Source organism: Zalophus californianus, chromosome 17 (genome assembly GCF_009762305.2).
Source record: "Zalophus californianus isolate mZalCal1 chromosome 17, mZalCal1.pri.v2, whole genome shotgun sequence".
Taxonomy (NCBI): domain Eukaryota; kingdom Metazoa; phylum Chordata; class Mammalia; order Carnivora; family Otariidae; genus Zalophus; species Zalophus californianus.
In genome coordinates, this window is record NC_045611.1 from 12,833,044 (window position 1) to 13,865,364 (window position 1,032,321).

General features: G+C 45.3%; 19 protein-coding genes, 1 long non-coding RNA gene, 5 other non-coding genes and 3 pseudogenes across 69 annotated transcripts; 15 read left to right on the forward strand and 13 right to left on the reverse strand.

The window, feature by feature from the left end:
- Window positions 1–746: 746 nt before the first annotated feature.
- ST3GAL2 (ST3 beta-galactoside alpha-2,3-sialyltransferase 2) lies at window positions 747–50,524 on the reverse strand. 2 transcript variants are annotated; one of them, XM_027620117.2, is made up of 7 exons: window positions 50,242–50,524; window positions 15,444–16,847; window positions 11,904–12,097; window positions 7,209–7,388; window positions 4,490–4,535; window positions 4,069–4,188; window positions 747–3,256 (listed from the first exon to the last, which is right to left on the reverse strand). In XM_027620117.2, the coding sequence occupies exons 2-7, from the start codon at window positions 15,780–15,782 to the stop codon at window positions 3,083–3,085; spliced, it is 1,053 nt and encodes a 350-aa protein (XP_027475918.1). In that variant the 5' UTR covers window positions 15,783–16,847; window positions 50,242–50,524; the 3' UTR covers window positions 747–3,082. The 2 variants fall into 2 exon arrangements, with proteins under 2 accessions (XP_027475918.1, XP_027475919.1); XM_027620118.2 differs by lacking the exon at window positions 50,242–50,524 and adding an exon at window positions 45,565–45,923.
- A 15,884-nt stretch (window positions 50,525–66,408) lies between these two features.
- Window positions 66,409–83,827, forward strand: FCSK (fucose kinase). Of its 5 annotated transcripts, none has more exons than XM_027620098.2 (24): window positions 66,411–67,012; window positions 67,871–67,975; window positions 68,515–68,666; window positions 69,480–69,530; window positions 71,913–72,038; window positions 72,379–72,451; window positions 73,069–73,166; window positions 73,579–73,659; window positions 74,295–74,414; window positions 74,571–74,742; window positions 75,130–75,242; window positions 75,891–75,992; window positions 76,126–76,296; window positions 76,778–76,842; window positions 77,239–77,609; window positions 78,237–78,441; window positions 78,629–78,795; window positions 78,886–79,107; window positions 79,461–79,604; window positions 79,762–79,881; window positions 81,723–81,910; window positions 81,998–82,097; window positions 82,627–82,850; window positions 83,030–83,827. In XM_027620098.2, exons 1-24 carry the CDS (start codon window positions 66,988–66,990, stop codon window positions 83,114–83,116), a joined length of 3,282 nt encoding a protein of 1,093 aa, XP_027475899.1. In that variant the 5' UTR covers window positions 66,411–66,987; the 3' UTR covers window positions 83,117–83,827. The 5 variants fall into 5 exon arrangements, with proteins under 5 accessions (XP_027475903.1, XP_027475899.1, XP_027475901.1 ...); XM_027620097.2 differs by having other exon boundaries at window positions 66,412–67,012; window positions 78,231–78,441; XM_027620102.1 differs by lacking the exon at window positions 83,030–83,827 and having other exon boundaries at window positions 66,409–67,012; window positions 78,231–78,441; window positions 82,243–82,769.
- On the forward strand, window positions 68,220–68,326 carry LOC113936827. Its single transcript, XR_003524387.1, has one exon. It is a non-coding gene; the product is annotated as a U6 spliceosomal RNA (small nuclear RNA).
- A 283-nt stretch (window positions 83,828–84,110) lies between the features above and the next one.
- COG4 (component of oligomeric golgi complex 4) lies at window positions 84,111–111,169 on the reverse strand. Of its 2 annotated transcripts, XM_027620115.2 has the most exons (19): window positions 110,943–111,169; window positions 109,257–109,339; window positions 108,439–108,553; window positions 105,917–106,091; window positions 104,922–105,115; window positions 103,257–103,362; window positions 102,362–102,519; window positions 101,605–101,663; window positions 98,796–98,929; window positions 95,477–95,595; window positions 94,756–94,922; window positions 93,788–93,953; window positions 89,905–89,967; window positions 86,937–87,053; window positions 86,286–86,378; window positions 85,582–85,665; window positions 85,250–85,351; window positions 84,905–85,033; window positions 84,111–84,679 (listed from the first exon to the last, which is right to left on the reverse strand). In XM_027620115.2, the coding sequence occupies exons 1-19, from the start codon at window positions 111,108–111,110 to the stop codon at window positions 84,545–84,547; spliced, it is 2,367 nt and encodes a 788-aa protein (XP_027475916.1). In that variant the 5' UTR covers window positions 111,111–111,169; the 3' UTR covers window positions 84,111–84,544. The 2 variants fall into 2 exon arrangements, with proteins under 2 accessions (XP_027475916.1, XP_027475917.1); XM_027620116.1 differs by lacking the exon at window positions 84,111–84,679 and having other exon boundaries at window positions 85,010–85,145.
- A 10-nt stretch (window positions 111,170–111,179) lies between these two features.
- SF3B3 (splicing factor 3b subunit 3) lies at window positions 111,180–154,024 on the forward strand. 3 transcript variants are annotated; one of them, XM_035725280.1, is made up of 27 exons: window positions 111,180–111,276; window positions 111,351–111,506; window positions 113,874–114,010; window positions 115,223–115,549; window positions 116,520–116,692; window positions 117,234–117,375; window positions 119,437–119,549; window positions 122,564–122,701; window positions 123,551–123,654; window positions 127,624–127,789; window positions 130,363–130,458; window positions 132,838–132,910; window positions 138,033–138,184; window positions 138,477–138,632; window positions 139,409–139,564; window positions 140,104–140,247; window positions 143,039–143,161; window positions 144,296–144,450; window positions 146,815–146,989; window positions 147,742–147,947; window positions 148,044–148,200; window positions 149,197–149,322; window positions 149,742–149,954; window positions 150,887–150,985; window positions 151,686–151,829; window positions 152,685–152,789; window positions 153,401–154,024. In XM_035725280.1, the coding sequence occupies exons 3-27, from the start codon at window positions 113,941–113,943 to the stop codon at window positions 153,539–153,541; spliced, it is 3,654 nt and encodes a 1,217-aa protein (XP_035581173.1). In that variant the 5' UTR covers window positions 111,180–111,276; window positions 111,351–111,506; window positions 113,874–113,940; the 3' UTR covers window positions 153,542–154,024. The 3 variants fall into 3 exon arrangements, with proteins under 3 accessions (XP_035581173.1, XP_027475896.1, XP_027475897.1); XM_027620095.2 differs by lacking the exon at window positions 111,180–111,276 and having other exon boundaries at window positions 111,349–111,506; XM_027620096.1 differs by lacking the exons at window positions 111,180–111,276; window positions 111,351–111,506 and having other exon boundaries at window positions 113,891–114,010; window positions 115,167–115,549.
- On the forward strand, window positions 115,851–115,930 carry LOC113936791. Its single transcript, XR_003524366.1, has one exon. It is a non-coding gene; the product is annotated as a small nucleolar RNA SNORD111 (small nucleolar RNA).
- On the forward strand, window positions 121,849–121,940 carry LOC113936792. The gene has a single exon (XR_003524367.1). It is a non-coding gene; the product is annotated as a small nucleolar RNA SNORD111 (small nucleolar RNA).
- A 17,932-nt stretch (window positions 154,025–171,956) lies between the features above and the next one.
- On the forward strand, window positions 171,957–172,316 carry LOC113936646 (enhancer of rudimentary homolog). The gene has a single exon (XM_035725281.1). It carries the CDS (start codon window positions 171,990–171,992, stop codon window positions 172,314–172,316), a length of 327 nt encoding a protein of 108 aa, XP_035581174.1. The 5' UTR covers window positions 171,957–171,989.
- A 35,515-nt stretch (window positions 172,317–207,831) lies between these two features.
- LOC113936643 lies at window positions 207,832–209,283 on the forward strand (annotated as a pseudogene).
- Window positions 209,284–212,238: 2,955 nt separating this feature from the next.
- On the forward strand, window positions 212,239–223,232 carry IL34 (interleukin 34). Of its 2 annotated transcripts, none has more exons than XM_027620119.2 (6): window positions 212,239–212,371; window positions 217,634–217,767; window positions 218,771–218,848; window positions 219,136–219,297; window positions 221,415–221,550; window positions 221,779–223,232. In XM_027620119.2, exons 1-6 carry the CDS (start codon window positions 212,344–212,346, stop codon window positions 221,949–221,951), a joined length of 711 nt encoding a protein of 236 aa, XP_027475920.1. In that variant the 5' UTR covers window positions 212,239–212,343; the 3' UTR covers window positions 221,952–223,232. The 2 variants fall into 2 exon arrangements, with proteins under 2 accessions (XP_027475920.1, XP_027475921.1); XM_027620120.2 differs by having other exon boundaries at window positions 219,139–219,297.
- Window positions 222,895–243,794, reverse strand: MTSS2 (MTSS I-BAR domain containing 2). Of its 9 annotated transcripts, XM_027619471.2 has the most exons (15): window positions 243,674–243,794; window positions 238,985–239,046; window positions 238,822–238,895; window positions 237,955–238,039; window positions 237,770–237,861; window positions 237,607–237,681; window positions 237,272–237,280; window positions 236,147–236,304; window positions 235,592–235,699; window positions 234,646–234,743; window positions 232,970–233,186; window positions 226,988–227,062; window positions 226,477–226,653; window positions 226,164–226,329; window positions 222,895–226,087 (listed from the first exon to the last, which is right to left on the reverse strand). In XM_027619471.2, the coding sequence occupies exons 1-15, from the start codon at window positions 243,740–243,742 to the stop codon at window positions 225,327–225,329; spliced, it is 2,226 nt and encodes a 741-aa protein (XP_027475272.1). In that variant the 5' UTR covers window positions 243,743–243,794; the 3' UTR covers window positions 222,895–225,326. The 9 variants fall into 9 exon arrangements, with proteins under 9 accessions (XP_027475272.1, XP_027475274.1, XP_027475273.1 ...); XM_027619473.2 differs by lacking the exon at window positions 237,272–237,280 and having other exon boundaries at window positions 232,970–233,090; XM_027619472.2 differs by lacking the exon at window positions 237,272–237,280.
- Window positions 243,795–245,374: 1,580 nt separating this feature from the next.
- On the reverse strand, window positions 245,375–347,408 carry VAC14 (VAC14 component of PIKFYVE complex). Of its 2 annotated transcripts, XM_027618051.2 has the most exons (20): window positions 347,004–347,408; window positions 335,857–335,958; window positions 335,265–335,415; window positions 334,776–334,943; window positions 333,896–333,958; window positions 333,016–333,123; window positions 332,446–332,555; window positions 332,035–332,141; window positions 330,963–331,097; window positions 330,327–330,479; window positions 323,740–323,803; window positions 316,709–316,853; window positions 316,374–316,439; window positions 298,984–299,140; window positions 284,795–284,927; window positions 255,276–255,450; window positions 253,780–253,898; window positions 252,432–252,511; window positions 250,527–250,677; window positions 245,375–245,994 (listed from the first exon to the last, which is right to left on the reverse strand). In XM_027618051.2, exons 1-20 carry the CDS (start codon window positions 347,105–347,107, stop codon window positions 245,832–245,834), a joined length of 2,454 nt encoding a protein of 817 aa, XP_027473852.1. In that variant the 5' UTR covers window positions 347,108–347,408; the 3' UTR covers window positions 245,375–245,831. The 2 variants fall into 2 exon arrangements, with proteins under 2 accessions (XP_027473852.1, XP_027473853.1); XM_027618052.2 differs by lacking the exon at window positions 335,857–335,958 and having other exon boundaries at window positions 245,832–245,994.
- On the forward strand, window positions 337,666–337,736 carry TRNAG-GCC. The gene has a single exon. It is a non-coding gene; the product is annotated as a tRNA-Gly (tRNA).
- Window positions 347,409–351,481: 4,073 nt separating the features above from the next.
- HYDIN (HYDIN axonemal central pair apparatus protein) lies at window positions 351,482–693,882 on the reverse strand. Of its 2 annotated transcripts, XM_027618048.1 has the most exons (86): window positions 693,795–693,882; window positions 664,021–664,178; window positions 661,170–661,295; window positions 652,798–652,917; window positions 649,104–649,238; window positions 635,662–635,861; window positions 626,357–626,481; window positions 608,478–608,679; window positions 602,235–602,418; window positions 588,444–588,543; window positions 571,845–571,963; window positions 566,780–567,003; window positions 563,380–563,447; window positions 557,561–557,796; window positions 554,784–554,884; window positions 552,466–552,601; window positions 549,704–549,868; window positions 548,246–548,398; window positions 517,701–517,939; window positions 514,443–514,716; window positions 512,513–512,656; window positions 506,249–506,392; window positions 500,540–500,853; window positions 484,950–485,087; window positions 484,251–484,332; window positions 481,601–481,720; window positions 481,113–481,322; window positions 478,632–478,769; window positions 477,106–477,283; window positions 475,256–475,380; window positions 471,700–471,827; window positions 471,131–471,267; window positions 470,770–470,897; window positions 470,428–470,619; window positions 469,940–470,089; window positions 466,749–466,988; window positions 461,813–461,981; window positions 458,943–459,122; window positions 458,306–458,479; window positions 455,559–455,732; window positions 451,408–451,622; window positions 446,700–446,837; window positions 444,526–444,709; window positions 441,952–442,093; window positions 440,839–440,998; window positions 438,158–438,787; window positions 433,881–434,102; window positions 431,603–431,811; window positions 431,224–431,406; window positions 430,030–430,149; window positions 427,283–427,442; window positions 427,008–427,180; window positions 426,210–426,408; window positions 422,645–422,744; window positions 421,075–421,174; window positions 419,193–419,361; window positions 418,491–418,729; window positions 416,610–416,727; window positions 410,419–410,623; window positions 409,472–409,707; window positions 408,067–408,218; window positions 407,789–407,978; window positions 403,352–403,454; window positions 402,849–403,127; window positions 400,793–400,935; window positions 398,143–398,361; window positions 395,487–395,647; window positions 393,068–393,165; window positions 392,096–392,303; window positions 390,695–390,907; window positions 390,088–390,226; window positions 388,877–389,042; window positions 385,548–385,695; window positions 384,910–385,117; window positions 384,132–384,353; window positions 380,090–380,259; window positions 377,843–378,041; window positions 375,919–376,077; window positions 373,904–374,181; window positions 372,436–372,655; window positions 370,592–370,804; window positions 369,299–369,462; window positions 368,302–368,452; window positions 361,042–361,272; window positions 354,825–355,049; window positions 351,482–353,114 (listed from the first exon to the last, which is right to left on the reverse strand). In XM_027618048.1, exons 2-86 carry the CDS (start codon window positions 664,153–664,155, stop codon window positions 352,632–352,634), a joined length of 15,351 nt encoding a protein of 5,116 aa, XP_027473849.1. In that variant the 5' UTR covers window positions 664,156–664,178; window positions 693,795–693,882; the 3' UTR covers window positions 351,482–352,631. The 2 variants fall into 2 exon arrangements, with proteins under 2 accessions (XP_027473849.1, XP_027473850.1); XM_027618049.1 differs by lacking the exons at window positions 351,482–353,114; window positions 354,825–355,049; window positions 361,042–361,272; ... (36 more) ...; window positions 433,881–434,102; window positions 440,839–440,998 and having other exon boundaries at window positions 438,665–438,787; window positions 484,173–484,332.
- Window positions 431,113–431,212, reverse strand: LOC113936828 (annotated as a pseudogene).
- LOC113935702 lies at window positions 545,787–550,332 on the forward strand. The gene is made up of 3 exons (XR_003524096.1): window positions 545,787–545,928; window positions 549,709–549,786; window positions 550,207–550,332. It is a non-coding gene; the product is annotated as an uncharacterized LOC113935702 (long non-coding RNA).
- Window positions 693,883–736,321: 42,439 nt separating the features above from the next.
- On the reverse strand, window positions 736,322–743,548 carry CMTR2 (cap methyltransferase 2). Of its 7 annotated transcripts, none has more exons than XM_027619782.1 (3): window positions 743,345–743,548; window positions 742,541–742,614; window positions 736,322–739,855 (listed from the first exon to the last, which is right to left on the reverse strand). In XM_027619782.1, the coding sequence occupies exon 3, from the start codon at window positions 739,834–739,836 to the stop codon at window positions 737,542–737,544; it is 2,295 nt and encodes a 764-aa protein (XP_027475583.1). In that variant the 5' UTR covers window positions 739,837–739,855; window positions 742,541–742,614; window positions 743,345–743,548; the 3' UTR covers window positions 736,322–737,541. The 7 variants fall into 7 exon arrangements, with proteins under 7 accessions (XP_027475583.1, XP_027475587.1, XP_027475582.1 ...); XM_027619786.1 differs by lacking the exon at window positions 743,345–743,548 and adding an exon at window positions 743,136–743,333; XM_027619781.1 differs by lacking the exon at window positions 743,345–743,548 and adding an exon at window positions 743,120–743,333.
- A 53,645-nt stretch (window positions 743,549–797,193) lies between these two features.
- On the forward strand, window positions 797,194–824,529 carry CALB2 (calbindin 2). The gene is made up of 11 exons (XM_027617087.2): window positions 797,194–797,380; window positions 808,528–808,604; window positions 811,127–811,216; window positions 813,747–813,827; window positions 817,417–817,473; window positions 818,072–818,149; window positions 818,645–818,700; window positions 819,036–819,075; window positions 819,310–819,363; window positions 819,950–820,021; window positions 823,880–824,529. Exons 1-11 carry the CDS (start codon window positions 797,287–797,289, stop codon window positions 823,994–823,996), a joined length of 816 nt encoding a protein of 271 aa, XP_027472888.1. The 5' UTR covers window positions 797,194–797,286; the 3' UTR covers window positions 823,997–824,529.
- Window positions 824,530–845,158: 20,629 nt separating this feature from the next.
- On the forward strand, window positions 845,159–845,231 carry TRNAM-CAU. Its single transcript has one exon. It is a non-coding gene; the product is annotated as a tRNA-Met (tRNA).
- A 4,563-nt stretch (window positions 845,232–849,794) lies between these two features.
- TLE7 (TLE family member 7) lies at window positions 849,795–853,101 on the reverse strand. Its single transcript, XM_035725259.1, is given in 10 exon segments — window positions 849,795–849,899; window positions 850,213–850,285; window positions 850,831–850,988; window positions 851,117–851,258; window positions 851,458–851,699; window positions 851,810–852,022; window positions 852,387–852,417; window positions 852,630–852,652; window positions 852,843–852,944; window positions 852,946–853,101. Coding segments are annotated over 10 exon segments (1,245 nt in total).
- A 10,701-nt stretch (window positions 853,102–863,802) lies between these two features.
- ZNF23 (zinc finger protein 23) lies at window positions 863,803–877,931 on the reverse strand. Of its 16 annotated transcripts, none has more exons than XM_035725268.1 (7): window positions 877,913–877,930; window positions 877,405–877,523; window positions 876,399–876,529; window positions 872,929–872,993; window positions 870,585–870,711; window positions 869,880–869,993; window positions 863,803–866,077 (listed from the first exon to the last, which is right to left on the reverse strand). In XM_035725268.1, exons 4-7 carry the CDS (start codon window positions 872,959–872,961, stop codon window positions 864,285–864,287), a joined length of 2,067 nt encoding a protein of 688 aa, XP_035581161.1. In that variant the 5' UTR covers window positions 872,962–872,993; window positions 876,399–876,529; window positions 877,405–877,523; window positions 877,913–877,930; the 3' UTR covers window positions 863,803–864,284. The 16 variants fall into 16 exon arrangements, with proteins under 16 accessions (XP_035581161.1, XP_027475997.1, XP_027475996.1 ...); XM_027620196.2 differs by lacking the exon at window positions 877,913–877,930 and adding an exon at window positions 872,329–872,377 and having other exon boundaries at window positions 877,405–877,902; XM_027620195.2 differs by lacking the exon at window positions 877,913–877,930 and adding an exon at window positions 872,329–872,377 and having other exon boundaries at window positions 872,860–872,993; window positions 877,405–877,902.
- A 10,795-nt stretch (window positions 877,932–888,726) lies between these two features.
- Window positions 888,727–899,449, reverse strand: ZNF19 (zinc finger protein 19). Of its 2 annotated transcripts, XM_035725195.1 has the most exons (5): window positions 899,319–899,449; window positions 897,019–897,081; window positions 895,117–895,243; window positions 894,462–894,575; window positions 888,727–890,383 (listed from the first exon to the last, which is right to left on the reverse strand). In XM_035725195.1, exons 2-5 carry the CDS (start codon window positions 897,049–897,051, stop codon window positions 889,278–889,280), a joined length of 1,380 nt encoding a protein of 459 aa, XP_035581088.1. In that variant the 5' UTR covers window positions 897,052–897,081; window positions 899,319–899,449; the 3' UTR covers window positions 888,727–889,277. The 2 variants fall into 2 exon arrangements, with proteins under 2 accessions (XP_035581088.1, XP_035581089.1); XM_035725196.1 differs by lacking the exon at window positions 899,319–899,449 and having other exon boundaries at window positions 896,999–897,070.
- Window positions 899,450–905,487: 6,038 nt separating this feature from the next.
- Window positions 905,488–916,340, reverse strand: LOC113935452 (zinc finger protein 19). Its single transcript, XM_035725197.1, is given in 6 exon segments — window positions 905,488–906,121; window positions 906,124–906,282; window positions 910,791–910,904; window positions 911,473–911,599; window positions 914,505–914,569; window positions 916,313–916,340. Coding segments are annotated over 5 exon segments (1,029 nt in total). The 5' UTR covers window positions 914,529–914,569; window positions 916,313–916,340; the 3' UTR covers window positions 905,488–905,516.
- A 14,728-nt stretch (window positions 916,341–931,068) lies between these two features.
- On the forward strand, window positions 931,069–931,887 carry LOC118356450 (annotated as a pseudogene).
- An 8,006-nt stretch (window positions 931,888–939,893) lies between these two features.
- LOC118356449 (ras-related protein Rab-28-like) lies at window positions 939,894–940,653 on the reverse strand. The gene has a single exon (XM_035725198.1). It carries the CDS (start codon window positions 940,651–940,653, stop codon window positions 939,988–939,990), a length of 666 nt encoding a protein of 221 aa, XP_035581091.1. The 3' UTR covers window positions 939,894–939,987.
- An 11,060-nt stretch (window positions 940,654–951,713) lies between these two features.
- Window positions 951,714–962,712, forward strand: CHST4 (carbohydrate sulfotransferase 4). Of its 4 annotated transcripts, XM_027620208.2 has the most exons (3): window positions 951,717–951,963; window positions 955,335–955,515; window positions 960,066–962,712. In XM_027620208.2, the coding sequence occupies exons 2-3, from the start codon at window positions 955,474–955,476 to the stop codon at window positions 961,233–961,235; spliced, it is 1,212 nt and encodes a 403-aa protein (XP_027476009.1). In that variant the 5' UTR covers window positions 951,717–951,963; window positions 955,335–955,473; the 3' UTR covers window positions 961,236–962,712. The 4 variants fall into 4 exon arrangements, with proteins under 4 accessions (XP_027476012.1, XP_027476009.1, XP_027476010.1 ...); XM_027620211.2 differs by lacking the exon at window positions 955,335–955,515 and having other exon boundaries at window positions 951,714–951,781; XM_027620209.2 differs by lacking the exon at window positions 955,335–955,515.
- Window positions 962,713–992,082: 29,370 nt separating this feature from the next.
- On the reverse strand, window positions 992,083–1,004,335 carry TAT (tyrosine aminotransferase). Its single transcript, XM_027620062.1, has 12 exons — window positions 1,004,213–1,004,335; window positions 1,003,360–1,003,606; window positions 1,003,101–1,003,205; window positions 999,755–999,822; window positions 998,292–998,450; window positions 997,749–997,887; window positions 997,278–997,330; window positions 996,174–996,326; window positions 995,436–995,564; window positions 995,013–995,096; window positions 994,176–994,274; window positions 992,083–993,272 (listed from the first exon to the last, which is right to left on the reverse strand). Exons 2-12 carry the CDS (start codon window positions 1,003,592–1,003,594, stop codon window positions 993,132–993,134), a joined length of 1,365 nt encoding a protein of 454 aa, XP_027475863.1. The 5' UTR covers window positions 1,003,595–1,003,606; window positions 1,004,213–1,004,335; the 3' UTR covers window positions 992,083–993,131.
- Window positions 1,004,336–1,017,617: 13,282 nt separating this feature from the next.
- On the forward strand, window positions 1,017,618–1,017,855 carry LOC113935928 (metallothionein-1-like). The gene has a single exon (XM_035725064.1). It carries the CDS (start codon window positions 1,017,653–1,017,655, stop codon window positions 1,017,836–1,017,838), a length of 186 nt encoding a protein of 61 aa, XP_035580957.1. The 5' UTR covers window positions 1,017,618–1,017,652; the 3' UTR covers window positions 1,017,839–1,017,855.
- Window positions 1,017,856–1,032,321: the final 14,466 nt, after the last annotated feature.

The following is a 1,032,321-nucleotide window of genomic DNA, read 5'->3' on the forward strand; positions in this document are numbered from 1 at the left end:
GCCTTAGGACTCCGCCAACCAAAAGCTATTAGAGCGTCTGTGGTAGACAAAGATGTATGGAGTCTCTGAAAACTCCAAATAAGAGAATTATAGCCCAAAGTTCTAGGGTTTTAGAAAAAGACCAATACCCCCCTCCACCAAAAAGTATTCTCCATCTGAAAAGCAACTCCTGGCTTGCTCTTGGGCATTGGCACAAACTGAATTCCAGGACACCAAATGACTTTAGACTCTAAGCTATCCGTTGTGAGATCTGTATTATTTGATCCACTGAACTATAAAACTGGATGTTCAGTGGCATTACATTGCATGATGGAAGTAGGCTGAAGGAGTCCAGACAGTCCAAGGAAAGGGTATGAGGAGGTGCCTCAGATGCCTGTGGCACCGGCTCCTACCATTCTGTCGATTTCCTGCCAATCCACACCTACAGCATCTGCAGAACCTGGAAATGTAGAGGAAAAGCCCCATCCTGGTGCCTGCTGGGTGTACATGCTATGGGGCCCCTGCCCTGCTGATCCACTCAGATGCCCCAAAAGACAGTGGTGAATAACCACCATTTCAGAGGGCACCTCTGGCAGTCCGGGGTTGGGAGGCCTCATGTAGAAGGTGCAGGTGTCTGGGAGTCATTCTCTTCCTCCTTCATACATTCCACCCGATGTTCTTAGTCATTACTCAGTGACAGCCCCCCAGTGACAGATATGCCTTCTTTCCATGATCAGACCCATTTCAGAAGAGACAAGTGACTATATAGTTTTTTTGTTCTTTTTAATTCAGAAAGAGAGAGAAAGGGAAGAAAATAAAAAACATTTGTTTAAATAACTATTGCAGAAAAGGAGATCTGGGCTGGATGCTGGGACCTACCTCTTCCAGAAAGGGGATTTATTAATGTTTTAAACAAAACAAAACAAAAAGAAGAAAAAGGAACAAAAGGAAATAAATTATTCTGCTCAATACTGTTTGGCATAATTGCATTGTTTTTTCATCTTCTAAACACTCCGAACAGCCTCTTCAGGAAGCACTGAGATGAGACTGGCAAGAATGGCTGGTGCCTTGACTTTCTAAAATGGTGGGGGAGGCCCTGAGAGAGGCGTTCCACTATAGGCCCCCCCCAAATCCACCCCCACTCTTTACTCCTACTTTTGGAATTGGGAAGGAACAGACTCAAGCTAAGTTCTCAATATATTAACTTTCGGCATGCCCATTGCCCTGCCCCAATCCTCCTCTAATATACTCCCCTGCGTTACTGTTCCCCCAGCCAGCTGCAGGAACTACACCAATGGCCAGGAGGCTGTTTGGTGGTATCAACTCACTAAGATAAAGGGTGGTATTTGTGTACTTCACTGTTGGGAAGGGGGATCCTATTAGTGGTTTGGAAGCTTCACAGAAGCCCTTTCCCCCTCCGAAACTTCCTCAACCTCAAAGGGTGAGAATACCATCAGCAGCTTCCTCTAGGGACTTAAGCTGGGTTCAGTCATGCAAGTAACTTCTAGTTGTAACCCCTGTTTGTTAGCATCCCTGCCCTTCCAGAGCTGGAAATGGAAAATGGGTTAGAGCAAGGAGGTAGGAAGTGAGCATGGGGGAGGGGATGCATGAGCAGGAGAGGAGGCATGCAGGTGGACAAGTCTACTCCTCCCCAGCTAGGATCCCAGCTATTTGCATGGCCAGCTTAGAATTTTAAAAAGAATCTTTGTTGGTCAGCCATCCCTGGTAACCTCAAGTTAATTAAATTAGGAGACCAAAGCAAATTTCACCCCCAAGCAAGAGGTTTCCTACTCCTCTTTGGGGTGATGGGTGAAGGAAAAAGGTGCATGCACCAGGCAGCTGGGCTCCCCATCTCCAGGCTTCTTTCCCACGTGTTGCTTTCTCTCCCTAGAGCCGGCCAAAGACGCGCGAGTGGGGGTAGGGGGTGGAGAAGCAGCACTGACCCCCCCCCCCCCATCCCAGGGCAAGTTTTGATTTTTTTTTTTTCCAGGACAAATAGGCTGGTGAGGAGGCCCAGGACCAAGGGGGAAACACTAAAAAAGTTGTGCGTGAACAGTAAGGGGCCGAGAGTACACAAGAGTGAGAAGCACCTTACATCTCAAGGGACGGGGCTTCCTTGTCCCCTACCCTGTTCCTTACACCTGTGTTCCAGAGTTAGGCCCTGGGCGAATTCCGCCCCCTAGCAAGGGGGTGAATACAGTTCTAGTTTACTGGTGAGCTGCTCAATGCCCTGGTCAGAAAGGCCATTCCATAGGGTGGCCAAAGGGGGGGATGGGGAGAAGAGAGGATGAGGGGACCCACACGTCACTGCATTTCTTTGGTGGGTTTACACTCACCCATCTGGGCCTGACAGGTAAAAGAAATATGGGGTCCAAAATTCTCTGAGGCCTGAAGAGGTTTGAGAGGGCTCTAGCTTTTCCCCTGGGAAGAAAGCGCGCTCCCTGGAAACCACCTGATCTCCCCTAGACCACCACAAACGAACCGCCAACGCCCCTCCGCCCACCCCGAGGTCACGAGGGACACACACCCTCCCGCCCCGGCAAAGGGAAGCCCAGCCGCCGCTGCCCCGCACCTTCCCCACCGTTTCCTCCTCGGTGCCCCCGGCCGAGTAAGGCCGACAGGAGACTGACGCTCCTCCCGCAGAGCCTGAGGAAAGTACTTCACTGAGGCCGGATACAACCACACTACTCCTTAAAAAGCATGAAATAAAATCCTACCCAAAGCATAGGGGAGTGGGGATTCAGCGGCCGCCGGCCCGCCTCCGAAGGCCATTGATTGGAGGAGACGGGACCCGGCGCCGGAAGTTCTCCTTGAGTCGCATGATTGGTTGGGAGAGTCTCCGCTCCGACTGCAGCGCTGATTGGGTGCCAGGCCCGGACCAGCCCCCAGAGTCTCTTGATTGGCGGGGGACAGCCGGCGCTCGCTGGACTTGCAGCATGATTGGTCCAGACCGCGGCCTGGCGCCGCTCCCAAGGCCTGGAGACGCCCAACCGGGCGCCGCGCCCTCGCCGAGGCCGCCGCCCTCGGGCTGGCCGGGAGTCCCGGCTGGGAGCGCGCGCCGCCGCCTTGCGGCTGGGCCGGAAGGGTCGCGGCGAGGCCGGGCTCAGTTGCCTCGGTAGACCTCGATCTTGCTGGCCTTGGCCAGCATGTCGATGATGTGGGCCTCGAAGTCGGCGTCGTGCACTCCCGTCTTCCGGAACTCGCCCGCGTACCGGTTATTCTCCCAGTAGTGGTGCCAGTTGCCCCGGCTGTCGGCCCCGAACCCGTACACGTTCACCTGCAGGGGAGGGCGGCGCACGTCACCCCGCGTCGGGGACCGGGAGAGCCTCAGGTCGTTGGTGGGCTAGGACAACGGGGCCGCGGCGACCCGACGGCAGCCGGTTCGCAGAGCTCGGGAGGCACCGGGAAGACGGGACACCCAGGCCAGGAGCTGAGGACACTCTCCGCTGAAGACCTACTCCCTTCCGGTTCTTCCGCCCGTCTCCCTGCAGCAGGACGCTTCAGTCTAGGGCTAGGACGGCTCTCAACCCTTGCTAACGTCCCTTTTGGTTTTGGTTTTGTGGCTGCTCTTGTCGTTTTGTAATGGAATACTTTCAGTGTTCCAGGTCCACACAATTTACTGGCAGAAGTGGGTGTGGTGGGCGTGAGCACTGCCCAGCATGGCACAGCCGCCCGGCTTGCTAGTGAGAAGCGGCCCCTTGAACACACACACAGCAGGCTTAGCGCCGCCCACCGCTGTGCGAGAAGACCATCCGCTGGAACTTAACTACATTGTTTCCTTTCTAAATATATTTTTGATTACTTTTTTTTTCTTTATGGCAAGTAATAACCAATTATGGTGGTAGGGGTCTATTTCCTTTTTAAATAAATTTAACTTTTCACTGAAGTGATTTCAGATTTGGTAAAATGAACGTAAGTGACTTTGGGAAATGAAGATGTATACTTTACAGCCTAGAAATGGGGGAAATCAGAGCCACTTGGTTTCTGTCTACAAAAACTCATTCCTCTTGCTCTGCTAAGCCCTAAGAAGGGCTGACTCCCTCTGCTCCATGGGTATCCCTATTTTACCCCTAACACTGGGCTACCCACCTCATCACACACATGCAGGGCAAAGAAGAGCACCAGCATCCCTGTGGAAGGGTACCGCCCGTGATGCTCTGTCCACCGGTCGTGGATGTACTTGAAGAAGGCTGGGTTATAGATCTGAACCTGGGAGGAGAAAAGGGAACAGACACATGAGGGGCTTTGGGGGCCCGGACACTCAGGTCAGTCTCTGAGAAGCTTCTGCCAGTTCCTCCATGCTTGCCAGCAGACCTGTTCGTCCATGTTCCCTGGTTCCTATGGCCTCTGAGGGGGTCAGGCATATCAGCAGATGGGGGAGGGGATACTCTGAAGGTTCTGGAAGGGCACTGGGGGACACCTGAGCCACTGGAACGGGCACACCATGAGTCAAGTCTGCACTGTTTGCAATGACATGGGGATGAAGAAGGGGGAGGAAGAGGGAGCTTACCTTTTCTTTGTCCACTCGAAGGAAGGACTTCACTGGCGCATAGGTGCTTCAAGTAGAAAACAAAACAAAACAAAACAAAACATTTAGATGGCCCCTGGGATCTAGAAAGGCTCAGAGATGGCTTTCTTCCCTCACAGGCCTAAGTGATGACAACCTTACAACAGATCCCCTGCCTCCGAACTGCTTCCATAGCACATCACTGCAGTACCTTGCTCAGAAACCTTCAGAAGCTACTCATGTCCTTCAGGAGAAAATGAGGATGTGTTTTAGACAAACACTGGGGCCTTCCATTATCCAACCCCAACTTTTCTTTCCACAACACTCAGCTGTGAACTCCCCACTTGATTTAGCCAATCATTTCACACCCACTATGTCTGCGTCTTCTGCCCACGATGACCCTTTCAATACTATACTCACATTTGGCACAAATCCCTCCTTCCCTATTAGCCAGCCATGGTACCTATAATCTACACTCTTTTTCTAAGTATTATGGGACTTAAATTCAACAGCGCTTATTTTAGCCCTTATGTCTCCCAAACATAAGATGTCTAAGAAACTGTAACCTATACTTCTGTATTTAAAAAAAGATGTGGTGTGGCGCCTGGGTGGCTCAGTTGGTTGAGTGTCTGACCCTGGCTCTGGTCATGATCTCAGGGTCCTAGGATCCAGCCCCATATCAGGCTCTGTGTTCAGCAGGGAGTCCGCTTGTACGCCCCCGCCCCGATTCCACCACTGCTCATGCTCTGTCTCTCTCAAACAAAATCTTAAAAAAAAAAAAAAAAAGTGATGGCGGGGGCGTCTGGGTGGTGCAGTTGGTTAAGTGTCTGACTCTCAGTTTCAGCTCAGGTTGTGATCTCAGGATCGTGAGATTGAGCCCTGTGTCAGGTTCTCATTCAGCTCAGCGTCTGCTTGAGTTTCTCTTCCTCTCCTTCTGCCCCTCCCACTTGTGCTCTCTCTCGCTAATAAATAAATCTTTTTAAAAAAGATTTAAAAAATGTGGTGACAGCAGGTAAAAGGTGAAACAGCCTAACTGTCCACTGATGGGTGAATGGATAAATAAAATATGATATAGCCATATAATGGAATACTATCCAGCTTTTAAAAGGAATGAAATCCTGTACATGCTACAACATGGATAAACCCTAAAAACATTATGCTAAGTGAAATAAGCCAGACACAAAAAGGACAAACAATATGATTCCACTTACATGAAGTACTTACAACAGTCAGATCATAGAGACAGAAAGACTAGTGGTTATCAGGGGCCTAGGGAGTGGGGGAGATAGGGAATTATTGTTTAATGGGTATAATTTCCATCTGAAATTGTGAAGAAGTTCTGAAGATGGATAGGGTGATGTTTGCACAACAAAGTAAATGTACTTAATGCTATAGAACTGTGTGGTTAAAATACATTTTATGTTATATACAGTTTTTTGGCTTATTTGTAATTTTGGTGGAGTATGTGGACAGTGGCCTGAGAAAGTTAATTTTTACTTATTTTTGCTTTTTTAAGTAACCTCTACATCCAACTTGGAGCTTGAACTCATGACCCCGAGATCAAGAGTCACATGCTCCACTAACTGAGCCAGCCAAGTGCCCCATATGTTATAAACATTTTCACACACACACACACACACACACACACACACACACAGTGAGACAGTGGGTTAGTGGTTGTTGCCTACGGCTGGAGGGTGGGGATGGAGGGAGTGAGGGTGATGGCTAAGGGATACAGAGGTATCTTTATTTTTTTTTATTTATTCATTTGAGACACAGAGATAGAGAGAGAGAGCATGAGCAGGGGGAGAGGCAGAGGGAGAGGGAGAAGCAGGCTCCCTGCTGAGCCAGGAGCCCGATGTGGGGCTCGATCCCAGGACCCTGGGATCATGACTTGAGCCGAAGGCAGATGCTTAACCATCTGAGCCACCCAGGCGCCCCCAGAGGTATCTTTAGATCTTTAATCTTCATCTTTAAGAAGATGAAAGAGTTCTAAAATAATTTCTGATGGTGACACAGCACTGTATTCAATAAAAGCCACTGACTTGTATACTTTAAATGTGTGAATTGTACAGCATGTGAATTATATCTCAATAAAGCTGTTAAAAAAAATACTTGGTGATGAGGGGTGTCTGGGTGGCTCAGATGGTTAAGCGTCTGCCTTTGGCTCAGGTCATGACCCCAGGGTCCTGGGATCGAGTCCCACATCGGGCTCCCTGCTAGGCAGGGAGCCTGCTTCTCCCTCTGCCTCTGCCTCTCTCTCTCTGACTCTCATGAATAAATAAATAAAACATTTAAAAAAAATACTTGGTGATGAAACTAATATGTGAGCCAACTATACTTCAATTAAAAAAAAAAAAGAAAGAAAGAAAAATACTTGGCAATTGAATTTCCCAAGGTTCCTAGCAACTGCCTCTAAAGAAAACTCTCAGAAGCCAGAGGTCCCACAGTCAGGAGCCACCTCCTGGAAAGGAGACCAAAACCTTTCCCCCCTTTCTACCACCAGTATGCTGGCTGTCACTATGCAGGAAGTGACACTGAACAGGCTGTGGCCTCAGCTGGCCCATCATTTTGGGCCCTCCCTACAATGGCCTCCCTCTTCACCAGCCCCTCTTAGTCAAAACATTCTGTTAAAAGAATTTTAAGAGCCACTTCCTGGGAGGAGTCCTCTCAAAATGCTCCTGTCACCCATATTCCCCTCCCAGTCAGCGGAGTGACTTACAATCGGATCTGCCCTGTGGACAAAGCGCTGGCAATCCATAGTAGGTCCAGGGCTTTGAAGGGCACCAACACGAAGCTGACGTTGGCAGGCAGGTTCTTGGCACTCTCTGGGTACATGAAATGGTGGGTGGTTCGGCTGCCAACATCCTGCTCAAAGCCCACGGTTGGCGCCTGATTCATCCTGCAGGGACAAGAGGGGGACATGAGAAGAAGCCACCATGGAAACCGGTGCAAGATTTTTAGAAGACAGTTTGGTGCCAGCCATCAAAAATGTAAATGGGCGTACACTTTGACCTAGCAATTCCATTTCTAGATATCCTACAGAAATGGTTGCCTAAGTCTACAAAGACATGTGCACAAAGATATTCACTGCATTATTTTTTTACAGTTGTGAAAAGGAGAATCAATTTAACAATAAAGAAGTGGTCAGTACATTTTTTGCACACTCACATATGGAATACCACAGAGCCACGAGAATGAATGAAGCAGATTTACATGGGCCGGTAAGAAATAAGCCCAGTGAAAAAATCCAGGTGGTGTGAGGTATCTGTCCCAATGCTTTCCTTTTAATGTATATCTTTTGAATACTGCTATGTGCTGCAGGAGGGAATTAACAAGACACAAAAGGAAAACTTAAAACTACATAGTGTGAATCCATTTTTTTGTAAAAACAGAAAAAGGAGGCAGAGAGAGAAAGGAAGAAGGAAGAAAGGAAAACATACTTTTGTATATGAATATAACAAAATCTGGAAGAGTATTAAAATTGGTAACAAAGTTTACTCTTGGGAAATGGATGGGGAGGGATACTTCATCTTTCAGTGTATACATTTCTGGGGTTTTTTCCCCCCAATAACCAGCACATATTACTCTTAGGCTTTTTTTTTTTTTTTTAAGAAAAGAACAGACTTCTACAACTTCAACCTTATCTGGCTGTTCTGTCCTCTTTCCTAAAAGACCCTGGAAACACGGTAAGAAGCTGAAGCATTCCCTCAGCTCCTGGGCCAGACGGCAGCCTCTACGCCACCAGCCCCAGCCCCTCTGTCCCTGTACTTCAGCTTCTTATCTACCTTTCTGTTCCAAGGCCAAGAGGGATGCTCCAAGTTCTGACAGCACCCACCTCGGCTGTCCCCTGGTGATGTGCAGTGTGGCTCTGTCTCTCCCGTGCTGCCATGGCAGAACTCAGAAACCTAGAGCGGGCTTGCTACCCTCCTGAGCATAACAAGCTGAAAAGCCTTCTACTTCCTTTCAACTGGTGCAAAACGTAGGATCAATAAAATCAAGGCTCCCTCTTTTGGTGAACATCTTTAAAGCAGGTGATCCAGCTTTGAACATAAACGTGTCGGTCTCTTCTGCTGTGACTATTTATGAGAACATTCCTGTCTTGTGTGGACCACCTTGCAGAATCATGACTACCCAGGGAGGTGACCATAACCTTGCCTTCCAATGGGGACAAAGGGACCTCGGAGAGAGGGAGCAAAGTCTCCATGTGTTTTCTCTGCTTTTTATGCCTATTCTGTGAAACCAGTATGAACATTACGTGTCCTTACAGTGGCTGGCACCACTAGCTGGGCTTGGTGAAGACCTCCTGGGGCGCCCATTGATGGCACGACGCAGTGAGAGCATGTTCAGGATGCCCCACCACTACTGGTCATATTGCTGACCTCCTACCTCTCTGCTTCCCTTTCCTTCAGGGACTGGAGACTGTTTGGGGCTGGGAAGCCATAAAGCCTGAGAGTGGCCTGATTTGGAACTAGAGGGTGAATCTTTGTTCTTGGCCACTTCTGTTCTGGTCTGGTTCAAGCAGAAGCCTAGAATCTTCCCTATAGGACCAACTGTCCTCTGGCCTCCATTTCTTTAGGTTAACTGCCCCTTTACCTCCTGTCTGGGTGCCCCTCTGTTCTCCTGGTCTTTAGAGTTCAGAGATACTGTCTCTTAGAAGAGCCTAGAAGTATCTTTTCCCATGTAGTAATAACCATTGGCTGGGGCTTTTATAGCTGTGCACACAGCCTAGTGTGTCCTGAAGTCACCATAGCTACAGTGTGGATCTGTATTCTGCCACATCAGCCCTGGGGTCTTTGAGGAACAGAGCAGTTTGGAGAGAAAGCCTTAACAGGGACAGTGTTTCTCAGCTGCCTGGGGTACGTAAGGGGGTAGCAGGAGGCAGAAGACTTGGGTGGGTGACACTCAAGTTGGCTGGGGCCTGGACTGGGCAGGACTTGGGGTCAAGGTTCACTTTGGTGAGTACCTAAGAAACAAACCTCATGTCACCTTACATGGAGAGGCCAAACTGTTCCCACAGATCAAAGGGCTACAGGTGCCCCAGGTTGGCCCCTGAAGACACCTACCTGTCCCCATCTGCCTTTTCCCCTGCATCTGCAGCCACAGTTCTGACAAAGTCCCTTCTTAGACCTGTCAGGCACAATCACTGCCTCCACCTCCCTCAGGTCCCTACCACTTGCTGGGCAGGCACCAGCTTTCAAAAGTCTGGGAATGAATGGAGAAAGAGGTCCAAAAAGATGTTTCAGAACCTCCAACGTAGAGGGTAGGCACAGGGCATGCTTTTGAGGACAGGATTTTGTGTTGAGGCTCTGATTCATTCTGGAGAAGCCAAGCCCTGAAAGCCAGGGCCAGAGCAGGATGGAGGATGAACTATATCTCCATGATTCAGGAGAAAAGCATTCTAGGATTCTATCTGTTCCTGGTTGCCTCCACCCGCCAAAGAAGCACCTGAGGGCAGAGGCACGGGAGGGGTGGATGTGGATTCGTGCTTCGGGTTTGGTATCTGGTCACCTAGTCTCTTCCATTCATTCATGTATTTACAGTGAGTCTACAATCTGCCAGGTGCTTGTTTTAGGAGTTGTGGATCTATCTGCTGGCTGGCCGAGGCAGGACCAGTCCAACTCCATTTGGAGTTGCCAGCAGGGCTCAGAAAACACATAGGAGGAGGAGGCAGCTGGGGAGTGGCGTAGGGAAATACGGATAGAGCCATCATTTCACTATAACCCAGCTTATATTGGTCCTGCTTCCAGGGAGCAGGGAGGCCTCCCCACTGGATCCAAAACCAAGACACGCCTATCAGCAAAGAATCACCTCCACTGCCATCTAGCTCTTTGTATAGATCAGCAAAAAGCCAATTCAATCTGGGTCAGCCCTTCCACAAAGCAATTCTGGGGTCCACTCCAAAACACACATCTCCGAACCTGGTCCGGGTAAGGGAACCTCTGTAAATTCCTCTCTGCAGCCTGGCCTGACCAGGGACCACCCGGGTGTCATAGGAGCCCAGCCTTTTTGTCTGCTTCCACTCTGGAGCTTCCCAACCAGCACCGACCAACATGCACAATGAAAGCACCCACTTGGTACAGGTGGCAGGGCCAGCAGGAGCTTCAGGCACTCCACAGCACTTCCTTGGGCTTCCCAAATGTCCCAGGGCTGCACAGAATTGATGGACTTCTCATTCCCCACTCACAGCCGCTGTGTCTGGGTGGAGAGAGCTCCCTCGCCAGCAACCAGCTTGCCTCCCTTACATTCAGAGTGCCAGCAATGGGAGGATGGGAAGCAGCTCAGGTGGCTCTGGGTTCCTGGATGAGGCCTAGCCTCCCTCCTCTCTCCCCACCCCCACCATTCTCAACATGAGAAAGGTTTTGCAAGGAACGGTGAAAGCCTCAGAGACATACTGCTGCCTTGGTGTTGCCATGGAAACAGCAACAGTTTCTAAGACAAAGCCCTTCCTTCTGCCTCCTGGGGAACCTGGTCTTTCTGCAATGCTGATCCTAAGAGATGCTTAGTGAAAACTGGGCGTTTTCAGCATCTTCTCTCTTAAGGCCCTTCTCTCTTCACTCTTAAGGCCTTTCTTCCACCAAGGAGTGGGATGGAAGGATCCCCACTGGCATTTCCTGTCCCCAAGTCAGGGAGGAAGTCAGAAAACACTGGTTCAGGAGCAGAATGAGCAGCCCATGTTCAAGTTGTAAGTCTACCATCTAGGGGCACCTGGGTAGTTCAGTCAGTTAAGTGTCCGACTCTTGATCTCAGCTCAGGTCTTAATCTCAGGGTCATAAGTTCAAGCCCTGTGTTGGGGTCCACGCTAGCTATGGAACCTACTTAAAAAAACAAAACAAAACAAAAAACAAGTCCACCATCTAGTCCCTGTTCACCTCCCGGCTCATAGCTCTGTGTCTTTGAAATGAATGCCCCCCCCCCCCCCAACCGCTCTCCTTTCCTCAAGGCTGGACACAGATGTCTGTTTAAGGGACAGCAACCCAGAGCAAGCACTAAGCAAATCCTTTTCCTACCCAGGACCTCTGTCTTCTGTTGAGTCTGCCAGAAGGAATCATCTGTGGCTATTTATCAAGACACTAGTGTAGGGCCCTCACTCTTGGCCCAGCACTGAGGGGATCGGGCAGGTGGAAGGACCTCTGGGGGGAGTTTTCACCAGAAAAGAGCTAGGACTCTACTCTCAGCTCTTTTAGGAGGAGTTCAGAGCTAGAAACTGAGTGCTGGCCTCAAGCAGAGCATAGAATGGGAAATCTGCCTCCCCATCTACCCAACAAACAAGAGAGACCTGAGTCTTTACAGAAGGTTCTGGCATCAGAGACTCATAGCAGCGGACAACTCCTCCGCTGACCAACAAGGCTAAGGAGGCCAGTCCCTCCTTCCGGAGGCCTGTGCTGGGCCCATCCTTGGGCTCTCCGGGGCTCACCTCATGATGAAGTTGTGCCCATCCACATCTGGACCATAGCCAGAGCCCCGCAGGTTGCCTGAGTTCCCCACCACTGCGCAGCGCCGGCACTGGTGGGGGTCCCGGAAACGGTATGGGTTCTCGCCTGGTACTATCTGGAACAGCTTCTCCAGCACCTCGTTGGTGTTGTGTGACTTGAACTGGGGCTGCAGCATCTGTGGACACGAGGGGAGAAGGAAGGAGCGGGGATTATGCAAGCAGGGAGGGATTCTGGCCTGCCTGCCTGCCCTCACCCTCCAGTCTCAGTCAGGGAGAGAAATTCTCTCTCAGCAGCGAGGATGTTCCCCTTCTCCAGCAACAGCAATGTCCCTTTCTGAGACTGGTGCCCTGCTCATCAGGGGCGCTCTAATGCACTGGGACGGTGGGGGGGGGGGGGGCGGTGGGCTCCGGGGCCAAGGGTTACTGCAAAGCAGAGAAACTTCTTGGGCTTGTCATGCCGGCAGAGGCCCCTGCTTTTCAGTCCTCTCAGTGAAGCTATGAGTCCCATGAAGAGTCATTCTGAGGTGTGGTTAATGTGGAAAACCCTGTGAAGTTCAGGGGCTCATTCCTAACCAGCCTACAGAGGGCGCCCCTGGGAATGAGCTGGAGGCCTCAGGGTTACAAAAGCTGCAGATGAGGCAATATCCACGGGATATCGGGAGCCACCCCCTGAGCCCTGGGGAGAAGGAGGGAAGGCAGCAACGATGTATAGGAATTCTTTCAAAGTCAGAATGGCTGGAATGAAACTCGTTCCCTGTGCTTCCCACCACCAGTGACCGCGAAAGACTATGACATGAGGCTGGGGCAGCCTACGCACCAGGCAAGCAAAGATCAGAGTGAGGTGGCAGATGGAGCCCATGGCAAACAGGAGGCCCCAGCAAAAACGAGAGCCATCAGCCAACTGTTGCCATGTGGTATTGTGAGCCTAAAAGGACAAAATTTTCCAGTTTTTTTTTTTGAGAAGCTGAAAATATAGATTTCACGTGAAATGTCCCGACTCCTAAATGTTGGTAATGATTGCAAATATTTTAAAAATATTGAGCAGAACAGGGGTGCCTGGGTGGCTGAGAAGGTTGAGTGGCCGACTTGATTTCAGCTCAGGTCATGATTTCAGGGCCCTGGGATCGAGCCCCATGCCGGGTTCTGTGCTAGACTTAAGATTCTACCCCAGATTCTCTCTCCTCTTCTCCCTCCTCCCTTCCGCCTGCTCGTGCACTTTCTCTCTCTAAATAAATAAATGAAATCTTTTAAAAAAATTTTAGGGTGCCTGGGTGGCTCAGATGGTTAAGCGTCTGCCTTCGGCTCAGGTCATGATCCCAGGGTCCTGGGATCGAGTCCCGCATCGGGCTCCCTGCTCCTTGGGAGCCTGCTTCTCCCTCTGCCTCTCTCTCCCTCTCTCTCTCTCCTCCTCTGTCTCTCATGAATAAATAAATAAATAAATCTTTAAAAAAATTTTTTTTTTAAATTGAACAGAGTGGACTTGGCCCACAGGCCACAAATCAGTAAGGTAGAAACCAGGGCTTTAATATGCTCTGTGGGGGGGGTGCCTGAGTGGCTTAGTTAAGAATCTGGCTCTTGGGGGTGCCTGGGTGGCTCAGTTGGTTGGGCGACTGCCTTCGGTTCAGGTCATGATCCTGGAGACCCAGGATCGAGTCCCACATCGGGCTCCCTGCTCGGCGGGGAGTCTGCTTCTCCCTCTGACCCTCTTCCCTCTTGTGCTCTCTATCTCTCATTCTCTCTCTCTCAAATAAATAAATAAAATCTTTAAAAAAATTAAAAAAAAAAAAGAATCTGGCTCTTGGTTTCCACTCAGGTCATGATCTCAGGGTTGTGAGATTGAGCCCCACGTGGGGCTCTGCGCTGGGCGTGGAGCCTAAGATTCAGTCTCCCTCTGCCCCTCCCCCACCCTCTCTTAAAAGAAAATGCTCTGTGGTCTGAGCCGTAACATGGGGGTTATGACTAAGCAGCAGCGGCTCAGGGTACAGAATAAATGAAAGAGATGGGGTAGGCATGCTTCTCTGCCTCTTCTCCAAGCAAAGAAAAAGCTCCTAAGAACAAGAACACAAACTGAGTGTGGAAGGGAAGCTTGGCTCGGAGACAAGAATTTCTAAGTTCACAGCAAAAGGGGGTGAGTGTGGGGAGCAGGAGAGTGGCTTCTGCTGCGTCTTGGCCAAGGGACATGCTTGGTGCTTAAACTGCCCTGAGTTCTATTCCTAAGGGAAGAAGGAGGCTTGGCATATCCATGGGTCTGCCTCTGCCTAGAGTCCTGTTCTGGCTCTAGATGGCCACCACAGAGACCTATGACCTTCGGCAAACCCTGTGCACTATCTGAACCTTGGTTTTCCCCACAAAATGAAGGATGTGACTATGAGTAACAGGCAGAACCCTTCAAGGGCTCCAGGCTGTCACAGGATTGGCCTGTGGGGCTCCTGGTGACCCTTGCGCTGTAGACCTCCCCATTCTTAGGGACTTGGACAGTGTGGGTCAGGAAGCGGGATCTCTAACTTGTTCTGGTAAGCCTGATCGCGTGAGCTCATCCTTACTGCTTCCCTGAATGTGAGAAAAAGAGGGACTCGTCATCCTCCCCACTTGCCAGCTGGGGAAACCAGGAGCCATGCGCTGCCTCCCAAGTCCCCCAGTAGGGAATGCAGGCAGCCTACGGGCCCCTGGGCTAAGGACTGACACTGTTCCATCTGATACGTGTGGCAACCGGATGGCCCTGGTAGAGCTTGGGGAGTGACACTCCAGAGATGACAGGGATGAAAGGGAATTAAAAGTAGCAGAAAGGTGACAGGATCCAGAAGAGTGGGGAGGCTTCGACACCCCTGTCCCGTCCTCCCCTCCCCTTCATCTCCCTTATCACTCGGAGGAACTGACCATGTTTTCTTATCCCCAGCTCAGAAGAAAGTCTTTGCCAGCAATTGTAAAAAAAAAAAAAAAAAACCAAGGGAGTGGCCCTCCTGGTGTTTAAAATTATTGTGAGCCAACATTTACAAATCAGGGTAGTTAGCAAACAAAACAAAACACAAAAAACAAAAAACGTGGACTTCCAGGTTCTCTTAAAGGGTCAGAAGATGCAGCAGTGATGGGTCACATCCCTGCAAGGGCAGCAGCTGCCGAAACTAAGAGAGGCTGCCTCCTTTATAAAGGGCAGACCCTCTCCCTGCAACGGTCCTGACCTCTCACCATCTTCCTCCTTGGGGCCTGTTTCTCCTATGGGACCTCCCTGGCCAACTAGGCATTTCTGTGCTCTGCTGGGCCCCTTATAGGCACTAGAAAATAGTTGTCCCTCCTTCCAGGCCAAAGCTTGCTCTGCCTTTCAGAATCTGTGTCCCTAGTAGATGGCTCTGGTCAAATGGACCTAATACTTTGTCAAGGCTCTGGGGGCCCGAAGACAGGCAGCCCAAATCCTGGGGCTGGGTGGGATGGGGGTGGGGGGCTTGAAGAGTGACTCCCAAACAGGGGGACAGACCCCTGGAGAGGGGGCAGCAAAGGGGAGGCAGGAGGGGCTGGAGCTCTCACCATCCACCACCTCTGGACATCTGGAGGCAGATCCATGTTCTCTCGGGTCCACACGGGGGAAATGTTGCTGTTGAAGTGGCTATCAAACCAGTCAGAGGCGCCAGCGTCACCCATGCAGCGGCGGCAGGCACAGCTCTTGCTGGTGAGCCCCTCCTTGCTGAGGCGCTGTAGGCCAGCATAGCCAGGCACCAGCTTCACCCGGTGGGTCCCGCCCAGGGCCCCCGAGTCCAGGTAGGGCAAGGTGGCCATGCTGTGGTGGGAGTAGGTGAAGAGCAGTGACATGATGAACACCAGCAGGAAGGCCACGGAGAGGAACCACACCCGCAGGGAACACTTCATGGTTTGGCGCCCCGAGGGGGCTAGACCACCAGCCTGGTGGGCGGGTGGGTGTCACCGTGGCCACTCCTTTCCCAGCCCACGGAAGGGCCAGCCACAGCGTAGCCTGCTTCTTCTGGCACCACGTGCAAAGGGCATAGGGACACGTGCTGAGGAGGGGACAGAGGCAGGGGTCCCTTACCACACCCTCCCTCAACGTAAGGGGGAAGCACAGTAGGCTGCAGTGGCTCCCCTGTCCCTGAGCCACTCAGGTGCCGGCTTATGGCTTCATCGGGTCTCTCTGTCACTAGCTGGGCCACAGAGGCTCTGACTCTCCCACTGCCCTGGCGAGGGGGAGGTCAGTCCATCCCAGCCCTCTAGTCCCTTGGGGTTGCTGGCTGCCAGCTCTGGGGGGCCCCCTCTTTGGCGGCTCGAAATGGTCCAGTCTGGAGCATTCGGGGTCCTTGTGGTTCATGAGCAGACACGGAGGCGGCCCCTCGTCCCCTGCAGTGGGGAAGCCCTCGAACCCCAATCACAGCAGAGAGCACATGGGCTTCAAGTGGCCTGGATTCCATCCGAGAGTCGTCCCCACCTCAGTTGGCCCTCCTGGCCCAACCCCTCCACCACAGGAGGGAACAAGGCCCCAGTCCTGAGAGAAGAGACCCAAGAAGCTCTGTGGGTGTCCGAAAACTCTGCTGCAGAGACCAAGATCCTCCTTGCACTAGGTTCTGCCCTTCCGCTTCCCATTCGAGGTGCTGGTCCCTTCTCCAGACGGTCACAGCCCCAAATGTGGTTGCAGAGGGGTTCGCAGAGCTCCTGCTCCTGCTGTGAGGTCCTCCGGGGCCTGGGCACAGCGGCTGCTCAGCAGGGACCTGCTTCGAATGCCGTCTGGGTCAGCTTAGCGTGTGCCGAGCTCCCTGCCAGGGCCCAGCCCTCCTTGGTGCCACTGGCCCAGCCTCGCAGGCAGGCTGCTCTGCCCATCCCCACTCCCCTGAGGCCTGCTATCCTCCTGCTGGTAGCTCGTGCTCGCAGTAATCCCCTGGCAGGTTCCCCCTCACTCGTCAGGCGCCAGGCTGCCGCAGCATGACCCTGAAATTGCAGAGGAAAAGTAATGTGCAGATAAATTGCACACACACACATGCACACACACACGTTCCCCCCCCCCCCAAGTCCCGCCCCCAAGCCCCAGAGGGGACAAAGCTAGGAGTAGAGGAGACGCCCACTTAACCAAAGGGTGGACAAAAGAAAGGGCTTTCCCCTCTACCCACTCACAGATAGCTCTCAAGGACTGCAGAGAAAGAGATTAGCTTGCTCTCTCACTTATTAGCGAGAAGGTAAACAAGGGCATAAAGTGATTTCCCTGGAGTCCATGGTGACTCACTGGAAGAACCAGGTTTAGAAAGTTCCTTGTCCATCTATGGGGTGCCTGGGTAGCTCAGTCGTTAAGCGTCTGCCTTCGGCTCAGGTCATGATCCCAGGATCCTGGGATCGAGCCCCACATCGGGCTCCCTGCTCGGCAGAAGCCTGCTTCTCCCTCTCCCACTCCCCCTGCTTGTGTTCCCTCTCTCGCTGTGTCTTTCTCTGTCAAATAAATAAAATCTTTAAAAAGAAAAGAAAAGAAAGTTCCTTGTCCATCTATGTGAGGTTAATTTCAGGTGAAACTGAAAACGGCCCAGAGGAAAGATTACAGGAGATTGCATATATGACTCCCCCCTCTACCCTCTGAGTACCTGTGACAAGCTCCTCTGAGCAAGAGACAGGTTGGTGGGGGAGGGCTGGGCCTCTGCCCTGGGATTTGCCCCCTCCTCTCCTGGGTGTGGGCTCTAGATGAGGCATTAGCTCAGTGAACCATTAACAATCCTTCCAACTCTGGCACCAGGGAGAGAACCTGACTGCGTCAGGATGCAGAGGTGCTGGGTTCAGCGCCCCTAACCTACAGCTGTCTGGGCAGCTGCCTTCATCTGTATGTTATGGATGAGATGAATGCCAGGGTCCCTGGGGGCACAGACAATCTGAGGCCTTGTGCTGTCCTGGCGGGCAAGAGCAGGGAGAAAAGGCTGGTAGTCTGGGGATGTACCCTGAGAAAAGGAGACTGAATCCATTCTATGTACAAGGGAGTCTGGGCAAGAGTCAGGGACAAGGCTAAGAGTGGAGGCCCTGGGCCCTGACTCCATGCCACAGGGATCACTTAAATCTGGGCTGCCTGCCGGTCCCCACTAGCTCTTCTCCAAATCTGGCTAGCCCCAGTTCTGACCTGGGCCCAGGGCCTCACAGCTCCTTGCAGAAAGCCCCAGCTCCAGCCAGTTCTGCCAGGGTCCTCCAGCCGCTGCCGGCAGCTTCAGAGAAGGCCTCTCAGACTCTGTGTTCAAGAACCTCAGCTGCCCCCTCCACTCGTGGAAGCTCAAATTTCTGGAGCCAAGCCAAACCACAGAGCCACCAGGGAATGGAACTAGCACATTCCAATAAGGAGAACATTATTCTGGGTGGGGAAATAACGCTCACAGAAGTAGAGGAACTTGCCTAAGGTCACAGTCTTGTGAGTAGAGGTGAGATCTGTGTCCACATCTATCTGGTTCCAAAGCCTGTCACCGGCCAGGGCACAGAAAAGGGCCCGTGAGTCCTTTCAATGACCAAAGCGCTCTGGGACGAGTGACAAGGAGACACGGAAGCTGTTTCCCAGAGTCAAGAGTGAAGCTTCCCTCATATGTCTAACCCGGGGTACCTGGCTCTAATTCCCAGGGGCTCCAGCAGCACCGGCCCCAAGGTGCTTTACTTTGGATGTTTTACTGCACCCATTTGGAAGGCCAGACTCCATGCATGGCCTTTCTCTGATTGTCTGTAAAGAGGAAGCCAGGTCACTGTCTCTTCCCATTCTCCCTTTGCCCCTTTCCACACCAACATCTAAGGAAAAGAACTTGGTTTACAGGTCCTGTGACCTGGGGAGAGCCAACCACAAGGCAAGTGGCCCAAGAAAGCAGTGACTTTCCAAGGGGCCTCTCCACGGAGACCTGGTTTCTGGTGGGCAGTCCACGGTGGCCTCTGAAGGTGGGGACTGGGCAGAAGCTGGCGCGGGCGGCTCCAAAGGAATGTCTCCCCCACTGGGGAAGTCACTAACTCCTTGGGATTTTAACTCAATGAAGGGGGCACCTGAGGTAACCAGCTGCTTCGTGGGGGAGAGGAAAAACCCTCGTTTTGTCAAGGTGTTTGAGAAGAGCAAAGAAGTGGAGTAACCAGCAAAAGCCCTTCCTTTGCGAACCCCATGATCAAGCTGTTCCTTGGAACGTGAATGGCTCAACATGTGTTGAGGGTAGAGACACAGGGAGGAAATGTTGCTGAGACTAAGAAACATCAGAGGCCCCTAGACATGAACCCCGAAATCCCAGAAGTCACCCAGTGCTGACCCTTGTGAAGTGCTTTCATGCACCTTGCTTCCTCCAGTGGAATCCCATGCCCTCCAATTGCCCACGGCATGATTCTGATTTTTCCCTTGCAGCTGCTCTGACCATTCATGTTAAGCCCATGCATACACACACCAATATAAAAAAGCTGGAGGGAGGACACACACTCTGGTACCCACAAAGGGAAGCAGGCCAGTCTTCCGGGCCCATCTGGCTGCTGGGGACTTGTCTGTGCGTTCCACTGATACTTAACGGGCCAGTGCCGGGCCACAGGGTCAGTGTGGGACAGGACACACCCACCCTGTCCTCACAGAGCTTCTGGTCTAGGTGCAGATACAAAGGGAAGTTACAGGGATGCATGAGAGAAAACAAAGCGGGCAAAGAGAACGCGAAGGAAACAAGTCTGACCTGTTAAAATAGAGAACAAGAGGCCCATAAAGCAGAAGAGGGTGGCAAGGGTGGCGGAGGGGAAGGCGCAGAGGGCTGAGCGCCAGCCACAGGGGGCTTTGAAGGGATTAGGATTTATTATGAATCTGACGGCAGGGTTTTGAAGCAGGCTGTGTCATGACCTGATTTACGTCTTAAAGTGGGCTCTGGGAGGAATTTTTTTTTTATTTTAATTCCAGTATAGTCAACATACGGTGTTATATTAGTTTCAGGTGTACAAAATAGTGATTCAACAATTCTCTACATCACCCCGTGTTCATCAGGACAAGTGCACTCCTTAATCCCCATCACCTGTTTCACCCAGCCCCCACCCACCTCCCCTCTGGTAACCATCTGTTTGTTCTCTATGGCTAAGAGTCTGTCTTTGGTTTGTCTCTCCTTTTTTCCTTTGCTAGTTTGTTTTGTTTTTCAAATTCCACATATGAGTGAGAGCATATGGTATTTGTCTTTCTCTGACTGACTTATTTCACTTAGCATTATACTTTCCAGCTGCATCCACATCGTTGCAAATGGCAAGACTGCATTCTTTTCTATGGGTGAATAATATTCCATCGTGTATACACACATCTTTTTTATTTTTTATTTTATTTTTTTTTAAAGATTTTATTTATTTGAGAGAGAGAGAATGACAGATAGAAAGCACGAGAGGGAAGAGGGTCAGAGGGAGAAGCAGACTCCCCGCCGAGCAGGAAGCCCGATGTGGGACTCGATCCCGGGACTCCAGGATCATGACCTGAGCCGAAGGCAGTCGCCCAACCAACTGAGCCACCCAGGCACCCTATTTTTTATTTTTTTTTAAAGATTTTATTTTATTATTTATTTGAGAGAGAATGAGAGATAGAGAGCACGAGAGGGAAGAGGGTCAGAGGGAGAAGCAGACTCCCCGCAGAGCAGGGAGCCTGATGTGGGACTCGATCCCGGGACTCCAGGATCATGACCTGAGCTGAAGGCAGTTGCTTAACCAACTGAGCCACCCAGGCGCCCTACACACATCTTTTTTATCCATTCATCGATCAGTGGACATTTGGGCTGCTTCCATAATTTGGCTATTGTAGACAATACTGCAATAAACATAGGGGTGCATGTATCCCTTTGAATTAGTGTTTTTATATTCTTTGGGTAAATATCTAGTAATGTGATTGCTGGATCATAGGGTAGTTCTACTTTTAATTTTTTGAGGAATCTTCATACTGTTTCCCACAGTGGCTGCACCAGTTTGCATTCCCACCAACAGTGCATGAGGGGTCCTTTTTCCTCACATCCTCGCTAACACTTGTTGTTTCTTGTGTTTTGGGTTGTAGCCATTCTGACAAGTGTGAGGTGGTATTTAATCGTGGTTCTGATTTGCATTTCCCTGATGATGAGTGATGTTGGTAATCTTTTCATGTGTCTGTTGGCCATCTGGATGTCTTCTTTGGAGAAATGTCTGTTCATGTCTTCTGCCCATTATTTATTTTTTGGATTTCGAATTGTGTAAGTTCTTTATATATTTTGGAAACTAACCCTTTATTGGATATGTTATTTGCAAATATCTTCTCCTATTCTTCAGGTTGCCTTTTAGTTTTGTTGATTGTTAACTTTGTTGTGCCGAAGCTTTTTATTGTGATGTAGTCCCTCCCAGTAGTTTATTTTTGCTTTTATTTCCCTTGCCTCAGGAGACATATCTAGAAAAATGTTGCTATGGCCAATGTCATAGACATTAGTGCCTGTAGTCTCTTCTAGGATTTTTATGGGAAAATTAAAAACAAAAACAGAAACAAAACAAACAGTACCAAGAGCTGGGAGAGGATATGGAGTATTAAGAACACTTGCACAGGGCACCTGGGTGGCTCAGTTGGTTAAGCATCTATCTGCCTTTGGCTCAGGTCATAATCCCAGGGTCCTGGGACTGAGCCATACATTGGGCTCCTCGTTCAACAGGGAGTCTGCTTGTCCCTCTGTCCCTCCCCTCCACTGTGCTAATAAATAAATAAAATCTTTTGAAAAAAAAAAGAACACTAACACACCACTGTTGAGACAATAAATTGGTACAATGCTTTGGAAGATAATTTGGCATTACTTAATAAAAACAGACATAAGTATATCCCAGTGGCGTTTTATGTTTTTTTAAAAGAAAAATTAAGAACCATCTTTCTCACAGAAAACATGGTGTGGGAACGGAATGTGAGACTAGAAAGCTCCCCCAGCTGTCCTAGGCTAATTTACTTTATGACTTCCTTTGTGTGGACATCTTCAGAGATTAATCTCTGAAGATATTAATCCTCCTCAGGTTTGGGTGGGAATGAATGGTTTTTCTCTCAGAGGCTGAATATTTAGAATCACTAACAAATCCAGTGAGTTCAGGCTGCTTGTAATTTTAAGCAGATTTAAAGCTTAAGGTGAATCCTGACAACAGGTTAAGTATAGGGTTTCATTTCTCCCCCAAATCTCACCCCCACTTGGGGCAATCTGTTTTTTTCCACTGGGGTTTAATTCACATGTAATAAAATGCAGAGGTCTTTCAATGTAAAGCTTGATCAATTTTGACCTATGTAACCACCCACTAGAAAACACAGAGCATTTTGAACACCACAGAGAGTTAATTCCCTTGTGTTACTTTTTTTTTTTTTTTGCTAATTAAACTCCATAGTTTATTCAGATTTCAGTACCTTTTCCCTAATGCCCCTTTTCTGTCCCAGGATCCCACATTACATTTAACTGTCACATCTCCCTTAGCCTTCTCAGGTTTATGACAGTTTGGTCCTGGTGCTTTCTTTTTTGGGAAGATTTTGATTACTGATTCACTATCTTTACTTGTTATAGGTATGTTCATATTTCCTACAGCATTTTGAGTCAGTTTTGGTAGTTTGTGTGTTTCTAGGAACTTGTGCGTTTCATCTATGTTATCTAATTTGTTGCATACAATTGTTCATTGAATACTTTTATAATTCTTTCAACTTTCTGTATAGTTGGTTGTAATGTCCCACTTCAATTTGTGATTTTAGTGATATGAATCCTCTCTCTGATTTTTCTTTTTTCTTTTTGTCAGTTTAGCCTGAAGCCTTGGCAATTTTGTTGTTTTAAAAGAACCAACTTTTCATCTTGTCAATCCCCTTGTTTTTGTTTTCTCCTTTGCTTGTTTTCACTCTAATCTTTATTATTTCCTTCCTTCTACTAACTTTAGGTTTAGCTTGGTCTTCTTTTCCTAGTTCCTTAGGGTGTAAAGTTTAAGTCGTTGATTTAGGATCTTCTTTTTTTAAATGTAACTATTTACAGCTATAATTTTCCCTCTTTGCATTGTATTTGCTGCATTCCATAAGTTTGGGTAGATATTTTTATTTTCATTTGCCTCAAAGTATTTTCTAATTTCACTTGTAATTTCTCTTTGACCTATTGGTTGTTTGAGTGTGTTGTTTAATTTCCAAGTATTTATGAATTTTCCAGTTTTCCTTTTTTTATAACTTCTAGATTCATTCTACATCTAGTTAGATAAGATACTTTGTATGATTTCAATCATTTAAAATGTATTGAGACTTGTTTTGTGGCCTAACGTATGATCTATTCTGAAAAATGTGTACTTGCGAAGAATGTGTATTCTGCTGTTGTTGAGTGGATGTTCTATATATTTTTCATAGGTTTAGGTGGTTTATAATGTTATTCAAGTCCTCTGTTTCTTTATTGATCTCCTGTCTAGTTGTTCTAGCCATTATTAAAAGTGGAGTATTGAAGTCTCCAAGTATTATTGTAGAACTATCTATTTTTCCCTTCCATTATGTTAGTTTTTGCTTCATATATTTTGAGGGCTCTGTGGTTAGCGCATAAATGCCTATAATTTTTATATCTTCTAAATGGGTCAACCACTTTATTAATATATAATGTTCTTTGTGTCTTGTAACGATTGTTGGTCTTAAAGTCTTTTTTTGTCTAATATTAGTATAGCCTTCCCAGCTCTTATTTTGTAATTATTAGGGTGAAATATCTTTTTTCCATCCTTTTTATTTCAACCTATTTGTGTCTTCTAATTTAAAGTGAGTCTCTTGTGGGGTACCTGGGTGGCTCAGTTGGTTGAGCATCTGATTCTTGATCTTGGCTCAGGCCTTGATTTCAGGGTTGTGAGTTCAAGCCCCATGTTGGGCTCTGTGCTGGGTGTGGAGCCTGTTTCAATTTTTTTCATAGTGATAGGGAAAATCTGTGTCCTAAGATTGCCCACGGAGCCAGCGAGAGAGTCCCAGTCCTTGCCCCGGGGCTCTTCTGGGTTCTTCCCCTTGTGTTACTTTCTTTTTCTTTTCTTTTTTTTTTTTTTTTTAAGATTTTATTTATTTATTTGACAGAGAGAGACACAGCAAGAGAGGGAACACAAGCAGGGGGAGTGGGAGAGGGAGAAGCAGGCTTCCCGCCGAGCAGGGAGCCTGATGCGGGGCTTGATCCCAGGACCCTGGGATCATGACCTGAGCCGAAGGCAGACGCTTAACGACTGAGCCAGCCAGGCGCCCCCTTGTGTTACTTTCTAATCAATACCCAGCAGTCCACCACTCTTCTGAGTTCTCTCACCATACGTTACATTTACTTGCTCTTGAAATTCATATAAACACATATTATGTACTCTTGTGTATCTGGCTTCTTTTGCTCAGTGCAATGTTTTGGAGACTCGTCTGTACTGCACGTGTCTGTAGCCTTCTGCCCATTTGAGTTGCTTCCAATTTGGAGTTGTTATGAATGAAACTGCCCTGAACTTCTTGTATAAGTCTTTTTACGGACACTTACTCTTATTTTTCTTGGGTAAATACCTGGGAGTGGAATTATTGGGTAGGTGTAGGCTAAACTTTACTAGAAATTATCAAATAGTTTTCCAAAGTGGTTGGAGCATTTTACATTTCCACCAGTAATGTACAAGAGTTCCATTTGTTCCATGTCCTTGAAATTTTCTATTTTTAAAATTTTAGGCCTTTCTGATAGGTGTGTAATCAACTCTAGTATTTCTACTACCAGGTACATAGGGACATATGCACCAAGAGACGTAACAAGGATGGTCAAGACACCACTGGGTAAGAGCTGAAAACTGCAAACAGAAAAAAATGAATGAACTCTAGTTTCAGACATCAGTAGGGATGAATGTGTCCGAAAAACTATTATGTTGAGCAAGAAGAGTAAGTCCTGAATGAATGTCAATAGTAGGAGTTCACTAAAAGTTAGAAAGTATGCAAAGCTAAGTGTATGCCTCCATATATAGAAGATAAAACAATACAGAAAATCAAAGAAATGATATAAATTCAGGAAATTCCTCTGGAGGGATAGGAAGGTAGATAAGATCAGGGAGGGGCCTACAGAGGCTTCAGAAGTACTGGGTAATGCATTTCATTACTCCTTAATCTAGTTGGTGGAAACAGTATTTTAAATTTTCATTCTTTAAAGAATATATATGATATAAAATTTCCAGATTAGGCAAATTCATAAAGCAGATAGTGGTTGCCTAGGGTGGGGAGTTGGGGGGAGATAGGGAGTGAATGCTAATGGGTTTGGCACTGCCTTCTAGGTGATGAAATCTTCTAAAATTGTGGTGATGGTTGCGTAACCATGTGAATAGACTAAAACCCACTGAACTGTACACTTGAAATGGGTGAACTGTATGTTATGTGAATTATAACTCAGTAAAGGTGTTACCCAAAAATAAAAGGAATGGGACAAAGTAGAATGGGGAGTTAAGTTGGGAGATACTGCAGAATGTCTGTATGCTGGTAGAGTGAAAGGTTAATGCTGCAGGAAAAAGAGAGGACAGTCAAGAAGCAAAATCCTTGAGTAGTAAGAAGGGATGGAACCCACGCCTACATGGAGAGGGTCTACCTGAGAAAAAGGAGGCAAAGCAGAGCATGGGGCACAGACACAGGGAGTGATTTATTGTTGGGGTTGGACATTGACAGAGAACAGTGTGAAACAGTCCTCTAAAAGACAAGAGAAGTCACATGGAAAATTTAGTAGGTGGCAGAGCAATGCTGGATCTTCTGACTGGTTTGTGGTCACAAATTTAGCAAATTTGGTGAGACCACTCAACAATACATATCCCCTGAATGGCTGGCCGAGCTTGAGACGCTGAGGCGGAACAGAGGAACTGGCGAACATAATCCAGAAGGTCAGGGGCAGCAAGGGCTTTAAATAATGGATGGTCTCCCTCCCCCTAGAGCCTTCTACCAATCAAGGGATGCATGCTTGAGCAACTAATGGAAGCTAAAGGGGGCCTTTAGCTTGCAGATAGAGGAGAGGAAAAGCAGGCATATCGGATCAAGCAGCAAAGAGAACAGGGTCGGGGAGACTGGCTTTTGGAGGGTAGGGCAGTTTTAGAGCCTTTCCCTGGTCAGTTCCCAGGAGACAAACCATCGAATTAACCTAATGAAACACAGGATAGCACAGCCTCAGACCAGTGCAGCTGAACACAATCTTCTTGGCAGGCAGAGAAAAGAAATGTCAAAATAAGGCTCGGAGGATGGGGGGAAGGGGAGGCTTGAATCTGGAAGGGGTGGGGAGAAGGAAAAAAAAAACCCAGCAAGATGCTGACAAAGTACCCTCTTTCCACCCACTGACACACAGCTTGAGGTTGTGTCCCAGAGCCTTAATGTAAAGGCATCAAACCACAGATTACTCATATTGCATGATGTTATATGAGTTTCTGAGCATTCTGGGTCATAGCCTCTCACTTAGTATTCACAGAAACCCCAAGACTAACTGAACGAGGTCGGCCAAGCAGTAAGTGACAGAGCTTTAATGCCACTCCAGGTCTGATGGCTCCAAGGCCAGTGCTCCTGTCACGAGCACCCACTGGCTACCGCAGAGGTTCTTCCCACTAACTGGGGTGTGACAATTGAAGGGTTCTCTATGCCCCCAGATACCTGCCAACCTAGCAACCGAGCAAACCCCCTGCCTCCTGGGTGTGGCAACAGCCTATCCCGGCAGAAGGTGCCCTGGGGGTGCCAGTCATTATCTTGAGGAAGAGGCCTGATACTCGCGCCCTCACACACAACTCAAACCCAGTGAGGCATGCCCTTGACGTGCCTGAGAACGGGTTGCTTCACCTCTGCATGTTTGGCTAAGTCAAGTCATCTCATTCCAACATCTTGGCACCAGCCCCTGGCACAGCCCCATCATAGTTCTCCTAGTGACTCAGACCCTCCTGGAGCCCCAGTGATACACCCTCAGGCAGCCTGTCTCTCCAGTGCCTCCCTTCCTTCACTTCACATCCACTCTGAGCCCTCAGCTCTGGTACTTCTGCAGATGCTGCTCGGGGTTAGCAGTCAGGAAACCAGAGAGCAAAAGTGAACAAATTTCCTAAAGCCTATGGTCATCACTCTGGCTAACTTCCAATTAGGTCCTAGAAAAATAACCCCTCAGTCTTCACTATGAGAGGATCCATGTTGCACCTTAAGAGGTAGGCTCCAAGGGGAGGAATGCCAGGCTCTGAGGGATGGGAGAGGGTGGGGCAGGAGGAGCACCGAGATATGGGGCTCCTTCCGATCGACTCCCTGCTCCACTCTGGCCGAGCCCTGCTCCACACTCAAGGGGTCTCACTTCTTGGTTCTTGTAGGGGAAAAGTCCAGGAGTTCGCCATTCACATCCATGCTAGGGCAGGAAGCAAAGTCTAGAAAAACACCGTTATCCAAATAGCGACGCCGATGAGGCCAGACAGAAACAGCTGGGGAGAGAGGAGGAAAGATGACGCAAGGAACAGAAAGTCATTTAAAGAACAGAACCTGCTGGTGACAATGGCCAGAGCCGTTCCTAGTAAGTCTTTTGACTCTCACTGACAGGTCTCTCCATGCTCCAGAACATTTATTTGCTTTTTATCTGATATGATAGTTTTTTTTTAAGATTTTATTTATTGACAAAGAGAGAGAGAGAGAGAATGAGAGCACAAGCAAGGGGAGTGGCAGACAGAGGGAGAGGGAGAAGCAGGCTCCCCGCTAAGCAGGGAGCCCAATGCAGGGCTCAATCCAGGGACCTCGGGAACACGACCTGGGCCAAAGGCAGATGCTTAACCGACTGAGCCACCCAGGTGCCCCTAGGTTTTTTTTTTAAAACTTGAATGTAATCCACCATATTTATGCATTTGGACTTCTGTTACTACTTCACTTTGTGTTTTCTCTTCACTATTTCTTTAGTTCTTTTTGCTTTCCCTGACTTCTGTTGGATTGATAGGCTATGCAAACCCTGATCCCACCATTATTTTTCCTCCTGGCTTGGAAATTATACTTCTCTTTTTTTAAGTGGTTATCTTACATTGTTAGCATATATACGTTTTTTTAATGAAGTGTGCAAGTGTACATTTAACAATGAAATTCCCTACTTCATTCTAACCTTATTCTTCCCTGACACTGTGGTCAACAATTTGTTTTCCTTTTTTTTCTTTAATTAAAAGACAAATCAGACACTGGATTTTTGTGTGTTTTGCCATCTGTGGCAGGCACTGCTGATTGCCTATCAGCAGCTACTTCCCTTTTTCCTTGCCAACAGAATCCTGATTTTGCTCAGGCAACAAAGGAGCCAGTCCCAGGAGAGGAGGCGAGCCTGCTGGTGCAAGCCAACCACAGTGAACCTGCTCCCTTTCATCTGGAATTGGTCTAAGGATGGACCAGCTTGGGCCAATGAAGACAGAAGGAGACGTCTACTCTACAGGGGCTTTCTTGGGAAGAGTCTCCTTCCTGAAAAAGAGACACATTCAAAAGCTTCCTTTCGGCTAGCATCTCCTTGCCTTCCTGCTTGGGATGTTATGATATGATGCCTGGAGCTGCATCAGTCATCTCAAAACCATGAGGAGAGATATCTTACACCCTGAGGATGGCAGAGCAGGAAGATGGAATGATCCAGGGACCAATGCCCCAACCCTGGAATTCCCTACCTCCATATTTCTCAATATAAATGAATTAACTATTTTTTTTAAGAGTTTAAGTCACTGTGGGTTATTCTGTTACTTATAGCAGAAAGCATCCTGACATACTGTCCTACAGTTAATTAAACTTATCAACATTATGTGTCTGTTTCTGTGCTTATGATGGTGCTAGCAACCTAATTCTTTCCCTGGGCTTTTCTTCTTAATGAAGCATACCTTTAGTAGATCTTTTAGCAAAGGTCTGTAGGGGATAAAACTGCTTTAGTATGTCCAGAAATACCTTTATTTCACCTCATCCTTGAATGATAGTGGGTGGAGAGTTCTAGCTTCCCTAAGATAACCTATCATCTTCTGGCGTCTATCCTTGATGAGATGTACATCAGTCTAATCGTCATTCCTTTGAATTCTTGCTTTCTCTGGTAGTTTTTAATATTTTCTCTTTATTCTTGCCTGCTGTTTCACTATATTATGCCTAGATATCTCTTTATTGTTTGGTATTCATGCTATTTCTTCAGTTCTGGAATTCTCAGCCATTCTCTCTTCAAATATTCTTTGCCGTTTTCTTGAGTCGTATCTGGAAATCCTCTTAGATGCACGCTAAAGCCTCTCAATCTGTCCTCCACGTCCATGATGCCTTCTGGATGGAGTCCCCAATGTCAGCTTCCAATTCATGGATTCTCTGTGTCCAGGATAGAGTTCTATTGTTTCAAATTTGAATGACACTATTTTTCACTGCCAGAATTTTTAGTACTTTCCATACTGACATTTTCCTGTTTCTTTCTCCTTTCATAACTTCACTTTTTCTTTTTTTTAAGTAGGCTCCACACCAGGACAGGGCTTGAACTCACGACCCTGAGATCAAGAGTCACACGTTCTGCTGACTGAGCCAGCCAGGCACCTCTCATAACTTCATTTTCTTTTCTTTAATGGATTTCATGTTTCTTTATCTCTCTGAGGGTCCTTGACCTATTTATATTAAAGACACTTTCTAATTACTCTGTTATTTTCATTTCTTCTGGGGTAAATTTTTCTTTGATTTTTAATGGTTCTTTTTTCTCGTTAGTTTTCCTCACGTTTCTAAATTTTAGTGTATAAATTCATCTTTTCTCTTATATGTTACTTTTGCCTCCCCGTCTAGCACCCCCGCAGGTCCTCTGGCTCTCCCAGGCTAGAATCAAATCTTAGAGCAGTCACTCAGCTTAGGTCCAGGATGCGAGGTTCTTTCTGTCTAGATAAGCATCTTTATAATAAGTTGTAGCCCCAGGACAGGGTTGGAAGCAACTTTTTTTAGCCTACTTTTCCAGCCCCTGGGTTCAAGCAGTGTACAAACTCTAATCCCATGCTTCACGTGGAGAACTTTATAGCTCTGTTGCCCCAGATTTCCAGCTGCTTCTTCCTGCTTCCAGACTCAGAGACCAGCAGCTTCAGCCTTGCTCTCCTCTTTGTGTTCCTGCTCCATTTCTCATTACAGGGATGTTTGTCGTTTCATGTGTGGGGAAGGAGGGGGAGTGTATGACTATGTTTTTAGAATTTTATCTTTTTGTGTATTACTGCTATGTGTTTAGATATAAATTTACAGTGCCATCTTGACTGGATGAGTTGGATTAAACCATCTGTACAAAGGAACTGGGGATCCCTGCCAATACCAGTCTCCTGGGAAGGCATATCAAACCATCTCTAACAAGATTCACAGAACTCCAGCCAGCACTCTGAAGGAAGCCGACTGAGATAGCCAGGGGTAAGCTGATCAAGAGTCCCAATTAAAACTGTTCTCCCATCCCCACCCCATTTTCATTACAGTCTACCGTGGGTGTAGGGATGGGGTGGGTAGACATACAAATAGGATCTTTCAGATGTGGTCTGACCAGGCCTTCACAGGGGAAGGCCGCCCAAGCTGTCAGCTTCTCTTTCATACGACTTGACCACTCTGCAGTCTTTTTTCTGGACAGGGAAAAATGCATATTGGCTGTAAGGACACCCCTGATGAAAGGCCCATCTGACTCTGAGTTCTCAGCCTTCAGTTTCAATTACATCAGAAAAGCAGTGGATTGGGGCACCTGGCTGGCTCAGTTGGAAGAGCAGGCAACTCTTGATCTTGGGGTCATGAGTTCGAGCCTCATGTTGGGTGTAGGGATTACTTAAACAAACAAATAAACAAATGGAGGAGGAGTTGGAGGAGAGTAGTGGATTCAGGAGCCAAATTCTAGTCTAGGCTGTCACCAGGCAGCAAGCCACTTTCTCTTTTCATTTGTTTTCCTGAACAACCAGAAGAAAGCAATCCTACCTTCATCCTCTTCTTCACTGACTATCTCCTGTTTGGTCCTGCTGACACCACTTTGACTTCTAAGTCACTGCAATCTACTTTCTTGACTTGGACACTTCCTTGTTTCTTTCAGCTTGTAATGCATCCCGAAGGTTCTGCCCTCAGCCCCTTCACTTCTTTGCCCCATCCCCTTCCAAATTCATTGCTACCCTTCTACTCTGGGTTTTATTTTTTAAGATATTTGTTTGTTTGTTTGTTTGTTTATTTGTCAGAGAGAGAGAGAGAGTGCACACAAGCAGGGGGAGCAGCAGGCAGAGGGAGAAACTCCCTCAGCAGGGAGCCCGATGCGGGACTGGATTCCAGGACCCTGGGATCAGGACCTGAGCTGAAGGCAGACGCTTAACCGACTGAGCCACCCAAGCGTCCCCTACTCTGAGTTTTAGACCCACATTCTCAACAGCCTCTTTAGCATGCTCATATGGCACTTCAGACTTAACAAACTCATCATCCTCCTGCATCTGAAAGCATGTGAAATGGGGTGCCCATAAGGACCAAGGTCAGGCTCTTTAGCATAGCATTCAGAGACCCCCAAACTAGGCCACCTCCTAAGCTTCATCTCTCACTATACCCAATCCTCTAGGAGTTATGAACTAGTTTGGATCACAGGCCAAATCTGGGCCATATTTATTAAGATCTTATACAGAGCCTAAAAAAGACACGTACATGTTCATCTCCTTCACTCAAAATATAAACTCTGGTTGGGCAGAGACCATGTTATTTAATTCATCATTTCTGTATCACTGTGGGACCTAGCACTGGCCTACATACAACAGGCATCAAAAAATACTTGTCCAGCTGAGTATCATCTCCATATATAACCCCAGGATTAGAAGAATGAGAGGAAGTCATGGTAATGAAGAAATGCTTTGAAATCATTTTATAAATCATTATATAAGGATGCAGATGAAGTGATAATTATATTCTGCCTCCACTCTTCCACTCCTGACATTCTACAAGTGAAAGCTTTCTCCAATTTCTTGTGGACTACCAAGAAACATGTGGCCTCAGGTACAAACCAGACTTAACAAGTCAGAGGCAGTGGGAAAGTTCTGTGTGTAAACAAAGTGCCCCGCTCTTAAATTTCTGTCAGCAGAGACACACCAGGGCTGCTAAAATGGAACTCTCTCTTCAGTCATTCCCCTAGGCACTGCAGGCTATAATTCTTTCCAGCCAGGTCTTGGGAGATCTCCCATCTGTTCACCCCAGCTCAAAGCCCCTTTCCAGTCAAGCCTCCCAGAAGAAGAAAGCACCCAGAAAAATTTCGACTCACATCCTGGCATCACCACTTGTCAGCGATTAACCATTTAACCTCTCCGATCTGCGTCCTTATCTGTAAAATGGGAATACCATCCATCTCTGTAAGGGTTTCTATAAGGATGAAAGGCATAAAGCTTCTAGATCAATGCTTGTGTGCCTGAGTTGGGTAGGTTTAGGGTCACAGTTCGGTCAGCCCCCAGTTTGGGCAACTCTTCTAGGCTGGGGCCCCATGACCTTGGACAGGCATCAAGAGGATAATCCCCACTGCACAGCCCCGGCTCCAATTCCTCAGCACTCCCATCCCCACTCCAGCCTCTCCCGGGCCAGCACCACCAGGGTCTTGCTCGAGAGCTTCCTTTCCTGGCTAACCACAGGTACTGCCCCTTCCCCCCACCTTGTCAAGCAGCAGCTTCCAGGGAGGTGGCGTGGACATGTAGACCTGAGGTCTCATAGTCAGCTCTGCCCCGGCTGACCCTTACCCAGGCTGTGCAGAGAGGAGTGCTAGGTCTATCCTGGGGCAGAGCTTATGTGTCACAGGGCCTGTCACATCTTTCCTGACTGCCACTTCACTAGAGCATACAGAACACAGGCCTGCCCTGAGCTGGTTTTAAACAGCTCCCCAAGGCCCAACCATAGTTGTCTAAGGGCTCTCTAGCCACAGATGGCAGCAAGATTCTAGAAAAGACAAAGTTAATAAGGAGTTTCTCCATAGGACTGAAAACCTCAGACATTAAGAGAGCAGGAGACAGGTGGAAGACCCTGAAGGCAGGAGATTAGACAATAAATCTAAGTTTCCTTGGGGACTTTTAGAGGAAGCAGGAGTGAGATGAAGGAATGGTGGCCCAGGGCAAGCCAGAGAGGAGTATGGAAAGCTGGAAGCTTAGATCTTACTGCCCAACTCTGCCTCCCTGGGACAATTAAACTTTACTGTACCACCTCCCAGGGACAGGGGACTATGGTGCCTATAGTCTGCTCTGATTTTCTTTAGAGATAACGTTCAAAGTGGGGTGGCTTGGCATCACTGCTTATGGTTCAGATCTCAGTCATACCACAGATGTATAACTGAAGAGCTGCAGAAAAGCTGCTGGGGCTTCCTTCTTTCTGCACTTGTCTCGATGTCTATGTTTTGAATCTCAAGAGAAAAGCAGAGGATACGTTCGTTCAACAAATACTTACCACCACCAAGAAGTGGCAGACCCCACAGAAAGGACCCCAGTCCTCTCCATCCTTGGATAGCTGCATCACTGCCCCTTAGCAAAACCCTTCTTTCTATGCCTTGTGGATCTTGCTCTGTCAAAGAGCAGAGAATGGAGTTCATCTGTTTTGAGGCCTCTCCCAGCCCCTCCAGACTGCCTGCCACCCAGGGCTTCTTCATTCTGCCATCCAGGCTTCCCCTGGGAGGGCTGCCCCCTCTCTTCAGTCATTCCCCTAGGCACTGCAGGCATACCCAAGGGTATGCCATGGGGCAGATGACCTCAGAGACCGGCATTCCAAGTCCCAACTGTAGGCCTCTACCTCTAAAAAGGTGGGATCTAGTGATGTGTTTCCATGGTCTATCCCAGAGGCCTTTGGAGGAGTGTATCAGAGCAATACCCACCAGCCAGAGCACCGGGGGAGGACAGAGCTGAGGGTACCAAGAAGGAAGAGATGAGTCAAGCCTCACCTTACAGCCCGCCTTAGGGAAAAGGATCATGATCTGCATCAAACTGGTTTTTTTTTTTTAAGATTTTATTTATTTATTTGACAGAGAGAGAGAGAGCGAGAGCAGGAACATAAGCAGAGGGAGTGGGAGTGGGAGGAGGCTTCCCGCAGAGCAGGGTGCCCAATGCGGGGCTCGATCCCAGGACCCTCGGATCATGATCTGAGCTGAAAACAGATGCTTAACGACTGAGCCACCCAGATGCCCCTGCATCAAACTCATTCTTACCAAAGGGATCCCTCCTTGCTCTTTTCGGAAATGGATTAATCCAATCCTCCTCAACACTGGCTCCCTGCAAATACACACTCCCTCTACCCTGCAGTGGGGGGGAGTGGGTCTAAGAGAAGGTTTAGAAGAGAGTCTTCTTGCACTCCATCCCCCTCACCAGGGGGAGTGAAAGGGAAAAGAAGTAAGTGGTTTCTCCAGGTAACTTTCAACCCTCTTCTCTCCAACCCTGCACCCACGTGGCAGGGAATCACCCAGTGAAAACATGACCCACCATACCTGAACAGGTTCCTGGAACAATTCTAGGCAGGAACCAGCAGACTGAGAAGGAAGCTCCAGGGGCTGGGGGCAAAGGGCAAATGCGCTCCCAAAGGAGTGTGATTCATACAAAATGGTGGAGAGGAGCAGGACATTCCCTCCCTAAATTCCAACCAGCACTCCTTCTCCCAGCCCTTGGAGAGTAAAACCAGAATTCCCGACAGCTTTCTGGCCACTTCTGCCCTCTCTGTGGGGAAAGGAACAGGGCTGGGTGTTTCTGCTTTCTGCCATTGCTCTTTCTTGCCCCTTTCCAAGCCTGGACCATGGCAAGGGGCTCTGGACGGGGTTCACCCACCCCTCTACCTGCACGCACATGAAAGTTGGCCACCTGCAAGAAGGCTGAGGCCTAACTAGACCCCAGCAGGGGATGATGAAGAAGGGATGAGCTAGGGCACATACAAGTCTTGCCAATGCACACCTAGGGAAGGGAGAAGCTATTCTTCTAGAAGCTTCCAGGCCACAGTTGCTGTGGCTCCAAACTCCAGTTAGGCCTTGGCCCAGGCCGAGTTAAAGGACTTTTCTTAAAACTCTAGCATCTATCCCCATATCCTCTGTGAGAGGATAGGGGACAGAATGCCAGGGAAGAGGTCCTAACCCAACTGCCAGCACCGTGAACCTGCAAGAAAGAAGTCCAGGAATCAGGGCGACCGACTGCTTCACTGGCAAGAAAGGCTGTGGGATGGGTCTGTGCAGTCATTGCATACGCACGACCCAACAGGATTCCAGGCCCTCAGCAAACCAGACGGAAGACAACAGTTCTTCCTGCGTGGCATAATGAGATGGGCTCAGCCTAAGGCTCCAACACAGAGGACAAGCTCTGACCTTAAAAATGCTGACAGAGCTTCTGGGACACACGGGTCCAGAAGTGATGCTCTCTCGGAGTGCACCAGCTCTGGTTCCAGAATTCTCCTCTCTCCCAGCCCCGGGGCTGGAAGTCAGGAGCAGCACCCTCACTTGGCGAGGGCTAGTACTATGCGAAGGTACAGGTGAGAGAGGGGCTTTCCATCATCAGCCCCAGTAATGTGCCACACCTCTTCCACTGGGCTGGTACAACCGGTGGCTTAGCTTTTCGGTCCTCGTGGCCTAGCCGAGCCACCCGGGTGGAACGTCTGCCAGGGCCTCTGGGACCAGGCAACACCATGAAGGTAACAGTCTGGGCTGCAGGCTTGAAGGCCCACTCTGCACAGGGCAAATTTCTCTAAAGGGCTCCAACCATAGCAGGGTGGGGCAGCAGGCTGTAACTGATGACAACCTTCCTTTTTCTATCCATCCTGCCCCCACATTTCCTTGTGAGGTGGTGGTTCTTTTGATTTTTTTGTGTCTTCATCTGAACATTTGGTATGAAATGGGAGCATCGTGCATACTGGCAGGCAGCAGCACGGACTGTGGAGACCTGGCTCCTGGGGCCCACTCATGTGCCAGGCAGGACACAGAGGCCATGCTGCAGGCTGGAAACTCAGCTTTGTGGCCAGGCTCTTACCTACTTCCTCCATCAAGACTAGATGACTTCAACGGGGGGGGGTTTGAACACAAGACAATCTTTCCCCCAATCCACCCCAAAAACTCCCATCGAACGGGCCCACTTCTTATCAGCTTCTATTCTTGTAGCCCAGTGGGAGGAAGGAACCAGGTGGGGAGACTTGTACAGTTCCTGACAAGATGCAATGCTGGAGAACCAGCAGCCCTTCAATGGCAGCTGTGGGCTAAGCTGGTGCATGAGCACAGTGTCAAGAGATGTGTCCTATTACAAGGCTTATTTAGAGTAAGATAGGGGCGCCTGGGTGGCTCAGTTGGTTAAGCGACTGCCTTTGGCTCAGGTCATGATCCTGGAGTCCCGGGATCGAGTTCCACATCGGGCTCCCTGCTCAGCAGGGAGTCTGCTTCTCCCTCTGACCCTCTTCCCTCTCGTGCTCTCTCTCATTCTCTCTCTCAAATAAATAATAATAATAAATAAATAAATAAATAAAAATAGAGTAAGACAGAACTCCTATAATGTATAGTTATGTAGGTGCCAATTCTCTGGTCCCCTGGGACCCAGGGACAGAGCCAGTGAGCCCTGGGTAGAGAGAGGGTAGGCCAGGCACTTGATCAGGAGGTAGTCCAGCTTTCTTGGAGAGGATTCATGGTAGCTGGGTTCTAGGGGTTGCCTTACACAGGGAGACAGGTCAGCGCCGGAGGCCAGAGACTCTGGTAGAAGGGCATGCAGAGGTATGCTGGCATGGAGGTAAGTATCTCCAGCAGTGGAGTACTCTGAAAACCCTGAAAACAAACCTGTCGACTGCACTTTATGAGCCAGGCTGCTTTTATCCTCTATCCTTAGCTTTGTTTTGTTCTACCTTTATATTTAGTAATGTCGTCTGGAAAGGTCAGCCTATGGCAGCTATGCTAATGGAAACCCAAAGAAGTTGTTTGCAGCCATGCTTGGACAAGAGATTAAAGGGAAATGATGTCCTCACTCTCTGCTGGGAGTGGAGGTAGAGAAAAGTGGAGTAAAAGGAGGGAGGAGCCCAGAGTCAGGCCCTTTACTTGGTCACTGTGTCCTCGGGATGTTGCCTTTCCAACAGAGACCTTGGAAGTTCCAGTGAGAGGTTCTGAGTCCATGCTCAGCCTGGTGCCTTCGGTAACTTCCAGCACCAATCCCGCAAGGGACTTTGGGAAGCACCCCCCCGCCCCCCCCCCCCCCCCCCCCGTTTTCCCCCATGTTACTCCAGGAGGCAGAGAGCAAGTGGCCAGTAAACTGGAGAGCCCAGCTCTGGGCTGGGTCATGTCCAACCCTTGCTTTCATTTCTCCCTTGCTCTGGGTGAGCAGTCTTCCTCTTTACTGAGGAGTTGATATTATGCTGCGACTGACTCAGGCAGGGTCCCTGAGATAAAGACCATCCTCCAGGTTGCTAGGTAATGCGCTTCACTACCTCTGCAAAGTGGCAGTATCAGCTGCTATGAGAAGGGGCCAAGGGGGCCTTCCCCTTGCACTGCCTCTGACCTCTCCCTCCCACGTGAGGGGTGTCAGGGGTGTGGGAGCAAGGAGCCCTCCGCAGTCCTATTCTCAAGAAGTGACTCATCCCTCTGGATCTGGCTAAGATGATATCCATCATGACACACATTACTGTTGTCAACTTTGGGGGGATGTGGAAGGGAGGAATACACAGGCCAGGGTCCATTACAATGGTCCCCAGGGAGCAGTCTCTGTTGTCTGGCTTACTATGTCTTTTGTGGTCGCATAGGAATGCGCTTGTTTGGGACTGGGGCTATGTAGGCGTGAGTTGGGGGCTATGAAAAGAGGGGCCCAGGGCCTGCTTTCACAAGCCTTTTGCCTTCCCTGGTGAGACTGGGACATCCCCACCCTAACATGTGCCTAGGAGTTAACATTTTACAGGGAACTCTGGACTAAACCCAGAGTACCTCAATTCCAGAACTGGCTCTGCTGTTGGACAGTTTTGTCTTTGGGTAGATCATACCTCTCTGGGCCCCAGGTCCTCTATCTGTAAAATGAACATGATCGTGCCTGCCCCACTTGCCTCACACAGTCCCTGCCAGGATGAAATAAGCGATGACTGTAAGCTGCACTATGGACCTGTGGCAGCCTCATGGAGAGCAGACAGTAGACACTGTGGCTAAGCCAAGGGAACACAGAGGTTGAGCCAGGCTGGGTGAGCACTTAGAACACGGCCCCAGACAGAAACAGGCAGACCAGGGGGCCTCCAGGAGATGAGCATGAGGGGCAGACAGAGCACACCGTCCAGTTTGGGCTAGCAGACAGTTTGGGAGAGAAGAACTAACCGGCTGTCAGCAAATATCTGAAGGGCAAGAGGAAAGACGTATGAGAAGATGGTCAGAATGAAAGAGGAATTCTGTCCCAAACTCCAAAGAGCGCCATCTCACTCTCTTAGCACTGAGGACTTGGTGAGAATTGCCCTCAAGCTCCTAGGACTACCGGCATTTTGTTAATCTATCATTCATGCTTTCAAATACCCAAAGCCCCTCGTGGGGACAGCCTTCCCTTTCTTGATCAGAGGCCATGCAAGGCAAGAAGCCTGTGTCAGATTGAACTTGAAGCCTCCTCTTTCTAAGTCGGAGGCTCGAAGCCCAGAGCTCTTTCTTTTCTTTTCCATTTTCCCCCCAAGATTTTATTTATTCATTTGCCAGAGAGAGAGAGAGAGAGAGCACAAGAAGGGGGAATGGCAGGCAGAAGAAGCAGCAGGCTCCCCGCTGAGCCAGGAGCCCGATGTGGGACTGGATCCCAGGACCCTGGGATCATGACCTGAGCCGAAGGCAGATGCTTAACCGATTGAGCCACCCAGGCGTGCCACTGAAGCCCAGAGCTCTTTCTACAACACCTCATTCCTGGCTCTGCCAAGCTGGGTCTAATCTCTGTTCCCTCACAAGTTGGAGGCAATGGGAAAGGAAGTCAAAATTGTGCTATTTCTCTGCCTGTACCTGAAACTGGCACCGCTGTCTTGGGTAACCTCTTCCAAGGGAGAAGACAGAGGGGCACAACTCTCCCCCACAGGAAATACCCCAACCTATACCAGAAAGTACAACAGCCTCAGAGCTAAATCCTTATCCAGGCTCCACCAGGAAACAATATGGAGGAGGGTGAACGTTGGGAAAGCCAAGAGGACGAAGGCAGCACCAGGGCAGAAGTCTGCCAGAGTTGAGCCAGTGCTTCTTCTGTTTACTGGGACCAGTTTGAAGCCACAGTCAGTGTCTCCCCCATCTCAGACAGACCCCTGCATAACACTATCCACCACGCAGATTGCCCTGGGCCACCACAAAGAAGGGACCTGGGCCACCACGAAGAAGGGACCCTTTGCCATAACCTGCCTGTGTCATCTCTATGACCTGCATCTCTATGACCAAGGGATGAATCACTCCTTGTGGATGGGCAGCTAAAGGGGCTACGAATCACTTTAAAAAAAAAAAAAACCCACTTCACACTGGAAGTGTGAACCCTGCCCACATCAGATGACCTGGGTTCTCTTCTCAGTGCTTCTACCTTCTGATTTGAGGAGAGTGGGCAAATTTCTCAACTTCTACTTCCTGCTCTGTAAATAGAATGACTCAATGATTCTAAGTTCCATCCTACATTTCAGCAGTTAGCTTATAACAAGGTAAATTAATAAATGGCAAGAAATCCTTATCAGTTTGTCTACAGTGGTGTTTCTGATATGTAAGTCAGGCCACAGAACTACTGCAAGATCTCCCTGAGTGCAAGTACACACCGTGCACAGCCTGCTGCCTGTTTTCCTTTGGGAAGCCACCTCTCTTCAAATTTCCATTTCTGTGCCATGTCACCCAGGCCTGGCTAACCAGAGCAGCAAATGTAACTCAGTCACAGTACTGGGTCTAGGGTTGGGTCCTGCCAGTAGGCCACTGGGGACTACCATGTGGGAAGTGAGAGTGGCATCACCGTGAGAGGGATGTGGTTTGAGTCCCCCATCTTCCTGGCGTGCAGCCAGCCATACACTTAGGTATGAGTCAACGGATTCCCTTTTATCAATGGGCACTTCGGGTTGGATTTTTAGCCGTTATAATCGAGTAAGTCCAACTGATACAATCTTGCACACATGTATAGCCAGCTTCCATTTCATTTAAAGGAATTTTTTAAAAGCCACAACAAACTGAAGGTTGCCAGGGTGGAGGGGAATGGGGTAACTGGGGGATAGGCATTAAGGACGGCACTTGACGCAATGAGCACTGGGTGTTCTTTGCAACTGATGAATCATGAAATTATACCCCTGAAACTAATAATACAATATGTTAACTAAATTGAATTTAAATTAAAAAAAATTTTTTTAAAGCCACTTACTGTATAACTTGCCATCTGACATAGAATGACTGCCCTGAACCTTTCCCTAAAATCCCCATCCTTGATAGGTCAACCCAGCTCAGAGGCCACACAAAGAGAAGTGGTCCTGGGATTCCCAGCAGTGGTTCAGTTCTGGCCAGGACCCAAGTCCTTCTCCAGCCAAGGACTCTGCCCAGATTTGCAGACGGTGAGGGAGGCTCTGATATGCATAGTCTTCCTGGGTGGTCTGGGGTCAGCACTGTCCACTGCCAGAGTCCCTCAACCACAGGGAACACTCAGCAGGGGAGTGTATTGTGCTTTTTGCTGCCTGGCCAGGATCCTGAACCAACTGAATCAGCCAGGGAAAGCGAATATGACCCTGACCATGGGATACAATGGGAATTCAGGACCCTAGATTCCATTCCTCGTCTGGCAATAGATTTTGGGGGATCCCCTTCCAAACCTGTTTCTCAATCTGTTAAGAGTCACATCTGGTGTTTCAAATGATGCCAGACATCACCCTGAATCCCAGACCCAACTATTCCATTCATTTCTGGATGCTACCCCTTGATGACATACTTTAGAGGACCCCAAAAAACCTCAAAACTCAACCTGCCCCCAACCAAACTCATGCATGCTCTAAGCTCCCAAACCTCTCCTCTTTCTGTATTCCTATTTTCTGGGAAAGGGACATCATCCATCCAACCCTGACACCTGAAGGCCATCTATGAGCCCCTCCTTCCTCCAGCCTCCCTTGGCCAACCTAGCACCAAGTCCACCTAATTTTTATCACCTAGATCTCTCATCTTTCTACTTTTCTCTGTGTCTATCACCATCACACTATCCAAGATCTGTCATCTTTCACCTACAGTAGGCCCCGGACTGCTAAAGCCCCAGATCTACTAGAGACCTTTCCAATGCCTTCTCCACAGGGAGGCCAAAGTGATCTTTGCAAATGCAAATCCCATCAGATCCCATCAGACCCCAGTCTCTGAATCCTCCCAGCAAAATGGCCAAACCTCCCAATGCTCTGGGGCAAAAGAAGGACTCCCCAAATGCCTCCTGGTCCCAGACCTGGGTGGGTGGGTGGCAAGGTAATCCTGAGACCAAAATGGACCAGGCAGGTCTGGGAGTCACTGTTTAGCCCAGAGCCCTGACCCCAACCTGGGGTGGCTTCCCACCCTGCGATCAGGCTCAGAATTGGCATGGTCTTGCCAGGACTGACCCCTCCCCCAGTGCAGGCCTCATCTGACCACAGATGGGAACAGGAACTGGTGGCCAGGCAAGGGAAACCCAGCTGGCCTGAAGCCAGGGACTGTGTATTTCAGGAAGGGGAGGAGATAGACCAAGAGCAGTGCCACAATATACTGTCAGTATCTGTGGGGCCGGCTGAGAGAAGGCAGCTGTTGAGAGTATAAAACTCAAGGAGTTTATCTCTTCCCTCTTATCAGACTGACCCTTGGCAGCCTCACAGCCAGTGGAGAACAAATAGTCATTAACAACCCCTCCCACACTTCCAGCATGCACAATCCTTCTGTGACCGGCACAGTCCTGCAGGAAAGCCTCTGCCTTCCTGCACCAGAATGGGTCTTGGGGCCCATTTCTCAGCCAGACCCCTCCATCCTGCCCCTCCTTCTTTGGCAATTACCCAACACACCTTATGCTCTGTCCAAACCAGTCTCCCCAAGGTCCCTAGTCATGCCCTGCCCTTTCAGATAAGGCCTTTCATCCTGCTGAGTGTGGCCTTTTCCTCACCACCCTCCTCGCTCTACTATGAAGTCTTCCCCCACCCCCTTCCAGGTGTGTTCTCAACTCCTGGCAGACTTGCCCTGGATCCATGCCACTGATATGCCCCCTCCCGTGATCAGCCTGTGATCTCATCTCCCACCCCGGCTTTGGGGGGGAGAAAAAACAAAACAAAACGAAACCTGGCTAGAGCAGAGCCCAGGGCATAAGCAGGTGGAGGGAACTGGGAACAGAAAGAAACAGGAACCCTATAAACAGTCACCTGGGGGCCTAACCGGTGGCCAGTGTAGGAAGGGAGGAATGTGATGAGAGACCGGATGGGTTTTTCTGCCTGAACTCTGGACAGAATCAGAGCAAAGATTAGGAGGAGGTAAGCATAAGGACAATGGGAGGCCGGGCGGGAGGGGGACACAGATCTCCTGGCTACAAGAGCCCAAATTCTCCAGAGACGCCCGAGCAAGCTGGCTGCTATTTAATGCATCTGAGCAGGTTAGAAGAAAGGTCAGACAGATTCCCATAAACGTCAAGACCACATAGTGGCATCCTGGGCCCCCAGCACCACTGCCTCATTCAGGACATGGTGTTCCTCTGTTGGGTCTACCAGATGGCTTAGGAGCAAGTCCCTGAGAAGGCCTTCCAACTCAATATTCCTGGAGGAGGACTCTGAGGCCTAGAGAGAGGCAGGGATTCGCCCTGGGTCGCAGAGCATCAAACCCCTGTGGGTAGCGAAGGCAGCAAGGGCCCTGTATGCATACAGCCAGACTGGGCCCTGGGCTGTGAAATCATCGAGGGGGGCCCCCCCTCACCAAATAATCTGCTCTCCCTTTTAGAAAAGCCAAATAGCCTTGCCCTGAGGCGCTGGGGTCCTCGGCCAGCCCAGGCCTCCACCTTGGCCTGTGCTGCAACCTGTTTTGCACAGCGTAAAGAGCAGGGTAGGCCCACAGACCCCAGATGGGCAGGAATTACTAGGACAGATGGCTCAGGTGGAAGAAGACACCCTTCAAAATACCTCACCCGGGTTTGAAGGGACGTGGGGTAAGTATCTTCTTGTTATGCATAGAAAATGACACTTGAGAGATTAAAACTCCCATTCATCCTACAAGTTTGCCCACTGCTGCTTTAAGGTCAAGCGTGAATTACTCCTCAGGCACTGAGAAAATTCTTCCATCGAATAGCGCCACTTTGGCCTTTGGCTGAACCTTCTTGATGTAAACTGTTTACCCTGCTCCCCATTTCACAGCATCTTCCTGTCTAAGGAAGACGTGGACTCCGCTCCAATGGAAGAGCCTGAACAGGGTCCCCATCCCTCTCCTCACCCCCTTCATTCTCTCCTATGGTACCTAGGGTCTCTTGCTAAGTGATGCCAGAGGCCTCAGGAAGCCAGAGGCTGAAAAGGCAGTTGCAGGTCTGGGGACACACCAAGCCCTCTGGGAAAGGACAGAACAGAGAGAAGGCCAACCCCTGGAAACTCCCTCACAGCCTGGCAACCCCAGACTTGTATGGCTCCCTAGAGAACCCAAGAAAGAGAGGAACCAGGAGGGGCTCAGGGGCTCTCTCCCTTCCCCTGCCTTGCCCATACAGTCTCATTCCCTTGGGCTGTTTTACTGGCACAAAGGACTCAGCACAGGCCGACAGAGACTTTCATTTCCTCCTGCCTCTGGTTCTAGTTCACCATCAGCATCAAAAGATTGGTATTTTTTTTTTTAAAGATTTTATTTATTTATTTGAGAGAGAGAGAATGAGAGATAGAGAGCACGAGAAGGAAGAGGGTCTGAGGGAGAAGCAGACTTCCCGCTGAGCAGGGAGCCCGATGTGGGACTCGATCCCGGGACTCCAGGATCATGACCTGAGCCGAAGGCAGTCGCTTAACCAACTGAGCCACCCAGGCGCCCCAAAAGATTCGTATTTTGTCTCTAACTGAACTTGGGTGGGAATGAGGGTTGGAGGGAACTCCACTTACAAGTCAGGGGAGATTCAAAGTTCTACTAATGTCCCTTTCAACCCAAAGAAAGCCTGAAAAAAAGGAAGGAGGTAGTGGGGGTGAGGTTGTGGGGGTGATAGGAGTGAGAAGGGGACATCTCCACCCCATCCCCTGTCCCCTCACCTGTGCCTCTTCCTACAGCCACCTCTGATCTTCCCCTCTTCACTACCCCTCCAAATTCCCTTTAGCCATACAAATAAATAACTTGTTGATTTTTCCTCACCAGAGCAGCTCCCCCTAGACCAATTAGCTATTTGCATTTGTTGCTGATTTTCTTCTTCAGAAGGCTACTGATCTGCCGAGGCTGGGAGGTTCTTGCCTACTCGTGGTGCTGGGACTTGACAGCTGAAGGATTCCAAAAAGGGCGGAGCGGGACCAGGACTGCTCTCTGGGGTCCTTAGGTCATGCCACAACAGCTCAGGGTCCCCTGCTCTCTCTCAAGCCCTGCAATGCTGCTCTTTTGGGAGCAGGAAGGGCCTCGCCCCCTAACCACACAGAAGTGGACTACTTTCAGTGTCCCTCTGGTATGTTTCCTACCCTGATCCTGTGGAGGAAGAGAAGGAGAGAAAAGAGACCCTAATGGACAAAGATGATAACCCAGGAAGATGATAACCCCAGAAGAGATGAAAAACAGAGGACTATGGGACAGAGAACAAAGCCCCTCAGGGCTGCAGACTCACAGGCTCTGGCTCTCTTCCCACCTCAGCAGCCAGTAAATTGCTTACCCTCCCTGGGCTTCCTCACTTGCAGAGTCACATGCCCCTGAAGGAAGAAGCTGGGTTGAGGACGTTTTTAACATTCGATATCAAAACTATTCTTTTGTTTTAATATTACTATACACAAATAAAAATTCAGCACTGATATCAAAATTAAAATTACATTTTTCTCAAAATGTCCCTTTTCCTTGGTTCACCTTATTAGACATGGTACTACACACTGCATTTATAGATGGCAAATGACCACATATATTTGAATGCCAATAGCTGGGACTGAGGGACAGTCCTCTTCACTCCAGGAAGATGACTGTCTTTCTGAGAATCTGTGGGAATCAAATACCCTCGGGCACAGCTCCTCCCACCCTGGCCCCAGAGAGGACCCTGATCCCTCCCTCCCATTCCTGTAAGAAAAAATTTCCCTGGTTCTCAGCTAGCAAGTTGGGGTGGCCCAAAGCCCAGCCTATACCCTGGAGCCTTAGAAGGAGATCTGTAATGGCAACAGGAAGTCTCCACTGACAATATGTTGTAATTACAATAATGATTTATAAATCAGCACCAAGAAGTACTCTAGAATGGCCGGGTAGGGACACACGCAGGCATCCCTGGTGAGCACAGCATCACTGGAGGAAAAGCCTGCTCTCCCCAGATAGCAAGTTCAGACCCTCTCCTTCTGAAATGTCACTTGGGAGATGTCTGCCCTAATAGTTAGCAAGGACTTATTGTTAAAAAGCGTTCTGAGCAGAAAGGGAGGAAAACCCGAAAACCCAGGTCCCCAAGAGGCGAGCGAGGCCTGTTAGTTGATAAGGGCTCAGCTTTGCAGGACACAGGGTAGGGAACCTGGGGCATGCAAACGGAGAGTAGGGAAGGGGAAGGACGGAGAAGTCCACCCCAGGCTCATGGGTGGAGAGAGAAGAGATGCAGGCGTGCTCAGCCTCAGCCACAAAGCCCCAGCTACTTTCAGGATGTGCAGGGCTCCTGTGGCTTTGGGGCCCCACCTCCTCAGGGCTGAGGCCCCAAACCTCAGGAAGAGTGGAGTCAGGGGTAATGATCTCACCAAGGCTCCGGATGTGCCGTCAGCATCCTGTGTACAGCTCCTCCAAAGCAGGGCGCATCACCTTCTCCTGCAAACTCTTCCTTTTCCTGACTTCCCCATGTCAGCTAAAGGGACCAACGTCATCACCCATCACCTCATCACTGAAATGTCAAACCCCAGCCAAAAAGTGTCTGTTCTGCAAAATGACAGCTACTTTCGCAATCTCTCTAGAATCAGTCTCTTCTTTTCCATTTCGCTGCCAAATTCCAGCTTTCACTACGTCTCACCTGGATCCTATCTACCTAGTTTTCCGTTTCCTTCCTCCCTTCTTTTCTTGTCCCCTTATGACCAGCTATATATATCCTGCCGCCAGTCTGCTCCTTGCCTGCTCAGGAAGTTGTCAGAACGAAGTGCTCCATCTGCCACCTGCCAATTCAAGTCATCGAATGGCTTTCTGGACTGATCTCTTGCAGTGTCCATTTCCTCTTCTTCTGGGGACTGTAATTTTTCAATACATTCTGGGGGTATTGCCTACCATGCCACCAGCCCTCCCTGCTAGGCTGGGTCAACCAGACATCTCCTCCTTGGGATGTGCACCCCAAGCTGTGGTGACAAAATTACTGAGCATGGCTGCAACAGATTTATCCTGGCGACAGTGGTACCTTGAAGTCGGCTGGCCTTTGGTTCCTTCTGTACCCACTCTGAGACCCTGGAGGGGACATGGGCGTTGAGTCATCTCTCTGATTCTGGGAGTTCCCACAATCTAAGGAAGTCCTTTCCTGCCAAACTCAGCCAAGCTGTTGCTTGTAACCAAAGATTTTCTTAGTACTTTTTGACATACATTTCCTATGTTCCAGCCAAAAGGGAAAACTCCCTAAAAGTGCCATGATGGCCTCCCTCAGCACCCATTGGCACCTCTCCAGTCCACAGGCACTGCTGAAGCTCTGCCTGCCCCTCTTCTGAACCCTCTATGGGGATGGCTTCTGCTTCCTTTAAAACAACAAGCCCGGGGCGCCTGGGTGGCTCAGTTGGTTAGGTGACTGCCTTCGGCTCGGGTCATGATCCTGGAGTCCCGGGATCGAGTCCTGCATCGGGCTCCCTGCTCAGCGGGGAGTCTGCTTCTCCCTCTGACCCTCTTCCCTCTCGTGCTCTCTCTCATTCTCTCTCTTTGAAATAAATGAATAAAATCTTTAAAAAAAATTAAAAAAATAATAAAACAACAAGCCCCTAGCTGCCCCTTCTACCTTCTTCCATTTTAGACACTGGGGTACCTGCCTTAACCCCCTCCTAGAGGACAGTGACTTGGTCTTTATCCCCTCCACAACACCCAGCAACCCAGCATAGTTTCAGGTTCAGTAAAATTGACCAGGCTCTGGGGGCAGACAACCCAAGGGACAATTACAGGTTTACTGGGCAAAACAGTTGGCGAGTGACAAAGAATGTGGAGTGTGCCATCAGAATGACCGGAGTCTGAATTCCAGATACTCCACTTACTAGCTGCTGAGTTTGGGCAAGTCTCTTAAGTTTTGTAAGTCTCAGTACTTCATCTCTGAGGTAGTGACAATAATGCCAATCTCACAATGTGAGGGCATCTAGCCTGGTGCCTGGCTAGCAGTGAGCACACGGTTAACACCAGCCATTATTCCAGCTATCAGAGGCTGGTTTAACAGATGCTCTATCGGAGGGCTGGAATCAGGAGTCCTAGCGCTTGCTGTGTAACCCCACCTGGATCTGGATCTGCCATATAAACCTACTGAAAAACAACAGGTAGAAAATGCTTCACAAAGTAAAAGTACAATGGAAGTGATTCCTCCCACTTTTCTAAATTTCAGAGATTCCCAGGCATCCTGGCCAGGGCACGGCCATGGCAGGACTTCACCTTGCAAATACTCTAGCCTGTTCAGTCTGAGAGACAGAGTCAAGGCAAATGATGGTGTGGTTCCGTATCTGCTTCCCCACGTCCATACAGCCATCCCTTTTCCAAAGCCTTAGTTCCTAAACGTCCTGTTTTCATGGGGCCTTCCTTCAAATAACCATGGGGTACTGTCTGCTATGTGGTTACAGGGGGACTAGGAGCTCAGGCACCGCAAGTCACCCCTACCATTAACCTCATCAACACTGGGCAGCATGAGAATGAAAAGCAAAGGCGGATCCAGTGCAGCTGCCAGACAAGCCTGGGTTGTGGAGCAAGGTAGAAGTCCCTCTTAAGACTTTTATCTGCCTGGATTAATCTCCCAATCCACTGTTAAGAGCCCAAACCAGTGGTTTTCAAAAGGTTCTCTCTGAGGAGCTGAGCAGAATTGCAAATTCTAGGCCCCACCCAGACTGACTGAATCAGAAAAGTCTGGGAGTGGGGCCCAGCAATCTGTGCCTTGAATAGCTCTTGAGGGGATTCTGATGCCTGCTCAAGTATGAGGAACTTTGTCCTTAACCTTTAATGGCATGACCCTCTGCTTTAACTCAAACATTTGCTGAACACTGTGCACCAAGGACCAAGCCAGGTGATGCTTTCCAGAAATGAGGACACATTTGAAGAACTTCCGCAGGCTAATGGGGGCCCAAATCAAGTACACAAATACACTAGGCAGGGTGTGACATAAAAGAAGTTAAAGGAATCACTTTCCACCCCTCTCCCCGGACTCTAACCCTCAGACCTTCTCTTGCCATGACTGGGGAAAAGAGAACATCAGTTCTAGAAACCCATCCCCAATGCTGCTATTTTGGACTCCTCAACCACAGGTTGCTTTCTCAAGAGGAGTGATCCTCACCCAGAGGCATGTCTCAGGTCCAGAGGCTTGACATGTGGGGTATGCTCCCATGAGGCCACACCCAGTGGTTTTTAGGGACTTGGAAATTGGCCCTATCGGGAGTTTGGGCTCATAAAGTTCCTAGAGGGCCATGAACATGCCACAGCACATCACAACAATGCATTCCTGGGCAGGGTCACTCCCACAGGCCCCTGGCAAGCTTGCACACGAGTGTGCAGATACAGATATAAACCCACAGACAGTTGGCTCCCTGGCCTCCCTTACTCTAATCTCAAGTTACAAGGTTAAAGGCATCCTATTCACAGCCAAGGGGGAGGGATCAAAGAGGGGGTGCTGAAGCAGTGAGCCATCTGGTTCAGATCAAGATTGCTCATTCAGGACCCCAGCAAACTCCCAGAGCCTCTTGAGCCTTCCTGATGGCTCACAGACTTCCCTCCCTCCCCCAAATTCCCACAGGGAAACTGAGGACTGGGCTGGAAAGGGGTGACCCAAAGGTAAATTTGCCAAAGGAAGACTAGAAAACAAAAACCTGAATTAGGCAAGTCTGGGCCACCTCTCTGAGCCCTGGTCCCTTCTTCCCCTCAGATCCTGAACAGCATGACTAAACTCGAGACTACCGCCTACAGACACTGTGCCCTCCTCCACAAAGTGCTCAGGGCACCTAGCAGGCATCCTTCCTCGAACCAGCAACCCCTTCCAAAGTTAGCAGCAGAATCAAGATAAGTTTTAGGGGTGTGGTCTCCCAGACTCCTCTTATGCCACCATCTCTACCAAGGAAGGAGTTTCCCTCCATTCTCAGAGGGACTTCAGACCTCACCAGGCATAACAAGAGGAAAGAATGACCAACCGGCGTCTAGACAATTGCCCCAAAGCAAGATGGGAGTGTGAGTTACAGGCTAGGAATGACTGTTTCCCAGAGGCCCCAGAGTGCCTTGAAGCCCCCTCGGAGGCTCTGGCTGGAAGAAGCTGCCACTCCTTTTCTGCCACCAGCACTTCTCTTCCCCCTGTCGCCCCAGTACCTTAGACTCTGTTCTTCAGTGCTTTACGCAGCTGTAAAGCAAGAGACAAGATGGGAGATGGATGCAGTTAGCAAGAAATAGAAATTGAAAGGCCAACTTGAGCAAAGAAGCAATGGGTGGGTGACTCTTTACAGGTAGAGAGGGCCAGAAGTGGGCTATGGGAAGGAGGAGGGGGTTAACAGAAGTGATAGAAAGCTAAAGGGGAACCTAAAGTGAGCTCTGCCCAGAGATGCAGCAGGGGGCTTGGGAAGTTCGGTCCTTTACAGTGGAATGACTGAAGGAAAAAAATGACTTCCATTCCAAGGCATGGGCTCAGACCAGCCCTCAAAGGACTGGGGCATGGCCTTGGCCAAGTTCCTGGTTTATGTCATGCCTCAGTTTCTCCAAGTGGGAAGAAAGTCAAGCTATTAGGTCTTATCAGAGAGAACTGGGCCATCGGGGGTGGCCAAGGGGCAGTGCCAAGTAGGGGAAAGAGGAGAGAGGTGCTGATGGTGCAAAGACAGCCTGTGGCCAAGGGGAGCCGGGCAGGGGTCTCCAGATAGCTCAGAGGCCAAGAGCGCGCAGGGGTTGGAAGTACGAACTAGCCAGTGGACGGTAAGTACAGACTGGGGCCGGGAGCGCTTCCCAGAGCTGGGGCTGGGGGTTGCCACCAAGGAGTGGAACAGTCGCGCCTCAAGGGCTGGGAGCGGCTTGAAGTGCAGAAGGAGAAGGCGGGGATGGAGATTGAGGCCAAGACAGGCGGACCCCCGCCCCCATGAGGGAACCCAGAGCCCCGACCCTGGGGAAGTTGCCGGGGCGGACCGGGCCGGTCTGGGCCGCTGGGCCGAGCCAGCTGCCGGCGCGAAAGGGATTCAGGCAGCAAGGGGCCCGGGGCGCCCCGCATCCCGCCCGCCCTCATCCCGCCCGCGCACCTCAGTCAGCGCCGGGCGCCGCGCGGGCCATGCTCGCCGCTTCTGCCGCCGCCTCCGCCCGTGCAGAAAGCTGCCGCCGCTGGCGGCGTCCGGACCCGTTAGCTCCGCGGCTCCCTCGTCCGCCCGCAGCGGGCCAGTCCCGCCCTTGCCGGCTCTGCCCTCCGGGAGCGAGCCGCCGCCGCCGCCGCCGCCGCCGCCTCAGCCCGGCCCCTCCCCCCACCCAGCCCGGCTAGAAGGAAAGGGTGGGGGAAGGGGGCTACTGCCCCCTCCCCATTCACATCCTCTCCGTCTCTCCCCACCCTCCTCCACCCGCACGCGCGCGGGCATGCTGGGATATGGAGTGCCGCCGGCGCTGGGCTGCTGAGGTGTCCCACACCCAGGACTACAACTCCCGAAAGACAGCGCGCGCGCCCTAGGGATTATGGACTTTGTAGTTCGTTCGGGGCCGGGGGGGTCTACCGCGCAGGAGGTGGGGTGGGGGGGGATGGGAAATCTCCATTCCCAGAAGGCTGGGCTCCCGGCGTTTGAAACAGAGGATGTGGGGGTCTGCGGTGTCCCTGGCTCGGGTTGAATACCTGGACCTCCAGGGAGGTGCGAACTACAGTTCGCACTACAGAGATGTCTCTCAGACGCGGCTGTGGCCAGCTGCGGCCGAGCCCGACCGAAGGGGAAGCCTCCGGGCCCCCGAACAGCGCCTCGAGTACAGTTCCCACTCGCGCTCCCAAAGAGCCATGACCTGAGACCAGCTTGGCTTCGTGCCCAGGCTCTGTAAGGCGGGGGAGCTGTGGTGTGGCCTTTGAGCTCAGGCGAGAGGAGAAGGGGCTCCAGGAGCTGCGTGGGCGTGGGGTTTTCCCCACCCGGGAAAAGGAAGCCGAATGACTGTGGGTTTCCCGCAGCACCTCGTTCCAGTCGCACTCTCTTTTGTCAGATGGTCTTAGCTCCCTCCCTACCGTTTAGGGTAAGGCGCACACGTTTAAAATATTTTTTTCCATGTCTTCTCTCATCAGGGACCTTCCCCAGCTTCCAAACCTAACTCAAACCCTTCGAGAAGCTCTGGATCGACCGCACTTTCACCCTCCAAGCTTCATCTCCTCTGGCAGAGCGGAAGCCTGTAGGTCAGTGGTTCTCAAACTTTGGCGTGTATCAGATTCTGGAAAGCTTGCTCAAATAAAGCTGGCTCCCCACTTGCAGTTTCTGTTTCACTAACTCCAGAGTGTGCCTGGGAATTTGCATTTCTAACAGCATCCCAGGTGAGGCTGCTGGCTGCTGGTCTGGGGAACCGCTTTGAGACCTGCTACTGTTGCTGTTTGTTTGCTAGAGTTCTGGCTTTGTCTTTCAAGGATAGGCCTGCTGTGGAATATTAGCTTCTGAAAAGCCTGGCCATGTAAGGCAGGGTCCTAGTGTAGTTTAGCACAGGAGTGCTCTTTTTAATTGTAATGAATAAACAAATCAGTTCATCCTGTAAAGAAAAATACGATGTGGGCCATCTGACTGAAAGGTGTTCCAGATTTAGCCCTTGGTGTTTTCTCTAAAGCTGGGAAGATTTTCTGGTGCTAACTGCCCCCCCCCCCCAAGCCTTGCCCCCCGCCCCATGGTTGTAAGCCAAGGGGTGTATTCTCAAACCAGGAGTCCAGTGGGCTCAGTAGAACCCACTGCCTCTGGGTGGGTTATGACCTAAAACAGGCTGGGGAGGCACTTGGGTGGCTCAGTTGGTTAAGCATCTGACTTCGGCTTGGTTATGATCTCAGCCCCACGTTGGACTCCCTTCTCAGTGGGGAGTCAGCTTGTTCTCCCCCCTGCTCATTTTCTGTCTCTCAAATAAATAAACTCTTTTTAAAAATTAATTAAATAAATAAAAATAAAACAGCCTGGGGTAGTTAGAGGTGGGAAGGTGGCTTCCTGCCCTCTCAGGTGGACTCTCCTTACCACCTGCTGTCCCGCTGTTCTAGGAACTACAAGCCCCTGAAGATAACACTTGGTGACCGTCACCCTCAGGCACAATCCTAGACTCTTCCAGCTGTAAGGTGATAAAGATTCACTGCTTGACCAAACTTAAGCCAGGCTCCTCTGAGCTCTCTTCTCCAATAGGCCTCAATCTTGGCCTATAAAAACTACACTCCTCAACACAAATGATTTCATTCATCCTCCTTCCGGCACAGTAAAGACTTAAACACAATAACATAGTTTCTAACAGCTCAAAGGCCACATCCCTAGGATGACCCTAGCTCTTCTAAAGTGTTGGCCAGATAAAGCTCAAGGCTGCCAGTTTGCAACGACGTGGATGGAACTGGAGGGTGTTAATGGTGAGCAAAATAAGTCAATCAGAGAAAGACATGTATCATATGACCTCACTGAGATGAGGAATTCTTAATCTCAGGAAACAAACTGAAGGTTGCTGGAGTGGGGGGGGGTGGGAGGGATGGGGTGGCTGGGTGATAGACATTGGGGAGGGTATGTGCTATGGTGAGGGCTGTGAGTTGTGCAAGACTGTTGAATCACAGATCTGTACCTCTGAAACAATGCAATATATGTTAAGAAAAAAGAAGATAGCAGGAGGGGAAGAATGAAGGGGAGTAAGTCGGAGGGGGAGACGAACCATGAGAGACGATGGACTCTGAAAAACAAACAGGGTTCTAGAGAGGAGGGGGGGTGGGGGGATGGGTTAGCCTGGTGATGGGTATTAAAGAGGGCACGTTCTGCATGGAGCACTGGGTGTTACGCACAAACAATGAATCATGGAACACTACATCAAAAACTAATGATGTAATGTATGGTGATTAACATAACAATAAAATTTAAAAAGTTCAAGGCTGCCAAAAGGATTTATTGTTTGTTTTAGCCAACACCCGAAGATAGGTGACTACTCCAACTTACCCGCTTACTACAAAGGGCTTGCAACTGCGACTCCTTCCCCTGTCCCTTTGACATGTATATGTATCTCCTGCAGCTCTGTTGTGCCTTTCCCAAGGACCTGAAAGCCATTCCTTTGAAATGTAATCATCAGAAAGGACAGTGCCTCTGTCTCCCAGTCTCTGTGGGAGGATAGAATCCTAACTTCGATAATTGCTAGCTAACAGACACAGCTGGCCTAAGCATTTACACCGACCAACTCTTTGTCATTTTTCACTTCCCTGACTACCGCGTCCCTCTTACCTCCCTTCATACTCCCTCATTCTCTCTTTAAAATGCCCAGTTACGTCTACAAATTGAAATTGAATTAGGTTCACATTGGACCCTCTTCCTTATTGCAGTAGTATATTCCTGGTTAAAATCTGGCATTACCACTTTAGTGTCTGGCTTTGTTTATCTTTGACAAAGGGGGTTGGGTACACTGAGTCCTCAGGGCCCATATTCTAGTCTTCCGCCCATCCACTGAGGGCCAAAAGGGTGTTATTCCTAGGTCCTTGGGCAAGTAGCCAAGTGGCCACCAGAGGCATTGGACCTTGACTAAGGTTACCTCTGGAATGCTTTTCTGTTTCTTTTGTCCTCACCACAGGCCAGTGGAGGCTAAGTAATCCACATGCAACCCCATGCTCTGCCCATAAAACCAGCTGCCAGGCCCTTCCTACAAGGGCTTAGCCTCTGCACCTGAGTCATGTGCAACATTCCCTCACATGCAGAAGGTACATGGAATTTTTTGAGTTTACATCTATCTCCCAATCTCTGTTGGCGGATGATGCAGGGAGAACTGAGATGTCCTTTCATGGGCAGGACAAAGAGACCCTCTCTCTACCTCAGCTCCAACAGAAACCCTCATCATCACCCTTACCACCTTCCAATTAGATGTCAGATTGGTTCACTCATTTCCCCTTGCTGGTTCTGCCCTCACATCCCCTCCATCAATCCAAAATCTGCCTGATTGTCCGTAGTCTACCTTGAGTTTTCCTTCCTCCAGAAGGTTCTCCCCAACTGCCTCAGTGTAGCATTTGGATTTGAATCATTCATTGAAAAGCCTAGCTTTGCTGGTGAACTGTCCAGTGCAAGAGAGGAAGTGGAACAGGAATTTGGGAGTTGGAAGATGGCAGATGGGAGCATAGGGCTTTGGAGACAGACAGCTACTAAGGAGCAAGGGGCAAAGGGGAGAGGAACTGGCTCCCTTGCACCTCGGGTTTCTGTTTGGGGGACAGAAGCTTAAATGGCAGCTCCCACCCCTAGTCCTGTGTGTGATCCAGAGCAAGTTACACAGGGGGTATAGCTCAGGGGTAGAGCATTTGACTGCAGAGCAAGTTACACAGTTCTTTCATCTGTAAAATGGGAATAATAATAATAAAAGCTCATTTTTTAGAGTTGTTGTAAAGACTGAAAAAATACTATGATCTTAGATAGGAAGACTATCAAAAATAAATCAAGTTAATCTATAAATTTAATGCGATTCCCGTACAAATACGAGCACTTTTTTGTTTGTTTGTTCATTTTTTTGTTCATTTTTGGGAGTTGGGAGAGAGAAGTTGATAAACTGATTTTTAAAAATTATTTGGAAAAATAACAAGCAAGACAAGTGAGGAAATTTTTTTAAAAAACTAACACTAGTAAAGGGTGTTGGCCCTCTCAAATATTAAACATATTATAAAGTCTGCTCTTAAAAGGGTATGATAGATCAATGACACAGACCTGCCAGTCTAGAAGTAAACTTAAATATTCATAGAAATAAGCTTAGATACTAAGGGAAAATTGGTATATAGCAAAGATACATTCTCAAATAAGTGGGAGAAAAGGCGAATTACTCTATAATGATGCAGGGACAATTGGAGAACCAATTGCTAAAACTTGAGCCAACACTGAATAAATTAATGGATCGAGGTAAAAATCACCAATGGCTCTCAGTGTCATGAAAAACAAAGACAACCATCTTCATTTGAAGACAATGGAAGTATGATACTCTGAAAGTAGTGTTGAAGAGAGAAATCACCCCAAAGCTGACAACACCAATGTACAGAATATGCTGGTATCAGAGCACCAGGTTATTTGAAACCATGGAAGATATAATCAACAAATGGCCCAGTTTCTTCAATGAATACCTTGAAAATTAAAAAAAAAAGAGAGAAGAGAATCTGTAAATTTTAAAAGCCCTGTCATCCAATTACAATGCATGGAGTTTATTCATAAAACTGAAAAAAAAGTTGTTTTAGAATAGGGGAAATTTGGGGCGCCTGGGTGGCTCAGTTGGTTGAGCAACTTCCTTTGGCTCAGGTCATGATCCTGGATCGAGTCCCGCATTGGGCTCCCTGCTCGGTGGGGGGTCTGCTTCTCCCTCTGACCCTCTTCCCTCTCGTGCTCTCTATCTCTCATTCTCTCTCTCTCAAATAAATAAATAAAATCTTAAAAAAAAAGAATAGGGGAAATTTGAACACTGACCATTGGGTATTAAGTAATTATTATTAATTTTAAGTGTGCTGATGGTGTTATGGTTAGTTTTTTGTTTAAGAGACCTCATTTAATAATATATCCTGAAATTGTATTTATAGAATGATAAGATATCTGGGGTTTGTTTCAAAATTATCTGGGTTTGGGTGGAGGTATGGATACAATGGGGTTGACTGGATTGGTCATTGTTGGAGTGGGGGGGATGATGGTTACTTGGGGTTCATTATAACATTGTTTTCCACTTTTGCATGTGTTTGGGGTTTTCCATAATAAAATGGTTTAAACATGTTTCAGTCAGATCTCTACCTCATAGCTAGCTAAAAACCACCACCATCAAAAACCAAGTTAATAAAAAATGGGAGACATTTTTGCAATTTATATTAAAAGGTGAAGAGCTAATATAAAGTGCTTTTGTAAATCAGTAAGAGGACCAAGAAACCAATAAGAAATGTGAAAATTATGTAAACAGTTCACAAAAAAAGGAAACACAATGGCTCTGATATGAAAAGATGCAGAGCTTCTGTTTTCTAAAAATTGTAAAATACACATAACATGAATTTTACCATCTGAACTATTTTTAAGTGTACAGTTCAGTGGCTTTAAGTACATTCACAGTGTTGTGCAACCATCACCACCATCCATCCACAGAGCTCTTTTCATCTTGCAAAACTGAAAAGTTCTGTACCCATTAAACAATGTCTCCTCACATTTTTCCTCCCCCACCCCCAGTTCCTGACAACCACCATTCTACCTTCTATCTCTATAAATTCGACTATGAAGTCATATCAGCATGAGGACACTATCCGTCCTTTTGTGTCTGGCTTGTTTCACTTAGCATAATGTCCTCAATGTTCATCCACATTGTAGCATGTGTCAGGACTTCCTTCCTTTTTCAAGCAGAATAATATTCTATTGTCTGTATATTCCACATTTTATCCATTTATTTGTCAATTGACACTTGGGTTGCTTCCATCTTTTGGCTATTGTAAACAAAGCCACTATGAACATGGGTATACAAACCTCTCTTTAAGTCCCCGCTTTCAATTCTTTTATATATATACCCAGCAGTAGAATTGCTGTATCATATGACAGTTCTGTTTTTAATTTTTCAAGGAACCATCATAATATTTTCCATAATGGGTGGACCATTTTACATTCCCACAACAGTGACAAGGGTTTCCGTTTTTCTACATCCTCACCAGCCATTATTTTCTGAGCTTCACTCTTTTTTTTTTTTTTTTTTTTTTAGATTTTATTTATTTATTTGACAGAGAAAGACACAGCGAGAGAGGAAACACAAGCAGGGGGAGTGGGAGAGGGAGAAGCAGACTTCCCGCCGAGCAGGGAGCCAGATGCGGGGCTTGATCCCAGGGCCCTGGGACCAAGACCTGGGCCGAAGGCAGATGCTTAATGACTGAGCCACCCAGGCGCCCCTCTGAGCTTCACTTTTAATAAAATAAATGCAAATTAAAACCACACCGAAATATCATTTCTCACCTATTCAGATTGGCAAAAACCAAAAAGCTTGATAACTATCTTGGCAAGAATGTGGGGAACAGGATTCATATATGCTGTCAGTGTGACTGGAAATTGGTACAGCCTGTAAGAAGAGTAACTTGGTAATATCTTCAAATTACACATGCACACACCATTTGACCTAACAATTTGTAAGAAAGTATCCTATTTACACATTTTCTTAGTTACATACAGAGATGGCTATTTGTTACAACATTGTAAGAGCAAAGATTAAAAGTGATCTGTATGGGGGCGCCTGGGTGGCTCAGTCCTTAAGCGTCTGCCTTTGGCTCAGGCATGATCCCAGGGTCCTGGGTTCGAGCCCTGTGTTGGGCTCCCTGCTCCGCGGGAAGCCTGCTTCTCCCTCTCCCACTCCCCCTGCTTGTGTTCCCTCTTTGGCTGTCTTTCTCTCTGTCAAATAAATAAAATCTTAAAAAAAAAAAAAAAGCGATCTGTATGTTGTGGCAACTGGTGGCTCAATCCCTTAAGCATCCGACTCTTGGTTTCAGCTCAGGTCATGATCTCAGGGCCATGAGATGGAGCCCCAAGTCTGGCTCCATCCTCAGTGGGGAGTTTGTTTGAGATTCTCTCTCCCTCTCCCTCTACCCCCCCACTTTCTCACAAACAAACAAATAAATAAATGTTGATGATCTAAATTAAATATTAAATGAATAGATTGAAGACATTTCAGCTGATGGTGTCTTTTATTATCATTAGCTCAGTGGATAAGAAACTATTAGAGAGCAGGGGACTGGCTTTTGTAGGTCCAAACAGACCTTCAAGAAATATTGATTAAATTAATGAAATTATTTCTTAGTTAGCTCTGGCAGAAGTGAATTGGCAGGCAGCTCAAGGAGGTTATGTGGCTCGTCCAAGGTCATTCATATATAATATGTACTACCTATTGCTTATATGCAAGACACAGTGGAGGGCACTCTGAAATTGAAAAATTGGACCCTACCTTCTAAGAGATTGAGATCTAGCAAAGCACTCTGGCACACATCATTAAAAATGTCAAGGTTTTTTTTTTTAAGACTATTTTAATCTCCACAACTGACGTGGGGCTCAAACTCACAACCCCAAGACCAAGAGTCACACACTCTACTGACTGAACCAGCCAGGCACTACCAAAATAGAAAGTTTTTTTTTTTTTTTTACGGTCCTTTCAGTTATATCAATGGAGACCATTGTTCTGGTGGGTAAATTGAGGTACAGATCAGAGAAGCAGTTTCTCAAAAGCCATACAAAACAGCAGAAGAAAGATGCTGACTAAAATAGAAGTCATCCTTCCATTTGTGCCCCATCCTTAGTGCCCTGGGGGACTCATTTCAAGGGAACCATTTCCTACCAATGTTCCATGCACTGGATCAGCCTTCTCAAAGTTGTGCAGGTCCTGTGAGATGCTCCTCTACAAAAGGATTCCCTAACCTGTGTGTGAAATGCTTTATATGTTAGTGTAAAGTTCTCCATGCGTATAGGTATTTTTTCCCCACCTTTGTCCACCAAGAAGGCCTGAGAATGGTGACACCCCATTAGCAACTGAGCTTGTTGTTTTTTAAATTGAGGTGAAACTCACAGAACATAAAATTAACCGTTTTGGTATTTTGATTTTAATTTTGTTTGGAGGGGGCACCCAGAAATTAACCACTTTATAGCATACAATTCAGTGTATTTAGTACATTCACAATACTTTGTAACCAATACTTCTATCTAGTTCCAAAACATTTTCTTTATCCCAAAAGAAAATCCTGTATCCATTAAGCAACCATGCCTCACGCTCCCTCCCCCTAGCCCCTGGAAACCACTGTGTTCTGTATCTATGGATTCACTCTTCTAAATATTTCATATAAATGGAATCATACAAAATATGGTCGTTCATGTCTGACTTCTTTCACTTAGCATAATGTTTACAAGGCTCACCCATGTTATTGCATGTGTCCGTATTTCATTCTTTTATGACTGAATACCACTCCATTGCATAGAAATACTATACTTTGTTTATCCAGTATATTGGTTTCTTAAATTTGTGAGAAGACAATAAGCCTGTCTACCTTTGTTTAATGGTTCTAAAACCCGTCTGCAGCAACACTTGTTAACATCTTACAGAAGCGCTCTTTGGAAAATACTGCACAAGACATTTGTTAATGGCAATGGTCAGGCTTTGGGGAAGAGGGTCCACTTAATGATGAAGTACACTTAAAATCTCTCCAGACAGGGTTGGTTGTTTATTCTATCAAGTCTCTGTTTTAATTTTTATTTATTTTTTCCTTTTTTTTTTTTTTTAAGTAGGCTCCACACCCTGCATTGAGCCTGATGCAGGGCTTGAACTCAAGACTGTGAGACCTGAGCTGAGATCAAGAATTGGACGTTTTAAAAATTAAAACACTCGGGGTACCTGGGTGGCTCAATTGGTTAAGCGTTGGACTCTTGATTTTGGCTCAGGTCATGATCTCAGTGTTGTGAGATTGAGCCCCTCTGCTGGCCTCACGCTCAGTGGAGAGACTGCTTGAGATTCTCTCTCTCCCTCTGCCTCTGCCACCCCACTTGTGTGCATACTCTCTCAAATAAATAAATAAATCTTTTTTTTTAAAGATTTTATTTATTTATTTGACAGAGAGAGACAGAGAGAGAGAGGGAACACAAGCTGGGGGAGTGGGTGAGGGAGAAGCAGGCTTCCTGCCGAGCAGGGAGCCTGATGCGGGACCCGATCCCAGAACCCTGGGATCATGACCTGAGCCGGAGGCAGACGCTTAACGACTGAGCCACCTAGGTGCCCCTAAATAAATAAATCTTTACAAAATAACTTTTATTTATATATTTGAGAAAGAGAGAGAGAGAGAGTGCACGATCAGAGAGGAGGGGCAGAGGGAGAGGGAGAAGCAGACTCCCCACTGAGCAGGAAGGGCAATGTGGGGCTCAATCCCAGGACCCAGAGATCATGACCTGAGCTGAAGGCAGACATTTAACCAACTGACCCACCCAGGCGCCCCCCCAAAATAATTTTTAACAACCATAACAGCTTTTTTGTTTTCTCCTTGGAAGACCCAGCAGAAGAGTTTAATATCCTCTCTCCATTTTCCTCAGCCAGGTAGTTCCCATGTCTCCTCTACTGTTCCTGTAGTAAATGCTGTGGGTTACACGCTTTTACAGCAATGTTGCACCCATTTTCCACTTTTCTCAGTTGTTGTGTTGGCAGCTAATGACTCACAGTTTCACCCTTCTCTGGAGAATTGTCCTCAGTCCACACGAGCTGTTCATCCAGACATACCTGGGAAATTATGCTCCTCCTTTCCCCATCTCCCAGTGGCCCACAGCCTGTGAATGAGTGATGTGGGATACAAAGCCCAGCTCCCTTGCTTCTGAGAGAGATAAAACTTGTGTTGCATTTTATGCCTCAGAGCTCACTGTAGGATCAGACCGAGGCTAGACATCTTTGCTTGGTTTCTTCCCCTGCCCTATCCTGCTTCCCTCACTGCCCTAATAAATCATTTGCACAAGAATCCCTGTCTCAGGCTCTGCATCTAGGGAACCCAACCTAAGCTATCCCTGTGGGTAGTCCTGGCTCCCAGAGCTATTGCCTGCTACCAGCAGCAGGCATAAATCTCATCTTGGGCCTTGCAGATTGCACCTCCTCCAAGAAGCCAAATCTGGGCCCTCACACTCCGGCAGCATTCAAGGAAATTGGATGCCTAATCTGGCCAGGCACTGTGCTAACCCTTTTGTGTGCATTAGCACATAATCCTCCCAACAAACTGATTAGGCAAATACTCTTGTATTCTTACAGATGAAGAAAATGAGGCTCAGAGAGATTGAGTGTCTTGCTCACACAGTAAGAAAGTAATGGAAATTAAGGAGCATTTGTCTGATTTCACACCTTTGTATTTAACCACCATACTCTGTCCTAGATTATAGCATCAGAACTTTTATTTTTATGGGTCTATCTACCCCAGACAGTGGGACTATATACAGAGCAGAAAGCTACATGTTGTTATGTATATTGCTGACAGATTGTGCTGAGGGCTTCGCCTTATTAAAAATGTTCTTTTTAACAGGATCTCGGCAGGACTGAGCTGGGCCAGTGGCCTCCAGGTTCCCGACAGGGAAGAATGTCGGAGAACTCTGCCAGTGCCCCTGGGTGTCCACTGGCTGGTGGGGGTGTTTGCAGGTATCTTTGCTACTCAGACCAAGGAATACTAGAGTGACTATGGAGCTCCCTACCTCAGTATGCCTATCCTAGGAAGTGGGGTGAACCCCTTTGCCTCTGAGCTCCACGGTTTTCCTTGAGCCTCTGCCAGAGGGGCAGTTGTAGGCATCCCTGCCTTCCACTCCACTGCAGAGCGGGGAGCTGCACTGCTGAGAACAGCAGCAGGGGGAGACAGCTCATCACTTCCCTGGAGGCTTCCTGGGTTCACAGAGGAAAGAGAAGGCACTGAAGTGGGAGGGTCAGACCTGGGCCAAGTGAAGAGGGGTAATGACTCCAGGGGGAGAAGACCAAGGGAAGGAGAGAGATTGGGGGGAGGAGGTGAGGTAGTTGGGGGATGACTAGGGAATCGTTGGTTATTCATTCATTTGACAAATTGTTTTAAGCACCTACAATGTCCTAGGCACTGTTTTGGAGACTGAGGATACAATCATGGACAAACCAAAGACCCTGCTTTAATGAGGCAACAGGCGGAGGGCAACAATAAAAATAATCCTATTAATGGTCAATATTTTTTGAGCATTTACCATGGAGTCAAGAAGTTATCCTCACAACAATCTCAGGCATTTGATACTATTATTAACCTGTTTTACAGGCGGTGACAAGGAGATACAGAGTAGCCAAGTGACCGGCTGTTACACGGAGTATGAGCCGGGTCCCTCATCTTCTTTGAGACTGATGCCAAGGCCTCTCAGGCTCCCTACTGACCACAGTAGATTCAGAAAGTATGTATCTGTAAGAAAAATTCAAACAATAGCGATGAAACTCAAGTTCTCCTTGCCCATCCCCATCCCTAGCAGTCCCCATACTGTTACAATACTACGTGTCCATATACATTATTTTTGACTAGTGGCTTCCTGTATATACGGTTCTACAACTTTTTTCCCCTTAACAAAATATCTTGAGCACTGTTCCCTATTGTACACACAGTTCTACTTCCTTGTTTGTAATTGCTGCATAGTATTCCATGGCATGGATGTACCCTGGAGAAAAGGTGTTTCCAATTTTTCGCTATTACAAACAATGCTGCCATTCACTTTTCCAAAAGCTTCCAGATCCTCTTCCTACTGCAAAGTTGGAAAGTTTCTTCCTGAAGGACCCATGTAATGAAACCCGCAAAAGCACTAGCCAACTGTCAATCCAACAGTAGCCGCTTAGGCTCGGGCAACAGCTGTTGTTATCCAACCCCCCCCCCCACCCCGCCCCAGTGGATTTTATTTTCTTCCGAGATAAGCAGCTGCCCCATGTCCAGGCTAGGGAGCTAAACAGACCCCAAACGCAAAACCTCGAGTCCCAGAAAACGAGCCTGCGTCTCTAAGACGCATTCGTTCCTCTGGGAGTTGTAGTTTTGCTGGGCAACGGAGCCACCTTCTATTCTCACTTCCTTTCCCGATCTGAACTCACATGCCTTTTAGGAAAGCGCTGCCCTCACCAGATCTGCGTACCCGTGCAATAAAGAGCTCGGAGTTAGTTTTTTGGGGAGGACAAGCCAGGACGGACGGAGGGGTGAAACTACATTTCCCAGGGTGCGCTGCGAAGGGGCAAGCAGTCCCGCATTAAAAAGCCCGCGGCGCCGAAAGCCCAGCTGAGGCAGGTACGTCATTCCGTGCGGGTCCCCGCTTCGCGCACTTTAGTCCCCCCACTGTTTTTCGGCCCACGCTCTCGGACTCGTAGGACCGAGCTGGCCAGTGGCCTCCGGGTTTCCGGTAGGGAAGAGTGTTCGAGAACTCTGCCGGCGCCCCTGGGCGTCCCCTGGCTGTAGGGGGAGTTTGCAGGTCTTGCTAACCTTTCGTCTGGGTCTTTTCAGTGGGAGCTCCGGGACCTGGCCAGTGCCAGGCACTTGGGGACGCCTGGGACGCGGGGCGGGGGTGGGGGTGGGGGTGGATATGGGCCCCAGAGGCCCCTCAGCCCTGAGGCAGGCGGGGCGCTGGATGCCAGCACTGCAGACTTTGCTTTGAGGCCCTGTCTCCTGCCTTAGTTTACATCTGGGCTCATCATTATGCACAAATCTCGATTACAGGACGTTTGTATAATTTACAAAGTGATTTTACTCCCAGTCAACTTCTGTGTGCCTTTTTATTTTCCAGAAGGCAAATCAGATCCCTTCATGAGCCTGGTTTTGTTTTTTTTTTTTTTTGTACCTTTAAAGTTTTAAAATGCAAAATCCCTGCCCCCATCACTCTTCCAAAAGCATATATGAAGAGGTTTTATTATTTTTTCTGTCCCTGGCTCCCCTTCCCTATCCAGTTTTGGGATGGGGAAAATTGGCGGAGGACATTAAAACCTGAACTCAGTAGATGAAGTGTTTTTGAAAGTTGGCAGAATATTGGAATAGAGCTCTGTGTTCTTTTCTAAGTTTTCTGTAAATGTCAGGTATGACAGGGCATAGACTGCAGGAGAGATGTCTTGTTCCAACAGGGTGATGAAGAACATGAACTTTGGTGTTGGACACACCTGGCCTGCCTGTACCATCTGTGTACGACTTTGAGCAGACTCTTTTATCTCTTTCAGCTAGTTTCCTTATCTATATCATGTGTGTGATAAGATCCAATTCATACGACCATTGAGTGAGTCATGTGAGCTGATTCTGCACTGCCATTGGTGTTGGTCTCTGAAGAAAGCACTCCCTGAGCTTTAGCCACCAGTATCATTCCACCTTTTGTGTTGTCATAAAATACCCTTTTGGATGATCTGGCAAGTCATACTCCTTCGCCTGGCTTGATTTCCCTAGACCTTCCCTGATTTTTTCGTCTTTGGGGGCATCTTTGACCTGGAGAATATTTCAGAGCCTTTACTCCCACTGGCTTCAGGGTCAAGTTAAACTCTCCTGTTCCCTTTCCCTGTTGGAGAGAACTACCACTCATTGAGCCCCCGCTGTATGCCACATCGTTTCTATTTTACTTAATACTGGCAACAGTCCTGAGAGGTTGGTATCTTTGGCTTGCAGAGGTTAGGTAGCCTGTTCAAAATCACACATGAGGAGGCAGAGATGGGAACAGAGCCCTGCGGGCTGATTCTCAGCCTGGGACTGCTCTTATGCCCTAAGTCTCTAGTAGGGTGCAGTCCACATAGGCCTGCCCTCCTCCCTCTGGTCATAATCTGTCACCTGTCCATGTCTCCCAGTCACTATGCTGAGACCAAGATTGGGCTCAGATTTCCTGGGTCACTGGACCCTCCTTGGGACATTTCTTCCTTGCTCCCTTTCAGCACCTTTGCTTGGGATTAAATATCATTACCACTATCACCTGAATAAGAATTGGAGTGATCCAGCTCCCAGTCATGGCTGCAGCATCCATTAGCTTCTTTAAAGTGGAAATAATAATAGGGATAAGTTGTGGGGATGTTGTGAGGATGAAAAATCATGTCTTAACCGTGGGCCAGAGTGGTGAGCTCAGTCCCAGGGGCTCTTATCATTAACATCCTCATTTCATTATCACCTTGTATTTGTTTAGGCTTTATCATAATGGCTAATATACACTGAGCACTTTCCATATATTTACTCCTTTTGTTCGTTCCTTGTTCCCACAAAGTAGGTTCAGTGTAGTGGTTAAGACAATGAACTCTGGAGAAAAGTGGTTCAAATTTGGCTGTGCTACTTGCTCACTGTGTGACCTTGGGCAAGTTACTTAATCTCTCTGTGCCTCAGTTTCTTAATCTTTGAGGATAAAGATAGTACTTCCCTGACATGAAGTTAAAGGTTCTTACAGTGATTTTTTTTTTTCTTCTTTGAAGGTGCCAAGAGAGGGATGATATTATACTCCCCATTTTGGTTCAGGTCCTTGGAGAAGCAGAGACCAAGATGGGACTAGACTTGCAAGAGATTTATTGGGGAAGGGGGAAAAAGGGGAGGGAGCTAGCGGATACAGGGAGAGCTATCAGGCTGCTGCGTGTGAAGGAGCACCAGAAGGAGGGGGAGGGAGGGAGGGAGGAAGGGAGGAAAGAAGGAAGGGTAGGAAGGATGTTTGACTGCCTTGCAGTTCTTAGACAAATTTCTGTTGGGTTGATGGGAACTCCAGAAGCCAAGGTCGCCTGTCAGAGGATCCCTATCTTGCAGGAATGGGTCTGTGTTCATGTCCCTGCTGCACATGGAGTCATTGATTGGTTGGGAACAGTTGGTGGGAAGCGTGGCCTCCATGTGAATAAGCTGGGGGCATTTGTCAGTTATACTCTCTGCCACAGGAGGCCTGAGAGTGTTAGGGTGCCAGAGATCACAGTGAGTTTGTGGCCAAGCTGGAGTCCCACAAGGCTCCTTTACTGGAAAGTCCAGATGGACATCCTGGGGAATGCCTTTTTCCTCAGGTGGCTGGCCAAGATCTCTAGCTCAGATTTTCCCTCTGGATTTCCCTCCTGGGCTTAGCAGGGAACAGAGCAATTTCTGTTAGTGGTGGAGGCTCTCCCTGAAAGCTGGTGGGAGTATGGGTGTTGCTAAGTAGTGGTGTCTGTCAGCCCTAACCATAGGCTTGATGGCAGCAGAGTCTGCTGTGAGATGCTGTTGCTGTTGGCTCTTGGAGCATGGGCTGACTACTGGACACACACTCTGGGCACCCCATCATCCCTGCCCATGCTGAGCTTTGGAAGTCGGAGGGAAGAAGAGGTGGGGGTGGGCTGCTTTGTGGGATAGCAGCCGGACCCCGGCCAGAGGTGGATGCCAGGGTACTTTCGAGGACTTGTCTACAGATGGTCTTGGGGGCTCTGGAGTCAGATTGATTTCTCATCTGGTAGGAGAGGAATGTTGAGGGGGGTAGGAGAGGGCAAAGCCATAGCTTTGGCCCACTTTCCCCTCACTTGCTCAGAGTGCCCTAGAGGAAGATGGCTGTCGGGTGGGTTGTAGCCCCCTTCTGGCTTGGAGCTTCTGGGAGGGGAGGTCCCCTCTGAGGTCCCTGTAGTGGGCACTGTTGGCACCCTGCCTTATCCTTTTTTTTTTTTTTTAAAGATTTTATTTATTTATTAGAGAGGGAGCGAGAGAGAAACAGCATGAGAGGGGAGAGAGTCAGAGGGAGAAGCAGGCTCCCCACTGAGCTGGGAGCCCGATGTGGGACTCGATCCCAGGACTCCGGGATCATGACCTGAGCCGAAGGCAGTCGCTTAACCAACTGAGCCACCCAGGCGCCCCTCTGCCTTATCCTTTTGAACAGGTTGTGCACCCCTCCCACAGCTGCTCCCTTCTGCAGGGAATTGCCCTTGGCTTCAGGATTAGAACCTCCCTCCCTCCCGTCCCCCTAGCTCACAGCCAGTAACTGAATGAGGAGGGGCAGCCTTTTGCTTTAAGGTGGGACCCACTGTCAACCCCACCTTGCTCCCCTCACTTCCTCTCCTGAGGAAATCACATGCATCCAGATTGAGAAAGTCGAAGATACACTTACATATAACTTAATGATCCCATACCTGGGTATACACTGGCAGAGATGAAGTCTTATGTTCACACTAAGCCTGCACGCAAATGTTTGTAGCAGCTCTAGTCATGATTCCCCAAACCTGGAAACAGCCCAGATGTCTTTCGATGGGTGGACGGAGAAACAGACCATGGATGCCAGTCCATGCAATGGGATACTGCTTGGCGAATAGAGAGAGAACTACTGATATGCACAGTCAACTTGGATGAGTCTCAAAGGCATTATGTTGAGTGAGAGAAGCCAATCTCAAAGGATTGCAGCCCACCTATAGCTATGGAGACCAGTGTGGTTGTCAGGGGTGAGAGATGGATGGTGAGGGATGGGTGGTGACGGATGGGTGGTGAGGGATGGTGTGCCCAAAGGGATAGCATGCAGGAGTTGTTTTGGGCACAGAAAGTGGTGGTAGACACAAGAATCTCTACATTTGGGTTTTGGGTTTTTTGTTTTTTGTTTTTGGGTTTTTTGTTTTTTGTTTTTTTTTTAAAGATTTTATTTATTTATTTGACAGAGAGAGAGACAGCGAGAGCAGGAACACAAGCAGGGGGAGTGGGAGAGGGAGAAGCAGGCTTCCTGCAGAGCAAGGAGCCCGATGTGGGACTCGATCCCAGGACCCTGAGATCATGACCTGAGCCGAAGGCAGACGCTTAACGACTGAGCCACCCAGGCGCCCTTGTTTTTTTTTTTTTGGTCTTTTGAGTTTTGTTAGAGAGGGAGGAGGAGAGGCAGAGGGAGAAGGAGAGAGAGAATCTTGAGCAGGGGCTCCATCTCACAACCCTGAGATCATGACCTGAGCTGAAATCAAGAGTTGGACACTTAACTGACCAAGCCACCCAGGTGCCCCTATACATGTATTAAAATTAATAGAACCAGGGGCGCCTGGGTGGCTCAGTTGTTAAGCGTCTGCCTTCGGCTCAGGTCATGATCCCAAGGTCCTGGGATCAAGCCCCGCATCGGGCTCCCTGCTCCGCGGGAAGCCTGCTTCTCCCTCTCCCACTCCGCCTGCTTGTGTTCCCTCTCTCGCTGTCTCTCTGTCAAATAAATAAAATAAAATCTTTAAAATAAAAAAAAATTAATAGAACTGTGTACCAGAAGGAATCAATTTTAGGGTAAGATAATTTTTTTCAGAAATTCACACACACCTTTATCTCTGCCTCAGGGAGCCCCTCAACTTTGGCCAGAATGGAGCAGCCCAAGGGGGTCGACTGGACAGTCATCATCCTGACATGCCAGTACAAGGATAGTGTCCACGTCTTCCAGAGAGGTAGGGGACCCTCCCTTCCCACTTTGCCTCTGATGTAGATTCCCCATCATAACCTTACAGCCCTACGAGCCAGGAAGACCTGGGTTCAAGCCCAGATTCTGCTTCTTTCTGGCCTTGTGACCCCAAGACACATCATGTCATTTAATTGAGACTCAGTTTTTTTCATCTGTTAAATGGGATTGGTTGTACTTACCTCATAGAGTTGGGTGAAGATCTAACGAGCGACTCAATGAAAAGCTACTAAGTGTTTGCTTTGGCAGCACAAATGCTGAAATTGGAACCACACAGAGAAGGTTAGCATGGCTTCTCTGTGGGGATGGCATGCAAACTTGTGAAGCATTCCCTATTTTTTTTTTAACAAATATTGAATCATGATGTTGTACAGCTGAAACAAATAGAATGTTAGAGGTAATTATACCTCAATGTAAAAGAAGCTCCTGAGTCAAGGGAAAATAGGGACTCTCAGTAGATTTGCTCTAGATGCTTTGGACCAGAGTGGGGAGGCTGGGCGCCCATCCCAGCTTGTGTTCTGACCCCAGAGCTGGAGGTGCGCCAGAAGTGGGAGCAGATCCCTCCCGGGACGCTGTTACTGGCTGTGGAGGACCCTGAGACGCGTGTGGGCAGCGGGGGAGCCACCCTCAATGCCCTGCTGGTGGCTGCCGAACACCTGAGTGCCCGGGCAGGCTTCACGGTGAGTGCTCCCGGAGCGCCCTCCTCCAGCACACGTCCTGGTCAGAACAGCGATGGGGGCTTCCAGCAGATTGTCTCCAAGTCACCAGTTCTTTTGGGGTTCCGTTGCCCGGCCAGTTCAGCATCTGGTATTAATTTCTGTACCTGTAGATTAGGCAGACTCATCAGGGTGGTGGGGTGGGGGTGGAGTGGGCGGGGCAGAAGTCAGGGCCAGACTTTCTAGTGGTCTTAGAACATCGGAGCCAGGATCTCTGAATTAGTCTTTCTGGCTTCTCTTGAAAATTTCCATCTTGCTCTCCTGGCCTCTCCTTCCCCCATGGCAACTGTTGGCTGGAACTGGGATAGAGCTGCCCGCTTTGTGCAGCGCACAGGGGTCAGTGTTCCCACTGGGGCCACGTTCCCCCCCCCCAACAGCCTCTTCACTTGGTCACCTTGCCCTCATGGCTCCCTGGCATAGGGAGTGAGGGTGGTCGCAGGGATGGAGGTGGCACTGGAAGGGGAGGCCACCACTGTGTGGTTCCTGTGGGGCTGACTTACCGTGAGTCACCCAGTTAGCCCCACATTCTTGCCTATAGCTTCCCCTAAAAAATAGGGGCGGAGGGGTGGTCCAGGTGGAGGGCCACTAGGCTCCCTTATCCAGGAGGGGCCAGGGCCGCCCCTTGCCTGCCTGTGGCCATTGGTCCTGACTGTGTCTTTTCTTCCTTTGGTACCCTGAGTGGATTTGTGTTGGGGTCTCTCCCTGGACAAGAGGAGAACATCCTTGGGTGCCATCTGCCCAGGCTTCTGTCCTACAGGGCTCTTCCACATTTGACAGGTGGTGACATCTGATGTCCTGCACTCGGCCCGGATCCTTATCCTGCACATGGTTAGTAGAGGGCCATGCTGAAGGCTGGAACCATCAGTCCTTGGGGTTAGATAGGTGTTCTATCTTTGCGTTTGTGCAAGGTGCTTATTGTGCACATACAGAAGAATCAGAATCAGAATTGATCCAGGTGTCCAGAAGTAGGGAACGGGCTGAATATAAGCAGCAAAATGTTAGACAGTGATTTAAAAGTCTAGCTAGCTGTATGCATTGGCTGGAAAGAGACTTAACAGCTCTGTGACCTTGGACAAGTCACTTGACCCTTTCTTTCTAGGCCTTAGTTTCCTCATCTGTAAAATGAGGATGGCAACAGTTTCTACTTCATGGGGAAGTATTGAGATGATCCACGTAAATGCTAAAACGGGGCCTGGCCTGGCTCACTCTGAGCATTCAGGGAATGTGTTTTCATTGTTTACTGGGAAGAGCTAGCCACACAAGTTTATATAAAATGATCTCAGCTTTTTTTAAAAAAATATTTTATTTATTTATTTGACAGAGACAGACACAGCGAGAGAGGCAACACAAGCAGGGGGAGAGGGAGAGGGAGAAGCAGGCTTCCCGCTGGGCAGGGAGCCCGATGCGGGGCTCGATCCCAGGACCCCGGGATCATGACCCGAGCCGAAGGCAGACGTTCAACCGACTAAGCCACCCAGGCGCACCCCTTGTTTAGATTTTTAAAAAAGTAATCTCTTAACCCAACCTGGGGCTCTAATTTACAATCCCGAGATCAAGAGTCGCAAGCTCTACCAACTGAGCCAGCCAGGTGCCCTTTGTAATTGAAATTTTGATTAAGATGAGTATAGATCCACATGTAAGAAATAATAGAGAGAAGCCTTTGTGAACTTTGCCCAGAGTTCCCCCAGTGCTAATATATTTTTTTTAATTAATTTTTTTTAAAGATTTTTTTTTAAGATTTTATTTATTTATTTGACAGAGAGAGAATGAGAGAGAGAGAGCACGAGAGGGAAGAGGGTCAGAGGGAGAAGCAGACTCCCCGCTGAGCAGGGAGCCCGATGTGGGGCTCAATCCCGGGACTCCAGGATCATGACCTGAGCCGAAGGCAGTTGCTTAACCAACTGAGCCACCCAGGCGCCCCACCCAGTGCTAATATTTTTGAGAACTGTAGTATAACCACAGCTAGGATATATTTAAAAAAATTTTTTTTTAAAAGATTTTATTTATTTGACAGAGCACAAGCAGAGGGAGAGAGAGGGAGAAGCAGGCTTCCTGCTGAGCAAGGAGCCCAATGTGGGACTCGATCCCAGGACCCTGGGATCATGACCCGGGCCGAAGGCAGCCACTTAACCGACTGAGCCACCCAGGCATCCCCCACAGCTAGGATATTGACATTGATATAATTCCCAATCTTTTCCCCTAGTTTTATTGTAGTTGTGTGTGTGTGTGTGTGTGTGTGTGTTAAGTTTTATTGTTTCTACCCTCTCATAATCTCATTAAAAAATTAAAGAAAAATCTGAAAGGATACAGCTCAAAATGAGGGCAATGGCTATTTTCCCTGAGGAATTGTTTTCTTTTTGCAGATCTGCATTTTCTAATTTTTCACCATAATCATGTAATTGAAAACATTGTAAGAAAACACTCCGATGGGGTGGCTGGGTGGCTCAGTCGGTTAAGCATCTGCCTTCCCCTCGGGTCGTGATCCCTGCTCAGTGGGGAGCCTGCTTCTCCCTCTCCCTCTGCTGCTCCCCCTGCTTGTGCTCTCTCTCTCAAATAAAAAAATTAATTAATTAAAAAAAAAACGAAGAAAACACATTTTACTTTAAGATTTTAAGTAATCTCAGGGCCCCTGGGTAGCTCAGTTGGTTGTGCAGCTGCCTTCGGTTCATAGTCCCAGAGTCCGGGGATCGAGCCGCACGTTGGGCTCCCTGCTCTGTGGGGAGCCTGCTTCTCCCTCTCCCTCTGCCTGCCTCTCTGTCTACTTGTGCTCTCTCTCTCTCAAATAAATAAATAAAATCTTAAGAAAAAAAAAGGGGGCGCCTGGGTGGCTCAGTCGTTAGGCGTCAGCCTTTAGCTCAGGTCATGATCCCAGGGTCCTGGGATTGAGCCCCGCATCAGGCTCCCTGCTCAGTGGGAAGCCTGCTTCTCCCTCTCGACTCCCCCTGCTTGTGTTCCCTCTCTCACTGTGTCTCTCTCTGTCAAATAAATAAATAAAATCTTAAAAAAAAAAAAATTTTAAGTAATCTCTACACCCAGTGTGTGGCTTGAACTCACAATCCTGATCAAGAGTCAAACGCTCCACTGATTGAGCCAGCCAGGAGCCTGAGAAAACACGTTTTAAAAGTCTTCTAGCTTGATGGCTTCCTGCCTTGTGTGTCCCCAGGCTCTCTGCCCTGAGGGTTCTTTCTTCTGTCCCTGCTCCCTCCCTAGGGCCGAGATTTTCCTTTTGATGACTGTGGCCGGGCCTTCACCTGCCTCCCTGTGGAAAAACCCCAGGCTCCAGTGGAGGCCGTGGTCTGCAACCTGGACTGCTTGCTGGACATCATGAGCCATCGGGTAAGGCTGGTGGTGACCATGGGGCCTCCTCCCAGAGAGAGACAAAGATCTCCCACTGCACCACGGGCTCTGCAGTCTGTGCTGGTGCAGGCAGGGGATGCCAGGAAGAGCGGCTTCCGGTGTGCCCAGAGTTAGAGCTTCAGGAAGTTAGTCTCGGCCATGCCTGTGGAGAGGTGTGGTCCTCAAAGTAGAGGGAAGGACCAGCCTCGGCACCACAGGTCAGGGGAGGCCCCATTACCTCAGCAGCCGGAGTCCGCCTGGACAGGCCACGACCGCGTTGTGTGGGAGCAGAGGGAGGGCCGGGCCAGGCCACCGGCTACAGGCTCTCTCTCCTCCACAGCTGGGCCCAGGCTCCCCACCAGGTGTGTGGGTTTGCAGCACCGACATGCTGCTATCTATTCCTCCGAACCCAGGTGAGCCTGAGAAGGCCTGGGACTGCCTACCCTAGCCACAGCCAGAAACCTTTCTTTCTTTTTTTTTTTTCTTTAAAGATTTTATTTTTTATTTATTTGAGAGAGAGAGCACATGAGAGGGGGGAGGGTCAGAGGGAGAAGCAGACTCCCCGCCGAGCAGGGAGCCTGATGCGGGACTCGATCCAGGGACTTCAGTATCATGACCTGAGCCGAAGGCAGTCGCCCAACCAACTGAGCCACCCAGGCGCCCCAGAAACCTTTCTTCACTTGGTCTCTGGGTCTGGCCTGCTGCCCTGTTCAGAAGGGAAGCTGTAGGATGTGGAGCATGAAGCCCAGACCCAGAGGTCCGGCTTCCCTTCCCCCATCGGGCTTCTGTCTGCCTGGCTAGAGAATGGAGATACCCCACCTTGCCCCTTCGGCCCTGCAGGGCTCTGTGCAAGAATTTTGGGTGGGCAGGCGTTGTCATTCTCCCAGAGGAATGTCCATTTGGCTTTGGAAACCATATTCCCTTTAGAGGTGTCTGGATGTCCCTGCCCTGAGCTCTTGCCTTCTCCTGGCTAGGGCCCCCTGCCTTGGGTTGGGGCCCCCAGGGAACCTCCTAACTGCGTGACTCACAGGGATCAGCTGGGACAACTTCCGGGGAGCCAGAGTGATTGCCCTTCCAGGGAGCACGGCCTATGCCCGGAACCATGGTGTTTACCTCACTGACTCCCAGGTAGTGCCCCTGGGACAGCAGTGTGGGCAGCCGAACCATCTGGGTTGGCCTCCTGGTGCTATGCTTGGGGAAGCCTCTCATCCTGGACTTTCTGGCATGGTCTGCATTTGGAGCAGTTCCCCTGCAAACAGCCTTTTTGCTCACTTAGTCTTTTGCCGAACACGATCTGGCACTGGCCACTGGCCGCGTGCTAGCTTCTGTGCATGTGCTCGGGGCTGTGAAGACATTCAAAGCCTGTGCTCTGCGGGGGGTGGAGGGGGGTGGGGAGTCTCCGGCTCCCGGGGCCTTGTGAGCATGCTGGGAGATGCCAGACTTCGTCCTAGCTGTTCATTTGGAGAACACCTTGCCCTTCCCTCCTGGCTGATCCTCTCTTGCTCCTTTCCCTAACTCTGTTTTCTCCCCGCTCCAATAGGGCTTCGTGTTGGACATTTACTACCAGGGCACCGAGGCAGAGATACAACGGTGTGCCAGGCCGGACGGGCGGGTGCCGCTGGTACAGCTGCCAGACCCACGCTGGGGGCTTTGGGGGCCTTCTGGGATGAGGAGGGGAGGGTTTGCCTTCCTGCTCAGGGCAGAGCTCCACTCCTTCCAGAAGAGTCTGGGGTGGGCTAGAACCAGAAGCCGAGTAAGGTCTAGAACTGGCATTCAGGGGAGCCGGTAGAGCTAGAAGCTGAAGAAGGTGTGGCCTTGGGATTCAGGATCTTGTCCCAAACCAGAAAAGCTAGAACCAGAATGTGGGGAATTTTGGGAATGCATTTGGGAGGAAGTCTAGAATCTGACTTGGGGGATCCTTCTAGAACGGAAGACAAGGTTAGGACTGTTGGGTAAGGGTTTGGGACTGGATGTTGAGGAAGACAGGGAACTATTTTTTGTTCTCTATCTCTAGTTCAGGAAGGCCTGAAAATTGAGGGGGGTGTCAGAACGTCCCTGTTGAGGGGTCCCTGAGTGGGAGCCACTCCCAGTAAGCCTGGAGCCTGGGTGCTGGAGTGGCCCGGAGACAAAGGACCCTGGTTGGTATGGCAGCCAACCTTGCCTGGCCCGTCTGCACGGGCCTTCTCATGCCCTTCCCAACTCAGGCCCAAGCCTGGCCCAGCATCCCCCTCCCCCACCTGACCCTGACCTCTCCAGGTCTCCGGGGTCACCTTCTTCTCTGTGGAGACTGCCGAGCACCTCCTGGCCACCCATGTGAGCCCGCCCTTGGATGCCTGCACCTACATGGGCTTGGACTCTGGAGCCCGGCCAGTCCAGGTGACCGGGGGCATGGGCTGAGGTCCCCAAGCCTTGGATAGAGGCCCTGACACTGGCAGCCTGGTTGGGTGGCCTTGGGCCAGTGTCTGGGAATGGGACTGCCCCAGCTCAACCTAGGAACCTTCCCAGTAGCTGTGCTTCCTATCCCTGCCCCAGCTGTCTCTCTTTTTCGACATCCTGCTCTGCATGGCCCGGAATGTGAACAGGGAGAACTTCCTGGTGGGGCAGCCCCCGGAGATGGGGCAAGGTGACTCGGACGTCGCGGGTTATCTGCAGGCTGCCCGGGCTGAGCTATGGAGGGAGCTTCGTGATCAGCCCCTCACCATGGGTGGGTACTGCCACTTGGCTTTCTGGGGTGGGGAGACCACAGGAGTGACGACCCCTAGGATGAGGCTGCTGCCTGCCTGGCCCCCGGGCTCCTGGACCAGGCAGACCTAGTGCATGCCAGACAGCGACCCCTCTCCCAGTCCAGAACCCATAACTCTTTTCCCTTCTTCCTTTGTCTCATTCCTGGGCTCCAGTCCCAATCCTTCTACCTTCTAGCTGTGTGATTTGGACAGGTGGCTGAGCCTCCCTGGATCTCAACTTCCCCATAGGCACAGTGGGCTCATTGGCGGGCCTGCCTTCCCAGGGCCTCATTAAGGTGTGTCTTCCAGTGGGAGACATCAGAGCTGTAGCAGGCATGGGGCTGGGGTCAGTCGTTGTATCTTTACAGCTTATGTCCCCGACGGCAGCTACAGCTACATGACCAGCTCGGCCAGTGAGTTCCTGTGCAGCCTCACGTTCCCAGGGGCTCCCAGGGCCCGGGTAGTGCACTCCCAGGTGGAGGTAAGGCCTGCCTGGAGGGAGGGCCGGCAGAGGTGCCTGGGGGTGCCTGTGGACAGGTGGGGTGCGGGCTCCCGGAAAGGGAAGGGATAGCCGGTGCTTGCAACAGACCACCTATGAGTGTAGGCATGATTATTCTCATTGTTCACATGAGGCCCTGGAGGCTCAGAGAGGTTAAGTAGCTTGCTTCAAGCCACAGAGCCAATAGGTGGCCAAGTCGGGATTCTCCCATCGGGGTCTGCCTGACTGAGAAACTAGAGAAGCCGCTGTCTGTGGGCTCTGCTTGGGGAGACAGGCACATTTGAGGCGATGGGCCAGGGTCAGTGCCATGGGCTGAGGAAGCGGGCAGGGAGAGTTCATAGGTGGCTCTCAGGGTGGCAGGGGTGGGGATTCCTGGGAGAGCTGTCATCTGGGGCGGGGGACCTCCGTCACTGAGTGCAGATTTGCTGGGGGAGAACGCAGGCAGAGCGTGCCACTGGGGGAGCAGCATGAGCAAGGTGGGAGGGGAGCTGGCCTGCGGCTGGGGCAGAGGGATCTGGCTGGCCGTCAGGCTCGGGAAGCGGCAGGAATTCTGGTGGGGGCCTTGGATGCGGAGGGGGATTGGGCAGCCCTGGGCCCGGGGCCCTGGCGACCTCCTCCCTGGCTTTGCAGGAGCTGCAGCTCCTGGGCGCTGGGAGCTCTGTGGTCAGCTGCCTGCTGGAGGGCCCTGTCCAGCTGGGTGCTGGGAGTGTCTTGCAGCACTGCCACCTGCAGGTGAGGCCAGAGAGCAGGGTAGAGGGAGGGCAGGGCTCCAGGGGCCAGGGTCCTGAGTGCGCGGCGGGGGGGGGGGGGGGGGGGGGGGAGGCACTAAGGGCTGTGCTAGGATGCCTGCCTTTTCTTCTTCCAGGGCCCTGTTCACATCGGCCCTGGCTGCCTCGTGAGTGGCCTGGACACGGCGCAGTGCGAGGCCCTGCGTGGTTTGGAGCTGCATGACCTCGTCCTGCAGGGACACCATGTGCAGCTACATGGTGCTCCCGGCCGTGTCTTCACCCTCGTTGGCCGTCTGGACAGCTGGGAGGCAGGTGTCCACCCCTCCTCCCTCACTGCCCATCTTAAGGCTTTGGGGAGCCCCAAGGGTCCCAGCCTAGCACCTACACCTACACCACTGCGCGTCTCTTTGAGCACTGGCCTGAGGGACAGGGGGTGAGGAGGGTGTGGCCAGTAGTCTCAGCAGGCCTTTCCCTCCCTCCTTGTCCGCTCTGTGTGGCAGGCTGGCTAGGGATTTTTATGCCCATGTTGTAGGCCAGACACTGAAGTTCAGAGAGGGTGGTGACCCGCCTTGGACTGCAGAGCCAGTTACGGTGGGATGGGCCTGGAAGCAGGGTTCCGCTCCCAGTTCCCGGCACCTGGGCAGGAGCACTGAGGCTCCAGGGCTTGGTGCAGTGTTATAGAATTCGCTGTGTATGTGCCCGTGTCTCTTCCTGTCCTCTCTGGCCTTAGTGTCCCTCACCCCTTCCTGTGGCCCCGGAGGCCCTGACTGCCTCCTCCTCTTCCCGCAGAGACAGGGGACAGGAACATATCTCAACATGTCCTGGAGTGAATTCTTCCAGAAGACAGGCGTTCGGTAAGGTGGATGACCCCAATGGGCCTCCATGGGCCCAGGCGGCCAGGGGGCCTGCTTCTCTGTGGCTCATCCCTGCCATTGCTCCTGCCTCTCAGGGCGGCACCCGGTGCCCCCAACCATCCCGGGGGCCTGGGGTAGTTTTGGGCAGCATCTTCCCGGGCAACTCCAAATTCCTGGCTCTGCTTAAGCTTTGGGATTTGGTTCAGTGGTCTGGGAAAGGAGGCAGGGCAGCTGGGCCTCCCTCTCTGAGTTGTCCCCTTGGGCTGCCTCTGGAGGAGTTTGTCCTGTCCCCATGAATGAGCCAGCTCCCAGCTGACGGGCAGTCAGGGCTTGGTGACCAGGCAGGAGCCCTTGCTGCCCCCCTCCCCCCACTAATGTGCCTTTTCCCCACATCAGAGACTGGGATCTGTGGGATCCAGACACTCCCCCTGCAGAGCGTTGCCTTCTTAGTGCCCGCCTCTTTCCCGTGCTCCACCCCTCGAGGGTCTTGGGGCCCCAGGACTTGCTGTGGATGCTGCACCCCCAGGAGGATGGGGGCAAGGCCCTAAGGGCCTGGCGGGCCTGTTGGCGTCTGTCCTGGGAGCAGCTGCAGCCGTGCCTGGACCGGGCTGCCACACTGGCGTCCCGCCGGGACCTGTTCTTCCGGCAGGCCCTGCGGAAGGTGAGGCATGTGCTGGAGGCCCGGCAGGACCTCAGCCTGCGCCCGCTGATACGGGCTGCTGTCCGAGAGGGCTGTCCTGGGCCCCTGCTGGCCACGCTGGACCACGGTGAGTGTGCTGGAGAGCCAGTCCCACCGTCACCTGCCCTCCCTGCCCTCTGGGTCATCAGTCTGAGGGCACTAGGGAGCCAGGAGACTTTAAAGCAGAGGAGGGATGCAGTGGAGTGTACTTGTAACTTTGTGGGAAGTTTCATCCCTGTCAATGGGGAGTTTGGTGAGAGGCTGGGGCCTGGGGCTGAGCCTTGGGGTCCTGTGAGCATCCGCAAACCCTGCATGTTTTGCAGTGGGTTGGGATGTCGTTGGCTCCATCTTGAGGCCCAGGCACACTGGCTAGGGGCTCAGCCTTAGCCTCATGGGCAGCACCTCATTATCCCCATTTAAGCTGGTTGGTGGTGGGGCTGAGACTAAATCCAGGTAGTTGGACCCTGGAGCCTGAGCTCGTAACCACTGGATATCCCGGGTGAGGGGTGAAGAGGCACATCTGGGGATGGGGCTGATGAGAAGAACTTTTCCGGGCAGAGAAGTGGGGAACATTCATGGGCAAGGACACATCCTGGGCAAAAATGAAGAGGTGTGAGGGACCTCTTTGGGGATTGCCGAGTAGTCTTCTGGGGCAGAGGGTGTTGGGGGCAGGCCCCCTCCCCCACCACACTGACTCCTGGTCTCTTAGTTGCAGCTGGTGCGGGAGACCCTGGTGTGGCAGCCCGGGCCCTGGCCTGTGTCGCCGATGTCCTGGGCTGCATGGCAGAGGGCCAAGGAGGCTTACGGAGCGGGCCAGCTGCCAACCCTGGGTGGATGCGGCCCTTCTCGTACCTGGAGTGTGGAGACCTGGCGGGGGGTGTGCATGCACTTGCCCAGGAGCGGGACAAGTGGCTGAGCAGGTGGGTGCTAATGATGTCAAGGCCTTTGCGAGGTTCCTGGCCATCCTTGTAGGTAGAAACCCATGGAGAGGTAAGGGTGTCCTCCTACCCAGGGTAGGGTTACCCAGGGCAGTCAGGTCCCCAAGCCCAGGCAGTTCACCCCCAGCTTGGGGCTCCATGCCACCATCTCTCCCTTCCCTCTTGGCAGGCCAGCCTTGCTAGTGCGAGCTGCCCGCCACTACGAGGGAGCCGGGCAGATTCTCATCCGCCAGGCTGTGCTATCAGCCCGGCAGTTTGTGTCCACGGAGCCAGCAGAGCAGCCAGCTCCTGGACAGTGGGTGGTGGCTGAGTGCCCGGCTCGGGTGGATTTCTCTGGTGAGCCTTTGGGGGTGAGGGTGAGGGTGGCCATCCCAGAGCTGGGCTGGCAGCCCTTGTGACCCACTTGGTCTTATCCAATTGCTGAAGGTGGCTGGAGCGACACGCCACCCCTTGCCTATGAGCTCGGTGGGGCAGTGCTGGGTCTGGCCGTGCGAGTGGATGGCCGCCGGCCCATCGGGGCCAGGGCACGCCGCATCCCAGAGCCCGAGCTGTGGCTGGCAGTGGGGCCTCGGCAGGACAAGATGGCCCTGAAGATAGTGTGCTGGAGCCTGGATGACCTGCAAGATTACTGCCAGCCCCATGCCCCAGGTCAGGGCACTTTGACATCTCCAGGTGGGGATGGCACTCGTGTCCAGCTGAGGGATGGGGGCAGAACCTTGGAGACCCTGCAGGCCACAGAGGCCTGGCCTGAGGGTGAGCCAGTCTGGTGGAGCAGCCCCGAAGTCATCCTGCCTATGTGCATATAGGCCCAGGAGGTAGGGCTGGCACATTTGCCTCTGCTGGGAGACCAGACGCCCTTTCATGGCTTAGATAGGGGGCCTACAGTACTGTTGGGCTTTTGTCCCCCGGGGAGCCTCATGCTGGGCTGGGCAGTAGTGGAGGTGACTTGGGGTATCTGCTTCTGCCCTTGGAGACCAAATTCCTTGCTGGTCCCTCCACAGGGGCTCTGCTGAAGGCAACCTTCATCTGTGCGGGGATCGTGCATGTCGGCTCCAAGCTTTCGCTGCGAGAGCAGCTGCTGCACGCCTTTGGGGGAGGCTTCGAGCTGCACACCTGGTCGGAGCTGCCCCATGGTTCTGGTCTTGGTGAGCGGGTCCTGTCTCCCTGCTGCCCACCAACAGCATCCCCAACCCCCGGTCTCACCTCTGATCCCCTCCCCAGCCTCTGCCCAGCAGGGGGAGTGGGTGGGGCAGGACTGGGCAGAGCTGTTTCATGGCTGGCACCTTCCTCTGCACCCTGCAGGCACGAGCAGCATCCTGGCAGGCGCAGCCCTGGCTGCCTTGCAGAGGGCCGCGGGCCGGGTGGTGGGCACTGAGGCCCTGATCCATGCGGTGCTGCACCTGGAACAGGTGCTCACCACAGGTATGGGACTGCCCTGGGGCAGGCGGTAGGTCGTGGGCATTTTCCCAAGGCTCTGCAGGGGCTCCCTGGACTTGCAGACAGCCACATAACTGTACTATTCCTTAAAGTGGTTACAGTGTCCTTCTTACCACTCTGACCCTTTCTGCTTGGTTTTCAACTTGAAATGTTTCAACTTCTAAGGGCCTAATGCTTTAGGAGCACCTACTAAGTGCCGTATTCTGTGCTGCAGTTTTCATGTGTCCTATTAGGTACCCGTTATACCAGGTGCTATTCCCCATGATTCTCTCCCCACCTAGGGCTGTCCCTCAGGGTGGGGCTGGGCCAAGGTGGGTTTGGAATAGAGAACAGAACTTTTAGCTTGCCTTCTGGCCACTTGCCCCTCCCTTGTGCTATGGTCATTTGTGCCCCCCACTACTATATAGGGGTTGTGCAGAGGGCCCAGTACATGGCTCTGATCATAACGGAATGTTACTAGCACCCTCCTCCTCCACACCACTGTGGCCCCTTGGAATGCACAAGGGAGGGCAGCTGGAGGTTTGTCTGACCCCAGATCCTATGGAGCTCTGGTCACCTCAGGATGCAGGGCCTCACGTGCATGACGCTGGGAAGGAAGCTGCTGCAAAGACAAATAGATGCCTAACTATGGCATCTCCTCCGGCCACTCTGTAGCCCAGCCTCCTCCTTTCATTGCCATGATTCACAGCCCGGAATGGGTAGTCACTAGCAAGGCGGGGGAAGGAGCTTTTCACTTTCCTTCTGAGGTGTACCATTCAAATCCTTCATTTGGTCACTTGACAACGATTTATTAAGTATCCACTCTGTGTTGGGCCTTGGGGATAAAATGAGCAAATGAGCAAAAACAGGGTCCTTTCCCTCAGAAGTCCTATGGTCTATTGGAGACAGACCTTAACCAATAACCACTCAAAGGAACATATAATTACAAGCTGTGCTGAATGCTCTGAGGGAGAGGGGTGCCGGTAAAGAGTTCTTGACATTCAGGGCCTGAAGCCAACCGCCTTGTCTTGGCTGTAAAATTCCAGATGCTTCCTGCCATTGGCATTTTGTACTTCAAATCCTTGCAGGCCCTTCCCCAGATATGGAAGGCCTATCTCAGAATTATCTCAAATTAGTGTCACTTTTATATCGTTGCAAGAGGAAGAGATCCATACCGTTCATTGCTAAAGTAAGATGTGAACAAGCTCTTTCAAGTTCAATGAGAGACACTGAAAAGCTGATTTCTTATTTATTTATTTTGTTTAAAGATTTTATTTGAGAGAGAGAATGAGATAGAGAGAGAGCATGAGAGGGGGGAGGGTCCGAGGGAGAAGCAGACTCACTGCTGAGCAGGGAGTCCGATGCAGGACTCGATCCCGGGACTCTAGGATCATGACCTGAGCCGAAGGCAGTCGCTTAACCATCTGAGCCACCCAGGCGCCCAAAAAGCTGATTTCTAACATCAACACCTTTTACTAGAAAAGACAGGGTGCAGGGGCCTGTTAGGCTGCAGGGAAAGTCCTATGTCATCTCTCCTGGAGGGGAGAAGTTTACCGTTAGGGCTTACCCTTTGATATGTTTTACCCCAATTCCATTTAGTTAGGTCTGCAACTCAGGCCTTGTGAGTTCCAAGCTTGGCTCCAGAGTGAAACCCTTTCCCCTTGCTGGGCTTGTCCTGTTCCCAGGTCTGGGGGCAGAAGTTGCACAGCTCACCTGGCCCAGCCTGAGTTGGGGGAAGCTATCTTCCCACACTGGTCCCTCCCAGGGGTGCAGGGCTGGGAGCCGGGGCTGGGAGCCAGAAGTTGAGCCAGATAGGCTCCAAAAGTGATGGGACCCTGGGCTTGCAGGAGGTGGCTGGCAGGACCAAGTGGGTGGCCTTATGCCTGGCATCAAGGTGGGGCGCTCCCGGGCTCAGCTGCCACTGAAGGTGGAGGTGGAGGAGATCACTGTGCCTGAGGGCTTTGTCCAGAAGCTCAGTGACCACCTGCTCCTTGTGTACACCGGCAAGACTCGGCTGGCACGGAATCTGCTGCAGGTGAGCCCTGGCCCCAGGACGAGGGAGGGAGGCAGATGGCTCAGCTGGGCCCAGATCCTTACTGCCTCCCTCCCGCCCCATCTGCAGGATGTGCTGAGGAGCTGGTATGCCCGGCTGCCTGCCGTCGTGCAGAACGCCCACAGCCTGGTGCAGCACACCGAGGAATGTGCTAAAGCCTTCCGCCAAGGTGAGGTGCTTCTTGCTGGGTCTCAGGGCACCAGGAGCGAGTACTTCGTCACCTGTGGGTCTGAGGCCAGGACCCTTTGCAGGCTTGCCTCAGGCCCCATGTATGAGGCCCCTGGAGACAGAAGCCTATTGTCTTTCCTCTGTAGGGTCTCACACTTAGGTGGGAGCTATATCTTAGGGTAACACTTGCACCATGAGGAAGGTCTCCAGCCCCACCGACCAGGCAGCAGACTGGGGAGGAGGCTCAGCCCCATTGTTGAGTTCCAGAGTCAGCGGATCAGGGTTCCGTGTGTGTGACCACAGTTGACTGAACACTGTATTGGGCCCCATGCAGCTGCTCCTTGCACTTCAGTCTTCAAACAACCCTGTGTGTTGGGCTTCAGCACTCCTGTTTCCAGCCAGCACTGGAGCTAGGTTTTTAACCATGACACTGGTTAAGTAGTGTCTCTTGGCACCTCATTTGGTCTACAAATGGGTGTTGAAGGAATATCCTGGTTCAGGCAGGCCACTCCCTTCTGCCCCCTCTCCAGGGAGCCTGCCTCTGCTGGGCCAGTGCCTGACCTCATACTGGGAGCAAAAGAAACTCATGGCTCCGGGCTGTGAGCCCCTGGCTGTGCGACGTATGATGGATGTCCTGGCCCCCCACGTGCATGGCCAGAGCCTGGCAGGGGCAGGTGGAGGGGGTTTTCTCTATCTGTTGACCAAGGAGCCGCGGCAAAAGGAGGCTCTGGAGGCTGTCCTGGCCAAGACTGAGGTACCTGATGGTGTTGGGGGTGTGGTAATTGGTGGGGGACAGGAGCCCTCACTGTAGCCCACCACTAACCAGGGGCTACAGCTGCAAGTCCCCCTGACCACCTTGCAGCATGAGGTTTGTGGCCTGAGACTTGCCCAGAGCCTCCTGTCCTCTAAACAGTTCCTGTCCTTTGCTTCTAGGGCCTTGGGAACTACAGTGTCCACCTGGTAGAAGTGGACACTCAGGGCCTGAGCCTGCAGCTGCTGGGGGGTGAGACCTCAACCTGATGCTCCTTCCCAGAAGGCTTGTCTCTCTGTCAGAGGAGAAAACCTGGAGCTACAGCAGCCCCACCTTTCCTTCCCCCATGGGAGTGTTAGCCTTCTACTCTCTACCCACCCCTTTGTGAACCTGCTCCCAAAGGAAGCCAGCCAACGTGAGCTTGGGCCCTGCCCTTTCTGAAGCTTTGTGAAACAGATGGTGCCTGGGAATAGGACTGTGACCTGGTTGACGTCAGTCTAGGCCTAGCCTCTGCTCCATCTGGACACAGGCGAGTCCTAAACTGAGTGTCCCATGTGGCCTTTACAGATCTCTGGCCCGCCTTGGGCCTTGGCCTCCTTACTCTCCATGAGGGCCTGGAAAAAGGATGACCAGCTTTAGGAGATGGCTGCGGTCCTTTAGTAAGGCCAACCCTGAAGAGGCTCTTCGAGGCATTTCCTGTGGCCTTCCTTAGAGGTCAGGCTTTTGCCTCAGAAGAGACTTCCTGTTCAACACTCATTCCTAGGCTGACTTGATGGGGGAGGGGGAACAGGGGTGTGGGTCCCTACTCTTGTTTGTGGCCATGAGCCAGTGTGGTCTTACAGCAAGTCACTGCTAATAGAGGCCTTAACCATTAACACTACAGACTATGCCACATGACCCACTGCCTATGGGCAATCGATTCTCAGGATTGCAACCTTCTTGGAATAAATTTGCTCTGCCCTTCCAGGTTGTTTTCATAAAGTTCTTTTTTGTTCTTGCCAGGGGAAATTCCCACTTGCCTTGGCACTGTGGGAAACTCCCCCTGGGATGATCGAGCTTCTGGTGCTAAGGGCCCAAGGGGGGGATGAGGATCCAGGATTAGATGAGGTTGAGGTGCATGCTTTCATGTGGGTCCTGACAGTGGCTGTGCACCCCTCTGGGTATGGGAGGAGGCTGAGGCTTTAGGCTTTTGCCTTCACACTTCAGTGCAACTGGTGGACCTGTCTTGCCCTATAGCATCCAGCCCGCCCTGGAAACAGCATACTGGCATCTCTCCAAGGAGTGTCTTTATTCAGGGTGATCATAAACATCACAGCCTCTCCTCAGAGTAAACCTAATTGCCCAGGGCCCCAGATATACCCAAGTCCTTTAGGGCTGGCAGGGAGGCAGGCGGTTTGCTGTAGTGTCTGAGGAGAGAATGGCCACCCGTGCAGAAAGCTGGCCTGCCTTGGCTTTCCCACGTAATTAGGCGCCCACGGGGACTCACCTCTCTTGGTGGGGAGACGCTACCTGCAAAGCACCACCCAGACAGGCCTGAGTGCAGACAGCAGAGTGAGTTGAGCCTTATTTCCTGCTGTCTGCAGTGGAACAGTCTGCTCTGTCAGAGCTCCCCAAGCCAGCCTTGCTCAGCCACTTGGCTGTGGCCACTTAGGGAAGGGGCCTGAAGAATGATGGGCCAGGTGGGCGCCCCCTGGCAGCTACAGGCGCAGTCTCTTGATGTCCTCACTGCGGAAGTCCATGCGCAGAGCCAGCACCTGGCGTACTTCGGCAGGGGTGAGGCGCCATGTCAGTGGGCCAGAGTTGGCGCCCCAGTAATCTAGGATCTCCGTGACCTGTGGGGAAGAACATATGACAAGTCAGCAACGAGAGGCTACCCTGACAGAAGGCCTTGGGCTCCACCAGAGGCAGAGCAGGGGTGGTGCCCAGAAAGAAGGTGCTCTGTAGGGCTGGGCTGCTGGTGAACACTTGGCTTTGAGGGAGAGGCAGGGATCCAAATGTTGTTTCTGCCTCTCTTCCCAGTTACCTTTCCCTTGCCAGGTCAAGGGAGCCACACATACCCGCTCCAGATTGAGGATCGTGGCCATCTGGGAGAGCCGGGCAAACTTGTCTCGGATGGTCCAGGTGGTCACTGTGGTAAGGTAGGCGATGAGTGACCTCAGCTCCTTATCGAACTGCAGACCGCCCAGCTGCAAGGGGGCACAGGCTCAGTCAGTGTTCAAGGCCTGGCCCTCATGTGGTGCCTCAGTCAGCTCCAAGGCCTCAGATGCCAGGGCAGGACTGGGGCTAGATATGCAGGGCCTGTGGGCAGCAGACGGAGGGGAGGCAAGTCCTAGGAGGGCTAGGACTTGTCTTCCTCGGAGGAAAAACAACAGAGCTGGGGACCTGTACTCCCTGGACCTTACCCGGTTAAAGGTGGATTTCAGCACCACTCTCTCCAACTCGACAGCAACAAGGCTGGTCATGAGGCCGGTCAGGCTGTCATAGATGACTGGGGACAGGCTGGCCTGCACACAGAGGCTAGACATTAGTGAGAGTCCTACCTAAGCCCCTCTGCCTCCAACAGGAGTCTTCGGGGGGTAGGCACAGTTATAGGAGGTTGTTGGGGGAGTATGTCTACAGGCTGGGGCCTGGAAGAGTTTTGGGGGTTCCCAGTAGGGTGTGATGAGAAGCCAAAGGCTGCTGATTTGGGCAGAGGTGGGTAATTCCATAACCTGGTCTCTAAGTTCCTGCTCACCTTGAACTCCGCCATTTGTTGCTCCAGGTTAAGGATGAACTGTTGTACCCAAGGGTCATTGGCCTCATAGTCGTTGAACTCTTCCTATTGTCAGGAAACAAGCTGGGTCACTGGGGGTGTCTCCAGAAAGTACCATTCACCCTACCCCACTTTCACCCCTCTAAAACAACAGAGGAAGAGGCCTTTCCTCTCTAGCTTCTGACTCATCTAGCTTAAAAGCAGCTTGGATGTCCAAGCTGGCGTATGCCGCTGGTGCTTTTATACCACACTTCCAATCAGGAAATGGTCCTGGGCTGCAGCAGCGGCCCACACAATATGGTAAAGCTCCTGGCCTTTTATTTCCTTTTGCATCTCATGTTCTGCAGGAATGACATCATTAGGCTAGAAAAAAAGCTCCTAAGTCTGATAGGTGGGGCAAAGAGTCTCAATAAAAGAGGATGTGTCAGGTCAGGGCCAACCCCCTACAGGTGTCTTTCAGAGCCCTTCTGTCTGCAGGAACAACCTGTTGCCTGGGAAGAACCTAGTCTTCCACGGGGAGGGACTGAAATTCACATCCATAGAAGTATATTATACTTCCATGGAACTTCCCTCCAGAGAAGCAGGGAAGGGCTGGTCTGTGCAGACAGCTCCACTGCCCTCCAGCGGGGGGGTTGGGAGAATGAGGAGTAATCCTGGGCCTGATGGCTGCCTATGGTCAGGCTGACCTCCTCGATGTTGTGGGAGACAGATAAGAAGGTGTTGATCCAAGGCTGCACCTGCGGCTTGATGGCTGTGCTGTTTAGCTCTGTAAGCCCTTCCTGCGGGACAAGGCAGAAACACATGAGACAAAGACGGGTGTACCTTGCCCTTCCTTCTGCTCCACCCATCCCGTGACTGCCAGGGCATTCTTCCAGTTCTCAGGCTTTCCTGTGGGCCTGTCCAAAGTCTACCAGAAAATGCTAATCGAAGGGGTCAGAAACAACCTGTTCCTTTCCAGATCTGTGCCAATTCAGGTCCAGGCTATGGGGTTGGTTTGGCAGACTCAAAAAAAGAGATTTCTGAGTGCCTGATAGCTTGGCTAAGGCCAAGCAGCAGGTCTGAGTAACCATGTGGTTCCATTCCATCTGAGCACCTTTCTGGGCTCCTGGCACTGGGGGCCAAGTGGAGACTCAAGAGGACCAAAATGCTGGCTTGTCAGCATGATAACTGCTGAAAAACCTTTAATCTTAAAGGGACTCGAGTTCAGTGTCTTGCATGCTACCCCCTCATTTCTCCTTGTTTCCTTATATACACCGATCCTGTAATAAACCAGTAACAATATTCTCAGAGCAACACATAGGCACAGGATTCAGTCAGCAACTGATCCTGGGGCTTACCTGCAAGAGGTCTCGGAATTTGCTGGACACGGCAGCTAAGTCAGAAAGGCAGCTGTCAAACTTGGCCTGGGCCTGCTCCCCTCCAATGCCCTGGCTGAACAACTTGGTGCAGTCACTCTAGGGGAGAGTACCCAGTTATCAGGCTTCCAAGCATGGCTGGGCTGTGTGGGTGCAGGGAGGGTGGGGAGGATACCCACGTGCAACCAGCCATTTCTCCAACTCCAGCTTTCTCTGGGAACAGCTATAGTCCATCCTAGGCAAGAGTCCTTGATAGGTTTCAGAAAACTTGGATACTATCCCAGTGGCTAGCCACTTGGCTCCCTTGTCCCCCTTTGTAAGATGACAGTATTGGTATCAGTGGGGTGTGAATAAGAAACATAAAAACCAGAAGTTTTTTCATACCTTTAGAGTCAGACATTCCTAGCTTCAAATCCTGGCTTAGCTACATATTGGTTGAGTGACCTTGGTCAAGTGATTTAAAGTTTCTGAGCTTCAATTTCCCTGTTTATAAAATGAGAACACAAATTCCTGTCCCCATGGTAGTTGGGAGAGTCGGAGGAGATGATGCACAAAGTGCCTAGTGCAGTTCCTGGCAAGTAGTAGACACTAAGGAGACACTAGCTTTTATTGTTATAGTTTCTCCTTTTTAAATAATTTGGTCCTGGGGCGCCTGGGTGGCTCAGTCAGTTGAGCGTCTGACTCTTGACACCAAGGCACCCCGATAAATAAATCTTTATAAAAAAAATAAAATAATTTGGTTTGGCTGCCCAAGGGAGATCATCATGATCACAGCTAAGTTTTAAGTGCTTACTATAGGTCAGCCTGTTTAAAGCATTTTTACTTAAAGTACCTATCTTGGGGTGCCTGGGTGGCTCAGTAGTTAAGCGTCTGCCTTTGGCTCAGGTCATGATCCCAGGGTCCTGGGATCGAGCCCCGCACTGGGCTCCCTGCTTGGCGGGAAGCCTGCTTCTCCCTCTCCCAATCCCCCTGCTTGTGTTCCCTCTCTCGCTATGTCTCTGTCAAATAAATAAAATCTTAAAAAAAAAAAAATAAAGTACCTATCTTATGAAGTAGGTAATGTTACTATTCCTCTCTATAGGTGAGGAAACCGAGGCACAGAGGAGTTAATAATTTGCCTAACGCCATCCAGCAGTTAAGCTGTAGAGCTGGGATTCAAGCTGGGATTCTGGCTCCAGAGTGCCTGTTCCTAACCCCCACACTATAGCCTAGGTATAGAGGACATCACAAGGGCAGCTGCTTGAAACTCACCATGTTTTGGTTTGCCGGGAGCTCCTTAGAAGTCTGCTGTTTTGGCTCCCGCAGAAGCAGTAGTGTGGAAGAGACAGGCAGAAGCCCTCAGTTCCACAGCAGCTCCAATACGCACCATCTTTACCTAGCCTTTTAACCTCATCACACCACCTGACCTATCTCACAGGTTTGCTGGTGGGGTTCAGAAAGAATACACGTGAAATGCCAATCTAAGGTGGGTGGGATTTATGGGAATGGTTTTTTCAGCTCTTTGCTCTCCTTTTCTTTCACTTGGCTAATTCTCCTGGCTCAGTTCTGAATTTCTAACATTTCCCAAAATACTCCTTTCAAATTCAATATTCTAATGTTAAGGACAAAGTCAGGAATACAGTCTAAGGTGCCGTGACTCAACAATGATGAAGCCACCTTGTTGAACACATACAGTGTGACAGATCCTATGCTTTTGGTACTTTGTAAATATCACTCTTATTTTATTCCATTTTAAGGCCTTTTTGGGGTAAATTCCTAATCTGAATCTCTCATCTGGCTGCTCTGAGCCTCCTTCAGGAATTGCATCACTTACAAGGACTTGGCCCCCCTGTGCTGGCTCCTGGCCCCCTCAGTCTGCCCAGCCCTAAAGCCGGCACTTAACATCAGCCTGTGCGCTGGAGCCCTGTGCCTCTGTAGTAACATATCCTCCTTGGAGGAAGTGTCCGCTGGGGTAGCAGGGCCCTGGCTTTCCTCCTCTCTCAGAGGCAGACTTTCGGATTGGGGGAGAGTTGGGCCCTGCATTTTCTAATATTCAGCAAAATGATTGCTTTGTGCTGTTACGTGTAACTATTAGTACAATTATTAACTACCCCTGCATGCCTCTCACATACCAGGTATTTTATATTATCACATTCAATTTTCATAACTCTGTGAGGCAGAGATCATTTTACCTATTTATACATGAGGACACTGAGGCTCTGGGAGGTTAGAGTACTTGCCCCATGCCACACAACTAGTCAGTGGTCAAGCGGAGATAGGAACTCAGGGGCATCCGACTTCAAGGCCAAGCAATTCCTACCACACTATGCAGTCTTCCTTTAAAATAATGGTAACAGCAACAGATTTGTACAGGGGTTGGTAAACCCTATTTCATCTTAATTTCCTTTTTTTTTTTTTTAAGATTTTATTTATTTGACAGAGAGACACAATGAAAGAGGGAACACAAGCAGGGAGAGTGGGAGAGGGAGAAGCAGGCTTCCCGCTGAGCTCTCGATCTCAGGACCCTGGGATCATGACCTGAGCTGAAGGCAGACACTTAATGACTGAGCCACCCAGGCGCCCCGATCTTAATTTCCTAACATTTTTAGGTGACTTTATCATTTTTTAAAGTGCCTTCAACCCCTTTTTAATTAGGCCCCCCCAATAAACCCAAATGAGGGCAGGAAGGAAATCTGTTTTATAGATGAGAGTGCTGAGGCTCAGGGAGTTAAGGGACTTGCCAGAGGTCATAGGCCAAATATGTGCTTTATGTGCTGGAAGCACTAATTTGAATATCATCTTCCAACTTGTCGGTTGACCGCCAAGTGAATCCCCTCAAGTGCTCTGAAGGAAGACTAGCTCAATGCCAGGGAATGCACAGTCCCCATCAGAACCAGTGCACAGGACTCCTCCATGGGCAGGCCCAGAGAGGCTGCAGCTGCTGAAAACTGACAGGCAATTTTCTCCATACCTCCAGTGTCTTCTTCAGCGTGGAGATGTTCTCACTGCACACTTCCACGTTGTTCAGGGTCACCTGGGAGATGAGGACAGAAGAATGTGACTTCCTGCTCACCGGTGTCTGTACCCACTCCAGTGCAGGCTGGCTGACTGGCTGACAGCTGTACTCCTGAGGCTCAGAGGGGGGCTAAGGAACATGCACAGCAATGTCATCTGGAAGGGTGCTCAGGTCTCAGATTGGGCAGAATGGTGAACCAGGCTTGCCCTTTCTCCTGTGCCTGACACTAAGGCAGCAAAGCCATCTGACCTCAGGGGTAGTGATCCAAGGTTTCAGGTCTTTTTGTTCCACGTTTAGGCACACAGGTCTGGGAGAAGTCCTGGGCTCTAAGCCCAGGTCAGTGAGGCAAAGGCTGACATTTATTTAAGAAATGCTTCCTGGGGCGCCTGGCTGGCTCAGTCGTTTAAGCGTCTGCCTTTGGCTCAGGTCATGATCCCAGGGTCCTGGGATTGAGCCCCATGTCTGGCTCTTTGCTCAGTGGGGAATCTGCTTCTCCCTAAGCCCCTCCCCCTGCTCATGCTCTCTCTCTCAAATAAATAAATAAAATCTTAAAAAAAACATCTACCCTCTCATAGAGTTCACATTCCAGAAGGCAAGTCAGATAAGAAATACCAGGTCATGATAAACACAATGCAGAATAAAGCAGGGTGAGAGGATGGAAAGTTAGTGACAGGCCACACAGCTAGAGCCAGGAAGAGAAATCAGGTCTCCCTAATGTCGTCTCAGCCATGAACTCCTTCTTTCATAACTCTATCGCCTTAGAAGCTCAGTGCCGAAATACCAGTCATAAAAAGCAGCATGTAACAAAAGTAATGATTAAGGCACAAACTGCTATGGCTCTTTAGAAGAAAGAAACATTCCGGTCTAAGGCATTCAAGGAAAGCTCCATGGCAGAGGTGGTAACTGCGATGAACTTAATTCAGCTCAAGAAGGCTAGTGTAGTTCTAACAGTTGAGGGTGAGTACATTTCTCTACCCTAATCAGCCTTTCTCTAGTGCACTGTCAGTCCCTTTGATATTTTCTTAATGGTATTTAGGATTACCCGGTATCATTTTGTTTGCTTCTTGTTTGCCTTTCCTGCTAGAATGAGAGCGCCACGAAGGCAGGGATCTATTGTTTTCTTTAGAACTATGTCTCTAGTAGAACACTGCCCAACAGAACTTTCTTGATGATAGAAATATTCTAAATCTTGTTTAGTACAGTAGCCCTAGCTGTCTGTACATGAGGCTAATGAACATTTGAAATGTGCAAGTACAACTCAGGAACTGGATTTTTGGTTTAAATTTAGCCACCTCTGCCTACTAGCTACTACATCGGGCAGTGCAGTTTCAGAGCCTAGAACAGTGCCTGATACGTAGAAGCGTCAAGAATGAATGAGTAAATGAATATGTTCTGCAGAAGGGATAGCATAAACACTTGCAAAGTAGCAGGAAACCCCAAAAGGTACTTGGGGATCAGCAGAGTCAGTGCACGGATATGTGCAGGAAATGGCAAGAGGTAAAACCGCAGAGGTAAGTGAAGTCAGACTAGAACTGGGGAGCCATGCTCTCCTGTAGACAACGGGGTGGCACCAAGGATTACTACCTCCCTGGTGAATGCTGCATGAGCACAGCTGTGGTTTGGGAATGCTAATCTAGAGGCTGTGAGGAAGTGGAATTAGAGAGTTTGAGAGGATCATACTGTCTCTGAACTGGTGTGCTGGTGGCATGACCATGAAGGCAGGGGTGAGGCAGGGAGGAGCCAATTTTCAAGAGAGGCGTTAGAAGCTTCAGGATTTTGGGGTAAAAGAAGAATCCTAAAACCCCAGGGATTGAGATTAGGATGACCCCCTTGTGTCCCCAAGAGTGCTTCCCTCATCACTGTCCTACAGCCAATATTGAAAGATCATGCTGCTGACAGTGCTGCTAAGGCCACTTTCATGGGGGATGGGTAAGACTTAAAGCCTTTCATTAGCATGCCACACACAAAGCTGCTAACATCACCAGCTTGCAGAGAAATAAGTGCACTGTCATGACAGCTCAAGGATGAAGGCCACAACTTAAATGTTTCCAAGGCATTTAAGGCCATAAGAAAAATCTATCATAAGGGGAAAATGGATTTGAGTTCAGAAGGTATTGATTTCAAAGTTTCCTTTTACTGACAGTCCTTGTAAGCATGGATTCACTGGGCTTATCCCCGGCTCATGGCGACTGATAGGTCAGCACCATGGGGAATTCATCCTGACAGCCAAATGAATCAAGGTGACATAAGAAATAAGTGCTGTGGTGGGAGTGATGACATTTTGAGTACTTGGCGTCAGGAAAACTAGAAACCTGTCACCAAGCATTTAGCATCACCTTTCTTGTTGGCCTTATCTTCTGAGCCCTCAAACAATGAAGCTGTCTGTGTGGCAGCCACTGTAATGGGGACTTGGGGGGCCAAGGGGAGGAGACTAGCACTAGAGTGGCAGGATGGGTGAGACTCCGGAGGCTGTCAACAAACCACCAAGCAAAGAGGCAGAGCTTTGAGGTGGTCAGTAGCTAGGAGGTCGTTTCTGAGTGGAGAAATGAAAGAATAAAAGTAAGTGCTATACAAAATGAAACAAAAGAATGCAAACAAAATGAAAAATTTAAGTCAGTTCATGATCATCTGAAACAGGCTGCCAGACATTTTGGCAAAGTTCTCCAAAGGTGTTGGATTTCAGAAGCTTCTTGGAGCTGATCCTCTTTCTTGGAAACAACCAGGACGTCCCAAATCACTAAAACCCATGCTCAGGGAAAATATTTTCAGTGACAGGAGGAGAGTGGGGCTGCCTAAAGAGCCTCCATACTGAATCTGCCTGATAATATTTAGCAAAATATTAACTGTGGGTTAACTTGCACAGGTGGGTAGATATTAGTATACTTATGCTTCTGTCTCTGAAAACAACAGCTCTTAACTCTTTTGGGGGTCACAGATACCTTTAAGAAGCTGATAAAAGCCAAGGACTCTGCTTCCAGAAAAAAAAAAAAAAGGTACAGATTTGGCATCTAACCCCAGGGTTTTCAGAGACCCCCATTCGTAGGCTACAGATGGAGAGTTCTGCTATCGGATGTTTCCTTCAGGCTCTGAACCGCAGGAGCCAAGAAGACTCAGAACCTGGCCACTGTGGGGGTGGAGCAGAATGACCTCTGACAGCACTGTTACCACTCATGCCAACACAGCACATGCCAGAAAGGGCAGATCACAGGCTCAGGACTCATCTGTATTCTTTTGGCTCATCACAAACTGGCTGTTAACCTTGTATAAACCCTTTCATCCTTCCATGCTTCTTCCTTCCCACCTGTCATACAACCGGTAAGACACTGCTTCATCTCATCCGTCTTCTGGCTAAGTGCTTTAAAAAGGTCTTTTTTCTGAGGAAGTTGAAAGCCTAAGAAGTGTGCTAGGAAAACAGCCCCGCTAGGCCTAAATGATCGGTAACCCCCATGTTGTGAGACTGCCCTCAGAGAAGTGGTCTGGAGCCTTGGCACAGATATTACGGTCGGTTCTGTGGCAGATGCAAGCCAAGCTTGATACTCAGTGGAGCTCCCTGAACAGCTTCATAGTGCTCTTGGGAATAAGCACTTGGGAGAGCTGAGGTGCCCAGCCTTCCAGGCAGGGAACAGTGATGTCCTGGATTGGGTTGCTCAGAAATCGGTCCCTAGATAAGAAGTGGTTTCAGAACCTTCTAGGAGGAGCTTTCCTTAAAGGAGTTTTCCTTCTGTAGAGACACTGGATGAAAAGTTTCTAGTTGAAAACTAATTATACTGTGGCTTAGAGGTCATAATTTAACCTCTTGAAATAAACAGACCAGCTCCCAACCTATGTGGCTACGTACCAGGAAGGACAGCTTGGCCTCGTCAGTGCTCTCAATGCCTTTTGTGTCAAATTTGCCTTGCTGGAGGCTGCTGTGCATGATGTTCACGGCACTCGTCACCCCACGCTGGATGTCCTGTAAGGTGGTGGCCGGGAATCCCATCCGCAGCTTGTTACACAGAACATCCCTGGGAGGGGGAAGCAGAATGGCATATGGAGATTGACAGCACTCAATCTTGCTTCCAGGACAGCAGGACCAGAGGCCCCACAACCCTGACCCAGCAGCATGAGCTGCTCTTTTGGGGGAATAACCAATCCTTGAGACCACTGTAGGAGAACTTGAGCATCCAGGGTATGAGAGACACCAACACCCTTTCAAGGGCACTGATATGACAAGAACATATAGAGGAGATTGGTCCGTTCTTTATTCCCTATGAGGATTTCAGTTATCGCCAGTGAACTCCAACAAACTGAAGAGGAGGCATACAGGTTAGTGAAAGGCAGTACCATGTAAGTGGTGAGAGAACAGGTTTTGTGAGTCAGTTCTGGGCTCTATTCCACATTCCACCACTGATGAGGTGTATGATCTCCCTGAGCCCTAGTTTCCTCATCTGTAAGAGAGCTAAGGGTTCCTACATCATAGGGTTGTTATCAGGACTGAATGAGAGCAGGAAATTAGTATAGTGCCTGGTCTGTAGCAATGCTAACTATGATCACTATATTACAACTACTGCCTTCAACTGAGCTGTCTGTTCTCTTTCCTAGGCCTGAGGGCCAGTAACCCCTCCAATCCAGTCCAGGGAGCATAAGATACCTGGCTGCTGTACAGCTGCCTGGACCCAAGGATGTTGTACCATGGACAGGAGCTTATATCCTATATAGTACTGAACTAGAATCATATGGAAAAAAAGGAAGCAACATGGGCCTCAGGAATCAATCACAACTAGGACCTTTTTGCTTCTTAGAAAGTAGAAAGGGAGTCAACCCTACCTGAAGTCAGACTCCAGCTCTGTGGTAGCAAGGTTGATCATGGCACAGAGACAGTCAATGCTGGAGCTAGACAGAGCCCGCCCAATGCACTTCTTAACAATGTAGAAGACATCATCCACCATGCTGGACGTCAACTGGCCTTTCTCGTAGGTGTCCAGAGCCACAGCCTAACCAAAAGGCAAAGCAGCCAGTGAGGGCTCCAGTTCTGCATGCCACTGTTGTAGATGGTTCTGGAATAGGCTCTGATTCTGCTCCCTTTTGAGCTTGTCCTTGTTTCTCCCAACACGGCTTACTCTGGTCACAGCTTGGTGTGGATTCTCCTTGCCAAAACAGCTCATTCCCCTACTGATGACTATTAGGACATTAAGTATTTAGGGCCTTTGCCCTGGGGTCATCTGTTACCTGGGACATAAGACATCTGGAGAGGCCCTTCTTCCCCGAGGTTCCTCACCCACACACTTCCAGGGAGGCAGGGCACAAGTAGGTTCCCCGAGTTGCTGAGGTGTTCTTTTGTGATTCTTGGGAAAGACATCCTAGCTGGGTCTTTGAAGAGCATGACAACTCTAAAAATGCCTTCTAATCATACAAAGGGGTACCACTCAGTTGCATGCAAGGGTATTCTCAAAGCAGGCCAAGAAATGTGACATGCCTCGGCCATTTCCTTCAGCCTGGCTTCTTGCACAGGAAGCCCCATTTCCAAGGGGTGTGTCCTCTGTCCTACCTTGTTGACAGTCTCCCTCATGAAGTACTCCTCCATGGTGATATAGAAGCCAATTAGCTCTTGCATGGTGCAGCTTAACAGGCAGTTATTGAGGAGCTTGTCCAGGCACTTCTGGTGCTCTAGGGGACAGCCAGCAAAGGGATACTCATTTTTCTTCCCCAAGGGAAAAAGTTCAACTGTTTTCATTTACCTAGGTTCCTTTCTAGTCTTTGTTCCCAATCTGTACATAATTTACATGATTATAATCACAGGACAAAATTTTGTATTCTGCTTTAAAAAATTATATATATGCCTTGGGGCACCTGGATAGCTCAGTAGGTTGAACCTCTGACTTTTTTTTTTTTTTTAAAGATTATTTATTTATTTGAGAGAGAGAATGAGAGATAGCATGAGAGGGAAGAGGGTCAGAGGGAGAAGCAGACTCCCCGCCGAGCAGGGAGCCCGATGTGGGACTCGATCCCGGGACTCCAGGATCATGACCTGAGCCAAAGGCAGTTGCTTAACCAACTGAGCCACCCAGGGGCCCGAACCTCTGACTCTTGATTTTGGCTCAGGTCATCTCAGGGTCGTGAGATCGAGCCCTATATAGGGCTCTGTGCTTAGCGGAGAGAGTCGGCTTGAGGATTCTCTCTCCCTCACCCTCTGCCCCTCCTGCTCGTGTGCTTGTGTGCACATGTGCTCTCTCCCCCTCCCTCTCTTTTTAAAGCAAATAAATCTTTAAAAAAAGTTTATATCATATATGCCTGAAACTAATGTAACACTGTATGTCAACTGGGCGCCTGGGTGGCTCAGATGGTTAGGCGTCTGCCTTCGGCTCAGGTCATGATCCCAGGGTCCTGGGATCGAGTCCCGCATTGGGCTCCCTGCTCCTTGGGAGCCTGCTTTTCCCTCTGCCTCTCTCTCTCTCTCCGTCTCTCATGAATAAATGAATAAAATCTTAAAAAAAAAAAACACTGTAGGGGCACCTGGGTGGCTCAGTCAGTTAAGCGGCTGCCTTTGGCTCAGGTCATAATCCCAGGGTCCTGGGATCGAGCCCCACATCGGGCTCCCTGCTCGGCGGGGAGCCTGCTTCTCCCTCTCCCTCTGCCTGCCTCTCTGCCTACTTGTTCTCTCTCTGTATCTCTCTGCCAAATAAATAAATAAAACCTTTGGAAAAAAAAAAAAACACTGTATGTCAACTATACTCAAATACAAAACTAAAAAACAGATTATATCATAAATATATTTTTTAAATATTTTATTTATTTATTTGACAGAGAGAGTCACAGCAAGAGAGGGAACACAGCAAGGGGAGTGGGAGAGGGAAAAGCAGGCTTCCTGCTGAGCAGGGAGCCTGATGCAGAGCTCGATCCCAGGACCCTGGGATCATGACCTGAGCTGAAGGCAGACACTTAATGACTGAGCCACCCAGGCACCCCTATCATAAATATTTTCAACGTTTGTACACACAGCTTCTTTTATCTTTTTTTTTTTTAGTATATGTGCTGCTGAAGCGAGCTTATCTTTTTTTTTTTAAGCTTACTTATTTTTAATGGCTGTGTGATATTTTATTAGGTAGATAGTCAACAGTTTTTTAAACTCTTATCTTTAGACACCTGGGTTATTTCTAAATGTTTTGTCCTTATTAGAGATAACTAGAAACCACAGTAATTGGAGATTATGGTAATTTTTTTAAAGATTTTATCTTTAGGTAATCTTTGTACTCAACATGGGGCTCAAACTCACAATCCTGAGATCGAGAGTTGCACACTCACTGACTGAGCCAACCAGGCGCCCCATGGTAAATGTTTCTGTACAAAGAACTTTTTACTTCTTTCCCATTAGAATTAATTAGTAAGCCTTAAAATACTTAAGTTTTCAGGGCAAAGACTGAAATATATTGGGTACACTATATTTCATTCTCTAAACCAGTGTTGTCCCACAGAATTTTCTGTGATGATTAAAATGTTCTGTATCTGTGTTGTCTAATACGGTAGCCACTACTGAGCACTTGAAATGTGGCTAATGTTAACTGAGAAACAGAATTCTTAATTTTAGTTAAATGTAAATTTAGACAGTCCCATGGGGCTGGTGGCTACTGTACTGGACACACAGCTCTGAACAGTGACAGTCATTATGAATAGTAATGCACATCAAACTCCAAAAAAGCATACATCCTCCCTTAAACACCAAATCAAAGCAATACCATACTAGGTCATATAAATAATTCCCTTATCATGTATTATTGACACAAGTCATGTAGAATGCCGCAGATGCTGTGTTAATTTCAAGTCTCTAGTTCAGAGAATCCTGCATATAATTAACCAGCAGGAATTAAATGGTCTTCTTAAAAAATCCAGAGAATCAATTTGTAAATGAAACTGGACTGTGGTACACATTTTTTTCCAATGTATTTATCCCTTCAAAACTTGTGACTGGGGGAACTGGGAGACTGAGGGAGGGAGTGAAAGGCTTTCTTTATACTATGTACTCTTTTTAAATACTCTTTAAACTATATACTCTTTTGTCAATATTATAGCTTAGTACTGAAGTGTTATTTTTTTTAAAAGATTTTATTTATTTGAGAGAGAGAACGAGAGTGAGTGTGCACAGCTCGATCCCAGGACCCTGGGATCATGACCTGAGCCAAAGGCAGACGCTTAATCAACTGAGCCACCCAGGCGCCCCTTAAGTGTTATATACCATAAAATTCACACCTTGTATGTGTACATTTCAATATTTTTTTTAAAGTAACTTTATAGAGTTTTGTAACAATAGCCACAATCCAGTTTTAGAAATTCCTATCACTCCCAAAAGTTCCCTTATGGAATTAAGTATATCTTTTTGCTCTATCTACCTATACATCATGTGTGCAAATCACCTATTTTATTTATTTATCATTATTATTTTTAAGGATTTTATTTTTAAGTAATCTCTACACCCAGTGTGGGGCTCAAACTCACAATCCCAACATCAAGAGTCACATGCTCTGCAGACTGAGCCAGCCAGGTGCTCTATATCACCTATTTAAATTAAATGCTAATCCCTAAATCAGAGCTGGTGAGAAAACACGGTGTGGAGAAAAGATCAGAGGAAAATAATTTAACCATTCTGGGCATTAGCTTTCCTCACTTGTAAAATGACTAAATGGCCTCAAAGACCCAGTCCAATTCTAATATTCAGTAAGTCTATCTTTCCTTTTGGGAGTCAGTTTGCCCACAGACCACAGAGGCTAAGAAGCCCTAGTTATTTCCTTGTTACGAGATCTATGGCTTAACCATTAGAAAACAGTGCCAACTCTGTCCTAGCCCTCCCAGAAAGTACGGGCCATGCCTTTTACCTTGCTTTACTTCTTCTGAGGCCATGGAATCCCCCACCTCGAAATCAGAGCTGATCCTCTTCCTGAGGAAGCGTAAGTACAGCTCACTGCGGGCATTCATGAGGGTGACCTCAGTCAGGATAGGGTCCAGTTCCCTGAGATACATGGAGCAGAAGGAATAAGCAGGAGGCCACTGGATTGCCAAATATAAGGGCTACAGGGTAAACAGAGTCTCAAACTCCCTCTCCCACCGGGCCCAGAAGGGTCAGCTCTGCCAGATGGTCATCCTGGCTCTGCTGGATACTCAGAGACAGCTGTCAACCACATATTCCACTTACCTGTTTCACCTGAACCATTCACCCGCTAAAATACCGTCAGGGCTAAATAAGAGACTGGGAGTTGTATTTTTGTTAGTGGTCTGAGTAAAAATTGTCTATGCTTCACATGAAAGGAACCACACCTCTCCAACCTCTTATTTAGCTGTGGTGGGATTTTAGGATACCCCATTAAACTGTGTCCCACACCCATTCATCTACCCAGATGAAGAGCCAAAACAATCTTGAAAAAAATAACAAAGTTGAAGGACTCATACTTCCCAATTTGAAAACTTACTATAAGGCTACAGCAATGAAGACAGTGTGGTACTGGCATAAGGACAGGCATATAGAGTCCAGAAATCTTCACATTTATGGTCAATTGATCTCCAACAAGAGTGCTCAGACAATTCAATAAGAATAGTCTTTTCAACAAATTGGGCTGGGATGATGACTGATATCTACATTAAAAAGAATGAAGTTGGGGGCGCCTGGGTGGCTCAGATGGTTAAGCGTCTGCCTTTGGCTCAGGTCATGATCCCAGGGTCCTGGGATCAAGCCCCACATCGGGCTCCTGGCTCAGCAAGGAGCCTGCTTCTCCCTCTCCCTCTGCCTCTCTCCCTGCTCATGCTTTCTCTTCTCTCTTTATTCAAATGAATAAATAAAATCCTTAAAAAAAAAATTAAAAAAAAAAAAGAATGAAGTTGAACCCCTCCCTCACAGTATACACACAAATTAGTTCATTTTCCACACTGAACTCCAGATCTTTTCAAAACAGATCTGGTCATACTGTAATCATATAATTTCCATAGCGCTTAGGATATAGGACCTGAGTGGCCTGACTCTAATGACCTCTCTGGATTCACCTTATACCAGGCTCTCCCCAACTCTGTACTTCAACTATACTGCGCTTCTTTCAGTTTTTCAAATACACAGTGACTTTGCACATGTTTTCCCTGCTCTACCTGGAAAACTCTTCACCTCTTATTTCTAGTTACTCTTTTTTTTTGTTTTTAAGATTTTATTTATTTATTTATTTGACAGAGACACAGTGAGAGAAGGAACACAAGCAGGGGGAGTGCGAGAGGGAGAAGCAGGCCTCCTGCCGAGCAGGGAGCCCAATGCGGGGCTTGATCCCAGGACCCTGAGATCATGACCTAAGCTGAAGGCAGATGCTTAACGACTGAGCCACCCAGGTGCCCCCCCTTTTTTAAAGATTTTGTTTATTTATTTGACAGAGAGAGAGAGCAAGTTTTGAGCACAAGCAGAGAGAGTCAGAGACAGAGGGAGAAGCCGACTCCCTGCTGAGCGGAGAGCCCAATGTGGGGCTCGATCCCAGGACCCTGAAATCATGACCTGAGCTGAAAGCAGGCACTTAACCGACTGAGCCACCCAGGAGCCCGATTTCTAGTTACTCTTAAGGTCTCAGATCTAAGGTCATTTCCTCAAAGATTTTTCCTTGAACTTTATCAGCTTAGGTTACATCCCTTTATTACATGCTCTCCTGCACTTTCTACTTAGTATATCATAATGATTCACAATATGAACTATAGAGTCTGACTACTTGGATTCTATTCCTGGCTCTGCGATCTTCTAGCTGTATGACCTTGGGCCAGTCACTTAACCTCTTCAGGCTTCAGTCTCCTCCTCTGCAAAAAATGTTTATAGATTAAATCAGTGACCCTCAACTGAAGGTGATTTTACACCCCACCCTCCACTCCCTAGACATTTGGCAGTGTCTGGTGACAACATGCTACCAGCAACTAGTGGGTGGAGGCCAAGAATGCTACTACTAAACATCTTACAATCCACAGCACAGTCCTCCCTAACAAAGAATTATCTAGCCAAAACGACAATAGGACAGAGAATGAGAAACCCGTGAATAAATGACTGAATATTTGTTAAGTGTTTAAAACAATGTATGCCATATAGTAAACACTATATTATTTGTTAGCTATTATTATTATCTACTTTATAGACTACAGATGCCACAAGGAGAGAATTATGTCTGGTTTGCTTACTTTGCTTGCTGCCACATCCCTAGTACCAAAGACCAGCGTTTGACCCATAATGTGTACTAAGCAAAATTTACTGATTGAATGAATACATTTTTATAATGTTTGAATTTTCTTTTAATGAGCATATTTTTAAAATTTTTTATTATTTATTTATTTTTAAGATTTTTATTTATTTACTTGACAGAGAGAGAGAGAGTGAGAGAGGGAATACAAGCAGGGAGAGCAGGAGAGGGAGAAGCAGGCTTCCGGCCAGGCAGGGAGCCTGATGCGGGGCTCCATCCCAGGACCCTGAGATCATGACCTGAGCCGAAGGCAGACACTTAACGACTGAGCCACCCAGACACCCCTAACAAGCATATTTTTATTAGAAAAAAGTAAAAGCTTGAGTCATAGATAAAATATTTCTAAAACACAGACCACCTTATAATAGAGCAGTCTCTGTATGGTACATGATTACCAATTCAAGCTCCTATGGGCTAAAGAAAACAGGATTATTACCTTGGTTCTATTTTTTCTGTTGTAGAATTTCTCATCAAGCTGTTCTGGACATGCCGGAACTGCAATATACCAAAGAAATGAGATTGCTCTTCCCCACCCTCCTTCTATCTTCCTCTTGCTGGTCCCTCCAAACTTCTGACATAAAAGAATGTTTAAGTTAGTTTGCTTAACAGGCAAGCCAAAAGTAGGCTATCAGGATGATGAACCAAAGATTTACTTTTGATTTAGATGCTAATGCTCTCCTTTATTATTGCACTTAAAAGTGATGTTAATGGTGTTCCGATGAACTACTATCTAGTCTCCTAGAGTTCTAGAAATAAAGTTGTATGGGCTACTCCTATTTCTAAATCCTACTCTTCCTCTGCTCAAAGGAAAGGAGAAAAAGTTCACAAAAAAGCAAGTGTTACTGTGAGCACTTAAGAGACTAAGGAGAAATCAGAGACAAGAAGTAAAATTCTCCTTATATCACGAGAAGGCACTACTACAAACTCTGCGGTAGAGAGGTGCTCTAATGTTTCTGTTTTGTGTTTCTTTCAGGAAGCCCTTCCTCCTTCTTTCTCTATCTTGTACTATATCATCAGGACACCTCAAATCCAAAGTAAGCTGGCGACGGGCAAGATGCAGGCAGTTTGCATTTGGTATTTATTTTTCTATCTACCTCTTTTTTCATCCCTTCCCTACCCCACCCCCAATTTATTTTATTCAGTATCCCTGGCTCACACTGTTTCCAAACCCACCTGCAGCTTCTCCTACTCACCTGCTGGTGGTAGTCCCTCTGCTTGATGAACTTGTCCACCACCTTCTCCACTTGTCTGTCACATTCCACCTGCAGGTATTTTATCAGGGTATAAAGTCTCCCTGGCCCATAATAGGTCTCCACTATTGGTTGGTGGGTCTCCACAATGCGGGCAATACCTAGAATGGAGAAAATGAGAGGGCTGGATTCCAAATATTCTTCTCACAAAATAAACTTTCTTTTTTTTTAAATTTTTTTTAAAGATTTTATTTATTTATTCATGAGAGACACAGAGAGAGAGAGAGAGAGAGAGAGAGACAGAGGGAGAAGCAGGCTCCCAAGGAGCAGGGAGTCTGATATGGGACCCGATCCCAGGACTCTGGGATCATGACCTGAGCTGAAGGCAGACGCTTAACCATCTAAGCCACCCAGGCGCCCAAAATAAACTTTCTTCTATCCAGGACTGACCTGGGTCTAACTCAACCCTTTAAGGCTATTTCACCTCCCAAAATGAATACAAATGGTTCTTGCCAATGCTGAGAGTCGCTAAGCAAAATTTGTCGTTTAATATGTACAGTGCTTGGTAAATCAGAAGGCATTTAGTTTATGCTGATAGTGTAATAGGAGCATCTTTGGAAATCAGCATCACTCTCTTCCCAGTAATTTACTTTAGGGTTAAATTTACTCTTAGTATTTGGGTCTTGAAGGCTAGGGAGGAGCAAAACACTTGAGAGACTCTAATTTTTGCTAATTAGATACTGAATTAGAAAGTTTATTCTCCAATGTATCAATCAATACACAGCAAGCTACAGGATTAAACTAAAGGCATCAGGCTAACAGGGAGAGAAGAAAAGCTAGGCTATGGGTGTTAGGTAGAAATGTCTCCAGTCTCTCTGGAGTGGAAAAAGAGACTTACCTTCAAAAAGAAGAGTGAGTGTATCTGCAAAGATGACTGCCGCTCTCCGATCACTCATGTCTGTCCCCAGCACCAACAGCAGATTCTCCTCTGCTTTACTGGCCACCTGAAAAAAGCAGAAAATCCACAGCAGTTCTCAGATCAAAGGCTAGTCTCAGTTTTCCAAAAAGACCTCCCACTGACTTTCTTTTTCCCATGTTTGCTTTGATGCTTGAAAGCTTAGACAGCACAGAGGAACCTCCGTTGGGGACTCTGAGTTGTCTGGGTCTCAGGCAAGACAAAGAACTTGAGCGCAGTAAAAACTCTTCTTCAATGCAAAGACATAAATAATGCTTTCCTTTTCTTTGAAGATATGTATTGCCATTAGCCAAAGGAGAGAGTCCCCACTTCCAATAACCACCTCAAAGGATAACTCAAAGTTATCATTAATGGTGCTTCATTAGGCAGGACAAGGAATCTGGGTACCGCAGAAGGGAATTTTAAGGGATTTAAAGTAGAAGCCATTTCTAGGTCCCAGGTGGCAAAGTACTGATAAAAAAAAACCCTTATATTTTATTTTTAATAAATTTTTTAGAATAGTTAAGACATACACACTTAAATATTCAAAAGGAACAAAGGAGTGTTCAGTGAAAAGCAATTCTTCCTCTTACCTATGTCTCTCAGTCTCCTAAGTCTCTTCTCCAGAGATAACCGTTGTTAACCCTTTGAAAAATACCCTGTGCTTATACAAACATATATTTTTATTGCCACCTCTGTCATTTGAAGCAGAAATGTTGCGTATAGTTGTTTAACTTAACCATACATCAGAGAGTGAAACATGTCAGCACATACGGAACTATCTAATTTTTCTTAATGCAGAACAGTGTTCTATTATAGAGAATTTGGAGGGGAAGTGGCACGATACACTCTGACATATAGTTACAAACAATAACCCTCTGCATACATGCCTGCTGAGATTTGCTTCTTTCCATCTAAGGTCAAGGGGAAGGGGCTGAGACTTTAACTGAAACCTGTTTCTTTTTCAGGATTTAACCTTAAGTGATCTCACCTCACCTCCTTCATCTCAATGTGGCTTATTTTGAGACTCAAGCCTGGTTATGAAGTCTTAAAAAGAGTAACCAACAACTTTGAATGCTCTTAAACGAAGCCAGTTCCTGGCTGACAGCCTAAAAAGGGTGATTCAGCTTGTCAGAGAATTTGCATTTCATTTTATTTTTTTAAAGATTTTATTTATTTATTTGACAGAGAGAGAGACAGTAAGAGAGGGAACACAAGCAGGGAGAGTAGGAGAGGGAGAAGCAGGCCTCCCGCTGAGCAGGGAGCCCGAAGCAGGGTTCGATCCCAGGGCCCTGAGATCATGACCCAAGCCGAAGGCAGTCGCTTAACCGACTGAGCCACCCAGGAACCCTGAGAATTTGCGTTTTAATTTTCCTATGTTTTCACTTGGTCTGTCAGAAATTAATGTACATTAGTAGATGTCTAGACCATACCTAGATAAGTGCTGAATGAATGTGTACGTCCAGTCCTGCTAGGCTACAGTGAGAGCAGGAAAGGGGAGTTAAATCCAGAAGTGACAAAGTATCCACAGAAACTGGATCCATACAGTGCCCCAATCTGCAGGCAGAGAATCATACCACTATCCTACCAAGCAATCAGGGGCCATACCTGCTTGCAAAGGTATTCTGAGAACTTGCTTAATCCCTCCTCATGCAGACCCAGCAGTGGGAAGATCTTGAAGAAGCGCTCCACCTGGGGTAGATCCCCTTCCTTAGTAGCGATGGCAAACTTCTCTGTTACAATGGCTTTGAGACGCTTCTCAGCTTCCTGCAGCAATTTCAGGTTGGCATCAATCATGCTGCCTGCACATTGGGAGGAAAATGGGAATTAATGTAAAGAATGGTACTCTGTCAGGTCTATGCCACTTTGTGCACCATTATTCATTCGAAATATACACAGAAGTTCTAATCAGCAAAAGAAATAAGATCTGTGGCACAAATAACTATAACAAATGTATGATAAGTGTAATAAGAAAAGTGTTCACAAGTCATATTTCTAGTTGAACTAATTAGAGAAGTCTTCCCAGAAATGGTATCCCATCTTTTAAAGATGGGCAGGGTTTTGATACCTGAATAGGAGGAACTTACATTCCAAGCAAAGGGAATGAAATGAACAAAGGAACAGAAATAAAAAGATGAAAAAAAAATTTGTAGAGTATTGCAAGTAATATATACTCTGGTATATAGAGGACTCTATTATATGTGCACATTGAATGGATGCATGAGTGAATAGCATGAAACAAGGTGAGACAGACAGGGTGGGTTGAAATCACAGAAGGCCTAGAAAGCCAGGCTAAGAATTTAATTTTGTAAGTAGGTGATATGGTCAAGTGAAAAGAACCCACTGGCCAGAGGACAGTAGATGTGGATTCAGTTTCCTTCTCCATAAAATGGGAATAACAACACCTGTCCTAGGGTGGCCTATGACCTATATAGGGTTGAGTACCAGACAAAGAAATTGCCTAACAGATGCCCTTTTCTTGGTTGAGTTTGCCTTGCTCAGATAACAGATGCTTGTAACTAAACCAGAAATGATAGGCAATTAAATCAGATTACAGATGCTTGTAACAACCGTAGAAATCAACAGTTTGGGATGGATGTCACCTTCTTTGCCCTGTCGACTGAGCTCAATGACTGACTTGTCCAGGCACAAGTAGCGATGAATGTGGGCCGCAGCCTGCTCATAATCTTCATTCCTCAAAGCAGTCTGAACTCCATCCATGCAGAACTTCAGGTCCAAGATATCATCAGCTCTCTGAATGGCTTGATAGAGGCGGTTCTGTGAAAAGACTTGGTGCTTAGAAACAATGTCCTATTCTTTCAGAATATCTCTTCAGAAGGTAGGGAGATTCAGGGGCAGAATCTGGTTAACCAGAGGCCCTGAACCAAAACCACTACCACTCACAAAACTGTTATTGATGATGATTAATAGCACTGACAGGTATCATACAATTTTATTTGTGACCAGATCACTCATTTTAATGGAAGCAGGAACAGAGACAAGCCATATTTGTATTTGGCTGATGCTGTTAAATTAATAATGGAATCAGAGTGTATTTTACATTTGGAAAGAGGATATTATAAACCAAGTAATAAAATAAGTGAAACATGGAAAATATTTTTCTTTTAGAATAAGCAAGATTTTTTTTTTTTTTAAGTTTTACTTATTTAAGTAATCTCTACATCCAACGTGGAGCTAGAATTCACAACCCTGAGATCAAGAGTCACATGGTCTTCCCACTGAGCCAGTCAGGAGCCCCTAGAATAAGCAAGAATGTTTTAAAGAAATCTTAATAATGTGACTTGGTGGCTGTATCGCTATAGTATTTTGTGGTAAGTTATTTTTGCAGAATCTCAACAGATAGACTGGGAAGAGTTATGCTATTTCACAGGGGAAAACTGAGGCTGGGACTGACTTATTCAAGAGCCCAGATCTTGTGCTATTCACTACAGTAGTCATTAACAATTGGTGGCCACTGAGCATTTGAAATGTGGCTAGTCCAAATTAAGATGTGTAAAACACACACTGGATTTCAAAGACTTAGTACAGAAATAAAGAAGGCAAAATATCTCATTAATACCATTTTAAAGTAATCACATATTTAAATGATATTTTGGATACAATGGGTTAAATAAAACATTTCTAAGATGATTTTCACCTATTTCGGTTTTACTTTTTATTTTTTTAAAAGTAAATATTATTTACTTTTTTAAAATTTTAAAATTATTTAAATATTATTTAAAAATAAATATTATTTATTTATTTGAGAGAGAGAATGAGATAGAGAGAGAGATCATGAGGGTCAGAGGGAGAAGCAGACTCCCTGCTGAGCAGGGAGCCCAATGTGGGACTCGATTCCGGGACTCCAGGATCATGACCTGAGCCGAAGGCAGTCGCTTAACCAACTGAGCCACCCAGACGCCCCTTACTTTTTATTTTTTAAAGATTTTGTTTATTTATTTATTTGACAGAGCAAAAGAGCACAAGCAGGGGAAGCAGCAGAGGGAGAGGGAGAAGCAGTATCCCTGCTAAGCAGGGAGCCTGATGTGGGGCTCGAGCCCAGGACCCTGGGATCATGACCTGAGCCGAAGGCAGATGACTAACCAACTGAGCTACCCAGGTGCCTCTCTGTTTTACTTTTTAAAATAATGGCTACTAGTGAGGCACCTGACTGGCTCAGTCGGTAGAGCATGCAACTCTTGATCTCCAGGTCATGAGTTCAAGACCCATGTTGGGTGCAGAGCCTACTTTAAAAAAGAAAGAGAAAGAAAGAGAAAATAAAACTGAGAAAAATGGCTACTAGAAAAACCTAAAGTTAAATGTATGGTTTATATGCTTTTCCAATTTGGATGATTTTTATTTCATTTTCTTGCCTAAATGTCTGGCTAGAAACTCCAGTACAATGTTGAAGGAAAGAAGCAAGAGCTGACATCCTTGTTTTATTCTTGATCTTAGGGGGAATGCACCCAGTCTTTTACTGGTAAGCATGAAGTTAGCTGTGGGTTTTTTTGTAGATGACCTTTATCGGGTTGAGGAAATTCCCTTTTATTACAAGTTTTTTGAGTTTATGTTTTTTCTGAGTTTATGAGATGATCATGCGGTTTTTGTCCTTTATTCTACTGATATGGTGGATATATTGATTGATTTTCAGATGTTAAAGCAACCCTGCATTCCTGGGATAAATTCCACTTGGTCATCGTATAATCCTTTTTTTTTTTTTTTAATTTATTTTTTGACAGAGACAGTGAGAGAGGGAACAGAAGTGGGGGAATGGGAGAGGGAGAAGCAGGCTTCCTGCTGAGTAGGGAGCCCGATGCAGGGCTCGATCCCAGGACCCTGGGATCATGACCTGAGCTGAAGGCAGACGCTTAACCGACTGAGCCACCCAGGAGCCCCATAGTATAAACCTTTTTATGTGTTGCTAGATTTGGTTTGCTGGTGTTGTTGAGGATTTTTATGTCTTTATTCATAATAGGTACTGGTCTGAAGTTTTCTCTTCTTCTGCCATCTCTGTCAGGTTTCACTATCTTGCATTAGATTTCTACTGAATGGTGCTGCTCTAATTTCTAATGTGGTGGCTTCTCTACTGCCCTCTACCAAAACATCAGAAGTTCAATGGGATTACCTTGGCCAAGTCAAGCTGACGGACTTTGCTGGATACATTCTCAGCTAGGTTGCAGGTAAAGGTGATCATTCCAGCTAGCTGCTTTGCATCTCCTTCAATTAACTGCAGGTTGGGACTGGAGACACATGTCAGCACACACACATCCATAGGGGCAGAAGGTAGGAATATGAGATGGAAAATTTTTTTTGTAAATGGAGACTATGTCTTGTACTGTCTTTGTACTTCCCCACAACTTTTAGCTCAGTTCACTCTACTCACAACTTTTCCTAAAGAGGATTTTACTGAAAACTGAGGTCTATACTAAATAAAAAATTACTTTTTATAACTACTAAATAGACCCCTATATAGGTACTGCTAAAGAACCAGAGAACAGATGCTCCCCACTGCTAAATATAAAATGCACTAACCAACAATCAAAGTGGGTGATGGGATCAAAGAGCAACTTTTATGATTAGCAAATACACAAAGTTTGTAAAAACTGTGGTTCTCAAATTTGAACCATAATCAGGATCTCTTGGTTTGCCTGTTAAAAGCTTGTCAGATTTCTGGGCTCTTACCCCAGAGTTTCTGGTTCAGTGGGTTTTGAGTGGGGCCTCATAGTTTGCATTTCCAACAAGTTTCCCAATGAGTTTGATACTTCCAAGGACACTTTGTGAACCACTTGACTATACCCTTAAGTGTTCACTTAACCTTGAAATAATCCTCCTCTACATTTCAAAGTCAAGTAGCATTTTATAACAGAAAGTTAGGAAAAACAGTAATTTATCCAGTGGTCCTTGTCGGAATTACAATAGCTCTTGCTGAGCTGGGAGACTCACCCCATTCGATGGAGAGTGACCATTTTACTTTCAATGGTGTTTTGCTGTTCCAAAAGAGCATCCAATTCTCTCTCTACCACTTTCTGAAACACAGACAAACATTTTGTCATCAGAATGGTCAGAAGGAACCTTAAGAGTTATCTAACCCAACCACTTAGCTGAAGGGTGAATCCCATTTCAAATGTCTTTCCTTTCACTGAGTTCTCCTAGGACTTTAACCAACAATACTTTATTTTTGCATTTATCACATTGCATGATGACTGTTAGCTTCTGTGTATTTTATTCCATCTAGCAGATGAATAACACAAAGACAGAACTAAACTTTTAATCAGTATAATTAGCACAGTACCTAATGCAGGAAGGCATTTAAAATATAATGGCTAGACAAATGTAACTTTCAAAGTGACAGTTACAAAAAGTCTCTTCATAGTGTACAGTCAGTACCCTGAAGGGATAAATACATAATTCTCTCCGCAAAGTTATTTATGCAACCGACATTAACCTTAAATGCTTGAGTTTCTTCATCTGTAAAATGTAATACCTATCCCATAGGACAGTTGTGAGAGCCAAACAAGATAACAAACATAAAGTGCTTAGCATAGTATGTGAAATATTGTTCATTAACAGCCATCAATATCAACTACACGTTTCTATTAAAATAGTTCAGTAGGATCCAGAGGGGAACTTCCCCTTGACAGTCATCAAATACAAGTACAGAACTAATATTATTGTCTGTAAGATGGACTTAATTTCACCTTAAAAATTGACTGACTCAATGAATGCACGCTTAGGATTGTTAGAGAGTACTAAATTTTATAAAGCACATCTTGCTGAAAAATGTTACCATAAACTGCTTGAGTTGGTGCAAATTAATATTTGAAAATATTCTTAGATATCAATAATCCCCCCTCCCTCCTGCTGAAACTGCCTTTTGTACTCAACCTTAATTAAAAGTTTAGTTTAGAGAACAGCTACTAAACTTTTAGATCAGAGCTTGGATCTCTTTCTTCTGAGTGGCAAGGAACCCAAATGATATTTAAAAATTATTGACAGCATCAGGTTGCCACGGAAAATAAAGGAAGCTGCAAAGAATCCTCAAGAGAATAAATGTAGTCCATGCCTCTATCTGACACAATGCACGGGTCCAAGAGATGAAAGTTACTAGTCCGATTAGACAGTTGTGCCTGTCTTAAAACCTCAAGCTTCTACAAAGCTGCGGACTTACCGAAACGCTAAAATTACACCCCCAAATCATTCCCCACAAAAGTATTAAAACGCTTAAAGTTTATTTGCAATGACTTCCTGCTTAAATGAGAACACGGTGAACGCGTTTCGTAATTTTTAAATTGCTAATTCAATGCAAGAACGCCTTGCTTATTTTGATAAGCAAGCGAGTTGACGTACGCTGTCAGTCTAACTGCTCTAGCCAAGAAACTTAATCTAGATTAAGGGCCAGGGCAATCAAGGGGAGCGAAGCAGATCGCCGAGATAACAGGGAAAACAAGTTTAGGGACACCAGATCAAGTGAACAGAGATGTCACGTCCCCCCAAATACACTCAACTACACTCCTTCAATAAGTGCTTTTTTGTTTCCCTCGGCAGAGGCAGGGAGAGAACTTCCCACAGCCCGGAATTCCCAAGACTGACGGCTCCAAGCCCACTGCCCCTGATTCAGGCCCCTCCCACCTCCTCGCCGCAGAGCCGTTCGTATACAGCCTCTAGCTCCTGCAGCTCGGTCAGAGAGCGAATGAGCTCGGTAGAGATTTCCGAGCAGCGGCCTCCTCCCATCCCCTCGGGCGGAGGAACCCCTGACAGTTTCTGAGGGGAATCGAAATCCGCCATCTCGGTCCCCATTTCGCGCTTCCGGCCCCGCGAGGCCCCCGCCTCGTTTGCGCGCCAGGTCTTTGCGACTGCCCAAGAAAATGCCCGATGGATTTATGGGTAGTTTTTTGTTGTTGTTAAGTACGCTTTAAAAGAGCTATTTGTTTTCTCTTCTCCTGGGAAAAGTGACGGCCATAAGGTATGTTAACTAGTTTTCTGTGTGGAGTCGAAGAAAGACAGAAACATTTAAAAAATTACGTATATATTCTTCAGGCGCCGGTTGGGGACTTTTTATACGTCGCGCGCCCGCCGGAAGGTCCCTGCCTTAGGAGCTAATGGCGGACGCCGGCGGGTTGAAGCTGGCGGTGGCTTAGGCCTTGAAAGAACTCAGCATCTGTCGGATATCTACGCCATCCTTCCTGCTGCAGGGTAAAGAAGCAGCCTCCCAACTTTCCGGGGCCTGGGGAGGCAGAGAGCGGTCATGTAGGAGGGTTGGCCGAGCCTTTGGCCGGGGTCTTTGCAGCAGCCTAGGCCCGTAGGGTCGGGGCAAGGGAGGCGGTGGAGGGGAATGCTTGGGTACGAAAACGGTTTCTAGGAGTCGTCTCCCACTTCCGTCTCCAAGGTGGGAACGAAGCCTGGATCAAAATAAGACTTACAGACATTGCCCAGCTTTTAGGTCCAGGGGTAGGTGAGACAAGGGGCGGGATGGACGTAAACGACACACTAACTGTAAGGTCGAAGACCTAGCGTGTTGAAAGCGTAAATAACGGAAACAGTTTTTGGTGCCAAGACCCTCTTTTGAATTTGTGTTTTGGTACTTGGGCAACTGTTTACTGATTTTCAGTTTATCATTTCTAAAGTGGGGGGACAATAGTATCTATTTTGAAGACTGCGAAGTTTGCGATGATGTTCCTTTGGCACGAGGAGAAGGGATGGAGGCAGCAATTTGTAGTGATCACAGACAGGTAGGAGTAGGGGAATCAAAATTTATCAAGTTTTGGCCGTTAGTGGTTCCTGGTATATAAATCTTATAGTTTTGGACTGATCTGTAATGAATGCCGTCAGTTATAAAAGTACTGGAAAGTAGACGGACTTCTTCAGGAGTTATAAAGAATGAAGAGTAGGCTGGGGAACTTTTCAGGGCTTCTGACGTGGCCTGTGTTTTCCTTTTTTTTTTTTAAATAGCATAGTCCTTTAACATTGATCATATTGACATGATAGGGTTTCATTGTAAGATTTGTTGTTGATAACTGCAGTTTTGAAATTGACATTTTATAGCCTCAGCAAGATGCAAAAGAATAAATTTACTTTTGTTGGAAAATCACATTCACTCTTCTTTTTTCTTTCTTTTTTTTAAACTGTAGTTGATCACATTACTACCTTTTTTTTTTTTTTTAAAGATTTTATTTATCTGAGAGAGAGAGAGAGCACAGATAGGCAGAGTGGCAGGCAGAGGGAGAAGCAGGCTCTCCACTGAGCGGAGAGCGCGATGCAGGGCTCAATCCCAGGGTCCTGGGATCATGATCTGAGCTGAAGGCAAATGCTTAACCGACTGAACCACTCAGGTGCCCCACATTACTACTTTTCAATTGAAAGCAATTAGGACATATTCTTTGCCTAGTTTTCCTCAGACTTTAAGCTGAGAACAGCTTTCCTTGGAACTTGCACAATGTATAAGCTCTTCTGGGGATGTGAGTGGTATGTCTGGGTCTCTGACAGTGCATTTTCTCTATTTTTCTTTTTGTAGGTCATTCCCCACTCCCTCTTTTTTCACCTCAGAGCTTTTCCTTCTTCCCTACCATCTTAGGATAAAGTTAAAGATGTTCCTTAGTTTCAAGAAGGAAAATTTATATCTCTTGGGACCCTTTTCCAGAGTGGAGGATTCGATCTTTTCCTCTTTTAACCATTTCTGGGCTGGGCAAAAGCTGGGTAGCTATTATTTATGAGGTCATTTACTCATAATTCTCTCTTCTCATTTAACAAAATCACATTTTTGTGTTAATTACACAGTGGTTACTCTGGATTTTTCAAGATTTCTAAATAATTGAAAAAACTTTTCTGGCAGTAATTGTATAGTTGTTCTGGGTAATTTTATGGTAAAGGCACATCAATTTGCAGTTCTCAGTCTTATCTAATGAAAAGAATCGTTTACGTGGCTGTATACTTCTTTAGAGAGGTACCTCTTCAAGGTAAAGTAATGAAAAGTAAGTTGCAGGGTAATGTGAGTGAGCGTATAATATATAGTACCCATTAGTTAAAAAAGGGAGAATATCTAGTATTAACATATTTTTGCTTGTACGTGCAGAAACTATCTGGAAGGACATAATATAACTTAGTAAAACTGATTCCCCCAGGGAAGAGAACAGAATGGATGGAAGGAGCTTTTTGCTGTGCTTTTAAAGAATTCTGAGCCATGTGTGTGTATAGCCTGTGCAAATACAAGTACGTGTAGAGCTGCTTAGTTTCTGTGACAGTAAAGGCAAACAGTGTGTTAATGGTACAGATCCCAGTGTTTTTACCACTCGTTATTGATCTCAGGCAGGTGATTTAATTACTCAACCTCAATTTCTTCATCTATATAATTAGAGTAATGAGTTATTTATAGGTTTCTTGAGGGATCAGAGGCAAAGTATACAGCATAGTTCATGGCATATAGGATGCTCTCTAGTTATGAATATGTTATTCATCAATAAGCCTTACTGTATGGGTTCTGCCTTCAGCCAGAAGTTCCTATACAGAAATGTCTGTTAAAGTAAGTTTTCCAGCTGATATTTTTCTGCTTTTATGTGCTCTTAGAGCTTGTTTTGTCTCCTGATAACTGAGGCCTGACTGGAGTTGTGAGTATCTCAGTGTTGCTGCCATCATGTTCCTGTACAACCTGACATTGCAGCGAGCCACAGGCATCAGCTTTGCCATTCATGGCAACTTCTCTGGTAAGATTTCCAGTTACTATCTTTCTGAATTTAACATTTTCGAGATTAGCTAGTTTCATGCCTCAAATTCCTTTATCAGATTCAAGCTTTTTCCCTGAAATAATAGAAAAAATTTTTCTAAATCATTAGACAACATCATTTATATAACGCTTTACATTCTCCAAAGCCATTTAAAGTACTTGGTCTTACCTGACCCCGAGAGGACCTTTGGGAAGTAAGGTGGCCCGATAAATGGTGGCCATGAGCAAATGAGAATGGATTGCGGTGGATAGGAGTGGGATATCCGACAGGTGAGGAAGACGTTTAGGCATTAGATGGTGAAGACCTGTACTAGGAAAGTGGGGACAGATAGAGAAGAATATGAGCCCTGGGTGGTGGAGAAAATAGCAGTAACATTGATAGCAGGTTAGTTGGGATTAGAGAGGGAATGTGGGGAGAAGGAGTTCAGTTATTTTAAACATTCATTTAAAAGTTGATGACAATACATCCAAGTGGAATTACATAGCAGGCAGGGAGAGATGGGAGCAAATCGGCTGTTAAAATGCATTTTGATTTGATAAGGCAGAGGCTTAACCCTTAATGGTTGTGAAAGCAAGTGACCTCTCCCAGGACTGAGTTTAGAAATAAGTGGTATATATTAGCAGCTTTAGAAGTTGTTTGAGATAATCCATCAAACTGCACAAAAAGTTAATAATGATTTTCTAGTATAATAGCATTTAAGATGAGCTACAAAGAGCCTTTGGAAGTACTTGATTTTATGAAGCTAAACGTTATATGTTAATAACCATTTGTAGAGAACTCCCAATTATGCAGATTGGTGGCAAATTTTAGAAAAAAAAAGGTTTTTAAAAGTATGTTGAGCAATTTTTTTTTTAAGATTTTGTTAGAGAGTGCGCGTGCGCGCACACAAGCAGGAGGGACCTAGAGAGGGAGAAGCAGACTCACGGCTGACCAGGGATCCTGACTGGGATCATGACCTGAGCCAAAGGCAGATGCTTAGCAACTGAGCCACCCCGGTGCCCCATGTGACCATTTTTTAAAAGTTTTTCTTTGCTACCACTTTTGTTAAATATCAATTCTAGGAATGAAATAGAATAAAAAAACTTAAAAGTACTGAGCACCCAACTTAAATTGTATTTACCTTTGATCCATCCAGGTTACTTTTTGGACTAGTTCTGATTGTTCGTGATCTTTATTGTTCTGATGATCTAGGAACTAAACAGCAGGAAATTGTTGTTTCCCGTGGGAAGATACTGGAGCTGCTTCGCCCTGACCCCAACACTGGCAAAGTACACACTCTTCTAACTGTGGAAGTATTTGGTGTTATCCGGTCACTCATGGCCTTTAGGCTGACGGGTGGCACCAAAGACTACATTGTGGTTGGCAGTGACTCGGGTCGGATTGTTATCTTGGAATACCAGCCATCTAAGAATATGTTTGAGAAAATTCACCAAGAAACCTTTGGCAAGAGTGGATGCCGCCGCATTGTTCCTGGCCAGTTCTTAGCTGTGGATCCCAAAGGGCGAGCTGTTATGATTAGTAAGTGACTTGCTCAATTAAGTGTACCTCTGAGACTTAAGATTCTCAATTTAGGGTAACAGTGCTGTGCTCTTGGCAGTGTGCCAGTAAGTTTCTTATCTGGGTAAAGTTTGGATCATATTTGGATTAATGCCATGGTTTAAGGTTGTTTTTCCTTTTAAAACAATGGGAATAGCCTTAACATACCTTTTCTATTTCCTGTCAGGTTGGATTAGGTGTTTTTCCTATTTCTACATGTGTAGCAAAAAGCCCACAATGAAATAATTGTACACAATTAGGCAGTGAATATGGTTGCTTTCATCAGCCTGAAGTGATGATTCACGTTCATGTCTCTTCTCTGATAAATGTCATGAAGAAAATTCTGTGTATCTGATCAGGCCTCCAGAAGGCAACTCTTTCTGACAAGTCACAAAATCATTAGATTTAATTCAGAGAATAAAGCTGGCAATTTTATGAATTACCGTTTTATTTCCCAGTATCATTAAATCTAGGGCACGCTAAAAAGTTTTGAAGAGTTAGTGGGATATTAAGATCCCTATTAGAAAGGAGGGGAGTAAAATTCTGTTGACTATTTTACTAATAGCAAAATCTTAAGTTAATCTTCCCGTGGGAAGATACTGGAGCTTGTAGAGTTAATGCTGGCTATTAATGATTTTATTTTATTTTATTTTATTTTATTTTTTAAGATTTTTTTATTTACTTGAGAGAGAGAGAATGAGAGAGAGAGAGCACGAGAGGGAAGAGGGTCAGAGGGAGAAGCAGACTCCCGGCTGAGCAGGGAGCCTGATGCGGGACTCGATCCCGGGACTCCAGGATCATGACCTGAGCCGAAGGCAGTCGCTTAACCAACTGAGCCACCCAGGCGCCCGCTATTAATGATTTTAAAGAAACAATTGTGATGTGAGTCTGGCTGTTCTATAAGCCCTTCTTTTCATTTTCTGGAAATTTTATTTGTCTCCTTTATCTATAGGTGCCATTGAAAAACAGAAATTGGTATATATCTTGAACAGAGATGCTGCAGCCCGGCTTACCATTTCATCTCCCCTAGAGGCCCACAAAGCGAACACTTTAGTATATCATGTGGTCGGAGTAGATGTGGGATTTGAAAATCCAATGTTTGCTTGTCTGGAAATGGATTATGAGGTAATGGGGACTCATTGACTTTTTCCTCTCTTCCTCTCCCTTCTTCCTTCTCCCCCTGCCCCCCACACGATGGTTTCTTTCATTCACCTCAATGCTTTCCTCATTATTTCCTTCATTGTGTATGTCTTACAGCTCTCCTCACAAATCTTTTCTGTTTTCCAAATGTCTTACTAAGATTCTTTGGAATGTTTCACAGCTTAACTAACTGTATAATAGCAGTTTACCCTGATTTGAACAATCTCCCTATAAAGACAGGGTATTTTGGGGGGAAGAGCTGTCTGAAAAAGGAGGTAAAACTGTATGTGGGATTTTTTTTGCAGGGAGGTAGTGAAGGATGGGGCATACCATTTTTTGCCTTGAATGGAAGGCATTAGCCTTCAGTAGAGGGAACCCTGGTCCCAGAAATAGGAGACCCAGGTTCTTGTTCCAGCTCTGCCATTACCTAGTAGTGTGAGTTTTGGTAAACTGTTGGGGACCTTTGCTTCCCCATTTGTAAGATGGAGGGATCCTGATACCGTGTTTGTGCCAATGTCCTCTATAGGAAGCAGACAATGATCCAACAGGGGAAGCAGCAGCTAACACCCAGCAGACTCTTACCTTCTATGAGTTAGACCTTGGTTTAAATCATGTGGTCCGAAAATACAGTGAACCTTTGGAGGAACATGGCAACTTTCTTATTACAGGTACTTTTTTGTTTTTTAAGATTTTGTTCATTTGAGAGGAGGGGAGAGCAAGAGGCAGGGGTGGTGGGTGGGGAGAGAGAGCGGGAGAAGCAGACTCCCCGCTGAGCAGGGAGCCCAACGTGGGGCTTGATCCCAGGACCCCAGGATCATGACCTGAGCTAAAGGCAGAGGCTTAACTGACTGATCCACCCAGGTGCCCCTACAGGTACTTTTTTCTCAGAGCTATTCTGTACCTTTTTGCTTGGCCCATTTTATACGCAAACCTAGGAGAGTTTACTTAATAGAGTTTGGAAACTAATTGATTTGTAGTAAGTCTAAGTATCTTGTCTGTGGTTTGGTGAAGTTAAAAAGTTCATGTAGTGGTTGACTCTTCTGATGGGGGCAGGGAAGAAAGGATGGGGAGAGCACTCGGCTTGGAATACTGACTACTGTTAGGTGCTCTGGTATTTTTTTACTGTAGATGGTCTTTCACTGTCATTAAAAAAAATTAAAACCCAATTCTTTGAAAAGATGAAATGAATTTGAAAGCTTAGGCAAAATATAAACATTTTTGAAAACACTTCGCAAAATTGACCCTTTAAGAAATTAAGAACCTGAATAGACCAGCATTCATTAAAGAAATCGGAGCAGTAGTCAAAAATCCCTCCAAAAGATTTTTTTTTTTTTAAGATTTATTTATTTAAGAGAGCGAGAAAGAGAGAGAGTACATGAGGGGGGGAGGGTCAGAGGGAGAAGCAGGCTCCTCGCCGAGCAGGGAGCCCGATGCGGGACTCGATCCCGGGACTCCAGGATCATGACCTGAGCCGAAGGCAGTCGCTTAACCAGCTGAGCCACCCAGGCGCCCTCCCCCCAAAAGATTTAAGGTCCAGAATTTTCAGGGACCTTAAATTTCTCCAGAGATAGGAAAAATATAAAAGCTATTGTACCACCTTATGAGCCTGGTGTAACTTAAGTATCGAAACTGGGGAAGGTTAGTAACAAAAATCTATATGTTGGTTATGGTTATAAATCCTAAAACCTAAAATTTTAGGAAATTGAAGTCTGCTTTAAATGTATCATAGCTAAGTAAGATTTTTGTAGGTGTTCAGAGATGTTTACGATTAGAAAATCGTCATAAGGAGAGGTCTCTAACCCAGGGAAAGAAAAGGAATATGTTAGAGAAATCTTTCTGGAGAAGAGCTCTATGCTGAGACCTGAGGACTAGTTAGTTATGTATGGGGGGTGGAGGAAGGGGTTTCTTTTGTGGATAAGGAGAACGAGATGCACAAAAGCCCACGTGCAAAGAAAGACCATGGTTTATTCAAAGAACTAGAAACTCAATGTGATTGGATCGATAGAACTAAAAGAGTTGGGGTAGAATTAAAGGGCTGTGGTGGGGAGGTAGCTTCTGAAGGATTTTATTTTATTTTTTGTTGTGATTGAAGGATTTTAAGCAGGGGAATAACAACCTGTTAAAGATGAACATTTTAGAAACATGCTTACATTATGGCTAATTGAATGGAGGATGAGACTATAAGCCAGATTAGGAAGCTGTTTCACAAACCCAAGAGATAAGCAGCATGAGCGCTACTAAGAAGGTAGAATCAGTAGAGCTATGAGGGGAGAGAGAGAGAATTGAATGAGTGACACCCAAGTTTCTGGTTTGGTCTGTTGGTTGATAGTGGTGTTCTCTGAGATGGAGGACTCAGGAGGTGGAACAGATTTGGGGAGGAACTTGAGTTTGTTTATGAATACATGTATTTTTAAGCTGCTTGTGGAATATCCACGTTAGAGTGTCTAGTATGCAGTTGGGTTATAGGGCTAAATATGAGAACTGAGTTTTGGGCTTGGAGCTAAACATTTTAGATGCGTTATCAGATATCTGGACAGGCTAAGGCTACCCAAACTGCATTCCATCCTTGTCTTACGCTAGTGTCAGGGAAAACAAACACTTTGAATGTTTCTCAGTCTCAGGCACTTATACCTTCATCCAAATTGTGCTGAAGGAGAGACGAAATTAAAAGCTAAATCGTAATTCCTGGTCATGTTAAATCATTGCTAAGTTCTGTTTTTTTCTGATAGTTCCCGGAGGGTCAGATGGTCCAAGTGGAGTATTAATCTGCTCTGAAAACTATATCACCTACAAGAACTTTGGTGACCAACCGGATATCCGCTGTCCAATTCCCAGGAGACGGGTAAAAATCTTTGCCATAAGAAAAGATACTGGTGTTTGTGAAGTTAATTTATTTTTTGTAATTACAGTATAGTCCCTTAGTTTATTTGCTGTGAGGTTTTAGTTTCTTTGTAAATGTTGTGTTTAATAAAGCTGGTATTTTAGTGAAAGCAAAACAAATTCTTTGAGAAAGGGAATTAAACAGTTTCCATTTCAGAAGAATCTGTGGACGATCAGTTTGAAATTCCTGCAAGTTTCTAGTTTGAAGAAGCCAGACATATTTATTGGAGATAGATTGTTTTCCATTGTTTGTCTTCCCCCCCCCATACAGGAAATTTTATTTTATTATTATTTTTTTAAAGATTTTATTTATTCATTTGCAAGAGAGAGAACAAGCAGGGGGAGAGGCAGAGGGAGAGGCAGAAGCAGACTCCCTGCTGAGCAAGGAGCCCGATGCGGGACTCAATTCCAGGACCCTGGGATCATGACCTGAGCTGAAGATAGACGCTTAACCATCTGAGCCACCCAGGCGCTCCCAACATACAGGAAATTTTTAAAGAATAGAACAATGAATTCCTGCTGGCCTTTTACATACAGAAAGAAGATTCACCAATTTAATGTTTTACTGCATTTGGGTTTTCCTTTTTAAAGACTTTGTCAGGGGTGGGGGGAGAGAGAGCGAGAGCCCACACAAGCAGAGGGGAGCTGCAGGCAGAGGGAGAGGCAGGCTCCCCGCTGAGCAAGAAGCCTGATGCAGGGCTCCATCCCAGGACTGTGGGATCATGACCTGAGCCGAAGGCAGACACTTAACTGACTAAGCCACCCAGGTGTCCCTTGGGTGTTTTTTCTTATGATATATCTATTAGACAAACCTTTTGAAAATAAGTTGCCGTCATCATGACACTCTAAGAATCTCTTAAGATGTAGCTGCTGAAAAGAAATTTTCATGCTACATAACCACACTACCAGTATCATGCCCAAGAAATGTACTGTTTTGTGTAATACAATTATGTACAGTTCATGTACCAGTTCTCTCATTGTCCCCAAAAGTTCCCTTTTATCTACTTTTACTGCCCTTTAGAATATTTTGTCTCACCTTTGTTTACTTTTGGTCTTTTATTGACTTTTTTTTCAAAGTCTAGGCTAATTTTCTTGGAGTTTGTCCCATCATATTTTTCCATATGATTATATCCATGTTAATATTTTTGATAGAATCATTACATAAGGGGTGACATTTCCCACTATCACATTAGGGGCACAGAATGTTGGTTTGTCTCGTTGGTGATGTTAAATTGATCACTGCCTGTGCTTCTTAATTGTGAAGGTACCTTTTCCTTTTTGTAATTGGTGTGGAAGCAGATGGTGAATTTTGAGGTGGTAAATATTCTTTTCCCTAACATCTTTTCACATAGTGCTTTTCTCCTCAGTTCAGTTACTACATTGGTGGTTGAAAATGGTGTTTTATTGATTTTAATCTTAACAGTTTACTGTGGAAATTATTAAGCATATGCAAAGTAGAATATAATGAACTGTATATCCAGTTTCAGCTATCTTGTTTCATCTCTGCTTCTTCAGTCTCTTCACCCCTGGTTTTATATATTTTTAATATTTTTTTTAATAGACTTGCTTTTTTTTTAATGTTTTATTTATTTATTCATGAGAGTCAGAGAGAGAGAGAGGAAGAGGCAGAGGGGGAAGCAGGCTCCCCGCCTAGCAGGGAGCCCGATGCGGGACTCGATCCTAGGACTCTGGGATCATGACCTGAGCTGAAGGCAGACGTTCAACCATCTGAGCCACCCAGGTGCCCCTATATATTTTTAATATTAATTTATAGGTTCCTGGGGTTGAACTTTTAGGTTTGTCTTAGTTGATCTAATAATATATCTGGGTAAGAGTCCATAAATTTTAGAAAATCTGAGAAGAAATCTGTCAAGTGAAATTCTTGGTAAGGGGTGGGAAGTAAATCACTTTGGTTCGTCAGACATTGATTGATGAATTCCTGTTTGCCTTTTACATACAGAAAGAAGATTCACCAATTTAATGTTTTACGCATTTGGGTTTTTAAAGACTTTGTCAGGGGTAGGGGAGAGAGGGAACGCGCACACAAGCAGAGGGGAGCTACAGGAGCTGTACTTGGCTTTGGGACTACAAAAAAGTATAAAACGTGTTTTGCCCTCGAAGAGCTAAGTCAGTGGGAGAAATACAAAATGTTGGAAATGTAAAAAAAAACAAACCCAAAATTACAGTCCAGGGGCTGCCTTGTAGGAGTTAAGGAAGATGATGTGGGTGATAGTATCATGGACATGTAAGACTTTTATTCATAGTCTGAAATGATGACTCTCTTAAATTTCATAACTTTTCTTTGACATTTTTCTCTGGAGAAAGATTTTTTCTTACTCATTGGATCAGAATGTAGAGTGAAATTGTGGCATTTTTATTTTTATTTACTTGAGAGACAGAGATAGCTAGAGAGAAACGAGCTGCGGGGAGAGGGAGCAGCAGACTCCCTGCTGAGCAGGGAGCCCGATGGCAGGGCTCCATCCCAGGACCCTGGGATCATGACCTGAGCCGAAGGCAGACGCTTAACCGACTGAGCCACCCAGGCGCCCTCTTTTTTTTTTAGAGTCTATTTATTTGAGAAAGTATGCACACAAGGAGGTAGAGTGGCAGGCAGAGGGAGAGGGAGAAGCTGGCTCCCTGCTGAGCAGAGAGCCTGACATGGGGCTTGATCCCAGGACCCTGAGATCATGACCTGAGTCAAAGGCAGACACTTAACCAGCTGAACCACACAGGCACCCTGTGGCTGTTACTTATACACAGGCTTTGTCACATATTTATAGTAGACAAGAATTTTTGGCTATTGCATTTTATTTTTTGGCTGACAGGCTGCTCTGGGTCAAAGCTTATATACAGAGACTGCAGGTACCTCTAGGCCTTGGGTGGGTGACCTGTGTGATCCCTGTTGGTAAGGTGCTACATTCCCTAAATAAGAAGTACTCATTTCTAAGTTGTTGGTTCTGTATTTGACTTTGCTAGAATGACCTGGATGACCCTGAAAGAGGAATGATTTTTGTTTGCTCTGCCACCCATAAGACCAAATCGATGTTCTTCTTTTTGGCCCAAACTGAGCAGGGAGATATCTTCAAGATTACTTTGGAGACAGATGAAGATATGGTAAGCAGACCATGGATGGAGAGGGAACAAATGAAAAAACACAAGGTTTAGTCTCGTTTGATAAAACGTCCTGTGGTATTCTAGTTTGGATGTATTTAAATAATCTTATTTCAAAGACTGATATTTGTGTGTACATTTAAGGTTTACAAACTGGTCTTATAGACCATCTTTTCATTAAAACTCTAAGATAGGACAGTTAATACTTTACAAGTTAATAAAATGGAAATAATATCTTAAAAAGTGGTTCTCTAAGGTGTTACAGCTTTTAAAATTTGCATCTGATACATGAATGTAGGTTTTCTCTGGTTAACAGATTTCTGGTGTGATAATCTAATGTATGAGACTTGAGTAATGCCACTTCTAGTGAGTAATAAGGAAAAACTCTTGATAATGATGTAATGTATGGTGATTAACATAACAGTAAAAAATTAAAAAAAAAAAGAAAAAGCTCTTGATTCTATTGAAAACTGGTAATACACATGATCTGTTACTGTTTTCATCCTATGGAGGCGTTCTGTGAACAACTGAGCAATTTTTTAGATGCCTGTTTAGCTCAGGAGTTGGCAAATTTTTTTGGAAAGGCCCGGTAGTAAACATTTTCAGCTTTTATGGGCCATGTAATCTTTGTCCAACTATACAACTCTGTCATTGTGTCACAGAAGCAGCTATAGGAAGTATGTAAACAGATAGGCTGGTCTTGGGCCTTAGTTTGCTTACCCCGGGTTTAGATAATAAGGACAATATTTTATTTGCTATTCTGCTTCTGTTGTCTTAAAATACTAGGCTACCTTCTATGACCTAGCTTCACTTGCCTACATGGTAGAATCTTTTTTTTTCCCCCCTTTCCAGGTTACTGAGATCCGGCTCAAGTATTTTGATACTGTGCCTGTTGCCGCTGCCATGTGTGTGCTTAAAACAGGCTTCCTTTTTGTAGCATCAGAATTTGGAAACCAGTGAGTAATCCTTTTATTACCCTACTTCACCCTCGTTACTATAAAAGTTGGCAGGAGGGAGATGTGGCTCCAAGGCCACAGAGCTTTCCAAAAGAATGTTCTAGTTTCTTCAAAAGTTTTGCCCTCCTTTCCCCTTTACATTGTTTTTCTTGGTTATTTACCCTACTTCAGTGGCTTTAATCAATATCTTCAGGTAGCTGCAGAAGTAGCTTCAGAAGTGATCTTTTTTTTTCTTTTTTTCCCAGAAGTGATCTTTTCTGAGCTTTTTGCTAGACATTTTATTGACTATGGAACTACTTAAACGTTCTACCAGTACTTGTACAGTTTTAAAGTTGAAGCTTGTCAGTACCCACAGCCACATCACTAACCTTCCCAACCTCAGTATTTCTGTTAATGGCTAATGGGTTGGTTCTAGCATCTTGAGTGTAACATCTCAATTTTTGTGGACAAAAAAACCACTTTCGTTTGAGTGCTAAATTCTCTTTTTACTTGTGTATCCCTTTTTTTGTGGTGATAGTCTAAACTAGTTCACTAGTTTTCTTACTACATTTCATTGTTTTTCCTGTAAAACTTGGCCTTTATAGAATCATCTCATTAAGCAGCCGAGACACAACCTTGATGAAGTCCTTTCCCTTACAATCTTTGATGACGTTTTATTACCAAGTGGATAAAGTCTGAAGTCTAGCCTTAAATTTAAGACAAATATCTAAGCCTCCAAATTACTCAGAGACTTGGTCTTGCCTTTTATTTTTAGTTCAGATCTTGCCAGTATCTGCTAAAGTCTGTGCAGCCACTTAACTAATGCTGTTTCCTTATTAAAATGAAGGTGTGTCTAGGATTCTAGAATTCTTTTCCACTTCTGCCTTTCTCCAACTCTTTTTCCTTTCTTAGGCATACCTGTTACTCATTCTCACTGACTATCAAAATTTCATCCTGCACTTATGAATTTAAACTATGGCTGCATTCAGCCAACACACAAAGATAAACCCACAATATTCACTACAGCACAATTTGTGACAGAAAAAGTACAACCTAAATATCCATCAGTATGGGGTATGGCCATAAAATATGCAGTCACTAAAAATGTTTTCCATATACTAAATGCAATGTATGGATCTTGTTAGATCCTGATCTAAACAAATCAACTTTAAAAATATTGAGATGGACATGACACAGTTGGTTAAGCATCTGACTGTTGGTTTCGGCTCAGGTCATGATCTCAAGGTGGTGAGATCGAGCCCTGCACCGGGCTCCACATGCAGTGCGGAGTCTGCTTAGACTCTCTGTCCTGGGCACCTGGGTGGCTGAGTCGGTTGAATGTCTGCCTTTGGCTTAGCTCATGATCCCAGAGTCCTGGGATCGAGTCCCTCATTGGGCTCCCTCTCCCCTGTTTGTACTCTCTCTCTCTCTCTCTCTCGTTCTCTGTAGCTCGCTTTCTGTCTCAAAACCTTAAAAAAAAAAAAGACGGTCTGTCCCACTCCCTCTGCCCCCCCGTGCACGTGCACACACTCTCAAATCCTTAAAAAGTAATAAAAATATTGAGACAATGGAGAAATTTGAATACCAACTAGCTATTTGAATATATCAGGAAACTAATATTATTTTGGAGAAGTGGGATATAAATATGACTAGCCATGGGTTGACCTTTGTTGAAGCTGAGTGATGGGCACATATAGGTTCATTGATTATACTATTCTATTCTCTCTTACGTACCTGTTTAAAAATTTCCATAACAAATAAAAATTTTGAGTGAAAAATGATATGAAAAATTTTAGGGTACACTGCTTATTTGAAAAAATGTTTTATAGAATGATGCAGTTCTCTAAAAATTACATACGAAAACTAGAAAGTAAAAATAGTGGAAGTAGATAGAACGAAATGTTAATGTGACTATTCTGGGATACTCCTAGGATTATGGGTGATTTTTATTATTTGCTCTCTTACTCATTTTCCAAAACTTTCCGTTTTGAAAATCACCTCTTGGGGCAGAGAGTAGAAAGACTGCAGTATACAGGTGGATACTTGTCAGACTGAGATGGGTTTGAGCTTGTGAGAAATTACCTGTTGCTGCTGAACCTAAAGTCTGGAATACTTAAAAAGTGCTGATTTGGGCCCTCAGAAACATGTGGTATCGGTATTAACTCAATCATAAAGCAACCTTTTGCATTTAGCATTTAGTATTTACTAAATAGCATTTAGTATTTGCTACCACTTAGCATTTAGTATTTACTGTGTTCCAAGCACTGTTCTAAGCACTGCGAATAACATAATATCAATGCATAACGTTCCCAGTGAGACAGTGCCCTTACCCCAAGTACACTTTAGGGACCTGGGTCACATGGAATTTGTGAAAGAAATTTGATCAGGCACCGAAGTCCCAGACCATCTGGTTCCAAAGTTCTGCTCTGAAGCACAACACCATAGTCACAGAAACTGTTTTACCAAGATTTAGCTGACCTTCCCTCTGATGGAGGTAGTGAGCCTGGCATCCTCTGGTTCTTTGGCAGTTCGTAGACACTGAAGGTATTTTTGACAGATGGTCTTCATCTGTGTATACACCTCTTGCCTGAGTAAGGAATTTATACTAATTAATTTTTTGTATGTGTATCATTCTCAGTGCTTTTGTACATTGTTCAAGGATAATTCTTTTTGCTTTTTTTATAATTTAGCATAGAATCTGATGTGTTTACCAAAAGTGTTAAATGCTGAGGTTTATTTGGCAAATATTTCTTGAATAGCTTATGTATTCCAGATACGGATTTAGTCATTTTATCCTGCTTCTAAAAAGCTACACTTAATGTTTAAGGTGCTCTGTATTAAAGGTCCTGGTCTATTACTTAAAGGGTAAACTTGACCAGTGATTTGGTGTTTCTTTTTTATGAGCTTCTTCCCAAAAGTTCAGTGCATACTCAGCTTATGATGGTAAATTGTTCTAGATTATCTACTCTTAAAGTTGCTTTACCTCTTTTTTTTTTTTTTTTTTTTTTTTGGTGACTTGCCTTTGAATCATTTCATTAAGTAGTCTTAGCCAGAGGACAGACAGAAGGACAGGATGATTTGGTTGCTCATTACCTCTGATCCGTTCTTGTTTTGGTTTGGGGATTGATACTGTAATATCTGCATGGGGAATGTTTTGGGGATTGATACTGTAATATCTGCATGCTGTTGCAAAGTGACCACCAGTTCTTGTTTTCTGTTAAACTTGGTTTTGGTTAAAATAGGAAATGAGGTTGTAGATTTTCTTTGGATTTCATTCATGTCATTTTATTTTAGGGGATTTAGGTGTCTTATTTCGTTTCATTTATGTCATTTATTTTAGGGACTTAGGTGTTTGATCAAATTTCTTTCACAAGTTTACAGATTTCACAAATTCTCTGTGACCCAGTTCCCTAAAGTGTAAATGGGATTTTTTTTGGATTTCATTTCATTTTATTTGACAAACACTGTTCTTACTAGTTTCATGCCCTGTTCTACAAACTCACTGAATTCTAGGGAAGGTACTCTTCATTTTTATAAATTGATACAAGTGAGGCACAGAGAGATTAATAATATGCAGGTAGTTAAGGGGCAGAGCTGGGACTCTAGTGGAAGCCAGGTGCTTTTAACCACTGTGGTACTCAGGTCCTTCATTGTACCAATCTGAATTCAGTAGTCCTTTATTTTTTTTTTTTTAAAGTCTGTGCCCAGTGTGGGGCTTAAACTCAAAACCCCAAGATTAGGAGTTGTATCCTGTATTGACTGAGCCAGTCAGATGCCCCCTGAATTCAGTAGTCTTAATTTCTTCATCCCATTCTATTCTAAGAAAGAAAACCCCACTTAAACAGATTTTGAAGTATAGAAGCTGACTCAATAATGCATGTTAGAATTTTGATTAGATCTTTGTAAAGTGCTTTATGAGTGTTATGTTTATGGTAAATATCATCTTTAGACAGAAGGTGTTTAATTAAATTCTTCTGTGCTTCCTCCTAGTTACTTATATCAAATTGCACATCTTGGAGATGATGATGAAGAACCTGAGTTTTCATCTGCCATGCCTCTGGAAGAAGGAGACACATTCTTCTTCCAACCAAGACCACTCAAAAACCTTGTGCTGGTTGATGAATTGGACAGTCTCTCTCCCATTTTGTTTTGCCAGGTGTGGGTCTTTCCAGTCACTTCGACAATGAGCAGTGCCAGCCAAATGTTTTTGAATCTGAACGAGTTTAAAGTTTTAACTGCAGTTAAATTAAGATACAGTCTAAGAATGAGGTTTATCAGCATATCTGTGGAAATCACCAGAGTGTAAAGGTGGAAAGTGGGGAACTAAAAACCATTACATAAATCCTTAGACTTTTTTTTTTAATTCTATAACTCGTGTTTAGTATAAAAATTCTAAACCATACACAAGGTGAATGGTAACATTCCTACCCCCAATCTTATTTTCAACTTTCTATCCACTGAGGATGCTGCTATTAACAACTTCTTGCGTTTGCTTCCAGGCATTTTCCTTGCATCTGTCAGTACGTGTGTGTGTGTGTGTGTGTGTGTTTTAAGAGAGAGAGCGTGGGGGGGGGGAGAGGGAGAGAGAGAATCTCAAGCAGGCTCCTGATGCAGGCTTGATCTCACCATCCCGAGATCATGACCTGAGCTGAAATCAAGAGTCTGACAATTAAACCACTGAGCCAGCCAGGTGCCCCACCCCTTTCTTTTTAATGTAAATAGGCTCATATACTTCATAGTGTTCTGAAATTGACCTTTTAGCAGTTAAAAGTCTATGAATATTTGTAGTTTGAACACCTATATCTATCTTATTTTAACATTTCATTTCTTAAAATACTGCGGAGACATTTGGGGTCAATCAGTAACAACTTTTTAAAAAATATATCCTCAGGGAGGAACGGAAGGTGGCCCAGGATGGGGACTGTGTCCCTGCTGCTGGCACTCAGTTGTAGGAGGAATTTTGCCATGCCTTTGTATCCTGGATTGCTGGGGTTTGAGTGATCATTAGGCACCAGCCTACCCTGTCTAGTTGATCACACTTTTAATAGAGAGAGGTTTGTTTACTTTGTGCTGGGGAAACAAGTCAGGATTAAGGCCCTATTTCTGGTAAAATTAACCATTCTTGAAATGAACTGCTTTTGTTCTTTCTTTTTGAGAAAAGATTAGCCTGGAGGCAGTAGAAAATACCAAGTAATTCCTGAATAGATTATTAGTGATTTTTTCCCCCCCTTTCTTTGGAATTTGAGGAAATAATTGTGTAAATAATTTGTAGATAAAAGATAACAAAGTTCCGGTATCTGTAGCGGGGCTAATCATTTTTTTGTGCCAGATGTCTTTACTAGCCTGGTGAGGCAACTGGATTTCTTCTCTGAATAATGTTTATATATATATTTTTTGTTGTTGTTAAAGATTTCATTTATTTAGAGAAAAAGTAACGCATGTCTGTGTGCATGCACATGTGAGCAGGGGGAGGGGCAGAGGGAGAGAGAGAGACTCTCAAGCAAACTCTGCGCAGTTTGAAGCCTGATGTGGGGCTTGGTCTCATAACCCTGAGATCATGACCTGAGCTGAAGTCAGGAGTCGGACACTTAACCGACTGAGTCACCCAGGTGCTCCCCCTGCCCCCCCCTTTTTTTTAAGATTTTGTCTTTGAATAATTTATTTTTATTTTTTTTAAGATTTTATTTATTTGACAGAGAGAGGGAACACAAGCAGGGGGAGTGGCAGAGGGAGAAGCAGGCTTCCTGCAGAGCAGGGAGCCTGATGTGGGGCTCAGTCCCAGGACCCTGGGATCATGACCTGAGCCGAAGGCAGACGCCCAACGACTGAGCCACCCAGGCGCCCCTGAATATTTTTTAAATGCATGTAGTCATAAAATAGCCAAGATAACAAGGTATTTTTAAGTTATGAAAAAGTAATATATGTGCTTCTTTATCAAGGCTTTAAATAACAAGATGGTGCATTTGAAATAGGTGAGTTAATTTTTTTAAAGAAGAGATCAGTGTGAAGGCTGTATGCATTCAACACACGTTTGTTCATGTTACAGTAAACTGTTTTGCCTTATAGACAGTCAAGAATTTTCACTTGAACTGACCTCTTTGACAAAACTACAGTACAAATGATTGGCCTCATTATATATTGACCAACAGATGTACTGGAAAGCAGCTAGATGTTTGGGCTACCACCATAACACATGGCTTCCCCATCTGGTGGCTGAACAATCCGGTATAGTTACCCAGTGGTTAGTTACATCATTAGGAGTATCTGTAGATAAGGCAACTTTGATAATGTGTAGTCTAGCAGATCTATTGAATGTAACTTTGAAGTAGTGATGAGAGGAATAATTGGAAGTATGTAAGTTTTAATGTTATATGAATAAATGTCATTTTTATTGGTGACAGTCACAGATACTGGTAATATTATAGTTTATATTTTTAGTTGAAAGGAAACACTAAATTTCAGTTCAAGGTTATATAACACTCATTTTACTACCTGTAAAAAAATACTTTGCTAACTGAAGAACTGATACAAGCCTTTTTTGTTAGTAAAACTTGTTGCTTCGAACTGGTTTGCTTTTTGGAACATGAGGGCTTTTTCCCTTAATGATGCCAGGGCTTGTAGCCAATAAATAAGCTTAGTAAACTAAAAAGTACTGTGTCCCCCAAGAAAATCAGGTTTAGTTGTGAAAACTTGGTACAAGTAGACATTTTTTCCTTTTTCTCTGTTCAGATAGCTGATCTGGCCAATGAAGACACACCACAGCTCTATGTGGCCTGTGGTAGGGGACCCCGATCATCTCTGAGAGTCCTAAGGCATGGACTTGAGGTAAGCTGGGTATTTTTAGATCATTTGCAGGGTTTGGGAAGAATCACTGAAAAAGCAGCTTATGGCTTTATTCTGATGAAATCAATGACAAATTTAATGTTTATATGAAAGAAAAAATGTTTTCCTCCTCTTCTTTTTCCATAACAAAGTTTAAATTTCCTGATCTTTAACATGTTAGCACAGTAGACACATTTTTAAAAATTGGCAAATGGGGTTAAAAAGGGGAAAATAACCCCTATTGGCTCCAGGTTCACCAGCTAAAACATGGAGGAAGTCTGCGCGGAGCATTTTATTCCATTTTCTTCTAGTCTTGGTCTGTGTTCAAAGTGTTTAGGTATTTATGTATTTTTAATTATATTAATACTATATATATATTTATATTTTATATTTATATATATATATGTTTATTATATTTCCTAAGTTGTATTCTTTTTAATGTTTTTGCAATATTCCACTATAGTGGATGGATCAGAATTTATTTAATAAATCCTTTATTGCTGGATCTTTTAGGTGACATGGACACTCAAATCCCATATCCTCTTAATTGGTTTTAAGGTTGATGCTTTTCTTAGCAGGTTCCCTGGAGTTGATTTTGTTAAGAGAAAATAAAGCTTCCTATGGCAGTTTGCTTTAGAGTTGCGGGTTGGCAGACTATAAGCTCTCAGTGACCCATTGTGTGTTCTTGTAAATTTTTATTGGAACACAGCCAAGATGACTGACCTTGGTTTTGAATTCTGGCCCTACCATTTAATAGCTGTTACTAAGCTTTAGTTTCTCCTCTTTTATAAAATGAGCTCAGTAATGGTACCTGCTTTAAAGATTGTTGTGTGAATTAAATGAGATAATGCATATGAAGAAGCACTTAGTTCAAGGTCTGGCATACATATAGCTGTTCAATTTATGCTAGCTATTAATACTGCTGTTTCAGGGAATTTGAAAATTTTTTGGCTCTGCCAAAACACTCATCAGGCTAGTAAATTTTTAATGACTTGAACCCAATTTAGACTAACAGTTTTTGATTGCTCATGAGATACTGTTCAGCTTTTGACAAAAACTAACATTCTCCACCAAAAGTGCATACATGCATTAACAGAAAATTTTGTGTACAGTGTAAGAATCCAGTTAAGAATTGTTTTTGAGTCTTCCACCCCCTCCCACTTTTTTCCAGTTCTACAAAAGATCTCTGTTATACAGAAAAATATTTTGAAATTGTTAAACGTTACTTTGTTCCTGTATATCTATTTGTTGAACCTTGTTAAGCTAGATTATGGTCTCATTTGAGCAGGATCACTGTCACATGTTATATTTGGTATAGAATATGGCACTCCAAAACTGATATTTTATTGGTGATGAAGTTTTCCACAATTTTCCTGTTCCATGATCAGGTATTACTATTATTTTATTAAGTAAAAAAAAAAGGGTAAGGCCTTTAATGGATATATGTGAGTACTCTCTGTAAAATGTGGTTACATGGTATGATATTTTAAGCAAATCATTTCTGGGTCATTTAAAAGTAACATTTTTATTTTGGAATGGTTTTATATTTACAGAAAAATTACAGGGGTTTTATAGTGAGTTCAAATGTAACCTACACCTAGTTTTCCCTTCTAGATCATTTAGTTCATCTCAAATATTTCATTTCCTCTCATGTTTGAGAACTATATAGGATATTCAGAGGATTCTTGACTCTAACCTTAAGTAGCATAAAATCTAGTAGGAAGGACAGAATAATTCCTGAAATCACTTTTTAGGTAAATGCCCTAGGAGGTGATAATTTCTGTGAGAGCTTATAGGAGGGAGAGTGGACTGCCTTGCAAGAGGATAAGGGAAGATTTTTCCTAAAGGATGTGGCATTTGAATTGGCCCTTAAGAGAGGGGGTTTGGCCTTAAGGGAGCTAGGGAAGAAATGGGATGCTAACTTAGATGATGCCCTGCTTCATTCTATGTGCTCTCTTTTTGAGGAGCATGCAGGCATGTCATACTGAAAGAAATTGTGTGGTTTTTGCTGCAACAACTATCCTTCTAAATATTCCATCACTTTTTGCTAAACTTTGTTACGGGGATTGCCAATATTGCCAAGCCTTTTTGGTTCTTAGTGTTCTTTTTTTTAATAAAATGATTCCATTCTTTTAAAGATTAAAAAAAAATTTTTATTTTTAAGTAATCTCTGCAATCCAACATGGGGCTTGAAGTTACAACCCCAAGATTAAGAGTCACATGCTCTACCAACTGAGCCACCCAGGTGCCCTGGTTCCATTCTTTTAATCCAACGTGCATTGTGAGCACTGCCTTTTTGGAATCCTGTTATCTAGTGTAGTTGTAAGCAAGGAGCTAAGTTCTATGCTCACTGGATCTGTGGTTTGTCTCTTCTCCTGTCAGGTATCAGAAATGGCTGTCTCTGAGTTACCCGGTAACCCCAATGCTGTCTGGACAGTGCGTCGGCACATTGAAGGTAAGCAGCCCTTTCCCAATAGTCAAAATGCGGGTCTGGGTGACATTGACAATAGAAGGCTTAGGAGTCTGCATTCATAAGATTTCTATATTGCTTTATTTAGCAATATACTAGAAATACTTTCTGGCGTGACACCATGTTTCTCAGACTCTCTGAATCAGGATGCCTCCACTTTTTTGTGCACATATTCACCTTTAGGATACTGGTTCCATCTGTGTAAGAGGTGTGGTGTGAGGGAAAAGTTTTTACTTCCTCATTTTTCTTCAGTGTTTTCTTCTATTGTGCTGAAACCACGGTGAAGTTGAAGGTGTTGTGCTAGGTATTAAGAGGTTTAATTAAGCTTATTACTCCTTCTCAGTGGGTGTAGTTGTGTTTCAGGAAAGTTTAGACTGAGATTGAATGGAATCAGAATTTTAGAGTGGGTGGAAAAGAAGGGATGGAGGAAACAGGAGTCCATGCTCCTGGATAAAAGTAGTCACTTCATCCTAAAATTTTGAAATTTAAGTGAAAATGCATAATAGTACAACAGTAGGAAAGTCTTGAGTCAGTTGAATTTGAGAAATGAAACTTAATCCTCATTTGCCCTTGGATTCTTTGGGGGTATAGGTCATTCCTATTCCTAGACTTCGTCTTCCTCTTGTTCCCTTAGGAATGTCGGCCTGGTGAGTAAGATCACCCTGGCTAGCATACAAAGCTTTTTCAAGAAAACAGCTGGAAATCTTCCTGATATTTTGATGTTCTAATGTTTGATTTTATGGGAGCTGGGAAATGTGTAGGAGGGAAACCTCTTCCTATTAGTAGAATGCTCATTGTGGATTTTGTTTTCATGTGGACATGTGAGCCAAGTCTGAGATGAGTAGAAAGAAAAAGCAAACAGGAGGTTAGTAGGTTCATTTTTGCCGAGAAGATAGTTCTTAGATGATTGATTTTGAAGGATTTCCTCATTTTGTGTAATGTCTTCATAAAGAAACTGGTCGTCATTGATGTTCACCTTTAGCTTTGTGGCTGGTTGATATTACAGCTCTTGATGTAAACATTGCCTACACTTTGAATTTTTTGAGCCTTTGAGATAAAAACTAATATTCCCCCCTCTTGTTTTTTTGTTTCATTTTCTACTTCTTAAACTTGAACATAGGTTTAGATTTACAGGAAGGTTACCTCTCATTTTTATGATGAAGGCAGAAAAATAACACAGGTTGACTGTTCCAAGATAGTGCGTTGAGGTAATAGAGACTGAAGGCACGGACTCTGAACTTCAATCCAGTGTTCATTTGACTAACCCTGTAGTGGGAGTCTGTGGGTCTTGCTGGTTTTTTAGGATAAGTGCTATACTCTTCATCCTGCAGTCTCTCAAGTGTCTTACCTTGTACTGAGTAATTAAGGTGGGACCCTTGGCGTCCCAGGGCACTTGGCGTCTAAAAAAGAAGACAAGTATACAACACTGCTCTGTGTGCTGATGTAATGAAAGGCACAGGCCTGTTGCCAGGGCGGGTTAGAGGACAGGGAATGGGTTTATGTTGGAGAATCAGAATCGGTTGGACAGGGCATGATAAGTCAGTGATAAGTAGTATGTTGCATGATGGAACTTGTAGCTGAAATTTTTTCTTCTCTGAATACCAAAATCTAGGAAAAGACTTAAATCCTGATAAATTTTACTCTTTAGAAACTATAATTTGGGTGATCACCCACAAAAACAGGTCAGGTTCTCTCTGTTTATCCTCTTTCCAGATACTCCAAGTTACTGTTGAGTGAATAGCCCACATGTCCACACATGCTGTAGTCTTCCAGGCAACTACTAACCTTGGCTGGTACGTGGTGATGCACACTACCAATACCAAGCCTTTTTTTCTCTTCCACAGGTGGCTGGTGAAGGTGCTGATCACCACAGGTGTGTACGTACTGCTAGGGTCTACCATGGGGTCTTAGAGTTTACCCAGGGAGAGGGATCTGCACAGAGTAGTAAGACTGCCCTGATGGCATCTCTCAGAGGGTAACTTTGCAGTTGGCTGTCGTGCATTATAGAGATGCATGCCCTTCTGCCTGTATATTACGTGGTCTGAGGCAGGAATCAGCTTCCCTTACTTTTTCCCTTAGTGGAAAATATGACTAATTTTGTCTTTCACTAAGCTGAAAGAACCTACAGCTAGGAAAACCTTAACTCCATACTCTCCTTTGGAGTTTTGTATGTTCCAGTTGTACTGACTCAAGTCCTGGAGAAAGCTGCCTTTTTTGGGAGTATAATCAGGACTGCTGAGGCAAGACAGGCATGAAGTAGTCCGAGTATAAAGTGAGAATGAGATGCTGGAAGCTTAAGTCACTTTACGTTTTAGAGTGAGCTGTTGAGCTTCACATACGAAGGCAGAGGAAAGAATAAAGTATTCCCTCCTCTGTGGGCCGCTTCAGCAGTGCTCAGATAGAAGTCCTATTTAAGTGAGAAAGATGCATTCTCATACCCTAATACATTCTTCACTGAGGTATGAACTAATGTTCTCTTTTTATATATATAAGATTTTTTTTTTTAAGACTTTATTTGAGCAAGAGAGACTGAAATAGAGCACAAGTGGAAGGAGAGGGAGAAGCAGGCTCCCGGCTTGATCCCAGGACACTGGGATCATGACCTGAGCCGAAGCAGAGGCTTAACTGACTGAGCCTCCCAGGCGCCCCTGAACTACTCTTCTTTTATATGAAACTTGTAACTTGTGGAAAAAGGCAAAGTGGATATTTATGGTCATTTACCTTGATTTTGTTCTGAATTCCAACTTTTAACCTATAGCTTCCCTAGGACATGAGCAACTAGCTTGCTATAGGTCCTCCTGGCTGGAGAATGGAGACGGGAGAAGTTACAGTGTGCTTAGTATTCACAGAGTAATAGATGTTATGAGGAAATCTGTGATACAAAGCAGCTCTACTGCTTGTTGACTTGCTCAGGGAATGTAAGACCCTATCTAAGTCCACTGAGCATCTCTTTTATTTTTATATCTGAGCAGTCTGGGGCCTTGGGTCAAAGGGAAGGTAGAGACCCAGGCAGCCCACCTTCCTTTGTCTCCTCGTTCTTTTGCATGTTAAAATTTGCATGGTCTCTTTGCTGGAAGTTTCTCCCTTTCCCCTTGACTGATGGAGGAGACCAGAAATCCTGACCATTAACAGCCCTTTGTTGTTTGGCTTTAATTTGCTCTGGCACAGTTTTTAGGATATTAGGTTTCAGTAATGAGAATGTGGGAAAGGACGTAATATTCATATAGTTAAAATTAAGCAATTTCTGTTATTTTTTAGACGCTATAAATTTCCACTTCAAAAACAGCTGGAGTAAAGCTTCCAAGTTTGGTGTTTGGAGGTTCATTTTGGTTTTGTTGTAAACTATTAAGACATCCATTTCAGGGACAGCCATGTCCTTACTCACAGGATGGTGAACAGTGCTGTCTTACGAAGCCATTTTATAAGGTGTCTCCAAAGCATTTGATAGATCTTAACAGTTGTAACAAAAATAATCTAAAACTAGCTGTTCGCTTCTCCCGTGTTACTCCTTATGATTTGGAACTTGAACGCTTATTCTGGATTTCCTGGTATAGCCATTGGATTATACCCATTGGGAAAGATCTTTGATCTTTGCCTTTTAGCCACCCATTCAGTATATGCATGTATTAAGCACAGGTTTGGAAAACAGTACTCACCCTTACTTACTGGGTGAGTAATTTCATGTGTAAAGCAATTTCATAATTTATATTTATTTCTATATATTTCTATTTAAAAATGCTGATTACAGTCCATCAAGTTGAACATGTCCTGCTCATAGGGCAGAATACTACTCTGGGCTACACCAATGATACATCTTCAGTTGGCCTCTTTTTCTGTGAAGAACACTGATTCTTCTAAACTAATTGAGTAATCTTGGTTCAGCTGAACCATCTTTGCAGCAATCAAAATCCGAATTGTGTCCTTGATGTGAGTGGGGTGGATCAGCCCTGTGGTACTAAGTTCTGACAAGGGTTTAGGCACGAAGGGTCCTCTAGCTACTTCTGCTACAAGTGAGGTAGCCACTTTAATTTAGTACCCCCCCAAAAAAAAACTTAATTTAGTACCTTGCCTATTTGTCATTCTGTCCCTTGTTCACCTGATTTCTTATGAGGGAAGGGGGACGGAAAGGGGAATTGATACAGAAAATTCAAATGTAAAATAGGGAAATCTCAATCCTTTCTGAAAAATATAACTTTCTTTAGCATTTATCAAGCTGTATGCCCAACATTGTGCTGGATGTGGGACACACACAGAAGCTGTTTTATGTGTAGGATGGCATATATGGGAAATAGGTGGCCTTTAACTATGGGATCTGTATGAGAAACTTCTGGGATTGCCTGTATTCAGATCCTCTGACAAACTCATTAGTGTTTGTTTATCCATAACTATGTTTTGTTAAATGAAAAGCAAATACTAATAGGGTTGCTCATGACCACTAGATAGTTGCATTTTTAAATAATGAGAGTAGAGAGGTCAAGGACTGACAATATAAACAGCCCCCCTCCCCCCCCCCCCACTTCCTGGTTAATGCTCTTATCTCATTCCTATTGGGACATCCTGGGATTCTCAGTTATGAACCTGAGAAAGATAGTCTCATTGAAGCTTAAATAATCTGTTTTATTCATTAGGTCTTGTGTTCCCACATAAGCTTCTTTTGGAAGAGGCTGGGGACCTTTCCTGGTTATAAGGATTATCTTTAAGAATGAATTGTGATTTGCATCTGGCACAAATAAGCAAGCTCTAGCTTCGGTTATATATAAATATCGTAGTATTCAGAACTTTGTCCTGCCTGGTTACCCTGCTTTGTCTTCTTGCATTTTTCCGGCAAATGTCTCAAGAAAAATTAGCTTTCGGAGGTATTGGGGTGGGTATATCTACTCTCAATGTATTTAGGCATTTAAGGAAGCAAAGTATATCTGTCAGCTGTTACAACCTTCAGTTATCTTTTGGATCATCCTGTGCTGTTTGCCACATGAGTGTGTGTGTGTGATGGCTACACATAGAAGTGCCTTGGAAGGTTTCTGAAGAGAAAACATAGTATGTCTCAGTTAGCTTTGTAACTAATGAGTTCTTAGCTAACCACTTCCTCTTATCTTCCCTTTTGCAGATGAGTTTGATGCCTACATCATTGTGTCTTTCGTGAATGCCACACTTGTGTTGTCCATCGGAGAGACTGTGGAAGAAGTGACTGACTCTGGGTTCCTGGGCACCACCCCAACCTTGTCCTGCTCGTTGTTAGGAGATGATGCCTTGGTGCAGGTGAGGTTCCCAGAGAGTTACTCACCTTACTTTGTCCTTTCATTGTGGTGTAGGCTGCTATGCTCACATTAATGAGCTTTGAATTCTTTTGAAGTGGACATTGCAAACATGAACTTGTTTTAAGTTGACCTGTCCAGGGCCTAGTAACTCCCTTTTTGTCATTGACCCAAGGATGACTTAAATGCAGTGGCTCCAGTTCTGACAAGAGTGACCGATCTGTTAGGTGTGTGGGTCATGCTGAGCAATGAGTCACATTGCTAAAGTCCAGTTTCCTTCTGGTCACTGACTCTAGGTGTATCCTGATGGCATTCGGCACATACGAGCAGACAAGAGAGTCAATGAGTGGAAGACCCCTGGAAAGAAAACGATTGTGAAATGTGCAGTGAACCAGCGACAGGTGGTGATCGCCCTGACAGGAGGAGAGCTGGTCTATTTTGAGATGGATCCTGTATGTTATTTTATCATTCATTGTAGGACTTAGTATAAGGGTCCAGAGGTAAAGATGAGAGTTGTAGTCTAGTATCTAGATGATACTGACAAGGAGAATTCAAGAGGGAAAGTGTACATAAGCCAGTCTGGCCCGGTGGGGGTGGGGTGGGAAGGGTAAGTTTATGTCTTAAGTCTAACTGGAGTTATGAAATCCCATCCTAGCAGTGAAATACTTGCTTCTCTTGCCCTTCACACTCTACTTTTCCACCAAATATTGACCATAAGTTTTAATTTTTATAATCTGAAGCCATTTCAGAAATTTTCTTTTGCTTTTCTGTATGGAAGCATGTTGGGTATACTTAATTATCATGCTCTTAGTTTCTGGATGTGGCCAACCTGGTAGTCTAACTGTACCTCTGGTTGGGATTTCTTTGTCTTTAAGTTCCATATTTGAACTCTCTCTTACCCAGAGTATTTTCATGAACAGATAAACAGTTCTTTATGTTTCTATTTCCTGAGAACTAGGTTTGCTTTAGAAAATTTGTGGCATGTTGTATTTGTCCAAGACAAGGATAATTGTGTTGTCTCTTGATTGTCTTGTCAGTAATTTTGCTTGCTGTTAGCCTGTAGAGTTCAGTCTTGGGACCTTAAGTAGAGAAATTCTTAGTCATTGCTGATAGTAAGAGAGGTGAGAGGAAGCAAAAAGGAATTGAACAGTACCTCTTCCTTTCCCAGGCCCAGGGTTTAGGGGCAAGTTGGAGTGGTTTGTCACCTTTCTCTTTGTTACTTCTGTAGTCAGGACAGCTGAATGAATACACAGAGCGGAAGGAGATGTCGGCAGATGTGGTATGCATGAGTCTGGCCAACGTGCCTCCTGGAGAGCAGCGGTCTCGCTTCCTGGCTGTGGGGCTGGTGGACAATACTGTCAGAATCATCTCTCTGGATCCCTCAGTGAGTGTTACCCTTGACTTCAAGGATCTTCCCACTGGAACCTGAGCTGCTGGCGCACTCCTGATGGGTGTTTCTGGGATCAGCTGGGCTAGCCCCTGCAGTCAGCACCTGCTGCTTCTGATTATTGTAGCAGCACACCTCAGGAGTTTTCTGCGGTACTTTAAAGATCCTGATCCCAGACTACTAAGTGCTTTCTTGCTTTAAGCCTTGACTCCCTTTTATAGTTAAAAAACAACCCAAGACCGTTTGCAGAAAAGGACTTGGACTGGCTCTGGGATGGCTTTTAAGATTAGGTGCCTTTTGCTTATTTTTACTTCTACCATTATCCACTTCTATGGAAGGGAAAGCATGGTTCTCTCCAGAGTTTATTCTAAGATTTGGTTTAACTAACTAGTAGTAATCCACTTAGAACTTACTCTGTAGGATTCCCCGTCCACGAGAAAGTTAATTTCTCCATTCCTCGAATTAGATTTCTCTGGGTAGATTTTTCCAAAATTGGTCATTTCCTATGTTTTAATTCTTTTCTCTTTCCTCCTTAGGACTGTTTGCAGCCTCTGAGCATGCAGGCTCTCCCAGCCCAGCCTGAGTCCTTGTGTATTGTGGAAATGGGTGGGACTGAGAAGCAAGATGAGTTGGGTGAGAGGGGCTCTATTGGCTTCTTGTACCTGAATATTGGGTTACAGGTAAGAGATCCAAGGCTCACATTGTATCAGCCCTTTAGCTTTTGTGCAGTCCCTGTTCAATACGGACATTTGCTGTGCCTTTTCAGTTTACCACCTTATGAAAAGTGAAGGGTGCTACTGTGTGTTCCATTTCTCTCAGCTCTTATTAGAACAAGTCAGGCCTAGGACAAAGTTTTTGAAGAGTCTTTGATACAGTTGTGTTGTGATCACTGCTCTGGGTCAAAACTAGAGGGGTTCCTCAAGAGTCCTTTGCAGTTCTCACAATATGCAGCTTTTTGAAACTAATATCTCTTGGTTTATAATGGGCTCCTTTAGTCATAAAGGACCCCTGGATGTGCCCTATTGTCAAAGCAGTGGGGCTCTTCATCGCATGAAAAGCAGGAGCCTAAGGATAGCATAGTGTCATCGGTTTTTGACTATATACTTTTCATTTTCCTTAATGATTATTTGTTCAACCCCCTGGGTAAATAATCTAGCCCTGTGGTACTTTTTGCTTTTTAGTTTTACTTCCTAATTTACAAATTTCTCAAACTGCACAGGAGTTAGACTAATGTAACAAACCTCCATGTACCCATCACCAGTTTTAATAGTTACCAACATTCTACTGTTCTTGTATCTATTCCCCCTTTTTTCTTTCTTCTGAAGTATGATAAAGGAAATCCAAGATGATTTATCCTTTCATCTATAAATACTTGAGAATGTAGCTCTAACAGATGTACGGGTTGTTTTCTTTTTAGGCCTCAATTTTATTACCATGCCCAGCACAATAGTTCTTCAGTTATCTGATATCTTGTTCATGTTCTGGCTTTTCTTGGTTTGTTTTGTTTTTGTTTTTCTAAAAATGTTTTTACCTTTGGTTCTACTTAGGATCTGCATAAAGCTATCTGCAGTTTGCTTCATCTACATGACCTATTCTTTTGTTTCTTTTAATAATTCCAACCCCCCCCCCTTTTTTTAAAGAATCCAGATCATTTATTTTGAAGAATTTCCACCTTCTGAATTTGGCAGTCTTTCCTTGTGTGTTTAATGTTTGTCTATCTACTCTGTTTCCTGTTAACTAGTGGGTGGATCTAGACCATGTTGTCCATTAATATAATGCAAGCCACATGTGTAATTTAAATACAACAGTAGCCCAAAAAAGGAACAGATGAAGTTAATTTTAATGTTTTCTTTAACCCAGAATATTTTAAATGTCATTTCAATGTGTAATCAGTATAAAAATTAAGATATTTATGCTCTCTCTTTTTGAAAAGTCTTTGAAATCTGATATTTTGTATTTTATACTTAATGGCACATCACGATTCTGGCTAGCCACGTGTGGTTTGATGATTATAGAACTGGAAAGCACAGATGAAGAGGTTGATTAGATTCAGATTTAATATTTTTGTGGGGGACAATGTTTTATAAGTGGGCTCTTTCTGTTATATCACATCAGGAGGCGCATGTAATGTCTGGTTATCCTACTTTTAGTGGTGTTAGAGTGTTTGTATCTATTTTAAATTATCTGCTCCCTGTCAACCTTTTACCTAGTAGCAGCAGTCGATGCCCATTGCCTAGGTTGATTATGTCATTAGGGATTGAGAAATGATTTTCTGTTTCACTCTTCATTTCGTAAGCTGGAACTTTTCTCTAAAGACAAAATTTGCTTATCCCAAAATACAGTTCATATGGGGAAAGAATAAATACTTTGTTTTTTCCCCTTTGTTCATCTATTTTCACAGTAAGGAGTTGGTGCCACAGCAATCTCAAGTGGGGACTGATGAAATAATTTTTTTTATAACAGTATGAACGTGGAGATTTTTATATATGTGTGCTTCAAACTCTTATGGTCTTTTCATTTTTGGATGCTAAATTGCCTCATTTTAGATGAGTAGGAGTTCCCTTTTGAAGTTAGTTCCTTTGTCCTTTTAACGTACCCTGTTATCTTTGGGTGCTTCCTTCTGATACAACAGAGTGCCCCTGTATACACCTGGAATATTCTTGCCCCAGACCTGAAGTAGCTGTTTTTCTTAAGAGTCTTACTCTCTTTAGGAGAAATGGCATTTAGAGACCACAACAGGCCTTGTTTTTTTAACTATGCATGTATCTTTTTTTTTTTTTATATTTATTTATTTTAGAGTGCATGCATGAGTTGGGGGAGGGGCAGAGGGAAAGAATCTTGCCTCAGGCTCCCCACTGAGCAGGGAGCTTGATGCGGGGCTCCATCCCACGACCCATGAGATCATGACCTGAGCCAAAACTAAGTAGGACGGACGTTCAACTGACTGAACCACCCAGGCACCCCTTAACTATGCATGTATCTTTTCTTTTTTTAAAGATTTTATTTATTTATTTGACAGAGATATAGGGAGAGAGGGAACACAAGCAGAGGAGTGGGAGAGGGAGAAGTAGGCTTCCTGCTGAGCAGGGAGCCCGATGCAGGGATTGATCCCAGAACCCTGGGATCGTGACCTGAGCCGAAGGCAGACGCTTAACAACCGAGCCATCCAGGCGCCCCACTATGCATGTATCTTAAAATTTAAAATTATAAATAAGCGTTTAACATACATGGCAGAAAGAATTTTAATAGATATGTAGTGAAAAGTAAGTGCTTTTCACTTAGTAAATGCTCAGTAACTATTTGAGTTGAGTGATTTAGTGAGAGTGAATGAGTGGCTGGCTGATTATTAGGATATTCTTTAAACCCTCAAGTCATTTCCTTCCACTTGTTCTGAACTTACATATTCTGTGAAGTAGCCAAGGGAGCTACCATTAGGAGTAGGCTTCACCCACTCTTTTTCCTTTTTATTAGAATGGTGTGCTGCTAAGAACTGTCCTGGACCCTGTCACTGGGGATCTTTCTGACACCCGCACTAGGTACCTCGGGTCCCGTCCTGTGAAACTCTTTCGTGTCCGGATGCAAGGCCAGGAGGCAGTAAGTAATGAAGAGGGCAGGCAGCATGTTTGGACATTAGTGGCATCAGCTGAGAAAAGTTCCTTTGGAATAAGCTTTCCTTTCATTAATTCACCCATATATAGTTAGTTTGATAGTAGCTCTCTCTTAATTAGTTTCCTTCCTATGGGAAGTCTTGGGTCCCTTAATCCAGAGCTTTTCATGGCACTGAGCTGTGTTTTGGTATGGGTGGAATAGGATATCAATCTGTTCAGCTCTAGGCTGGGCAAGTGGAGCAGACTGAGAGGTAGCTAGAAATCTTATCTAGGGTACCACTACCCATGAGCAACCTTATATCACTACCAGGGTTTACTGTGTAATGTGAAAGAGGTTGGGAAACATTGTGTTCTTTGTAGCTAAGAATGTTATTGTTGCTGGGTGCTGTGCTAGTTCTTTACTTGTTAACTGCATTTAATTCTTTTTTTTTTAAAGATTTTATTCATTTATTTGAGAGAGAGAATGAGAGATAGCACAAGAGGGAAGAGGGTCAGAGGGAGAAGCAGACTCCCTGCTGAGCAGGGAGCCGGATGTGGGACTCGATCCAAGGACTCCAGGATCATGACCTGAGCTGAAGGCAGTCGCTTAACTAACTGAGCCACCCAGGCGCCCTGCATTTAATTCTTGAAACCCTCCAGTCTTAGTAATAGTATTCCCATTTTACACATATGGAAATTGAGGCTTAGAGAGATTGAGTGATTAGGTCATACAGCTCGTAGCCCATGCTTTTAGCAAATACTAAGCCATACTGCCTCTTCTCCAGTCCTCTTTCCTCTCTCTTTTTTTTAGAGAGGAGGAGAGAGTGTATGCATGCATGAGGGGGAAGGGACAGATGGGGAGGGAGAGAAAATCTCAAGCAGGCTCCACACTCAGTGCGGAGCATGACGTGGGGCTGGAATCACAGCCCTGTGATCGTGACCTGAGCCAAAATCAAGAGTCGGACACTTAACCAGCTGAGCCACCCAGGCGCTCCTGGTTCTTTTTTTTCTTAAGGTAGACTTTTAGGTTTCTAAAATTCCTTGGGATATTGTGCACACTGAAATTTGCAGATAAGGTCTGTGGTTAGCATTCTATGTTTGTTTTTTTCCCAAGCTTATTGGAATGTTTCTCTTTCCTCAGGTGTTGGCCATGTCAAGCCGATCGTGGTTGAGCTATTCCTACCAGTCTCGTTTCCATCTCACCCCCTTGTCTTATGAGACCCTGGAGTTCGCATCTGGCTTCGCCTCTGAACAGTGTCCTGAAGGCATTGTGGCCATCTCCACCAATACCCTGAGGTGAGAGTCCCACGGTTCAAGCCCAGTGGGAATCCTTTCTGCCAATGACTGGGATTGTTGTTTTGTCAGAGTGTTGGAAGAAGTTAACGAAGTGATGGCAGAGAGCCGACTCTTCACCACAGCACTAGAGTGTTGCAACTGAAACAATCATTTGGCTCAGGATTTTAAGTACCTGGTAGCCAAGTTTCGGTGTTTGGAGTTTTAGCTTCTGTTTAGGTTTTCAGGGCCAAGTTTTAATATACTCAGCAGTACAGTTTCCTTGAGATTAAATCGTCTTGTTTTCCAGGGCAGTACTGTTAGATTAGTTTTAGAGCGGGCAGGCATTGGATCACTGATAACTTTTTCTCATTTGGTCCTGTCATTTGCAGTGTTACGTCGTCCAATTTTAACCTGAGTATAAATTATTTAGGCCTTTTGCAAATTGACGGACTGTTATTTATGCTGATTATGTTGGAGTGAGCACTATTATACTGCAAGATGTCTAGTCAGTTTGAAAAATAAGCTATTAGGTTTGACTTTCTCAAGTTTTGGGTTTCATTTTTTTCTTTTTTCATCTTTTAATGCCACCTGTGTACATGTCCTGGTTGTAACTATTGGCTATTCATAAGAGGAACCCTATCAAGAGGAACTATATATATAGCCTCTTGTTAAGTGGATGACTTACCAAGTGAACTCCCAGATTTCTGTGCAGCACCTTTCAGGATCTTTTCAGTCATTGTTCTCTCTCTCTATAACCTTCACACCTTCATGTACCTTCTCTTCCAGCAGAATTGCTCTCGCCTCATGTTTTTTTTTTTCTCTGTACCCTGGCATGCTTCCCACACACATCTCTGCCAGTCAAGACCTTGCCTCATTCATGGACATTCTCATTATTTATGGGTGCTCCTTCTCTTCCGAATTCATATAAATCTAGACACACCCACAGATTTTTTCACTTTGTAGCAGTAGAGCATTTCCTCCCCAGAACAGGGAAGGCCATTGTGTGAAGTAGTTAACAGCAGAACTCTTGGAAACAACAGCGTTTAGAGTACTTACTGTCAGAACTAGTCACTTCCACTTATGAATAATGCTGCTGTGGATATTCATGCACCAGTTTTTGTGGGGGCATATATTTTCATGTTTCATGTTTCATGTTTCTTTGGTATATATCTGAAAGAGTGGAATGGTGTGGTCATGTGCTAACTCTATATTTAACTTTTTGAAGAGTTGCCAGACTGCTTTCTAAAGGGGCTTTAGAAAGCTGTTTTGCTTTTCCACGAGCAAGGTCTGAGAGTTTCAGTTTCTTCACATCCTCACCCACGTGCATTTATTTGACTTTTTGTTTCTACCCGTTCTAGTTAAGTGTGAAGTGGTATCTCATTGTGATTTAGATAGGCGTTTTTTTTGATACCTAATGATGAGCATGTTTTTACTTGCTATTTTCCTTTGGAGTACTGTCTGTTGAGGTCCTTTGCCCATTTTTTAACGGGGTCATTATTTTGTTACTGAATTGTAAGAGTTCTTTATATGTTCTAGTTGTAACCCCCTTATCAGATAAGATTTGCACGTATTTTCTGCTAATTCTCTCCCATTCTGTAGATTGTCATTTCACGTTCTTGATGATGTCCTTTGGCACACAAAGGCTAATTATTTTTTAAGGAATTATATTTTTTAAAGTCCATTTGAAAACTGCCTGAAGTCCTGTTGGGTATCACCAGTGGTGTAAGTTCTACTTAGACAGATGCTGACTAGCCTCATATTTTCTCAGGAGGAGTACAGCATAGGAATATCTGTGCTTCCTCCTATCTTGTGTGTCTTCCTGAGAGCAGGTGTTCTCTCTGCTTAGAATCTGCTTGTTGGCGTGATAGGGTGCCTTTATAAAACAGATCAGTATGTGGGTTGGATTAGAAGAAACAAAACTGAAGGATCACTGGTTTTGGTTTGGTTTTCTTTATGTGATACTTTTTTTCTTGCAGAATGACAACTTTTGATGCTTAAACACTTAATTTCGTCACTCAAATGTTGGTAAAATATTTGATTTAATGTTTCTCTCCAAAGAGAGGAATAATGCTGGGACGCCTGGGTGGCTCAGTTGTTTGGCATCTGACTTCCGCTCAGGTCATGATCTCAGGGTCCTGGGATGGAGCGCCCTGCTCAGCGGGAGGCCTGCTTCTCCCTCTCTCAATCCCCCTGCTTATGTTCCCTCTCTCGCTGTCTCTCTGTCTCTGTCAAATAAATAAATAAAATCTTTAAAAAAGAGGAATAATGCCAACATTAGAGCTTTTAGGGATCGATGCATTTCTGTGACTGATCATGGACTACTTTGATAGGCATTTCTAGATCCTGAGTGAGTGATCTATTAATTTCCTGTCTTTTCCCCCATAGGATTTTAGCGTTGGAGAAGCTAGGTGCTGTCTTCAATCAAGTAGCCTTTCCGCTGCAGTACACACCTAGGAAATTTGTCATTCACCCTGAGAGTAACAACCTTATCATCATTGAGACGGACCACAATGCCTACACTGAGGCAACAAAAGCTCAGAGGAAGCAGCAAATGGCAGAGGTAATGAGACTGACCTTCAGGGTTTAATTAAAAGGCATTCCTGTGAAATTTTGTTGAAAAGTTTAAACTCGTGTAATTGCTGATTACATTCTTTGTTGCTTTAAAAAAGACCCAGGTTCTTGTCAGGCCCTTTAAGCGGAGCCCTTTGCCTCAATCCTTGGTTTTAGAGGTTTTTTTGTGACTCGGGACTAATACACTGACCTGGGTTTATTCAGTACCCAGCTTTTCTTCTGGAACAGAGTTCTTCAGTCCTTGAGCTTCCCAAACAGTCTGTGTATGTGTTTCCTGGATTCAAGCCCAAAGGAGACAGCTTTCAGTTCTTTCCAGAAATCATTTCCCAGCAATAAAAACAAATAGCTTCCACCATGTAAAACTGTGTCTGGCCTGGAAGAGATGAGACAAGGAGTAGTAGTAAGGGAAATCAGAGGGGGTGGGTAGAAAAGTGGTGTTTTCATCTTATGTATCTCAGGCTACGTGCCATGTATTTGCCATAGTCCGATGTTAGGTTTTATGGCATTAAAGAATGGAGTACCTGGTTTCCCCTTTAGTGGTTTCTCTCTTCCCCTTGTCTGTACACTTCTCCCTTTAATCTTCATTTTGGGAACTCTGGTTTTGGCCCGAAGACTTTTCTACTTATATGATAATGAAGTCCACCTGGAGGTGTTGCACTGCTTGTCTGCTTTTCACCCACCACCCACCTCTGAATATACCATCTCTTCCGTTTTTGTGTGTGATTTTGTTTTTTTATTTAGGAAATGGTAGAAGCAGCAGGGGAGGATGAGCGGGAGCTCGCTGCAGAGATGGCAGCAGCGTTCCTCAACGAAAACCTCCCTGAGTCCATTTTCGGAGCTCCTAAGGCTGGCAATGGGCAGTGGGCCTCTGTGATCCGCGTGATGAATCCTATTCAAGGGAACACGCTGGATCTTGTCCAGCTAGAACAGAATGAGGCCGCTTTTAGGTAAGGAGCTCAGGACATCCAGGGTTTTGAGGGCTGGAATGGGAATTCTCTGTGCTGTAACTAGTGCCTGATTCCTGTTTCTTTCTCTGTTTGCAGTGTGGCCGTGTGCAGGTTCTCCAACACTGGTGATGATTGGTATGTGTTGGTGGGCGTGGCCAAAGACCTGATCCTCAACCCCAGGTCTGTAGCAGGGGGCTTTGTCTATACCTACAAGCTCGTGAACAATGGGGAAAAACTGGAGTTTTTGCACAAGGTAGGAACCAGCCATTGGTTCTCTTGGATCTTGGGTCCTACTGGGCTCTCCCACTTCTGGTTAAGTTGTGGGTCAGGTCTTCTGGTGACCATTTTGGGAGCCAGATTGATTATGTTCCATCTGTTGGTGGCACACAGAAAGTGCTGGGGCTTTCATGCTCCAATGAAGCTCTACTGCCTGGGAGTCCCACAGGAGGCCTGCGTGCTAACCAACCACAGTGGTGCCGTAGGTGCATGCAGAATTGGCCCCTGGTGGCCAATTTGTGACCAAAATCCAACAGTTCTTTTTTATTTTTTTATTTTTTTAAAATCCAACAGTTCTAAAGAATTAATATTTTCTGGAGAATTAGCATTTAATGGATACACTTTCCCTTTAGAAAAATGGAAAAGTTCTGGGGCTGGGTGGTGGTGATGGTTGCACAACGTTGAAAATGTTTGATGCCACTGAATTGTACACTTAAAAATGCTTAAAATGGTAAGCTTTGTGTGTATTTTATCACAGTTTTTAAATTAAGGGGGAAAGAAGTCCTGTTCTTGTTCCACATGGATAGCACATGCACATAGCTCCTTCAGCCTTCCACAGGGGAGTGTCCTCTAGGAAGGAATTACTCATTTCTTTGTGCTAAAGTCCTTGTATCTCCCTTACAACTAAGATGTCACTTGTCACTAGCACTCCTTTCCCATCCCTCCACAAGCAGCAGTCACTTCTCCAACATTTAGGCTTTGCTGTTTGTGGCAACAGTTGAATTATCACGGGCTCTGAGACCACATTCATTGGGCGTCAGGGCTTCCTTTCACATGTTGCACTGATCTGTTTGCTGAGTGACGTGCAGTGTGTGGGACCTGTTCATAGAGACTTATATGTGTGGTTTATTTCTCTGACGAGCCAAAGGTGATCACTCATTGTCTGTCTTGTAAAGACATTTTGGGTCAGGAGGGTGGGGCTAGCATTTGGCTGGTGTTCTCATAGCTGCATTGCCTGCTTTTCTTCTTACAGACTCCAGTGGAAGAGGTCCCTGCTGCCATTGCCCCATTCCAGGGGAGGGTGTTGATTGGTGTGGGGAAGCTTCTGCGAGTTTATGACCTGGGGAAGAAGAAGTTACTCCGAAAGTGTGAGAACAAGGTAAATATGCTGGTACAGGGCCTCAGAACTAGCTAGTGAGGAAGGAGGAAACATTGGCGGGATGGTGGACAGTAACTTAAAATCCTATGACTTTTTAGGACCTTGTAGTTCCTCAGTTCCAGCCTTAGAATTAATTAGGCCTTTGAGACTTGAGAAGGACAGAAGTTAGGTGGGTTTCTTGACTTCTTCACACTAAGAACCAGATTTCTGTCCTGTTTGCTACTACAGAGTATTTAACTGTGAGAATTGAGCATACATTTCCACTGTATTAAAACCAGTTAGCTCTTTTTCCATCTTTTAGAAATTTGTTGACTGCCATTCTATAGGTTCTGTATATACATTACAGTCAGGGGAAGCTGGACTTTCTCTGGGTTCTGAATCTCAAGGTTATACCCATTGATGTCCTTGTTTTTCCCCAGCATATTGCCAACTACATCTCTGGGATCCAGACTATTGGACACAGGGTAATTGTGTCTGATGTCCAAGAAAGTTTCATCTGGGTTCGATATAAGCGTAATGAGAACCAGCTTATCATTTTCGCCGATGATACTTACCCACGATGGGTCACTACAGCTAGCCTCCTGGACTATGATACTGTGGCTGGGGCAGACAAGTTTGGTAACATTTGTGTGGTGAGTTGATGTTTACATGGGTTACACTGATGTGTAGGAAAGCTGGCTCTTTTCAGTGGTAAAGTCAAGGACCCAGGACTATGATCTCTAATATGGAAACTGAAAATAGGTATAAAATTCAGTCCTAGTAAGGCCAGTTTTAAAAAGGAAACTTTGTGTTCTTTAAGCCCTCTTTTTTTTTTTTTTTTTTTTTAAGATTTTACTTATTTTTGAGAGAGAGCATGAGCAGGCCGGGGGCGGTGGGGAGGGGCAGAAGGAGAGGGAGAAGCATACTCCCCCATGAGCTGGGAGCCCGATGCGGGACTTGATCCAGGACCCTAAGATCATGACCTGAGCTGAAGTCAGATGTTCAACCAACGGAGCCACCCAGGCGCCCTCTTCAAGCCCTCTTTACTCGTCTTTTATTTATTTTTATTTTTTAAAGATTTTATTATTATTTTTTTTAATATTCTCTACACCCAACATGGGGCTCAAACTCACAACCCTGAGATCAAGAGTCGCATACTCTACTTACTGAGCCAGCCAAGCGCCCCATTCTTATCAGTCTTTTAGAATCCCCTGTCCCCCATCCCTTCACCACCTACTGGTCCACATCCCTCCTTATGGAATATGATTTGATAGTGATGATAGGTTTCACTTGAGCTAAAGAGTAATACTTACTTTTTACTTTTGCAAGAATTTTGGCTTCTCTTTCTAAGCCCAGTTTGACTTCTCTCGTTTTTGTTCTATAGCCTTTGTTTTGTCCTTGCTCATGGGTTGAATCTCTTGAGGTTGTCACTTAGACACCAGGTTGCAGGAGACAGGCTCAGGCCTCTGTTGAAGGTGGTGTCCCAGGCTTGCTTTTGTCAAGGATCTGGGGCAAACATGTTGCTTGGTGATCCAGATGAGTTGGTGCACGACCCAGTCCTGTGACTTGTGTCACTTCCTTGTAGGTGAGGCTCCCACCTAACACCAATGACGAAGTGGATGAGGATCCCACAGGAAACAAAGCCCTGTGGGACCGGGGCTTGCTCAACGGGGCCTCTCAGAAGGTAAGATTGCAGAAGGGACCCTGAAGGAGAGGTGCCAGCCTTCAGGGTACGTTCCCCATGACCCACATTGAGGGAACATTTTTTTAGTCAGCTACCTACAGTGCACATGATTATGCTGAGTACTCTCCTGCACATGGAAATCCTTTTCATAGCCTCTGATGGTTAGATGCTGGGCTTGATGTACAATGACCAAGTCACCATTCCATGTTTATCACTGCAAAATGGAATTTTTCCAAGACATTTTAGCAGTGACTAGAGCGTAGTGTGTTCCTTGGAAAAAATTGTTGCACAGGGTCATTCCTGATTTTAGCCAGCTCTTCTCTGAGGGGTTGTTCTGGGCTCTTTACTTTTCTCCTGTAGGCATATGCTTCTGTAGTAGAGCAACTCTGGACTTTTTTAAAGATTTATTTATTCATTTGTCAGAGCTCACAAGCAGGGGGAGCGGCAGGCAGAGGGAGAAGCAGGCTCCCTGCAGAGCAAGGAGCCCAGTGTGGGACTTACCAGAAATGATCTAACTTCAGCATTGTGAGGACATTAATCTCAAGTAAACGTTAAGAACATTCTAAAGTATTTTTAAATGTTAGTATTGTTTATATTTAAAAGAAGGTGAAATCTGCCCTTTGGAGGCACTGCTTGCTCTTGGGAATCTAGAACAGGTCCGGAGGGCACACACAGTTACTAGTCTGTTTTCAACTTACAGGCAGAGGTGATCATGAACTACCATGTGGGCGAGACAGTGCTGTCATTACAGAAGACCACACTGATCCCTGGAGGCTCAGAATCACTTGTCTATACCACCTTGTCAGGAGGAATTGGAATCCTTGTCCCATTCACATCCCATGAGGTGAAATCTCCCACACTCTTCTGGCCTTTGCCTTCACAGGGTTGTTTCTTGGTGCTAAATCAGCCTAAGAGGGCAAATCTTTTGTCCCCACATGTAGCTAGGCATGTTCTGGAAATTTTATAAGGTGACAGAAGTACCTGGGAAGATAGGAATCCTGATCCCCCCACCCAAGCCATTTGTTTTTATACTGTACGAGGTTTGGTTTAATTCTTTTTTAAAGATTTATTTATTTATTTTAGAGAGCAGGGGAAGGGACAGAGGGAGAGGGAAAGAGAATCCTCAAGCAGACTCTCCACTGAGCACAGGGCCCAACATGGGGCTTGATCCCAGGACCCTGAGGTCATGACCAGAGCTGAAGTCAAGAGTCTGACACTTAAGCGACTTGAGCCACCCAGGCACCCCGGGTCTGGTTCAGTTCTGGTGTGGGTATAGGATTAGTTAGAGGCCAAAGCCCTAGAATCACACCCCACGGACTAGGAATGATGATCACTACAGTGATGTAGACTGTGTACTTCCTGACTCCTTAAGTCAACTCTAGGATTGGCTGAATTGGGTTTATGTCATTCCAGCTAAGGAAGCTGGGGTCAGGAATCTGACTTCACGAATCAGTCTTTACATGTGGTGTTCTCTTGTGTTCTGCAAATACAGGTGGGGTTTCTTTCAGGTTTTAGGTATCTTGTAGCAGGAAAACCTGTGGTTGTCAGAGGAGCAGTTGGATAGTTAACATCTTTTTGGATGGTAAAAAAAAAAAAAAAATCAATGGCTTGTCTGTTCATTGTGCTTCTGGAAACCATAGGCTAGTAGTTGAAATCCCTTTTTTCTTTTAGTGACAAATTTTTTTGTTTCTTCCACCAGGACCATGACTTTTTCCAACATGTAGAAATGCACCTACGGTCTGAGCATCCCCCTCTCTGTGGGCGAGACCACCTCAGCTTTCGTTCCTATTACTTCCCTGTTAAGGTTTGTCTTTGTTGGAAATCTGGGTTGAAAGGGGGCATCCTCACCCTATGTAACTGTCTTTTCTCTGGCCCTCCCTCCCTTAAAAGTTAGAACAGTCCTGAATGAAGGAGCATCAAAGGAGTGGATTGATGGAGGCAGGAATGAGGGGGGAGAGGAATGGCTAGTGATTTTCAGGGACCTCTTCCCCCGGGGCAGACCACAGCCAGAGAAGAGGCTTCACCCAGTTTTGCTACTCTGAACGCGGGACACTAAGGATGAACTTAGAGTAGTGTTCCTGGCTCTGTAAATGGTTCAGATATCTGAGAGAGAATAAAAGCTTTTCTTGCAGCTGCTTTAGCATGTGCCACTTTCTTTAAGCATTTGACCTATTTCTTTTTTTTTTTTTTAAAGGTTTTTATTTATTAGAGAGCGAGCGCGAGAGAGAGAAACAGCATGAGAGGGGAGAGGGTCAGAGGGAGAAGCAGGCTCCCCGCTGAGCTGGGAGCCCGATGTGGGACTCGATCCCGGGACTCTGGGATCATGACCTGAGCTGAAGGCAGTTGCTTAACCAACTGAGCCACCCAGGTGCTCCAGCATTTGACCTATTTCTTCCTCACTTTTCTGTGTCTTAGAATGTGATAGATGGAGATCTCTGTGAGCAGTTCAACTCCATGGAGCCCAACAAACAGAAGAACGTCTCTGAAGAACTGGACCGAACCCCACCTGAGGTGTCCAAGAAGCTTGAGGACATCCGGACCCGCTATGCCTTCTGAACCCTTCCTTTTCCTGTGGGACTTGTGTCAGAGACTCTGTTATGTTTCCCCCACCACGTGACTCTGAACCCATATGGCAGAAGAAGGGTGGCTGGATAATTAAGACTTTGTAATATTAAAGCTAGTAGGTCTTTCCTATCCACTCTTTCCCTGGAGTGACTGGTTCCCCCTAAAATTGGCACTGAAATTTGCTATGCTTCTTTCTGCCTAGTACATAATACATTGATCCCAGGTTCTGGTGTGTAATAAGATGTTCCCTCTTCCCCAAAGCTTTCCCTGCATTGATATTTCTGGCTCTCTTGTCTACTTTTGTATACACCCTTAGTTTTTAACTGGTTTTCCTGTAAATATAGTTTTGTATAATGTTACCTTTGTGGGAGGGAGGGAGGCAAGCTGAGGTGGGGACTAGGTTGAATATAGTATAACTCCTGAGTTCTGGCATTCTGGAATCTAACCAGAAATACAAATCTAGTTTTTACGGTGGCTTGTGTCCATGTGTCTTTTCTGGGGGTGAGAATTTAGGTGGGAAATTTGAGCCTGAGAGCAGGAAGAATGGAGTATCCTTCCTTCCTTCCAGCTACCTGCTTTTTATTTCTGGCACCCTGTGGCCTCACACTCCCAGCTCCAGGGTGGTTTTCTGGCTTCCTCTAGTTCTTTTTGCTATGCAGATGAAGCTTGGGCTCAGTAATCATGTGGTCAGCCACGCTTTTTCCCATTGGATATCGAGGAATGGTGGCTGATTTTTTCTTTCCTGTTTTAGCTTCTTTCTACTTTGAGGTCTTAGAGTGAAGGATTTGGTATGCATTCCAGTTGGGTGGTCTCTTAACAGATGCTCCCTTTACTTCTACAGCTCCTGAAATGATCGTTTGCCATATGACTCCTAGGAAGGATCAGTAAGTACAGAAGAACCCAGATACTAACCTGCCCTTGGGAACAGAGTATATGTGGTCCCTATTTAAAGGCTCATGGGTAACCATTGGGGGGCGGGGCGAGAGGGGGAGTCCTGTCTGCAGTGGACATCTTAGGCGAACTCTGGAGGGCCTTTGGAGTATGAGGAGGCAGCCCTGGTAGCCTGTCAGCTGCAAGTGTCCACACCTGAAAAGGCAGCCTTAATCTTCCAGGCAGTTCCCCAGTTTCATTGAATTTGGAGAGACCTGAGCTCACTGCTGTTCTCAGTCTCTCACAGAGTAAAACATTCTTTCATGTGCATAGGCTCAGCCACTTCCATGAGCAGATTCTCTGTGGCCAGCACTGGGTTAGAATCAGGAATGGAGGTGATTAGACACAGCCTTTGCTCTGAGCAGCCCACAGTCCAGTGTGGAGAGGGTTCCTCATGCTGCGTATCTAAATCGTGACTAGGTTTTGGAGCAGCCAGCAGAGATCCAGGTTTTGCTAGGAATTGAATCTCTAGATAACACTTTCTCAGTTATCTCACTGATCACATAGCAGATGACATTTTTGAATTATATTTTCATGGCCTAATTGCAGGGCTCATTTTTTCTGTGGCCCCTACCTAAACCCCTTCCATTTAGTCTGTCAGGTTGTCTGATGTTGACATGTAGTACTTTGGGAAACTGCATAGATGCTTGAGTAGTGGCCCTTGTGCCTAGGTTTCTCCTGAAATACATCTTCCTGTAGTCATAGGGGGTTTGTGTAAGAAAGGAAAACTTGATCTCTGTATAGAATTAGGATTTTTTTTTTGGATGGCACAGACAGCAGTTTATTATTTACAAAATCATAGCCAAGGGGAAAAGAACACTGCACGCCATGCAAGGCCACATGGGGGTTGCACTTAACAACCAAGTAAACAACTGGGGGCTTTGGGAGGGAGGCAGGCTTTAGAATATCAAGAAGGTGGGGTGCCTCCTGCTTCCTGTGGGAAGATGTGATTGTGATTGGCTTGTTCGAATAAATCCATGGACTGACATGAACTGAAACCTGCTGCCCAGAAATGAGCAAGAATGGTATAGTCTTTTGATAAGGAGGGTTTAGGTTTAAGGTAGGGAACCTTATCCATAAGAGCAGAGTTGGGAGGGAAACTTGTAATTAGGCCATTTGAAGCCTTTTTGATTTTACAGCATATAATATTGAATCTTAATTTTAGATCTTTTACCACAGCTGGGAATGTGTGGTCATCTGAGTATTGCCCCACTGGAGAGCTACAGGTAGGCCAGGCAAAGGTTTCATATTATGAGATTCCTTTCCCATTCCTCTAACCCAAAGCCCAGGAAAAATGATAAACTCTGTGGATTGTCACAGAAATGTGGGTGCATATTGCAAAAGGTTAACTGGTAGATGACAGCAAATCATGAGCTAATAATATTCTATACTAATAATAAGCACAGTAAGAAATTCACTGGGCCTGCTCAGTTGAACAATAGCCTAGTAGGGAGAAAAAGTTTTGACGTGTGAAACAATCAAAATGTGTTAGTAGAAAGAGCTATAGTCAGGCAGTCTGGCTTGGCCAGGTAACAACTGAGTGAATTTGGGAAAGCCATTTAAAATTTATGAGCCTTGGTTCCCCCATCTGTAGAAGGTAAAGGGAGAGATATCATATAAGTTACATGCAAGTCCCTTAATGTGTTGCTCACCCTTACTTGAGACAGCATCATGGTTCCTAAGGGTCCCTACATTTACCAAAAAAGTGACTCTATGTCTTTAGGGAGTACAAATTTTGTTTGTATGTTGTTTTTTTTTCCTCTCAAATTTCCTTAATCATGAAAATCATCCCTTAAGCCACTCAATAGAGATTTCTGAGCACTTTCCCCTAAAGATTCTGAAATGCTAAGTCTGGAATGGGAACTTGCAAACAAGTCTAGACATGAACTCACAGGCCTGAATTCAGTCAAGTCTTTGCCTCTCTGAAGAGATCTGTGACATTGTTAAGGCAGGTTGGCATCACTCTAACATGGAGATAAACAGGGTTGTTGTGAGAATAATTATGAGGGCATATGTCTAAAATACCCAGCATCCAGCTCAGCACATGGTGGGAGCTTATTGAGCCAAACCTGGATTCTTAATGTATTTGAGACTTAGGTCAGGAAGACAGTGAAGTCTTCCATTTTCCTTTAGGAGTCTCCTTCCCTCCCCACCCGGTACACACGTTATGATGTTTTCTTTTCCACTTACACTGCTTTACTTTTGATGTGTCTGTTGACTTTATCACATTCTCTGTTGATGTACCCAAAAGGTTGCTAGATAAGATAGAGTGGTGAGGGAGATACAGATAACATTTCAGCTCTGTTAACTGAGGAGCCTTCTCTGGACTTGATTTCTCTACCAGGATTTTAACAGCTGGAAAGATTTTCTTTCTTTTTTTTCCCTATGCATTTTTTTTCATTATGTTAATCACCATACATTACATCATTAGTTTTTGATGTCGTGTTCCATGATTCATTGTTTGGGTATAACACCCCGTGCTCCATGAAGAACGTGCCCTCTTTAATACCCATCACCAGGCTAACCCATCCCCCCACCCCCCTCCCCTCTAGAACCCTCAGTTTGTTTCTCAGAGTCCATCGTCTCATGGTTCGTCTCCCCCTCCGGTTTTCCCCCCTTTCTTCTTCTCCTGCTCTCTTCTTTTTATCCCCCCAGCTTTGAGTTATAATTGACATAAGTCACTGTATAAGTTTAAAGTGTACAGCACAATGGTTTGGCTTATGTATATATGTTGTGAAATGATTACATTCACCCTCTCATAGATAGAATAAAAAGCAGCAAAAATACTTTTTTTCTCCTTGTGATGAGCACTTAGGATCTACTCTCTGAACAACTTTCATATGCATCACTTGGCAGTGTTACCTATGGTCATGTTATATTACATTTCTAATACTTACTTGAGACCGGAAGTTGTTACCTTTTGACCACCTTGCTCCAGCACTGCTGCCGCCCCTCCATTCCCGACTGCAGATCTCATCTCCTTTTTAGGAGTTTGATGTTTTTTTAGATTCCACAGAGAAGTGATACCATACAGTATTCTTCTCTCTAACTTCACTTAGCATAATGCCCTTAAATTAAGGTCTGCTGGTGTCGCTAATGGCAAGATTTCCTTGTGGTGTGTTTTGTTTTTTTAATGAGTAATACTCCATTGCATATATATACCACAACTTCCTTTATTAAGTTTTTTATTTTCCAGTATAGTTAACATACAGTATTCTATTGTGTTTCAGTATACAGTGTGTTTAGTGTTTCAGGTGTACAGTAATACAGTAATTCCATAATTCTAAGTTAGTGCTCATCGTGATAAGTGTACTTTTAATCCCCATACCTATTTCCCCCACCCCCCCCACCCATCTCCCCTTTGGTAACCATCTGTTTTTGTTCTCTATAGTTAAAGAGTCTATTTCTTGGTTTGTCTCTTTCTTTTCCTTTCCTCATTTGTTTCTTAAATTCCACAGATGAGTGAGGTAATACGGTATTTCTCTTTCTCTCAGACTTAATTTGGCTTAGCATTATACTTTCTAGCTGCATCACTGTCGTTGCAAATGGCAAGATTACATTTTTTTTAATGGCTGAGTGTGTATGTGTGTTCACACGTACCACATCTTTATCCACTCATCTATTGGTGGACACTTGGTTTGCTTCTGTAATTTGGCTATTGTAAATAATGCTGCTATAAACATAGGGGTGCATGTATCCCTTTGGTTAGTGTTTTTGTATTTTTTGGGTGAGAACCTGGTAGTGTGATTTCTGGTTAGTAGGGTAATTCTATTTTTAACTTTATGAGGGACCATCAAACTGTTATGCACAGTGGCTGCGCCAGTTTGCATCCCCACCAGCAGTGCATGAGGGTTCTTTTATCTCCACATCCTCACCAATACTTGTTAACACTTGTTTCTTGTTTTTTGATTTTAGCCATTCTGACAGGTGTGAGGTGATACCTCATTGTGGTTCTGATTTGCATTTCCCTGATGATGAATGATGTTGAGCACCTTTTTGTGTGTCGGCTATCTTTGGAGAAATGTCTGTTCATGTGTTCTGCCCACTCTTTAATTGGATTATATGTTTTTTTGGGGGAATTGAGTTGTATCAGTTCTTTATATTTTGGATACTGATCTTTTATCAAATATGTCATTTGCCAGGTATCTTCTCCCATTCAGTAGGTTGCCTTTTAGTTAATGTTGATTGTTTCCTTTGTTGTGCAAAAGCTTTTTATTTTGTTGTAATCCCAGTAGTTTATTTTTGCTTTTATCTGCCTTGTCTCAGGAGACCTATCTAGAAAAATGTTGGCATGGCCGATGTCAGACATATTACTGCCTGTGCTCTCAGGATTTTTATGGTTTCAGGTCTCACATTTAGGTCTTTCATCCATTTTGAGTTTATTTTTGTTTATGATACAGAAAAGTGGTCTAGTTCTATTCTTTTGCATGTAGCTGTCCAGTTTTCCCAGCACCATTTGTTGAGATACCACAGCTTCTTTAGTCGTTAATCTTTGATTGTTGTTTCCGTGTCTTGGCTGTTGTAAATAACGCTGCTGTGAACTTGTGGGTACAGATACCTTTTTGACTTAGTGTTTTCATTTCCTTTAGATATATTCCCAGAAGTGGAATAGCTAGATCATAGGGCAGATCTATTTTTAATTTTTTGAGGATTCTGTATACTGTATTCCGTAGTGGCTGCACCAGTTTATATTCCCACCAACAGTGCACAAGGGTTCCCTTTCCCCCACATCCTCTCCAGCATTTCTTTTTTTTTTAAAGATTTTATTTATTTGTTTATTTATTTATTTGAGAGAGAGAAACAGCATGAGAGGGGAGACGGTCAGAGGGAGAAGCAGGCTCCCCGTTGAGCTGGGAGCCCAATGTGGAACTCGATCCCAGGACTCCAGGATCATGACCCGAATTGAAGGCAGTCGCTTAACCAACTGAGCCACCCAGGCGTCCTCCAGCATTTCTTATCTTGTCTTTTTGATGATAGCCATTCTGACAGGCTTGAGATGGTGTCTCATTGTGGTTTTGATGTGCATTTCCTAATGACTGGTGACGTTGAGCATCTTTTCATGTGTCTGTTGGCCGTCTTCTGTAATGTATCTACATTGGAAAAATGTCTATTAAGTTCCTTTGCCCATTTTTTTAATTGAAGTATATTTAACAGTGTTAATAGTGTCAGGTGTGCAAAATAATGATTCAGAAATTCTACACATTACTCAGTGCTCATTAAGATAAGTGTACTCTAGGGGCGCCTGGGTGGCTCAGTCCAACTCTTGCTTTTGGCTCAGGTCATGATCTCAGTTGTGAGATCAAGCCCCACATGTTTAAGATTATCTCCCTCTCCCTCCCCCTCTGCCCGAGTGCACGCACGCACTCTCTCTCTTTCTCTCAAATAAATAAATAAAATCTTAAAAGAAAAAAAGTAAGTGTACTCTTGATTCTCTGTTTCACCCCTCCTCACAGTCCCTCCCCTCTGGCAACCATCAGTTTGTATTTAAGAGTCTGGTTTTTTTTTTTTGTCTTTTTTTTTCTTTGTTCATTTGTTTCTTAAATTCTACATATGAATGAAATCATAATGGTATTTGTCTTTCTCTGACTGACTTATTTCACTTAGCATTATACTCTAGCTCTATCCATGTCACTGCATATGGCAAGATTCCGGTCTTGTTTAAAGCTGAGTAATACTCCATAGTATATATACACCACATCTTCTTCATTCATCTATTGATGGACATTTGGGTGGCTTCTGTATCTTGGTTACTGTAAATAATGCTGCAGGAAACATAGGAGTGCATGTATCTTTTTGAATTAGTGTTCCCCTTTGCCCGTTTTTTTATGGGATCAATTGTTCGCTATTGTGTTGTCTGAGTTCTTTGTATATTTTGGATGTTAACCCCTCTATCTAGATACTTGGTTTGCAAATAATTTTTCCCATTCTGTTGGTTGTCTTCTCACTTTGTTGATTTTTCTTTTTGTGCAGAAGCTTTTTAGTTTGATGTAGTCCCACATTTTTTTTGTTTTTGATTTTGTTGCCTCTGCTTTAGATGTCATATCCAGGAATTATCGCCATTGAGCTTCCTTCACCCGTCTGTCCATAAATTTGCTTGTGGTCTGCAAGGACAATTTCTGGAGCATAGGCACAAGGAATTAGGCTTGAATCTGTTGAGCTCAGGAATTTTGTCTAGTTCATAGCTGTTGCCCCAGAAGCTACAAAATGTGTTTAATAAAATTTGATGATAGGATGAGGCTGAGTTACAAATCCTATCTCTGTAGGTTTTAAGGGGGACTAATCAACTCCTTTGGTTTAACTGAACAGCCAGGTAAATGGGAAACTCTTTGTAGCCTGACGACACATCGGAGTCTGCCATGGAACTCAGAAGGGATAATGTCAAGACGCTGAGACATTTGCCCTTAGTTGCTAGGGTTGCTCCCATCCTGCTGCTCTGTTAGGTCCCTGTAACTTGGATCTAAGAAAGGACTGAAAAGTTTTCAGCTGCCTCATCTTTCCCTGACCTCACAGTTAGAAGTTCTGCAGATGTCGTTTCCTTTGGAAGATCTCTTGCCAAGAATAGCATTCCTGGGGTGGGGGGTGCTCAAGTTGGGCTGTGGATGGAATGTTGATTTTCTTGGCTTTTTTTAATGTATTGCTAGCAAGACTGCTGTGGCTGGGAAAGGGTCTTGGAGTTCACGCCTCTTATGGGGGGAGCACTGGTCTTCAGAATGTGTGCTGCTCCTGTGATGCAGCCTCTCTTGAGTTTCTCATTAGTGGGAAGCCAGAAATGTTGGGAACATTCTTCAGATGAGATCAACCTGCCCTCCGATTTAAAAAAAAAAAAATTCCTAAATTTTGTTTCTGTTCAAAAAAGAAATGACACGTGTTTGCTTGAGTCGTCTACTTGCTCACTTGCATATGGAGTATTATATGTGAATATTTTGTTTATTGTACCTTTAAAACACATTCAAGGGCTATATCAAGACCTCAGAAGAACCATCTCTGCTGCTGAAATCAAACCTTGTCCAAAAAAATAACAGTGTGGGGGCCAGATGGCTTACTCATGGGTACGTGGTAGGGAGTCAGTGACCACCTGTGGTGGCTGATGTACTACATTTGAGGATCTGTTAGCCCAATGTATGGGGCTTGTGTGAAGTTGAGCAAACTGAAATCAGCCGATACACACTACACAGCAGTCAGAAGAGTCCCCTTCACCAGTCTGCACCAGCGTAGCCAACTTTCTGTAGAAGCTCGAAGGCCAACATCAGAAGACATAACCAACCCGCTAGAAGATATTTATTCCACCAATATTTACCAAGCACCTACTACGTGCCACCTCCTTGCAGGTCTGCTTTGCAGCCAGAAGTTTTATAACCTAGCAGTTCTGGTGAGTCTGCCAGAGAGCCTGGCAACAAATTTCTGAAGAGCCTAAGTCTCATGTCTCTGATCTCCTCAGATAAAACAGGCACAGCCTTGTGACTTCCGGAAAAAGTCAGAAGATCCCAAATCTGAAAAATGAGGAGGGGGAGGGTGGGCAGTCAAAGATTTTCAGTCCAGAAACAGAAAGAAACCTGTTGCAAAGTGCAGTGGTTTTTAACTCCAGCTGGACATTAGGATCATCTGTTTGTCAGAATAGATTGCTGGATTTTGTCCCCAGATTACTCTTAAACTCTGCTGGTGTCTGGGTATATGTATATTTCACGTTCTGGTGGTCATCAGACTTAGAAATCATTAGGTCAGGTGGGGAATGAGGGAACAGTGTTTCTTACTCAAAATGAAGCCAAATAAATAGACCAAGGTTGTCAATTCCAGTTTGGGGGCAAAAAGCTGGGAGATTCGACTGGAAGTAGCTCAAGGCCTGTCACCACCCAACCCCACCTTCACCTCCCAAATCTAGAAGCCAGTACCCAGTGGGTTTTGTTGTAATCCCAGAGGCAAACCCATCTCAGTTCCCCGCCTCTGCCTTCTAGAGCCTTCACATTTTCATTCACAGCCCTACCAGCAGAACTTAGAACTCGCCTTCTCTGATAGCAAACAAAATCTCAGGGAATGAGAGTTACTTTGAATTAGTTCAGTTGGGGAGGGTTTTCACACATTTAATAATTTGTGGCCATGAATAGATGTGTATAGGCTAGTGACATGATGGTCATGAGAAGCATCAACATTTACTGTGGGTTATTAGGGCCTAGTCTTGTTAAGGCAGGCTGGGGAACCTCTTGCCTTTACCGAGCTGATGCTGCAGCTGGAGAATGGCACTTTACCACGGAAAACAGTCAATCAAAATCCTGTCTGCCAAATGCCAAGCAGGAGTGAGGGCCATAGAAAGAGCCTTGAACACAGAGTCTGATGACCTGGGTTCACCCGTCTCTGAGCGTGGTCTCAGTTTCTTGTCTGTAAAGTAGAATAAAATCAACCTTCAGGGGTCATGGTAACAGCATAGTGCTTTTGCTGAGCCTCCAGGGGATGAGGAGGCACGGTCGCTGAACTTGGATCTGAAACCCTGTCTAGAGCCATCTTCATCTTAAACGCAGTCCTATGTGCAAGGCTTTGAAAGGAAGCGACATTCCAAGTGAGGGGCCCCAGAGAGGGCACAGTGGAGTTTATTCGGACTTATGTGAGGCTCTCATGAGATCCTGTGGCTGTGCCACCATCATCACTCTGTCCGGCCTTCCCAGCAGGCCCCCTGACTGTCTGCCAAGGCCTTGTAGAGGGGAGGGTGTGGCTGGGGTAGTCAGCCTTGGGGAGGAGGGTGGAGAATTAGCCAAGTGCATTCCAGTGTGGGCTTTGTCCTGCTGAAAGTTCAGGGCCAAACCAGGAATCCAGTTTGTCACCCCAACTGAGAAATCATTTCTTGAACAACCACTTGTGCCAGGCGTTGACATTCAGAGTAAGACATGTCAACATCTTCTAGGCTAGCATTTTTCAAACTAGGTGCTATGGAATCCTAGATGTTAATAAGGGGCCCTTAAAAATTCTGTGCTCCCATTCAGAGAAACACTAGAAATTACTGTCTTGAATAGTTTGATGTTTGAACACAGCTCTTCCCTTGTCCTCTGATCCCTCTTGGTTATATCCACTGGTGGAAGAGCTAAAGGATCCTTTGGAGGGTTGGCCCACCCCTAACTCCAAACAACAGGGAGCTCACTGTGAAAACTGGGTGGAGATGGAGCTGTCCTGTGGCGCCCACAGAACTCTGCTGGGCAGAGCCATTTTCAGCATTCCATCTGACCCCAGCAAAGTGAAAGTGTCCTTATTCACGGAGATGAGGCTGGGTAAAGGGCCTCACTGTGTCCTCAGGAACTCCCTGTGCTATGTGTCCTACCATGAGTTACACCAGAAGTCATGTCAGGAAGCCCTGGCTGTGTGATCTTAGGTTAGATACTTAATCTCTCTGGGCTCGTGTTTCTCTCTGTACACTGGGTAATTGATTGGTCCTCAGCAGTGGTGATATTTATCAAAGGCCTTTTCTCAATCTGTCCCTCTATGTACACATGCACTGCAGTCATTTCCACATCATTCAGTTTTATTAAGTTTTGTAAGGAGAGTTTTTTTGCCAGAGTAAATGTGTTAGGGAGAGGAGCTAGGGTAGCCGCTTAAAATGCCCCAACCTGCTTGAGAGCCAAAATCTGGTTCTGGGGACTCTTGCCATTAACTTGCCAGTGCCTCTGAGTCAGGAAACAGTTCCTGGCTGATCGTCTCGGTTTGTGGCCCCCTCCTACCCGCACTCCTAAGGCAGGCTGGGGACACGTGGCCCTGCCCCGCCCTTGCTGGCTTCAGTTTCTGAATCGGGAGCTGCAGTCGCCTGCTTTCCCCGCCCTTCTCATCAGTCGGGAAGCCCAGATTGCGGCTAAGGGAAACCGCAGCCTCTCCCACCTGGTACCCACTGCCCCCAGCTCCTGGGCACCTGCTCCAGTCCTAAAGCCCGTTAAAATCCTCAGCAAAGCACTGGAAGACCACGTCCTCTTGGGTGAACAGGTAAGAAGGCATTTTTTTCTCACATGGTTTCCTTTTCTTGTCTTCACCTCAACTTAGCTGCTGCTTTCTCAGATCACAGCAAGAGGGATTTGAGCAAGACTTGAAAAAGACAGCCCCCCCCCCCCCCCGCCTTCCCGCCAAGCATCTCTGACCTATGTCTCAGAAATGGTGTGAATTCTCTGCGTGGTTCTTCAGCCCTGCAGGGAAAAGGCAGTTCCAAATAACTATAAAGCAAGTTACTTTCCCGTGTTCTCTTGAGTTTTGTAAATCAACAAACCAACATTTTTAAGTGATTGTTGTTGATTCCTGGTGGCTGCCCCACTGCATGTTGCTTTAGGTCTTTAGATCTTTAAGTCCTCTGTGAATTAGCACATGCATGAATTGCCTTACCAAAAATTAATTGATCTTAAGTTCTTTAAAAAGGGGAAAAAGAAAATGGCATAGGTGAGTCTTCCTCATTCAGATTCTGAAATTAAAATGAGTTCTACTTTTACTTTGCATTTATTTTAAATGCACAAAACCCAACTACTATAGATCATACTCAAGGTTTATGTGCTGTCCACCACATTAACAAGTCCATCCCAGCACAGTTGGGAAGCTGGGTTGCTTCCAGGTATTTTGCAATTAGTAATTTGGCTTTTATGGACAACACTGAAAATAACTTTTTCAAAGTTTTTTTAGATTTTTTTCCCCTCCTTGGAGTTTATTCTCCATCCAGAATGAATGAACACTTGGGACAAAGGGCAAGAACATTTTTGTAGCTCAGTTCATGTTATACATGGGGTGAGCTCGCTCAATTATGAGACTAATTTCTAATTTCCAGGACCATGATGGTATGAGGGGGTGGGTAAGGAACTTGTTTTCTCTGAGGATTTTTCAGGAAGGAGGCAATTTGAGTAGTGGTTAAGACTTGACCTTTGAAGGCAGGTGAGCCTGGGTTTGTATGCATAACTGTCTGACCTTGAACTCTCACTTAATAATTGTGCCTCAATTAGTTCACATGCAGAATAGAGATTATAAAAATGATTAGTGATAGAGGATTTGTAAAGCACTTGGCACAATGTCTGGCACTCAAAGCTCTCCTGGTAAGCCTGCAGCTTTTCCTGGGCCATTTTACCAGTTGGGCAGAAGGTCATCTCAAGGGCATCTTCTTGACTCCTTGACTCTTCTTTCCCAGCCCCATTATAACTGGAGTGAAAGGTTTCTCCCCTGTTAGAGGATTTTTTTTTTTTTTTTTTTTTTACTTAGGCCCCTATCTGTACTATGGCCGGAGAGCTGGATGTTGGGAGGACAGCAGGTCTGTCTTAAGATTCCCCAGACTCTTGGCCTTCTGCCTGCCATCTGATCTAGATGTCACCCTTCTATCTTTCAGCCTCCTGTGTCAAAGTGCAGGCTTAAGTGATCCCTGGAGAGAGTGGAGAATTCCCCAGAAATATAGGGGCACACTTGTTAACTCACTCTAGTAGGTTATTGGGAGGGCATCTATAAGGCGCAGTGGAGTGAGCACAGGCTGGTCAGGCTGGGTTCCAATCCTGGCTGTGGGCAGTCATTAGACTGAGCATCAATTTCTTTGTCTGTAAAATGGAAGTTAATGCCTGTGCTGTAGAATCACATGCAATAACATGGGTAAAACATTTGGCACATAGGGGCCCTTTACTGTGGAAGGTCAGGGCCATGCTCCAGAGCCTTTGGGAAGATACCAGAATTAGCCATAAAGGACAGGCTGAAAACTTACATGCTTGTTTTCTTGGTCAACAATCATTTACTGGGCTGGGTGGCCATGGTGCTAGAAACGGGCGAGATGCATAAGACAGATTCCATGCTTTTGATACAGGCACACAGCCCAGGAGCAGAGGAGACAGTGACTGAGCAGCCTGGGGGCTCCAGGACAGCTCCCTGCTTACCAAGGAAGAACAGGCTATTAAGCAGAAGTGGGAGAAAGCAGAGTTTGGGGAAGGGTGGGAAGTTCAGGAGGCTGCAGGGCTGGAAGAATGGGGTATGAGGTGAGAGGAGTCAGTGGAGACCAAATTTTGAAGGACCTTGATAAGTCATGTGAGAGTTTGGACTTCATCTTAAGGATGTGGGGATTTAAGTGGGATTGGGGGTGCCTGTTCTGGCAGCTTTTGGGGATGGTGTTGGAGGCCTGAAATGCACCCAGCTTTCCACCCTATCTCAGGGGCTTTAATGGTACCCCAAATAAATGCTCAGGTTGGGGGAGCCTGGCCTGGAAGTTGGGGTGCTGGGTTCTGGGGTTCTGATCCCAGCTCCACCACCAGAGTGGGTGGGTCTCCTCTTCTGCCTCAGTTGAGGGTTCAGGGCAGGTAGGCTTCCTATAATTCTTTCCTTCTGGGGGTCTGCAAAATGTCTTTGGGAGCTGAAGTTCCCCTCACCCCCCACCCCCCAGGCAATACTGTTTGGTGGCAGTCCCTGACTCAGTCTTGGTAGAGACATTTTGTCTGAAATGGGCAATGTGGTCCTTTAAACGCCGGGAGACTCCATGGAGGTTTGAGAACGGTGGCCTCCAGGCCTGTAGCAACCCCAGGGGATTTCTGTAAGTCTTACACACTTAAATGTGAGGGCCATGTCCCACGAGTAGGGGTTGGTGTTCCCTGGGATCTGAGCTGCATTTAGCCTGGGAACCTACCTCCTGAGCTTCCCAGGGGCTGCCAGGAGAGTTCTGTCTGTGCATCTCAGCCAGGAAGGGCCAATGACCACGCCTGGAGAACTTGCAATTTTTCCACATCCTTACCAACACTTGTTATTGTCTGCCTTTTTGATAGTAACCGTCTTTATGGGTGTGGGGTGATAGTTCATTGTGGTTTTGATTTGCATTTCCCTAGTGACACGTGATGCTGAGCATCTTTTTGTATACCCCTATTGGCCATTTGTATATCTTCTTTGGAGAAATATCTATTTATGTCCTTTGTACATTTTTTTCCCCAGTTAATTTAATTTGTTGAATTGTAGGAGTTTTTATATATCCTGGATATTAACCCATTATATTTGTGGATATTTTCTTCCATTCCATAGGTTGCCTTTTCACTCTGTTGATTGTGTCCTTTGATACACAAAAGTTTTCAGTTTTGATGTAGTCCCATTTATCTATTTTTGCATTTGTTGCTTGTGCTTTTGGTGTCCTATCTAAGAAATAATTGGTAAGTCCACTGTTAAAAAGTTTTTTTACCTGTGTTTTCTCCTATATGAGTTTTGTAGGTTGGGATCCTATGTTTTTTCTTCTTCTTTTTAAGATTTTATTTATTTATTAGAGTGAGCAGGAGGGAGAGGGAGAGAGAATCTGAAGCAGACTCTGCTGCGTATAGAGCCCGATGCTGTGCTTGATCCCACCACCGTGAGATCATGACCTGAGCCAAAACCAAGAGTCAGACACTTAACCAATGGAGCCACCCAGGCACCCGGATCTTATGTCTTTGCAAGCATTTTAATGGCTTTATTGTTTTTACGACATATGTTTATTAGAAAAAATAGTAACAATTCATGGGGCGCCTGGGTGGCTCAGTTGGTTAAGTGTCTGCCTTCAGCTCAGGTCATGATCTCGAGGTCCTGGGATTGAGCCCCGCGTGGAGCCCTGCATTGGGCTCCCTGCTCAGCAGGGAATCTGCTTCTCTCTCTCTTCCTCTGCCCCTCCTCACTGCTCATTCTCTCTCTCTCAAATAAATAAAATCTAAAAAAAAAAACATAATTCAGAAAAGCAGAGGAAGAAAAGAAAATCCTACTCCCACTCCCCCAGAGGTAACCATCCCCTAAGAATATTTTACTGGGAAACTCTCCAGACAATGCCTTACTGTATCACTTCTCAAACTGTAACCTACACACGAATCACCTGAGGATTTTGTTAAATTCTGATTCCAAAGGCCTGAGGTAGGCCCAAGATTCTAGAGTTCTTTTTTTTTTTTCTCCTCTCCCTATAGGCTCCACACCCAGCATGGAGCCCAAGATTCTGTATTTCTAACAAGCTCTTAGGTGATGCTATTGCAACTGATCAGGAAACCATACTTGGAGCATCTGTAGTGTGTATAAACACACATGCAGATCTGTATGTTCTATGGGATCATCTGTATATGACCTACTTAATAACCTGTGTTTTCTCCCCATTCAACATTTATTGCCATGGAAATGCCAATAAATGCCAATAAATACAGAGCTCCAATTTCCTGTATAGTGATCATATACTATCCAATTTCATGGTAGGATGCTAGTTCAACTAGTGCCCATGGATGAAATTCAGGGTGCTACCAAATTATCATTGTTGTAAGTAACGCAGTAGCAAACATCTTTGTGACCATGTCTTTGTTTGTCTGGAGGTATTATGTTACTTTGTATTTTTTTAAGTTTTATTTAATCTCTACACCCAACTTGGAGCTTAAACTCACAACCCAGTGAGATCAAGAGTAGCATGCTCTTTGGACTGAGGCAGCCAGGTGCCCCCTCTTTGTTTTTCTAAGAAGCTGACCAGAACTAATACATTCAAATTGTTACTCCTAAAAGAAGTCAGGTGGGAGGCTGGACCCTTAATCTCAAGGCTCTGCCATCCCCCATTGGTGGAGAGCAGAGCACTGTGGGGTAAAGGTGGGATAGGCCTGGGTGTGGGATGAGGCAGGGGTGCCAGCACAGTCGGCCCCCAGTTTTCAGCCTGGCATTGTGGATCTAGTGATCATTTAGTACCCGCAGTTCTCTGCAAGATTTGACAGTCTTCCTGATTTTACAGATGAAGAAACAGAGGTAGGGAATACCAGCTTGCGCAGGGTCATGCAGGTGGGATGTGGTGGTGCCGGGATGCGCTGACTCTGCATCTGCATGCTATTTGCTTGAGTAACCTCGCAGGCCTGTCCTGGCCCTTCCCCGCAGCCCTACCCCTCCCTCCAGCCACTCTGGTCTGGGCCCCCCTGCACTGGAGAAACCAGAATCCGCGAGCTGCATGGGCGCCTCTCCAGCCCCTCATTCTCTCCCCTCCTGCACTCCCCTCTAGATGCTGCGGAGCCAGCCTGGAACCCCACTCTGTTGTAGCCATACCAGCTGGAGAGGGACGCCCCCTGAAGAGGCCTCCAGGCCAAAGGCTCTGTGGGCTGTGCAGGGTCAGGCCTTTGTTGGATGCTAATTTCAGGATTGCCTGGGTCTGGGAGATCCAGGGGGCTGGGGATGTGAGGATGGGGAGGGGATCACTGCCTCCTCCCTAGCCAGGCCCTGAACGGAGCTCTGAGGACATTGGAGACCCCAGGGTGGTCACTGACCAGTTGGACAGCAAGCATGAGCCAGGCTGGGGACTGTTGAGAGCACCAGACAGTTGCAAACAGCCCTGAGCTTGAATCCCAGCTGTGTAATGTGCTGCCTGTGGGACCTTGGGCAAGTCACAGCACCTCTCCAGTCCCACTTTCCTCTGCTGTGAAGTAGGGATAAAAAATAGGCTCTCCCTATAGGTTGCATATGCTTTAGGATGGCTACTATTAAAAAAATAGAAAAAATAACAAGTGTGGGCAGGGATGCGGAAAAACTGGAAGCCTTGTCCGCTGTTGATCTGATTGTTAGATGGTACAGATGGTATGGAAAACAGTTGGGCAGTTCCTCAAAAAATTAAAAATAAAACTATCATATGTGGGCGCCTGGGTGGCTCAGTTGGTTAAGCAACTGCCTTCGGCTCAGGTCATGATCCTGGAGTCCCGGGATCGAGTCCCGCATCGGGCTTCCTGCTCGGCAGGGAGTCTGCTTCTCCCTCTGACCCTCTTCCTTCTCGTGCTCTCTCTCTCTCATTCTCTCTCTCTCAAATAAATAAATAAAATCTTAAAAAAAAAAAACTATCATATGATGCAGCAATCCCACTCCTGGGTATATACCCAAAATAATTGAAAGCAGGGTCTTGAAAAGATAGTTGCACCCATGTTTATAATAAAGCAGCCTTGTTTACAATAGCCAAAAAGTAGAAGCAACTCAATTGTCCATGAACAGATGAACAGATAAACTAAATGTAGTCTACACATGCAATGGAATATTACTCAACCTTAAAATGGAAGAACATTCTGACAGGCTCCAACCTGGATGAACTTGGAGGATGTTATGCTCAGTGAAATAAGCCAAATAAGATAAATACTGTATGATTCCACTTATGTGAGCTACTTAGTGTTGTCAAGATTATGGAAACAGATAATAGAGTGGTGGTTGCTAGGAATTGGAGGGGTTATTACTTCATGGGTATAAAGTTTCAGTTTTGCAAGATGGAAAGAGTTCTGGAGATGGAGGTTAGTGCTGGCTGCACAATAATGTGAATGTGCTTAATACCAATGCATTGTACACTTAAAAATGGTTAAGGTTTTATGTATTTTACCACATATTTTACCACAATTTCTTAAATTGGGAAAAAAAACAGTATATGCCTCACAGGTGTTTCGTGAGGTAGTGCATGTGAACTTATTACTAGTGTCAGGTCTGAGGACATCCCAGACTTTTGGCCTCGTGGACCCAGGTGTTGGGGTGTGTGTGTGTGTCCTTGTGGGGAGTGCCATTCTGCATGAGGTGCTCAGTGTGGGGTTCGGGGAGACTTCCTGGAGGACTGCCTGGGGCCTTGCTCAGGGTGATCCTAGTGTTTGTGGGATGGGTGGATTCCAGACACTGGAAAGTCCCTGGTGGAAAAATCACTTCCACTGAAGGGCAGTTTGCAGCTCCCCCTAGAGGACTTGTGATCAGAGCCATCCACATGGGGAGCACTCCCTGTTCATGGAGGCGTGGAAGGAGGGACTTGGCCAGCTGCGGAGGAGACTCCTGCATGAGCCAGTGGGGTTGGCAGGGGCTCTCCTAGGCTCTCCGCCTCTCTGATGTGATCTAGTCCAGACAGCTACACTAACAGGCCCACGTTAAAGGTGGGACCCAAGTCAGAGGGGAGGTGGCAGGCAGGTGGGAAGGCTTGCTTCCAGCCCTCTCCTAAATGTCAGTAATAACAGCTGTTGCCATTTACTCTGGGCAAGCACTTTGTTAAATGCAGAACAGGCTTGACCTCAAATCCTTACTACAAAGCTGTGCAGCTGGTGCTCCTATATCCCCATTTTACAGTTGGGAACTGAGGCCAAGGGTTTAAGTAACTCGCTCAAGGTTGCCAGTAGATGGTAGAACTGCGACTTGAACCTAGACAGTCTGCCTCCAGCCCTCCATACTGGGTGGAAATCTCCAAAATCCACCTGCCATAAGTTGGCTGCTTCTTACCCCGCTATGCCTGGACAACAGTTCCTGGGGTCTGACACTCTCATGGGTATGGATTCAGCTGCTGTCACCTCCCCTTCCCAGGTGAATCAGTGCTGTCCCCCTCCCTCTGGCTGGCTTCTTTGTGCAAGCAGGCCCAGTCTGCTTGCGTCCCCAGGGTCCAAAGATAAAACTGCAGACAACATTGGCTTTGATGGGAGCCAGGCTCTTTGCTGCTCAATGCCCCCCTTCTTCCATTAAACGGGACCCTCCTTAAAAACTCTTGTCCGGGCTGTTGGCAGCATTGCGGCTAAGCTCGTGTGTGGCAGTGGTGTCGGCAGCGGCTGCAGCGAGAGAGTTTGGCGCGATGTCTCACACCATTTTGCTGGTACAGCCTACCAAGAGGCCAGAAGGCAGAACTTATGCTGACTATGAATCTGTGAATGAATGCATGGAAGGTGTTTGTAAAATGTATGAAGAACATCTGAAGAGAATGAATCCCAACAGCCCCTCTATCACATATGATATCAGTCAGTTGTTTGATTTTATTGACGATCTGGCAGACCTCAGCTGCCTTGTTTACCGAGCTGATATCCAGACATACCAGCCCTATAACAAAGACTGGATTAAAGAGAAGATCTACTTTGTAGATATTCTGCTCCTTTGTCGGCAGGCCCAACAGGCCGGGAAATAGCTGAGTTAGAAGCAGTGGGGGCTGGGGGTGGGCTTGGAACACAGGTGTGTACAGCCTGCTGCAGTGGCGGCTCTGTATTATAGTAATCCTGTCTCCATCTTGGTGTACTCTAGCCAGGATGGAAGGTATTAGATGAAATGTGAGGATCTTGTTCAATCTGAAACCCCCATTGCCCCCTTCCCCTCCCTTTTTTTTTTTTACTTAAACATTTTTATGATAATTTAGATGGAAGTTGTTTGTCAGTTAATCTTGGTTCCAGTCCTTCAAACTGTTCATATCTACTTTATAACATTTGCTGTACTAACCCTTCAGGTTGGGGTGGGGGGGTAGTGACAGTTTAGTTACATGCTCAAGATAAAGTCTTAGTGAAAAATAAATAAATGTTCTTTAGTTAAAAAAAAAATACTCTTGTCTGGGGCTTAGGGGCTTAAAGTTTTTCCCATAGCTGAGTAGGTTTTGTTGTTTTGCAACAGTGTTTTTTTTTCCAACCTAGCTCTCTGGGTGCCAAGACCTTGTCCACACAATTCAGTTTGTCCAAGTTCCCAGTCTAGTACCTGCAAGGCAATAAATTCTATCCCTAATGGTGACAATGCTGTGGCTTCCTTTGTCCTCAGAGCTGAGCAGGGTTATGGAGGAACCCCTGGCAGGGATGGTGATTTATCTAGAATGACCCAGTTGGCTGGGGTAGCATTCATACCTTATAAAGGCACAGGGAGCTCTCACTAGGGACACCTCTGTGCCAGGCAGGTTGCTAATTCATACAGAAGGTGGGAGATAGAGGAGTGTGTTATTCCCACAGTAGAGACGAGGAGACTGGGGTTTGGAGAAGATAAACCATGTGTTCAGAAGCCGATATTCCCCTGTCTCTGCTGCTGCCCTTGAGGCTTTGTGTCTGTTGCTGGTCTGACAGCAATATTCATTCCACCTACTGCTTGGTAGAATAACTGCCTTTAAGCTTTCTCCCCACTGTCACCCTGGGAGTAGGCCTTGCATGTGCTGTTTTACGGATGAAGAAGGTGATTAGGGGCTTCCCAGCATCCTACCTGGGAAGGGACACACCAGGGCAGGGTGGTGGTCCTTTTGGCCCCCCTTGCTCTCCAGGTACCTTCCCACCTCCACCGCCCTGGACTGTGGTCTGTGTAGCCCTCCTGCTTGCCTCCTTGGAGGAGCTGTCCCAGGCCCCAGTGAAACCGTGATTCACAGAGGCCGGCTGACTAGCTGGCCTGGTGGAGGCTGGGCTGGGGCCAGGTACTTTCCAGTGTCTATCCACAATTGGGAAACCTTCCTTGAGTGACACCTCTGCTGAGGGTGCCTCTTGGTCCTCTCTGCCCTGGTTCCCCTCCTGGCCGTGAAACCACTCCTCTCCTTTTCCCTGGAAATCACATAGGCAATGCACTTTTTTTTTTAAGATTTTATTTATTTATTAGACAGGGAGCACAAGTAGGCAGAGCAGCAGGCAGAGGGAGAGGGAGAAGCAGGCTCCCCACTGAGCAGGGAGCCGATGTGGGGCTCAATCCCAAGATGCTGGGGTCAGGACCTGAGCCAGAGGCAGACGCTTTAACTGACTGAGGCACCCTGGCAACGTACTTTTTGACTGTCATACTGCAGTGACAACTTAATCCTTAACCCAACCCTATAAATCATGACTCTTAACCCCAGAGGAGGAAACTGAGGTTGGTTCAGGATCTGGAACTTAAACTCTGGGCCCGCAAAGTGCATAACATGGGCTGAATACTTTTTATTTTATACCTTTTAAGCTTTCTTAGCTTAAGTTCTACCTTAGGAATGTTTGCTTTCATATATTGTGCTTTGGTTGTATCCAAAAACTCATCATCAAACCCAGGGTCACCAAGATTTTCTCCTATTTTATATTCTAGAAGTTTTATTGTTTTGCATTTCACTTTTCACTAGGATCTGTTTTGAAATCATTTTTGCGAACGGTGTGAGGTCTTTTTTTATTTATTTTTTTGGTCCAGTTGTTCCAGCACCATTGATTGAAAAGACTGTCCTTTCTCTGTTGAATTGCCTTTGCTTCTTTGTCAAACATCAGTTGCTTATATGCATGTAGGTGTATTTCTGGGCTCAGTATTCTCTTCCATTGATCTGTTTGTCTCTTCTTTTGCCAGTACTTCACTATCTTGATGAGCACACCTTTGTACTAAGTCTTGAAATCGGGTAGCATCAGCTCTCCGGGCTTGTTCTTCAGTATTGGGTCTTCTGCCTCTCCACGTGAACTTTAGAATCAGTGTGTAGATATCCACAAAAATAACCTTGTGGGATTTTTTTTTTTTTTTAAGATTCTCTTTATCTGACAGAGAGAAACATGATAGAGATGGTGAGAGAGAGGGAACACAAGCAAGAGGAGTGGGAGAGGGAGAAGCAGGCTTCCCGCGGAGCAGGGAGCCGATGGGGGGCCCGATCCCGGCACTCTGGGATCATGACCCGAGCCGAAGACATCCGCCAAAAAACTGAGCCACCCAGGCGCCCCAACCTTGTGGGATTTTGATTGAGATGGCATCAAATCTATAGCTCCAGCTGGGGAGAACAAATATCTTAAAAATGTCCCTGACATGGAATTTCTCATCATTTATTTAGGTGTTCCTTGGTTTTCATCAGAGTTTTATAGTTTTCCTTATATAGATTTTCTACATGTTTTGATAGATTTATACCAAGGTGTTTCATTGTTTTGGTCCTAATGTAAATGGAATTATGGTTTTAATTTCAAAAAGGTGATACATGGTGCACAGCAAACAACAATAACAACAACAACAAACCCAAGAGATACAGACTGGTTTACAGTGAAAAGTAGCTTCCTTTCTATATCCTATTCCTTGGGCCTCTATTTTCAACTATCCAAAGACATTCACTGATGCTACGTTCTTGTGGGTCCTTCTAGAGATTGTATGTATATACTTGAGCTCCTATTAATAATTATTATTAATTCCACAAACATCCATGAGCATTCGATATGGGCCAGGCAAAAGGAGATGGGGCAGAGAACAAGAGGGAGTCCTGCTCTCACGGAGTGGACATTCACTGTAGTTGGCGCCACCAACTATATCTCCAGTCCTCATGAGGTCTCTGCCTAGCAGGTGGTATTATCCCTGTGGGAGGGCTGAGGGCCAAAAGAGGACTCTCGGGGGCCAACTGAGTTGTCCAAGAGCTTAAGCAGAGAGGCTGGTCCTGCCAAGAGCTAGGGGCAGGGCTGATGCTGCTTAAGGCCAGAGGAAGCAGGTTCTGGAAGGGAGGGCTTCTTGCCAAGGCAAATAGGTACCAATAATGAGGAGGCAGCTTAAGGAGGCTGCTAGCCCAGTCTGGGGCCAGATTCGTATCAGAATAAGACTTAGAAATCCTGTTATTAGGTGGCTGCATTTTAATTCCTTAATTTTGTTTCCTCTCTAGCTTCTTAGACACATTGTTCTGGGGACCAGCCTACCTATGTTTGGCTGATCCTAGGAGAAAATGGATTTATCCATACTGAGATCAACATTGCCACGGGAGTGGCCAGGACGTCCCCAGAGGCATAGAAGGGGTCATGCTCAGGACAGGCTGTGATGAAGAGCCAAAGAGTAGCAGTGGGCTGCTGAGGACTGAGTATCTGAGTGACAAGTCTGAGCCAAGTTGGTTTCCCCACCTGGGTTTCCCTGCCAGGTTGGAGGTAACTTTCCTAGACATGGCACTAGGCTCTCTGGCATCCCGTTTCCCACCTCTGCCTCAGACACTGGGGCCAGTGGATGCCCTACAGCCACCTGTATGCTGCCCTCCACCCATTCCCCCAGCCCTGCTAAGAATATTTGCGTCCAGTTGTTGTCTGTCATATATGTAGTAACAGTAGCTCCTCACTGACCAGGATGAGGGCCAGTGACTGATGATTTCATTCCCATTTTACAGATGAGGAAATGGGCTCTGAAGCAAAATCTTTGCTTGTGATGTAACACTACATTGCCTCTGTAGGGTCCTAGCACCCAGGATAGGGGCGCACACAATAGCAGTCCTTGTCCCCAACTTGGTAGGTTTGTAAGTGCCTCACTTAAGCAGCTCAGATGCTCTGGCTGCGCTGAGACCCTTCCCCTCTGTTTGGCCCTGGGGTGGTTCACTGACTCTCACCTCTCCCAGTGGCACTGCTTTGGGCCATTTCTGACTTGATTATATTCTTAGGGCCCACCCTGTAGAGACGGGGTTATTCCTTCACAGGGTTCAACCGATTTTATGGTTCTTGTTACAAATTGTCACGTAGGGCCCATTCAGAAAGATTGCAGTATTTTATCAATGAACATGTATCAGACATATATACCTCTTACCAAATACATGTCTTTAATTCCTAGAGGCAGAAAGGACTCAACATGATGATTACATTCTGTACAAATGTGAGCACTGTGTCCTGCAGCCTCTGCTTCTGAATGGCACCAATTTGAGTAGAAGATGGTTCTTTTTTTTTTTTTTTTTTGACAGAGACACAGTGAGAGAAGGAACACAAGCAGAGGGAAGTGGGAGAGGGAGAAGCAGGCTTACCGCCGAGCAGGGACCCTGTTGCGGGGCCCGATCCCAGGACCCTGGGACCGTGACCTGAGCCGAAGGCAGATGTTCAACCACTGAGCCACCCAGGCGCCCCGAAGATGGTTCTTTATATAGCTGCACTCCTTGGAATAGACCAGGCCAATGCCTGGGTGGTCAACATCCTGAAGGGACAGTTCTTAAAAGGGCCTGGGACTCCTTTCCATCAGGCATAGCTCAAGGGGCTGAGGGTCCTCTCAGCCCCTCCAGGCACATGAGCCTCTGTTAGACACGCCTTAGAGGTTGTCTTCCTTTATCACGGGGCTTGGAGGGATGGTTGGTATTCTCACCTCTAGCTTTTGCCTCCAACATGTCTTGCACATCAGTATTCCCTAAATTAATCTGCTCATCAGGTCACTCTCCAGCTCAGGAATCTGCACTGGCTCCCTGCTGCATGTCACATCAAGAACTGCCTGGCTTTCAAGGCCATCGGTAGTCTGGCCTTGTCTTGCTTGTTCAGTATAGATTCCCTGATACCCCAACACAGCTTCTTTGCTCCAGGTAAACAACCTTCTCTTTGACGTCCAGAGTATCTGCCACGGGGGCCTCCTCTCCATGCCTTGTTCACTTTATTCCCCACTTCTCCCTTCTAAGGCTTTTTTCATCCCCATTCTCTGTCCTTCATCTTGTAGCCTAATTGTCTACCCTGTTGCCTTGCATGAAGTCTCCTTTGAGCAGCTGGCTAACTCTAGTCCATCCCTTCTCCAAACACTTAATGATATTTATTGTTCACACTATAGAAACTGGCCTTTAACTGTCCTGTAGTTGTGGTTTGGGCCTGCCTCCAAGGTCACCAACTAGACTGTGATTTCCATAAGGAAAGACTACCAGAGTCTAGGATGGTTCTGGGCATATAGTGTCTGCATACTAGCCATTAACAGAGAGGCAATGCACATGGTCTGTAACCCTCAGGCAAGACAACAAATGCACAACAGGGCTCTCAGTGTTACCATATTCCATAGATTGTAAAATATACCTTTCCCCTACTCCCCACATTTTAATGTCTCAAATCAGAATCAATGGCATATCATAATTTAATTGACAGCTCAGCTCCCTCTCTCTGTTTCTTAATGGATTATTATTTTTTTTGTTTTTGTTTTTTTTAAGATTTTATTTACTTGAGAGAGAGAGAATGAGAGATAGGGAGCACGAGAGGGAAGAGGGTCAGAGGGAGAAGCAGACTCCCTGCCGAGCAGGGAGCCCGATGTGAGACTTGATCCCGGGACTCCAGGATCATGACCTGAGCTGAAGGCAGTCGCTTAACCAACTGAGCCACCGAGGCGCCCCTCTTAATGGATTATTAAATATTGGTGCATTTTACAGTCGTGCATTAGACTTGATGAAAAGAACATTAGTTGATGGAAGTGCTGTTACTGGTTGACATGAGAATGTTGAGAGCTGTTTCTGGAATGGACCTGGGAGAATGCATTTGGGAGAAGTGAGGTGATGTGGGAAAGATTTGAGAGAAGTGGGGGATGCTGGGAGGGATGAGGGATGCTTGAAGGAGTGGGGGATTCTGGGAGAGATGAGGGATGCTGGGAGAAGTGGGGTGTGCTGAGAAGGAAGGGGAGGGTGCCCTACTGGGCTCAGAAACTTCCTGAATCACTCTGAATTGATTCAGCTCTTACTCTTTTCCATTCTCCTATCCCCCTGTGTATATGCTGCTTCAGAGGCTGATTCCTTGTTAATTGGAATATCTGTGCCTGTGGGGTGGCAACAGTGGGCCAAGAGGCTGTCTTCCCTCACCTGTGAGGAGCCTTCTCATGGCCTTGGATTCATGGATGCCTCTGACCAGCTGGGTGCCCGGCTGGGAAGACAAAAAAAACTGAGCTCCCAGCCAAGCATAAGCCCAGATGGGGAGGTATGTAGGGAGACGGAAGGGCAAGGGCCACAGACTGTCTAACCTCTGAGGAAGCACAGAAAACCAACCCATCCGTGGTGAGGAGGAATGGCTCCTTTCTAGCTGCCCCAAGCTCTGGCCAGAGTTTCCTGCCCTGACCAGCTGAGGTCATGTATGCAGCCTCTGGGTGGTGACTGAAGTTGTAGGGTGCTCAGGTCACCCCTCCAGCTTCAGATCCTCCTGGACTCCATCCCCTGAGCCAGGGCTCTCTTGGCTGCACAGGCAGGTTCCTCTGACTTTACAAAGCTGCTGAGTGGGGGAATGTGGTCTTTTCCTTTCTCCTGCAGGCTGTCCTCTAACGCAGTTATCAGCAAGGGCTTTGGGGCCAAACATACTTAGATTTAATACCTGCTCTCCCGCTTGGCTACCATGTGACCTTGGGCAAGTTGTCAAACTTTCTGAGTTTTGTTTTCCTCATCTGTTTTTTTTTTTTTTTTTTTGGTTAGTAGGTGGTGATTTTAGTAATAGCAAAGGGAATTTACATATGAAAGCTTGTCCTTTTTTTTTCCACATGTGAATTCTTTTTTGTTTTTAAGTCAGTATGGTTAACAGACAGTGTTCTATCAGTTTCAGGTGTACAGTATAGTGATTCAGCAGTTCCATACTTTACTCAGTGCTCATTGCGAAAGTGTACTCGTAATCCCCTTCACTGTTTCCCCACTCAACTCCTCTCCCAACCATCAGTTTGGTTTCCTCATCTTTAATATGAGGGTGGGAATCCCTGACTCTGGTGTTGGTGTGTATATTTGTGTGTGTGTGTATGTGTGTGTATGTCAGGATTAAGTGACAGAGTGACTAACATTGGCCACTATTATTATCATCATTGTCCCGTTAGCCCTTTATTCCATCGAAGGTAGTCCCTGCTTCATCCTATGGACCCCTGCCAATGTTATAAACACAAGTTTTATGGGCCCCAAACATCCCTGAAGCAGAGGCAGCACCCTCTGTGTGTCCATCCCTCATCCCTCACAGAGAGTTTGGGCTCTTTTCCCTTCATTCTACTGGTTTTCACTGGGTATTTCCTATATGTCCCCTGGGGACTATGCCTGGTGAATGCCAGACCTCTAGTTCCATTGGAGAAATAAGGCGGGAGCCATGCAAAGTTAAGGCTAAAATAACCTAAACAAAGAAAAAGAAATAAAAGGGAGATTCCTTTCCAGCAAGATGGAAGATTTGATAGTTTGTGGGGCAAACTATAAAACATCCAGAAACATAGGATAGAAAACAGCACACTTTTTATGCATAGCTGAGCTGCGTGGAAATAGATAGCCCTTGGGCAAGAGACATAAAAGAAGTTGAGAGCCTTTTTGGGGAGGGAGTGAGGTTGCTTTGCCCGCCCTGACGGCCCTTTGCTGGTCTGGACAATGCAGGGACTTGGGTTTGAATAGCCACAGGGACAGGGACAATGTTTTGATCCTACCTGAAATAGAGAGGTAGAACTGTGACTCCCACATACAGCTGGGACCCTCCATGGTTTAAACTTCCAGTGAAAGGCCAGAAAAAATACACTAACCTTCAAAGGCAGAGGAGAAGGAAGCCTCTTCTAACCTGGCCTGGTTGGGGAAGGCCATTTCTGAGAAATTTATAACTACACTCCTGCCCTCTTTTGAATTTGGGATCCAGTTTACACAACTCGTGATCCTAGAGTGTCTAGGCCAGGAAATGAACATAAAAGCTATTCCTGGCTGGAGAATACATAGAGACAGAAAGTAGAGTGGTGGTTGCCAGGGCATGAGAAAGGGGAAATAGGGAGCTGTTTAAAGGACATAGAGTTTATGTTTTACAAGATGAAGAGTCCTGGAGATTGGTTGCACAACAGTATGAAAGTACTTAACACTACAGAACTGTATGCTTAAAAATGGTGAAGATGGTAAGTTTCATGTTGTGTGTGTTTTGCTACAATAAAAAAAAAAAGCTATTTCTGACTGGTGTCTTTTTGGGACACCTGGCAGAAACAAAAGCAGAACCTCTTCGGAGGGATACACCTTCAGCCCAGCCTGCTCAGGCTGCCTGTAGGACGCTTGTTGAATTTGAGCGAAAAGCCCAAATTACAAAACACACTAGGAGACTAGTGACTAGGAGGGAGTCAGCAGCAAGAATGAAAAAGAAAGCTAGAGGATAAATGTCCCCAGATGTTTACTGTAGAATTATTCATAATGTCAAAAACTAAAACCAAAACAAAACCCACCTGGCCCAAAAAAGCTGGAAATAAAGCAAAAGTCCCATAGCTAGGAAATATTCCATAGCCATTAAAAGATTCGGAAGGATTTCCCTGAGGGATTTTATTATGGAGTGAGAAAAGTAAGGAATGGAGATGGGTGCTAATAGGATCCCATTTTTGCAAAGCAGCCCCACAGAGAGCAATACTTGACTCCACACTTGTAGATGTGTGTGTATTTCTAAATAGATCTATGAGCATGAAAAAGAGAGGGAAGGCTGCCCGGCAGGGTTGCTTGGGTAGGGCTGCAGGAGAAGGAAGGGGGAGGGGAGAAGGGAAAGGAGGAGAAAAAAGATGTCCCAAGACTGCACTGAAAATATCTACAACACTTGGCCCTCAGCATGCCTGCTATAATCCCATTTATGGAGGGTGATCTCTGAATGTGTTTGTGTCTATAGGATAACAAAATTATGATACTGACTTGGAGATTTGCCTACTGTGAAGTGGGACAAGTTCTGTGAATCTGGTTATTTTATTTGATTAATACAAGCGAGCAAACTTCCTCTATATGTGTGTGTTTGTCCATGTGGATTAGTGTGAACAAGGAGAAAGATGTGGAAGGACAGGTGTTGGCACCCGTAATAGGAGAGAAGGAGGGGGAGGAAGTGTTAAAAGAGGAAGAGGGTCAGATCTGGTGTCCTTATAAGAAGAGACACAAATACATCTTTGTATTGTATTGTTTTATTTGTGATAACAAACTTCCATTGATTTGGAACAGGAAAAACGCCCACAAGAAGGACAATTAAAAAAATGAGTGAGGACGCCTGGGTGGCTCAGATGGTTGAGCGTCCAGCCTTCGGCTCAGGTCATGATCCCAGGATCCTGGGATCGAGTCCCACATCGGGCTCCCTGCTCCTTGGGAGCCTGTTTCTCCCTCTGCCTCTCTCTCTCTCTGTCTCTCATGAATAAATAAATAAAATCTTTAAAAAAAAATGAGTGAGCCAATGAAACACTTTCATGCATTTTTTTTGTTTTTAAGATTTTTTATTCATTTGTTTGACACAGAGTGAGAGCGAGAGAGACAGCAAGCACAAGCAGGGGGAGCGGCAGGCAGGGGAGAAGCAGGCTCCCCACTGAGCAGGGAGCCCGATGCGGGGCTCCATCCCAGGACCCTGGAATCATGACCTGAGCTGAAGGCAGCCGCTTAACCGACTGAGCCACCCAGGCACCCCCATACATTGGTTTTAAGAACGTCAAGTGTCTTCTTTCCTTGGAGGGCCCTTTTGCAATAGCTTTCAAGAATGTAAATGTACCCGATGTGCTACTCGTTAACCCAGCGATTCTGCTTCTACTCATGCATTTCCCCAGGGGTACACTGCTGTCAGTACTGAGAGTCATTACAGCATTATCTGTGGAAGTGAAAGATTGGAAACAGCCTAGATGTTCATCAACAGGAGACGGATGAAGTCAGTCATGGTCTATACACAGGGGAATACTTAACAGCTAATAGGAAAAAAGTGAGACTGTCACTGTCTTCTAGATAGGTTGAGTGAGAAGGGCAGAACAGGTTTCTTTGCGTTTCCTAGGGCTGCAGTGGGTGGCTTAAAACAACAGACATGTTTTCTCTCACAGGTGGGAGGCTGAAAGTCTGAGATCAAGGGCCATGCTCCCTCTGAATGCTTGGGAACGAGGGTCCTTCCTGGCTTCTTCCTAGATTCTGGTGGCTCCCAAAAATCCTTGGCATTTTTTGGCTTGTAGCTGCATCACTGCGGTTCTATCTCAGTCTTCATCTGGCCTTCCTGTGTGCGTCTCTCTTAGAAGGACTTCCACTGTTGGATTTAGGGCCCCCCTTCATCCAGCATGACCTCATCTTAACTGATTACATCTGTAAAGACCCCATTTCCAAATAAGGTCACATTCTGAAGTTCCGGGTAGCTGGGGACTTTGGGGGCCATTCTTCCACACACTTTTAAGCACTGCGGTGTACTATGGTTGGATTAAAAAGGAAGAGGGAGAGATAGAGATGCTTGTTCATGTCAACAGTCTGGAATGGGAGGAGAAAGCAGAGGTTGTGGAAGAAAGCATGTGAGGTCCAGAAGGAGAACCGTGTCAGGGAAGGGAGGGAAGAGGATTTCAGTTGGAGTTCCTTCCACTTGTGTTTGGCTTTGAGACCCGCTGGGAGAGTCTGGGGTATTGGGTGAGGAGGAAGGAAGTTGGGGAGGCTGATAGAACCCAAGGTTGCTCACACACTCTATCTCTCTGTTGAGGATAGACAGGCCTGACTGCCAGCCTCTGGGCCCCTGACTCTGGTAATATTTCTGAAAGTTCTGGAACAATCCTCCTTGCCTCGGCTGGGTCCCCTCATGAGGTACATGGAGCTGTTTGTCCTCATTTGTTAGAAGGGTGGTGAAGGCCCCTTCAGGTTCCTGCTCCAAGAAGCCTGTCTTTCGTCCTTTCTGTCCTGCTTACCAAGGCACCTCCTCCCCCCGCCCCCAGCCTGCTATGTGACCAGGCCTCCCCCTCAGTGTCAGCTGCTCCAGGCTGGGGCTTGAAGCTTTTCATCTTTGTGTGCAAAGCCCTGGGAACACGGGAGAGGCTCCATTACAAATGCTGCGTGTAGAACAAAATTTAACCCTGCTGTGGAGGCTTCATGACCTGCCTAAAAGGTTTCCTGTTCTTCGACGAGGAAGTATGGACAGTTATGGAAGTGTGAGTGGGGCCAGTCCTGAGTCAGACTGGGCACGTGTGAGTAGGGGGGAAGGGATGTGGTCTGGCAACTCTTCCCCCTGGCCCCACACCTTCCCTTTCCAAGTGACTCAGAGACAGGGGCTGCATGTCTCATTCTTCCTTAGCTGTGACAGTGATGCATGATAGCAGAAAAAATACCCCAGCCCTTTGCTGCACACCTCCCTGTGTCTCTCATGATACGCATAGCTAGGAATTCAGGGGGGCTTGTGTTCCAGCAGCGGGGAAAGATGTGAAGCTACAGTGAATGATTGTTTAATCACAGGTGCACTGGTTGTTACAAGCACAGATCCACATTGCTTGTGGAAGGTGTAACAAAACAAATCTGACCATGAGCCAGAATGGGTCACCTGTGCGCCAGGGCCTGTGAGGGGCAGGGACACCCTCACTGGCACCCTTGAAAGAGTGAGGCTCGAACCCAAACTCAACAAGTCTGAGGGCAGAGCTCTGCAGGAAAATAGGCCTTGAGTGACCAAGATTCTCCCCATGTGGGGACCTCTGCAAACACTCCCATGTCCCCTCTACCACTCCTCCTTCCACACCCAGCTTGAGAAACAGTTCCCCAAGCTCCATTTTCAGATGAGGAAAGTGAGGTCTAGAGAAAGGAAAGGATTTGTGCTCTGGGTCCCAACTCAGGAAGGGAGTCAGTAAGGAAAAGCAAAGGCTAGGTTTCCTGGCACTCTGCATGGGTCTGCCCAAGTCCCCAGAGTTCGTCCTCCATGAGCCAAAAACTTAGACACAAGCTGCTCTGTTCACCAAGAATTCCATTTTCCCACATTGTTCTCCACTAGGGACATTCCTGAATTGGTAAAAGAGGGACTGGTTCAGCCCACATCCTGGCAGTTGATGGGCTGTGCAGGGTCTAAACTGGAATCTGAATGTTGGAGACAGAAGAAGTTAGACAAAGTTCCAGACTTGAAGGAGCTCCCAGCTCAGAGATGAGACAGACCAAATGCACAGGACACTGTGATCAGGCCAAAGGATAAGGGGCACCAGGGGTCTGGGGGCACAGAGGGACAGCCCCCTTGGAGAGGGGGACATCTGGAACAAGCAGAAGGCTGGCAGCCTTTTGTGGGTCAAGGGTGGCATGTGAGAATCTGGGTGGAGATGTAGGCATGGAGGAGGGAGAAGGTGGGAGGCCTGGTATGTGAAGAGGGAAGGGCATTCTGCTCAAGGAAGAGCAAGTCCAAAGGGACTGAGGCCAGTCAGACATCACGGAGGGAGGCTTGCTGCAGAGTTGGTGGCCTGACCATCCTCTGGTGATCCTGGGTCCATGGAGCAAAGCGTCATGAAGGTCTTGTTCTGTAAGAGGGGAAGGCTGTCTGTCCTATGGGAGGAGGGCTGTTCGAAAACTCTTTGAAGACAGACAGCCCTTAATAGTAGAGAATAGCAGAGAGCCCTTGTCTTTCCCCTCAAATACAAGTGTCTATTTATATGCAATATTTTTGAGTTTTTTTTTTTTTACTTTTTAAAAATTGTGGGAAAATATACACAACATAAAAATGACCAATGTAAGCATTTTTAAAAAGGATATGACTCAGTAACATTGAGTACATTCACAATGTTGTATAACCATCACCATCTATTTCCAGAACTTTTTCATCATCTCAAACAGAAACTACACCCATTAAACAGTAACTCTCCCTTCGCCGCTCTCCCCAGCCCCTGGCAACCACCATTCTACTTTCTGTCTCTATGAGTTTGGCTGTTGTAGGAACCTCAATTTATATGCAATGTAAAGAAAGCATATTGAGGGGGCGCCTGGGTGGCTCAGTCGTTAAGCGTCTGCCTTCTGCTCAGGTCATGATCCCAGGGTCCTGGGATCAAGCCCCCGCATCTGGCTACCTGCTCCGCGGGAAGCCTGCTTCTCCCTCTCCCACTTCCCCTGCTTGTGTTCCCTCTCTCCCTATGTCTCTCTCTGTCAAATAAACAAAATCTTAAAAAAAAGCATATTGAGGTAAAATTAATGTGCAGTAAACTACACAAAAGTGCATGATTTGCTAATTTTGAATATTTATACCAGAACCCAGATAATGACTATATCAATCACTGCCAGGAGTTTCTTTTCACCCTTTGAAATTCATCTCTTCCCCCCAACCCTCCCCACACAGCCACTAGTTTGCTTTCTGTCCCTCTAGATTAGTTTGGATTTTCTAGAGTTTTTGCTGAATTTGTTTCTTGGTCATCTTGTTCCCAATTTTAGGGGGAAAACACTGAGTTTTCACCATTTAGCTGGAAGTTTCTCATAAATGCCCTTTTCAGGTCGAGGAAATTGCCTTCTATTCGTTCGTAATTTGCTGAGAATTTCCACTGGGAGTGGATGTTGGATTTTGTCAAAGGGGCCAAAATCTGCCATCTACTGAAGATGATCATCTGATCTTTCTTTTTTAGCTTGCTAACGGGGAATTTACAGTGATTGGTTTTCAAATGTTAAATCAACTCTTCATTCCTGGTACTGCATGAGACTAAGAGGTTAGAAGTGGGGATCCTAGCTCTTGTCCCCCCAGTGAGACCCAGCTTTGGGCAGTCATCCCCATAGTGGGAGGGAGGGGGCAATGGGCAAGGTTGGGGAGAGAGACCGCTGCCAGACCCAGCAGTCTTGGCTTGCCCAGGGGAGCAGCCCCAGGGGAGCCACCCCAGGGGAGCCTCCCCAGCTAACTGGGGGTGAAAGAGGCTGCCTCACCCCACAGTATGTGTGGGTGAGGCGGCCTCTGCTCTTCCTCTGTCTTGCCTGGGAAGACACCAGAGACTTGCCCTAGGCATGGTGTGCTGCCCTTGAGCTTTCTGGAGCCCCAGGCTCTATATCTGCTGCCAAACCAAGATGGTGGTAGCCGGCTGTGGGTTTTGGCCAATCTGCGCACCTCATGAGGGGGTCCCCTGGTGTAGTGGGCAGTGGCCCACCAGGTCAGGGGCTTGTGGGCAGTTCTCTGTGAATTGAAGGTCATGATCTTTCTTTTCTGGGCTGCTGTATTCAGTGAGCTCATGGCGACAAACCACTTAAATGAGATTAATGCATCCAAGCCCCGGATTTAAATCCAGATGCCCCTACTCACTAGCTGTGTGTTCTTCGGCCAGTGGCTGAATCTCTCTTGTAGTCTCCTCATTTGTAAAACAGATAAGGATACTGCGAGATGTGGGGCACCCATGATAACTCAGTGTCCTGCAGATGAGTGAGCAAGTGTGCATCAAGCAGCTGGTGCGGTGTCTGGCACATGGAAAATGCTGCATAATCTCCTAGGTGACCAGAGCCATTGCAGCTGCAGCAGAGACTGTCCTGGAGCTTGAGGAGCCACAGAGGGGGCCAGGGGAGGGAATGGGGCCTTGCAAGGGGATGGGAATATACCCTGCGCTGGCTTACGTTTGCAGTGGTATGTGTGTGAGCCATGTGCCTCCATTGCTGGCACCCTCAGGAACATGTGATCCTTGTGCCCACTTGGGTACCCGTGGGGAAAGGGGGCTCAGAGCTAGAACTAAAGTTGGAACCCAGATGCCCCTGGTCATTTTGAGAGGTCTGAAAGGGGAAGGATCTCCACAGGGTTGATGTTAACTCTGGCTCCAAATTGAGAGGAAGGAGCTGAGAGAGGGAGCTGGGGAAGGAGAAAGGAATTGGGTAGCCAAGGAAACTCTTGGTGGATTCTCTCCTTCCCCATCCTGCCTGGTTTTCCTTATACTTCTTGGGGTGTGGAGTGTTCAGCTGACCTATTTTTCTGTTGGCATTTCAGCATCCTGCCCAAATGTCCAATTCATTCATTCAGATGTTACTCATCAGATGTTATGGTCTCCTATGTGCGAAGCTTTGTGCTCTGGGGACATAGTGGTGAGACCAGAATAAGGCTCCTCTTCAAGAAAAGACAGATAATGCACAAGTGAACACAGTTAAGATAATGTCAAGAGTGGCCAGTGCTACGCAGAAATGCCGCAGGGGTATGGGACAGGGAATGACCCGGGATGGTCAGAGAAAGTCTTTCTATGCAGGTGATATTTGAGTTGACAAGAAGGAGCCAGCTGGGCAAAAAATCTGGGGTGGAACATTTAGGCAGAGGGAACAGGCAAAGTCCTTAGGGAGGAGTCAGGCTGACGTGTGGCTGGGCAGTCAGTGCGGAGGACAGTGGGTGGAGCTGGGGGAGGGGTCACCTTGTAGCCTGCCGGGAAGTCAGGGGAGCAGTTAGGATTTATTCTGAGCGCAGATTCCAAGATTCTTCTGGAAATGAAAAAAAAAAAATGCTTGTATTCTTCCCTTCTCTCTTTTGTGATTTTGGGGGCCTCTTGTTTAGAAACACATCTGAGGCGCTCTCAGAACAGGAGGCCAGGGTTGGCATCCCCCAGACCCCCTTCACCCACTGTTGTACAAATTTCCCCGCAGCCGTGGGGTGGGAAGGCTGCAACAACAACAGACCAGTGTCCTCCTGCAAGCCACCTTGCCAGAGATGTTTGGGAGGTTACACCTCTCCCCCAGGCAGGGGGACCACTGACTGAACCAGGGCCCAGCCTCCTTGCCTCAGTTGGGAGGACTCTGTGGTGCCATTTAAGAATGCTTCAGAGCCTCTGAGACTGCCCTTCCCTGTCCTGCTTCCATTACTTCCTCACGGGTTCCTCCTGAGAGCACGCCCTCAACAACTCATGTGACACTGAAACCCTGTCACAGGCTCTGCTTCTGGGGAAGCCAACCTCAGGCCATTAGGTGTCATGTATTTTTTGGTTTAGAAATTGGGGTTCTGGGATCAGAGGACCAGGGAACCCCTCAGGATTGTTCCTTGCAGCTCTGAAAGTCTCTAGAAATGCGTGATTTACTCAGTCACATAACAAGTTCATGGCAGAGCCCTCCCACAAACCATTCAGAGCCATGAGGCACCAGGGTAGGGTGGGGCCTGCTGGTGAATGTGGTACAGAGGCCAAGGCAGCAGCTGTGGTTTACCAGCAGCTGTGCTCCCAGATCAAGCTCCATCTCAGGTAAGGCTCCCTCTGCCTTCATTAGTCCAGAGACCTTGGTGTCCTGAATTCTAGCCCTTGCCCTCGGTTTCAGCATGATTCACTCTAAAGCGAGAGAGATTGGCAGCTCAGAGACAATGGTCCTGAAAAGAAGATGCTTGTTAATCCAAGTAAATCTGTAATTTGATGGACTTCTTTTCAGGGTGATAAAGTGAGTTGAAAAAATGCAAACAGCACAAGTCTATAGGTTTTGAGGTCATTCGGGAGTCATATATCAGGAGATTCCTTAGCTTTCCCAGGGATCTGCTTCTCCCCGCCCCTGTCTCCCCAGAATCAGACCACACATGCTGAGAAATGCTCAGTGTTTTCCTCAGGTTCCCACAGCAGGGCCTGTCAGAGGTGTGAGTCACTGGAGGGGAAGGTGCTAAAGCTGAAGAAATAATTTTGCTAAAAGTGCATTTAAAAAAAGAACAGACTGGTGATTGAGCTAAAGTAAGCTCTCTGGTATGTGGCTTATTTCTCAGAAGAGTGGAGGACTTTCTGTGCTTTAATAATTTTTTTTTAAGATTTATTTTTTTTAGGGGGGGAGGGGCAGGGGGAGAGAATTTCAAGCAGACTCCTTGCTAAGCATGGAGCCTGAAGTGGGGCTTGATGCAGGGCTCGATCCCATGACCCTGAGATCGGGACCCATGCCGAAATCAAGAGTCAGATGCCTCACCGACTGAGCCACCCAGGTGGCCCCTGTTTTAGTAAATTTCTACGCCATCTCCTAAAGGGTCGGCATCACTGTTGGTTCTTGCAGCTTTGTAGGGTAGGTCTGGGGATGGTTCAGGGAGGCACTCCTGAAGAGGGGTAGCCACCATGGACTGGGCCTCAGCTGGTCTCTGCCCTGACCCTTCAGGGAACCTGGGGCAAATCCTTTACCTTTTCCCAGACACAGTTTTCTCCCTGTAAAGTGAATGGAGTTGGCCATTCCGTGAACCTTGGTACTCAGTGTGTGGTCTGCAGACCAGTATCACCTGCAACACCTGGGAGCTTGTTTAGAAATGGAGAGTCCCGGCCCCCACTCCAGACCTCTCCGAATCCGAATCTGTATTTTAACAAGATTCCCAGCTGATTTATACACACATCACAGGTCGAGGTGCCTTGCTCTGGACCAGATTACTCAAATGTGTCCTTAAACTATCACCTTGGAGTAGAAGCTCGTTAGAGATACAAGTTCTTGGGCCCTGGACCTAGTGAATCGCATCTCTGAGGGTGGGGCCCGGGAGCCTGTGTTTTCACCACGTCTCCTGGTGCTGCTTAAGCACACTGACCTTTGAGAAGGGCTGAGACTTGGCTGCGGAGTAGCTGTTCTATGCAGACCTTGTTCAGCGCCGCTTTCCTGAAACGCTCATACGCCAGCACTTCACAGCGATTTTGTGATGTTTCTGCCTTATCTTTGCTGTCTTAAAGAGAAGACTTGAAGGAAAGTTTAAGGTAGGTGAAACAAGTTGCTCAAGAACTTCCTTTCCCACACTGTCTTGCAACATTCATGTTTCTGGGAAAGTCGGTGTGCTGTTACAGGGTAATAAAACCCTTGTAAATATTTAACATTACCTGATTATAAATGACAGAGGCTCTTGGAACAGGTGCTGGGGTAGATCTTGGGGGTCCTGATCAAGACCCTCTTCTCTTGTACTTTTTTGATTAGATAATACATTCATATAGTTTAAACATCTTGTTAAAAAGGACTATAGTGAAAGTTTTTCCTTTCCATAAGTACCCAGTACCCTCTTCTTCCAGGCAACTGTTTTTAGTTTATTGGGTCTAATCTAATTAAGGCTGATCCTTGGGAGAGCTAAGGAATCTCCTGATATATGGCTGCCCTCATGACTCCCAAAATCTCTGGACTTGCTGTGTGCGCATTTTTCCAATTTATCACCCCGACAAAAAGTCTATCAAATTACAGATGTATCTATTTATTTATTAACAAGCATCTTCTTTAAAGGATGCACTATTTTTGGGAGGTTCCTTTTTTTTTAAAAAAGATTTTATTTATTTATTTGACAGAGAGAGACATAGCAAGAGAGGGAACACAAGCAGGGGGGAGTGGGAGAGGGAGAAGCAGGCTTCCCGCCAAGCAGGGAGCCCGATGCGGGACTCGATCCCAGGACCCTGGGACTCTGACTTGAGCCTAAGGCAGACGCTTAATTGACTGAACCACCCAGGCGCCCCCATGTGAATTATTCGAATACAGAGTTTCTTCATGCAAATACAAGCATATACAAGTGTATATATTTATATCTAAACAGTTTATATATATATACTTGTATATGCTTATATTTGCATGAAGAAAGTTTTATATATATACCTATACATGTGTATATATATAAAATGCTTTGTTACCTCTGCTGAGCACAATTTACAAAATAAAATACACACTTCTGTGCCTTGCTTGTTTCACTGAATATATCATGCTGTTCTATTGTGTGGTGAACTCTTAGATTGTATTCAGTCTGCTATCATAGATACTGCTTGTACATGTGGTACTTTGCTGGTGCATATTATATATGCAGGATAGATTCCCAGAAATGGGACTCTAGGCATTTGTAATTTCAGGAGCTATTGCCAACTTGCCCTTCATAAGGTTAGTACCCATGTGCACCTCCACCAGCTTCGGATGAGAAGTTACTGTTTTCCCACATCTTTGCCAACACATTAAATTGTCACATCACTGGATTTTTACCAATCTGATAGGTGAGAAAGTGACTCATGGAGTCTTAATTTAAATTTGTTATGAAAAGGTTTTTTTTTTTTAAAAAGATTATTTATTTGAGAGAGAGAGAGAGAGAATGAGCAGGGATAGGGGCAGAGAGAAGCAGACTCCCTGCTGAGCGCAGAGCCTGACTGGGGTCTCGGTCCCAGGACCCTGAGATCATGACCTGAGCCGAAGTCAGACACTCAACCGACTGAGCCGCCCAGGCGCCTGTTAAGAAAAGTTTTAAACTCATGATATGTTTAAGGACCATTTTTATTTCTTTTTCTATAGTTGACTTACTCATATTCTTTTGTTGTTTTTAAAATTAAATTTTTTGTTTTATTGAGATAGAATTGACACACATCATTGAATAAATTTAAGGTGTATAGCATAATGGTTTGACTTACATATATTGTGAAATGATTACAATAATTATTTTTCATTTGTTTTAAAAAATTTAATTCCAGTATAGTTACCATTGTAGTGTTATATTAGTCTCAGGTGTACAAGAGAGTGATTCAGCAGTTCTATACGTTACTCGGTGCTCATAATGTTAAGTGTATTAATCCTCTCCACCTGTTTCCCGCCCCCCACCTCCTCCCCTCTGGTAACCACCAGTTCTCTATAGTTAAGAGTCTGGTTTGTCTCTTTTTTTCTTTGTTCAGTCTTTGCTTATTTTTAAAATTGGATTGTTGCCTTTTTTATATTTCTAGGAGGTGATTATCAGGGAGATTAGCCTTTTGCCTTTGCTATGAGTTGTGTCCAGTTTAGCATTTCTTTTATTTTGTGGATGGTTTGTCTGTTTTGTATGCATGAATTTTTATTTTCATGCAGTCAAATTTATCAGTCTTTTATGGCTTCTGTATGTTGACTTATGGGTGGAAAAGTCTTCCCCACTTCAAGATTACAGGACATGTCCTTTATTATATTATTTTAACATTCAAATGTTGATCCGTTTGGAATTTATCCTGATGCATGCTCTGAGGTATAAATCCAAATCACCCCCCCCATTGCCTATCTTTTCCCTGTTAAAATGAGAAGCTACTTTATCATAAGCTGTTTTCTCATGGTCTGTGAGTCTCTTTCAGAATTTGCTAGTCTTCTCCATTGGTTTCTGTTGATTCATGTTCATTCATGTTCCCAGTGTTTTGCTTACTAAGGTTTATAATATTTAAAAATACATTTTAGTATATGGAAGGGCTGCTCCCCTTATTTTTAGTTCTCTTTCGGGCTGTTCTTGCATATTTGTTTTTCTATTTGAAGTTTAAAATCTAACATCTAATTACACACATGTGTTGGTGTTTTTATTGGAATTGCTTTAGTAAAAACTGAAGTATAACAGGCATACAGGAAAGTGAATAAATTGTAAGTGTACAGCATGATGAGTTATCACAAAGCAAACACGTAGCAAACTCTTACCCAGATCTATAACTAGAGCATAACCAGTGTGCCGAAGCCTCCCCTAGATCCCAGCCTCTTCTGAAAAGTAATCATCATCCTCATTTCTTATGTCATAAATTGGTTTTGTTGCTTTAAAAAAAAAACTTTGTATACATGTATTCTTTTGTATATGGCTTCTTTGCTCAACATTATAACATTTTATCTGTGAGATTTATTTGTTCTCCACTTGATGGACATTTGTTTCCAGGTTTTTTTTTTTTTCTTAGAATTTATTTATTAGGGAGAGAGAAAGAGAGAGTATGCATGTGTGTGAGTAGGGGAAGGGGCAGAGGGAGAGAGAGAATCCCAAGCTGACTCCCTGCTAAACACAGAGCCTAACACAGGACCCCATCCCAGGTCCCTGAGGTCATGACTTGAGCTGAAATCAAGAGTCAGCCACTTAACCAACTGAGCCACCCAGGTGCCCCTGTTTCCAGCTTTTGACTGTCATGAATAAGGCTGCCATGAACAGCTTTTGGTGTAACACAGGGCTTTTGGTGTCCATATATACACATTTCTGTTGGTTATTTACTTACAAGAGGAATGTCTGGGCCATGGGATATGCATGTGTTCAACTTCAGAAAATACTGCCAAACTGTTTTTCAAATAGATGTGTAACAATTTACCCTCCTTCCTATGGTGTCTGAGAATTCCAGTTACTCTATATCCTTGTAAAACCTAGTTTTATTGGTCTTTTAAATTTTATTCTTTCCGGTGTGTGTTGTGGTAATTGTGGTTTTAATTTTCACTTCTCTAATGACCAATGAGTTTGAGCACCTTTAAAAATATATGTGTTGGCCATTTAAATATCTTCTTATGTGAAATGTATTGAGATTGCTTTAAATTTGCACATTACCTTAGAGAACGGATATATATAATATGATGTTGAATCTTTCTATCCAAGAACATGTTACGTCTTTACATAAAATTTTTTTTCTGTGTCCTTCAGTATTTTTTTTAGTTTTTTAGTAAATGCATATTTTTGATAAGTTTATTCCTAGACATTTTATCGTTTTTGTGGAGTCTTTTCTATTGTTTGTGGTAGTTTCTTAGTTCTCTTGGATGAAATTTATACCATATATAAATGGAAACGATTTTACCTCCTATCCAATTCTTACATCTCTAATTTCTTTAGGTTATTTAATTGCATTGATTAGTACCTTCTGTATAACAATAGTTGGTACCTGTGCATGTGCCCTAACTTTAGTGGGAATGCTTCTGGGGTCTTCCAGTTAAGCAAAATGCTGGCTTTTATCTGAGTTTTATATGTTTTATCATGTTAAGGAATTATCCATCGCATCCTACTTTAATGAGGATTTTTTTTTTCTTACCAGAAAATGGGTGTTGAATTTTGTCAAATGTTTATTACATTTATGGATCTCCTAGGATCTATTATTATGTTGTATTCAGAAGTTTCCTAGTATTAAACCGTCCTTGCATTCCTGGAATAAATTCCCTGTGATCTTTTAATATGCTGTGCAGCCCTGCTCTAGAAGCTTTGTTGACAGAGCCACTTGCCATTGTAAACTCCGCTGGAGATGGTCTGTGGACATTAGAGTCAGTACGTGTGGGCTTTTCCTGAGTAAGGTTCCTAAGTAAGGAACCATTAGTTTGATTTTCTTCCCGGAAACCCAGCTCCAGACTCTTCCCTGGTGTAATGGGCCATAGAAACTAGGGTCGGGGTACCTGGCTGGCTCAGTTGGTAGAGCATGCTGCTACTGATCTTGGGGTCATGAGTTCAAGCCCCACACTGGGCATAGAGCTTACAAAAGAAAGAAAGAAAGAAGGATGGGCGCCTGGGTGGCTCAGTCGTTAAGCCTCTGCTTCGGCTCAGGTCATGGTCCCAGGGTCCTGGGATCGAGTCCCACATCGGGCTCCCTGCTCAGCGGGAAGCCTGCTTCTCCCTCTCCCACTCCCCCTGCTTGTGTTCCTGCTCTCGCTGTCTCTGTCAAATAAATAAAATCTTTAAAAAAAAAAAAAGAAAGAAAGAAACCGGGGTTTTCCACCAATTTAGGAAAAACTCCATGATTCTGATCTTAGCCTTTTTCAGTTTAGCTTCGTTGTTTTGATTAATTTCAAAACAAAACATATCAAACCCGCCCCCCCAAAATGTAGCTAAGCAATTTTTATTATACTCCATATTGTTTATGTAACACTTTAGAGGATGTTGCAATAGGCTCTTAAAGCCACTGGGCTATTATAAATATAAACTTGGGACTTGCTGCCCTAATTTTTCTCAGGAAGGGGGAAAAAGTTAAAAGAGTCTGGGTCTGTAACAAAGAAAAACCTTTGGGTTCTTGGTCACTGGAGGGATGCAGTGCCCAATCCATAGAAGAGGCATCCACTTGGCAATGCGGTCCAGTGGTTAAGACAGTAGCTTCTGGGTCAGTTTATCTGGGCTTAAGTCCTTGCTCTTGGGTTTACTACTTGTGTGATCTCAGACAAGTTACTTCACCCTTCTAGTCCTCAGTTTCCTTATCGGAAAGTGAGGATGAGAACAGTTCCTACTTCTAGCCTTGTTATGAGGAGGCAGCAAGTTTAATACATGGCAAACTCCTTGCAGGAAATGTGAGGGAGCCTGAGTGGGTATTAAAGCATCCAGTGGGGATGGGACCAGGTGGTCCCTGCATTCAGTGACCTCCCTGACCCTCACTGACCTCATGCAGATATCTGCAAGGTGTGCTTAGACAAGTGAACAGCAGGTTCTCAAGATCAGGGGCTTCTAAGATGAAGCAAAATAGGAAGAAAAAAAAATCTTTTGTCAGTGTCTGGGCTACAGAAGACAGAGGAATGAAAGATTCCTTAAGGTTGACATTTCAGATAATACATTTGTGAGCTAAGGGAAAAGAGCTGGCCCATTGCTCTTCGCCCCTGACCAGGTTTTTCTGCAGTCTTTAATTCCAAGGTTAGAGCTCCCTTGAGAGTGGGCTGGTTTGCTTTTGAACACAGCGTCTGCACGATGGCTCTCCTAGGTAGTGCTGCCCATTCACACGTATAGTATCGGTTTTTGAGAGGGTGTAGGGGACGTTTTTGCTGCGGGCAGAGGGGCAGCTTCGCATGGGGGATGAGTGTAAAGGGAGTATTCAGGTTCTCCCACCAAACAGCATTGGGCTGGCTCTCCTTTAGGTGTTCTGTCTCAGTGAAGCAGGAACCAGGTTGGAGCCTTCAAAGCACTAGCTTGCTGTTTCTAATTAGCTATTTAATAAGATGTTTTAAATTGGAGTATAATTTACTTAAAATGCTCAGGCCTTAAATGTTCCACCTGATGGTATTTGTTTCCTAGGGCTCCAAGCAAAATACCACAAACCTGGTGGTACAGGTTAAAGGAACAGAAATGTGTTCTGTCACAGGTCTGGAGCCTAGAAATCCAAAATCAGGGTGTCAGCAGGGCCACAATCTCTTTGAAGGCCCCAGGAGAGGACCTTCCATTGCTTCTTCCTGGCTTCTGGGGGTTGCATGCAGTTCCTGGCATTCCTTGGCTTGTGGAGGTATCATTTCATTTTCTGTCTTTATCATCACCTGGCATCCTGCCAGTCTTTTTATAAGAACACATGTGTTTGGATTAGGATCTATCCTAATCTGGTATGACCTTTAACTTAACTAATTACATTTGCAAAGTTACTTGGACCTCTTTCCAAGTAAGGTCACATTCTGAGTTTCCAGGTGGATATGAATTTTGGAGAGAACACTATTCAACATGGATTATTTTATTTTATTTTATTTATTTGACAGAGAGCGAGAGAGGGAAAAAAAGCAGGGGGAGTGGGAGAGGGAGAAGCAGGCTTCCTGCCGAGCAGGGAGCCTGATGTGGGGCTCGAACCCGGGACCCTGGGATCATGACCTGAGCCGAAGGCAGGCGCTTAATGGCCGAGCCACCCAGGCGCCCCCAACATAGATGTTTTTTGACAGTCCTGTATATACCCCTGCGACCACCACCCCAATCAGGAACTGGAACATTTCCATCATGGCCTTTTCCAGTGAATTCCTAGCACCACCACCCACCCCAGACAACCACTGTTCTGATTTCTGTCACCCTGATCAATTTTCTTGCCTGTTCTTGTGTTCACATAAATGAAATTCTATAGCCTGTGCTCTTTTGTGTCTGGCCTCTCTGATTTACAATGTTTTTAAGATTTGGCCATGCTTTTGCACAGACCAGTAGATGGTTCCTTTTTCTTGCTGAGTAGTGTTCCGTTGTGTGATTAGACCACAGTTTTTACGTGCATTCTTCCATGGATGGACATTTGGATGGTCTGCAGTTTTTAGAACTCTCTGTGACTCAGACTAGGAATGTAGTGGCAATGCATGTTCTTGTTCATTTTCTTGTGGACGTATGTTTTGATTTCTCTAGGTTGAACATGAGTGGGATTGCTATGTCACAGGGCAGGTATATGTTTAACTTCATTAGAATTGCCAGGCTTCCAGAATGATTGTACTGGGGTACGCTCCCAAGGGCGACGTGTGAGAGTTCCAGCTACTCTGCATCCTCGTGAACTCAGCTACTTCTTTGGTGCTGGTTGTTTTCTTTGCATAGAGAGGATAACCCTCTGCAGAGGTCTCCATCCACGGTGCTGTCAGGCCAAAGACCCTGCAGTCACTGACTTTGACCTCACTCCTTTTTGCTTTGATTGGTTTTCTTTTTTATCCTGTTGCTCCAAGGACGTTTTCAGATACAGGTCTGCTGGGGTCCCATTGTCCACTCTCCCTGTCTTCCAAAGAACAGCACTCTTGTGGAGCCTCCACACTCTGTTCTGTTCTTCCACTCTTGAGTCTCCTTGCTTGTCGGAGGTCAGAGGTTGGAGGTCAGAGGTCAGAGTCCTTCAGAGGGACAGCAGCAGCTTTCTTAAAGGAGGGGCTGTTTAGATCGTTCAGGGGTCCCATGTGACGAGTTCCACACTGGGTTTCTTTCTTCTTGCACAATCAAGTAAGTGTTTTCCTCACAGATCTCTATTGATGGTGCAAAAGCAACCGCAATAAAGGAAATCATTGAAAAATGAAAGAGGCATAAGTTTTCCAAAACTCATTTTTACTGCTATTTATAATAGTGAATAATAATAATGATAAATACTGAGCTACTCGGAACGCTACACCAGCTCGTGTTCTGAGCTTTACATATATAGAAACTTGGTAAATCCTCACATAACCCTTGGAGGTTGGAAGTTCATATCAAGCCCATTTTACAGATGAGGAGCCTGAGGCAAGAAGAGACTCCTCACCTCTCCCACTGCAAGGTGGGGCCGGAATTTGAACTCGGGTGTTTCTAGCTTCAGAGTCTTTATCTTACTTGGACATTTTTTCCTTAGAGTCATTCACATTTGAGAAACCTAGCCACACTTAAATGGGAGATCCGCATCACCTGCTATAACTAGATAAGCACAAAAATGAATGCTTTGATAACAATTCTAACTTGATCCTGTTACTCCTCCCTCACCCCCATTCTTCTTCATGGTTTGTGCTTCCAGTTTCATATTTGAGAAAATTTTGACCACCTCAAAGCCACAAAGATTTTTTCCTAGATTTTTCGCTTAGAATTAAGCCTATGATCCATTTCAGGTTATTTTTATGCATGGTGTGCGGTAAGGGTTATGCTTAATTTTTTTTTTTTTTTTTTGGTCTAAGGATGTCCAGTAGTTTCTGCAGTATTGGTTGAGAAGACTCGCTTCTGTTTTCTCTGAGTCTGGCTTTTCTCAGTAAATGGGAGGGTTAATTTGCAGAGTTGCCACAGGAGAGAAAGGTAGAATCATTTTGCTACACCTGTTGGCACATGGTATGTGCTCAATGAATAGCAGTTAGCTCTCGGATTATGCTAACTGCTTCCCTGTAGTTTGGCATTAGGTTGTTTCCAGTTTTCTTTCTTCAAGTGTAAATAGCAGTGCAGTGGATATTCCAGGCATACAGCTTGCCTTTTTCTTTAAAATTATTTTAGGGTATATTTGTGGATCTTTATCCCTACTACAGATGAATGTTAAAAGTGGATCCTTGTGCTCTGCTGGAAGCCATGCATTGCTTTTGAACTAGCCCTGCTTCCAACCAGAGGGAGCTTCTTGGGAGGGTTAAGAATTGGAATCATCACCTTCCGTGGGAAACCTCTCCTGCCTCCCTGACCCCCACTCACTGTGGTCCCCTGGTTGGTGGTTCCTCATCTTCCCTTTGGCCGCACACACTTTCCTATGATGCTGTTTTGTACTCCTTTATTTCCCTCTTGCCTCCCCCACCACCCTGTGTGCCTCTTATTGGGATCACCGCTTACTAGTTCCCAGCATGGGGGATGCACAGAGTGGATGCTTAGTACGGGTGACTCTAAGAATGGCATCCAGTACTGCTGCCGGGTGTGTGGGCACCTCTGAAGTGAGCCTTCTGATGACTGTATTCTTCTCACACCAGTGGCTGGTGCTTCCCCTGCATCCATCTGTCTCACCATTTGCAGCTTCCTCTAAGTGAGGGGTTGCAGCCCTGGTTAACATTAGGTGTTGCAGGGTACTTGGCTCTCTTGTTAAATAACATTGGGTCTCAGAAGGAGGAAGTTACTTTTCTGTTCTTTTTCAACCCTTCTGACTTATTCAGGAAGGGTTTCTCAGCCTCAGCACTATTGACCTGTGGGGCCAGAAGATTCTTTGTTGGGAGGGGCTGCCCTGTGCACTGGAGGTGTTGACAGCATCTCTGGCCTGCGTGCACTAGATAGTTGCACTAGCACCCCCACCCCCAGGTGTGACAACCAAAAATACCTCTCAACATTGCCAAATGTCACCTAGGGGACAGAATCCAGCTCCTGGTTGAGAACTGCTCTGGGGAAAAGACTCAGTCTATGCTAAAATGTTTTTTTTCTTTTTTTTTTTTTTTAAAGATTTTATTTAAATTCAAGTTAGTTGCCATATGGTGTATTATTAGTTTCAGGGGTAGAATTACATGATTCATTAATAGCATGTAACACCCAATCCTCATTACATCACATGCCCTCCTTAATGCCCATCCCCCAGTTACCCCATCCTCCCCAAACCCCTCCCCTCCAACATCTCTTAGTTTGTTCCTTACAATTCTCTAACCCTTGCTAGTCTCCCTTTTCCAAAAAGAGCAGATCCGTAGCTCAGAGCCTTCAGTAGGCAAAGCTTTCTCACTAGAATTTAACTACATTTGTTTTGCTTTCTTGAGTCACCTTTTCATTTTGGCACGTGACAACTGTTTTTCTCCCAATGAAAGTGTTATCACATTTTCTTTACAAGTTAATTTGAGTAAAAAGGTGAGTGGCTATAGAGAAATAGGTCTCAATCTATGTAAATATGGCCCCAATAGTGGTGTACTAGGCACCCAACTCCAGGGAGAGGCTGAGGAACACATCTTCCTGTCTCAGCGCTTCAGTCAGCTGTAGATCTGGGCAAGTGTTCTTGTTCTGTTTCACCTAAGACTGTATGCCAGCTTGGAAGGTGCCCGAGGGATCTGGCATGGGTGCCAGGCCTCCCAGATGCTGCTACTAATCATTACATCCATGCAGCATCTGCCAGGAGTGCCCTGCTTGCTGCAAGCTTTTGGTCTATGGACCCTGGAGTGGGTCTTACTTGATAAAATCGTCCAGGTGACTTTGGATCACAAGCTTCAAGGCAGTGCATGTCTTGATCCCATCCAGTTTTGTCTGGGAAACAGGCACTTGAAAACAGATCACACAGGTCTGGAGCCTTTCTGATTTCATGGAGAGGTCAGATGTGGGAGGATAGCACAATATTTCATTCATATCAGACATCTTGGCAGAATTGCCGATCTGCTCCTGCCTCATGGGAAAAGCCTTGATCAGATACCAAAGTAAGTGAGAATATCACACTTAGCGACCCTCAGTGAACTAATAGGTCTAGGCATGAAGTATCAGGGGCCATCAACATTAGAAAAGAATGATTATCAGACATTACAAACCTCCTGTTGAAATAACCCAGTTCCATTTATACTGGTAGCAAAGGGTTTGAGCTTGAGTCTGACCCAACTGCCAGTGTGCAGAAATAGAGGACAAAGGAACATATTGAATTGTACCATGAATGTGCAGTCGATGAAGTCTGGACTGGAGACACTCTACAGAGCAAATATCCTGGGTTCTTCAGATGAATTGTAAGGGAAAGAATGGGATGGAAGGGAAATCCCATAGATGAAAACAGACTTAAAAGACATGAAAAATTTTTTAAAGATTTTATTTATTTGACAGCACAAGTAGGCAGAGCGGCAGGCAGAGGGAGAGGGAGAAGCAGGCTCCTTGCTGAGCAGAGAGCCCAATGTGGAGCTAGATCCCAGGACCCTGGGATCATGACCTGAGCTGAAGGCAGACGCTTAACCGACTGAGCCACCCAGGCACCCCAAAAGATATATGAAATTTGAAAAAAGGATAAAGCTTAAAAACTATAGTGTTTAGGGATTCACACTTGATAGTGTGCTGGATAAAGCTGTAAAGAAACCAGCAAGGTGAATGCTGTCATACGATTATGGTTACCCTTAGCAGGGAGCTGGGATTGGGTCTCATGGAGGGACTTCTAGAGGACCTGGCCAACTTTTCTATTTCTTGATTTGGTGATAGTTCCAAGGCATGATTGTCTTACAATAATTCATTAAACTCTACATTTGTCTTATGTTATTCCCGTGTTTTATTTTAAATATTTTATATTATTATTTTTAAGTAATCTCTACACCCAACATGGGGCTCAAACTCACAACCCCGAGATCGAGTCATATGCTCTACTGACTGAGCCAGCCAGGTGCCCCTATCTGTGTGTTATTTTAAAATAAAAGGTTTTTAGGGGCGCCTGGATTGGCTGAGTCGGTTAAGCATCCGCCTTCGGCTCAGGTCATGATCTCGGGGTCCTGAGATTAAGCTCCGCATCGGGCTCCCTGCTCGGTGAGGATTCTGCTTCTCCCTCTGCCCCTCCCTTTGTCCCTCCCCCAGCTTGTGCACTCTCTCTCTCAAATGAATAGAATCTTAAAAAAAAAAAAATTAAAAAAATAAAAAGCAATATGCTTTAAAAATAATATGCTACCCTTTGTAGGAAAAAGATACAAACTATGAAAAACCTGCTTTTCTATTTTTTTAAAAAGATTTTATTTATTTATTTTAGAGCGGGCACAACTGGGGGGAGGGGCAAAGGGAGAGGGAAAGAGAGAATCCCAAGCAAACTCTGGCTGAGGGTGGACCCTGACCGGGGCTAGATCCCAGGACCCTGAGATCATTACCTGAGTTGAAATCAAGAGTCAGACACTTAACCAAATGAGCTGCCCAGGCACCCCTGCTTCTGTTTTGAAATATAAACAATTCAAGGATAAGCCAAAAAATATAAAATGTTTATCTTCAGGGGGAGGGATATGATGGGGGAAAAAGAGAGGGAGTGGAAGCTAGAACTTTCTGAACATATTTTTATGGTTTTTACTTTGGAATTACATGTTTTATATAATTAAAAATTTTAAAAATCCCTAAAAATAACAAACAGATAGAAATGTATTTTTTTTTTTTTTTTTTTTTTACTGTATATTTCCAGTGGGGAGATAACTAAAGATAGAAAGAACCACAAAGAGGGTGCCTGGGTGGCTCAGTTGGTTAAGCGACTGCCTTCGGCTCAGGTCATGATCCTGGAGTCCCGGGATCGAGTCCCGCATCGGGCTCCCTGCTCGGTAGGGAGTCTGCTTCTCCCTCTGACCTTCCTCCCTCTCATGCTCTCTCTCTACCATTCTCTCTCTCTCTCAATAAATAAATAAAAATCTTTAAAAAAAAAAAAGAACCACAAAGAAATCTTAAACTGCATGGACTTGTTAAGTTATAGCACTGTTACCATTTTGAAACTACTATCTATATAGGACAAAACAAATAATCATCTTAAGTGTCATTAAGAAAAAGATTTTCAGCACAAGATGAAAGAGATGCAAATAATCCAAAGAAGTTAAAAAAAAGTTATAATTCTAATGATTTATCTACAAATTAATGATTTATTTTTCTATTTAAAAATACCAATTTCTGGGGCACCTGGGTGTCTTAGTCGGTTAAGTGTCCAACTCTTCATTTCAGCTCAGGTCATGATCTCAGGGTCATGAGATCAAGTCCTGCACTGGGCTCTGTGCTGAGCGTGGAGCCTTTTGAAGATTTTCTCTCTTCCTCTGCCCACCCCCTCCCCCCCGCCCCACTTGCATGTATGCTCGCTGGGTCTCTCTCTCTCAAAAAAAAGATTAATTTCCTAGGTCTGTCCACCTGAAGAGCCTATGGACACTGACAACCAGGTAGTAATAAGTACCCTGTAGTGCTCAGGCTCTGGTTTCTTGGTATCATTCCCCTCTAAAAGAGCTCTGTGGAAAAGTAGCTCGTTTCTAGTCTGAGGCAGAAAATGTCCAAGATGAGCCTGGAACCTCCACTCGTGCCTGAAAGCAAGGAAGCTATTGAGGACTACTGGAGTCATGTTAGTAGGGACAGGACCCTACTGGAAGGAGCGCCCACTCTCCTAATGATGAAATAATTTGGGTACCAAGAAGAATAACAAACCATTTCACAATATCTTATTGTTAAATCTCCAGCTATCATATGGCCCAGTGACTCACTCCTAGGTATTTCCCTAAGAAAAAGAATATATTTCCACAGAAAGACCATTTGTATGCACATGTATATGGCTTTATTCATACTTGCAAAACCTTGGAAGCAACAAATGTCTGTCGTTTGATAAATGGATAAACAAATTGTGGTATAATGGAATGCTACTCAGTAATAAAAGGAAAAGACCACCGATACACTCAGCAACATGGTGAATCCCCAGCACGTTTGCTAAATGAAAGAAGACAGGACAGAAATGGCAACATACTTTATGATTCTGTTTATATAATGTTTTTTGGGGGAAAACCCTGTTAGGAACAGCAATTAGATAAATGTTTGTCAGAGGTATAGGGTGGGGAAAGGGATTGGCAGCAAAGGGATACAGGAGAAGTTTTTGGGGGTGATAGAAATGTTCCAGATCTTAGAATAATATGTTTGTGTATATTCGTTAAAACTCATCATGCTGTACACTTAAAAGGGTGAACTTCAGTGTATATCAATTTTACCTCAATAAACCTGCCTCAAAAGTAACTTTAATGGATTGAAATATGTAAGTTAAAAGATGAATGAATTCAAAATGATACTGAAGAATCATCATTCATTACCTTTGGAGGATTCTAGGGAAGAACTCATTCTGAAAAGTGGTACATAAGTCAAGGGAAAGAAGCAAACTGTTTTTTGTTTTTGTTTTTTTTTTTAAGATTTTTATTTATTTGTCAGAGAGAGAGCGAGCACAAGCAGGGGGAACAGTAAAGGGAGAGGGAGAAGCAGGCTCCTCACTGACCAAGGAGCCTGATGTGGGACTCGATCCCAGGACCCCGGGATCATGACCTGAGCCGAAGGCAGACGCTTAACGACCGAGCCACCCAGGCGCCCCGAAGCAAACTGTTATCCTGCTTTTTCTCTACAGAACAAACTTTGAGGTAAGAAAACAGATGAGTAGGGAACGGTCTCCTCTCTAGGAGGATCACAGTAATAAACGTAGAAGGAAAGGTAGAAGCAGAAAGTCACCACCTGGATTGACTAATGGAATACTGGATGAGGGCTAGAATCATCAATGTTTGATGAAAGATAAAAGGCTGACGGAGAACTGTATAATAGATGAATCATGGATAAAGAACATGACATTAGCTTACTAAAGGGGGATGAGAAGACATTTTGTGTCTTCTGCTGTAAGGCAGTACCTCCTGTGGAAACCCTACCCAAACCCAGTGAAGCTTTTTGATCTAAATATTAAGAAATGCAGTGATAAATATGTTGAATGGCATTCCAAGGGTGCAATCAACCAAATCCACAATGTGGTAGGTCTATAGGACAAGTGACCCAGTTTCTTCAACAATAACAAAAAGGGAAAGTAAACTTTCATAGATTAAAAAGTCTTATGAGTTCAAAACTTACCACAGATCTACGGAAATTAAGATAGTGGGGTACTGGCATAGAGGTAAACATACAGGTCAATGGAATAGGATTGAGATTCCAGAAGTAAATCCACATCGGTCTATGCGTCTGTGGTCAACTGAGTTTTGGTGAGGGTGCCAGTGCCATCCAATGGAGGAAAAACAGTCTTTTCAAAAAATGGGGCTGGGACAATTGGATAGACCCACACAAAAGAGTGAGGTTGGGCTCTTACCTCACACCATATACAAAAATAACTCCATATGCATCACAGATTTAAATAGAAGAGCTAAAACCATAAAACTCTTAGAATAAAACACATGTAAATCTTTGTGATCTCGGATTAGCCAGCAGTTTCTTAGGACACCAAAAGCACAAACCACCAAAAAAAAAAAAAAAAAGATAAATTGAACTTCATCAGATTTAAAAACTTTTGTGCATCCTGGGATCCTATCAAAAAGGTGAAAAAAACACCCCACAAAATGGGAGAAAATACTTACAAATCATATATCTTTTTTAAAATTTATTTTTTATTATTAACATATAATGTACTATTTATTTCAGGAGCACAGGTCTGTGATTCATCAGTCTTAGACAATACCCAGTGCTCACCACAACACCTATCCTCCCTGATGTCCATCACCCAGCCACCCCATCCCTCCCATCCTCCACCACTCCAGCAACCCTCAGTTTGTTTCTTAAGATTAAGAGTCTCATGATTTGTCTCCCTCTGATTTGTCGTTTCATTTTTTTCCTCTCTTCCCTTACGATCCTCTGCCTTGTTCCTTAAATTCTGCATATCAATGAGATCATAGGATAATTGTCTTTCTCTGATTGACTTATTTCGCTTAGCATAATACTCTCTGTTTCCATCCATGCATTGCACATGGCAAGATTTCGGTTTTTGATGGCTGCGTAATATTCCATTGTGTGTGTGTACACACACACATATATATTCATCTGTCGATGGACATCTGGGCTTTTTCCATAGTTTGGCTATTGTGGACATTGCTGCTATAAACTTTGGGGTGCACGTGCCCCTTTGGATCACTACATTTGTATCTTTGGGGTAAACACCCAGTAGTGCAATGGCTGGGTCATAGGGTAGCTCTGTTTTCAACTTTTTGAGGAACCTCCGTACTGTTTTCCAGAGTGGCTGCACCAGCTTGCATTCCCACCAACATTGTAGGAGGGTTCCCCTTTCTCCGCATCCTTGCCAACATCTGCTGTTTCTTGTTAATTTTAGCCATTCTGACTGGTGTGAGGTGGTATCTCTTTGTGGTTTTAATTTGTATTTCCCCGATGCCAAGTGATGTTGAGCACTTTTTCATGTGTCTGTTGGCCATTTGGATGTCTTCTTTGCAGAAATGTCTATTCATGTCTTCTGCCCATTTCTTGATTATTTATTCTTTGGGTGTTGTGTTTGATAAGTTCTTCATAGATTTTGGATACTAGCCCTTTATCTGATATGTGTCATTTGCAAATATCTTCTCCCATTCTGTCAATTGTCTTTTGGTTTTGTTGACTATTTCCTTTTCTGTGCAAAAGCTTTTTATCTTGATGAAGTCCCAAGAGTTCATTTTTGCTTTTGTTTCCCTTGCCTTTGGAGACGTGTCTAGCAAGAAGTTGCTGCAGCTGAGGTTGAAGAGGTTGCTGCCTGTTTTCCTTAAGGATTTTGATGGATTCCTGTGTCACATTTAGGTCTTTGATCCATTTTGAGTCCATTTTTGTGTATGGAAATGGTCCAGTTTCATTCTTCTGCATGTGGCTGTCCAATTTTCCCAACACCATTTGTTGAAGAGACTGTGTTTTTTCTATAAATCATATATCTAATAAGAGTCTAGTACCCAGAATATTAAGAACTGTTACAACTCGGGGTGCCTGGGTGGCTAAGTTGGTTACGTCTCTGCCTTTGGCTTGGGTCATGATCCCAGGGTCCTGGAATTGAGCTTCGCATCGGGCTCCTTGCTCAGTGGGGGTCTACTTCTCCCTCTCCCTCTGTGCTTGCTCTCTCTCAAGTAAATAAATAAAATACTTAAAAAAAAAAAACTGTTACAACTAAAAAAAAAAAAAAGATGGGGGTGCCTGGCTGGCTCAGTTAGTGGAGCATGGGAAGGACTCTTGATCTCAGGGTTGTGAGTTGAAGCCCCACGTTGGGTGTGAAGATTACTTAAAAACAAAAACTTAGGGTGCCTGGGTGGCTCAGTTATTAACCATCTGCCTTTGGCTCAGGTCATGATCCTAGGGTCCTGGGATTGAGCCCTACATCGGGCTCCCTGCTCGATGGGAAGCCTGCTTCTCCCTCCCCCATTCCCCCTGCTTATGTTCCCTCTTTTGCTCTCTCTTTCTCTGTCAAATAAATAAGATTTTTAAAAAGAAATAAAATCCTGGAGCGCCTGGGTGGCTCAGTCGTTAAGTGTCTGCCTTCAGCTCAGGTCATGATCCCAGGGTCCTGGGATCGAGCCCCACGTCGGGCTCCCTGCTCCGCGGGAAGCCTGCTTCTCCCTCTCCCACTCCCCCTGCTTGTGTTCCCTCTCTCTCTGTGTCTCTCTCTGTCAAATAAATAAAATCTTAAAAAGATAAACTAATTAGAAGATGGGTAAAGGACTTGAATAGACATTTCTCCAAAGAAGATATACAAATGGGCAGTAAGCACATGAAAAGATGCTCAGTATCTCTAGTCATCAGGAAAATGCAAGTAGAAACCACATGAGATACCATTTCACACCCACTGATGGGTATAATAATAATAGAAAATAATAATAAACGTTGACAAGAATGTGGAAAAATCAGAACACTCATTCACTGTGGATGGGATATATAAGTATAAAATGGTGTAGCTGCTTTGGAAAACAGATTGATGGTTCCTCAGAAAGTTAAACATAGATTAACCACATGACCGGGCAGCCCCATTCCTGAGAACATGCCCAAGGAAAAAAACCTATGTCCACACAAAGACTTGTACAGGAGCGTTCATAGCAATATCATTTGTAATAGCCCCCCCCCCCCGTGAAAACAATCCTAATGTCCATCAGCTGATGAATGGCTAGGGAAAATGTGGTGTAGCTGCACAATGGAATATTATTTCACAGTAAAAAAGAAGGAAGTGGTAAGATGGCGGTTGCTGCAGAGCCCCATGTGGTAATGGTGGCGACAGAGCCAGAGCTGCTCCATAGTGAAGAGGGAAGTAAAGTCTTTCAAGGGACAGGGAAATGCAAACTATGCCAAGAAAGATTACAATGAAGCTTGTAACTATTATACAAAAGAACTAGATAATGTGTCCTAAAAGTGCTAGCTGTAGTTAGAATTGAGCAGCCACTTTGATGATGCTCAGAAGGTTCCAGGAAGCTCTTGGAGATGCATAGCAGTGAGGTTGAATGACAGTTTTGTCCTGGGGACATCCATGGGAAGGCAAATGCCCCCTATCTCTAGGGAATGTCATGGCGGCCTGTCACCGTTTCCAGAGAGCCCTAGAACTGGATCACAGAAATGCTCAGGCACAACAGGTTATATGTGAACATGAGAACAGGAACAGATTTTGAGAATCAGGATTTTCGGAAAGTAGTTTTCTGCATGGACTGGGCCCTAGAGTTTGTCCTGCCTGCCATTGCTTCAAAATCTCCACAGCAGAATATTTAGTTATGCTGGGTCATTATCTGGAAGCACGGTCTGCAGCCAGTGCCATTCCACCAATGGCTGTGCTCTGTATGTATGAGGTCTCTGCCGTTATTAGGAAGACCGTATTGAGAAGGTAGTTCAGTTTTTTTTGTATGGACTCTCGAGATGGCCCCTGACCCCAAAAATGCCTCCCTTGCTTGCAGAAATGCCAAAGCACTTAAAGCAGAGAAGAAGGAAATGACAAACTGGTGTATGAACTATACACAGAAGCCCTGGGGACAGACCCCCAACAATATAAAAACAAATGCTGAATTCTACTGTAACTGGGGTACAGATCATTCCAAGCTTAGGAGACTAGATGGTGCAATCGAAGATTGCACAAATGCAGTGAGGCTTGATTCCACTTAATTAAAAGCCTCCTTGGGAAAAGCTCAGTGTTACATGGATACGGAACAGTTTGAAAAAGCAGTACAGGAGTGTGGAAAAGTGTATCAGATGGAGAAAACATAAGAACATGCACAGCTAAAACACTCCACAGCTGGAGCTGAAGAAAAGCAAGGAAAATTTACTACAAGTTTCTGGGAGTGGACATGAATGCCTCTGAGGAGGAGATCAAGAAAACTTATCAGCAACGAGCCTGGAAGCACCACGCAGACGGGCACTGGAGAGCCAGTGCTGAAGTTTAGAAGGAGGAGGAGGAGAAGGTCAAGGAAGTCAGAGACGCTTTTGCAAGCTTTTGCTCTCACTGATCCCGAGAAGAAGACTCGCTCTGACACTGGACACGACCTGGATGAGGAGGGTACAGGTGTGGGTAACTTTGATGTCAACCACGTTTTCTTTGGCATTCTTCGGCAGTGCTGGGGCTTCAGCTTTGAAGCATCTGGTCTGGGGAATTTCCTTTTTCAGTTTGTGTCATGAGAGGAAACCATCCAGAACTCAGAGTGTGGACTTGCTCAGTGTGACCTTGAATGTGGACACAGCTCACCTCCTCTCTTCTCCGCATCTCCGTGTACTTGGAGCACTTTGGCTTTCTCCGTTGGATCCCCTGGGTCTGTGTGAGTGGGTGAAGGAAAGGGGACTGGCGCCAAGACTGCGGGTATGCGAGGGAGGGAGGCGATGGACAGGGAAGCAACTTGTGAATTTTTGTTTTACTCTTTAACTTTATTTTAAAAAGCCCCCCAAAAAAGTGGGGGGCCCTCCTGGCTGGCTCAGTCGGTAGAGTGTGACTCTTGATCTCAGAGTCATGCGTTCAAGCCCCATATTGGGTGTGGAGCCTACTTAAAAAATAATAATAAAATCCTTTTTTTTTTTTAAAGATTTTATTTATTTTTGAGAGAGAGAGAGCAGGGGGAGGAGCAGAAGAAAGAGGGATGAGCAGACTCTACACTAAGCATGGAGCCTGAGGAGGGGTTGATCCCGTGACCCTGAGATTATGACCTGAGCCAAAATCAAGAGTTGGATGCCCAACCACCTGAGCCACCCAGGTGCCCCAGTAAAATCCTCTTGTAAAAGGGCAAAAAATTAAGAGAGTAAAATGTTTGACACTTAAAAAAAAATAAAAGTGAGGGGCTGCTGGCTGGCTCAGTCAGTGGAGCATGTGACTCTTGACCTCGGGGTCATGAGTTCAAGCCCCATGTTGGGTATAGAGGTAACTTAAAAATGAAATCTTAAAAAAATTTTAAAAATTAGGAAAAAAAAAAGGGGAATGAAGTACTGACAGATGCTATGTCCTGGCCTGATTGGGCTGCCATGATAAAATGCCATAGATGGGTAGCTTAAAGAACAGAAATTTATTTGCTCACAGTTCCAGAGGCTGGAGATTGGTCTGAGATCAGGGTACCAGCATGGTTGGTTTCTGGTGTGGACTCTCCCCTTGGATTGCAGGTGGTCCCCTTCTCGTTGTATGTTTACACGACCTCTTGTCTGTGGGGGCACACAGAGAGAGGGAGCAAGCTCGCTCTCTGGTGGCTCTTCTTATAAAGTCACGAATCCCATCACGAGTGCCCCACCCTTCTGATCTCATCTAACCCTGATTACCTCCCAAAAGTCCCATCTCCCATCACAATGGGGGCTAGGGCTTCAACATAGGAACTTAGGGGAACACTAGTTTATTGCATGGTACAAGATGAATGAACCCTGAAAACATTATGCTAAGTGAAAGAAGTCAGTCCTGAAGGACCACATACTGTGTGACTCCATTGATAGAAAACGTCCAAGTGAAGCAAATACATAGAGACGGAAAGCAAATGAGTGGTTGCTTGCCCCAGGGGCTGGGTGGGGGGAGGAAATAGAGACTGTAAATGAATACAGTTTATTTTGAGGGTGATGAAGATGTTCTGGAATTAGATTGTGGGTGATTGTTGCACAACTTTGTGAATCTACTAAAAAAAAAAAAGAATCCCACTGAATTATATACTTTAAAATGGCAAATTTTATGGCATGTGAATTATATCTTAATATTAAAAAAAAAGGAAAGGAAAAAAGATGTAGAGACACATCAATCAATGGACCTTGTTAGGCTCTCAGTTCAAACAATGCAACTTAAAAAAAAAAAGAAATTTTAAAAACAACCGGGGAAAATCGAACATGGATTCTGTATTAGGTGATACAAGGAATTCTTGATTTGGGAATGTGCAATAATAGTAATGTGATTATATATTTTTAAAACACAGTATTCACAACTGAACTATGCAGAACATTCTAGCATCTACTTTCTTGCACACCTGTACCCTGTGTGAGCTTCCTCATGCCTGCTGTCAGCCATGGGGTAGACTAGGGGTGGCATGGGAGAGGCACGTTCTCAGTCTCCTCACCTCCCCCCCCATGAGAGAGGGGAGAGAGAGGAAGAGAGTGGTGCCCTCTTAGTTGTGGGGAAGGCCTCTCTCTGAGGCAGACGGCTGTCAGGCCACTGGTCCGGCCTCATTTGCTGGAAAGGGGCCCTGTTTCCGGGCCTCTGGGAGCAGCCTGGTTTTCTCTGTGCCACCCCAAAGGCTCTAGCTCCTGTGTCACCGGGTCACTCCCACTGGGTGTCTTCCTCAGCTTTCACACATTTCCTCCATTTTGGAGGGGCTCAAGGGCTGGAACCACGGAAGGTGCCCAGCTTCAGGACTGCAGCGTGGCATGAGGGTGACCCTGACCCCATTTCTTACTTTCTTGGCTTCTCCGTCAGGGTCTGGGGGTCTGGGATGTGTGTTGGGCTCAGTATTCAAAGAACTCAGCACTTTCCACAAGATTTGTGCATGAGGAAGCCACCGAGAGAGCTGCTGTTTTAACGTCCTGGCAGCCTGAGTCATTCAGGTACTTGACCTGCATGCAGCCTCACCTCATTTAGGAAGCTTCCTTGATTGAACGAGTTCAGCCATTCATTCCTTGGTCCTGCTTTTGTTGAGGCCTGTGGCTGTCAGCTGGTGTCATCGTAACTCACTTCTGGGCCAGCGCTGTCCTTGGGATGTTCCGAAGTCCTTTCTCGTGTGCAGTCGAGTAGCCAGCCTCCGGTCTTTCCCCAGGGCCCCCTGCCAGGAGTGGGTGCAGCGCGCACACAGACTCTCAGTGCCGGTGGCTGATGGCTGAGTGGCAGCACTACTCTTACATAATCCGTTTCTCTCCTCCTTTCTCCCTCCAGAGCCAGATTTCACATTGAGCAGCTGCAGACGGAGAAATCAGAGAAAGCACAACCCGGCCCCAGATTCCGAGGGGCCTGCTGGGGACTCTGTCCTCCTGCTCGAGAGGGAAGACCCCGAGGCCGGAGTCTCAGGCCTGGTCCTGGCTGCCATGGGAGTTGCAGCTGCCACCCCCCGGCTGCCCTCCACACGGCCAGGCAGATAAGGGCGGGCACTGCCCCAGGAGTACCTGCCGCCCCCTGCCGGGCTGCTGCTCTGTGGCCAGCTCTTCCCCAGCCTTGGGCCACCTTCGCTGACCCGAGGCCATGTAGACCCGACCTGGGCCTTTGTGGATAGACACACGGCCAGGGACACCGCCTCTGCTCTCTGGGGGACACAGCGTACCACCATGCCCCGGGGAATCACCTGGCTGCACTGTGAGTACTTGTGGGGGGCGGGGGGTGGGTGGGTCTGTGGAGACGGCCCTTGGAGGCCTTGGCCCAGAGCCAGGCTCTGCTGTAACCATGGCAGCCGGGCCATTCCTGCTGGTGAGAAGTTGAGATGCTTCCCAGCTTAACAGCCTGAGGACTCCCATGGCCACCCTCTGCCCTGGCCCTAGCCAACCCCAGCTCAGACCCGCATGGGGGGTACGAGTCCTAGGCTGGGTGGGCATGGCCAGTGGGGGGTCAAGGGAATGGGGCAGGCACTGGGGGCAAGGGGCAGCACCACCTTCGCAGGCTCACCAGTGCTGGGGTGCACGGGCAGGGGTGGGGCAAAGGTGGCAGAGAGGATTTCTGGCCTCCCTGGGTGTGGCCAGCCAGGGGTGGGAGCTCGTGAAAGTAGGCCCCAGGACACATGGGAGAAGCGCCGCCAGGTGCTAGAGAAGGCAGCCTGTTTCTCTGCCCCTCCCTCCATGATGGAACAAAATTAAGAGGCAGAAAGAGAACAGTGTTGTTGGTAAAAAGAAAAATAAGTTGAAATGAGGACAGAAAGCGTCTAGAAGCCTCTCAAGTCTGCTGGTGGGAGGCCAGACCAAGATCCCTTCAGACTCCAAGATTCTATTGAATTGACTCAAATTCAGCACATTTTTCTGGTGCCTCCCACATGCCCACTGGAGAATTACTGCCATGGCAACAAGGACTGGGCTAGTTTGTGCCCCTCTCTCCAGTGCCTGGCGCCAAGTTAGGCGCTAAGAACTGTGTGCCTCATGGATGAGGTCTGGGGTTTGATCCTGCAAGGGATCCGGGCTGGCCCTTGTGGAGGGAGACTGCAAAGGATCAGGGCATTCAGAACAGGCAGAAGGACCCAGACCCAGTGTTCTGGATGCTTCCAGGTCACGAGGAGCAAGAGGGGCAACAAGGGTGAGGAGCCACTTGAAATGGTTTTGAAGGTGGACCATGTTCACACAGGTACATGTGGGAAGGTGAGGACAGTGTCCCAGGTAGAGGGAACAGTGTGAGCAAAGGTTCAGCAGTGGGGCTGTGAGAGGCCAGGCTGGAAAGCCAGTTTGGGCTCAGATGGGGGAGGCCGTAAAGGCCAGTTCATGAGAAGCAGGGAGCTCTGGAAGGTTCAAGATCTGGGGATGGGATTGTGACTGGAAGTTACTCTACTTTCGGAAGATCAGTCTGTGCTACTTGCTGGCCATGCTGTCGCAACCATTTGGGCAGGAAGTGATGAGGGTCTGTTCCAGAGATGGATGTGGGAACGGAAGGCATGGTGGAGGCTGACTGCAGGCCCTGGCAAGGATCGGCTGGGGGGAGGGAGGCAGGGAGGGCTGCAGGTCAGGGACTCGTAAAGGGGCTGGGGCCTGGAGAAGGATGGGCTGCCATAACAAATTGCCACAAACTTGGTGACTTAAAATAGCAGAAATTTATTCTGTCCCAGGTCTGGAGGCCAGAAGTCTAAAATTAAGGTGTGGGCAGGGCCACGCCTCCTCCGAAGCTCTAGGGGAGGCTCCTTTCTGCCTCTTCCTGCTTCTGTTGGCACCTGGCAGTCCATGGTTTGTGGTGGCATCACCCCGCTCTGTGTCTGTCTCGTCCTGACACTCTCTGTGTGTCTCTGTGTCTTCGTATGAGGACACCTGGTCACTGGATTTAGGGTGGGCCTTGATGTTATCTGCAAAGATCCCATTTCCAAATAAGGTCACATCTGAAGCTCTGGGCGAACAAGGATTTTCGGGGGGATGCTATTCAAGCCTCTGCACAGGTTTAGATTCGGTCATTGCGGGTGGGGTGGTGGACGAGCCCCATTTGTCCCTGAACAAGGGGGCTGTCCCAAGGAGAGGAACAGCCCCTCTCCCTCCCAGCCGGGGACCCGGGAAGGGAGCTCCTTCCTCACTTGCTCTTTCTTCAGCCTCCTCTTCTGTCTTGGAGATGTCTTATTTCTGGAGGGCGAGGTGGCAGGAGTAGCCCCCTTCCAGGGTCGGGGGTGTACTGCCGTGGGGCTCTCTGGGGTGCAGAGCCACTGTGAGGCTACGGCTGTGCTGGCCCCATGGTCACCGGTTTGCTGGCCTGTTTCTTGAGGTGGAGGCAGCTGAAAAGGGGCTTAAATTTGGAGTTGGTGGTCAGTCTGCAGATCTAAAGGAAGTCTGGGTCTGGGGGAAGGCAGATCACCCACGGACAAGGTTTCTGGCAGAGCCCATGCATGACAGGCTGGCACACGGTGGTTTCTATGACTTGTTCCCTGCTAGGAGCCAAAGTTGTCAGGACAGGGGTGAGGCCAGTGAGGGTAGGACTTCAGGGGTCACGTGGGCAGGCAGGGGTGACTGCCCCATGGGAAGGAAGGCCGAGTGTGGACAGAGATACTGATTTTTGAAGACAAGTTGCAAATTCAGATTTTTATGTGAAATCTCTGTGAACCAGCTGTGGCCCTTGGGACACCAGTTTGCAACTGTCTCTGGAGGTCAGTGGTTCTCAAAGTGTAGTCCCCAGACCACCAGCAGCAGCCCCTGGGAACTTGCTAGAAATACACATTCTCTGGGCCCACCCCAGACTTCCTGAATCAGACACTCTAGGCCTTAACCAGCTTTCCAGAAGATTCAGATGCATGCTCCTGATTCCTTGTTCAAGATGAACCCCCAAAGTGCTCAGTAAACAAGACCATGTTGTGGTTCACTGCATTAGGGACTAACCTACTAGGGGCCAAGTTGTCTGGTCTAGATAATGAGTGAGGTAGACAGATGGTGCTAGAGACAGAGACTGTGGGGGCTGGTTCAGGCAGGGGAGAGCCTGGTGGGGGGTGGTGGAAGGAGTCTTGGTGAGGCCTTGAAAGAGGTCTGCCATGCCGGAGGTTACCCAGGGCCGCGGCAAAGTGTGAGCAAAAACTGTAAACCAGGAATGATCTCGGTCTGCAGGGGTGCCAAGCTGAGGGGCTTAATGACTTAGAGACAAGATAGGAAGCAGGCAGAAACACCGGCTCGGTTTCTGTTTATCTGTTCTTTTGTCCAAATACCGGGGACAAGCGCTTGGGAAGAGACAAGAGAGAGGAAATGCAAGATGGGTTACAAATTTGCAACCTTGAAAAATAGCACTTCTCTGAGAGGAAGGGCTTGTGGGCTGCAGCACGTCCTCCTCCGAACAGGGCTTGAGGCCTCCTAGCGCGCTCCGGGTCAGAGTCCGGATGGCAAAGGCCTGGCGTCAGGGCCGAGGAGAAGGAGAGGTGGCCAGGAGCAGGCCCGGGCCAGTGAGGGAGCGAGAACAGAAGTCTCCCGAAGTTCCAGGGAGGCGAGGGAGAAAGTCAGGTCAGTGACGCCTACTGGGGATGGGGGGCGGGGCAAGGAGCTCATGGCTTGCCTGGCTATTTTTGGGAGGGGGGAAAAAAAAAGCAAAAACAAAGTATTGCTTTTGACTGTGACAGTAATTTGGATATTGTTGTATTGATTGTAGAGTATAAAGTATGTCCTACAAAATACAAAGAACATAAAAATCTCCCACAGAGATTTGGTGCCTTTCCTTTCACCACTTGCACCACGTCTCCCCACACACATGCAGACATGGGTAATTCGCGGCAAGCGGTGCGCCCAGAGGAGAGGTGTGGAGTCATGCTTTTTAAGACTTTACTAAGCATATCATGAGTACTTTTCTTATCACATAAGCATACCATAAGCATTCTTTGACAATGTGGTTTTTATTGGCTCTACATTCATTAATGAACACGTGGGCCATTTACAGGTTGTTATTCATATAAGAGAATTCCTCCACAGGACTTTTTGTCCACGAATCTTTTGGTGAGGGCTCTCTTGTTTTCCTTCAGGCTTATGCCTAGAAATGAGTTCAGTGGATCAAAGAATGTGAAAAATTATTTTTATTATTTTTTTAAACTTTACTTTTTAAAAAAGATTTTACTTATTTATTTGACAGCACAAACAGGGGGAGCGGCAGGGAGAGGGAGACGCAGGCTCCCCGCTGAGCAGGGAGCCCGATGCGGGGCTCGATCCCAGGACCCTGGGATCGTGACCTGAGCCGAAGGCAGATGCTTAACCGACTGAGCCACTCAGGCGCCCCTGTTTATTATTGTTTTTGTAAAGATTATTTGAGAGAGAGAGAGGGGGGGGGGTGGGGAGGGGCAGAGGGAGAGGGAGAGTCCCAAGCGGACTCCCTGATGAGTATGGAGCCTGATGCTGGGCTTGATCTCACAACCCTGAGATCAGGGACTGAGCTGAAACTAAGTGTCAGATGGTTAACCGACTGCGCCACCCAGGTGCTCCAGTAGGTCAAAGGATGTGAAAATTTTCAAGGCTTATTGGGTCAAAGGGTGTGGACATTATTAAGTCCACTAAAATAAAAATTGCCAAATTGCTTTCCAGGATGAGCCTCACTACTTTGCTGGAACCAAGTGTCATGAAAATTAAATTAAAAAATAAAACGCCCAATTTCCATTTTGATAAGTGAAACATGGCATCTGATTATTTTAATAAATATTTACCTTTATTGGTGTTTGATTTTTGTTGGATACATCTCCTGCCCATCTGTGTTTTCCTTCTGCTCTGATGAGTTTGATGCTTGTTCATATTTTTTGCAACTCCTCAGGTATTTTTTGTAAGTGTGTTGAGTTACGGGAAATTACAAAAGCTGTTTTTGAAGTCACAGTGACCCCCAGTGGTGAAGGCTGGTAATGTTCAGAAGGCCGCAGCTTGTTTGCGGGCAGGGAGAAGCGGCAGCCTGAGCTTGGTTGGCTTCCCCAGAGTGAGCGCATTGGAAGGGCTGCAATGATTTGTACGTCTGAGGGGGAAGCCAAGATCAGTTACAGCAGGCAGGAAAATGGCTCCGGTCACTCAAGAGTCATTTGCAGAGTTGGAATGAGCATCCAGACCTCCTGAATCCCCAGATGGAAATGCAGACCCAGGCTTTGAGGACACTCCAGCCCTAAAGGGGGTGGGGGCTGAGGTTGCCCTGGAAAGGAGGTTGTGCCTGCCCCATGGGGCAGGAGTGGGGAGGAGACTGGACACCAACCTCAGGATGGGACTGCGGGGCAGGCTCTGCTGGCTGGGGGCAGGGGTGCACTGGCTGGACTGCTCTTGCTCTCCTGGCCTTGCTGTGTGAGCCTGGACCCTGGTCGGGGGGAAGGCCTCCTTGGGGCTCCGTGCCGCCGCCCCTCCCATGGCTGGGAAAAGGGAGGGCACACGCGCACAGCTTTGCACACCCGGGCAGCGTGGCGGTGGCACAGGGTGCTCATGTGTTGCTGTTGGGTTCGGTCCACAGATCTCGGGATCCTCCTTGGCATGGCCTTGGGGAACGGGGGTTTGGAGATGTGGCCCTTGACCCAGACCGAGGAGTGCGCTGTCACCGGCTTTCTGCGGGACAAGCTGCAGTACAGGAACCGCCTGCAGTACATGGTAACTGTGGGCACCCGCTGTGTCCCCTGCCCAAGCGCCCGGCCTCACAGGGTGTAGGACCCTCGGGCCCCGCCCTGGGTCTGCGTCTGCCCTGAGCCCAGGGCCCCTTTCTCTGCCTGGTCCACACCAACTGTCCCCTGCCAGCCATCGCCAGGGCCCTCCACCCCTACTACTTGATCTGACCTTTGATCCTGCCTCTCCATGGCACTCACCCTGGGACTCAGGAGTGGATTACAGGAAGCCTTGGGGGAACCCCAGGCACTTATTACCAGCTGGGCAGATAAGGACCTAGAAATTGGAATGTGCACCCCTTTGTGTAGAATAGAGAAGCCCATGGGCCACTGTGGCTCTGGAAGTCTTTTTTCTTTTCTTGACAGCTTTACTGAGATGTCCTTCACATATCCTACTATTCACCTGTTTAAGTGTACAACTCCGTGGTTTTCAGTCTATTGGCAGTTGTTTTTTTTTAAGATTTTATTTGACAGAGACACAGCGAGAGCAGGAACACAAGCAGGGGGAGTGGGAGAGGGAGAAGCAGGCTCCCCGCCGAGCAGGGAGCCCGATGCGGGGCTCGATCCCAGGACCCCGGGACCGTGACCTGAGCCGAAGGCAGACGCTCAGCAACTGAGCCACCCAGATGCCCTTATTGGCAGAGTTCTGCAACCAGCACCATAATAAGTTTAGAGTAATCTTACTTAAGGTAGTCTTCCTCGCCTCCAAAGAATATACTACTCTGGGGGTAGCAGGTCCCTCAACCACTTCTTGGCATGAAACTTCTGCCGTCATAGGAACTCCACATTTGGTTTCAGCCTTCCCTGTGCCCCAGAGGAAAGAGAGCTGTTGTTATTCCCGTGGGGAGCCAGGTGCATATGCTCTCTAGAAGGCCACCTCTGGTATCAAAGGGCTGGTCCTTGGCCCTCTCCTACATCAGACTCTCTGGGAGCTGGGGGAGCCTGAGCCATTTCTGACTCTGACCTCATGGCTTCTTCTTGTACTCCCCCAGAAACACTACTTCCCCATCAACTACAGGATCAGTGTGCCTTATGAGGGGGTGCTCAGAATGGCCAACATCACCAGGCTGGTGAGAATCCCCTCCTGGGCTGGGAGACCCCTGCCTCCTGGGACACCCCATGGACCCAGCCTGAGAAGCACATTGGTTTTGGCAGGTTCTGCTGCCAGGGGGCCTTTCCCAGCTCTGTGAGCAAGCCTGCCCTCCACTGAGGCCCAAGGTTGCTCCCTGGCCACCGTGGATGCCCATGCTCTGCTCTCTTTGTGGGGACATGTTGGGTGGGGGTTGGTCAGAGCAGTGGCAGGGAGGGCCCAGAGACCCGTGTCTGTGGGCTTCAGTGATCTCTCCCGTCCCCACAGCAGAAGGCTCGGGTCAGCCAGCAGGAGCTGCGGTACCTGTGGGTCTGGGTGAGCCTCAGCGCTACTGAGTCGGTGCAGGAAGTGCTGCTCGAGGGCCACCCATCCTGGAAGTACCTGGAGGAGGTCCATACACTGCTGCTGGACGTGCAGCAAAGCCTCACGGTGAACTGTGCCCCGCTGCGGGGGGGCGGGGGGGTGTGCTCATGCGTGCGTGGTGGCCAAGGATGGTTGAGGGAGGATTTGAACACATGGAAAGTTTCAGCATGTCCTGAAGGGTGTGGGAGAAATGATTGAGAGGAAGAGATGGCCAGTGCCCAGTGGGTGGCCTGGGCTGGGGGCAGGGGATACTCTGGGCTCTGTCTCTTTTGCTCTGGGATCCCAGGTAAGTCATTGAACCCTGTAGCTTTGTTTCTGGAGGTTTCTTTTTTGGGGGAGAGGGGAGGGAGTATGAATAGGTGGAGGGATGAACACAGGAGGTTTTTAGGGTAATGAAGTGCTTCTCCAGGACACTGTAATATCCTGTGTTTGTCAAAGTCCATAGCATGTACGGCGCAAAGTGAACTATGGACTTTAATAATAATAATAGAGGTTCCTGATCATTGCCTGCCTCATAGGGTTGATCTGAGGCCTCAGGGATATGTCCTTTAAAAAGCCTGCAGAATAAACTCACAGATTAGTGTGAGCCCATGCAGGCCACGGGTGTACTGCGGGACCCCTCCCCACACTCTTCCCCGGGGAGCCCCCCTTGCTGCCCAGCCAGAGCTGGGAGCTGCGGGGGACACTAGGGTTTAGGAGCCCACGGCTGCTGGGAGTTCTGGGGAGGCTCTGGTTGGGGCGGAGGCTAGGAGGCCCAGTGGTCTCCTTGGTGGCTCTTTCGTGTCCATGGGCAATGTGAGTTGGAGCTGACCTGAAGAGACAGTTTTGCATCCTTGGTTTTCCTGGTGAGAGCCTGACTCTGAGCTCTTGGGAGCTGGGGAGGAGGTTGTGGGTGGGCGGAGGCCTGCCTCCCCCGTCTGCCCACGCGCTTCAGATTTAACCAGCTTTAAGTCTTGTCTTCTTTCTCACAGAGTTAATGATCTGTGCCCCGCTCCAAATATGCCCAGCATCTGGTGCGCAGTGGGTTCTCCCTGCCAGGGAGTGGGCCACGGGACAGGCCCCTTCTCCCTCCTGCCACCCTCGCTTCTTTCCAAGCCTTTGTAGACTGGCTTTTTTTGGGTTTTTGTGACAAATGACCACTTACTGGTGGCATAATAGGGAAATTCTCCTGCCACAGACCTGGAGCCGGAAACCCTGCACTGAGGGTATATCCGCAAGGCCACGCTCTCTCTGAAGGTTCTAGGGAGCAGGGACCCTTCCTGTTTCTTCCCCGCTTCTGCTGGCTGCTACTCTTGCTGGCTTGTGGCCACGTCACTCCAACCTCTGCCTCCACCCTCACATGGCCTTTCCCTCTAGCACCCCCTCTTACAAGGACGTGTCATTGGATTTAGGGCACACCCTACATTCAAACTGATCTCATCTGGAGATCCTTAATTACATCTGCAAATGTCTTATTTCCAAATAGGGTCGTGTTCACAGGTCCCAGGGTTGGATGTAGTTTTTTTGGAGGGGGGATTAGGGGACAGACAATTCAACCCAGTACACTGCCTTTGGGAAGGCCTTTGCCTGGCTCAGGCCCCACCTTTCCTTTCTAGGCCATGTCTCCTGCACTAGCTCTGGCCCCCTGCTCCGTCCCCCAAGTGTGCCTGCCTGCTCCCCACACCGTGCCCCCTGTCGTTAAGTACTATGGAGAGAAGCACCCTGAGTTTGGAGCTGGAGACTAGCCCGGCCCGGGGTGCTGGCACCCAGGTGTCCTCATGATACGGCCCTCACAGGGTCCTTTGTCTTGTTCCCTGCAGCCAGTGGAGATCTTTGAATCCTGAAGGACAGTCTCCCGGGCCCAGGACTCCTTGTGTGCAAGTGGTCGGGCCTGGGCTAGAACAGCAAGGATGCCCCCTACAATCATTTTTCCAAAGATGGAAAAAAAGCCTCTGTGATGATGGGCTTGGGTGAGAGTTGTCGAGGGGGACCCTCCCAGGTAACTTGGTGCCTGCAGGAAGGAAGAGAGAATTTACCCATAGGCCCCCCGGTCACAGTTAGTCCCCTGCCTCCATGGTTTGTGCACCTCTGCGCAGGGCAGTTTCCAGGCTTCTCCTGGGATGTGGGCCCTGCCTCTTCACTGGGGTTGGCAGGGGGGTGGGGAGGGGTGGCACCCGTGGTCCTGACAGTCTCCTCCCTTCCAGGATGTGGAGATCAGCCCCAAGGTGGACGCGGTAGTGTCACTTCTGAGTGGCCCGAGGCTAAGCCTGAAGCTGGTGCGACCCAAAGCCCTCCTGGACAACTGCTTCCGGGTCATGGAACTGCTGTACTGTTCTTGCTGTAAGGAACAAGTGGATGGGGCTGGGGGCAGGACACCTGGCTTCAGATGCAGGGTCACTGAGCAGACCAGGACCCCCCGGGGCATTTCCTCCACTCCCCAGGGCTATAGGGCATTTCGGAAAGCCAAGATGGGCCCCAGGTACAGGGACAAGAACAACGGGGCTTGGTCTGGGGCCGAGGGAGGCTGTTGACCACTCCTGCAGTCTTTTTTTTTCCTGTTTCCTGCAGGTAAACAAAGTTCCGTCCTAAATTGGCAGGACTGTGAGGTGCCGAGCCCTCAGCCCCACAGCCCAGAGCCCTCATCACAGTGCGTGGCTACCCAGCTATACCCTCTGTCCCAGAGGCCCTCTATCTCCCTGCCCCACTCCCCAGGATCCAAGCCCGGACCCCCGGCTCAGTGAAGCTGCTGAGGGCACAGGCCGAGACCTCTTGGCCCTAGCAGCCTGTGTGGTGACCTGTGTGGGGCAGCTGGAGGTGCTCCCGCAGTTCGGTTGAGCCTGAGACACGTGTGGGCAGTGGTGAGGAGCACCCCCCCTCCCCGGGGGGGAGAGGAACCCCCAGGAGAGCGTTTTCCCTTTGAGGGGATTCTGTGCCTGAGAAGGGTTCAGCTTCCCGCATTCTGTACCTCACCTGGTCTCACCTGGAGCAGCGGGGGCCTGGGGGCACCTGAAGGTGGACAGAGTTCTCTTCCCCTTCCTGCACCACCTGGGCTGCCTCCCTTGCCTGGAGGCGGCGCTGAGCATCTCCCGTGGCCTGCAGAGGTGAAAACTGTGCCGGATGGGGGGTGAGCATGGGGAGAGGGCAGGAAGCCACACACCATGTCTTGCCACAGTGGATGCTCTTCCAGTTCCTCTTATATTTTCTATTAAACACTTGCTTGTTTTGTTTTGGCTTGGTTTGCATCTGCAAAGGTGAACCCCAGAGGGCAGCGAGCCTCTACGTTCCAGTTCCAGCTGGTCAAGGGTAGGACGCAGGAGTGGGGTGGGCTGGTCGGGCCCTGGGGCTTAGGTCTCAAGGTTGGGATCTGGAATGGATGAAGCCTTACCCTGGCAGCCTGGAAACGGTATTTGAGAGCCTGAGTTTCTTCCAGGCATGCCCTAGCGGTTGGGGCCTCAGCGAGACAGACCGAGGGGCACGGTGTCGGAGAGGTCTTCCTCCGTGTCCCCTGGTCACCCTCCCTGGCTCCACCTGGCCAGGACAGAGTGGAGGTGTTCAAAAGCATAGATCCTGGCACAAGACCCGGCCCCTCCTGCCCCTGCAACACGGACCCCGTGCTCCCCAGGCCGGATCTGGGGTAGGACAGGGCCGGGAGCAGCGGTGGAGGGAGCCAGGCAGAGGCAGGGCTGTTAATTACAGTACAACTTTATTAATACTGGAGTCTTCACAGTGCATTTGTTACTCGTAGCAGTGACTATTTCAATCAAGGGGGGGTGGAGGGGGCAGGGAGGAGAGGAGAATTTATCCAAAAACGGACAGAAAGAAAAGAAACAAAATGGGTCAGATGGGATTGGGGGGCGGGGGGGGGGGAAGAAAGGGTGAGTAGGAACCAGGAGGGGAGACCTGGGTGGGGAAATAAATTAAAAAAAGGAACAAGTTAACAACAGCACCAGAAAAGTTACTTCAGTCAAAAGACGCTTTTGAAAAGAATATTTCTCTGTACAAATGAAAAAAAAAAAAAAAAACCACGAAGAAGTCCCCCAAAGTGTGTGATGCGGGATGGTTGGCTCGGATCCCAAGGGGGTGGGCCTAAGAGGTGGTCACTAAATGGGAGATAGGTGGTCAAGGGGATGGGGGAGTTATGTACAGCCCTGGGGGGGCTTGGAGGGGAGGCGGCTTGAGCCTGGAGGGGGGGTGGCTCTGCCATGCCCACCCCCTCCTTGGGCCTCCCAAGCCACCCCCCCCCACACACCACTCCTTACCCTGCTAACATCACACATCCTGCATCTTACTCCCTCCGCCCACCGGGTCAACGCCAGCACAGCCCTGCAGGGAAGGGGCAGTGTAAACTCCACCCCGGGCCTTCCCCAATGGGCCACCTGCTCTCCCGGCCTTTTCAGGCCCTCTCTCCAGGCACCCTAATCTGGGCTCTCTGGTTGGCTGGAGCGTTCAGCAAGGCTGTTCTCAGACCTAGCAACTTACAGATACCATTCTCCGTCTGCCCTTGGGAGCCGGGGCGGGGGGGTGCTCTCTCCACCCGGGGGCCGCCTTGGTTCCCCAGACCTGCCTGGTCACCTTGCTCGGATCCCGGTTCCCTGCAGAACTACCAGGAGCTCCAGCCTGGCGCTGAGACTCAGACCCAACCCCATCCCATCCAGACCAGGAAAAACCTGCTCTCCTGACTCCGGGAGCGCCCCCCCCCCCCCGCCCCGGCACACCCTGTGGTCCCTCTGCCCTCCGAGCCCGGCCACCCTCTCTGCTGGCCCGCAGGACAACAAGAAGCCCTCCACTAGCCCTAGACGCACCTGCTTCTACCTGCCTCGAGTTGGCGGGCACCCCCACCCCGCACCCACCGCCAGCACAGGACTGGACTCTGAGGGGACTGCACCAGGATGGCATCTCCTCTGGCAACAGAGAGTCAAAGCCAAGCTCCCTGGACCGCACCCCAGCCCCATCCAAGGAGACGTGCTGCCCCCCTGCCCCTGGCCCTCTCCGACCTTATTTTGGCTTTGGGGAAGCCCATGTGGCCCTCCTCCTCCTGCCCTGGGCCCACCGGGCCACTGTGAGGACCCCTGTCCCTCAGGCACTCTCGGACACCCTGTACTGTCCACCCTGCCCCCACACACGGCCCTTGTCCAGTCAGCTCTATTATTATATTCATAAAATAACCCCCCACACCCTCTACAGCCCCAGCCCCTATCCCCAGAGGCGGCTGAAACCACCTTTGGACCAAAGTGCCACCAGAGTTAAATTCTCAACGTGCCCAGGTGAGGACCACACATCTGAAAGCAGCTCCTGGAGGGCTGGCCAGATGCCCCTCGGGCCTCCGGATTCCTTCCCTGCTGCCCTGCCCCTTGCCCCAGCCACGCCTCCCCAGTGAGGGGAAGCTAGGACCTGAAGCCCCTCGGGCTCCACAGCCGCCTCCAAACAGATCCCCAACACTCAACTTGGGGCCCTGGGCCTGTGGGCCTCTTTCCTCCACAGCAGCCTGGGCCTCCCAACCTCAACCTCAACTTCAGCCTCCCCGCCTCCAGTGCCATTCTCTGTAGCTTTTCAGTCAAATCTGACACCTTAGCCGATGGGGCACCTGGCCCCTCAACAGCCCAGCCTGCCTCCCTGATTGAGAGGAACCTGGGAGAGGGGAGAGGAGAGAGAAGAAAGGAGAAGGGACCAGGTAGGGGCAGAAGGGACCGGCATTGAGGGGAAGCCCCAGGCACCACCGACCAGGGAGAAGCGGGGCCGGGTCGCCTGAGCTAGGGCACTGCGGGCCCAGAGCAGGCTCCCAGAGACGGGGGGTGGGGGTGGGGGGGGGAGGGGGGAGGCAGGTCCTGTGGAAGAGGAAGAGGAGCAGCAGAACAGGCAAGAAACATACAAAACAGGCTCCAAACCCAGTTCAAGACCTGCAGGCTCAGAGCTGTGAGCTTTGTTAAAGAAGTCACTTCCCGTTTAAATGCTGAAATCCAAGATGAGTGTCTTTCCATCCCACGTGACTTAAACAAAAATCCGAAAGCTTGCCTGGCTCTGCTGTCTCCTCGCTGTGCCTTGGCTCTGAGCGGCTGCGGGTCACCTGCCAGGCCACCTGCCTCTCGCGGGGGCCACAGGGCGGGAGGATGGCGCAATCACAAGATGCGGGGCGCCGACCTGTCATTGGTGACGGTCCTGCGGAGCCGCACCCCGCGGCGGATGGCCACCAGCATGTCTTCGGCCGGGGGCTCGCCAGAGGCGGCAGGGGGCGGGCTGGGCGTCTCTTCGGTGGGGGCGGCAGCGGCGGCGGCCAGGCCGGACGGGAAAGGGAACTGGCCCTCGCCCAGGGCATGGGCCCCCGCCACCAGCTCCCCAAGCTTCTCCACCAGGCTGTGCCGGTTGGCGGCCAGCTGCCGCTGCTGGTCTTCGTCGTCCGCCGCCAGCCCTGCGTAGCCGGCCGCCTCGGGGGCCGGGCTGGCCCAGGCCGTGTTGGGCAGGCTCAGCCTCTTCGGGGAGGCCTTGGCCAGGTCTGGGGCCAGGGGCGAGGCGGCCTCGTCGCTGTAGAAGACGCACTCCTCACTGCCCGCTCGCGTGGGCCCCGCGTAGCCGGGGGAGTCGGGCACCGTGGGCGTCTTCACGGGCACGATGGGCGGCCGGATGGGGATGGGGCCGGCGCTGGAGAGCGCGCGGCGCACGGCAGGCTTGGTGGACGGCGTGCGGCGGATGGTGGCCACGCCGGGGGGCGCGCCCGAGGCGCTGGGCAGCCCTGCGGTGGAGGCCGGGCGCTTGGTCTGGATCAGGCGGCGGTAGTTCTGGGCGATGTTGCTGTTGCGGGGGATGGTGGAGGACTTGTCGAACTCGGCCGGGCCCTCGCCGTCCGCGTCCCCGTTCACCGAGTAGCAGTCGTAGTCGGAGCCTGGGGGCACGGGATGCAGTGGGCCGGGGCCAGGGCTGTGAAGGCCCGGTGACCCAGCCCCGGCCCCAGGGCCTACCTTGGGAGGGGATGGTGTCCTCAGAGCAGGAGGGCGTGGTGGTCTGCGTGCTGTAGCCGCTGGAGTACTGCAGCGAGTCCCGGCTGCTCTTCTGGTGCTCCAGGCTCAGGCCGCGGGTCAACACCATGGCCAGGTCACTGGCCGCGGGGGATACCTCCTCACCGTGCTGGGGGTGGTAAGACTGCAGGCTGAAGCCTGGCTCCCTGTCCCCCACTCCCCCCGCGCCTGGACCGTAGGTGTCTCCCGCCAGGGGAACCTGGCCTGGCAGCGAAGATGGGGTCCTGGCTGGGCTGCCAGAGGAGCCGGCGCCTACCTTCGCTGCGATGGTGGCAGGGGACATGCGGGGTCGTGGCGCCTCCTCTCCGCTGGGGCCCAGGGTGCCCCCACTGGCCAGGCCTGGCTCCGTGTCTCGGGGGTGCTCCGCTCTGTCCTTCCTCCGCTGTAGGCTGGTGCCCGAGGGCTGTTCATGGGGGCCCGCCTTGGCCCAGTCCTGCAGGGTGTGGCAGATGGGTCAGGGGGCCCTTGGCCCTGCCGTCCTCGGTGAAGGATCCCCTCACTATAGTTGAGGTTCAGGGTTTTCAGGCCCAGAAGGGGGCCTCAGGCTCATATCATGGCCAAGGGCAGAGCGTGGAGGGTGCCATGATTCCTCAGTCCCTCCAGGCCCAGGGGTAGGATGGCCATGTCCCAGGAGGGAAAGATGTGTGTTGGGAGTGGCTGCAGGTGTGCCCAGGTGGCTTTTCCTGTGGCGAGCAGGCACTGTGTGCACCCCCCTCTGGTTGACCCTGGACCCTCCCTGCGTCCCCCTGCAGGTGGGGAGCACTGACCGAGGTGGGGGAGCTGCACTCGCTAACGGACTGGCAGGTTTCCGAGGCCTCTGAGGACGCAGAGCTGGAGGACTTCTGCCATGCAGAGGCGAACAGGCGGGCGGATGGGGCAGGGAGGCCAGGAGGAGAGGAGAGAACAGACCTGGTCACAGCGCCGGCATGCAGCGGGGCGTTCCGGCTCGGTGCCCCACCCCGCCACCCCTGCGAGCGTCTGCGGCAGATCTCAGCACGCTGAGCGCACACTGCGGGCACCGACCGACCCCGCGGCCCAGCCCAAGAGCCAGAGGTTGTGAGAATTAACAACCGGACTCGCTGCCGATGGCCCGGATATGGTGGGCCAGGGAAAGAGAGACACGAGGGAAGGCAGCGGGGTTGACGGTGTCCCTGTCATCTGAGAAGGGCCGGCCTGCGGGAGGCCAGAGTTCCATCCTGCACGTGCAGAGCTCAGCTGCCTGTTAGGTATCTACGCACAGATGTGATGTAGGCAAACGCATTTACAGGTCTGGAGTTTAGAGAGAAGACAAGGGTGGAGCCACCAAGCCATGGCCATGAGACAGAGTAAGGTCACCTCGGCAGTGAGGGCAGTTAGAAGATTCAAGAACCCCAGGCACGCCCACGCTCAGTGGCTGGCAAGAAGAGGAGGGTCCAGCAAAGGAGAGGAACAAGGAGCTGCCAGAGAAGTGGGAAGAAAACCATAAGCAGACGATATCACAGAACTCAGAAGGACCTGCCCTGTGGAGGAGCCGAGGCTGCCAGGGGTCCATCAGATGACGACATGGAGGCATCCCTGGAGACCTTGAGAACTAGGTCACAGAATGGTGGGGGCAGAGGTCCACTTTTGAGCGGACCAAGCGTGCAGGGGAGACACCTGCTCTGGGCAGTTGTGGGGAGTGGGTGGCCTGGGAAGCCCCCAACTCAAAAGAAGACAAGAATTAAGGCAAAGGCAGCCAGGGCAGACACAGGACCATGAGTGCTCCCTGAGGCACACGCTGAGTGCAGTACAGTGGTTGGGAGACTGGGCAAGGGCCAAGGTGGGGGGCTCGCCCTGTGATGGCCCGAATTAAGCCAGGGTACCTGCAAAGGGTCCGTTTTAGTACCACGCCTGCCCTGTCAAATTCTCCATATTCTCCTTAATTTGGACCCCCAGATTTTTTTTTTTTTTTTTACAGTTTATGATGAACCAAGATCACCAAAATAAAAGGAAACAAAGCACCACAGGTGAGGATTCAGATGATACAAGAAACAAATTTAGATTTTTACCAATATAATTGTTAAAGCAAACAAAAACCAATGGAAAAAGCATTTGGAACACTCAATGGAAAAATTCAATGTCTATTCATGAACAAACACTTAAACTAGGGACAGAAAAAACTTCCTTAATTGGATAATAAAAAGTATCTACACAAATATCAATATATTTCCCTCAGAGGGTGGGAAAAAGATAAGAATGCCCATGATCACCATTTCCGCTCAGTACTGGGAGTCCTAGGAGGGCAGTAAGGCAAAAAAAATGTAGCAAAAAGCAAAAAGATAGGAAAGGTAGAAAAAAGCAGTCCTTACTCATAACAGACATGACTGCTGTATATGCAGAATACTCAGAAGAGTCTACAGTTATCAGAACTGATAAGTGATTTTAATAAAATGATGGCACGTAAGATCAATATACCAAAGGAAAAAATCAAATTTTTAAATTTCAGCAGCCAACAAACACAAAACTCCCTAAAAAGGCAATATAATTTAAAATAGCATCAATAGGGGTGCCTGGTTGGCTCAGTTGATTGAACAACTGACTCTTGATTTTGGCTCAGGTCATGCTCTCAGGGTCATGGGGTCCAGCCCCACGTCAGGCTCCACGCTCAGCCTGGAGTCTGCTTGTCCCTCTACCTCTGCTCCTCTCCCTGCTTGCTCTCTTTGCGCTCTCTCAAATAAATAAAATCTTTAAAATAAATAAATAAAATAGCATCAATAAACATTAAATACCCAGGAAAAAAAATCCAACGATGGATGTGCAAGATCTTTACACGCAAACTATAAAACATCACTGAGAGAAGGAAAAGCCAAAAGGAATGGAGAGACATGAGCAATCCCCAGTCAAAACCCCGGGAGTTGCTGTTACTGTTTTTTTGATGGAAACTGACAAGCTAACGTTAAGGAATACAAGGAATTGCAAAGGGCCAGAAATAGACAAGGGGATATTGAAGAATAACAAAATTGGAAGACTTCTGTTACCACGTTATCAAAGTTTTGTATAAAGTCACAATAATTAAGGTGGCACGGTCTTGGTATGAGAACACAAATGAACCAGCAGATAGAATACAAACTCTGAAAACAGTTACAGGTATACAGATAATACCTGACTTATGACAAAGGCAACACTATAGTGCAGCGGGGGGAAACTTTCAAGAAAGACACCAAATGAAGCATGTTTACAGATAAGACAGCCTTTTCAATAAACTGCCAATTAGATATCTGTATGGAAAAATGACCCCTACCTCATATCATATGTGCGCACACACCCACCCACACACGCACACACACACACACACAATCCCTGATGAGCTGCAGATCTAAATGAAAAAGGTCAAAGAAAAAGGCTTATCTCAGGACACAAAAAGCACAATTTAAAAAAATGAATAAATTGGACAAACTGGATATCCGTTAAAATTAAGAATTTTAGGTCATTAAAAGACTCAAGAGAGTAAAAAGGGAATCCACAGAATCAGAGAAGATCTCAGATGAAGGAGTTGTATCCATAATATATAAGAAGTTCTAGGAATCAATAAGAAAAAAAAACACAAAATACCTAGTAGAAAAATGGGCAAAAATGTGAACAGGTCCTTCATAAAAGAGGACAGCCAAGTGGCCTTCTGAAGCATGAAACTTCCCCCCGCCCCGTCCCTCGTCGGGGAAGTAAAATTAAAAGTACAGGGCACACCAGATACAGCCCCCCAGAATGGCCACAATGAAAAAGATGGAAAATCCCAAGGGTTGGTGAGGATGAGGAACAGCAATCCACCACTGGTACGGTATTCTTGCCAGAAATGTGTGACCTTGGTTTAACTCTGGGAAGACACCAGACACATCCAAACTGAGAGATGTTTTACAAAATACCTGACTGGTATCAAAAGTATCAAAGTCATGAAAGAAGGACTGACGGATGACTACATATTGGAGAAGCCGCAAGAGATACAACAGGGTCCTGCACTCCTAGACCAGAGAAAACTGGCAGCGTTTGAGAAAAGACTGTAGGTTAGTTAACAGTATTGTAGCTACATAAGGGGTTAACGTCAGGGGAGGCTTGGGAGGAGTAGGTGAGACCCCTGTACTCTTTTTGCAACTTTTCTACAAGTCTGAAATTATTTCAAAATACCAAGTTAGAAAAAAGCCTCAAAGGAGAGGTTAAATTGCTGTAACGTAGAGAAAATGGAAACTGGAAGACAGACCTGAGTAAATGATCCAGAACATCATACAGAGAAGTGAGGAGAAGGAAAATCTGAGAGTTAAAAGAAGGATACACAGAAGGATAAATGAGAAGGTCTGGCAAGACAATGAATTGTAATCTCAGAAGGAGCGATAGCAAAACAAAAGCAGGAATACAGAAATAATGGCTGAAAATTTCCAGAACGTATGAAAGACACGAATACAAAGATATAGGAATACAAACATATCAAGGGAGGCTAAATAAAAACAAATCTGCAACTAGACACAAACTGAAGAGAAAAGATCTTAAAAGTGACCAGGGAGCAAAGTAAGCTCATGATCTGAGGACTTTTTTTTTTTTTTTTTAAGATTTTATTTATTGATTTGACAGAGAGAGAGAGACACACAACGAGAGAGGGAACACAGGCAGGGGGAGTGGGAGAGGGAGAAGCAGGCTTCCCGCCGAGCAGGGAGCCCGACGCGGGGCTTGATCCCGGGACCCTGGGATCATGACCTGAGCCGAAGGCAGACGCTTAACGACTGGGCCACCCAGGCGCCCTGACGGAGGACCTCTTAACCGATGACGGGAGCCAAAACACAGTGGAAAAATAAAACTTTCAAGAAAGACACCAAATGAAGCATGTTTACAGATAAACAAAAACGAAGAATTTACTGCTACAGACCTAGTCTAAAAGAACTTCTAAAGGACATGCTATACTTCAGAAAGGAAGACTTGAGGTACAAGAAAAAATGATCAACAAAGGAATGTGGAAGCATATGGAGAAATCTAGACAAATACTGTATGTACAAAAGGGTAACGAAAGTAACAAGAAAAATACCATGTTATAAAAAAAAAGTAGAGAATAACATATAATAGCTTGTAAGTTGGGAGGAAGTGGGTGACTAAGTTAAAATATTTATTAAGATCCTTGAATTATTAGGAGGTGAATGGTACGGATGTATGGTAAATTTCACAGTACCCTGTAAAAGAAAAGAAATAGAGTAAAATTTAGAATCTAGTTGGGGGGGGTACAAATGGGAAAAAGAAAAACAAACAAATGGCAAAGGAAGAGACAAAAGCAGCACAGAAAAAGCAGAATGAATAAACAGAAAAAAAAAAAAAAAAAACACCCAGGAGTCCAAATATGTCAGTAATCACAATAAATATAAGTGGACCAAAAATACTGAATAAGGGGCGCCTGGGTGGCTCAGTCGTTAAGCGTCTGTGCCTTCGGCTCGGGTCACGATCCCGGGGTCCCGGGATCAAGCCCCGCATCGGGCTCCCTGCTCGGCGGGAAGCCTGCTTCTCCCTCTCCCACTCCCCCTGCCTGTGTTCCCTCTCTCGCTGTGTCTGTCTGTCAAATAAATAAAATCTTTTAAAAAAAATACTGATTAAAAGATATTGTCAAACTATTATATAAAAGAAAACCTAGACATCTGCTATTTATAAGAGACTCATCTTAAACGCAAAGATAGAGTGAGTTTAAAAGCCAAGAGATGGGAGGTGATGATATAAATCTTGGGCCAAACGCAGCTGAGATAACCATAACAATGTCAAACAAGAGAGACTTTAGGAAAGGAAGCATTGTAAGGAGCAGAGGATCAGCCACATCATGTTAGAAGATTCAATTCACTACGAAGAGTTAACATTTGAAACTTGTATGCACTTAATAGAAGAGTCTCACATACAGCAAACATGCATAGAACCATATGGGAGAAAATAACAAATCTTAAATTTTTCAGTTATACATAGGTGAAGCACACAGAAATGAATGGAAATGAGGATAGAGATGGTCAGTGTAGACAACTCTTTTGAGAAGTTCTGTTGCGAAGGATACTAAGTGGTTGGAGGATAACATGGTGGGGGAAGGGAGGGCTTTTAAAATGCAGGAAGCTGGAGCGTGTTTGTGTACTGACGGGAATGAGCCAGCACAGGGAGAGAGACCGCAAGTGTAGCGGGGACAGCCTTGAGCAAAAAAAACCAGAACATAAAATACTGAGCCCAAATGGAGGCATTAGCCTAGATGGGGAGGAATAGCTGACTGGATCCAAATGCAGTCACTCCTGACACCCCCAGGATAGCCCCCTGGGCAGGTGGCCTGACCTCCTTCTGTCTTCTACTGTGGTCCCTCTGTTTGCCCATCTCACTGAGGCTGCAGGATCTGAGCCTGCATCTTGAGGAGATTCGTGGGCCAGTCTCTGGGTTCCGAGTGAGCTGGCCCAACTGTGTAGAAGCAGGAGGATGTCCTGGGGCTCCTGGGGATGCCTTCTAGGGTCAGCCACCCCATCACAGTAAGCCTATGCAGGGGGAGGGTCACAAGGGATCGGAGCTGTGAAGCAGCCCCCTCGGGGCTCCCATGGCTGGAAGAAGGCAGTCGGTAAGGAATCAGGAAATGGTGAGGAAGTGGGGCCTCAAGAGCCCCCTGCTGACACCGCTGTGGCGGATGCCCGCTGCTCTAACCCTTGTCCACCTCTCCTTAGCCAGGTTGGTCCCCAGTGAGGTGGTCCTGGGGACCTCCAGGCCAGGCCCAAGAGCTGCAGGCCCTGCAGACACCTCCTCACCTGGCTGGTGATGTCGGAAGGCATGGGTGAGGGGGGCTTGGAGTAGGTGGCGTCCTGGGAGACGAAGCCAGAGTCGTGGGAGGAGACACTGGAGAGGCGGGCGGCGGCTGGCTGTGCCAGGCTGCGGTAGCGACAGGTGGAACCGGGTGAGTATGTGTGGGCACCCCCAGGCCACGGGGCTCCGCCACCCTTGGCACTGCTACTGCTGCTGGGGGCACTGGGGGAGTGGGGGGGGGGCAGCGGCCAGACAGGGAGACACAGGGTGCGTGCGGAGGGGTGACAGACAAGGGTGGAGGAGAGAGGTGAGGGGCAAAGGAAGGAGAAGACAAAGTCAGACTACAAGTCCTGAAACCTGGGTACCACAGAAGAGGTGGGTTCTGGGACAGGGGGTGGGGCTGGGGGGTCGGAAGGAGGAGGGCCCGAGCAGGGGACAGCACCCAAGAGCCGTGTTCCAGGGCATGCCCAGGGCCAAGCAGTCACTTTGCTTCCTACTTTGCCATTAAGAACAGTAGACCTTAGGTTGGTGACGGGGAAACTGAGTCACTAAGCATCAAACCTTGTCCCATTCGGGCTAGAACCCAACACGAGTCTACCTCTGGACGGCCTCCTCAAAGTCAGCTCTTTGCCGTCAACCCCTGAGTATCTAGGGCGCGGTGATGGTCTGTGTGGGTCCTGGACCCGCCATCGTCCCTCATCCCTCCCATCCCCTTGAGTGTGTCCAGCCCTCCGCAGCTCACATCCTCTGCGCAACCGTTTCACTCTTGGGCAATGAAGGCTGCCTTCTTTCTCAATGTGATTCTGAAGCTACTCAGCCCCCACCCCGGGTCATGGGTGTCCCTGGCCATCAACCCTCCCTGGACCCCTACCTGGGGTCTAACAGACCCAGGCCCTCCTCCCCCGACAGGAGCTGCTGATGGCCATGTGCGGCTTACCTCCCGTGCCCAGGTGCCCGGCCAGAGGTGGCTCTGGGGAAGGGGAGCCTGGAACAGAGGGGCCTCCCCCACCAGTAACTCATCTGTGCTCACTGCCCTCCCCCATGAGGAACCTTGAATCTTAAATGTCTCCTCCAAACGCTGTCTTAGTGCCAGCCCTGGAGGCGTCCCTGATCCTGAGCCTGCACCGTGAATGAAGGAGCGTCGGGGGCCGGGAACCAGCCCTCGGGAACCAGCCAGGCTGGGGTGTCCCTTACCTTGGGGCCTCCGCACACCTTCCCAGAAGCATCTGTGCCCACCCCCGATCTTAGATTCTTACTGCCCCTCCACCCGCATCGACTCTGCTGGGCTGGGCAGAGGCCAGTCGTGAAATGCCGGGACCCTGTGCCTCAGTCTCCCCTTCTGTGAAATGGAGACACCACCATACCTGATACGGTGGTGTTAGGATTCAGTGAAGAAAACGCATAAAGCATGTAGCACGGTCCCTGGCGCACACAGTGACTGCTCCACAGACGAAGCTTCAGCGCCCCCTCCCCCCCCCGCCGCTACCCCACGCCTGCGCAGGCAGTGGCCTAGAGATGGGGGTACATTCGTCCTCTATGCTTGCATGCCAATTCCTCTGTGACGCACTTGGGTGGATTCTGGGGCCTGGAAGCAGATCTCGATGCAGCTTTGCTGGGAGCTCACCCATCCCCTCCCTGGGGGCCCCTGCCCCTCCCTGCCCCCCGTCAACCCTGCACTGACCTGCACATGCTGGACTTCCGCGAGCCGGAGCCGCTGGGTGAAGATGGGGGCGTCTGGTAGGACCAGCTATAGTCTGAGCCCTTCAGGTCTTTGATCACCTGGACAGGGACAGAGATGGGGATCACCGAGGGCAGCCTTCCTCTGCAGAGAGCCTTAGTGTTGTCTGGGGGCCCCCAGAGAGGACTGGTAGGGACAGAGCCCCCCCCCCACTCTCTTCCCTATTGAGAGCCAAGTCCCAGCAGGAGACCCTCCAGGAGAGTCTGAAAGCAGGGCTGCCAGGGGAGGGAGGGGGCACGGGAGAACCAGGGCTCCCTGGGGACTGTCACTGTCACTGGCAGAGGAGCTGAGAGTGACCATGGGGGACACCATGGGGTTCAAATCCTGGCTCTGCTGTGCCCTTTGGGCAAGTTCCTGGAACCTCACCTATTTTCTCCCGTGAAGAGCAGCCCATGATGACTCCTGTCTTGCAGGGGCCATGGGGCAGGGGGAATTCAACGGGATGGCCGTGGAAAATGCTGGGCAGAGTGCCGGGCACACAGCGGGCGCCGGGCCAGAGCAACGCCATGGGCCTGTCACGTGGGACCGACCCTCATGCGGTGGGAGCGCAGTGGTGCGCCGAGCGGGTGGCAAGTGTGGGCAGGTGTCTGTGTGCCTGGGTCTAGGGGAGGGGACAGGTTCTGGGCGTGGACGACAGGCAGGCGTCACCAGGTCTGGCTTGTTCAGGGGGAGCCTGGGGGCAGACACGGGGCCTCCCCACATCTGCTCTCAGACTGAGGCCCCCACTGGGTCCTGGGCACACCACCCCTGCCCCGGGCAGGTGCTCCTGGGTGTCCCACAGTGCGTGTTGGGACCTGTCTGGTCCTCTGTCCTGTTTTTCCCTCTACTGTCCCCCAACCAACGGCAGGCTACCCCTGCCCCTGCCCCTCTAGCCCCAGGACGGCCGCACCTGCTCACTGGCGGGGGGCAGCTTGTGGGGTTCCGCCGTCAGCACCACCAGGTCGTCGATGATGCCCTGCAGGTGGGTGATCTCTCCCAGCATCGTCAGCTCGCCGTTCTGGGGAAGCAGTGGGTCAGACCCGCCGGCCCTGCCCCTGTCTCCCCGCCCCCCCCCCCCCGGAGGAACGGGCCTCCCCTGCTCCTCCCCTCTCCCCCAACACTGCTCGGGTCTGACCGAGGCTGGAACTGGACACCCTGGGGCTGGCGTGACCATCTGTCCAGACCAAATCAGTGCACCATGAGCTATGAGACCTGTCTTTGGGCTGTGAGCATGCAGCTCTGAAGGCACCCAGCCAGGAATCACTGAGAAGCAGCCTTTCTCGGAGGTCGAGGGGTCAACCCTGGGCCCTGGCCAACCTGCTGGGGCCTCTGAGTCACCCCGAAAAACTCCCACCGGTGGCTCCCAAATCCTGATTCTTGGGATTTCCTCAAATTCATGGAGACCCTTCAACTAGCCCAATGGCGGGGGATGCTGAGAACACCTCTCTGACTCCAAGGGACCCACCACCACGGGCTGCAGGAACGTGATGAAGGTGCAGAAGCGCCCGCGCTCCTCGATCAGGGCCCGGCGCACTGCCTGCTTCTCTGTCTCCTCCAGCAGCAGGTACATGTCGTTGACGTCCTGCAGGGCGCTGTCCAGCTGAGGCTGCAGGTCTCCTTTCCCTGGAGGGGTTGGGAGGAGAGGCCGCGCTGGGGACGCCGGCCCGGCTCGCCGTGTGCATGGCTCAGGCCCCGTGGTGCTGTCCCTGCTGTGGGGCTGGGCACTGCCATGGGGGCCCGGGGACAAGGGAGGGCAGCCAGGACTCTGGGGCTTGTGCCAGGGCCAGTCCCAGAGCAGGCGGAGAAGACACACACACACACACACACACACACACACACACGCAACACACACACACACACGAGACACCAAAGCTGCAAAGCCCCCCCCCAGACCTGGAGTGCGCAGAGCCCACCAGGAGCCACCCTGGGAGCAGGTGTGCTCAGGCGAGTCTAGCAGAGGCCTCCACGGCTGAGACTTCCACCCCCGGGGTACCCTCACTGCCCGTGGGCCAGCACCCACTCACCTCACAGGGCACAGGGAGAGGGTGGGAGCCCGACAAAGTAGAGCCTGGGGGCTCAGCTGTAGGCCAGGCCACTGAGGGTGTGGGGGTCAGGAGAGCTAGGGGCTGGGCCCCGGGGGGGAAGGGAAGGGGGCAGTCTCAGTGTGGGCTCCCACTCAGCTCAGGGAGTGATGCGCAAGGACAGCAACAGCGACACAAAGAAGCAGCGAGAGAGAGACAGAGAGAGGCGAGGGAATGATGTGGAGACGGTGAGCCGGGGCGTGAGAAGGCGGCAGGGGACCGGGCAGGCCCGGTGGGAGCGGGACAGCCAGGGCCTGTGCCCCCCACCCTGCCCGCTCCAACCCCTCTCGGCCTGGCCGACTGACCCAGCAGTGGCCTGGGACTCATCCCTGGCCAGGGGCCCCCAGGGCCCCAGGGGACTGTGCCCCGGGCCCCTCCCTCGCTGGGCCGACCGCCTTCCTCGCTCCTCCTTGGCCTGGAGAGGCTCCTTCCAATGGCCCTGAGCTGGGGGAGACAGACAGGTGGGCCGAGGACGGGAGGAGCAGCTGGAGGACGGACACTTGACTTACCAAGTAGCTCTACAGGATGTGGGGGGAGGAGAGGAGGAGAGACAGAGAAAGAAAGAATGTGTGAAAGACAGCCGGATGGAAAGAGCCTCTCCTGGGGCAGGGGTGTGGGTGCCTGGGCCTGTTGGGCCTCCTGCTGGCTCCCTGAGAGGGGAGGGTCTGGGCCCGGTGTCGGGGGCAGGGAGGCTCCCTCTGTCCCGCCCGGCAGGTTGGAGGGTCCTGTGTCCAGGATAGGGCCCCTCCAGCCCGGATGACGCCCTGGGGCGCTCCCTAGGGTGTGGGGCATACGGAGTGGGGCCCCGTGGGGCTACGCTTCCACGGGCCACTGTGGGCTCTACCTTTGCGTGCTTTCTTCTGCAGCTTCAGCGTGTCTGAAGACTTTTTCTTGATCTCATGCCGGGCTCGTTTGTACTCTGTGCACGGGGTGAGAGAGGAGTGCTATGATGGGGGGGGGCTCTGCACAATGGGGACAGGAAGCCCCGGCCCGAGCCCAGGGCCTACCTTTTGCGTGGTCCTTGTCCAGCTGGTTGGCCGACTTCTTCCAGTCCTCGATGCGCTCCTGCAGCGGGTTGATGAGGCTCTCCAGCAGCGCGCTGCGGGCGGGGCGGGAGGGTCAGAGCCACCAGCGGGGTCTCCCTGGGTCACCCGCACCCGCCGCCCGCCTAACGCCCGCGGCCCCCACTCACTTGGTGAACTGCCGCAGCTTGGTCTCGATGCTGCGGTGGCGCATGCACATGCGCGTGAGCGCCGAACCAATGTCCCGTGTGGCCCCTGGCGAGGCAAGCGCGCAGCGTGGGAAGGGGCCCCGACGGACAGTGCCAGCCTCGGCCACGAGGGGGCGCGCCGGCCCGCGAAGGCCGCCGCTCGCAGCCCGCGCCCCGCCCCCAGCATTGCGCGATCCCGCGATCCGTGCGGGGCGGGGGCGGGGATTTGATCTGTTCGCAGTATTTGCGGCGAGTCTGCTCTGTGCCGGACTAAGGGCCTGCGCGTCCCGGCCGTGCCCGCCCGCTGCACCTGCGGGCGTTCTGGTGGTCAGGCCGGCTCGAGAGACCGTCCAAAGGGCCGGCCCAAATCCCCTCCAGCCCTGACAGTAAGCCCCTCCAGGTGCTCCGAGGCAGGCGTGAGTGCGAACAAGCGCCCGCTACCTTGTTCTCAGGGGCCCCAGTCCTTGCTACTTGAACTAGAAGGCAGAGGAGACGCCAAGGCCAATAGGGGCTTGCCTGCCCCTGCGTGCGCTCAGACGGGCGGAGGAGAGGGGGTGAGAAGCAGCCGCGGTCGGACGCACTGCAGATAAGGCTGGACAACTGTGGCTGAGGGATGGAGCTGGCCGCCCACAGCAAGAACGGAACCCCCGCCGTAACATCCCTGTCACCATTCACCCACTCCGGCTTGCATGCCACTAGCGATAAGAGGCTCACTCTCTCGACCACCAGCCGATTCCATGAGGGAACAGAATTCAGGGTCCCAACTCTGGGCTCACACTCCGCTCAGCCTTTCCAGCCTCCGAGCCCCGCCTGGGGCATACCCAACCTCCAGCCACGCCCCCTCCCCACCTCGGGTGTTGGTGGCCATGTCTGCCACTTTCTGGAAGGCATCCAAGAAGGCCACAGCAGCCAGCACAGTGGTCCTGGGGAGACGGACAGTGGGACGGGCTGTGGGTGGGGTGTCCCCTCCTCTGCCCGCCCCCTCCCCAGCTAGGGCCCTCAGCAGCCTCACCTCAGCTGGGAATGCAGTTTCGTGGCCTTGGAGTTGAAGTCCTCCCAGATGGGGTAGGAGCTCTGCCGAGGAGACGGAGAGGTAATGAGATCCTGGAGGCTGGAAGGCTCCACCTGGGCTGGGCTCCCCACATGCCTCCGTCCAGACTCTGGGCAGTTTCTGAGGGAGTGGCCCTGCCCCCATGGAGAGGGAGGCTCCTGGGCCTTCTGGGACGACAGAGGACCAAGGACAGAGCCATGGGGATTGAAGAAGGCCTGGCCCTGGGAACAGGTGCCTTTGCTCATCCCTCCCTCCCTGACAGTCAGGAAGTCTGGACAACTGTCTACGGTGGCCACCGTTTTGGCCCACATCCTCCCTCAGGGGGGATGGAAACAGTAAATGGCAGGGCTCAGGCAGGCCAGGTCTCAAATTCAGGCCTCTGGGGGTCCCCACCCTGGGCCCCGGAAGCTGTGACCAGCCCGGACACCCATCCATCCCAGGCCAGCAGCAGTGGCTCCCAGGCCCGGGGAGGCTGTGACTGCTGCAGGGCCCAGCCAGCCTGCCTGGGACAGCCAGGCCTCAGGCTGAATGGGGCCTTGTGCGGCCAACAGAGCCACCTTTCTCCACCCCCAGTTCCCCTCCCCTCCTGGGGACACAGTGTGGCCTTTATCCCAGCCTGGCCCAAAGCTCTGAGTTGGGAGGGGGTTTCCCAGTGGGGAGGCTTAGCTCCTGGCGACCAAGCTGTCCAGTCTGATCAAGGGGCTTTTCTGGCTAATGCGCCCTCCCATGGCGGCTGGGTCCTGGAGAAACCTCAGCCCTGGCCTGAGAGCCCTGTGGAGGCCTGGATGCTTGAAGGGGAGCCCAAGGCCAGCAAAGCCCCAGCCCGGAAGGGCTTCTAAACCACCCTTCCATGTAGGCTGGGGTGCTCAGTGCTAGGCAAACAAGGAAGGCAGAGACCCCAGCCCTAATGGCTTCAGAAGGAAGCTCTGCCAGACTGGAACCCAGGGGCAGGTTCGAGATGGCCTCTCCAGCTGAGGACAGTCTGCAGTGGTGGAAAGGAGACAGGACAGCTTCTGACAGCCTTAGAAACTCCCTCCCCTCCCAGCCCAGCCAGTGCCCAGGGAAAGCAAATATTTGAGAAGTCCACACAGGCTGGAGCGGGATGGGGGAGGCTGTGGGTGGGCTGTCTCCATGTGCACACAGTTCAGGCTAAAGGAGCCCGGTAGGTTGTCCCTGGCAATCCCAAGGAGCTGACCTTCACCTTGGCACCCCCAAGAGTCTTCTGAAAGATGGCATGCTCACATCACCTCCACATCCCAGCCCTGAAGCCTTGCTAAGACCTCCAGGGAGAAGAGCCAGTGCTGAGGAGGCAGGGGCCCAGGGGCAGGTGTCCTGACCCCCAGGATACTTCTCAGCCCCTCTGCAGCCTCTGGGCAGTCTCAGAACACAAGGAATTAGGAGAAGCTGGGGACAGATCAGTTCCTACCCCACGAAAGGCCTTAGGCTGAGGCCCACCTCCCCGGCCTTCAGCCAGCCAGGCTCACTCCATTCCAGACCTTCACCCCCTCAGCTTTCCCAGTGGGGAGGGGACAAGACACGGCGTGGGGGGAGGCCTGGCCCCCCCTCAGCAGGGGGGACCTGAGCACCTTGGTCTCTAAGGGCCAGGGCTCCACCCTCACTGGCAGGTAATTCACAGAACCCGGAGATGAAGAGGTGTGTGTGTGTGGGGGGGGAGGGCGGAGCAGCCAGTGTCCCAGGAGAGGGTCTTCAGGGTTCACCTGGGCCCATGCCCTCACCCTGGCTAAGCCCTGGCTGTCAGGCTCTTAAGACTCTGGGTGGCAGTGACCACTGCTGGCCGAGCTCCCGCGGCAGCCAGGCACCGTGGGAAGCCCGTTGCGCTGCATGAGCGCGTCGTCGGGTCCTTAGCACAGCCCCGTGAAATAAATACGACTATCACCCCCATTCTACAGGTCAGGAAACTGAGGCTCAGAGAGATTAACTGACTTGCTCAAGGCCTCCAGACGGCAAGGGCAAGATCTGATCCCATGATTGGTCACTACACCTGCCTCCAGGGTAGAGAGAGAGGATCATCGGGCAGCAAGGGGAGGAGGGGTGGGAACTGCAGGGATGGGAGAAACACCCACTCTGTCCCCAGTGCTTGTCACTAGAGGCGCTCGGGACTCCTGGCCCTCAGAGACTCTGTCTCTGGCGGGGGGTTGTAGTCCTGGCTGTGATCCCAGAGAGAGGGCCTTCTGGGTGACCCCGGACCGGGGCTCCACTCTGGGCCTCAGCTTCCTCATCTGTCGAATCGGGCTGGGAACTGCACTTACGTCACTGGGTCCGTGGGGAGACTTGGAGGCACTGCAAGGGAAGCACTTAGCACCGTGCCCAGTACACAGTAAGCGCTCAGTTAATGCTGGCTAAAAAACGAGGGGACTCAGGATCCCTGCCTCTCTGCTGAGAGCCCCTCCCACCCAGCAGGGCCTGTCTGGGCCACACTCCCCACTCTTGGGAGGATAGGCAAAGTTTATGGGCCCATTTCCTGGATGGGCCAGGGCTGAGGGGAGGCCCCCTTCACTCCACTGTAGGCGCTTTGCTCTGTCCTGCCATCCTGGGCAAGCCTCTGCCCCTGAGCTTCAGTGGGTGGCTTCGCACCCACCCAGTGGGCATCTGAGCTAAGTGAGGCACAGAGGCAGGGAAAGCTCCCGAGCGCCCTCCTCCCGACCCTCCAGCCTCCAGGTGCAGCTTGGTCCCCGGAGGTGTTGTGAGGCTTGTGGACGTGCTGTGGAGAGAGGCCTCATGGGGCAGGCTCAGTCTCCTCAGTTCAGCCCCCTTCCTCTATGGAAGCCCCGCTGCTTCTGTGGCTCAGATCACCAAGGGAAACAGCCAGAAGCTGCTCCCCAAATCCAGGTGATCCAGGTGGCCCAGTCCCCTGCTCTGTCCCTGGCCTGAACACATGTATATGTTCTAGGTACTTAGCATCGCCCCAGGTGAAACCTCCACATGTCAGAAAATGCGGCCTGAATATCTCCCTTTTCCTTCTGATCTCAGAGTTCCTTGCACATATGCCTGCGGAGGGAAGGACAGTGCTGTCCCTCTCCTCTGAGCAGAGAGGCTGCCAGTGGGAGGAGGGGGGCGCAAGGTCCCATTCTCTGCCAGCACTGAGAGTAGCTGGGGGCGGGTGGTCTGGGCTGCCTGGTCCCAGGGAAGGATCCCAGTGCCAGGGCTGTGATGTCCACAGGACAGGAGGGCCTGCTGAGGGCAGAGAGAGGCCAGGACTCCTGAGGGCTGCCAGAGGGGCCCAGAGGGAGAGTTGCAAGGGATGGAAATCTCAGGGGAGCACCCTATGGGGGGGGGCGCATCTATATGCTGCTCACCCTGCAGTCCTAGGTGGGGATGGCCTCAGGCCTTTTGCAGGGGCAGGGATCCGGCAGCTGCCCCTAGGGCTGTTCCCCTGGCAGCACCGGGAGCCTCCGGAAGGGCCTGCCTGGGCACTGTGGGGCCAGCAGCACTGGTGTGTGGTGTTTCCTCCTGGGCCTGTGATGTCACCGTGGAATTCTGTTGTATACTTGGGAGTGTGCGATAGGGTGGGGGCTCTCCGGAGTTCATGGGGAGAGCCCAGTTCTTTCCCCTGCCCCACAATCCTGCCTCAGAGGAGAAAGGTAGGAGCGTTGTTCCCGGCCCCCATCCTGTCACTGGAGCTGGAACTCCTCTCTGCCTAGTCAGCCTGGGCTGGCCCTGCCAAACCCTGGCCTCTCTGGGGAGAGGCTCTCCCTTGCTCCCCAGATGAACAGAGAGGGGTGAGGTCAGGGACAGAGTTGGTCAATCTCCTTAATGACCTTGACCATTCCCAGGCCTCAGTTTCCCCAACTAGTGAGTCAGTGGTGGGCCAAGAGTTGGTGGCTTGCTCCTGTCTGGCCTTGGCCAATCAAGGTGGGGAGGGGGCTGGGGGTTGGTGCTGAAGGCCTAGGGTGGTAGTAGGTTCTCCCTTGGGGCTGCTCCAGAAACCCCAACCCTCTCCCTTCCTTCCTCCAAGGTGAGGACAGAGGGACAGTCAGCCTAGAGGCCTTGGAGTCCTGCAGCTTCCTAGGGCCTGTTTCAGGGAACCTGGGCAGGGGTGGGGGGGTGTGCAGCAGTCGCAGGGTCGAGGCCTCGCAGGGTCGAGCACAGAGGCCGAGGCCGGCGGGGAAGGAGTTAATGCCTCTCCGCTTTATTATTTTCCCCTGCTTTGGCCGTGACAGCATTGTCTGGGCTCCAGGGCCGTGGGGGGTGGGGGGGTGGTAGTTGGGGGGCGCAGGGTGCACGGTGGTGGTAGGGGGCGGAGGCCGGCGAGACCCAGGACCCATCAAATTTAGGGCCGTGGAGCCGACCCCGGAGCCAAACCCCATTCATGATTTGGGGGTCGGGGGCGCAGGGAGCCCGCGTGTAAGCAGGCTCCGGTCGGGACCCCACGGGGGCGCTACGACCTGGCGACCCCGGGCGCCGCACGGACACCCCGACATACGAACACCCACACCCCCCAAGACGGGCACCCCGAGACCCAGGCAACACAGCAGACGCAGGCCGGACGCGTTCGGACAAGGACACACACACACAGCGCGGCGCGCGCACACAGCGGGGCCCCAATGCCCGCCGCCACTCGTCCCCAGAGAGGACCCGCACCCGCACCCGCGCTCCCGCCGGGCAGCCGGCTCCGCCGCACCCCGTTACCTTCATGTCGTTGACGATGGCCTGGAAGAGCCCGCCCAGGGCGCCGCACTCCTTCTCCGCCGTCTCCATGCTCGGGCCGGGCGGCGGCGGCGGCGGCGGCGGCGGCGGCGGCGGCGGCGGGCGCGGGCAGGGGCGCGGGACGCCGGCAGCCGAGGGAGCCGGGCGCGGCGGGCGCTCGCTCCGAGGCCGGGCCGGGCCTCCGCCTCCGGGCGGCGCTCAGCGGCCGGCCGCGCGGCGCTCCGGGGCGGCGGGCCGCGGCGGGGCGGCGCGGGCCATGGCGCGGCGGGGCAGGCGGGCGGGTGGGCGGGCGGCGCGGGCAGCTGGCGGCGCGGCCTCGGCGCGGGGACTGGAGCGGCGGCGGTAATCCGAGCCGCCGCGGCTCGGGCGTCACGTGGGTGCGGCGGAGGGAGGACCGCGGCGGGGGTGGGGGGCGGGGGCTGTGAGGAAGGCCGGCCGGGCGCAGACCCATTCAGCGCCGGAGCCCGGCTTTGAAATCCGAGCCCGGGCGCAGCCAGACTGGCCGGACGAGCGGGGCCGGCGGACTCGGGCGCAGCCGCCGCGGGCCGGGGGCGGTGCTGGGGCGGGGCCCGCTGGGCTGCCTGGCGGGTGGGGACCGGTGGTTGCGTGTCTTATCCCCCGCCCCCGGGAAGGGGGTCGGCACTCCTTCCAGCCTGTGGTCTCGGGCCGGGGTCTTCCCGCGCTTTTAGCGCACGGGCGGCGGGCTGGACTCCTCCGGGGGCGTCCCGCGGGCGCGATACACGACATACAGCGGGCGCGCGGGCTGTCGCCCACCTTGGGACGTTCCATCCCAGGCAAGGACAAGTCTGGACGGCCCCCCAGAAGCTCTTTGGTTGCTTTTCCAAGCGGTGCCGAAGTTACTCGCATTGGGGGTGGGGGTGGGGCCAGGCTGAGCTTTTGGGGTGTCGTGACCAGGTCGGGCAACCCGCTTACTCGGCAGTGGGGGCCGGCGTCTGAGCAGCTGAGCAGAGGTGGGCTGCCGTCCGCAGTCCCCGACGCCTGGGTACACCTGTGTGGGGACGCACGCGTGTTCACGTGGACCACCGGCGAGCACAGCCTGTCGTCCTGGAGACTCCAGGGAGGGAAACGCTCACACGAACTCATTCTCCCCCACTCCCGCGGCCATCATGAGAACCACCTGGGAGCTCATTAGGCCAGTCAGAGGCTTCCCAAAGCCCGCAGTCGGGTGGACTCTGGCCTGCCGGTGTGTTAATGAGGCTTATTTAGCCAAATCAAGGTGGGGCACCTAGGACGCCGCCTCTGTCCCTGCGCTGGTCTGGGCCTTCCCTTCCCTTCCCAGCCGTGTGCAGCCTGCAGTGAGTGCCCTTTCATTCAGAAACTCAAGGCTTGGTTCATCTGTTCAATGGGGACATAGCCCATTACCCTGGGGATATCTGGGTGGAAAAGTCAGATTAGGTGCCTGGGAAGGGAGGGTTCAGGGTTTCAGGCCAGGCCAGTGCTTGGTGGTCTCCAGGAAAGGGTGGGTCCTAGCAGTGAGAGCTGGGACCCAGAACACACCCTTCAGGGGACTGTGCGGGGACCCGCCTCTCCAAGGGCAGCCAGCCCTCCCTGGGGCCGCCACGAGCAGCGCTCCAGGAGGGGCCACAGGGTCCCGGAGCAGCTGTGGGCATTAGGCAGGCAGAGAGCAGGTGCCAGTGGGAAGGAGCAAGCAGGTGCGGCAGAGGGTTTTCCGTCATTTATTGGGGCAGGGGGCGTGTCATTCACGGACTTCCGTGCTGGCCCCTGTCCGCAGACAGGTACGCGCACTCCTGTGTTCGCGCGTCAGCACAGAGCGGAGCTCTGGCGGGCCTGAGAGCGCAAGCTCTTCGACAAGAGGGTATCAGAAAGAGACCGGTTCCAGAGAGTGGGTGCTGTCTGAGGCTTCTCCCCACCCTGGTGGGAAGCCAGCTCTGTCTGAAGGCCAGGGTGCAGCTGACAGCACTGGGGGCCCGGGGCGGGGGGGGGGGGGCTGGGCTACGAGAGGAGCTTGGGCGGATGGCCTCTGTGCCCCCACCCCGCGCTGGTGGCCAGGCCCAGCCCCTGCCCTCGAGGCAGGTCTCTGAGCTCCTCAGGGAGGGGGCCCGAAGGCTCTGACCGCTCCGGGGGGCCACTCCTGGGGCCCTCCTCCACGCCAGGCCTGTCAGAGGACAACCCGCCGGTCCAGGTGATCCCCACGCCCACTCCGCTGGTGCCTCGCTTCCAGGTGCTTCTTCTGGACCTTCTCGAAGTGCTGCAGCAGCTCTGCGTAGTCGATGCTGGGGGAATCTGCTTTCTGTGACTTGGGGGCTGCCGGCGGACTGTCTCTGGGGAAGGAAGGGCTCAGCATCAGTCTCGGCACACACGGGAGGGAGCTGGGGGGCAGGTGGCACCAGGCCTAGGAGGGCAGGGGGTCAGGGCCGGCCCACAGGCTCACGGAGCTCAACCTTGGGGAGTCTGCCTCAGGCCCGGTACCCCTGGGCCCAACGGTCAGCCCCAACGTAGGGGAGCCCCGAGAACATCCCCTCCCCCTCAGTGGCTGGGACCAGTCAACACTGCTGCTTGGACATGGTCTTCAGTCTGTGGGCTGGCGATGGGGCCCACAGGAGGCATCGCATCGGGAAGCATTTCCTGTTTACGACTGGCTCCCTTTGGGGTGAAAGCCAGGGCTAGCAGCCAGCCAGGAAGCCAGCTGGGGCCTGGAACAGGGTCCAGGGAGAAGGGGGAGGAGGCAGCCTGGCCCTTTCTCTGGGGCAGGACTAGGCCTGCAGACAACAGGGATTGTCTACTGCTGAAGAGTCTCTACTGGGCCTTCAGCTTGTCAGGACATTGATTTTTGAGTGTTGGGGTCCAGGTGGGGTCGTTCCCTGTCCCTGGGGAAGGAGAGCTGGTTTCACCACCGGGTATGCCGACGGTTCCCATAATTCCTGTTGTTACCAGAGGAATTGTGGTACCCCCCAGGCTGCTCTGTACGGCTACACAGGTTGTGCAGAGCGGGGCTACAACGTGCCCGATGCTCCCGAGTTGCGCAGGGTGGTAGCCCTGTTCAGCTTGCCCCAGGGACTAGATCCCCTGGGGCCCTGCCCTGTTTCTAACCACCCCTCCAGAGTCTCACGAAAGTCTGCTCCTCTCCCAATTGAACCTCACTGGCTTAGGAAACAGATCTGTGTGGGCTGGAGAAGTATTTGCTTCTAGCCCCTGAGGTCTGGTGGCCCTGGTAAGAGGGTCCCATGAAGACTGTGGGCTGTTCATGAGAATCCTTGGACCCCCTGAGTTCATGGAGCGGCCCCAATATTGGGGCACAACAGCTGAGCACAGGAGCTAGACAAGCGTGGATCCAACCGTAATACGACCACTTCCTAGCCATTTGAGCTTGAACCCGTGGCTCAGTTTCCTTATCTGTAAAGGGGGACCGCCACAGGAGCCACCCCATGGGATGGTTGTGAGGATTCCTTCAGATTCAACACGCCAGAGCTTAGCCTGTGCCCAGCCCCAGCCTGAGGGGCAGCCACAGTGGCTACAACTCTGTCCCTCTGAGGCGACACCAGCCAGGGCCCAGCAGCTCGAGGCCTGCTGTACATCTGCGGCTCAGTCCACTTTGGGGGAAGCGACGGAAACCCTCACCAATGAGCTTGGCCCCTGACAGGCATCTCTGACCATTCACCTGGCTGCTGGGGCAGGACCAGGGGCGGTGGGAACCCTTCTGGTGGTCAGGATGGAGCTGGAGCTCGGAGGTGGCCCCCGGCACCCCTACTTCAGTGTGTTCCCTTCCTGCTAAAGATGCACCACCGGAAGACACCTTGCACGGTGGCTTGGCCATTGCTTTCTGGGGCCAGGAGCCAGGTGGGGCCGGCTCTAGGGGGGCCAGATTGGGGGCAGCATTCTGAACTCTGGCTGCGGTATTCAGCTCCCCTGAGAACGGGGAAGGGGCCTCCCTGTCACAGTAGCTCTGTGGTCCAGGTGTTACCGCCCCGAGAGAGTAACCTGGGCTTCTGGAGACGCCGAGGGACACCCTGCAGCTTAGAGCTCTAGCCAGGGAGTGGCCAGGTGCTGCCCCAGCGCAGCGGGCCGAGATGCGGGAGAGACCTGCGGGCCAGGAAACGCGCGCCCAGACAGGACACTGCAGTATGTCGCTGGGCGTGCATGGGTCTGTATGCTGCTGCCCCCGACACTAATGGCAAGCCAGGCGTTAGGTCCAGAGGTAGGACCAAGATGAGGGGTGTTCGTGGAGATGCCGGCAGTGGCAGCAAACCCGGGTGATGTGCACGAATGTGGCCCGGGGAGCGTGTGGGGAGGGGAGGAGTGGCCATACCTTGCACTCTCTGGGCCTCAGTGGCTCAGCTTCCCCTGGACCCCTCCTGACCTGAGGTCTTGTGAGTGGGGAGGGGCATGCCCCTGCCCCTGAGCACGCAGGCCGGGGTTCCTCGTGCTGCTCCAGCCCTTCATGTTCTGTTTACGACACCCCACAGGCAGTCCGTGGCTGGGGGGACACCCCACCAGCAGTGGAGATGGGATTCCAGAACCTGAAGCTGGCTCTCTCTGCTGCCGCCCCACCCGTGCACCTGTCACCAGCTTTTGCTTCAGAGGTTCCCTCCTGCCTCACAGAGATGGTCTCTGGGGAGTGGCCTGGAAGCCTGAGCAGGGCCAGGGTCTCCGAGGCCTGCTGGCGCCTGAAGCACATGGAATGAGGGATGGGTGAGGGGTGCAGACACCCCCACCCCCAGCTGTTCCCGGCTTCCAGGCCTGTCAGGCAACCCAAAGCTGTCTTCCAGCTGCCCGCCCCTCCCAGGGCTGAGACCGTCCCCATCTCCCTCTCCAGGGCGTGAGCTGTCTCTCTGTGCCCAAGCTTGCAATCTGACCCCTCCCCCAGCTGTTCCTGGGGCCCCATTCCCACCCAATGTCTCCCTGCCTCTATCTGTGACGGCTCTTCCTGAGTCCCTGCAAGGCTGGGCACCCGGGGCCTTGAAGGCTGGGCAGAGCCTCAAGCATCCTTTTAGCCCAAAGGCTCATTTACTAATGAAGAAATCGAGAGCCAAGAGAGGGATCTGAGGTCACAGAGCAAATCCTTAGCTGAGCTTGGACCAGATCCTGGTCCAGGCCTGTGACCTGCTCACGGACCTGAGAACCCAGAGGTCTCAGCCCCTTGGCCCAAGACTCCCTTGACTGACCATGGGAGGCTCAGGGAGAATCCCTTTTCCCCAACTTCCCTCTGCAAACTTGTACCTGGGCCTGGAGCCTGCAGGAGCTTTTACATCCACCACCACCCCCCACCCCCCCCACCCCCCCCCACCAAGGAGATGTCGCGGGCAGAGCTCTGGCAGGGGGATGGCCCTTAGCAGCGCAGGGTCTGTGGCCTGGCCCAGAGGCCTCCTTCAAGAAAGCAGACTGGTTTGGGGTGGGGGTGGGGACCAGAACCAAAGGTCACAGGGAAGCAGCCCTTCCTGCCTCCTCCTCCAGCTGCACCTTCCCTCCTGAGTGCCTGCCAGGGTGACCCTAACACCCACTGGACATTGGAAAGGCTGGTGCAGAGGCCAGGCCAGGGAGGCTACGGTGTGGCTTCAGGGCCTCTGAGTCCCAGAAGCTGGGGGTATTCTGGCTAAGGGAATCCAAGGGCGAACCCAACTCCCTGCTCCCCTGGGGATTACCTGGGCATCACTATGAGCAGCTGGGACAGTGCCTAGCTCTGCCGCCCAGAGCACTGCTGTCTGGGAGAAGGGGTGGAGTAGGCAGGAGCCGAGCTTTGGCCTGGGGGCCACATCTGCTGGGGGCTTCAGCCCCTCCAGCCAGCCTAGGGTAGACAGCCTGTCAGGTGGCCCCCACCCAGCCTCTGGAAAGGCCAAGCCGCATGGGAGGGATGGTGGGAGCCTAAACCCAGTGCTATGGAGGGCACAGGGGCTTGGGTCTGGGGCCTTGAGTGTCAGGCAGGCCTATTTCAAGGCTGCCTGCATCAGTCCCAAGGGCCCAAGCCCGAGGCCCTTCACGGGAGTGAGGTGCCAGGCCTGCCAAGTGGCTCCAGCAGCCTGGGAGGGAATTCTAGACACACAGGGCATCTGATGCAAGCTGGGTGAGCTCCATTCAGCGTAAATCTTCTCAGTGGCTCTGCTTGTTTCCATGGCGACCTGACAAGTGAAATTTTCCATCTCGGATGCCAAATGCCTGTGGATGAGGCAAAGCCTCCAAGGGTTACCAAATATAGACACAGCCCAACAGGCTCTGGGGGCTGGGCCAGCAGTGGGTTTGGGGTGGGAGTCTGGCTGGACACCCCCCCACCCCCACCCCGCCCCGGGGCCGCAGCCCTCCTGCCCGGAGGCTGCCACGCTGGGACTCGTGGTGGAGGTGTGCCTGGGACCTGCTCTTCCCACAGGCAGGACTCAAGCAGGGTAGCCATGGATGCACCCTACCTCTCGCCCAACCCAGGACGGGTTTGGGAAGGTCCCAGTGCGCCTGGGGTCTCTCTGAGGCCCAAGTTGGAGCCTCTGCCATGGACGGAGGGGAGGGCCACCTGAGGCCTGGCTCTTACGCCTCTCTGCGTGGGACTGGGCGCCGTCTCTGACCTAGGACGTGCACTCCTCCTCCACCTCCGCCCGTGGTTTCTCTCCAGGGGTATCCGTCTGGGTGACTGTGGCAATGCCCTCATTTTTGATTAACTCAACCCCGACTGCTTGGAGAAGGCATCGCTAGGCCCTGCCACCTTGTAAACACTCTCAGAAGCCCCCAGCCTGGTGCGCCGCGAGGCCTGAGGGCCAGTGGTGGTGGGTCGGCCCGTGTCCGCAGTGCCAGAGGGACGTGATTCCGAGGTGAGGGAGACCCCTCTGGGCCTGCCGTCTGTGGGCACCCCCCGCCCCCCGGAGGCACTCACCCGGCCTGGAGCAGCTCGGGCTTGGGCACGCACTGCAGCCGGTGTGACAGCAGCTGGAAGGCGCTGCACTGCGGCAGCAGCATGAGCAGGCCATAGAGGGCCTTGATCAGGTATGGGTTGTTCCTCACGTCCAGGAGCTGCAGTCGCAGATCTGTGGCAGGGTGGAGGCCAGAGGGCAGGGGTCAGCACGCTCCCCCCCCGGCAGCCCTGGCCCCGCCAACAGCGCCTCAGCTGTCCCTGCAATGTCAGGCCTCTTTCCTGCTGCCCGTCTGTCCTGAGAGGGCCCTCGGCCTGACACGCGCCAGCCTGCCACTGGGCCCCGAGCCTCCAGGCTCACCGCAGCCTGCTAAGGAGGGGACCCTGGGGCCTGGAGTGTAACAGCCCCCCCCTGGGCTGCTCGGCACGTGCCAGCACGAGACGGCTAGAAACAGGGTGAGCGGGCGGGAAAGACCGGCTCAGGACAGCTTTCGGGGAGCGCAGGATGGAAAAGCACGTGCGCGCGGCTGCACACACGCCAAGCTCAGGAGCGACCGGTAGGTGCTTTCGGAAAGCCACCTCAGGTAACCAGCCCTGTCAGCAGCCCCCTGGATGGGAGAGGCGCCCCTGGACCTGCCCAGCACCTGTCCCAATTCAACAGGAGGCTTCCCTCCTCCAAGCCCCTCCGGGAGAGTCACTAGCTCCTCCCTTCTTGTGTCTCTAAGGCCCGGTCCCGGGCATCCTTTGTGGAGAACATGCCACAAACGTCCGGAGAGGCCATGTGACCCCAGCAGCAGCAGCCGTGCGGGGGTCTGGGCCAAAGCTGGAGCCAGAGCAGCCAGGCGCCCCCTGTCCCCCAAACCCTCTTCTTGCCCCGGTGGCGGGGGGAAGACTGCCAGCAGAGACCTGCGCAGTCCTCCCTGGGCCTGGCCACTCCAGCAAGAGCGTGGGCCTGTTCCAGTCCAGTCCCCACTCTGGACCCCAAGGGGGGGGGCCAGGCAAGCCAGAGTGGGATGGGTGCTGAGCAGGACCGGGGTGAATCTGCTGCGGTCACCCCCACAAAGCCCTGGGCCCGGTCAGAGGGCGCCTGTGGCTTCTCCATGGTCAGGCTGGACCTGACCTCAGGAGAGGGTGGGCCCGGCTGCCCCAGGAGGCCCTTGGGGCAGTGAGATGTCAGGCCAGGGGACCACTTGGGACAGGCTTCGATGCACTCTGCTGGGAACAGGGTCTCCCTCCTGGGCCTCTACCACCTTGGTGCCTGGCTGCGTGGAGAGGCTCGGGCGGGTCAGAGGTGCTACCAGAGAGCAGGGGGCCAGGCCGACCAGCTGGGCAGGAAGGAGGCTACCGGCAGGGCTGCCTCCCTGCTTCCCGACCTTACTGTAAGCGCGGCAGTTTTATTCAGCGGGCTGCCTGCTCTGGAGAGCAAGCACTGTAGGTGCTGAGGCGGCAGGAGGTGTGCTCGCCCCAGCCTGCGGCCACTTCTGCACATTCAGCCTGGACGTCACTATCCAGCAGCTCCTGCCCAGCTGCTCCCAGCAAACGCCAACTCTGCCTTGCAGAGACAGGAGGCCGTGGCTCCCGGGCACAGAGAAGGCCCTGCCTGTGGGCCCGCGGGGCCCCACAGCTTCTGAGAGCCCGGGCTTGCAGGGGGGCTGGAAACAGCTCTGGGCCAGCTCCTCTGGTCCCCCCGGCAGGGATGTTATTCACCTTCGGGGGGGGGGGGTTGGGTTTGCCACCCGCTGGCCTGCGTCCACGAGACCCACCTTCAGGCGTCCGTCCTGATGCCTGGACTGGACCCCTCAGCCCTGTCATCCCCAGCCTTCTGTTCTTGATGTTCTAGGAAACACCCCCGGGGGTGTGTGTGTGTGTATGTGTGCTCCCCGCCCCCTCCCAGAGGCAGCGCAGAGCGGCCGGAAGCAGGGCTCTTACATGTGAAGATGGGGCACTCGATCAGCTGCACAAGTTTGTCCACTTCCGTAAGGAAATCCACCGTGACCTCCAGGTCCCCGCTGGGTGGGTGGTCAAGGAAAGTCTGACCACTGGGCCGGGACAGCCCGTCTCTGTGGGGGGCCTCTGCTGGGGTGGGGGCAACCAGGGAGCTGGGACCCAGGGGCTGGGAACACATGTTCTTTCCCCCAGAGCCCTGGCTTCAGAAGCAGAACCTGCTCTGGCTAGGCACAAAGGTACAGAGGGGACATCAGTCTATCTGCCTCTTCGCCTCTCTGTTCCTCTAAATGAAAAATGGCACAGGTGTCCCCGTGCAGGGGCACTCCGCTTCTGCTCCAGGCCTCTCTCCTCTGCGCCCTCCTGGCTCTGAAAGGCTCTTATCTCAGCCCTGCAGCCTGGGGGGAGGTGTGGAGGGAGGGCGGGGAGCAGGCTGAGCAGGAAAGGTCCTGCCTGGGTGGACGCCTGTCAGCAGGGCCAAGGTCAGGGCTGCGGCAAGTGTGTGGCCTGCACTCTCTGGGCCACACCAATGGCCGAAGAAAGCAAATCTAGGTTGTGGAAGGAGAGCAGGCACCGTCAGGGAGCGAGGCAAGGCCACACTGAGCCTCAGAAGAGGAACCTCAGGGCCCCTCTCTCCTTACCCCCAACTCCTGGTCCCATCAGGAAAGGAGGCCCATTTTGCATCCTAAGTAGCTCTTTGATCCAGGGTCACATGCCAGGCATTCACAGAGGAAGTTGGTTTGCTTCAGTGTTCTAAGGACTGTGACTAATCGGCCCCTGGATGCCTTTCACAGGCCCTGAGGCGTGCTGTGGGTCTTGTCTCTGGCTCAGGCCTCTCACCCAGCCCGCTTCTCCCCTCTGTCACTGCCAACCTGGGCTCCCTCTGGCTCTGTGGCCCCACAAGATCCCTGAGCTCCTCACCAGCAATGCTGCAAACACCAGAGCTCAAGCCCGCAAGTCTTCACACCTAGGTCCACCCGCTGCAGTCCACGCGCCTTCCCCATTCCTGGGGCCTCTCCCTGCCCCCGCCCTGGGGCGCCCTCACCTACACGGCCCCATCAGCACCCCTCAGCCTCGATCCCTGGCTTACAGGGTTCCGCCAGGGCAGCTCCCTGCCCCGAGACCTAGATGACCCTGTCTGCTGCCAGCAGCACCTCTCCAATACACGCCTCTCGGCGCCCTCCAAGGTCCTTAGGGCACACGGCCTGGCGGCCGAGCAGGGGGATGGGGCGGGAGCGTGGCAGTTGGGCCCACCACCTGGGCAGAAAGGGAGCACCTCCCCCCCCCCCCCCCCCCCCCCCGCCGTCCCTCAGCGGCTGCTCGGGAAGGATACAACTTCTGGATGAGGTCGTAGGCGTGCCGGTAGTTCTGGGTGAGGAAGCACAGGGACACCGTTGTGACAGGGTTGTGGCACCAGGAGCGGTACAGGCAGCAGAAGAGGTTCTGGCTCTCCTGAGGGGGAAGACGTGTGAGCAGCTGACACAGCCCCCACTCCTTCCCACGCGGGACCCCACGGGGCCTGAGCTCCAGGGGCCCTTGCGTGGTGTCGGGGGGCCAGCTCAGCACCCGGGGCTGTGTTTGGCGGCCCAGCTGGGCACAAGCCATCACAAAGGAAACGCTGACAGCTCCTCAGACCCTGTCATTACCCCCAGTCCCACGGAGCCACGTGGTGGCGGCTGTGAGGGCCTGCTCAGGCGTAAGCCTGTCCTCGGCAAACAACGGTAATCGTCCTCTTCAGAACGCTGTGCTCCCAGAGCCCGTGGGGCTGGGAGGGCGGGGCTCTGGGCAGGCGGGAGGCTTCCTCAGGGCTTGGGCTCTCCCTGGCCAGCATCCTGTCTCATCCTGAGACGCCACCTCTCCTCTCTCCTCGGCAGCCCACCCGGTACTCAGGAACCTGCCCAGGAGCTGAGCCCACACCCAGGGAGCCCCTGCCCCGAGGAAAATTCTTAAGTCCTCTGCGACTGTCTGGAAAGAACCACAGGAAGAAGGCAGAGGTGTGGCCTGGATCAGTCCGAGCTGCCTGGCCCCAGATGCCCTGAAGCAGCCTTGGATGTCCCTGAGACTCCCTGAGAGAGAGCAGAGGCAGGGTGTGAGCGGGGGAGGGGGATGGGCGGGGAAGACCACAGCCCACACTGGGGAATGAAACCACCAGCACTTCCAGAGGCCCTCGGAAGCCCGGCCCTTGACCGGTGTCCCCCCATAGTAGGATGGCAGAGCAGTGAGCAGCCCCCTGCTCTCTCTGACCAGCCCCGCTGGGTCCTTATCCAGAGCCTGGGCCAGGCAGCACTGTGACACCCTGGCTTAGGACACCCTGGCCTTGTGAGACAGATGTGTTCAACTGACCGAGGGAAGGGCCAGGACTGAGGAGAAGGGTAGGGAGAGCAACAATCCCTGACGTGTGGCAACATTACACCCCAGAAGCCTGACTCACACAGGGCGGCACGGCCCAGCAGGCGTGAGCCACTCGGTCCCAGAAGCCAATCCGCTCGGTGTGTGCGGTGGGGGGTGGGGTGTCAACAAGTGGAAAATGCATGGTCTTCGGCGGCCCAGGGAGGGCATGTGGACCCTGGAGTAGAGTCCAGAGCCTTCTGCGGGCAGAGATCTCCGCAGCGGGTGGCTCCCAGCAAAGCGGCTCTGACTTATTGCCGTGGCTGGCACTGAGCAGCAAGCCGGGGGTGTCCGTAGTTTACACTGGACCCGGAGATCTCAGATTCCATCCCGTCTCCCCCCGGAAGCCTCCTGGGGCGAGGGGCAGCCTAGTGCGGTTGTGTGCCCACGTGTGTGTGCACAGGACCAAACCCGGGGCCCGAGCCCGTGGACGCGGAGTACCAGAGTCTTCAGGTCCTTGAGCTGGTTCCTCAGTTGGAAGAGCTCTGTGGAGGTGAGCAGGATGGTGTTGAGGGTGTGGACCATGGTGGAGGCGAACTTGAGGTCCTCCTCTTGGAGCAGGATGTCTGCCATCGAGTGGAAGATGTTCTCTGCGTTCAACAGGAGGCAGAGTTGCCTGGAAAACAGGCGGAGGGGAGGTTACAGAACCTCTGGGCTTAACCTAGGAAGCCTCTCCCTGGTCTTGCAGCATCCTGACGAAATCCGCTCCTTGCTGGGTTTGGCCTGGGACCCCAGCTCTCAGGCCTGTTGGGGACGGTGGGGTGCTGCTCACAGCGGGCCTGGCCCCAGGCCTCCCAGGACTGCTCACTCTGGCCCAGCAACTCTGGAGCGCCATGGGCTGGACTGACCTCCCTCCCCTGCCCCAGGCCCCACAATGGAATTCTAAAGAAACAGTGGGCCTCTGCCTACCACTGTCGCCACAGAAGCCCCGAGTTACTAACCTTCCAGATCTCCCGCGTGCCACAGCGACGTCCCCCACGTGCCGAGGTACTCCCTACTCCTTCCCGCCTTTACTTTTTTGGATAGAGACAGTCTTCATGTGACAAATAACACATGCACTGGTCACCGATGTACTGGCTCCTGCCCGCCCCCCTGGGCTCAGGAACCTGTGTGTGTTGTTCACGGCTCTACCGCCCGTGCCTGGCCCCCCCAACACCTGGAGCGCATGGTGCCTCCTGGCTACAGGGGCTCGGTAGGTGCTTGTGGGATGGACCGCCCCTCTGACAACCCTGAGTTTTATCTCTGCTGTTCACATAAGGAAGCTCTGGTGCAGTGAGGCAAAGTGAGTTGACCGAGGTCACGGGATGAGTTAGGGCCACTTCTTGCCACCATCTCTCCTCTAGGAAGTCCTGCAGGGATAAGGCTTAGGCTTTGTGGAAAGGAGCCTCCATTCTATAAAAAGGAAAACAGGAAATCCAGAGAATGGAGAAAAGCAGATTTTCCAGGGTCCCTGGGCCAAGATGACGTCAACAGTGAGAGGCAGGTCTCAAGGACAGGCTTGGAGGAAGCCTGTTGACCTGCCTCCTTTGCCATGGCGCCCATGGAGGCCCAACCAACCTTGAGGTGACGAGTGAGCCTTCCTGTCGGGAGTCTAGGGATCCCAAGGCTCCTGCAAACTGAGAAGGGCCAACCAAGGAGTGGGCAGGTGGGGCCTTCCTGTCGGGGTGTGGCCACTGAGCTACTGACGGTGCTCCGCATCCAGCTCTCCAACCTGCCCCGTCTCCCATCCGGGTGCAAGTCTGTCTGCCTGACTCTGCGTCCCTGCTCCTGGGAAGTACACAGACTTGGACATGGGCTTGTGGGCACAAAGGTCTGGGGCCTCAAGGTCTAGTGTGCTGGACAACATGAACCACATCTGGAGCCAAGATGCTGGACATGTAGCTATCCCAGGCCACTGAACTCGTACTAAACTCTGCATTTATCAGGGTCTGGTTTCCTGCTTCCCCAAGCCATGCCTTGGGGCCAGACAGCAGAAGATTCTTCCCCACCCCCGGCTCCAGAAAAATCCCAGAGCATTTGGTAATAGAGTGGCCAAACCACGAAGTGCAAACAGTGGGCAGGCCGTCTCCAGCCCAGGCCCAGCTGGAACCAGCAGCCTCGGGGAGGAATGCGCCAGAGAAGTGGAAACAAGGCTGTTGGGGCGGGGGGTGGGGCTGGACAGTGGCGTGGGATGGGCTCTGCCATCGCCTGGGTGGCACCCGGGCTCACCTGTGCGCACCCAGGGCCTGGATCATCCGACGAGCTGTGTGACCCCAGCGTCTCTGTGCCAACAATTTCTTCACCTCCTGATTGGGGATTATAATCCCCTGCATAATGGGGGCTACTCAGAGGACAGCGGCCACGACTGGGGACAACTCATGGCGGGGTGCACAGTCTATGGCTAACGGGACCCTCCCTGGGTACCCCGGTAGTGCTGTGGGTGGGGTGACGGCCAGTTCATAGGAGGGAGCTTGGCTTTCTGCAGAGCACAGACAGTACTTTCTGTCCCCTCCTGGGCCTCCCATCCCTGGATAAGCCCTGTCTCCAGGGCCGTGGGATAGAAATGTTCCAGAAGGGCAGGCCAGGGAGGAAGGGGAGCATTCTGACAAATGGTCACAAATGCCCGTCGCCTGCAGCTGCTGCCGTCTCCATGACAGAGGCCAACAGCTGAGGCCCTGCCAGGCAGCCCTCTCCAGGGACCATGGGGCACAGGGCCGTGTGGCAGCCAGCGGGCGGGGGCAGCGCTCTCACGTGAGGACAGCTGGGGAAGTGTGGAGGGGTAAGCAAAGGGGGTGGTGCTGGTGAGGACAGGCGGCTGCCAAGGCCTCCTGGTGTCCCTCAGAACCCCGTAACACTGCTGGTGCTACAGAAGGTCAGGGATGGTGGAATTTTCTAGAAATGCTCTTCTCTCGCCACCAGTGACAGCACAGTGTCCTGGCTTTCCCTTCCCTCAGAGACTGCTCCTGCTCTCGTGTTGCGGTGGCCCTGCACACGCGTGCTCTCTGTCTCTCGTCTGCCTCTCTCGGCAGTCGCGCCTGGTGCCATTTTTTCAAGGCCATCTCTAGATCGGCGGCTGCCCGACAGGCACTGCAAATTCGGCAGGGCCACGGCACAGCGCTCCGGCTCCCCGCCTTCCCACCTCAGGAAGCAGTGTCACTGTCCCGGCCACGCAGCTGCTCCACCCAAACCAAGGAAGGAGTCGTCCTCGAACCCGTGGCTTCTCTGTCCAGTGCACCCAACAGCCCGGCAAGTGGTGGCCATCTCTTCTGGTCAATGCCAAGCCGTCTCCTCACTGGTCTCCCTGCTGCTTCTCTCACCCCTACAGTCCACCCTCCCAGTGGACTGCCCACCAGCGCAAGCCCTGGAAAGTGCTCATCAGAACATGCCCCCCACCACCCCCTCCCCGCCCCCCGTGCTTTCCCATGGGATCTAAACAAACTGCAACTCCTCACCATGCCTCTAGGATCTTGCATCTTCTGGTCACTTCTCTCCAACCTCAGCTCTTAGGATTCCTCCTTCACTCACCACATGCTGGCCCCTTGGGCTTTCCTTCTGTTCCTGACCTCTGCCCTGGCGTGAAAAGCTCTACCGAGGGACCCGCACACGGCAGGCCCCCTCTGGCCATGGAGGTGTGAGCTACAACCCTGGGCCCTGGGGACGCCTCTGTCCAGTGCACATCTCCTGCCACCAGCCCTTGCTAAGGAAAGTCCTGTGTCCTTCTGAGCGTTTCTCACTACCTGGATCATCTGGGTGACAGACTTGTCTACTGGGTCCCCACTGTCTCTCCCTCCAGAACGGGGGCTGCAAGGGGCAGGGTCCTGGCTGTGACCCTCATGAGGAGGGCCTGGCACTGGGTAGCTGCTAACTACTGCTGAACGTCACCGCGTGGAGACACTGGACAAAGGCGCAGAGCTACACCTGCGCCCCGCTCTGGCACACCCCCTTCGCTCATCCTGGGCAGCCCCGGCCTGCTGTGCACGCCTGTCTGTGGAGAGCGGCTTCCCAGATGTTAAGTTTCCGCCTTCATCATCCTGGGCCCGGCTGCCCAGCCCAGGGGACGCGGGAGGCCGGCTCAGCTCAGCAGACCCCTGAACGCGTGCTGTGAGGACACAGGCATGACATGTTGCACCGAGGAGCTGCCCCCAAGCTCCACTAATTAAACCACCAAAGAGCGGAAGGGAGAGAAGCCAGGAAAGGGCCCCTCAGAGAGGAGCGGCGGTGGGGGGCGCACACCCTCCAGCTGGCCTCAAGCCCCACTGTGCTCTGGACGTTCGCCTCAGCAGCGCGGTCTTCCCCACCCCAGGAGGCTGCTGGGCAGAGGCTGGAGGGGCTATTCTGCCCCCCACCCCTGTGGCCGGGCCACCCTCGGAGGCAGGGGCTGCACCTCATCTCCTCTTATCCAGCCTCTGCCATCCCATCCCAAGGTCACCCGAACTTTGGGGAGAAGGAAAACAATTCCCAGAGTGCTGGGTCACGAAGCCTCCAGAAGGCAGGAACAATGAAGTATTAGCTAGCTCACTGGCAGCTCTTACCACACGCCAGGCACCGTGCTGAGGGGGTTACATGGGCCCTCGTGGGATGGGCAAGGGCTGACGGAAAGGACAGCAGCTCACGTCTGTGGGCTCACTGGGTCCTGGGCATTTTAGGGGGCAGGGCAAGGTGAATCTGGGTAGGTCAGCCGGGCCGCAGCCTGGAAGGCTCTGAGTACCTGAGCAGGATGCTGATTCCTCTTCCTGAGTAGTAAGGGGGAGGGTGGGGGGGGGGGAGAGGGAGGCACCCACTTTTCACTTCAACCCCGAGCCCATGAAATGGCCTGCACGGGTGGCCTTGAGTCTCCAGAGGCCCAGCCCCAGGGTCCTCCCGGGGCATTTGCTGAGTCCTCACGCCATGCGGGGCAGGGGGTATCACTCCACATGGAGAGGACCATGTTGCCAGGCACACAGCTGATCAGGGGCGGAGGGAGGATCCAGACCCAGAAGAGTCCACTTCCAGAACCTGAGTCCCTGCTCCTACTCTGCCTCCCCGGTGCCCATCCGTGCCCAGCGGGGGCCTGGCAGACGGCTGCCTCGCAGGGCTGCAGCGTCATCACTTCTGCTGAGCCCCGGCCCTGCTTGGGCTGCCTGCCTGGCTCTCAAGCACAGCATCAATAATGAACACAGCTTGCAAGCATTAAACATTTGCCCGTATTTTTTAATACCCGTATTAAAGTACTATTCATCACGAGACAATGGCTTGGAGAATAGGGACAAGGCAGAGAGGTGAGGCAGAGGGAAACCTACAGGGAGTCTGGGAGGCCACAGCCCGCAGGCCCACCTCAGGGCTGGAGGGCAGGGGTCCACACGCATGTGCCCTGCGGTGGCCTCTCACCTGAGGCCGGAGGGCCCCGTGGGTGGTCTCCGCCTCCCCCTCTTCCAGCCGCCTGTTTGGCTGCGCAGCTGGTCCCCCTGCTTCTGGGTCTGGGTTCATGCCAGGGAGGGAACAGTTCTCTCTGGTCCCTTTTAGGGGAGCAACCTGTCTCTGGCCTGACCCGAGAGGGACCCCCACTTTCCCTAGTGGATTGAGAGGACACTGCCTCCCCATAGAGGTGCCTTCCTTGGGGGTAACTTCAAAAGACCAAGGTCTATAGCAGGGCCAGGGGAAGGCACCCTGGAGCATGGCCACACTGCCCTTGCCAGGCTGGTGTGAGTTTTGTGTCACAGTCCCTTCAACCACTAACACCGGCTAAGCATCCTCGTGCACCAGACTCCGGCCCTGAATGGCCACTGGCCTCAGTGGCGGCCAACGGTAGAAGATGTTCTCCAGAGCCCCGGTCTGGCACCCACCCACAGCCCCTGCTTCAGGTGATCTGTGGGCCAGGGCAGGGAGGAGGAGGGGGGTGTCAACTAGCCTTGCAGGTGGCTCGAGACAGGCCAGGCATGCCCTGAGGGCATGTGGCGCAGGCTTGGGCACAGGCTGGCCCCTACTAGGCCGACAGGGAGCCTGGCACTGTCCTGTACCCTGTCCTGGCAGTGGGAAAGGGACCCCAGGCTGCTCTTACTCTAGGGACCTGGACAGGTCACCAACCAGGGCAGGCCAAGACTTGGTTTGGAGGATAAGACCTGCCCAGCGGCTTTGTGCCCCCTTCCCTCATCAGGGCCACGTGCAGAGCAGGAAAGAAGAGGCCATCACCACTGAGGGTGCAAAGTGCGGTTTGCTTCTGCCTCCGGAAGCCTCTCTCCCAACTGGCCAGCCCTGCACCGCCGCCCCCGCCCCAACCCCCCATTCCCGGGCCTGGGTAAGGCATGAAGGATAGGGGTCGGCATTGAGGAAGCCTGTTGGGGTGGTGGGAGTGGTAAAAAGATGAGGGTGAGCAGTTCCTTTCAGGACAGAAGGACCCCAGGGCCTGGGGAAGGGCAAGGCTGGCCCAGGGGAGAGGGGCAGCTGGACAATGGGCTCCTTCCCAGGTCCAGGCCCGTCTGCAGGAGCAGGGGCCCCATACCAGGGTATGGGCCCTGGAGGGCAGAGTCCCAGCATGGACACATACCTTTCTCGGGGAGGAAGCACTCTGGCTCCCTGCCATGCTGCGCTCAGGGGAATCTGAACCCTGCCATGTGGCTTTGGGGAAGATGTAACACTTCTTCCCATGAACCCACTTCCCTGTGCCTTCTGCAAACAAGACCAGCAAAGCTGCCAAGGTCAGGAACTGCCCCCCTTTCATTGTCAGCCGATCCTTCCCAGGTCCCTGGGCCATTTGCAAGACGCTCATGTTGGTTCCCTCCTGGGGCTCTTCTCCGGCTTGCATCCCCAAGTAAGGGCATGCTGATGCCCCCACTACCCCCGCCCCAACTGTTCTGACACTGAGCCCAGAGCTGAGGGCTGGCCGGGGAAGGGAGCTAATCCACACTCGCTGGGGGCTGCCGCCCTCCACTCTCCTACCCTCTCTCCTTCCACAGGCCTGGCTTTTTAAAGAGAGACGAAAGGCAGAAGCAGATGGTGTGTCTGACCCTTGGAGGGGGTGCCTGGGGTGAGCGCTCAGCCTGAAGGGCCCAGGAGCGCCTCCCTCACCTACTGGCCCAACAGTGTTGGCTTTCAGGTGCTGGGGGGCACAGCCCACCCTGCTGGTGACTCGGCCCAAGGCTACTGGACAGGGATGTGGTAAGGGCCCCAGACGGATTCAAGAGAAGTTTAAGGGGAGATGGAGGCCTTTCCATTCTTGACTGTCCCAAGTCGACGTGAAAGCCACCAGCAGAGGACACAGAATAGCTAGCCCAATGGGGAGAGACTCTGGACAACAGCACACTTGAGTGGAAGGAGATGCCAGTGTTGAGAGAGAAGCTGGAGAACGGACCTCCCACCCCCAGCCTCCCCCAGCTGCTATTCATGCTCCCTTCCTGCTTCAACACTGTTGCCCCTCGGGGCCAACTGCCCCTCGATGAAGAGAAGTCAGAATGAGCCTTCAGGGAGTGTGCCCCGGCTCTTTAACGCACCCCCCCCATCTCCTGTGCCATCAAGGGGACGAGGCCTCCAGGGCCGGCCAGACCCAGAGGAACCAAGCCATTAGTATCACATGGGAGGTGGGCCACATGGTTGATTCCATCGGGCACCTCCCGCTGGGCTGGGCCCAGTAAACAGCTTCCCAGAGACACACAGGAAGGTCCGCTTGCGGCTCCTAAACCGCCCGCCCATGCTGCCCTGCCCCACCTCCACTTCCGTGCTCTGGCATCAGGGCCCCCTGGCACCCTGGGTCCTGCCCAGGCAGGTCCAGGCCTCCAGCTGCACTGGGCCTGGCTTGCGGCTCGGCTCTCTGGTGGGTGGCCTGGGGAGGGGATGGTCAGCTCAGGGGTGGTGAACACGGTTCAGCTGGGGTGTGGAGGGCGACTGGGAAGGCAGGCCTGGTTCTAGCTCCCTTGCTGAGGCTAGAACTGGACGCTGCCTTTGAGGAAAGCTCCGGGCGGGGTGGCCCCCACAGCCCTCTGCAAGGTGGCCTCAGGGCCAGGCCCACTGGGGCAAGGAACAAGTTCCAGGCACCACTGGTGCAGGTGTCCTTGGAGGCAGGGCCAAATCATTTCTGCTTAGAGCCCTTCCCTCTCCCTGTAGCTGGGCCTCCTTCCTTCATCTCCATCCCCAGCACCTGTGTCCTGACCAGGCCAACACCACGCACGGAGATACAGGCCCTCACTTCTCTACTCTGGCCACTGGCTGGGGTCTACATCCCCTCAGTGGTCTAAGGCCAAGAGGACGTGGGCTGTCCTGGCAGATGCCTGGAGTCTCACAACCTTAACTCCCAAGTGCAGCCTGATGTCAAGTATAGAAAACACAGGGGCCCAGAGCCACTGCCACCATTCCCACTGAGCCCTACTGGCTTTGGGGAAGATGTAACACTTCTTCCCATGAACCCACTTCCCTGTGCCTTCTGCAAACAAGACCAGCAAAGCTGCCAAGGTCAGAAACTGCCCCCTTCCTCGTCAGCTGATCCTTCCCAGGTCCCTGGGCCATTTGCAAGATGCTCAAGCTGGTTCCCTCCGATCGAGCCCCACCTGCCATTCCCAAGTAAGGGCATGCTGATGCCCCCACTACCCCCGCTTGCCCTCCAGCCTTGGCCTCGGCCCTGCCCCTGCCCGACGGCTGGGATCCTTTAGGAGTTTAAAGAGAAAGCAGCCTTCAGGTCAGAGTAACATTAGAACAGGGAGGTAGGAGTGGCCTCCCATCTGAAGTTCAGAAAGCTCCAGAGCTTCACTGCCCCCACTTCTCCCCCTCCCACCCCGCCCCACACTCCTCTTCCCTTCCAGCTCCCTGCTTCCCAAGTATGAAAACTGTAAATCTGTTTTATTTATTTCAATCACTCCTCAGCAGTGTGCCCCTCAGGGCAGAGGCAGCCATGGTAACCCTGCCAACTCATGCCTTAAAAATTCATCGTGTTTAATGCAGTCGATGTGTCTGATATGTTTTAAAAGTTTCTTTTGGGGGGGGTGGAGGGGGTGGGAGGAGGCACAAGGACTTGTTTTTCTGGGTCTTGCTAGGAGCTGGGGGAAAGGGATGGAGGGAGGGCCACAGCATGATGGGGAAGAGGAAGAAAAGGGCTTTTCATCTACTTAGCTCTCTGTTCCTCTATTAAAGAGCAGCACGGCCAGGCTCCCGGGGGGCACAGACACCTGGGCTGGGCTCATCTGGAGACCTCCAGCGAAGGCCTCATCTGGATGGGAGTGGCTAAGAGAACCAAATGGTCTCAGCTGCCTTGGGGCCAGCCAACCCCTCTCCAGGTTTGGGGCTGTCTCTAGGGACCAAGATGAGAGCAGCGCAGAGCCAGGAGAGGTGACTCCCCGCCTCATACACTGCCAGGGTGGTCAGGTGGCCCTCTCTGCCTGCTCCTCAGGACAGAAGCTGTCTCCTGCACCTGGCCCAGGTGACAGACTCGGCCCCATTTTCCTTGTGCTCTTCTCAATCTGGCCAAGCCTGTTGCCCACTGTGCAACTGTAGGGACCGCGCCAGCCTCCTTCAGGCCTTTGTTCAGTTGTCCCCAAGCAGGACCCCTGGGAGGGTCTGTGACCCCTCTCCTGCCTCACCTGTGCTAGTTCCCCACACTCTCCTTCCTCCAGCTCCGCATGGTCTTCCACCCTCCTGAACTTCACCTCCCGACATCCACTTGGGGTGTGTCTCCTTTCTTTCTTTTTTTTTTTTTAAATATTTTATTTATTTATTCGACAGATAGAGAGACAGCACAAGCAGGCAGAGTGGCAGGCAGAGGGAGAGGGAGAAGCAGGCTCTCTGCCGAGCAGGGAGCCGGACGTGGGGCTCGATCCCAGGACCCCAGGATCATGACCTGAGCCAAAGGCAGCCACTTAACCGACTGAGCCACCCAGGCGCGCCGTGTGTCTCCTTTCTTAACCTATGCTTCCCAAGGCAGAATGTGTCTGAAACCCCATTAGGCCTGGCCCAGGGATGGATACTTATGGAAGAGAGGATGAACTGACAGGAGGAGCAAGGCAGCTTGCATTACTTCCACTATGGAACTTGGCTTGCGTGAGGAACTACAAGGGGCTCAGGTGGGTTTGAACACTGCATGGGGGGTTTTTGTGAAGAGTCTAGCGCTGGCTGAAGCGCTTTCAGACTTTGCCAGGAGAGGCCTCTGAGGAGACTCAGCAGGTGTCTGACTTACAGACAAGGTCCAGGTTTGTGTCCCAGAAAAGAGGCTCCACCTTCTATCCCACGTGGTGGAGATACCCCAAAATATGGCTGGATGCAGGTCAGAGGGCAGGGGCGGGATCCCTGTGCTGGGGGTGCCTGGGACACCACAAGTCACGCAGGGAAGACCCTGGGGGCTGGGCTGAGTTGTGTTGGCGCTGGAGGAAAAGGCGCTTATTAGGAGGCGGGGGAGGTGGTATGAGCTGGAGGCCACCCCTCCAGGCCTGGAACCCTTGGTAGGGAAGCCCACGGTCCCTCAGCATTTCATCTTCTCAACACTTAGAACAAATGAAAACAAAGGGAAGGCTCACCGAAGGAAATCCTGTCTCTAGGACAATCAGTTCCAAGAACCACTGACACACGGCAAGCCCCCGAGAACAGCCGGGTCCCTGTCACGGAGGTTCCTGCCCCGTAACGACCACACACGGCACGTTTGTGACAGCTTTCTCTTCCTCAGGCATGTCACATACCTTGAATCCCTTTACCATGGGTCAGGTGTTATTTCCGCCACCCCTTTGAGCAGAGAATGGAAGTGAGGCACAAACGAGAGCCTTGCCAAACCCTGTCTGGTGGCCCACCCCAGCCCCCACGCTCCGAGCTGCTGCCGGACCCCATACCCAGCCCGTGGGTTTCACGGCCCAGCTGGCTCAGGGGCTCAGATATGGTCTTTCTGGAAGACCGATGGTTTGGGGGTACCTTGGCTGCAGATATCACTGGGCCCTCTGATGGACTGAAGCCCGAGTTTCTCCAGAACCTTCCTGTGACTCGGGAAGTTTATCTGCAAACCGGCTCCTTCCACCTGACTCTCACCCCGGGGCTCCCTTGGTGGGTGGCAGGCAATGACCACACAGGCCACACCTGGCCGGGACAGTGCTGACTGTGCTAATGCTTAGTTCTCATGGCTTTTTCTCCTAGTGGTCGAGTGGGAGCCCAAGTCCGGGCACTGCACCCACAGCTCTGCTATAGCCACAACCCAAACTCAGATCTGGTTGGGGTGGTGGTGGGTGGGGGATGACTCTGTGCAGGTGACTCCATCAGCAGCTTCCCAGAAACCTCTGCTAGGAGCCCTGGCTCCTGAGTGCGGGGCCCAGGCCAGCTGGTGGCTGAGGTCTGAGGGGGGAGGAGGGATTTCAATACAGTGATTGCTGGGGCTCTGAATGCAGGCCCACACGGCCAGGGAAAGAGCAGCTCTGAGGCTCACAGGTCTGAGTCCCTGGATTAACCATCAGAGAATCATGGATGGAAACTTTCTCTCCCTTTGAAGACCTCTGAGCTCCCACCCTTCCAAGCAGGGTTTTTTCCCAAGGACATGCTTAGCCTCCCTGCCCATGAAGTGTCCGCAAACTGCCCTATGTCAACACCCACAGAGCCTGGCAAACTGCTGTCAGGCCCTGGATGTGCCTGCCCATCCACGCCCCTGCCAACTTCCAGCCAGGTACATGGAGGTCCTCAGGGGTCCTGTGCTCACGGGACAGAGGACCGAAGTGAAGCCAAGCACTGCCAGGCCCACGGCGGAGTAGAGCCCCTGACCCGGAGTTCCTGTCCCATTCTGCCAGACCGTCCCATGCAGCGTGTCACCTGCAGGACAGACCCCTCCTCCCCAGTGCAGCTCTTCTTTCCATCTGACTGAGAGCTCCAATTCCTCTCGATGCAAATGTCCAGCACAGGGACACCCTTCACCCCATGGCTTGTGACACATCCACAGGCAGAAGTAGACAGGTAGAGACATAGAATCTGTCTTAGGACGGAAAAGGGAAAGTGCCCCCCCGCATCTCTGCCGTTTCCGCTTCAAACTATGGGGGTGACCTTCTGAGAACTAAGGCAAGCATGTAGGACAAGTGCCAGGAACCAGAGGAGCCCACCCAGGGCTGCTCCCTCGTACCTGGGAATGACCTGGGGACACCCCTTGTCCCGAATGTCTTCCTGTTACCAAGTTGCTCTGGTCAGATTTTCTACTGCTTCATCCCATTATTCCCAAACTAGTGCTTTGTTCCAGGCCAAGGGATTACTCCCCACTGCTGCTTTTACGACCACAAACTTTTCCAGATGGTGAGCATCTCCCTTCCACCATGCTGGGCACTGAGCCCAGACACCGAGGCCTCCCTGTAACTCTGCCCCTCTCACCTCAAAGCCATGTCCCCAACCTGAGCCCAGCAGCCTGCTGGTCACGTAGTCACCACACTGAGGTCAGAATTCCTCCCCCCCCCCCCCCCCCCCGCAAACTCTTCATCAAACGGGCTGGTTGTTCTGGTGGTCGTGAGCCCTGGGTAAGCACTGCGATGTGCCTCTATCTCACGTTCCCATGGTGACTTTCCTCTAAGGGATTTAATGTGCCCTGAATGGCTCCAACCAGGGGCTGCCATTTTGCTTGCTGGTGGCAGCCTCAGTTCTCTGTCCTGCCCCGCCCCCCTAACACTTCTCAGTGGGAGCCACCACCCCTTGGCCCATCAGTGTCCTAGCCCACCCACAAGGTCACGCAATCACTGTTCAGAACCAGGAAGGCCCTCCAAGCCAGGAACAGTGCCTTACCAAGAGACCCCTAAACCTGGCTATATGCTGGAATCGCCTGAAACCATATGGGACACCAAGACCATGCTCAGGCCCACTCCAGGAAGTGGTGATCTGTATTCTTAATGGCCTTCACAGTTGGGACAGAGAACCACTGCCCCCAAACTGCCTCCCCAGAGCTACTGCCATAAGCTCAGTGATGGCACTCTCTGGTAGAAATGGGGAGATCTTACTAGCAGTCCCAAAGGAGCCCTGACCGCTGTCCTCGAGATGTACCCCACCTCCCCAGAGCCCGGGCCTGGTCTTCTTAAGTTTCCACCTGGCCTTTGGCTATTTCCCCACCGGTCTCCACCGTAGGGCTCCCAAGCCCGCTGTGCGCAGCCCCGACTCCCTCTGTTCAAACGGAAGGAAAAGGACGGCAACACTCAGGCCAGAGCCGTGCCTGCCACCCTGGCCTCAGGCTCTGCTTCCTCGGCTGTCACGGATGCTGCTGCGTTGGGCACATGTCGCTCCTGCCTTTCTGCCCTTCAGATCTTTAGCCTCGGGGGTTTTATGAAATTTTATAAACTGAGATTGCTGTCTGTAGCCCTTTACAAGTACCCGCTTACAGGGTATGAAGCTAAGCGTCGGAAACAATGCGAAGTGAAACAGTAATACCCCACTGCTGGTCAGAGAGCAAATATCCAGCAGCCTCACTGCTGAGTCTCTTGGAAAATGGTAAGATCAGAGAGAAAGGGCTGGGAGGAAGGAAGAGCCACGCAGAAGCGACGGGGCAAAGACAGCAAGGAAGGGACTCCCTTGGTCCTTTGTGGCCGAACGAAGGGGGTTTCTCTTATTTGTACCCTCCTTAACCCCGTGCCGGGAAGCTGTGAAAATTCCTCGTGATCAGTCATTTTCAGGGAGTTTCAAGATGCATGAAATGGGCTTTTCATCCGAACGTTCCTTTCCAGCCCAGGAAATCCGCATCGGATTAAATGAATAGAGCGGGAAAGGTGGGAGGTGTTTGTGGAAGTCCCTCTGGGGAAAGTGTCTGCAGGCATCTGGAGTCCCCAGTCTCAATTACAGACCAGGCTCTCCGCGGCAGAGCTGGGCCAGGCAAGCGGCCACCCTGCCCTCCCCCTGCACCCGCCACCACGCCCACAGAGACAAGCGATGGAGTTGAACACGGTGAGGTGGTGGCCTTGATAAGGGAGGGTGACCCGGAGCCACTGTGCTTGGAGCTGAGAGCACAGTGACCAAGTGCACTCGGGATCCTGAGGGAGGTGCGCTTGGCGCGTGCAAATAAGGCAGCCTGAGGAGCCATCCGAGTCCCGGGTCCACTGCTGGAAATGCACAACCACAACCAAAACCAAACTTGGCCATGCTGTGTATTCACAAGCGTAAGACTGAGTTTTGGAAGGAAATACATGGTACCAAAACAGAGGCTACTCCTGGGGGAGGAGGTGGTGTTGATGGGCCTTTTACATTTTAAGCTAGGTCTTCTGCACTGTTTTGGTTTTTTATCTTACGTGGTCTACATTTTTTTCAACAATAGCTAAGAAGGAAGTTCTTTTGGGATCTTCTGGACTCCGTTGTGGAGATTCTCAGAGGAGGCGCGGGGAGCAGGGTGCTGGGAAGGGGGCGTCTCCTCTGAGTGTCCCTGCTCCCGCCCAGATGGCAGAGCTTCTCTCTCCCTGGTGGGGGCTGCTGCAGATTTGCTGATTTAACAATGGAAACATGCATTTTACAAATGAGAGGATCAACAGCCGGGAGATGGTATTTTTAGCTACTGCTCTTTGCTTCAAAGGCGTAGGTTTCATCTAAAACCAGGCAAACCTCCTACAAAGTCTGCCTGTTTGCAAGGAGCGATTAACATAATACGAGCAGGAGAAAAGGCCTGGCTCCACTCGCAGGCAGGAGTGCCTACTACAGGGGAGGCTTTCTCTGGAAATAGAATCACGAAGAGAAAGTCTCAATGGAGACGAAGCCCCTGCCTTCAATCAGAGCAGAGCTGCCCTGCACTGCCTGCCCAGAGAGGCCGAGGATCGTGGGTGCGAGCGGCGCGCAGCGTGAGATGCGTGTCCACGCGTGGCCACGGCTACGCCCGGCAAGGCCACCCCCTGGGCTGCTGTTGATAGCGTCACTAGGGCCCCATGCAATCACATTCTTCCAGTAGAAGTACGGAGGGGCTAAGGGCTGCCTTTCCAGATGCCCCTTCTGAGTGGGAGGGCAGAGGCAAGTCAAGGCTGATGGAGAGGGTGGACTGGGAGATTGTTGGAGGGGCAGTCGGAGCAGGAGGACTCAGATGATGAAACAGGGAGGTGTCCTCCCTGGAGGCTGTGCCAGGGCGCCCAGCCCTTGAGAAGTGGCACAGCTGTGGGTAAGGCTGCACTGTGGGCCCCCCCCCCCATGCCCCTCGGGCACTCAAGCCAGTTGGGGTCTGTCCATCCTGCCTTCCTTTCTCCGGACGTCCCCCTCCTCACCCTCCTGCCCTGCCATCGTGCTGGCTTGGGAAGACTGAACATGTGGAGAGAGCCTTGACATTTTCTCCTGACCCCACAGAAATGCAATGAAAGCTGTGACCTTCCGAGAACCATAATGACAGATTCTCATCCCGGGAGCCGAGCTGGGGGCAGATATCGCCGGGGAAGCCGCTTGGTCACACGAGACCCAGAGCCCCATCCTGGCGAGAGTGTGACCTTGGGCTGCAGCGGGGGATCGGGGCAGAGAGTGGTGGCGCTGCTGCTATGTCGGGTACTAGTGGCCTGAGAGAGAGCAGAGGGACTGCAGGGGTGGGGAGCTGACGGAGCAGCCGGGTCTGCACTGCCCCCTGCCCTCGGGGTCCCCACGGCAGTAAGATCACAGGTCTTCCTGCAGAGGGTCAGGAGACCAGGAAATACTCCCAGACAGGGTGTGCAGCTGAAGATCTAAGAAACCAATTACCACACTACTGGGGGGCTGGGAGAAGCAGAAGGGATGGGGGTGCGCAGCTGCTCTGGCTTCAAGGGCAGGAAGGAAGTGAGGTCACTCTAGGAACTGGCCAACTGTCTGGGCCAGGGGCTACTGACACAGGTGGGCGGGGGGGGGGGTCCTTCAGGAAAGGGGCTCAAAGGAGGGGCTCAGCTCACGTGGGAGAAAGAAAAAAGCGGACTCTTCTCAGGAGAAATGACTGGACAAGGCAAGCTGGCTGAATTCACAGGCACCTGGAATTAAGTGACTGAAGGCAGTGTCCCCTGAAGAGTCAAACAAGTTGGGGCAGGGACGTCTGGGGTGCTGAGAAAGTTTTTAAATTTAGTCCAGATTATCTGCTCAAACTGCTGCTCCCAGCAGCAGTGAATCTTCTAGAAAGATGAAGCAGCCCAATTCCTTGTCAAGCAAGCTTCTTGAGCCACTCCTTAACTAGTCTTTGGTGTTTGGGGAGGCTAATGGTGGGGGAGAGCCTGTAAGGTCACAAGGTAACACACACTTGAGTACCCCCTGCACCCTGTGGGCCCACTTCCCTTGCATTCACTGGATGTTACGGAAGCATGGCAGGGCACTGGGCTGTGGGGGGCCAGCCACCTCAGTGTGGCCTCATGCAGACTTGCAGTCGTTCCTTGGCTGGGGGAGATAGAGGCTTGCTCAGTGCCATCCTGAAGACTCTAGGGGTGGCCACCTATCAGTGGTTTCTCCTCTCAGGGTCTTGTGCATGCTTATAGCAGGTGGAAAGAGTTTTCTGAACCTGCTCAGGCCCTTAAGTGGTTCACTGGGTACCTCAGGGCTGCTCAAGAAATAGTCAGGGGCCTGGTCACAGCTGCACCCCCAGCTCCCTGGGGTGCCAGGGCACAAGCCCCCAGGCCCACAGCAGGCTTCTGAGCAGACTGCTGGCTTCATCAGAAACACCTTCTCCTCCCCAACCCCACCCAGTCCCTACTTATCTTTCATGGCTAAGTTAGACAGCATCTCTTTCCTGAAACTTTCCTGGACCCTTCCATGGGGACTGGGCATTACCCCCACCTCATCTGCTCCCAAAGACCACCACTGCTGCTGGTGTTTGTGACTGACCCCGGGAGCGTAGGGACCAGCTCTGTCCACTGCGGTGTTCCCGCCAGTGGGCACTAAGACAGGTCTGCTCAATGACAAATGGCATTTCCTGGCCAGCCCCTGGGGAGGTGGGGGCAGTGCTAGGGAAGAGACTCTTATCTGTCCTCACAGGGGAGGGGCCGAGTGCTTGCTCCAGGCATTTCCATTCTCAGAGAGAGGACTCTTGCCTGGCCTGACAGCTGTGGCCTAATTTCCAGGGCTATACCCAGGCTCCTTATTTTAACCCACTTGGTATTTTTCATTCCTGAAGCATGGGGGGCGGGGGGGGGGGATGGAGCGGGATTGGGGAATGGGGGAGGTGTGGACAAATGGAAGAGATGAGCTCAGTGGGGCTGGAGCACTCAGGCATTCTGGGGAGGGAATGTGCCAAGAGGAAAAAGGGATGGGGTGAGGAGGGCCAAATTGATTTTTTTTTTAATTTTAAAAAGGAAAAAAATCCCAAACCCTACCCCCTTGGTTTTCCTCAGTAAGCATTTTCAACAAGGTCACAAACGCAGTGGCTCTATAGATTTTTGGCTGCAGACCACATTTCAGGCAGCCTTTAAAAGCCAATTCTTGGCGTAGCTTCAGCTGAGCCTGAGGAGAGGGAAAATTAGGGCACTTTTATGCTCCGAGAAAATATCAGATCCAGGTCACAGCTTTTTGGCTCCGCTGAAGCTGTGGGGTACCCCCTTTAACATAAGCCCAAACCTGAGGACCGCGCCCCCCCCCCCCCCCCCGCCACCGTTTCCTCCAGAGCTCGAGTCACGACACCAGGGCACACATTTCTTGGTCACTTGTCACCTGTCTGCCAATGTCACTAGACTGCCCCCTCGGTGAAGGGAGGGGTGGGCTCTCGGGCTCTTGTGTGCCCGGGGCTGGTGTGGGGCCTGGCAGACCGCACACGCTCCAGGAACAGTCATGGAAAGGACCTTGTAGACAGTGAATCTTTGACCCTTACCGCCAGCGGGGCTAGCCTGAGCTCTTCCTTCTAACAGTGCCCCAGACCCACCCGGGTCCCTGTCCGCACAGTGTGCTGGCTGGGCTTGGGTCTGCCTAGCCCAGGCTGCGGCATGAAGGCAGCACATGCAAACAGTTACTGGAAAAACCAGAGCTTCCATTTCCTTGTGTGTGAAAGAATTCAGTTGATCCTTAAGGTCCCTTCTGGCCACTCTGAACTGAGCCTCAAATCCACACGGAGACTCTCCTGGTCTCTCTTTGATCCCAGCCTGGAGCCATCATTCTGGGAGCACGCCCAAGAGGGCCTGTGTCTAACCAAGTCCACAGCCAGCCATACAGCCCATGACCTAGTCTCTGGTGGGGTGCAGTGTTCAAAAGGTAGGAAGCCACAAAGGAGGGATGAGCTGGAGGCTGGATTCCATTTCCCGCCTGCCCTCGGAGTGGTCTCTGGGAAGGTCACAGGTCCCTGGTCACTACTCAGCAACACCCCCCCACCCCGCCCCTTTCCGGGGCAGATGGAGGATTTGGCTGCTGGGAGCGTGGAAGGGATGTGTCACTCCTTCCGCTGCCCCACAGGGGGCCCCGCTTCATGTCCCCCTTCAGTCCACATATGGACCTCGACCACAGGGTGGATGCCGCTTGGGTCTGCCTCCCTCAGGGTGGATGGCCTGCCCAGGGTGGGCTGACAGAGGAGGAAGAAGAGCCAGCTATGGAGGTGACAAGGTAAGACCAAGTCCTGAGGACATGAGGAGGGCTCTTGCCGCACATGAGCCACTCCTCGGACCCGAAAGCACACTCCCTTTCTGTTTTTCTACACAGAGCGGGAGCCGGTTTTCTGTCACATGCAGTCAAGAGTCCTGACTGGGTGGCACTGAACAGGGCAGGGCCTAGGTCAGGGGCAGAGGATGAGAGGACGCCCGGGGTCATGTGTTAAGTTTGTTCAATGGCTTCCTCCCTTCTGCTTCCTTCGAAAACAAGAGACAGTGACGATCGGCCGCAGACCACGGAGGGAGAGGCAGTGCGCGGCATGAGAGCGAGCGAGGGGCTGGAGGGCAGCTATGCTCACCACTATACCACCGATGCAGGCGAGGGGCTGGAGGGCAGCTATGCTCACCACTATACCACCGACGCAGGCGAGGGGCTGGAAAGGGGGCGAACGGGTGCCAGGTTGGGCTCGGCGGCCAGTGACCCACCCACGCCCTGGGTTTCCGAGCTCTGGACGGCACAGAGAAAGGGCAGGTGCCACTCATCACGATCACTGTCACAGTTACCAGGTGCCAGACAGTCTTCTGAACACTTTGTTACGTCATTAAATCCTCCTGAGGATTCAGAGGAGATAATGATCTGCATCGTCACTTTCAACGTAAGAAAACTACTCAGGAAAGCAGGCGCGCGGCGGGCCCCTGGGGCTGCTGCTGGTCGGCAAGTCCTTCCCTTTGTTGTGGGCAGAGTGGCCCCTGTCCTCTGGAGAGCTGTTGCTCCCCACTCCCTGTGGATTCTGGTCGGGCTGCTGCTGCCCCACGGGATGGGGGCCTGACCCTGCGTGAGCCAGTGAGAGCTCCTTCCCCTAGGCACAACCTGTGGGGACGTGGCGGCCATGTCTCCACCGCAGGGAAACGCCGAGTTCCTGGATCTTGCTGCTCTCCCGCTCTGTCTGGTCACACAGTCTAGTCAAGCCCCCTCACTCATTTTGGTACCTGTGACCTGGGGTCCTGCCTCCGGCCACTCAGAGTGCCGACCCATACGGCTAGATTCGCGGTTCCCGACTCCAGGCTGCGGACCACTGCTGGCCCGGCTGCACCAGAAGCCAGGGGCAGAGGACGAGAGGATGCCCGGGGTCATGTGTTAAGCTGAGGATTCAGCTGAGCGGGGAGGGTGGAGGGTGACGAGGAGTCTTTGCTTTGACAAAGCGCAAGCAGGCTGGACTAGGTGGCCTCCAAGATCCTGGCTAGAGCTAAGAAGTAATACCTTGGGTATGAGGTGGATTAATATTCCAGCTCCCTGAGAATGCTTAACATCAACCAGAAACAGGCAGCTTTATGGTTAGTTTTCGTGAGCTCCTAATCCCCTGAAAAAGCACCACAAAACATAAAAAATGCTAACTGTGAAGAAAAACTGATCACTTGAACTACATTAAAAATTAGAAACTTCTACTTATCAAGAGACATTATCAAGAAAATGATAAGGCATGCCACGGAGTAGGGGGAAGATACCTGTAGGGTATACATCTGAGAAAGACTTGAATCCAAAATATATAAAGAACTTTTACAAATCAGTAAGCACCAAAAACCCAATGGGGGAAATAATGTGAACAGGCTCATCACAAAAGAGGATATCCAAGAGGCCAATAAGTGACAAGAAGTTCTCCATTAGTCTTCAGGGAAACACAAATTAAAACCACAAGGTGGTACCACCACACACCTGCCAGAATGGCTTCTAAAAGCAAAGACTGACGATACCAGGCGCTGGTGAGGACATGAGCCACCGGATCTCTCAGACGCGGCTGAGAGAGTGGACACTGAAGCAGTGTCAGAAATATCTACTAAAGCTAAACTATGTATGGACTCTAATCCAGCAATTCTTAGGTATGTATCTAAGAGAAACGTACCCATATGTTCACGTAATAGTGCCAGACTGAAAATAACCCAAGTGCCCATCAGGAGCAGAATGGGTCAATGAATCATGGTATCTTCACACAGTGGAATACTCTCCAGAAACGTGAACTACTGCACATCTAACATGGATGAACCTCACAAACCTAAAGCGGATCAAAAGAAGCCAGCCTTTATAAGAGTAAGAATTGTGGGTTTCAATTTATATCAAGTTCAAAACCAGGTAAAACAAACCTATAGTGTTAGAAGTCAGGACAGTAGCTACTCTGGGGAGGAGGAGAGGTCCTAACTGGGAGGAGACATGAAAGGGACTCTGGGTGCTGGAAATGCTGTACTTCTTGATCGGAGTGCTGGGTGTAGATAATTCGTGAAAATGAACTGAGTGGTAGTACACCTATGATTTGTGCACGGTTAGATAGTATGTTGTTCTTCAATGAAAAATTTACATTGAAAAAGGCATCACAGGCATCACGGCTTGGAGGGAGGTAAGACTGCCATATTGCCCTGATCGGGAGAAGGAAAGAAGACAGATCTGGGGCAGCACTGAAGTGAAACGGTATGTGGTTAAGAAAGAAAGAGGGTTTTGCCGGAGAGATGGCAGAAAAAGCAAAAAGAGCAGCAAACAAGTCAGAACTCCCGGGGACGGAGCGTTCCCTCCTAGGACACATTCTCCTTTGAAGCCACACGAAGGGCTGTTCTTCCTTCACGGGGAGGGAGTGGATATGCAGGCAGCAGTCTGGGGCACAGGGTCCCCTCTGCAGCATGAGTTGACTGACGACAAGGCTGAGGGTGAACTAGAAACAGGAGCGCCATTACTGACTAAGGCAGCAGCTCTCTGGGGGAGCACAACAAGGAGGCTCAGATGGCTCCACGTTCAGGAAACCCGTCCCGCCTGAGAGCTGGAGCTGGGGTGCATGGCCCAGGAAATGGAGGACAAAACGCTGAGCTCATGGGAAAGCAGCTTCTGAGAGGAAAGAGAAGCAAGGCTCAAAACAGACAGCATGGGACACTCGGCAGGGGACCGGAGAGAAATGAGCGAAGACCCTGGAGTGCACCTGAAATCCATCCCAGCTCAGCTTCAGAGAGAGAGGCCAACGTGGATGGTGCAAGCAACTGCGATGAACTGGAAGGTAGAACAAATCATCTGGGAGAAGAAGGGGGGCGGTGAGACATGTTCTCAAGAGCAGTCGAGGGCGCCTGGGTGGCTCAGTTGGTTAAGCGACTGCCTTCGGCTCAGGTCATGATCCTGGAGTCCCGGGATTGAGTCCCGCATCGGGCTCCCTGCTCGGCAGGGAGTCTGCTTCTCCCTCTGACCCTCTTCCCTCTCGTGCTCTCTATCTCTCATTCTCTCTCTCTCAAATAAATAAATAAAATCTTTAAAAAAAAAAAAAAGAGCAGTCGAAATGGAGATTTAGACCCAGAAAGACATTCACTGTCCAAGTGCCAGGCAGTTCCAATGAGATTATGTCATCTAAATATAGACCGGAAGTAGGCCAGGATCATGGACAGGCAGGAGGCTGGAGGCCGGGTCCAGAAGGCAGGCAGGAAAGGACGTGCAGATTTACTCAGTGTTTCACTTCTGCATGGGAGACGGCGGCAGCCAGTGGCATAAGAGCCCTAGCAGAGGTGGTGGCAGTGGCCACATCAGGATGGGTCTTGGTGGGGATTTTCTGTGGGTTAACACCCCTGGGTGGAAAGGAGACACCGCGAGAGGGCACAGCTTCACTCGCATGAGGGCTGAGGAAAAGCAGAGTCCAGACTGGAAACGGGGCAGTTTTCCCAAAAGGCTTCCACCACCCAGTCTGGAAGACAACCAAGACACTCCGCTCTGGGGTCTCTGGATGGCAACACAGCAGCCCCACGGAGCATGCAGCATGACCCAGGACTTGGAGTAAGGGCGCTCCTGGGAGTTGAAGCTGCAAACTTTTGAAGGAAGTTCCATTCTCCACTTCGGATCCTGAGTGCTGCTTCGGTTACAAAGCACCCTTCCCCATGGACCGTGTGTACTTCATGTGGGCTTGTGCTCACCTTCTGAGGCTCAATTCAGCGCCAGGTTTCTCCCAGGTGAGGGTCCTCGGAGGCGGAACCATTGTACAGGCTGGGACAGGAGCCCTCCTTTTATGTGGAAGCAGCAGCTCGTCTGGATGGCCTTTCACAAACTGCACATGATAGAGACCTTCTCTACATTTTTCGGAAGACAGGGGCAGGATGTGTGTGTGCTTGTGTGTGTGTGTGTGTGTGTTCTTCATGGCTACCTGCTAAAGGAAACCACTTGTGGGGAGAGAGAGGAGAACCCCCCCAGAGGCCCCTGAGAAAACCTGAGCTGAAACGATACCAGGATAAAGAAAAGAGCTTCCGAAGAAACATTCTACGATGGGTGAACAGGACACACTCTAGAACTGCTGTTCCAGAAGGAGTTCAGAAGCACCTTTAAAACCAAGGACACCCTTGTGTGTGTCCTGGCTCAGACGCAGCTCTCCCCCAAGGAGGGAGGAGGATGGGATGACTTTTAGGGGACAATTCCTGCCACTGTTTTGTTCAGACGCTGTATCAGGATAGCCGTCAGCTACCTGCTAATTAACTAAGCTGTCTGACTTACAAGGTCAAAACTTCATTAGTTTCCTGACATCCTTAGGTAAAGTATAAACAGCTCCAGACAATACTGCCGATTCCATCCGGAAAACCTCTCAAGCTTCAGAAGGAAATCCACGATCAAGTTCTTAGCCACTGGCAACGGTTCTTGACAGTCACCCCCAGCCGTGCAGGCTGCCTGAGCCGTGGGCTGGGGAGCTGATGCTTCTTAGGTGTGGAGACTACAAGAAAGTGCTTTTAATCTGAGGCTGGGAAGAACAGAGCAGGTGCCAGCACCCATGCCATGGGGAGTCCAAGGCACGCGGTGCGGTGGGCACAGAATGAGCTTTCCCGCCAGTCCATTCTTGAGTCCTTAGCCCGTCCACGGGGGCTTCTAGGTGCAAGGTGAATGGCTGGTTCTGTGGGAGGAGGCCTGCTTGGGTCACACGGCCTCCCCTGGCCAAGTTCATCTGGGACCTCTAAAGCAAGCGGATCCTTGGCCTTCTTCCAGTTCCCTGTCACAGGGATCCACGAGGACCCCTGACACATGGAGACGTTTTCCTCTGAGGCTCCTCAGACCTCAGCACACACCGCGCAGGGCTCCCTCTGGCCAGCACTTCCTCTTTCCACCCCCACCTCCCCCAGTAGGACCTAATTAATCCCAGCCTTGCCTAACAAGGCCCACCACATGTGGTTCCCATCTTCCAGAAGAAAATACGCCCTTCTCGCAGGGAGTGCCAGCGTGTGTAACAGTGGGTCCTACAGGGACATCGTGGAGACTGCCCGGAGGAGGAGAGCAAAGCCACTGGCCTGCCTCCAGGTCCCCAGCCCTCCCGGGCACTCCCAGGTCACAGATGTTTCTGTGAGGTGCTGGGACGTGGCACCTTTTCATGGGTTAGGAGACAGTGGAAACAGACCAGGTTGGGCTCTCTGGGCCGCCTGAATTTTGCCCTCCCCAAGGACATCTTTGTATTTTACCTTCAGGGCTAGACTTCTCCTCTCAATCTCTGGCGTATCAGATTGTGCCTCCCTGCCGGTCACGTTCTCCACGTTGTTTCCAGTTAGATCAAAGCCAAGAGCTGGTTATGCAAAAGAGCTTCTGCCACATACTCTCTTTGCTGTCCTGCATCTCAACAAAAGCACCCCAGCCCCCCTGGTCTCTGGGGAAAGAATGACTGTGGAAACCTCCAGAAGATGCACACAGGAGTCGGGCAGCCTTACTTCAAGTCAGCAAGAAGAGAAGCTTCTGAGACGGAAGTAAGAAATTCCTTGGAAGAATTCCTCCAATCCTGTTCAATGTCCTGTCTCCTTCCCCTCAGCTGGGGACCCAATCAATATGGCTTCAGATGAACAAAAGGTCAAACCCCACCTGCATTCTGGGTCCCTTCTAGCCGACAGACTTCAGCTGGCGCATGTTTGTCAAAGCAGATTATTTTTATTCGGAGCAAATGAACGCATCCCATTAAAGGGGAGAGTAAAAACCAGGAGGGCCTCTTAGAAGCTCTTTCCCGCAGGCGGGGGGCCAGAGGCAAAGTGTGCTATTCTAAAATGCCATTTGAACCAGGGATCTGGGTCTTGCCCCTTTACTCGCATCCATCTTGCATTAGCATTAGCACAATGGGCTTGGGGGGGCCCGGCCAATGCCCCCTGGCACATCACGTGGTGCCTATGAAGCCTGTAAGGGGGGTACCTGATGCTGATGAGCTCCGGAGGCTGGGAAGGACTGGGAGGACACAGAGTGAGAAGGAGAGTGGGGGGGGGGGAGGGGGGAGGGGGGAGGGGAGGGGGGGAGGGTCAGCCAGTGTGGCCCCGGACGACAGCCTGTCTCACAGGTGGACCATACGAAGACAGCAAAGTGGAATTTCCCAGTTACCGCGTGAAAGACCACTGCTTCCCTTGAGGCCCTCCCCGTGATGCAATTAAGAACAAGTCCAGTTTCCAGTGGCTTCCTAGGCCCTGGGTTTCCTGCCCCACCACCCACCTCGGCAGCCAATCAACCTCCTCCCCCTCTCCCCTCCCAAGCACAGGGCTCTTTTGCAAATCCGGGGGTGGGGTGGGGTGGGGTAAGGCAAGGGCAGGACCAGCAGGGGTAAGTCGTAGGGACTGTGTGAAATTTGCTGAACTGGAGAGGTTGCCATGCCCATGTGTATCAGAGGTGAGGGGCGGACCAAAATGAACAGGAAGCTTTATCTCGGGGCTTCTCTGGGTTCAGGTCTCATGGAAGAAGACGCAGGACTGTCTCCTGCTCTTCCACTTGGGCCCCTGGCCCGGCCTCTTCAAACGCTCTCATCTTAGGGGCACCTGTGTCCCCGGGAAGGGTGCTCAGGACCTCCTCCACCATCGGCTGGGCTGGCTGGGGTTGGAGCCTTTGAGTTCACAGCAGGCACTCATTAAAAAGAAAGCATTCTCTGGCAAGTCCTCTCTGCAAGGCAGCAGGGAGGAAGAGGAGGGGGGGAGAAGCACAGTTGGTTAAGCCAAAGGATGGCTGGCCCGAGGGCCATCTTGGCGGGCGGAGTGGGGTGTCCCGAGACGCGCTCACTTCCCAGCACAGAAGCAGGCCTTGTAAGGATCCCAGCTGTTGGATCACGCTGCAGTTCATATCAGTTTATCAAAGAGGCTGCGTTTTCTCCCTCCTCTTCCTTTCTACGGAGTATAAGCGGCCCGGTTCATGGGAAAACAGCCCTGCGCTTGTTCTGCTGCATTGGCATGGAGGGCGGGAAGAGGCCGGAGGAGGGAAACGTACACCAACACCTACTTGGGGCAGAATTGTTTGAACGGGGCTGGGGCCGGGCCGCTGGTGGGTGCCCGAGGTGCTGGGGCTGCAGGCCTGGCGCACCAGGGCCAGCTCTCGGCACAGAAGGTTGAACTATTTCGGCCTCTCTGGAGTCTGGTTTCCTGTCTTCACAGACCGCCATGGGAGGCTGAGGCCACGTCATGAGGCGGAACAAAAGCTCCCCGTTATGAAGCTGTGCGGAGAGCGACAGTGTGCAGTCTTAGGTAACCCTCTCTGCAAAACGACGCGGCAGGCAGTACTACAGAAACAGGTCACGCGGACCAAAAGTGGAGGATCTGGGATTTGAACCCAAGTCTCTTTGACTCCAGAAGTTCCAATCTTAATCTGGGTCCCGAGGACGTGTGGGAGGCCCATGTGCCCCGTTCCCGTGGAGTCCAGGGAAGGGGGAGAGGTGTGGGCAGGGCTGAGGGATGCCCGGCCCCCTCTGGCACCCCCACCCCACGTCCCCTCCCTCCACATGTGGGCTCAGCTTCTGGTCCTGCAGCTGAGATGAGGCTCTGGAGCCTCCGGCTCCCCCAAGTTCACCACACGGCTAAACTGTTACGTCCACCAGATAACAAGGTCCCATGGCACAGAGGAGGTCTGACCCACCCAGGGGCCTGAAGGGGGAGGCTCGGGGTCCCCACTCCCCCCCCGCCCCATGGAGGGGCAGCCTGGGAAAGCTGCGTGTGGGAGAGGAAACACTCCAGGGTCCTGAGGGAAATCATGCATCTTGCTCAATGCCAAGACGCCCACCAGATGTTTGTCTTCAACAACTCGGGCTGCTTTTGTCCTCTGGACGGCAACCCCTTCTGCTCCCTGAGCTAAACGCACTACTGTAGAAACAATGGCTGTTCACTTGTTCATTTAACACCTGAAGGAGAGGCTTAAATCACTCTGTGCTTCTTATCTGGCCCGTGGCTTCATCTCAGCAGTCTGCATGGACCATTACTATGCTTTTCTTTAAAGCCGTCAGCAAAAAATAAGGAAATGAAATGAGAAGCAGACAGGCAGGCTGACGTTCCCGACGGCTTGTCCCCAGCAAACTTCGAGGAAGGGCTCACTCCCCTGTCTGATCACAGGAAGGAGGAGGAGAGCACACGTCTTTCAAGGCCTCCTCCATGTCTGATGCTGTGCTTTGTGCACCCAGAGCCTAGGCCGGCTGGCGGGCTGGGACTGTGACGCGGGCTGGTCAGTGGCAGCCGGGCATGCTGGCTCAGAGCCCGTGCTGCCCAGAGGAAGCAGGTGCTGGTGCTGCTTCTGGGGGGGCGGGGGGCAGGCTGGACAAATGACGCCAAGGACTGGGGGGGGGGATACAAGTGTGAGGGGCTCAGCCCCAAGGTTGCTACCACTCCAGCCCACTGGGTTCCTGTGCTAGTGCCCGGGTCGCAGGCTGTGCAGGGCCCCTCAAGGCACCTGGCCTCTGCACTCCCCCACAGAAGGGATGAAGCGGCAGGCGCGGAATTAGCAGAGTGCAAGGGTCTGCAGCTCAGCTCCCATCAAGCCTGGCAGGTATAGGGCTTCCTCTCATTTCCCTTCCACAAAATGAGGATGCCTGTCAGCCCAGGCCGCTAGGAAGACACTAGGCAAAGCAAGGAAAGCCTCACCACCCTGGAGGCTGTAAATGGGAATATGGCAGTGGCCGCCAGGCCCCCAGCTTCACGGAGCCCAGGGCCCCTGAGCCAGTGGAGGGGGGACGCCCACGCATGCCCTCGCTGCCCACACTTCTGCTTGGTGCAGTCTGGGGATGCTGCTGACGGCTCTGAGCACCCTCTCCCCGAGCCCCTGATGGGGCATGTGAGGCTGCTGGAGGATGGAAAAACCCATTAGAGTCCGGTTCTCTGGAGGGAAACTAGTTACAAATGCCTTCTTCGAAGGCCTCTCTCTCCACTGGTTCCTGAAAGGCTTCCAGGCCAAGGGGGGCTCGTCAAGAGAACTGACATGTCTGCAGTGTGGAAAACCATGTAAAGTAAACTGTCACTCATGTGGGGAAAGACTGTCACTCTCCTGATGGGGGGGTCTCCTGTACCACCTCTACTCTCCACTTCAATCCCACTGACTGTCCACCTTGATGTGAAGCAAAACGGGAAGGCCTCCCCTTCTGGCCGAGCAGGCTAAGAATCCACTTCTGTCCCTGTGTAACTGTGGCACTCGCACCTGGGAGGATTTTGCTCCCAGTGGTATGTGGCCCTGTCTGGAAACATTTCTGACAGTACCTGCCGGGAGGGCGGGGCTGCTGCTCCACATCCCCCAGCACACAGGACGGGCCCGACCACCAAGGACTATCCAGCCCCAACGCCTACGGTGCCGAGCTCGAGAAACCCTGCTCTCCATGACCTCAGAAGAGCAGGAGGGCCGCGACAGCCTCCCACAACCACAGGGACACCTTTTGGTGGTCTGGCCCATCAGAAGCCCATTCCTCCCGACGGGCAGAAACTTCGTGGGCCTGCTATTTGTCCTTCCGGCCAGTCCTACAACTCAGTCCTTTGACCCCACGCCCTCAACTCCACCCTCAGCCCTGAAGCGAGGGCCCCGGGAGGCAGCTCTGGATGAAGTGGCCAGGCAGGCTCCTGGCATGGCTCCTGGCAGACCCGTGTGGAACTCATCTCCCCTCCCTGCCTCCTGCCACCTGCTTTTGCTTCTTCCCACCTCCAGGTCCTCCTCAGCCTCCTTTCCTGGCTCCTCCTTCCTTCCCCGGCCATTACACCCTGGGGCTCCCTGGGGCTCAGCCTCAGGCCCCTTCCCTACCCCCTCTGCCCCTCTTATCACTGACCATTCTTATTCCCTAGGCATGAAAGCTCCATAAGGACAGAACCATCCAGAGCAGTACTTGGCAGAGTCAGTACTCAGTAAAACCATCTGCTGAATGAATGAGTGAATGAATGAAGGACTATGCTGTCCATTTCCACATTTCTATCCTGGGCATAAGTCCCTCTTTTGAGAGTCAGGGGTAGCAACCTGCTTCATCATCTCTCCTTTGATGTTACCAAAGCAATTTAAACTCAAACACGGGACCCTCCTCCCTCCCTGCTTCTCCTCTAGAGCTCCCATTGCAGGTACTGCCACCACCATCCAGAGTCCTGAGTGTCACTCCTGACAGCCTGTCCCCTGAGGCCCTCATGTAATTGGTCACTAATCAATGATACATGTTACAAATTACGGAATGCTGGTTGCTTCCTCCCATCCCCCTCCCAAGCAGCCACCATCTTCCACTTGGACAAGAGCCTCCCAGATGGCCTCCCACACATCTACCTTGCTCTCTCCATCCACCCCTTCTCCTCAGCAGCATAGGAATCTTTAAAAACACAAATCTGGTCATACTGTCCCCCGACCCAAGCCCCTTCAGTGACTCCTCCTGGCCTCGGGGAGAGGCCTCCAACCTTGGCGTGGCCAGCAAGGCTGGGCCCCTCTCCCCCTTGCCCTCTGGATCACAGCAAAATGAACACGCCACGCTCTTTGCTGACTTGAAGACTCTGTACAGGTCGGACCCTCTGCCAGCAATCCTCCTTCAACCCCCAGACCCCGCAGATAGCCTCAAGAGCCTTCCCGACCCCACGGACCACACTGGTCTAGTCAGCTCCCCGAGCACCCTGGACAGCTTTTGTACCCTGTCACCCCAGAGGTGCTTATTTCATGGGACAGGGTGAAAGCCCTTGGTGACTAAAAGGAAGCCAGGGCTGAGAACCATTGCCACAGAGCATTGGAGGCCACCCAGACCATTCCAGAAAACTTCTCTGCCTGGCTTTGTGGGGGAGCCTGGAGAAATCTGTGCCCCATCTAGATTTCGGTGACTTGAAGGTCACTCTTGTGGTGACCCTGGCTCCTTGGAGCTGAGGAGGAGGCAAAGGGCCAGACCTGGCTATGCTGTTGGTGACAGGAGTTCTAGAGGCCAAGAGGGGCTGGGGTCCTGGGACTGTCCAAGGCCGGGCTCATAGGACTCAAGATCCCAGCTCTGCCAGAGCGACTGCTGCCACCAACCTTGGCCAAACCCCGTGCTGGCGGCTGGGCACCTGAGCACAGCCCCGCTTCGTGTTCCATCTGGCTCACCTACTTCCTTCCCCAAAGACGCCAACAAGGGCATACTGACAGGACACTTAACCTCAAGGGAAAACCTTGAGACACAAGTGAAAAAGTCATTCGTCCGTTCGAGAAATGGCGACACTGACCTATCTCAGGTTGGCAGCAACAGTAGCCTGGTGTGAAGGGGGCAGGGGGCTCCTTTGTTTCTTTAAAAATAAATGCAAAGGAAAAGGAGAGGAGAGAAGGGGAGGAGAAAATGGCTGCTTGGAGCCCTGGCACGGTGTGAAGTGGAAAAGTGTGGCTGTGTGGGGAAGAGAAGGTGCGCCGAGCCTGACCTGATGATGAAAGCGCCTCTGGCCTCCAGGAGTTTGCGTTCACTGCTGAACCTCTTGAGAAGGTTGATCATGAACTTATAAAAGTAGGAGTTCATGGTGGGGGTGGAAGGAGAACATTCTAAGCCTTTGGTACCTGCAGAAAAACGGACAGAGCTGGGATTTACTCTATGGTCCACAGGATGGTGGGACCCCCACAGAACATACGCAATCGTAAACTCCAGAAAGGTGGTGGTGGTGGTGGTGGTGGTGGGGTCTGTGTGGAACAAGGTGAGGGAAAATCTTCAATTCAGGGCCTCGGGTCAAGGGCAAAAAAGCAAGGACTATACAAGTACGTACAAGCAAATACAACTGCTTACTGCACAAATCCCCACTTACCTGTCCACCTCTCCAGCCAGCCCCCAATTACTTAGTGAACACCCATTTGTGAGACCGCTGTTATGTGCTAGGAATTTTTTATAAAACAAACCTATACCTATCATCCCAATAAATAAAAACACACTTGAGCTTCATTTTGGCTGGTTAAGGACAGATGACATGTCAAAGAGAAGAAAAGGGTAAAATAGGCATACAACCTTGACAGTCAACAAAACCCACATTCCTTTCCCAATGGTGCTCAAGACGAGGGAAACTATGCACACCTCTGCTGGATTAAAGACAGCGCACCCTGACAAAATGTTACCAAGGGCTTTAATCTTTACTCGACGTTTTTACTATTTTTTTTAAAAGATTGTATTTATGTATTTGAGAGAGAGAGAGAGCAAGAGAGCACAAGCAGAGGGAGCAGCAGAGGGAGAGGGAGAAGCAGGCTCTCAGCGCAGGGCTTGATCCCAGGACCCTGGGATCATGACCTGAGCCGAAGGCAGACGCTTAACCGACTGAGCCACCCAGGCACCCCACAATGTTTTTAAATCAGACATTCTTCTTCAGGTGGAAATGCTCTTTTAGACTAGTACTCTAAAGATTTTCAAAGCCCAGAGTTGGCTTTAGAACCAGAAGCATATTCGGAGTATCCCTCTGATATGCACCCCAGCTGAAAATACACCGAGGGCCACATACAGTCCCCCTCCCAGCCTCACCCCAGCACATGCTCTCCTCCGCAAGGTACCGGGCATGGAGAGGATGACAGCAGGGCTGAAGGAATGCCTAGTTGATCGCCATGTAGTATATTCATACACCCCATGCAATCTCTTTGGTTTTTCTTCGTCACACATGCTGACCCCAACGGCATTGCTGGAAAGAGGTGTTAGAGATGGTAGGAATCCTCACTCCCTCTGCCCGAGGCACCAACAGGGCACAAAACGCACACACGACTTGAGATACCATTCACATATCATAGAGTTCACCCTTTTAAAGTGTACAATTCAGTGGTGTCCCGTATATTCATAAGATTGTGCACCGATCACCACTAATTCCAAAACATCACCCAAAAAGAAACCTCGTTACCCATTAGCTGCCATTCCCCATTACCCCCTCCACCAGCTCCTGACAATCATTAATCTACTTTCTGTCTCTGTGGATTTGCTTATTCTGGAAATTTTGTATTACTGAATCATACAGTATGTGGCTTCTTTCACTTGGCATATTTTCAAGGTTCATCCATATTGTAGTATGTATGCATTTTGTATTCCTTTTTTTTTTTTTTGGTTGAATAATACTCCACTGTATGGATATACCATGTTTTAACCATTCATCCATTGCTGGACATTTGGTTGTTTCCACTTTTTGGCTATTAAGAATAATGCCTCAAAGGCATCCAAATCGGCAAAGAGGAAGTCAAACTCTCACTCTTTGCAGATGATATGATACTGTATGTGGAAAACCCAAAAGACTCCACCCCAAAACTGCTAGAACTCATACAGGAATTCAGTCAAGTAGCAGGCTATAAAATCAATGCACAGAAATCAGTGGCATTCCTATACACCAACAACAAGACAGAAGAGAGACAAATCAAGGAGTCGATCCCATTTACAATTGCACCCAAAACCATAAGATACCTAGGAATAAATTTAACCAAAGAGGCAAAGGATCTGTACTCAGAAAACTATAAAATACTCATGAAAGAAATTGAAGAAGACACAAAGAAATGGAAAAACGTTCCATGCTCATGGATTGGAAGAACAAACATTGTGAAGATGTCAATGCTACCTAGAGCAATCTACACATTCAATGCAATCCCCATCAAAATACCGTCCACTTTTTTCAAAGAAATGGAACAAATAATCCTAAAATTTGTATGGAACCAGAAGAGACCCCGAATAGCCAGAGGAATCTTGAAAAAGAAAAGCAAAGCTGGTGGCATCACAATTCCAGACTTCCAGCTCTATTACAAAGCTGTCATCATCAAGACAGTATGGTACTGGCACAAAAACAGACACATCGATCAATGGAACAGAATAGAGAGCCCAGAAATGGACCCTCAACTCTATGGTCAACTTATCTTTGACAAAGCAGGAAAGAATGTCCAATGGAAAAAAGACAGTCTCTTCAACAAATGGTGTTGGGAAAATTGGACAGCCACATGCAGAAGAATGAAACTGGACCATTTCCTCACACCACACACAAAAATAGACTCCAAATGGTTGAAAGACCTAAACGTGAGACAGGAGTCCATCAAAATCCTAAAGGAGAACACAGGAAGCAACCTCTTCGACCTCGGCCGCAGCAACTTCTTCCTAGAAACATCGCCAAAGGCACGGGAAGCCAGGGCAAAAATGAACTATTGGGATTTCATCAAGATAAAAAGCTTTTGCATAGCAAAAGAAACAGTCCACAAAACCAAAAGACAACCGACAGAATGGGAGAAAATATTTGCAAATGACATATCAGATAAAGGGCTAGTATCCAAAATCTATAAAGAACTTATCAAACTCAACACCCAAAGAACAAATAATCCAATCAAGAAATGGGCAGAAGACATGAACAGACATTTTTCCAAAGAAGACATCCAAATGGCCAACAGACACATGAAAAAGTGCTCAACATCGCTCGGCATCAGGGAAATCCAAATCAAAACCTCAATGAGATACCACCTCACACCAGTCAGAATGGCTAAAATTAACAAGTCAGGGAACGACAGATGTTGGCGGGGATGTGGAGAAAGGGGAACCCTCCTACACTGTTGGTGGGAATGCAAGCTGGTGCAACCACTCTGGAAAACAGTATGGAGGTTCCTCAAACAGTTGAAATTAGAGCTACCATTCGATCCAGCAATTGCACTACTGGGTATTTACCACAAAGATACAAATGTAGGGACCCGAAGGGGTACGTGCACCCCAATGTTTATAGCAGCAATGTCCACAATAGCCAAACTGTGGAAAGAGCCAAGATGTCCATCGACAGATGAGTGGATAAAGAAGATGTGGTATATATACACAATGGAATATTATGCAGCCATCAAAAGGAATGAGATCTTGCCATTTGCAACGACGTGGATGGAACTGGAGGGCGTTATGCTGAGTGAAATAAGTCAATCAGAGAAAGACATGTATCATATGACCTCACTGATATGAGGAATTCTTAATCTCAGGAAACAAACTGAGTGTTGCTGGAGTGGTTGGGGGTGGGAGGGATGGGGTGGCTGGGTGATAGACACTGGGGAGGGTATGTGCTACGGTGAGCGCTGTGAATTGTGCAAGACTGTTGAATCACAGATCTGTACTTCTGAAACAAAAAAGAAAAAGAAGAAGATAGCAGGAGAGGAAGAATGAAGGGGAGTAAGTCAGAGGGGGAGACGAACCATGAGAGATGATGGACTCTGAAAAACAAACTGAGGGTTCTAGAGGGGAGGAGGGTAGGAGGATAGGTTAGCCTGGTGATGGGTATTAAAGAGGGCACATTCTGCGTGGAGCACTGGGTGTTATGAACAAACAATGAATCATGGAACACTACATCAAAAACTAATGATGTAATATATGGTGATTAACATAACAATAAAAAATTAAAAAAAATAATGCCATGGGGCGCCTGGTTGGCTCAGTCGATAGAGCATGTGACTCTTGATCTTGGGGTCATGAGTTCGAGCCCCAAGTTGGGCGCAGAGCTTACTTAATTAAAAAATTAAAAAAAAAGGAATAATGCTGCTGTGAACATTCACATATGTTTCTGTGTGAACATGTTTTCATTTCTTTTGGTTATATACCCAGGAGTGGAATTTCTGATATGGTTACTCTATGTATAACTTTTGAGAAACTGCCAGGCTGTTTTCTACAATGGCTGTGCATTTTACACTCTCACCATCAGTGTGTGAGACTCCAATTTTCCCACATTCTTGCCAACACTTGTTATTACCTGTCTTTTGATTAGAGCCATCCTTGTGGATGGAAGTAGTATTTCATTATGGGTTTGATTTCCATTTTCCTGATGACTCACGACACTAAGCATCTTCTTATGGGCTTACTGGCTACTTGTAGATCTTTGGAGAAATGTCTATACAAGTCCTTTGCCCATTTTAAAATTGGGTTATTTCCCTTTTTATTGCAGAGCTGTAAGAATTCTAGATACAAGTCTCTTATCAAATATATGATTTGCAGATATTTTTCCCCATTCTTTGGGTTGTTTCTTAACTTTCTCCATGGTGTCCTCCTTTGAAGCACAGAATTTTAAATTCTGATCAAGTTCAATTTATCTTTTTTTTTTTGGTTGCTTGTGCTTTTGGTGCCATATCTAAGAAAGTATTACCTATTCCAAGGTCATAAAGATTTACTGATGGGCTTCCTTCCAAGAGTTGTGTATGTATTTTTTTTAAATATAGCTCTTATATTTAGGTATCTGATCTATTTTAATTTTTGTATATGGTGTGAGGAAGAAGTCTAAATTCTTTTGCATGTGGATGGATATCTAATTGTCCTAATATAATACGATATCTGCTTGCTTTATTTTTTTACAAGCAGTTTTTTTAAAGTTTATTTATTTATTTAAGTAATCTCTATCCACAGCGTGGGGCTCAAACTCACAACCCTGAGATCAAAAGTCACATGCTCTTCCAACTGAACCAGCCAGGAGCGCCGACGCTTTATTTTTTATATTGTATTTTTTCTAGCTTTATTGAGATAAGATTGACATACAACATTATATAAGCTTAAGGTGTACAGTGTGTTGATTTCATACATGGACACATTACAAAATGATTACCACAGTGCTGTGGAGTCAGCCAATACCTTCCTCACCTCACATAATTACCACTTGTCTTTTTGTGGTGAGAACATTTACGATCTACTCTCTTAGCAACTTTCAAGTACATACTATAGTAGTCTTAACTAGAATCACCGTTCTGTACGTTAGATGCCCAGAACTTTGATTAAACTCTAACTGGAAGTTTGTACCCTTTGACCAATATCTCCCCAACATGGTATCAGAACAGGCAACCAAGAGTTACCATTTACCAGGGACTTCCTACGTGCTATGCGTGTCTAATGCCTTCGCACATAGCATCTAACTAATCCTCAAAATAATCCTTGAAAATATGTGCTCTAACTCTTCTCATTATATAGGTGGAGAAGCTGTGACTTAGGCTGAGGACTATCCAAAGTCCCAGAGCTGAGGAGTGGTGGTGTCTGAGTCCATGTAGCTGGTCTCAGCAGCTCCACCATGCTGCCTATCACTTGGGCGCTGGTGCTTGGGGCGGTTTGGGGTTTGCAGGTTAGTAGGCGGTATGTTCCCAAACAAGAGGCAGAAGACCGAAATGAAGGCCTTGCCAAGACTGAGGACACAGAGATCGTGGCACTGGCAGAAGCCGTGGAGAAAGAACCTGGCCGCAGCCCTCGGGGAACTCAGGGAGGACACTGGGGAAAGCTACAAGTGGCCAGCTGAGACATGGGGTGCCATCACTTGCCAGGTTGGTCTCTAGCTGGCCCTGAAGTCCTGACTTCCTCCCCAGACCAGACAGAGGGTGGCCACACACCTGTGTAAAACAGGGAACCAAGCTTGGCTGTGTGAGGGGCTATCAGCTCCCAGAAGCATCGGCCCCAAGCACACAGCACAACTGTATGGAGCCATCCATAGGACTAGAAGCAAGGCCTACAGAGGCACCCCATCAGCTGACTTCATGAGCTGCCAGTGGCCAGAGGAAGCAGTAAGACCCTCCTTTCAGGATCTTTTTGCTCACCTCAGACTTCCCTCATGTCCTTGCATGGTCCTTAAGGCGGTGTGGCTGGGAACGGCAAGAGGGGTCTTTCTGTTTTGTTTTTCCCAGCTGTGAAATACTCTGTGAGGACTCCTTACTCGGAGCCATACCTTCAAACTACTGTCCTTTCTCCTGACAACCTCCTAGACAGCCCCTGGGAACTGTGTGCAAGGGGCAAGCCTTGAGTAAGAAGCCCAGTTCAAGGGCAGGCCTCACTGAACTTCCTGATGTTTGCAGTGCGTTGTTCTGGGTCCCTGCCCAGAACAGCCTGGCCCGGGAGGTCCTGAGTGACTCTGGAATGGCAAACAGTCTCTGCTCCCTGGCCCAGAGGGGCTGTTTGCAGAATCAAGTGTCACATTCTTACAGCTCGAGTTACCCCGGGCCCAGCTGGGGCTGATCTCTGAAGAGGCGGCTGCAGATACAGCTGCTAGAGCCCCTCCTCCCCGCCCCACACTGCCCCCGAGGTGGCCTGGCTACACACTCCCAACACTGGCGGTGTGTGTGGACTGGAACCTTCTCCTGGGTGCTCATCTGTGATGATCTGCCCCCTTCTTGCTTCTGTATGTGCACCCCCACCCTGTATCATTTCCAGGCTTAGGACATTTAGCTTCCAAAGTATTCCAAAGGACAAAGGGACCCACACAGGCAGTGACCATAAAGAAATCTTCCACAATGTGGGGCCACAGTCTCCATTCCCAGGGGGCCGGGTATCGCAGGCAGGCAGGAACATCGTTGGGAGTCCATGAGACCTGGTTCAGATCAGATGTCTACCTCTTACTGGCTGTGCAACTTTGGGCAAGTCTCTCACCCTAAGCCTCAGTTTCTTCATCTGTAAGGTGGGGCCAATAAGAGTCCCTAGTCCTTCAGTTTAAAGAATTTTTTTTTTTTTTAAGTCTTTATGCCCAAGGTGGGGCTTGACCTCATGAGATCAAGAGACTGAGCCAGCCAGGCCCCCCCCCCCCCCCCAATAAGAGTCCCTTTAAATGAGACAAAACATTGAGTGCACTGGGCCTGGGGCCTGCCACAGCGCACGTGCTCAGTGAACGGGGGCCGCTGCTGTTAGCAGACAGGCCAGAACGCGGAGCACTGCACGGGGAAGACTGTTCCCGTCTCTCTCTCCTGGACTAGATGACTGGGGGCTGCAGCAGTCTGGAAAGTCTCTTGAGTGGAGACTTCAGATCTGGGGCAATTTCCCAGTGCTCTGCTGGGAGGAAGAGAGGCTGTGAGAAGACGCTCCACATTTGGGGAGGGAGATCTGCCTGCCTCTCAGCTGACAGCTGGCCTGAGATAGCAGAAGAGAAGACCTGGGGCTGCTCTGAACACATCCTGGTCTTCGTAGCCATAGCCCCCTCTGGGCCACACAATTAAGGCTCAATGTCCAGGCCGGCACGGCAGCCCTTGGAGCCGAGGCCCCTAGTGGGAGGGAGAAGGGCAGACAGACATCTGGGAGAAGCCATGGCAAATAGCTCACGTTCTCACAGTACAGTGCTTGCTGGGAAAGCTTTCGCAGCTCAGCTCTCCCAGCGCTCCCGTTTCAAGACTACAAAGAGCAGGAGGCTGGGTGCAAACTGAGTGGGGGCCGGGCGCCAGCCTGAGAGCCAGACCCAGCTGATGGGAGTGTCGGGGAGCTGCTGGGGCCTGCAGCTGTTGGGCAGGGACCTTTGTCCCTCAGGCTCCCGCCCACCAGGACGGGCTCTCTGAGGAGGAGCCTCCGCAGGACTGGGCGGAGAGCTTGGAGAGCTCACTGCAATCCCAGCCCGACTGCGTAGAGATGGCAGGTCTGGGCAGGAGAGGCAACCCTTCCTGGGTGGGCTGGTCAAGGACAGGGCCCGCTGGGGGCTCACCACGGACAGGTTGAGGGCCTACCTGGTCTCCCCCAGCCTCTGTTTCCCACTGGCCCATCAGCCACTTTTCTGATGAACCAGCCCCTCAGGCCCAGCTGGCTTGAGAGAGAACCTGTGAGATGTTCTCGGGCAGGGCTGCAGGCACGGGAGAAGGAGGTGGGGTGGAGAGACAGCAGACTCACGCCAGAAAGTGTTACTACGCGGAATGACAGGCCTCTCTCAACTGAACTAATTTCTGCCCAAACGCAGCCTGCTCCTCCCTGTGGAGCGTGCACAGCGCCTCACTGGCCACTTCTGCCCACCTCTGGCTCTTGCTCATCTCACCCTCGACAGCCGGACATGGAATCTGCCTCTTTTCCCAACAGCTCTGGTAAAAGCCACCTCTGCCGGGCTCTCCTATTGGGTGGGGCCCTGGGCCAGGTGCTGCTGGTCCTTTAGGAAGGGGCAGAGCCTGGACAGGAGCCCAGCACCCAAGTCCAGGCAGGCCCTCCAGCACTGTGCTCTGAGGAGGTGCTGGGACGCCAGAGCCAGAGGCTTTCACTCGGGTGGCACTGCTGACAACAGTCTTGGGGGCCCACCAAAGACGAGGGGTCAGCTGTTCTGGCTGGGACCCAGGGAGGGGGGTGGCTGGGGACAACCTGGCCTCAGGTCTCAGGAGAGTCACACTCTCCAAGGGGCCAGGGAGAGTGGGGTTTCCATTCCCCGATCCTGCCAAGGCCCAGCCCCTGAGCTGAATGCCGCCTGCCTTACATTTCTGGTTTGGAGAAGTTTGGAGTAGTGGGCTCTGGCAGGAAGTTCACGTGACTGCTGCCTAGCCGAAGGGCAGACAGATGCTGTCGGGAGCGCTCTGTATACAAAACCAGGCTGGTGGGGTGGGCGGCCGGGGAGCCAGCCGTGCAGATGTTGCTAAGTGAAACCTGATGTGGCGACATGAGAATCTGTACAACGTCTCACAAACAACCTTCCCTGGGATGTTTTAGATTGAGTTTTGTGGCTATGACGCGAAGGAGCCTCACATGTCAGGATAAAAATAGCTCTGGCCTCAATAGGCAAAACGAGTTACAGTTCAACAAAACCAGATGCGAAAGCCTTCGTGGCCCAGCCCAGACCCGGCAGGGTCCCTGCTTGGCTCCCTGCTCTCTCACCCCTGTCTCCCTCCCCCCCTGGTGTGGGGCCCATGGGCCCGGCCAGACCCTCGCGTGGGGCATCTGCACCCCACCGCCCAGGGAGTATGGAGGAAAGGCCGGGGGACCGGGGCAGATCCAGGCCCTGTGGCTGACTGGCAGGGCAGGCTTGAGGAAGTGACACCTCCTCCGGGGCTGGTTCCTGTCTGTGAACCTCACAGGGATAAGGAGCCTAGCACAGTACCTGGCATAGGGATTGCTCTGAGGAGGGGGCTGCATGACCCGGAAGCTGGCATGGAACCCGGGGATGCAGGTGGGGAAGGGGCAGCTTCCCCTACGGGATCAAGGGGCTAGAAGAAAAGGAAGCCCAGGACCCTGGCGCAGCAGGGTCTCAGGAGGTGTGGAGTCTGCTGAATCGGAGGGCCCAGACCCCACGGCCACATGGATAAAAGGGTGGCAAAGACGTTGTAGCAATGGCACCCCTGGGACTTGATCCAAGAGGCAGTCACTTTCTTTGCTGCGAGCCGGCCCAGCTGAGGCCGGGGAGCCCTCCGCCCCGGGCAGTGACCCAAATCCACGAGGCTTTCCAGCTGCCTGCTTCGGAGAAAGAGATAAACTAGTGGGCCACAGCAGGGCCCAGGAGAAACCTCCAGCTGACAGGGCAGTAGAGAGGAGCTGCGCCAGGAAAGACTGCTGCTGAGGGGGGGCTGGGCCAAGGGCGGGGCCAGAGAGATTCAAGAGGAAGGGGCCTTGGGGCCATCTCAGAGACTGAGCCTGGGGTGCAGAGGGCTAGGCTCTCCACCTGGCAACAAGCAAAGACCTGCGTAGTGGTGCTGGGGGGCCGTTCAATAGGCACTCGTGACGGGGTGGCCAGATCTGGTGTCCCCTCCTTCCATCATGATAATGACTCTGAAAGACAGGTCCTGACCTTTCCTGGGCGCCTGACTCTGGGCATTCAGAGATGAGTACAACCTAGATCCTTCTGACCCTGGCACCCATGCTGTCTGAAAGAGTATGTAGGAAGAAGGCCTTTAAGACTCCAAGAGCAACAGAAAGGCTTTGGGGGCTGGGAAACTGTCTGGTGTGGCTGGATGAAGTGGAGGCAGCAGAGGGATGAGTTGCTGAGGTGGTTGAGGCCAGAATGGGGTCCCTGAAATCACTGTGCAGAGAAGGGATATCTTCAAGGATATGCCAGGCTGGGGCCGTGGCCCACTGCCCCACAGGAGAAGCCTGGACTGCTGGCCTGGCCACCACTGCTCTGCTCCCCTCCTTGGGCGATAGAAGCTTCCAGTGCTGGGCAAGTGCTTCTATCCTCTAAGTGTGGGGGTAAAGAGAGCAGCCTCTCAGGCTGGGCTCCTGGGTCAGCACCAATGCCTACTACAACACCCCCCAACTCCCAGGTAAGAATGACAACAGTGCTTTCCCTCACAGTGGTCGTGAGGAGTTGAGGGGCTAGCCCACAGTGAGGTTCGGCGAGGTGACACACAGGAAGTGCTCAGAACAGCGTCTGGTCCTAACAAGCTCAACGTATTATAGTCACCATTACTACTGGGAAAAATGCTCAGGGATGGCTTCCTGGGTTTCTTCTGGAACTTGTTTGTGAATTTGGCCACACCAGCCTGGGCGATAAGGAACGAAATGGAATCAGAACATTTCATTTCTGCCTGTTTTTAGAGCTGGGGTCAAACTCCACCTTGGACCAGAGAACCCTGCAGGGCACACTGACGTGAGCAGTTATCCCACCAAGGAAGGAAAGGGAAGACTGGGTTTTGGGGGCAAACATCAGTCCTGGGGTGACCTTTGACCCGAGACGGCCACACTGCTGCCTCTCCTGGCCCAGGCTGCTCCCTCTCCTGCAGCAGCTACATCCAGGTCCCAGGAGGGCCGGGCACGTCTCAAATGAGGGACTGATCCTGGAGGCCTCCTGCTTCTGCTGAGCCTTTGGCTCAAGGCTCAGGCTCCTCAGGTCTGCTCGAAGGGGGTTCCTCACCCCGTCTCCCCAGAGCCTAGGTGGCCTCAGCCGGCGTCCCCGAGTGGAGATGGGCAGAGAATGCACAAAAGCTGCCCACTCAGAGGAGACACAAGTGGTTATTTCCGTTTCATTTCACCAAATCATAATTAGGAGACACCAGCATGCGGGACCTCTCCACGGGCTTCCCTCAGGGCCGCCCACTCAGGCAGCCCCCTCCCGAATGCCCCCGAGGTGAGCCTCTTCCTGGCTTGGGGCTCTGCGGAGGTCAGCAACGAAGCGGCGGTGGGAGAAGCAGACCATCGCCGCTGCCCACACGCTCTGCACCGGAGGGAGCGACGTGTGCCCTGGGCCCGGTGGGAGGGATGGCCTGCGGACCCCGGGGACTGCAGCGACGGTGCATTTAGGCGCCCGTGGCAGCTTCCCAGGTGGGTGATGCTGCCCCAACCCTCACGCTAAATCTGCACCATTTGAGTTTTACAGACCCAGTGAGCAGGCAGGGCCGTTTGGTTCTCTACAAATGTGCTGATTTCATCTTTGCTCGGCTCCCTGCCTCCTTGGCTTTCCAGAAAGACCCTTTACTGCGGGGGTGGTGGCACTCTATCCTAAAGGGACATAGCACAGCACTCTCAGCACTCTGCAAGTTCTCAGAGCTGTGCCCGAGAGAGCCAGAGGAAAGCAAAATCCAAACAGGAAGAGGGTCTGGCCTTGTAGCCTCTTTCCACGTGCACGGCCGGATGGAAACAGAAAGAGTGACCCTCTTGCATGCCTGAGAAGCACTGGGAGAAACGGCAGCCCACAGATGAATGGGTGTACACTTCCTGCATGCTTTCTGACCCAAACAGCCACCCCCCACATCCTTGGGGCCTGGCCAGTGCCCTCCCCACGGTAGCCAAAGCAGGAGAGGGGACGGCGCCCAGCTCTGGTTTCCTGTGCTTTTCTCTTACTAGTTTGAACTTGACCTTTTAAAATCATGCACCCATTTGAAAAATCTGGTGTCAGCTGTGGAAACGCATGCATGTGTGGTTCCCACTCTCTGCAGCGAACATGTGAGTCTCAGGCTAGGCGCACGTGGCCCATGGTGCTGTGGGTCCTTGAGGCAAGAGGTGATACTGACTGTAGGCACTTCCTTAGTGTTCTTTCCCATCTGGCACACTTGGTTGTTTTTCTATGAACTCAGGGTGAGTCCCTGGCTGATGTGAGCCAGTCCTACAGCCCTGGTGAGCGGGGGCAAATCTTCACCACCTCAGCCTCGTTAGCAGCCCACCCACCTCGGCAGGGCCAGGAGCCAGGGTTCGGAGTACCTAGCTGTCTGAGACTCCCCTCAGCTCCTGCCCCCCAGCGGCTGAGAGGGCCCCTCCTGGGGCTCCCGGTCTGGGCCTCCCCAGGACACATGCCCCGCCCTCTCCAGCAGACCTGGGCCCCAGGCCATTTTCCAGCCCAGCCCATTGCTCTGATAATGAGTAAGCACTTCAGTCATCAACTTTTTGGCGCCCAGAGAAAGAGAAAAAACACTTCAGAGGTAGAGGGACAGATCCTGGGGAGTCCTGGAAACAGAGGTATCCTTCCCTTGCCTGAGGCTGCGCTGCCTCAGGTTTGGCTTCTCTCACTCTGAGGAGAAGATTCTGGACAACTGCTTCCTGGGGAGGGAGATCTGAGGGCTGGCTCCGACCCACAGGATGCCTTCTCCTGGCTCTGCCCCTCCTGCAGTCACTTCTCACCCTCACCCCCTTCGCCGCTGCTCCCCCCCCACTCCCCCCTCCCCCGTCTCAGTGGGACCCCCCCCCCCCACACACACCATGGCTCAGTGCCCACACTCAACCTCTGGCATTCTTGCCATCTGTCCCAGGGACTTCGGGTTGACCCCGAGCACTAACGTGGGACACAGGATGGAGAATGGACTCCCGGGCTGTGGGACAGAGGCTGGGGACCTCCCCGAGGGTCCCAGGGTCAGGATGTGGGAGCCTCCCACCGTGGCCTCTGACTGCCTGGAGGAAACTGGGCTCCTGGGCAAGGAAGCCACTGTATCCTGGGGAAACAAGAGAAGGAAACTGGGCAGCCACCAGAGCCCCTTACTCTTTCCTTGCTTCAGGCAGAAACAGGTGGACACTTGGGACCAGTTGCAGGCAGAGCACGGGCAGCAGCAGTGGCCTGAAGCCTGGGGTCCTATGTGACACCCCACTGCAGGAGCTGGGGGAACCCTTGACGTCACATGTCACCAGGGAGACATCTTCAGTGCACGGGCCTTCTGTGACTCGGTCTGGCAGCCCTGGCGGCTCCACCGAGCAGGTGTTCTCAGGGCGGGGTATCAGAGCACCTCCGGGGGGGTGCCGCCTGCTGGAGTGGCAGGAGGGAAGCGGCCGCTGCAAGGTCCTCCATCTTTTTGACATTTGGCTTCTGCATCAAAGGAGGAGCCATCTAGGACCTTGTAACTGGATGTCAAGAACCACTCAGGAGACAAAGAGACACCCCAGGCAAACACCCAAGATTTGCTGGGGACTTTCCTATCAACTTGCATCCTTGGCATTTCCCAGGATCACGTCACCGGAGGGAACTGGCGTCTGCCTGGGAGGGAGGAGCTGCGAGTTGCACTGGTCCAGGGAGGAGAGCCACCTGCTATTTGGAAGGACCCTGAGGGGCGAGCCCCAGGAACACCATGGCTACCTTCATGTCCAAGGACTGCCTGGGAACACCCTGTTTGAATTATCCCCTCTCTTGCCTGGGCTGCCTGCCATGTTGTTTGCTATTTTTAGCTCCCTGCTGAGGAAGGAAATGGCTGCCTCGTCTTCCACCTGTGAGACCCAAGGCTCCAAAGCCCCCTGATTCCTGACTGGGGAGATGCTGCCCCAGCAAAAGAGACAATCAGCTGACTCAGAAGGTTTTATATTTAGCTGATGGCTCAAAAGTATGAACGGTGCAGGAAGATGAGGAAAAGGGGATGTGAGGGCCTCTTATGGGGGCGGGGAGGCAGCAGGAGGGTGAGGTCTGCCTGCCTCTCAGAGAGCAGAGGAAACTTCTGACTGCTCACACCTTAGCAGAGCGCGGCAGCCCAAAGAGCACCTGGTCTAGGACGAGACTGGGCACTAGCATTCCCAGGGCCCCCGGGCTGTAACCAGAAGGGGATTACTTACCGGGAGTGTTCAGCAGGTTGGCTCTGCCAGGGGTGGGCACCTGAAGTTCTGAGTGGCTGACCCGGAGGTCAGGGCCATCAAGGGGGCCTGGGTCATCCGTCTGGCCTGCTGGGGAGGAAGCAATTTCTGCCAACACCTCTAGATCCTTCAGGATAACCTGGGGGAGAAAAGCAAAGGATGAAGGACAAAGGCCTCTGGAGAGCTGTGTTCAGAGACAGAGAGCCGCCTCCAGGGAGTGGGGAGGGGTCTGCAGAGGGTGACAGGCTGTGAGAGCCACCAAGACTATGGCTGTAGCAGTGTTTGGAAAGTTCTGCAGAAGATACGGATTGAAGAGAACACAGGCAGGCAGAAGATGGGGGCAAGTGGAGGCAAGAAGCTGGAGTCCAAAGCATGGGAATAAGCTTTCCCATGACCACTTCTCTCTAGTCCCCTAAGCAGGGACCTGACAGGTCCCCAGAAGACGTGGGACTCAGGCATCCGGGTGCAGTCTGTGTGGTGTGCGTCCCAGGGCTCCTGGGCTGGCCGTGCCCCAAGGTTAACCCGTGTAAGGGACCAACAGCGCCCACTAGGCCACACTGCTGGTGTGCTGGCCACAGCTCAGCCCACCACCAGGCCACAGAGCAGATCCTTCTCCAGAGGTGACTCCAGGCTACCCTCTACATTTGGAACAGGACTCTGGGCTCCAAGATGGGGGACTTCTTAACTTCTAGACGTGTTGTTCAATTCTCAGCTGCCTCCTCGATGGTCATACCCTAGGCCTGACCCCTGCCTGCTGAGTTCTTCCAGGTAAGACACAGAGCTGAGCACGGAGAACAGCTAAGCGTGAGCTCCAATCAGTGCTGTGTGTCGCAAGGTTCCCCAGGGCTGCCTCACAACCCAGAGCCCCTGTACCCTTAGAAGCTACCTGCCCCGCACAGCACCCATCTCCTCTTGCTCTTCATCTTCCATCAACAGCCAGCAGGGCCCTGACCACCCTGCAGGAAGGGCTGCCTTGCCCCTTCCCGCCCCCCCCACTCATCTCTGCTCTGACGATGAATGTGCCTGTCCTAGCACAGGTGTGCCCCCAGGATTGTCTGCGGCACTCAGTGGATGCCTGCTGGGCATGGACGGCAGACTGGGGAACAGGTGAATTGCCATGGAAACTGTGGGATTTGGTCCTGGACCTGTGGCAGTGACACAGAGCACCCGTGGCTGGGGCCATGGAGGGGGGGGATGGGCTGTGTGCACCATGACAGACCAGCTGGCTGGAATATGGTGACAACGGTCAAGATGAGGCTACCGCAGGGCTTTCTGTGGGATGGTGAAAATGTTCTGGAGTGAGATAGTAGTGATGGTCACACAATCCTGTAAATATACTAAAAACCACTGAACTGTATATATATATATATTTTAAAGATTTTATTTATTTATTTGAGAGAGAGTGAGAGAAATAGTGAGGAAGAGCGGGAGCGGGGGGCAGGCAGAGGGAGAAGCAGGCTCCCCGCTGAGCAGAGAGCCCAAAGATGTGGGACTCGATCCCAGAACCCTGGGATTGTGACCTGAGCTGAAGGCAGATGCTTAATCAACTGAGCCACCCAGGCGCTCTGAACTGAGTATTTTAAAATTTAAAATTTAAAAATTTTATCTAAAACAACAACAAAAAAAGACAAAGCTACTACCCTCTCCTCAAAGCTTCAGAGTGGTTCCTGTCTCAATGCAAGTGACACACCAGTGCGTCCTCCCGCCCGGCCCCAGTCGTCACTTCCGGGATGCTCTCTGCCAGCCCTGGCCCCTGGGCCTTCTCCCAGCAGCACAGCGTGCTCAGCACTCAAGTGTCCCACAAGCCAGTGGTCTTGCTCCCCATCCTGCCACGCTCCGGCCTCCTCCAGGCTGGACGCAGCACACACACACGTGACCTCCCACCTGTCCAACTGCCCTTTCCTTCGCTGTGCCCCGGCTCTCAGCACCGCCTGCTCCCCCACAGTGCCAGCCCCTGGGCTGGGTGCTGGGGCTGCAGTTGAGTCCGACAGGCCTCTGCCCACGGCCTGGCACGGAAACCCACACTCGCCTGCCCTTCCAGGCACAGTTATGGGTATATTTGGAACATTCTGATTGCTGGGCCTGCAGGGGATGGATCCATGCTGGCTGAAGATCGTGGCTGCTAAGCAGCCTAGACAGATGGCAGGAACGAGCGCTGCCCCTGTGCCCAGGCCAAGAGCCGGGGGCCTGGCAGGTCCAGCCCAGAAGCGGAGAGGCCCAGGCCATCTGCTCCCCAGGAGGTTCTCTACTTCAGAGGTGGCAGAAGTGGATACAGGGGGAGGGGGTGGGATGGGGGAAGAGAGAGCTAGGCGGGTGACAGAGCAGCACTCCGCGCGAGAGTGGCCTGAGCACAGGCCATGCACTCATGACGCTCAACTGTCCCAGCAAGTCACTGTCTGAAGGGCAGGGAGTGAGGGGAGACCTGGGAATCGGGGGGCAGGGAATGACTCACTCAAACGGTGAGGCAAGAAGCAAGCCGACTGTGCCTCGAAAAGTTAAACAAAGTCACCACGGGTACACTTCCACCCCTAGTGTTCACCCAAGAGGACCGAAAACGTGTGCACACAGGACTTACACAGAAATGCTCACAGCATCAGTGTCCATCATGCCTAGAAAAGGGAACAACCCTCAGGTCCTGATGCCAATTCTGATGTGGTTTTTTTCTGACAGCAGCTGGGGTGTCCTACAATTCAACTCAATGCTGACCACCTACCTGGGGTTAGCGGCGGAGCCCACAGGTTGAGGGCTCAGTCCTACAAGACTGCCCCGCCCCAAACCCCTGGCTTCAGATGCCAATCACAAGCCCCTCCTTGGGTTCGATTCCTTTGCAAGAGCTGCTTATACTCAGAGAAACATTTTACTGACCAGGTCACCGGTTTATTGTAAAAAGATGTAACTCAGGAACGGCCAGATAAAAGAGATGCAGAGGGCACAGTATATGCGAAGGGGCACAGAGCTTCTGTGCTCTCTGGGGCTCACTTTCCCCAAATCTCCACATGGTCACCAACCTGGAAGCTCTCTAAACCCCATCCTTTTGGGTTTTTACAGAGGCTTCATTATGTAGGTATAGCTGATGAAATCACTGGCTGTTGTCAGTTGATTCAACCTCCAGCCCCTCTCTCCTCCTCGAAGATTGGGTTGAAAGTTCAACGCTCTCATCACACGGTTGGTTCTCCTGGCAACCAGCCCCTCATGCTTCTGGGCATCCAAGTCACCTCAGTAACCTAACGAAAGTCACCTTTATTATTTTCAACACTCGGGAAATTCCAAGGGTTTCAGGAGCTCTGTGCCAGAATGAGGGATGAAGACCAAATACGTATTGTTTACTATATCACAGTATCACAAACCCAAATGTTTATCAACTGATAAATGGATAAACAGAATATAGCATATCCATGCCAGCGACTATTCTTTGGCAATAAAAGGAATGAAGTTCTGATACATGCTATAAAACAGATAAACCTTGAAAACATTTGCTAAGTAAGAGGAGCCAGATGCAAAAGGCCACATACGGTATGATGATTCCATTTATGTGAAATGTTCAGACCGGGCAAATCCATAGAGACAGAGCGGAGCTTGTGGCTGCCAGGGGCTGGGGGAGGCAGACATGGGAAGTGACTGCTAATTGGTACAGGGTTTCTCTTTGGGGTGGTAAAAATGTTCTGGGATTAGACAGTGATGTTTGCACAACCTTGTCAAAATACTAAAACCCACTAAGTTGTATACTTTACTTTTTTTAAAGGTTTTATTTTTTTAAGTAATCTCTACACCCAACATGGGGCTCAAATTCATGACCCCAAGATCAAGAGTTGCATGCTCTACCAACTGAGCCAGCCAGGCGCCCTTAAATTGTGTACTTTAGAAGGGTGAATTTTTATGGCTGGTGAATTGTATCTAAAAGGAGAAGTCGAAGCCCCAAATCGGCACCCTAGATCCCAGTCCAGTGGTACATGTAGAGCAGTTTACTCTTGCTGTGCCCATGGTCCAAGGTGGCAGGACCTCACTGAGCACCCCCTCCCCCGCGACCTCACGCCTGGTTCTGACTCCCTGGAGGGCCGAGAGCGCTCAGCGAGGCTACCTGTGTCTCTACATCTCCAGCACGTGCCAGCGCCGCCGCAGCCCCAAGCTGCAGGCTACTGCTCTCAGGGCTGGCTGGGCAGGTGGGCCGAGGCCCGCGTCCTCTTGTCTTCTCCGCAGCAAATCCTGGTGGTCAAATGTGGCAGGCAAGGAAAGTGCAGGACAGCTGGGGCCAGGCTAGCGCTCGGCTACTTTCCCCCCGCCCGCCCACGCGGGCCACAGTGGCCCACACCAGGCTTCTGGCGGGGACTCACTCCCCTAATAGAAAAGATGCTCGCGAAGAACCAGTAGCACCTGAGAGGCCCGACCCGTGAGAGGCCCCCAGGGCCAGGCTGCAGGGGACCGGGAGACCGGAGGAGGAAGCCCTCCTCACTTCCACCTAGAATTAATGCCCTCATTTGCCGTCAGTCTCCCGTTGCAGCAAGTCACCTGCTCAAGGGATGAGGGAGTCCACTTCAAACACAGCTCTGGCCCCCGAACCAGAGCCCAATAAGCTACACTGGGCTCAGTGGTCAGACAGCCCTGACTTGCAGTCAGCTGCACCCCTCTAACTTCTCCCCCAGCAGCCACTGAGCACCCACTGTGGGCCAGGGCCTATGTTGACTGGAGATGTAAAGCTACACAGGATGGCCCTGCCCCTCCTGACAGTGACCTTGGGGAGGGAGACAGGCAGTCAACAAACACTTACAATGCAGTGCGTGTGCACCGTGGCCTGTGGGGAGCAAGAGGCTTCCAAGGTACCTGAGCAGCAGTCGGCCAGGGAACCAGGGCTAGAGGAAGGCACGCGAAGCATTCTCTTAACTAGCATAAGCCTTTCATGCGCACAGAACCAGAGTCACGTGGCACATTCCAGGAACCGAAGCTTTGATCTAGCTCTGGAGTGGGGCTGGGGCGGGGTGGGTGTTACATAGGAGACAGCAGGCCCAAAATGGAGTCACTTGGGCTAATTCCCACGACAACAAACCAAGACTTAATACCTAACCTAACTGCAGTTTCAACCTGTAGCCAGTCAACATGGAATTACCTGGTCAGCACTAGTGAGATAATCCCCCTGGAAGACCCCTTCCGGTCCTCTTAGAAAGGCGACCTTGCCTGAAACGCATTCTTTGCAAATAATTTTCTTTCTCCGCCCTTCTGCCTTTAAAAACCTTTCCTTTCCTACAGCTTCTTTCTACTGCTGGATGGGGATGCTGCTGCCTGTTTCCTGAACTGTCGAATAAAGCCACTGTGATCTTTAAATTTACTCCCCTGAAGTTTTGTTATCTAACAGGGGGGCAGGGCCAGAAATCAGGCAGAAGTCAGAAGGAGGGGCAGGTCACCAAGATCTATGAGGTCTGAACTTAGTTTTGCAGGTGATGGGGAGTCTGTTTCCTCCTACGTGCCAACAGAGCTTCGCCCTGGCGAGGTTGGCATCATTATAGGAGACATTTCTGTTAGGAGATTTTGCGTACCACAGCTGAACTTGGCCAGTGGTCCTGGCTCAGGTACTGGGCAGGAACAACGATGCATACGTGCAGGGCTCCAGATTTCACTTCTCTACCACAGAGAATCTGCGTGGACATCTTCATACCACCTCCTCCCCTCCGTACCGGAGAGCAGTAGCCAGCAAAACTGCGTATTTCACATTTTGAATTCTCTTATCTTGGAAAGTTTAACACCAAATGGCAAATGAATGCAAATTATATTTCAATTGCACAATTAAAGCCGGAAATGTTGTGTACAGGTTCCTTCAATGATCCCAGCTACTCCTCTAGTGCTTACATATCAAAAGATTGTCTCTGGTCCCCGGTGACTGGCAAAAATCTGACAGACAGCCCTCCCTGAGGAACACCATGTGTACTCGTAGGCCTTCGAGTGCGCGCGCGCGCGCACACACACACACACACACACACACACACACACACAGCACCCTCCTGCTTCTTTCAAATGGGTGTCTGAGAATAGCAGAGATGCAAGGAGATGAAGGGGCTGCCAAAATGGAGGGCAAGGAATGGCTTGAAAAGAGAGTGGGGGATTTGTGGGGAGCCACTCCAGGGCTCCTGTGCCCATCCAGTCCAGATGCTGGCTCTCTCCTAGCTGACAGCAAATCCCAGATGCCATGGAGCAACAATCCTGACAAAGGCCTGGGCCAGGACTCTGCCTCTGCCTTGGGAGTGAGGAGTGGTCCAGGGAGGCGATGTTAAGGTCGGGGTGGGTGCTGGGACAAAGCAACACGGACCACGGGGGAGCCGTGCTCTGCCCACCGGCTGAAGCTGGCTTTGAATCCCTGTGCCAGGCCAGGGTTTGGGTGCTCCACCTCTCCTGGAGACCCCTTGGTCTGTGGACAAGAAGGTCTGGGACAAGGACACAGCGACCTTAGCAGCCTTGCTTGTGGGGCACTGGCTCAAGGCCTGGATAAAAGGCCTGCTGCTCGGCCCCTGGAAACCAGAGTTAGTCCCCTTCCCAGGAGCAGGCTGGCGGGGCCCAAGCCTACACTGGCCTGTAGTCCTGGCTCGGAGAATGAGGCAAGGCTCAAAGAAAGCAGGAGGAAGCCATGCCAATTAGTATGCACTACACAGCTTTTTGCAAAATGAATATAAAACACTTGTGCTTTCTTTTTGTGTGAGAGAAAGAGGGTGGGGGGAGAGGGAGGAGGAAGAAGGTTACAAGAAAGCAATATTCTGCAGGGGCAGGAGTGCCTGCAGTTGCCGTGGCAACAGGCTGGGGATGGAGGAGAGTGGTGGTGGGGAAGGCACATCAGCTGGTCCCCGGTCCTGGAGTGGGGTGAGCTTTGAGCTGGCCATCAGTGGAGTGAAAGGGTCGGTGACAACTGGGAGCGGAAAACATCTGACAAAGCAACTCTGAGAGAAAGGCCTGGGGGTGGGGAGGGGCCGGCCTACCCTCTGTGGCTCGGGGAGCAAGGTCAAGGAGGCCAAAGGGTTCCTGAGCAAGCCCTTGCTTCTAGGTGACTTGACACCGGCAAAGGGCATATTTCAGCGTGGGAGGGAAGTCACCATCTGGACGGGGCACCTGCAGGCTGTCACCCCACTGTACTCCAGCAGGCCGAGGACCGGGTCTCTAGGATGGCGCTGGTGTCCTTCTTTTTTATGAGTCAGCCAGGCCCTCCCTGTCCCAACACCTTGTCCACAGAGCAGCCCTGGAAAACCCCTTTTTGTGGGAGGCCCCATTCGTTCACTCTCCCTGGCTGTGCTTTCCCCCCCTGGGAACGGCTGGAGACCCAGGGCTGAACGAGGCCAACTCCCTAGGCTGCGGGCCCGTCCTGGCCTCCTACTGAGGCTCCTGACTCTGAAGTCCCAGGGCAAAGCACCGAGCAGATGTTGAATGAATACTTGCTGACTGGCAGCGCCAGGCAGGAAATGGAAGATGTGGATGGATCTGAATAGCTCCTGCCAAGGGGATGGATGGAGAGGCCTCCCACTTCACCCTACCCACTTATCTCTGAGAAACTTTTGTCACAAGTTTGGCTCGGCCCCTGGTCAGCTGATTAGGCTCCAGATGTCAAATGGCTCTGCCTTCCAGCCCCATGAGGAGGGAAGGAAATTCTCGAGCTGGGCCCCCTCTAGTCCTAGTCAGGAGGAAGCCGCAAGAGTGTTTCCAAGGGACACAGCTAAGTGCTGGCAGGAAAGGTGAATTCAGGCTGAAGGCCCTGGGGGCTAGGGTCTGGCCAGTGCGGGCCACGGCCAAGGCTATCTGATGCCGCTGCCTGGAGCAATGGGGCCACAGGGCTGTGCCTGAGATCTGGGTCAGGTCAGGCTGCTCCTTGTTCTTGGGAAGTGGAGCTGAAATTAAGTGTGGAGGCACCGAGGCTGGGCATCCACGGAGCCCTGGGGCCCTCTGCTTCCTGCCACACAGAAGCCTGTCCATTTCCTTCAGGCCCAGCGGGTCAGGTCTCTTGAGTCCCTGACCACATACAGAATGGCTCCTGCGGCTTGTGGAGTCAGCCAGGGAACTGACCTTAGGAAGCATCCCCTTGGGGGTACCGAGGAAGGCCACGGGATCTCCCACAGACCCCAGAGCAGTCAACCAATGGAGCTCTGGGGGGAGGCTCCCAGCGGCAGCCAGCACCAGGGCTGAGGCTCCTGTCCCGGACACAGAGTAAACCTGAGCCGCAGAAGGCAGCAATCGGGCCCTGGCCAGGCCTGGGAAAGGGGTGGTATTCCCAGAAAAGCTCATGGCTACAACGGGGTCAGAGCGGGCCAAGGCCAGCATCTCCTGGGGGGCGGGGCCCTCGGCCGTGCCTTCAGCAAAAGCAAGGAAAGCACTGCCAAAAATTTAGGTTTGGGGGCGGGAGAGAAGGACTGCTTAGGCTTGGGTCTCTTATTTCCCATTGAGAAAACCACTCTGAATAAAAACCATTTAGGTCTTACTAAAGCAAAAACAACTTCAAAAAAGGAGAATTATATCTCGTTTTTTGGCCTGACTTTGAACACACGCTCATAGGAATCAAGACTATTTTCTTTTCTTCTCTTCTTTTTCTCTCCCTTTTTCCTTCTTTCCTTTCATTTTTAATAAACTTTGAAATCCTTCCCTAAGTGCCTAGTTCTGTGCCATATATGCAAAAGGCCAGCATTTGGTGCTTACTAAGTCCCACAACAGTGACAGCACAGTGTGGGTCCTGGCTGCTTTAACCATTCTAGCCTCGAAGGGTAGAGGAGAAGAGAAAGGCCAGCCCGGGTAAGACCGCTTGGAGGCCAGTTCCCAAGTCCCCCCAGTGCGCCCCCTCACCCCCAGGTCTCCCTCCTGGTGATGCCAGCCATCGCTCACTTGCATCCCGCCAGGCCCCTGTCGGGGGGTTGGGGGGTGCATCTCTCAGCGTTATACATTCTCCCTGAGAGCGAGCCAGAGGCTGGAGAAGGGCCTGCCATGCTCCAGGCAGCATGGGAACAGCACACACACACACACCGTGAGCACTCGGTTACCAGGTGCTGAGCCGAGGGGCCGGCTGTCTCGGGCACCCGTGCATGGAAACTGGGACAGCAGCGCCGGGCTCTGTCTCCCCTCCTCTAGGCCTCTGCTTAACATGCACCCTGCCCTGAGGAGGCGGGTCTGTTGTGGCAAGGCCGGGGCGGGGGGGGGGGGGGGGGGGGGGGGGGCGCAACAGGGTGGGGCCGGCCGGGGTGGGGGGGGGCGGTGGTGGTGGTGTTCAGCTCACCATCCACCTCTGTCCCCCCCAAAGTGTGACAAGGGCTCTGGGAGGGTCTGAGGACACAGGATGCTGTGATACACAGACGGGGACCTGTTTGATGTGCAGGAGGAGGGGCCGTGTGAGACAGACAAGGCTTCACGGGGCATCTAAGCTGAGTAACTTGGCCGAGTTACTTCACTTCTCTGAGCCACGGTTTCTGCTTCGGTGAAGTGGGGGACACAACAGAAGGACCCGGGAAGGGTTGCTGTAGGATGGGCTAAGGTCATACATGCTCAGTGATGTCCAGCACAGGGTGTGGCAGGCAGCAAGTGAATGGAAAATACCAGAAACCCAGGCAACGAGGCCCGACCTCAGAGAACAATTCAGGAGGTCTGGGTTGAGGCCTAAGCAGCTGGGTTTTAAAAAGCTCCGGAGGATTCTGACAGCAGCTCTTGTGTGGATGTCTCCACTGTGGGGCTGATGTCTGGGTTATTGGACCTGGGCCTTTCTAGGTAAGATTATGGATCACTTCCTGAGTTCAAGGGGAGATGGGCGGGGGGCAGGGTGTCAGGCCCAGGGTCAGGCAGTGTGCTCACCCCTGCAGCTTGGCTTTACAAGAGCCGCCAGCCCCGTCCCAGGGGAAGGCAGTCCCCAACTGACTTCCCTTTGTGGAATCCCTCCCTCGCTGCTGGGCCCTTCACCGGGGAAGCCAGCTTTCTCCCTTATTCCACCCTTCCCAGGCCAACCTCTGCCTTCCTCGTGAGCCCAGGGGCACCAGGCAGCAGGCCCCCTGGCCCCCATGTCCACCAGTTACTGTGCCAGCTTTGGGTTCTCACCTGCACATCAGGGGAAGGAGTGCACACAGGGAGAAACGTTAAAAGATGCTCCGGGCACACGGACCTGCCTTCCCAGAGCAGAATGCTGCCAGGCCGGCTGCGGTTACTTGGGTCCCCCTTCACTAGGCGGCCTTTCTCGCCGGTGCAATTCTGGAACCATCACCGAGGCGGTCCTCTCATCTCCCCAGCAATGACCTGCTACCAGGACTCCTTTCAGAAGATCAAATCCTTCCAGGACCCCTAGCGGTGACTGCTGGTGCCTCCGCTGGGCTGTGGGGCCGGGCTGGCTGTCCCTGGGGACTGAGTGCACCACCCCCCCGCATTGTCCCTGCTGCCCTTCTCCCTGCCCGTTCCTCCCTCCTCTCTCTCTCTCTTTCAGAAGCCCCCAAAGGAAGCTGCAGCGTCAGCCACAGAGAGCCATGTGGACGAGTGCCCTGTGTCCTCAGCATGGCCCCAGGGGCGCGGGGGGAGGGGGGGCGGTGGTGGCGCGGGGAGGCTATGGCAGGCCAGGGCTCGCCTCCCCAGGTTGGGGGGACTCTCAGCAAGAGGAACCAAGTTCTTGGCCCCCAACATCTTGCCCCTTGGTTTTCTGGCTGGTATCTGACCTGATGGCGTGACCTGACCGTTAAGAAATCTTGGGGCCCGAGGAGGGGGGTGGAGGAGTTGTTTTTGTTTGTTTTGGAGAGTGGACGCAGTGAAAAGTGGAGTGAAAGTAAAACGAGGCCGGGATCTCAGGAGAGGGAGCAAACCCTGTTCTTGTGGGAGACGGTCCACTGAGAGCAGGCCCCATCAGTATTCCCCGGAGTGGGGTCAGGACCACACAAAGTCAGGGCTGGACGCGACGAGCACAGGCCAGGCCAGTTGCACTTGATGGAGGCAAGGAGGCGCTGGGGACTTGCCGGGTCCCACGGAGAGCGGGGCAGTGCAGGGCAGAGGACTGCCCTTCTGTTCGTCGCCAGGCCACTTCCCACACTCCCCCTCACCGACCCGGCGGCCAGGACCGCTCCTTCGGCATGGGCCCTGGGAGGGCGGGAGCCCAACAGGGCAGGTCAAGATTCAATACTCAGAACTGAAGAGGGGAGAGGGGGCCAGCCTGAAGGAAGCTGTGCCTCCACCCTGCCTGGAACCCTGCTCTGCACCGAGGTCAGCTCTTGTGTGCTTTTAGATGTTCTGGAACCAGACAGGCCCAACTTCTGGCTCCCGGCGGTATGAGCTTGGGCAGATTACCTTCCTCACACTTGGATGTCCTGTTAAGTCAAACTGGGGATAATGAAAACCAGTCCAAGAGCGCCAGGCCGAGTGGTCACAATAGAAACAATGTGCTCCGAATAGGGCATCCGCCCCATAAACTTCGCCGTCTGCCCTCTCCTGCTCCCAGCCTCCTTCCACAGATGCGGGGGTCTGAGCCCAGCACCCACTGTGGTTTCCAAAGGCAGCCAGCGGCGGGGGTGCTGGATGGACCATCAGCTCTCTGAGCTGCCCTCAAACGAAGGGGCTCTAATGAAGTGGAAGCCCCCATTTCTGGGGCAGACACTGAGAGATGGCCGGTTTCACTCCCCTGGGGGCAGGAGAGCACAGCCCCAGTTGCCCTGGACTTTGAGGAAGAAGAGGAACCCACAGGAATGCTCTCAGTCTGGGGCCGCCCCCTGGGTGAGACCCCCATGCCGAAGGCCCTGTTGTCACTAACCAAATCCCTTTAAAGCAGCCGACCCACCAGACCAAAGTGACAAGAGTGCTTGGGAAAGGCAAGCCCAGTGAACTGTCTCCTTTGAGAGACTGGAGAACCTCTCCATTTCTCCTGAGACCTGGGCCATGAGAACAAATGAAATCCTCTCCTGCGCCCCCCACCCCGCAAAGCCAGCCGTGTCTGAGAGCCCAGAGGGCTGGTGGACTGACCCACACAGAGCTGATGGCCCCCCTTTCCCTCAGGATGCAGCAAAGGTGAGAGCAGCCCCTGGGCTCCCTGCCCCACTGGGCTGGACGCTCTTGAGGTGTGCTACGGGGTTGAGGACGGGGAAGGCCCCAGTCACCCTGGACCACAGGTACGTCACAGCTCTCGCGGGGTGCTCGAAGGACCTTTACGAGATGCCCCCATCACTGGCGACAGCAGCCGGCCACAGCGCCTGAGCCGACCACACTCCTCACGTGGCACACGGGTTCCTAACCCGGAACCTGCCCCTGCTGCCCCTGCCGCCTTCACAGTCCTACCCTCCACGCTTCCTCATTGGCAAAGGGGGTGCTCATTCTTTTTTTCTGCTTGTATGTCAGCCACATGAGCCATAAACTCCCCTCAGCAATCTCTCTTCATGGTTCCTCTGAGCCTAGGGGAGGGGAAGAGGGCATTTCTCCCGGGTTGAGAACCTCTGCTCTGAAGTGATTAAGGTCATCTTGGCTCCAAGAGGTGAGAAGACCCTGGGCAAGGTGCCTCTGGAGGCCCCAGCGGGGTGTGCCCTTCTGGATCTCCACAGACTCTGAGGCTTGCTTCTGAGCAAGCGGCCATGGCAGCCAGAGGCCCCGAGGCAGGCCCTCTGCCGATGATGCTCTTTCTCTTCTCTCCCCTGGAGCCAGGGCACCCAGCTCCTCCCTTCCACCTGCAATGCTGCAAACACAGCCCACTGACTTGAGCCGGAGGTCCTGAGGGAGGGGGGTGGGGAGGGGAGAAGGTATAGAAAGGGGTGCTGGTCCTGCTGCTCATTGCCTTCCCCTTGGTTTTTCTATGGCTGGATATGGACAATGAGCCCCCAAAGAAGCCCGCCCACCTGGCCTTCGGCACGGGGCCTATGTGGTCCTAAGACGGGTACAGGACAGAGACCAGCTTCTGTTCCAGCTTTTGCTGCTGAAGCTGGGGCAGGAAGGATGTGGGGAAAAAACAGAGCCTATCTTCCTGATTTCCATGTGTACCCTTGCCATTTCGACAGAAATGAGTACCAGCATCAGAGGGGCCAGAATTTACCATGTGTTCACACAGGTCGTGTATTCTACACCTGTGACCTCCTTTAATTCTCACTCGGGAATCCAGACCTGGGAGGGTGCTTCTCCCATTAGTCTCAGTTTTCAGATAAGCAAACTGGGGGTCAGAGAGGCCAGCTCATTTGCTCAAGATCAAGGTTAACCAACTACCAAGTGGTGTGCCAGGACCAGACTCTTGGACTTCCTGACTCCAAAGCCTGTGTTCTTAAGCCATCAAGCTGCACTGTCACCTGGGAGAAAATATTACCAAGAAGGGATAACACTCAACATCCCAACAAAATTTAAAATACTGAAAACAAACTTCATAACGAGTAAGACCTACAAAAAAGGCCTGAAAGCTTTACAAAATGACTTACAGAAACGGGGACAAGCTCTGTGTCTGGGTGGGAGAGTTCAAGGCAGCGACATACCAATTTCCCACTGAAGCACTTGTCATGACAGACAAGTAGTTATGATGGGCCAGGATCTGGCCCAGGAGCTCTATGCTATCTCCTGTAACAACGGCCTGTGAGGCAAGTGTGGACATCATGAGCCCCATTTCGCAGGCCAGAGAGGTCAGCCTCCTTGCCCAAGGTCCCTGGCGGAGAGGGTGAGAGCTGCAAGGCAAGCTCAGGTCTGGTGGCCAGCTGTCTGGTGGGGGTGGGGTGGGGTGCGCTACATCCTCTCACCTCTGAGGTGCACCAGGCATCCTTTTAGCTCTCTTCTGAGACTGAGATTTCTTTTTTAAACTTCTGCACTTTTATTTTAAGTGGACTTTATTTTTTAGAGAAGTTTTAGGTCCACAGTAATATTGAACAGAAGTTACAGAGATTTCCCACATACCCCTGCCCTCACCCCCGCAGAGCTTCCCCCGTAACGACGTTCCCCACCACAGTGGTATGTTTGTTACAATCAGTGAACCTGCACTGACACACCGTTGTCACCCAAGGTCCACAGTTTACTTTAGGGCTCACTCCCGGTGCTGTATGTTCTATGAGTCTGGACAGAAGTATAACAACGCACACCCACCTTTATACCCCGAGGATTCCGAATGCAGGCTGGGAGGCAGTGGTGCTTGGGGGTGAGGTGTCAGGGTGGTCCCAAGGCCCCTCCTGGACCAGCCACACCTTCAGGGACATTGAGAGGAGCCGTCCTCTGGTGCTCATGGGCGGAGCTCACTCAGGCAGCTGCAGGCTTAAGAGGTAGCCGACAACTGGCATCTTCCGGGCCGGGGAAGAAGCAGGCCCACCTCCCTACCAGGGCCCAGCAGGAAGCTCTGAGCATGCACCCTACAGTCCATGCTACTGAAATCAGGGTTGCATTTTCACTTAAAAACATGTAACTGGATCTCTAGCTAATGGGAGAATTTTTTCTCCAGTGCCAAGAATTTTAATTTGATACCTGCAAATTCTTTGACAAAAGGGATTTTCATATAAAGTGTGCAAGGAGCAGGAGACACTGAGGAAACAGCTACTTATCCTGAATGATGGAAAAGCAGAACCAACCGAGGGTGCCAGAAGGGTGGGACTACCAAGTATTGCTGGAGTAGAACTGAGCGACAATGGCAAGCAAGACACCCCAGCAAGGCCAAGTGCCAATGGGACTATGGAACATGGTGGTGTCTATGAGGCTTTGCCACTCCCTGCACCCAGCTGTTGCATCATTAACACCTGGGTACATTCTGTTCCCTGAGGCCAGTGGCTCTCACCGAGGGTGAGAAGCATGTGAGTTTATCATACGGGGAGAGAGAAATATTTGCAACACCAATGACAAACAGAATGTCCTTAATATACAAAGAGCTTCTACAAATCAATAAGAAAATGGACAAAGGGTCTGGGGGCCGAAGCTTTTGCAGGATATACACAGCTCTCCATACCACATAGAGAACTGTTTTTAAGAACCTGTGGAACAGGAGGCGGCGGCCAGAAATGGGGATGATGATACAACTGTAAAGACCAGCTCTCCCCACCCCCCCAATCTGGTTCTGATGTGGGTAGCTGGGACCAACACTTGGTGGAGCACAAGCGTGACGGCTGAGTGAATAGGAGGGTGAGCTCTGGAGTCAAACAGATCTGGCTTTGAGTTTGGCCTCCCGCTTCCTAGCTGCTGCGGGGTACTTTGCGTCCCCCAGTCTGAGTCTTCTGAGCTGTAAGACGGAAAGAGCAACAGTACTTCCCCACAGACTCGTTGAGGGTTCCCCAGATACCACGAATTGAGGGTCTAGCACAGCTCCTGGCACAGGAATGACTTCATACAAACTGTTGTTAAGAATCAACCAGAACAGTGGGATAGCCTGCACCTTGAGGCCCCTGGGCCGGATGTAACATTGTGGCTAAATTCTCCCCACCAGTCTGGCTGTGACCCGATTTGACTGAATGGGCTTTCAGGGTCTTAAACCTCCGGGAGCTCTGACTGAGATCAGGGCTGTGTTTGGAAAAAATGGGAAAACCCACGAGAGAGTGATTTCTAGAGATCCCAGAAAGGAAGCTCCAGGAGAAGGGGGACTTTGTGTTGTTCGTGGCCGTATTTCCACTGCCAAGTACACAGTATGCCCTCAAGGTTGCCAAAGAGACTGGGCAGGGGACACTTAGGAATGTGATGTGGTGAAGAACCAGGATAGGGCAGAATCAGGACTCACTACTGATTATCATGGTCCCCAACTCCCTCCCCTGGAGAGATGGGAAAGCAGGGACTCTCTGGTCCTGTTACGGCAACAGCCCCCCTTGAGCCCCAAGAGCAGGTGCAATCCTTTCCTGGCAGGGGCCCGCAAGATATGCCCAAAGCTCTGAGAACATGTGGCACTTGAGCAAATCGAGTTTCCACAGCCGCAACCCGAACAGAGCTGTTTAGTGGCCCGCATCTCCGCCGGCTCCCTGTAAATGCGCGCGCACACAGACCATCATGGGCAAAGACAGCTGCGTGGGACTGAACAACTCAATTTACAGGACTGAAAACTCAGCTGCTTCCAGTGAAGTGCTAGCGAAGTTCTACTTGTCCTTTCTGTCCTGAAATGAGGGCTGTGAGCGTACAGTGTGTCACCCCTAACTCAGGCAGAATGGGCTGTGTCCTCCTGGGCCACACACTGCAGTGGGCTGCTGAGGGGGAGGGAGAGAGAGGCCGTGTGTGCGTGTGTGTGCACGTGAGTGGGGCAGGCAGGAGGGGTCAAGGGCAGATGCCCAGACCATCTGTTTTGGATTTTTCTGGAAATGCAGAGTACCTCAGAGAACGGAGAGGCAGACACCTGCCCGTCTGCATCTCTTTTCAGCTCAGGTTTAAGAAAGCAAAGTCAGGCTGCAGGAAAACTACACTGGGCCCCACACAGCCTGGTACCAGCCTCAGGTGCCTCACGCCCAGAAAGTTGTGAGCAGCGTCCCTCTCCCCCACCGCCCCAGCGCTTGTCCACTCTCACTGTTCCCAGTGGGGGGGTCTGCAGATTCACGTGCCCACTGCCTCAGGCGGCACACACAGCTCTGCCTGGAGCCAGAAGAGGGAAGGAGAGGGACCAGTTGAGGCACAGCCCCGCCAGCGTCTGACAGGCAGCCTGGAGCTAGGATGGGTGCAGAGAAGGGATGCTACCCTGGCTGATGGCAACACCCAGCTGCAAATCCTGCCCCTTGGCTGGGAGGCTGGGGAGTCCTGAAAAAGAACGACCTTAGCCTAACTGCACACAATGGAACACTGCCGAGGATCGGTGGGGACAGGTGGGCCCCCCCCCCAAGGCGGCTGAAGGACGCAGGGCCCAGCTCTCCTTCCCCTTCTCTGCGCTAGCCTCTCCTTCTGCTCTTGACCACAACACAGCAAAGCTTAAAGGGACAATTTCAAACCAGAGGGCAGAACAGAGTCTGGGTGAAATGAAGAGAACGAAAGCTCCAGAGGGGCCAGCACCGTGTGGCCCGGCACTCAGCAGTTTCCGAGGGTCAGTTCACCCTCACAGCCATGTGCTGCCACTGCCCGAATGAGCAGAGAAGGAACTGGACGTGCAGTCGTGAGGTGACTTACTCATGGCCAGGCAGCTAAGTGGGGCCAGACCTTGCCTTCGGGTGCCCAACCCACAGATGAGCTGCCCACCACCACACCCCCTGCCTTCTACGGTCGAGCCAGGTCCCCCCCACCCCCCCAAGGCTGGTGTTCTCACTGATGCACTGACCCAGTTATCTTCAGAAGGGCCGGCGGAGGAAGTCCTTGTTCCCAAAGCCAAGAGCATTAAACCCAGCTTTCCCCGGAAGCAACGCACATTTACCAGGTAGGAAGAGAGCAATTTTTTGGATGCTGATTTAAGAGAACAACAACAAAACGAGCACTTCTCATCTACCAGGTCTCATTAGCCACTCAAAAGGGGAGGCTGGGCAGCCATGCACAGAAGGAAAGGGGCACACGTGACCTACCTCGTCGGATTCATCCGAGAGCGTCTGCAGCAGGATGGGGAAGAGGCTGTCGGTATGCCGGAACATCTGGAGAGCAGAGAGGCCGGGGCACCCGTGAGCATCGCCCCCCCCAACCAGTGGATTCAATGTGGATGGGGTCTTACTGCACTGCACGGACCACCCCCACGCCCTCCCAGGGCCCCTCCAGCATCTATCACTCCTCTGCCTGCCAGGGGCTTTCTAGAACTGCACTGACCAGAATCCTAACAAGCACGAGGTGACCCCTGAAAACCAAGGTGGACCCCCAAAGCAGCCCCAAGCTTGGGCCTCTGGGGCTGACAGGCCCAGGGACTCACCTTCCGGGGAGTCTTGATATAGAGGTGGTAGAGCCACTTCAGGACGGCGATCCTGGTCATCATCCCGATGGCCATGTCACTGAGGTGGCAGTTTAGGACCTGCACAATGCCATCGAGGTGGAGGGTGACCGGGGCCCTCTCAGTGCTGTGGGCAAGATCAGGGAGGAGACCGGCGTTGAAGCCGCTGGCGCCCCTCTGCCCTGGCCGCAGTGCCACCCCGGGTCCGCACTCAGAACCACACTCTGCCTCCCTCTCCTGGGCGCAGTGGTCGGGGGCGGGCAGGTGGTATCCACCCTGGCATGGCTCCCGGAGGGCTGGCTTCACCGCCTTGACCTTCCTCTTTCTTTCCAAGGCCAGAGCTGTGACAACCACAGGTGGGGGAAGAGGGCCAGTCGGCTGCGTGCCTGCCCACCTCCCCAGCACTAGCCTGGCCTGGGCAGGAAAAAACCTCTCTGATGTCACCGCGCTGGGGCCCAGCAGACCTCGGGGCTGGAAGGCTGTTCAGCATCTCCAGACCCTTTGTTGATAAAACAAAACCACCACCTCCAACGAGTCCAGGGCAAAGCCCTGAAAATAGCCCTGAAGAGCCCACAGGTTTTTTTCACGGGGCAAACAAAGAACTTTTCTCGTGTAAGGACAGGGGTTGTGGCTTTAGATCTTGCCATACTCCAGGCCATTTGGCACAGGGTTTGGCTTGGCTGAGAAGCCTTGAGAGTTGCCTGAGAAGCTGTAACACTTTCGTCTGAGTCGGGGAAGGCGCAACACAGCCTCTGCCTCTGAGAGACAGAGCCTGTTTGGACTGTGTTTTGCTCCAGCGGGGCAGAGGCTCCCTGGCCCAAAGCCTCGCAGGCGTCCGGGCAGTAGCCCGGAGGAGGCTGGCTGCCACAGCCCTCTGCCCGAAGCACAGCTCCCAGGCAGAGGCTGGAGTTTCCAGGGGTGGGGGCAGCACAGGCCGAGAACCTAAGGATATTAGCGAGGGGCTCCCTTCCTGCGACAAGTCATGCCACCCAAAGGTCTCAGGACAGGTGCCGCCCAGGGGCTGCAGTTACTGAGGACCCCGGCCAGGCAGTTCAGCTGCCCGCTGGGACACAATGGTCTCGCGTGGTATTTCTAGGCTGCTCAATTATTCATTTACAGCAGGAACTCGATGCCTTTGCTTCCCTAACTCGTCCGCAGCCTCTCTGAAGCTCATTTGATGTGAATTCCTAAAGGGCCCCGCTCTCAGCTCTGTAACTGCTCAGCGGAACTGCTATTCACTACGGTTTGATGATTCCCCATGGCGCTCATTTCAGGGGTGAGAGTGGGCACTCCCGTCCTCTGGTAGCCGGAGGGGCTGGGCTTGCTGAGCCTCTGGCCGGGGCGGCCCCTGAGATTTCCCCAGGAGTCATGTGGCCGGAAGTTCTGGGGTCTTCTGAGAATATCCAAATGTCTAGATTCTTAGGGAGCCTAAGACAGATGGGGAAACTAAGGCACAGACAAGTCCAGGGTGGCAAACGCAAGCTCCCAGCCAATCTCTTCATCAATTCCTCTCCCACACTACCTAGTAGAAATATAACATGAGCCACCTGTGGATTTCACATTTTGAGGTTTTGTACTAACAAGTAACATGAAACAGGTAAAATTTTAATGCTATATCTTTAATGAATCTAACATACCCAAACAGCAGCATTTCAACATACGATCGATAAAATCATCAACGTACACGTCACTCATAGGATACTTCATATTCTTTGCCATGTCCTAAGTCTTCGAAATCCCGCATGCGTTCTCACCCCGACAGCACATGTCTGTTCAGACCAGCCACATGGCACGTGCCCGTAGCTCCACGACAGCAGCTACCACCACGGACAACACGGCGTGACAGTGTCCGGCTAACGAGCTACCCTGCAGTTTCCAGAGCATTCCCCTTCCTCTCTGACAACTTCCTAGACGCTCCCTCTGCTCCTGCCGATGACCAGGACTTACTGTCTCATCTCTAAGTCCTTCTTTTTCCCACCCTGCTGGCCTCCTACCTGGCTCCTTCCAGCCTGCTATTATAGCTCTTCTCCTTGAGAAGCTGGAAAAGTTCCAGAAACCTACCCGCAGCCCAAGGCCTTAACAAAGGAGGAGCTCAGCAGGACGCTGTGAGGAAGGAGTGGAAGCCATCCCGGCCCTGCCTCTTCTTTCCTAACCTGGTGAGCCCCTAGTCCACAGTGAGTCCCTTTCCTCAGCAGGAGCTGCAGGGCGTTCCAGCTGCCACATGGGGCCCAAGTTGCCAGGAGGACCCTGTGCCTGGCAGGCCACCACCACTTTCTTAGCTGAAATGGCCCCCTTGGGAGCCAGGCCTTGTTTTCACTCCCCCAGGGGAGTCAGAACTGTACTGGCCAGGAACGGCTGTGTCCTAAGCTACTGGTGGGGAGGAAGGCGGCGCCAAGCCCAGCTTCCCCAACTCCACCCTGTAAGTCAGGCCCTGAGGTTAGCCAGTCAGCAAGTGGTAGCACCAGCAATTTGAATGTGAGCAGTCGGAGTCTAGAGTGGCCTCGTCCACCACATGCCACTGCCTCCCAGTGGGCTGGGCTCAGGAGAGTCCATTTCCAACTGGCCCCTGGCAGAGACAGCAAGATGGCAGCCCCTCCGGGGACTGGCCACTCCCTGGCCAGGTCAGACCTGGCAGCCCCATGTACTGGAGGTAGAAAGAGGTCATCACGTATACTTTTCACTGTATTTTCTTATCAGTAATGGTAGACAAAGTCTCTATGTGGGGTGAGAGAGGATACTGGGAAAGCCTGGTGCCGATCTATGTGGGGGGCACTCCAAATCTGAGCGGCTCAAATAGGGCTCCAAGATGCTAGATGGTCCCCAGGGCAGCTGGGCTCCTTGCTTCAGTGTGGTCTCTTGCTTCACTCCTGGCCAGCTCAGTGTCTCCTCTGAGGGACAAAGTAAGGGCCAGCCCATGGTGGCATCTCCCTTAGGTGGCATTGTGTCAAGGCCAAACAACGAAGGATTTCATGGAGCGGTGTGTGAGAACTGGTAGCATTTTGTGTGCTAACATGACTTTCCCCACAACAAAACTCCCCAGACATGGGCACCTTCAAATCACTGGCGAGGCAGGTGTCAGCTTCAACCAACCAAGAACATCATAGCTGAAAGGGACCTCATGGTTCAAGTAACTTGATCCTTCAGTGCACGGATGAGACAGTATGGGACCTGTCCAAGGTCATGCGGCCATGCGCTGGAAACTTATTCCTGTAGCTGGAGACATTCTCCCCGGGTCTCACTTCCCCTGGCTGGCTGGAGGTGAGGCTCATGGGAAGCAGGCACACCCCAGGGCACCAGGGAGACCGATCTTCGTGCCTAGGAAAGATCCTACCAGCTGTCAAGGAGGTGGCTCTCAGCTGCTCTGCTGGGTGGGGCTAGCCTGTGTGCTGGGCTCCTAATATGCTCCGAGGGAAGCCAGAACTCCGTGAGAAGCCAGGCTCTTCTTCCAGAGGGCAGGCTGCATGGTGTACTCAGCTCCTGAGCTGCTGCTAGCCTGGAGTCTGAGATGGGGTAGCCTCCGCCCTGGCATACCTTCCCCAGAGAGCAGAAGGGAGCTCACTCACAGTTTAAAATTTATTTCTGCGTCGGTTCCAAACAGTCTAGACTAGTCACTCCTGGGGGCTTCTGAGTTATTTCAAGGTGTCTGCAAAACTCCATTTCCACTGCACATTTTCTCATAAGGCATCTCATAACTAATGTCTTCCACATATATCTACTATACTTTCCAAAAGCATGGCACTACTGTGGCTATTAAAATATCAACTTATTAAATAATACTTCTGATACTACCAACAAATAATGATAAATTCCAGTGGTTCTCTCTGGGAGGCGGCACTTCATTTCTGTAATGTCTAACTTTGTATGGTACTTGTATGTTACATCTCTAATCAAATTAGAAGAGAAATAAAGAAATAAAGAATTGTTTCTGAACTCAATGTTTTTTTTTTATAAAGCATCTTTACAGCTTCTTTTCAGTCAGCAGATGCTAAAAGTTGGGAAGCACTGAATTCCAGGTCTTTCTGCCTGCCTTTCTGCAGCCAGCTATACCAGGAGTCCTACACTGAATGTTGCTGATGACACTGCGGCCCTCGGCGAGGCCCAGGGCATCAGAGGGGATGCCTGTGTCCACGGTAACACCTGTCCCAGGCTCCCACATCAGCTGAGTGAGGGAGGTTGACGTGCAGTTTCTGTAACTCTCCCAGTGCACCCAATAAAGGTCACACCAGGTGGCTTGGGAGGAAGACTGGCCTGCCTTGAATTCCAACTTGGCCACTAAGGAGCTTAGAGATTTTGGGCAAGAAGTTAACCTCTCTGGGCCTGTTTCCTCATTTGTAAAATGGGGATAATAATGAGGTTCTCCTAATAGTAACTGTTGCTAAAATGTGTAAAGTGCTTTCTGTGGGTTGGGCACCATTCTATTCTCTTTACATATTCAACTCACAGGAGCTCCACACCCCTAGGAGGTAGGTATTATCACTGCACCCAGTTTACAGATGAGGACACTGGGGCAGGGAGCAGGGCCACAAAGTCAGGATGTGTGTCCAGACGGCTGGACTTCACGGTACAGAGGATTCATGGGAGCTGCGGGCAGTCAGTGGGGCTGGACAGTCACAGGGTAGGTTCTGTTTCTTGGTGATCCTGGAAGGTGCCTTCTTGCCTAAGCGCAGTCCCCCTCTGGCAGCACCTACTGGAGGAAGCATGCGCCCACCCTACTGTCCTCCGCTACCGTGTCCCCGTCTCCAAGGAGTGGGGGGCCCAGGCACCCTGGCTCGGGTTTCATGACTCCTCTCTGGCACAGCTCCGCCCCCCTCTCTGGCATAGCTACTGACTCAAGACTGGCAGCTGCCATGAGGAAAGGGCCATTCGTGGGAGACAGAAAGCATGAGATGATTTGCTCTTGGTTTTTAATTTTAAAAGGGTAGGATCCGACACGGGCTCCTGAATGACAGGTATAGAGCAAAACCTGGTTCCGACGAGGTAGTTCCTAGCCTCGGCCTCTAGACCTGGCCCGGCAAACGGCACCCCTGCCTCCCAAGCGAGGCAGCGGAAAGTCGTGCCCGCCTGCACGGTCGGTCGGTGATGTCTGATCTCTGCCTCCTCCTAGACCTCCCTCCACCTCGCACTGTCACCCCCGTGGAGCAGGACAATTCCCTGTGGCCTGGACAACAGTGACAGGTCTGCAACAGGCTTCTGTGCTCCCACTGTTGCCCCTCCCTCACGGGCCCTCCCGGGGGCTGCCACAGGACCTCCCACGTGACAGGTTGGTGCCTGGCACCACCACTTAGCAGGCAGGCTCTCATGGCCTTGAGAACAAAAGCAGGGTTCCATCTCCCTGCACCTCTATGCAGATCCGCCCCCCCCCCCCCCCCCCGAATCCAGGATCCAAACCTGCCTCCTTAACTGCCCCCAGGGGGTGCTCAGAGCCACGTGGCACAGAGCCCTTGACTGGCCCACTCACACACCTGTTCCTCTTTCCCCCCGAGCTCGGGAAATGCCAGGATATCCTGAGTTGGCTCAAGCCCCAAATCTAGAAGTTATTCTTTCCCTCATGTCTCTCCTCTCGCTCCACCACATACATCCACAAATCCTGTCAATTCACCCTTCACAACAGAGAAAAAAACCTCCCCAACTTTCTCCTTGTTCTGCCCCCTCTTCGGGCTGAGCCTCTTTCCCTTCTTACAGGGTGGTCAACAGTGAACCCCCCAGCTGGTCTGCACTCACCTGACCCCCTAAATCCCTTCTCTACACAGCAGGCCCCAGATCGCCTGTCCCTCCTCAGCCCAAAAATGGAAATACTACTAGTAATGATGCCATGGGATTTAAACAGCAGCAAAATCCAACGACGTGACACGAAGTATTTGGCACTGCGGACCCAGGAAGCACTCACGAGTCATCATCCTTATCAGCCACGATGCTGGTGAGCTTCGGCTCAGGTGCCATGGCTGGCCCCCAACATCCTGAGTCCCCCCTTCCCCCCAGAAACCACTGTCCTGTTTCTGTCTTCCCACTGGAGAACCTCAAGGTTGGGGACCACAGTCAGGGGTCCTATCTTTACCTTGGAACCTGTGGGGCTGAACACAGGCAGGTACTCTGGAGTATGTGACAACTAATGGGATGAATAAATGAATAATGTCTACTGCCTTGCTCAGACGATTAGGAGAGGTCCCAGGAGCAATCCACATTTATAGTCCATACTCACACACTTCGAACACCCCCACGGGGTCCTTAGAGGTAAGAATAAATGAACAAATGATACAAGAGGAGGAAAGATCCGAAAGGTGTGGGAAGAAGAGAGCCTCTCGGGGGTTGAGTGCAGATCTTCTCTTCATGAGTGACCTGTTCCCCGGGTCCAGGTTCCGTGCTGAGTTCAGAGGGAAGACACCCGCTGCAGGAGAGCGCCATCCATTGCAACCCCACAGAAAAACTGACATGGGGCGAGTCCAGGGGACTCGGGACAGGGACAGAATGGCGAGAGCTCCCTCTCCAGGGGAATGCCATCACCCTGCATACAGGATGGAGGGAACTGCGAGGAAGGGAATGGTCCTGCTGCTGGGCCTGCACCGCCCCCGCGTGGAAGGCTTCGCCATGACAGCCGACCTGGTGCCGGGGAGGGCGGGGGGAGGAAGGACGGCTCCTGCTGCTCAGTCTCTGCACCCCCGGACTCTGGAACGGCCTTCTCCTTGCCAGTCTTGTCAGCCCCACGTTCTCCTGACAAGCCAAAGTCCTGGGCAAAGGCGTCTGTACGTGTCTCCCTGTAGCCACCACGCACTGGTGTACTTTTAGAGCTCGCACTTACTGGCCTCCAGCAGCTTCCACCCCCTCCCCAAGACGGCCGGTCCGTCAGAACTGGGTGGACTGGGTTTGCTCAGCGTCCTTCAGATCCTCTCACCAGGCACCTCCTGTGCCCCATCTGGAGAGTCTGCCCTGGGTCTTCCCTGCAGTTTCCTGCACCCAGGAAAAGATCTAGGCCACTTGCTTTCTATCGACACCTCTGGCTGGCACAAACCACTTACCTGGCTGGTGTGAAGACGCTGCTGCCGCTACTGAAGCTGGAGTCACAGGAACCATCGGGGCCTCCTGGGGACAGTGAGAGGAACAAGGTGTCACGCCCAAGGGCTGCTGGGGTCTTTGGAGTGCACGAGATCCCCGCTATGAGGACACGGACTCTCTAGCTCCCCACACCTTGATTCTGGCTCTTAAGAGGACTGTAGCTCGGGAGCCCCGAGGACACAGTGCCACTCCTTCCCCAAAGCTTGCTGGAGAGCACCCACGCTTGGAAGTTTGCAGGTGCAGCGATCTCAAAAGGAGAAGGACACCCGTGCTCACACATCTGGGAAATCTCAGAAGGGACCGCTGGCCCGAGGGCGTGTTACAAACCACTCCTGGAACGGTCCACATCATTGGCCACCCGGGAAATGAAAAGCAAAGCTGCCAGGAGGCACCATTTCACATCCACCGGGGGACTAAAACAAAGACAGTAAGTGGTGTGAGGCTGTGGAGAAAGAAAACCGCTCGGACCCTGCGCGTGGGAATGTAAAACGGTACGGGTGCTCTGGCCAGCTGCCTGGCATTCCTTCAAGCCTCAACGCAGTTACCCTACGACCCGGCAGCTCCACTCCTAGATAGGTACCCCAGAGGAAAGGACACTTCTGTCCACACCGGAACTGCACACCACGTTCAGCGCAATCCCAATGTCTACCAGCTGATGGACGCGTCAACAGAATGCGTTAGCGCCGGACAATGGACTATTATTCAGCAATAACAAGGCGGGAAGTACTGGTATGTGCTCCAACATGGATGAAGATTGAAGACATGCCAACGGAAAGAACCTAGCTGCAAAAGCCCACATACTGTAGGACTCCATTTGTGTGAAATGTCCAGAATGGAGAGATCTATGAAGACAGAACACAGAATAGAGGTTGCCGAGAGCTAGGGAGAAGAGGCCATGATACCCATTTTCTTAAATTAAAAAAAGCAAAACAAAAACCAAAACCTTTTTATTTTGAAATAATTTTAGATTTATGAAAAGTTGCAAAAATAGCACAGAATTCTGTTTACCCTTCACCCCGATGCTCCTAGTGTTAACATCATACGTTATCAAACCAGGAAAGCAGCACTGACACAAGACTATTAACAAAACTATAGTGCTACTTAGACCATCACTGGGTTTTCCACTCATGCCCTTCGTTCCAGGACAGAATCGGGGAGCACACGTTACATTTAGTTGTCCAGGCTTAGTCCCCTCCGATCTGGGACTATCACTGAAGCCCTGGTCAGTTACTCTGCAGAATGTGTTGCCACTTGCGTTGGTTTTGTGTTTTCTCACGATTAGGCTGAGGTTATACATTTCTGGAAGAATGCCACCAAAGTGATATGCCTTCTCAGTGCATCATGTTGGGGGTACATGACATCTGTCTTGTTACCGGTGATGCTAAACCAATCACTGGACTGTGGTAGTGTCTGCTGGGTTTCTCTCCTGTGAGTTACCAGTCTCTTTGTAATCAGTAAATATCTTGGGGAAGACTTGAGACTAGACAAATACCCAGTTTTTTCCTCAAACATTCCCTTGCTGATTTTGGCATCCATTGGTGGATCTGTAATAATTATTACTGTTGAGATTCCCTAATGGTTATTTTCTGTTTTCCTCTGTCTTTCTATATTTATTAACTGGAATTCCTCTATATGAAAAGCTGTCCCTTCTCATCCATCCATCCATATCATTATGTATATATATTTTATTCTGTGGATTACAAAATAAAACTATCATTATTTATATATTGTTGTTCAAATGGTACCAGCCTTGACCTCTTAGAAGTTTTAAATTATACAAGTAAAACATATTCTCATTCTAAAAATTTCAAACAAAAGCAAAAGCATACCCCACCTCTCCTTAGCCTTCAATCTTACTTCACTCTGTGCAGGTAATCACTTTACTGGTTAGGCAAGTAACCCTCTCCATCTTTTGCGTTCCTTCTTTTTGTTCTGTAACATAAATGGAATCACAGGATATTTTCTGCAATTTGCTTTTTTTTTTCTTTTTTAACTTTGTATTATGTCTTAAAGCAGCCACTGCTATTCCTGTGGACCACGGACCACCCCCCAATCCCAAGGTAAAGAGGGCCTTGATTTCCACGTTGAACAGAAAGGCTCCGAGCTGCTGCCTGTCTCCTCTAGTCCCAGAGGCACTTTAGGGGACGGGGCACAGCTTGGTAGAGACGGGTATGGGCTGGGCCTGACGGGACAGACCTGGGCCCAAAGGGGAGGACTTGCAGGGAAGCTCGGGAGGGCCAGCCTGGACCGGCAAGCCCGGACTCCACGCTCCCAGTGGCCTCCTCCCTCTCAACTTCTAGAAACACGCACATCTGTAGATGAAATGACCCGAAATAGGCTTCAAATTAATTTCAATTGTTTCCTAACTTTCACTCTTCCGCCTCCCCCATGAGTCCTCCTGTGGGAGCACATTTCTCCAGGGTCCCATGTGGGGGGTGCTGCTGGGGGAAGGGTCAGGCATTTTATATTTTAATCCATATTGATAAATCACTCTTTAGGAAGGTTCTACCAATAGCAAATGCACTTCAGGAAAAGAGGAGCAGTCCATCCCCAGCAAGACTCACAAGGGGATATTAGTAATCTTTTACATTTTTGCCAAGTTGATGAGTAAAAATGGTACATTGTTTTACTCTGCAATGCTCCGCTTCTCAGTCAAGCTGTACATCTGTGGCTTCCCTTTATTATTCCCTCCTCAGAGAACCAGGGTGTAAACAGCGCTAGAAGCATAGACTCAGAGCCCTTGGGGCGAAGTGTGAGCTGGGACTCCCCTACTTACTAGCTGTGTGACCTTGGGAAGCTTACTTGACTTTGCCTCCAGTCCCTTACCTGTATGATGGGGTAACCAGTACTTACTGCACAGGCTTGTCAGGACAGTACGTGAGCTAACATTTGTTAGGTGTTCAAAATGAAAAACCTTACCTACATCTCTATTTATTTCCTAAGGACAAATCTTTAAACGTTTATGGCTTCTGACACATGCTGCTGAATGTATCTACCAGACAATGTATTTCACTTGTTTACTCTGTGCCTCTTCTACTAGGAATGCTCCTTCCACCCAAATCTCCACAGGGGACATATATTTCCTTCATAATCAGAGTAAAATATGAGGGTGGGGTGGGGGCCGAGTGGAAGCTAAGGAGAAGGAAAAGATTCAGTTCAAATGACCGCCATGGCCCTGACATGGAGCCCCCAGTCCTCTGTGACCACATGGAGGGCCACATGTGATTAAGTGATCAAGCAATTGTGGGTCTGCCCCTGAGCTCCCTGCAGGCAGGATCTGGGTCTGATTCACCTGCACGTGGAGGGTACACAGAAGCTGCTGATACACCCAGGCCCACCAAAGCCTTGCAGATGGATGGATTCCTTTACACATCTACCAATGGTGGTTGCCAGCCCTCTCCTGGAAACCCTATTCACAGCTCTGCCCCTCACCTGCCACATGAATTTCTATCCCTGACCCTCTATGGTCCCTCACTTAGGACCTACCAGGGGCCCATTAACATCTGGGAAAGACTGGTGATAAAAAACAAGGACGCAAAAGCCCTGCCCTGAGAGCCTTGCTAAGTAGATGGACAAATGATACGCATGTGTTAAAACAGTTTGACACGAAAGCACCTGTTCCTGAGAGTGTCTGGCCTTTGCCATGTGCTAAAAGCTTTATAAGCAAAAATCTCGCTTAAAACTCACCATCACACTATAGGTTTGGTATTCTTATTGTTATCCTTACTTAACGAATAAGGAATCAGAGGCTTAAACAGGCTCAGTGGTTTGTCCAAGGGCAAAAGAAAGGAAGTTAACAAAGCCAGGACTCACCAGCAGGCCGCTCTGACCCCAGAATCGAGGCCAGGACACTTGAGACAGTCAGGCAGCATCATGGAGGGGAAGAGGGAGCACAAAGCAAGAGCCCAGGAACTCGGAGCAAGGACACTGCATTATGGACCCCTCAAGTGGCAGGGCCAAGGGGAAGCCAGAGCAAGCAGAGAGGGGCTGGGGACAGCGTGGCACAGAGGAGGCCCTGTGGTTGGAGGTGAGGGCGAAGTGCATGCGTGCACGTGTACACTAAGGCACAGGCTAGGCTGCCAAGCCTCGTCGTGGATCTTGCACCACCACCACCACCCCTGCCCCCCTGCCCCACGAGGGAGACGAGGCAGGAGGCTCCTGCCTTCGGCCAGGTGACCAGGGCTGGAACAGTGGAGCAAAACAGTAATGAGAAAAAGGGACAGAGGCTGGGATGAACCTGTCGACTTGACTAGCTGAATCATCACCGTCTCCTGGCTTGCTGGGGCCTTCTCCTGGTCCTTTGGTAAAGTGGTGGTTACAAGCTAAGCATGTCTGCAGTGGATTTGGAGCCCCCAGATTAGCTGTGATCATCTCTAGGAACTACTATACACTGAGCTTTGCATCTGCTGAAATGCTGTTTATGAGGCAGTAAAAGCCAGAGCCAAGCTGCCTGAATGTATCCCAGTCTTGCATGAGACTTTCCTAAGCAGGGAGCTGTTGCAAGAGTGCTTAGGAAAACTTAAAAAACTGAAAGAAGCTGCAATGGTTGGCAATGGCACCCTGGTTTCTGGCAGGCAAGGGTACTACTGCGGAACCCCCAGTGCTCCAGCTGGGGTTATCGACAGCTGCCACGACCTGCAGAAGACAGTGGTTCCTTCCCACGGGGCCTGACTTGTTGCCACATAAGCAGAGAGGGTGGGATAGGGGCTGCTGGGTTCCACTCTGGGGGAAGAGGCAATGATTTTATTTAAAGAACTGAGACATATTTCATGTAACATAAAACTCACCATTTTAAGGCATACAACTGGGTGACTGTAAACCCACAGTTATGTTAAGCATCACCACTGTTTAATTCGAGAACATTTCCATCACCCCCCAAAGAAAGCAGGCATCCCATCCCCTCCTTCCCTCCAGCTCGACAGCCATTATTCCACTTTCTGATTCAACGGGTTAAGAGGCACTAACTTTTAAAGTCAGTATAAAATCTTCACAACTTCTCCATACTGCAACCTGTCAAGCCAAAAACAAAACAAAACAAAAACGAAAAGAAGCCGTCCCACAAACAAAAAAAGCAGGATGTGGAATTTTGTAAATCATATGATCTCATATATATATGAAAATATATATATATGGATACCAAAAACATACATGTTATTATACGTTATATGTACATAACAGAAAAAATATGCCGAGATTATACTAATTGCCTCTTGGTGGGGGCAGTCTTGCTTCTTTATATTTTTCTCTACTTTCCAAATTTCCTAAAATGAGAATCAAAAAATGAAAAGGTAATAAAATATACATCAGTGAAAGTTCACTAAGCAGGTCTATCCCTGAGATTCTTCTAGTTTCTCCTAGTAAGAAAGCTCCTGCTCTGAGAGGCCCACACTAACTTTACCTCCCCAAGTTTTCTTTTTCAAGGAGCTGGCAAAAAGGTTTCAGCAGCTGCATTGCCTGGGACTCGAACCCGGGCCTCAAACCCAGGCCTCCCGTGTGGCAGGCGAGAAGTCTACCCCTGAACCACCCATGCTCCACTTGAGGGCTGCTGTGCCTCCCGCTGTTTTGCTGCTCCGGCTTGCCAAAGCGATGCACAGCTGTAACCTGACACCTGACTGGTCCAGCATGGAATGCTACTGGTTTGGCCAGCCAAAGCCAGGACAGGAGGCCCATGGGCCTCGTGTGCCTGACGTACTGCTCAGACGCTCAAGAGAAGTCGGAGAATGGCCATGGGAGAAAAAGCTTTAGAAATTCTTTTGGCTCCTGGAACTCAGGTTCCAGACCTGAGTCTGTTAGCCTTAAAAATGTGAGTAAGCTCTGCATCAGTTTACTCTCTGGCTGACTCCGCAAAGGAGAACATCACCCCGAAGCTGATCAGTGCCCTCTTACTGAGGATAGAGACCCTTTAACAAAATAAAGTCAGAGTTCTAGGTAACACCTAGAGAGTCAAACTCCAGACTCTAATTGACGTAAGAGTGGTTTTATGTTATGGAGAAATAAGACGATAATGCTGAAAGAGGCTGAAAGGATGGCAGAGCCATTTCATTTCGTGAAGACACGGACTTGGGCGGGAGAAGCCCCCAGGACTGAAGCTGCATCCGCAGCTCTTAGCCTTCTCCCCCGAGCGCCTGCATGGTCAAGGCAGCTGGCTTCCAGACGGCTGGATGTCTACGGCCAAGTTTCACGTGAACCCTGCAACCTGGACTCCTCTGCCAGGCTCCAAAGCTTCCCACAGTGAAAACAACAATTTCCTGTAGCCGGACACAGAAAAAGATTTCAAAAAGGCTTCATGCTCTCTGAGGCAGGGAGAGTTCAGAGCAGGGGTTCTGGAGGCAGACTGCCAGGGTTCACTTCCTAGTTCTCCCAGATCCTGGCCATGCAACGTGTCTTCCCTGTGCCCACCTGTAGAATGGGGAGAACGGCAACTCCTACCTCATCGGGTAGTTACCAGAATTACATGAAGTGACATCTGGGAAGTCACCTGGGCTGGTTCAGTGAGGCCCCACGTCAAGTCACGCTGGGAGGTAAGGGGCGGGAGGCAGAGCCTACTCACCACCAGCTGTCCCTTCCTGCTTGGCTGGGGTGTCATCGGGGTTTGGCTCTGCCGGCCTCTGGGCCATTGGCTTTGGCTCGTCAGGTTCGTCATCCTCAGGGGTGACCAGCTTCATCAGGCTTTGGTTACAGACGTTGGCCACCTCCTTGATGCCTGAGTCCATTGATGTAAGGAGTAGCCCCATCCAGGGGGTGTTTCCTAAACCTGACGTCACTGGTATTGGTCAGGGACTTGGACACCAACCCCCCCTTCCCCCCAGAGGTGGATTAGCGGACAGTCTGTCCTGAGTCCCTGTGAAATGCTCCTGTCTTCTACTCCACCCTTCCTGGTGGGCTTTCTACCAACAGGACTCCCCCACCCAAGACAGGGTAGTATGAGCTCAGGGGCTTGGAACTGTGGGACCTGGGAGAGCTGCTCCAGATCCGTAAGAAACCAGGTGAGGTCTGGGGACAGTGGTGTTAGCGCCGTGTCCCTGGTGCCGCCCTGGTGCTCCCAGTCCCTGTCCTGCTCCGCCGCTTGCTCCCTAGGTGCCAGGGGCTATCTGGAGGGAACCCCCATCCCCTCACGCCGGGGTCCTGCAACTTCACAGCCTCCTTTGGGGCTGCTCTGGTTTCCTCTCTCTGGAGCAAAGGATACTTTTCTTGCGGTCATCGTAGGCCAGGCAGGGCAAGACAGCGGTCAGGATCCCAGAAGAGTAGGGCAGCATCACCCGGCCAGCCAGCTGGATGAACTCCCGCATCCAGCACATGGCTGTCAGCTGGATCAGGTCATCTGGAAGAGAAATTGGTGGGTTCCAGGAGGGTCGGCACGAGCAGCCGGAGTGCTCCCTCCCACTGACCATGCCCCCAGGAAGGGACTGGAGGGGACCCGAGGGCCTGAGTTGCTTCTAGCCTCACTGATACTCTCTCGCCTTCCAAAGATACACACATGAATGACAATCTTGTAGCAGATGTAACAGTAGCCATGATTCTCTACCCTCTGCACCCAGAAAGGGGCTCCACAGCTCGTTTCATCAAGGGGTGAATTCACTTCCCCACCTCTTGAATCTGGGCTGGCCTTCCTACTGTGGCCACCAGAAGGTGTCAGAAGTGAAGGTATGGCGGTTCAAGCCGAGGCCTCCACAGGCCTTGCTCCCCTCTACCACATGTCTTGGGACCTCACTGATGCCATATGAATGCCTCTGGGTTAGTATGCTGGATGATGAGACACATGGACCAGTGGTCCCTGCTTCCCAGGTGACTGCCAGCTAACTGGCAGACATGAGTGAGGCCATCCCAGACTACCCAGCCTCTGATGACCCTTCAGTGGACCGCATGTGCATAATCAAGTGCAGCCAAGCCTGGCCCAGGTGAACAGAGCCATCTAGCTGACCTATAGACTCCTGACTGACAGTAAGTAGCTGCTATGTGAGGCAGTCAGTTCTGTGATGGTTTGATACTCAACAGAAGTTCGTGGATGCATAGTCCCAACCTGCAAGTATTTCAATTCATAGTGAAATGCCAAGCTTCCCAGCAAGAGGGTCTCCAGATCTTACTCCAGGGTCAGACCAAGTGCAAGGGCCTCCACAATGATGGAGGACCTGAATCTCTCTCCCATAAAGATGCACCGCTGCGCTGCCCCAGGTCCAGTGGGGTGTGGGTTTATATTCCTACCGGGGTTCTTGCTGCTTCTGAGGAGGTGGCGGTGGCCACGGGGCCTTCATCCTCACCTGTGGTCTGGCAGTGGATCACCAGGATGTTGGCCATCTCCGCAAACTTAACACTGGAGGGGTTCTTCTTAATCTCTTTCAAGAATTCTCCAAGGACCACCTCACACCTACCAACGAGAGAAGAAGGAAAAGAGCATATACCAGCCAGGCCTGGAGAAGCCTCTCCTGGTGTCTGCCTCTGCTCCGGGTGGGCCACTGCGAGGGGGACTACACTGCACAGCTGCCGATGGCTCTTTTCCAGAGGCTGGGGGCTGACCAGCTCTCTGCTAAAGGCAGGAAGCACGGGAGCCAGGATGAAGCGAGTGAGCGGATCTCCCATGGCCGCCCGTCTGCTGGGTGTGGGACATCTGCTGGGTGTGGGGTGTGTGCCGAGCAGCCGCCCGCCCCTCCCCCTGCCCCTCCCCTGCTCACATTTTCCGAATCTCTTTGCCATTGTCACCCAGGATCTGGAAGAGCCCATCCAGGATCTCTGGCAAGTAATCCAGCAGGTTGATGTCTGGCACGGACTCCAGAACCAGGATCTGACCCAGGGAAAGGAACCGGAAGGGAAAGTTACACCAGCCCGGGAGCCTCCGTCTCCTCCTCCCCAGCGCTCTGAGGCTGGGCAGGGAGAAGGCGCCGTGATTCCCGCCCCACCCCCCGCCCCCGCCCCGGCAGACAAGGCTTTGGTTAAAGGGGCGGAGAAGAAGGTAAGGCACAGGAAAGAACAAACAAGGCTCGAAGAGGTATGACTGCTGACAGTAGCACACCCGGCTTCAAAGAGACATGGGGGTATTTGCCGGGACATCGGGGCCAACAGGACGGGCTTTGGGGCAGAATGGAGCAAACGTGTGTCTGATTACCGGGCGTCAGTGGCTATTAGAGGTTTAACAGTGAGGCTTGTCTCAGCCATAGGAACTGCCCAGGGTGTGTGCCACAGGGCAGCTTTTACTACTAGAGGCTCCTTATGGCTAGAGAAACTGTCGTGGGGCTGGCCCTTACCCAGGAGATGATGAACTGCCGGGCGTACTGGTTGTTGGAGTAAATCCTCTCTCGCAACAAAGGGATGAAGCCCACCAGGTCGAACTTGTTGCTCTCTGTCACAATGTCCTGTGGATCAAAGGCATGTGAGCGGCCAAAAGCCAGAGGCCAAGGGCAGCCTGACCCGACCCGATTATTGGCCCAGGGCTAGCTCCAGGGGTCAGGTGGCCACAGAGGAAAATGACAGAGCTCATGCTACATAGGAGAGGTCCCGGGGCAACCGTCCGCTCATAGGCCAAAGAACGAGCAAAAATGCTGGAGTAAAAGCAGGAATCAAAGCAAGATGACTAATCATACGACAAAACCCTACATCTGGATCAAATGCCCCGGTGAGCTGAGCATCAGAGGCCCCTGTCACTGGGTGGAAATGGGAGGTGACGGGGACTCTCCTTTGTCCTAGGGAGGTGGCTAGCATGTGGGGATGTTTGGGATGATAGAATGTTTCTGTATTCTGATTGTGCAGGTGACATAAATCTGTACACTTGTCATAGAACTGTACACGAGGGGTGCCTGGGTGGCTCAGTCAGCTGAGCGTCTGCCTTCGACTCGGGTCATGATCCCAGGGTCCTGGGATTGAGCCCTGCGTCGGGCTTCCTGCTCAGCGGGGGGCCTGTTTCTCCCTCTCCCTGCTTGTGCTCTCTCTCTCTAAATAAATAAATAAATAAATAAATAAATAAATGAATAAATAAATAAAAGAACTGTACACCAGAGTCACTTTTACTGTATGTAAATGAAAAAAATTTAAAAAATTAGGAAGAGCGCCCCCAGAGATAGAATTTATAAGCTGTATAGACAGGTGGAAGAGACAGATTCCAAAATAAAAGTAGGGACCAAGTACTACCTTTAAAAGGCGGTCTAGGAGCTCAGATCCACTTTTCACATTGGGGTCTGGGTCTGCAGCCAACTATGAGAGGTCCAGAAACAGAGAGACGGTTACAGTCAATACACAGGACCAGGAACCTACTGAAAACCCGCAGAACCAAGTCCCTGGCACAGCCTGGACTACTGAACAGGCACCTCCATTAGGGACTACACTGAAGGAAGGCAGGGAGGTAGGGATGGGCAAAATGGCATGTGGCGAGGAACGGAAATGCACGGAATTCCGTGCAGGGACCTCTGGCACCTGCTGCCACAAGGCCAGGTGGTGGGTTCCCATCAGCCTTCCTCAAGGGTTCCCCATCCTAACATGCTGGGTCCTCTCTCCGCTCCGGGAGGTGGGGACTGAGGCAGCTGTGAGGCTGGCGCCCTGGGAACGACTGTGGCGGTCAGCAGGCTGCAGGGCTTCAAGGCCACCCTGTGCCCAGAGGCGCGCCCCGTGAGGCTGAGCGTGCTGCTGAGGACAGCGTGTTAGGGACTCCTCGGCCTTTGTAAGTAGAGCTTTTTCTAGAGCTTACAGGCTAGTGCTCCCCTCACAGGGGAAATACAGTCTGTACTCTGGATTCACCATCTTTGCCTTCTATAAGGGAAGTTAGGGCTTTTCAAACTATCTGTGTTTCCCCTGCACTCTGTGGTGGACTGACACTTTCATAAACTGCGATGAAAATCAATTAATAGAGAAATGGAAAAAAAAATCAAATGTCCGTACAAGGCCACGAGAGACAACGATGATGAGACTGAACACGAGCGGCGCTGGCAGGCCCATCTCTATCTGCTCTGCCCGCGTCTGGGAGAAGGGGCCCCAGGGGTGCCGTGCCAGGGCCGGTCGCAGGAGGGGCAGTCACCTTGCTGAGCCCGTCGAAGAGCACGTTGAAGTGGGGCAGCACGGCGCCGCGGGCCACCTTGACGATGTTGTACAGCGCCTCGCATGCGTAGTAGCGCAGCCGGCTGTCGGCATCGTTGAAGCAGGTCAGCACCGGCTCGATGAGCTCCTTCAGGTACAGCCCTGAGTCCTGCAGGGGGGCGGGAGGAGAGACAGCTCAACGGGGGCCCGGCTGGGGGCCCGCAGCTCGCCCCCTCCCCCCTCCCCTGCCCCAGCGGACATCCTGGCTCCCCTGAAGAGGTTCAGGCCTTTGCGTGAGGGCTGGCCTTAAGCAAGTCGGCCTCCCAGGCCAGGGGCCAGGCCGCGGACCGAGGGCCGCAAAGCCAGCCTGGCTGGTCTCAGGTGTGGCGCGAATGGCGGTAAAGCAGAAGTCTGCAGCAGCCTGCTGCGTCTGGGCGGTCAAAGTGAAGGCCACTGCGGCTGTGTCTGTCCCTTGAGGAGAAAGGCCCACCTTGCCCAGTGCGATAGAGCAGGCGGCCAGGCCGATGAGGCCCCCTTTCCGGCTGTGGGGGTGCTGAGACAGGGCAAACTCCTGAGACAGGGTCTGGATCACATGCTTGATTTGCACGGTGTTGTTCTGGGCCACAAACTCTCGGACCAGCCTGGAGAGAGAGGAGAGAGGGGCTGCAGGGCAGTGGAGTCAGGCTCCCCCTTGGCTGCTGGCTCTAGGGCCAGGGATGTGGCAGGGAGGTGACCTGTTTAGAAAGAGGAATCAGAAGTCCTGCACCTCAGGGTGGGCCTTTCCCAGTTCTGCTGCTGACTGGAAGGCACTGGCTGGGTCACGGCTCATTTCCCTATCCTGGGTCACAGTTTCCCTTTGCGTACAACAGAATGAGGAACAGCAGAGCTACCTCACTTCTGGGAATCTGAGAGTAACGCAAGGGAATGTCTTGTTGGGGACCAAAAACTGCAACGTCAACCATCTTTATTCAACACTGGCTAGACCCTCCAATCCTGCGCCCGAGAGGTTCTCTGTGTCTGTGTCATCATGTCCATGGATGGCGCTGAATCAGGTCCCAGTGCGGTGGGCAAGATCCACATACAAACAAGTAACTGTCGCAATGTGGTGCAACGGATACCACGGAAGCCAGAAAAATGCCATGTGCTGATCTCCTTGGGCCGAATGGGAGGTGCCTGGATCAGATCTGAAAAACACCCACAAGCACTTTTCAGGTCAAGGGCAAGGTACAGGGGAGAGACTGAAAAGGCATGGTATATTGAGAGAAGGACAGGAGTTTGGCCTGTGGAAGGAGTGGCCTGACAGTTCAAGGAAGACAATCCAGTGACAGTTTCCCAGCAATGGGATGACACGCTCAGATCTGTTTTAATTAGGCAGCTGTGGTGGCAGCCTGGAAGAGACTGGGATGCCGGGGCTGCTTTGACAGGAGACGGAAAAAAATCTCAGGGTCAGGAAGGAGGGCCTGAAACACGCCTGAGGCAGTGGGAAAGAGCAGGGAAGGGCTGCTTTACTTCAAACAGAAGAGCATCAGGAACCCATGGAACATGGGAGCCAGGGAGGGCAGGTCTGCCTCCAAGGTGTCCACCTGGGAGGTCACTACGCTAAGAGGGAGAAGGGAGGTCGGAGGGAGGCCCCTGGCGTGGAGGGGAGCACCTGTGGTCACCCTGGGGGATGATCCCATGGCAGGCCCTGCCCGGAGAGGAGGAGAACAGAGGGAGGCCGGGTTCCATCAGAGACCAGTCTCAGAGAACTGATAACCGGCTCCCCAGATAACTGATGGGGAGCTGTGGCCTGCGTGTCAGGGACATCTTCCCAGAAGAGGTCCAGTTTCAGCTGGACCTTGAAGGAGGCAAGGAGAGAGAAGGAAACAGGAGTGTTCCGGGCAGGAGGAAATGTAAGAGCCAAGGCGAGGAGGGGGATCTAATCAAGCTTGTCTGGGGCCCCAGCAGCGGGAGACCTACCAGGATGGGCTGGCTAAGGCCACTCTGGCCATCTCAGATTAGGTAGAATGGATTTCGCAGCATGGGTAACAGGGAAGCTTCTTACTGTTTTTGAAGAGCTTGGGGAAGAAGTGTCTTTAAGGAGCTGTGAGACGGACGGAGCCCATCCCGTCGTCCAGGCGTGAGGCAGACTGCCACCAGTGTCGCAGCCAAGGGGCCATCCACAGAATATGCACTTGGCAAAGCAGCTGCCCGGACTCACTGTCTAACTGCTCTGTGTCCATTGTGGCGGGACCACTGTACGCCTGCCGCATAAATGGGGGGTCTCAATTTGGCTCGAGGAATTATAAGGACAGTTAAGTCCAAAAGGTATCAGTTAGTCTATGTGGTTCCGGCTCTGTGTCAGGAACCTGCCAGGAATTAGAGCTGTTCAAAAACAAACGCGCTGCCCTATGAGGCAATGACCACTCCTACAAAATGGTTGTTCAATGAGGGGTTGACACAGTTTGAAGATTTAATACTGCAAGTCGTACGGAGCACCTATTCTGTGCCAAGCACTGTGAGCACAGTTGTGAACAAAACAGGCCCGGCTCCCAAGCTGGTGGATGTGGGAGCAGGGATGGGTATTTTAGGAAGGTGGCGTACAAACGGCCTGCTTGGTGCCTCTTTCTTTGATCTTTACAGGGTGAAATTCCACCAAGCTGAGGTGCTGAGGGCGATGGATGGACCAAGGGCCTCCAGGTGCAAGCTCAATGCCAGTTCCATCGGCCACCCCTCTCCTCCCTGCTCCTCCCAAAGCAGCCCAATAAGGCCCAGCAAGGATGGTTCTCTGTAAACTGCTCTGGCTTCCCAAACTGGACAAACTAGCCAGGCAAGGCATAATGATCTGCCAGAGCTCCTCTCTGACACAGCCACAGACACAGCCCCTTGAGAAAAGCCCTGCAGATATGTCAGCATTGGTGGTTCAGTGGTAGAATTCTCGCCTGCCACGCGGGAGGCCCGGGTTCGATTCCCGGCCAATGCAGGGCTGCTCTTTTTTTTTTGGCCTTTTCCTGGCAGGCTTCCCTTCATACAGAGATCCTGCTGGAGAAGCCAATCTCAAGCATGCTGGCCTACAGCAGCCCAGGGCGCTGTGGATTTGACCTCACTTCCCTGCTCAGTGAGCCGAAGAACAGCAGCTGGGCTCTCTGGAGAGGCTGTGGGGACCAAGGCCTTCACGCCCTCCACAGTGAGGGCCTCAGCCTGGGCCGGTCTCCAGCGGGAAGCTGGGGTGAAACCTGAGAACTGTAAACCAGCTCAGCACGCAGGGAGCGTGGAACGGGGGAATCCATACATCCGAGGGGCAGAAAGTCATCCAAAGTCTTCGTGTGCTTTTTGCTACTGAGGAGGGACCTGAGCTCCAGTTTCTGGCCTGATGTTTGAAGGCAAAGCAACTTCTCTCTTGCTCACCGCCCCCCCCCCCCCCCCCCGCCCCGGGAGCCTAAGCTTTCTGTTCCTGCAGCTGTGCCGATGTGGCAGCATCAAAGCCTGGCCTTATAGTCTGTGCATCAGCATAGCTACAAGGAGGCCCAGGACAGGGCCTAAAGGGAGGTGCTCACACAGCAGCTCACAGCTGCAGCATGGGTGGGTCAGTGGGAGAATTCTCGCCCGCCAGGCCGGAGGCCCGGGTTCGAGGCCCGGCCAATGCAGATAGCAAATTTATTTTTAATCCCAGAAGACTGGATTTGAGATTTCACACTGCCTAAAGAATATGTGAATACAATCTGACAACCGAGAATGACTTGTTTCTAGCTTCAGTTTTAAATATCTTTGATGAAAAATACACAGTGTCTTGAGTTCCACAAACATCTAGAACCTGTGTCTCCCCGTTCTTGAGGAGTCCAGGGTACGGGGATCACCAAAGCCACTGACAGCAGCTGTGCCTCCGACTCTCGCCGCCGAGAGCACTCCCGAGGAAGCCAGGCCGTGCTTCTGCCCAGGATGAGTTCGAGCAGCACCCAGGGCGGGACTGAGCACACCCATGAGGCTTCAGCAGTGCATCTGCGAGAGACCCAGCTGTGCTGGTGGCACAGGCCATCCCAGAACCATGGCCTCGCCTGTCTGCTTGTTTCAGGTCACAACGGTCCCTGAGCACCTGGAAAGGGCACTCTTCCCTCTTACGGAGCCAGCATACGGATGAGGGGCTCTCTGCTCGGGTAAGGCCGGGGAGGAAGCTAGATGGCACACAGGACTTGCATGCAAAGCAGAGACAAAACGATCTGGTGAGAAGCTTGTGAGGCGAGAAGAGCAGACCAGAGGGAGCAGGTCTGCCATCTGGCGGGGAGGGATGAGGCATGGCTTTGCAAGGGTCAGCATTTGAGCGGGGGGGGGGGGGGGGGGGGGGCTCTGAAGGATGAGCAGTGCTCGTGCTGGAACTGTTCGGAACCAGGAAGCCCAGACAGAGGAACCGCGTGAACGCTGGCTCAGAGGAAGGAGAGAAGCATCTGGTTTGGCAGAGTGAAGGACACAGGTAGAGGAGAGCTGGGTGACAGGGCTGGTGAAGCTGCTCCCAGGCTTGTGCGTGGCAAAGGAATTGGCATTTACTTCTGGTGGCAGTAAGGAGCCACGGAAGGTAAGAGTGATCTGCAGTGGTGGGTGGTAAGGGTCTGAATGGCATTAGGGAGCTCTAAAAAATCCGAAGGCTTATAGAGATTGCATGTGAGACAGTGTGAGGAACAGGGCTCATTAATGCTGGGGTGACAGCCCGCATGAGCACCAGGGTCTCCCGAAGGCAGGAGATGGGCAAGCAGAATATTTGTTTGTATTTAGCACTCCCCGCCCCCCACCCCGACTCTGAGTACCTTTCTCATTTGGTTGACACCAACACCACCGGCCTCCCCACCCTGAATCCTCCCAGGGCTCAACACAAGGGCATCTCAGGCCACCGCAAAAATAGTGACTTGTTTAAGTCCGGAGGCCCCAGAACCTCGCACACTTGGGGGTATGTCCAGGAAAATAAGAAAATGGTTCCCCTGGACAGGGAAGCCACGAGAACATGCTCTCACCAATGCCATCAGTTTGGAAAGCACTGGGGCTGGCTCTGTGGGTCAAGCCCTGGGGCTCCAGTGGGAAAAGCTGTCTCACAAATCAAGGCCATACTCTTTACCTGGCACTCCGGGCGACCGCAATGGCACTGGGCTGAACTCTCTAGTCTTACTGCCCCTGCCATGTGTAACCGTCCCCTCCAGCCAGACCTGCCAGTGAAGCCTGGGGACTGGGCTGAAGGACCGCACGAGCAGTGCTGAAGGTCAGCACGAGCTGGGGGCAAACTCGGCCGGAGCCCCACGCTGCCATACGGGTGACCTGGGGCGGCCTACTCTTCTAAACCTAAGCGGCTGGCTTAACCACTATTGTATCCGGGGGGTCCTCAGCCCTGAGCGTTAGGATTCAGCTTAGGGGGGCAAAGGGTACCACTGCCGGGATCCCCACAGGTATGCCATGAAGGGCCCAGGTCACCAGCACTGTGGCTGGGGAAAGATGCAGAAGCCACGGTGTGCTCTGAAGGCCACCTGCCAAGGGGCAAAGGGGTGCTGTAACCCCGCTCTAGGTGCTCCAAAATGGGCCCGTCGAGGAGACTGGCCTCTGCACTTTACAGGAGTGCGCACAGAGAAAAACGCACTACAAAGGGAGGCAGAGTAAACGGAGCTGAAACTCCGGGCGCTCCCGGATGCCAGCTGAGTCTCCCTTCAAAGGACCACACTGATTCCTCTTTCATCCCCAGGTGGCCGGCCACACTTGGGGATCTGAAGCTGCACTAGCTTTGAAGTGAATATCTGGCCCAGAAACTCTCACGATCACAAATCCCTGGGACCCTCACTGCCATAAAGGTCATAGGCATTACTGTTCTGTGTGCCAGAGAAGAGGGGCTGCTTCTGCCTGCTTCCCTCTCAAAAGTCCCGAAAACCCAGGCTGATGAGGTGTCCTTAGAGGCTGCTCAGAGCCTCCATTCTCGTGGTCAGAGGTGTCGCCAGACGGCAGAAATACTCATTCCTCACAAGGCACAAACCCAACGTGGCAACTCCAAGCTCGTGACGTGGCCCCCAACAGCGCCAAGTGCCACACTGACTCCCCCTTCCTCGACAGAAGGAACCCCAGACAGGGGAGGACACATTGGGAACCTCTCATCAGGAGAGACCAGGGCCACCGTCTCAGCAACATAACCACGGTCCATCGCTGTACCCCCTTGGCCTCCGCAACACAGCGGCGACAATCACGGGCCACACGAGCACTGGTGGTGGATGCCTTCCTGGGCACACTGAGGCACACTCTACACTGAGGATTTCTGTTCCTCCCTGGAACCACCTCCTTCTGCACGGATTACCACCTCCTCCTCCAGAGGTGAAACAGCCTCAGGGAAACCAAATCCCCTGCCCAGGCTCACAGAGGATCTGAACCCGTGACACACCTCAAAGCCTGAGCCCTTTCAACTGTACACCAGTTCCTCTCTCCCGTCTTCGGCATCAGCTGCACAGCGAACGCACCCAGGGACAGAGCGAACTCCCCTTGTGGAGAACTCCCCTTGTGGAGGCCCCAAGCGAAATGCAGCTTTCTCCACACAAGTTTCCCATCCTGTTCAGTGTTCAGACATCCCTGAAGCATTCCTCCACCACACCCAGGGACTACAGATGACGTGCATACTGGAGATGTTCTGGAATGCTCTACAGCCGGACTTAAATTGTGAAGGCAGGAAATAAGTAACCATTTGCTGAGCACTTACTAGCTGCTAGGTGATAAATGCTGGATGCTTTACATACATTATCTAATTTAAACTTTAAAACAAATCCCTGGGTTAAGCACTCTAACACCCATTCTACAGATGGCAGAAACTGAGGCTCAGAGACGTTAAGAAACTTACAAGGTGACACAACTTATAGATGACAGGTGCAGAAACCAAACCTAGGTTTTTCTGACTCCAAGGTCTTAAAGTCATTCCCACTATGTTGCACTATCTCCCTCCTCAAATATCCCAGCTGCCACTTGTCAGATGCCTACTGGCTGCCAAGCACTTTACGTTTCTCATTTCATTGAATCCCAACCCCTTTTCATCTGGTGCTGTCCAAATGTCCCAGCCAGCAGGTTTTAGTCACTGCACTCATGTTCCTATGTCTCCAGAGGAGACGTCCTTGGCTGTAAGGTGGGGCCACTCATTTCAATGACTTTACACGGTTTCTAGAGAGTAAGAGAAGGCATGTAATGTGCTCTTTGTTGCGCATGCTCACAGAGCAGTATTAGTGCAATGTCAGAATCAGAGAGACAAACTGTGATCTCACACACACCACACAAGATCACGTTCATTCACTCATTGCTGAATGAGAACCTGCCATGCTCCTGGCCCCCAAAAAGGAGCGGAAGAGGAATCCGGAGCTGTGTTTATGTCCATGGTGTAAAGCTCTCAGTGGCCTTGGGGCTGTTGCTTCTTGTCCTGGCGAGTCCACGTACCCCTCGCGCTTCTCTACATCATGGGCTGTGTTCAGACCGCACACCCAGGCAGCAACTTCCCAGAGGTACTCCAGGTAAACATCTCCATCTGCTCTGCTGAGTATTTAGGTAATTTGGTTTCCACTTGCTTGCTAGTCTCTACTAAGTGAACAGGCAAAGTGGAATGTTTGCCTCTGAGCAAGGACCAAAGACCTTCTGAAAAGGCCTCAGTTACCCGAAAATACACTGAGCTTCCACTGGCTGCAATCAGTGGAAAGACCATAAAAGAGAAACGAGTCTGAGACAGCAGCTGTTTGAATCTCAGGTGACAATAACTGTGACCACTTCATGAGTGCTTCCCTCACATTGCAATAAAACACTACTCTTATTTTTTAAAATTGCTGTAATTCACATGCCATAAATTCACTCTTTCAGTGCGTGCGGTTCAGTGGTTTTTTGTGTACCCATTAGCAGTCACTCCCCATGTTCCCCAAATCCCATCCCTTAAGCCCTAGGCAACCACTAATCTACTTTCTCTCTCTGAATTGGCCTCTTCTAGATAATTCATAGAAGTGAAATTTTCATATAAATCAAACACATGGCCCTTCGTGACTTAGTCTAACATTTTCAAGGTGCATCTGTGTTTAAGATGAGGAAACTGAGCCACAGAGGAATGAAACCAGAAGTCACAGACTCACATGCTGACAGGGGCCAAACAGGAGACACAAGGGAGGACAAGGGAGGAAGGCTGTGCTCAAAGTGCCCATACATGAAGCAAACTGGGGAGCCCATGTCCTGGCCGGAAGGGAGGGCCCTAGGTCCCCCTTATCTGCTATGTGGGACGGTGTGGGATGGTGGGCCCCACAGAGACACAATTCCCATTCCTTAAGAGAAGCCAAAACCTGAGCTTCACTATGAAATTTCTCAATTTAAAATACCTTGCAATTCAGACCAACCCAAACAGGTCTACCAGCAGGACACAGCACCTAGCTACGGGTCTGTAACCCCTGGACTGAGCAGTCTGTGGAGGGCCCCACCGCTACTTCCATCCAGCAGGGCTGGGTGGAATTCTGACCCACGCTTGCCTTCAGGCACTGGTGATAAACAGTGTCTCCTTGCAGCAGCGAGAGGGTAGGCTCCAGAGCCAGGCCAGACTCAACAGTTAACCTTTATCTGATCACAGAGTGATCCCTGCCCCCTCACCGGCAGGCAAAGGGCACATTATCACACAACCACCCTCCCCAACTCGGGCTTTGGTGTTCTCAGGGGCATGGCCTGGGCACCTACATTTACTGGCTTCTGGAACTCAAAGTTCAGGAACATTAGAGACTTGGCATTGAGTCCAGCCCTGGTTACCATGAAGGGCGCCGTCTCTCTGAGCCTGCAGTGGGGGGGGGGGGGGGGGGGGGGCTGGGCTGCCACCAGAGTGTGGGGCATGGCACCCCCGGCAGAGCAAGCATCCCCTGCAGTTACCCGAGTGCCTCCTAGCATTTCTCCTCCACACTACACTCTCCTGGAGAGCAGAGCCCAGGATCTTACCAACCTTTTCATCAGGACTGATCAGTGACTATATCCTCTGAAATCGAGAGCCCACCAAACCTGAAACAGCCATTCTAAAATCTTAGCCTAAGTGCCTTATCCTTTAGCAAATTGTGTGGGCATGTTGGCAGGAGGCTGTGGAGGGAAAAGCTCTCCAAGACTGTGCATAGCAGGCTCATGCATTTAGCGATCAGATCTTAGGTCACTTAACCCAGCCTGCTCTTGAGATTCTAGAGTTCAAGGTTCTATTGAGCCAAGCATTCACATCTCTGCATTTTTAGTGTCTGAGAGTCCTGTCATCAAGAAAAAACGCCCTTCTCTTATTATGAATTTTAATCCTTCATTGGAAAACCATATGCATCACTGGCTCTGTCCAACTGAGCAGATGATTCTGGAAAACCAAAAGTGTCAGTTAAAACAACCGTGGAAATGCTTGAGTATGAAACTTCCTTTATTAAATATATGTGCTCTTCTTGGTAGGGAAAACCATTCACTGTAGTGGGGAAGGTTTTTGAGACAGAAGAACCTGGGTTTTTTATCCAGGTTCTAGCTGTGAGACCTTGGGAAGAGTACTCAACCTCAAGGAGCTTCTGTTTCCTCGTCTGTGAAATGCCACCACCTAGCTTGTATTTTGAAGCCATGCAAAATAAAGAGATAAGGGGTCTGCAATGACCAAATGAAGGGAGGCTTCCTTACCCTCCTTTCCCCAAATCACGCAGATAGTGCTTTACACATGATCATTTTTTAAAAATGATTACTGTTATGGATTGAATTGTGTCCCCACAATTTGCATACTGAAGTCTAAACCCCACTGTGACTGTGTCTGGAGACAGGGTCTACAAGGTTAAGGTTAAATGAGGTCATAAGCCTGTAGTCCTGATCCAACAGGATTAGTGTCTTCATAAGCAGAGACACCAGAAAGCTCTTTGGTGAAGCACAAATAAGTCACTATCTATCCCTAAGCAATTTGTGATACATATATTGAGGAAAATATCAAACTGGGCACTCCTCATTCTAAATATGGCTGAAGAAGGCTAGAAACAGATTAGGGCCCTCTACACCAGCGCTTCTCAGACTTTAATGTATACACAAATCATCCACGGATCTTATCAAAATGCAGATTCTGATCCAGAGGTCGGGGGTGAGGCTGGAGAGTCTCTTTCTAACAAGCTCCCAGGTGATCCTGACGCTGCTGGTCTGTGGGCTACACTTTTGGGTAGCAAAGTCCTTAGATTGCAATGTTACTTCCCCGCCAAAAACGTATGGTCATTCACTCTTTAAGACACCAACTGTCAAATGCTGTGTCAAGTGCTGAAGATAAAACAGGGTCTCTGCTCTTAAAGTCCATAGTCTAGTTAAGTCCCTAGGTTTCTCTGAATTCCACAAATCAAGGGCAATGTCGAATACAAAAAAAGAACCCCCTTAAAGACAAAACCCTAATGGCACAGCCTGCAGAGTGAGAGCACTTTACATGTGCTATGCTCGAGGCAACAGTAATGCTGAGATGAACACCTCTATTCAAGGACTCAACAGATGATTCAAGCTATGAGGAAAGTCAGACATTCCTGAGAACAGACTGGGTGACGGCCAAACTCGGGTGTCAATGTAGCTTCAAAGCCAATAAAACCCACGGACATGGAGCCATGTCGATACATCAGCTCTAAGTCTCCTACTCAGTACAGTGATACTCATCTTTGAGACTTGCTAGCACGTACTGAATGGAGCACGGGGTGTTATACACGACCAATGAATCATGGAACACTACATCAAAAACTAAGGATGTAATGTATGGTGATTAACATAAAAAAATAAAATTAAAAAAAAAAAAGACTTGCTAGCATTAGTAATAGCCAGGGCATAAACAAGCAGGAGTATGGAAATAGAGCAGACAAGAAAGTGGTGCTTGATGAGAGAAGGAGCTAGGTGGTTTGGGACATACTGAATGTTAGTGCTGAATGAGCGGGTCCTCTTAACACAGTCCAAACCCTTTAGGTGAGGAGGAAAGGAAAACCCAAAGCCGTTAAGGCAGTGAGTCTCACCTGGGGTGATTTTTTGCACTCCCAGGAGACATTTGGAGACATTGTTTGGAGACATTTTTGGTTGTTACAAATGATGGAGAGCTATTGGTATCTACTGGGTAGAGATGAATGATGCTGCTTAAAATCCTACAGTGCACAGGACAGCCCACCATAACCAAGACTTATCTGTCCCAAAATGTCCATCATGCTGAGGTTAAGACACCCCGAGTGAAGCAATCTGCTCAAGGTCAAAGAATGAGTATCACACCATGGACCAGACTGGAGCTGTCCAACATTCTGCAGTGATGGAAAGGTTCTAAGACCTGTACTTCCCATTATGGTAGCCAACAGCCACATGTGGCTACTGAACATCTGAAATATGGGTAGTGTGACTGAGGAACTTGATTTAAAATTTTTATTTTATCTTTAAATAATTTATGTGTAAACAGCCATGCAGGGCCAGTGGCTATCCTACTGGAGAGGGGAGGACTACCATCCATGTGTCCTGACTCCCAGTCTGGCATTCTTCCAAGTTTCACAGCCTGATTCTTTCTCTCTTTTGAAATCACCCACCCACCTGACTTTATCACAAAGATTTTACTGGAAAAAAAAAATACAAATGTAAAATAACAGCAGAAAATCTTAATGAATGAAACATTCCTAGTTGAACACCTTGTATGTTGGGAAATAAAGCAAAATGTCAGATCATCGTTACACATACATATAGTAAGACTGTAGAAGTAAGAAAGGTCAGATTATTCCTTCCACCTGCAGGGAAGGGTGATATGGCAGAGATAAAATAAACAGCCCTCTGAGTCTTGAGATTTCAGATCTGATTTCTCCACTTGGTCACTCAACAGTCCCTTTCACTTCTCAGAAGCTGGGTAAGAAATGAGGCAGGTCAACATCATTAGCATATGCTTATGCTTCCCACCTCCCTCCCATCACAGAGGCCCCTCTCTGATTTGCAGGTTTTGATGGAGTCCACACGGAAGACAAGCCGTGTGCCAGGCACTGTGCTATAGCACTACACATAACGCTTAGTCGCTTTAATCGCACGGCAGTCCTCCGGGGCACCAGGGCGGTTAGAGAACTTGGCCCAAGTCATACAGCCTGTCAAAAGCAAAATTAGGACTCCTATTCTCCTGCACTGCGCTAAGGGCCTAAAACTGGCTGGAAAGGCGCGAAGAGTCCCCCCAAAGAGCAGGAGCCCTGCGCAGCCAGGGCGGGGTCCTGGCTCTGCTCCCCACGCCCAAACCCGGGTGCCGGCGGCTTACTTCTCGATCTCCAGCGCTGCCACCTTCCGCTTTTCGTAAAGCTTGTCATTGAGGGCGCGCACGATGTTGGGCGTGAGCGGTGCGAAGTCTTTCTCGGGGTTCATGGTGGCAGCTTGGGCGCTCCCCGGAGCCCCGCGACTCCTCAGCCCGCGGCTGCCCGGACGGCGCCGGGGCCGGGGGAGTCTGCGGCTCCGCGCTGCCTCTGGCGCCGGCTCATGGACCACGCCGCCTTGGGCCTGCCTGCCTCGCTCCGCCGCCTCGCACCGTCTCGGAACCCCGGCCTGGACCCAGCCCCCGCACACCTGTTCCCGGCCTTCCAACGGCTCACGCGACCCGCTCCCGCCCGGCACCGGGAGTGCTCAAGGGGCAGCGGCCATGTTACTCGGATCACGTGACTCTGCAGCCGCTTCCGCCTTCCGCCGCTAGGACCCGCCCTTCGCCAGCCATGCCCCCGCACGCTGGTCTGCAGGTGGGTTGTCCACGCCCCCACAAGGCTCCACCCCCTCCCCTCACGCTCCTTTGTGGTTCGGGATGGGGTGTGTGGGGCGTGTGTCCCGTGCACTCAAGTGCCCACACGTGGTTGGCAAGGCGCATGGTGGGCTTCTGTGTACGTTTGGGAGCACGAAGGGTCTCATGGAGCCTGCCTTACTTAGCATAACTTACTAAATACTTACTGAATCCATTAGTTCATTTACTATTTAGTCAACAGTTCTGCATGTGGCAATGTTCCCCCGAATTGGAGTAATACCGTCGTTAGTTTCGCCAAATTCTAGACACCTGTACTGTAAAAAAAAATTGTTTCTCAAACCAACTTACTTTCAAAAATCTTACTTCCTTTAGTCTTATGTGCTAAAATCATGGCTGTGAATATGTTTTTAAAACATATTAAAATAAATTAAAAAATTTTTTAAAGATTTTATTTATTTATTTGACAGAGAGTGAGAGCAGGAACACAAGCAGGGGGAGTGGGAGAGGGAGAAGCAGTCTTCCTGATGAGCAGGGAGCCCAATGTGGGGCTCAATTCCAGGACCCTGGGATCATGACCTGAGCCAAAGGCAGACGCTTGACTACTGAGCCACTCAGGCACCCCTAAAATAAATTCTTAATTAAAAACAGTACTACCTGTCTACTACCTAAAAATCTCAGGTACCAACAGTGGCTGTCTCCCTACCATTTGGGACTCAGGAGAGTGTGTTTATCGTGCTTGAATACCTTAGAGGGCTGGGTTTTTGTTTTTTGTTTTTTAATGTGGCAAAATTTTAAAAAGCACTTTATGGATGTATTGTGGCTAACAGGCAGATGCATCAGAGAGAGTTCCTTATTGTAAGCTTCCGTAGTGGACAGAGATCTTAGGACAAAGGCTGGACCACAGTGGAGCCCAAAGAGTATTAAATATGAGCATAATACATGACAGTACTTTTTCTAATGAGTGAAAAGTATGCATGTGAATCTGACAACAAAGTTGAAAATAGAGTCTTATCCTCAATCCTTAGATCAGAATCTATGGGACACAAGTGAGGGGGTGTGGTAGGCAGAATTCCAATATGGCCCTCAAGATTCCCATCCCTTTGGGTACATACCCTGTATAATCCCCTCCCCTTGAATGTGAACAAGACTTGTAAATACAGTGGACTGTCACTCCAACAGTTATGTTATATAGCAGAAGGGAATTTGTAGATGCAGTTAAAGTCCCTAATCAGTTGACTTTAGTTAAAAGGGAGATTATCCCAGGTGGGTCCAACCTAATCAGATGAGGCCTTTATAGTAGTCAGAAGGCATTTGAAGGAGGAGAGAGATTCTCCTGCTGTCCTTGAAGAGTGAACAGTAACAAAAGTGAACTACCTATAATTGGCCACATGGTAAAGACCTGAGAATGCCCTCTAGTTGCCAACACTGATCTCCTGAAGGTGTCAGTTGCCAAGAAAATGGGACTTCAGTGATATGGCTGTAAGGAAATGAATTTTGTCAACACACCAAGGGAACTTGGAAGTGGATCTTTTCCTAATTGAGCTTTCAGATGAAGATGCAGCTGGCTGGCATCTTGATTTCAGCCTGTGAGACCCTGAGCCAAGAACCCAGTTCAGTCCATTCTGGACTTCTGACCCATGGACACTGTGAGATAAGAAACTTGTGTTGTTTTAAGCTGCTGGATTTGTGGGAATTTGTTATGCAGCCATATGAACAAGTACAGAAGCTAACCCAAAATTCAGTAAGTCATGGAGGAATTGTGTCTAGAAAAATCTGTGAAAAAAGTGCTTTCCTTTACCAGTAGGGTTTTCACAGCTTTTAAAACCTTTGCCAGCACAGTCCAATGAATGAAGGTGGGTGGACCACCAATCTGAAACTGTTCCAGATTTAGATTTGTCGCCAGAAAAAATGTTTTGCTTAATAGTTTCCTCCTTTTACCTTGATACCAGGTGGCACTGATAAGGACGTTTCTAAATGTCTTTGCCAAGTTTATGTCTTTAGGATTTTTGATGATGGTTGATGCAAAACAATGAAAAAAATTAAATCAATGGGAATGATTTGGACCTATTTCTCTGGTGCGTATTCACTTCCACTGGACCGTATCTAGTATAATATTTCATCTGTTTCTTTTGCTGTTTGGTTTGGCTTTTTCTTAAAGGTGAACTGAATTTCCCAAGGGTCATAGTGAGATACAGTTTTTAATAATTGAAACAGTAATGTTTTGACCAGAAGGAACTCTTTTCTCTTGAAATCACATTTTGGACTAGGTTGCTAAGAAACCAGGTTTTTACTCAAGGCCCAAACCAATGCTTTGTCCTACCTTTAGTTCAGAAATTCCTCGGTGGGGGGGAGGGGGGGGGAAGAAAAGGTGGTTTCTTTTCTCTGATCTCTTAGAAAATGCCAACTAATTAAGGTTATTTATGCAATCCTGGACTGGCTGTGGGGTTAAGAAAGCCCAAGGCCACCGTTGCCTTCTCTACGTGCTCACTCCTCTGACCCTGGTGGCCAGTCCTGGCCAGGCTGGCCACACTCAGACACTTCTAGGCTAGCTGGTCTGCTTTGCTGAGAATGTATCCTCAGAGGGAAATGTCCACTAGCTTGTGTCAGAGTGTTCATTTTCACCAAGCTTCTCCCCCAGGCCTCTGGTGAGGTACTTGGCAATCCCAGGTTTGCCAAAATGAAACAATTTTGTTATTGTCTTTTTGAGGTGGAGGAAGTATGAGAAGGACCTCAAGAGAAGAGATGTATCACATCTCAAGTCCTCCTGGAGAGGTGTTCCTGCTGGGGCAGGGTCTGAGCTGAGCTTGGGTCCCAGGGAGAAGGCCTGCTTCCTCACTCCAGACCAGGAGGCTTTGGGCTCTAGACTCAGTGGCTTAGGGAGAGCTGGAGTAGGGCTGAGGTAGGGGAACTGGCCCTGGCCACCCAGCACCACTTGGGAAGAGGCCAGGGTCTGTAGCAGCCAGTGTCTAGGGTCCTCCTGGAGAGCAGCAGGGCTGTGGGTCCCACAAAGGCTCAGCTTCCATAGTTGCCTTTAAGGCAACCGCTCTTAGCTGCAGAGTGCGCTAGAGATGCCTTAAAATGCACACGCTGATCCAGGAGGTCTGGGACAGCCCCAGATCCTGCACCCCTAGCATGTCCGTCCCAGCTAGTGCTGGGGCAAGGCAGTTGCGGCTTCACAGCTGTGCTGGGCAGCGCGCTCCTGGGACCCGTAGCAAGGGCCTCATGGGGAACCTGGCCAAAACGAAAACTAAAGCTACTAAATCAGACCCTCTGAGGATGGGGCCTGATGGCCTGTGAGGTAGCAAGCCCTCTGGGTGATTTCGGTAGATAATAAAAGTTGAAAAGCCCTGCTTTCATCAGACTCTGGGTGTTTGCTAGTCGTAGCGTGTGCTCATTGATCTCCGCATCCTCTCAGATGGCTGTGCGGTGTGCTCTTTGCTCATTTAACCATCTGGAAAATCTGTCATCTAGTTTTTGCCTTATGTCCGTTAACAGCATCTTTAGTAGTTCCGCAGATCAACTATTACGTGTAGGTCTGCAAATACTTTAGCTGAGCGCAGGGTCTACTGGGCTGAGAGTTGGGGGGAGATACAAAAGGATGAGAAGAATCTCCCTCCATTAAACAAACAAACAAACAAACAAACAAACAGACAGAAAACCACACCTCTAAAAAGCAATAAGGGCTTCTTAAAACACATAAGGGTTTATGTGTTTTAAGACATAAGACCTCTAAAACACAATAAGGGTTGCTGGGCCACACCCCTGGAGCTTCTGACTCAGCAGGTCTGGGTGTGCCTTGAGGATGTGCATTTTTTAATAAATTCCTTGGGGATGCTGCTGCTGCCAGGGCCAGGGACCATTCTTCAGAACCCCCTGTTGGGAGCACTCGTCATCTCCTTCCATGCTTTCTCCCTCCCTCGCAGGTAGGCTGTTGGGGATGCCGATGGGGAAGGAGGTGGCGGCAGGGGACACTCAGGCGTGTGCATGCAGAAGCAAATCCACTCCAGGGCCAGTCGCAATCATCTTTATTTCATCAGGGAGCACCAACAGGTAAGTGGTCCTATTATTATAATTATTTTTTTAAGTGGTCCTATTAATACACGTTGCAGGACCCAGGGCCAGAGCCTGGGCTAAGGCAGATGTCCCACTCCTTGGAGGTGGTGCTTCCCTAGTGTTTTCCTTCTTAAGAAAGGCACTGACTTAGACCTCACCCTTCCTGTAAATACAGAAGGCTGCAGTTTAACCACATCAGATTGTGGTGTGGTCCTCCCTTGGAAGTAGATCCCTGACTCCGTTGCAGCATTAATGGCCAGGTGGGTGTAGGACTTGTAGCATTGGTTCTCAACACTGCTGTACAAGTTTGGAAGAGAAAAGGATGCCTACATCCCTCCCCAGACTAATTAAATCAGAATATGATGTGCAAGGGTCTGGAGCAGAATTGGCCGATTGGGACGTGCAGACAGGTAGGGAATCGCTGGGCTACAGGCTGACTGCTACGCACAGGGCTGGGCTTGGGAGTGGGGGACTGGGGGCTCCGCATTACTCCAGGACCCGGCCTTCAGCGAGAACTTTCTGTGGGGAACAGATACAGGATTCAGAGATGGAGGAATCATCCCCGGCCCCTGGCCTTGCAATAATGGTGCAGGGGTCATCTGTTACAATTTTGAAAATAGTGTCTTATTTGGCTTTTACATGAAAGCAGAATAAAATATCATATCAAAAAAGAGTCATGTCTAAGGGCTCTTTAAACCATTATGGATTTTTAAAAGGCACTGTGGGGGCCTAGTGTCATGCACTAAGTGCTATTTGATAGGAGGTCATGAGTGTGATATCTATGTCATCTTATTAAAAATGAGGATTATTCCTTGAGCTTTGGGGATATGATTGAAACTAAATTCAGGGACTTGCCCTTGTGAAGTGCAACATAGCTGTTTTTTTTTTGTAGTTACCATGTGTAATATGGAATATATATATATTTCATATATATATATTTGGAATGCATATAATATGGAAATAAGTGCCCCAATAATTGAAGGAGGAGATAAAACAGTAGCTGTAGAATTCTGACTATTTTCTCTGTTCTTCACCAGGGTAGAATAATATATAGATTCTAAGGTTGAAGAGATGGCTTTCCATTGATGTAGCTGACCTTAGTTACCACTAAGGGGTGATTCCCTTCAGGTAATAAACCCATTTAACACCTGCTTCATTGCCTTCACTGGGAGGACAAGACACAATTAGCTTGCTGGTGATGGGCGTTTTGCTGCCTGACGGGTTTCCTTCAAAGGAGACGGTGATATTGTTGATCTTCTTGGGCCGCACGGAGTCTACAGCACGAACAGAGAAGGCTGGGTTCTCCACAGTGAAGGAGAAGGTAACTGGATGATAGAAAATGTTCTTGAAGGGGATGACTATGCTGTACCCTGCCCGGATCAGGAAGGGACCTTGGGGCTTTGGGGGCAGAGCCACTCCAAAGAGGGGGATGATATACTCCCCGCCTGTAATCGATGACAGCGTCAGGAGGCCCTTGGTCTCGCCCAGGTGGCTGGGCTCAAAATAGACCTCCACACTGACTTCTGTGCCTCCTTGAGCCCCTGGGGCTGCGTTAATGATCTTTTCCGTGTGGAAGTCTTGACAGTCGGTCTGAAAGAGGAAGAAATGCACTTGGTTCACAAGGGATCCCACAGAGCACATGGGCAGCTCGGGCCCATCCCCCGCCTGCCCACCCGCTCTCGGACATCAAGTAACCCACGTTTGTGTGAGGCTGAGCAGGTCATTAAAAGTTGTGCCCTTATAAGTCCCTTGAAAAGTAGGTAATACTAATTATTATATCCATTTTGCTACAAAGAAATCGAGGCCAAGAGAGGTTGCCCAGATATACCAAGCAGGGTTACAGAAGTGTGGTCTTCACTGGGGCTACTCCCCCTATCTGGCTCTTCTTTTCCCCCACACCCATGAAAGGCTGCACACTCTGGCTCCTCGTGGATTGGGGGGCTAGTTCTTGACAGTTAGTTTCGAGCAGAAGTGAAAGGGGTCACTTGCACATGAGGGCGCTCGCTTGCCGGCACCAGTCCCCTTGGGGTCTTTTCACCCCTCTGGCACTACGACCTGAGACGTCTGAGCTGGCGGTGGCCCTTCAGCCTGGATCCCTGAATGGCTGTGATGAACAGAGTCCCCTGCTGACCCTCACTGGATAGACAGCACAAATGAGGGACAAACCTTGGTTGTTTTAAGCCACCAAGATATTGGGGCTGTTTGTTACTATAGCATAACCCAGCTTCTCCTGACTGATATAAGTGATCAAGAGCCCGTGCCTCTTGACTCTAGCCATGGAACCCAGTGTGGAGGCTGTGCCTCCTAGCTACCCTTGTTGCTAGATGTGGTCTTACACAGTTTTGTTCAAGGGAATGTGAGTGGAAGGGATAAATATAGCTCCCCACCATCCCCCCTGGAGCTGGCTGGAATGCAGACATCGTGGTAAGCCATCTTGGTCCCTGTGGACCAAAGCAACTCTTTACAGAGGGAAGAGCCTCAGGATAGAAGGAGTCTGGATACCTGATGTCATGGAGCTACCATTCCAGCCCAAATTGCTTATGTTCACACTGTTATCTGAGATAAGAATAACTTTTGTTTTTGTTGTTATTTTGGGTTTCTGTTTCAGTAGTTAAGCCTGGACTCTAAATTATATAATAGGTAACATATATGAAGCATGTACTATGAGCTAAGCTCTATGAAAACAGTTCTGTATGCATCTTTTAAAGGCCTCAGAGCAATCCTGTGAGGTTGGGGTATTATTACCATTTCTAGAAAAGGTTAGAGAGCTTTAGTAAAGTATTCAAAGAGTAAGTGGTGAAGCCAGGGTTCAAATCCAAGGCTGTTGGATTTCACAGCCTATACTCATTGACTAGGTTCTCCACAATGAAGGAGAAGGTGACCAGATGATAGAAAATGTTCTTGAAGGGGATGACTGTGTTGTACCCTGCCCGGATCAGGAAGGGACCTTGGGGCTTCGGAGGCAGAGCCACTCCAAAGAGGGGGATGATATACTCCCCGCCTGTAATCGATGACAGCGTCAGGAGGCCCTTGGTCTCGGGCCTACTGTCTCTTCTAGTGACCACTGTACATACTGTGGGAAGCAAAACTCTCCCCACCCCTACCCCAGCTTGTTAAGGTAGCGTCTGTAAGGAAGAAGCCAGGCCTGATACTGTTTTTAGCTGGGAGTTTCCAGGCTAGATGAAGCCCTTGACTCCCTCTGAGTTTCATATTTCTGTACCCCCTGTATCCTCCGCCTATTATTTTTAAGCTCAGACTGCTGGCAAGGGAAGGGCAGAGGGTGGGACAGTGGCTACTCACCCTGCAGTAGTATTCTGTCTTCTGCCGGGTATAATTGGTGAACTTGGCAAAGATGCTCTGACCGCTGCCAAGAATGGCCTGGAAGTGGATGGGCTTTTCAGGCAGTGCTGGCGTGGCCTTCAAATTGAGCTCATACAGGTAGTAACCCAAATCACTGTTGTGCAGCATTAGTCTCCCAAAGGTTTCTCCAGCTCTCAGGGGCTGGAATTCAAATGAGAATGTGCCCTGCAAGAGAGGACAGAGGCTCCCATGATGCCAAGAGTCCAACCCATCCCTTGCTACTCAGTGACCTCAGAGTAGGTTGGTGGCAGAAATGGTGCTTCACAGCAAATGCTCACACTGATCTTGAGCCCAGGGAATCTCTGTCCAAATAGCCCCTTTTCTCCTCTGCATCCCTTCTGGCTTTCCCTAGAAATACCCTAGAGGTATTTATGTATCTGTAATCTCTTGGAATCTAAAAGGTATTAGATCTTCTCTTGAGAAACACACACTTATGGCGATGGGGGTGAGTGTTGCCAGCAGGGGGGCTGAAGGTCAAGCAGCTCTTTCTTTGCTCATAGCCAATCTCAGAACAGCTTCCTGGGTTCTACCTTCATTTGGGGAAGATTTTCTCCTCCTTCTATTATCACGCATGGCAAAACAGAATAAGAACCAAGAGTATGACTTATAATAACAAAATAAGGGAAACAATTCAAATGAGTTTAGCGGTAAGAACTCGGCTAAATAAGTCACAGTTTATCCACTTTGGTGAAATAGTATGTAGCCATTAGAAAGGAAGAGGCAGAGCTATAAGCATTGCCATGAAAGGTGTTGATGATATTGTAAGTCAAAGGAAGGACATTCCAGAAATGTATATAAAGCATGTGCCCATTTTTGTGGAGGAGATTATGTCTATGCAGGTATAGAAAAGAGATAGCAAGGATGTATTTCAAATTGTTACCAGTAGTTATCTTAGGCTGAAGGAAATGGGATTTGGGGACTTTCGTTTTCTCTTCCATATACTTTTGTATAGTTAAAATCTTGTTTGTATCATGAGTAGGTATAGTTTCTTTTTAAAAAAGAACTAGTTCTTCTCATTGAAAACCAGAATAAAAAGAGGATATTGTTAAAGTTGTTGTAGATGTTTAACAGAAAATAGAGTATACGCATTTAGATGATTTTACCACAATTAAAAAAAATTAGATGAGAATGGGAAAATGTATGAAAGATATAACTTCCAAAACCAGACATAGTAGATAAAGAAAAACTAGGTAGTTCTGTAACCATTAAAGAGATTTAAGCAATAGTAAAAAAGTTTTCTCTTAACAAAATTCCAGGATCATAAAGATTTACTTGTAAGTTCTATTAGATAATCTAAGTATTCCACAAATTCTTCCAAAGAAGAGAAAAGGAGGGAACCCACTTCAGGTAGCATGATTTTGATATCAAAATCAAACAAGGCTAATAGGAAAAAAGAAAACTGGATGCCAGTCCTCCCCGCCCCAAACATACATACAAAGTGCCCAATAAAAATGTTATCCAGCTAATCTAGCAATATATAAAGAAGAAAATGTTTTATGACAAAGATGGGTTTATTCCATGAATGAAAGGTTGGTTTAACATTTAACCGCCAATCAGTTGCCACATTGACAGATTAAAAGGAGAACAATGATTTGACCATCTCAGTAGATGCAGTTAAGGCATTTGATAAAACTACATCCATTCATGGAGTTTTAAAAAAAGCTCTTAGCAAACTAGGAATAGAAGGGGACATCCTTAATTTGATAAAGGGTATCTATAAGAAACCCAAAATAAACATAATAAATGGGGAAACTTTGAAAGCTTTCCCTTCAAGATTAGGATAAAGGCAAGGATGCTGTCTATTGCCTTTCTAGTCAACATCGCTCTGCAGTTCCTAGATAGCCCTATAAAGCATGAAAAGGAAATTAAAGGAAGAAGTTTATAATGGAAGAAACAAAGTTGTATTTATGTACAGGTGATACGATTGTACATGTAGAAAACTTAAAAATCTATAATTGAAATTATTATTATTGATAAGGGAATTATTTAAGGTGGTTGGTTACAAAGTCAATATACAAAATGTTAAAAATAGAACTACCCTATGATCCAGCAATTGCACTACTGGGTATTTACCCAAAGAATACAAAAACACTAATTCAAAGGGATACATGCACTCTGGTATTTATTGCAGCACGGTTTACAATAACCAAGATATGGAAGCAGCCCAAGTATCCACTGATTGATGAATGGATAAGGAAGAAGTGGTGTATATATACAATGGAATATCACTCAGCCATCAAAAAGAATGAAATCTTGCCATTTCCAATGACATGGATGGATCTAGAGAGTATAATGTTAAGCAAAATAAGTCAGTGAGAGAAAGACAAATGCCGTATGATTTCATGTATTTGTGGAATTTAAGAAACAAAACAAACGAGCAAAGGAAAAAAGAGACAAATCAAGAAACAGGTTTTAATTATAGAAAACTGAAGGTTACCAGTGGGGAGGTAGGTAGGGTGATGGGTGAAACAGGTGATGGGGATTAAGGAGAGCACCTGTGGTGATGAGTACCAGGTGATGTATGGGAGTGTGGAATCACTATATTGGACACCTGAAACTAATATAACACTGTATGTTAACTAACTGTAATTAAAATAAAAACTTAAAAAGCCAAAAAATAAAGGCAAAGTCAATATACAAAAATCATTAATACTGTTGCATTCTTGCAAAAAATAGAAAACGAAATTTTGAAAAGATACCATTTATGATAGTATCAAAATATATAAAGCCTAGAAATAAATCTAACAAAAGGTGAGTAAGGCCTCTACATAGAAAACTAAAAAAATATTATTGAGAGAAATTAAATAAGAAGACTTAAGTAAATGGAGATCTGCCCATGGATTGGAAATCTCAATAGCGTAAAGATTGGAATTCTCTCTGCCACAGATATGCTCCAAGATGGCCCCCAGTGGGTCATCCTCTCCCATATTGTACCAGGGCTGGTCTGCGTGACCCCTAGTATATGGCAGAGAGATGGCATATCACTTCTGAGATTAAGAGGAAAAGACTGTGGTTTCTGTCTTGCGCATGCTCTCTCTCCTTTGCTCTCTGCTTCTCTTAGGTCACTTGCTCTAGGGGAAGCAAGCTGTCAGGGTGAAAGCAGCTCTAGGGAGAAGTGTACGTGGTGAGGAACTGAAGCCTGCAGCCAACAGCCAGCAAGGAATGAAGGTCTTTCCAACAACCACATGAATGAGTTTGGAAGCAGGTTATCCAGCGCCAATCAAAACTTTGAGGTGCCCGGAGTCCTGGCTGACAACTGACTACATCCTCAGGAAAGATCCTCAGCTCAAACCACCCAGTGAAGCTGCTGCTCTTGGATTTCTGAGCCTCAGAAACTGTGTAGATAATAAATGCTTGCAGTTTTAAGTTGCTAATTTTTAGGGTAATTTGGCAGCTAATACATTCTTAAAATAATCCAATCAAAATCCTAATAGGTTATTTAATTTTTTTGGAGGAACATGACAAGCTGATTTATATGGAAATGCAAAGGGCCAAGAATGGCCAAGAAACTCTTGAAGAACAGGAATGTGAGATGATCAAGTCTTTTTTTTTTTTTTTTGAGATGATCAAGTCTTAATATAATGTCATCAGAAGGATATTATGATTTTAATTTAACTAGTAATATAGCTTCAAAGTATATAGAGCAAAAACATGACAGAACTACAAGGACAAACAGACAAATCCCCTATCACAGTGGTGACTTTAACATACTCTCTTAAATCTGACCAAACAAATAGACCAAAATATCAGAGAATGAACACCAAATGCCAAACACATGCTTTTTAAAAATAAATGGAGGGTTAAAAAAAAAGATCATATATTGGGCCATAAGGCAAGTCTAAACAAATTATCTAGAGGACTGAAATAATGTGGAATATAAGGACCACAAAATAATTTAAAAAACAACATGTAGAAAAATCCACACTTTGGAAATTAGGAAACACTTGTAATAACCCATGAGTCAAAAAAGAAATATTCATAATAATGAACGTTAGAACATTTTTGAACTTAATGATAAAAAATGCTGCATATAAAAATTTGTACACTGCAGCCAAAGCAGCACTTAAGAGGGGGACTTATAGTCGTAAATGTGTGTATGGGAAAATAGAGAAGACTAGAAGTAAATGCACTAAGCACTCATCTTAGAAATTAGATAAAGCACCAGTAACCCACAGGAAGCAGAAAGAAGGAAATAATTAAAAGTAGAAATCCAGCAACTAGGAAACAAACACACAATAAAGAGTACCAACAAAACCAAAAGATGTCTTTTTGAATATAAGATATAATGCTGGGAAACCTCTAACAAGACAGATCAAGAAAGAGAAGGCACAATAACCAATATTAGAAATGAGAAAAGAACATCACATAGAAGAGGTAGTAAGAGGATATTAACAATGTTGTGCCAATATTTTGAATATACAGATGAAACATCCACGCTCTTGTTACTGATTCAGGAAGAAACAGAAAATCTAAATAGTTTAATAACTTATGAAAGGAATCAAGTCAGTAGGGGAGAACCTTCCCCAAAAGAAAACACCAGGGCTCAGGGACTTCATCTGTGAGTTCAAGGAAGACATAACTTCAATCTTTTATAAACTCTTTCACGGAATCGAGAAAGCAGGTAAATCCCCAATTCTTTTTCTATTGCGGGCAGAACTGATGCTCAAATTGGACAAAGAGTACAAGAAAGGAAAACTGGTTCATTCTCACTCAGGAGCATGGAGGCAGATCTCCTGCACAGACTATTAACCAACTGAAGTCAATCTGTTTGTAAAAAGGTGAACTAAGATCACAAGGAGCTATTAGTTGATCCCAAGTTTTATCAGATTGGTAAACCTTTAAAAATGTGACAATGCCAAAAGTTGGTGAACTCTCATTACTGACTGGAGCTTATCTCCTGGTTGGCAGTTCAGGCATGTACACCCTGTGACCCGGTGATTCTCCTAGGCATACGCTGTGGAAAACACACGCCGTGTGCGTCAGGAAGGCACTTGTGTGGTGAGGTCCACAGCATGATAGCCAAACGTTGAAACCAACACAGACGTCTGGGATATCTAAATTGTGGTATAGTTGTATGATGGAACGGATATTCTACAGCGATGGGGATGAATGAATCTCAGCTGCGTGCATCAATGTGACGACCATCAGGACACACGATGTCGAGCAAAAGACATAAAACGCTGAAGAATGTTTATATGATTTCTTTTGGATAAAGTTCAAAACCAGGCCAATCTAAACCGTATGGCTTAAAAACAAGAAATTATTACAAAATGAGGACAGTGGTAAATTTTAGGGGTGACGGACAGTACTGTGAGTGGAGACAGGTTTCTGGGATGGTGGCAATTTTTTATGTCCTGGCCTGGGTATTGGTTATACAGATATTTCCTTCATAGTTGTTTAAGTAAACATGTTTTAATACATTATATGTATATATGTGTTATATATTTCTGCAAAGATTTTTTATAATTTATGCTGAAAAATATAAAGACAAAATGAAGGGCATGGAGACTCTCTGAGGAACAAAAAGGATTTTGCGTTCTGAAGGGGAAGGAAGAGCTCGAGTGGGCACAGGGAATAAGTGGGTGGGCTTAAGTTAGAGAAACAGAAGGGATTTTGATGGAATCTGGACAGTGAGTTTGGAGCCATAAAGTGAAAAGAGTCAAAAGAAAGTTCATCGCCGCATCAGCTCAGAATTTCAGGCTATATCTTCCCAGCTGGGCACAGGTATCTTGTGCATCCTTCCTGAAGGGGTCTGTGCATAAGCAAGCGTTATGTGCGTGACAGTGCACATGCTGTTCACTCGATACGCTATGTCCCTTGCTTTCCTTTTCACCACATATATTCTACATCACCTTTATAATTAGCAAAAAACAAAAATAGTTTCAATTTGAACAAAGCAAACAAGCATATGACAGAGGCAAGGCTTCATAATTAATAAGTAAGTCCCTTTTACATGTCTGAACCAAAGCGCTCATACGCCCATGTTCATGTGAGGACTCGGGCAGAAGGGGAAAGGGGAGATCAGTGGTGTGATTGAGGGACCGTCCCCTGCCTTCCCAACCACTGTCAGGGCTGACCCAAACTCAAGGATGCAACCCCCCCATGGGCAGAGCCTCTGTCACAGATATCAGGGGACCACTGGTAGCCAGGGCCGTACCTCAGAGTTGGCAGGCACCACAAACTGGGAGGGCAGGCTGATGTCAGGCACCCTGCATTCCGTGGAGAAGGTCACCAAATAGGGCAGGGGGTTCTCCACCCTGATGGAGGCTGATGTGCTCTGCCGGACGGGGCTTGTCATCTCAATGGTTTTGATGATGCCTGAAGGGATGACCCTGAAACTCACCATGTAGTGTAAGAACTCATTGGTCACTTCATTTCGGAAGATCACCTGGGTTGGCAGGGAGAGAGGGAGGAAGTAGGGCAGAGGAGGGGGGTTAGCAGAGGGGCTCCTGCTGTCTCAAGGAGTTCCTTCTCTCTGCTAGCATTGCCTGCGGACACGAAGCACAGGTGCCGGGCTGACATCGGCACTCCCACCCTGTCTGCACCCCCACCAGCCAGCCTTTCTCCTGCAGAGTTCCGCTCTGGCTCCTCCCAGGTGAGAGCGGATGGAACAGCCCGGGTTTGCTCAGAAGAGGCCAGAGCAGCACTGTCTAGTGCTGAAGGTGAAGGTGTCCAGGGGGACTGCTAGCTGGCCCCAGAGAGAAGAAGCAACACCTCAAGAGCTTTCTGCTGTAGTGGGCTTCACTCCTATGCCAGTTGCTGCTGGAATCGACAATAATATTAATAATGGTAATGACAGGGGCGCCTGGGTGGCTCAGTCATTAAGCGTCTGCCTTCGGCTCAGGTCCATGATCCCAGGGTCCTGGGATTGAGCCCCGCATCGGGCTCCCTGCTCAGCGGGAAGCCTGCTTCTCCCTCTCCCACTCCCCCTACTTGCGTTCCCTCTCTCACTGTCTCTCTCTGTCAAATAAATAAATAAAATCTTAAAAAAAAATGGTAATGACAGCATCTAACATTTAATCAATGATTACTTTGTGCCAGGCCCAAGAAGTACTTGTTTAATGTATACAGCTTGCAGGCGGCATTATTATTCCCCTCACTGTTTCCTTTTTCTCTTGTTTGGTTTTGTTTTGGTTCTTTCTTTTTTTTTTCCCCCCAAGGAAACTGAAGTTCAGCAAAGCTAAATATCTTGCCAAGGTCACATGCAGAGAGAAGTGTCAGAGCCAGGACTTGAACAAGGTTGAACTGACTCCAGAGCCCACCCTTGCGACTTGCACTACATTGTCCCCTCACCCCTGCGACTGGCATGATAAGCTTCTGCTGCCAGTACACCCAGATTTCTGTCGGGTATCATTTTCCCTCAGACTGAAGAATACTTATTAGCATGTTGTCCAGTGATACCAGTCTGTTGGCATTAAATCCTCTCATGTTCTTTTATCTGAAAATATCTCCATTTTAAAGGATATTTTCAGTGAATGAAGAATTTTCGGTTGATAGAATTCAGCACTTTGCAGATGGCTTCCATTATATCTGAAGGGAAGTCAGCGGTCATTTTTATTATTGTTCCCTGTATTTAGCCGTATTTTTAAATATCTGGTTGTTTCAAGCTTTTCTCTTTATCTTTGATTCTTAGCAGTTTTACTATGATGTGCACAGACATGGTCTTCTTGTATATCATGGTTATCTTTGTATTTTTCCTGCTTGAGGTTTGCCAAGTTTCTTGGATCTATAAATATATGTATTTTTAAAATAAAACCAGGGAAGTTTCATAATTTTTTTTTTCAAATACTTTTCTGCCCCATTCTCACTTTCTTCTCTTCTGGGACTCATATTACCCATGTATTTTAAAATTTCATATTTTCTCACAGGTTCCTGAGGCTCTGGTTCTTTTTATTCAATCCTTTTACTTTTAATTCAATCTGCTGTTAAGAACATCCAGTGAAACTTTCATTTCAGTTTATTGAAATTTTTAATTTTAATTCTAGAATATCCATTCGGTTCTTTTTTTATACTTTCCATTTCTCTGCTGAGATTCCTTATCTGTCCTTATTTATTTGAAATGATTTCTTTTAGTTCTTTTTTTTTTAAAGATTTTATTTATTTATTTAATTGACAGAGAGAGAGAGAGAGACAGCGAGAGAGGGAACACAAGGGGGAGTGGGAGAGGGAGAAGCAGGCTTCCCACCCAGCAGGGAGCCGGATGCGGGGCTCGATCCCAGGACCCTGGGATCATAACTTGAGCTGAAGGCAGTCGCTTAACCAACTGAGTCACCCAGGCGACCCGATTTCTTTTAGTTCTAAACATGTTTATAATAGATGGTTTGAGGTCTTTGCTAAATCTGGCCCATCCTGGAGTCCATTTTTATTGACTACATTTTTCTTGACTATGGGTCACATTTCCCTGCTTTGTCACAAATCTAGTAATTTCTGCTGGTGCACTGGACATTGCTGATGATCATTGTAGAGATTCTGGATTCTGTTATCTTCCTTGTAAGAGTGTTGATTTTATTCTAGGAGGCGGTTCAATCATTGACTTATTGACTTATCACCTTAAAGTTGTGTAGGTTTGGTTTTATGCTTTGTTAGAGCAGATCTGTGGAAAGCTCAAGGTGTTTCTCAAGACCTTCCAACTTGGTGGGATTCAATCTCCAAATTTTGTCCTTCCTGCAGATCTTGTAGTTGCTTAGTTTTAGACTTTTTAAGGGCCTAAAAGGACTTATCCTAAGGGCATGGTCCTTTCTTCTGGCCTTTCTGGTATTTCACTGGATTCTTAGGATGTTGGTGAGATGTTAATGCAGTCTTTTCATCTGGCCGAGCCAGACCTCCAATGTTCCCCAGCGCTGATTAATGTATCTTTGTTTCTTTATCAACCTCTTTTGGAAGCTGTTCTCTGACAAATCTCATGTAGCCTCATTTTGTGCACATGCAGGACAACTCTCAGCCAAAGACTTTGAGGGGAACTCCCACACAGACTTCTGTCTCCCTTCCCTCCCAACACCCTGCCACTCCATACATTGCTCCCTCCACTCCTCTCCCACCCTGTCAAGACTAGCTATTTCAACTGCACCAAACTCTGATTTCTGCATTGTCAGTTCAACGGGGCAGCTGTGCTTTGCTTAGACTCCAGCTCACTGCACTGCAGTCAGGAAACTGTCCCTTGGCAGAGAGCCAGGACAATTATGGAGATTCATCTCATTAGCTTTTCTTCTCTTCAATGGATTGCAGTATTGTGCTCCTGTTGCCAATGCCTGAGAAGACGTGCCTCAGAAACTTTGCCCAGTTTTATGATCATTTATGGTGGGAAGAGTAGTTACTCCATTATAATCAGAAGAAGTACTTTTGATTTTTAAAAAACTTTTGTGTTGTTAATTTTAATACATATTATTGTAAAGAGACTCTGTGATCTGTGTTCACCATCATTTTTACTTAACACTTTAAAACATATATTTACTTATATTTTTCTGTTCATATCTATAGTTTATGACTATCTTTATTCTTTCCCTACCCTTCTGGTGAATGAAAGAACATCTTTTATTTCCCCATGTGCTTCCCACTGAATGAGAAAAAATTTTCATTGCCTTATTTTATTCCTCCCCTTGCTATTTCCTATATTGAGGTCATATGAAATATTCATTTCAGATTGCTTTTCAACAATTATTTGAAATACCTATCAATTGAAGTTTGATTCTTTGTTCATTGTATCCTTATGTTTTCCTCTTGAATTCACTTACTTGTTTTTAAAGTTTTGCTAATTAAAAAACTTTTACTTTTATAGTACTTCTTTCAAACATGGATTATATATATGGGTAGGTTACTTTGAGTCCTTGCATGTTTAAAAATGTCTTTATTTTGCCCTCGTAATAGTTTTGTTTGGAAAAAGTTCTAGATTGAACATCACTCTAAGTTATATGAATAGCTTACTCCACTGCCCCCCCCCCCCTTTTTTCTTGAGAGAAAGAGAGTGAGCATGCATGTATGCACATGTGATAGGGGTGGGGTGGCACAGAGGGAGAGGAAGAGAGAAAATCTTAAGCAGGCTCACAGGCTCCATGCCCAATGTGGACCCCATCATGGGGGCTCAAGCTCATGACCCAGAGATCATGATTTGAGCCAAAATTAAGAGTCAAACACTTAACCTACTGAGCCAACCAGGTGCCCCTCCACTGTTTTTTGTATCCAGTGTTACCACGAGAAATCTGATGTTATTGTGATTATTTCCTTTTACTTTCTCTAGAATCATTTAGGAATTTCTTTTTTATGCCAGTTTTCTACAATTTTGTTCTCATGTATTTAGATGTGAGGTTTTTTTTTTTTTTTCACTCACCCTATTTGGCAAGTTGTTGGGTCCCTTCAATTACAAGACTCAGTCTTTTTCAAATAGCCCTGGAAAATTTTCTTCAACTATTTTGAAGAGTATTTTCTTCCTTCTATTATCTTGTTTTTCTGTTTTAGGAGCTCTTTTTTTTAAATTAAATTTTAGTTAACATACAGTGCAATATCGGTTTCTGGAGGAGAATTCAGTGGTTCATTTACATATAACACCCAGTGCTCATCACAACAAGTGCCCTCTTAAATCCTATCACCCATCTAGCCCATCCCCCACCTCCCTCCCTCCATTGATCCTTAGTTTTTCCCTATCATTAAGAGTCTCCTATGGCTTATTTCCCTCTCTCCTTTTTTTCTTTTCCCCCTTCCTATATATTCATCTGTTTTTTTTTTCTTAAATTCCACATATGAGTGAAATCATATGGTATTTGTATTTCTCTGACTGACTTATTTCACTTAGCATAATACTCTCTAGCTTTATTCACATCATCGCAAATGACAAGATTTCATTTTTTGGATGGCTGAATAATATTCCATTGTATATATACCACATCTTCTTTATCCATTCATCAGTCAATGGACATTTGCGCTTTCTCTATAGTTTGACTACTGTTGATGATGCTGCTATAAATATCGGGGTGGATGTACCCCTTTGGATCTGTATTTTTGTATCCTTTGGGTAAATACCTAGTAGTGTAATTGCTGGATCATAGGGTAGTTCTATTGTTAACGTTTTGAGGAACCTCCATACTGTTCTCCAGAGTGGCTGCACCAGTTTGCATTCCCACCAATACTGCAAGAGGGTTCTCCCTTCTCCACATCCTCGCCAACACCTGTTGTTTCCTGTGTTGTTAATTTTAGCTATTCTGACAGGTGTGAGGTGGTATCTCATCATGGTTTTGATTTGTATTTCCCTGATGATAAGTGATGTTGAGCATCTTTTCATGTGTCTGTAAGCCATTTGGATGTCTTCTTCGGAAAAGAAGTCTTTTCTTCTTGTCTTCTGCCTATTTCTTAACTGGATTATTTGTTTTTTTGGGTATTGAATTTCTTATTAGGTGGATATTAGAACTCTTTGGTTTATATTTTACGTCTCATATTTCCTTCCATTCTTTTTTTGAAACAGCTTTATTGAGATGCGATTCACATACCATATAATTCATCCATTTAAAGTGTATAGTCACAAAGTGATGCAAATATCACCACGGTCAATTTTAGACCATTTTCATCACCCTGAAAAGAAACTCTGTGTCCATTACCCATCATTCCCCATTTCCTCCTAACTCATCCACTCTTGCCCTAGGCATCACTAATTTATTTTCTCTTTCTATAGATCTGCCTATTCTGGACATTTCATATAAATGAAATCATATAATATGTGGCCATTTGTGACTGGCTCTGTTCAGCTAGCATAATGTTTTCGAGGTTCACCCTTGTGTTGCATGTATTAGCACTTCCTTTCCATTTCTTTTTGTTGCCAAATAATATTCCACTGTACTTATCCATCTGGATTGATGGACATTTGGTTTATAACCATTTTTTGGTCTTATGAATAATGCTGCTATGAACATTTATGGACAGGTTCTTGTGTGGACGTATGTTTTCATTTATCCTGGGTATGCACCTAGGAGTGAAATTGCTGAGTCACATGGTAACTCTACGTTTAACCATTTAAGGAATGCCAGACTGTTTTTGGCAGCAGCTGCACCATTTACACTCCCATCAGCAATGCATGATGGATCCAATCTCTCCATACCCTCTCTAGCACTTATTACTTCCTTCCATTCTTGCCATTTCTTTGTGCTCATGTGCTTAAATCTGTGCTATTACTCAGCTCCTTCTTCTAACTTACTAGTAATCTCTTCCTCATTACACTATTCAGCCTTTCTCTATGGTTTTCTATTACAAACATTGCATTTTTTATTTTCTGGGTCTCTAATTGCTTATCTTCCATAATAGCCTGTTCTTCTATTATGGGTAGGATTATTCTCCTTTATTCCTTTGAGGATATTAATAATATTCACTAAAAATATTCTGTTTGCTTTAATACACCTTTTATCTTAGGGGTTCCTCTTTGTTGAGCTGGTATTTCTATTTATAGTGGCCTTTTTTCCCCTTCAGATGTTTCATGAGACCTTGATTTTAAGGTTCTCTGTTAGCCTGTGAATGTGATCTGAGTGGAGCAGGTCACCTCAGTGGTTATAGGAAAGGATGACATCTACTGCATGGGTTTTGCTACTATCTCTTCTGGAGGGAGGAGATGCGTTCCTAGGTTTTTTTCTTTTATCACTTTAAAATCTTTCCCTAGCTTATTCCATCTTTCATCAGAGCTTCTAATACTATCTATAAATAAGTAATTTCTACATTATCTATAAATGAGTAATTTCCATATATTATCTTCAGCCCTAACCCCACCCTTGAGCTACTGATCCATATGTGGTCCTTTTCTTCAAAGTGCATGTCTCATTTTGTAATTATACATTCATAGTACTATTATTTGGTTAATAGCCTTCTGCTTTTACTGGACTGGGCATTCCACGAAGACAGAGACCATGCCTATTTGTGATCATTGCCATGCTGCCAGCACTTAGTATAGTATGTGGCCGATATGCTCATAGGTACTTGTTGGACTAATGAACGAATTAGGAGAAATAGTTCATGCATGAAAGGCCCCGTGGTATCTTGGAGCAGGTGCCTCTGAGTTGAATCCTGGCTCTGACATTACTAGTTGTGTGTACTGAGTGTTCAGTACGGTGCTAGCCACTCGCAGCACTCAGAAAAAGGGATCTTTTCTTATTATTGTGGTCTGGTGTTTGCTGGCCTAGTGTTATTCACTTCTTAAGGATTTTCATGATTCTGCTGCTTTGAATGTTTGGTGTCGGTCTACATGACAGATGGGTGGCCCTGCAATCTGGCTCCACCTTAAAGAGGCTGGGAATCCTGAGAGCCTTTGCCAGGTCACTAAATGGTTAGCCCAACAGGGTAAGGATAGGCTGGCGGTGGAAGGACATCTTCACTCCCTAACCCCAGGATCATCACCTCAGCGGCAAACCTCCAGGGTTCCAGGGAAATGCTTTTAACATATAGATACCTTTGCACTGTATAGTCCCTCCTTGTGGGAAAAGAAGTTCAGCTTATAGTCTTTCTTGGAGCCAGACAGTACATCAATGTAGTCAAGGCCTTTTAAGGTGACGCTTAGGTCTGGCTTCTCTGGTTTTATCATTTCCACAATGACCCGGAATCTGGGGGGACATAGCAGCACATGAAGAGAGGATAGAGAAAATGTGACTGTCTGCCCAGAGGAAAGAAGGAAAGGTGCTATTTCTACTCCTGACTTTATGACAAGCACGTGGGTCCAGGGCTCTGGTCTTTACTTTGTCTCCAACAATACCAATAACTATGATTTATTGACACCTATTATGTGCCACGTGCTGAGTCAGGGCTCCACATGTGTTCCTAGTAAAACATGGAGTTACACATGATTATCACCTCCGTCTTACTAATGGGGAAATAGAGGCCAAGAGGAAACATGCTCAGATAACATGACTAGTTATTGGTAGAACCAGGATTCAAACTTAGGTCTGGGCCTTCATCCATTATGCTACCTGGCAGCCTTCAGTAAGTAAACCTCTTCTCCCAGCCTTTGGCTCCTTCTCTGTAAAAGAAGGGGACAAGGCTGCTAGTCTTCAAGCTTCTCTAGCCCTTGTATTCTACTCTACTCCCACTGCAACTAAAGATCCAAGGGACGTCCTTCTTTGGCTAGTGGCTGAGGTGATATGGTGGAGCACTCAATAATAACCACCACGATTCTCATTTTGACAATAATAACAGCTAACATTTACTGAGCACTTATTTTGTGCCAGGCCCTGGTCTAGGAGACTTAGGTACTCCGCTATTCACAGATAGCACTGGGGGTCTGGAAGCTTAGAGGTCAGGCAGTGCCTGTTCACATCAGGGAAATTTGTCTCTGATTCTTTCAGTCCCTCAATGTCCTCTAGAGGTGCTGACCAGGTGAAAGGCCAGGCTAGACAGTGGATGTCCTCCCTCCTCCATCTCCTCCACCCTGACTCCTTGCCCCACTCCCTCACCTCTGGGGCTTGTTAAGCCAGTTGGTGATTGGCAGGAGTTCAACGTAGGGCGTCTTACATGGTACTTCACGGAAGATGTTGGCCACGGCTTTGGGGAGCTCAGAAACCCCATTCAGCATATACAGCCAGCCAGTCCCATCGGGGAGGGGGAAGAAGAGGGTGCCCTAAGGAGAAGAAGCGTGGTCAGAATGGCACAGAAGGTCCCTTATTAGCTACCTCTCAGGCATGGTAGTAACACAGGGTTAACGTAGGCCCTGACATAAGCATAACTTTTAGAAAGCATCGTGGCAGTATGTTTTAAGAGTCATAAAACTGGGGCGCCTGGGTGGCTCAGCTGGTTAAGCGACTGCCTTTGGCTCAGGTCATGATCCTGGAGTCCCAGGATCGAGTCCCACATCGGGCTCCCTGCTCAGCAGGGAGTCTCTTCTCCCTCTGACCCTCCCCCCTCTCATGTGCTCTCTCTCTCTCTCATTCTTGCTCTCTCAAATAAATAAATAAAATCTTTTAAAAAAAAAGAGTCATAAAAGTGTTCATATGTATTTGAACCAGGAACCCCACCCCAAGGAACTTGAGAGCCTATGCTCTACCGATTGAGCTAGCCGGAGGCTTTACCCGAGGGAACTTAAAAATCCCTTCAGAGGAAAAAGCTGCATACACACACATATATTAAAACCATTTATAATATTGATGAAAATTTGGTAATAACTTTCATATTCAACAACTGGGGAATGTTAAATAAATTATGGAACTCTCATTCAAAGAAATATTAGACAATCATTAAATATGATGATCACAAAGACTATCTAGTGAAACAGAAAAACGTTCATGATATAATGTAAAGTGAAAATAAACAGAAGGCAAAATTGGGTATGTGATGGTGGCAGCTATGGCTGTATCTGAATGAAGGTTGGTAGTGAAGATAGAAGAAAATAGTTCTTTTTTAGGGTTGAAGATTACGGCTTCTTTCCTTTTTTATTTTTATTACAGCCACGATGATGTTATTTGTGCAATTAAGCTAAATATTAATTGCTTGATGCTTAGTCCAGGACTCTTTCAGAACTGTGCCCCTCATTCCAAGAGAATCGCCTATACATGAAAACATGTGGGCACCAAGGGAGGCTTTGGACTCGATAATCTGCATGATTCCCTATTGTTCCAACACGATTCGTGGGGTCCCCTCTTGTTTGAACATTCTCTGAGCCCCCAAACTCTGTCTCCTCACCTCTTTTGCACCACTCTTCCCCCTCCAACCACACAGGGAAACCAAAGTGGGTGGGGGAAGCCTCAGTCTACCTGATGTTTGCGGTTCTCCAAGTTCATGGTGCGGGGTCTGTAGGTGATCTCATAGGGCTTGTTTTGCTGATGGGGCTCCAGGGTAATGAACTCTGGCCCCTCCCAGTGCTCGCCCTCAAAGATGGGGTGCAGGTTCCAGGTCTGGTTGGTGCGGTTTGAAAGCAAGATGGTCTGCGTGTGCTTGGAGCGCACCTGGCAGGTGAAGTTTACCACCTAGAAGAAAGCAGGCACCTCAGGCAGGTGATGGAATTTACACATGAGGAGTTCGAGGGAAGGTTCAGGATGGAGATACATATTTGGGAGTTGAGGGTATGGCTTTTTTTTTTTTTTTTAAGGCCAAGAAACTGGATGAGATTGTCAGGAAGTTAATTGTTTTTAGAAAAAGAAGAAATTTAAGAACTAATTCCTGACTGGCACACACCAATGTTAAGAAAAATCAGAAGAAATCAGAGGGAGCATCTAATAAGGTAGGAGGAAACCTAGGAAAGGGTGGTATCCTAGGAAGCATGTGAGGAAAGTGTTGGAAGGATCCTCCTTTAAGGGATTTGTTCAAGGTCTCAAATGCTATCAACAGGTCAACAGTTGAGAACTGACCACCAAATGTAGCAATGGGGACAGTGTGGCAGTGGTGGTAAGGACAGTCAAATAGACTAGCAGACAAGAACAGAATTCAGCAATAGAGCTGCACCTATATGGTTAAATGGTTTCTGACCAAGGTGCATAGGTATTTCAGTGGAGAAATGATAATATTTTTAACAAATGTTGCTGGAACAATTGGATATCAGTATACAAAAAAATACAATGAAATGAATTTTGATCCATATCTTGCACTACATACACAAGTTAACTTTAAACAGATTGAAGATCTAAATGGAAAAATTTGTGTCCTGAATATATGAAGAACTCTCAAAACTCAGTAAGAAGAAAACAAACAACCCAGCTAAAGATAGAAAATTTGAACAGATACTCCAACAAAGATGATATGTGGGTGGCAAATAAATACCCGAAAAGATGCTCAACATCGTTAGTCATTAGGGAGCTACAAATTAAAAAACACAAGGAGACACCACTACATATCTATTAGGATGACTAAAATTAAAACAACTGACTGTATCAAGTGTTGGCAAGATGTGACATAAGCGGAAATGTCAGACATTGCTAGTAGAAATGTAAAATGACACAACCACTTTGGAGGACAGTTTAGTAGGTTTTTAAAAAAGTAAATATATGCCTGCTCTATGACCCAGCCATTCCACTCCTAGATATTTACCCAAGAAAATGAAAGCATCTGTTCTTGCCAAGACTTGTACATACATGTTCAGAGCATACCGCATGAGTCCATTTACATAACACTCTTGAAATAATGGGATAGTAGAGATGAAGATTGGGTGTCATTTTCGCCATAAGCGTTTTTACCATAAGTGGAACACAGTCCATTCTCAGGTTTCTATGGACATGGCTAGCAGAGGATTAACTCAAGGCCCCCTCCCCCCTTTATTAATGAGAGAGAAGGAGAGAAAGGTGTTTCCCCTTTACTTACAGAGTGTGTAACAGAATTTGATCTAGCCAGAGATATCAGTTAAATCTTCCTTGAGAATGTGATGCTTGAGTTGAGGGCTGAAGAATGAATAGGATGAAGAGGGAAAATGAATATTGCTGCAGTGGGAACAGATTATGCAAAAGCCCCGTGGCAGGGGTCGGGAAGCAGGTCTGAATGTTTGATGTTGGCACCGAGGACTGTTTGAACAGAGTCACTTGTTTCTAGAAGCCCTGGCTGAATTCACTTGTGGAGCTTGCTGGGCCCACTCTGGCCACTGGCCCATCTGTGGGCAGCATCTACTGACCTCTTTTACTGCAGGTGGTCCCACGCAGACTCCAGATAGGGTTAGGCTCAAGGGATTGCCTCCCTGGATGAAGCAGAGCAAGTTTTTATAGAGACTCTCCTTGCCCACTTCAGTGGGACGGTAGGTCACTTTGAACGAAACCTCCATGCCCACAGTGATATAGCCTTCTTCTGGGCTGATGGAGAAATGAGGCTCAAATTTTTTGACATCCCATTTAAACCTTTTCCAGGATAAAAGGAGACAAGAAAGACAGTTTACTAGTATCCTGGGGGTGTCCTCAATGCTGCTGAGATCAAGAGACTTTGCCCGGGCTTTTAGCTGGGAGGTTTACCTGCTAATGAGCACTCCCTGGGACCTGGGAGGAAGACCACCACTGAGTGCAGCAGAGGCAGTGGGGACAAGAGCCAGGTCTCTCCTGGGTAAGATGGCTCAGCTGCCTCTCAGACCAGAGCAGGGTGGGAAGGGGCTGCATCTTATCTTATGGTCCACCAGTGGCTCACGGGGGAACATGTGCATGAATGCACTAACACATGTGTATCCAAGATCACACGGCTAGGAAGTGATTGGGCTAGGACTGGAATCCTCCCGAGACCGTGGTTATCAGCAACCCCTCCCCACCCGCCCCATCCAGGAGGGCAGAGGCGATGCAGGTGAGCATTGCACCTGCCCTTGGTGGCGCTGGGACCTGAGGGCCCTGTGTAGTCATCCCTCTGTGGGCCAATGGGAGACAGAGGTTGGGCAGTGCAGACCTGTGCTTCCAGCACTCGGGGGCCCGCCACATCACACTCTCAGGGCACTGTTCTCACTGAGGTCTTGGCGAGGGTGCCCCGTGCAGGTATTCGGTGCCCACCTGCATGGCTATGGGGGCCTGCCTGAGTAGTGACGGGGGTGGGCACCTGCTAGCTAGAGGGAAGAGCCTGGAGGGGAGGCTCTTGGCTCTTGGGTTCCAATCCCGTCTTTTCCCCCCACTTCTTGGCTATGTGACCTCAGGTCAATCACCTGACCTCCTTGAGCCTCATATTCATCTGTGAAATGGGGACAACAGAGGACCCTACAGGGGCCTGGGATAATTAAGTGGGAGCTTATCTGTAAGAATGCTCAGCACTGTACCTGCACAGTGTGAGTCCTTGCTAAATGCATGATTTTGGTAAAGTAATCTCAGTTGTCTCATCTGTAAAATGGATCAGCCATGGAACTGTGTGGGATTAGCCAAGAGGAGCCATGTAAAGGGCATAGAACAGGCACCAGGCAAATGTTCTCGAGGACATTAATTTTCGTCATCCTGGCAGCAACAGTCACCCGAGCGGGACCACTGCTGTCACATCTGAGCGATGGGAGGGGATGTGAGAGGGAGGGGAAAGAAATACCAAGTGGCCTGACTTGTGAAACAGATGTCGTGTCCAGATCCAGGGCAAAGCCAGTGTCACAGGGCTGTGCTAGCCTCGGGGTGGGCACACCGCTCTCCTACCTTGCACCCATGTCACCAGTGTTCAACATAAGGATGCGACGCGTGGCTTGTGTCTGATACACGACTGGTCCGAAGGGGAGATGCTCCTGGTCCAGGGAGATCTCCAGGGCCTGGCAGCAGCCGCTGAGGAGGAAGAGGGGACGCAGGAGCCCCATACATTCCATGAACACCTCCTCGGAGAAGGGAGGGATGCGCTTCTTTGGGGCAAAGATGACTTCCAGCTTACAGACCTCTTTGGGCTTCAGAGTGATGTTGTGGAATGGTATCAGGGTGATGACCTGGACAAAACCACAAGGAGACTCAGCCGCTGAGGGCAGGGGGATTGGAGGCATCCATTCCTGGGTCTTGCTCTTAGGGCTACAACAAGCCCAGGGGTCAGATCCCATTCTGCTCCCTCCTACTGGCCAGGTCATCTTTGGCAAGTTACTTAAACTTTCTGTGACTTACTCTATGGTGAAGATTCAGATCATCTGTATAAATGTGTGGCATGAAATAGGCATTTCATAAATGTTAATTCTCTCTTCAACTCCTTGCAGCAAATGATCCCTACTCTCTGGTGGAGGAAATAGTACAATAAGAGGAAAGAGGAAACAGTGCTCTGGTGTCTTTCCAAGGAGGGCTCCCTGGCCTCTCTGTACCATGTTCCCTAATGTGCTGTTTCAGATGCAGATTCCCAGGTCCTTCCTCAGGCCTACTGAATTTTGGGAGAGCCTGGAACTCACATCTTCAAAAGTGCCCTGACCCACGTGTTCTAGAGTCTGAGAACTGCTGTTTAACTTCATATACTCTCCCTTTCCTGCTTTGTCCTGGCAGAAATCCATCAAAATCAGCTCGAAGGAAGCTGAGGCTCCTTCCGCGCTTGTGTTCCCTGGGGTGCAGAGCGGGGGATTGTGGCGGCAGGGGTGAGATGAGCTGAAAACTGCACCAGGACCGCCTGGGACCACTGGGCCAGTACAAGTGGCTTGGCCCAACGGTCACGGGCCCTGGCCGAGTGGCACTGAGGATGTCGCCTTGGATGAATGAGGAAACGAAAGCAACAAGTTGGCCCTGTCTCTGGATGGCAGCATGGGCCCTGGGATGAGATACCCACAGGCTCTCTTGCTCTGGCTAGCTCCCTCAGCCCATTTTCCTGTCTCTGGCAAACCCCAGATGGTTCTCAGTGCTCCTGCTGCACCACCTCACGCCTGGATGTCCACAAGCACAGACCCTTCGGAGACCATGTACCTTTGCCTGCGAGCACACCACTCCCCAACCTGTCTGCCTGCAAGACACCTCTTCACCCTAACCTCACTAGAGGCCTCCCTCCACTGTGAGGCCTCCCAACAGCCCCCAGCTGTCCTCTGAGCTGCCCCTTCCCAATTCACAGCCTGCCTCTGCAGTTTCTAGGCTGTTTGGGTGTTATTTCTGTGTCAGTGACCCCTGAAGACTGGAAACTCCACCAGACCAGTCTATGTCATATTCACCTTGCTGTGGACCGAATTGTGTTCCCCAAATTCACATGTAAGTGGTGTCCAGCCTTTAGGGGGTAATTAGGTTTAGATGAGGTCATGAGGGTGAGATCCTTGTGATGGGACTAGAGCCCTTGTAAGAAGAGATGCCAGAGAGCTTGATCTCACTGTCTCTCTGCTGGGTGGGCATATGGCAAGAAGGTGGTCATTGTGAGATTATGGGGAAAATGGTTTTCTTTATGACTTACCATATTTTTCAAACTTTCTGCAGGAGACATTCATGAGAATCCAGATCTACTGAATCGCATCCCTTTCTCTTTCACTCTGCTGCCCTTTCAAAGTATGCAGCCCCTCTAAGCTTTGGTGTCCTTCTGTGTAAAATGAGAATAATGAAAGCACTAGCCCTACACTGCTTTTGTGAAGACACTCAGAGGTAGCACACGGGAAGCTCTTAGAATGGTCTGCACGCTGTAGGTGCACAAGAAATGTGAGCAGTCAGTGTTGCTAACATGGTCATCTGTACCATCGGGACGCATGAAGAGCCCCCTGGGAGCCCTGAGCACCAACCTTTGGTTCCTGGAGTTCTGGAATTGAGAACAGGACTGACTGGCTGAATGTGAGCTGGGTGTGGCTGGTGTTCATGATGGAAACCGTTTTTTTCACAACCTGTCCCGGCAGGACGGCTCCTAACTTCACAGTCCTGTTGGCTGGATCCAGGACTGAAATCTGCAGAACAGGAAAGAGAGCAGGGAGGGAGGGTTTCATCAGTTACTGAGAAAAATAACCACCATGATACATCCACTCTGGCGAGGCAAGGGTGGTACCTCTCTCTCAGTGTCCTGCCTTCTTCATACAGGATGGGTATTCACTCACCCAGTAAACACTCATGGGCATAAACTACCCCCTAGGCAGCTCATTACACAACTACATAATTACAACAGGGTCAAGGGTCGTGAAGGAAAAGCTCAGGGTACCTTGAGAGCACATTACAGAGGCTGACCTGGCGGGCAGTTCTGGGGAGGCCTCCCTGAGAAGGCATGTCTACACTGCACTGGGAGCTAAAGGAAGGGTAGAATCTAGTCAGGTTGAGTCGGGGTGGGTGTGAGGTTGGAGGCACTCTGGGGGCAGGGGACACTCTGTGGCGAGGCCCTGAGGTGGAGGAGTGGCTCAGCCAAGGCCTGGGGCGGGGAATGGGGGGCATCCTGAGAAGACAGGCTTGGAGGTAGTCAGGGTTCATGCCGGGAGAAGTGGGAAGCTGGGGCAGCAGGGACTGGCCCCGTCAAACGCGGGTTTTGGGAGCGCTCTGGCCTGCCTCTCTGTGGAGACGGGCTGGAAGGGGGCGGGAGAAGAAGCCTGGAGGAGTGGCCGGTGCCGAGCGTTCAGACTAGAACGGCGGCAGCAGAGGTGCGACAGCGGACACGCTTCCGCGTCCTCGTCAGGCACTGGTCCCGGGGTCGGCCGGGATGGACTGAGCTCAGGCTGGGCCTGGCCCGCAGGACTGTGTGGCATCCATGGGTCACTGTCATTTGATCAGTCCCTAAGCTGCACACCCCCTGCTCCTCAGCTTTCTTGATATCCAGCCCGCATGCTTCCATTCTGTCTCAGAAGCTGAGAGTCCCTGGCAGTAGCCTGTGCTCCCGGAGGCCCCCTCTGGACTTCCCCAAAGGACCTAGCACACAGTGAGTGCAGAGTGAGCGAGCGACAGAATGAACAGTGAGATTGCAAGAGACGCCCCCCTCGGGCTTGGGTGCAGACCCGCCAGGTGCCATGTCCGGGTGTTCCTCTAGCTCAATGGGAAGGAGGCCAGGGAGACCTCCCTCCTATCCCTCCCACAGCTTCTCTCTCTCAGTGGCTGAAAGGTCCCATGCATTCCTGAGCATCTGGGAAAGGCTTCTGTCTTCCAAAACCTCCTATTAAAATGCAAATATGCCAAACAAACAGACACCTTAAATGTTTACCAGACATTGGGTATAAAGGGATTAGCAGCAGGACTTTCATCAGGAGCACCTACTTAGAAGAGATGCCCTCAATCAAACAGAATCCTGGGATCTGTGCCTGGCAGAGAATACTAATCAATGTGGCATTAAGGAAAGATGTTCCACAAGTGAAACTTACGTCTGCATACATAACCAAAACAAACTGTTGTCCCAAACAAATCTAGCCTATTAAACCTGAAAACAGGACAAGCCCTGATGTAAGAGGGGAAGGACGTGCTCAGGAATATGTATCTGACAGTCTCCAACTTCTCCAAGAAAAAGAGTGTTTCTCCGGTGCTTGTGATTCCTTGTGGCCTATGGTACACTAAAGTTTGGTGCTGAGTAAGAGTCAGATTTGACAGTTCATCCTTCGGTAGGACTGGCTGGCCTCTGACAGAGTAGCTGGGGGGCCGGACAGGTGGAGAGGGGAGGAAGAGTGGGCTCGGGGGGCACAGGTGACTGGGAGGGCAAAAAGGAGGGTGCCAAGCCCGAGGCTCTCACCAACCGTCTCTTACCTTCATTTCAGTGCCTTTCCCTTTGATTTCAATTATTTGTTGTGAGAGCCCATTGATTTCAAAGGGGATGAGTTCTCGGTATTGGATACTTTCTCGAGGATAAAAGGTGATTGGAATCTCCAGTGTCTTTCCTGGCTTTATCACATCGACACGGAAGTTCACCTCGAGGTACGTGGTATTGGTGTACAGACAGTCTAAGCTAGAGAAAATCAGGAGGAAGGCGTGGAAGTTAGAGGGCCCGCATATTTCCATTTTGTGTACAAAGGAAGAGGGTCTGCAGCACTAGCCTGTGCTCCTGGAGGTCAGAGCACATGTTTAAGTCACCCAGAAAGACCAATTCTGTCCCCTTGTCTCTCTGAGCTGGGTTCTGATGGATTTCCTGCCCTGCTGCCCTGCAGTCACAGGATGTAAGGGTTGGAAGCGACCTCAGCAGTGGTCCAGCCCAAAGCCCCCCTGGCATAATCCAGTTACTTACCCCAAATCATACCCTGAGATCCTGGCAGAACTGGGCCTCAAACTCAAAAGTGCTGTGGCCCTTTGGTCGATGCAAAGGAAGGAAATACTTCCTGGGGTGCCTGGGTGGCTAAGTAGGTCAAGTGTCTGCCTCTTGATTTCAGCTCAGGTCATGATCTCAGGGTCGTGAGATGGAGCCCTGCACTGGGCTCTGTGCTGGGCGTGGAGCCTGCTTAACATTCTCTATCCCTTTCCCTCTGCCCCTCTCCTCCCACCCCCACCCTGCGAAAGTGCTCTCTCTTTCTAAGAAAAAAAAGAAGGAGGAAATGCTTCCTAAGTAACTGGGTGGCAAAGCACAGCGGAGAGGAGTATGTGTTCAGAGAGACAGGAGTTTGGATCCGGGCTCTAATCACTAACCAGCCATGAGAACGGAGAAAAGTTACTTGGCCCCTTTGGGCCTCTGTTGCCTTATCTGTAAAGCTGGGTTAGTGACAGCTACTTGATAAGCTTGTTGTGAGCATGAAATGGAATAGAGCGCCTGAGTCAGTCACCAAGCCGGGCAAAGAGGAGACATTCCGCGAAGGTGAGCTGTTCTCGTTCATCACTAATTGCCCGAGTACAGCGCATCTTCGAAGACAATGTCCACTCTATTCCACCTGGGGGTAGGAAGGCATGAGACCTCTCCACTACAACGCTTCCTTGTCTGTCTTCCAGGCATTTAAAGAAGGAGTCCAGCTAGGCCAATAAACAGAACTTAACGCCTTCGCGTAGGACTCCCATTGAATTAAATCATGTAGGAAAGAGTACAGGTAGATAAGATTTTTAATTAGCATTTCAAATCAGATGACACTCTTGTAACGAATGCTTCAGGTTGATAACCATCATCATCCTAGCAGCAGCAGCAGCAGCAGCAGATAACCATAACTGAGTGTTTCCTATGTTCCAGGCACTGTTCTCAGGACTTTCTCTGGGGTACCTAATTTAATCCTCCTAATAGCCCCGTAGGGGAGATGCTATTATTATCCACCATCTCAGGCGAGGATAGTTGAGAACATGTGCCCAAGGTCGCACAGCTAGGGAAGAGGTGGGCTTTGAACTTAGGCCTGTGCTATCCAATACGGTAGCCACTAGACCCAGTGGCTATTCAAATTCAAATTCAAATGAAGTGAAATTTAACAAATTAAAAATTTGGTCCCTCAGTTGCACCAGGCACAATTTACGTGCTCTGCAGCCCCATGTAGTTATAGGCTGCCATACTGGACAGCACAGATACGTAACAGTTCCACCGTCCAGGAACGTTCTCTTGCATAGTACTAACCTAGAGGGATTTGAGGAAACACAGGTCTGTGGAAATCCTGTTTCAGTAGGTCTGGAATAAGGCCCAGAAACCCATACTGGAACATTCTACACAGGGATGGTGCAGAGAGGCTGGATTTTAATCAGAAGATTTAAGCTCGGCATAGATCTGTTATTTACTACAAAGTAATGGCCTGACAAATTCACTTTTTAACTCTTCAATCCTTGGTTTCCACATCTATTATGTGGGGAAAGTAAATGGAAGCCAATGAACCTCTCATCAGGTCATCTGGTATTGCCCTCCTCATTTTAAGATTTTTCAGCAGAGTAGCTCATGGCTACCCAAGTATTAGTGGTGGGGAAAGGAGACTCGGGATTCATGCCCAGCTGTATTTGATTCTTTCCCATAATCTTCCTTTTTCTGTTTTGGCAGGACTTCACCTGTAGGACCCACAAGGAGCTACAGACTCCTCTGGAAGCTCTGGGAAGTCTGCGTACCTCATAGACGTTTCTTCCTTGTTGGTGACAACCAGGATTTGTTTGTATGGGGGCATCCCAGCTTGGTAGATGAAGCAGGTCCCAAAGTTGTAGCTGGTGAAGGAGAAATGAACAGCTGGGCTCACAGCGCAGCCTGAGATGCTGCACAGAAATGTAGGGCCGTGGCTGATCTGTGGGGAGGGAATGGCAGGCAGAGAGTGATTAGAAGTGTGAACAAAGGGCTCCTCAAGTCCTCAGGTGAAGGAGGAAAGCAGTTGGTGCTTTTCCAAAAAAAATAAATAAATAAATAAAAATAAATACAGGTGCCAGGACTCCATGGGCAGAGATTCTGATTCACAGGTTAGAAGTTTGTTTACTTGGGGCGCTTGGGTGGTTCAGTCGTTAAGCGTCTGCCTTTGGCTCAGGTCATGATCCCAGGGTCCTGGGATCGAGCCCAGCATCGGGTTCCCTGCTCTGCGGGAAGCCTGCTTCTCCCTCTCCCTCTCCCCCTGCTTGTGTTCCCTCTCTCGCTGTGTCTCTGTCTGTCAAATAAAGAAAATCTTTAAAAAAAGAAGTTTGTTTACTTGAGGAAAGCACAGTGGGATACTCTGCAATCAGACCCTGCATTGGGTCCTGCAGCCGTGATTCAGCTGGAAGGCAGAGGTGTGGCAGACTGCTAGTTACTGTCCCCCATCTGCTTCCCAAGGGTACCCTATCAGCAGGACTCTGCTTAGTTGCCAAGGTGCCGGGGTGGAAATACTAGAGTTCCTATCCTTCCTGGACACTAAGGGAGGTCATCAGAGCTAGTTCTGGTCATCAGGGTATAAACAGAAGAGGACAAGAAGGTGTCCTATTTTGAATACAGAGGCGGTCTCTCTGGGAAAGTTTGTTTGGTTGTTGGTTTTTTGTTTATTTTGCCTTCAGGCTCGGAATTCCCTCTTATTTCCACGTTGAATGCAGACCCAGGGCTGCAGGGCGGATGGTCCCCTTGTGACCAGGAAAGGACAAGAAGGAGGTCAAAGGCCCCTATGTCAAGGGTGAAAGAGTGGAGAAATATAAAAGAGTATGGGTCATACCTGGACTCTCAACAAGATGACATATGCGCCTGTTGGGACATCACCTTAATTTGCTCTTCAGAAACTTTATAATATGAAATTTCCTAAGTTGAAAATTTATTTAAAACAAATATCCCCTATTTATCCTAAACATCATTAGAATAAGCATTGGTACGTCATTGGTACAAGTTTTCGTAAGTGACTTCATAAACTGAAAAACAGTTTCTTACTTAAGGCTTTTAAAGTCTTTGTATTTTGTGACTGATTCCCTGTAAAGGATTAAGATTGACCACCTTCAACTCTTCTGCTAATTAGAGCAGGAAGGTACTACGATGTGTGTGATGTTTCTTTTTTCCGTAAGACATGAAAGTTCTGAAAAAAGACAGTTCTCCCAAGGGATGGGCTCCTTCTGAGGTGGCATGCCTGGCTCTTCCCAAGGGAAGACGGCTGCAACATTGCCCTTGAGTTCCAGGCTAGGAGTTTTACGTTTTTTTTTTTTTCTAACTGAAAAAAAAATTTTATTTTAGACTGTGCTATGACTTCATGTCCATCTAAATTATGGACTGTCCAGCACCTGACTGTGGGTTCCAACTGTTGGACCCCCCGGTTCCCTGTCAGTCACCTTCTCCTTGAGTATACGAATAAAGACCATGTCTCTTCACTCTGTCAACTGTCGCTTTTGCTGTGCAGAAACTTTTGAGTTTGAGGTAGTCCCGTTTCTTTGTTTTTGTTTTTGTTGCCTGTGCATTTAGTGTCATATCGATGAAGTCACTGCCAAACCAAGGTCATGAAACTTTCCCCCGATATTGTCTTCTAGGAGCTTTATGGTTTCAGGTCTTATGTTTAAGTCTTTAATCCATTTGCAGCTGACTTCTGGGGATGGTGTAAAAGGCTCAGTTTCATTCTTTTGCATATGGATATCCAGTTTTTCCAGCATCATTTGTTGAAGAGACTCTCCTTTCCCATTGGGTATCCTTGGCACCTTGTCAAAGATCAGTTGGCCATATATATGTGCATTTGTTTCTGGGGTCCCTATTCCGTTCCACTGGTTTAGGGTCTGTCTTGATGCTGGTACTATACTATTTTGATGGTACTATACTATTTTGATATTAGCTTTATAATATATTTTGAAATCAGGATGGGTGATGCTTATAGCCTTGTTCTTTCTCAGGATTGATTTGGCTATTTGTGGTCTTTCGTGGTTTTGTATGAATTGTAGAACTGTTTTTCTGTATTTGTAAAAAAAAATTCCGTTGGGATTTTGATAGGGATTGCACTGAATCTACAGATGGCTTTGGGTAGTACGGACATTTTAACAATATTAAGGCTTTCCATCCACAAACAGAGGATGTTTTTCCATTTATTTGTGTCTTTAATTTCTTTCACCAGCATTTTGTAGTTTTCAACATACAAGTCTTTCACCACCTTAGTTAAGTTTATTCCTGAGAATTGAATCCTCTTCTGTGATATTGTAAATAAGATTATTTTCCTAATTTTCTTTTCTGGTAGCTTCTTATTAGCATATAGAAAAGCAACTGATTTTTGTTTGTTGACTTTGTGTCCTGCAACTTTACTGAGTTATTTGATTAATTCTAACAGATTTTTTTTAATTTAAAAATTTTATTTACTTATTTGATAGAGAGAGCACAAGCAGGGGGAGGGGCAGAGGAAGAGGGACAAGCAGACTTCCCACTGACTGGGGAGCCTGATGTGGGGCTCAATTCCAGGAGCTTGAGGTCATGACCTGAGCTGAAGGCAGATGCTTAACTGACTGGGCCACCCAGGTGCCCCAATTCTAACAGATTCTTTTAATGGAATCTTTTGGGTTTTCTATATATAAGATCATGTTGTCTGCACACAGGGATAATTTTACTTCTTTCTTTCATTTGATTTGGATACCTTTTCTCTTTTTCTTGTTTCATTGCTCTGCCTAGGACTTCCAGAAGTGGTGAGAATGGGCATCCTTGCCTTGTTCCTGATCTTAAAGGAAAAGCTTTTAGCTTTTCACTAATGAGTGTGATGTTAGCTGTGAGCTTTTCATATATGACCTTTATTACGTGGGAGTACCTTCCTTCTAATCCTAGTTTGTTGAGAGTTTTTGTTATGAATTTTGTCAAATGCTTTTTGCCACTTCTATTGAAATGATCACGTGATTTTTATCCTTTATTCTGTTAATGTCAGATATCACATTAATTGATTTTTGTATGTTGAACCATCCTGGCATCTGAGAGAGAAGTCCCACTTGGTTGTAGTGTATGATCCTTTCAGTGTATTCTTGGATTTGGTTTACAGGTATTTTGTTGAGGGATCTTGGCCTATGGTTTTCTTTTCTTGTGGTGACTTTCTTTGGCTTTGGTATCCAAAAGAAGTGAAATCAGGACCTTGAGGAGATATTAACACTCTCATATTCAGTATAGCACTATTCACAGTAGTCAAGATGTGGAAACAACCTAAATGTTCATCAACAGATGAATAAATAAAATGAGGTGTATACACACAATTCAGCCATTTTTCTTGAATAAAAGATCTTAGGATTCTTGCTAGCCCTTGGTTAATTTCAAGATTCTGAAAAAGGTTGCTTTTGCTAGTTTTTGCCAGTGTTCTCATCACTATAGAAGAGCAGTTCTTCAAAGGTCCTTCTCTGCCATTCCTGTGGACGTCATAATTTCTTGTTTTTTTCATTCAATAATTTATCTTGGAAAATGTTATACATATTTTGTTTCCCTTGCTTCCTCTCCACCTCCCATCTGTCTCCCTTATTTATTTTAATAGCTGCATAGGATTCCAGTGCATGGATGGTCAACTGCTTTTCAATGGACACTTATTCACCAGGTGCCTCAACTGTGGATAAGGCCTTTATACTAGAGATTGTGAGACTATCTCCAACATGACCACTCTCCAGGAGCTTCTGGCAGGGTGGAGAAGACAAGGAACATACAGGAGAGTTAATCTCTCAAGACAGAGTGCTGTGAGTGCTTTCAGGATCAGACAATGTTAAATGGTCTCACCTTGATTCTAAGTTCCAGGCCCTTCAAGACACACTTCTTAAATGGCTGGAAAGACAAGGAGGCATGTGCACTTTGTCCCACATCCACACTGCCATCAATGGGGGCAAATTCCAAGTACTGCAGCAGGGCTTTGGGGCCAGATAACTCTGCCTGGAAGCTGAAGTTGAACTTTCCAGTGTTGATAAAGCTGAGTTCACACTGAACACATTCGTTCAGCTCTACCTGAGAGACAGAGAACAGAGTAGTATGTTGATGGAACAGAAATCATGGTTCCCTTCTCTGGGGTTAGGATATGTAAGATTTTGGGGAAAACTATCCTTTGGGAAATAGGAATGACAGATGATGTTAGTGAGTTGAGTATCATGGGATTAATGTAGTCAGATATTCCAGCAAGTGCTACTAAGTGTTGGGGATCCTCATACCTGAAGAGTAAGATAGCAATTTAATTTTTAGACCTCCCTTGGTAGACAAACATCCTTCCTGTATGTTTAATATAAGGGTTCCTCCCTTCCCTATCATCTCTCCACCCCCTGAAATATAAAATAGGTTTTCACATCAAAACTATATGCGTTCTGAGGATGGAGATGCTTCTGGCATGTTTCTGTTCTCCTGGTCTCCCTGGCATTTGAAACAGAGAGATTCAGCTAACATTCACTTGTACTGCCTTTCCCAGCCAGTGTGGAAACAGAGAGACAGACGAGAGAGAGAGAGAGAGAGAGAGAGAGAGAGAGAGAGAGAGAGAGAGAGAATATGAAGCAAGGCTCTCTCACATTCTTACCTCATAGAAGTTGATAAGGTTAGTGTCTTTAGGAGTCAGGAACGTGATCAAGCCAGTCCTGTCCCTGCATTTAACCTCTGCGTTCATAGTGTATCCCTCAGCCTTGACATTTAAGGTCAGAGGGTGGGCTTTCTTTTTCACATTGCAGATCAAATTAAAGTTCACATCTCCTTCCTGCTTCGGTGTGAAGAAAATATCCACTGGGAACCTGGTTGGGGAAGAAGACAGCAGATGAGCTGACCAGGCCAACCTGCTATAACCTGCTAAAGAACATGAGCCTGATGGATTAGCACATGCACTATGAGGAAAAAGCATTGCCTTTCCAAGTTATGATGAGTTTGGAAGAGGTGCCAGACACAGTGTGTCACTGCTTCATGAATTCATAGATAGCAAGGAAAAGAATATAAACAGGAGAGAAAATATTGAGAAGAAGGTCTTAAAGTTCTCAGGGCTCTACAGTTTATCAGGAACATGAACAATGGGAAATAAATACAACAGGGATGGGATTGTTCATACAAACTGTAGAGTTGGAAGAGACTCGAGACAGGGCACTCTGAAGGGAATGGATTCTCCTGGCTAGCAGGTCTAGAACCCCTGCTATTTTGGGAGGGTGTAGTCATGGGGGACTTCTTCTTTACCTGGACAGTGGTGGGATCCAGCCTTCCATGGGACATAGCACCAGGCTGTTGCTGAAACCTTCAGAATATCGGGAGTTGTCCTGGAAGGCAAAATGGAACCCCTGCTCCTCCTTGTTGATGATATGCACAGTCTCCCTGGCTTCTCTGCCTAGGGTGGAAACACCAGCCCTCAGTTGAAGGCCTCATGCCTGCTCCTGAAAGCATCTTAGCAGATACTGCTCCGCAGGCAAGAGGAAACCTTCTTAGAAAAAAACCCTTCAACTTCTTTTCTCTCTTCTTCAGTCTTTGACTACCGCTCTTCCTTCCTTCTGCTCTACAGGTGACCTTCTTCCCCTGGCGAGATTCCATCTCTTCCTTCTAGAACTTTATTCCATCAGTTGCCTGCTCCTGCTAGGCGGCGCCTCTGCCTTGGTCACAGCTGTCTTAGGTGATTCTGATGACATTATTTTCTCTCCTTGTTTCTTTGGAACTAATGCCTTCCTGCTTTTGTTAATGAGGGCTTCACCCTCCCTGGTAGGCCCCTTAACTCTGCCCATATCTTTGTCGATAGTCTCTGCATTAAATTCTTTTGCATCAGAGCTCAGGTATGTCCTGAGAGTCCTGACAGGGCCTGAATACATCTTCTGTCACTATTTTTGCTTTTTCTTACTTTCCTTGACTATTGTAGAGCATTTGTTTTTTTACATATACTTTAGAATCATTTTATTCAGTTCTCCCCTCACCTCCAGTCCTTTTGGGATTAAGGTTGCCAGATTTAGGAAATATATTTTTAGTAGAAGTATGTCCCAAATATTGCATGAGACATACTTATGTTGACATACTTACACTAAAAAATTACTCATTGCTTTCTGAAATTCAAATTAGACTATGCATCCTGTATTTTATCTGGCAACACCAGTTGGGATTCTAATTGGAACTTGATTAAACTTGCATTTAATCTTGAGAGAACTGTAAATGATCACATCTTGTTTGGGGGCTCGTTAATAAGATTTTATAGTTTGCTTCATATACGTCCTGTGCTTTTCTGGCTACATTTATCCTTAGATATTATATAGGTTTTGTTAATATTGAATGGATTTTTTGTTTCTGTTTCTAGGTGCTTATTGCTAAAAGAAAGAGAAACTATTGATTTTTACATAACTGTCTTGTATTCAACTACTAAATTATCTTGTTGATTCTAGTGGTTTGTTTTGCTTTTCTCTAGAGCCTCTTGAGGTTTTCTATGTATGAAGTCACCAGCAACAGCAAATAAGATAGTTTTGTCTCTTTCCCCCTAATGTTTATGCCAATGATTGAATTTTCTTGTTTTATTGTATTTGCTAACTAAAATCACTAGGAAAGTATTCAATAATAATGATGATAATGAGCATCCTTGCCCAATTACTGATTTTTAACTGAAGTGGTTTCAGTGGTTTATTACAGGATAATATTTGCCTCTTGATTTTGGTTAGTCTTCTTTTTTTTTGAGGAAGAGGGAGAGAGGGAGAGAGTGACTGTATGTGTGAGGGGCGTGGGAGGGAGGGGCAGAGGGAGAGAGAGAATCCCAAGCAGGCTCCACACCCAGCACAAAGCCCGATTTGGGGCTCCATCTCATGACCCTGAGATCATGACCTACGCTGAAATCAAGAGTTGGATGCTTAACTGACTGAGCCACCCAGGAGCCCCTGGTTAGTCTTCTCTCTTTAAGTTTCCCCCTCTATTCCTATCTTACTATTAGAATTTTTGCCATGGCTTTTTAGTATATATTCATATGATCATACGGTTCTTTAATCTGTTGATATCTCATCATTATGCTGAAATGTACCACCCTTGCATTCCCAGATTAAATTCTGTTTGTCTTGCTGTTGCTGTTTTTATTTATTTTATTTAATTTTAATTCCAGTTAGTTAACATAGGGTGTTATATTAGTTTCAGGTGTGCAATATAGTGATTCAACACTTTCGTACATTACCTGGTGCTTAGCATGACAAGTGCATTCCTTAGTCCCCATGACCTGTTTCATCACCATCCCTCTACCCCTCCCCCTGGCAACCATCTGTTTGTTCTCTATAGTTAAGAGTGCTGTTATTATTCTTATGCTATATTGCCCATTTATTTGTTCAAAACCTTCTGAAACATCATAATCTCCTCCCACCTACTTATATGTATCAGTACAAGAAATGTATGGAAATATTACTAATAAACTGTTAACATGGGTTTCCCTTGATGGAAAGGATGGGTGGAGAGAGATTAAAATTTTCCTTATATAACAGATTGATTGTCTTATTATAAAGAATATCACTTTTCTAAATATAAGAATCTAATAAGTTACTAAAACATCCTCTGGCTTTAGTTGTATTTTACACACACACACACACACACACACACATACACACACACACACACAAACCCCACATCCATGTCATGTGATAAGGGACCTGGTGATCACTTCCTTTATTTCCTTCAGGTCTCTGATCAAATGTCACTTTCCCATTGTCTCCTGGCATCCTTTATTCTCCCTACCCTGCTTTATTCTTCTCTAGAATACTTATTAACATCTGACATGCTATATATTTTTCTTTTTTCTTTTTTGGTAGTCTGCTTTCTTTTTTCTTTTTAAGATTTTATTTATTTGTCAGAGAGAATGAGAGAGAGCGAGCGAGCAAGAATGAGAGTGAGTGCAGAAGCAGGGGGAGTGGCAGGCAGAGGGAGAAGCAGGCTCCTTACCGAGCAAGGAGCCTGATGCGGACTCAATCCCCGGACCCTGGGATCATGACCTGAGCTGAAAGCAGACGCTTAACCCAGGCATCCCTTGGTGGTCTGCTTTCTATTACTAGACTGTAACCACCGTGAGGATGGGGACTTTGGCTTTACCCGCGGCATTCTCAGCTCACAGAAGAGTGCCTGGGTCATACAAGGGGCCCAGAGATATTTGTTGAGCTGAATAAATGCATGAAAGGATGGCAGAGAAATCTGACCACTGTGGCACAGACTGAGAGGCAAACAAATACAGCCCATCCTCCAGAGGCACATGCAAGTAAGATGGGGATCACGTGAGGCTCTGGAAATGGATGCAGCCAGTCCGGGTCTTCAAGGAATCTAACAAGTAGGATCTGTAGCAAGGCTCCTACATTTTCTTAGGTTATTAGTGTGTGGGTTTAGAAGATAGCTGATGGAAATTAGATTGAGAGGTAAATATTTCATGGCTTTGCGAACAGTGATAGAGTACCTCTGGCACCAGGAAAAGTTTTCCACCCAAGTCTGCTCCCGGAGCTCATTGCTGAGTCAGCCCTACTCCTCCCGCTCACAGGTCACACCAACTCAAACATAAACCAACAGGGCAGCCTTACCAATGAGGAGACAACTGAAGTTGAGGTGTGACTTGTCCAGATTGATGAGAGGATCAGTGGCTTTGCCTACCAGTAGGAAAGGGACGGTGATGTTGTGTTCGGGGATTAAGAAAGTCCAGAATGCTTCTGTGATGTCCAGATGGAAAGGTGTGAACTGGAAGATAATCTAAGAAGACAGTTTGGAACAGAAGGGTAAAAAGCGTTTCTTTTTGCTTGCTCCACATGCCCTTGGAGGCTTACGGGTGCTGGGGTTATGATGGCTGACGTTACCAGGTCACCCCTACCTTTCTACTGTCTCCGTGAAGGCATGTAAGTGTGGCTGTTCCAGCAATATCAATGTGTGTTTGCCCTGCCCACAGGCCCCCCCTGAGAGGTCTACCCCACCCATAGCCTCTGATGGCTGGGCTGCCGTATTTCACACCATGTCTTTGTTTGGTATGTAAACATAGAATCTGAGAGAAATATGGAATTTTGGCTTTTCCTAAAAAGTTTGGGAAAATTGGCAACCCTGGGTCTACTTGTCTGTGTGTGTTCATCTGACAGAGAAGCACGGCAGCCAGCCAGTGCTGGGCTCAGCGTTCCGTGTCATCGTTCCCTTGGCTTGCTCCATTCATTTGTGGGACCTTCCTGAAGGCATTTGAATTCTTAATTTCTATTTCATGGATTTATTTCTGCCTCCGAGATTCTCTGTGGAACTTACAGGATACGGGGCCCATAGATCTGTTTTCGCCAATGAATTCATGCTTCATTAAGTCTGACCCCATACCCACTACCACTGTGTAAACTTGAGGACTGAGCTGTGGGACAGGACTCACTTTTCTGTTTTGCCCTTTGGCCCAACCAAGTAAAAACACATCTGTATCCTTTTACCACTGTCAGTCCCTTGGGAAAAAAATAAGTCTTCCTGTTACTCTATGGGTCCTAGTGCCCATTAGTGCCCAGCTCCCCTTGCCCGCTTTAATAGTTTCAGTTTTTAAAACTGCAAATGCTAGAGCTCTCCATCTCTCTATGGCCAACCAAGAGAGCTCAGGTCTGTCCTGTTCATGAGGACTGCCTAATGTCTATGCCATTCAAGAAATACTTATTGATTGATGCATACTTGGGCTGTTCTCCCTCACTCTACCTATGGTCTACAGCACACGTGCTAAGCAGAGGGAGAGAGAGAGAATGATTAAAGTCCTTGGTCTGGTGGTCTTCATTCACACACATACCTCAGCTTTCTTTTCCGGGTGGACAAAGCCCTTCTCTGTAAGGCATGTGAAGGCTGGAGGGTTCTGGAGACTTTCAGTTTCTTCAGAGATCCAGCAGAAGGTGTAAGTGCTATTAGTGGGGTTCAGGATTGTAAAAGTCCTGGTCGAGGGGGAAGAATTGATAGCAGAGAGTGAAATGGGGGGTTAAGGAATAACAGAAACTTTCTTACGACCTTCCCTAGCACAGTCCCCCTATCTGGGAAGTAGAACTTGTCTGGGCACTTCATTACCATAGAAATGAAAACTGCATCTCAACTGGGGCTCCAGACTATGGCTAGAGTTTTGGACTTTGGAGTAATAACGATGCCCAGGGTCCTTCTGCCCCAGTGATCCTCTGTGGTTAAGGTGGTGGTCAGAGATTCTATGTTTATGTCTTCCAAATTTTCCCCAGTGTTGATGCTAAGGAGACAAAATCCAGCTTTCTTACTGGAGCAGTTCTCCGAAGTCCAACCCCAGTAGTTCAAGCCTGCTTCTAGGAATTAGCCTCACTGACTTCCCTGAATTCTTCCTCTACGTTCTGTAGAAGGGACTGATAGGAACTCAACTGATGCAAACCTAGGCAACTCACCGAAGGCTCTTCCCTCCTATGCCCACACTGGTGAACTCAATCACCCGGGTGTTTGAGTCCAGAGCCCCACCACTAGGCCCTCGGAGATCTGGGTTGCGCCGATGACCGCTGATATAGTCGGAGTGTTTCAGGTCAAAATGGCAGAAGGGCAAGAAGCTCCGCCCTTTTGTCGATAGGACTGGACCTTGCTCTCCAGGCGGCAAGTTGGGAATCCTGAGAGGATAAGGTTACTTATTCTTACTTATTTTTAAATCAATCGTTGCTTTCTGAGTTGGGTGGAAATGAATTATTATATCCAACAGAATGTGAGCTCCATGAAAACAGACATTGGGTCTGTCCTGGTCAACAACATAATCTCAGTCCCTGAACAGTGCATGATACATGGTAGGTGTTCATTCATTAACTGTTGAGTGGATGAATGCATGAATGGGCTGAGGAGGAGGAGGCTGAATTCTGGCTCCTTTTCTGTATCTAAGTGTGGCCCCAAGTTATCCCTCCAGTAGTGGTGACAAAAATCTCCCTGCTGTAAATTGAGCAGAGAATCTTACCCTCTGGGTCCTCTCATAGGCATCTCCTGTCAACGAACATTGACAGAGAAATCCTAGAAGAGTAGTCTCATCTCCTCAGAAAAGGTGAACTGGATGTGAGCAGACTTAGCCCCAGCACCAAGTTTAGGTAGCCCAGACATAGGAGGGGTCCCTGTGGTGGATTGCAGGGGCTCCACAAGGCTCTTATGGCTCACATAGTTCTCGCTACCCCATGCCAGGGTTCATACAGTTCCTCTGTAAGGTGGGTGTTCTGCATGGAGCTTTCCTGGGAAAGCACATCCGAGGTTTTCATTGCTAGAAGTTACTGGATTGGCTTTTCTAGAATTGGGTGTGGGCACCCTCTATTCCTCACTGATGTATCAGGTCCACTGCCTCCACTACCACCATGTGGGTGTATTGTGCTTATTGTGTGCCAGGTTCTGTGCTAAGTCTTCACGTGAATTGACTCATTTAATGTTCATGGCGACTGTACAAGGTGGGTATTCTTGTTTGCTTTCTACATGAGGAAACCAAGTGTCAGAAAAGTTACAAGAAAGTTTTTGTTTAAGTTCATACATGCCCAAGGACTGGAACCCATCTATCTGTCAGCCATTGTGTTGCTCAGTGGAATTCTGAATGTGGCTGGGAAGGGGGAAGGGGGCAGGAGGAAGAGTCTAGAGAGTGTTGGTGAGTAATACAAAAGACCCAATTCTCCGTATCTTCCAAATCCTGGCCCCTTTGAATCTTCCCAAAGGGAAATGTGACAGTTTGGGGGCTGTGGAGGGGCCAAAGGCTGGACAGAATGGTGGTAGTGGTGGGACAGAAGAGAGGATAGGAGATGCAGAGCTTTGTTCTGGGGAGCACGTCTCCTTACTGGCAGAAAAGATTGCCCTCGAAGTCTCCAACCTCCAGCGGGGAGAATTTCACTTTGAGCTTCTGAGTCTTCCCTGCAGGCACAGTGCCTGAGGAGGGCTCCACAGAGAAGGGTGGCAGGGAAACTTCGTTCCAGGGGTCGATGGCACTGTCCAGGGTGCTGACCGTGTGCAGTGTGCCCTGGCTAAGTTGGTCTTTTTGAGAGGAACCTGGGGGCCAACAGAGACAGCCAGTGATATTCAGCATTTGCAGTGGGAGGGCAGGTGGAAGGCAGCCCACTCACAGGTCCTGAGGGACCCTCTGTGGGGTCTGTGGGCTCACCTCTTCAACAGGTATACTTAATTTTGGGCACTAGGGGTAAGGAATTGGCTCATATCTCTTGTAGGAGATTCATGAAAATACTTCCATGAATTCTATCAAGTTTCTAAGGTTTTTCCTTTTGGCTCAAAGGGGTGGGTCAAGGAGATGTCTCTGGGTCTTCTGCCTTAAGAATAATGGGCTGTGAACATAATTTTTGGAGAATCATTGTTTTAAACTAGGGGTTCACAATCTGGGGGCCCATGGATAAGGGCCCATTCAAAAGGTCTGTGAGTCTCCAAAACTGCAACAACAGTAATGAGTATTTGTCCACCAAGTGTTGAGCCCTTTCCCAAGTGCTTTATGTGTATCAAATTGGGTATGGGTATGTATTTCCTTGGGGAGACAGTTCATAGCTTCTGCAAGGGTCTGTAATGTCCCAAGAGGCTAAGGCCTGAAAAACAAGATTCCTAGGGCTCTGTGGCCAGGGTGCTGGCCTAGTGGATGGCCAGGGTCCAGGCTCCAGGAGGACAGAGGTCAGCTCTTGAGTTTCTCAGGCCCGTTTGGCTCTGCAGACACCATGAGACATTTGCTCTGCTTCTCCTTGGCTACTGAGAGGGCCATTGGAGCAGTGCTCACTGCTCCATGAACAAGGCTCTCCTACTAATTGGTTTACCTTGGTTATCTGGCATTGCAAAACTGACAGCCTTTGCAGTCTCTTCTGAGACCCAGTTGAATTCCAGCTGCACATTTCCTGAATTAATCAGTTCAAACCTGCAGATAGATCAGAGAATGGATTTGAGAAATGTGCTGTCAATGATGTTTTCCCTGTCTGCACATTATCTATACTGTTACTCAACTTTTTAAGTCATCACTGTGTTTCTTAAACATTTTTTCAAAAGGCAAGTTTTAGACATTTTATCTGACATCATGCATTTGCTATGTTAGTTATATTTTCTTCTAAAACACATAGAATATATACATAGCTATTAAAAGTAAAAATATCCAAAGGTTTAGCACTGACAATCATCTGGCACACCACCAGTACCCTATGCAATGAGCTCTCAGCCTGCATTGCTGTAACCCTGAAACATTTCCATGAGAGAGGAATCAAAATGTGTTTCCCATGACAATACCTTCTTTAGGTGCAAATTCCATAGTCCCTCCCTTCCTGAATCATCTCCCACCGGAAACAATGTCCCTGTGGTCAGAGGCTGTTTGACCCCTGCCTGCGATTCCTTCACTGGCTAAGACTTGTCTCAAATTCTGAATTAGTGGAGCCTTTTCTTGCCTCAAGTTTCCCTGCATCTAAGACAAGAACAGGAGATAGAAGCTTTTTCTGGAATCACTTTTAAACTTGATCACAATCACAGCAGAAGGATGAGGCCTTGACACAAGAAACTGATTGTGTTAGAGAAAGAAACACAAGTGGCTATTCCTAGTTTTAGGGAAGTTGTAGGAGTTGAAAGTTTGGGAGTGGGGCGTGGTAGGGTGTAAGGATTAGGTTTCCATTATCCAGTACAGGTAGACCATGCAGATACACCCAAAGTCAAGTGCTTTGACTTCAGGAGCTTGTGTTTATTGTGTACAAGTATGAGTACTGGTCATTATCTTAAAGAAAACTTGTATAAAGTAGAGAAATCTTGGTGGTACAGAATACTTTTGATAAAAAAAGTTCTTGGTTTAGATTGGGATCGGCAAACTTTTTTTACAAAGGGCAAGACAGCACGTTTTTTTGGCTTTGTGTACCATAGGTCTTTGTAGCAACTACTCACTTTGCTCTTGCAGCCACAGACAACACATAAGCAGATGGGCATGGCTGTGGCCAAAAGAAACCTTATTTACAACACTAGGCAGCTGGCCGGATTTGGTCCATGGGCCACAGTTTGCCAACCCCTGCTTTAGGTAAAACAGGTATCAGCAGAAGCTCTCCCTTTCTGTCTTATCTCATTTGGTTCTATAATAATTTGAGAGAACATGTAAAGTGTAACAAATGCAAGATGAGTTGAACAAGTTAATTACTAATTCTTACAAAGTTGAAATGTCAGTGGTTTACATTTTTGTGCTTGTAATTCTCAAAGAATAGTCTTTCTCTATCTTTGTATATGATGCTCTCTCTGCCTAGAAGGCCCTTTTTTCTCACTCACTTCTTCACCTGGCTACCTCCTATTCATCCTCCACAATTCAACAGGGGCACTGCTTCGTCTGGGACGTCTTCCCTTACGTGCTGTCTGCTTTCTCATTCTCCCCACATCTTAGTCTGCTTTAGGTATTTTCACAGCACACACAGGACACGGCCCTTGCAACCATCAATTCACCTATTTTCACCCATCCCCCCACCGCCCACCATGAGCTCCTTAAGAGGGGGACCCACGAAATCCTGCATTCCCATGTGTGAGTTCACATAACTCTTTCTTTCTAAGGACAATTTTAACTTTGAATGAACTTTTTAGCTCTGTTTCCCTGGAAACCTGATGAAGGAGAAATACCATTTGTATCATTAGGCAACATTGTTTATAGTAAAAAATGACCCCTGATTGGTAAATTGCATCTGGTCTGGGGGGGATTATAATTCCCTGGAGGGAAGCCATAGCTTTGGGGTTCTCTGAGTGTAGTGACTCTTGGTAACTGGGCATGTCCCCTACAGGGATCCTAGAAGCTGTACCTATGGAATGGTTATGAGGAGTGTTGCCTTCTGTAGGTTGTGGGCCTTCGAAGCTGAGATGGACCCATTGCCATCAGTGTGGATATTGTCCAACTGTGACCTGGGGTCGGGGAGAAAAGAACTGTTCCTGGGTGGTGGTGTGAACTGTTACTGCAAGGACGGTCCCCACTGAAGCTGATGGCCAGATGCTGTCCCCTCCTCCCCAGCGGACTGTGTTTCCTGGCCTATATCTTGATTTCAAGTGTGAACTTCCATAGCTTTGTGGGCCTGAAGGATTCACTGCAGCCACAGAGTTACTCTGATGTGTGCCACGTGGCTCTGATGCCTGGTATGTGCTGTCGTAGACACTGAATAAATGTGTGGTGGAGTGGGGGCAAATGATAAAATCAAAGAGCTTCTCTGTGAGGGTGGGGGGCTCTCGAAGACTCACTCAAACACTCGGGTCTGGTAAACCAGCGTTTCTTTAAAGTGCACGTTGCTTGTTTGGCATCCATACGAAGCGTAATTCACATTGGCACTGATCTGAAGATGAAGTTCTCGATAGTTCTCTTCTACTACAGAATGGGTGGGCTCAGGGTCTGTCTCTATCACCTGTAACAAAGGTGGGGCCAGTTGACTGACAGGAATAAAGGGCTGTGGGGGAGCACAGTACTATATTTTACCCATGCAAATTAACTCAAGTTCCAGAAATAAATGATTCAGGCAAACCTAAATGACTCTTAAATGGGGAAGGAAGCAAATTATTGAGAGTAGTAAGATTGCAGAGACATGAGTTTTTTGGTTAGATGGACTCAGAAGAAGGCAGAAGAAAGGAAATCATAAAGATAGGGACAGATACCAATGAAATCGAAAATAAAAAAAAAACCAGAGAGGACCAAGGAAGCCAAAAATTGTTTATTTGGAATTACTTAAAAAGTCTTTGGTAAGATTGATCAAGAAAAAAATGAATAAATACAAATAACCAATACCAAAAATGAAAATCACCACCAACCCTACAGATTTAAATAGATGATAAGAAAATATTATAAATAATTTTATGAAAATACATATTAAAACCTAGTGGAAGGGCAAATTCCTAGAAAAATAATTTAATAAAATTGACTTAAGAACAAATCAAAAGCCTGAAGAGTCCTAACACTATTAAAGAATCTGAATACTAGGAAAAAAAATCTTAAAGAAGACCTAAATAAAGAGATAAAATTTGTTAAGAGAAAGGACAAATTAATATTATAAAATTGTTAATTTTTCCTAAACTGACTTATGGATGCAATCCAATTCCAATCAAGTTTCCATTAGGGTTTCCACAGTACTTGGTTAGTGGATTCCAAAATTAGATAGAAAAATAAAGGACCAAGAATAACTAAAACACTTCAGAACAAAACAGTATGGAAAAGGGACTTCCCTTCCAGATATCAAGGCTGATTGTGAAGCTACAGAAATTGAGGCAGGGTAAAACTGGCATAGGGGTAGACAAATTGACATTGAAGTAGAATACTGAGACAAGAAACATCCCAGGTATGTATGAAGTTTAGATGACAAGGGAGTCATGGCAGATCACTAGGAAACATAAGGGCTAAACAGAAAAAGGGATTTGGCCAGGTTAGTTATCTAGATGGAAAACTATGAAATTGGATCCTTGCCTCACACCATACATAAAATCCAAGCGGGCCAAGGGCTTAAATATAAACAGCAAAGTTCTTAAACCTAAAAAAAAAAAAAAAAATGCACATTTTCTCTCCCCTGGTAGGGAAGGGTTTAAAAATAAGACACAAAAAATAATAAATATAGAAGATGAGATTAATAAACGTGACTATATTAAGAATTTTTTTTTGTTCATCAAAAGATACGTCAAAGGAAGTGAAAAGATAAGCTTTAGATTTGGTGAAGATATTTGCAGACAAATAATAGGAAGGAATAGCAGAGTTTATAAAAAATAAAATAACTCATACAAAGGACAAGCATCAGAACTGAAAAATAGGCAAAAAGCATTTATATAAGAGATAACTAGCATGGCCAATAATCATATGAAGACATATTCAATTTTATCAGTCATTAGGGAAATGCAAAGTAGCCCCCAAATGAGATCATTTCCCATTCACTTAAATGATAAAAATCAAGAGGTCTGGCAATGCCAAGTTGTGGAGAGAATGTGGATCAGTAAGATGTCTTTGCCAGGAGTGTACATTGGTACAGCCATTTGGAAAACATTTGGGCATTACCTTGGAAAGCTGAAATTCACATATCCTATGACTTGGCAATTCCACTTCTAGGAATATTAACTTTTGCAAATGAACACCGTTTGACATGAACAATAATGTTCACAGAAACACTGTGCATGATAGCAAAATTGTAAATAATTTTCAAAAGAAGAATGAATGATAAATAATAATAATGGAATTTTATATAGCAGTGAAAGTGGATATACTATAGCCACATGCAACAATATGGATCACAAGAAATCTAACCTTTTCAAAAACTAAAGTTAAAAACTACAACTAAACAGTATGCCTTTTTGGATGCATAGGTTGAAAAAAAAAGAACAAACCAAAAATCAAGGGAATAAGTAAATGAGATTCAGAATGGTGATTGTGTTTAAGACAGGAGGCAGGGGGATGGAATGGCTGAGAAGCACACAGGTAATCCATGTTCTACTTCCTATGTTGGGTGTGAGTTCATCTCTGTTTGTTCTACCATTCAAAAGAAACCAATCAAGGACTAATTAAGAGAGGGGCATGCTTGGATCACAGATGAGATTCTGTCAGGAACCAGAGATTCTAACTAATTTAATTCTGGACACCCGAGGGAAAGAGGAACTGACCGAAAGGCTAGGCATGGTCCTGTTGAAAAAGTCGGAGGACTTGCTGCATGAGGCATCCAGACTGAAACTAAAGCTGGACGTATCAAGATGTGTGGGTTGTGGGGCCGGCAGGAGGCATGCTTGTAAGTTCAGTTTATCACTTCTGAAATCAAGGTCAAGTAGAATGGGAAACTTTTTTTTTTTGTGAAGGAAGGCAATGATGAGACATTGAAGTGGAAAGCAGCAGGCCCCCAGCCATGGCAGATCTGTGCCTGATGTCCTCACTCACCTTTCGTTTTGTAGTTAAAGTCCCACGTGGGTTTCTGAGCACATCCACCCACTTGACCGTGCGCATGCGGTCATCCCAGTCAGGGATCTGGTCTGCAGGGAGCTGAAACATGATCCTGGACAGCTTGCACTTGGCCCCCATCTTCTTCAGACTGATGGGCACGTCTGACTTCATGGTCACCACTATGTCCTTGGCACACCCAGGGTGGAGGTGGCCAATCTGGGGAAGAGCCTGATGTTAGTATTTTTGGGAATCCAAGCTTGAGGACTTTTGCTACCTGATGGTGATATTCTAGAGAAGGGGTAGAGCCAAAAGTCTTGGCAAAAAATACATTTAAACCTGCCTATGTAGATGGTCTTAAATACATACAAGAGGTTCTTAGAAATACAAGCCTAAAAACAAAAGCAGCTAATATTTGTCAAACTGTTACTTGCCTAGGGCACTATTCTAAACCTTTACACAATTCTGCTAATCCCCACAACAACCCTATGGGATATACAGCCATTTCCCCTATTTCATAGGCATGGAAACTTGTAACTTGTTCATGGTCCTCCCATGATTAGAAGAGCTGGATTCAGCCCCCGACAGTATGGAGCCAGGTACCATGCTCTTAACTACCTGTGCTTCTTCACTACTATGACCTTTATGAATCAGGGACAGATGCACACAGTACGTTAGCAGTTCTCAGAGTGTGATCAGATGACCCTTGGGACCCCTAAGACCTTTTTCAGGGGCTCACAAGGTCAAAACTACTTTCATCATAATATTAAGATGTTAGTTGACTTTTTCACTCTCATTTTCTCAAGAGTATACAATGGAACTTTCTAGAGGTTACATGACATACGATATTATAGCAGATCAAATGGAAAAGCAAATAGGAGAATCTAGCTACTTCTATTAAGTCAGATATTAAAGAGATTTGTAAAACTGTGAAATAATGCCACTCTTCTTTCACTAATTTTTTTATTTTGGAAAACAGCCATTTTCATAAAAATATGGTATTTATATTAACATTAATGGGTTTATTATTTAAAAATGGATAACTATGGACTCTGAGAAACAAACTGAGAGTTCTAGAGGGGAGGGGCGTGGGGGGATGGGTTAGCCTGGTGATGGGTATTAAAGAGGGCAAGTATTGAATGGAGCACTTGGTGTTATATGCAAACAATGAATCATGGAACACTACATCAAAAACTAATGATGTAATGTATGGTGATTAACATAATAAAATAAAATAAATGGATAAATACATATTTTCAGATATTCTCAGTTTTAAATGCTAATATGGTAAATATCAATAGACATAACCCACATAAACAAAAGCTTTTTGGGGGTTCCTGAATAATGTTTAATTGGGTAAAGGAGTCCTGAGTCCAGAAAGGCTGAGATTCACTGAAATATACCAGATAAATGGGAAATCTAATGTGGTCTATAGCATAAAATCATTGATGGTTTAGCACACACACACACACACACACACACACACACACACACACACACATATATAATAGTCCTATCATGTTTCTGACAGATCTAAAAACTCTCCCTCCACTGGAAAGTGAAGGGAGAAGAAAGCTTAGTATTTCCCAAGGCCACAAATGTTTGTGTGTGGCGGGGTGGGGGGTAATATGCACGAGTGTTTGTGCACGTGGGTGCACTAAATGGACTATCTGAAGCTTATCTCTGCCTGATTTGACTGACACTTTACATCCCTCCAGGAAGCAAAACTTCCTGAGAGCACTCAAATATTCAAAAGTGACAAAGTGAGTGCCTGGGTGGCTCAGTCAGTTGAGTGTCCAACTCTTAGCTCAGCTCAAGTCTTGATCTCAGGTATGTGAGTTCAAGCCCTGTGTTGGGCTCCACACTGGGCATGGAGCCTACTTAAAAAAATAAAAAAAATAAAGGTGACAAAGTAGCGTCCCCTACTCTCCTTGCTCTCTTCCCCTAACTATGCTTGACAGACTTGGTGACCAAAACAGTGCAGGAGGCAGTGGATACATCTGGGTATATCCATTGTCCTGGGAACTCAAAAGCGAACTATGAAAACAACTAGCCAGAGACTAGATCTGCTACCACATTGTCTTAGGCCTTGTGTGACATCGAGCTTTGGTCAGCAATTCATAAAATGTGTGCTGTGAGATGCTAAAAGAAGGGGTCAGAAAATTCCAGGTAAAACAAAGTTAACTAGGTTTTAGTATGCTGCCTGGCACTGGGCACCTCTAAGAGAAAGATGTAATATGCAAATGTGCTAAATCTCAGTCGTCCACAGAACCCACTACCCCCATTTTAGCTTTTAGTGAACCACTTTTGCAGGACTAATGCTCTAAAGAACATACACCTCGGGGGACACAGGTCTGCAGTCTGGGATGGGAAGACTGGAAGACACTGTCTTCATCCGTGCGGGCTTCCATGGAATTCCTCAACATCAGCCTAGCAACCATCTCGGCAGACCTCATTCTCTGTTCTTAGACCAGAGGAAATATGAACAGTGTCCTCTGGCACCTGGTCTGAGTAAGGGATGGTTCTTGGGCTGTCTCAGCTTGAGAGCCATCCATCCCATATCATTTATTCATGGGAACAGACAGACAATCAAATTAGGGTAGGCCTATGTCTAAGGGAGTCCAGAAAAGAGTGAATGGTTTTCACTTACCTGTGGGGAAAAGGAAACTGTAGATACAGGGGGCCATTCAAACCGTATCACGTTCACTTGGCTGTGGTTTGTGATTGTGAAGCTCACGTTATAGCTGTTTCCAATGTGGCAGTCCCCAAACTGGATGTGGTCCACCAGTGCAGCTATGGACAGAAGCAGAAGGTCCGTGAGTCCTCCCTGGCCTCCTCCTAGGGCTCACTTCCCTGAGGAGGCAGCACCTGAAAGACATGGAGCCTCACCCTCATGCCTCCTTCCCTCCTTTGATGATGATTTTGGAAAAATTTAGAGTCCTTAGCTTAAGCTTTCCCTCCTTAGGAAATCTATTTGTCCATCTGTCCATCCGTCCAACCATCTATCCATCCACCTTGGCCCTCATGTCCAAGAGAAAATATAGGTCCCCAACTCCATTTGTTTGCTGAAAAAATACTATTAAGGGTTAAAATAAGATAAAATACAAAAGTCCTTGTTAAACTCGAATCATAGATAATTGATAAGTAATTTTTAGTATCAGTATGTCCCATACAATATTTTGGGACACACAAATAATAAAAAGACTCTTTTTTTTTAAATCTGAAATTCAAATTTAACAGGGACTCCTGTATCCTGATTTTCTAAACCTGGTAACCCTATTATAAGTATGAAATCTGATTTCTTTTTTTTTTAAGATTTTATTTATTTATTTGACAGAGAGAGACACAGTGAGAGAGGGAACACAAGCAGGGGGAGTGGGAGAGGGAGAAGCAGGCTTCCCACGGAGCAGGAAGCCTGATGCGGGGCTCGATCTCAGGACCCTGGGATCATGACCTGAGCCAAAGGCAGATGCTTAATGACTGAGGCACCCAGGTGCCCCTGAAATCTGATTTCTGAACTAGGATTCACTGCTAGCTTCTGCTTGACTCCTGACAAGAGAGATGTCACCTGGGAGCCACAAACAGGGATGAAACACCATATATAGGAGGAGTGTTGATTTTAAGCCATGTCATATAGACTGTCCAATGCTACATTCTAGCATTATAATAAGGCTCCTAGAAAAATGATAATGTGTTTATAACTCACTTCATACCAATTAGCGTGCTTCACAAGTGTTTTTTTTTTTTTAAGATTTATTTATTTATTTGACAGAGAGAGAGACAGCAAGAGAGGGAACACAAGCAGGGGCAGTGGGAGAGGGAGAAACAGGTTTCCCGCAGAGCAAGGATCCCGATGCGGGGCTCGATCCCAGGACCCCAGGATCATGACCTGAGCCGAAGGCAGACGCTTAACGACTGAGCCACCCAGGCGCCTAACAAGTGCTTTTTGATAATAATGATGAAATAAATTTTCTCCTACCCCAAAGAATATATTCAACCAAATGAAGCTGCTGTGCTTGGGGGACTGCAGAGGAGCACATCTTAAGCTTTAATATACATACAAGTCACCGAGGGATCTTGCTAAAATTCAGACTCTGCTTCAGCAGGCCTGAGGTGCTGGGGTGGGCTCTGCCATTCCCATTTCTAACAAGCTCCTGGGTGCTGCTGAGGCTGTAGGTCCTCAGACACTGCACTGAGTAGGGAGGCTATAGAGGATGAGGTTCTAGAGGTGGCACAAACCTATGCCTTCTTTAATTAAAGAAGCCCACAGGTTTCTCTTGGAATGTCTAGGATACATGTTTCCCATGAAACAGACAATGCCGATACAAGCCAGCTGAAAGACATGGGGAAAACTAGAGAGATATGTGCTCACTTAGCTAATCTGGAATTTGAATTTTGAATTTCACTTGTTAGCTAAACTGGAATTAGCTAAAACTATAAGCTCCCCAAGGCAGAGACTCTCTTCTTACTCTTTGCAACTCCAGGTTTCAGCATAGTGCTTGGTCCATGCATGCTGATGCTCAATAAATGTTCCTTGAGGGAACTCGTGATTGAAGGCATTGTCTGAGCCATGAATGAACTCAACACAGGAAGAGGAGATGCTTTCCTAAATTCCCAGAAGCTGGCTGAGCTGTTATTTAAATTTTATTCTTATTTAAAATGACCCGAGCCAATAGTTGTCAATACCTCACTTATGTTTCTCTCACCTGCTACCAAGTCTTCCATAGTATTTTCCTCGATGATCTCAGAGATCTCTGGGGCCTCAGGGCTGCTGGAAACCACCAGCCCATGGATGTTGCCCAAGGTGATGTCATCCTCGTAACCCACTCCCACCATGTGGACGATTGTCTCCTCATACTGGTTGTTGATCACTGACAAGTGGATGGTGCCTGCCATTCTCCCAACCTTCTTGGATTGGAAAACGACATCGAATCCAGCTGTGTTTCCAGGAGGAACAACCAGGGAGGCCGTGTGAGCTTTCTTTGCTGCAAAGAGAAGAGAGAGACATGAGATTTAGAACCAGGAAGATGTAACCAAAAAGATCCTGACTCAAGGGAGAGCAGCCTTAGTGTGGGAATGGGCCTTACCTAGAGAGGCCATCGGTGATGAGACCGGACATCCTAATCTGCCTGGGTCCTTATTAGTTCCCTAATAAAACAGCTCCTGGGACCACCCATCACCCTCTAGAAACTATACTCCCCCTACCTACCTTTTGCATGTGGTTTGTTCTCCTCTGTGATGTAGATGTAGGAGGTGGCGGGGGTCCCTTTCAGGGAGAAGACGCCTAGTTGGTCCCTCAGATCAACATGCAGCTGGCAGAAGGAAAGCAAGGTCGAGTGTTAAGCTTACAGGCTGCTCATGGGTTTTGAGTCTAGATTGAGATACGGTGCTGTTTGGGAAGTACCCAAAAAGTCATTGTGCCCAGCACTCATTCTTTTGAATTGAATAAAATAAATATTAGACCTGGGGAGGAAAGTGAAAGTTTAGTTCAGCCCTATTATCCAAGTAAGGAACTGGAGGTCCAGAGAGTAGAGGTGACTTTCCAGATCACCCAGCTATGCCGTGTCAAAATGGGCTTGCCAAGGCCTCTGCTACTGACAGAGGCAGCTGTAAAATATACTCTAGACTAATAAAATGGAAATGAATACTCGTCATGCTATAAAGGCTTACATAAATATGAGTTCCTAAAAACCAGTATCTCCTAGGTGGTAATGCATCAGTTGCCTGATAACATATTGAGCACCTTGCCAAGTTAAAAAGAAAACCAAAGTGGGATTCTGGCTTGGGTGGAGAAAAGGGATGTTTTCTGGACCACCATAGCTGATGCAAAAACTAAAGCCATATATCTGATTTTAGGTATGAGAAATCAACAGTTTTAGAAGATAGTCATGCTGGTACCATCATAAATACAATTGAACAATATAAGAAATGAGGCCAAAAGAAGAAAGAAATAGTGATACTACATAGGAAGCTTCTGAGATAAAAAATAATTATATGTTTAGAAACAATCTTAGTAAGAAATTATATGGAGGAGTTATATGGAAAAAATTGACATAATAAAAAAATCTAGGTAAATGGATGGGAATTCTTAATGTTGCTCCTGAGAGCCTACATACTCTAAAAGTAGAAATTCTTGGGGTGCCTGTGTGGCTCAGTCGTTTGGCGTCTGCCTTTGGCTCAGGTCATGGTCCCAGGATCCTGGGATCAGGCCCCGCATCGGGCTCCCTGCTCAGCGGGAAGTCTGCTTCTCCCTCTCCCACTCCCCCTGCTTGTGTTCCTTCTCTGTCTCTCTCTCTGTCAAATAAATAAATAAAATCTAAAAAAAAAATTCTTTCCAAATAATTCACAGGATTCCCAATTGGATTTTTTGAGGAACATTATAAAATGATGTCTAAAGTCCATCTGAGAGAATAGATATGTAAAAATCGTTAAGGAAAATTAGAAAAATGGGGAATGGGTAAGCAGGAATTTATTAAACTAGATGCTAGAACATTTTATAAAGCTACAATAATGGAAAAAATACAGGTAACAATGAAAACAAACTAGGTAATGTGGACTCAAAACAAACAAGAAAATAGGACAACAACAAGACCAACACACTTTTTAAAGCATCACAGAACTAAGAAGATAATGAAGAGTAGCCAGACCAAGATCTGGGAGAGCATGGGAATCCAGAGAGCCTAGCCTACATTTCTGGGCTGTTTTTGACTTTGAGTGTTTGCTAGTCTAGAAGAGGTATGTGGGAGGCTCAGTCGTGTTTTTGAGGGCTTCTTGGTGTTAAGAGGGCAAAAGTCTTGTGAAAGGTGGGTGTTTTCTTTCCTGTAGATTCGGACCCCAAAGGACCTGCTGAGAGGACCAAACCCAGCCCCCCCAAGGGTAGAGATCCTGCTCCAAGTCATATCCAGGAAATATCAAGCCCTAAAACTAATTTTAGATGATCCTTAGTTTCCAATGTCCCAAAGTACTTGGCAGAACCAAAGGAAAACTGTCTCTGAAGAAAAAGAACACCATCCTTAGTGTTATTTCTAAATAATTCTTCAAGTATAATACTCAACACAGGATCGAAGATAACCAGGCACACAAGGAGAAAGGACAACATGGCAAAAATGAGCAGAAATAGCAGATATCAGGAAGAGACCCACAGGAAATCCAGATTTTGGAATGACCAGGTATAGATGGCAAAATGGTTGTGATGACTATGTTCAAGAAATAAAGCCAAGTCTGACAACTTTAGCACAAAACCAGAAATCTTCAAAACTGATGATGTGTATTTGAAAAGCAGCCTAAAAGAACTTCTAGAACTGAAAAATGTAATAACTTAAGAACTCAATGGAAGGTTTAACAACAGATTAGGTACAGCTAAAGGGAAAGTTAATGAGCTGAAGATAGGTCCCAAGAAATTATGCAGAATGGAGCCCAGAGAAAAATGGATAGAAAATGCAGTGAGGTGGTGAGACAGAGGGGGAACGGGGGAAGGTCTTCCACACACTGAATTGGCCTCCCAGAAGGAGAGATGAGACAGAATGGAATAGGAACCATATTTCAAGACATGTTTGGAATTTTCTAAAAGTGACTGAAGACATCAATTGCAGAATCAAGAAGCCTGGTGAATTCCAAGAGGGATAAATGCAAAGACATTCATACCTAGGCACATCATAGCGAAACCGCAGAAGACAAACACAAAGTGAAAGTGTTAAACAAGGAAAGTCAGGGGACAAAGATCACCTTAACAGAACGTGTTGGACATAGCTGACGTCTCAGCAGCAACAGTGGAAACCAGAACACACTGGAATGAAAGCTCTCATTTGCTGAGAGAAAACAACTGCCAGCTGAGAGGTCTATAGCCAATAAAAATGACATTAAAAATCACAGACCTGTACCTCTGAAACAGATAATACATTATTTGTTTAAAAAAAAAAAAGAAGAAGATAGCAGGAAGGGAAAAATGAAGAGGGGGAAATCGGAGGGGGAGATGAACCATGAGAGACGATGGACTCTGAGAAACAAACTGAAGGTTCTAGAGGGGAGGGGGGTGGGGGGATGGGTTAGCCTAGTGATGGGTATTAAAGAGGGCACGTACTGCACGGAGCACTGGGTGTTATATGCAAACAATGAATCATGGAACACTACATCAAAAACTAATGATGAGGGCACCTGGGTGGCTCAGTTGGTTAAGCGACTGCCTTCGGCTCAGGTCATGATCCTGGAGTCCCGGGATCGAGTCCCACATCAGGCTCCCTGCTCGGCGGGGAGTCTGCTTCTCCCTCTGACCCTCCCCCCTCTCATGTTCTCTCTCTCAAATAAATAAATAAATAAAATCTTAAAAAAAAACTAATGATGTAATGTATGGTGATTAACATAACATAATAAAATGAAAAAAAAAAAGAAATGGAGATTTTTCAAATACAAGCTGAGAGAATTCACCGCCAGCAGACCTGCATTGAGGAAACAGTACAGGCTATTCTTCAGGGGGTAGGCAAATGATCTCAGATGGACAGATGGATATGGAGGAGTGAAGAGCAATAAAAATGATGATTCTGCGGGTCAATCTAAATGAGTCTTAACTGTATGAACAACAAAACCCAACAGTGAGGGGGGCCTGGGTGGCTCAGTCGGTTAAGCGTCTGCTCTCAGTTCAGGTCATGATCCCAGGGTCTTAGGTTTGAGCCCCAAATCGGGCTCCCTGGTCAGCAGGGAGTCTCCTTCTCCCTCTGCCTCTGCCCCTCCATCCCTGTTCCTGTTCTGTCTCTCGCTTTCTCTCTCTCAAATAAATAAATAAATAATCTTAAAAAAAAAAAAAAAAAAACCAACAAGATAGTGAGAACATGTTGTAGGGTTTAAAATGTAGAGAGAACCCAAACCTCCCACGAGTTGTCCTTACTCTGCCCTTCTATTTTTATCTCCCACTGCTCTTCTATCCCCTGTGCTCTCACGGAGCTGGGTGCTTACTAGTTCCTGTTTTGTACCGGACACATTTTTTGCTTCTGTGCCTTTGTCTGAATAGTTTTCTTTCTCCAGCTGGGATGCACTCAGTGCCATGCCCCCTTCCTGAAACCCAGCTGTCCTGCAATGCCCAGCTTCCATGTCATTTTATAGTGAAATTTTCCTTGATTCCCCTAGATGGGAGTAGATCATTTTCAAAAGTCCTAACGTTCTTTGTAGAACCCTTACACAATTTATTACTTTTTTTTTTTTTTGGTAAAATAAGGATGTTAACAGAAAAAAAATAAAAACACAATTTAATTGCTGAACCAAGAGTCCCTGGAGATATGGCATCTCTCACTCCTACTGAGGTTTCTTTTGTTTCTTCCTTATTAAAAATGCAGTGTTCGTTAGAGAAAAAAGGGAAGGATAAAGAAGACACGAAGAATACCCATAGTCCTCCCCCCTCGGCTCAGGGTACATCCCTGAGCACTGCTTCACATAGTAACTATCCGGGAGCTGTGTAATCTGCTTTCTCATACCCCTTGAGGGCAGACACTATGGCCGACTCAGCTCTGTGTGTCCCATGTATTACACAGGTTAATCCATGAGGAACATCAAAGAAGTCCTGGTGGATCAGGGATGGCAGAGACCTCAATGTTAAAAGTCTGACTTCTGAGTCATTCTTCTCCCTTTCCATCCCCTACTTCACCTCTCGTGGTACCTGGGCGGGGATGGTGCCATTGTTCTTGAGGATGAGAGGCAGCTTCTCTGACTGACCAAGCAGAAGCCTCTTGAAGAGGAGCAAGGGGTTTCCATATTGGTTGCAGAGAACCGGCCGCACTATGGTCACCCGAGGGAGGTTCCCTTCCCCGACGATATCAAACACGAGGCTTCGGTTCCTGGTCAGGTTGCTGCAGGGAACAGGACGACGGAGGCCTGTCAGCCTGGTGTGCCAGGAATGACATTCCAACCTCATCCTGCAGGAGAGGGGGCTGGTACCTAGGCAAGCCATCCAACGTAGCCTCGAAGATACACTGGTAGGTCTGCATGGTCTGCGGGGTGAAGGTCACCGTGGCAAAGGCATGCGAGCGGCTGGCAACACACATCTTATTAGGTTCCACGTCAAAAATGTCAGTGATTCGGGCAATGAGCTGGGGAGGGAGAGCAGGGATTAGGGTGTGTTAGCACTTTATCTGTCCCCCTCTTGTGGCAGTGTTTTGGGAAGACTGTAGGGACTGTAGGGACCCCAGCAAGGCCTCAAAAGGATTTTTTCATTCTTAAGGGTGGCAAGTGGGATTCAAGACTGGCTTGCTCCCTTTTTATGTTTTTAGTGCAGAACAGGAAGAAAGCTGCCCCTTGAGGTCCAGAAGAAGGTCAGAGGGTAATGACTGGATGTCACCAGGGCCTGAGAGAAGTCATAAAAGGGATGAGACAGTCTTTCAAACTCTACCCCTCCGTGGTGACAGTCCCCTGGGAAAACACGCGTGTGCACGCGCATGTGCGCACACACACACACTCTCTGTCTCTCCCCCCGAGGCTCTAGACTAGGCCACCCCTGCAGTGGTCTCCCTGCCACCATTGGCCACGTGAACAATGTCAGCTAAGTGGGAGTGGGAGCTAAGATTCCCCCTTTGGGCAGAGGACAAAAGCAGCCATGGTGAGATTAGGCCATATTTGTAGTGCATCTGATTGGCTATTGACTGAGCCCTCTCTCTCGGTATCCTGAATTTTCTGTCCCATTGCGAGGAAAAAGGATTTCAGTGTGGTCTGACTTGGAGAGGAAGGGAGCTCTGAACCTACAGGCCTTGAGATGGGCACTTATTATTTACCTTGTACGTGGATGAAGCTTGGTTTTAAATATAGCCCTGTATCCCTAAGCTTCATTTCCCTAACTGTAAGATGAGGAGAGTAATACAAAGTCTGATCATACAAACTTTCTGTGAGGATGAACTGAGGTAATACATGTAAATAATTTAACACAGTGCCTAGCATGCAGCCGGGGTCAGTAAATGTTCATCGTTTCTCCTTGCCCTTATAATCTGACATCCCCCAAACCCTCCTTACCAGACAAATGGGCAACACGAGGCAGCCTGCCTGAGATGGCACTTGCCTTTGGCTCACCCCACCACGCTTCATCTATTACACGCCTAGCTGAGTGTTTGATGGATGAGTGAGTTGCTCATTGCTGTGTGCCACTTTAAAACCCAGAGGAGGCACCCCCTGGGACAAATGTCTGGCTCTTGGCCTAGGGGAAACCACCCAGTGACCTCATGTGACTTCCAGCAGGGCCTGAGAGCCAGATAATCCCCACTCAGGTCTAGCAATGCTACAGCAGGGTTTCTAAGAGCTCTTTCCAAGGATTCATGCCAACCACAGTGGGCTAGGGCCATTTGGGGCTGCTTACCTTGTTGGAGATGGGCTTAACTACGATGTTCACATCACAGGCAATCTTTCCCACGTTGCTGATCTTGAACCGAGCCTTGGCCTGATGACCCACCAGGACATTGCAGAAGATGAACTTCTTCTCATCCTCCACAAAGAGCCCTCCACTCTCTATGGTCTGTAGGATGTTGAGCAGAGTGGTGCTGCTACAAATCTGGTGCTCTTCAAATATCAAGGCATTGTTGTCAGTCACAAAGGCTGGGGAGAATGAGAGATGAGGCCTGATAGCCCAGTTCCTGCTTTCTGTAATTGCTAATGTGAAGATTTGGATTCTGACAGAGGATGGTCATAGAGGAGGTGTAGGGGAATTCACACAAGGGGGTGGGAGTGATGGTACAAATTCTATCTTCTCTTCCTTTTCTGTACTGCTCTTGTTGGTTGTCAGACCCCAACCATATATTCCTCCCAGTAGTAAGGAGAGGTTAGATCTGGGATCTGGGGTGGGCTTAGGAAGGAAGGAGGCATTTGGCCCATGTCGGTGCGAGTCTGTACGCCACCTATAGTCAAAGCAAGAGGAGTTCTCTCTGCGCTTTACCTGAATCTTGCTTAATTAAAGTTAGAGTATGCACAGTCACTGACCATTGTTGTCTGTGCATTATGTTGCCCACAGGGAACGGCCGGATTTGGTGTTCCTGGATCCTGTGCCATATCCCATTACACCATGATTCCCAGATAATACTATTTGTCTGAGAATCCTGGACCAAACTCAGGAAGACTAGGAGTTTAAAGCTGCACATCTTTTAGGTGTAGATGCCTGGTAAGTCTTTAAGGAAAAATATGGCTGAAGACGCTAGAGGAAGTTCCAAGGACCCAAAGGAAGTAGTGCGGCCGTAACTGCTATACATGTGCATGGTGGGAGGGGGAGGGTCTTTTAAGGGGAGGGTGCTGTCCAATCTGGGTGCCCGGTACCTGGTAGACAAGCTTCAGCCAGCAAGGTGTAAGGAATGCCCGCAGGCTGGTCTCTTGGGTCTCGGTCAGATATATCGATCGCTATGAATTCCTCACACCTTCCCACGGGGTCAGCCACACAGTCGACAGTGATGACCTGTGTTCCTCCGGAGGGGACGGAGCCAAACCCAGGGTACACGGTGAACATGCCGTGGGTGAAGCGCACCTGTAGGAAAGTCGGAGGGGGTGGGAGGGGAGGAGGCAGAGTGAGTGACAGAGTCTGAGCCCTTCCACCAGAGCTTGTGAGATGGTGTTGAGAGGGGCCTGCGGGGCCTCTCTCCACAGGCTCTCTCTGAGCCCCAGCTTTCTCCTGGAGGCAGGGAGGGCCTGGGGAATCTTCAGGGATGGGCTCCCTCAGTGCTTCCTTCTCTGCACATTCCTTCTGACCAACTGTGACTGAATGGGAGCTGAAGGAAACAGACATATTCCACATCGCACAACTCTTACCCAGATGGGAATCTTCTGGCAGAGGGGCGCAGACAGAGCTCTGGTAGAGGTTGTAGATTTCTGAGTCAGATGCTCATGAGTTTGAATCCCACCCCTGCTATATTTTAACTGACCTTGGACAAATGACTTCTCTGAGTCTCAGTTTATCCATGAAATGGGGCTAAACACCCTACCTTGAATTACTGGAGGCTTCAAAGGGAAAAACGTGTGTGGGACACTTCACATAGCCTCTGGCACAGAATTAGTGCTCAAAAAATGGGATATTATCATGCATTCCTCTGGTTCCTAGGAGCTTCCTTCTTCTTCTTCCCCCCACACCCAGCTTTATTGACATGTAATTGACATACGACATTGTATAAGTTTAAGGCTACAACGTGCTGATTTGATCTGGAATATACTACAAAATGATTACCACAATAAGGTTAGTTAACATCTATCAGCTCACATAATTACCTTTTTTTTGGTGATGAGAACATTTATGATCTACTCTCTCAGCAACTTTCAAGTACATAATACAGTACTGTTAACTAGAGTCACCATGCAAATATTAGACCCCAGAACTTATTCATCTTGTAACTGGAAGTTTATACCCTTTGACCAACATCTCCCCATTCCCCCTATCACTCCCAGATCCTTCTGATCACATTGGGCTGAGGATAGTCCAGGACAATCTCCCCCCCCATCTCAAGGTTCTTATAAAATCATATCAACAAAGTTGATCACCTGTAATCAGGGAGGTGCAAATCAACATCACAACGAGATACCACCTCACACCTATTTGAATGGCTGGTGTCAAAATTATTATTGTGCACTGTTGGTGGGAATATAAATTGGTGAGAAGGAGAAGCTTTGGATAATAAGAATATGGTTAAATGTTGTCTAAAGGAGCAAAGTCACACTGAAGTCAAAGAACAGCTGGAAAGGGTGGACTCAAAACAGTGAGTAGGGAGAAAGGAATGGTGGTCAGAAAAAGGAATCTTAGAAATCAAGAGTTCAGAAGCACCTCAGTTCCCTTTGATGTGAGATCCAGGGTGTGACCTTGAGAGTGAAGTGCCAAGGTGGGAGAGCAGACAAGGTCATTGGAACTGAAAGGTAGGGTGTTAAAGAGAGGCTGCTTCACTGAAGAAGGCAAAACAAGCAAAAGCAAACAACAACAAAAAAACTCCAAATCCAAACATACATATATTAGAAGGGATGAGAATTATAGAAAATGATGTATGTTAATTAAATAGAAGGCTTCTGTTGAAGAGGAAAATACTTGAGAAGACATAAAACCAACATGTGGAAAATTCAATCCAAATGCAAAAAATAATTATTGATGTCCAGAGAGTACAGAGTATCTACTTTCTCTTCTTTTTGCCTTTAATGCTCATGTGGAAGCTGGAGCTGCAGCTGCCATCTTGGAACCATGAGGAAAAGTCAAGAGACTCACACAGACTTCAATGAGACTCTAAGCCAACACAAACAACTGCCTACCTCCTATCTTAGGCAAACTATAAGAGACTCTTAACTCTAGAAAACAAACTGAAGGTTGCTGGAGGGGAGGTGGGTAGGGGGATGGGGTAACTGGGTGATGAGCATTAAGGAGGGCACTTGATGTAATGAGCACTGGGTGTTATATTCAACTGATGAATCACTAAATTCTACCCTTAAACTAATAAAAAAAGAAAAAAAAACCCCATATCCTATCTGTTTAGACCACTAATGTTGGATGTTCTGTTACTTGTAGCTAAACACAATCCTAATACACAAGCAAGTCTTCCTCCTCTATGAAGCCTTCAATGACTTTTAACAGTTGCCAGGAACAGTAGGACCTCATCTCTTCACCTTTCTGGAGCTTCTCCGTCCACACACACCTCAATTATAGTATTTACCATGTTGTTGATCAATTGCTTATTTACCCTCTGCCTAAAATATTTCTTCTACATCCATTTAGAATCATATTAGTGTTATAATGTTTGCTTTAATTGATAAACATTATTTAGAAAACTTGAAGAGAAGGGAAGTCTATTGAATTTACACACATAATTCCCTGCCATGTTTTTACTTCCTTCTTGATGTTTCATAATTCCTTCTTTTTTTTTTAAAGATTTTATTTTTTTTTAAAGTTTTTATTTATTTATTTAACAGAGATAGAGAGAGGACACAAGTAGGCAGAGCAGCAGACAGAGGGAGAGGGACAAGCAGGCTCTCTGCTGAGCGGGGAACCCAATGCGGGGCTCGATCCCAGGACCCTGGGATCATGACCTGAGCTGAAGGCAGGCGCTTAACCGACTGAGCCACTCAGGCTCCCATTTTTAAAGATTTAAAAAAAGATTTATTTATTTATTTGAGGGGTTGAGGGTGAGTGGCAGAAAGAGGAGAGACAGAATCTCAAGCAGACTTCCTGCTGAGTGTGGAGCTCAACGTGGGGCTCCATCTCACAACCCTGGGATCATGACCTGAAACAAAATCAAGAGTTGGATGCTTAACTGACTGAGCCACCCAAGATTTTTTTTTCAAGAAATCTCTACCCCCAACGTGGGGCTTGAACTCATGACCCTGAGATCAAGAGTCATACATGCTCTACAGATTGAGCCAGCCAGCTGCCCCCACAATTCCTTCTTTAATTATTTACTTTTTGTTCAGAGAACTTCCTTTAGCCAGTCTTTTAGGAGAGACCTGCTGGTAACAAATTAATTTTCCTTCATTTGAGAATGTTTTCATTTTCCATTTATTTCTGAGGCATATTATTTTTTAGTGGGAAAAATTCTTTTTTTCTTCTTTTTAATTTTATTGTTATGTTAGTCATATTTTTGCTGTATGTAAGATTCGGGCTTCGCAGTTATCTGCTTCCTGCACTTGCAAAATGTTGAGCCACTTTCTTCTGGCCCCTATGGTTTTTGATAAGAAATCTGCTGTCATTCAAATAGTTTCCTTCTAATATGTAAGGTGTCTTTCCTCTTTCACTGGTTTTAAGATTTTTTGTCTTTAGTGTTTAGAAGTCTGACTATGATGTGTGTGGGTTTGGATTTATTTAGATTTGATCTATTTGGGACGTGCCCTGATTCTTGAATCTATAGGTTTACACCTTCTGCTAAATTTGGAAAGCTTTCAGTCATCATATCTTTGAGTACCTTTTCAGTCCAACCCTATTTCTCTTCTTTCATTTTTTAAAGTTTATTTATTTATAATCTCTACCCCCAACGTGGGGTTGAAACTCACGGCCCAGAGATCAAGAGTCACATGAGAACACTCTCTACCAACTGAGCCAGCCAGGTGGCCCAGCCCAACCCTATTTCTTATCTCTTTCTGGAACTCTGATGGCAGGGATATTAGATTTTTTCCACAGGTCCCTCAGGGTCTGTTCATTTTTTTTATTCATTAGACTCAAATAGATTTTTCAATAGAACTCAAAACAGAGTTTATTTTCTCTTTTGTTTAGATTGGGGAGAATAATGGCTTCCCAAAGATGTCCACATCCTAATCCCTGGAACCTGTGAATATGTTACCTTACATGGAAACAAACTTTTTTGATATGACTAAATTAGGAACCTTGAGATGGGGAGATTATCCTGTATTATCCTGAGACCAGTGTGATCACAAGGGTCCTTATATATGGAAGAAGCAGGCCTAAGAGAGTTAGAGGGGGACGTGACTATGCAAAAGGCTGGAGTCATGTGATGTGAGAAGAACTTGATCCATCATGGCTGGTTTTGAGGATGGATGAAGGAAATCATGAACCGAGTAAGACAGGTGTCCTCTAGAAGCTAGAAAAGGTAACAAAATGGATTCTCTCCCAAAGTCTCCAGAAAAGAATACAGCTTTGCCAGTACCTTGGTGTTAGTCCAGTGAGACCTATGTCAAGCTTCTGACCTACAGAAGTATAAGCTAAAAACTGTGTTGTCCTAAGCCATTACATTTGAGGTAATATGTTATGAGAGCAATAGGAAAGAGAGATAGGAATTTCTATTGTTCTGTCTTCAAGTTCATGAGTTCTTTCCTCTGTCCCCTTCATTCTCTTGTTAAACCCACCAAGTGAGTTCACTTTTGGTTATTTTTTCACTTCCAAAATTTCCATTTGGTTCTTTGTATCTTCTCTTGCTTTGCTGAGAACTAACTACGTTTTCATTAGTTCCAAGCATGTTTGTAATTACTCTTTGAAGCATTTTTATGTTGGCTGCTTTATGATCTTTGTCAGGTAATTCTAACAGTTATTCAATGCTGACACCTATTGTCTGTCTTTTTCCAGTTTGAGATCTTCCCAGTTTTTGGTATGATGCATGATTTTGATTTGAAACCTGGGAATTTTAGCTATTATGAGACTCTGGATCTTATTTAAATCTTCTGTTTGAGCGGGCCTACTCTGACACCGCTCTGGCAAGGGACATGGGAGCACGGCCTCATTACTGCCAGGTGGGGGTGATGGTCCTGATTTCCCACTTGGACTTCTCACAACTGCCTGACAGGTGTGGCAGTTCCTGTTGCCCACTAGTCCTAGACAGATACCTCGCTGGTGGGGAGGGGTAGAGTGCCTTGCTGCTGTTGGGCTGATGCCTTAGGGTAGGGAGGCCCATTGTGGGGGAGGGAGGGACATCTCATTACCATTGGGTTGGGGTGGAAGTCAAGGCTTCCCATGTGGTGGCTTCACTGACAATGATGGAAGTGGGAGGGGATAATGAAAGCCCTAGCTCCCTACTGGGCATTCTTGAACACAAGAGGGGGTTGGGGCACCTCATGACAGCCTGGACAGAGTATAAATCTAGATTCCCCAATGGCCTTTGCTAGGAGGGATTGGGTAGGGCCACACAGATTTTCCTGTTGCATTTGACTGTAATAGAATAATTCTTATCTGAGAGTTTTCTATCTTGCTAGGCTGCTCTTTTCTTGGTCCTTTGGCTAGTAGGAGCAGGCTTTTCGGGGGATTTTTTTGGGTCTCTGTCTACTGATGTTTCTGGGTTGCTGGCTCCTTTAGCACCCAGTTTTAGATCCATGGAGCAAAAAGGAAACTCAGGGAACTCACCATTGTGATGTTCATTGGTCCCAAGGACCCCAGCTGGTCTGATTTTTTTCTCCTTACCTTTTAGGCATCTAACATTTGTTTTGCACATGATGTGCAGGGTTTTTACTTGTCCTTAGTTGGGCAGAATAAAGAAAGGTATATCTACTTCATCTTATTAGAGCAGAAATCTTAAAATCTGCTCTCATTTAAGCCAGTCCAAATGGGCTTTGTTTCTTATAAACAAATGATTCTTGATTAAAATATATATGAAGAGCTGAAACTTAATTTTAAGGCAATGAGAGCCAATGAAGGTTTTAAAACAGAAGAGGGGGGCGCCTGGGTGGCTCAGTTGGTTAAGCAACTGCCTTCGGCTCAGGTCATGATCCTGGAGTCCCGGGATCGAGTCCCACATCAGGCTCCCCGCTCAGCAGCGAGTCTGTTTCTCCCTCTGACCCTTCCCCATCTCATGTGCTCTCTCTCTCTCTCTCTCTCATTCTCTCTTTCAAATAAATAAATAAAATAAAAAAAAATAGAAGAGGATATCCAAATTAAAAGTCAACGCCTTGCCTGAAAATGAAAGTGATATTTCAACAGAACTAGTTCCTGTCACAGTAGGTTCAGATCCTGTTAGCCTAGGGAGGTTTCTGTTGCAAGAACTAGGCAGGAGGGAACTAGTTGGAAGGTGGCCTTATAGGGTTCCTCTGAGAAGGAAAAGGGTGCTCACCTGGTTTGTGATGTTTACTTCTTTCTGAACAGCATCAGAGAACTTAGTTGCTTTGGAAGGGCTAGCTTTGTAGAAGCTCTCACTTTCCCGGGATCTTGCATGTCTAACATGGCTGACTCTGATTAAAGAAGCAAGAGTACACCCTCAGGTTGGGATGGTGACATTAAAAACCATCTGTCAGCTAACTGTATGGTCTCTTCTCTTAGAAATGGGGGAGATAGGCCAAGGGGGCATCTGGGAAAGTCAGCTTATTTATCATTAGCCAACCTCATTTAACAATTTTAAGAAAACTATGTAGTCATTGGACTTATTAAATATGATTCATAAGGACATTGAAAATTATTGCAAGAAAACAATAATGTATAAGTGTTTACCTGAGTTCCCTGGAAAGCAGTGTGTGAAAATTATTTCTAGAAAATCATCTGTGGAAAAATCTTTAACCTGATCTTACTTTAAAAAATGAAATGTCAAATAAACTTAAATTCTGTCCCTTTTCTTCACATTTATAGTCATGGTGTTTTTAAACTGAGTTTAAGCATTAGCTCAAACATAGGTTCTGGTAGCTGTTTACTTCACTTGAAGCTTGTTTACCCAATAATTAGTTTGTCTAGAGGCCAGTTAACCTACAATGTCAAATGCATTTGAGGTGCAATCTTAAACTTTTGACGGTTTTATATAGTTCAGCATTTACTTGCTTAATGACCAGAACAACTAAAAAGTTCAACCCCCTTTGAATATTTTGCATTAATTTGTACACACTAAGATGAAAAACAAATTATAATTAAAAACAATTTAAAGCAAATACAAATACATCATAATGTCTATCAACAGTATTAAATTATTATAAAATAAATGCTAAAAAAGTGAATAAATTAAGTTGAAATTAAATTTGGAAGGAAGAGACTTTATTATTTTTTGTGTGTGTGAAGCAAGTATTGGTATTAATAAGCAAGAATCATTCACCAACCTTTATTATAAAAGCCACTGAGAAAAAAGGCCAGGCCTTTTTTTTTTTCTCTTTCGAAAGAGATTTTGGATAGCTTAACCCAAAATTTCTTAATAGATTCAAACTTAGCCACAGTGGGAGAGGATATCTACAAAAATGCAAAACAATTACAAACAAGATATTTCTGATTTGAAACAATTAACTGGAAGTCAATTTTAAATTAATTAATTAGGGAGCCAATTAGTCAGGACAAGGAGACTTGGGAACTGGTAAAACTATCCCTAATTTGCCAAAAAAGAATATGACCACCAAAAGCCAAAAGCACTCAAAAGGGTAAATTATCTTAGTGAATTGATTAAGAGCTGCCTTGTGAAGAATACAGAGTTTTGCCATTGGAACAACTAAGTGAGCTCTTGTGACAGCGTCTTCATGCGGAGAAGATGAAAGCAGGCCTGGTAGATGGAAGGTAGCAGCGTGCTTCTCTCATCTACGTTTCTGGGATACCTTCTGCCACCCCCCACATGAAACACAGCTCTGATTTCTTTTGACTTAGCTCATGGTTATACTAGTCCCCCAATATCCTACAGGACAATAAATAGGACAATGACTTACTGTGAGGCCTGTAGCATGCTGGAAGCACCAGGACAATAGACACAACCCCACACGGAAGACTTTACATTTGTTCAATTAAATCTATCCCATGTCTGATAGTAGTAAGAAAGCATATGAAATCTGAGGGCAGAGATGTGGGTTCAGAGCTGAGATCTACTGGTGAGTTCTTGCCTAATCTTCCCCAAGGCATTTCTAAACCTTAGTGACTTCACCCCACAAAAGGGGACTGGGTGAATTTAGATAAAATATATGAAAGCTCTTTGTAAAACACAATGCACTAATTAACCAGGGAATGGCATGAGTTAAGTAAAGACTTGTCTTACGCTTTCTTTTGATGAATGGGGCTCTCCCCGGTCAGCCTATAGAGGGCGTACTTGAAGTCAGCAACACCTTGATTTTCTATGGTGAAGGTGGTGCTTTTCCGAGTGCCACAGATCAAAGCCCCAAAGTTGATGATGGAGGAGGGGCTGATGTTGTATTTGGAGTACACTGCATTCACAGAAAACTTAATTGGGATGCTGGCAATGATTTCACCTCCTTCTGTGATATTGGGCTCAATAATCTAGAAAGGGAGAAAGGATTGGGAAGATGTCAGCCACTATGCTGAGGAATTTCCAGGACTGTTTACTTCATTCTTGGTTTTCATCACTGACATGAAACTAATTTCATTCTTTCATTTTCTTTATATTATCGCATCAACAGTATTAGCAAATACTGATATCAAACTTAACTATGTACCAGCCATGGATCAACGTGGACGAACTTGACCTCCTCTTTTACTTCCCTACTCTTCTCTTGCACTTGATGACTGAGCTCAGCACCTTTGGTGCTCCCCAAAATCAGGGGCTCTATTGCCTGTCTGGTACTCTCGATTTCTGATGACTTTGCACACCCCTCACCTGACCTACTCCTGCCTGCTAGTTGGGGACCAAACCCTTCTTCAAAAAGAAGACCATGTAGTCTTCTTTTTGACATGAGTCCCACAATCCTGCCACCAAGTGAATCCTCCCTTTAAGCTGTTTTACCTGACAGCGAAGAACTGGCTGGTGCTCAATCTTCACTTCCTTTTTAGCACGAAATAACACCTGGACAGTTGTGGGCTTTTCCGTTGAGGTTAATGAGCCCTTCTTGGGTTGGACTGAGATCATAGAATTTACATTGGTTGCCAAAATCCCTAAGGAGTCCACAGAAAAGCTGAATGATAGGAATGAAAGGTCAGTGGAAGCCATTATGGGGAACCCAACATATTAGAGAGGAGACACCAGACTGTTGAGAGTCTGCCATGTCTCCGGTCCTGCTTAAGCACTGTGTCTAGAAGTGCCCACCGTGCTTTGTACTCTGTGAGCACCCCTCTGCAGCCAGGATTGATTAGGCTGGGGAGTGATGCTTGAGGCAATGATAGCCATTTCTAGCCTGAGGTCACGAGGTGCCTTTGCAGGAGATCTCTGTCCAACAGGGGCACTTGATGCTGGACATGGACCAACTAAATGAATTCATCTTTCTCTCTCTTCCTGTCTCTCTCTCACTCTCTCTGTCTCCCTTCCTCCCCTCTCTGAGCCTGACTACAGCACACACACAGGGAACAGTGATACAGAAGTGAGGGGATCTAAAGAAAGAGAGAAAGTGGGGGGCAGAAGCCATTTAACACAGGTACTTGGAAAGGGAGGCCACGGCCCAATGGGAATGAGATGGGAAGCCATAGAGAGCAGCTGACTTGTGAGAATGGCAGAGGGACTGGAGCAGGAGCAAGAAACCTAAGTGGCGGTGGGACACCTGGAATTACTGTGGGGACCTAAATGTCATCCCCGTGCTCCAGGAGACTTGGCCGCTCCATTGCTGCATGCTTGGTGCCTGAGCTTCCTCACTTCTCTGCAAGTCCTTTCAATGAATTTTGATCGCCTGCTCCATCCTGAGGGTGACCGGCCCATGTAATCTAGAAGAGCAGAACTAGCGCTCCATGATAACCTCCAACAAAACTCCTAAGGTGGCGAGATTCCACTCAGTGCTAATTCCAAGGTGTCAGTGGCTTTCTTCTAAGCTTGTTAAGCTTCTATTTATATTTATATATTTCAATTTATGGGTCTAGTAATGGTAGCCCTGAGGTAGGACCTCTCTCATTTCAGCCTTCTTTTAGCTGCAATGAAGCTATCATGAATGCATGGAATTTCTTCTAAGTCTGTGAGGGGGGAATCCCTTTATCAACTGCAAATTCTTCCAGGAGAACGATCATATTCCATAGAGTAGATTGGCCATGGCTGCTGGCACTGCCCCTAAGGGTTGTGTGGCCCTGCCTGGGTGACCTCCTCCCTCCCCCCACCCAGCACCACCCTTTCCTCTCTGAGAAATCTCTTATTTAGTGCTTCATTTTTCATCTCAAGAGATGAGCACAAGCTGGAGCTCCATTCCATCAGGCCACCATTTGGGTTCTATAACACAGTGGTTCTTAAAATTAAAAAAAGAAAATTGGAAAAATCCCTCTTTTTCACATGAAATCTCATGTGGAATGCCAACTTATGAAACAGATAGGAGCCAAAAGGAGGGCAGGACAGCTGTAGGCCAGGTCCCCATCTCTAGTCTCTCCCTCCACCCGCAGGACCTCCCCTCACCTAGGACTTCTTCCTCCCGACCTCTCCCTCTGAGTCTCTCTCCCACCCTCAGACCCCTGTGGCTCTGGGTGCTTTGAGGGGGACTTTAAGGGTCCCTGTAAAGCCACAGAGTTGAGAGCAGTGTGAAAATCCCTGCTCTTAGCAGTTGGAATTCCATTCATTTGGAGCCTGAGAGAGGCTACAAGCAGAGATGGTTCTTAACGATTTCCTCAATCAAGTTTCTGTTTTTTATCTCCCAGACAACACTTTTCTCCCCATGAGCGGAAGTAGACGACCATATGCCTGACGGTTTCCAGGTTACCTGAACATGATCTCGTACTTCCCACGGTTCTTCAGTTGCAGGGGCTGCTTTGCCTCTTCCATGACCTTCATGACCCCAAAATCAAGGCCTCCTTCAGCTCCTGCAGAGGCCAGGGGCCAGGGTGGGGAGGGGAAGTGGACGGCGTGGGAGTGAGAAGCAGGGAGTTGAAGTTCACGTGGAAAATCCACGGTTTAGAGAATTTGTTTTCTGAAAACGCTGCGGCTGAAAAAACCTCCTGTAATCGATTCTCAGCAAACAAACAATAGACTCTGCTCCTGTACCTACTTCAACTTGGGTAGCTCCCTCTGGCTTTCATTTTAGGACTACTGTCCTTCCTTTCATGCTAAAATTTCTGGTATTTAAAACATTTTTTTTGCTTCAAGTGTATAATAAACATAGTTAGAATATTACATATAAATCTGTATTGTTTTACTTAGCACTGCATCATAAGCATTTCCCCACATAATTAAAAACTCCTTATAAATGTGATCTTAATGGTTATATAATATACCATGATATGTTGTTCTATAATTTATAATATTATTTCTATGGTAATAGTGTTCCATTCTTGAGAGATAATTAGGTTATTTTCAATCTTCCATTATTACAAATAATGCTGCAATAAATATCTTTGTACATAAGACTCATGACATTTAAGCAAACAGGCAGCTCTCATGTTCTCTGAATCTTGCTGAGAAGGAGAGCAATCAGAAGAAGGAAGAATAACAGAGAACTGCATGCTAAAAGGGAGGAATCTAACCTGGCTGTGAGGCAGTGTGGTGGGCAGAATAATGCCCTGTGCCCCCAGAAGGTGTCTGTACCCTAATCCCTGGAACCTGTGAAGAAGGGAGGTCACATGGTAAAGGGGGATGATGGATGCAATTAAGGTTGCTAATCAGCTGACTCTATCTATCTATCATCTGACTTTAAAATAGAAAGATTATCCTGGATTCTCTGGGTGGGCCCAATGTAATCACAACACAAGTAGAAGAGGGAGACAGAAGTGGGAGAACCAGAGAGATGGTGGCGTGAGAAGGATCTGACCCAGTGTCGCTGGCTTTGAAGATGGAGGAAAAAGGATCATGAGCCAAGGATGCAGGTAGCTTCTAGAAGCTAGAAAAGGCACAGAAATGGATTCTCCCCCAGAGCTTCCAGGAAGGAACGTGGCTCTGCTGGCACCTTGATGTTAGCCCAGTTAGATCAGGTTTGGACTTCTGACCTACAGAACTGTAAGATGATAAATTTGTATTGTTTTAAGCCACACAGTTTGTGGTAATTTGTTACAGCAGTGATGGAAGACTAATGCAGGTAGAGAGATAGGTACTTACTCTTGGATGGCTGTTCAGGAAAGAGCTCTGCCAACTTTATAATTAGGGCCACCCCCTGTCATCTCCAGTTGGAGAAAATTAAGATTTGTAGTCACGTTGCCGACATTACTCTGGGACTTGCATTACTATTTGCTGAAATTCCACACCCTCCCCAACAACCACTAGTCTTCCTCTACATAAGGAATACATTGCACTAAAAGATGGGACTTCTAAACACCCATTCCTTGAAGGGGTCAACAGACCTTTGGGGAAGGTGATGTCCAAGGCGACGTCGTAAGACTCTGCAAAGACCAAGATGTTTTCAATCTGAACAACACCAATGAGATTGTCTGCATCTAGAACCTGTTAGGGTAAAAGGGACTCTTCAGTAAAAGCAAGGGGGCTTGGAGCCCTCCACAGGGGGCTTGGAGCTTGAATTATGTACCACACAGCTGGAATGATGAAGGAGATATGGTAGAGAATATCTTAAAAATGTATTTAGCTTTTGTCTTCACTGAGCATTTGGTAGGATTAGTGTTCTCATAACACCCTTTGGGAAATGCCAGTGTAGACAATCAATATAAGAATGGGGAAAAGGGACTGCATTTTTCATCTTGTCCACTTATGAGGTTTAAATTATTTGCGTGATTTTCACCGCATTATTGAAGTTGGGGCTGTGAGTATACATTGCAGAAAAGTGTTCTTTGGAACTTTTAAATAAAATAAACCTGAAGAGCATTTTTATGACAGTTGAAATGGAAAACGTGCCCACTGTAAATCATCCTTGCTTTACTAATTTTATAAACCTGAATTCTTCTGTTCTTTGTTTCTGGTACAACCTGTAGAAAAAGTGCTAGATTTTCATACAATGTAAGTGTTCAATGTTTCTCTTCAGGAAATTTCAAATGTTTTATTTAAGTGAACACCTTCGCTATTCAAGTTGGAAATGTAAACAACAACAAAAAAGCAAGCCTGCACCTGTCCCCCAGTTGCTCAATGTTCCCTCCCTCCCTTCCTGCCCTGAGGAGCACCTGAACTGGTGTCAGCTGTCAGCTGGACCCAACTTTTAACTCTTGAGACAAACAAGGGGGTGATAAAGGGTCCATTCATCAAGGGGAAGAGCTATTGGCAGTGGGGGTGGCTCTTCTGGACACCCCTGCCTCTCTGTTGATGTCTCAAGTTGAGAAATGAAGTCACCAGCTTCCCATGACTTGTGCTTTGGTGTCAAGTGGGAAATTTGTAGCTGTCACCAAATTCAAGTTTTAATTCAGAATTTCCATCTTTCATCACACATTTTGCCAATGTTTCACAGAGCAAACTGGACCCACTTCAGTTTTATCTTCTTTTGCTACTCAGTCTCTGACAGAGATGACAAGGAGGACTGACAGCAGGAGGGGAAAGAAAACATGACAATCAATTTGGATTATCAGCTCCAGAATTTACAGTGTTTTCCTCCTGATAGACAGCGTGTACCCAGAGCACTCTATTTCCTTTGTTTTCTTATTGGAGTGGAGGTGGAGATTAAATTTTGTAATTGGGGGAAACAGAACAAACAATTTAAGAGGTACACAAATAAAATAAAAGGAGTTCACCAGAGCACTTTCCAAAGGGACCAGAAAGCAAGGCATTTCCTCATGTAGATGTTGAAGGAATATAATCTGGGGAAGAGAAGCCTTAGACCACTTTGAGGAGCCTGAGGGGAAACTCACTGTGTCTGCTTTGACTGGAACACACAGGGATGCCATATCATCCCTAAAATAAAGAAATGTTTCTATACCGATTGGGAAACAGCTGTCACATGACCTCTCCAAGAATCCCCTCTTGCCTGCCTCCCCCACCACTCCCACCATGGGAACCCGTGAAGGCCCCATGATCCAGCAAAAGAAGGATGAAGCTGACACAGCTGGGACCCTACACCAGCCATGTGGCCTGAGGTCATTGTGCAGAGACCCGTGTCTGTGTAGAGACTGATGTTTAAAACATTGACTATCACCCTCTGATAGTCAAAAACAATTGCTGATTAAGTAAACCTGTCAGTATCTGTGTTCAGCTACCTTAGGGACTGTCATAAGTAGGGGATAAGAGAGACTGGATCCATTGAGTGGACCCAAAAGTAGAAACAGGATTAATTCCTGTAAGTTACAGTTGGAAATCTGAACCCAACCCAAGGAAGAATTAATAGATTGCTCAAAGGTAGATCAGGCTGCTTTGAGTATGGGTAAGTTTTCTATCCCCGCAACTATTCAAAGAGAAGCTTGGATAATCTGTTGATTGTTGCAGAATCAATGCAAGCATCAAAAATCAATGACATTCATTCATTCATTCATTTGTTCACTTTACAGATTCTACTGAGTACCTTCTACGTTCGGGCCTGTGCTAGACATTGGGGATATGATGGGGTAGTGGACTGGCTGGTGGCCATGTCTTAACCCCTGGAACCTGTGAATGTGACTTTATTTGGAAACAGTTTTTGCAGAGGTAATTAAGTTAAAGATCTTGAGATGAGATCATCCTGGTTTATCTGGGTGGGCCCTAAACCCAATGACAAATGTCTTTACAAGAGGCAGAAGAGGAGAAGACACAGGCAAAGAAGGCCATGTGAAGACAGAGGCAGAGATCGGAGTGACGCAGCCATGAGTCCAGGAACTTCCAGAAGCTGGAAGAAGCGAGGAAGGATTTTTCCCTAGAGGCTTCAGAGGGACTGTGACCCTGCAGACACCTTAATTTCAGACTTCTGGCTTCTGGAATTGTAAGAGAATAAATGTGTGTTGTTTTAAGCCACTGAGGCTGTGGGCATTTATTACATCAGCTCTCAGGAATGAATACAGATGATGAGCAAGTCAGGCAAGACCTTGCCCTGATGGAGTTCACAGGAGAAAGTAAAGAAACAAACAGGATATCTGCCAGGGGGAGGCGCTCTGAAAGACACAGAAGGCAGGGTGAGTGATTGCACATAATGGGATTTCTTCTACGTGGTGATTAGGGGAACCCAGTTGGAGCAGTGCTGTTTAGTGGACCCCACAGAGTATGGGGGCAACATTCTTGGCAGGGTTGCTGCAAGGTCAAGGGCCTGAGGCAGGAAAAAGCCAAGAGACCACGTGACAGAATCAATGTGAGAGAGCTAGGGTAGATACCGAGGCAGGACGGGCCTGAGAAGCTGGCGGGGACCCTGGGCTTGATCCTCACTGCAGCTGGAGCCAGCAGATTGCTGCAGGGAGGAGAGGGGTCTGACCTGACTGACCTGGAGCAGGAATGGAACCTCTGCTGAAGTCCAGGCAAGAGATGCCACAGGCGGCCTGGGAAAGGGTTCTGGCAGCAGTGTGAGCAGAGGAGTGGGTGGGCGGGAGACACACTGGGAGACAGTCGGAGCCCTGGGCTGGAGGGCAGGCTGTCAGGGGAAGGAGGGAATCCAAGATGGTTCTTAGGTGTCTGCTGGAAGCATCTGGGCGAAAGGTGATGTTACCGAGATAGGCATCTGAGCCGTGACCGGGTTTGGGAGTGTGGAATCGGGAGTCTCAGGCTTCCATTGGGATGGTAACATCATTCACTCCCTCCCTCCCTTACTCTGAGTGAGCGCTCTGTTTGTGGCACCGGGCAATCAGCCATGAACAAGACTGCCTTGATGGAGCTCACAGTTGTGTGCCGAGCAAGATACTGTGGGTCAGAGGTTGTCAAAGAGGGATCAGTTAGGAGCGTGTAGCCCGGAGACATGGCTGTGTGTCTGTGTGTGTGTGTGTGTGTGTGTGTGTGTGTGTGTGTGTGTGTGTGTCAGAGAACCCAACATGTATGCTTCTTGATGACCAAGTCTGGAGATGTGTGAAGCCTCACCTCCAACCGGATCACCTTCTTGATGTTGACAGGTTTGGAGGGCTGGAAGTGCACTTGCAGGCTGTACTCAGCCTTGGGGGGGATGGTCCCCTGCATGGTGGACACGGTGAAGTCATCGCCCAAGTGCTCCAGGCTGGTGATCCGCCAGGCCACGGGCAGGGGTGTGACGTTGTGGAGAAGAACTACCTTGGAGTCTTTCCTGAGGAGACCAAAAGAAATTTTGTCAGTTTCAAATGATTCTGATCTATTATGGCAGGTCCGAAAAAGCATTTCTAGTTATTTCAATCATTGTTTAGCTTACTAAGCAGAGTTTATCAGGGAATGGGGCCTGGCGGTAATGATCAAGGAATGCAGGATACATATCATAATATTCTCTCAGTAGCCCCCAAAATAAACACTCTCTATTTAGAAAAATAAAATGCCAGTGAGTGAAATGTTAAGTTCCAGTTTTGGTCTAGTGTTCTCTGTGCTTTAATTTCTAAACCAAAGATTCCTAACCTCTGAGGATAATGGACTGCTTAGAGAATTTGGAAAAAGTGAGTCGTCCTGAGAAAAATGCAAATATGCACACACTTTGGCAGTTGATTTTTTTTGGAGGGGGTTGATCCTGGACCCCATGTGTGAACTTCATAGGGTTACGAATCATCTGGGTTTGCACAGGGCCAGAAGTTTCCCTGGATGCAGGACTTTCAGTGCTAAAATGAGGAGAGGCCTGAGAAAATCGGGATGAGTTGGCCACCCTAGAACTTAATATTCTTTAAATCCCATTAGAGTCCTGGTATCACCCAGAACTCTGACCTGTGCAACAAGAGCCGGTCAAAATGCAATTGTTTGGAGTCCAGCTCTAGTTCTGGGCGAACACCTTGGCAGGTTAACTTGAAGACAGCTGGCTCTGGGTTCTCCTTGATGCAGCAGACAATGCAGTCATCAAAGACACCAACTGCGGTAGGGTAGGCCCATACGTTGAGCATCTAAAGGAAGCATCAAAACAGTATACTGATGCTGAGAATGCCGAGACCTCCAAAGCCCCAAGAAAGACTTGCCCTGGTGGATTTGTTTCCATGCAACTGTACCTGCTTCTCATTGGGTTTTAGAGTCATGTTGACGGGCTCCAGGAAATAGGTGCTTGCTTTGACATCATTCTGAAAACAGAAGAACGCCTCCACAACCATTGGGGAATTGTTCAGGATGGTCAGCGTCTCCATGTTGCCTGGGAACAAGGAGGACTTGTACCTGGAAGTAAACAAAGATTAGGGATGTGGATATAAGGATTGACTGGGAGTTCAGGTGGCAAAGGAGACTGTGGGGCATACGGCAATGCCAGGGGGTAGTGTGGTACACTGAGGCAGTGGCCTGGCAGCTAAGAACACAAGCGTTGCAGTTATGAAGACTTGCAGCTGGACTTGAGCCCCCCCTTCCCCACAAGCCTTGGTCTCCTCAGCTCTAAGATGGATGAAAATACTTCTTAGGGTTTCTACGAGTATTTAATGCAATGGTGCACCTAATGCTCTTTAGGGCAGCTATAGATATTGAATGCCCAATAAACGCTAGCTATTATTGCAAAGAATTTTTTTTAAGTTTGTTTATTTATTTATGTAATCTCTATGCCCAACGTGGGGCTCGAACTCATGACCCCAAGATCAAGAGTTGCATGCTCCACCAACTGAGCCAGACATGTGCCCCATTATTGCAAAGAATTCTGAGAAACATGAGGCTCTATCCTTCCCAGGAGGCTCTTACATTCCCAGGAGATATAATCCTTTGAGAGCAACTTGTTATTTCACATATGCCTTAGAGATGATCACATTTACCTCCTTCTCCTAGACCTGTATAAGACGTTACTGTTCTGACACGGATTCATTTGGCGTGGTTCACTGTTATAAGGCTGTTTCTGTTCCTTTGTGACTTAGGGAAAGAGTCACAGAGGTGAGCACTGTGGGCATCAGAAGCTGCTCAGTTAAGGGTAAAGAACAGAAAAGGAACCATAGAAGGTACAAGGAATGCCAATGAAGACGTACATGCTCAGAGATCAGAGCAAAGGCACATAGTACCCACTGGTGCCCAGGAACAGTCTGAAAAGCTTTGTGGATAGGTGGTGATGGAGGAAGGAAGGAGAGCAAATGGCAGAGACCAAATCAGGGTCAGAGAGACAGAGTGCTCTCTGTGTCACTACCAAAGGGGTAGTGGCCTCCATATCGAACTGGTCATCACCATTAGGCAGCACTGCGCTGTCTCATGAGCTAAGAACTCATTATCCCGTTCAGTTTTACAAATGCGTGGGTGGGTGCTATTATTTTCCCACTTTGCAGATGAGAACATTGAGGTTCAGCAAGGTTTGAGAAAATAAATAAATAATACCTGGTTGTATTGGGCCTTGTTTTTGGGCCACTGTAATCCTTCTCCTCCTGGACCAGTGCTGTCTGGCCCCAAGTTTTGGTTGGTTCCAGTGCTGCCAGGACACATGCCTCTCTTAATGGCCATGATTCCCCTGAATCCTGACCCTGGGCTGCTATGTCCATCATGTCCATGAACCTGACCCCCCTCCTTCTCTCTCCGAAGCCCTTCTACTGGGCCCCTTCTAGTCGAAGATCCACTCCAGCATCAGCCAACCCTCTGCATCTTGGTTTTCTGGTCCAGCCTCTCAGGAAATAAACTCCAGTTATTAAGAGACTGGAGAACAAAGAGGGTTTGCTAGGTCTACCAAGTCAGCGTGAACACAAACACTTATCACAATAAATGCTAGACTGAATTAAGAGATGCTTAGAGCTAGGTCCAGTTTTGGTCTCGCCTCCCTGCCTACACAGTGAGAAGTTTGTATGTAACCAGAAAAACTGGTATCACTAAAAACATGACCGTCAGGCTCACCCAGGGCCCCAAATTCTGCCTGACAACCTTCATCTGTTTCTCTAATATTCTCCCTCTCCAACTTTCCACAAAAACTGTTTCATCTGCTCTCTATTTTCTCAACATTTTTTTTCTTTTTTTTTGGTTTTCATGATTTTTTTTTTCCCTCTGCTTCCCTCCCTGTTAGGGGTGACCTCACAACATGCATCATGGGGACCTTCGCACGGGCCCAACCACATCTGCACCTGAAGCCATCTGCCTTACTTCCTCCTAGTGGGCGGTGGTGGCCCCCTTCCTGGCAAGAACAGCATCTCTGTGTCCCATTTGTGTTGTCTCAGGGAGCTGTATCACCGATGGCCCCCCCTTCCTCTGGAAACTCCAACTTCTTCCTCCTTGTGTCCCCTTGTCATCCAAACAGCATGAGAACAACAGTGTGTGAGCAGTGTTCCCTGGACTCCTCCTAACCTTGACTGCCTCCATTTCTCTTCACTGCCAAGTTTTCCAAAGAACTACCTTTACACCCTGTCTCCATTCTCTCACCTCTCACTGACTCCTCAACTCACTTTGCTTGGGCTTCGTCCTCAGAAATCCCCAAAAGGACTTTTGTTAAGGCTCTTAGGACCTCCATGTTGTTGAACCCCATGGACGTCCTCTGCGAACCCAAACCACAGGGCTTTGCGTGGCTGCTAGCTATACCTCCTAAGCATCTCAAACAACATATCCCAGAGTGAACGCCTGACCCTACTCTGCCCCCACCAAAACCTGGTCTTCCTCCAGGCTCTCCATCTGAAAGATGGCACCTGCATTCATCTGGGTGCCTAGCAGAAACTCGGGGCACAAGAACCCAGTTCTCCTCTGGTTCAGGGCTAACTGAGGCAGCAGTAGTAAAAGCTACGTCCACACAGCAACCCTGTCGGTACTGCTCATGAGTCCAACTGGGAGTCTGAAATCTGCCTTGAAATAACGGAACACTTACTTATCTCTTGATTTTCCACAAAGCAGTGGCCCGAAGTAAAACTTCTCCATGCTCATAATATACTTCTTAAAGATGACCTCATTTTGCTTTATGTCCATCTTCTGCTGAGTAAATACCACTCTGAACACAGGGGAGAAAGAGGAGAGGCTCTCTGAATGCAAGTTCAATGCCTCCATTTGATGTTGACCTGAGCCCAACACTCCCTGTTTAGCAAAGGGTCCAGGTATCTGGAGACAGAATGATTCTTAATCTGAGGACCTTAGCTGAGCCCTTATTCCTGGTCCCTCCCTTCCACCACCCCCAGGGATGAGAGCTTGAACTTGAGAAAAAGTTTCCCAGGTGTCTTTCATCATGAGGGGCTGATGGTAGAACGGAGTTAGATTTCGCACGCTGGTGTGTCTGGCTAGAAAAACTGACAATCTCTATGGAAAACAAGTTCTGGTGGATATTAACCAGCTTCGGTGTTCCTTGTCCAATGTGGCCCCCTGGTGAGAACTGCAAAAAAGCTCCTTTTAGTGGATAAGCTATAAAAGGCCTCCTCCCCTGGAGGACTTGTCCCACTAGCTTGCTCAGCCAGGTGACTTTATGTTGTGGATAAGGGGTGTGGTGGTGTTTGGTAGCTCAGAAAAATGTCCGCCCGTGGAGAGTCACACATTTAGTGATATTACGGGACAAAAAGTCCAACAGTACATATAAAACCCGCTTAAATTTGCTTCATAGTTAAATAAGCAAACTAACTTGTCAGAGGATGATGCTTCCCCTGTCTTCACACCTATTAACATTCTCTGTAGCTCACTTTGATGGTCCATGCCATTCCTGTGGCTTCGTCAATGTCCAAGACACCGAAATCCAATATGACCAGAGTGCCTGGGGTGCTGCCCCCAGTTCCACGTTAGCAGTAAGAGCTACCTTGCTCAAAGTGCCATGGAACCAAACGAAAATGTTTCTGTCAACTCATTTATTTATTCAGTATCTCTCTCTTTTAGGTGTATATACTATTTACTAACAGACAAGGCCTACAGTTTTATTTCTTCTTGGATACACCCACAGTATGGCCCCGGCAGCCTGTGGGGCTTGGTGTGTAAAAATATGGAACACTTCATGAATCTGCATTTCATCCTTATGCAAGGGCTCTGCTTTTCTGTATCATTCCAATTTGATCAACTTTCTCTTTTAAGGTAAAAATACACTTACTTTGGATCTTGGCAAATGTAAGGGTAACTGCAGACACCTCGGCAATAGAGCTGGTACTGGCGGTGAGTTCCAAGGATCTCGAAGTTAAACGTCTGGTCAAAGTTCCCGAGTTCATTGGAAGAGAAATGTATTCGCAGTGTCACCTCACCGTTGGCTGGCACGATCCACCGGAAATGATTCAGCCTGCAAATGACCACAGGACTTGTAAGGAGAGAAGGCTTCCTTTGGGCCAAGAGCAGACAGGACTGCTGCCTGGGAGAAGTCCTGGCCGCTCAGAGGGTCTGCTGGCAGGACAGCCCTGCTCCGTCTGGTGCTGTGACGGCCACGCCCTCCATTCGGGGCTCCAGCGTTCCCTTCCCTGGGTGGCTCAGAGGCCCACCTGATGAATTTCTCCTGGGAGAACTGCCCAGCGAAGTTGTTCTGGTCCATGTCCGACAGGGGGGCAATGGCTCTGGCTGTTCCCCCAGAAAGGCCCTTCCTGCTGAAGGCCATGCGACGTTTGTCCTTCTGAGTGTCTCGGGCCTGATCCGCTTTTTCCTTTGGTTTCTGTCTGCTCCCCTTAGAGGAGGTGGTCTGCTCCTCCTGGGTCTTAATTAAACACAAGCACGAGTCTTAAATATTCATTGACATACACATGAACAGAGGACAGAGATGCCTAGAACATGTGTGCGCTGCACGAGCCGGATGCTGGCGGCGGCCGAGGACAGAGGAGGGCCCAGCCTACTGCACTAGTGGAGAAGAGGAGGAGAGAGAAGTCTATGCTTTCCTGGGCACCCCATTCCCTGAGGAGGAGGCTGAAGCCCAGAGAAAGCTTCAAGCTGCAGGGGGAGTGTTCCTATACTGCGTTTTGTTGTGCTGTGTCTTTAGTACCTTTTCCTCCAGACGCCATGCCCTCTCCCAATCACACTGACTTTTGGGCAGACCAGGTCTGTGTTCTTATAGGATATGCCATACTCTGAAATTTTCTGACCATTCTTCAAGCATCATTTCACTTATTCCTTCATTCCTTGTATTTTCTGTAAACTGGAAATTAGGCGTAAAGCTTGATTACATTCATAGAAGATGCTGTATACGTCACACTCCATCACAATGAGGGACCAGAAAAAAAGGCCACCTTAACCCAGGATTACAGATGCGTTGTGTTCACGTGGCTGGGATGGAGTCTGCCAGACCTGGCCCTCATAACGTGGGCGTTTGCCTTTGCAGCTGGCTAGTCACCTGTGGGACGATGCTCTGGCTTGCAGTGAAGGGTCTTGTTCCCTAACAAAGCACTGCTTTTTATATCAGTTGGTGCTCCTTAATTACTTCACGGGGGATAACAGAATAGAGTTTTTCTAATTCTACTCTTTTTTCTATAGTTTTAGCTTCCATTCTTCTAGAATGAAGAGCTTTCCTTTGTCAACTGGGGATGAATTAGAGTTCCTCCTAAAATGGTAGGTTAAAGAATGCTTAACCCTTCTCTGTTAATGGCTAATTTTAAGGAAAGAGGTGGGTGTCATAGTCACCTCTGAGGTTGACAAATTTTTTTTTTTTAATTTGGACTCTGTTCTAGTAAGGTCTGTCCACTCATGCTGTTGATCTCAGATGATAATTCCCTACTTATTTGTAAATAGAAGTTTGAGGTAGTCTCTTCACCTAATTGAGCTGAGGCATGGCCTATAGGTGACTTTATTTCCTGCTGATTTTATTAGTCTTTGCGGATGTGCTTTTTGTAGGAAGCTGTGTGGAAAGATTCAAATTTGGGGTTATCATACTTCCCTGGGAATAAATAACCCCTCTCTAAGTTTTAATATACATACCTTCTGCATATTATTGGTCAAATCTATTTTCCTTTGTGATTTACTCTATTAATTGCACATCTATTTTCTTCCACTTATATGTGATTTCATTTGGATTACTCATATTTTTAATCTAACTAGAATTAATTTTACTGTATTGTATCAGGCAAAGAGATAAAAAGTGAGTTTACCAAAATATCCACTCTCCCACTCATAATTTCTTTGATAATCTGTCCTTTTCCTAGTGTTGTGTGTTCCCTTAACTTGTGTCTGTTGATTCTTGTATTCTCATGCACTGTGTAAACTACCTTAGCTTCCCAATACATCCTAATGTCTTTTTTTTTTTTAAGATTTTATTTATTTATTTGACACACAGAGAGAGATAGCGAGAGAGACAGAGAGAGAGAGAGAGAGGGAGAGAGCACAAGCAGGGGGAGCGGCAGGCAGAGGGAGAAGCAGGCTTCCTGCACGAGCAGGGAGCCCGATGTGGGGCTCGATCCCAGGACCCTGGGATCATGACCTGAGCTGAAGGCAGTGGTTTAACCAACTGAGCCACCCAGGTGCCCCTCCTAATGTCTTTTTTTAAGAGAGCTGCTTTTGCTTATTATTTCTCCCAAATGAGCTTCTGAGCAATTCAACAAGTTCCCCCAGACCATCCCATGGGGACTGGAAAGGGTAGAAGATGAGAACTAGTCATTCTGAGAGAGGCTCACACGGGATCCCCAGGCAGGATCCACAACGAGTCAAGGGCAAACACGTCAGTGAGCGTGACGCCCAACACCATACTCCATTTTTGACCGTGCGGAGGGTGACCTTCCCTGTCTGCCCATCACAGGTCCTGCCAAGGTCAGGAGCACAAGTGGCTGGCTTGCTCCTTACCTTCCTGGAGCCTGCGGTGCCTGAAGGCTCTGTTTCTGCTTCTCCTTCTCTTTTCTCCTCCAGTAGGGAGAGGTCTTGGGATGGGGGGATCACAAACACGAAATGCTTCAGGATTTCTGTTGTGGTCAAAGGCAGCCGCTTCAGGGGGTAGGAGATGATTGAGAATAAGGCGGGAGGTGGGATGGGTAGTCCAGAGGAACCCAGACCCAAGATGTCCAGGATCTAAAGGAAAAGCCCATGGTTAATTTCCGATGCAGAGGGCAGGGTGTCCCCAGCTGCCTCCCTGAGTGAGCACAGGGTGGTTTGGACCCTCCTGCCTCTTCCTGACATCCTTGGGAGATGCCACTGCCCTGGACATGTGTCGGGGAAGGGGTGTGAAGGGTCTGTGACACAGCTCTGCAGGTCTTTTTAGACCCCTGTGGCCCCAGACCAGGCTGGGACTCTTGCTGTGGGCTGTGGGCTCCCTATCCTTCTCTTATCATGGCCTTAGTCACCTTGGCGTGTCTGTCTCTGCAACTGGATGGTAAACTGCACTGGGACAGGAACTAGGGCGATATAGCACAGGGCCTAGCACATAGTAGGCACTCAATATATTTTCGATACCAGCTCTTAAGATTCTTATGTCTAGATGGACTCTGAAAAACAAACTGAGGGTTCTAGAGGGGGGTGGGGGGATGGGTTAGCCTGGTGATGGGTATTAAAGCGGGCACATTCTGCATGGAGCACTGGGTGTTATGTACAAACAATGAATCATGGAACACTACATCAAAAACTAATGATGTAATGTATGGTGATTAACATAACAATAAAAAATAAAAAAAAAGATTCTTATGTCTATCAGGGAAATCCAAATCAAAACCTCAGTGAGATACCACCTCATACCAGTCAGAATGGCTAAAATTAACAAGTCAGGAAATGACAGATGTTGGCGAGGATGTGGAGAAAGGGTAACCCTCCTACACTGTTGGTGGGAATGCAAGCTGGTGCAGCCACTCTGGAAAACAGTACGGAGGGTCCTCAAAAAGTTGAAAATAGAGCTACCCTGTGACCCAGCAATTGCACTACTGGGTATTTACCCCAAAGATACAAATGTAGTGATCCGAAGGGGCACCTGCACCCCAATGTTTATAGCAGGAATGTCCACAATAGCCAAACTATGGAAAGAGCCTAGATGTCCATCAACAGATGAATGGGTAAAGGAGATGTGGTATATTTATACAATGGAATATTACTCAGCCACCAAAAAATGAAATTTTGCCATTTGCAATGACATGGATGGAGCTAGAGGGTATTATGCTAAGTGAAATAAGTCAATCAGAGAAAGACAATTATAATATGATCTCACTGATATGAGAAATTTGAGAAACAAGACAGAGGATCATAGGGGAAGAGAGGGAAAAATGCAACAAGACAAAATCAGAGAGGGAGACAAACCGTAAGAGACTCTTAATCTCAGGAAACAAACTGAGGGTTGCTGGAGTGGTGGGAGGTGGGAGGGATGGGGTGGCTGGGTGATGGACACTGGGGAGGGTATGTGCTATGGTGAGCGCTGTGAATTGTGTAAGACTGATGAATCACAGACCTGTACCCCTGAAACAAATAATACATTATATGTTAATAAAAAAAAGATTCTGATGTCTCTAGTACAGAGCTGTTTCATCTGTTTTCAGATCCCATGTTAATCTTTCAGTTATCTTTAAATGTTCTTTCTTTCCGATGCTGAAAATAAGTGAGGGTTGGAGCAGGTCAAATCTGGCAAAGAAAATAAGCTAAGGTTCTGGGCGTTGGGTAAAGGATGGGAATGAAGAGACAAGTCAAAAAGAAACTGGAGAGAAAATTCATTCCTACATCATTCTCCCCTTCTGCTCTGATATCAACTGAGTGAGCATCCTCCAGAGCAGACGGCTTGAAAATTTTGCAGCAGCTCCCTTCTCAGTATGGAATCCCCTCAGAATAAGCATGCTCTTGCTACATAAGTCATTGTCACAACGGTAAATGTGACAGCCTGCTGGAGCCTCCGTTCTGTGGACCACATGGGCAGTTAGACCGAGCAGGTGACTGTGTTCCTGGAATCCTGGGTTTCTGACCTGCGGGTCAGGCCGCCAAAGGCATCTCCTAACTAATGTGCAGCCAGCATTAACTCCCAGGGTTTGAACGTCTGTGAGGGAAAGGAATGGATAGTTTGTATCAATTATTAAATGGAGCCAGAGGTAAAGAACTGTAACCAACAGTCTAAGCTGTGGCTTGGAGTGTGAAGAGAATGAGAAAAGGCCAGAAGATAACCTTGGCTATAGTATGAGAACATAAAACAAGACGAGAGAGGTTCTTTTTCAAAAAACATATTTCTGGGGAGAAAAGTGGCCATGAGTCCTCCCCTTGGGCCGAGCGGAGGCTGTGTGAAACGAGTGGTTTGGTGTCAGGTGTCCCCCATCTGTCTTCCGCCCTTTGGCCCACCTGGACCACTGCAGCAAGACTCTGGTTGTGGGGCCACATCACACCCCAATCTGCCCCCTTGAGGAATTACCCATGTTTTCCCATCAACTCTCACCTGTCAAATGTTCCTCCCAGGCTCTGTTCTCTCCTTGTAAAGGTTGCGTCTAGTCTCTGATCAACTAAACTAGAAATCAGCAAACTGTGGCCCCCTAGTCAAATCTGGCCGCTACCTGCTTTTGTAAATAAAGCTGTACTGGGACAGAGTCATGTTCATTGATTTACACGCTGTTGGTGGTTGTGACAAAGGTTGTGGACCTGCAGCCTAAAATATTTGCTTTCTGGTGTTTTGCAGAAAAAGCTCATCTCTGGACAAAATGTTATAATAACCATCTCCTTCAAACCATCACCCAGCAGCTTCTGGCTATGCAATATTTTCTAGGAACAAAAAGCTATCTAATAGTATGATTTCTGTCACTATAAGAAGCTTGTGGGAACAGGATTTTCAAGTATTTGAGACTCTTGCTTCACTCCACAGCACACCTATCTTACCAGCCTGTAACAATATTTAAAATCAACCCGAAAAATCTATAAAGATCTTATTAAACTCAACACCCAAAAAAGCAAATAATCCAGTTAAGAAATAGGCAGAAGACATGAATAGACATTTCTCCAGAGAAGACATCCAGATGGGTAACCAACACATGAGAAGATGCTCATCACTCATTATCAGGGAAATGGAAATCAAAAGTACAATGAGATACCACCTCACACCTGTGAGAATGGCTTAAAATTAACAACACAAGAAACAACAGGTGCTGGCGAGGATGCAGGCAAAGGGGAACCCTCTTATACCCTTGGTAGGAATGCAAACTCGTGCAACCATGCTGGAGAACAGTTTGGAGGTTCCTCAAAAAGTTAATAATAGAACTACTCTACAACCCAGCAATTGCACTACTAGGTATTTACCCAATGGATACAAAAATACAGATTTGAAGAGGCACATGCAGCATCATCAACAATAGCCAAATTATGGAGAAGAGCCCAAATGTCCATTGACTGATGAATGGATAAAGAAGAGGTGGTATATATACAATGGAATATTACTCAGCCATCAGAAAGAATAAAATCTTGCCATTTACAACAATGTGGATAGAGCTAGAGAAGAGTATGCTAAGTGAAATAAGTTGATCAGAGAGAAGTGCCTGGCTGGCTCAGTTGGTAGAGCATGCGACTCTTGATCTCAGGGTCATGAGTTTGAGCCCCACGTTGGGCGTGGAGCCTACTAAAAAAAAATAAGTCAGTCAGAGAAAGGCAAATACCATATGATTTCACTCATGTGGAATTTAAGAAACGAAACGGATGAACATAGGGGAAGGAAAAAAAAAAGAAAGAGAGGGAAACAAACCATAAGAGACTCTTAATGATAGAGAACAAACTGAGGTTTGCTGGAGGGGAGGCGGGTGGGGGATCCGTATTAAGGAGCACACTTGTTGGGATGAGCACTGAGTGTCATACGTAAGTGCTGAATCACTGAATTCTACTCCTGAAACCGGTATTATGTTATATGTTAACTAACTAGAATTTAAATAAAAACCAAAACAAACAAACGAAAACTCTACAGGCAGTTTTTTATGAGGTTAGTTGGAATAATTTAGGTCTGCGGAACTTTCTACGGATTTTCACCAGTTAGCAAATGGTCCTTTTAGCCACTATTGTCTCATATCTAAGGGGGCCTCAGAGATTAATGGAATGAAGTGGGTACAGAAAGGACCACTTTTAACGGCGATTAGCCCAGTACCCGCTACCCGACTGAGTACGTCTCCATCCCGGAGAAGAGCCTGTACCTGATCCCCTTTGGGAAGCCTGCCATTCTCAAGGGCCTGCTTCCAGCTCAAGCCTTCGAAGTCGGGCGTCTGGATAGTGGTGAATGGCACACCCAGATCCTTCTTCCCCTCGTGGTGGTCTTGCTCCCCTCCGTTCCCCTCTCCGCCATCGCTCCGCTCCTCCAGGGCCCTGAGCTTCTCTAGACGCTCCCTCTCGGCCTTCTCCCGCTCCTGGCGCTCCTTCTCGGCTCTCTCCTTCTCTGCACGCTCCCTCTCTCGGTCCTTGCGGCCTCGGCGCCCGCCTGACGGAACCTGGCGCTGGTCGTCAGGCTCATGGGGCATGTCCTCGGTGCCGGCGTGATGCAGCAGGATGCCTTGCTTCCGGTCCCAGTTCGTGAGGATGTTCTGGATATCCTTCAGAGTCAACTCATAGGTCTTCCACTTCTGGGCCAAGCGCGTGTCGGCATCTGTCAGGAGGTCCCCTTCGCTCTCCTCCTGTTCTTGGACAAGGGGAAACCCCAGCACGTGGCTACCTCCTAGTTGGTTCTTTCTCCTCTTGCTTAGATCATCCTTCTCATTTAAATGGTCCCTAACAGATACTTTCCTTTCTAGTGCATCCATCCTGGCCTCTAGTTTGGAAAAAGTAAGAACCTAAAAAGCAAAACACATAAAACATGCTTAAAACAGCTCTTCAAGGGAGAACAAAGTGCATAAGGAGCACAAGATGACACTGTGTTCTCAAAGAGGCCTCACAGGATTCCAGGTGCCTCGTGCCTACACCAGGGCTCTGTCTGAGAATCACCTTGGGGGGTCTTTGTTAAAAGATCCTCTCCATAGCACTTTGTTGGCAACAAACAGGAGTTTAGAATGTGGCTGTGCCCCAGGCTTTTTAAAAAAAATATATTTATTGGGGCTCCTGGGTGGCTCAGTCATTAAGCATCTGCCTTTGGCTCAGGTCATGATCCTGGGGTCGTGGGATTGAGCCCCGCATCGGGCTCCCTGCTCAGCGGGAAGCCTGCTTCTCCCTCTCCCACTCCCCCTGCTTGTGTTCCTGCTCTCGCTGTGTCTCTCTCTGTCAAATAAATAAATGTAATCCTAAAAAAATATGTATTTATTTACGTAACCTGGCATAGAGAAACTAACTTGATTCTTTTTCTCTTTCTTTCTTTTTTTTTTTTTAAGATTTTATTTATTTGAGAGAGAATGAGAGATAGAGAGCAGGAGAGGGAAGAGGGTCAGAGGGAGAAGCAGACTCCCTGCCGAGCAGGGAGCCCGATGCAGGACTCGATCCCGGGACTCCAGGATCATGACCTGAGCCGAAGGCAGTCGCTTAACCAACTGAGCCACCCAGGCGCCCTCTTTTTCTCTTTCTAAACTTGCTTTGTGGGCTCCGATTTTCTTCTCCCCTGGACGAAATCCTTGGGGAGTCTCCATAGGTTTCTGGTCATTCTTTGGTGACATAAAATCCAGTGAAGTCTAATGATGACTGCTGGCAGGACAGCCCAGGGTCCCTGTTCTGGATGACAGCACTCCTCTCTAAGGTCCGGCTTGGAGGCAGGCCTGGCCAGGGTTGGCCATCCGCTGGTCTCACCGTACCACTCCTCCTCCACATCTGCCTGCATCTCTAACTCAGCCTGGGGAGTGTGGACAGGTCTGTGGTGGCGCAGCTGTCTGCTGGAGGGGTCGCGCACTGCAGAGGCAGGGGGCTTGGCCACTACTGTATCTTTCTCCATCATCAGTAAGAGTCACTGCCAAGACCCAGAGAGTTCTGTTTGGACATAAGGTTTCAGGCAGAGGACTTTGTGTGGAAGGAGGGGCTGCAGAGGGGCAGGGAGGCCTTACACTTGGAAGATTTCGGGAGCCTGGCACAGACCAGTGACAGTCTAGACTCCAGGCCTGCTTGCTTCTCGTGCTGTTCTTGCTCCCAAGCCTGGGCCATTTCTGCACGCTCAGACCCCGCTCCTTCCTAAGCTCTACCGGATTGTGACCCCTGGGCACGAATTCCTCTGCTCTCATGTCTACCCAGATGTGGTCACTGTCTCTTGCTCACCTACTGGGACCAGTCTGCACCTTGTCCGGGAGCGTGGCTTTCGCTTGGCCCTCAGGGCATCCACTGGGCACACCAGCCAGCTAGCTACCCTGCTGGGTTGTGAGTGCCACCCTGGCCGTTCTACATCTCCTGGGTCAGGGCAGCGGAGACCTGACTACTAAGCTTGGCTGGCAGATAAACTACCGCCACGTGTCTGCAAGGACAAGCTGATGCTAGAGTGTCTTCCTTGACGGTTGTCAAGATAAGCTCTTGGTTGAACACAGGGGTTCCACTAACTTTGTGGCTCACTGGAGGCCAGCTGTTAATACCAGCCTAGTCAGCAGCATCCAGGGGCCTTGGGGGCACAGTGGAAAGAGGAAGGACTGTGGTCAGACATAACTGGGTGGGGTCCTCTCCCAGCCCCAGACAGGGCTCATGTCTCTGAACCCCACAGGGTGGGAGGGGGGCCAAAAGAACGTGCAAGCAGAGCTCTTGGCACACAATCAGCTTTCGACCAGTGGTGGCCCCTTCCCTCCTACCTCCTGCTCCACCACAAGATGCAACCAGTATCAGGTCGGTTTTCTGGAAGGGAAATGTACCAGCTTGATGGGCTGGTTACAGTGGCTGCTCCCTCTGTTCTGCCTCTTGCTAAGGAGCAAGGGAGGGTTGCTACCTGCCGGTTTGTTTGAGATTTCTTCGGCAGAGGCTCCTCCTTCACTGGTCCTTGCTTTGGCCTTTTGACCTTCCGTTTTAGTTCATCTTCGTCCCTTTGCCGCTCAAGCTCCTGCTGTAGCTTCTTCTCATGCATCTCCCTTGTCAGCCTCTCCAGCTCCCTTCATCAAACCAGGCAGAGGAGACAGAGTTCAGAGCCCCCGCCCCGAGCCCCTCCTCTGCCTCGGGGTGTCCAGTGGATGGACATGGGAACAGTTTTCCTTGGGCATGAAAAGAAAGAGTGAACAAAAGAAATCTGGGTAAACAGGAAGGCAGGAAGGCAGGGAGTTAGGAAGGAAGGAAGGGAGGAAGGAAGGGAGGAAGGAAGGGAGGGAGTTGGGAAGGAGGGAGGGAGGGTGGGTGGGAAGGAAGGAAAGAAGGAAAGAAAGGAGGGTCTCTGAATGGTCATTCAGTAAAACTGATGAACTCAAACTCAATTAAGAGGAATTCTCAGTCTGTATTTCTATTCCAATCTTCTTGCATAGGAGAGCAAGGGAAGGGCTGAAAATAAGCTTGATACAGTTTTTGAAAAGTAACTTTCAGGGGCGCCTGGGTGGCACAATCAGTTAAGTGTCCGACTCTTGATTTCAGCTCAGGTCAGGATCTCAGGGTCATGGAATCGAGCCCTGGGTCGAGGCCCATTTGAAGCCCCGTGTTGTGCTCTGCACTCAGCGGGGAGCCTGCTGGAGATTCTCTCTCTCTCCCTCTCCTTCTGCCCTTTCCCCTGCTCACGCACACACACACACTCTCTCTCTCTCTCTCTCTCTCTCTCTCTCTCTCTCTCAAAGGAATAAATATGAGTTCAGATGAGGCCCAGCTTCCTACACTGTCACATCTGATGTTCAGACAACAAGAAATCGAGTTTTAAATAGCAGTCCCTAATGGCTAGCTTAGGGCCATGGCACTGGAACTGAAAGCCACACTCCTATTCATTCTCTCTCTCTCTTAGCAGGTCATCCTCCTGGGTCTCCCTTGACCATTGCTGCTCCCCTGGAAGGTGACCCGAGTCTCCAGGATGGGCTGTGTGTTACTCCCAAGGGAAACACTTCCGCTCCAGCGAGGCCTTGATTCTGACCTCTTTTTCCTCTCACGGAGGGCCTGCCGAACCTCTCGATTGAAGATGATCTTCTCCTCCTCTGTCATGGCATCGTATTCTTCTTCATCCATATTTTGGAGACGCTCCTTCTCTTTCTCAAGTGCCTCCCTGCGTTTGCGCTCTGGAGGGAACAGAGACAGGAAGGTGAGGGAAGGTAACTCCTCAGCCTTGGCTGCGGGGTCCCCCAGTAGCTTAGCTCCCAGCCCACCCAGGCTGCACAGGGTCCGCGCCAGGGGGAGGGGGCTCCAGCCGTGACGCCATTCCTGACCTCTGGTGGGCTGTCCTTCACTCACACAGTTCCAAACCTGGTCTCCATCTGGAATAGGAGTTCCAAAGATGTCCTAATTCCCAGAAGGATGAATATGTGACCTGGCATGATGGAGAGGATTTTACGGATGTGGTTACGCTAAGGACCTTGAACTGGAGAGACATTCCTGGATTGTCTGAGTGGGCCAAGTATAACTGTAAAGGTCCTTGTAAGAGGGAGGCAGGAGGGTCAGAGTCTGAGAAGGAGATGATGGAAGCAGAGGTCAGAAGGCTGTGAAGTAGGGACCACGAGCTGAGGAAGGCAGGTGGCCTCTAGAAGCTCGAGAAGGCAAGGGAAAGGATCCTCTCCCTGGAGCCTTCAAAGGAACAGAGCCCTTTGGACACCCCGCTTTTAGTACTTCTGACTTCCAGAACTGTAAGACAGTAAATCTGTGTTGTTTGAAGTCATCAAGTTTGTGGTAATTTGCTACTGCAGCGATAGGGAAGTAATAGGCCACCCGCTGACTTTATGAGGAACATCTGCCACCAGAGTCCTTAGGGTGACAGAGCCATTTGCAGATGAAGGGGCACCATCTCCCATACCCTTCAGACTCCAGGTCCAGAAGTGAGGTTCGCACCCAACACAAAGGCTCTCGGCCTCTTTTTCATGCTTCACCAGCACAACTTCCCACCTTCCGTTCTTGGAGGTTTGAATTTTGGACTCAGAGAGATGTATCTGGAGATCTTTCTCTAACACTTACCAAGGGAGAGAAATAGATAAGAATAATGATTCCTCCTTCCCAGGCTGTGGTGGGGATCAAATAAGTAATCCTGTAAAGCATCTAGGCTAGTGCCCAGCAAATTCATAAATGTTCAGTAAAAATTAGATTTTAATATAATAATATTGTTACTGGATGCTGCCTCAGGACTTTCCCAAATGCAGATGATTTTGGTGAGAGGAGCCCATAATGAGATTGTGAAAAACTTCAATCCGCAGGTAATTGAGAAAATGAAAAGAGATATTATCCTTTAAGTTGATGATTATGGAGAAATGAGCTTTCTGGAAAACCAGGAAGCTGGAGGTTGGAACACTGCTGGGGATGCCTGGTCATTCTTCCTAATTTTTCTCTGGGTGAGAATGTAAGGAAGCAGTCTTTGAGCTCTGTTTAAGAACAAAGAGCTCATGTTTGTAACTATTTCCTTAAATGGAAAAGGATTATGATTTGTGTAGATTTTTCCAGAAGAGAGAGGTAAGGCCAAGTGAGGAAGGGCAGTAATGTGACCAGAGCTGAGGCCAGAGCAGGACTCTGCCTCCCAGGGATAGCACAGCCTCCCTTGGGGACCAAGATTTGCTACGTCTGCTTCTGACCAAAGCGGGAACTGAAGCTAACATTACTCTGTGTGTATTTATTTTTCAGTCACTGAAATTTTTTTCAGGCCACTGTTGTAGTGACAGAAAATGCAAAGGTTTCAGGGTTGCATAGACTTTACTAATTTGCTGTGTGATCTTTTTTTAAAAAAAGATTTATTTATTTATTTGAGAGAGAGAGACAGCATGAGTTGGGGGGGGAGAGCAGAGGGAGAGGAAGAGAGAGAATCTTAAGCAGACTCACGCTGAGCGCTGAGCCCGATTCGGGGCTTGATCCCATGACCCTGAAATCATGACCTGAGCCAAAACCAAGAGTTGGATGCTTAAAAGACTGAGCCACCCAGGCACCCCTGTGCTGTGTGATCTTATACAAGACTTTTGATATCTCTGAGCTTCATTTTCCTTGTCTGTAAAAGGGGGACAATTATCTTCAGAGTCATTGGGAGGATTAAATAACCCCAAGCGCCATTTAGAGACATTTCAAATGTACAGAACGTTTGCTGCGGTGGCTGGACACAGCAGGCTAAAATGTAGAAACTGGTTTATAAAGTTTATCAGTACCTCCAGTTCGGCAGGAAACGCACAGTCACCTTAAACAAAAGCAAGCAGCTAATGGGTCACCTGAGTCAGGATGGGACCCGTGATGCGTTCCCCTCGGGTTGGCTGTGATTACAGAGAAGACGAAAGGATGCAGGGTGATATTGGGGGGAAAGGGGAATGTGGCTGTTACGAGAAGAGCCAGCTGGGTTCATCCCTCATCCTGTCATCTCTCAACAGGTCACCTGCATCTGCCAGCCACCTTATAGGGTGGAGGTGAGCCCTGACGACATGTCAGATGGAATAGTGTCCTCTGCCCAACGGGTCATCCTGGCGGGGAACCATTTCACACAGCCCACGGCTCTGCCAAAGGGATGGTCCAGGAGGGCATGGGGCCTTACCTTCTTGCTCCTTCTTGGCTTTCTCCTGGGCCTTCATGGCTGTGTAATCCTGGGCCATGTTGATGACGTAGATGTGGTCCCGGTTGCCGATGGCCTTCAGCAGGCAGAGGAGAGCCACGGCTATGTTCCGAGCAAAGAGCGTCTCGAGGCTGTCAAACACCACTCCCCGGAAGCAGTCACTCAGCTGAAACCGCAGTGAGCAAAGATGGTTACCAGGGCCTCCATTACCCAGTTCTCTACAGAGAACGCTGCTCCTTCTTCTGTTGGTGCTTTCCCTGGGGCTGCAACTGGTTCTGCAGACCTGCTGGGCCCCAGTGAAAATACCGTGAAACCACCCTTCCACCTGCTACATTCAACGTGCTGTTAGAAAATACAAGAGAAACACCCAAATAGTTTATCAGTCGTGATAGATCTTTATCACATGTATTTGTAGAGTGATAAGACTGATTCTGTTGTTATGGAAATAAGGGAAGCAAACAGAATGTGAAAGTGAGGGTCTGGGAGGGTCTGAGGTGCAGGGATGGAAGATGGACAGGCGAGATATTCCCCTGCCCCGAATAACAGACAGCAAGGGCAGCAGGAGCAGGTGGGCCATTCGTATCTTTCTCAGTGTTATTAATGCCTTGGTGGGTAATGATCTCGATCACATTAATCATTGAAGGGCACCCTCTGCTGTACCACAGTGTTACTCAAAGGGTAGTACACACACGGGCCACCCCCGGCCAGGGGCTGATCACTATCAGGTTTTTGTTTTTTTTTTTTTAAGATTTTATTTATTTGAGAGAGAGCGAGTGAGAGCGAGCAAGCATGGGAGCAGGAGGCAGAGGGAGAGGGAGAAGCATGCCCCCTGCTGAGCAAGGAGCCCGATGTGGGGCTTGATCCCAGGACCCTGGGATCATGACCTGAGCCGAAGGCAGATGCTTAACCGCCCCATCAGTACCAGTTTTTGATGGGACAAGAATCTTGTGTCAGAATGTTAATCAACTACATCACTAAAAACACCATTTACTTCAGCTGCTGTTTTTTTGTTTGTTTGTTTGTTTTCTTTGTAGCAAGACTATGGATGAGGGAAGCAGTGCGAGCTCCATGTTTCAACCAGTATCAGTGCTTTGAGTGGTTCAGCTCTACAGGCCCACTTTGGGCTGGCCAGTGATTTAACCCTGGTCCATGGCATACCTGCACACTTGACTGGCCCGCCTTGCTCAAATCCGCTGAGAGGCCCAGCACCCTGAACACAGTAGCAGTTAAACCTGAACACGAGCCATTTCCTGTGATGACGTTCCTCTTCTCTTGGGAAGCTCAGGCCCCGTTTTGTTATATTTAAATGCACAACTAATACTGTGGACTAGTTTGAAAAAAAACAAGGCAAGTGGACAACTCCAGGACATGGTGAGCAATTTAGCTCTCTGTAAACCAGAAGCAGCAGAGGCTTAAGTGGTACCCTCCCTATTCATGATGATCTTCTCTTTTTTTTAACTGTACAACACATATGAAAAATTAAAAAAAGGGAAACAGTTACTGTGTTTCTTGACTTTAAAAGCAATCTGCCATTGTGAAATAATTCAGAAATGTATGGAGAGAACTAAGAATCCATTATCCTGCTAACCAAAGATGACCAGGTACATGTGCCTTAGGAGTTTTTACTATTTTGTATGATATACATTTAGAAATACTTTTATAGAAATGTACTTGTGCTTTACATATTATTTCATAATCTGTGTTTCTCATTTAATAATACATTGAAGACACCCCTGAAACAAATAATACATTATATGTTGATAATAATAAAAAATAATAATATATTGAAGACAAATTTTTACAGCAATTAATACAGTTCTAAATTCTAACTTTCAATGGCTCCCTGTTATGATTTTTAATACACTACTGTAGGGCTGTATCATGACTGATTTTTATTTTTTTTTTTTAATATGTAACCTGCTCACTGGTCTTTTAAGGTGCATGGCTTCAGGCTGCAGACTGCGCCAGGGCCAGGGACCGACCAGGGCTGTCAAAAGGACAAGCAAATGACTGTTGGAGATGAAGAAACTCATCTTTCCTCTCTAGGGCCTCTGAGTTCTGAGCTGCTATGGGTGTGCTATGGATCGGAAATTCAGCTCCCAGCGCAGGGATGGAGTATGAGCCCTGCAGCTCTGCGCGGGTGGGCATAGACGCACCTGGATGCGCTCAGCCAGGATCTGGGTGAGTAGGTCCTCAGGGAGCACACAGCTCATGAGCCCGGTCTCACCTCCTATACTGGGGCTGACGCTGAGCTGGCGCTGCGTGGGCCCCGTAAGGAGGGGGCTGGAGGAAACCTGTCGAGCCGGAAAAGGATCAGCAGTTAGAATCCAGTGTGGTGTCCCAGCAGCTCTCACACTTACAAGCCATTCGACCCCGTGGAAATCCAGAAATCTCTCTGGGCCTCATTTCTTATCTGTAAGATGTGGATTGCATTGTAAAATGGAAAATTCCTATCTTCCTTAAAGAATGGCTGTGAGCTTCAAGCCGGCACACTGTGGAAGGTGCTTTGTATATGGACTGAACAGCATGAATGTGTTCATTCAAGAAATACTAATTGAGCACCTATTGTGCACAGGGACCCCTCTAGCAATAGGGATACAACAAACAGGCTGGCAATGTTGCTGCCCATGTGGTCCTTATTGCAAACAGGGCAGACAGAAAAGGGCCATGTGAATATACAAATCAACAGTCTCAGGCAGTGACAAGTGCCAGGGAGAACAGACAGCAGTGACAGAACTGGACAATATCACGAGTGCGCTTGCCGGGATCTGGGGAGTACATGGGAGTCCAGCATAATGGACTGAAAGTGTGATGAGGGAGATGGCCGGGCTTCATCAAAGTCTAAGGCATAATCAGGTGTGAATATGCAGGGCTTGCAGAGCACAGGGAGGAATTTGGATTTTATTCCAAGTGTTATGGGAAGTTGTTGGCATGTTTCAGGCAGACACGTGATCTGAGTTTTATTTTTGAAAGACTACCGGTGCCTGCTGCTTGGGGTGACAAGAGTGGAAGCAGGAAGACTAGTTAGTTAGTTAGTGAGATGATGGCGGCAGTTTGAGGATGGTCATGGTGGAGGCGGGGAGAAGTGGCTGATACTTTCTTTCACATCCCATCCCATGAGGACTTGGGAGGGGATGTGAAAGAAAGAGGGGCACCAAGAATGACTCCTTGAGTTTTGTTTTGGCCTGATCAAGTTGGAAAATGGTGAAGTCATTTGTTAAGAAAGGAAAAACTGAGGGAAGAGCAATTTTTTTTTGTTTTTTTTGTCTTGTTCTGTTCTGGGAGTGGGACAGAATCAATTTTCAGACACATAAATTTTGAGAGTTCTCTAAGCCATTCAACAGAGACACTGAATGTGAGTTTGGATGTATGCACCTGAGCTGGGGAAGAAATTAGGGTTGGAGATAGAAATTGGAGGGTCACGTGCGTACTGAAAATATTTAAGTACTTAATCCATGAGCTGGATGAGATCACCTATGGAGAAAAGGTAGATAACAAAAAGAAAAGGGTAGATGACTCAGTTCTAATCTAGTCTAAAATCCTAAGGATCTGGAGGAGGTGGAGAAGCTGGAGGAGAGGAGGGAGTCTTTCATAGGGCAGAGGGAAAGTAGAACAGTGACGTGTTCTGATGGCCAGGAAGCCTTTCTAGAAGGAGGAGTTATCAGCTGTTATGAGGTCACAGGAAATGAGGACAAAACACCAGCCCCGGGATCTGGCAAGATGAATGCCAGTGACCTTGAGAGGAGTGGTCCTTGGGAGTGGTAAGGACAACAGCCTCCCTAGAATAGGTCAAAGAGAGAAGGGTGGTGAGGATGAGGAGGGAGGCAATTCTTTGGAGGAACAGCTGTAAAGAGGGGTTGACTGGAGGAGGCAATAGCTGGAGGGGGATCTGGGTCTCCGGGCAGTATTTTTAAAGATGGGAGGCAATATAGGATGCACAAATGCTGATGGGAAGGAGCCAATAGATGGGGCAAAAAGCAAACAGGAGAGAGGGGAGGACTGTAGGAATTGAGCTCTTGAGTGAGAAGTGGTGGGGGGAGGTCCAGTGCACAGGGGCAGGGCCTTAGCTGAGAGCCGGGGCGGTGACTCCGGCAGGGAAGGCACAGCGCTGGGCTAGGGTGCAGCCTGGCTCCTAGATCTGGTGGTGGGAGAATCAGGTGGTTGTCTTCCAGTGTTGCTGCTCCCTCCATGCAGTCAGAAGAGAGATCATTAGCTGGGAATGGGGAACAGGAAAGGGCCTTAGAGGTTTGGAGAGTGATGACCTCCATAAAATAGTTATCTTAAAGAGAAGGAGGGCGAATTTACTAGGGCAGACCAAAGGGTCTCTTTGAGATTTGTGGTCTTAAATTTAGACGAAGACCATTCAGAAGAGAGGAGGATTGTCTCTAGCTGTGTTCAGCCACCCTGCATGGAGGAGGCGGAGAGTCGGGTTTACCAGGGCTGAAGTTTTGCTTGGAGAGTATGAAGAAGGGGAAGGGGCAAGGGAGCATCTACAGTGACAGACACGGATTGCAAACAGGGTAAGAAAAGAAGTGAAGGGGTGATGGGCAGTGAAGCTGTGGACTGGAGGTTTGCATGGGACCAATTATTTCCCAGACTTAGTCATCTGGAAAGTTAGAAGATGGTGGTCAGGAAGTAGGATGTGTAATGCAGAGGTCCTGGACTTTACGGAATGATGAACAAGTTCTAGAACATGACCATGGCAGTGAGTACCTGAGGAGGCTGGGGAATTGAGAAGTGTGAGGGTTGGATTAAATGTCATTCAAAAGACCAGGATTTCCAGTGGGTATTCTCCTAGAACATGGTGATTTATAAATAAATGACCTTATATTACAGGTCATATCTTCATTATATGATATTACACATTTCTTCCCACTTGCAACATGACTAAACTTTTAGTCATTGGAGAGTTCATGCTTTAGGAGAGCTTTAGAAAACCAAACAGCCAATTCTGGGTGAAGCATGCTGACAGGGTGACTGTTGTCCAAAGCATGAGTCCTGTCACACTGTGGCAGCTGCATGGGGGGATGGGGTGATCATGAATAGGTTTTAAGTTCCCTATTTATTGAAAGGGGATTTGGGTCAGAATTGGGATTTTCTGCTGCCTTTGATATACTCTCAAAAGCCTTACTTCACTGTCCAGATGGATGGAACCCAATCGAAGAAAATGATTCCCCATGACACCCTGTTTAATACAAATATGAGTTCTAGATCATCCATAAACATCTATGTAAAGAATACCATACCATATTAGATCTTGAGAAAGAGGGTTAAATGATGCTGCAAAAGGAAGTAAGTCAATGGTTTCAATTCTCATGGTATGAGAAGAAGGCAGGACTGAAGTGAACCTCAGAGACATCACCTGGCACAAATTCAGCCCCACGGGAGGTCCCATCCTATCTGCATACCTTCTCTCTCGAGAAGACCTTGGCTTCCACTCTGCCCACCTGGCCCTTCCAACATGTGGACCTCCTCTCCTGCAAGGGCCTTCACCTCCTCTCCATCCACCTCAGCAACCTCCTCCGAGATGCCCACCTCTCCCACTCCCCGCACTGCGCTCTTGGACAGTAACAAGACCCCCAGATTCTTCCTCTCTTCCTGTTTCTCCCACTCTGCTGCCCTCCTCTTTGTTCCTTCTCTCTGTAGGCTGGACTTCCCATATACTAACGATGCCACTCTCACCTCCCTTGCCCCTTGTTCTGAGCACACTCCTGCCCCTGCAGTGAAGACTTCTCTCTCCCTCCGAATGAAGGCTGCCACTTGCCGCTTAGGGAAATCTTGCAACTGTGAAGTTATGGCTTCCCATCTCAGTTGGGACATCCGCATTCCCAACTATCTTTTCTTTTGTCCACCACCCAGTTCTGGTTTTATTCCTCCCAGTGGACACGTCAGTGCTTTGCCACTCTCCTCAAGTATGCTGTGCAATGCCAACCTCTTCAATGCCTCTTACAAAGACTTGGTGTCCTGCACATGTCCTAGAGCTGCTCGACAAGATCGGTTTTCACCTTTACTGACTCTGGAAGCAGCTGGCCCCTGTCTCCTTTGACTGCGCTCTGTCCTGCACTCCTTGTCTTCTCCAGGAATCTCATTCCTTCTTGGGAGGATTGTCACCTCACCCTCCTCCAGGAGCACCTTTCCTTGGAGACTGCTTTGCCTCCATCTCCTTTCAGAAAAAGAACTCTCCTGACCCTAGGTCTGCTCCTCTAACAACTTCTGTCATTTTTCCTTTTCTTTTAAACATCTTGGAAGCCTATGCTCACTTGACTCCACTTTCCCACCGACAACTCATCACCCGCTGTCTCTCACCGGGCCATCTGCTGTCTCCCACTACAGCACCTGCCTATTCTGCCAAGATGGTTTCTCAAAGTCCCTTGGCAAAGGCTCAAACTCTCTGACTCCTTTATGACTTTCCAAGACTCCGGTGAAGCACCCCCTACCCACCGCAATTTATACGATTCATCCTTAGCATTCCTTTAGTATTAGGCTGAGCCCTATGAAATGGCTGTTGTTGGCCATTTCATATGGTTCAACCCAATTCTTTTTACAAACATCTTTTGCCACCAATCCCACTGTATTGCAAATATTTGAATGTGTGGTTATCTCCTTCAGCAGACTCTTGGTGCAGCTTGAGCACGGGGATTTTTGCTTCATTTATCTCCACTTTGTTAGCACTCAAGCCAGTGCCTCACATTAAAGTTATTGCTGAACACCTGCTGGATGAACACACGCCTTCTAGGACTGGCACCATGAGCCTGGAGAGGGCACCCTCAGCGATGAAGTCGTGCTGCCATGGCTGCAGGATGCTGAGGAGGAAAGGCAGGGGGAAGGACCCCAACCCTCCTTCTGGGGGGCCCTGATTTGTACCTGCGGTGTTTCAGACGCATGCTGGTGATGCTGCTTCTGAGACCCGGAGCCGTGGCTCTCCGTCTTGCTTTTGGCGATCATCATGCTCCCGCGCACAGTCTTTGTAGGTTTAAGTTCAGGCGTTACCAGGGTGGATTCTGAGGTCAACTTGCCCAGGGTCTCACTGCTCAGACGTATTTGTCCCACAGCAGTTTGGCCCGAAGCAGCCTCCTGGGCTACAGAGAGAGAGTGGATTTATATTAAAAGTCACCTGAGGATACTGAGGAAATGACAGTGGGGATGGCACAGCACCTAGTATGAAGGGTGTGATTCTCTTGAGGAACACAAAACCATCTCCACCTGCAGCCGTCTGGGAACGGAGTCCAGGTTTCTCCGCTGCCCATCTTCCCAGTGGATCCCATGTTAGTTGGCCCCACGTTCTCTTCCAGCCCCGAGAGCAAGCACTTCTGAAACTGCTGGTACACTAGGGCCCTGCCCTGGACCCCAACACTAAGACGGGGTGATGTGGCTGTGTGCTAGGCAGCTTCCACATTTCTCCAGCACACGGGCGGACTCGGTAAGGGCTCATTATTCCTTGTTGACCATTTCGGCAAATAGGCCCTAAGAACTCCCTTGAGAGTTGTCACTAGGCTTACTCTGCCTTATCTTTTCAGGCATCTTCCCTCCGTCCCTTCCCCAGGAGCTGATTAGGTACAAGGACTCCATGCTGCACCTGGAGGTGGCAGTGTGTGGGGGGGTAGCATGGGGGGCAAAGAGCCTGAAGCTACCAGTGGAGCAGTGGCACAGTGTTCGGCTGGCTGGTCCTGCGTTCATCCAGGCCCCGTCACCCCCAGCCCCTCCAGGCTTTGCCCTCGTGAAAGTAAGGACCGCTCCAGCCTCCTGTCACGTGCCACCTGCTCGCTTTGCCCTGAGTCCTGCACCCCGCCCCCCCCGGCCACGCCATCTTCACTGATGGCTGTGCAGTCTCCTCTGTGCTATTCTAAGGCCTCTCAGCTTTCCCTGTCCATGCCATCATTCCGCCCTCTCTTAAAAAGCCGGCTCTTCCCGGTATAATATATAACAATACATAATATATGAGCTTTCATTTTGCCTTTCCATTTCTTTCAAGACATCATCACTTCACCTCTTCTCTTTCCCTCACTGCCCGACTTCTAAAACAGTAGTGTGGCCCACATCTGTCCAACTGACATGTGACATGTACGGAATTTAAGATTTCTCAGCAGCCACATTAAAAAAGTACACACGGATTTTAATGGTATATTTTCTTTAACCCTATATATCCCAAATGTGATTGTTTCAACATGTAAACAACACATAAAAATTGTTACTGTTATTTTATAGCCTTTTACTCATACTATATCCTCAAAAGAAAAAAAAAACACCTCTAGCAGCACATTTCAGTTTGGACCGGCCACCACATTTCAGTTTGGACCAGCCACCACATTTCAAGTGGCCAGTGGGTGCAGTGTGGGATGGGCAGGATCGTCCACAGTGAGCAGCAAGTACAGTTTGGGGTTAACCCCTCCATTGAACGGGCTTTCTCCAAAGTGCCCAGTGACCTCTGAACTGGGAGCCACAGTGGCCCTCTCTCAGGGCTCATTCTGTCTGAATTTTGAGCAATCTCTGACTACATTCACTTACTGATTTGATACATTTTGGGAAGTCTTTACTCTGTGTCCACTCTGTGCCAGGCACCATTCTAGGGGCTGGGAACACCTCAGTGACGAGAACTAACATGCTTCCCTGCTTCCAGCTGACATGCTAGTGGGGTCGGCAGACAGTAGAATAAGAAAGTCAAGTAAATGGTGTATGAACCAGTGATAAGGCTTATGAGACAAACAAGGCAGGAAGCGTCTTAGTCTCCTTGACTTCCCTGCGGCCTGCTCTCCCGACTGCCCACCCCTCTGACCCTCCTCGCTCGGCCTTCTTGGACTTCCTGGCTGCTCCTCCACCCCCCCTCCTAAAATGTAAGTGTTCCCCAATGTCCCATCCTGCCCTTTCCATCCTGTTCCTCTTTCTGGAACGATTTCCTCTCCCCCAGCAGTTGCACCTCTTGCCATGTTGAGGAAGACTCCCTCAGTTATGTGTTTAGCTTGACATTACCTTCTCAGATGGGAAACCCAAATCCGCAATTTGTTATGGGACACCAACAGAGGTCCAAAGACCTCTGTGAAATGTAGATTAATTGAGAGAAAAGGAAACAAAAACCTAAGAGAACCAAAATTATGATGTAGCTTGGAGTTCCCGCTAAAGGTAGACTAGGCCATCCCCAAAATACGACTGTAGGAGTTCTGGATATGCCACCTCAAAATACACTGCTCTCTTTTGAGCTGTGGGCAAATGCCGGAAGAAGCCTTCTCTGAACTTTCCTTGTCTGCCTAAAGAGAGGCATCCAAAGGGAACTCAATCGTCACAAATCCTCACCCTGGGAGTTACATCAACCAGGGAGGATCGACTCCTCACAGGAGAGGAGACTAGAGGGCAACACCTCCCGACACACTTGTTACAAACTATCTACCCTCATTTATTCTTCTGTGGGTCCATTCATCTTCCCTAAAACTCATCTGCTCTCCCCTAAGAGGACTACCTCCCTCCTCTTCTCTGTGAAGATGGAATTTAATTCAAAATTGTAAGCCACCTCAGTTCCTCCTTAGTATCTCCCGTGTACACATGAAAGATACATGTTAATAAATTTGCTTTTTTCTTGTGAATCTTTTATCATAGAGTCTTAGCCAAGAACTCAGAAGGACAGAGAGAAAATTATTTTTCCTCCCTTATACTACTCAAAGGCTATTTCTCTTATCTTCCCAGCAAAGAATCCTCTATTTCTCTAAGCATCCCATGCAGAGGTACTAAGGAAAGAGGACACGCCTCAAAGCCCCAGCCACTTTTACCAATCAACTAGCAGACATGGTGCACTATCAGAGATGATGTTATGTGGGCGCATGGGTGGCTCAGTAGGTTAAGCGTACGACTTTTGATTTTGGCTCAGGTCATGATCTCGGGGTCATGGGATCAAACCCTGCATCAGGCTCCGTGCTGGGTGTGGAGCCTACTTGTGATTCTCTGTCTTCTGCCCCCTCTGCCCTTCCCCCTGCTCTCTTTCTCTCAAAGAAAAAAAAAAGAAGAGAAAAGAAAAGAGAGAAAGAAATGATGGTATGCTGTTATGAATATTTATATAAAAATTGTTCTGCTCAGAGCAGTCACTCTACTTCAGTATATTTTCCCACTGAGCAGCCATTGCCCTGCCTTCTAGGGTCCTTCTAGGAGACAGGATTCCTAACCTCTGGTAGGTAGGCCACACCAGGCCTCACTACACAGAGGTTCCAAAACTCAATTAATTTTCCTCTCCAGCAAACTTTCTCCTCCTCCCACGTTTCCTATTTTGGTAAACGACAGCACTCTCCTCCCGGTTCCAGGACTAGGAATCTTGATGTGACCGTCTGGAATGCTTCCCCCTCCTTGGGGCAGCTGGCCCAAGCCTGCTCGTCCTCAGCATCTCCACTGCTCCCTTTACAAGACGTTACAAGACCTGCTGCTTTTCCACTGTGACTCTCTGACCATTTCTCCCTGAGGGTGAAAACCACCCAACTCCTCTGTTCCTTCAAAATAAAACCCAAATTCCTAATCCAGACGTCAAGGTCAACTATCATGGGCCTCAGCCTGCCTTTTCACTTCTCATTTGCTGTTGACTTCCTTGCTTTCTTGGGCTGCACTGTCGTTGGTCTTCCTCTTTGCCTGTCAACATTCTCCTGCTCCTTCAAAGCTCATTTCCACGAAAGCTTCCCGAGATCATGCCTATTGGAACCCAGCCGTCCCAAAGTTGCCCTCCTGTTACATTATTTCCCTCTGCTCCAAACAAACTCCTGTCCGCTCCCCTTTCACGGGTCACCCTCAAAGGTGTAGGCTGCATCTTATTCATTGTCCTGTTCCCTGTAGTGCCCAGTGCATGCCTGTACTGGGCAGCAGGGAGAGCTGTAGATGCTTGGTGGAGAGAATTCTTCCTCTGGCTTTAAGTTGGCAGCATGTTGTAAGTCAGCCTTCAACTGGGTGTGGGGAGAAAAGCTCAGTGGGGGACACAAGGAAGATGGGTATTAGCAGCAGGGGTGCCGGGCACTTGACCACAGAAAGTCAGGGGAAATAGCTCTTACCAGACTCTTCTCCTTCCTTTATGGACTGCTCTATGGCAGCCCTGATGCAGAGCTCCCGGGCCCGGATCCCCGGGATGTTGTTGCCATCGGAGATGGCTTCCAGCACGATGGAGTCAATGTTCAAGCAGGCTGCATTGTAGTATTTGGCCATGCTGACTGCAGTGGCCGTCTTTCCTGCAAAAAAGGGTCAGGAGGTTGAACTTCCCGGCTCTCAGCGGCTGAGTGTTCTAGACAGAAGAAACTTCTAGAATGGAGACCCCTATAAAGTGATCTCTCCAAGTGCTTTGCCTTTAAGTCTCTAATGTGGCCAGAGGTGGGAGCGGAAAGCAGAGGGAAGACCTGAACCACACGGATTCTGGTTCTCATTCCACCACCAGCACTGTGTGTGTGGTGTGAGGGCAAAACACATCCTCTCTGAATTTTCTCCTCAGTTAAAAGGTGATTCTGTCAGGTGATCTTTAAAAATTTTGTAGCTCTAGGGGCATCTGGGTGGCTCAGTGGGTCAAGCGTCTGCCTTTAGCTCAGGTCATGATCCCGGGGTCCTGGGATTGAGCCCCTTGTCGTCGGGCTCCCGGCTCAGCGGGGAGTCTGCTTCTCCCTCTCCCTCTGACCCTCCCCCTGCTCTTGGGTGCTCTCTCTTTCTGTCTGTCTCTCTCTCAAATAAATAAATAAAATCTTTAAAAAAAATTTTTTTTATAGTTCTACTATCTCTGATTCTAATGGGAAGACTTTTTTGGTTTGAAGAATAAGTTGTGTTGATCTTTTTTTTTTTCTCATTTCAAAATATCTGCTCATTAAAAAGAAAGCAGAAAATACAAATAACAAACAGGAGAAAGGAAAAAAAAGATCCATAATTTGCTCATCCAGAGATATTAGAGTTAGCATATGGCTGCTAAGTATGCATATACAACTAACTTATTTACATTTCTTAGGAAAAAGAAACAGGTTCTGTGGTAGGCTGAACAAGGACCACCCTCCGCCAAAGACATCCACATCCAAATGCCTGCAACATGTGAATATGTTACCTTATGTAGTAAAGTGGCTTTGCAGTTGCAATTAAGTTAAGGATCCTGATTAGGGAAATTATCCTTGGTTATCTGGGTGGGCCCAATATAATCCCAAGGGCCCTTACAGGAGGCATGCAGGAGGGTCAGTCAGAACAGGTGATGTGATGATGAAGCAAAGGAAGAGAGAGTGGAGGATGCTATGATGCTGTTTTTTTTTTTTTTAATATTTTTTTATTTATTTATTTGAGAGAGAGAGAGAGAGAGAGAGAGAAAACACGTGAGCAGGGGGAGGGGTGGAGGGAAAGGGAGAGAATCTCAAGCAGACACCTTCCTGAGTGTGGAGCCCAATGTGAGGATTGATCTCATGACCCTGGGATCTTGACCTGAGCCAAAATTGAGAGTCAGATGCTTAACCAACTGAGCCACCCAGGCACTCCTGTGATGCTGTTTTTGAAGACAGAGGAAGGGGCCCCGAGCCAAAGAATAAAGGCAACATTTCTAGAAGCTACAAAACACAAGGAAATGGATCTTCTCCTACGTGCCTCCAGAAGGAATGCGGCCCTGACACATTTTAGATTTCTCATCTTCAGAAAGAAAGTCAATTTGCATTGTTTCAACCTACTAAGTATGTGGCTATCCGTTACAGTAGCAATAGGAAATTAATTCAGATTGCAAATCCTAAGTATGACATTTTTTCTCACTTAAAATGATGTATCATGAACATCTTTCTATTCATTCGATATACTTCTACGGCACTTTGAAAAAACTGAGGTGATATACATACAGAATTTGCTGTTTTAACCATATTTAAGTGTACAGTTGTATTAGTATATTCACATTGTGGTGTGACCATCACTACCATCGAGCTCCAGCACTTTCTCATCTTCCCACATGGAAACTCTGTACCCATTACACAATAAGCCCCCATCCTTCCCTTTCCCCAGTCCCTGGAGACCACCACTCTACTTTCTGTTTCTATGAGTCTGACTCCTCTAAGTACTTCATATAAGTGGAGTCATACAGCAATTGTCCTTTGGTGATAACCTCACTTAGCATCATGTCTTAGTGTTCATCCATGTTGTAGCAAGTGTCAGGATTTCCCTCCTTTTCGAGGCTGAATAATAGCCCATCAGACCACATTTTGTTTTTCCATTCATCTGTCAATGGACGGTTGGGCTGTTTCTAGCTTTTGGCTATTGTGAGTAATGCTGCTATGAACATGGTTGCATGAAACACTGTTTTTAGTGGCAAAATAACTTATTCTATGAATGTACTAAGGCTTAATTAACCAGTCTTCCATACTGAATGCTTCAATTGCTCCCAATTTTTTATTATGGTAAGCAATGCTGCAGTGGACATTCATGCAGTTAATCTCTGTCTACATTGTTAAATATTTTCCTAAGATAAATCTCTAGAAGTAATATTGCCAGTTCAAAGGGTTTGCACATATTTCCCCCCTCTTTTTAAATTATTTAATGTCTTGGATTTTTCTTTAATATTTTAATGTTTTTAAATTATTGAAAGAATATAAGCTCAAACAGTTCAGAGATGTATTAATTAAAAATAAGGGGTCCCTGCTCTTTTTCTAACCCTGTGCCTCTGACCTTAGCAATTGAACAGTTTGGGGATAGTCCTGTGGTATATAAATTTCTAACAAAAGAGTCTTTTATTGTCTCAAAAATTACATGTGCAAACTTCACCATAAACCCCAAAGGGGCAACCCTTCAGGGTTGTGCATACCGGACAAGGGCGTCCCATGGATGATGATGGCGATGCCTTTCCTGTTCTTGGCCATGCGGCCTTCTGCAGAAATATCAATGCCCAGGTGGCGAGCGATCGCCTTGCTTACTGGGTTGTTCTCTACTTCTCCGACTTCTTCTGTGGAGTGGCTGTCAATGCTCTGTAACTTGTCAGCTGCAAATTAAAAATATATGTGTGCACGTGAGTGCATGTGGACATGCCCGGAATTCACATGGTCCGAGGGAAAAGGGAACAATTTTTCCTTTTCTTGGCGTTGTTTTACAGTGACAAATCATCTGTGGCAAATGTTCTCCCTCCCTCATTTGGCATATAGGAGGGCCTTATTTGGCTAATAATTTGTCCACAGCTACTAGAATTTAAAATATAGATACTCTCTGTTAACTCTATTTTGGGGGAATCAGCCCTGCTGAAAAAATAATACTAGACACTAGCTGAATTTGCAACATGACAGGAGATGGCTGAATAAGTGATGGCGTATTCATACCACAGAATTAACACCCAGTAGGGCTAGAAGGCTTGAGGGTGCATTTCAGGGAGAAAAGTGAAAAGGCGCTGGACAGTCTTCCCACCTCTGCGTGGAGAGAACCGGTACCAAAACATTAAAATGCTTGTTTACTTTGAAACATTATTTTTTCCAGGCTCTCCTTATCTTCCTCTTCATCTGGGTAGGTCTTGGACTCCATCATAGGGAGGTGCCGCTCTTCCAGGTTGGATGTGACTGAGATCCCTCGGCTCAGTGAGGTCCTCTTCGTACTGGCCGAGGTTCCCAGATCTGATGAGGGCCCATCTTCTTCTTCTGCCAGAGAGCCAAGGACCAAAACACATATAGGGAAGAGTTGGGAGGGGGACAAGGGAAGATGGGGACAGAAAACGAAAGAGAGACCAAGTAGAGAATCACTGACCTGCTCACCGTCACCCTGGACTAGCCAACCCCAAGAAATAAGAACAGCAGTTGGCTATTAAGAAGTTTCTCAGCCCAGAGTGTTTCTACATTTTAACATTAAAAAAAAACAACACTAAAATTATACAGTTGCTCCAGGAAATTTAGAAAATTCAGAAGAGCAAGAATTATAAAATTCATCTGCAAAAGAGACAGAAAGACAAAGAGATGGTGACAGGGAAATTGCAGCTGCATTTCCTGATTCCAGTAAGGAGAGCTCCAACTTCTCAGATTGTTCCTTTCTCATTTTTCAAAGCTGAACTTGGGATCATAGTGTATATTCCAATTCGTAGCCTGTTTCGCCCCTTAGCTTGTCGTGAACATTTGTCCATGGCCTTGCTAAGCACATCTACCGTTTTGTCTGCCCAGCACCCTCCCCACGGCTATTATCCTAAAATTCCAAAGGGGGCATTGGGCTGTGATTGCATGAAACGACCCCCTTTACCCTGGGGGGCCAAGACACTGATCCTGGGAGGCGTGGGGCATTGACATTTGAGGCAGAGAGGTTGGAGCTCTCCTGTGACTGACTGGCCTCACTGGCCATGGTGTGGGAAACAGGGGGACAGTCTGCCTATGAGAGCAGAGGGAGCAGAGGCTGGGAGAATCCCTGGGGAAAAGTAGAGTATGCACCTCCCTGGCCCCCTCTGGACCCCTGGGTCCCCATTCTCCGCCACCTTTCAATGGGCCAAATGAAACAGTGAACCTGTAACTGTACTGTTGTAAGGTTGGGGATTAAAGCGACAGTGCCCTTCTCTGAGGTCATGATGCCCTTTGGACCTGGCAGCCCCTGCAGCCGTCTGCCCCAGGCCACCAGGGAGCAAGTTTGAGTTTTAGTGTCTGTCCTCCCACCTCCTTCCTGACCCCGGGGCTCTCAAAGACAAAGCCTTGTTTCATTGATCTGTTTACCACACTTCAGCTCCGTTCTTGGAACATACATAGTGGGTGCTTGTTATAGGCTTAATTGATACCCCTAAAATTCGTAGGTTGAAATCCTAACTCCCTAGTACCTCAGAATGTGACTACATTTGAACATAAAGCCTTTAAAGAGGCAACAGACTTAAAATGAGGTCATATGGGTGTCCTATTCCATCCACACTCAGTATGACTGGTGCTCTTTAAGAAGAGATTTGGACAGACACCCAGAGGGAAGACCATGTCAATACTGGGGGAAGACGGCCATCTACAAGCCAAGGAAGGACGTTCAGAAGAAAACAACCCTGCTGAAACCTTGATCTTAGACATCGGGCCCTCCTGAACTGCGAGAAAATAAACTTCTGTTGGTTAAGTCACCCAGTCTGTGGTCTTTGTGATGGTAGTTCTAAGCATCTGAGCACTGATGGTGCTCAATGAGGCTGACTGGGAGAATGCGGGGAGAGGTGGTCTTTTTCTCTCATCTTCTCCTTTTAGGACAAACTCGTATTCTCTGACTAGCTTCCCTGAGAGGCAAGACAAACCCAAGGGTGGGAGGAAATGAACTCCTTGCAGTTTATTCATTCAGTCTCACAGCACGTATTTATTGGGTACTATGATGGGGAATGTGTGATCGCTGCCTTTATGGGGACTTCTCATTTGGGGGGCAGACAGGTATGAAGAAAACAATTACACACGTGATGACTGTTACACAGAAAAAGAGAGCAAGTAACAACAGGGAGGGCACATTTCCAGGATGAGGGTACGGTAAGCAGGAAGGAGAAGCATGCATCATGCTACAGGTCATCCAGAAGCCTTGATGTTCAAGTGTGCACTCAAGGGAGCCCATGGGTGGAGGATGATGGGGTAACTCAGGGGCACTGGGCCAGAAAGGGGCAAGTTACAAGAGCACAGTCCAGCTTTATGATTGGAGTTTGGCCTTGAGGACCACGGAGGGCCAACCTCTTCCTTGTGTGAACCCCCGCCCCCTATCTCTTTCAGGGTACCAAGTTATACCCTGTGTGATGTGTTACTGCATCACCTGGGCACACACAACCACTGTGGAACATAGTGGTTACCATCACGGACTCTGGAGTCAGAGAGGTCTGGGCTTAAATCCTGATTCTACCCCTTCAAACTGCGGACCTGGCCTCTCAGTACTTCAGTGCTTTAGTTTCTCATCTATATGTGTAAAGCCCTCAGCACAGGGCTTGGCATCTAGCAAGTGTTCTTCTATACCTATATCAGTTGGGTTTTTTAAAAAAAAATTTATTTAAATTCAATCTAATTCATATATCCCGTATTAGTCGTTTCAGAGGTAGAATTCAGTGATTCATCAGTTGCATACAACACCCAGTGCTCATTACTTCAAGTGCCCTCCTTAATGCCCGTCACCCATGGTGTTTAAGTCTTAACTCTCCACTAGACTCTAGTGAGAGAAGAACGTATCCCTGTCTCCGCATCCGTACAGCAGGGATAACAGGCCCATTCTGTGGTGGTTAGAAACAAAATGTGTGAGGCGCCTAGCACAGGTCTGGCACCTGGCATGCGCTCAGGGGCTGGCTGGCCTCCCAGGAGGGGTACCTCAGGGCGCCAGGGCAGGGGCTGAAGCCGGGCTCTCGGCACTGAGCTCTCACCGTTTTCCTGGACCAGACTCTCCAGATACTTTGCCTTCATCTGCTCCTCTTTTGACCGCTTCATCTCCTTGAAGTACTTGTACAGCTCTGGGGGCAGCTTTTCCCCAGGAAGGCGGGGAGGCAGCAGCAGGGTGTTGTAGGGATCATAGCCCTTCAATGTTCTCAAGACCTGCAAGAGGAGGACGGCCCCTGCTGTTGGCTGCCTGGAAGCTTCCTCCTGACAGCCCTCAGAGGGTCTGCTGACCACCTCGTAAGACCTTGACGCTTGCCTGAGGCTGGGGTGTCGACGATGGGCCTTTGGAGAGGTGTAAAAAGTCAGGCTGGGCCATGGATCTGGGGATATAGGATCTTGATTTTTGCCCCATTTGAGCCTGGGCATTTCACATGTGGAAGAGAATTTTCCTCTTGTTTTACAAATAACATATACCGTTTTCCTTTTGTTTTGTTTTTCTGTTTGTTCGGTTTTTGTTTTTCCATTGACAAAAGTACCATTATCCACTTTGAGTGACACGTTCTTGAAAAATCCTGTGGTGAGCAATGTTACACAAGGAAGGTGGTTGTCTCATAGAGGATCTAGGGAAAAACTGGTAAAATGGTATTAAGTATGCATGTGCATGAATGTGTGGGGGAGCTTTGGGGCGGTAGGGAGGGAATGTTTTAGGGTTGTCAGATGAAATATGGGATGAGCAGTTTAATCTGAATTTCAGATAAACAATGAATAATTTTTTTAGTATAAAAATGTCCATATAAAATATGTCCTATGTTTTTTATCTGAAATTCAAATTTAACTGTGTAACTTGTTTTTCTTTCTACTAAATCTAGTAACCCTAGTGTGGATGTATATTTATAAGACATAGTATAATAAAGTTCTAGAAAGCAATAGCTTCCTATACTGCCTAATTTATGTGAAAAATCTGTTTTGTTGAGTAACCTTTCTTTCTCCAGGATCAGTATTTTTAGTTGTGTGAAAAGCACTGTTAAGAAGTTCCTTCTAAAATTTATATGGAAGAACGAAGAGCTAAGAATAGTTGAAACACCTGAAATTAATATAATCATGTATGTTAATTTTACTTGAATATAGAAAGTGGTAAAAAAAAAAAAAAGAGTTGGGATGCCTGGCTGGCTCAGTGGGTTAAGTATTTGTCTTCGACTCAGGTCATGACCTCAGGGCCCTGGGATCAAGCCCCGCATCGGGCTCCCTGCTCAGCAGGGAGTCTGCTTCTCCCTCTCTCTCTCTCTGCCCCTCCCTCTGCTCCGGCTGTCTCTCTCTCTCTCTCTGAAATAAATAAATAAAATCTTATTTAAAAAAAGTGTTAAAACATTAATGAAGAAGAATAAAGAGAGAGGATTGCCCCACTAGATATTAGGACTTTTGAAGCTGGAGTAACAGACAGCATGGGATTGATATTGGGATAGACTAACTGATCAGTGAGATGATACGGAAAAGAGCATTTAGAATGGACCCATTCATATATGGAGCTTTGATACAGAACAGAGCTGGCATGGCAGGTCAGTGCGGAAAGGAAGGAAAATTCCAAAGACTGGGTGATGCAGATACACAAAGGCCTGGCCAACTTGCTTCAACTGGGGCAATTCTGAAGAGCCAGCCCAGCTCCAGGGCTTCCTGTGGGGTCTGCTGAGGTCTTTGCTATAATCCCATCACAGTTTATCTCTTTGCCCAGGTCTGCTTGCCTTATTATTTCCTAGTGTTGCTTCTGAGAGTGTTCCCTATGAAACCTGCATGCACAACTCAGAGTCTTAGATTCTGCTTTCCATTGAACCTGGCCCACAGCAGAGGGTGTGGTGCCAACATAAGCCATTGAACAATTCATGAATACCTAATGAAAAGACTCCCTTCCAGAGGGACAAATTCCCATTCTGGGAAAAACTTCTAGATGCAGAATCTACATTGGGCAGAGAATAAACACTAGATGTAAGGAAGACAGAAGACTCAAAGACTGAGTTGGGAGAAGGTTCGGAGGAAGCAGAAGCTAAGCCATTCCTAAATTCCTGGCCCACAGACCACATGAGATAGCAAATGTTTATTGTTTTCAGTTGCTAAGCTTGGGGGCATTTGTTTTGCAGCCACAGATAACTACTTAATATGTAATAGAAAACTAAGCATCAGACTTCATGAACAGCATAGGAGAAAACGATGGAGCAATGCATTTAAGATAGCCAAGCGCAAACGTGAGTGAAAGATACTGTATCCAACCAAACCTATCTTCAAGCATAAAAGCCACAGATAAATAGTTACCAACATGCGTGTACTCAGGGAATAGTGTTCCCCTGAGCCCTTCCTAAGGAATGAACTACAGACCACATAGTGGTGACCGGAGAAGCTTCATCACAAGGATTGGTGTTGAACATCGAATACATGTAAGTATAGAACTAAAATTAAGTGATAGAAATTAGGTTCTGACATCCTAATATTGTAAGCTCTGACATGACAGATACTAAACAAGAAGCAAAACATGGAGGGAGTGCACCTGAGATGTTTACCTAGCAAGCATTAATTGAAGAGAATATTATTTTACATTAGAGGGTGGTGAGAAGAGAGAAAAAGAGATTAGTAGCTAATTTCATAATTGCTCACAGTAGGGAACTAAGAGGCAGTCTCTAAAAAGTAGAGTACTAAGGGTATTAGATAAAGGGGTAGTTTATACAGCTCATCCTCAAGGTAGCAGAGCAGGGTAGAGATAGTAAAAATGGACCCGGATAGATCAGTGGAACAGAACAGAGATCCCACAAATAGACCCAAATGAGTATAGTCAACTGACCTTTGACAAAGGAGCAAATGCAATACAATGAGAAAAGATAGTTTTTCTAACAAACAATGCCAGACCTGGACATCCAGATGCAAGAAACCCAAATCTAGATGGATCTGACACCTTTCACAAAGCTTAAAATGGATTATAGGGCTAAATGAAAAACACACAGCTATAAAACTCCTAGAAGGTGCCATAAGAGAAAATCCAGATGACCTTTGGTGTGATGATGACTTTTTATTTTATTTATTTATTTTTAAAGATTTTATTTATTTGACAGAGAGAGACATAACAAGAGCGGGAACACAAGCAGGGGAAGTGGGAGAGGGAGAAGCAGGCTTCCCATGGAGCAGGGAGCCTGATGCGGGGCTCAATCCCAGGACCCCGGGATCATGACCTGAGCCAAAGGCAGACGCTTAATGACTGAGCCACCCAGGCACCCTGATGATGACTTTTTATATACACACCAGAGGCACAGTCCATGAAAATAATAATTGATAAGCTGGACTTCATTAAAATTAAAAACCTTGGCTCTGCAAAAGGCAATGTCAAGAGAATGAAAAGACAAGTTACAGAATGGAAGAAAATATTTGCAAAAGGTGCATGTGATAAACTTCTGTTATTCAAAATGTGTAAAGAACTTTTAAAACACAGCAATGAGGAAACAAACTACCTGATTAAAAAATGGGTCAAAGACCTTAACAGACGCCTCACCAAAGAAGATGTACAGATGGCAAATAAGCATATAAACAGATGCTCCACATCATAGGTCATCAGGGAAATGCAAGTCAAAACAAAATATGACTACATACCTATTAGAATGGCCCAAATCCAAAACACTGACAACATCAAATGCTGATGAGAATGAGGAGCAACAGGAACTTTCACTCATTGCTGGTGGGAATGCAAAATGGTCAACCACTTTGGAAGATAGTCTGGCAGTTTCTTATAAAACTAAACATACTCTTACCACATGATCCAGCAATTGTGCTACTTGGTACTTGTCCAAAGGAGATAAAAATTTATGTCCCACAAAAATCTGCGCATGGATATTTATGGCAGCTTTATTTATAATTGCCATAACTTAGAAACAACCAAGTTGTCCTGCAGTAGGTGAGTGGATAAATAAACTGCTATCTCCAGACAATGGAATATTATTTAGTATTAAAAAGAAATGAGCTATCAAGCCATGAAGGAAACTTAAGTGTATATTACTAAATGAAAGAAGCCAATCTAAAAAGGTATACTGTATGATTGCAATTATATGACATTCTAGAAAAGGCACATTATGCAGATAGTAAAAAGATCAATGGTTGCCCGGGGTTGGGAAGAGGGAGGGATGAATAGGAGAACACAGAGGATTTTTAGGGCAGTGAAAATGTTCTGTATGATACTGTAATGGGTGGATGCATGTCATTATACATTTGTCCAAACCCACGGAATGTACAACACCAAGAGTGAACTCTAATGTAAACTGTGGATTTTGGATGATTATGATGTATCAGTGTAGGTTCATCAATTGTGACAAATGTACCACGCTAGTAGGTGATGTTGATAATAGAGGAAGGTATGCATGAGTGGGGGCCAGGTTATACAGGAAATCTCTGTAACTTCCCCTCAATTTTGCTGTGAACCTAAAACTGCTCTAAAAAAAGAAAGTAAAAAAAAAAAAAAAAAAGTACATGGAGGAACAATTGGAAAATAAGTAGCCCAGGACAAACAGAAAAAAAAAAGGTGGCAGATTTAAGCCCTAACATAATTTTATTAAATGTAAATGGTCTAAATACACCAATTAAAGACAGAGACTACCAGAGTGTATTTTTTTTAAAAGACCCAATTACATGCAGTTGACAAGAAACTTACTTCAAATATAACGACAGCTGCATATGTTCATTACTGTTTGAATTTTAACCATGAGCATCTATCAGTTTTTCAATTAGTTGTTTAAAATGTATAATGAGATCACAAAGAAGCAACAAATTCTGCTCAGAGCAAGGGAAGGACATCAGGAAAGGCTACAAAGTGATCTTCAAGTTGACAAGGAAGGGTTTAAGGGGAAGAAGGGACAAAGGTCGGGAGGAAGTTGTCCACACTGAGGGAAGAGCACCTGTACATGGCAGGGCCCAGCAGGGGAAGGAAAATGGAATTTGGTTTTGGCCTCTGCTCACCTTCCCTTCTAAGAGATACTGCTGGTCAAATTCTAAGGAGTAAAACTCAATAGGAAAGCTGCAGGGATTCTTCACCACCACCTCAGCCTCGTCTCCCGGTGCATATGGCAGCAGCGGTCCCAGCTCCAGAACCGAAGGACTAAATTCCAAGCGTGGCTCTAAACCTTGCCCCTGTGCCAGCAGCGTAAGCTTCTGAGCACTCTGGGCAATCTGGAACACCAGGGTTTGGCTGTAGAATTTCTGCAAGACATGAGAACACAACAAGCATCTTAACTTTGTTTTTTTTGTCACGTGCGATGTAAAGCTGAAAACCACTGTGGGGACAAAACTGATGCTATGGAGATTAAGAGAGAAAACTTTTTATGTAAAATTGCATGAGAACAATTTATATTACTGTATTAATACTGGGTATCCATCATGCCAGGCACTGTACCAAGGGCTTCATCACTCATAGAAGGCCCTTCGGATGCCACACTCATATCCTTCAGACCCTCCAGTGCACTCAGATGGGCCACTATCTGCACCTCTGGACTCTCATTTCATGGGCCCTGCTGCCTATGGGCAGGGCAGGGCAGGGCAGAAGTGCTGGGATTAACATCTTCTGGGAGCAATCCTCAACAAATGACTCAGGAACTACCACATAAATACCTCAGGTCCCTTGCTCCTGGGAAGGGATAATTCTGAAATGTGCATTTTGTCTATTTCCTCAGAGTTTCCCAGTAGGATTATGTTCCAGTCTCCAAGGCAGCTGGCTCATTCGCACACCCTATTAGCAGCCTTCCTTCCCCCCACCACCTTCTACTTCTCCACCAGTGTTCCCTACACTTCCCAATTAATCTGCTTGCACTTGAATCCTTGTTTCCAAGTCGGTTTCTTATAGAATCTGAATTAACATATTTCTATTATTTGAAGATACAGTCAAGCAGTGGGTCAGGGATGGTCAGCTGGAGCATTTAGTTTATCAGATATAATTACAGTCTGAATACCAATTGATAGGGATACCAATTATCCTAATCTGGTTTTACTGGGGAACCTATTAAAAATGTGGATTCACAGGCCCCATCCCTAGAGATTCTGACTTGATAGGGACAGGGTAAGGCTGGGAAATCTGCATTTTTAACCACATGCTCAGGTCATTCTCATATAGTTAGGCTCATGGCTTAGGTTTGGAGGCCATGATTGGTTTCATGATCTGAAGAGCTCCGAAGTATTTTAGCTCAAGAAGGAAAATCAGATGGATAGAATGTGGATGGACATACATACGCACCCAGAAAATACTGTTGGAGACAGTAAGAGAATGAATTATTGGCTAAAAGGGTTTTCTTTTTCTTTTTCTTTTTTTTTTAAAGATTTTATTTATTTATTTATTTTGACAGAGAAAGAGAGACAGCGAGAGAGGGAACACAAGCAGGGGGAGTGGGAGAGGAAGAAGCAGGCCCCCCGCTGAGCAGGGAGCTGGACACGGGGTTCGATCCCAGGACCCTGGGATCATGACCTGAGCCGAAGGCAGACACTTAATGACTGAGCCACCCAGGCGCCCCTAAAAGGGTTTTCTATATGGCTATGGACTTAGCACCTTTTGATCCAAACTTCTATCTTTTAATTCCTTTTTATGGAAATATTTCTAAGACATTTTATTCATTTCCTTGTTTTCTAACAGAGTATTCTGAACATCTATTATAACATCAGTGATTTCTCCTATGCTGCTGATGCTGAAGGAGATAGAGATGTGGACTGTGTGGGTTGCAAGGCTAACCAATTCCTTATGTATCACCAATAAATTGCTCTCCCAGTTGATGGAAACATTTTATTAACTTTGACCAGTTCCAACTCAACATTTATAGAACTACCTGAACAATTTTTTTTTTTTTTTTTACTTATTTACTGATATGTCCCTCATTTAGTCAAGTATCAAAAATCTTGGCAACCCTGACGATAAACCCCCTAACAGTCTTAAGACTCTAAGAATGACAAACATATTAATTCTCTTTTCTTTTCAAAGAAAGGGTTGGGGAGATTTTGATAATGAAAGAAACAGGTTTTATTTTAGAATCAGATATGAAGTCATTCGCTTTTCTTCTTTCTCACTATAGACTCTTCAGCATTCTTCAAAGCATTTCCATTACCAGGAAAATGGGCATTAACTGTAAGTATTCTATAAAACCCACACTGATTTTTTTTTCTTTTAAAAGAAGAAAGGAGAGAAAGCCATCTCCCTAAAGCCTTAGGCTTTGAGCACAAGTCTTTACAGTGTAACCTCTTGAGATCCTTCCTCTCTGGCTGTAGGATTTTATTTTTACTGTGTTCTTTGCTAGGAGTAGCTTTGTGAAAATGGCATTCAAAAAGAAATGTCTGTGAGGTCCAGGGAGTACATCTACCAGGAAGTACTTATTATTATCCCAACTACTGATGACAACAGTAAATAGTTATTGAGATACTTACTACATATAGAGCAGTTTGCTGTGCTTTTTATTCACATTAATTCATTTAATCTTCAAAATAACCCTAGGAAGTAGGTATGGCCGGTTGATACTTTCTTAGCTGAAACCCTAAGAGCCAGATGCTTTCAAATTCATATTTTTAAAAAGGTAAATGTAGTGCACAGACCCTCTGTTACATAATATCCTCAGCGGGGGCTGGTGCAGATCCCCTAAAACCAAACACTAATATTTCTGCAGTTGCAATGTTTGACTCTGCAAACTAAGTGGAATAAATAAAGGTTAAGTAGTCTCCTGTCAGTTCAGGTGAGGTTTTTCCACCAAATGAATTTGGGTCTGAAACTTATGAAAATTTCCCCCCCGGTTTCTATGGAGCTTACTGGATTTTAGAATTGCAATAGGGGATTTTTGACACGTGATATTATTTTTCATTTTATCTATGAGCAGACTGAGGTTTAGAGGCTAAGTAATTTACTCAAAGCCATGCAGCCTCCAAGTACAGAAGCAGAAGTCCTCTCACCCAGGTCTGCCAATAAAAGTCAATGTGCTAGATAGATCTGATTCTGGAGCTGGTGCTCTTAACTACCAGGTCACACAGCTCCTACATGAAACAAGCACTTGATGTCCTTACCACAATAGCGAGGCCAAGGTCCCTCAGAAATTCCCTGGACACCTGCCTCATCAAGTATGGCCTTTGAGGAAAGCTCAGAGACCCAGAGAGTCTGAATGGAGCCACATTTCTTTAAAGCTTACCTCTTCTTTAGGCATGAATTTAACTTGCACGTTGGACCTCTCCCCAGGATCCAAGACCCCAGACATGGGCTGGATCTCAAAGATGCGTGTCTTTGGCTTTAATTCAGCATGTAGTTTCCGTCTTAAGTATTTAGGCATGTGTTTCTCCAGCTGTTTAATAGATATTAGACAATGAGATAATCTACTATGGAAAACGCATTTATTCCATCCTCCACTCACTCGGCCTACATTTACTGAGTCTCTCCCGGGTGTCAGGGAATGTGTAGATACCAGGGCTATAGAAATGAGTAAGACATTCACCAGACAGTGTGGCCTGGTAAGTCCCTGAATGAGGGGCTAAGGGCCTGGATTATATTTCAGAAGCAACGGTTGTCACCGCAGGTCTTGAACAGAAGACTGAAATAATGAAAAAAAGCAAAGGCTTAGAATGACAAATCTGGCTGAAATGGAGTTGGAAGAAGGGGACCGATGGGTCACAACTCGTTTACCTTGTTAACTGGCTTATGGCTGTGGACGAACCATTCACAAGGGACTTGGAGAGGATTAGAAAGCTGAACAGTTTCCACGAGGCACTGTCCACACTGAATTGTGGCAAACTCCACTCTTCCACAAGACAGTGTCATAGTGGGAATGGTCACCTTGGCTTGGAGACAGATGTGAATTGTTGGCCCTCCAACCACCTAGAACAGGCATAAAGTTGCTGTTACTACGTGGCATGTGGTTAGGGGAAGACTCATGGCTCTGAAATGGTAACTGGATCATTTTAGGGGTAACTGACGAACAGAGCTGGTAGTTGGGGATGATCAGCTGGGCCCAGCATTGCATCTTACCTTGATGGGCAAAATGATCTCTTTGTTTCCAACAGGAAGACTGGCCCCTTGTGGGTCAAATTTCACTTCAAATGTTTCCGTCTCACAGTAAGGCAGATTCTTTACACGATCTAACTCAGTACTGAAGCCTGGACCAATATAAACAAAATTTCTTTGTGGGAAAGAGAAATGGCAAACAAGAGCTGCTGCAGGTAGAGCCCTTCTGGGGCAGGATGACCACTCCAACTCTCAATTAATGGCTTAAGAATTCTTTCAGCTGATCCCAGAGGAAGCATGAATACGACTCCAGAAAAACAGTACAGCTGGGCACCTTGTTGGAAATGACAAGGGCAAGAGGAAAGGGTCTCCCTAGCCTGGTTACCTGTGTCATGAAGGACGCGCTTTTCCGCGTGGAAGGACACTGGGAAGTGACTGGTGTTGGTGATCTTGATGATGTGTGTTCGGACGTCACCAAGGATGATGTAGCCAAAGTCCAGGATATACTCTGGCAGCTGGACTCTGAAACAGTTAAAAGGCTCTCCTTACCAGTCACTTTTCCAAAAGAGTGATTTTGCTGTTCTCTTCTGTCCCCTGTCATAATTCTGTCCTTGAGAGAAGAGAAGAACCACCCTCTGGAGAGGAGACTAGGAACAAGAAACTCCCCCACACCCAGGAGTCCACACTGCTGTTTCAGTCATTATCTAAAGACACATGCAGCATGGGCCCTCATGAACCTGAAACCCAGGCTCTCCATTAGGCAAAGCCAGAAGTTTCTGACTTTCATAGGCAGAGACCTTCTGGTTGGCTGGATGCTAGAGGATGGCAGGTGCAGGAGGCGAGTAGATTTCATTTCTAGATGATCAACCACTAATTAATTCAGGCCGTGCTCTGGTGAGCAACACCGTTTTCTCTGCTGCCCTCTGAAAAAGCCCGAAACAGAAGGACACTCACTTGGCTAGTTTGCAATGACTCCGATGGCTAAAGTCATCTGTGGAATCGGGGATAATTGTTTTCTGATGTTCTGTGGCATAGCCTTGGACTATAAGTCGTTCTACTTCCATCTGGAGCTGAGGACTTAACTGGAGTAAGGGAGTAAGGAAGAACAGCAAGTGAGCAATTTCTTGTAGAACATGCATTCTCAGTGGGGGTAGATCACCTCTAAGCGGGACAGAATTGCTTCATGGAAGGGGTAATGAAAAAAAATTGTAGATACTACATTGATTCATGGCCTTCCAAAGGGCACAGTACATAAACAGATATACAGTATATGTGTGGTATTAAAATTTTCATGGGGGTGGTGGGTTGGGTAAAGAAACTGGCATATCCACATCATGGAATACTACTCAACAATGAAAAATAAAGAACTATTGATATTGATGGATCTCAAGGGCATTACGCTCAATGAAAAAGGTTACATACTGTATGATTCTGTTTACATAATATTCTTGAAATAACGGAAGTATAGAGACAGAGAACTATAGTGGTTGCCAAGGGTAAGGGATGGGAGATTGGCATGGCTATAAAGAAGGAGCTTATCAGGCCAAATACAAATGAAAAATAAGAGGGTGAATTCTCCTTGTTGAAAATAAGGGGAGAGACTTTGAGAGACTTCTCCCCGCTCCCTTTTCCTAGAACAATTACTTTAGAAAACTTGTGAGTTCTTTCTCTGTTTTTCTGAAATGCGTATAAATCTTTTTAAAGCCTACACAAGCCTCTGGTCAGCTTTACGACCCAGGAGTATCTTCCTCAAGACGTCAGGAACCTTCTCTTTGAAATGCGATCATCAAGTAAGATAGAGGCCCCATCTCCCAGTTTCTGACAGGCTAGGAGCCTGACTTCAGAGGGCTCTATCCTACACGAGAGTTTCCCCTCTGGATAAAGCCAATTACCCAACACAGATGGTCACCCTGATTACCACATGAATTCAGGATGAATTATGTGTGACAGATGGTGCTGTCAAGTTCTCTTACTTAAGGACTAGTTATAGCTAGTTATAGTTCTTACTTAAGGACTAGTGTTTATCTCCAGAACATGTATGTAATAGGTCGTATGTTTGGTTATATAAAAGGATGAGACTTCTTTCTGTCTTTGCAATCTCTTAGTGAACTGCCTGTAATGTGGATCACATTCTGGTTTAATGCTTATTCAACAATAAAATTGTTTTCTTTCTCTTCTCCCTCTGTGGAGAGATTTTCTGGGTTGGAAAAAAATTTTGCTTTTAATTCTACTTCCTCAAGCACAAGGGATCTTTGTGGTGGTGGAACAGTTCTGTACCTTAATTGTGGTGGGGGTTATACAAACCTACACGTACAAAAAAATTACATGGACCCACACACACAAATGAGCGCCTATAAAACTGAAATCTGAATAAGCTCTGTGGCTTGTACCAACGACAATTTCCCAGTTTTGATATTGTTGTACCATGTCTTACAAGTTACATAAGATGTTACCATTGGGGAAAACAATTTTTTGGGGGCCACGTCCTGTGAATCTATAATTATTTCAAAATAAAAAGTTAAAAAATTTTAACATCAAACTATTCAAAGAGATTATTTTTTATATATGATAAGAATATTTCATGGGGTGTTAGGAAAAAAAAATGTCTTGGGAGGTGATGGTGAAAAAAGGCTGAGAAATATTGTTCCTGAAGACTCAAACCTTAAGTCCGGGGCCAAGTGGGGAAGGTTAATGTGTGGGGTGGCCCGTAAGGAGACCACGGGAAGTGATGGGTTAGTGGGGGAGCAGCATGCATCACCAACAGGTGTGTCCAGTCATCCCGGCGTAAGCAAAGCACACCCTACGCTTGCTCCCAGCCAGGAGAGGTTGCCTGCCTACTTGTGCCTGAGGACGAGCTCGCTCTGCCTGAGCCTTCAGCACGTTCTCAGAAGCCTCACCCCAGTCTGGAGTGGCCACCAGAGACAGCCGTGCTAAGGCTCTGCTGAGGAGCCACCTGGGAACGTGGTGAGCAGAGTGGAGACACACTGCTGCCCCGTACGGACAGCTGGGGGCCCAAGGGGAGAGGACAGAGGATAAGAACATGGTCTTAGGAGTTGGACAGGCCTGGATTCAGATCCTAGCTCTGCAGCCTGCCTGGGGACCTGCACTTCACTTCCACAAATCCTGTCACACTGTGAAATTAAGACAAGAGTGGCACCATAGAGCTCCCCCCATTGTGGGAGGGGTTATGAAATAATAATGCAGGTCTGTAGCATGACACAGGCCTGGGCAACAGTTCAATAAATGGTAGCTCATGTTATTAATTATGATCATCCTTGGAGCTAAGGTGCACTTTCAGCTTCTGCAAAACAAGTCATTGCTGGTGGCCTTTGGGGCTCCCAGTCTCCCCAGTGACACTGCTCTTCACCAGCCTAAGGGCTCTCTAGCTACGTAAGTAATTCTTCCTTGGGACCATATTCTCATGCATATTTGCATTTTAAAAGATGAACACAGGGAGAAAGCAGGCTTCATGGTCAGGAATGGACTGTTAAAAGAAGAACTTCAGGGAATGGTGAGGGAGAACATTTTGGGATTTTGTTTTTACTTTCTACCACGAGGGGAGCCTTTATTTACAAGCTGGGTTATTCTGTCCCTTGAAAGACCAACTCTTGGCTTGGGTCCCACCTCGGAAGCACCACACTGAACCTCTTCTGCTGCCCCGCCCTGACTTAGCTCGTGGAGACCAGAGGGCTCTACTCTGAATTGACCCTTCCCCCTGCTCACTCAGTACACTCCCCAGGGAATCTCACCATTTCCTGTGATCACAGTGACCAACTGGTGACTCAAAGTACTTTCTCCGGCCTATCTCTCTTCTCAGGTCCATAGCACTGGGTTCAGCTCCCTGTTGGAGCCTCACTTGGATGATGCTCAGAAATCTCATGTACAATAACGAACCATCAGAACTCATTTCCCTTTCTCCCCTCCTCCAAACATGCTTCTCCTCCTGAGTTTCCCATCTCAGCGCCCCCTCCTTATTTTGTCACCCAAGCAAGACAATGGGGGGGTCACCTCTGCTTCACCCCTACATCCAACCAATCCCTCAACACTGACCATTCCACCTCCAGAGTATTTCTTGAACCTACCTGATTCTCCCCACCTCCTGCGTCATCACCCTTGTTTACACGACCATCACCTCTCATCTAGAGTTAGTCACCCCATCAGCTTTTAAAAAACTGAGCACATCTCAGCACATCTACTCTCATTCCCTGCAAGCCCCTGAGAGCTTCTCAGAGCTCCACAAGGCAGCCAGAGAGATTTTTTTTTTAAATGGAAGTCTGATTACCCAAGGCTCCACTTGAAACACTTCAGTGACCTGCTGTTGCCCTCAGAATAAAGCTCGAAACCCTTAATAGGTTCCCTAGGGGGCCCCTTACCTCTCCCCTTTCTTTGCTGTAGCTACATCTTTTTCTCCTTTCTGTTCCTCGAGATACCATGTCCTTCCTGCCCCTGGGCCTTTGCACCTACTGTTCTTCTGCCACATTCATTCTGTGCAGGGTGAAGCTAATCTTACCTCAGAAGATTCATCCTCAGGCATTTCCTCAGTTGTCTCTAAGTGAATGAGTGTTTCATATTTGTTGTGTTCTTTTTCTAGGTTTTTTCTGGCTTGATTTAAAAAGGTTTCATACTTTTCATTTCCTGTGGGATTGGAAGGAGAAAGAAATCAGGATGATTAGAAATATATGAATTATGCCTACAACACAGACTGTCAGCTCAGGGTCCATAGAGTGAGAAGGGAAGTGAACTTCTTGGTGCTTTATCTGCCATGTTTTCATGTTTTCTCCGCCTCAGAGGGAAACGGAGTTTTTGAGTGAGTTCAGTCTGTATCAGAGACCCCATGGAGTTTAATGAGATTATGCTGTAGTAAGCTCCCAGCTGGTTCTCAAGAACTTGATGGTAGTAACATCCCACGTTACTTATAAGGTGATCAAGCAGATCCCAGCTTCCTTGATGCTTTCCTGGGTCTAGCACTGAACACCGCATGAACTGGGAGCCCCCTCCATGCTGGACACACTCTGATGGCCGGTCATCCTTTAAGTCACTTTGCATGTTTATTAAATCTCAGTAAACAAAAGGACTATATTTGCAGCTATAACTGTAACTAAACAGGTTTCAATCCCCCGAATCAGGGATGTAGGCAATCGGTGGAGAGATTTCAGACACCAAGTTCACCAGTAAGCCAGTGCAAATTCAAATGTTTGAGGGACGAGGTAGGCAGAGAAATTAAAGTGCCTACTCTGGAATAATAGGAAGCACTGGACTCGAAATGAACTGGAGCACAGGAGACCCAACTAGAAGTATTCAGAACTAATAGTATTCAGATGTACATTCTCTGAAAGCCCTCTGCTGGCCAAATGTGGCTACTGCCTTAAAGAGGCCCGCTGGGCAGTGGGTTTTCAACCAAGTGGCAAAGGCTTTCCCTCCTGACACTTTTATATGGAGCTGGACTAAGCTCTGTCTGGCTGGAACTCTAGATGCTAGAGTGTAACATGGTCTTAAATGTACTAATATTTGTGTTTGTATTTTCAGGGAGCAGTCAGGATGTCATGGGTGATCATCAACAGGCAAGCCAGTGATTTGGGGCACAGTGATTTGGGAGGGGGAAAGGCTGGGTAGGAGGGCTTAGTCTGAAGCTGTCTGTGGAACAAAGATTTCAAGGAGCTTGAATGAGTCACAAAGAAGAATGAGAACTTTGTCTTAACCCTTGATCTTGCACCCCATGTCAGGAAGAAGGAGCCAGAGAGTGCATGGCTAAGACAGCTGCTCAGCTGAGCTTTGGGATTTGCCAAGATGGAAGTCTTCGGGCCCAGAGGGATGGCTCCAAGGGCTCGATGGTACCAGAGAAACCTCAGCTAAGCATGTGGGCAGACAACTAATCAAAGTCTATATTAGCCTCTAAACTGTGTAATGCCAACACACGGAAGGGGTCAGAACCTTGGTTGCCTTTCTGTACAGTTTTTATTTTAGGATTTCTACTCATTGGAGTAAAATCAGCCTTCACCTCTCAATGGCCATCTGTGAATGTGCCACAATAAGGACAATTCAGGTAGAGACTGTAGCTGGAAGGAACGTGTGCTGGAGGAAAAGGCCTTTCAAAGGGCAACTTCCTGATCCCTCTATATGCAATTCACTGATGGCAAAATTGGTCAAGGGTCTTAATTTTGGTACTGTCATGGACCATATCCTGTCTCATTAAACTCAGGTCACCAGGTCAATTTCAACTCGATTTTTTTTTTTTTTTTTTTGCAATTGAGGAATCACACAGAAGGAAACCAGTGAGGACTGCCAAGCAACCTTCAAATAAACAAAGCAGAATGCATTTTTCATTCCCCAGTGGGGAAATACTATAGTGGGTAGTAATACCGTGGAGTTTCCTGGGGAGATCGAGGCAGATTCGGGGAAAGATACCCTCTCCACGCAGAGTGATATTTTCTGGGTCCAGGTGGGCAATCTGTATCCGGAAACTCCTCTGAAAGACCTCAGGTACTCCAGGTAAGTAGTACACCTTCAACACCTGCTCTTGCTGTGAACTGATAAAACCCTACGTAGCAGAAAGACCGAAGAGAACGTTAATATTTACAATGGATCCTGCTTCTGGAGACTTAATGGATAGGACAGTCCCACAGGCCTATTGTGCTGGTTATTCTCCATTTATTCATATGAAGCTATGCTAAAATGACAACTAAGCAATAGAACAGTTAGGTAGTATATGTGAACGGTTATTTCATAAAAGAGGAAAGATGAATGGCAAATAAATGCAGTAAAAGATGCTCATCCTCATAAACAACCAGGGAAATGAAACTAGGACTGTGATGAATTTTTTTTAAACCACATATTGCCAAAAAGGACCACATTTTGGTGAGAATATGTAACAAAAGACACATATACGTCTGGTGGGAATGTCAATGGGGAAAAAAAAAACACAGTGAAAAATGTTTTAGCGCCATCTTATCAAAATTGGACATATGCAAAGCCCACGACCCAGGAATTTCACTCCTAGGAAAATTCCCCAAGACAATGCTTCCATCTGCACACCAGGAGACAGGTATGAGAATATTTGTAGAGGATTGTTTCCAACAGCAAAATTTTAGGAGGGAAAAATCCCAAATGTGCTTTGACAGGAAAAAGAAAGACTGCTTTCAATAGTTATAAAGAGATATCATTTAATGGTGAAAATAAATGAACTACAGCTACATGCAACAATGTGCACTAGTCTTAGAAACATAATATTGGATGAAAAAAAGCAAAAGGTACAAGATTACATTACCGGTGCCATTTTCATAAAACTCAAGATAAAGACAAATCTGATAAAACAAAATTTCCAAGTTTTGGGATCAAGTATATGTATCTGTTTTGTTTTACTATGCTATGCCATCCCCAGTGCCAGGAAAATACCTGGACATAGTGGGTGCTTATAAGTTTGGAAAAATTCATCAACCAAAAGCAGTTTAAGGATGCATCCATGCATGATAAAACTGTACTTTAAAAAGGAAAGGATTAATCCAAGTGGGGAGGAGGCGCTTGGCTTCAAGGAATTACAAGGGAAGTGTGAGAACGTAAGTGGAAACAAACCATTCTTATAATCATGAAAAAAACCCTACAGGGTTATACTGTCTTGTTCACAGTGGAACCGCTGGTTACTGTTCGGTGCCTAGCTCACGCAAGACTCAATAAATCCTTGTTTAATAAATGAGTAAAGTGCTTGGGTTTATGTATTTATTGCTTCTGAGAACCCTTTATTTTTAGTTTAAAAAAAAAAATCACACCCATCATCCTGGCGGTGAATGTCTAGCATAATCTCGCATGCCACGGGGGTGTGGCTTGCAGGTTTGAACTTGGGTCCTTCCTACCATTGCCCCACAGCCATCGTGGGCGAGGAGGCTACTTACCGAGAAGGGCAGGATTAGGGGCACTCCGGGCAGAAGGTTGTCTGGTGAAGACAGGTGGTCAGTCAGAACCTTGAACTCAAAGCCAACTTTCCCAGTGTTCCTCAGTGTGATCTCATTCTCTGTGACGTGGTTGAACAGCTTGAGAGAAGAAGGGGAACTGCTGTCAGCCACCCTTTGGGATGCTGTTATCATCCTGGCAAAGGCGGGTGGACAAACAAGCCTCACAGACACGGATTTCAGTTTTCATGATCTAGACGCGGGCCAATACACATTTCGCTGTCACCACAAGGTGGCTGCTGGAGAGGGAGGAGCACCAGGCCCTGGAAACCTGGCTCCACGTTAGCTCTTCTGATGACCAGTTCAGGTTAGCGGGGCTGTGTGTGGGGGTGTCTAACCCTCTGCACCTCAGCTGCTTCACCACAAAGAACTCATAATGGAGGGTCGTAAAAGTAATCTTTCCTATACTAATATTTGTTGATTTTTTGTATAAGATTTGCGTTCAGAATTAGGATTTTTCTATTTATATGGAGAGACATGGGAGTAACAGGCGAGACGTATTTTTTCCTGAGACTTTACTAACACAGTTCAGCAGCTAATCAGCAGGTCCAATAACCACAAACTGAGGCCACTTTGGGGGTTCTCAGGATAAGCTAGGGCAAGGCCTGGCTGCTACAAAGAATACACTCTGAGCTGAGCCAGAATTACTTGCCCAGAAGACCCTGGAGATAAGAATGAAAGAGAATTCTATTTGGTCAACTCCATGGACAAAGTCTCAATAGGTGTCGGATGAATTTGCTTTTAGGCACAATCCTTAATGTACAAACACACATGCACACCCAGAATTCAGTAATTATACATGCAGTAGCTATATAATGGGGGGAGGTGTCTAATTCCCATTATAATTTGGTAGGAGATATGGTTTTTGAGTACATAATACAAATCTAATTGGGAAAAGAAGATGTACAGGCATAGAATTAACTATTATTCCAAAACAAAAATTAGAATGTACATTATTTTATGGCAAAGAATATACTTAAGTATATCTTTTTTTTTTGAGATTTTATTTATTTATTTGAGAGAGAGAGAATGAGAGATAGAGAGCATGAGAGGGAAGAGGGTCAGAGGGAGAAGCAGACTCCCTGCTGAGCAGGGAGCCCGATGCGGGACTCGATCCCGGGACTCCAGGATCATGACCTGAGCCGAAGGCAGTCGCTTAACCAACTGAGCCACCCAGGTGACCTTAAGTATATTCTTAAGAGAGAGAGAATGCAAAGAGAAAAAAAACTGGAGGAGGGAGCTGAGTTGAGTCTTACAGTATGTGGAGATTTGGGGTTGGAAGAGTAGAGAAGAGGGATAATATAAGAGGAAGTACTGAGGCAGGAAGGGCTGGGAAGGAGTAGGGTCGGTGGATAAACCAGTTTGTCCACAAATGGATGAATGGGCTCTAATGGGAAGAAATGAAATTTAATGTGTAAGGAGCATCAGTTAATAGAGGGGCTTAGGAGACCCTCACCCAGGTGGAGGAGCTTGGCTCTGATCCAATGGGTGACAGAGAAAGGGACTCAGGATTGGAGGCTTCCCTGACCCATGCACAGGACTGACACTTTATTAAATGACCACAACCACCTGGGGAGACAGGCACTGCTACCCTATTTTATAGATGAGGGGTCCTGCGGCTTGGAGAGGTCAGGTGATATGCTTAAGGTTCCGGAGTCCGTAGGAAGTCAAACTGGGGTGACATCCCAGTTCTTCTGACTACAAAACCATGCTCTTTTCTCAATACTATGCTGCCTTCCCAAATGCTGCTGGGGTTGACTGTTCTGGGACTGAGAGGATGAAAATGCAGTTTGGGGAAAGTCTATGTAGCAGTGCTGTCTAGACGGGTTAGTGGCAGAAGCTATGAATGTGGTGTAATCCCTTCTTCCATGGGGTCCTCGGCATCACCTGGGAGCTTGATAGAAATGCTCGATAGAGTCTGAGGCTCCACCCCAGACCTACTGAATCAGAATCTGCACTGGAACCAGATTCCCAGGTGACTCATATGCACAGTATGGTTTGAGAAGATCTGCTGTCCTATCTCAGGCATGGCTTGAGAAGCCCCGGCGCTGTGAGAACCTCAGTGGCCATGGTAAGGACGGGGAGGCGACAGAGAGAGTTCAGTGGCAAATGCCTTGGAGACTGTAAACTTATGGGGCTGAGAAGGTGGTAGTGCTGTTGAAAGAGAAGGAGGTCGGTATGGGCTTCTGGATTGAGAGGGAAGGCGTCTAACATGCTGAATTCCAGGAGACAGAGAAGCAAGCGAAAATGCCTGGCCAGCAGTTGGCGGTGGGATGATCAGGGTTAGGGAGGTGGATCAGAGATCAAGGTTAGGGGTGGTGGTGAGACTGTGATGATCCAGGGTTCCAGGAGAGGTTAGAGCGCAGAACTGTGTGCGATGTTTAAGGTGAAACCGGGAAATCTCCTCCCTGTAGTTGGCAATACCTGCAATCCATAGTTAATATCCTTGGTGTCAAAGGAATAGTTGACCAGGGATGCCTCTCCCCTCAGCATTATCTCATAGGTGGGCCCTCCTTCCACTTCGCACAGGGCTTTAGCCTGTGCAATGATATCACAGTGTCCATAGAAGGTGAAGGATATCTGGTGGCTACTATGCGGCCGCAGCACTCCGTAGAGGGGCAGAATATCAAACACCTGTAATACCAAACACCTGTAAGTCATTCTGTAGGAGAGCATCAAAATTGGGATGGAGGGTCTGCAAAGAGTAGGTTAAGCTTTAGTCAATTTACAGGTTAATTCCTGACTTTAATTTGTTTGACTCCATGAAAGATGACTAGCCCAGGACACTGCACATAAATGATGATAATAGGGGGTGTAGTGGCCTGGCAAGATTTAAATTTCCAACTTGGGGCAAGTGCTCAGTAAGAAGAGTCAGTATCACATGACTTCAGGGCCCATGACGTGTTACTTACTTCTTCTATCCCCATGGAAAGCATTTCTTCTCGCTCAAAGATCCATGGGGGTTCCTGAAACTCCACCTGGCTCAGATTTGGGTCTGTTTTTTCTGTTTCAGCAGAGTTAAGTTTTAATCCCTAGAAATTAGAGGTGTGCGGAAAAGCTAGTAAGCATTCACAATGGGTCATCAATGTGCTCCTCCCCACTCAGTGAGAGAAAACTGAAGTATATTATTTATACCTTAAAAATAGTACATTTTTTTTCCTATGGAGATCATTGGACAAGTGCCCAAAATATATGTACAAAGATGTTTACTGCAGTACTACTTATAATAGCAAAACTTTGGAAGCAAACTAAATGCCTATCAACAGGGGATCACTTTAAATGGAGAGTGTGTGGTGCCTCCATCCATGGAGGATAATTCAGTGTATATTTATGGACTGGGAATCATATGCACAACATATTATTGAGTGAAAAAGCAGTTCCATTAATGTACAATTACATATGCCCACCTGAATGTATAAGCATGTGCAAATTCATTCAGAGATTTGTATATGCAAACAGTTAGCTGGGAGGTTGCTAAAATTTCAGTAGCACTTTTCTATAAATGGTGGCATTTTGAGGATTATTGCTTTCCTTTTTCTGTATTCTTCAGTTTTCTAGAACAAACCTCTTTGAACATAGAAAAAAAGAAAACCTTTAAAAGACAAGTGCTTTACATCCATATATGTATTCTAAAAAATCCAGAAAATACAGAAAGCTTCAAAGAGAGAAATATAAATCAATTACTAAGTTATACTATAGATGTATGTATATATGTGTGTGTATATAATGTGTTTATATAAGGATATGCATTTGTATTCTGACTTGTCAGTTGATATGAGTGCTGCCTTTCCATGTGACAAAATATTCTTCACAAGCATCATCTAAAATACTTTTAAAAAACAGAACATGTGGCCAACAGGTAAGTGATAAGATGATCAACATCACTCATCGTCAGGGAAATGCAAATCAAAATCACAATAAGCTATTACCTCATACCTGTCAGAATGGCTAAAATAAAAAACACAAGCAACAAGTGTTGGTGACGATGTGGAGAAAAAGGAACCTTCATGCACTGTTGGTGGGAATGCAAACTGGTGCAGCCACTGCGGGAAAAAAGTGTGGAGGTTCCTCAAAGATTAAAAATAGAATCATCATATAATCCAGTAATGCCACTACTGGGTATTTACCTAAAGAATATGAAAACACTAATTCAAAAGGATATATGCACCCCTATGTTTATTGCAGCATTATTTACAATAGCCAAATTATGGAAGCAGCCCAAGAATCCATTGATAGATGAATGCATAAAGAAGAGGTGGTATATATACCACGAATGGAATATAACTCAGCCACGAAAAGGAATCACTTTTTGCCATTTGCAACAACATGGAATGACCTTGAGAGTATAATGCTAAGTGAGATAAGTCAGTTAGAGAAAGGCAAATACCATATGATTTCACTCCTATTTGGAATTTAAGAAACAAAGCAAACGAACAAAGAAAAAGAGGAGACAAACCAAGAAAAAGACTTTAACCACAGAGAACAAACAGGTGGTTACCAGAGGGGAGATGGGTGGGAGGATGGGTGAAATAGGGGTTGGGGACTAAGAGGACACTTCATATGATGAGCACTGTGTAATATATGTCTAGACTTGTTGAATCACACTATATTGTATACCTGAAACTAATATAACACTGTATGTTAACTCTGCTGGAATTAAAATAAAATAAAAAATAAATATTGAACATGTATTTTTTACTTTATGTATCAGAGACTGTTATCAATCAGTGTTAGAGAACTTCCTCATTTTTTAAAAAAGATTTTATAGTATTGCCTTGTGCAGATACAATTTGGTTTATTCAGCCAGTCTCCTATTGGTGGGGTAAAATTGTTTCCAATTTTTCTTGCTTTTACCACCAAAGCTGCAGTGTACAAGGAGAGTTACGTGTCTATGAGAATGTAAAGGTGTACCTGGAGAAGAATATCCTAGCAGAGGAACTGTGCATTTTAAATTTTGATACACTCTCCAAAGTGTATGTCATGGAGGCTATGCCAATTCCTAATTTACCTACAAAGTATGAAAATGCTTGCTTACTCCCACCTGCCACTACTGAGACAAACCCTATTTTAAAAGATTGTATATTGTCCATAGATATACAGTCATTTATTTTTCTAATTTTTTGCCATTTCTAAAGTGTTGTGACAAACACCTTTGTACCTAAATCTTTTTATCTCCAATGATTTCCTTAGGCCATCCATCTAGAAGGGGAATTTAAAGGTATGAATTTTTAAAGTCCCTTGAGCTCCCCTTTGTTTTTACTGTGGAATGACTGAGGAAAATCTTTCTCCTTTTGTAGGCTCTATCTAGGGGCTGAGAAGAATGCCATGGTTTTGAGGTAACAAGCATTTTCATTAGAGAGAAAAATTTATGTGCTGTGGTGGGTGGCTCTCACTGGGATGCTGGCTCTGGGGGTGTTTGATTGGGAAGTGACCTGGATGATGTTCCCTAGCCTCATCCCACCCAAACCCCAGTGTGACACTTGCCATTGCTCCTGCCTCTGTTTTTGTTTTAGAGGAAGGGCCCTCGACTTGCCAAGCCACGCTGTGGAGAGGAAAACGTACATCTGAGATGACCATGGTGGGCACTTGTACTTTCTTGTATTCTCTTTCTTCGCACCCAGTATCTTCATCCGTGAAGACAGTCCTGGAGAGTTGAATGAAATGTGTTGAATCACTCATTCGGCAACCATCACAACACATTCTTCAGCTAGGCAGTGCTCTGTTACTCCCTGCCCCCAAACATGGACGCTGGGGCACTGGGTTGGCCAATTTTCCATAGGCTCCAACCCTCCTTTCCTGGCCGACCGAGCCAATGTCCAAATAACGAGAAATTGTGGGAAGCTCTAGCAATTCTTCAGACAATTTGCTGTGTCCCCAGTGCTCAAGGTTAAGTTTCATTATTTACTGGAGCATTTTATTGTGAGGATATACTATTTGGCCAACTGCCATATCCTTTTCTGCTTGCTACCCCTGACCTGACCCTGGCTGCAAACCCTGGACAGATGGAGAAAGGGCAATGTGATGGGAAGGGCTTAGTCCTCCAGGACTCAGGAGGCTGTGACTTCCTGAAAGTAGAAATGATTTTCCACTCTATCTCAGATGCACAGTCCAGGGCGTCATGCACAGAAAGCACTCCCTAAACTGTTGACTAGTGAGTGGCTGGATGAACAAATAAGGGGTGAGTTAGAGAATGAAAGTCAGTGTGGAGGAAAAAAATTGCTATTTTAAAAAACTCCATTCTGGCTTTGCCTTTGCACTTACTTAACGAAATCATTTAGATCCATCTTGGGGGACTCTATCGCTGGCACCGCTGGTGAGCTGGCAGAAGCGGAGGTTACTGGGATGGACTCCACCTGGGACAGGGGGGCACTGTAGGCCTTCCTTGGCCATGACACGAACCTACAAAGGCGGGGAGGGGGGCGGGTGGACAGAGGCAAATGTTATTTTGCCAACCAGTGCTCGGTGGGAAAGTGCAGGGAAGAGCAGAGACAAGGAGCCCAAATGGTTGGTTATCCAAATCTACCAAGCTTTCGAAATTGAAGGAACGTAGGTGCGGGGAGGCAGCCTGGCTCCCTATCCCGCTGGGTGGCTGACATTGTTTGTTATTGGAGATCCCGCCTCTGAAGCCATGCCTCTTTGAAGCAGATGCATCGGCAATCAAAGCTTAAGTCAGGCACTTGTGTTACAAAAAAAAGAAGCAGCCACCACCACCAGTCAGGACTGCACTGCACCTCCACCCCACTCCCTAAGGCTTTGGAGAAGAGCGCAAAAGCTCATTTCATCTTCTTCCATGAGCTTCCATTTTGGTTTTTTCCAGGCCCGCCGTCTTGAGTTGACTTTATCTTAGGCTGAAACCACACCATTTTCAGCTGAGGGCCCATGTTGGGCTGGGGGCTGGGAAGCTCATTAAAATAAAGATTCCTGAACCCCATTCTTGGGTAAATTCTGATTCGGCAGGTCTCAGACAGGGCCCAGGAATTAGATTTTTAACAGCCTTCCCAGGTGATTCTAATATACAGCCAGATTTAGGACCCACGGTGGGTAGGAATGGCAACAAGATGGCTAAGGACTGGAGCTGATAATTAATAGGAGGGTATCACTCAGCCTTCCCAGCTAGGGACAGTGCAAATCAGCAGAGGACGATTCGGAGCACTCACTAAATCACCCCAGGTCAGCGGAGACACCTGGGGAGACTCTGCCGAGCTGCCCCACATAACAGCACTCTGTCATCCAACATGTGCACACTCCTGGGATGAACGGGGGGGAAAAAAAGCATATGGGAATATCTGTAAAGCAAAACTTGAAAGCTGTAGCGTGTCTGCAGACCTGAGGAAAAACAACACCTCCGCTAATCATGATACCTGAACAACTGGAAGGGAGAGGAAACAAAGGAGGCTGGGAGAGCAGCCCTACTGCAAACAGACGGAGCCACAGGAGAATGTGAAACCTCTGTCATAATGAAGGCTTTAATTTACCATTCAAAGAAAAAACCTGCTCCAAAAAATTGAAAGAGAATGTTGGTGGTTTGGGAGGATCAGATTTCATTGTACCCTCAGGATCCGATGATTACTTTCCTGTTATGCTGACCCCAACAGGATTAAGTTCAGTTATTTTTAAAAGAGAGTACATAGCAAACAAGGAAAATCAGTATTGCTCCAATTCCAGAGCTCCCCATATTAGCGTCCCCAGAGCAGCCAGGGAAGAACCCCTCCCTTTAGCTGTGACAGATCACGTGAACGTCAGACACCCTGTCCGTTGGCCACACTGGTTTGGGCCCAGCAGTTCCCTCCTCCTATTTTATTTTCGACTCTTGGGTAAGTTAGGATTAATACTCTCTTTTGTGCTGCAGATTTAAAAAGTTCACGAGTCTTGTTTGCTGTTCTCCCTTCACTGGAAGTAGGGCCGCATCCTAATAACGCCCCCGAACATGCTTGTGTTGCAGTTAAGACGTTGTGCCGTGGTTCAGATGATATGCGGAGACCGAAGGGTTGTGTGGTGGTTATGTGCTGGTGTCGGAACAGGCAGCCTGGGTCTCAGGGTGGAGTGGGGGTGGGGGGGGGGGCGTGTGTGTGTGTGGGGGAGCAGCCTTGCAGTAGACACAGTGACTTCTAATCCAATGATTCATTGCACCTGGATTCTGGGAGTGTCCCTAGGAAGGGTGAAAACCACCACTGGCTGGAAAAAAGGTGTTTGGCTCATATGCTATATATATATAAATTTAAAATAACGGCTGTAGCAGTTGTAGTTGGCATACTGTTTAGATCTCTTTCACCAGGACGATGCACCCATTCACTAGGTGCTCTGGGTGTTGGCTGCCCCTTTCTCTGGCTCAGTGGGAGTTGCCTGGAAGGTTATGCCCTCCCACGCCCTCCCTCCCCTTAGGGTAGGAACTGCAGGCCAGGATGGCTAGATGAGAGTGAGGGCTCTACGTGCCACAAACTCAGAGGCAATTTACACCCCAGAGCTCCCCATGGGGTCAGGCAGATCCCCTAGTTCTCCCCTCAGCCTGTCTCATTTTTCTTACAGTTTCTCCGGAGAGCCTCCCTCGATAAAGCACCTGCCCAAGAATCACCATCTCAGGCTCTGTTTCTAGGGAGACCACCGCAGCATTATATGATTCCAAAGATAAGAAGGCCAAATCTTGCTTCAAGGGACTCAGAGGCCAGTGGGTCAGAGTCAGAGACATAGTAATGGGTATCATTCAGGATACAAGTGCTCTGATGGCAAGACATGCAGAGTGCACAGTGGTTCAGTTCAAGGCTGGGGCGGGGGCCGGGGGGTGGGTTAGAAAGCCAGGGTTTGAACTCTGGCTTCCCCATTCACACACTACGTGACCTGGGTACTGTGTGGGTGATAGAATCCTTCTCATCTGATTGCTTGAGGCTTAATATGCAGAACCCTCAGCAGGGTGCCTGAGTCAGGGTAAAAGTCCAATGCCCTGAGCTGCTCTTGAGCTGGGGCTAAGCGGGGGAACACCTTCATTGTTGGAATTCAGATGAATTCCCTCCCTTCCTCTACCTCCACTCATCACAAACCTGCTCCAGATTAGATCGGCCCTTGTTTTCTATCTCATGTTAAAAGTAGGCAAATTCCTGAGCCCCTCCAGGCACAAACAAAGTCCCAGCCACGTTTCCTTATTTATTGCCTGGCTTTGTGGTCTTACAGTTGCTGAACCTCCCACGTTGAGAAGCAAATGACAGATGGGGCTGGCTCAGTGCCTTCCCTACCAGCTCGTCCCAGCTCTGCCACATGAGAAAGGGAAGCAAACTGCAGACACATACCCCTTATGAAAGCAGCCTGCCTTAGCCCTTTGACTTATGTCCCAGAATGCTTCCAACTGGTCACCTCTGCTAAGGGGGAAGTTGGTGGCACATCATTGATTAGCCGAAATTCAAGTTACCCAGAACTTTGGGGATAAAATCATATTTTTAAAGGTTCCCCAAAGGCGTTGCAATCGGAGCTTCTAGAACAGTGAAGCTGTTCTTCTCCCTGCAGCTGTCCATTGGAATCACCTGCTGAACTATAAGATCAACTGATGCCTGAGTCCCAACTGCAGACATTCTGATTTACTTGGAGTCAGGATATTTAAAAGCTTCCAACATGATTCTGCTGTGCACTCAAGGCTAAGAACCATGGACAAAGAAGATGGTGGCAAGAAGGTCACAAAAATTGGTGGTCAAACAAGAGCCATGCTATGGTCTGAATGTTTGTGTCCCCCCAGATTTCCCCTAACCTGTAAGGTGATGGCATTAGGAGGTGGGACCTCTGAGAGGTGATTAGGTCATGAGGACGGAGCCTTCCTGATTGGGATTTATGCCCTTATCCAGGAGAGCCCACAGAGCTAGCTCGGCCCTTCCACCTGTGAACATACAGCAGAAAGACACCATCTGTGAACCAGGAACCACTTCTCACCAGACAGACACCAAGCCTACCTAGGTGTGCCACTATCTGGGTTTCTCAGCTTCCAGAACTGTGAGAGATGGATATGTGTTGCTTGAAAACCACCCAGTCTCTGCTATTTTGTTATAGCAGTCCAAACAGACTACAAGAGGCCCGAGTTAAGTACCTGCAGCTAACACTACTCATCACTTACTCTCTACCAGGTACTATTTGAAACGCTCAATAAGGACTCCCTAATTAAATCTTCACAACAGCTCGATGAGGTAGGTATTGCGATGGTCCTTGGTCTTCAGATGACAAAACTGAAGCTCAGAGAGCTAGTAAGTGGCTGAGATAAGTTAGCCTGGCACCAAAGCTCACACTCTTAACCAACTTTGCTGGGTGGTCTACCTCCTTAACGGGTAAGGGCTTATCCTTGGTTACTTCTGCCACGCCAGGCCCATGGCAGTGACTTGCAGGATTTTTCACTTTAGGGGTAACTGGAAGCCACAACATAAAGAACATACAGTGTATTGTCTAGAACCTTTTTTTTTTTTGACGATGAGGGCTCCATCCTGATTGTAATCTAGGTAAGGAAAAGCAAGCCACAACTGACCTTGCCTTGAAGTGACATCCCACAAAGAGTTTTGTTGCAAGATGAGTAGTGGAGGTATGTACCCAGAATCTCCATGAAGCTCTCCAGAGGGATTTCTGTGAGAAATGGCCACTTCTATAAAAGCTCCAGAAGGTGTCCCCACTGCTACATACTCTTCGAAAGACGGCCAAACAGGTAGGTAGGCTGTGAATTCTCCCTTGTAATCAGTTTCAAAGCCCTTTAGAAATACTTTCAAAACAGGATGGTTTTTTCAAGTTCATTTCTTTTAATGTCTGGTCTTCAGTAGATGTAGCCAGCTTTGGGGGATTTTAATTAATATGAACACATAGATAAATCAAATAGACTCTTTTTAAGAATCAGATCACTAAATGAACCAAGCAGACATAACCCTAACTCAGGTTCAAATATGCACTGGTGCTTTCCACTGATTTCTTTAGAAGCCAGCTTCGCTCACACTGAATATCTACGAGGCTGGTACCCTCCGCTGGGGCTGGAGGCACCGGGAAAATGCCTTAAAAAGAATGAATCTATAATAAGGTGCCTAGAATTCTTCTGTAACAACATTAAAGCAGGATGAAAAGTTTCATTACACTCAAAACTGAAATGAAAAACAGCTCAGTTCATTTCTTCATGGGGTAACAGACGTGGTATCTCAGGAAATTGGATGAACTGACTGCAAACAGAAGTAGATGATACGATCCCTTCCGGTGATCACCTTCAAGTTACATATGAAATGAGCAAAAGGCCCACCCTCTTCAAAGGTCTCCTTCAAAGGTTTGGCCTTGATCTCTTGTGGGCCCACTACAAAGGAACTTGTTTCTGGAAGCTCAGACTTGAGAGATGGCTATAGTCTTCCCATCAGTCCCAGAGGTTAATCTGACCCCTTGGACAGATAAATTCTCTGGCCCATCATAGCAGGAGAGGAGATTCTAGGTGGATGGGCCATGGGTGGCCTGATGAGGAAGGCATGGGAAGCTTCTAGGGGCATCACCATGGAGTATAAGCAGGTCAACTGGAGGCTGACCTCATGCTGTTCTCTTTCACTAGGGGCTTCAAATTTACTAAGAAGGTCACACATTTATAATGGGGGTGATGCAACATTTGCTTTATTATTATAAAATCTGGAAATTTGGCCAAGGACACGTATAGAGGGAAAACCATCATCTCCAGGCCAAGAAGAGGGCCTAGAATGGATCCTTCCCTCATGGCCCACAGAAGGAACCAACCCTGCCAACACTTTGATCTCAGGTTTCTAGCTTCCAGAACTGTGAGAAAATGCATTTCTGTTGTTTTAGCCTTCCAGTCTGAGGTAAACTAGCAAACTAACATAAAATAGCACACTAATATAAACACTCAATGTTCCTTGGAACTTTCTCTGTGGGAATTCCTGTTAGCTTATCCATAACTCAAAATTAAAAAAAAAAAAAATATATATATATATATATTTAAATTGGCATTTTAGCCCACTGTGTTACTGGAAATGGAACTGTTTCCCTGCCATTTAAAAACAAATTCCCTTTTCCTGGTTTATGTGGCCACTTCCTTCTTTCTCAGCCTTCTTTGCTGAGTCCTCTAATTTTGCTTACTCTTCCAATCAGAGTCCCTTTTTGGGCCTCCTCGAATCACAGAATGCTAACCTGAGAAAGCACATATCCTGGTAACCCCAGCACCTCATCTGCAGGGTGGAAAGAAGATAGACCGAAGAAGACAAAACTGCACATCCTGCAAACTCCTTGCATGTTGTCACTGGACTGAGAAGAACTCAGATTTCCACCCTCATCTTTGCCATCCCCTGTTTCTGCCAGAAGTTCTTAAATGAACAGATGGGGCTAAGGGCCATCTGTAAATGCATTGTGAGGAGCTAAGTGTCTAAGACAGAGATTTACAAATCTGTTATTTTTTTTTTTTAAACGCATCCATGAAAGTCCTGTTCACTGGAAACTATTTCTGTTGTTCACTTGGTGTCATGTAGCACCCGACTACTCACCAGGTTGTGCTGAAGGAGCTCAATTCCTACACTGATTCTTGCTCTGTGGTGGGGGTGGGTACATATTCACGGAGCTTTATTGTCATCTTGTCCAGTCGCAGACCCTCTTTCTCCTACTACCACCAAATCTGGACTGTTCCCCTCCTCACACAACAGCACTATCACCAACCCACCTAGTTCCTTGAACCGAAAATCCAGCCACCAACCTTGATAGACCCTTTTCTTCCCCCTCATAACCAGCCCCTCAGCAAGTCCTATTCGGTCCTCCTCTAAAATACCTCTCACCTGCCTACAGACCACGACAGTTCTCACATTACTGAAGTCCTTGGTACCACAACTTATACATTTAGCTCATATTGGGGATCGCACTTGTCAATTTCTCTTTCCCATTCTTTCTCCTGACGCCAACCCAACAGCTACTCCAACTTGACTGCTGTCAAGCCCTGCTGTTACTTCTTGCTCGGGCCAACCTGATTCTTAGAGGCCAATATGGCATCCTTCAAATATTGTGAAAAATCAAAACAAAAGGTTTTAAAGTGAGGTTCTGCAGTGGTTCTCTGGTGACACACTGTGAAGCACAAGAAGGAAGAGCCAGTTTGGGTTCCCGGCTTTTGAGGTGCAGGGAGGTGGCTGGGCCCCACAAGCTGCCTCTCCACTTCTCAGCACACGTGTTTTGATGGTGAGTGGGGATGAGAACATGCAAGAATGATTCAGACAAATACTAAAACCACCACCACCACAACCAGTGGTTTATAAATTCATATGGACAGGGATGGGTCTCATTTACCTTTGCAATCTCCACAGCACCTAGCGCAATGTTTGGATAGAGTATTCACAAAAGGTTCATTTAAATGAAAGATGGATATATAGTAATAGAATATATAGAAAAATATTCTTTGATATGTCAGTAAAGACAGCAGTTAAGGCAAGGGCTTTGCACTCAGTGCACACCTGGAATCTGGGTCCATTGTGTGGGCTCAGTTTCAAGGGGAGAATATTAATACTTCCCAGGACTGCTGTGTGACATGAGCTAAGATACGTAATGGGGTTAGAATTGTGGCTGGCACAGATAAGCACACAATTATAGTTACTTTTATGGTCAAAATTACAGAACTTCCTCTCATGCTCTTAAGATTTGGCCCTACACAATTGTCTACAGGAAATAATTGCTACAGGAGACATATTTCGCTCTGAAAGGCTGCTAAAAGAGGTTTTTCTCATAGTAAAGATACGGATTTGTTCACTGCATTGGTGGTCTGATCCTAAGGTTTCAAAGATGGGGATGTTATCGTTCATGTGAAAGGTCAAAGCTGCAGAAGGAGAAAAGGTGAAGGTGCCTACGAAGCCGGAGCTCTGTGCTCCATGGTGACAGGGCAGTGGGGCTGGGAATAGGCACAGAGGCCTCATCGTGAGTTGCTTTCCTGTGTCTGAGGGGCCTAGCAGCTGACCATGTCCCTGGGGCACTGGTAAGGTCCCTCAGATGGCCTTCGGAGAAGCTGGTGCCAAATTTCATAATCAGATGCCCATTTCTTTGGCTGGGACTCACCAAGGAAACACAAGGGGTCTGATCGGTCATTGTGGTGGGTGTCTTCGCTCTTTGTGATCTGGGATCCAGCCTCCCTTTCTCGGCTTCGGTGCCTTATGTTCCCCTCTGGCAATTAGCCTCTCTCTCACTTGCAGCCTAGCTCTGGGGCAGCACTGGGTTCTTCAGGCCTTAGCTGAGGAATGGACACAAGAACCAACCACAGCCAGTGAGTTGCAGCAAAACATTTGTTGGCACTTATTTCAGAGAAAGAGCCTCTACCTCTTTTCCCTAGACTTGAACCTGGCATATGAGAGCTGGAGCTGCTGGAGCTTCTGAGTCATCTCGCAACTGTGTGTGCAGGGCCTGCCCGAGAATGGAGCTGACACAGCAGAGGGCAGAGCGAAGAGATGGTGGGGGAGATAGGAGGTACAGGTGACATTGCCTGACCTTGGCTCAAGCTGTGCCTGAAGCCTATACCTAGACACTTTCCGTTACATGAGCCAATGCTTTTTTTTCTTTTTTAAGTTAGAGTCCCGTTTGCTATAAATGAGAACCCAAAAGTTCCTTATGGCGTTATAAAGTCATCAGTATTGAAAATCCATTTTTAGAAGCCAATTTGGACTGGCAGAGAGTAGAGGGAGCACGAACACTTGGTGCTGGCAAGGTTGGGGTGTCTGGTAGGTTGAATAATGGGCATCCTCCACATGTCCCTGTTGGAACCCCCATAACCTGTGAATGTTTCCTTACATGGCAAAAGAGGGACTGTGCAGATGTGATTAAGTTAAAGTCTTGTGATGGGGGAGATGGATCTGGGTGAGGCCAATGATATAATCACAGGTGTCCTTACAAGAGGGTGGCAGAGCGTGATGCTACTGCAGAGAAAACAGGGGAAAGTGGCGATCTCAGCAGAGGCAGAATGATGGGAAGACACTACGCTGTGGGCTTTGAGGATGGAGGAAGGGGCCAGGAACCAAGGAATGCCAGGAATGTGGCTCTAGAAGCTAGAAAAGGCAAGAAGGGGATTCTCCTAGGTTTTCCCTAGAGCCTCTGGAGGGAGTAGAGGGAGGATGGTCACGTCCATACTTGGCTGAGGGAAGTGGATTCAGACTCTTGACCTCCAGAATGGGAAGAGAATAACTTTACTTTGTTCTAAACCACTCAGTGTATGATGATTTGAGGAGTAATAAGAAACTAATACGGCGGTGGGGGCAGGAGGAGGGTAGCCCCCCTTCCCACTGGCTTCATTCCTTGGGCTGTGAAATCATCCTGACTCAGACACAGGTTGAAGAGAGTTAAGGAAGAAAGGGGCCTGGAGGGGCTTCGAGCTTGACTCGGCGTTGTGCCCAAGGCCAGCTGTGGCCACTGCTTCTGTCCCCACTCCGGCCCCTTCGGCTCCCTCATCAGAGCTGCGTTTCCTCCTGTGCCAGGGCTCCCTGCTTGCTTTTATCGCTTATCTAAACTTCTCTGGGAGGTGGACAAGAAAAAAATGTGAGTGCAGGAGCTTCAGGCTTTCTGAGGCATGCAGGGCCGGTGGGGAACAGAGAGGGGTATTTATGGCAGGGACCGAAGCTTAGGCAGCGAGAGGCACCTGCAGCCCTCAGGCTTCAGACTGATTTCAGGAGAAAATGTCTCAAAGCTGCCCCTGGGATGCTGCTTCTCAAACATGGTCTGGTATTAACATTTAATTAATGAACATTAATTAACATTTTTTTGGTTTCCTCAATAAAGGAGTGTCTGTCAGGGCTGGCATTTACCCAGCACGTATTACATGAGAGGCACAGCTCCAAGAACTCTGCAGGTAGGGGAGTCCAAGGTCACAGGGGGCAGGCAGCTGAGCAGGAAGATCCTCAGAGTCCAGGCTCTTGGCCAGCACACTGAGCAGCTTGGGACAGCTGGATGCGAGGATACCCTGGGTCTGTCCCCATGCAATCAATAAAGCTGTTTTTGTTTCAAAAGAAAACTAAAGAACCTGGCTGTGGGGAGGCGTGGTGGGAAGGACAGGGAGGTGCACTGGGCCGCCCGGCTCCAGCCTTGGTGAATGCAGCCTGGCACAGGAAAAGGATTTTCTACCCTTTGTCTGAAAGAAAGGGGTCTGGGTCCGTCATCTTGGTGTCTAAGGACCCAGTAGCTCCAAAACTTTAGGGTCCCGGGGAGTGCTTCACTTAGCGGCACTTGGTGTGAAGGAATGAAGGAGAGGAAGGGACCCTTTGAGCACCAAAAGACAGCCAACAGTTTCAGATTTTCTTTTTTATCTCAGTGACACATGCGCTTCTAGACACATCTCATTCAGGCCTCATGACAGCTCCTTCAGGTGTCTGCATTATCCATACTTTATGGGGATGTAAACCAGAGCACAGGGTCATATGGCCAGGAGGACAGAGCCCGGATTCTAACTGGCTATGTCCGACTCCACAGCCCAGGACCTCAACGACCACCAATATATCATGACTTAGAAAAGTTCCACTTTGGGGGCAACAGAAATTGAGGAATGATGCAGAGACAGATGGAAGCATCCAGAAACGAGGCTTCCCCTACCTTCCCTCCAGTCCTTCCCCCCTCCTCTTCCAAACACAATGTCAGACAACTGATGCTCATCACAGAAAAATCAATGTGAGAACAACACGTGTTCCTCTGCTTCAGGGCTGGGTGCCCTCAGGCCCCTGTGCTTGATTTATCTATAATCTGATTTGGAAACAAAAAGGCCACACTGGAGAAAGGGGAACCCTCTTACACTGTTGGTGGGAATGCAAACTGGTGCAGCCACTCTGGAAAACAGAATGGAAGTTCCTAAAAAAGTTGAAAACAGAGCCACCCAATGACCCAGCAATCACACTACTAGGCATTTACCACAAAGATACAAATATAATCATTCAAAGGGACACCTGCACCCCAATGTTTATAGCAGCAAGATCCACAATAGCCAAACTGTGGAAAGAGCTGAGATGTCCATTGACAGATGAATGGATAAAGAAGAGGTGGTATATATACACAATGGAATACTACTCAGCCATCAAAAATGAAATCTTGCCATTTGCAATGACGAGGATGGAACTAGAGGGTATTATGCTAAGTGAAGTAAGTCAACCAGAGAAAGACAATGAACATATGATTCCACTGATATGTGGAATTTAAGAAACAAAACAGAGGACCATAGGGGAAGGGAGGGAAAAATAAAACAAGACGAAACCAGAGAGGGAGACAAACCATAAGAGACCCTTAACTCTAGGAAACCAACTGAGGGTTGCTGGAGGGGAGGAGAGTGGAGGGATGGGGTGGCTGGGTGATGCATTAAGGAGGGCATGTGATATAATGAGCACGGGGTATAAGACTGGTGAATCACTGAACTCCACCTCTGAAACTAATAATACGCTATATGTTAATTAATTGAATTTAAATAAAAAAATAATAAATTTTTTTAAAAAGGCCACGCTGTCCTTGGAGACCACTTGGCCACGTGCTCTAAGTTCTAGCATCACGCGGCCCTGAGCTGGGGCAAAGATGCCAGCCGAGCTAACATCTTTCTCACCTCCTAGGGGTTAAAGGCTGCTTCACGTGTGGGCTGCCTGTGTGTCTCTTCCACACAGATGCCGTGAAGCATCATTTTCTCGACCAGCTGAGCAGTCACGCCAAAGAGACAGACCCAAGAAGGGACACGTTCCTACAGCGCTGGCTCTTGCCAGCAGACATACCTGCACCTTATCTTTCACCCCGGCTTCCTCATGACATGTGTATGTATGCACGGCCTGGCCTGTCAGCTCCCAAAGTCAGTCCCGAACCCAGTCATGTACATGAACTCACGTGGATAAGCAGGTGTCTAAGACAACGACCGGCTTTCCTCTTAGGGAGTGCTTTCTTAGCATGCTTGTCCATTTTGCTTCTGTCTTTGTTCTTTTATGTGATATGAGGGCCAATTCGGAAAAAAAATAAAAAGCTTAAACAAGAGAGATGCTTTAAATGGCCCAGAAATGCCTACAAAATCACATCCATGCACACATGCGTGTGTACACATGTGTGCACACACAGCAGATGTATGTGTGCTATGACAGGGAGAGATGGTGAGAGTAGCTGGACATCCTCATATCCAGCCAGCCCTAATAAAAGAAAAAGAACAGCCTCTTTCTTTTACTAACGGTAAGACTTAGGAAAATTCTAATTGGAAAAGAAAGGTTAGTGTTGGTATACCTGATAAAAGTGACCTTTAGCCAAGGAGTGGTTTATGTTTTTCTGACTATCTGCAGAGAAAGCCTGTCTGAAAGGCAAGTGGCATTTTTTTTCTAATCAAGGTGACATTTATACCTTGAACCTTTCCATTTGATAGGTGCCAAGAAGCCAACAGAAAAGAATCTTTAATCAGTGATGAAATGATTCTCCCTCACCACAAATACCCAGGGCGGGGGGAGGAGTTACAAATTAAAAAATGCCTTTTGAGGACCTACTCTGTGCTGGGCTCTGGGATCCAGAGGTGACAGGACGGATGAGCTCCCTGGCCTCAAGGGGATGAAGAGCCAGCCGGGACGTTGGACACTGAGCCATAATTACAAGTGTGATGTATCCCGAAGGAGATGGGCTACCAGGGCCCACAACAGGGGAGGCCAGGTAGGGAAGGGTCTCCAGACAGCTTCCCGGGGAAGCACACTGGGGCTGAGACTTGACAAGGGAGCAGGGGCTGGTGAGGTGGGGCGTGGGAAGAGCTTCCAGCAGAGAGTGCAGGCTTACACAGGAACGACACTGGACGGGAAAGGGGCCGGCATGGTGGGGGCCGTGAAGTGAGAAGAAACTGGGGAGAAACACAGGGACAGCCCATGCTGAGCTTTACTGAGCACAGTAGGTATTTTGTACTTCATCCTGAGAAGCATGGGTCCTCACTGAAGGCTGAAAACCAGGGCAGTGACCTGTTCATCACTTGGTTACCTGGATGGATGATGGAGCCCGGCTGGGGGCATTAAAATGGTCCAGACAAGAGAGGATGGTGACTTGAATTAGGGTAATTACCATGGAAATGGGAATGAGGAGGTTTTAGAAGGCAGAATAGGTAGCACTTGGTGATGGGTTTGCTGAGTGAGGTCAGGGATGGGAAGGAATCTAGATGCCTCTCAGGACAACACTGTGATTCTTGGGGACAGGTGGCTCTGGAGGAGAGGCAGGGAGGGGGCCTGGGAAGAGCCCGAGTTTGGCACGGGCCATGTTGGACATGATTCACCTGGGAAACATCCAAGAGGAGATGTCAAGAAGGAGAAGGCCTTGGGACTCAGCAGAGGGTCTAGGTGGAGACAGTCAGAAGCCTCAGTGACAGGCATTAGCTGCCATTACAAGAAGAGCAGGGGCCTAGGAGGAAGCCCTGCATCCCACAAACAGTGCACCTGTTCCTGGCCCAGGGCTGAGAAGGCGTGGAAGGTTGAGGGGATGAGCAGGAAAGCAGGAGAGTGCAGTGTTATTCAAAGCAAGAAAGGCAGGTGTTTTGGAAGGAGGGGTTGGGTAGCCATGTTGAATGAGGCTGAGTTATCTTTCTGAAGAAAAAAGAAAGCAGACTTTGTTGCCTCTGGTTTACAAATCTCCCCACTGCTTCCAAGAGTCTTTTAAACTCCTTATCTCAGGCACCAGGCCTCTCACATATGACTGCCAAGCTACACCCTAGACTTCTCCCTGGCTTCTCCCCGGCCAGTGAAGTCTGTGCTCTAGCCACGCTGACGGGCCCTCTGTGGACACTGGTAGATGCATCCTCGCCCTTCCAGGCTTCATTCTCCCATATGTCAGCTTTTGTCGGGAGATCTGCCCGACTCCCACCCCATTCAGTCCACGGGGTTCTGAGGTCACCACGGCAGCCCTTGGTGTGGGGCAGGTGGCCCAGACAACGCTGATCAGTACTTTGCCCTCCACTGAGCCACTGACTTGGGGAGGGGACAGGCAATGTGACTGAATTGGTCTGATCAGAGTGAATTTCCAGAGAGTTCTGGGACAAGGCCTAATGTTCCTTTCTGGGAACTCAGATCTGCAAGGATGCGGCCCCAGGAGTGCCGGCAGCCATGTGGGGACCATGGAAGAAAAGCTGACCTGAAAACCTGGCTAACACACAAGAGAGAGCAGAGCTGAAAGATGGGGCCCCTGGCTCTGGTGACACTGTTTGAGCCTCACTTTAAGCTGGGCCGGAAGCCAGAGTGAATCTGGACTTTCGAGTTGTAGGAGCCAGTGAATGTCTTTTCCTTTTCGTTTTTGTTTGGGGTCAGGTTTCCTGTCACTTGTGACAGAATGCAATCCATGAATCCTAACTAACATAAACATGCTATTCCTGTTAGGTAGAGTGTTTCCTTGTTGCTCCACCGGAGACACTGAACTGTGCTTCTCAGGGCAGTCTTCTTGGATTCTTCTGAGCTGTCATCCCTGCTCTGTCCTTCCTCAGAGCCTGGTGTTATCACATGTTCCCTCTGCTTCCCCCAAAGCCTCAGGCCAGGGATAAAGTCTTATTCACTTTTATATCCCTGACGCCTCACACATTGTCTGATGCATAAGAGTCACTTATCCAATGTTTTCTGAATGACTCTCTGAGTGAATGAGTGAATGAGTGAACAAATGAATTATAAGCAGAGGTTTGATATTGAGATATAGGAAGATCCTTAAGATGGGGAAAATGGTTAAAAAGATGCTTAAACCATGAAAAATTAAGTGCATCATTTCCAGTATTGGCCAAGTATATTTTCAAAATGCCATTATTTTAATTATGGAAATGGCCTCTCAAAAATGAAAAATAAAGCATGTCCCTGGCTCCTGGATAGAATAAACTCATGTAGCTATGTTACATCAAAATAACTTCACAGAATCTGGTATTCAAAGTTCATTAGGTCAGGTTGGCTGATTTCATCCCAAACCGAAACAGTCCTTGGCATCTAATGAGCAGGCTCTGTCATTCGGGCCCCGGCCCTGCTTCAGGGCTACGCTGGGTCATCATTAGATGTCTTTGAAAGACATCGAGAGCAAGCCGTGGTTACCATGGTAACAAGCAAGGGAAGGGAAAAGCTGGCTGTCATCTACAAGATGAGGCTTGCATACAGGAAGTACCGTCGAGCCAAGGAAACAACATGAGACTTTCCTATTCAGAGTGACTACTGGACATTCAGGGGCTGAACACAGAGCTGGCCAAACATCCAAGAGGGAGATATACAGAAGCCCGTTTGTTCTGGTCACCAGTGAGGCTTTGGACTCCCCAAGAAAATGTTCCTAAGGCCCGAAACAGGCTGTTTATTGTTTTTTTTAAGGAGTGTTTTCCAAATTAAGTTTGGATTTAGCTTTTAATTGAACAGAGAGACACTTCTAAATCCAAATATCGTGAAAACGGCTTTCCTCTTTCAGCACTCACCACCTCCCACTACTTTGTGCAGATATATACGTCTGCATGGACATGTGTGTGTATATATATGGGGTAGACTCGAACCCACTGAAATATGCAGAGCCTGGAGCTCAGTGCAGCACATACTCAACGTATTGTAATCCTCGATTCGTGCTTGGGTTTGAAATGCTTAAGAAAACGCTATAAAGACTTCATTTTTTAGTGACGAATTTCTAATGATCCAACCACTCAATTCAAAATTAAAGCAGGCTTATGGGTACTGAGCTGCTAATCTGGGGGTAATAGGGGCTCTCAACTCAAAGATGTTTCATCTGGTTTTCCCATTTGAAAATCTCGGATGAACCATGATTTGAGGCCCTTTGTTCTTTCTGTCAGTAATCAGTTGTTGGAACTGAAATGTGAAAGACCAGCACACAGAATTCAGGAAACCTAGTGCAAAGCCGAAAGGAGAGGAAAATGACCAGTAGAGAAGAGCTCTGAAGAACTGCCGGGCAGGTGGTACCTTATCTGATTTTCCTCGTTGTCCACCAGGAAGAACCAGCGGAACTTCACCACCAAGGGGCTGCAGTTGGTCATTGTTATGTATCGGATCACCTCGGTATCATTCAGGATACAGCCAAAATCCAGCTCCATGGTCTCAAAGCTGAGGTTGGGGTAGTTCACTTCTCCACGCAGGTTCAGGCTATCTACTTGAGGGTGCTCCATGTACTTGATCGCTAGAATTTCTTCTGCCACCCAGTTGTTCAAATCATTTCTGTAGGAAGGGTCAAATTTGACCAGCAAGTTTTTTTCTCCATCAATCTCCAGTTTAATAGGCTACAAACAAGATAATGGGGGAATTACTAACCTTTGTACTATGCATTTCTAACCTGCTCCCTCAAACAGGACAACCGAAGTGATTTATATGTATTTATGTACCTACACACATGCAGATGCACACACATATATATACACACAGATTAGTATGAAATATATATATATCCACACTTCTCTGGTCCGTAATTATATATTCACACTATGCATAATTAAATAGCTAGTATATCTAAATCTATATAGATTTTACACTGTATTGATAACTATAGATATTTTATATACATTTTATTAGTTGAAAATGAAAGCAAGGAAAATCTGGACAGGAATCATTTGAAGGAAGGGATTTTGGTAATAGTTGTGAAGTTATAAGGATTGAGGAGTTGTAAAAGGGAAAGTCTGCAATGAATAACTATTTAAAATACTCTTAACTGGGCACCTGGGTGGCTCAGTTGGTTGAGCGACTGCCTTCGGCTCAGGTCATGATCCTGGAGTCCCGGGATAGAGTCCCACATCAGGTTCCCTGCTGAGCAGGGAGTCTGCTTCTCCCTCTGACCCTCCCCCCTCTCATGCTCTCTCTCTCTCTCTTTCATTCTCTCTCTCAAATAAATAAATAAAATTAAAAAAAAGAATTAAAAATTATAAAATAGAATAAAATAAAATACTCTTAACTGAAAATAAATTAGATTGTAAAATGCTCTTCCTAGACAAGTGGGAAAAATCCGTTGCTTAAGAAATTTTTAAAAGGCTTTTAAAGCCCTGGGGGAGGGGCTCTGGAGCGGGTGACCCAGAAAGGGATGGATTAAGCAATTTAATTTCTTTACTCATGTCTGCAATTCTAACTCTTAAGTGCAGTGTTATCTACTTTCTGCTATTTTCTATTCAACTTAAAATGACACTCGGAAGCTTGACAGAGTTTGTTCAGTAGATTGTGTTTATCCTTTTCTCTCTTTGATTCAAATTCCCATGTGTTCCTTGATGCCGAGGCCACTAGAACACTTTACCATACAAAGCCTGGCTACCAGTTGGCTTTTTCAGGAATTGCTCAATTCCCACAGTTAATCTGCAGAAAAGGCACCTCCTGGTTTTGCAGACAGTGCCCCAAGGCAGTTGGAGGCGGGAATGAGTGTTTTACGGAGCTCCTGCCTCTCCACGGAGTTTTCGGGTTCAGGTATTTCACTGTGCGTGCCCCTCAGTGTGACTTGATTAGATGGCTTCGGTGTCTAAAGCCAATCACCTGACTCAAGAAATGAGAGGGAGGGCAGGGACTCTTCAGCCAGCTAATCCCATTTGAGAGCACGGCCGGCCACTTGTGCAGGTGGCTGGGGCACAATTTAGAGTGCATTCTTGCGGACGGCACCATGTCCAGCACTTGCGATTGCAATGCCTACTGTTCCAGTATCTTTGAAGATCGACTTAAGCGCTTTCCGCCCCTTTGTTGTTTTGTAGAAATGATACACATCTGCAGAAGTCTGCATTATATGTAAAAGCACAAAGAGGAGAAAGGAGAAACTCATCTACAATATCACCATATATTATTTCTCAGAGTTAATATTTTTTAAACATTAGTCCAGACAGAATGGGTGGATAAATACAATTTTTACAAAAGTGAAATTAGACTAATCTATTTTTTAAAATGTTTGTTTTTCCTCAAAAAAAAAACCCACCTGAAAAAAATATTCTTACACAAGAGATATTAATCCTAAAATCAAAGACTCAGGAGCCAGACTGCTTGGTCCAAATCTGGCTTCTGACAGTTACCAGGTCTGTGGGTTTGAGCAAAGCCGCTTAGCCTTCCTAGACCTCAGTTTCTTCATCTGTGAAATGGGGGTAATAACAGTCCCTACCTCTTTTTAAGAGGATGAAATGAGTTAATATTTATGTGATGTGTTCAGAGCAGTGCCTGGCTCATGGTGTATGTATGGTATATAAATGCCAATTACTATTATTATCCCTGTATGATCAAGAAAAAAGATGGTTAAGTCTTAAGTAGTTCCAATTTAGACAATAGCTTACTGATGCCCACCTGTAAAAAGGGAGGAAATATCAACACACTTATGCTCCCTGCATCTCCCAGTTTTTATTGGCTGTAGTGTTACTTTTTTTTTTTTTTGAAGATTTTATTTATTTATTTGACAGAGACAGACACAGTGAGAGAGGGAACACAAGCAGGGGGAGTGGGAGAGGGAGAAGCAGGCCCCCACTGAGCAGGGAGCCTGATGCGGGACTCGATCCCTGGACCCTGGGATCATGACCTGAGCCGAAGGCAGACGCTTAACGACTGAGCCACCCAGGCGCCCCTATAGTGTTACTTTTTATAAGTAAAGCTTTCAAACATTTTGTTCCCAAGTCATAACCACCCAAGTCGTGTAGTCTCGGTTCTACAGCTGAATGGGCTCAGTGCTTCCTACCAGTCTTTCCCTGATAGGGTTTTTCATCGCTGAGTGCCTTATTCGGTTCTTCTCCTGAATGGCTGTATTTCATTGGCAAATGGGTTTTTCACCAAGTTGTCTGAATGCTGTGTTCATTGATTCCTCACATTCTGAGAGTGCCTGTTGTCTTTACACTCAAAGGACAGTACCTGGGTTGCTCTTTCTCTCAAAACTCTGAAGTCATCGCTCCATTGTCATCTGGCATTAAGTATTATCATGGAGAAGTCTGTGGTTAGTCTAAACTCCTCCCTTGATGGGTCCCTTCTTTTCTGCTTAGAGGCCATAGAACTCTTTGGTTATCAGTAAGACCAGGAACTTCACTAAGATATGTCTCCCTGTTGACTATTCCATAACGTTCTGTCCCAGGACAAGGTATGGCCTTACTTTAAAAAATCTAAACCTCTTACCCCTCCCCTGAGGTAACCAAGGTTACAAGTGTCTTGCTTATGCTTGTGAAGATACTGTATGAATATAAAATCACGTTCATATATGTATTTGTAAATTTTTTATATATATTATAGCATACTGTGCATTCTTGTTCTGGAATTTGCTTTTTTCACTGGGAGATCACCCATCAGTGCATATGGAGTTGCCTTGTAGCTGCATTTTATTCCATCATAAAATTCTGTCAACAATGATTTAACCAATCTCCTATTGATGGAAAATGACTCCCAATCTTTTGCTCTTGTAATCAATGTTGCAATGAAAATTCTTGTCTATATGCTATCTTGTAGAGCTTAAGGGTAAATTCCTAGCAGTAGAATAAGTAAGTCAAAGGGCATGGGCATTTAAAATTTTGATGGCTGTAGCCGTATTGCCTTCTGATGTATACCTTCCACAATACTGTGGGAATGCCTGTTTCCACATGCCCTCTCAACACAGAGCACTATCTAATTTTTGCCCTTTGCCAATCTGATAGGAAAAAAATGTGTTTCATAGTAATTTTAATTTGCATTTCTTCTAATGTGATTAAAGTTGAGCACATTTTCATATGTTTAAGAACTGCTTTATTTTTCTTTCTGTGAACCCTGTTCATTTCCTTTGCCTATTTTTCTATTGGGCTATTGGTATTTTTCCTGTTGATCTGTAGGGGCTCTTTATTTTTTTAAACTCTATGTATGCTTTTATTAAAGTTACACATGCAAATCATATGAAAGGTCAGACCATGCTACAAGAGTTACTACAAGAAGCAGTAGTTCCTGACCCAACCTGGCATCCTAACAATCTAGAGGCTGCCATGTCTCAATTTGTAACATAGGGCTGGTCCACAGAACAGCTTCCTTGGGCAGAGAGGGGATGATCAGTTGATGGACATACCCTAGACACCAGGAATTATCCTAAAGGGCTGAAACTCACACTAGAAACATTAAATTTCCCCTGACATTTTGATCAATTTCTCTGCGGGAAGAGCATTTATCTTTAGGTCTTGGGATAAAAGCCTGCTGCCCTTATGTTTTGTGTGGGGTCAGGTGGGACAGTTGTCTAGTGCACATGGAATTCCTCTACTTCCAGTCCTCTCCTCACACTTGTTGCCTTTGAGACTGGGCTACTTAGGCTGAATGATTCTCACATCTTTGCAGTTTCACTGGAGAATTTTCTAGAATGCAGGCTTTTGTGTCTTTTTGTCAACCCATTCCATCCTCATTCTATCTTCTAGAATTTGTTTAAATCTCTCATTATTTGGTTATACGCATCCTCTTCCCCCTTTATTTTATTGTTCTGGGCTTCTTTCCTTCAGAACATTTCTACCTTTTTCTTAAGGTTTCAGGAGGAACAAGAGAGTGGGTCTGATCTACCACCCAGACTGAGAAAGCTGTTCATGTCTGAATTTTCATTTTGTCATCTATTTGTTCTCCTCTGCTCTGTGAGTTTAGTCTTTGTCTCCACTTAGAACACTTGTATCTCATCTTTAAGTTTTTTTTTTTTAAAGACAGGCCATATCATCTATCATTTATTTGAGACTGTAGAGAACAAAGTTTATACTTTCAGTCTTCTTCCTTGTGTAGGTTCCCTGGCAGTAGGTTTTTCTTCTGGCGTTTTTCTTATGCCTCTTCTGCCTTTTATTTCTCTATTCAAAGATCTTCGCTGTTTTTTCCCAGCTTAGGCTTGAAAGAAACCCACTAAAGAGTTGTGGGGGAGGGGAGTGTGGTAGTGCAGTTTACAGCCACCAGTTGGGAACTGTCTGCAACCCTCTCACTAAGCAGCTCTGTCCCCTCTCTGCCCCCAAGATCCATCTCCCTGAGTTAGGCTCACAGCAAATCTTCAGTCACAGGCTCCCTCTTCTGAGATCTCACTATCACTGCCTGCCCTCCCTTCCTCCTTTATACCACTTCTTCATGAGCTGTCTCCATAGACTGGGAGGCTAACCACAATGGTGTGTGGATTTGGTTTCTCGTTCACTCCTTTCCTACAGCTCTGCAGTACCACCTGCCCCATGGCCCGGCCATTTCCACTGGCATCCTCATGCGCAGCAAAGGATCGCAGGGGTGATCTTGTAGTGATGTTTAGAGAATACTGCATCCTGCATCAGGCTGGTGGCTCCGTAAGCTCACAGCCTCCTCCCTCAGTGCAGTTCAGATTTCTTAGGATCTGGAGATGGGCTCTCTGGTCTAGGGACTGGGTTTTAGCTATTTCCCTCTTGCCTAGAATATGGAGCTTTGGTTGGATTTGAGAAAGTAGAATTAAAAGATCTCTATTATCGTTAGTGGGAAGTCACTGTTTTCTAAAGATTCCAATGGGCAGGAATGAAGGGTCATCATGATGAGCCAAAGTTCTTACACCATTAAATAACAGTTGCTTGACATTGGAGTTTATGACATTTAAAAGTTTCTGTATTCTTTCCTCTTCGTTTCTTGAATTCTTTCTATTTGTCTGGACCGAAATTAGGTAGTATACTGACATTATTCTCTTCCTTTGTCACACACACAACTCTCCTAGGAGCTTGTTAGGACAGCCTTCTGTCAACTTACCTCCGGAGTTAATGGCAGGGGAGATTTATCAGTCTCGCAGATAAAAAAGGGTCCGCTTGTTGAGAGTAACACATTCACGGGCAGGGTGGAAATGTTCTTCATGACCAAGGGCTGGTAATCAGGTTCCAGGATAGTGTTAGGTTTCTGCAAGAGGAAAAAGAAGAATGCAAGTTATGATAAACATAGTAAGCTTTTACCAACCAATGTCTCATATTCATTGTTAACAGTAGAATTAGCTTTCCCCTGCCCCTCCTTGCTCTCTGTCTCTCTGTTTTCCCCCTACCCTTGAACAGATTTAGATAAATCATTTGGAATTTATAGTAGTGGACTACTGAAAAGTGATCCTGCATAAGCCAGAAAACAGAGATTAGATTTCTTACTCTCTTGCTGCCAGGGTAAAAATACCTATAAAAGCCATGCCTCTATAGTATTATTACTATAGAAGTTTCCAGTATCATAAAACAAAATCTAATAAATTAGTGATATCTTGTAGAAGAACCCGTGCCTCATTATATTGAACAAAACATTTTCCTTATACAACATTTTTTCTATGCTTAAAATATCCAGTTTGTAAAAATTTATACATTTGCTATACATTATTATATTGACAAATGCTCATAACTATTTCTTGCACATTTTTCCTGTAACACTGGGATAGTTAATTTAGAAGCGTCTTTTCACTTTCTTAGACATATCAAATTTAATTTTTAACTGGAGAAAGCATCAGAAATGGATCTTTAGCTGAACATTTTTCTCATTCTGATGTCGGAGTCACCATTATTTCCTGTGTGCTTTGGAAAGGGGGTCCTTTAATATCAGCAGGAGGCAACCACAGGCCTCAATCTCCAATTTCCAAAGACAGCCTCCCTCCCATCGTTCCCATAACTCTAGCCTGTTTTCACCAGGCCTCATTGTTTTGCTTTGCTTTTTCTCCTTGTTCCAGTTTCAGTTAAATCCTTCTGATTCTATATTTTGGTCAGACTCTGTCTCTACTTCTTTGTTCAACCCAGTCTTCCTTCTGCTGTGGTTCCTGGCTCCCCTGGCTCTGGCTCTGAGGAGCTTGGGGAACCAGCGCCCGTGGTGTCTCTGTCAGTTTGGGCTGCTATAACAAATGTCATAGACTGGGTAGTTTAAACAGCAGACATTTATGTCTCATAGTTCTGGAGGCTGGAAAGTCCAAGATCAAGGTGCCAGCAGATCCGGTGTCTGGCTTTAGATGGCTGGCTTCTCACCGTGTCCTCACATGGCTGAGAGGGAGATCATCTTTCTTATCTCTAATTTCAGGGCACTCATCCCATTCCTGAGGGCTCTGTCTTCATGACTTAATCACCTCCCAAAGGCCCCACCTCCAACATCATCACATTGGAGATTAGGAGTTCAGTATGTGAATCTGGGGTTGGGGAGGGACACAAACATTCAGTCCTTAACAGCCCTGCCTTAGTTGTACTCCATGGGTCCCCTGTGCACTCCCAGAGTTCTTTCAGGGGTTCAGTGTGGCACTTGCCATGAGATGCCAGGCATTGTTTCCCTCCAACATGGTAATACAGGTACTGAATTCACCTTGTATTTGCAGATGATATACTACAGTCGGGGGGAGGGATGAAGCAGCACTTTTGGGCCATACAAAGGCTGTCCACCCAGTGACCTTCCTTCGGGCCTCTGTGTCACCGCAAGAAGCTTTGACGCAAAGAAGCCATACTTGGTTGGTTTTGGCAAGAGGCCATTTAGAGGTTAGCGATGAGAAGGAGACGATGCACACAGAGCCATTCTATTTTAAAATGACCCCTTCTCTCTGGGTTGTCTCCCCAAATATCAGGAGACAGGATTTGCTGCTGGACTTCATGAAGCAAACTGGCTGCTACTTTCAGTTGACCTTTTCAATTCCACGGAGATGTGGCTTCATCTGTGTGGCTTATGAATGGTATCATAATTATAAAGTAGATCAAACCGGAGGAAATGGTTATAGAAAAATTCTTCTCATAGGCGGGGCTGGTGTCATTGCAGTCTAATGTCCTAAATCAGATCCGCTACCTCGAGCCCCAAATGAGACAGGACAGATAACTGGGTGTTATGTAATTAAATCAGAACACCAACACCAACAGGCCTCTTGTGCATGCTGGGTAATAAAGTCGCATTTCTTCATTGTCCCTAATATGGCTTACATGTGAGTGGGAAATAATGAAAAAAAAAAAAAACAGTAGTTGGACAGAGTTCACAATTATGATATTTGGGGGGAAGAAGAGAAGGGAAAAAACAAACCAACACAGAGTTGTAATAATTTGTTTTTTAATTCAATAAGTCACTGCCATATTCAAAATATTTATTCTTTTATTCTAGTGATAAACTCAGAGATTTAAACAAGAACTAAAAAAACCCCCAAGGCTTAAGGATATAAAAAGAAGAAAGGAACACTATGCACACATTTTTATGAGTGTTTATGGGCTTAAGAAAAGAGATCTAATAAGAAACCAGGCTGCATGTTTAATATACACTGTAATGTCTTGCATAAAATATTCAATAAATATTCACTGAATTTTCTCTGAATAACCAAATTTAGAGGAATACGATACCACTGAATTTGGTGCACTCTTGCCAATAAATATCTTTCCTGATTACTTTAAAAGGAAAATTTTAAGATACAGCAATGAAAACGTAATAACTGTAGCAGGAACTTGTGTTGTATTAATTTTTATATGTCTCATGGAGCTTGTCACAGTTAGTTGACCATCCTGTAGCTGAAACCCGTATTCTACTTCAATGTCTACTTTCCCCACTAGCCCATTAAGCCAGGGTTTTGCTGTGTCTTTGTTGCCATACAATGTTAAGTGCTCAAAAACTATCTGTTGGCTTGAAGTGAACTTGTGCATCTCACCTCCCCTACTTGATTATAAGCTCCCTTATTCATCTCCTAGCAGAGCACTTTATCTGTGGTGGATGCTCAACAGATATTTAATATGAACAAAATATAATGGAATCCGCTACCAGAAACAATGGTCTTGAACATTCTCTTGCAAACCTCCAGGTAACAAAAGGATTCCTCGTTGACTGCCCCATAATCAGTTAGGCACTGCCAAACTTAATCCATCTGTGTGACACCACATCAGGACTTAGCTTTGGTTATGTATGTTCCACACTATGGAACAACAGCTTACTTCATACTTAGTTTCCCAGTTCGCTGTGAGGTACATCTGGGAGGGACTATTCTCACTGTTACAGCCCTAGCTCTCAACACAGTGCCTGGTACATGGTAGATCTTGATAAATACTCCACTCAGCAGCCAGTATGACTATTCCAGTGAATAAATCTGACCATGTCACTCCCCTGCCTCCCTAAAGCCCTCCAATGGCCACCCAGCACAAAACCCAAAGTCAAGAACATGCCTCCCAGTCATGCCAAACTCATCTGGCCTCTGCCCATTTTCTCTAGACGGACCTCGTATCATTCCGGACACATTCTCTAAGGTGATCTTTCAGTTCTGTGTATTCACCAAGCTCTTTCCTAACTCAGGCCCTTCACATGTGCTGTTCCCTCCGCCTATGATTCTCTGCCCCTCCCTCATCACCAGACCAACTTCTATTTCTCCTTCAAGTCTCAGCTCGAGGTCCTTGCTGAAGGAAGCCGTCTATGACCACATGTAGAAATACGGCCATGTCTCCAAGACATGTTCTCGTAGCGCCTTTTATCTCTTCTTCATAGCACTGTTTAAAATGGAATCTTAAACAACTAAATTTTAATAAGTTGTTTACAGTCTGTAACCTTGACCAGTCTCTCAGCTTTGACTATGTCAGGCTGGTTCACCAGATTTCCAGCACCAATACGGTCCTCAGCTCGGGAGACATTCTCCACGTATCTGTTTTGGATCTTACACAATTCTAGGATGGAAGTCTGCCTTGGAGTAGGTCACATCCTGCTGTGATGTGTCCCCCACCTCCTCACCATCCTGACCCCCTGCCCCGAGCGGCTGCCATTCCTAGCTTTCCCCATCCTCTGCCTCCTCCATTCATTGCTTGTCCCTAATGGCCATCTAAAGTCATGGGCATTTATAGCCACATAAATTAAAGAGTGTGAATCAAACAGTTTAAGTTGATTATTCTCAGGCAGTATTAGGTAATCTGCATAACAGCTTAACTTGCATCTCCATTTCCTCACAAGTGTGCTGGGAATGACAACAGAAGCTACAGCATAGATTGTTGTGAGGAAACAACTGGGAAACTGTATGTGAGGAGAACAGCTTGACGCCAGTGCCTATTAATCAGTTAAGTGGGGGCTATTCTTTTTTTTCTTTTTTAAAATTTTTATTTAAACTCTAGTTAGTTAACATACAGTGAAATATTGATTTCTGGAGAAGAATTCAGTGGTTCATCACTTATGTACCACACCCAGTGCTCATCATAGGTGCCCTCCTTAATGCCCATCATTCATCTAGCCGATTGCCCACCCATCTCCCTCCATCAACCCTTAGTTTGTTCTCCGTCATTAAAAGTCTCTTATGGTTTGTTTCCCTCTCTCCTTCTTTTCCCCCTCTCCTTCTTTTCCCCCTCCCATATATTCATCTGTTTTGTTTCTTAAATTCCACATGAATGAAATCGTATGGTATTTGTCTTTCTCTGATTGACTTATTTCGCTTAGCATAATATACTCTAGCTCCATCCATGTCGTTGCAAATGGCAAGATTTCATTCTCTTTGATGGCTGAGTAATATTCCATTATATATATATATCACATCTTCCTTATCCATTCATTAGCCGGTGGACATTTGGGCTCTTCTCCATAGTTTGGCTATTGTTGATGCCGCTGCTATAAACATCGAGATGCATGTACCCCTTCAAATCTGTATTTTTTATCCTTTGGGTAAATACCTAGTAGTGCAATTGCTGGATCACAGGGTAGTTCTATTTTCAACTGTTTGAGGAACCTCCATACTGTTTTCCAGAGTGGTTGCACCAGCTTGCATTCCCACCAGCAGTGTAGGAGGGTTCCCCTTTCTCCGCATCCCCGGCAACATCTGTCATTTCCTGACTTGTTAATTTTAGCCATTCTGACTGGTGTGAGGTGGTATCTCTTCGTGGTTTTGATTTGTATTTCCCTGATGCTGAGTGATGTTGAGCATCTTTTCATGTGTCTGTTAGCTATCTGGATGTCTTTTCTGGAAAAGTGTCTATTCACCTGTTCTGCCCATTTCTTTTTTTTTTTTTATAAAGATTTTATTTATTTATTTGACAGAGAGAGACACAGCAAGAGAGGGAACACAAGCAGGGGGAGTGGGAGAGGGAGAAGCAGGCTTCCCGCTGAGCGGGGAGCCTGATGGGGGGCTCGACCCCAGGACCCTGGGATCATGACCTGAGCCAAAGGCAGGCGCTTAAAGGCTGAGCCACCCAGGCACCCCTGTTCTGCCCATTTCTTAACTGGGTTATTTGTTGTTTATTTTTTGTTTGTTTTTTGTTTTTTTTTAAAGATTTTATTTATTTATTTGAGAGAGAGAATGAGAGATAGAAAGCACGAGAGGGAAGAGGGTCAGAGGGAGAAGCAGACTCCCTGCTGAGCAGGAAGCCTGATATGGGACTCGATCCCGGGACTCCAGGATCATGACCTGAGCCGAAGGCAGTCGCTTAACCAACTGAGCCACCCAGGCACCCCTATTTGTTGTTTTTTTTTGGGGGGGGTGTTGAGTTTGATAATTGGATACTAACCCTTTATCAGATATGTCATTTGTAAATATCTTCTCCCATTCTGTAGGCTGCCTTTTAGTTTTGTGATTGTTTCCTTTGCTGTGCAGAAGCTTTGTATCTTGATGAAGTCCTAATAGTTCATTTTTGCTTTTGTTTTCCTTGCCTCTCGTGATGTGTCTAGTAAGAAATCGCTACAGCCGAGGTCAAAGAGGTTACTAGTGGCAGCTATTCTTACTGATTATTATAATTATCAATAACTCTACTCCAACCCTTTCTATACTGTGATGTTTATTTAATCTAGTTAGAGTAAAAGGATCAACTAAAATGCATTTGCAGTGCGCTGGAATACCCCTTCACTTACTTTGGTCTTCTAAACCAGGAATGATGGAAGTAGAATTTCTATAGCAATTTACATTTCAGAGGAATGTAGGTTTAGATTCAGAAGTTTTAGTTGAATGTGTATTGGCCTCTGAAGCTTAAGAAACATTGGCTGGGTGTGGCTGTTAACAGGCTTCCCATTAATTTAGCTTCCAAGATGGAAATGTGAACATGCTGACCCCTACTGCACCCGCCCCTGGCAGCACGCCACACTGACCTTCTCCAGTCGGTATATGAGCTGTTTGGTGGACAGCTGGATGAGTGGTGCTATGAACTCACAGAGGATATTCACAGTCATCACCAAGCTCTTCCCCTTTTGCGCCCCGATCATGGCATGGCACACCAGCTTTTCTTTGACTCTCTGTAGAGAAGACACACCAGCACTTTTGGAACATCCATAGCTCAGAAAACTTATTTCTCAACAATCAGCAAGCTAATTCTCAACTACCTGCCTGGAGACACCAGGGAAAAAGCACATTTTTCTGAGCAGTGCATTCCAGGGATTGCCCTCTGTCACACTATTATTAAAGTCTGACTGGTCGAGTATGTCCTGGATGGATCCTGTGTTGGTTTCTGACTGCTCCTGAGGACACAATCGATTTACATTCAGTTCAACATGTATTATGTATCAGGACTGTTAGGGACTGGACATACAAAACAGTGAGACAAGGCAGGTAAAATCCTTCCTGGGCTTATAGTTCAATGGTAGATACATGATTTCTTACAAGCTAGTCAGGACTATGGCTAGAAAAATTTTGTCTTTCATTCTTGATTATTTAAAAAAAACATGCTATAGAAACCAATATTTCTTTGGACCCAAAAGGCCCAGATTTTTATAAAGAACAAAGGGCCCCGAGTGAAGTGATATCACAAATAGCTTATATTGAAGAGTACTCAGGTTTTGGATGTTCATGAATTCAAGTCTCTTCTCAATTATATACTACAACAGGGAAGAACATTCCGGGAAGCTTTTAGTAAATCTTAAACTGAATTTAGAATCCCAGCTGCTCAGATTTAATGTCTTTAAAAATATGATTGGCTCTTGATAACAACATTGTAAATGTGCTCCTGCAATGGGCGGCCAGTGTCTTGAGATGAGGGGCTGCATTCTATTCATCTCTGCAGCCTCAGTGCCTAGCACAGTGCTTGTCATGGGGTACATACTGAGTAAAAGTTGGCTGAATCCTTGAATAACAGAAAGAAAGAGCACATTAATTACCGGGATGGGAAATAACCTTTTTCTTTTTGTTTTTGCACTGAATCCTTTTTGTTTTTGCCTGAAAATGCTCTGCAAAGAAACAATGTAAAGGAAATAAAATCCGTGACCCTAGAGGAGCTAAGGCAAGGGATGGGCTTTCCCATCTTGTCTTCAGGGAGAAAAATTTCTATCATTTCCTATTTTGTGAGAAAGAAGTTCAGTATCACCTCCTACTTCAGTGACACCAGCAGGAGCTCAAGCATGATCATTTCTCATCCAGAGAGTCTGCATTTGTGAGGTAGAAGAGGCTCAGGAGTAATTTAGGAAGTTTCCTTTATTTTTTTGACAGTTTCCAATTTCCATGAGGGAATAGGAATAAAGAGACAATGATTTGGAACTGCTTAAATGTTTAAAGCAGAATAGTGATGATATAAATATGAGCAAGACATCAGAGTTGCTGAAAATAACTCAGCTTTTTAATTGACACATAAAAAGATGATGGTTATAAAGAGGAAGCTGTTGTGTCAGGTTGAGAGGGAAGGGACCAAGGATGTCCTAATCCCTGGATAGGAGAGGCAGCTGAGAGTGTCTCTAAAAACATCCTTTTTGAATAAATATGAAATTAATATTGCTAAGTGTTAAGAAGAGGCTTAGCTTTGGCTGAATGCTGGCTGTCCCTCTGTCAGAGACTTGCTGGCTGGTCCCTGCTGACCCTGGGGATGAGAACCTACTTGAAATGGTATTGTGAGGTTGGGTTCATGGTAGCTGCAGAAACAAAGAGAAAACTGAGCAGAGCTGAACCCTGAAGGCAATGGGTGCTGCCATGGTAACTCTGTGCTGTGTGAAAAACCACATCCTTTCTTCAGATAAATGTCAAGGGACTCTCCTAAGAAACAGAGCACAGATTTATTTAGGAGAAAAATGGCTTCTAAACGTGCTGTCCTCTTACCCTGGGAGTAGCAGAATAGCCTTGGAGTATCACATCGATCGTTTGGTCTGGGAACAGCTCCATTCTGACGGGATGGAGCTGAAACACGGGGCCTGGAGGAGCCCTGGGCTCCTGGGAGCACTGGGGTTGGGGCTGGCTCTTAGCAAGACCCTTCTTAGCCAGGCCCTTCTTGCTCAGCTTGTCCTGTGGACAGAAATCTTCGTTCATCCAGAACAACTGTTGGACCCGACGTCCTTTGTTGGTCAACTTGAAGCGGTAATAACAGGTGTCCAGGCTGGAAAAGAGGAGGCAGGGATGGAAGGACTCAGCTTTGAGGTGTTCTGTTCAGCTCTACACCCTTGGGATTTACTCCTCGGAGAGTATTTAAAAAGTGAGTAATGAAATATATTTTTAAAAATTTAGGAAGGCCACATCACGAGGCTACAAGGAGCCACCCCGGTAATGGGACAAGGTAGGGTCTCCTCACAGAGGCCACAGACTGGAGTCCGGCACCTGGGTTTGGTCCCTGAGTTGCCATTACCAGGGAAGGGGCACAGAACACAGACACAGTGTGTGCAAAAACCACTCTAATTTATGAGAAATGATGCTGAGGAGTTGAAAGGAAAGCAAAATACCTACTGGAGGAGAGCTACATTTCAACTTGTGTTGAGTAAATTTCCACTGACTGAGCAAAATATCTTGTGACAAGCTCAACTTGAAGGGTACTTCGAAGAGAAAGCACACATACCCACCAAGGCCAACCAAAGCTCAAAGGGACTGTACGATGGACCAGAACATCAGCTGTGGTCATTTTTCTCAGACTAGTGCTTTAAAAATTCTGCTATTTCACTCATTAATTCATTTGTTTGTTCATTCATCTACACCATGAATATTTATCAAGAACCTCTTGATTGTCTGGCTCTTTGCGAGACACTGGGATTTCTAAGAACTTGGAGGTGGCTCAAACATGATTTGGTTTGGTATTTTTAAAAAAAAACTGATTTAGGGGCGCCTGGGTGGCTCAGTCGGTGAAGCGTCTGCCTTCGGCTCAGGTCATGATCCTGGGGTCCTGGGATTGAGCCCCGCATCGGGCTCCCTGCTTCTCCCCCTCCTCCCTCCTCCCTACTCGTGCTCTCTGTTGCTATCTCTGTCTCTCTCTCAAATAAATATATAAAATCTTAAAAAAAATAGAAATAAAATAAAATAACTGATTTATAAGCTTACTTAAATTTCCCCCCCCCCAGGGAGAAAACTCATCTCAGGACTGAGGTCTGTTTTTTATTTTTAAAATTTTATCAGGCTTTGAGATTTCATCCCCTCTGTTCCTCATTAGAAATAGCATCATATCTAATAAGTAAGTTGAAGCATCCGATAAATAATGAGTATTTGCCAACTGTCAGGTGTAACCATTTCTATCTAAATATGCATCCACAGAGCAAGCTTACTGGAGTAGCTTGACTTTATGGCTATGTCCAGGCTTTAGGGAAATAATAAATAATATAAACTGTTTATAAAGTAGGCAGCATTTCTGTCACTTATACACAGTAGGTATATCTGTCAATCCTCCCAGCAACCCAGTAATAATAAGTATATTTTCTCCCATTTTATAGATAAAGAAATAGAAGCTCTGAAAATTTAAGGGAGTTGCCCCAAAATATGCAACCAGAAGAGGCGCCATATGGGTATTTTTTCAGACCCTTACATTCAAAATTTAGCCAACTGTTTCTGTAAAGGGATGAATAATAAATACTTCAGACTTGTTGGGCCACGTGGTCTGTCATGACTACTCAACTCTCCATTGTGTGAAGGGAGCCACAGAAACTGTCTGTATAGGAATGGGCACGGCCGTGTGCCAATATAAGACTTCATTTATAGAAGCAGGCAGTGGGCTGCACTTTGCCCACCCCTGCTCTTGACGCTTCTCCTGGAGACTGCTGGCATTATGATTTTATGGTGAAAAGAATAACTGCAGGGTTTGTCTAGAGGAGAAATTGGCAGCTAAAAGCTGCAGTTTGCTTCTACATTCATAGACAACCATTAGCTAACTCTCCATTTCTAGGCAAGTGTCAGAAAATCCTTTGGGGCTTTGTGACACTATTTGTAGACTAAGGAGAACATGTAATTAAGTCTGGCATGCAGTATATTGTTTTCTATAATTATATTTGAGTGCACTTAATGAGAAGTTTGGAAATAGAAACATGGTAGGCAATGACAACATGCCCTAGCTGATGGCCAATAGACAGGTGGAGAGGAGCATTTTTATACCTAGCTGACACAAAAACTGTAATTGAATGCTTCTCTGAAAACAAATGAAATTCAACTATCTGACTCACCTGTTACTTCATGCCTATTGGTTAATGTATTTTCAATCAAGTGTCATGTGTTGTAGGTGGAGCAGAGGAAAGGAGGTGTGAATGGGGTTGTGGGGAGGGCTCCTAACTGACTTTTGTCAGGCACATCTTCTCTAAGTATAGTGTGTTCATCTTGGTTTCAAGGCCTGTTACACCAGAAGGCAGTAGTACCCCTCTGAGATCTGTTCACAGTATTGCAATAGGCCAAATTCAACTGGCCCCCAAGAGTCGACTAGTGGCAGCCATGTGACTCCTCTGAGGAACCATGAATAAACCCCCATATATAACCTCTACTGTTAGCATTCAAACCTCATACATTTTCAGAGCTGCATTTAGACTGTTCTGCTCAAAGATGTCTATCCTGTACCACCTTTTATATAAATATGGAGATTCCCTAGCTTTTCAGGTGGAGCCAATTGCAATCTTCTCAATTGTTGGTGCTTGGGTGGGGAGACAAGCAGAGGACATAATACAAGAAAAATTACTGGCCTTGCAATAACTGGATAATCTACAATAAATTTTTTAACCTTCCAAATTATACTCTATTTAGGTCACCACCAAGTTGCATCTGTATTTTCTACATTCATGGAGAGGAATTAGCAGTGCATGGGAATTAAAGAGGAGACATCATGGTTGAGATTCTAAATTTGTCACAAAGAAGCCACTGTATGTTTGAGAGAAAAATGCACTTCTAGAAGTCTCTTCTCTAGTGTGGAGGGACATAGCTTGGAGAACTCCACTACGCTGTGCCTAGAAAATGTCTTCTTGTGGCTGATGTATCCATTTGAAGGGAGAGTGAAGACAGGAAGGGGCGAGGGTTGAAGACACTAATTCTATTTACTTAAAATAATTTTTCAAAGTAGAGGTGATGCTCAGCTAATACAACATCTGTAGTATCTTTAAGAATTGGTCCAGGATGCCTCCCTACCTAAAATGCGCTCCCAAATTGAGTTCTGGAGCAAAGGGCTTATCTGAGACGATGGTGGAGCCAACTCCAGAAGCCTGGACAGGAATCCGGTAAGTGTTGCTATTTTCTATGTCCAAAATGACCGTGTCTTTGAAAGTCAGGATGTCATTCAGGTTGGCCGTCAGTGTCAGCTGAACATCAGTTTCCGGGGGAACCATGCCTTTACTGGGTTCAATCGTCCACAGGGACTTTTTGTGTGCCTGCAACATAAGACTACAAGTTAACAGTGAAGATATTCTTGGCTTTTCATTCTCCTCATGTCAAAGCCCTCTAGACTTCAAATGGCTGGCACTGCAGAACTCCACATCAGAGACAAACATTATTTTTTTTTAATCAAAGCAACTGGGTGTTTGTTGGCTTTTCTTTTTTTCAAAAAGCAATCTGATTCTGAAGAGCAAACCTACAATTCCACTTTTGAATGCTCTGTGAAGATTCTTTATATCTCTTTCTCAAGATGATAGTCCAGTTCTCTAACAAGCTGATACTAATTATCTGCTCTAATCTCCAAATTCTGAGATACTGACAGAAGGTACAACATCCTTCCTGGAATCTGTAATTTTTCAAAACAAATGTTTTTCAAGGGCAAAGTTTCTATGATGTTATAGTGAGGATGAACAGCTTTCATTAATGAACACAATACAGGAAGTTTTTATATATATTATTTCATAATTGATGGAATTTTGTTTGCTAAAATTTCAAACTTACTTTGAAATACATGACAGGACTGAATTATAGAGTTGGAAGTGATGCCCACCAATCTGTTTCCTTTAACCACTTAGACTCTTATAGCTCACTCTTTCCTCCCTAAGGTCTTTGGCCAAATGATACCTCTCAACGAAGCCGACTCTGCCCATCACATTTTAAATTGCAAACCTTCCCCCAGTAATCCTGATCCCCTTTGCTCTGTTCTATTTTTTTTTCCCCTTAGCACTTACCATCTTCTAACATAGTGTATAACTGATTTCTTTATCATGTTTGTTTGTTTCCTTGCACTAGGATATAAGCTCTCCATAGAAGGGATGCTTACGTTTTTTGTTCTTGTTGGTGTTCACTGACATATGTCCCCAGCACTTATAACCGGTACATAGTTATAAGTGCTTAATAAATATTTGATAAATGAATTAATGTATCTGCCTTTGATGTAGGAAAACTCAATTCTCAACTAAAGTAACTTATTCCAGATTTTAACAACACAAATTGTTTGCTATCCCTTCCTTATATTAAGTAGAGAGGCTTTTTTTGTATCCTCCATAACACTGATATTTGGTCCAATCCCTTGGAGCTAAATAGGATAAGTTGAAGCATCCTCTTTTCTTAACAGCCCTTTAAATCCTGCATCCTAGCTTTAGAAGAAAATCTCATATACCACAATCAGGCTCCAAAATAAGTTAAAAATTTGGTTAAGGTGTCAAGTCATAAAAATGTTGTAAGGATCTTATTTACTGTAAAAATATAAATTCTGCTTACTTGATGGTAATCTATCTTTTTTTTCAGCCTCCTTTTAAGATTTTCCCCTTGTATTTACTTATTTATTTAATTAATTTAAATTCAATTTAGTTAACATATAGTGTACTATTAGTTTCAGGGGTAGAATTTAGTGATTCATCAGTTGCATAGAACACCCAGTGCTCATTACATCAAGGGCCCTCCTTAATGCCTGTCGTCCAGTTACCCCATCCCCCCACCCACTTCCCCTCCAGCAGCCCTCAGTTTGTTTCCTAGAGTTAACAGTCTCTTATGGTTTGCCTCCCTCTCTGTTTTTATCTTATCTTATTTTTCCTTCCCTTCCCCTATGTTCATCTGTTTTATATTTAATTGTAGGGTAGGTTCACTATAAGGTGTCTAATTGGAGTTTATTTTCATATCCTGCTTGGAATTTGCTACTTTTCTAGAATCTGTGCTTCGATATCTCTTATTTCTGAAAATTTTTCAGCTATTATCTGTCTAAATATTTTTTCTGCCTCCTTCTCTTTCCCTATCCTTGTGTGTGTATAGCTTTTCAATTGTGCCCTCTCTCTCTTGGACACCCATCTGCACTTTCCATTCTTTTGCTCTTGGTGCTTCATTTTGGATTTGTTCTGAGCTATCTTCCAATTCACTAATTCTTTCCTTAGCCGTGTGCAAATGACTTTTAAACACACCTATTATGTTCTTGCTTTTACAAGTAAACAACAAAAATGTAGGTCAGAGGAGGCTGGGGTGAAGTGCTTCAGGGAAACCTAAAGAACGAGATGCTCCTCCAGAAGAGAGGATATTGAAATCCTTTGATTGTGATGTGATTAACTTGCAGGATCTCAGCACTCTAGACACTGACACCCAGCTGGCTAAGAAGAGAAGAAAGAGGATGGAGGGTCACATACTGAAACTTTATTTATCAACCGTGGAAGTGTTACACATCACTTCTGCCACTTCCACTGTCTAGAACTCAGTCACACAGCCATGCTCAGCTGCAAAAAATGCTGAGAATGTCATCTGGCTCCGAGTCCAAGAGTAAAAGGGAATGGGTGTGGTGAATCACTAGCTGCTTGCTGCTAAAGTCACCCTGATGGTTAAGTCTACTGCCAGATCCTTAAGGTCTTCTCCCAATTGACCTGGATCTCAGATTTTGGAAGGTGAAGAATTTACTCCATCAGAACACAGAAGTGGATGCATAACTTGGCATTTCAATTCCTATGGGAATTGCAGGCCTGGGGTTATTACCTACCTGCTGTTAGGACAAATGGAGGGGCAGCTACAAGAGAAAATAAGAAAGTTCTAGGCCAGGTCATCTCAGCTGTTGGCCCTTCTTCCCAAATTAGTGGCCCTGGAGCACTCTACATAGTTTTACTCATTTATGAGACTCAGCTTACAATTAAAACATAAATCAATGCCATCTTTGTCCTTTTTTTTTAATCAAAAAGCAAATGCCTTTCAGAAGAAGGTTCTGTCAATGTCATCTCTCCTGTTACAACCATTTATTTTCCTCCTCTAGCCAGAAGCACAGGTCAATCCTCTGTTCACAACGAAGATATGGTGTCACCAGCATAAGTGCTATTTCAAGTCAGGGGACATTAGTTTTCAATGGATGGGTACCATTTCTATTCTGATTCCTGCTGACACAGGTTGGCCGCCCTGGAAAGAAGATATGAAGTTGCTCTCCAGGGCTGAATTGGTGAGTTTTCTTTTTGATGAGGCTTATTAATCAATGTTTGGAATAAAACCAGGCAGCCAAGTACATCCTAGAATCCACTAACAAGGCACATTAAAATGCCAGCTGCTAAGATACTGGACTATCCTCCCCCAAAGTCAAGCTTTAAACTGCTCTAACACCCTTGTGTCTCTTTGCTGTTTGACTTTTAGGGATGTCCTTTGCTGCTAGAAAGAACTTGGCATATGTGATATTTTCTGTTATTAGATTGCAGATCTGATGAAGAAGGAATGGATGAATGATAATCATCATAGCTATGGAGGACATTCCACAACCTTTCAAAACTCTAACAGAGTAAGACAACAATTGATGGAAATAGGTTAGGAAGGAGGGGTCTGAAGGAAAAGGGATGTGGGTTTGAGTCCCAGCTCCACTGCTTTCCAGCTGTTGGATCTTGGGCGTGTTACTTAACCATGCCCAGGCTCAGCGTTCCCATTTGGAGCTTGTGACACAGCTGCACCTTCTGCACAGATTGTGGTGATGCTTCTCGTGAGGTAATGCATGTGAAACTCAGAGCAGCATCCAACAAATAGTAAGTCCTCACAAATGATAGCCACTGTCATCATTTCATCAAAATATGAAATGTCCCACATGACACATAATTATGGGCTCAATAGTATTTTTTTAAGATTTTTAAAAATTTATTTGTCAGAGAGAGAGAGAGAGAGAGCACACAAGCAGAGGGGAGCAGCAGGCAGAGGGAGAAGCAGGCTCCTTGCTGAGCAAGGAACCCGACGTGGGACTTGATCCCAGGACTGTGGGATCATGACCTGAGCTGAAGGCAGACACTTAACAGACTGAGCCACCCAGGTGTCCCTGGGCTCAACAGTATTTGCTAAAAATAATAGATTACAAAACTGAGAAAACAAAGAGGGATGCTAAGAAAGCCTATAACAGACACTACCCTTGACAGAAGAGAAGCAGCTTGTAAGGATTTGTGATAGGCAGAATTATAAGGTGGCTCCCAAGATGTCCATCTCCTAGTGTATAGGTATCTTCTCCCAGTTATTTAATCAAACATGAATCTAGGTGCTACTGTGAAGGGATTTTGCAGATGGAATTAAGGTCCTACGTCCACTGATTTGAAGGTGGGGAGATTATCCTTAGTGGATCAGATGAGCCCTTAGAAGGGATTGGGCTCACTCTGGAAGACAGTATGGAGGTTCCTCAAAAAGTGAAAAATAGAACTACCCTACAACCCAGCAACTGTACTATTAGGTATTTATCTAAACAATACAAACATAGTGATTTGAAGGGGCACATGCACCCCAATGTTTATAGCAACAATGTCCACAATAGCCAAATTATGGAAAGAGTCCAGATGTCCATCGACAGATGAATGACTAAAGATGTGGTACACACACACACACACACACACACACACACACACACACACACACACACACACGGAATACTACTCAGCCATCAAAAAGAATGAAATCTTGCCATTTGCAATGACATGGAGGGAACTAGAGGGCTAAGTGAAATAAGTCAGTCAGAGAAAGACAAATATCATATGATTTCATTCATATGTGGAATTTAAGAAACAAAACAGACGAAAATAGGGGAAGGGAAGGAAAAATAAGATGAAAACAGAGAGGGAGACAAACCATAAGAGACTTCTAAGTATAGGAAACAAACTGAAGGTTGCTGGAGGGGAAGTGGGTGGGGGGATGGGGTAAATGGGTGATGGGCATTAAGGAGGGACCTTGATGTAAGGAACACTGGGTGTTATATGCAACTGATGAATCATTAAATTACCTCTGAAACAAAACAAAACACAACAAAAACCAAACAAAGGTGGGGAGATTATCCTTAGTGGATCAGATGAGCCCTTAGGGTTTCACATATTTGTTCCCAAAATGATAAAAATGGGCTTTCCTAAGCCTTCCATCCAAACTTCAGCAAAACAGGTGCCTCTGTTTTTTTCTGTAAATTGGGGGTAAAAAGGCCGAGTCCTTAGAGCAGCCCATGAACAACACATACAGAAGGTTAGGACACGCATGTGCACAGGACTGTGAAAGATGGAAAGATGGTGATCATCTGCAATTCAGAATTCCATGCCTGCTGGTGATGAGTGTGACACCCTGAGGTGTCACATGTCTGAAGATAACATTTGCTTTTTATTTTAGAATAGTGCATCAGTGCACTTAGGCAGGGCTCAGCTCCCAAGGCAATACAGTCAGAGCTTTTGTAAGTTTCATTATGGTGTATTTAATATTTGCCACAAAAGACAGAAGTAAATGCTATTGTTTGCACATGTCATTTCCACAATAAATGAGAGTGAATATACTCAGGCAGACCTCCTCTTCCATAGTGCTAATGACCATGGAGCTTGAAGAAAATGCTGTGAACTTTCTTCAAAATGACTTGTTTGCCACTTGAAATCTGCAAGAATGTCCTTCCATGGAATGAGAAGACACAAATAACAACAGGAACCAATGTGCAGAGCTAGGGATTTCTTTGGATTAATACTATTATCTCAGCAGATGATCAATTCTTTGTGGAACAAGAACAATGACCAGTCACTGAGGCCTTTCTCCTTTTCGTCTGCTAAATGTGGTATCTCAACTCATTTGATTATCTTCCCTGAAGTGAGTCACTTTATTACTTAAAATAATTAACTGAGAATTAGGAGATGAAGTATGAAAGAAATGGTGCCGGAGCTTTACAAGGGAGGCAGTGGAGGGGAAGGTTTAAAAGAGTGGGCTTTGAAGTCACATGACTTGGTGGTCAACTGTAGACTCTACCCTTTGTAGCCAGGTGATCCAGGATTAATTTTAAAATCGATTTCAGTTTCCTCATCTGTTAAATGTGCTGCTTGAAGATGAAATAAAACAGGTGCCAAGCATCTAGCACTTTGTCTACCACAGAGTAAGTGCTCAATAAATGGTGGGTATTATTAACGTTATCTATCAAAACTTTACGTCCAGTTCCTCTTCCTGCTTGTGCCCTCCCCAGGCTACATTAGTGATATGGTTCTTTTTCACAGGGCTGATCCTGCTGCTCTCCTGCTGAAGATACTGGAAGGCTCTCCACGGTCTGGACCAGTGGTGTTGAATCCTTTATCCCCTTTAAGAATGCTATGGAACCCCACCACAGCGCGCGCGCGCACACACACACACACACACACACACACACACACACAGACACACACAAACCTGACATGCAATTTCCAGGGTTCATGGTGGAGACTTGCCACTTTTTCTGTTTGCAACATGGCAGCCTGTAATCAAGACTGGTATACAAGACAGAAGCCTTGGGTCTGGAGAATCTATTCCAAGTTCTTCATAAGAGGGCCCCAATGCACTTTTCTAGGCTTCCTTTCTAGGCACTGTCAATTTCCAAAATGCACCGTTGGCTTTGGCCCTAGCAGCTCGCTCAGCCCTCCCAAGTGTGCTGTGCATCATCACTGCACTCAACTACCCTACTCTCTGGGACCGTACACCCCATTCCCCTGTCTTCCTCCTCCTCATCCTGCAAGTCTCCATTCAAATGTTTTATGTATGAACATTTTAAGTTTCATAGAAGAATTAATCACTTCCTCCCCTGTGGTGACATATCATAACGCAGTGCACTGTGATACTGTATCGGTTGTTGTATTAATTTCTTTTTCTGAGATTGTAACAATGTTTTTTTTTAAGATTTTATTTATTTATTTGAGAGAGAGAGAGAGAGAGAGAGAGAGAGCACATGAGAGGAGGGAGGGTCAGAGGGAGAAGCAGACTCCCCGCGGAGCAGGGAGCCCGATGTGGGACTCGATCCCGGGACTCCAGGATCATGACCTGAGCCGAAGGCAGTCGCTTAACGGACTGAGCCACCCAGGCGCCCTTTTTCTGAGATTGTAAACACTTTGAAGAAAGAGACCATTCTGTGTGCTTTTATGCCTCTCACTTCAGTTAGCACAGTACCAGGAATGGGGAAGGTGCTCAAAAAATATTTTTTTTTTGGTCAATAAATATATGAAAATGTTCAGGCTTACCAGTAAGCCAAAGAAACACTAACAATACAACATTTTTTTTTTCATCTGCCAGATTTGGCAAAAACAAACCAAATGCTGGCAAGGGTCTGGGAGAGGGTGACATTCTTCAACACTGCTGGGGGTAGGATGTAAATTGGTATACATTTTCTGGGAGAAAATTTCCTAAGATATATTAAGGCTTTTAGTTATGTTCATGTCATATGACCCGGCAAGTGCATTTCTAGAAGTCTAGTCTAAGGAAACGGTGAGGAATGCGATCAGCAATTAGGACATGAGCACTGTTTATGGTGGTGAAAAATTGGAAGCAATCTATTAGTAGGGGATTAATTAAATCAACTGTGGTGAAGCCAAGTGATGCAATAAAATCAGTCACTGAAATGATATGAACAGGAATGTTCCTTAATGATTCATATTGAAAGTGACTACACTTCATTGTTGAGTGAAAACAGCTGGTAATGAAGTCGTATTATCCCATGAGAGGGGGTAGAAATATGCAAACACACATACACAGTGACGTTTCAGAAGATATACACCGAAAATTTAAGAATGGTTATATGTTTGGTGGCATTGTGAGTGTTTTTTTTCTTCCTCCATTTGTTCTACAAGGATAATGTCAATTGCATTATAAGAAGACGTGCACTTATATTTATTGAGGAAAGAACTCGTCCTAAAAGGATATTGGCACTCTCTTTAGAGCCCATGTAATTTTAACTTTGTTTGCTCTCTTGCTTCTATTTCATTCCTGGTTTCTTTCTTTCTTAGAAGTTTTTCTTTGTAAATAAATAATACAGGTACAAAATGTAAAATTCAAAAGAGTATAAGGGTAAAGAGCCTCTCTCTCTCTCTTCTGTCTGTTGATGTCCACTAGCTGCCATCCCGGGAGGCCGCCACTCTTGGCAGTTTGCTGTGTATCTTTCCAGAGATTCTTTATGACTTTAAAAAAAAGTCCATTTGTATACTACTTTTTCTTACATAAATGGTAATAGCATACTATAATACTTTCCTGCAGCAAGACTGAAATTTTCAAATTTTTATGAAATGTACACACAAATAATTTGCAAAGTCAAATGGTTCTAGGAAAAAGACATGAAAAACAGTAGACCTTCGAACCCACTCTCCCACCCTTCCCCATTATTCCTATCCTTGTCCATTAATGGAGGCAATCGCTGTCGATTCTTTCTGCATTTTCTTGTGGCACTTGCCTTCCTCCAAGGAACCTACTGCTACTTCTTTTCAGTTTGAGCATTATCAATTTCTTTCTCTCTACAGAAGACAATGACAGCTCTCTTCTCTCCCTCTCTCCATCATTTTCTTCCCATCATCCCCCCAATATAGTTAAAACTTATTTTCTGGTGAGAATCTACACAATGAGCATGCAAATACTATTCACAGCTGAGCTATGAAAAGCATACTGTGATTACATTTCCATTTGTGTACAACTTTTATTTTCCCAGGAATTATTGTCTTGTCTTTGCTTATTGTTTAATGTATCTATCATGGACACATCCCCAAACTCTCAAAGAGGTAAATGTCCTCTCTAAAACATCTGATTTTCTATCAGCTCCATTTTCTTAGAGACAAATCTCTCCTGGAGCCATCTGTTCTGAACTCCTGTCTGACCTGACTGCTCTCTGGGCCTGCAACACATCTGGCATCCTAAGAATGCCACACAGCACATCCTGGGTATTCCTTGAGCTTCTTTCCTGGGTCTGAGCCTTTGTACCCCAGGTCTCATGTTTTCCTCACTTTGGTGGAGAACATTCTTCATTACCTTCCCAAGAAAGGATTTATGGAGGGTAAATGTTTTGAGATCTTGCATGCCTGAAATGTCTTTATTCTATCCCCACACTTGATTAATCTTGTGGCTAGTTGATGAATTCAAGACTAAGATTTATTTTCCTTCAAAAAGTCTTTTTTTTCCACTCCAGTGTTGCTGTCTAGAAGTTTGAGGTCACTCTGGGTTCCTGATTTGTTTGTTCTTTTTGAGCACTAATATTTTTCTATCTGGAACTTAAAGATGTGTTTTCACATGGGCCTATTTTCATCAATTATGCAGCATATTTGATGAATCTTTTCCATAAATTCCTCTCTGTTAGTGCTGGATACGTTCCTTGGATTATTTCTTGCATAATCTCCTCACCTCCAATTTTAAATTTGTTCTTTCTGGATGTATTTATTTGGATTTTTGAAATGTTGAAAAAAATCATCTAATTTTCTAATCTTTCTCTCCTTGTTTCTAGCTTTTTCTCCTGTTGTTCTACTCTCTGATAGCTTCTCAATTTTATTTTCCAATTCTTTTATCAAAATTTTACCTTTTGTGATTTTATTTTTAACTTCTATAACCACATTTTTATTGCTCCTTTAAAAAAAATATCACCCTGTTCTTGTTCATGGATGCAAAGTCATCTTTTATTTTCCTCAAATTACTAATGATCATTTTGCTTTAAGCTTTCTTCTCACTGTATTGCCTTTGTTTCCTCCAAGTTCTCAACACTATGTTTTCTGGTTTCTTGCTTCTGCATTACAGGCTTTCTTTTTTTTAAAATTATTTAATTAATTAATTAATTATTTTTGATGTAGTATTCCATGGTTCATTGTTTGCGTATAACACCGAGTGTTCCATTCAATACATGCCCTCCTTAATACCCATCACCAGGCTAACCCATCCCCCCACCCCCCTCCCCTCTAGAACCCTCAGTTTGTTTCTCAGGGTCTATAGTCTCTCATGGTTTGTCTCCCCCTCTGATTTCCCCCCCTTCATTTTTCCATTCCTACGATCTTCTTTTTTTTTTTTAACATATAATGTATTATTTGTTTCAGAGGTACAGGTCTGTGATTCATTAGTCTTACACAATTCACAGGCTTTCTTGATGCAGCTTAGTTAAGTACTTGTGAAGCACTAAAACCATATGTGCTCGGGCAAGGGCCACCAGATATTTTAGATGCCCAACTATCAGTTTATTTCTGCCTTTCCTTGTGGCTGGTGAAACTGCCCAGAGAATATTCCAATCTGCTGCCCATGTGCTGAGGATTGAGGGAGAAGGCGGTCTTTCAGGATGAAGACCTTCTGGTAGTCCTCTTATTTTCATAATGGGACCCTGCTCTCTGCAGTGCCTTAGAAATCAGCAGGCAGTTGACGATTATTCCTTTTAAGGTAAACTGTCTTTGTGTCTCTGGCTGCCTTTAATATCTACTCTCTGGTCTTAAGCAGTTCTACTATAATGTGCCTAGATGTGGTTTTCTTTATATTTATCTTGCTTTATAACACTTTTTGAATCTGGCTTGATGTCTCAACCATGGTCTCTTCTGCTCCATTCTCTTCTCTCCTTCTGGTACTCCAACAACCATACCCTTGGTGTGTATTTGTTTGTTTGACCAACTCATCTACATTTTTCATCCTTTTATCTCTCTTCCTTTTCATTTTGGGTGGTTTCTTCTGACCTACCTTCCATTTCCACAATTCTCTCTTCATCTGTATCTAATAAGCAGTTAAACCCATCTAGTGAGTCCCTAATTTCAACTGTGTTTTTCAGGTCTTTAGTTCCATTCGTTCTCTTCTATACTTTCCATAGTTCTACCAAAATTTTAAACCTTGCCTTTTAGTTCCTTGAGCATATTAAGCATATCATAGTTTTCTGTTCAGTAGTCTTATCTCCTTGTATGGCTGGTTATTTTTAAATTACCTGTTAGACTTTGTATATAAAAGCTCTGGATACATAAAATACTTTAAAGCTTAGAATGTTTTCTTCCTTTGGTGAGAGTAATATATATTTGCTTCCAAGAAAGATGTGGGGAGAACTAGCAATTCTAGATGTTCTTTATCCAGGCAGAGATTAAAATAATTTGAAATGAGGGTCTGTGCTAGTTTACCTTTTTCCCAGGGTGTAGCTTTATCAGAGTCCTAACCAAAAGTCTGAGAGTTTTATCAAGTCCAATCTTCTCCAATTTTTATCTCTCTAGCCAGTCTAGATTTCAGTTTTTATCTTTATAGACCTGTGAGTTTTCTGAATGCTCTTTTCAGTTTTTCAACCTCTGCAGTGATTCCATAGGAAAAACAGTTACAAATGCTGAACATATATTTGTTTCCTTTTTCTTTTTGTTTGTCACTGGCTTTGGTGCTCTTAAACACAGTTTTTCATATTTTTCCCAGATTTTCTCCTTGTTCTTAGAGAGAGGTAGTTTGGCATAATAGATTGAATAGGAAGGAATTGGTCACTGATTTGCTGAAGGTTCTTAGTGGTCAAGTAATTGCCTTACCTCTTGATTTCCCCAGTTGTGGGGGGCAGATGTCTGTAAGAATTTTAAGGCCAGCTGAGTTTGGTTGCATGAGGGAGCCAGGTATATGTAATTTACATTGCGCTTAAGTAATATGTACCAACAATCTTTTCAGGCTACTAGGATGTATCTTTCAACAAGGACTGTAATGTTCTTTCTGAAAGTCACTGCCTTCTCAAAACTCAGCAAAAGGTGTCAGATCAAACACAAAGCATGAAGATAGTTAACTAAAAGGAAAGAGGACAGCTCCTAAGCATGCAGACATGACTTACACAGATTCCAGGGAACATCTGTACAAATAAATGAATAAATAAGCTCCAAGGAGAGAGAGAATCAGAAACCTATTGAACTTGAAAATTCTAACTACTAACCTATTTTTTAATAAACCTCTTTTCTTTGATGTGGAAGAACATATATGCATTCATTAATACAAATATTTTCCATTTTACAAGAAGACTTCACTGTCAAAAATTTAGAGAAACAAGTGAAAAGTGAGGAAAAAGGCAGCATTAGAGCTCCCATTTCATGGAGCTCTGTACTGTATGGATCAGTTAGTTTGGAACCTTATGGCTTACACTCTCCGAGTGTGCCTTATTTATTTCTCTTTCTTATCTAAGAAAATAATATAAAAGACCTTAAGATATAGTGTCATAAAGATTTCAGTCTTTCCACAAGTCATTTCACCTAGATCTTTTTGTCTGTCAACATTAATAATCAAAGCTAGTATTTATTTAATGCCAAATGCTTATTTTTCACCAGGCACTATCTAGATATATTATCATGGTTAATCTTCTAGATGCCATTATTAGTTCCAATTAAAGGGAAGGAGCCACTCTTAGAAAGGTTAAATAACTTTCTCAGAGTTAGAGCATATAGAGTCAGGACTCCATTCCAGATCTGCCCGACTACAACATCCTTACTCTTGATAGTACAAAATACTACTTCAACACTCAAATACTAAACAACTCTTTGTTGAGTGACTACTATATGTTAGACAACTGTGTGTGACATATGACCATGCCTGCCCTCAGATAATGTTGCCCTTCCCTGTCAGACACATCCCAATTTAATATCCTAACATCCCAGAGGGGGATTTTTTTTCTTCCAAAGTATGAAACTTAATGCTGCATACAACAATTTCATCACAAATGACACTCAAAAAGACACCAGTGCCATTCTATGAAGAGCTCTACCACGTCACATATGCCCCTCCAGTCTCTGTCTTTTTGCCTATGACAGGGAAGAGGAAATGGGACTAAGAAAGAATATGATTTTCTCCCTGAAAAACATCATATAATCTTGACATATGTGGGTTGGGGATTTCATACCATTAATAAAACTTTACACCATAATACTTATCACAACCTTCTTGTCTTTTTTTGTTACATAAAAGTGTTTATTTCATTTTATACTAGCTTATTGTTGAATATGACTGTCTGCTCTCAGTGCACAGTCAGAATAAATTCTTTAGTTGATAATGACAATGACAGCCATCCTCTAAAAGTGACATGAGCTGGTAACTTAGTCAGTTAAGGCTGCTCTAACATAGACTGGGCGGTTTATAAACAATAGAAATTTATTTCTCCTAGTTCTGAAGGGTGGAAGTCTGAGATCAGAGAGTCAACACGCTCAGGTTCTGGTGAGAGCCCTCCTCCAGGTTGCAGACAGCCATTATTTTCATTGTATCATCACATGATAGAAAAGGTGAGAGCTCTCTGGGGTCTCTTTTATGAGGGTGCCAATCCTATTCATAAGGACTCTACCTTCATGATCTAATTACCTCCCAAACCCCTCACCACTTATATCATCATATCGGGGGTTATGATTTCAATATATGAATTCTGCAGGGACACAAACGTTTAGTCCATAACAATTGATTAGATGATGATGCTGGTAATGGAGAAGAAATTATAAATTTTTATGGAGGAGGGAAGGTGGAATTTGGAAAAAAACACATCTGATCAATATAAAGGAAGTTTACCTTAATCTCCCTCTGTGGTGACAAGTATTAACTGTAAGCCTGAATAATAATTAAATAGAAAAAACAATTTGCTAAATCTAATTAAGAGCTGGGAGAGGCAGAATGAAGATGGAAAGTCTTGCAAAGCATGCAAGAAACTCATATATTTTTCTTTTTATTTTCTAGATAGCCCTTTAATAACAAAGGAACAAAACCTCCTCCTTTCATTTTGGCTTTAGCTTACATTCAAACTAATCATATTCAATCAGTAGAGCTGTTGTTCTAAATTCAGGGAAGGTGCTGACCCATCATGTTACCTAACATTCAATCGATAGCTTTCCTTTTTTCAGTGTGTTTTATAATCAATATGCCCTCTGGAATCTGTCTTCTGGGTTTCACTTTAGCTTTGCCAAAGTAAAAGAAGTCTCAAGTGAGAGTTAGGGTAAGAGGCTCACAGCTCCCTGTCAAGCACAATCCTTTGCTTCTGTAAGTCTCTTGATATTATTGTCATTGGTATCCTCTAGTCAATGAATAAGTCCCTTGGAATGGCTCTCAGGAAAAGCACAATCCATTCTGGAATGGCTATGACATTTATGTATTAAAGAAAAGATGCCCACCATGATAAACTAGAATGTTATTCTCTTACTTACCTATTTTTGTGAATTTATTTTATAGATTTCTCATATTTGTAGATTTCTCATATTTTATAGATTTCCTCATAACTAAGGCAAAGATATAAGAATTCTGCTCCCGTATGCCAAATGAAGACGTAATTCACTACCCTTTTGTAAGTACTCACTGATAGTATATAAAGCACTATAAAAAATAGTTAAGAAGACTGACTATAAATCGAGCTTTAAAACACATCCTTCACTCTAACATATAGAAAAAAGAGATACAATTTTGAAACAAGAAGAACCAGGCATGGTTATACTCAAAAACAAGATTAACACTGTATCGACCAGAAGTGGAACAGAAGCAATAAGAGGGTCCTGAAGCCATAGACCTCCTTGGCTCTAGGTCCTAAAACCAGTAAAGGAAGCTTGAGGGACAAAATGAAAACCAAAAAGATTTTTCAGGAAGTAAGGGATAAGAGCCAGTGTTCCCAGCCAAGAGAGCTTCACTGAATTTGAAAGAAGGACGAACAAAGCTGTGATGTTCCCAAGGTAATAGTCTACACACACTTGTGCCAGTGGTGGTGGTGAAGTACAGACTGTCGTGTAGACAGGACCTATGTCAAGCCACTGTCAAGGGTAATGACTGAATCTGTGATTTTTCCAATATCCCCATTGAGGGGAAAAGGATCAACACTTGATTCTGGACTTGAGATAGTTGTTCAGGGTGAAGGCAGATGAAGAAAATGTTAGGCAGGGAGGCAAGACTACTGAGAATGAGAAAAAAAATATACCTCATGCCAGATTAATCTTTTATTTAAAATTCCAAATGCTAAGGACAGCTGCAAACTATCAGCTAATGAATTCATTCTCAAGCAATCTATAGAACTAAGTGAAATTGATTAGAAAATGTTTCTGAGATCCTCAAAGAGACACAGGGTGGTATAATATATATGAAACAAAAATTATGAAACAAAAACAGATATGAATCAAGAATAGTGGCTATGAGTAATCAATTATAAATCTTGGAATTGAAAAATATAGCCACTGAGGGGTGCCTGGGTGGCTCAGTCATTAAGCATCTGCCTTCGGCTCAGGTCATGATCCCAGGGTCCTGGGATTGAGCCCTGCGTTGGGCTCCATGCTCCACGGGACGTCTGCTGCTCCCTCTGTGCTCCCCCTGCTTGTGTTCCCTCTCTCGCTGTCTCTCTCTCTGTCAAAAAATAAATAAAAATCTTAAAAAGGAGAAAAAAATATAGCCACTGAAATTAAAATAAAAAAGTAAATAGATGATATAAACTTTAAATTGGCCAAAATCAAAGGCAGAATCTGTAAACTAGAGCATACCACTGAGGAGGCATCAGAGAGATAAAGAGATGAAAGATATGGATGAGAAATAAAAATAGACATGTAGAATTGTAGTGGAATGTGTGTGTGTGTGTATGTGTGTGTGTGTGTGTGTGTGTGTCTGTGTTTGTGTATTTTGCTCAAAGTAGGAAATAAAGAACTGGCAAAGAAGAAACATTTGAGGAGATAATGGCAAAAAATTTCCAGTATTTAAAAGGGTCAAATCTTCCGAAGCATTTAAAGAGAAATCTAGGGGCGCCTGGGTGGCTCAGTCGTTAAGCGTCTGCCTTCGGCTCAGGTCATGATCCCAGAGTCCTCAGTTCGGGCCCCGCATCAGGCTCCCTGCTCCGCAGGAAGCCTGCTTCTCCCTCTCCTACTCCCCCTGCTTGTGTTCCCTCTTTCGCTGTGTGTCTCTCTGTCAAATAAATAAATAAAATCTTTAAAAAATAAATAAATAAATAAATAAATAAAGAGAAATCTATGAAAATCAAGAATAAAAACATAGTCTTAAAAGCACCTTGTGATGAAAAGAAATGATCTATAAAGGAGTAATAATCTGACTAACTATGGAATTTTATCAGCAATGATTGAAGCCAGAGATCAATCTTCAAAGGAAAAAATCCCATCATATAGAATTTCATACTTAGCTAAACTATCATGCAAGAGTGAAGGTGAAATCAAGATATAGTCAAATATAAATAAATTATGAGACCTCTATAGAGCGCATAACTTAGAGGTATATAATTTAGCAAGAAGAAATACAAACCAAGAAGGAAGCAGAGAGATACAAAAAAACAAAAGAATAAATAAAAATCAGCAAATGATTTTGTTAACTAGTGAGTAGTTAATTACTGACAAAACCAGTAACTCTCTGGTAAAGAAGAGAAGATCCAAAATTCTATACAATAATAGAAAAATTATGGAAGTGGGGAAAGATCAAGATATAATAAATGGGTGATGGAGTCCTTGTCTTATTCTTATGGAGGACCAAGATTCTTTCATTATTGTTAGAAAAAGATATGATTTATTTCTTAGCAATGTAAACAGAGCCACTTAAAATAAGATCTATAGCTTTAAAATGACTATAGGAAAAATGTATGAGAGGTAGTAGTGGTTGGAGGAGGGCTTGGAGAAAATTCATCAATATAATACAAAGCAGAAAAAGAAAGAAAGAAAAAAACCCTGCATAGTATATGGGAAATGACAGGGTAAAAGTAAGTTCATATACATCAATTATAATAAATTTTAAAAGGTCTTGGTACGGAAGGTTGAATAATGGGCCTTCAAAGATGTCCATGTTCTAATCCCTGGTATCTGTAAATATGTTGCCTTACATGTCAAAAGGGACTTTCAGATGTGATGAAGGATTTTGAAATGAACAGATAATCCTGGGTTATTGAGATAGTCCTAATGTGGTAACAAAGGTCCTTATATGAAAGAGGCAAGAGGGTCAAAGTCAGAGATATAAGGATGGAAGCAGAAGTCAGGGAGTAGAGAAGATGGTATGCTGCTGGCTATGAAGATGGAGGAAGGGGCCACAAGCCAAGGAATGTAGGTGGCCTCCAGAAGCTGTAAACGGCAAGGAATTAGATTCTTCTCCAGAGTCTCAAAAAAGTACACAGCTTTATAGATACATTTTACACTAATGTTCTCCAGAACTATAAGATTATAAATTTGTTACAGCAACAACAGAAAACTAATATACTTGTCAATCAATTAAAAGACAGAGTCTATCGGGACACCCGGGTGGCTCAGTCGGTTAAGCATCTGCCTTCAGCTCAGGGCATGACCCCAGGGTCCTGGGATCAAGTCCCACATCAAGCTCCTTGCTCAGCAGGGAGCCTGCTTCTCCCTCTTCCTGCTCTGCCTGCCACTCCCCCTGCTTGTGCGTTCTCTCTCTCTGACAAATAAGTAAATAAAAATCTTAAAAATATAAAAGACAGAGTCTATAATTGGATTTTTAAAAATCTAGTCATACACTATTTAAAAGAGACTTTAAGTTGACGCACAAAACTAAGACACATACAAATCTGAAAATAAAGGAATGAAAAGATATACCAGGCAAATGCTAACTAAAAGAAAGGTGATGTAACAATATTACTATCAGGCAAAACAGAATTTAAGTCAGAAAGCATATTTAGGGATTAAAATGGACAGTATCTTATGAAAAAAGGAATAATATACCAAGGAAAAACAAAAGTCATGAATTTATATGCATCTATTAACATAGCTTTGAAATATATGGAGGAAAAAATTGACATAATTATAAGGAGAAATGAAACTATTATATCATACAAATAATTAGTAAGGCCATAAAAGATTTAAACAATATCATCAATAAGCTTGATCTAATACAAACACACAGCCAGTTAGTCTTTCACACTCAATCACTAGAGTCTATATTCTTTTTTAAGGTCATGTGAAATATTTATAAACACCAACCATAAATATGTCTCCCAAAACACAAATTCAAAGACTATGTGTCATGGAAACCATGTGTTCCAAATTCATTGTAGTTAAAAGTTATCTATTAAAATTCTATAAAAAGGGGAAATGTAAAGAATTAAAAATATATACCCATATATAACTCATATATTAAAAAGAAAATCACAGTAAAGTTTACCAAATATTTATAATAAAAAAGTATTACAAACAAAAATGATTGTTATGGAGCTAAAATGTTGCATAAAGAGAATATTTATAAGCTTTAAAGGCATGATTAAACTAAGATTTAAAATATTGTTAAACATTCCAATTAATGTTTCTTGAAAAAGAATGAAATAATTATAAAGAACTTGGAAAAAATGGTAAAACTAAGAGCAGAAATTAGTGTATGAACATTTTAAAATCATACAAAATTATTTGGAATAGTTTTATGCCAATACATTTGCATTTAGATAAAATGAAAAATTTCTAGAAAAATTTAAATCATTATACAAAATGAATCATTATTTAAAATTTCATCACTTCTTGTACACCTTCCACCCTCAATAAACACATGAAGCTCCTATGACTAAATGCCTTTATCACGGAGGAATGGATCCTACTTTATGTAGCTTATATAAAGATCTTTTCAAAAATTCAAAAGAGGAGAAGCTAAGTCATATTATAAGAATATGATATTCTTGATTACCAAAACCAGAAAACTGCAATGTAAAAAATTATAAACAGATGCAAAAATCTGAATAATATGATAGCAATCATATTGGTAGTGTAACTCAAATAATATACCTAGATGTAGCGTTCAATGATTCATCAGTTGCATATAACACCCAGTGCTCATCACATCATGTGCCCTCCTTAATGCCCATCACCCAGTTACCCTATCCCCCCATCTACCCTTCCACAACCCTCAATTTGTTTCCCAGAGTCAAGAGTCTTTCATGGTTTGTCTCCCTCTCTGATTTCCTCCCATTCAGTTTTCCCTCCCTTCCCCCATGATCCTCTGCGCTATTTCTTATATTCCACATATGAGTGAAACCATATAATTGTCTTGCTCTGATTGACTTATTTCACCTAGCATAATAACCTCCAGTTCCATCCATATCAATGTAAATGGTAGGTATTCATCCTTTCTAATGGCTGAGTAATATTCCATTGTATATTTAAACCACATCTTTATCCATCCATCTGTTGAAGGACATCTCCACAGTTTGGCTATTGTGGATATTGCTGCTATGAAGACTGGGGTGCAGGTGCCCCTTTGTTTCATTATGTCTGTCTCTTTCAACCATTTTGAGTCTATCTTTGTGTGTGGTGTAAGGAAATGGTCCAGTTTTTTCTTCTGCATGTAGCTGTCCAATTTTCCCAACACCGTTTGTTGAAGAGACTGTCTTTTTTCCATTGGACATTCTTTCCTGCTTTGTCAAAGATTAGTTGACCATAGAGTTGAGGGTCCATTTCTGGGCTCTCTATTCTGTTCCACTGATCTATGTGTCTGTTTTTGTGGTGGCTGGGTGATAGACATTGGGGAGGGTACGTGCTATGGTGAGCACTGTGAATTGTGCAAGACTGTTGAATCACAGATTTGTACCTCTGAAACAAATAATGCAGTATATGTTAAGAAAAAAAAAAAAGAAGAAGAAGATAGCAGGAGGGGAAGAATGAAGTGGGGGAAATCGGAGGGGGAGACGAACCATGAGAGACGATGGACTCTGAAAAACAAACTGAGGGTTCTAGAGGGGAGGGGGGTGGGAGGATGGGTTAGCCTGGTGATGGGTATTAAAGAGGGCATGCTCTGCATGGAGCACTGGGTGTTATACACAAACAATGAATCATGGAACACTACATCAAAAACTAATGATGTAATGTATGGTGATTAACATAACAATAAAAAAATTTTAAAAAATGGATGCAAGACCTAAATGTGAAACAGGAATTCATCAAAATCCTAGAGGAGAACACAGGCAGCAACCTCTTCGACCTCAGCCACAGGAACTTCTTCCTAGAAACATCACCAAAGGCAAGGGAAACAAGGGCAAAAATGAACTATTGGGACTTCATCAAGATAAAAAGCTTTTGCACAGCAAGGGAAACAGTCAACAAAACCAACAGACAACTGACAGAATGGGAGAAGATATTTGCAAATGACATATCAGATAAAGGGCTGGTATCCAAGATCGATAAAGAATTTATCAAACTCAACACCCAAAAAAACCCCCAAATAATCCAGTCAAGAAATGGGTAGAAGGCATGAACAGACATTTCTCCAAAGAAGACATCCAAATGGCCAAAAGACACATGAAAAAATGCTCCACATTACTTGTCATCAGGGAAATAACAAATCAAAACCACAATGAGATACCACCTAAACCAGTAAGAATGGTTAAAATTAACAAGACAGGAAATGACAGATGTTAGCAAGGATGTGGAGAAAGGGGAACCCTCCTATACTGTTGGTGGGAATGCAAGCTGGTACAGCCACTCTGGAAAACAGTATGGAGGTTCCTCAAGACATTAAAAATAGAGCTACCCTATGACCCAGCAATTGCACTACTGGGTATTTACCCCAAAGATACAAATGTAGGGATCCGAAGGGGTACGTGCACCCCGATGTTTATAGCAGCAATGTCCACAACAGCCAAACTGTGGAAAGAGCCAAGATGTCCATTGACAGATGAATAAAGAAGATGTAGTGTATATATACAACGGAATATTATGTAGCCATCAAAAGGAATGAGATCTTGCCATTTGCAACGATGTGGATGGAACTAGACAGTGTTATGCCGAGCGAAATAAGTCAATCAGAGAAAGACATGTATCATATGACCTCACTGATATGAGGAATTCTTAATCTCAGGAAACAAACTGAGGGTTGCTGGAGTGGTGGGGGGTGGGAGGGATGGGGTGGCTGTGTGATAGACATTGGGGAGGGTATGTGCTATGGTAAGCACTGTGAATTGTGCATCCATTTTGAGTTTATCTTTGTGTATGGTGTAAGAGAATGGTCCAGTTTCATTCTTCTGCATGTGGATGTCCAATTTTCCCAGCACCATTTATTGAAGAGACTGTCTTTTTTCCCCTGGATATTCTTTCCTGATTTGTCGAAGATTAGTTGACCATAGAGTTGAGGGTCCATTTCCAGGCTCTCTATTCTGTTCCATTGATCTATGTGTCTGTTTTTGTGCCAGTACCATGCTGTCTTGATGATCACAGCTTTGTAATATAGCTTGAAGTCAGGCATTGTGATGCCTCCAGCTCTGGTTTTCTTTTTCAACATTCCCCTGGCTATTCAGTCTTTTCTGGTTCCATACAAATTTCAGGACTGTTTGTTCCAGCTCTGTGAAAAATGTTGATGGCATTTTGATAGGGATTGCATTGAATGTGTATAGACATTTTAACAATATTTATGCTTCCAATCCATGAGCATGGAATGTTTTTCCATCTCTCTGCATCTTCCTCAGTTTCTTTCATGAGTGTTCTATAGTTTTCTGAGTACAGATCCTTTGCCTCTTTGGTTAGGTTTATTCCTAGGTATCTTATGGTTTTTGCTGCAAATGTAAATGGGATCGATTCCTTAATTTCTCTTTCTTCAGTCACATTGTTAGTGTATAGAAATGCAACTGATATCTGTGCATAGATTTTGTATCCTGCCACATTGCTGAATTGCTGTATGAGTTCTAGCAGTTTTGGCGTGGAGTCTTTTTGGTTTTCCACATAAAGTATCATGTCATCTGCGAAGAGTGAGAGTTTGACTTCTTTGCCAATTTGAATGCCTTTTATTTCTTTTTGTTGTCTGATTGCTGAGGCTAGGACTTCTAGTACTATGTTGAACAACAGTGGTGAGAGTGGGCATCGCTGTCATTTTCCTGACCTTAGGGGAAAAGCTCTCAGTTTTTTTCCCATTGAGAATGATATTTGTTGTGGGGTTTCTGTAGATGGCTTTTATGATATTGAAATATATTCCCTCTAACCCTACACTTCGAAGAGTTTTAATCAAGAAAGGACATTGTATTTTGTCAAATGCTTTTTCTGCATCAACTGAGAGGATCATATCATTCTTGTCTTTTCTTTTATTAATGTGATCTATCACATTGATTGATTTGCGAAAGTTGAACCACACTTACAGCCCAGGAATAAATTTCACTTGTCGTGGTGAATAATCCTTTTAATGTACTGTTGGATCCTATTGGCTAGGATCTTGGTAAGTATTTTGGCATCCATGTTCATCAGGGATATTGGTCTGTAATTCTTCTTTCTGATGGGGGTCTTTGACTGGTTTTGGGATCAAGATAATGCTGGCCTCAAAAAACGAGTTTGGAAGTTTTCCTTCCATTTCTATTTTTTGAAACAGCTCCAGTAGGATAGGTATTATTTCTTCTTTAAATGTTTGGTAGAAGGGCACCTGGGTGGCTCAGTTGTTAAGCGTCTGCCTTTGGCTCAGGTCATGATCTCAGGGTCCTGGGATCGAGCCCCGCATTGGGCTCCCTGCTCAGCGGGAAGCCTGCTTCTCCCTCTCTCACCGCCCCCCACCCCCGATTGTGTTCCCTCTCTCTGTCTCTTTCTCTCTGTCAAATAAGTAAATAAAATCTTTAAAAAAAAAAAAACGTTTGGTAGAATTCCCCTGGGAAGCCATCTGGCCCTGGACTCTGTTTTTTGGGAGGTTTTTGACTACTGCTTCAATTTCCTTGCTGGTTATTGGTCTGTTCAGATTTTCTATTTCTTCCTGTTTCAGTTTTGGTAGTTTGTAAGTATCCAGGAATGCATCCATTTCTTCCAGATTGCCTAATTTGTTGGCATATAGTTGCTCATAATTCTTAAAATTGTCTATATTTCCCTGGTGTTGGTCATGATCTCTCCCCTTTCATTCATGATTTTATTAATTTGGGTCCCTTCTCTTTTCTTTTGGATAAGTCTAATTAGAGGTTTATGGATCTTATTAATTCTTTCAAAGAACAAGTTCTAGCTTCATTTGTCTACTGTTCTTCTGGTTTCTATTTCATGATTTCTGCTCTAATCTTATTATTTCTCTTCTCCTGCTTGGTTTAGGCTTTATTTGCTCTTCTTTCTCCAGCTTCTTTAGGTATAAGGTTAGCTTGTGTATTTTAGATTTTTCTAATTTTTTGAGAGAGGCTTGTATTACAATGTACTTCCCACTTAGGACCGCCTTTGCTCTGTCTCAAAGGTTTTGAACAGATGTGTTTTCATTCTCATTAGTTTCCATGATTTTTTAAGGAATTTTTAAACTCTTCTTTAATTTCCTGGTTGACCCATTTATTCTTTACCATGATGCTCTTTAACCTCCAAGTGTTTGAGCTCCTTCCAAATTTCCTCTTTGTGATTGAGTTCAATTTTCAACACATTGTGGTCTGAAAATACGCAGGGAATCATCCCATTCTTTTTGTATTGGTTGAGACCTGATTTGTGACCCAGTATGTGATCTATTCTGGAGAAAGTTCCATGTGCACTCGAGAAGAAGGAGTATTTTGTTGTTTTAGGATGGAATGTTCTGTATATATCTGTGAAGTCCATCTGGTCCAGTATGCCATTCAAAGTTCTTGTTTCTTTGTTGATCTTCTGCTTAGATGATCTGTCCGTTGCTGTGAGTGTTGGGGGTTGAAGTCCCCTCCTATTAATGTATTATTGTCAATGTGTTTCTTTACTTTGGTTATTAATTGTTTGATATAATGGCTGTTCCCATGTTGGGGGCATAAACATTTACAATTGTTAGATCTTCTTGTTGGATAGACCCTTTAAGTATGGTATAGTGTCCCTCTTCATCTCTTACTACAGTCTTTGGTTTAAAATCTAACTTGTCTGATATGAGGATTGTTACCCCAGCTTTCTTTTGAGGTCCATTAGCGTGGTAAATGGTTCTCCACCCCCTTTCAGTCTGGAGGTGTCTTTTGGTCTAAAATGAGTCTCTTGTAGACAACATATTGATGGGTCTTGCTTTTTTATCCAATCTGATACCCCGTGTCTTTTGATTGGAGCATTTAGCCCATTTACATTCAGAGTAACTATTGAAAGATATGAATCTAGTGCCATTGTATTGCCTGTAAAGTCCTTATTTCTGTAGATTGTCTCTGTTTCTTTCTGGTCTATGTTAGTCTGGGGCTCTCTCTTCACTTACAGGATCCCCCTTAATATTTCTTGCAGAGCTGGCTTGGTGGTCACATATTCTTTCAATTTCTGTCTTTCCTGGAAGCTCTTTATCTCTCCTTCCATTCTGAATGACAACCTTGCTGGATAAAATATTCTTGGCTGCGTGTCCTTCTCATTGAGTACCCTGAATATATCATGCCAGCTCTTTCTGGCTGCCAGGTTTCTGTGGATAGGTCTGATGTTAGTCTGATGTTCCTCCCTCTATAGGTAAGGAGCCTCTTGTCTTGAGCTGCTTTCAGGATTTTCTATTTTTCTCTAAAATTTGCAAGCCTCACTGTTCTGTGTCAAGGTGTTGATCTATTTTTATTGATTTTGAGAGGGGTCCTTTCTACCTCTTGGACATGAATGCTTGTTTCCTTCCCCAGATTAGGGAAGTTCTCAGCTATAATTTTCTCAAATATACCTTCTGGCCCTCTCTCTCGTCACCCTCAGGCATCCCCAAAATTCTGACATTGGTATGTTTCATGGCATCATTAATTTCTTGAAGCCTTTCTTCATGGGCTATTAGTCGTTTTTTTCTCTCTTTTCCTCAACTTCCTTTCCATTAGCCTGTCTTCTAGATCACTTACTCTCTCTTCTGCCTCATTCACCCTACCTATTAGAGCATTCAATTTAGACTGCATCTCATTATAGCATTTTTTAAGTTCGGTCTGATATCTCATTTCTGCACTAAGAGATTTTCTAGTGTCTTTTATGCTTTTTTCAAGCCCAGCTATTAACTTTATAATTGTTATCCTGAATTCCATCTCTGACATCTTACTTATATCCATATCAATTAGATCTGTGGCAGAGAACATTACCTCTGGTTCTTTCTTTTGTTATGAATTTCTCCTTCTAGTCATTTTGCCCAGAGAAGAATGGATGAGCAAGTGAGCAGACTCAAAAATATCAACCATGACCCAAGCCAAATACACACTAGATAAATCCGAAGAGGTCAGAAACCAAAAAAGAAAAGGAAAAGCAAAAAATAAAAAAATAAAATTTAAAATATTTAAAAAGTAAAAAAAGAAAGGGGGGGAGACAATATAATCTCTCAGGTGGTCAAACCACCCTGTTTTGACATGGTTAATATTTAATTAGAAAATGCAATAAAAATAAGGTGCCATTCACAAGAAGAAACTTAGAAGAGATGACAAAAGATGTATAAGCCTTTATTAAAAGGACATGAAAGAAACCCTAATAGATATTCAGACTAATGATAGCAGTACAGCTATTAGTGTTCATTTTCTAGTCATGTAAATTTGGACTACTTATTCATCATCCCTGTGCCTCATACCCATTTATTCAAGTTGTAGAGGATTACATAAATACACACAAAGAGCCTGGTACAGAATGAGTGTTACCTATTATTGTTATCATTAAGCTGCACCATTTAAGACAGTGGGGATACTGACACTGGGGTACCATAAATGGAATACAACAAAAAGCTCAGAAACATATCCAGGTACATATTAGATCTGGAATATAACAGAGAAGGCTTTATAAATCAATGGAAAATGAAAGGGCTATCAAGTAACTGGTGATAGGACAACTGACTTTTTTTTTTAGATTTGTTTTAATTTATTTGAGAGAGAGAGAGAGAGCACAAGCAGGGGGGAGGGGTAGAGGGAGAGGAAGAAACAGACTCCCCACTAAGCTTCCTAGCCCGAAGCAGAACTCAATCCCAAGACCCTGGGATCATGACCTGAGCCAGCCAAAGACAGATGCTTAACTGACTGAGCCACCAAGGCACCCCATGGCTTTCTTTATGAAAAAGAAAATAGACTTTACCCACATTTATACAGAAATAAATTTAGTTGGATTAAAGACATGAAAAATTAGTCTAAAGCTATTTAAACAGAAGAGCAGGGATATATTTCTTAAACCATAAATAAAAAAAAACAGACACAAGGAAGGAAAGATTCATAAAGTTGACATTAAATTAAAAACGTCTTTAGAAAATCCAAAACCCCATTATAAACAAAGGGTCAGTACCCATGATGTATAAAGAACATCTACAAATAGGTCATTGATAATGGATAATTGACAGAAGAGGAGACCTAAATGAAAAAATTCTCAACAGTAATAAGGGAAATACAAATTAAATTGTATTCTATTTTCAGACTAGCAAGAACTTGACAATAATAAATTTTAGCCTGCTGAAGAAATAGATGTCTCAAACCATCTTGGAAGGGCACATTGATATAATCACCTTACAGAGTAATTTGGCAATATCTAATAAAGTTGACAGTGCACTTGTCCTAAGACCCAACAATTCCACTGCTAGACGTATACCCTTTCTTACATACCCAAAAGTATATGTATCTTGCATATGCACACAAGGAGACCTATATCTGTTAACTAAAGTATTGTTATGATAACCCAACTGTCAACTAGTGGGCAAAGAGATAAACCATTCGTAAATGGAATACTCACAGCAGTTAAAATGAATTAAATAGATTTATGGTATTAACATGAATAGATATTGAAAACATAATCTTGAGTCTAAAAAAATGAGTCACTAAATGTTACATGCAGTGATATAATTTATATACATTTAAAAAGCAACAAAATGTCACTGTAGAATATTTATAAACACATATATACTTGTAATATAAAAAGCATGGCTTGTATACACATCAAATTCATAAGGTTGTCTCTGAAAAAAGAATAAAAAATGAGACTGACAAGGAGAATAGATGGGGCTCCAACTTTAACATTACCACATGATTTCTTTAAAGTAAAGGATCTGAGGTAAGTGTGGGGAAAGGTTAACATGTGTTAGCTTCCAGTGTTAAGCATCTCTCTTAAATTTTTCTGTATTAAAAAATATGTTAGATACACACAGTTCTTGACCTCTAGAATCAAACATTTCTGTGGTAAAACAAAAAAGGAGTGGACTAAAATTCAGAAAATCTGAGTTATAGCAGAGGGGATGCCACTCTTTCACGTATAACTGTGGGCAATTCTCTCAACCAAGAGAACTTCAGTTATCTGATCTGCTCAATGGGGACACTGCAAACCTTAAGGGAGTGGGTATGTTTGAGGACACAGAAAGTTATGGCATAAATCATATTCAACAGAAGAGTTGAGCTAGGAGCTAAAACCCAAGTACTATGTCGTAAATGTATGCCTTAGTAAACAAAGCTACTATTTTGCAAAATCTATAAGAAACAAAAAAATATATATAAAGAGGTATAACAACTGCATTTGGTCTCGGATTCATGCCCATTTCTTTTCCTTTTTCCATATACCTTTTTCCTTACTTGTTTCCTTCCATAGATGCAGTGGTTCATTCCCATAGCAGAGCTAATGTACCCACTGAAAACTGAGAAACAGCTCATTCTATCTTCTCTTCACACACACATCATGCGGTGTGATCTCTTAAGACGGTCCTAGGGTGCAGAGGACTACCATACTCTTGCCTCATTTCTGCCGTCACCCAGAGAGAAGGCAGGGGCGCTGTGGGTAAAGCAGAGCCTACACACTCTTGCCAAAATGGCCTTTCTCTGCTTTGCTCTCACATTCTGATATTTTTAACCCTCCAAACCAGAGGTGACTTACTCTATTGTTTTGAGTCCTTCATCTTAAATCCAAATAAATCAGCCACAGCGAACCTTTAGGGGAGGCTGGTCTTTCAGCCATCCCAAAGCAAAGGAGAACTTAACTGTTCCAGGTCACACAACACTCTTTTACTAATCAATTTTTTTTTTTTTAACACTCAGAACAAGTTAAGCTTTACTGAAACAGAAAAAAAATATAATCTTCACTGTTTCTTCACTCCATATTATACTAAGAAGTTTCAGGGTTTTTAGTTATTTTTTTTTAATACAGCATTTATTTCTGAGAAATTCAGAAATACTCCAAGTGTAATTTATTTTCCCAACAGCATGATGAAGGTGGGCTTCCAGCTTCCTATCTCCTGCCCCTGCAGCTGATGGCAAATACATGTCTCTTGCCAAGCAAGGGAGAATCTAATCACAATGGTTGCTGTGATGTGTGGGCCATGCACAAGGCTGAGCGTGGCAAGCAGCTGACAGTGGGAGCCGCATCGCGGGAAGGCTGACATTTTCCAACAGCCAAAAGAGGAGAGAAGATGAGCCCGCTTCTCAGGGCATCCAGCAGGAAGAGAGAACTTCCAGACCTGAATCCTTAGTAATCATAGAAGTGAAGAGTGTGCCCTTGCCCTGCTTATCTCTGAGTGAGAAATGAAATGCAACAAATACTTGACTACCGCTAAGGTGGGTACTGAACTCTCAGCTTACTTAGGGAAAAAAACTAGTAACTGAAACTTTTCCCTAATGCCTGGTAATTTCTGTGAGAATGAATTTGCAGGTTCAGCACTGTACATCAATTTCAAAATTTAGTAAATGGTATTTTTATTTCTTCCCACTGTAGTTAATTTCCCAGTTAGTGTCATTCAATTCCTATAATATTACCACATTAGTATTTATTTACTAGGATATCCACAAAAAAATCCAGCTGAAATATGAAAGGAGTTAACTTTTCAGCCATGAGAATTACAGTTGAAACTACTTTTATGCTGGAAGTACAATCAGCTCAACCAACACCAGTTTTCCAAGAGAGGGTATGCGGGAAAAACAGTCTACAACAGATCGCTCATATCACACGTTTGGCTGCTTGGAACTGGAGCTTGCTCGTTTAAGAGGATACTAAAGAATCAAAAGATGGAATCACGCAACCTTTGTGGAAAAGAAAAAAATCCCATTTTAACAACCAGCTGGGTCATTCAATCTGTAAACTGTATTAGTAAAAACCAATAGATTCTTGGTGTGATTTTTTGGTTTTTAACATGTATCAAAAAGTGAAATCTGGAGCTACCTGAGAATGAACCAGGTGGTGGGTGCTACCCTGGTACCTAAGCGTTCTGGTGGTTTCCGCCCATCCCTTCCTCTGTAATCTGCTCGGACCCTCCCGGGCCACCTCGGCAACTGGGATGTCTCTCTGCCTCCTCCACTGGGAACTCAGCACACACAAAGCTGGACCACAAGCAACCCTTCCTAGGCAGTATGCTTGCTTTCCACCAAACCATCAACAAACTCATTGGATAAAGACTAGCCGAGGCGTCTTTTCTGTAGGATTTTTCTTTAAATATTATTAGACATTATTCTCCACACAAGACCCACAAGGCACTGGGACAAGGGTGCGGTTGTGTCCAAAGCTCATGCTACAAAGAGCAGTGCTTGTGCAGGAAATGGCTGCCTTTATAAGAACTAATGACAAATGATAATAAAAAGGAACAACAGTAAATGAGTGCTTATTGGGACCAATGACTCTGAGGAGCCGCCACAAGTCAGCAGAAAACTATGATCCTGTTCCTTCTAATGGGTGACTTTTAAAAAATTAATAATTGATTTTTCAGAAATATCTGACAAATACTAAAACCAAATGTTAGCATTCATTCCAATATCAATAACTTGGGGATAGGAGAAGGGCTATGCTGGTAAAATTTTATATTTAAATTTATAAACATTTTTCTAAAATTAAAAATATTTTCAATTGCTGGATGAGAAATTTCTAAATTCTGTAAAAATTGGTATTATCTGTTAAAAATTAGCTTATAGATGACTAGCAGATCTAAATATCATTATAAAATACACAGACATAAGACAGACTCATTCTAGAACTATTACATATCTATTTTTGCATCAATCCTTGTTTTGCTGTTTTCTTTAATTTCAACTTTTGGCAAATACTATCTTGCTGTATTTCACACATCCTTATAAACTACGTTAAAATATTGCTAAAAGGAAGAGAGGATAAAACTAGAATAAGTATGCTAACATATTTGTGGCCAAAAGGGTTCAAATTAAATATAAAAAGGCATTTTCAGTTACAGAGACATTTAAAAGGTGCCAATTATTTTCACGTTCTTGTACGTGAGCTGGGAACATGCTGGGCATGAACTTTGCTCTCCTGGTCCGAGAGATCACTGTGCACCCTGAGGACAGGCCAGCCAGGTGCCAGTCACCAGGGTCCCTTCTGAGGGAGAGAACACAGGGCTCATAGCCATTCAGGAGGTAACCTCGTCAGGCAGTTTCTCTCTGAAGTTTGAGATGCGACAAGCAATTTATATTCTTTCTTTGGTCATTTAAGGCTGTTCATTTTTCATATGTGATTTACTAATTATGGAATGTTTGGCTTTCTAGAATCAAAGACTATTATAAAATGTCATTTTAAAAAATCTTTAACTTTTGCACTATGTTTATAAGTAAAATATTCTGCTAACTTTAAAAAAAAAAAGGTGTTTTCTGGAGGTGGGGGCTTAGGTATACTTCAGTAATAAGATCTTTGAAGCATCCTCCCGAAATTATACTAAATATATTTGCTTGTTTACCAAACTATATGCATATTGTGTTTCTTAGCCAACAAAAGGGTTATAATAAAGAGGAACTGGGGATGAGAATGACAGTCGAACCATATAAATCTCTACTTCTGGTGATCATTTTCAAAGGCATTTTGTAAAAACAGGACCACTGCCTATAAGTATAGGCGAAGCTGTATTTTCATCCCATGATTGTCCCGCCATCTACTCACCATGCGTGCTTGAAATAATGCGGGGATGAAGGACTGGTTAGATAGGTTGAGAATCCTCGGGTAGTCCTTTAGGACATAGATATTGCCAAAATCAACTTGAGTGGGATGTACATAGATAACTGGGCCTTCTCCGATGCTTTTTATGCGACATACCTGTGTTCCACGCAAGAGAAAGAACAGGAGAATAGCTAAAAATGGCTGGCCTTGGAGACTGTTTGAAACAGAAGCTTCCGGCCACCGCTTTTATAAAGTGCAGCGGCATTAAAGGGTGCTTATGAGAACTGTCATTCCTTCTCTCTGTACTCTGTGGTCAGAGGGACACAGAGATGGCCATGCTGGTCAGATCCATGAATCCAGCCTGGAATTCCTCCCCAAGAAGGATGATTGGCTTGCCTGGTCAGCCCAAGATGCATACTGAGAGGAAACAATAGGGCTGTCCACGACACACAGCTGTGTAGGTCGGGGACTGAAATCCACCTTGTTCTGCTCTCCCCAGCCCTGTGCCTTCACCAAGGCATGGTGTTTGCCTGAGGAAGAGGGGCCTTCTTCTTTCTGTCTGCTCAGCAAGTGACCTTCTCATGGCAGGTGCCTGCACCAGTGGCACTTTACGAGTTGGCCTGTCTTTGTGATGCTTTTTAAGTCAGGTGGCTTATCTATGGCACCTTACATGAAGAGATAAAAGCAAAACCCTAGTTTACTCTGTAAACATTCAGAATCACTTCAAACAAACAGCAACAGTATTTTACTATTGCAGAATGAAAATGTAAACCAGAAGATAGCAAATATGGAGTATGCAAGAAGTACAGCGATTTTAACTGTAATTCTTGCCTTGTCAAGTTTTGCCATTCTAACCGGTGTAAGGTGGTATCTCAATGTGGTTTTGATTTGAAATACTGGGTATTTACCCCAAAGATACAGATGTAGTGAAAAGAAGGGCCACATGCACCACAACAGCCAAAGTGTGGAAGGAGCTGAGATGCCCTTCAACAGACGAATGGATAAAGAAGATGTGGTCCATATATACAATGGATTATCAGTCATCAGAAAGGATGAATACCCACCATTTGCATTGACATGGAAGGAACTGGAGGGGATTATACTGAGTGAAATAAGTCAAGCAGAGAAAAACAATTATCATGTGGTTTCACTTATTTGTGGAACATCAAGAATAGCATGGAGGACATTAGGAGAAGGAAGGGGAAACTGACGGGGGGGTGGAAATCAGAGAGGGAGACAAACCACGAGAGACTCTGGACTTCGGGAATCAAACTGAGAGTTACAGAAGGGAGGGGGGAGATGGGTGGTGGGTATTAAGGAGGGCAAGTATTGCGTGGAGCACTGGGTGTTATATGCAAACAATGAATCATGGAACACTACATCAAAAACTAATGATGCACTGTATGCTAACATAAAATAATTTTTAAAAGTTTAACTGTAATTCTGAAAATTGGCTCTCACCATAGGGGGGTCCGGGCTCCCAAAGGTCGAGATGTAAACTGTGGACCTATATTCCCCAGTGACCTGGGTCTCCAGGGCCAGAGGTATGTGAACGGTGCTGTGGGGAGGGATGACTCCACAGGGCACGGGGCTGGAGAGTAACACGGCAGGTGTGTCTCCATATACCTGGTGGGAGAGAAAAGCCAGATGGATAAGCAAGTCCCTGGCAGGGTATGAATGAAATAGCATATTAAGTTATTTTGAAACAAGTGTCATTCTGAGTCCACGGAGGTTCTTTAAGAGTGTGTCACCATTCAGGCAAGTGAATGGGGATGAGCACCTCAATTCTGCTAAAGGGAAGAGGGGTGTGCATGAGGCCCCAATCCAAAGTGCACAACCCAGCAAGATGCTGAAATTATCCGCAACGTGAATTAGTCCATGGGGCTGAATTCCTTGGCCTGGCCCTCCAGGTCTTCATGCTTCACCCCCTCCCCCAACCTCGTCCCTTTGTGCTTTGTCAACAGAGGCTCCTGGTATTTCCTGAACACATGATACTGCTTCCTACCTCCAGCCCTCTGTACTTGTGTTACTCTTCCTGGAATGCCCCCTCCCTTCGACTGAGCTGAATATCCATCCTGAACACCTGCAGGTATCCCCCATGCTCTAGACCCAGGGCTTTTCCCTGTCCCCAGGGGGCATCCTGTAGTCCATTAGTCCACAGTGTGTACTATCTATGTGTCCATCTGTTCCATGGACTGTCAAACTTCCTAGGGCATGACCTGGGCCTCTCCTCAATACATGCCCATTTTCTGGCCCAAAACATATGCTTAGTATGTGTTTTTTTAAATGGCAAAATAGGTAGGTGAATGAATGAATGTTAACCAGCGTTTATCACTGTATGTTCTTCAAAACCTTGCTCTGTAACATATTACAAGTTTTTTTTTTAAAGATTTATTGATTGTATTTGAGAGAGAGAGAAGGGAAGGAGGGGGTGGGGCAGAGGGAGAGGGAGAGAATCTCAAGCAGACTCCCTGCTGAGTGTGGAGCCCGACATTGGGCTCAATCCCAGGACCCTGAGATCACGACCTGAGCTGAAATCAAAAGTCAGCCACTCAACCAACTGAGCCACCCAGGCACCCCACCCCACTAGCTTTTATGAAAAACAGCAACAAATACAACTTTAAAAATCCCATGACCAAATAAGTTAGTACTTCTGGGAAACCTCACCTCCTGGAGAGAAAAACAGAGCGTACAGATTTTGGCTGTCCAGAGACCCCCCCCATGGTCTTTACACTTGGGCTGGCCTAACACGGCCTAATCTAACTCAGCATGCCGATGCAGCAGTACTCTGCCAGCCTTACTCGGGCCTGAAGCCAAAGGGAAGATCAGCAATGCCGATTCTGTCTTTATCTAATATTTTGATATTTTGTTTTAATTTTGCATTGATTTGGATTTCTTAAAATGTGACATGAAAATATGACTTATCTTGATGACTGAGTTTTTTGGCTCCCCCTTTAAATTCTGTGCTCAAAGCTAGCACCTCACCCTTCTCCCAGCCTAGCTGTGCAGAAAAAGCTCCCTCATCACCCCAGGGGCAGGCTCTGCTATGAGTTCTCGAGATGATCATGTGCCACTCAAGGCTAGCCTGTTCCACTGTCAATCACCTAAAAGTTAGAAAAGTTGTCTCCCATCAACCCAACCCTTGGCTTCTGGTTTTGTCTCAGAGAACCCCATAGAATAATTCTAATTTCCCCTTTTACGTAATGGCCCTTCAACTAGTAAAGGATGGCTATTTCATCCTGTCTTTTCTGTTCCTGATTAAACACTGTGCTTCTCATAGAACTTGGATTTCCAGATGATGTTGATTGCCATTCTGGTTACTCCACACACGATTTTTTTTTTATGTTTCCACTAAAAAATTATGATGTCAAGATCTGAAGATAAAATCTGGCACTGCCTTGATCAGTGGCCATCTCCTTCCTTTAGCTGACCCCTGTGTTCCTCTGATACAGCCTAACCTGCTTTGGTTCCATGGCTTCCATACTGGTCTTTGAACTCATTTTGAACCTATGGTCAAATAAAAACCCCATTTGATTTGGGGTTTTTTTGCATGAATTTTTACTAGAGTACTGTCCTTACAGAGCAATAGAGTTTTAAATCCAAATGCATTCTTGGTAAATTGCATCCCTTTAGTAATCTTCCATTATTTTGATCTGTACAGATAGTTTTGAATCTTTAATCCACATGTATTTAATTGCTTAAGTGTCCCACTTAGCTAGGTGTAGTGGCATGCGGACAGATCCATTTCATAAAACATTAGGAGACGATTTCTTTTTTTCTTGTGCAGTATCTCTAGCCTTCTAGTTCAACGAGTCCATTTATAAATATTGCATTACCGTATCTTAGTGATGGTGTTCAAGTCACAGCCATGGCCATAAATGAAAACTCCTAGCTCTGCCTCATTTCCCATGAATGATTAATTCATAGGCAATGAATTGCAGGTGCAACTTCTGCATGTTGGCTTAATTGACCCTCTCCTTTTTTTTATCAAAGACAATTTCCCTGGGAAATTAATAACTGTTTACACCTGTAGCCGCTCAATCATGCAGGTGGCAATCCAGCTGCGGCTTTATGACCCCATGCCCAGATTATCCCAGGGTTAAAAATCAGAATAACAGAAGGTCATGTGTTGAGGAATATGGCTCTTTAGAAGGGTTTCTCTTTCTCATCAAGGAAATCCAACCAAAGAAAAATCAACACTGAAAAAGGATAACATAACTCACCTGGGGCAGGACCGTATAGCACCCTGGGAGGTCATCATGATTGACAAGCTGGACTGCTTTCTCGTAGGGGTACTTCAGGAAGCAGTGCCCGAAGTCCACCTCTGGGTTAACCATGTGGAGGGTAGGTACAATACACCTGCTCAAAGGAAGGAGCCCATTAAAGAATTCACAAGGATAGCGAGCTTGTTTACATATGGAGAAGGCAGAGTTCCAAGTTAAACACCATTTGTCACTGTCACAAAAGTTTTTCTCTAATGACTATATCAATCATTTTCAAATCTCCTCTCCTGTCATCCCTATCCTTAGCCCCCAGTCACCACTTTTTAATAAAAAAAAAAGGGCTGGAAGCAGGACTCTATTTAAACAGCAGTCTTCCATGGTAATGACTAACATTTCCATCGTTTTTCATATTTGGCCTTGTTTTGCCAAGGCGCCCCCACAGTTCCAGATCCTTCGGGTAGTGGATCGGTTTCCAAGTCAAATAGGGCCAATGCCACCAGCATGGGGTCCTAACTAGCTGTGACACTTTGGGCCAGAGTCCCCCAGGGACTAGCTACAGTCTGTACCATCCTAAATTATGGTAATAATTCTAATTCCTGTGCAGAACAGCTGTCTTGGATCAGTAGGCTCAGACAGCTGCTCGACCCGGAACTGGCACGGACAGTGGTGACAATACAGCGCCATGGTGAGGAGTACTGGTGTCTGAATCAAGAGCCAGGCTCAAATACTGACCTTAACAGGTACAAGCTTGAACAAGTTGCTGTCCCTCCCAGAGTCCCATTTTGCTCAGAGGTAAAATGAAGGTAATCCTAGGGACTGACGAAAGCATAATGAACTCTTCTCAAAGCGTTGTGGGAAATACAGGAGGTAATGCGAATGAACAGCATAGCACAGTGCCCACAGCACTGAGCAAGAGCCCACTCAGTGAGAGCTGATTAACCTGTGCTAGAGGGCACAGCAAGCTGTCACTGCCTGCTCTCTGCAAGTTCTAAAAGCGATTCTTTTGTTGAGGGTCTTCAAGCAGTTCCTACAGATTGCACCAAAAATAATGACATGAAAGAGAGTCTTGTTAACCCAAAGTTTGAGGTTTAGCATGGGATCGGTGTTCATTTTTAGCTAGAATGGAGTTGCCAGTTGACCTGATGACTTTCATAACGCTAATCCTTTACTACCTGAATACTGTGGTTGATAGGACTTACAGTATTCGACTTGGGTCACAGAGTATACATGGCAGGAAACACATAGCTGCTTAAGACACCCCCCGCCTTTTTATTAAATCAGGATTTCCTATTGCTACCTGCTGGGAAAGGGGGCTGAGGAGGGGGAGTATCAGAATAGATGCACCCAGAAAGGAAAAGAAATGCAAGACTAGGCAAAAAGGTAAACCTGGGTATAGAAAGGACCAGATGAGAGCCTTTGCTGTATTTAAACAAACAAAATGATTAGTTAGGTCTTTGGAAGGAACACTAAGTAGACCATTGCAAGGCCTTGACCTTTAAGTCTTTTACGGTACATCTTCCACAATTCATGAGACCTAAACCCTAGGGATGGACATGTTATCAGGTTTTTACTAAGTAATTTCATGTAGATGATGGCATTTTCATACATACCCCCTAAAGTCCCAGACCTGGACACCTGTTTGCTTTGGCAAAATTGTGGCCCATGATTTTATTTATTTACTTAGGATCACCGTCATCATCAGTGTCACATTCCACCCTGGGAAAGACGGTAACTTGGTCAAGGAGACACAACTGACAAATGGCAGAGCCAGGATCTTCAGCTGGCCCCAGAGCTCACTGCTGCCTCTATTAAAACACAGAGAAGGTGGGGATGGTTCTGAGGAGTTGATGTGGTTAGAGGGCCTCATTTGGGCGGCATTTAAGTCGTGGTAACAGTGTCCCAAGGCAGGATGTCTCGCTAAATGGATCTCCCACTGCAGGACTGTGAACACTGTTCTTTCTGGGCATAACCTTGAAGTACTATATTTAAAGATAAAAATAAAAACCAGCAACTGGTCATTTTTTCCTGGTAAAACCTTTTCAGTTATTTACTGGGAAAGGCAGACCATTAGAAAGCACTATTATTCTTAACACCTGCAAAACACACACACACACACATCCCTTCTCTTATCTCCACCAAAGGTGCAGTTGGCTGTTCCAAAGCTTTGTTGTTTGAATATCAGATTTAGCTTCCCTTCCCAGGAAAGCAGAACAAATGCAGTGGGAACTGATTGCAGGCGTGCTGCCTTTAGGAGATGCAGCCCGTTACTGGCAGCCCAGGGGATGCTGGGGAAGAGAGAAAGCAGGTGAGTGTGATACCTCGCGGTAATTAGGAGCGCCAGCACTTCTTCCCCGATGCCCTCCACATCCACCACCAGCGCCAGCTCATATTTCTGCACAGTGTTGGAGCACAAGGTCACCTGGAAAGAAAAAGGTGAAAAGCGGCTCTCTGCAAGGCCAGCCCTCCCTCTGCTCAGGGGGGAAAGGAGCAGGGGAGGGCCACCGGATGAGTAGGGCTTCTAAGTACTTTATTATGGGATGTATGGCATTTTACATTTTTAGTGGAACAAGTTACATTTCGGGGTCAGGGCCTACTGAGGTTTTTCAAAGGCCAGGTTAGAAACCAAATGGCTTTTAGCACAATAGGTTTGCTCATTTCTGAGAAGACTGTATCAGAGAAGTCATATACCTGCATCGGGGGAAAAATGACCCTGAAGGATGAGCCATATCAAACAAATTTTAATTACTCAATTTAAATTGTTCTCTATGCCTCTGGGCTATATCCATTATGAAAATTCAATACACCAGTAAAACACTATAGCTAAGTCCCTCTTAGAGCAAAATAAATGAACATTACCATGACAGTTCCAGAAACCGGCATAAGGAGTCAACTAAATAGTCTTTTCAAGAAAAATCAAAATCTTGGGATGCCTGGGTGGCTCAGTCAGTTAAGCATCTGCCTTCAGCTCAGGTCATGATCCCAGGGTGCTGGGATCGAGTCCCACATCGGGCTCCCTGCTCAGTGGGGAGTCTGCTTCTCCTTCTGCCTGCTGCTCCCCGCTTGTGCTCGCTCGCTGACAAATAAGTAAAATCTTAAAAAAAAAAAAAATCAAAATCTTCTCTCTCCCCTTACCCTCCATATTATTAAAGCAGAAAACAGGAAGCTCCAAATAAAGGTCTATTCAAGGACAATATGTGCCCAGTATATATATTTTACCCTATGTTTTGTTATTTATTATTGTGAAATTTTACATTCAGGCTGTTGAAGTCTTGTCACAATTTTTAATTGCTTAAAGATGATTTGTAGTGGAAGAGATACTTCTAAATGTGGAGAACAGCTTCTGACATAGGTGAAAGCTTTTCTATCTATAAATTATGTATGAAGGACTAATTAAAAATCTTTTCTTGGTTGCAAAGGGAATCATTGGATGCAAATTCTAGTCTACGCAGACATGGTTGAAGTATAGTTCAGGAGCGAAAACTGAAGCTTAAAGAAAGCTTTTCTAAATATAAAGGGGAAAAGAAGATGGAGCTGTTGATTTGGAAAGCAAACTTGTCAGATTCAGAGAGAAGTAGTTGCCCCAGCATGCAGAGATGCCTGGAGTGAGGAAGCCCTGTTTATATCTCTGAGCCAAGGTCAGAAGGCAGAAGAACAAGGAGCTCTGGCAGAAGGCTGCTAGATGGATGCCATGGCTTCTGAAGTCTTCCTGTGTGATGTGCGAGAGGCAAAAAGGAAAGGTAGGTAATGTGTAAGCTGAGCACTAAATACAAAATAAATTCTTTGCAACAGTGCTTCTTCCTGGGAAAGTCACAGGTAGAAACTGCTATGATCTGAATGGTTGTGTCCTCCCCACTCCCCCCGCCAACAAAATTCATATGTTGAAGTCCTAACCCCAGTGTGATGGTAATTAGGAGGTGGGGCCACCTGGGGGTGATTAGGTCATGAGGGTGGAGCCCTCATGAACAAGATTAGTGCCCTTATAAAAAAGATCCCACAGAGCTCCCCAGCTCCTCCCACCATGTGAGGACTCAGGAAGTCAGCAGTCTGCCACCTAAAAGAGGCCCCTCACCAGAACCCTACCATTCTGTCACCCTGATCTCAGACTTCAGTCTCCAAACTGTGAGAAATAAATTTCTGTTGTTTATGAGCCACCCAGTCTTGAGTATTTGTAAAAATAGCAGCCCAAGCAGACTAAAACCACAACCCTGAGAAGTTATAACAATATATGATATAAACCTCATTAGGTGCATGGAGAAGCCCTTGGAAGAGCCAAGAAGTCCCAGAAGAGAGAGATTGAGGATGAGTGGATTCATGGTGAGATATTATAAAACATTTAAAACAAATGTGGGGGATAAGACCATAGCTGAATTAAATATTCAAAGATAATGACTAAAGAGAAAATTACCAACCTTAGCTATGGAAGCCTTATTTTTTTTCTTTCCCAGAAAAAGATAAAATAATTTCAACTTAGTAGCCTTCAATAATGCTAGACCTAACTCTTCGGAGAAGCAAAAGTAAGTGAGGGAGGACAGTAAAACATTTCTCAGTTAGCTGTGAAATAATTCTGCTGGTGGCCATAACGAGAGCATCACACTGTGGGTCTAAATATAAACCACTGTTAGGAATATCACATCTACATTCATCATGAGGTCCAGATTTGTATTAAAAAACTGGGTATCATCTGTGGCACAAATCTGGACTTTTATTGGTATAACCGATTTGATTCTGAAGGAAAGTAGGCCTTAGTTATCAATGAATTCTTAAATCTTTTAATATTTGTACCACCATGTACACTATCTATAATAGAGCAGCAGTTACACTATGAATCACTAGGATCCATTGTTCTGGTGAAGGCAATGCATCTAGATTCATGGAAATGCCCTAGAGCAGTGTCTGTTCTTTTTGCCCAATATATTTGTAGCTAGTTTCTCTGGCCCCAGTAGTTTCTTCCTTTACAGGCCCACTTTTCCATGTGAATTAGAGGCACTCTCTCCCACTGATGGTGGGCATGGAAAGCACACCTTAGCTGTGGTCCTAGTAACTATTTGAGAGTTTGGCTCCTTGGCCGTATGTGCTGGAAGGCTGTGCACTTTACCCTGATAGCAGCAAATCCCTGGGGGCGGATGGTGCCACTGCTGGGAGTGATGGTGAATTCTTTTGGTTTCATAATGGGTATTTCATCCTTGCTCCAAGATGGTCTTTTGTACTCTGAATACTGATCGCAACTTGAGATGCTTTTGTGGCCATCGCCATCCCCAGGGACACGCAGTTGGAAGGTCATGGGGACCAAGGAGGTATTATTGAGGGAACACATCAAGGTATGAGGGAAGCCTGGAAAACAAAATGTGAGGTAAGAAGTAAGAGCCCCACTATAGCGTCCTTTGAACTTTAACCTCGGCTAGCATTGGCAAACCTCTCAGATGAACTGTCTATGCAACTTATTGTTACTTGCTTAACTCTACTTCTCCCTGATATAGTCTTCAATTGTACAATCAATGAATGCACTTCTTTTCTTTCTTTCTTTCTGTTTCTTTCTTTTCCTTTTTCTTTTTCTTTCTTTCTTTCTTTTTCTTTCTTTCTCTCTCTCTCTCTCTCTCTTTCTTTCTTTTTCTTCTTCCTTCCTTCCTTTCCTTCCTTCCTTCAATGAATACTTTTATACACTTACTATGCAGCAACAATAGACATAAAACCATCCCTTGATGTCCATCCAGGATCCTCTCAAGAAGCAGCCTCTATTATCTGCTTGGTGAATAGTCCTCCAGTAGTATATTTTGCATTTAATTTTTTGCATAGAGTACGGATTTTTTTTAAGAAATTGAATCCTCTTTGCTCTTTTTATTTGCCAATGTGTGAAAGGAGAAGCCTGTGTGGTTTTCCCTACTGTGTGACTTAGAGCCTGCCAAAACATTCTATAACTCATCCTGGACCTGTCTGAGGCTCATGCACTCAGGGTCGATGACACAAAATCGAATAATAGCCTCTCCTAAGAGAGACTTTACAATCTCCTTTGGAGCCAGCCAGAGACCAACACACCGGCTTTTATCTCCCTTAGACAAAGCTATTTTGTCATGTTAAATCTAGCCTTCCTACGTTCAGTTCAGGGAGACTCCTGGTCCTTTTCTAAAAGATACGGATCCTCCTTGCCTGGCAAGCAATAAACTGAACTCTGTTTTTGGATTCCCAAGGTGCCAACTGTATCTCCTACCACTTTCAGAACAAGAGGAGAACAAATACGCATATTTCTACTAGAGGCAAACATTACTCTTTCTACCTTGAACCCTACTGCAATAAAACACAACTGATCTCAGGAGCAGTTATTACATCACCGCAGGGGGTATTTTGACTTGATCTACTTCTGGAGATCCCCATGACTGAGCCTTTGTCTACACATTAGGGCTGCTGGAGGAAACACATTTATATCTCCTTTGTGATACCACCTGCCAATCTACTTGGAAGAGATCTGTTACGGAAAAAGAATTGCCTGATTAAGTATACCTGAAGGATTTTCTTGGAAATCCCAGAGCAACTGCTCGAAAGTCAGTTTCACAATCATGTATTGCTGCATCCAACTTTTCTGAACTCTCCCAGCAAGGACTCCTGAAACTATAGATTCCTCACCCTTATTTCACCTGACCATTTATGGAATAAGCACTCTTAGAATGTAAGGTGTATTTTGGAAGTTGTTCGTATAAGGATTCACACGGGTCCTTCCAAACTATTGCTCAGACTATTTCCCTGAAGCTAGAAGTTTTTCCGAGAATAAAGCCAGTTGTAAGCTCCTAGCTAGAACAATTCCTTTCACAACTACCTGTAAACCCCATATTGCTTGTTAAGAAGCCTAAAGAAGGGAATATTATTTGATTAAAGACTGCATGGTCATTACTAATCAAAGTGTTACTTCTAGGCTTCTGCTTGCATCAAATCCTAATACTACTGGGTTTAGGCTTTCCTCATGCTTTCTATGATTTTTTTTCCCGCTAACCTTTGTAAGATCTTTCTATAATCATTACAATTAAGATTTTAAGGGACAATACAATTAATTTACACCCCACTTAACACCCTCCTAAAGTCAATTTAAATATTTCTTCTTGAGTGAAATATGACCGGTTCATACCTGGGCCATGGGAGACAATTACCATGCTGCTTTTTTTTTAATCTCTATATTTATCCCAGCAGCTTTGCCCTCAAACCCTAATTTCTCTGACCAAATTACACAACGGTCAGGTCCACTGAATACCTGGAGCCTTCTAAATTCCTTATTCTCATTCAACATATTCTTGTAGCTCCTGAAAAATAGTGAGTGTGCAGATACTGACCCTGCCCCTTTGGGTCTATCACCTGGCGTATCAGTTGTTACTTGGTCCGTTGTACTCTTTGATGAATCTGAGGATTTATCAAAGCTTCAGTGTTCCTTCAGGGACAGTCACCACCCAAATTCTATAATCTGACTCTCTCATGTTACTGTAGCTTCAGTCAATCTAATTAATTATTGTATATGTCATCCAACATCCAATCTTACCATCAAAATATTTATAACCATACTTTAAACATTTCAGATATTAACCAACAGTATAATACTATTACCTCTCATCAACTTTAGTGATTTATAATAATCTAACACCACCAATCCCAACAGGCCCTGATGCCAAATCTAGAATCTTCATCTCTAAGCAAACAAGGCCCTCTAACACTAACCTATAACAGACACCTCTTCAAGAATTCGCCTTACTGCCAATATGGGGACAATATTACCAACTTCAGTTAGCTCAATGTACTCCCCAACACTACAAGTCTCTGCAAACCTTCTTTAACTCCATACAATATGCCAGTCATCCTGAAATAAATTCCTGAAAATAAATTCCAGAAAATTCCTCCAATCCCTGGCTTATTCCTGTAACAGTTAATTTTTCTTGCATCTGCAACTATATGCACCCTTATTGGTCTTTCATCCCTGAGCCAATAACATGTTTACTTTTGTCTGACTCATCAAAGCCCTAATTGCACACGTGAGATAGTAATTAGGAAGTTTCCAATAAAAAACTCTTCCATGGATGATGTTTCTTTGTGACCAGGAGGCCAATCTTCCTGGAGAAATAAATAATGACACTTTGGATAAGAGTCATGAGAGAACTCTAGTTCTAACTTTGGGACTTAAAAAGATTATCATAAAATAATTTTGAAATTGCATCAAAAAATTGTCTCTGACTTTGGCTTTTACAGTGCAGAATCCAGAAGAACAGCAGGTAGCTTGAATTAACTGACCCAATTGGTTTTGAAAATGAAATAGCCCTAGATTTCCTGTTGGCAAGCAAAAAGGTATGTTTTTGTTAACATTTCCTGCCACACTACAGAGAAGATTAAAGAATCCACATCCCAACTAAAAGAAATGAAACTTGAATTTTGAAGTTGGACTTAGGAGGGTTAAGTTTCATATCTCAGACCTGGGGAATCTTGGGTCCTGTGTCTGCAGTGTCTTCCTGCCTCTTGTCTAGCTGCCTTATCACCAAATGGCTCAATAAGATGTTATACAACAAAAGAAAAATAAGCTATTTCTAATTTTCACCTTAGCTAGTTACTAAAACTTCTAGCTGGACCAAGCATGAGAAATCGCTGTTGATTAGTATTTTTATAGCTCTAGGAAACAATGAATTAATTACCCAATAATGACCTTTCCTGTATACTTAGAGATAAGAACAGACCAAATGGAAGACATTAATGGGAAAAAAACCTACCTAGCTTTGGAGCATGCATAAATGGTTTTACCCACTGTGTTACCCAGAGTTTGTCAATATCAAATACAGCATTTTTAATAAATCAATGGCATTCCGGGCATATATATATATATATATATATATATATATATATACACTTCCTGTTGGCCATATTTTGTTGAAATGTACTAATAGGGGCTTTGATGCTTTTTAATGTTTGGATTCAGATATTCTTGGGGCTCACAAATTGGCTTATCATTGGTATAGTACCAACATTAACCTTTCAGCAGTGAACAATAGGGCAGATTCTAGACAGTGAATCAGTATGAGATTTCTTGGAGTGACTGAGGTGCTTATTTAGATTCTGCTTTCTCCCTCCAGGGCAATATGATATAGGGCACATTTTCCAAATATTCTGTGTTGGAGTTCATATTTAAATGCCTGTGGAAGGGTACACTGCTGTCATGCATCAGTCATCCAGACCTCTCTGTGGACTCAGCTGAGCCGTTTGGAGGATAACTGCATAGATCTTTGGGTAAGTAATTCACCTCTTATTGTGGATCAGTCATAGTAACCCTGGAGAGCATGTCTGTCTTAGTTGGCCATCAGACAATTTTCAAGTTGTAAGTCACTTTTACTTTCCTTCAAAAACTCTATCACTTAAACGTGCCCTACAAATTTATACAAATTTCTCCAGCCATTTTCATATTCTATGGTAATAAAGAGACATTCAACTCCATTTATATAAATTTTCCTATATGTTAGAAAATGTTAAATGTTAAAGCAACTGAAAAAGGCTCTATGAATCAGCTTTTTGTAAAGAAGAGATATTTTTGTAAAGAAAACTTTTCCCCAAGTAGATGGGCCTACTCAAAGCAAAAGAACTGAAAATCAAAATGGAGGAAACAAAGAAAAATGGAAAGGATTGTGCACTATGGATTCAGAGTAGGGTTTCTCAAATTATTACCTAAATTATTTTTAAATTTCTAAATTAAATTATCACCTCCTCAAAGAACCACTGTGATGAATTAATTTTCAATGAAATCAATTAATTAAATGTCATTTAAATTAGATTAATTTCTCCCTAGTGAGAAAAATTAAATACTAAGGAATAAGATTCTGTTGGGTAGGGCTGAACTTTGGAGGACCACAAACATTGATTAGATCATGCTTTTTTTTTTTTCAACCCCAAACAAACAATTTTTGCCCCTTTGGGGGCAACATTACCCCTGTTCACAGTACATGACTTAGATCTCATTTGAAATACTCATTCTGCTACTGCTGTGTGACCATGGGAAGTTATTTAACTGTTCAAATGCTCAGTTCTTCCAGCTCCAAAATGGGAATCCTAAATAGCATCTCCTCAAAGGATTGCTAAAAGGTTTAAATGTAGTACTGCATGTAATTCACTTAGCAGTGACTGGAATATAAGCAAGAACAAATAAACGGAAACTTTTACTGCTAATGCCGTCATTCTTTATTATTAGAAATGCTGAGACAGGAGGAAATGACTCAGGGAAGTAACTGAGCAAGGAGACAACACAAAAATATAGATGTCTTCCATTTGGAGTGATAGAACACCTGAGTCAAACCACCACTGAATTCACTTGAAACTTGAGAGGATCTCTGTGAACAGGATGCTGTGTAGCCAGACTGGTGAATCAGAACCTGCATATAAATAGAGTGTTCAGGTGGGCACCTGAGGGGTGCAGTCAGTTGAGCATCTGACTCTTGCTTTCGGCTCAGGTCATGATCTCAGGGTTGTGAGATCGAGCCTGGCACTGGGCTCCCTGCTCAGTGTGGAGTCTGCTTGAGATTCTCTCCCTCTCCCTCTGCCCCTCCCTGACTTGTGCTCTCTCTCTAGAATAAAAAATTAAATCTGATTAGATAGATAGATAGGGCTTTCAGAACATTCAGATAGGAGTGTGAAGCCTAAGGCTTTCCATTTTTCTACTGCTGGAAAAGCCGGGATGACCACAGGCTGACAGCTCTTAGTGCCCAGGACAGGGTTATAACTTCCACATACAAACTAGGAAATGACACCAAAATGCACTGCTGCAGAGGAAAGAGAGAACATTTCTAGACCCTTTTAGCTATTACCCATAAAAAAATGGTAAGAGAGGTTCTTTGTAAACCTTCCTCCTTCCATGTTGAGAGAAAAGTAATTCCACTCAATTTCTAACTTCAAATGGAAAATACTCACCAAAGGAAACATCACCAAAGTGCAGAGCAGGAACATTAAAATGGAAGGTAGGTCCAATGACGCAGCCTCTGGAAATAGGAATACAAATTGGGGGAGTGGATAGAGAATCCAGTGAATTCAGAGTAACAATCAGGAACTAGGGAGACAATAAGTCCTAAAAACCATCAACTGGCATTAAGTCAGTAGGTAGTCGTGGCCGAGTGGTTAAGGCAATGGACTTGAAAGTGGCATTAAGTCAAGCATAGAATCTGGCACTAAAAGAAACTACAAGATGATGGTCTATCACAGTGGTTCTTAGAGTTCTCTTTTAAAACTTGAACCACTGGATTTTAGCAAATGACGCTGTAGTTAACTTATCACCAAATTCCTACCAATGAATGAAGCAGAGAAGACACATCACCAAACCAATGGCACAGAATATTAATGTGGATAAATACATATCATAGCTTTATCATGCTCTATCCCTCATTCCCTGCCCTAAGCAGCCACTAATCTATTCCCATTTCTCCTTTTGGTTCTGTCAGTTTGTCCTTCACATATCTGGGGGCTCTAATGTTAGGTGCATATATGTTTATAATTGTTATATTGCCTTAATGGCTTAACTCTTGTCATTGCAAAATGTCCCTCTTTGTCTCAAGTAACACGTTTTATTTTAAGTCTATTTTGTCTGATATTAGTACAGCTTTCTTTTGGTTACTGTTTGCCTAGTGTATCCTTTCCCATCCCTTTTAGTTTCAACTTATTCATATTTTTGGATCTAAAAGAGCATACAGTTGTATTGTGTTTTGTGGGTTTTTAAAAAAATCCATTCTGCCGATCTCTGCCTTTAAGTGTTAAATATATTTACATTTAATGTAATTACTGATAAAGTAGGATTCATGTCTTACACTTTACTCCTTGTTTTTTATATGTCTTAATGCCTTTTCATTCCTCTTTTTCTCCATTATTGCCTTCCTTTATGTTAAATGGATATTTTCTTAGTGTAGCCTATTAATTCCCTTATCATTTCTTCTACTGTATTTTTTAGTTAGTTTGGGGAATATTTGAGAGAATGGGCAATCACATCCTGAATTTGGAAAAATAATTCACAGAGTCAAAGGTTAAGACAGTAGGAGTCATGCAACAGGAATGTCCAACAAACTCAAATTCGTGAGTCACTGTACCTAATATACAACCTTGCATGTAGGAGGTGCTCAAGAAAAGTTTAAGTGAATATCCAAAATACACATTTATTCCTAATAGAGTAGCAATGTGTATGTATGTGTGTCAATAAATGCAGTATTAATTATTAGGCTGCACTTAATTAGGGAGTGGGCACATGAAATTGGAATGGGCTTTCTTATTCAACCTGAAGGACAATTAGCCTGTCTTGGCCAGTATTTTCCTTTTTCCTACATGAAAAGTAAAGTTATGGTCTTTTAATACCCTATACATTCTTACCCTTGGATAGGGTGATTATTATTTTTATCTTAAATATTTATAAGAGCAGAGCTTTAAGGTTTTGTCTTCCCCGTTTTGGATGGAGGCCCATCAATGATGCTGGATGTTGTGGAGGATACTCATGATTCTGAGCGATATCTCTTGAAGTCAGGAAGTCGGAATACCTTATTCAGCTGGGGCTTTGAAGAGCTGGTCTGCTGGAGTTTACCAAGGACCCTCAAGGATCAGACAATCTCTGAAAGGGAGATGGAGGTTGCATTTGCAGGTTTGCTCTTCCTGCTTCTCCAGAGAACCATCTCCATTGCTTGTCATGAGATGTGAATTGTTATTGAGGTGGGAGGTGAACTAGAGCTCACATAATGTGAAAAAGTACTCCTGTCCTCCTCATGTTCTGTTTATCACTGACAGATGTCAACCGTGGGCCAGGATGAGCATGGTGCCTCTTCTTGAAGAGTCAGTGTTACTCAAATATTTAGAAAGCAACACTGATTTTTTTCTATTATCACAACCACAGATGTATTATGGAAGAAAATATAAATGTCTTCTGAATGTTTCAGATAAGTCTTGAGACTTAAAAAGAAGTTTAGGATTATGGCAGTCTGTCTCAGCCATGCCACAGAAGCCCTAAGACACAAACATTCATTCACTCTCCTTATTTGTTAGAGGTTGTGTTCGTTTGCTAGGGCTGTCATAACCGAGCACCACAGACTGAGTGGCTTAAATAACAGAAATTATTTCCTCATAGCTCTATGGGCTGGAAGTCCAAAATCAATGTGTCAGTAGGGTTGGTTTCTTCTGAGGGACTCCCTCCTAGGTTGAAGATGGCTATCTTCTTTTTATGTCTTTACAGGGTGTTTTCCTACCTGTGTGCTTGTTCTTATAAGGACACCAGTCACATTGTATTAAGGCCCACCCATATGACCTCATTACTTCTTTAAACGTCCCATCTCTAAGTGCAGTCCCATTCTTAACTGGGTATTAGAATTTCAATATATAAATTTGGGAGGACACAATTCACTCCATCACAGGGACACGTAGGTGGAGGAATTGAAAGAAGTGGTAATAACCTTTAAGCTTATCTTGAGATTCTGAATTTCCAGTAACTATCATGAGACCAAAAATTTTCCTAGGATTCTTCAGGCCACAATGTCTATGTTATCTCCAGACCCCAAGGGAGACCTTAGCTGTAGATGGAAGGAGGTCCTGCTAGCAGTAACCATAATAAGAGAGACTGCCATGGTAATTAACAACCTGGTGCTGTGAAAATCCAAAGAGGATCTGCGATGTGTTCTGCAGACATGATCTCTCTAAGCACCAGGAACCAAAGTTGTAGATCTGCCCAATGGGTTGGTCATAGAAAACTTCTTTTTAAAACCTGAGGACAAACTCTGCTATTAATGACTTTCAATCATCACAAACAGCTGGAGAAGCCATCAAAGGACTTCAAGCACAAAAGCTGCAAATGTCTAGCCTAGGATGACTGACGCTCTAAGTAGACTCCTTTACGATACCTGGAGGTATTATAGGTATGAGCATTTAAAAATTTTACTTAAAACAAAAATGAAAGATGAAAGTTTAGAGAAACTGGGATAAAAGTTAAAGCCAAGTCCAGAAGATGATTTTATCTAGGTGTTACTGTAATGATTTATTTTCCCTAAATATCCTAAAAAAGAGAGTATAACTAGGAACTAGTTTAATGTTTTAAGTCCCTATTTTATAAAGCTATAGCTTGTAGAAAAACTAGATCCCCAAAAGGCATCTGTATCCACATTATAATAGTAAGTTACACGTGCTCAGTAGGTAAATGCTGGTGGAAATTTAAAACACTCCATTATTTTGATGTATTCCTACTAACAAAGAGAGTTATGGACATCCAAGACACGATCTGGTTTTGAAGTTTAAGAAAGCAGTAGATAAAAGCTTCAGTTAGCTTCCACATTAGTTATAGATAATATCTTACCTAATGGTCAATTTCACAGGCTCAGGGGACCCATTGACATTGACCAGGAACACTTCTTCAAAGTGCCCCAAAATGGCAGAACTGAAAGAGATCTGGACCGCCTGGACTCCATTTGGTTCGATGATGCCTTCCGTGGGGCTGAAAACAAAGCAGGCCCCCAAAGCCGAAGTTGGAGGGATCACGTTGAAGAGGGCATCAATGCTGCCTTTGTTGGATAGTATTGCCTGTATCAATAAAAAGCCAAGAATGCAAAGACAGAGCATGAACATCTGATTTATTTTCACATAAGCACGTGGCTGTGCTGTTTAATACCAACCCAGAGAGAGAGCTGCAGGAATTAAAGCCAGAGACAAACTCCAGGGGAGAAATGAACAGTCTTCCACCTTGAGGGTTTGAAGATAAGAAACCCAATGCAGAAGTAATTTTGTGTTTTTAGTATCCTCTTTGGAACAGAGTTGTCACATGTACTATAGTCATGTTCTAAATACTGATTGTAATTACATCTACTGAAAAGAGGCCTTAAAATGCCTTTTCCTGATACTCTGTAGGGTAACTGAGGGAAGATAGGTATTTATCTTATATGCATGAGAAGGTTGAGAACAAGTGACATACTGAAAAATAAGAAGTCAGAATAGAGGAGCAAGAATTACCTAAGCCTCTGTTTATAATGTGCCTGGAGAATGTGAACGAGACATCACTGTGGATTCCAGATGACAAGGATTCTCTTTGTTGTGCTATTAGATTTCATTCTATTGGGATACTGTCACCTCAAACTCTATTGCATGGATACAACTCTATTGCTTGGGGATGCTTGTGTAAGCAACTGTTTTACTATAGCAAAGTTTTATTCCTATACACCATAGGCCCATATTTGCTTGCACAGTAGGTATGTGTATGTAAAAAGTTCATGCCTGGCATTCAGAGTTGTCCACACCTGGCTCAATCCATCGCTCCTGCTCCCACCTCCCGTGGTGCCTGTCGGAAGAGCTTGTGCTTTAACCAATCAGCTCTGTTCCTGGGCTTCTAAGACAGTCTCTATTCCTTGCCAATGCTTACACCTGAACAGGTGCACAGCACGTTCTTCTATTTACATACTGCCTTTGACCTGCACTCAAAGCACTGAAGAGAAAGAGCACCAGGAGATCAGGAAGAAATGTACAGAAAGGTATGGGGGCAATGTCAGGAACCTAGAAGAAGCCGAGGGAAGAGAATTTCCAGAAGGGGTTGAATGTGGACAGAGCTGACCGGGAATAAACTCTAAGAAAATGTTACAGATTTTTTTTTAAAGATTTTATTCATTTATTTGACAGAGAGAGACACAGTGAGAGAAGGAACACAAGCAGGGAGAGTGGGAGAGGGAGAAGCAGGCCTCCCGCCAAGCAGGGAGCCCAATGTGGGGCTCGATCCCAGGACCCTGAGATCATGACCTGAGCCAAAGGTAGACACTTAACAACTGAGCAACCCAGGCGCCCCCAGATTTTTTTTTTAATTAAAAGACATCCCTGCGTTGGAGAAGAAAGGACTCCAATAGAGTGTGACTGCAGAATCCAGAGTCCAAATGTTTAGGGAGCGAGTGAGTACAGAGGAAATAGTGGTTGATTATTTGAGATTCCTGTTTTGAGAGGATAAGAGGTGAGGAGCGAGAGTGGGGGCGGCAAAGCTGTGGGAAGTATGGCAGAGGAGACCCAGTATATTTATATTAAATGCAATCATGCATACTCAGTACCCAGCCCACATGTTTGTTGTAGTAAGAGAAGAGGGCTAGGTAACCAAGGGAATGGGGTCTGGGTGGATGTGGGGTGTTCACCAGCTCAAGTTGCCTCCCAAGAAGCAAAGAAGAAGGAATCAAGAGCATGTGTAGAATAGAGTCAGGGGCCTTTGCAGAGGAAAACCACCACTTTTTCCAAGAGAAGATGGATGATGCTCCAAGAGAGATACCTAACTAATTGTTGCTTGATATTTTATTCATCTTTTTACATTCATTTTCCATCCCCCTCACTCAGTTTTAAGTTTCCTGGTCACAGAATTCATGCTTCACCCTTCATTCCTTTTAAACAGACAATGTAGGAAGTGATTATGGCCAGGGACTCAGAAGCCAAATTGCCTGGGCTCAATTCCCAGTTTTACCAGTGACTTCCAAGCTGTGTGACCTTGGGAAACCTGCTTTGTTTCTCTGTGCCCCAGTTTCTCCATCTATAAAGTGTAAGTAGCACTAACTTCTCAGATTGCTGTGAAGACGAAATTAATTTATGTAACTCTTAGAATAGAGTGCCTCACAAAGAGGGCCATAAACAACAGCAATTGCTGGCTATTTTCTCAGTGCCACACAGAAGGGGTTTGAAATGTGCCTGTGCTGAAGAAGTGACTGACACACATTAGTGGTAACTTAAAGGCAACTCAAAGGTGTTAGTGGTAATTCAAAGGGAATTCCATTCAAAGGGAATTGTTTTTCTCTCTAAGGAGATGCAGGATTGCCTTTTTATGTTTTGGTTAACAGCAATATTTTACCCAGATTTTGTACAAGGCACCAGGTCTTCCATGTTCGAGAACATGCATGTCATTCCTCTCCCCCTGGGAAAGAAGCACGTTCATGTGTATGCAGAATCCAGCAAGTCATTTGGGATGAAATTCTGAGACCTTTGATTACCTTACCCTTGCAGTCCAATTCCTTGGGGAGAAGAAAATTTATACTAGAGCTTCACCTTGTTTGCCTTCTAATTACACTGGGGAATAGTGTACACTCTTGGAGCTGTGGTTTACTTTTTACATGTTTGCTAAGCTCAGCAATGACTAAGGGCAACAGCTAGTTATTCAAATTCGTCTCAAGGAGGTAACATAATAAATTGAAAGAGAGATGCAATGAGGCATCAGCACTAAATACGCAGAGAGTGCAAAATATTCCTGTAAGAAGCACCTTACCATGTCCTTCTCTGCCAATGCACAGTGCTCAAAACTGCCCATTCTGATGCAGCACCTCATCTAACACTTACTTAGCTGGCTGAGCTTTACTTTACTGGTCAAATCTAGGAGGGTGGGAAGTGGTGGCCTCAAATACACTTTGGTTAAATTGATAAGAAATTATTATTACACTCACGGAAAACTTAACCATTTTGCATCAGAACTAAAGGTCCTTTTCTGATGTGGCATCCACAAGACACAGTCTGTGAGATATGAGGGAAATTCACCCTGGATAAATTACGGACAGAATGTGAACTTCATAAGAAGCATTGCACATTTTTTTCCTCCCAAAGCGACTCTTTTTTCAAAATGCGAAAGACAATGCAACATAGTAGCTATATGCCGTATTTCAGTTCATGACAGACATGTGACTCGTTTCTTCATTTAAATCGTGTTCTTATGTATATTCCATCTCATTATGACATTAACATCTCTATTTACCTTTCACACCGTCCCACTGAGGCCACAGGTACTTTAGTGAATGTGGGGATAAACCGCACTGTAGGAAGCTCTCAGCAGCAACCAAGCATCTGCCTCCCATGCTGAGGTTAGGCTGAGAGCTGAGCTGGCTTATAGGCTGGATTTGCTCATGGTGAGAGCCCCGGGATTGAAAGGGCAGCAAAAAGCCTTTTCTTCCCAGGATACAGGGCCCCAGTAACCCAGTGCTCGCTCACATTTACTAGCTGAACGACCTTGCCAAGTTACTTAACCAACGTAGCAGAGTCAGGTTTGCTGTTTACTGAACCCACTTCCTCTTTCTCCTGTGCTCACAACTAGACTGCATTTCCCAGCTACTCTTGCAGGGATGCACAGCTGATGGGATGTGAATAAAAGTGGTGTGTGTCACCTATAGGGCCAGCTCCTAAAAAAGGTCTTCCGAGTGCATCTCTCCCTGCTCTTTCCCCTTCCACCTGCGTGGACACATGTGAGGCTGCAATCCTGCAGGCCACACGGTGGGGGGGCAGAGCTATGAGCTGGAAGGAGCCAGGGGCCCGATGCTCTGCAGAGAGCTGTCGGCTGAGAGGTAACCTTGCTTGAGACTTTGTGTGAGCAACGAAACAGACTTGTCATGTCTGAGAGAGTATAGATCTTTGTATTTGTTACAATATCTAGCATTACCTTAACTAGTAAAATTTCTCTTAAGTGCCAGCTTCCTTGGCTATAAAATGGGAATAGTCATTGCACCTACTCCCTAGGGGTTAGTGAGGACCAAACTAATGAATGTAAAAGTACTGGTATTGTGCTCAACATACATGAAGGATGATGTTGTTGATGGTATTAACCACTCTCTGCCTCTTCTTGTTCATTTGTAGAGCAGGTACAATAAAACCTGCCTTTCCCGCTTTTGTCACACGTGAATAAACGTGTACACAACACAAGGAAGCATGGAACCTGACACCTATTTGCCACTCATTAAATAATTGCTTTTTAAATGGAGTAATAACATTTAGAGAAATACAAACATTTAAAGTTTATGAATATTTGTAAAATAAAGTTTCGATGGTTATAATTTGATATAATGTAAAAAAAAAAAGTACCCTAGATACAAAGTTAGTGGTGAGGTGACAATGCAGTAATTTTGATCCTGAAGAACCCATGATTACATCTTGTAAAAGGATCATTTTCTATCTAATTGGAAAGACAAAGCAGGGAAGTTTCAAACAGAGAGTTCCAGAAAGTACAATGACTGGTTTTTAATCATGGATTGGAGACTAGTGCATTCAGAGAAAATGCTGAAGTATGAAAACAGCTGTCCTCATTAGGGCATTCTGGAAAATGTGAAAGTTTCTGTCTTCTGGTCTGTAGGATTTATGTTGTCAGAGAGCAAGCATTAAATGGGTGGGGAGAAGATTATGATTTTCCCCTTTGCAATCCATAAGATGATGAGAATAAAACCAATTAAAGTATGCCTTGAGGAAACTTCGAGGGGAAACCTTCAACAAGGCTAGGAAGCAAGGAAAAGCCAGATCATTCCACAGTCTGAGTGTGAGTAATAGCAAATGGATGTGATTCGATACATTTTCTATCAATATACACATACACAAAATAAAATAAACCTAAAGAGCTAAGTACTATTTGAGTCTCAATGAACAATTCTAGTGCTTACCTCATAACAATGTACGGATCCAGTGAAAACTTTTCCAACGTCCAGCATTTCAAAGTTGAAGTGAATCTTTGGTCCCATTCCTTCCCCTTTGATTCGGAGGGGCAGACGGATCTCTCGGCCTATAAAAACAATTCAGATTTTATTACCCTGAAGGATGCTTCATTACCCCCAAATTAAGCACAACGTGTTGCCAATGTAAGCAATCAACAGTACTGCACTGGACCCAGGGAACTGCGGTTTAACCAATGCTGACGATTTAGCTTATCTTTAGGAAACAGGAACACTGGTAGTTTCTTATCTTTAGGGAGCAGCTTATATTCTAATTTAGGCTGATATTTTAGCAGAAAAAAAATTTTAAAAATTTAACCCAGTCTTAATGGTATTCTTAAGTTTCTTATTTTTAAAAAAAAAAGTAATTTCTCTAAATTAGAGAAGGGTGACCACTGATTGATGCTTCTTATAAAATGAGAGTCACCATAGGGCTCCAAAGGACATTGTTCTCACTGATTTTCCCTAGATTTAGGAAGATCAGTGTATTAAGGGATCTGAGTCTAGGCGTCTTACCTGACCCTTACTTTGCAGACTTTCTTTCAGTAGAGGTAATGGGATCCACTAAATGATATCCACGATTGCACATCCACAGTGGACCCAGGGTGAACAGAGAACACAACTTTTCAAGTATCGATTGGTTTCATTTTCTTTTTAAAAATGGGATATCTTCATTTGATAATACATGGTCATTATAAAAATATTATAAAGAAAATGGAAAATTCTCACATAATTCTATTACCCAAAGATCACTATTAGTATTTTGGTGCCTATCCTTCCATACTTTATCATATTTAAATACTAAAATACTACATGAAATCATATTTAAATAGTAAATACTATATTAAGTTTTATATAAATGAGAGCATATCCTATATATTATTTTGTAACCTGCCTTTTTTTTTTACTTAACAAAATACCTGCAACGTTTTTACATACCATCACCTGAAGACGAGGTAAGTATTTTTAACCAGTCCCTCTTGTTGGATATTTAAGTGGCTTCCAACTTTTCTTTTCTTTTCTTTTTTTTTAAGATTTTATTTATTTGAGAGTGAGCAAGCAGGGAAGAGGGGCAGAGGGAGAAAGGCTTCCAACTTTTCATTCAACAAATTACAATGTAATTAATATCCTTGAATGCATTTATGAACAATTTTCCTACATTTTCTTTAAGCACCTTGAAGATATTCTATTGTTTCTTGTCTTCCAGGGTTTCTATTGAGAAGTCAGCTTATTGTCTTATTGCTCATTTGAGGTAATATGTCTTTTTCTCTGACTGCATTAAGATTTTCTTTTTGGTTTTGGTTTTCAGCAGTTTTACTATGATGTTCCCAGGTGTGGTTTGCATGTATCGTTCCTGGGCTTTGTAGCAGTTCTTGAATACATAGATGAATGCCACTCATCAGTTTTTGGAAAATGTTCATTCATTGTGTTTGCAAATATTGCCTTGCTCCATTTTCTCACTTCTTTCCATCTGGATAGATAAACTTTTGCTACATCCTCTTCAGCTCTGATGCTCTTTTCTATATTTTGTCTCTGTATGCTTCAGTATGAGTATTTTCTTTAGATTTGTTTAATTTCCAGTTTGTAAGATTTATCTCTGGCCATACAAGAGGCTATTCAGTTCTACTAAGTTCTTAATTTGTCATTATAACTTTGGGCGCCTGGGTGGCTCAGTCGTTAAGCGTCTGCCTTTGGCTCAGGTCATGGTCCCAGGGTCCTGGGATCGAGTCCCACATCGGGCTCCCTGCTCTGCGGGAAGCCTGCTTCTCCCTCTCCCACTTCCCCTGCTTGCGTTCCTGCTCTCGCTGTGTCTCTCTCTGTCAAATAAATAAATAAAATCTTAAAAAAAAAAATGTTGTCATTATAACTTTTCAGTTCCAGACTTCCCATTAAATTTTTTAGAGTTTCCAGGCCTCTGCTCAATCTTTTTTTTAAAGAACACTGAATCATGGAACACTCCATCAGAAACTAATGATGTGCTGTATGGTGATTAACGTAACATAATAAAATTAAAAAAATAAAGAACACAGAAAATCTTTTCAACATTTAAAAAAATCTGTCAAATAATTCTATTTTCTGGCTCTCTGTGGCGTTTCTGTTGTTTATTGTGGTGTTCTATCAGACTGTGTTGTCTCCTCATGTGCATGGTTATTTTTGACTGAGTGCTGGTCAGTGTATATAAAACCTGGAGTGGTCATTTGAAGCCCTGAGAAGACATCATCTTCCTCTAGCTTCTGGCTGGTGACTAGGGGGCATTAGGATTCCCTATTCTTACCACTCTCAGCTAAGATTCTGGGAGAGAATTAAGCCCTGTACCAGGTCATTTGAGTGACTATCTTCTCAATTTTCCCAAGAAGGGTATATAGCTAGTAGTATCCTAGATATAAAGAAGATGTTAATTCCTCATACATAAACGATGCCTTAGAACATTGGATATTATCTCCTGGAACGCCAGTGAAGAGGAACTGTTGTAATCAAATTGATAATTAAAAAAGAAGCCAAAGCTGAGCTTCAGTCATTGTGAGGATTGGTGCATTTCTAGTTCTTACTTCACTGGGTCTCATCCTAAAGTTTGGAAGGTTACTAGAGCCCTTTCTCCTTGGGCATCCCATGAACTTCTATGTTTCTTCCCTAACTCTACTTAACTTTTCATCTTCTCTGTAGAATCTACCAAAAAGGTGATATTGCTAAGGATAAAGTGGCCCCCACAGTCTGATTGTCTTGGTTTCCTTCTTCTCTTGGATCTTGGCCCTATAATTCTTCACTCTTCTGTAGGTCTCTTTTGCCTTCAAAAGGCTTTGAAAAAATTTTGGCTTGCTCCTCTAGTTGCTTTTAGAGGAAGATGGGAGGGTGGGGGAGAGAGAATCCAAATTGTCTAGCCCACCATTAATGGAAATAGAATTGCCAGAACCAAGAGATGCACATCTGACATTTTGATAGCTATGGCCATATTTGCCCTCCAGAATGGCTGTAGGAATTTGCACACAAACACCAACAGTATTTAAAGGTTTCTATTTCTCCACACCCTCCCTGACAGTGGAGATACTATCATTTTTGAAAATCTTTGATAATTTGATAGTTTATCCTTAAATTTACACCATTTAAATTTTTTTTAAAGATTTATTTATTTATTTGAGAGAGCAAGAATGAGAGAGAGAGAGAGTATATGAGAGGGGGGAGGGTTAGAGGGAGAAGCAGGCTCCCTGCCGAGCAAGGAGCCTGATGTAGGACTCAATCCCAGGACCCTGGGATCATGATCCGAGCCGCAGGCAGATGCTTAACTGACTGAGCCACCCAGGCATCCCGGATGTAATATTTAGTATGATAGCAAATGTGCTTTGAACAACTAAATCATATTTCTAACTTATATTATTATCATTATAATGACTTGTGGCACTTATGTTCCAGTCTTTTGTTGCTATTTAACTTCTGTATTTTTTTTTCTTTTTAAAGATTTTATTTATTCATTTGACAGGGAGAGAGAGAGTGAAAGCAGGAACACAAGCAGGGGGAGTGGGAGAGGGAGAAGCAGGCTTCCTACGGAGCAGGGACCCCGATCCAGGGCTCGATCCCAGGACCCTGGGACCATGACCTGAGCTGAAGGCAGACGCTTAACGACTGAGCCACCCAGGTGCCCCCAACTTCTGTATTTTTAATGCTTTCTCTCTATGCCTGCCTTTTTAAAGTCAGGAGTAACTGTCTCTGTGTCCCCCTCTAGTGCTTGGCAACACAGTGGTCATTAGGCAAGTATTACTTTGATTATAAGAAACAAGAGCAATCTTAGCAATATTTGGGACGGCTGATTCATTCAAAGGGTTCCCCCTAATCCGTCTGATCCCTGGAAAAGAGGTCCCTCTGAAGATCAGGTGTTTGTGTTGACAATCCTCTAATATATAAGTAAAATTTTCAGAGAACGTCATCAACTTAACTCCATTATTTTAGAGTTCTATTGACAATGATTTGTATTCCTTGGTCAAGAGGAAAGTATTTTGACAGGGATCCAACTTTCAGAACAGCAAAGAAAGAATTGCAAATATATTGTGGAATAAACAGCAAGACTGTTTATAACTGTCACACTTAAAGCTTTCCCCATCTGTTACCCTGACTGCCTTCCTTAATAATAATAATAATAAAAAGGAGATGTGTTGTAATAAAGCAGTGAGCCAATGTTTCTCTGGGAATTATTAATTACTTCAAAGGAGATTGTCTTATTTGTAGCTAGCCAGGATAGAATGGGAATACAAGAGATAACCAGGCTTGCCTTTGTGAGAGTTAGTCTAGATTTTAAGGTTGCATTACAAATGCTACTTTTCTGCAAGATTTATGAAGCAGGGATTTTTCTTGTCTTGGCAAAAGAGCTTAGTGAAGGAAGCTCTAATGACAGATTCCTTATTAGAAGAGCAAAGTATTAGGGGCGCCTGGGTGGCTCAGTCGTTAGGCATCTGCCTTCCGCTCAGGTGATGATCCCAGGGTCCTGGGATCAAGCCCTGCATCGGGCTCCCTGCTCAGTGGGAAGTCTGCTTCTCCCTCTCCCACTCCCCCTGCTTGTATTTCCTCTCTCACTGTCTCTCTCCCTCTGTCAAATAGATAAATAAATAATCTTTAAAAACAAAAAAGAGCAAAATATTAAAATGTTTTTTGAAATAGGGAAGTTTCCTATCTCTGATTACAGTGTCTTGGTTTCACACAAGCAGCAGAGAGATGGACTACAGAACCCCCTTTAACAGCCCTGAAGTCCTTGAATGCAAGAGATCACATTGCATTAAATTCCAGGAAATATAACTAGGGGCTTTCAAAAATTTGCCCGCTATCTTAGATGTCCAATATTATACTTGAGCTCCATTCCTTTGCAGTAAGACAAGAAAGAAGAGGGGGGAAAGTATAAGTAGGTAGAACAAACTGCCATTATTCACATATTTTGGGACTGTCTACCTGGAAAATCCTAAAGAATCTATAAATAATTTTTTTAAATTAATAAGATAGACTTATAGTGATGGTTACACCAAATCAATATGCAAAAGTCAACATAGTTGTTGACTTATGTGCATTTCTACATACCAAAACAATCAGAAAATATTAATTTTTAAGACACTATTTGTAATAGCAACAAAAACATAAAGTACCTAGAAATACATCAATATATACTTAAGATCTTCAAGGGGAAAATCATAAAACTTTATTGAAAGATATTAACAAAGATCTAAATAATGGACAACTAGGATATATTCTTGAAAAGGAAGACTCCATGTCATAAAATTGTCAATTTTCCTCCAACTGATCTGTATCTATAATTTCAATGTTCTGTTAAAACAAAATGCTGGCAGGCAGAATTTGGTGGAATTTGACAGGTTGATTATAAAATTTAAATGTAAAATCAAAGGGCCAATAATAAGCAAGACATTCTTTAAAAAGAATAAATGAGAATGATTTGCCCTCCGATATATTAAGATCTATTATAAAGCTACTGTAATTAAGATACTGTGGTATTGGGGCAAAAGGTGCAAAATGACTAAGGAAACAATACAGGACTCAGAATAACTGTACACATATACGTGAATTTAATTTATGGACAGAACAGGTGCTGAATGTCAATACGGGAAGATGGACTAGACTGTATAGAGCCCAAACAACTGGGCAACTGCATAGGATCTGTGGTAGACCGAATAATGGTGCCCAAAGATGGTCGGTGTCCTAATTCCTGTAAATATTACTCTATATGGCAAAAGAGTAAATATTACCTTATATTGCAGTGATTAAGTTAAGATTTCTGAGGTGGGGAGATTATCCAAGATTATCTTCATTAGCGTAGCTTAAAAATTGTCTTGAAATCAGGTAGTAGTAGCCTTCCAGTTTTGTTCTTTTCCAAAGTTGTTTTGGCTATTCTAGACTCTTTGCATTTCCATATGAATTTTAGAATCGGCCTGTCAATTCCTGCACACACACAAACACACACACACACACACACACACACACACACGCAGCAAGAATTTCTGTTTGGATTGCAATGAATCTATAGATAAATGTGAGGAAGAAATAACATCTTAATGATATTGAATTTACCCACTTTTTAACAAGGTATAGTTCTCCATTTATTTGGGTCTTTAATTTCTCTCAGCAATGTTTTGTGGTTTTCAGTGTACAGGTCTTACACATCTCTTGTCAAATTTATCTCTAAGTATTTAGGATTTCTTAATACTATTGTAAATGATTTTTTTTTTATTTTTTAAAGATTTTATTTATTTGACAGAGAGAGAGACACAGTGAGAGAGGGAACACAAGCAGAGGGAGTGGGAGAGGGAGAAGCAGGCTTCCCATGGAGCAGGGAGCCCGACACGGGGCTCCATCCCAGGACCCCGGGATCATGACCTGAGCTGAAGGCAGACGCCCAATGACTGAGCCACCCAGGTGCCCCTATTGTTTTATTTATTATTTTTAATTTTTTTATTAACATATAATGTATTATTTGTTTCAGGGGTACAGGTCTGTGATTCATCAGTCTTACACAATTCACAACGCTCACCATAGTAGACACCCTCCCCAGTTGTTGTTTTTAATGTCAATTTCCCATTATTCAATGTATAGAAACAAAATTGATTCTCTCTATATGGATCTTGTATCCTGTAACCTTGCCACACACTTTTTAGCCTTCATTTAAAACAGATATTCTCTAGTACAACGTCCACAGATTTTGATGTAATAAAACATAGATGAAACCCAAGAATCTCCATTGTTAATGATCAGCAGAGTAAGTCTATGCACATTCTCTAGGGATGTTATCTCAAGAAACATGAACACTGTTAACTATGTTAACTTCCGAAACATGGCAGAGGGAGCAGACTCAGTCCATTCCTCCATTTCAAATAAAAAAAAGCTTATTAAAAATATGACAAATATGTATTTTTAATACTTACCCAAGCTCAAAAGGAAGAAAGGAAAATACCAGGTGACAGAAATGACAAGGGAATTTGGAGATTTGTAAAGTTCATCATACAGGTCTATGGTCTAGTGGCTTCAGTTTGTTTGTTTTTTTTAAGATTTTATTTATTTATTTGACAGAGAGAGCAAGAGAGCACAAGCAGGGGGAAGAGTAGAGGGAGAGGGAGAAGCAGACTCCCCGCCAAGCATGGAGCCCAATGAGGGGTTCAATCCCAGGACCCTGGGATCATGACCTAAGCCAAAGGATGACGCTTAACCATCTGAGCCACCCAGGCGCCCCTCGTGGCTTCAGTTTTAACACCCTCACAAAAAGAGGACATTTGGCTTTGCTCCCCTCTGGGAAAAAGGAACTGAACTTAGATCCTTGCATGAATCCAGGACCTTGGAAAGGATACCTTTTCTGGAAAGGAAACAAGAAGAAAAATTCTATCTGTTGGTCTAGGGAAGTAGTAATGAAAATTGTCCTCTACCTAGATCTCTCAATAGGGGAAAGAGGTTCCTATGAGGAATCGAAGTCCCAGGTACAGATATGGGATCCAAATTTACCCTATATGATAGGTGAAAGAGTCAGAAGCTGAGAAAATAATAGTTGTAGGATCCTGAAAAACTGCTCTGAAGGAATACTCCCATGCTGTCTTAGTCTGTTTGGGCTTCTCTAACAAATACCAGACACTGGGTGGCTTAAACAACAAATGTTTATTTTTCACAGTTCTGGAAGCTGGAGAGTCCAAGATCAAGGTGGCAGCAGATTCAGTGTCTGGTGAGAGCCATCTTCTCTCTATGTCCTCCCGTGGAGGAAGGAGCGAGGGAGTGCTCTGGGGTCTCCTTTATAAGGACATTAATCCCATTCATGAGGGCTCTGCCCTCACTACCTAATCACCCTCCAAAGGTCCCCCACCTCCCAAAAACATCACACGGAGGATTAAGTTTCAACATATGAATTTTGGGAGAACTCAAATATTCAGTCCACAAACGTGCTAGAGATGGGCTTACAATACAAACATTTCAAGCCATCTGAAGAAACAATCCAGTATGGGGAAAGTATTTACCATAAACATGCAAATTAGTACCCCAAGAGTTTGAGATAATAGAAAACTCTTAAAGAAACTCTGACATTGTATTCTTAAAATTTTCCAAGAGGCAAATAAAGAAATAGAAACCATAGTGAAGGAGACAAAAATGAAAGTATTAAAATCATACAGAACTTCTAAAACTGAAAAACCAAGTTGATGGAATTAAAAACTGAATAGATGAATGCCAAAGAGTAGAAAAAGCTAAAGAATTAGCCAACTGAGAGAAAGATCTTAGAAAAATACCCGGGATGTATCAAAGAGAAACAAAGAAATAAAAAAGGCAAAGTAGAGGTTAGAAGACATGGTGATTCCATGGGAAAGACATATATCTGAAAGAATTTCCAGAAAGAGAAACCTGAGATTATGAGAGAAAAAAATATTGAAGAGACAAATGCTGAGAAATCCCAGGAGTGAGGAAGATGCTTAGACTGAAGAAGCAGATCAAGTACCTAAGTAGAACAAACAAGGCAAATCCATCACAATGAAACTGTAGAACATCAAAGCATGAAGTAATTCTGGATATCAGTCTGATACAGAAGACAGGTAACTTAAATAGCAATCGCACTGCACTAGATTTCCACATCAACAATCTGGTCCGTTGTCCATGCTATGCGGAAGCAAGAAGCCTCATGGAGAGGCCATGGATAGGGGTTCCAGCAAGCAGAACCTGGTGAGGTCCCTGCCAACAGCCAGGATTAACTGCTAGACATGTAGGTGGGTGAGCTGTAAAATGACAGCAGCCTTCACCTTCTGGCCTGTCCAGCTGTCCCCAGGTAGAGCAAAGAGGAGCTGTCCTTGAGGAATCCTGACCAAACTACAGATCTGGGAGCAAAATAAATGGCTGCCGGTTGTGTTAAGCCACTAAATTTAGGGTGGTCTGTTATACAGCAAAAGATGAACAGAGTAGTTTAAAGAAATTAGGGCTTTTATTCTGCTCACATACCAAGGACATTGGGAAATAGGGCTTGGGGGTTTAGGGCATTAGGGCATGCTGCTACTGCTGCTGCTGATGATCAGTAAAGATGAAAAGAATGAATATTGATTCAATAGCTATTTTCTTTTCATGTTCCAGAACCATCCAATTGTACTTATTATAGCTTTTAAATAAGTTTTAACATATGGTGGGGCCAGTCCTCCCACATAATTCTTGTTTTTCTAAATTTTCTAAGCAATTCTAGTTCATTTATTTCCTCTATAACAACTTTGGAATCAACCTAATTAAAAAAAAAAAAGAAAAAACCTTGCTATTACCATTGGGATCACCTTATATTTACAAGGAGAACTGACCTATTTATGATGTTGATCTTCCTGACCAAAAACATCAACAGACCTTTCCATTTGTTCAAGTTTTCCTAAACCTGGGTATGCATACATAGATACTTAGATATTATTCCGTGTGTTCTTTATGTTTGAAATATTTGATAATTGAACATATAACTTAAAGTAAATAGTGTAGTTGATCAAGAAAATAATTTCTTATTCATAGGACTAAGAAACCTTACTTATATTATTATTAGGTGGCAGTCTGATGAGTTTTGAGGAAGAAACCTTACAAATATGTAAAGCATTTCTCACTTACTACTCTGAAAACTCAGAAACGTTTTCAACATTTCTCTCTCCTGAGTGTCCCTTCTTTAGTGCAATTGGGATAAAGATCAAAAGCTCTAAATTGTGCTAACAATTCAGATGCTACTTGTGATGGACAGAATGAAAATGGACACTCTAGTTTCATTTTAATTGGGTCCTGAAAGGAAGCAGGTACATCTGGTATCCTTTCTACCATGCTGCTTTTTCACATTTGACTCTGAGGCACCCACTAACGATGTTATCTAGCAATATATTTCACAGTTTAAATCAGAAAGTGTTGCTTCCTTTGAAGTTCCCATATGGTGATCCAAACCAAATATGTGCGGTTTCCCGTTGAGTTTTTTTTTTTAAAGGTAATCTTCATGATTAGATTAAGAATTTCCACATTACACTGGAAAGTCAAGATAGATAAAAAGTCAGTTTCAAGCCACAGAGCAGACCATCAGCAAGTCTTTATAAATATCTAACATACCGTTTAACTGCTTCTAAGAAAATCTGAAAATTTCAATGAAGAAAAAATTTCAGTTTCAGATGAACCGAAAAGATTTTTAGTGATGTTATATTTCCTGTGCTCAGATCCAAGCATGTCCCTCCCTTGCTTAGAGCCCTTCCCTGATTCCCCAGGGCAGTCAGAAGGAATTCCAAGGTTCTTAGTCCAGCAGTTAAGGGCAGCCCTCCCCTGAGCTACCTACTCCTCCAGCTCCATCTCCTGCCCCCACCTCTCCCCTCCCAGTCTCTGTCTCTCCGGCAGCCACAGGCTAAGAATTTGCAATTCTTTGCCATTTCATGCTCCTGCCATCTACTTGCACAAAGGGTTCCCAGCCCCACAGCCTTTTTTTACTTGACTAATGAACACTTCAAAAGGGTCACTTTCACTGGGGAGCCTTCCCTGAAAACCCCAGACTGAACTATGTGTCCCGTACCCTCTTCTATTATGCACTCATTCACTGGATAGCACTGCAATATAATTGTTGGTTTATATCCTCCTCTCACTGCTATGCTTTCTGAGGACAGGAATTCTGGTTTTGTACATCTTTGTACTCATGGTGCCTAGATATAAAAGCTTTCAAAAGAAAAAAAAGTTGCAGCTGGAGATGTGGGTTAAATTTCATGTGTGTCAGGAGGCCTCCTTCAAGACCAATGACATTGGCCTTTCCTGCTACTTCCTGTCTCTGAACCCATATTCCCAGGATGGAACACTATACAACAATGGAAGTGAAATACAACCAGGGCTATAAGCAACAACACGGATGAGACAGGCAGATTGATTCCAATTATGTATGTTTCAAAAATAGGAAGTACCAAATTGCATTGTTTATGTGCACATACCTTGGGGTAAAAACTATAAATGAAATAATGACCATAAAGGACAGAATGGTGATTATTTCAGGGGGAGGTTCGGGTGAGGGGAATGTGACTGGGAAAGACACACCTTCTCAGGGCTGGAAATGTTCTATTATGGATTTTGGTAGCAGTTACATAATATTTGTCTTGTAATTACAATATATATGTATGTGTATTAGTTCCCTGTTGCTGCTGAGACTGGTCACCATGAACTAAATGCCTAACCTATAAGTTTATTATCTTAAAAATTATAGAGGTCAGAAATCTAAGATGGGTCTTACTGAACTAAAACCAAGGTGCTGTCAGAGTTGCGTTTCCTTCTGGAGGCCCTGAGGGAAAACCCATTTTCTTGCCTTTTCCAGTTTCTAGAGGCTGACCACATCCCTCGGCCCTTTCTCTTCAAAGCCAGAAATGGCTGGTTGAGTCTTTCTTGTATCATATCATTGTGACACTGAGACTGATTCTAGTGCCTCCCTCTTTGACATTTAAGGATCCTTGTGATTATCTACTGAGCCACTCACATAATCCAGGTTAATCTCCCTTTGGTAAGGTCAGTTCATAAATAACCTAAATTCCATTTTCTGCCCTAATTTCCTTTTGTCAGGTAATGTAACACATGCACGGTAATATATTCATAGGCTCTGGGGATTAGGGCATGGACATCCTTGGGAAGCTGTTACTCTACCCGCCACAGTATATTGTATGCACATTGGTGGCTCTATGTCCTATTTCTTAGTGACAAATGGTTAAAAATTAAACTACAGTATGTAAATACAAAGGATTCCTATATGACCATGAAAAAGAATGACTCTTTTTATTTAGTGTTAATGGAATAATCTGCAAGAAATATTTAAAAAGTAGTGTCAGAATCACTGTGTAAAGTATGCTATCATTTATGTAAAAAAGGCATGAGGGGGAAGCTTAGCTGTATGTATTTGCTTCTACATGCTCAAAGTATATTAAAAAACAAAAGCAAAAAACAAAACAAAACAAGGGAAAGGGCTTTTTCTATCTGCCTAAGAAGCATTTCTTAGTGACCTAAAACCAGGAGGTTTTACCAACTCTTTGAAGATAATACTAAGGAATCATCACCAGCCCTTGAAAAGACATGGAATTACATGGAATTTACAAGGAAGATAATATGGAATTACAATGTAAACAAAGCCCTTCTCTGGCAATCATGTCTTTTAATAAACCACTAACAAAATAAAGAAGAATGTCATGCAGATGGAAAATTATACTATTCAGTTTATCCAGGATGTGAATTCTGTGGCAGAATTCAGAACTGCAAACAAAACAATAGCTGAATACAACTAGTTATGTAATGTTTGGGAACCTCCTGGAGAGCAGCCAACCCCCTGGAACATGACCAAGCACGACATCCCGGGGGAGTCATAGATGGGAGGGAGGTCCCGCCACCTGTGGCATGGGGCCACTGGAGCATTTCCAGCCTGTGTCTGAACACTGCTGTACCAACATTTCTTCCAGACCCATTAAGAAGTCTGGGGCAGATGATGCTGGTGCGAAGTGTGGAAACAGATTTTTGTCAATCCCAAAACTCCTAGTCCATCCTGCATTCATTCTGGGACCATCTTGAGAATACTGCATTCATGGGCAAGGAAGAGACCAGATCAAACTAGGATTCATTCACTCATTCATTCATCTGTTCACTTATTTGCTCATCCATTTAATCAATGCTTACTGAGTGGCTTCATCTTCCCAGTGCTAACAGCAGAAGACATAGAGTATAATTTCAATATATAAATTTTTAAACCAGCAAAACTGTACTATTTTGCTTAGACATGAACACATAGCAGTGAACTTATATCTGAAAAGAAATAAAAAAAAATAACTATCATAAAAATCAAAGTGGTGGTTACTTTCAGGGAAGGTGAGGGAAACATCGTCAGAAAGGGACACACATACTTGGAGGAGGAGGAGGGCAGCACAGTCTTGACTTATGCAGCCCATCTTTCTGCACTGTTCTTAGACTCCCTGATCTTGATAAACAGAGAAAAGCGACTATGCTAGGTAGAGCAGAATAGTGGGATTTTTGCACTTGAAGCTACTAGTGATCATGCACTCTTACTACTCTCTCTCACCATTTAATATTTTATTATTAAAATAGCCACCACAGCTGTAAATCCTGGGAGACACACACATTACACAGCACAGGTGAGTAGCACTACTTACTCTGAAAATTCAACCCATTTTCTCATTCTTATAAACAAAGGACAACCATGGACCAGAAGGCATTGGAAGGATCCCTGTGACTGCATGATACTTGCTACCTTGGAATTTTCTAACAAATAAATATTTCTCTTTATTTAATAGCATTAAATGGCATTTAATGTCATTTATTACTCATGTTTGATTAAAATCTGATTCTTTGAGAACAGATGATCAATCCTGTAGGTCTAACATCGGACTGTTAAGATTTCCAGAAGAATAAAATGAAAAATAATGGAGGAAAGTACATAAAAAAAAAATACAATTTCCCAGAGCTGAAGTAACACACGAGTTAAGTAGACTCTAATGGCCCACAGAAAGCTGAGGAGGATGAATTAGAAAACTCACTCTTGGACATGGCTTCATGACATTTCAGACCTCAAGTACAAAAAGAAAACTCTAGAAAATATTGAGAGAGAAGTAACAGGCCACCCATCAAGGAATGTGAATTAGGTGACTTCAGACTTCTGGACTTTTACCATAAAGTTGGCACAATGTCTTTAACCTTCTGAAGAGAAATTACTTTGAACTTAGAAATTTCAGCTAAACTATCAGGTGAGTATGAAGGCAGAATGAGATATTATCAGGCATTCAAGGATCAAAGTTTCCCTCCTATAGACCCTTTCTGAGGAAGCTACTTGAGCAAAATGAGAGTAAAAAGATATAATGGAACACACATGGAAACTTTAAAAATTCCTGAGTAACAACTGTGTAGGAGGTGGCTGATCTGACTTAGAATGAGAAGCTGGTAGGGTCTGAGAAAAATGTCTTCAAGGAAAAGAAGATCATACATTCTACAATTAGACAAGAGTGAAGAACTGAAGAGTTAGAAACATTGGTTGGAGTGGGAGGAGGAATCCAAAACCTGTACAAAAAAGTCAATTCAGGGGCGCCTGGGTGGCTCAGTCGTTAAGCATCTGCCTTCGGCTCAGGTCATGATCCCAAGGTCCTGAGATCAAGCCTCGCATCAGGCTCCCTTGCTCAGTGGGAGGCCTGCTTCTCCCTCTCCCACTCCCCCTGCTTGTGTTCCCTCTCTCGCTGTCTCTCTCTCTGTCAAATAAATGAAAATCTTAAAAAAAAAAAAAAACCACAACAGACAACTTAAATAGGGTTACCAGCCATTCTAATACGAAAGTAGAACAACTCACAGAAGGTAAGAGAGAGAAACAGGGTGGAATGGTGGTAATATCCTTACATGTCATGAGATACTATAAAGTTGATGGAACAAAAAATATAGTTTTAAGTATATTTAAGGCTATAAATAAAACTCATAAAATAAAATATAATAAAAATAATTGGGTTGCCAGGGGCTGAGGTAGGGGAATGGGACTGCCTGCAAAGTGGCAATGAGGGAACTTTATGGTGTGATGGAGATATTCTGTATCTTTATTTTGGTGCCAGTTACATGACTGTTTAGGTTTGTCAAAGTTCACAGAACTGTACACCAAAAAAGGGCGAATTTCACTGCATGTAAATTATAACTCAATAAGGCCAGCAAGGGGACAATGAGATCATATGTGAACTAAATCCTCAACTTTCATAGTGCAGACTCAAATGTAGTATGTCAAGCTGATAAATCAACAAATAGCAATATAAGCATAGATTTAGCACGGAAAATTACCACCACAAGAAAGAGCTGAAAGCGCTTCTTGAAAGTAACACTGGAGAAAAAGACTACTAGTTAGATTTTTAATCTTATTATCTACCTGGTTTTACTTATTTATTGGCACCAGCATTTTAAAAGAGAATTCTGAGACATTTTTTAAAAACAGAAAAGCTTCCAGAGTAGTACAAAGAATTCCATACACCCTTTACCCAATAATATGCTTTATAGCAAAGGATCCACTCCAGGCTCACGTGTTACACTCAGATGTCATGTCTCTTGAGTCTCACTCAATCTAGGACAGTTCTTCAGTCTTTTCTTGACTTTCATGAGCTTGATGTCTTTGAGGATTACAGGCTGGTAATTTTGTTTTGTTCTTCAATTTCGATTAGTCTAATGTTTCCCCACAATTAGACCCATATTAGATATTTTGGCCCTAATAGCATTGAAGAGATGCTGTGTTCTGATGATATCCTAGTGAGTAGTCCATGAGGTTGATTTGCCATATTACTGTTGGCCCTAACTAAAATAACATTTCCCAGATTTCTTCACTGTAAAGTTAGATTTTGCCCCTTTATAATTAATAAGCATTTTGAGGTAGGATATTTTGAGACCCATTAAAGCTTAAGAATGCTTTTTACCTGCACTGATTATTACAATGATTGCCAAATAGGTAAATTTTTATTTAGTGGATTCATAGATTCCTATTTATTCAATGGATTATGATCTATTAGTATCATTATTTTCTTGATTCTTCACTTGTTCCAAATTTGGTCAGTGGGAGTCCCTTTGCTGGCTTCTGTATCATTTTGACATATCCCTGTCATTCTTTGAGCATTTCCTTAGTTTCTGACATGAAAGGATGTTCCAGGCTCATCTTGTTCTTTCCCTACCTCAGTCCTAGAAAAAGTCCCTCTTAGAAGAGATTGGGTTCAGAAACCAAGCTTTGGGTATGAGGTGTTCTCATTGATACTAGGATCTCAAAGCTGCCAGGACCTCTCAATGGTCATACGGAGGAAATATACATAAACATATACACACACATACACACATTTACACATACATTCTATATCTGTGCATATCAACAACCATGGGTTCACAGTGATAACCCCAATTCCGTTTCAATACCAAAGACTCATTTTAGCCTTTCTCCAAGGTGTGTGTGTGTGTGTGTGTGTGTGTGTGTGTGTGTGTGTGTGTATATATATATATATCTGCCACCTCCAAGAGTGAAAAATAATATTGGCTTTTGTTATCCTGATTACTTTTTTGTTTAATGCTTCTATCTATATCCAATCTTCTGAAGCTACCAGGTTGCCACTCTACTTGTATATCCCATATGCTGATTCTGGCCACTGCCAGGCTGGCTTCCCATCCTCCCTGGTATACATTATTTTGATTAAAAACTCAGAAATGAAAAAATTAAATAGCCAAATACCATAAAAAGAACAAAAAATAAAATTTTGAGAATTTGTGTCAAGTAATATTCCTACTGCTCTAAAAATCAAGAGTAAACCCAGATCCACAGTTTCCCATCCCCACCCTGCCCCGACCACACCACAAATGTAATGTACTTCAAAGTTTGATCTGTTCTAGAAAAAAAAAAATGAGAAGTGTATAACTTGACTCTATTATTCCTCTATTGATATCATGTACTTCTTAGAGTCTGAACACACACACACACACACACACACACACACACACACACACACACAGATACCCCACTTGATGCTCTGGGCACTTGGTAACCTGAGTTTACCACATAGAGAAAGTCTTTACCTGAAATGTCACAGTAAACTGTCTGCTGGTAGAGCCTGGCTTCCAGAGGATTAAAGTACACCGTGATTTCAGCTGATGAGTTAGGCCAGACATCACCTTCCTGAAAACCATGAAAGAATCATTAAAAAACAATGTGATGAAGAGGCACTCAGGTGGCTCAGTGGGTTAAGCATCTGACTCTTGATTTCGGCTCAGGTCATGATCTCAGGGTCATGGCTCAGCAAAGAGTCTGCTTGAGATTCTCTCCCTCCCCCTCTCTCTGCCCCTCCCCACTGCTTGCACAATCTCTAAATAAATAAATAAAATCTTTAAAAACAAAAACAAAAGAAAGCCAATGTGATGAAGAGAAGGCACTGCTTTTAAATGTTACTATTATGTTATAACCTCAGGAAACTTGAAGGAAATATTTTTACAACAAATAAAAGAAAGCACTATTTTACCCAACAGATAGTAAATTTATGCTACTTGTTAAGAGGTGGTACAATATGGAAATGAGCTTCAAATTTCAGTGAGTTCATGAATATATAGTTACTAAAGGAAACTAGGATGTTTAGAACATTTTCAATATTTGTGCATTCAATGGACATTCATTTTATGCCACCAGATGGCCAGCACTGGGCTGCAGAGATGAAGAAAAGTGTGGTCTGGGACTGCATGGAACTCACACCTTAGAGGGATGATACACGTGCACACAAATATTTAAAAATATTTGTGAGAGGTGCTGCACCATACACACACACACACACACACACACACAGGGTCGAGATGGACTTACTCTTGAGGTGGCAGCATGATGAAATACTGTAATTCTGTGAAAATATAATAATGGCCCAAGGCAAAACAATGACCAGGTCAAACACTGATTCTAATCCAGTGTGATATTTTCGGTTTTAATGCAAACCACTCAAAAGTCATAATTTTTATTAGTTTTGAAATTATAATACAACATGCCACATATGGAAATCCCCTTGAGATATTTCTTGGAAAATATTTTTGAATTAACCATGTAACCTGAGGCCTCTTCATTAACTTGTAAGGGCTATGATAGCAGATGCTAATCGTACCTGCCTCAAAGGGTTTCCCACCCAAAGTCTGACAAGGTCATGCAGGTCACATACTTTGCCCCACACTTGGTACTTAGTAAGAGCTCAATAAATGTTTACTATAATTGATGTTATTTTTATGCCAACTGGAAAGAATAAGATGTAAGTACTGAAAAAATTGGGGGAGAAAAAGCGTGTATTTTTCAATGGTTTTTGTAAATAGATCAAGTAGGGCATAAGTGTTAATCATATCCAAAGATCTTTAAATGCTCCCACTAGCTAAATAGAAAACTAAGACAACTTGGTAAATAATTAGGCTCTGGTTTCAGACAATCCCCAATCCATATTCTATTCACTCCAGTCTGGCTGAAATGAACACAGTGCTGGAGGAAAGACTCAGAGAACAAAATGGTTTAAAATGCAGACATCAAAACAAGAGGGTGGAAATAGCAAACTAGACCCAGTTGGGTTTGTTTATGAAGGTAACAGACTGATCAGTGCACTTCCCCGTGCAGCGTCCCCTGACTTCACAATGACAAAGAGCACAGAAGCAGCAGGGAGGAGCATGAGCGTCCTGGGGGTCCTGGGAGCTCTTACAGCCCCTGTCAGCCCACGAGGATGAGGGCCCTATGAGCGCAGGGACTGCTTCATTCCCAGCCCTAAACAACGGGTGGCTCCTATTTCTCAACATATTTATCCAATCAGTCATATCTACTCAGTTTGCACACTGTGTACTTCTTAGCAGATGCCTATTCATCTTTGCAGCCTATTTCTGCCATTTTCTCAACTGGAACCACAAAAGTCATACAAATTTAGAGCTGAAAGGGGCCTCTGAGAGCATGTGGGGAAGAGGGAAGCCCTAAGCATTTTCAAACACGTATTGAGGTGTTTCACTGTGGCACTTTTCCAAACCTTGAAACCAGTACCTGTTCCCTTCTGATACATGGAAAATACCGGCCCCTTTAGGATTTGTGGGGTTCCAGTGACAAGGAGTGTTAGGAACACCCATGGCTAGAATGGGCAAAGAGATCAGGTATAAAAGGTGACTCATCCATTCCTGGGTCCATCATTGGGTATTCCATTTCAGAGCAGTTGAAGACCTGGGCTTCCTCCTAACCAAGAGACAAATGTATTCCCCTGGTGGGTTTAGACACTGCTTTGTTTGAGGGTATAGAAACAGCTAACCTGTTTCTATCCAAACTGACTGACCAAAGGAGCTACCTTGGATCCTGAGAAAACCCTATGCTAGAAAAGTCTCACCAGGGGGCGCCTGAGTGGCTCAGTCGTTAGGCGTCTGCCTTTGGCTCAGGTCATGATCCCAGAGTCTTGGGATCGAGCCTCACATTGGGCTCCCTGCTCGGCAGGAAGTCTGCTTCTCCCTCTCCCACTCCCTCTGCTTGTGTTCCAGCTCTCGCTATCTCTCTGTCAAATAAATAAATAAAATCTTTAAAAAAAAAAGAAAAAGAAAAGTCTCACCAGGACAGGAGGAAGTGGTCCTTAAGAAGGATATAATGGAAATGAGATAAGCTCTGTGCATGTGGGAAAATTCAAGCATCTTACTGCTTGGGGTGAACCAGATCACTTTCTTTTCTTTTCTTTTTTTAATCTATTCTTTTTTTAAGTTCAATTAACCAACATATAGTACATCATTAGTTTTTGATGTAGTGTTCAACAATTCATTAGTTGCATATAACACCCAGTGCTCATCACAACACATGCCCTCCTTAATGCTCATCACCCAGTTACCCCAGCCCTCCAGCCCCCTCCCTTCTGCAACCCTCAATATGTTTCCTGGAGTCCAGAGTCTCTCATGGTTTGTCTCCCTCTCTGATTTCTTCCCATTCAGTTTTCCCTATGGTCCTCTGCACTATTCCTTATATTCCACATTATTAGTGAAACCATATGATAATTGTCGTTCTCTGCTTGATTTATTTCACTTAGCATAATACCTTCCAGTTCCATCCATGTTAATGTAAATGGTAGGTATTCATCCTTTCTGACGGCTGAGTAATATTCCATTGTGTATATATATATACCACATCTTCTTTATCCATTCATCTGTTGAAGGACATCCAGACCACTTTCAAAATCGTTATCCCAGGAAGAAAATCCAAGGTCCATATGCATACAAGAAGACAACACACTTAAGTTCTATCACAGAAGCATTCCAGGACACCCCATCATCACAGAAGTCTGATTATCAGCACTGGTAGGTTGGAAAATGGTGGGAAGACACACTCCAGAGGTGACCAGAAGCTCCCCAGAGGAGGGAGTGTTAGGTTTTTTTTGTTTTTTGTTTTTTGTTTTAAAGATTTTATTTATTTGAGAGAGAGAGAGAGAGAGAGCACGAGAGGGGGAAGAGTCAGAGAGAGAAGCAGACTCCCCGCTGAGCGGGGAGCCCAATGCGGGACTCGATCCTGGATCATGACCAGGATCATGACCTGAGCCGAAGGCAGTCGCTTAACCAACTGAGCCACCCAGGCGCCCAGAAAGAGAGCACATGAGAGTGGGGAGGGTCAGAGGGAGAAGGAGACTCCCCGTGAGCAGGAAGCCTGATGCGGGACTCGATCACATGTCTCCAGGATCATGACCTGAGCCACAAGCAGTCACTTAACCAACTGAGCCACCCAGGCGCCCTCGTGTTAGTGTTTTGATGTCATCCCTAAAAGGATCGTCTGATATAGAGGCTTCTTGGGCAGAGAAGCCCTTCTGCTTGGTGAGGGAATCTGAGTCCACAGGGTTTTCAGTCTGAGCGAATGGGACTGTGGGCTCAGTGCTTTCTTATCCTGGGCTGCATTGGTTTTACTGGGTCTGAGACAGCTGTTAGTAACTTGCAGCTTTTACTGAGCTCTGGGAGGAAATTCAAGGATAAATGCTATTCTAAAACCCTCTCCTGGGCTTGTCGCAGGTATAATGTACATTAAGAGGACTATGTGTATCTGTAAAAACAGAAGTGTGGTCATTCAGTTTCCTCTCACAGAGAGATGTTTTCAATCTCCTTCATTTGAAGGAGTTAGGAACATGTAGAAGGACCGTTATTTTTCAGTTGGGATTAAAATAACTTCTATTTCTTTAGAGCAAAAACTCAACATAGCACTTTCTAGCAAATCGGAGAAAATAAACCTCAGAAACAGGCTATCAGCCTAAACTGACCCCACTTTTTACTTATAGCTCTGAAACATTTCACATCACTTCTCCAACCCTCCTGAAATTAACTTCCATGTCATTTAAGTCTCTGAAAAGAATGTTCCCTTTGTTATTGTTCAGTTCTAAAGTCTCTTTCTGAAAACCAAAACATTCAGAATTTTCCCTGGCTGCTCTGCCATCAATATCCTTTCTTCCCGGTCCTCAGAAAGCAGCCTCATGGCACAGAACCCCTGCTGTTCTACATTCCTTCTATGTATGACCCCTCTCCCATCACTGTCTATTCTCCTGCTCCAAATGAGAGACTGCATATCTAGGATATGAACTGTAAGTGACTATTAGGTTGTTTGTTGAAAATAATTGTGAAAATGGCCTTCAGTTATGTTATAATTATTTTCCTTCTTGGTCTGAATGTTTTGTTTTTTTCCTCAGATCCATAGCTGCATTTCACTTATTGATCAAGTGAATCTCCCAGAAGGAATCAACTTTGAATTCAAACTGAACTTTGAATTTGAATCAACTTTTCAGGTCTAAAGCGAACTCTCATATTGCAGCTTTTACTCAAATATCAAATATCTCTGGAAATGGAACTTCATGTTTCCTTCTGGAACAAGAACAACCAACCAAGTAACTTGACGGATTCAGTTCCGAGACTTTTTGTAAGATGTCTATGAACACACTGCCTAGTTCATAACAGTGGTTATGAACAGTGATACCGTCTTGAGAAAAGTGTCCTTTTTTAAAAAATTATCTTCTTAAAAACTTACATTGACAATGACTAAAGGGGCTCTTGTAAAAATCTCCCTTGAAAATCCTTAAATGAAAAAGAAAATATTTTAAAAATCACCTTCCTTCCCACCTATCACCCATCTCCCTCCCTTCTCTCTTCCTTCGTCCCTTACTCCCTCGCTTCCAATGAAGGATTATTTTTGCAAATTTTGCAAAATCAGAACCCAACTGCAAGAACAGTGTTACATATAAATTGAATTCACTTGGTTTATCTGGAAAATAATGCTTACATTTGTCAAACAAAATAGTTGCATTTTATTTTATTTTTTTTATTTTATTATGTTATGTTAGTCACCATACAATACATCATTAGTTTTTGATGTGGTGATCCACGATTCATTGTTGCATTTTAATCCCCAACTTAAATTTAGAAGAGTGATCTAAATGTTTGCCGCTCAAATGTTATACTTTCCAATCATACTTCCTGATCTGATGAGACTGAATCACATCTAACTCTAAATCATAATATTGGCAACCATTAACTGAGAGCTCATGTTCCCAGCACTGCGGGAAGTACTAATGTACAATATCCGCCTCAAACTTTACAATCTTGTGAAGTATTATCCCCATTTTAAAGATGAGACAACCAAAGCAAACAGAAGTTAAATATCTCACCTAAGACCACACCAACCAAAAGTGGGAGAAATGGGATTTTATAATATATTTTTAATTTCCTGAACCCCCCTGCAATTATAACAAAAGGTCAGTCCTCACCTTTCTCACATCGTAAAAAAAAAAAAAAAAAAAAATGCCAGAAGAAACCTAAAAACACGACAACAGATAATCAGGCTTAGATGAGGCCAGCATGACCTGGTGTTCCCATCTGGTGAACAAAGTAGGAGGCACTATATGCTCATATGTTCAGGTACCTTGGAAGGTGACTCACAGGAGGTTCCTTTGGATGACACAGCCAACATTAGTGTGCTGCAGCTCTTCAGAAATGTATTGGAAGATCTTTATAAAGCTATCCTTGTTGGGTCCGGGTGCAGTCAGTTCAAAACAAGGTCAGTGAAAAATGATTTCAAGAGCAGCTGTATAATGTGTGATGAATTCCATCATGTTCCACCAAAATGGAAAAATTCCTGACTACATAAACAAATATTTTCAGCTGTGTTATCATATTTAAGGGAAAATTTTAAAATTTCTCTTGGGAAATAAAAATATCTTCTTAATCAAATTTCTATCAATCAATTAAAAAGAGAAGCCCTGATGAGAAACTATAATCTGCTTCACCACCTACAATTGCTCTTCTAGAATCTTCCAGATCAATGAGAGACATCATGGCTCCTTTTATCATCACTTAGGGCAAGTAGGAGTTGTCTCAAAGAGACATAAGGCAAAAAAATGGAAGCTAACATATTGAAGGAAAACTACCCCAATTATCATTGAGAGAAAAGACTGAGTTGGCACATGATATGCAAGGAGACTTTTCTACTCCACTGTAATTCCTGCGGCAAGACACTGTGATTTTAGTAAAGTTTTGATTCTCAAAATAATGACCAGTAAGGTTTCTAAGAGAGGGGTCTAAGATCTGGCCATCTGTCAGAGCAAGTTTCACTAAAGGTGTGTTCTGACTTCAGCGAGATACCCCAACCCATATGCAATGAAAATTCCACTGCGGTTTTCTAGGAGCTGAGGCAGCTGTGTGTGATGTTCACGCCCTTCTCTAGAGAGAACAGATTCATGTCTCTTTCAACACTGAAGGCTATTTACTTATTTAATGAGCCACGAGGAACTCTGCTGTTTCTAAGACTTCCCCCAGGCCTCCCTCCACCTACAAAGGCTCTCCAGTACAACAGTGGATGTACCAGCACAAGTGGAAAAGGTTTGCCTGAGCACAAGGATCGGAGAGGATGAACAATAATAAAGGGAAACTGAAGGATGGAAAACCATACTGACAGAAGAGCTGTGACTAGTCAAGAACAGTTTGCTCTCAGCAGATTCCTGTCCTCCTTTCTCCCTTCTGGTGTCCATTTCCCAGGAGTCAGCTCCCACATGTTTGCAACGTGACTCATGACTAATGGTACAAGAAGTAGAAGGGGTTTGCAGTAAAGAGCTAGGTCTTTCCTCTTTGGTAGCTATCTAGGCTTCTACCCAACTTGGTTCTGCTTAGCTTACATGCTATGCCGATTTGGGAAAAATAAGGCAAACTAAATTTGAGCTGTGCTTTCAGTCTGAATTGCTGAACCACGTTTTCTGTAGGCTTAGGTGACAACAAAGCATGGTTTACTATTACTTACATGGTAATAAAGAAATGATCAAATTTCCCTCCCTTTTTGAGGCTTACTAAAGCTTAAAGCTAGGGATACTAGAAGAAGTTTTCTTTGATGGAAAAGACATTTGCTAACAGAAGTAGAAATGTTTTCCCCTGTTCACCGATGTCAGGCAATCAGTTAAGATCAGTTTGGGCATCTTTACATTCCCAGGCCTTTGTTTTTGAGAAAAGATCAAGCATTTTACATTCAGAAAATTGCTGCATCTTAGAAGTGTGACCTGAGCCAGAAGTACCAGAGTCCAGAAACAAGGCCAGCACATCTGTGCTGTGATTTCTCAGAGGACTCCCAGACACCCATGGAAATTGAAAGCTTAATTCTCTTTTTGCCCTGTGATGTTCTTCTGCCTCATGGTTCTCAGATTTGTGGTTTTTGTCTCTGAATCTCTCTCACTCAGGGTACCCAAGAGACCTACGCAGAGGATATAACATAATGACACTGTCAAAATTCTGTATAGCCAGAGTCCATCTAGTAAAATAGAATATTGTATTTCTGAAAGTAGTCAATTCCACTTGATTTTCTGGAAGGCACAAAACATTCATAATAGACTCAATTTTGCATTTTTTTTCCAAAGTGGGGGAAAGAACTACACAGAAGCAGATAGCCTGAGAAATAATCAGTATTCTACAGAACCCCAGTTCTGTAGAATTTACAGGGAATGCCTTCCCTCAGCAAGGCATAAATGGAAAATTTCAGGCTAATATTCCAAGACATTATCAAAAGAACTGACATGAGGAACTTGATATAAATAGTAATAATATACTGCGTGTATTGATGACTACAGCAACAATCATGGCCTACCAGTAGAATATCAATAAATTACCAAGTAAAGATTAAAAAAAAAAATCCTCCCATACCTCTGTCCTGTATCTGCCCTGATGGTCACTCTGGGTCCCGGTCTACCCCTGTCTACCTTCTCTACCAGTGAACACCTCTGGGGTCTCTCAAAAGACAAACTCCCACCTCTGCATTGAGACCATATCAGTATGTACCCAAGATGCTCCAGCATAACTCAAGGTTAGAACAACAGACTCTATGGCAATGTTATACAATGAGCATATTGAGAAGAAAGTGAGCCAAGACAATGGAACTACCTAGTGGCCAAGTGGTGAACAGGTGGTAAAAGAGAATAAGAACTTGCAGACCTAGAGTTTGGGTCAGCATTGAGTTAGGCTACTTCTCACATTATCAAATTAATAAAATTTTATTAAATTCAAACTCATCACTACCTCTGGGCATTTTAGGGACAGTGACTGATCTGGATCCTAAATCTACTTGCTTTAAATCACAAGAGCCTCTAGAATAGGAACAGTGTTCCCATAGAACATTCAGTATGCACAGAACACAATAAGGGCTAACCTAAACTTGGTTTTAGGTGATGCACTGAAGAACCAAGATATTTAGATGTGGGTCTGAGAAAATAAGCATATCATTTCTTATTGATTTCCAGACCCTAAGGTAATAGGTTTTTTTTTTCCTTTTTAAGTTTACCTCATTTGGAGACAATGTCCTTCCTCAGTGGACACAGAGGCTGAAGAGTCCAGAAAGCTAGGTGGTCTCTAAGCCCCTGCATCTGCCTTTTATTTTTTTTGGACAGGGTATCCATTAGAGATTGATTTTCAGATCAGTAGGTAACACTGCTTGGTTTTCACCTTCCCTGCTTCTCCTGTGAACTCAACTCATATCAAGAAGCTAATTAAAAGGAATCACACCCTAATAAAAAACTAATCGCTGATGCACAGCTCATCTGTCAGAAATTAAATAGTGGCCATTTGGCATAGCTGATCTAATAGATGAGCAAGATTCAGAAGAGAACTTCAGGAGAAAATGGTGATGAACCTGCCAGAACAGGGTAGAAAGACGTGTAAGATATGCTGCTGTGCCCCCAGCTGGCTGCTTCTCCCCTTAGCCATTCTTCTCTGTGAATTTACAGCCTCTCCTCTCTTTGCAGGGTCCCCAAAGGTGAGCATATAGGGGCTGCCTTGGGCCCTCTGCAATTGTCCTAGTTTGCTCCGCTCTTAGAATGTCCATCTTCTTTGCATACCTTCAATGAAGACGTCTATATAATACTCACAAATCTTGCTTCCACTTCTGATTCCTCTCCTCCATATTTAATACTGCATTTCCAAAACTTTCTGGATATCCACTGTCATCTCAAATTCATCGTATTCAGAACCAGACTCAAGATCATCAACTGATTTCCATTCCTTCCTTCCTTCCTTCCTTCCTCCCTCCTTCTATCCTCCATTTATTGGCACTATGGTAGGCCTGAGGCACAGATAAGGATAAGGCACTCCTTGACTTTAAGGAAGTCAGAGTTTGTTCCCAAATTGGAGAATCAAAATTAATGAGTCAGAAAGCATCTACGTGTCCTACCTCAACATCCTTATTTTGTATACAAGGCAACCAAAGCCAAGAGAGATCAAATGGCTTGTTTAAGGTCACACATGCTATTGGCAAAGCCGGGAATTAAACCCAAGACTCCTGATATGGTAATTTCCATCAAAGACATCATAATTCTCCCAGCCACTCTAGTTCAGATCTGAGGAGACACGTGTTACCATGTCACACCCTCAACAACCAATCACAAAGCACTTTAATAACTTTCTTTTGAATATCTCTCACATATGCCACTTCCTTTGGTTTCCAGCCATCAGCAGGCTGACCATCCAAGTCAGCGTGACCTTCACACATCACCCTCAACTTGCCAGCAGAGATGTTCAGTCTCCTTGGTACTTCCTGCACTAGCACAGTTCCCCTGCCTGACCTGCACCACCCTCCCAGCCCCAATCCACCCTCCTCCAATTTGATCCACTCATGTCTACCAAGATAATATTTCTAAAGCATCTGTACACATCATGTACCTGCTCCAAGCCCCACAGTGAGTCTCCAATATACTAGGGATGCTGTGTGGGAGAACAGGTCTGTGGTCATGGGGAAATACTGCTTGCACTCTATCCCCTGGAGAATCATTTTCTCTTGAACTGGTATTTCTCAAACTTATTTGACCACAGAACTTCCTTTTTTCAAGGAACACACATTAACCCCCCTCTGATCCAGTATGTGCAGAAGCGCACTGTGGGAAGCGGGAGCCTGCAGTCTGTAGTTCAACAGGTTGGCCAGGCAGCCCAAACTTCCTCTACTCACCTTCCCCTCCTTCCATGACTGCCTGACCCAGCAAAACTAGTCCATTCATTGTTATTTAATACTTTATTTTCACAATTTCTCCAACTAGAAATATCCTCCTTCCTTTCCACTTACTTAAATCTTCCTTCCTCCAAAATTCAATTCAGTTCTCATCTCTTCTATAAAAGTCCTTTCCCAGCTCTCTCATCCAAAACTACTGTAGCATTTATATACTTGTATCAGAAAACGAAAATCTCAACAGCAGAAAATGCATATAGCTCACATTTGCATCAAGAAGTTAATAAAATGGCAAAAATTTCCCTATCAAATAGCTTCAAATTAATTTACAAGGTAAGATTATATTACATTCTCAAGAACTGCATTTCTACAAAACCATTAGGATCTTGAAGGAGGGGAAAAAGGGAGATTTTACATTAATAAATAATTCACTGTTAATAACACTGAGTTCAGCTGTTTTGATTAGAATAAGGAGACACTAGGAAAGTTTCATGCCTTCATTTTCATTTTGCAAAAACTGTCAAGAACCGGCTAATGAATACTATGAGAAGAAAAGAGAATAGTGTACAGAAAAAACAAAATCATTACAGATGCCATAAACACCACTTATACTCTAAGTGAATATTATCCCCTTCCTGTTTCCAGTGATTTTTTTCACACAATATATACAAAATTAGTCTCATTTATTTAAAAGATACCACTTCTGTATATTCTTATTTTTAAAAGATTTTTCTTCCTAATGGTGAAAAGATGCCTTGTGATAATAACACCCAATTCAGTTCCTATCTAAAGTTCAAAAGCAATCATATTAAATGCCACATTTTAACATACATATATCTCCCTCATCTCCATAAGCAGCTTCAAGTTATGGAAGAGCTCATGAAGAGAAGGAAATCTGAGGTAACCCTAGTCTTTCAACTTCCTGAATTGAAAATGTACAAAACTCACCTGTGGGCCTCCCACCTCCTCCTGACCACCAATGTTTGCCATCCCAGAGCCATTCATTCCCAGAAAGCTATGACAAATAGGGCAGTAGTCATCAGCCTGGATCTCCCATACCAGCTGGGAAGAATCTTGGACCGTCTATACTCTGGACCTTACCAGCGTTGTCTAAGATTACCATGACTGATTGCTCCTCCCTTGCCTCTGTCCAACTCAGCCCTTGCTCGTTTGGACTTATAATGCCTTCTTAAACTTCTTAACATCTTCTGGCTTGACCTATTATCACAGGCAACTGTCCAATCCTCCCAAGACTATATGTTCATGTTGTTTTAACCTTTAACCATCATATCCGAGGATCCCTTTGCTCAAATGAGCCCTGGACAGATTCTGAGGTGAGAGAAAATTTAGCCTCAAGTCCTATCTCCAACCTTATTATCCCACATTAACCCTTTACTTCAAGCAAACTGATCCATTTCCGGAACCCTGAATTATCCATGCCATACACAACCCCCATTTTGTTTTTCAAAAGCCCTGTCCTGCAAGACCTAATTCAAGGCTCTGCTCCCAAGAAACCTTCTCTAATTTGGCCTATGATAATCACCTCAACATCTGAACTAGTATACTGACTGTCTTCACCAGAGATTCACACAGCAGGTCCTGCAAAACAATAGCCCCAAAGCATGTCTCCAAGGAGAAGGCTCTCTTGAAAATTATAATGCACATTATCATATTAAAAACTTAGACATCTTACAGCAAAGAAACCTTTCAAACAATATTGAACACCCTGTTTGTGAAACTTATTTTTCTGTGGAATCCCCTTCTATCTTCTATCCTTTAAAAAGTCTGGAAGTGCAGACATAAGGAAAACAGGTCTCCACAAGTCAGTGGCATTTCCCACCAGTGATCTTGCATTCTCATGTCCATGTGCCCATATCTTCTCTCCAAATGGTTTGAATAGTAACAATCCAGCAGCTCCAGTTAGCTTTGGGCTTTCTCCACTACTACTACTACTACGATGACTACTACTACTACTACTACTACTACTACTACTACTACGATGACTACTACTACTATTACTACTACTACTACTACTACTACGATGACTACTACTACTATTACTACTACTACTACTACTACGATGACTACTACTACTATTACTACTACTACTACTACGATGACTACTACTACTATTACTACTACTACTACGATGACTACTACTACTACTACTACTACTACGATGACTACTACTACTACGATGACTACTACTACTATTACTACTACTACTACTACTACTACTACGATGACTACTACTACTATTACTACTACTACTACTACTACTACTACTACTACGATGACTACTACTACTATTACTACTTCTTTTTTGAGAGCGAGCGAGCGAGAGCTAGCATGCACACGAGTGGAGGGGGAGGGGCAGAGGGAGAGAGAGAGAATCTTAAGCAGGATCTATGCTCAGCACAGAGCCCAGTGCAGAGCTGGATGTGGGGCTTGATCTCACAATCCTGAGATCATGACCTGAGCCAAAATCAAGAGTTGGACACTTCACCAACTGAGCCCCCAAGCACCCCAAGGCTTTCTCAACTTCTATTGCTATCTTCACCCTCCCATCATTCTATGCTTGCTACGTGTTAAGGTCAGGCACAGTGCCTAGCTCATAGTAAATATAGAAGGCATTAGCTACTTTCATTTTGAAGCAGTAGGGAATGTGGTCAAGAGCTGGGTCTGTGGAATCAGACCAACCCTGTTTTAGGTCTGGCCCAGCCCTCACCAGTGAGGTCGAGGACTTGTCTGTTTTGTTCACTTGTGCCTTGTACACATGGAGTCCCTAATATAGAACACACAGTCAGTAACTTTTTATTGAGTGAATTAAGCACAAAGCAGTGATTTTGCCCACGAGGGGAACGTGTAACAATGGCTGGAGACACTGTGGGCTGTCATAATTAGCAACTGGTGGCTAAAGGTCAGGGGTGCTGTTAAACATCCTACAATGTACAGGACAAAGAATTACCTAGCTTTAGAGGTCATCAGTGCAGAGGTTGAGAAAACCTGCCCTAGAGTCAGGCTGGTCAGGGATACATTTCTAAATGCAGACACTGTTTGGCTTGGAGCAAGTTACCGAATTTTTCTGTCTTAATTTCCTCATCTGTAGAATGCAGAACTGGTGATAGAAGGTTGTTGTAAGATAACATACATACAAATGAGATAAACTGAGTAACACACATGAGATGTGTTTAACACAGCAATTGGTGGGGAATGTGACCTGTGAGCATTCTTACCGTTAGCCTTCAGTCACTATCTCATACTGATATGAGGCCTTCAGCTGAAATCTTTATCCTCTCAGAACTCATTATCAATCCCAGAGTGAGTACTTTTATCAAAATAAGCCCTGCATCCCCACTTATGTTTACTGTATGGTCAGATTTTATTTATATGCTCACCAGGGGCTCAAGAGTGAAAATGTTACTCAAGAAGAGCATGCTGTCTGCCTGAACCAGCCTCCTCTGATTCTCAAAGGTGCGGGAGAGAATGGAAAGTTGTTCTCGGAGTGAAGGATCAATAATGCACTCTTCAAGAAGCTCATCAGTCTCATTCTTTTCCTCTTTGCTCAGATCATCACAGACCCTAAAGAAAAGACAGGAAATGAGATTTCTTTTGGTGTTCCCATGAAGAACACTGTAAAGGGCTCCCCCTTCAGTCCATCCTCCTGAAAGTGGTCTCGCCCATCACCCTTAGAGGGTCCCTTTTTGCCGAAAGCCTGTAACATACGAGCTGAATGAACTTGGACTTTAACCTCTCAAGAGCATCAGTTTGCTCAACTTTAGTCACTTCCTTCAACAAGCCCTCCTGGGCTTCCTGTTCTACTCAATGCTCATTTGCTTACTACTGAGCATTTATGTATATTTAGACAAATATTTTCTTTCAGATAATTATGTTTCCCAGGCTGCTTTTTAAATATTTAATATCTACCATGCCTCTCACACTAGAAAAACAATTTTATTTCTTTTTAAACTTACTTAGCCTTAATTCTTTCTTAGCTGTTAGTTACCTAGAGAACAGAATCTGGAACCAGCAAGGACTAGGCTGGGATACTGATTCTGCTATCATTTACTAGCTCTATGACTTTGAAGGTTCCTGAATTCTTAACAGCCTCAGTGCCTTCACCTGTACAATAGAGATAATAGGAGCTCCCCCATCATAAAGACGTGTTGAGGATAAAATGTGATCAAGGACCTGACAGTTCCTGGGACAGAGCAGGTACTCGATGAGTATTGTTTTCTCTCTGTGTCAACCACAGGCAACTACCAAGCTCTCAAGCTTATAAAATGCTCAAACCACACCTAAAGACACCTCATTTTTTTCTCTCCTTCTAGCTCTTAATATCCATTGTTATAAGTCAGAAAAGCAGCCTTCCCCAACCGTTTCCTCATTGTCCTCACCAAAGCTGTGTTCACATTACTCCTAGTACCTGTTACTTCATCTGCACTTTGAAGACTGGATTTTATCTCCTCCCAGGACACAGGACCATTTTCCCAGCATTTTGCTGATATTGCCAATGGTGACAGACAATTTATTCAGCTAACTGAGTGCTCAGTAAGAACTCTGGGTCACTGAATTCCTGTCCCAGCCCCAACTACTTTCTAAACGACTTCAGGCAGACTGTATGTTCAGCAATGCCAAACAACTTTTTTTTTTTCCTCAAAGATTTTATTCATTTATTTGACAAAGAGAGACACAGTGAAAGAGGGAACACAAGCGGGGGGGGTGGGAGAGGGAGAAGCAGACTCCCTGCTGAGCAGGGAGCCCCCATGCGGGGCTCAATCCAAGGACCCTGGGATCACGACCTGAGCGGAAGGCAGACGCTTAACGACTGAGCCACCCAGGCACCCCCAAACAGCTTTTTTTAATGACTTGGCATTCAGGGCCCTTTGGTCACAGAAGATAAAGAAGTCAAAGAAATGGGTTCAATGTGTTCTGTGTCCCAGGAAGAAAGCACCCTGTGCTTCCTTTTCACTGCTAGCTGGAAAGAAGCAGTGTCCAAGGTAACCAAAGCAGCCATCCTTCTACACTGCTTCACAGAGCGGGACAAATAAAGAGAAGTCAGTCCACAGAAAGAAAGGAAACCATGTGAGTGGAATTTATGATACCTACCTTTGGGAATATATCCTGAAGAAACAACCATGGATATAAACAATGACACAGCCAGAAAGATGTTCATCAAAGTGCTTGCAATAATACTAACAAATGTGGGTAAATTTGATGGGAGAGATTAAAGGATTATTTAAACAAATAATGGGAATCATAAACATTCCATTTCTTTAGGGAGTTAATGGGAGTGCGGTGTGGAAATAAAATGTCTTATATGGACAAGGATGATACACTGCATGAACTGATGAATATGATTGATTCAAACCTTACAAAAGAAAACAAAAGAGAATGATAAAAAAAAATAAAAAGAAAAAAAAGCAAAAGAGAATGAAACAAAAATCCCCAAATGCTCTTCTCCCACACTGCTGGGACTCATGAATCACTCACAGCTACATAATGCAAACGGGGTCATGATGCACTGTATGTCTTCCTCTTTGCCCTCTGATTAGACAACTGGAGCCATGGCTGAGAGTCTAAGAAGGGAACATGAGACACCTTGAGCTGAGCTGACTCCAAAAAGGGCTGCTATAAACCTCAGTCTATTGCTGGGCCATCTTGTCCTGCTGCTATTCATGGTCTCCTACATTCAGAGGTGCTTCTGTTTTACAGATGAGGAAACCTTTCATCAGAGAGCAGAACAACACACTAGCCCTCTCTCTCAGTAACCCATTTTACAAATGGTCTGGTAGCCACTTTCAGGCATCAAGTCCAGCCTGTGGATTATAATGAATGGGAAAGCCTTGTGTCTCAGGTACAGTAGCATTAGACCAGGAATGCTCCCTTATCTTGAGGTGCTAGAGACCCTGCTCCTTTGCAGCACCCCCAAGAAGTGTAACTGGATGCTGAGGAGATTAAAAACTTAGAGCTCTGGCCTTCAAGAGAGAAATACTCTCAGGACCACACTTGGCATGGAAAAGATGAAGTCATCCATCTTCAAATGGACCATGTGACCCTGGACACTGAGCAACTCAGTGATGACTATTCTAAAGTGAAGACTAGGTCTGCCTTCCTGTTTACCAAGTACCATCCAAGTCTTTAGATTCTTGTATCACCCTGGGGACGAGAAGGGACTCCCAAACACAGCTAAGATTAAATTTATTATTAGCCAGGTGTCAGGCTCAAAGCCCAATTAAAACTGATCTATCTAGAGAAAATGTCACTTCCTGCACCTGAATGTTGTGGAATAAATCCATGCTGACAACTTTGTGGGGGTTCCATGGAGGATTCTAGGAGTTCTTGTATAGAACAAATCTAGAATTGGAGCCAAATGCTATTAAAACAATGGCCATGACCTTCATGGAGAAATGGGAGCAAAAATCCTCAAAAGTCCATGCCATGTCTCTGAATATAATAAACTGTGGTAAGAATGAGTATGAAAGAATCTTGTAGGATGTTTCATAATCCTCAGGACAAGAGGGAAGAAGTAGAGAGAGATGAATGCACCTTCTTTTTCTAAAGAGATCAATTTCTCTGCAAGTCCCCAAAAAAATCAACAAAGAGAAAGACCCAAAAGATAATTTTTTAGAGGTCCCTATATCTCATTCTGAAGGTTTTAAAAAATGAAAAAACAAAAACAAAACTTAAAGCCCAAAACTTCTTCCTAGGGGGAGTGACATCTTCATTGTTAGAGTCTAGAGCCTGGGATTAGCCCAAGGACCTCAAATATGTACATATGTCCTAAGGTTTGTACCAACATGTTTTGGTTTGATAGGTAAAGAGTAAGTCATCCTTCTTGGAATGGAAATAATAAACTGCCAGAAAGGAACAGGGTTTCCTATTCCTGATTAAGGCTGGAATTCCTCCACAGAGAGAAGAGATATCCAAGTCTTGACTCAGGTCACATCATCAAGAAGCGGCAGGACAGGGGTGCCTGGGTGGCTCAGTCAGTTAAGTGTCTGACTCTGGGTTTCGGCTCAGATCATGATCTTGGGGTCCTGAGATTGAGTCCCACATCAGGGGCTCTGAGCTCAGTGAGGAGTGGGCTTGAGACTCTCTCTCCCTCTCCCTGTGCCCCTCCCCCCTGCACTTGATTTCTTAAATAAATAAATCGTTTAAAAAAAGATGCTGGAGGACAGAAACCCCAATGACTAGAATAGGGTCTTGAGGGTATCCATTAAAGTGAACAGCATTTTCAATGCGACCACTGAGCAACTTTCAGCTTCTGTAAAATGAATGCCTTAGGACGAGCTTTAAGTCATATTATAACTGGACAGCAGTGGGCAGACTCTTGAGTCTCACCTAAAAATCTACACTGAGGTTTTAAATCTTGGGTCCTTGGGGAGCTACAAAGGGAAACTTTATTCTCTCAAAGTATGCATGAGCCCATTTAGAACAGATCCTCTCTGTTCCAAGTTGAGGACCAAACTAAATGTTCAGTAAAAGGCAAACCTCCCTGTATCTGTCTTGCTTTTTGAGAGAATGGGCATTCCATGGCTAGTTATATCCAGTACAAGAATTCATGACGAATAACACGAACATCAATTTAAAAAAATACATTAAAAAATGAAAGTTATGGCATGGTTGGGGATATAACAAGGAACAAGAGAGGCATAAAACAGAAAAGACAACCTGGCCAAATAAGAAATTGGGCATAAATGGCCTATTTCCCCTCTAATTCTATTTCCCCTCTTACCCATCTGGCCCTAGGAAAGGTAGAGTTTGGAAAAGGTAAAGAGCAGTATATTCAATGACCTCTTCACTTAGATCAACCAATCCAGTTTGGAGAAACATGAATTGTGTTGCCATGTGTCACTCAAAGTGAAAATGGAAGTATTCTTATTTAGTCATCTGAACCCACTTTTCAAGTTCATTGTTTAATGGAGGGGCAAAATCCTAGATGATCAAAGTAGACTTCCAATCACAATTATGAAAATGCCATTCCATATTATTCCCTTGCTACAAAAAAAAATTGCTATAGGACCCAACAGAGCAAGAAAGATAGCAAAAGAAAGACAACATAAGAGAAAAGGAAGAATAAGCCCCAGGATAATATGAAAGAGATAAAAGGGTATGAGTATTGGGGGGGTGGTAAAGTAGAGGAATAAAAGAAAGAAATGTCTATCCAGGCATTGTTGAAATTATATTCTCTATCCCTGGCACCTCTGATAATAATGGGTTTAAGTTCTTCTTGAGTTTCACTGTTGAAATTAGCTTCCTTAAACACTTTTTGGACATTGGCGTGGCATCAGTCATGTGTTATACATACGGTCAAATGCACATAGTTGAAGGTAAAGCTAGCTTTCCTTCTGATAGTGTGTACCCATTCTCCCCAAAAGATTATGCCCACAGGACAAGCAGGATATTGAAACACTGTGTTTACTGGAGTTTCCCTTGTTTGTACCTGCTCTCCCATTTTATTTTTAAGCATGCTTGGGCCATTCTGATTGTTGGGACACTCGTGAATGGGGGAATCAGGACAGATGGAGCTGTGGATGAGCAGTTTCCTCTTGCCTTTTTGAACTACTGGTATTTCTATGCTATGAGGCAAACTGAAGTTTTTAGCAGGAAAGGCTTTTCTTTTCTCACTTTTTAAAGATGGCACAGTGGCAATCCAGTGATTAAAGCTCATTGTCTGAATGATAAAGCCTCTGGTCCACTGCGTCCTGCCATTGTCAAGGCTCCTTCTGATTCAATTAGGGACAGAACACTGGGGGATTTCTGCCTGGTTTCTGTGGACCTAAGACTTTTATTTTTATCACATACTAACTTGGTTTTAAACAAAGCTTTGAAGCTTCCCAGGGCTAATCTTTAATGAAAATGGAGAGGCAAATAAAAAAGGCTGAAATAAATTCTAATGAAAGCAGTGAAAGTGCTAATTCAGGGAGGGTGGAAGGAGATAAAAACGAAAATGGACTTTAAAAGAGGCAGGGATAGATTCAGTAAAAAGAAATATTCAAAATTTAACAGTGATGAGATTAGTTCAAAGAGTTTGGTTTGCCACTTCATTAATTTTCTCCACTGCCTGAAATATTTTAAAAAGTAGAAGATTAAAGATACCAACAAGAAATCATTATTAAATTATATGGTTAGCAGGGATTGAGCAAGGCTACTAAAGCTGAGAATATAAAAGCCATTATATCTAAGCCCTTCTTTTCCCTCATTCTTCATATTTTCTGGAAATATTTTCTCACTGAAAAAAAAATCCACACTGATTCCAATCCAAAAGAGATTATTTTTAGAAACTATGAAATCTGACCAATCTGATTAGGGTTGTGAAACAAAATACAGTCCTGTACGTTAGTTTTGAGAGACTAGTGAAAAATGATATATTTGGTCTTTAAAATCCAGGAGTTTAGCTATTAATAAATTATAACCAGGTTAATATTAACCGGGGATGGACAACACTGTGTTCCACATAGCTCAATTCAAGTTCTTTAAACGAAAAAAAGGAGCATCATACACCAGAACCAAGTTATAAAAGTCTGACCTTGTTTGAGTTGGTTAAAAACTTACCACAAAAGTCACAGATTTTTTTCATAATAACTGAGCTTTGAGTTCCCCCAAATTACAGCATATTGGTGATTTTTCTTACAAACCTATACTTTTCTCTGTCTTCCTCTTCCTGGGTAGCAAGTATCTTCCACTGGAAATGGGCAATGATGTTACTGCGGTTGTGAAGAGTCACAGTTCGTTGATTGGACAGAGATATGTAGGTTTTCTCAATGATCAAGGAATTCCTGTCCAGCCTTATATTCATGTCTATGGCAGCTCCATACAGAGATAAAAAGACTTTTTCACCTAGAAATTAACAAAGTACAAACACACTTTGAGATTTATTCTAGAATGACTACTTGGCTATCTTTTCCCCAAGGTGAAGTTATAGCACAAGCATTAGACATTTCATTATCCTCCCCCCTCCCCATCAATCCAGAGATCAGACATGATCAGAAAACTTAAATATTATGTTTGATGTAGTTATAGAGAATCAAACTATCTTACTTTGGTCACTGTAAAAATCACATAAAATATGAATTGTTATGGTGGGTGTTGCCTTTTCTTCTTTGTAATTTTTTTAAAGATTTTATTTATTTGAGAGAGACAGACACACACACACCCAGAGATAGAGAGCACAGGGAGAAGCAGAGGGAGAGGGGCAAGCACATTCTGCACTGAGTGCGGAGCCCAGTGTGGGGCTCCACCTCAGCACCCTGAGATCATGACCTGAGCCGAAACCAAGAGTCAGACACTTAACCGACTGAGCCACCCAGGTGCCCCTTCTTTGTAATATTTTTAAGTCCTACAGCCTGACCATGAGGGCACGTGAGTTCTAGAATTATAACCATATGTCTCCTCTTTATCCCAGGCATGAGTTGGCATTCTGATTCTTAAAGTAACTGTACCAAGTATATCTAAGACGAGCTGCTCAGCATGCAAGGATCTAAGTCCAATCAAAGGGGATCAGAAAGAAAGAATTAATAACTTCATTAGTTAAAAAAAAAACCACACAACTATTTAAAAGGAATCACTTCCTTCAACAGCAATTAAAACAAAAATCACACACTCACACATATCTAGGGAGTAGTTACATAGAAAGAAAACAAAATAGAAAGACCAAAGCTATGTGTAAATTTTTAAAAATTTAATGTTAAGAACACCTTTATTCAGCACAGTAATTTAAGTTCCTGATTTCATTCAAGATGCACCAATTCCCTTGATTCTAGGTAAAACATGAGGCCCCTTGGGCTTCCAAGGAGACACAAACGTATAAACTATGTTCTACCTGATTTCTGCAATGTCACAGCTGCTGCCTCACTTGGACATCAAAGTAGAAAAAGGAAATACTTAAATACAAGGAATGTCCTGTGGATCCGTGCTGTTGTAATTTTAATCAGAACCCAGAAAGCATAAGCACTTGTGCCTTATTTTTTAGCAAACATTTCTGCTCCACTCACCATTGTATTAACCAAGCAGGCACTTAGTAAATTAATAATGCTTTATACAGCTCAAACATCCTTTATGCTCCATCACTTTGAACACAGAAAAACTTTCCCCAAAATTTAAAGAAAAAGTAGGCATTTGACTCTAAAATTTTAAACTTTTCTGTAAAAATGTATAAAGTAAAATTTTCCCAAATACTATAAATGCATATACTGTGAAAATAAAATGTCTTCTCCCCTTCACTCAATCCTAGGCCAGCCTTTCAAAGGTAAGAGCTGTTAATATTTTCATGTACTCCCCTCCTAAATAAAAGTATGTACTCTTTCAACTTTTAAACTTTCTGATGAGCTAAATTTAATAATAAGTGAGAAATCATTGTTGTTCTAATTTGCATAGTCTTAGTTATGGATGATGTTGAACATCTTTTCATAGATTAAAGAATTTTAAAGACTTTTTTCTGTGAGATGCCTATTATAGCCTTTTTCATTTTCCTTTTGAGAAGTTTACCTTTTGCTTATTGATTTGTGAGACTTCTTTGATATTAAAAAATAAGCTCTGTCATTCATGTTGCAATTTTTCCTCCACTAGATATTTGAACTTCTCCATGACTTTTATTTTTCTGAATAAGTCTCTTTTCTCTTAGTCCTTATATAGTCTAATTCTTTCCTTTATGGCTTTTAAAAATAAGTTTATAGGGATGCCTGGGTGGCTCAGTCAGTTAAGTGTCTGCCTTTGGCTCAGGTCATGATCCCAGGGTCATGGGATCAAGTCCCTCATCGGGCTCCTTGCTCAGCGAGGAGCCTGCTTCTCCCTCTGCCTGCCACTACCCCTGCTTGTGCTTTCTCTCTCTCTCTAATAAATAAAATCTTTAAAAAATAAAAAATAAATAAAAATAAGTTTATATTTTTTTAAATTACATTTTTAACCTCAACTTCCATCTTCCCTTTAAAAGTAGCTCCTTTCTTAAAGAAACTAAGGCAACCATAAATAGGTCTGGCTCAACATACTATTTAAAATGAGACATAGGTAATGTTCTTTTTTTAGCAATGATAAAGTATGTTAATAGACTTTCCTGTTAAAATAACTTTAAAATCTGGACAAAATATGAACAAGCATCTTCTTAAAGTCACTTCAGAGCCATCGTGACAGTAAGGAACTATCAGCCCAAAAATTAAAGGAAAATAGGACCAAAGAGATCAGTGAGCATGGAAGAAAGTCTTGACCCAAGGATATGGTACTCTTGGCAATGCTGAGCTATCATTCCTGGGCAGGCAGGAGGGATGGCAATCAAAACCCTAAGTCTACAGAAAGGGGGGCTTAAAACAAACAAAAAGACTTTCTTCTCCACAACAAGCTTATCCTCAGAGGACTGCACCCTCAAGATGAGTTTGAATTAGAAGTAGATTAGCCCTAATTCAGAGTTAAATATTATGCTGGAATTGTCTATGATTGGAGAGAACTTCAGTCCTTGGATTTGGTGATCATGGACTGGTTTCACTCTCAGAAACCTAGCAGGAGCAACTCACTTCTCTTTGGAGGAAAGTACTTATATCCAAAGTTTCAAATTTTTCAACATTTTTAAAAATACACATCCAAACATAACCAGGCATGCCAAGAAACAAAACTCCATTTGTTTGAACCAGCAGATATAAGAAAAACAGAAACAGATTAACAAAGAATTATATACTAGAATCATCACATATAGATTGTAAACCAACTATGTCTAAAGAAACAAAGGATGACCTTGAAACTATATCCAAGGAGTGGGAAATCAAACAAAGATCTAGAAAAGTTGGAAAAGAGCCATACTAGGCTCTTATAGAAATAAAATAAAATCACCTAAATTTTTAAATCTCTATGAATAAGATTAATAAAATAATTTTAATAATTTTATGAAGAGATTAGCGAAATGGAACATGGTTCAGAAAACACAAAAGGCAATATGAAGAAATAAAAATATATGAAAAATGAACAATGGATGACTAAAATCCTAGGCAGATGGAGTGAGAAGGTATAAGTGTTTAATTGGAAACTTAGAAGGAAAGGAAAGATAAAATGAAGCAAAGACAGTATTTCAAGAGCTGATGGTTAAGAGTTTTCTAGTATTGATTGAAATCATCAGTTTACAATTCAAAAAGCCCAAATGATGTCAAGTGGAGAAATTAATATATGAATATATTGTAGTGAAACTAAAGAAAATCAAAGACAAAGAGTAAGTCCTAAAAGCAGTCAGAGGAAAAGACATATTATCTTCAAAGGACCCATGGTTAGAATTACAGCTAACTTTTCAACTGGAGCAATGGAAACTAAAAAAAATGGAATGGCTTCTTCACTGTGATGAAGGGGGAAAAATGTCAACCCTGAATTTATAGTTTTTTAGACTTTTTTTGTTTGTCTACAAACATCTTTGTTTTGTCTTCATTTTTAAGGATATTTTCAATAGGCAAAGGATTGTAAATTAGCCTTATTTTTCTTGAAGCACTTGAATAATATCACATTACTGTCTTACGGTTTCCATAATTTCAGCTGAAAAATTTGCCATCAGCATTATTAGTGTGCCATTTAAGTAATGTGTCTTTTTTTTTCTTCTGACTCCTTTTATGACATTCTTTTTGCTTTAGTTTCCAGCAGTATTTGAACTAACAAGGGTTTGCTGAGCTTTGTGAACTGTGAATTATTGTCATTATCCTTTGGGAACTGATAGAATTAAAACATAGTATAAAGTCTCAGTAATTAAGCCAGCATTAAAAGACTGATGGAATAGAATAAAAAGTCAAAAGAGGCCCAAATACATGCTAGAATTTATTATATTATAAAGGCAGCATCTCAAATCATTGGCATAACAATAAACTTTGTAAAAAAAAAATAAAAAGCACTACTGGGACAACTTGGTAACCATATGGAGAAACCTAACTCCCATCTAACAATAGAATAAATGCCAAATGAATAAAATATTTAAGTGTTCAATATGAAACCATAAAAGTAGAACAGTACACAGGAAAACTTCTTTGTAACTTTTGAGGGGAAAGTTTTCTAACCATGTTTCAAAATCCAGATTCCTCTAAAAAATATTAAGAAATGTGATTACATAAAAATGAAAAAAGAAATTTTGGGGTGCCTGGGTGGTTCAGTCAGTTAAGTGTCCGACTCTTGATCTCAGCTCAGGTCTTGGTCTCAGGGTTGTGAGTTCAGGCCCCACAGTGGGCTCCATGCTGGGCATGGAAACTTCTTTAAAAAAAAAGAAAAAAGAAATTTTGCATGCTGCAAAAATGTAAGTAAAAACAAAAGAAAAAGTGGCCAAAATATTTGCAACTCATATCTGAGACAAGGAATTAATTCCCCAAATATGTAAAGAAGTCTTAGAAATCAGTAAGACAATCCAGTACAAGAATGGGACAGAGTTGTAAGAAAAGAAATATATAGGCCCCCTATATGTGTTAAAAGATGCTCAACTTCTCTCATAATAAAAGTGACACAACTAAAGTTGTATTTATATAACATTCCCCCAAATACATTGGGTAGAACAAAAGTTTGAGAACGTAATCTGTTGCCAAGACTGTGGGGAGAAGGCCCTTTTATACATTGCCATGGGAATGCAAAATGGTACCATTTTTCCTCACTCATGGACTAAGTTTGGTGACACATTAAAATATCTATCAAGCTTACAAAACAACTTACCCTCTGGCCCACTTCTAGGAATTTATCCTGTAGATGAGTTAGAATAAGATCAGCAGAGTAGAAACAGCCAAAGTACCCACCAAGAGAAGACTGGCTAAATACTTTGTGTTACATCTAAAAGTGGAATGCCATGAAGGTATAAAAGTACAGGGTTATATGGAAAGATCTCCAGGATATATGATTAAGTGGAAAAAAGTAAGGTTTAGAACAATTCACATAGTATGCTATTTTTATGTAAGGAGGGAAAATAAGAATATGCATTCATGTTTGCATCTATGTGCATAAAAACACCAGAATAAAATAAGAGCTGGGTGGGGTGAATGAGGCAAAGTAGAAATGACACCTTTCAATGTATACTTTTAAGATATTGCTTTAAGTTTTGAACACATGAACACATTACTCATCCAAAACTTTAACATAAGAAAGGATTATAGGGTCTTCAGGGAAACATTGTAAAGCTGCCAGATAGCACTAGTAATGAGAGAAATATAAAACGAAATACCATCTCACAACCATCAGATTAACAAAAATCAAATAGTTTGGCAATGCTGTTTTGGAACTATATGGTAAGGATGTGGAAAAACAAGAATTTCCATATAGTGCTGATGAAAATACAAACTGGTACAACCACTTGACTAACCAATTTAGTTTCCAGTAAAGCTCAATATACACTTGCCCTATAACACTGCAATTGCACTTCTTAAAATCTCATACAGCTGCACAAGACATATACAGAGATACTCATTGTGGTATTGTTTCTAATAGCAGAATACTAGGAAGAACCTCCTAATATTCAATAGGAGAATAGATTATAGCATGTTCACATGCTGGAGCGTGTTGCATTAGTTAAAATGAATCAGAGCTATATGGGTGTATGTGTTTAGATCTTTAAAATGAAATGCTGAATCAAAAAGTCATGTTGGGAAATGGTATATACAGTATGATACCATTTATATCAAGTTTAAAACTACTCAAGCGGGGTGCCTGGGTGGCTCAGTCGGTTAAGTGGCTGAGTCTTGGTTTCAGCTTAGGTCATGATTTCATGGTCATGAGATCAAGCCTCAAGTATGGCTCCACACTCAGCGTGGAGTCTGCTTACCCCTCTCCTTCCCTCTCTGCTCCTCTCCCCGGGCCCTCGCTCACGCTGTGTCTCAAATAAATAAAACCTTTAAAAAGAAAAAAAAAACTACTTGAGACAATAACATGACTTATGGGTAGATAAATATGTAAAAATACCATAAAAATGAACCCAATACAGCTCCTCTGAGGACCAAGCCGTGGGAATTAGATCAGGATAAGTAATGAGATGACTTCAAATCTGTAATCAGTTTAGTTATCCATAAAATAAAACATCTGAAAGAAACGTGTATAGCAAAATGTTGAGATGTATTAAATATAATCGTGGTTGATTACATTATTTCTGTGCTTCTGTGGCTATTTGAAGTATTTCATTGTTTGAAAGTCTAATGAAGGAGAAAGATCCAAGGGCTTAGTTCATACAAATCTCAGGGTCAGAGGGACTAAAGTCATCAATTTGAGTTGCTCACTGCAAAACTGTTCCTTCCAGAAATACAGCAAAAGCCACTACACTCTTTTTGAAAACCATCTGATATTGATTTTTTTTCAATCCATCTTCCAAAAATCATCAGATCCACAAAGTAAAGGAAGCAATAACTCTTGTCTCCACAGCTTTAGGGACTTGCTTTGTACACCCATTCTCATGAAGACAACCTTAGAAAGGGCTCCTAACCCCTAGCTACTCAGAAAACTGGTAGGATGAAGGGATGTTATGCCTGCCAGAACAGACAAGTTTGCTGTTCCCCAGCATTGGCATTTTTGGGTCTCTTTGCAGGGCCTGTTCCCACTCGCCTTCCGATTTGGTTTCTGGGGTTGAATGTTACGATCCCAGTAGATGAATTTAGCCACTGTCATTTATAATGTCCTGGTAAAAATACGTTTTGTGGAAGTCTCATTAGCTTTTGTTAGTTTTGCTACTACGAATCAAGCAAAAAAAGAAATATGAAGAAAACTAAGTTTACAAAAAAAAAAATGAAGCTAGCTATACTGTGGTTTCAGTACTTTCAGACAACACAGGGCAATAAATAAAATATATGAGTGGAGCCATAGATTCTCTAGGAACTAGCAAGTTGGCGGAAAGAGTGTTTCTCATCTCTTGGTCACAGCAGGGTCAAATTCACCATGCAAGTGAACTGCTGAATCAAACTTCTTCAGAAGTGCTCTTTCTTTGACGGGTTCAGGAAACAACTTCTGAGACTTGCTTGGCTGAGCTTACCCAGCACATCAGTGGCAATGTCAAAGTCAGTATTCTCCATCTACAGGGAAGGCGGTGTAGGATTACAGAAAGTATGCTGGCCTTGGAGATGCCAAAAACCTGGGTTCAAGTTCCAGCTTTACTTAGGTGTATAGTCATTTAATGTCTCTGGGCCTCAGTTTACTCATCTCTAAAATAAAGGGTTTTATATAAATGCAGAGAACAATCTGCTGGCTCCAAGAGGTAAGGGGGGAGTGAAGTAAAGGGTATTAAGAGGTACAAACTTCCAGTTATAAAATCAGTCACAGGAATGAAAAGTACAGCAGAGAGAATATAGTCAATGATACCACAATAATTTTCTATGGTGACAGATGGCAACTACACTTGAGCATTTTGTAATGTATATAAATGCCAAATCATTACGTTGTATACCTGAAACTAATATAACACTGTATGTCAACTATACATCAAAAGTTTTTTTAAATAAAATAATGGAGTTAAGAGATGTCCTCTAATGTCCTTTTAAATACGAATATCTAATGACTCGAGTCTTCACCTGCTATGTAATTTATAGAAACCTCATTCCAACCTCCTAAACAATCCTTGACCATCCGTGCATCTAAACTTCTGCTATTCCCTATCCTAAGCTATGGAAGAAGAAATGAAGAAAAGGAAACTTGGTCAAGGACTGTTTCCATTGCCTCTGAAGCCATGTTAAAACATTTACTCTTTTACCATAACTATGTTTTGCTAGGTTTTCTAATTATAATAGCACACACTTATAATTAATCATAATAATCACACCATTGAAACAAAGCTTATGCAGGTAAGTCTGCACAGGTATATTCAGATACATATTATTTAGTAGTTTCAACTGTAAGATAACATATTGCACTTGATCTTAGCCAAAACCACTCAATTACTTACTATGTTCTATTTTGGTATTCCTTTATTGGCCTTTAGGAGAAAAAAAGAACTTCTTTATGGTTTATTAGAGTACAATATATAACTGACTATAAAGCTATCCTGTAAAGTACTAATATTATGATTACTTGTATCTTTAATAATACATCATGATGCCTTTGGGGGAAAAGAGCCTATTTGCCAACTTCTGACTCTGAATTGAAATATCTCCTCTTCAGTAAGAGACATAATACTTTAAAAATGCTGAGTAAGTGCAACAGCTCCATTTCCTGATTATGCCTGTGGTTAATGTCACCTCTAAGGTGACAGCAACCTCACCAGGCATGGAAAAAAAAACACTTCTATGCTCCTACTTCTAGGGTTCATTCAAGTAACCAAAGGTTTAGTATCTTTTTTCTTAAAGCCTGTTCTAAATACTAATATCTCCTTGAACCCCTAGATTAAAGTTTTTCACTACCCAGTTAAAAAGTGTAAAACTTAAGCAATTAACCATTTATCTGTCTTTCAAGAGTCAAACTATTTTCACATCTCAGTTTTATTGAAAATGATAGAATTAGTATACTCATCTGTTTTGTTTCTAGTTTTGTTTTATCTTGTTTTTAAGAATGTAATCTTGGGGCACCCGGGTGGCTCAGTCATTAAGCGTCTGCCTTCGGCTCAGGTCACGGTCCCAGGGTCCTGGGATCGAGCCCCACTTTGGGCTCCCTGCTCAGCGGGAAGCCTGCTTTTCCCTCTCCCATTCCCCCTGCTTCTGCTCCCTTTCTCACTGTGTCTCTGTCAAATAAATAAATAAAATCTTAAAAAAAATGTAATCTTGAGTAATTGTGTTCTTAATCTCTTCTGGAAGAATCAGTTTGTAAAAGGTATCAAGTTATTTCAGTTCTGCTCTTTTAGGATATAATAAAAAGGTAATGAAATCATTTCTGGGGTAACATCAATTCCCTAAACAAACTTGGTTTCACCACAAAAAGCCATATACGGAAGAAAGCACGGGAGAGTTATGGTTCAGGTAAATATTGATGAGTAAAATATTAGATATTGGTGAAATTTACACTCAACCTCCTTAATTCTAGAGCACTAGTTCAAACTCTGGTTAATTAAAAGAAGAATCTCCTAGCTGCATTTAATCAAGAATTTCTATACAATGGAGGACCAGCAACTGAAGGGCATAAACACAACTGTTAGAAATGTGATTGAGTGGGGTGCCTGGGTGGCTCAGTTGGTTAAGCGGCTGCCTTCAGCTCAGGTCATGATTCCAGGGTCCTGGGATCGAGCCCCGCATTGGGCTCCCTGCTCGGTGGAGAGCCTGCTTCTCCCTCTCCCTCTGTCTCCCTCTGTCTGCCGCTCTGCCTACTTATGCTCTCTATCTCTGTTAAATAAATAAATAAAAATCTTTAAAAAAAAAAAAAAAAAGAAACGTGATTGAGTACTTCCCACTGGGGATTATCAATGTTCCTCCTTCTGGAACATTGTTTGAGGACATATGAAAAAAAATCCCTGCTAAATTTCCCTCCTCACATCAATTCACACTTCAAACAGCTGCAGAAAGCTCAATCAGATGCTTATTTAGTGAAATGAGAAGGCAATGATCATGGCTTCGAAAAGCTCCATGATTAATTGTGTTTAGAGTCATTACTGTTTTTCACTAATGAAAGGTTATAGGTTCCGGTCATTGACAACCCACAATAAAGATGAAAGCATATTCTTATCAGCAGTTCATTTCATGTAAAGAAAAATGCTACAAGATAGTTTACCTCTATCTGCATCTTTAGGAAATTACTTTGTGAACCAAAGTTGACACCAGAACCTCACAGGGTGGAAATTAACTTTGCCATGGTGATTAAATTTTAATACACAAATATTTGTTTCCTTTAGCACATGACTAAGAATGTAAGTATGGGTGTCAATCCAAATACTGACCCAAAAGTTAAAATACAGATTGAAGACCACTGAAAGCTGTATTTCATAGTCAAGAGATTAAGGGAGTAAAAGTACATAGGTAGTGGTATGAGAGATTGGGGAGATGATTCGCTCTGGTGGAAAAAGCACTGCACAGGAGGTTAGAGTCTGAGCCTGGGTTCTAATTGCACTTCTGCTACTCATGTGACCTTGGGCAAGCCACTTAATTTCTTAAAGCTTCAGTTTTTCATTTGTAAAACCTAAGGACTGGATTTGATTATTAGTTAGGTCTTCTCTCAAGCTTTGATTCTATTGATCTATGAGCACTCTCAACTGTTGGTCTCAAAACCCAACCAAATAAAAGTTTTTGACATTATACCACCACCCTATGTATTTGTTCGTTTATAATTATACTATATACTAGAGTAGTCACATGTCAAATGTATTAAAAATATGATTCAAAATATTTAAAACACTGAGCTAAAGATGAATGATTTTTTTTTTACTATGTTCATCACCATACAATACATCATTAGTTTTTGAGGTAGTGATCCACGATTCATTGTTTTCATAAAATCAATGATAATTTGGTATGTTCATCAACAATTAGGTTTACCAACAAAAATTGACAATGCTTCATTTTTTTAAACTCCTGACTTAAAATACCTTGTGATAAAGTAATCCAAACATAATTCTAAGGCCACAATTTTTCCAATACTTAATTTTAGGGGCTGACATAAATGAAAATGATACCTCACAAAGATACAGAGATCCAGATGGAAAAAATATATCACTGATTGAATTTATTAACATTCATATTTTTCATTTTTATCCACTATCAACACTGGCAACACAAAGGCTTTTGTTGAAATTCAAGAATGAAAAAGGAAAGTAAGAAAAGTAGGAAGGTAGGAAGGTAGAACATAGGAAGGAAGGAAGGAAAGAAGGAAGAGAAAAGACACAAATTACCAATATCAATAATGAAAGAGGAGATTCACTATAGAGCCTACAGACATCACAAAGTTTATGAACATTTTATGCAAACAAATTTAAAATTTTAGATTAAACTGAAAAATTCCTTGAAAAAATTTACCAAAAATTACACAAGAAAAAAATAGAAACATCTTAGTAGCTCTAAATGTACTAAATAAACTGAATAACTGAATAACTAAAACCTCCAAAAAAGGCTCTAAGCCCAGATAGCTTGAAAAGTGACTTTTTCAAACACTTAAAGAAATAAGATGAATATTAGAAATGACAACACTTCCAGAGAATAAAAAAGTAGAATAATTCCCAACTTGTTTTATGAGACCAATTTGTTTTTTCAGACCAAAGACAAAGCCATTACATGAAAAGGTGAAATATATGATCATCTCAAAAATGCAGAAGAAGTAATATATGAAAGTCAACACCCATTCAAAATTAAAGGTCTTAGAAACCTAGAAATGGAAGGAAATGTTCTTAATTGGATAGAGAGTGTCCATTAAAAACATCATATTAAATGATGAAATAGTGAGAACTTCTGCTCTGAGACTGAGAACAACAGAAGGATGTTTGCCATCATCATTTCCATTAAACCCTGATAAAGGCCTAGCTGTGCAAGAAAGAATAAGAAATAAAAGGCTTAAGGATTGAAAAAGAATAAACTATCATTATTTGCAGATGACCTGATTGTGTATATACAAAATCCAAAATCATCTACAGATAAACTAGGAGTCACTGAGTTAATTTATCAAGGTTTGAAGATATAAAAGATCAATACATAAAATTCAACTCCTTTTTGATATATCCCCCCAAAATTTAGAAAATAAAATTAGAAGAAAAATACCATTCTAGTTATAAAGGAAGTGATAAACTGTACCTCATCAAAATTAAATTCTTTTGCTAATGAAAAGACACTAGTAAGAAAATTAGAAAGATAATCCACTGTTAGGAGATACTTACAATAATTATTTCTGAAAGGCTTGTATTGAGAATATATAAAAAAAACTATGAGTCAATAACAAAAGGACAAACAACTTCCTAAAGAATAGGCAAAAAAATCTGAATACACACTTTAGAATAGAATACATAAAAATGGTCTTAAGCACATGAAAAGATACTCGACATTATTAGTCATTAGAGAAATGCCAATTAAAAACAAAATATAAAAAAATAAAACTTTTGTTGATATTTGGCTAATAATAACTTGCTTTTGTTGATATTTGGCTAATAATAACTTTGCAGCCAGGATGACTAAAATTAAAAGGCTGACAATGACCCAGAGTTCATGAGAATGTGGAGTAACTAGAAGACCTATCCATCACCTGGGGGGGCGGGGGTATGTAAAATGCTTCAAGCCACTTTAGAAAACTGGAAGTTTCTCAGAAAGTTAAGCATATACCTACTCTATGACCCAGCAACCCTACTCCTAAACATTTACCTGAGAGAAATAAAAAACATATGTTTACACACACATACACACACACAACCTGTACAAGAATGGTTATTCGAGCTTTATTCATAACCCCAAACTTCAAACAAACTAAAGTTACATTACCAGGAGAATGAATGGACCATGGATAAGCATACAGTGGAATACTGCTCAAGAGTAAAAAAGGGAATTTGATACACACAACATGAATACATCTCAAAAACATAATGTTGAGTGAAAGAAACCAGACACAAAAGAGTATATACTCTATTGAGCACATTTATTTGAAGTCCAAGAATAAGCAACATGACACTAGGGTGATGGGACTCAGAATGTCTAGGATGGGGATGGAGGGGCTGACTGGAAAGAGCATGAGGGGACTCTCTGAAGCCAGGGATGTTCTCTATCCTTAATGGAGAGGTCAACACACAGGTCTTGTCAAAACTCATCAAACTGTACATTGAAGAACTGTGCATCTTATTGTATCTAGATTATACCTCAATAAAAAATGTAATAAAAATTACATATGTAAATAATAAACATAAAAAATAATGAATATAGAGGAATAAATCCAACCACAATGTTCAAGACTTCCATCCAGAAAACTACTGCTGAGAGAAACTACAGAAAACCTAAATATATAGAGAGAAACCATATTTATACTATGCTACATAGAGAGGATTTATAAAACAGTAGGGAAGGATGAACTACTCTATAAACAATGCTGAATGATGTGAAAAAAGACACAGAGTCAGTTTTAAGCAGCAAATTAAACTGGAGATTGAAATAACTAAAATAGTTGATAAAATATTTTTTAAACTACTTTAAAATTCATCACTAACCCTACCAGAAAATAAGAACATCAAAGTGAAGAATTGCAGGAAATAGTGTAGTGCCAAGGCTGTTTTTTGTCCTAATGGCTTTTGTTAACCCTTAAACTCCTGCTTTAACTACAGAGTTGTATGCATATGACAGGAGATAAAGTCTAGGGCCTGCCCAAAGTGGGGATGCTAACTCCAAAATTTACAAAACATGAAAGAGCATAAGATATGATGAGGTTCAGGACACACTATCGCAAAATATGGCACACCTTGTCACATTGAATATTTCAAGCTGAAGGAACCTGAGAAATGGTCAGGAAGGATTTTCTGACCTTCCGCCAAAACAGGCTGTAAAACCTTCATGTGAAAAGTGCCTTCCTATACTTAGATGAAAGGAGCACCCTTGTCTGCAAAGACAGAGGGACACTGAGAGGAATCTGAACGAATAGGCCTTGCTGTTTTCCCAAGTTTACCACACTTAGCTAATACCCTTTCTGGTCCTAACATGTTTTTCCACAACTCTCTACTCTTCATCAAAACCTAGCCAAAAAACAACTCAAATTTAACCACTCCTTCAGGTCTTCATTTCCTTACCAAAGCTCCCATCCCTAGAGGAGATAGGGAAACAGAAAGACTCCATAAAAATCTGCTTTTGCTCCTTCTCCTGCTTCTGTTCTTGCCAGGACCTACACCCCCACCCCACTTTACACATGCCTCAGAATGTCCTCCTTGTAAGGGACAAAGCGTTAATGATTTCTCTAGAATGGATAACATCTAAGGAAGAACCAGGTGAGAATGACCTGAGGAAGCCATCATATGCACATTCCAGAACAGGGCTCCAGATATCTCGATGCCACAGCCCACTGGCTCCAAGGAATAATACCTGGGCCTTGATCTTTGTTCTAACCAGTTCCTGGATGCCTGAGGGGACATGTATACCAGACCCCAACAAAGACAAGACTCCCTCTATTCCTTTCTGATCCCAGAAGCTCCATCTGTATCTGCTCTCTCCATATCTTCACTAAGCTCTGCTCTCACTTCCTGTGGGCTCACATTTGATTTCCATCCTACGTGAAGCCAAGGGCCCTCTTGGCCAATCCTGCGGAACCTTCTGAGTCCCTGGACTCAGCCTGCGTGCATCAAAGGAAAACTTACATTAAATAAATTTGTATGTTTTTCTCTTCTTAATCTGTCTTTTGTACAGGGGCCCCAGCCAAAACCCTGGAAGAGTGGAGGAAAAAGATATTCTTCCTCCCCTACAGATATCATGGTTGAAAACCATCAGAAATAATAAACAGCAAACTAAATAAACAGATTTAATATATTTAAATGCTTAGAAAAATGAAAATAACAATACTTAACATATTTAAGAACTAAAAGGGAAATTTGAAAAATAAAAGAGAGTAGTCAGATTTAAGAATAGATTGAATCAAGAACCAAATAAAATTTCAGAAATGAAAATACAATTGAAAAATTAAAACTCAGCAGATGAGACATCATGGAAGGAGAATAGAGGAGAAAAAAGTATTCAGACAAGTTTTACAAAGACAAAGAAATGGAAAAAATAAAATAGAGGTTAAAAGGAATAAATAATCGGAGCACCTGGGTGGTGTAGTTGGTTAAGTGTCTGACTTTTGGTTTCAGCTCAGGTCATGATCTCAGGGTCCCAGGATCAAGGCCCGCATTGGGCTCCACACTTAACATGGAGGCTGCTTGAGATTCTCTCTTTCTCCCTTTGCCTCTCCCCCTACTTTCTTGCTCTCTCTCTCTTTCAAATAAATAAATCTTTTTTAAAAATGTTAATCTATTATTAAAAAAGGAATAAATAAGAGTAATAATAGACTAAGAAACAGAATAACAGAGTAACTGGTTGGAATTCCAGAACAATAGAAGGGAGAACAGTCAAGAATCCATATAGGGGGAAAAAATTAAACACAGTCCCAGGGTGCCTGAGTCGTTAAGCATCTGCCTTCAGCTCAGGTCATGATCCCAGGGTCCTGGGACCAAGCCCCACATTGGGCTCTCTGCTCAGCAGGAAGCCTGCTTCTCCCTCTCCCACTCCCCCTGCTTGTGTTCCCTCTCTCGCAGTCTTGCTCTCTCTGTCAAATAAATAAATAAAATCTTTAACAAAAAAATTAAACACAGTCCCTACCTCACACATATATAAATATGAAATCAAAGATAAATCATCAATCTAAACAAAGAAGCTACAACTATTACCCTTTTAAAAGTAAACATAGACTATGTTTGTGATCCTTGAGAAGGTAATGATTTCCTAGCAAGGAGGCAAAAAGCGTTAAAGGAAAAACATTGATAATGTCAACATTTACAAAAATTAAAAATTTCTGCTAATCAAGAAATATGAAGGAAATGAAAAGGCAAGCTACAGACTGGAAGAACATATTAACAATACATATATCTGACAAATGATTAGGATTCAGAATATCAAGTTATAAAATATTCTTACAAATTAATAAAAGAAAAAACTCAATAAAAATGAGCAAAAGGCTTGAACAGACACTTCATTAAAAAAGATATATGAATGGCCAGTAAGCACAGGAAAAGGTGCTCAACATCATTAATCATTAGAAGAAAACTAAAACCGCTAGAAGACATAGCTTTACACTACTAGTATGTCTAAAATGAACAAGACAATACTATGTAGTAGTTATGTAGGAAAAACGAAGTTAGGGTTCGAAACCGATGGCCAAGAAAGAATTCCCGAGACGTCTTTGGTGCAAAAAGGTGATTTTATTAAAACACGGGGACAGGACCTGCGGGCAGAAAGAGCTGCACCAGGGTCATGAGGAGGGGCCCATTATATACTTTCAAGATGGGAGGGGGTTAGGGATAGTGTAAGTCTCTAAGGAATTTTGGAAGCAAGGTTTCCAGGATCCTGAGAGGGCTAGTTATTGTTGGAAAAAGCTCATTTATTACCGTCTAATAAAACCTTAGTCATGAGACCCTTCAGATGTATATCAGTGAGCCATATGCTTGGGGGATGATTGCCAAAACATATCTTGGAGGTTTTAGAGATAAAGGAAGTTTTCAAAGGAATTTTTATATGTTAAATTAGATTTGCTTGAGGGGTGGTGGTGTTAGGTTAGGATTGCCTTTTGCCCTTAGCAAAGTATTAACATCGAGGCAGCTGAGTCCCTAGAGGAAGGTCACTTTGCCTGTTTCAAGAACTTGTCAATGGGCTGTAGGTAGTAAGGAAATTTAATAATTTTTTTTCTGCCTTTGTTTCCCACATCAGTAGCAGAAAAAAAAAAGACAACACTGCACTACATCAAAAACTAATAATGTAATGTATGGTGATTAACATAACATAATAAAATAAAATTAAAAAAAAAGACAACGCTGAGTTTATCAGCAATGATGTGAAGCAATCGGAAGTCTCAGGCTTTATTGGTGGGACTATAAAATGGCACAACTACTCTGGAAAGATGCACGTTCCTGATGTGTTCTTTTTACCTTCCTCTGTTGGATTATATGGGTCAAAACTTTCCCCTTTTTGCTTAAGCTAGTTCAGGTTAGGTTTGTCTTGCTAGCAGCCAGTGAATTCTGACCTAAACTAAAAGATAAGATACACAGGTTGGACCACTGGACATGCATTGTCGTTACGCTGGGCAACGTGGAACTTGGACCACTTCACCACAGGTCCTTAGGCAAGGACTTGAACTGTCCTGCTCAGATATGTATCCACAAAGCCAAAAACTCTGAACTGTGACCTAGATCTCATTTGCTTCTCTTCCCCTGGCTGTGCACTTGTGTTTTCTGCCTACAATGCCCTTCGATGCAGATAATCTGGGTCAATAAACATGAATGGGTAAAATAGAAGGGAGCAGGAAATGAGAAAAATCATGAAATAATAAATCATGAAATAATAAATGGCAATGGTAAAATATTAATTTTGGCATTACCATTGCCAAAATAAAATATTAATTTAACAACCAACTTTGGAGACTTGCATAATCTACATGCAGCATACATGACCATAAATTAAATATTGGCAAAAACAATGTACAATTTTCATGATTATGTAGACTGTGGCCTTCAAGAAAATGCTGGAGGCAATAGACACAGAACTACATTTAAGTAAGATGTTGCACATTCTAAGGATTAAGGCAACTGGATCTTACATAGACTGGTCAGCACACAGGAGAACATTCCGAACTGGGGTTTACATTTTTTAAACGTGAGACAAATGTAGTAATAAATCAAGTGGAAAACCCATGGCCTATTCAGTTACCCTCAAGTTTCATTACATATAAATAACATTAAGCTACTGGTATGACTTCATGCTGTAGTTTCCTTCCTGAGAGCTGTATTTCTAGAGGAACCAGTCTGGTGGGATTTATATCTGGCTCAACATTATTTCTGTGGGAGACATTCATTCTTTGGTTCTTTACCTTGTGGATCTTAGCTTACTTTAATGCAGCCAAAGTAACCATTTCCCATTTTGCTTCACCAGATTTTCCATCTGACCTTTCTTAACATGTAGAACCTTTAACAAAGAATCACGCATACCTGTGTCGTAATGCACGATAAGTCTTTCACTGTGGCTGCCTACAGTCTGTGGCTCAAACTCCACCTCCAGCTGCATGGACTCTCCCATGTTAAGTGTTCCGGCAGGTGGCTCCACAGAGAAAGGCCTGCAGCACATGGTGAGACACACTATCAGAGCACATTCCTGACTGGTGTGAGGAGACATGGGGGTTCTTGGGCTGCAGCAAAGCTCAGAACCGACACCACAATTTGGTGATTCAGAAGTAAAGTACACTCTCCCCCCTGATGTGAAAGAACTTCGGTTTTAAGGTTAAAATAGCAGGACAAGATCTGCAAGTGTAAGCAAAACTTAAAATGATAAGGTAACGTTCTTGTTTGTGCCCTTGCCGTTCAGCCATTCTTTTAACATTCACGGAGCTATTCCAGTGGTCGGCCTTAAAACATGTATGCAAATACTGTAATTTGCAAAAGATAAATGCCTTCTGAGGAGTAAAAATCAAGTTTCGTGACAGTTCAATGAAGAGAAGGGTTTGTAATGGAAAACTGTATCAGAGTCCCAAAAGATCACACAATCACATGAGGGTAACTTGAGGGCAGCTTAACAAAGGGTCTACTTAACAGGGGGGAAAGGGGGACTACAAATGATACAATCCCCCAGGGTTATAAACAGTAAAGCCATTATGACCTCTAGGCCCAAAGAGCCAAGGAGAAGAAGGAGTGGTTTTGAAACTCGCAGGAGTCCTACTAGAATGCTGCTATATGAGGAGCAAGGAGCTTTAGTCAAGAGAGACAGTCAGCCCAGATGGCCTCACAGGGAAGAAACTATGGGGGAGAGTGCCCTAACTTCACATCCTCCTGTCTGATCACCTGCTGGGACTCCCACTGGCTGAACCTAACCAGAAGTCAAAGGCACAGGAGCCTGTTGACCTTTGTCATACAGGTCAGCCTCCCGGGTGACAGCAAGCTGGAAACCAGGGGAGAGCATTTAGAAAGGCAAACTGGGGACAAGTTCTGTGCCTTGAAAATAGAACTTGGGCATATAGACATGATGGGGTGATAGGGTGGATTTGAGAACAGGAAATCGTTTCATTTAATTTCCCTGGAAGGAAGTGGCAAGAGAGAAGCTGGATCTGATCATGAGGTACCTTAAATAACTTACAGAGTTCTTCCTCCTAAATAGAAAACCCAGCCCATTTAATTATTTTCATGGTCCATTTCACTTCTCTAAATTGCTATTTTTCCAAAGTAATGCATTGTACAATGTATCTGGCAGGCTAAGTTTTTTCTGATTATTTACTTCTATCACAATTGTTTTTTAGTTTCATCCCTGAAATCTTCCCTGAGATAATGAACTTAATGTCTGAAAGCCTAAGCTTCCTTCTGTGAGGGTACAGAGCTATGGCAAGGGTAGCACAGGGTGGTACCCAAGATCTTCACTGCAATGCTTCCCACCACGGAAAACTTTCTCTGGGGCTATCTGGATCTTCCTCTACTTTCACTTCTTTATCTTCCCATTCCTTTGTGCTTTTCCCACACCTATAGCACCAATCCTCCGGTGAACCCCAGGCATTGCTGTAGAGGTTCTATGGGGTAGTGGTCACTAGTCTGAAGCCAACTGAAAAAGCTCAAAACTCAGCTCTGCCATGACCCTGGGGCGAGTCATTGAACCTTCAATCTCCTGGTCTGTAAGATGAGGGTAAGGACAGCACCTACTCTACAGGGTGGTAGGGAGGACTAAAGGAACTGATACAGGTAAATTGCTTAGAATAAAGCCTGGCACGTAGGAAGTGCTAAACTAATGTTTATTATTATTTCTGTTATCTCCGCCACTGGCAGCCTCTAGATGGATGATGAGCCTGAGGATGATCTTGGGTGTTTAGATGAGTTCCAAGTTTTTATTATTCTCCTCCCAATCTTTCACACTGCTCTAGGGATACTGTAAAAAGAACATTTACAGGTCATAACACATCCATCTCTAGTTCAACACCTTCAGTGATCCTCATAATCTATGTAATAAAGCTCAAAGTCCTAGGCATTTGAGGTTCCACATGATCTGCTCCCAACTAGATTTTGCATTTTCATTAAACACATACATCTGTCCAAATGTCCCACGTTATCTGTCACATTCCAAATCAGGCTGGGGAGGGACAGGGTGGGAGGGCTCTGCTCCCTTCACCATAACCTCGCCTAGCACTGCACCCCCTCTCCCTTCCAATCAGACTGTGCCCCCTACACAGACATTCCCCAACTGCTAGGGTCACACAAGAATACTTACCATTCTCCATAGGTCATATTTCCTCCAAAGTCACTTATCACTGCCTGGACTCAAAGATACCTCTTATCTTCCTGGATTATATATAACTATTATATATATTATATATAACTATAACTTTGTTTTTACTTCTCACTTCAGTTCACCATGTGCTATAGTTGGTTTTCATGCCTGTTCTTGTTGATAGCTATAGACTCAGGAGATGATAGGAAAGGGAAAGCAAATAAGCGGCCATGAGCATGGGCTCCATACCAGGCACCAACTACACTGGTACCTTACGTACAGCAATCCTCTTAATCCTGGGAAGAACCTGAGAAAAGGAGGTATTGTTATTTGCACTTTAGATATGAGAAAACAGATGCTCTAAAAGGGCAAGCGACTGGCCCAAAGTTACCCAGCTAGGTAGTGGTGGAGTGGGGCTGGAAGCCGGCCTGCAAGTTCAAGTTCTTTCTGCCTACCCAAACCACCCCTGAACAGGGAAGCCACCTGATTAGATGCATCTTTGTGTCTCTCACTCCATGCACAGTTCTTTACTCACAGAAGCCTCTCAAAAGAGGTTGTGGATTGAATTACAATCAACTTTCAGAGGGAAATAAAAATATCTGTAATCATTAAGTAATCTTTATAACATCATGGTGGGACAGAAAAGGAGCAGACCTTTAGTACCTGAAGAATCTCTGCCTCCTGGGATGAAGGTAAGTGATCCAAAATAAGTCTCATAGTCTTCAAAGTTCCTTCCTCCCTGATGGCATCAGTAAGAATCTTAAGAACTGAGGACTGGGCCCAGTTTCCTGACTTTGGGAACAATGTTCTAATATTTTCTTCTATCTTTGTCTCCCTAGGTCCTAATATTTTTTCTTTTTCTTCTACATGGTACTTTCATTTTCTTTTCAAACATTTCTTGGTAGCAAAAAGAAGAGTTTTGAAATGAATTGGATAGTATTGCATGGCAGAACCTAAGCTAATTTTCTATGGACAAAGAGACCCTTCTCTAGGACCTCCAGAAATCCAAATTCTATACAGATATAACAGATACTTTTCTGTCGTGCTCACTGTTGGGTTTATATTACACTAAATTTCTTCAGTAGTCACAAAAACCACCTGGGACAATCATTGCTACTTAGAGCTGCCTAAGCTTTCTCAATAAATCAGATGTTAATTGGGTAGAGTGTATTCAGTTCTGGCACTTAAACATTGTCTATAATTTGATTTTGTACTTCATTTTACTATAGGCAGACAGGCTAAACTGGCCAGAAAACATCAAGTATCAGAAAATATTCTTAACAAAGAGGTAAAAGGCATTGTTTCTCAAGGGTATAAGGCTGGCTCTGTCTACCAAAATGTTTGGTTTTGATATCATATCCTCATTAATACTAAATGCTTGATTAGGGAGGGAACTTGGGTTCATGAAAAATCATGAGCCACAAGAAAGATTTTGAGTTTTTGTTCAATCCACTATAAACTGCTCTTGATAACTAAAATTCTTCCATCCTTATGAATCGATATTTTAGCAGAAGGCTAAATACTGGCCCTGTTATATTAAATATGGAATTTAATATTAGTATGTTTTCTTCAGACAATCTTTCTTATTAACTGATTCCTGACATGAGGTTTTGGATTTTGAGATTGCTTCTTAATCTTTTCTATTTCACCTTCCAAAATTAATCCCAATTTAATAGTCAGAATTATTCTGGTACCTACTAGACTTTCAGGTCAAACTGGCAATAAACTTGAAGAGTAATGGTTTATGTTCTCTGTATATTTTATAGCACACTGCAACTCCTTTTATTAGCGTAAAAACATTATGCCTATTTTATAGTACTAGGAGCATCTTTTTATTTTAAATATTGTACAGGTTTACAGTTGTAGCTTTGCCTTGGGATATACTGTTGGTTAGGCATCCTATAAACATTTATTGAGTACTTATTTCTTCTAGGCACTATATTTGATGCTGGGAAAATAGAAATGAAAATAGATACAACCCTTGCATTTGAGAAACTCACATTCTAATAGGGACAACAGACATAAAAAGAACATTTTATTTTTTATAATTTATATGAACCTAAGCACTTATAAACCTAACCATTAATTCAATCGTTATTTCAATGAAAAGAATATGATGCGTGTTTTAAATAATTTTCTCTGAGATATTGTTTCTGTGTATTGACTTAAAGTGATCAGAGTAAGAGCAGACCCTGGGTTTTTTACTTCAAAATCTCACAGTATATCCATTGCTCTACCATGTTGGTAATCATATTAACTGAAAGACCGGTCCTCACCCCTGTGGGGGCAACACAATCACCTGTGCATTTTTTCAGAATGGCCGCTTGTCAGGGCATCTCCCCCAAGATACTGATTCAATACAACGTGACCACAAGTTCAATGACATCCTTTCTCATTGTAGCCAGCAGGGTTCTCAGTTGCAAACAACAGAAACCAACTTTGGTGAACTTAAACAGAAAAGGGATTTACTGGAAGGATTTGGGGTCGCTCAAAGAATTGATGGCATTGTTAGAAAACATGCATTTTGTGGAAAGAACAAAAAACTACTATATCATGAATAGATACTATAACTAAACAGGAAAGCAAAAATATTTGCAAACGGAATTGAATTGAGAGGTTGATTATACAGAAGATGAGAGAGATGAGAAGCCCAATTTAAGATGATGAAATCGCTCAGGGATTAGTAAAAGCAGTTAGCGATTCTTACCCCTGGGCTGGAGAGAAGATGAGGAGGAAGTGTTACCAGATTCTGGGAACCTGGCAGAAGTTGGAACCATGGCAGGCTAGGCTAGGCCGACAGGAATCAGAACCAGAGAGGAGATACAGCCTCTGCTGGGGCCTCTGCTGAAGTCAGAGAGGGAGGAGGGGAAATGCCCTGGCTCCTTGCTACTCAGCAATCTCCTTCTGGTAAGATGCACATAGTTTGATTGAAGAAGGAAGCAGGTTAACTGGCCTCCTAGTGGTCAAACTCAGCTGCAATTCAGCTGAGGCAGCTAGGAAAGCTAACCGCCCAGAGATACTGAATGGAGCCTGGGAAAGGCAAGGAGTGGATCCGAGGGTAAGTAAGCCCAGAACTGGCCCATGTTTGTTCTAATCCAGGTTTTGCTGTTAACTCACTGAGGGAACTCCCTAAGTCATTTCCCTTCTCAGGTCTTATTTCCTTCATCTGTAAAATGGGAATGTTGGACTAGAGTTTCTAATGTCTTTATGATTCCTGGCTCATCCTTGAGTTGGCTCACCGTTTTACCTTGGACGTATTTCTATATTAGGAGAAAATGATTCACATTCATAGTTACACGGATCAAAAAGTTTTAGATCTTTTCCTGCAACTTCACACTATGAAATCTATGAAGTGATTTTACTTCACTTTTGTATGAATGTAGTATATAATAAATTGCCATTTCTATGTAGCTTTTAAGATTCAGCCACAGTCCAGGAAGATATGCTGCCTGCCTTTGTTTTTCTACCTTAGGTGGATTTTCTTTTTCGTAGGAAAAATACAAGTATAACAGGAAGTTTTTAATGTGTATTATGGAAAGTGGTTGTGGGAGGCCTTTTTTGAATCAAAAAGGATTTGTTCTTTCTTACGTCACAGTGAGCCACTTAACCTGCTTCCTTCTCCTTCAATCAAACTATGTGAATCTCACCAGGAGATGGCAAAGGCTGTATAGGCATTTATGGACGAGGTCAAAAGACACTGATCTTCAAAAGAACTTTGACTTTGCTGGTTGATTTAGCTAAATGAGTTCAAGGGGTCTTGCTTCTGCCTGGGATGCAGAAAGCTAGAAAGAGGTTGCCCACCCTAACAATGAAAAAAAAAAGCCAGGTAAACATAAAATCACAACTTTTCTTGAACCAATTAGAAAGCAGATATTGCAGAGCAAACAAGTAGCCTGAAATCTAAAGATGGACAATCCCCCTGCCCCTAGGAGAGAGGGAAAGGTGCAGACTGCTTCACTTGTGGCAGACAGAACTTCCCTACAGGAAGAAGAAACAGTGAGAGAGAATGGAACAGAAGTGTTTGAAGAGATAACGGCTAAGATTTTCCAAAAATAACGAAAGATCTAGGAAGCATGGAACCTTGTGCAGGATGAAAACCAAAACTAAACAAAAGCAAAACAAAATCCTTAAAACAAAAAAGACAAAAACAAAACCCATGCCTAGACATAGTTTATTCGAATTACTAAAAACCAAATATAAAGACAAATCTTAAAGGCAGCCCAAGAAAAAGACATAATTACATCTAGAGGAACAAAGAGTTTTGGCAGAGATCTCACAAGAAAAATGTAAGCCGAAAGACAATGAAATGCCATCTTTATTCTCCTGAAAAAAAATTACGTGTACACAGAACCGTCAACCCAGAATTCTAAGCTGTAGAGAAAATATTTTTCAAAAATGGAGGCACCATGCTTTGTTTCAAATGGACAAAATGGAAAGAATTTCCAATAGACCTGTGCTACAAGAAATATTAAAAGCAGTTTTTCAGCCAGGAGAAATAGGAATCCAGACATAAACTTAGATCTCCATGAAACTGTTCAGAGAGAATGATACTCCTGGGACATTCCTGTAAAGACTAAACACAAATTCCCCCCTAAGGGATGTGCCCTCCACTCACATCACTGGCAGCCCTACCACCTACAATATGGCAGAACTGGTAACCTGAAAATACCTAGAAAGACTGGATAAAATATAACTTACATAAATGTGCAGCTGAGCATGCATTTAAAAAAAAGGCAAATCTACAGGATTTAAAAGCAAAGACAAAGCTAAGAACCAGAGCAGTGAGCCACTGAGCTAATGCTAGGCCTGTCCTGGATTCTCAATAACCCTGAAGCCTGGGTTTTCATAACCCTGCTGGAGCAGGAGAAAACACCTTGGGATTGTCACGTCAGGGGACTGGTAAGCAAATCCCCATATACACCCAGGAAACCTAAAGGACTACAGAAACATTCTCCCATTAGCACAAGGGAAAATGTCTGTCTTGGTTTTAAGTGAGGGAAACAAAGTTTCTCTAGAGAATTCATAACTTTGGACATGTGTCTCATGTAGGTTCGTCTGAATATACATTATCAGTCCAGGAACCTCTAAGCCAAGAAATTACCAGAAGAGAAGTCTATAGAGTCTAACTTTTAGAAACCAAGCAGAAGCAAATGCTAATCCTTTCTGGAGAGATGTGCCCTTAAACCTCCAAAGAATTCCACAGATAATGCCCTTTTCAAAATGAGTTCACAATCCAGACCAATACACACACTACTTCTTAAAAAGTCATAGAAAAGAACTTGACCTTGCTTCCTGTCTTCCCAAGCTGGTCATTCCTGTTATGGCGCCACTGATCAACCGCCATTCACATGCCCTGTGACAATCGTTCTTGCCTGTCTAGTAAGGGAGTTCCTTGAGAGCAAGGACTGTCTCACCATCTTTGGTGTCTGCCACGCTGTAGCTACTCCATAAATAATCAGAATAAATTCCTTCTCCTTCACTTACTACTCTGTGCTCTTTAGAAACTTATACAAACTCTCTATGACTCAGTCTTCTCATCTTCACAGCCAATGCAGGTTGAGTTCTACTTGCATCTCATCACTCTGAACTCTTCTGCCTCCCTCTTCTATTTCTTTTCAAAGATTTTATTTATTAACTTGACAGAGAGAGAGAGGGAGCACAAGCAGGGGGCGCAGCAGGCAGAGGGAGAAGCAGGCTCCCCACTGAGCAGGAGCCTGATGCGGGACTCGCTCCAAGGACCCTGAGATCATGACCTGAGCTGAAGGCAGATGCTTAATTGACTGAGTCACCCAGGCACCCCAACTCCCTCTTCTATTTTAAAGGACCCTTGTGATCACACTGGGCCCACCCAGATAATCCAGGATAATCTCCCCATTTTAAGGTCAGCTGATTAGCAACCTTAATTACATCTACGGCCCGAATACCCCTTTGCCACGTAATTTTACATATCCACAGGTTCTGGGGATTAGGACACAGACATACTTAGGGAGCCATCATTCTGCCTACCACACTGGCAATTCATGTGAAGAAACAAACAACAACAAAAAACCCCACTTGTCATATGGCACTTTATATAGTACCAGCAATTTATTTATTTACTTATTTTTAAAGCAAAATCTGGGGTGCCTGGGTGGCTCAGTCAGTTAAGTGTCTGCCTTTGGCTCGGGTCATGATCTCGGGGTTCTGGGACTGAGTCCTTCATCGGGCTCCCTGCTCAGCAGGGAGCCTGCTTCTCCCTTTCTCACTCTCCCTCTGCTCTCCCTCTCTCTCTCTCAAATAAATAAATAAAAATAAAATAAAATAAAAAATAAAAATAAAAATAAAGTAAAATCTACACCCAATGTGGGGCTTGCACCCAGGACCCTGAGATCAAGAGTTACATGCTCTACTGACTGAGCCAGTCAGGCGCCCCCTATGAGTCAGCATTTTACATTTATTCATTCATTTATTCCTTACAACAACCCTATGAAGTGATTACTCCACTTTTCCCCATTTTTTCAGCCAAGGAATGTGACACATGAGCCAAAGAATGTGGATGGCCCTTGGAAGCTGGAAAGGGCAAAGAAATGGATTGTCCCTGACGCCTCCAGAAAAGAACACAGCCCCACCAACACTTTAATTTTGGCCCAGTGAGGTTTCTGGTCTACTGAAATATCAGATAAGAAATTCTGTTGCTCTAATCCAGTAAGTTTATGAGAATTTGTTACATTAGCAATAGAAAACTGATAGAGCCAGTTATAAAATTCTCAGTCAAAACATATTATTTATTAATAGATTTCCATGGGCAATTCTCAATGCTAAATAAAAAGATTTGTATCAACGTTTCAGAAAACCACCCACACCCAAACCCAAGGTGACTCTAAGGTCATCTTGAATTTTAGTTTCCTCTTGGACTGAAGAGGAAGTCGGCCCTCACATCAGTGAGGTCTCTCAGCCTTGCGGCTTAAGACTGTAACAAGGAATTCTACCCTGCCTGCTATTCTAGCAAATTACTTGTGCTGACTAGATTTAGCTATAATCAATCAAAAACAAGAACTGAAGGAATGCATACCTATGAGTTTTCATGTGAAACACAGCATCTTTGTTGCCAATGTTTCGTACCAGCAGAATCTTCTGAGTGCTGTATTTGACAGGGCAAGTGGAAAAATCCAGCTTGTCAGGAAAATCTAGGATGGCTCGTGCACCTCTAGCTTTGATGGGTACAATGAACTTTTCTCTTTCAGTTATACAGGTCAACATATGGGCATAATCCTACAAGAGAAGGGTACAATCATTATTTGTGGAGATGCCAACATGATCAAGGTAACTGTGCAAGAAAAATGGCCATTGGCCAAGTGTCTTGCAAAACGACTTAATGTATTCTGTGAAAGCTCCTCAAGACCATTATAGATGTGCTTTCAATGAGATACTCTTTTCTGAGAGAAAGAGAACAGTTCAAGTGTTAAACCCACAAGTCAGTGGAGAAGCTTATGCTTTGTGTGTTCTCCAGATATTAGGGAGGTGGGATGGGGGCCAGTCAAGGCACATTTTTCTTTAGATCAGACAACGTTCACACTAGTTCCTTCACATCCTCCTTCTAAACCCTATTTATCCTTCAAGCCATGAGATTAATGGCTCCAATTCATGATCTCTCTAAGCCCATACTCTTAGCACTATGACTTTGCAGCTTCTCCATTATGAGTAGTCTATTTCTCCATCTCATGCTTCGACCAATGGAATGTGGTAGAAATTATGCTATGCCAGTTTCAAGCTGAGGCCTCAGGAAGCCTTGGGCATTTTCAGTCTTGCTCTGGGAGCCCGGCCACCGCCATATGAGTAAACGTTGTCCAGCGCACTGCAGATGAGAGTCAAAATGTCCCAGCCAGGACTATGCCAGGCCAGCCTACATTCCCAGATATGTGAGAGAACCCAAACAAGATGAGCAGAATTGCTGACCCTACACATGAGTGGGCCCAGTCAAGACCAGCTGAACCAGAGTCTTGTGAGCAATAATGTTAATTATTTGAAGTCAATGGGTTTGGGGGTAGTCTGTTACTATATACAATAACAAACTGATACATAGCCCAGTTTAAACCTCATCTCTTGTGCAAAGCCATCACTGACCATTCTACATAAAAAATGCTGAGGTCCAAGACATGTATCTTCCCCAGTCTTAGGTTTAAATGCAACGAAATGCTGAATTAAGTTACCCTTTGTATCACTTCATAAGATAGAAAAGTAGAACTCTCACCCTCGATATACCAAAGAAAAAGTAAAAATGGAATTCTTACCAACAAACAAAACTAGATATAAAAAGAAAGTATTAATAGTCCCCTCAAGAACAGACCAGAAGCTCAGAAGTTGCTATGAAATTTTGTTTTGTTTTAAATTTTCCCATCATTCAGCTGCAAGGCAACACTGGTAAATGTAAAGTCCTCTCGGAACTTAAATTTCCTTTCAGCAATCATGTAGTAAATGGTATTAAGAGGTGGAGGTTTTAGAAAAACTCTCTTTGGGCTTTAGGTGTAGAGTGGGCATGAGAATGTCTGACATATAGACGGACATATAAACCTGGCTAATCACTCAATCTCATGCAACCCACAGGCCCAGGATAAAGCAATGTTCTCCCCGATTAGTTTATTTATTCAATCACATTTATTAAGTGTGCAGGTACCAGGTACTGAGCTAGGTGTGCAAATACACTGAAGCAGAAAACGAGACATGGATCACTTCAAGCTCACATAATGATGCAGATAATGAAAAAGTAAATACAACACACCTAATATACATGGTAACACATATGTAAAGATAAACTTGACAGGACTGCTCACATGACAGCGCCCTGTACACCTGGAGTCTCTCTGTTTCCCTGAACTCCAGACTCATACCAGCTGCCCAGTCAGCACCTCACTGGAGGCAAGCTGATCGATGCCACTGCCTCCAGTTGCGCAGGGATGGAGAAGGAATAGGGGCCGAAATCCAGCCCACTCTGCTGGCTCCAGCGGCATCGGTCCAGAGGGGGAGACATTTTCTCCTGCCCACAAAGGCTCCACCATGCAATCTGGGGTCCTGCTCATGGCCTTCCCTCCACCCTCCACTGTTCCCCCACTGCCTCCCCATCTTGGTACCAGCGTCACCACTGTTCCAGTCGCCTGGATTTAAAACCCTGGAATGAGGCATTCTTGATCACTCTATTTCTCAATTTCTTAGGATATTCCTGTAGGACTGACCTCCAAAATGTATTCAGAGCACGATCACTTCTCCCCATCTCTGCCCTGCTACCCTGACCTGAGCCACTCCAGTCTTTCCTGGGCTAAGTCAACTCTATTTCCACCCCTGCTCCCTTAAAGTCTATGTTCCACACAAGGGCTCGAGGGGGCCAGTTAAAATATAAGTCAGCTTAGGCTGCTCCTCTGTTCAGTCTCCCAGGCTGAGACCTGGAGGGCCTGTGAATGCTACAGCCTGGTGCCCCTGTCACCTCTCTGGCCACAGCTCCTCTCCCCACTGCTCGCTCCACTCCACTGCAGGTATCCCTGCTGCTCCTCAAACAGGCTAGAACCGCTCCTCCTCCAGAGCCTTCAAACACAATGTTGTTTCTGTGCAGAACACACTTTCCTCTAGTCACTCACAGAGCTCACTCCCTCACCTCCTTCAGGACTTGGTGAAGCTCACTGCTCACTGAAGCCTCTCCTGACAGCCCTGGTTTAAACTTACCCCTCCCCCATCACTCCCCAGCCTTTCCTCCTGCCTTAGTTTCCCTGAAGCATCCAACATAGTCTGTATTTTACCTATTTACTGAGTCCACTATATGCCTGCCCCTAATATCTCCAACATCAACAGGGACTTTGCCCATTGTACTGACTTCCATATATCCAGTGCCTAGAAGAGAGCCCAGGACATAGTAAACGTTCAAAAGATTTGCTGAGGGCAGAAAAATGAGTAATGCTATGTTGGGCAGTGGTGAGCGGTGAGAAATGAAGCATGAGAAGGGGATGGAGAGTGATCGCTTGCTTGTTTACATGGCACACTCGGGAAAGGCCTCCATGAGCGGTAACATTTCAGCAGAGATCTGAACAAAGTGAGACCTGAACCGTGTGTGGCTGGACGGCATTCTGAGCTAAGTGTGATTTGAGGCCAGTGGTCAGAGGTCAGAAGAGGTTAGAGACATGGCAGGGAGGTAATAGGGGGCAGATCCCACCAGGCCTGGTAAGCCAGTTAGGACCTGAAGATGGCCCAAAGCCTGCTGATGCTCAAAGCTGATCATGACGGAGCTGATTTACATTTTAGGAAGATCACTAGCTGCTCTGGGGCAACAAACTGTAAGAAGCTAAAAATGGGAAAAGTGAGGCAAGTCAGAAAGCCCCTGTAGCAGTCCACGCAGAGAGGCCAGTGACCTGGCCTACTGTGGTAAATGCTTCATCTAGCATTCAGTGAGTCATGAGTACTCCATAAACTCTAGCTGTCATTATTAAAATGTTGTATTAAATACAGTGACTTGTAGGAAACGACAGATGCAGAGAAAGGGGAACCCTCCTACACCGTTGGTGGGAATGCAAGCTGGTGCAGCCACTCTGGAAAACAGTATGGAGGTTCCTCAAAAAGTTGAAAATAGAGCTACCCTACGACCCAGCAATTGCACTACTGGGTATTTAACCCAAAGATACAAAAGTAGGGATCCGAAGGGGTACGTGCACCCCGATGTTTATAGCAGCAATGTCCACAATAGCCAAACTGTGGAAAAAGCCAAGATGTCCATCAACAGATAAATGGATAAAGAAGATGTGGTATATATATACAATGGAATATTATGCAGCCATCAAAAAGACCCGAAATCTTGCCATTTGCAACAATGTGGATGGAACTAGAGGGTATTATGCTAAGAGAAATAAGTCAATCAGAGAAAGACATGTATCATATGCTCTCACTGATATGAGGAATTCTTAATCTCAGGAAACTGAGGCTTGCTGGAGTGGTGGGGGGTGGGAGGGATGAGGGGGCTGGATGATAGACATTGGGGAGGGTATGTGCTATGGTGAGTGCTGTGAATTGTGTAAGACTGATGAATCACAGACCTGTACTTCTGAAACAAATAATATATGTTAAAAAAAAAAAGATGGTAGGAAGGGAAAAATAAAGGGGAGGGAATCGGAGCGGTAGACGAACCATGAGAGACTATGGACTCTGAGAAACAAACTGAGGGTTCTAGAGGGGAGGGGGGTGGGGGGATGGGTTGGCCTGGTGGTGGGTATTAAGGAGGGCACGTACTGAATGGAACACTGGGTGTTATACGCAAACAATGAATCATGGAACACTACATCAAAAGCTAATGATGTAATGTATGGTGATTAACATAACATAATAAAATAAAATGAAAAAAATAAGTACAATGACTTGTGTAAGGTATATGGGAAAAACTCAACTTGTGTTTACTTTTATTGTTAGGATAATAATAATGAGAATCCTGATGATAATAATACAACAAGATAATTTCAGAAGGCAACAAGGGCTTTGAAGAAAATAAAACATGGTAAAGTGATAATGTTGGAACAGACTGCTTTTGGTTAAAAGAACCAAGGAGGACTTCCTGAGGAGGTGACCTTTGGATGGAAAGCTGAACAGCAAAAGGAGCCAGGCAAGACCTAGGAATCTGGAGTGTTCCTGGCAAGGAGAATTGCAAATGTAAAGGTCTTACGGTAGGAATAAGTAATAAAAACTAATGAACAGTATTCATGAAATTTATTAAAATTGAGTTGTTGGACTCTTAGCTCTTCAACTGATTCTGGTTTCTAGATGGTAATGCCAGGCTCAAAAATTATGCTAATCACATATAAGGGAGTACAAATTGTATTAAGTATACTTGATCTTAGAAAATCCCACAGAATTCACCAAGTCTGAATTCATCAGAATCCTAAAGAGATAAGTACTGTTTTCATTTTTTCTTAGTGGATCAAACCCAGCAAGCAAAGGTTTTGTTGGGAATTAGGAACTGGAAAGCTTCTGGCACATATGGAAACTTAATATTAACAGAGGCTTTGAGAGAAAGAACAAAAGACGCTGCTGAATCCAGAATGAGAGGTGATCCCAAAGTAATTTGTCTTATTTTATTCTATATTTACATATTCTCTGCTTTGTTCTGTAAGATATTGAAGACAGCTTAAAAGAGTTTAGGAGACTAACTGAAATATTCTGAGATGTTGTCAAACCTTTTCAAATTTCCATATGAGGAAGATTCAAAGTTCGATCTGAATTGCATATTTTTTCATAATCAATTCACATACTCATAAAAGAATATGAAGAAATTCTTTAAATAAACGCCACAAAAATATATTCTAGTCTCTGAAATTCTATATTTAATATGACTATATTAGGTTATGTAATATACAATTATATATTGCCCTACTGGCTTACAATTCATTCAGATGTAATGCCTGGGGAGGCTCTGTTAGCCTTCAAGCTAAGCAATTACTTTAGTTTATATACTCCCTTTCCACTGTATTTAGATTAAGAGCAATCAGGTCACCGTTCAGAGACAGAATATTTACTCCAAGCTCTTTCCCCTCTACTATGAGAGACTTAGCCATGAATTACTATCTATCCTAAAATGTTATCCTTTATAATAATGCTCTCCAGACAAAACATCCAGGCTACTTTTTGTCCATTAGCTTTCCTTCCAACACACCTAGCCCCCAAACTTGGAAAAACAGAGCAGCAGAATATGAAAATGGCAGATTTGACTTTCTGAGAAGTGAAAAGAATGAATCTTGATTTCATATTAGCTCCATGATAGAGAGCAATCATGGTGGTAATTCTGTCCTTCACAGCCTCAGGCAAAGGAAGATGGCGTTCTCTCCTGCAGCCAATGACTCTCCAGGCATTCATCAACGGCAAGCGTGGTCAGACCAGTGTGGTTAGACCTTCACAGTCCTCCTGCCTTTCCTCCACTCCTAAACCTGATGGAAGAATGGCTAACACAGGGTACAACTAGAACTAGGTTTGATTAGGACTCAGTGAATTTAATATTTGGTGTCCCTGGAAAATGTTATAGATTCCCTAACCACTTGAAGTATTTATTAAATATGATCGTCTCAATCTGAAATTCATCCCTCGAAAAGGAAGAATCAGTTCTGAAGTCCTAATCAGCTTGAAAACAAGACTGGTCAGGCATGATGGGTCTTACCCTCTACCACTCTGATTCTTCATATGACTCGGCTGGGTTCTCAGCTTCCTGGGGGCAGCTACATTTCCCTGTCTATTCAAAGAGAATGACCTCTGACCTTCGGCGTGAAAAGAGACCCGAGACTTCCAAATGTATTTTGACCATTTTTATCCATAGTGTACAGTGATAATGTGGTTACTTCATGATTCATGTAGAAATTATACACGTAAGGTAATTAATTTCCTCTATAACTTTTTGTTTTCCAGGTTACCCCTGGATCTACTAATCCACCTATACCTGTACCCACCTACTCTGCCTTCACTCCTATTCCTGCTCTGCCTTCAACCCCTGTCCTTGTACAGATCTCAATCCTTTCAGCTCACTCCAGGATTTTCCTGAAGCATCAGTTTTCCCTCTTTACTGAATATTCACACATCAGTATAGTTTCCTCTTAAATATTAAATAATCTACCCTGAGCCCAACATCCACCTCTAGCTGCTGCCCCATTTTTCCAATTACCCTTGACAGCAGAACTGCCCACAGGTGTTACTTATACTCAATATCACCACCTCCTTGCTGTCCATTCTCTCCTCAACCCATCCCATTAGGCTTCTGTACCCAACATTCCACAGAAACTCCTCCTGCCAAGGTCACTCACTAATGGCTTTGACAAATCCAGTGGCCAATTCCACATCCTTTTTTAGTCTACTTTTCATAGCTTTGGACATAACCCAAAGTTGATCTCTCCCTCCTTTTGAAATACTGTATCCATCTGGGATTCCAGAGCACTATAAATCTGGTTTTCCTCCTACTCCATGGCCACCCCTTCTTCCTAGTATCACCTTCTGCAGGCACCTCCTTCTCCCAACCTCTTCTCTACACACACTCACTCTCAACATCAGCTCATCAACCCCTTGGTGGAAAGGATCATCTTTTACATGATTTTCAAATATTTGTCTCTAGCCAACATCTCCCTTTTGCCACAGATAATTGTGTCCAGCTGCCTATTTGGTACTTTCACTTGGATGTCTAAAGGGAAGTTCCAACTTAACGTATAAACACCAGATTCCCTGAATCCTCCTGATGCCCTACTTTACTCCCACCCAGCCTCACAAACCTGCTTTCTCTCCACTTCTCCCTATCTCAGTAAGTGGTGCCACCATTCAGTCATTTGCTGGCCAAAATACTATGAGTCAAACTAGACCCCTTTCTCACACCCTTTATCCAATCCATTAGCAAATCCTGACAGCTCTACCATAAAAATGTGTATCCTTCATCCCATTTCTCACATCGTCACTGTCACTCTCCTAGTCCAAATCATCCTCATCTTTTACCCCAACTATTATAATAGCCTCCCACCTCTGTATTAATCGGGGTTCGGTTCTGCTACATATAAAAGGGAACAGAACAAAATCAGAGCAACTGGGGCGCCTGGGTGGCTCAACTGTTTAGCATCTGCCTTCGGCTCAGGTCATGAGGATGGGCCCCACGTCGGGCTCCCTGCTCCGTGGGAAGCCTGCTTCTCCCTCTCCCACTCCCCCTGCTTGTGTTCCCTCTCTCGCTGTGTCTCTCTCTGTCAAAAAAATAAATAAAAGTCTTAAAAAAAAAAAATCAAACCAACTTAAATTAGACAGACAGACGTTTATTTCTCTCCCACAAACCAGTCCAGAAGTAGGCAGGCCGGGTTGGTATGGAGGCTCCACAGTGTTCCCAGAGACCCAAATTCCTAAATTCTTGCTCCACCATTCTAGCACACAGCACCTATCCTCAGTGACACCCACGCAGCAGAGTAATTCTTGGGTTGCCAGCTATTTCCCACAGCCAGGCTGCAGGCCAAAAGGAAAAGGCAGAAGGGCAAAACAAAGCACCTGCCTGCTGAATCAGCTTTCATCAAGTACACACTTAGAAGTCCTGCTCACATCTCTGGCCAACACACAGACACACAAAGCTGCAAAGGAGGCTGCATAAGTGCAATCTTTTCTTTCAGGCAGCAGTGAATCCAATCCCAATTTGGGATGCGCTTACCAATGAAGAAAGAGAAAACGGATGTTAAGGGTGGGCAGCTAGCTGTTACACCTCACGCTCCCTTCAGTCTATCCGCTGTGCAGCAACTAGCCTGATTTCAAAATGCAAGGCAGAAGGGTGCCTGGGTGGCTCAGATGCTTAGGCTTGGGTCATGATCTCCAGGTCCTGGGATCTCCCCGTGTCTGGGCTCCCAGCTCAACGGGGAGTCTGCTTCTTTTTCTCCCTCTGCCTCTCCCTCTGCTTACGCTCTGTCTCTCTCTCTCTCTCAAATGAATAAATAAAATCTAAAAAAAAAAAAAGAAAAAAGAAAAAAAATGCAAGGCAGAGATGTCATTCCTAATCAAAACCCACCACGGTAATTATGTATCCTATCTTTTCTGTATGAGCTACACCTCAGGATCCTCACTGGATCATTACAAAAACAAAACAGAATGACAGACATTTTTGTGCCTCTTGATGTAATACAGTAGAAGTACCAACACCTAAGAATTCATGCCACCCCCAAAATCAAATATGAATCTAATCAAGCCTCTAGATCAAACTACCAGTTATAGGAAACGGAGGGGACAGAGGACCATTCTACAGAACCTGATGGGGATGCACTCAGCACTCAGCATCCCCATTTGTTTGGACCCTGAAAAATACTTATATTTATCTTTATATATATGTCTCTCAACTGGGAAGATGTGAATACTGACTGGACATTTGATGATACTGGGGAGTTACTGTAATTTTTTAGGTATAACAGTATTGTGGTTATGTTAACTTTAAGAGGTCCTTGACAGGGACAAATAACAAAGTATTTACAGATGAAATAATATGATGTATGGGACTTAGTACAAAACCCTCTGAGCAGGAGCAAGATAGATGAAGCAAGACTGGTCATGTGCTGATAACTTGGAAATCTGGGTGATGACGGTTCACTCTGGTTCTACCTAGGGTGCAAGCTTCCGTAATCAAATAATTTTTTTATACTTTCCGGTGGCTTCCTACCCTACTTTGCTGGACTTCTAAGACCTTTTGTGAGCTCGCCCTCTGCAACCTCCTTTCCTACCATTTTCCAGCGGGTACCTCCACTTCCACCACATGCTTCCCTGCACTTTCCTGAGCCTGCTGTCAAGCTTAATTTGGTTCTCCACTCAGTGTTACGTCATCACAGAAGTCTCCCCGATCTCCGTACTGAAAAGAAACAGGAGCCCATCACTCTCTATTCTCTACCATGTCAGTAGCTGACATTAAATTATATATTTGCTTGTTATTCACTGAGGAACATAAGCTCCATGAAGGCCAAAGCTTGTTTTGTTCTCCAGTGGGTCCTGGCTCATAGAACTGGTCCTGGCCCAGAGCGAATGAAAGAATATTACTCATTTTTAATATCTTTATCTGGGTACTAAACTATCAAGGGTTCTTCGCAAAGAGAAATCCCAACATCCTCGTTAGCTTTATTATAAAATGATATTTACCAAGTCCAGAATGCTAAAGAGTAGTGACAGAGACTCACTGAAGATGTGACATAAAATGGAGAGAAACAAGAAAAAGTGAACATCTAATACATTCATGGCACAAAAAGATATTTGAGCCCTTTTTATATGCTTTTGCTTTTATCATCTGTAGGCCATCCTCGAGTTGAAGAAACCTCCTTAGATTTTCTTGAGGTTAACTTTTACTTACTTACATTACTCAACAAATATTTACCGCATGCTTCTTATTTGTCAGGCACTATGCTAGGCACTGGGGTGACAGGGGTGACCCAGACAGACTTAAGGAGGGCTAATTGCAGGCAGGAAGAAGACAAAATCCCTATCACAGTTTTTGCCAACAAAAATGGTTGATTGTGGAAAATTTTATGGCATCTACACTTTAATTAAAAATGTTGGCAATATAATTCATTATCACCGTACACCTAGATAGCATAAAATACGTTAACGTTTTTCTAGTCTTCTTGGACCACAATTTTTAAATTTCATAGTAGCAAACCAGGAAAACTATTTTGACAACAAGTTATAGATTTTCTTAAAACATAAGTGAGCAATAAAATTGCTCTTCAGACCACCACAGTCACATCCATAACAATTCTATAGTAAACAGATGCTTTCTTAAGTCTAAGGAAGCACCCAGTTTTGCTTTCCTACAAAAGCCTAATATTTTTCATCCTCCTTTTAATAGTAAAGATACAAATTCAAGGGGTCAGGGAAAGTACAAGGTTCCAGAATTTTACAGTGTTATTATGAGAACACTGACTCTTGTATTTCTACCACATTGCCACACACCAGGATTATTAGATTAATAAGATATCCAATCGTTTTTTTTAAAGTCTGTGTGACAAGAAGAGATAAGGAAAGCCAGGGTGAATTTGCTGCACCTGTTATCTGGGCACTTGGCATTCTTAACAAGTTAAAACCCCAGGAAGCCAGATTAAAAGATGACAGGGAAAAATGTAAATTACAATATCATCTTCGACATGCTAATATACATGGGTGCCGAAAATCCAATTGAAAGGGGACTGGCTTATTAAGCTGTGGCATGCTGCAATTTACATATCTTATCCTCCAGATGTGAGGAGGGTAAATGAGAATGGAGTGTTCTCAGATCAGCAGGGGATAAGGAAGAAAAATATGTATGTACGTTGGCTATCAATCTGGCCAAGAGAAAGTGACACAGTGAAAAGACTGACTTCTATTTCCCCAAAAATAAACCTGGCTCCTCTGCCACATTCTGGAGCGGCACTACAGACAGCACGACTAATCCGAGCTGGTCATTCTGTGCCTGGCTTTCCAACACTGAGTGACTGCAGATGCCCACACGACCGGCACAGGCTCCTGAGAAGGGACCCTGCTGATGGTGGACATGCAACAGGATCTTGGCAGAAAAGGGGGACCAGAACTAGCAGCAGGAGCTTCCCCAAATTCCCACCATCAGTCCTAGACAAGCCAGCAAGAGGAGAAATCACTATATTTTAGAAAAACATTCTGTAAATTATATTATAGCTTGGAGTCCAAATCCAACAGAAAAATCTTACTGTATTCAAAACTGGCTACTTAAATTTCTCATAGGTAGCGATTGTTCTCACTTGGTGTCTCCTCCTACATGCATGTAGCCTTTGATAACTTTTAAATACTTATAAGAAACAGTAAAGCAAACTTCAACTTAATTTTTTTTTTAACTAGGGGCTTGCCAATAGACAGGCAGTGTTGGTGAAATGGAAGGGAAAGAGGGAGGGCGAAAGCCGAGCAAGAAAAGCAGCCACAAAATATAGCCAAGGAATAACCTCAACAGGAATGTTAGCACTTCATATTTTTACAGTAAATACAAACATGCCTAACATACATTTTGATTATTTATTTGATGTATAGATAAGCAGCAATAAAATCTTTCTCTTTTAGCTTTTGGTTAGGGAAAGTTAAAAACATACACAAAGAAAACAAAGAAGTATAACAGACCCAATGGACACACCACCCAGCTTCAACAAGTGTTCACACTCTGCCCTCCTGGCTTCATCAATATCTCCATCCAGTCACTCCTTCCGTTGTTGTTATTGTATTTTGTAGTTTTTAAGGTAGAATTTAGATATATTAGAAAGCATAAATATTAAATGTACAATTTTGACAAATGAATTCATCCATAAAACCCACACAGTTGTCACAAATAGAGAACATTCCACTTCCTCAGAAACTTCTGTGTGTTCATTTCTCAGCCCGACTACCTACAGATAGAACAATACATATCTAACAGAAGACATATTTTCTCCAGCACAGAAAAAAAAGTAAGGAACTCCAACTCCTCAAATCCAGCAAGCTTTATATTTCAAGCTGCACAAAGGCTTCCTATCAAAATGACAGTGTAGGAATTTGACACCCAAACTAAATCCAGATGCCAATCTCTTCACAGATAGTATTCAGATACAGAGCTTCAAGAAAAAAACAAGGACTTTGGTAAGAGAACAACAACAGCAACATCAAAAGCCCCTCACTGGTTCTGGAGCTATTTATCTTTTCATTTATTTCAGTAGGACCCCAGGCAAAATTACAGGTCCGTGAACACAACCCAAGAAATAGACAGTAAAATTATAACAGCAGCATCATTACAAGAGAATTTCTACCCACTTCCTAGAGTGATACATGCCTGGCAGACCACCGTATATTCTCTATCCCTGCTCTCCAGGAAAGAAGGAATAGCAGCAGGAATACTAGTAACGGCATTAACAGTGGCTGACACGTATTAGTGATGAAGAAGCAGAGATTCAAAGCTAGTTCTTTCTGTCTCTAACATGCTTTTGTGATTCCAGCCCTAATGGCACAATACACATAAGCACACACTGTTAACATTATATATAACCTGACATTTTGTTCTGCTTATTTGAGCCTTGTTTTTGTCCTCACTCCTTCAATTATGCTGGTAAAACCTCTTTCCTCCTCCCAAGTCCCCACTTTGGCCCACAGAGAAGAAAACTCAACCCACAATTTTGTACTCCTGGAAAAGGGCTGGGGAGGAAGCCTCCATCTGCAGTCCCCCTTAGCTGGTCCTTCCAGGAGGAACTGGAATTTCTACAACTGAGAAGGGTTTGAGAATGGACCGGCGCAGAGGGGAAATGGCCCATTTTTTAACTTGGGCTCTTTCTGGCCTGCGGAGGCGCAATCAGAGCTGAGCGGACCGGGCAGGTCTCTGCTCTTGGCTCTAGCGGGTGCGCTTGTGCTTCGGCGGAGCTATCTGGATGTCAGCCCTTCAGGGCCAGCTATCTGCCATCACTGGGGAGCGAGAGGAGGTCCTCTCTGGGCCTTAGGTACTGGCCACATTCTTTGCCATTAATGAGACTGATACTGTGATCGATACTTGGATCTTGGGTCTCATTTTTAAACTTGTTAGAATTCAGGGAGGAGGGACGCAATTAAGATCCCAAACTTCCCAAGAAGCCATAATCTTTATCCTCTGCCTCGACTCACTGCATCTGGAGCACACCTTTTCCTCTTTTGGTGACCCTCTGGCTCATAGTTGAATATAAATATGCTGAGGTAGGTGAGGGGGTGTGGGGAAGCATCCAGAAGGATAACCCTTCTTTATACCCTGGCTACTTACAGCTCACGGAAGCTCTCAGCACTGACAATTCCTCCCTCGTTCCCAGGGGTGCACTACCCCACTCTCAGCCACCCTTACTGCTCCTCTAACCACCACCACCACTAACACCATCGACACCAGTACCAACCCCCCCACCCCCCACTGCCACCAACACCATCAACTACCTACACCACTGACAACAACACTACCAACACCAGCACCACCTCCATAACAGTTCAGAATTATAACCTGCTAGTGACAAGTAGTCACCCATTTCTTACCTTGTTCTCCTCTGGAGTGAAGAGGATTCGGAATATGGATGGCACTCCTGGAGCAACTTTGTGGCCAGAATCTTTGGGGCTGATGACTTTAAAGTAAGGTGAACTTTCCTCAACAACTTTAACCATCCTTGGAATCTGCAAGGAAAACACACCATGGTGGACATTCTGCCTGTGAAAAAGCAGAAGCAAAAGCACGGGCTTTGCCGTCCACCAGGAAATCTCTGTCTACTTCTCATGAGCCATGCATGACCTTGGTCAAGGCTTAACTTCCGTTTCCTCACCTGTGAGAGGAGATGACTCACTCGGTGCATTTGAGCTTTAATTTTTATTAAAATTATTATTCATTTTATTGTTATTGCAAGCCTTTGTTCATTTTATCACTTAAACGTGACTATCTCCAGGGCACCTGGGTGGCTCAGTCGTTAAGTGTCTGCCTTCGGCTCAGGTCATGATCCCAGGGTCCCAGGATCAAGTCCCGCTGAAGTCTGCTTCTCCCTCTGCTTCTGCCTGCCGCTCCCCCTGCTTGTGCTCTCTCTCTCTGTCAAGTAAATAAAATCTAAATAAATAAATGTGATTGTGTTCAAAGAGGAACCGCTTGATCAGCTAAAACCCCACGCACACAGCGGAGGTAAGCTGGATTTCCCAACATTTGAGAAGTGCTCTGGGAGAAGAAATCACACTTCCTGCACGCCTGCTATGGACCATCCACTGTACATGATGTGCCGCTTAATCATCTCAATAGCTCGGAGCTTCATTAGAACCCCCCTTCTACAGATGAGGAACAGGACACTTGTCCTCAGTGCCACAGCTTCACCAAGTCCCAGCCTAACTCCAACTTCCATCTGGAGCACTGTCCTCAGGAGACAGCACTGTGAGCAAGAACAAAGAGCAAGCAGTCCAGGGTCCCCAGGCCAGTGTCAGAGCGGCTTCAAACCATTTCCTTCTCTTCAAGTCCTCCTCTGTCCTGCTTGCCTTGCCCAGGGTACGTATCTCTGCTTATCCAAGACAGTCCAAGCAATAAAAGACATACAATTGTGAGGAGAATGGGGGTGGAGGTTCCAGGAACACAAGGAAAGGGAAAAGATTTTTTTTTTTTTTTGAAGACTGAAAGGGGGCTGAAGAAAGTGAACTATAGTTAAGGGTGACCAAGAAGCCTCGGGTGCAAAATGAGGACAAAAGAACCCGCACAACCTCTCAAATCTGAAACCCAGATGGGCAAAGGAAGAAGAAATGCAGAGAGAGAATTCAGACAGATCTTAAGACTAGAGAGCAGGGAGGTAAGGAAGAGACGCGTGCGAATCTGATAGGAGTCCAGCTGGCTTTGCTGGTAAGGGGAAGGCGCAGTGTCATTTATGATGGACAGAACAACACTGTGGAAGCTTGCTGGGAACACTTCTGCTAAGAGCAGAATTATGGATTAAAACTAAAAAGGAAAATACCAGCAACACTAGTAATAGTCATAATAATAACAATAATAATGGTTTAGTGCTTCCTATGTGACAGGCACTGAGCTGAATACTTTACGTTCATTACTTCATTTAATATTCCAAGCAATCGATTGAAATGGGTACTAATAGTCACCATGGCCCAGAGAAGTGAAGTGACTTACCCAAGGTCTGTAGCTGGGAGACAGCTCAGCTGGAATCTACCAGATTAGTCTGACTCTGGAGTCTGGGTGCTAATAATTAGATCCTAAGTAGAATCGAGTTGTGGCTTGTAAGAGAGTTCATAGCTTACTCTCACCTTGTGTTGTGTAAGAGATAGAGAAATGACCAAACAGTCTCTGTCTTTTGCATTCAGTGCCAATGAGGAAGCAAGCAAATGGTAAATAGCATAGAAAGCATTTCTCTGTGCCCTAAATCTATCCCAGCAGTTATTTATGAGTCCATGAACTAAAGAAGTAGAGAAGCAGGCTTATATCAGCCATCCAGTACAAGGGTCCTTAGAGTAACTCACCCAAGAATAAGCCTGCCTAGGCTAGAGAAAATGATCTGCTTTTTGGTAGCTGGACTTTCCCTGGATGGGAACCCTCCTTTCATGAGGTCCAACAATGTAGCAGCATCGAACCAAGAGGTGTTGGGTAATCCATGAGAACTTAGTGCCCCTTGGCAGACAAAACTTACACATGCCCTATACCCTTTACTTGCCCATATATACCTACTGGCAATCATTTTTTGTTTAGGGCCAAGGAGAAGTGGTCAAAGTATCCCTTGGGCTAGCTCCTCTCTGTATTTAACAGCCTTAAAATACCTGAGCAAGAGTTAAAAAGTCATGGAGAAAGGGAAAAAGAAAACTGGAAGTGACAAAGGAAATTGGTTGGCAGACTATATGAAAAGAGAGAGTCCTAATGTCTGTGTAACATCTCTTCTTGAGGTCTAGGGGCATAATACTGAGCATCTCAAATTCTTTTTCTTCTCTCTGCCTACCCTTTTAACTTCTGTCCCTTGAGCTTCTCTTGCTAACACTCCTGTAGCCAAGAACTAAATATACCATTTTCTCCAGAGTCTGACTTTGTTGTCACTAAATCAACCCATTGATCTCTGAAAGGCATCACTGATTCCTTTAATGAGCGACTGTACCAAATATAACTAAAGTATTCTTGCATAGTCTTCATTTATTTTCCCTTTTTTCTTATAGCTAGAATTTTTGTCTCCACATTCTTGAACTCCTGAGGTATTCCTACGTGCCTTCACATCTGATGTTCAGCATCTCTCAGATGCTTTCCTCCCCAACTGATTACTTTTCACACTTAACTGTGCTTCATGCTGACTTCCCACATTATTCTTTCTTCCATTATTGTTAGATGTCAAGGAAATCTTCAGGCACTTAATACCTTTTCTTGAGGTAAACCATAATTTATCTCTAGGGAAAAAAAGGCATACGGATGGAGAAGAAACTCTCAGTTGCAACCACAAAAGGACAAGGTAGAGAGAGTGGGAGAAACTGTCCAAAATGATCTGTAGACAAAAATCTGAAGGCTATCTACGGTAGAAGGGAGGAGAAAGAAAAAGGGGAAAGGGAGCTCCATTTTTTTTGAAGTTTTTTTAAAAATACAATTTGTAAAGTATAAATAATTTGGCTCAACAACAGCAATTGACATGAATAGAGTTTATACCTTCATTTGGGGAAACAGTGGCTCTAATGCAGAAAACATGAATATATGTTTCACCCCGTCTTGAATGAAAACCTAGCTAAACTGGTCACACATAAGAATTTCACGACATTTGGGGCACCTGGGTGGCTCAGTCAGTTAAGCAGCCAATTCTTGGTTTCAGCTTCCTTCATGATCTTGGGGTCATGAGATCGAGCCCCGAGTTGGGCTCCATGCTTAGAGCAGAGTCTGCTTAAAGCTCTCTCTCTCTCTGCCCACCCCGCTCCCCACTCACTCTGTCTCTAAAATAAATAAATAAATCTTAAAAAAAAATTGTGACATTTACCTAGCTAATATTTTACTCAACAAAATGTAACTGCACATGTTGGGAGTTGACCATTGGTGGGCACTGACCTGGGCCTGAACACATATGAATAAATCAACATAGTCTTGTCTTCATTGAGCTTAAAGTCAAAGGGCAAGTTTTTATCTATTTTTCTTGGTCTTTCAAATTAAAGAATTTATCTAAGATCCTATGGGATCCCATATTATTTAATCCCTTCTTATATATCCACAAAAGTTACATCCAACAAACATACTCACTTTGTCATTATTCCTCAAAATGAGTGGAACTTCATAGACTTCACAGGGAGTATAATTCTGAAACACAATTTCTGATGGAAAAGGCTGGAATAATGCCTGATCCAGGTCAATTCCTGAAAACTGCATTGAAAGAGTAAATTCATTATATAGTTATGCAGTGGCAGAAATGACAGGGGAATATATGAAAATACTACATAGACCTATGGATATTAATACTAAAAACATACAAAACACTCAGAAAGGTGTAACTACTATAAGCAATAACTGTTATAAGTACTAAAGTTATTGTGAACAACTTGTTTAATACAAAAGAAAGTAGAAGATTTGGTCCTCAGTTTAAAAAATATAGGCTAATTAGAACATCAACCCAAAACTTCCATTTACAGCAATGGTGAATAAGGTCATGATTTCCCTATGAAAATAACAAGAAAAACTCTATCAACAAATATTTGCGTGGAGGCACTGAAGAGCTTAACAAGACAGTATGAGCTAATGTCAAAACTATGAATTATCTCAAGCTATTAGCTTGGGTAGAATCCAATAGGTTTTGAGTATTGCCATGTTTCCTTAAAATTGTAGAATATTCCATGATGCTCTGTGAGTACACAGTTGCACCCTGGGGCACCTTAGTATAGTTTGCAAAATGAAGGTGTAAGCATCCACCTCAATAATTTAGAAAAGCAGTAGCAAACATAAAAAACAAATAAAATCCAAACAAATGGAAAAAATGATATAACAAAAACAATAAAAATTCATAAAATAGAAAGTAACTACAGAATCAACAAAGCCAAAGTCTTTAAAGACTAACAAAATTGATAAAATACCTAGTGAGTATGATCAAGAAAACAAGGCAAAAGGCACAAAGAGCCAATAAAAAGAATGAAAATAGGGGCATTACAATAGAAACCAAACTAACTGAAAAGATAATAAATGGATATTATGTCAAGAAATGTGAAAATTTAGATTAAAAAGTACAAATCCTAAGAAAATACAATTTATCAAAACTAGCACAAGAAGAAATAGAAAATATGAGTAGTTCTATAACTAGTAAAGTGAATCTGTAAGTAAAAACTTTTGATAGAGAAAACCCCAGCCCAAATAACTTTACAAGCAAATTCTAGCAAACATTTAAAGACACAGCACAAATATTATAGAAACTATCCCAAAGGAAAGAAAAAAAAAATAAGTCTCCCAACTCAATGATGTCAGCACAACTTCCATATAACTAAGAAAGACAGTGGGAGAAAGGAAAATTATAGGCTGAATCTTAGTTATATACAAAAGAATGTTTTAAAAAAGGAACAAAACATTAGCAAACTGAAACCCACAATATATAAAAAGGATAACACATCATGACCAAATTGGGTTTATCTCAGAAATTCAAAGTTGTTTTAACATTAGAAATTGATTAAAAAGAAACAAAATTGTCATTTTCCCCAGAAGAAGAAAAGCTGCTTATTTAGAAAATTCAAAATAACCTATAGATAAGCTATTAGAATTAATAAGTTGCTTATTGGGGCACGTGGGTGGCTCAGTTGGTTGAGCGACTGCCTTCAGCTCAGGTCATGGTCCTGGAGTCCCTGGATCAAGTCCCGCTTCTCCCTCTGACCCTCCCCCGTCTCATGCTCTCTCTCTCTCATATAAATAAATAAAAATCTTTAATAAAAAAAAAAGTTACTTATCAAGGTCACTGAGTACAAGGGCAACAAGCAAAAATCAATTCTATTTCTATGTACTAGCAAAGAACATTTAGGAAATGAAATTTATAAACAGTACCATTCAAAATAGCATCCCAAAACATAAAATACATAGGAATAAATCTAATGAAAGATGGGTAAGACCTTTATCCAGGAAAACTACAAGACATTCTTGAGAGGAATTAAAGATGACCTACATAAATACAGGAATATACTATGTTCATGAATTGAAAGACAATATTTTAAGGATGTCAAATACTCCCTTAACTGATCTAAAAATTCAATGTAATCCAATTAAAAAAAATCATGTAGAAATTTTTTTTGGAAATTAAAAAGCTGATTATAAAATGTATATGTAAAAGCAAAGGACCAAGAATAAACAAGATACATTTAAAGAACAAGATAGGAGGACTTGCTTCATCAGGTAGCAAGACTTATATTATTATATATCATATACTGTTACTTATCAGAGTAATTAAAATAGTGAAGTATTAGCATAAGATTTATCCTAAAAACAAATGTACCAGATTTAAAAGTCTGGAAACACATTTTTAAATATATGGACACTTGATATATTCTTAAATATATATATTCTTAAATATATGGACAAAGGTAACACTAACAAGCATTGGGGAAGAGATACATTCTCTTTAATGAATAGTATTGGGTTAACTGGATATTCCATAGGAAAAATATCAATTTAACCCCTATCACACACCATTCCAAGTGAATCAAAGCTCTCAATATGAAAGGTAAAACAAGAAAATTTTCAGAAGAAAACCAAGAGGAATATCTTCATAATGTTGAAGAATGCAAAATTTTCTTTAATGGGGCACAGAAAATACAAAACATAAATGAAAAAATTGGTAAATTTTGTCATATTGAAATTTAAAACATGTTCATCAAAAGATAGCCTTTAAGAAATGAAAAAGAAGGGGCGCCTGGGTGGCTCAGTCATTAAGTGTCTGCCTTCGGCTCAGGTCATGGTCCCAGGGTCCTGGGATCGAGCCCCGTGTCAGGCTCCCTGATCAGGCAAGAGGTCTGCTTCTCCCTCTCCCACTCCCCCTGCTTGTGTTCCTGCTCTTGCTATCTCTCTATCAAATAAGCAAGTAAAATCTTTTTAAAAAGGAAAAGAAATGAAAAAGAAATCCAAAGAATGAGAGATTATTTGTAGTACACATAATTGATAAAGGACTAGTCTCCAGAATATATGAAGAACTTTTACAAATCAGTAAGAAATAGACAAAACACATAAACATGTGATTTATAAAAGATGATATCCAAATGGCTAATAAACATGAAAAGTTGCTTAACCTCATCAGAAATCAAGAAACTGCAATTAAACCACAGTGTGACAACACTATACACCCAATAGAATAATTTCAATTAAAGAGACTGACAATATTAAATATTAGTAGCAAGCACTTAATACTTAAGTATTAGCAGTTCCAACTGCACAGCTAATGGCAGTATAATAGTATAAACACTTTAGAAAACTAGCAATTACTACTAAAGAGACACATATACATAGCCTATAACCTAGAAATTCCACCTTTATGTATATGCCCATACTGCATATATGCGCACTAAAAGAAATATACAAGAGTGTTTATAACACCATCATTTATAAGAGCCAAAATGTGGAAAAAAACAAATGCTCATCAACAGTAAAATGGATAAATAATTGGTGGTATAATCATAAAATGGAATACTATACAGCAATAAAAATGAATGAACTACCACTATACACAACAACCCAAATCTTCAAAACAATATATTAAATTAAATTAGCCAGAAATTAAAGAGTATATACTGTGGTATTCCACTTATATAAAGGTTGAATAAAGGAAAAATAAACCTATGATTAGCAGTTCTTCTGGAGAAGAGGAACAGGTACTGACTGGGAAGGGCATAAGAAAGCTTCTTCATCCTAGAAGAATGCTTCTAGGATGCTGGTAATGCTGAAGCTTACATTCCTTCATCTGAGTGGTAGTTATATGAGTATCTTTACTTTGTTAAAATTCATCAGGCTATATGCTCATGATACACACACACACATTCAATAAAAATTTTACTTAAAAATGTAGTTTTGTGGGGCACCTGGGTGGTTCAGTCAGTTAAGTGTCTAACTCTTGGTTTCAGTTCAGGTCATGATCTCAGGGTTGTGAGATCAAGCCCCTCAATGGACTCTGCACTGGACATGGGACCTTCTTAAGATTCTCTCTCTCCCTCTACCCTTCCTCTGCCACTGTTTTTATTATAGATATATAATTCATATTTACAAATATGAATATATATAGAGAGATGAATATATGTATATAGCAATTAAAATACTGTGTTTTGGATTTGTATAAACTGACCAATGGTGTGAAAAAGTCCAGAAACAGATCCTTGTATATGGATCACTGGATATATGACAGAGGCCTTATAGTGCAAAGGAAACAATGGATTTCAGCATAAATGACAGACCCCAAGATTGACTCTCTGTAGGTTGTAACTGGCAGCTTGAGCTCCCTTCCCCAACCCTCCTGCCACAAATAACCAGGGTTAAAAGAAGATGCCCGGCAAGAACATCCACGATTTCAGATCTCAGGTAAGGCTTGCACTATACAGATCTCCAGAGCCGGTGGCATACTCTGATAGGCAAAACCACCAACTCCTCGTTTGGAATACTGAGAATGGCAACGTGAAATTCCCTGTATGCCATCTGGCACCAGGAAATAGTAGGGAAGGGAGAGCTGAATGGGCAACACATAAATCTGCATGTTTATAGGAAGCAGTGTGGCACTGAGGCAGGCAAGAAGGGAAGGATTCTGGATCCTAAGGGTCCCCACAAGTCACAACTCTGGTGAAAGGCTAACACAGCTCAGTCCTCCTTCCTTTCTCTCAGCCCTCTTCCAAATAAACACACGCACACAATCCTCCTTCATAAAACGCTATGCTGAGACTCATGAAGGATGCCTGCTGGTCTGGGACACCGCCAGGACCTGCCCCAACAGGAATTGCCTGCAGATCGCAAATCCAGGAAAAATGTCCTTCTTTCCTCCAAAAATGAGTGGTAACAATAACAATAATAGTAATGATAAATCAAGATCTATAAAAAAAATTCAAGGAAAAACAAAGGAATAAAGAAAATGGCAAGTGAAAAACAGTTAACAGGAAAGTTGCTATGAAGCAATGAAAATACTGGCTACACTGTTTCACTATAAATGCAAAAGACATAATGGAAAAATTCTGAAAGCACAAAGCAAATAAGTAAGAGGCAGGGAGGACCTAAGCAATCAAAGTGAGGAAAAATCCATGTGTTCACTCAATAAATACCAATTAATTGAGTTTCCAGTATTTTCCAAATGTTAAGCACACAGTAGTAAACAAAGCCAACAAAGCCCTTGCTGACATTCTTGGGGAAATAGATTAAAAAACAGATAATGGATAAAAAAATAAAGAATTGTATAATAATGAGATCAGGCAGTGATTTGGCTATGGAGAAAACTAAAGAACAAGGAGACAGAGTGAATGCAGGTTGTATGCTCTTTTCAATAGATGTCAAGGGATGGCCTCTCTGAGGAAAGGACATCCAAGTAGAGATCTAAGCAAGTCCTGCAAAGATCTGAGACAATAGCATTACAGTTATAAGGAATAGCAAGTGCAAAGGCCCTGAGGTGCGGATCATCATTGAGTGTTTGAAGAGCAACAAGAGGAGGGTACAGCTAGAAGAGAATGAGCTAGGGAAGAGTGGAAGAAAAAGAGATCTATGAGGGAAATAGGATTAAATGATGTAGTACCCTATAACTCTGAGGGCAATAGGAAGTTGTTGGATGGCTTTACACATGGAAGTAACATATTCTAATTTACATTTTAAAAATCATTCTTTCCTTTTTGTGCAGAATTGATGATGGGGCAATGAGATGGAAACAGGGAGACTATTTCAGTAGTCTAGAGGATGGTGGCTTGAACTGGGAGGGTACTGGTGCAGGTGGTGAGAAGCAGTTTGAGTAAAGCTATATTTGTGAAAGTAGAAGTTTACAGCACTTGTCATTGGATTTCATATAAGATGCAAGAAAAAAAAGAGGCATCAGAGATAATCCCAAGGTAGGTTTCTGGCCTGAGGAAATAGATAAATGGGGGTTACTATATACTAGATGGAGGAGACAAAGGAGAAGAGGTCATGTTTTTAGGGAAGGAAAGTAACACATTTCTGAGCTACCAAGCATTCACTGGGCTGAATATGTGATCCTGAGTTCAGAGGATAGGCCATACCAAGAGAAATAGTTGTGAAAGTAATCATTTAAAAAGTAGAATTTAGGGGCACCTGGGTGGCTCAGTCAGTTAAGCGTCTGCCTTTGGCTTAGGTCATGATCCCAGGGTCCTGGGATCAAGTCCCACATCGGGCTCCCTGCTCGGCAGGAAGCCTGCTTCTCCCTCTCCCACTCCCCCTGCTTGTGTTCCTTCTCTCGCTGTGTCTCTCTGTCAAATAAATAAATAAAATCTTTAAAAAAAAAAAAAAGTAGAATTTAAAGCCTGCTCCTAGAAGGGGGTCACCTAAAGAATGAGTTCAGAAGAGAAACAACTTCAAGGACCAAGTCCAGGGGAGCCCCAAAATTTAGTGATCAGGAACAGGAGAGAGATCCAAAAAATAAAATAAGAAGAAAACAACCAGTGAAGTAGGAAGAAAATCAAAGGAATATGATATCTGAGCTACAAGTAAATAAATAATAAATTTTGTACCTACAAAAAACAGACACTGACTGCCTTCAGCTCAGGTCATGATCCCCGGGTCGTGGGATCGAGCCCCGCATCGGGCTCCCTGCTCGACGGGAAGCCTGCTTCTCCCTCTCCCTCTCCCTCTCCCCCTGCTTGTGTTCCCTCCCTCGCTGTCTCTCTCTCTGTCAAATAAATAAATAAAATATTTAAAAAAAAAGAGAGAGAGACATTGAGTCAAATGCTGTGAGACAACTCAGAAGGGCCAAACTGGTCAAGCTAAAGGATGAATTATAAGAGAAACACATATGCACAAAACTCAAAGTAAATGACACAGAGGATAGTCTGATGGATATAATTACAATGAAATGGAAATGAACAGAAAATTAAAAATGGATGGCAAGGGAATACAAAATGTAGAAGGGCAGACAAAGAAGGTCCAACATGTTCATAACTGATATTCCTCAAGAAAAGAATCAAAAATGGCAAGAACAAATATTGGGTAATTCAAGAAGAACTTTCTAGAAGTAAACTAAAGACACACAGTACCTCAGGAAAAGTTTAGTCACATCCTAATAAAATTACTGGATATTAAATTAGAATAAATAGTCTTTGGGCATAAGAGCTAAAAGATTTATGTATCTATAGTGGGGTAAATCAAGCTGGCATCATCATACTTCTGCATACCATTATAAATCATATTTCTGCTTACCATTAAAGCCAGAAGGTAGTGAGGAAAATGACTGCACAGCTTATATGGGGAAAATGTGTGACCCAAGAACTTTATACCTAACAAATCTGAAGTTCAGCATAAAGGCAATAGGCAAATACTGTCAAACAAAACCAAGGAAGTATAATGTCCATAGGCTCTTCTTGAAGATATTGGTAGAAGAGGACTGTCGCCCAACTAAGAACAAATGAAACTCCAGAAAATAAAGTAAAAATAACCAAATGAGTTGAGAAAGAAAGAAGAGAAATGATGAGATAGAGTAAAGTATACTAATTTTGTCATCCTTCATAGCAGGGGTCAAAATACATTAAAACACACACAAGCGGTACATGCAGGAAAATATGCATAGCCTCGTCTCAGTTACACTATGGGAAAGGAGCAAACAGCTCTTGATCAGGATGAGTTAGCACCGGGAGAAGCCATGTTCCTGCCCTCAAAGAAGAGAAGAAACAATAACGAAAGCTAGCAGTATTCAGAGGAAGAACAAATTTTGTGCAGATCCTATACAGGGGAGGCAATGGGGCTACAGTGAGAGCAAAAGAGCCTCAGGAACTCATTCATCACGTGGGAAAGATCTCTGAAAATCTCTCAGGAATAGCCCGGGGAAGTCTTTGAGAGGAGGCAGATCTCCATCAGTTTGGCTGATGGAGGTTCACCATAATTTGTACATAAAAAGGAAAGCATCTAATTCAAGAAATTAATTTAAAAGTAGGAAATAAGACCTTATTTTATAATCATATGCTTCTAAAGCCCAGAATACATGGTTTACACGAGAATATAGAAACAGGTTAAAATAACTGTTCTTTAGAGACTAAAAGGATACATTTGCTATTGGAAGTGAGCCAGAAGAGACAACAAATGCCTCCTTTAATAAACAATTCCACCTTCTCCGTTTCTAGTGATGACAGCTCAGGGAAGAATGGGATTTCTTGTTGTGTTAAGAAGATGAATTAACTGGATTTGGCTACTATAATCCTTTGAACTACTCCTGATTTGTAAACAATAGTGTCCGGAAGTAGCTAAGAAATGTGACTAGTCAAAAGTTATTTGTACTTATTAATTATAATTCTCTCCATATTAAATCACAGATATCAAGATCAACAGAAGTAGAACAAGAATATATAACACAAACGCAATAAGGAATGAGCCCAGAAACAATAACCATTACTTAGTTCCTGTTGTTCTAGAATGCTCACATAGTTACAGGGCCTGCCTCATAAGCAAGTATGACAGAAGGCAGCTACCTTTTGATGCGTTGTTTCCCCCATATCTAAAAGTTCGATGATCTGTGGTCGGCACATCAAACGTGTATTAGCCAGTCTCTGCTCTGTGGTGAGGGACATTTCCTTCAGGAACTCTGAGGGTGTCAGCTAGAATTTAAAACAAAACAGCTGAAGATTCATAAATGGTTATACTGAAAAAGTGTTTTCATGAGTGCCAGTAATGAATAATTTGTGTTTTCAGCTTTCAGGATAATTCTGGAATGCCACTAAGTTCCATTATGAAATATTTAAATTAAATAATATAAGAGAAGTACCTGTGCACTTTTAAGCTCTTTGCACACTAATTTGAAATGACATGTGGTTGCAGTTTCCTTGTGATTTTGAAGAAATTACACAAAAGTAACTGGGGGTGGGGAGTCAAGAAATTGCACAGGAGGGGCGCCTGGGTGGCTCAGTCATCAAACGTCTGCCTTCAGCTCAGGTCATGATCCCAGGGTCCTGGGATCGAGTCCAGCATCGGGCTCCCTGCTCAGCAGGGAGCCTATTTCTCCCTCTCCCACTCCCCCTGCTTGTATTCCGTCTCTCTCTGTCAAATAAATAAATAAAATATTGAAAAAAAAAAGAAATTGCAGAGGAACATATCCAAAGAGCTTAACATTTACACTCAGAAGATGCATCTGAGCATACAACTCTGCTTCCAAAATCACTTCTAGTTTTCAGAGCTGAGGAATGTGAAATGCTTCTATTTCTCAACTGAAGCTACAACAAACAAGCAAAGCATTTGGGTGTTTAGCTATCCCACTATAATAGTAGGTTAAAGAGGAATCTTGTGAAATGGAAAGGATCTAGGGAGTGTGACTGCACAGCTTAGGAATGAGTTTGAACTTCTTAGAAATCACAGGAGCACATTTTGACCTTGTTTTTTTTTTAATTTTTTTATTTGGAATATGAATTTTTATTGTTATGTTAATCACCATACATTACATCATTAGTTTTTGATGTAGTGTTCTACGATTCATTGTTTGTGCATAACACCCAGTGCTCCACGCAGAACGTGCCCTCTTTAATACCCATCACCAGGCTAACCCATCCCCCACACTCCTCCCCTCTAGAACCCTCAGTTTGTTTTTCAGAGTCCATCGTCTCTCATGGTTCGTCTCCCCCTCCGATTTACTCCCCTTCCTTCTTCCCCTCCTGCTATCTTCTTCTTCTTTTTTTTCTTAACATATATTGCATTACTTGTTTCAGAGGTACAGATCTGTGATTCAACAGTCTTGCACAATTCACAGCGCTCACCATAGCACATACCATCCCCAATGTCTATCACCCAGCCACCCCATCCCTCCCACCCCCCACCACTCCAGCAACCCTCAGTTTGTTTCCTGAGATTAAGAATTCCTCATATCAGTGAGGTCATATGATACATGTCTTTCTCTGATTGACTTATTTCACTCAGCGTAACACCCTCCAGTTTTAAAAGAGCCCTAAGCCCATCAGCAGTTTCAGCAGCCACTCATATTCACACTCCCAAACAGGAACACAAAATGCTTTAACACTTTCCAATGTTATGAGAAAAAAATGTAACCTATCATTTAAATAAAATCATTTAAATAACTCAACAAGGCTTATTTACCCAGGACCAAACACTATTATTTGCTTATTGTTGTTCTGGAATGTTCCAGGGTTTACTTTATATGCAAGGGGATGATAATCATTCACAGCAACATAATGCTTAAGTATGTACCCAAGACTTTTTTAAAACATCCAGAGGTATATAATTTAGCTGATTCGTTTCACCTTGGGTTAAAATCAATGCTCTTCAAAATCCCTACAGAATTAATTTCTGTGATTGAATCCATATAAATGAAGGCATATTTCTAATGCTGCTTACTTGGTTTTTTAGGTTCTTTTTGATTGGAACCCAGATTACAATACTAAAATGTTAAGAGATATCAGCTGTGTCACAGTATAAATAAAAATAATGAAGTCTTGGGGCGCCTGGGTGGCTCAGTCAGTTAAACATCTGCCTTTGGCTCAGGTTGTGATCCCAGGGTCCTGGGATTGAGCCCCGCATCCGGCTCCCCGCTCAGTGGGGAGTCTGCTTCTCCCTCTGCCTTCCCTTGTGCCCTCTCTCTGTCTCAAATAAATAAATAAAATCTTTAAAAAAAAATACTGAAGTCTTAAAAGCAAAAAGTCAGGAGTTACTTTAAATATGAAATGATAACCACCCCAAAGGAGAGGGATGATAGGTTTTACTTTTCTCCTAGAACATAATTTGAGACCGGTTTTTAAAATTTGGTGAATACTCTCTTGAACCCTGTAAATTGTTACTGATATTTTCTATAGCATGTACTTTATAATTCCATTCTCACCAAGTTATTGTAACTCTTTAAAGCTAGAAATATGTTTTATTTTAAAGGACAGAGAAAAATGCATTTTTCTTTGATACCATATAGTCATCATTCTATTCTACAAATATGCAAACAGAAATAATTCTTGCCAAGCAACAGGTAATATACTGTTGAGGTCAAACCCTATGAAATTCTGATACCTCATTGTTTTTGAACTACACAAATGACAGTCTCATAGGGTTCAACCTAACATTTAGAAAACCGTAATAATTTCCTTGCATAGTCTTACTTCAACTGATTAACTTAAGCAATTCAAGTCTCTACTCTGAGGCATGTAATTTCAAAAACTTCCCTGGCTTTTAAGAGGTACCTCTGCTCTGCAGCAAGCTGCCATGTTATCTAAATTGGTATTATCAGCCAGTAATTCTCTGTTTGATTTCTGAGAATGCCAAGTATCCACTGTCATCCTCCTGAGGAGACTACATTAAGTATTTTACACTTAAAAGTCTCAGGTACATTACCATTCGATTTACTTCTTCTTTTGTAACCACCCTTGGACTCAAGGGTGGTAGAACCTTGCTTTGGAATCCTTTCAGCATTCTGACTAACCCCATCTGTACGGCCCCCATAGACTCCTCGAGTCTTCTACTGGTCATTTTTAGTTATTTCCTTCATTCACCTAGAAGTGAAAAAAAAAAAAAGTTTTAGAACAAATACAGTTAATTCCTGAATACAGGTCACAATTTTTTTAAAGCTTTCTCAAATAAAAAAGGTTTAGAAAAGACTAATCTTCAAAAATACATCAAATACTTGTAACAAATGCCTTAACTAGAGGAGTCTGTTCCATGTAATCAGTCCAGCTTTAGCCTTATCCCAAAATCTAGGATTCCTTTTAGACAAACCAAGTGATTCTGGACCAAGCTCAGGGAAGACCTGAAAATACAAGCAGTTCCTACATTTCGTACTTTTATCCTCCCAGATAAACAAATAAACACTGCTCAATAAAAACACTTCATAGTTTGCTACTTTATACTTACTGAACAATTCTCTCTCATGACACCCTCCAAACATAAAAAACACAAGGCTTCAGGCCTTCAAGCTGGGCAGAGACTAAAAAAGTAGCATGAGATAAGACAAGGAAAAGGAAGTTTCTGGAGAATTTTTGAAGTTTATAGTCATAAATAAGTCATTAAACAGCCACTCCATATCTCCAAATCAAAGAGATAGGACATCTCCCCTCTACATATCTTTCTTTATGCCTTGTAGTAGGACACTTGCAACTGTGGAGGCCCATTTATGACTAAGTGGGGATTTCTGTTTTCAGTAATAGCCAGCTAGTTTATCCAACTCTGTGCCCAAAAAACACAAACAAACAAAAACTAAAAATGCTTGGATATAATGTCAAGTAAAAAACCATAAAAGTCATTAAAAAGCTCACAGGACAATAAGTCATTACCAGACCAAAACAGTGAGGAAAGAGGTGCAGAAAGAAAAATAGATCTGAATGAAAATGTAATAAGGTACACGGAAGTAAAGCAGTAAAACACCCAAGGAAATGAATATGAAATGTTTAAAAAAGAAAAAAAAAAAATCAGAGAACAAATGATTGAAATAGGAGACAGTCAAAAGAAGACCCAACACACTATAACTGGAGCCCATGAAGAAGAAAAATAAAGTTCTGGAGTGGAACTAATATTTAAAACTATCATCCAATAAAAAGGTTTCCATAAATAAAAGAAAACATAATGAAAAGGAACTGGTAGGTGCCTGTGAAAACAGACCCAGATGGTCAACTCTGAGTCCTATCTTAGCACAACTATTAGATGTTTAGAGAAATTTTTAAACTCCGCACAGCCTCCAGGCAAAAAGGTAAAATAACTTACAGGGGCAAGAGAATTAGATGTCATTGGACCTTGGAAAAGTAACCTATGAAATGGGAAAATGGAGGACAATGTTTTCCAAAAATTTTAAAAAGTGTGAACCAAGCATTTTGTATAAATCCAAGCTCTCCCTCAATTACTGAAGCTACAGAAAGGGAGTTTTGAACAAGTAAAAGCTCAGGGAAAATTGTAAACAAGTTCCCTTCCTGAGGAATCTACTAGAGGATGGGCTTCAACCAACCAATAGGTGACTGGGGAAACTCAGCAAAATGACTGAAAATGAACATTTCATGTATTTAATTGTAGAGCTAACTTTAATAATGAAGTTGAAGACATGAGCAGAAAATAGAATTTAAACATATTTTCTGACAAAGTTGAAAGAATGCAATTTTAAAAGAAAAGTAAAAAATAGAAATAAAGTCAAAAGTAGAACAAGATCATTAATACCCGTATAAGTAATAGGTAGGAGTCAAACTATTTCACCAGGTAGAATAAAGGGGCTTATGGGAATTATAGTAAAAAGCCCATACGATGGCAGTCAGTGACGCCTGCTTCCAAGCACTCATGTATTTGTGTAAACCCCTGCCCTTGAGTGTGGGCTGTCCTTAGGTATTCTAACAAATATAATACAGCACAAGTTATGGATGTCACTTCTGAGATTAAAGAGACTTGGTTCCATCTTGGGTATCTGGCTCTCTCTCAGATCATTAGCTGCCACATTGGGCAGACACTCAGAAAGCTTAGAGAGAGGCCCATGTGGTGAGGGACCAAGCCTGCTAGCAATGACATGAGTCATCTTGGAAGTGAGTCTTCTGAGGCCTTCCAACAACCCTGTGAATGAGCTTGAAGGAAGATTTGCCAGCCCCATTTGAGCCTTTAGATGACTGCAGGCCCAGGCAACAGCTTGCCTACAGATTGCATAACAGACACTGAGGAGGAGGCACCCAACTAGTAAGCCACACCTAGATTCCTGACCCATAGAAACTGTGAGAACACTAATATTCACTGTTTTAAGCTACTAATTTTGGGGTAATTTATTATATAGCAATAAATTACTAATGTAGCCATTTTAAAGGGTTTATACACCAAAAAACTACTAAACATAAAAGTAAACCTTCCTAGGGGCGCCTGGGTGGCTCAGATGTTAAGCGTCTGCCTTTGGCTCAGGTCGTGATCCCAGAGTCCTGGCATCGAGCCCTGCATTGGGCTCCCTGCTCAGCGGGAAGCCTGCTTCTCCCTCTCCTACTCCCCCTGCTTGTGTTCCTTCTCTCACTGTGTCTCTCTCTGTCAAATAAATAAAATCTAAAAAAAAAAAAAAGGTAAACCTTCCTAAATACCAAAAGAAATTAGAAAAAGCAAAGAAGACATACTAAACAGAGAAAGACAATAAATCAGCTCTAATGCGTATAATTGATACAAGGTAATATGGGAAGTGATGTCACCAACACGGTGAAATAGGTGATTGCCAACTTCAATCTCTCACAAAAAGACCAATGAGAAACTATCCATAGACAAGATGCCTTTGTGAAAATCCCAGAACCCAGGGGTGAGGCTGAAATACCCCCTTGGATCACAGAGACATGGACGAACCTCAAAAACATTATGCTCAGGAAAATAAGCCAGTTAAAAAAGACCACGTATTCTATGAGTCTATGCACATGAACTGTCCAGAATGGGGAAATCTCTAGAGAGAAAAAAAAAATTAGTGGTTGCCTAGGGCTGGAAGAAATGAAGGGATGGGGCAGGGGATGATGGCTAAAAGGTATGGGATATCTTACTAAGATGACAATGTTCTAAAATTGACTGTGGTGATGATTACACATATTTGTTAATACACTAAAAACTGTTGAGTTGTAAATACACCTTAAGGGTGAATTGTATGGTATGTGAGTTTTATCTCAACAAAGTTATTAAAAATACATTTTAAAACACTTAAAAACCAACTCTTTTTTTTTTTTTTAAGATTTGTTTATTTGAGAGACAGAAAGCACGCACAAGCAGAAGGGGCAGAGGGAGAGAGAGAATACCAAGCAGACTCCATGCTGAGTGCAGAGCCCAACATGGGGCTCCATCTCACGACCCTGAGATCATGACCCAAGCTGAAAGCAAGAGTCAGTCGTTCAACTGACTGAGCCATGCAGGCGCCCCTAAAAAAATCAATTCATAAAACTGAAAGTCAACTGAAAGAAATGAACATTGCTGTATATCAAGCTGGTGTCATAACCACAAAGAGAAAATAGTTACTCCAACTGAACTTAAAACACAGTATTATGACTGTGTTCATTAAATAGTAGTCTTATTGTTAGTCATAATATTAGTAATAATATATATATATTTTTTGCTCTAGGCCCAACACAGGGCTTGAACTCACAACCTCAAGACCAAGAGTTTGCATGTTCTACTGACTGAGCCAGCAAGGTGCCCCAGTAATAATATTTTTAAAACAAGTAGTTAAAGCAATATTGTTAGGAACCAAGCAATTCAGCTTAAGAAAAAAATAAAACCAAGGAAATTTTTATATTAAGAAACCCTATAATCTTACATTTAAATTGAAACCAAGTGTGGGCTCATGATTATTTTCTTTTAAATAATCTACCTACTGAAGGAGCCCAGAAACAATGAAGGCCCAGTAAGCAATAATAGTCAAGGACATATCGTGGCCTCTAAATACCACTTCCCACTAAAAGGAACCACAGCTCCTTGGAGAAATGGGTAATTTGAGGTCTGAGGCATGAAATGTATAAGATGAACTTGGAACATTCTATTTTACTATAAACAAGGACATTATCAAAGGCCCCTGGGGTTGTGTCTAAAGGACCCAGGAGGAGTTCCCATTCACCAAAGATAGGACAATTTGAATTTTTTTTTTAAGTCTGCAATGGATAAGTCTCTAAAAATTTAAGTTCAAATGATACTAAAAAAATCATTGGTCACCTTTGGAAGTTGCGATGGCACTAAACTAATTATTTTGGAAATAATAAAAGGAAAGAACCATTTATCGTGCACTTTTTTGGTACAAACTGCATTGCAAGTTAACCAAATAGTTAAGGAAGGAAAATGATTCTTCATAAAGGAATTCCACCTAATAAACTCAGAAGAAACAACAGAAAAATGATGACCATTATGTAGCCCCTAATGAAACAAAAGATCATCAATGCTAAAACCATTAGGAAAGATGTTGCTGAAGAACTCTATAATGGCTCAATCAGGCTAACAACAGCAGAGCCCTCTGAACCAATCTTAACGTTAAATGCATGAAAACCAGACATACCACGTGCCTCCACACATGATACACTACACAGCACCAGCTATGTAGGACTATTAACAAAAATCTAATTACACCTCTAGACCTTACCAGACAGGCTGCAGGAGACACAGGAAATGGAGGAACAAGCATATTCTGGAGGAATACAATTAAGCCAAATCAAGAATGTGGGAAATGTTATAGGAAAATGACCTACTTTATTCAACTAATAAATAGCATCAGAGAGTTGTGGGCAGGGGACGGTTAGAGTATAAATTAAAAGAGTTCCAAACCAACCAAATGCAAGGGTGCACTTCATTTGGATCAGGATTCAAATAAATGAATAATAGATGATATAAAATAATTACCGGTTCTTTGGTAGGATAATGGTACTAGGGGTATGAATTTTTTAAAAGAATGCTCTTATCTGTTAAAGATATGTAGCATTTACAGGTAAAGGGAAATTATGTCTGAGATTTACATTATAATACTCCAGGAAAAAATGTGTGGGGGGTATATGAACGCAAGCGTGGGTGTGCAAGGGAAGAAGACAGAAGAAATAAGAATGGGAGAATACTGACAACCGTTGAAGACTATACTATTCTCTCCACTTTGGCCATGTTTTAAATTTTTCATAATTAAAAATATCAATACATACAAAATCCTGTGCAGATTATTCATAGCAGCTTTCACAACCCAAATGTCCCTCAGCAGGGGAATGGTGAACCGAACAGTGGTACATGGTAGGGCAGAATATTACTCAGCAATAAAAAGGAACAGACTACTGATAACAGAACGTGGATGGATTTCAGGGACAAAAAGAAGTGAAAAAAGACAATAATCCCAAAAGTTTGCATACTGTGGGATTCCATTTACGTAAGAGTCTCAAATAATAAAATTATAGAGATGAAGAACAAAATAGTGGTTGCCAGGGGTTAGGGATGGTGGTGAGGGAATATCTGTGGTGATAAAATAGACACATAGAGAAGAAATAAGATGACAGGCAAAACCTTAAGGCTTATAGAGGTGGGGTAAATAAGAGAAAACTTGCTAAAGGTAAGTTTTTCAATTCTTTTAAGTGATGAGTTCAATTTCTAGAGCTATTACTAAACCTAATAAAGGAATTTTCTGTACCTTGATTGTGGTGGAAGTTATATAAATCTGCACATGTGATAAATTCACAGAGAACTATACATATACATTGTGCCAATGACAATTTTCTTATTTTGATATTATGCTATAGTTATATAAGATGTAACCATGGGGGAAATAGGAGGTCCAGGGTACATGAGACCGCTCTGTACTTTCTTTGCAACTTCCTGTGAACCTACAGTTATTTCAAAATAAAATTTATTTTAAAAGTTTTTCAAGAAAAAGCGAAAAAGACAGGTAAAACTCATTGTTAATGACGATGTTATAAAGGTGGGCATTCACATGCTACAAGTAGCATATAAATCTGTAACTTCATTTTGGCAATCTTTAAAAACTGTGCATATCCTTTGATGAATAAGTATCTTTTGCTGGCAGATACACTCTAAGTATGAAAAGATGTATTCATGGGGCGCCTGGGTGGCTCAGTTGGTTAAGTGCCTGCCTTCAGCTCAGGTCATGATCTCAGCATCCTGGGATGGAGCCCCCCATGGGGCTCCCTGCTCATCAGGGAGTCTGCTTCTCCCTCCCCTCTGCTCCCCCTACCCCACTTGTGCTCTCTCAAATAAATAAAATCTTTTAAAAAAGAAAAGGTGTATTCACAAGCTATGCTGTGACTTAAACTTCTATTTCAACAGAAGAGAAATACAATGACTTTCTCTTTATCAAACCAAAATACAAAGCAGTTATCTTGTTAAAATCTGATGACTCAGGTATTTTTTACTAAAACTGATTTCTTTCTATAACTAATTTCTTAAGTACTTTAAAAATCTTGACTATTTTCCTGTTTGTTTTTTTCCTGTTTGATCACTAATACCTTACTATAATTCCAGCCTGCCGTACTTGGATCATGCTTTTGCAGCTCCTTAACTACAAGGGTTAAGGTATTTTTCCCTAAAAATCTGCTCGCACTGCTCCTTCTGACTGCAATGTCCTTTCTTTACCTCTACACAGATCCCTTCCTGATTCAAATGTCAGTTCCTTATCAAAGCAATTTCTTTCTGATCTTACCAGCTGGGAGTGATTGTTCAATATCTCTGACCTTCCAGTATCTTACTTTTTCCTCTCTTTTATGACACCCAAAACTTTCTCCTTTACAGTCATGTGTGTGCTTATTCTGATCTTAATAGACCATAGACTCCTTGAGGTAGAGACTGTAAAGCATAGTGCCTTGTATTTAATGGATGCCTGTAAATTTCTAATTAACCCTCAACCAGTAAATTAGACAATATTCAGGAGTGTTATTAAAAATGACAATCACCTAGCCAGCTTTTCCAATATCTAACACAAACCTGAATCCATGCAAATAGGCCAAATGCATTAACGTCTCCAGAATGCCTTGACTCATGTAATCCATCAGTCACCGTAACACCTGCTTTTAACGACCACCCTCAGGTCAAAAATATGGTAAAAGGAGCCATGAACCAAAGAACTTTTTTTTTTTTGAACCAAAGAACTTCTTAACTGAAGAGGTCTGGATAACAACATTGTTACTAGGGCATTTACTGTACCAGCTAGGCACATCGCCAAATCTTCAGTTTCTACCAAGAAGAAATTTTTATTTTTTAAAAATTGACTTCACAAACTCCTTGAATTGTATTTCAATTAAATAGCCATTATATCTCTTTCCACCCCCCGTTCCCCTGTACAGCCTGCATGCACATGCACGTGGTTTCCACGATCACTTTCTCAGGCCAGCAGTCCAAGAATCATGCTCAACCCCTTCTGCTCCCCGCCCCTTCTCATGGCTTCACTCTCACCTCTGCAGCCTACATCTCTCAGTTAACCCCGGCCCTGGCTCTGAGCAGTACTGTCAACATCCTGACTCCAGGTCTTGCTGTCTCAGCCAGTAAAACTCCAATCCTGGGTCAGTCCATCTGCTCTTCTCTCCTACCCCCAGGCCATGAGGACTGGTGGAGAAAACCACACAACAGCGCAGACCATGTCACTACAAATTCAGAGTCGCTGGCTTCCTCTGGCCCCTGTACACCTGCCGTCCTATTGATTGTCAGCTCCCTCCCCAGCAGCTATTCCAGAGTTCCCCTCTATTCCGTGCCCTCCGGCAATTCTAGAGGATTTATGCCTCCCCAGATCCCTCTGAGCTCCACGCCATTGACCCCACTGCATACAAGATGTCTCCACCTGGGTGTCTCCAGCCACCTCAAGCCCAGCATGCCCCCCAGACCTGCTCTCTCCTGCATTCCTCTGAGAATGGAATCACCATTCACACAATTGCCCACACCCCAAATTCAGGTGTCATCTATGACCGGTCTCTCCTCCAATCAGTCATATAATAACTAAATGTTTACTGAACACTTACTACAAACCAGTGTTCCAAGCATTATGCACTAGATGTAGGTACAATTATTCTCCCCAAATCACAGATTAAAAAACCCAGAGGCACAGAGAAGGTAAGTAACCTGCCCCAGTTCCCATACTAGTAAAGGCTAGAGCTGGGAGGAGAGCCAGTCACTCTGGTTCCAGAGTTCACACACTTAATCATGACATTATTCTGCCTCAACCTCCTGAATATCTCACAAATCCATCTCCTCCTTTTCATCCCAGCCCTCCTTTGTTAATGTAACCCTCATGTCTTGACTAGAACAATCTCTTAACTGACCTCGACTCCAGCATCACATCCTCACAACACCATTCCCTAGCCATTCTCTGCACTGAAGCCACAGTGACCTTTCTAAAGGGAAAACAGGGTCATGTCATTTCCCTGCCTAAAATCCTTTAGTCTAGGATATTCTGTAAGCTTCTTAGCATGACATACATACCAGGAACTTGCTCTTCTTGTACTTAATGTTCAACTTGCAGTTCACAATCTCTCAAATGCTCACACACCTCCAGACTTGTACATACCACCTGGAACCCCTTTCCTTCTGCACCCCTACCCCCACCACTAACTTCCATTTGTCTTTCTGGGCTCAGATACCACCTCTTTCAGGAAGCCTTATCTGACCCTCCAAGGCTGCCCCTTCTTTATGATCTCATGCCCACTCCTGTCATGGTTATTTATTCATCTCCCTCTGCCAATAGACTGTAAGTTTCTTAAGGACAGAAACTTTGTCTTTTCCATCACTGTATTCTCACTGTCCAGTACAGTACCTCATACATATGCTTATTTAATAAATGTAATAAATTAATTGATTAACCCATACAAATGACTTTGGTCCCCAAATATACCTGGCTATTTCATACCTCTGTACACTTCTATAAGCCCATCCTTTCTTCTCACTTCCCTATCCCCATCTGCCTACTAAACTTCTAATTCATCCCACAAAACTCATCTCAAGGGTCCCCAGAAGTAAGGCTTTCCCTAATGCAAACAAAGAGTGTCAGTCATTCTGTCCTTTGCATATGCCTTTATTATTGAAAGTAATACACTGTATTGCAATTATTTGCTTATAAGCCTGTCTCTACCTCCAGAATGTAAGCTTGACTGTAGGGATTATGTGTGAATACAAAGAAAAAAGGCTCAGTTAATATTTGAATTTAATTTAATATTAAATTGCATTCATTAAAAGAGAATTTTCATAAGACTGAAATGTTTCTCAGAAAAACTATTTCTCTCTTTCGTTTTGTGTTCCTTAATTTAAATGTCAACCTTGGGTTCCTTCTGTGTTTCTATGGAACAGAGTCTAGGTTAAGTCACAATATCTTCTTTCACAGAAAAGACAAGAAAATGTATTCTCAGCTAACTCTTAGGAGGGAGACTGGGCAGGATGGGGTTTGCATTAAAGCTCTGCCTTATTGATTTGCAGCACTGGATTCTTTTTAAAAAAAGTTTTAGGGTATTCTTAAGCACAAAATTAATTTTCTGCACAAAGTTGAGTTTTGTTCACCTCTAGGAACTCACAAGGGAGCTGAGTCTAAAAGCGATCAAACGCAGAATGGGTTGCTGCCTGCCAAGGCAGAATTTCATGACATGTATCATTAAATTAGGGAATGCCCCCAGACACTGTGGGGACATGTATGTGTCACATAAATAACTATCATGATCACCTGAACTCCACCCCATCCCTCAGCTCTATATCTCTTCTCACTTTCCTTTCATCCTAAATTCTCAAAGACTCATTTCCTTGCATTTTTATTCCTACCTTCTTCTTCCATCCCCAAGTCCCTCCTTTGCTGCAAAGTCAAACAAAAAACTGGCATATGTACTCCCAGGTTAAATCTCAGAACAAGTTAAAATCTTTTCTACCCAGTGAGCAACATGGAAGATGAAAACAAATCTCAAAGACCTTCCATCAGAAGCACTACATTTCATACTTATCCGTGCAGTGCAGTAGTCCACATGCTTCTAACACGTTTAACTAAATATATAGGTTGACAGAATACAAATGCTTTCCCATAGTTTTGAAAAAAATTTTTTTTTCCTCTCAGAAGGTACTGTCAGTGGTAATAAACCCTAAGGAAGTATTTTGTTTTTGTTAAGGCCAAAGGTTTTGGAGTCATCAGACATGGGTTTTATTACCTTCCCAAGCCTTAGTTTTCTCATCTGTATAATGGAGATAACAGTAGTTACTTATTACAATGTAATAAATTGCCCCAAAACTTAGTATTCAGAAACAACACAAAACATTTCTCACTTCTCACAGTTTCTGTGATTCAGGAATTTGAAAGACGCTGGTCTAGGTGATTCTGGCTTAGGGTCTCTTAGGTTGTAGTCAAAGATGTAGTCAAGGGTTGCAGCTATCTGAAGGTTTGACTAAGGCTGGAAAAATCCATTTCCAAGACGGCTGGCTCACATGGCTAGGCAGGTGGTCCTTGCTCTTGGTGGGAGACCTCAGCTCTCTCCTCATGGGTCTCTCAACAGGGCTGCTTGAGTGTCCTTGTGGCATGATGATTGGCTACCTTCAGAGCAAGCAGTCAAAAGACCATGGGCAAAGCAGCAATTGTCCTCTCTGACCCAGAAGTCACACACCATCATTTATACAACATCTACTGGTCCCACCGATCAGCCTTATTCGGTGTGGGAGAAGCCACACAAGGATGCGAGTACCAGGAAGGGACGATCACTAGGAGCCATCTTGGAAGCCAGCTACCACATCTACCCCATGTGTTCAATGTGAGCATTAGATGAGATAATGTGTGTAAAGTACTTCACTTTGCACAGTATTTGGCATATAATTGTTCTTAGTATTAGCAGAAAGTCTGGTTTAAACAAAAAGCAATGAATCCATTCATGTCTTCAATTTCTGCTACTACTACAGTGAGGGCAGGGCAATTATATTCTGGAACATTAATAAATGTTTCTTTACCCCAAAACACCATTTTAGCAGGAAAATATCAAAGAAAAAATTAGGAAAAATGCTCAAATGCAACATGACATTTGTTGTCAATAAGGGGTTCTCCAGGAACTCAGAATAAAAGGACTAATTTTAATTTTTTAATCTTACTTCATCTTTTGTTTTTCTACTGTTTCTAAAGCTGTTATGCTCCTTGGTTTTCTATCTGTTTGATCTCTTTTAAATTGGATTACTTTAGATTTCGTAGGTTTCACACTGGCCTCTGCTCTCTTCTCCTTGAAATACTTCCCTAAAATAATCTGTCTCTGCAGAATGTGTGACCTATTATATCCGATGTAGATAAAAGAGACAAACTTCAGAAAAGAATCCTCTTGTTTGACCCATGTTGAAGAAAAGGAAAATGGAAGATGTGTTTTGTTCTGGACCAATTCCAGTGGGGTGGGGAGTAGGGAGGCACTATTCCCCACACGAACAAGCAACTCTCAGGATACCAGCTGGCTATACTACAATTCAACTCAATTCTGACACTGTCTACCCAGAGATAGCATCAGATTCCACAGGTTAAGGGTTCAGTCCTACAAGACCATCTCCCCCATTACCACCAGATGCCAGTCACAAGCCCAGAGTGTTACCTATACTTTTGACCAACTAGAGATAAATCAGAGGTTCCCAAGATCCCCTTCTCAGGTTAGATTAATTTGCTAGAGTGACTCTCAGAACTCAGAGAAACATTTTACTTACTAGATCACTGGTTTATTATAAAAGGATATAACTCAGGAACAGCCAGATAGAAGACATGCAGAGGATGAGAAATGAGGGAAGGAGTGCAGAACTTCCATGCCCTCCCCAAGGGCACCACTCTCCCCAAATCTCTACATGTTCACCAATCTGGAAGCTCTCCAAACCCTGTCCTTTTGGACTTTTATGGAGGATTTACTACATAGGCATGATTTATTAAACTACTGGTCATTAAAAACTGATTCAACCTCCAGCCCCTCTCCCCTCCAGCCTCCCCTTCAGCCTTCCCTTCCCAGAGGTGGGGGGGGGGGGGGACTGAAAACAATTCTCTAATCACATGGTTGGTTCTCCTGGCAACCAGCTCCTCACTCTTAGGTGGAGTCCAAAAGTCAGCTCATTACCATAACTAAAGACCCCTTTATTGCTTTCCTCACTTAGGAAATTCCAAAGGTTTTAGGACCTCTGTACCAGAAAGAGTGAAGACCAAATACATTTTCGTATTATAAATCAAAATACTACAAGAGGCAGGGTGAAAACTAATTTTCCTAGGCCTCAAATTACAAAAAGAACTGCTTCTCATAGAAAAATGTCAAGTGCTAGAAACTTGTTCAAACTGTAGAACCAGGCCAGACACAGGCAGGGGAAAAGTCAAACAGCCAAGTATGGGCCATATAGGAAGAAGGCAATGTTAAAAAAACAAAATTCAGGGGTGCCTGGGTGGCTCAGTTGGTTAAGCCTCTGACTCTTGGATTTGGCTCAGGTTGTGGTCTCAGGGTCATGAGATGAAGCCTGGAATTGGGCTCTGCACTGAGCGTTCAGCCTGCATGGGATTCTCTCTCCCTCTCCCTCCACCCCTTCCCTGCTCGCTCTCTCATGCATGTGCTCTCTCTTTCTAAAAAAAACAACAAAAACAAAAACAAAATTCAACTGAGTAAATTTGAAGATCAAATTGACTTTATTCGATTATTCATGAATTAGGCAGCATCCCGTTGAGCAAAAAGAAAGGAGGTCCAAAAAGCCCTACCAGGATTTTACAGGCAGATGGGGGTAGGAAAAAAAAGTTAAAATAATGGGTTATTTCCGGCAACCTCACCTTCCTGTAGGGGATAGATGGGATCTATCAGGTAGATGACCTCACTCGTGCTGCCCAGGTGATTCCAGATTTACCGGTTCAAGGTAACATTCCTAGGAGAGGCTGGAACTGCAATCAGATTAGGTATTAAGGCTGGGTTTGTTGACATGGACTTAGCACAAATGACACCATTTGGAGTCTGTTTTTCTTTTTTTAACAGTAATGACAGGAACAGAGAGAGCCACAGCTGCAGAAAGTTCTTATTTATTATTTGTGAGCCCCAATTCACATCACTTTCATGATTTAAACCAAGAATATACAAGTATTACAGTTCCAAAATAGATTACCATCCCTGAATTCCAAAATGGGAATTCAATTATCTTTCAATTTAATAGAGTATCTACTATCTGCAAAGTACTATATTAATTATAAATAAAATCATATTGGCTTTGAGGAGTGAAGATGAAACTTAGTGATATGGCTTCTAGCATACAGTAACAAGCACCCAGAAATCCAACTGGATTTTGACTTTGACTTTGCATATCCATCTGCAATCAGGCTTGGTCACATCTCTAAGTGAAAAGCATTGTTGCCAGTTGAGCACTTGATAAATTCTGCTTTTAGTTACAATGAGGTAGATAAAAGATAAAGTGACATTCCCTTTTAAAAGATTTTACTGTGAAATTTTATATACATACAGAAAGGTATCTCCAAAATGTACAGCTCAACGAATTTCTTACAAAGTGAACATCTGTGTAATGATCATCCCAGTAAAGAAACAGAATGTGGTCAGCACACCCACCCCCTTCCCCCCCTCCCCCCGCTGCCAAAGGACCCACACATCCCCCTTCTCAATCACTAAGCTGTCTCTCCCCACTAAAGGCAATCACATCTTCACTTTTGTAGAAATCACTTCCTTGACTTTCTTTTATTACGTAAGTATGCATCCCCAAACACTATAGTTTTGCCCAGTTTTTTTTTTTTTTAATATTTGAAGCAATGGAATCACATAGTATGCAATCTTCTGTGTCTGGCTTCTTTTGTTCTACTATATCTATTTCATTGCATATACCTGTAATCTGTTTCTCTTCATTTAAGTTTAATAGTCCACTGTTTGAAATATACTATTATTTATTTATTTATTTTTCTTATTTTGTTATGTTAGTCACCATACAATACATCATTAGTTTTTGATGTGGTGATCCACGATTCATTGTTTTCATATAACACCCAGTGCTCCATGCAGTACGTGCCCTCCTTAATACCCATCACTGGGCTAACCAATCCCCCCTCCCCCTCCCCTCTAAATTATTTATTAATCCATTCTACTACTGGTTAACATCTGGGTTGTTTCCAGTTTGAGGCTATTGTGAATAAGACAGCTAGGAACGGGCTTATTAAATGTCTGTCTGTGCACAAGGCCAAACAGAGTATATATCTAGGAATGGAATTGCTGGATCATAGTAGATGGTAGATAATGCTAAACAGTTTTCCAAAGTACCTATTTCATACTCCTACCAGCAGTTTATGACAGATCTGGGGGCCACCCAAACTTGCTAACACTTGCTAGTAGCAACCTAAATTTTGGCTATCCTGTGGGTGTATCATCATAGCTCACTGTAGTATTAATTTGCATTTCCATGATTACTAATGAGGTTGAGTACCTTTGCATATGTTGATTGACCATTTGGATGTCCCCTTTTAGGAAATGTCTTGTGAAGTGTCCAAGTCTCTTGACTTTTTCTGTTGGGTTGTCTTTTTCTTATTGATTTGTAGAAGTCCTTCAAATATTCTGGATGCACTTTGTCAGTTACATGTCTTTGCAGATGTCTTTGCCCATTCTATGGCTTCTTTGATTCAAGTGGTTTCATAGGCCAAATTCCAGTTCATCCCTATTCCTTTGAAGCAGCCCTTTGAGGTCCAAACTCAAAGAGGTATTCACCAGGCCCCCTCTATCCTTAGCAGGCCCTGGTCACCAATCCCTGCTGCCTTAGCCCACAAAGACTGCCCCACCTTTTGGTCTCCTGGTTTCTTCCTTGGAATCTGTATGCTCTCAGGGTTCTAAGTTTGGCACTCATTTCCCTGGGTCCCTGTTCCTCTTAGAGCTGGCCTGATAATTCTTCACCATCTTGTTAGCCTTTTAGCGCCTTGAAGCAGGCTTCTGTTGATAATCTGTCCAGGTTTTCTAGTTGTCCTCGGCAGGAGGACAGACCTGTACTACCTAGTCTACCCTTCTCAGAAGCAGAAATCCTCATTTGCCAAGTGTAGACGGTATAAGGGGAGAAAACCTAACCCATGCCTAAAGAATTTTCCAATGCAAAAATAGAACTTTTTTTTTTTTAATTTGAGGATAAAACCCAAAAATGAAGCACAACACAAATAGTTTCCAGGACTGGTAGAAGTTACATTAGAGCACTGCTCAGATGTCTGAAATTAACCTGGATTATCCATTCATGCCACCTAATCCAAGATTTATAGAGCTGATGTCTTGACATCATGATTCATTTTAGATATCAGGTTGAGAAACAATTAGTGTCAACTTGTTATATTAACAATGAATACCTACTTGCAGAACTTTAATGGCCAGAAGTAAACATTTTAAGTTTCTCCACCAAGCAACCAAGGACATATTTTCCAGCCCCTTCTCACTTGAAGAACAATAACAAAAGAAAAAGCAATAAATTATTTTGAAAACGTATATTAAAACTGAGACTGAGCTTTACCTAGATCTTTCAGAAAGAGTCTTAATACATGTATGGATCTGAATTATGAGACACTATTACAGACACCCTCAGATGACATGGCAAAATGCATAGTTCTTGTCTCTGGAATGCCCAGCCTCTCCTTCCAAGTCCATTAGCCCTACCAGTATACTCTGGTCCCCTTCAGTCTAGGTTGTCAGGCTGCCCTGTTTACTCTGATCAAACTACAAGGTTATTTAGAGGTAAAATCTCTGGAACTCTCTCCTTCCGTCCCCCTTCCCCGTGCTAACTTAGATTCACTCTACAGGTGTCAGTTGAAACATCACTGCCTCTAGAAAGCCTTTCCTGAAGTTTCATAGCAATTTCACTTTTCACATAATGAGTAAATAATTTGTGTAAGTAGATTTCTTTCTTTTTTAAAGATTTTATTTATTTATTTGAGAGAGAGTGAGAGAGCACGAGAAGGGGGAGGGTTAGAGGGAGAAGGGGGAGGGTTAGAGGGAGAAGCAGTTAAAATTTGTTTCCCTGCTGAGAGGGGAGCCTGATGCATGACTCAATCGTGGGACTCCAGGATCATGACCTGAGCCAAAGGCACCCTGTAACTCAATTTCTATGTCTGCCTTCTTCACCAGAGAGCAAGTTCCATGGGTCAGAGACCTTTCATCCTGAACACTGCCTAACATAATGCCTAGCATGGAGTCAATAAATATTTGTTGAATGATTGGGTGAGTAGCTGAATCATTAAACCACCTATGCTTTCTTTCTCAAAGATATCTTCACCTTTTCTTAGAAAAAAAAATTTTTTGAGACATATTGAGAGAGAATGAGTGTATTCGAGGGAGGTGGGGAAGAGAGGATAGGGAGAGGAGAGGGAGAGGAGGCTCCACACTCAGTACACAGAGCCCGATGTGGGGGTTCAATCGTATGACCCTGAGATCATAACCTGAACCAAAATCAAGAGTTGAACACCCACCACATGAGATTATAACCTGAACCAAAATCAAGAGTTGAATGCTTAACCGAGCCACCCAGGTGCCCCCTCAAAGGTATCTTCATTATGAAAATGAATCATTTGTCAGATATTTATAAGTTTTGACTACCCTGCATCTATTTACCCTTCTTCAGGGATCAATATCACTTTTCCTCAGGGAAGCACGCCACTCCTTACCCCAATCCAGGAGTGGCTTATCCCAATATCACATCTCTCTGGCCATAGTGATTGGTTCTGGACATGGCAAATGACTAAAGTCAAACCAATCAGAGCCAGTGAGGCTTAATTCTGACTTTATTGGAACTGCTGAAAAAGAGGCATGCTTTCTTTCCATTGAGGTTGCCAAAAGGTGGGATATGAGCTTGAAACTCCTGGCAGCCCACTTGCCCCTATGAGAGGAGAGAGGCTGTTAAGAATGAAGCCACACAGGAGGGGCACCTGGGTGGCTCAGGTCATGATCCCGGAGTCCTGGGATCCAGTCCAACGTCAGGCTCCCAGCTCAACGGGGAGCCTGCTTCTCCCTCTGACCCTCTCCCCTCTCATGCTGTTTCACACACTCTCTCTCTCAAATAAATAAATAAACAAACAAATAAATAAATAAAAATCTTTAAATAAAAAAAATTAAAGAAAAGAATGAAGCCACACATGAAAACAGTGCCACAAGCCTGAATTCTGATGACATCATTTAAATCCTTAGATCCAGCCAGGAACTTTTGAGCTATCTGAGCCAATTAATGTTCTTTGACACAAGTGTCATCTGAGCTGTATTCTGCGGCCACAATCTCTCGACAAAGTGAATTCATTATAAATAATTGCAGTCTATCTATTATTTGTATTGTGTAACCATAACATGAATAACTTGAGAACCATTTAGATCAAAACTTGCAAAAGCAGTTTTTGATGGTCTTATTTGATTTTGTCAAATATGCTAATGTAAACATAACAGATAAGTTATTTTAAATCCATGTTTGCTTTATTAAAATATAATAACTTCTATTTTCCATACCATTGATTCTGTTACCACCAGATTTTAAAGACCAGTTGGCTTGCAGAAATACAAACAGAATGCCTCTGACTTCTACAGCTGTTACACATGATAAATGTTCATTTGGAGAATTTGTTTCAATTCACACCATACACACATCACTCAAGGAGAACTATTTTATAAGCTTCTTATGAATGCATATGTATTTATGAATTGTTGCAATGAAGAAGAGATACTTAAATTACCATTCATTGATAACTAAAATTCCTTATTTTGGATTTAACCATCAAATCAATGAGGGCTTACTCATATTTTAATATCAACAACAGATGTAATGGCCCCCTCCTGCTGGTTTATCAAAATTTAAAAATAATTTTTTTAAAAAGCTGCAGTCTGGGCGCCTGGGTGGCTCAGTCGGTTAAGCGACTGCCTTCGGCTCAGGTCATGATCCCGGAGTCCCGGGATCGAGTCTCGCATCGGGCTCCCTGCTCGGCAGGGAGTCTGCTTCTCCCTCTGACCCTCTTCCCTCTCGTGCTCTCTATCTCTCATTCTCTCTCTCTCAAATAAATAAATAAATAAATCTTTAAAAATAAATAAATAAATAAAAAGCTGCAGTCTACCATTTCTTTGTGACTCTTTTGTGGAAGAAATATAAGCAAAGGAAAATATTGGGTATGTTAATTTCTTTTCCTAACACAACAATCCCTAATTCAACTGTCCTTTCCTCTAGTGTGCTGTATCAATTATTCTAATTGGGGAATTTTCTAACATGAGAAAATAATTTCTCATATGCCCACAATGGGTTTAGTAGATCATTTTCTCAAATCTATTTATCTTACTTGGATTCAAGAAATGCGTACTCAATTAGGAATACTCTCCAACAGCTTTTAACTCCTTTTAATAATCTACTTTTATAAAGGATTTCTTTTGGCTGTCTAGTATAATTCTCCCCACACCCCAGTTCTCCTTCTTCCTGTAAGAAGCCACTGTCCTGTCCAGAAAAGGTAGAGAGACCTGGCCAATCATCGTATCCAATTCTCCTATGCTCTTATTGGTCTTGGGTACGAGCATGGGACTCTAATAATGTCAGTCAGAATCCTTCCCTTTAATGATAGCTGGACAATGAGAAAGGGAATTCTTTTCCTCGGGTCTGCTGGGGTGAAAATGAATTTAAAGCTATTGAAAGCCATCTTCCCCACTACATGGAAGAAGCTTTTTTTGCAAAAAAAAAAAAAAAAAGCCAAGGAGATAAAAGCAGAAATATGAGCAGGATGGATAGATGACAGGAGGAAAGAATGATGAATATGAGTGAATTATACTGCCATTAAAAGCAGTTCTAAGGACGCCTGGGTGGATCTGTTGGTTAAGTGTCTACCTTCAGGGGCACCTGGGTGGCTCAGTCGTTAGGTATCTGCCTTCAGCTCGGGTCATGATCCCAGGGTTCTGGGATCGAGCTCCACATCGGGCTCCCTGCTCCGCGGGAAGCCTGCTTCTCCCTCTCCCACTCTCCCTGCTTGTGTTCCCTCTCTCGCTGTGTCTCTCTCTGTCAAATAAATAAAACCTTAAAAAAAAAAAAAAGTGTCTACCTTCAGCTCAGGTCATGATCCCAGGATCCTGGGATTGAGTCCCACCTTGGGCTCCTTGCTCAGTGTGGAGCCTGCTTCGCCCCCTGCCTGCCACTCCCTCTGCTTGTGCTCGTGTTTTCTCTCTGACAAATGAATAAAATCTTAAAAAAAAAAGAAAAGAAAAGAAAAAGAAAGCGGTTCTAAACGTTGAGGCCCTGATACAGTTGGTTCATCTTGATTTTATCAGCCATCCTAGTGTCCTAACTAAATGGATTAATAAATTCTTTATTCTAATTAAGCTGTATTGAAGTTTGAACTAAGTTTCTATTACTTGAAACCTAGCACTCTCTAGTGATAATTGTTATATTTTTAGGAATCATACATTTACTTAAAATTTACTCCTGGGGTTTATTAGGAAGACTTGCAAATAAGTAATACGTGATGGTGTAAGTTGCTATTTCCAAAGCCAGTTGAAAATGCCTTACTTCTATTAGTATAGAAGAGAATAAGCTTATACATTTTGCACTTCTATATAATGCATAGACTAATTCATCTGAACCATCAGGGTACCATCCAGGATATACCATCCAGGATGCCTAAAAATCTGGAAATCATGAAAAGTCATTAGTTATTTAGATTGGGTAACACAAGACAGGGAATTCCATACACAAATAATTCTGCTCTTCCCAAGTCCACATGTGAATAAAACTAGCACATAGCAAGGTCTCTGCAGAAGTTCACATGGATCCAAAAATTCTGGGTCATCTGGGTCCAGAAGAGATAACTAGAAATACTTCATTTCATACTTTAAAGAAGTATATAACCCTATAGAGGGTTACAGGGAAAATTCTTTACAGAAAACTGGTACATTTTACATGCATTTCCTCTAAGTATTAACAAATTAGAGTTCTTTGCAAACATTATTTAAAAGTGATCTTATTTGAGCCAAACTATGGAAAGAGCCTAGATGTCCATGAACAGATGAATGGATAAAGATGTGGTGTGTGTGTGTGTGTGTGTATATGCACAATGGAATATTATGCAGTCATCAAAAAATGAAATCTTGTCATTTGCAACAATGTGGATGGAACTAGAGGATATTATGCTAAGTGAAATAAGTCAATCAGAAAAAGACAACTATCATATGATCTCATTAATATGTGGAATTTGAGAAACAAGACAGAGGATCATAGGGGAAGAGAGGGAAAAATGCAGTAAGACGAAACCAGAGAGGGAGACAAACCCTAAGAGACTCCTAACCTCAGGAAACAAACAGGGTTACTGGAGTGGAGGGGGGTGGGAGGGATGGGGTGGCTGGGTGATGGATATTGGGGAGGGCTTATACTATGGTGAGCGCTGTGAATTGTGTAAGACTGATGAATCACAGACCTGTACCCCTGAAACAAACAATACATTATATGTTGATTAAAAAAATAAATTAAAAAAAGTGATCTTATTTGTTAACCAAATCCCTCTGACAAAAATAATGTCTGGGAATCAAATTTCCTTTCACAAAAATATTTAGAATCCCTTTAAGAAAGCCAGCCATACATATTAGCGCAAACCTGGATTCACTCATTGACCCTTCCAGGGCTCCAAGTAACATCAGTGAAGAAAGGGACCAGGGCTTTCATCAATCTCTGCCAGCCATTAGGGATGTGGTAATTCCCAGGAGCAAGTTATGATGAGCAGCAAGTTAGCTTGACCCTGCTCAAACTGAGTGCTTTCAACACTAAACACTGGCTCATACATCCTCACCAGCAGCTACTTGTTAAATGCTTTATGTCTACCTTTTATTAAAATGTCAAATGTAATTCTTTTAATTCATACTGGATGGCTGCCATAACAGAATTCAATAATGAAAACCAATGACAGAGATTGGCTGCATACTATAAAACTGTACCTGAGCTGTCTGGAGTATAACAGGGTCATTTTTCTTCTTTCATTATCACATTGGTAAATACTGACTGGGAATTTCTTAGTGTGTTGGTGTCACAGAGCTTGGCCAGATCGATTTCCATTACAATAGTATGAAAAATACCTATATCCAGCCTACATTTCTAATAAGGACAAAAATAAATTTTTCTCCTAAAATTAAAGAGAACTTCCATTTCCAGTAAGGGCAGATAACAGTTGGTTGAACCAACGATTCATGTGAATACTACTAAAAACTTTAGGTGAAAAAAATGTTAATTTCCCTAAAAGTATTAAAAGGTTATCAATATAGTGAGCAATTACCAGACCACAATCTAAATGCAATCAAACACCAGAGAAGTAAGTGAAGCACTAAAATTCCATAGCTGCTTCTGCCCCAGGGCATTTGCTAATCTTGAAAAACTGGGGCTTTGTTTGGTGGCCTTGCTGGGCAATGAGATAGAAGTCAATGATTAGAGACTGCTCAAGATGGGAAGTATAATGAGAAATCTTTTCACCCTAGGCTGGGACCCAAAATTAAAACTGGCCACGCCATCACCATCCCCAGAAAGCCACAGTAGAACTTGTCATGGTGCTAAGCAGAGAAAGAGAAGAAAAAGAAAAAGTAAAAAAAATCCCAAAAGTTGAGGCCACTTCTGACTCAAAATTGCAGCCCAAGTCCATCCACTAAATTGGCTAGAGAACTTCAAGCCATGAGCTAGCTCTAGGGTAGTCCCAGATTAACAGATCCTGAGGTGCCTGACAGAAGCAAATATAATTCTACTATCAAGGAAGGCATCATCAATACCAGACCTCAAAAACTACAAATCCCTACAAATAATATTTTAAGGACAATGAGGAACAGAAATAAGCAAACAAGAAAACTAGACACCATAAACAAAATTAGCAGAAACTACAAATGTCAGAAAGATCATCAAAGTTTCATATAGGGAACTTACTAGATACAGACTATAAAACAACTGTGTTTTTACCGTTTGAAGAACTAAAAGATAAACCTGAAGATATCTTCAGGGCACATGAATCCATTTTTTAAAAATTACAGCAATTCTGTAAAACAAGTGGACTCCAAAAATGCCAATGTCCTGAAAAACAAAACCCAACAAACACCCCACCACCACCAAATGTCAAGGGAACTGTTCTACATTAAAGGGAACTAAAAAGCTTCATAGTTCAATATAGCATACAATCCTTGACTGGATCCAGGATTTCATTTTTTAAAACCACTATAAAAAACATTATTGAAAAATTGGGGAGGGACGCCTAGGTGGCTCAGTTGGTTAAGCATCTGCCTTTGGCTCAGGTCATGATCCCAGGGTCCTGGGATCGAGTTCTTCATTGAGGACTGCTTCTCCCTCTCCCTCTACCCATCCCCCTGCTTGTGCTCATGAGGGCACTCTCTCTAATAAATAAATAAAATCTTTAAAAATATGGGGAAATACGAACATGGAGTGTATATCAGACAATACTGTATCAATCTTAAGTTTATAGACTATGATAACAGCATTGTGGTTACGTAAAAGAATGTTCTTAATCTTAGCAAATACCTGCTAACTACATAAAGGAGCAGTGTCATGACCCCTCCCTCTGTAAGTCATATATTGCTTTCAAATGGTTCAAAAGAAAGAGAGAGAGAGCAAAAGCAAATGTGAAAATGGTAATGACAACTGATGGATCCAAGTAAAGGGTATTTGGTAAAATTACTTTAAGTTTTCTTTAGGTTTGAAAATTTTTTTAAATCAAAATGCTGTTGTGGGGGAGTTGTACAGCAGATTTGAAAAAGATTTAAATAGGATATCTAGCAATGAAAGATACAGAGACTAAATTTAGAAATTTCTTCAGAAAAGTAAAAAGCGTATTTTAAACAGCTGGAGAGAACATGACTGAACTAGAAAATGGATCAGAAGAATTAGGCAGGTCAGTACTTGGAGTGACAGAGGAAAATAAAACACACAAGGGAGGTCAGAGACATGAAGGACAGAGACCTGACATCATGAGAGCCTCGAGTGACAGGAGAGGAGTCAGAGGTGGTAAGTGAAAACTAATAGCTGGGAAATCTATTGCAATGTTGGAAAAGACCAATATATAGGTTCAAAAAGCCCATCAAATCCCAAGCTACATAGATGGAGAAAAAAAATCCATACCTGGACTCATCTTTGAGAGGGTGAAGAAAACCAAAAATAGAGAAAAATTAGTAAAAGAGCCAATAAAAAAGATTGTTTTCAACAGAGCCATGGTTACATTGAGAGCTAATTTATCAATACAGTGGAAGCCAGATGATAGAATGATGAATTCAAATGTGCTGGAAGAAAAAACTGCCATTTTTTAATTCTATAACCAGCAAAAATATCTTTCAGGAATAGGGGCGAATTAAGGACAATTTTAGACAAATATGGGAAGTTCACCCTAGCAGATCTCCTTCACACTTAGTTAGCACTGTCTGTGAACTTAAACTGCCCTGAAATGTAAGATTCAGCTCTCCAGCATTCTGCTGTTTCCTCCACCAATCCTTCCAATAATGTACAACTATGGGATGGATACAAGAATAATGTACAACCATTGCTGAAAATGAATCTGAAACAGTTAATATGCCAATTTACCTCATTTGAAGTCTCCGTACAAGTTCACGAATACACGTACATCCATATTGATGTTCTACTTTTTCAAAATGAGGAACCAAAACAATCTGAACTCAGCAGGAATCTCATTGTCCCTGGCTCATAATAATATGGCTGTCTTATGGTTCTGTATTAATTGCTTTACAAATAGAAATATCATTACCCATATATAAATTTCACTTCTGAACAAAACAAAACAAAACAAAGATCCATGAGTGGTGACCTCCAGCTGAACTGGTTAAATTTAGGGACTCATTTGTAAAGGTCAGTGTCCTTTGCTGCAAATCTGCTTCTTATGCAGATGAGAAGATGAACCTGCCCTATGGCACTGGGCATAATTAGCCAGCTGCACTCCCCTAATAAGGTGCAGATGGTTAATTACCCCAGCAAATAACTGCTTACTTGTGGGCACAAAAGCCTGTACCTAAAATCATTGAAAGTATATTTGGGCCTATTTGTGCTCGTGCAAACAAAACACTTCTTCCAAGGTTTCATCTGTGAACAGAGCACCACAGGCTCAAACTGCACTGCTCTGGGGGAGACCCATTAACACTGCTGGGGGCTGGTTCAAAGGAGGGACCAGTGGCCACAAAGCTATATTTAAAATGGTGAAATATTTCACGGGGTGCTGAATCCTTGTTGAAAAAATCTCCTAAAGTTTCCTTGTTGTAATAGGAATCGTAAATGAATCAGAATTTGGTTTTCCTAGAATCCAAAGTAAATTCTGTATTCTTTAGATAAAAATTCTGAAATGAATTTTTTCACAAGCAAACACGTCAACATTCATTGTCTTAAGAAAAAAAAAAAAGTCTAATTTTCCTGTGCCTTTGAGGAATTTCATGAGCTAGCTGAGCGACCAGAATTTAGAAAGCCATGTAAGATATAACACATCCAATGGTTGTTAGAAACTGTTCCAAAGATCCCATTTAAGAACAGAATCTATCAGGGGCACCTGGGTGGCACAGTCGGTTGAGCGTCTGAATCTTGGTTTCGGCTCAGGCCACTGCCTCAGGGTCCTGGGATTGAGCCCCACGTCTGGCTCCGCGCTCAGCATGGAGTCTGCTTGAGATTCTCTCTCCCTCTGGCCCTCCCACTCATGCTTTCTCTCTCTCTCTCTCTCTCAAATAAATAAATCTTTTTAAAAAATAATTTAAAAAATGAAAAATAAAAACATAATCTATCAATCTCCCTATGGCAATAGTAGGATTCAGAGAGAAAGCAGAGAAGGGGTAACTGCTTCCTAAAATCCATGTTTGGAAGTCCTCTGCAGCTGCAAAGCTCTCAGTTTGCAGGGGCAAGATGACAGGGCTGGGGAACAGAATACTAATCTACTTGAATCTGCACAGAACCTTTCCTCTGAAGAACCCATAGGGTGTGTGATTCCATTCAGTTTAATTGTATGTTGGGGAAGAGGAAAAGCTGCTTGCCATGGTTTTAATTGCTAAGAACATACTATCTTTTCAGGAACCATCTGTTTAATTATAATTACAAGCAGTGATGTAAAAACACAAATGCTTAACAAGTACAAAACTCCCCTAACACTAACAGTTCTAACATGATGAGCCATATCATGGAAGAGTATGTTGCCTTTTCCCTCTACAATATTTCATGATTTAGCAAATGACAGCCTACCATTTATTATGGAATCTCATTCTGGTAAAGCAAAAGTTATTAATTACTATTCTTAGATTATATCCCTCTGTTATTCCTTTTTATTAAACTTTAATTCCCTCTGAGAGTGACAGGAATTATATCAGAAATGAAATACATCAGGCCCCCTTTCTTCCCTGCTAAAATCTTTGAGGTTCCATATAATACACATCACCTATAATTAATTACCAGGGACATTCCAAAGTATTGCAAGACTAATTTTTTGGCTTTCATAAACACAAATCTCTGCCTTCCTGGTTTTGAAATATGCTTACAACACTGTTATTATTTTAGGAGCCACAAGTATTGGTAATTGTTTTCAGGCATGAATAAAAATAGCTTAACCTTGAAATTTATTTTAATTAGGGATTTTTCAAAGCCACGGCTACAAACTTGGGTGGATTGTTTATAATAAAAACAAGCATCAACAACATAGTTGTACAGAACATAGAATTAGGCAAAGTTATTTAACTTGAGCTTACAATAGTGGTTTAAAGAAATAAAAACAGACACAGACGCAGTCAGATCGTAATGTTATTAGAGCAACCTTACATTCAGGACATTTTAGATAGCCTACTAAAGCAAGAAGATGCCAAATAAAATGCAGGAGATTTATGAACTGCCAAGAAATCACAAGAGATTTCTTCCTTAGTCATTTCACACTAACTTTTCTTTAAAGTCAACCAAGTTGACTCTATGGTATTCATTGTAAGAAGATGATCACTACTTTGACAAGATCATATACTTTCTGACAAGCCTTTCAACCAAGCAAAGAACATTTTTTTTAAGTCAAGAACATTTTTTAAAAGCCCACTCTTCTTTCCTACCATCATAAGGGGTAACTATGACTCTTAAAAAAAAAATCAGAACTTAAGCACTTTAAATCCTCAAAGAAATGAAAAGACTGCACAGTTTTTCAAATGAAATCACAGTGGAGGCATCTGGTGATTTGTCAATTTCTCACTTACCCTTCTCTGCCCTAACTGAAATCCTCCCAGCCATGATTCGACAATCATTTTTGCCTATTTCAAGCCCTCATTCCCCTTGCAAGACATTTTTATATAAGAGCAACCAAATGCTAAGTGCCTCTGCAGTGTTAATGAGGGAACAGATCTTGGAAGGAATCATTTGAGAAGAGACTGCCTGCAGGAAATGGTTATTTCTTCACTTTCAATGATAGCAACCATGATCGAGTGTATTACTATCCCCTGTGCTCTGACATGTGCTCATTCTAAACCAGTAATCTTTGACCTTTGAGGTCTCAGTCCCACTAGGAATCGGATAAAAGCTCTGAACACCGTCCCCAGAAGAGATGAACATAAACATAAAATCTAAAGGTCCACATTCCCAGGGTCAAGAATCTCTACTTTACACAGATCCCAAAGTGTATCAGTTAAAACATGACTGCAGTACTCACAAGCTATGCGGGCTTCTTTCAAATTTGATGAGAGTTATCATGTTCTAAATGTTTTTGCTGCTAATGTGGAAAAACATTCTCAAAACTATTTTGAAGTTTGTGAAACTATTCCACTAATTAATAACAAATAATAACAAATAATAACAAATAAAAACAAATAATGATTATATGAATCATTCTCACACACAAGTCAGAGGTATTATACCCTCCCCAAAATAAAGCTAAGTTTGCTCATATACAAATAAAATAAAATGAAATAACAAAACAATAAAATGATTAAAATGAAACAATTTTAAAACAATGAAAATGAAATAAAATGTAAAACATAAATCTATCAAACTTTGAGGAGAAAACAGAGAAGAAAATCAGTGTCACCTTGGGTTAGGCAAAGAGCTTTAAACAGCATAATCCATGGAAGAAAACAGTGATAAATTGGACTTCCTCAAAATTAAAAAAAAAATTGACTTCAAAAGACAACTCAGTAAGAAGACAACCGAATAGGACAGGGGCAAATGATATGAACAGAAACTTCACCTAAGACAAAAGAGAGTAATAAGCACAGGTTGTTTAACATTATTAGCCATCAAGGAAATGAAAATCAAAAACAGACTGAGATACACAACTACAAGAATAACTAAAATTAACAGAACTGTCACCTGCTGGCAAGGTTGTAGAGCAAGCAAAACTCTCGTACTATGGTGGCAGAAGTGCAAAATGGTACAGTCACTTGGAAAACAGTTTGGCAGTTTCTTATAAAATTAAACACAAACTTACCACAGAACCTAGCAATCCCACTCTGGGTGTTTATCCAAAATAGCATAACATATGTTGATACAAAGACCTGTATGTGAATGTTTACAATAACTTTATTTATTCATAATCACCAAATGCTGGAGGCAACCCCAAGTCCATCGACTGGTGGTACATCCATTCAACTGAATAGCACTCAGCAATAAGGAATGAACTACTGTTACATGTGACAGCGTGGATAAATCTCAAAATCAATGTGTTAAATAAAACAAGCCAGACAAAAAGTGCTATATATTTTATGATTCCATTTACATGATATTCTGGAAAACTCAGAAACAGAAATCAGATCATTGGTTGCCAGGGGCTGGAGGTAGGGAAAGGGGATTGACTACAACTGGGTACAAGGGAACTTTTTGAGCTAATGGAATCATTCCATATATTGATATGGTTACATGACTATATATTTTTCAAAAAACATGGAACTGTACACCTAAAAGAGGTGAATTACATAGTATATAAATTATACATCATCAACCTGACCTTAAAAAATAACTAAGAACATACTACGAGAAAATACTAATTTAATTTATATTTCAACATAGCCTACAAAGTATCAATATCCAGGGTGTGTACAGTAATTCTACAAATCAATACAAAAAGGACAGATCATTTAAAATGGGGAAAGATAAAGACAGGCAATCTCCAGAAGACCAGTTATCAAGGGTCAACAGACATAAACCGCTCGATTTCACTGGTAATCTGGCAAATGTGAATTATAACAAAGTGATAACCATTATTTTCCCATCAGAAAGGCAAACTCTTCAAACACTGGAAATATCAAATGTTGATGCCTATGCAGAGCAAACACAATCTCTAAAATAAGACCCCAAGAGAGTTACATCAATGGGGATGATGGAATTTCAACTATATTCATACTTAGCTAAATCAAAACATAGAAAAATAATCCTTTAAAGAGTTGGGTGGTTAAAAAGAAACAAACTAATAAAAATAAAATAAAGAGCTGGGTGGTTGTCTTTGCTGTTCTGGTCAGTGGGTTGGAGGATGAGGTGAGACAGTCCTGAAAATGCTAGTGTCGGTGCCATCACTGCTGGAACAGTCTGTCAGTCCAGTGCGCACTGGGGACACCATGGAAGGTACCATGAAGGATACTAAGGATTTACCAGCCCAATAAGCAAAGAGTGATGTCCAGGTAGCCCTTCAAACGGAGCCGGCCTCCTCAAAATTGCCAGGAAAGAAACTGAAGTATGAAATGTGGGCCACAGCAAAATTTAGAATAAAGACATAATGGACTGATAAATTTATCCTTCTACTAATTTATGGAGACATATAGGAAAAGTTTATAAATTAGAATTTTAAATATTCTCAGAATGAAAGCTTTTCAGTGGCTCAATTTCTGAATTGGATTGCTGGAGGGGATTTAAAGGGACTGTCCAGGGATATTTTTGACTGCATCCAATTTTGATCTTAGCACTGACTTCTGAACCTAATACAGTAAAATGTGACTCCACCATATAACCTCATCAAGGGCACATAGATCCTGTGGGTAACAGTATTTTTTTTCTTTCCAGCAAAACACCTACCTTAGTCCTGGACATGAAGTAGGACTTCAGTTACTTTACGGAGTAAAGAAGAGTGGGGAAGAATCATCTTGATAAAATACATAGTATTTGAAATATTACGAAACAAAAAGGACAAGACCCAGTAGAGGAAAGGAGCAAGAAACAAATCCAAGGTAAACAAGTGAGCACACACAGAGGACAATACACCTGGTATCCAGCATAGGTGGTGATTAAGAGTCTTAGCAACGACCACTCACTAGCTGTCATCATGCGACACTCTCTGAACCCAGAATGCTCCACAGTAAAGGCCGACTAATCATTAAAATCACTTCACAGGGCCATGGCTACGAAGTGTAACCCTAGAGGAGAAGTACACCTGAGGGTGCAATGGTCAGTCATTGATCCTTACAGTCTTCCTGGGAAGGAAATGGGGAGGGAATGGAGGGGTGGAGGCGTGGCACCCTAGCTGGGCGAGAAAATACGGAAAATGATTGGCCCGAGGCCTCGCGGCTAAATAGAAGTTAGGAGCAAAGTGAACACCAAGGTCGGAGGTTCTGCTATTTTAACCGGAATAAGAAGGGGCCTGGAAAGCTTGGGGAACCCCTCAGATGAAGGGTGGGAACATGAGGAGGGGATGCCCCGGCCAGTCCCTAAGCCCCTCGCACTGTGACCCCGTGATCACCGCAAGGACCTCCAACCCTGGTACACCTGCGACTGCCTGCCCATTCTGTGTGCTGTTCCCCACCAAGACCCTGCGTCCAACTCACAGGCGCCGCAGCCAAGGAGCTCCGCACCAGGCTCCAAGCCGACGGCTCTCCTCCAGCGTCCGGGACGCAGCTGTTGCCATCCGTTGCCACAGCAACCGCGGTGCACCGGGCAGCCGAGCAAGCCGCAGCGTGATTGGAGAAGGCAAGCGTCCTTAGCAACTGCTGCGCAGCGCTATTTGGTGGAAATGAACTTGGTTTTCAGGAATTCTTCAGACACCCTCTCTCCCTAAAGGCACCCTCCAGCAGGCACCCGTCCTGGCTCTTGAAAGGTGCTCCATGCATTATCTCATAAAACATCTGTCTCTCTTTGTTACTGTGAGGGTTCTCATTTCCACAGAAATTTTTAACTTGACGCCAATTTTATCTTCAGGTAAAATGTCCATGAACTCCTTTAAGTTTATATGTAAAAGTCTATGTCCACTTACGCAGTAGGATGGTCCATAACTATAGATTCTCAAAGGAGCCAGAACCAGAACCCCAGACGTCCAAAAGAAGAATTTCTATTTGCATTAACACCATCTTCCTTCCCAGAGACCACCGATTATTAAAAACAGTGTGGTTCCTCCCGGACTTCATTTAGACTGTGGCCTCATTCATATCCTGCCTTGAGATATCTCCAAAAGACTTTAACTAACTCTTGACTTTCTTTCATTCATCCATTCAATAAATATCTATTGATCACTAACTATGAGTCATACAGTTGTCATAGAAGCGCCTTTCTAGCCACTGGAGTATAGCAACTGTGAAGACAAAGTCCCTAATTTCTTAAGAGTTTTCCTTGTGGTGTGGGAGACAACAGATGAATAAGCAAGATCGTTTCAGTTTATGATAATAAATAAAATGTTGTGATAGGACAGGAAGTGTCTAAGGTAACATGCCCCATAGACAGGGTGGTCAGAGAGGTTCACACTTGAGGAGATGGCATTTGAGCCAAAATGTGAGAAGACACTGGCTAGAGAAGAGCAAGGAAGACAGCAACACAGACAAAAGAGACAGAAAGTTAAAAGAAATGAATTTGAATGTTAGAGAAAATGAAAGGCCAATGTAGCTGAAAAGGAGACAGCTTGTAGGACCGTGGCAAGAGACGATCAGATTGCCCTTCCCCTGGCTCTTCAAAGGGCTGGCAACTTCTTCCTCCTCCCTTACCCGCCCATCCCCGGTCACACCCTATTACATCACTGGTCTTTCCTTCACAGCCCTGGTGACTCTGTATTGTCTGTGAGCTCCCTGAGGACCCAAACATTACTCAACACAGGATCCCCAGCACCTAAAATAACTGGCCCGGCGTGGACACTAAATAAGTATTCGTTGACTACGTGAACATCCGTATCACAAAACTAGAAACTACAGTGGATCATGGGGACAAGACAAAGACACCTCTGCCTTTATGAAGCATAAATGCTTGTAGAATAAATGAATTTACAAACTATGTGGGCTAACTAAATGTATGCAGAGTTGAGTGATTTAGACTATGCTATGGAAAGCTGTTGAACAATTCCCTGGATAATTTCTTCATTCTATTATATTTCAGTTCAATTTCACAAATATCTAGTGTTTGGCCTATGGTATATAGTAATGACCAAGAAGAACACCAGTCTTACCCGTAGAGCTCATGGTCTACTGCCGTGCTGTCTATTACAGTAGCCACCAGACACTTGTGACCATTGAGCACTCATTTGTGGCTGGTCCAAACTGGAATGTGGAGCAAATATATAATTTCCAGATTTCAAACACTCAGTGCAAGACAAGACTGTAAAATAGCTCCTTAATAATTTTTAATATTGATTTCATATTGAAATAATAATATTTTGGATATATTGGGTTAAACAAGATTATTAAAAATTATTTTCACTCGTTTCTTGTTTTTAATCTAATTGCTACAAAATGTTAAATTATGTATGTGGACTGCATTATATTTCTATTAGACAGCACTGGTCTAGTGGGAGCTGAATGCTAGTTGAATAAACAAGTGATACCTTATCACAGATATTAAAACAGACATTTCAGGGGCGCCTGGGTGGCTCAGTCATTAAGCGTCTGCCTTCGGCCCAGGTCATGATCCCAGGGTCCTGGGATCGAGCCCCACATCGGGCTCCCTGCTCTGCAGGAAGCCTGCTTCTCCCTCTCCCACTCCCCCTGCTTGGGTTCCCTCTCTCGCTGTGTCTCTCTCTGTCAAATAAAATCTTTAAAAAAAAAAAACAAAAAAAAAGCAGATATTTCAGGGGGCGCCCAGCTGGCTCAGCTGAAACAGCATGTGACTCTTGATCATGAGTTTGAACCCCACACTGGGTGTAGAGATCACTTAAAATAAATAAATAAGTAACTTTTAAAAAATAAAATAGACATTTCAACTGAGGAAGGGTAGATAGCAAACTTCAAATAGAGGAACTAGATAAAGAATTTACAAAGAAAATAGACAACTCTTAAGTCTTTCACACATGAGAAATAAAAGGGTCAAGAGTTGGTGATCGGGGAGGATTTCTTCAAAGAGAACTGAGCTGTGAGCCCCATCTCCTAAGTTTCAGTCAAAAAACAAAGGAGGCTTTGCAGGGACCACCAGCGAGTTTAACCTATCAGGGGGCTTACGTCTGACTCCCACCTGGAAGTTCTAAAGGGCAAGAAATGGGTGAACTAGTCAGCAGACAGCCGAGCAAAGCAAAAATTGGTTGGTTGGGGACAACTGCCCCCTTCCCCCAGGATGTATCAAGGTAAAAAATGCATGAGGGTTTTCTATAGAGCAGGTATGGGCCGCTCAAGAAAGATGTGTAGGGTCATTTTGGATCCTTTCTAAGAGGAAAATCTGGTGGGACAAAGTGACTTCAGCAGAGGGAAGCTGAGAATATTGTCAGGTTCCTAGGGGCCAAGGAAAAGCATAGCACCAGGCAAATGAGAGATGCGTTTGGCCGCATTAAGAGAACAATAGGGTACAGATGCCTGGTGATGAGGATAAGCTTTCTGAAAGACTCTGGAAAGTAACCCCCAGGTGGAAGTTTCCGCTTAATCACAGCAGTATCAGACAAATAACAATGTTCTTACTGCCTTCTTCCTTCCTCCCTCTTCATGCTCTAATCCAAGTCAGGCCAGAAAACAGTTGCCCAACTTGGGGCACAGGTGTGGAGGTTGGCAACGAGCCCAAATAGAAGACAACAGGAAAGAAGAAGGTGACCCTGCTTTCATTACCTGGCTGGAGGGTTCTTACTTGCAGCAGCCCAAGCTTAAAAAGGAGGGAAGCCATGACTTTTAAAGTTTTGATTATCACCTTGGACAGAACATTTTAACAACTGTACTGAGACTGGATTTTGACACCTAAGAGGGTCCATAAAAGTCTTGGCATCTGACTGAGTTCAGCCACGGGCAGGGAAACAATCTGTCCCCTGGAGACATTTTAAAGAGAAACTAGAAAACAAAAATCAAGTTGCTTTATGATGCAGCCCACAAGTCATGCTTGTCTGACTTAAGGGATACAGAAGAAATAAGAGACGGGCTATAAATATAAGCAGGAACATGTGTTACTTTTGAAGTGTACGGAGCAGTAGAAGATATATAAAGTTAAGGATTAGAGTGCATGTTATCACAGGGAGAAAAACAGATTATCTAAAGACAGAGCACCTCGGAGCCAGACCTGCGACTAGCATTTAATCCCCATCCCCCAGAGGCCTTTCTGGGGCTGCTGAGAACTGCTGCTCCTTCAGGGTCCATCTGCAGCTACTGCACAGTGATGAAAGCCTGGCTTGTGCTTCGTGCCAGATGGACAGGTGGGCAGGCAACACAGGAAAAAACAAATGCAAAAAACAAAACAAAACAAAACAAAAAAACCATGCATCTAGAAATGGATATCCCACTGAAAACTAATTATGGTATTCATAAGTAGATCACATTTGGGGATCTTTATTAACTTAACGTTTATTTGCCTTCAACAGGAAGGATGAAGACTGTCTCTATTCTAGATCTGCCTCACCCCTATAGAACCTCACACTTGTATTGGATAAGAGATGAGGCCAGGGCCTGTTCTTTCTAAGGTGTGAGCAAGTAATTGGGTCAATGAGCAGTGAAGATTGAGCCTTCCTTTGACTTCAGAGTGGTTAAGTAGGCCTGTTACCCTGGGGCCTCAAGCCACCCAGCCTACCTCAGCAATCCTGGTCCATGGGACCCATGCAGAGGAGGGCCATGGTCAAGAACTTAGGGGGCAAATACCCAGAAATCATGGATTCACCATTGTAAAGAGCTGTAGAGATCAATGTGTATAAAACTTTCAGAATAATATGTGAGCAATGGGTGCGCCTGGGTGGCTCCGTCGTTAAGCGTCTGCCTTCGGCTCAGGTCATGGTCCCAGGGTCCTGGGATCGAGCCCCACATCGGGCTCCCTGCTCCGCGGGAAGCCTGCTTCTCCCTCTCCCACTCCCCCTGCTTGTGTTCCCTCTCTCGCTATATCTCTCTGTCAAATAAATAAAATCTTTAAAAAAAATATGTGAGCAATGATTTTTCTTACTATTCTGACATGACTCCAGTTCTGAACTTACTCCCTGTGTGGAGTTTGCTACATAACCTCTCTGTGGTTAAGGGACCACATCTGTACAATAGGATCAGTGAGGATGAAATAAGATAATAACATAAACCAAGGGCTTAAGAAAGGAAAGCTATCATTCTTATTAACATTTTACCATCCTTCAGTCCTGGTTTTCTATCTCTTTGACATCACCTCCAGAAAGTTGCTCAGTGCTAAAGACTAAATGTTTGTGTCGTTATTCAAAATTCAAAATTCACTAACCCCCAGTGTGATGGTATTAAGAAGTGGGGCTTTCGGGTGATTCGATCAGGAGGGTGGAGCCCCCATGAATGGAATTAGAGCCCTTATAAAACAGACCCCAGAGAGCTCCCTAGAGCCCGTCCACCATGTAAGGTTACAGCAAAAAGATAGCTTCTGCAAAACAGGAAGAGGGCTCTCAGCAGACACTGAACCTGCTGACACCTTGATCTTAGATTTCCCAGCTTCCAGAACCGTAAGGAATAAATGTCTATTGTTTAACCCACCCAGTGTAGAGTATTTTTGTCATAGCAACCCAAACCAACTAAGATACTTAGCCTGTGTTTAAACTCCTGCTCTTCATCTTCCCTTTACCAAGCTTTGACTGAGAACCCACTAAGCCTGAGCTTATGTAAGGCACTGAGCCTACTCAGCAAGTAAGATGCAGTCCCTGCCTTCAAGGGGCTCAGTCTTCTGTCTGCTTAGGATACTTACTTTCCACGCTTTCCCAAACCTAAGATCAAGCATCATGACACTCCATTTTTGAACAGCAAAAATTTTTGAAAACTTCTTCCTGAAATCACACAGAATGTGACTCCTATGTCTCTTTTATGTGACAATTTTTTCCAGCTTAAAGACCATCCATCGTGGTTTTCCCAGTCCTCTATTTTTCAGATTAAACTACCGGAGTCTCTCCAACAGTTTCTCACAGGGCATGAGTTCGAGTCAGTCCCTTTGTATCCTGACCATGCTGGGCAAATCCCAGAGTGCTCTCCTTTACTAGAGCTCAAAATGAAACACAGTTCTCTCAAGTGCTCTGAGGAGTATGTAGAATGGGATTACTGTGGGGAAAAAATTTAATTCCTCACATTTTGAGACAGTTTTAAGTAAAAAAAAAAAAAAAAAACTAATCAGCCTCCTTTTGTGAGTAGCCACTGCCAAAATTTCCTGTTGATGCTTGGGTAGCATAAATCACAGCCTTAAGAAGACTGAAGGTTTGCCAAAATTGAGACCCATCACCCCACCCTTCTGCTATTTCACCTTCATCAAGGCTCTTGGCTGTAAATTAAAGAAACCCAGTCCAATTAGTTTAAGCCAGTTGGAGAATTAATTGAAGAATTCACCTAAATCATAGATCCTGAGGGCAGCTGGGCTTCCTGGGGGACAGGAACCAAGAAGTGGAAAATTAAACAGAACCAAAGCAGGGCTGGTCCCTCTGTCTGCCTATCTTTCACTGGGCCCAAATGTCCCTACTTCTCAATAGATACCTGTGTCATTTTTCCCCTTCACCTTAGACCTGTCTCTCTCTATCCTCTACCAAATCTTACAAAACAGTCATCCCAGTGCCCCGCATACCCATCCTCTTAGTGCCCGAGCATCCCTAAGTCTCCAAGTGTGGTGGATTAAATGGTGGCTTTGAAAAAGGTATGTTCACATCCCGATACCCATACCCTGTGAATGCTATCTTATTTGGAAAAAAGGTATTTGCAGATGTGATTAAGGGTCTTGAGATAGGAGATTATCCCAAATTATCCAGGTGAACCTTAAACCTACCGACCCTGTAAGAGACAGAATGGGAGAAGTCATAGACACATAAAGAGGAGGTAGGAATGTGACTGGAGAGGCAGAGATTGGAGTGGTATGGACAAGGAAGCCAAGGACAACCACCAGCCACCAGAACTGGAAAAGGCAAGGAAGGGTTCTCTCCAGAGCCTCCAAAGTGAGTACAGGCCTGCCTGTCCCTTGATTTCAGACTTCTGGTCTCCAGAACTGTGAAAGAATAAATTTCTGTTGTTTGAAGCCACCTAATTAGTGGTAATTTGTTGCTGCAGTCATAGGAAATGAACATGCTAAGTTTTAATTCCAAATTCTTGCAAGAGAAAATCCAACTGGCTTAGGCTGACTCAAGTGCAACATACTCCTCCAGTTGAATCATCTGCTAGAGATGAGTCGCACTGAATGGTATGGTGGCCAGGGCCACTCCTGTATGAAGGACTATGGTCATTCTCAAGAAAGTGAGAGTCTGGGGCACCTGGGTGGCTCAGTCGTTAAGCGTCTGCCTTCGGCTCAGGTCATGATCCCAGGGTTCTGGGATCAAGCTGCGCATCGGGCTCCGGGCTCCGCGGGAAGCCTGCTTCTCCCTCTCCCACTCCCCCTGCTTGTGTTCCTGCTCTCGCTCTCTCTGTCAAATAAATAAATAAAATCTTAAAAAAAAAAAAAAAAGCGAGAGTCCTTAAAGCCATCTACCACATGGGAGTTCTCCAATCTTCCAGGCCCCAAATTTCATTTTCCAGACCTCTTTCCTCCATCCCCACAATGGTCCATTTTTGGACCAGTTTTCCCTGATCCAAATTTTTCACTTCAATTTTTCACTTCTCCACATATTCAAAATTTCCCCCTTCTTTCCAATTCTCTGGCCACTAATCTGCCTCAAGCTGGCTTTATATCTTGCCTTGGTCTAGCGCCACAGTTCTCAAACTGTGTGCTGAGGCACCTCAGGGTACCACAGTGAATTCAGAGGGGTGTCTCTGGATATTTTACATTTTCACAGGAATCACAGCAATATCTGTGGGAAACTGGTAGCTTGAGGTAAGTCCACAGTTTCAACACTAGATTATTATACCATTTCCAATGACCACATCACATCAAAGCAGGGTTTCCAATGACTGCTGGGATGAAAACAAGCACCACTTGAAAATCAGTATGGCACAGAAATGAGGATGGTTGTGGTGTGTGATATGCTTCCAAGGTCTGCGAAGGTGTGCAGTGATCAATAGGCATGACTTTGCTAGGACATGTGTGCTCATTAAGCTATCTGGGACCTGATTACTTAATAAATGGAAGAGTTGGCTATTTCTTTTGGCCCACAGATACTGTGAAGCAATTACTAAGACATCACAAATATTGTCCACCTTTTTATTCTTATTTTCCATGAGCAGGAGATAGCACTGAGTCCCATTTCAAAGATGAGCCATGTAGAACGCATCACGAATGCCCCCAGAGAAGAAGACTAGCGGGACATTCCTGAATAGAATGGGTGAGACCATAGATTGTGTCACTTAGAAAACATAAGCTCGTTTTGCTTCCTCTTGTGAAAATGTCTAATATGTTCAAGTCATGTCAAAAAGCATATATTGGGTACTGACTGGTTAGTTTGGAATAAAAAGCACAAGAGCCGGTAAATCTAGGTTGGAGGCTTAGTTCTACCATCTATCACCTCTCCCAACCTCAATGTCTGCAGCTACTAAAAGGCACGATTCAGACATTCAAAAAATATTATTTATAAGCCTATTCTGTGCTCAGAAGTATTCTATCCTGTAAAGCAGTGTTCTCAACCTTTTTTTTTTCATTATTGCTCCCCTAAGGAGACTTTTTAGACACATCCGTTCTAATTATGCCTCCCAAATTTTAATATCATGTATACACTGCATATCAGTCTATATACTATATATAAATTTGTGTTCTATACATTAAAAAATGAAATTTGAGGGTCTTTTTGCCCCCTTAAGAACCAGTTTTTGCCCCTTGGGGATGATATCACCCCCAATTGAGAACACACGCCCTAAGGAAACAGAGGAAAACATTTCTGCTTTCACAAGGCCCATGTTGTAGCATGCGAATTTGGATAAAAAACAAACAAATAAAATATCAGATGTGAAAAGTGCTATGAAACAGTAAAGTAGGATGCTATGATGGAGAACAGCTGAGGGGCTGAGCCAGAGGCCCCTGTGAAAGGTGACCCCAGGGGCGAGATCTGAATGACCGCAGGGGCAGCTAAGCATCTACAAGGGAGGAGCTGCTAGTGCAACAGCCTTGCTAGGCACCAATCTGGCGAGGGGCATGAGAAGGGTGGAGCGTGGCGAGCTCAATGACGCCACCATTAGAGAGAGGGTCGTTTTTTTTTTTTTATTAATTTTTTTATTGTTATGTTAATCACCATATATTACATCATTAGTTTTTGGTGCAGTGTTCCATGATTCATTGTTTGTTCATAACACCCAGTGCTCCATGCAGAACGTGCCCTCCTCAATACTCATCACCAGGCTAACCCATCCCCCTACCCCCCTCCCCTCTAGAACCCTCAGTTTGTTTTTCAGAGTCCATCATCTCTCATGGTTCGGAGAGGGTCGTTTTGAAGACTGAGTATACAGCAAAGAAAAACACTTGATAAAGAGTACATTGCTAAATGAATGGGAGGGGTTATTATTTCCAAAACACTGCTTTTAGGCACTACAGCCAGAAGATGACTTAGCTCTGAACCCTGTTGTCAAAAAAAATAGTTGGTTTTGAAAGACAGCTGAAGAGACTGGATTCTGGAAAAAGGCTTAAATAACCAAAGGTTATCAGATAGCCAGACATCTAGATAGACCTAGAAGAGAAAGAAATGTTCGAAGAAATGGTACCTAACATTTCTGAAGTCCTTACCCTTTGCTTCTCTACAGAGTGCTTTACACATATGGATCCTCAGAAGCCCATTATTCTCTTCATTTCACAGATGAGATGCTAAGGCTCCGAGAGCACAAGTGACTTGCCCAAAATCACCCGGGCAGTATGTGGCAAGACTGAGGTCTGTCTGGCCTGAGTCTAAGGTCTTCACCAAGATGATGTCACCCTGTTTCCTCATCTAATTCTATATACACTCCATCTTCTGTGCCTGTCCCTTTGCTATAAGCGATTTCTATTTATTCAATTTGAGGAGCTGGACCTCTCCTGCTAGGACATCAGACTCAACTCAACAATTAGAAGACTAATTATAATGTTCTTACAGGGCCTAGGAATAAAAACTGTCAGCACCATGTTTAATTACCCACTGTCTTGCTTGTAGGGGGGAAATATATCTTTTCTCATGTCCTGAGGATTAGTCAATATAGACTATGTCTGGGTTGGAAGAGAATTTAAAAGCAGACTTGATTCTGTTTTGGACTTCCTAAAAATGCAAACCGAGAACTGCCAACAGGACTGCACTGCCTGTGATTAACTGTCAAGAGAAGACCCAGAGAGAGATACTTGTCATGAGGAGACACCAGACACTTGGCTGTGTCTGGCAGCTATGAGTCATAATTTAAGTGGTAGTGGATGTGAACACCCAGGATCAGGGATTGATTCATGATATGAAAGTGTCATATGGAACCAAGAGCACGTGGTTGAGAAGACCTATAGTTTCAAAGGGATGGACCGAGAGCTCATCTGTGAAAAATTTTGCCTATCATCAGGTATGTATGGTTTTAAGCAGAGGCTTTCATTCTTGTCAATATGTGGGCAAAATCAAAATTGTTTCCTGTTAGGCAAATACTTGATAAAGCAGTGTATACAATTACAGATGCACTTACGCTTTCTTGCCCTTTTTGATGAAAATCTCACAAAATAGAGTTCCTGTATTTGTACGGCCCACAGGTATAGCAGAATTACAAAGAGTGAATAGGTCTGTGTGTGAGGTAGCACAAAACAATGTACATGAAACTAGCAATAATTAAAAACACCAATTTATACCAACCATCCTAGAGAAAAGACTGAACTATTTTCTCTAGAAAATGATACTACAAAATCATTGTTATATGAAGAAGCAATCAAAGATTAGGCAGACAAGTGTATAGAAGAAAATCATCATAAAAATGTGGCAGGCAGCTAATGAATAAAAATCTTATTTTTTTAATTTGTGATGTGTGTGGTAGTCATCAGTTTTTTTAATTTATAGTTTGTTATAACTCATCCCCCCAAAAAATTCACTTTTGTATTGAGTTTGTATTTGTACTAAAGGGCTTCCAAAATTGTATAAGCTTCAAACCCCATAAAAATTAGCCCCTGGATGAAGCTTGCAATCAAGGGGAGTCGGGGCATATAAACACAAAAATTAATATGCAAGACATCACAAGATAAATAGCACTGTATTAATCTATAAAAGATTCACTAATACAAGAGTGGTTAAGAAGGGAAAGACTGGTTGGCTAGAGTTGTCAAGAAAGCTTCAGGTGAGGTTAAACTTGAAGTGACTATTGAAGGACCAGTAAAATTTTGACTCACTTATTAATGTGCTTTGATGGATTCTTCAGTGTACAGAGTCCTTGCTCTAGGGCAGATCGTGGCAGTCACAGCGGGAGTTGGGGGGGGGGGGCACTGAAACTTTAACATATCCAACAGCTATTCATGAGTTCTTCTTCCATGCCAGGCACTGGGGATGCCAATGGGAACCAACAGAGCCCTAGAGAGCAGAGGGAAAGTAGGGATGAAGCTTCCAGATATGGGGCTGCATACCACATCCCTGTAAACAGCTCATCAGGGCTTACCCATAGTGAAGACGGCAATTTCTGAGATAAAATGTAATCTTAGGTGCTTTGGAATGAAAGACTGGAGAGCGACAAAGCCAGGAACTGCACAGAGGAGAAAATGGTACTTTAGAGGGAAGATGAGACAAGTGTCAGATTCTCTTTCTGGCAAAATGAGGAAGGACGTGTGAAATGACTAGATGACCTGGAAGAGAAGAAAGAAATGTTTGGGGGTGCCTGGGTGGCTCATTCAGTTAAGCGTCCGCCTCTTGATTTTGGCTCAGGTCATGATCTTTGGGTCATAAGATTGAGCCCAGGGTTGGGCTCCATGTTGGGTGTGGAGCCTGCTTAATATTCTCCCTCTGCCTGTCCTCTCCTCCCCGCAAAAAAAGAAAATGTTTGATTTGAGTCCATATAAAAATTCTGCTCTGATGACCATAATATCCTGTAACAGAAATGGAGACAAATATATAAGAACTCATTCATTCATTTAAACACGTATTTCTCAGATACCTATTCAAGAGTGTATCAGCTGTGTCAGATACCAGGGACAAAGAGAAGAAATTTTTCAGTTGTTTATTTTCCAGCCAGACTAAACATAAAAGGTAGAGCTTCTACAATAATGTCATGGGAAGGGGCCAGAAGGAGGCAGACACTGAGCTAGTGGTCTTTCGTAAGCTGACCAGACTGAACCTTAGAAGTAAATAAGAAAGCAAATTTAAAAGCTTTCTATTGCCCTCATCTTCCCATTAGACCAACCCTGAGGCTTTGGAGAGTCCTCAGGCCCCTGGCCTCATTAGAAAAGCAGATGGACACATCAGAGGGGTTAATGACAGCCAGGGATGACCCTGATATGATTAGGTCCTAGTTGCTGACCCTGTAGAGATGGTTATGACTTTGAAATTTGAGGGCAATGACTTTTGATAGGCAATGAAGTGCAAGGTAAAATCTAAAATTATGTTAGGATTTAAGAAAAATAATCCCCCCTATAGGAAGGGGGGAAGGAGAAATAAAAATTAAAATTGGGTAGCAGCAATATCGTCAACCATTTATTAAATCAATTTTAATACCAAATACCAAAAGTGAGTATTTCAAAATATTGTTAGCATTAATGAGGGAAAATTGGGAGCCTAGTGGAGGAACATGGCTGACATATACCTGGGTGGATAGTGAGTGTGTATGTTTCTAAGTCCACATGGATATAGTGGAATTACATGACAGGTTCCATCCATGTGTTCTTCCTATTTCTGACCAACTGTCTTGGTCTGTCAGTGTCTGCACCTTGCCACCTAAACCCTTAGTAAACAGTCTTTATTTCTGCTGCAGGCAACACAGAGTTATCCGGAGTCATGTAAAATGGAAGTGTTCTACACCGTGGATAAATGGAATTCCCAAAGAGTGTGAAAATATCAGTGGTTTGGTTACAGTTGCTGCTTTTATCAGATGATCTGTGGACTTTTTCCATCCCAGAGTAATGGCTCTTATTCCACTCTCAGAAAACAATTTCATCGTTTAGGAGCTCAGAAAATGAAAATAGTTTCTGAATTGGTGTGACTATTTCTGCACAGTCTCTGCATTTTCCCATAACACAGCTTTGCTGAGCTGCTAACAGCTCAATATTTACAGGCATTCAAAGAGAGCATTAATCTTCCTGATTAATTAATTCAATGACTTCTCCAAAATCTTTCCTGTGAGCAGTCCTGGACCCATGGTCCCCACTCTCTCCACTCTTGTTTTCTGCCCCTGTTAGCCTTTCTCTTTGTCTAGTGCTGGGCATAAAAAATGGTCCCTGGTCTAGACTGCTTATGCATTCCTCAGCAGGCACCTAAGAGACTTTCATAAATTCCTCGTGCACTTCTAAACTTTAATAATGAAGATCGTGGACTTACATGAGTAATTGGCAGATGGAATTTGAAAGCCAATTTCTTTTGCTCATTAAAATTTTGGACAGCCATTAGGACAGACACTCAAGCACAATGAAGGAATTTAATGTTCATTTAAACACCATTCCTGGAGTGTGACAAAAGCTCACTGAGTTATAGAAGTTGAAGCAGGTGAGGTTTAGCCAGTGAATTCTAGAAAGTGTGGCCCTGTGGGAAACCCGGAGCCAGCTAAGTGGGGCCAGGACTCCAGACCCACAGAGATTGTAGTTCTAGCCCCTGAGGAAGGAAAACAAGTAGAGGTTTTGTTGAGCATGCACACGTACACACACACACTCCTCTGGGCAACTGTATTTTCTCCTTACCTTCTTTTTCTCTCATCTTTTCTAACTTGATACAAACTATGCAGCAAGTGGACCCATCCTATTCATACCAGACTTTAAGCCATGGGTAGCTCTTTTTCCCAGAAGAAGTTGTGGCCTGGAGAGGTACACATCACCAGTGTGGTACACACGTCAGAGACAGACAGACACACACACACACACACACGCACACCGTTTCATCTACTCTAATGGGGGGAAATTTACTTTTAGAAAACATTTAATTATTTTTGAGATAAATAAATTCCCAAAACCCATTAACTGTAAGAGTAAGGGAACTAATATTTACCATGGCAAATGAGGTTATTTGGAGTTAGCACTAGGCGAGCCTTGAATTCCACACTAACAAATTTAAATATTTTTCCATATGTGATGGGGAACCATTCTGGGATTAATGAAGGCAGAGTTGATGTTAGACCAAGAGTTTACCAAGAGTATGAGGAGGAATTAAATCAGAGAGACCAGGTAGGGGGCTAGGGTAACAATTTATGGAAAAAATAACAGAGTTAACCAGAAGCAGAATAAATGAGAGATGGGAAAAAATTACAAAGCAACAGGGCACTGGTATCTTAGTAATTGATAAGTATGGTTAGTTGGATGGAAGATGGAGAAGAAAGAGCAGATGCAATTTGTAGACCTCATGACTGTGTATGTGATGATGCCATTAAGTGAGATATGAAATACAGATAGGAACACAAAATTGAGGAGAGGGAAGAGTTGTTATTTGTTGACATTTTTTAAAGTTGGCTTATACTCTTGACATGACATGATGAAAATGACACCTTACCTGTGATCTCCCTCCCCCAAAACTGTAAGCCCATTCTAATCATGAGGAAAACATCAGACAGATTCTAATAGAGGGACATCCTACAGTCTATGACCAGCACTTCTCAAAACCGTCAAGGTGATCCAAAACAGGGAAAGTCTGAGAAACTGTCACAGCAGAGAAAAACCTAAGTCAACATGAAAACTAAATGTAATGTCTTATCCTGGATGGGATCCTGGAACAGAAGAGGCATTAGGTAGAAGCTAAGGAAATCTGAATACATGATAAACTTTAGTCAACTGTTCTAAAAAGTAAAATCAAACTTTTAGAAATCTGTTTATTAAAGCTTTTGATACCTGCTAACCCATAATGGGAGCTGGGAAGGGCAGAGCACAGAAAATAAGTAAGTTCTTGTGCCCCACGCACAAATACTCCATTACATGTTAGATCACATCACTGAGAAGCCCATCACCATCCCACCACCCACTCAAATGAGAATGCTAGGGTGAGGGAAAGCGACTCACTACCTGCCCTTAAAAGCTAGAGTTTGTGGTACTAATGTTGAAATGACAAGAAGGGGCCCATATGAGAAATTAATGTGACAACAGAGAGGAAAACTGGCCTAAGAGAAGCATCTTTTTGATCAATGCTACATTGGGGTTGCAAAGAAACTATGATCTTATACATTAAACCTCTGTGCTTTTGGATTTCATCCAACAACTGTACCTTCAGCACCTACACAAGCCGAGGACTGTTAGCTGCTAGGGATGTGATGAATAATACACCACAGCTCCTGCCCATAGGAAGCTCACAGTCTACTCTAGAGATAGGATTGCAAATAATTCCAGTATCTGTTAGAGCAAGGATATTATATTTAAAAGAGAAAAAAATGTTTTGGGAATGCTGAGGAGGAAACAATTAATTTCCCTTGGATACGTGGTCAGGGAGGGCAAGGCCAAGGAGACAGCTTTGAAGCGGGCCATCAAGGCTAAGTTGTCTCCTGTCGTGCAAAGAGGGAGTATTCAGCATTTGCAAAGACATGGTGAGAGTCAACAGTACAGTGTGCTTGGGGAAGTGGAAGCCAGGGCTTTGAGCACGGACTTAGGTCAATCAGGACTAAAAAGGCCAGAGTTAGGGACACCAGGTACGAGGCCACTATGATTCAGGTTGGAGATGCCAACACACTATAATTAGGAGGAAATATTTTAAAATGCCTCATCTCTCCTCTCTTCTCATGCCTCCAACATAGTCAAGCAAAAGAACCTTGAGTCCCCAGAGTCTTCCGCTCTTGGCAATGCAATAAGGCCTCACATCTGTTTCTTGAGCAGCCAGAGGCTAGAGGGCGTCAGTGTCCAGGCCTCCTCTCATTAGAGAACCCTGGGGTACAGGCCCATGCCCATTTCAGCATACACTGGGGAATTCCATGAGCAGCTGCACCATCTGCTAAGAAACTCTCCCTTCTGCCCCATACAAGTCCTCTCAGCTCCGGCTGTTAGACGGAGGCCGTGCTCACAGCCTGCCTGGGGGCACATTGGCATTGCTTCAAACACTGCAGAGATTACCAACTATCTTACTTGTTTCCAGAAAGATGTGGTGAAGGCTGTGGAGATGCAGGCTTCTTCTTCCCTTGAAAGTAGGTGAAAACAATCTATGGCAGATACTTTGCTCGGAAACTGGGTGACCTCATGAACCCTCAGAGGTTTGGTCTCAAGTTCTTATCACTTTTGTCGACTGATACAGCTCAAAGAACTCAAGTTCTGTGACCAGGAGCAGTAGGTCGTGCTACACTCTGGCCCTGCGGCTTTGCTGCGCTGGTTGGTACAGAGAGGCATGTGTGGGATGGTATAGGGCCCAGACTCTGCAGCACACAGACTTGGCTTTGAACCCTGGCTCCATCACATACTAGTGATAAGACCTCCCTATCCGTTTCTCCTTTTGTAAAAAGAGGCACAACAGTACCCACTACAAAGGGCTGTTGTGAGGATTAAACATTATATTCTAGGTGAAGCACTTGTATACAGCCTGGCACGTGGTGATCAAACTTAGCTGGGAGACACCTTTCACAGGACCAGCCAGTAGCAGCCGCAACACGCGCCTCTGGGCGTGGTACACCAAAGCAGCAGGCACACGAAATGCCTGCTGTGTGTGCCAGAGGCTTGCGATAGCAGGACACAGTGGTCAAAGGATGGGACTCAAAAGCCGGGGTTGGAATCCCAACTCCTTCACTACCTAGTTTTGTGGGCTCCAGCAGTAACGTGCCCTCTCTGCCCTCACTTTCCTCAGCTGCAAAATGAGAGTAAGAATAAGAGCCACCTCATCAAGTTACTGTTGAGTAAATGAGATTCATCCAGTGTTGCACATAGTTGGAGTTTATTCACCCAGATTGCTATACAGTGTACATTTTGTGAATATTCTAAGCTTTGTTTATCCGTTCTACTCTCGATGGAGATTTCTGTTGTTTCCAGTTTGGGGTTTTGACAAGTAGTCCTGCTCTGAAATTTCTTATACAGAAATATATGTAAAATACGTATGTATAAATATATGTAAAAATATGTAGACAATTTCTGGGTCAAGTAGAATTCTCAGTCGGAGGGTATCAGCTTTAGCGGACCCCACCAACATGTTTTCCAAAGTGGCTGTTCTGATTTAAATCCCCACAAGCAGTGTATGAGAGTTCAGTTGCTCCATATCCTTACCTTAATGTTTTCATTTTCACCATTCTAATGGGTTTGTAGCATTAGCACCCCGTAGCTTCAATTTGTATTTCTCTGGTGACTTAATAAAGCTGAACACCTTTTCATGTATACATTAAACACTGTGTCTGGTATAGAGTAAGTATGCAATAAATGTTAGCCATTATCATTATACTTCTTCTCAGGTGACCAAAGCACAACTTTTCAAGTGGGGGCACAGAGATTTCTGGAAGCTTCTAAACATTTTATATTCTCTTGATCTACCTTCCATCTCTCATGTATGCTTTTCCCCATGCCTCCCCCTTCTCTTGGTTAACTTCCCTATAAATAATATTCCTTGACTCTCCCTGAGTCCAGACATGTTGAGTAAGAAAAAATGAAAGCCAGGTGAGACTTCTGACCTCCACCCCAAACAGATTTCCACCCTTGTTCAGATGTGCCCAGTCTAAGAGAAACAGAAAGGATCCTTATTCAGAGGCTCTAGGTCACCCGGAGTCTCATCCATCTGACCTGACCTCCCTCTAGTTCTTTCTTGATAAATGGCTTTGACAAATTTCTCATTATTATGGTGTCTGGTCTAAATCAGACTTGAATCTTTAATGCTTCCCATTAGGAAAAATGCATCACTTGATTTTTAAGATGCAGACACAATTCCCCTTGCAAAGCCAGTATCCTGAGGGGTTTGCTAATGCATCAAGCCATGTACCTCTGAGTAAAATTCCATGATCTCCCTAAAACAAGAAGACAGTTAAGCTCTGTCCTTAGTTTAGTCCTTCCTGATAAACTCCAGGAGAAAAGAACAAAAAATGTGTAATTGGGGGTGGACTTATACCTTATAAGATCTTGGGAGAGAGAGAGAGAAAGAAGACAGCTTAATATTTTCCAAACCAAGTCAAAAATTTTCATCCATGTTTGTTCAAAATATTCATTATGTAATGTAACAGACACGATTTTATTCTCTACAGAGCTGGGTTAAGATTTTCTCTTAGATGAAACCCACCTTTGTTAAGAAATTTCATGGTATTCCCCCATGGGATAAAATGTGGGACCCCTGCCACCAAGGACCTTAAGAGGCAGAAATACCCTGGATGAGACAAAGAAATCAAAGTTGCTGACTGCAATAGATGTTGCAGGGAAGAGAAAGAAAGAGGGACACTGAGCAGCCAAAGACATGGTTTGCGGCTGTTTGGCAGGGCATATGCAACCCCTTAAGTCTTTGGGAGAGCTGCTTACTTTATTAAATGCAGAGTGCGAGGTGAATCTTTTGTGGAAAACCACAAAGGAACTGGGAGCTCCTTGTGCAGGTCAACCAGGGGTGGAACTGGAAAAGCATGAACACAGAAGCCACAAGGGGGAAGGTGGGGGTGTGGCACAGAAGAAACAAGCAGGCTGGAAACAGCCTGATGTTTGGCGAGGGCTCCTGACTCAGTCAAACTTGGGGCAACCAATGCACAGCGGTCTGTGCAGAACCTTTCCGATATTAGCATTCCAAGGATGCCCTCTGGTCCAGGCCAACTCTAGCAGGCTGGAAAAGTGAGGATTTGAATCAAGTTTCCCTAAACTTCCTAAGGCTAGGGAGGTCCCAGTTGACAAGTGAATTATAATTAAAAGAGCACATATACTAACTAACCAACCTTTGGTTTCTGAGTGTGACAACTTCCAATACACAAACATAGACAGACACACAAGTACCAAGAGGATATGCTAAAATTAATAAAAATGTCTCCTGACAAGTTAAATCCCCCTCCTGATCAATAATTTCAGTTTTTCACCTTTGTTTACTTAAGAGCTTGCCTTCCTTTGTGCATTGAGGAAGATACACAGCTTTGCCTCAGCTCCTATGTAAGCCCTCAAAATCAGCTGCCTTTCCACTCGAAGATTGTCATTCTGATCCTATACTTTCACGAGGGAGAGAAAAAGCAGCAGAGCAAGAGGATCACTTCTGGGACTTCACTTGCCCCCATTTTCTGCCCCCCCCCCCACCAATGTGCACACAACGTGGAAGAACTGATCAAGGGAGGACATGGGTACTTGCAAAGTCTGGGCCCACTGAGCTCCTCAGCTAAGATTAAGCTATGTTTTCAATAAATTTCACTCAGAATTCTATTTTTGTAGTTTTAAAAACCAGTAGAAATAAATTGAGAATATGATCTCATCTCCAAACATTCACTCAGTCCACGGTCTCCTAAATTAGAGTGCAAATTCCAAGAGTCAGAGCAGAATCACCTTTCAGGCTAATAGGATTAGAATAGAGCAGCATAATCTAGCTGTGTTTTAGAACAAGACATGCCTGGATTTTAATTCCAAACCTGGTCAGGAGTCCCACTAAGGCCTTTGGTCACAGTCCCTGTGAATGAGGGTGTGAAAGAGGAATCAGGGATCTGGACCTGAAAAACTAAAAGGGTGCAGAAGTTACAACTGAGTGGTGCAGGCTGCAGGTAGAGCAGGCTGAGGGAGAAAGAACCAGAGCTGGGTAGAAGGTATGGTAAGGAGAGAGTTCTACACTGAAATATAAGTTTGGGAGTCATTGACGTACAGACAGTATTTAAAGCCATGACCGGATGAGATTACTAAGGGAGTAATGGCAGGGAGAGAAATGTCTGTATGTCCATGGGTGTACCACACCAGCCGGAAGTTGGCTGGCCACCACTTTCCCTCTCCCACACCTACGTTCAGTCCATCCATCACAGCGGAAGTTTCAGCGCTCTACCGTATGAAGCCAAAGTGGTGTAGGACAAAGTGTAGGAATTTAGGGCTTGGAGATAAGAGGGACTTGGGTTCAGCTTGGCCACTTCCAAGTGTATTACCTTGGGCAAATCACTTAATCTCAATGAGCCCCCATTTCCTCATCTGTAAATTGGAGATCATCACCTCACTCTAGGATATCTGTGAGTGTTAAATAAGTAGAATAAAAATACCTTGTAAGGGGCACCTGGGTGGCTCAGTTGATTAAGCGACTGCCTTCGGCTCAGGTCATGATCCCAGGGTCCTGGGATCAAGCCCCGCATCAGGCTCCCTCCCTCTCCCACTCCTCCTGCTTGTGTTCCCTCTCACGCTGTCTTTCTCTGTCAATTAAATAAATAAATAAAATCTTTAAAAAAAAATAACTTGTAAAATACTTTATCCTTTACAAATCATTATCATGCATCTCGTTATAATCTCTGATAACTGAGGGGAGAAAATGCTGTGCTTCTATTAGTGATTACATATAAAGTTTAGGACAGTATCTACCAATGTTTAAAATGTACATACTCTTTGATGAAGCAATTCCAACAACCCTCCAAATACAGCTGCACAGGCATAAAGATAAATGTGTTAGGCACTGGTAATAATGAGAAATTTGAAAAAATATCTATCAGTAACAGATCAGGTAAATAAATCATGGCATATTCATACTCTGGAATGCCAGTTGTTAAATATAATGAGAAATTTTATGTGTATCGATATGAAAAGATGCCTATGATATTCATGTAAAATAATAAATTGCAAATAATATAGAGAGTATGATCCAATTTGTTTTAAATTTATCATATATTCATATTTCACATTTTGATACACACATGGCATAAAGACAAGAACTGTTGAAAGCGGCCACTATGTGTGGCTAAGGAGTTCATGTCCCTCTGAGGAATGCGACTGATGTTGGAGAGAATGGCTTTCACTTTCTCCTTTTTACATTTTGAAATCTTTGAAGTTTTATAACAAACAAAAGATATTTTAAAGACACAACTCCAAACTAATCCCTGTGCCCCAAGGTTTTTAAGACAGTGGTGCACCAGGAACATAGGGCATATATCCAAGTCCAGAAAAAAATGTCTCTGTTGGGTTCCTGGTCATATTTCAATTCTACAAGCCATGGCTTTCCTTCCCACCAGTCCATGTGCTAACACAGAAGCAGTCCATGAGGGGGAAATACAGGCCCCAAAGTAGGGACACGTTGGGAAGGAAAAAGGAAATGCAAATGTATTCTGAAAACAGATGATGTCTGGAAGAGAAAGTGTGTTTGGCAGGAAGAAGGAAAATCACAGGAAGAGGAGAGAAAAGCAGTAAAAGAGAAACAGCCAAAGGAGGTGGTAATTAAGTGCGAAGCTGAAGATTTCCAAGGGATTTTTCAGCGTTGGCAAGAGTTAGGCCTCTGGACAATTCTGCCTAAGTGTGTAGACATTATTTTACATTTCCTTTTTTTAATTTTTTTTAAAGATTATTTATTTATTTATTTGAGAGAGATAGTGGGCAAGAGAGAGAGAGCACAGGAGCAGGGGTGGAGGGAGAGGGAGAAGCAGACTTCCCGCTGAGCAGGGAGCCGACTTGGGGATCATGACCTGAGCTGAAGGCAGACGCTTAACCGACTCAGCCACCCAGGCGCCCATATTTCTTTTTTTTTACTAAAATTATTCCATTAGAGCAGTAGCTCAAGACCATGATATCCTGACACTATTTGCTAGCAATGTTCCAAGGATTTAAGTTTTTTAATAATTTGCTTAATTTCATAGTTAAAGAGGACTTGAGGTTAGCCCTCTCATTCATTTTGATATGTTTGGGAGATAAAGGGTAGCGTCACCGCCAGTGGTGAGGAAGTTGTGTATAATCCACAGACTGTGCCTCTCCTCCTAACACTGTCACTCTTCTTTTCTAGGCTCTGGAACCTCCCATGGGTCACTGGTGGAGTAGGCATGTTGGGAACCATGTAGGCATGGGAACAACCATGATGGGAAATGCCTGTGATGATCAAGAATCATGCCACTTCCCACCTCATTTACAGTCTGAACCAAGACACAAGTGTCTGAAATGTCCAATAACAAAGAGATTAATTGATGGATTCTTTTGCACTAAATTGCTTGCTGTTACAGCTGCTGAGAAGGTCAAAGAGCACCCAGGAACTTGACCATTCCGGCAGGGGACAGCTGCGGGTGTTAGAGGCCAGCCCCCCTTCCCCAGAGCAGGACAGAAGAACTGATGTCTGTATCAATCCTTCCTGTCACATCCGTGACAGTTCACAGACAAGATGACGAAAGACAGGTTTTGCATTTGGTCCTAAATAACTTTAACATCACAAAAATTGAACCAAAGCCAAGAACACGTTATGATGTCTCCAATGATCAGTTCTATCTTTGGAATAAGATGTACACAATACCCGAAACTCAGGGTCAGGAAACAAGTTCTTCTCCTCCAGACACAGTCAAAACTTTTCTGGGTCTCATAAAACAAACAGGGCTTGTGATACAACTTAAGTTTAACAGGGAGCTTTTCGATTACATGAGCTCTAGATGTTGGATGTAGAGGGCTGAGATTCCAGACACTTATATACCAAGTTCTTTCATATATGTGTGTGTGTTTGTACATGTATGCATATGTAGACAGTGTATGTATACATTAGCATGCACACAGATGTATATAGAGAATAATAAATTATTTACATAGTCCTTTCTACCTATATTAGTATCTCATTTAACCACTTTGAAATCGTAAGGAAGCTACAAGGGCTGGAGTGGAATAAGCAGAGTGAAGAGAGAAGAGAAGGTCAAAGGAGTCATGTGAAGGTCAGAAGGGACAGAGCAACACTGCAGGCCATTTTAGGGACTTGGACTTTTACTCTAAATCATGTGGGAAATCATCAGTGATTTTTTTTGGAAAGAGGAATGACTTCATACAACTTTCATTTTAACAAAATGGCTCTGGCTGCTGTGTCGAGTACAGAGTGAGGGGGAGCAAAGCAGAGACACAGAGACCAGTGAGGAAGCCATGTAATGACCTGGGGGGAGATGCTGGTGGCTAAGACAGGGTGATAGCAGGAAGGGAGGGACCAGTGGTGCACTAAGGACAGCTTTAAAAGTAGAGCCACCACGACTTGCTTGAAGGACTAAAGATAGGTATGAGAGAGAGAGAAGTCAAAAATTGTTCTTAGGTTTTGACCTAAGCAACTAAAAGGGTGGCTCCATCAGCTGATATGGCAGAGACTATGAGAGAAGCAGGTTTGTGGGAAGTTGCTCAGGAGCTCAGTTTTGGTCAAACTAGGCATCTGTTAAACATCCAAATGAAGAAATCAAGTGGGTAGTTGAATACGTGGTTCTGGAGTTTGGGAGAATGGTCTAGGCTGGAGACATATATTTGGGCATTGTAGTAGGCAGAAAAATGTCCCACCAGAGATGTCCATGACCTAATCCTCAGAATCTTTGAATATATTACTTCCCATGGTGGGGGGGACTTCACAGATGTGATTAAGGGTATGGAATTTGAGATGGAGCGATTATCCTGCATTATATGGCTGAACCCAATGAAATCAGAGAGGTCCTTAAAAGCAGAGAACTCTTCTTGGCTATGGTGAAAGAGAGACAGCTGATGAAAGAAGAGGGTCCAAGAGATAAGACATCGATGGCTTTGAAGACACAGGAAGGAAACCGCAAGCTAAAGCATGTAGAAAGCCCCCAGAAGATGCAAAAGGCGAAGAAATGGATTGTCTACTTAAGCCTCCAGAAGAGAATGTGGCCCTGGTGAGAGGTTGTTTGAGCCCAGTGAGACCAGGTCAAACTTCTAACCTAAACAGCTGTAAGATAATAAATCAGTATTGTTTGAAGTCACTAAATTTGTAGTCATTTGTTACAGTAGCAGTGGAAAACTAATGCAAACATCATCAATATATCAATAGTATTTAAATCCGTAAGGGTGGATGTTGGTGGCAGAAAAGGGAAGAAGCCGGACTGAGCTTTGGCAAATTTGAAAATTAAGTCAGGAAAATGAGGAAGACCCAGCAGAGATGGCTGAGAAGGAATGGACATGAATAGAAAGAGAAGAAAGCAATGTTCTCGAAGCCAAACGAAGAGTTTGTGTCCCATGTTGCTGAAAGGTCAAGTAAGATGAGGAAAGGTGATACCCAGCTGACACACAGAGAAAGGATATACACAGAAAGGAAACAGTGGACTTGGTCCTCACCACTCAAGCAGCTTGGATGGTGGAGACACGTGAATGGCACCCACCCAGAGCACCCATATTTTCACACACAGTGATTCTAGAGTCTCTAGCCAACTTGGCCCAACTAGAACCCTGGAATGTTTCCAATCAGATTAGCATTCGTTTGCCTGCGGGATGGAAGGAGTAAAGGTCAGTAGCAAGAGGAGGAGAGCAGAAGAAAAAGAACAGAAGGACTTTCAACTTTCTCTTACAGACCTGCACGATTGTCTTTCCTTTTACCATACAATACAGTCCTAAGCCCTCCAAGCCCCAACTTGTTAAAAGGCATAAACCCTAAGGCCAAGAGTGTTAATATAATATCTCAAGACCAGGAACTAGCTTTTTTCTTAGAAAAAACATGACCTCACCAAAAAAAAAAGAAAAGAAAAAACACACACACACAACCTTCTAGGACCTGACATTTCACTTCAGCCACAGCTTCAGACGACTTTCTGTATTTTGCCTTCCTTCACCTCAAAACTCAAGGTTAGGTGACCATCTATAGAAGACTGATTGAAGTCATGCATGGAGGATTCTTGGAGTCTGAGACAAATATAGCCTATGTCACTTTGTCTCACACTGTTATAATTATTTATTTACCTATTTATCTTTTTCAATAGACCCAGAAGTCCTCAAAAAGGTGAGACTATGTCCTTGCACCATTGAATTGTAAAAACAATAACTCATTAACTTTTCACTCACTCAACTAATCATATGTTTCAGACACAGTGTAGTTTTTAGGCATTTAATCTTAACACAACCCTATGAGATGGGTATTATTTATGCCACTTCCCAAATAAAAAGATTGAGATTCAGAAAGGTTAAGAAACTTACTTGGGATGCCTGGGTGGCTCAGTCGGTTACACATCTGCCTTGGCTCTGGTCATGGTCCCAGGGTCCTGGGATCAAGTCCCACATTGGGCTCCTCGCTCAGCAGGGAGTCTGCTTCTTCCTCCGCCTGGCATGCTCTCTCTCTGACAAATAAATAAATAAAGTATTTTTTTAAAAAAAGAAACATGGGGCACCTGAGTGGCTCAGTCATTAAGTGTCTGCCTTCGGCTCAGGTCATGATCCCAGGCTCCTGGGATTGAGCCCCGCATCAGGTTCCCTGCTCTGCGGGAAGCCTGCTTCTCCCTCTCCCACTCCCCCCACTTGTGTTCCCTCTCTCGCTGTCTCTCTCTCTGTCAAAAAAAAAAAAAAAAAAAAAAAAAAAACTTAAAAAAAAGAAACATACTTGATGGTCATGTTAAGTCATGCAAGTGGCAGAACTGGCCAATACCAAATTCTGTGCTAAAAAACGGCCCCTGCAAAGATGTCCACATCCTAATTCCTAGAACTTGTGAATGTTACCATATATGGAAAACAGGACTTTGCAGATCAGATTAAATTAAGGGTTTTGAAGTGGGGTGATTATCTTGGATTACCCAGATGGGCTCAATGTAATCACAAGAATCCTTATAAGAGGGAGGCAGGAGATCATACTGAAGAGCAACAGATGTAACAGCAGAAGTTGTCGTTGATGTGATTTAAGGAAGGGGCCATGAGCCAAGGAATGCAGGCAGCCTCTAGAAGCTGGAAAAGTTTAGGAAACAGATTCTCCCCTAGAGCCTTGAGAAGGAACCCAGACCTGCCAATACGTTGATTTTAGACTTCTGAACTTCAGAACAGGAAGACAAGAAATCTGTGTTGTTTTAAGCCACTAAATTTGTGGTCATTTGTTAATGATAGCAATAAGAAACTGACACAGTGCTCTCTGTCTTCACATGGCCTTTACATCCCCAGGACCTAAGACGGTTAATAGATATTTGCTAATTACTGAAGGAGGAAGAGATTCTCCTCCAGGGTGTCTCCCACCTGGCCCTACCTGAACTCCTAACAGGAAGAATCTAGCCTTCCTCAGAGACAGGGAGGCAGAAGCAGCCCAGGTGTATCTGGGGTGGTAAGTTTTCCTAATTTCTAAGTTGAATGGATGGTGCTAGTAATAATCTGAAGCTCATTCTATGTCAGTAAGCGTGCCCTTGGAAGACATGACAAAATGCAACTCTAATTTACAGCTGTGATTTAGAGCCATGAGGAACTGGAGGGACACAGAGGAGGAGGGGACTTAGCTATTTTTAGGCCACCAATTTAGGCTTTTTTCCCCATGTCCTATAATGGTGCATTAAATATCACAAATGATTCCACTGAAATTATAAGCAGCATCAGTAAAAAGATGAGCTGAGATCATATTTTATAATCTAATTCCTTAAATTATTTCATGACAAACTGGACCAATGAATATACACATGCATACTGCAAATGCACAAACTCTACCTTCCTCTTTCTCTGAGATCCTCATGGCCCTTTCTTAAACAAGGAAGATGCTATCAATAAGGAAACAGTTTTCCGAATTAATAAATTCAATATACTTCACAGCTTAGCTGCTTAAGAAATGAAGAGCTGCAAATCTGAACATTGCTTAGATTTTGCAAATGGCTTACCATGCCATGAAGGGTTATTCCCCCACCTGCATCCCAGTTTCTCTAGCCAAGTTAAAATCCTATGCTTTGAAAGTAAAAACTTCAAAACAGCTTTCGATCTTTTGAGAACAAGTACTATATAAGCAAAAAGATGGTTACAATCCCAACTAAAAACAGTCATTTACAACTGAATCTCAAATTCACATATGCTTGTGTTCCATAATCTACATGTAGTTGACACAGAAGGTAAAATAAATTGGGTAGATCTAAGGTAAAATCAGTCACTGCCCTTGGTCTAGACCTTCTGATTAGACTGGCAATCCCCATGGCGTTCCCAGCTTGCTGGGTTTGCAGCCAAGGTTCCCAGGGTCCTGAATAGCTTCGGAATCTGAATAAATCACACACTAGGCGTCCACTGAAACCACCAGAAACTCAATTTATTTGTGAACCAAGACAGGATTTTATTGCTTCTCAGATTAACAGTTAAAAATGTTTTGCTTTTCTGCCTCAGGGGTGTTAGTTTGATGTATGAGGCAGGGAGATTATTAAATCTTCAGTGCTTCCAAAGATGTAAATTAAACCATAGCACCTCCTTAGCCACCTTCCCTGGATGAGCTGGAGATTTATTATTAACTTGTCACTCCTGCATGCTCATCAAAACAAGCAGACCATGAGTAATTACATCTATATCTTTAAGGATACCTTTCGTTTCAATTTTTTGCAGACAGGATGTTACAAAGTCTCCTGATTTCCTCACAGAGCGATATATAGCATGAGGACTTTTAGAGGGGAGAAGAGAATCACTGTCCTCTCCTAATCATTTCCATGAATATATTTGAAAGAAAGGTGACATGTATGTAACTGTATATTGTTCTTTTAGTTTTAAATGAAATTGCACTTCATTTTGGCTTCCCTTGTCTGTTCACAGACATCGCATTGGCTGATTCTGTTCATCTGAGCATCTTTCAAAGACTTGGAAGAGGTCCAGCACTAAATGGATATATAACTCTAAAATTCTCTTTTCAATTCTGTCACTCACAATTCAATTCAACAAATACAATATTTATTAGGTTCCTTTTATGTGGCAAGAAGCAGATGTGACTTTATTCATTCATTTCTTCATCCAATATTTATTTCATGTCTTTTATGTGCTAGTAATGGTACTAGGTATACCATTTTTCTATTAAAAACAGTGAACAGTTCTTGCCCTCATGGAGTTCATAGCCTTGTTACCACCCCCCCCAATATAAGTTTGCACAAATCCCTTCTAACAGAAGTTTGCACCAGAAAAAGGAGTGCATCCCTTCTAACATAAGTTTGCACAAAGTAGACATTAAATGGAATCAGCATTAAGACATCATGCCCTCCTCCTGGTCCAGTGTGGCTAGCAGGACTGAACTGCATGGAAACTGTGGTATTTCACCTCTTTTTCTTCTCCCTGTACCTAGCATAGCACCAATTACCTGGTTTGCTAAATAATCATAGAAACATAGAAAGTTTTCAGAAGTTTTAGGCATGCCTAGCTGGCCTCTGATCAGCCATAAGAAAAAATTCACCTTTACCAGTGTAAACTAGAGGATAATTATCCTTTTTTTTTTTTTTTAAGAACTATGTTCCTTATAATATCCTTTCTCTTTTTAAAATTTTTATTATGGGGCGCCTGGGTGGCTCAGTTGGTTAAGCAACTGCCTTCGGCTCAGGTCATGATCCTGGAGTCCTGGGATCGAGTCCTGCATCGGGCTCCCCGCTCAGCGGGGGGTCTGCTTCTCCCTCTGACCCTCTTCCCTCTCGTGCTCTCTATCTCTCATTCTCTCTCTCTCAAATAAATAAATAAAATCTTTAAAAAAAATAAATAAAATAAAATAAAATTTTTATTATGGAAATTGATAAAAATAGAAAAAGATGAGATAATAAAATAATGAACACCCATGTCCACGTCACCTAACTTCAGTAATTAACATTCTGTCATTCTTGTTTTTATCCATCACATTTCTCTCCTCTTCACCTCTTTTTGTTTTTGAGTATTTTAAAATAAATTCTCATTGTCATACCATTTCACCTTGAAATGCATCAGAATTTATCTCTGACAAATAAGATTTTTTGAAAATCTATAATATCATTATAATACTTAACAAAATCACAATGTCTTTAACACTTCTAATATCTAGCCCATGTTCAAACGTCTCTGATTGCCTAACAAAAATCCTTTTGGAGTGAAACAAGTCTACATATTGGGTTTGGTTGATGTGTCTTTCATCAACTCCTTTTCTCCCTAAGTCCTTTTGAATTTCACCAGATCAATATTTTAGTTTTATCCAGGATAAACAAGTCCATCCAAACTTAACATATGCTCCTGGTGAAGCCTCATTTATGTAATATTTTCAAGGACAGGGTGATCATTTATCATTCAAACAAAGAAACTCTTGAGTGAAAGGGTGATGCTATTAATAATTATACTGGTATAAACCAGGACAAATAGTCACCCTACCAGTAGCGAAATCAGGAATAAAAGGGAAGATACAGTTTCTGGTTTCTTTGTGGGTATAGAGAGCTGGAAAAGAGCTAGAAAGGATGTCCCTCCCATGCTGACAATTAAAAAACAGAAAGAAAGAAAGCTGAACAAACTGCAAGTGAATAACTTTTCCTGGATCCAGCACAATTGAAGTTGAGGAAATGCCAACTAGTCCCAAATCTGGGTTGAGACAAGTGCCTACAGGGAGACACTGAGTGCAAGCACTTGTTTACTTGGGGCAGGTGAATACCAGGAAGAAGAATTCACCTACAATTATCAACAAAATAGTGGAGGCTAAGTATTGGCTGGTGGCACACTAGGGAGCCCTAAAGGCTACAGATATAAGGGGAGTTAACACCACTTGCAGGCTTCTCTCACTATAGATACCAATGGGTACTCACAAAAAATATGATGGAAAGAGTCCTGAGAAAGCATCCCTCATGCATGGTACAGGCTTAAGGGTGAGGAAGAGCAGCTGCTGTAGGAAGGCCATGGAGTCCAGCCCAGATTCTTCTCCATCTCCCTTATAAAAATAAAAACAAAAACAAACAAAAATATCACTGGTGGTGTGGTGTAAAAAAAAAAAATCAAGGGAAATAACTTCATAATGCCAAGAGACAAAACAATCAACAGAACCAAACCCATATATAACACAGATGTTGGAGCTATCAACATTTAATTTAAAATAAATTAAACGTTATTTAATTTAACAGCCAGGGGACGCCTGGCTGGCTCAGTCAGAGGAGCGTGTGACTCTTGATCTCAGGGTTGTGAGTTTAAGCTCCACATGGGGTGTAGAGATTACTTAAAAATAGAATCTTTTAAAAATAACTACAAAAACACGCTAAAGGTTCCAATGGAAAAAGTGAACAACATTCATTGTCAGATGAGTAACTTCAGCAGAAATGGTAACTAAGAAAAAATCAAATGAAGATGGTGGAAATAAAAACCACAGAGTTAGAGATCCAGATTGTCACTGGCTGGTTCATCAGCAGACTTAACAGAACTAAGCAAAGAATACTGAACTCAAAAATACCCAAACTGAAAGAGAGAAGAGAGTAAAAGATAAAAGAGAATATAGCAGGGGCTCCTGGGTGGCTCAGTTGGTTAAGAGACTACCTTCAGCTCAGGTCATGATCCTGGAGTCCCAGGATCGAGCCCCACATCAGGCTCCCTGCTCAGCAGGGAGTCTGCTTCTCCCTCTGACCTTCCCCCCTCTCGTGTTCTCTCTCTCATTCACTCTCTCTCTCAAATAAACAAAATCTTTAAAAAAATAAAAAAAAATTTTAAAAATTAAAAAAAAAAGAGAATATAGCATCCAGGAAATACAGGACAATACCAATGATCTGACAGATATGCAATTAGAATTCCAGAAAGAAAAAAAGACAGGGAACTGGATAGAATAAATATTTGAAGGGATAATGGCTAAGAATTTTCAAAAGTAATGACATCTATCAAACTACAAATCAAACCATCAACCAAGATAAATATCCAAGCCAGAGACAGACGTATCATATCCAACTTCTAAAACATAAAACAAAGAGAAAATCTTGAAGGCACCCAAAGGGGGGAAATTATTAAAGAGAAATAAACATAAGAATTGTAAAAGCCATCTTGTTAGAAACATGCAAGCTACAAGACAGTAGGGGGACATTTTTTAAGGACTGAATGAGAGAGTAACATCATCAAGATGGAGGAGTAGGAGCTTCCAGACTCCATTCCCCTGCAAAAAAAACAATGAGACACTTATCCATGAATAAAAAATAGCTCTGGGAGAGTTCAGAAGTCCACTTAAGAAAAGCTTCAGCAACAGAGGTGTCTGTGTGGTACAGTTGGTTAGGCATCCAACTCTTGATTTTGGCTCAGGTCATGATCACAGGGTTGTGGGATTGAGCCCTGCATCAGGATCCCTGCTCAGCAGGGAGTCTGCTTGAGATTCTCTCGCTCCGTCTCCCTCTGCCCCTCCCCCGCTCAAACAAACAAATAAATCTTTAAAAAAAAAAAAAGAAGAAGCTTCAGCAACACAATAGAGAAGAAAAAAACCCTGAGAATAACCATACAAAAAGGGTAGGAATAAGTTTAATTTTGCCTGCATCATCCCATCCCCCAGGCTGGCACTGTTCTGTGCCAAGAGGGAACTCCCCAGCCCAAGAGAGTTCCCCATACTGGTAAAAGGAAAGCAGGGTGAGCGACAAGCTGCCCCAGCCTTTCGGAGCACTGCATAAAGAACACATTTCAGTTTCACCCTACCCAGAAACCAGCAAAGCTGAGACCTCTAGAAATGGCTAAGAACAGAGAACAAGGGCAGGGGCTACCAGTATCAGCCACACACTGTGACCAACTGTGGTTCTTAGTGGCCTGCTCCGGAGAGGACCACAAAAATCTTCAGTGCTAAGGACCTCAACAGCACCTGCAGATGCTAAGACCCCATCCCTGGCTTTCATCACTGAGAATCTCATTATAGACCTGAGCACCAGACTGCTTCACACAGGACTCCAGCAGATTTTTGCTGCTGAGGAATCCAATGGCTAGCACAGCCACTGCAGACCTCCTGCAGATTTTGCCAACGAGATTTTTACCCTACAGGTTTTCATGCTCACAGATACCAGCTACCTGAGTCCCTCCCCACCAAAACCCAGGATCCACACTGCCAGCCTCAGCCTCAACAGCTATGTGCATGCAAGATGGCAGCCTAGACCCCCACAGCTGTTCCCCATGGTTATGCATGTACCCATGTACCTATGCACATACTGCAGCTACACAAGTCCATGTAGACAGTTAAGGCCCCCAGAATTGCTTGTAGACTCAGAGATGGCCCTGACTCCAGTCACTGTCTACAATGCCACAGGGGAGCCCAACATAGGAGCAACTAAACAGATAAAGCAAATATTAACAGACATAAAGGGAGAAATAGACAGCAATACAATAGAAGCAGGGGACTTTAATACTCTATTCTCATCAATGGCTAGATCATCCACACAGAAAATCAATAAGGAAACACTGGCCTTAAATAACATATTAAATCACATGGACTTAATAGATATATAAAGATCATTCCATCCACAAGCAACAAAATACACATTCTCCTCAAGGACACATGGCACATTCTCCAGGACAGATCATGTTAGGCCACAAAATAAGTCTTAATAAATTTAAGAAGACTGAAATCAGATCAAGCATCTTTTCCAACCACAATGATATGAAACTGGAAATCAATTACAAAAAGAACACTGGAAAATCCCAAAATTGTGGAGATTAAACAACATGCTACTAGACAACGAATTGATCAAAGAAGAAATCAAAAGAGAAATCAGAATATACCTTGAGACAAAATAAAATGGAAATACAACCTATCAAAACATGAGGAATACAGCAAAAGCAGTTCTAAGAGGGAAGTTCACAGCAATAAATGCCTACCTCGAGAAACAAGAAAAATCTCAAATAGGGCGCCTGGGTGGCTCAGTTGGTTAAGCGACTGCCTTCGGCTCAGGTCATGATCCTGGAGTCCCGGGATCAAGTCCCGCATCGGGCTCCCTGCTCGGCGGGGAGTCCGCTTCTCCCTCTGACCCTCTTCCCTCTCGTGCTCTCTGTCTCTCCTTCTTTAAATAAATAAATAAATAAATAAATAAATAAATAAATTGATTGATTGATTGATTGATTCATTTGCAAATAAATAAAATCTTTAAAAAAAAAAAGAAAAATCTCAAATAAACCACCTAATCTTAAGCCTCAAGGAATTAGAAAAAGAACAAATGAAGCCCAAAGTTAGTAGAAGAAAGGAAAAAACAAAGCTCCTAGTGGAAATAAGTGAAGTAGACTAAGAGGACAACAGAAAAGATCAATGAAACTAAGAGTTGTTTTTCTTAAAAAATAAACTATATTGACAAAACTTTAGCTATACTCACCAAGAAAAAAAAGAGGGGGCTCAAATAAAATCAGAAATGAAAGAGGAGACATCACAACTGATACCACAGAAATATAAAGGATCATAAGAGACTATTATGAATAATTACATACCAACAAATTGGACAACCTAGAAGGAATGGATAAATTCCAGAAACATACAACCTACCAAGACCTAATCATGAAAAAAGAACATCTGAACAGATAACTAGTAAGAAGACTGAATCAGTAATAAAAACCATCAAAAACAAACAAAACTCCAGGACCAGACAGTTTCACTGGTAAATCCTACAAAATATTTAAAGAAGAATTAATACCAAGTCTTGTCAAACTCTTCCAAAAAACAGAAGAGAAAGGAACACTTCCAGACTCATTTCATAAGGCCAGCATTATCCTGATACCAAAACCAGACAAGGATGACTATAGGCCAATATCTCTTATGAACATAAATGCAAAAATCCCCAATAAAATATTAGCATACCAAATTCAACAATATATGAAAAAAATCACACACTATGATCAAATGGGATTTATTCCAGAGCTTCAAGGATGGTTCTACAACTGCAAATCAATTCATGTTTTATACTACATTAACAAAATGAGGGTAAAAAAATCATATGATCATCTCAACAGATGTAGAAAAAACATTTGACAAAATTCAACACCGATTTATGATCAAAACTCTCAACAAATTGGGTATAGAGAGAACATACCTCAACATAAGGGCCATAAATGACAAGCCCACAGCTAACATCATACTCAGTGGTGAAAAACTAAAATCTTTTCTCTAAGATGGGGAATAAGACAAGGATGCCCACCTCCACCACTTTTATTCAACGTAGTTTTAGAAGTCCTAGCAAGAGCACTTGGCAAGAAAAAGAAATAACAGTCATCCATGGGACACCTGGATGGCTCAGTCAGTTAAGCATCTGCCTTTGGCTCAAGTCATGTTCCCAGGGTCCTGGGATCTGGCAGTGTTGGCTCCCTGCTCAGTGGGGAGTCTGCTTCTCCTACTCCCTCTGCCCCTGCCCCGATCACGCTCTCTTTCTCTCAAATAAGTGTTAAAAAAAAAAAAAGTCATCCAAATTGGAAAGAAGGAAAACTGTCACTATTTACAGATGACGTATTATATACAGAAAATATTAAGACACTACCAAAAAACTGTTAGAGCTAATAAAAAAATTCAAGAAAGTTGTAGGATACCAAATCAATATACAAAATACTATTATGTTTCTATACACTAATAACAAACTATCACAAGAAAAATTAAGAAAACAATCCCATTTTCAACTGCATCAAAAAATAAAATAAAATACCTAGGAATAAATTTAACCAAAGAGTTTACAAAAGACCTATATGCTAAAATCTATAAGACAATGATTAAAGAATTAAAGAAGACACAAATAAATGGAAAGATAGTCCATGTTCATGAATTGGGAGAAAATATTTGCAAATGATATATCTGGTAAAAGGTTAATATCCAAAACATAGGGGCACCTGGGTGGCTCAGTTGGTTAAGCATTTGCCTTTGGCTCAGGTCATGATCCCAGGGGCCTGGGATCAAGCCCCGCATCTGGCTCCCTGCTCAGTGGGGAATCTGCTTCTCCCTCTCCCTCTGCCATTCCCTCCACTTGCGCTCTCTGGCTCTCTCTGTCAAATAAATAAATAAAATCTTTTAAAAATATATCCAAAATATATAAAGAACTCCTACAACTCAATAGCAAAACAACCACCACCCAATTAAAAAATGGGCAGAGAATCTGAATAGACATTTTTCCAAAGACATACAGATGGCAAACAGGTACATGAAAGATGTTCAACATTATTTATCATTGGGGAAATGCAAGTCAAAACCACAATGAGATATTACCTCACACCTGTTAGAATGGCTATTATCAAAAAAAAAAAAAGAAGAAGAAGAAATAAGTGTTGGTGAGGATGTTGCACTGTTGGTGGGAATGTAAACTGGTGCAGCCTCTATGTTCTACTCCACTGAAACAGTATGGAAGTTCCTCAAAACATTAAAAATAGAACTACCATATGATCCAGCAATTTCACTTGAGTTTTTAATCTGAAAGAAAACACTAACTCAAAAAGATATCTGCACTCTCATGTTCACAGCAGCATCATTCACAATAGCCAAAACATGGAAACAGCCTAAGTGTCCACTGACGATGAATGGATAAGGAGATGAAATATTCAGCCATTTAAAAAAAAAAAAAAAAGGAACATCCTGGGGCGACTGGGTGGCTCAGTCATTAAGCGTCTGCCTTCAGCTCAGGTCATGATCCCAGGGTCCTGGAATCAAGCCCCGCATGGGGCTCCCTGCTTGGCGGGAAGCCTGTTTCTCCTTCTCCCACTCCCCCTGCTTGTGTTCCCTGCCTCCCTCTGTCAAAAAATAAATAAAATCTTAAAAAAAATTTTTTTGAAAAAAATAAAAATAAAAAAGGGACATCCTGCCATTTGCAACAAGATGATGGATCTTAAGGGCTTTATGCTACGTGAAGTCAGATGGAAAAAGATAAATACCAGATGATCTCATTTATATGCATAATATTTGAAAAAATTTTAAACGAGCTCATGAATACAGAGAACAGATTGGTGTTTGCCAGTGGCAGGGTTTTTTTTGTTTTTGTTTTAAGATTATTTATTTATTTGAGAGAAAGAGCGAGAAAGAGCTGAAGCAGGGAGGAGAGGGAGCTGAATGTGGGGCTCCATCCCAGGACCCTGGGATCATCACCGGAGCTGAAGGCAGACGCTTAACTGACTGAGCCACCCAGGCGCCCCAGTGGCAGGGTTTTATATATACATATACATGGTTAATAACACTGTGTTATATTCAAAAGTTCCTAAGAAAGCAGATCTTTCTCATCATAAGAAAAATATTATAACTGTACAGTGATGTTAACTAAACTTATTGTGGTGATCATTTCACAATAAATATATATATATATTGAATCATTATGTTATACACCTGAAACTAATGTTATATGTCAATTATATCTCAATTTTTAAAAGTAAAGCAGAAATTGAGGAGTTAGAAAAAAACAGTTAAGTAAACCAAAATAGCTGGTTCTTTGAAAACTAATCAACAAAACAGAAACTGCTAACTTGATTTTCTAAAAGATGAGAAAGCACAAGCACACAAAAGAAAAGAAAAGAAAATGAGAAAGCACAAACACAATCTGGTAAGAACAGGATTTTTTTTAAATCATGAGACGACTTTGTACAACTATATGAAATAAAAACTTTTTAAAGAAAATCTAGATGAAATAAACATCCTAAACAAGTGAATTATGAAAAAGAAATATAGAAGTAGAAAGTCGTACAAGAGCTCCCCTGCCAAAAAGCTAGGCCCAGCTGATTTCACAAAGAAATCTACCAAACCTGTAAAGATCAGATGATGTAAATGCTACTTAAACTATTTCAGAGCACTGAAAGAAAAAATACCCAAATTATTTTTATGCCAACTTAACATCGATTCCAAAACCAAACACTGAATAAAATACAACTATAAACCAATCTCATTTATTAATATTAATGCAAAAACTGTGAATAAAATATTAGCAAACAGAATCCAAAAATCCATCATGATCGAGTAGTGTTTATTCCAGAAATGTAAGAGGGGTTCAGTATTTGGAATCCCTTAATTAATCATTTTAATAGAACTAAAGAGAAAAACATACTCATCTCCACAGATTTTAGCAATGGAAAAACAGAACACTTATTTAGGTTTTTTAAAAGCCTCAAAAATAGGAATACCTCATTGATATAAAAATAAGAATATAAACTTTAAAAAAATCAGCAACTGATATAATGGGAACAGACTAGGACAGCAGTTCTCCACTATGTAGTCTGTGGATCCAGACCAAGACATTATTTATTTCCTCTTTACACTAGGATGATACAAAAGCAGTGGTGGACAGAAATGCTGGTGCCTTAGCACAAATCAAGGGAGTGGCACTAGACTCCTCTATGTAGTCATTGTATTCTTCAACACACATGTTCATGGTGGTGGAAAAAGAGCAATTTTTTACTTAAGAATATCCTGGATGAAGCAGTAAAAATAATCAAATTTATTAAGTTTCGACCCTTGAGTTCATGCCTTTAATATTCTAGGTGAAGAAATGGCAAGTATGTATAAAGCACTTCCATTGCATACCAAAGTAGGATGGCTGTCACCAGGAAAAGCATTTGTGCAACCGAGCTGCAAGTTCAGTTGTGTATTTTTCACAAACATCGTATTTACTTGGAAGAACAACTGGGAGACAAACTAAAGTTATTGTATAGTTGGTAGTTATAGTTTATAGTTATAGACTTGGGTATTCAGCAGATGTTTCCTCAATAATTAATAAGGTGAGCTCTCATTTCAAGGAAAACAACTGACAATATTTGTCGCTAAGAGAGAATTCAAGCATTCAAGCAAAAATTAAAATTTTAGAAAATTTTTGTCCACCACCCTGAGTCTGACAACTTCTCAATACTTAGATTTTTTCTGATGACATCAGCAGTGATGTTTAAAAATGCAATTTTTTTGGTACCATATAAATCAAACGCGTCAAACATTTGCAAGATCTGCATAACTCAATGAACTCATTTTCCAAATGACAAATTCATGGGGCTACAAAACCACATGTGAGTAAGCGATCCCTTCAAAGTGCAAGACAAACCAATGGATTTTAACAGAGTACAAGAAGTTCATTAATATAGTTTAAGATTCTTCTTTGCAATCAACTTTTAAGAAACTATCACCTGTCAAGTTTTGGAGTAGCATCAAAGAATATCCGTAATTACCCAAAAAGGTTATTAAAATACTCCTTCCAACTACCTATTGGAGTCCAGATTTTCTTAAGTACTTCAACTAAAACAATGTAGTGCAACAGACAATGTAAAATGGATATGAGAATCTGTCTTCTATTATAAAGACAAAGATCTGCAAAAATGTAAACATTGCCAGGCTTCTCACTTTTGTTTTGAAAGTTATTTTTTATAAAATGTATTTATGTTAACCCAGTAGTTTTATCGTTATTTCTCATTTAATTAATGAAACTTAAAATTTTTATGAGTTTTAGCTTCTGACATGGACCATCTCAACAGATATAACTCCAATGAACAAAAGTTCTTTGAATTCTTCAGTAATTTTTAAGAGAGTAAAGGAGTCTTGAGACCAAAAAGCTTGAGAACCACTGTACTGTAGACATTCCCATTAAAGTCAGGATGATGTCAGGTCTGGGCAGAAATATACAAGATGACATGGGCACATGTTGTGCCAGAAAGTATAGAAGCTATCAAAGACTGAATTATGTAAAAAATGACACCGCTATCAACTTGAAGGAGCCCTTCCCCCCACCCACCCAAGTCAAAATAGGATGATTTGAGCATCAGTGAGAACAGTATTTGTAACTGATTAAAATACATCAAATACATAACCATCCATGAGCTCCTGAAGATAGTTAAAAAAACACAAAAAAGGGGTGCCTGGATGGCTCAGTCATTAAGCGTCTGCCTTCGGCTCAGGTCATGATCCCAGGCTTCTGGGATCGAGCCCTGCATCGGGTTCCCTGCTCCGCGGGAAAGCCTGCTTCTCCCTTTCCCACTCCCCCTGCTTGTGTTCCCTCTCTCGCTGTGTCTTTCTCTGTCAAATAAATAAATAAAATCTTTAAAAAAAAAAAAAAACCAAAACAAAATTTCATTTGTCACCTTTAAGGGTTGCTAAAACATCACTTATTTTTCCGAAAACCGATAAGGTGTTTTAAAAAATGAAGCACTTTTCCCATGTTTTTCCTGAACAAACTATTTCCAAAAAAAATAAATAATGGATGACTTCAAGTACATATTATAAAGTCCAATTAATACTGAGGAAATGCAGTTAATCACTAATTTGCAAACCCTAATAGACCCAAGTATCAATATCCATTAAAGGCTAAAACTATTAAAAGATCGATAGAAAAATGTAGTGTATAAGTAAGGTTGACGTTTGAAACTGATTGACCTTAATGTCACTGAGAGGGGGCAACTAGCCATTTTGTGCTTCATGATCTGACCAAAAAGGAAGTACACAATACCACTTCGGAAGTTTTCTTGCCAATGGTAATCAATCCTCTACATCTAACTAGCAATTTATAGGAAATATGTGACATGGAGATACAAATCAAAAGATAAAGTAATCAGCCAAATTCAGCATGTGGAAAAGTACAGGACAGTTAACATGGCATAGAAAAGAAAATGTTGGGGCTGCAGAACAGGGTGAGGGACTTTTAAATAGATAGACTTCAAAGGCACATTAAGCAAATACAATGTGCCAACCTTACTTGGAATCTTACTTGAACCAACTATAAAAAGGCACTTTTGAGACAACCTGGAAAATTTGAACATGAACTAAGGATTGGTTGATATTAATTTTGTCACGTGTGACAAAGTCCTTATCTGTTAGGAGAGATTTCATGAATTTGTTTTAAAATACTCCAAAAAAAAAAAAAAGGGTAGGAGGAAAAAGCAAGTTAAGCAAAAGGATGGTAGTTATGGAACCTGGCCAAGGGCACATGAGGGGTTGTTAACATGATTTTAATTTTGTGTATGGTTGCAAGTTTTCTATAATAAAAAAATCAAACAGTATTCTGAAGACACCTATATTGACTATATGAAATATAAAAGAAGTGTAGCCAGAGCACCCTGCCCTTGAATTTATAATTTTGGAAAGAAAATGAAAGAATGGAGAAAAAAAGAAAGAACAATGTAATATTGCTTAATTTAAGGCAATGCTTAGACTGAACAGCTCCAGGAAGAGATTAGTATTACTGGAGTTATCAAATAGTTACAGGAATGATATTTACTCTAATAAAAAAAAATCACTAGGACATGTTCGTGCTTCTTTTGAAGTTTCTCAACCAGTCTACTATGCAGACTAATTTTTCAATCCTGAAATTCACTGGAAACTGCAGAAATTCTCAAAAGTCAAGACAGTAAAAGCACATCTATCTTGCCCAGTAAAATAATTTGGTGTTGAAGCACAAGCTTAAATAGAAAAAAGATGCAGATACACATGTAAATAAAATGTTTATCCACAAATGGGTCTACAGAATCATTTTAGTAAAAGTTAACTTTTCGGCAGAATGTACACAAATAGTTTAGAGAAAAAGAACAATCTCTACAAATATCTTCCTTAATTATATCATGACCAATTTAACCCACAAATCAACAATGTGGTTGCAATTTTAAATAATAAATAATATTAAAAGTCTGGTAACAGGCTACAGTGATGCTGCTACCCTTGGCACACAATAAACACAGAATTCTACCTAGTCTGTCTGGAAAGAGAGACAGAGAGAGTAACATCTTAAAATTAGAGGAAACACTACTCTGGGTACAACTTGTAAATGAGTATATAACCTATATGTGACTACAAGCAGATTAGACTTTTAAATAAAATTTTCACTTGAGTAAAATTAAATGCTAACCTATGCTCGATGACAGGTAATTTCTAATATTTTCACTAATAAAAAACGGCAGGCACCTTCACCATACCTGTGGTTATAAAGCGGCTTTCACCTCTTCCCAAAACATTCCAGTATAATCTTGTACTTATCTTGTACTTATCCATTTGGATAAGTTACTTTGATCTTCTGTATTGTTCCAAACTAACTGTTCCAAACGTATCTGTTCCAAACAGATTGGGGATGGGGTGGCGGCAGAACACCTTATTCAAAGACTGTTACTTAACAGATTGGGGATGGGGTGGCGGCAGAACACCTTATTCAAAGATTGTTACTTTATATGAACTAAAGAATACACTGATTAGAAGTACAAAATAATAAGCAAGAACTCATAAATTTTGATTACTGCTTTAATTACATGCCTTAAAACATACCTACATATTATGAGTTACTATATGTTTTATGCTTTTAGTTTACTTGCTACATGGTCATTAGGCCAGCTCTAAAAAATGTTTACCATCCAAATAGAAATTCATTAGGGAATACTAAAATTTTTGTTTTATGATTAGTTCTGCTCCTAAGATCAGCCTGAAATGAGTTTTAATCCAGTAAAAAAAAAGGTGGGGAGCCCTATTATCAAATAATTGAGTCTCTATTTTCAATAGTAACTATGTAGTAAACAAATTTTCAGTCAGGCCTTGCCTGTCTGTACCATCTATGTATAATAAATTTTCATTATTAAAAATAGAGGATAATATTTACATTAAGTCTACGTTTTGTTCAAAATGTATTAAACAGGTAACAAAGGACATTTAAACAAGGCCTAATTTAATGTTTTTATTTTTTAGAATATAAAAATAGCAAAAAATGTCATGCTTTAAAATCTTTGTAAGCATGTACTTTTATAAAAAATAATCATTTATTGTTTAAAACAATTAAAAAATTAAAACTTAAAATGTCCTATTTCTTACTTTCATCTTGGAAAGCAAAAATACACTAAATGAAATATCAGTGTATTTTATTTTCAAATCAAATATGGAAAAGTATTTAAACATGAAAAATGATTTTGGTCAGGTTGATAATCAACACTTTCATTTCTAAAAATGTGAGAACGTAAGGGATTAACTGATTTCATTTGCCCATGCCACAGCAGTATAACTACAATGAGTTCAACTGGAAATGAAAAATAAGGTTTACATACTTTTTAAGACCAGGTATAGTCTCATCAAAAATAAGTAAAATAACAAAAGCATCAATCAACTTTTTTTTCCAACTCTCCCTAATATTTTAAATGCTTCTTTCATTCCACTCAGAGATCTTTGGAGTAGAAAAAAATGTTTAATACAAATCTTCTTAAACAAAATAACTATTTTAAAGATGGAGTAAAGCCCACAAATTAGATCTTTAATTTATTCCAGAAAAGATATTTTCAATGCATTTAAATATTTAATGATCATTAGGATAATAATATAAAGGCCTCCACTAAAATATAAAACTCTTTCTTAGGGAGGACAAAAATTAACATTGAAGAAATTAAATTTATAAGACCTATTTCTCATCCAAGTTTTTTAAAAACACATTTGTGAAGCTTACATTTTCTGGCTGTTAAAAAATTCTCTTCAAAAACACCACAATTAAGTTCAAAATCTCAAGACCTACAAAAAAAAATTTTTTAAAGAACAGTAACTACCTTGATATACAAATCGCGTCTCACCTTACAGTCTTCTTGTCATTAATTTTTTGGACAGCACTTTTCCTCCCCTTTTACCCAAAAGGAAGCTCCTGTAAGTCATCGGTACCTGTCATCCACATCAAGTTCAATCTGGACCTTCAAGTCCTATTCTCACCTATAGAGCAAATTTGAATCCAAAAAACCAGATGAACAGCAACTGATTCCAAAAGTCAAGTTAAATACCAAAATATATTCTAATGTACACCAGTATGCTATATATTCCAAGAGAATGATTTGTGTTTAAAAAAAACAAAAAGCAAAAAAAAAAATAAGCATTCAATGTTTATTTGAGGTGCTTAAAACAAAGTTTTAATACTAATACCCCGACCTAGGCTTTCAACTTCATTCAAATGAACTAGTTAAAATAAGCAAAAATAAACTGTGTCATTGTATTAGATCAAACCAACCAAGGCATAAAGACTATTCAGTGCAAAATGATTTTCCAAGAGTGGTTTTTAATTCTCTCCTGGTAACCAAATTTCTGTCAGACTTCTATCATTATACAACTGGAACTGCTTCCATAGTCACCAGTAAAAAAATCACAGTTCTTTTGGAAATCTACCTCCAAGCCTCCATACCCTCCCTGGCAAGAACTCAATCTACCCATTTCTCCACCCTCCCTTAAGTATTCAGTTCTTTCCCGAAGTAGAAATTCCATAAATATCACAATATTAAGGACTAAATTTTAATGAATATAAATCAGAGGAAATGAAGGAACATGAACTCCCATTCAAACCTTCCTTAAAAAAAAAATGTTTCCAAGTTATATTTTTAACTTCCCCCATGATTCGCTTTAAAAAAGACGAACACAAAATCTCTCTAATGACTTTATTCATGAATCTATAACGGAACTCAAAATAGCAAGGAACATGAAAAAAATTCAGATTAATATTTATCAACCAATACATCAGAGAATACATCTATTTTTTATTTAACTAACAAAAATGTCTAAAATGCATGTGTGAGAATATAAACATTCTCCACTTTCTGGAATTTCAAAGTAATGAAGATCTGCTTAATACAGTTGGCCAGAAAAGCTCATTTACACTGTCAAATACATGTAATTCAAAAGAAATCAGACACAACTGATAAAATAACCATCTCATGGTTAATCTTCTGGTAAAGTGCTACTTTCAAAGAAATAAGATTAAAAATTTTTAAATGCTGAACCATCATTCTGGAAGTGTTAAAATTTCTCTTCAAGATTCACTATGTTCATCACATTCATATGTCCCCAAGAGTCCATACACACTATTTTACAATCTAAAAAAATCTGTTAGCTCACAGATTATTTCCTGGAAGTTAAAAGATTACTACACCATTGCTAAATGAAGTTTTTCATGATACAGGTGAGTCCCAGACACAGTGATTTTTCATTGTTTTAAACATGATCTTTGGTTTGAAGCTGTCCTGATATCCTTTCTGGCTGGATGGCTGTGGTCATTAAAATATTCATAAAACAGCACATAGCTTCATTTGAACCACACAAGTAAATTGGGTCAATGGCCTAAAGGCAAGAACGGCACATACTCAGCATCTGGCAAGAAGAGTTCCCCGAATCCATAACTGACGTGGTCAGTGTTAAAGAAAACAAGCGTTGCTGAGGAGTGGCTCACCTCCTTTCATCAAAGACCTCTCTCGATTTATTAACAGCATTAGCCACTAAGGAAATTAGTTGGGAAAAAAATCTAATCTGAAGGAAGGCACATGGATGGAAATATTAAAAACAGAAAAATAAGACCAAGGAAACTGCTTAAATAAGAATGTGTGTGTCCATCCCAAAGTATATGCACATCTCGTATTTGAGGTTGAATATGATCACTGCATAGATTGCACCACGTGGAAAACTCTATGCCTACGGGCATATATATGAGATCAGAACTAACTGGTAGTTTTCCCGAAATAATGAGACTGTCAATGATGCAAAACCTGGCCTTTCCCCCAAATGAAAGATTTTAAATAGCAAAGGGCTGAAATAACAATGGAAACTGTAAGAAGCCATAAAGTTAAATCTCAGAAAGGACAAGTTCAACGTCATAGCTGAAGGCTGCTGATGATTTCTTCTCTCTCTCCTTGAATAATTACATGCAAATGCCTTTTAGCAATGGCAGCATTCAAATCCCACAAAAAATCAAGTAGTGCCCCCTTCAGGAGCACCTCCATTGGCACAAACTGTAAAACCTGCTGGGGTGCGTTGGATTTAAGCAAAGAGCTCAACAATTCATTCACATTCTGCAGATACTGGAAAACCGGATTTGGAAGGTCCTGATAACCAACACACAGCAGGACTGCACAGGTCTTCAGGGGCTCAGAAGAAGTGGGACAAGAAAATGTGATGAATCTAAAACAGCTGTGGAGTACAAAGATCAAACCAGCCATAAATCTTGTAAAACAAGAAAGTACAGGCAAAATCATAACATCTCCTGTATGAAGCTGCTGCAATGAATGTAGAAGGCAGTCCAGAAACAGTTGCTGGTAAATCGGGTCTCCATCATGAAGCAACGAACAGCTGAAAGTCATGAGTTCAGCTGATTCCAGGACTTCCAGTGGTATATGTGTTTTGATATCACGGAGAGTTGAAAAGCCCACAAGCAGGCACTTTATTTGGTTGCTCGGTTCTACCACCTGTTCATCCTGAAGGCACCTGGTAAGGCTAAACAACTCAGAAAATATCAATTCTTCAGTAAAAATGTGACAAGAACAGTAATACTGCTGTTTGGGCCAGAACTTGGAATCCAAATTCAAGGCTCCTCCTAATGACTTTTCAATTGCTTCATTAAGAGTCTTTAAAATTTCACCATCACAGAAAGGAGAACACTTTACCTTTGGCAGTTTCTTTCCCTCTAAAATATGCCATAAGTGATACTCAAGATTGGAAGCTGTCCCTTCTAAGAGAGAACTTTGCCCAGAATGGTACACAGCATGTTCTTCTGCCCAGCTATTAAAGTATCCTTTGGCCACCTTATCTTTCCATGAAAGGGTTTCCAGCATTTTCCTTTCATTATAGGTTTTAAAATACCTGTTCCTCTGCCCAAACCATTTTGTATTTGTACTACAACCAATATTAGATTTTTTCACTAGCCAATGATTTCTGGAAAGAGGCTTCAACTGAAACTTTTGCATGAAATATTGAACAGCACAGTCCCTTAAATTATTCAGCTTTGTTTGTTCCCCTTTTCCCATGCACTGAAACAGACGAATGTTCTCAGAAATAGTCTCTAGTTGGTATTTATGAAAGAACATACAACATTCTTCATGCCTTTTAAGAAAAGATTCGGGAATCACATGATGGGGAAAGAGAGCTTTCTGGGTCATTTCCATCCCAAAATTCAGCACCATCTTAGATAACAGAGGATGGACTGCCTCTCTTCCTTTATAGTGGAGACAAACCACATAGACTTCTGAGTTCCCTGCCTTACTAGTAGCAGGTTTAAAAACATGGACTTGGTCAAAGGAACAGTTTAGCAGGTACATCAGGTTTATGGAACAATGTTCAAACAAAGTAAACATCTTCAGAACAAAAGAGCCACCATTTCCAAGAGTCATCAGAGCAGTGACGACTTCACAGTAATGCAAAGAAGAGACTAAAGCTTCTTGTTCACCTGGGTTTCCTTGGCAATCAAAACTCCCATCTGCAGTGATCAAGTGAATGGTAGCCATGTTACTTACGAAATTCTGAAGTCCAGTCAGGTATTTCAAGGTCATGATATCACCAGTATTATCTGGACCAAAGTACCACCAATGCAAGGTATTTGCAATAAGTCGGTCATCCATAATCATCATAAGATTGTCATTTGCTTCGTGGTATGGATTCAAAGTATTAGCTACCCAACTCCAATCACAGGGGAATCTATGGGATTTTAAGTAGTGATTGAGACTAGCTATAAAAGCTCCAGGAGCTTCACAAAGGTGTAGAGAATTCAGTTTTCCATTCTGAAAAGCTTCCTGTGGAATAAGTGGAAAGCTGCACAAAATTTCATGAAACTTACACCATGCTTGAGTACAAAGTTCAGCGTTCACAGATTTTTTCACATGAGAAATTATTTTTCCAGCTTTATTGGTGAAGGCAGTGTGTTCATGCCACTCATCCAATTTCTTATCACTCAGTAGGTTTTTTACTTCATTTAGGGAGTTCTTCAAATCAAGCAATGTATTAAATTCCGTGTGGTCACAAGTGAAAATTTCACTGGGATCTGGTAACTGCCACTCATTATTAAGTGGCTTGCCATAAGAAAAGTTCTTGGCAAAGAGTTCAAAAATGTCAGCAAGAACATCTGGGCTGAATGTCTCAGGACTTGAACCCAGTGGTGGCTTCCTGCACTTACTCATTTTCAAATTAAATTAAAATCTAGAAAAAGAAAACACATAATTAAATGAATCAAATTTATTAGTGAAATCTCATCCACAGCAAATAAGATCACACTCATGACAAACCACATAAAATGGGAAGGTTAATGTCAGCACATTCTGTTACATAATGAGGCAATTTGGAATAAAGAAAGAGTAAAGGCTTTTACATCCAACAGAGCTCAAAACCACAGCTAAAAAGTGGCCTTGGGTAAATTACATCTTTGAGCCTGTTTCTTATTTAAAAGTAAGGGTATCATTTTTTTAGACAAGGATAAAACATGCTAGCATATAAAAAGCATATACCAACGAATATTCATCAGTGATGGCAGCTCATATTACCATGGAAATCCATCTAGATCCTCCCCAAAATTTTCCTCTAACCATGACTGAGACACCACCCACATGGCCCCAAACATACTCTCAGACTAAGATTCATGCCTTGACCTTTGATCAAGCTTTAACAAGTGACTTTCAGCTTTTTCAGTTCCCTCCAAATCTCACCTCCTTCCAGGAGAAGATTCTACACCTGAACCCAGTACTGGTACTGCTACCAGGCCTCTCTGCCACCACACACTTATTCACCTACAAGGACTGCCAAATACGTCCTCCATCCAGATCTCACACTCTTGCTAAGACATGCACTTTGGTGGTACCAAATCACCTTTACAGGCCACCAACTAACACTCATCACCATACTGCTTGTTAACTGTGGCGTACCTGACTGGTTAGCCTCTATTCAGCTTAATGCTGAAACTGAACTATAGTTCAACCTGGCATGTCTCTAAACTAGATTCCTGTCTCATCTACTCAGACAGCTCCATGCCTCCACTACAAAATATATCTTCTTGTCACTAAAACGTAACACACTTTGATAGAGGATCTTTAAATTGAAGAAACAGCCTCACTGAATATACAAATTATAAACAGTCACCCTACATTCTGTGTTCTAACACCGCCTAAGAAACCAAAAACATCTGTCTACTGGAGGGAAAGAGATATAAGGGAAAGAAGCATGGCTTAATGGCATAGTGTTGGCCTAAGTTGTACATTCCAGCAGACAGAGCTCTAAGTATGATGATAGTACTTGTTGGCTCAATGTTAATTAATAGGTGCTTTAGTTCATAAGTTCTGCATTTGCTTAGCATATTCAACGCATTCTACACCAGTTTTTCAAAAAGAATCTAAATACGTCAAACACAAACTGACAACAAAACCACCATCCCGCAAAAAGCCAATGTTTGATGAATAAAATGGGAAACAAAGGTGAGCTAGTGCCACAATAAATACAGTAATATCCAAAAGACTGTAATTAGCAACTTCTTTTGTACTGTTCTTTTGGCACACTTTTTTCATTCTCTTATATTTTGTTTAAATTATTTACAACCCTGTATACTCCACTAGTTTGCAAGCTTTTTGAAGTAACAAGTATCTTCTTAGTCATTTGTTTGCCACAGTGTATTTACAATACACGTATATAGCTAATAGTCACACTTGCCCATCAATACCTTTTTCTTATCTTAGATCTTTTTTTTTTTTTTTTTACTGTTAGAAGCTATATTCAGACAGACTTCTGAAAGAAGGCCAAAAATGAGGCATTGTCACATTCATTAAAATACTAAAGGCAAATGAAAGTTTATTACAAGTTATTCTGTCTTAATTCCCACTGTGCTTACTGGAAACTACAACCATGTTTAGATCACAACTATATTTTATTTTGGAAAAAGTCTGATTTTAGTCTAATCTCACATACTAATTAATGGCTGTAGGTAAGCTCTGAAATCTTACCTAAGCTAATAGATAATTACCTTCACACGAGAAAAACTAAAGTGATTCAAACACTCCACTGTTCTTCCTGACTACACCTGCGGTACACAAATCAAGATTATATATTTATATAAAAATTATATATATTGAATGTGTGTGTGTGTGTGTGTGTGTGTGTGTGTGTGTGTGTGTGTGTGGAATAACACTCAGGTCTATAATCCAACCTTTGTTTCCTCCTATCAAATTCCCAGAATCCACCCACCTCCCAGCTACCAGTCTCCTCATTGTAGACACTGTCAATTCTCTGCTGGATTACTGCCATAGCCTTCTAACTGGTCTCTTCTATCTTTGCCTCCTTTGGCTCCCCATTTCACTCAAAGTAAATACCACAGTCGTTACAGTAGCCTACAAGAACCTTGAAGATTTCTGCCCTCAAGCCCCAACCCATCTCTAACCTAACTGTCTATTATTCCCCTTATTCATTCTGCTCCAGCCACACAAGCTTTATTGCTGTTCACTTAAACACCAGGTACACTGCAACCTGCAGGTCTTGATCAATCCCTCCGCGTGGAACCCCCCTTCCTTCAGATTACCTGCATACCTAACTCCCTCACCTCCTTCAAATATTACTGGTGTGTAATTTCTCTATGAAATCTAACCTGACATCCTAATTGCATCTTGCACTACCACCAATGGTAAAGGTATGGACCTAGCTGTACTATAGTTTTCCATGACTCTCTTTTCCTTCTAACATGTAATTTGCTTATTATGTTTATTATTGTCTTCCCCAAATTAGAATCTAAGCTCCACAAGGCAAGGATCTTTGTTTTGTTGACTCATTTATCACCCTGAGGTTACAACAGTACTTAGTACACAGTAAACACTCAGTATTTATTGAATAAATGAATGTATATCATACTTAACACAAACGGCACTCTTCCGAGTAGATTCTGAATAGGAGTCATAAAAATGCACTTCACTTTCACTCCAGCCCTTCAATGCATGACCAAAAATTAAAAAACAAAACACGTGGTTTACAAGATAGAAGTTTCCAGTATGTTCCTCTGTCCCTTTCATTAAGCACTCCATAGAGCTTTGTGGCATCATCATTCTGCTAGGAGGGTCAGTATTACCATTCTTATTTTGCAGATTCGAGAAGAAAAGTCATGTAGCCCCCTGTTCGAAGCCACAAAGGAAATACCTGCAAAATTCGTGACCCTGACACAAAACCCACAAGATCTCACTTCTCCAATTAATGCTTACAAAGGAGTTTTAGAAATGTTTCTGGCAACTCCTCCCAGCAACGGTGAAAGTAATAGCTAGAGTGTATCCAGCGCTTTACTTTGGGTCCGGGGCACCCAAGATCTCGTTTCACCTGATGGAAGTGAGTCCCAAGCTACATTCGAGCGGCCCGATTCCTACTGACCTGGAGGCACCTCAGTCCCAGCCCCGGCCTCACTCGAAGGAAGACCCGGCCTCGGAACCCGGGTCTGATTACCTTCGCTCACGCCCACCTCGTCCCCCCGAGTCTAGAAAAGCAGCGCTTCACTCGTTCTCCTCACGCGAAGGAACCATCCTCTACTTCCGCTCCCGGGGCTGCTTCCCGGAACGGTCGCTCCTAAAGGTCTGCGGCGCCTCCCGCCGCAGCGGATGTAGGTGGCGCGCCGAAAGGCCGGGAAAGAGGCCCTGGCCCGCCCTCACAACACCAGAAGCGGTAACCCACCTCCAGGCCGCGCCGCCCCGGAACGTCGGCAGAGAGCCGCCCGAGGGCCCTGAGAGACACATTGCGCACGCGCCTCGAGGCCGGGCTGGCGTCACGCGTCAACGTTACGCACGCCGGCGACTCTCGCAGCGCCGAAGCCCTTGCTCCCTAGGTTTCGTTTCTCCGCCGGGCGCTGAAGCTGGGAAACGCCAGTCTCCGGGCCCACGGCTTCTATGGCAACGGAAGGTGCTCGCGGAGGCGGAGCGTCCCTTGGCCCCGCCCCCTCAGCGGAGAGGGAGGAGAGGGCGGTGAGGTGGGGCGGGGCAAACCTATCAAGCACACGCTGGCTCCGCCCACCCGGCCTTTGGGCAGGGAAGGCTTTCTAATAAGGCTGTTAGGCGGAAGTTGGTTTGTTAACACAGGTTGAGTTAAAACTGGTGCTCGAAAGACAGTATGAGGTTAAAAGCCAAACTAGGCAAACTGCGAGATAACACTGTTATTATAACATATATATTTATAAACCAGTAAGGAAAAGACAATCTCAAAGGAAAATTGGGCGGAAATTTGAACAGGCAGGCCATCCAAAACAAGTAAAACAGCCAATAAGGATATACAAAAAATTTTAACCTATTATAAAAAAAAAAAGTTGGAAATGAAAACAATAAATTGCCTTTTCACCCAATTTAGCAAAGGTTAAAAAGATCAATAATGGCCACTGTTGTTGAGAATATGGAGAAACAGGTTTATTTACTGTGGGTGGGCATAAAAATTGGTATAATCCTTACAGAAGGCAAACTTTAAAATGGCCTTGCACCTTAGCCGGACGATTCCCGCGCCTAGCAATTTATCCTTAGGAAACAAACAGGCACTCACTTTGGACAAAATGTTCGTTTCGGCACCTTAATAGCAACAATAACAAAAACTGGAAACTCTAAATGTCTACTTTAAGGGAATAAAATTCTTCATGATACATCCATATAATGGGATACTATTCGGCCAATAATAGGTTATATGTGTCAACAGTATTGCATAAAAATGGGAAAATACAGAGCTGTGTGTAGAGTTTGAACCATTTATGTAAATTATATATGTGTATATAAAATATATTATTTTACAAGTCCTCCAGGACGTGCATCAATTGAGGGGAAACAATTGTCTTTTCAGAAAAATGGTGCTAGGCCATCTGGATATTCATATGGAAAAAATTTTATTTGGACTCTTACCTCCATCATAAAAATACATTTCATTTGGGTTGCCAATCTATATTGGCAAACAACTCTTTTAGCAGAAAACATCTTTGTGACCTTGAAGTAGGCAAAAAGTTTACAACAAAGCAGAAAAGCACTAATCATAAAGGGAAAATATATAAATTGAACCATATTGAAATCAAGAATGTCTATTCACCATAAGACACCATTGAGAGTGAAAAGACAACCTATTGAAAGGGAGAAAATATTTACAATAAATATGTATGACAAATGACTTGTATCCAAAATATATAACTCATACAAATAAATGAGAAAAGATGCCTAGTGGAAAAAATGGGCAAAAAAAAAAAAAAGGAGCAAACACTTCTAAAAGATGGTATCTAAAAGTCCAATAAACATATGAAAAGATGCTCAACTTCATTAGTCTTTGGGGAAATGTAAACTAACCCCACAATGAGTTAGAATTATACATTACACTGGCTAAAACAAAAAAGACAAAATGTAAGTGTTGGAGAGCATGAGGAGCAACCAATGGAAAGCTGTTTGGAAGGAAAAGATCTCCCAAGATCTTCCAAATTCACAAGTTGGTTGCCCTTCAAAAAAAAAAAAAATTTAATTATATACAGTCAAATGCTGAAATCCTACATGTACTATTCAACCACTTTTGCCAAACACCTATTAAATACTACAGAAAGTTCCCTTAAGCGCCTTCCCAATCAATCAGACTCCCAAGTTTTTTATATCATCATAGCTTAGTTTTGCCTATTTTAGAATTTTATATAAATTCGGTCATTACAGTTTGTTTGTCTGTTTGCAGCCCATTTCCACTCAGTAATCTTTTTTTTTTTTATTGTAGGGGAGAAAAAAAATCTTTTCCTTCTACCCTCTAAGTTCTCAGCTGGGGCTCTGTAACAAAAGGTAGATTAACAAGAGAAAAGCACATAAATTTACTAACATGTTTTATGTGACATGGGAGCCTCCACAAGGAAATGGAAGTTCTGAAGAAACTGTGAAACCTGAGTGTTTTTGTACTAAGTTAAATGAGGAGTAGAAAGTTGTGGGGAAATGTGACAAATGGGTATGAGCTACAAGTAGTACCGTGGGAGAAATTTAGCAAGGCACGTTCATCCAGATTGCTCTTAAGGTCCTCCCATCTTCAGAAATGAGGATGTTCCTTTCCTCCAGTTATAGGGAGGGCATATCTCACATGAGGATCCTGTGACCTGCTTCAGGGCAAGGTCAGAGGGTCCTTCCTGCACCTGCCATTTCTCAAATTCCTTTAGCTTAAAACATTTAATATGCCAGTCACCATATTTTGGGGCAGCATGTTCTAAACCCTGTCAATATTCACCCATGTTGTTTTATGTATTTGACGTTCATTCTTTTTTATTGCTAATTAGCATGTCATTGTATGGAGAGACCATAATTTAGTTATCTATTCTTTTGTTGATGGACATCTGAGTTCTGTTTCCAGTTTGAGGCTATGGTGAATAAACCTGCTATGAACATTCTAGTACAAGACATTGCTGTAAGCATATGTTTTCTTTACTCTTGGGTAAATAGATCTATGTGTCACTTCGAAGAAACCTCCAGACAGTTTTCCCAGAGTGCTTGAACAAGTTTACATCCCTACCCACAATACCTAAGAATTCTGGCCCTTGTAGACTCCGCCCAGCCGCGGTCCACCCCACCTTGTTCTTGGACATTGCCAGGGACGGTGAGCCCTTGGGCCACATCTCCTTTGAGCTGTCTGCAGACAAAGTCCTACAGACAGTAGAAAACTTGAGTGCTCTGAGCCCTGGGGAGAAAGGATTTGGTTATAAAGTTTCCTGCTTTGACAGTATTATTCCAGGATTTATGTGCCAGGGTGGTGACTTCATACACCATAATGGCCCTGGCAGCAAGTCCACCTAGGGGGAGAAATTTGATGAGAATTTCACCCTGGAGCATATGCGTCCTGGCGTCTTGTCCTTGGCAAATGCTGGACCCCACACAAATGGCTCCCAGTTTTTCATCTGCACTGACAAAACTGAGTGATTGGATGGCACGTATGTGGTCTCTGTCAGGGTGAGAGAGGGTAGGAATATTGTAGCAGCCATGGTGCACCTTGGATCCAGAAATGACAAGACCACCAAGAAGATCACCATCGCTGATGTGGACAAATCTAATAAATTTGACTTGTGTCATAGCTTAAGCACCAGACTACTTTCTTCTGTAGCTTAGGGGAGGACCCCATCACTCCCATCTGCTGAAACTATCCTATAATCTTTGTGTTCCCTGAGGCAGTTCAACGGGTTCCATATTTTCCTTAACCCCTTCCAAATCAAGTTAGATTGCAGAGTTAAGTTTATGATTATGAAATAAAAACTAAACAACAACAACAAAGAATTCTGGTTGCTTCATATCCTCACCAACTTTTGGTGTCGCGAATCTTTCATTTTAGCTATCAGTGGGAGTTGGTTGCTTTTTATCTCCGATTCTTAGTAAATATTAAAAAAGAAAAGCTGTGGATATTGTTCTTTTATGGGACTAGATGCTAGATGAAGGCTATATGATCTCTTAAATACAATTACTATGTCCCCTGAGGTTTATAAATATTATCAGTATTTCAAACCACAAAGCATATACTGAGCCAGTCTTTACTAAAATAGTCCCAACATTAACATTTTCTCAGTACATAATATGTGCTAAGCACTGAAAACTGCCCTTTTTTTTATTCATTTAATCCTCTCAACAACTCCATGAAGTAGATACATGTACTGTCCCCTTTTTACAAACAAAGAAATCAAGGATCAAAATGATTATGCAATTTACTAAAGGTCATGGAGTCAGTAAGTAGCAGAGTCAGGGTTTGGACCTATAGTTCTGCCTCACTCCAAGACCAATCTATTCTGCAGAGAATTCCTAGAAACTGCCTCTAGTAATTTTAAAACAACTTTATAGTCCATATTCATGGTGAGAAATGCTTATTGAGGCAAGTAGTTTTATTAAAAATGATGAGTTTCATTTATTTTGTCCTAAGAGCAGGAGGGTTTGCAAAATTTTTGGAGAAGATGAAATGTTATGAATGAATGAAATTGGTATCTGAAACTTTAAAAAGTTCAAGGAAAATAGCCAAGCCCTGAATTGATGTATTTGCAAATTTGGATAAAAATGCACAGTTAATGTGAATACATTTGGTATCAACTTTTAAATATGTACTTTAAGAAATATACTAAGTATCTGAGTGGAAGCTAACTACAGTTACTCTTTTCTAATTCCTGAGTGTTCTTTATACTCCACTGACATGATAATGAGAATATAAGTAGCAGACAAGAATTAAAACAACCAGCTCTCCAGTCTCTACTCTGATTATATTTCTCTGTCAAAGCAAACAGAAACGAAACTGCTTCTGTGGTCATTTATCAGCAATCAACTTTCTGAGTCTCTAATTACACCTTCAGACAGATTCTGTGGGGCGACAATGTATAAATCATGGTTCCAAAGTCCCAGAGGGAGTTGTCTGGAATGATGGAAATGTTCTACAGCTTGATAGGGGTTTAAGTTAAGAAGTATGTGTATCTCTCAAAATTCATCAAATGGTATAATTAAGATTTGAGTATTTCACTCAACATAAATGTTACTACCTTGAGAAAAAAAAAAGAGCCATAAACAAATATTCAAATATTGAACTCTAGTTACCCATATGCATGCTGAAGACTTTAGAGAGAAGTGTACTGATATCTGCATCTTACTTTGAAATGCACCACACATGAGATAGATTGACATATGGATAGAGGAGTGGATTAATGGTGAAGTAAGTGTAGTGTGATGTTCACAATTATAAAACCCAGATGGTGGATTCTATGGCTGTCCACTCTTTCTTTCTGCTTTTCTCTGTTGAAATTTTTTCATAATAAAATAGTGGGGGAAATAAACAGATTCACATCATAAAAGGCAGGAATGGAATATCTTCTTATTAAAAAAAATACATATGGGGTGCCTGGGTGGCTCAGTTGTTAAGCATCTGCCTTTGGCTCAGGTCATGATCCCGGGGTCCTGGGATCGAGCCCCGCATCGGGCTCCCTGCTCCGTGGGAAGCCTGCTTCTGCCTCTCCCACTCCCCCTGCTTGTGTTCCCTCTCTCGCTGTGTCTCTCTCTGTCAAATAAAATCTTAAAAAAAAATACATACATACATACAATGAGTATCAAGCATTTCCCATTCACACAGGAAACAGAGCCACTGAATGAGCTTTAAGGGAACAGCATTGGATTTGGTGGCAACCTGGCCTGTGTTCTTTTTTTTTTTTTTAAGATTTTTATTTATTTATTTAACAGAGATAGAGAGAGAGCACAAGTAGGCAGAGTGGCAGACAGAGGTAGAGGGAGTAGCAGGCTCTCCGCCGAGCAGGGAGCCTGATGCAGGGTTCGATCCCAGGACCCTGGGATCATGACCCGAGCTGAAGGCAGTCGCCCAACCAACTGAGCCACCCAGGCGCCCCGTGGCCTGTGTTCTTACGGCTCAGTCATTCGATCCATTTATTTGATTTGGTGAACACCATTCAAGCTTGGTTTTGACCATTACACAATCTTAAATTGTTCCCACTCTTTGTTACATAGTGGTCCACTCACTGTCTTCTTGCCACATGGAATGGACCATTGTTTAAAGGCAGCAAACCAAGGAAGGGAACACGAACACTGAAATTCTAGAAGTCAGCAAAGGTTATAAACTTGCTAATAATTGTTCCCACTTTGCTCATGATGATTTTCACTAGATCTTTAAATGGCATTCTAATCAAAATTCTTACGCAGCACCCTATGCTGTTAAAATACAATGTTAAAAAGAGAAAATATAGTAAAAATTATAAACAGTTTGTCTATTCAACTATTAGGTAGAGCACCTGAATGGTAGTATTTGTGGGAAAGTACTTGAAACAGGAGCCTGAAATCTCTTCTTTCTTACTGTTTAGGAACTAAACAAAAATTATTAAAACAAAATCAATTGCTTTCTAGGCATAAATACAAAAAATTGTAAACAGCGGGTTATGAAAGCTGTTGTTGTCTAGTTTGGGTGCTACAATACGTAGCTAAACCTCATCCTGCACTTTAATAAACATTCAGAACTAAGATGCAGTATGAAATGTCTTTCTCAAAACTTATTTTTTAGCGATTCATTTCTTTCCTTACATAGTTAAAGTTAATAGACTGAGTCACTAAATGGGGGAAAGCCAAAAATGTGTTTTTACATTATGGATATCATTAAAGATGATATTTTAGATGAACTTTAGAATAAGATTCATAATATAATCATTAATACTACACTGACCTAAAATACTTATTTACTTAAAATCACATCTTTATTCTCTTCCAAAATGACCAAAATGACTTTTTCAAAAATTCTTAAGGGCTTAAGAAGCCACATATATTATTGTGAGATGGGCACAGTTAAAAAAAAAAAAAAAGGTTGGGAAATACTGGCATATGGAATAGAACAGAAGATGTGGCCTACCCGTGAAGCATTAATCATCTTACTGTAGACACAAGATGTTTAAAAATAAATAACATTACACACTAAGTGCTCTCTTGTACAGTACAGGTTGAGTATTGTAGGAGTCTAAGGAAGGGGGAATTAGTAGGAAAAAGATGGGGAAAAGAGACTTCAATTTTTGTCCTAAAAGGCTACTGTTATCTAGGGAGACAGAGTACCAGCCTAGCTCAGGAAAATAACTTGGGTGAAAAAATGTACAGGAAGAAGGGTAATTGCAGAAAAGGGATGGAAGGTTAGGAAGATTGAAATGCTATAGAGGTAGTGTCTCAGTCAGTTCAGGCTGCTATAAGAAAACACCATAGACCGGGGGACTTAAAGAATAGAAATGTATTTCTCGGGATGCCTGGGGGGGGGGGCTCAGTCAGTAAGCGTCTGCCTTTGGCTCAGGTCATGATCCCAGGGTCCTGGGATCAAGTCCCGCATCGGGCTCCCTGCTCTGCGGGAAGCCTGCTCCTCCCTCTCCCCCTCTGCTGCTCCCCCCTGCTTGTGCATTCTCTCTCTCTGACAAATAAATAAAATCTTAAAAAAAAAAAAAAAGAAGGAAAGAAACATATTTCTCACAGCTCTGGAGGCTGGGAAGTCCAAGATTAAGGTACTGGCAGATTTGGTTCCTGGTAAAGGCTCTCTTCCTGGTGTGCACATGGCCACTCTCTCGCTGTGTTCTCCCATGGTAGAGAGAGAGCAAGCTCTCCGGTCTCTATAAGGACACTCATCCTATCATGGGGACCTCCCCCTCATGAGCTCATCTAAACCTAATTACCTCCCAATCTGGCTGAATCTCCAAATACCATCACATTAGGGGCTAGGACTTCAACATATGAATTTTGTGGGGCACTATGCAGTCCGTAGTGGGTAGTGAAGATCCAGAGTACAGAGGACCATGGAAGCCAGACTGAGCTGTCAGAATCTGCTGCAATAAGAAATGGTCAAGTGGGAAAGAAATGACTATGTTTGGTTCATAGAGAGTTAGGGAGGATCGTGGAATAGTCAAGCAGAAATATCCAGGAGGGGGGCACCTGGGTGGCTCGGTAGTTAAGCATCTGCCTTCGGTTCAGGTCATGATCCCAGGGTCCTGGGATCGAGCACGCATCAGGCTCCCTGCTCAGCGGGAAGCCTGCTTCTGCCTCTCCCACTCCCCTGCTTGTGTTCCCTCTCTCGCTGTGTGTGTCTCTCTCTCTGTCAAATAAATAAATAAAATCTTGGGTGCCTAGGTGGCTCAGTTGGTTAAGCGACTGCCTTCGGCTCAGGTCATGATCCTGGAGTCCAGGGATTGAGTCCCACATCGGGCTCCCTGCTCAGCGGGGAGTCTGCTTCTCCCTCTGACCCTCTTCCCTCTCGTGCTCTCTATCGCTCATTCTCTCTCGCTCAAATAAATAAAATCTTTTTAAAAAATAAATTAAATAAATAAATAAATAAATAAATAAATAAATAAATAAATAAATAAATAAAATCTTTAAAGAAAAGAAATCCCAGGAAGGAGTTGGAAATCAGTGGGTGGCTGAAGTTCAGGCAAGAAAACTAAAGTGACATTCAACCCTGTGAATTTTTAAGTACCTGCTTTATTATTATTTATTATTAACAATGATTAAGATGATACTTAATTTAGAAGTGGAATCAGTACCAAAAGTTGTTAAAGCACTAGCCTTGGGGGACTCCTTCTTGTTAATAGCTCACCTAGTACTGTCCCGCCTTGGGATCAATATGGCTTCTCTTTCCGAATGGTTAAGCACCACAGTGGGGGCTTCTGAACGCTTGGGTTAAACTCTCCACCTACTAGCTACATGACCCTGGGCAAGGAAGACCTCCAAGGGTCACACTGAGGATTATCAAACAAATGTAAAATGCTTAGCACAGGTTCTTGCACTTAGCCAGCATCGGAGAGATGTCAGTTGCTCCTGAAAAATGTCTGTTCTTTTCTGGAAGATGGGGTGCTAAATTCAGACCCTCCTTATAAGGTTCTCCTATTGCTGTTTCTTCTTATATTCAAACTTCTTAATAGAGCAAGAGAGGAAAAGAGTAAGGGAGACTAAGGAGAAGAAAGGGAAGCAAGAGAAGACAACTGAGACCAAATTATGTCATATCTGCCACTGAGAAGCTTTCAGATGTATCTGCTTCTCTTTTCAACAATTTGGGCAGGTTTCAAAGAGCAGAAAGAAGACTGGCTATAAAATGAATGAACACATGAATCAACATGGATGCATTTCAAAAACATAATGTGGAATGATAAAGGCACGTTGCGTTGCCTGCCATTTATGCAGTGTTTGAAAACACATGAAACAATTTTGTTTAATGTTTATCGATACAAACGTAGCACAAATATAAAAACACAGATGATACACACTCACTTCCAGAGAGTGGTAACCTCTGGGAAGGCAGAGGGGATGGCAAAGAGACACCAAAGGGGCATCAACTATATCGGTAACATTTTTCTTCTTTTTACCAAGCTCCGAAGCTATGGCAAAATATTGGCACTTTTAAAATCTAGGTAGCGGACACATGGGTGTTATATTATTCTCTCTTCTGAATGTTTGAAATATTTCCTAAAAATTTTAAACAGAAAAAGAAGACCATCGGCCTCATTTCTAAATCCATTCAAACTCCCATGCACTTTAGAAATCCATCTGTTCAGCTAAATCACATTGTATGCATGATTTTCAGGAATGAGTATGCTTCTCAGATTCAGTTAGAGAAAAGTATAATGAATCTATGAAAAATGGGTTGTTTTGTGTTAGGTTTACATTGCCAAAATATATTTTAAATTCTGATATCTGGGTTGAACCATGCATATTCTCGTATGACTAGATTTTAATTTCTTTCACGCCACATTACATTTTGGGGATGTTTTGTGATTAACAAATTGCTTGTGTATACCTTAAGATTCCCTACTGATTTCATGTCAGGGACACACTCCAACTGACTGATGGTGGCTGGCGAGAGTGCTCTGTCGAAACAGTTGAAAAAACACAAGTGGGCTCCACAGGAACGGCCATGATCAGGGAGCTGTGTCAAAAGCAGGGTGAAGGGATTGTTCCCTACGGGTCCCAATAATATTCCTGACACTTTCCTGACTCCTTCCACCTCTCACGGCTCCAGCTCCAGCTCCCGTCACTTACCCCTTCTAACTTGGTGCTTCTAGAATCCCCCTCCCTGAGTCTCCTTTATCTTGTTTTTAAAGATTTATTTACTTATTTTAGAGAGAGAGAGAGTGAGAGTGAGAAAGCATGAGCAGCGGGAGGGGCAGAGGGAGAGAAATCCTCAAGCAGACTCCCTGCTGAGCATGGAGCCCCATGTGGGGATCAATCCCGGGACCCTGAGATCATGACCTAAGCCAAAAATCAAGAGCCAGCACTCAACCCACTGAGCCACTCAGGAACCCCAAACCCCATATCTTTACTCACACTATAATAATCCCTGGCTGGTTTTATTGTCATCCTGATCAACCCTACAGGCTGATGAGCCCCTCCTCTTCTGTTTTTCTCTGAAGCCTTCCCAGTCCCATCTGGGCCAGGTGAGACACCTCCCCTTCATCCCCATGGCACTCACACAGCATTTATCTCTAGGTATTCCAACTGTTTGTCTCCTCACCTATCTCTGCTGTGGGCTTTGAAAGGACAAGGCTGGGTCTTATTGATCTCTGCATTCCCAGCTTCTGGCACATCGTAAGCAATCAATAAATGTTTGTCAAATGAAAGAATGATTTAATGAATGGTGTCCTTATTCTGCAGAAAAGGAAACAGACACAGAGTTGGGATTTTTCTCAAGGTTATACTTCCTCTGAAACCTTCCCATTTCTCCTCTAGTACAGAGATTGACAAACATTTTCTGTAAAAGGACCAGAGAGTCAATATTTTCAGTCTGTGGTCCAGAAGGTCTCTGTCACAGCCACTCCACTCTGAAGTTGTAGCTGAGGAGCAAACAGAGACATGGCTGCATTGCAATAAAACTTTATTACAGGAAAAGTCAGTGGGCCAGATATGGCCCATGGGCCAAAGCTTGTGACCCTGCCGAAGAAAACGGTACATAGACACTCCCACATGTCTAGTTCCTTCATTGAACATCCTCTCTGCCTCAACCCAAATTCTAGGGTCCCGATTCCAATGTTTCCAGAGTGCCTGTTGGAGTTAGATCGACACGCCCTCGTATCTCCAAGCCAAGGAATTGAGGTAGGCTCACTAAAGAACTGGCTGCAAAGCTGAGACCAGAAGGGACAGAAGGAGTTTGTTGACAATGACCTTTAAGAGACCTAGAAGAGGGACGTCTGGGTGGCTCAGTCAGTTAAGTGTCCGACTCTTGACTTTGGCTCAGGTCATGATCTCAGGGTCATGATCTTAGGGTCATGAGATGGAGCCCTATGTCGGGCTCTGCGCTGAACGTGGAGCCTGCTTAAGATTCTCTCTCTCCCTCTCTCCCTCTCTCTGCCCCTCCCCCTGCTGCGCAATAAAATAAAATGTAAAAAAGTGACCTAGAGGAATTCAAGCCCAACTTATCCACATCCTCCTTGAGCATCATTTTGAATACCCAACATTTTAACAAGAAAAGAGGTCCACTTCTTGGGTGCAATGGACAAAGGAGAAAGAGGAACAAACAACTCGCTTGCATTCTCCCCGCTCCCTCTTCTGTGTTTCCAAGCGACTAGTCTCTTTTTCTTTCCCGGAGACTCTTTTAAAATGCTTCCACTGTCTTCATATTTCCGACCCTATGGTTCTCTCATTCTTTGTCAGGAGATGACCTCACCTCCTCCTTCACAAAGGAAATAGAAGTCATCAAAAGGAAGAACTCCTTCAGAAATCTGCCACTCACCACTAATTTATCTACATCTATACCCATTCTCTTATCCTTCCGCTCATAATGGAACATGTGTCTAAGACTAATCCTTTCTGTTCTCTGTCCCAGGTCCTTCTACCTTCTCAGGGAACCTGGTTCCACCAATTCATTCTCTCTCTCTCGTTCTCCTGTATTTATCACTCTCCCTTCTGTATCTCCCCCAACTGCATCCCAAAGGCACAGGGGAGCTTCTCCCCACCCTGAGAAACTCCCCAACAACATTTAGACATGCATGCCTCCACCATCTTGAAAATAAGTTTCTGAAACCTGTGTCTTCCTCCAATTATTGCCCTCTCTCTCTTCTACCTCTTTTTCAGCCAGAGTTCTTAAGAGAGTTGTGTCCTCATGGTTCCCACTTCATCATCTCCCAGTAAGTTTTCAATTCATGAAAAATCTGTTACTCCTTCATTACACCCCTGAAAGTCTTTCATTAAAAATCCTTGAATAACCTCCTTTGTTGCTACATCCAACCTAGAATTTTTTGCCCTTATCTTTACTGAATTCCTGGCACTATTTAACCTTGTGGTTTTCCTTCTTGAAACAGTCTCTTCTCATGACTTTGATGACGACATTATCTCCTGGTTTTCCTCCTATGGTCATTCTTCCTTAGGCTTCTTTGTAGAATCCCATACCTCTGCCTAATTGTTAAATACTGGTGTCCTCAGAGTTCTCTACTCGGCCCTCTGCTCTCCTCAGTCTCCATGCTTCCCTAGGTTATCTCAGCTAATGTCCAGACAATCTTAAATATGTTGATGATTCCCAAATTTACTTCTCCAACCCAGAGCTCACGACTGAGGCTAAAGCCAGCCAGTCAATTGCCCAATAGAATTAGAAATCATCCCTCTTCTTTATTCACAGCACCCAGTCCCATTTAAAAAAAAATTATATTGCCCCATCACCCTAGCCACCTACCACCCCTCTTCTTTGCCTCATTTGCAGCAAAAGTTCCTGAAATGTCTTTAAAACCCCCTCAAATCAGGCTCTCAACTATACAACTCCACTGAAAGAGCTCTTATCAAGTCACCCATGAATGAAAATGAAAAATCCCATACTACTTCGATCTTTCAACAAGCAGCATTTGATACAGCTGGTCACCTACTTCTCATTGATACCCATCTTTCCCTTAGCTTTCCAGATACCACCCTCTTCTGGTTTACCTCCTACCTCACTGACCCTCCCTCTCCATCTTTGCTCATTTCTCCTTTCTCCCTGATTCTTAACCTTAGGGGAAGCCAAGTCTCATTCCTTAGCCCTCTTCTCTACATTCATTCCTTGGGTGATCTCACCCAATCTCAAGCCTCAAATGTCATCTCTACATCTGTGATTCCCAAATGCATATCTTCACCCCAGACCTCTCTTTCAATTTCTAGTCTCTTATATACAACTGCCTACTCAACATTTCCACTGGGATGCCTCACAGGCCTCTCAGACTGAACTGAAACCAAGTTTTAGTCCCAAAGACCTCTTCCGTGCACAGCTTCCCACATGTCAATAGATGGCAATGGCAACTCATTCCTTGGTGTCATCATATCTAAGTTGATTCATCTGGAGTCCTTTTACCACTGTTTCTCCATTTATGTCATTTTTTACCATAGTTTTAAGAACTTCCTTTCAAGAGGGCTTATAAGTGCCAACTTTGAGCAAGTTTAAAAATGTCTCGCAATGGCCTTTATCCTCAAAGGACGTTTATACGTTCTTTCCCTGATAAGTCTGCAGATGAGCATTGCATTAGTCCTTCTTTTCTTGCCCTCTCCATTCATCTTTTGGTTTGTGAAATTTCATCCCTGACATGAGGTTTTTGTTTTATTTTGTTTTTTTACTCTTGTTTTATTGAATTCATGTTCTTATTAATTTCCTCTGTAGCTCAAAGCAATTTCAGGGGACTTCTACGTTCCTTGGTGTTTTTTGTTTGTTTGTTTGTTTTTCTTGCAGTCTCTCATCTGTTTTATGCTTGCTATGCTCTTTTTTTTTTAAGATTTTATTTATTTATTTGACAGAGAGAGACACAGCGAGAGAGGGAACACAAGCAGGGGGAGTGGGAGAGGGAGAAGCAGGCTTCCCGCACAACAGGGAGACCGACGCGGGGTTCGATCCCAGGACCCTGGGACCATGACCTGAGCCGAAGGCAGACGCTTGACACCTGAGCCACCCAGGCGCCCTGCTTGCTATGCTCATTTAAGTCTTCCCTTCATTTTATTCACCTGCAGAATGCTTGCTTAGTTACCATGTTGCTTCTTTTCATCGTGCTTAGGCTTCAAATAGACAGCTCTCCCCAGTTCTTCCTTTTGCTTCCTTTTGGATAGATGACAACTATCTCATTGACAACTTCTGCACCTTCTCTGGGATCTTTTTCCCTCCCAGCAACATTTTCAGGCCTAGGAATTGCAATCCACCCACATTCTTATAGCCTGGGGGCAGAAACGTGGGAAGAACTTGGTAAATTTCCTGCAGCTTTTGGTATAGGACTGGACTTACCTTCTCCTCTAAGATTCTGTTAAAGTCCAGATTGAGATCCCCCTTCTTCTCTCGGGGGTAGTATCCTTAGGTTTCCACTCAATCCCCTGATTCAGCATGGAATCCTGGCAGATGATGACACCCAGGGGCTTTTCCTGACTCCGCTGTGATACTGAGATCATAGATGTGAACCTCTGCTCTTGGAAGAGATTTCTTTGACTTTTCTCTAAGCTTCCTACACAACTTCATCATCTTCTATGCAAATCAGGGAGAACTGGGCAGAATTCTCAAAGTTTTGCAAGTCATTTCCTTCCCTTGTATCACTTCTAGGAGAGAGGGTGATTTAGGAGCTGCAGAGTCACACCAAAATCTGTTTTTCTTCTTGTCGGGCACTTTTCAGTTTACAGCATGAGGATAACCTCTTTCATTGTTTGGTTGTTGGTAGTAATTATTTTTAAGTAGTTTATTTCATTGAATGATGGGGGATGGTGATTTTGGAAGCCAAAAAGTGTTGTTGTTTTATCACTCTGAGGAGACTGGCAATTTTACCCTCCCATCCTCAGGGACAGGGCTGGACGGGGAAAAAAAGATGAAATGTGATGATCCCAGCACATCCCAGTCTCATGGTGGTGGCAGGCCCTACTCAGGGAGCCTGATATTTTTCGTGAAGTCTGTCTGGCTACCACACTTCCTACTCTTTCTGCTGCCCCTTGGTTTCTCAGCAAGGAGTAGGTGTCACCCTCAGCACAGAGGGCTTTTGTTGTGCTTAACTTTAGGATGGCTAGTATGAGGGAAGCTCCGAAAGCTACCCCCAGCTCAGCAGCCAGGCTCCAGAAGGACGCAGCTCAGCCCTGCGAATGAGTGGGGAAGAGGGGCAGGCGACCGAGCCCCAGGGGCTGCAACACACACACAGTGTGGCAGGAGACAGGTAGGAAATCTGGGCCTGGGCAGTGGCCTTGGGATGCAGAGGTGTAAAGAGGGAGGTGAGGCAGGTGAGAACTCTGCAAATCCAACACGTCCCACCGCCCCCTCCCCAAGCCCCCAAGCTCCCAGTGGGAGAAAAACAGCATCCCTGAGGAGAAATGAAAACATGCTAACTAAGCATTCAAGCTTGGAATTAATGAGCAAATCCCATCAAATCTTTGACACCGTGGGCTTCGGCCTCAGAAGGCAGAAATCTTTGAAGCACCAATGATTACCCCTATGCTCTTCATCTTCAGGTCTTGTCTCTGTGATAAATTGCCACCTGCGTAGAGCCCTGGCATTTCCACACACCAAATAATTGGCTGCAGACAGTTGTCAGAGGTCTTTGTGTAAAGGAAAAACTGCGAAAATAAATTCCATTCCATCAGCTCAAATATTTTTTGGTATTTTGAATCTGAGAGCGTGAATTCTGTCATTCGACGTCTCCGTGATATTGAAATTGCTCTTCACTATAAAAACCAAAATGAGCAGAATGGAAATATTCTTCACACTTAGTAGTTAAATAGCCATTTGCTTCTAAGAGATTTTGGATACTTTATGTTCTGTATAGCATTTCTATAAGTGGCACAGAGTTCTTTAGGCTTCCTTGAAGAAGAAACTGAGGCATGAGTAACCCCAGTGTTTAGGGTTAGCAGAGCTGTGAAAGCTCAGTAACAGTAGCGAAACTTCATTGATATCATTCATATTAATTTATTTATTACTTATTAATATTAGCATAACTAATCTGCATGCGGGCACTGGGTTTACTCATTTAGTCCCCATACCAACCATACTAGTACTACTATCCCTTACAGAGGAGGACGTGACTTGAATCGGTAGGACAACTTGTACAAAACCACACAGCTGGTCCATGGTGCACTGAGGGCAAGACACAGGTCATGTGACCTCAGAGCCTCTTCACGCACCAGGTGCCTGGATTCATTATCTGTTGTTACACAACAAAGTACCTCAAAAATCTAGTAGCTTAGGGGCAGGACTTCTGGAATGGTAGAGCAAACCTCAGTGGCTGTAAACAACGTGTGTTATCTCAGAGTTTCTGTGGGTCAGGAATCCCGACACACATCGGCTGGCTGCCTCTGGCTCTGGGTGTCACCAAGGCTACATTCAAGATGTCAGCCAGGGCCACGGGTCATCTCAGGGCTCAAGTGCGGGAGGATCCACTTGCAAACTCACTCCCATGATTGTTGGCGGGACTTAGTTTCTTTCTGGCGCTTGGCCAGGCACCGCCCTCCCTTCCTTACCCCATGGACCTCTCCATAGGGCACAGTATGGCAGCTTGCTTTATCAGAATAAGGACACAAGAAGAACCAGAGAGAAAGAGTTTGAGCAAGACGCAAGTCCCAGTCTTCTGTAACCTAATTTTGGTGTAGTCTACTCATTTGAATCAAGAGTCACTAGGTCCAGCCCACGCTCAAGGGGAGGGGATTGCACAGAGGTGTGAATGCAAGGAAGCAGTGATCACTGGGAGCCATTTCAGAAGCTGCCTACCACAGTGCCCTTCTCAGGTAACTGCCCCCCTCCTCACCACTCACATGAGCAGGCTAAACAGCATCACGTGACAGTGAACCCCTAGCCACAGCTGACTGGAGATGACACCTGACCCAAACCTGACCCATTAGATACCTTCCCCCCAAGAATTCTGTATTGAAACCCAGAGACTCTGATTAGTTTCTGCTAGAGTCATGAAATGGAATGATACTAATTAGGAACTATGGGTCAACTCAAAGATAAGGAGAAAGAGCCAGATATGAAGAAAGAAAGGCACTACGCTTCCTCCCCTGGATTTGGAGAGATACGATAAAAACTGTAGGTTTCTGTCACTTGCATCCAGGGGTAATAGTCCTAATATTTAATAACCAATAAGGCCCAAATATCAAATACTCCACAGGGAACTTACCGTAAACCTCTAGTGCAGCCCCATTTCTGGACGCTGGGAGCTCACCAGCTGTTTGCCACGCTGAAGCATCACACCTACTCACCTTGACCACCGTGCCGCCCTCAGGGAGCTAAGCTGGGGGGAGGTCTGACCCAAGAACCCCAGGATCACTTGAGTGGGAGTCTGGTGGCAGCCTACACAGACACCTCAGTATGATCACAGATTTCCTCTGTAGCCCACTGGGGAATCAGTATCTCTGCCAGACAACTCACAGATGAGTTTTTGTGATAACGTCAAGTGCATTCACTGTGATCCCTGGAAGAACATACAGGGATAAAATGCATTAATTGTGCAAGAAGGGGCTGGAAAGATCCATCACCGGGTAATGAGACTTGGGGACTTGCCATTCCCTCTAAAACAAAACCACAGAGCTCCCTGATGCACTTGAGGGACTGGGAACCCCTTGACTGTATACACAGAGTGTTGTGGGTGTTCATAGGTATATAGCTAATATCAGACACCCCAATGACATGACCAGTGCAAAACAAAACAAAAAAGGCTAAGAGCCAGTGTTTGGGGAAAGGGCCAAGTTTGGTTTTTATTATTTTTAAATTAAATCAACTGAGAGTCAACAAAATCAGTGAATGCTCACCCAGCCTAATTCTGCTCAGAACCAAGAAGTTGACATGGCATTCCTCTCTAGTCTGGGAAGAATTTCCACCCCAGCTCCCCAGCTCCCTCACAAATGTCCTTCTCCATTAGGAATAGACATCAACTAGTGTATCTGAAAGCCAGTGAGGAATTGATCACCAAAGGCAGTTTTGCCCTGAACATTAAACCTACATCTGATTTCCTTTTCAGATCTCCTGTCAAGTTAAGCCTTTACATGAGAGCTATATAGTCAGATGATTTTTTTTCCACCTTCGATACTGTAGATAATTGCTCTGTTTCCTTGTTCAACAAAATAGGAGGTCAGTTGCTGCAACTTGCAGCAAAAAGAGATTTATGCCTCTGTCTCACGACTGAGCATGGTATGCACATTTCCTTTCTAAGAAAATAAGGTCTACCGTGATGCACTGAAGTAGGGTTCAATATTCATAATTATAAGTCATAGCTCACAATACAGATTTTCTTTGAATCAGGAATTTTGCCCTAGAAGAGATTTTGATTAAGGTATACAATATGGGTGACTTCTATAATTAAAGAAAGGAGGAAAAATATGTATGCAATTGCAATTCTTCTTTTATCAAAGCTGTAGAAGACCTGACTGCAAAATCCTGTCTTGGGTTACCAGTTGGACCGGCAGTAACTGCGTGACTGTATGTAGCAATGTCATTTGGAGGTTAAATATACCACCAGTAAGGATGCTTAACATTTATTCAGCACTTGCTATCTGCCACACACCATACTAAATACATACATTATCCCATTTTATCCTCACAACCTTTCCAGTAACTATTATTATCCCCATGTTACAGAAGAGGAAACTGAGTCATAGAGAAATTTGACCAAAGGTACCCAATTAGTAAGAGGTAGAGCAGGGATTTGGAACCAGGTCTGTTTTATTCCAGTGTTTACTCTGAACCACCATGTATATCTCTGAACTTAAGACTTTAAAAATAGCATACTGCTGGGCGCCTGGGTGGCTCAGTTGGTTAAGCGACTGCCTTCGGCTCAGGTCATGATCCTGGAGTCCCGGGATCGAGTCCCGCATCGGGCTCCCTGCTCGGCGAGGAGCCCGCTTCTCCCTCTGACCCTCTCCCCTCTCATGTACTCTCTCTCTCATTCTCGCTCTCTCAAATAAATAAATCTTTAAAAAAATAAAATAAAATAAAATAAAAATATCATACTGCTTTAAGTATTCAGTAACATAGTTCGTAACCTTCCAAATAGTCTCACCCCGCATTACCCTCCTACAGTTAGCCTACATAAAACTTTCAGTGTATCAGTTAGCTATGGCTACATAATAAACTCTCCCCAAATTAAGCAAAAATAAACGATAAGTACTTGTTATTGCTCATGATACATGGGGCCCCTGAGCAGTTCTTCTGGTCCCAGCTGAACTTATTCATGTACCTGAAGTCAACGGTGGGTGCAGCGGGCAGACATGACGAACTTAATTGGGCTCTCTCGCAGGATGGGGGGGGGCTATGGGCTGTAGCCTGGTCTGATGTCTCCCACTAGGACAACTGAGCTGTGTGTGTGTGTGTGTGTGTGTGTGTGTGGTTCTCACCCTCCAGCAGGCTAGCTGGGCTTTTTCGTACAGTCGTGGCACGGTTTCAACAGCAAGCAAGAGATTACAGAAGAGTGCAAAGCTCTTGGAGGCCCAGGCTTGAAACTAACAGATGCCACATCCTACTGGCCAAAACAAGACATAGGCCAGCTTGGAGCCAGAGAGGGTAGGGTCTAGAAATTATCATGGCAGAGGATATGGATACAGGGAGTCATTAATTAGAGCCATCAATGTAATCAATCTTCCATAATGAGTGGCTATGAAAATAGTAAAGCCCCTGTTTGACACCAAGAGTAATATTGGTTGAATACAGAGTGTGTGTAGACTCTGTCACGACTGCCCCATTACGACCGCCCATTATATGAGAAGAAACAAGGTTTAAAGAGATGAAGACATTTGCTTACAGTTCAATGTTTCTGCACAAAAGATGTGGTCTTAGCTTTCACTGGCTCAGCCCAACCCACTAGGCCTTGAGCCGGGGACTCTGGCAGCTTCTTTTCTTTAAAAAGCGTAAAGGTGTTCTATACCCACCTGGTCATGAGTGTGTATTCAAACGTTTCTCACCCTTTGGCTTGTGATCCTTTCAGTGGAGGCCCTCATGAAAAAGACAGTTCCCCAGAGCCCACAACTCTGAACGAGCCCCTTCTCAGTTTATTGCTTTGGCAGCTTTTGCTCTAATTCCAAGGTGAATGTGGTGCACTGGTGGTAGAATCACCTTCTCTAGAATGATAAACAAGATAAACCTTGACCATTGGCTTTCAGGTCCTCTAAGTATATTGGAGGGAAGAACAGGGGCTAGGGACCAGGCACCTCCCTAGGCCTCTGTTTCTTTGTCTGTAAATGGTAAATATCTAACCTGGCCCTGACTCTCTCAAGGAATATTTGGGAAGATGCCAGGAGGGAAGGGGTATGAGCATGCTTTACAAAGACAAAAGGTGAAACATGAGGATGTAAGGCAGAGCAGAGGATATAGAATAGAACAGGAGACAAGAGGAAAGAGGGAAGAATAGGGTCCTGGAAGAGAAAGAGGGTGGCGTTCTCTACCCAGAACCTGCTCAGACAGGTGCAGTTTCAGGCTGCATACACTCTTCCCCAGACCCCTGTGCTAGAAGCAGACAACCCCTCACTCACAAGTAATACATTGGCTACACTGCCCCCTGCTGACCATCACGTGGAAGAGCACAGACACTGAACAGTCTGTGAAAACCGTGAACTTGCATTTCAGAGACCGCCCGACCACACAGGTACCAAGGAACCCGTGAGGACTTTCTGCCCTCCCAGCCCCAAGGCTGCTTATTAGGCCTAATTCAGAAACCTCCCACCCGATTCCACTTTTCCTTTTTCTTGGGAGTCCAGAGAATGGGCATCAGTTCTTTTCCCCGAGACGGCACTACCATCTACTCTATGAGCCATAGCTATAACATAGACCCAGTCTTCCCAGCTTCTCCATTCTTTGCAAAAACAAAGCACAAGGGTCATATTTCTTTCCAGAATTTTATTACTAACCACCATGGGAAGGGGTGGGAAGAGGGATGCAACAGAGCAAAAATTTCAACCACTTTACAAACAATGAGTGACTTGCCCAAGATCACAGAGTTACTAAGCAAGAGAGCTGGAATTTGAACACAGATAGCCAGGCTCCAACACCCACCTGCCTAACCACTAGGCTAAACTGCCCCTCACTGCAAGTAATGAGACTGATCTTTGTGGCATATGGGCTCTATGGGAGTTCACTGGGGTTTTAATCCTCACTTCGCCTCTCTGTCATTTGTGATCTGTGTGAACTTGGTCACAATACTTAAATTCTTGAAGCTTCAGTTTCTTCATTCACAAAAGAAAGAAGAAGAATGAGACCCACCTTAGATAACTATGCCGACTATTAGATACAATGCTGCATATAAAGCATGTCGCACAGAGCCTGGCAACAATAAGCATTTAATAAATGGTAACTACTCTTTTATTTTTACATTTTTTTCAACTGAACTGAATCCATTTGTTGTTGGAAGAAACCTAGTATTTTTACCTCTGGCTCTGCCATTAATCACTGTATGATTAAGGAGGTATCATGTATTTGGATCATGCTTCTCCGTTGCCAGCTCCAATGGACTATTTTCCAAAAGCAGCTAGAGTACTCCTTTAAAAAGCAATATCAAATCACTTTGCTTCCCTGCTTGAAGCTCCCCCATGGTTTCCCACTGCATCAAGAGTGAAATCCAAACCACTTGCCATGACTTGCAAAGCCATGCATGAGATGGCGGCCACCCATCTCGCGCCTCCCCCTCCCTCACGGTGATCCTGACACACTGGTCTTCTTTCTGTTCTTGAATCTCACGACTTATTCTCATCTTGTGGTATTTGCCAGAGAAGCAGCTGCAAGTTCTTCATGTGGAACTTTGCAAGGCTGACTCCTTCTTATCATTTAGATCCCAATTCAAATATTCATCATAGAGGTGTGTTCTCTTATTCTCACATCCAGCTCCTCTCCCAATCACGGTCTTGTTACCTTGCTTTATCTCCCTCCCACGATTCACCGCTATCTGAAACCATCTTGCTCATTTACTTCTTCAACTGCTTTTCTCTGTGTGTCATCAGAACATAAACGATACAAGAGCGAAGAGTGTAGTTAGGACTTTCCCGATTTGTTTACTACTGTGCCCCTGTGGTAACATGAGCTCAGTGCCTGGCATCTGGTAGACCTTTAAGACACAGAGGCTGAATCAATGAATAAACGAAGGAATTCAATTAGCCCAAGACAGTTGTGAAACAAGGTCATTTGGATTCAATGGCATCAAAAGTTCTTTCCATCTCTAAAATTCCAAGAACCTTTGGGGAATCTTGGGGTCTTGAGCCAATATAGAGAAGAGAGAGAGGTCTGTCTGGATTGTGGAATTCTAGGAGATGTTATATATAACTGATGTTTGCCCAGCTATGGGAATAGGCTTTAATCATCTTTCCATTCTGTGCAAATGTCCCCAAAACTTCTCTCACGGCCATACCTAATGGCCCACTCCTATGTTTAGCTTTCTTATCTCTTCGATATGCCCATAATCACATCCCATGACAATCAAAAGGGCACCATCAGAAAAGATGGTGGTTGACACTGGCTGCTATGGCCTTTGCCTCTAATCCAGAGATGTTCGTTGACTCTCATTTTATAAGTATTTGCTCTTGAGAATGTTCCATATTATACTACCAGGAACAATGAAAACCATCTCTAGATGGACCTGGGCTTTATTCAACATCTTGGCATGAAGACCCTCGTCACATGGATACTGGCTCATGTCATTTTCTAATTAATTAATTCAATAAACATGTATTCAGACCCACCATATGCAGTCAAAAGGAGATCAAAAAAAGATGCCAATACCTACTCTTATGGAGTATCAATTGATCAAACACTAAAGTTATGTATGTACTACTTGTTAACTATGATAAAAATGATGGCAAAATATTCTCAGGAATCCTGTACAGTAGGTAAGAGAATGCAGGTTGAGAGCAGAACAATACTTACTGATAAAGAACAAAGGATTGGAAATTTTAACCCACAACATCAGCAGAGTTCAGAACAGCTTTCCACACTTGGGCTCTTTGCAGCCACCCTCTTCTGAGTCTTTGCTTGTTTATGGGGTTCAAATTAGCATAGTTGATTAGAAGTTGAGGAACCATGGGGAACAGAGCCTATCCTGTCTGCAACAGGGAAAACTGGCTTTCTTAAAATCCCAGTGTCACCATGTGCTGGTCTCCAGCGCACACATTAATTTGTGTTCATCTCTGGGGAAAGGAGGGAGCAGTTTGCAATAACAGAACAGAAGAACCCGAGAGAGACAGATGATACCTCGGGCAAGGCACGAAGCCCCATAACAGGCAGCTGTGGAAGGGAGGAGACAGCATCACTTCAATAGCAGATGAGCCTTGTCTTATTTTTCTTTGCTCATCTGACCAGGTACTCCATAAATGTCAGACAGAGGATGAGAAGAAGTAAACACGTTATTATGAAAAAAGAAGGGAGCCATCTGGTTCATGTCAGATGTCTGGACTGCAAAATATTGCAATGCCCAGGTGACCTTGGGGAAGCTTGCACTGGTATAATATAAATATAAACTGGCCATTAACATAGATATATTCAACTCTCTGGTTTGAGCTAGGGAGTGTATTTATGTGGATTGCAAACAGACGTACTTTGAATATGTACGCTCCCTCCCTGCTCTCTTGAGTTGGCTGCGTTCCCTTGGCTGGACTTGAGGGAAGCCAACGGACAGGCATGTGGAAGGTATGTTTTGCTGCAGGAGGGCCTCCTGGGTTTAGCAGTTCCTCATAAAGGAAGCACTTTTCCAGATGGCAGACTGCTTGGAGCTCAGAGGAATGCGGTTTGGGCCATCAGCAAGTGGGCCAGTCACCCGCGCTGAACATCACGCACAGTTGTGCACTGTAACTATCCACCACAGCCCGGGGCCCTGGGAGAGCACTGTCATTTGGACCTTCTGTGAAAGAGTAAATATTGTGCTGTGGAATTGGTCTGAATTATTCAGCTCCTGCACGTACACATCTTAAGGAGAAATTTTATTAAATATCTTTGAAGTAAGAGAGGTCTGGATTGAAATCTCAATGCCACCTCTCCATAACCGTGTGACCTTGAGCAAGTTATAAAATCTCCTTGAGAAGCCACTTATTTGCAAATAGAGATAGGAATTAGGACTACTTCTTATGAATGGGGTTATAACAAGGATTAAGAGAGAGAATATGTGCAAAGCAATCGGAACAGTGGCTGACTGCTAGCAAGGGCTGTTTTCATTACACATAGTTCTGCACTGACACATCCAGCCCTGTGGCCAGAGAGTATCTTTCCAGGGCGGAAAAGAGGAGAAACTGAGCATAAAAGTGCCTCTTCTGTTGGCTAACTCGAGAGGCTTTAGGATGCTTTAGGGTGCTTTTTCCTAGTCTAGTAGGCAGAAATCAACAATGTGGACAGCTCCACCAACAACAAATAGGCCAGAAGTTGTTGGCTTTGAACTTGGACCATCTATATCAGTGTTTTTAAAACTATGGAACTGTGCAAAATCCATACGAGAGGGTTTTGACCAGCATTTTGAAAAGAAAACAATGGAATAAAAAACGCACAGTGTACTTGCACATAGTCAGTCTACGTATTGTTTCATAAACTTTGGGCTTCTCCATGTGTGTATATACTGGAATTTTAAAAATGTATATGTACATGTCAGAAGCTGAAAAACCACTGATCCATTAGATCACTTTTCTCCAAAAAAAGTCTGCTCTCCTGGGATCGAGCCCCATGTTGGGCTCCCTGCTCTACGAGGAGCCTGCTTCTCCCTCTCCCCGCCCCCTACTCGTGCTCTCCCTTGCTATTTCTCTCTCTCTCTCAAATAAATAAAGTCTTTAACATGAACAGACATTTCTGCAAAGAAGACATCCAAATGGCCAACAGACACATGAAAAAGTGCTCAACGTCACTCGGCATCCGGGAAATCCAAATCAAAACCTCAATGAGATATCACCTCACACCATTCAGAATGGCTAAAATTAACAAGTCAGGAAACGACAGATGTTGGCGGGGATGTGGAGAAAGGGGAACCCTCCTACACTGTTGGTGGGAATGCAAGCTGGTGCAACCCCTCTGGAAAACAGTATGGAGGTTCCTCAAACAGTTGAAAATTGAGCTACCCTACGATCCAGCAATTGCACTACTGGGTATTTACCCCAAAAGTACAAATGTAGTGATCCAAAGGGGTACGTGCACCCCAATGTTTATAGCAGCAATGTCCACAATAGCCAAACTATGGAAAGAGCCTAGATGTCCATCAACAGATGAGTGGATAAAGAAGATGTGGTATATATACAATGGAATATAATGCAGCCATCGAAAAAATGAAATCTTGCCATTTGCAACGATGTGGATGGAACTAGAGGGTATTATGCTAAGAGAAATAAGTCAATCAGAGAAAGACATGTATCATATGATCTCACTGATATGAGGAATTTGAGAAACAAGACAGAGGATCATAGGGGAAGGGAGGGGAAAATACAACAAGATGAAACCAGAGAGGGAGACAAAGGATAAGAGACTCTTAATCTCAGGAAGCAAACTGAGGGTTGCTGGAGTGGGGGGTGGGGTGGGAGGGATGGGGTGGCTGGGTGATAGACATTGGGGAGGGTATGTGCTATGGTGAGCGCTGTGAACTGTGTAAGACTGATGAATCACAGACCTGTACCTCTGAAACAAATAATACATTATATGAAAAAAAAAAAGAAGAAGAAGACAGTAGGAAGGGAAAAATGAAGGGGGGGAATCGGAGGGGGAGACGAACCATGAGAGACTATGGACTCTGAGAAACAAACTGAGGGTTTTAGAAGGGAGGGGGTGGGGGGATGGGTTAGCCTGGTGATGGGTATTAAAAAAAAAAAAAGGGCACGTTCTGCATGGAGCACTGGGTGTCATATGCAAACAATGAATCATGGAACACTACATCAAAAACTAATGATGTAATGTATGGTGACTAACATAATAAAAAAATAAATAAAATTTAAAAAATAAAAATCTAAAAAAAATAAATAAAGTCTTCAAAAAAAATTCAGTTAGACATTTGGGGTTTGATCTACTTGATGCCAAATAATTAACTACTACTTCCCCCCAACAAGGCTGATAAATTGGGGAGTACTACCTACAAGTTGGTTCATTCTGAGGCGCCAGTAAAAGTGCTTATGAATTAGAGAGGCCTCCACAGACTCATCTGCCTCAGAGTACCAATCTGGGTAATACCAACCCAGAAGGGATACTGGGAGGTTTGTCTTGGCCTCAGGCCACAGAAAAGTTTCCTAGAAAGCATTTTGCCAAAGATCTCTTCTCACAAATTACTCAGTGAAAGGAACTGGGGCTCAAAGACAAACATTCTATTCATATACTCATTAAATCTCACATGTGTGGGGTTTCGTTGTCATAGTTTTACACATATTAAGCTCAGAGTTTTACCTAAGCAAAATAAGAACCTTTCACTCCAGCTACAATGATTTTTCTCATTAAATACAAAAATTTGTTAGTACAATCACATAGTGTGGAAATACAAAATCTCTGAGAAACAAAAAAGCACTTCTTTCCCATAAATGGTTAGAGGGTAGATATTGCCATTATTTTCCAACCTTATAGTTTATAGCAAAACTCATCTTCTTCCCTTCCCACAATTATTCTATTAATGAGAAAGGGACCTAAGTTTTTCTCCCCCACATCTGACCAGGCAATATATTGGATACATGTTGCCTATCTATTTATTTATTTGTTTGTTTATTTTTAAAGTGGGCTCCATGCTTAGCAACATGGGGCCTGAACTCATGACCCTGAGATCAGGACCTGGGCTGATATGAAGAGTTGGACGCTTAACCCACTGAGCCACCCAGGCACCCCACACGGGTTGCCTTTTGACCACCCAGCACCTCTGTTTCCTTTTGAAAATTCACCTCTTTGGGATACAATAATCCGGGCCTTGCCCTTTGCCACTCAAGTCGTGTCTGGTTGACCAAAGCCTACAGCAGTCAAACTCTCCCTCTCTGGATTTTAGTCATTATCAGAAAGCCAAAGAGACTAAGCCCTGTGGGGTCCGTCCTCACAAGCACTGGGTCCTGACCATACAGGGTGTCCTGCATCATACCACTCCAAATTGACCTTGGTTCTGCCCCATCCCCAGCCTGGTTCTTCAGCCTCCAACCAAGTTCTATGAGAACTCAGTTCCTTCCAAAGAATCTACCCTCTTTGTTATTTTGAATCAATTTCTGTTGCTTGCCACTAAGAGAAATACTCAAAATATTTCACAACCAACCCATCTGAACCAAAGGCAAGGCACTGAGCAGGGCAGGCATCAGCCATAAACAATGGGGATGACTGTTCTCATGTGTGCTGGCTAAAGATCAGCCCAGTCTACAACCAAAGAAGCACACCAAAAACCCAGGGCAAAACACTCTGGCATTCATGACCCACAGAAATAATCTTACTGAAGATGGATGGGAACAGAGTAGGGATCTAATGAATGTCAAGCCAGTGAATGAATTGATGAACTAACAGCTTCCCAGAAAGAGATATAGGAGAATGGTGTACCTAGCCTGTTACCACAGCTCGGCATACACTCCTTTCCACACAGAAGGATTTAAACCTAACGCATCCCACAAATGGCATGCAAGATGCGTAACATGCAGATAAACCTTTATAAAACTGTAGTAATGTAGCAGACCTTATTATTACCTTCTATTTATGGCAAGCAATAATGGCTTTGGCCTAATGGTGGTGAGATATATTTTTCTTATAGAATAAATTATTTAAGCAAAAAATGTGGGTCAACTGCTTTAAAATGTGTAAACAAGAGCAGAGGTGGTACAAAGATGTGGCAAGGATCATCACGGCAACATAAGAACGCCTGACATTTAGGAAACACTCTATTACACACTGCAGGCAAATAACCTAAATTCAAGATCGCCCCTTGAAACGTGGCTGTTTCTTGGGGTCGCTAAACACAGCAGTCCATCCCCCCTCTACCTCGGTCCCTATAGCCACTGAGCAGGAAATGACAGTGCAGCCTAAGCATAGCATAGCAAGTGGGATAGAAAACCCAAATATCATAGCAAATTGAGATCCCAAGTCCCTCACACACGGTCCACTAGGCAGCTGCTGATGCTTACACGTTTTAGACAGTTTTGCCTCGGGCTGGATGCAGTTCAGTGACCTAGACGTGAAAGACTGTCTGTGTCCCAGTTCGAGGTTCTCAGCCAAATTGTCCTGCCCCTCTGCTCTTGCTCTTCATATGAAAGTGGGCTCTAAAAGCCTGAAGAGTTTTCCTTAAACCACCTTAAATAAGGTGGCTTTAACAATCATAATAATACCCACAAAGCGAAATGCATGTTTATGCCTGCATCCTCTAGGGTTGCCTCACTAATCTTACTAGCCCCAGAAGGCATAGTTCAGAGAATTTATTCTTAACGGGTAATAGTTGTAGAGCTAAAGTACCAATCTCGAGTTTTTTAAAAGATCAAAGAGTAGCAAAGATGAAATAGTATCTATTTAATGTGGACTGCCACTCTTATGTAATCTACTTGGTGGCTATGAAGCAAAAGTTGCAAACCAACAGCCCATAGATTGATCAGACTCATGGTGGGGTGGGCAGAGAATGTGTATGGAGGGGGATGGGGGGGGGAGAGGGGAAGATTTACTAGAATGAATTGCCCACGTCTTAAAATTGGGAGCTCTCACATATGTAAATATGTAAATATCCACCTTCTTTTGACAAAATACAAATATCTAACCACACTGGGCCTCAAGACCCCGTTCAGTTGGAATTCAGGACTGGCTATCCTCTTTAGGTGAGCCATGAACTTTCTAGTTAACCAGAATCCCCCATTTATCTCTATTGTACTATACTTTATGACTTTGCCTTCCTTCTATTACCTACTGAGACCAGAGGATAGTATAAGGTCACTCTCACTGCCCATCATAGAATTGGCCTTCTCTGTCCAAAGGTACTCTGAGAGGAGATGATAAGTTTCATGACAGCAGGCATTCACTGTGTCCATTTTATTTTCTATTGTATCCCTAGCATGGAACATATTCAAGCATCAGTATATTTCTGGGATGGATGGATGGATGGATGGATGGATGGAAGGAAGGAAGGAAGGAAGGAAGGAAGGAAGGAAGGAAGAAAGGAAGGAAAGATCTTAGGCCCCATTTGAGAAGAGAAATATATGGACCTCAAAGTCATCAGAGACTATTGCCTTGTTAATGTGGTTCAGGAGAAGAATAGTGGCTCTGTTGTCCAACCACAGAAAGGGTTATCAATCAGCCCATATTCTACCTATTTCTTGAAAGACTTTCTCTGAAGAGGAAAGAAGCAAATGAAGGAAAGAGAAGAGAGAATTCCCCAAAGGGTTATTATTAGTTTCAGAGCCCAAAGTTTTTTTTTAGTACATTGGTTAAGACCATGGACTTTAGTATCAGAAGAACCTGCTTCGAATCTTGGATCGGCTACTCACGAGGTGTTTGACCTTGGCTAAGTTGCTTGACCTCCCTGGCCCTCAGTTTCCTAATAATTTTAGATATTTCCTAATATTTAAAAGGAGGATAATGTTTACCTTGCAGGGTTTTTGTGAGTATTTAAAAGAATGATGCATGTAAAGCATTTAGCAAATAGTAGGGTCTTAATATATTATTACTGGGGCGCCTGGGTGGCTCAGTTGGTTAAGCGACTGCCTTCGGCTCAGGTCATGATCCTGGAGTCCCGGGATCGAGTCCCGCATCGGGCTCCCTGCTCAGCGGGGAGTCTGCTTCTCCCTCTGACCCTCCCCCCTCTCATGTGCTCTCTCTCTCTCTCTCTCTCTCTCTCTCTCATTCTCTCTCTCAAATAAATAAATAAATAAATCTTTAAAAAAATAAAAGATTTAAACTATATATATATATATATTATTATTGTATTGTCCCCTCATTTTACTGAGATGCTAGTTTCTTGAGCTCACACTTGCCTTGACTGCCATAGAGCTAATGAGTAAACATGAGTTCTCAGCATTCCCTGCAGAACTTCCTGGCTCAAAAGTTATTAGTTATAGAGGCAATTTATTCCTGTATTCATCCATACAGGACCTATTCACTGAGTACCTAGGATGTGTCAGGCATTGAAGCAGGGCGCAAGGCCATCCGCTGAATTGTTCTCACCTGGCAAGTATCCGCAGGAGGTCTGGTTCAGCCTGGAGATCCAGGAGTGAACAAGACGATCGTAGCATTCCCTTCCAGCTTTGGGTATGCGCCGATCCTGGGTGCTCCTGAAACTGTCCAAGGGGCCAGAGAAAACCTCAGAGTGATTAACAGCACAAACCAGCAGCACGTGCATCCCAAATGCCTGGCTGGCCACAGGGCTCAGCCCTTGAACGAAGCTGGGGAGTCTTGAAATAGCCCCAAGGTGTTCCCTGTGGGATCGCCAGGATGCCTTGCTAGGGTCCAGTTGGCATTTTCTGTAAAGGTCTCTTAAATCTGGGCCTCCTTACAGCTAAGACTCTGGGAGAGTGCCTGCCAAACAGTGGGGAAGGGATGTCAAAGTCACGGCATGGGCTGGAATCAGCAAAAAAACAAAAACAAACAAAAACCCCTCCCCTTTGGTACGGGCAGAAGGATAGGTCCATCTGACGCCTGCTTTTCCACATGGGCAGCTGCAGGGGCCGTCCTGAGGGCATCACAATGCTGCAGGGCTGGTGACCACAGCAAGTTCAAGGGCTACTGCATGCAGGGCACGGCAGGGAAAGGCTTTGGTGGGTCTAACCAATTTACTCCTATCGATTTTCAGATCAAAGAGATTCAGCTCACAATTCAGAAGATGCTTATCGCTCCCTCCTGCTATGTCCGCAGCCTCCTCCAGACACTTCACAACCCCCCCTTTGGCCTTGAGCCTTACCTAGGTTGGAAATGGTGAGGAGGGGGCGGGGATCCTAGGGGTAATTCTGGGCCATATCAGTCCGTGGCCTGGATGATGCTCCGAGGTCCTGAGCAATGGGACCATGAAGCTCAATGGTGAGAGGGCTAGGAGCCTGGGTCCTGATGTTGGCATCACCATCCGCTTGGTTTATAAGCTTTTACAAACCACTTTAACCTCCCTTGGGTTTCTTTTTCTCAACTATGAAACAAGAATAAGAACTAACCTAGCCTTATGGTTAAAGAGCAGGGGTTTCAGAATCACACAGAACTGGGTTCAAACTCCAACCACTCCTCTGTGACCTCAGACAAGCCAGTTCACCTCTCAGAGCCTCCACATGTTCATCTGAAAAATGGGCTTCCAGCAGCTCTGGCCCCTCCATCATTGTGAGAATGGAGCATATAAAAGTGCTCAGCATTTCCGTGGCCTAGGGTGAGACCCACAAGCAGCACCTATTACTACCAAACTAGGCTTTGGTGAGAATAAAGCAGACGCATGTGTGTGAAAGACTTTGAGAAGTATAGAGTACTAAAAAAGCAAACAGCCAACTCCGAAAGTTTCTGGAAATCACACCAGCGCACCTCAGAGCTGGGGTCTGGGAAGATGTCCTTCAAGGAGGGGTCAAAAGAAGGACAGAGCAGTGCAAGGAGCTGTAGGAGGCCCGAAGGAACCAGTGCCGTGCAGGACAGTGACTTTCTAGGACCCCAGGGCCCTTCTGTGTGACTGGGACGTTTATGTGCCCCGCCTTAGCCCACCGTCCTCCCCAGAAATGCCTGTTCAGTGCCGGCTTCCCGCACAGGCGAGAGCCATGCAGCTAACACCGCCTGAGGGGAGAGCCTCCGGCAGAGGCAGAAGCTACTGGGTGCTTCTCCCAACACACCATGCTCACCCTCCTTCTTTATAACAGCATGCCAGTTGTGTTTGGGCAGCGAGACTTCTCAGACTCCCTTGAGTTTAGGTATGGCCAGGTGACTAAGTCCCGGCCAATGAGAGGTAAATGGAAGTGTCAGATGGGACTTTTGGAAAGACTCTTCTAAAAGGAAGACATATGCTCTTTTATGTCCCTTTACATCCTGGCCTGAATATCTAATGGCTGGTGCACTGGCAGTCATTTTAGGCCCTGTGGTGACATAAGGATGGCTGTGCCCTGGAGATGGCAAAGCAGAGAGAGGACAACTGGCCTCACAGCACCGTGGAGCCGCTAGTATGAGGCCCAGGCACCCACCTCTGGATTTTTCCTACACAAGAAAAAGTCTCTATGTTTGAGTCTGCAATCTTTTTCAGCTTTTAGATGATGGGAAAGAGTCATAGTAGCTTGAACTGTTTAAAATTCTGTTCCAGGCCCTAGCATCTGGGTAGGTTATTCCACCCTGAACCCTGACCTGAGACTTCTTTCCAGTGACTTTCAAATCAGCAGGTAGCAATTTGGGGACCTGTTCATCACCCTCGTAGGTAAACACTGACTAAGGCTCTGCATGTCCCTGGGAGGGAGGAGGTAAGTGTGGGCTTCTCCACTCCGCCCCCCTCCATAGCGCGGGAGTGTCCGGGTGGAGGACTACTCTCTTCCGTCCCAGTTCATAGGACCAAGGAGGATTTCATGCAAAGCACTTGTGCTGGATCCCAAAGAATGAGTCCAATTTCAACCAGCAAAAAAGGAGAAAGGATGCCAGACAAAGGGAACGGTGTAATGAAAAGCATGGGCAGATACTCAATCTTTGGAGAATGACGGAGTAGTGTAGGTTATAGACAGCTTTGGATGTTATATCAGATTATCCAGGTTTTATCGATTTGTCCCTCTAAGGACTTCCATAAGGGATCACTGCTTTTTTTTTTTTAACTGTCTCAAGTCAGAACTACTAAGAACTGTGACCATAATTTCAAAAAACATAGAGATTACATATATATGCATATAATATACAAATCAGATATATGTATACATATGCTTTGAAAAAGATTGGAATGAACCAAAAATAGCTAACACTGATTGAACATTTATTACATTCTGGGTGTTCTTCGTGCATTATTTAATTCAATCCCCATGACAACCCTCCTAGACAGGTATTGTCTTTGCAGCTGAGAACTTCTGTCCCTGGTCCAAGGTCTCACAGTTAGTATGTGGCAAGGAAAAGATCTGAACCCTGCTGGGTCAGTTTAACTCCAAAGTGTACTCCTTAACTACCAAGCTCGATTCCTTCTAAAAGGATTCACACCAAAATGACAGCTTCTAGGTAGAGTGATCATAGGTGACTCTTCTTTTTCTTTTTTGTACTTCTTCCTATTTTCCTAATTTTCTACAGGCAAAGTGTAGTGTTTCTAGATTCATACTGTGAAACATGACACATTTAGAGGGCTGTGCATACAACATAAATTTGCAGCTTTGCAAACTGGAGGACAAACACCCACATAACCACCACCCGTATCAGACCCCAGAAGCCCCAGCTCTGTCCTTTCTGACCCTAGCTCCCTCCTTCCCCCCTAAAGATAACCATTCTCCTCACATCCCTCTTTTTCCCTAAAATCTCCACCTAATTGGGGTGCCTGAGCATCTGCCTTGGGCTCGGGTCATGATCCTGGGGCTCCCTGCGCCGCTGGAAGCCTGCTTCTCCCTCTCCCGCTCCCCCTGCTTGTGTTCCCTCTCTCGCTGTGTCTCTCTCTCTGTCAAATAAATAAATGAAATCTTTTAAAAATAAATAAATAAATAAATAAAATAAAATCACCACCTAGCCATGTATCTCTAAACAACATAGTTTAATTCCATTCTTTTTGAGTTTGATATAAATGAAATACTGTGGTCTATATTCTGCTACATTTGGCTCCTTTCACACATTATGATTTTTTGTCATGTTATTTAATAACATCTTATTAAGACTACATTACTTTCATAATCTGAAAAAGAAAATCATCAGCATTATTAAAATACTTGAAACCTGGAATCAGACAAGTGACTCCAGAGCCTGACTCAGTTGATACCTTCTCAGTGATCCCTTCTAAGGAGAACTACACCACCTTAAAAAGTGGGATTTGTTCAAAACCACATGCAGATACCATCTTACACCAGTTAGAATGGCAAAAATTGACAGGGCAAGAAACAACAAATGTTGGAGAGGTTGTGGAGAAAGGGGAACCCTCTTACTGTTGGTGAGAATGCAAGTTGGTACAGCCACTTTGGAAAACAGTTTGGAGGTTCCTCAAAAAATTAAAAATAGAGCTACCCTATGACTCAGCAATTGCACTACTGGGTATTTACCACAAAGATACAGATGTAGTGAAAAGAAGGGCCATATGCACCTCAATGTTCATAGCAGCAATGTCCACAATAGCCAAACAGTGGAAAGAGCCGAGATGCCCTTCAGCAGATGAATGGATAAAGAAGATGTGGTCCCTATACACAATGGAATATTACTCATCAGAAAGGATGAATACCCAACTTTTACATCAACATGGATGGGACTGGAGGAGATTATGCTAAGTGAAATAAGTCAAGCAGAGAAAGTCAATTATCATATGGTTTCGCTTATTTGTGGAACATAAGTAATAGCATGGAGGACATCAGGAGAAGGAAGGGAAAAATGAAGGGGGGGAAATCGGAGGGAGAGATGAACCATGAGAGACTGTGGACTCCGAGAAACAAACAGGGTTTTGGCGGGGGGATGGGTTAGCCCGGTGATAGGTATTAAGGAGGGCACGTACTGCATGAAGCACTGGGTGTTATACGAAAACAATGCATCGCGGATCACCACATCAAAAGCTAATGATGTACTGTATGGTGACTAACATAACATAATAAAATTAAATTTTAAAAAAGTGGGATTTGTTCCCTTTACAAACCCAGGGCACACAGCTCCTTGTTTCCCGGGTCTCTCTGCCCATACCAGGCTCCTGGCTGCCCTTCCACCAGGCCAGCTCAGCCAACTGCCTCTAAATGGATTATCCAGTTCACTGCTGTGATTCCCAAATCTCTGTCTAGGTCACCAGTCATGTGTCTCTCTGCCCAGTAGGCACTGTGACCTTTGGGGCAGAGAGAAATGGCTGTGTTCCCTGGAGGCCTGGACTTCTCTCTTTGAGGACAACCTAAAATTGCTTTAACTTGGGACATCTACAGAATACCCACTACTCTTCCTTCTCCTCCTCGCCCTGCTTCTTCTTTTCCTCCTACTTAAGAAAAAAAAAATTCTATGGAAATTTTCAAACACACACAGAAGTACAGAGAAAAATACAACCAAGCCCCATGTCACCGATGACTAGTATTCGCCCCATCTTTTTTTCTTCTAATCTCCACCCACTTTTCCCTGCACTCCTACTGGATTATTTTGAAGCAAAACCAAGAGTTGTCATCTGTGACTACTTCAGTATATATCTTCTTAAAAACAGAGCCAAAATACAATTACCATAATTCCTTCATTCCATTAAATATTTCCCAATCATCTTCCTGATATCATTTCATAAATGCTTCTTTATAGTTATTCTGTTCAAATCAGGATCTAAACAGGTTCTACACATTGCCTTTTGTTGAAATACCCCCTCCCCCCAGGGGGCGCCTGGGTGGCTCAGTCGTTAAGCATCTGCCTTTGGCTCAGGTCATGATCCCAGGGTCCTGAGATCGAGTTCCACTTTGGGCTCCCTGCTCAGTGGGGAGCCTGCTTCTCCCTCTCCCTCTGCCTGCCATTCCCCCTGCTTGTGCTCGTGCTCTCTCTGCCAAATAAATAAATAAAATCTTTAAAAAAAAAAAAAAGAAAAAATACCCCCCCTTCTAGTGGGGAACAGTTTGGGAGACTATGAACTGGGCCCTGGGCCTCTCACTGCTATGGAGTTAGGTGGTCATTGGTCTAGGCTTCTGGGGTTCACAGATGTAGGAAATATAAACGTGTGTGTATATCTCAAAAAAGAAAGTAAACTGATATTACCAATTCAAATTTTAAATTACAGAATTTTTCCTAGAGCCCTTAATTTGATATTTGCATCTCTTCGCTCATATTGAAAAATCTTACTTTCTAATGACATCATCACTTATTTGCTTTACTTTACTATGTGTGTGTATGAAATAGTTTTGAATAATAATATCAATATTATTTCTTATGATATTCTTACTGAAAACACTTTAAGATCTATTTTTCAGTTCTTTTGCCCTTAGGTTATATTCTACTAAGTGTGTACAGTTAAAATACTGTGTTTTAAAAGTCAGATAAAATATTTCCTTTTTGTGTGCCACCAACTTAACACACAATTAGGTTCACATGACTTGTGTTTTTCTCCTTGTTCAAAGATTATTTCCACTTTTGAGTTAATTTTATTTTGGAATCACGGAAAACATTTATACTGTTTCAAAGTCAGATCTACAGAGAAGGTTACATCCTGCTAAGTTCAGCTTTGGTCCTTGTCTGCCCCACCTGTTCTCTCTCCTCCTACAGGTAACTAGGCTTTTTAATTATTATATTTCATCTGTTAATATTAAAGAATGAATTTCTAGGCGACAAAGACTCCTTTTTTATTTTATTTACTTATTTATTTAGTTATTTTTTTAAGTAGGCTCCACGCCTACCATGGAGCCCAAAGAGGGGCTTGAACTCACAACCCTGACATCAAGACATGAGCTGAGATCAAGAGTTGGACTGAGCCACCCAGGCGCCCCAAAGACTCCCTTTTTAAACAATAATCACGGAATGTTTTTTAATGGCCAGCACTGCTGTATGTTTCTTTTAAGATCTGTCATCTGAGAATTTCAGACTGTTCGGAGTCACTTGCAGAAAGGGGATTTATTCATTTTTATAAATAAAGAAACATGGGGCACCTGGGTGGCTCAGTTGGTTGGGCGACTGCCTTCGGCTCAGGTCATGATCCTGGAGTCCCGGGATCGAGTCCCGCATCGGGCTCCCTGCTCGGCGGGGAGTCTGCTTCTCCCTCTGACCCTCCCCCGTCTCATGTGCTCTCTCTCTCTCTCTCTCATTCTCTCTCCCTCAAATAAATAAATAAAATCTTAAAACAAATATTTCCAAAAACAAAAAAAATAAAAAAATAAATAAAGAAACAGGGGAAAAAAAAAAAAGGAAGAAGCTTCTCCAAAGCACACAGCAAATTCAGCTAAGAAAGAGTCTCACCGGCTACTGTGTACGCACTGATCTGGCTAATGGAGTACACAAGCCAGCCCCACTGAGAGAGTCTGATTCTCAAGTCTAAGAGCACATGCGAGTGTTTTCACAAGCTCCCCAGGGCTAACCAGCAGCCCTGCTGGATAACCACAGCCGGTCAAGGCTCCTTTTTGAGAATCTCAGAGCAATGTGTTGAGGGAATAAATCTGGCATCCAGGACTCAGGACTGACTACAAGAAACATTAACTGATTTGTCTCTAATGCAACTTAATCTTTATTCTCACTCCTCATCCCACCAGAGAACAGACACCAAATCTGAGCCAAATTGAGGACCCCCCCCCAACCCCATCAGTCATGGCCCATCCTGGCCACGGGAGCGTTCATTTTCAGCAGCTCTCCGGTCGCCTCCGACGCTATGTCCACGGCACTGAAATCATCCTGCCGTCCCTCACCCTTTTAGGCCTAGATTTACCATGCAGCACTTTCTTTTCTGAAGCACCGTCTGGAAAATGGGGCACAAGTCTCTGAGACTCCTGGATGCAGCAAACTGATGATTTTTGCCACACAACCCTTGCCCTGACCCGGACTTGGCCCATGTTGCAGACTTCAGGGTCCTCTTCTCAATAAGCCACTACCTCTCTTCTCCCTCTGATACCTCAAGGAATCTTTATTTAGACTGGGGCTGAAGAATCCTTATTCTTGGTTATCCACCATTCTCTCATCCTTTCATCTATACTTAGAGTTCATTTCATTCCCCCAAGGCCAAGGCTTTTGAATGCAAAATCCCGGAAGCATCTCCCTTCTCTTTTGTTACCTCCCTTCTCAGGGCTAGCACACTGCACAATTTGAGAAGCATCATGCACACAGCCTGAATGGACTTACACAGTGCACAACCTGAACAGCTGTATGCATATGCACAGCTGCATGTGTTGCAAAATACTGACCACACAGCAGTACAGTCTGAATGGGAAGAAAAAAAATGCCATGGGGAAAATATGATCAGTTAATGTTTCAAAAACATTGTCCTACCACTTGAGAAAGCTCCAGAAGGAGAAAGTGCCCCTGAGCCTAAATTGTTACTTGCAAGTTTGACTGAAGCAGAATATTAAAGGTGAGAGTGACTTCCTCTCCCTGCTTTACTATGCCCTTCCCCAGTCCTATCACCTCAGTGTACCAAGAAAAATCTCAGCCTGCCTCCTCTGAGCCCCAAACAACCTGGGATCCAAGAGGATAAGCTGAAGATAGCACAAATATGGCCGGTGAAACCCCTGAAGATCCCTTCCCAGAGAGAGGGAAGCGCTGAGTGTCGACATCAGGGAGCACTTGGGCAAAGTCAGATCTCCTTGGTGAGCTTCCACACACCAGCACAACTCAAAAAGGGCCTCTTGAAAGTTACCTGGTCTCCAGTCTGTTCCCAGTCCCCAAGTTCTAAGATTCAGCCTGTTACCATAGCAGCTGCTGCCCGATAGAAATGTTCACATTTATAGAAACTGGCTGAAGCATTTGAATCCGACAGGGCTGGGACACCAAGCAGAGAATGTCACTCCTCCAGACACATAAGGATGCTTTATCCAAAACACTGTGGAAGGGCCTAGCCTGAAACAGACCCGAGACTCCAGGCCCTGGCACCAATTCACCATGTGACCATGAGCAGGAGTCCCACCCCGGAAGCCACCTCTCCCCACCCCCGACACTTTCAGTGCCTGCTTCATCATTATTAATCCACTCACCCAATAATACGAGCACCTTCTCTGTGTCGGGCAAGGTGCTGAGGACACACAGTGAGTGTTGCAGAGTCCCTGGGTTCACCTGGACAGTTGAGTCGGGGAGGCCAGTGAAAAAACACAGTGTGGGAAAATCAGGGTGGACAGAAATGTGGGGGCTTCGGAGGCACCGGACTGGGATGGGGGGTGAGACCCGAGCTGAGCCGTGAAAGGATGGGTAAGAGGTAGTGGGACGCCGTGGGGCAGGGGGTGGGTGGAAAGGTCCTCCCTGCAGAGAGAATAGCACATTAAAAGCCCTGGAGTGAGGGAGAACGTTCAGGGCAGCACACAATTCCAGGCCACTGCAGCAGAGAATGAGCGTGAATGAGAAGGGAAATGCAGCCCCAGAAGAGAGCGAGCTCAGGAGGAGGAAGGGCCCTCGGCTCTTCCGGGGCTTCCAGCTGCCTGGCTCCCCTTCAAAATCAAACAGCCCAAGGAAGGATTCACTGAGAGGAGGCGCTGTGTTTGTGGAAGGAGGGGCAGCATCCCTGAGAAGGGAGCAGAGAGAGGAGAGAGGTGGGCACCGCGGCCACACCTCCCCAGCGCGTGGCAGCCCAGCCCCAAACCCCATTCAACCAAGAGCTGGACAAGTGGTCAAATAGGACATGCCTCCCACCTCCCACCTCTTGTTCCCTCAGTGACACCGCTGCTCAGACCCCCGGAAAACACCATCTCAACCTCCCAACCATTCCATTCAGCTCTTCTAGCAGGTGAATAACAGTTTACTGTGCACCAGCCTGGGCTTCGCACCATGTTCAGTGCTTCACAGGCAAAATTCATCCATGCCCAAAATTACGTTCAAGCACCATCCATGCAACAGGCAATATAATTCAGATAACAAACTCCCTGCCCTCAAGGAACTTATATTCTCAGGGTCGGGCGGGGGGAGGGGAATGGACAAAAGCAAATAGGCATGTTATACATCAGGAGGTCATGGTGGTCTCAGAAAAATAGACCCCAGTAAGTGACAGAGAATGATGGAGAGAGGATAATCAGAAAGGGGGTCATCTGAATCAAGACCTGAGGGAAGTGAGGAAGTGAACCATGTGGAAATCTGGAGGAAGAATGTATCATACCAAAAGGACAGCAAGTGCAAAGGCCCTGTGGTGGACTTGCCACTCACGTGTTCCCTCAGTGAGGCTGGGGAAGCAAAACCAAAGGCAAAAGCAGGAGGGGACCCTGCCAGAGCAGTGGCAGAGTCAGATCATTATCCCAATAGCACAAAGTTGGATAGTTCCAACATTACAGATAAAGAAACTGAAGTTAAGTAATATGCCCAGGGTCCCAAACCTTTTCTGGACAGAGCTGGGATTGAAACCCAGCTGCTCAAGCTTTAGAACATGTGCCCTCAATTGCTCCTTTAGAATGTCTTGTCAAGAAGCAGAAGATCATTTATAACAGATGGATGAGATTTCAACCTTCCCAACGGTTACCCCAAGCCTCAGCCATTCCACACCTAAAAACGTAAGGGGATCATCAAGGACTCAAACAAAGACTTAGCTACTTTGTTTATAACAATAAAATGACTAAGAGCACCTGGGTGGCACAGTCAGCTAAGCGTCTGTCTTCTGCCTTTGGCTCAGGTCATGATTCCAGGGTCCTGGGATCAAGTCCTGCATGGAGCTCCCTGCTCAGTGGGGAGTCTACTTCTCTCTCCCCCTTCCTCTGCCCCTCCCCCTGCTCGTGCACACACACTCTCTCTCTCTCTCTCTCTCAAATGGATGAATAAAATCTTAAAAAAATACCAGTAAAATGACTGGAATTGATGTCTTTTCCCTAATAATAGGAAACTGGTAAGTAAAGAAGTTAGGGTCCATGCATGCACGTATATCATGCATGGCCATTTCAAAAGACAATGTAGAAGACTATACAATGCCATGGTCAAAAGATGCCATTGACACGAAGCCAAACGCACAGAAGGATCCCATTTTTGTAATAAATAAATAATATATAGATATAAGCATAGACAAAAGACTGGGAGAAATTAAGCCAAAATATTAATAAATCGCTAACTCAGGGCATGGGATTGTGGGTAGGTTTTCTTCTTTTTGTTTAGCAACATTTACTCCAATAATTATAAATTATTTTTACTAAGGAAAAGTTTACACACACACACACACACACAAACTCTCTCACACACACAGCTGGCCAGAAAGCTTCCTGGGTTGGTCAGCTCCTGCATGGGCCGGAGCTGGGCCCCTCTTGCCCCACCCCACTCCCTGACACACGTAGAAAGCATCTGCCGCATCCCCGACAGAATCACGCTCAGGTTGGAGACCCTTATAATGAAGCAGCTCCCTGGCCTGAGCTGGAAAATCCGGGGCATACTGACAGCCTCGCTCCAAGCCTTCACTGTGGCGGCACACCACTGGGGTGCCAAAGCATCAGGGTAATTAACGCTCTTCTTGTCAAAGGGCCTGGTGCTATTTTTAAAATCTTTCCAAAACATAGGTTTTGCAAAGGATTCCAGGAGTCCTTCTCAGTCCACCCAGTGCTTTAAGAAGGCAAATGAACTGATTGATAACTCAGTGGCAATCACCCAGAACTTTAAGGGAGATGCATCCCTGCAACCCCACCCCAAGCACACATTTGCAGGTGTTCCTTCTGGAGGTGGAAGGGAGTTAAGCCAACCAGAACCTTCTCCCCTGCCACCCCTTTTTCTTACCTCCCTGCTAGACACCTGGGATCATTCGCTTACTAGACCTCTGTTGCAGGGACCAGTTCTGCATAGAGGCTTCAGAACCTGTCCACAGACCCTGCCTGTGTGTGACCCACATTTGACCTTGGACAGGCTACTTAGCTTCTCTATACCTCAATTTTCTCATCTATAAGGATGGGACAGAGCACCAAGCTTCTAGGGCTGTTGTCTTCAGCCAAAGATCAGCAAACCATGGCCCCCAGATGAAATTCGGCCCCCCTCCTCTTTCTGTCCATAAAGTTTTATTAGAACACAGCCATGCATATTCATTCACATATTGTCTATGGCTGCTCTCCTGCTACAATGGCAGAGTTGAGTAGGTATGACAGAGACTCTCTGGCTCACAAAGCCTCAAATATTTATGAAGTGTTTATTATCTGGTCCTTTGCAGGAAAAGTTTGCCAACCCCATCTTACATCAGACTCTTCCAGAAGCAGAACTTGAGACAAGGATTTGGGGGCAAGTGATTTCCCAACGAAATGCTGCCACAGGAGGAACCAGTAAAGGGGTGGAGGGAGCAGGGCAGAGGGGAAGGATGCCAAGCCAGGGTGTGACATCAAGTAAAGTCCTGGCCTCTTCCTGACCCCTTCTGAGCACTTCCGGTTCCCTTGCAGGTGAAGTGGCTCAGGGGGTCCCTGAAGAAGGGAGCAGGTGTGAGCTGGTAGAAGCAAAGCCCATAGAAGCTGTCACATGCCCATGTCATTGTGCCAAGCACTTCAGGTACATTATAATATTTACTACTCGCTGCAGAATTAGGAGCTGGAAAGTGCAGGATACCCACTTTACAGCTGGAAGGTAAATGAGATCGTGCAGATGAAGTCTCAGCCCAGCACTGACCTCCAACGACACACTCCCCAAGAGGAGCCACACATATCACGGGTCTGGCTGTGAGCTGGGTCCCGGTGCCACAGAGACCCATGAGGCACAGGTTTTGTCTTCCAGGAGCACCTGGACAGGCCGTTGGGGAATCCAGCATGCAACATCCATCAGAGCCCCACCTGGCAGTCCCCTCGGGGAGGCCGGAGGAGGAGGTGCAGGGGAAAGGAATCTGGAAGGAGGGTGGGGTTTGCCAGGTTGGGGAAAGAGCTTCCCAGCACAAGGCACAGCATCTGATAGAGAGTCAAGGATTTCCGACAGAGAGGTAAGCTGGTGTCTGTCTTCTAAGGCTGCCATAAACTGTGTTGCTTATGAAATTTATTTTCACATGGATCCAGAGGCTGGAAGTCCAATATCAACGCGTCAGCAGGGTTGGTTTCCCTCTGACGCCTCTCTCTCGGGCTGGCAGGCGGTGACCCTCTCACTCCCTGCGTGCACCCCCGGTATCTCTCTGTGGGTCCAAATTTCCTCTTCTCCACCAGATTGGAGTAGGGCTCACCCTAACAGCCTCACTTTCACTTAATGACTCCCTTAAAGGGCCTATCTCCAAACACAGTCATACCTGAGGTACTGGGGTTAGGACTTGAACATATGAGTTGGGCGGGGGACACAATCCAGCCTATCACAACCGGCATTTCAGAAAGCCCGCCCCGGTTCTGGTAAGGGAGGGCAACTTGGAGAATTAACAGCAGAGGAGGCAGGCTGGGCGGAACCCCGCAGCAGCCATCCAGCCAGTGAGAGCCTGAAGTCAGGAGGCTCAGGCCGCAGTCTGTGGGGGCCGAACAGCAGCTCGCTGAGCCGCCCCACTCTCCAGCTGGGACTGCCCTTCAGATCCAGGCCGCAGGGAGAAGAGAAGGACAAAGGTGCACTGCCACGCAAAGGCACACCAAAGGCCCGCAGAGTCAGTGTCTGTCGAGGCCAACAAAGGCACTAAGCCAGCTATCACCTGTCCTCTGGCCCAGCCATGAGGGGGCCGAATTCCTGGGCAGAGCCTCAGGGGAGAGGTGATACCCCCATTGTCCCAACTTGTTCTCAGATTCCAAGTCCTCCTGGCCATCAAAGGGGCCTTGCACCAGGTAGGTTTAGAGCTCACATCAGAGGAGATGGCACCTGCTCTGACCTGTCCTCCAAGGTTCCAGGTTCCGGGAGCCACTAGGGTGAGCTAAGGTGGGCTCCTCCTGCTCACTCCCAGGTGGTTCATTCCCAAAGAATCTATTTAGCCATTTCCTTTGGGCCAGGACTCAGCAGCTTCCATCCTCTGTGATTAGAAACCTCTCTCTGCCCCTGTCTCTCTCACACACATGCACACACACACACATACACACACACACACATGCACACACACACACACAAGACTCGGTCCACAGTTCCCAAAATCCCACCACACAAAGATTTATTCCTTTAGTCCAATCTCCTGGGGCAGAAGAAGGGTGCAGTGCATTAGGTCAGCAACACCTTAGTGTGAGTTTATTAATCAGGTTCTTCCCTCTGCATCAGCCGGGCATGAAGAAAGGACCAAGCATTGGAAGGGAAAGATTACTGAAGAGAGAGGAAGCCGAGGAAAAACAAATGTGAGCAGGGGAGAAGCAACGCGCTTTCTGCTTTTCTTACTTTCTGACCTTTCTTGATCAGCCTGATGCTCTAAGTCAGGGCCCAGCCAACTTGTTCCGGAAAGGGCCAGAGAGCAAACGTTTCCGGCTTTGCAGGCTGTGGGGTCTCTGTTGGGAGCCTGCATTCTGCCATTGCTGTATGTAACCAGCCACAGACAGCATGGCTGGGTCTCTGTAAAGCTTTTATGGACAATGAAATAAGAATTTCATATAATTTTCCTAAAAATATTATTTTTCTTTCCACTGTTTCCAAGCCCTTACAAATGGAAAAAGCCATCCTTAGCTTGTAGGCCATGCAGACACAGGAGGCAGCTGGACGTGCCCGAGAGCCACACATCGCTAACCCCTGCTCCTCATGAGAGACACAACTTGCACCTTTCCCATCAAACCATCCTCTCTGCAAGGACAAGCCCTTGGTCACCCTTTGCTATTCGCCATCTTTGCTTCCCCTCCTCCAGACCTAGGGAAAAAAAGCAGCTCCTTGTTCTGCGTGTTTGGCCCATGATCCCCGGGGATTTGCTCTCAAGTGTGGAGATGACAGGGTGATGAACGGCGGGAGGCTGCAGAACCGTGGCCTTGGGGGTCGTGCTGGCTGACTGAGAAGTGAGCCAGGCGGGGTTCCATCCGCCTACTCCTCCCCCGTCCACACCCCATGCATCAGGCCCCAAGGGTCCCATGTGCCACGCTCCCGGGCCACCTTTTAGGCACCTCTCCCAACTTACCTAAGGTATTTATTATTATTACTATTATTATTATTATTATTATTATTATTATTATTATTGCCAACTAACTTTAGGTATACACCCATTACTAAGAACAACACTCTCTCTGTAGTGAGTATACTTAGTCTGGGCAGGCCCCACAGAAAGCTCCTCTGGCTCGTGTTTACTAAGGGGCCAGGCTTTGTATTAAGTGCTATACATGTCCTTAGTGCTCTCAGGAACCTGGGACTTCAGTCCTAGTATTATCCTCGTCTTATGGATGAGAAAACAGAGACTAAAAACATTAACCCAACACCCAAGGTCACATAGCTGACTCCGAGCCAGATTCTTTGTGCTCCCCGGGCTCTCCCTATCTTGCAGCCGCCCTGCAATATTATATTATGATCCCAATTCCTCAGACGCAGAAATAGAAACTCCAAGAAGTTAAAGTCTTGGTCCAAGTTCAAGCAGCTGATGAGCGGTGGTGTGAGAGCTCTGGGTTAGCATTGCTGACACACCGAGATTCTGGAAACTGCCCTGCCCTCATGTGAAAACGCCCATTTCTAGACACCATCAGAAACTGGGGTCCTGACTGCAGAGCTGGGCTTCCCAGCAAGTGGCAAGAGAGATTTTAGCCTGAAACTATGTCTTAGGTCTGACCTGAAAGCAGAGCCCAAGACAGGGGCAGGTGAGTTATTGAGGGAAGGGGGAGGGGGCCCAGGAGAAACCGGGGAGGAGCAGGGAAGGGGGAGGGGGCAAGGGGAAAAGCCAGGCAAAGGTACAGGGTCAGCTGGTCTGACCTTGGCGGGACCCCACAGGGGGTCCTGGCACATGAATGGTACCACAGGGTTATCCCACCTTGAGGCGAGGGGCCGGTGCATGGTGTTGTGTACCCGTCCGTCATTCGCTGTGGGTCGTCCCACGTGGGATTGTGGGGAGCATCTCTGGACAAGGTGGCACTTCTCCAGAGGACGATGCCCTAGCAGTCAACACTCGCAGCTGCTGGAGAATGCTGTCCCGTTGTTAGAAGCACCTTGGCAGGGCGCCATTGGCATCTACTATAAACAGGTGACCCTGGAGGCCCAGACCTCACTAACTGGCTCTGCTACTCCTGGAAAACCACATTCGCTTCCCTACCCTTCTCCCCCTCTTCCTCTCATCCTTCTGGACCTCCTCCTTTGTCGCCCACCAGCCCCGGCTGGGCTGGGCTTGGCCTGGGCTTCCGGCTCCTGTCTCAGACCATCGGCAATCCCAGCTGGAGCTGAAGGTTCCAGGGAGTGTCCTACTGTGGTCTCTTCCAGCCTAGACCTGCTCCCCACAAGCCCCATCCTGGGGCCTGCCTCTGAGGGAATTCCCAGTGACACGATCAGGAAGGCAAGGCAGGGCACAGCCCTGAGCCAGGCCTGGGGAAGAGTGAATGAGGGGGAGGCTGAGAGCCAGCCCCTCCCCACCAGCAGGTGCTGCAGCCTGCAGCGGAGAGAGGAGCTGCCCTCCTGAGGGCAGCCCGAATGGGCCCGTTGCCGGGCCCTTGGTTGCCAGGAGTTGAGCTGGCCAGGTCAGTGCCTGGGGTCATTTCTAGAGCCTCCAGAGCATCCTGATTCTAAACACAGAAACAGTCTCTTCCACTCTGCTGCCCTCCATTCATTCATTCATTCATTCATTCATTCAACAATTATTCGCTGAGTGCCTAGGAGAGCTGGGGAAATACGAACAAAACAGACGGGTCCCTACTTCCATTCCAGGGGGGTGACAAAGAACTGAGTGTAGCAGGGTCACAGATCACTCAGACAGATGCACAAGGAATATACAGGTTTTTTGTTTCCCATAGTTGATGTAATCACCCACCTATTGTTCCCAGCCTGCTGGGAAGCAGGGACAGGAACGGGGGAGCATGCTTTAAAACTGCCCATTTACGGCACCACCATGCTGTTTTCACTTAGAAGGGAACTTTTGGAGGAGTTAGTTTCTTTTGGATAGATGCTGTCTCTTCCATCTTTTTCTTGCCTCTGTCTGCAGGACAGTGTCTGAGTGTGAGGGAGGGCAGGGGTGACCAGATAACTAGTGGTGGGGGGAAGATGTCACCTGAAGAAACACTGGGTCCTCCCCGTGGCCTCCGGTCCAGAATGGCAGCCTTGTCCCTCCCCACCTGGACCGCTCAGGTGCGCCCAGTCCTATCTGGGGGGCAGCAACTACCACTGGGCAACCCCCATCCCCATCCTTGGCCACAGGTCCCACCTCGGCATGGACGAATTAAATTTTAAATGAATTCACTCACGGATGGAATGCGGCCCTTATCTTTGAGCACTTCATTCCAACATCCCTGCCGCATCCTGGGACATCCTGGAAGAGGGACATGGGACACTGCTCCTTCAGGGACCCTTTTCCCAGCCTTGGTGAAAGGTTCTAAATTCCTGGCCACCAGGAAGTCCCAGGCTGGCAGGAAACGGAGCAGGTCTGTTTGCAGATGGAGCCCAGGATTCCCTGCCAGTTCCCTGAGCAGAGGCCAAGCCAGCCTCACACGGAGGCCACACAGATTTGGATTCATGGCAGCTCTATTTCCCTCTGCCCCCCTTGCCTGAGTCTTGCCTTTCTCCAGTTTCTCCAACCCTTTCTTTAGCAATCCCGTCCCACCTTCTGAAAAGAGGAGGTGACCGGCTCCCAGCTAGGCTCAGAGAATATGAAGGGACTCTTCCAGATTCACAAAGCAGATAGGTGGATCTAGAACCCAATTATTCTGCGATCCCACCCAATGATAAAGAGAATAAAAGCAGCTAATATCTATCACTCTGTGCCAAACACTGTGCTAAATAATTTCCATCAGTCATTTTACTGACATGTACAACAGTCCTTCCACATGGGTTCTATTATGGTCCCTGTTTCATAGAAAAAACTGAGACTTGGAGAGGTTAGAGAGAGCCTAGAACTCTTTCTACTAGATCAGGCATCAGTGAACTATGTCCTACAGGCCAAATCCAGCTCACCACATGTTTTTGTAAATAAAGTTTTATTGAAACAAGAGTGATGTTCATTTGTTTGCATATGGTCTGTGGCGGCTTTCGTGCTACAGCGGCAGAGCTGAGTAGTTGAGACAGAGACCCTGTGATCTCCCTGCACTGCCCCCGCTCCCAGTCCCCAGCCACAGCTGACTGGATCAGGGGGTGGGTACCAGGCACAGCAACCTAGGATCTGAATGGCCCAACACAAAAGGATGACCTAGACCAATCACATTCTTCCCTTAGGAATTTGGAATAGAGAAAGAGAGAGGCCGAGGCTATGGGGAGAAATGGAAGCTGTGACTCTTGAGGACAAACTGACGCTGGGTGGCTACAGGTAGGAAGGAAAAGGCAAGGTTTGAGGACGCTTGCTGTGTGAGAGAAGAAAAATGGAGGAAGGATCCAGACGGAGAGAGAATCTATGAAAGAGGGGCCCTGCTACCCTAAGAAAACAGTAAAGACAGAAGCCTTGGTTCCAAAATGTTTCCCAAGTCCAGCTTCCGTTAGAACAACTGCCCTCTTCTTGGGTTAGGAGTTGGAACCTTTTGGTTGCAAACGAAACAAAATCCAACACTAATGGGTGTATATCGATTCATGTAACAGAGGAGTCCAAAGGTACTTCAGGCTCGGCTTGATCCAACAGTTCAAATAATGTCAAAGGCCAAAGAAATGTAAAAAAATAAAATAAAATAAAATTTCCTTACAACTTGCAGCCCATTAACAAGTACCTGAGACAGGCAGAGTGACCTCCCTCAAGGAATTCAACTGCCTTGATGTTAATACTTTGCTAGCCACAAAAAGCTACCTTACCTTGACATTAGCCTGACCTCCTGGATCCTGTAAGTCTTCTTTAAAATCCCTTTGGTTGGGGCACCTGGGTGGCTCAGTCGGTTGAGCGTCTGCCTTCGGCTCAGGTCACGATCCCGGGGTCCTGGGATTGAGCCCTGCATCAGGCTCCCTGCTCAGCGGGAAGCCTGCTTCTCCCTCTCTCTCTGCTGCTCCCCCTGCTTGTGCTCTATCCCTCTCTCTCTCAAATAAATAATAAAATCTTTAAAAAAAATTAAAAAAAAAATAAATAAAAATCCCTTTGGAGGTGCACCTGGGTGGCTCAGTCGGTTAGGCATCCGACTCTTGATTTCAGGTCAGGTCATGATCTTAGGGTCTGAGATGGAGCCCCGTGTTGGGCTCCACACTCAGCGGGGAGTCTGCTTGAGATTCTTTCTCTCCTTCTCCCTCTCTAAAAAAAAAATAAAAAATAAAAGATAAATAAATAAAAATCCCTTTGGAAACTTCCTTTATCTCCACCCCCCCCAAGATAGATGTTAACAATCATCCTTCAAACACATGGCCCACTGATATACATCTGAATGGTCTCATGAATCTTACCCATACAGCAGTAGCCCCTCAAGGTCCTGGAAGTTTTGCTCCAAATTCCTTAGAGACTTACACTCTATCCCTAATCCCCACTAACTAAAAAGTATATAATCAGTCACTCCTCACAATCCCAGTGCAGAGCTTCCTGTCCACGGGCCCTGTCCCTGTGCTATAATAAAACCACTTTTTTTGTACCAAAAATGTCTCAAGAATTCTTTCTTGACCATTGCTCTGGGACCCCAACATCACATCAACCCAATGTCTTACAGTTTCTCTGCCGAACCTTTTGCAATAGGGGCTTCATCCTCAGTTTCCTCTCTGTGCCCTTCCCCATCTTAGGCCACTCATGGTCTCAAGATGGCTGCAGCAATGCCAGACCTCACAGCTTCACACCAGAACACCTGCAAGTGGAGAGGGAGCCCTTTCTGTAGCTGCTCCACATTCTGAGATACAATCTCTCATTGCCTATCCCTGAACCGATCATGTTGGCCAGGCGGATGGGCTACACTGACTGGATTAGACTTATCATCTGCCATCAGTTTTCCCATCTATAATAACATTTGAGTGCTTATGATGTTCCAGGCCCTACATCACCCTTTACATGTGTTACCATGTTTAACCCTCACAAAAGGCATACAAGAAAGCTACTAGAATTATCCTCATTTCACCCATGAGAAAATGAAAGCTCAGAGAGGGTAGACACCTTGCCTAGGGTCACACAGCCATCACTTGGCAGAACTGCTGATTAGCAGCAGAAGCAAAAGCTGAAAGGGACCTATGGGATTATGGAGCCTGAGCTCTCAGCCCCCATGCTCTGCCTGTTGGGGGAGGGTGTCACTCACCAGCCCCCACTATTGTTATTCCACACCCTGTTGCTATTCTGATGCCCCAAATCCCTCCCTTGGCGGCAACTATTTTGTCCATAGATGCTCAGGTTTCAGACTGAGTTTACTCAAAAGTCCTGCTCCCACCTCTGGGTTCCTCTGGACTCTATTCTACTCCACCTGATCTGTTTCCATGGAAACTGCTGGGCTCCTGCATCTCTTTTATCCTCCTTCCTGGGAAGTAAGGCCAGCTTTCTGGCACCTGGGTAGCCAGGCCTGACCATTACAAAGACCAAAGAAGCAATATCTGGAAGAAATAGTTCCAGGCAGAGGGAGGAACTCGATTGGGTTTCTGGTTTTCTCTTTGATGTGCTCCAAATTAACACCAGGTGCTCTGAGGAGCCCTGCCAATTATCTGGGCCCAGTGGGTGCTGGCTGCAAAGTTGTCATCTGTTCTCCAGACTCACACCACCTCACCGTCAACAGGCCCCCCCCTCTCCCTTTGGAAAGCAACTCTGGGCCCTGAGGCAGAGAGCAAGTCGGGCGAGGCGTCCTGTGGCCAGATTCTAGGAAGCACATTGCACACACTTGGGGGGAGGTGGGGGACCTGGCACCTGGTCCCCAAGGACTCCATACACCCTGGAAACTGGAAACTGCAGCAGCCAGAGTGTTCTCAGTATCCCACCCCTGCTGGGTCTTGGTTGGGTGTTAATGTCTCTGAGCTTTGGTATCCTTATATTTAAAATGGGCACTGCCCATCCGATAGGCTAGTTTTAAGGCCCAAACCAAACAAGACATATCAAGCCCTCTATCAAAGCATTTAAAGGTATCCTTGTGGTCATCATTCTTATTAGTGTTATAAAATGTGAGAAGGAGGTCCTGGGAGAGTAGCAAAACCTCAGGCATCTAAGCGAATTACAAGAGTCTCCATTCATGGAGATACAAGCGTAATCACTGCTTTCAAATATGCCCCTCGAATCTCTGTTTCATCCCTTAGCGATTTCCTATTCTGAGTCCACGGTTTTCTCTTCATGTTTAGTTTAAACTTGATCCAGTCTAACCTAAAACTCCAGTCTTTTCTCGGATTAAAAGTTTCCCATTCCCCGCACTGCAGCCAGACAAGGTCCTGGGCTCCCTCCTGGGCTGAGCATGACAGGGAGGTGGGGGGGGGGGGGCGCTGGCTCTGAGACATCCCCCCCCAGGAGGAGAAGTGGGGAGGAGCTCTTCTCGCGGGTCTGGTCCCCGTGGGATGGGGGAGCTGCTGGTCTCCGGAGAGTCAGGGGATCCAGCAGAGTGGAACGAAAGTTTTCCTAGAGCCCTGACTTCCTTCAACACCAAAGGCTGAGCAGCAGGTCTGGCTTCCGCACCACCCTGAAACTCTATGTACCTTTCTCAGGAGGCACAGCCACCTCCAAAGGCTGCACACAACAGGGATGGGGTGCAATCCTTCTAGGCACTGGACAGGACAGCGTGGGCCTTCAGACAACTCTAAGTCCGAAACAGCACCATTTCTGTCTTCACATGGGGCCAAGGCTCAAGACTCCAAGGCCCATGGCCTTGGTTAAAGAGAAGGACAGGCAGGGGCGCCTGGGTGGCTCAGTCGGTTAAGCGTCTGCCTTCGGCTCAGGTCACGATCCCAGGGTCCTGGGATGGAGCCCCGCATCGGGCTCCCTGCTCCGCGGGAAGCCTGCTTCTCCCTCTCCCACTCCCCCTGCTCGTGTTCCCTCTCTCGCTGTGTCTCTCTCTGTCACATAAATAAATAAAAATCTTTAAAAAAAAAAAAAAGAAAGAAAAATGCAAGTTTCCATTTAAAAAAAAAAGAGAGAAGGACAGGCATCGTGAGTCCCTCAGACAGGAGGTGCCTGGCAAGTGCGGTACTTGGCCCCTTTTCAGAACAACAAGAAAAATTCCTCCTAATATCCTGTGTTCATATAATAACCACGTTTTAGTTAAGCACATACCACTGCCAGGATTCTTGCTAGCTAACTCCTTGACTACATTACTTTTGTTCCTTACACTGACTGTGTGTGACCGATATCACTTTTATGACCTCTATTTTTTCCTAAGGGTCAAAGAGCTTGCTCATGGCCTCACAACTATTAAGTGGGTTTTGAGCCCGCAGCTTTCCGACCCCTGAGCAGAGCTTGTAACTCCTCAACATGACTGCTTCTGCAGTGCTTGGCTTGGGGATGAAGGACAAAGGGACTTACTTGGGCTTTGCAGCCCTCTGTATCTGAGATGGGCCCAGGGATGGGCCTCCCAGAAAGACTCCAATCATGCATCTAAAATGAATGATGCAGGGCTGTCCCAAGGCAGAGTTGGAGGTCACTATGGCCACACTGCAATCATGTCCAGGACCTCCCCCAGGCAAGCCAACATCCCTCCACACACACACCCAACCCCCATCTCAGCAGCTCTGGAAAGTAGGAAGCAAGAGCTCTAATCTCTTCCTCACCAGGAAAACCAAAGCAGCAAGGAGGTACTGGCTCGCTGGGATGGGCTCGCTGGCCCCACAGATCTGGGCCAGGGAAGAGGCAGGAGGGGAGGAAGGGGAGCCCAAAGGACAGTGTCAGAGCTGGAAGGGGCTGAGCCTATCCCCTGCAGGGCTCTGCAGCACTGTGGTGAAGAGCTTGTGTTCAGACTTCCCCTTGACCTCCTTGTGGGGTTGGCCCCTTTGGGAGCCATCGCTACCCCAGGAGAGGGATGCTGGCCAAGGAATCTCTTGCCAAGCTAATCACTGTTGATCTCTGGCTCCATGAAGGGCAGTGGGAACATCAATTCATTTAAACCTCAGAACAATCCTGAGAGGTAAATACCCACGTTCCCATTTTGCAGAAGAGAAAATTTGAGACACGAATAGGTTATGTAATTTGCCCAAGGTCACACAGCTTATTCTGGGATTCAAACCTGATTCTAGGGTGCCTACCCTTAACCACTGAGCCATTCTGCCTCCCCACAGGCAGTGCAAGAGAAATCCCCAGCAACTCTGGTGAATTTCCCGGCCAGGGGCTCTCCTCTGGCACAAGACGGAGGGGAAGAACTCCTTGTCTCCTCTAGTGTGTTCCTGCAAGAAACTCTAAGCACATCTGCTCTGAGCAAAATCAAGTGGTTTTGGAGCCTTCGCTCTGTACTGCCCCTTTGAGTCTGGCTCTAGGCTCATCCCTCCCTCCAAGGGACAACCTTCACCCTCTGTCTCCTGCCGACTCCTCTGCCCCAGCGACCTTGTTTTTGATTCTCACTTACCTCCTTCCCTTTCGCTCTCCCCTCGGAAGGCAGTTCAACTAACACTCATTAGCACGTGTTAATGAGCATCAATTCATTTCTCAGTCGCTCAGCAGGAGAGGGGAGAAAGGAGGGCTGCTCCAGGGCTAATGGGTGCACGGGGCCTGGAGGATCCAGGGCTCAGGCTCCTGGAGAGAATGGGGAGGGAGCCCAGTGCCCAGCTTGGGGAGTCCTGGTCTGCTGTCCTCAGGACTGTGCCCTCAGCAGCTACTTCTGTTTTCTCTGAGACCAGCACGGAACATTCCTAGTCAGCAGTGAATGTTCTCTGCCCACTGGCGGAGGCAGATTCCCAGGATGTCCTTAGGTGAGTGCAGTTAAGCCCCCGCAGCGGAGGTAGTTCAGACACTCCTTGAACTGTCTCAAAGCCCCCAGACCCTGTCCAGGGTGAGGCAGGGAACCAGACCACAGAGGGACATAGTCAGTCAGAGGAGGGCAACAACCAAGACCCAAGGAGACCGTGGAAGTCCCTCCCCTCCATCTGGATCCTCCCTGGGTGTCTCTGATTCCAGCCGCACGCCCCCCAACAAAGCCTTGAGAACTCTTGGCTTCTCCCCAAGTATGGGCTGCACCGAGGGACCAGGAGAGCATGGGAAAGCGCTGGGTTCAAATTCTAGCTCGGCCCCTCTTTGCTAGGCAAGTCATGTCGTCATTTTTTAGTCTCAAGTCCCCTCCTCAGAAAAGTGGTCCCTGTTCTTCCTGCTGTGGAAGGGTCAGACGAGAGGAGGCCTGAGAGACCTAGTGAACCGCGAAGGGCAGGTGCTAACTACTTGTCAAGCTTGTATTATTATTACTATTCGTGGCGTTGCTGTTACTACTGTTATTACTACTGCTCCCGCTAGTAACAATACGGGGTGCCGGCTGCACTCAAGAAGGTCAGAGAGAGGCAAGAGCAACCTCTCCCCCGCCTCCGCAGCGGGGGACCTCTGCTTCCCTGCCCGCGCGCCAAGCGGTCTCTATGCACCCACCGCGTCCCCACTCCGCGCCCCCTGGCCGAACCCCCGCGCCTCCGCCGCGGCCGCCGCCCCGCCGACACCCTGGCCGATTCTCTGAGCGCGCGCGCCCCCTGCCGGCGGCCGGGCGCGGGCGCAGCCTCCGGACCGTATATAAAGGCAGCGTGGCGCGCAGGACCTGGCCGAGTGCGGGAGCTGAGCCGGGCGCAGGGACAGCGCTTGTGCGCCTGAGGTCTCTGAGCCGCTCGCCATGGCTAGCCCGCAGCAGCAGCCCCCTTACCTGCACCTGGCCGAGCTGACGGCGTCCCAGTTCCTGGAAATCTGGAAGCACTTTGACGCAGACGGTCAGTAGATCTCTCAACTTCTGTGCCCGTTCGCCCCCAGGGAACCTGCGGTGGAGGGGAAGGGGACAGCGCTGATGCGGACAGGCGTCCGTTTGCCCCGGGGGGTGTTTGGGCCCCAAAGCCTGCTGAGGTCGGGGTCTGGAGTTTGGGAGACACCCGCGCTGCTCAGGTGACAACTGTCAGCAACTTTTCTTCTCTGACATAGACGGCAGAGAGCCCACCAGCTTTTGCAGCCTCATTCTGGGCAAGTGGGAGCTTTCCCAGAGAGGAGGCCTGGGCGGGCAAGGCTCCCCATGACTCCCCCTGCCATCTTATCTTCCCCGCCTTTCTCTTCAAGGTAATGGCCTGCCTTCAGCTACTCCAGCCACAGGTCTCAAAAGCCCACTCGCTTCTTTCGTGGGGTTCTCCCTTTGTTTAATACCAGCTTAGCCCGCCCCCCACCCACTGTCCTGGAGGTTGGGGCAAGCTGGGGGATACTGAAGGGAAAGCCTGGGCCTCCCCAGACTAATTGGCTGGGAGCGGGAGTGGAGAGTGACCTCAGGGCCCTGAACATCCCTTGGGCTTCCTTTGCCCATTCCCCAACCTCCCTGGGCAAATGGGTCCCCTACACAGCAGCAGTGGGTGTGGTGGGGGCCGGGTTGTGGGACCAGCCTGACATATTCCGTCATGGTGATAGTCCTGGGTGCTTTGGGTGACATCTCTGGTGGAGGGAGGCACAATCCTAAATGCCTACCGAGACACTGACTCACCCAAAAATCGAGGGCCTGACTGAATGACCATAGGAGGTGTCTCCCAGGGCTGGCATTCCAAGAGTTTATGATGATCTGACTCAGGCATAAAGGGAGGCCCCCCCTTTAGGAGCTTCTGATATCGCTAGAGACGTTTTCTCCACCCCTCCAAAAAAACTAAGTGATCAATTCCCTTCTCTGAGGTCCTGGCTGGGATGGGCATCCCAAACGTTCAGGCATCTCAGATCACTGGCAGGGTGGTGGCATCGGGTGTTAATGCTGGGAGTGACAGTGAGGGGGATGGGAACCAGAGGGAGGATCAGCGGTGGCTCACTTAATTCTTCCCTCCTCCTTGCCTCACCTCCGCAGGGCATGCAGGTGGCTAAACAGAGGCCCTCTGCCCGGAGTGCTTGGAGAGGCAAGGGTTAAAGCCCAGTAAAGTTAATGAGTCAAGTTTTGTTCCCTTAGAGCCACCTGAGAAAGCAGGGTTGAGAGCCAGGCAGAGGACCAGGCAGGTAATACCCAGGTTGGGACAGTGGTCTGCCTGTGAATTACTGAAGGAGGTGGGTAGGTTGTTAAATCTGTAAAATGGGGACAAAGAGGGGTTGTACTTCCAGTCCCCAGCTTGTGCCATAAAAGTGCCTTGGTGGAAAGGGCTGTAAGGTGCAGCCTCTTAGTATTCCAGATGACGTGCACATTCCCTAAGGATGCTTCTGCAAGTTTATCTGCACCAGAGACTTGCATGATTGAAGGAAAGTTACCAAGTGGCCAAGGTTATACCACCGGCCTCCTGCCAGATGAGTCAGCTATAATAAACAGAGGGCTCCATAGTTTCTACTTCCCCCCTGTCCTCGTGGGGACAACCAATAGCACTCTCAATAATCACGCAAACCCTTACATTTATCTGAGACCTCATACTGTTCCAAACACAATCGCACCTTCTGGAGTCCCGGTGAGGCTGCTGGGCAGGCGAGGTGCTCCTTGTGCAGATGAAGACAGAGGCACGAGGGGCGAGTTCTCTGAGGCTGTATATAGCAAGGTAGTAGTGGGGCTGGTTCCTGGCCAGTGTTTATTCCCTGGTTTGGGACGTGTGTTTGGGTTGGAAGAGGGGTTTTTCCATGACAATAGGTACCAGTTTCCCTCCCACTTGTCCACAGAAGAGCTTCTACCACCCCCAGCCTCGGAGGTGATGAGCTGTTCCTTTAATCTCAGAAAGGGGTCCTTTTGTTGCCTGGAGCAAAGCTAAGCTAGCACCAGACCAGAGTCCAGCAAACACCCGCAAAGCCTCTGGCTCCTCCTGCTCCCATGTGAAAGGGGATCTCCGTGCTTGCTTCTTGGCTCCTTGTCTACCAGACACCCCATTGCCCTCTCTGGCCACTGCCTCAGGGAGCTCCCAAGGAGGAGCCCCAGACCTAACAGAGAAAGAAGACAGAGGGGTTTGCAGAGCCAGACATGGCACAGAGGTGATTTAGGAAAATGAGGATACAGCCAAATTGGAGCTCTACTGAAGGATCCAGAATTAGGCCGTGGACTGCCTTGCTCTATAACTTCCCTACCCAAGCCCTCCCACACATGCAAAGGCTGCTAGAGAGCTCACCCCTCTCCCCTGAGGCACCCCCTGCCCTATCTGGGCCTCCCCCTTACTAACTCTGGCTTCTGTGTTCATCATGCGGGTTTTTTTCCTGCTACGGAGTCCCCCTGCCACTTACAAACTTAAAGAGCTCTGGGAGGACTCCCCTTTGCAGCCCTCCAGGTCCCTGGAGCCCAGTTAGGCACAGCCCCTGGGGGAGGGAGCCACTGTCCCACTCCTCCTGGACCCTCTAGGAAACAAAGACAAGGCAACCCTAGGAGAAGCTGGATGCCAAAGCAAGTGGAGATGGGGCGGGGGGCTCAGCCCGTTCCTAACCAGGAGGAAGCATCATTCCGGTGACTTTGTCCTAAGAGTTAGATTCTTTTCAAAATCCTCATCAGTCTTGTGGAAAAAGGAAGGAGAGGGTGTTTGGAGAGAGAGAAACTGGGACTCAAAGAGGCAAAGTTCTTTTCACAAGATCACACGGCAAAGGGGTGGGGGCGCAACCAGGAATCCTATCTCCTAGTGCTCTGTTCCATCCCTGGATGCTCCCTCAGCAGTGAGCCGAGGCCACACATCTGGGAGGATTCAGATGTCATCTCTCAAAGGCAGAGGTAGAGAAGACAGTAGTCAAACCCACGCTCTGACCCACATACCACCTCCATGCTCAGAGTGACCCTTACATGGCCCTCCATGTCTAAGTCCCTGTCCAGCGTAGCCTGGTAACTTCTTTGTCAGGAATGTCCTCACTATGCAAGATCCAAGCAGCTACAGGATGCCCCGCTTGGAGCCCACACTCGCCTGTCCATGTGGTTCTGATCAGACGGGCCACCGGGTTCTTGTTCCGCTGATGACCAGTAGGAATTTCCATGGAGAGCCAAGGTGTGGCTCAAAAGGGAAAAACACCTTAGCCTTGAGAAGCCACTGAAATCACAGGGACAAGATGGGTTGTCTCCCAGAGACCAGCAGACACCTGGATCCAAACAGGGAATGCCACTCACCCCCAGAATCTGTCTGACATAGATATACCCTTACGTGTACAAAAAGTTGGGGGAACAAGGGCATCTATTACCGAATTCTTGGGAATACTGAAAATTTGAAGGGAAATGTGCTTCACCAGGGAGGAGAAAAATGAATTATACCAATCTCTACAGGGGAATATTATGCAACCAAGCAGAGTGAGGTGGAGCTTTTCCATTGACGTGGGAAAATGTCCAAGATGTACTATTAAGATTTTTTTTAATGGTAGCAGGACACTATTACTGTATGAACCCATTTTCATTATTTACGAAGCGCATATGCTGGAAGATATTTGAAAGATAGCACATGTTATAGGGAATAGAAAATGGTGGTTCTCTCTACAGAGGGGATGAGGTAAAAATTAAAAGTCATTTGCTTTAAGTTAATTTCCAGAGTGTTTGAAAATTTTATAAGAGCTTATGTTTCTTGGGTGAATCTGCAAGACAGTAAAGATGTAAAAAGATATATATCTGCAGGTGTGGGAATCTGCCCAGACTTCTGGGCATTTGCCTGCCTCCAGATGGCCCTGGTGACGCGGGGGGTTCTCAAAGCCTCTTGCAGGGAGTGAGCCTTGTTCCCCATCCATGGGGACCCCGAGGCCTTGAAAATTATTGAGAGGAAGGCCCTGCCCTGTCTTCCCTCTGCTGTCCTCCTACACCCGATGGTAATAACAGAAGCATCCCCCCAAGCCACGCACCACCAACACCCATCAGACCCGAGCACCCAGGCAGGCCTCCCAGAGCTTCACAGCTAAGTGTGCCTGCAGGGAGAGGGGAGGAGAGCGAAGCCACAGGGCTTCTCCAAGGTGGAGAGAGGTCTGGGCAGCTTGCACTGGGATACTAAGTGAAGGCGCTTGGAACAGTAAAAAAAGACTTGCCCAAACACGGTTCCAGAATACCTGGTATAAAGTATTTACACAAACACTATAACATGTACAAGGTAGTATTATTGTGCTATTCCTAAAATGATTATAGGACTCCTAAAAACCATCACTTCTTGGCACAAGAAAGTCAGAGGGATCTGGTGTGGGGAGCCGAGGTTGGAGCTGTCTTTTAACCCTGTCCGCCGATCTCTGTGGGGTCTGTGTGTCTCATCTGGGACAGCAAGGGATGGGCTTGGGGGTCATGATGGCAGGATGTGGGCTTCTTTGGGAGCAGCCTCCTGTCCCACCGGGGTAAGCCCTAGGAATCAGTCCCTCACTCCGCTTTCACCCCCAAACCCCCAAATGCTTTGCTAACAGTGCCCTTTGGTGTGTCTGCAGCGTGCTGGGTGGCCCTGCGCTGGTGGCCTCTGTGGGCGCCCTGGGCCCCACAGCATGCCCCTGGGGATGATTGCACCAGCCAGGGAGGCTCTGTGTCTGTGGGGAGCTGGGGCTCCCCAGGGAGGCAGCCCGGGGACAAGTTTTCACAAACAAGACAGCTTGAGCCCGCCTCGCCAGGAGCAGCCACCAGCCCAGGGAGCCTGTGTCCCTGCCCGCTCACCATGGTTATTCCCCTCCAGACTTAAGTGGCTGTCCTGGCTGAAGCCCTGAGGGAAGTTTCCAGGGCTAAGAAGACCCTTCGGGGAACTCTCTTCCAACACCTGGGGAGCCCGAATTACTAGAGCAGGTGTGCACCTCTTCGAAAATAGTGCCTCTCCTGGCAGCTCTCCTGCCCGTGGCATGCCATGCCCTCCTGGGCCCAGCCGGGCCCATCTGGGGCCTCTGGCCTCGCCTGCGCTGCCCCCACTCCCCCTTGGCTCTCTGCTGTCCAATCTGCCCTAGCCTTCTGGCCTCCCCCAAGCCTGGGAACCGGCCCAGCGTTCGGCTGCCAGATGTCCACAGGCTCAGAGGACCCAACCCAGCTTCAGAACCACTGTTCCAGAAGCAGCATGGCCCAGAAACACAGACTTTAAAAGTCAGATCTGAACGTTCTGTGTTTTTTCAGCCCTGGAAGTCGCTGGGAGAAGAGTGTGCAGGAGTGCGCGCGGGAGCGTGTGCATGTGTGTGCGCGCGCGCATATGACTGACAGAGAGAAGCCACGACAAATGCAGGCGTGGGCAGAGGTCGTCCCTGGGATGAACGGTACACACGCTGTAGGCTGTGACTAATCTCTTTCCCCCTCAAACTCCTCCTCTCCAGCCCCCTCACCTGTCTGCTTACCTGGCTGGGTCCTGGAGAGCAGATGAGGTGGGGAGGGGGGCGCTCCTTGTAAATGGTGCGCACCCCGGAGAGTAATATTAATATCAGGGCGGAACTGGAGGAAGCCAATTTCTGGCCCCAGCGGGTGGGGTTTGACTGTCCCGAAGGGTGCTCAGGCTTCGGGGATAGAGGGCTATTTGCCTTTCCATAAATCTGAACTCCAGATAGACAACCAGGTGGCTTGGTCTCAGGAACACTTTCTTAACGAGGAAGTCTGAAACTTGGCAACGCCCGTCCTGGATTTCTCTAACCTGTGCCTCACGGGGAAACACGGACTGATGAGTGCTGCTGAGGCTAGGCCCATAGTTCTCAAACTTGAATGTGTAGGAGGCCTTGTGAAAACAGATTTCGGGGTCTCACTCCCAGCACTTCTGTCTCCGGAGTTCTTGGGTAAGGACTGGGATTCCGCACTTCTAACAAGCTCCCAGGTAATTCCAATGCTGTTGTTCCACAGACCCCACTTCCAACAGCAAGCCCTCATCCTCCAGACCTGCTAAATTAGACTCTCCACTTTAATAAGATCCCCAGGTAATTCTTGCATCCCTTAACACTTGAGACTCACCATAAAACGGTCCTTAACCCTGACTGCACGTTAGAATCACCTAGAGAGCTTTGAAAACAGGCCCCCGAGAAGTCCCCACCCCATCAATTAAATCAGAAGCTTTAGGGGTGAGGCCCAGACAATGGTATTGTTTTAAAAGCTTTCCAGGTGACTCTGATAGACAGCCTGGGCTGAAAACCAGTACTCTCTACAATGAGCTGAGGAGTTTAAAGCCATGGACTGGTTCAGAGGACAGAGGTTAAAAAATGATGCTTTCCACTCATGTGAGATTTTACATTTTCCAGAATGCTCTCACAACAATACTTTGTGTGACTCTCACAACAGCTCTATGAAGCAGAAAGGGCATAAACAGTTATACCCATTTTAGAGATCAAGAAATGGAGGCTCAGGGCGCCTGGGTGGCTCAGTTGGTTAAGCAACTGCCTTCAGCTCAGGTCATGATCCTGGAGTCCCGGGATCGAGTCCCACATCGGGCTCCCTGCTCGGCGGGGAGTCTGCTTCTCCCTCTGACCCTCCCCCCTCTCATGTACTCTCTCTCTCTCTCTCATTCTCACTCTCTCAAAATAAATAATAAATAAATCTTAAAAAAAAAAAAACTTTAAAAAAAAAAGAAATGGAGGCTCAGAAAGATTGACTTGCTCGACGTCACATGGACAGTCACAGAGCTGGTGGCAGAATTATACCTCTTACTGTTCAACTCTTAGAAAAATCTGTACATATGAATCTCAGTGAGAAACAAGTAGGTAGGCCTCTTTCCAACGGGGGGCAGAGCATCCTGCGGTCAAGGCTTTCCAGGTGTCTGTGATCAGCTTAATTGTAAAGAAGTGTTGTCTCACTTTTCTTTTTTAAGATTTTTTTTGGTTATGAGAGTGAGAGCGTGCATGCGCGCAGGCACGAGGGCTGGGGAGGAGCAGAGGGAGAGGGTTAAGGAGACTTCCCACTGAGCAGGAAGAAGGAGCCAGACAAGGGGCTCGATTGGAGGACCCTGAGATCCTGACCTGAGCCAAAATCAGACACTCGACTGAGCCACCCAGGCGCCCCCAAGTACTGTTGTCTGTTTCAACTGAGGGAAACTGAGGCACAGTGGTGGTGAAGAATAGTAGCAAGAGTACAATAAGGGAAGACGCAGGGCCCCTGACTCCCACCCAGCCCCTTCTTCCTAATGTTCTCAGGATGTGGTTTGATAGGAAGGTAAGGAGTGGCGGTTGCTATGGTAACCACATTCTTATCAATGCCTGTCCACAGGAGATTTGCTTGGTGGCCAGTCACCCCAAAGCCCTGATACGAGGGTCTAGAAAAAGTAATCCATTTTTCTTGTGCTGAAGTCCGCCCTGGAAGGATGGAGGTCAACCCGTCCTCCACTCCAGACGGGGATAGCAGCTGCCTGGGGGAGTGGATGGGGGTTGCCCTGAGGGAGACCAAGTAGCAAAGGCCTTTCTCCCCAGTGAGGAGGTTGCCCCTTCCCGGCCCCGCAGCCCCTGCCTCCCTATCCGATCTCTGCCCCGCTCCCTCCGCCTTCAGCTGGTAGATCCTGGTTGTTCTTGTTTGGCTGCTTTGCCCCACTAGACCATGAATGCTCCTGGGGAATAAGCCCATATCTAGGACTTGTCTATAGCTCCCTGAGCACCGGGGACAAAGTCAAACTGTTGTTTACTTGCAACAGTATAGGTTTGTTGAATTGAGCTACCTTTTCTCTCTTTGTTGGGGGCACGGAGAGGAAGTGGTGGTGGGATTCCTAGAAGGTTGCTCAGGCCGTGCAGGGTGGGTGCGGGGAGGGGACCTCTTTACCGTGGCACTCTCCCGGCTCCTCCCCACTGCCTCTGCTGTCATTCTTCCCCTTCTCTTCCTCTGCGTAGGAGCTGGGGCTTCTCAGAGAGGCCTTCTCTGCCCTCCCCATCAAGTAGCCCTGGAAGCCTGTCTCCGTTCTATTATATCATCTTTCCTTTTCCTTGCTATTTGTCTGCCCCTGCCCCATCCCCACCCCATTAGAACATAAGCCCCATCCTGGCAGACCCCGTCTAGCTCACTTTGACACACCTGGTGCCTAGCATACAGCAGGCACAAAGTGGATGCTCAAGAAATGTTGAATGAATGAATGAGTGAATGAATGAACGAAACCTAGATCAGGAATTAGGATACTGCAGTTCTGGTCCTGCCTTGCTGCGTGTCCCTGAACAGATTGCTTACCTTCTCTGTGCCTCAAGTTTCTTTGTCACAAGAAGAGGATTCTACTCTGCCCTGTTATGATCCTGTGTGTCTGGAAGGAGTGTGACAACTTGAAAGACGGGAGCTCGATCTTGTACATTGTCACACCCACCCCCAATGGCAACCTACACAGGGCCTTACACATAGTGAGGTTTCAAACTATCTCCTGAAGCAAAGAAAGAAGCAAATATGCTCTGAAAAATTAGAAGTGTTGTATCCTGATGTTCACAAGTGTCCACGTCTCCTGCTGGGCAAGGTGCTAGCTGACCGGTTCTGGAGGTTATTAAACCACCATTAAACCTTTCCAGAACAAGAATAAACGTAAGTACATTTATTCTTTGTAAGTTTCAGAGAAACCCCAAGGAAAAAGTGGGTCCCACAGGTCGGTACTTTTCTACTTTTTTTTTAAGATTTTATTTATTTATTTGACAGAGAGAGAGAGAGAGAGACAGCGAGAGAGGGAACACAAGCAGGGGGAGTGGGAGAGGGAGAAACAGGCCTCCCGCTGAGCAGGGAGCCCGATGCGGGGCTGGATCCCAGGGCCCCGGGACCATGACCTGAGCCGAAGGCAGATGCTTAACGACTAAGCCACCCAGGCGCCCCTGTACTTCTCTACTTTTCTTTTTCCCATTCATATTGCTCAATGGGACATGGCTCAGTGCTGGCTGCACCTGCTTTGGCCTCCTCCTGCACCCCACATCTTCTCGGCCTAAAGCAAACAGCCCAAGGTCAAGGTGTTCCCCGGCCTGGGCAGCCAGCAGAAACACCAGCCGTGGTGGTAATGACCACTGGCATTTTGGAGGCTCACCGCGGGCCAACACGTTCCATGTGTTTTTACCCCCATGGGGGTCTTCACTGCCAAACGTAGGAGGAAGGCACCGTCCTTATCCCTGTTTTATAGGTGAGGAAACAGGTCTGGAGAGGTGGCATCGCAGAGCAAACCAGTGAGTAAAAGAGGCAGGACAAGAAGCGGGTGTGGATACTTCCGCAAGAAGTGTGGGTAACCTGCCCGCACCCCCCTTCGTAGCAGGGTCGGCTCTCAGGCTGGGGAGGCGTGCCAGTCAGAGCTGAAACCCATCCTTCCAGATCATTGCAGAGACTGATGAGGAAGAGAAAAAGTACTTGTTCCTTCAACTCGGAGGCACCAGCAGCTAGACCGCCTTTTGCCTAGAAAACCCTTGGCCCTCACGCCCCCTCTCCAGCCGGCCTCACGGGCCATTAGATGCACGCTCGCGAAATTCCAACTGTCCCAAGAACGATGACCACTCTATGCCAGGGGAAAAAAGGGAGCTCAAGTCCCCTTCCTCCACCCGCTAAATACAATTACATCTTTTCCCTGCAGACAAAACTACATCATTTATCTCCCGGGATCCTCCATGCATGTTTATTGTAGCATCTTCTCCACTAGGGGGCGCCTCCACGGTTCGATTGTTGGGAATCGAAAATTCTCAGGGGATGCCAGGGGGTAGAGGGTGGGAAGAACCCCCACCCCATCCCACCCCCAAGGGCCAGGATAAATACTCCTTTTTTATTTTCTTTGTTTCGTTTGAAATTCCATCTGCCCTTGAAGAAAGCTACCAGGTGACTATTCTCTATAGGAACCTTGCTCAATCATTTTAAATCAGATTTGAAACTTGACTTTAGGCCAGTGGTTTCCAAACTTGCTGCACATGGAAATCACCTGGGGAGCTTTACAAAAAAACTCATTATGCTTCGTTCACACCCCAAACCAATTACATCAGCATGTCTGGGGGTGGAAGTCAGAAATCCATTTTTTTTAATGATCCCAGGAGATTCCAGTTTGGGGGAATGTGGGGAGCACTGTCTTCGCTCTGTCTGATTTCCCACCCAGAAGTGCCTCCTCTCAATCACAGCAGGGACTAGTGACCTTGGCCGTGGGCTCAGCTCACCCAGTCTCTAGGCCTTCTGGGTTCAAGACTTGAGAACCTAAAGGGCCTCTTGCCACTTATGTGCTCTTCAAAGTCAGGCGCTGACCTTGGGGCCCGGTCCTGATCTTTGCACTTTTCACCCCAACTCGTTCCATCTTTTCCTCAGGTTGTGGTCACTGAACTGGAATAAGAGCCACATTTACCGTCCCCTCATAATGGGTGGCTTGGTGGGCTCTACATACAAAATCCCGTTTCAGTGTCAAAACTCATTTTGCAGCTGACATGGGTTAAATGACTTTTCCAAAGTCCTACAGGTAGTGAGTGAGCAGAACAGGGTTTTACTCTGCGTCCACAAACCTCACGGCCTCCTCTCTTCATGGCCCTGCAGTGGGTCGCCTCCCCTCTGCATAATCCTGGTGACTGACACTCCCGGGTACCCCCAGCCCAAAGGACAGACGCTCTGCCTTTCTTTCTTTCTAGTTCCCCAGAGCTGCTGTAACAAAGTACCACCGACCGGGTGGCTTAAAACAACAGAGTTTTTTTTCTCTTACCGTTCTGGAGGCTGGAGGTCCAAAACTAAGGTGTAGGCAGCATGCTTCCTTCTGGAGGCTCTTGGGGACAGTCCTTCTGTGTCTCTCTCTCCCAGCTCCTAGGGGTTTCCCAGCCAGTTGCAGACAGTTCCGGCTCGGCCCACTTCTACCAGCTTGGCCCAGATGCCGGTCTCTCCCAGCGTTCTCTGACTACTGAAAGTATACCCCAAAGACACACGGTGACTAATCTTGCAGCCGTACAGTTGAAAGCAGGACCTGCATCCCTAATGCTGCACGATCCGAGGCCAACCCAGACACCTGCTTGTTGACCAGGGAGGAGTTCTCCACGAAGCCCCTGACTTCCCCATCCCCTCACCAACCCCCCATCAGTCTTACTATTCAGCTCTGAGGTCAATTGCTTTTTTTTTTTTTTTTTTTTTTTTTTTGCTTTGCTTTCTTCACAGGAAATGGGTACATTGAAGGTAAAGAGCTAGAAAACTTTTTCCAAGAGCTGGAGAAGGCAAGAAAAGGATGTGGCATGGTAAGCCCAGTACTCTGTCCCATTGTTTGATTTTTCTATCATCCTGATCGCGGCTTTGGTCAGCACTGTCTGTCCCCAAGTTATGCATCTCCTAAGCCAGCCTGGCATCTCTGGTCTTGACCTTCCAAGTTTTTCTTTTATTTGTAAGGATTTTTTCAATTGGAATCATCCTTTAAAAAGAGAACCTTCCTGCAATATCTTTGGGTGTCTGGGATTGAGGGGTGTTCATGAATGGATACCAGGGGTTACTGAACCCCCCAAAACTGCAAAGCTTTGTGTCTGTGTATATGTGTATAAAAGCTTTTTTTTTTCCTAAGATTCTCAGGGGGGGTCACGACTCAATTGGATGCCTCAGGGGTTTGAAGTGTCTTTATTCTAGACTGAGGTTTCTCAGCCTCGGCACTACTGACAGGGCTGGATAATTCTTTGTCGTGGGGAGGGGCTGTCCTGTGCATTGTAGGATACATAACAGCACCACTGGGTCTCCCCATGAGATGCCAGGAGCATCCCCTCCAAGTTGTGACAATCAAAAATGTCTTGAGAAATCACCAAATGTCCCCTGTGGGGGGCACAGAATAATCCCCACCAGAGAACCACTGTTCTAGACCAACAGAATCTGGAATCCTCAGCAAGGACCTAGAGGAACACAGGATTACTCCAAACCAGCATCTCAACCAGGTAGTACCTACTGGCCTCATCTGTGGTGGTGTCAGACTGCCTTTCTTTACCTGCCTGAAGCGACTCCAAATCACGTCCCAGCCCCTTCATGGTAGGGTCACTGTGGGGCCCGTAGTCACGAGCTGCCACTATTAAATTCACTGAAGCCTTGGGAGGACTGTCTGAAATACTGAAAAGCTGAGGTAATTGGAACTAGTTTATTGGGATTCCCACGTCTAGTTCTCAAAGATACACAGTCAGACCCATTACCACGCCCAGCTCCCGCTGGTCCTTTGGGGGTCTCCCCACTCTCCCCAGCTGCATGTCTGCTGGCCGGTCCGCTGCTTCTTAGCAAGTCTTCATGGGGCACTTTGGGAGATGAGTCACAAATCCACCGGTGAGCTTCTGGTCCAGAGCCCAGCAGAGTGCCCCAGCGAGGGGGGGTCTGGCCATGGGCTTAGGCGATGGCGATGATTCATGGGTTTGTTTATCAACTGTTCCCCTATGACCCCTCACTACTAGGATAAAGAAACCTGCATCACAGAAAACCCAGGCTTCAAAACTGATTCTGGGATCCTGGGGCAGGTGGGGGAATGGGTTTTGATGAAGTGCTTCTAGTCTGAAATCTTAGTCGCTCCCTTCCTCAGATGGCTTCAGGGGTGACTCTCAAGTCTGTCAACAACCATCTCAACTGACACCATCCGGAACTGGCGTTCAGAGCAGCTGTTATAGGGCAGAAGGAATATTGGCCTTGGAAGCAGGCACCACGAGTTCCAACTCTAGCTACACCGGGTGGTCACCTCGGGAGAAGACCCTTCACCTCAGCCTGCACTGAAGTGTAGAAGGGGCAGGCGACTCACCTCACTGGGGCTGCTGTGAAAGCTAAACCGGCTGACCCCATCTGAGATAGGGGCGTAGGAACATTCCGTGCACACTTGTAAATGTAAGGCAATAAATACTGATGAATAAATCGTGGCAAATTAAAGCCAGTTCCCAGGTAGAAAGCAGTAGAAGGGTATACAGAAAAGACTCTAACCTGAAGAATGGGTAGAATTCTCCTGGGCCCAATCCGAGGAAGCCCCCAGCCCACCCAGAAGTCATCAGAGAAGGCAAGAGGCCTCAGCTGCTCAAGCAGATTGACCATTGGTGAGGGACAAGGAAGAGTCCATTAATGCATAGAATTATTCAGCAGCACCCAAAACAGGCTAAGATTGGAGAATTTTGGAGAGCCTTATATTTAAAGTAGGTAGTGATGGGCTAAAGGAGATTTTGAAGTTGTCTGCCTTTGGAGTAGTCACAATAATCTAAAGGATAATTGAAATTACCCCTCAGCTTTATGAAGACTTTCTCCTCACCTTCCCTCCTGGCATAAAATTAGGGTGAAAAAGGTCATGAATTGCCTTTAGACCTGAGAGAAGAAAATGTGCGATTTACCTTGCTCTAGGATAGTGCTAGTATATTCCTTGTGGAATAAGTTGGCTTGTATGAGAAGTTGCCTTGGTAAAATGTTGGGGCCTCAGTTCTCACATCGGAGTGATAGAAATAAGTCCTTGCCCTTCTGATACAGTTGTGGTTTAATCCTGTCTCAAAGGCAGAGGGCATGTTTGATTGCATGAATTGCATGGGGGTGGGGTATATGTCCTCATGTGACCGAGCCTCAAAGGAGAGATTGCTTGGGCTTGGAAGGATCTTGGGAAGGAGAAAAGTGCAGACCTGACCACTCAGAGAATCAGCCCGGCCTGGTTCCGTGCCTCCATATTTGGGGGCACAGAATGATTCACGCCACTACCACACCAAGCAGGTGAGAGATCCGTGGTTCCCATGGGGCCCGGCAGCCCAGTCAGCCCCCCTCTGTCTTTCCTCAGATGTCAAAGAGTGACAACTTTGGGGAGAAGATGAAGGAGTTCATGCAGAAGTATGACAAGAACTCGGACGGCAAAATCGAAATGGCTGAGGTGAGTCCTACCGTCCTGGCTAAGAGCTACTCCACCAAGCACAGGTGTCCTTCTGGGCCTCTAAATGGGGGGTGGTCTGGAAGCCCCCACCCCACCTCCAGCACTTAGGCTGACCAACGAGAACAGGCGGGACTTTTTCTGTGCCTCACGAGGAAAGAAGCAACAAACATTGGCCTAAGACAGGGATGGAGACCTTACGTGCTGTCACGGTCCCAGCAGCTACTGCAAATGGGTGAGGATCCCAGCTTAAGAGAGGAAGGAGCACAACAGCTGGAGAACAAGAGAGTTCGTGCCCCGCCGAAAGGCATCCGAAGGCAACAGTTTTAATTAATTAATTTTTAAACATCTAATTTGCATATATAGCACGTATCATATATATGTAATATAAATACACACACGTTTATATTTGCATAAACACATATTGCTAAAACAGAAATAGAGGCATATTAAGAACTTAAAGAGTGTATTTGAGCAAAAATTGATTTGAATGGGGCAGTGCTAAACCAGAGGTGGCTAGGAACACTCCACCAACAGTAGCTGCGGAAGATTCCTATAGAGAAGAGGTGGGAGCAGAGCAAGGGAATCATTTGATTGGCTAGAGCTTAAGTGGCTGCATTATTTGAGAGCACCTTGTCGGCTGTTCAGTTTCGGTTTGGGTTTGCTCGCAGAGGCTACTAAGGCGTTAAGCCCACCTCCGTTTAATGGCTTCCTTGTTTAATTAAACAACTTATGTATACACACATACACACACACACACACACACACACACACACATACATACACAGTACATATGCATGTGTGTGCCAGCCTAACCAAACGCCTGTGGCCATCAGTTTGTGATGTGTGGTCCAGGGCTCAGGAATAATGGTGGCAGTACAGGAATGAGGGCATAGCTCCTCCCAGGGTGGATTGGGTGGGATGCTGCCTCAGGGCAGTGCCCCAGAAGCAGAGACTGAGGCAGAGATTCAAGTGGATGGGATGGATTTATGGAGAGAGAACTCTCAGCAGAAGGGAAGAGGCAGAGGAAGGAGCTAAGGAAGGACGCAGTCTCAGCTGGAGCTGGGTCTTGGCCTGATCTCACGGCAAGCTCTGGCGTGTGGATTGTGCCAGAGCTGGTCTCACCTTGGGGCAAGGGATGGGGTGGTCCTTTGTACCCCCAGTTCAGTTAGTCGTGGGATACAGGCTGCCCCCTCCAGGTCAGGGAGGTGGTATGTGGGAGGGCAGCTCTGCTGCAGGGGGCAGCTCTGAGCCATTAGCCGGTGTCCTTCATGGCGTGAGGGATGGCCCACCAGCCTAGCTAAGGGGGGATCTGGGAAGGGCACCAAGAGCATAGATGTCTAAGCTGCAAGTCTCAGAAAATGGGCTCAAATGGGCTTAAACCAGGGGTCACCAGACTCTTTTCTGGAAAGATCCAGATGATGGTAAATGTTTTAGGATTTGGAGGCCATATAGTTTCTGTCACAATTCTTTCAACTCTGCCACTGTGGCACAAAAGCAGCCATAGAGAGTATGTAAATGAATGGTCATGGCCCCGTTCCAAGACAAGTTCATTTACAGAAACAGGCATTGGGCCAGATTTGGCTCATGGCCCACTGTTTACCTACTCCTGGCTTAAACCATGAGAGGCTCCTAATGAGACAAGCCACGGGAAGGGTTGGCTCCAGATGAAGGAGGCCAGGCCCCCAGCCCTGCTTCTCTGCAGCTCTCTGCCCCCCAAAATAGCTTCATCCTCAGGCTGGGCTCCTGTTACAGCCATCACATCCGGACGCACCCACGTCCGTATGCAGGAAGGATCCATCTCATTTGGCCCCTCCTGGGAGCAAGGAGACCTTTCCCAGGAGTACTTTTAGCAGACCTCCCCTCACATCTCATTGGCCAGAACTAGGTCACATGCCTGTTCATAAGCCAATCTCTGGCAAGGGAAACAGGATTGGCACATTTAGCTGACTCAGACCAATCAGGATTTGCCTGTGACCCAAGGAAGCTGGGAGCAAAGTATGTCCGGAACAGCCAGCCGTGTTTGCTGAACTAGGGTATTTTTGCATTGTCTAAAAATCAGATTTGTTGAGGGATAATTTAAGTACAATAAGCTGCATTGATTGGAAGAGCCAAGTTCTGGGAGTTTAGACGTTGTGCACAGCCATGTAATTACCACCGCAATCAAGATACCGCATTTCTATCGCGGTTAAAAATCCCAGGCAAACACTCATCTCAGATTAGTTTGCATTTTTTAGAATATTATATAGATGGAATCACCTATTAACTATTCTTTTGAAGACCGGATACTTGCATTTTTAAAGTGGCACCACTGTCTGTCCCTCTAGCTGCTCACACCTAAGATGTGGGGCGACCCAGATCCACTTCTCAGAACATCCTTCTTCCCTTTTGAAGGGCTGTTCTCAGGAAGAAAAGCAAAATGCAGCTCCCACGCTACCTTGCCGCTGGTCATTCAGCATCCTCCCTCCAGGAAAGTCTGCTCTGCTCCCTGGCAGGGCCCTTTAACGTCTCTGTCGCTCTCTGGCCCCCACAGCTGGCGCAGATCCTGCCAACGGAGGAGAACTTCCTTCTGTGCTTTAGGCAGCACGTGGGCTCCAGCACCGAGTTTATGGAGGTGAGGCCAAGGCGCTGCCTTTCTCCCATGTTCAGAGCCAGGCCCACCCCAATGCCTCCTGGGAGTGGTCCCCTGGGCGATGCTAAACCCCTTAGAACTCCAAGACTCAGAGCATGGTCCCTGGACCAATGCCATCAGCATCACCATCACCTGAGTGCGTGTGAGAAACTCAGAGTCCCTGACCCACGCAGAAATCTACATTTCAGCAAGATCCCCAAATGATATGTGCACGTCAAAGCGTGCAGGATACAATGAGAAGTAAATGTGGGCAAGTACATTTGGGAAATGCTATGTACACACTTATCTCCCCTTTGGGACTTGGTCATGGACATTTCCATCTTACAGTCTCTGAGAAATCCTGCAGTGAAGAGGTCTGTTTCACGTCATTTGGCTTCCAGATCTCACGTACTGTGTTCTCAATAACATCAATGTCCCTTGAAGTCAGGGCTCCAAGGAGCATGTGTGGGGAGCATGGATTTATGTGCCATCCCAAAGTTGGAAAAGCTCGGGCGGGGGGCGAGGGGATTCCAGTTTGCAGTATCTTCCAGTTCTGATTCTTAACTGTGGTCTACACGTCAGTGCCCCCCTTTAAAATAGATCTGTGCAACAGAAATTCTTTGAAATCCTCAAGTGAAACAGACCATCCAAACTCACGTAGTTTTTTTTTAGTAATATTCAACCGATAGATGAAACCATGTGAAATCACTAATATTTGACCATTTTTGATTTATAAAAATTGGAAATTCCATATGACTCAACCAAATACATGACTAATCCTGATACCCAGCAAAGTACCAATTATTTCTTGGTATTTTTCTGGACTCTGCACCCTCGCTGTTCAATATGTGTGTCCCTCGGAGGGAAACTTAACCGATACCCCCCCCCACACTGTCTGCTCTGATAATGACTGGCCTTCAACTTGACTTGAGTTGCCATTTCTCATGTTAAATCCATGTCCAGACACCGGTAATCCCCTCTCCGTGATTTACTGCCTAAAACTAACGGAGAGTTAGTCCAGAAACCGACATGGCATGGAGTTCCCTACATGGGTAGAAAGTTGCTTGGAAAGAACTGATTCTCAGGGCAGAAAAGTCATTTTTTAAGCGGCAGCTTGCCTAAGCATCAGATACGGATTTAATTTTATGGTGCTTTAAAGGATTTTCTCCAGGCTTTTCAAGATGGCGAGATGGCGAGATGGCGAGATGGCGAGATTCCATAAGCTGGTCATTGACATTCTGGATTCTGTTCTTAGTCCTTCTCTTGCCTGTCTTGCAGGGGGGCGGGGGGTGAGGGGAAGGTCTGCATCTCCTTGTCAGAGTACTGCTTTTGTGAGAGTCGATTTTTCTGTCTGTAGAAAAGGGAGCGTTATGCCTGATGGCTCCCTCCCTGATGGGCAGGGAGGCAGCCAAAGATTGGCCTCTATCCCACCTCTGATCTGGAAAATGGGGATGACGATAGTTTGCGGGGGGGCTGGAAATGCTTAAAGAGAAGCAAAAAATACCTTTCTCTGTCTCTGTCCCCCTCTCTCAAAGTCATTAGTGGTTTCTCTCTGTGTCGTTGACATGATTCCATATTCTTATCTGTCTTTATCCTTTAATCTACAGTATAACTGCTGAGCCAATACCCCCAACCGAGTTTCCCAAGACCCCACCATCCCACAGCACCACCCCCCTGGGGCTGGCCATTTGTTCCATTTTTATCAGCTGGAAACATGAATTGGTCCCTGTGCCTCCCTGAAAGGCTAGTGCGGACAGATAGCTCTGTCCCACTGCTAAGCACAACATTGTAATTTCTAATTTTAGCGATGCCTCAGGATTTCTTTGAGATTTCACAAAGCCCAGGTCCCTTGAACTCTTTTCCTTGAATGGGAAGAGAATGACCCACTGATGGAGGAGCACAAAGTGCTGGTGGGAAGAGAAGTGAGCAGGGCGAGTCTGGGGGATGGAGGCGGGGCCAGGGAGGGAGGGAGGTCAGACCCGCTCGGAGGATCTCTCCCAAAAGAAAAGCAAAAAGCAAAGCGATGCTTTGCTCTGAGTGGACTGGGGTCCCTTCGGGTTACCCTCCTTTTTTTCAAAAAAAAGATTTTATTTATTTATTTGTCAGAGAGAGAGAGAGGGAACACAAGCAGGGGGAGCAGCAGAGGGAGAGGGCGAAGCAGACTCCCCGCTGAGCACGGAGCCCAATCGATCCCAAGACCCTGGGATCATGACCTGAGCCAAAGGCAGATGCTCAACCAACTGAGCCACCAGGCACACCCAGGTTACCCTCCTTTTAGGCAACTTAGGGGGTGTCTGCCTTTTTTCCCAGTCAAGACGCAGATGAACTAAATTCTAAGGCACTAAGTACATGCAGTTGGTTGGTGAAGTCATATTTGTAAATCTGCACATATTAGTACTTTCTCAAGGGCAGGTTTTCTGGGCACAGGAAGGAATATTTGGATGGAACCAATGCATTTTTCCCCCAGAGAAAAGACACTCCCCTGATCAAATACCATCTACCCAAGTTGTCTGTGGTATACATCTACCCTTTTGCTGGGGTTTACTCATGTCTCAAAACTTTTCAAAAAATCAGCATCCAAAAAAAAAAAAAAAACTACCAAATTTCCTGAGCCACCACAATCCCATAAGAATTACACAGCCTTGCTTGCTGGTATGGAAAAAAGATCCTCGGATATCTATAAACTCAGCCTCCAGACAATAAAAGGGAGACATGACATGGAGAAAGGAGGGGACACAGGGGACCCAAGTTTGGCAAAATAATTAGTGCTTGCTGATCCTCAGTGAACCGGGTGTCACCCGTGTGCAGTGTGTGCTTTGGAGCTGAGGGACAAGAGAGGAAAAGTCAAGGGAAGAAGCCTTGAAAGGCACCAACATAGATCAAAGATCTGGGAAAATGGGGCCCTCTGGATTGAGCAGGGAGAGGGTGGTTTCCTTAAAAAAACAGAGAAAGGAACGCTTTTTATCAGAAAGATGGGGAGTCGCCTGGGAGAGCCTAAACAAGCTGACGACACTACCAATTCTTCTCGCCTTCAGACGTGGATGCCGTGTGCACCATGATGGAGGGATGGACGAGGGAGTACAGTGACAAGGAACCAAAGCCTATGTCTGCCCCTTCCAGAAGGTTCTTACCTTGCCCCTGGCCCCACCCAGAGAATGAGAAACTTCCAGAGCAGTAAAAGAACATGCTGTATACCCACAGCAAAAATCAGATCCACCAGATCCTAGTGCTAGAAGTTGCTTGGCTAGCACCTTAGAAAACCATAACCCTGTCCAAAAAAAGAAAAGAAAACCATAACCCTAGTTACAAAATGATCCAAAAAGAGACCCAGACCAGTTAGAGTAGGGAGACATCATCCCAGTGTTTTGTTTTGTTTTGTTTTGTTTTCCTTCTCTGTGTGACCTGGGCCAAGACACTTGCCCCCATTGCTTCATCTGCGACATGGAAGGGAGTGGGCTAGACCATCTCCATGTCCCCATCCCCCGGTAATATTCTTGAACATCAAGACCCAAACTGGTCCATTAAAGGGAATTGGAAGGAGGCCTATAGATGTTGACAGGTCTTCGCAAATAGGTTGGCATTCCCATTGCAGGCTTGGCGGAAGTATGACACAGACAGAAGTGGCTACATTGAAGCCAACGAGCTCAAGGTAGGATGGGCCTTGGGGAGGGTATGGAAGGCACAGAGAATGGGCCTGAGGCCGGAGTGGTGGTAGGTTTAAGGAACCTGGGGAGGGATGAGATGTTGGGTGAGGAACGTGGGTTTATGGTCTGCTCAGGAACACTTAAGCCCAGCTCCGAATTGGTGCACGTGTTCAGGACGGCCATGTGAACGAGTAACATGGAGATGCAGGGCCAGGGAGGTGGAACCGGACTACACTCCTTCGAACATCAGTGCCCAGGACAGGCACCTTCAAGGCGATTCCAGCAGATGGGCCTCCTGGCCTGTGCATCTACCCCACCATTCCTCTGGAACTAGGGATCCCCAGGCACTGCTTAGCCCTGTGTCCTGGGCTCTCTGAGGTGCCAAAGCCAGTTTCCACCGCCTCTCTTAGGGGCTGAAGTTGTATCCAGGAGCTACCTCCAGGCCTTCATGGTCATTCCCCAAGCATTAGGGATTAGAGAATTAGGAGAAATGTAAGTCATACAAATGGTAGACCTCGGAAAACAATGTTGACTGAATGAAGGAACAAGTACAAGGGAGGGGCTGCCTGAGTCAGGAGCTCTGAAGAGACCTTTGTGTTCTAGGGATTTCTGTCTGACCTGCTGAAGAAGGCGAACCGGCCATATGATGAACCCAAGCTGCAAGAATACACCCAAACCATAGTGAGTGGGCAGAAGTGTCCCTCCCCCCTCCAGAGGCACAGGATTGGGGCCCCAAGCCAGTGGGATTCTGGGTCTCCAGGGTCTTTTGTTGGCTGAATCTTCAGGCCCCGCTGAGGTGACTCCCAGTGGCAACTGGCAAAAGGGATGCTGGTCTCTGGCCCCACACCCCCTCTGTCTGAGATCCTCACTGAGCTAGGATGAGACTGGGAGCATCTGTTTCCATGACAACCTCCCCAGCTCTGGGAGAGGATGGGCTTGGAGAGGGTGGATCTTTGCTGCTGGCCGGCCATGCTTCTGGGGCCCTCGCCCCAAGAAAGGGAGAGGGGATCAGGGACCCATTTAGACCATGCTGGTCTCTGGCCTCCAGGGGACCTCAGAGGGGGCAGAGCACACCCACCCATCTCCCTTCCTCTTCAGTACAAGGGGATGGCAGGTCAGGGTCCCCCAGGAGAGGTCAAAGCAAATCACCCAGGCACCTCTGTCTGTCCCCAACAGCTACGGATGTTCGACTTGAACGGGGATGGCAAGCTGGGACTCTCAGAGATGTCCCGGTAAGTGCCTGAGCCCACCCCAGGGTCACTTTTCCCAGGGCCTCTGCAGACTGTTCCTGCCACCCTCCCTGGCTCGAAGACCAGTCGGCGGGGGGGGGGGCTGGGGGGGGTTGGGGAAACGTGACAGGTCAGGTGTCATGAAGCTCAAGACCAAGCTAGAGAGAGTGTCAGCACCTCAGTGTGTCCGCCTCCCTCCTTGTAGAACTTGCCACTAGTTCCTCTGTGCTCAGAGACGGTTTCCCGAACTGCGGGTGCCGCCTCCACATCCCCCCACGCCCCCGTTTTTCTGGCCTCTGCCCTGTCTCCTAAGCTCTGCTCTAACACTTCCTTTCCAGACTCTTGCCTGTACAGGAAAACTTCCTGCTTAAATTTCAGGTAAAAGAGCCTCTGCTTTTCTTCACTTCCTCCCTTCCCTCATCCCCACGCACTTCACTCTGCCACCCTCCTGTCCGCCCTCCAGCACACACGCTCGCTCACACACATGCAGGCACATTGCTCGCTCACTTGTACACGCATGCATACACGCACATATATGTGCACGCGCAGACACACGCACGCACGCACACACACACCCAGGCTTTTGCTTCTCTAATACCTCGGGCCTTACAGGGCATGAAGCTGACCTCTGAGGAGTTCAACGCGATCTTCACATTTTATGACAAGGTAAAAGGGACGACAGCGTGGGAGGTAAAAGCAGGGGCCCCATAAGCAGGGGAGCCCCCAGACACATGGCTCCGCTTTGTCCTTCAGAGTAAGGAGGAGCTCAGTGCTGCTCCGTCGCCACCAGCTCATAATTTCGCATCGGAGCCAAGTGCTTTGCTAGGAAGTTGGGAGGGAGAGGACCCCCTTACCGCTCGTCACCCCTTCCTTTGCCGCCCCCACCTGTGTGGCTCCAATAGTCTCCCTTATAACCAAAGCATGGGGAGTAAGCATTTAATAGCCCCTGTGTTCATCCTGACATCTTAGGGAGCTAGCTAAATGCTTCTGGAACCTCATTTATATTTTCAATGCAAATGAAAAACACCGGGATGCACATTTGCCCTGAAGCGTCCCGTTCCTGCCTCGGCTGGGGAAGTCAGCAGTTAGGTGTTATTTTAACACCGCACGGTGTGAACACCCTCTGCGCAGAGTAGAGGGAAGGTCAGACTCTGCAGGCTCCCTGGTTTGCATTGGGGGAATCGGGAGGCCAGGTCAGGGGTGATGGGGCCTGATTCTAGAGCTCTGTGCTGCCCCTGCTCCCCACCACCAGGACGGCAGCGGCTACATCGATGAGAATGAGCTGGATGCCCTTCTGAAGGACCTGTATGAGAAAAACAAGAAGGTAAGCAACTGAGCCCCGAGGCCTAGGGACATGGCCCTGGGGCAGGAGAGAGGCTCCTGAGGGAGGGGGGAAAAGAACGTGGGGTGCGTTTTGCTCTCCTCTGATCACCCATAACTACGCAGCGCAGTTTGGGGGCTGTTGTTTTGTTTCTGGTTGGATGCTTCGTTGATTGGTTGATGTTTCTTTTAATTGTAGTAAAATACACTTAGCACAAAGTTGACCGTCTTAACCATTTTTTGAGCGTGCACTTCAGCACTATTCAGTAAATCCCCATTGTTGTGCAGCCCTCACCACCACGCATCCAGAACCCTCTTCCTCTTGCAAAACCCCAAAACTCTTCGTCCAGTAAACGACCACTCTCCATTCCTCCCTCCCCCGGCCCCTGGCCCCCAGCATTCTACTTCATCTCGAAGTGGACTGCTCTAGGCACCTACTAGAAACAGCGGCATCCAGGACTTGTCTTTCTGTGACTGGCCTACCTCACTGAGCATGATGCCCTACGGGTTCACCCATGTTGTAGCAATGCCGACGTCCTTCCTTTTTAAGGCCGAGTAATGTTCCAGTGTTCGTGTCCACCACCTTTCATCTGTTCATCCCTCAACGGCTCCTCGGGGGTGTTCCCCCTGTTGGTTCTCGGGAGTGGTACAATGATGAGGCACTGAGAGCCTGACCACCACCAGAAAAGACTTTTCCCACAAGGAGAGATTTGGGAGAACCTCCGAAACTAATAATATGTTATATGTTAATTAACTGAATTTAAATTTTTTTAAAAAGGAGAGATTTGGGAAAGAAGGGGCCGGTGGGAGGTGAAGATCTTTCTCTCTCCGCCTCTCCCCCCAGCTGGTGCATGCATGCTTTCTCCCTCTCTCTCTCTCAAATGAACAGATAAAATCTTAAAAAATAAAAAATAAAACATAAATGCAGGGTCTGGAAGTGGGCAAGAGGTGAGCACGGAAGCATTTGTTCCCCTCAAAGAAAAGGCAAAAGACAGAGAACCGAACTATTACTTCCCCTGGTTGGTGTTGCTTCCAGGATAGACCGCAGGCGCCGGCGGGCTCATCGCGGGGTGGGGGGTGGGGGGCTGGGGTCAGGGGGTGGGGGCGGCAGGGGGACCGGGAGCCCACTGCTGTCTTTGCAGCCACCTTCCTTCACCTCCTGGAAAATGCCTTTCTCTGAGCAAATGGTTTTGTTGTTTTCTTTAATGAGATGATGAACACTCCATAGTTCCTCGCATTGTTTAACTGCCTTGGCTGCCAGGCACAAGCTAAATTTACTGTTCAGTTTCAGGGGAAAAAATTCACTGCAGCCTCTGAGTCTGTCTCCCCTTCCAGTTGCTTGCTTTCTGACCACTTCATCTTTGTCCTGAATATCATTCTTCATTTCTTTCATCCCACATTTATTTTTTCTTGTTACCTACAAGTGCTTTTTTGAAAGAGGCAGAAAATAAATTATAAGTAAGCACATACTTCTTAGGAAGAAGGAGGTCTTCACCAAGTATCTGAACTCAGCAGACTCTTTCCTGGCACCAAACTCTAGGAGAAAATTATTTATGTGCCCTTAATGTGTCCAAGGAGTGTTGGGCATCCTAGTGGAAAATATCTTTAACTGTAATTGTATTAACGAGGCATCATTATTTTCTGTATGGCCCAGCTCAACACCTGAGGTTGTTCGACCCTGAAGGCAAGCATTAAATCTTGGGAGTGACCTGAATTTTCTGCTCATCGCCTAACTAGGCTCCTTTTTTTTTTTTTTAAGATTTTATTTATTTGAGAGAGAGAGACAAAGAGAGCACAAGCGGGGTGGGGGGGGGGGGAATGGGCAGAGGGAGAAGCAGACTCCCTGATGAGCTGGAAGCCCGACATTGGGCTCGATCCCAGGACCCCCGGGATCATGACCTGAGCTGAAGGCAGAGGCTTAACCCAACTGAGCCACCCAGGCGCCCCTAGGTTCTTTCCTAATTACCACAAAATACAACTCCTGTGGCCACACAGGTTCACTGGAGATATGGAAACAAAAACAGTCAGGTGTTGGGGTTAGGAAGCAACTCGGAAGGGTGGAGAACAGGGATATTAATAGAGTTGATTACCTGGGAGTCTTCCACCTGTACCAAGCTCAGGATGTAGCCGCCGGGGATGGAGAGCCTGAACCAGGAGTGAGCCATGGGACTGGGGCAGCAGCACCCATGCTGGGAAGGGAGCGGCTGTTTTTTGTGAACCCCCATGGCAGACGCACATGCCGTTTGGACGGTGCGAGGTCTGTGATACGGATTCTGAGCAGATTCATGTTTGAAGCTCCTGAGGGACAGGCTGGTGAGATCAAACCTCAATATTTCTCACCACTCCTGAGGCCACTGCAGCTCAGTAAAGCCTTCCTCAGCTTCAAGCAGAACTTCTAGAAAGTGAGCAGCCCTCTCCCTTCATGCTGCTAAGATTCTTGAGGCCACAATGAGTCGGGGCGGGTGGTTCTCCAGCTCTGGGTTGAGATATGGGGTCCCCTCCTTGGCTCCTAATTTGAATGGTAGGTAGTATTACGAACTAGGTGATATTTCCAGGGACTTCCCAACTTTAGGGAAGATGCTCCCCAAAGCTAGCGATGCTTACAAAGTGCCTTCAGGGTGGGTGGTGGCACAAAACCAGGAATCTACTGAGGGGATGTCCTGAGACACAGTAAAGGACTGCCCTTTGAGCACCAAGAAAAGAGGTGACTGAGGACAGGTGAGCCAGGCAAAGAATTAGGTAGACTTCGGGACTCAGGAAACTAAGGATATTTGTGGCGGTAGAGTTGGTCCAGTCCTTTAACAAATACCATAGTTTTTATGCTTCAGTTTTTTCATTAGCTGAAAGGAGATAAAGACCATCAGCCTGAAAGGGGTGGTGAAAGGAAGGAAGGAAAGGAAGGAAGGAAGAAAAGGAAAGAAAGGAAGAAAAGAAAGGAAGAAAAAGAAAAAGGAAAAGAGAGAAAGGGAGGGAGGGAGGGAGGAAGGGAGGAAAGAAGATCTGCCAACAGTTTCAAGACCAGAAGAGAGGAGGGAAGGAGCGGGGGAGGGAGGGAGCGTGCGAGCAAGGGAGAGAGGAAGGGAGACAAAAAGATAGTATAAGTGATGGATGGCTTTGCTGTATTTCAGACCTATTGGTTATTTGTATCCAAATCAATTATTGTAAAGCATGCATTCAATACAAGGCATATTTGGTACTGATGTTCTGTTTAATGTTGGCCTCCATTTTACATGAGACAGTGGCCATATGTCTGTGGGTCACCTGTCCTCATGGCCTGTGAAAGGCCACAGAAGCCAGTGAACAGTAAGTAGGCAGGCGAGCTTTGCTGCTGGGGAGGCAGGAGTTAGGATTCCTTCTTTAATTGGGTGAGGTTGAGGAAAGTATGGTCCGTGGGGTGGGCAGACAAGACCAGGGAGCTTCCGCTGCCTTCTCTTCCTCACCTGCAAGGACCCATGAGGAGTACAAGAGGCCCAGGGAGCCGGGGACTTGATACAAGTCATGCAGAGATAGGGACTAGCCGATTTTAGAGGGCATGCTGTGTCAGGGGCTGTGCTAGGCATTGTTCGAGTTCATCTCCTCAGCTAACCATCCTAACACCTCAGTGAGGCAGACCCTGTTATTGTACCCATTTTACAGATGAGGCAGCTGAGCTGAAAGTCAGAAAGGATGAATACTTTCCCCAAAGCAATGCAGCCAGTAAGAGAGAGAGGGTTTAATGTAGGACTTTCTGACTCCAAAGCCCATGTTTGCTGGGATGGGGACAAGAGAAAGGTTCTGGCGGATGTGTTTGTGAATGAGCAGATGGGATGCTCCGCTGGAGCCATCCAGTGAGGGGCTCTTACTCTCTCCCTGTGTCTCCTAGGAAATGAATATTCAACAGCTCACCACCTACAAAAAGAGCGTCATGTCCTTGGCTGAAGCGGGGAAGCTCTACCGCAAGGACCTGGAGATTGTCCTCTGCAGCGAGCCCCCCATGTAAAGGGGGGCCAGGGGCTGTTTCTCCGCCTCCCCCAAACCCTGCCCTCGCAGCCCTGCCACTTCTCCCCGACCCCGAGATCGTGAGCGCCCCTCCTCCGCCCCCGCCACCTGCACACACCAGCCTGCAGAACAGGAAAGGAGATGGAGGGTGGGTTGCTGACGGGCCTCCGGACCTGACCCGACCCGGCACGCTGCTCTGCCCGCAGCTGGGCACCACCCGCGTGGGCGGTGGGCGGGGCATGGGCGGGGCTTCCCTGTCCGCCTTCGCTGTGATGCATGAGCTCCTCCGCTGTGTGATCTAGGCTTCTCTGTCCCACCGAGCCAACTCTTCCCTCCCACGACCCTCCCCTCTCCCCCGTTCCACCCCCACCTCGCTAATGGCATAGCTGTCTTCTCAGAGCCCCTGTTCGTGGAGGGTGCCCGCCCTTTGTCTTCTGGACCCAGCGTGCTCCTTTGCTCTGTGGGTTCCTTGTCTCCTTGTTTACCAAAGAAGCGTTTACAGACAATAAAGTGGAAACGTTCTGCGTGGAAGCTCACCCAGTTCTGGTCAAATGGTCGACTTCTCTCTGCAGTTAGCAGCTCTTCTTGACAAGGAGCCTGTTCTTTGGGCGGGAGGGTGCGGGAGGAACCCACCCAACTGGGGAGTAACCACGAAAAGCAGGGGCGTAGGACCCCAGTACTCTCGGCTTTTCCTCGCCATTCCCGGCCTGTCTCCATCAGCCTGTCCCCTCTTTGCTCCATGTTCGTTTCTCCACCTCCGAGATAGTGACAGCAGTGATCCCTTCACCGAAAGCTAAGCGCCAGGTATTATGCTAAACAGTTGACGTGAGGTAACCCTCACTCCTTGGAGAGGTGCTGTGACCGCCTCCACTGCACCGACAAGGAAACTCAAGATTGAAGAGGTGAAGGAAGAACCCCACATCTCACGGCCAGTGTGGGGCGGAGCCAGCATATGGATCCCACAGACTGGATCCACATTCCCTCTAATAGGGAGAGCAGCTGGGTGTGGCAACAGTGGGACCAGGTGATGTCCTCCAAGCAGGGGGCACCTCCAACCAGGAGCTCTAGACCACCTCCAATTTAACCTCTCCTCCTCAAAATGTAATTAACCCCACCACTCATCCGATGCCTCATGGCAGAGGGCCAGCCTGGCCCATGCATCCACAGAGCTGAGATTCTAGAATAGATAACTTTTTAAATATGATCATTCACTGTCTACAGGATGCATTTTTGACATTACCTCATTTAATGCCGCAGCAATCCTATGGGCTGGATCCTATTTTCAGATGAAGAACCTCCTCAGTGAGGCCCACCCTGATTAAACTGGAGCCCACTGCAACCCCTCACCCCAGAGCTCCTCCCCGGCAGCATTTCCCCGCCATGGCACCATGAGCACCTGACCTGGTAAGCGTTCAGCCGCTCCTCCAGCCAGAGGGGGGATGTCCCTGAGAGCGGCAAGATGTCCCTCCCCGCTTCCCCACCCAGTATCCCAACACTCCCCAGCATTATGGGCCCCCCAAAGACGTCAGGACGTAGTCAATACGTTCTCTTACCAGGCAAAGGGGAATTAAGGTCCTAGAAGGAATTAAGGTTGCTAATCAGCTGACTTTAGGGAGATTACCCCTGTGCCCCAAGTAATCCCAAGGGTCCTTAGATGGGAAAGAGGGAGGCAGAGATCAAGTGATGCACTGTGCAAAAGGCTCAGCCAGCCACGGCTGCCTTTCAAGATGGAAGCAGGAGGCATCTAGAAAGTCGGCAAAGTGGGAAAACATTCTCCCTTGGAGCCTGCAGAAGCCCCTGATACTTCGATGTTGGCCCATTTTGGACTTCTGGCGTCCAGAGCTGTTAAGATAGTAAGGGTGTGTTGTTTTAGGGCAGCAAGTCTGTGGTAACTGGCTGCAGCAGCGACAGCAGATGAGCGCATGGCAGAGACTCGGGCCACACAATAACGGGTGTGCTCCCATCACACAATGAAATGTGGCTAGCGTTTCTGGGTGGCCTGGGGTGATCCTAGTTGCACACACGCTCTCAGCACACTGCCCGGCACCACAGTATCACCAAATGACGGCTGTGGGGTCATAGCTACCGCGGGTGCCAGGGCCAAAGTACCAGAGGCTTCCTCTACCCCCGGCTGGCAGTTCCATGGCTGCTCCAGGACTCTCAGGGACTCAGAGGGTTCCAAATTTGGGCAGTCCTACTCAGCTTTCAGAGAAGGTGTCCGACAGGTGCACTGCCCCCTCCTGAGGGGGTGGGAGTCCTCCAAACGGGGCAGACACCTCAAGGGGACAAGTCTGTCTGCCATGGCTGAGGAGCTGAGCGCCCACACTAATCCCCTGGCAGAGAGGCAGGAAGACACTGAAAAGTGTGTATGAACAGCAAACAAACACATAAAATTTTGACATCATTGGGGCGCCTGGGTGGCTCAGTCGGTTAAGAGTCCGACTCTTGATCTCAGCTCAGGTCTTGATCTCAGGGTCGTGAGTTCAAGCTCCGCACAGGGCTCCACGCTGGGCATGGAGCCTACTTGAAAACAAACAGAAGACTGACATCATTAGCCATTAGTGAAATGAAATACCATTACACACCAGTGGAAACAAAGTATCATTTTTAAATGCCTTATTTTTGTTTCCAAAAGCAGAGTCTACTAAATTGTGTGGATTACAAGGGACCCCAAAGAAGAGAAAAGGCTTCCCCATAGAACCAGAAAATAGAGCGATAAAACATTATTAGTTTACACCAAAAACTAATGATGTAATATATGGTGATTAACATAACAATAAAAAAATTAAAAAAAACATTATTAGTTTAAACACAGAACAATAAAATTCCCCCATCATTTCATGCAGTCCTATGTAATTCATTCTTGTTCCACTGGATCTTGGATTAGCAGTCAGCTTTCATGACGCTGTCTTGCTCCTGGAATGGAGAGAGTCCTGGAAATCTGGACGCAGACCACAGGGCTAATCTGAGAGGTGTTCAAGTGACGTCTGCTCAGAAGCCCGCACCCAAGAGTCTATTCTTTAAAGGCGTGATGGTTGCAAGTACCTGGTACAGTCATTCTTCATGAGGCTGTAGGACCATCCTCTGTCTCTCACACACACACACACACACACACACACACACACACACACACACACACACACACACACTGCAGGCTGGGGCTTAGAGCAGAGCCTCCCGGGAAAGCTTGACACAGAATACCTAAACGATGACGAAGTCTGCGGAGCTGTGGTTGGTCTGTTACTATCACCAGTATCACCGGAATGTAGGAGAGGACAGGTCTCTATGGGGGGATGGTACAGAACTATTTCCTAAGACTTTGGATGGGCCTTTCCCCAAGGGTACACACGTGGGCAGTGAGCACACTGAAAAATCTCCAGTGACTTACACACACACACACACACACACACACACACACACACACACACACACACTTCTTCTAAAATATATTCACATTTCACCCATATAAGCTTAACTTCAGGTAGGCGGAACATGTCTTCTGATCTGACAACTCTTCTCATGCAAATCTTATGACAGTTAATACATCAAACCAGCCTAATTATTTCTAGCATCCCTCTTTTAATAAGGAGCAAACCCAGATCTTTGTGATTTTCCAGGGCCCCTCTGGGACACCTCAAAGATCACTGTAGGTGTAAAAGATATCCTAGAAAGTTCCCTTTCATGTTCTTCCCCCTCTATTTATTAAATTATTTGGGAAGGCAGACATCTAAAGAGTTGTCAGAAGAGCTTTGGACACCTGATTAACATATGATCATGGGTGCCTGAGAAACAACCCATTGGTTACTCGGGTCATGAAGTGCCAACGGTTAAAAGTAAATGGACCCGGGGCTATTTAGAAGACATCCGTCCCCATAAAAACTTGCACACAGCGTTCACAGCAGCATTATTCATAATAGCCAAAGAGTGGAAGCAAGTCTAATGTCCATCAACCGATGGATCAACAAAGTACAGTACATCCATACAATGGGATTACTGATTAGTCGCCCATAAAATGCAATGAAGTGCTGACACGTGCCACAACATGGATGAACCCCAAAAACGTGATGCTACGTAAAAGAGGCCAGACAAGGGCGCCTGGTGGCTCAGTTGGTTAGGCGACTGCCTTCGGCTCAGGTCATGATCCTGGAGTCCCGGGATCGAGTCCCGCATTGGGCTCCCTGCTCGGCAGGGAGTCTGCTTCTCCCTCTGACCCTCTTCCCTCTCATGCTCTCTATCTCTCATTCTCTCCCTCTCAAATAAATAAATAAAATCTTTAAAAAAAAAAGAGGCCAGACAAAAAAGGCCACATCCTGGGTGGATGACAAAATCATTGAGACCAGAGGTAGAGTAATGGTTGCCGGGGGTGGGGGCAGGGGTACCGAAATGGGCAGCAACGGTTAGTTCTAAATTAGGAACTGGGAATTAATTAGGGCCTTACCAATGAGGAATTCATTAGTTAGGAATTAATTCTATCTGTAATCAGGCAAAATTAGGTAGTGGGATGGTTGCACAACCTAATAATATACTAAAAACCACTGACCCGTAGGTGAATATCCTCTTCGTTTTTCCTTAAAAAAAAAAAAGCCTATGCAGGTATGGATTTTAAAATAAGTAAAATAAACAGGAAATGCCTGTTTACATACATATACATATATACATATGGCATGTTCATAAGGGATGAATTTTTGTTCTTTGTGTTTTAAAACCACCTATTCTAGGATGGGACAAGTTCAACATAAAGCACCAAAAAGTGTTCTGGTAAGATACAGAGTCTCTGCTATCTAGAATAACCTTCCATACTGCAGGCAATGATCAGTAAGCCAAGGAGGCAAGCCCATCAAACCTGAGCAAACTTTGCTAAAATACAATATATTTCACAGTTTCTCTTCAGATGCAGGTTTTATAAAGCAATACAAATAAAATTCACTTTCCAAACTTTATCCTTCATAGTATCCTTTCGCATTCTGGAACAAACTGACACCTTACTACAGGGCAGGGAGTCTGCAGGGTCAAAACTATTTTCATAATAATGCTAAAATATTATTTATCTTAACTGGCAATGTGTTCACCATCTGTTTGCAAATGAATCAAAAAATATTTGTAAACGTCTGTTTCAATTTCTAATGTGGCAAGTATCGCTAGTTCTAACCCACATAAACAAAAGCTCTTTGGGCAATCTCAATAGGTTTTAAGAATGTAGAGGGGAAGATCCCATCTTAAAACACAGTGCTGAAGGAGGAAGGAAACAGAGTAAGAAATGGCATAACAATACCATCTATGTGAATTAAAAATGCTTATACACAAGACAGCAATAATGTTTTGTTACAGCATTAAAAAAAAAAAAAAAGACACCCATTGAGCATCCCAGATGACTGTCTCCGAGGGAGACAAATGGCCATGGGAAATCTCATCCAAAGGGATTGCAATACGAAGAGAGGGACCCCACAGAGACCATTGATAATGACCTGCCAGGAACTGAGAAGTGTGCTTAAACTCACCCTCTGCACAGGGGAGGGAGGATCCCAAGCCCCCCTGCCACCCAAAAGAAAGTACCTGTGGACTCCCCCACCCAGCAGCAGCTGCCCAGGATGGAGCGGGCACCACCCACAGACCCTCTCATAGGCTCCCAGCACCAACTCCTTCCTGGAGATGCCTCACCAGGAGGATTTTTTCTAGCAAATCCAGGCACGGTAAGGAGCAGGGAAGCATCCATATCCATGGCCTGGGAGGGAACAGCTCCCAGGACAGGGAAGGCAGGTCGAGGTAGGTTGAGAGCTCAGAGGCCAGGCAAGCATCTTTACTCTGTTCAGACCACCTCGCTGGTGACCAAAGGGTTTCATTCAGTTGCAGGGATGAGGGCAGGAGTGCTGGCTGGGTGGGAAGCACGTGCTGCAAGCCTCTGTCATCAGTTAAGTGGACATTTTTAAGGTGCATGAGTTAGAGTGCCATGGTGCCCAGTTGAGGAGGAGGTGGGTATTAGGAAAAAGGAACCCAGCAGAGACACAAAGAATCCTGACTGGCGGGCCAGAGGCTGGAAGAACAAAGTTCTTCAAAAGGCACAGAGTAATCCACGAGTTCAGGGCCATGGATAGGTATGTACCAAAGGCTGCATGCTCCATCATATTAAAACAACCATCAACGATCAACGTCAGATGAGGAGCTGGTTTCTGCTTAACCAGTGCCCTGACCAGGAGGAAGCTCGCCACTTGCCAAAGAAGCACATTCCACTGTCACTCGGCTGGGTTATGAGGTCCGTCATTGTCTGACAACTATTCTTTGGAGCGTTAACTATAGGTCCGTGAGTTGTGTTGCACCCACGCTGGGGGTCATAGAGCAAAGAACCAGAGCACACCCATCCTCGCCTGCCCGGGGCTCCCAGTCTGATGAGATGGCCAACGACCCCACGGATGTTCTTGCCTTGAGTCCCATACGAAATGCCTAATCTCATCCTCCTCATCCCCCCATTGATTTTAAGCCGGCTCCTTCCCTTCCCGTCTGCATCCACCCTCTACCCCCGCTCCTCAACCCCAGCCTCTTTCCACAGCTCCCTCAGTGAGCTGTCCCCTTCCCCACTGCCCTCACCAGTATCCCAAGGACACACTCCAATCTGAAACTGCCCCTCTTCAGGACTAACCAGGTCAGTGATTTGTAGCGCCCAGTGCTAAAAGAAAACACATGGCCTCCTTCTTCCAAAAATGACGAAGAATTTCAAGACAATGACAGCAGAGCATTAAACCAAGCAGAGGTGGCAAGTCCCTAAAGCCAGCCCCACCCCACCCCACCCCTCTGGGACGTGGAGGGACCACCAAGCTGCTAACCACCAGCCCAGTACCCAACAGGCCAGGCCAGCAGCAACGCCCAGTCCTGGTCAGCGGGTCAGCGACCCATCAGCCTGTCCTGCCGTGAGCAGGGGACGGGCTCTCACCACTAACTGCCCCAAAGAGGACCCAGAATCTCACCAACACCCCCTTAAAAGGGATCACTAAAATTTGTTAGAGCAGAAATTGCAAACAGAACTTAAAGGGTTGAAGGAAAAGCAAGGTTTCCGACTGGTAATTTTAAAAACCAAAGTGAAGTTTTGAAGAGCTCTTCTTCCCCACAACAAAACCATGCTCCAAATCACAAAAGCCCAAGCAGCCTCACCCTGGCTTTGGGGCAGCGTGGGGACTGGGCAGCACGCCCCCCAGGGGTTACTGTCAGCACACAGAAAGGAGAAGCTGAAGGGGTGCGCAGCCTAGAGGACAGAGTCTTTGTTCCACTCCAAAGGTGGCCTCTCTAAGTCCTGAGAAGGGGAGTGGCTGCTCGTGACTCCCTTTCCAGGGTCACTTTTTCTTCGGCCTCTGGTTTCGTGAAAAATCACTGAAATCAGGAGACACTCCTCAGAAGACAGGATATTTCATCAAAGATGACCCAGCTGAAGCCACAGCTGGATTAACCGGTAAGAAGCTGAAGAGCCACAGGCAAAAGAAATTGACTCCAGAATGTGAGGAGGCTACAAAAGTTCCGGAGAGTTGACCCCTGCACCGCATCCCTCCGCCAAGGAGACTGGACAGGAGCCCACGGCTATAAACACCCCCACTTCCTCAGGCCACTTACCGAGGCTCACAGCACCCCCACCCCCGCGGGCATCCAGTGTGCCACAAGTCAGAAAACAGTCGAATCCCAGGATGAGAAAATACAAAGTCTGATGATCCTGTCAGATCATGATCATCCCAAGACAAAAATACCGTGCACCCTGGCTGGAAAGGGCCAGCCTCTTTGTCTTCCACCAGGAGAGGGGAGGCATCACTGGGCCGTAGCAGGAAGAACAAGAAAGTGTATGTATGGCTCAAACACTACCCAAAAATCGAGAAGACTATCACACAAGCCTCAGGAGGCTGCCGGCAGCCGGTCGTGGCTCTGCAGCACAGAGCAGGGAGGAAAGAGAGTGGTTTGAAAAAGATGCAGCCTTCCAGTCCCGCGCGGGAGCCCGCGGCCAGCCACCAGAACTGGAAGAGGGCACGAAGCAACGGAGGAGGCAGGGGCTCCCTGTACTGGGTCGATGCCCACTTGGGGCATGAAGGCAACACCACGCAGGCCATAATGAAGGCCATGGGCAGCACGTCACGTTCATGTACAGCCAGCCGAGCAGGAAGGGAAAAGAGCAGAAGTTGCTTGAGGAAGGGAAAATGAACCAGCAGGAAATCCAGGCCCTGGAGAAAAAACTAAAGAAAAATAAAAGAGAAAGCCAACAATGAGAAAGGTCCGATAAAATTTACAGTTGTATTTTAAACAGGAAAGCCATGAACTCTTGTTCATGGCACAGGACATTAGAAGAGCTCTCGCCACAGAGATTGGGGGGGGGGGGGGCGGCTGCCAATCTGAGATATGTTTTCGGACAAACACACCAAGATAGCGAGAGCTTCAACAAACGGTGTCCCTCAAAACAGCTCCAAGAAGTAAGCAGTCACCAGAAACTTCCTGGAAGGCACCCTCAATGACCAGAGAGCACCTCTGGCCCAGCCACCGTCACAGGTGGGATCTGGCTCCCAGCATCAATAATAAGCCAACCCGTGGGGTCTCCTTGCTGAAGGAATCCAACCTGGACTGGGAGCCCCAACACCAATTCCTAGGGGTCATCTGAGGCCTCGAGTGCCTGGCAGGCCTCCTCGCTGGCCCAGCTGGGGTCCCACCAATAGAGGCAAGAAATCCATCTCCTTTAAAGAGCTGGATGTCACAGGCCGCCTGTCGTTCCCATCATTTCCACCATTTCCAAGACGGAGATGCCCAGCCCTCTGGGGAGATCACCACCCCACCCAGAAGGACTCCTGTCCTTCTACCTATGGTTCTCCTTAGACCTACTGAGAAAACACAATCTGCACCTTCCCCAAGCAGGAAATTCCTTTTGCCCAAGAGGGTGCATGCAGACAACAATCTGAGGTTTGGGGGTTTAAAAAACTGTCTGACCATTATAAAGACCATCACTCAAACTCTTTCCTCCCAGTGCCAACAATGAGCCAAACTGTAAGATGCTCCTCATCGTTCACTGGAGGAGCTTAGCCTCCACCAGGGTCCATGCCTGCTGAGGAAGCCCCCACAGCTTGTCCTAGGCTCGTCTGAGGTCTCAGCTCCTGCCCTCGTATCTCTGCTTTGCTGAAACCCTTCACTTCGGCAGGTAAGTGCAGGAGAACCACTGTGCCACAGTGTCAGAGAGGACCCAACTGGGTGCCCACAAAGATGGCCAATCCAGGGCCAACCCACTCATCTCCTCCCCAACCCATCCTCCCCGGCTCTTCTAAATGAGAGCTCGGAGATTGCAGCCCCACCCGTGGAGACCAGACACACTCCAGCATCAGCTCTACTGATGAGGGGACTTCACGCTGTTAGGGCGATTTGCACCACAACCCTGGCTGGAAGAGACTTATTCTCAGAGGGGCCCATTTGCAACTAACCTCATCCCTGATATGCCCGCCCCGTGGCTGCCACGCCCATGTGGGAAACACAATCTCCAATAGCTCAGGTCTAGGATGACCCCCAACATCAACTTGGTCTACACGGTGCAGCATCCAAGTACGTTCTTGAGAAACCCCAGGATAATAGCCACATTCGCTCTGCAGGGAGCCGGCTTGATGCCTCTCAAGCAGCCAGCGTCCTTGCCGGGGTGCACACACCTTACCAGACCCTAGACGTCTCGGTGTAGGGAACATCTGTCATGGCACAGCCATGGTGTGGTGCTAGCTGGAATCCCAATCATCACGCCCATGGGACCAGCTGTGCAGATGACAGCCCAGGCCATCGAATACAAAAGGGACTCAAATGACCACACTCAATGCTACTGACATGCACCTCCACGAGCTAGATGCCACACTGCTCTGACACCTGGCGTTACTGACAAGACCCCCCAATCCCACGGGGCAAACACCAGCTGCTTCGTTTAAGACGATCCATCACCCAGAGGTGCTCCTGGCTGCCACCCCAGCATTTCCAAAGCTTGCTTCTGCTGCCTGTTCCCAGGCATCCCGGTCCCAACGACAGGGGACCATCATGCTGGCAAACCCACGACTGAAGGACTGCCCCACAGCAAGCTCCACGAGCATTCAGGAAAAAAGCTGCCAAAGCCTGGAAGAACATTCTCGCTCCTGGGCAGCGACACGGGAAATTCTGGGGAGATGTTAGAGCAGACACACAAGGAGTTAAGCAAGAGGAGAGCTGAACCTTCTACATCTATGGAGGAAGATTAATCATTTGAAAGGTGGGGAGTCAAAGACCCTCATCAGATGCAGGATGTCCCAGCACGAGGGCGCCCAGAGTCAGGAACTCTTAGACCACTTCCTAAATAGTGGGGACCTCCAATGCTTCCGATTGTTCTTTCATATCTGTTTCCTACTGGGCCATCTCCTTAAAACCCTTCTCTGGCCTTTCCCCTGAATGAGGAACTACCCAATTTGAGGTCTGTGGTTTAAAAAAAAAAAAAAAAAGTATTCACCACAAAAGAAGATTACCTCAAGATCTTCTTCTCCACAGAATTAACTATTTAATTTTCATTGCAGCTCAGGTTTTAATAGTAAAGGACTGAGTGATTTATGTTGCATTTAATGCTCTAAAAGCCCTTTAGGTTTGAGTGGAAAAGAAATACAATAAAAACAAAGTTCCAATTGATCCAGCTGCCCAGCCAGGTTAAGGAACCAGTAATTTATATCAAACGGGGCTGGGGTTTGGAAAGCCTATGGTCTACCAACGTTTGCCAGGATTTGCCAGGATTTCAGTGGACCCTCCAGACTGTGCACAGAAGGAGGCAGACAAACGGAGGCTCAGAAAAGTAACTTTGCTATAAATTTCAGGACAGCAAATAATCGCCCCTTACGGGAGGCTCGCTGCATAGAGAACTGTACAAAGCAGGAGCTCTCCACCAGAGGCAACCTGTGCCCTCCTCGCCTCCCTGAAGACATTTAGCAACATCTGGAGACATTTTTCATTGTCACAACTAGCACCTTGTGGCGAAGAGCTACAGATGCTGCTAATCATCCTACAATGCACAGGACAGCCCCCCACTACAAAGAGTCATCCGGCCCCAAATGTCAATAGCACCGAGGCTGAGAAACGCTGGTCTCAAATAAAGACACTTGAAACCCCCGAGGCACCCAATCTTGTCACGACCCCCCACCCCCCTGCATCTTAGTATGCAGACCCGGTGCTCGGGGGGACAAGTGACTTATGCACATACACACAGACACAAGGCTTTGCGGTCTTGGAGCGGGTGGTTCACCAGTCTCTGATGCCATTCAACCCCTGATGCCCTTCCACAACCGCCCCCAATATCAGGCACCCAAGGATATTGAGGTCAGAACTCTTCTTAGGGAGTATTCCCCCCCCCCTTTTTTTTATCCTTCTAAGTAAAAGAAATCCTGCTCAAAAGAACCTGTGGCCCGTATTACCTCATTTAGACCTCACGGCCCGGTAACCGGGTCACGACTATTCTGATCACCATGTGACAGAGAAGGACCCTGGGGCACAGAGAGGGTTAGGTGACTCTTCCAAGGGTGAGTCCCGGGCACTCCAGGTTCAGGATCTCGGGAAATGCAGGGCACTCCGACTCCAGTCTGGCTTTCCATGGGGTTCCCGCTCCCGAGCCGTCCTCCACTCGCTGGCCAGCCCTGTGACAGCGCCCTCCGCGGGACACCCAGCCTGGAAGAGAGGCAGCGCCCTCCCAGGGCGGCCGCATCGGCGGGGAGAGGGCCCCTGCGTCGCCTCCCCTGCCTCCCCCAAGGGGCAGGACTGGGCAGGGAGCCGCGGTCTGTGCCGGTGCTTCTCATCTCCAAGTGCGCCCCCCTGTGAACGCCACCCACCACCCCGGCGGCCGATGCACAGAGCCAGCAAGTCAGCGCCAGGGCACAGCACCCGGGCATCACCTGTCGCCAAAGCGGCCACCAGGCTTCCTCCAGGCCCCTCTCTGAGCTCCTCACAGGCCCCCGCAGCCAGCCAGCATCTGGGAAATAATCACGGGGAGCCCCCGAGGAGTCCTCATTCTTCCTCCATTAAACCTCCCCTTGGTCCCCCGAGTCTGTCTCTGCTTTTGTTTCATGGCAAGAGGCGGCCGGGGTGCCAGCAGGCCAGCTGTGCTGAGGGGCCGAGCGGACTCTCCTCCTCCCGCTGAGGCCGATGCCCGGGCTCAGACATCTGGGCCCCAGGACTCGTCCTCTGCCCTCATTTCCGGCCAGCGACTCTTCAGTCTCACCACCGGCTTCCTGTTGAAAGCCACCCAGGGTGGCGCCTTCACATCCCCGGAGGCCTGTGACAAGCAGGAGACGGCATTCGAGCAAACTGTCTTCACAGGCACATTTTTCTGATAGTTTGTAAATAGGCATGTTCAAACTCGAAAATTTTTGTTTCAGAAAACAATAGCCACCCCGGTTTGACAGACGTTACCCATCTGCCATATGGGCAACACTGCCCACATCTGGCCCCGCCTGGGGCTCCTCTCTTAAGAGGCCCCAGCTCCTTTCCTTGACTGGCTTGCTCATCCCCCTAGTTGTGCCTGAGTGGCTTTTGGGAAGGGGCCGGGAAACGCCCCGTGTAGGACCAGTCCCCACCGCAGGAGAAGGTGGGTTTTCCGGACTCTGGTCCCCTAAGGGCAATGTCTGAGGCCACAAAGCATGGAGATGGTCCACACAGCAGCACCACAGCCCAGGATGTCTGGGGAGTGCTCTGCATCCTCGAACAGGCTAGAAGGTATGAACCCTGCCATTTGATGGAGAAGAAGAAAGAGGCCCAGAGAGGGGAAGTGAATGTGTCAAGAGCACACAGTGTCAGGGTAGGGAGGGTAGGGACTAGACCTGCACTCTGGGCCCCAGGCCTCAGTGTATTTGTGAGCTGGTGACATCATCAGAACCTTCTTACTTTTCATCCCAGAGAACAGGCTGTGAAGACGAGGGTCTCTTTCCCCACGCTCGGCCCCTCGAGGAGGAGCTAGCCAACTGCCCTAGGCTCGGAGCTGCTGCAGTTTCCCTTGTGGGCATCCTGCCACTGGGGTCAGCGTTTCCCGTCAAGAGGGAGAGGACTGACACCAGACGTAGGGATCTAGGTGGAGCCAGAGCGCCCCCTGCTGTCTAATTGCTAAGCAACCCAAACCTCGGGTCTGCCTCTCAGATTTCTTGGGGTCCCTGCCCAGGAAAGTTGAGGGTCGGGTTCAGTGCATACCCCTCCTGGGGAGTTTCTCCTTTAGCTCTAGACAACCCCGGAGGAACCGCCAGGATCCCTGTTAATGGGAAACTCATGCCCACCATCATTTCCTTTCTCTCCCTTGCTGCATCCCCGAATGTGTCCGGTCAGCATCACATATTGGTGGCTTCCGGCAGCCCGGCCACTGAGTCTGGTACGTTGAGAACCAGAAATGACGAGCCACTGTCCCAGGCCCCGTGGAGTGTCCAGAGTGAGATAACCAAGGAAACAGAGAAGCAAAGATTTGATGAGGTGACTGCAGTGGGATGGGAGACCAAGTACCAAGCAAACGGATTGGGCGGGGGGGGGGGGGGGGGGGGCGGTTCTGGTGGCAGACACGTGAGCTCTCAAGAGGAAAACAGAGGGAGACAGAACATGGAAAGGCATTTCTGGGGGCAGGGACAGACACAGCCAACGCCCCTCCTCACTCATCCCTTGTCCCATCTGCTGCTTCTTCTTCCCTCCTTCTCTCCCTCCTAACTCACCATGGGCACAGTGGCTGTCCGCCTCAAGCATCTCCCCACCTCTCCAGGCTGGGCTCTCTGGCCAGGCCCACGTCTGGTAGGATCCCTGGGACTCTGCCAGCGCCCTCACCTCGGCCCTGCTCATGAACACTTGGGTTTCCTGAATCCTGCACAAGCCTGTCCACAATCTGGATACTTGAGCATTCAATACCTGGGAGATACTACACAGGGGATTCAGCAAAGTCTAAACCATCCTTTGGCCCTGAGAAAGAGAAATCATCCCAGGGAAGCAGGAAAAGTATAAAGGAGTCATGCTGAGGGAAGTTTCTCTACAAGTTCAGAGCAAGGATCAAGTTCACCTGGGCCCTTTTAAGGCCAGAGGAAGTGGGGAGGAAGGGATGTGGTCCCTATGGGCAATGGTGGCAGGATTTGCGTGGAGAGGCAGAGTTAAGAGCAAAGACTTGAAGCAGGATGGCTCAGGATGAGTCAGTGGGAGGTCCCAACGAGTATTTCCCAAGAGGCAGCTGGAAGGTTGGAAGCAGGAAAGGGACATAAAGATTCCCAGCAGCTATGACCAACCTGCACTCCAGCCAGGGAGGGTGGGGACAGCTTGAGGTCACCCGCAATTAGCAGAGCCTCGGCCCTTGAAGGTGTCCTGCAAACGACCATCTCCATAGGAGGCCAGCATTCAAGTCAAGGGCCATTTAATACTCAAGGTCCAGATCAAAACAGAAAATTTAAGTCATACTCTTGTACCTTAAGCCTGTTCAGCATAGAGTGGGGATGATAAAAGTCGCTCATAAGGTTACAGTGAGGCCTGTCTGTGCTAATACACCTTCCCTACCTGGCACCTAGCGGCCGTTTGAAATCATGACGACTCCATTCTACTTCTTAAAACCCGCTCTTCCCAGGGCTTGGGAAGCCTCTGCAGCCCCTTGACTTGCTCCTTCAGTCTCCTCTTGCCCCCTAATTAAAACAGTAGCATTTGTGAGTACTGCACATACCTGAAATCACTTTACATATATGAGCCATTTAATCCTACCACCCTGCTTTCAAGATACGTTCTGTTCCTTCCCAATTTAAAGGTGAGCAAACTCAAGGACAGAGCTCCCACATGCACACAATAGGGGTCTGAATGGGGGAGGGGGGTGTTACTGGATCAAACACCCCTCTCCTAAGCCCGTGGGCACAGGGTTCCCCATCCAGGACCCTCGAGCCACACCCTCTCCCTCCATAACCCCTCCCCTGGCAGCTGTGGGGGCCTGTCTCACTTCGTTTTGAGCCTCCATCTTTTCCTTTGATCAACAGACCCACATTTCCAAAGGCCAGTGTATTCTATGCACACAGACGTCTGTCTTCCCCTGAAGCCCAACCAGCTCCAAACGCCTGACCCTTTCCTCCAGCCTCAGCCTCAGGCACCTCCCCAAGAGCATGGGGTTCACTCTCTCCAGAAGGCTAGTTCAGGTGGCCGTGCTGGTCTCCTGCCCCCGATGTGGGGTCCTGGGGAGCAGCAACCTGTCCTCAGGGGCCACTCACAGACCCAAGCACGGTAATGGAGGACTCGCCTATCTCAAACCAGTGAGCCCTCCCAGCTCCCCTATTTTGGCTCACAACACTACCTTTCATCCCCTCCTCCGAGTCCCGAAGCTGTGCCCTTGACCCACCCTTCTCCAGCAGCGTTCTCATTCCCCCAACTGTCCTCTATGCTTGGAACCACCACCCCCCCAACTGCCTCTCAGATTGTCCCCTTTCCCCACATTCCAACTGACCAACCGCCCTTCCACAGCCCCCAGCAGGTTCGGGTCAAATCCAAGCCCCCCCCCCCCCCGAGTCTTGACCACACTCTGGCATCTGTTAGAGTTAGTTCCCAGGGTGCATCTCAGCCAGTGAACCACGAACTCCTTGAGGACAGGAAATGGCTCTTCTTCCATTTTTTATCCCCACAAAACTGATCGGCCTGGCACACAAAACCATTGATCTATTTTGAGTAAATGATTTTGGGGATTTAGTTAAAGCAGAAAGTGTTTGGTTCATAGAGAGCCTTTGATTTTTTAAAAAATGTTAATTACATTTTCTGACAGAGAAACATGAAATTGCCCGGTACACCCACAGCCCAGGTCTATGCTCCTCGTGCGGCCACCACGCCTGCGGTGTTGGTGTTTTATTGATCTATTTGTTTATTCTGTTTGAGTGTTGACGAGTCACTCAAACATTTCTTAAGCCAATGAATAAAACTGATGTTAAAGCTCACCTGGTCCAGGGTGATCTGCACCTGAATACTAGAGGCGCCCAGGGAGTTTGTTAAAAATACAACCCTTAGCCCCCTTTCTAAGAGTCACCGAATGACAATCTCTGGAAGGAGGCCAGAGGGCTTTCACTTTTATCCATTTGTTTTTAATTTTTAAAACTTTTAATTTTCAGACTTAATAATCAAGCTCCCACATACCCTTCACCCAGCTTCTCCAGATGTTAGCACTTCGGTAATGGTGAACGCCAGGATCAAAACCAGGAAATGAACGTGGAGATGTTAACTAATCCGCAGACTTCACTCAGATTTCGCCGATTGCTCATTAATGTCCTTTCCATGTTCCAGGAGCCAATCCAGGTCACCACCCGGCACTCAGCTGTTTGAGCTGACGGATCTCTGGCTGTGAGTGTGCTTGCACACGTTGTCATATGTTTGAGGACCGCTGTCTTTGGGCGTGTGTGCGAATCATCTCTTCAAGTCTTTTCCCGTTTTTCTTTTGGAGAATCTCATCCTCTGTCCCTTAATTTTCAAGAGTTCTCTGCGTATTAGGGATCTTAAACTCTTCATCTTTGCGGCGAAGCCCTTAGTTTTGGGTGTTGCAAGTATTTTCTCCCAATTTTTTAATTGTTTTGACTTTATGGTATTTTTTGCCATGTCCAATTTACCAATGGTTCGTTCAACTGCCTCTGGATTCAGAGTCACGGTTTGAAATCCTTTCCTTATACAGAGCTTAAGTGGAATTTACCCAGGCTTTCCCCCCCTGCCACTAGTACTTACATGGTTTCATTTTTTACATCTAAATTCATGATCCATTTGAGTGTATTCTTCTATACAATGTGAACTATGAATTTAATTCTCTCTCTTAAAATGACTGCACAGTTTCCCAGCACCATTTATTAAAAAGCCTATCATTGCTTCTGAGATTCGAGATGCCACCTTTATCACACACTAAATGTCCATTTGTACTTAGGTTTATTTCTGCACTTTCTGTTCTATTTCACTGGTCTGTCTATTCGTGTGCCATGGCCATACCGCTTTAATTACAGATGCTTAATGGTTTGTTTTAATGTCTGGTGAACAAACACTAATGGACCCTCCACCTTTCCAATGTTTCAGTGTTTTCCCTGGATATTCTAGCAGGTTTATTTTTCATATGAACCTTACTATCAACAAACCACGCCCCTCAAAACAACTCCAAGAAGTAAGACGTCACCAGAAACTTCCTAAAAGACACCCTCAAAGGCCAGAGGAAAGTTTCTCTGGCCCAACCATCAACACAGGTGAAATCTGACTCCCAGCACCAACAAGAAGCCAACCTGTGGGGTCTTATTCTTCCTGCTGAAGGTGTTCCATGTGAGCCAGAAGCCCCAAAACCAGTTCCTAGGAGTCATCTGAGGTGTCAAGTGGATGGCAGGCCTCCTCGCTCACCGAGCTGGGGTCCCACCAACAAGAAATCCTTCTCCTCGAGAGAGTGGATGTCACAGGCCACCTGTCATCTCTATGATTTCCATGATCATCCCAAAACAAGGATGCCCACTCCACCAGGGAGTTCCAGCACAGCCCCACCCAGGACGACCGCCTGGGCCCCTCCCTCCCCCAGCCCAGGATCCCACATACAGTTAGTTCCCCGAGACCTACTGAGAAGACGCAATCTGCACTTTCCCCAAGTTAAGAACTTCCTTTTGCCCAAGAAGGTGTATGCAGACAGTCTGAAGTTTGGGGGTTTTCAAAAACTGACCACTACAAAGACCACTGCCTAAACACTTTCCTCCTACCGAATGACTTTCTTAGTTTAGCTCCTACCAGCTCTATAAGTTAGAAATTTATGATGAACATAATGCTGTAAATAAGTACTTTTTTTGGGTGAATAGCAAGCATTCCCCAGTTATTCTGACGGGCAGCTGGGTTTGGAAACCAGGGGAACAGAACCAAGGGGACTGGGAGGGGGCAGCTCTGGGGGCATCTCCTGCTCCCTAGTAGGCGCCCAGAGAGAGCTGGACCCTCCACACCAGGCAGTGAGTGGGGGAGCTCAGCAAAGCCAGAAAAGGTCCTCCGGCTCACAGTGCTCAAACGATCAGTGATGAGCAACAGTTACCACGGCTGCCTCTCTGTGCTAGGTGGATGCCACAGGCCAGCGAGGCCGACTCAGGTGTGATCAGCACTTGATGGGAAGAGAAGGGTTAAGACACCCCATCATGGCCGACCTGGAGATGAACAGAGGCACCTCACTCCAGCAGCCACGCACGGTTGTCTCCAAGACCTGGTCCTCTAAGGCATTATGAGAAGTAGAAGGCAGAGGACTTAGTCCCCCCTCCCCAGGGGGCATGGCCACAGCCCAGGGAATTTATGGGACGCTGGTATCGTAGAATAAGTTGGGAGGAACTGACCCTGTTCCCTCATAGAGGAGAAACAAACCCAGGAAGTGAAAAGACTTTCTGCAGATCTCGCAGCCAGTCAAAGTCAAAGCAGAGACCAGAGGACAGGTCTCATAGGCAAGGCTCCTTGGCCTCCACCGCAAAGCATTTGGGTGTTAGAGGCAATGCAAGGCTGCCCCCTGGAGGAAGGGCCGGAGAACTGCAGGCATCCCTTCACTTTGCATGCTGGCGGATTTCAAGACCCTGACCCTCCCTGGGTGGGGGTTGGGGGGCACGGAGTTCTACTGTCTTTGCTAGTGGCCTCCTGCCGAATCCCCAGGACCCTGTCAACGAAGTCCTATCAGGGGCCCAGTACACAAAAAGCAGCTTTTCCTCTCACCGCGTCCCTGAAATCACCGACCCCAGGAACACCTAGAGAGAATGGCTTTTCATTCACGGAAGAGGCACTGGGATGGATGCAGTGAGGACAGAACCTGAGAAGATAAACCTGTCCGTCTCCTCGGAGGTGACAACGTGTCGGGTGTCTCAAACACAATCTGTGCTGCCCAGAGAGCTGGAGTGGAACAGAGGGGAGGACCAAATACCCACCAAAGAATCAAGGGAGGGGCTCACGGCAGGCATCATATCTGAGCTAAGTATGACGAGGGAATGATTTCAGTAATGAAGAAGCCAGTAAGAAAGTCCCAGGGAAAGAGAGAAGGCAGAGCCTCCCCTTACCATGCCCTGGTGCCTGCTTTTCCCCTCAGCTCCTCACTCCCTGCCCACCCAAGTCCTGGGGAGCCTCTGACACTGACGCGTCACAATAAGCCCCCACCCTCCGCTGCACCGGCCTCTCTGCTCAGGCCCTCCCCTCTCAGACCTATCAATAAGCAAAAACTAGTTCTTATGTACCTGCTGCAGGGGGTCCAGAAAATTCCAAACCAACCTCTGCCCCAAAGAAAGAGAAACCATCTCAGGGGAAGAGCAAAGTTTGCAAAAAAGTGACGGGGAGAGAGAAACATCTCTGCTAGCTTCAGGCCACTGTGCAGGAGGAGCCCAGGAAGCAGATGAGGAGGAGCAGGCAGACGGGAGGAAGGCAGGAAGGCCCTAGATGGTTCGGCAGGACAGTTCATCTCGTCTGGCTGGGAGGCTGAGGGTCCGCCTTATCATTGCAGGGCCCTGATGGCTATTTCCCCTAAAGGACAGTGAGAAATGACTCAACATTGGGCGCGGGGACACCTCGCCAAATGTATCTAGAGAGATTCCTAGAACAAACCGTGTCCTTCCCTCTGCAGCTTCTCAAGGTGGGAGAGGTAGAGGGAACTCTGGCTTCACAGCTCTGACAGTGCCTGAAAACCCCTCCAGCTGTCAGACTCTGCCTCCTATTCTTGGGGCAGAATTTGTGCCACCCCAGGACAAAAGGGAGGGGAAGCCACAAAGTCAAGGCTGGGTAGCGGCTGAAAGGAAACCAAACCCAAGCCGCTGACTCTCCATGCAGTGCTCCTTGCTCACTGCACACTCTCCGGTCAGCTCTGAGTCTGGGCAGGAGATGGCAGCAGAGTGGCTTGGGGTGGGGCCCAGAGCCCCCACCACCCATCCTTGTGAATATGCTGTACTTAGGGGTGGCCCAGATCCTGTCCCTGGATCACAGAACACCCCGTCAAGAGAGGAGGCAAGACTGACACATAGGGAACTGAGAACAATCTGGAAATCCGGGGAAGTAAGAGGGAATCAGCGTGAACTGCGCAGCATGAGAGATGACCTGAAACCTGTTTCCGACGGAGCACCAAAACCCTTAAAGGCGCAAGGAGAAGGAAGGGGCTTGTCCCACCAGATATGAAAATATATTGTTACTGTGGTGAAAGCAAGAATTCCACAAGAGCTGGGGAGTGAAGAAGCTGAGAAGTCCAACGTAGTCTTACCTGTAATACTCGCCAGGTAAATGGGACAGGTAAACAATTCCTTGGGAGCCATCCCTCTGAGCATCTGCAACAGAAATTTCCCTGCAGGAATAAAGGAAGAGGGAAAAAAAAAAAAAAGGAATAAGGAAGGAATGCCTTCCTAGAGACGGTTGTATGTTCAGCCCATCCACCCATCTATCCACCCTACATTCTTATTACAATGAAATTTAAAACCCTGCTGGGGGGAGTGGCACCAGTCTTCTGCCCTTCGAGATGAAATGTCCCTATAGGTAATAAGGGAGCAAATTATTGGAAAGAAAATACAAAAATAGAGTCGCTAATAAACTGACAAGTCCAAGGTAACTTTGGTTTCCTTGTGCTTTCCTACTGAACTCACCTCCCAAGAGTCTTCTGGAATCTTCTCTCCCTTCCCTTTCCTCACTCCCACCCCTAATCCAGGACCAGGACCTCACGCCCCAAACAGCTCTCAGCCCCTCTCCGTCATCCCACTCCGTCCCCCACCCCTCTTGCTACCTGGGCCCTACCCACCCCCTTGCGCAGGGGCGCCCCCTGCCGCCCACCCACAGCCGGTGCCGCCCCCTCCAGCCTCTGTCCCCGCCCGTCAGCCCCGCGAGCCGGAGGTCCTCCCTCCCCCGCGCCATCAGGACTGACACCTGGGCTCGGAGGGCCCCTCTCACCTGCCCTGCGCCCGAGCCAGGCGCGCGCCTCCCGAGTCCCCGAGCGCGCGGGTGGGGTCACCCTCGGAGCCTGTGCACCTGCCCGGCGCGCCGCTGCTCGGGCCGGGTCCGCGGAGACCGTTCTTCTCCCAAGACCGACCCTCCTTCCCCGCGTGTCTGTACATTCAACGGCGTGGGGCCCGCTGCGGGGCGGGGACCCCCGGGTCGCTGCAGGGAGAGACAGACGCGCGGAAGCGGCTCAGGCGGTGGAAGGGGCCGTAGGCACTTCCCTTCAATGGTAAAGAAGAGTGGAGTTCCAGCAGCCCTCTTGGCGCAGTGGGCAGCGCGTCAGTCTCATAATCTGAAGGTCCTGAGTTCGAGCCTCAGAGAGGGCACGGCTATTTTGCTGTGCTCCGATGCGGTGTGTGCAGAAAGACTTGCTGCGAGGGGGCTCAGAAGCCCTCCCGGTAGCGGGACGCCCGCGACGGAGGAACGCACGTCCCCAGCAGCAGGGAGCCTCATTCAGCGGGAACGCAGGCGGGAGGAGGGACCGCGGCCCCGCTGCCAAGAAGGAAAAGCCGTAAGTGAGAAAACGCGCCGTGTTGGCGCTGCTGCGCGGAAATGGACCGAGCGTCGCCGAGTGGTGCGCTTGCTTTTGCGGCATCTGCGAAAGTGCTTCTCCTGGATCGCTTCTGTTTGCCCCAACTTCTCTCTACTTGGAGCAAGACCGTGTCTCCACGTTCTTTTTCGGCTGTCTCCAGAGGCTGTACCCTCGCTCCATCCCAGACCCGGCTTTCAAGAGCCGGCCGAGGAGTGGGGGGCAACCTGGGCAGGCAGCGCGGGCCCCCCACGTGGCCCAGGACCGCAAGGTGGGGCGCTGCCCTGGCGAGGCCTCGCTCTACCCACAGCTCTAGCTGAACCCTGCAAGTTTTGATTATTCGGTTTACAATAGCTTCCAATTACTTTGTGATTCAGTTTCCCATTATTTAGAAGTATATTTCTTATTTTCCAAAATAGGGAAATTTCTAGTTTTATTATTCATTTCTATCTTAATTGGTTGCATCGTGGTCATAGTGATGTGGTTTGAAGTGGGGTTCCCGAACCAACGGTCAAAAAAGAATTCTTGAGAGGTTTTTGGTGCAAAAAGGTGGGGTTTTTTTATAGCCCCGGAGCAGGACTCTTGGGCAGAAAAGAGCTGCAGTGGGACTGTGAGGAGTAATTGATGATCTATTTTGGAGCTGGGGGAGTTAAAGGAAGTTTCCAAGAGCATTTTCGTATGTTAAAGAAGATTTACAGGATCCTGGAGGCCTAGAGATTGTCAAGCCAAGGTGGTTTTTCCCTCTAGCAAAGCACTGACAGTAAAACAGTTGGGAATTCCGGGAGGAACGTCTTACTCTGCCTGTCTCAAGTATTTGTCAATGGGCTGCAAGTTATAAAGAAATTTAATTTTATCTACATTTTTGCTTTTGTTCTTCACATCAATAAAATATTTTTTATTTTATATGTTATATATTTTTACTTCTTTTTAATTTTTAAAGTAAGCTCTACACCACAGAGGGGCTTGAACTCAACACCCAGAGATCAAGAATCACATGCTCTACCAACTGAGCCAGCCAGGCACCCTGGTCATAGAATATATTCTATAAGAATTAAATCCTCTGAAGTGTATAGCTCAGTGTATGGTCGTGTTTTGTAAATGCTTTTTGTGTATGTGGGGAAAAAATACGTATTCTGTACTGGTTGTCCGCATTGAACTACGTTTCCTACTAATGTTCATCTTCTGTATTCTTTTTTTAAAATGTTATCTTTTTTGTCTGTTTCAACTGTTGGTTATTGATAGATTTGTCTATTTTGTCAATTTGTATATATTTTGAGGCTACATTAATAAATGCATAAAGCATAGACTTTTTGTATCTTCCTGGGAAATGAACACTTATGAAGTGTTCACCTTTATTGCAAATACTGCTTTTAACTTTAGACTACACGTGGTCTAATAGTAACATAATGTCAGCTTGCTTTGATTTAGTGTGTAGAAGCATTTTTTCCTATGAGTTTCATACTTTCTGTATGCTTGTTTTAATGTCTCTTTTAGGGGCACCTGGGTGGCTCAGTCAGTTAAGCATCTCCCTTCAGATCGAGTCCCGCATCGGGCTCCTTGCTCAGCGAGGAGCCTGCTGATCCCCCTGCTTGTGCTCTCTGACAAAATCTTTAAATATATATATCTTTTAAACACATATATTTGAGGTATTTTTAAACTAGTCATATAACCTCTACAGATTAATAGGAATATTTACTCTATTTACATTTAATATAATTTACTGGTATGTTTGGATTTAAATCTACCATTTTAGTAAGGTTTCCCTTTTTGTTCTGCCTGTTTTTATTTAAGTTCTAGTTCATTAAGGGGCACCTGGGTGGCTCAGTCAGTTAAGCGTCTGCCTTTGGCTGAGGTCATGATCCCAGGGTCCGGGGATCGAGCCCCACATCGGGCTCCCTGCTCCGCAGGAAGCCTGCTTCTCCCTCCCCCACTTCCCCTGCTTGTGTTCCCTCTCTCGCTGTGTCTCTCTCTGTCAAATAAATAAAATCTTTAAAAAAAGTTATTATGTTCCATTGTGCCAGCATTTTCCCTCTATCTGGAAACTGTATCCTTAATATTCTAGTAATTAATCTAGAAATTCCAATGCTACTACTTGACTTATGAAGACTACTATTAACTGGGACTTACATCTTTTTTTTTTTTTTTAAGTAATCTTTACGCCCAACGTGGAGCTTGAACTCACAACCCTAAGAGATTAAGAGTGGTGTGCTCTGTAGACTGAGCCAGCCCAGCACCCGAGGACTTTTACCTTTTTTCCAGCAAAAAATTTTGGAATTCTTTTATCACTCCAGTTACTGCCTCCCCACTTAAATGCTTTTTTCTTCTTTCAGTTCTCTCAGACACATGCCTAAGAGCAGGACTGCCGGGTCCCATGCTGACTCTAGGTTGAACATTTTGAGCTACCAAACTGTTTTTCAAAGCAGCTGCACCATTTGGGGTTTCAATTTCTCCCCATCCTTACCAACACTTGCTGTTGTCTATTCCAGCCATCCTAGCAAGTGTGACGTGGTATTTCATTGTGGATTTGATTTGCATTTTCCTCAGTGATGGTGAGCATCCTTTCCTGTGCTTACTGGCCATCTGTGTATCTTCTTTGGAGATATGTCTATTCAAATCCTTTGCCCCTTGGACAATTGGTTTGCTTGTCTTTCTAGTGTTGAGTTATAAGCATTCTTTATATATTTTGGGTAGAAGTCCCTTACCAGAAATAGGATTTGCAAATATCCTCTCCCCTTCTGTGGATTGTCTGTACCCTTTCTTGAGGTTCTCCCCGAGGTGCTCATTTTTTATTCTGATACACTTTATTTTTGAAGAAATAAACACTGTAGATGGAGTTGAAGCTCCCTTTTTGTCACCTACGACCCAGGCTCCCTCCCTCCCCAGGGATTACCACTATTCTGAACTTGATCTTTGTAATTCCCTAGTTGTTGGTTTAATTGCGTAAAATACACGTAATAGAACTTATACCATCTTAACCCCCTTGAGGCATATAGCTCAGTGGCATTGAGCACGTCCCCGCCACCATGTCCCCATGACCACCATCTCCAGAATCCTGATCACCTTGCCACAGTGAAATTGTCCCCATCAAACACTAACCTCCCATTTCTCTTTCCCTCAGCTCCCTGTAAACCACCCTTCTGCTGTCCATCCCTCTGAGTGATCGAAGGACCTCGCAGGAGTAGAATCACAGTATTTGTCCTTTTGTGACTGGCTCCTTTCACTCCCCACGAGGTCTTCAGGGTTCATCCACGTTGCAGCACGTGTCAGAACCTCCTTCCCTTTAAAGGCTGAAGCATACATTCCTGTGTGTGTGTGCATATTACAGACACATCACATTTGCTTGTCCGTTCATCTGTAAGTAGACACTTGTTCTCAGGATGCTTCCACCTCATAGCCCTGCAATGCCCCAGGGCCTCCACCTCCTCACCTGGAGCTGGTAGGAGACCGAGAACCTGGTGGGGACGTCCCCTACTCCTTTAGCCTTGGTCCAGGAACGAGGCTCATTCCTCACTCATGATCCATCGGCAGGAACTAGGTACCTGACCGTATCTCAGTGCACGGGATGGCACGCTTGGTCCCTGGCTTTGCACCTCCTCCCAGTGACAACCCTAAGCTACCAACTTTAGCTGCCTCAGCTCTGCCAACACCAAGCAAAGAGGAGGCAGAATGGGCAAGGACAAGGAAGCAGGCCTCTATGGCCTGATTTCAGGAGCTCGGCTTTTTCCACCTGGAGAGGGCCAGACTGAATATTACAGAATGCCAGAATGAAAATCAGGCCTTCCAAAGACTCAAGTAAAGCCAGATATTCTCAAGCAGCAGCTGAGAGAGAGAGAGAGAGAGAGAGAGAGAGAGAGAGAGAAACTGCACGTGAGAGACAGTGCACGAGCCCTTCCTCGGGATATGGTTAGACCAGCTCATGGAGTCTTAACCTGGGTCAGGAGTGGAGTGTTGATGGTCTACACTTAACAAACAAAACCTAAGTCTGGTGTAAAATTCCTTCCCCAGCCTGGAAGTTGCTGAGTGGGATCTAAGCAATCCATCACGAGGAGTTTGTTCTTTGAAAAAACTGACCACATGATCAGGCCATTTTGGTTTTTGCTCTTCTATTTTGCTGATTATAAAGGCAAGTTTCCCCACCCAAACCCAGAAATCAGTGATAAGAATACTAACAGAAGAAAAATCCCTACGCCGTATCATAAAAACCTGTGCACACAGGCGAGGCGTGTCCTGGGGGGGAGGGAATGGACAGAGGCCCGGCCACCGAGGGTGAGGCAGCGCTATCGAGGCCACGGAGGCGGCCCTCCCCTCAGCCTGCCAGCCTCCTCTGGGTCTTCACCAGCAGGAACACAGCACGGAAACCTCAGTACAAGAGCTGGTAAACCGTGGCACTGTTCTTGGAACCCGTGACCAGATACTGGTTGTCAGAAGACACATCACAACACAGGATGGCCGTAGGCTCCTCTACCTACGGAGAAGGAGGCTAGAAGAGTGACCACAGGCAGGGGCCAGGCGTGGGCCACAGCTGAATGCCTCACTTGGGGCTGTTTCAAGGGTAAGGACAGACCTAGGGCTCGGTCTGGAGACAACGGGGCAGGTCTCAGGGCTCACGGTGGAGCCTGTGAAGTCACAGAACCTTGAGTCCTCATTCCCCTGGATATAGTAAATGGACCCAGATACCACCCCAGAGGTACTTTCCGGCACTGTCCTCGGGACCTGGCTCACTGGGATCTGGGTGTGAGCTCTGAGAGCCTGGGTCTGCACATCCCTCCTCCCAATACCTGAAACAACGTTTGTAGAGAAGGTGCGGCTATGCAGTGGATCGCCTCGTCCAGTGCGGTCAAAAATAGCTCCCTGGTGAAGGAAAGGCAGGTGGAGAGGCCAGAGACAAGCTTGCATTCCAGTCCCAGCTCCATCCCCAAGGTGACTAGGAAAAGAGCAGCTCTTCCTCTGGCTCAGTGTGCCCATCTATAAAAATCAGAGACAAGAGCCCAACCATTCCCTCCTCTGGCCCTATCCTCCTGCCACACTCGGGATGGTGCTCAGTGTCACTGCACAAAAGGACAATCAGATGGGGCTTCGTGCCTCTTCTGCCTGCCCGTGTCTCCAAGCTGCTCTTCTGCATAGGAAGGCACCGTTAGAGAGAGCCAGAGAGGAGAGGGACGGGGACAGAAGACAGGCAGGGCGCCAGGCCACAGAGGGAGAGGCGGCGGTGGGCAAGGCAGACGTGGGTGCACAGATGGGAGCGGCAGGGACACAGACACCTGCGTCTCCACTTGGCCAGGCTTGGGGCTTAAGAGGGAGGAACAGAGCCTGGAACGAGGCTGGGCCCCGACTCTGCAGAAGAGCAGACATCCTGGGGTGGGACAGGACCCCTAGGGGGGTCGCCTGGCTTCCACTCACCACAGGAGGCAGACTGGAGGTTGTGGCGGTTGACATATTTACGAAGGACTGCCTTAACCTTCTCTCTCTGGTGCGTGTGGAGAATGATGATATCGCTTGTCCTCAGGCCTACTAGCACCCACTCCTCACTGGGGTCATGGGTAATGCTGAGGATCTGTTGGGAAGGACCGGAGTCAGCACTCCAAGCTGCCCACCCCGTCATTCACGCCCCCTCGGGAGACTCAGCCTCCGGCCCCTCCGCCCCGGGGACCACCCTCAGCCCCCTGGCGGCTGCCCAGACACCTCTTGCCATAATTCGTGCTGCTACAACCTCTGGTAGCACCTCAGGTCCCAGGAATATAGTCTGGTGTCTTCTCCTCCTGTCCAGAACTTACTGCCTGCGATGTCCACACAGCGGGACCCATATTCGGGGACCTCATGCTTCCTGGCGGGTGAAGAACTCAGAGGTTCACGCGCTGGCTAACCACCAGGATGTTTCGGGCCCAGGAAGCCCCCAGGAGTGCCCCACATCTATTCTCCACACGGAGTCACCTAGTCCTACTGCACAGGGGGGCAAGGGAGGTCCAGAAAGGCACACAAGCCTTCCCAAAGGCCTCACTGTCCAGCCCTCCCCTGGGCTGTACCTGATCAAGATTTGGTTCTGCAAATCCCAAATCTCAACAAATCCTTTGAAACAAGCCAAGCAGATCTGGGCATTGGAGGAGAGCGCCAGGGAATAGCATATGGGGCCCGTGGAGGCCAGCTGTGCCCTGACACGGGGTGTGGGTGCCAGATCCCACAGCGTCAGGTTCCGGGACAGACCCCCAGTGATGAGGCGCCGCCCGTCAGGGAACAGCTTGCAGGCAAGGACGCAGTTCTGATGGTCCTGCCGGAACAGTCCCCACCCTCACATCACCGGCTCGAGGCCCGGGCTCCAAGTCCCATGACAGAGGTCACGTCGGGGTTCCCCCAGCCCTCCCCGAACACCCACCACACCTGCAAGTCCAGCTGGGCCTGTGGGGCCTTGTTGCAGGCATGTAGAGCGCTCTCATCCCAGACCTTAATGTAGCCGTGGCCACACGTGTACACGTGGTGAGTCGAGCCGCTGATGGCAACGGCGTAGACTTTATTTCCATGGCGGAGCCTGCCAACCTTCCAGCACCTCCAGGGGACCCTCTGCCTGACCACGGCTTCATCCGGAATGGGAGGCTGGGGAGAGGAGAAAGCGGGTGCCCATCATCCACGGGTGACCGCCTGCCCGGTCCTCTAACTGAATTCCTAACTGTTCACCCAATGTCCTGAGACAATGCTGCTCACCAGCAGTAAGAGCAGGACCCGGCTCAGAGCGCCACCCCCACCCTGGACACAGCTCTAGAAGAGGTGACACCATGAGCCGAAGGCCCTGCACGGTGGCAGGGAGAGCCGGGAGCCGAGTTCCAAGGAAGCAGGGAGCTGCAGGACAGCCACCCCCTATGGGAGAGAGAAGAACACACTGCAGGCTCTCCCCTTTCCTTACTTTGGGGGGTAGTGGGGAAGGCAAAGATCCCAAGTGCAGAAAAAATACGACACTTACCATTGCCCTGAGAAACGACCAGACTTCTTCACTGGGCGGAGGTAAAGGGCAAGGCCGGCCAGCAGGGAAAGATCAATGCCCCCCTGCCCACAGCTCACAGAGAGGGCGGCCAACAGCAACAGAACCACAGGATTCAAGGGGAAGGCTGCTTTCCCCGACACCAGGCCTCGCGCCTTGTCCCCCATCCGAGGCCCAGCCTTGGGCTGCCACCTTCCCTGCCCAAGCGTCCCAACTGGGACTTACCAAACTCGGGTCCTGGCAGGAAGCTATGACACATGGACAGGAGCGGGGGCGGGGGGGGGGGGGGGAGATTCAGTGTGATCTGGAGAGCTCTGTGCTAGGATCCCCTCTCCCAGGGAGAGCTCCCCCCTCCCACCACCAGTCTGGTTCAAGGGAGACCTACCCGGATCCCAGCTCTGCTGTGGCTTGTGGCTCCTCCTAGGGGAACCTACTGGCCTGGAGCTCAGATCTGCCTAGACTCTGGAGGACCCACTGCTGCAGGGTCCTAGTGCTCATCTCCTGATAAACCAGGCCATGCTGTGTCAGGGAACCGGGGGGGCTGCTGGGGCATCCCATACACCCCCTCCGGTTGGGACTGTGCTTGATGCTCATGCTGGGAGGAAATGCCAGAGCTTTCTGGCACGTTCCTCCCCTCCTCTGGTTCATCATAAATACTGAGTATACTAAACGAAGCCTCTTCCTTCTCTCTACTCATGTTCTCACATCAGTGATGTCCCTGAGCCACCGGTTCTAGGGCTGGAGAAAGGAGCCCGTCAAACTGCGCCTGGTCGACCAATTCGTCCTGAGTCCCTGCAGCAGGAAAGCAGATGCAGATACACAGATGTGCACTGTTTAGGGTCTATTTGCACGGGTCTGAGAACACCTCTGTCGGCGAGAGGGTTCAAAAGATTGGCTGCTGACCAATGTTTATCCTAAATGTTGGCAGTGAGGGTGTTAAGGGTGAAAGTGTCACACAGACGTTTTGAGATGTTAGTAGCAGGTGTTATGTTTTTCTTTCCAGACATACAGAGGGCATTTCCAGTCCTACAAAATCAGTCACCCACTAGTCCGGCAGTATACCTCTCCACTGAGGACTCATCCCCAGTGTGAACAAGGGGCAACGGGAAACCCCACACGCATCACAGCCTCTTTCCCTGCCTTGAGGGGGCAGCGTGGAAGAACCCAGAGGAGTCATGCGAACACGAGGTTCCGTTTGGATGGAGCAAGGTCCCGCCATGACAGAGACGTTGACTGGTGGGAATATTCGTCTCTCCTACAGGGCAGTTCTGAGAACCGGATGGAATCACGTGTGTAGAAGACGCAGAATCAGGTAAGGCTAGCAGTCAGCCCCTCCATCTGTGGACTGTGCCAGGGACCAGAGCTTTGAGGATGTAAGGCAGATCACGTGCCTTCTTCCTCCAGGCCTCCCAACAGGTAGCCCCAGAACGGGCCTGGGGAGACCCAGCGTTCCCCAACAGAGCACAGAAGCTAAGGGTCAAAACGAGCGTGGGAATGGGGTGGGGGTCTTCCCCATGGAACCCATGACTTGATGGCCAAGCTCCGATCCTTGGCTCTGAGACCCCCCACCCTCCCCACACGCCCCAGCTGTCACCCCAGAAACGATGCGGGGGCAGCTGGATCGCCAGACTCTACTATTCTGGACACCTTGAGTTCTCGCTCGGTGTCTGGCCTTGAATCCAACACTTGACTTAGCTGATCCCACTGCACCCTCCCGACTGCGAGCCCCATTTTACAGATTTTAAAAACCAAAGCTCAGGTGAGCAAATAACTAGAAAGCACAGGGAAAAGGTTCAAATCCCACCCCCCTTCCCAGGTCCAGCTCTGAACAGTCTCCTTTCCTACCTCCCCATGAGGAGAAAGACAAACACCCACTGTAGGTACAAAGGCAAGTGATCTCCGACCTAACGCTTAAGTCCAGGCAACATGATGTTCCAGCCCAAGCGCCGTCTGTGACAGTAGATGATTGGACGAATCCCGTGGCCGCAGGAAGGGACTGGGGAAACGTTACAGGAGGTGCAGAAGGTGGAATACAACACAGCTGTTAAAAATAACAAGGACACGGGGCGCCTGGGTGGCTCAGTCGTTAAGCGTCTGCCTTCGGCTTGGGTCATGATCCCAGAGTCCTGGGATCGAGCCCCGCATTGGGCTCCCTGCTCCTTGGGAAGCCTGCTTCTCCCTCCCCCACTCCCCCTGCTTGTGTTCCCTCTCTCGCTGTCTCTACCACAATAAATAAATAAAATATTAAAAAAAATAATAACAAGGACACATCTTCGAGGACCAGGAAAATTCCAAGGAGTGTGATGAGGAGAGGGGTGGATCCAAGGTCCAGAACCAAGTGCATAATATGCTGCTTTGGTGTAAAAAGGAGGGTGGCATTGAGAACCTATCTTTGCATATGTTTGTATGCACATAAAGTAGGAGGATGAGTTGCCTTTGGGAATGCAAATGGACATACCAGCAAGACTAAGGGAGAAAGATCTGCCTCTGCCTAACTTGGGATAGTTTCTGCACAGGTGTGGCTCTTTGAACCCCAATTTAAAATTGCTAGACCCTGAGTCTTTTTCTTAACCAAATCCTTTTTCATCTTCCCCGAAATAATTTGGGGTCCTCGTGATGCTTAGTTGCTTGTTTAAATAATTTAACAAATTCACCCCGACACGCTTCAGGCTCCTTTAAGTGGGCCCTGTGGAGGGGGGACCCAGAGCGCGCGCGCCACACACACACACACACACACACACACACGCGCGCGCGCGCGCCGACTGCCCTCGGGTAAGGCTCAAAAGTCGTGAGGTCAGTGATCCAGGATCTCACAGATGAAGACGATTTCACCCTAAGAGTAAGACAAGGCTTTCTAGAAAGAGCACAAGGAAGAGTCAATATCACTGAACCCCCTCTGCTCTCTCCCGAGAGCTGGAAATGCAGAGACCCCTCCCCTTAGGCAACTACTCCTGTGCAAGCTGGACAAGTACAAAATGCTAGCGCTGGAGGGAGGGGGGCCATCCTGCCAGCAAGGCGGACCCTCACCAATCCCCCCATGGCAGGAAACTCACCCATGAAGACAGAAGGTCAAAACCCGGAGAAGGAAAGGCAGCAGAACTGAAATCTAACCGGCACCGGGTCGGGAGGGACGGGACCGACCCTCCTTCCCTCCCTCCCACACCCAGGCACTGCCCCCTCCCCCGCAGGGCTGCTATTTTTAAACCTTAGCCTAACTGATAATCAAGCCCTGGGTCAGAACCTGGGTCAGAACCTGGGTCAGGAGTCTTTTACCAGGCGTGGCCACCACCTGCCTTTTCCAATTAGCAACCCCCCGTGCCCTTCGGAGAGGGATGGGATGGGGGTCTGCCAAGGAAAGTCACAGGCAGGAGGCAAGATGGAGTGAGAAAGTTTTAAGGGGTAAGTCTTTGGATGGGGTTATGACCGCCCCACAAGAGCCAACGTTTGTGCAGAGACGCAAGCTGGCTGAGCTGTCCCCAAGAGTGGGTGCAGATTCTCATCTCTGGGTGCATCCCCTTAGGGTGAAGGCTGGCTTGGGCTGAGGCCACTATGGGCTATGATGGCAGGGGAGGGGACCCCGCCTCCGCCTGGCTCTGTGACCGTATGTCATTTACCAGTGTCTCTGAAAGGGAAGACCACGGAGACCTTTCTTCTCGGGGGCTGTCTCATCCGGCTGCGGCGGCAGTTCTCAAATCTGAGCACTCATCAGAATCCCCTGGAGTGCAGGGCCCACTGCAGACACCCTGATTCTGTAGGCGTGGGGTGGGGACCCAGACTGTGTTTCTAACAAGCTCCGGGTGCCACATCTGAGAACCTCGGCCAGCCCCTCTGTCTGGTGGTCCCCTTCTGCAGGAGTGAACGGGAGGTGAAGCGGGATCCTCTCCTGCTCCTCTCCCCCCGCCCCGACCACGCACCTCCTGCCTCTGGCCCACCCCTCCCACTGAACACTCTCTTTTACTTAGGTTCCAATCGTCCTTCTTTTGAAGCAGAAGTCCTGAAATGGCCGCTGCATATGGAGAAATCTTTCACTGCCCCTGACCTCTAATCTCCAAAGCTCTCTGTCTCTCCCCGTCTCTCTTTCCCCATCATTTATGCACCCCTCGTCCCCAAAACTCTTATGGTTGCCTGTGTCCTTCCAGATAATGCCTGGCATATAATTCCTTGGCCCAGTATTAAAGATCCATCCCCTGCCCGGCCCAGCCTGTTCTCGCTTTTCCCCTGATAGTACCTTAACCCAACCCCCAAAGACCTTGACTGTACCTTTCCACCCTCATGCTTCTCTCATGCTGTTCCCTCATCCAGGAATGCTGATCCCTGTCCATTCACTTATCACATTTATACCCCTGCCCCCGTACTCCGAACATGTTGCCAAGTCCTTGGGGAGCTCCAGTTTGCGAGAGAGGGACAGAGGGGTATTGACAGAATTCCCCAGCTGACCCATGATCCATTTTTGGTGCATTAATCCCTTTTCTGATTCTCACAGGAAACCTAACAGTGAGGGATTTTATCCCCAGTTTGGAAATACAAGAATGAATTCGGAGCATCAGAACCTCATGGAGACTTACCCAGGATCTCACTGAACAGTTGAGAAGAGCTAGGGTCCAAAGCCAGGCCTATATGATTTTTAAAAATCGTTTGTCAGGGAGCTGTATTGAGTCATAGGGGTTCTTTCTCTGTTCTGCCTCTGAATCCTTTGGCAGAACATGTGCACCACCTGTGGCCTTTTAGTTCTCCTAATGGTGTCTGTAGACGAACAGAAGTTCTTCATTTCAATTCAGTCCAGCTTATCTAGTCTTCTAAGGTTAGCCTTGTTTTTTTTTTTAGTCTTATTTAGGAAATATTTCCTGCCCTCAATATCATGATGATATGCTCCTTTGATTTATTCTAGGAGGTTCTCTATTTTACCCTCCACTTCTAAATCTTTTAAGTTTAGGAACTTGGCAATATCTAGAAAGGGTTGCAAGCAACACAGAGGGTCCAGGACACAAGCCTGGGCCTCGCAAGGGGCGGTGAGCCACACCAGCAGTGAGGAGCCCGGCCCTTCCATCAAACTGTGCTGGTTTGAATCCCCGGACTGCCACTTCCAGGCAGCTTTGACAAGTTGCCAGCCGGTGCCTCAGTTTTCTCCTCTAAAATAGAGAAGACAAGATGATATCCTTCCTAAAGCTGGGGTCAGACCCAGAGGTTAACCTTGACAAGGCCAGGTTTCAAGTAAATGCCCAGTAAGGGTGAGCAATTCTTAGGGGTCTGAGGAAAAGGAAAGAAAAAGAGGTTGGAGAGGCTGGTGGGAGGACCCCTGTGCAGGGAGTTGCCAGAAGGGGCATAGGGCCTGGATCATAACAGGCTGCATTGCAGGGCACTGGACGTGCATTTCCGGGTTATCACTGTCTATTCTCAGCTGCCCCAGGAGAGCAGTTACGTTTAAGGAAAACGAGGTTCAGAGAGCTTAAGTAACTTGCTCAAGATCACACAGCATAAAAGGGCTGGAGTTGGGGTTTGAGGCCAGGTTCACACAACCCCACACGGCGCTCTTGCAGGCTGCAGGGAGATGGAGGATGCCAGGAACAGGGAGCCAGTTGACTTCAGCAGCCTGGAGAGGGTGGTTCTGTGCATTCTTCGGCCAGGCCCTGGAATGCTAAGATTTGAGTTGTCAGACATTGAGAAGAACACAAGTGGGGGTACAGAGTACCCAACTGAGACATTTGAACAGAAGAAATGGGGCAGCCTCTGAGGGGTGCAGTATCAAGAACAGTGGTTCTCAAGCTCAGGGGCAAGTTAAAGTAACCTGGGTGCACACCAGTGCTCAGGCATCTCTGCCCTCCCCATTCCTATTAGCAGGGCTGCAGCCTGAGCATCAAGATGTTTCAGAGCTCCCCCTGGGATTCCAATGTGAGCTAAGGTTGGAAACCACTCAAGTGGAGGGTTTTGCAGAGAAAGGAAACAGGGCCATAGTGTTCTGAGAGGATAGAGGGAAGCAGGTGGGAGATAATCAAGAGGCTGGGGAGCGAGGGACAAAAGTGACAAAGGAAAACCCCTGTGGTCTTGGGAATGGTTGAGGTCAAGGGCACAGAAGGAGTTTAGCTTAAGATGGAAAGGGGAAATGACCATAAAAGGAATTTATAACCTATATGGGGCAAAGACAGTTTCACTCTATTGTCCCCTCAGCCTTGTCTGCGGATGGAGGCACCCATCTTGAGCCCAGGCTGTACCACGGTGGCCAACAGGTGGGACCAAAAATGTGTGAACCAGGGCACTGGAGCTTCCAGGCAGAGGAAACAAACTGGGTCCAGGACCGCAATCAAATGCACCTGTGCCCCCACCCACTCACCCATCACCTTTCCCTCCAAGTGGCCAGTGAGCACAGTTTGATTGCACCCCTGCTGCCCTGGGCTCTGAGGACACAGGGCCGAGCCTACACACCTGGCCTTGACCCTTGTGGATTTCAGTCTTTGGGGTGAAACCAACAGTTGAACTGTGAACTACAGATCAGAGTGGAAAGCAACATGGTGGAGTTAGGGAGGGTGTGAGAGGTGAGCACAGAGAAAGGAGGACACACCAGATGCGAAAGGTCATGAGGGGTCAGTGAGGTCAGCGACATGAAGGATGAGAGGCATTTTGGGGGGAAGTGGAGTGGAGGAGAGCGTAGGAGAATATTCTATATTCTCTCTGTAGAGAGAATAGCAGATGCAAAGGTTTGGAGAAGTATATTTTAACAGCTGGGAGAATTTCTAGGGGCTGGAGCACAGAGTGTGTTGTGGGGGCAGGGAGGGTAGGGATGTGTGTTCTAGTCTAGGGAGAGTGGGTGGGGAGCCCCGAGGGGTTCTAAGCTGGGGAAGACAGGATCAGACTTGGGTTTTGAAAGGACTTGGCCTACTCTTGAGTGGATAGAAGGGGGCAAGACCAGAGTCTGGACACCAGTTAAAAGATGCCCAACATTAGTAGTCATCAGGGAAATATAAGTCAAATCCATAATGAGATACCACTTCACACCCACTAGGGTGCATATAACAACAAAAATTACAGCAAATGATAAATGTTGGTGAGGATGTGGAGAAACTGGAATGCCTAGGCCCTGTTGGTGGGAATGTGAAATGGTGCAGCCCCTGTGGAAAACAGTTTGGCAGTTCCTCAAAAAGTAAAACACAGAATTACCACATAACCTAGCAATTCCACTCCTAGGTATATACCTGAGAGAATTGAAAACACAGGCTCAGATTTTTGTACACCAATGTTCATAGCAGCATGATTCACAACAGCCAAAAGGTGCAAACAACCCAAGTGTCCATCAACAGATGGTTGGATAAGTGAAATGTGGTATATCCACACAATGACTTATTAGTCACCAATAAAAAGGAAGGAAGTACCGATTCATGCTACAACATGGATGAACCTTGAAAACAGTACACTAGGGGCGCCTGGGTGGCTCAGTCGTTAGGCATCTGCCTTCGACTCAGGTCATGGTCCCAGGGTCCTGGGATGGAGCCCCGCATCGGGCTCCCTGCTCAGCGGGAAGCCTGCTTCTCCCTCTCCCACTCCCCCTGCTTGTGTTCCCTCTCTCACTGTGTCTCTCTCTGTCAAATAAATAAATACAATCTTTAAAAAAAAAAAAGAAAACATTACACTAAGTGAAAGAAGCCAGACACAAAGGCCACATATTATCGGATTCCATTTACATGAGATATCCAGAAATAGGCGAGCCCATATAGACAGGGAGCAGGCTAGTGCTTGCCAGGGGCTGGGGGTGGGGGAGAGATTTCTTAATAGGAGGTTCCTTTGGGGGTGATGAAAAAGACCTGAAACTAGATAGTGGTGATGGGTACACAACAGTATGAACATACCCAATGCTACTGAATTAGACACTTTGAGATAGCTAAAATGGCAAATTTTATGTTATGAGTATTTTACCACAATAAAGAAAAAAAACCAGCTATGTCATGAGTTATTAGCCTCGCAAGTTCCCACAGCTTTTTCCCCTCCTCCTTCATCCAGCACACACCAGTTTAGCTGGTGGTTTTCTTAACCTTTGCTCCCCGAGGAGAAGAGCCAGCCAGTTGCAGGTGCCCCTGCCCCCAGACACCCTGGCCAGCTATAGTCAAATGGAAGCTTGGGGCGGAGGGTGGGGAGTGCGCAGCAGCACCCGGTGGGCAAACACTGAGGCCAGAGAGCTTGAATCATCCTAGCTGGACCTCAAACTTCAGCCTCCAGATCTTTATTTGGGGGGTGGAGCGCCCTCTGGTGGGCAACTGGAGAGCAAACAAATTCTAAGACGTTTGCGCTCATAGGCCAGGGCGCTCATTCCCGGGCTCCCCAACCCCGGGGAATTCACCTGGACATCCGTTGTTGATGAAGATCTATAAACCATATAAACACAGGCACCAAACACTTCTTCCCTTACTGACACACTAACAGTATCCGCTCAACTGAAATTATTCAACTAGCAAGGTCCTGCCTAGCCCAACGAGCTGCCCCGACTCCCACCCCCCAGTGACTTCGTGGTCCCCAGGGTAGGCCGTAAAGCCGCAGCTTCAGGAAGAGCGCTCAGAGAGCTGGTGGAGGACACCGCACCCGCCACCCAGTGCGGGCTAAGGAGACCCGGGAGGCCAGCGAGGAGCATGTGATGTTTGGCTGAGCTCAGGGTGAAGGCAGGGAGAACCCTCTGGGCAGAAGGGACACGGCAAAGCATGGCTAGGCCCCTGCTCCCTGTTGCCCTGGTCCCTGCACTGACTCTCTCCTCCCCCACCGTCATGGGGAGGCCAACTCACGGTTCTTTACCACGTGACTTTCCCAGGAGAGCCCGGCTATGGAGCCCATCTCCCTCATCTCTTGTTCTTCCTACCCACCTCACACCCGTGGGTGGCCCTGCGTGGAACGTTTGGATTCTGTGGAATGCATTCCGATTTCCGTCCTGGATCAAGGCATCCTCAAGCAAAACCGCTGCCCTTGACTCTCGGGCCCAATGGCAACTGCCCCCCACCCCCTCACAGTCTTCCACAGCGGCTCTATTTAGCAGGTTACAATACACGCCTCTAAGATTTCCGGGGGGGGGGGGGGGTTGAGGGGGAAAGTTTGCAATGCGCTGGCCTAAGCGTTCTAAGGGTCCTTCGGACCCCGCCCTGCGTCTTCGGTCATGTGCACCCCCCTCACCCCCGGCGGATTCCCCAGGAGACTGTTCCACCAAGGGCTCAGACCCGGCTGCCCTAGGACTCTGCTCCAGGGATACCGCCCCCCCCCCCCCCCGGGATCAGGGCAGGGAGGATCCGTCCCGCGGCCTCCCGGTGGCGGTTCCGGGCTTCCCGTACGCCGCGCGCGGTGGCCCAGGGCGATTGGGATCCAGAGCCTCGGGTCCCCACCCTGGGAGCACGTGGGCCAAGGGCTCGCAGGCTAAAGGCGGGTGGCCGACACGCGGAATGGGTGGCCCAACTGCCCCTTACCGTGGCTGGCTGGAGGAAGTGGGCCGAGCGGTGCGGGGGTTTCCTGGAGGTTGGGCTTCGGCTGAGCACGGGTGGGATTTCCGTGGCCGGCAGGAGGTGGGGGCCACACTGCAGGATCTATAGAGCCACCCGGGCCTGGGAGGCAGTGGCAGGGCGAGCTGGAGCAGAAGGAAGGCTCGGGCCGCCGGCAGCCCGAGGACAGGCAGAGGAGCCAGGGCCCAGCAAAGCGGGCTCAGACCCAGGGCTAGAGCCCCGGGATGAGTTGGATTTGCTGGGGACCACGTGGTCTGTGCGGCGCCGGGGGCCTGAGAGCAAGGGGAAGGGACCGCAGGGAGCTGTCCCAGCCCGTGGATTGGGGACTCGGGGCGAAGGCCAAGGTTCGCCTCATCTCCGGTTCCCCAGCATTGGTCAGCCCTGGCCTGTGGAAGGGGAAGGGTGTCCTCAGTTCCCTATTAAGAGACAGGCTAGCAGACAGCGTGGGCTTGTGGTGTGGCGGGAGTGGAGACCTCAGAGGCAGAGGTCCAGAAGCCTCTGCTCACAACCCCCAGCCCCAGTGCCAGGAGGAGAGGGGTACCAGCCCAGGAGTAGCTGTGCCAGGCCTCTTCGTCCCTCAGATGACACTGGAGCCTTGTCTAGCTTTGGCCTTTCACCCCAGGCCGTCCCCTGACCTGCTGGGCGCCCATGGACAGCCACGTTTTCCTCTGACCTGGACAGGGCAGGACCAGATGCTCTCTGAGGGCGCTTCCAGTGTGACAGGCCAGGCTGGAAGGGTGTGCTGTAGGGACAGAACACACTGGGACTAAAGGAGAAAGGCTTTATTTAATGGGGCCCTTCCAGGCCCACAGCTCCAGTTCAGAAAAAGAGAAGAGCTTTTGCGAGGGGGCAGAGGTCTCCAGTGCCATGGCTCCTTTTTTCCTGGTAAGGCTCCCATTGGACCCAGACAGCCCTGGGCTGGAGTAAGGAGCACTGAGGATACAAGATGGCAGGACTCCTGGCTGATGGAGCCGTGTGACTGCACGAGACTCCACAGGTGTCGAACTTTCTTCCTCCTCTTGTCCTTAGGACAGAGCAGAGCAGCTGTCCTGGACAGTAACAAACCTACAGAGAGGGAGAAAACCCTCAGGGACCATCTGGGTGGGAAGAGCCTTGAGTTCTGGGACCAGCTCTCACCCTGCACTGACAAGAGCCTGAGACCCAGAGAGACCATGGTCACAGAGGACTCTGGTAGCAGATCCCAGACAGTATGTTCTGTCCTCCTAGAATCCCCGCCTTGGTCTTGCCACCGCAGAGAATCAGGGTCAGATAATGAGGGGGAAGAAAGGCCGTGCTCCTTCCTATGTCCTGGGGCTCCAGGGTCTGGCCTCCACGCTTGCTCAGCTCCCAGGAGCCTGGGGGCAGAGTAGTGGAACTTACACACAGTGGCATCCCCCAGACACTCTGCTGAGGTCCTATACTTGTTAGCTTTCTAACAGGGATGGCTCCTTTGAAATACTCAGATAGCACCCCTAGCCAACACTGGTTGCTCAAGCTACAGAACATGCAGGAGCTGGTGTCGGGGGTCTATGGGGGTGTACAGTCTCTGTGTACATAGGGTGCACTGTGTGTGACTATGTGTGTCTATGGGAGGGTCTGTGGAAGAGCGTTGAGGGCTCCTTGTGTACAATTGTGTGCATACTTCATTTTCAATCCTTAGAGGACTGTGACTGAACATCTATTATTTTGATGTTTTTAAATGCCTACTAATGTCATTTTTCTGGGTTTTATTACTTTTCTCTTGATTATAAAACCTATCTTTACATATTAAACATTTATATCATAAATTTTACAAAGGTATTTCTACTTTTTGTGCTTTATCTTTTAACTTTATTTGGGATTCTTAAGAACATAAATATTTAATATATTTATATATTATATATTTTTATATATTTTTCCTCCCATGAAATTAAAAAATTTACTCATCTTTTCTTTCTACAGATATCTTTATTGTTTATCCTTTTTACAAAAGTGATGCATGCTTGGTGTCAAAAATAATAGGGAAGTAAATTTAGGCAGAGTGAATATCTACATGAATCTTCCAATCCAAGAACAAGGTTTCTCTCTCTCCCCATTTATTTTTCCTTTTGTGGCCCTCAGTGGAGATTTCTTTCTCCATATAGATCCTGTGTAATACTTAGGTTTATTCCTAGGAGAGCCACTTTTCTTGATGCTGTTGGGAATGGGATCTTTTCTTTCATCATATTTTCTAATTGGTTGTTGGTATAAGACAAGCTTTTTATTTTTGGTTGTTACTTTTTAACCAGTCATCATTCCTGATTTTAAAAGTAAGATGAAAAAGATGTGTTTCCATGGGAAGATACCATATTCATTTCCCTCAAGGTTTTCTACCACGTTGAATCTGATGATACCTGATCCATTTCATTAACTTTGAGAGTTTTCTACATCCTTCTCATTACGATTTTCCTTCACTATGGACACTTTGATGCTGACTAAGTTGGAAGCTAAACCTGAAGGCTTTCCCACACACATTACACACATAGGGTTTCTTCCAAGTATGGACAGTCTGATGTATAATACAGTCAGAACTATAGCTGAACCCTTTGCCACACTCCATACATCTAAAGGGTTTCTCCCCAGTGTGGCTTCTCTGATGCCGAATTAAATGGGCATTAACATGGAAGGCTTTTCCACACTCCTTACACTGAAAGGGTTTCTCTCCAGTATGTATCCTCTGATGTACAATATAGTCAGAACTACAGCTAAATGCTTTTTCACATTCCATACATTTGAAAGGTTTCTCCCCAGTGTGGATTCTCTGATGCCTGGTTAGTTTGGCATTGATACTGAAGGCTTTCCCACATTCCTTACACTGATAAGGCTTTTCACCAGTATGGATTCGGTGATGATCAAGTAGGTTTCTTTTAGAAGTAAAGCATTTCCCACACTCATTACATTCAAAGGGTTTCTCCCCAGTGTGAATCCTCTGATGCTGCATTAGTTTTGCGTTAACGTTGAAGGCCTTTCCACACTCATTACATTCATAGGGCTTCTCCCCGGTGTGGATTCTCAGATGCTGCCGCAGCTGGGAGTTACACCTGAAGGCTTTCCCACATTCGTTACACCCATAGGGTTTCTCCCCTGTGTGGATTCTCTGGTGCTGGATTAACTTCCCTTTGACACTAAAGGCTTTTCCACATTCGGTACACTCATAGGGTTTCTCACCTGTGTGGATCCTTTGATGCTGGATGAGTTTTGCGTTATTACTGAAGGCTTTCCCGCACTCCTTACACTGATAGGGCTTCTCCCCGGTGTGAATGCTCTGATGCTGCCGCAGCTGGGAACTGCACCTGAAACCTTTCCCACACTCATTACACTCATAAGGTTTCTCTCCAGTGTGGATTCTCTGATGTTGAATCAGTTTTGCATTAACATTGAAAGCTTTCCCACAGTCACTGCATTCGTAAGGCTTCTCTCCAGTGTGGACTCTCTGGTGTGTGATGTATGCAGAACTGCAGCTGAAGCCACTTCCACACTCCTTGCACTGATAGGGCTTCTCTCCCGTATGGATTCTCTGATGCCGACTTAGACTCCCATTGACGCTGAAGGCTTTGCCACACACCTTACACTGATAGGGCTTCTCCCCGCTGTGGATGCTCTGATGGGTGATATAATGGGAACTGGAACTGAAGCTTTTCCCGCACTCCACACATTTGAAGGGTTTCTCCCCACTGTGAAGTCTCTGATGCCAAACTAATTTTGCATTAATGCTAAAGGCTTTGCCACACTCCTTACACTGATAGGGCTTTTCCCCAGTGTAGCCATCTTGATGCTGAGGGTTACACCTGAAGGTTTCCACTAATTCTTGACATTTAAAAGGTCTTTCCCCCGAATTAATTATTTCATGCTGAATAAGTTTTGTGTCAAAGCTGAAGGCTCTCTCCAATCCTATAAGTTCAGGGTGCTGCTCTCCAGTGCTGACAGTGTGACACTGACCCAAGTTTGGACTCTGACTAAAGAAATACTCCTCCCCAGGGCTGCTGTCGTCTTTCACTATTCTGTCAATGACACTGCAGTTTTCTTTCTTTATGCTTCCTACTAAATGGACTTCCTGCTGTTTCTCTAGAATACAGGCTTCTGAAAAGTCTGTGTCCCGGGAAAAGTCCCTCTGAAGTTCAAATGATGTATTATGTTTTTCTTCATACATTTCCTTTATCAAATTATTGTCAGTCTGGACATCAATATCTACTATTAAAAAAACAGAAAACAGAAAATATCATGTAAGATCCATGTTAGAGAAAAGAAAAGAACTGTGGTAAAAGGAATAAAGAATCATAGTTAAGGGGCGCCTGGGTGGCTCAGTCATTAAGCATCTGCCTTCGGCTCAGGTCATGATCCCAGGGCCCTGGGGTCAAGCCCCGCATTGGGCTCCCTGCTCCACGGGAAGCCTGCTTCTCCCACTCCCACTCCCCCTGCTTGTGTTCCCTCTCTCGCTGTGTCTCTCTCTGTCAAATAAATAAAATCTGTAAAAAAAAAGAGTTTATGGCACCAGGAGGTAAAAGGGAAAGAACTTTTTTCTTTTCTTTGAACTTAAACTCATGGCTTTCCAAAATTCCTCCTTCACCTTCTTCTCTGCTTAGAGAAGCCATCTTCCTCTTCCCTCAATCCTGAAATTGGTCAGTCCGTAATGTTCTTTTTTTTTTTTTTTTTTTAGATTTTATCCATTCATTTGACAGAGAGAGAAAGCACACAGGCAGGGGGAGAGGCAGAGGGAGAGGGAGGAGCAGGATTCCCGCTGAGCAGGGAGCCTGGCGTGGGGCTCAACCCCAGGACCCGAAGATCATGACCTGAGCCAGGCGACTGAGCCACCCAGGAGCCGTTGTCCCTAACATTCTTTTTGGAATCCCTACAGTCCCAATAGAGCTAAGGATCTTTTGTTCCCAAATTTCTCAAAACTGACCCCAAAATGCTGCCTCTATTTTTCATCTCTCATCTCTCCTCGACCACAGGTAATAAGCCCCCTGCCCCAGTATTTCATTCTAATCACCCTCAAGAGACCCAAGTGACCTGGATTTCCCTAGCAAGCATTTTCAAAACTGTTGGTCTTTTCCCAATTTTAAAAATAGCAGTCATCCCTAATATCAGAAAAGTACAAAGAAGAAAATTCAATTTACGTGAAATACAACCACCTAACAACTACATTTAATCTTCTGATGTACCTCCTCCCCCAAAGATTTTCCTTCCAATCATTTTTCTAAAAATGTTTTTATCCAAAACTGAAAATATTTTTCTTCCTTAACACTAATAATGACAATTTTCCATTATCTTTAGATAGTCTGTAAAAATATTTTTTAAATTGCTAAATAGCATTCCATCCTGCAGAGGTACCTTAATTTAACCAATTCTCTCCACACTGAATGTCTGGGTTATTTCCAACATTTTATTATATAAAATTATGATGAACTTTTGTGCCTGCACATCTTTGTCTGTATCTCTGATTAGCTGATTAGGCTACTCTAGGAGAGAATATCCAGGCTATCAAGGACAAACTTTTAAAAGGCTCTTGCTATGTACTGCTAAAGTACTTTCTAGAAAGACTACTGATTCACATTCATTCCCCAAAAGTCTATTCCAGTTTGGTGTATTCTCTCCGTCAATACAATTGTTCTCTGTATGAGCCAGGGAAACTGAAGGAACTCCATGAAAAACTGCTTTTTGCTTATTTTCCTGCTTCTGTTCTTGCCAGGACCTGTACCCCCTCCCATCTTGTACACGCCTTATAGTACAAATGATGTATGTCCTTCTTATGAGGGTCAAGGAGTTAATGACTTTTTGGGGTCTTCCAGCATGGGTGATAACACCTAAGGAATGACCAAGCAGGGCCGTCATATACGTTTTCTAGACCACTGACTCTAGACCTCTTGATGCCAAAATCCCCTGGCTCCAGGCAATAAGTGCTTTATGGAGGACACCTGGACTCTTGTCTTTCTTCTAACCAGTTCCTGGGTGTCTGAAGAGGACATGTACACCAGATCCCAAGATCCCAATCCTCAATAAAAACCCTAGACCCCAAGCAAAGGAGAGACTCACTCTCTTCTCCTTTCTGAATCTCCCAAACATTCCATCTGCTTGCTATATTCTATCACTCATGCTATTCAATAAACTCTGCTCTCACTTCCTCCTGGCTCGCATTTGGTTTCTATCCTACTCAAAGCCAAGGACCCTCTTGGCTTGTCCTGTAGGACCCCTCCTGGGTCCTTGGACCCAGCCTACCTATGTCAAATGTGTTAGGTGGAGCATCTCTGTTTTAATTTGTATCTCATTGGTTCCTACTGAGGGTGAAGATTTTCCACATTGATTAAAATTTGTACTTCTCATGTGGATCAAACACTTACATTCTTTGCCTATTTTTCTATACTAGTGACCTTCTATTTACCAAATTCTATGGTGTGGCAGATGCTACTGGTTACTTAACCAATATCCATTCTCCCTTTTTTCCTTACTAACACGTTCTCCAATGTTTTTGAGGTAGCAGTAGAAACTACAGCTAAAAACTGTATTTTCCACACTCTCTTGCAGTAGGGGGGGCCATAAGACAGTTCCAGCAAATGAGATTTAACCAGAAGTCACCGGATGGGCCTTCTGAAAGTTTTTTTAAGAGTCAACTCTGCTGACATGGGCTTGTGCCCTGTACCCACCTTCCCCTTCTGTCTGTCTAAAAGCCATTTGATTTCCTGCTCCAATTAACCTACACACATTAATGTTTCCATTCTCGGTTTAGATCATGATGGTTATTCGAAAACTTCAAAGATTTCAGTACTGTCTGCTGACTACGGAATGAAATGCAGACTCCTTTGAGGAGCTCCACAACATCATTTCTTTTCCCTTCATGTGGTTGAATGACCACAAGGAACAAAAATCCACTGAATCTATCTTTTTATTTAAAAAAAAAAATTTTTTTTAAAGATCTTATTTATTTATTTATTTGACAGGGAGAGAGAGCGAGAGAGCACAAGCAGGGGGAGCGGCAGGCAGAGGAGAGGGAGAAGCAGGCTCCCCGCTGAGATCATGACCTGAGCTGAAGGCAGCCACTTAACCAACTGAGCCACCCAGGTGCCCTGAAACTATCTTTTTAAAAAGGAGGATTCACTGAAAGGATACAAGAGAATCCATGCACCACAAATGCAATAAGTAAATGAGAAATCACAAGAAATGGGAAATCATCTGGAAACTACTCTGCCTAAGCCAACGAGAAACTTGCTACTTCAAGTATGGTCTAGGAACCAGAAACACTGGCAGAACCTGAAAATAGAAATGCAGAATCTTGGCCCTAAACCACACTTACTAAATGACAACATGCATATTTGCAAGACACCCAGGTGATTCATTTGCACATCATCTGAGAAGCACTGAATTGAGAGCACTTTCTCCCTTCCACCTTATTTCCCACATTTTACTATATATAGCTGTCTCCTCCAATAAATAAATAAATAAAAACTAATACTTCATTGAGCACACACTATATGTTAGGTATTTCATTCCATTTTCAGGGATAAAAACACTGAATCTTAGAGAACTCAAATAACTGACCTGCTTAAAGTCACAACTAGGAAGTCATATAATAGCAGTTGGGATTGGACCTCAGTCAAGTCCACTCCAAAGACTGTACTTTTAACTGCCAGGCTATTCTACCTTTCTGTATAAAAAGACTGTTAATTCTCCATCCATCACATTAAGTGCACAATGCTTGGGAAGCAGCAAGGACCCAAAAATACCATCCATTAATTTCATGAGAAAGGCAGAATTCCAAAATTAGGCCTGGAAAGAATTAGAATGAAAAAAGATCTGTTCTTGGAATCAGAAAGAAACAGCAAACTGCAAAAATAGTCAGGTCTCAACTGTACCTATCTCTATAAATCATCAGCATTTATTTAAATTTTACTCTGTACGGCTGGGTCATAAATGTGGCATGCTTATATGTTGCTTAAGTTGACCTTCTTCTTAAAGAGTTAAACTTTCCCCCATAACAGGCAACCTGTGTGTCCCTTACCAGTCCAGAGGCATTGGGGGCCTGTTTCTGTTCCATCCACCAGTGGAGATGGGCCCCCCAGCTCACCTGCTCCCTCTAGTTGTGAGATCACAGCAGGTTTGAGAAGAGAAAATCCTGTTTAGGGGAAAAGAAATAGGAGAGACAGGTGAATAATCTCCCACAGATGAGTTCTTAAGCATCTCCTCAGATTGTCTTGGCAATGGGAAGGCAAAATAAGAGCGCTAGGGGATCCCACGCCTAATGACTATGGGGAAGTCGGGGATGGGGGCAATTGGAAAGATGGGGAGCTTGGAAGGTATATGTGTGTGGTGGGGGGAGGGGTCCTGAGAAGGTGTGGGAGGAGTTGGGAATGGCCCAGACCTGGGCCCAGAAGACCTCAAGATATGCAGGTCGGGTGAGGGTGAACCTGAAAATAATGCTGTGTGAAACAACAGGTTTCTTTTTTCCACAGTGTCTAAACCACAACTTCTAGAGGGAGGATAAAGAGCGCACACCAGTCCCAGCCAAGTCCTGTACTGGCCCAAAAAGGGCTTGAGGTTCACCCCTCCCAGCAACCCCTGACTCAAGGGGGATTAGCAATCTCAGCCCCTGGAGTTCCCACTCAGTAAAGGATTACCAGAGACCCCACCTGCAACCTGTTAGGGGGCAATAAGCCAGGAAACCCCAACTGGCAGAGTCTGGGTCCCAGGGGGAGAGAGGCCTTACCCAAGGAGGCCACATTCCCATAATTCTCCAGCATCACATCCCTGTACAGGGCCCTCTGTGCAGGGGACAGGCCATCCCATTCCGTCTGGGTGAAGTACACAGCCACATCCTCGAAGGTCACCGACTTCTGAAACAACAGGTTCCTGCTGCCCTAGGGCCAATTCCATGGCTCAGGCCCTAAGTGAGGGGCAGAGGGCAGTATAAGGGTTTGGGGAGGGAGCTTGTGAAGAGCACAGAATTAATAACAAGGGGAAAGGTTTGAGAAATAGCACCTGGAAAGTAAACAATGAAGAATATCTGACTTCTCTCATGGCAGGGAATCTCATGCCATATTTTACTTTTATAAAAGATATCCTAAGTCGGGATGACAGAAAAAAAATTCCCATATCAAGTTCCCCCAAAGCAACTCCATTCTTTCAGTTAGGCCCCGTCCTCAGTGGCAGATGCAGCTCAGGACCAACCCACCAGCATTTTCACTTGAGATCTTGGCTTCTCCATCCTGCCCCCCTGACCTGTAAACCTCCAGCCACCCCTGGAGAACAGCTATGGCCTCCATCTGGTCCAGCCCCCGTCTGTCGCCTGACTCCCGTCACTGCCCCTGCTACGAAGGGCTGTGGGGCTGCTTGAGCACCTCCAGCAGCTCAGCACTGCCCTGACTGGCTATGGTGGGGGCAGCGGCCCATTCTGCTTCCAGAGGCATCTTACTGAAAATCCAACATTTTTCTGTTACCCTCTCCCATTCATGCCTCTCGTCCTTTCCAATTTACCCAAGAACTCACTGTTTATCCTAGAGGTTCAGGTAAAAGGGGAGATCAGCCTTCCCACTGGCCAGCCACTCAGCCACTCTTCCAGATGCCCCTCTTCGCATCACTACACCATGCGCTCAGCACAGGCTCTGCATCAGGGCTAATGGCTCCCTTTTGGGCAGCTGCAGCCTCTGGTTGCTCTCTCTCTGCCCCCCTCAGTCTTTTGTAACAACCTTGGGGACGCACTGGCAGGGGTATGCCTTCAATTCCTCTCTGCCAGGATCTGTCTTGCTTCCTTCCACTGACCTCCACCCATCAACAATTCTAGTCCAACCTCTAGGTGAGTCTGCAAGTCACTCATCTGTGCCCTTGGAGGCGTCAAGGAACTTCTCTGAACAGTATTAAATGCCTTCACTGCTGCCACCACCACCCTTTACCCTAGTAAGTTGGCGCCACCTCCTGAATTCAAACATCCCCCACCATCTGTGCAGGAAATCTCAGCCAGAAACCTGGGGATTGTTCCTGACTCCTCCCTCTCCCTTACCCTACCCCCAACCCTTTGACTCTCAACATCCTAAAGATCTTTATGTTAAGCATTACTTGAATTGGATTCTTTAACAACTACTTTCCGTGATGAAGCGCACATCACACCTGGACCAATGGAATTCTTTCTGAAGTGGTCAGCTTCTTTTTGAATCACCCCTAAAAATTATTCCCTTGAAAGCCATCACAACTCTGACCACGTTAACTTCACGGGTTGCACACATGTCACAGGGATGAGCAGTTAAGAATCAAACACGGGCTGTATACCTTGGGCAAGGCACTCTACTCCCCTTTGCCTTCATGTCTCTTGTGACAGAATGAGCACAACACAGCACCTATCTCAGAGGGCAGGTGTCAGGACCGAGCGATCCATGCAAGGGCTCAGTATGGTGCCTGCAGTGCAGCAAGCCTCAAACAATGTTACTGGAGTTACTGTGACTATGATTATTCCCAACCTGTAGTCCATGGAGGTCCATGGATGCGCTTCAGGGGTCCGTGAAGTCCCTGAAATTGTATGGAGAATTTGGTTTGCATGCTTGTTTTCCTGAGCGGGGGAAGGTCCAGAGCTCTTATCAGAGATCTAAAGTTGGAGCCCCTGCACCCAAGCCCTGAAAGCCTCTCAAGGACACAGTGAGACACCCCGCCCCGTAGGACTTCCTTCTTCCTTCTGCCGACCGCCCACCCCAGCCAACGAGAGGCGCAGCCACCCTTTGTGATGATCTGGTCCTCCTCCTCCTCTTCACCTACAGCCCGGGCCCTGGGCACCCTAATGCCCCTCCAATCACGTCCATGCACAGAGCTTCCTCCACGGGCAGCTTCTATGCCCCCTATTCACCCGAGGAGCAAAGAACCTCGGTGTGCAGGCCACTCCACTCCTGCCTTCACGGACACTCTCTGGCTGCTTCCATCCCTTCACATCACCGCTCTTCCCACAAGATCCAGGCGGAAGTGAGGAAGGCCCCTCCAGCTTCCACCACAAAGCTCACCAGCTTCCCTTCTCAGTTTTCTTCAATGTGAAACTGTTCAGAGGAAGAGCTGAAGGAGCCACAGCTCACCTGGGGCCAGGCTGTCAGGAGCATGGCGGCCATCACCTGCTCCCCCTCTCAGAGAAGGGCTGGAGCTGAGGAAAAACAGAGAGAGACAAGTGTGAGGTGAGCCCCGTGCCAGGAGGAACAACACAGCCCCTCACAGACGTGAGGCGCAGGCAGCCGGTGTCCAGATAGGAGTGCCGCGGGAGCTGCCACAGGAAGAAGGGGGCGATCTGTTCACTGGCTCAGTGCCCAGGACCCCTCCCGGCCATGGCACTGATGCTCATTGCCAGAAACACTAGGATTTCACAATTCTGACACATGTCACACATATAAGAGCAGACATAAAATGTACTCAGGGCCCAAAGCATAATAAAACAAAGACCCACATAGCAACAATTCAGCTTAAGAAAGAGAATGTTACCAAGATCTTGGACTTGCTTGTTTTTCTCTAAACAAGCATCACCCTCGATACACTGCAGAAGCCAGGCTGGCAGGGCTGTGGCCCCAGCACAGAGACCTGAGTCAGGCCCCTGGGAGCTGGAGAAAACAGCTTTTCCCCTACATCCTGCCTGCTCCCTCACAAAGCTGAGTGTCCTCAAGAACCCCACTATCTCTGTAGAGATCTTGGGCAGCCAGCCTCCCGCATGGCCCAGGCTTACCTTTGAGGTCCCAGGCTGCCTCCTCATGTTCTCCAGCCCTCTGATAGTGAAGAAGCCAGAGCCTCAGCTCCCAGCGAGAGGGGATCGCTATATCATCTAGGGTCCCATGACCCAGCACACCTTGTTCACTGTCTTCAAAACATTTGGACTGCTTATTTTCGGGTTTTTACTTTTCCCAAAGTCAGTCTTGAAAACATGTGTTTTCCCAAAATATCATCCTTGTCTTCTAGGATTTCAACTTGAGTGTAGAGTTGTGGAAAACACAGATTCATGATTCTTTCCATTTCCTCCATATCTGGAGCCACTTTGCCTTTCCCACTTTTGAATATATGTGCTTTCTACACCCTTTCCCCTTTGTTAATGTTACGGATGGAACATGTCCCCCCAAGATTCATAGGTTGAAGTATTACCCCCCAATGTGACTATATTTGGATATAGGACCTGTGAGGAGGTAATAAGGTTAAACAAAGCCATAAATGCGGGGCCCTACTCTGATAAGGCTGGTGCCCTTATAAAAAGGAGGAAGAGACACCAGAGTTCTTTTTCCACCACATGCAGACATAGTGAGAAGACAGCCATCTGCAACCCAAGGAGAGCCCTCGCCAAGAACCAAATTTTCTGGCACCTTAAATTTGGGCTTTCCACCTCCAGAACTGTGAGAAATAAATTTCTGTTGTTTGAGCCATGCAGTCTATGGTATTTTGTTATGGTGGCCTGAGCAGACTAATAAAGTTAAGTTGAACAATGGTTTGTTCATGTTTATTTTTAAAGAACAAATTTTTCTATTTATTTAGAATACCACTCTTTTCTATTTTCATTTAGTTCATTAAGTTCTGCTTTGTTTCTTTAGCTCTGGAAGAGCTCTACCTCTGAGAGGTATACCTTCTGTTCCCTTCCAAATCCTCTGGTCTCAGTCCAGTGCCAGAGACTTTGACCAGCTTTGCGCAGGTATAACCTACCAATGCATCCTCAAGGATCTATACCACATATGGCTGATTCCTGCCCTGAGGCTTCTCTGGTATCCCGTGGGGGACATCTGCAAATACCTATGGACACCTGCTAGGTCCTGAAAGGCAGAGAGGAGTCAACGCCTGTGAGAACACCCATGACTAACAGGTGACAGAGGTCAATGGACAAATGTTTTCCCCTTCAGTCTCCTACATGAAATTCCAAGGCTCCTCAAAGATCCTGCAAGACTGAGCACCAGTTGCCTATGGACAGGCCAGCCTGACAATGCATCCTTGTATTGGCTCTCACTCCCCTTGTCTTTCACTCTGCCCTTGGAATACATTCCCAAGTAAACTGCCTGCAGTTTACAAACCTCTGTCCTGTGTTCTGCTTTTGGGGGAAGCTAGACTACCAAAGGATTTTTTCTACCTTCATTTTTTTTTTAAAGATTTCATTTTTTTATTTGAGAGAGAGCAAGAGTGAGAAAGAGAGAAAGAGCACAAGCAGGGAGAGCAGCAGGCAGAGGGAGAAGCAGGTCAATCCCAGGACTCCAGGACCATGACCCAAGCTGAAGGCAGACACTTAACTGACTGAGCCACCCAGGCACCCCTCTTTTCTACCTTCTTGAGGTTGCATGATTTATTCATTTATTTTCATTCTTTCCTATTTAGCAATTAAAATCTATAAAGCCATAAATTTTCCCTCTGAATACACTATTTGCCACATGCCAGAGGTTTTTTTTTAATATTTCATGTTTTAATTATATTAATTACATTTTATAGCCTGTCAGCAAGTGTTTTGTCTCTGACCACAGAATTCTTTAGGATAGTTTGTTGCTAATTTCTTCTCTGTTCATAATTTCTGGCTTTATTGCATGGTGTTTAAATAACCTGGTCTATTTACTTCTGCTTTACAGATTTTGAGAGGGCTTCTTTTGTTGGCTGAAGTGCGAGTACTTACAAAGAAAACTTATTCTATGATTGAAGAACATATTCTATTTGAATCTAGTAAATCAACTCTACTAATTTTATTATGTAGATATTTCTCTGGAATCCATGATTACTTTTACCTAATTAAACTCAGATAGCCAGTAAAGAGCAAACTCTCACAAAACACTGTGCCTGTATGTATCATGGACAAATCTTTTCAAGTCTTTAAGAAATGAGTAATTCTAACAATACTGAAACTGTAGGAGAGAAGAGCAAAATAAGTTTCCTGGTCCTTTTAATTATGCCAGCACAACACTGATACAAAAACCACAGACCAGCCTCCTTTATGAATACTGACAGAAAAATCCCCAATATAAAGGAATTGACTCCAACAGTTCATTAAAGTGACATACCATGACTAAAAGGGATCATCCCACGAAAGCAAGTAAAGCTTAATATTATAATGCAGATTAGTATACTTTTCCACATGAATAGATCAAAGAAAGATAAACACACTCTCCATCCCAACAGATGCCAAAGGCATTTGAGATAAAATTCAATACTCATGCTTACATTTTAAAATTTATGCCTTACAGAAACCCTCATATGTAGAAAATATGTACAAAATTATTCATTATCAGTATCTGAATACAAAAAACTGGAAACAACCCACATATCCATTAAGAATACATAAATAAATTGTCCTATCATTTTTAAAAAGAAATATTATCCAGCAGCAAAAATTAATGGCTCACAATTACACACAACTACACAGATGACTTCAGGAACATAATATTGAGTCATACAAGTCCCAGATGACTACAGATACTACAATGCCATTTGCATAAAGCTCAAAAATGAAATTAAACATATTGTTTACAGACATATTTTATGAGATAAAATTATTTTTATAAATAGGTAAGACTACGATTAATGCAAAATTCAAGATAGTAGTTACCTCTAGAGGGGTGGGAAGCTGGGAGCTGGGTTGAGAAGCAGTACTGGAAATGTTCTCCTCCTTAGTGGGGTGGTGCGTTCATGGGTACTCATCTTACTACTACGCTTCTTAAATGCCATGCTAGATGCAGTCTTCAGTATGCAAGAATAACATTTAAAAAAAACATACTTATCTCTATGATTTGGAGTGATTTCCAGATTATACTGTCAAATGAAACAAGCGAAGTACAAAAGGCAATGTGCTACTTCTTGTGTACAAAAGGAGTATAAGAAAATATGTGTGTATCTGGTCATTTGTACAAGAAAGAAATAGAAGGATAAATCAGAAACTAAGGAGAATGAATGGTTGCCTCAAATATGGGTAGGAAATGAAAGGAGCCTGGGACGGAAAAGAGAATGAAAGGAAATAGGGTAGAAGAGATGAGGAGGGTAGTGACGCTTCTGAGTTTGCCTTTTTTGTTCTGACTTTCATAACCATGTTTCACATATCCAAATAAATAAATACACATACATTAAATCAACCAACCAGGATGGGATGGGGGTGACAACCCAAAAAGGAATACAAAAAACGTCAAATGAGCTTACCTATACCACAACTGAATAACATAACCACACTGAAGTGGTGGGAAAGAAAAGAACTAAATAACTTTGGAAAGCAGTATTTTAACTAGGTACTATAAGGTTAAAACGACCTCTGCCCAAATGCTTCTTGAGGATGCAGGATTTATTATTTCATTCTTTTCCTAGTTGGCAATTAAAACCTGTAAGGCTGTAAATTTTCCTCGGAATACACGATCAGCCACATTCCAGAGAGGTTTGTTTTTTTTTAATATTTCATGTTTTAACTATTTTTAGTATAATTTTTGTATAATTTTCATGACGGTATGAATGAGCAATTCTGGAACTATTTTATGTGTATTCTAGAATTGAGCAAATAAGTGATTACAATGTAGAAATCATCCCCAAGTCATTGTCATCCCAACAGCCCGAGACGAGGGCGAAGTTACCTTTTGGAACTGCCAGCTCCAGAAGACAGTGCTCTCCAAAAGCCGGGCTACTTGTACTCCCGGGTGACGCGGAGGGGCTCTGCTTTTTCTGTGCTCTCACTGAGCCCTGATTCACGACCCTGTGTTAGAAGTCAGGGGGCACACGGTCCATACTTGAAATGCATATTGATAAGAGCCCCTACAGGGACTTCAACATGTCAAAAGACTCGCGATATCACAATCCACTTCACCCCTGCAAATATTCCACCCCCTGGCTGCTCCGACACATCTTCCCGAAAAGTCAGTGGCATCTTCCCCGAAGAGAGTGCGGGGCTTCGTGGCTGTGACAGGAATCCACGCTTCGCCTTCCAATTCGGTCACCAAGTCCAAAACGGGAATCTAGGACGGGCGCAGTCTGACCGCGGACCACCGCCCTATCCCCCTCCTCCAGGAACCGGAGGCGCATCCCCGCCGCACCCACAGTTACCCGCCAGGGCACCGCCCCCGCCGTCCCCAGCTCCACACTCACCTCCGCCACCGGCTGCACCACCGCGCAGTCGGAAGTGCGTCACCAGGCCGCGGCCGAGTCTCTCTAGGAGCGGCGTTGCTCCCTCTTGTTGGTGTTCTGGCCCCGCCCCCGCAGCCCGAGTCTCAGTAACCCGGACTCCTGTGCCCCGCGCCCTTCACCTGCGGGTCCCGGCCGCAGGGCCATTATTCCTCGAGGTGGGCTAGGGAAGCACCAGAGGGGAGCGCTGGATTCACCCCCGGGGATGGCGCTGGGGATATCCAAAGCTGCAGGTGCAACCGGATTTGGGAGTTTCGGGCCCTGGCCTGTGGATCTATCACAGGCTGTCACACCTAAGGCCGCCTTTTTTGTAACAACTATTTCCTAGTGACCGCTTTATTCTCCTGTCCTGAAATTCATAGATCGTGACTTAGAAGTTCATAGGTAATAGAAACAACCCACATTTTAAAAACTGATGAATGGATAAGGAAGTTGTGAGATAGGTAGATGATCGTGGTATTATTCAGCCATTGAAAGAATGAAATCTTGGCCATTTGAAACTGGATGGAGCTAGAGGGTATTATGCTAAGTGAAATACCATATTGTCTCACTCATTACTGGAATTTAAGAAATAAAATAGATGAACACTGCAGATAGAGAGGCAAACCATAAAACAAACTCTTAAGGATAGAGAACAAACTGAGGGTTACTGGAAGGGGATGGGGTGATGGGTATAAAGGAAGGCACGTGTGATGAGCACTGGGTGTTGTATGTAAGTGATGAATCACTAAATTCTACTCCTGAAACTAATATTACACTATGTGTTAACTAACTAGAATTGAAATAAAAACTTGAAATTACAAAAAAACCTTAATATGCTTTAATAGAGGAGATATAAAAGGAAAATGATTTGTAAAAATACACATTTCAATATGTAAATGGTCATGACTGCTATAGACCTAAAGGTCAAATATTTGCCTTTTCACATGGAACGTGCCTGTACACCACAGCCACAATGCTGTCTTTTATTGAGGTTTCAAAAATCACAAGCTGTGATCCAAAATGGTGAACATTTCTTGGTAAGGTTTAAGTGAAACAGTACAATCTTCTTTTGATTTTACAGTAGTTTTATTCCTAGAGAATCAACATACGTTAAAACTGTGTAAAAATTCATTTAGCTGAAACAGGTTCTGGATTCAGGTCACTTATAAATGGTTTTTACCTACATGAATGTCCAGAAAGACCTGAAAGTCTGCAAAAACTTTTCCAAACAGGTGGGAGCCTTCTATGATTTTCAGGATTCGTGGCACTCCTGGCTCCCATCTAACACCATCAAACATTGCAACAAAAATACTCCCATAAAATTTCAAAATGAGCCCAGGGGAAAGGGGAACAGCACGAAAAGCCACCGATTAGACCATCCTTAGGTACCCTCCCAAATTTGATAGTGCAGGCATTTCTTCTAGCTCTGATCCCTAGGATGCTACAGCACTGGGATGTGGTTGGCAGCTGGCCCTACTTCTCTCTCCAGCCTCTTAGCACTCTTCCTCCTCTCTCCACTTCAGCCCCATGTGCTGAACATACTGTTCTCTAAACCTAGAATGCCCTTCCCTTCCCATTCCAACCCTCCATCTTGACTGTTACTTGAAGTCAAGGCTCAAATCCCATTTCCCTTGGAAAGCAAGCTTTTGACCACCCAAAATAAGGCAGGCCTCCAGTTACATGCCATCACAGCACTCTGTATTTCTCAGTTTATTTAAGTGTCTGTCTTTGCTCACTCCAGGAAGCAGGGACTGTATCTATCTTGTTCAACATCATTATCCTCAGCTAAAGCACAAGCCCTGGCACAAAGGAGGCATATAACAAATATCTCCTATTGACATAATCCAAAGGCTCCAACCCCAACTCCAGAGTAGAACCCTTCTTTATTTCTGTGCCCCTGGAAGTAGGATATATCTTATGCCTGGAATTGTAACACTGATTACTGTCAAGAGGCTTCTGTTTTGCCTTGTCCCTGATCACCAGTATTTCCTAAAACGAGCACTTTACACAACTTCTCTTGTTCAGATAGGAAAATGGTCCCAGGATTTGGCAGAGTAATAGCTGGGGATTACACTGCTCTTGGCAATAAGTTTTTTTTTTCCTTTAGTAGAGCTTTAGCTAGGACTGAGGGCTTGTCTAAAGAAATAGGAAGGAATTAGGAGATCACAGTATCACAGAAATGCTGGGCCCAAATGTTGAATCATAAACCTGTCACTGATTTTACAGATAAGAGAATAAGGCCTCCTAAATAACATGAAGCTCCTACTCCTGAGAGTACTAAAACAGGCACACGCCAAGTTACAAAAGGCCTGCAGAAGCAGAGACCACTTGTCTGTTCATCTCTGTTCTTCCCTTATATATTAATCTCTAGCAAGCCAAAGACAGTCCAGAAAAAATAACACACTTTCTGGCCTTCTTTAAATTTTCTTTTTAGGTTTTATTTATTTGAGAGAGAGAAGAGGGAAAGGGAGAAGCAGGCTTCCACTGAGCAGGGAGCCAGACTCAGGGCTCCATCCCAGGAGCCTGGGATCATGACCTGAGCCGAAGGCAGATGCTTAACCAACTGAGCCACGCAGGCGCCCCTGATGTTGTTTTCACATCTGCTAACACATCTGGCCCTCTTTAAAGTGTGACTATGTGACTAACTTCTGGCAAACAGGCTACAAGAAAAAGCGATGCCATGCTCTTAAAGAAAAGGAACATGCCTTCCTGGCCCAATATCCCCATCAGTTAGGTGGAATGCTGACAAGGGCATAAGCATCTGACAAGGGGGTAGACCATGTGAATGAGGATGTGGCCCCTGGGGATGACAGAGCTACTAGGAGATACCACAGAGCTGCTGTACCAACCCTGGACTGCTTACCTTCAGATGATATATGAGCTAGAAATAAGCTTTCATCATGCTTAACCACACTGATTTGGTTTCTTCAAATCAATGCCCAAGACCAGAGCCTTATAGAACACTTGTAGGAATAAGGAATGATGGAAAAATAATATGCACTTAAAATCAAAACATACTTAAAAATTTAGGCTGGTTCTCGTATTTCACTGCTCTGTAAGTCCATCTCTATGCTGGGCCTGCAGCCAAGTGCCCTCCTGCTCAGCTCTAAGTGCCCGCTGTCCTGCAGTCCCAGAGCCTCCCTAAAACCCTTCCCCCCTGCCCACCAGGAGAAACTGACAGATCTTCCCCCTGTTAAAATATCTGTTTTTGGTGTTTCCAGTTTTAAGAAGACATAGTAAAGGTTGTTCTGCCTACTTCTCCTCTTGAAAATCATGGGAAAACAACAAAAGTCTGTTTGGGGTTCATTCCAAGGATTCAATATTGTTTGAGTACTATAAAAATTTCCTTTACTTATTGATATTGTGAATTAAATTAACAAATCATTCAATCTATTATGTGGAGAAATAGAGCAGGGAGAGGTCTTATTCACAAAAGCAACAAAGCAACCAAAAAAATTAAGACTAAATTTAATAATAAATGTTTAAGACATAGATGAAAAACGTAAATACTCAGGAACTAAACCACTACCACCACCACCACCAATAAAAACTTGTATATGGAAAGGCACAGGTAATTTTTCAAAGAAAGGGCATTCATCTTGATTTAATCTATAATTTATTTTTAATCTATAATCAAAAACCAATTTCAAATAACTTGGGGGGGAGAATAAAATGGGAGGAATTGCCCTACCCAAATAAAATCACAATGGGATTTATTTTGGAACTTGTGAAATGATCCTAAGGTTCATCTAGGGAAAAAAATGTTATATATTTATAAGGTACTACTAAAACTTAAAAATGCAAAATGATTGAAAGTTAAAGAATGGATATACCAGACAAGTGTTAAGCTAAAGGAATAATGGCATTAACTATATTAATATAGCAGTCATTTTGAGACAAAAAATATCACTAGGCAGGGTTCCATTTAAGGCAATATAGTGAATGATATAAACTAGTATCTAGAAATTTAGGATAAGAAATAATTTATAACATTTTATACTTAGCTCACAGGAAAATATACCCAGGTACCAAAACTGAATAAGAAACTAAACCATAGGTTAGCTGCCCTAACTGATTTGGCCGACATGACTGGAAATAGTTGAGATTTGAAGATCTTAATATCTGCAGAGGCTGTATTATAATATTCAGGAAGCCAGAAGAAACAAGGAGTAGGAACTGGGGCTTCTCACACACACATACACCCACCCAAATGCCTGGACCCATGAAAGGATAAATTAGAAAAAAAATCTTCCCACTAGTAAAGAGAGATAACAAAGAAGGTTATAGTTCTTTCCTAGGTTTTGGAGTGATAGTGGGGATGTCCCCAAAGAAATTATAATCATAGTCTGTATTATTGAGTACATACTTTAAAATTAATGCTAATTACTTGAACTAGTAACTCATAATCTAAGAAATTAAATTAAAAACAAATCCTAGCAAACTAATGAAATAGTCACTACAGAATTTGGAGACAATGACATTTAAAAGTTATTATAACTGCATCCACAGATTCAAAAATTAAATAGAGACATGGAAAACACAGAAATGACCTAAATCAAACTTCCAGAGATGAAAACTGCAATGTACAATAAAAAATACACTGGACAGAAATAAGAGTAGATATTGAAAAAAATACCTTTTTAAAAAATGTAGTGAACTTAAAGTCATAGCAGTAAAAACTATCCAGAAAGAAACATACAGAGAAAAGAAAATCAAAACTAAATGAACAGTAACAAAACATGTACAGGATTTGCATGCTGAAAACCACAAAATGCTAATGAAAGAAATCAAATCAGATCTAAGCTAATGGGAATAAATACCAGGTTCAAGGATTGGAAGATTCAGCATAAGAAAGATGTCAGTTCTCCCCAAATTAATATACAGGTTTAATGCAATTCATACTAAAATTCCAGATTCTTTGAAGATACAGACAAGATTATTTTAAAATTTATATGAAAAGGCAAAGGATCTAGAATAAGTAAACCAGTTTGAAAAAGGAGAATAACATGAAAGGAATAGGTCTACCAAATTTCAACTCTTATTATGTAGTTACAACAATCAATACTGTGTAATATTGGCAGAGGAATATACACACAGATCAATGGAACAGAATGAAGAACCCAGAAAAAGACCCATACAAAAATGTTCAACTTACTTCTTTTACAGAAGTGCACAAGCAATTCAATAGAGGAAAGATGGCTCTTCAAAAAATGGTGATGGAGCAATTGGACATCCACAGGGAAAAAATGAATCTCAACCTAGGTGTCACAACTTATAAACCCAAAATGGATTACAGACATAAATGTAAAATGAAATTATGTAAATGTAAATGTAAAATGTTTAGAAACAAACAAAAGAGAAAATCTTTTTTTAAAGATTTTATTTATTTATTAGAATGAGAGAGAGAAAGAGAGCACAAGAGAGGGGAGTGGGAGAGGGAGAAGCAGACTCCCCGCTGAGCAGGGAGCCCAATACGGGACTCGATCCCGGGACTCCAGGATCATGACCTGAGCCGAAGGCAGTCGCTTAACCAACTGAGTCACCCAGGCGCCCCAAAAGAGAAAATCTTTAGGACTTAGGGGTAGGCAAAGACTTCTTAGACCTAACACAAAATGCATTAGTCATAAGAGGAAAAATGGATATGTGAGACTTCATCAAAATTAAAAAACTGTTCTCTACAAAAGATCCTGTTAAGAGGATGAAAAGACCAGCTACAGAATAGGAGAAAATAGGGGTGCCTGGGTGGCTCAGAGTTAAGCGTCTGCCTTCAGCTCAGGTCATGATCCCAGGGTCCTGGGATCGAGTCCCGCATCAGGCTCCCCGCTCCTTGGGAGCCTGCTTCTCCCTCTGCCTCTCTCTCTCTGTCTCTGTCTCTCATGAATAAATAAATAAAATTTAAAAAAAAGAATAGGAGAAAATAGGTGCAAACCACATATCTGACATGTACTGGCACATACTTCTTGCTATATTTCTGGACTATACAAAGAACTCTCAAAACTCAAAAGTAAAAAAACCAAGCAATCCAATTAGAAAATGGGCAAAATATGTGAAGAAACACTTCACTGAAGAAGATACACAGATGACAAATAAAAGATGTTCAACATCATTAGCCATTAGGGAAATGCAACTAAACCACAATACCATTAACATAAATATCTACCAGAATGACTGAAACAAAGCAATAGTGACAACACCAAATGCTGTCGAGGATGCAGAGCAACTGGGTCACTCAGATGTTACTGGTGGAAATGTAAAATAAAATGGTGCAGTCACACTGGAAAAGTTCCTCAGTTTCTTAGGAAACCAAACATGCAATTATCACACAACCCAGCTCTTCTGGGCATTTACTCCAGACAAATGAAAACTCTCACACAAAAACTTGCACACAAATGTCTATAGCAGCTCTATTCATAACAGCCAAAAACTAGAAATGATGACTCAAGATGTCCTTCAATAGGTGAATAGTTAAACCAACTGCAGGTTATCTATACTATGGAATATATTCAGAAATCAAAAGGAACAGATTATTGATACAATCTCATTCAATCTCCAGAGAATTACACTGAGTGAAAAGGCCAATCCCAAAATGTTATATACTGTCTGGTACCATTTACATAACTTTCTTAAAATGATTCTTTAAAAGGAAATAGAGAACAGGTTAGTGGCTTCCAGGAGTGAAGGAGAGGGTTGTCTGTGGCTCTAGACGGGCAAAATGAGGGATCCCTGTGAATATGGAAGTGTGCGGTATGTTGACCATATCCATGTCAGTATCCTGATTGTTGTATTGTACTTTAGTTTTGCAAGATGTTACCTTTGGAGAAAACTGGGTAAAGGATACATGGAAACTCTCTATATTATTTCTTACAACTGCATGTTAATCTACAATCATCTCAGAATTAAAAGTCTAATTAAATAATGAACAGATCATTCATGAGCTGTGGGACAACTTCAAGCAGCCTTAAAAGGTTAGGAGAGGAGAAATGGAAATACATTTTTATAAGGTTTTTATGCTTTACATGAAGTGGTATAATATTACTTAAAGGTAGAGTGTGCTAAGTTTAAGATATATAGTCTAAATCCTAAAGAAACCCTAAAACAAAAACTGTTACAGCTGAATAATAGCCAGAAGAGGAGATAAAATGGAATCACAAAAATGTGATCCAAAAAAGGGCAGGAAATGGGGTGGGGGGGGAGAACTATGGGATAAACAGAAAACAAAGAGCAAGGTGATAGACTTAAACCTAATGTTAATAAGCATATCAAATACAAGTGATTAAATATTCCAATTAAAAAACAAGAGATCACATTGATGTTGATGATAAAAAAGCAGGACTTCAGCAACAGCCAAACCAAGTACTTATGGTTCTTGAAGGTAGTTTTCCTTGAAATACCTCATTTGGCCACATTACAAACCACATTAGATAACAGCAAGCTGCTAACACCCCAATGTTCTTTGTATCTTCGGGTCATGCAAAAATGCAATATAGATGGCGGGCGTGAAATGAAAAAGAAACAAACAGGTAAGTTCGTTATGTGTTATCAAGTGCACTAACTTAACGCTGTCTGGTCACTAAGTTCAAAACACTCAGCAGCCAGCTTTTGAGGCGGCGTGACCTAGTAGGAATCATACCGAGGAGTCCTGGCTCCTTCACTGACTAGTTATAAGTCACTGGGCAATCACTTCATTTTTCTGAAACTCCATTCATTCATCTGAAAAATGGAGTAAGCGCACATAGTTGTTGTAAATACTGTATGTTGTTTCACTTAAAGTGCATACAGTATGGCCTGGGATTCAGACATTGCTCAATTAATGTTAACTTCTTTCCTCTTCCACCTTATTTGTGCATCTGAGTAACAGCCAACCAAAGATACCAGGTCCTGATTTCTGGAACCCGGTAAATGTTGCTGTAAATGGTAATTTTTGCCGGTGTAATGTGGATCACCAGGGTGAGTCCTAAATGCTATGTTTCCTTATGAGAGAAGCAAATGGAGATCAGACACAGAGAAGGGGTGATGTGAAGACAAAAGGAGAGGTTGAGGAGTGATGTGGCCACAAGCTAAGGAATGCTGGCAGTCACCAAACACTGGAAGAGAAAAGGCACAGATTCCACCCTAGAGCCGCCCCAGGGAGTGCAGCCCTCCCAACACCAGGATTTCAGCCCAAGATAATGGATTTCAGACTTCTGGCCTCCAGAACTGAGAGAATAAATTTTTGTTTGATGCCCCTAAATGTGTGGTAATTCGTCATAGAACCACAGGAAACTAATATACTAACCATGACTAATTCAAAGATGGTTACTCAGTTGGAGGGGGTTCCTGACAGTGGCACTGGGGTCAGGGACCATGGATGATAATTACTCAATATTAAGTCCACAAAGATGAAGATGATTAGGGCACGCCTGGGTGGCTGTCATTAAGCATCTGCCTTCAGCTCAGGTCATGATCCCAGGGTCCTGGGATGGAGCCCCGCATCGGACTCCTTGCTCAGCGGGAAGCCTGCTTCTCCCCCTACCACTTCCCCTGCTTGTGTTCCCTCTCTCGCCATGTCTCTGTCAAATAAATTCTTAAAAAAACAAACAAACCAAAAAAAAAAAAAAAAACGGTTAAACATCACTCAGGCTATCACATCTCAAAGCTGAAACACCTCAAAGGAGCCAGCTCTCTGGTTCAGGTACAGAATAGAAAATACCCATTTTTCAAATGGTGTTTCTGAGGGTGAAGGGACCTAAGAGCCCAGTCCTCTGCCTCCTGGGTATGCCATATTAAGATACTGTCTGTAGTAGACATGTCTGTTTTAGCTCAATCTATGCTTTCCCTCACTGTTGCCTATTCCCTGTCTACCTCCCTGTGAAGTCAGGTACAGCCTCATCCTGACTTGTTCCTGATATTCTCCACCTCTATGGAGCTTATCAGTCTCCTCCAACAGCCCCTCTTCTGTTACTGACCTCTGATCTTGACAGGGCAATATTGGGATGGCCAGGACACCAGTGGGCTCTGAAACCAGGCTGCCTGTGTTTGAACCCTGGCTCTGCTACTTCTGTGTCCTTGGGTGGCCTAATTAATCTTTGCCTCAACTGTAACATGGAGCTAATTACAGCAACTACTTCATACAATTAAGTGTGTACAGTGATTAGGGAAGTGCCTGACACAGGGTGAGAGTCAAAAGTGTATTACTGGGCGCCTGGGTGGCTCAGTCGTTAAGCGTCTGCCTTCGGCTCAGGTCATGATCCCAGGGTCCTGGGATTGGGTCCCACATTGGGCTCCCCGCTCAGCGGGAGGCCTGCTTCTCCCTCTCCCACTCCCCCTGCTTGTGTTCCTGCTCTCCCTCTGTCAAATAAAATCTTAAAAAAAAAAAAGTGTATTACTGCTGCGACATTATTTATTAAGGGCATCTGTGGCTAACGTGGCAACATGTGAAACTAAGTCAGGGAATCTGTTACTCTCACCAGTTTTATTTTGAGTGCTTTTAGATGATCTGCCCTCAAAATGATCCCCCTGGGGCACTTGGGTGGCTCATTCGGTTGAGCATCTGCCTTCAGCCCATGTCATGATCCCAGGGTGCTGGGATCGAGCCCATCAGGCTCCCTTCTTCCTCTGCCTGCTGCCCCCCACCCCGCTTGTGCTGTCAAATAAATAAAATCTTAAAAAGAAAAAAAATGATCCCCCTGAAAATAACCCACGTGTGTACCAACAGCAGGCAATAATTGTGGTATATTCATGTAACAGAACGCCACGCGGCAATGAGAATGAATCTATATTGATGATTCCATTCACGTAAACATTTGTGATGGTAGAAATCAGTAAAGAGGTTACTGTGAGAGAGAAGTAATGACTAGAACCAGGCACAAGGAGACACAGGGTACTGGGATGTACTTTTTCCTGATGTTGGTGATGATAAGGCCATCTTGGTAATATTTCAGGTGGTACATTTTCCTGTATGTATATTATACTTCAATTTTTAAGTTAAGTGATTCCCCCAGCCTATCACTCATTGGTCAGTTCAACTGCTGCCGAATAAGGAAGAGGTGGTGAAGCCACCAGGTGGCAGACTTCAGTGAGTAGGTAAAGTCTGGAATGTGGCAGGGTGACTGCCACAATGGTTGGCAGCAAAAGGGCACAGGTGACAAAGGAGGGTGCAGACCACATTCATCACACCTGTTAAAGAGCCAGCTCTGTCTTCCTACTGAGACACCTCAGCACTCCGTCTTTATGAGAGAACTAGACCATTTCCTTGGCCCACTGACCAATTCAAAGGGCAAGGTGGGCATGCTATTCTAGACACGCGGGTAAGTGGCATACTCTAAACGCTACAATAGCCCGGCATTTACCAGTTTAATCCCTAGAACAGCATCCATTCCAAATAAAAATTGAGTAAACAAAATGAAAGCTTTGAGAGCGGTAGCTTTTGGTTTCACAGGACTTATCTTGAGAATGGACTCCTTGATGCAGGCACAGTCTTGCAGTAACACTGAAACTCTTATCACAGAGCTTAAATAGCTAGAACTTCTGTATACTGGTACCCTGATGTAGCCCAGGCTCTTGCATTACAATGGGTTTTCCATTCTTGTTACAATCACAGGAACTGCTGGAACTATAGCTAAAGACTTTCCCACACATCATACCCATAAAAACATTTCTCCATCAGGTTTGTTAGCCCCGAAGATTTTTGTTAGAGTGATAAAGCTCTCTTGCAAGGAAAGAAAACCTACCCTAAACTTGCTTGAACGAAAAGACAACAAAACAAAAACAAAACTAAACATATTGCTTACTGGAACTCAAAAACCCAGCCGTATTTCTGGCTTCAGATATGGTTTAATGTAGTTGTTCAAACAGAAGCTTTGAGGGTGATTGCTCTTCAACTCTGATTTCTTTTTTGCTGTGCTTTCTCTCAGCCTCCACAAGAATTTAAGAGTTCCTCTCAGCTTTAAGACTAAGGGGAGGGGCGCCTGGGTGGCTCAGCCGTTAAGCGTCTGCCTTCGGCTCGGGTCCTGGTCCCAGGGTCCTGGGATCGAGCCCCGCATCGGGCTCCCTGCTCGGCGGGAGGCCTGCTTCTCCCTCTCCCACTCCCCCTGCTTGTGTTCCCTCTCTTGCCGGGTCTTTCTCTGTCAAATAAATAAAAATAAAATCTTAAAAAAAAAAAAAAAGACTAAGGGGGAAAAGAAGAGTTATTTCTTCCTATTAACTCTTGCCAAGTCCTGGGACTGTAATTGGACCATGCTGGGTAAATTACTGACATCTGAACCAACAGCTATGGTTTAGGGGAAGGAATGTGCAGCTGAGCCAGGCCTGTGTCACATATCCTGCTCCTGAGTGGAAGATGAAATCCAAAAGGAAATTTAGTGTACTATTACCAGTAAAAGGGGGTGAAAAATTCTGGGAGGCCAAAATGACAAATGTCTAGGACAACAGGTTTCTCTCCGGGGTGGATATGCTCATGATGACCTAGCTTGGAAGAAGTCCTAAAGGTTTTTTCATACTCGACACGCTCATAGGGTTTCTCTGCAGTGTGGTTTCTTTGATGCTGAAGAAAATTTCTTTTGCTAGCGAAGACTTTTCCACAGGCATCACATAAACAGGAAGACTCCTGAATATGGATCCTTAGATGCCTTTTTAATTGTTCCTGAGCACTAAAGGCTTTTCCACAATCTACACAGTCAAAGGGTTTCTCCTCACTGTGGACTCTCTGGTGCCGAGTTAGTTTTGTATGAAAATTGAAGGCCTGCCCACATATCTTACAAGAATAAGGCTTTTCCCCTGTGTGAATACGTTGATGTTGGCTAAGATGAGAAGTCCTTCCAAAGCTTTTGCCACACTCCTTACATTCATAGGGTTTCTCTCCAGTGTGGATTTTCTGATGTCGAAGTAGTGGTGAATTACCAACAAAAGCTTTTCCACACTCATTACACTCATAAGGTTTCTCCCCATTGTGGATTCTCTGATGTATGACAAACTCGGAACTACTGGTAAAACCATTTCCACACTCTCCACAGAGATAGGGTCTGTCCCCACTGTGGATTCTCTGATGCCTAATCAGATTTGCATTATCATTAAAGGCTCTCCCACACTCTTCACATTGATAGGGCTTCTCTCCAGTGTGGATTCTCTGGTGCCGAATTAATGAAGAATTGCCATTAAAGGCTTTTCCACACTCATTACACTCAAAGGGTTTCTCCCCGGTGTGGATTCTCTGGTGTCTAACATAGTAAGAAAAATAACTGAAGCATTTCCCACACTCCTCACATCTGAAGGGTTTTCTTGTACAGTGGATTCTTGGACTCTTTCCTTTAATATTTTTCACTGTGGGGATTTCCTGGTGCTTTTCCAGTTCACAGGTTTCTAGAAAGTTGGCTCCCTGAACAACACTCTTCTGCAAACCATGTGACAATATCACATCTCTTTCTTCAGAAATTCCCTGTGTTGATGTGGATTCATTGCCAACGTTGGTCTCAGTATCTAATGAAACAGAAAACAAATGCCACCTGAGGATTATACTAGAAACAAAAGAGCATCAACAATTATAGGGTCTTTAGAGATTACTATTCCAACCTCCACATCGGACTGCTAGCAAGACCAGGCTACTAAAATGAAAGTGCCAAATATCACACAGAGAACAGTAAAGGACAAACAGGGTACTGGTATACATAGCACAGATCAGATTGCTTCCTAAGCTTTTCCAGACTCCGTACTTTTTGAATAACTTCTCTCTGGTACATTCTAGTATCGTTTGACCTTATCATATTCATAGAACTATAAAATACCAAAGGCACAGGCCCTAAGAGCAAGTGGTGACACTGGGGCTAGCAAGACTCAGAGTCAGAAAGTACAACAGAACAGAGTCAGAATACAAATGTGATGAAAGAAAAAGGTTCTTTTAAAAAATTCATACCCAAAAATAAATAAAAAATTCATACCCTGTAAATAGCCCAAAAGCCTGGAGACACTAAGCATTAAAGGCACTACGCTGTGACAAGACAGAGAGAGAAGAAAATTACACTCAGAGGTTCTTAAATACAGGACATCCCCCAAAGGTTGTTAACTGCAGGTTCACAGAGGACAATGAACTCCCTAAAATTGCTGGCAATTCCTGTCTTGTTATCAGACTCTCACAAAAGTCTGAATCTCAAACACGCAGAGACTTTATTTGGAAAGGGAAGAATACAGTTTACCTATATACACAAAGACTGCAGAGTAGTTCTCATTTCAGCCACCTGTAAAATGACATTTGTATTCCAAGACTGGATGCCATTTTACCTCAGTTAAAGTCAATCTATTTTTTTAAAAGATTTTATTTATTTATTTGTCAGAGAGAGAGAGTGCGCACAAGCAGGGGAAGCGGCAGGCAGAGGGAGAAGCAGGCTCCCTGCTGAGCAAGTAGCCCAATGCAGGGCTCAGTCCCAGGACCCTGGGATCATGACCTGAGCCGAAGGCAGACACTTAAGTGACTCAGTCACCCAGGTGTCCCAAAGTCAATCTATTTGATATAAAATGTTGGACTAATTTTAATGTTAATCTCAGGTATCTGGGACTCATCTAATCAAGTTCATCCTTCAAGTGCGAGTTAAACGAGTAAGAGCCCTTGGAGAAAGGCAGTGGGAGAGGAGACATTGGAGACTGAAGTGAACAGGGTGTTCAGTTATAAAACCAGGACTGGGCAATCAATGACCAAAATACTCTTATTTTCCTGCTGCCCCATAATCTGCCATCATCTAGATCAGGATCCCCACAGCAGTTCTTCCAAGCTTCCAAGCTTCCAAGACCTTTACCACCTTCCTAGGTCTCTAGCCATTACCCCCACCTTCTTGCTGAAAGAACAAAGCTGCCCAGATGCAGTGCCCTCAATGTCTTTCCCTTCCATTTCTACACCCACTCATTACAAGCCATCTGCTGCCCTCTCAAGTCTCACACTTCCCAATCACCCCTGATGCCATCTCCTCCCTTCCCCTGCTACACTGCTCTACCAGCTGTAACATCCCTCCTCTTCATCACCAACCTCCTTCTGCAGATCCTCAAAACCACTTGGGCTTAACCATCATCCCTTCACATCCAACTTTTTTTCTTTTTTTTTTCAAAGATTTTATTTATTTGACAGAGAGACACTGAGAGAGACAGAACACAAGCAGGGGGAGTGATAGAGGGAGAAACAGGCTTCCCGCCAAGCAGGGAGCCCGATGCGGGGCTCGATCCCAGGACCCTGGGACCATGACCTGAGCTGAAGGCAGATGCTTAATGATTGAGCCACCCAGGCGCCCCCCAACTTTTTTTCTTTTTTTTTTTTAAAGATTTTATTTATTTATTTGGCAGAGAGAGAGTACAAGTAGGCAGAGAGGCAGGCAGAGGGAGAGGGAGAAGCAGGCTCTCTGCTGAGCAGGGAGCCCGATGCGGGACTCGATCCCAGGACCCTGGGATCGTGACCTGAGCCAAAGGCAGCTGCTTAACCAACTGAGGCACCCAGGCGCCCCCCCCAACTTTTTCTTATAGTAGTGTTTTTCAAACTGCTTACCCATTAGTTGTGAAATGGACATAGTATGTAACTATCAGACACTTTTTAAAATGAAACACACTAGCCTAACCTAGAAGAAAATTCACATACATTGCAATGCCAAGGTAAATTTTGTCTCTTGAAACTCCAGTCTCAAAGTACATAATGCGTATACAGGGTGAAGCTCATAATAAGAGTTGGTACGGTTGTATTTCATTTCTAAACTTACCAAAATAAACTTATCTAAAGTGCTGCCTATAATCTCAGGAAACAAACTGAGGGTTGCTGGAGTGGACGGGGGGTGGGAGGGGTGGGGTGGCTCGGTGATGGACACTGGGGAGGGTATGTGCTATGGTGAGCGCTGTGAATTGTGTAAGACTGATGAATCACAGACCTGTACCCCTGAAACAAATAACACAGTATATGTTAGTAAAAAAATAAAAAATAAAGTGCTGCCTCAATTTCCTCATCTACCATTTACTCTTTCTCTACAAAGTATCTACCCTGAAACTCCTACCCTTGGCTTCAGGTCCATGTTCCCTCTTGGGGACGCTCCTCTACTTTCTCTTCCCTGTCTCAATAAAATTAAATATCCCTTAATATTTAGATTCAGCTCTTTTTGTTCTCTGGGTGTCATTTTAATTAAAACTCTGGTAGAGTACACTTGCATCTACTCCTATAGACCTGACATTTATCTCAGACTCTACACCTGCCTTCTCTGTGGCTTGCTCTGGCCATCCAATTATACATATTCTAAAGGAAACTCACACTCTTGTGCTCAGATCTGAATTCACATGAATTTAAAGAGTTTCTTTTATGTCATGACTTCCCAGTGTTACCTGACTCAATTCTCCTCTTTGATGGCCAAGTTTTGATAAGATCTCGTCAATGTTAGCTCCACATGCTCTTTCCTCTTTCTTGTTTGCACTGCCACTATCCCCTATCCAATTCACTCACTCAAAAGTTAACACCTGACATGTAGTAAGGGTTTTTAACAAGATTTTATACCTTCAATTTCCTTCAGGCCCATCCAAAGCACATACTATGTTATTATTTCACAAATACAACCAAATATGGGCCTATGTCACTAGAGGCAATGTCACGGTGGCAGGGGTCACTGCTCCTGCTCCTTGTTTGCTTTTACCTGCTCTTTCATTTCCGGTACCCATGCCCTAAGTTCATTAGGATAGAGCCCTCAAATCCACCACAAACTCTGCATTCTAGATTTTCCATACAAGGCTGGGTGGGTAAGTCACACCAACTACATTCATCTACACCAATGGCTGAGTAAAGGGGGTCAGGATATACTGTAGACTCTGCCAGACCCAGATTCTAGGAAGTCTTATTTAGCCTTCCAGTCCTAAGCTTCATGCTCCCCCAATGCTTACTAGAAAAGACAAATACTTGTAGGTACTCCAGAAATATCCATTTTAAAATATGCTCCCCAAGTGACTGTCCCTGAACATTAAACTGCAAAATTCTTCCCAACAATTTACTGGATCCTCTACTCCTTTTCTTAGGCCAGAGACTACCTTTTTTTTCACATGGGACCCACTGTCATAAGTCAAATTTGGAACATATAGCCTGCTACTGAAGAAGCTTACTTAAGCTCCTAAATGGGAATTTCTCCAACTTCTCCTTCTGCTGTGCTCCCATAGCCCACTACCTATATGCCAAGAATAGCACTTAACACACTTTTTTTAAAAGCTCTTTACATCTGTCTCCATAGCATGTATCCTCCAGAGCCTCTTAAACAAAGCTTGGCATGTGGCAAGTGCTGAAAACCACCTGTGAACAAATCCATCCTGTCCAAAGGAGGACCACTGAGACAAGAAAGGCCAAAACTCAGGAGTAATGGATTAAAAAATTGCTTGAAATTTACTAAGGGAAACTTGTTATCTTGATAAGAGTTAAAATTAATGGAAAAGGTTTCATATTTTACTTACTAGGAGAAATCATCCATTTTATTTAAATCCTTCCCAGTATGGTTCATTTTAAAATACACTGCTCTATAAAGCTCCATAGTTGCCAGTTCTAAACCTTCCTCCTTACCTTTACAGATGTCTTTGGTCCTCTCTGCAGATGGGTTATCCTGTGCCTCCAAGCCCCAAGGCAAATTCCCTCCCTCCAGAAGTGAGATCAGGGCAGGTTTGGGAACTGGGTATCCTGAAAATGGGGAGAAAATGGCACCTTTCAGTTGTGTGTCTGCTGTGTCAAAAGAAGGAAAACCCCAAGAGCCTCCATAAGAGTAAGATCCACAGAAGAAGGTTCAGGATTGGGGAAAGCCAAGATTTGATCAAGAAACCGAACATCTGTGATCCCTTCCTACTTAAGAGTAGGTAAGTTAGTGAGATCCTACAAGATATATGCAAACACAGGGAATGGGTCACACCCTTCCCTAGACAAGTTAAGAACTTAGCTCTGGCAATGGAAATATGTATTCCTTACTGTGTAGAGCCCCTTGGAGGATGGGATGTACTCTTACCAGGGGACAACAATTCCATACATTGCTACCAAACTGACTCAGTATCTCTCCCTACCCAGTAACCTTTGAAGTGGGTCATTTGGTTTCAGCCCTGGAGCCACAGAGTGGAAGATACCAGAGACATTCTCTCCCTCTCCACACTGCACACCCAGCCTATTAGGAGAGAATAAGGAAGGAAACAGGAAAGCACAGATCTGAGTCCCAGAAGGAAAGCAGCCTTACCCAGGGATGTCAAGTTCCCATAATTCTCCAGCATAACACTTCTGTACAGGGCCTTCTGTGCAGGAGAAAGACCAGCCCATTCTGTCCCGGTGAAGTAGACAGCCACGTCCTTAAAGGTCACCAACTCCTAAAACAAGAGGTTCCTGCTGCCCCAGAGCCAACTCTCTGACTCAGGGACAGAGTGCAGGGCATAGGGAACAGTATGAGGGAGGAGTCCTAATAGGGATGGCTAATGAGAAAAAATGAAGGAACTGGATGTTAGATCATTAAATGACTATTTTTACAACCAAAAATCTGAAACTTCTCTAACAGAAGAGCTTCCATTAGGACATGAAATGTACTATTCTAAAACATGGTAACATTTCAAAAACCTTGGAAAATCTCCCATTAATTAAACTTCCTAAAGCAAATTCTTTGGTTTTATAAATACTTTTAATGTTTTGTTGTTACATCTCCAAATGGACATTAGCTTCAATCGGTCTAGACACTCACTCACAGGTAGCAAGCATGTCAGGACCTACCTATTCCCTCTTCACTGCCTCAGTGCCCAGGTAATCCATCTGTACCCCACAAGTGCTCATTCTGCCCCAAACCTCAAGCCCACTTTAACAAGAAGAGCATCATGGTTTGCTCTGATGAGCCTGTCTCATCCAAGCCCATCTGTGCTTGAAGAGCTATCCTGCCTGTACTGAAGAACGTCTAGCAGAGAGCTTAGTGGAAGAGACAGCAGGCAGGAGTGGACTTGTTGGACAAGTGGAAGAGACAGCAGGCAGGAGTGGACTTGTTGGACAAGTGGAAGAGACAGCAGGCAGGAGTGGACTTGTTGGACAAGTGGAAGAGACAGCAGGCAGGAGTGGACTTGGCTCCTCTCTAGAAGTGGTATCAAGGGAGAATGAGTCAACAACTGCTCAGCAGTCTGGAAACTGAGTGGTGAGGACTGTGATATGGTGGTACCTGTGACTCACCAATACTTACGGAAGATCAGAAGAGGGTGGAAGCTATAGGGAAGACACTACATCGATTAAAGTGAGGGAGAGGGACCTTCCAGATGTCAGAAATGCAGGACTGGGACTTGGGATACAGTTCATGGATGCTAAGTTATTGGATAAATAAGACCCAGGAAGAGGAAATGGTTATCAACACCTAGCAACTCCCCAGTCAAAAAGTGAGGTGCAACTCAAATCAATTTCCCAGTCCCACAAATGTAAGGTACTTAATGCTCACTTAACAGATGAAGTCCATCAAAACAGAGTTCAAGTGATTGGCTCAAGACCACAGAGGCCTGATGGGATCCCTAGATTCAGGTGTCCTGTCCTAGCGCAGGTTTTCATCCTCGTCTGTCGGTGCCTCACCTCGGCCAGCAGCACTGACCTTAAGAGTGATACATTTTCCCTGATTATGAAACCCAAACTTCTTTAAGAGGACAAAGGCTAGAGGCCCCCTTTTCTTGTCTTCCTCCTACTGGCCCTCTGCCCCCACCTCCCAAGAACCTTGCAACCTCACTGATCTCGATCACTCCCATCAAACACCGGATATTCCTTCCGCCAACCCAAGTCCCTCATTCTCAGAGATCCCTCCATGGGAGTCCCTACTGAACCTGGGGGCTCTTCAGTTCAGCAGAGATCCTTGGAGAACAGGAGACTGTACTTCTGATTCCCCAGACACTCTCTCCAGCCAATGTCTGCAGGGCTTCTGGTCGCTTAGCCCCTCACCATCAGCTTTCTCCCCAACATCGTAGTGGATGTTGGGGAGAACTTTCATCCCCAACGTCGTATTGGAGAGAATCAAAGAGATACCTTCCTGCTGCTTTGGTTCTAAGAGTGTTTCCAGAATTATCCCTCTCATGCCCCATTTCCTTCAAATTACATCTCTGAAGGCTAACCTGAGGGAATCACAGCTCACCTGATGCCAGGCATTCAGGGACATGGCTGCCATCACCTGGGCTCCCTCAGTGAAGGGCAGGGGCTGAGGGAAGAAGCAAAGAGAACCATGAGTGAGCCTGGCCGAAAGGCTCTCCTTTAAACCAACAAACCTGTGGCCAATAACAATAGTTGCCATCATTTATCCAATGCCCACTGGATAAGTGGCATATATTTCTTTCAACCCACACCATACAATGAAGTTTGAATTCGGAAGAAACAGATTTTGAAAGGGTAAGTAACTTGCCCTTGGGCACCAGAGCCTGTACCACCATCAAACCATGCTTCCTGTCCTGGGGAAGATGTTAAGTACGGGGGAATAGGAGTACACAAAGAGCAAAACAAGCAAAAACAAAAGCAAAACCTAACAAGAGGAAACCCACATCTTTATTTTTAAACATAAACTTTGGGGCCCCTCGGTGGCTCAGTTGGTTAAGCGTCTGACTCTTGATTTCAGCTCAGGTCATGATCTAGGGGTCATGGGATCCAGTCCCATGTTGGATTCCCCACTCAGTGCGGAGTCTGCTTGTCCCTTTCCCTCTGCTCCTCCCCTGGCTTGTGCTGTCAAATAAATAAATAAATAAATAAATAAAATAAAAAACTTTTACTGAGAAACCTAAAAAGTAAAAAAAAAAAAAATGTTCTCGGATATAAAATACACAAAATACATATCCCTTCATTCAGGCTCCACTTTAATCCCCTGAATTTTCTTTTTCCCCAATGAGAAAACAAGGCTATGAGAATAATTTTCTTTACCAAGGTCACAAGGAGGTGGATGAACTTGGATTCCAACCAGATGCGCCTGATTCCAAAAGCCACGTTTTCAGTTAACTACACTAGATCACTTCCAATTATAATCCCAAAATGATCTTTTATAACATTCTGAGGTTAATATGGAATAGTCACCAAAAAAATTCAGAAAAAGAATCACAGAGTAAGCCTTCCTTTTTAGACCCTGGGGCCAGCACCTTTTTGTTAACCACTCCATTCTAGAACCCAGGGATGACCAAAACTGATTAGCAAAGGACCCTGAAAGGCCACCTCAACTTGCCCAAATGCTGGGTTATTACTTTAATTATATCATCCCTTACACTTTGTGCTAAGCAGTCATATTCTGCCAAAAAGCCAGCATCTTCCCTAACCTCACTGTATGCTGTAATTTCCTACTAGCCTCATCTTGTGCCACCCTCCTCCTTTGTTTGGCCACTCTGGCCTTCCTTCAGTTCCCTCTACTGTACTAACTCAGGGCCGTTGTACCTGCTGTTGCCTCTGTATGAACTACTCTTCTCCAACTTTAGGACCTTTGTAACTGATACTGTCTGCCCACAATACTCTCCAGCAGCCTGACCCTTCTTCACCTAGGTAATACTAGATCATCCTCTACAAACCAAGTCAGCTTCCCATGTTAAACACTACACTCATACTGTGTTCACTTTACTATATACCACGTCTCCCAGTTTGAGATCATACATTTGCATTAATCTGTGCTTTCTACACTCAACAAACATTTCTGTATACTTCATTCATTCCAGGCCAAGTGTGAGATGCAGTGTAGAGAGGAAAAACGACGTGACCTTCCGTCATGGAGCTTTGTCTAGACTAAAGGAAAGACACACACTAATCAGAGTCTCTTAAGTAACTTCAAGATAACAATTGTGATTAGTGCCGGGGGAATCTATCCTAGATGGGAAGACTTAGGGATAGGAACCAACTAGGTTAAGAACGCATGTTCTGGAGGTGAAAAGCCAAGAAGGCTGTAGCACAGCCGAGGAGAGTGTGCTGCAAAATGAGGTTGTAGAAGGTGCAGAAGGTGAAGCCATGCAGGGACCTGTGCACACGTTAAGGAGTTGGTCTTCGCCCAGAAAGCAAGGGGCCGCAGCTACTGGGTTACAAGCAGGTAGGGTGAACCGATCAGGTTTGATTACTACGTGACTTTCCCATTAAACTGAAAGCTCCCTGAGGGTGGGGCCCACGCTCGGCTCCTTTACAGCCGCATCCCGGGAACCTGGAGCAGGGGCTGCCATGCAGCTGCTCGGTAAGTAGTGGCGGGCCCAACGGGCATGGCTCTGCAGCTGTGTCGGGCACACAAGGCATCTCCTTTCCGTCCACAGCTCCTCGCCCCAAAGCGGCCGCCCGGAGTTGGGGCGAGCAAAGGCACCCGAGGGAGGGCAGGACCGGCCCGCAGGCAGCCTCCACCTCCCTCCACCGCTGCTTCAGGGCCGCAGGAGGGGTGAACAGTGCGCCCCTAACAAAGACGACCCGGCGACAAAGCCCACCACTCACCTCAGAAAGGCGCAATGTGCGGCGTGACCGGAAGCGCGTCACCGCGCAGGCTGCGTCGCCCAAGCCGCACGTGCTTCCTCTCTAGGACGCCAGAGCGCGCCGCTCGGTGGTCCCCTGGCTTTGGGCCCCAGCGGGGCGGGGCTTCTTAACCTGCAGTCCTTGGAGACCTTGAATGGCAGAGAAAGTTGACTGTTGTTTTCGCTGATCTCTAACCGAAATTTAGCATTTCCTTCAATTATGTGTTGGCAACAAACCGCAGTACGATCAGCAGTACCTGCGACTTTGTCACCAATTGAAATCACAGATATTTTCATATCTCATCACAGTTGATGCAGTTATCTCAAAATACAAGCTATTCTCATCCCTAATTAAAGTTATCATCGTTGTTATTAGGGCTCACCTTTAGATCATGTCATTTCATTTCACCACAGTGGTAAAGACACACATATATTAATGTATCACAGATTTATTTTTTTTAACCATTTAACTGTATTTTCATATAACTAGTTTCAGAGTGGTCCACAGATGCCATCACAATGCCAAAGAGGTCGTTAGGCAAAAAAAAAACCAAAAAAACAAAAAAAAAACCTGTCCTCCTTAGGGGTAAAGATCTAGTCACATTAAGAAAGACCAGGATTGCGAAGGGATATTATTTTAGAACTATTTAGGAAGTGAAAACAGTGGAGATTTAAAAAAAAGTTTGAATAACAGATATGAGGAGAGGGAGCAATCTATTCTAGCCATAAAGTTTGGGTGACCTGATAGATGAAGGGGTCATTAACCAAGATTCAATTACTTCAGGAACTCAGGAAGAGAAGTTGGTTTCGGGCAGGAAGATTACAGAATTTGGTTTCAGAAATACTGAAAACACACACACATGCACACACTTGCTTTATTAAAATGTAATTCATATCCCATACCATCCATCCATCTAAAGTACACAACTTAGTAGTTTTTGGTATATTCAAAGAATTGTGCAACCATCACCACAATTTTAAAACATTTTCATCATTCCCAAAAAGAAACTCTGTAACTATCAGCACTAGCACTCACTTTCCATCTTCCCTGTGATAGCCAGAATAATGTTCCTCTCAAAGATGTCTGGAACTTGTATGTTAGCTTACATAATAAAGAAACATTAAGGTTGCAGATGGAATTAAGTTGCTTATGGGCTGATTTGAAAATAAGACTATCCTGGATTATCTAGATGCGCCCAATGTAATCATAAGACTCCTTAAAAGTGGAAGAGGTCATTGGAAGAGAGAACCACAGAGGTGAAAGATTGAGAGAAACTTGTCCCAACATCACGGGCTTTGAAGCTGGAGGAAAAGAGCCACAAATCAAGAAAAGTGGCCTCTAGAAACTGGAAAAGTCCAAGAAAATAAAGTCTCTCCTTAGCCAACACTTTGAATTTAGCCCAGTGAAACCCATTTTGGACTTCTGACTTCTAGAACTATAAGATGAATTCATAAATAAACAGAATAAATGTGTGTTGTTTCAAGTCACTGTTCACTGGTAATTTGTTACAGCAGGAACAGAAATTAATACAACCCCCATGTAAAGCTTTCCTCCATTCCCAGACAACTCCTGATCTACTTTCTGACTCTATAGACTTGCCTATTCTTGGTATTTACATCATATAATGTCCATTAAATCTCGACATGAAACAAAGTCTTTACTGTTGGTAATTTTATTAGTCTTCAGAATAATGGAAACCTATGTGTTTGTTCAGTGGCAAGACTTGGGAAGAGCTTGATTTTTTTGCTTCCGGGAGAGGGTTGCTATACTTTTAATCTACACAAACTCTCAACAAAAACAAAAAAAGACTACCCCAATGAGAAGAAATGTCTCAATTATCTCTGGTAAATGACCACTCCATGCAGAGAAGCAGTGTGATTTGAGTTGTATTTTGAAGTGCTTTAGACAAACTACATACTGCGCCATCTTTCAACCCTGGCCATGAGCATTAGCAGATGCCTCCTACCAAGGCTTGAACTTAGGTGCCCTGTTTCTCCATGATATTTTATTGATTTTATGCAAGTCTTTTTTTCCTTCAAATCATTTAGTAAATATAGCAAGATTATTGTCACGGGTGAATGGCAGGTGAACAATTACTGTCACAGGTGACTTACCGGTGAGAATTAGAACTTAAACAGTGTTACTTATTTCCTGCATAGTCACATTTCATGAATCAGAGTGCATACCACTCTTGATATTTAGAGAGAAATTCAGTAGGATTTTGCAATCTGGGTTTCCCTGAACAAGACTCTAATCCAGTGTCCTTAGGACCTTTAGAATGGGGAAAAGCTAGCCATCCTGAAATCCCTTTTGCTTAAATGATGAGTAATTTCCAATCCCAGTTGTCCACACCCTATTCCAGTGAGTCTTCAGGATTAATAGCTAATTGTTGCTGTTCTATTGTACCACCTACAAGAAAATATATACTCATACCCACGTCTATTGTGGTATCTACCATCAAACATAATTAAAGCCTTGGCCATTCCTAAGATTCGGATGGGAGCCAGCTTCTCTCCTGGTCACCTCACAGTCTGAATACCCAGCTCTCCCTCTAACTCCTATGTTATCTATCTTTAATTTAGACTAAGAGCACTGTAAGTCAGGGGACCCAGAATATAGAATATGATGACACACTGGCTGTTATTCCTGACTTTAAAGTGGCAGGGAGAATATCAACTTCTCTCCCAGCTCTCTGAAAAGCCTAGCCACAAATGGACTGAAGTTATAGTGGAACTTAAATTTCATGCATAAAACTTGGCTGTCCAAAGAGTTAACAGTTAAGCTCAATGTTTTGTTGCAGTGGCTACAAAGACATAGGATTTGATACGGATTGTTTCCTTGCAACTGAAAATATACTCGATAGTGATAGAAAGAATGCCTTCCTTCCAAGACTGGGCACAAGGCAGGTATGTCTGCTCTTACCACTACTATTCAACACGGTGCTGGGAGTCCTAACAAGTGCAAGAAAGCCAGAAAAAGAAACAAAGGGCATACAGATTGGAAAGGAAGAAGTAAAACTGTTACTATTTGCAAGAGGACATAACTGTCTATGCAGAAAATCCCAGGGCACCTGGGTGGCTCAGCTGGTTAAGCATCTGCCTTTGGCTCAGGTATGACGCCAGAGTCCTGGGATTGAGCCCCATGTGGGGTTCGTGGCTCAGCAGGGAGCCTGCTTCTCCCTCTCCCTCTGCCTACAGCTCCCCCTGCTTGTGCTCTCTCTCTTTCTGTCAAATAAATAAATAACATAAAATAAAAAAAGAAAAGAAAATCCCAAAGAATCTACAAAATCTCCTAGACCTAATAAGTGAGTTTAGCAAAGTCACAGAATTAAAGTCAAGGTACAAAAAAGAAAAAAAAAAATCAATTGTTGGAAACTGAAATTTCTGATAATAAAATTTCCTATGATACAAAATAATTTTAATAAATTTTCAAAAATAGTACCACTTACAATAGCACAAAGAAATCACAAAATATTTAGGTATAAATCTAACAAAATATGTCCAAGATATGCATGCTGAAAACTACAAAATAATGACAAATGAAATACCTAATAAACAGAGAGAGAGATACAGTGTTCATTGACTGAATAACAATATTGTTAAGATGTCAAGTCTCCCCAACTGATCTATACATTCAAAGCAATCCAATCAAAATTCCAGCAAGACCTTTTGTAGAAGTCAACAAAATGATTCAACTGTATGTCAACCATACAATAAAGCTTTAAAAAAAAAAAAGGCAGTGGAGACAGGAGGGCAATGCTGTGTAATGGTTTGCACATGGGCTCTGAAGTCAGACCACCGGGTTTGTCTCTGCTCTTCCACTTACTAGCTGTATCTTTGGGAAACCTATTTAACCTCTCTGTTTTTCAATTTCCTAAGTGAAACAAGGTAACAGTATCTACTTCAAAGGCTGCTGGGAGGATCCAGTTAATGGGGATTACCTAACATAGGAAAGCACACAATGTTACTGGCTATTAGTGTTTATTAAAGAACAGCTAAAACAAATAAAAGGCTAATATCCTGTTGGAGAGGCAACAACTGAAACAAACAAACCTTGACTCAAGTGACTTCAACCATTTCTTTGCCTGAATCACTTTTGGTGCGTCTGCACAATTTTAAGTCCATTAATAAAAGATGACCTCCCAGTGTCCTCCCCACCGGGCAGATTGCTGTCAAATAAGGGGATGATAAAGCTGTCTTCTCAGGGCAAGATTTCAGGCAGAAGGTTAAGTCTGGAATTGAGAACTGTCACGACAAGTAGATGACAGTACAGGGAGGCATGAGACATAACAAGGCACAAACTGACATGCATAAAAGAAGAGGATTTGCTCCTTATTTTTACAAAAATATACCTTTAGGATCTCTCTAGATCAGTGGAGACAATTTTGATTTTCATGACTGGGGTCAGGCAGAGTGTTACAAATAGTATCTAGTGGTAGATGTCAGTGGGTAAGCTAAACATCCTACAATGCACAGGACAGCACCAACAAAAAATTATCAGGTCCCAAATGTTGATAGTGTCAAGTTTGAGAAACCCTGCTTTGGATGGATAACAAAGGCCATTTCCTCAGTTATTAGAGTCCCCTAACCAAATCAAAGGTCATGGCAGCCATGCTATTCTAGGCATTATAAGGACAAATGTCAAGCCTTTGCACACAAATATATGAGTAATAAAAAATCTTCATATAGATTTTGTCGACCAACAAATTTAGGAATGCCAAGGAACATATATTGAAAATATATATATATTTTTAAATACGATAGTCTGGGTAAAAGTCAGGGCTAATAATTTGTAAATGTCAGTTAAGAAATTATAAATTACCAACATTGGTTCAAGAAGAAATAGACAGTGTAATTGGATCAATGCCATAGAAGGAACTGATAAAGTAATCAAAGATCTCTTGTCCCTCTACACTACCCCCAACAAAAGCGACTGGCCCAGCCAGCATTATTAGGTGGACTTTTTTCCAAATTTCCGAGGAACAGATAATTGCTAGGCTTTTGAAACTGCTCTAAAGTATAGAAAAAGAACAGCCTCCTAGCTATTTCTAGCAATCTCATATAACTCAGTTCCCAAACCCTGACAAAGATGGAAAAAAATTACAGGGCAATCACACATATGAATATAGATGCCAATATCCTAAAATATTAACAAATACTATCCAGCAAGATATAAAGAAATGTGTACTACCATATCCAACTAAGATTATGAGAATATAAATATGACTAAATATTAGGAAAAGAATAGTATAATTAACTATAGATAGGTCAAAAAGGAAGCATCCTGTAAGACCTAAAATAAGATGAAAAATTCAGCATCCACTCCCGTCAGAAACTGAGTAGGAAATAAACAAGGTTTCCATTTAATACATGCATCTTCCCTACAGAATATTCATTGATAGAGATTTAGTTTTATAGTTAACTTGAAGGGATACCTGGCTGGCTCAGTCAGTAGAACATGTGACTCCTGATCTCAGCTCATGAGTTTGAGTCCTACACTGGGCATGGAGCCTACTTAAAAACAAAACAAAGAAGAGCACCTATAGTAACTTGAAATTTTCATTACAGTGCTTAAATTGCTTTAACTTCCATCCATTTGGGATACCTGGCTTAACTGAGGGCTAACGGCTTTCCCACATTCAAACTACTTGAGTGTCTGCCTCTGTGCAAACCATCAGAATCACAGCTGCACTGTTTCCAACATATCACACATATGAAAAGTTTCTTCATACCATGGACTCAGTGATGCCAAATCAAGTTTATGTTAACTCTATAGGCTTTGAAACATGTGAGACACTGAAATGGCTCAGTATCACTAAGGAAAGAAAACCCAACTCAAAACTACTTAAGCAAAAAATTGAAATGTACTGATTCATGTCACTGAAAAACCCAGAGGTAGATTTGGTTCTCTTCATTTCTCTCTTACCTACTGGGCTGGCCTCTTCTCACCCTTCATGATGGCTCAAGGCTAACATCCGAGTCCAGCAGAGTAAGTCCAACAAAACCAGGGTAAGTTTTGCCCCTGACTGGATGAACCTGGTCACCCGCACCCATCACTGTGGCTGGGTGAAGGAACAGTATTGACGGGCTAGACTAGGCCACAAGTTCCACCCTTGCACGTACCTACCACATCAACTGTTGAGTGAGGGCTGAGTGGCTTTACAAAAAAGCAGGGCAGGAATTACCACGAAAAGGGGGTAAAAAATGTTGGGAGGCCAATGGAACCGAGGTCCAGGATAGGCCTCTCTCTAGGGTGAGCACACGCATGATGATGTAGCTGGGAGGAAGTCCTAAAGGTTTTCCCACACTTGAGACACTCGTGTGGTTTCTTTCCCCTGTGGATTCTCTGATGCCGACTTAATGTTGACTTAACAGCAAAAGCTTTTCCACACTCATTACACTCATAAGGTTTCTCCCCAGTGTGGATTTTCTGGTGTACAACCAACTCAGAACTACTGGGGAAGCCATTTCCACACTCTGTGCAGAGATAGGGCCTGTCCCCACTGTGGATTCTCTGATGCCTGATCAGATTTGCACTATTATTAAAGGCTCACCCACATTCCTCACACTGGTAGGGTTTCTCTCCAGTGTGGATTCTCTGGTGCCAAATTAATGAAGAATTGCCATTAAAAGATTTCCCACACTCCTCACATGGGTAGGGTTGCTCCCTGGTGTGGATTCTCTGGTGTCTAACATAGTAAGAAAAAAAGCTGAAGCATCTCCCACACTCCTCACATCTGAAGGGTTTCCTTGCACAGAGGATTGTCTCATCCTTTCTTTTAATTTTTTCACTGTGGGGATTTCCTGGTGTTTCTCCAGTTCACATGTTTCTGGGAAGTCACTTTCCTGAGAAACATTCTGTGGCAGCCCATGTGGTATCATCACATCTCTTTCTTCAGAAATTCCCTGAGTTGATGTGGACTCACTGTCAATGTTGGTCTCAGCATCTGACATGAGAAATGGAAGACACATGCCACCTGAGCATTATACTGGAAACAAAAGGGCACTGAAAGTATAGAGCCTCTGGAGACTACTATTCCAAACTCCATGTAGCCTGCCAGAAATATAAACCTATTAAACTGGAAGAGCCAAATATGACACAGGCAGAAAATAGTAGCTGTGGAATAGGAAATGAGATTTTGAACCCAGGTCACTACACTTCCCAACAAAAAAGACTGCTTCCTATGCTTCTCCAGACCTGTTTGTCCCCAATAACTTGTGACTTCATAGTACTTAAATGCTTGAAAATGCTCTGGAGGAAGAAGCACAGAATCTGGAGCAAGAGGCAACACCTAGTGGGCTACAAGAGTTGAGCATATGCCATCTAACTGTCAGAAATGGCTGAGTATGTGCTGTTGTGGGACTCAAAACGTGTCTGCTCATCTACTTAGAAAGAGGAGAACACAGTTTTCTTTGAGGCCCAGGAGACTGCACGGTGCCCTCCTTTGCATACTGAGGAACAGGAAAGCCTCACTCAGGTGAGAAAAAGACAACAGGAACAGGCTGTCTAGTGGCATTTGTATTTCCAAAGATTGGAGGACATTTTCATTAAGTTTGTTGAAATTCAATCCATTTTTTTCTAAAACTGAGTTAAATTTCATATACAAATGTTGATATTTATCAATTTGTACTCTTTTTAATTAAACATCTGTGGTTAAAAGCAGATATTAGCATTTTTATGCCATTTGCAAAATAACATTATATGCAGATTGCCTGTTTATCTTCTGGGTTTTTTGTTTTTTGTTTTTTGTTTTTTTTTTACAAATTAGCTGCCCTTGATCTTAAAGCACTAGAACATAAGCTCCACAAAAGCAAAGGCTTTGTTTTCTTTCTTGCTGTATCCTAGGTGCCTTGAACAATTCCTGACACACAGTAGATACTAAATAAATGTGATAAAATAAATGACTGAATAATTATTTGTTATCTGTATAAATAGGCATACAGGGGTGCCTGGGGGCTCAGTCAGTTAAGCGTCCCACTCTTGATTTCGGTTCAGGTCATGATCTCAGGGTCATGAGATGGAGCCCTGAGTCAGGCTCCACACTGGGCATGGAGCCTGCTTAAGATCCTCTCTCCCCCTCTCCCTCTTGCCCCTCTGCACTCCCCCACCCCACTCACCCCCTCAGGAAAAAAAAAAAAAAGCAAACAACTTATGTACTACAATAATAAAATTATTATGACTTGAAAGTTAACTGGATCCATGTTATAACATAATGGCTGATAAGTTCTGTTTTAATAGGGAGTGGGGGTGATCTACCCAGTTCTCCGCGCATGCCTATGTGCTTGTGAATTTGGAGGACGGGGCTTCTGCAGAAGGGAAACAGGAGCAAGGAGATAGCTGAAACTGTGAACAAACAGGGAAATAACAATCTGAAAAACAGTGACCAGAACAATGTGGAGCCTGAAAGTCAATTCTCATGTGCTGTTTGGCAGAAAGCAAGTGTCACACAATCCAGATTAGAATAATAGATGACAGAGAAACCCCCTCCTTCCCCGATACCCTAGAACCCTATCATTTGAACTTATCAGCTTCCCCACAGTTCTTTCAAGCAATCACCACTTTCCCTAAACCTCCAACTGGCCCCTCACTTAACCCTCCTGTCAGTATCACCTCTTCCTTGCTGGGAAAACCAAGACTGCCTCAAAGGTGCTCCTCAACCTCCTCACTATCCACCCCCACAGGGTGGCACCCATCTCCCACATTCCCTTTAGGGCTTCCCCTCTCCTCACCTGGATCCCAGCTCTGCCCACTCCTCTAACGAAGCTCATCAGGTATATCCTCTCCCTGCCCCCCTTTCACCTTTTCTGACTTTAGCTACTCAGGTCCACCTGAGGGTAATTATCTTGCTTAGGCTAGCTTTTTTTTCCCCCAACTGTTTGAGAACCACGAGTAGATCATGAAATAAATGTGGCAGATTGCAAAAAGAAACTTTTTAAGAAGTGAAAGACATCAGACTAGATTTGAATAGAGAATTAATAAAGAATACCAGGTGTCAGAGCAAACAGGAAAGGTAAGCTCTAAATCTGAAACTTTGGCTTCAGTTATTTATAAAAGCATATATACTAGGTTGTGACTTAAGCTGTATTTCTTACTGTAGGTTACAGTAAAAAAATGTTTGCAAAACATTGCCTTAAAGCTACTGTTTACAGTCTTCCTTTCATTCCTAAACCTCCCAAAAGAAGGTAAGTGTTTCCCTAACATGTTCATACCCCACTTACCTCTCCATGGGCTTCTACACCATTGCCCACCAGCTTCCTTGGAACTCTTCCCACCCTTAGCTTCAATCTCACTCTTCTACTTCCTCCTCCCTCTCTCTTCAACCCTAAAAAATCTTTAAGATCCTCTTCCCCATCTCCTCTATTTAGGGACATTTCAGCTACATGGAGTCCTTTATACAGAGCAAGGTATCTCAATCTCAGCACTACTGACATTCACAGCCAGATAATTCTGTTGTGCGGGGTTGTCCTGTGCAGTGGAGGATATCTAGCACCATTCCTGATATGGCATCAGCCCCTTCCCCAGTCTGCACAAACAAAAATGTCTCCAAACATTACCAAATGTCCCCTGGGGACAAAGGTGGCTGGCCCCTGGTGAGAACCACTGATATGGAGGACTCCCACATATACAAGGTGATCATAAAGTCTGGAAAAAATACATAAAGATGTATTTTTTAATAGACTGAAGATGTCTTTGACACCATTATGTATGCCTGCCTAGATTTCCAGACTTTGGCACCCTGTATAATCACAGCCTTGACCTTGTCCCAACATCACAGAGTTGCATTCTCAAGAGCCTGCTATACCCAGGGAACTGTATGTTTCAGAGAAACTCAAACTTCATGGGATAAGTCTACTGTCCTCGTCACCATAAAAGCTATTTTTATATCAAGACTCATTTATGTTTACTGCTAAGCTTTATCAGTGCTACCTGACACCTCTACAATCATTTCTATCCCTGCATCACCCTGGCCCTACCCTTGTGCAGGCCTCCGAAGTTATTAACTGCAATATAGCAACAATATAACAAGGTTTTATGCCTTAATTTCCCCCACAGTCCAGTCAAATTACATATGATGTCCAGTTAATAGTTTTAAAACATAGTAATCATGGGCTTACGTCATACGCCACTAGTGGCAAGGTCACTGTGCCAGGGTCCCCACTCCTGCTCCATGTCCTTTTGCCAGCTCTCTTATATCCTATTCCCATGCAGTAAGTTTCCTAGGACAGAAGTCTTCAGGGCTGCCTTAGCCTCTGTGTTCTAGGCTTTCTATACACACCAAAGATGTTTATGTATGGCTGGCTAAATAAGAGGGCTTAAGGATATGCTCTGTAGTAGAGCAGGGCTGTTCAAAAGAAATATAATGTGAGCCATAAACACAAGCTACATATGTAATTTTGTTTTTATGGGAGCCACATTAAAAAAGTAAAAAGAAAAATGGTAAAATTAATTTTAATATTTTATTTAACCCAGTAGATCTAAAATATTATCATTTCAACATGAAGTCAACATAAAAATTATAAATGAGATCATTTACACTATTTTTTTTTTACTAAGTCTTCAAAATGTGGTATTTTATACTTATAGGACATTTCAATTTGAATTAGCCCCCCTTCAACTCAAGAGTTTAATAAGCACACACAGCTAGTGGCCACCATGTTAATGGCACAGAAGTAGACAAAAGGAAGTCCTGCTTAGGCTTTCAGTCCTAAGCCTAGGTTCCTGAACACTTCCTTAAAAAGATAAAACAATGAATGTTCACAGGTGGGCCCCAGAAATGTCCATTTTAAAATACGCTCCCCAGGTAATTCTCCCGCACATCAAACCATGAAGCTCTTCACAATTATATGGTGACATACATGATCAAGGTGTAGTGATATCTCATTGTAGTTTTAAATTGCATTTCCTTAATGGCTAATGATGTCAAGCATCTTTTCATTTGTGTGTTCCCTTTGGTGAAATGTCTGTTCATACTTTTCACACATTTCCTAACTGGGTTGTTTTGTTTTTGTTGCTGAGTTTTGAGAGTTGTTTATATATTCCAGATACTAGTCCTTTTCCAGATATTATATTATGCCAGGAATTATACTGGATCTTTTATTATTCCTTTCCTCCAGCCAGATTATCTTCCCCCCACCCCATCTGCAATGTTCTTATCTGCTGAATACAGAACATGTGGCCTGCCACTGAAGGAGTGTCACCTGATATTATTCTAAGTGGGAATTCCTCTAACTCCTCCTGCTGGGTCCCACAGCCTGCTGCGTATATACCAACAGTATACCAACAGCACTTAACACATTCTCTCTTTTTTAGCTAACTCTGTCTCCATAATTAGTATCGTCCAGAGCCTCTCAAACAAAGAAGCGCCATTTTAGCACACACCAAGTGCTCAAAAACTGGTAAACCATGCATCTAACAAAGGACTATGGTTGATGGTTCTAAACCTGCCTCACCTACCTTTAGAGACATCACTGGTATTTTCTGCAGGTAGATCGTCCTGTGGCTCCAGGCCCCAAGGCAAATCCCCTCCTTCCAGAAGTGAGATCAGGGCAAGTCTGCAAACTGGGTATCCTGAAAAGGAGGCAGAAAATGGCAATGGAGGGGAGTCTCGTGTTAGTGTTTTTGAGGCACCACATAACCCCGTGTCTGCAGTCAGAGAAGGAAACCCCAAAGCGGCTCAGTAAGGATAAGGCCCATAGAACTGGGCTGGAAAGTGGGGAAGCCCAAGGAGATTTTTGATCAAGAGGAAACTGAGCATTTGTGACCTCTTCATAAAAAATCACAGAGTTTGTCAGTGAAGTCCTGTGAGACACATGCAAGCACAGAAAAGCAATGAGGGAAGTCTTCCTTAGACCACTGGGAGAGTTGAAGGTACTACCTTCAACAGAAGATACTTCTTTCCCATAGTGCCCTGCACAGAACTCCTATGGTGGGAAGTGTTCTCACCAGAGAAGGGCCAAACCCACATTAGACCCAAACTAACCTCGGACTTCTCCCTCCATCCCTGCCTGACATCTTCTGGGGCTGAGGGTTTAGGAGTTTTTGCCCCTGTAAATATGTAAAAGGTTATGAGACTCACACCACAATCTACCCTACCCTTGTCCTATGAATCTGAGTCCCAAAGGCAAAATGGCCTTACCCAGGGAAGTCAAGTTCCCATAATTTGTCAGCATCACCTCCCTGTACAGGGCTCTCTGTGCAGGAGAAAGGCCAGCCCATTCTGTCCGGGTGAAGTAGACAGCCACGTCCTCGAAGGTCACCACCTCCTAAAACAACAGGTTCCTGCTGCCCCAAAGCCAATCCTCTGGCTCAGAGCCAGAGTGTGGAGCACAGGGGACAGTGTGAGGTTCTGAGGGACAGTCCCATGATGGTTGGGAAATGAAGAGTAAAAGGACAAGGCCCTGAGTGCTAACGAATGACCACACCTACAACCAGCAACTCTGAGACCTCTTCATTGTCAGAGCAGCTTCTAATTACACATGAGACTTACTACTACAAGAGGCAATGTCACATTATAGAAAACTGGAACCAAGAAAATCTTTCACAAATTCACCTCCCTGAAGTAAACCCTCTTCATTTTTGTGTATGCCCTTCTGGTCTTTCAGACACTCTATGAACAGATGACTCGCCTCCGACTGTACTTCTCATGGGTGACATGCCAGGGATGTCCCTGCTGCCTGTCCCCACTTTACTGATCAGAGTCCAGCCTATCCATCCTGCTCCCTGCACTTACACTGAGCCCTGTTCTATGTCCACATCTGCCTGCCCTACCCCAATCCTCACAGCTACCTACGGTGAACAGTCATGGTTTGTCCAAACAGGCCCCACTCCCTGAAGCCCTCACCTGATACAGAACCCTATTGTGCCACCCACCCCTCCACCCTCAACAAAAGGGGGCTATGCTGCCTCTGCTTAAGCCCCTCCAGCAGAAAGAACTCTGGAGTTGGAAGAGCCTCCTTAACTCCAGGCAGTCTTCCTACGACAAAGTGTTTCTTGATTCTAACTGTTGCTCGGTGGCTCTCTGGCTGTCTCTCTTTATACCTCTCAGCTAAGCTATCCTCTGCCAACCAAACCGCCTGCCAGCCCAAACTCTTCCTTCCCAGACAGCACAATGATGTGGTCCTTCTTATCTCCTTGGTGTCCTCCCCGTGTGGACACGATCCTCACTCCAAGGTCTCATGTGGTCCTGGAATCAGTCACATGCCAGCCTCAGATGCCCAGTGACCCACACGCCACTTATGTTTCTGATATGTCCAATTCTGAATCTGGCACCCTCCCTTAAATGGCTGCTTCTAATCCTGCTCAATACAAGAAGAAACAAATGGTAAGTGCTCACATCTGATGCTGGTCATTATTTTGATTCCCTGTCTCAGCCAGTAGCACCACTTTTAGCCTGGTCTCCTTGGATGGGAACCTAAGAATCATTCTCAACTATCCCCCTAGTCACTGCTTAGCTCTGGCAAGCAATCAGTAATCAAATCCTGCCAATTCTATCTCCTAAATATTTCTTGGATCTGACTCCTATGCAACATCATTAGTCACCATATAACTCAAGTCCTCAGCAACTGTCCTTTGGACAATGGCAATGGTCCCTAATTCCAGGCTTATCCTCCAAGTCCACCTCTGTCCAGCACATAGAAAGATCTTTATAAAATGCCAATCTGACCTCAACTCTGTGAGCTAATGCACTTAGATGGATCACCATACCACAACAAGCTCCAAATTCAAGAACCTGAGCCTGAGTCTTACAGGCAAAAAATGTTAGATGACAGGATGGCCCAAGACTGGAGACAAAGAAATTGTTGAGAGGCTTTGCTGACAATATCCAGGAAAGGGAAGATAAAATCAGGAAAGCCAGGGGCACCTGGGTGCGTAAGTCGGTTAAGCGTCTGACTTCAGCTCAGGTCATGATCTCGGGGTCCTGGGATTGAGCCCTGCATTGGGCTCCCTGCTCAGCAGGCTGTCTGTTTGTCTCTCTCCCTCCCCTTCTGCCCCTCCCCCCACTCATGCTTTCTCTCTCTCTAACAAATAAATAAAATCTTAAAAAGAAAATCAGGAAAGCCATACAAAGAAGGGACAAATGGGTGCTGAGACAGGAATAACAGAACTTGGATTGAATGAACAAGGTGACAAAGGAGAGTAAAGAGTCAGTAATGACTAAAAATCTAAAAACAGTGACCAGGGATGGTGGCATGGGGATACTAGCAATTGGCAGGAAGTGCAGAAGTAGTGGGAGGTGTGAAGGGTACAAAGAACTGTGTCTCTGATGTGTCGAGATTAGGCTTCCAGGCAAGGCCATACTAATGGAAAGGAACCCAGACAATGGAAGATCTGGGACTGGTACTTGGGATAAGATCATGGATGACAAGATGCGACACAGCCCATCAGGTAGCACTCAACAACCCAGCACACTGCAGAGCTGAAAGGCATCTGGCAGCATCTTTCTCCTAACATGGAATGAGTAGCATTGTTGCCATCTGACAGACGAGGTCAACTGAGGCACAAAGAGGTTAGGTGACTAGCTCAAAGTCACAATGCCCCTGAGGGCTGATAGGAACCTCCTCTAAAATTAAATTTCCTGTCACCTAGTACCACATTTCATATTGCAGCATGCTGCTTCCCTCAACCAGAAGTACTGAGCCTTGAGACAGACATTCATGTGCCCTTCCTGAACCAGTTCTTTCCTCACTGATCCAGAGCCCCCAACTATGCTCTCTTTTTGGAGGACAAATTGTATATGCCCCCTTTTTCTTTTCTTCCTCCTACCATCCCTCTGGTCCCACCTCCCAAGAATCTTGCCACCTTGTTGGTCTGGAACACTCCTACCAAACACTGGATACCTCCACCAGCAGCCTGAGTCCCTTATCTCATGGATCCCTCTGTGGGGGTCCCTTCTGAACCTGGGGGCTCTCCAGCTCAGCGGAGATCCTCAGAGTGCAGGAGGCTTTACTTCCAATTCCTCACTCTCTCTAGCCACTGCTTCCTGGGCTCTGGAGTCTCTGGCTGCTCAATCTATCATCGTCAACTCTTTCCCGTCATCCAGTCCCACTATGGGGATGAAGCGGGGCCTTCCTGCTGCTTTGGTTCTAACACTTTTGCCCAAATCACTCCTCTTATTTCCCATTCCTTCAAAAAAGATTTCTTGAAGGATCTGAGGGAATCACAGCTCACCTGGTAACAGGCATTCAGGGGCATGGCTGCCGTCACCTGGGCTCCGTTACAATGAAGGGGAGGGGCTGAGGGAAGAAGCAAAGAGAACAAAGAGTCAATGACTTTCCTTTAAATATGCAAACCTGTATTAGCTGCTAATATTAACTGACATTCACTCTAGGCTTGCAATGTGCCAGCTTCAGAACTCAGACTTTACATTCATTATAACACTAGCAGATATATAAAACTATTGTCCTCATTTTACCAAAACAAGGAAATGAGACTTAGAAAGTTTAAGTAATTATTTTAGGCCACAAGAGCTGTATTCATAACCACTAGGTAGTGCTATCTTTCCTAGGTAAAAACAATACAGCAGGGCAAAAATATAAATAAACAAAAGCAAAACAAACCAAACATTAAAAAAAGAACCCAGAGAACCTACGTGAGAAACTGGCAACAGTAGTTGCTTCTGGTGCAGGAAGACTGGGAAATTGGAATCTGGGACAGAAGACTTTCTTTTCACTCTATGCGTTTTGAACTGTTCAAATTTTTAGCATGTACCTTAATACATTTTAAAATATAACAGCTTGTTTAAAAATTAAAAAAAGAACCCAGGAATAAACTTAATAAGAAACATAACAAATTTATGTAAAGAAAATTATTATAAAATATTATTGACAAACATGAATGAAAAGGCAAAACATGTTCCTGGATTGAAAAAATCAATATTAAACTTTTTGTAAATGCTGACTTTCCTCCAAACTAATCTACAAATTTAGTAATAACTTCCTTTTATGAAGAGCTTGTACATGCTCAGCATCATGCTAAAATGCTTTATACACATCTTCTCATTTATCCCTCACAACATTCCTTTAAAAGAGATTTAGGTTTTGGGTCCCCCCCACCAAACAGATGAATAAACAGAAGCTAAGAGATTAAGAGACTTTACCAAGTTCACACAAAGAACAGACGGTCAAACCTGGATTTTAAGCCAAACTTGGATTGCATGCCAAGTTTGCCAGATTCCAAGAGCCATACTTGTAAGTAGCTAACCAATACTACTTTCAAGCAAATTATGAACAGAATTTATTTAGAAATCTGATAAAGTGATTCCAAAGTTGATACAGAAGAAAAGTCAAAATAGCCACTAAAATTTAAATAAAAATGGAAAATAGGAAAGAAAAATTTGCAGTACCAGATGCTAAATGTATAATGAATAAAGTAGACTGGTACAAGAACATACTGCTAGAACAATAAAACAGAATCTAAGACCCAGGAAAGGCTAAAGCATAAAAGTAAATGAGAAAGATGGCATTCCAAATCAGTGAGGAAAAGGGACAGATTATTCCATGAACAACACTGGGAAATCTGGTTAACTACTGAAGAAAAAATGTGTAATTAAATTATCTCTTACCATACACTGAAATAAATTACATATGCACTAAAATTCTGAGTGTGAAAAACAAAACCAAAGAAAATAAAGGTAAGTAAGTCTATATCCCAGGGTGCAGAGACGTCTAGGATGAGCAGTTGCAGCACAGTGGTAGGGTCACAAGCCAAATGACAAAGAAACAAAGAGAAAACTCTTAAAATGACAAATTAAGGTACTTTAAAACTTCTGGCTTAAATGACTAAGGAAAACTCAAAAGCAAACTAGGAAATTAACTCTACAACATATGCAAAAAACATTAATAGTCCAGGTCCTTACAAAACCAGTGAGAAAAAATCGAACATCCTAGAAAATATCACTAATAGGCAATTCACTTATAAGTGAATCACGGAACCGCCAGCCTGGGGCTCTGGACGGAAACCTCCCAGTCTACACTCACCTCCGGCAGTGAGCCGCTGGCGGTGGAACGCAGGTGCATGGCATGAGGCGCGCCGGAAGTGCGTCACCGCGCCAGCGCGACTCCCGGACTCGCGCTTCCTCGGCTTTAGGACGCTGGAGCTTCTTCGGATTTCTCTGGGCTCCGCGACGCGGGCCGACCCTTGCGGGGACGAGGCGACTTTCTCTTCGAAGGGCTTGCGGTGGCACAGACTTTAAACCTTCGTAAGGGGCGGAGGAAGCCAAAGGCCATCCTGGATGAGCGCTAGTATCTGGGGATTTTCTTATTTGGCTGTACTCAAGCTGGTTCTGCTCATTGGACCAGGTCTGATTTCGTTGTAGATCTATGAGTTGTAACTGCAGTGTGAAAAATGCATTTTAAGTCAGGCAAGAGAGCACTTAGAAGGCTATTAAAAAGGCCCCGTCACAACAATGAAGAAGAGCTGGATGACTGGCAGCAAGCTATTCTATAACGGGAAACAGCTGTAACTATAGATACAAACATATTTATATGTACACACGTATTCAGCCTTCTGGATGGTACCTCTCTGGAAATTAATCTTTAAGTATTCTTACTTTCCCATTACACAAAATCAGCATCCAAACTGCTCCAAAATCGCCAGTGTTTATTCTGTCTCAGTGCCCTTGGCTTGACAAAGAACAAAATGTTGGAGATGTGCCTTCTTCACCTCAAGATCTATTATTCCACTGAGGGAACTGAATCCTATAAAGATGAAACATCAGAGATCGCACAGTGATGTAGGAAGCTTCTTGGCCATTTTTGCATTATGACCCTGACTTTTATCTCTGTTCTCATTGCCTCAACTCAGTCATTGAGGGCCTCAACATCACTTGGGGATCTGCAAACGCTTCCAGTCCTACATCTCCATAGACAGATAAATAGCAGTGCCTGATGAAGTTGGACTGTAAGCTCTGTAATTCAGTTCAAATTCAACTAGGTAAGAACAATACTCTAGGCAAGAAGCCTATTGCTCTGATACAACCAGACAGTCTCTTCTTGGAGTGGGGGGGAGGGGGCGCGCTTCTTGCTGGACAGGGGTTTGGCACTTTGGCTGCTCATGTTCTAGTATTTGGGGATTCTAGTATTGGGGGATAACTACTCATGTTCTTAGAGGCTCAGAAGATGGAGCTGATGAAACTTTTAGTGAAACAATACAGACACACTAGAGCACAGTATGACAGATGGAAAATACAAAAGAGGTTAAGAAATAAGAATAAAATGAGAATATCCATTATACAGCTAATAAATATCCAAAGGAAGAGAATATTAAGTATGAGAACAAGTGAGAAAGATATAGGGAAATGGGTACTCATATTTTATTCTTGAGAATGTGAATATACAGATGCTTTGGAGAGCATCTATCAATATCAATATACCAGGCAATATCATAAAATTGAAAAACCATATGCACTATGACCCTGTAGGTTATATTCCTATAACCTAAAAAACTCTTGCACACATGTAGAGAGAGTCATTTTGTATGAATAAAAAAATGATAAGCCCCAAAACTTTGATTCAGTTATGGTCAAAATTTTGTTAATACCATAAGCCACGAGTAACAATGGTATTTGAGAGACTTTGAAAGGGATGAATATTCTTATACATGCTTTTGAGAAATCAATGCCTACATTTCTCTAAAGTATTTTAAAACATTACATACCACTTACCTAAAGGCATTAAAAAGAGCATAAGCCAGATGGGACACCAGTGTAGTCTGGGTCCAATCAATGCATACTCTGTGGTAGATACTGTGGAGTGGTTCACTCAACATCTTTTCCAGCCTTCTAGTATGCCTTTCTGTACTGAGAGATGGAAAGCTAAACACCAAATGTCCCATATTCCCTGTGGGTGGGCTTCTGAGTGGGCTCCACTGATAGATGTATTCATGCAGGACTAACTTATGTGATTCAAGTGTGCAGCTCACCACAGAGGAAGCATTGTTCAGAAGCCCCCCCAGCTGTAATCTAGAAGGCAGTTTCAAATCTATTGCAGGAATTAGAGTCCCTTTGATCATACAGACCTGCAGTATTGCTGTGGGAGTCATTCCCAGAAATTAAGCCAGAATCTATTTCTTCATCCTTCCCAGTGATTTTATAGATTTTTTTGTTAAAGATTTTATTTATTTATTTGAGAGAGACAGATCGAGTATGAGCGGGGGCCGAGGGCAGGCAGAGGGAGAAGCCGACTCCCCGCTGAGCAGGGAGCCTGAGATGGGGTTCGATCCCAGGACTTTCAGATCATGACCTGAGCAGAAGGCAGATGCTTAACCGACTGAGCCACCCAGGTGCCCCAATTTTATAAATTTCTAAAACCTTGTAATAAATCTGGTTTATTTAAACTTAACTCTTACAAATACACACTGTCGTCTTATAATGAATTTGAGTTTCTAATGCATCCATTAATAAAGAGACAGCACTATCACTGACTACAAAAGTTTTATATTTGCCTCCTAGGGAGCCTACTCACAATATGTAAATATTATGTACACCACTTAGGTTTAAAACATGTTTCAAAAGTATTTGATATGCCTATTCCTTAAGCCAGCCCTATTTATTATTAGTACTATTATAATAACTTAGATGTCTTTTTATTTGTTGACATACAAATAGATCCCCTAGCACAAGACCATGGCCCACAGGGGACCTCCAATCAACAGTAGATATTATCTTGGCACCAGTAAGGTACACCCTGTGGGTCCTGGAGTGTTGCTTAGACCTTTCATTTGTTCGGGTCCCTTTCGTTATCACTCTATAAAGGTTCTCCATAAGTTAGAGGCTCAGCTGGCTTTGCAAGCCTCTTGAGATGTTCACAGACTCTTTGTCTTCCAAAGTTCTCTTGATAGAAACAGGTGCTTACTAGATAGGATGAGTGGAACTGCTCATCTGGCTTGGAATATATCCATTCTTATTTCATCAGTATTAAATAACAGTTTATAAAATCTGACTCCAAAAGTCCCAGGACTTTCCACCAGGGCACACTTCCCAAAGGAAATGCCATCAGAGCACTTGTTCTCAAACTTGGCTGCACATTGGAATCACCTGGGAAGATTTTTAAAAATAGGATGCCTTGGGGCGACTGGGTGGCTCAGTTAGCTAAGCAACTGCCTTGGGCTCAGGTCATGATCTTGGGGTCCTGGGATCGAGCCCCATGTCGGGGGGGGGTCCCTGCTCAGTGGGGAGTCCGCTTCTCTCTCCACCTCTCTCCGCACTCATGCTCTCTCTCTCTCAAATAAATAAATAAAATCTTAAAAAAAAATAGGATGCCTGGGTCCCACCCCCCACAGCAGTGATTCTCAACTGAGCGATTTGCAAATGTCTTTTTGTTGTTACAACTGGGGGAGGGTCCATAGGCTTCTAGTGCATAGAGCCTAGAGCCCAGGGATGGTGCTAAACATCCCACAATACATAGGAAAGCCTCCCAAAGCAAAAAAATTACCCGGCTCCACAGGTCGTAGGGCCAACACTGAGAAACCTTGTTAAAGATTCAACTGTCTAGGTAATACGTTCTTTCTGGGCATGGGAGTTTTGAAACCTTCCCAGGTAATTCTAATATTCTAAAATTCTAGCAAAGTTTGAGGGGGAAAAGTCTGGAGACCTGTTGCCAGAGAGTATTTGAATATGTGGCTAAATTCCTTTTGACCCTTTATCACTGAGTATTAACTGGAAAATGTCCACATCTTCCCATTTGGTTGTGAGTTGGGGGTTGAAGGTGGTTGGAAGGAGGAAGAGTTAGTTGCTTCTGTGAGGAATTGCAGGTTTCCCACAACATGCTGGAAAGGACATCGCAAATTTTGCTGCTTTTTATTCACTTCACTTGGGAGTTGGCTTCTCTGGTATAGCTGAGGAGGATCATTAACTACAGCCAAACAGTCATATCGTGGAAACAGGCCACTAGGAGTTACACCTGGGAGAGGCAAATCCTTTGCAAGCGAACCTCTGCTCCTGCTCTGGAGGATGACAGCTGGTGCTTCTGGGGAGCGTCCAGGAAGTGCCACCACCGTTGTGCAACTCCAGGGGGTGCTGTCCACATAGAACACAAAGTGAAAGGCGCTCCCTGGCTCCCATGTCGCCACAGGAAATTTTTACACTCACCAGACTGCCTAGACCTTTAAATCAGACCCTTTTAAATATTTTGCCAAATGAAAATATCCAACCAGCTCCATGTATTTATTCTGATATTTATGTTTTTCAGATAATGCTGAGAATATATATATACATACATACATACAATATGTGTATATTTATAACTGTGTATATATAATATAAAAATGTTTTTAATGAAACCAGTTTCATATTATATAGAACCAAACACGAACTTGCTTTTTTCATTTAACTTTCTGTATTGTCCATTTCACAGGTCCAGACATGTAGATACATTATTCCATTTAATAGCTGCAGAGTATTACACAGTGTAGAACTGATGACCATAAAGAATAGTTGTTTATTGGATACCAGGCAGACCGAACACAGGCATTTCCTGAACCCCATAACATGATACTGAAAGTACAAAAAGGATGGGAATCTAGAAGGACATGAGAATGAGACAGGAGATGAAAACAGAAGAGAGATGCCAACACAGTCTGGGAAGATGGAAAGAGATAGAGACGTGGTAACCAGAGAAAACTGGAACGCTTGCATGCAGCAGGGTGGGGAGGAGGGTGGCTAGGACACGTGGGTAATACCACGGGGCAAGCTGATTCACCCCGTGGAAAGGCTCAGGAATCAGGCATCAGGTGTCAGATACTTTGCAAGACGGAGATGAGACACAGGACAGAAGTACAAGCAGAAATTGGACCTGCGGGTCTTACCCCCATGTACACAGCCTAGAGACTTCTCCCAAACCCTACAACAATAAGCTTATGCTCGGGGGGCAAAAAATAGCAAAGGGTCAGATTCAAGCAGTAGATTTAAAACAAGGAAATGAATGAAAGTCTGCATACTCAACAGAGAAATATCGCAATGCCTCAACACTGCCCCCTGCCCCATTCTCCCACCTGGCTCTCAAACACTGTCAAACCAGGCTTATATCCTTTGCAGGGAGCCTAGAGAGCATTCTTTAGAGGCAATGGGCAATGAATAACCCCACATCAACAGACATCTTGGGTAAGAGTCTATCAACAAAAGATTTGGAAGTCTCTCAAATTTTTCTTTACCATAAAAGATTGGATGTGATTCTAAGGTCCCAAACACGGCCATGCCTATGGGTAGCTTGAATGTAATTTAAATAAAAAGGAAGTAGAGGGAATCCTCTAGAAATAATGATCAAGGATATAGGGCATATTTTATGTTAAAACTGGGAATCCTAGGAACACACTGATGGGGGTAATGGGGAGCTTTTGGAGGATGTCAATCTGAGATGGACCAGAATGAGTGAGAATCAGGAGCAGCAACCAGGATGTCTTCTTCCTAATTCCCATCAGGAAGGCAAGGGGGCTCGACAGTCATCAGGGGACAGAGTATCACTACTGCACAATCCAATCCAGGAAACATCCTGTGTTACCTACTATACTCCAGGTTCTGGGTTAGGGAACATATATGGAAATAGGACTAAGATGCTGTTCTTGTTCTCATGAACTAGCAACCTATCCAGGGGAGACTGCCAGTCATAAAGCTCCCTGCTGTCCCGGGGCAGACATGAGGGTTCGAAGACTCTCTGTTACTTTCATAGCCCCCTGCCTAGGCACAACTTTGTGCAGATGCACCCCCATTTCCTCACTCTCCTCCAGCCTGACACAGAAATGTCTTTCCCAGAGCACTCCTTCTCAGTTTGCACAGCCAAAGGTCCCTTCTGACTTCATGTCAAACAAACAAATAAGCATGTAAAAAGCTCACTATGTGCAAGGGGCTAGCTAACTTTGGCATTTAAAATTAAATGTCTTCAAAACATAAGAGGGCTCATTTAGCAGATAGCAGAGAAAGATTTGGTATCATAAATTGTAGTTTTAGGGGCACCTGGGTGGCTCAGTCATTAAGCGTCTGCCTTCAGCTCAGGTCATGACCCCAGGGTCCTGGGATCGAGCCCCGCATCGAGCCCCGCATCAGGATCCCTGCTCGGCGGGAAGCCTGCTTCTCCTTCTCCCTCTGCCCCTGCTTGTGTTCCCTCTCTTGCTGTCTCTCTGTGAAATAAATAAATAAAAATCTTTAAAAAATAAAATAAAATAAATTGTAGTTTTAGTCTGCACAGACCCTCAAGCCACCCCACTGAGAAGGAAAGTATTTTTTATTTTTAGTTCTGCAACTCTAGATGGGAGAAGGGTCACTCAGACAAAGTGTCACAAAGCCTTGAGGCGAGAACACGATGCTGCCAGAGAACAGAAGGGTACTAGACAAGATCTTCAGAAACACAGCGGTTTATGTCTACAGCTGTGGACCATAACATTTTTGCTTGCACACCCCCTAAAATAATTTTGTAAAAACTAGGTAGTCATGGCCAACAAGCACATGAATAGATGCTCAATATCATTAGGGAAATGCAAATCAAAACCACAGTGAAATACCACTCTGTAGCTACCAGGTTAGTCACAATTTTTTCTTAATGGAAAATGACAAGAGTTCTCAAAGAGGCAGAGAAATTGGAACACATGGTTGCTGGAAATGTAAAATGGTGCACTGGCTGTGGAAAGTTTGGCAGTTCCTCAAAAAGTGAAACAGAATTATCAGCAATTTTGCTCCTAGGTAGAGACCCAAAAGAATTGGAAACAGATATTCAAATACTTGTACACTCATGTTCATAGCAATGTGATTCATATTAGTCAAAATGTGTAAACAAGATGGATGTCCATCAGTTGATGACAGAATAAGCACAATGGGGTATATACAGACAATGGAGTATTTTTCAACCATAAAAGAGAATGAAGTGCTTGTACATGCTACAACTTGGATACACCTCAAAAACATCATGCTAAGTAAAAGGAACCAGACACAAAAGGTCAAATATTGCATGATTCCATTTATAGGAAACATCAGAATAGGTAAATCCATAGAGACAGAAAACAGATTAGTGGTTGCCAGGAAACAGGTGGGGAGGGATGGGAGTTATTACTTAATGAGTACAGAGTTTCCTTTTGAGATGATGAAAATGTCTTGAAATAGAGGTGGTGGTTTCACAATATTATAAATATACTAAATGCCACTGAATTGTATGCTTTAATATGGTTAATGGTAATTTTATGTTATGTGGATTTTACTCAAAAAAAAAAATTCCATAAAAGAAAAAAACCAAAATAGTCTCCCTACATATTTTTAGTTAATATTTAACATTTCTGAACTAAGTATAAAGAATTGCAAATGAAGTAATTTCCGGTACATCATATGATATTGATGCACTGCTGGGTGGACAGAGGGCAGCTCTCCAGTATATCATAAATAACATTTCAAAATAAAACTGTTACATCATTCTTTTAAATATATCCATATAATCTTAATGCTCTAATTTCATACCCCATCTCCTATTTTTTTAAGTTAACCTCTATCGCCAACGTGGGCCTTGAACTCACGACCTGAGGTCATGGGTCGCAGGCTCTACTGACTGAGCCAGCCAGGCACCCCAACCCTATCACCTATTTTTAAAAGTACATGAACAACCTCTTCTGTAACTATAAGTTATCTTATATTATTCCTTTCTCTTCTTGGAAATATATTTCCATTACATTTCCTCTTAGATTTTCATCTTTGTGTAATTTTAATTTTTTTTATTATTTTTTTAAGATTTATTTACTTGGAAAGGGAGAGTGGGGGGAGGGGCAGAAGGCAAGGGAGAGAAAGAATCCCAAGCAGGCTCCCCACTGAGTGCGGAGTCCAACACCGGGGTCCATCTCACAACCCAGAGATCATGACCTGAGCTGAGACCAAGAGTAGGATGCTTAACTGACTGCACCACCCAGGCCCCTCTTTATGTAATTTTTAGTTTTTTTTCCTGATCCCAAAGTCTCCAAATATTAAAAATTTCTTCTGGATTCGGTTTTTACAGTTGGTACTAGTATATAATTGATCAAAAATACATAAATATTACAAATTTTGATAAATAATATAAACAACTGGGGCACCTGGGTGGCTCAGTTGGTTAAGCAACCAACTCTTGATTGTGGCTCAGGTCGTGATCTCAGGGTTGTGAGATCAAGCCCCAGGTCAGCTTCTGCGCTTGGGACTCTGGCCTGCTTGGGATTCTCTCTCTCCCTCTCCCTCCCCCTCTCTAAAAAGAAATAATAATATAAACAACTATTAAACATAAAAAGAAAAAAATTGTTGAAAACACACGTCTCTTAAGAGAATGGATGGGGCTTTTCTTTTTTTTCCTGTTTGCTCATGCATTCATGAATAAATATTACCTCTTGCTAAAATGAAAGAGTTCAGTATAAACTCTCATTGCTTGTTTTTGTTTCTACACATCTAAGCACTGTACATATAAACAGGCTTGTTATACCAACGTCAGTCATTCAGTCCTTTCTTAAATGTTTTTTTTTAAGATTTTATTTATTTATTTGAGAGAGAATGAGATATAGAGAGCACGAGAGGGAGGAGGGTCAGAGGGAGAAGCCGACTCCCCGCTGAGCAGGGAGCCCAATGTGGGACTCGATCCCGGGACTCCAGGATCATGACCTGAGCCGAAGGCAGTCGCTTAACCAACTGAGCCACCCAGGCGCCCCAGTCATTCAGTCCTTTCAAGGTATATGCCCAAAAATCACACAGTGATAAATCATCAAAAAATTAGTTTTAGTGATCTATCAGCTGACAGCTAGAGTAGGTACTCCTTCAATGAATTTTTTACATTTGTTTTTATCTTTTAATTTTTATTATTGAAAAGTTCAAGTCTGTATAAATGTAGAAAAATAATAAAATGAATCTCCACGTGACCACCATCCAGCTTTGACAATTTCAGCAACCCATAGCCAATCTTTTATTTCAATCCTTTCCTGCTGTCTTGTCCTCCACTCCCACCCCTTCACCACTATTGGATCATTTTGAAGCAAATCCCAAGAATCATCTTGGGATGAGAATAGAGAGAATACCTCTATAAATATCTCTTTTTTTTAAGATTTTATTTATTTATTTGACAGAGAGAGAGACACAGCGAGAGAGGGAACACAAGCAGGGGGAGTGGGAGAGGGAGAAGCAGGCTTCCCGCTGAGCAGGGAGCCCGATGTGGGTCATGATCCCAGGACCCTAGGATCATGACCTGAGCCGAAGGCAGACGCTTAACAACTGAGCCACCCAGGCGCCCCTCTATAAATATCTCTTAAAAATAAGAACACTTTTAAAACAAACCAGTACACCTAAGAAATATAAATCATCCAATATCCAGCCATTGTCTAAATTTCCCTGGATTATATCATACATACTTTTGTTTTGATTTGGTTTGGATTTTCGTGTTGGTTTTTCTACTTAAGATTTAACAATGCCCACAAATTACATTTGGCTGATATTTCTCTTGCCCCCCCCTTTTTTTTTAGGTAGGCTCCATGTCCAGCATGGAGCCCAACATGGGGCTTGAACTCACAACCCTGAGATCAAGCCCTGAGCTAAGATCAAGAGTCAAGAGTCCAAGGATGCTTAGCTGACTGAGCCACTCAGGCGCCCCTCTTAGGTCTTTTTTTAATTTTAATTTTTTAAAAATATTTTATTTATTTATTTTAGAGAGAGAGAGAGCACAAACAGGGGGAGGAGGAGGCAGAGGGAGAGGGAGAAGAAGACTCTTCGCCAAGCAGGGAGCCCGACATAGGGCTTCATCCCTGGACCCCAAGACCATGACCCCAGCTGAAGGCAGACACTTAACTGACTGAGCCACCAAGGTGCCCTTTTTTTTTAAATCAATAGATTCTTTCTCCTTGTTTTTCTTTCCCCTTGCAATTGATTTGTTGAAAAATTGGGTCATTTGTCCTGTAGATATGTTTTCCATGTTCCGGATTTTGCTGATTACCCATCTCCTTGGCCTCTGTATTTCCTGAAAATTGATATTTAGATCTTGAGGCTTGATTAGATACAGATTTGATACTTTGGGAAGAGTCCTTCATAGCTGGTTTGTTTGTACTTTTTATTTCATTGGAGGTACCTAAAGTCTGGGTGTCTTTTTTGTGTGTGTGATAGGCTGTATCCGTGGGTTTAGTGTTATTAGCTGTATCTACCCATTTCAAAGGTCCCCATCAGTTTTTCTTTTTTTTTTTTAAGATTTTATGTATTTATTTATTTGACAGAGAGAGAGACAGCGAGAGAGGGAACACAAGCAGGGGGAGTGGGAGAGGGAGAAGCAGGCTTCCCGTCAAGCAGGGAGCCTGATGCGGGGCACGATTCCTGAGGCTCATGACCTGAGCCGAAGGCAGTCGCTTAACCAACTGAGCCACCCAGGCGCCCCTCCCCATCAGTTTTTCATCTGATGGTTTAGCAGCCATTAATGATCACTGCCTAGATCCATCATTTCATTACATGTTCTTCCTTCAATTTTAATGAAAATAAATAACTGGAAACTGGAAAATAATTTTTTCCCTAATTAGAGTCATTCACTTTCGGAATTTCTGAAAAGTAGTTATACTCAAATAACTTCAAGAATTAATTATCAGATTACATAATTGCTAATATTAAGAATTATATAATTATAGGGGTGCCTGGGTGGCTCAGTCGTTAAGAGTCTGCCTTCGGCTCAGGTCATGATCCCAGGGTCCTGGGATCGAGCCCCGCATTGGGCTCTCTGCTCGGTGGGAAGCCTGCTTCTCCCTCTCCCACTCCCCCTGCATGTGTTCCCTCTCTCACTGTGTCTCTCTCTGTCAAATAAATAAAATCTTAAAAAAAAAAGAATTATATAATTATAATCAGTTATGCCTGTTACTTTTTTTTTTTTAAGATTCTGTTTATTTTTTGACAGACAGAGACAGAGTGAGAGAGGGAACACATGCAGGGGGAGTGGGAGAGGGAGAAGCAGGCTTCCCACCGAGCATGGAGCCCGACGGGGCTTGATCCCAGGACCCTGGGATCATGATCTGAGTCAAAGGCAGATGCTTAACGACTGAGCCACCCAGGCGACTCTGTTACTCTTTTTTTAAAGATTTATTTATTTATTAAAGAGAGAGAGAGAAGGGGGGGTGCGCATGTAGGTTGGGTGAGGGGTTGAGGGAGAGAATCTTCAAGCAGACTCCCCGATGAGTGTGGAGCCTGAGGTAGGCTCGATCCCATGACCCATGAGATCACGACCAGAGCTGAAACCAAGAGTCAGATACTCAACTGACTAAGCCACCCAGGTGCCCCTGCCTGTTACTCTTTCGTAAGAGACACCTTGTTTAATCTGATATACTCAGAAAATATTGGAAAAAACAAAATATTAATTAATTAATATTAATTAATTCTAATGCACCATAGCTTGAATTCAGTATTTTTTCAATAAAAATAATTTCCTTGGGGTGCCTGGGTGGCTCAGATGGTTAAGCACCTGCCTTTGGCTCAGGTCATGATCCCAGGGTCCTGGGATCGAGCCCCATATCAGGCTCCCTGCATGGCCGGGAGCCTGCTTCTCCCTCTCCCTCTACTGTTCCCCCTGCTTGTGCTCTCTCGCTCTCTCTGTCAAATAAATAAATAAAATCTTTAAAAAATAATAATTTCCTCATCCCACATTTTAAATACACTTTTTAATTTTATTATTTTTAAAGATTTTATTTATTTATCTGATGGAGACAGACACAGTGAGAGAGGGAACACAAGCAGGAGGAGTGAGAGAGGCAGAAGCAGGCTTCCCGCGGAGTAGGAAGCCCGATGAGGGGCTGGATCCCAGATCCCTGGGATCATGACCTGAGCCGAAGGCAGACGCCTAACAACTGAGCCACCCAGGCGCCCAAAATACACTTTTTAAAGAAGTCTTGGAGGTATGTCTCATTCTACTTATGAAAAACACTCACCATATTACCTAATTGTCAACTCTGATCCTCATTTTCAAACCAATAAACTAAATCAGAATTAATTTCTGCCTGACTTTTAAAACTCAAGTAAATGTGTTAATAGGCATTTTTGAGGAATATTATAACAATTACTGAGGAATAAGTTATGGAATACATCTTGTACTATACATGACTAAAAGCAGGTAGATTCAAATAATGCAGCTCTTATATAATTAATTTATTCACATTTAGAATAATTTATAAAAATAATTATGCTATTTGCCATCAATTAATAATGTTCCAATATCCAACTAACATTGAGTATTCACGTTTAGAATAATTTATAAAAATAATTATGCTATTTGCCATCACTTAATTAATAATGTTCCAATATAATATTCAACTAACATTGTAAGTTATTTACAAAGCAAGATACATGAGGAAGGTATATTTCTTTGATGTGTGCATGTGCATATATAAATATCAGGTATTTAGCTTTTGAAAATAAAATGATGGGGGCGCCAGGGTGGCTCAGTTGGTTAGGCATCTACCTCTGGCTTGGGTCATGATCCCAGGATCCTGGGATCGAGGCCTGCATTGGGCTCCCTGCTCGGCACTGGAGCCTGCCTTTCCCTCTCCAACTCCCCCCACTTGTGTGCTCACACACTCTCTCTCTCTCTCATCAAATAAATAATAAAATCTTTTAAAAAAAAAAAGAAAAGAAAATGATGTGTAAAAATCAGAATTAACTTTACTACTTTTGCTTGACATCATGACTGAACTTTCCAATGAAAGAGAAAGGCATATTGCACTTTTTAGCCCAACACTTGCATCATTAAACATTTTATAAGTGAAATAAGATGAGGACTGAGTGCTACTGGAATAAATATTTCAGGACATGTTTTGATAAAAGTACCTTATTAACTACTGCATTGATTAATGCACAGAAAATCTGAAAGAAATCACATGAAACTTTTGTTGGCAAATTCATCCAGTATATCTTGAATAATTTGATAGTACCGGATGAAGTTCCCTTGAAAGGAATCAGCATTATTAACTTGTACCCTTTTAGAGGTACCTTTTCTTTCCACAAAAGACATCCTGGGGTGAGTATGGAATGAAATGTACCGAATGGAACAGTTTATCTTATACATGGGGGGGTAGGCATTTTGAGGATTTGATGTTTGCTTTGATTTCCCAGGGTTGTTGCTAGGAGCAAAGTTTTTTCACCAATAAACTAGAGATGGGAGAGGTGAAGTCATCTGCAACCCACTATGCCAGTACACAATACCTGAATTCAGACTGTCATAATTCAGGCCAATTCCTTCCCCCCACCCCCAGCAAAAAAAAGGAAAAGACAATGTAAGACAAAAGGTAGGTGGGGTTTTTTTCTTTTGATTAATTATTAAAGGAGCCTTTTCAGAAATCTGTATTTCAAAGTGTCTCTTTGTTTGGTGCCCCAGAGGTTTTTGACTCCCTAGGGCAGTTCAGGGCAGGTTAAGAGTATGCATTCTTTATATCAAGCAGAAGGGCAGATTATGAAAGCGGTTTTGGGAAGGAGACCCCGAGGGAGCAATCAGCCCTGCTTCCACACGAAGCTGAGGATCTGGAAATAGATGCTGCTATTCCCACTTTGAAGACCACTGACCACTAACCTCCAGCTTTGAGGATATTTCCTTGGGCTGGGAAAAGGCAGATACAGCAGGCTTCACCACTGACTTGCTTTGGAATTCAGGGAACATTCTTTAGCCTTCGTGTTCTAATCTGGCAAGTTGAACCAATGTCTAGTTTCCAGTTTCCTTCCATAGTGTTCTGAGGATTAAACATGAGAAATAATTACTGCTATACTTAGGTTTCAAATAGTACTTTTAACTTTCCAAAAGACTTTATTGTCTGGATCTGTGTTTTCCTCCCAACTGTCCCTCAAAGGCAAGTCTTCCCTTGTGTGAAAGATGTGGGTCAAGGAGATCCAGGGCAAGACTTGGCCAAAGATCTCACAGCAAATAAATGACTTGGTTGGAAATAGCACCTTCTTTCTCCACATGCAGAGCATGAAGAAATCACCAGTTATATCAAATACCAGCAAATTAACAAAGTATGAAGCATATCCAGTGTGTATACTATATACAATATATAGTACACCTAAGTTTATATAGTGCATCTGGATTTTTCTAAACTATCATTTTCATAAAGTAACAGAGGCCAATGAATATTCTTAGTCTGCTCCATCAAACTGTGACTCAGTTAACTGAAAAGCAGAAAAAAAAACCCAAAAACATAAAGCTCCCCAAAGCAGTTTCCTTCCCAAGATGCATATTCATTCTTCACTGTCCAGTGATGTGTGACGCACTTTGTACTTCTGTAACCACCCTGCAGGATGATCCTTCCCAGGGCAGAATGATGTCAGCCAAACAAGGAAGTTATTTCAGGATAGATTATTATTATTTTTTTGCTTCATTTGAAACAAAAGTTTTAGTTTCTTTTTTGGCTAGTAATTCAAAAGGTATTACAAAAGAGTAAGTTTTTGGAGCACCTGGGTGGCTTAGTCAGTTAAGCGTCTGCCTTTGGCTCAGGTCATGAGCTGCTCCCCCTGCTTGTGCTCTCTCTCTCTCTCTGTCAAATAAATAATTTTTTTAAGAAAATTAAAAAAAAAGAGTAAGTTTTCCTTCCACCTCTTTACCTCCCCAGAGGTAAGCAACGAGAAAGAATTTAAATCATGAAATCTGTTGTAACCCTGTACATGCCTTCGGCAACATGAAATAAAATATTTGGGGCTAATCCGTTGTCCAGGAAGTATTTGGATATTGTAAGACTTTCATTTATGGAAGACTAAGTATAGAAAGTTGGCATCAGGGCAGGAGCCGGATGGACAGCAGGCAGGATGGAGATGACCTTGGAGCAGCACTTGGAGGACACAATGAAGAATCCAGCCATTGTTGAGAGTCCTGGGCACTGATTCACAAGGACTTAATCTGGGATGCCACGGGATGCTGTCAGATGAGCATGCTGGGGTGATATCTGTTCTAGCCCAGCAAGCAGCTACGCCAACCTCAGACCTCACACCTCACTGATATTCCTGTGGTGTGTCTAGAATCAGATAATGGGAACATGGTTCCCCTCTCTTCCTCAGTGCTGCCTGCGGAGGTGGCAGCCATCTGATACTGGGCATCATGGCTGCCCTCAGACCTCTTGTGAAGCCCAAGATCATTAAAAAGAGGACCAGGAAGTTCATCCGGCACCAGTCAGACCAATATGTCAAAATTAAGCACAACTGATGGAAATCCAGAGGCACTGACAGTAGGGTGCGCAGAAGATTCAAGGTCCAGATCTTGATGCCCAACACTGGTTATGGGAGCAACAAGAAAACAAAGCACATGTTGCCCAGTGGCTTCCAGAAGTTCCTAATCCACAACGTCAAGGAGCTTGAAGAGCTACTGATGTGCAATAAATCTTACTGTGCAGAGATTGCTCATGATGTCTCCTCCAAAAACCACAAAGCCATTGTGGAAAGAGCAGCCCAACTGGTAATCAGAGTCACCAATGCCAATGCCAGGTTGTGCAGTGAAGAAAATGAATAGACAGCTTGTGTGCACAGATTTGTGTTAATAAAACCATAAAACTACAAAAAAAAGATAATGGAAACATGATGATCCAGAAACATGATGTCATCACAGAGACAGTGCACAAAATGACTTCTTAATATCTCATATCAGTTCTCCAGAAGCCTGTCATAAGGGCTCAATGTTAATTATCTTGGGGAACTATTAAAGTTCCAGTAGTGATGCCATTTCTTTAGTGTGCATTGGGCACTTTTCTATTAAGTTTAGAGTAAGCTGCTTTTGGACACTCAATGGACTGACTTATCAAAATATTAGTAAGAAAGGATCATGTTTTGAAGCAGCAGGTCCACGACACTTTGTACACAGAATTTTGGTATGTTCAATAAAGTTGGTTGGAGGATAAAATAAAAGTTGGCAGCGGGATCTAGTCAAGGGTCAAGGTAAACATTGACACACATCATATAAGCATAAAAGAGGATGAGGGACAAAGAGTAAAATGATGTGTCTGGGAGAAGTGAATCGTAACTGGGAGTTATGGGTGAGTCCAAAAGATGAACAGGAGTTTGCAGAAGTCCACAGAACAGTTAAGAGCAGAATAAATCCAGGTGTCCAAGACCAGTGAAACAAAGTGGAACCTAGACACAGAATCCAGTTCCGAGATGGCCCCACTTCTCTGAGCTGCCCCGGAGACTGCCTCATGACCTGGAGCCCCTGACCCTGCCTTCCAAAAGTTATGTATGACCTAAACTGCTTCATGAATGGAGAACATTGAAATTTCAGAGCTGACAAGAAACTTAAATATTACCTAATACATCTAATTCTCAAGCGATTTGGTCCCTGGGCCCCATAATACTCTTAAAGACATTGAGGACCCCAAGAGATTTTGTTTAAGTATGAGCCATATCTATTGATATTGACCATATTAGAAATTAACACTAATAAAATTTTTAAGTATTTCTTAATTTATTTTAAAATAACAATATTAAACACATTACATGTTAACATAAATAACACATTTTATGAAAAACAACCATATTTTACAAAACATAAAAAATGAAGTGAGGGTGCCTGGGTGGCTCATTTGGTTAAGCGACTGCCTTCAGCTCAGGTCGTGATCCCAGGACCCAGGATGGAGTCCTGCATCAGGCTCCCTGCTCGGCAGGAAGTCTGCTTCTCCCTCTTGTGATCTCTCACTCTCTCTCTCAAATAAATAAAATCTTAAAAGAAAAAAAAAATATGAAGTGAAAAGATTGGCATTCTTTTACATTTTTAAAAATCTTTTTAGTGTCTGGCCTACATATGACAGCGAAATTCTTATCCCTACTTCTGCATTTAAGGTGTTCGATAGCACATGGCATGTAGCCTTGAGCAAATCACTGTAGGCACACAAGAATGGTTTTCAGCATACAGACCCCTTGAAGAGCCTTGGGAACCCCAGTGGCTCCTGGACTACACTTTGAGAACTACTGATCTGGTATAATTTGGGAATGCACTTTCCTGTCATGCCACTTATTAGCAAAGTGACCTCTAGCGTATGACTTAAACTGTCTACGCCTCACCTTCCTTAGCTGTAAAGCACAACTAAAAGCGGAAGGTTCCTTTTATGACTACATGCATTCCTATGGATGATGCATCCTCACAGTCATTTAGACAAATAAATGAGGTGATGGATACCTGTAAATGTTTACCACAGGGCTTGGCTCATAACAGTCACCCAAAAACGGCTCTATTATTGTTGTTGGTAGTTATCATTAACTACATTCCAAGCACTGTGCCAGGCACCAAGGGTCACATCAAAGTGAGTAGGATGATGGCCTGAGTTGCTTAAGAATAGGGGAGGTAAGATAAATACACACCTATATAGAACAAAACAGATTATGTCAAGGATGATACAAAGAAAGGAAGAGGCTACCTTCATTCACTCATGCATTCATTCACCAAATATTAGTCAATTGCTCCCCACATGCCAGGAGTGATATCGAGGAGGGGGCTGATGTAGAGGAAACAAGTGAGGGAGAGGGTGGGTGGCAGGAGGGAAGGGGGAGCCATGAAGGGACAAGGGTGGCCCATGCACACATTGTGTAGGCCTTTGTAGGCCAATGTGATTGGGGATAAAAGGAAATGTTTCATGAGAAAGTGGCATTTGAGTTAGAACTTAAGAAGAGGTAGGATTTGGAAATAGAGTTGATACACAAATTTTTTAATTCACTCATTCAATACACATTTGATTTTCTTGCTGAGTCTGCTCCACGTTGCACGAATAAAGGGTCCCCACTTTTTTTTAAGTTCTTTTTTTTTAAGATTTTATTTATTTATTTGAGAGAGAGAGAGATTATGAGCTGGGCAGGAGGGGCAGAAGGAAAGGGGGAAGCAGACTCCCCGCTGAGCACAGAGCCCAATACAGGGCTCAATGCCAGTACCACAGGATCAGGACCTAAGCTGTTTAACTTAAATGCTTAACTAAGCATTTAAGCCACCCAGGCGCCTCAGGATCCCTACTTTCAAAGAAGAAAATTTTGCATTTGTTTTTATTATATAAGAAACACACGCTCACTTGAAAAAATTAGAACATACAGGTTGAGCACAAATGAGAAAATAAAAACCACCCACAATCTCTTTATCCAAAGAGAATCCCTTTAGGGCCAGGATTAGAGTGAGGTCAGTGGTACAAAATTTAAGGGAGTTGGGGGGGGTGCGGGATGCTAAAAAATTCAGTAATCAAGATAAATAATATTTTAATGTAATAGTTTTTAAAAGCCAAAATTATTGCAAAAAATCCAGGATGACACAATACCTAAATTGTAATAAAGGCAGGATTCCACCCGGCACTTGCCTCACTCAGTCTCCCTCTCCTTACCCTCATTCTGGCGCTGACTGGGCTTGGTCATTCCCTGCATGTCTCCTCTCCCCCAGATCCATTCTCTGCCCTTCTCTGCTCTCCTCTGGGCCCTGGAAGGCTGATCCCTGAGGGTGACACCAATGAGCTGCTTTGCCTTCTGGCTTCCAGCTGGGTTCAGCCAATGGGAAGCACCTGTAGGAAACCAGAGGATGGGTGTTTCTTTCCCACTCCCTCCATTCTCATCACCTAAATTCAGGCAGTGGCTGCTTCTGCCACAGAAACAGCTCCTGTCCAGAGGCCCCTCTCCCACACCTTCAGCTTTCACAGGTCTGTGGGTGCTAAGGGCTTCCTGCTTTTGCCAGACTCTGGGTATCTCACGTTCTCTTGTTGATTCCCTTAATGCTGCTTACATTTCTACAAGTGGACCCTTTAGAAGAAATTCCCTACTAAATTGCAACTTAGGGTGCCTTCTGCTTTTTATGGCAACCTTGACCGTTACAACCACTGTCAACATTTCAGGTCTAAGATATTTGCTTTTTTTTTGAAAAAGAAATGTGTGTTAATTTCAAGACTCCATAAAGATGATATCATAATTGTTTTATGTGATTATAGTATGTGTTTAGGAAAACTGCTGCTATACTAGCTTAAAATACTCTACTTGTGGAGATTTGCTATAGAAAAATACAAGCAAAAATCACCATTTGTGCTTTCTATCTCTTTGCTACTTCCTCTCCACAGGGGACTGGTCAACCCTGCTTCATTGTCTTCTCCTAGGCCAAACTCTCTATTTCCAACAGTTTCTAGCCTGGGGCCTGGGGTGACTCTAACCTGAATTGTTCCCTCAATGAAATGCAGGGGTGGGGGAGGGCATGGTTGAGCAATGTTACCTGACTGTGTCACTGGGGAAAGTACTTGGAAAAAGACCCTAAAGCTAAGACCAGTGGGGTCACCTGGGCCGTGCTTTGCTACACATTTGAGGAGTTCAAAGGGGTTAACAGCACACTTCTGTCCCACTGTCAACCCTCAGCTTCTCCCAACTGGTGCCCCAGCCAGCCCTTGAAACTTGCCTGCTCCTTCCCTGGTTCTTTTGGCACCCTGAGAACTGGGCTGTGTGTGAAGCTTTGTGACTTGGCTTCCCCAAGACCCATGTGCCAGATTCAAACCTAAGCCAGTGTAGGAAGCTAGAAGAAGCTGAAAGAGCCAGCCTGTCAGTGTAGACATCCTTCTCGCCCCCTAAATAAACTGTGCTCACGTTCATTCAGTCCTCACTGCCTACTGATTACACTTCATGCCTATCTGACTACAGATGTGAAAAAACTGGAAGGAATGTACATTAAGTAAAAGAAAACACACAAGGGAGCCCAGACAATGCCTCCTCCTGCCTGCTCTCCTGGGAAGCGGTGGGTGGAGGAGGATGTGGTGGGGAAGACGGAGCTCCTCAAGAGGAAGAAAACAAAGTTCTTGGATGGAGAAAATGTGAGAAAACCAGGACAAAGTGAGTAGAGTGAGCATCCACACTGAAGACTCAGCGAGGCAGAAAAAGTAACCACACCTGGCGGGGCCCCTGGGAGGGGTCAAGGTGTCATGGGAAGAGCTCAGCACACAACTGCAGAAGTCCACGGGGAAACCCTTGAGGGGCAGCACTGACATTTCCTTGATGGCTATAGGAAGGCTGGGAAACCTCCATTCCCAAACATTTTAAAGAAGAAAAACATGAATCTAAGTGGAGATGGTTTTGGGTGTTGTCTCTTAATCTTCTGCTTAAATTGTTAGGAGAGTTTAGAATTTTCCTTTTTGCTTTTTGGTTCTCTCCCTTTGGATTCACAACATTAACGGAGCTCCGACTGTGTACCCCAGCCTGGTGCTGGGGACACAAAAGGCAGGAAACTCAAGGCTCCTACAGTCCAACAGGGGAGACAGACATGTAAAGGAATATGCATAATTACAGACGTTCATACAACCCAGAGAATGATCATTTCTATCGGGGGAGGTGGGGGGGTGAGAGGAGACAGAACTGGGCATGGGGTTAAGGAAAGGTTGCACAGACAAGGCATTTCTGAACAGGGTTTAGAAAGCTGAATGGGAGTTTGTAAGGTGAAATTGGGAGTAAGGTGGAGACGAGAACATTCTTAAAAAACAAAACAGGTATAAAGGAGTGGAGTATGAAAAGACATGCTTCTATCATTAACATGACAGAAGATTTTGGGTAAGATATTTACCTTCCTGACTCTAAGTTCCACTTGAATAAAAAGAAACAGTGACACCCATGTAGCAATTATAATCAGTGGATTAGGAAACATTTTTCTTTTTCTTTTTTTTTTTTTAAAGATTTTATTTGTTTATTTGAGAGAGAGAGAATGAGAGATAGAGAGCACAAGAGGGAAGAGGGTCAGAGGGAGAAGCAGACTCCCTGCTGAGCAGGGAGCCCGACGTGGGACTCGATCCCGGGACTCCAGGATCATGACCTGAGCCGAAGGCAGTCGCTTAACCAACTGAGCCACCCAGGCGCCCAGGAAACATTTTTCAAGAACAGAATGACACCCTCACACACAAAACGTAAATACTGGGGTGCCTGGGTGACTTAGTCGTTAAGCGTCTGCCTCTGGTCCTGGGAACGAACCCCGCATTGGGCTCCCTGCTCAGCGGGAAGCCTGCTTCTCCTTCCCCCACTCCTCCTGCTTGTGTTCCTGCTCTCTCTCTCTCTCTCTCTCTCTGTCAAATAAATAAATAAAATCTTTAAAATAAATAAATAAATAAATAAATAATAATTCTTAAAAAAAAAAAGGTAACTACTGCCAAAACTCAGGTGAGATGTGTCCTTGGAAAACGCGCTTAAGAAAAGTTTATCCCAGTATTGATTCTGGTATTGGCTACATGGAGTCCCAGTCGATCTTACTTCTGACTTCTACCCCTGGCTGTAACAGTTTTTTATAGAACTGGTCAAGCAGAGACAAGGGAGTGTATTAAAAGCAGAATAAAAGAAAATGAGACAGCCCAATAGCCAGAGGGGGAAAAATAGTAATTCATGGACTCCTGACACACAACAGGCTAACTGACTATCTGGAGGAGGAGAGCATATCTTATGATTTCAAAATAATTGCTTGGTCATTTGCAGCCAGCATAAATCATAAATTTAATATGACTATTAAATGTGTTCCTGTGAAAACCATCCACACAATACTGCTAGAATCTAGCAGTTAAGATTGACCCAACCCTTCATTATATCACTCCTTTGCTCAAGAGCTGCTTATCCTCTTCTGAGTAAAAGATAATGTTAAAATGTCCCTAACCTTATATTCAAGGACTTCCACAATTGGAATCCATTCTGCCCCGCCACTTCCAGCCTTTTATAAAAAATGTACATATTGGGGCGCCTTGGTGGCTCAGTTGTTAAGTGTCTGCCTTTGGCTCAGCTCATGATCCCAGGGTCCTCCTGCTGCCCCTGCTGGTGTTCCCTGTCTCGCTGTGTCTCTCTATGTCAAATAAATAAATAAAATCTTTTTTTAAAATGTACATATAATTGACATCTAACATTATATTAGTTACTCCCCGTCTTGTTTACTATTTCTTTGCAGAATCTTTCTTCTTTGGTAAAATTACTTTCTAAGCCCCCAAAACATGCCATGCCAGGTGATTGCTGACCTTTCACAAAAACGATATTCTCTGGCTACAATCAAAAATATAACAAGTTTTGGTGAGGATGTGGAGGAAAATGAACCCTCGAGGACTGCTGGTGGAAATTCAAACTGGTGCAGCCACTGCAGAAAAGAGTATGGAGGTTCCTCAAAAAATTAAAAACAGAACTACCGTGTGACCCAGTAATTAATTCTACCACCGGGTATTTACCCAAAGAATATGAAGACACGGGGCAAAAAGACTACGGAGGTTCCTCAAAAAATTAAAAACAGAACTACCGTGTGACCCAGTAATTCTACCACTGGGTATTTACCCAAAGAATATGAAGACACGGGGCACCTGGGTGGCCCAGTGGTTGGGCGGCTGCCTTCGGCTCAGGTCATGATCCTGGAGTCCCGGGATCGAGTCCCGCATCGGGCTCCCTGCTCAGCGGGGAGTCTGCTTCTCCCTCTGACCCTCCCCCACTCTCATGTGCTTTCTCTCTCTCTCATTCTCTCTCTCTCAAATAAATAAATAAAATCTTAAAAAAAAAGAGTATGAAGACACTAATTTGTTTATTGCAGCATTGTCTATAATAGCCAAATTATGGAAGCAACCCCAGTGTCCATCAATAGATGAATGGATAAAGAAGAAGTGAGATACACACACACACACACACACACACACACACACACACTGAAATATTACTCAGCCATAAAAAAGAATGAAATTTTGCCACTTGCAACAACATGGATGGATCTAGAGGGTATAGTGTGAAGTGAAATAAGTAAGCCAGAGAAAGACAAATACCATGTGATCTCACTCATATGTGGAATTTAAGAAACAAACAAATGAACAAAGAAAAAAGAAACAAAAAAACCCAGACTGTTTACCATAGAGAACAAACCACTGGTTACCAGAGGGGTGGTGGGTGGGGGATGGTGAAATGGGTGAAGGGGATTAAAGAGCACACTGCTCCGTGATGAGCACTGAATAACCTATAGAATTGTCGAATCACTATATTGTACACTTGAAACTGATATAACACTGTATGTTAATTATACTGTAATTAAAATAAAAGAATGATATTCTTACCTTCACACCCCCATATGTGACTAGGTTACTAGATATCGTTTCCTCTACAGACCCTAGCTGAAGTTCTCTTTTTTATGTTAATATTCAAATAGTGTTTTTTTTTAAAGCAGGGCAAGTTTCTTGACATTATTAAGAAATGTCAGTAATTACAGTGGTTTTGTATTATCTTTATTTTTTATTTATTTTTTTAAAAATGAAAAAAATAGATACAGCTTTATTTCAAGCATTTTCAGTTGAATACAACTTCATATATTTTCACTCACAATAGACAGCAAAAGAATGCCTTCTGAAGTATCTGTAGAGAAAATATATTACTTGTTTAAATGTTTGCACTCAGAAGTGCACTTTGCCAGGTAGGAGTTCAGATAAGAGAATGAAACTGTGCTGGGCCAAAATCCTGGCTGCTGATCAAGACCTGTATAGTTTTCATATCTGTCTAAAAAAGTTTACATCAGAGAAAAAAGGAGAACGTAAAGAGAACCAACATTATTCTTTTCCAGTGAAGCAGTCTAATGGATTCCAAGTGTGTCGTCCCGAAGTTGAATCCCGTCCAGGCCGAGGAGCCGAGGGAGCTGGGAGGAAAGTGCTAACTGAACACTACAGAGATGGCCACTCATAACAGAGCTCCTAGAGGCCCAGGCCACACGGGGTGAAGGGCCGCCAGGACCACTGGTACAAAGGTAAAGTTCGCTCACTGAACTGCACACATAGAGCTCCTAGGAGGGTTAACAGTTCTTGACAGAGGTTCCTGGTTGTAGTTTACAATATCTGCCTTCACCACCCTCTGTGACTGTTCTATTTCTGCTTTGTTTAATTTGATTCCAAGGATTTCAGCAGCAACTTTCTGAAAACACAGGAAGACAGAGTCTCCTGTCTTTGCTGGGACAAAGTGGCTACTAAAACCATTTTCCTGGCAAAACCTTAAGTGTTTTTCAGGTTTTACTGTTCGCATATGCTCCAAATCAATTTTATTGCCCACCAAGGCAACCAGTGGCTGAGTTTCTGACTCCTCGCTCACTTTCTTCACCACAGAATACCAGTCTTCTAAATTCTCAAAGCTTTGATAATTTGTAATATCATATACCAAGAGGATTCCCTGTGCTCCATAGATATATTTATCCAACATCTTGCCTCCTATTGTCTGTCCTCCTATATCCCAAACTTGAAGAGTAACATTCAGGTTTCCCGGCAACGTTATCCTTCTCAAAAAGAAATCCAGTCCTATAGTTTGTTTGTACTGTTTCCCAAAAGTTTCTTGAGCAAAACATGTAGTTAAGGAGGTCTTCCCGGAGGTGCCATCCCCCAGCACGACGATTTTCAGTTGCCGGTCCTGGCTCTCCTCCTCAGGGTCCGACATGGTGTCCCGGGAACCAGGCCCGCTCCCCCACCCCCACCCCGAGGTTGGAGGGAGGAAGGGGAGGAGGGGGTCTCCGGGGGCGGGGGAGAGGAGGAAGGGCGGCAGTGGGGGCAGGACCCCCCGCCCCGGTGTCTCAGCGGCGGCTGTACGTATCTGGGCTGAATCACTCGCCGTGCGCCATCTTGCCCGCCTCCCCTCCCCCGCCTTATCTTTATTTTTTAAAGATTTTATTTATGTATTTGACAGAGAGAGACACAGTGAGAGAGGGAACACAAGCAGGGGCAGTGGGAGCGGGAGAAGCAGGCTTCCTGCCGAGCAGGGTGCCCTATGCGGGGCTTGATCCCAGGACCCCGGGATGACAACCTGAGCCGAAGGCACCCACCTAATGACTGAGCCACCCAAGTGCCCCTGGTTTGGTATTATCTACTGAAGATAACAGTAAGGATATGTAGACTGAGTCATATCCACTTATACTCTACTCTTAAAAGTACTGCCTACACAATCTAATAAACTATAAAACTAAGTACCCAGTGTTTAAGGCATGACCATTGTACCTGAGGTAGAAAAGGACTTTAACCTGGAATAAGAGCTTATTTTTTATTGTAGTTTCACACACCTTATTGAGTCAGGTTTTCTGTGGGTGAGTTCATTTGATCACATTAGTTATGGGTAATTTTGTACCTGTTGTGCAGAAGTTCCTTTTTAAAGCTTGAACAAAGGTTCATTCATTCATTCCTTTCACAAGTTTCACTGAGCACTTTCTACATGCCAGGCACTGTGCTAGGTGCTAGTTATACAATAAAAGGTGACCCTGTTCTAAAGGAGCTCCCCAACACTGGTTGGGGAGACAGGGCTAAGGCTTGGGGCAGAGCTATGCCTGAGGGATTCTGTAGCAATGATCCAATGCCACTGCCATGCTGAGTAACAACCAACCACATAATTTCAGTGATATATGACCATAACTGTTAATTTCTCATACATCTGGGGTAGTTGCCTAGGCAGTTCTGTTGATCTTGGTTGGGTACCCTGAAGGGCCTAGTTGCTGTTGGCTGATCCAGAATGGTCTCATAAAAATGGCTCATCTCGGGGTGCCTGGGTGGCTCAGTCGTTAAGCGTCTGCCTTCGGCTCAGGTCATGATCCCAGGGTCCTGGGATTGAGCCCCGCATCGGGCTCCCTGCTCAGCCAGGAGCCTGCTTCTCCCTCTCCCACTCCCCCTGCTTGTGTTCCCTCTCTAGCTTTCTCTCTTTCTGTGTCAAGTAAATAAATAAAATCTTAAAAAAAAAAAAAAAGGCTCATCTCTGCTTCATGTGTCTCTCGTCCTCCAACAGGATGTTCTCATGGCTGTGGCTCAGGCACAAGAGGAAGTAAAGCCCAACTACACAAGTGACTTTTAAGCTTCTGCTCAAAAACCTCCCACTGGTCCAAGCAAGTTGCATGGCTGAGACTAGACTCAGAGTTATATGGCACAGGGCATGGGTACAGAGACAGGAGAACTGGGGTCAGCACTGCAATCCATCACAGGCTCTGAACCCACAGACCAGGGGCACCTACAGAGATAAGGAACGGTGTCCCTGAGAAGGTGATGTTGACTTGAGTTGAATCTTGAAAGAGAACAGAAGGTAGCTAGATCATAGAGAAGGTAAGTTATGTTTAGCAGAACTAAGAAGAAATTCAGAGATTGCAAGTACCCTTTACCTCTTTTCCCCATTTTCTGTCTGGAATTTAGAATGTGAGTCCTAGATATGCAACAGCCTTCTTATGACCATGACACAATAATCATCAGATTGAAGGTCTACACAAAGATAGCACCTAACAGCACTACTGAGCCACGACAATGGCCTTGTCATCTGGGTCAGCACCCAGGAACTCCCTACCAGTCAGTGCTGCAAGCATCACCATTACCTTCCTTTCTTCCTTAGTTAAAACTCCAGTTCCTTCAGTCGAGCTGACTCCAGATGTTGTGCATCATTTGCAGAAGTGTTAATACTAGTTCCCTCAAGGATGAAGTTTCTAATTTTCTCGAGTTTCAGGTGCTCTGGATAAGACAACAGCCCTGCCCTGCCTCTACATCATCACTGCCAAGCGTCAACAAGTGCACCTCGGACTCCCAGCAGTACCCAGTTTGGCCACCTTGAGACCATAGACCAGGTCAATAGACCAGTGATAGTCCTCCTTGAGACCGTCATTATCTGTTGTCATGATTCCTTTTATCCAGCTTCATGCCAGTCACACAAGGAGCCGAGGATCCTAGGTCATTCATTATCAGTTGCATTTCATCACAAATGGCCCTGTACATCCCGTTCTCTGACCCCATTTCCCAGCTCCACCTCCTGAAACCCTTAGCAATTCATTGTCAGAATCAGCAAAATCCTTCTTTTTTCAAAGTCTCTGAATTTTTTCTTCACCTTTTTGCTCTAAAGGAAACTGGGGTCTCCTTTGAGGACGCTGCGTCCTCTGCAGCCCTCTCAGGTGGTGGCTGTTTTTCTCCCACATCTGACAGTGGAATAATCACTGTCCTCTATTACTCTCTAATATTCCCAATTGTGCTTCCAGACCATTCTGCTTCCCTCCTTCCTAACACTGCCTAGCTTTGATTCTGATGTTAACCAGACAATGCCACTCTCATTCCAGCCATATGGCCACTCTCCCTTTGTAACCCAGCTCCAACATGATCTCAACATCCTTAGAGATGATCCTTCCAAAATGCTTATTTCTAAAATCCTTAACCTCCTCCCCTCAAAAAGCCTGTCCTCCTCCTCAGCTCAGTTATTCCCCTCATGTCCTTGTTTCACCTCTTATCCTACTTAGATTCTCTGGCTTTTTATTATAATCACTCTTTTGAATACATCCTTGGTTCCCTTTCTCCTCTCTCACTTCATTCTACTCTCTGACAGAACACAAGCCTTAATTGAATTAATCTAACTCTCCACTTATGTCTGCACAAGTGCAACAGCTGAACATGGCTGGAAAATTCACACACCCATGCCAACTGCTCTCACTTTAAGTTTATGACCACCTACCTTGCAGAGGCCTTCAGTGTCACTCATCAATCCTATTTACATTACCCGAGTATACTTACTAACCCATCCTCATTAATGGCCATTCCATATCTTCTCCTCTCTCTTCAAACTTTCCACAACTTCTTTCCTATCCTCAGACTCAGATGACAACCTTGTCAACTAGTTCAGCAAGAAAATAAAAACAGTAAGAAGAGAATGTTCACAAAATCCCTGAACATCACCTCCCAACCTACCTGAATCTGGGCTCATTCAGTCCACCTTCCCTCCTATTAATAAGGACGAACTATGTGTGCTCCTAACTTGGGCCAACTCTCCACTCGTGTACACCTTTTTCCATCACTCTAACCATTCCCATCTCTGTCCTGGACCATTTCCACCAATAAGTAAACAAGCTGCTATTTCTCCTATCTTAAAACAAAAAACTGTCTCTCAACCTCACTTCCGTCTACTATCCCATTTCTCATCCTCTTTAGACACTGACAGTTGGCTATCTTCCCTACTTCCAATTCCTTTCCTCCCAACAGATTTTCATGCCTATGACTCCACAGAATGTCCTTTAGTCAAGGTCATTAATAACATCGCTCTTGCTACATCCAATGGTCAATATCCAGTCTCTATCTTTCTTAATCCTTCTGAAGCTTTTAACACAACTAATTACTCCTTTCTCCTTGATACACTTTTTTCTCTTGGCTTCCAGGACACTACACCCCCTCGTTTTCCTCTTTTTTTTTTTTTTTTAAGATTTTATTTATTTATTTGACAGAGAGAGAAAGCACAAGCAGGAGGAGCAGCAGAGGGAGAGGGAGAAGCAGGATCCCTGCAGAGCAGGGGGAGCCCGATGTGGGACTCGATTCCAGGACCCTGGGATCATGACCTGAGCCAAAGGCAGTTGCTTAACCAACTGAGCCACCCAGGCGCCCCCTCGTTTTCCTCTTAACTTGCTAGTGATTCCTTCTCCTGGTTTCCTTTGTCCTCTGCTCTATCTTCTCACTCTTCCAGAATGTTCTCATCCAGCCTCATGGTTCTACATACTATCTCTATCTCGACAACCCTCAAATGTGTGTCTCCAAGCTGGACCTCTCCTTTGAACTCCAGACTGTATATTTACCTGCCTACTCCAACATTCCCACTTGGATGTCCAATAGGCATCCTGAAATTAACACATCTCAAATCAAACACCTGATTTCCACCCCAAACCTAATTCTTCCCATTTTTGAAAAATGGCAACCATATCCTTGAGTCAGCCGTGACTCATCTCTTATCCCCACATCTGATCCATCAGTGAATTATTTGACTCTATCTTTAAAATATATGTTTTAATAGATACTGTAGAATCTACTACCTTCACTGCTACTACCCTGATCCAAGACATTAGTCTCTTGCCTAGCCTCCTAGCTGATCTCCTAGCTTCTGCCCTTAACTCTATTATGGTTTATTCCCCTCACTGTATCCCAAATGATCCCTTCAGTATATAAGTCATTCAAATTCATACCCTCCAGTAGCTTCCCATTTCACCCAAAGTGAATCAAACTCCCACTAATAAAGACAAACACTCAACTTCCTTATTTACTCCCCAATTACTCATTCTGACTAGTCACACTGCTTTCTTTGACATTCCTAGCTTAGTACCTCTGCACTTGCCTGTTCCCTTTGCTTGGAATGGTCTTCCCTCAAATATTCTCTCGCTTTTCCCCCCTCACATCCTTCAAGTCCTTGCCAAAATGCACTTTCCCTGACCCCTCAATTTAAAATCGGAACAATCCCCACCACAATCTCTATCTTCTTCTTTCCTTATTTTTCTTCATAGCACTTACCACAATCTGATATACCACACATTTTATTTATGTGTTTGTCTCCCATTCAGTAGAATGAAAGTTCCACAAAGGCAGGAAATTTTGTCTTTTGTTCACTGCAGTTTTCAGGGCCTTGAGCAAAGCCTGGTATGTAATAGGCAACCAACAAATATTTCTGGAATTTATTGCATGAAGAAGATTAGGATGGAGGGAAGAGAGACACTTGCTCTTAAAGGTGCTTAATGGCAGGCCAAAAAGATTTTCACCTTGTCTATAATGAGCTCCACTGCAGCATTTCATCAGAGAAGTGACTGGGATTGGATCTATATGCAATGAAAGATCACTCTAGCTGCAGGGTGAAGCAAAGACTGGAGAGAGTAGGATTGAAGGTTGAGGGAAGACTTGAGGGTTGTTGGCAGAAATTCAAGCAGGAAAAATTGAGAGGCTGAGCAAAGACAGTGTCTGTGAACAAAAAGAAAAGGAAGCAAATTTGAGTTATATAAGGGTAACTAATGTGGTACATGGGGTTAGAGACCACCAGAAGACACCTCTTTACTCTCCTCAGATTTCATCCCCAGAAACTCCTTGTCTAGGCTATCCTGGGTCACCTATATCAATCTCTGGAGATCTTTTGAAAGCCTGGAGGTAGAATTCTCATCTCAGATTATATCTTGGCCCAATTCCAGGTAAGGCATCTCTTGTCCAATAATGTCCAGTTCCTGAACCACCAACGACATTGAGGTTTAGGAGGAACTCCTGACTCTTTATTCCCCATTTTCTCACCCTCTCTGTCCTATAAAGGGGCCTCAAGAAAGTAAGAACCAACAAGAAACTTAATGCCATGTTTACCTTTTCCTTCATCCTGACCTACCCTAATCCGACTTGTTCTCCCACTATTGAAACAAATACTTTTAACACAGAGATAAAGGCCAGGGGATCCCCAGTCAGGCGTTCGCCCCCAGGGCCCAGCTCAGGGAAGCAGGGTCTACTGAAGGCAATTGTCCATTTGATAATAGGATTTATAGCAACCAAAATTCCCTTTCTGGCACACTTCTTCAGGAGGTGCTGGCTCTCTAGGATGCTGAGGTCCAACCTGTGCAGCCTACAGATGCTCAACCAAAGTAGAAAGCTCTAGTCCTCCAGAATCCATTCTCTAAATCCAGCCTGTACCCTCGTCAAGCCTAACACCAGACTTTAACACAGAGCCGGTGACCAATGTAGGGAGGGTAATGTCACTCACGTTTCAAGTCTTGACATTCACACTGCAGGTTCCATATTGAGTAAAGTGTAGAATTCTGGAGCCCCCATGTAAAAAGGAACTCAAGGAAAGCCTGACTGTTCTTTTTTTTTTTTTTTTTTTTTTTGAGGGCGGGGAAGGGAAGAGGGAGAAGGAGAAAGAGAATCTTAAGCAGACTCCATGCCCAGCACAGAGCCTGACACGGGGCTTGATCTCACAACCCTGAGATCATGACCTGAGCCGAAATCAAGAGTGGGACACTTAACCAACTGAGCCACCCAGGCACCCCTGACTGTTCTTTTAATGTCAGTGAACAGGAAAGACATGTAGCCAAGTGTAGCAGTGAAGGAACTCCAGTCCTAGTACACAGGGAGCAATGGTCTGGGTAAAGGTAGGAGTGGGTAGTATAACCAGCAGAAAGATTCTTCTTGACCCCTGAGAAAATCAGACTCTGGCTCAGTGACTGACTCTACCATGCGGGTGGGTCTGCAGATTCTAAAGATGGCAAAAGTCCAAGGGGGAGGAATGGAGCACAAAGCTCTGCTGAATAGTGGTCCCTGGGAGTCAACTCTCTTGAAATCATGCTTTGAGAAGCACTTAAAGTACACACAGCCCTTTGTCAGGATTCTTAAGTAGGGACCCCTTGCAATTGGATCTGATTTTGTGTTTGTATGATGATCAAACGTACATTTTCATGGAGAGATGGTCTTTAACTTTCATCAGATTTTTCTGAGACTTAAAAAGAGATTGAATCTCTACAGCCTTAACCGAGCTTTCTAATCTGGTATATTAGCCACATTTCAAGTGTCCAATAACCTCATGTAGTAGTGGCTGCTATATTAGACAATGCAGACACCTAACAGTTCTTCATCACAGAAAAGTGCTATGGATGGTGCTCACTTAAAGAAATGGTGTTTTCCCTGTGAGTGTTCCACAAGAAGGCTTGGATATCGAACACCAGCATTCAAATTTCTTCCTGGTGCTGTGGAATACTGTAGACTCTTAGAAGCCGCATATCTGAAAGTGCTGACTACCACCAGAGGCTAGTGACCAAAGGAGGCTTTTCTTTAGCTGCTTGGCATTCTATCAGCACAAATTCCTTTCAAGGAAAAGATGGTAGGTGATATGATTTATTTAGGGGTTTTGGTATATTTGAGGAATAATTATACTTGGGAAAGCTTCAGAAAAGCATAAAAAGAACAGTAGAAAGGGCTGGATTACAATTACTGGTGTTCATCAATGACTGACAAAGACCTAGTTTCTCTTCTCTTTTCTTTTTACATGAGGCCAGTAGAATCCCCCATGAGGTCTGCAAGGACTGAGGATTACATAGTGATACAGGGAATTGGGGCAGTTTTTTCTTCTTTTTGAATGTTAAATTTCTATTCCTATAACTGTAGAAAGAGTTCTGCCCTGAATGAACTATCAATTACCCTTAGGAGGACAGCAAAACGGAATAGACTCACTAGTCCTGTCCACGATCACAGAGAGAGGTAGCACTGTCGAGGAGTAAGCCTGGACTTTGATCTCGGACCAGAGATTGGGTCCATACTTTTCCACTATAAGCCATGTAATTGTGGATACATTGTTTAGCTTCTCCAAGCCTCTATTCCATCATCTGGAAAATACAGAAATTACCTCCTAAGCAGAGAGGACAATGCAATGACCCCAATAAGCATGCAGTGCTATGCTTGGCTTGTCGCCAGCTCCGAACAAGAAGGAGCTACCCTATCATTCTCTTCTTTCATAGTCTTCGTGCCTCCTAATTCCTTCCTGAGAATGCCCTCTGTTTGGGATACCCTGGGTTTTTTATTGCTGTGAATACTTATTTCTTAATGACTGTTTCCAGCCCAACCTTTCCGAAAGTTCTTCCTAACTGATATATGAGTCACACACTAAAAAGGCTAAGATCTGTGGTATTACCTGTGAGAAAAGAGGTGGGCAGGTACCTGTACTGAGAATTATGCTAAGTGTTTCATTAATCATTAAGGTCCCCATATTTATTGCAGTGTTATATGTCATAGGGAAACTGGGAACAATCTAAACGTCTGACAACCAAGCACTAGAATGTTGGCATATGACAGACCCTTTCAAAGGAATGTTTGGGCGCCTGGGTGGCTCAGTTGGTTGGGCGACTACCTTCGGCTCAGGTCATGATCCTGGAGTCCCGGGATCGAGTCCCGCATCCGGCTCCCTGCTTGGCGGGGAGTCCGCTTCTCCCTCTGACCCTCCCCCCTCTCATGCTCTCTCTATCTCATTCTCTCTCTCAAGTAAATAAATAAAATCTTTAAAAAAAAAGTAATGTTTTCCATAAATATTTGTTTACATGGGTAAATGCTTATTATATAGAATGAGGTGAAAAAATCAAACACCCCGCAGACACTTGTATAAATGTGTATAAATGTGTGCCCGGAGACATGTCAAGAATATTCAACCATAGCTTCAAAATACCAACGCTTCAGATGTCAATTAACAAGATCGTGGACAAACTGTGGTGTATTCACAAATGGAATGTTACAAGGATAATAAAAACAAATTAAAAAACCCCTATAACTCTATGCAACTACGTGATGAGTTTTACAAGGATATGAAACGAAAAAAGCAAAGCTCAAAAGAATGTGGTAGATTCTATTTCCATAAAGGTCAAATTGGGGAAAATGTAATTGTCTTGCTTAAGATGATAAACTGTAGGGGGCGCCTGGCTGGCTCAGTCGGTGGGGCGTGTAACTCTTGATCTCAGCGGTGTTGTGAGTTTGAGCCCCACGGTGGGTGCAGAGATTACTTAAAAATAAAGTCTTTTTTTTTTAAGATTTTATTTATTTATTTGAGAGAGAGAGAATGAGAGAGAGAGAAAGCACATGAGAGGGGGGAGGGTCAGAGGGAGAAGCAGACTCCCTGCTGAGCAGGGAGCCCGATGTGGGACTCCATCCCGGGACTCCAGGATCATGACCTGAGCCGAAGGCAGTCGCTTAACCAACGGAGCCACCCAGGTGCCCAAAAATAAAGTCTTAAAAAAAAAAAGATGACAAAGTATAAGGAAAAGCCAGGAACCACTAACCATGATAGTGATCACCTCTAAGTAACAATGAGGGGGAGGAGGTTGTGGGACAGAGGGGATACTGTGAAACAGCTTTGACAATGTCCCGGTTTCTTTTTTAAGTGGTAGTTCCTTTATGTTACTTGTTAAATTGTACCTTCCTGCCCTTATTCTAATTTCGTAATTTAAAATGTCTTAAAATAAAGACAAAGGGAAAACAAGTACAAATCTCTATTTTCCACGGTGATCTCAATTATACAGATTGCTGCATGCCTGGGAAAAAAGATCAAGAGTGGTTTTCTCTGGGCAGCAAAATGTAAAGGGATTTATACTGTCTTCCTTATACATTTTGTAGTTTTTAAATTTTTAAATAATGAACAAGTCTTCACTTTTATAATAAGAATAAAAGCAGGGGCGCCTGGGTGGCTCAGTCACTGGGCGTCTGCCTTCGGCTCAGGTCATGGTCCCAGGGTCCTGGGATCCAGCCCCACATCAGTCTCCCTGCTCCGCGGGAAGCCTGCTTCTCCCTCTCCCACTCCCCCTGCTTGTGTTCCTGCTCTCGCTGTCTCTCTCTGTCAAATAAATAAATAAAATCTTAAAAAAAAAAAAGAATAAAAGCAGAACCACCAACTGCTCAGTTCTGGCTCTTCAATGTATATCCCAGCATGGAGTCACTCTGAGGAAGAGAAATGTCTCCTCTCTCTGCCGGGGAGAAATTGGGAGAGAGGGAGGGCCACACAATTGAAATCCCACCACCATAGGTCTGGTCATTTGTGCCAATGATAAGGGCTTGGGAGGCTCAGCTGATGGAAACCAGCAAAGACACTTTGCTAGATTATCCTATAGAACCCCTACAACTCTGCCTGCTCTCTCTTTCAAAGCCTAGAAAATGGGCCAGAAACTGAGCAAGAAAAAAGAGGTATTATGATTAACCACCACTTTTTTTTTAACATTATTTTTTTATTTCAGTAAGAGAGAGAGGGCGCGTGTGCACAGGGGGGAGGAGCAGAGGAAGAAGGAGAGAGAAACTCAGGCAGACTCCCCGCTGAGCGGGGAGCTGACTTGGGACTTGATCTGACCCTGAGATCAGACCTGAGCTGAAACCAAGAGCCGGATGTCTAACCGACTGCAACTCCTAGGTGCCCCTTAACTACCACTTTTTAACTCATTCTTGTCATAATATTGTATTAGGGGTGTTATATGCACTAATCCTGCCCTGACATTCACAAGAATTCTATATAGTAGATATATATTTTACACTGATATTCCAGGGCTCAGAGAGGTGGGAAGGACTTACCCCAGATGTCTGACTGCAAAGTCAGTGGCTTTTACACTGGGCCACAATTTACATTTACTTGAGTATTCTCATCTATTGTTTACCTCACAACAATCATGTAAAGTAGCTCAGAGTAGTTGTGTGATTTGCCCAAGGACACACAGCTAGTAAGAAGCTATAATTTTCAATAACTTGTTTCTTTTTTTCTTGTGGGGGTAATATTTTTCCTATACCCCAACTAAATGCCAGTATACCTATGTCCTCCCATACATTTAATTATTACATCTAGGTAATTATCTAGTTAGAATCTCCTGTAAGAAGGGTTGAAGATGTTGAACATGACACAGAGGCCAAAAAAATGTTATCTTCCCTAAATCCAGTGGAGTGAGCAGGCAAGTACAATCCAGAAATAGCATTCAGGTTTTCTCCTCTTTTTTGCAACAGAGATAAGATTAAGGTATAAGAACAAGGCTTAAGATCTCGCAGGTATTTGGTTTGTAATTGTCCCTGATTTCCCTATCAACCTCATCTCCCAGGTCTCCTTTTTCTTTTTCTACCCTGTCCTAAGGGAGTTAACCTTTTCAGCTGCCTTCAAGGAGCCTACTTTCCAGCACCAGCTCCCAGCTGTGAGAGAAAACACTTCCTCCTTTGCTTCTCCCAGTCTACCGTGAGCAGACTCTCCCAGCGCCTGAGTCTCTTCATGTTAAAGCTGCTAATATCAAGGTTACTCGGGAGTGAGCGCTTTCTCAACACCGTCTTGGAAGGTGGGTCACTATTCGGGCAGAGAGCAGAGGGCAGTGGAATTTATTCTGAGTAGAGATGGTTATGCAAAATGCAATGAGGAAGAGGAAGCCGATAGGGAAGTTTGTGAGACAGAAGAGAAAAGCACAGCTTGGCTAGCAGTGAGCCTGTCTAAAGCACTGGAGAAGCCCAAGCTATTATCAAGGTAAGGAGAGAGTTTTCTCTGTATACACCTCCACAGCGGGGCCATTGTCCCAGAAAACCTCCTGCAGCTAAGGATTTTAACGGCAATGGCAGAGGAGGGAGGTTGTAGAGGGGGGCTAAATCAGAGTCACCAGGAAAATCTCCCTGAAAAAGCACAAGCCTCTTGCCAACAGCTCCCTCATGCCCACCCAGCTCCATCTCTGAAAGGATCTGAAAAAGTCTAGGAGGCCAGTAGGGCTGTCCTGATAGATGTGTTGTAGATGGTCCCCTGACTCATCTAACTTACTCCGATCCTGGCTTGAGTTCAAGTTTCTATACTTGCTGTGTGTTCTCTGCTCAGGTGCTGGAGAATGGCAGACGGGAGGTGGAGGGAGCTGTAGGTTTTCTCAAGCTCAGGCGAGGTGTGATGTGATCATTGAATGCTCTCGGCCCTGAGACTCAACAGACCTGGGGTGTGATTCAGGTAGGGCTATATCCACCATTGAGTCAATCAGTTACAGTTTCAGTTTACTTACTCTGAAACACAGGTGTGTGGATTTTCAGTGTCCTGTATATATAACTGGATATCTGTCATGATTGTGGCTGTATGGGGTTTCAAAGTTGTGGAATGCTATTCAGTTGTAAAAGAAGATTAGGTTGTGAGGCCGGCATCAGCCGAAGTAGAACAGACTTCTGTCTTGTATGGCCTCAGACCAGTCTAGAACTTCTAGTTGGAATTGAAATACGTTTATATGCACAAAATAAAACTATCTTGTCCGCCCCCTCCCCCCCCCGTTCCTTACCCACATCAACGAGGGCCCCTCAAGCACTAAAAACTGCTCTACAAATGATGTCGTTCAGTCATCATTCAGTAGATGTTTCAGGCACTGTTTTTGGCACACTGGAGATGCAGCAGTGGTGAGGACCCAGGTCCAACCCTCCTGGCACTTTCAGTCTAGTTACTGTTTGTTACTATATGGTCACCTTTGCCCAGGTGATTATCCCCGTGATTTTCCTGGGTCTATAGGTGTATGTGTGGATTTCAGTTTCCCCAATCCAGCTCTGATCTCTCGGTTTGTGAAAATATCTTCTGCCATCTCTAATTTCGGGTTATGGGAGCATAATCTCACTGGGGAATCTAAGTTAGGAATGTGCCAGTGGCTGGAATCCGGGACTCTTAAATTGCTGCCTGTTATTTTTTGCCTCCAGAATTCATTTTCTTTTTTTTCAATATTTTATTTATTTGACAGAGAGACACAGCAAGAGAGGGAACACAAGCAGGGGGAGTGGGAGAGGGAGAAGCAGGCTTCCCGCTGAGCAGGGAACCCGATGTGGGGCTCGATCCCAGGACCCTGGGATCATGATCTGAGCTGAAGGCAGCTGCTTAACTGACTGAGCCACCCAGGTGACCCCCCTTTTTATTTTTTAAGATTTTATTTATTTATTTGACAGAGCACAAGCAGGGGGAGTGGCATGCAGAGGGAGAGGGAGAGGCAGACTCTCTGCAGGGAAGGGAGCCCTACTCGGGGCTTGATCCCAGAACCCTGGGATCATGAGCTGAGCTGAAGGCAAACACTTAACTGACTAAGCCATCCAGGCGCCCCTGCTCATTTTGTTTCTAAAAGGCTACCCAGTACTCATTTGGGGGTCATCCATAATTCAGCCCGCGGTCATCAGGCTGCCAGATGAGGTCATGTTGATGATGGTGATGTTTTTTTAAGAACGATACCACTCACCCCTAGTTGGTGCAACCTGTTTTTTTTTAAATTATTTTGGGGGGCAGTGGTGAGAGAATGTGCTGAGGGTTTTCTTTGTTTTTTCTTTTTCTAACTGAGCTAGTTAGACAAGAGAAGTAGTCTGAGTGTTCTTTTGCTCTGCAATACAGCTTTTATTTATTTTTTATTTTTAAGATTTAGTTATTTTTTAAGATTTATTTATTTATTTAGGGAGAAGGAAAGAGAGAGGAAGAGAAGCAGATGCCCGGCTGAGCGGGGCTGATCTCACAACCCTGAGATCATGACCGGAGCCCAAATCAAGAGTCAAATGATCAACCAACTGAGCCACCCAAATGCCCTGCTTTTATTTCTTATTAATTAAAAAAAATAATAATGTTCATGGTTTTTTTTTCTAGTTTTCATTAATACATACTCTGTAAAAACTCCTTTTTTGTTTGTTTGGTTTTTTTTTTTTTTTGGAATAAGGTTAACTGTGCCATACCGTCAAACCTATGCCTCTAACTTTATTAATATTTTGCTCCATGCAGTTGAGATAGTTTTGGTTCTGTGCTCAACACTCAACAGAATCACCTAAATTTTAGTAACTGATACTACAGAGACACCCATGTGCATTTTAGAAAAGGACAAGTTTCTGTTTCTCAATGGATCTCATTCAGTTATCTGCTTTCCAGCCATGATTACTCCTCTTCCCATATTCAACTGTTGATTTATTCAACAAGTGTTTAAAGAACCTTAATCACTTACAAGTTTCATGTACCTTTAAATAAGACAAGACATAGGGGCGCCTGGGTGGCTCAGTCGTTAAGCATCTGTCTTTAGCTCAGGTCATGGTCCCAGGGTCCTGGGATCAAGCCCCGCATCGGGCTCCCTGCTCAGTGGGAAGCCTGCTTCTCCCTCTGCCACTCCCCCTGCTTGTGTCCCCTCTCTCGCTGTGTCTCTCTCTGTCAAGTAAATAAATAAAATCTTTAAAAAAAAAGACAAGACATAGCATTTACCCTTAAGTTACAGTAGCCCAGTGGTAGAAACATTCTTCTACAGCTATTTACTATAGAGTGAGAGATGGATGCTACTGGAAAGTTTAGAGAACAATTAAATCTCAGGAGTAAGGGCTTCTAAATAACAGGAAAGAACTGAGAGTAAAGTCTGGAGCCTATGGTGCTGAAAAGCAGGGGACTGACAGAGAATCAAAGATCAGACCATGAAGGTCCCTGGGTACAAGACTTGGGGATTTTGATTTAATCCTGTATGTGCTGGAAAGTTACTGAAGGATTCAAGGAGGGGACTGATAGACTTGTGCTTTAGAAAAGACAGTTTCTGGCAACAGTGGATGGGGGGATGGGGAATTTGAGAGACAGAAGAGAGAGGCTACTTACTATCAAAGGCCAGGCCAGAGATGAGAAGAACGGGGATTCTGACAATGGGGAGGGGGGAATTCAAGCTTGGCACCTGAATAGCCAGGAAAAGTACACTTGGGAAGGTGGACTAGGGACTCTGAAATGGAGTCGTGTCACACACTTCTCACAAACACCAACTCCAAGGACCACAGAGGAGGTTAGTGCAGGACAGGGGGAGAGGTGGTAGTTAGATGAGAGGAGATGGCCATAAAAAACCCAACTTGCCCCTTCCTCATGGAGCCACATCTGCTCGCTTCTTCCAGGCCCTCAAGAATATCATCTCTACTACTAATTACAATCTCTGCAGACATGGGCTTTGCCTACAGTACTCCCTGGCTATTCTGGCTAGCCCCATCATGGGTTGCCTGGATCCAGGAAGTAGCTTGACCCCAGTGACAAGATATGGAACTCACTTTACAAAAACATATTTTCTTTCTGGCCAGGGTGAGTACTCATGGTAAGAAAAAGCAGAGAAAGAAATTGAAGGGTTTCCATGGGAATTCCCGAGAGCCGTGAACAACCGAAGCCTGAGGACAACTGGGGACGGAGTTAGAAGGCCTGGCTCCAGCTCTGAGAGAGAATGGGCATGAGGCCAGGAGCTACTGGTAGGCAAGGAGGACTTAGAGCCATTGATCCCGCTCAGGACACTGAGTTGGCCCAAAGCCAGGATTGGGGAGCGAGAGTATAACTTTGAAAGGTCTACAATCCTTAAGAAGTGTTAGCTTCCTTTTGAGTAGATTACAGGCCCTGCAAACAAAATTCTATCACGGTTTCCTTATAAATGTGCACAGGTCATGTTCTTCCCTTCTTTACTTTTCTCTCTCTTTTGCTCTGTTGTTTCCTATCTTTGTTCCAAATTTTTCCAGACACTCACGTTACCTTTGGGAGAGGATCTCTTGCCAAAGTCATTTCCTCAGTCTTTGGGAGGTGGGAGTAGAGGAGGGCAATCTTGGGCTATTATTAATAATGTCCTAGTGTCTAATCATTTCCTCTTGGGCTTGAGTTTGAAAGACCTAAGAGCACATCTTAGCTGGTCCTATTCTAACCTTCAGGGCAAAGAAAGGAATTACCCCTCACTGACATTTCCCTGGCATACAGCAAAGTAATCCTGGCCATGAAGGAGAGAGGATCCTCACTGGATCCTTTTGGCAATAAGGAAGAAATGCATTGTTGTAAAGAATGGAAGAGAAGGGTTTTTATGCCACTGCACAAGGTTTGGCTTGGGTCAGTACACACTTCCCAGAAGGTTCAGGGGACTTCCAAGGGAAGCCCATGAGCTGGCAAAGCATGCTCTACCTCTTCGGGAAGCAAGCTATAAACCTGTTTTTATATTTATATATTCCTCCTCAAAAATCTACTCCCTAGAATTTCTGCAGCTCTGGATATAGTGAATGGTTTATGACCAGTATGAAGGCCATGTGGGTGATAGATAGCAAAGCTACACACACGTGTATTTTTTGACTCCACAATTCCCCTTCTGGGGATTCAGCTTACACACACGTGTAACGAGGTTTAAACATCAGGTCATTATTGAAGTTTTTGTAATGGCAAAAGAGCTGGAAATAAGCCAAAAGCCCAGCAATGAGGAAACTAGTTAAATAAAATGTGGTATATCTGTATAATAGAACTCTATGTAATGGTAAAGGAGAGTGAGGAAATGCTTTATGTGCTACCGTGGAAAGCTCACCAAGACATACTGTAAAGTTAAAAAAGCATGCTGTGTATAACTTGCTACTTTATTATAAAGAGGGGGGGAAATTAAGACTACATATACATTTGAATTTTCTTGGGTGTGCAGAAAGCAACTGAAAAGACACATAAAAAATGAACCCAGTTGCTACCTGGGGGCAAGGTGGGAAATGGGCAGATAGGGGACATGTACTGAAGTAGACTTTCACTGTACAGTAATGACCAAACACCAGCTAGCAGATGCATCCTAGCTGTGAGTACAGAAGACGTTACTGATTCAGCAGCTGGTAAAATTCTTAGGTGTTCTTTCCCCCAGAAATATACTGTGACCTATCATTAAGGTATTTCATTAACCCTGTTTACAAAGAGCTCTAAAAGTTTTCCAGTTTATGACTATACTCTTCATCCACAGACATAACTTCTTGTCATAGTATTTCCCCCACCACCTATTAAAGACTTGCAGTGTGACAGGCTAGACTCAGGCTGGTAAGCACTTCCCTTATGTCCTACATGCATGCAGAATTGTAGGAAGCCTTCTTTTATTTATTTTTTTTAAAGATTTTACTTATTTATTTGACAGAGAGAGAGAGAGAGCACGCACAAGCAGTGAGACCGGCAGGCAGAGGGAGAGGGAGAAGCAGGCTCACTGAGCAGGGAGCCCAATGCACCTATGTAGGACTCGATCCCAGGATCTTGGGATCATGACCCAAGCCGAAGGCAGATGTTAACAAATGAGCCACCCAGGCGCCTGAAGAAGCCTTCTAAATTCTAAGTCTGTGGGTTTAATGTCCATGATAATGATACTTTTTTAAAACAATTTGAACCATGTAACTATTACTCATTAAAAACTTTTTAAAAATTAGTGATAAGATCTGTCACCAGGAAATTAACAATCCTTAAATCCAGCTCCAATTACTGTCTAGAAATATATTTTCTTTTTTTTCCTTAAAAAAATTTTTTTTAAAGATTTTATTTATTGGAGTACCTGGGTGGCTCAGTCAGTTAAGCATCTGCCTTTGGTTCAGGTCATGATCCCAGGGTTCTGGGATTGAGCCCCACCCCATGTTGGGCTCCTTGCTGAGCGGGGAATCTGCCTCTCCCTCTGCCCCTCCCCTTGTTCGTGCTGTCCACACTCTGACTCTCTCTCTCTCTCTCTCTCAGAGAGAGAGAGAGAGAGAGAGTGTGTGTGCACAAGCATGGGGAGCAGCAGAGGGAAAGGGAGAAGCAGGCTCTCTGCTGAGCAGGAAGCCTGATGTGGGGCTCCATCCCAGGACCCTGGGATCATGACCTGAGCCCAAGGCAGATGCTTAACCGGCTGAGCCACCCAGGCGCCCCTAGAAATATATTTTCTTTGTTAAAGCTGGAAGGAAGAGGGGGCGCCTGGGTGGCTTAGTTGGTTAAGCAACTGCCTTCAGCTCAGGTCATGATCCTGAAGTTCTAGGATCGAGTACCGCATCAGACTCCCCGCTCGGTGGGGAGTCTGTTTCTCCCTCTGACCCTCCCCCCTCTCATGCTCTCTCTGTCTCATTCTTTCTCTCGCAAATAAATAAATAAAATCTTAAAAAAAAAAAAGCTGGAAGGAAAAATATCTTGGGTATATAATGATATGCAAATTAGCACCCTGCAGGTGACTGGCTGGCTCAGTCGGTGGAGCATGGGACCCTTGATCTCAGGATTGTGAGTTCAAGCCCCATGTTGGGTGTACAGATTACTTAAAAATAAAATGTTAAAAAAAATTAGCACCTGCTACTATTAATATTTTACACTATGTGAAATAGCTATTCTATCTGTTCTATCTCTCAATAGTTGTTTATGCTAGGAAGTCACCCAAAATAATCCAGATTCATCTTAACCCTTAAAGAACCCTTAACCTTAAACTCTTAAAAAAAACCTCAGAATAATATTCTAGCATGTCACTGGAAACCATGGTCTTTTCATACAAAGTGAGCCTTGATTATGAAGGGAGTGGGTTGAGGGTTGCCACCAGTCTGTATGAGCCTTAGTGTGAATTACTAAGTGGAATTCATTTCTCTAGATGTTTTTTTAAAGATTGTATTTATTTATTTATTTATTTATTTATTTAGAGAGTGTGCACAAGTGGGGGGAGGGGCAGAGGGAGAGGGAGAGAGAGAATCCCAAGCAGACTCCCTGCTGAGCAAGGAGCCCAACATGGGGCTGAATCCCAGGACACTGATATCATGACCTGGACCAAAATCAAGAGTTGGCCGCTTAACTGACTGAGCCACCCAGGTGCCCCTCTCCAGATATTTAACTTCTAACAACTGGAAAATCATCCTTATGTTCTTATTCTGTTGGACCAAAATACTTTACTATCACCTACGAGAACACTTTTTAATAAGAAATATCTTAAAGTTTTAATGAGATGGCATTCCCTAGGGTTGTGCAGTACACAACCTGGCCATCTGTACTGAGCTGCCCTGATTGAGTTGTGTCACGCAGTTAAGCATTCCCCCAAGCAGCAACACAGTGGCTAACAGGCCACAAGTATCACTACTGCAGCTCTTAGGTTGGTTTGCACACTTCCATAGAGCCAGCTGCTAAGGAGACAACAATTCAAGCCAAATAGATTCAGATAGTTTCTTAGCTACACAGATGTAAGGTCAGCATGGGTCAGTTCCTTGTGTCCCTAGTCCCACAGGATGATGCCAAACCAGAGGGGACCAAATGACAGGTACCATGGGCGCTTGGCTCTGCCCCTGAGGAGATGACTCCAAACTCAAGCGGAACAGTTTTATAGCCTGCAACCATATCCTTCAGGGGATTGAAAGGCCTGTGCTTGCTTGAGATGAAGGAAGGCAATGAGAAATGGCCTACGGCAAACACCCTCAAAATAGGGGAGGTGGGTGAACAATGACCTTGAGGTAGTTCCTCCCAAGTCAGCTTATCTCCCTTAGTTTCAGAAGGAATCACAGAGCATTCGACCAAAATTTGGTCAGACTAGTTAAGCTTTGCCTAAGTGGCCCATGTGGACACATGCATGTCACCAAGGTGGCAGGGTGGAGCTATTCCTCTAAGACGATGAAATATGGCTACATTCAGGCATTTTTGGCAGCTCACTGGACACGAAAGACCAGGAGGGAGTAAGTAAAGAGCCTAAAAAAAATAGATCTTATTGACATACTAACTACAAGGGACAGGAATTGATTCAGAGAAGGATTTATGTAGTTGGTTACCAGAAGTTCCCAGCATTCTATGTTGCTCCTTGCTGGGGGTGGCAAGGAAGGGGATGGAAGGCTGACACCAAAACAGAAGCCTAACACGGCCCTTCTGCTTGTTCCTTAAAGGTCTTCCATTTCAGCATGATGATACTGCCCAAAAAAATGAGGCCACTGCTATTTCTGATTTCCCAGATGGCCATCTTTGCTCTCTTCTTCCATCTGTATGGCCACAACTTCAACTCCCTGTCCACGAAGGAGGAGCCCAAGCCCATGCATGTGCTGGTCCTGTCTTCCTGGCGCTCTGGTTCTTCTTTTGTGGGACAGATTTTTGGGCAGCACCCGGATGTCTTCTACCTGATGGAGCCCGCATGGCACATCTGGATGACCTTCACACACAGCACTGCCTGGAGGCTGCATATGGCAGTGAGGGATCTGATCCGTGCCATTTTTCTGTGTGACATGAGTGTCTTTGATGCCTACATGAAACCCAGTCCTCGAAGACAGTCCAGCCTCTTCCAGTGGGACAAGAGCCGGGCCCTGTGTTCCCCACCTGCCTGCAACATCTTCTCCCGGGATATGATCATATCCCAGGCTCACTGCAAGCTTCTCTGCAGTCAAGAGCCCTTTGAGGTGGTAGAGAAGGCCTGTCGTTCCTACAGCCACGTGGTGCTCAAGGAGGTGCGCTTCTTCAACCTGCAGGTGCTCTACCCACTGCTGAGAGACCCTTCCCTCAATCTGCATATTGTGCACCTGGTACGGGATCCCCGGGCGGTGTTCCGTTCTCGAGAACACACCACAGGGGAACTCATGATTGACAGCCGCATTGTGATGGGGCAGCATTGGGAGAAAGTCAAGGAGGAGGATCAACCTTACTACGTGATGCAGGTCATCTGCCAAAGCCAGCTAGAGATCTATAAGGCTGTGCAGTCCTTGCCCAAAGCCCTGAGGCAACGCTACATGCTTGTTCGCTATGAGGACCTGGTCCGGGAGCCCATTGCCCAGACTGCCCAAATGTATAAATATGTGGGACTGAAATTCTTGCCCCACCTCCAGACCTGGGTGTACAACATCACTCGAGGCAAGGGCATGGGTAATCATGCCTTCCACACTAATGCCAGGAATGCCCTCAACGTCTCCCAGGCCTGGCGCTGGACTTTGCCTTACGAAAAGGTTTCTCGACTTCAAAAAGTCTGCAATGATACCATGACTTCGCTGGGCTACCACCTTGTCAGATCTGAGCAAGAGCAGAAAAACCTGTCACTGGATCTTCTGTTTACATGGACTCCCTCCAATTAAGTCCACCAAGAAGGTGGAAGAAGCTCTGTCCCCAACTGGCATCAGCCTTAGCCCCATTAACCAAAGGCTTCGAGTCTTAATTACATGCACACTGGTGTACATGTGAGCATGAGTTGTGCCCACACATGCTCAAGCTGAGAAACTTCCGTGTCTGTACTCATGCCTAGATGAGATTCAGCAGCATATTCCACCACTGAAAAAGGAGTATTGCCTTTCTTCTCTTCTTGGCTTTCCTATCCAGGTATACCTCAAAGACTTTGTGGCCTGGGGTCCTATTTAGCACCACGCAGTATCAATGGAGTAAATCCATAAACTTCTCTGTCCACACCTTGCCCTGTGGGAAAGGGAGGAGACAGGAAAACCAGGGAAATGGGTCTTCCACCAAAGAACCCACAAGCACATTCCACAGGGATATGAACTCTGAGACGATGGAACTCCTGATGGATTCAAAAAGGGAACAGAGAACAGGATTGGATGCTTACGGTGAGCTTGTCTGTCACAGCTATCAGTTATCACAAATACAAAATAAGATCTCTGCATGACATAGCAAGCTCTTAAATTCATGGGGGTGGCTGGGCCTGATGCGGACATCATTTTCCCTCAGTGTTTTCCTATCACATAGATTTTGACTTGCGAAGCTGCCATCCATTAACACTAAAATTCCAAATAGGATTCTGTTAGGAGTTTCCCAAGTTATGCTTTCTAATTACTTAGTAGTAAATACTAATTCTTAGAGGACCCTAACCTGATAGCATAAGCATCTTTATAGTTTTTTTATACTTTTACTATTATGTGTTATCCACACACACAAAAAAACCTGCTAAGACAATATTTGGTGTTAGTCTAAACTGATCAATACTGACCATCATACTGTGCTCTTAAGAATCTGTAGAAAGGGCGCCTGGGTGGCTCAGTTGGTTAGGCGACTGCCTTCGGCTCAGGTCATGATCCTGGAGTCCCGGGATCGAGTCCCGCATCAGGCTCCCTGCTCGGCGGGGAGTCTGCTTCTCCCTCTGACCCTCCCCCCTCTCATGTGCTCTCTCTCTCTCATTCTCTCTCTCAAATAAATAAATAAAATCTTTAAAAAAAAAAAGAATCTGTAGAAAGTAGGCAACTAGCAACTAAGCCCTTTCTTTCTTGTGTGAGGTATGAGTTGTGATAATATTGTATATATCACCCTAGGGTCTGGGCAAAGCGTTCTTTTAATGTGATCATCGGCCAGAGGACCTCAGGTCTAGTACAACTGGCGCTGTTCAGCTTTTCCGGGTCACCTCTCCACATGATAGAGGTTGTTGCTCCCAGTCTTTGCAGCACTCCCCGGGTCTAGTGATGCATCCGAATCTACTGTTAGAAATTCATTTTGGGGCGCCTGGGTGGCTCAGTTGGTTAAAGCGACTGCCTTCGGCTCAGGTCATGATCCTGGAGTCCCCGGATCGAGTCCCACATCGGGCTCCCTGCTCAGCAGGGAGTCTGCTTCTCCCTCAGACCCTCTTCCCTCTTGTGCTCTCTATCTCTCTCATTCTGTGTCTCTCAAATAAATAAATAAAATCTTTAAAAAAAAAAGAAATTCATTTTGCCATACCACACCTCAGATCTGCTGGAATTGGAATCCACCAGGGTGGGAGCTGGGATTCTGTATGTTGATCAAGCAACCCCGGTGATCCTGTCATGGCCAGCCTGGCAATACCACACCCTCCACTGGGGAACAGCACTTGTTTGCCTTCCTGCTTCAAGACAGATGCCTTTGCAGCACATGCCAAGTATCCACACTGCTGACTCCTGACACTGGTGCTGTCCCTTAGGTTGGAAGGAATAGGAAGAATGTCTATATTTGCCTGGAACTCCAGGGACCTCTGAGTCCTGACTTGCTTAATATTTCACTTTGTCCAAACCTGAAAGATGCCAACAGTTCATCTTCCCTTTGGTTCCCACTCCCACTTCGGACGTGGTCCTCACCTCATAAAGTGCCATCAATGGCAGATGGGAATTCTCACTCCTGATTCTGCTGAAGAGCTCTTGGGCTCTGGCACCACCTGAGATGCGTGAGTAGTTACCTTTGAGAGCTGGGTCTGGCAAAGTTAATCTATATGTGGCTCTAAAGGAGTGAACTTATTCTAACATGTAAACCTAAGCCACTCTAGAAAGACCTCAAGAGCCTAGCAAGGATCTCCCAAGCAAGTGCTTCTTGCCTCTATGAACCTTCCAAAACTGTAAAAAGTTTCCCCAACCTTGAAAATAAGGCCAGGGCAGTAGGTGATGGTGCAGAGTTAATAAGACCAGTGAGGGGGACAGGCAGTGATAGACTCAACTGCCTCTGATTTCCCCTCTGAAATTCCAGCCTCCACCTGAATTGTCTTAATGTTAGCAACTTCCTTAGGAACCATCTCTATGGGATGCTGGAGTACAGAGCGGCTTGCTTCTCCTTCTCCAAAGGAGTTGTTAGGTGCTCATGAGCGCATGGGCTCTGGAACCATGCTGCCTGGGTGACGCTACTATCACCAGCTGGGTGACCTCTGGCAAGTCCCTTAACATCTCCACATCTCAGTTCCCTCAACTGTAGGGTGGGTAGAATAATGGTGGCACTGACTTCCTGGAGTTGCTGGGAGGGCTGATGAGTTAATAAATGGAACATGTGTGGCAAGCGTCCGGCACATAAGCAAGCACTCACTAAGTGGTAGCTGTGATTATCTTGGTAACAACGCTGGTTTTAGCTCTCTCAAGGACTGTCTTCCATCATTTCTGGTAACATCTTCATTAAGGTGATGCTCAACAGCAGATCAAACGCCCTTTGTGGCATTTCTGATCATACTGGTACAATTAGATTTATACCCATCTATAACGGCTCTAGTTTATCTGTATCAGTTGTTCTCAACCCAAGGTGATTTTGTTCCCCAGGGGACATTGGTCAATGTCTAGAAACATTTTTGGTTGTCACCACTGGTGGAGTGGGTGTTACTGGCATCTAGTGGGGAGTGGCCTGGGATGCTGCTAAACCTCCTATAATGTACGGGAAAGCCCTCACCCCTGCCCCCAACAAAAATTCTCTGGTCCAAAATGTCAATATCACAGCTGTTAAGAAACCCTAGTCAGCACTCATCAGATGCTGAATACATGCAAGATGAAGAGCTGATGATTCGAACAGATTTCTCTTCTCTCCTCATTTAGTCACATTCAATCTTACTCAAACAGTATACCCCCAGGCCAAGCGTCCTGACTGGGGAGATGTCACAACCCCCCAGGGCTCTTCTGGCACCCACTCAAGTCTTCTCAAAGGGAGTAAGTAAAGTAAAGTCTGTGTGGCAGACATTATAAAAATACAGAGCAGCATCACAGGGGCCTGATGAGAGGAAGTGAGCAAAGCCAGGCTTCCTGGGACCAGTCATGCACTGGCCATACTGGTCTTGGCTTATATCTACCCTAATTCGGTCAGCTGTGGCCAGAAGAGAAGAGCTTAATGGGGGCAAAACATAGTCATTTAGAGCCTTGGGGAAGATGGGCAGGACAAATGAAGCCAGAAGCAGACACTGTGCTAGACAAATGAGCTGTCTAACATGTCTGGGAACAAAAGAATCACTCACAAATGTCAACACATTCCACAGGCACTGCAGGATTTAAACCGTGGCTCCCCAATCTTTTTTCCCTTATCACCTCCCCCGCTCAGCAAGCCTATTGTAGACACTTTTGTTCTAATCATCCTCTACCATGAACTATTAATACCACAAATAATACTGCATATTTTTAGGCAGTTTTTAATGGCCCTCCAAAGGGCCACAAATTATTGTTATACCTATGTTTGTTGCCCCCCACAAACCACTTTTTATCCCGCTGGTGGCGACAGCAGTTCCACTGAGAATGCATGATCTAGACCACTGTCCCTGACACTTAGCTCCCTCCCCAGCTCCTCTCTATTTTCGTCAACATGTCTTTTGTTGTCCCCCCCAAACTATGTTCCTTGCTCTCACCAATAAGATGTGTACGTTGCTCAACCATAATTAAATGTGATTATGCAAAATAACACACTGTAAGGACCTATGAAAATGTTGCTTATAATAAATAACAGTAATAAATAATAATACAGGTGACTCTCATTGCCACCCTCCCTGCCAGCACCATTTACTATTTGGGATGGCTGCTGGCCCTATTTGCCTTGCCACATTTCACGATGGCTTCTTATGGTCCTGGAAGAACACAGTTTGTTTTTCAAGTTTATGAGAAGAATTGAGAACAAGTGGAACAGACACATAGCACTGCTGTTCATGAAGAATGAGGTGTATTTCAGAAAAAGTATGCTATTGTTCCACCCTAAATCAATATGGATTTAAATGGCTAATGACAGATAATGTAAACATGTTGGATGAAAGAGATAAAGGCTCCTGTCCTTTTAAGTAGGGGTGAGGTGAACTCCTGATTACCTGAGCAAATGATGAGATAAACCTAACGATGAGACTTTAACAGATGCAGTTTATACACACACACACACACACACACACACACACACACACACACAGCATTCTGAAAGCAAATAAGCTTGAAAAAGTTGACGAAACTAAATTTAACCAGATTTTCAAACTCAAGACCCTCAGAACTTCAAATACGTTCATGTGCATGATTGGAATGGAAAAGAGCAGATAGTGTCTCTCCCACCCTTCTTTGACCAAGGAGGGTTTTTTTCCCCCTCGGTATACCTATTAACATCTGTCAGGAGAATGTTTGGAGAAAGGCCAGCGTGAGAAATGCTGAGGTGTCTTCAGCAACCCTAACCCTGATGACCCCAACACTCTGGTTTCTTTTTGCCTCCTCCCGACCTCAGGCGGGAAAACGCAGAATGGAGGAGATTGCACGCAGGCAGTTAATACTCAGGGGCTTTATGATCACCGACATCAATTTGTGATTACTTCACCACTCACCTACAACTCTTTCTCCCCTCAGCGTAAAAACTTCCCCGTTCGTCTTCTGGCCGCATACCTTCCCCTCCTCCCCAGAGAAAAAAGCCATCTGATACTGGACTTCTCCACTCCTCACTGCGAATGTCTGAAGCTCCCCAAGCATTCTGTCTTCCTCCTTATATTGTGTTACAAGATAGAGACTGTTCTGTCTCCGGTTGAAGGCCAGCCTCCCCCACTATCAGAACTTTGGATTCTGTCCCCTCACCTTTTCAAGAACTGTGTATTTTTAGTATCCACTCCCTCTCGACTCAACTTCTCTTCAACGGAATCCTTCTCTTCGGATTTTTAAGTTCCTATACTCCCATCTTGAAAAAAATTCTCTCTCATTCCCATATCCTTATCCAACTACAGATCTTCTTCCACTTACAATGGGGTTAAACCCATCCTAGGTCAAAAATAGCGTAAGTCAAAAATGCATGTAATATCCTTAACTGAACATCATAGCTTAGCCCGGCCTACCTTAAGCATTCTCAGAATTTACATTAGCCTACAGTTGGGCAAAATCATCTCCCACAAAACCTATTTTATAATAAAGAATATTTCCTTTAATTCACTGAATACTGTATTGAAAGTGAAAAATGGAATGGTTGTATGGTACAGAATGCTGATCAGGGTATCGGCTCTTGACCCCCGCAATGGTGTGGCTGACCGGGAGCGGCAGCTCGCCGCCCCCGTCCAGACTCACAACAGAACTGAAGCACGTATCACTAGTCTGAGGAAAGATAAAAATTCAAACTTTGATGTATGGTTCCTACTGAACGCATATTGTTTGCACACCATGATAAAGTCAAAAAATCACTAGGTTAAAGGGTCAGAAGGCGGAGACCATCCGTACTGGCCTCTCCTCACCTACACCCAAACCGCTCTTACGGGTTGTCCATAGCCCTCCGCTGTTTATTTTTTCATCTTCTACTTCCTCCTCCAACCACTTCAATCTGGATTTTGCCACCTTATCTACACTGCTCTTGAGAACAAAATTCCATGTTACTCATTCACTCGATGGACATTTTCTAATTCTCATTTCACCTGAATTCTCAGCAACAAACATGATCAAGAACTTTTCCTTCTTGAGACACTATATCCTAGTTTTCTTCCTATTTCTCTAGCCACTTCTCAATTTTTTGTAGAACTATTTTCTTCTACCTAGCTATTAAATATTGGAGTGACTTAAGGCACAACATAGATCCTCTTCTTTTCCACTCTATGCTTTCTCTCTAGACTATCTCATTTATGCCCACGTAGTTTTTAAAAACCACCTACATGCAGATTATATATATAAATATATGTTTGATGTATATCTTCTCTGAGCTCCAGCTCTGTTAATCCAATCACCGATCGACATCTCTTGAATATCTCAAAAGATACCTCAGACTCAGTATGTCCAAACGTCACGTTCATGATTTTCCCCTCCTCCAACCTAGACCATGCCAAACATCTTCAACCCTCCTGGGTCTCTTCCCCACCTTTTCAGCCTGTTGCCAAATCAAAAAACTGGACTTTGCCCTTGACTTCTTCCACCAGTCAATCACCAACAACTGTCGATTCTACCCCATCAACATTTCTTAAGTTCACTTTCTTCCCTTTTCCTTGTCCCTCCAAATCCTCACCCTGTTTTGTTCATGCCATCACCATCTCTCTCCTGAAGCACTGACTGGTCTTCCTGCCTCCAAGCTTCCCACTTCAATAGAATCTACATTGTACTGAAAGTCCAGAAAGTCCAAATTTCCTAATACAGTTTGGATAGCCTTTCGTGATCTGGCTCTTACATCCTTCCCTTGTCACTCCCTCTTAAACTGTACTTTCCTACCTTCTCAAATGTGTAGTTCTACCAGTGTGCCACCTATATGTCTGGATCTTAGATCATGCTATTTCTCCCACCTAGAATATGCTATTCTGTCCCACCCCCAACTTCTCTGGCTCATTATTTTTTAATTCCCTCTTAACTAAAACATCTCCTCTGGGAGTTTTTCCCAGCTTGACCCTTAGGCCTCTGTTCAGTGTCACCTGTACTGGCTTTCTACTATCACAGCACTTATTACAATACAATAAAACCACCCAATGTATGTGTCTCTGAGCTTTTTGAAGGCAGAGACTATCTTGTTCACTGTGCTATAACTGATGCCTAGCACAGTCCCTGGCATTCATTAAATGTTTAATAAATGAAACCTTGATCTTATCTGTATTATATGTAAAGAGCTCATTCATTATGCAATACTTAGAAAAAAAGGCTAATCACAGAACCCTTCTATTCTGAGAAACACAGTGACATGTTTAAAGATTCAGATAAGGGGCGCCTGGGTGGCTCAGTCGGTTAAGTGTCTGTCTTTGGCTCAGGTCGTGATCCCAGGTCCTGGGATTGAGACCCGCACTGGGATCTCTGCTGCAGGGAGCCTGCTTCTCCTTCTCCCTCTGCCTACTTGTGCTCTCTCTCTCTGTCAAATAAATAAAATATTAAAAAAATAAACATTCAGATAAGAAAGAACCACCATTTAAAAGTTTCCTGTTTGAGAGAAATAAGGGAAGTTGAATCTCAAAGCCAACAGCTCAGAAGTGCTGGGTCAAGTGGGGTGGCAGATGGGAGGCAGGGGATAAAGCAGATTCAGAAATTAAGTTGACATGTATTTCTAACAGTGATATTACTGTGGCAAGAGGAGCTGCAAATTATGCTGGTTTCTGAAGAGTTGCTTGTGTTCACAGGGTGTAGCATATGAATGAATCAAGTGCCACCTGGAAGCATACGGCAAATATTTGCTTAGAGATTGCCTTCCAAATGGCTTTTAGCCAAATCTTTAAGCAGAAAAATTTACCAGCCTTAAGCTAGATGGAATAATAAAAAAGAAAACTAAAATTACTAAAATCAAAAAAATAAACTATGACAGAATGAAAAAAAAAAGAAATGAAAAAAGGGATACAATTACAGAAAATCAGAAACTTGAAAAACAGGAATCTATCATGAACAACTTTATGGTATTTGAAAATTTAGAGAAAATGGACATTTTAGTTTATTTAGGTGGGAAGGGGCAGAGGGAAAAGGAAAGAAAGAATCTTAAGCAGGCTCGACATGACCTGAGACAAAAGCAAGAGTTGGACACTTAACCTTCTGAGCTGCCCAGTCACCCTGAGAAAATGGATATTTTTTTATAAACTATTTAAGTTATTACCAGTTTCTTACTGTTTTATTTTATTTTATTTTAAGATTTTATTTATTTGGGCGCCTGGGTGGCTCAGTTGGTTAAGCAACTGCCTTCAGCTCAGGTCATGATCCTGGAGTCCCGGGATCGAGTCCCACATCAGGCTCCCTGCTCTGCGGGGAGTCTGCTTCTCCCTCTGACCCTCTTCCCTCTCGTGCTCTCTATCTCTCATTCTCTCTCTCTCAAATAAATAATAAAATAAAATCTTTAAAAAAAAAAAAAAAAAAAAAAAAAAAAAAAAAAAAAGATTTTATTTATTTATTTGAGAGAGAGAATGAAATAGAGAGAGAGAGCATGAGAGGGGGGAGAGTCCAAGGGAGAAGCAGACTCACCGCTGAGCAGGGAGCCCAATGCGGGACTCGATCCCGGGACTCCAGGATCATGACCTGAGCCGAAGGCAGTCGCTCAACCAACTGAGCCACCCAGGCGCCCGAGAAAATGGATATTTTAAAGAAAGATGTAATTTATTAAGTTGACTATGGAAGAAATAGAAAATATAAGTAGGCTTGTAACTTATAATCATGAAAGAAATTGAATCAGTATCTTAAAATCTACCACCTATTGTAGTTTGATTTCTCATGTAGCTTGACTTCTGAAAAAGAATAACTGCTGAATTACACTTGCATTACTATTTCCAATCAGTGACAATTCAGTTTTTCATCAGAAATGAATAAATTGACATTCTGATATCTAAATTGAATAAGAAGCAAAGAATCCTAAGACTCATGCTGACTCCTAAGCATGGCAGTTGAATCCCTATTGAGTCCCACAGGTGGTCATGGTTCCCTTTGTGTTTAAGTCTTACATCCTTTATTTAGGGGATTTCCTTAGAAAAAGAAAAAAAAAGTTCTTTAAAAAATTTTCCTGAAAGGGATGTGCAAATAAAAAATTTAAGAAAATCAAGCTGAACAGATATCTAAAGAAAATGGAAATGAATAAGAAGATATCAAGGCTTAAACCTTATTACATTTAAATGTGCTTCTTAAGAAAACCTGGAAATCTGGAATTTTCAAAAAAAATGATGTATAGAAGGAAACACCTCAAAACTTTTAAACCTAAGCTCTCATGAAGCTTATTTATCAAAATCTCAACTGAAGAGTCAAATTAATATACATAAAAAAGTGATTCTTAAACTTACCTAGATAGTTCACTTTAATTCCATATGTGAATTAGAAATAACTAGAAAATTTATTAATAATTTTACTATGTATTAAATTGAGCTACATGAAATTGTATACGAAATGATATTTTACCATTTGAACATACAAAAAAATGGCAACTCTATATGACCCAATGTGTTTATTAAAGGAGAAAAAAAAGGTGTCCAGACTACTCTGAACTATTTTTAGTTGTTTGGTTAAAATTTGTTACTAATTATTGTCTTTTATTCTGTTTTAATACTCCCTGCAAAAAAGCAAGAATTGGTGCAAATGGTTTATGAGAACATTGCAGGAGACATATTTAAAGTGGAGAGAATTCTATTTACTGCAATTTGTTTTATTTAAAAGTTAAGACAAAGATCACCATTATTCAAATCTTGCATTATTCAAACCTTATTCAAGACAGCAGTTGCAGAACACTGTACTGGGCAGGAATGTAGTTTGGTACCCAAAACTAAAGAACATATAATCAAGTAATATGAACTTCTACAAATGTATTAATTGGAAATCAAAGGAATGTCAATAATTAGAACTGGTTTTATGGAAGTAGATGAACTGACATTGGTATTGAAGGTCACCTAAGATTTCAGAGAGGTGAAAACCATTAGCAAACACAAACACAGTGATGAATATGGCCAGTTTGAGATCAAAGATCTTCTGTCTAAGACAATTTGTTGGAGAATATTGATAGAAAAGAGTCACAATGAAAGGAGGGGCCAGGTGGTTTTTTTCCAGTGCCTGACTGTCTAAAGATCTCTAGGAAGGTAATTACACCAAGAAAGTAATGTTTTAGGGAGACTAATCTGGTAATGGCAAGCAGGATAGCTTTCAGCAGAGAAAGACAGGAGTCGGTGAGATCAGTTAGGACAGTCCTGCCATGATCTGCATGAGAAGATAAAAAGTCCAGGACTAGGGTGACAGATGATAGTGGAAATAAAGGGGACAAAAAGAAGCCAACAGAAATTTTGAAAAGAGACCTGGCAGTGTTGGTGGCATAAGGAATACAAATCAACACTGCAGGCTTCTCCCTTTTCAGATACCTTCACCAAGAAGTGATGTCCCATGTAAACACTTTTTGTTTTTGTACAGTGCTATACGTATATTTGGTCCTCAGTACATGAGTAAGTTCTCATCTTTATATTAGAGGCCAAATATTTGTGTTTTCAATGCTTCAATACTTTCAGTATTTCTATTAATGTCTGTTTTGGAATAGAACCCAAACTAGTCTTTTTAAAAAAAAAATAATAAATAAAATAAAATTACTAAAATCAAGAATGAAAGCAGGGATATTACTACTGACTTTACAAAAATAAAAAAGATGGTAAAGGGATGCTATGAACAACCATATGCTAACAAATTAGATAAAAGACAAAATGAACAAAGTCCTAGAAAGACACAAACTACCAAAAATAACTCAAAAAGAAATAGAAAGTCTGGAAAGACTGACAACAAGTAAAGAGACTGAATAAGTAATTTAAAACTTCCCACAAAGAAAATCCCAAGCCCAAATGGCTTTACTGATAGACTTCACCAAACATTTAAAGAATTAATATGAATCCTCTTGAACTCTTCCAAAATAAAGAAGGGGAGGAAGTATCTCCCACCTGTTATATAAGGCCAGTGTTACTCTGAGACAAAAACCAGAAAAACATGTTACAAAACCCCCTACTTAACACTATCTCTTATAAATATAGGTGCAAAAGCCTCAACAAATACTAGTCAACTGAATCTAACAACATGTAAGAAGGACTGTACACCATGACTAAGTGGGAATTATCCCAAGAATGTAAGGTTGATTTTACACCAGAAAATCAAGTAATGCAACACATCACACTAACAGAATATAAAAACAAAACCTGGGGCACCTAGGTGGTTCAGCTGATTGTTTGACTCTTGATTTCGGCTGAGGCCATGATCTCAGGGTTGTGAGACTGAGCCCCAAGTTGGGCTCCATGCTGAGCATGGAACCTACTTAAGAATCTCTCTTTCCCTCTGCCCCTCCCTGCCAGCTTATGTGCACGCTGGTGCACACTCTCTCTCTAAAAAAACAAAAAAATAGAAACAAACAAAAAACCATTTGATAATCTCAATAGATGTAAAAAAAAAAAGTACTTGACAAAATCCAAAAGCCTTTCATGATTACAATAATCAATAAACTAAAAATAGTAGGGAACTTCCTCAAACTGGAAAAAGGGCATCTATTAAAAGCCCACAGATAACATCATACCTAATGGTGAAAGAATGAATGCTCCCTCCACCCCCAAGATCAAGAACAAGACAAGGATGTCCATTCTCACCCTTTTATTTCATAATGCATTGGAGGTTCTATGAAGGTCAAGTGGGCAAGAAATAAAACGTATCCAGATTGGAAAGGAAGATGTAAAATGATCTCTATTTGCAGATAACATGATCTTATATATAGAAAATCCTAAGGAATCCACTAAAAAAATATTAGAATAAAGGAGTTTAGCAAGGTTGCAGGATACAAGGTCAGTAAACAAATACCAATTCTATTTTTATACACTAGCAAACAATCCAAAATGTCATCTGGCTTCTTTGCAGAAATTGACAAGCTGATCCTAAAATATTGTGGGGAAGGAGTCCCAATTTCAAAACTTACTACAAAGCTCCAGTAATTAAGACAGTATGGATGGCTCAGTCAGTAGAACATGCAACTCTTGATCTCAGGGTTGTGAGTTTGTGCCCCACGTTGGGTGTAGAGATTACTTAAAAATAAAATCTTAGGGACGCCTGGGTGGCTCAGCTGGTTAAGCATCCAACTCTCAATTTTGGCTCAGGTCATGATCTCAGTGTCATGAGACCGAGCCCCTTGTCAGGCTCTGTGCTGGACATGGAGCCTGCTTAAGACTCTCTCTCTCTCTCCCTCTGCCCGTACCCCCACCCCCCGCCCCACTCGCATACACATGCACTCTTTCTCTCTCTCAAAAATAAATAAATAGATAATAAAATCTTTTAAAAAAAGACAATATAGTACTGGTATAAAGATAGACAAATAGATCAATGGAATAGAATAGAGAGTCCAAAAATGAACCTTTGCATATATGGTCAAATAATCTTTGACAAGGGTGCCAAGACCACTCAATGGGGAAAGAATAGTCTTTTCAACAAATGGCACTGGGACAATTAGATATCCATATGTAAAAGGATGAAGTTGGACCCCTACCTCACACCATATAAAAAAATTAACTCAGATGAATCATAGGCCTATATATGAGAGTTAAGACTAGGGAGGGTATGTGCTATGGTGAGCACTGTGAATTGTGTAAGACTGTTGAATCACAGATCTGTACCTCTGAAACAAGTAATACAATATATGTTATAAAAAAAAAAAGAAGAAGAAGAAGATAGCAGGAGGGGAAGAATGAAGCGGGGGAAATCGGAGGAGGAGACAAACCATGAGAGATGATGGACTCTGAAAAACAAACAGGTTTCTAGAGGGGAACGGGGTGGGAGGATGGGTTAGCCTGGTGATGGGTATTAAAGAGGCCACGTTCTGCATGGAGCACTGGGTGTTATACGCAAACAATAAATCATGGAACACTACATCAAAAACTAATGATGTAATGTATGGTGATTAACATAACAATAAAAATTTTTTAAAAAAGAGTTAAGACCATAAAATCCTTAGAAGAAAACATAAAAGTAAATCTTCATGATCTTTGATTAGGCAATAGTTTCTTAGATATGACACCAAAAGCACAAGCAACAAAAGGAATAAGAGATAAGTTGGACTTCATCAAAATTAAAAACTTCTATGCTTCAAAGGACACCATCAAGAGGGGGAAAAGATAACCCACAGAATGGGAGAAAATATTTGCAAATCATACATCTGATAAGGAACTTGTATCTGGAATATACAAAGAACTGTTATACTTCAACAATAAAAAGAAAAATTATCCAATTTAAAAATGGGCAAAGGATGCAAACAGACATTTCTCCAAAGAAGATATATAAATGGTCAATGCACACATGAAAAAGATGCTCAAAATCATTAGTCAGTGGGGAAACACAAATCAAAGCCACGATTAGATACCTACTATGATGGCTGACATCAAAAAGGCAAATAATAAATGTTTTGTAGTTCCTCAAAAGGTTAAACATACAGTCACCATATGACATATGAGATTTCTTTTGGAGGTGATAAAAAGTGTTCTAAAATTGATGGAGGTAATGGTTACACAATGCTGTAAATATACTAAAAACCACTGAATTGTATACTTAATTTTTTTAAAGACTTTGAGAGAGAGCGTGCACAGGAGTGGGGGTGGGGGGAGTCAGGGAGAGGGAGAAGTATACTCCCCGCTGAGCAGGGAGCCCAACAATGCAGGCCCATCCCAGGATCCTGAGATCATGACCTAAGCCTGAGGCAGACGCTTAACCAACCAACTGAGCCACCCAGATGCCCCTGAATTATATACTTTAAATGGATAAATTGTATAGGAATTACATCTCAGAAAGCTATTAAAACAAAAAGAGAAATCTCCAGGGGCTTCCCAGCCCACACAGTCTCTCTCTCTTCATTCACTCACTTCTATCCATGTTCTCTTCCTTCTGCGAATTTTCTGGCCCTTGCACCTCTAGTTTATACTTAGAACATTCTACCCCAAATTATCTCGAGCTGATCTCCTTCTCATTATTTAGTCTCAATTCAAATGAATCCTCTTCAGAGACATTTTCCCACAAGGCTCCCTGCAAATGATGTCTTGTTTATTCTGTCCATGAAAAAAATTAGTTGAAGTGACTCAGAGGTTAGACTGACTCAGATATTTAGCTGATGTGTATCAGGCAGTCCCTCAAAATGACATAACTGCCAGAGCTAAAGCAGAATTGGAGTCTTTATATATAGGGCACAGAAGAGAGGGGCCTATGGATCGGATATTTTCCCAGTTGCAATTTTCTTTATCTGTAATTGCTGCAAAACTTTGCAGCTGGAATGGATGGGTTGTGTTGGGGTTTTCATGCTTCTTTCTCATGATTGTTGATGCACTCTTACTTTGGTAGCTGTTAAAACAGTTCTTTTGAGAGCTATCTTTGTAAGGCCTGTGAGTCATGCTAGTTAAGGTCCAAGGGAAGGGGAGGTAGAAAGGAGAAGACAGGGGGAAGGAAAGGAGAGAGAAAGAAAGAAAAAGGAAGGGAGGTAAAGATTAAAACAAGGAAAACCAGGGTCTGTTTTCTTTCATAATTCTTTATAATGCTTCTCAGTACATAAAGTTGTCTTAGTTATTTGCATGTTTATTTTCCATCATGCATCCTCTGACAGGATGTTTCCACCTTGTTTGCCCACATAGCAGATGCTCAATAAATATCTGATGGCTGACTGAACAAATTCCACATCAACATGATAAATCCAGGAGGAAAGAATGAGAAAACTGTTTGAGACTTTCTAACCACACCTTTCATTTCTCATGACTATAACTAACTTCTAAGACAGCTATCAGCTGAGTCTCCACTGCCTGGGTGCTTATCAAAGTTACGAATTCTTGAGCTGCCCCTCCACCGACTGGTTCATCTGTGCTTTTAACTACACATCTGCCTTGCCTAGAGAAACAAATGTATTTTAAAAATGGTAAGATCAAAGTCTGTGTAACAGTCTGTGCAGTGCTTCCACTTGGGGACCTCTGTTTAAGAAAAAGAAGAGAGGCAGGTGCCTGGGTGGCTCAGTTGTTAAGCGTCTGCCTTCGGCTCAGGTCATGATCCCAGGGTCCTGGGATCGATCCCCGCATTGGGCTCCCTGCTTGGCCGGAAGCCTGCTTCTCCCTCTCCCACTCCCCCTGCTTGTGTTCCTGCTCTCCCTGTCTCTCTCTGTCAAATAAATAAATAAAATCTTTAAAAAAAAAAAAAAAGAAAGAAAAAGAAGAGAGGCTCTCAAAAAATAAAACTGAAAAGTTATTCCAAAGCTTTGAATATGGTTTGTTTTTAGATAATATTAAGGGATTCTTATTTTTTTTAAGATCTTATTTATTTATTTGACAGAGAGAAACACAGCGAGAGAGGAAACACAAGCAGGGGGGGTGGGAAAGGGAGAAGCAGGCTTCTGGCCGAGCAGGGAGCCCGATGCGGGGATCGATCCCAGGACCCTGGGATCATGACCTGAGCCGAAGGCAGTGGCTTAACCAACTGAGCCACCCAGGCGCCCCAGGGATTATTTTTAATTTTGTTAGATGTTACAATGTTATCATGGTTGTGTTGTATGTCTGTATAAATATATGTATGTATAAATATAAATACAAGCATACATACATAGTCTTTGTTAATGATGTACCATACTAAAGTACTTACAGATGAATTTATATATCTTGGATTTGCTTTAAAATGCCCCAGAAAAGGGGAAAACAAATTGGCAAAATGGTGATAGTTTAGGGAACTGGATGGTGAATACACTGAGATTCATCATATTACCTTCTCCACTCTTCTCTTTGAAGTTTCATAATAAAATATTCTTTTTGGGATGCCTGGGTGGCTCAGTCGATTAAGAGTATGCCTTCGGCTCAGGTCATGATCCCAGGGTCCTGGATTGAAGTCCCACATCGGGCTCCTTGCTCAGCAGGAAGCCTGCTTCTCCCTCTGCCTGCCACTCCCCCTTCTTGTACTCTCCCACTCTCTCTCTCTGGAAAATAAATAAATAAATAAAATCTTTAATAAAAAAATAAAACTCTTTAAAAAAAATAGTCTCAACTTAGTGATAACTACCAATCCCCCCAAGAGGCACTTGTGGTGGGAAAGTATAGTCAGAAATATTGTGTATTTGCCCCAAAGTGAATGTTGAAGGGGAATGGGCAGGCAATAAGGTTTATGGGCCAGACCCTTTGGGTACATTCCTTCATTTAATACCCTTCACAACTTTCTTAGGTTAATGCCACCTTAACTATGTGATTGAATTTAGCATCACTAATCATGGGACAAACTGGTATTGCATGCCTCCTGGTGGAGTGTAAGGAGAAGTACAAACCATCATTGAAGTCCTCCTGCCAAAAAATGTTTAACCTGAATCTAGTCATGAGGAAGCCATCAAGTACTGAACATGGATATTCTACAGACAGTGGGCCTGGACACTTCAAAACTGCCAATATCATAAAAGACAAACATTTTTTAAAGACAAGTGTATTGTTTAAATTAAAGAAGACTAAAGAGCTAGGACATCAAAATGCAATGGGATTGGATCCAATCTTGACTGGATCCTAGATTCAACAAAGAAAGGCTGAAAAAAGACACTATGGGGACAACCAAAAACTTTCAAAATGGACAATGTATTAGATAAAATTTTTGAAAAAATATTAAACGTAATGAGTGTGACAAAAAAATAATAACTTTTGAAGTTGGTGGTAACCCTCTTTTAGAGACTGGGAAACTAAGCTTCAGAGAAATAAAGGGATTTGCCCAAGAATCCACAGCTGGCAAATGGCAGCACCCAAACAGGCTCAGATCTCCCTGCCTCCAGAGCATAAGCTCTTGGCTGGTGGATGCTTCCTCCTCTGCAGCATCCCCAGGAAGTGAGAGATAGGACTGTGATCTACATTATCTCCCAGGGTATGGTAGTAGCTAAAGGTGGTAAAGAGGCCCCTCACTCTTGCCATGGCACCGCAGTAATTCATTGATTCAGAATTTAATTGCTGTGTGACAATGATAAGCGAAAACAGGCCAGTTCCCAGACTCAGGATGCTTACAGCCTAATGAAGGAAACAAATGTTAATCAAATGTTGGAACCACTCAAGGAAATATATAACAACAAAAGAAGGTAAGAACAATAAAGAAGGGGCGCCTGGATGGCTCAGTCGTTAAGCATCTGCCTTTGGCTCAGGTCACGATCCCGGGGTCCTGGGATCCCTGCTCCGCGGGAAGCCTGCTTCTCCCTCTCCCACTCCCCCTGCTTGTGTAACCTCTCTCGCTGTCTTGCTCTCTCTGTCAAGTAAATAAATAAAATCTTAAAAAAAAAAAAAAAGAACAATGACGAAAAGAAGGCTGACCTAAGCTGAGGGTCTACGGAAGACTTCTATGAGTTGTGCTTTAAAAAATGAATCAAAGTTAATGATACAGACAGAGGGAAGAGTGTGAGCAAAAGGCTGATGGCAAGGACTGCGCAGTAGGAAAGCCCCAAAAGCTAGGAGGAACCTGGTGCAAGGTGAAAATGGAGGAAAGCAGGCAGGACCAGACAATGGAGGACCCCGAAGGCCATGCTAGGGATTCTGTTTTATTTTATTTTATTTTATTTTTTTCAAAGATTTTATTTATTCATTCATGAGAGACAGAGAGAGAGAGAGAAGCAGAGGGAGAAGCAGGCTCCCCGCCGAGCAGGGAGCCCGATGCAGGACTCGATCCCAGGACCCCGGGATCATGACCCGAGCCGAAGGCAGATGCCTAACCATCTGAGCCACCCAGGCGCCCTCTGTTTGATTTTAAAAGCAATGGAAAGTTATTATTTAAGCAGGTGACAAAATCAGATTTCAAGTTAAAAAGCAACAACACTTCAGCTGCAATGTTGAGAGGATGGCAGAGCAGAACAATTGTTTTTAGACCAGTTAAGAAATTGTAGTAGCCAGTGGTAATGTGGATTAGAGTGAGCAGTCTATAGAGATGGAAATGGCCAGATCTAAGGGATATTTGAGAGTATATGGGGAAATTCAAGTGAAGAGGTGTTGAAGATGACTCTTAGGTTTCTAGCTTGTGCCTTTGGGATGGAGATGCCATTTCCTGAGAGAGGGAACAGCGGAAGAAGGCCAGATTTGGGAAGACACAAGTGGAAATGAGGAATTGGTGGTACTTTTTAGATGGGAGAAGGGAGTTGGATGTGCAAGTCTGAAGTTCAGAAGTCTAGACTAGAAATGTACATTTGGGAGTCATCAAATTATGGTTACTGAAATATGGATAAGATGGCCTCAGAAAGGGAGGAGTTAGTCCATGGGAACCCCTGGGATTGGATGGTTCTTAAAAAGAAGGCAGCTGAGGCAGAAATATTGGAAGGGAGCTGTGGAAGGGGGAGGGCTGAGTGTGGAGCCTGAGCGAGAAGTGGTGGGCTGGGGGAGAGCCTTAGTGTCATTCTCACAACTTCTAGAAGTGCTACATTCTGCCAGCAATGGCATCATTTTCACTAGTGTTAGAGGATGGCTGATGTTCTTTTCCACCTGGTGGGCTCTCCCATTCACCCTCCAGACAAGCCTCTGCTGGCAGCCTCCACATCTGCTGCCACTGATTCATGGGGAAAGTTGCTCTATCCCTGGGCTCCTCTCCTGGTGTCCTCCAAGTAAGCAATTAACTTATTTATTAACTAATCCCTTAGAGATGGGCAAAATTGATGGGCAACAATTATGATATAACCATACTATGGAATACTATGTAGCAGGAGAAAGAGAGAGAGAGAGAAATCTCTCTGTGTGCATATATGGAAAGCTCCCAAATTCATATATATTATACACACACACACATACATTATATATATTATACATACACACACATACATTATATATATTATACATACACACACATACATTATATATATTATACATACACACACATACATTATATATATTATACATACACACACATACACATATATGTATATTTAAAGAAAAAAGACAAAGTACAAGACCTGGATTCATGCTGTCTTTTATATTAAGGGGAGAATATATAAACCTGTATTCAAATTTGTTTATATACACCTATATTCCATGGAAGGATACATGAGACACTAAAAACATGAGACACTAAAAACAATGACCCCATAGGGAATAAGGCAGGTTGGATTGGAGATGAGGAATAAGGATGAAAGGAAGACTTTTACTACATGACTCTTTATACTTAAAATTTTCTGAGCCTTATGACTATATCATCTATTTAAAAAATTAAATTAAAAAGCCTGGAAAAATGCCATTTTCCAATATAAGTTTCATGAGTTCCATATTCTATATTTTTTAATAAAACTGATTTTGGGGGTGCCTAGGTGGCTCAGTCAGTTAGGCATCTGCCTTCAGCTCAGGTCATGATCTCCAGGTCCTGGGATCGAGTCCCGCATCAGGCTCCCTGCTCAGTGGAGAGTGTGCTTCTCCCTTTCCCTCTGCCTCTCCCCTCCACTTGTGCTCGCTCTCTCTTTCAAATGAATAATGAATAAATAAAATCTTAAAAAAAAAGAAAAAAGAAACTGATTTTGGCTAGTGTGATATTTTTATAATTAATTTTTTAAGATAATTGTAGATTCACAGGCAGTTGAGAGAAATAATACAGAAGGATCAAATATACTTTTCACCTAGGTTCCCCCTATAATGATAACATCTTATAAAGCTGTAATACAATATCACAACCAGGATATTAACATTAATACAGTCAAGATACAGACAATTTCCATCACTATTATGTGCCATTTTAAAAATACTGAAGATGCATGATTTATTAAATGAAATAACATATTTACAAATCAATGTATCTAGTATAATCCCATAATTTTAAAAAAATCTAGAAGGAAATCCAGCACAGCCAAATAGGAATAGTGATCATCTCTAGGCATGAGGATTATAGGTGGTTTAACTTTTTCTTTTTTCCTTTATAGTTTTATAGTTGTTTTCTTTTCTTTTTCTTTTCTTTATTTCTTTTTTTAGAGGTAAAATTCACATAATATACAATTAACCATTTAAAACTGTACAATTCAGTGGCATTTTTTTGTATTTACGATGTTGTGCAACCACCTCTCAATTTCAAACTGTTTCATTGCCCCAGAAGAATACCCCATATCCATTAAGTTATCACTCCCTATCCCCCCCAATCCCCTCTAACAATCTCTAATCTGCTTTTTGTCTCTATAGATTTGCCTTTTCTGGATATTCCATACAGAAGGAATTATACAATATGTGACCTTTTGTGTCTGGCTTCTTTTATTTAGCATATTTTCAAGGCTCATCCAAGTTGTATCATGTATCAGTACTTCATTCCTTTTTATAGCTAAATGATATTCCATTATATGTATATACCATAATTTGTTTCTCTATTCATCTGTTGATGGACATTTGAGTTGTTTCCACCTTTTGGCTATTGTAACTAGAGCTGCCAAGGATATTTATGAACAAGGTTTTATTTACATTCCTTTTTGCAATTATTTTGGATATATATAAACCTAGAAGTAGAATTCTAGTAGTTGTATATCTTTTCAAGGAATCAACAAACTGTTTTCCACAGCAACTGTACCATTTTACATTCCTACCACCAACATATAAGAGTTCCATTTTCTCCATGGCCTTGCCAATACTTGTTACTTTATCGTTTGTTTTTGTTAGTCATTTCAGTGGGTGAGAAGTGATATTACACTGTGGTTTTGATGTGCATTTCCTTAATGACCAATGATGATGTCAAACATCTTATAAGCTTGTTGGCCACTGCATATGTTTTTTTGGAGAAATGTCTATTCGAGGGTATGTTTTTTTTCCAAGATTTTATTTTTAAGTAATCTCTACACCCAACGTGGGGCTTGAACTCACAACCCTGAGATCAAGAGTCACATGCTCTACTGACTGAGCCAGCCAGGTGCCCCGAGGATGTATGATTTTTACTTGTATCATTAATGATGTATTTTAAAACAAAGGGATTAAATTTTGTATTACTGTTTCTGAATAGAATTTTCTCTTCTTACTGATTAAAATATCAAAATGGGGGGCACCTGGGTGGCACAGTCAGTTAAGCATTGGACTCTCGACTTCAGCTCAGGTCATGATCTTGGGGTCGTGAGATCGTGCCCCTGTCAGGCTCCACACTGAGCGCAGAGTCTGAGATTCTTTCTCCCTCTGCCCCTCCCCCCACTCACGTGCTTGCTCACTCTCTCTCAAATAAATAAGTAAAATCATAAAATCTTTAATAAAAAAATTCAAAATGATATCTTATTGCATTAATTAAGGTAACGATAGCTGCTATAACAATTGAATCCCCAAATGTTTGATGGCTCAAACACAAATGAAGTTTTTTTCTTGTTCAAATAAAGCCCAACATGTTCAGTAAATGGCTTTCTTAAACAGCAATGCAGACCCTTAAGGTCCTTTTATATGTGCTCTGCCAACTTCAGCTCAAGGCTTCTAAGGAGTCACTGGTCCAGTATTTGTAAAGGGTTGCTGATGCAGTGCTGAGGGCCCAGTGAGGCCGAAGACCATTAACCAATGGCACCAATTTATCTTATTTTTATTTTAAGTATAGAGATGGAGAAGGCTCACAGATTAATCCCAGGTAGAGACTTTGCGTGGTAAATGCTATAGAAAGACAAGGAATTGGAGAAGCTTAAGTAGCTGGCAAGAATGTGGGTGAGTGTTGCACCATGGGGTATACACAGAAAGAAGAGTAACAGTGCAAGAGAGTGAATGGATCAGGAGAAAGACATGGAGAGATTAGAGGGCTGAACAAAGTCAAGGTGTAAACTTGTGAGAGAGTTGGAGGGCAAGCAGGTTGAGAGGAGTATACAATGCATCAAGGTTTAAGACTCCTAAAATGGTCTAGTTCAGGATGATGATGAAAAAACAAAGGTGCGGCTATGGGAATGGGTGGCCAAAAGTGAGTAGGATTTATAGCAGCTCGGGTTTAAGACAGGCAGGAGGCCTTGAGGTTAGGGTGTGGGTTAGTTAGGTCATCCACAGAATTGTTGAAATGTCCCACATGTCAAGGCCCTAAGTAAACAAAGGAGAGTGCACAGAAAGGGTATAAAGTAATGTAGCCTATATTTTAAAGAAGGATAATTACCGCAGAACTCTCTCAGAGAGTTTAAACTGGCTCTAGGCGTGGCAGTGTCTCTGGGGGAACAGCCAAGTTATAGTTAAGGCAAAGAGGTAAAGGAACATTTTAAAGAATTTGGGAATAACAAGGAATTGTATCTGCATTGGAACAAGGATTCCTGCAGGAAAGAATGGAAGGAGGAAGCATCAGATTGGAGGGAGCTACAAGCATGGGAATTTCTGTCACCATATCAGAAACTAGATAACGTGAAAATATTTGGCCTTCAAAACACTTAGATATGCTGGATCAAATTTAACAAACATTTTCAGATTCAGAGCGAAACTTGCAAGACAATAAGGGAATCTCCCAAGGAACACAAGTAAAGAGGGACTGAAAACAAGGACAGTTAGAGTACACTTGTGCTGGTACTAGTTCAGCAATCCAAGGGTTTGGATTTTAACACAAGGAGGGGAGGCGTTAGGCCCATGTAAGGCAGGGAGATAAAATTTAGACTATGCACCAAGTCAGGACTCTCCAAATGTTAAGCCTGAATGAAAAGATGGATTAAAAAAAAAAAAAATCTTGGGACACCTGGGTGCCTCAGTCGGTTAAGCGGCTGCCTTCGGCTCAGGTCATGATCCCAGGGTCCTGGGATTGAGTCCCGCATCGGGCTCCTTGCTCCACGGGGAGCCTGCTTCTCCCTCTGCCTGCAGCTCCCCCTGCTTGTGCTCTCTCTCTCTAGCAAATAAATAAATAAAATCTTTAAAAAAAAATCTTTCTTGGTTTGGCTTCTGGAAAGAAAAAACAAAACAAACAAACAAAAAAAAAACCTCTCCCCCTGAGAATCTGTAACCATGGGCATTCCTTCACAGGGGTTTGTTCTTCAAATGTATTCTATCTGAATAGTCTGGGACCCCAAGTTGAGAAATTCACATGAAAAGGGGTTCCTGTCCAGGCATTTTAATACTGGAAAAGAAGGGGAGAACGGGTGTTAGAATACCTAGAAGTCTGCCACTTCAGTCTATCTTTTTGTTGAAGAGAAATATGATCAACACAACACTTTCAAGGATAATAAAGGATTACACTAACATAAAATTGGAGGGAAACATGGACTCAAAATACAAGATCGAGAAAGAAAGGGAATAATGTAAAATTTCTAGTATCATCCCTGTTGAAAAATACATGTTCTAGAGCTAAATTCCATTTAAATGGACTTTTGGGGTTTAGAGGAACCAGTTAAATGACACCACAAGGAAGCAAACAAACCCACTTAGGGACATTTCACAGGACAACTATTTCTGCAACAAGTCAATGGCATGAAAAGATTTAAGAGAGATTTAAGACACCTAAAGCCAGAAGTAAGGGGCGCCTGGGTGGCTCAGTTGGTTAAAGGTCTGCCTTTGGTTCAGGTCATGATCCCAGGGTCTTGGGATGGAGTCCCACATCAGGTTCCCTCCTCAGCGGGAAGCCTGCTTCTCCCTCTCCCTCTGCACCCACCCCACCTGCTCCTGCTTTCTCTCTCTCTCTCAAATAAATAAAATCTTTAAAGAATTTTAAAAAAATAAAAAATAAAGCTAAAAGTAATATTTGAACCTTGCTTGGATCCTAATTTGAATGAACCAACTATAAAAGACATTTTGAAGATAACTGAAGAGATCTGATTATTTGGTGCAATGTGGCACTGTGATTAAGCAATCAGGTTTTTAGAGATGTATACTGAGTGTATGAGGGAAAATGACATATGCCTAGGATTTACTTTATAATCCTTCAACAAAGAAAACAAGCAGGAAAGAAAAAGATACGGCAAAGTCTTGATAATGGATGATGGGTATATGGGTGTTGATTATACTCTTGTTTCTACTTTATATATGTTTAAAAACTTCAAGGTCAGAATTCAAAATTATTGAGAACACATGAACAAAAATGCTTAAAGAGCACTAGTATAGCATGTAAGTTATGCTAGAAATTTCTTATTCTTCCCAGTGTGGAGGCCCAAGTGATGCTTTTCTGCTTCTATTATAAAACACCAGAATCAGGAAAAACACTTTGTACCCTGAGATGAATCAGCAATGATGAAGTCACCTCACTAGTTCCATTCCCCAAGAAAAATTTTAAAACTAAGTAATACCTAGTGTGGACTCCCTAATAAAAAATGGTGTCATCCCTTTTAGAATACTAATGTCTAAAATAATATCACAATCTTTGTGAATATGGCTAACATGAGAAAAAGTTACTATTTTCCACCATGAACAGATAAACGAAACTGGTAATTTTATGGGCTTCTTACCTTTCTTTTAAAAACCTGAAATTCCTTTAAATGCCAAACAAATATTTGACTTGATCTTCCTGAAATCTGAGTCCTTTGTACCTTTAAAAAAGAAAAACAGCGTACTGAAATAGAATTGACATACTATAAAATTCACCCACTTAAGTGTAAAATTTAATGGTTTTTAGTATATTCAAAGTTGTGCAACTATCAAAAGAATAAATTTGAGAACATTTTCATCACCTCCCCCCAGAAATCTTGACCTGTAAGCAGTCACTCTCCACCTTCCACCCCCCAAATATACCCTCACCCTCAACTCCAGGCTCACTAATTTATTTTCTATCTCTATGAGTTTGGCTATTCTGGACATTTGACATATATGGAATCACACAAAATATATAGTTTTTTTTTTTGACTGGAGTCTTTCACTTAGCACAATATTTTCAAAGCTCATTGTAGCATGCATCAGTACTTCCTTTTTACTGCCAAATAATATTCCATGGTATGGATATATCACACTTTAGCCATTCATCAGCAGATGGATATTTGGGATGTTGCTATCTTTTAGCTATTATGAGTAATGCTGCTATGGACATTTTTATAAAAGTTTTATGTGGACATAGTTTTCATTTCTCTTATTTTATTTGCTCTAGAAGTGGAAGTGATGGGTCATATGGTAACTACATGTTTAACCTTTTGAGGAACTATCAAACTGCTTTCCAAAGTGGCTGAACATTTTATATTCCTACCAGCAGTGGATAAATACTCCAATTTCTCCACATCCTTACAACACTTGTCTGTTTTCTTAATTATAGCCATCATCAGGGACACCTGGCTGGCTCAGTTGGTAGAGCAAGCAACTCTTAATCTCATGGTCATGAGTTCAAGCCCTAGCCAGGGCACAGAAATTACTTAAAAGGAAAAAAAAATGTTAAAAAAAAAAGTAAACAGCCATCATAGTGAGTCTGAGGCAACATCCCATTGTGATTTGGATTTGCATTTTCCTAATGGCTAATGATGTTGAACAACTTTTCAAGTGCTTATTGACCATTTCCTTGCACCTCTTTGAAAGTAAACTTTCTTTTCTTTTGTTTTAAAGATTTTATTTATTTATTTGAGAGAGAGAGAATGAGAGATAGAGAGCACGAGAGGGAAGAGGGTCAGAGGGAGAAGCAGACTCCCTGCCGAGCAGGGAGCCCAATGCGGGACTCGATCCCGGGACTCCACGATCATGACCTGAGCCGAAGGCAGTCGCTTAACCAACTGAGCCACCCAGGAGCCCTGAAAGTAAACTTTCTAAATATCTTCATCTCTGGGTCTTCCTTCTACACTAGTAATATCTTCAGTTAAACTTAATATCTCCTTGCTGTAGTTCACTTAACCAGAAGATAAAAAGTAAAGGCAATACATTAGTCTTTGTATTTTCTCATTCACTCACTCATTCATCCAATATGGTTTGAGAACCTATTATGTGCCAGAGGCTGTTCCAGGCACTGAGCATATACAAGAAGATAAAATAGACAAAAAAGCCCTTGCCTTCATGAAGCTCACATTTTTGTAGCTTTCAATTTTTTTCCAGTTTTATTGAGATATTATTGACATACAGCACTATATAATTTAAGAGATACATCATAACAAGTTGACTTATATATAATTTGAAATGATTTGTACAATAAGTTTAGTTAACATCCATCATCTTATATAGATACACCAAAAAAGAAAAAAAAATGTTTTTTTTTCCTTGTGATGAGAACTCTTAGGATCTGCTTTTTCTCATTCGATAGAAAGGAAACATAGCATAAAATTTAACATCTTAACCATTTCTAAGTGTAAGTGTACAGTTCAGTAATTTTCAGTATATTCACATTGTTGTAAAACAAATCTCCAGAACTTTTTCATCTTGCAAATAGGAAACTCTATACCCACTAAACAAGAAACCCCCTTTCCCCCCTCCCCCAATGCCTGGTAACCACCATTCTACTTTCTGTTTCTATGAACTTGACTACTGTAGATACCTCATAGAAGTGGAATCATACATTAGTTGTCATTTTGTGACTGGCTTATTTCATTTAACATAATATTCTCAAGGTTTATCCATGTTATAGCATTTCCTTTCTTTTCAAGCCTGAATAGTATTCTGTTGTATTTTGTTTAACCATTATCCCTCAGTGAACATCTGGATTGCTTCTACCCCAGACTCTTGTGAATAATGCTGCTATGAACATAGCTTTACAAATATCTCTTTGACACCCTGCTTTCAAGTCTTGTGGCTATATGCCCACAAGTAGTATTGTTGGATTAAATGGTAGTTCAATTTTTAATTTTTTGAGGAACTGCCATGTTTTCCATTGTGGATGCACCATTTTACATTCTCACCAACAGTGAACAATGATTCCAATTTCTTTGTCCTGTCCAGCACTTTTTTCTTTTCTTTTCCCTTCTTTCTCCCTTCCTTCCATCCTTTCCATCCTCCCTCCCTCCCTTTCTTTTTTCTTTGTAATCATCCTAATGGGCATGAGGTGATATCTCATTGTGGTTTTGTTTTTCATTTCTCTGATGATTAGTGATGTTGAGCATCTTTTCACCTCTCATCTCCTTGGTTAGATTTATTCCCAAGTATTTTATTCTTTTTGATGCTATTGTTGTTAGTGTATAGAAACACAACTGATTTTTGTGCATTGATTTTGTATCCTGAAATTTTGCTGAATTCCATTGTTAGTTCTAATTGGTATTTCTTAATTTTTCCTTTTTTAATTTTTTTATTCAAGTATAATTGATATGTTCTAGTAGGTTTTTTTTTCTCTAGTAATTTTTTTATGGACTATTTAGGGTTTTCTACCTATAAGATGATGTCATTTAATAACAGAGATAATTTTACTGCTTCCTCTCTAATTTGGATGCCTTTTATTTTTTCTTGCCTATTTGCTCTGGCTAGGACTTCCAACATAATGTTGAATAGAACTGTAGAACTGGCGAGAGTAGGCATCCTTGGAAAAGCTTTCAGCCTTTCACTAGTATGATGTTAGCTATGGGATTTTCACGGATGGTCTTTATTATGTTGATGTCATTTCCTTCTATTTCTAGCTTGAGTGTGTTTATCATGAAAGTGTGTAGAATCTTGTCAAATGCTTTGTCTCCATCAATAGAGATGATCGTGTTGTTTCACCCTTCATTTTGTTGTGGTTGTGTATTACATTGATTGGTTTTCCATTGTTGAACCATTCTTGGATTCCTGGAATAAAGCCCACTTGGTCATGGTGTATAATCCTTTTTTTTTTTTTAAAGATTTTATTTATTTATTTGAGAGAGAATGAGAGATAGAGAGCACGAGAGGGAAGAGGGTCAGAGGGAGAAGCAGACTCCCTGCTGAGCAGGGAGCCCGATGTGGGACTCGATCCCGGGACTCCAGGATCATGACCTGAGCTTAACCAACTGAGCCACCCAGGCGCCCCGGTGTATAATCCTTTTAATGTGCTCTTCAATTTCAAACTGCTAGCACCATGCCCATCTTCTCTTTATTGTTCAAATTTTAGTATACATGCTGCCAAAGTAAGAACTCCTGTGGCTTTATTTTTTAAATGGGGCATAAAGTACTTTGAATTCCATGATGTACTTTGCATTTCAGTTACCAAATGAGTAAATGTCTCAAAGAGCAAGAATTCTTTTCCATTCTTGAAACACTGACAAAAATTAAGACACACTTGCTCGTTCATCTCATTGTTTCCTTTGCAGAAATGGCATCACCTACTACATAATATACCTCAATTGTAATGTCGGAAAGTGACTGCTCCTTTGGAAGGTGCTCTGTAACAATGTGACCCACAGAAATCATCCGGATTTGCAGGTTCTAGGAAACCCTACGAAACTTGTTTGTAAATATACACCAATTGTTTAAAATAAAGGAGTATGAATAAGATGTACCGGGAATTCAGTTCTTCTACGGACTCAATAATTCAACCTCTAGGGTACTTAAAACACAGCCCCTCCTGGTAATAATGTGCGGAGTGTGTGGAGCATAGCGGTGGATTTTTTCTGCCCGAGGAGAGATGCGAACATAAACGCCGAGTACTCGGGACCATGAAGGGCACAATTCTTTGGAGAAAAGTTCCAGGGACCACACAATTGTCAGTTAACAACAGCTACGGGGTGGGGCGCCTGGGTGGCTCAGTCGTTGAGCGTCTGCCTTCGGCTCGGGTCGTGGTCCCGGGGTCCTGGGATCGAGCCCCGCATCGGGCTCCCTGCTCGGCGGGAGTCTGCTTCTCCCTCTCCCACTCCCCCTGCTTGTGTTCCCTCTCTCGCTGTGTCTCTCTCTGTCAAATAAATAAGAAATCTTTAAAAACAAACAAACAAAAAGTAGAAGACTCTTTGAGAAACTTAAAATAAATTGTAAAAAAAAAAAAAAAAAAAAACAGCTACGAGGAATTTCTGCTTCTGTGTCACAACTCATCGGACTTTACTGGGACTGGCCCAGAGTGAGGAAAAGAAAAACGCACAGTTCATTTATTTAACAGGTGTTTACAATACCTAGGCATGTGTCAACTTCCGGGAAGCGTCCTGCCAGATGTGGCCCAGACAGGGAGCAAACGAGGAAGAGAACCTCTCCACAGGACGCGGGTCCGAGAGAGAAGCTGGAGGAGGAAACAAAACCGAAGCGCCCAACTGAGAAAAACGCAGCACCTGCCACAGAGATCGACCCTTGCCGACTGCTCAGGTTCTGCGGCTGCGCCCGGAGCGGCGCTTCGGCGCCCGTGATGGCGCATGCTCCCTGAGCTGCAGGGCGCCTCGCACTCGCATCAGCGCCTGCGCAGCCGTAGTTTCTCCTCACGCGACTCCACTCCCGCCCCCTGTCAGGGCTTTATTGGCTCCTTAGGGCCTGGGGTGGGGTGCGATGTGGCACGAGCTGTGTGGTACTTGCCAGTTACCCGATAGGCGGTGCTCTGGCCTAGAAAGAAAGGTGAATTCACAGACTTTTTTTTTTTTTTAAGATTTTATTTATTTGAGAGAGAGCACATGAGAGGGGAGGAGGGTCAGAGGGAGAAGCAGACTCCCTGCTGAGCAGGGAGCCCGATGCGGGACTCGATTCTGGGACTCCAGGATCATGACCTGAGCCGTCGCTTAACCAACCGAGCCACCCAGGCGCCGTCACAGGCTTTTTTTTTTTTTATCGCATTGTTTCCTCTGAGACGCTCAGACCGCACCCTCTCTCCTGCCGCTGCTGTCCGAGAAGCATCTGGAAGCTATCCCGGGGGGAATTTTAATCTTGTTTGGAAGGAGACCCGCCCAGGAGTTCTCTTTATCTAGGAACACCCAGGAGGTGATGGACACCTCAGAAATATCCCTTATTTGTCTTCCCTAGGAAGCTGAATTACTAAGTTGAGTAAGAGTTACTTTGAAGAAAGGAAAGGAAAAAGGAAAACTTAACGCACACACGTTTACATATTCACAGAATAATCTCAAAGGGACCAGCAACTGCTAACTGATTACCTCAGGGGACAAAGGACTGGGTGGCTGAAGGACACGGGCATGAGGAATGTTTTTTGTTTTTTGTGTTTTTTGTTTTTTGTTCGTTTGCATCCTTTGAAAATTTGCCCAGTGTGCATGTATTATTATTATTATTTTTTTAATGTTTGAGTATTTCCTTGATCCCTTTGTCAAAATGTAGACACGAAATTCGGAAGTTTAAGAAGTCTGAGTAGAATTCAGTAAACTGGATAGAATTATATGCACATGTTAAGATAAAACGTCTTGTGTAAAACCACCAGGTCTTCCCGTATCTTTCCGGACAGAGATCTTTTGGGGGTTGGGGCCGGGGGGTGGGGGGGGGCATAGGAAAAGAGAACCAGGCACTTTCGGAAAATTATTGGCATTGGTGGCATACAGGAAACAAATCTTTATCATCTCAATTGTTGTATGTTCCCTTTGGATTTGCCAAAGAAAATTAAAAGGTAAATTTTAGTGGGAACTCACTAAATATGGATATTTGATGTTTATTTTTGTAAAGGAAATTAACTGGGTGTGACTGGCAGGGTTGAGACCTGAAGTTCCTCTTCTAGATAAGGAAAATTTCTTTTAGTGAGTAATCTCCAGACTGATTATAGTATACTCCTGGCCCCCAACCTTGCAAGATAACTTCATGCTTCCTCCTCTAAGGGAAGTCATGAGAAAAAAAACTAGTCAGCTGGGCTTAAGAGGATTTGTAGGCAAAAGGCCCATAATGAAAGATGTCTGATCTCTCTCATTCCCTGGGTCAACTGAACCCCTTCAGTTTCATTCACCACTGAGTGGTTAGTGGATCTAGAGCATAGGAATTTGGGACCAGAGATTGGGAGTCCCCACAAGTGGAAAGTGTGAAGTCAAATGCCAGAGGTTTGTAATGTTGCTTCTTAGTTTGCCTTGTTTGTAAGTAGGAAGCCAGAAGCTGAACTCCCAAATAAGATGTTTTAGGAATAGTGTTTAAGTAACTTTAAATGTCAGTACACGGACAAAGAAATAAATGAAGCCTAGTGGGTAATGCATCAATCAGACTAAACAGTGAACAGCACCTGGAAATAGGAATTCCCCACAGAGGAGAAAAACCACATTACAGAAGAGCATACTTAGTAAAATTTATTTTTTTTAAAAAAAGAAAAATAATTTATGCCCTTGGCAAAATAAAGGATCTTGTCAATATAAATGTTCCTTAGAAAACATATGAAAAGATAATATAATATATATATCAATAAATCAATATCAACCTTACAGCAAAAGCAATGATTCCATAAAAATGATAAGTGAGGATATTTCTGGCCCTTACACCACAGTATTTCTGGAAGGTCCTAGGATTCCTCCTTTTTTTTTTTTTTAAGTTATAGATGTGCCCTTCTTTTAAGAAACCCTGATGTACACATATCTAAATTTAGAAAGTCCATTGATTACCTTTACAATCAGTAATTCTATTTATTTATGTGTGTATGTAATCTCTGTGCCCAATGTGGGGCTCAAACTCATGACCCCAAGATCAAGAGCCACATGCTCTACCAACTGAGCCAGCCAGGCGCCCCATACAATCAATAATTCTTTAAAAAAAAAATCAACAAGAAGGTTTCTATAAGGGATCCTTCAAATTAGCAAATTTTCCTAATGTGTTTAAAATATACTTAACCAAATATATGTGTCCCCAACTTCTTTCGTTATAGTTCTGTTGCATAAAGCAAGGTATACCTGAAGTGAAGCAATAACAGAGTTGGGCCTCAGACCTGACTGGAGAGAGTGTACTCTTACTTACAGTATGAGGAAATGTTTGGGGGCACAAATTCAATCTTTTGTTCCTCTCATCATGAGCTTTTACTTTTTTTGTCTCTACCACTTTCTGGTAAATTTTGCTCACCTAGTACTCTCAGAAAAAAAGGAGGAAGTCATATAGGAGGGGGCGGATTCATGAATTAGTGAGTCACTCCAGCAGAGCAGAGTGAGAGGAGAATCTGGGATGCAGAGTGTGTATGTGGACATAGTTGGGGGAAAGCAGGAGCAATTCTGAACCCTTGACATGCTTTTGAGGCCCCTCTCCCAGTAGGGGCACCTGATTCCTCTTGAGGAACAGCAAGGCCCAGTCCAGCCCTCCCCGGATGGGACTCATGCTCAAGAGAATGGACTTGGGCCTATTTGTCACACTCTTCCTGGCTCCCTTCAGCACAATGGTAGTGCAGCTCACAGAACTCCTGGATCCGGCTACAGGCCTCCAGCATCATCACTTTGGGGACTGTGATTACCACTCGGAAGAAATTCGGGTACTCGAAGCACTGCAAAAATAAGCGTCTGTTATTTTTGTAGCAGTTGAATCTGGTATTAACCCACCCTAAAATGACCAGGGTCCCGATCAGCAAGAAGCAGTGATGTCATTTACTCAGAGCTATCGGTTCGCTCAGTTCCGCTGTGGAAGGTGAAATGAAATGGGATCACTTATGTCAGGAGGTTTTAAAATGGACCCAGGAGGTCATTAAGGAGATGGACCTTATGCACCTCTTTACCGGTGAATCCGTGAATTTTTGAACTGGGCTAAACCACGAATCTTAAAAGGACTCAACCAGAGTCCTCAGTTACTCCTTACTGCAACTTGCTATAGTAAGAGTCTTTGTTCAGTGATAGCTTGAGTAACCAATTATATTCAGCCTAGATTAGTTTTCTGCCACCAGTCAATTAAAATTCTTTATAAACAATATATACAAACATTCCATTTTGTCTTTAAAAACCCTTGACTTTTGTTCTGGGGGGATGGGACGGGTAGGGGGTGGGAGGATACTATTTGGGTTGCTGCCTAAATCTGTGTTCCCCAAATTGCAATTCTGAGACACCAAATAAATGTTTTTGTTTTATTTTAGCTCTGCTTCTTCTCTGAGTTGACACCATCATTGGGGTGCTAAGTCTAGAAACAGTTAATTCATCTTAAAAGGGACTTGTGTGACAAGCTTGTTTCCCCTCACCTAAAATGTTCAGCCACAACTTTTCTTCCCAGTACAGATGGGATAATGATGGGGGAGAAACAAATTTTAAATCAAGGCCATGAGACACATCAGTTTAAATTTTATCAAATGAGAATACACATTGTTGGGGGAGGAAAAAATCAGGTTAAGGACCAACTCAGGGAGAGCTCCTAAGGCTCTAGAAACAGTTGAGAACGTCCTGAGAGAGACATAAGCACTCACCGTTGCTGGGAGGCAGTGGACTGATTGCTCAGCAACTAACCGCTCTGTGAATTCCACATCATTCTCAAATTCTGGGAAATGTTCCATCTCAATTCCAACCTACACCAATAACAGGGAGAGGCAAACTTATCAGAAGGAGGGAAAACAGGCCGACTTCCTATGCTAGAAATTAAGGTAGGGTGGCTCTATAAAATATCTTGGAACTCTACTACTGATAACTAAGAGTTCTAACACTTAGGTGCTCATGGAATTTTTCATAGGGAAGAGAGGATATATTTATATGAATATTTTAGTTTTTTGAAGCGTTCCTTCCTGGACAATGATAAATGAGAGCTGCAAACAGAATGCCAGTGTTTCTCTAAAAAGGCAATATAAGCATTATGGGCCAGGAAATTCTTAATTGCATGGAACAATCCCACCCATTGCAAGAGATTTTAGTATCCCCAGTCCACAAAATGCCAAGAGCATCCCCCCACACCTGCCCCAAGTCATTCTGCAAACAAACAAAATTCCCATATATTCCCAAACACCCCTAGGGAACCAGTATCAGTCCTAGTTGAGAAGTGCAATGGTGTGGAAAGCCTCTTATTTGTGTCTTATATCTTCCCTGTATCTATAAATAAAACAATTTTCTGAACCAAGAAATTAAGTCATTTTAAAAGGGGTTTTTTTGTTTGTTTTTTTTTCAACACTGAGGTTAAATCATGTTATTGAGGCAATTCAGAACAAGGGGATTCCTAAAATGACTGGCCCAGAAGCTTAGTTGGTTGTCTTTGTGAGTGCTGCAGACTGGCTTCTGCTTGCCCTACAGCAAATGCCTGCCACCCACACACTTACCATGAGGTACATGGCCCCAGAAGGACGGACTGGCTGGAGTCCAGGGATGGCAGCCAATGCCCCATAGCAAAGATCAGCATTGGACTATAAGAGGAGGAAGAAAGATGTCAAGGATCAAAATTTAAGTGAAAGAAAACCAAGTCATTAAAAGTAGAGCCCACACCAAAGGCAGGGAACCTACGTTTGCTCTGCTGGCATAAGGAGTCAACAAGAAAAAGTCCAGTCCCTGGAAGCTTTTGGCCCAGGAGCCGAGTAAAGTGCCAGAAATGAGATAAATGTCAGGGTGGATGGTTACACTAATGCCACCTCCTGATTTGGAAGCCCTGTAATGGGACATTGCTCCAGAAATGAGGACCCATTATTCCTAATTCCCCTGGTGGCTTTCCCTGACTGCCAGAGTGGAAGGCCACGGGCTGCCCTTACCTTCAGGAAGCTCAGAGTGTTGTGGTAGAACTCCTGAGGGGTGCGATGCAGGATGCTTTTCAGAGCTCCCTGGACGATGGTGCAGGGCCCCAGGATCCGCTGACTCAGCTTCACCAGCCCATCTCGGATCTAAAGTGCCCCGGCAAACATATTACTTAGCCTTCCTTAAGTGTTCCAGCTTTGGGGATGCTTGTTCTGACCATTCTTTTCATCAGGTTTTTAATCTCTGGGGAAGTGATGACGCCTAGTGGCATTCTTGGATCAGACCGCTTGGGTTTCAGCCCAGCTCTGTCACACGCCTCCTGTGTGACTCTGGGCAAGTTATACAACATCTCAGTGCCTCATTTGTCTCACCCGTAAAATGTAGATAATACTAACCCTGGCCTCATTGGGTTGTTGGGAGGATTAAGTTAAAATAACGTATTTTGAACGCTGGCACATCGTAAGCCTGCAAACAATATCAGGTGTCATTAGAGCTATTGTTTCCTTTTTTTTGCAGTCCCAAAATCAGAAGCAGATGGAACTTCTTCACAGAGCCAGGTACAGGAAAACTGAGTTTTGGAGAGGAACAACTAGTACCATCTTACAGGCATCTTTCCAGGCACCCAGAAACTACAGGGCCAAGAAGAAGGAAAAAACAACACTAGAGCAAAAATCACCTCCTAACCACTGGGCATGCAAAGTAAATACATGTACGTATACTAAATTAGACATACCGTTTCACCACATTGTTCTTACCTCGTTGCCAAAAATGTCTCTTCGATCATGGATGAGGATCCAGCCCAACCTCCAGCCAGGAACCAGCCAGCGCTTGGCCAGCCCTCCACAGGACAGGATGGGGACGTTGCTGCTGAGGGTGGCCAGAGGCTCAAATTTGGAATCCGAAAACACCTGAGGAGAGGAGATGCTTGTTAGAGTTGTCTTCTGGCTTATTTTCCTCCAAATCCCGTCTCCCGCCCTTTACCTTGTGTAACTAGGGAAAGGGCCTTGGATTTCTGGGCTCATCCTACCCCAAAGCATGATTGGGAGCCCAAGAGGCTTCGAAGGAGCCTATCCCAAGATATTTAATCTGGTGTCTGGTCTGGATTAAAGGAAGCCTACAATGAGGACACTGATCCTGGCCTAGGAATACGTATAACCCAATGAAGCTCTAGGGAATGCATGCCTGTTGGAATTAGAGATCTAAAAATAAAACAGGAGCCCACAACCCTTTGTCTGAAATTCCGGGGCCTGTATTTAAATGTTGCAGAATGCAGAATTGTTTGGATTTTGGAGAAGTTACGTAGCACATGTATCATGTATTACATAACACCAGGACAGTCTCAGACAGCACTCCTAATCAAGCATATTAACATTTCTGTCCTTTTCCTTACCTTTTTGACAAATATATAGATCTGTGAGATATATAAAAAAAATCTGCAAATATCTTTATATCAGGTCAAGTCAGGTTTTTCCACCAAATGAATTTCAAAAATCTTCAGATTTTCATAGCTTTTTGGACTTTGGGAAACTGGCTAAGGTGTCGTAGATCTATATGTATGTTTTTTAAGGAGGGGGAGAGGGAGAGAGAGAATCTTAAGCAGGCTCTACACTCAGTGCAAAGTCCGACATGGGACTCGATCTCACAACCCTGAGATCACGACTGAGCTAAAATCAAGAGTTGGATGCTTAACCGACCGAGCCAGGCACCCCGATCTATTTATTTAGAGTGCAGGGATACTGATTTGCTGTACTGAAATGATTAGGAATTACTTCTGGTTATTCTAGATGCCACCTCTAAAGGGCCCATGAAATAATTTGGAAAGGAGATTATTATAGTGATATATCCTGCCCAAGACTTACCATGTCTCCATAGATCTCATCAGCCAAGATGGGGACACACTGCCTTGCAGCCACTGAAAATAAGAGAAACAGGCTCAAATCATTTTTAATGTGAATTGCCTTAGCAATTATTATTCACCTGGACTTATTTTCCTTTGCATTTCATGTTTGTGTGTTTTGTTTTCCTCTTTTAGAACTATATATTCTTCCTACACCCTTCCAGGGTACAGAGCCTAAATCTGCCATTTAATCAACTGGATATTTCAAACCCTCTCTTCCACATATGGAAATGGTGCAGAGGCAAGTGCTGCCTTTTTCGCCTTGCAGGCAAGTCCTACTGTTCCTGTAGCATACTATTCACTGGAGACCCCCGTGGAGTTCCCCCATTTCCATCCTCAGCTTGGAACTGACTCTTTCCTCATTCCAGGAAACAGATAAAGGATTCCATCCCCGTATCTGCTCCTTTGGTCAAATGAACTCTGATGGACTTACCAGCCAGAATTTTCTGGAGATGACTTTTACTGAACACTGACCCACAGGGGTTTGATGGATTATTAACAATGAGACAAGCCGTCTTTTCATCAATCAGAGATTCCAATTGTTTCAAGTCAATTTCCCAAGACTTCTCTGGCTGGGGAGGAAGAAAGGGTGAGACTAAGATGATTCTGAAAAATTTAGGGGGAACACTCACCTAACAGTGTCTTCTAAATAATAAAATGTGTTTGTGGCCTCTGCCACCCACTTCCAGATCTTTCTGTGCTAAGATAATGGTCATATATTATTGCGACATAATAATTGAGCCCTGGGCGCCTGGGTGGCTCAGTCGTTAAGCATCTGCCTTCGGCTCAGGTCATGATCCCAGGGCCCTGGGATCGAGCCCCGCATCGGGCTCCCCGCTCCAGGGGAAGCCTGCTTCTCCCTCTCCCACTCCCCCTGCTTGTGTACCCTCTATCGCTGCGTCTCTCTCTGTCAAATAAATAAAATCTTATAAAAAAATAATTGAGCCCTTGAGTCTAAAATTAAAAAGTTGTTTACCAATAAATTGTAGAGTTTGACCTCAATTCCCATCGATTCAGCCAATGTCCTATAGAGAGAGAAACCAGGTCTCGGAACTAGGATGTTTTGTCCTGGGTTGGCCAACACAGCTAAACAAAGTTCAATAGCCTGACTGCAGCCACTAGTCAGAATGACATCCTGTAAAGAAAGAAAAGGCTCACTTTGTTAGGGGTTCCAACAGCAGCAAGAGAAAAGAGATTATCAGATGGGTGAGTGGGGAGCAATAATGAACTTACTTTTTCAAGTTCTAAGTAAAGTAGTAAGGACTGTATGCACTAAGCCAAAATTGAAAGAAATTAATGTTCGTGTATATCCATATCTAAACGTTGAAAATGTTGACTACTTAAAAGACGTAAATTACTTGGGGCACCTGGGTGGCTCAGTCGGATAAGCATCCGGCTCCTGATTTTGGCTTTGACCATGGTCTCAGGGTCATGGGATCAAGCCCCGCAACAGGCTCCACGCTCAGCAGGGAGTCTGCTTGAGATTCACTCTCTCCCTCTTCCTCTGCCCTTCCCTGTTCTTCCTCTCTCTCTCTCTAAACTAAATAAATAAATCTTTTTTTAAAAAAGAAGTAAATCACTTTAAAAAGGATATGGCAGCTGTGACTCAGCAGACTTCCATGAGAGATCATTTTGACCTTGGACTTTTTCACGTGGTTATTTATTTATTTTTGACAATAAATTTGAGGCCTGACTCTTCTCTGAAATATAGACCGAAGGCACCCCCTATGTTAAGAAATATCAACCACACACAGTAGACAATAGAGGGAGAGGGGCATTTACACTTGGCACTGCCATCAATTCGGTATGCCATAGTACCTCAATCTTCCCAACTGAATGAACTTCAGGTGAGTGAGGGAAGCTGCAAATTTAAGAAAAGTTCCTTCTGGTAAAATAAAAAATGTTACTTATTTGCTTTATGAATTATTGTTTTTTAATAATCTTTTGCAAAGAATCAAATATAGGGGGGCATCTGAGTCCTTTGAGCCTCCTTAAGACAAGACATCACATAAATTGTACGCAACGTCCTCCTCATACTGTAATGACATTAAATATAATCATGGATTAGGGGATGCCTGGGTGGCTCAGTCAGTTAAGCATCTGCCTTCAGCTCAGGTCATGATCCCAGCCAGGGTCCTGGGATGGAGTCCTGCATCGGGCTCCTTGCTCAGCGGGGAGCCTGCTTCTCCCTCTACCTCTGCAGCAACCCCTGCTTGTGCTCTCTCTCTCTCTAACAAATAAATAAATAAAATCTTTAAATATATATATAAAATCATGGATTAGTGGCCTCACTATATGAGAAGTCCTCAAATTGCCCAAGGGCAATTCTCCACACCTTTTGTTCCCCCTGCAAACCGTATTCCTTGTGGGACAGAAACAAGGAAAAAAGTACAGATTGCCCAATACCGCTTCAGAGCTGATACATTGTCTAAGGCTTACCTTAGCTTCCAGGGGTGCCTCGGGCCGGTGGTAGTAAGAAGCAATCTCCTCCCGACTGGATAAGTAGCCTGAAAGAGTAGAAGGGAGAAGCTGACCACTATGCTCTAGAGTTAAGAGTGCTTCCAGCTACTTTCTGCTCCTGCTTAGAGCACGTGCTATTCAGGTTAGCTCTCAGCCACCATAGAGCAAAGACATTGACTTGATGTTTCACATTTTTTTTTTTTTAAGATTTCATTTATTTGACAGAGAGAGACACAGCAAGAGAGGGAACCCAAGCAGGGGGAGTGGAAGAGGAAGAAGAAGCAGGCTTCCCACAGAGCAGGGAGCCCAACATGGGGCCTGATCCCAGGACCCTGGGATCATGACCGGAGCTGAAGGCAGATGCTTAACGACTGAGCCACCCAGGCGCCCCGATGTTTTACATTTTTATAATAAGCTCAAATGTATGGGGGCGGCTGGGTGGCTCAGTCAGTTAAGCGTCTGCCTTCAGCTCTGGTCATGATCCCAGGGTACTGGGATTGAGCCCTGAGGCGGGTTCCCTGCTCAGTGGGGAGCCTGCTTCTCCCTCTCCCTCTGCCTTGCTCATGCTCTCTCTCTCTGTCTGTCTAATAAAAAAATAAAATCTTAAAAAAAAATAAGCTCAAATGTATGAATAATAAGGAGAATTCTCCAAACCATAAAATACTCTGCAGCATCTTGGTTACTGTGATTATGTTTTATTTTTCATAAAAAAAAAAACAAAACAGGATTTAGATTATTCCTAAATCCCTTCCAGGGACTATGTTTTTTGAAAAGTTACAATCAATGCATTCAATACATTAGGTCCCTTTTAAGTTTTTTAGATCATATGATATACCTATTAGTGGTTTTGCACAATTTTTTTCTTTTAAATTCTATTCTTGGACAATATTTCCAAATGTTGACTTATAAACTTGGAGTAGAGTTAGCAGCATACAAATTATGTTTTGCAAAATTGTTTGCCAAAAAGATTCCATTCAATCAGAAAGTCCAGATACAATATTTCATAATGTTCCACTTAATAAAGATAGATGTCTTGAACTTATATAAATCAGCACTTCCTTAATTATTCATAAGGAAGAGCATTTTCCTAGATATATATTATGATCTGTATTTCTTTTGGCATGAAATGTTCATATCCTTTGAATATTTGTCACATGGAGAATTGGTTCTGGTTTTTCAGATTGAATCAGTTCCCTAATACTTTGGGTATAAAAGTTATAAACTTGTTTTAATGAGATAAAACCTCATTTTTGGTCTTACTTTGTTTTTATTTTTGTTGTATGAAACTTTATAAAGTATAAACAATCAACCTAAAAGTTATGTCCCTCAGATCTCTCTGAAGTGTTTTTAAAATTCTATTTTAGTGGAGCGCCTGGGTGGCTCAGTCGGTTAACCCTCTGCCTTTGGCTCAGATCATGATCCCAGGGTCTGAGAATTGAGTCCCATATTGGGCTCTCTGCTCAGCGGGGAGCCTGCTTCTCCCTCTCCCTCTGCCTGCCACTCCCCTGCTTGTGCTCTCTCTGTCAAATAAATAAAAATAAAATCTTCTAAAAAATTCTATTTTAGGGGCACCTGGGTGGTTCAGTCATTAAGCGTCTGCCTTTGGCTCAGGTCAGGATCCCAGGGTCCTGGGATAGAGCCCCACATCGGGCTCCCTGCTCAACGGGAAGCCTGCTTCTCCCTCTCCCACTCCCCCTGCTTGTGTTCCCTCTCTCACTGTGTCTCTCTCTGTCAAATAAATAAATAAATCTTTAATAAATAAAAAAATAAATAAATAAAATTCTATTTTAGCACGAAACTGGATTTGTATTCTACATTAAAAATATGTTGTTATGTCTTGCCTTTGTGACAACATGGATGAACCTAGAGGGTACTAGGTTAAGTGAAATAAGTCAGACTGAGAAAGACAAATTCACTTCCATGTGAAATCTAAAAAACAAACAAATGAACAAACAAAAAAATCAAAATCAGACCTACAGATACAGAGAACAAACTGATGGCTGCCAGGGGTAGGTGGGTAGGAGGAAGGGCAAAAATGGGTGAATGGGACGGGGAGATACACCTTCTACTTGTGGAATGAGTAAGTCACAAGAATAAAAGTCACAGCACAGGGAATACAGTCAATGATACTGTACTAGCGTCCTTTGCTGACAGATGGTAGCTACACTTGCGCTGAGCACAATAACATACAGAGATGTTGAATTACTACATTGAACACCTGGAACTAAAGTAACATTGTGTGTTGGGAGCCTGGGTGGCTCAGTTGGTTAAGCGACTGCCTTTGGCTCAGGTCATGATCCTGGAGTCTCAGGATCGAGTCCCGCATCGGGCTCCCTGCTCGGCAGGGAGTCTGCTTCTCCCTCTGACCCTCTTCCCTCTCGTGCTCTCTATCTCTCATTCTCTCTCTCTCAAATAAATAAATAAAAATCTTTAAAGTAACATTGTGTGTCAACTATATTCAAATAAAAAAATGAAAATAATTAAAAAAATAAAAGAATATGTTGCTAGGTGCACATTACAGACAGATGTGCAACACATTGAAATAAAGTCAAAAGATCCCTGATTTTATTAAAATGTTTAATGTGGAAATGTTTAATAGATGGAGACAGTTAAACCTAAGTAAGAATAGGGATGGGCAAAATGGGTGAAGGGGTCAACTGGTGATGGATGGTAACCAGACTTGGGGTGGTGATCACTTTGTAGTGTATACAGTTGTCATATTATACAGCTGTACATCTGAAACTTGTATTTTAAAAACACCTAAATAAGAATAATTTCTTTCTGTCAGAAACAACCTTCTACTCTTCAGTAGGACGCCCCCTTCCTTATATTCTAGTTTGTTTTTATCTCTTTCATCTGAAACAGTTACAACTGCATTTGAATGTGCTCAGAACCCTAGTTAAAATAACCGTCGAATGTATGGAGAAGGGAAAATAAAGCCAAGAAGCTATTTACATGGTGCAGTAAGTAAAATAATTTAGGACCTAGAGGGCTCAGTAAACAAGCAGCTGCAACCAAACTCAAGGCCTTCCTACTAGAATTAGCAATGATAGGATAGGAGTGCTATCTGAAAAAGAAGTATGTGAATGGGCGCTTAGAAAGGAGGGGTCAGCGTGCTAAAGGAAGCCAGGAAAGAAGCTGGACCTTGGTGGCTGTGTTTAAGCATTCTGAGACCTCCTTCCCCAAATCCAAATGACCATTTTGTTTTAGCCTCTCCTTAGGAACTATGCATCAATGAAGCAAGGAGAACCGCTAGAAATTTATTCCTAATAGAAGAGCACTAAAGATTTGGAAGCCACCAGATAGAGTCTCAGGAGAAGCTTACCAATGGAGGGAGCATAGCCGTTATACTTCCCCGAGTCCAGAGCATCTTTCATGGCTTGGGTAATTTCAGGGTCTGTAGGCAGGTTTCCAAACACAGTGGGGTCCCCTTTTCATGGGAGAAAAAAAAAGGAGCCACCAAGATGTTACTCTTCCATGCCCAGTGCTCAGACTCCCCCTCTACTCTCATCTTCTCCAACCAGCCGTGAGAATGGGGGTAAGAGCAACAATGGTCGCCCCTCACCAGAGTGTCCCCAACTCACCAATTGACAGAGCAATCATGGTTTTGTCTGGATTTGGCTTCACCTTCATGCTGTCCACAATGGCCCGGATAGGATTGAAAGTTTTGTTGGACATGTCTGAAGGCTTCACTGACCATCTGGCCTTCCTGCCTTTCATTTTTCCCAACAAGGAGCTTCTCCCACCAATGTTGACATGCACATCCAGAACGGAGGGGAGGTTGCTGTTGCTGCTCATCTGAATCACATATGGGTCCATCACTAGCGGAGCCTATGGAGAAAAGGAGGTCCTTGTGACTCTAAGAGCAGAGCACCATTCTGGGGGGCCATATTTGGACCTACACATCAGGGTGATTTCACTAGGCATCTCTTCCCAAACTGCCTTGTTTTGCTACATTTCTCATGCTTTCTTGTGAATGAGGGGAGTTTTAAGACCTTTTACTGAGATAGAAAATAAAGCAAGAACCCACTGCATAACGTTAGCAAAGGCCATTCCATGGACTACTTATCTGCTGTGAGATTTGCTGTGTGCAACCCTAATGCCCATAAAAGTTTAACTGCTCTCAGTGCAACCAAGGGGCGATGACATGAAAACCGTGAAACCGTCAAAGACTATGTGTTGCCTCCTTTCCATGCAAAGCCTACCCAAGAGTCTTCCTAATGCTTCAACAGACTCTGTCTTGCCCTCTGCAAAGAAGAACCAGGAAAAACCATTCCACGTGGTTAGAAATTTAGTGTTAATCTTGTCATTAGCAAAAATAAAGCCCTATCCCATAAGTATCTTACTGCCCTGTGGAAAAAGCAGTCAATACACCATAGAGAAAAAAGCATACATCCCAATTACCACCACCAGATTAGCTGAGGTTTGAGATTTTACCTTCCAACTAAAGGAGAAACAGCCTTTAAGTAGATGAACCTGGAAGCTCCCTTAGTGTTCTTCTTTCACAGGTCACAGTGACAATGGCCTTAGATGCAATTCTTGACTCCTGAAATAGTCTGCACAAATGGGCGTTGGGCTTGGAACTTTTGTGCTATTGGTTAGGGTGAGAACTCGGTAGCCAGCCCTCCCTCCCCTCCCCTCACTTTCTGCTGCTTCTCACCTCTAACCCTTCCCCCACCCCAACCACCAAATCAGGAGTTTGTCCTCACTTCAAACACCTGGAAGTCTCTGTGTTAACTCTTTCTGGACACTTTGTGAGCCGTCTGAGAGGACTGTCAGAGGGGTAGTTATGATTACAGTTGGCAATTTTTATTAAATCTCTTTTGATACAAAACAACCCAGTAACACGTTAACAATACAGAAACGTGTAAAGTAAAAAGGGAGAGTCCTTCCTTGCCCCTTGCTCTCTATACACTCTATTCTTGCTCCCAGGGTAGGTAGTGGTAACCATTTGGCCATTTCTATCCATTCACCAAGATGGATTAATAGGTAGGTAGGTAGATAGATGATAAATACATAGATAAATCCAAGATAGATACATAGATACATAATTTCATAGGTTTTCAAAACACTGAAGGGATCAGGCTTACAGTTTGTTCTGCAACCTGTTTATTTACTTCCTACATCTTGCCCTCCTTTCCCAGGTCCATGAGATTCTACTTCAGTCACAACAAACCAGGCAGTTGAAGCAAATTAAGTTCCACTCCACAAATACCTTAAATGACAGTAGGGTCTTCAAGGCAATTAAAACCTGGGCAATGTCATCTTGTCCTGTGAATTCTCCTTCATTTACCTGGTATGGAGTTATTGGGAGAATAAGATGTCAGGTGAGGTCTAAACAAAACAACTTCCCTAAGCACGTACAGCGGAAATCTCAGCATTCTGGTGAGCCTATGAAAAACACCGTGCATTCAAGGGTTAAGAGAAGCCTCGGGGACTCTGTGGCTCAGTTCCTATCTGTTTATTTATTGGAAGACAAAGAGTGGTTACATAAGTTCTTTCTTCTCCATTTACTTTTGGGTAATTCAAGTCTCCGGTGGGGTTGAATACCCTTTTATTTTTCTGGACCTTTCATCTCTTCGTGCTTTGAAGAACTTATCTAACACATTCCCTTCCCCACTCCAAAGAAGCAAGCATTCACCACCTCGTGTTACCAGGTGAGTAGCAGAAGCACAAGGCAAGGACAGGAAGCCAGCCAGGTCAAAGAGAATTTAAGTTCTAAAGCTGGAAGCAGGGCACCCTGAGCTCAATACCCAGGACTGCTCTGTTTCAAAATGCAAGCACACAGCCCTGTCCTTACAATATCCAAAGACACAAAGAAGGAAAGGACTGTCAGTTCTGCCGTTTAGCACCTTATAGCAAAAGGCAAATGGCTTCTTTGTTTTACCAAATGGCGGTTAAACATGGCACGGACAGGTGTATACTTCACAGGCCGGACAAGAGTTAGACTTTGTGTACTTGCCAACACAAGAAAATGATACTGTTACCAAAGCACACAGATTTTGTCAAGGGAGAAGACCTTTCTCTCCTAAATGCTTTTATTCTACCACCACCCCCATTTGAAATGCAATACATGTGTACCGGAGAAAATTAGAAAAAATTAAAAGCATTTATAATCCCAACAGCTCTTTTAACTCATTCGTCTTATTCTCCCCCCTACCCAAAGTTGGGAATCTTGTTCTAGATCCTTATTTTTGAAAAGTTGAGATAAAATTCACATAACAAAATATTCACTGGTTTCTTCATTTCAGAGTATAAGATTCAATGATTTCTGGTACACTCACAGCATTGTACAACCATCACCACCATCTAATTCCAAAACATTTTCTTTTCCTCTTACTTTTTCAGTAATTAAAATCCTCATATAGTAAATTCAAAGAGATGTTTATAAACTAAGCCCTGAACATTTTTCCCCATGACACCACTCCATAGAGATGGCTGCTTTAGTCATTTCTTGTTTCTCTTTAGTGTCTTGTTTCTTTCCTTTCTTTCTTTTTAGATTTTATTTATTTATTTGAGCGAGAGAGAGAGAGAGAGCACAAGCCTAGGGGAGAGGCACAGGGAGGAGAGGGTTCAGAAGCAGGCTCCCTGTTGAGCACGGAGCCTGATGTGGGGCTCAATCCCAGGATCCTGGGATCATGACCTGAGCCGAAGGCAGATGCTTAACCCACTGAGCCACTCAGGCGCCCCGTGTTTTCTGTTTCTATACAATACTTATACAGCTGGTTTTAAAGTTGTTTGAAAATTTGGTACCCATTTGTTCTGTAGGTGCACTATCCCTTACTGTAGCCCTAGTCAAAAGCAGCTACTGAGTACTTGAAATGTGGTTTGTCTAAATTGAGATATGGTGTTGGTATAAAACACACATCAGGTTTTGAAGATTTATATTAAAATAATGTAAAATATCTCATCAATAATTTTACATTGCTGACATGCTTAAATATTTTGGATATACTGGGTCAAATAAAGTACACTATTAAAATTAATTTCACCTACTTCTTTTCACATTTTAAAAGATTTCTACTAGAAAATTTGAAATTACTGTGTGGTCTGCATTCTGCTTCTATTGAATAATGTTCTTTTTTTAATAAATCATTAGACTTTTTAAAATTGTATTTGTCTTTTTATTTAAATTCAACTAGTCAAGTTATAGTACATCATTAGTTTTTGATATAATGTGCAATGATTCATTAGTTGAATAATGTTGTTCTATAGCTTGCCTTTTAAAAAATCTTAACATGTTGTCTTGACATCCTTACCATTTTCATACATGAAGATCAATTTCATTCCTTTTAATGGCTATACAGTATTCATTTAACCATTCTACTCTTGTTGGACACGGGGCAGCTTCTCATTTTTTTCTCTTATAAATAAAGCATATTGAACACAGTCATTAATAATGATTGGAAATTTTTATAAATATCCTATAATTTGGGAGATAATCACATTTCAAATACTGATAGACCTGCCAAATTGATCAGCTGATGGACTTTAGAAAGAAGAGACAATACAAATATCTCTTATTTTGACAACCTGCCACTCAAGGTTTAGACTTTCAAGGATCCCAGCTACAAATGAGACTCAGGTTCAACCCCCCCTCCCACACACCCACATAGTCTGTGGGCTTGGTGCTCTGTCCTCACCTGGAAGTTAACACAGGAGCCTTAGATTACTCAGATAATCCACTCTAGGGTAGCAGCTGTGTCAGCCCACCTAATGTCTCTGGTTTTCCGATCCTTTACATTGTTTGGCCCCTGGGGCATTCCCTTTTGTATCTTTGGAGCTCAGTCAGGCATTTTGTTATATTTTACCCAACATTTCTAGATACATACTTTTAAAGTGAACTGTAATTGACACATAATGTTACTTTAGTTTCAGGTATACAACATGGTGATTGGACAACTCTACATGTTATGCTGTGCTCACCACAAGCAGAGCTACCATCTGTCACCACAGGACACTTTTACAATATAATGGATGGTGTGTACCCTATGCTGTACCTTTCATTCCCATGACTTATTCATTCCATAACTGGAAGTCTATACCTCCCACTCCCCTTCACTTATTTTGCCCATCTTCCCATTCCCCTCTCCTCTGGCAACCATCGGTTTGTTCTCTGTACTTAACAGGTCTGATTCTGCTTTGTTTGTTCATTCATTTGATTTTTAGATTCCATGTATAAGTGAAATCATACGGTATTTTTCTTTCTCAGTGGGACTTATTTCACTAGCATAATACCCCCTAGGTCTACCCATGTCTCCCAAATGTTAAGATCTTATTTCTTTGGGCTAATATTCCATTGTGTATGTGTGTCGTGTATGTGTATCAAACCTTCTTTATCCATTCATCTATCAATGGACATGGGCAGCTACCATATCTTGGCTATTGTAAATAATGATGTAATAAACATAGGGGTGCATATATCTTTTTGAATTACTGTTTTCATCTTCTTTGTGTAAATACCTAGTAGTGGAATTACTGGATCATATTTCTATTTTTAACTTTTTGAGAAAAACTCCATACTGTGTTTTTTTTTTTAAGATTTTATTTATTTGACAGAGAGAGACATAGCAAGAGCAGGAACACAAGGAGGGGGAGTGGGAGAGGGAGAAGCAGGCTTCCTGCAGAGCAGGGAGCCCCACGTGGGACTCCATCCCAGGATCCCAGGATCATGACCTGAGCCAAAGGCAGACGCTTAATGACTGAGCCACCCAGGCGCCCTCCATGCTGTTTTCCACAGTGGCTGCACCAATTTACATTCCCACCAACAGCGCATGAGGGTTCCTTCTTCTCCACATCCTCACCAACACTTGTCATTTCTTGCTTTTTTTTTTTTAATACTAGCCATTCTGACAAGGGTAAGGTAATATCTCATTGTAGTTCTTTGATTTGCATTTCCCTGATTAATGATGTTGAGCATTTTTCATGTGTCTGTTGGCCATCTGCATGTCTCTTTGTAAAAATGTCTATTCAGGTCATCTGCCCATTTTTCAATCAGATGATTTGGGAATTCTTTTGGTATTCAGTTGTATAAGTTCTTTATATATTGTATATCAACCTCTTATCAGATATATCATTTGCAAGTATCTTCTCCTATTCAGTAGGTTGCCTTTTCATTTTGTTGATGGTTTCCTTCACTGGGCAAAAGCTTTTTATTTCAGTGTAGCCCCAATAGTTTATTTTTGCTTTTGTTTCCCTTGCCTGAGGAGACATATCTTAAAAAAATGTTTCTATGGCTGATGTCAAAGAGATTATTGCCTATGTTCTCTTCCAGGAGTTTTACAGCTTCAGGTCTCATATTTAGGTCTTTAATAGATTTTTAGTTTATTTTTGTGTATGATGTAAGAAGGTGGTCCAGTTTCAGTCTTTTATGTGTAGCTGTCTAGGTTTCCCAGCACAATTTATTAAAGAGGCTGTCTTACCCCCATTGTATATTCTTGCCTCCTTTGTCATAGATTAACCATATACGTGTGGGTTTATTTCTGGCTCTTTACTCTGTTCTATTGATCTATGTGTCTATTTCTGTGCCAGTACCATACTGTTTTGATTATTATAGCTTTGTAGTATATTTTGAAATCCAGGATTGTGATACCTCTGGTTTTGTTCTTCTTTCTCACATTGCTTTGGCTATTCGGGATCTTCTGTGGTTCCACACAAGTTTTAGAATAATTTCTTCTAGTTCTGTGAAAAATACTATTGATATTTTGATAGGGATTGCAATGAATCTGTAGATTGCTTTGGGTAGTATGGACATTTTAACAATATGAATTTTTCTTATCCATGAGCATGGTATGTCTTTCTGTTTGTATCATCTCAGTTTCTTTCATCTATGTTTTTTTTTATAAATATTCTTTTGTAGTTTTTTGTTTTTGTTTTTGTTTTTTTAAAGATTTTATTTATTTATTTGAGAGAGAGAGAATGAGAGATAGAGAGCACGAGAGGGAAGAGGGTCAGAGGGAGAAGCAGGCTCCCTGCTCAGCAGGGAGCCTGATGCGGGACTCGATCCTGGGACTCCAGGATCATGACCTGAGCCGAAGGCAGTCACTTAACCAACTGAGCCACCCAGGTGCCCTCATCTATGTTTTATAGTTTCCACAGTAGAGGTCTCTCATGTCCTTTATTAAGTTTATTCTAAGTATATTTTTTTTGGTGCAATTATAAATGGAATTATTTTCTTAATTTCTCTGCTATTTCATTATTAGTGTATAGAAATGTAAAAGATGCCTGAATATTTTGTATTTTGCAACTTTACTGAACTTATTACTTCTAATAGCTTTGTGTGTGTGTGTAATCTTAAAGAGTTTTCTATGTATACTATCATGTCATCTGCAAATAGTGATGGTTTAACTTCTTCTTTACCCATTTGGATGCCTTTCATTTATTTTTCTTGTCTGATTGCTGTGGCTAGGACTTCCAGTATTGAGTAAAAGTAGTGAGAGTGAACATCCTTGTCTTGTTCCTGAGCTTAGCGCAAAAGCTGTTTTCACCATTGAGTATGATATTAGCTGTGGGTTTTTCATATATTGCCTTTATTATGTTGAGGTATGTTCCCTCTAAACTCACTTTGTTGAAAGTTTTTATCATGAATGAATGTTGAATTTTGTCAAATGCTTTTTCTGCATCTATTGAGATGATCATGTGATTTTTATCTCTCATTTTGTTAATGTGGTATATCACACTGATTTGTGGCTATTGAGCCATCCTTTCATCTCCAGAATAAATCATGTTGAATGATCCTTTTAATGTATTGTTGCATGTGGTTTACCAATATTTTGTTGAGGATTTTTGCATCTGTGTTCATCAGGGATATTGCCCTATAGTGTTTTTGGTTTGGATTTTTCTTTTTTCCAGTGTCTTTGTCTGGTTTTGGTATCGGGGTAATGCTGGCCTCATAGAATTTATTTGGAAGCTTTCCTTCCTCTCCTATTTTTTGGAATAGTTTGAGGAGAATAGGTATTAACTCTTCTTTAAGCATTTGGTAGAATTCAACTGTGAATCCATCTGGTCCTGGACTTTGTTGGGAGTTTTATGATCACCAATTCCATTTCATTACTAGTAACTGGTCTGTTCAGATATTCTTTCTTTCTGATTCAGTTTTGGAAGATTGTGTATTTCTTTTTCTTTTTTCATTTCTTCTAGGTAATCTATAATCCAATCTGTTGGCATAGAGGTTTTAATAGTAGTCTCTTACAGTCCTTTGCATTTCTGTGGTGTCAACTGTTCTCTTTCATTTCTGATTTTATTTATTTGGGTCCTCTTTTTTTTCTTTGACGAGTCTGGCTAAAGGTTTATCAATTTTGTTTATCTTCTCAAAGAACCAGCTCTTGGTTTCATTCATCTTTTCTATTTCTATTTCTCATTTATTTCTACTCTGATCTTTATTATTTCCTTCCTTCTACTCTTTTTTCTTCTTTTTCTAGTTTTTTTAGGTATAAGGTTAGATTGTTTATTTGAAATTTTTCTTGATTCTTGAGGTAGGCCTGTATCACTATAAACTTCCCTCCTAGAACTGCTTTCACTGCATCCCAAATATTTTGGACCACTGTGTGTTCATTTTCATTTTGTCTCCCTGTATTTTTTCTTTTCCTCTTTGACTTCTTTGTTGACCCACTGGTTGTTTAGGAGTTTGTCATATATCTTCCAAATAGTTGTGTTTTTTCCAGTTTTATTCTTGTAATTGATTTCTAGTATCATACCATGATAGAAGCTTGCCATGGTTTTAATCTTCTTAAATTTATTGAGACTCATTTTGTGGTCTGATATGTGATCTATTCTGAATAATGTTCCATGTGCACTGGAAAAGAATGTACATTCTGTTGTTTTTAGATGGAATGTTTTGTATATGTCTGTTCAGTCTATCTGGTCTAATGTGTCATCAAAGACATTCTTGATTGATTTTCTGCTGAGTGATGTATCCATTGATGTAAATAGGGTTCTAGATTTGGGTTTTTTTTTTAAGATTTATTTATTTTAGAGAGTGGGGGGAGGGGCAGAGGGAGAGAGAAACCTAAATAGACTCTGTGCTCAGCATGGAACCTGACACAGGGCTCAATCCCATCACACTGAGATCAGACCTGAGCCAAAACCAAGAGTCCGATGCTCAACCGACTGTGCCACCCAGGTGCCCTAGATTTGTTGTTAAGTTGAAGTCCAGTTGGCACACAATGTTACATTAGTTTCAGATGTACAACATAGTGATTCCACAAGTCCTAGATATTTTTGTAACTGAAGATTCTCTAGGTCATTCTGACCTCAATATTGCCAGAAATGGAATTCTCTCTCCTTGTTAATTTGAAATTGTCACTTTCATTTTGTACTAAATTCCTGTATCTTTCTGAACTTTATATGGAATGTTCTATTCTAGAACAAACATTTTTACAGTTCCTGATGTGCACTGCAGCTTGCTTTCAGAAGGGCCAACTACCTCTGTATCAGTAATTGTTTGCATATCCTGGGAACTGTTTTCTAAAGAAATATGCCAAATTGACTGCCAGGTGGGAAAATAAAAATGGTTTTAAGGTGTTGCTGTTATTTCTGTCCCTTTTTATTTTGATAAGGGTGGTCACTTTTCATATATTTTTTTAGTTCTTGATGTTTTGTGAGTTATCTGCTCGTGTCCACTACCTGGCTTAGAGGGAGACTCATTTTTTCTTAGGTGAAACCTGGACCTAGGAAGTGACTGCAGGGCAACAGCACAGCTGCTCTGAGATCACCTGCCCAGCCTCCTCTGTCTCAACCAGCTGGCTCAGACTCAGGTTTACAGGTCAAAGTACAGCCAGCGGCACAGGATTTTGGTGGGTGGTCCTGCAAATAATGCAGCTGACGCAGAATCTGCAGGGTTAAGGGGGTGTGAAGGGGGCAGGGGCTGCTGTATCAGGCCATCCACATGGACATGCCCTCAGATTCAGTAGCTGACAACTGAACCTAGATCAGAAAGAAAAACAGCCAAAGCAAACAAGTTTTGGTAATACCCCTCTTCTGTAGCTCATGTTTTCTCTCAATAGAAACCTGAGGGGGAAAACAAATCAGAGGACCCATGTCTACTTAGGAAGCCTTACTGCTCCTGGGCAGTCAGGGTCCAATAAACTGGAGAAATATTCACAACAAGCTACACCAATCAGCCATAGTTATGACTTTCATTTAAAACTCAACAACTTTCATTCATTTTTTTTTCCTTAAGTATAAAACTATTATGTTTGTGGGACACCTGGGTGGCTCAGTCGGTTAAGCGTCTGACTTTGGCTCAGGTCATGATCCCAGGGTCCTGGGATCAAGTCCAGTATTGGGCTCCTTGCTCAGCGGGGAGCTTCTCCCCCTGATTGTGCTTTCTCTCTCTCTGACAAATAAATAAATAAAATCTTAAAAAAAAAAAAAAACTACTGTGTTTGCCATAGAAAAGTTTTTTTTTAAATTGTGGTAAAAAACATAACATTAAATTTACCACTTAATCATTTTCAAGTGTACAGCTTAGGAGTATTAACTATATTCACACTGCTGTGTAACAGATGTCCAGAACTTTTTCATCCTGCAAAACTGAAACTCCATAACTGTTAAACACTAATTCTCCCACCCCCTCTCCCCAGCCCTTGGCAACCACTTTTCCATTGTTGACCCTTCCACTTTCTCACAGAGAAGTATTTTTTAAATAGTTCCACCACCCAGATATAACTGTTATCCATTTTGTCCACACTTAACATTTTGAAATATTCACATTTTTTTCTAGGTGTACATCCATATCTGTGAGTCTCATTTTACATGATACTATGGACATTTTCCTAAGACTATAAAAAGTTTTGTAAACTTGCTTTACAGTGATCACCTAAAATCCTGGGTTCTTCATTTTTATATCCCTGTTTCCCAGACCCTTCCTTTCTCTGCCCATGCAGAATGGCGTAACAGCTCATGCTGACTGGGCACCTGACCCATACCAAGCACCATGTGACACACTCTACCTCCAACAAGCCATCATCCTCACATCAATCCTAGGAGTAGGGCCTATTTCATCCCCACTTTGCAGATAAAAATGAGGTCACGCGGTAGCAAGTGGTGATTTGGAATTCCAGTTGCCACGTATCTCCACATATGACTATAGAAAAAAAAATTAAAATAGGGAAAAAAATAGAAAATTAAGGAAGGCCCAGGTGGAGACAATTTTAAGAAAAGAGCGAATTAACTATGTGGATTAAGCATTGACCATTCACTTTTATTGCTTATTGCCTTCTTCATTCCTTAGTATCTTTCCACCCCAAACCATGTTCCACGATCACTCATCTACTGGGTACAGAAGAAGGCATATGTTTTAATTCCCCTAGTGGACTGTTAGCTCCCTAAAGAAGTACAAGATGGGGAGCATTCCTTCTGCTTTTCCACATCATCCTTCAAGTCTGGCATGGAGCTTTCTATTAGCCATGCTCAGTACTTATTTGCCAGTTGGCAGTAAATAGTACATAAAACAGAGAACCTGGTAAAAGGAAAAGTAAATGAGGAGAAACCAGTCTTTGTATTGTTATAGAAGGCGCAGTGAGGAATTAGGAGGGATGAGGTAGCTATTTTGGACTTGGATTACTTATAATGCCACCTTACATTTAGAGAGAGAGCTCTCTCGCATTCATTATCTCATGCAATATTTACTAACCCTCCCCCCTCCCCAAACCTGTAAGCTAGACAGAAAGAAGGCTGTCAGAACAGAGGTAAACCAGGCGCCTGGGTGGCTCAGTCGGTTAAACATCTGCTTTTGGCTCAGATCATGATCCCAGAGTCCCAGGACTGGGCCCCATATCGGGCTCCCTGCTCAGCGGGGAGTCTGCTTCTCCCTCTGTCCTTCACCCCACTTGTGCTCACTTGCTCTCTCTCTCAAATAAATAAATTTTTTTAAAAATCTAAAAAAAAGAAGAAGAAGAAGAAGAAGAAGAAGAAGAAGAAGGAGAAGAAGAAGGAGAAGAAGAAGAAAAGAAGAAGAAGAAGAAGAAGAAGAAGAAGAAGAAGAAGAAGAGGAAGAAGAGGAAGAAGAGGAAGAAGAGGAAGAAGAGGAAGAAGAGGAAGAAGAAGAAGAAGAAGAAGAAGAAGAAGAAGAAGAAGAAGAAGAAGAAGAAGAAGAAGAAGAAGAAGAAGAAGAAGAGGAAGAAGAAGAAGAAGAAGAAGAGAGGTGAACCTGGAGGGAGCTTTTGACATTTTAGTTAAACTTTTTATTTTAGAATAGTTTTAGAGGTACAGAAAAGATGTGAAGATAGTACAGAGAGTTCCCCATACCCTTCACCCAGTTTCCCTTGTTTTTAACTTCCTATGTTACCGTGATACATTTGTAGTCACAAATAAGAAATAAACATTGGTCCATTGATATTAACTAAACTCCATACTTCATTCGGACCTCACAAGTTTTCCCACTAATATCCTTTTTCTGTTGTAGGATCCCATCCAGGATCCCATGTTACATTTAGTGGCCATGTCTCCTGAATCTAATCTAATCTGTGACAGTTTCTCAGACTTTCCTTATTTTTCATGACCTTGGCACAATGAACATTCCTCAATTTGGGTCGTTCTGACATTTCTCTTATGGTTAGAAGGGAAGACCAATTGAACTATTATTAATGTTAAGGGCTCTAAAAGTTAGAAAGGAAATTAAACTGTCATCTGTTTGCTGATTGAAATGCCTGCTGGCCTTTTTTTTTTTTTTTAATGGAGTGTAGCAAATAACGTCATCCCATTTTGTTTTGTTCTTTGCATAACCATTAAGCCATGCCCCACTAACTCGGTCATTTTTCTTTTATGAGAACTTCATGTTCTTTCATTTGTGGATGGCAAGAACCTCAATCCGACTCCACTTCTTAGCATTGTTAGGAAGAGTGTCATTTGTACTTACAGAGAGAGCCACTAAGTAAATAAGCCCAGATTCTTGGGAAATAATGTGTGTTCCTCACATTCTGATGTTCAGAATAATCTAAAGTTTAAACCATGCTCCAATCCCTCAGCCTTTCTCTAGGCCACAATTACTAATTTTTTTGTAATAATACATTACTTGTTTTCAAAAATTGAAACATAATTCATATACCACAAAAGTCATCCAAGTGTATAATTCACTGGTTTTTAGTATATTCACTAGGTTGTACAATCATTGCTACTATTTAATTCTAGAACATTGTCATCACTCCAAAAGAAACCCCATACCTGGGCGACTGGGTGGCTCAGTTGGTTAAGCGACTGCCTTCGGCTCAGGTCATGATCCTGGGGTCCCTGGATCGAGTCCCGCATTGGGCTCCCTGCTCGGCAGGGAGTCTGCTTCTCCCTAGGACCCTCCCCCCTCTCATGTGCTCTCTCTCTCTCTCTCATTCTCTCTCAAATAAATAAAAATCTTAAAAAAAAATAAAAAAGAAACCCCATACCTATTAGCAGTCTCAGCCCGATTCTCACCCCCACCCCCCACTGCTGCCCCTGCCTGGCAACCAGTATCTACATTTTATCTCTATGGCTTTGCCTATTCTGGATATTTCCTATAAATGGAATCATACACTATGTGATGTTCAAGAACCCTTTTTGGAAGTCAGAAGCTGACCACAGGTTCTTTCTCTGCTGTAACAGTGCTAGTCTCTCCTGTGAAATGGTCCCTCTGAGTGAATGCCAGAAGAAAGTCACAAATGAAGGAAAAAGAAAAGCACTCCAGTAGCCCTTCAAGATAATATTTAATGACTCATTATGCTAAATTTATTTATTTTTGTGATAGTAGTGGCCATTTCTTGAGACGACCATAAAGATAACACCTTTGTCTGATGTTCTCTTTTGAAATGAGTCCTCTGGATTGGAAAGTGATTTTCTTATAAAATTACACACACATAACATACGATCCTAAGAAAAGATATCCTGTGCCTAGGAAAAGAAATAAAAACTTAGGTTCACGCAAAAACCTGTATGTGAATGTTTACAGTGGCTTTATTCCTAACTGTCAAAAACCGGGGACAGCCTAAATGTCCTTCAGTTCGTGAATGAATAAACAAATTGTGGTACATTCACCTACGGGAAGGCTACTCAGCAAAAAAAAAAAAAAAAAAAAAGGAATTTACTACCAAGACACACACATCAACATGAGTCAATCTCAAGTGCATTAGGCTCAGTGAAGGAAGCCAGACTTGAAAGGTTATATACAGGGTGATTTCATTTACAGGATATTCAGAGGCTGCAAACGGGGGACGGGACAGCTGCAGGTGGGAATTTTGGGAGGGTGAAGGAACTGCTCTACATCCTGACTGTCTGCTGGCTATATGACCGTAAGCACTTGACAAAGACTGCAGAACTCTACATCAAAAAGAGTGCAATCTACTGTTTATAAGTTGTACCTCAATTTTTTTAAGGAAGAATAATTGGTTACCGCCAAACAACCAACCAACCAACCAAAACCAAAAATACCTGTGCTGAGAAGGGTGCCATTGAATCTTGGTCCCATAGCTTGTCCTTCAAAGCAATTTTGCAGAAACGTATCACCTAGAGAGTGGTTTGTAGCTTCTTTCAGAAAGTGGAAGTGTCTTTTGTGAACAAAACATATTTTTTGCACACGGTGGCTGCAGTATTGGTTGTAGAATGTAAAATAATATGGATCATCTCAACTTCCGTATTTATTACTAGACCTCGACCAGTTTCTTTTCTCCTTTCACTTCTTTGCCGGGCGGATGTGCTCTATGGAGTCATGCACTTTGTATTAATATATTAGAAATCCACAAATCTGTCGAGTACTTGTTATACGGTTGGATAATTATAATCAAAACCTTTACTAGGGTATTGGATATATTTAGTCTTACTAGAAAATAAACAAAAACACCATGCCTCCAGCCCACAGCCGTGTCTCTCCATGTCGCCTGCTTTGGACCTCCATCCTCGACTTGACTCGAAATGGACCCCAACTGCTCCTGCTCCACCAGTGGCTCCTGCACATGTGCCGGCTCCTGCAAATGGAAGGAGTGCAAATGCACCTCCTGCAAGAAGAGCTGCTGCTCCTGCTGTCCCGCGGGCTGTGCCAAGTGTGCCCAGGGCTGCATCTGCAAAAGCGCATTGGACAAGTGCAGTTGCTGTGCCTGATGTGGGGGAGCCTGTGCCCAAAGTAAATACAGTCACGTGTACACACCTGCAGTTTTAAAACATTTTTCATACTATCCTGACCCATTTGCAATATTCCTGTTTCCATGAAGTACATGAGTTAAAATAAAAATTGTTGAATTTTATCAAACTCAACACCCAAGAACAAATAATCCAATCAAGAAATGGGCAGAAGACATGAACAGACATTTTTCCAAAGAAGACATCCAAATGGCCAACAGACACATGAAAAAGTGCTCAACATCACTTGGCATCAGGGAAATCCAAATCAAAACCTCAATGAGATACCACCTCACACCAGTCAGAATGGCTAAAATTAACAAGTCAGGAAACGACAGATGTCGGCGGGGATGTGGAGAAAGGGGAACCCGCCTACACTGTTGGTGGGAATGCAAGCTGGTGCAGCCACTCTGGGAAACAGTACGGAGGTTCCTCAAAAAGTTGAAATTAGAGCTACCGTTCGATCCAGCAATTGCACTACTGGGTATTTACCACAAAGATACAAATATAGGGATCTGAAGGGGTACGTGCACCCCAATGTTTATAGCAGCAATGTCCACAATAGCCAAACTGTGGAAAGAGCCAAGATGTCCATTGACAGATGAATGGATAAAGAAGATGTGGTATATATACACAATGGAATATTATGCAGCCATCAAAAGGAATGAGATCTTACCATTTGCAACAACGTGGATGGAACTGGAGGGTGTTATGCTGAGTGAAATAAGTCAATCAGAGAAAGACGTGTATCATGACCTCACTGATATGAAGAATTCTTAACCTCAGGAAACAAACTGAGGGTTGCTGGAGTAGTGGGGGGGTGGGAGGGATGGGGTGGCTGGGTGATAGACATTGGGGAGGGTATGTGCTATGGTGAGTGCTGTGAATTGTGCAAGACTGTTGAATCATAGATCTGTACCTCTGAAACAAATAATGCAATATATGTTAAGGGAAAAAAAAAAGAAGATAGCAGGAGGGGAGAAATGAAAGGGAGTAAATCGGAGGGGGAGACGAACCATGAGAGACGATGGACTCTGAAAAACAAACTGAGGGTTCTAGAGGGGAAGGGGGTGGGGGGATGGGTTAGCCTGGTGATGGGTATTAAAGCGGGCATGTTCTGCGTGGAGCACTGGGTGTTATGCACAAACAATGAGTCATGGAACACTACATCCAAAACTAATGATGTAATGTATGGTGATTAACATAACAATAAAAAATTAAAACCCTATCCAATATCAGGAGGACATGGGCTTGGAATGGTTTTACCATGAAGAGTCTCCTGATTGGAATACGTCTGCAGGCAGGATGGAACAGACTTGAGTTGGATGATACAAAATCCTTGTCCTCACTGCCATCACACTGGAACACGCAAACCTCCGTGGAATTGTTAGCCCCTGGAGCCTATTCTCTGCGTTCCACAACTAGAGAGATCTCAGACTTTACATTCCTCCTCCAAACCTTTGGATAGCTTCTCATTCTACTTGGAAGAAAATCCAAAGTTTTCATAAGTCCCCACATGACCTGGCCCCTATCAACCGCCTAGACATCACATCCTACCATACACCCCTCATACTCCACACTTGACCACACTGGACTTTTGGGTCCTTGAACGACGAGCCAAACTCATCTCCACTTGAAGACCACTGACCCAGATAGATTAGAATCATAGTTCCATGCCTTTCCAACTACTTAAATTGGGCAAATTACTTAGTTCTGTGCCTCAGTTTCTCATTGGTAAATATGAGAATAATAATAATAATAATACCAATGTCACAGGGTGGTGGTGATATCTGGGAAATGAACATACATGAAGCACTTTAAACAATACTGAACATGTAAATGTTCAATAAATGTTAGCTATTATTATTTCTGGTTCTGGAAACTCTTGTCTTTTGTACCCTTTGTTCCTATTATCCAGAACGGTTTGCATGCATGAGCATGGCTACTGGGCAAAATATCTTACAGAGAAATTATGTCCAAACAAGTCAGTTATTTCTTGGTAAACAGAGTGGTTTCAAGTACACTAATAACATTGTTCTGGTTAAACTTTTCCCTTGGGGATAATATTAGATAATATTAGATATACAGAAAAGTTGTAAAGATAATACAGAGATTTTCTGTATACCCTTCACCCAGCTTCTACTAACATTAATATAACCACAGTATAATTATAGAGACTAAGATATTAATATTGGTTCAGTACCTACCTAGACTACAGATTTCATTCATACTTCACCAATTTCTCCACTAATATCTTATTTCTGTTCAAGAAGCCCATCCAGGATACTACACTGTATCTACCACTAATAATATTTTAAATGATGATTTTATTAAATAATCTGGCTTTTGACTTCTAAAATATGTGAGTGTAAAGATACAGGGGTATATTTAAATTGCAAACTTATACCATATGCAAGTTGCAGACCTTCCCAAGTTCTCTGTGATCCTCCCTGCCTTAATTTTTTCCTTATCACTGATTCTATCTAACATGCTCTCACATTACATCAGATCTGAGGTTCCATCGATTGAAATGTGTATCATCGTTTTATATACAAAAGAAAAAAACGCTAGCAATTACAATTGCAAAATGCTAACAGTTGTAAGATATATCTCAATTTCTGAGATATTAACACATGAAAAACTGTGTGTCTTAAAATCTATAAAACATGGTATGCATTTTACAGGTTCTATTTATTGTCTGTTTGCTTCATTAGAATGATGATTCCATGACAGCAGGATTTTTGTCTGTTTCCCACTCAACGTATCCCTGGTGTCTAGCATACAGTGCTCAAAAAACATTTGTTAAATGAACAAATGAATAATAATATAATACCAGCTAATATTTACTGAGCATTGTGTCAGGCATCATTCCAAGCTCTTTATTTGTATTAACTCTTCTGATTGTGTTGGATATTTTATCAGAAAGGAAATTTATCATAAATAAGCAATAACCAGACAGTAGTATTTTCAATACCTAGCCAACCCAGAACATAAAATTAAGCAACTGAAAGAAAAAGAGATTATCTAAGGGCACCTGGGTGTCTCAGATGGTTAAGCCTTTGGCTCAGGTCATGATCCCAGGGTCCTGGGATCGAGTCCCGCATCAGGCTCCCTGCTCCTTGGGAGCCTGCTTCTCCCTCTGCCTCTCTCTCTCTGTTTCTCATGAATAAATAAATAAAATCTTTAAAAAGAAAAAAAAGATTATCTAAATATCTTCTTTAACAATGAACTGAAAATTAAAATTAAAAATTTTATTCATTAACAAATACTGATCAAGCACCTCTCTATTCTTGGCACTTCTGCAAGTTCTAAATACTTTACAAATGTTAACTCCTCTAATTCTCACAACAACAGGAGACAGGTAGTATTACAAGGCACAGAACCCAGGCACAGAAAGGTTAAGGAACTCGCCAAAGGTCACACAGCAACTAAATGGCAGAGTCAAAACTTAGGCCACCGCAGCCTACTCTAGCATTAGCATTCTTAGCCACCAGGCTATACTGCCTCATAGCCACTAAAACATCCTACCCTGTGTTCATGGCACTTAAGGGACAGTTAAAAAATCAATAAAGCAATAAAAATCATTAACTTTTGTGACCACCCCCTTAGCCCCTTAGCCCCTGGTTAATTAGGCCATTCAGTTTGCTGGCCAATTATCAAATGACGAAAGGAAGGCAGAGCCAATCTGCTCTGGTTGGCTTTTGTTCTATTGACATTTGCTGAGTGCCCTTGATGTGACAAGCACTGTGATAGGCACTGGGGAGAGATACATCAAGAGGTTTGTAGACAGATGATCACCACCATGGAAGCCTGTAGAAGATTCAGGATGCTCCCCCCAGAGGAGCCGTGAAGGTTTTGTTGACCCTTGTATGGAAACCTGAAAAAGGAGTCAGTTTGCCAAGCAGACAAGCAAAGGAAGCCTGGACTCACTGCCCTGCAAACCTCCTGCCCTCCAGACCTGAGGCCAGGTGGATTCCTTCCCTTCTCTTTACAAACTGATTTTCAGTCCCCTAGAACATGAGAGCAGCTCTGGTTCCCTATCTCTCTGCCAGAGCAAATATTGAGAAATGTCCAGCTCAGTGACTTCAGTGTTGCACCTTATTGCGTGTGTCACAGAATGGATCCATTCCCCCACCCCCGGCTGCCCAAATGACAATCATGGGGCCGAGGCAAGACAAGTCCCAGTAAATCAGAGTGGGGAACAACGAGGGGCTGCCGAGGAATGCAGACGGTGAGAAAAGAACAGAAAGGGTGACCAGAGAACGATCCTGCAGTTTCCTGCACACCAGGGCGCAGGAAGCACAGAGATGGTGATGGAATATTGCTTGATGTCAGATCAATAATCCATCCCTGCAAGATATGTGAATGCCATCTGTCTCCCAGGAACCCTGTCTCCTTTCTTTAAAAATAAATAAAATAATAGTTACAAGCACACACAAGAACATACATCAGCGTTTCTCAAGAGATTTTGTATATGACCAATCTATCAAAGTGACCAATAAATTTGCTTACAAAAGTTAGATTTTTACGGCTCTATTGATTTTTTTAACTACCATTAAGTTCCCACTTAGATGTCAGTGAGCCCTAACATGAGAATTATTAACTGCAATGCTTAAAGTGTCTTGCGAATATTTGATCAATGTGTTCCTGGCTTGTGCTTGTGCCAAAGTGTGGACTCTGGGGCGCCTGGGTGGCTCAGTTGGTTAAGCGACTGCCTTCGGCTCAGGTCATGACCCTGGAGTCCCGGGATCGAGTCCCGCATCGGGCTCCCTGCTCGGCAGGGAGTCTGCTTCTCCCTCTGACCCTCCCCCCTCTCATGCTCTCTCTCTTTCTCATTCTCTCTCTCAAGTAAATAAATAAAATCTTTAAAAAAAAAAGTGTGGACTCTGGGAAAGTGTATATATCTCTAGTTCTTTTCATGTTTGTGCATTTCTGAAGGCAGGGGCCATATCTGTTTAACTTGTTTTATACAGTGCTAGGTCCATGCACAAGGGAATACTTAGTTCAATTTAATCAAGAGGGAGATGCTTATTTCCAAGAAGGGGTTAAAGTAAGAGAACATTCACACATCTCAATTTTTAAAAGAAACTCATAAAACATATATAATTTACAGAGTGCCGAATAAAACAGACCAAAATATACATCCTAACTAATAAAAATGACGGGGTGCCTGGGTGGCTCAGTAGGTGAAGCGTCTGCCTTCAGCCCAGGTTATGATCCCAGGGTCCTGGGATCGAGCCCCGAGTCGGGCTCCTTGCTCACCGGGGAGCCTGCTTCTCCCTCTCCTTCCTGCTCGTGTTCTCTCGCTATCTCTGTCACACTGTCTCTCTCTCTCTCAAATAAATAAATATTTTTAAAAATAATAATAAAAATGACAATTTGGGCAAACTCATATATTTTGGCTTGTTGGCACTGAGTGACAATTCTCACCTGGGGACAATGACGGGGGTCTCAGGTTGGCAGGGTCAGAAGAAAATTGCAGCACAGCCGGAGAGCTTCAGCTTCCAACTGTTCTGCTCCACACATCTTCAAGCCATGTCTATCAATGATTGTTTTCTCTCTTTAAAAAAAGAAAAAAAATGTTCACGGTCATGCTTCCCCTCTTGTGCACAATATAGGAGGATTCAGGTACAAAGGTATACAAGAGAAAATAAACTAAACTAACACATAGAACTTATTATTTTAAAGATTTATTTATTTTAGAGATTGAGAGAGCGTGAGTGGGGGGAGGGGGAGAGGGAGAGGGAGAGAGGGAATCCCAAGCAGGCTCTGCACTGACTCAAGGCTCCATCTCACGACCCTGATTCATGACCTGAGCCAAAATAAAGAGTCAGGCGCTCAATGGACCAAGTCAGCCGAGCACCCCTATAGAGAACTTATTATATGTCAGTCTGAATTCTAGGTGTTTCATATATATTAACTCATTTAATTCTTACAACCACCCTATGAGTTCAGTTCTGTTATTATGCTTACTTACAATGGAGAAAAAATTTTCACTTCACTGAAGGAAACCTAGGTCCACAGAGATTAAATATCTTGCTCATTTACAGATCTATCAGGTGGTGAAACCCAGGTAGTCTGGCTCCCAAATCTATTGTAACCACTAATCAATGACCAAAAAGACCTTCAAGAACATGCCAGTCACCTTTATCTTTATCATGAGTGGCTGTGGACTTGGATGCTTAGTAGGTGGTACAATTAACCTCAAGATTTCTTAAAAACCACAGCAAAGGGGCACCTGGGTAGCTTAATCAGTGGAGCCTGCGACTCTTGATCTCAGAGTTGTGAGTTTGAGCCCCATGTTGGTTGTAGAGATGACTTAAAAATAAAAATCTTAAAAAAAAAACTTACTTTATCGGGTGTATTAATGTGTATGTCATGTGCATTTTGGTAACATGATAGTTAATGGAGACTCCCTCCTAAAAGCTTGGGGACCTCTGATGATACTCAAGCTATTTCTCCAACTTTTTCCAACCATCTGGTACCTACAACTGCCTCCTCCATATTTGATATCCGAGAGGTAACTTAAACTTAACACATCCCTATTAGCAAGACCAATCAGCACTAACTGCTCTAAACAATCTCCAGTCTCAGTGGCTTAATGAAATTAATGTTTATTTATCAAGCACATAAAGTTTAAAGCAGGCATTCATGGTTGGGATTTCTCATAGGAAGCTTTCTTCCAGCAGTGATTCAGAGATCCAGACTCTTTCCATCTTGTGGTTCTGACATTTTTACCACATAGCCTCAATGATAACCTGCTTTGGGGGAAATGGAGGTAGGGAAGACAGGGAGTGAATGTAGAAAAGGCAGAATCATTCTTTTTTTTAATTAACATATAATGTATTATTTGTCTAGGGGCAGAGGTCTGTGATTCATCAGTCTTATATAATATCCAGTGCTCATTACAACACATACCCTCCCCAATGTCCATCACCCAGTTACCCCATCCCCCTCCCCCCCTCCCCTCCAGCAACCCTCAGTTTCTTTCCTATGATTAAGTCTCTTATGGTTTGTCTCCCTCTCTGGTTTCATCTTTTTTTTTTAAGATTTTATTTATTTATTTGAGAGGGAGAGAATGAGAGATAGAGAGCACGAGAGGGAAGAGGGTCAGAGGGAGAAGCAGACTCCCTGCTGAGCAGGGAGCCCGATGCGGGACTCCATCCCGGGACTCCAGGATCATGACCTGAGCCGAAGGCGGTCGCTTAACCAACTGAGCCACCCAGGCGCCCTCTGGTTTCATCTTGTTTCATTTTTTCCTCTCTTCCCCTATGATGTTCTGCCTTGTTTCTTAAATTCCACATATCAGTGAGATCATATGATAATTGTCTTTCTCTGATTTATTTCGCTTAGCATAATACCCTCTAGTTCCACCCATGTCATTGCAAATGGCAAGATTTCATTTTTTGGTGGCTGCATAATATTCCATTGTATATATATACCACATCTTCTTTACCCATTCATCTGTCGGTAGACATCTGGGCTCTTTTCATAGTTTGGCTATTGTGGACATTGCTGCTATAAACATTGAGGTACAGGTGCCCAATCAGATCACTACATTTGTAGCTTTGGGGTAAATACCCAGTAGTGCAATTGCTAGGTCATAGAGTATCTCTATTTTCAACTTTTTGAGGAACCTCCATACTATTTTCTAGAGTGGCTGCACCAGCTTGCATTCCCAGGGCAGAACCATTCTTAATGGTCTCAAACTGGAAGTGACGCATATCATTTCCTCTTAAAATCTATTGGCAAGAACTAGTTGGATGGCCGCATATCTATTACATTCTCCCCTGAAACCTAGTTCTCCTTCACACTTCACTTACCAAGTGGATAATATCCCCATTTGGATTGGTTATCTATTAATGCAAAAGAAATTGCCTCAAAACTTAGAGGCTTAAAACAACAATAAAAATTTATCATCTCTCACAGTTTCTGTGGGTCAGGAATTCAGGAGCAGTTTAGTTGGGATATTCCTACTCTTGTGGGAAAGCTTTGAGTTTCTCACCATTAAGTATGATATGACCTTTACATTGTTTTACACATACTCATCATCAAGTTGAGAAAACTCCCCTCTATTCTAGATTTACCAGAGTTTTTATCATGAATGGGTGCTGGAGTTTATCAAATGGTTTTTCTGCATCTATGGATATGATCATGTAGCTTTTCTTCATTAATCTGTTGATAAGATAGGTTACATTAATTAATTTTCAAATGCTGAACCAGTCTTGCATACCTGAGATAAATCCCACTGGGTCATGGTGTATAATTCTTTTTATACATTGTTGTATTCGATTTGCTAATATATTTTTGAGAATTTTTACCTCTGGGTTCATGAGAAATATTGGTCTGTAGTTTGTCAGGTTTTGGTATTAGGATAATGCTGGACTCACAGAATGGGTTAGGAAGTATATCCTCTGGTTGTATCTTTTGAAAGAAATTGGAGAGAACTGATATACTTTTCTTCCTTAAACATTTGGTAGAATTCACCAGTAAACCCATCTGGGCTCGGTACTTTCTGTTTTGGAAGGTTATATATTGTTGAGTCAACTTCTTTAGCAGATATAGGCCCATTCAGATCATCTATCTCTTACTGTGTAAGTCTTGGCAGATTGTGTCTTTCAAGGAATTGGTCCATTTCACCTAGGTTATCAAATTTGTGAACAGAGAGTTGCTCATAGTATTCGTTTATTATCTTTGTAATATCCATGGAATCTGCAATGATACCCCTCTTTAATTCTTGATTGCGCTGTGCAGGGAGCGCGATGTTGAGCTCAATCTCGGGACTCTGGAACCATGACCTAAGCTGAAAAGGCAGATGCTTAACCAACTGAGCCACCCAGGTGCCTCTATTTCATTGATTTCTGCTCTAATTTTTATGATTTCTTTTCTTCTGCTTACTTTAGATTTGTTCTTCCATTTCTAGTTTTCTAGAGTGGAAGCTTAGATAAGTGATTTTAGATCAATCTCTCTTGGTGAATGTTCCAGGTGAGCCTGAGGGGAATATGCACCCTCCACATTGGTTGGATGTAGTTTATAGATGTCTACTATATTCCTAATCTTCTTCTTTGTACAAGCATAATCTCTATGTGTACATATACATACACATACAAACAGTAAGTACAATTTGCGTAAAGTCCCTTGAATATACAGGTATAATTTGCATCGCTATAATCTGATGGTATACTCTATGCATCAAGTTTTTTTAAATCACACATTTTCATATTTTACCTTAATCTGCATATTCATGACTTTAATAATCCAAACTGTTGACATATGCTTGGAAAACTTTACCTCTGCCTGAGTACTACCACTTTCCAAAGTGAGGAAAAGGAAAGCCAGAATCACCAAAGAGACTCTAAGCACTATGGAGAGCATTAATTTCCCCAAATTCTATGACTTCTCGAGGTCCTACTAGGGGGAGCGTACTAGTTTACTAGGGCTGTGGTACAAAGTACCAAAAACTGGGTTGCTTAAACAACAGAAATGTATTGTCTCAGAGTTCTAGAGGCCAGAAGTCTTAGATCAAGGTGTCCATAAAGTTGGTTCCCTCTCAGAGCTGGGAGGGAGAATCTGTTTCATGCCTCTCCCCAGCTCATGGTGGTTTACTGGCAATCTCTGGCATTCTTTGACTTACAGGTGCATCCTCTTGCTCTCTGCCTTCATCTTAACATGTGACTCTCCCTGTGCACCTGTCCGTGTCCAAAATTCCCCTCTTAATAAGAACACAAGTCGTATTGGATTAGAGGCCCACTCTACTTCAGCAACAAATTACACCAGCAATGACCCTACTTCCAAATAAAGTCACATTCTGTGATACTGGGGAGGGAACCCAATTAACCCAGAACAAGGAGCAAATAGGAGGGTTGGTGTGACAAAATGGAAAGATATAACAGAATGCGGTTTCTAGTCTTAGGCTGTCGACAAGCTATTGCTGACCTTGAGCAAACTGGGCAAATAAGGGAGATCCTATAGATGATACCAAAGCTTCTCTTCCGGTCCTGTTGTTCTCAAAATAGCATTGCTGTGGGAAGACTTAAAACGTAAAGTTTTAAATTAGATGTTGGATTTGAAACAAGCCATCAACTCAAAAGAGAGATCTTTTGAGAGGACTCTAGAATGAAGAGGCCCAGGACACAAGGGGCAGGGTCCCTGGGACTGGTTTGCAAGAAGAGTTGCCCTCACCACACATGGTGTCACAGGACCATTGCCTTCAGGCTGTGATCATTTCCAGCCTTTTTGGAGTTGCAACACCCAACATGTTACGGTTGTTTATTTGATTTTGTGACACTGCCCGTTACTCTCCACCTCCCCAAAGCTTCCCTCTCCCCCAGCCCCAGCCCAAAGGAACTGCCAAACATGGGCTTACTTTTAAAAGTTAATTAGGTCTTGCAAATTGTGTCATACCCTAAGATAATTCTATCCCCTTTGTCAAGGATATAAACAAAAGCAGATGGCCACTGGGCATAGAAATGGATGGAGGAGAGAATACTTTGGACCACCCAAAGGACCATCTTTAGGAAATTATAAATTATTATTTTTTAATACCATCTTACACTATTTTAAAGCACTTTCACAATAGGAAGTACATAAATTTGGATGTCAAAGTTACTGGAAAAAAATATAATACACTAACGTTATTTGGAATAAAGGGTTATAGATATATGGGTGGTTTTTTATGGGTGATTTAATTTCTTCTCTACATCCTTCTCTATTTCAAGTATTTCTACTATAGTAAGTGCTGCTAATAATCCAAAATAATAATATTGGCTTAATTAATTTATTTTTAAAGATTTTTCATTTATTTATTTGACAGAGAGAGAGAGAGCAAGAGCCCAAGCAGTGGGGGAGCGACAGAGGGAGAGGGAAAAGCTGGCTCCCCAATGAGCAAGGAGCCCAACACGGGGCTCACTCCCAGGGTCCTGAGATCATGACCTGAGCTGAAGGTAGTCACTTAACCACTGAGCCACCCAAGCACTCCAATAATATTGACTTTAAAAGATGAAGTTTATTCCTCCAGTCAACAAAGGTTTACTGAGCACTTACATGCCAGGCACTGTCACAGCAGTAAAAAAACAACAGCTCTTGTGGGGCTTCTGTTTGGGGGAGGGGATCATTAGCACAGATCACTTGTTCGTCTGTGTAAAAGTTTACTTTGAGCAGATTTTTTGGGGTAGGTGATATAAGGGGGAGGGGGTCACATGTGCCCCCCAAGAAGGAAATCATGCTGAATGGAGAAGTCAGAAGGTGGTGAGCAACACCCTTTGTCTGTGTCCAGATTTTACTGGAAACTGGTTCTTGAAGTCAGAGCTCCACCCTCCCTGGTCCCAGGCTGCCTCTTGTACTCAACTGCCTTCCTGGGGACATTGTGAAACCAGAGCTGGGAATCACCCATACGTGGGTGCTACTGGTCAAGGTGGTGCTAAGAACAGGACAGGGCATTCTGCTGACGTCAGTGTGCAGAAAGCCAACAGCTGATGCAGGTGTCATTCCTGGGCAGGCCAGTGGGTTCCCTCTGAGTCACCTTTGAAGGCAACTGGTTGGACATTTAGTGAGATGAAAAGATTGAAGGAACCTGTTTTTGTTATTACACGTGTGTTACTACTGATGTCCTAAGATTCTGAGAACTGCTAGTGTTTGCTAGCGTCCCACAGACTTTTTCACTGAACACTATAATGGAAACGATGATGCTTAGAGGGCAGAGGGCATTACCAAGAGTGCAAAGCCCTGCAGAGGCCCAGAACAGAGACAGATAATTACCCAGGACTTTGATTTGCTAGGGCCATGTTTCAGACATGGACCACCAGAGTGGCCCTTCGAGAAAACAAAGTGGTAAGACACATCACGACACAAAAATATCCGTATTTCCTGGAGGGAAAAATGAAACAAGACAAAACCAGAGAGGGAGACAAACCATTAGAGACTCTTAATCTCAGGAAACAAATTGAGGGTTGCTGGAGTGGGGGGTGGGGCGGGAGGGATGGGGTGGCTGGGTGATGGACATTGGGGAGGGTATATGCTATGGTAAGTGCTGTGAATTATGTAAGACTGATGAATCACAGAACTGTACCCCTGAAAAAAATAACACATTATATGTTAATTTAAAAAGTCCGTATTCCCTGACCCCAGAAATCCCACTCCTGAGAATTTATCCTAAAAAAGTAAACTATTTCTGCATTAGCTATAATATTGTAGCATTGAAAACATCCTAAGTGCCACAGTTGGGGAACAGCTAAATAAACTGTAATAACATCACTCATTTAACGAATACACATTATAATAACTAGTATAATCACAATTGTAAAGGTATATATTACATCATAGAAAAGTGTCTGTATTAGTTTGCTAGTGCTGCTATGACAAAGTACCCCAAACTGGGTGGTTTAAACAACAGAAATTTATTGTCTCACATTTCTGGAAGCTAGAAGTGCAAGATCAAGGTGTTGGTAGGATTGGCTCCTTCTACGGGCTGTGAGGGAAGAGTCTGCTCCAGGCCCCTCTCCTGGGCTTGCCAAGGACTGTCCTCTCCCTGTCTCTTCACATGGTCTTCCCTCTATGCATGTCTATCTCTTTAAATATCCCCCCCCTTTTTTTATAAGGACACCAGTCATATTGGATTAGGGGCCCACTCTAATGACATCATTTAACTTGATGACCTCTGTAAAGACTCCATCTCCAAAGAAGGTCACAGTCTGAGGTACCAGAGGTTAGGACTTCCATATATCTTCTTCATTCCTCCCCAGAAAGACATAACAGTGTTTTACGACATAACGGTGTTTTATGAAATAATGCTAAGAGAAATGGTAACAATAGCAAATTCTCACTTGACATTTTCTATGTCTCGGGTAGTGTTATAAACACTTTAAAAATGTTAACTCATTCAATCTTCACAGCACCCCTATAAGGTATTAGTATCCTCCTGTTGCCAATGAGGAAATTGAGGCATAGCAACGTTAAGTCATTTTCTCAAGGTCACGTAGCTAGTAAGTGGTGGAATCAGGCTTTGAATCCAGGCAATTTGGCTCCACAGACCAAACTTAACTTCCTCATCATATTGCAAAATGGTATGTGTTATATTTACAACAGTATTAAAATATGAAAAAAATATATTTATTTCTGCAAAGTTTTAATAGAATATGCAAAAATGAAAGTAGTTTGTAATTATGAGGGGTTATTTTTTATGATGTTACGTTACTTTTACAAATAATACATACACATGCATTTAATAGACTTTTCTTAAAAACAAAGAATGCTTTGAAATGTCTCCACAATCTGAGAAAATTCTTAAGGATACCATACATCAAAAGATTAGTGATGGGGTGCCTGGGTGGCTCAGTCAGTTGGGCATCTGCCTTCGGTTCAGGTCATGATACCAGGGTCCTGGGATCAAGCCCTAAGTTGGGCTCCCTGCTCGGCAGGGAACCTGTTTCTCCCTCTCCCTCTGCCACTCCCCCTGCTTGTGTGCACGCTCTCTCTCTCTCTCACTCTTAAATAAATAAAACCTTTAAAAAAAAAAAAGATTAGTGATAACAACCATTGGGGATAGTCAGCCCCCACAATGGCGCCAGTGATCCTTGCCTTCCAGTGCTCATGCCCTTGCATGGTCCTTCCACATGTAATAAGGGTTGACCTGCATGACTGATGATTCCACTGAAGAGGTGATAGCATGTGACTTCTAAGGCAAAGGTCAAAAAAAAACCCCCAAAACAATGCAGCTTCCACTTTGGTCTCTTGGATCTCTTGCTCTGGGAAAAGCCAGGTACCATGTTTTGATACCCAAGCAGTCCTATGGACAGCCCCACTGAAGAGGAGCTGAGGCCCCCCAACAGCAGCAGCATTAACTTGTCTACCATGTGAGTGGATGACCTTTGGAGCAGATCCCCCGGCTAGATGATGGTAGCCCTAATCAAACTCTTGGCTGAAGCCTCATGGGAGACTCACAAACCACCCAGCCAAAGCACTCCTGAATCTCTGACCCACGGTGCCCACCTCTAAGATGTCCACAACCTACTCCCTGGAAACTGTGACTATGTCACCTCATGTAGCAAAAACAACTTTGCAGGGGCACCTGGGTGGCTCAGTTGGTTAAGCCTCTGCCTTCGGCTCAGGTCATGATCCTGGAGACCTGGGATTGAGTCCCACATCGGGCTCCCGGTTCAGCGGGGAGCCTGCTTCTCCCTCTGGCCCTCTCACCTCTCGTGCTGTTTCTCTCTCTCTCTCTCTCTCTCAAATAAATAAATGTCTTTTAAAAAAATCTGTAAAAAAAAAACAAACAACTTTGCAGATATGATTAAGAATCTTAAAATAGGAAAATTGTCCTGGATTATCTGGGTGGGCCCAGTCCCTGGAGCCTGAACTCTATCCTGCCTGGGCTCTAAACCTTTTTGTTGGGGAGGGGGAGGAGAGCTCTAAACCTTTTGCAATCTTTTGAAATGGTAGCTACTGTAGGAGGGGTGATTCTTAATTAT

Excerpts from the sequence above, each read along its gene's own strand:
- CHST4 (XM_027620208.2), top strand. The coding sequence starts at position 955,474 with ATGGAACTCACTTTACAAAAACATATTTTCTTTCTGGCCAGG. Across the intron at positions 955,516-960,065 it reads ATATTTTCTTTCTGGCCAGG|GTCTTCCATTTCAGCATGAT; the intron begins GTGAGTACTCAT and ends TGTTCCTTAAAG.
- COG4 (XM_027620115.2), bottom strand. The coding sequence starts at position 111,110 with ATGGGGACCGAGATGGCGGATTTCGATTCCCCTCAGAAACTGTCAGGG. Across the intron at positions 101,664-102,361 it reads AGAGGGACTACCACCAGCAG|TTCCGGCATGTCCAGAACAG; the intron begins GTGAGTAGGAGA and ends GGTATATTGCAG. Across the intron at positions 89,968-93,787 it reads AGGCCAAGCTGTCCTTCCTG|GTGACCCTGAACAACGTGGA; the intron begins GTACGTAGCCAC and ends CTCATCTCCCAG.
- IL34 (XM_027620119.2), top strand. The coding sequence starts at position 212,344 with ATGCCCCGGGGAATCACCTGGCTGCACT. Across the intron at positions 212,372-217,633 it reads GGGAATCACCTGGCTGCACT|ATCTCGGGATCCTCCTTGGC; the intron begins GTGAGTACTTGT and ends TTCGGTCCACAG. Across the intron at positions 218,849-219,135 it reads TGGCCAACATCACCAGGCTG|CAGAAGGCTCGGGTCAGCCA; the intron begins GTGAGAATCCCC and ends CCGTCCCCACAG.
- SF3B3 (XM_035725280.1), top strand. The coding sequence starts at position 113,941 with ATGTTCCTGTACAACCTGACATTGCAGCGAGCCACAGGCATCAGCTTT. Across the intron at positions 146,990-147,741 it reads GGAAGCAGCAAATGGCAGAG|GAAATGGTAGAAGCAGCAGG; the intron begins GTAATGAGACTG and ends TTTTTTATTTAG. Across the intron at positions 148,201-149,196 it reads AACTGGAGTTTTTGCACAAG|ACTCCAGTGGAAGAGGTCCC; the intron begins GTAGGAACCAGC and ends TTCTTCTTACAG.
- MTSS2 (XM_027619467.2), bottom strand. The coding sequence starts at position 239,334 with ATGTGGGCCAAAACGGTGGCCACCGTAGACAGTTGTCCAGACTTCCTG. Across the intron at positions 238,896-238,984 it reads AAACTGCATTCCCAGCTGAG|GACCACTGTGCTGGCTGCTG; the intron begins GTGAGGCTGCTG and ends CCGTCTCCCCAG. Across the intron at positions 237,862-237,954 it reads AAGCTGCGGCAGTTCACCAA|CGCGCTGCTGGAGAGCCTCA; the intron begins GTGAGTGGGGGC and ends CCCCGCCCGCAG.
- TAT (XM_027620062.1), bottom strand. The coding sequence starts at position 1,003,594 with ATGGACCCATATGTGATTCAGATGAGCAGCAACAGCAACCTCCCCTCC. Across the intron at positions 997,888-998,291 it reads TCAAACTCTACAATTTATTG|CCAGAGAAGTCTTGGGAAAT; the intron begins GTAAACAACTTT and ends CTTCCTCCCCAG. Across the intron at positions 995,565-996,173 it reads GAGACATTTTTGGCAACGAG|ATCCGAGATGGGCTGGTGAA; the intron begins GTAAGAACAATG and ends GGGGCACTTTAG.
- ZNF19 (XM_035725195.1), bottom strand. The coding sequence starts at position 897,051 with ATGGCAGCCATGTCCCTGAATGCCTGGCATCAG. Across the intron at positions 895,244-897,018 it reads CCCTGAATGCCTGGCATCAG|GAGTTGGTGACCTTTAAGGA; the intron begins GTGAGCTGTGAT and ends CTCTTGTTTTAG. Across the intron at positions 894,576-895,116 it reads TGGGAACTTGACATCCCTGG|GATACCCAGTTCCCAAACCT; the intron begins GTAAGGCTGCTT and ends CCCCATTTTCAG.
- VAC14 (XM_027618051.2), bottom strand. The coding sequence starts at position 347,107 with ATGAACCCCGAGAAAGACTTCGCACCGCTCACGCCCAACATCGTGCGC. Across the intron at positions 335,416-335,856 it reads ATTGCGACAGTTACTTGTTT|GCTGGTCCGAGAGTTTGTGG; the intron begins GTATGTGGATCT and ends CTCTCTCTCCAG. Across the intron at positions 333,124-333,895 it reads TCCTAGACCGCCTTTTAAAG|GACATTGTGACAGAGAGCAA; the intron begins GTAGTACTTGGT and ends TTTGATCCACAG.
- LOC118356449 (XM_035725198.1), bottom strand. The coding sequence starts at position 940,653 with ATGTCGGACCCTGAGGAGGAGAGCCAGGACCGGCAACTGAAAATCGTC.
- CALB2 (XM_027617087.2), top strand. The coding sequence starts at position 797,287 with ATGGCTAGCCCGCAGCAGCAGCCCCCTTACCTGCACCTGGCCGAGCTG. Across the intron at positions 817,474-818,071 it reads TTGAAGCCAACGAGCTCAAG|GGATTTCTGTCTGACCTGCT; the intron begins GTAGGATGGGCC and ends TTTGTGTTCTAG. Across the intron at positions 818,150-818,644 it reads AAGAATACACCCAAACCATA|CTACGGATGTTCGACTTGAA; the intron begins GTGAGTGGGCAG and ends TGTCCCCAACAG.
- FCSK (XM_027620097.2), top strand. The coding sequence starts at position 66,988 with ATGGAGACCAGTGTGGTTGTCAGGG. Across the intron at positions 73,660-74,294 it reads CGGACGGGCGGGTGCCGCTG|GTCTCCGGGGTCACCTTCTT; the intron begins GTACAGCTGCCA and ends TGACCTCTCCAG. Across the intron at positions 75,243-75,890 it reads TAGTGCACTCCCAGGTGGAG|GAGCTGCAGCTCCTGGGCGC; the intron begins GTAAGGCCTGCC and ends CTGGCTTTGCAG.
- ZNF23 (XM_035725269.1), bottom strand. The coding sequence starts at position 872,961 with ATGGCCGCCATGCTCCTGACAGCCTGGCCCCAG. Across the intron at positions 870,712-872,928 it reads TCCTGACAGCCTGGCCCCAG|AAGTCGGTGACCTTCGAGGA; the intron begins GTGAGCTGTGGC and ends CTGTTGTTTCAG. Across the intron at positions 866,078-869,879 it reads CCCCCAATGCCTCTGGACTG|TAGATATTGATGTCCAGACT; the intron begins GTAAGGGACACA and ends TTTTTTTAATAG.
- CMTR2 (XM_027619785.1), bottom strand. The coding sequence starts at position 739,836 with ATGAGTAAGTGCAGGAAGCCACCACTGGGTTCAAGTCCTGAGACATTC.
- LOC113935928 (XM_035725064.1), top strand. The coding sequence starts at position 1,017,653 with ATGGACCCCAACTGCTCCTGCTCCACCAGTGGCTCCTGCACATGTGCC.
- LOC113936646 (XM_035725281.1), top strand. The coding sequence starts at position 171,990 with ATGTCTCACACCATTTTGCTGGTACAGCCTACCAAGAGGCCAGAAGGC.
- HYDIN (XM_027618048.1), bottom strand. The coding sequence starts at position 664,155 with ATGACCAGTAGAAGACTCGAGGAGTCTATGGGGGCCGTACAGATGGGG. Across the intron at positions 626,482-635,661 it reads TTTCACATGAAAACTCATAG|GCCTTTCTCTGTGGAGCCAC; the intron begins GTATGCATTCCT and ends CATGTGCTGCAG. Across the intron at positions 403,455-407,788 it reads ATGGCACCATCCCCGCCCAG|CTGCATGTTGATCTGAGGGA; the intron begins GTACCACGAGAG and ends TCCTTCTGCCAG.
- ST3GAL2 (XM_027620117.2), bottom strand. The coding sequence starts at position 15,782 with ATGAAGTGTTCCCTGCGGGTGTGGTTCCTCTCCGTGGCCTTCCTGCTG. Across the intron at positions 7,389-11,903 it reads GGGCACAACTTCATCATGAG|GATGAATCAGGCGCCAACCG; the intron begins GTGAGCCCCGGA and ends TTGTCCCTGCAG. Across the intron at positions 3,257-4,068 it reads CCCTGCATGTGTGTGATGAG|GTGAACGTGTACGGGTTCGG; the intron begins GTGGGTAGCCCA and ends CCTCCCCTGCAG.